The sequence below is a fragment of the Accipiter gentilis genome, chromosome 9 (genome assembly GCF_929443795.1).
Source record: "Accipiter gentilis chromosome 9, bAccGen1.1, whole genome shotgun sequence".
Taxonomy (NCBI): domain Eukaryota; kingdom Metazoa; phylum Chordata; class Aves; order Accipitriformes; family Accipitridae; genus Astur; species Astur gentilis.
The window spans coordinates 35,042,574-36,196,006 of record NC_064888.1 but is presented as its reverse complement, the minus strand read 5'-3'; the positions used below and the strand labels follow the sequence as shown (position 1 = coordinate 36,196,006).

Genomic DNA, 1,153,433 nt, shown 5'->3' with positions numbered 1-1,153,433 from the left:
TTGGAGTCAAAGAGCATGAAGCGGAGTGCTTGCTGTTTCTGTATTACTAATTTCCTGTAGTCTAAAAGAATTTCAGCATTCTTTTAGTAATGACTGGTTTTGGAAAGTTGGTGACAATGCCAGTACACAGACTTTTTGCCAGATAGGCCCAATGTGAGTGTTATGATTTTGCAAATGTGCACGGGTAATACCAAAAATACCAATTACCAATTTGGTAATATCAAATCATAATTTTCTGTATTCTGTCTTCATATGTAGTTTGACTTGGTGTCTACTGTCATAAAATATGCAGATCCTCAGAAATGCATGTATGTCTGAAAGAGAAGGTAATTGGTTTCTGTTGCACACTGAAAAATTTTATTTGCTGTTCATGTGATAACATACAAATCAGTTATTGAAAAAACATGCACATCAAACATACATTTTTAACATCTTAAAGTGCAGTTCCTGGAAATGTGAAGCTGTGATGAGAAGTTATTCAAATGATGAAAACAGTAATAAAATGCAGAACACTGTGAAGGTGATGCTGCTTTTTTAAAAGACAGTTACTGAAATCTGTTTTTGTCTCACTATTTTATTGTATCCACATATTGCAGCACATCAAATAGCCTAACATGTATAATTCATGAATCCTAGGATAGGTGTGTGTGGAGGACAAGGCTGCTCTACAAGCACATTTCTTCTACTCTGTACTGTTCTGGGAACAGGCCCAGAAACTCATGCTACTGTAGCCTACTCCAGACTACGTAGGGTTATATTAACCTGCAGCATACATCAATCCAAGCATCCTGCCTTGCAGTTTATCTTCATAAAGTAGACAAAGTGAATTGAACCAAGGACAGAGAATCAGGTTCGCTCTGAATTTCCTCTCCATTTATAAGATTCAGAATTATTTCTTCACCAGTTTACTCCTCAAGCATAAAATGCATGCCCAAGCTGAATACTCCCATTGCAAAATCGTAGTTGCTTCCTTTCTTTGTGACTAGCTAGTGTGTATTGTTCTGAGAAGTTCTTTCATTATTATTGATTGTTGCAATTTTTCTAGGTTTTTGTTTTGTTTTTTTTTTTGATGGAGGAAGAAGAAACCCCTTTATTGAAGTGTTTTGTATATGAAGCTGCAAGAAAGTTATGGCTGATTTACTCAATCTGACCAACAACAGGAAGAAAAGATATGCACAGATAGGAAGAATTCTGCTCTTCTGCAAAAATCTGCCCTGCTCAGAGTCAGACCTATTGCTCTTGCTCCCACAAGGTAGATCTGAGTGTTGTTCAGAACTGGTGCTTATTTTAGACTGTAGCTGTCTGTTAGGAGTAGTCATGACCTTGGAGATACAGTGTGTGTTAGGAGTCCTTCCTGCTCTCACCGACGTGCATTAGAGGAAGGTAGTGCCAGTCACCTTCTTAATAGTCTTTTTAATTCTTTTGCAGTTTAGGGCAGGAACAAACTGTGAGGCCTGATCAATGACCCATGAATCCAGTGAAGATTCACCCACTGACCTGCAGTTAGCAATGATTCAAAGCTTTAATAATTCTGTATTTTCCCACTCTTTTCATGTTTTCAATCTTTTATTTCTATCTTCATATCAGATCAGTAGAATCCATCTGTTAAAGCTAAGTACAGTGACATGAGGTCTGAAAAGGTCAGGAGCAGAACAGATTTCTTTCCTCCAGATGGAAGCTTTAAAACAACAGGGAATAATTATATATAAATGCGAGAATGCTCAGGTAACTGATCGGATTTTATCTGCCTGATCCTTGCATGATGCGAATAGAAGATCGACCTGTCCCTGAACTCTCTTGGCAGCCTCACGGAATGACTTAAACAAGATCAGCTAAAACGATTATACTAGATGGGTTTTAATGATTAGTCAAACCAATTTATCAGCTTGTTTCTCATTGGTACTTTCATTCCACCACAATACACAGGCTGACTTTACAGACTGGCTGCATCTTGTTGACAAAACAGTTTAAAATTTTGGAGGTACAACTTTTGAGCTTAATTGATAAGTTGCTTCATAAAATACCTATGCATGTGACATGCATGTTGTGATACATCGGCAGTAGGCAGTCATTGAGTTAAACTGCTGGAATTCTTCTTGACTTCTTAAGAATGATTTTTTTGGCAATGTTAGGTTAAAATGTTAGAACACTAACACTGAAACAGGCTGAAGCTGTCCAAGCTCACAAAAACATCCATTGTACTAAAGACAGTTAAATAGGGAAAATCTGTAATAAAATCAGTCTAAATATTCCCACCCTGATCTTGAGTATCTGGAAAGATGAGACTGAGAAACGTGGAGTGCTTTACTGTCTTCATCTAAAGTTTAGGGGGTCTGTTGAGGAAAGAGGATATTCCAGCTGAACATAATAGAGCAAATTCCAGAATGATTAGACACTGTGATGTCTAATTAATTAGCTTTTGTGGTAGTTAATTAAGTGGTTAAGAGTAGTATATGAGGCAATAAAGTCTACTTCTAGCATTTAGCAGAGCCAAAGGTTATTTATAGAGTTCTGATAGTGATGTAATTCTATTATACTGCAAAACTTGCATAGAAACACGTTCATTAATATGGTTTAAGATTTGTAACATTTTTAAACATAACAGTTAAGCCCATGGAAAAATCTTGTAGTGAATACTTGGGCAAAATTATTATCTATAGACCCATGTTCTGAATTACTCTCACAGATATCTGTCCTTGGGATCTAAAATTCTGCTTCCCATCAGTAAAATAAGCAGGACTTAGCCCAGAGGCAGGAAAACTTTTGCCTCATAAGGAACAAAGATGGGAATTCTCTGCTATTTTTAGTAGCTTTCACCTTATGTATAAGAATAATCATAAAAAGTGAACAGGCTCATCTCTAGGATTGCTTCTTACATTTCTGAATCTAAAATTCTGTGGTTTTTTAGTGAGTCCCTGGTGTTTAAAGTTGCAAAGGCAATAAGCCTTGAGAATATAAACCAACATAGTATCTCCAGGACTTCTGTAAGATTGCTTGGGATATCACTGTAAAATCCTTGACATAAGTTTTAAATTTCTTGCATGTATTCAGTAAGCTGAAAACTGAATAATACTGATAGCAATTTAGATGTCACTGTTGACTATTCACTGTTGATTAGCTGTCTTTCAGTTTTTATTTTTGTGGGATGGTAGCATGAAGACTGTGTAATTTCCTGCGAGTGCCATCTTATTTGACAGCAGGATTGGGTACAGGTAAATAGTCCTGGCATCTTTCAGTTTCCTTATGAATAAATGGAAAGAGGGAGATTCTGACTTGGGTGTTCTTCATCCTTAATCTTCCTGAGGACAGCCAGGTCAGATAACTAATGCCCCCTCCTCTCTCCAGAAGGGTCTCTTGCATGTAGAACAAGAGATTGCACCAGTGTTCAGTGTCTTCATGTTTGAACCTATATGAAGTGTGCAGCCATCATGTTGCTAGGACCCAATCGTGAGTGGGCTGAGTACACACACTTTGCCAGCCCACATATGATGCTATAATACTAGCTTGCTTAATAGGGTTGCACATCAGATGGCACACTTGGGTCCTGCAGGGACAGAAGGCAGAGGTCTACAGGGAGAAAAAACAGGAAGAAATGAAGTGGGTGGAAGGAGCAAATAAGGTGTCCATCACCCTACAATGACTTGTATGGAATGGGTAAGTGCTAATAGGTGATACCAATCCTGTACCTTTTCCACACAAACACTTTTCCAAATATGTGTGGGTTTTCCATTTCTCTATCCAATACAGAAACTGCACAATGTTCCCTTTTCACTTATCTTTTTATTGAGATCTTCTGCAGTTTGTGGTAATACATTTCTTTTCTTTCTTCTTTTCCTTTTATTCACAGTTAAAGACTTGTACTGTATCTCCAAACCTTTCTGATAGATTCCATAGAGAAGAAAATGATTCAGGGGAAAAATCTTTGAATGCATTTTTTTGAAAAATATTAGGACTAAAGCTACCTTAAAACTCCCTGCAGGTTTAATGAGAGTGCCTGTTAAATTTTCTGGGTATAGAAGAATAATTTGCTAAACAAAATCCCTGCAATCTTACCTTGGTTGCCTATCTTTTTTTTCTTTTAAACTTCAGAATAAATGAAAAATTGATCTGTATGGTCACTGAAACATTAAATTGTCTTATCTGTCACTTGTTCAACATTGGCTTCTTAAAAGGGAAAACAACAATCACAATCAGCAGTTTCTCAGTGCCTAGAAGAAAATAGAAGCTATAAATGGACAGATGAATTATGTGCTTCCAGTGGTTTTCAAGGGAAGCATTTACTGAGGGAGAAAATTGTTTTAATCTTATAACAACTAAGGAGTGTAGAGTTTGTAAAAACATGGAACACCTACACATAAACTTAATTTTTGTTGCATAGGAACATATACAAAGTAGCTTTCAACAAAACTGGTTGGGGAAACAAGCTCTTTCATTGTTTGGCATGCTATTTTATATCTTTAACAAATCTCTGTGAAGCACTCAGGGAAACCTAAACACAGTGGGTTAGTTGAGTGTTCAGCCTTTACAGTATTAAAAAAAAATATAGGAGTGAATCTACTTTTAAGATGGAAATAAGTATAAATTTTGGTCATGTGGTGTGTATCTTTTCTTTCCTTATTTTGGAAAAGTGGAGGAAAAGAATAGGAGGAAGCTAGAATCAAACCCAAACAAAGAGCAGCCTCTGGATTCTTGTTTTTCATTTCCCTGTCCTGTGTCTATTTCTAGATTTTGCTAAGGATCCACTAAAGCAAAATACAGAGTTGCGAACCTGCCAGTAGGAGGCATGGATATCCTCTTTCTTTAATTAATCCTGGCCATTAAAGCACCCTCTCCCTCCTTTTTCTTCTTTTGTCCAGCTGTTTTACATTCAATAGCAGAATGAAACCAAATAGATTTTGGGGAGGAAAAAAATCAGAAAGCTTTCAAGAATGAAACTTTTCATTCTTTCTTGGAGAAACTAAGTAAATAAAGTACTGGACATCCCAAATAACATAGATTATAAAGACAGAAATTTAATATCTGAATCCTTTGTTATGATGGGAAGGTAATAAGAATCATAATCTGATCCTTTAAAATTAAGCTGTTTTTTCATTGCAAATCTAGAAGTCAGATAAGGCTAAATAGAGTTACTCCTTTTATCACCATTGTAATGTACTGCCCAGTGTAATAATGAGGCTGCTCTCTGTGCTGGTGTGGGCAAACTGCTTAATCTACTAGAAATACTGGGGGGACAAGGGAGGAAGTGGACAGAAGATTGTTGAGGACTGGAAAGTGAGGGTGTTCCTTTTTTTTAGCTCCGGTGTGTGCAAAGCAGGGGACACAAAGGCAACCTGATATGTAGAACATTGATTTTTGCACAAGAAGGCTTATCTGCCAAACATTTCCAGAAACATTTTCCCTTCTAAGTGGAAGCATATGGATGCGTTACTCAAAGGTGAACTGGAAATGTAGATTCCATTCCTTCTTCCACTGATGTTAAAGTAGATGCGTTAAGATCAACTATTGGTAGAGCTGTGAGCAAAACCTAGGAAAGGAGAATGTTTTTAGAAGGGGAGTTTTGTTCTGGAGAACTCGTTAAGGTTTCCTAAGCCTTTCTTGAATGCAGGGTACAACTTTCTGTACAGCCAAAACACCAAGCTAGTTCCCATCTGTTTTGTTTTGGTGAAGCCACGTTGTGGGAGGTAGGTACAGCCTAAGGCTCCACTAGTACAATCACTTTGAAGATGGAGTTCATTTCCTTTAGGGTTAGTGAAATAACTGTAGCAAAAGCTGCTTATAACTGGTGGTAGCACATGTGAAAGTATTTGCATTGTTCCAAAGACAGTGAGTGGAAAATAATGGGTGAAATGTGGCAAATAAAATCAAGGAGTTATGGGAACAGGAAAGCTCAAGTTCTTGGGTGGAAACTGATAACTATGGATTCAGACATCATGTGGAATTTTGACAGCTGTTTTTATTCATGAATGCCTGGGTTCATTTGACCATAGGAAAAGAGGAAGGGTGAACAATATCTGCAGGGGATAATTTTTATTTCACTTCGATCAGAAATAGCAGTCAACAGCAGTGGCTGCAAATGCTGTAACTAGAGGGGAAAATACTTAGAGAAAGCAGGTACATGTTATGTTTTGCAGAACGGTATTACTGATAGACTGCTATAGAAGGTTAAGCATGGGGTTAATTCATGACTTCTCTGAATACTCATACAGTTTTCTCACACACATTGCGGGGGGGGCGGGGGAGGGTATTGATACACCTACCTTCTTTGAAACATACTTTGAATTCTTGAAGTATTTGCCTCTTCATTTTCATATCTTTTCTACAAGACATTGCCACTGTTTAGTACTTTGTATGATGGATAGCAAAACTTACACATTCCATTTAAAAGGTTTTAGCATGAATTAGTACTTTAAGTTTTAAACAGAATGTCTGCTTGGGATTTATCCACTGTCACATACTAAATAACATTATTATTTTAATTGTAGTTGATTATTTGGGATAGGGTATATTGTTTATCGTTTTTGTGTTTGCACCTCTAGATGTAATGAAACAAAAAAAAAATGCACAAAGAAGATTTTCCAGCCTAGCAGATGTTTAGGGTTCAGTACATAAAGAATAAATGCAATTGCACATTACAAATAGAGAGCCAAGCAATGTAAAAGGAATGACTGATCTTTAAGATCAGAAGTCCTCCTTACATGTAAGGACTATGGTTTTCATGTGTAGTGAAAGATTTAATGCCTTAAAGAACAGATGTCTGTGTTCCAAACATATGATACTGCAAACAAATTGTGGTTGTCAATGGAGATTCTGCCAAAGGGAGTTCTTCTGTCAAATAAACCGTAAGATACTAATTATTGTAAAGGCACAGCCTATCTAATTTTTCCCCTCAGTCTTATTTTACTGGATTTTTTTTGGCTATATTTGTGAGGAAAAATTGTTAAAATGTGCTAATTTATTATGCCTCTGTTTATGCAGTGCTATTCCTGGTTTTATGGGAATCCCACAGAGGATCATGTGCATCGGTGGAAGCCTGCTGCGTCCGTCAGCTTGGAATAAATGGTACACAAGACCATATGGAAGCTTTCTGCATAGAGGTATTTCTCAGTTCTTGGTCTTCCTTGGCATAGTTCTAAAGGTGATGAAAAGTCAGGACAGAGAAAGAAATGTTAGGAATAACCAAAATTTTTGTTAACATGCCTGGCAATGAAATGTTGTCAGAAGGCTGACGATGAGGAAGGGAATTAAATATGTGGAAGAATCTAGAAAATCAAAGTTTGTAAATAACTGCAGCCATGAGGCTTTTGATATGTCAGTCACTGGCCTTCTCTACAGAGAGCAGCTAAAATGTTTACAGTGCTTTTTTGGGGATGGATGACATTTAAAACCTCAGCAATGAAATACTCGCCTTTTTCATTTTGAGTAACTGCATACAAACATGTATTTATGAAATGTAATTTTTGATTGCCACAAAGAGAGACTCATAAGTAGGCATAAATCAATTCACAAGTGTTACCTTCACTGTAAGTACTTCCTTATTGCCTTTATATTCTGTAAATCAACGAGGAAAAAAAAATCAGAATTCATGTTGTTTTTTCTATGTCTTCAAGAGCTGACCAATAGTAGCATAAGGGAAAAGGTAGGGTCAACAAAAGGCTTCTTGAGGAAATATCAGCCAGATCTCCGAGTTCTTATCATATCTCTTTCTCTTGCAGAAATTTCATGAAAAACCTAAGCCTATAAATACAGACCTCTTCAGTCTCTGGTCTTCAGACGTGAGATTCCATGTGCTGGGGCACACATTTCTGTGCAAGGTTAGGTGATAAGCATATGTCCAGTCATTAAAGAGCTGAATCCTACAGCACATAGCCTTAAGAGGGGAGCATGACTTCTAGCAGGGCTCCTGTCAGCACTGGGTCCTGCTAAACAGCACATTCCCCAGCTGCAATGCCAGTACCATGACCTTTCTTTTGCTCCTTGACCCACACATCAGATGCAGCTGGTCAGATAATCACAGAGCAGACTGACCACCTGCATCTGATGTGTGGGATCCAAAAGTGGAAGAGAAGCCATGGTACTGCAATATAAAAATGTGTAATGCTGGCAGTGACAGAGTGTGATACAAAAGAATGAGTCAGTGCATGAGACTTGACAGGTCTGCTTTATAGCACAGCTGGGGATTCACCAGATCCCACAGCACAGAGAGTGGGAAGGGAAGTGCTCTGTGTGCTGCCAATTCCCCCTCTTTGCAGAACAATCCTTAGAAGTCTGTTTCTGCGTGCATAACTTACCAGCCTATCTAATGAGATTTGCACCACAAACACCACAGCTAAATTTGTCTTACAGATAGTGTGGAAAGCACTTTAGCCTAAGAAAACATGATTTTTAGCCTCTTCCCCATTTATTTCATAGAGAGCTCTTGTTAAGCGTTCAGATTTTGAGTCAATGTTATCAAAGCTACATGTTTTGACAGGTTCTCTCCTGTGTGTGTATATGGAAAGGTTCTTCATGTACCTCCTAAGTTGAGAGATATAATTTGAACAGAGAAAATTATGGTTCATAAAGTGCTCTTGTTAGGTGACATGACTATGCTTAGTCCACTGCAGGACAGCCTACACAGAGAAACGCATATTTCCATACAAATTACAGTATACTGCAGCCAAGAGATCAATTAGAATGTCTGCGACCAAGAACTCTCAAGTGTCTCCATTCAGTCTGCCATTCAAACCAGATGAGAAATGCGTTCAATTGGTGTAAAGAATTTGAACTCTTTCAGGGAATGTGTAGAGACTGCTGGAAAGTGGCATTCCCTGCGGGGTGGGACTTGCAGATTCTGTGAGATCCAGCAGGGATTTTTAAGGGTTCTGTAACCTAACATTTTGTCTCCTGTTGAGAGAAAAATTGCAGAACCTGCTGAATATTGTGGAAAAAATGAGGATTTTTCATTGGTCAAATATAACTGACTATGCCGGCTCTATCATGTGTTACATCGGTCAACTTGATCATCTTAAATCTATGCTATATTTCATTTGAAAGGAACTCAAAACACTTTCAAGCTATGCTGCAGATACAGCACCAGCATCCCTGGTGTTGAAATGGAGGTCTTCTGGAATGAAACATTACAGGAATGAAATGACATAACTGCTTAACTATGTATAGAAACAGTTCATAGATCAAAGACAGGAAATTCAGGTTTAAAAAACTTTGAAAATGTAGAAGTGTGTATTTTCAGGGCAGCAGAGTATGATATCGCCTACTCTTTTGATAACTGCCTCAAGATATTCATTTGACCAGAAGTTGTCAAAAACTGTGTTTAGCAATTCAAAATGCCTACCTTTCATCAAGATGATCTAAGATGCCTCCCTTTGACTAGAGCTGTAAAGTTCAATTCTTACTCAAGTCAATGAAAAAGCTCCCTTTGACTTCAGTAATACAGCAACAGAATGCAACAGAAGACATGAAAGCTATCCCAGCTTTCACTCAATAAAAATCCTCACCAAATGAAGTAATTGAAATGTAATAGAATTTTGATGTTAAAAATACCTCTAATAGTTATTTCTGTATAATATAGTTATATGGCAGTTAATAACATTATAAATAGTTTATACTTAAAATAGGATGACATTCGTATACATTATAATTTTCTTTAAATATACCATTCCTACAGTATTTTTTTATTTTCAACACTGAGTGACTTGAAATATTGTTGCTCCATTTTAAGCAAACATGCTCCTCCCAGCAGTTAGTGAAGCATTTTTTTCATGGCTAGCTTTTCCCCTTTAAAAATATTCTTTGACTGTAGGAAAGATGTTAAACTTTAATAGAACAATTTCTTGTTATAAAGGTACTGATTAAAAGAAAACTTCTGTTCAGAGGCAGGATTTCTTTCATTCATGATTTATGAAGGATTTCCCCAGGCACAGGATCGGTAAAGTAAGTCTCATAAATTGTTGAGAAGGGCAGAGTTTGTAGGTGTTTCCTTTGGAACTGGGAGATCCAAATTCCCTGATAAGCTTTTAATGTTGGTTGCTGTCCCAAAAGTTTTGTAATATTTTAGGATGCCTCTTCTTGCTCATTTTGGTATCTGCTTACAAAAGAGCTATTTTTAACGATGGCATGACCTGCTGGGTGTCCAATTTTGAACAGTTTTTTCATAAGGGATATGGGAGCTCTTTTCTGGTAGGAACTGGCGCAGGTTCAATATTAAATATGGTTTTGCAGCAAGTTCGGCCTAAAATTCTCAGAAGCAATTGGTGTTTAGCAGCTTAGACAATTAACTAGGGTCAAAATCTTCACCTTTCACTCCAGACCTTTCATGCTGCAAAAGCCTCCTGATATCTTAGAAGAGCTGTGGGATGATTTTCTTGGAGAAGTCGGGGAAGAGCGAGTGAAAGACTGCTGAGTGCAGTCTGTGGTGAGCTGGGAGACAGGGTATAGGAGCAGGCTGCGGTGTGCTGGAGAGCTTAGCAGCAGGCTGCAGGCAGAGTTAGAGAGCACCCAGATTCCAGGGAGCCTGAGGTCCAGGCGGACAGCCGTCTCCCAGAGTTAAGGTATGTAGTGAGCACTCAGATTTCCCCAGGAGGTGGTGGATGCAGGATGTCTTAGCTTAGTGTACTCACCCATCTCCTGTTACATGTATGTGGTACATCCACTGCTGATTTTACGCTGTTGTACAGTGCCCTGGTTCTTTGCCACCCCCTCCCCGCAGCTATCTGGACTCGGGTCCGGGAGGCCGGGCCATTATACAAAGCAATAGGACGCCCTCCTCTGGATTTCTGTGTCCAGCTGCATGTACTTCATACAAAAAGTGATACAGAAACATCAAAATAAGGGAGATGGGAAGGATGAAGGTCTTTGGAAGACTGCTTTATAAATTGTATTTTGTGGAAGGTAATAGAAAGTGAGGTAATACGGTATATGGCACAATGTATTGAACAACTTGTGCGATATTCCAGTGTAGCTATCCTCCCAGTATGACAGTTATAAAAAGGAAACTGAATATATAAAGGTAATATAAATGTATGTGTTCGTATATATAAATTTATGCATATAAATTATATAAATTTATCAATATAAATGAGTTTTACAAGTTTATATGTAGGTGTATATATAAGTGAAGGAAAGCAGATTTGTTTTTTTATTAACTTTAGACCAGAAAAATATTTATTACTACATGCCAGGACATAATGTAATTGCATTAATGATTGAGTCAGGAAGACCTTTTTCCATGGGCATGCGATAATGAATACCTGGTATGAGCTTTGAATGCTGTCTTCTCAAGCAAGTTGCTTATTTGAACATAACAATGGAGTGTCCCTTAGAGATGCTGCTGCAATCCTTGTGAATAAAAATGAAGACAGCCTTTTAAAGCAAGCTGTTGCTTGCTCACTGTGCAGTAACAGCTATGACTCTGTACCTGCGACAGACTGCTATGTCAGAGTCGAATTCTTAAAAAGTACAACACCAGCATGAAACAGCATACCAGCAGTGTTCCTCGGGGAGAGACTGTTCAATTCTAGGGCCTGTTCTGTTCAATATATTTATCAACGATCTGGATGCAGGTGTGGAATGCACCATTAGCAAGTTTGCTGATGATACCAAACTGGGAGGTGCTGTTGACTCTCTTGAGGGACAAGATGCCTTGCAGAGGGATCTAGATAGATTGGAGCATTGGGCAATCATTTATGGGATGAAATTTAACAAGTCCAAATGCTGGATTCTGCATCTAGGATGGAGTAACATGGGGCACAGGTATAAACTGGGAAAAGAGTGGCTGGAGACCAGCTCTATCTGGGGGTGCTGGCCAGCAGCAGGCTCAATAGGAGTCAGCAGTGTGCCCTGGCAGCCAAGAGAGCAAACCGCATCCTGGGGTGCATCAACCACAGTATAACCAGCCGGTCAAAAGAGGCGATTATCCTGCTGTATGCAGAGTTGGTGTGGCCTCACCTTGAATACTATGTGCAGTTCTGGGCTTCACAATTTAAGAAGGATGTTCAGGTCCTTGAATGCATCCAGAGGAGGGCAACAAAGCTCGTGAAAGGGCTGCAAGGCATATTCTATGAGGAGTGGCTAAGGACTTTGGGCTTGTCTAGTTTGGAGAAAGGGAGCTGAGGGGTGACCTGATTGCTCTCTACAGCTTCCTGAGTGGAGAGGGAGGTGCTGACCTCTTTTCCCTGGTATCCAGTGACAGAACCCATGGGAATGGTTCAAAGCTGCACTAGGGCAGTTTTAGACTGGCCATTAGGAAGCATTTCTTTACCGAGGTTGGTCAGACACTGGAACAGGCTTCCTAGAGAGGTGGTCGATGTCCCAAGCCTGTCAGAGTTTGAGAGGCATTTGGACAATGCCCTAGTAACATGCTTTAACTTTTGGTCAGCCTTGAAGTGGTCAGGCAGTTGGACTAGATGATTGTTGTAGGTCCTTTCCAACAGAAATTATTCTATCCTATCCTATCCTATCCTATCCTATTCTACCATGCTAGATAAAGTGCTACCTACAACTCTTGACTTTCCTGGACAGCATTGACTTCCTAGCACTATGAAGCCAGATGGATTGTTTTAAAAGCAGGATTAGCTATTCAAAACAAGATTCCAGGCAAGAAAAAGAAATAGTGAGTTTCTTCTGCCAACTGCTTATCATTGGGTTAGCCAGGACCTTGCGTGACTGTTTCAAAGAGAGGAAATGACAGGCCCGACCCATAGCTGAATACTTAGGGTTAAGACAGCAAGTTATTATTATAAGATAAAGGCTTGAGGGAAAGACTAGAGAGCCATTTCCTCTTTCTCAGAGGAGCAACTGAACATGAGATCAATAAAGTTATGTGCATAAACACACATATATATATATAACAAATAATACAGTTTTTCCAAGAACTTATCCCCTTTGGATTAATTAAAGAAAATGGAAGGATGGCAGTTGTCTGCATTAGAAACAATCCACTATTAAAGTAAAGCAAAAAAAATACTGTTCATTTCAAATAACGGTAGTGAACATTTTTTAACTCTTCTAATTAGAAGAGGGACTCGCATTATTTGTTTCCCTTTTAAAAAAAAATTTCAATAAATACCCTGAAAGCATAAAGTAGGTATATCATTAGTATAACAGAAATTAAAGCTATGAAAGGTCTGTGAAAGCATCATAGGAGTATTGCGTCAGTATATCATAATAAATACTGTCGTTGATACACTGTACCACACGATGGCAGTGTATTGTTGGATAAAGACAAGGAGCCTGTTAAACTAGTCTGAAAAACAACTTTGCAGATTATACTTTTACCTAGTGTTAGAGAAACTTTTGTCTTTTAGGGTCATCGAATCCTAATTTTAGCACAAGAAGGATTTTCCCAAGGATCTGGTTAAATATATCTACAAAGAAGCCCTTTGAAAAACAACACAAGCTTCTTTCCAATAAAGCCTAGAGCATGAGAGTAACTTGAAGAAGTTGCAGCTTCTTCTTGATTCCAGACTCCATGACCTTGTGGACAGTAGATCATCTTTGAATGCCAAATATAACTCCATGTTTCCACTCCTGCTGACGCCAATATTAAAGCTGCTGTATTTAGTGAGAATTTGCTTAGCCTTACAGTTAGGGACAGCAAACAAAGATCACAATTCTAATGTGTTTTGTAAGAAGCACCACCGAATGGCCTCTGAAAGGTCACTTGGAAAAGTCTGGGTCAATGCATGTGTCTCTTTCAAAGGTTGGGTACTCTGGTTTCATCAGTGGTGGATGCCTTTCTTGAGGTAGAGAAAGAGGCAGCAATTAACTCACTGACAGATAAGGAGAAATGGAGTGTCTGAGTGCCTGGATTCTGATCTTTCCTCAGTGTCAATTAGTGATAACTGCTAAACGGAGTGTTTCCTGGAAGTTAAGTTTTTGTACATGACCTTTTGCCTTGGTCATTAACTGCCAAGTCAAGCACCCTCTGCATTGGTCCTGCAGAGTGAAAGTGGGGGGAGAATGATACTGCAGAATTGCTCAGTCCCATTTATTTATTTGTTCTAAAATATTTCTATCCATAATCCACAGCACTGTTTTAAAACAATTGCAAAACAAAGTAAGCAAAAAGTGTGACAGGATTTTAAATGGGAGACAGGTCACCCCTCCCAGCTCACATTTATTAAAATTTAACTTTCTTCCAATGTGTAAGGAAGGAGGGTCACAGTGTGGTTTGAGTCACTAGAGTTCTGGTAGATTAGGGGCAAAACAAATTCCAGAATTAGGACTCCTTCCCTTCCCCCTTCTGAATGGAGAGCTAGCTGTTAGCTTAAGGCCTGCTCAGTCTTAGCTGTTACACAGCTAGGTGAGAGGGGCTGTTTCTGAAGAAACCAAACTGGTCATTTTGGCTGAGATTTTCAAAGGTGGGTAAAATGTTTGAGCTTTATACCCTGCTGGGTTTTGGAGCCTAGCTTTCTTTAGGAGCCATGGAAAAATCCCAGCTTTGTGGTTTTACAGTTATGTTAACACAGACATTAATCAAAGAACTTGCACAGGTGCAGTCAATATTAGCTGTATCTGCAATATCTTACAGTGAACACCGGCTGCTGATTCCCAGCCAGTGGGAAGCAGAGCAGTTCATAAAGTTGATGAGCTGCTTGGGCCATGCCTTTTCCTGAAAGTGTGTTAGGGACAGGCTGCAGGCTGGGTGAAGAGTTGACAGCAGCAGCCCACTTCTATCTGCTGTTATTTCCTAGGTGACACCCCACTATTTCATAAGATACGTGACAGGCAAGCTCAGGGTCTTCCAGAAAAAGTGTTTTCAGGAGTGAGCTGCCACACTGAAACAATTTTTGTGTGCCACAATTCTGTGCTGGAGCCTGAGAAACCTAACAGCCAGGAACAGGCTGCATGAAGTGCACAGGGAGTGTCACCAGTGCCCTGCCACCATCCATCCCAAACTCTGTAAATACAGACATAGAGCAGCTTCAGGCAGGCTCAGTTCCCATGGATAATTACAGATTTATGCAGGTGCGGTGAAATCATAACTTCCTAGATGCGTGGACATGCTGTATGTTTAGCTACAATGCGCCAGGAGAAAGGTCGCAGCACATGGCATTCTCCTGCCATGTGATATAGGCAGAAGGTATGGGATCTGTTCAGGTGGAAAGACTGGACCCTTTAAGCTATCAGAAGAGGTTGTCATGGAGCTCTTCTCTAAGCCCAGAAAGTTATTTCCTGCCTATCTGTTATCTCCCTTGATGCGTGCCCATTATTTTAGGACCTTTTACAAACATACTGAGCAGAGGTTTATCCTTAAAATTTAACAGTAAATATCCTTAAATTTTTCCAAACATTGTCATTTGGCCTCAACTTTTAGGAGTTATCTGCAAAGAAGTGGTTTTGGTTGGTGGAGTTAAACATCAGAAAACTGTAATGTGGTTGCATTTGGTAGTAATGAGGCTGGGGCCCCTTTTTGTATCTAGTAATAATACTAAATTTGTGCCTTCCCTCATATCACTCCCAAAGGACTTTTTCTCATGTTTCTAGTGTGTCCGATGTCCATAAGGTCATCTTCTCCAAAAGACTCAGTTCTCTGAGTCTTAACTCAGTTCCTGCACACCACAACAGCTGACCAAATTTTGTAAAAAGATTATCATTCCAGCTGTAGAACCCTCTGGACACTGTTGCCTATTTTCTCAGCAAAAACTAGCTTAGGACATGGGACATGATTAGGAAACTTCCACAAAAATCAAAGTATGGTCCTTTTGTGTTCTGAAAAACACAATTTCATTTAGAACCTTGTAAATAAATAGATTTAGGACTGTATTTAAACAGCTCATGAATTCTTGATTGCTTTCTCCTTTTCATAAGAATGACTCTCAGATTCATGAGAATTGGCTTACGCTGACACAAAAAATGACAATAGTCTGATAAAATTCTAGAACAACACACAAAAGCAATAGTTCATGAGGTAATTTCCTTCCCTCTGCCAATATCATATAATCCTTTACAGAATATTTTTGCTCTTTTGCCCTAAATTTTCCCATCTGATGTGTTCAGAATTTCAAATTTACAATTATACTTTCTGGTATTTAATACAACATTCCTTTTCACCCTTTCATCCTGTTACAGTTTTTTAACAGTAAAAAATTTTCTCCTACTAATGTGAGTCTGACCCCATATTCCTCAGATTCTTGTCAAAGGTTAGGTAACACTGGTTACACCCATGTTAGTTAGCCACTGCCTTCTGAAAGTAATTAAATATATACTACTCCAGCACCTTAGTCATTTTCACTCTTCTCTGAATTCCCTCCAATTTCCCATTAGGCTTTGTTACAGTCATAAAGATTAATAACAAGGATTTAATCCTGTTTCTCAATTTCCAAGTCATCTTAATGTAGCTCAAGACATAACATAGTAACACAAAGAGAATAGCAGGTCCAGCAAGGGATTAAAACAGCAGCATGTTTCTGAATAAGCTGTAAACTTAAAAAAAAAAAACCACAAAAAACAGAAGGGCAGCTAAGAAACCATTAAAGGAGCCTTCCAGAGAAAACATCAGTGCCAGTGTGTTTCATAGCAGAAAAATGACATTAAGAGTTTTCAACAGACTAAATCTATGGGATAGTTAATAAGAAATGCAAAACATATGTGATAAAAGTAAGGACAAGGTATATTTAACTGTGGATTGCAGTGATAATATTTCAACAGAGATTTTGCAAAAGAAGGCGAGAATTTGGAGCTCATCTGTCCCTATGCTTCTAAAAAATTTTTTATACAAAGAGGCAACACAGAGCTGTTGATGTAGGTTTTAACTGATGTTTGTTTATACACATATTTATATATTAGACACAGGGAATCTTTTGGGTTGGTTTAGGAAAGGTCAGATTTTTCCCACTGATGTGCAGCTGGACACTATTCATTCACTACTGTTATTTGAGAGCTCTTTGCTCATTGTCTCTGACTGGCAAGAGTTTGCAAGTGGCAAAAATGGTGGACACTCTTCTGGTGCATTTCTGAACTGACACTAGTGTTTCAAGTGGGAAGGTGAATAGTTTCAGTAACATGACACAGCTATGTCCCTTTTATTACTCCCCAAGGTCCTAGAAACTACTGGGGTGTGTAATTAGGACATTAGATTTGGATTATTATCAGAAGCAAAGGAAACAATCAAGATTTAGCACAAGAAAGACTATACAAGATTAAATATAAACTGTAATAGAAGTATGTCACAAGGTAGCAAATCTATATTTTGTGGTAGCACTTCAACTTAAGTTTCAACCATATTATGCCTTCTATGATGTCTTCTATGTCTGTCTTCTTTGATGTGTTTGTACTGCTCATCCTAATTCCAGTCTCTTGACAAAGTTGCAACACATAGCTGTTGTGCATCCTAATGTTGAAAATAAAAAAAGAAGAAAAATTATAGTAAAAGCTGTACAATTTAAGATGAAAACTTTAAGCTAGTCAATAAAATCCAGAAATGAAGATGTCAGGGCAGATGCCTGTCTGTGAGACTGCTACCCCTGAATCCCAGACATTTTTGGTTTGCATGCCTGGCTCCTTTTTGTCTGCAAAGCTTTCTGCAAGAGTTGTTCAGCTGCTGCAATGGACCTGTTAGTTGGAGTGTGGGAACTCACTGTTATTTGCTTGTGCCTAAATAAAGGTGTCTACTGCCTGCAAAAAAGTATTTCCAGAAATACTAGGACATCCTCAAGGATCATCCTTGATTTTGTTTACACACCTGAGCCTCTTCTTGTGCTTACTTGTTTGTGGCTGTGAAGTGTGATTCTGGTGTGTATGCTAGCATTGTAGGGCAGATGATTATTTTAGCAGTTTACTAGTCATCTTCTCTTTGGGAATGTTCTGTCTCACCATTTGATACTCTTGCACCATGTCTTTTCTTCTAGTTTCTTGGCTTACATGGCATGTTCATAACTATTCAGGATTCACTGCGATTAAAGACATTTGGTAGATGTTAGAATTAAGGTTCTCCTGCCTTTGAACACTACCTGGTGAGTCTAATTAGGCAGAGTTGTGTGTCAGGAGAGCTTTGTCCTACAGTTGTCTGTCCTCTGTGTCCAATCCCAATCTTAACAATTTCTTGATGTATGGAAAAATGTCTCTAATTCACTCTTATAATGCACTTTGAACCCTACTTGGTTCTTATTCACCTCACATGACAGTATGAACTGAATACAGTATTCCAGGTAAGAGCCTCGTGTTTAGCATAGCTTTGTATTTCAGATATAATTTTTTAATACTGTTCCTCTGTACTTCTTAAACTTTTGCTCATTTCTTGATAGCTGCTGAATGGTGTATTCACCAATGACAGTAAGCTCTTTTGTTGGGACATTGTTGCTAATCTAAAATGTAATCTTTCTGCATTACTAGTGTCTGATTTTAGATATGCATCACATTTAACTGCGCTGTTGGTCTAAAATACTGTCTTTCTGTTTCTGTAACATTGGGAATAGAACAATGAGCTTGCCTCAGATTTACACTATTGGAATTGTAAGCAGAACTTGATTGATTTCCTCAGCAAAGTTAAGTTTGCATATTAACTTGGCTGAAGAAAAAGGTCACATCAAAGGGCACAAATTAATCAGCTGGGACAGTGTCATTAGCTATGCAGTAAGCACTGACTGTGTTTCTGGAGCTCCTGTCATAACATTTTTTTTGTACATTGTATGCCATGCATGGGGATGCTAAAAAAAGCAGGTACAGTGAGAATAACACTGAAAAGGTATGAATATTTTGTCAGTGATTGAGTGCTTATAGGTTTTGTAGAGAGCACTGAATGAAGCCTCCAGGCTACTTCTTTTATGCTTAAGAAGAAAAGGTAAGCTAAGGATACAAATTTATTGTAAAATTCAGGTCTTGGGACAAACAGGGTTCAGTCTGAGCAGCACGGCATCTTTTGTTGCTTTTGTGAAATGCAGGGGGCTGATCACAGACTTATGTTCTCCCAGATCGGTTTAGCTTTTATTTTAGATTTTTGTTGATTGCTCTTGCACTTGGGTTTTGTGTGTGGTTTTGTTTCTGTTTTTACGATGTGTTCAGTTCCTCGCCAATATGTCAGCAATTGTGTTTTTGGTTCCTGACTGGATCTATGTTACGTGTTTGGGCCTGAAGGGGCAAATCAAAGTGATATTTATTCAAACATGTGACTGGGTTCAGGCTTTTCTGTCAGCTCAAAACCTATGTATGGTTGTTTTGTAAGGAGTTGATTTCCATTTTGTTCTTGCCTGACTGTGTTTAACTTCCACCAGCTTTAAAGAGGGTCAAGCAATGCTGTTGAGGGACAAAACAAGCACTGCACAAACAAAATAGATAATGAGAGTGGAGTTTCTGAAGATGATATTCTGCCATTCTGAAGATGTCCTTGGCTGTTCCAGAATGCTTAGATAGCAACAACCGCCAGGAATGCTTTTATCATCTGCGTTTGCCCAAGAGTCTGCAACCTTTCCTTTCAGATGCTGGCCTTACACAGTTTTCTGTGCCTCCGTCACCTCTTGAGTAGATTACTGTAGTACATGGGCTGTTGAGTAATATGCTGCAATCATTGGAAACTTTGTCTGTTGTGGACAGTGGTTGTTGCCTTATTTAGAAAATGATTCAAATGTTCAAAGTCCTGAACAGTTTGGATCCAGTTTGATTTTGAAATCATCTGTCTGGATGACTTCTAACTGCAGAAGTTGATGTAACAGCAAGAGTACTGACTTACAGCCTCACATTCCTTCCTTCCCTACTTTAAACCTTGAGGGAGTTGGATACAAGGAGTTAGGGAACCTTGAGTCAATGGACATGTCTTTAACTTGCATGTTTTGCACCTTTTGAGCTTTTGATTAGAATGCAATATTTTTCTGTTCTCTTAGATTTTCCAGCAGAAATGATTTATTTCAGTAGGAAGGAGTGAGGAACATTTACTGGGGAAATTCTGCAAAGAATTTAATTTGAGCCTTTTTAGCAGGATTTTGTAAGTTTGTAGGTTTGTGGAGGTGGCATGCCTGCTGGTTTGTGGGGATGGCTGTGAAACAAACAAGTATGAAGTTGTGGTCAACCTTTTTGTCTTGTACTGCAAAAGTACATGTCTTGGGTTCCCCTTGGTTACTTTCAAACATAAATCTACATTTGGCTTTAGCTTTGCATCATAAGTCTATTTAATTTAAGCATATAAATTAAATCTGGCATCTGTGCAGTACTGTGGTGTATATTTCAGATTATGTTACACTGCAAAACCAAGCAGTGGAGACAGCCTGGCTAGCAGTTTACCTGAAAACAAAGGTAGTAGGCAGATATGCATCCCTCAATAGATTCATACTATTACATCCCTCTCTTTCCAGATTCAAGGTGGGTGTCTCACATGGCCACTAACAAACTCTTCTAAATTCTCAATAGATTTTGTATTTTAGAGAGAGTTTAGGAGATCTTTCCCTTAAAGATTTAAAATTTTAAATGCTTTCCAGGCTTACTGTTTTGCTCTTTTGTGACAAATGACATTACTCACATTAAAGTATTTAAAAGACCTCTTGCTGTGATAAAAAGAAATCCAGCTGGCTCAGGCCTAGACCTTTAAAGGTATTTGAACACTTCAGTGCCTGGCACTGCCTGTCTCCAATGAGCCTTGTAGCTAAATGGAGTCCTCAGCTCCAGGATTCCCTCAAGCAATTTATAGGGAAGAGCTGGGTAACCCAGAACAGCCCCACAGATGTCAGCTGTGTGGAGAAAAAAATCTTACTAGCCAAGACAGGAACTTCAAGAACTGTGATGGGACTAAAATGGTCTTTGAGCAAGCATGCACTTCCTTTAGGATTCCTAAACATGAAATTTCTTGTGGTGTTAAAGGCACGTCTAAATCGTCACCATCGGTTTGTGAACAAGAGACATGAAGAAAGTGGTAGATATGCCTGCAGAATGCAGATACCTCCTTAGTATGATTTGGAAAGATCCTGAACCTCCATATCTTGATTGCAAGAGAAAGTTCAAGTCTGCTTGTTACAACACCAAAACAGCCCTTTGCTTTAAAGCAGGGAAAGACAGGCACTCTCTCTTCCACTATATATATCTGGACAGCTAGTGACCTTTTGGCTTAGGTACACTCAAAACATCTGAAAGGATCAGAACGGAGTAGCAGTGAAAACATGGAAAGTCATACTTCAAAAATCCTGCTTCAGATCCCAAGGCATCAGCTGGAGCTAAAGCTGCAGGCGTCTTATTAGCTATGAAAGAATATCTGCCTCTGCCAGTTGGCAGTAATTCAAGTACCTACAGGCTTAGAAATATGCTACAGTAGGACTTTGAGAAAGCAGTGGTCCCTCACTGGTGAACAACTGTCTAGAAAGAGGCCAGTCCATAACTCTTCTCTAGTGCCCCTGCTCAGGTGTACCAGTTGAGAAGGGCCAGCCAAATATAGAAGCATTACAAACAGAACAGCCTATAATGAGGAGATTTAGCAGTGAATTGAAAGGAGTTATGATTGTAATTACTCATCTAAAATTGTGTTTTTGTCTATAAACTGTACCACATCAAGAGGAAATTATGGTATGTATCCACATAAACCTTGTCCATACATAATACACAGGAAGGTTTCACATACAAGTACAACATCTTCCCTTCTTTGTGATTATGTATCCAGTCATTCAAAGTCCTTGAAATTTCATATACCTGTAGGAAGTCACAGTTTTAAGAGAACTACCTCAAGGCAAACTTAATTTTCTTTCCAGCAAAAATCCTCCTTGCAAACAGAATATAAAATCTTGCAAACACATGGATATGCAGATACATCTTTACAGGGGAAAATACTTGTGCCAGTGAGGTTGTCAAAGGACCTGGAAATGGAGATAGCTTTCCAGCTAGTTTTGAAAAGCAATTTTACAATTATTTCCTGTGATTTTCACTGAGGATTAGGTTCCTCTGTGAGTTTGAAGATCAAGATAGGCATCTAGCTATCTCTGAGTGCTCTAAATGCTGGACATTTGCTCTTTCTGATGTTGAGCGACTGCATCTTGGAGAAAGCAGCAATAAGTTAGACTCTGAAAATCTAAAATTAACCATTCAAAATTAGCGAGTGCTTCTGAACTATTGTTTTCCCGGCCTTAAGTCTTGAGAGATCCTGAGCCCTCACAATACCCGTGCAGTGCTATGGAAAATAAATTATGGGTGCCTGTGAAAAACTGACTTTAAAACCTCTTGTTTGAGTTACCTCAAGTGCAAAATCGAGATTATTAGAGTTAAGTGTGCTGCTTTTGTATTGATTAAATATCCAGCATTGAAAAGTTTGAAGAAGGAAAAGGCTGACTATAAATAGTTATTCATGGTAACATTTGGATTGCTTACATGTCCATTGTCTGCATGGTCTGTTTATGACTGGGAATACAATTTTAAATTAATGTCATTCCAAACCCACTTATCTGTAGAAAGTGCCCCTCAGATCTTGCATCGGTGAACAGGAAGATGTATTTGATACAAGCACCCTATTTTCCCTGTAGCTATATACAGTATTTCATGTCTTATTAACATAATCTATCTACAGTGAAGTTTATAGGCCTTGACAGATAGCACCTCGGGTGAGAAAAAGGATGACAGAGAAAATTTGCTTTTACAAAGTCAATCTTTCTGCATCTCTTCTTGGACAGCTTGACACCAAAGGCTATAAACATAGACGGGAATCTGAAACCTTTTCTGCAATGACCTTGTTTTAGAAAATACTATTCTTATCTCCTCGTGCTTATTCTTCTCTTGGCAGTCACTCCTCACTGTACATTCCTCACCATGTGCTCCTTCTGTTTCTTGAGCAGTACCTTCATATTTATTTTTTGTTTACTACCTGTTTTTATTTAAGTCATGCAATCTGAAGACCTACTGTATGCTAGCACCAAAATTATGTTAGTGAACCATTTGATTTAAGCTTGCCGTCTCTGACTGTTTCTTTTCCATTTCTTTGGAAGAAGGCTTTTCCAGGAGGAGGACTGCTCCTGCATTGAGCACTGGATGAAATTATACTTTAATGGAAGTAGTTTTGTACATTCAAATTTAAAATTGCCCATTCTTTATATTAGTAAAAGAAGGTGGCTGCTTTCTAAATAACAGAGCAGTCATATGCAAGCTTAAGGCAAAGGATTGAAAATATGGGCTCAGCCAAAAATACAGTCCTTTGGAAGAGAGGTGTCAAATGGATTTGATCAGTATTTTTACACATATTTCACTATTTATAAACAGTGTCAAGCACTTATTTCATATAAAATGTTATGCTGCCATTCTAAAGAAACCAAATGCAGTTTCCTGTGGTGATGGCTTTTTTTATTGTGCTTGCACCCTGCCCATATGACACAGATTTTTTTGCAGAACTGATTTTAAAGAAGCACCTACATTTACTTTCACTGCCCTATGTTTCAAAGGCAGAAGACCTTGAATGAACAAAGATCATCTGAGGTGTGGACACATTAATCTCTGTGCATTTGCTCTATTTGGGTTTCCAAACATCCTTGCTGAGTTCTGCTGGTGATGCAAGATCCTGTAAGCAATCTCGTCTCCTTTTCAGTATGTTCTGGCCTCCTTGGAAAAAACCCCAAACAAACCAGCCCCAAACTTCTGTTGTGTAGCAGACTTCTTAAAACATCTGAATCCAAATTCTGTGATAGTCATTCTGGTGATGTAGAGAATCACAATTTCTGTGTAACAGCACAGGTTAATGAAGCGCTAGGTAAAGAATATCTGTATTAGAAACACTGGCGTACGTTACATCCTCTATTATACAGTTCCCAGATACCAAGGCAGCTATCACCTAAACTCAGCGTTTCAGGGCCTGATTTAAAAGTGTTGAAAGCAATCGGAGTTTTTCCAGTGGTTTGAATAGACTTTGAATCCAGCTGAAAGAATCTGTAACCAGAGTTTGCCATTACGTCTTAAGTACAAAAAGGCATGGAATATTTTTGTGGTCAGTGAAAATCCTGGTTTTATAAGACACACATGCATACATAGGATACTAAAATAATCAGCTGTGTCTTTTTCTAAATGGTAATCTTCACCAAGAAATAAAAATTGGATCTTTTATTGCAACTAATGGGATCAATGTTATGTGATTCTTCTTTTGTCAATGAAAAAGCAAATTAATATGAATTCATTACGTTTCTTCAAGGGATTAAAGCATCATCTTTATGGTAGTTAAGTTTAAGAAAGTGGAAACATTTAAAGGAGTATTAGTTTTTTTCCTGAACAAATTCTTGTTTTATTGAATTACCAGACTTCAGCAGTTTAGTAATAATTTAGGCTAAACACTTAAAGGAATGTCAACAACATTCTCTTCTGCTGGCAAAGACGACTAAAATAATAAATCATTATTGAAAATACCACAAGCAAATCCAACAGATTTAATAAGAGGAAGGATGTTTCTTGCATTGTATGTGCCAGTTTAAAGATTGTGGTGCAGTTTGTTGCATTTAAATGACAATAACAGACTTTTCCAAGATTTGAATTATGGTTTCTGTTTTCAATTACATTTTAAGTCAGTAGAGCTCTGCCATCTTCTTTTTATTTTTTTTTCTTTATCTATTATTGAATTCTGAAGTCAGGGACAAACTGTATTCTCATTTACATTTGTATAAATACAGGAAATAGCTTATTTTTGCTTCTATTTTTTATGTAGCTGTCGTAATTAATTCAGTAGTCATTTATAGAAGCTAAATATATTATGTATTTCAGTGATAAGAATCTTGTATAAGCTGAACTACTTTTCTTAAAAATAGACATGTCTTTGTTAGATGACTGTTGGATTGTTATTCATTATATAATTTGACTTTTTAATTACTTGCTACTGCTTGTGGTAATTCCTCACCTTTGCAGGCATAATATGACTTACTGATTCATAGTCTTTATTTTAGCACACTGGACTCCATGTTTAGAAATCTTCGTAAACTGGTATTAATGTTTTTCTTCAGAAAGATTTTACAGCAAGTGATAGAGTGGTATAATCTTACGGAATTAACATCCCTCTAGTGATTAGGGAGAAAAAAAATGATCAGAAATCTCATGTAACCTGTGGTGAGATAAATTAGCTATTGAGCAGAAAACCTCACTCTGTTAATTTGGGATATTATGTACTTCCATTTATATGTGTGTGTCCTCATTAAAGATTCCAAAAATAGAAGTACGTGGTAGTTAACAAAGAATGTACAGAGAGGAGTGGCACATCAGGATTTTGAGAAAATGTTAGTGATGCTCAAAACACCACTCATTTCAGACATTTTAACCAAAAGTAAATAAATGACTCATAATGATTGACTGATGATTTAGCCTTTTAATTTTTACAAATTATTTTATTAAATTATAAAATTATATAAAATTTTACAAATTTTTACAAATATTGTAATTTTCTTAAATGTTTTGTAAGAACATATTTCAACCAGTGGATTCATGCTAAAATATCCACTTCCGCTATGTCTAGGAGTATTTCTATTTTTTTCTTCATCTGTGTGATTTACTATACTTTATCTACCCATGATTGAATAAATGGTACCATTTGATGTTCTAAACATAATTTTCTATCAAATATTCTTTTTAAAAAAAGGTGCTCTGAAAAAAAATCCAACATCACTTATATTTGCAGATTATGTTTCATGAGCATTTCTAAGGCATATCTTTGTAAAACATCTTTTACAACAGTTTAGCCTTTTCTTTTTGGGTAATATTCTTAGAAGGAAAAATCAAATCATATAATGTTCATATAAATTAAATGTTAAAGGTTGTAAAACCTATCAAAATATGTTTATAATGGTAAAAAAATTTTCAATATTCACCAGGCACTTCTTAAGAGTGTCGGAGGGTTATTTTTCATTTCCCTTCAAAATCTAAAATGTCCCAGTCCTACTGCAGTGTTAAATGTCAGGTGAAAGTTGGAGGTCCGTGAATTCATTAAGATTGACTCCAGTAAGTAACCAGTTTGTTCAACCTTATGTGGAGCTATAGATTCCTCTGTATACTGCAAGTAGTTTCTTGTAAAACTGATCACGTTATTTCTCTTTACTCTGTGACTTTCCTAGCCTGCATTTCTTCAGTTGGCCTGTAAGCTTCTTTTATTCCTCTGTACAGATGTGTGTCTCAGTGTGACCTCTTCTACCTCCTACATACAGAATGAGGTGGATGAAATCTAATGTGCATTACAGTGCCCACTCTTCCCATTCATTCCATACCAATCTGGAGGATCTGGGTTGACACTTTTATTATATTTGTATATTCTCCACACAGTTTCTCAAATGTCTTAGGAAAAAAACCCAAACCCTTAAGCTGACATGTACCTACATGAAACCTAAACGTCTGTTTCCTATGAGTAATCAATCTGTGGAAACTGCATGTAATTCTAGTTTCAGATTTTCCCCTTGCATGCAATTTGTTTTGAGTATCATGTCAATCATGTGTTGCTTATCTTTCAGCATGCTGCCTTTCCTTTCTAGTTTTTAATTGGACCACAGGAAGCTTCATAAAGCAGTTAGGTAGGAGCCTGGCAACTGTCAGATGTTCTGAGTGTTTCTGTGATGACATTTTTATGTAGCACAGGTGCACAGTGAGAGAATGTACTCCTGTGTCACTTGTTGAGTCCGATAATTTTGAGTCCTTTCCCCTTTACATTGTCAAATTCAGTATACTCAGGCTAGTACGGGATATTTTTAAGGGACAGAGTTATTACTTCCACTGCAAATTAACATTGCAATTTTGGTAATGCTATTTAATTCAGCGAAACAGTCTGCAAAGCAAGGGTATGAACAATAATACCTAAACATGCCACCTGGGGGGTACAATGTATTCTCTGAAACAGAGGCCCTAAGAAATAAGGTAGGCAGATGTTTGTCGCACCCAACTGTACTTCCTTGGTTTTAGAGGTAGCTGAACCATCTGCCACTTGTGTTTGACTTCAGTGGGAGCCAAGATGCTCATCAATTACTTAAGCAGTGTACGTGTTCACAGGAACCATGCAACAAAACTAAGTTTACTTACAAAAGCCACTATGGATACACAATCTGGTTGATATTTTAAAAATGCCTTGAGAGAGTATAATTTTTTATTCTATATAGAGGGGTGCCTATTTGAAGAGTGATACTCAGATGACAGTATGATCACAGTAAGTTATATAATAAATCTGTTTCTTCTGGGGTTTTTTGTTTGGTTGGTTTGGGTTTTGGGGCTTTTTTTTTTTGTTTCTAATAAATTCAGGGCAGAGGGAGGACAGTGAATTTAAGGAAAAAAGGAGTTCAGGACATACAGTATGCGTGTATGCTTTTGGTTTTGTGCTCACAACACCTAGCACAGTCCACTGAGATCCACAAGAAGACTTTTGAACATTACTATGATGGGACTGTTGGACACACTGTTCAGTGTTCAACATATCTATATGGTACAGTCTGTAAAAGAAGTGAAAACAACCAAATGGTGTAAGCAGTGGTGAGCACTGGGCTGCCATTTCTGCATTTGAAAGTACTCTCCAAATGAGTGAGTGTGTTGCCAGAGATTTGTGAGCACCAGAACCACACTTTCAGTGTCCACAGCCTAGCAGTTTTGCTGAAAAAATATCCTGCTGTGAAATGCTGGAGAATTCTATGCAGGCTCTGTTTCCAGTGTGATGCACTTCCAACAAATGCCAGGATACTGGCAATGAGAAATGTATAAAAGACAGGTGAAAACCGTATAATCTGTTCCTTTTGAAGAAACCCTTTATATTCTTATGTGCTCAGTAACCTGCTTCATTGAAAGGCTGTGACAGCAATGCATAGTTTTTCATTCTTCGTGTCTTTACAGAGATTGCTTGAGTATTACTATAAAAGGCTGGTTTTAGGAAAGGGGAAGATAGCAACTGCATCTAGGGAAACAGATCACCAGTTGACTCTGTAATAAAAATAATTTCTAAGGTTTTGGTACATGAACCAATAAGCAGAACTGGAGAGTTTAAAGTGCTGTAAGCTGGAAAGCTATACAGCTGGAATAAAGGAGGAGACTGCGCAATAACAATTATGCAGGTGACAAACAAAAATCAGGTACTGTATGTTTAATGGTGCTCCAGAAAGTACATAAAAGGAAACTTTGAAACATGAAACCATTACCCTAGGATTTTTAATTGAGCAGATGGACATAGTGCTTCATGAGGGATTCCTGAGATGCCAAGATACAAGGCCATGTTTACCTGCTTTCTATTATTTTGTTTTAAATGTGGTGTGGTTTTTAAAGATAAACTCTCCCTGGTACCAGTACTGGGCTGGGTGTTGGGCTTCACCGGCACATTGATCTCTGTGTCTGTAACGATGTCTGTACATCTTGCTGTCAGGTGCATTGAAAGCAATATTCAAAAGCCTATATTCCTTCCAGATCTCTGTGCCTAGTGTTTGCACTGATTCTCGGTGCCACCCCATCAGCGTCTCACTTAGACCCTCATAATCATGTGTGAGAAGCACATAGCTCTTTTCACTGACTAGCCACAGTTTTGTGTGGTGCTCACCACATGTAAATATGGCCCTGAAAGGGCACTGTGGTGATCTTCAGTTTCCTCGTGAAATTTTGATTGGTGCTAAAATCAAAGCTAGGTTAGGCAAGCCTATTATTCTTGTACTGCCAGTTTATGCCAGTGTATCTGAACCCCTTGTGTGATGAATTGAATGATTTGAGGCTGCAGCTTTCTGGGGATCACCTGGGATAAGAAGTGCTCTGCAGATGCAAAATACAGGCTATTAAATCACTGTTCTTGATTGTGCTTGAGAGGTGTTCAGTTCCAAGTAGGTGTTTGAGAGGGAACTTAAAGTAGATGCCTGCCCCAAGCTACTGCAGAAATCATGCTGCTCCCCAGAGTCAGAGTAACACCACATCAAGCACTGGGTTTGGTGCTTGAATTTAACACTGATGGGTGCCTTGGTTGTCTGATAGAGTAACACTTTGATGTTTCAGAGTCACAAAAAGGTTCTTCCTTTCTACTACTACTCCCCTGCAATGTACTAAGCCAGCTGATGTTAGTTTAGTGAGAAGGAAAAGAAAAATTCTTTCCAGACCTACACTAAAAATTGAATCTCGTGTAAGGACCCAGCTAATTAGCTCACCTAGGTGTTGGTAAGAACAGGCGTTCAGAGAATGTAGATGATCTTACTTGTGCCATCCTTTGCAAAATCTATCCATCCATGGTATTTTTACATTTTGATCATTATATTTAGACTAATTTCCTGTTATGCTTATAAAATAATAAACCATTAAAACCACAGATTCCAACCAACCTGTCAAAATGACCATAAAAATGACAAACTTCCTATGGAATAAGTAACAAGAATGAAGTCTCTTCAGTCCCAGAGCAGGCTCATTTCACACAGTGACATTTTCAAAAAGTTTTTTTCCTTTCATATGAAATGTACTTTTTTATTTGTTTCCGAGGGAAAGAGATGGCAAGGGAAAAATAATGCATTATTTTATTTTTCTGTAATTTATTTTTATCCATATAATTAATTTTGATCTATATAAAACAAAACAAAGGGGGCCTTAGTTGTTAATTTTATGTTTCAGATTGAGAATCTCATTTTACTTCAAATGCTTTTTTTTTTTTTTACTTGGTTCCTTTCATTAGATTTTAAAAGGAGACACTAACCTCTCTGGGAAAGGGTCTTATTTCTTAAACTAGCGGTCACATGCCTTCAAATATTCTCCTTCTGCATTATTCAAAACACCTACAGCTGAGTGTGTAACTTAGGCAACCTGGCTTGATATTGAATAATGTAGTCACTGCCTTGACATTCAGAAAGATATCTGTACCCAGCAAATGCTATTTTTATGTGTGTTGTCTTGTTGCTTGAGGGATCATGGAAAATTAGCCTGCATACAATGTTTTTTCCTGAAAGTATACAATTTGGGTATGTGTTTATGTGTTACTTGTTTGTTTCTTTTCTTTTCCCTCTGCCTTTGTTAATTATCTCAATACATTTTAAAGCTTACGATTAATTGCTATTGAAGTGCATTTAATTTGAAGCAAAAGTTTCTGCTATTTAAATCTCTTGTCAGGAAACCAAGTATTAGAGTTGTTTGGTTTCTGATTTCTGAGGCTGTTTAGTGACAGCATAAATATTCAGCCTGACTCTAAATATGTAATTAAAGCCGACTATTGGCCAGATGTTCCCCTTTGTTGCCTGGCGTGGAGTGGAGGGAAGAATGGGAAACGGCAATCCCAACGCACGCTGTCCTCGGGTTTTGGCAGATCGTGCGAGTGATCCCCGTGTTACTGAGTCTCCTCAAGAATAAGCTTACAGCTGATGTGAACGGTGGAGTGAGCTGCTGTTCCACCTTCCCTGCGTGCTCCTTCCCTCTCTTCTCCTCTGCAGTTTAGATAATCCCTTTGTGCAGCTGATTTTGGGAGGTGAAGAGCTGAGTTCAGCTTTTTCCCCAGACAAGACAGTGGATTTCAGGAAGAGGTCATTTTTTAGAGCGTACAGGATTGGTGAAGGCCTTTGAGATGAGTCAGGTGTGTAGATGTGAAGCAGTTTACTGCTTTAATTTTAACTTTTGTGCCACACCTTCTGTCCTCAGAGGCAATAAAACTTACAGGGAACAGAGGAGGAAATCAGGGAACAAATAGAGGGAGGTGCTGAGTAAGCACCTGCAGTCTGGAGGGTTTTGCTTCAAAACTCCCTAGTCCTCAGGGGTTTTGCAGGAATCCTGCCTTGTGCGAGTGGCAGCTTTGGCGAGAGGACTCGGGAGAGATTCTGGTGGATTTCACATTGTGATGAATGTCAGTGACATCCAGGGCCTAGGAGCTGGCAAGGAACTGAGGCTGTGCTTGGAGTTAATGCCCTTATTTATTCCATGTGAACTGTGGGCAGTGCTTTCAAAATGTAAATGGCTGCTGAGGCTGGAAAGCAAAGGAGAATTAGACCATGAAGCATGGGAGGGAAACAGGAAAACATTTTCTCTGGCTCCAGGATTGTTCATGGGAGGATACCAGCCTTATTTTTCTTCTTGCGTTTGTAATGGCTTCTCACTTAGTTTGGAAAACTCTTAAAACTTAATCATGGATCAAGTGACAATAGGGTGTCTCTCTCCCAGGTCCTGGAGGCAAGTTAATTCGCTAAAAATCCCTGGGGAAAAAAGAGATTATGGCCCTGATGGCACTGCAGAACGACACGGGAGAGTTCACTGCAAAGGCAGATAAAAAGAATCCCGTGCTGTAAAAGTTACCCCGTAATTCACGATTTCGGGGGACCCGTTGATGACTTCCGACCGTTCAGGATAGCTGTCCCTACACGCCCCTGACAACCTGAAGGCCAACAGCCAACGTAACCTTGGCACAGAACATCATGGCTCGGTCTCCAGCAGGACCCCAGAACCCTTCTCCTAGCGCACGCCGATGAGGCAGGGTGTCGCTTTGGGCCGCCGAGGGGCCGCTTTTTTTTTTTTTTTTTTTTTTTTTTTTTTTTTTTTTTTTTTTTTTTTTTTTTTTTTTTTTTTTTTTTTTTTTTTTCCCATAGCTATCCCCGTGAGGGTTCTTTTGCTTCAGTCGCCGTGAAATCCGCATCTGGGGCTGGGCTGGGCTGCCCCTCGGAGCTCGCCCCCCCGCCCCGCGGAGAGCCCCGCCGCCTCCGAGCGTGCAGCCGCAGCCCTGCGTCCCTTGTGCGGCTGCGGGGAGCGGGCGGGGAGGGGCTGCGCAGCCCCGCAGCCTGCGCGGGAAGCCTGTCAGCGCCCGGTCCAGCGGGGAGGCTTCCCTTTGGCTCTCCGCACCGTCTGCAGGAAGGCGCAGCGGGGTGGGGACGAGAGGAAGGAGCGGAGCCTCCCCCGGGGTGGGCAGCGCAGCTCCGCCGCCGGCCCATGCCTCGGCGTGTGCAGTGAGCGCGGCGCGGCGCGGCGGGCAGAGAGCCGCGGGGCGGCGGCGGGCGGGCCGGGCCATGTCGGAGACGGAGAGCGGTGCTGCAGGTAAGGGGGGAGCGGCGGGGCTCCCCGGCCGAGCGCGGCCGCGCTCCCGCCGGGCCCCCGCCGCAATGCGGGAGCGCTGCCGGCGGCGGGCAAGGCGACGGCCCGGCCGCTCCTCCGGCCCGGCCCGGCTTATCGGGGGAAACGATCTGGAGCCGGAGCCCCGTCCGGAGGAGGGGAAGGCGGCAGACAATGTCCCGGTGGCCCCGCCGCCCCGGCTGCGGCCGCTGCAGGCAGGGCGGCCGCGGCGCGGCGTGGGGCAGGGCCGCCAGCCCCCTCCCCTCGCTTTCCCCGGCGGGGTGCGGGCGGCGGCGTGGGGGGTGTCCCCGCGGGCAGGGACGGCTGCGGTGGCCGGGGGGGGGGGGGGGGGAATGGGGCTCGCTGCGGAGCTCAGCCCCGCGGAGCCCCCCACCCGCTGCGGAGCTGCCGCGGCTCATGACGTGCCGTCCCCGGGGGGAGCCGATGCAGCAGAGCGGGAGGGGATCCAGGTGAAAAAACAATGCGGAGGCATCGCCGGGCCGGGGCGGGGGCGGGCGCCCTGCCCGGGAGCCGGTGCTCTGCGGCGGGCGCGGCCCGGCGGGGCGGCGCAGCATCCCTCCCTCCTGGGGGGAGCCGGGGGGGGCCTTTGTGGCTCCGGCTTCCCCGCGGGTCGGGGTCTCGCTTTCCCGGCAACGGCCCGGGGGAGAAGGGGGAGAGCTTGGGCTGGAAATCAGGGGCTGCTGCTGAAGTAGAGGAAGGCACCCTTTTTAGCAAGAAGCTCGATGCGCTGAAAAAGAAAGACCTGGTAGCTCGGTGGGAGAGGCAGCGTGGTCTGGGGTGAGAGCCTGAGCATCCTGGCGCAGCCTCGGGGACCAGGCAGCTCCCAACGAGGCGTAGGGTTGGAATAAAACCCGAGTGGTGGTTCCGTTTTACCACGTTAATGGGTCCGCGGGTCTCTGACTTCGCGAACTTGACATAGGAGCTGGGACGATCTGAATCTTGTTTTGCCTGAAACAAGGATTCGGTAGGTTTTGTCCGTTTGCGATTACACTGTGCCCAAGAAAAATAATACCGCCGTTTCAGGACAGGGGTGGTCTCTCCTTGTGTGGGAAGGGAACTGGGGGAGGGAAGAGGGTTCCTAGGATACAAATGATATGGGTGAATAACCCTAAGGGAAATGCAGGCTCAGCCTGATTTCGTTCAATCGCTCTGTCCCTTCTTCCTCACTGTATGCTGTAAAGATTTAAGGAAACTGTAATGTTGAGCCGAAGGTGCTGGCAGTAGTGTATGGGGAAACTTAAAAGATTGAGTTTGTACAGATCATAATGGGATTTGGGGAATATTTTGAATAAAATAGCTTAATTGCAGTGCAAGTGGAATAAAACAGTCATAAAGTATCCATTAAAAAAAACCCCCAAAAACAACCAGAAAACAATACTTAGAAACTAGTTGAATCTTCAAGACGACCTGCTCTACTGGATTCTCTCCCTGTCCCCTCCCCCCATCTAAATGTTCTCTCAGTGCTTCCTAAATAAAGTCTCTAATGTCTGTTTGAAGTAACCTGTAACAATTTTCTAGCATGCAGCTGACAAAGGGAAGAACAGACTGACAGATTCACTTGTCTTTTAGATGACAGGGTATCATGTGTGTTGTTTTCTGCAAAGCTGCAAGTTAGTTCGATGCAATACTGAAATTGAGTAACTTGTGACATAGGGAGAATCTGTGCAGGAGGGATTTTGTTAGAAGACAGAAGACCATGTAGTAAAGCAATGATTTGTTATGCTAGAAATTTTTATGTTCTTTCCACACGCTGGAATGCTGAAGCTGTTTGAGTGAGGAAAAAAAGGCTTCAGGGATAAAATGTGATTTAGTGAGTGTTGTTGTATTGACAGTATTGAAGCTGCAGTTGCTTATTGCAGTATGGTACAATGCGTAAAAGAAATGTCTATATGTAAAATAGCCAAGTGTTCTATGCAGTGCCTGCCAATCATTTTTATAGCTTCAGTTAGCACAGCATTGCGGTATCTGCAGCTCGGTTAGTATGAGCCTGGATAAAATTGTTCATACTCAGGAGCTGTTGCATGTAAAGCTTCTAATTATACTGACTTTTGGCTTTTTTAAAGCCATTAGCTCATAATTGGGTGACGCTGATTCAGCCGACAAGTTTTCCTTTGTGGTACTGTCACCCTATAAGCTTTTGGTCTGAGTATTTAGTTCATTCCCACTGGGACAGCAGTTGGTGTTCAACAGAGCTGCCCTGCCCTGTACCTGCAAAGTTTCCTCAAAGCTGCAGTCAGCTGTAGTGAGGCCCCAAGAAGTATGTTCTGTCCAGAGATTTAGCTGATGCATAAATGGTGTAAGGGGGCTTTATCCTAGTCTAAAGGGAGTGACCAGGATGTCTCTCAAACACAACTGTCACCAGGAGCTGGAAAAGGCTGCTGCAGCCTCAGATGTCAGCTCAAGTTAGAGCAGCCTTCGGGAGGCCAGTTCTGTGCAGGAAGACCAGAATGCTGCCTCAGCTACAAAAGACCCGATCCCTGCATGTAAATGTCAAGATTTAGGATGTGTTTCGCTTTCTGACTGTGTCACTGTTGGTTTGGGGTTGGTTGGGGTTTGCTACGGCTGGCAACTTAGCACCATGCAGCCGCTCACTCACTCACTCCCCCCATCCAGTGGGATGGGGGAGAGAATCAAAAAAAAGTAAAACTCGTAGATTGAGATAAAGACAGTTTAATAGAACAGAAAGGAAGAAGATAAGAATAATGATAATAATAATAAAATGACAATAATAATAATAATAAAAGAATTGGAATATACAAAACAAGTGATGCACAATGCAATTCCTCACCACTCACCAACTGATGCCTAGTTAGTTCCTGAGCAGCGATCCGCCACCCGTGGCCAACTCCCCCCGGTTTATATACTGGGCATGATGTCATACGGTATGGAATATCCCTTTGGCCAGTTTGGGTCAGCTGTCCTGGCTGTGTCCCCTCCCAACTTCTTGTGCCCCTCCAGCCTTCTTGCTGGCTGGGTGTGAGAAGTTGAAAAATCCTTGACTTAGTGTAAACACTACTTAGCAACAAGTGAAAACATCAGGGTGTTATCAACATTATTGTCATACTAAATGCAAAACATAACACTATACCAGCTACTAAGAAGAAAATTAACTCTATTCCAGCTGAAACCAGGACAGGGTTATATGCGGGTTGACTGGTGTCTCATCTTCTGCTCTTTTCTGCAAAATGCTTTTTTTTTTTTCATTGAGTTGATGTGACCTGCCATGGCCAACTTCTCCCACTTTCATGGGAAAGCTGTTGCAATTTTTGAGGCCCCTTCTGGACGTTATATCTGCTGCTGCAATTGACTCTGGATTTTCTTTTTTTTCTTTTTTTTTCTTTTAAAGCTACACAGGTCTGGTCAAGTATTTTAAAATTTCCAGTTCCTTATTATTCTAAGCTGTTCTGGGTGATTAGTTCCCTTTTTGCTGTCCTCAATTATGATTTCACTTATTCTATCTATAATTGCACCAAACAACTATCCCTTTCTTAAAAAAAAATAAATCTTAGAAATATATTTTTTATTTTAAAACAATAACATCCAAAGGATCCCATCACCTCCATTTTCTGTGCCTGAATTGGTTCTGCGTTTTGACAATGTGTCAGATGGGATTGCACAAGTGTTTGACTTCAAAGAGCACACCATTTATGGTTTTAGAAATGTCTCTCTATGGCTGTTTTAGTCTGTAGGTATCGTGAAGGAGCAAATTGGCTTTCTTGGGTATTCAGAAAAGCTGCACTGCACTGGCTCTCAGTAAACAATGAGGGAAAATGTGAAAGGAGTAAAAAACAATGCACGCAAACGATGTTACTTCCGAGTAGGAGAACAAGAACAGTCATGACCTTAATTATGCATGAAGCAACATGACCTTTTGGGGGAGTTTGGATCTATTCCTTTTTTATTTTTTTAAGTAAAGTAGATGTTGCTGTTTTCCATATGCAGCTTAGTGAAATCTTTATAGAGTATTTTGTCTATCCATAAGTGACTTCAGTTGCTTACTTATTCAGCTTCTGTACAGCACTTGTCACTTTTCCATTAAACAGCCTTGCTAGTTGAAAACAGAAATGGGTGAAACTCCAGACCACATCACTTTCTGCAATGGTTAAAGAGAGAGGTACCAGGAGGACTTGGAATCTTTTTCAGTAATGAGCTCTGAAGTCCATTGGTCGTGACTGTAAACGGTATGCTCGCTTCACAGATGTTTTACTGAAGAGTGTGCAGCTGTTTGGTGATGTAAGCTCACAGATGTTGGTGTTGCGCTGAGGGAATGCTGCTGCCAGGTATGAACTTCGGTGATCTGAGATGCCTGTGACATACCTACAGACTTCAACTTCTTTACTGTGACAAATGTCCTGGCTCCCGGGTCATTAAATTGAAACTGCTTCTTCTCAGTGACCAGGCACATTTTTGATCTTAAAAAGAACATTCCATAGCTCTCGTTACTCAAAATATGTCAACTGTGGCCCATGTGCTGCGCTGTTAAGAAACATTGTGATATGTGTTTAAAATAAACAAATGCAATTTTTAATTTTGTAATAACTATGATTAAAGCAGTGACTTTGCAATGCTTTAAAATTAGGATGGCAGTGGTGAACTGTGTAAGTGATCAGTATTAAAACAGGAAATTCCTTCAAAGTCTGTCTCAGAGGGATTTGAGAAAGGTTTTCATGTAAATGAAAATACAGTCAGTTCTAATAAAGTAAGCAAATAAATAAAGTACTCAGAATATGGACGCCAGCATTCAGGCTAGAAAGCCTTTGTTCTTTACTAAATGTCCTTACTTAGGACTGCATGAGGGTGTGTCAAGGACATCAGAGAGCGGCTTTATGAACTGCATTGGTGTGCCCCGTCATCAGCACGCTGCTGTGATCTGGTTGTGTGTGAGAGTCATTTGCTGCTTGCTGGCCCAAATCAGTAGCTCTATTGTGATTGATTTGCAGGGCTCTGGGCACATGGATCGGTTCTAAAGGTGTCTTAATTTACAGCAACAGGAGACCTGGAGAGGGTTTTTCTTGTAGCTGCTGCTTCTGTAAGTAGTTCCTCAGTGCCTGAGTCAACACTCTCAGACTGTGCTCTGCAGATGCAGTTTCTGAGGAATATTGAGAGAGATTTCTAGTAATTGTTATCAGTTGGGGTCCGGAAAGAAGTATGTATGTGAATGGAGTTTCATAATAGCAATTTCATGTCATCTAAGGGAGTTTATTCACTTACTCTCTCTGAAGAAAAACTCTACCGCAGTAGCCTACCCACCTTGCACTAGCTTCCTTGGGAAAGGAGGCAGAGATAAATTATTCTCCTTATGCTACTTCCTTCTTCCATAGGGAATAATCTGGGAACACTGCTTTGATTTGTCCATTTCTGGATACATCTTACATTCTTAGTGCTGTTCAGGACCACTCTCTAGGGCTGAAGCAGTTTTTCTCGAAGGGTTTTACAGACCCAAGCACTCCATGTCCACCTGTCCCACACAGCCTTTCCTCGTGGGGCTCTGTGCATTTGTATTCACTTTTTTTTTTTCTTGTTCCCTGTGAGGTCTGAAGAGTGAGTGAGTATTTGGGTGTCTCTCTCCTTGCTACAGCAAGTGAGCTATTTTTCTCTGTTAAGAGATATTAACAACATTAAAATCACAGTTTCTTTAGCACGTCCTTGCCACCTCCTTGTCGTTGTTTGGGAAATGCATTCCTGTGACAATTTGGTCTTGTGGATTTCATCGCCATTTGAGGACTCTTGATGCTTTCTCCATGCTTAAAGATCAAAATACCTGTGGTTATACTAGGTTGACTGGCATCTAGCCCCATTCCCTGGTGCCAAACAGATCCAACAAATTTAACATCTCTTTCTCAAGTTTCCATGGATACCTTAGTAGAGCACACGCTGTAATCAGAGCGGCAGGGCATGCCGTTTACAAAAGCTTTCAGTATTGTCATTATGGAACTGCTGCATTCAAAAATCAACCTTTTGTAGTAGCTCTCCTGCTTACTCAGCTGTGCTCCTGTTATCATTTTAGCCATAGGAACTCCTTTGCAGGCTGTATCATCAGCTTGTCACTGTAACTTTCTAGTTGGTTATCTGACCGGTCAGTGTTGGTCTCTGTGTGATGTGTATGCACAGTCATGGCACTTGGATGTAAGCCTGATGGGTGCTAGTATAAAAACCTCTGGAAATGAATTTTGGTCAGTGACTGCATGATTTTGTGATCTGCTCTACAAATCCTAAACATGTACTTTCTTCTGTCCATGGCTTCTCTTTTCATAAGATATTTTCCTTTAAGACTGATAGCTGATCTGTTTTCAAGATTGTAAAATAAAAAGAATAAAGAAATACATACTTACTTTTGATTTAGCTATAAAGTGTCACTCAGAAGCTAAATCAATAGCCATAGACTACAGATTCATAGATGACTTTGCTAATGACTTGTCAAATGTGATACTAATTTTTGCAGTTTTGCAACAACTAATATTCTCTTATTTTCCCATCTTTAAACAAAATTGGGTTTAATAGCCTTGAAGAACATCAAGAGATTTATATACAGCACCACTTATGCTGACTACTGTGAGAAGTAATGGTTATTCTAGTTTGGCTATTCCTTTTACCCTGTCTCCCTCTTTCTTTGTTTGGTTTTTTTTTTTTTTTTTTTTGGTGGGGCGAAGGAGAGAGGTTTGTTTTCTCTTGTCAAGAGTCTACAAATGTCTGAATCATGTTTGGCATTCCTGAAGATTTTCAAAATGAAGAAAACAAATATTTTCAAGCACTTTTTCCAATTCATGCTTTAAGAAAATGGAGTCAATGCTTTCATCCAGCTTTGATGCATTGCAAGATACTTCATGAATCTAGGAATGCTTGATAACTAAATAACCTTTTTGCTTTCTAAGTAAACAAATACCCCCCAAAGTGTTCTTATTCCATGTGTGCTGGACACACAGCCCAGAAAAGCTGAACAGTAATTCTTGTTCAGTCTTTGAATATCTTGATCTAGAAAGGTGAATCTACGATTGCATTGTTTTCAGGACACAATTGCATCTTGAGATGTTCTTAAATAGGAACTTGCAGTAAAACAGGGATTTTATAACTCTGTAATATTTTGATCTTTCTTTTTAAAAAGAAAAAACAACCAATTAGCCCACCCTCAGCTGGTAAATGGTGTTTTTCCCAAAGAAAGTGATTAGCATCCCAGATGTTCTGTTTTATGAGTGTGGTCCTGGGAATTAGAGCACAGTCTTATTAGTGCCATTGCTGACAACCTTGCAGTGAACCAGGTAGATGAGGTAGATGATGACAGACATGATGAAGGAGAAGGAGCAGGAAACCTTTCTAGGAAGGTATATTTTCACTAGGTTCTGTACATCTGTGTTTTGTTTTCTGTTTGCTGTGTCTTTCTCTTTGGAAGCAAGGAGGGAGGAGATGAGACATGCAGGAGAACAGTGCTTGCACAGAGGCAAACAGTGCAAGGAAGCAAGTTCATAGAAGAGCTTGTTGAAGGAAGAGAAGGTTAGTTAGTGCATGTTAAAGGTGTCTACCACAGAACTATATCTGTGGAATATTTAGAAAGATCCTGGAGAGTTGTCTTCTACCACTTCGAGCGGCAAAATCTTTTGTTAACCCACCTTTATCACAACATGCAACCTGCCCTCTCCAACATGTAAACCAGGATCAGTTTTGTCTCTCCTGGCAGTAGTACATGGGTGTGGAAGAGCTGGAACCTAGGAAGAGAGCAATCACTGTAAGGCACTGCTGGTGAGTTCCCCAAACCTCGGGCTCTGGGGGGGTGAGCAGGTTCTGTGGAAGTTGGAACCGTGTGACGACTGGGAGGGAAGAGGGAGCTGACTGAGAGGGAGCTGGCTGACTGCAAAAGTGGGAAAGCTCTCAGGTCATCCAAAGTAGAACTGGATTTAAGACCCTAGATTGTAGATGGTGAACGGGTTTGAGTTTAAAGCAGCTTTAAGGGCGGACTTAGCTATTGGTAAGGACCTGGCTGAGGCTGTACAGATCCAGTTGTGAAGCGTGCAGGGGTCTGTGATAGTTCTGTTTTAGTCCAGCTTACCAAGCATTAGCGAGGTCAGATCAAATCCAGGTAAAATAGTTTAGCCTACATCCTGTCAAAAAGAAACGTGCACGTAACCCATGTGGCATTTTCAGAAGGTTATTGCGTGTTCTTGTGTGTTTCTTTCAACTTAAATTAAGTTCACAGAAAATACATAGTGTCTTTTGGTTTTCCTTTGCTGGTGAGGTGCAGGAAAATTAGTATTATCCACAAAGTGAGTGATGGGATGAACCTGGGATTGTTTTTTAATACTCCTTAACAATAATGTTAAAAACTTAAATTATCTTGTAAAGCTTGATAGCGTAGTGGAAAAGTAATTCCTACAGTCAAACTGTAATTGTGATGGGAGACAATGTAAAAGCATAAATGAAAAAGGTCAAAGTTGTAATGAGGAACATGTCTTATTTTTAGAATTTTATCCAAAGAGTTGGGAGATTTGTTTTACTTAGGAAATCACTGTACTCTGATTGGTATCAATGTGATGAATACCAGCTCTTTGGATGACCAGTTATTGTGAAAGGGTATCAGGAAACTTGGATTTATACCAGAGATTAGCTATGGCCGTATTCATAGAAGGGAAGGGTATTGCAGTCTTCAACAACCTAGCAGGATGCCTACTGGCATTTTAAAACAAAGAACTCTGATTCCATTGATGGCAATAGCAGTGGTGTCACTGGTTTCAGTAGAAACAGAAGGTTCTTGCTTCTGATATGAAATAGGGGATCTTTTTATTATGCATAAGAATATTTTAAGTGGTTTTCTGTATTTGCTTCACTCTATCTTTTTTTTTTGTTGTTCTATAATTATTTTCAAAGGCCACCTTTGTATTTACAGTAAAATGCTCTAGGTTGTCATGTTACATTTGGAAGCTGTGACATTTTGTGCTTAATGCAAAGCAAAATCTCAGCAATAGGAAAAGCTGAATAAGGTTTTCTTCTTCAGTGTAGCAGTTGCCAGCTAATAGCAATATGGTAAACCCTTCTTTTCCTGTTGTGCAAACATCATTAGCAAGCTTGCTTGTGGCAGAATTACTGATGCGCAAAATGATATACAATGTTTTAAATGAAAAACAATGTTTTAATACCATTCTTTTATTGCCTAATGGATACATTATATCCATATTTTATTCGGTTTATCCTCTTTTTAATTATTTTTTTAATAATTTTTTTTTTTAAAATCCAGAGATATTGCCTGGATGAAAAATGAAGAATTTGGCTGAGATTTTGGTATGACCAGCAGCCTGACTGAGATCATAGCTACATATAGCAGTCACTTTTACTAGCTGCTGGATGGCTGGAAATTCCAGAAAAATGGCCATCAGATATGTGCAAGTGTTTGATCTGTGAAAATGATCAGCGTGTACGCAGTAAATTCAGTTAACCTGGATTTATTAGAGCCATAAAGATCGGCTGCAGTAGTGGCATTTTTAGTAGGACTAATGCATCCTGACTTACCCTGTGCATCAGGTTCATCAGCCTACAAATGACTGAGAGGCTGAATGGATTTTGGCATATGGAACAGTGGCTATGTATTATACAAATCAAGAAGAGTTATTGCAGCTTTCCTTTTGAGGCAGGGTGGTGTACTGCAGGCATTCTCATTTGGGAATTTGGGAGAGCCTGGAAAAAGGTGTGGTATCTAGGCCTTCCCAGTGGGTCCCCAGGCTCAGCCAGAGCCTGAAGATCTGCACAATGAATGGAATTCATTGAATTGTATATTATGGATTGAAAAAAATGCCTTATTATTGTGAGAGCACTTCTTAAAATGCTACAAATATGATCTGGAATAGGGAATAGTATTGATCCTATTGTTGATTAAGAAAATCATGAGAAGAGTTTAATTAGCAAGTGTTGGGTTTGTGGCAACTCTGGCAGGATAGAAATAGAAAAGAACTTAAGGTACATTGATTGGGATATAACATACATATACATAGTGTTCAGGCATGTTCCTGTGAAGAGATGATATCCTAGTGATGCTGCCTATTTTCTGGTTTGCAGAACAGCTGTAGGAGATCCAAACCATGATGAGTCTCTTTCACCATTACTTGGAAGTGAAGTCTGCGAAGGTTTGGAAAGTACACTTATTTCCTGGCCAAACCTTCTCTTTTGTAGGCATGACTGTAAAGTACTGCAGAATGTGTCTGAAAAGGTCCATGTTGGGGTTTCGGATGGCAGACTTGGGGCTTGATACCTTATTTCTTTTTTTCTTGGTTTTTTTTGTTTTTTTTTTAATTGTTTCTTTTCCATATGATGAACTGGTGACATGAGATATAGTCAGAAATTTCCCCCCTTCCATGACCTGACTGCATTTCTGTGCTTTATGCTGTTGAGCAGCATATCCTGCTTCCTGAATTCTTGCTTTTACTTGTCTTGTTAAATTCTTACTTAGAGACAATGCACACTTGCAAAAACTTTAGCTTATCTGTTGTCTATGTTACTTGGGTTGCAGGGAACCTTCTGTTAGCAGAGAATCCACTGCTGTGGCATGTTGCTTTGCTGTTGAAATGAACAATTTCCCCAATACGTGAAGCAGAAAATTTTGCTGATGCCTGGTGTAGCTGAATTATATAAAGTTAAATATTTAATAAAAGCTGAAATTAATAGAAAAGATTTTGTGTAGCTGCTGAAAAATTTTTGGTTTAGTAGCACCTTAGTGACTTGTGACTGCAAGGTTTAGTAGTCATCTTTCCTAAAGCAGGTTTAAGCTTGCTGTCTTAAAACTGATTATCTAAGACTGTAGTGGTCCATGTCTGATACTTTTAGTGGTTCACTAAAACTCATTTATCCAGTCTAGGAATCTGGGGGGGCGCTCCCAAATATTCAGAACAGACTGATAGTCTTCCAGAGGATATCAGCTGCCATTAACTGATCTAATTAAATAAAGAGCTTGGTGCTGCTTTCTAGATCTATTAGAAAATGAGATTCATCTGAACATGCTATCAGTGAAATGTTCACACTTCATCAGCTAAGATTTTATAAATGTGCTGGACTTTGCTTTTACGCTGTATTCTATAACACTTAAAGGTTAATCCTTCGTTGCGTTTGTCATCAGCTTTGTTGCATTTTGTTGGAATCTAGAACATGGCTGATCATTTACTGAAATACAGAAAAAGCTAAACTGATTACCTGTTACAGGAAACCACAGAGAATAAACTCTTGCATGTGTTTAGATGAAAAGAAGGAATAATTTAAATTAAATCTGTTAAACCAGTAATTGCAGCTAATATGATAATGGCCATGATTCATTATTAATACAGTATCTGCTGATCTCATAATTTCACCAATTCTGTAATTGGGGATTTGCAAATCAGATAGAACCCTCTGAATGTTAAAAAAAAAATGCTGAAAATGAGAGTCTTCTCTATTTTCTCTTCCTCTTCTGGTCACCTTGAAAATATACAAGGTGTTTTTTGGCAATTGCTTAGGTTAGGACTAAAGTCAGAAATTGTAATGATGTGGTCAAATTCTTTCTATACAGATTTAGTTAAATTATCCAAACCCCTGATATAGACAGTCTTATTTCAGGTTAATGTTCATATTATTGTTTCATAAGTAAATTAAAGAGTTTCTATTTAAGAAGTTTTGTTCGTATTTAGAAAAAAGATTATTTTAAATATTGGTGTGTTTGAAGACTTACTTTAATTTGTATTCTAAATCAGATTCCTCCATTTATTTTGCTGTGCAAATTGTCAAGAATTAAATGTTTATTTAATGCATGCTGATTAGCTGTATGCTTTTTTCCACAGCGTGTAGTTTGACACAGATAGAGATCCTTAGTAAACATGAAAGATAAAGCTGGAACTTAAGCTATGTGGGACACTGTTTGGTTGTGGTTTTTTGTTAAAGAAGCCTTAATAAGTCATCCTGCTTTAAGAGATGTTCCAAATACCATGATACTATCCAGGACATCTTTTTAAATTGTTAAGAAGAGGAATTTAGTCATAAAGGCTAGGGATCCTTTTTTTGTTGCATAATTGCAAATCAGGTTCCTTGTAACACTTTTCCCATTCCCTGGCTGGAAAAGATGCCCTTTTTTTTTTTTTTTTTTTTTTTTTTCTTTCAGATCAACTAATCATAGTCCTTTAGAAATAAGAGTTTTTTAAATATCCTGGAATATCCGTGCATTTACTGCTCTTCATAACACAGTTGTGAAGATTGTGAGACATGCACATTTTTTCCCCAAGCAAACATTAACTCAACAAAATATTAAAGCTCCCACATGGACAAGTATATTTTAACACCTTTCAGTTTAGATAGGGCAGATAGTATAATGTTACAAATTTCCTAATTTGATTTGCTTTTAACAACTGTTTCACTACTTGTTAAAAGAACTCTTGGCATTACATTCAGGGTGACTGCCTTGTAAGCCATTTTCTGTAAATGCCAACTGCTCTGTTAAATGACTTTTTAACTTCCCAGTATTCTGAACTGCACTTACTCACTTATTAGCTCTGCAAACTCTCTGATAGTGTCAGGGCCTCTTTTAACAGCTGAGTTACAATATAACAATTATGGCTGCCCCAATTATTGCCCGTGATTAGTTAGTAGTCTTATGAAATGAGTTGTAATGTAATGCACCTGCTGCTTGTGCCAACATGATAGCAACTCTACAGAATTGCTGTAACGGTACATTTTGGTTAAAATTTTAGTTTGCTGCTTTAGAGTTTGTAGCACTGCCTTCCATGATTTTCCTTTCTTGATCCAACAAAACTCTAAGCTGGTGGCGTGTAGGATTCATTGTAGAATTATTTTGTTTACCTGGATATTTGCAGGAGCAGCAGTGAATACAGTGCAGAATGGTCATGGGTTTGGAAGGATTTTTTTTCCTCTGGTCAAAAACCAGTGATAAATCACCAAGAGCTTAACCTTCCAGCAGAGTTGGGCAGTTGATGAGAATTAGAAAAAGTTAGCCGCTCCACGAATCCAGCCTTTATGGACAAGTTTTCAAAAGGATTCTGAAACTGAAATGGACAATTTATTTGAAAGATTTTTGATGAAAATATCTAAGTCTCTTTTAAGTGGTATTTTCTACAGTTAGCTAAGACAGACCTCAGATCTCTGCTTAACATTTTTTATTTGTTAGCAAATATTGCTATACTTGTGGATACTGTAAGTGTCCTTAAATACATTTTACACCTCTGGATTACCACAAGTTAATTGGGTTGAATGAATTCTTGATAGACAACCACCCAAGTTAGCACAGTTTCATTGGATAAATACGAATATTGCAGTGGTTATTTAATCACTGCTGTCTGAGAGACAAAAAAATGTGTACACTGTCACAGAGGATTTTCTGAGTTGCATGTAGAGCTATAAATAACTTCTCATGGTACACCCAGGCTGATAACTGAAGACAGGCTGGAAAATAGATGACTGAAACATGAGTGCTGAAACCGGTAACGAAAAGAATTAGTAACAAAGAGAAACACTGGAAACACATAGATAGTGATATAATGTCTACATTTTTTGCTTCAAAGCCAGCATCCTAAGTGGGGGAAATGTACCAGTTACCAAAGATGTTGAGTCAGTATTGCAATGTCCTGATCTGCTCAGGAAGTACTGGTTCAGGTTCACTCAGGAATGACAGCAGGATGCAAGGAACATGTTTTGTTACTAATTCCCTTTTTTTTGTCTGTGCTGAAATATCATTCTTAATTCTACGGAAAATGCCATGTTGATGGTATAAAAAGTAATCTGTTTTGAAAAGAGGAAGAAATTGCACAAAGGAGGCTGATAACAGCATCTGATTCAAATATATCTTAACGAACTGAGCAGATTCTGTGCTTGTCACATTTGGCCTGTGGCTTTTTGTACTTCACCATGAGAGGAGTAACATAATATATTCCTGAAGAACTTGTATAGGAAATGTGAATATTTTGCTTCTGCAAATGCTTCTGAAGATCAGGCTGAAAATGCATATTATAACCTGAACAAAAATAAATGTTGTTACAAGAGCAGTATTAAGATTTGGAGGAAGATTTTTTCCTGTGGGCAGATTATCCCTTAGTTGCCTACTGCAGAGTTTTTGCATTTTCCCTGGGAACAACACATATTTGATTACCAGGAACAACAGGATTCTTCACTAAGTAGTTCTAAGGTCTTTTCTTAGACAGTAGCTCCTGTGTCATCTTAGAATAATGCTCTGACTTGTCAATCATGTCTAGGAATTACACACTACACATAAAGTCTTTAGAGACTTATTAAATAACTCTGCTTTACATCTAATTAGCTTGTATTTTACAGAAGAGAATTCAGTAAACTCAAGGCTTAAATTTGGGGGCAGAGGGTTACAAGCATGGACAGGGTGTGTGGTACCTTTTCTACATTCCATTTTGATAAACTATTGCAGTCTTCAGAGGAGAATATATTATATATAAATCCATCTGAGTCATCAGTGCTTAATTATTTTAATAAGCCATTTCCTTTTCTATCATCAATGGGGTAAATACAAGAAGGAAAAATACAAATAGTGCGTTACAGTATTTGTCACTCATTTGGTATGTTCCTTTAAATGAAATTTCAGTATTGTATGCACAATAGAAATATTTCTTTGATGATTTGTTAATAATACTTTCCTTTTTCCCCAGCTGGATTCTGTCCTGCAGTCATATTAACAGCTGCAAGATGTTTCAGTGCAGAGTATTGAAGAATAAAAACAGACACAGTATTGGGAAAGTTTCAGAATAAAGGTTCATGATGGAATAGTTGCAACTTATTCTTACTGTGTTGTCAAATTGATACCAACTCCTCTTTTTTTCTTAAAATGAGTCTGTCTTTCCTGATCTCAAAACTTGTGTTTAGTTTCTGCATTCACACATTTAAATCTTAGGCCATTAATGTGAGTGTATAGTGTTCAAGCTGCTTGTATAACTATGACTTCTAAGTATATTTAGGAAGACTTTTAAAATTATACATGGTGATGTAATAGGCAGAAGAATGGAAGTTAGTCATGAAGGTCAGACAAACATTTTAAAAGCAAAACTGCAGTTCTTGTGTCTTAGCATGTTGTAAGGGCAAAAAATATATTTTACGTGGTGACTGTGGAATTTGCTTTCTTTTTAGCACATTTGTTACAACAGGAAAATAGTGTAGCAGTATGCAAAGGAACTGTCCTATCCCACTAATTCTGCTTATGGACACTGAAGGATTTTTGTTTCCTTTCAGATGCAGTTTCTACATCTGCTTACTCATCACCAGCCAAAAGTTTGGGAGACCCTGGAATAACTCCATTGTCTCCATCACATATTGTGGTAAGAAATGCACTCTTAACATATACTGTATGTTGACATTACTTTCTCCTGCCTGTTTAATGGGACGTAATTTCTTTGGAAAGTTGTTATTTCTTCACATAGTGATCCCCTTTATGCTATCCATAGTCTTAAGTGAAATTTTAGTCATGCTAGGGTTTGTAACAGAGATCTCATTAATTTTGTTGGGGTCCTGGTTTTCCTTTTTTTTTTTTTTTTTTTTTGTCTACTTGCTGAGCTGATAGATTTGTTCCTGCATATTTTTATATCAAATGCAGGGGCTTCTTAATCCTCAGGGTTCCCAAGTTCTGTCCCTGTCTTTATCATTGATTTGTTTAGGCAGCCCTTGAAAAGTCTCATTCTGTTCAGAAAAAAAGAAGGGTATATATGATACTCAACAGTAAAATCCAAATTCCCAGAGGAAAGAATCTCCTCCAATGTAGAGAGAGAAGCTCAAAATAGAACTAGTTTAGTTTCTTAAGGAAAATAGCCACTTCTGTAAACTTTTAGAAGCAAGCAAACGTCCCATAAAGGTAGTGTGTTTTAATCTCTTGTACATCATGCTCATTTTGTTGATAAACTCCCATTAAAACTAAGTCCCATCTGTTTTTAAGAGCATCAGCATCATCTGTAACACAGTATATGCACAGTACATTTCTTGATATTGCAAGGGATAATGTTCAGAACAGTTTGCTACCCTTGTTGTATTTCTTCCTTATCTTTCTGAATCAAGTTCAGAGTTGTACAAGATCCCTCTTCAGGATTTTCAGAGTTGTCTCTCATAAATTTTTGCTTTTATTCCCTTCTTTCTCCATATACTCTAGAACTTCCCCCTTTTACTTCTGTCGTACTGATGACTTTATTTCCTCTTTCAGTTAGATTTGTTCCTTAAACACTTTGAGGAAAACGTATAAATAACATACTGTCCTAGTAGAAAAGCTTTATTAGGAGAATCCAAACTCAGTGAAGTCTTTCATTATTTGAGACCAAACATTATTACTCTCATTTCTCCATTTTAAGTAGCAGGCCTATGGGATGATCTTGGAAAATAGAAAGGTGCTGGACGTAGCAGGCATGGAGATAACGCAGATCTGTGAGAAAGATGGGGGAACATTGCTCATAGAGTGAGGACATTTGGCAGTTCCTCTGTAAAAGATAATAACAATTGCTTCAAAATATTAGTGACAGTACAGGCTGAGCAGCAGTGGTGGAATTTCAGACATGACCTGTATAGTGTAGGTTGACAGGTCTGTTCCATGGTGATTTTGCCAAGATGATGTGTGTGCAGATGCGTGTATTACCCTCCTTCACTACCTGCGTGTAGCACATAGCCCTTTCACCAGTGTTTCCAGCTTGTTGTCTTCCTGTCTTGCTAAGCTGTTAGTCCTTTAACCACCATCAGCATGTGAAGAGTAGTTCCTTGCAGTTCATTACTTATTCCTCCTTTATACAGGATTTCTGTTAGGCAACAGCATATGGGGAGTGGTACAATTCCTTGTTTATTCATGCCGTGATTTATATCACACCATTAAGATTTGGGCCATAACCGTTTCACCTCTTCTAGTTAATGTTCCCATGTTGCTCTTGTCTGTGCTTTTCATGGATTGCAGGATTACAGGTAAAAGGCAGGGAGAAGGATTCAAATTCACTATAAGCAGCTGAACAGCTTTCCACATACCAGCACAGGCAGGAGGAAAGAATGCATATAGTGCTTACAGGATAAGTGTTATGTAAATTCTTCATAAATAAATAATTATCATGGGATATAAAGCTTGTTTCTGTATTTTGGGTTGTTCTGTCTCCACTAGTCTTGAATGATAGTAGTACCTCATGTTCAAGGTAGTTAGTTATGACATAGTTAGCTCCTAAAACCACCAAATAAGTCCCAAATGTACCACACTGATGGATATAAACATATTCTTCAGTTGATCAAGTTAAGGGGAAAAACCCCCACAAAAAACCAGCCCCAAACCCAATAAACTAGTGTTTAGCCATAAATTTTAATGGTACAGGATAATAGCTATTCAAAAAAATGAGTATGAAGGTAACTCTTGATTCAGAAGGTTGTGTATAAAAGGCTCCAGCAAATATGTTGAGTTGTATATTGAATTTCCACTTCCATTGGAATGTGTAGCTTTCTGGTATCAACTTTGGTCACAAATGCAACTTTAGGGAAGTCCTTATTTCCACTGAAGAGATATACATGTCTCAGAGAGCAGGAATACTGGAGGGTGAGACACGTTACAGTTACTTTAATCAGTGACTCGGTGTCTATTTTGCTTCTGCTATTTAACAGAAGGACTCTGATGCAGATGATGCTGTAGAACAGTTATTTCTTGTTGTTGTGGCTATTGATTTTGGCACAACATCCAGTGGCTACGCCTACAGCTTCACCAAGGAACCAGAATGTATTCATGTAATGAGGTAAGGGCTGCAATGCAGCATTTAGTTTTCAATCGTGATAACATGGATTGTCTGCAGTAGCTATAGGTATTTTCCACAGGAGCCTGAAGTGTCTAGATTTGTCTAGTGTTTTCACAGTGTATGCCTTTCTCATGGTTATAGTATTTTGTTGCATCTTACTATATTCTAATTTGCTTTAATAATAAATTTGAACATGTCCTCTCTCTGTTATTTTGCTGATGACATTGTTATTTTACAAGATGACATGAGTAAAAGGAGGGATCAGTGAGTATTTAGAATTGTTCAGGGAGCAGCAATAATTATTAAGTCAGGATGCCCTTATCTCAGAGATTGAGAGAAGCTACACATTTATTAAGGGTCAGGGCATTTTCCAGAAGCTACCTGTCCCCTGGAATCATGCTTCTATACAGTTGTATGTACAACACTTAGCTACTTGCACCCAGAAACTGTTTTTCATTTGGCTGATTTAAGCTTTTTAGCATTAAATTTGAATCAAATCTCTGATAATGAACCAGTGATACTGGGAAATAAGCAATCAAAAGGCATGAATGTGAAAATTAAGGTTTTATGTGAAATCTGTTTTGTATTATATGTATGTAAGGGACAGACTTCAGATGCTGTTATGTAGGGGGTTTTATTTTTTTATTTCTTGGTTAAACCAACAAAATATAAATCCATCCATATAAATCTAATGCAATCACAGATGCAAAACCTATTATGGCAGGTACCTGAAAGGATTGCCCTACAAACCATTTGTATAGTGTTTTAGAGTGGTTTTTTTTAAGTTTTTTTTTATAACTAAAAACATATACAATTCTTATTAAAGTATCTTTCAAATTACTATATTGTAACAAGACCAAAATATAGATAATTTCAGACATAAACAAGGTATGTAAGAAAAGCTTAGCCACAGAAGTTCTTCTGAACAACACTGCTGTTAAAGCAGTAGGTAATGTACTGTTTGCAGCACTGTAATACTGAGGGAAAAAAGGGCAAAAAAGACTAACTTGTTGTAGTCCAGTGTGATACACTGTAATTTTTTTAAGCAAAGATGCTAGCTGAATGCAGCACTCTCAATCTCAGCAGACTGTATTGAATGAGCAGTCAGCCTGCATAGTTGGTTTGTATGTGGTTGCAAAGTATTTCAAACTTCTAATGCAACCGAGTGATTGAAATACTATCTACAGGGAGGTAAATTTTGGAATGGTATTACGCCATCCAGTTGCAAAGATACCTACCATTTTCAGTATGGACAGGTAATCCTTCAAGGCCTTTTATGCATCTCATGCATCTGTTGTTCTCTGAATAGTGCAGGAAGCTGTATGAGGCTAGAAGTCAAAGGACAGGCTATGCGTTGCTGTCTTGGACAGGTTACAGGGTTGTCAAGTCAGAACCCATGTTTATCAATTCGTACTCCCTTTTGACATCAAATAATTAATGAAATTTCTTAAAGAAGTTCAATGAAATGAGGGAAGACATCTCTGAAGCTGTACCTGAGCAAGCCTAAATCCTATATACTGTGTTGTTGCTATAGTCTCTGTGGTGATTTTACTATGTGAAATCACTACTGTTTCTAGGTATGTCCTTTAAGCGCTTTGGACTCAAAATTTTACCTTAGGACCTGATTTTGCTATTGGGTTCACACTATACTACAGCAAATTACAGGCTAGATTCTCCTTCCAGGGTACCAGGCTTCCTGCTGTAGATCACTGGGACATTGAAATGTAGGTGCTGTGTGGCCAGTTGAGAGTATATTCCAAATCTTAATTGACATTTTGCTACTTGTGGTTCAAAATACCATATTTTCTTCCTTATGCAATAATAGTAGCATGATTGTGATTTCAGACCTGGGTAGATACTGTATGAGATGCTGATGTAAAAAGAAATGAAATAAATTAATTCATATATTTCCAACCAGAAGGGAGTGACATATTGGCAGGGGGTAAATGTATTCAGATTTCCAACAGGTATTTCAAACAATTGAAAATATTTTAATATCAAGAAGGATTATTTTTTTTTTTTAATAAATATTGCTGTCAGGGAAGGATTTGGGGGAAGATACAGTTGAAACTGACTTATGAATTAATGTGTATAATATTTTTATATATATTTATATATAAATACTCATGAAATAATGATATTCAATTAAAAGAATGGTCTATGTTTCAAAATAAGGCTTCAGTAGTTCAGCAGGTATTAAGAGGTTCAAACTTTGTATATAATGAGGCTTACATGTAGGATAATTTACAAATATTTCAGCAGAGTAAATGTAACTTCCTGCCCGCACTCAAGAAGGTTTACATTAAAATAAAGCATACCAATGATGCATGGTCCTCTTTGCTTCCTAACATTTTTTCCACCTTCCTTCCTTAGTGTTGATCCTTTCCAGACATTTAGATTTCTGACTGCCTTTTAACAAAGCTGCTTTTCTGTAAATGTCTCAATGAAGAGTAAGATGGGTTTATTTAGAAGGTCCTACTTCAGAAAAGAGTGAATACACAGGGCTTTAGTACTGAGTTTGACTGTAGTGTCTGCAAAGTTGTGATTCTAGTAGTGTAGTTAGTAGACAAACAAAGTCATGTTTTGACTGTGTGTGTTTATTTGCTGTGATGCCTGTTACTAAAAATGAGTATATAAGCATTGACATAACAAAGTTCTTTAAGCATATACTTAGCTTTAAAAGTATGAGTAGCCTCAGTCATGTTAGTAGACTAAAGCATGTGTTTGGAGTTGGGTGTGTGTTTCTAGGTGACCAATGAATGATTTCACTTTGATTGCATAACATTAGTTACTGTTTTATCAATTTTAGGTAATACTTCACATCTGTCAACTCTTGATAGTTGCCCACGGCTTCTGTAAAGATAGTTGTGGTTACTTTCAGGCTCTTCTTGCAGGGTAGAAGTATATGTAACAATGAGTGCTGTTTTCTGCATACCTTGAGACTGTGAGTAAATCCATATGAACAGCCTGGGCATGAGTTCAGGCATTTCAGTGGACAGGGCAGTGCCAGAGCCATAATGAAAGACAGTTTGGTGCTGTAGAATGAGTTAATAACATCTCCTTCGAAGGGAACACATGAGGTCTTACACAGTTCTGAAAAACTCCTATTGATTTACATGCACTTATGTGAAGTTATAAATGTTTTGGCTACTGGTTAAAACTGAATGTATTTCACAAATGGAGAAAAACAAATGGAAAAATGCTTGTGATTATGAAACAAATTGCAACCTGTTTTTGGAAGAAGGGAGAATGTGGTCTTTTTTCAGTGTAACTTTACTTAAACCTTCAAGTTTTTCCTTTTCCTTCTCTTCCCTGTTTGATTGTAATTCTTGGCAGACACATGCTTGCCTTTCTTCTGCATACACACTCCTAGTGGCATTCAGCTACGTTTTGATGACCCCATTGCTTTGTCTCCTTGACTGTTATGCTGCAGCTCTGGATCAAATTCTCATCACTCTGCACAGATCACTCTCTTTGCTCTGTCTGTTAGCCAGTCATGTGTAAGGAAGGGCATTTCTCTAACCTTAGTATAACCCTGTTATCCTTTCCACACTAACTTTCCTCCTGTGTCTATTTTCACTTTTAATATACAGTTAGATCCTCTGTGGCTATAAATGGGTCTATGCTGCTCTGTTGCATTAATCCACTTGATATTGGCCTAAGAACTGGTCTCATATGTCTGAATTTAGGCAGAAATCTACCTTGGGTTCTGATTTAATAGATTTTTAGCTCAGACCCTGCTTTGAGAAAATATACCCCACATGCATTACTGCTGGCTTGTATTGTTCATGCTCTTAATAGGCATTTCCATATATCTTTTTTTCCTAAGAGCAATATTACCATTATTTTGCCTGTATTGCGACCATGAAAGAAAACTGCAAATGAAGGTGCTGAAATCCTAGCCCTGCTGACTAGAAGCCTCCGCTAACTGGAGTGAGGCTAGGGCTCCACCTGAGAAGAGTGTCACCATCAGAAGTTACCACGCACATGCCTTTTCAGCTGCTTCTCTCTAGAAAAGATGTCACACAGGAATATTTTTAAATCTCTGATTGCGAGTGGTAAAGTTGGACTTCCCCTCCTGTTTCCTTATTGCTCCTTCTGTGACTGAACAGTAATACAGGCTGAGAACTTTAGAACGTGCTGAGTAATTACTGTGTCTAGTTTCCACCAGAAACTCATCAGGGAGTGAACATCCAGTTCTCTAGGTGGCTTTGAAAGCTTCAGCCCATACCCACTGAGCACCAGTTTGTCTTAATTTGAACTGCACCTTAAGTCTACTTATTCCAGAAAGAGAAAGTGTGCCTAGCCGTAATGAAAAATGAAGAAGTATTGTTATTAGCCATTTATGGAATTTCCCACTAGTGACTCAGAATGAATCATTAATGATTCCAAGCAAAAACGATACCAGTCTGTCTCCTCTCTGCTTGCAGTGGGTGTGTGGGATTTAACAATCTGGTGAAATAGGCAGTGTTTTCTGTTCATGGGCTGTGGGATCCCAACTTTTTCACTTTGGAACAGTATGTTTGCTGTAACACCTACTCAAAGATTTTGGAGCTGACCAAGTACATTTCTATAAGCAGGTTAGAAGAAATGACCTGGAGCAGAGCCTTTGCCAGCTGATAATAGGTCAGGGGCTGAGCAGTGGGACGAAGGAGGTTTAGGAAATTTTTTCCAAATGGTGGAAGGTGGAAATCATTCTACTTCTCATCATGCTGTTTCTGCTCTCAGAGCAGTGGAATTGCTCTCTACACTGAAGTAAATTCATAGTCATGTGATTCCTTGCCATCACTGCTGCTGGTGGAAAAAAGGGCAAATTTTGCTGTTTGATCTAGTTGAATGGTCTGAAGGTTCTCAGCACTGTTCTTTGTTACTTTGCCAAGTGTTAACCCCTTAGATTGCAGTTTTCCATGTCAGTTGTCTGCCTTGGTCTAGACGCCAATTCATTTTGAATTGGTTCAACTGTTTCTGAGAATGAAATGGAAAAGATTTTTCTTCTACATCATCTTCCTATGTCACGTAAGCAATTACCACAGAACAAGGCAACCTTTTGGAGCTTCAGAACAAGGAGTTTGGCAGTAGTATATTATGAAAGTGTGTTTTGCTATCTTTAGAAAAAAGCAATCAACATGTGGTTTAATAATGAATGCAGTTGCCTGTCTGATCTTAACTTGGCTTGTGTTTGAGCTGTGTTATGATTATATATCTGATAGCATAAAGCAGATTTTCCACTGATGCCTTTTTAAGAAAATGTTTTCTGTTAAGTGTTTGTTTCCCATGCTTGTATATGAGGCGAGGAGGAGCAGTAGTGCGATTTTCTTTTTCTTCCATTCTGCTTTTTTTGTGATGGAGAAGTGAGGAGAAGAGAAGAATGCTCACAGCTGTCTCTGTGGTACAACTTTCTACTGTCTGACCTTGTCGTCCCACCATGCACCCCCCCAATTTCTGCTGCTAGGTGTTCCCATATTCAATGTTATTTATTTCCTTATCCATTCAGTGAAACAAGCTTTGGGCTGCTTTTGCCTTAAAACTTATGTGTTTCTTGGGTCTTCCTGAAGATAACTTCACAATCTTGATCAGATAGGATAGTTTTATTCACCATTTTAATAGATGGTAGTGAGGTAAATGTTTTGGTTCCTATAAGATACTTGAGGATTGGGGGAGTCTGCTTTATTTTTGACAGATTAAAAATTTTACAGCATTTTTGGCATTTAAAACACTAAATCCATCAACTTCATGTGAGTAGAGAGGTCAATGCAGAGAGCCCAACATCTGCAAACATGTCTTCAGAGTTTCAGGTGTCCAGGAAATTAGGCATATGATCAGACGTTGGTTGAACTGGCTTGTCTTGCTTCAGAGAGCTTTCTGTGACAAAAACAGGGATTTAATCGACTTCTCCACAGTGGTGTTCAGATGACTTAAACAGGTCCCTAATTCAAAATGGGGAAAATATCCTGTACAAGTAAGCATTCATGGAGTCTGATTGACAGTTGGATAGGTCACTCGGTTTGAAGATGTGGATTTTCATTAGTAGTGTTCTTGGAGAATTACTTGATATTTTTTCTGTAGAATATTTATTACATGTATATGCTTAGTTTGAAAATTTAGGTGCAAAACTGTTTCCTTGTTAATTGTGTATGGCTTACTTCAGGGAACCTGTATTCTTATCAGAGACAGAGTATGAGTATGTCCTTAAAAATTATACAAATAAATGCAAAATTTATTGAATTATCTGAAATGAAAATTACTGTCATCTTTTCTTGGATGTGAATAAAACCGCTTGATTTTGGTATTATAAGGATTGAAAATAGTATCTCTGGAGGGGAAAGAAGTCTGTGCAATCTGCCACCACATTGTTTTTCTCACAATATACTATTTTTTCTGCTGCTCTAAACATTAGTATCACTTACTGAAGCTCTTTCACTTGTTGGATAGACGGTGGGAAGGTGGAGATCCAGGAGTATCCAATCAGAAGACACCAACCACTATCCTCCTAACACCAGAGAGAAAGTTTCATAGCTTTGGGTATGCAGCAAGAGATTTCTACCATGACTTGGATCCCACTGAATCAAAGCACTGGTTGTATTTTGAAAAGTTTAAGATGAAGCTACATACCACCGGTGTAAGTAATAACCAATTCTCTTGGGTAATTGTGCATCTGCTACTCATATCTTCCTGTGGACAGTACTAGGTTTTTGCCTAAAGATGGTCAACTAGATGTGAAGGAGCTCTATTTCTAAGTTTAGAGAGTAAATAAAGTAAATTAAACTCTTCAGTTAACATTATGATTCATTTTGCTTTTCACTGCATTTGCCAAGTGTATTTTGCCAGCCTTCTTTCTAGGTCTTAGAAGTCCAATATCTGCTTTGCTTAGATCTTCATGTCCTAATTTTCCTGGGTGAAATTCATAGCTGTCTATGGAGTCTGTGTGAGGTTGGTTTGTTCTATAAATTTACTCAGAAAGCAGAAATGGAATAGAAAAGCCATTCTGAACTCTAGCACAGTGGAACAAATTTAGCCAGATTTCACTGTCAAAAGTACAAGTGCAAATCATGTTGTTAATTTGACATTATTCCTACTGATTATATTTTTTACTTTAATCTGTTGCAGAGTTTTGGAATTCGGCCAGTACTTTCTGCATTGAGGTGTTTCCTGGTTTCATGTGTTAGCGGGAAGCCAAAAATCTACACTTTTAACTCTTAACTTGGGTTAAATATCATGCATATGCAGCTTTGTTGAAATTAATTACAGATAGATTTATTGTAATTATTTAATATTTAGTCCATATTTGTCTCCCTGCCTGCAGTTGTCTAGACATGGTAAGTGTTTAAAAACAAAGTCTAAAATAAGCAGCAAATGTCATGCTCCAGGAAATTCAAGTGATGAGTTAGATCCTCTTCAGAACAGTTTTGTCACTTTTTCCTAACCAGGTGGATAATGAAGAGTTCCCTTTCCTCAAGCAGTGGGAATTAATTTCATGTTTACCTTTTCCTTTTAATAACTTCCATTTATTTTCTTTCATGTAGAATCTTACCATGGAGACAGACCTGACAGCTGCAAATGGCAAAAAAGTCAAAGCACTTGAGATATTTGCTTACGCTCTGCAGTTCTTTAAGGAACAGGCATTAAAGGTAGGGTAATGTTTCCTTATCTGGATTTTCTGTATTTATAACTGGTATAAATGTGAGCTTAACACTTCTAACCTTGCCAAGCTTTGACCTCAGTAGTACTTGATGTAAACAAAGCAAGGCAGCTGTAGAAACTCTAGGCAAGCTGTGGACTCTGGAGAGCTCACAATAGCCTGAAGTGATTTCCCCTCACACGAGAAGCTTGATTCATTAATAGTAAGTGTATCACTGTGGTGCTGAGTTCTGATTATCTTCTTACTGGCTTGAATATTTTCTACTGCTTTTTTCATGGAAAAACATTGATTTGAAAAGAAAATTTAAAAGTGTAGGAGCTGAAGCTCAGGAATTAAATTTGAGACTGGGTCCTGTCCTCGTCCCCTACACTTCTGCTGCTGGGTCGATGGGTTATTCTGTGTTCACACAAGGTTCTCTCTTATGCTAAAGAGTTGGCACTGTGAAATGCAATAGGATGGGCACCTAGAGATGTCTCCTGCCCCAACCTGACTTTGTCTTCACTGATTAAGCAAAGGGAAGTTGGATGAGCTGGATTTATTTTGTAATAGAAAGATTATTAAAAGCTCATTTATAATTTGGTGACTTGAATCTCACTGTAAGTCTGTACAAAGATGACATGCTGAGGTGTACAAGCTGGCTAACCTGTTGGAAATAGTGTAATTATGCCAGTACAATGATTTCTACAGGCCACTTGATTGCACTGAGATGTTCAGTATAGTAGCCTATGTGGAATTCTGCACCGGCGCAGATAAATAGCCTCCATTACCCAAACCAACACAGGTACCTTTGCACAACACTCCTTTATTCTGTTTTACACAGTTAAACTTAGTATGTGTGCCAAAGAACCGCTGACCCTTTGCAGGGGTGAATTTCATGTCGCTGTGCTGTGAGATAGAACTATAGAATTGTTTAGGTTGGAAAAGACCTTTAAGATCATTTTGTGCAACTGTTAACCTAACACTGCCAAGTCTACCACTAAACCATGTCCCTAAGTGCCACATCTACACATCTTCTAAATACCTCCAGGGGTGGTGACTCCACCACTTCCCTGGGCAGCCTGTTCCAAGGCTTGATAACACTTTTGGTGAAGAAGTTTTTCCTAATATCCAATCTAAACCTCCCCTGCTGCAACTTGAGGCCATTTCCTCTTGTCCTATTGCTTGTTACTTAGGAGAAGACACTGACATCGTCCTCGCTACACCCTCCTTTCAGGTAGTTGTAGAGAGTGATAAGGTCTCCCCTCAGCCTCCTTTTCTCCCGGCTAAACAACCCCAGTTCCCTCAGCCGCTCCTCACAAAACTTGTGCTCTAGGTCCTTCACCAGCTTCGGTGCCCTTCTTTGGACACGCTCCAGCACCTCCATGTCTGTCTTGTAGTGAGGGGCCCAAAACTGAACACAGTATTCGTTGTGCAGCCTCACCAGTGCCGAGTACAGGGGGACGATCACTTCCCTGCTCCTGCTGGCCACAGTGTTTCCAATGCCGTTGGCCTTCTTGGCCACCTGGGCACACGGCCGGCTCATATTCAGCCAGCTGCCAACCAACACCCCCAGGTCCTTTTCCGCCAGGCAGCTTTCCAGCCACTCTTCCCCAAGCCTGTAGGGCTGCATGGGGTTGTTGTGACCCAGGTGCAGGACCTGGCACTTGGTTTTATTCAACCTCATACAACTTTCCTCAGCCCATTGATCCAGCCTGTCCAGATCTCTTTGTAGATCTCTTCGTACCCTCGAGCAGATCAACACTCCCGCCCAACATGGTGTCATCTGTGTTATTTGGTTGCCCTGATCCTGAATGCATGTTTATGCAGAAAATCTAACAAGCATTGGGGAGAACAAAAAGTAAGACAGACATCTGTCAGGGGTTTAATTTGTAAATTCATACTGTGTTCTGATGGAATGCTTCCATTTATGTTGCCTTTTTTTTTTCTTTCTTTCCTTTTTTTTCTTTTCTTTCAACTGTGGCTGGTGTTGGTAAGGAAAATGCATTTTATTTTCCATTTCCCATTTGAAATGTTGCAATACTAATTTCTTGTAATATTATTCTTGGGTCACAAGATTTTTTTTCATATTCCTCTGTGAAATACATGTCCCCAGTAAACAGTTTTTGAGATTTAAAATCTCATGTAAACAGTCAAATGTAAATTAAGTACACATTGGCTTCAAATGTGCCACTATAAAGTCGATGTAAGCATAGCAGTTGCTGGGTCAGATGAGAATATTCATCCAAGTAAGCATTGTTTAAAATAGCCTTGTTGTTAAAAACTAATGTACTTTTTTGAATGGGTTTAATTTATTCTCTGTGAGATCTCACTGTATTCTTTATGGCTATAGAGAAACAATCCTCATCTTGTCAAAGACTTACTTAACTAGATTTTGGGGTTGATTGTGGAATCACAGACTTGAACCCGTGCATAGCCTGGCGAAATTCTTAGTGAATATGAATGCTGTTGGGTACAATCCCATATACTTGCTGTGCTGCCTCTTCAGGGCTGCATCCTTTCTTGATGTTAATAAATAAATCCTTGTGATTTGTGAGTGCATGCTGAAACTAATTAGACAAGCGATGTAAATGAACTGTTACTTTCCACTATAATCTGTCCGTTTCTAGTGCCCTGTGCAGCATAAAGGTACTACTTTTCTAGCATGGATTTTTAAACTGCAGCATAGCTAAACAAACAAAACACCTTGGCACAGCACATGCAGAAACTTTTTTTTTACATTCTAAAGGCCCGTTGTTCACCTTTCTGAACCTTTCCCTGTTTGGATGGAGATTTAGATAGGACATATGGTAATGACATTTTACTTGGAACCTTTCCCAAAACATGTCAGTATATCACCTAATTTGCAAATGCAATACAGACTTTCCTCTTTTTAAGGGAAAAAAAAGGACAATAAAAATACTAAACTAGTCTTGAATGTTAGCTTAAAGCAAAATTTTCAAGGAGCAATCAGTCAGTTTTTTTAAAGGGTTTAACTGTAACTTTGTTGACAGAGTTGTAAAAATTTGATTTAAAGGTGAGTTGTGTATAAAGAAGTTATTGAAAAAATCCAGATTGTAAAACATAACATTCATCAGTGATACCTCAAATATTTTTCTGTGTATTAATCAAGATGCAAGTGTGAATTCTTCAAGCTAACAGCAAATCCCACACTGTGACTAAGAATGTACATAAACATTCTGTAATATTCAGCAGTGAATGAGCCGCTTTTGGAAAAACTAACTTTTCTACTTCATGTTAAGCAGTAAACTTTTCTATAGGCCTCCTTGAGAAGGCATCAACCCTAATCCCAGCTTTTGGCACAATAAAGCATTCTTGACAGGTTGGCAATAATTCTGATTTGTAGCATAGAGGTAACAGGAAAAAAATTGAAAAGAGAAAGTTACTGTTACTAGAGCTAGCAGAAAATAATGTTTTCTTATAAAGTTGACACCCATCATTTTGCATTCACCTCTATTTTCCTTTTATTTAGGAGCTCAGTGACCAAGGAGGCTCAGACTTTGAAAACACTGAAGTAAGATGGGTCATTACAGTGCCTGCTATTTGGAAGCAGCCTGCAAAGCAGTTTATGAGACAAGCTGCCTACAAGGTAAGATTACAGGCTGAACATAGAATTGCCCCTTTAAAGCCCTAGTTGATAGACTAAATGATAAACTGTATTTGGGGCAATTAGCTCTGGTATAAACTGTATAAAAATGGTCTAGAAAAGAGTGAGACTAGAAACATTTAAAGAGGTGTTAACTCTACAAAGCAGTAGCTTTAAGTCATTCTTAAATGCCTTTTTCTTTCTATTTACTTTTATATATTGGTCTCCTTCACTGCAGACTCTGATGTTTTAGTCATCTTGTACACTGTATTCCTGCTGAATTCAGTGCACATGGAACAGATGCAGTTTTGAGACCCAAGGGAAAGCTGATTTTAACATACTGGGCACAGTTTTGTTTTGTTACTTTCTTTAGGTCATCACAGACTTTTAAAGCGCAAAAAAAAAAAAAAAAAAAAAAAAAAAAAAAAAAAAAAAAGGAAGAGGAGGGAAAGCAAAGATCCTCCTCGGTGGGACTTATTTTCCAGTTCCCATTTTCCCACAGTAGGAATGAAAGGACTGTGAACCGGATAGTCTGGATATAAAATTAAATTCAAATGTTATTTTCACCAGTAAGAGGCTTATCTGCATTTAACTCTTTCCCCCCAAATGCCCCCCAAATATTCCATATGCACTTTCCATATGCATGTCCTTTATTTCAAATTCAGTTTGTGTCTTTAATACATGAGATGTACACATTCTTCTTTTCATCAGGATATTCATTTTCTGTTTTTTTTTTTTTAATATTATTTTTGGTCAGAGACTTGCGTAACCCATTGGCAGCAGCTCTGTGATGCACAGTTTATAGAATATCTAGTAGTTCATGAGTAATTTGCAGAGTGCTCCTGGGAAGCACCCAGATTTTTCTAACTCTGTTTCTAACTATCTCTAATGTTGAGCAACATTTTTCTTAACAGTCTTTATTGTGGGATTGCTAATGCTAGTGCCAGAAGCAAAACACTCTTAAAGTTCTGATGGAAGGACACGGTTGTAGGTAAATCTGAAACACTAGAGACCCATTCATTATCTTTGTATATTGTTGTCTGCCTGCTGTCTGTGTGCATGTGTGCTCGTGTACTGGGAGCTGTGTAAGGAGCAGGGCAGGGTAAGGTAGATCTCTTGGCATTTCTCATTTGTGGCACAATGGAATGTTGTTAATTAGTGTCTGTGTCTGTGGTTGTGTCTGTGATTGTGTATTTTTATCGGCAAGCTTGATAAACAGCAAGGACTGACAAGGCTTTTAACTCGGGGTGTATGATCAATTGCTGGAAAACATGAGTTCAGGGGAATAATTGATGTTTACTTGACACACGGTTGATTTTTTGTAAAGTAATGGGGATGAAGAAGGAAGTGCAGAAAACTGAGAATTCTGCATTGGCATTCAGTCTTTCATATTCCCGTTGCTGGATCCAACACATTTGTCAAACCAATATGTACAGATGGATCAGAAGTTGCAGCTCTTGTTTCTAGCTATTGGAACATGCAAGCATCTTGAAAATGAGAGCTTGTCATAAGAGTAATTGGGGCATCGAGTAGATAAAAGTGTGAAAAGGGAGCAGTAGAAACTTTGTTACTGGTAACACACTGAAGTACTACCACTAGTCTAAGCTGAGAGTTAACTAGTGGGAAATGTTAATGAGCTGTAGAAATCTGTGGCAAGTGACATAGCTCCAAGAGAACAAAAATACTAATGGCTTCGCTCATTGGTTCACAATGTAAAGACTTGCCTTTCTGGAATGGTTAAGTAGTTGTCTAGGCAAAGCTAAATATTGCATGGAATTAATAAAGTCAAGTAAGTAGTGTTGTAGGTCTGCTTCTGCACTCAACATCCATCAGCTTTTGTACAGCCTACAATCTCAGTGCATCTCTGACATGCCCTCATTTCTGTTTTGCCTTAAACAAAACATTGCTAACCTGGAACTCTTAATCTGCCCCAGGGCTCCTGTGACACCCCCTTCCAGCTGCTGTGCTGCTTTCTCATTTGAATGAGTAATCTGAGTGTTCCCTTCAGCTCACAGTTCTTCTCTCTTCCATCCAGCCTATCAAAATCCTGCTAATGCTGTCTGCATGACAGCTTTTCCTGTCTGTACATACTGCTGAGCTTTCATCAAAGCTGTAACTGATTTTGCATCTTGGTTACTGCAACATCATTTCCTTGGCTTTGGCAACTGTAATCTGGCCTGTTCTCTATCTCTTCAGAATATTGCCACTAAAGGGTTTTGTGGCCTCACATTTGACAGGGAATCAACCTACATTTGACTCCTTCATTTGTGTCATCTCAGACATAAGCTGCATGTCCTGGACATGAACATCTGTAATTCAAACTCATTTTCCTCCTCTGAAACCCCCTCTAAAATGCTGTTTTATTCACGCATACAAAAACTTGACTGATTAACCTACTGATATGTGAAAACTGCTCCTCATTGCTTCTTGCTGTTACTCTGCCTGCCCCATCTGTATTCATCTATTGTGCTTTTTGTATCCTTAACTCTTTTTATACTTGAGTCATTACCTCTTTGAAGCAGGTGTTTGTTTATTCTCATTTGTCTTGCTCTCTGGGCCCTCCTGAGGGACTAAATCTGGTAGGCTGTAGAGCTGCATGTCTTTACAGCTTCACTTTGCTGAATCAAAATTGCTCTGTTCCTGAATAACAGTTCACAGATGCTTCTTCCTGTCCCTCATGCTTAATTTCTATGCGTCCAGAGATATTTCTAAAGCTGTGTGACACTTGTTGGGGTCTGGTCACACTTGGAGTGAGCTCTGTGGCAAGAGCAGAGTATCATCTCTGTAAGACCCACTTTGGCTTAAGTTTCCTTTCTCAAAGCATGTCTGCTGGGATAAGTGTGCATTGCATCTGTGTTCGTTACATCCTGAATAATGACTCTCAGGATGCGTTAGTCAGGTTTGCTATTGTCCCCACCAGTAAAATATAAGGCACCATAAATAGTGTTAACTTTTCTTGTTTCCGTGTCCTAGTTGTTCTGTTTAAAATTTTTTGCTTTGGTGTAGTTGTCAGAAGTGCTGCATTTACCAGTATTAGAAGGAATACCATTCTCATGAAGAACTCGCATCGTGAGTAATACATTCAAATTGTTGATGTATTTTCTTATTTTGGAGACCTTGGCAGCATGGTCTGGTGGGACAACATGTAGTAGGACTCCATCCTGCTCATTTGGGTGGGACCTGCCCTTATTCTTGTCCTTGCAGAAGCAGCCAAATGCAACTACCTGCACTGGCCCTGAGGTTTAGACCCTAACGTGAAAAGATGGCTTAGGTGTGGAGGCAAGCCACTTCTTGCTCGTGAACATGGCCTGGCACTCACTGCCTCATCAGAATGGTGTGTGAACATGGACACAAAACCAGGATCCCACCTCTGTGTCGTCTGAGGTCCTACTGACACAAGAAAATTCAGTGTTTTCTTAGTTTTGTATTACTGATGACAAAAAAAAAAAAAGGTGTGTCTTCTAATGGAAAGGTGAAACTCTTAACAGTATTCAAGGTGATTTGTGTAGAAATCCATTGAATCTAGGTAGGCATGAATAGTTGGTTCAGTCTTAACAGCACTTTGCTGTCTTAATATATTACTATGAGCAGCACTTTTAATCCTTTACCCAAATGAAATTCAGGCACTGTAGATTGTTTATTAGAGGAACACAGCATCCAATATTCTTGGCAGAGTGTTTCTTTTTAGTAAAGGCATTTTTCCAGCTCATCTTTTAATACACATTCTTTGGGCACAGTAAGTGCAGAGCAGAATCTGCAGGCTGGAATTCCATGAACATGCCAATAGGAATAAGGTTTTAAGGAAGAGTTTGGAGTGTGACAGGAGTATGTGAATGCAGAAGCTATAAAATAAGAAAGTAAAACATGGCACACCAAATGCACTCAAGGCAGAGCAAAGGAAAGGGAAGGATAGTGCATTTTTGTAAGCTTGCCCCAAATGTTCTGTAGGCTTACAAACATCAGTCAGCTGGTCTACTTAGAGATATTGAGAGTTCTTTTTCTTTTTAATATGAACTGTTGATATTGAAATGGAATTCTAGAGCTCTGGAGTAGATTTATCTTTCAATTACAAATAGCAAATAAAATCATTTGCATGTTAAGCTCGTATAAATAGAGAGGCAGTCTAGGTCCAGTGAGCCTGAAATTCCAGAGGCTTTCTTTAACCAGCTCTTATGCTGAATATTTATTAAAGTTTTCACATCAGTTTCATCATTGAATGCGCATGATGAGAATTATTTAACACGTTGTGTTCCACGGTTACATTACATTGAGCAGTACTAGCCTGCTCTGTAGAAACCTTCGGAGAAAAGGAAACACATTTGGTGAGAGAGTAATGTGGTGACACGTAAAATTCCTTGCTAATAAAAACGTGATGCGAAATGTGTTTGGTTTTTAAAAAGATGACTAGAGAGACTTAACCAGATCGATATCTGTGAAGCTGAGGTACGCTTAACTCCTTTCTAAGTATTATCTTTGGTACATAAAACACACACAACTGAAATTTATTTGTCTAGGCACAGTGTAACAGACTTCTGCTATAAACTACATAAAAAGGCAATGGATGTTCAGGCATAAGCAGCACTGGGAAGCTGGTGATTTCTTTGAAACTGTACTTGTTAGTGGAGGCAGATGAAGCAGAAGTGCGTTAATGCATCAACCATCCTGATTATTTGTAGCTTCTGGGGTTCTCTTGAGTCCATGCTTTCACTTTTGTGATATTAATATCTTTTTAATCGTAAGGATTAAAATGTTTATTAAGTGATATGATAGGGAGGGTTCTGCATCTTGTAGCTATGTTTAATTAGGAAAGGATAACAAATTGAGGAGTGAAGATTACAGAGTGGGAACTCAGCACAGTGGGAAACGTGTACTAATTGATCTTGGTTTATGCATTTTAATTACCCAGCCAGGTTCAAGCGAAAGCAGAAGCAGTTGACAAAGCCATCTGCTAATCCAGTTCTGTACATTTCTGTTTGTCCAATTCTGTGGCACAAGTTGGAATATTTGGAGGTTTTCTTTTTATTTTGCTAAGCAAGTAAAATAGGAGGTTTTTGTAGCATTCCAGGTAAGATTAGGTAGATAGAGCTGTGCCTGTCTTAGAAAGCTGTGGAACATGTTTCTCAGGATCTTGGAAATTGCCTGAAAGGGCCCTGGAACCAACAGAAATAGCAAAAAATTAGAATCTTCCCTCTGCCTGGCGGAAGGACTGTGCTAGATGGGGTTTTCCAGCCAAAAGAAGAAAACAACAGTCTTAAAGGCTTTAAATTACAATCAGGAGGAGTGGGGGGAGTGATAGAAGTCCAGAAACAAATATAAATCAGTGTGGACAAGGTCTAAAACTAGCGGGTAGGATTGTCTGTAACAAGTTCATAGAAAGGACAATGAAGGAGGATAATAGATAGGTCTAAAAGGCATCTTAGATGCCAGTATTCAATTAAAAAGACAAGGAAAAGAAATACAAGCTGAAAATATTAAGGTAAAATCAGAAAGCCCAAGGTACAAAATAAGATGCAACTAACAGAAAATAGCAAGCATATAGTTTTCTCGGTGAAACTGCTCTCAGTCAGGGCCATTCGTGTCTCTTTAATAAAATCAGCCTGAGCCATAAGGACCTACAGTGACGATATTTTGAAACAAATGGAAGGGGGGAGCCTAAGACACTAGGAGAATACTTAAATAGGAAGAGAGTCAGGCTTTGCTGTTGTGGTAACTGGAGCATGCCCATGGTACAGAAACCATTTCTAGAATAATGCAACATGAAAAATTGAAAAGCTTATGTGAATTTAATGGCTTCATTTTTCTAATGCATGCTACTCATAAAATTTGCAACTAATGTCCTCCTGCACCTTGGGGGATATAATGTAATGCAGCAAAAAATTCTTGGTAATGCCACTTTGAGCTAAGCTTTCATTTACTGCACAAATGTGATCTGTGGCAACAGTCACTTGGGAGTGAGCTGCAGCAACGTCACCCTAGTGGAAGTATGGACTCAATGCCACTGTGGTCCCATTTACCATCAACCTGTCAACAAACATAACCTCTCTTGTAGCACGTTATTGTTTGGCAGTATGTGAGTGAGCTTCAGTAATGCTAATTTGGATTTGTGGTCCCAATACCTGTGAAAATTTTGGAGGAATGAAAGGGCAGGGGCACAACAAAACAAGCAATCTGGAGATTTTGTGTAGCCTGTTGTGCAAAGAGAAAAGTTGGTGATTTCAGAGTCTTGTGTTTTTTCCTTACCTTGTGAGGCATCCAAGATTCTTCCCCTTAGAAAATTGTGTCTACGTATCTTGATGACTTCTGAGACCAAAGTGTGATAGACCAGAGTTGATGTCCTAAGTAAGGTCTGCTGCAGTTATTGGTGTTCTTTTCTGTCTCACAAATACAGGAAATCCTTCTCTCTCTCATGATTACCCAGAAAGCTTGTGCCTTGCCTGTATGTGGCAAATCATCTTTCTTTCTTATCAGTGGTTCACAAAAGCTTTTTGAGGAATAGCCACAGGTAAACTGCAGAACCTTCTCCATGCATTGTAAACAGAAGTGGTTTTAATGCTGCTTCATGATCGTTAGCCAGTGTTCGTAATTCAGATATTTCCTTCCTTATGTTCGACTTTCCATCCTCAAGGCCTGCTCATCAGCACATGCTACAGTACTAATTTCCAAACCACTCTGCTCAGATGTATTCTTGGATTCATCCATCTCACTGTTATAACCTGTGAGTGTTGTTTCTCTGCAAACTACAGAGCTCTTCCCTAGAAAAGTGAAGTATAATTGGAAGAGGACATTTTTGAATTTACGATAGCAACAGGAATAATCTTCTCATTATGCCATGAAGTAGGACTTCTGTATCTCTGTTTCTGTCTGGAAAGCAGCCACTTCTAGAAATTCAGCTCCAGTGGGCATCTTCTAAAGGCAGTGGAGAACAGACACCCCTTCTGGGGGTAGGTGAGCCCTCATTTTCTGTCTTAATAAGGACAGCAGAATCTTTTTTTCATTCGGAGACATTCGGGGCAGACCGCCATACAGTGCAAAATGGCAACTGAATTTTCACACCACTCCTCTCAGTAGGTAGCAAAAGGCAGCTGAAATACTTTGTTTCTACTGAAAGTGTTCTATGGATGCACCTCCTGGTGATGCAGGTTCCAGTACAGGGGAGAAGAGAGAAAGCAGGAGGCTTATGACAGGGATATAGGCTCTGTGACTGCATCAGAAAGCATTCGGACAGCAGCGTGTTTGGAGTTTTGGGTGCTGTCTTGTGCTGCTGGGAGATGTGGCAGCCCTTCCCATCTCTGCACAATCTGTTCAAAACAGATGTGAACGCTCAGTGAGCCAACACTGCTCCTGTGGCTGTGGCTGGTGCAGATCTGAGCCCAAACTCATGAGCTTGCTGAAGTATGTGCATGAAGAGGGGAGTTAAAGACTGATGGGGTAGAACAGGCAGTGGTATGTGGCAGTTCCTCCTGACCCTCTTCCCAGATCCTCCCACAGGTGCAGTACACACATTTTCCTACATTTTTATCTCCAATTTCCATCTCTCACCTTTGCCAAGACAGAACAGAAGATTCTTTCCTTCCACATTGGCCCTCAGGTCTGCAGGGCTCTGTAAAACCGTGAAATCACCTCCATGGGGAGTTGAGCATGAATGGTCTTTTCCTTTGAGAAGTAAACAAATGACCAACAGTCCTTCAAAAATTAAAGATGTATTTTTTCAATGAAAGAATAACTTTAGGATAAACAGCGTATACACATTTTACGGTGATTTCTGACAGGTATAAAATAGTTCAAGATTGTCCCAAGGACCTTTTTCTTTGGGTCGTAGGACATGTCTGCTAGTTTTGGGGTCGGGTGACGTTCCCCTGTCAGAGCTGCCACAGTACAGTTTTAAATTATAAATTTCCTCAGGTTTTTGAACTAAGACAGACTGGTTAAAGGACTTCATCTGACTGTGAGAGGAGGGTGACATTTTGGAAGGCTTGACAGAGAGGAGCCCTTTTTGTCATCATGGTTGTTTTCTGCAAGAAGTCGCATTTACCTTAGCATTTGGACTAGAAGTATAATCTTAATCCTCGTAACAGTTATATAGTGAATACTGTATTCTTTCAATATTCTGCAATTCTGCTAGTGTCACATATAGGGATCTGACAATATTTCCCATTCTCTGTCCTCTCATTGCTTCTATTGCTCAGGAGAACTTCATGTTTGCATGAGTAATACTTCACAGAGCTCAGAAGCCTTTGAGACTATCTGCTTCTCTTCCTTTGCTGGCTTCCATTATGCATTTTAGGAGTTTCAAAAGTTTGTACTATATCCTACATTTAGTAAATTTTATTGTTTTATAAATTTAAAAAGGGAAATTATAATACAAAATCCAGAAGACCTCATGAGTATGGGTTTTAATAATAGAATCAAACAGTGCTTACAGTCCCAAAGAATTCCAAGGTCAGGTTGAAAATACAAAGAATAGATTATAAAAATAATGTATAAAATATAAAGTATAGAAATGCACTGTTAAAGCAATCTGTGCTCTTAGCTGGGTAACAGCAACGCCAGGAAAAATAAATTGAGGCAGTCTGACCATGCTTAGCAAAGGCGTTTATCTCAATAAGACAGCCTAGCCATCTATAACAAATCAGTTCATCTAATCAGTGACCACACAAATACAGCCGTTTTCACTGTAGCCAATGCAACTCCACAAAATTCATTATTCAGAGTGTGCTGAAAGTAAAAGTCACAATTCATTACAGTTCTAGGTGCCTCATTTATCTTCTTGATTTTCAGAATGGGATAATGCCAGAGTTTCTAAACAGCCATTAGGAGGGAGCAATGTTATAGGCTGTACTTTATTTCTTATCATAGGAGTAGCTTTATTGATAGGTTACTAAACAGTAATGAAATGAATTCTGCTTTGGTCCAAACCAGCTTGCTAAGTAGCATGATCAGGTATATGTATGACGGATAGCTTGATTATTCAGAGTCCAAGCATCCCCCATTCCAACGAACTTTGGCAATAGCTCCATTGTAAACCTTGGTATTGAGTTGGATACTCAGAAATTGCTGAATTTGCTTTAGTGGATTGTTTCACAAAGTTTGGTCTAAGTGACTTGCAAAATGTTATGTGGGGAGCTTGTAGCAGAGCTGAACACAAAAGAATTGAGCTTCAAGTCCAGGTCTGCTGTTTGTATTCTCATCTTTTAAGCACAAGACCATTTTTTGTCTACAGCCAAATACAGGAAAATGAATTAATTAGGAATTTAATTTCCCTGTCTGACAAGACACTGGACTGGGTGCATCTGGAGGCAGATTGGGTTTTTTTGGTGCAGATTGTATTAGTGTTGTAAACTCAACTTGTGCATCCTTGATGCATTAAACTAACTGCTTTTGCTATATTGAATCAGTTTAAAAAGTGACTGATGGCTGATGTTTAAGGCTAAAGGACTGCTTAGGACTGTTGTGCTCTTTGTATTTTCAGATTTTAAAAGAGTAGCTTTCAGATTAAAAAAAAAAGTGCACTGTGACAAATGTTTCCTTTTGATCCCAAGACACTTAAATAAAAGTTCTAATTGACTGAACTCCACACGGAAATCTGTGACGCCCTGAATAACTGCAGGCTTGTTACAGTGAGTCTGGTACTGCTGTCATACTGTCAGACACGATGGGCTCCCTCTCGCTGATACAGGCAATGATTTGACATGGCATTCACAAAGACAAGGAAGGAGAAAGTGTGTGGGTCTTTGGCGTTTGGGAGATTCCTACCAGCAGTTCTGGTCTTTCTCAGCGTGTAATACCTGCACCATTTTAGAATCATGGAAGCATTCATTGGAAGTGTTTGTTGGAGATCATCTAGTCTGACCTTCCATTTGAAGCAGTGTTATTGCCAACACCAGGTCAGCAGTGGCTTTGTTGAGCCAAATTTTGAAAATCTCCAAGGACAGAGATGCCTCTCTGGGCAGCTGTTCCAGTGCTGCATCACATTCCTAATAATACCCAATTTGTAATACCCAATTTATAATACCCAATTTGAACTCTGCAAGCTGCAATATGTGGCTGTTGCCCCTTGCTATATCTCCTGGCAAGACTGAGAAAAGTCGTGTTCTGCTATCTTTGTAACTGCCCTTCAGATAGCTGCAGGCAGCTATTGGATTCCTCCTTGGCTGCCTTTTTACCAGACTAAACACACCAAGCTCCCTCAGTCTGCCCTTACAGAACATGTTCTCTAGCAGTCCTCCTTGAACCCTCTCTACTTTCTCCATGTCTGTCGTGAACTGAGGGGTGTAAAAGTGTTCAGTTGATAGCCTTTACAGAGCTCATTCTGTAGCTGTTACTCATGGAAATTGGCAGTCATGAATACTTGTACTGAGAAATAACAAGGAAGTAAGTGCCGTAGTAGAGGGCTGTAAGTGATTCTAGTGGTTTCTTCGGAATTAACAATAATAATAATAATAGTTTACACAGTGATTACATATTTTCATCCCAGCTTTTTGAAGTTGGTATCCAAGAATTTGTTCCACCATAAAATTAAGTCTAATTATAAATAAAATAGTAATCTAAGCCTCTTGCCCCTTCAACATATACATTCATGCACAAACTCTTAAATGGGGAGTAGTGTTGCTATTAACTGGAATAAATTTATATCTCATCTGGTGAAGTCCACCACACCAGGTATATGGGTGCAAGTGAGAGGTACCTTATTATCATCTATCCTGATTTCCTGCAGATTAGAGGATTTAGTCTAAAAACTCCCTTCACAGGAGTTCATAGCTTATGGGTTCTACCTTTGAAGTGTGAGCAGCATTAAGTTCAGCCTACGTGAAGGCTGTAGGAAGACTGTGAATTTTCTGTGGGTTAGTTACTTTGTATGAGCTTCTGGTATGGGCAAGCCCATGGAATTCAAAAAGCACTGCAAAGCCTACGCTCTGGTATTTTAAAAGCAAGGAAAAACTCTATAAATATATAGTAACAGTAACTGCTTCATCATGGTAGAAGGGAAGATATCTGGGCTCTCAGAGAGGTCGCAGGATAATCCCAAAATCCTAAGGACAATTTAAAGGCCAATTTTTACATTGGGTTTCATCCTTCCTATGTCTTTCACGTTATTTAATCACTTACGCTAGTGCAAAGTGAATAAATGAAAACTATTACAGGGGTCTCTCAACTTACAGTTTTGTGCCCCCTCCATTAAACCTATGGCTTTTCCACTTTTTACCTTTCCTAATTCATATTTCCCTTGTCTGCAAAATGAAGTTACTACTATTTTACCATAGCCTGAGATTTCATTTATGTTCTTTCAAGCAGTTTTCTCACAGAGAGATGAGCATCTTTGTCCTGTCACTTAACAGGGAAATGTTACAAATGGGGAAGCTGACACTGAAGGAATTCTGCAGCTGTGATAATTATCCACTATGTTCTCGCTTGTGAAATGCAAAATACCAGTGGCACCTGATCAGAATAGGACGAAGGACAGCCTGTGCCACAAACCTAATTTTAGCTCAACAGGCAGCAATAGTGCGAAAATGTATGCATTTATGTACATCTATTATATATATATGCATGTATAGCAGGTGTTGTTTAAGAGAAAGCAAAAAGCTCTTGGTTCTGTAGAGCAAAAAGTGCCTCTGTGACACTGTAGATGTTAGATCTTTGCAGGATCAACCACCACCCAAACATTGTGTTGACTGGATTTCAAAAAAAAAAGAAAAAAAGAAAGATGTTAATTCTCAGTTTTCATCTAGGCTTTTAAATCCTGAGGATGAGTTTTTGAAAGGAGGGGAGCACCCAGCAGCTCTTCCTCCTGTCTTTGGCAAACGCAGCCTCTTTGCTGTGGTCACTAAGAGGAATCTGGGTCCCTTTGAAAATCCGGTTTCTTTTATGGCTGTTGAGCAATTTTAAGAATCTGTCTTTGAACTGATAAGTGGACTGAGCTAAATGGGCTGTCTGGCCTCACTCTGTTGTATTTATTCATGATACTTATTGTGCTGCAGTACTCTTCATCACTCTGAAGACTAACAGCAAAGCATCAGTGTATGTGATGGCGTAATGATTTTCAAACATTTTTTGTGAAGGCTTCTTAAGTCTCAAGGCTGAAGATCTAGCAAAAACTGCATGTGCTGTGCTTTTCATGCAGCTTTGCGATGTCCACTAGCCCCATTCTCTGCCAACCCAGCTCCCCCTTACGTGCCTCTTTGTGATTGGTAATGCTGGGAGTCTTTTTCCATGTTGCTCATCTTCTTTCCTGGCATGCTCTGTCTCTGTAATTAGATCTCAGTCGTTTATTTGTGACATTCCAGTTTGATGCCATAGAACTGGAGAAAGTGCTAGCTAGTGAAAAATGAGGAGGATTAGAGAAGAGCTCACTTACCAGGGCACTAAGTGGATGGTGTTATCATGAATCTCTTAACACAATGAACTGATTAGTTTAAACGGTATAAATTTCACAAGGCACTTAATTTCCAACTGTTGTTTTGTGTTGCCTTGATTCAGTCACACAATACTTTCTTAATGCGGGCTATGCGGTGCTTAAATTGCAATCATGGCTTTCCTATTGTTACTAATTATAATAAATATCTTGGAAAATAGAAAAATGTTGATGTTAATTCACAGCTTCTGTTTTTTTTGGCTGAATGATGTTGTCCTGCAGAGCTTCATTTACTCATGAAGCACATTATCTTTATGGAGCTATTTCATGGACTCCAACTTTTGAATTGTCTCTCTGGTGCCTACAAATGTGGCTTTAGTGGTAAAACAGGTTTAAAAAGTTCTTCCTACTACCCAGAAGAAGGTATCATTACACTCATCTGGTCTGCAGTGTTGCTTCAGAAGTGATTAAAGTAATGCAGTTGGTGGAGGTGGCAAACTGTGAAAACAGAATGGGGACGCAAAACTGTGATGGAGCTGTCCCTGCAGCTTCTGCACGTGCTATGTGTCACATGCAGAAATTGAAGCTTGCTGTTTGGCAAAGAGTAGCATTTGGCCGGGACACTGAACTGTAGTTCTGGGGTTGTGGAGTGAATTCCCACCTTATCTTGGGTTCCTGTGCAACATTAGCCAAGGCTTTTAGTCTCTGTGCCTTGTTTTTCTGTCTGTCTAACGAGGGTGGTTCTTCTCTTGCACATGCTTATCTGTTTAGTTTATTTATGCTACATTTTTGTGTCTGGAAATTATTAATTGTGAATGCAGTGCCTACAGCACTGATGTAGTACTGAATCAGATCTTAAATGACTACAAAATTTATCAGAGCAGTAAATTAGAATTTATCCAATCAGACCTCATTCTCAGTTTGTTTCTCAAAGATCACATTTAACCACCATGAAAGTAATATTGCATATTACTCTATACTTAGTTTACAAAATGTTTTCCTTTAGTGGTTTTCAATGCATAAAGCACAAAGGCACTAGTATATGTGTTCTACAGAAAGGTAATCTGAGCTAGGAAAGAGTATAGAGTCTGCCAGGATCGTCTCGCTGGTTAGTAGTGCAACCAGGATCATCTCACTGGTTAGTAGTGCAACAGAAAGTGAAATTCACTTCTGAGTATAAGCACAGTTCTTATCCAGAGAAAATACATTTTTTAAAATTTGTGAGTATATGTTGGAATAATTTACTTATTCCCTTTGACCCTGAAAGTGCTGTAGGAAATGTTATTAAATGGGTAAAAAATGGATCTCGATCAGATTATTTTCTCTAGTTCGGAGAACTGCCCTGAACTACTCCCTGGACCAAAGGGGAATCAAGGGGTCACAGTGGCCTCTGTGTTCCCCTTGCAGTGGTGAAAGCAGCACTCTGCAAGTTATTGTAAGCATTAGCACTGAAGTAGACCCAGCTGCAGTTTGCTCTGGCCCTGCACAGATCTGATTAATCCTAAATCTGTTAGTGCTCCTTTGTACCTCCATTATTTCCAGTATATACTAAATCTTAACCATTTCTCTTTTACTTTTCGGACCTTTTTCAGAGGCTGTGTTAAGATATATTTTCACCATATTTTTGCCATAAGGAAGATGCTGAGTTTATAATAATATGTACAGCTGCATCTTAACCGGTTGAGGCTTTTTTGCCTGTGTTAACATAACACTGAGGTGCAAGAACCATTTGAATCTAATCCTATGTGTGGGGTAAAATTTACCTCATCCTTTATTTAATTTATTTATTTATTTAATGCTTTTATCTCCCCCCGCCCCCCTGTGCTGAAGAACATAATCAAGGCAGATCCCTCCACTAACAGTCTTTCTCAGAATTTGCCTGTGTGGGGCTGATTTGGTCGTGTGAGCTGCTGCTTTCCCACCTGGCTTGGCAGGGTAGCACTGCTAGCCTGCAGAGGAGCCTAGGGGCTGGCCCACAGCTTCAGTCAGGTTTGACAGCCCTGCTATAGACTATTCTTCCTCCACACAACCTCCACACAACCTGAGGGATGTAACAATCTAATTATTTTATGTACAAACTTAACACAAATACTTCCCTTTTGGATGGAGAAGAGTTCTTGGAAAGAACTGCACAACACAGGGTGGTGTTTTGATCATTGCTGTTGTGCCCCTCGTGTAGTTTCATTCTGCAGGTTTGGCCTTTTTTAATGATCTGGTTCCAAAAGTAAGCTAGACCTATGCAGCTATCTTGTGAAAGTGTGTGTGCCTGCTTGTGTTATCACCCAGTGTTGATGGAATGGCAGAAGCTTCAGAAATGATTGAAAATAGGCTGCTGTGTGTAGGAAAGCATGGTTATGTGCTGTTCCCTGGCAATGGGAAAAGCTGCAGTGTGAGCTGAGAGGCTGCCAGCCCTCATAGCAGTCAGCCATGAGATTTCAGAAATTTTAGTATTCAGAAAACAAGTTTGACTTTAAAGTTTTTTGAGTGAAGAGGAAATGTATGTACATGAAAGAGAAAGAGGGGATTTCCAGGCAGATAAAGCTCAAGGAAATAAAGATGAATACAAAATACATGGGGCTGACTCCAGTTTAACATACAATTCTAATAATAAATCGGTGTCTTAAATTCAACAGATGGAGTACTTTTTTTCTGTATGTGGGGGTTTTTTTTGCACTATTTAGGACCTTAGTAGCAATTATTTTAATCAGTTTTATAGCTCAAGGAAATGGGTGCAGTCCATGTAAGGCATGTTCCTTGTGTTACGAGTCGGTGGTCAGGCTTTTTTATTGTTTGCCTGTAAAAAGATGCCTGATGCATCCTTCTGAAAAAGCAAAAAAGGACATCTAACTTTTGCTTTCAATAGTTTGAAATGACAGTAATAGGAAATGTGTACCTTGTCAATGATAGCATGTTTCCTAATATGCTATTCCTTCTGAGATCACCATGGTGTAATAAATAAAGCCTGATAGAGCAACAGCATTCTGCCTGGCTGTGTTATGAAATACAGGAATACTCCAGCTAAATGCTGATGCTTCTAATTATGGCTGCTTTCAGAGATGGGAGCTTTTCATCTAGGCCTACCTCGTGGCTTCATTGCCTTTTAAAAAGGCTCAAACTACATGGAACATTCTACTATAATGCTGTCTTTAAGGCCATATACGTTACAATATGTTATAAAAAAAAAAGTGCATTGCTTTTTTCATTGTGCGTCATGGCATGTGAGGCTGGGTTTTAAAAGTACTGTCTTTTAATCTGTAGTAATGATGATTCTGTGTATGGAATGAGTGAATATCGTTTAGTTCTCTGGAAATGCTCAGACTGCTATACTGAGCTTTAGTCCAGATCTCACTACTTGCTAATGATGAATTAGTCTAACACTTGGCAGCTGATGCTGTTCAGGGAATCAGTAATGTATTTGTGGTCAGCTGTGGCTCTCGTCTGGTGACACATCTCTAGCTATAAAAGCAGACCAAGTGCGCCAGGTTGAGAATTCAGCTGCATCTGTATGGTAAAATTATTTGTGCTCCAGTATGTGAGGCTTTGAAGCAATTTGAGGTCTGCTGTCGATGATGCATTTTGAACAGCAATGCACTGGCACCAGCTCATAGACCTGTTTTACTGGAGTGAGTGAAAATCTGGGAGTTCAGTTGTCAAAGCATGAAATCCTAGTCCTCAGGCATATAAGCAAAGTCAGTCTGGGGCATTCTTTTAAAGTAGTTCTTTTCATAGTGTTCTTGGCTTCTTCCATGTATATAAGTGCAGCAATGTCCTGCAAATAAATTCATTTTTAAGAACTTTATGGTGTTCAAAGGATTGTTGAAATTCCATGATGGGTTTTCCATGTTTGCGGTTTTGGGAAAACCTCTGTCTGCTGCTTTCATGTTTCCTAAGTGGTGACTGGGTTTATACTGCTAGTGAGTATAATGGGAGAAAGAAAATCTCCTTAGCAGACTGGAGTCAAGACATGGCTCTGTTATAAAGTCTGCTATAAGCTGCCCTAGGCAAAAGCAACATGATGCATCTGTCCCACTGCCAGAATGATCTATAATAATGTTGAATACCAAGACATTGTTTAGATCTGTCCTGTTCAAGTCTGTTAACTTGCGAATCTCTGTTCTTAGTTACAGTAGTGCTGGGGCAGCAGTGGGTGAGGGCATGGAGTGAGGCAGATAGAAAGGAACAGATGTAAAAATATAACAAATTCCCAAACTTCTACTTAATATTTTTGATTAATGCATCACTGTTTCTTTGTGTTGATGGCCTGCTGTTTTCACTCCTCTTTCTCTGCACACTAGATACTTTTCTCCCATCTGTCCCTTTCTCCTTGGCTGTAATGATGGGCCAGAGGTACTGTCTCCTAAGTCTTCATCTTCTCAGAGCTTGTATTAAAGCAACCTCATTGCTCCATTCCTCCCTAGCAGTATGTATGTGCTCATGTTTCTTTCTCATCGCCCCTTCCCCCATTCTCTCTGTGCTGTCTACAGATATATATGTACAGTAATGTGCTATTTCTGATGATCTAAGTAGAAATACTACATACACAAAGTATGAAAGTCTATTGATCCATACATATATATGTATATGTACATATAAAATTACATACATGTTGGATGCCTTTTACCTTTCACTGTACAAGATTCTTTGTATGGTCTTCTTATGATGTGAAATAACACATTTTTCATTGTAACTGGCCTTTCAAACTCTGTAAGAAAAGCTTTTTAACAAACCCCCCCAACATTTTCTTCATGAAATTCTGTTAGGATCAGCTGTGCTTTGAACTGTTAAAAACTGTCATTTCTGTTGAATGTTTTCCTCAGGAGATATTTTGAGTATGTTAAAATAATATCTAGAGAGAAAAAGTAGCAAGAATAGCATCTGCTATACTTGGAGGGTCTGAGAACATGGATCTGAGTCCATCCGCTGCAGGTCACTGCCTTCCTCGCCTGACGTGCAGGCTGCAATGTGAAAAGTTCATGGTACAGACTACTGCTGGAGGAGGGGAGGAAGCAAGTGTTATTGTTAATGGTTTACTGTTTTCTTTTAGCAGAACCAGCCTTGGAAATTTGTACCAAAACCCCCCCTAGAACAGATGACTGCAATTAATATGATCTTTTTTTTTCCTTCCCTCAAGTTAGGAAATACCAGTACATTCCCTGCGTATGCAACTCAGTTCTTGTCACCTCTGCAAATTCTTTATGATGTAGCCTTTGGATTTTAATATCCTTTGCAGCAAACTGTTTTCTCCCTAAAATACAATTTTCTCTTCTATTGCGTAGGTTAGACAGGAGACTAAGAATTGCTTTGTTTGTGCTACTAACATTTATCCAGTACATGGAGCAGACTGAGCACACTAAGTTTATCCACATTGCTGGATATTAAAAAAACACTTGCTGCTTAGATTCAGAGCTCTCACAAGACATGATAATGGATTTAATATATGTGAAAACTGCAGCAGGGTAGTAGGGAGCTCTTTGTTCTCCATGCCCTTACTGGATAGGGCAAGAAGTGCTGGCCTTAAAATTGCAGCAAGAAAGATTCAAATTAGGCTTTTAGCAAAACTTCCCAAAGGCAAAGACAGCAAAGGGCTGAGAGTTTGTGTGCAGAGACCATACATTTTTGGAATTTTTTAGCAGATTAGATAAATATCTGTCAGGGACCAAATATTGATTCATATCTTGAATGTTGCCCTTTCCAGTGCAACAAATTAAAGCTCTGTGTGTAGAAGAGCTCAGCTGGAAATAAGTGATGTTGAAGTGAGCTGTCATGAAACCAGCCCTGCTTGTGCCTAGTACATCCAGACCAGTTGGAGGAAAGATTGGGTTTATACTGAGGCATGATGCAAGAACTTCATCTTCATCCCGAGTACAGCTACAGAGCTTTATCTAAGCCTGTGCCTGCCAACATGCTTGCATGCAAGTGGTAGGATGGCAGGAGAGTCTGGCTTGGACCTGTACTTGATAGTCTTTTTATATGGTTTAGGGTTACTCTGGTTGCTGTAAATCAGTGTTTTCCAAATTTTGAAAGTTTGGTTGCAAACATTCTTTTCAAGGTAATATTTTTCAATATGCATTGCCACAAGGCTGCAAGGCTTGATATTCTGTGGTATTTGCACAGTATTGTCCTTCCCAGACAGTTCCACTAATTTCCAATCATGCTGTTGAGTCCAGTGGATGTAACCGAAGCAGAAGGTTTTACCCAACAGCAATAAAGCATGTAAAGTGGCCATAATCCCAGTCACGAGGTGTACTTTTAAAATAATGAACAACCATGATTAGTTTGATCCTTTCTTATTTTGGAATTTATTTGTACTTTTTTTTCCCCTTTTTTATTATCGACAATGAGGAAGATGCTTTCTATAAAAATCTATTTATCTCATCTATTAAGATGGAGAGGGTAAAATGAGTCAGTAAACATGAAGGACAATTTTATGTCTCCAAGTCTTACCCCAGTATTGCTCTTTGAACAAGCTTTACTTTGAGTTTCTAGCTGCAGGTGTAAATTAGCCAGCAATTCCCACAGCCCACAGTGTAGCTGTATGAAGGAAGCTAAATTCCAGTCCAGGTTCGCAGTCTTTCCATGTGAGTCTGCCTTGTTTTGGGGGTGCTCTGGAGCCACCACAGTGGTTGTGAATGAATTGAAGTGAAGGTTTGCTGGAAGACTGACAGCGGAAGCAGAAAAATGTTTATACGTGTATTTGTTTGTTAGCATGCTTTAGTACGCAGGCACTTAACTGAAAAACAATAGCAGGTAAACCAAAAGTTGGGCAAAAATTGTTGAAAGATACTGTTATCTATTTTAACAGAAAATCATACAGTAGGGAAAAGTACAGGAGAAAAGAAATGAAAACACAATTTTGTCAACTGCCCTTTGATATTTTTCTCTAAGCCCAGCTCTGAGAGTGATGTGGTTACATGAGAACTTGTGGATTCTTGAAAATCTGTGTGTCTGGAGGCTGAAAATGCAGAAAGAAAATAGAAAGAACGGCAAATGTTGATTTTATAATGTGGGATTATTTTTAGGCTTGTTCTCCTTACGTTTTAGGGAACCTGCCCTATTGTATTTTGAGACCTTGAGTATACTGAGCATTTTGAAGATGCTATAAAAGTGAATGTGCTTAAAAGTAATGGATTTTGAAATAGAAAATGTTGGTTTTAAGTCAGAAGATGTGTTACTGGCAAAGTGTATCGTATATTCCTAGTAAACTACATAGTGTGGGGAGTCCATTTCAGCAAGGACTGTGTATATCCAGGATATAAAGAAAGGCATACTTAAAATATTGTTGTGGGGAGGAGAGGCCAAAGGTATTCCTTTATTCCTTAAAGGAGGCTGGGGCCCCTCTTAGCAGGCAGATTCACAGGTTAATTAGGGGTTCAGGTTTTAGTCCATTCGTTACAGGTTTCAAAATGACTTCCTTTCTCCACCTGTCATGTACACAGCTGCTCGGTTAGACACTTAGCATGGTAAGTGCATGCATACTTCCCTGTTACAGCCTGTGAAGTTGTGCTATACATTGTGGGCAGGACCATTCCAGATCAAGACCTTTAGCAAACAGCAGCAGCTCCTTTGCGCGTTGAACTTGGAGGGCTGACCTAACTGAAACCGAGAGCTGGGGAAAGGCTTGTTCACTTGCTGAAAAGGGTCTGCTAGGTTGTGGTATTTCCCACTCCACTTCTCTGATCAATTCTCTCTCGCAGGCAGGAATGGCATCTCCTGAAAATCCCGAGCAGTTGATCATTGCCCTGGAACCTGAGGCTGCCTCTATCTACTGCCGAAAGCTCCGCCTGCACCAGATGATAGACCTGAGTAGTAGGGCACCTGTCAATGGTTATAGCCCAAGTGACACTATTGGAACTGGATTTACACAGGGTACTTCTATTAACTCACTTCTTCAGATTCTTATGCCTGAGTTTGCTTTGTCCATGAGGGCTGTTTTCTTACCATTTCTTGTCTTTGCTCTCAAGATGTTTCAGGCTAGCATCAATTTGCTTTTATAAACTGTTTTTGCTGTTTACTGTAATTAGACCGGTTTAGGGATCGATCAGCAGACATGTTTGCACGCACTTGAATTTTAGCATGCAGGTAGCTTCATTGCCTTGACTTTATTGGAATGTTGTGGGAGTCTTTTAGTATTTTCACAACAGTATTTTTCTGCCTTAATTAAAATCAATACTTTGTGTTGGGTCATTTTTTTAATTTAATTTTTTGGAAACAATTATGGGTTTAATTAGCTGCATTATTGAAACAGTGTTAAATAACTGGATCTGCAATGAGATTTTTAGTCTGAGGCATTGCAGAGTTTTGGCGGATGCTTTCTGATGTCATCTTTATGAACTATCATTAATTACTTTCAACACTCAGGTGAACACACAGTATTGGAATAAAGCAATGAATTTATCTGCTCGTAGAGCAGCTAGATAAGGCACTTCCGATTTATCAACCTGGAGTCTGTTGTTACTATCAATGTTTGAAGACTGACTGACAGTGAGGGACAGAGATTGGACCACAGTGTAAGTCACTCGCCAAAAGATCCTTTGTCACTAAAGATTTTTGAGCTTGGTATCCTACCTGAGATTGGAGGAAAATGAGAGGAACAAAACAGGAAAACGAAGCAACAGTAAGACGTGATTGCTGCATAATGCAGTTTTCCTATCTCTGTGAATTGTAACAGTTGCACTGATATTGGTGGTAGTGTGCCAATCTGTGCCAGAAGGAATTTTTCAGAAGAATTTGTATTTTATCGTATATACTAGGTCAAAACAATACAGGCAAACGGAAGATTAAGCTAGTAAAGCTATTCCTGTAGTTACCGGAGGGTATTTTTTTTAGTTAGGCGGAGTCACTACATCATTCTCTCAAATCCATGCCTCTCCTAGCCAGCACTTGTCAGATGTGTTCAGCGTTATGGAGGCCCATACAGAGCACAGGACAAAATCAGTTTTCAGGACACAGTCCCTTCAGGAGCCCCTCACCTTCTGACCCCCTTGTTCGTGTCCTGAACCATTCTAGTTCCATGTGATTTTACATGAACTCGCTTTCAGGCTACACAAGGATTTGCCTCTGGGAAAATAATAAAATAAAAGAGTTTCTCTGGTTAAGGTTTTGAAGCTGGGCAGAATTTGACAGATCATGGATTTCTGCTATCGGGCTTTTTCTTGGATGGGGGGTACCATTCTTCTTCTTGACTTTGTATGGTAAAAGCTATTGGGGATGAGAAAGGTTTCATGTCAAAATTAATGAAAACAAAGTTTGCAGTGAATTAATTTGGGGTTAGAATTAAAATTTCATAAAGGCATGGCAGAGACCCAAGACAAGCTGAGAACAGATTAAGGACAAAAACCCTTTAAATATAAACAGAGAGAAGTACTCCAAGGACCATATTATTGCTGTGAAGTCAAAAGAAAAATTTTACTGTTCATAGTAGCCAGGATAAGCTTACTTCAGTCGTAGTTAAAGGCTGGCTCTTGTGTTCACTTCTAGCCCACAGGAGTGAATGAAAGAACTCCCATTGACTTCTGTGGGCTCTGTGTCAGGCCCGTGCTTGGACCTAGAGCTTGTTCTGTCCTTGAATGCTTCATCATCTAAGCTCTCACTGTGTGCTGCTAAGTCAGTGCAGCAAAGCTAATGCGGCTTGTCTGCATCATAGGGTCTTTATGGGGAGGGTAGAGTGCATGTGCAAGTGGAGCTGCTGGTCTTTTTCTGATGATAGGCACTATAGAAATGAGAAGCAAAATGCATTCAGTGATTTGCATGCTGATATTTTCAGAAAGAATGATATTTGCATGCATGACAGGATGCCTCTTCTTCTGTAGTGTTTTATAGAAGTGCCTTTGAGGGTGTGAGTGAAGGTTACACAGGGAATGATTTTTTTTGATCATTCAGTTGTAGAGGTTGATTTAGAAGCATAATAGCAAAGGCTCTTACTACTCTGCTTTGTCTTTACAGGCTGTTCTGCATTTTCTTAATGTCTAAGTAGCAATTAAGTCTTGTAAGTTGACTGATTGTTATAATAGTATTGCTAGATTATGCTTAGTTTTCAACTGGTGTATATTTAAAATATTATGAGGGTCAGCCTTGGTGATCACTGTGGCCTTAAGAAGTTATAAATGTGAGCAGCAGAGCTTTCAGCTGCTCATTTTGAGACAGACTGATGTCCTGAGAGGCTCAGGAGGCATCTTTGCCTGTGCACCCAAAATTGGCAGTGGCTTTTGGAAACGTGGGGATGGTCTCGCTGGCACAGGTGGGTCTGGTAGCGGGCTGGGGCTGCCGCCTGGCGGCACAGGCTGGCTGCAAGCCCCCCCTGGTTCCAGGCGGTGCTTTAAAAAACAGAATATATTAAAAAAATAAATCAGACCTGTTTATGCCTTTCATATGAGGTTATTGGTTTTAATCCAGTTAGTATCAAGGAAGATCAGTGCGGCTGAAAAACATTTTTCCTTCTTTCTAGGAACGATGTTACAATGTCCTCGATTCTAATGCAGTAATTTTTGCTCATTTGTTTTGTTAAAAAGTGGTACATACAGATCTATCAGCCTGCTTGCACTTGTTTCCTGCAGCTTATGATATCAACTTCTTCATGCTTTCTCATACCTAGTTATTTTTTCTCTGTCAATGACTAGCTAAGGAACACGTCCGTCGTAATCGACAGAGTCGTACCTTTTTGGTGGAAAATGTCATAGGAGAGATCTGGTCCGAACTGGAGGAAGGTAGTATGCTTTCTTGAATAAACTTGGCTCTCACCGGTTTTATATTGCAGGCAAACATTGCGTTTCCAACAAATGTGCTGTGCGCTGTGTTGTTCTCACAGTGATTATAAATAGGAAAAGAAAAAAATACAAGTTCATGTGCTGCTCTTAGTTACTAAGGCTGAACTGCAATTCTGTATGCTCTAGCAAAATATGATTTATTAAGGAGATTGTAGAAGGCAATCCAGGTTTTAAAATGCAACCAGAATATTTTCCTCAGAATAGGCCTCGTAAATATGCCATAATATTAAGTTGGTAGCCCACTAGAATGTACACCAGCAATGTGAGCAATTCCACTAACCTACTTTTCATCTGTGTAAATCAATAACTTTTGACATCTGAATTTCATATTTGTTATCAATCATTGCATTATAATTACTAAAAAACACCAAGTCTTCAGCATAGACATTCATGACTTTCTAAAGTCATTATCTCTCATGGTGATAATGCCCCTGAGAAGCTTTCATTGCAGTATGCTGTTGTGATAACACTAATGTAAATACTGTTTGGCAAACTAGGTGACCGTTACATCGTTGTTGACAGTGGAGGAGGCACAGTGGATATGACTGTCCATCAGATCAGGCTCCCTGAAGGACATCTTAAGGAGCTGTACAAGGCAACAGGTAATGTCACTTCCACTGCTTGCTTTATTTATGCAATATTTTGACTTGTCAGTGAAGGAAATGTATGCCTTTATTATTCACTACATTTCACTAACAGTTCTTCCTGAAATAAGAGCAGCATTCAGAATTAGTATAACCTAGCTATTCGTCAGCAGACATTGGTAAAGCACTTAATGCTTCTGAAGCTTTTGGATGGTAAACCTCACATTGGGAGAGTAAGAATCTGCCATCTCCTGTGTTATTCACTCCTATTCAGGCCATGACCTCCTGCCATGGTCCTGGTCTGACTTCTGCTAGAAGAATTGTCACCTTCCTGTCCTTCAAGAGGTCACCTGTGTATTGCTGCTCTGTCCAGGTATTCAGAGATGTATCGTGGAGATACAAATAGATGTGTCACAAGATCCTTGTAAAGTGGCTGTTGGCAGAACAGAAGTTTCCCTAGATTTAAGGGGAATCTTATATAGTCCAGTAATTTCACAGGCAGTGCAACAAGGATGGTCTACCATCCCCTGGAAAAAATGTACAATAATTGGTCCCCAACAAAGATATAAAGTGCAATCCTTGAATGGTATTCCATCCCTGAACTCCAGATCCCCTTTGACTTTGTCCTGTCGCTAAGTTGTTAAGCACACGAGTCAGCCTATTATTTGTTGCTGTGTCTCTATACCAAGTTAATCTTCATCTGTATGGTTCATCACTGAGCCTTTTCAGTCTTGGTGGCTGTAAGACTACCTGAGGAAACAACCTAGTAAGAGCAAATGGGACAGTGTACATCAAGTCCGTCTACCCCTAAATATGAGTCTAACCCACACTTACTTATGTGTGGATAAGGAGTCAGTTTCCTCTGCTTCTAATAAAAATGTTTCTGTTGTATAGTGATAGTGTTACAGTGGCTATAATGGTATGGGAGTAAAAGTGAGGCAAAGGTAAGATTATGTTCTGTATTAGAACAACTGTTACATTTAGGAAAGATACCTCTTTCTGTAGACCTTCTCCCATGATAGTCCTAGTAGTGTCGATCTGATGTGTATTTGGTCAGCTTGAAATCTAATGAGCAGATCAGACTATTAAAGATGTGTTTTGTTTGTAATACAGGTGGGCCATATGGTTCTCTAGGTGTGGACTATGAATTTGAAAAGCTTCTGTGTAAAATATTTGGAGAAGACTTTATTGAGCAATTTAAAATCAAGCGTCCCGCTGCCTGGGTTGATCTGATGATAGCATTTGAGTCCCGTAAACGGGCAGCAGCTCCAGACAGGACCAATCCACTAAACATCACTCTGCCTTTCTCCTTCATTGACTATTACAAGAAGTTTCGAGGTCACAGTGTAGAACATGCCTTGAGGAAAAGCAAGTGAGTAGACAATTGAACACAAATGGATGCAGAATTAACTACCGGTAGCAAAGACAAATAAGTAAAATATCCTAATTACATGTAGACTGCGAGATAATAATGTAAAAATGTAGCATAAGGATGAGAAAATGGGATTGCCTGAAGTGCAGTTTCCAAAATGGAAAGTTCTGATCAATTTCTTGCAAAAGCTTTTCTGTGTAAGACTTGCACTCTTCTGGTATTGCTTTCTATGACTTTTGTTAGGCCACCACTGCATCACTTTCCTGAGTTTGACCATATATTTTGAGTCCCTTATGTGTTGATTAGGAACATCAGATCAAATACAGAATTTGATGTCTAAAAGTTAGTTACCAAGAACCTTAAATTTTAGTGGCCTGGGCCCTGGAACAAAACCAAGATCTTGAGTGCAATGATGTGTAAATATGTTTGTGGCTTGAGGAAATTTATTAACAATACCAGATCACTGGTGAAGACATATACTACTGCATAGAGCTCTGCAAAGGGAAAGCATTCTTCTTTTGAAGTGGTGGCAGGCTTTCTTTTCTTCTAGTATTTTACCAGTTCAATAATTTGCTCGGTAGGTGGGGAGACATAATCCCATCCAGAGATTTTAATTCATGATTTTCAGTATCAAGAAGGTACCCTAAATGATAAGATCATGGGCTGCTATAGAAAAGGAAATAGGCTGCTATAGAAAAGGAAGTGAGGAGAAAGTAGAAGTGGGCATTTTCATCTTTTGAAATTATATACTACAGGAGACTTGGAGATTAGTGACATAAAAGAGAATGAACAAGAGAGCCTGCAAATCTAGGGCAGAATGCTTGGGACCTGAGAGCAGAAAACATGATTATTTAGCACCTGTACCTTGGCTTCTTTCTGCAATTTTTAATCCAGTGAATGTTGAATGTAGCATTGTCGTGGTTTAACCGCAGCTAGCAGCTAAGCACCATGCAGCTGCTTGCTCACTCCCCCCACCCAGTGGGATGGAGGACAGAATTGAAAAGAAGTAAAACTCATAGGTTGAGATAAAGACAATTTAATAGGACATTATTTTTTAATAAAAAAAAAATGACAGTAATAAAAGAATTGGAATATACAAAACAAGTGATGCACAATGCAGTTCCTCACCACTCACCAACTGATGCCCAGTTAGTTCCCAAGAAGTGATCTGCCACCCCCAGCCAACTCCCCCCAGTTTGTATACTGGGCATGACATCACATGGTATGGAATATCCCTTTGGCCAGTTTGGGTCAGCTGCCCTGGCTGTGTCCCCTCCCAACTTCTTGTGGCCCTCCAGCCTTCTTGCTGGCTGGGTGTGAGAAGCTGAAAAATTCAGGGCAAGCATGCAGGCTGAAACTTCTGCATCTCTTCCTAAAATTATTGGTAAATGTACTTTAAGCCTAAATGACTTGGAATTCAGTTCAGAGTCACCTCCTAAGAGACTGAGATTCTGAAATCATTAAAAATTTCTGGAAATACTCCCCCTCACAAGACCATCTCGTTCTTATTAATAGTCTTAATGGTGAATCTTAGAGGGAATGCTAAATGTTTCCTTCAAATAAAATTAAATTAATTGGGTAACAGGATACAAAGAGCATAGAGGTGTGATATATAATGTGCATGAATGGAGAGATTACTGAGCTATATGTATGTGTATCAGTGATGGAATAACATAATGCTTGTATTCATTTAACAAATGTTATGCCTCATTAAAAATGCTGTGCTCCCTTCTGCCTCCTGAGGCTTCCCATACTTGCTTGTTTTCCTTGTGTGTTTCCAGTGGCTTTGGCCTGCTACTGCTATAATCTAAATGTTGCCCTTCTGGGGATAAATCAGTGCTGTTTCAGATCAGCGAGCACTGAATTGACTGCCAGCTGTCTCAGGAAGCAGCTGAGCATTGGTAATGCTGCAGAAGGCAGTCAGGCAAAGAAAACAACAATTAGACAAGCAAAAATAACAATTCTCCCTTGAAATTTTACATTGCTGCAGTTGATATGGGACGAGGCTGAGGTGGTGAGGCACTTTCTTCCGAGCAGAATGCATGCGGATTCTGTAAACTCATTTATTTATTTATTTATTTAGTGTGTCTTGTGAGTGCTGCGCTGTTTCTTACGGCTCAGCTGTAATATTTTAATGTCCTTTCTAACTGTTCTTTTCCAGTGTGGACTTTGTGAAGTGGTCATCCCAGGGAATGTTGAGGATGAGCCCGGATGCAATGAATGCTCTTTTCAAACCTACAATTGACCAGATCATTCAGCACCTTAGTACGTATCTGTGTGTAATTCCACTTTGCGGCTGAGCTGAAACTGAAGCTTTGCTTACCTGTTTCACACCAGTAACTGGCATTAAAGTCAAACAATTCCCCTAGTACGCACCAAATGTGGGCAAGGAATTTAGTTCTGAAACTTGCAGTTCTCTACAAAGTAGTTAAGAAAATAACAGAAGTAAGGGACATCACCTTAACACATATTGCTACCTAGTTCTAGTACTAATTACTGAGTGTGATTCAGTCCTGTTACTGCCTAAGCTTCAATTATTCTGTACTTCCAAGGCTACAAGCATTCAGAAGGCTGAAATGTACTTACTAACCCAGATCCTGCTTTTCTTTTTCCTGTTTCAGGCAACAACTAAATAATGCCAAAGATGTAACTAGTTTCTGATTATTCCTGCTATTAAGACCTCTAGTTCATTTCTCCTCAGTGGAAGGTCACATTTGTTCATGACCATCCAAATCACTGACCTCTTTAAAACACAAATAATAAATGATGCATCATGGTAAAAGTACTTCCAGGCATGGCTTAAGCAGCACCAAATATATTTATCCAGTAATGGAAAGTGACATAGGCTTACTGGTAAATTTGTTATTTAAAGTCTTCCTGGTGGAAGATAGAGTATAATATATATACTGAGCAAAGTATTGTTGTTCTACACATTGTAAAGCACTAATTGAATCGCATTTGGACTGGAATATCCAGCTTTGCTCACTATATGTGAGGAATTACTAGGTAAATTTCAGAGGTCACAACTTAGTAAGACAACTAGTACAGAACAGCTTGTACTTGAGCAGGGAGGGAGAGACCTAGACTTAGAATAGTTGTGACAGATAACTCAGTCATGCTGCATCAATTATTTGAGTTAAGGGTGAGCCTACAATTGAACTGTATGGTTTTCTTGAAAGTAGGGGATGTGGGCTTCAGCTAAGAAGGAACATCTGTAAAATTTAAGGAAGTATTATTTTGCAGATGGTCCTTATTGTGATTAAAATGTTAGGATCAGAAATAATAAGTGAATTTAAAATGGGGTGACTTATCTGGAATGCAGTAAAGGGTATGTGAATTGGTTAAGTTTGGGAATATCTCACTGATACTTGAAGTGGCAAGATGATGTCAGTTTCCCTACTACCCATAATGTGACTGGCAAGATTTCTTTGCAGGAAAACTGTGTCTTCCTTTACAAGTAGAAGGTAAATAAAAATTCTAAGTGTCACGTCAGGAATATTGTATGCTTTGAGGTAAGTTTCCATTCACAGTGAAACAGAGTATAGAAGAGACTACAGAAGAGGAACAAGTGCATGCTGAGAGTGGCAGTGTGGGCATAGATGTGGCAGTTTCAGATCTTGTGCATGTGCATGGGACATTCAGTGCACTTAGTCATTAGGAGTTTCACCTGCATTGCCTTGTCACAGTGAATTTTTCCATATTGAATGGGCTCTGTTTCTGTTTAGGTGATGTGTTTGATAAGCCAGAAGTGACCAATGTCAAATTCCTGTTCCTGGTTGGTGGCTTTGCTGAATCCCCCTTGCTCCAACAAGCTGTCCAGAGCGCTTTTGGTTCGAGATGTCGGGTCATCATTCCTCAGGATGTGGGGCTCACTATCCTCAAAGGAGCTGTTCTCTTTGGTCTAGACCCTGCTGTCATCAAAGTGCGGCGTTCACCTCTCACCTATGGTGTGGGTGTGCTGAATCGGTTTGTGGAAGGGAAGCATCCACCAGAGAAGCTTCTAATCAAAGATGGCACACGCTGGTGCACTGATGTCTTTGACAAATTTATCTCAGCTGACCAATCTGTAGCCCTTGGAGAAACTGTGACACGCAGTTACACACCTGCCAAACCTTCTCAGTTAGTAATAGTGATCAATATCTATAGCTCAGAACAAGATAATGTTAGCTTCATCACCGAATCTGGAGTGAAAAAGTGTGGCACCCTTCGTTTGGATCTCACGGGAACTGATGCTTCAGTGCCAAGCCGGCGGGAGATCAAAACACTCATGCAGTTTGGGGACACTGAAATCAAAGCCATGGCCATTGATGTTGCCACCTCTAAAAGTGTCAAAGTTGGTATTGATTTCTTAAACTACTAACAGCCTGTTTTCCCCACCACAGCCTGTTTGTGAGACTGATCTTCCACTATTCCATTTTTTGACTTTCATATATCACATAATCAACTTGAATTTCAGCAGGCTATATGAGAACAGCTAGTAAGGTGGGGTATGTCATAATGTGTGCCCTTTGATGACCAAAGGCTGGATTGTGAAAGACCCTTAAAAAGTTTTGGGAGCAAAAGTTCCAGAGGTAGTAAGAGTTCCCGAGTTATTCAAGCATGCTTAAAGATCTACCTTTATTAAGTAAATACTGATTATTGGTGCGTCCTGAAGATTAGTTAAAAAGATATAAAATTGTAATCTCTTTGCCTTATTCTTCTTCCTCTTCCTTTCTCGCCCAAGAAAAACTCACTAACCAACATGGTTGTTGTAGGGGGTGTATCTGTGGGTTATCTCTTTAAACAGCACCGTCCTGTGGCAATGGGAACAAATTAGTAGTCTATAGTATTCTTTTGTTTGTTTGATTTTTGCCCTGTGCTTTCAAAATTTTAGGTGCTGAAAATCAATGACTTAAATGGGAACTGAATTTCTTAAATTCTGAGATCCTACTGAAAAGAAAATCCTCAGAAATCCTTAAAATGAAATTTAGGAAATATATACATATAAGGAGCCTAATATTGATTGCTGCAGTTTGAAAACAAGGCCTTTATTGTCAAAGCCCTCAGAATAAGCTGTTGGATTAAACAGCTAGCATTACCCTCATTATACTTTGGAAAATTATTAAGAACAAAGCTATTTCCCTTTTGGGTCTTCGAAACTCATTTTTATTAGTCTCCATCTGAAATCATAGAATCACAGAATAGTTGAGGTTGGAGGGGACATCCATTGAGTATCTGGTCCAATCTCTCAGCCTTAAGCAGTGTCAACTAGCAGGATGCTTTGTCCAGTTTTAAATATCCCCAAATGCCTAAACTCTGGACAACCTGTTCCAGTGTTTGACAACCCTCACTGAAAAAAAGTTTTTCTTATGTTTAAAAGGAATTTCTTGAGTTTCAGTTTGTGCTCATTGCCTCTTGTTCCTTCACTGGATACCTCTGAAACATCTGTCTCCATTACTGTCTTCTATCAGTCATTTAAACACATTTCTAGCATCTCCTGAGCCTTCTCGTGTCTAAACAGTCTCAGCTCTCAAAGCCTCTCCTCACATGACAGATACCACAATCCCTTAATCATCTTCATGACCCTTTGCTGGTCTCAGTCCAGTATGTCCATGTCTCTCTTGTAGAAGCACAGAACTGGACCTGGCACTCCAGATGTGGTCTCACCAGGGCTGAATAAAGGGGAATAATCACTTTTCCTCGACCTGCTGGCAATGTTCTTCCTAATGCAGCCCAGGAGGCTATTGGCATTCTTTGTTGCAAGGGCACATTGCTGGCTCACACAACTTTGTGTCTACCAAGACCCTGAGGTCTTTTTCTGCCAAGCTGCTTCCCAGCCAGTTGGCCCACAGCATATACTGGTGCATGGGGTTATTTCTCCCCAGGTTCAGGACTTTGCACTTTGTTGAACTTTATGAGGTTTCTGTCTGCACATTTCTCCAGCCTCTTGAGGTCTCTCTGACCCATCTGGTTTATCAAGCACTTCTCCAAGTGTTTATATTTATTTTCTTGTTAATCCCTGTGTTAAGATTTGGAAGTACAGTTAGATGATGGCTGTCCAGGAAGATTTAAACAACTTAAAAGAGAGAAACACCCAGATCAAAAGTGACGTAATATATTTTGAGTAGCAAGCATTTTAATTGAGTAAAATATATTTCTGGGTTGAGTTGAATGGCCAGTTAAGTGGAAGGCAGAAGCCAAGAGAATGAAACTACAAATAGCATTAAATAAAACATTCCTTACATGGCTATAAGCACACAACTCTTAACGCAGGTGAAATACAATGATGGTCATGGTAGAAACTTGTTTTCCAAATAATAACTTTCTGGAAATGTTTTCGTAAGCACATTCACCTGGAAAATTTCTCCTGCAACTGGAACAGTTTCTATTTCGCAAAATGCTTCAGGTAGATAACTTCTGAAACCTATGGCAGTCTGTATCTGCCATGAGCTGACAACTTCAGATTCAAATCTAAATCCCACTCCAAATTGGCAGACTGGTACTAACCTATAGAATCACCCTAAAATGCTGACACTTTCAGAGCTTTTATACAGAGCTGCCTGATTACCTGCTGGAATTCATTACATTTTTGAAACTTTGAAATGTTAATTGTTAAACTAAACCTTCCTTTCTAATAAGTTGAGCATGAGTTAAAGCCATTACTGACACTTTTGGGAAATGAAAGCTTTATCAATTATTTCACTAATTTACGTTCCAATCCTGCACTGAAGCTTTCTGTGTTTAGCCTGGAGTGTTGCCACAGTAAAGAGCTGCAGAACTGATCTACTGCATTTTGCCATTGAGTTTTCCGTGTCTCCTGCAGAATTCCCTAGTTGAATGTGAAATCTGTTCTGCATTCAGCTTTAAAAAAAAAAAAAAAAAAAAGAAAGAAAAAAAAAAAAAAGGACTATGGAGAATGCTAGTCACAGTATCTGGCTGGATACTTTCTATAATTACAAAGTGTGCTTGCTAGCATTCAGTTTCCTGCTGCCTGCTAAATGCTTTAAAAGCTAAATACTGGGATTTTTTTGTGTGTTGCTTTCCATGGTTTACAAACAAGAGAAACTTTAAGATGAGTTATGAACAATATAATTTTATGTATATACAATATTTAAATATTGTACAGACTCTTTCTTTCTACAGTGCTATTTTCTTGTATAAAAATGCTCTTTGCCTCTGTTGATTTCATTCAGCTGTTAATTTTAAATAACATAGTTTCTCAATCAGCTTCTGTAATTATAGGCTTTTGAAGATGGTAAGATATGAAATGTAAAAGGCTGATCTTATAATAATAGGAAAGAAATGTTGGTGTGTCAGAGAATACAACATTCTTCCTGCAATGCAAGTCATACCAGTTAAGCATATTACACAGATGCACTAGTACATGGCTGGGATTTTCATTTCTTTGTTTCAGATGGTGACCATTCCATCTCCAGCAGTTCATCATAATAATGGATGAATTCTCCTGTAAAACCAAGCTAAAAATTAGATTGTATGATCTAGATGTACAGGTTCCTCACTAGCTTTTGCGGTTTTGTTAAGGATCTTCTCTAGTTTAAAAAAAAAAAAACAACAACAAACAAGCACGAAACTACCGTCCAAAGCCAGGCAACACTGTTTTATTGTAGCTGCAGGCGAGAGCCAGTCTCTGACTACCACTACCACAAGACAAAATCCTTAAAGAATAGGCTTCAGTGTCTTTACATCCTATGTTAAATTGAGTTGGTCCAGTTCTGCACGGATTTATTTCTGGTGGCCTTAAGTTAACACAGAATTTGGTCTAATAAATGGTTGCAACCTCCCCTTCTCCTCTCTGAAGAGAAGGTGGACTTCAAGATCAGGTGGCCCATGATTTTTGTGGTGTTTTCAGCCTGTCTGCAGGGAGTACTAAGGGTAGTTTCTGCAGCTCTTCTGAAGCATGGTTCCCTGCACAGTAGTGATTCTCTGCCCTTTCTTATTCACCTTTTTTAAGATCCCATCTGGATCCAAGCAGGGGTTTCTTGCTGAAATTACTCTACTGTAACTGTAAAATGTGGTTGGCATATTTTTGCACTTCCTCATTCATTCTGATGAGAGCACTATCAAGCTTATCTTTGCAGAGCACTGAAGTACTGAACAAACTCCCAGCTGTCCTTGTTGCCCTCTTTAAATCTAAGAATGGAAAATTAGCTTGTCTCTCTAAGGAATTAGAATTGTAGGTAGAATATTATGCTGTGGTCTGTAGTCTATAACCCAGTTAAACAACTTTACATTGTAAGTGGCATGTGGATGCCCATTTTGATAAAGGATGTTAGGCTGTAAAACTAATATGAAATTTATTAGGAAATAAGTAATTTTTAGAATAGTAGTTCTGATACTTTTGCAGGAGATTCCCTGCAGAGCACTTTTTTGGTAGGGGTTTCAGATGACATTGTGCAACTTGATGTTGAAAAGGCAAGGCCTGCTATCCTTAGGGAAAGCAGAAAGTCTTGGCAGAAGTTTCGCTCTAGGCAGCAGCTTGCAAGTTTGGGTCCAGGTTACTTAACTTTAGGCTGAAAGTTAGCAGCTAATTGTGATGGAATGATTAATTGTGCTAGAATATGATAAATGTGCAGTGATGGTTAGGAGTTTACATTGGTATGAATATACCAATATTTATATACAGGAGTTTTAATGCATTATTATGAGAAGGCTAATTATATATTGCAGAGATTTAATCGCCAAGATAAGCTGCATATTTATGATATGAAGTGGCTTAAGCGGATGAATAGTATAAAAGTTGTTGGGCATAACGTCACAGTACTCACCTGCTTGAAATAGTCTTAAACTATATTATAAAACCAACCATTGTGGTCTTGTTCACCTCTGTGCAAGATAAATTCAGATTTCACTGATGTTTGGAGCTGTTCACAACTTGTCTGGATTGTATCTTGAGTGTTCTTGTGTCTTCAATCATGTCAAATAAAATACTGTAAAACTAATTTTTCTTTTGGGGTGTTACTATTTTTATGAAAATGGCTATAAAAAGAAACTTAATCTATTATGAAAGTGAGAAAGGCCAAGTGGTTATACTTGCATTAGGATGTTCCTTCATATGTGTAACTGAGCAAAAGTGACACCAACCGTATGCACTGCTTATGCGGTTTCTTCAACCGTTTAGATGTGCGGACGCCTAGAGTCTTTGCCAGAGGCTTGCAGGCCCCTGTGCAGCACACACAACTCTTCGACAAGAGGCTGCTGCATTTTTAGTTCACTTGTGTACTTTCTAGGGGAGTCCGTATGTGCCTAAGGTAGAAGTCCACTGCTGGTGATTACTCGACTTCCACCAAAACTGGTGTAGCTCTGAGTAGGGTGTCTGTTGGAGTTGAGACAGAAAGACTTTGGACAATACCAAAAGCAGATTAGGTATTTTCTGTAACGATGCTCTGAGAGTGCCAGGAAATCAAATATAAAAATTGATATATCAAAGAGGACTGTGGTCTCTTAGGCCTTTTCAAAGGCTGGTTCATTGTTAAAACTGTATTATCAGGCCAATAAGCTGGCCAATAACCAGGTATATTTGCATGAGAGTGTACATCTTTATTGTGTGTTTCTAGATGTAGGAATGGTTAGTAAGGTCCAGCTGCACTGAAAACAACTTGCATAACAGTTTGTGCAATATCGTATTTTTCTGCTCACCATTGTAGGCCATGTCCCTCTCGAATTTGGCAGCATTGGCGCTAGCTATGGAGACGATGCAGTGGTGTGTGTGACCTTAGTCTACAATACTGCTCAGATTCAAAGATGAAGAGAATGAACTGAGATGCATAGCAGCCACTACACCCTAACTTCCACCTATTTGCTGCAATGAAGATGTTTTACAAGTGCTTTATGACTATAATTATAAACACCATCCTAATAGGCTAGGTACTGTATTTAACTTGTAATGAACTTGATTTCAGCTAAACATTCAATTAATGTTACTAGTACAATGGGAAATATAATTACAGTCTTCAGGGACACATTAAGAACCAAATTTTGCTTTCAGTGTTCTAGCACATTGCTCTTGTTTCCAGGGGAGTTTCATGTATGTGCATTCAGAATTTGGTCCTTTCACTGGACTTTTCTAAATCTTAAGGTTTTCTCATATGAGTGCATTTATATTTGAAGTTACAGCCCCATCTTGATAGGAAGGAGTTTGTATAAATTATTGGCTCTACCAAGAGCACATAAATACTTACTGAAATTTGCGGATGGTGTTTTCATGTTAGTAGCTGTGGAATAAAACTATTTATAAAACAACCTCTATGACAGCAGTGTCCAATTTCCCCAAAGAGGTTCTCTCCTTTTGGTTTCCTAAGCAGCTACATTAAACACCACCCAGACATCTGTCTTAAAAACAATGGTTTCAGAGTCCCCTTACCTAGTGCAAGAGCTGCCTGAGATGCTTGGAAAAATTGGAGAGAACTGCAGATGCTTTATGTAACTGGGATTCAGGCCTGTTATTTGCCAGTCTCATTAGGCACTTTTTTGTGCTTTTTTTCCTTCAAATGAGAGATCTGAAAGTGAGTATTCAAACAAAGGAAGAAGTTTGCACTACAGCCTGTGCAGTTCCACAGATGCAAAGATAATTTCTTGAAGCAAAAACAGTCTTAACTTAACATGTGGACAGGCTCATGGATAAAAAAAAAATAAGATGATCTCGGTATCACTAAGGGGTATATCAAAAGCAGCTGAGCATATACCTCACTGATATAAAGGGACTAAGTGCAATAAATTAAGTTAGTTAACGGCAAACATTTTTCTGCAAACCAAGAAATTCTGTATCATCTTCTTTGTTTCACATAGAGTTGTGTAGGTGCTGGCTATAATTTTGAAATAGTATCTTCTCATTTTTCAGGGACTGTAATAATAGGGAAAAGTTTACTAGACGCTATATCCCAGGAGCACTGGCTTTGTGCCCAGAGCAGAAGTCATCAAACTAGGACATAGTGTTCGCTACCATGTGATGGCAAAAAATTAAGAACTTGGTAGATTGCAACTGCTGTGATCCTTCTATCAGTGTCCACAGGTGAGCTTACATAAACATGCAGAAATGAAAAATACAATATAAGCTTACTCCAGGAATATTGTGTGCTGCAGCAGAGCCAACAAGTAAAAGGAGGACAATACTTTGAGTGTAAGGAAACCGAAGGTATCGTCTGAAGAGGTGTGTAACTAGGATTTAGATGTGAGAGGATGGAGGCACTAGTGTGCTCCAGCAGTAACTGAAGATCAGGCAAGGTTTCAAAGTAGAAAGGAGTGGTGAGATTGACAGCTGTGAATGCCAGAGTTTGCTAAACCATAATAATGAAGGAGTTAGAAAAGAAAGGTGTCTCTCTCTTTCCTGAGGACAAGGAGTATTTCCTTCCCTCTGAGGAATAAGCTCTGCACCTCCAGTAGGAACTTCCGTCTGCCATCAGCTGATAAGAGCGGACACCAGACAGAACATATCCTCTTCCTCTGTAGTACAAAGAGCAACCTCAATGCTGACCTGATGCTTCCCCCACACAAGTACACTGCATACTTTACATGTGCCATCACTGCGTATTTGCTAACACGTACCAAGGTTGCAGTTAAAGCACTGCCGTATAATGTATTGTTCACAGAACTTTTACTTTTTATCTAGTGAAAATCTTAATCTGTTTTCTCAGCCCGTTCCCCCCAGGGACACGCACACACACACACTCTTCATCTAAATTACTATCGACTCCTCAAACTGAGTGGAGTTGAAGGAAGTTAACTGTGAGCAGAAGTGAATCCAGCAGAAAAGATGCTGGTCCTGCATGACATCGGCAAGGGTTCCTGTATTTAAGTGTGTTTTTTCCATGAACAACATTACAGCATCCTCCTTCAGATGATTTTCTCCCTACGTTCCTTGTGTAAGCAGAGGTCCCAGATGGCGGTAGTATCTGGAGGGTGTTGGGAACACACAGCTAGCTGCCTTGTCCATGAAAAAGTCCTTATCAAGTAGTACATAGGTGGGCAGGAGAAGAGATGTTTTGTCAGCTCAGGGCAACAAGGTCACCATTTAAGTCTGGTAATTGTGTAAGGCATTTGAAGAATCAGGTAACATGAATAAGGGTGTTCCAAAACACATTTAAATTAATTTTGTAGTTATTTTGTTTTGTCTTAGCGGTGAGACACATGAGATCACAGATCAGAAAGTACCACATGCTTGCCAAAGGTGCTACAGGACTGAGGGCATGTTGCTAAAATAAATACACTGATCACATCCTACAGAAACATCTATCATTTCTCTCCTTCAGAGTCAGGTAGTATATAGTATTAATTGTGGCTTTAGATTTTTCTCCCTTTTTTCTTCTCTACCTCTGTGCAGACATATCCAGTATTTTTGCTGGCTGCAATTGCAGCTCTGTCAGAGCATCACAGGAGATGCATGTAGCTGGAAAGGACCTCGAACATCTCACATAAAAGAAGGACATCAGACATATTTGACTGTCCTGCTGCAAAACAGTTCTGCCTAAGCTACTCCCAACTTTGGTTTAATCTAGTTTTAAACCTCCTGATACTGCAGTGGTGCTATCTGCCAGGGCAGTTTATTTGTGTTTTGCTCTCCTCACCTTTCTAAAGTTTTACATAATGTCAACTCTGACTCTCTGTGGCTGTCCTACCCCTTGAGAACATGAAAACATTTCATCCTATTCCTGCTCTGACAGCTTTTGACATATCTGAAGACTAGTTTCGTGCTTGGCCTGAATCTAATTCCCTAATTAAACCCCAGGTCTTTCAATCACATTTTATAGACCTGTGATCTTTTTTATGGCTCTGTTGGCAGCTTTGAAGATTAGACAGCTGTGCTGGTTTTGGCTGGGATAGAGTTAATTTTCTTCATACTAGCTAGTATGGGGCTACCTTTTGGATTTGTGCTGAAAACAATGTTGATAATTCAGGGATGTTTTCGTTACTGCTGAGCAGTGCTTACCCAGAGTCAAGCAGAGTTTCTGCTTCTCACCCCACCCCACCAGTGAGGAGGCTGGGGGGGGGGGCACAAGAAGTTGGGAGGGGACACAGCTGGGACAGCTGACCCAAACTGACCAAAGGGATTTTCCATATGGAACATCCAACAGTGGATGCTGGTTTCTTGCAGATTAACATCTCATTGTTGGAAGGACATTTGGAAACTGATGCTGAAATAATTCTGCGTGCACATACATGGAGGCCTTGTGTTGTGCACATCCCATTACGAAACAGAAAGCCGTGGAGAAGCATCAACAAACAATGAAATGTGATGTGAGTAGTTGAGGCACTTTATGGTTTTGACTTTTGCAAACATTGATTAAAGGCCTTCTTGTGTGCAATCTGAAGAGTGCGTGTTTAAACTTTAGGAGCTTGTTAAGGTAGTTAATATTATATTAGCTGGGTGTATTTTTTATAAATTGCACTTGTGAGATAACCACAAATCATGATTATGAAACATACTGTGAGTTTTGCACTCATTTTGCTTTTAGAATTTGCATCATCAAAGCATTTTCCTTGAACTCCTATACTGTGGAAGTTCTGATAAACTACTTGTGCTTTACTGACCAGAAGTGTGTTGAGCTTTTCAGCTACATGAAACATGCTGCAATGAAAAACTTCAAAGAGGGTGAGAAATCTCTTAACTTCCTGAATGACTTGCTGGGGAAGTTTAGGCAGGATACATTGAGCTTTTAACCATGAATTTAAAATGCAATAAAATACTCCAACTGCAGAAAACCGGGCTCCACTCTGAGGTTAAAAACTAATTTCATCTGGTCATCACCACTACTTTTGACTAGGTGTCAGCACCTCTGGTCTTTAAATCTCCCTTACACACCCCTGGTCATAAAAATCACCAGCTCTTCTTATGTGGCTGTTACAGGACAAACTGTGCTTTGGTAAACAAGAAACTAAATGAAGAGTGTTGGAAGACAGTGCTTTAGACTTGGTCACTTAATTGCTGTTTTACTCAGAATTGATGGGTGTGGAAGAATCACATGATCTCTTGGTAGATTCCCAATGCTCCATCACCTAAATTTATATGACTGGTATGATGCCAGCAATGTATGGTATGTAGCACTATTTCCTCTCTGCTTAACTGACTGAGAAAGCAGAATTGCTGTAAACAATAAACAGCTCGCTGTAGTGCAAACTCTCTAATACAAAATTTATTTCATCTGCCCTATCCTACTCCTCCACAAAAGTGAAATGAAGCATTTTTCACACTGTCTCCATACCCAAAAGCCTTCACATGAACAAAGAAGATTATGGAATTGATATGAGCATCTTGGTGTGCCCAGAGAACCCCAAAAGATCTGACCTATAGATACGCATGGTCTGCAAATGCAGTCCTGGTTGGGGGTGACAGAACAGCTGGACCTGTTTTGGATACCAAAGCAAAGCAAAAACAACTGGTGAAACTCCTCAAATTTTTTGAACGCTTCTAGGGGGCCTTTTGTGTGTTAAGTTATATTCATCTTCCCAGAGTACTATTAGCATATTCACCTATATTTAAATAATTAATTTTCTCGTTACACGCCAACTCTTAATTTTTTGTTCTTTCAAAATTATTGAAATCTGTGACAAGAGGTAGTGATATGAGGAAACGTTTGGTTTCTGGTTTGTTAATCAATTCCATAATATCTCATTCTTCACAATTGCTTTATTTAATAGCACCAATTTCTGCTTTCAGGTCTTGACTTCCCTGTTAAGCATTTAAGTTTCAGAATTTTTTTTAATCTTTTAACCTTTATCCCTTTGAATTTTTTTTTTTCTCAGCCTATAATTTATTATACAGTCTCCTGTCAGAGGAGGAGGTAGACTAGGTGATTTTTACTGTATTGCAAATTATAATTATTATCGTTATTTGCATTAGTAATGGATTCATTCTTATCACTGAAAACAATTCCATTATCTGATCAGACAGTTACCTTCACACTGTCCGTGATCATATATTTTCATTAGGCACCTCTTTCTCTGTGGGTCAAAAGGAGAATTATTCTTTGGTGCAGTCACTTTTCACTTTTAATGTTTTCCTTGGTTTAAAAGAAGTTTTTCATCCCCTACAAGTGCCCTTTGCAACAAAAATATGCTCCTTTCTGCTGCCGTGTCGTCGTCCCTTCAGACCCGGCAAGAAATGTCACATCGCCGCTATGAACTGCCCTTCAACGTCCTTTCTGTCACAGCCGCCGGGAGAGGGTTTGTAATTCGGGTTCAGTGGGAGGAACCGAGAAGCTGATTTTCATGACCCGGCAAAGACATTTTTGAGTCCTTTTTTGGATTAAAGCAAAGGCTTGAGGATCTACAGTCTCTCTTTAATGAAGTGGAGAAACCTCCTTTCCCAAGCCCTCCCTCCCCACGTTCTGTGGGAGATGCGGGTTGGAGAAGGATGATTGCAGACTGAGGGTGCAGAGGGAGTAAACGCATCCTCCTCTTTGACTCCCTCCTGAACTTAGTGTGCCTCTGCAGGGGTATAAAACGGTCAGATGGCACCAGTTTCCAAACTGCCAGCAAAGGGGAGATGAGAAAGGTTGGAGAGGTCTGGCCACAGACCCTCCTTGAGGAACTGACAGCAGCCTTGGTGAGAGCTGAACGTGGTGGAGAACTTCTTTTCACGCTTGTCTCCTATTGATTTTTATTCCCTCATCAAATGAGAGATGACTGGTGTTTGAGTAAGGAACTAAGGACAGTAAGGAAAAGGTTGTCAGTCTAAAACAAGAGATTGGGTTTATTTTTAAGCAGCTCCTTTAGAAGTTTCTGTAGCCCGACTCGGGCTGTGGTCAGCAGACACAGCGCTTCATGTTCAGAGGACGGCATGACTTCTACTCTTCCATCATCACAGGCAAGACATACATATGCTCATTGTGTATTTTGTATACTGCGTAATTAAGGTGATGACTATATTCCTCCTCCATGAAGAACCTCCTCTGAGTAAGAAATGGTACCCCTCTCACGGGAGACCTCACTTTCCAAAGAGGATAATCAACACTCCCAGGGGAATCCAGACTCTGAAACTGCACACCCCAAACTGAGGCACCCAAGCCACCAGTATTGTTCATTGCTGTTGTTTTTAATGAGAGCAAGTGAGACTTACGTTTATCTAAACTTATATCCAAAATTATAATAAGGCAAATTATTATGAAAAAAAGTGCATTGGTTTGGAGGTTTAGATCCTCTTTTTTTCCCCTTCACCTCACTAATTGGTTTACTGTGAAGCAATTATCCACTTAATGCAATTAATGGTAAGATTTTTCATAGGATATGTACTGCAACAATAATTACAAGGGCCATAGCACAAAGAGGGACTTGAATGCAACTTTTGTCTTTGGGTCTCACATAATATACGTCTTCAGTGCGCTAGCAAGTGTAGTAGCCACTCAGTTGTTACTGTGTAATTGAATACAACATTTAGACTAATTTAAAGAGTACTTTGCTTCTCGTTCTGTTTGTATACGGGCACATTTTAGAAGTAAGTGGCATGTAGGCCACGATTAGAATTTTTTCATTTAGGGCTGTGGGAGCATCACATCGACCTTCTCCTTTCTTCCTCTGCCCCCTACTGAAGCCTTCCGTTTTGACTGATTAAGAATGCTGATACATTTTACCCTTTCATTGTCTTCAAATTTGAGAGGGTTTGCAGAGGGAAAAAAAATGGGTATCTGAACTTATTATATAATTTCTTTGGCAAAAGATGGCATTTTCTTCAAGTAAATATCTCTTTTGTCAAAAAAACTGTTTCCAATTCTTATAAGTAACAAGATGTTAACAAGTTTAGCCTTGTTTTTTCACAGTTAAATAGAACCATACAGAGTATATATTTCTGAAGTATGAGGGTGTGGCAAAATAGCTTGTGGTTTACACTCAGATTAGGAACAAAATAGCCTTCAGGCATAACATCATAAAATTCCTATTTGCAACCTCTGAGGACACATCCCAGAAAGGTATGGAAATAAATATGCGTACATAACACTGTCAGCTGTGGCTAGGTGATGAAAGCTCTAATATGACAAACTAGATTAAAAAAAATCTCAAGAGGTTCAGGAAGGAGAATTCATCAATGCCAAATTAAGATACACTCAAACATTCCTTGAAAGATAGAACCTCATTATCCTACTGATTTATGGAGCAAAGTAATGACTATAGACGGCATTGTCTAAAGACAACAATGAGCACTGCTATATCTCAGTAATAATTAGAGTCACTTGAAATCTTCTTTTTTTTTTTTTAATTGTTCTCAGATGATTTGTAATACAGGAGAGAAATACATTGCACATGGCAATCTAAAATGTAATGAAAATACGTGGCCCAAGTTGCTCCCATATTTAAAATTCTGATTGCAATGCTGCCCACCAACAAAATAATAGTAATTTCTGGCAGGAATTATAAAACCTAAACTACAGCACAAAGTGTTGTTCACCAAATTACTCATTCCATATCCACAATTATAGCCCATTTTTTTTCTTATGCTGATAACAAAAGATACATTCTAAGATCTGCGCTGTGTTACTCTTCCTTTAATAAAGAAAGTGAGCTTTTCAAAAGCTACAAAATCGTGCAGATAAAAATCAAAACATTTCTACATTTAAAGATTCAATCAAAGACTTGCCATGAATGGTGTGATATTAAAGTTTAAAAAAATAATCAATTTAGTGTGTATTTTTGAACATGATTTGTCACAAATAGCATTCCCAATAGATAAGAATGATTATATGGTAAAGAGCGTAATTTATATATCTCGAGCACTATGCTTTTGTCACCGACATCGTTAAGGAATTTGACACGTTTGCAGGAGAACAATATATGTCAACTGAAATATATACCAATTAGCCATAAATGGGACACTGAAATGAATGATGCGTGTGCATGCTATACTTACAAGTAATAACATGTGGTTTAAAGTCGCTTGCGTTTTCAAACAAGAATTCTTTTTATGTTGTCATTTAAAAAATCTAATATTTCAAAAGGTCACGAATAAATAGCACCATTAGCATTAAAAGCTAGCTAAAGGGAAAGTAATTTGTTGTTCATTTAACATTGCGGTTTATGTAATAGCTTTGTAAAGTGTTCAGGGTGGGGGGGAGAGATTTTACTCTGCTAAAACAAGATGACGGCAGCTCCAGTTCATTATTAAAAGGAGATTTTTTATTATGCTATTGTCAACTTTAACATCTTGATTCTGTTATGTGTTTGTTAAAATTACATGGGCTGCTGAAGTGGCTATGGCAAAGGATAATGCAGAGAATATCATGACTGTCAAAACAATTGTGTAGGCAAGAATCTGCTTATACTAAGGTAAAGGAACAAAAGACAAAAGAGAAACCCTTCTGCAATGTTAGGAAGTTAATAACCCTGTTGAGGTTTCCTCAGCAGGAGGTACTGAGATCAGGAAGCCAAATTCTAGAAGAGACAAACAGTCAAGGCCGAAGGAAGCGGGCGATGTCAAAGGGACGCGGGGTACATGGAAACCCAACATCAAATGCCAGCTCCCGTGTCTATGGCTATGCGTCCTCTGAGTAAACCCATAACTATTTATCGCCCTGGAGGGGGGATGTGTGTTTCTCCATGGACTGGATGACATGAATGAAGTGTGAAAGCGCGTAGAGTCCTGCGGCTGGATTCTCTGCCTCCTGCACAGCCGTGGCCGTGCAGCTGCGGAGAGCTGAGAAAGGCTTTGCAGGAGCAACCCCAAACTGGATTTATCACAGCCTGATGCAGGACAAACAATTAACATCCTTGAAATTATTAAACCTTACCCTCTTATTCTGCTATAAGGCCGAACACAGATGGGAAAAACTGAAGCCAAAATAAGTGTTAGCTTATACCCCTCATGGACAGTGTAAGCTGGGGAGAAAACACAGAAAGCAAACTTTGCTGTGCACTTCCTGCTGCCATGAGGAGCTGCACAGGGAGAGAAGCAATGTAATGAGGGGAAGACACAAGTAATATTGTCTGGGTGAAAAACATCCATTTTTTCCCTCTTGAGAGAAGTTGGACAAGAAATTGGCTTAGCAGTTTACTACCCCACACATCTATGACAGCATAGCAAGTGGTGTCTCCTTTACCAATTCATGTATTTATTCCCTGTTATCCTCCTAAAGCCAAGGTTTCAGGGACTCAGAAAACAGTGATTCTCCACATCAAAATTTGGTTCATACTGTGCTCCTGGGGCAGCACAATTGGGTAGTGACTTTTAATCTGGGCAAGAAGCACAAGCGCAGTTTAGTTTTTAAACATAAAAGCAAGCCTGCACATCTCTGACTAAAACTGAAATTGCTGGGGCATATTCTTTTCAGTTAGGTTAAACCAAGGAACAGTTTGGTTTTCCCATAAGGAACTTGTTCCAGCTCTGAGCGTGCCCACAGGTTGCCAATCTTCAGTGGTGATGGTTCTTTTTGTACTCTTTACAGCCCTCTCTCCCTCCCATCACCCTGCGAGAGCTGGCAGAATGCACTGAATTAATCAAACTGCTTTTTGTTCTGTATTAGAAAAGTAAAGTAGTGCTCCAACACGGAATAAATTGGTTTCCACCTCCACCACTGCAAGGGGAATCCAAAGCCTTGCTAGGGGGTTGATGTCCTTCAGAACAAGACATTCTGGGGGAGGAAAGGCCAGACAGAGAGGCAGAAAGAGCAGAGTGCCCCAGTCTGAGGAACCTCAAGAGAAACTGGTGAAGACTAAAGGTCCCAAGGAGTGGTAGATCTCCAGGCCCCAGCAGTTCTGTGGTTTTTTTCAGTGAGGATGGGGTTGCCCTGGCAGCAGAGGAGAAGCAGCAGCAGGCTGAGGGAGCCGAGACAGGATTACATAGGGACAGAAATTAATTTGTGAACTATCCACACTTCAGCTGAATGTGTTTATCAAAAAGCAGGGAAAAAGTGAGTCCCTTCTTGCATTACCTGTTTTGACCTCATCATCTGGCAGTTTTGTTCAAGGCTGAGGGCCAGGATGTGGGATTTCAGGACACTTTGGTGATTGTTCTGATTATAAGCATCTTAGTGAGACTTCATTAACATTTGAAATTTGCTCTGCAGCTTTCTTAGATTCTCATTCTGTCCAGATTATATGGTACAAGCTTAGTTCAGCATTAACACACCAGAACACAATACCAGTTCTCCATCACGTTCACTGTTACCTCTCTCACAAGTAATTAAATTTAAACTTCTGTCCTCATTTTGAAACCACTCACCCTCCTATCTCTGTTTCATCTTTATCTCACACTACTTCTGGGTTTAGCTTTCAGTTCAAGAACATCAGCTTCCTTAATCCTCTCATAGAATCATAGAATGGTTTGTATTGAAGGGACCTTAAAGGCCATCTAGTTCCAACCCCCTGCCATGGGCAGGGACACCTTCCACTAGACCAGGTTGCTCCAAGCCCCATCCAGCCTGGGCTGGAACGCTTCCAGGGATGGGGCATCCACAGCTTCTCTGGGCAACCTGCTCCAGTGCCTCACCACCCTCACAGTGATGAATTTCTTCCTAATATCTAATCGAAATCTGCCCGCTTTCAGTTTAAAACCATTACACCTCGTCCTATCACTACCTGCCCTCGTAAAAAGTCCCTCCCCAGCTTTCTTGTAGGCTGCCTTTAGGTACTAGAAGGCCGCTATACGATCTACCTGGAGCTTTCTACTCACAAGCAGGTCTGCTTTCTCTTGGTACTGCCCAGGAGCCACACTCCAGATTCTGTTACCTGCCCCCTTTCCTCCTCTTGTCTGAAATTATTTTTAAACAGGCTGAAATCAGGGGAATTTTTCAACAGGCTTTTGCTCATTCACTCCTAAAGCTACTCTAAAAATTCTGTCTGTAGAGAGGTATCCACAGACTTAACCCTCACCTCTCAAACCAGCAAAAAAACCCCAACACACATCATCAGTATTAGAACTCCAGTGACCACAGACTCCAGTGTTTTATGCATGACTAGCTTTTACTGGTAGCAAGGTTTTGGGCATCCGTATGTGCTGTTAGCAAGCAGTAAGAGTTTGCAGAACATCCTCCCTCACTGTCTCAGAACCACAGAAACGGAATCTGAAGAAAAAAAAAATACAAGTGCCTTGAGTTGTCAACATTTGTTGAGATTATATAAGTGGATTTGTTTTAATATAAGTAACCTGGTTTGTCGTTTGACACAACTGAACACAACATACTTTGAGCTCCTAAGTTTGAAATATTACTGCTAGGGAAAGCAGTGAAGGACTGTATTCATTCTGGTTCACTGCCTGCCTTCCTTTAGTTTTAGTTTCTTTTTTTTTCCAGATTTTGTGCTACCATCACTATGCAGATTGTCACAACTAGTTGTGCAAAGGCCGTGAGTCAATAGAAGAGTGAGGGCCTCTCTACAGGTGTACGCTTCATCAGCAATGTGCTTTGGTGAATAGAAACTACAACTGGACTTAGGACCTCTGCTTAAAGGTAACGCTGCTGGTCTGGAATCATTTTGCTTTGCTTGAAACTGTTTCCGTCTCCCATGTTGTCTTTTAAGTGATGGCATTTTAACTGTGAATTTGTATATGGGTCTAAAACATATACTCTACCTCCTCTTCCAGCTACCCAGTTGTGGCGTGGATAAAATAAAATAACTGATCAAGCAAATGAGGGAGTTTGTTTTAAAATGTCCAGGAAAATGACTAAAGCTGGATCAGTAAATCATAATTCTATAACCTGAACATCCAAGCTATATTCCACAAAGTCTGGAGAAATCAGTTTTAGCCTCTCTCCCTCAACTTTATATGTAGCCTTTTAAGAGCAGCTTCCAAGTATTAGCCTTGCTGATTGGAGCAGTAGGCTTATTATCACTGTCCTCTTTTATCAGTTATGATCTCAGGGACCATCAATATCAATGGAAAATGTCTGCTGGTTCCAGCTGACAGTCAGTCAGACGTCCTAATGCAAGCTCAGGCACAGATAACCTATTCTTGTGGACAGTAGGATGTGGCAAGAATGATGCTGGTAATCCAAGCCATGGCTAATTTTTCTCACCCAAAGGTTTATACAGGAAGTTTGCTCTTCTGAAGCCTGGAAATATTTTAAGTTTTTCTTTGAAGTTATTTAAGGCAAAGAGTTGAAGTAGTAGTGAATTGAACTATGGAGGAACAGTGTGTTGAAAGGAAGGAAATAAAAGGTTTTCTTGAGAGTCTTTTTCTTTTAATGCTTTAAATAGCTTTTCTTGTGAAAATGCTTTCACCCCACATAGAATTTCGTCACATGTATTACTGAGTAACTTTCAAGATTTTCACAATGCATATACTTACTCTTTTCCATTTTGTCCAGATTGTACTGTGATAGTTGCAGCTCCTAATTTAGGAAAAGTTGGATTTAACTGGTTGTTGTTCCAAAGAAATTTAACTTTTGTAACTGTTCCAACATTAACTTCTGCATCAATGAAGCTTGTGTAAGTGTTGTCTGGTTTGAGGGTTCCCCTGTGAAAAAATAACATTTTATGGATGTGAGGCATGCTAGCATTTAATGTGAATTACCAGTCCTGTTAACTGATTGGCTGTGGTAGCAAGTGAGTAGAAAGTTAACAGAGAGACAGTATTTAGTTTATAATATAGTAACATCATTATTGTCCATTTTCCAATATAATTCATCCCAAGTCGGTGTTTGTCAGAAGCAGCAAAGGCAGGTAGGCCTGATATGCCGCAGTCACACCTCACAATGAAGACCCAGTTACAGGACAATCCCTATGGAGAAGGTAGAGCTTGCTCCCTATTGCTTATGTAGGCAGGGTTTTTTGCACAGAGATGAAATTTTCACTTAATATTAATTAATTTATATGATACAGATGTTGCATTTTTGGGGGTTGGCCAAAAGGATTATCTAACAGCTGCTCAGCCCTGCTCTCTAGCAGAGATTCCCACACTTGCAGCACCGTGGCCGAGTCAAATGTGCATCTGCTCTTGGGTAACTGTAGTTTTAATCTGGCTACTCATTTCACGCGCATCAAAGCTCTAAATGGCAGCAGCTTGAGGCTGGTAATAGCTTCAGCTACTACATCTCACTGAATATAAGCCAAAGCTTCTCTGTTCCTCTCCTTTGCCCACTCCCACTCCCATGCTCTGAAGGTGAAGGGCTACTTTCTTAAATTTACTCCTGCTGTATGAAATCAAGAGACATTTTGAATGCGAGATGCCTTTATCACTGCAGAACTGTTATTGTAGACACGACCTGAGAGATACAGGAGGGGGGCGGGGGGAGAAGCAAAGGACCCGGCAGAACCACCCAGCAGAAACCTCTACTGTTGTAACAAGCTTCATGAGAAAGACAGGATTTTTATTCCTTCCCCTAGTTTTGCACTTTCTCATTCATCTGCCTTCAGAAGATGATATTTACTCTCCTCCATATTAAAAGGCTTATGGTAGGGGAAGTAATGAGAGACAGGACAAAATCCCTTTGCCTTTTTGTTTCTTTACTGGATCAACAGTGGTGCCTGGTAGGTGAGAGCAAGATTTGCTGAGGAAAATAAAGTTCACTTCCAGCAATGGAATTGACACAGGCCCTGCAAATGGCAGCTAGAGAGTGCTGGAGTGCATTCAGTACTGGCGTGCATTCAGTACTGGCAGACTCGTCTCAGGTGAATGCATGGATGCCAGCAAACCGGGATCAGCTCATAGCAAACACCTGCTGCCAAGTGTGAAGATGCAAAGTCCTTCTTGGAAAAGTGGAAGTGACATAGTTGTCAATAAACAAAAAACAAAACCAAAAAATAAACCCCAAAACCCACATCAAAATGCCTTCTCCCTATTTTTCATCATTTCAGATATTTTAGTTGAAACAAACAAGAAAAATGCAAATAACAAAACCACATAAGGCAAGCAAGCAGCTTCCGTGTAAGCAGGCAAAGTTATGAGCAATAAAAAAATAGATTTTTATATGGTAAATCATGAGGTAACTTTAGCTGTAAGCAGCTGTGGCAGGAACATTTTACAAGCCTGTGAAAGACAAAAAGATAAGAACTCCACTAGTGTAGGTCCAGCAAGACCTTAGTGGCACAGTAGACAAGTAACATCAAATTCTAACATTTTAAAATCCTGCATTCTAACCTTCTCCCTTCAAATGTAAAGCCAGAGTGAGCAAACTGTTGCTGCATTTACATCGGGGGTACAATTTTACCTCTAAAATAAGACCAACGTAAACAGAACTATTAATTAAAATATGAATTAAATATTCTAGAAGAGAAGTTTCTTTTCTATTGAATTTTTAACTTACTTGATGATCTGATGCTGTCTTGTGTTCCCACCACTTCCATACAGGGCAATATTTACATATCCTTTTATTTTACTCCTTCCAGAGAGGGTCACGGTTACTTTGTACCTCCACACTACACAGAAGAAATACAGTAAGTTAGATTGTACCCAGGGAGAAACAGTCTCCAAAATATCAAGTGTTGTCTTTTTTTTTTTTCAGTCTGTACACTGTAGCTGAAAGAAAAGAAAATTAATGCTGTCCTTCACTTTCAGCTCAAGGCTACATCACAGGCTGTCTGGACTCAAAGGGGTTAACACAACGCGCTCACACGTTAATCTTGGTGCTTGTTGTTCTTCCTTGGGTTATAACTATGCAAAACAAATACAAAACACCAGGAAGTCAGATCTGTCATTATGCCCTAATGAGATCAACATGAGAAATGGGTAGACATTTGTGTTACTTTCTGGGAAGAAAAAAAAGCGCTAGTCCATAATAGGGTAAGCACAATGTAGACCTCAGCATTTTGACCATGAAGGTTTTCATATACAGTGAAGTTGGAAAGAAGGAGGTGTTAGAAATAAATACTGATACATACCAGAATATAAGCAGTGTAGAAGGAGTGTAAAAAAATTCTGAAACTCAAGGAAAATAATTTTTGTGGGTGAGAACTTTCTTTGAGTGTGCAATTAGCAAAAGTGGCTGTTCCCCCTCTGATTCTTGTTTACAAAGGTGAAGGAAGAACAGTCTTGTGAGAGCTGACATTTAGGGTAACTGAGGTTGTAAAGGAGGTCATCTCGTCCGTCCACTTCTCAAACAAGGCCAGTTATGATCAGCTTGCTCTTGACCTTTGTCAAATGGAGTTTTGAACATCTCCAAAGATGGCGATTTTCTGGCTTCTCTGGGCCCCTCTTCCTGCAATTAACTACTGTCATTGTGACAGTAATTTTCATACTATTTAATTAAGAAATTCCCTTGCTGCAACTTCTGTGCCTTGCCTAGCCTTTCTCCTTGAACGTTGTAGTGCAGCCCACTAAACATCTCAGTGACCTCCACTAGACTCTATAGTATGTCAGTATCTTACTTGTACTGGAGGGCCCAAAATTGTGCACTAGTGTTGGACCAAAAGAGAAAAAGGCATGAAGGACTGAATAGCCACTGCACTGCTATGAGTTCTGTTCATCTGTTAAAATTAATTGTAAACCAGGAAAATTAAAAGGGTTGTTTACAAGGAGTAGGTAGCAATGGAAGCAATTGAAACTCACGAGGAAAATCTCTGGCTTCTCCAGTATTCAGGTAAAGTTTCAGGAAATCGTTTTTAATTTTCCCTTTAAATTTATCTGCAAAGTGACCCATATTTGGACATCCGTCTTGCGGGCAAGGGAAACAGGTTTCCTATTGAAAACAAATATATCTATTAATAAAATTATCCAGCCAGCCAAGAAAAAAAAAAAAAAGTAGTCATAGGACTTATTTTTAACATAACCACCTAACTGGCCCTGTATCACAGCAGCAACAAATTTGAAGTAACACTTTCTGTGACTTAGGAAAGATCATATAAGCTAGACAAGTTTCTCAAAGGCTCTGATTTTTCAGGTCTCTATGTTTTTTCTCATGCCATTTAGCTCAATCCAGCCACAGCAGTGACATCCTTGAATAGTCTTGAACTGGAGCGGGGAGGAGGAGGTGTCCTTCCCAGCAACTGATGAGAAAGAATTATGTCTCCTTATACCTTCAGGTTGGGTCAAGAAAGGCTTTGTCTTGAAAACAAAGCTCATTTTTGTCATGAAAGCAGTTTTCTACTATGGTGACAGAAGCAGGTAGTCACCTTCTCCCACAGTGACCTGAGAAGTGTGATCTCTTCTATTACCTGCTCAGAACGTGTGAAAGTCAATCTAAGCACTATATAAGTTTATACCTCTGTCTGTAGGATATGACAAGCCCGTTGCCTCCCTGCTACTCTTGGGCTGTAGCTCCCCATCTCCCAGTCTGGGACAGGGAAGGGCTTCCTGACCTTGGTCCATAAACCATTGTGCTTTGTCCCTGAGACCATCTTAAGTCACCAAAGTACTTTGATCATGGACTGACCCCATCAGGTCATCACATATTATTTTCCTTCTTGTTTTGAAAAGAAAACATTTAAGCTGTGTTTGAAAGTTCATCAGCTACAGTATGGGATTCCACTCGTTGCAGTTTGATAAATACATTTGGTGATTACAGGGACAGGCTCTTCTTCTTACCTCTTCCCCAGTTTGATGCAGCAGAGCAGACCTGCAGAAGCCACACTAGCTCCAGTAGTACCTCAGGGCTGTCACACCAGCACAGAACGAGGGACGTCCCTGTTTGTTGTTGCCTTTTTCTACTTTGACCCATGTCAGCTGAACGAGGTATAATACTTTAGGATGTCTGACCCTTACTTCTCTTACAGATGCACTCATTGGGTGCAAGCTAGTATAAATAAATTGAATTTCAGTTGTATACATAAGAGACACTATTTTTGATATGGTCCATACTGAGGCTCTGAGAAATACTTACTGTTTCAAAAACATCATATGAAGCACAAGAATAGCCTAGAAATCCATCAGGGTAGATAATACTGTCAGAGTAATACTTGTAACTCCGCAAATGATTGCAAGCCACAAAGTCCCGAGTTCCTGTGAAAAGATGCTCCCAGGTTAGTTCTCCCTTTCTGTTACCATTTGAGGAAAGACACTGGCACAGCCCTTGCCATGTCATTGGGATACATCCTTCCTCCTCAAAAGCCTCATCACAATTCTTGGAGTATCAAACCTAAGGTTTGAAGCTTGCTCTCCCAATGAATTGATGCTCTAAGGAACGTCACTGACTCAACAGGTATAAAATGCAAACTTGAAATGTTTTGTGGAGCCCAACTGTGCAGCTCAGCTCAGCTCAGCCCCTCCCCTTCCCTCACAAACACTTATTCAAGCAATCTGACCGAGTTTCACAATAGAATTGAGAACTGCATGAAGCAGGTCTTTTGTAGGCAACAGCTGCATTACCATAACAAAAGAAAACCAAATGAAAAGTATTTAACAGTGAACTTCCTAGGGCAATGCTGATTTGCTCCAGCTGAGGACTTCAAAACAAAATTATTATTATTGGGGGGGTGCTTAAGGAAGGGAGACTCTTAAAATTAAAATAATGAATATATTATTCTCCTTTGTGTTGCCTTTATTTTCCTGACTTTAGGTTAAAAAGAAGATCATATACAACACAGTTATTTCTTTGTGCCTTAATTCCCCATTATTGATAACAAGTTTATTAAAAAAAAAAAAGAAGAAGAAAAGAAAAAGTAATGCCTCTAGCTGCATTGAATAAAACCTGGAGAAAAAGGCTAGTCATCACAAATAAGTTCATGGATTCTCAGAGTTCAAGGTGTTTGCAGTAATGTAGGAAAGAGCTCAGGTAATATACTGAAAAATCTCTACAGCAGAAATCTTGGGGGTTTATTAATGTTATGTACAATTAAACTTTATAAGGAAATTTTCTAATATTTTGAGCTTTTATTAGAACCATGTAAAACAACAGAGAACAGTGTATTTGAGCAGCTATGTGCCAATCTTTTTTTTAGCTGACTAAAAATAGACACAATGATGTTGCTTTAATGCAACCCAGATTATAATAGGTAATTAAAAAAATTGCTCTATCTCAGAAGAACTGCAGCTGAAGATACCCTAACAGAAATAGCTGTGAGCATCATTGCCCTGCTCCACCCAGTATTGCTGCTGGGCAACTAAATAGAAACAAAGTGAAATGTGTTGTTACAGACCCTTCAAAATTTTTGGCACAGTTTCAGTAGCTTTTGTTTCTGCTGTAAAATACTTTAGAGGAGGCATATTTTCCAGAGGCAACACCTTTGTCTTGTTTATTTTTGAATAAGCTTTGGGAAATAGTGTGTTTTGAGCATATCAACAGTTCCACTGCACTCTGCAGCTGCCATTGCTGATGGACACACCAAAAGCTAATACAAAACACCTGAATTAAGAAAAGCTAAGTCCTTGCATTGTGAGGGATGACCTTCCACTGAATTTGTAATGTAATCAACACACTTACCTTCCCAGATGCCATCGAGATCTACAATCTGTGAAACAGGGTTCTTCCCACACCCTGGCATTTGCTTTCCTCCGTTTGGGTAAAAGTCAAGATGTCCTATAGCTGTGGGCATGCCAAAACCTAAAGCATTTAAAGTGGAGGTAAGCGGGTTTGAAATTATATTGTCTAGTATTTTCTCATACCTATAGCTACTGGCTTGAAGTTTGTCTGTGCTTGGTATTTTAGGATATGAGCTGTTACTGACCAGAATGGTGTATTTGTTCTGTGTCTATGCACCACCCAGCACAACTGAGTCTTGATGAATGATTAGGATACTTAAGTGCCACAAAGCATAAAGAATGTAGTATTAATACAATAGAGCTGAATATTCACCTAAGTAGGGGATTGTGGGAGCTGAATCTGTGTGGATAATGTCAACAAACTCTGCATCAGATTTATCCAGTCTGACTTCAAGTGGAGTGTCTTGGAAATAAGGTTGAGCAGGGTCCAGTCCTGAAAGAAAAAGACTAGTGTTACGTATAGGTAAGGAGATATAGATGTATCATTTTACATAACACTATGATTGTATATAATGAATATTACATATATAGTTGCCTATGGTTCCCTATATCTAAGTAGTATAGGCATTAATAAAATGATAACATGTGCTCTCTCTTACCAAGTGGCTTTTCAGGAAGGAGAAAGGGTTACCTGCGTGAAGCCTATTAAATTTTACTGATTTACATGAATATTGACTCCCAGCACTTGGATGTAATTTTTTTAAAAAAATTGAACTTCCCTTTAATAATGTTGCTCAAATTGAGGTGGTTGCATCTGCATCCCATGTAACTCAATGTACTCAAACAGTAATTGATGCTGATAGCACCCTGTGTGCTTGGAGGTGTTGGAACCAGCTTGCCTACTTGTGGCTCCAGTCAGGTTTTGGAAAAACATCTAGTTTTGAAGTGATGATCTTTGCTTTTGATCCTAGCAGAAAACAGAATTAATTTGCTTCCCAAATTGCTGCAGCAATTTCAGGAGCTTGTAAAGTCTTGCAAATTACATAATTTTTGCTACCTTATACTTGCATCTCTTGTTGTCCCTGGGCAGCAGATTTGGTTTTGCTCTTAGTAAACTATTTTGTAGACTAATAGTCCAAGATTCATCAAGCCTGAAATCCCAGAGGAAAAGTAACAATTGAAAAGGGCTGCGTTAATAATATCCAAAAGTGTCTTTTGTGTATGAAAGGTCACTCTGCTTAATGCACACCGCCCTTGGCGCTGCCTCCATGATGAATAAGGAGATCAAGCCCATAGCTTTAAACTCTGCAAATAAACTCTGGAAATGCTGAACCTGTTAAAAAATTGCTAAAGAATGCAGACTGCAGGGTGAGTTTCCCGTATTTTGAGAAAGGCGTGGTTTGATCACAAGTTTAGCTGATAATACCTCTCTTCAGTTTCGTTCTCTGGGACATTATTGGAGGTTTTAAAATGCTCAAAATGATGTCTCTGCTTTGTGAGGTCTCTGGAATATCTGAATATCTTTTTTAGAAATGAATTCATGTTGCAATAAATATGCCTGTTTGATTGCCATTTTCTTTCTTAAAGAGTCAGTTAAACATTTTAAGAAAGATGAGGGCTATCCCTTGAAGAACAGCGCAGGGATAGGGTGAACGGTTATGCGGTGGCTATGTTGCACTGATGCTCCTGCTGTGGGCAGAGATCCGAGACAGCCTGTGCTTCCATGGAACTTCGCTTTGCCTCTTGGCCGTACGCATTTTCATCATTTAAGTCTTGCAGTGTTGCAAAATGGTTCCTTCAAGAGTCGTTTGCTCTCAGCTAGTGTGGGTAGAGAGCAGATTACAAGCCAAAGGATGCTGAAAAAGGAAAACTTGCTGTTGGATCAAAGGGAAGACGAAAACTCTTCTGGCCAATAGTCACAGAGGCTTGATCTGTTAGATCTTGCAAGACACAGACACTATTTATAGGACCAGTGGAGGATGTCCAGATTCTGTGTATTCGGAGCGATATGTGGACAGCTATAAAACAAATCAGAACCAAAAATGCCCTCCCTGATAGAACTGAACAGGAAAACCTGGCTTAGCGAGAGGCTTTCTCAGAGCATAGAGTGTGTAACTTGCAACAGGGAAAGACACCAGAGCAATTCAGTGCTGGGCAGGTGAAAAGTGAATCAGTACAGCTGACCAAAAATTAAGAGAACAACATCATATTCCTTACAAATGTCTAAACTCCGAAATGTTGGAGCACTTAAAAGGGACACCTATTACTTAGGAATATAGTGAAAATGGGGGTCTGCTTTCTGATCAGCCAGCTCTGATATTATCTGGAAAGTAAGAGGGAGCTCATGTAGCTCAAACTAATACAGGTTGTCTAAACATAATGCCTGTGATTTCCCTCAGGAAAAAAAGGGATTCAGTTGAAATCTGACTGTTTCTTTAAGTATGAGTGCAGTTTCTTAGTAAGTCTACTTGAATATGGACAGATGATATAATCCTGTGCGACTCAATTTTTGCTGCCAAGGAAATACAGAGGTTAGTGTATCAACAGTTAAGTGAAGAAATGAAACTTTAGAAAGTTTGCAGGAAATAAAAACAACAAAAAAGGTAATTTAATACTGTTAATGTACTCAACTAGGTGAAAAGTTTACGCAGACGTAGCAAAGCAAGGTGATAATGAGTATATCAGGAAGGTTAGCCTACTGCTTCTGAAATGTCTGGTTTAATCCATCCTTTTCTGGAAAATGATATTTGTTAGAAAAACTACAGTACAAAATAACTGCTCGCTGTTGTGCTACTTCTAGCATGCTTTGGAGGGACCTGCAAGCAGTGGGTGATATTGTGCATCAGATGTGCTGCTGTATAACAGGCCAGATTAATGAAAGATGAAAATGGCAGGAGAAAAGCTGCTAGGACAAGGAAGGTAGGGATTACTCTCCTGGTCTGTTTTATTACATTAGTGTTGGACAAATCATTATGAAAAACAATCATGACAACTAAAGCTGGTTCTGGTTGTACAGTAGTTATTGCAAGTTCATTTTTAGCAGCGACAATGGAGTATTGTTATGTTATAGCATCGCTCCCTTCCTGCTCCAAACTAGCACTGGTCTGGGCAGCGACACCGCTAGGTTGAAGCGCCAGAAAGCAAGCTCTGCAGAGATTGCCACAACCATTAATGTTTATCAGCAAGTCAATTACTGTATTGCAGGGGGCCTTCTGTCTCTCTTAGCTGTACGGAGCCTTTCCTTTGCTGTGTAAACATATGCAAGCAAAATAATCATCACACTGACTGTTTTCCCACACTTACCAGGGTACCACTCCCCGGTGTGCTATGAAAAGAAGCTAAGTTCTGTAATGTCCAAATTGCCCTTGACTAAACTACAGCCCACAGTCAGATACAATCATAACAGAAATTGAACAGCAACATTTTGTTAAGCTGTGATGTCTTTAGTCACTGACTTACCAGTTATTCTTCCAATCCCTGGCACCCTCCTGCCAGCCTCACCTGCCGCATGTGCTCCAAGGCTGTGGGCAATTATGTGAACATCAGCTGGAGAGTATCTATATTTTTCCTGAGAAAATAGCAATATAAAAAATTACTACATCTGTTTTCGTCTGCAACAGGGAAGAGTAAAAAGGGGCTGAAAAACTACTTTCCATTTGACTACAGACTCAGGAACTCCTATAGTATTTCAGCATCTGTTTCCCAGTTTAGGTAATTATGCCCAATACATAGATTTTTCAGTACTCCTTATTCATGTGCTGCCTTCATTTGAAGGCTGCAAAACCTCTAGACAGCTCTGTCTAGAGTCCTGAGAGGCTCTGTATCTATTTTACATCCTAGACCCAGTAAGATTCACAGGATGCTTATGTGGCTTGCAAGTTTCAGCCAGGCAGGAACTCTTAATTACACCTGGCAGGTCAGGAACCACATGCAGCTGGAGGGGACATGAGAAGAGAGATGCCTTCACCCTTTTTGGACAGTGATTCAGTGGCTGCAATGCAGATGTAAAGAGTGAGACATGGGTCAGAGCACTCCTAGACCCAGCCTACTATCTAAGTAGTTTACAGTTCTTTTATGGGAATTGTGTGTTGAAAGCACGTAGATTAAAAGAAGGCTTCAAACCAAGCATCGCTTCCCATGTGAAGTTGGCTAAGAAAGGGGGCATGTGGCACCTTCTGTAGATTCGGGCAGTGTACACGATGACCTTCCCCTGAGGCAGCTGGCTGGGTCCTATTTGTCCCCAGGTGTTGCTCACTGGAAAGCAGTTGTCCTCCAGCTGCTGCTGGCTGCCAGCTGATTTTCTGGCATTCTTAAGAGCAGTTTGGTAGGTTTTGTCTTCCTGAGAAGGCAGTCTGCTGTGTCTGTTTGCGTATTTGAAACTACACGCTTTATGTCTGTTAACATCTATGGGATAACTGTTTGGCTATACTATGGGGACGTCTTGTAGAACTTCATATCCCTAAGTTGGCTAACCCTGCTGTTATGACATAGTTCTCTAACTTAAAAAAAAAGAGTCTGTCTTTAGCACAACTTCTAAAATGATCACTGAGTAGAAGAAAATGTTTTCTGCTGGTTACATTCACATTCATGAAAGTTCTTGAATAGTATTTCTTTCAAATCAGCTTTATAACTATAGCTTTATAACTGCATGATTCTTACCTTAAGAACATTTATAAAATAAGCTATTTCAGCGCCCACAACACGGACATTGTTTGAAGCCTGGGTGTACTGACATCTTGCGCCTTTTTTCCAGTTTATGCAGATGCAGTTCACATCTTCCACAGAAAGCATCCTCTGTTTTGTAAAACAAAAGTAAAACCTAAAGATCCCCACAGTAAATGCAATCTGGAATTGGTTCATGTTGCTCATTAGAGCTCAATTCATAATGTTGCATGAATTTGTATAGGAACATTTTAAGAACCAAAACCTTAGCATGTATATGTGGCCCTGCCTGCTCACAGGTGTATGTGTGCTCACACAATGCTGAAATAGGGTGGTATGCTGTAGTAATGGCCACACCATCATTTCAAATAGCCGTAGCAGTATTTTTTGCAGAAGGGAAAACACTACAAATACTGATAATTTTTAATTTCAATCAAACTTTGTATGTAACACTAAATAAGAGCTCTACTCTTGTACTGATTCGAGTGATTTAAAAGTACTTCTGTAATTCAAATTCAATTAGAACTTACATTTTTCGATGATAAAAATTGTTTTTATGATACAGATTTGTAAGAAAGAGACTGTGTTTTTATAAGAGGGTGCATAAATTGCTGGTTTCACTGAATATTCTTTTCAGATTTATGGCTTTAATTGGGACAATGTATATGCAGGCAGATACTTTATTGTCTGCTGCAGAATCTGAAGCTTTGCTTTTTTCCTCTGAGCTGGGTTGTTTGGCTAAATGTATTTTGCTTTAGCAGCTTTAGTATATTTATTCTTCTTTGCATTAAGTTCAGACATCATAAAACATCCAAAACAAGTTATGACTGGCAAAGGACGAAAAAGGCAATAGAATTGTCTGTGGCTGTGTTAGAAGTGGTAAAAATTAATGTGCAGATAGGGTTATTACTTAATGGGAAGGAAAGTAAATAACAGATACACATAGGAGGGGCTGATCTAGTCACAATCCTATTTGCTCTGCTCTTTACTGAAAAGATTCACTGAGACCAATTTTTTTTTTTAGATAAATTGGAGTATTGTGATAAAACATAGGTCACCGTAATAGAGAAAGAATTTAAAGATTTATCTCATGCGTCTACATCCTTGTGAAAATTGAAAAAAAAGGATTTAAGCTGAAGCAAAATGTGAGCTATCTTGTAGATTGTGAGGTTCTAGGAAAAAAAATCTCCATTTTAAAAGTGGGAAAATGGGAGACAGAATTATAAAAACATCAATCTGCTTCTGATACTTTGAACAAATTATTAACTAACAAATCCAACAGTCATTCCTCAATGTTCATAAATTGATAATCAACATAGCTTTTTTCAACAAGAAACTGTCAAATAAATTTAATTTATATTCTTTTGACCTGGTATTAAAGAGAACCAGGTAACAGGGATGCAATAAATGTGAAATACCTTGATTTTAGTGGACTTTCACTTGTTTCTCATAGTGTTCTCATAAGTGAAATAGGAATACAGAATTTGAACAAAAATGTAGTTGTGTCAATAGTTAGTTGAAAAATCTTATCCTAAAAGTGTCATGTGCCATCAACTGGTATTTTGGTCTGTGCTGTATGACTAGTAGCTTTCGTTAGCCGCAGCTGCAACAGAAAGCATGTTTATAGGATTTGAGAAGACCACAAGCTGGAATTGCAACTTTATATGGGGACAGGATTAAGAAATAACTTGGAGAATTAGCACAGAAATTAATAAAGCAGAGTGTTTTATTTCATTCACTGTTCCTAGCAAGTCCTAGATTGAAAGCTTTGTTCTAAATTATGTCCTTCAGTTCCCTTCCAGATGTACATTTCTACAGCTTTATTGCTTCTGTTAATGGTCAGCCCGTGTCCTCAGCCTCCAACACCCACGTGGCAGCCCATACCTTTGTGATGGACTTTCCACATCTAGAAACCTGTCTCTTGTTTGGAGAAATATGATGCAATAGTTATAAGTCTGCAATTATTTCTGGAATCACCCTAGTTCCTAAGCAGTATCTTGCTCCAGGGTTTGTATTGTTTTCACGAAGAAAAAGGACCCTTAAGAGCCAAATCTTGTCACTCACTTCACTAAAGAAAAGAATTGAATGCATTTTACCTCCTGCTTTTCCTCAAGGTGCAGAGCTACATATGTAAGTTGCTAACAATTTGAAAATGTGGCCTTTTTACCTTTCTTATCACTACAAGTACCATGAGAGAAACTGGTTAGAAATAGAGAAAACAGGCAATTTATAGGAATGTTTTTATAAATGCGAACTAAGAAACTTCACAGGGACACAATTTCCCCATGGTACCTACCTTGCACATGTCTGACAGCCAGTTTTCTTCTCCATCATCTATAAATCCATGTACGATAAATCTGGTTTTCCTACTTGCATTAAAATTTGAGTAGTCAATTGTTACGGCATCAACAGCAGAGATCTCCTGTTGTAGATGTTAAATTAATAAACATTTAAATCTGCTTTCTGTAAATAGTTTGTCAAAATTGCAAAGTCCCGAACTATGCTCATCTGTACAGGCATTTAAAAGTTATGCAATGTTAAACTCATCTGCAAGTGTTTATGTGACTGTGGCTTGAGATGTGTATCTCCATTCAAAGCAAGCTTTGACACATATCTTGGAGCAGCCAGGACTTTATTTTAATGTGTTTTTATCTTACCTGTGGGAAAAAAAAAATTACTCAACAATTTTAAAAATGCACAGTTTTCCAGTACTTCTCAGTGGCCACACAGAAAAAATGGGGGAGTGCTGCTTTGTGAGGGTTGGAGGAGGGTATTCTGTCCCAGAGACCCTGCCAAGGAGATGGAAGAGTTTGTCTCCTGCATAAAGTGGAGGTTTGGCCATTTCTAATACTTCTCAGGAACACAGCTGGAGTCTGTGTTTGTTTATTCTTCTTTGCATATGACTTACTAATGTTTAAACCGCAATACTTACTTGAAAGACAGTAGGATTTTCTCTTGTGTACAGGAGGAAGTGAATGTCTATCCTTTTTGGATCCCAGGGTAACTTATGGATTGGTCTTTCTGCAGTCCCAGACCATGGTATATCATCTGAGAAGCATCCAAGCCTTTCATAGCAAACTTCATTGCCTGTAGCCCACAGATGAGATCAATAATATGTGAATGAGCAAAGAAGCGGAGCAGGCTAGTCATAACTCATCGCACCTCTTCTCTGGAGGTCTCTTGGTTTCCTGAAACTCCTACCGTTTACAGAAAGCAAAGACCAGTAGTTGCCCTCTCTCAGATCTTCAAAGGCTACAGTTTGCCCCAAGGAAAGAAACCATCCTATTGCTCATCAACAAATTATTCAGTGGAGTTTCTCCATGGGTATCCTGTACCGTACCTTGGGTCTTTTCCCAGCCGTGTTTTGCCTAAGGCAAAGACAGCTGATGAGTTTCTCCTAATACCAAGCCAAGATATAGCAAATAATCAGCAATAACTTGAGACTGTGCTGAAGAGCTGACTACACTGTACATGAGAACTCTTATACTATACAAGCCAGTGGCTTCTGCTGAATGTGAAGTTATACCCACATTAGACTGCCTCTGCCCCCCGCCCCTGGCTTTTTCTCCATTTCCATCACTAAAGAAGAGTACAACAAATAATTTCCTAGGTTTGGTAGAGCAATAGCTTTGCTATGAGATGGAAAACACCAGCATTTCTTGCACACTCCTAGGGTGGGATTTCCAGAGTGGAGAAGAGGAAGGACAACATGCACACACACTTGTCTCGCTGTTCTTGTATAGGAAAGTGAACTATGTAACCTCAATCAGTAAGTTTTAAGGCATCATAGTGTAGAATAATATCTCACAAAATATAGCAGCATAGAAAGGCTATATAAATACTAACCCCATATGCTTACCTTCTGCTGCGCTGAGCAGAAATAGTGCAAGTATCCAAATTCCAATCATCTAGAACAGTAGAAAAAGAAGCAGCTAGGTTTTGCTAACCTGCTTGATTAGCAAATGCACTTAGCTTTCTGGTGCTGAATTTTCTCAAGGTGAAAAGGGTGCTGTGTCTGTCTTCTCTGCAACATGTATCTATGTGAGATATGTATGAGTCAGCTTTATGTTTGCTTGCTCCACTAGAGACTGTGGGTCTCCTAAATCTACTAAAGCATAGCTTAAATCCAGAGTGTTTTTTGTCCTGCTGAGGCTACACCTCTAATTGGAGGTATAGTAGCTAATTCGGAACTAGCGTAAGGATGCCTATGTGAGCTGCCATTCCCCTTCATACTGCTGGGTCTTGGGAAGCCATACACCTGATGAGGTAAAAGAAAAACCCCCAAACCTGAGCTACTTACGCTGCAGCCTTGAAGCCCCATGTGCTAATGTGCAAACTTTGCATGTACTTTTTATAGTCTGCTTTATCCTTGGAAATGTTCCCGGAAAGATAGGAACATTTATTTCAGATTACAGTTTATAACTAAGCTGGAAAACAGCTTTAATGGTTGGTTTCTCTCAAAACTCCAAAATCCATGGACATAGACTTCTTGAATTGGTGTGCTGGAGCCCGGAATAGGATCGGAGCTCCAGAGGTAGGGTAATCCCCAGGCAGCATCACATCAGGAGTGGGACATTAAAGAATCTTGTGGATCTGTGTGGCAGTGCGTTTAGGGGCTTGTCTTGGCTGGGAAGGATTTTGTTTTTAGTGTTGTGTAGTTGAGATGTAGGGGGACTGCTGGGGAAGTTAGCAGGGAGCCACATCGTCTTTAAGTCCCCTCCCCTGCCTTTCATCAAGTGACTTTGGATGTGGAATGCGCCTGTGCTTCTGGGTCTTCTCTGCCCATTTCCTGACATCAGCTCAGTTTGGCTAAGCCTCATCCCTTTAGGTAAACTTCTTAGTGGGCCTAGTATGTCTTTTCATAGTGAAAGAGCCTGACCTTCTTCTGGTGTCCCTTTCATTTCCTTGTTGAAATAGATATAGAAGGACAATTGTCTACCCCTTTGGATTCTTTCTATACTACCCATGTAACCCAAGTTTTGAGAAAGCTCTTCTCTGAGTGATGAGACACATCAAATGAAAGGTGAAAAACAGCCTGTGCAAATGAACAGGACTAGCTCTGGGAACCCCTTGGTCCTGTTCATCTCCAGGAGAAGGCTGTAAGTGAACTCAAGAAGCAGCGAGACCTCCACTGACTCTTTACCAAGAAAGCTTTGTCAGCGTGGCTATGCTTTTTCTGTGTGGCCACCTATTTTTGCAGAGCTGACGTTCCCTAATCTCCACCTCTGGGAACGACCAAATGGATACCAGCTGTGTGTATAGGTATTACACTGCTATCGTCCATACTAGTGGGGTTTATTTCTTTAAACAGTAGTGAAGTTTTTAATTTTTCTAAAATATCACCTTTGATACTAATTTAGAGCTCAGTGCTCCCGTCCTTAATTGAAGTAGCATTTTAGTCTGTAAACATGTTCATATTAGTGATACAGGAGAGCTGGTACATGCCCTAGTACACTGACAAGTTTTAACACTTGTTCAAAAGCAGGGGGGAACAGTGTTTCCCATTTAATTTAAGAGCTAGTGGAAAAGATTTGAGTTAGGATTTTATCATAGTTAGTCTGCTGCTCTTATTCAACACAGTGTTAACACATGGCAAACTGACTAACTAGACATTCTTTAGGCCATGGTCAGATGGGTTTTAGCTGCTTGCCTCTCCTTTGGGAAGATGGGATGTGTGTCCCCCAGTGCAACGCAGGATGCTCTCTGTGCCTGGAGGAGCCGTTCTGGTCCTTGCGGCCTTACAGCCAGGAGCTGTTGGTAGAAAGACAGCTTTTGAGAAAGAAAGTGATAAATAAAGGCCCAGCTATGTTTCTGCAGTCCTGAAGAAGCTGTAGTCTGGAATAGGAAGCAGGCAGAGGAGAGGACTGGATTTCTGGCGCTGCAGGATGCCACGGAGCTCTCCTGGGATGCGGCGCGGTGCTTCCCACCATTGTTCACGTTTCCCTTGCCACCTGTCAAGTCCCTGGGGCACTTGCGGTACTTGGGACTGCAGGTCTCCCTTGGCTGAACCTCAGGCTTGTGTTTAATTATGCTTCTAATTTCATACAGGCTTGGTTAGTGTTTAGTCAAGGATACAACAATGACTGTTGTTCTTTTTTTTAAAAAAAAATTCATTCAGATGTTTAAACTCATTATAAATATGTTCTTAATATTGTATTTCTACTCCTATTTCTTAGAAGCTTATCTGCCCAAGTGCTTGTACATTGTTTATCAAACACGGGGAAATGAGACTGAATAAATTATTAACTCTTGCTTCCTATTCATTAGCTCAATTTGGTTTTTATACTTAGAAAAATATCCACTGCCTTGGTCTCCTAAAGCTCCAGGTGGCTTACTCGTGCCATGCTTTACAGAGCAGTAGTGTTCATTTTAATGTGAAATAGTCACTCCCTAGGTTTTGCAAAGCCTGGAGTTATTCAGAGTTTCTCTCCAGGATTGTCAGAGGCTGCAGCAAAGGTATGTGTTTGAAATTAAGCAGTAGCCAGGTGCTGTGATTGAGCTGTTTCGTTTCTTCCAAAGCGGGGAACACTTGAGGTTTGCCTTCATCTGTTGCTTCCATGAAGGTGCAGTGTACAAAGTCCTGTTCTGACCCGCGGAAGAAATAACCTGGTCTTGTTCTGCTCCTGCCTCATCCCACAGCATCTTCTGAGGGCAGTGCTCTTGTGTGGGGCTGGAAAATTTTGAGCAGTAGCATAGGTTGCAGAAAGGAGGTGTTTGGGACTATTCCCAGATCCAGGGGTGTGCTGAGGTAATGTGCTGCCTTGAGAGTGTTTGATAGACAGAAAACCTGGCAAATTATCAACGTGGTGGGAAACAGTTCTTATCTTGAGGCACTGATAGAGTAAGACTGTGCGGTGTTATAAATGGATTTTAGCATATATGATTTCCAGTTGCCTCCGTAATTACAAGCACAATAAACTTGGTCCAAACATGAAAAACATTGACAAGTGTGTTTGCAAAGAACTGAAAAAATAAAGGAAGCAATAGGCAGTTTGATTTTTTGCTTTAATAGCCTTGTGTACGAACATTTGCATGCACAGGACTGATGGTTTGCTCAGCTGCCGTTTACAGAACAGTTGTACCCGGTGACCTTCTCGCAAGGTGTAAGCAACTGGGGAACTCCATATGTCACAGTTCCATGGCCACAAAATGTTGACCTGAGAAGAAAAAAATACTTGAATCAAGATTTATTTATCTATTTTCCCCCAAAGAAAAACGAAAGGTTGTCAGCTGTCACCTTGAGGGTTGTTAGTTCGATCCATAATCCCACTTAAGCCTTCTTAAAAGCCTGCTGTACAGAATATTAGCATCTGCATATTAACAGTAACAAGCTGAATTTCCTTCTTTTGGGGAGCAGCTGTAAAATCTGAGTTTTAATACATGACTAAAAATAATCTCTAAATTCATAAATACAGAGCTCTAGATAAAGTCAGAAAGGCGTTTTGTTAAGCTAGGTGCTTAACTAGATTTCCCCAATCAAAGCTTTGCAGCTTTTCTTTTAGGAGCTCACACTGAAAGGGAGTTCATCAGCTTCTCTAAATAGTCCATGTCAATGCCAAACTGTGAAGAAGTTTTTTTCCTAATATCTAACCAATATTTCTTCTGTTGTAAAATACATCAATTAAACCTTGACCTAAACCCAGTAGATATGTGGAATAGTTGACTGTTGCCATTCATGGACACTTAATGCATATGTTTTTAGGCTTCTCTCCAGGCTTTTCTTTATTGAGAAACACATTTCCTTCAGCTGCTCTACACAGATCAAGTTTTCTAAATCTCTTTTTTTATTTTTTCAGAGTTCAGTCTGTGTGCATTGTTCCTGAAGTATAGTCTCCAACCTTGAAAATGACCCTGCTTCTGGTTACAGTCTTACCCCAATTATTCAAATTAGAATAATTACTCTCTGGATCTTCTATACAATACTCCTGGTAATGCACCTGGGAATGAGACTTGCTTTATCTTGGGTTGTAATTGTTTTGCAGTGGCAAAACAGTATACATTCCAAATTATTCACTGCTGTATTCCTTTCCAGACAGTTATTCCCTGGCTTGTACTCGAACATTTGATTTTTCTGTCCACAGTGTAATATCTTGTTCTTGTTGTTACTGAAATTCACATTGTTGATTACAAACCATGTGTCTGATTTATTAAGATCAGTTTTCAATCCTGTGTCCCAGAGTTTTTGCACTCCTTTCCCATTCCTTCTGACCTGTAAAAGGGATATACTTACCTATGTCCATCTTCTCCATGAGTTATATTGACTGTTTCTGCTCCCAGTCTTGCCCAGAGCAGAGTGAATATGGTTTTATTCCAGAGAAATTCAATTTTTTTAGTATTTTGGGGGTTAATTTCAACATCAAGGTATTTTGTATAAACCTGGTCTTGAGAGAGGACTCCACTGCAAATAAAATGAAGACAGCAATGCTAAGTTTGACAGTTCAGAGATTACTGAACTAAATCACATTCTCCACAAGAGTTGGGTTTTCCCCTTTGCTACAACAGAAATTTGTACTTTTTCTGTTCTTTGCAACAGCACAGAGCACTGGACGAGGACTCTGGGGTGTTATGCTCTGAAGAGGGAGAGGATGAAAAACAATACTGGAAACTTTAAATATGCATGTGGCCGGAGACCACCGGGAGATGATAAGGGTGAGGCTGCCTCCAGCCTCCAAGGATGCTGAATTTTGCAGGTATCGCTGCAGGAAGAGCTCCAGGCAAGGTTTTGGGGGAGGATTTTATAGAGGATCTGGGAACTTCTGTGGGGCTTTGGTCTGCACGTGCACAGAGCATGGCAGGAGAACGCGTGGAAGTGCTTGGTTTGGAGCAGGTACAGAAGACAGTGGGAGCTGCTATTTTGGTAGTCAGTGGGAGATGATGTGAGCTGTGAATGAAGCTCCCTGGCCAGATTATATAAATGTACCATTTATGTAGTAGTGATGGCCTTTAATATATCCTAGGGAGGAAGGAGGTATCCGCTTTGCAAATTTGATAGGTTCAGGCACAGGATTACCTTGCCTGAGATCATACAGCAAGTCACTGGCAGAGCAGAGTCTTGTCAGCACGTGGAGCGAGTACGCTGACATGTGTGATGCTAATGTGGGAGCAGCAGTGCTAAAGCATGTATGCAACGAGTGAGCACTCTATGAATTACGTGCATTCCAGAGGTGTAGATTTATTTTTTTTTTAAGAGCAACTCGGGGAAAAACAGCACTTCTCCTGTCAAACTGTATTCCTAATTTATTGTAAAGTCACATAATTCATGGAAAGGAAGTGACTTTCATTTCGTTTTTGCAACCATCAACCTGCTCACATAGGTCTTATCTATGGGATAACTTTTTTTCATATCTGATGTTAAGTAGAATGTCTGCAACACAATAAGTGTTTGCACTGCTTAAATATGTGGAAAATGTGTAGATTAAGGTTAGCAGCATTAAATGCTATAGGGAAATATTAGTTTATCTTACCTGGCAATTTCATATTCTTTTGTGTTCCCCTCTGTGTCATGGAAAACTAGGTTTATGTCCCCCCTCATTTTCTTTACACCAGACAGTTTGATAAATACTTTTTGTCTCCAAGCTGCATTAAAGACAAGCAAAATAAAACTAGATTGTCATTGATATGAGAGATCTAAAAATGCTAGTATACTGGAAAGTTCTTTCTTTCCTAACTGGAATTTATTCATGTTGGCAAATGAAAGACTTGGTGAGCTTGAATTTTGGTAACTAATGTAGCATTTTTTGTCAGACATGTTAGCACTTGTTTATAGAAGCAACAGAAGTGCATGGCTGTAAATCACATCAAGGCAATCACTTTTCAAACAGATGATCAACTGTAACAAACCTCCTCCACTTACTAGCAAAAGGTGGGTCTGCTGCTGTATTTAAAAAATACTTTTGGTTTACCCTCTTCAATTTAGCTGGGAATCTGTCAGCATAGTGGCCCATCATTGGACATCCCTCCTGGGAACATGGGAAGCAGTCTCCCTAGGGAGAAGACAAGCATCAGTTAATGAGGAGTGGGGTTTTTTCATCCTAGCTCTGGCAAAATTAAAGCTCAAGATGCTGTTCTGATCTTGCAAGGCTGTGGCAGTGCTGTGCGTTGTCATATCTTACCACCAAAACCTGATAAACTTGTTTCAGATAACGGCGTCTGCACTTAGGCATACCAGGGGTGTGTGGAATAAGCAGGTTTAATACCTGTGTGGATGATGGTTTGAAAATCCCTAGTTCAAATATTTTTCGGCTAGAGTCTAGGACAAAATATAAGCCAATTTTACCCTCCCAGTGAAAGGGAACTTGCCTGCATCCACTTTGCAACACAATATGGAGGGGAAAAGAAGAACATCATTCGTAAGTGCATTTGTTTAGGTGCTCTAATCAGTTCCCAGTGTAAATTAGAGAAGAGAGTCAATGATTTTGGAGGCTCCAAATGTCTCTTCTTTCACCCAGGATTTAGTAGGGTAGATACATCTAACCTATGTGCTCTTTGCATAAAAGTTTAGAGTGAGAATTGTATGGGGTTTAATTTTTTTTCCTATTGGGTGATATCATCTGTGCTTCAGGATTCATTTTTCAGAGCGGAATAGTTGATGGAGCCACTGTGCCTGTGCTTCGCTGCGTGCTTCTTCCTACCAAACCACACCATGAGAGCACAACCATCAGCATCCAAGCGCTCTGTGCACATAGTAAGACCTATCGTGAGTGCAGAGACCTGGATTATTTTCTTTACAGCTCACCCGTTCCTGGGTTGATATACTTACTGACTCAAAAGATTTGTACGTTTCACAGGGATATCCAAGGAATCCAGTGGGATGGAGGATACTTTCAAAATAAAACTCATGGCTGCGTGAGTGATGGCACCCCCCAATGATTGTAGCATCTGTTGGAACAAAGTTTATGAGCATCTGTGAAATAACCTCCTGTTCTCCGGTACAAGAGTTGAACTTGCCTCACCACAGAAACAGCCAAGGCATGGAACAGAAGAGCAGCATGGTCTTGTAATAATTTTTCATCCAGTTTTACACATTTCTAGTTGCAGTTAAAGTTACTGTTTTGTCTGTGTTTTATCCAGAGAACTGTGAGCCAGTTATGCCAAAATTTCAAGTGAGATGCATTAGTCTGCTATGGTGTAATAGTCCCTTTTAAGAAGACAGCCATATATATATGAGATGTCACAGCAAGATGACTTTAATTATAGTTTTAAAAGGCTTAATAGAGCAAGAGGAATCCACCAGCCTTCTGCCAACCTCTCCAAAGCCTGTGAAGAGAGAGAAGTCTCAGGTGGAGAGGTGAAGCACGTACAGTCCCTGGAAACATGGAGTGCTTTTGCCTAATTCATGCCTTTGTAAGTGTCGGATGCTCTTTGCAGCATCTGCAAGGAACCAAAGGTGGTGGTGACATGCTGCCGGTTTAGTCAAGACGCTGGCCTATCTCAGCCTGGAAAACCTCCTGCTGGGCTGGTTGGGCTGTTGGACTTGCACACTCCCTGCTCTCTGCCTTTTTGTGTTCTGCAGGTCCAATTTCAAATTACAGAAGTAAAGCTTAGACCTGTATTATACCTCCTTTCCCTACAGTGTTCCCTGGGTAACACTTTTCTGATCCAGCCTTTATTGTTTCTTATTGCCTTTTCTAATTTATGAGTAAATAAGCAAAAATCAATTTTGTTTTCTCCCAAACAGACAGTTACTTTCATAGTTCATGTTTCAGGATTGAACGAAAATAAAGTACTATGCATGTTGGGAATGTATGTTTACCTGCAATGATAACTTCAAAATCACTTTGCTTCATCTCTGGAATGAAATCAGTGCATCCAGGCATCACACTTCCTCCATTTGGGTAAAAGTCCAGGTGACCGGTGGTGTTATACATTCCAAGCCCTGAGATACACATGTGTCACCAGTGTCTTAGTGGCATGCCCATCCCTGCAGATATTTACTTGCACATGAACACTTACCTATGGCGGGAAAGTGAGCAGCGTTACTGTGAATAATATCAACAAAGTCTGCATCTGAAGGATCCAGTCTCACCTCAGGAGGAGTACCTTCAAAATAGGGCCCAGCAGGATCTAAGCCTAAAAAACCCCCACATTTATTGGTTGAGGGAGGGAGAGAAGTGTTGCACGTGTTAGTATGTCTTTTGCCAACTTACAACATCACATACTGAGTATTGCAGAAAGCATCTTGAATAATAATGATGTGGATTCTGAGCTAAATTGAAAAAAACATGCAATCATATGGTTTTATGAACCTTTTGGCAAACTTATTCCAACAGAAGTAAAATATTTTCCAATAGACTGTATAATGGCATTGTATTACTATGAAGGAGGTATTTTATAACCTGTGAGCTTATTACTAGCCTGTAAAGCTTTACGAATAGGAAAAACTAAGGATTCTTGGTATGTTGCTTTGTCTTTGTGTAGGGCTTGATGTAACCCAGTGAATGACAATAATGTTACAAACTTATTAACTATGTTTGTCCTTCCACTAAAGTCTTCCAGTAAAGAGTATTTAACCTAACTAGAGAAAGATGATGGAATAATTACCCTTGTTTCTGAGAAGCATAAAGTTTGCCTGCTCTTATGCAAGGTGTCTCCAGCACTGCCAATGATTTAATTCCAGTCTACAGACCAGTGTGTTGCAAGTTTCTTTCCTTTAGAACCGTGCTATGTTAGCTCTGCACCTCGGTGAACAGCCTACCTGTTATCCGTCTGATGCCTTGGATCCTTCTTCCCGCCTCTCCTGCAGTATGTGCTCCCAGACTGTGGCCAATTAAATGGATTTCCCGAGGGGAATATCTGAAGATTTTCTGATTGTTAAGGTGGTGGTGGGAGACAAGAACACAGGCTTTAAATAGCAAGCAAAGAGGGTGCCTTACATGATGGGCCTTTGGGACCATCTAGTCTGACTTTCTGCATAGCAAACAGGGTGAGAGTACCTTGAGTTAATTATTGTTTGAATTACACTAAGACTTGAAAGAAAAATGATCCAATCTAGAATTTTAAATGTATAGTGATGACAGATTCACTGTTGTAGTGTTGGCATATGGTTACCGTATTCAGCTACCCTTGGTGACAAAATATGAACCTTCTTTCTCATGTGGATCAACCCCTAATTTCATCTTCTATCAAAATGATCTTATTTTTTCTTTATTTACTTTGTTATGGAGCCCTTTTTTATCAAGTCTGTTCTCCATGTGTCTGCTTAGAACATGTGATCATATCGCTCAATAATATTTCCACTGACAAGTTTAGTGGGGTGACATTCGTTCTCCTCTTTGCCAGATGTCACCTGTACAAGACCTGCACTGCTGAGATATTATGCGTGTGTTGAAGGTGGAAATGGAGATTAATCAGCATGTAGGCTGCATGCAGGGTCATATTTCACCCAGGGGTTTGCTCGGTTTTGTAGTGACCAAAGATGACAAGGATTGGTTGCTAATTGCTTGAGGTTTTTACACTGTTTGGTTTTGTTTTGTCATGCATCTACCAAAATACAAAAATATCTGTAGTACTGGCCTCTCTACCTTTATTGTTAGACAGCAGATTCCTCTGAATACATTTTATTGCAGTACTTCTATTTACCATGCAGCTTATTTTTTCCTAAAGTCAAACTTCAGAAGCTTTTAAATGGGGGAAAAGAAAAGAAAGTCTAAGGATCATTTATGCACTTTTGTAATGGAAGAAAGAGAGGCCTAGACTGCAAATGGGGCAGTAATAGAGATACTAAGTGAGAAACTGAACCCGTCTTTGAGTGCCCTGGGATTTGTACACAAAGAAGAAAGGTACAGAAGCAAACGTGTGAGGCTAGGTAAGAGTTTCCTAGGTAGAAACAGTAGATTGGACCCCAGCAGATTCTGGGGAGGTGTTCTTTGATACTGAGGGGCTCAAAAAGTTGGTGCTTTGCCTTGTGGGCTCTGAACTCTCTCTTGCAGCACTTTTAAGATGAACACCTCCTGACCAGGATCAAGTCCATAGCTAGGCAGGGTTCTGATTTTCAGCAGTTCTAAGTACTCACAAGTCTTTCTGAAGTCAGTGGGGAATACTGGTACTCTTAAACTTTGCAACCAAGCAGTTCTGAGCTATATGTGTAAATGAACATTTGCCTTCAGGAAATTCACAGCTAGAAGGCGGCAACTGGACAGGTTATGGTGCCTGTAGACAGGCAAATATGGCATTAGCAAGTGAGCCAGCTCCTGCTCGTTTCAGTGGTGCTGAGATACTAATTTACTTCTAGCACACGTATATAATGCTGGAAAAAATCCTGTAAGCACTGAACTTGTAGGCCTTGCCTCATTTCCATTGAATGCCTTCTTGCCTGTATCATCATATGGAAATGTTGCCACCTACTGGTCTTTAATTAATTGGCACCTCTTTTCTACCACTAACTTAATTTGCGTCTTTTGTGGCTGTGAGAAGTCCTTCCAGAGTTGATAATTAGTATAATTAGATGGATCTCAACTGCATGCGTTGTACAGCTCTTCCTGAAGCACTGGCTGACCGTACTGGACAAGGTTCAAAATCAAAGCAGCAAATCATAACCCCACTACAAACACTTAAGAATTGTAGCTGTGTCTTTTACCTGTAAAGTTTTTATGAAATAAGCAACCTCAGCCCCAATCACGCGGATGTTGTTCACTGCACTGACGTAGGTGCCTTTTGCACCTTCGTGCCAATCGACAGCAATGCAGTTGATATTTTCCACTTCCAGTAAGAGCTGATGTGGGAACACATAAAGCAAAATATTTAAGGAAACAAAATAACAAACAGATATTCAACTTAAATCAGAACAAATGTTAAAATGTAATATAATCATGGAATTTCTCATTCTTTACTAACCCGTACTCTTCACTGTAGCCCGTATGACACTGAAACATGCATCTTCTTACAAAGTGGAATATAACAAGGCATTCATCCAAAAAGTATCAATTATGAAAGACCTTAATGGAAATATTTTACATTATAAGCCGTTTGTATACATATTTGAAATAATATGAAAAAGCCACACAACTGCACAGTAGTTTCTATATATGGTATATGACTTTCTTTGAGGGATGTTGGTGGTTTAACTGACTAGCACAGGAAGTAGACTTATTTACCAAGTGCCTTTAAAACTGAGAAAGTCGTGTCAGACTGGAAAGTTTTGGAGCAGAGTAGAAAGTTGCTATTTCAGCAAAGCAAGCTAATGCATTGGTCACTCTGGTACTGGTCAGTCTTGCAGACATCAGTGATTTTTCCACTGGAAGAATCATGTATTAAAGTCTGCAGTTGTAGCTCTCTGTCACTAAGGCTCACTTAAGGTTTGAGAAAGAACAAGGGGTGGAAACAAAAATTAATCCATGATAAATAGCTGAAGGTGAATGACAAGGAAAACAGAAGCTTGAAGTGATAGTGTATTGAATCCTGGGCTCTCCTCTCCTGTAGGCACCATAAGTTTGTAGTGTGGAGAGGCAGATAGAATTGCTGTTTCTTTTCAACTGAAAAAATTAGAAAATTAATATTCTAGATTAAAAGTTTTCATAGATTTATGAACAAAAATAATGCTGCAGATCTGTGACTTAGTATTCAGTGGTGGTCTTTTTCTAGCTTGTCCTTTTCCCTGCCATTGTGGAAGAAGCAGAAACTAGAGTAAGTTTTGCTTATCCATCAGAGCCAAGGCTGTCATTGTCACAGTACGCTCTGCTGGTTTTGTGGTAGCTTCCACATTTCAAATCTTTTTACATTGCACTCTATGATCAAACAAAAAGTTTGGTGTTTTGGGTTTTTTTTAAGAACTCAATAGTGGTGAACAACAATACTATTTGCAGAATGAAACCTGAGCTTTACAACTCAGGAAGGCCTTTTGACTGAAGGACGGTTCAATTGCTCCTAATGGGAGAGGTAGTGAATTGGTGTGTCTAATCTGATATTCTGACATTGGTGTAGAGGCTGGGGACATCTGTGTTCAGTTTATGGCTTTGATCTGATCTGTAGGGTTTGAGGATGGAAACTCTCTGGAGAAGCAAAATATCAGAGATGACGAAGAAGCCTTGACTATGCTGCATCTTCCAGAGTGGGAACATTTGGGCTTTTGTGAAATTTACTTCTTGATTGGTATCTGCTATTACATAATGAATTGCAAAATGGAAGGTGAGCATTAGCACCTAAAGGATACTGACAGATTGTAGTTACAACTGCTGATGGAAATCAGAGGATACTCTCTCATACCAAGCACATTTCTACCACCCAGCCTTTTTTTCCAGTGCTGCCAAATCCATGAATGATGAAAGAGGTTTTCCTACGTAAGGAAAAATGTGAGTTTTGGATGGTTGATGAATTTATTGCTGAGATCACCTGTGTGTAAAAAAAGAAAAAAAAAAAGAAAAAATTTATCTATTCATACTTTCAAACATTTGAAAAAAGTCAGCTAGGTCATCCCCTCTGTAGGACTCAAGGGACTACTTTGAATGGACAAAGTCTGTGATTTTGGGTCTAGGGACCCTTGTATCTCCCCTTTCTCAGTTCCACTATGGTTTCCAAAGAAGTTGTGCCCATGTGGTTTCTGCTGCTCCTATCTATTTTGCTTAATGCAGGGAGAACCCCCTTATGTGGAATATGAAGCAACCTAAAAGGGCCACAATGTCGCATGATGCCTGTTGGCCCGAGTTGGACGAGTTCCACCAGAAAGCAGCCCACCAGCTCTGCACCTCCTGGTTCAGCTTGCCCTTTTACTGACCTGACCTTTGGTTTCAATGTGCTGCTCTGCATCTAAGCAACAGCTGCTTTTTTTTTTTTTTTTTTGGTGGATAGGTGATGTTTCTATGCCTATTTTGCTGCTCCAGAAAGGCTGAAAGGGTTTCATGCAAGAGCTGCGTGCAATAGGGGTGAAGCTGATCTTCGCACATTGCTGCAAGCTGCTTAATTGTATACTTTCCTTTTTCTCTGAGAATGATAGTTGACTGTATTGTTTTCAGACTACAGGCAGGGTCTGTGATGTGAGCTCAGAGAGTTTGGGTGTGGAAGGGCTGTGCCCTAGATCACAGATACATTTAAGTTTAGTGGCTAGGAAGTAGTGCAAGGTGTATTTTGACTTATTTTATCAACAACAGATGTGCTGAGTAACCTGCTGCTGAATGCATCTTGTGTGCTCACCTGTCCCTGCTCTGCAGATTGTAAAAGTTTATTATGGGTATAATCTTTCATCTTTAGAGAGCCTGAGTTGGATTCTCAGCGTGGCAACCAGGTTTGCTGCAAGCAATGATGTCTGCAACAGCAGTGATGGTATCACAGTTCATGCCAGAGGAATCCTAAACATCCCTGTACAGCTCACGGGACGCTAGGTTTGGGAGCCTGAAAGGAATTTAGTAGCTCCATAAGTATTTACTGAAGTGATGAGGTCCCAGCTCCTGATCTTACAGGTTCCTCTGCATTGCTCTGCTCAGTATTTCAGGGCATAAGAAACTCGAGTAGTTCTGTCTTATTTTCAGAGAGCAGAGAGACAGGTAAGAATGTAAAATCACTCAGATTTCAGGGTGGAATGTGGGTTTGGAAATTGCATAAAATCAGTCTTCTTCAGACTTTTATTTTTAAAAGTCACAATACCTTCCTAGCTCAGCTTTCCTGTAAGTCAGCAGTATTTGCTTTCCTATCTGAATATTCAGAAAGCTGTTTACTTGAACAAGTCTTAACGTTCCTCAGAGAGCTAAATGCGTGCAAAAGGTAGTCTGCCATAACCCATATCCTCAAGCAGAAAAATGCCAGGAAAGCCGTTGCGTCCTACAGTTCATTCACAACAGTTTTTTTCATGCTTTACCCCAAAGTACCTTCCTTACTGTACCTTCAAACTATCTTCTTATTCTCACTTGTTTGCCTATGATGACTGACATAGACTTTTTAACAAGTCAACAAACGTTTGTAGGTTTAGTTAGTTCTTGATGTTAAAAATAAATGTCACCTGTGAGTTATTTCCTGTTTCTCTGGTGTAGAGATTGAAGCTGATGTTCATATGTTCTGGGGAGTCAGGCAAACCTGTCAGAAGTCTCCCTGGTACCCCAGACCAGGGTGGGTCATCTGTAAAACAGCCAAGCCTCTGGTAGCAAACTTCTTTACCTAGAGTAGAAGAAACAACTTCTTCATATGTTGGACTCTCTTACACTTGATGATGTATAGTCTGAAGAGCAGAAAACTAAGGATTTCATTTTATGATTAATTTGGAAACTGAGATTCATTCTTGTTTCCTTCATGGATATTGCCTGAAGCAGGTAACATGAGGGGAGCTAAATAATTTGAGGATAAACCAAGTAAAGACCCAGACACTGTTTTGACACCATTTTCTAGGCTTGTAAAGGATTAATTCAATTTCTTTTAAAAAAAGTCCTTTAAGAAGTGCTTGTTAGAGTTCCTCCTGCATGCTTCCTCCTCCAAAGCATTGTGTCTCTGCTCATAGGATTGAAGGAGATCTAAGCAGTAACCTTGTACTGTGAGTGAAATGATCATTTCTTTCAATATAGTAGCTTTTTGTAGATCAAGCAAGTCTCTTGCTCACTTATGCTCAACTTTTATATTTTAGCACTGTCTGTTGTGCTAAGCACCCTGTTCCTGAGCGGTTCTTTGTATACAGCAGTCATGTAAAGACAGCTCGTGCGCTGTCTTGATAGAAGGAGGACATGTGGCTCTGAATTTCTCTGTGAATTTTCAGGACAGAGTTATGTCTCTTGTATTCTTAATAATAAAATTTAAACAGAGTAGAGCCTTTTAGCATTAATTCTATGCACAGTAATAGACATTGTCATACAATGACCCACAAACCATACAACAGCTTCAATGTAAGGGAAAATACCAGTCATCATCTCCTATATATTATTTCATCTGAATACACCTTCTAGTGATAGTTTTTATAGATATAGTGTCTCACCTGCTACTGTGGCAAGGAGATAAAATGCAATAATCCACATTCCAACCACCTAAAGCAAATGGAATATATACATTAAGCATTTTATTTAGAGTGATTTGTCCTTTTAAAAAGAGTGTAATACAAAGAGAAATGCAAAGACCTGCACCTGAACACTGGTTGGTACATACTGGGGACCCATCAGCCAGAAAGAAGCTTTACAGAAAGAGACCTGAGGCTCCTGGTGGACACCAATTGACCATAAGCCAGCAACATGCCCTTGCAGCAAAGGCAGCCAGTAACATCCTGAGCTGCATCAGGAGGAGCGTTGCCAGCAGCACAAGGGAGGTGATCCTTCCCCTCCACTCAGTTTTGCTGTACATTGCATTTCTTGCACAGCCAATGCTGCATGCAGGTTGCTGAGGGAGTGAATCAGATCACAAGGTCCTGATTTTTGCCAGCTGTGAGGAGACAGGTGGGACGTGTGGTAGAACAAAGACAGTGATACCTGTAACTTGGTAAAGTCTACACGCTTGACAGCTTGGGTCACTCACTACAAGAAGGACACGGAGGTGCTGGAGCGTGTCCAGAGAAGGGCAATGAAGCTGGTGAAAGGTCTAGAGCACAAGTCCTATGAGGAGCGGCTGAGGGAACTGGGGTTGTTCAGCCTGGAGAAAAGGAGGCTGAAGGGAGACCTGATCGCTCTCTGCGACTGCCTGAAAGGAGGCTGTAGTGAGGTGGGGGTCCGTCTTTTCTCCCAAGTAACAAGTGATAAGACAAGAGGAAATGGCCTCAAGTTGTGCCAGGGGATAGATTGGATTGGATTTAGATTGGATACGAGGAGAAATTTCTTCACCAGAAGGGTTGTCAGGCATTGGAACAGGCTGCCCAGGGAAGTGCTTGAGTCACCATCCCTGGAGGTATTTAAAAGACGTGTGGTTGTGGTGCTTAGGGACGTGGTTTAGTGGTAGATTTGGCAGTGTTAGGTTAACGGTTGGACTCGATGATCTTAAAGGTCTTTTCAAACCTAAATGATTCTATGATTGTATCTGCAGGCTGTTTGTGCTGTTTTTACCCAGGGTTCTTTGCATCTATGCACCTTCGTATCCCTGACTTTATTCAGATTCCTCTCCTCACTTGGCTTTCCTGTGGCAGGGGTTCCATATATTTCACCGTTCTCCCCTCCTGTTTGCCTCATTCACTGGTCTCAACTTCCTCTTCTTCTAGGTGTTTCCTATGGTACCTGCCTCCCATTTTCAACATACTGCTTTTCTTGTAAAGCAAAAATTTTGAGCTTTCACCTCTGGCCACTGAGATAGCTTATTAGAAGTAATTAAGAAAAAATGGTAAATTTAGTAGGTACAGTCTTCCTATGCAGGAAACTGTCTCCAAGGGATATTTTTAGAGATTTGGCAATGTGGGAAAGCTAGAAAATCAAAGCTCCAAAGGTCATTGATACTAATAAATGCTCTCAGAAACAAACATGAAACAGTTGGGAATTTCACAGAATTTGTCCTTGAAGCTCGTGTGTCAAGTGACAGACAGGAGGCATATGTGGTCCACCTATGTGCTTTTTTTGGTGGAAGTTGGATTATTTGGCTGTAATGACATGCTTTTCTAACCAAGCCAAATGGGGTGAGGTCAGAGGGCAGGGAGTGTGTCTCTGAGCACTCTCCGATCAGCTCTGAAGTCCCTGTGTGGTAATAGCTCCTCGTTTCTGTGGTAGGGCAGAGGAGCAAGGCTGAATAGCTAAACAGTGAGCTGGAGTTGCAAAGTGCAGAGCTGAGAGGAATCATGACATTTCCTTGGAAATACGATTCTGTTCCCAAGCCTAACACATCCATTGATGTAGTTAACAGAGAAGAAAACTAGCTGCTGGAGGAGAGTGGAAAGTGGAGAGGAAGTCTGGCAGTGAGTAAGAGCAGGAGGGATAAAGGATCAGGAGTTACTCTAAGCAGCTGGTGACAGACAAGAACAGAGAGGTCCTAGCTGTTAGCCAAAAGGAGGACCTCCGTTCAGCTGGAATATCTGTCAAGAAGTACCCATCATCATGACGAGAACCTGATGACAGTGCAGGAAAATCACAGAAGATGTGGCTCTTCAAATGAATTGGAGAGCTCAGTGGGATTTGCTTATATTTAATGGAGAGCTCTCATACTCAGGAGATGTATAGTCCATGTTGGGAACACTGCAGCAGGAGGGGTAGTATAATTTCTTTTCAGACCCAAAATCTGAAAGGCAGCTAATGAGTAATGATTTTAGAAAATGTGGGAGGTTTTTGCCAAATAAGAGTGATCAGTAGTTTCCTTTCAGAGGTTCTTCTTTTGAAGGCAGAAAATAGAAATTAACATGTAGCTAGGTAAGTAATAGAAGATGCAGGATTTTTTTTTTTTTTTTTTTTTTTTTTTTTTTTGTGGAATATTGATTCATTCTGTTAAAAAGAGAGGTGTAGTTTGGGTAGGAGACAATTTTTTAGTGGGTAGGCTTTCTTATTGGTCTATGTTAATGACAAAAAGATTGCAAAGAGGTTAAGAAATTACGTCTTTGCAAAGAGTTGAGGCAACATGCAGTTTGATGGGGGAAAATTCTTCCACCAGGCATTTAAGAAGCTTACTGCTGAACAAGAGGAACTGGAATGACTTGTTTGTGAATGTGATCTCAGCCTAGCCAGTATTGCTGGCAAGAAGGCTGCTGAATGCTGAGCTCAATTGTTATACTCAGTGGACAGAGGATATGCACTTCTGAAGGAAAACAGCACTGAATATTTCCAAATTGCTGTTCAGCTCAGAAAAAAATAGTAATAAATTACAAATATTCCTGGACTGACATCCTAAAATATAAAACCTACGCTGGAGCAGTAGTTGTCCTTCACAGTAGGCCATCAAGTCAACTTTGGGACACTGTTGCTCAACCTGTGATTCATGGGCCACTATTGGATGGTTTGAGATATGAGAAAGTCTGCATAATGACTGTCAACAGTGTATTTTTAAGTCCCACACATATACCCACACACCTTCCTCAGGACACGCACAAACAGGTACACAGTTTATTCATGAGAAGGAAGCCCAAATCTCAGGGGTTTTGATTATCAGCATTTTTAACCTAATAATCTCACTACAATAAATAGATATTTTTTTAAAAAAATTTAAACAACATATGTTATTTATCTAATTGCTAAGAATTTTACTCACCATTCTCTTATTACTCTTCTTATCTTTTTTCCTGGTGAACAGTAACAGGATACAAAACAGCCACTGTTTTCTTTAATGAAGATTAGGTACCTTTATACTGGAAAAAAAAAAAAAAAAAGTGATAGAAAAGAGATTAAAAACCTACAGGCAACTTGGTAAAGTGAAAGAAACTGGAAGAATACAAGAGTACAAAAAAGGGGAATATTGGTAACTGGGAATTAATAGCTAGAAGTCACACAGGTTTCGTAAGGAAAACAGCATTGCCAACGTGTAAATTTATGGCCAGTAGAATTAAGACATGAATTAAGGAGTCCTTCATGCATGGAAGAATTAAAAAGATGCAATGTTTTTGGTTCATTACTAGATAAAATGGAAAAAAAGGCAGTGATGCAACTGAAGTGAAATGTTTACACTTTTCTTTTTCTCTTTACCAAAACCAGCTGATGTTCACACCACAAAAAAAGTTCATGGAGATACCCTGTTCAGACAATAATGCTAGATCTGCTTTAGAATAGCTGCTGGAACTACATATTTTAAAATCATTGGACTTTGGTAACTCATAGCTGGGATTCTTAAAAAACTAAGAAGCTATAGAAAGACCTTAATGACAACTTTTTGTTAAGTTATTGATTAGTAATAAAATTCCAGGTTTGAAGAAAACTGATATACTAACAGGTAAAAAAAAATAGGATGAATGACCTGAGGAATTTCAGACCCATGGAGTTTCAGTCTGATATCAGCCTGAGGCAGAATAATGAAACTCTCCACAGGTTACTCACTCATGAAAGAAAAATTGTGAAAAACTGTTAAAAGATTAAGTTGTATAATTGAATTCAGTTACATGACATGACAAACTAACGTGACACTTTTATAAGATCAACATTGTAAGTCTCATGATACTCGGATTTTAATAAGATCTGCTCTGCTACTTGGTATTTTGGTTAAGAAATTAAAATTATATACATGCACTACTACAACAGTTAAGTAGATTAAAAATTAAATGCATGGATTAAGTAGATTAAAAATTAAGTAATTATTGCATCTCAGACTCTAAAGGCAAAGAACTAGAAGGCAACTCCTGGATTTACAAATAGAGCTCTTCCTACTGCGCACCCTCGCATCGCATCATGATCAAGCTGTGATCGTGTTTTTTTAGCCGTGTTTTTTGACCCTATAATTACTCACTGCTCATGATGGATCATCACTGATTAGGGTTTTAGAGGAATCAGTTCCTGGCATTACGCTGCATGCCAACTTTCAACACTGGTATTGCTGGACGTGAGCTCATACTGAAAAAATACTGACATCCAGACTAAGGGATTACTAAATAAAAAATACAGGTCATGAATGTGGGATTATTTTTTATTGTTTGGGAAAGTAAATGCTGTCACACTGCATATCATACAGAATGGAGGTGAACATCTGAGGAAGCAATAACTGGAAAGGCCTTTGAAGTCCTGCTAATGTATTATTAGTGACTTTTGAAGTGCCAGGCAACTTGTTAGTCTTTGTTTCCACATAGACAGTTGGGACAATAGTATTTTCAGCATATACATTGTATTCAATATATAGATGGGGGTATTAATTAAAAAGTACAGAGGTTTCATTGGTGCTGCATGCACAGTTCAAGAGGGATATTGAGAAAATGGAGAAGATTGAGAGAAAGTCTTCTTGGATCATCATGAGAATGGAAAAGAGGGAATGCAGAGCAAGAAGTGAAGGGAGGACTTTTAGACCAGGGGTACAAAGGCTCAGAGTGTAAACGGTTGTTTCCCAAAGATATAACCTGACACCAGAAGAGGAGCAGTGATACTTAAAGCAGTAGTGGTGGAACAAGAACTAGCCATGAAAAAATGAAGTCCAGTGTGTTATTCTGAAACAGCCATCTGGCTGGAGTCACAGGGCAAAAAACATAGCTGGTTTTAAGATGGAGTTTTATCGCATTTTAATGTGACAGTGAGAAGTGGCATGGATGAGGGTCAGTGACCTAGATGGTGCCTTCCACTTCTTCATCCTGTGTTTCAAAGAGGCCAAATGGTAAGTTAAAGGGTCACCTCAGCAGCCTATGCTGAGGTGGGGAACAGCCTTTGTTAATATCATTATGTCCAGAGCAAGCAGCGGTAGAGCAGGAGCAGCTCCTTCTGCAGTAACGATCTGCAGTGCTAACTCGTTTTCTTCTGTCAACAAAGCTAAGCATGGTATCTTCTGTCCCTTTAGTCTTATTTTGTCTTTCCAATTTTCAGGTCTGCTTTTTCCCCTTCAGTACTGAAGTTTAAGTTCTGTACCTTCTTTCAAGTCTTTTTAATTTTCACCATTTATATTTTTTTCCCATCTTTTCTTGCCTTACCACTCCAACAATACTTATAATTTCTGAACTGGCATTGTCCTTAAAGAGAGAATATTTTTGCCAGTACTGTCTTTTCAGTGTTTTATTTTAGCTTTTCGTATTTTTCAGTAGTTTGGCACAGCACTCAGTTAACAGTGTAAGGGCAACACAAAGGAGAAGCAGCCATCTAGAGTTTAGCATATAAGCCTTGGGTATAGAAGTTACAGGTTAAGTTTCCCATTCTCTCAGCAAATTCTTGCATGGCTTTGAGCCCGAGGCGCTTAGAGGACACTTGCTAATTGCACACCCAAGCATTGTAACATTACCCAAAATGGTAAGAGAGACTAAGGAAAAAAATATTACAGTAGTATCTTTAGGCCTCATAAAGGGGATCAGGTATGTATTTACCCATATGCAAATACTTGAAAGTATGCTATAATTTTTTCTGTTTTATTTGAATGTAATGTTGTTCAGCCCATTCTTTACAAGTATACAAAGAATATCATCTTTTCTAGGCACAGTCCCCATTTGGTAGCTCAGACACAGACTATCAAATACTGAAAACTTGTGTGCATGGTACTGGATAAAGTGCTGGTGATATGGTGTACTAATGCAGGTAGCAGAGTAATTGGCATAATTGATAAAAGACTTAATTTCACCTTTAGCTCCTTCCCCCTAAATAGCCCATAGTAGGGTTCTGATTCTGGATGAAGGCCCTTTGGCACTGCTTCAATACAAACGAGTAATACTAAGTAAAAGTCCACCTTGGCATTAGGCAGTCTCCATTCTTGCTGGCTCACCAGCTTTTGCGTACAGTTAAGTTCTCCAGGAGGAAACTGATCCTAACTGAATAGCTCTGAAACCCACAAATTTAACATTAGATAAATCAATTTTGTAGTGGAGCAAAGATGTCCAGAACCTTTTGTAGATTTCCTTCTCCAAACCACCCAATAAGAAGTAGTAACCAAGGCAAGGCAGGGCTCACATATGTTGTCTGGTCTAGGTAATAGAGTTTTCTGTGTATCTACTGACCTCTTAAACTGATTCTGAGACAGTGGACTAGGGCATTAACCTGAAATAATGACTCAGAATAGTGATGCAAATTCTTTTTTGAGGCGTTTAACATGGGCAGTGTTCCAATAAAAGATTAATATGTAGGCAAAGTTCTACATAGAGTTGTTCATCATTGGAGGATTCAGTAAGATTTGGGCTTTCAAGGTGTTTAGGTCAGTTGCTTAGAAATAGCGAACAATGTAAAGAAATTGCGAGATAATAGTAAAGAAAACCTATTAAATATCAAGTCCTTGGCTTCCCACTTCAGGACTTTGTGCAGTACCTGCTCTGATTTCCCAAATTATAGGGTTCTCACCTTGACCTTACGCTGATATTCATACATTTAAATTTACAGAGACAATTAGGATCATTTAACCTGACTACAGGCATCATAAAAAACCCAACAAACATGATTCAGTTTTGGGAGGTGGTTGTGCCAGTTCTGTGCTAACTAGGGAGCCTTCATCCAACTTGCAGCCAGCATCTGGCCACTTGTCTGTCTTTCCAGCAGGACCTTCACTGTTCCTCTTTGTGATCAGGCTATTGTTAAATTTAGTGAGCTCTAAGACCAACACTATTTTCCTTTTGCCATTTCTGAAGTGCAGAATGACCATTGCTGATGACTAGTTCAAGTTTCTCTGTATATGGTATTCTACCAAAATACATCATTTGCCACGTTCTTTCATGTAACAGTTCTGTAATTCTTTCCCACTTCCATTCTCACTTTAAATTTGCGGTGCTCCTAATAATGCTTGACTTGTAGACTAATTTGTCCTCCTTTTTCATTTCAGCTGTTATTTGTGTTCTCATGCATTTTCCCTTTTTTTTTAAAAAAAGTCCAGATTCCATGTGCAATACTGTCATTTTGTTCTTCCTTTGAAAACATAGTGATATATTCAGCCTTAAATTACCCTAGCCCCACTGAATCCACCCTGTTTTCCTAGCTGCATTACATTGTCATCGCCCAGAAATTCTCATCTCCTACTGGGATTTCCTGGAATTGAAAAGTTTTAAGCCTTGTAACTGCTGCCAGGGTCTTCTCAGGATCACTCTGAGTGCTGCTGTTTGCTTTTTGCCTGTTGACTCAGACCATACCGTTTAGCCGGTCTTTTTTTAAGCAGGAGTCCTTACAGTCCTCCAGCCCCAACCAGGAGTTAGTAAGGACACTTGCCCAGAAACCCTCCCAAGTTTTCAGCCACTTACCACTCTGAATGCAGAAAGGGTTGCTGCTTTGCAAGCTCCGTTCAGCCAGCTCCCTGTCAAATCCTGGTTGCTACCAGCTCTTTTCACTTGGAATCAGTCCCATGACGGTGGGTGCGGACCTGCCCACACGGCGTCTAATTATAGGCTTCATGTGGGTGACTGAGAACCTTGGTAAGAATGATACCCTTATTGCTGGATATAACAGATGTTGCCTTTTCTTGTCTCTCATCATATCTAATTCATCCAAATGTGCACCTCTTGAAGTTTTGTTATGGGTTTGAAGAAAAGCAGGACGAGGCCATTTTAGCCCTCAGAGGGGTTCCTGTATGTAACATTCATAACAGTCAACATGAAATGCTTACCTGGTTAGCCGGTTATCGTAAGCTCCTGTTACAGGCGATGGGCCGAACCTCCTCTGTGGGGAAGTTCAGAGCAGTAGCTTAATTTTGCTGCCCTGTCTCACCCACTAGAAGTCACCAGCTATCTGTTTGTTATCTGTCTGACGTACATGCCCTGTGGAGTAAACCCTTGTATGTTTTCATATAATCAAAGCTGTTTATATTTTTTACGTAGAGCAGGCTAGCTTCTTTTAAAATGGGGGGGAGTAAGAAAAAATTGTGTTACAACTTAGGGAAAATATAGGTGCCGGAGCATTTATTAGGTTTTTCTAATGAAGTTACTCGAGCTCTGTCTACCCGCTACCATTTTGACTAATCTATGTCCTCTTAGGCCACGGGGGATTCACAGTTTCTGTGTCTCTGTACCAAGCTCTCTCATCGGTTGGCAGGCTCTGAATATAACTGGCATCTACTGACAATATTGTGATCCACTTAGGGCAGAGAAACCACAGCCACTTTCATTCAAAACTGTGTCAGGAGGAGAAGGATAGGATGACGATAATCATGTCATTCATCTTTTTCTCTGTAATGGCTTCGTGACTTGTCCATCGTGTAAGTCTCAGGTTCTCTTCTGTGCTCTGGAGGCTGTGGGTCACAGCTATGTCACAAGCCAGGTCTCAGTTCCTGGGCAAGACCTGAAGTCACTACACTGCTATCTGCAGGATGGGTGCTGCCATAATCACCTGCTCGGGCAACTGTATAAGAGCGACCGTCATCCTTATACAAGGAGTGATTCAAGTGCCTAAGGGCAGGAAGTCACTTGGTTTGAATCTGCAGGTCATATAAGAAGCCAATTTGTGGTCTTGAGATAGTACATTGCCTGAGAGAAGATATAATTTCAGAAATATCACCAAAAGTATGTTTTTCCACTTGCTGAGCTATACATAATGCACTCGGCCTGCTAGCCATTGTAAAAACCGAGTCAAGAATGTCTGTCACTCCTTGTAGGACATGGCACCTGTATGAACGTTTGGATCTGAGTCTGGTTCTTGCTGGTGAAGTGGTGCAAGCCAGTGCCATGTACAATGATAATCATTAGAAAGAAGTCTTAGAGGAATCTGGAGGCAGCAGTGGCTAGTCAGTGACTGGATCTTGTATTTAATTACTGCTTACACTGAAGACACATATGTAATTTCAGATAAGACAGAACAGACCTAGCTAATAAGAAATTATCTATAGTCTAGTTTATGCTCGTTGACTGGAAGACGGAAATTTGGCAGCAGTTATGGGACCTGTATCTCCTCAGAATGATGTAGCTCCTTAGATAAGTCTGGGGAGGAATGAAGCTGGGGTGCCATGGAAAAGAGACAAGGAATGTCATGTGCCCCATTTGTCAAAACACTTACATGTAAGTTAAATGGAAAGCAGCCAGTGAAAATGGTGCCTCTATTAATGATGAAAAAGCTTCAGAAATTGCTGAACATCTTTGTGTGAAAATCAGGCCCCTTTGAAATGTTTTTTTTTTAGGGGACCAGGATTGCTGGGTAAGCTCAAATATTTTGCTGTACTTTCCCCAGAGTTAGTTCTTTGCGTGCGTGTTGAAACAGTGCCACTGAGACCCCCCCAGCAGTACAGTTACAAATTGAAAGAGAAGTACAGGCTTGCAAGAATACCTCCAGGGAGAAATGTACACAAATAGCTGAAAACTGCATTTGGCAAGAATATGGGTTTACTAACTTCTTTAGTTTGCTTTTTGATCTACTCTCTACATTGGTAAGTGTCAACCTGGTCGATACAGGGGGACCATATACATTTTCAACATGGAGTTTCACTGCCGGCATATTTCAAAGGGAATACACAGTGGTGCAGATTAAATTAATGTAGGCCAGTGTGACAAGTTGGAATTAATAGTAGAAAGAATTTCTAGCCCATGTTGTAGGGTTTTGAGGTCTAGCTTCTTTTAGGAATGGTCAGTTTTTCTGGGTCTGTTTTTATGTCTTAAGAGCTTCAGTAGGTTTTTATGGACACTCAGAAAAGGCTGACTTTTGCAGTTGCCTCTGACAAGACACAAGTGAACACATTCAGGTGGTTTTATAAATGTCAGCTTGAGAATTATCAAGGACATAAATGCATTCTGATGGTAGTGGCCTTCACCTAGGTAGGAAAAAGAGGATCAAAACACTCACTGAGAGTCATGTTCTCCAATCTCAGCAACTGTGTTTCAAGTGCAGCAATATATAAATTACCAAGGCTTTCATAGAAAGATAAGTGAATGAAATTATAAAAGGAGCACTTTTCTCTCCCATTTCAATTTTAGATTGAAGATGGTAAATGAATTTCTTAGCTTGGATGGAGGTCATCTGGAAGTAGCTTTCTGTATTCCATCCCCTAGAGAACAGCTAACACATATAGACAAAGGCCACTCACCTTCTTAGAGAATCTTACGTTTAGTCTCTGAGTGGCAAAGCCATGATTAAAAGACTTTCTTGATATTTCTATTGTCTAACTCCAATGTGTTCATTCTGGTCAAGTGAACAAATCTTATAATAAATAGAGGCAAAACCAATTTGCCTTAGTGTATCCGTTCCAGTATTGCACAACAGCAATAAAAGGAATATTTTGGAAACTATAAATATTTATGACCTTCCATAATACACGTTGCCTGCTAATTAAATCAGTCAAAGCAATCAAAGATAATGTCAAATTCTGGTTTTGTGACCTGGAGACTGATGGAGCATAGTACCTTTTAAAGGAAATAACACTAGGAGAGAATTTTAGAGCAGATGGTGAAAGTAACTGAAGACAGAGAGGGACAGGTAGGCTGGCTTTACAAGTAATGGGCAGAAGTAAAGGGAAGAGGGTGAAGTCCATTATTCCGAATGCTTGATCTCCTATTAATGCTAGAATATTAAACTTATTTGAAAGAAGCAGGTGAAAGAAAAGGGAATTACTGTAGGTTTGCCTTGGAGATTGAAAGGCAAATGCAAATCTTTGTGACTGTTCAGATCATTGAAAGAACAGCTCTGACCAGCTTGGATACAGACCGGTGGCTCTGAACAAAGCTAGCCATCTAGGGCTCTGGGCATCTCCTGCGTTTGGTCCCAAGCTTTCCTAGTGTCAAAAAAAGGAAAAAAATACGGGATGAACAGGGGACTGACGCCAATGCCAAGCCTGTGTTTTCAGGCACTGCTTACGCTTCCGGTGTTGCAAGACACTTGCCCCATCCAACCTTGCCGTAGCTGGGAGGAGAGGTACGTGTTTCTGCAGCACAGCAACGTAGGCGTGCTCTGTTTGTGCAAGGGTTGGTGATGATGCACGTTCTTTCCGGAAGTTTTGAGATCCTTGATAGTTAAAGATAAAGAACAGACTCTTGGCTCTGTTTTGTCTTGGAAATAGGCCATAAAAATAGATTTGCACATGCTATCAACTTTTGCTTCCTAATTATTGGAAACAGCATAACTTGAAGCAGCTTGGAGGCTATTTGAAATTACAAAGTCCCTGATACCGTGTTACTACAAAAGAAGAATAGGAGAGCCACAAGTTTTGCAGAAAGCCTGTGCAGATAGGTTTGCTGATAGGTCAGTGAGCAATTGTTTACCCTCCCAGTGGCAATTCCAACCCCAGTCAGCTTTGGTTTTGAAAGAATAACTCAAATGCTGGGAATGCACAAAGATTTTCATTTTTGCTTCTGTCGCAGAAGCCTGCCAAATGTAACTGTTAGAGCTGGGGGTTACCCAGAAATACCCTGACTGCATTAAAGTCTCAGCAAAATCACTTTCCGAAGATTTTATTTTGCCTTCTATATAACAGACACACATTTGAGAATTGAAGCCTGCTTTAGGAAAAATCAGTAATTTGCACTGATGGAAGACAGTGGGGGAACTGTAGGTAAAGAATTTTGCTATAAGAATATCCAGGAGGAAATGCAAGAGAAGGGAGTGAGGTGATGCCCCTGCAAGAATACTACCTGGGAAAATAGACTTGCTCCCAGGCCATATGATCTTACAGGTGGGTTGGACACAGCTGTTGGATGGAAAAAGTTAAACCCAGTTCTCAGATCTACCAAAAGTACCTTCAGGTTGTGTGTTCCCAGGCATTGAACCACTGTAATCATTCACTCACTTCTGGTATGCCAGAGGTAAAGACTCTAACCTAAATTAGATGTAAAGGGAGAAGTCAGAAAAACTTATCAAAATGCAGCTTTGTAGAAAAGAATTAGCTTTTCTTGGGGAAACAGAAGCCTGAAGAGAGAAACAAAAACTGATGAAAAATCATGTGGGAACACATGAAATACAGATTATCTAGAGAAGAAAAAAAAGCCTGATGTATTTTTACCTGGAGAAAATTATGGTTTCCCATGGAGTTTCTCTAAGGAAAGATGCTGACAAGTGACCGGGCTATAAAACGATATAATCAGAAAGGAGATAGTCTTAAAGGCAGAATGAAGGCCCCGAGGAGGCTTTCTGTACAAGAGCCTTGTCAAACTTCGTCTCTAACAAAGATGAAAGACCAAAAGGACTTGGTAGGCTTATTTCTGCAAATTCGTAGTTCATTGCAAATAAGTAGTTCATTTAAAAGGATTTTAGGATATTAGAGTAGCATGAAAAAATCTGAAAAGTCACAGGAATAAAATAGATAGGCTCAAAAGTGGGAAGAGAGATGACTGCATAAACTGAACGTTGAGGTCTCTGCCTATTAGTTCTATTTAATTTTTATTATTCTTATGCTTTTGGTTCTGAGCTCACAAATATTTACGAGGGATATTTTGATAGGCTGTGCTTTTGGGAAAGAAGAGAGTTTGCTGTGCTATGCAATAGAGTATTTTATTCCTGTTAATGGAGAAGCCTGACAAAAATGGTCCTTGTTTTCTCATTAGCATACCTGCTTATATCGCTTTATGACAAACATACATTTTCTCCTAAAATTATTTTTCTGACATTACATATAAAGTAAATACAGATGATGTAAGTGGAGCAGAGAGCTAGTATTTTGGATTACTTACTATTGCTGTTCCCTTCTTCTATAAAATATTTAACAGGTTTATTTGTACGTGTGTGTGTTTTACCTTACCCCATTGCCAAAGAGTGTCATGAGAAAGAAAAGGGACTGAGGCTGAATGCTTTAACATGGCTTTGTTAGTAATTTAACTTTGGCATAGATTTTGTAGTGAACAAATGCTTAAGGAGTATTAAATGAAATTTGTATTGTAATTCTGAAGCACTCATAGTGTTGCAGAATATTTAAGTAATGTAAAATACTGAATGCAAATCGTAGGTCTTTAAAAGCCCTAGACAAATGAAGCACATCTGATAAAAAAAAAAAAAAAAAGCTACCTTTCAACATGACAGCCAAATCTATCAAATGGTACATCTCACTTGACATCTTAAAGATGCAATTTAAACTGTTCTAAATAGCTGGCTTACCTTGTTGTGAAGGTATGAAAGAATTACCTGTTCCAGTCTTTGTCAAAGGCAGATTTTCTTGCGAAATATCAAACCCTTGCATTTTTTGGACTGTCTCCATTAATACAAAGTGGTAGTATCCAAAGGTTTCATACAAGTAACAATTTTAATTTTTAAACACAGAAAGAAACAGGAGAAAGACTATTTGCTACCAGCAACACGCAGCTACTGTCAATGTTTTTTTTTCACCTTTAGCTCATAAAAAGAAATCTTTCTTGCTATGTTTATAGATGTATTAGCAAAGAAGTGCAGTGTTGATGTTTACTATACCAAAGAATGAAAATTACCTGAATAAACAGTCTATGACAAAAATGCAAAACAGGACAGCAGAAGGGGAAGAAATTAATGCAATATTTTATTTTTAAGTGAACTGATTGTGTGAGGAAATGTATATTTTTTAGTGGTCTAATCAGCTGGACCACATTTACAGCAGAAGTCATCAGTCCATACAAGCTGTCATGTTTTGTCAGAATGCTGTTGAAATCAATAGCTTAAAATTAAACAAAATAAAAGCTTGTATTTTTGAAAGTAAGAAGATTATTTGTTATTCATAAAAACTTCAAATTAATTTTTAGAATTTCAAAGTAGCACAGCCAAGTATGGAGAGAGGAGGGGATGGGCTTTATAGAAGTTTTGAGTTCAACAGGACAGTGCTTCCTTCTGTGGGAAGCGATGGCCTGCATGGCACTGCTCACTCTGCTGTCTCATGTCGTTACATCCAGTGCCTGGCCCTGCTGCACACTTTTTTGTGACCCCAAGGAAAATATTTACATTTCCTTTGCTTCAGTTCCTGGCTGTAAGAAAGGGAAAATAAGTCTTCCTTCTTCTCTCCCTGAGTCTCCTTTATTTGTGCTACTCTGGGGCAGAGCGCCATGCCTGATTTATGAAGGATGCCAGAGATGGTGTAATTACTAGCTACAGGTATTTCCCAACTGAATAGAAGTACCTGGGGGGGGGACACGGGGGACGGGGACGGTGTTTTGTACTTGTCCAGGGAAGTGCAGAAGAGGGGAGTCCCTACTTAATGCAAGAAGAGGGTCTTGCCTAAGGAGTTTCCCCAAGGGGTAGAGGAGGCTGAGTTCCCTGCTCGGGATGGTTTCTGGATCCTGCTCCGCTCGGGTGGAGATGGTAGGGGTACTGAAGCAGTGAGGCTGAGAAGACAGGCAGCCGATTTGTCAACTTTGCTGCAAACCTCCTAAGCAAGCTCCTCTGGCAAACTTCGTAAGAGGTGACTGGATTCTGACATCTCAGAATTATTGCTGCATAATTTGAAACACCTGTTCATCACTCACATTTAGCCTGGTGTAATGCATATCATTAACACCTTCTGGTAAACCTCACTGGAAGTATTCTGGAATAGCTAGTTGTTAGGGTGGGACAGAACAGAGTTGCCCAATGTGATTCACACACAGGATTTCTGCACCCAAATGATGAACCTCACATTAGATTTAAAAATTAGCCCACCACAGCGGGCAATTAAAAACCGAAAGGATTTTTGTAGCTTGTGTTGAAACAGAAACAATCTTAGCTTATTTTGGCTGATGCTGATTACTCTTAGTGGTCTGGTTTTGTTAACCAGTATAATCAAAATGCTGCCAGATTTGGGGTGGGCAATGCCACATACTAATGCAAATAACGCAACTCAGGCCCGACTTCAGCAGCTTCAGAAAGGCAAGATAGAGGTGGAAAACTCAGCTTCAACAGGAAACAGAAAACAATTACTTTGAAGGCTGCCAGAAGACTGAAGATCCTCAATAACACAGCATAGTTCTGGTAAAGAAGATGCCTGTTTCAGGTATAGAGAAAGGGTCCCAGCTCACCCACTGCTCAGCAGAGCTGAAGAGAGCATATCAGTGAGTTCTTCCCCAGGAAAAAGGCAACAAACAAATATTTTGCTGTACGATCAGCTGTCCTTCTTGACACATGGTGAACATTGATGGTAGAGTTTCTCAAGGTCTACTGAATTACTCCGTATGCAGTCCTACCTCCTAAGTAGTCTTTTGGATGTGCTGCTAAACTGTTGTTTAAATGTTCTTCAGGAAGGAAAGATGGGTCAGGCAACGCCATTCAGACTCTGATTATTTTTATATTTAAAATTATTCCTTGGACTCCTGACATAGAAACAATCAGATGCTTCTGAAAGCATGTAGGTGTCCTTTTCCTGAACAAGTAAGTAGGCACTATTAAGGAATTTGGCTGTCTATACTTCTTTTTTCTTCTCTCCCCACCCTCCCTTGTTTTCTTTTTTTCTTTTTTTTTTTTCTTCTTTCTTCTTCCTTTTTTCTCATCATTCTTCCTTTTTTTTTTCTTTTCTTGTTGCTTCTTTTTGGATGCTCCTCCTAAGATAATTAAATATATTTCAAAGGGGAATTGGCTAGAACTTTTTTTTTCCTATTTTATTATTTCCCCCCTTGACTGTGAAATATAACCACAGTGCATGTGTGTGTCACTAGTAAAATACGTTAGCTGTCATTGTAACAGGAATTCACAGAAGTGTAACTCCCCATATGACAACACTAATTTGGAAATAGAGCTTTTGCGGTGGGCTGGGCAAATTTTTCGTAATCTGTTGAAGGAGCCTTGTTGATAGTTTGGCGCTGACTGGAGAAGTGTCCTATTCCAGATGACGAGGGTTGCCACAGTGGACAACCACAGCATTCCTCGCCGAGCCTCAGCAAAGCGTCAGGGCTTGCCACGTGCTCGGCCGCACGGTTCCACAGCCACAGAACACAGACCTGGTGAAGGAGGAAGAGTTTAAGGAAATAGTTTTCAGCACAGTGGGACACTTTCTTAGCAGCAGCCCAAGATAATCAACATAAATCCTATTTTTATTTCATGTTAGGTGAAGGCATGAGTTCTAGTAGACTGAGAACACAAAGTGTGTGTTATCAAATGATTTTTTAAAGAATTACCTGTTAGTGACTAGTTATTAAATTTTAAGATGTGTTTGCCTTTATGCTTAGACTCCATTAGCATTTTAATCTGGACCAGGAGTGTGCTTTTGAAGGGAACCTCTCACTCCATTTTCCCCACTTATCACGCTTCAGTTTACATGACAGAGTGGTGTTGGGACACATCAACTGGATCCATTTTGGTTAAAACTAAACCGAGAGGTGTGCTCCAGAAGTGGACCTAAGGTACTGCAGATGCCAGCGGGTGCCCGGTCCATGGGATCGGGTTGGAGTGAGCCTAAAGTACTCTGCCAAGGCAAGTGTACCGTTGCACTGTGCAGAGCTCTTTCTGATGCGCTGTGCTACGTGCTAATGGAGATGTAGGCACATGAAACTGTAATTTAGGAGAAAAACTTGTACCTTTCTTACAAGTGCAGGGCTACACACCCCCAGAATTTCAGATTTGATCTCTCTGTTCTTTGGGGAAGTCTGGCTGCAGTGCTGAGCTGGTGGGAGTTACTGCAGTCAGCCAAACACCCTGGTACTGCCATGAAATTTGGATTAGGCACTTGTTTTCAGTACTTAAACCCACTTGCTTTAAGGGGCATGATACCATGCAAAGGCGTTTTGGGTATTTTTTCCTTTTTTCTGCTTTTGTTTGTTTGTTGTTTTTGCCTCACCTGAGACCCATAGAAAGGAACAACATTAGATTGTGTACTCACACGTTTCTTTTTTCCCCAGAGACTATTGTGACTTCTTCAGCTCCCATGCAGCCTCTGTGTACATGACCTGGATGCTTTTTCCAGAGAAATTCAACTTTTGAAATGTTCCCAGAAATTTCTGTATCAATATAGTTCAAGTATGTGTTGCCCGGTTTGAAAGTTCCCCTGCCAAAAGAAAAGAGCAGAAGTGATGCTCTGTGTTCTTTACAAACAAGGAAAAAACCTGCTACGGTTTAGGCAGAAAGGGAAAAGAGTCGTGGGATGCTATGAGAGTTGAAGCTTTGAATACTATCATTATAATTTTATTACTTTTTTTCCAAGAATTACCAATCAGGGACGTTACGCAAAATTTTAGCTTAGAACGTGTTGGAGAATATGTTCCTTGGGGAACGCACAGGGCTCTTGATTCAGAGCCTCATGCAGATCCGAGGCTTTCAGCTCAGACAGTAGGGGACCATGTCTCAGGACCAGAAACACCAAGTTCCGTCCTCTCTGCTAACTAGTCATTCAAGCCATGTAACAAAGTCTTTTATAAAGTCCTTGTACCTTAGATTTTTCATACATAAAATATATCAAATACTTTTTTGGACAAGCATTGTAATAGGGCTGAATTTAAGGGAAGATTAAAGATTAACATGCCACCCGCTTTTTGTAAGGATTAAGGAGTGTCTTGTTGACATTTTGGTTGATTTCTTCTTCCAAATCAGTACTGCAATTTTTTGCCTTCCCTGAAGCTATTGGGGCGGTGCTGAGGCTACCTCTTCTCTCCCAGCATGATTTATCCTGAATACCTGGAGGAAGTTCTGAGGACTAAATGTCACTTTTTTTCCACCTTTGGCTGAAGTCTGTGGTGCAGATACCAGCTAGGCAAATTGGTGAAGGCCACAAAGTCTCTGTATTGACCTTACTTGAGAGAGCAGAGGAAACACCTTTCCTACTTATATAGAGTTATTGTGGATCCCACTACAGGCTTTCAGCCTATCAACCCAATGTATAGGCTTGTTGGTACCTAAGGAGGAGGTAGCTACTCAGAGGGATCTAAAGAAGTATGCAAATGACTTAGTTGCTTAAATCTCTGTGCCTTTCAGGATGAAAACACTACATTAATTAGCCTAGCCTTTGTCGGTATTGCCACGGGGTTTCTTCTAGACATTATTTTTGGAAAACGAGAGCTATCTTCAAAAAAATCCAAGTCAAAAAGTTCTCTCAGTGTTTCTGTTTGCTCTCAACCAAGAAGAAAATTGAAAATTATAGTTTACATTCATGCCTTCTGCGGTATCAGTGTTCATTATAATGGAATGCACGTTACGGCGTGATATTAACATAGAAATTACCTGTAGGTGTATCGTTGCAATAGTGTATTTGCAACCAAAGGTACTCCTGGTACAGACCAATAACAGGGCTACGTTCAAACACAGAGGAGTTTGGCTTTACAATATTTAAACTGTGCTCTGGACAAGGATCAGTTTATGAGATTTAAATTCACATTTACTCGAAAAAGCCAGGCTGAGTGGACAGGAATCCCAGACTCTAGCACAGTTCATAAGCAAGCTGCAACTTTCTTACTCAGGTATACCCTAGAGGAGTGAATGATTAAATAGATGACTGTACATCATGCAGCTCTTTGTCTTCTCAGAGAAGATCACCAAATGATGTTTGAGTTCAGCAGTAGCCACAGAGCTGTTTGCTCTTGCCCACTTTGCCATGCTAATCATCATCCTCAGCAAAGAAAATACAGAGCAAGAGAGACCAGCAAGCAGATTTTGACCAGTCTGTAGCATGAAGAACTTCAACCTCTTATCAGCTACTTTTATTACCAGTGTAAATCACAGATCATGTAGAACAAGATGAGACATGTAAAAATAGCTGTGTGCAAATTCAATATGATAACTATGATAGAGCCATTTTTTCAACAGTCATGTTACACTTACTTGTCAATTGTGTATTTTTTCCTGATCCCATTAGTTCCAGTCAAGGCTACATCTATATTTCCCTTCATGGTTTCTGTTGCAGATACTCTGACACTTATCTTTTTTCGCCAGCCTTTGAAAGCAAAATGAAATAGATTATGGTTGTAAGGAGATTTCTTTCCTAATGGTAAAACTTCTCATATGTTTCAATATCTTTCAGGGAGAGGAAAGGATTGCAAAATGTGCTTGTAAGCAAACAAAATGTCACTTTTTGTTAAGGCAAATGTTAGTTCTGTGTGGTTCTGGTGGTATTAATAACCTTGACAGCGGTCTAAATCACAGATCCAGTCTTCGCTGACCTACTGACTGTGCTGAGTATTTAGTCTGCCACGGCCAATACTGTACCCTGCTCTTCTACTGGCCTCACTTTTAATTTTGTAATTTCTTACACTTATGAGCAATTTGGGGGGGCTCACGGGTAGCATGTTAGCTCTTAACTATGAAGTGAGGTCCACAGGACTGCTGTGTTGTTAAAAGATATATTAAACAAAACTGGCTGCTTTCCCAGGATGATCCCGATATACAGAGTGTTTAGGGGTTTTCTTATACTTGTGCACAGCCCGACAGCTGTCAGGAGATGCTGTCATCCCATGTGTCTTTCTAAGGCAGAAGCAGGGTCTCAGATGCAATAGCACATATTGATTTCAAGCAGCCCGGTTTGGGAAGTTTTTGTACTGGCCTTAATTTGGGCTATTGAAAGGAGAATCTCTTCACTCACTTCATAAGATTATATTTCATTTCAGGCTATAATTTCTATAAACTCAACAGTTTGTAAATGTTGAAATTAATGTATTCATTCACATTTGAGAAATGACTAGTTTTCCTATACTCAAATTCATTCTTTTACTTTTTACTCTTACAGAGTCGTGATATAAGATTTTTTTTGTTCTTAATTTTGCTTTCATATTTTAGTACCTAGTGATTAAGGACCTCAAAGGCCCTCTATCATTCATTGCCCTTGCAGTTCATCACCTGTGATGGATTACAATTTATTTATGAATTTTCTTATTTCCCAGTTCTGTGGCTGCTTCTACACTAATCACAATTAAAACTATATTTCTTATTACTCCCTGCCATTTTGACTTGATAAGCTTTCCAAAAATATCCTGAAATGGTCCAGTTTTATAAATTTTTATTGATAAAAACAACGTAACTGTTTCTGATTTGAAATGTTGCACTTTCCGCATAACATTCCTTCCACCTTCAGCTTTGTAGAATCTTTGAAGCCATCATCTAATTAACAAAATTTTAGCAGGGTTTCTAACTCGGATGTCAGCATTAGTTGATCTGTTTCTACAATTATCTCAGCCTTGCCCAGATAATGCTGGTACTGCATGATCCTAACACACCTGAAACTCTAGGTTTTCGACGAAGTGCCACTCATCAACTGCAGCAGCTCTCTGTAGAAATGTAAGATATTTGTTCATACATAATTCTTTGCCACTTTGGAGTTCACCACCCAAAATGAGCACTTACGAGCATATGGAGGGGAGGGCCCTGTGTTTAAATAAACCTTTTGCTGCTCTTTTTCAGTTTTATGTAAAAACTTATCAGCATAATGACCCATCAGTGGGCATCCTTCCTTCGGACATGGGAAGCAGTCTCCCTGGGGGGAAATAACAATGTGTGTTACAAGACGTTATCTGTTTTAATCCCACTTCTTAAAGTTTAAGAAATTAGGATATTTCAGCTTTTTCCCAGCTTTTCTGAAAAGGTGCTTGCTTCTGACTTCAGATCATATCTTCGGTATTTATCGGTGTGGAAAAAAAAAAGGAGCTGAGATGGTCAGTCAGCTTATTTCATCTGGTTGAAAATAAGAGAGAAACAGGTTGAAAATCTGGCCTAATTCCTTATTCTCTTGCAGAAACCATGCATGTTGTGCCTTATTACCTGATCTGTAAAATACAGGTAATACATTCATCTTTCATAGGGTCTACTGAAAGGTTGTCTGCTAATTATTATAGTGTGGGTAACCATATTTGCAAGGAGATCTGGCTGGATATCTCACTCATGTGGTAAAGATATTTAAGCTCAGGAATACTGAAGCTTGGGGTCTCACTTTGGGATGTGTTCTGTCTGCTTTTCAGGCTTTATTCCCATGCAGAACCTTAATGAAATTAATCTATCTACACAGTTCAAGCATTCAGATCAAGACCTTGATGTCCATTTAAAAAAAAAAAAAAAAAGGTAATGGTGAATATTTTCAGTGAAACTGATTTAATTGCCATTCGAAAAAATAGCATTGTTATATTTAGATAGTTCAATTTTGGTATTTGCGAGGTTCTGTAGGAACTGGTGTTTGTGGGTCTTTGGCTATTTGGGCATTAGAGGAGTAAAAGGCTAAATGATCATGTTTATTACAAAATTGAAAAAAACATTTCCCTCGCATCACTAAATTGCACAGGGTTGAGGTTTTCAAGTCCTGAATTACATCAGACTTTCAAGTTACGTGGTAACATTGCTAAAACATTAACAACTTTTCTGTGGTATTGTAATAATTCTATTTGGGAGTAGATGGAAATAAATTCAGACTCATCTTCCTCCGTGACTAGTTCTCAGTTGCATTGCCAGAATTGGTCCACTAAAACCCCAGTTATATCAGGCATGAAACACCAGGACATTATGTTGCCTTCATTCTTGTGCCACCTGAGGGTTGTGTGTGCAATGCTCTGCTGCATAAATATCTCCCCTGCCCCATATGCTGTGGATGTTTATTGTTTATACAGATGTTTAAACATTTCTGAAGTGCAGGGGCTGTCCTCTTGATGATGGTTTCCACCAGGTTTAGATGGACTTCCTTCAACCAGAGTGTCCCTCACTGCTGACCTACACAAAAGGTGAACCCAGCCACTGCCTCTCATTGCCCTCTTACTCAGCTCATCTCTCCCTTCGTAACTGGTTTTGGTATTTATATTTACTGCCTTATTTTCTTCTAGATCTTTTTTTTTGTTTTTTTGTTTTTTTTGTTTGTTTTTTTTTTTTTAGGTTTTGCTGCTTTTACATTTTGCCTGGTTTTTGGATACGGTCTTGGCCGAAGCTAGTCAGTGGGTCTGCATAGCCCCCTTTTATCCTATGATCCAGAGTGTAGAGGTTGTCCCAGAAATTATTAAGAGAAGAAGGGCAGGGCTATAACCCTTCAGATAAATATGTACCTGATACTTACCAACACAAAAGCTCTGTATGTTTCACACCGATACCCAACAAATCCATTCGGAGTGATAATACTCTCGGCATAATACCGGAGACTTCTTTTATGTCCACATCCAAAAGATCTATATTCTGGGAAAATGCCCAGGTAAAAAAGATTAAAGCTATCATTAACCTGAAGTCCATGCCAGAGCAACACTTGTGGGTCTCTTCCTCAAAAGCATTTGCACATATAGTGACATCTCAGTTTAAAAAATAGTAATAATGAAAAGATGTTTAAAGTATGAATTATTTGGTTTTACAGTAAAAAGTGTACTTATGGCTACATGTTTCTTTTCGATGGAGAAGAGCTAGGTTCTAATCTGCGTGTCCCTCTGCTCATGCTGAAGTTAACAGACTTGGAGATGCACCAAGGCGGACCTCGTGCAGCCTCCCATCCTGCTAGGTGTACTTAACTGCTTTTATTTTAGCATGAAAACTGAGGAGGATTTAGGAGAGTTTCTCTTCGATATTTCGAAGACTGGAATAATTCATAGTGGCAGCATTTGTAAAGCATATAGTAGTTACTATGAAGTAGTTTTCATTTGCTTACCATTATCACAACACGGTATTTTGTTAAACCACATTTTCCACTCATTTCTAGATTTAAAAGTAATTTTAGTAATTATTTTAACTTCAGTGGCTTTCAATGTTTTTAAGCTCTAGAAAATCTGGAGTCCTTTGACAGTGGTGATTCTGTGAAATGCTCTGAGGAGCAAGATGTTTGGCAGTGTGTCCTTGATTTTGTCAGAATTATTTGAAACAAGTACATTTTCCCTTTAGAGTGAAATTTATAAGCAGTCAGTGCAGGAGAGAAGAAAGTACTATTTCGGTTGTATTTACAGGTCCCTTGTAACAAGTGTTTTCTTCGTTGGCTCTGAAGTCTCTCCTTTATCAAAGCACAATATAGTAAAGTTAGGTTGTATCAAAATAAGCTCTACTCTGCTTCAGCATGTGTGGGGGCTCACCTAATCACAGGGTGAAGTCTTGGAGGCACTGAAGTAATTGTGAGCTGGCACAGTTTACACTGAAATCAGAATTTCACCTACTCTCAATATTTATACACCTTAAAAACAGACTGATTGGTATTGATCAGTTGACACACGTTGTTCTTTACATAAGGAAAGAAAAAAAACACACCAAAACCCCTCTGAAAAGTATCTTTGTCTGTTTTTCTTGAAAGTAATCTGCATCATCAGGGCTTCCTGAGTATGTTTTCTTTATAGTTTCTTCTTTAAATCTAATTCAGAAGGGTCTGTGCTTTTAACTTTAAAAACCTCAGCTCTTTCGGTTCGCTTACTTTGTGCTAGTGCCAAATTCACTTAACATCTATACAATGGGAACATAATACTTCTCTCCCTACTGCGTCAAAAGCTGTAGAAAGAAGTTACTAAATAGCATTTCTAAAACTCTTCCTACATAAAAGCACTACATAAATGTAAATATTATCAAACAGAAGAGATATGCACAAAGTAAGGTTTGACCAGGAGGCAGGAGTTAAGTCTGTCTCTATTTTTAGGAGCTATATGAACAACCAACTCCATCTGCTCATGTTCAATAGAGCTGAGTTTCTCCTTTGCCACAAAACATTGCAAACAGCCTTGTGAAATGTATCTGGAAAATATTTAATTTTTCTGCTGAAAACACAGACATTCTTATGCAGTCCGATTGGAAAGTGTTTTGGTTCCAAGTAACTTTGTGCAGAGCCAGCTTTCAGTCTTCTTTGTGACTAAGTTCTCCAACAAGTTCTAAGACAGAGCATTTTTGACAGCCAATTACTTAACTAGTGGTAGGGATTTCAAAATATTTCTCATTTCTGTAGGTTAGGATCAGAAGACAGGATTTGGGGGATCTATTGTACTGGATCCCAGGGTAATTCTGAGTAACTGCCCAGCTTTCTTTGAAGAACATGAACTATCAATGGAGCAGTCATTTTATCATCTTCTATATTTTTAACCTTGTGCTGTTCCCTTTGAAGACACTAAAGCTTTTAATGGCATGGATGAATATGTCTAACCCCAGTAATATTGGGATTGATGTCTTTCTAGGGAGAAAGGAAGCTCAGATTTTAAAATACTCATTTTTGTATTATCCTTGAATGAAATTTTACCAGTCCTTCATGTGTGGAATTCCCACTGAGGTCAGTCTGTTAGCACAGTGGCTCTTAGAAAGGTTGTGAAGAATAAGTCTGCATGCTTTAACTGAAGTTTCCATCTGGAATTTGCATTGGTTAGTACAAAAGAAAATTGGAGGGTATTTCACAAGCAGCTTTAAATCTTCCATTTTTGAGCATTCTCTCCCTACTCCAAATCTGAGCTATATAAATAATATATACATTCAAAAGTCTTTACCTTAGCCTAGCCTTTATTTCTAACTATAGCTTATACTGAGGTAAAGAGGTATAAAGAGGTATTACTTCTTTAAAATATATTTACCTCTCATAAGGTCATTGATATTCCAAGTTGCAGGAGGTACACGAAGCTGCTTGCATCCTGGCATCTTCTTCCCACCATTTGGGTAAAAATCCAGGTGGCCACAAGTCTGGAGAATCCCTGGAGCTGAAATGCACAACGAATTGAGGCTGATCACTCAGGTACCCTGTGGGCAACCTCTGAGTTAGTTTCAGCCTTTGCATGAAAACTTACCAAAGTCAAAGAAAAGATGACCAGCATGAGTATGAATTATATCAACAAATTTTGCATCTGAAGGATCCAGCCTAACTGTTGTGGGAGTATACTGGAAGAGGGGCCCAGCTGGATCCAAACCTAAAGGAATGGAGATACATCTGCTTGAGTAAATAATACTATACGTATGTCATCACACAGAGTGTGTGTACACTGTATGTCATTACATTTCTGCCTTTACATATAAAAATCCATTTTGTGGTCCAGAGCCAGCAAAACAAGCAGAGTTTTAATAGAAAGGTGGCTGGAGGCATTGCAGCACAGTAAAATGCTGATGGGTGCTTGGCTTACTTTTGGGGAACAATGTTATAAGAAGAGGTTTGGGCGTTTTTTTTGCATGTTAGTGAAAAGTATGAAATCTTGATATGTTACCCTGAGCATGCAGATTTGTTTGAGCATTTCGATTTGGTCAAAAATCTATTTTTGTTTCCAAAAGAGCTTTGTTGAAAATGTTGCCCCTTCACTTCAGTGTCAGTGAGCTCTCCTCAGGGCTAAAGCAACACAATTCTGGTCCCGGTTTCCCTGAATTGCTTATGTGCAGTATCTACGCAGATGTCCTGGTTTCAGCTGGGACAGAGTTAATCGTCTTCCTAGTAGCTGGTACGGTGCTACGTTTTGAGTTTGGTATGAGAAGAATGATGATAACACACTGGTGTTTTCAGTTGTTGCTAAGTAATGTTTAGTCTAACGTCAAGGATTTTTCAGCTTCTGATGCCCAACCAGCAAGAAGGCTGGAGGGGCACAAGGAGTTGGGAGGGGACACAGCCAGGGCAGCTGACCCAAACTGGCCAAAGGGATATTCCACACCATGGGACGTCATGCCCAGTATATAAACTGGGGGAAGTTGGCCTGGTGGGGGATCGCTGCTCAGGAACTAACTAACTGGGCATTGGTCGGCGAGTAGTGAGTAACTGCATTGTGCATCACTTGTATATTCCAATCCTTTTATTATTACTATTGTCATTTTATTAGTGTTATCATTATTAGTTTCTTCTTTTCTGTGCTATTAAACTGTTCTTATCTCAACCCAAGAGTTTTACTTTTTTTTCTGATTCTCTTCCCCATCCCACTGGGTGGGGGGGAAGTGAGTGAGCAGCTGTGTGGTGCTTAGTTGCTGGCTGGGGTTAAACCATGACAGTAGAGAAAATAAATGACTGGAGGAGAAAGGAAAGCAGAAAATAGCCTTTAAAGTGATGTGTAAGTGTGTCATGATGCTGTGTCTCTCTGTGTAGCTATGCGACTAACAGCTTTCTTCCTTTTCAGGGCATCCACGGCTGTTTGCTCTCTCATCCTGACATACTAGATCTAGAGTTTTTAATTTTTCATTTCAGCTCTTCAATCTTTTGAACTGCTGAAAAGTCATGTTAGAGTGAGCTTTTAAAACCAAATATGACAATGAGTTGCTAGTGTTTTACAAGTCTGTTATTCCTCATGTAATACTGTATTTTGTTCCTGTTCTTTTATATAATTAAAAATCATAACCAAGCGTTCCCTGGGCCATGTTGTAACCTGTGAAAAGTGACCTCTGTTTAGCCACAGTCGGGACAGTTAAGCCTTTCTGGTCTGTTGCGCTTGAGACTTTCTCAGAGCTGTGAAATTTGACGTGTGAAATGCATGGCACGTGATAGGACATGGCTTCGTTTGTGTGCCGTCATGCTAGCCGTGTACCGTTAATTGAGACAAACTAGCGTATTGCGGTCTGTATTGTGTGTTTATAAGGCAGCACCGATTCCTCATTTCTCTTAAGTTGCATGAAAATATACAGCTTCATCAGCTGAAATAGCTTCAGTACCTGTTATTCTTCCAATGCCAGGTTTCCTTCTCCCTGCCTCCCCTGCAGCATGTGCTCCAAGACTATGGCCGATGAAATGAATGTTGGCAGGAGAGTAGCCATAGTCTTTCTGTGAAGGTGTATGGAAAGGAAAAAGCAAGCGTGTTAAGCAGGGGACGCAAGGCTATGGCACTGCATCATGGCCCCATGCTGTGCCAGGACATGGCCAGACCAGCGGGTGACGGAGGGGAGTGTCTTGGGTGGGAAGTTACTGTTGCGGGTGGTGGGATCTGTACCTAAAGTGAAGCCGTTCCCAACTCATCCCATCCCCTCTTAGATCACGCCTCCGGAAGGGAGTAATCTCTATCAGGAATTGGCCTTTATGATAGAAAAGAAGAAAAAGGGAATTTCTCTACATAGCTCCCCTACATTTGCACCGATCGCTTATCCAAAAGGCAATGACCCCACTGCCTCACCCCTGAACCTGTCTGTCCAGTCAGGATAGTGGCCTGCGGTGGGGGAGTCTGGAGTGCCTTTGTCTGTGGCGTACCCTCCGTGTGAATCAAGCGGCCGTCCTGCTGTGGAGATGCTCCACCACGCAGGTCCTGCAGGACGGGGAGGACCACGCCAGGAGCGCTGCTGGTGTGCCAGGCTCAGCTGAGCTTCTGCACGGGAAGCCTGACAGTGGTGGCTGCAGGAGAGTCACTTCTCTGGGCTGTGGTTCGGTTCTTTCAGGAGGCAGCGTGTGTGACACACAGCGGGATGCTTTAATCCTATTCATTCTCTATTACTACTCTTCCCCCTGCTGGTTTTGCTAGACAGTCTCCAATCTGATGTGTTATCCAGTAAAAATCATGAGCAAAACTTTCAGAAACTGTGGGACCTGCTTATCTGTGGTCTGACACTAAAGTAAGTATTTCCATCGGTGCAGGATTAGAGACTTTTTATGACATTTTCAGCTGCGTTATTGAGTACCTCTGTACTTCCCAACACTATTGCATCAAACCTAAAAGTGCCACCCTGAACACGGCCTTTACCATACAGACTATGCGCCGGCTTTCATGTTCCATGATACTTTTACCTCGAGAAGGTTCACCAGATAGACCAGCTCAGCCCCTACAATGCGGACGTTGTTAACTGCTTCAGTGTACAAGCCGCTAGAGCCACCTCTCCAGTCGGTCAAAATGCAGTTCACGTCTTCAGTGTGAAACATGAACTGGGGGAAAACGTGAAAACAGGAGAACAGAAGCAAACAGGCATGAATTACCATAGTAGCAGGGTATATGCAAACAATATTTTGTTTCACTATAGCCAGGGACTCTGTTTATGTGACTGGTAAAGACACATCTTTAGTATATAAATTCCTGCTAATAGTGAAGGATGAACACAAGGAGGCAGAGTGGAGGCAGTGATTTGAACACCGTATAAAGACACACAGAAGCTTGCTTCAGTTTCTGTTTTCCATTCCAGATGCCTTGCTTGGCTTTAGGGTATCAACTTTTCTTAATGACAGTACCCCAGTTAGAAAAAGAGGATAGTATCACTTCTTTTTTATTGTCCAAGCTTTATTCTTCAATATTTATATGCTTGGATCATCTACAAGGATTCACAAATTTGTGTTCATGTGTTTGAATTGCTCAGCCCCAAAGTTCAAATATTTTAACCAAAATACTCTATTTATACACTTCTGGCAATGGAACATTCTGATTTTTCATTCTGAAACAATTTCATTTTTGAAATGTGCCTAAATAAAATGAAAGCAATCTGCTGAACGAAGCATTTTGTTTTTATTAGATCAAATGCCTCATTCAAAGTGAAATGTTTATTTTGACCTTTTGCTGAGGTGAGAAAAGTGACTGTTTTCCCACCTTTATTATTAACAAGACATTGAAAAATCAACTATAGCTTTCCCTGTGGAGGTGAATGCAGCAAAAGGGCATTTAGCAAAAGGCTGAAGTGCACTATACTCATAGCTGGGAACAAGAGGGTGGTCATGCGCAACTGAGCTTCATTCTGAATTTTTCCCCCCTCATATATTCCCTGAATTAAACAAGAGAACAGAGGTGTATATTTTATGTGGGAATTTTTAGCCAGTTGATAGGGTGATGTGGATATTTGCACTTTCCAATACAAGTAAAATGACTGTCAGACGATAGTCATACCATACCCTGCATATATTTGTTATCCAGGGGAAGTCCGCTCCAACAAGATGGCCATGTATAATGAAGCGAGTTTTCCTGTGTGTTCGGAAATTTGAAGCTTTGATAGTTGAAGGATTTGTAGCAGAAATTTTCTGTGTCAAAAAAACCAACCAACAAACAACACAACAAGGATGTGACTGCTCCATCCCAGTGTACATTTTGGTACAGGGTGGAGTAGCCCAATGGTTAAGGCATAGTTCTGGACTCTGAAGAGATGGGTCTTGTTCCTCACTCGGAAACTGCCTTGCTGGGGGATATCAATTAACCGCTTCAACAAATGATTCACTCCTGCTTGTTAATTGAACTAATGATACTGGCATCTTTTGCACAATGCTTTGAGATGTAGTGGTACAACATGCCATGTAAATACAAGATTTTATCAAACTTGGCCATAGAAATACAAAGATAGCATCTTCTGCAAGTTATTAGGCAGTTGACTTTAAATCTATACCTATTTTTCTTTTTTTCTTTGAAGATAAGATCTTCATCACTAGGCTTATTTTATGAGAAAGCCCACCGGGCTTACAACATCAGAGGCTGTAGGTATTTTGGGGTTTATTGAGAAGGAAGGCATTATTTTCTTTTAAAGAAATTCTGCTTACTGGGTTGTTTTAACACTTGGCTCATTTTTTGTTGAGGTTTCGTAAGCTTAAAAGGGGATGTCATGCACTAATTAGCACATATCTCACCTTCAGTGAAAGACTAATTAAAGTTCAAACCTCATAGGCCCTCTCAGCTAGAGATGATGGACTTGTTCTGAGGTGACTCAAACAGGTGAAATCATTAAACACCTCCACTGTCTGTGACTGCCATTTATATAAAAAAACCAACTAGGAAGCCTTTTTCATGTAGTGTAAGCCAACAACAACAAATTGTTGCCCCTCCCCTTTTCATATTAATTTGCTTAATTTTTCTTGCTCTTTGTCCAAGTAAAATTCACATTCCCTGAAGGTCATTTCTCTTCTTTCTCCAGACTAGTCTATAGCTCCAAAAACTGCTCCATGCTATGGACGAGCCACCTCCAACACCTCGAGAGCATTGTGCTGTGAGCTTTTCCCAGTACTTGCTGATCTTCAGAGGAAAGGGCTGACACACTGCTGGCCTGTATCAGTACATTCCCATTTGAACCATCCTAAACCGTCCTGCAGGCTCCTTTTAGCTACTTCCATTTATCACACTGTCACAGTCCAGAGCTTCCTCTTGCTGCCACTAGTTTGCAGATGTTGTAGATAGCCTCGCCTTTTAACTTTTTATCTTCCATACAGCTCCAGAGTCTGCTGTCTCTATGCTCCTCTACCTGATGTGTCTTCATGAGGGATAACCTGGTTCAGCTCTCCGTAAAAGAAACCTCCAAGCTCTCTCCATGGTATATCTTACCAAGTCTTTGTCTTTAGGTTTTTAGTCTCCATTTTCCCTCAGTCCCAGTCTTCCAAAAAATGTTTAGTATTTGTTTGTTTTCTTTATTCATCCCTGTTTCATTCTCTTTTTGGTTATTTCCTTCTTTTTCCACACACGATTTCATTCTCTCTTTTGTTTTTTCTATAGTCTCCGGTTTTACTTTCTAAGCTTTCCTTTTATTTTTCACCCTATTTTCATTCCTGTCTCTGGTGAACGTGGATACCTTCTCTTCTGATCTTCACTCTTAACTGTCTACCTGCTCTTAGGGCTCAGCGTTGGCCACTGCATAAGCAGAGCCTTTGAGACCAATCGTACTAGTTCAGAGGACCTAGTAATCGTGTATATGAACCACATCCCTACGTCGTATGTATGGGCCTGAAACATGTTTCTAATCTGGAGACACATGGGAGCCAAAATTGATATTTCCTTTTGTACTGCCCTCCCTACCTCTGGCTTTATAATGCTAAACCTGAAACTGAATTTGGGCCATTAGCTTACTGTACAGTATATAGAATATATCCAAAATATCTCAGATGACTTGTGTTAGAAGGCTGCGATTAATATGTTGTAAATACACCTGGCTCATTAGAGAGCTGAAATGAGGAAAAAGAAAAAAGATGGAAGAAAATTATGACAGACTGTTTGCCTGTAATATAGAATTGGGGCTTCTCCTGGGAGACTTATGAGCAAAAATACGGGAGAAAAGAAACTGTCCATATAATTTGTGGAATGTGTTGTTTACCATCAGTATTTAAAAACAAAGCAGTTTCTTACTTGATATTTCATGATGTTGTCTCTAGTGTAAAGAAGGAATTTGGTGTTCACATCTTCTGGAGAGCTGGGCAAGCCTGCCAGTTGTCTCCCGGGGATCCCAGACCAAGGGGGGCTATCTGTAAAGCATCCAAGCCTTTTGTAGCAAACTTCCCTTCCTGGGGTATGCAAAGAAAAATGTTAGTGTTCTGGGAACGTAGCAGGTTATGCTGCCACCACTTTACAAGAACCTGGCAGGAAAGTGGTTATACCAGGGGAGCAGAAAATGGCTGATTCAGATTAGGATGGCACTTGTGCTCATTTGTCATTAAGGGGCTCAGTTGTGCTCTTGTGCCTTGTGCATGTAGCAGGGACTTGAACTTCAAGACTAATTCCTGCTGCGAACGTAGTGTAGAGCTCAGCTCAGGGAACTCGGGAGAATGCGGGATATGTTTGGTCAAAGATATGGTTAACACAGCCGTCGGAAAAAGACAATAAAATCTTGATCCTTTATGGATCCCGAGAATAAACCAGGTTTTGCTGCCAGCACAGAACAGTCCTTCAAATTAGTCCTAATGCTCCAGGGATTATCTAAATTGTTATTTCTTGTGCAACAATTCATGAAGGAGTAAAAAGAAACCAAAATGTTAAAATAGATACCTCTGGTTGCTCCACAACATTCATTAAACATCTCCCTTATGTTTTTATTACCATAAGATTTTAGCGGAAGCAATAAAGTGGAATTTGAGTGGAATCCTAGAGAAAAGCACAGCCCCAGGAAGTGTGGTCTCTGCCTGAAGGACTAGAGTTTCCTAATTTCTATTGTGGTTTTAATACAGTAATGATACAAATATGACGTACGGGTGTTGCCATTAAATGTCATCCTTACCCACTATTATACCACAATAGTTGTGAAATCCCAAATAATTTTAATTGCTATTAAAACGATACTGAAAACAATGAGAAACTATTGTTAAGATTGGTGACAGATTCACACTACCTTAGACCGTGACTTACTCTATTCATTGCTCTGTTATGAAACGCAGGGGTAGAGTGATATGTACTGGAAATACATCTACAGAAAGAAAAGATTTAATTGTGGAGCTGCAGCAAGAGACTCCTCAAGTGACCCAGTCATTTTCACAGGGGTCTTTCCTCTGATGCCAGCAAACTTTTGGACTGTGTCTTTTTGATTCTCTCTGCTCTTTCTGTGTGTCCGTCCCTCTTGAAGTATTCTTTCCTGTTGGTAAAGAGGTGTTTTGGAACAAGACTATCTTCTTGTTCTCTGCATAGCACTGTGAAGAGTAAGTGCCCGGGCTGGCATTACAAGTATTGTAGCTACCATAAATGCTGGTAATGGGTTGAGGGTGGGTAGGGGAACCTGTTTTGGGACAATTTTAGTATCAATTCATATATAAAAATACCTTTCTAATTCCCATTCTGTTTGCTAGCTGTAAAAACCTTTACGGAATTAAAAAGTAATAGGTTAAATGTGGGAAAGACATGACGTAACTCAGTGCTCCTAATGAAGAAGTATGTTAAATCCGTTCCAAAGCACATCCTTTTTCTAAAATATAGATATTCTGGTGTAAGCTGCACACAATTTTTACTGTTTATAGACTTCATCAACTATGTGTCTTACCTCTGGCTGCATTGAGAAGAAAAAGAGTAGTGATCCATACTGCAAACATCTAAAGCAAATAAGAACACAATTCAAACATAATTAAAAAAAGAATCTGGAATTCACCTAAGGGTTTCCTTGGCCATTAAAAAAAAAGTCATAGTGGCCATAGGAGTACTTCAGGCATTTATTCAGTTGGATCCAAAAGCATCAACACTTCCATGAGGATAGCAAGGTTTCAAGAAAATACCTTTGGGATTCTTTCTGTTTGCCATGGAGATTTTGCATATGCAGGATATCCTCTAAGCATCTTTTAAAGATTGTCTTCCTGACCTTGACGAACAGAAGCTGTTTTTCCTCTAGAGCTGCAATTTATGGGCAAGCAAATGAAATTCTTACAGGATTTGCAACAACATATTTTTACAGAGTGAAGTTTCTTTTAACGTTTAATAGAAAAGTTACTCATAGAACTGCTGTTCAGTGACTGTAGTTAAAAGAACTGAGGAACAAACTTAATTTGTGTTTCTAAATCATATAGATAGTCTTGAAAACTCATTTTGATCATTGCTATCAGCCTTGTACGCTTATCAGCCCTGATCTGCTTGATCACTTAATCGCCAGCTGATAGATAAGCATCAGAGTAAATGGAACCAGTCATGTACTTTGAGGTGAAGTAGGGAAAGCCTTTTAAGTGTAGTCTCACTACTACTACTAGTAACTTATCTTCAAAGGAAAGAAGATCATTCTTAGAAACCTCTAATATCAGGCCCTGATCCTCCAATGAGTCCGGCACAGGCAGAGCCCTGCATCGCCTTCCTGACCTCCCCATCCCCAGTCCCCCCAGTCAAGTCCATAGTCCGCTGTTAGGAGCAAAGAGTTCATCCCTGTGAAACCCCCTGCAGGTTCAAGCATGTCCTGCTTCCATCTCCTCTCCTCCAGCCACTCACCAAACACCCCGCACCTTACCACGATGCACCTTATTTCAGTTCCTTAGATGTTCTTGGCTCCGACGTATGCCATTTTACCTTGGCAAAGCTCAGAGCCGGTTCTTTGGGTTCGCCTCTCAGCTGATCACGACAAGCTTGCAGAATCCCTGCGAGGAGCCTGGAACGAAGCAGGAGAGCCCTGCGCCTGCCTTCCGAGGGCACGCGGCGGAGGGACGCTCACCCACCGCTGCTCCACAACGCTTGGGTTCCCGGCTGCATCTGAGACTTTGTCGGCTAGTGCCAAAGAGATCTCCTTGTGACAGGCATGCTTCATCTGAGATAACACGAACCAGGTCAGACCAGTTGCTGCATGACTCCACCTGTTTAATGCAAAGTTTCAAATAGGGTGTTATTGTCGTACATCGGTAATTGTTTTTAGAGCTAAAAAGTGTGATGTAAAGACTGAACAAACACACAGCCGTTCAGAATCAGGAACAAGGCTCCTGCCTTCGGCCGCGCTGCTTGTCTCTGTGTGATGCTGAGTTGGGATTCAAGTGCCTTAGCTACAGAAGTCTGTAGCAGAGCCCCGGTCTTTTGGCTCCTACTCCGGAGTTTTAACAGAAAAACCACCCTTCCTGGAGTTGATCCCCACCTTAAATAATCTACAGTCTTAAGGAAAATTTTCAAATTCGTATTTGATAGTTACATCTACCGTTACTACATCAAGACATAAACAAGGTGTTTTGGGATGAGCTAGCATGTACGTTAACAAAGTTTAAGCTGTTACCTGAGAGAAGGCAGAAAGAAGAGAGAAGAATGAAAAATGATAAAAAAATTAAATTGCTCAGTCTGTCATCTTTTATTTGTTCGTCTTGTAGTTCTCATCTATAATTTTGCTAGTGGATGAATTACCTGACTTTTCTTTGAAAAGCTGACAGAAATGCTTTTAAACAGGGGAGAATAGTTCCTTGGGCAGATTGTCACCACATCCAATCACCATGAATCTTCATAATTAAATTGTATTAATTGCAGTAATTTTAGTTTGTAGTGTTTTGATAATAACGTCTTTTCGCATAGTGCTATATTGTTGTCATACTGTTATGTTAACATTCCTGATCAGGCTTTCCTACAAATCTTTGTTCCTGTATGTGGGTCTTTTCCAACCTAAATGATTCTATGATTCTATGTAGACATAAATGAGAAACCCGTGTCTCAACATTTTAATGTTAAACCCTTTAAGTATATTGGGTGACTATTGCCACCTCCTAAGCCCAGGGTGTACAGGAAGGGGAGGCTCCCTTTTGGAATAATCCTTTCTACTGACTGATGACTTATCTCACATCTAGCATGTATAAATATGAACTGGGTTAAAGTGATTCTTAGGAGTGCTAGGTACAAAACCATTTCCAGGCTATTTTTCTGCTTAGCTAGCCTTGAAAGGCTGATTTCTTCAAATGCAGATTGTAGAAGAAGATAGATCCTCCATCTCTGTGCTCCGTAACCCTAGCAGAAAATTAAGAAGGAAGGTTACTATGTAGCTCAAGGAGTTTGGTTTTTTTCATTTCTTCAGGACTAAGTTAGTCCAGTACAGTGTTGAATTATTCACATTAAAATTCATTAGTTAACTTCTGCTCACATAATTAACTGTTGTTAGGGTGCAAATTGGTCAGTCAAGCAGTCACCAATAGAATTCAGTAAACAAAAATCCTGACCAGGTGTTTGGAAGAAATGGTTAAAAGAAGCACACAGAAAAAAATCTGCTTCCAAGTTATCCTAGGTCATCCTGGTCAAAACTGGATTCAGTGATAGTCAATAGGTTCTCAGAACTGTGATGCTACAGCATATGGTATACTCAGATCTGGTGATCAGGTGCTCAGATCTGTGATACAGTATCACATTCAAAGGGAGTAGATGCTTAGGTTTTTTGTGTCTCTAAGAATTTATAGACAAACTCAGAAAGGCTGATTCATTAGAATTTAAGGGCCCCACAGAATAATCCACATTACCTGCCTCTGATGTAATTCTATTATATATAATATTGGGCCAAAACCTTACTTCATTCTATCCTCACAATTTCTCCCACTTCAGAAGGAGTGCAGAAAAAGGTCACCCAAACTTTTAAATTAATGTTGTTGATTCAATGAATTATTCCTGTTAATTTGAATTCATAGATCTTACCTGTTCAGAGTATTTTAGTGCATATGCTCTCTGGGGAGCTCAAGAAATCAGAATTACCCATTACATTAAGAAGCCTTTCTGGAATCTAGTATTGCATGCCCAAACCATACCTCAACCCTCTGCTGCAAATGGACTTCAATAGCAGTCTGGTAGTGAAGATTTCAGATCACTTACAAGATTCAGTGATGTTGCCAAGTTAAAATTAGAACAACATGTTTAAGGGCTTTTGATTTTACTTATGATGAAAGCATCATTGTCTCACGTCCTAGATGGAAATGTGTACTATGCAATTCTTATAAATCATCATTCCAGCTAGTATAGAGCACCAATTGGAGCTTAACTTCTCTAGGCTTTTCTCAGAACACATGAAGTGATTATTTAGTGATGTTCATGCTGCCTTTCAGCAGTCAGCTCTCCTCCGGTGTTTAAGACAAGGAGACCAAGGCATCTTCATACCTGTAACGAATTAGTCAGAGGATTTATTCCAGCAGACAAGCATGAAATGGGTTTTCTATGCTAGTTTACTAATACCAGGAAAGCTCGTAGCTCAGCAGCATTGTTAGATGTCAGCACTTCTGCATCGACTTCTAGAAAACTTCTCACTTTAATGGGGTTAACTACTTCAGTATTATTTGGGACCTGTGTAGGAGATAGCAAGCCATAAAGTACTAACTCTCCATCCCTTAGAAGTTCTTGAGAAGTTCTCTTCCTGAACTTGTCCAAGCTGTCCCTGAACTCATGCACACTTCTAGCACACCCAGCATCCTGTATCAAACATGTTGTAATTACGCAACTGTGAGAAGGATCACCTCCTTTTCTTCGTCTTGAGGTGTGCCAGCTTCATTTCATGGCCCATGTTACTAGTGTGGAAGCAAATGAATGAGTCATTTTGTATTTGCCCTCTCCATGATCCTCTTCATTTTATAGACCACACTCACACCGCCGTCTCTTTTCCAGGCTGACTTCTGGTTTTCTCTTATGTGCCAGAGGAGGTTGGAAAATGACTGCTTATTCCATTCGGCTGGAGTAGATGAATGTTAGTCTTTTGCCCTCCATTACCAAAACCAGCAAGGAAAATTCCCTCTGTCCTGAAGTTCTGTCAATGAATGTGTGTTTTCTTGAGGGATGAAATGGCCAAAGGTGGAAGAAAGTTCTTTCTGCAGCTCAAACACACTTTTGTGCAGTCTCTCCTAAAAGCTCCCTTCTATACCAACACCTGTAATAGAGGAACTTACATTATGAGCTACAGTGCTTATAATACATTATGATAAAAAAATAGGACTAATGGAGAAAATTCATTTAAGTTATTGTGGAGGGCTGTTTATCCCCCTTTTTTTTCTTCTTCTTCTTTTTTTTTTTCTTTTTGTCCTTTAATTGTAATTGCACCCACTTGTCATGTCTTAATCTGGAGACTAAACTTCCTGGGCAGGGACCTACATATCTACCTACATCTGCACATTGTGGGGCATGTAATTCAGTTTTGGGTAGTGTATGAATAATTTTTATTAGAAATGGTAACAGTAATGCAAAGGTCACCTTTTCTAGCACATCAGTTGTAAGGCCCTCCCTAAGGAAGTAACAATTTGAATAAAAAAACCCTTAAATAACAGCAAGAATTTTTCTATTCTTTCCAGTCTGCTTGGCTGCTGAAATAGATATGAAGGGATTATTATTCTTTTTATCTGCTGTTCCTTCATTATGATCCAGCTTCTAATACTTTTATTGATGCCAATCCCAATGGGATCACTCATAGAATAAAATACTTCTTAGCTAAAGAGGGAGCACCAAATGTTAAGTTCCACTTGCTTTGTATTTTAATACCATTCAAACTAACAGCTGTTGTGTGACTTATTCGTACCTCCCATGGAAACCCACTTTTTTTCTTGTACTTCTTGAGGTGAGACTGGAGATGCCATGAGATTTGATCTGTCACGCTCCTGACTATGTTTTGTCCCAGAAATTAAAAGAGTGAAGAGGATGTTTAAGAGCACTGGCTTGTACCTGCTCTCCTCATAGCAAAATGTATTTCCAAGGATGTGAGTGTGCAATTAGCCATCCTTTATTCACTGCTTACCTATCTGTGGTTAACACTTACTGGCACTCCTGAGAAGATGGGTGAGGAATGATTAAACTTCACAAGGAATAATGCAGGAAACATTTCCCTGAGCTTCATCTGGCCTTCCAATATCTAAATCAAGAAGTGCTGTCTAGCCTGGTCTGTCCTGGACATATCTCGCATATCTGGGTAGGTCTGAAACATCCCACTACCACGCTACAAAGTTATTTAATTCTGTGTCACTTTAGAACCCCTAGAAAACTGGAGATCCATATGCTGTTGATGTAAGAGAGAAGAGATAAGCATCCTCTCTCAGCCCTAGCACTGTTTAACTTTCATTTGGCAAAATTCAGTAACATCAACTTCAGATTGAAAAAAAATGGGAAAAAAAATCATATTTGCATAGTGCTTCAGTTGGATAAAATATCCCTCTCCCTGGAACAGTTTAGGGAAGAAAAGAATTCAAGCAGTGTTAGTGACTTCAAGCTTTCAAGCTTGAAGACATGTATTTTATTACTTTCACACAATAATGGCGCAATTCCTAATAACCATCTGGCTAGTAATAGATTATGTTTGTCTCTACAGCAGCTACTTGCAGATTGTAAGAGTCTAGGTTACGTATTTGAAAAAGATACAGTAGGCCAGAGTCACTGACTGAATTCAACAGACATTTACAGCAGGCAAGATTGGAAATTTGTGTCTTAATAAACAAAATAAATTTGTTCCTGCAGTTATGTCTTAGTTTGTGTCAAATGGAATTCCAAGAGAGTTAGTTTTTCATAATTTCTGTGATAAAACACTCTTGTGCTTGATGCATATTCTGAGGACAGCATTGAAGTCAGAAGTACAAAATAGAGAACTGAAGAAGGTGATATGAACAGAAAATTTTAAATCTCCTCCAGCAAGGCATTTTAAAGCATACAGACACTACGAGTGTTGAGCTAAATTTCATGATGTAAATTAGTTAACTACAGTGCAAAAAAAAAAAGAAAGAAAGAAGTAAACCTTTGGACTTTTTCCTAACCAATTGCCATTTCTTTCTTTCTCTCATCAGCCATCTAGCATGAAATTACTGGTTTTGTACTTTTGAAAAGTTAGAAATTATTTTAAGAAAAGACAATTAAATACCATGTAAAATGGATTTCACAGATTAATGGGAAAGCATGGAATAAAGATTCTAATCATAGCTATTTTCCATAGCCCTGTAGAAGGCTGTGGTAAATGAATTGTAATTGATCATGATTAATTTTGTTATACAGTTTAAAGATTACATGAAGTGGTGGGATAGAAGCTTTATATGAAGGCCTTTGATTTTATATTTCTGAATTAAAGCTGGTGGTTATTAGTAAAATAGGAAGCCATCCTCTATGAGATAATTGGGAAAAATCCCTATCTGGTAGCATAATTACTGAAGCACTATGCCTTTAGAAGCACTCTATTTTTTTTTTTAGTTGCTGCTTCTGTCTGAAATTAAAGATGACATTTTATATTAAACAAGTAATATCAGCTTGCGGGATGGCTGAATTATTTTCTGTATGTTGATAAAATCATTTTATGTATTTATTTCTGAAAGATAAGACTAAAGATAGAGACATAGACATTCTACATATTCTAGTCCCTCACGAGATTTCCTTTGCATTTCAATCTTTATCAGGTTTTTAATATCCTTATATCTCACTTTTCTCAAACCATTAAATGATTGTAATTGTTGGAGCAGAACACTCCATGTTTAAAAATGAATGAGAAAGTCAATAGAATTATATTAATTTATACAAGCTGTTAGCTGCTTTTAAATAGAAACACCTAATAAAATAATTAAGCGGTTTCACGTCTGGCCTTTGATGTGATATGTGGCCTGGTTTATTTGGTTGTTATTTTGCAAGCACTGGTTGTGTTCCATCGCATTGCCTTTAACTTCAGTTGAGTACAGGAGGTTTACGTCCAGGTGCTGTTATGTTTGTGTCACTATCTTTAGGTTCTTAACGACTTGTGGTGTAATAGTTTAATAAAACTGCGTATTGTTTTTGTAGTATCCCCTACGCTTGCAGCCTGACTGCAGGTTTGCGTTTGTCCCTGATTCGTGTCTGGTCTGGAGAGGAGGTTTGAATTTGGACCTGTGCACCTCAGGCACATGACGGTCTGTAGATTTCTTCCTCAGAAGGACCCTGGAAGGGGCTGACAGAAGGAGGAGCGGTACACGGATGGTTCCTGAGGTCTGCTTGGTGCCTCTCACTGGCGTTGCCACTACCTGTACAAAGGGATGACTTACACAGGGAATAACCTTTATCGTATTTGCTTGTGATACAAGACTGCCTGCAAACAGGAAGGCTTCTTTATTTTGCTTTTGAATACTGCTGTTTCTTCAGTCAGTTTGGTTTTTTAGTATACTTTGAGAATGCTGTCAGAATTTTAATAATTTCTGGGCCACTGTTGGAATTAAATCAGTTTTTAATGAAGAATTACCTCTGCCCTTTACTGGTTTTGGAAGGTCTCTCAACACTCATTTGAGAGGGGCCAGTCAATACAGGGTGGACTATAAAGAAAAGTAACTAATTTAGAGCATCTTTCTGTAAATGAAGTAATGAAGAAGCTACAAGATGGCATCTGTTTATTTTGCAGGCCAGCTAAATCAGTGTCAGGTTCAATATGACTTCAGAGAAATTGTGCATAGCCATTTCAATTTTAAGCCTTTTGGCTTTGAAGTTACAAAACCACAGATTTTTTGGAAAAATTATGAAGAAAACAGACATGAGGAACAGAGAAAACTGTTGAAAAGGCTACCCCAAATGAGAATTATGAGGCAGAGTTGCAAAGCACAAAGTCATTTTAAGCCCAAGGAATGTGGGAGTGGGATGTTGCAATCGGCACAGCATGCAACATATAAGGGCATTACCACACCGATTAGACCTAATAAGTTTAACTGGAGTATTTCATAATGTGTGTCCAACCCGGCCTCTTTTTAAGTCATCTGAAGTTATTGCTATTGTCTTCAATAAGCAAGGGTAGAAGACAGCATTGCAGTATTGTTTTCGGGGTGTATATAGTTGTGGTTTGTATTTGAGGTGCATACAAATGTCTGGAAAAGATGTCAGATTTCAGTAATATTTCAGTGATCCGTTACTGGACGGGCACTAAACACTGACTGTGAAGAACTGGCGAGTGAAAAGCTTTAGAACTGATTTGTGTGGGGGCTTCATGCTTCTGAAATGCAGTTGGGCCGTTTGTGAACACATCACTTGCAGACAACTGCAGCGTGCAGGCCGTGGGTTTTCATGGAGCTGTGCTTGTTTTGGGATTATTTACCAGTTAAATCTTATGAAAATAAATGGCTATTTAGGCATCCCTCCAAACTGCATTTTAACAGCTATGTAACAGAATGATAAAATCTTCCAGTGGCAAATTAAGGGCTTCTAGGCTATTAGTTCTCCTCAGTCCCATGACTGGACACATTACAGATGCAGCGTACAGTCAGTCTGTGTGTGCAGAGCAGGTACTCGCTTCCCTGACGCGTTGGAGCACTTTAGATGTGCTCTGCACTGTGCATATGTACGTTCTTGTCTCCTCTCCGGGAGAGAGAATGCTGAGACTCCGCTATGGACATGCTAACCATGGACTGATTTGAGCAACGCTGGTATATGCAAAGGAGGCAGCACTGATCATTCTTGTCATCTGCAACATTAGTGATACACAACGTATGTAAACGTTTAAAACAACCATTATCTGCTTTCTGTTACTACCAGCCAGACTACAGTTTAAGACGGTTGAGATTAATGCAAAACATCTAATGATCAAAGCTAGAATTATCAACAGTTACAAGAGGCGAGAGCCAAATGACGCCTGGGCTGCATGCAGGATCAGCCCTGGTAAATTGGGAGTTTTCCACAGCCTTTGCCAGACTCATCAGGACCACTGCCACCACTGGGACAAACTAGATCTTGCTCAGCTGCAGTGTTTCACTGCTGGGGTTAGCGTGCCAGCCCATAGTCTCGGCACGCTCTATTATTTATAGGCAACGTAGACATGCTAGACCCTGTGTCCAGGCAAAGGGGAGTCTCGAGCACTCATCCGGGATGAGCACGCGTCATCAGCCGGGCAAGTCACATTTGGGAGCCAGCGGTTTTCCAAGTCCTTGGGGCTACCGGCGATATGAAGAGTAGTCAGAGCCTGCATCAGGTGTGATAAAAAGTAAGGGATCTCCAGACTGCTCAATTAGCTCCGGCTGCCGGAGACCTGAGCCCCGTGATCTCACTGACATCAGAGCCTGGCCCGAGAAGGTGGAGCGTGGGGCCAAGAAATCAAAGGGCATCCTCATCGCTGGTGGTTTCATGGGTTCTGACATAATCAGCTCTTTTGTTTCTCTGAAAGACTTCCTGCTAGCCTCGAAAACAGACTTCAAAGGGATTGTTTTTAATGGCCTTCATCTAGCTGCTGTCATTTCTTAAAGTAATAATTCTCTCTTTGCTAGAAAATGTAAAATTTACCAGGTGGGGTAAGCTAATATTTTTTCTTTTTTTTTTTAATTTGCAATTTACAACACAAAATGAAGGCAATAAGGAAGTTAAGGGCCTTTTTAGCCGTTTTAGTGTAACACTTTTGTTATAATAACTAGAAGTGCATTTACTGGCATGAAATCTTAAATATAGTGGAAATAACACTTCAGGAGTTCTCTCTTTTGCCTTTATAGATTTTCTCTGCTCCACCCTTTATCCCAGTAGGATTTCATCATTGAAACTTTTCTCATATCCTGCATTAATACTTTGCAAACTCCTGAAATTTACTAATCTAAATTATTATTTCTTACGCACTACGTACATGTGTGCCTTTCAACACATTTACTGAACTCTGTACGTGACTCTGTATGATACATGAATGAGGTATTACTGGGCATAATTTTTAATGCCATTGAAATTAAGTCATTCAGGTGATAAGAGAGAATTGTCTTCAGACAACTACAGAATCTGGAGACAGAGAGTGAGTTAGGTACATGTTTTCAAGATTTACACAACCCTTCTCTCCATGGTGTAAATGCTGATTACAGGGAGCTCTGGGACCCGACAAGAAGCAACCACAGCCCTCCCAGTCTGTGAGGAGCACACGCAAGTCTGTCATTCACAATGCCCCCAGAAGTCTGACATGTTTGGTATTCCATTATAAGATAAACTAATGTCTTTCATTAATGAATCATTCCCCATGCCTTGCTCACAAAGAAAAAGTACTAACCATGAACAACTTCAGAACAGTGACCTGCAGAAGAGTAACGGTCTAGGTTACTGAAACAGCAGAGGGAACAAGCCCCGAGTTCAGCCTGTCTGTGCTATAAACGTTCATATGCCTCAATCTGTTGCAATATATACATTTAGAGAATTGATAAAGAAGGATAATACGTCTCAGGAAATTATTATTTGGTGAACAGAATCAGGACCTCATTTTATTAGAGGGCTGAGGTGTCCTTCCCAAATGAGCTAGGTTGATGTGTGAATACCAGCATCTCTACCCATAGTTTCAGTTGATTGGTGAAGACACTGATCCCTAATTATATGTGATGATTAATCTAGATTATCAGCCCCAGGAAGGAATGCTTTCTGGTTCTCAGGCTGGGGTCTGTGTCTGGCAACAACCTCATTATACATGGGGGCGAGACCCAACATGCACCAGCCCTCTTCACATTGCAGTCAGCTGGGAAGAGAGCTGTATGGTGCCCCCCAGACTGCCCCAGTCTTTAAACCTAAAGAAAAACAAACAGGTTCATTGCATTGCTGAGCAGCACCACTAGTTCGTTATTGCCTTAAAATAGTACAGCCTCTAAACAATGTATTAATTATTAGCTTGCCTCATTAGTTAATCCCATTAGACTGATGTATGCAGGCATTTTATCAGTGAAATGGAAAGTAAATTACTAGGAACATCACTTTTCCGGTTGCATTTTAGATTGCATGATAGATCAATAGATGATTTGAAAATGCTCTTGCTTTAGTGTAGTGCAAACTTGGCCTCCTAATTTCTTGTGTTCAGGTGAGGGCATTTGATGGTTGAAAATGATGCTTTTGCCAAATGACGTTTTGGGGAAGGATAAATTAGGCGTATGAGATGGTAGCACTGGGAGTACACTCTACTTTTATTACTAATTTGCATTACTGATGTTCCTAGGAAGCTTTGCTTGAAGCAGGAGCACAAAATGCCAGGCCCTGCACGAGTGCCGTGTCAAGATACTTGCAGCTAATCTTCCTAAATTAGAGCAAGAGCGACCAAGTCAGTAATTCTCACCTCTGGAGTCTGCATTAACTCAAAGCTCCACACCTGAGACACAATGGCACTCTATGGGGTTCAGAGTCTGTGAGATGCTGGGACTGCCATGGAGGTATCGTTTTATTAATACTGGCATTTTCAGATCACTTCACTAGCTGCCTAAAGGGAAAACGCTTTAAAATGTCTACTTAAAAATAATTTGCAAGTAGTTTTTATTATCAAATATTAATTTCAGAACAGTATCTAAGGGCCTGAAGTACTGAAACACTTAATGAGGGTTTAGAAATGATAATAAAATATAACAGGCATGTATTACTCAGAGCAAGACACTCTTGTGAATTGAACTTGATGGTTTGGGTCTTGAAATGTGCTTGGAGTTTCCTATGAAGCTAATAAGTAGTTGTAGTTATTGTAATCTCCACAGAGCAAGCATTTTACTACTCAGGACAGGATCAACAACCACCTGTACATATTTTATGAGGAAGAAAAAAGCTCAGAAGTTAATACAGAGGGTCATGAAATTGAGGGCAATTTTGCATGCACCTTTTATCTCTATTTTATAGTGTCATTTCCATCATCCTTATTGCCAGTTACTTGCATCACAGCAGCACCAGAGCTAGTGCTACACAGGCACAAAAGGGCAGGATCTTGATCCTGATGCAGCTAACAACTGAAACAAACAGGAGGGATGGAAGAGACCGACAGTGATGAACCAAGCAAAGTATGAGATGGGTGACAGCAGTCACTGCTGCCTACCCCATTAGTGGTTAGGAGTTAATGAGATTCTCTAGGTAAAACTATGCTGCAGCGTCTCTTAGAAGCATTTAAAGGAAGCAGAGATGACAACTGGTCTGGTATTTTTGTCCCTTCGTATCTACTGTCATTACATATTTACATTTCTTCTGTGAATTTTTTTCTAGTTTATACCTGTGTTCTCACATAGGAAAAGTTAGAGCTTGTTGAATTTTCTGAGGATTGGAATTAAGCCGTAAATTAGACGAGCTACACCTTCCTGCTCCCCGTGATTGAATAATAAAATTGTGATGCTGTATTTCCTTGCAGAAATTACAGTGAGGAACTGTATGTTAATTTGCTCACCCCTCTCCCCCCCCAAAAAAAGAATGGTGCTATTCAATAGAGTTCACATTCTACCGAAGCACCATATTTGAAATAAAATAAAATAAAATAAAATAAAAGCTAGGAGTCTAGGCAAGTGGATAGCAATATTTGCATGCAACCACATATCCACAAATGGCTGTTGCAAGCTGTTATTAGAGTTTAGGATATAAGTATGTATCCGACCATTTGAGATCTTCAAAGTAGCATATACAAGAGTATCCATACTGGTGGTATATACTAGTATCTTCTATCAGGTAGAGAATTACAATTTATGTTATTTGAATCCTCAAAGGGTGTGAAAAACTCTATTTTTGTGCATTCTGTTCAACAGGAATAAATCAGACCCAGATTAATATGATCTTCAAATACGTCTGATTTCTTATATCATATTTGCTTGACTATTTTCTGAGAAGCAGCAGCATGAACCATTTGGTTTAATAATTGCATTGAAGATATAGTTGGGGACAACTGTGTTAAAAGGATTTTCAGTAATCTGTTGGTTGAGGTAGTTTCCCTGGAAACTTGAGAAGGGTCCTTCTCACTGCAGTCTTTTTAATTATTAGTATCATTTATCTGTGCTGGTTTGTTTGATAAAATTAATAAGAATATATTCTGATTGAATGAGTGTTTATTTTCACTGGCCCTGGCATAGTTACAGCCAGGAGCCAGAGTTACAGTCTACATTTCTGAGTGTGACAGAGCGGTGGATAACAGCTGATACTTATAAATATCCTCCAGTGAGAATCTGCAGGTGGGTTTTTTTTTTTTCATTGATGATTTTTTCTTTACAGCTGGTTACCTAAGGGAAGTGAATTAACATAACTCTTAATCTACTTAGTTTCACAACTTTGTTACGCTCTTTGAGCTGCCGCAGTCACTGCTGAGCTAATAATGTCAGCCTTGATTTGTTTGTTCACCGCTCCTGTGCTACATGTCCTCTTACTAAGCCACTCCTAGTCCTAGAACTCAGTATCTGCTCTTATCATCTCTCCCCTTCCTACACATCACCTACAATACATTCTTCTACTTCGGTTCACGGGTAAGTATCATAAGGATGCACTCAACTCTTCTCAGGGTAACTCTGTAGCCCCGCTACCGGAGCATCGTTTGTCCTCCCTTCGTCATACAGTTGTGCTTCCTGCTGGTGACTGAAATGAGTTTTTAACTCTTCTCTGCTGCCGTGTCATCTGTCTGTGCCATGAGGCACTAGTTCACTTCCAGGTGCCATAAATAAACACGAATGCTCTAGATTTATAGGTGATAATTTTTGTGTGAAGCTTCTGTCTGTGCTTCCCTGTATAAAACTTGTATTGAGTTATAGTGGAGCGTTCTAGTTGGCCCTATGTATGTGAGGCGGTATCCGAGGACCTGCTCGAAAATCTCTGAACCTCAATGGGAAATGCTGCTGTGGGGTTTGGAACTGAGGTGCTGTCAGAGAGGTAAATTTGAGTCATTTTGGTGATCATAGAGATTTTCAAAAGCTAGTGTGTTGTTCTGAACTTAATGGTGATGCTCTCTAGTGGACAAGTTTGAAAAATCTGTTAGCATGAGTATCTAAAAGATGCCTAGAAACAGTCTGGTGCTGAGAATACAAGTAGGTAAGGCAAAGAAAAGATCCCTAAAAGAAGTGAGCAAATTAAGAAAACTCAGAATGAAAAAATCTTTTTTGAAGGAGCCGAAAAAGGATTAAGGGACTGGATAAACGGATGAGAACCCATGTGTCTTTTTGTCTCCTTGTGTGTTTAGCTTGTAAGCGTTAAGGAAGCATTAAGATACATCATCTGTGTTTGGTTATAGATGTACGAGCATGCATATGAGACAAGGTTGAGTTGTATTTCTTTTTTGGAAGTTAATATCTGAAAAATCTCTCCACTTTTTGGTATTTACTACTACACCCAGCTTAGTAGCTTCTCCTAGGTAAAGTATTTCTGGTTAAGGAAAAAGCACTGGAGATTTTTTAATGAGTAGTACAACTATTACTGTTAACCCTAGACCATTTTCTCACGAGGCGCAAGTTCATACTACCACCTAGTGCAATTCATGTTTCAATGCAACAGCATTATACAGTATGATGTCTTTATAATTAATGAATTCCTCTGAATAATTAATCTAGTCGATGCACTTGTTGACTGTAGTAATAACTCTATTTTAATGGAGGAAACAGAAACAGAACATGATTGTTCTTCTACCTCTAAGCCTTCTGTAAATAGTACACTGGCTTCCATCCTTTATATGCCTATTTTCTCACATGTATATAGTAATTTCAAGATAGTAATCGTTCCCCTAGCACAATAATACACACCTACACTCCTGCTGAATTATTCAGCTGTGGGTTCATATGAATGAACAATGGTTGGTTTGTACGAGCACCCTGTTAATATTTGAAGTGTGATTTGGAAAAGGAGAGTAGATTATCTTGATCTCATGTGCTGTGGTATGTAAAACCACAGTAAATCTCTAAGTTCATAGGTATTAGCATTCTGATCTTAACAAAGAATGGTATGGATTAAACAGCTAATGTTGCTAATTCCTAGTGTGTAGCTATAACTTTGGTGTCATTCTACTTCTCTCATGAAACAGTCCATTTTTTTTAAAAAGGTATGCCCAATAAACATACTCAAATGATACAGGGATTATTTAAATGAAATTCCTAAAGGCCAAATGTAACTTTGGTCTTTTATATAGTTACATCACAATAAATATACATAAAAACATTGTCCATTTACAAATGGCTTGCATGTTGGTTTTTTTTTTAATATTGGAATCTTCATTCTGTCTCTATTAATGAATTATTTCACAGTCAAAAGTAGATATTATAATTTATTTTTTTTAAAAAGAAGTTAGCCAAATTGATGCTTTCTGTTATTATGTTTAATTCCCCCACCCTATTTTAATGCTGTATCAATAAGGAAAATAGACATATAGTTAACTTGGTATGCAGCAGAACTTCCTCTAATACTACCTATACTTGCCCTTGCTTTAAAAAAAGAATGTATACTCATTTCATATAAAGAAATAATACAAATATATTAGTATCATTTCTGTTCATGGGCTAGCTAAAGTCTGAAATAACTAAATACATTTCAGTTTCAATGAGCAAGTATTTTTTACAGGCCTCTTCTTTTTCTATATTTCCTTCATTTGAAAGAGTCAGATCTAAAGAGACAGGAAGGATCAAACTTCCTATAAACACATAAATAACTGAGAAGTTTCACTAATTTGGAATTCCAGTGTGATTTTGGCAAAGGGATCTTACCTCCATGAAAAGCCAAGTGTTTAAAGCTTAGGGTACAGACTTCGAGGGCCAAATTTGTGGTTGATGGATAGTTCCTTGGACTTTAGTGAGACTGGAAAGTATTCAAATATGAACAGAACGCAAATCAGTTTAATAATTATAAGCTGTAGTGTTGTAAGTATATGGCTATAAGCTATACATACTTTTCTGATAAACTATTGTAAGAGAAACATCAAATATGGTGTTACAGTTTGTCCATCATACCAGCAATGGCTCTTTCTGTAACGTGGTATCACTGGTTTTACTCTCGCTATCATGCTTACGTGGCAGGCAGGTGTGGCTATAGATTTACCTTAGGAGCTTTAGAGGAGTAAAAGATTATGACTGATGGCCTTACAGCTCCAGGTGAATTTTCTTTAAGATTTTGGGCAGTGCTCCCAAATACACATTTGAAATGGACCCCTTAAGTAGATTAATATTAGAGCTATTTAGAATGATGCAGAAAGGGTGAAGAGCTTCACTACACCCTGTTTTCTGTTTGGAAAGAAGTGTATTAATGCACTTATTCCACCAAATTCATTAATAAGTAAGGAAGAAGTTAGGTGTCTGCTACAGATAAGTTTTTTTTTAAAAATGATCAGGTCTGGATTATTCGCACCTGAAAGTCCATAAAGAAAACACCCTTGGCTGAGGCACTTCACATACACTAACCAGCTTTTGAAAAGAATTTTCGAGTGTTGGGGAAATTGCAGAAGCACGAAAGCTGTGAATAGCTTATGAGTATTTAAAAAGGACTCGTAGCTAAATGGCCTGTTAACCTGACTTGATCTCCAGGTGGGATAGTGGGAAAGGGCAAAGGATTTTGGTGATAAAGAATTAAATGATAGGAACACAACTAATGCTAGTCAGTGTGATTTTTATAGGAAATAGGCATGATTTAGCTGTTCAAGAGATTACAGATGTAGTCACACTGTGTAGATCGCATATGCTTTAACTGCTGAAAGACATTCAGCTAGCACAATATACTACTGTTCATTTAAAAAAGCTGGCACTGTAGCACATACAGTCTATAAGCAATGAATTAAAATCTGAAACCGATGGTTTTGAGAGCTAATGCCAGTGAGAAATAGTCATCCAGTGAGGCTTTTTACAATTGTGTCTTCCAAAGAAGAGCGTTCAAACCAAAGTGGTTTTATGCATAACATGGACTTAAATATAAAATCACTGTCAATAAAATACGCAGGTGATACAGAGGTTGACAGCATGATAGATAATGATGCTGAAGTCACACAGAGTAACATGGATAGTTTGGTAAGCAGAATGAACACATGTAATTAGCTACTGTTTTAATATATTCACATGCAGAGTTGTATATCTGAAAAAATGAAGTTTATAAGTATGAAGGGGAGGACAGTATCCTTGAAAACACCAACTTTGAGAAGTTCTTATAAATCATGTTGAACAACAGACTTCTAATGTGATGTGTGAAGTAAAAAACATTAACAAGAATTTGTAAATATATTCAGGAAGGCAGTGTGTAGGAGTAGGAAGGCAATTTTGTTTTTATATAAGCACTGATGAAGCCAGTACTAGAATATTGCTTACAAGTCAGCTGTCAGTGTTTCTAACAGTGCGAGAAATGGAGAAGGTGTAAGAAGAAAGCCACAAAGATTATCCGAGCGCTGGAAAAATGCCTTACTGTGAAGGACAGAAAGAATGCAGTTTGTTAAACTTATCAAAGAAGAGTCTGAAAGGTAACTTGATTGTAGCACAGAAGTATTAATACAAAGAGAATATACCATGTATTAAAAAGCTTTTTAATCTCAGAGAAAAAAGCATAACAAAAACCAAGGGCTAGAAGCTACAGCCAACACATTTAAACTATCAATTAGACAAAGATTAGCATGCCAATTAGTCAGCAGAACAGGCCTGATGCATCTTCCCCCTTGAAATCTTGAAGCTGTGTTCCTTTCCAAAAGATGGGATTTCACCTGGCTGGGTTATTGGTCTCAGCCTCACAGTACGATGCCTCCTCCTTGTACGTTTAGTGTATTCCCACACTGCATGATATTTATTCTGTTTTTGCACAGAAATAGTATGTCCTTAGACAGAGCCAATAGAATTATTTTAAACATAATGTGTCCAACATCATTATGTATAAAATTGAGGAAAAAATAAGCATATAGATGTAGCAAAAAGTGTTTCCTGATTACAATTATAAAATGAAAATTCCCATACGAGGGAACATTTTTTATTAATATGAAAACCCACTAGATGGCACTGAAACATCCCTTTACAAATCCTCTCGCTTTGACTGATAGCCTGATAATCCATATCTTTTAATGAAGACTAAAAAGAATTTATGAACCATAGTATGAAGAATCCAAGTGACATAAAAGTCTGATATTAGACAGGATGAATTTTCTTTCTTTTTGTTTATTGTACACAATGTACCATTCACTGTTTAGTTTATGATTATCTGAATTATCTTTATGCACTTAAATGTTTGGAAACATTGTTTAAGGGAACTTAATCAGTACCAAATTATATCAGATGCTCCTTTAGAATACGGAATTGAACACCATTCCAATCCATAGTTTGCTTGCTGCCTAGGCCTTGTTCCCTTCCTGCTAGAGTAAGTTTAGTTAAATAAATTATAGCAATTCTCTATTCTGAAGTAAAACAGAGGCTATGGGCTCCTCTCTCACTAGGACATGGCATCAAGACTGCTTGGAAATTTATTAGTACACAATAACAGGAATTATTGTTTCAGTAAAACCCAAGAAATATGCTGTGTGCTTATAGACTCTTTTGTGGCATTTCATCTATTTAATAAATTATTTACATGTAAAATGATCACTGTAAAACCGTTCCTGCCAAACAAGTACATGTTGTCTTTAAATACTCAAGATATTAAGTGGGAAGAAAGGAATTAGCTCCCACTTCACATTTCCAAAGAAATTTTTAAGCTCCTCAGCTTGTGCTGATGGGAGTAATCATGGAGTGGTGAAACAGATACCTGGGAATTACTGTATAGGTCTGGTTGAAGGAATGGAGAAGCTATATAATGTAACACATCTAGTGTTTTAACATTGAAAGTGATGTAGTATTATACTTTCTGATACAATTTTAGTCAAATCATAAATGAAATGCAAGCTTTCTGCTGATGACAGTCTCATGCTGAAAATTCAAACCCTACATGTATCAGCAGGGTGACTGCAGAGGTGACGGAATGTATGGATGCGCCTTGAGTTTCGCCCTTCAGAGAATCAGGGCTAGCATGTCCCCTACTTGGAACTCAAGGTCTGTAAGTGTTTTTGACAGTTTAGTCTTTAGGAGGTTTACCATTGAGCCAGGTAAGAATTGTCCTTCTACAGATAAAGGTATTACTAAATATAATTGTTTTTTCAGCCCAGAATATAGATGCTTTGCTACACAAAAGGGCTATTAACAGCAGCCTGGTATCTAGAATATAAAACAAAGCATCTAGAAACTTGATAAACTCAGCCCCCAAAATTCACCAAATGAACAACCAAATAATTACAAGAGTTATTTGGATAAGGGGCTGACAAATGCTAGCAGACACAATGAGAATGATGGGAATTTGGAAGGTTGGGCTGTCACTAGAATATATAAGCACTGCATGTCAGCTGCAATCAGTAAAAGAAGGAGAGCTACTACTTAAATACTCTATTGACAAGCAAGACTTAGATTGTTAGACATGGAATCTGATCTTTTACCCAGTTAACATACTGTAGTATCACATTTAATTTCAGAGCAGAGGACTGGAACTATTTTGCTAGTCCTCTTTACCCAGTATCAGTTTATTGCATTGTCATCCTTGGAAATGGGTGCGCAGCATATCTACTAAACCTGTTATCTTTCTCATGGAAATCACCTGGAGGTGTTTTCTCTTATTAAAAGCTTCAGGACAGGTCCCTGTTTACTACTTCATCTTAGTGGTAAAATCCGTTCTCGTGTTAAATACTCCTATCAAATTGAAGATGATTGTGGTAAGCCAGTTGGCTGACTCTACACCTGAGCTAGCGTACTGACTTAGTATGAGTTTAGGCTTGGACCAGCATGACAACATAGAGAGAATACCCATTGTTTCATTCAAGTTTACTCTGGCTTGATACTATGGTATCAATCAGAGCAGAAAGTGCCCAAGCAGGTACACAGTCCGAGAGATAAAGACAGAGCTCTTCAAAATTCTAATGTATTTAACCCCCATTATGTATTGATTGAATCTGCAGCAGAAATAGAGTAAGTGGCAAATCCAAAAGCAGTGCTCTTTGTCCTATCGAAGGACAAGGAGGATCTGCTACAGACAGGTAGTGGTGCTTGCCAGGCATGGCATCCCTACCAGTGCTGGAACACGTCTTCTCTTTCTGGTCTTCCCCGTTATCTTTCTTGTAGGATCTGTGCTTTCGGGTTCTCCACTACACCTTTGTGGCAGGGGTTGGCCTTGCAGGTCCTTTTCCCATCCAGTTTTGATCTCTACATGTAATTCAGTCACAAGTTTTACAAATACTCCTTTCCCTTGGGGTCTAATTTTTCTAGACTAGTCAACTGCCAAACTGTCAAGCTCTACACAGGCAACCGGCCCTGTAGCTGGAGACTGTCAGTTGCCCCTGTGACTGAGGACCCCACAAGCTAGATCAGCTGAACAGGGATGTGTGACCTCAATTGGTATTTTGCCCCCTGTGTCACACACATGAATTTTTTTCTCACTGACTCGGTGTGTCATTCAGTTAGAGGCACCTTTTTTTGGTGACTTATTCTTTGTTTCTTGCCGTTCTTCATTTTATAACATTAGTTTGGCACTATCACCAATTCAATCATATTTATGTCAAATAATTAGAGGTAATTTCTGTGTGTACTGTTGTATTGGCAAACTGTAATTTTATTCTGTGGTCAGATACTGTAGTGATTTTCTTGGTAGTCTTTGAATTGGCTGTTAGTAATAACATGAAAATGTGGTAATTTAAATCCTTTTAATAAGAAACAAAATAATCGCATTTTGATTCCTTTTGTTTGTGTTTTTTTGTTTGTTTATTTGTTTTTCCTCCCAGTTGTAGCTATTTCTTGCTTCAAGAATTGGTACATATCTGGGTAAGTAACATTTGGTCATGGGGGTGCTTTTTACACAGCTAAGCTGTACCTTCACTGTGGTTTGTGTTCTGTCTGCTGGCTTGTTGGCTATTCAGGTTCTTGGGTCTGCTGCTCCTTAGCATGATCTCTGACCATGACTTTGGCTTAGTATATGTCCCAGTTTCTTTGGCTTCTGACCTTGGGTTGTCCTTGCTCTACCTCTAAACTCATTAAGGCTGATTTGTAAACCCATAATCTTGTAGATTCAGGATTTAACAGGCTTTCTCTTTTGGGCCTCTATGGTCAGACTTTACTCAGCCTGGCTGGTTAACTTTTTGAAAGTTCAGTGATTTTTCCCAAGCTTTATCAAGTCCATGGCCTGGCTTAATCATTCTCCTGTTAGATTTTTTCAGATGGATCTTGGATTCTCCTTTGCCATAACCTGTTTGCATCAGGTTGCTACTGGGAAGTACCTTGTACAAAGCATGGCTGGGAGCTATGGTTTGACGATAAAAAAATCAGGCTGCTCAACTGTGTCTTAGGTATGTGCTCATAGTAGAGGAGAGGAGCTGTGGTGTCAGTGTGTAAGCCTGAGATAAAACTGCAATTCATCAAGTCTTTAGTGAAGGATGTAGGACTTGATGCTTGTCAAATCTGAATCCTTACCAGGTAAATTTAGTAATCTAAAGTGTTTCTCTTAAAAAATGAGGGAGTTTTTATCTGTTGATCCTAAAAGCAACTGTTCCCAGGTCCAATACAGAAGCATGGCTAGTTTTCCCTATGCTTTTTTTTCTGTAGAATAATACCTTTTTTCTTGGGCTATATTTCTCTTTCTCACTAACTGCTTCGCGTACTTCTACAGCTCTAAGTAATCTTTTTTTTGTCATTAAAAGGGACAACTACTTCCTCTGGCCACAGAGGTTCTGTTACACTTTCATATGCAATGTAAATAATGTATAATCTATCCATTAAAAAATAAATCTTACTATGTAATCTGTGAACTAATTTATTCAAAATAACTCTGTGTGTATTTTCATGGCAATTTGGCAATGTTCTGTTCCTTAACATATTTATGGCAAATTGGCATATTTATGCCAAAAGATTTGGGTTTTTTGCACTCATTATTTAAAAGATTACTCATCCCTGGTTTGAGAATTTTAAAGAAAATGCACAAAACACAAACTTTTGGTTAATTTTTAGTTTGAGTCTTCCGAACAGAAATATTATATTGCTCCCAAATTACATTACTCATAAGACAGGGGTGACAAATGTATTTTTATACTTGGAGAAATTAGTATGTTTTACATTCACCCTGCAACAGCTGGTTTAGTCTGGCATTGTATTTTTTCAGAGCTGTTAAGGGATTTGTTTAGCCCAATAGGATTTGTATTGATTTCTGTTTCACTTTTTTTGGTGAGCTTTATTCTTGTTTTGTTGTTATATCGATTCTGAGAGCTTTAGCCATTTGACTTATTAAAAATTTTGCTATATTTATGCTGTAATTCTACTACAATAATCAAGAACTTAGACTTTCACAGCTATTAAAACCAAAACACCCCCCCAACAAACAAACAACTCCCCCCAAAAAATGAAGTTGCAACTGGTTTCCTGGAATCTGAATCACATCTGGAAAGGGTTTACCATATTTCTTTTTCCCAGATGTTTTTTTCAGATGACTTAGGGACATTAATTTATGTTATTAATTGATAGCTATTGGATGCTATTGCTTATGCCACTTACCTGAAATGTGTATGTAGAAAGCTGGTATAAGCCAATGAGTTCAGTTCATGTTGTATGTGAGTATTTAATCTGTATGGAACAAACTACTATATAAATATGAGATCATTGCAAAAGAGATGCAAGGATTCTTGTAAATGGAAGCAACTATAAGTGGATAAACCTGAAGTTTAAAAATAAGTTTTTCCTGCTTGATTAACCAATACACTTAATGTAAGCAAGCTCCCTTAAATGAATAAAATGATCAGGATAAACTCAGCCATGCTAGCAAATCCCAAATTTATATCTGTTTTCAGCAATTAAACCCAGAAATAGCCCTGCTTTAGCTGTCTGTAGACGCTGATATGCAACTGTATCATTTTGCAATACGCCCTGGATTTGATCAAAACAGACAAGGAATAGTTGCCTAACTTTGAAAGAGTCAGATGGTCCCACAGAAGTCAGAAGGACTAAGTTGTCTAAAATTAAGCACATCCTAAGAGGATCTCTCTTAGGGAAGAGACAAAAAAAAAAACCTTATAAGGATGTCAGCTCCAACAGCACTGGTTATTAAGAATGATAATTCCAACCTCTTGGAATTATCCTAGTTAACCCAGTGGATCAGAATACTCTTTGATACCAGTGCTGCAGATAAATCCTTGCCAGACTTCAAACTGTAGCTGTGTCCCAAGAGGAAAAAACCTTTCTTCATCACAGGCAGAATTTGGTCAGCTTCCAAAAGTGATTTATTCCTCCCTTCTTGGTAAAACATCCTTTGCAGTTTTATGTGTGACGGACACCCTCTGTAGCTTTGGAGAGCTTTGGGTGTAGAAAAACTAGTGAAGAACAATTATCCATCCCAACCCCCAGGTGGGAAGCAAATTGAACATTATTTGCACACACAGTTGGATGTGATGAGATGATGATCACGGAGTGGACTGAGACTGAACAGAGTGAACATTTTTACATGGTCCTGTTGTAAGCATCTGAATCATAAAATGAGTTCCTACTGTGGGTTTGGGAACTGCTGTAGCAGTTATACGTTCTACATGATTGAATGAATAGGGTTCCTTATTCAATGGAAATTCTTCACCAATTTTCTAGAAATGTGGAGTTTTCATTTAGAATACGGTTTTATCTTTGCTGTCAAGTGCTGAATCTAGCATTCAGTATTTTTTGGGTTGTAGGAGAGGAAGAAAAAAGGACTTCTCATGTAATCAGAAAACAAGTGCTGAGTAATGAACTTACTTGCCATCAATGCAGAGGCATCTACTGATCAGTAGATCTGGAAACTATTCTGGACCATCATGCAGTATTGCTGGATTTGAGCTGTTTCAGAGAGATTGTTACAGAATAGCATTGTAGAGGTATAAACTAAATAGCCACAGCTCCTCTTAAATATTTCTTGATGGTAATAGCAGTCTTCCTCTCAAATAAGACCACATCACTACCTTAAAAATAGCAGAGCGCTCATTCTAAAAAGTATTACATAGAGAATAGAGCTAGTAATATAGGAACTCAGCTTTATGTGTAGTGCACTATGTATTGTCCATTCATGGGCAACAAAGAGGGAACTAAAGATGGATAGCTGTTGAACTTGAGGATAAAACACAAAAACCCCACCACTTTTAAATGATTTTTTTTTTTTTTTTTAATGAAAAGTAAAGGCAGATACAAACTGTGGTTTAATTGAACAAACAAACCCAGAAGCAAACCTGATGTAGCCCGAGTAAAATGGTTTCAGAATACTCAAAGACTAGCTTCTATGACACTACGTATCATATGTCACATATTTTTCACTTTTCTGAAGACTTTTTTTGTGATAGATTCTGGAAACGAGAAATAATTGAATTATAGAAAATCTAATTAGTTCAATGTGTTCTTTACAGAGAAGTTTTTAAGCATTGAGCTGGGTTTTTTTGTTTCTGAAATTTGACAAGCATGATAAAATTAACAGATAAAGTGCAAGTAAGTTTGATTCCTCCAACAGAAACTTGAAACTGATCATAAAAGTGAGTAATACAAATTTCCCATGATTGTTATTCTGCTATTGATCCTAGTGGCAGCTCGATCAGGGGCTCTGAAATGAACCTTTAAAACCCCTTTATTTCCAAGAATGGGACTCCAAAATATTTTGTCTCTTTGTATTGTTACACAGACTGACAATCAAGAAATTTGAAGTTAGGATTGACATTTAGAGAAAAACCACACTTAAATTTTTGTAAGGAATTTGTGAGTGGACAAAATAAAATATTACATAAAAGGATGCTATTATCATCCTATTTCTCCATATTCCCATCTTCCATTTAAATGACAGCTGAATGTAAAGATTAATTTAGCTCCTAAATGCGTAATCTTTTGCAGCTTTCAGGAAAATAATGATTAGTACTAGTCCCCTAAATAGGTCTGTCTTGTGCTAAAAATGTATCTTTAAATGTTTTTCTGTACTTCCCTTTTCTGTGAGAAATGATATTCCTGGACATTTAGAAATAATAGGCTAAAACAAACGAGAATTGGAGTGCACCTGCAAGGCAAGGATATTTGGCTGTGTACATAGTATAAAAACCTGTTTATCTAAAACCACTGCTAATCATCTTAAATTACACATTTAAAACTAAATTTATCAAACACTTAAAACACATAATGAAAATGGCATACCATTTGCAGAACTTCAATTTCTGTTCGAAGAGTCTCACAGATGCTTTCCCAATCATCATTTCTGCAATTTTCCAATTCTTTCTTAAGCCTGTCTCCAAAACCAAACAAATTTTCAGATCAGGGAACTGTACTTGGGTAACTATTTTTTTTCAGCTTTGGTCCCAGTTGTCAATTTGACTTATGTGAGAAAAGCCTCATTGATCTATTTGCATGATCAGGGTTTAAGTTTGCTGGTTTTGTAATTGGCAGTCCAATATGTTGCTCTCCAGTAATATCGTTGGATTTCATTCAGCACGGGCAGTTGTGATGGCAATGTAAGGAACTTCAGAAAATGACATTTTGGGTTTTTACAAAGTATATCTTGACTAAGTACTTTGTTAGACAAATCTCTGGACCGTGGTGTTTTCATAAACCATGAAAGACTTAGGGCCTCACTAGTCGTCATTTTCCTTATTTAAACATGCAAATTTGAACGTTGATACTTAGGAAGTACCATACAATACTGTTCTTGCTTTCCCTGGATATCTGCTTGTAGCCACTGGTGGAGGCAGAATGTTGAATTAGCTGGGTCCTCTGCCTGACCCTGTGCAGCCGTTCTGTGCAATGATTGCTCCATACCCCTCCGCAGACTCCTTTGCTGTTGCTGCTGTTCTCTCCCCACCGCTCTTATTATTCTTCAGTGCTTACTCTTTCCCAATAGTCTCGGCCAGGAATTCCCCAACTTTTCTACAGGAAGGACTGATTTTAATGTAATGATTTTTGCATTCAAAAGAGCATTTAGTCCTGCTAAAAGGAGACACCTAAACTTTGCACATCAGTGACTGTAGTGGTTTAAATTAATACTCAGTAGGCCAAGAGAAATCTATGACAGAGCTTTTAGTAGTCTGATGAATACAAGGTGATGAGATTATACTGAGTCTTTCCATGGCTGTCATAAGAAAAGCATAATGAGAAAGATAAAGTTGCTTACCCTTAATACAGTTTCAGCAAACAATGTGAATATTTTGGGACATATAGACAGACTGAAAAAAAGGAGGAAAAGTATATATTCTGTTTATCATTAAATAGCTAAACTGATGCATCAAAGCAGGACCTCATTTCTTCTGAAGTTGAAAGAGGAGGTAGCAACTATTTTTTCTTTTATATGCTATAACAGGGAATAAATTATTTAACCCTATTAAATAGATGATGCACCTCTTTAGCTGTCCTACTGCAGGTAGAGATTGTTTTCTACACAAGAACATGTCTTTATTAAAAATAAAAGGATTAGCTTCATATGAGAGGAATAGCTTAGTCACCATGTGGCATTAGAATAGTAGCATAAGACTGGACCATAAGTTAATTTTGCTATTCCTGAGGAAAATGTAAATATCTTACCACCAATACGGAAAGAATATGAGCTCTGTGGTTTGTATTATGAAGGAGTAAATGCCTCTTCTTTCAGGAATATTTCTCCTGCATTTATAATACATACAAGTGTTCGAACAAAAGGACATTTTGAACTACACTTTAAGAAATGAAATATTTACTGTAGGACAGTGCTAGTTTACAGACCATTTTCCTTGAGGGAAGTTCATTCCAAGGTCTAAGATCAGCTTCTGATCTTGATTAAATCAGCTTAATTTCATTGCCTTGCCTCCTCATTTTTTTTTTTCTCTCTGTGTTCTCTGTTAGTGTGATATTGGAACCCTAATTTAAGACAAACAAAAGCCCTACTTTGCCTCATTTACTTTAGGAAAAGACATAGTCTGTTAATCTCAGAGAAAATGCTCTCATTGTTGTCCACATTGTAAAATTGATGCATAGTCTGTTTGCTAGTTGTCAGCTAAGACTGATACCACTCTGTGTTAGGTGTACGCTAAGGATAGAACAACCAGAAGATAAGCAGTAAGAGTTGCTTATCTGTCTGTGTCTTGGGATAGTGAATTAATTACTATTGATGATGTGCTTTGAAACTGTAACATTTTGCATATGGATTTTAAAATCTTATTTAAAATATTTTATAAAACTTTTAAATGTGGTGACAGCACAACTCCTTACCTAGCATGGGTTAGTGGCGATAAAAGACATTCGTTCAAATGTGGTGATTAATTTTTACATTAATCAATTGATTCTGCTTTCAGGACTTCCTTCTTTCTTATTTAGAAGCTAGATAATTACAGTATGTGCCAGGAATATTATACTCACAAAACAAGGGCTGTCTGTTAAGTTACAGTCTACACAATTAATGCATTGGGGACGCCTGAGTTACTGAATAAATGATGAAGTTTTACCAGAAGGAATGTGAGACAATGGAACTATTAAAAAAAAAAAGCTTAACCTGGAAGCAGATTTAGCTTTTTCATTTTACACTTAAGATAAGCAGGATATTCATATTCATCTTTCTACTATCAGATTGAATGTGCAAACCAATTATTCATGAAACTATACTCTCTAGATGGAGGGCAGGTTTTCTGTCACCTTCGGAAATGGAAAGAGATGTACCTTTTGCCAGAATAAGGATTAATATGACAATTATACCCTTCTTATGACTATGATAAAAAGCAAATACCTTAAAAAAACCACACAACCCCCCTCCTCCCAAAACCCCCACCAACCAAAAACCAACCAAAAAAAACCAACAGAAAAAAACCCAAAACCCAAACTGAAAAATCACATTAGCATTTGGCCCTCCATGTCCTTTGTTTTTTGATTTTGATTTTTTTTTTTTAATTTTTTTTTTTTTTTTAGCATTTTGGTCTCCTTGGTGACAATAAAATATATCTTTCAAAAAAGTTATTGCACTGAATTAACGGTGTATTGGTAAGTTACAGCATCATAGGTAATGGGCTCTAGTGAACAGCTTGAGTTGAAATGCTGTATTTGTGAAAGGAGGCTTGACTACTCCTTTGAAAAACATTCAAGATAAATAGCGATAGCAAGACCTAGCCTTAAATCAAGTAGGTGGGACAAAAGCATCAGTATTTTTTTGGATGCTAGCTTGCCCCAGACTGAGCTTTGCTATCAGTTGTCCGTTCTCCATTACTCTTGAATGCCAGAAGTGACAAAGAGATGAAGAAGGAGGGAATCACTGAAGACAATCGATTTTGCAGCTTTGAAATGAGCACAGCTATTAAATGCATTGGCATTTGTGGTTGATACACACTCTTCTTGAATTTCAGCTGTATATGCAGAAGGCAAATAGGAAAAATAATTGTGATACAATACATGCTCATATTATGAATTGCACTATGATGAAAATAATGTTATTGTCAAACAGGTTTCTCTGAAAATCATCCACAGATTCAAATTATCGGATTAAGACTCCAGTAGCCAAAACTTGCATTCCAAGAATAATTTTATGTAAAGAGGTCTCAGAGAAGAAATAGTTTGTGTAGAAGGCAGGGTGAATATGTATTTTTAGAGCCTTTTTTTAGAAAGTGGGGATGAAAGACCCTACCTAGTTATTGTTGGAGTTGCAGAAGGAGCAGACTGTCTCTTGGTTATGTTTTGCTGAGACAAGTAAAATATTTTTTTCATATTTTCCTTCTCGTCTGTGCCTTGTTTATGACCACCATTTTATTTTTTAACCATAAATACAAGGGAAAACATTAAAGTGTATTATAAAAGAGAATTGCTTGACACTGATATCCAGATAGAATCCTGATAGAATTTATGGTACAAAACAAAGTTCCCTAAGAAGTTATATATAAACTTGAGAGTACGTATGTTGATTTTCCTGAATTTTATCATAAAGGTCAGGAGAAACATTTATCAAGGTTTTAAGACTTTATTGACATTGAAGAAAATTTTAGAAGACTTTGGTTTATTGTCTGAAGCCAAAGTAAAGCTAAAGCATTGAGGTCATTCAGTCTCAGTTCAGTACCAGGACTAAATTAATGTGTATGTTTCTATAGTGAGAGCAGGATTTTGCTGGGTATTTACAATTTGCTGACACTACTAAACAGAAAATGCTATTGATACAGCTGAAGAAGTCAATAAATTTCAGACTATTATCAATTGATTGAGGAAGGAAGAAAATGAGTCCTAAATGGAATTCAGTATCTCAAAACATAAATTCAAGCACTTGAGTTGAACAAATAAATTATAAAAGTATGTGCTTGAAGGAACATAAATAGAATAAAAATTAAGAAAGTGATCTAGTAGTAATAATAAATGCTAGCAAGAAGATGAAACATGAAAGTGAACAGGGTACTAGGCTACATAACAATGGGAACTAAATGTAAATTAAAATAAATAGAAATACCTTAGGTAAAATAAGAAAATTTCAGCTTTTACTGTTCTGGATCAAATGCTGATTGTAAAATACATAATTATCATTGACTAAAACTTCTGTCTTGTGAATGCTATCAGGCAACTATTTATAAAAGTAGTTATAGGTCTTGAAAAGTATGGGGTTTTTTTTGTTTGTTTGTTTTAACTTTATATTCCCCAAATACATAAAATATCACAAGAAGTCTTTAAAGAATATATTATTATAGATGAATAAATATGAAAAGGTTAAGGCACACAATTAAACTGCACATTTAGAATAGATTTGCTTTTGTGCAGACAGCAAACCAAAGTTATACATATGACTTTCCATTGGAACTGTAAGAACAAGTTACACAGGAAAAAAAAAAATACAAGCATCAGAGACATCAAAACTGAAATATGTTTCTAGGGGACAATAAAATTCCTATTGAAAGGCAGGGAAAATAAATATGGCTCAATGATCCTTCTAGTTCAAATATCTTGATTTTTCTATTGTACAGGGAAAATTAGATCTCAATCTGGATGTATTAATACGGCTACCTTATTGCTGAAATTAGTATCTCAATACTATTCTGCTTTGTTTCATGTGAACTGTATCATTTTCTCAGAGCTAGAAAGGATTTAGAATTGTCCTTGTTTCCTTCTGCGTTATGGGCTTTCCATTCTCTGCTCATCTTCCAGGTTGAATGCATATTTCTTGAAAAGTAGGTGAGAAATTTATACACAGTATTCTTACACCCTCCTGTTTATTGTTGGAAATGCCTCTTGCTTTTATCTTTTCCACAGCTATAATTACTTTTGATGTTTATAGTTGTCTTTTGATTACATAGTATGTTCAGGCATCTCTTCTTTGCTTCCAGGTACCTATTATTGAAGTCCTTAGTTGTGTACAAGTACATAAACTTGCACTGCATATAATTATATTCCTCCTCTTTTTTAGCAACTCCAGTCTACAAGGTCTAGAGTTTTCAATTGTTTTACACTGTTGTCTTAAAACATTTTCTATTCCAAAATCACTATTTAAAACATTAGCAAGACCAGCTGTGGCTGCAGTTACCTTCTTCCAGCCCCAAATTTCCTTTTTCAGACCTATTACTGCTGTTACTATTAGTGATTTCCTTACTCACTTAAATTTTTTAATATGTCTTCCCCAGGTTAACTAGTAGTTTCCCATGTGGGATAACACCGAATACTTTACTAATATCTAGGTGGATGGCATTTGCATTTTCTTTGTCTAACCAATCGGTTGTCTTATCAAAGAAAGATTTTGTTAGTCAGATTTGATCTACTTTTTGTAAATCCATACTCCAATTTATAATGGAAACCTATTTTAACATAATTCAAACTATAATAGTTCCACTAGGCACTGCTATTAAAAAGAAAAGCTTAAAAAATCGATGAGGAGATTGTCATTAAAAAACTCATTTTGAACTACATATATTACTCTAGAGATTGATATTTCCTGATTATAAAATTTAACATAAAATTAAATGGCAAACTTTTTTTTTTTTTTTTTTAAACCACCAGAACCATGCATGGCTTTGGGCAGTCCACTGTTAGTGTGAAACATTTGTTCAGCTCTAACAAACATATTTCCTGTATGATTTGTATGAAAGAAAGCATTGCTTTATCCTTCCTAATTTTGGTAATGGAGTTTCTTTTTCTGTATTATGAAGTATAAGAAGCAATACTAGATTTTTAGGAACTAGGCAAGTATACAGAGCCTTGAACTATTCACAAAGTAGGCTGACTTCATGCATTTCCCTTCTGCTACTGTTTTTCTGAAGTAGAACAGAAATTTAGGTTTCAAAGAAACATTCTATCCTTAGTGTACCTTTAGAATAGTAGGAAAAAATATCAATTTTAGGTAGAAACTCTCTCAGTCTAAATAAACATTAATTAAAATTATTTTTAGGTTGCTTTACATAAGGCAACACATAAATTTAAAATTAAAATGTAGAAGAAGATAAATAATTAATATAATAAGTAATTACAATGAATATAATAGTGAAATGACATAGGTAGGAATTTAGTGGTATCAGTTAGACTCTGCTTGACCTCTGTATTGTTCCACTTAAGTGATGCTACTTGCTATCTGCCAGGGAAATGCAACTCAAGAGAGCTGATGCCAAAGTTCTTTCCTGCTGTTATGTTTTTGGGGCTGGCGCTGGCAGAATAGGTGATTAAAATAAGGCTTTTGATTTTAATTGCAGATTATTTTGGGGGGGTGGGGGGGGGGGTGGGGGGAAGGTGGGGGGAAGCCCTCTTTGTTAAATATTTCTCTGATATGCACCTGTATCATGAGGCTTACAATTTCCAGGGTGCCTACTTTGAGGAAGAGGGTATAGTGTCTTATCCATAACTACATCTGTGCTTAACATTCAAATTTTGGTTAGCTTTTTCCTGCATCTGATGTGTATTAGAACAAGCCTATAACTGCAGCACCAACAGCTGTTGGAATTATCGGTATGTGCTTCTCATGACCTTTTGTAATTTTTTGATGGATTTGGGAGAAATTTTATGAAACTGCAGACATGGTACAGGGCATTTTTCTCAGCTCAAAGATGAATTGCTGTAATTTGAATTTGCTGGCTACACTCTTCAGCTGAAATGCAATTTACTTTAAGATATATATTTAATTATAATGAAGATTCTTGCCTTGCCAGCTACTTTTGATATTGATTTTTAAGCTGGGACTAGGTATGTGATACAATAACAGACTTACAGGGTGATCTGGGAGCTACATATATCTGGTTATTGATGCTGAGTGTCTCTCACATTTGTTCTAAGCAAGGATTGAAAACATTGGTATTTTTACCATTAAAGAGTGGTGTGGTTTCCTGCTCTATAAAAAAAATCAAACTTTGATTTTTTTTTATTAAAAAAAAAAAAGGAATCGAACTTTGTGCTGATTTCTTAGAAAAAAAAGTAATGTGGATCAAAAATACATGTTTGTGTCAAAATAGTCTTCTCTTTATATATACTAAAAGCGATTTTCAGTAAAAACTAAAATTTATTCTTGCATTAGACTCTGTATGGGGAAAAAAGCTGATCTTGTTAGGGTTGTTTCTCAAACACAGTAGGTTCAATTTCTGACTCTTATTAAGATAGACACTAGTATATGTGAGATTGCATTAATTGGTACTTTGGCTGCAAAAGGTCCTTTGCAAGCGCGAAAGGTGTATCTAGACTGTCAGGAGGGCTTCCTGGTTCACCCCAGGTGCCTGGTACTTTAGTTTTTCCCACTGAAACTGCATGAATTCTTTATTCTCAGATTCCCTTCAGGGGGCACCCAAAGGAGTGGACAGGATAGTTTGTTCAAGGATCTGCTCCAGAGAGACTATTGCCATGGATTGCATCAGCACGTGCTCTGCTGCAGCAGCTGTGGTCCCTCAAATACTTCTGTGGCACATCATAAAGCATGCAATGCATGTGCTATGTATTGGCATTTTGAACCAGCACTCTGCTGTGCTGGACATAACTTCTTTAAGTATTTAATGCATTTTGAATGGAAAATATGTGTATATAGATGACATTATATCTTAAAGTCACAGAGATGCTACACAGGAACCAGAGCAGATATGATCTCGCCAAATGCTAGGCAGTGTGGAGATGACTGGTTTGTTGCAGATAATGCTGCCTCTGAGCAGTGTAGGCACAAACCAGTGCACATGTATTGATCTGCGTAATCCACAATGATTATTGGTTCATTGGATAATTCAGACTGGAAGAGATGTCAGGAGGTCATCTAGCCCAATGTCCTTCTCAAAGCAGGATCAGTTACAAGGTTAGACCAGGTTACTGAGGGCTTTATCCAGTCAAGTCTGAAAACCTTCAAGGATGAAAACTATGCAACCTCTCTGGGCAACCTTTTCCTTTGCTATACTATCCTCATGCTAAACAAGTTTTTCCTTACATTCATTTGATACACCTCTTGTTTCAACTTCTGGTTTCTGCCTTTTGTTCTCCCTTTGCGTGGCATTGTGCAGATCCTGGCTCCATCTTCTTGATGACCTTGTTGTAGGTACTGGAGGGCAATCCGGTACCTCCAGGGGGACTAGTAATATACTGCACTATTTATAGCATATAATACTTTAAATTCCCTTTCATTCTCTTAATTCAGTAGTCCAAACCAAGAAGTGATGAGCAGGTTTTGTTAAAAAACAACAACAAAAAGAATTGATAGAGTTGTACGACTGATAAAGTTTGGGATAATTCTTAACAGCACAGCACTATGACATACAGAAATAGACAAATGAGGATTGCCTGTTTGGCTCTACTGAAAAGCAGAATCTATTCGTGCTGATGTGGAAGTACAGTAACATAGCTATGTTGCTTCTAGCATCTGAGTTAACTTATTCAGAGCTATATCTCTCTGTAAAGCATTGAGCTTTTCTGATCAAAAGCCAGTGCAAGATAGAAGTATGGTTTAGGCAAATCTGTCCTAAATTTTGTCCAGTATCTGAAATGAAAAAACTATTTTAATGTAACTAAAATTTATTCAGTACATTATTACACCTCAAGGAGACCTAGCTTTTTGTGATGGTAGTAAGAGCAGTAGGAACACTTTATATTTTGCACTACATGCAATTATCAAATAGTGTAAGCTTATCTTGACCATAAAATGAAGCATTTTATGAAATAAAAAAATGTCATCATCCTTCTTGATTTGGTTGTAACTGACACTTTGTGGTTTTGTAGTTAATAGAATTTAATATGTGTTATCCACTGTTGTGTTTTCCACCCAGATAAAACCAAAGTATTGTTCCACAGAGCTGTGAGTTAATTTTACTATGTAGAAAGACAGACATACATGATTTTGAATGATTTGCCTAGGATCTCATAGCAATCAGCGGCAGAGCTGTTTGCTACTCTGTTCCTTATACACAGGAAAGCTGTTATAGAAAACTAATTACACCAATTGGGATATTAAGTGGCATCATGGCAGTAAACTACTCCAAGGGAAGTATGTTATTTAGAAGGAAGTTGACAACCTCATGTATCACAAAACCTAATATATCATGATGCAATGAAAAATGTAGAAGTGAATTATAACATGCTGTCTTACAGAATTGCTTCTGTTGTTATTATTTACACTGTGTCTTCTATATATATGTTGAATGCAAAGTTTTTGCTACTGTATGCAGAATTGTGAGCTAATTAATTTTTATGCTGAGGGAATTTTGGCCATGTCTCAACACCATGTAAGAGATTGAAGAGAGTTAGTAATAGGGCTGATATATCATTTTCTTTCAAAACCCAATATTCAGCAAAAAATGGGCCATTAACAAATCGTCTTTCAGAAAAATGCTCAGGGTTCTCTGCAAAATTTCATTTTTCCATTGAAAGTTTTCAGGAAAAAACCCAACTATATTTATTTTTTGTCAAAAACCTCAAAAATGTATAGGAAAAAAATGTGATAGTAACAAAAGTTGTGTTTTCCCCAACAATTTCTGTTAGAGAATATTTTTGACCAGCTATTCTAGGAGGATTTCCTCTGCATTGTCTATTAAATATTTTTATATATCCACAGGCACATTCATCTGGAACACCATAAAATAGGAAAAAGACGGTTGATTCTGTGATATGGGGCTTTCTGCATTGGAAGATATTTTTGTTGAAAACATTACATTATTTTCTCTATAGTGAAAATGTAAATGTTGCACTTAAGCAAACTGGAAAGAAATGAGTTATTGCCACTCAGTTCCTGGGAAGCAATATTCACTATTAAGGGAGGCTGTGCAAGGTGTTCTGTATTGGTTGAATCTTCAAAATTTTGTTCTAAACCAGCTTAATTAGAAGGCAAACTAGAACTGACGGTAGAGATCACAGAGAAAACAAATCTACATTTAGTAGCTTCAATTCAAGGCCCACCTGACCCAAGGAGGTTACTGTGGCCAATCCATTCCATTGCAGTCAGGCTCTGGGGAAGGTTGTACAGCCAGTCAGCAGATGTATGTATAGCATTGGGTAGTTCATCAGTACTCTGGGTACCACCACTATTTTTACAAAAACTTAAGAACTGGCCTTCCACCCAAGGAGCAGTCTTTTGCTCTGCCTCCAAGTTTGACTGACTTCCTTGCAAACGCTTCCAGTTTTTAGTTCACTGGAGTATGCATGTAAGGGTGAAAGGCTGTAGCAAACAACAGGAATTCGTGTTCTGTAATAAAAATGAATGATTCTTCTGATTTCAAAGGAATATTGTACAGCAATGTAAAATAGTCATAGCCACAAGGACTGGTCTGCAGTTACAGACCTAAAATTAAATTTAGGAACTTACTAACATAAGACTCTTACCTTAAACATTCAGGATCAGTATGAGGTTTTTCAATGACTTGGACTTTTTCTGCTTCTAAATCTTTTGTCATTCTTTCAGCCTCTCTGATTACTTTCTCAAGGTCTAAACATAAAATAACAATTACCTTGTAAATATATATTAATCATCCATATTCAAAGACTTCCTACATTTTCTAAATTTATCTTTTCTAATATTTCTTCATGAAACTGTTTGTAGGGTAAAGGCATCAGAGTAAAGAACATGAATTATTTTATTATTGTAATTGATACGCATATTGCAATCTTCTAGAAAATTTCCTTCCTTTTCCCTTATTTATGGCCTGTCTTTCTTAGCTTTCTCACTGTGAGATGTTATTTACACATTTGTAAAAAAGTTACTAAACCACTTCTAGATTACATTTTCTTTTAATCCAAATTTCAAAATCATCATATTTCTTGTGATCACCTTTGACACAGAACCTTTTTTGGTTCTCTCTGTATCTTTTTAGTTTTTTTCTTTTATAGGGTTTCCTGTGTATTCAACACATTCCTCCCAGCTTTGTGCATGGACTTTTTTTAATGCACAGACTTTCATACATAGACACACAAATGTCAGTAAAGAGATGACAGTTGAATTTAAAGCTCAGATGTTTAGCACTGAGGCCAAATCTGTCTTTATCAGTCCAAGCCATGTTGCTTGTTAAACATTTGAATCTTTAATTATAGGTTAATGGGTTTTAAACAATATTTATGTTGATTTTAAGTTCACTTTGAAACACTAAATTCTCCAATTAAGTATATCACTTACCAGCAAAAGTAAAAATTTCTTCTTCATATTTATAGCTTATGATTCAGCAAATCTATAGACCTCAGTATCACTGACATTTAAAATAAATCTTATTGAAATCCATAATACTTGTTATAACCATATTTTAAAATGATGTATTACATAATGTAGAAATATATTAAAATCTTGTTTGTATGATTTCTTTTTCTTGAGAAAAACAACTTGAGAGAAAAGATTTTTCAAAAGCATTTGTCAAGCCACAAATAATTATTGTAACGTGATTGTCAGGCACACCTTTGAGTTCACTTTGGAGAGTAAATAAATCCTGCTTTAATTCATTCTTCTGCAGCTGGAGTGCATTTAACTGAACATTTTTATGTTCCATTGACTCCATTTCTAAGAAAAAATATGTTTTAAATTAAAACACATTGCAGTTTTAGTCTTCATGATATAATCTTAAATATTCTTAACTACTACCAATCTTCAGCTAGTCAAAAAGAACCTTAAACATAAAACTAAAATCAACTAAAATCAGTCATATAAACCCCAGTTCACAGGAAATTATGTTATATAATGTATTCATAACTATGAAAGAAATTTTTTTTTATGTTATTAAGATACTTGACATATTTTGTTGAGTGGGCATAAAAAGAATTTTTGCTTTAGAGTTACTTCAGCTGTAAAGGAAGATGACTTACTGAATAGGTGGTGAACAGACACTTCTCAGCAGGACTAAAAAAACCCCTTATTTTGTTTAGTGTTATGGACATTTGAACCTGACCATTGACAGCATCTGTAATTAATTGTGATTGTTTCCCTGACAACTGGAGGTCCTCACATAATTTCCTTGTTATGAGTTTAAGTAAACTTTTCTCTTTAGTATTGTCAGTGTGCTCAGGACTGTAGCAGACAGAAAGACAGACAAGTTGTACCTCAAAAACTAGTGTAATTTAAAAGGATGGAATCAAGACAGCAACTGAACCTAGAGAGGAATGTTAGTTGCCTTTCATGTCCTACTGATCATTTGACTGATCAGATCTGCCTGAATATGTAAAAATTAATCATTAAAAGTAACAGGTGCCACCAAATACAGACTTTTTTTTAGTTGTAGAGCAGAATCAGAGCCACAGAAAATGCAGAAGGAAGGTACCATCAAGTACAAACTCAAATGGATAGTCAAATTTCAGTAACTTTACATCAGATATCGGGAATTCAAAGTGCTGGCACTTATGAATCATAGAATCATGAGAGTGGAAAGGAATTTGAAGGGTCATCAGCTGTACCTCTGTCATTTCTGCCAGATGCTTGTCTAACCCATTTTTAAAACCCTTTGGTAATGAAGACTCCTAATTCCTTTGGTAATGGAATCTCCTAAAGCAGAGTGTTTAAGTTGTTCACTGTTCTTAGAAAGATTTCTAAACAGCCAGCCAGACTCTCCCTTATTGTGGTTTACACTTGGTACTTTCTATTCAGTTCACTATAGGTATGGAGAATATATTAATTTCCTTTTTACAGAATCCTTGAATGATTTGAAGATTGATATCCATCTTCCATCAGTCTTTTCCTTCACAGGTTAAATAGTCCCAATTCTTTAATTTTTTTCCTTCTCATGTTCTCCAGATCTCTGATCACTCTCACTGGTCCCATGTGGATTCTCTTCAGCTGGTCCACATTTTTTCTTGAAGTTTAACATCCAAAACTGGATACATAGTACTCCAGCTAAGAGCTTAACTGCCCTAAATAGAGTGAAGGATTATTTCGCATGTCTTAGAGGTCAGAATTATGTTTATGTCTCAGTATGGTGTTGGCATTCTGATGTTATTAACTCATGTTCAGCTTGTGATCCATGATGACTCCTATTTCCTTGCCGAAGGATTGCTTTTCAGTCTGACTCTCTGTTCTGAGAAATCTCATATTCAGTATCTTAACTCAAAGATGAAGTTATACTGTGGCAGTAAAAGTCCAGTCCTACAAGACAACTGTGCATATGATTCTTTTGAAGCTAAGGAAATTTAAATAGCTCAACCATGGGTGATTATAATCAGCGCAAACCTAATACAGTATGCTATGTGTGACGGTGCACCTCTGTACTGGTTGACATTAGACATTGGAAGCCACTTCTGCAGGTCTGCTTCTTCTCCTATGCTTGTGTAATGTGGTATGTCAGACCATACTCTAAGAGGATGTTCCAGACAGCAAGGGAATGGAATTAAAATTATTGTTTTGCATAGCTATATTTACTGATTTATATTCATTCTCTGGTAATCCAAGATAAAATAGTTTAATATAAGACTTACCATTTTTCAACAGAGCTGCCTCATTCTCTAAATCATTTAATTCAGTCTTGACTTTTTTTTTAATCAGAAGGTCTCTATTACTTGTTAGTCCATACTCATTGTTAAACTCTGTTACTTCTCTAGAAAAATTATCTTCCTCTTCAGTCATTTTTGTCTTTGCATCTGTCTGAAAAAAAGAAAGGGAAAATGGAATGTTCAGATGAAAAAAAAGAGTCTTCGTTAAGCTAGGCAGACTGAAACACACTGTTGTTTATCCTTAAATTTGTAGTATAAATGTAGTATATTTACTTTTCCTGAGTTATGAGAACATGAAAATGATCTACAGCTCTATCATTTTGTCTGTTGCTTTAACTTTTTTTTTTTCCTGAAAAATTGAAGGATATATTCTTAATAATAAAAAAACATTTAAAAAAAATCACTACATTACGTTACAGACTTGTACCAGCAGTTTTTCAGTTCAACTCTTTATTGAAATTAGTAGAAAGTTCTGTTTAAAGTCAGTAGCATAGTATGGCCACTCTTTTTTTTAGACTGTTATTTAATGAAATAAAAGTGGTGTTTATTCCTCTGCAGAATGCAGACTTACTTTAACTCCCTCAAGAAAGCCATAGTTGATAGGAAGTCACTGTTTCATTTTCTGGAAAAAATATTCTAAAGAGAAAGGCTATATTAAATTCCTTCAAAAAAATCCTAACTGATTGCTAAATTAAATAAAATGAAATGACCCCTATATACAGGAAGAAAGAAACGATAACCTATATATCAGACTTGAGTGGTAACAATTAAAAGAAACTTCACAATTCTTCAAAGGATATTTAGCTTTTATAGCTAATAATTTTTTCTATGATACTTGTAATATTTATTTTTCTTTCTTTGTATATTTAGGAATGGGAATACTTTGGATGCTGAAGAAATATTACTTAATTAAAAGGATATCTGCCTAAAGATTTAGGGTTAATACTGGTGATTCATATTGAATGTTTAAAATTTAGCTCTGCTGATTTAAAATACAAATACATATGCAGAGAAGACTACTCATCTGTGGCATTTCTTAATAGCTACAGATCCAAGGACCCACAATGAAGTAAGAGGAAGGCAATATATTCAGGTTAGAACAAGAGAGAACTGAAAAGCTTGTTTTTTGTATATGTTGCAAATAGCTACCTTTTAAGGGGTGGCTAGGTGTGCCTAGTATCAAAAAGATTGTGTGGTATGTCAGGATTCCTAAAATGTGGGGTTGGCCTCCCTATTTTTCCTTTCATCCTTCTCAATATATTTTATTGTGGATGAACCTGTCCAATTTAAGGTGATACTTTCCTAGTTTTCTTTTACAAAGGAAATAATATGTCAGAACTGGAGTTCAGTCATACAACAGCAGACATTAGAAAATGAAGTCAAGGATGTTAAATAAGCTTTGTAGATAAACTGCAGCATACATTACCTTAGATCATGGTTTAAATTAAAAGTGAGAATTTATCTACATTTACATTGTTAGGTATGCTAAATTACAAAAAGAATATATTTTCCAGATTTAAAACATTACTTCTTCCATATTTTCAAATTTTAAAGCTGACTACTTTCATACAGTAGAAAAGAGTTGTCTGAATATCATAGCTGGAAACATACAAAGATTTTAAGAAGACTGCTTTTTTGATTAATAAGTTCAGCTTTCTGTTTCTCTAAGCTGTCTTCACGCTTCTTCAGGATTTCTAAGTAGAACTGTTTTTCAGACAGATGCTGAACCTTCCAAGAGAAAAAAAAAAAGGTTATAAAGTAAGGTTATTTTTTTATTGTTTCATATACTTTGATATTGTACATAAGGATCTTGGTCCAGTTAAAACACAGCTGGCATAGCTGCTGGACTAGCAAAAGCATAACAGCTCTTTTTTCCCCCAATAATCTTCCAATATACCACTAAGCTTTTGAAAAGTATCCTTTCTTTAAAAGACACATTTAGTGCTGGTCCATCTATCTGAAGTGTCGTTTTAAAGTCTACTCAGTTTCAGGTTAAAACCAGGAAAAATATTGATCACATGGGATCTTTTACCCAACATAATACAGTGTCCTCCATCTAATTGTGTAAAGGTCATCACGTACCAATTCAGACAATAATATCAGAGGGACAGGAGTCCAACATCATTGTTTTTACTGAATGGCTGTACACATCATCAGCTCTGCAATGCTACTATTGCGTATGTGGAGGAGGGAGGGATATGCTTATATTGTTCTGAGCACAGTTTCTGGAATTCTTAGCCAAGGAAGTGCAATAGAAATTAGATCATTGGTTAAAGAGAGTTTGACCATGACCCTCCCCAAGTCTCAAACTTCGATTTTGCATATAGTTTTATTTTTAGTTTTATTAATTTTAAACAGTAGTTTATCTGATAGAAGGGTATGCTGTTCGACCACTGCATTTTCAAAGTTTGCTGAAAAGTTCTTCTCAATTTTCCAGTGCATCTACTGTATCATTGTCTAATCTAAGTTAAGATATATGGTGGGATAAACTATAACAGCAGATAAATAGGGAACAGCTAAGTGTTGAACAGTCTTAAAGGATGAGAATCATTCATCTGGTGAAGTGGAGAAAACAAGGTCAAGAGAATGACTCATTCTGTAATACCCAGAACCATGAGTAGGGAAAGTCAAGTTAGCAGAATTGCCCAGACTTTAAAGGCACAGGGTGAGTATCAGGAAGTAAACTGAATAGCCAGGCTGATACATGACTGTTTGTGTGTGCAGAAGCAGAAAAGACCAAATAATAATGGTATTACAGAGGTAAAAATGAAAAGATTGTAAAATGAAATAATGTAGGTGATTTTGGAGAGGATGCAGATGAAGTGCATCTGATCAAAAAAGGAGGAAGAGGATAGTGGAATCAAATGCCCTAAGAGTACAATGTCAGAGTTGGAAAGAAAAGGACCAGATTTTTTCCTTATCCCTGGTATGTCCGGCATGCTAAATGTCCAGGAAGTGCTTGCCTTAGGAATATTTATTTTACAGATTAATTCAAAGACAGTAGATGGTCTTATACCAAGGTATTTATATTACTGAATATAACTAGATGCAGTGTAATTTCTCCATCTGTAAGATGCCAACTTAAGCTATGCATTTGCAACAGATATTTTTAAAGAAATCATTAAGCCATGAAAAGCAAAATGCTATAATTTGGGTTCTAATTACATGCTACCTGATTTCACAGAACAGAGGAAAAAAAATAGCATTTCCTAGGAATCTTTGATTGACCACAGGCAGTCTCTGTGAAATAGAGGTCAAAACACCTTTGAACTCAGTCTCGTCTGCTTGGTCAGGTATAAGCTGCTGTGCATGCACGTGCTTGGATATGCATGCTTATAAAGAAGTGCAGTTATCTGGTGCAGGACAAATGGAACAGCATTAGCTCAATACCATTATTAAATATTATTTGAATTACATTAACTATTGTAGACATATGTAAACTGAATTCCTGTACTGAAAAATAAATTACTTTAAATAATTTCAGTAACTATATAATCTTTAAACCTAAACACAGTCTGATTGAAATGCATTTTCCCATTCCACTTGTTTTTTATACCATTTCCTATCTATAAATGAATCAGTGATGTCAGACTAAGCAAGCAAGAACAATATATTTTTGTGGATGTCAGTAAGAATATTATTAATCCTGGTGGGTAAAGCACATAAGGTTTAATTAGGAATAGTTCTTCAGCTCTTCCCATTAGTCGTTTACAATAATGGCTCTACTCTTGGGACGTTCTGTACCTACCACATAAACCTTGATTATAAATCACAATGCATCAATAACAAATTAGTAGTATAAACATAAAATGTGATATTCATAAATAAATTTATCAGCAACACTACAAAGGACTTTTCCTAACAGGCAACACCCAGATATAATCTGTGTTGGTTAAATAAGTTACTATTTTAAAGCACTTTTGGGCTCTGTGATTGTGGCATGCATAAATGCAAGTACGTGAATAACTGCTTGCATGATTATAGTCTCAATTTGCAACCAGTAAATATTTGTAAATGAGTTCTCTTTTATTCGGACCCCCTCACAGTAATGTTGATATTTATTATATATATTACACAGTCTTTTACAAAAGGCAAAAGAGCCTGGTTTTGGAAGGATGAAAATCATCCCCCAAACATATATTTTCACAATTAGGTGAGGCAGTCCCCAAAGTTTCTTGAAGATGTTTATTTAAGTGATAGGATACAACAGTTCTGACTTCAAAGGGGCTCCATATGCTTTCCTGTTGTGCATACACATTCTGCCAGCGCAGATACTTAAGAGCACAGGGGATGACATTTAGACTTCATTTTCACGCACAAGCAAATGGACTTTTAAATCATTTGTAACCACAGGCATTAATGGTGAAAAGCTCTGCAAAACTGGAAGCTTAATCTGAAATATGTCTGCAGTTTGGTTAAGTGGAAAGCATACTAAAATCTTAAAAATACTAAACAGATTCAGAAACTTTCCTCTGTCTTTGGCATCCCTGAAAAACACTTAGGCCTTTTAAGTCCTTACTGTGAGCTCAGGCTCACAGGAAGACCTTTAGTATATGAATCAAGATCCTGTGAAGTAAACACGGGGAATGTTTCCATGTATTTTTTGTGACAGGCCTTTAATGAATGGCAGTGGACAACAAAGGAATGGTTTCCGGGCCTCTGAAGGATAGTGCTATAATGAGCTCCAGGACTGTTACGGCAAGGCCGCTCACACCGTACCTGAACAGCTCGTCTGCCTCCAGCTGACGTCTGGTGGCTGCATCTTGTGAACGGACTGACGTGACATGGCGGCCCGCTCCCTGCCAAGCTCCATCTGCGGAGCAGGACTGACTTTCACGTGCACACGTGCTGTCTCCAGTGCTTCCAGTTTTAGAAGTGTTACCTGGAAACGTTCCTACCCCTGAGGTGAGCGAGTCCATGAACATAGCCAGGACCCAGCCTGAAGGGTGAGATTTGTGAGAGGGGAAAGACCTTGACAGACCTTTTTCCACTACAGAAATGCACAGTGTAAGTTTTCTCAATGCTGTGTTATTTGGTAGGTGAAGCACACTCCTTGAAAGTGTTTATGTATCTGTTCCTGAAAGAATAGGTCATATATTTGTAAATATCATGTATTTCATTATTTTGTATACTATAAACATGCCCGCTTACCATAGTTTCTAATTTCTTTTTAGCAGTGCTTAGCTCTTCCTTTATTTGCTTAATTTTTTCATAACTTCTATTTATGTCGCTTTTAGCTGCAACACAACAAAAACCTGTAAGAATGTGTGCTCTGTTTGTAAACGTTACGTTCTTATAAAAACATGCCATTGGCAAGAAGCAGCCAGCCCAGCTCCCTGCCAAGTTTCACTGATAAAGGTCCCCTCGTGGCAGCACAGTGGGGCCACCCTGCTCTTCCCCCAGGAAACGGAGAGGCCATTAAGTGTGGTCAGTGCTGCTGCCGGACCCACAAAATGGCAGCCCCAGGGCAGACCTTGTTGGATGAGCTGCCTCTTCTCCCTCGCCTGCTTCTCCGTGAGCTGTATTTGCTGGAACAAAGCATCCAGGTTCATTTCTCTCTTCTCGTGGAATCTGTGAGTTCTCCAGGTCTTGTCGTCTTTGTGGAGGGCTGGTTGATTAAAGCTGGGATGCCCTGGAGGAAGGTGAGGCTGGGCCCGGCCACAGCCCTTCCCTCAGGGCCCTGTGCCCTGCCAGACCTTGGTTCTGCCCTTTGGCCTCTGCCTGCCAGGGGTCGGGAAAGAAACCCCAGACCACAGAGGGAAGCAGCAGTGGTAGATGGGACACAGCTGAGGAGGAAGAGGTGACGGAGTGGGACGCGTGGGCTGCGCGAAGTGGGGAGTGAGAGCGAACCTCGGGCAGAGGGAAACGTGGATGACTGGTTGGGGGACCCCAGGTGGGAAACACAGGAGATGGAAATGAGCAGGCAGAGCAGCAGCATGGTAGGAGCAGGAGAAAGAAGGTAATTTGGCTAGGCAAAAGGCAGCTGGCACTGAATGCTGTCAAACTTGGGCACGTTTGTGAAACGTGGGTTCTGACTCAGAGTCTGGGGAGTTTTGATCAAACAGCTCTGACTTTATTTCTCTGGGACCACGCGCTTTATACTGGTTTTGTGTTGTTCAGAAGCTGGGGTTTTTACCCCTTCCTTTTTCTATGGAGTGATCACCATCCTTTTCAAATATTATATCTGCTCATATTTATTTGTCTTTTGAGGATTGATGTCTTAGGAAATAGGCTAAAATCTGCTATCATACAGAAGAGGACGGTAAAGCTGACTACATATAACTTACGTAACGGTGATCAGAGTCAATTCAGCTGCATTTCACCAGTAATGTAAAATGGCAATGTTTCTGTTCCAGTTGGTCTCAGTAAGCAAAGATCATAATGCAGCCCATTGTATGCTCTTCTGGAGCATACTTGTGTATGAGTTTACTATGCTATGAGCTTCGGCAGCTTTCTGGTTTGTACATTACTGGATGGTATACCTGGAAATGTAAATACCCCATTGAAAAAATAATTCATATTACAGGGTTTGTTCCTACATCTTGAAAAGGATTAACTACGTTCCCCACAGGGCATACCTATGAGAAGTTGGCCTCTTTGCTTTGAGGCAGAAAACGCCTGGAGGAATGGAACTTTATAGCCTACCAGCCTTTTTAACATTGAAAAAGATTAGGATTATTGACAGTTTTGTCTTGTTAAGGACTTTTCCTCAGAGGAGATACTGTCTTAGAATAGACTGCAGCAGCAAAGTTCAGAAATCAGAAAATCTTTGACCGTAAGGAGCAAAACAATATACATGAGAGTACAAATGTCTTATTGGTGGAAAAGCTGTTCTCAGTTAGCAAAACAAAACTGAGAATTCTGGAAAAAGGGTTTGTTATAGCATTTACTGCTTAAAAAGCGCCATATTATAGCTGATAGTGCGCTATAAAATGGTGATTTTTAAAGAAAAGACATTGTTCTATCTAAGAAAGAAAATGTGGGTTCTGATGAAATTTAAAAACCTGAAACTAGCACATTATGTTGCAGGAAATGCAATTATTTTTTAAAATGGAACAAAGTGCAACTGAGGGAGAAGAGTGCACAAAAGTGAATTTAGAAAATGTTTCAGAAGTGAAGCTTCCTACCCAAAGGCCAAAGGAAAAGCGGATGAGTCAAACGGGAACATTTGGTGATTGAGACAGTGATTTCTTACACAGGTCTGATGAGTAAAAAAAAGTCATTTCACAAAATTCAAGAAAATGAACTTCTCTATCAGTAGATCAAGGAGAAAATACAATGAAAAGCTTTCTCTGAAGTTTTTGAGACTTGACTGCATTTGTGTTTCAAACTGAGAAAGCTGCTGTAGGGTGGGATGGTGTTCAGTGTCACTTATTAAAGAAACGACTGTGTTTTGTGGAGGGTGCTTCAGTGCCTCCAATTATGGCAAAGGAACTGCTCTCCCTAGAAAGAAGGGTCTGGCTCCAACTATACTTCTCACTGTCTGAGAATGACCATTCAGCACGATTAACAGTTCTGTAAAAGACTCCTTCAGAGACTGAAAAAATTCAGTGGGACAAGTATTTGACATTAAGCTTTTGACTCCTGCAGCTATTTGCCATGTGCTTGATTTTTACATGGTAAGTAACTCACAATAATAATTCAGGATTGTATAAAGTGAACCACACATGTGAAACATCTACAAGTGCTTTCAGAATCAGGATCAAGGCCATTACTTCTAAGGTGTGTGGTTGCCTGCCTCCCATGGAAATGGTTGAGATGGCATGAATCTAAATGTTTCAGAATAGAAGTAAAATGTGAATTACCTTTGCTCGACTCCAACTTTGCAAAGTATAAGATCTTTTGTAAATCACTAGCTGCTAGAAAGGTGACTTCAATTTTATTCTGTCGGCCGTATCAGTACATCGTAATCTTAATCTATATCTGTATCCTAATCACTGTGCTGTAATCAGGTCATGTCTTTCTAGTGTACTTCAAAATTAGTAATTGCCCTTTGTAATCAGGCTGCTGTGCTAATAGTAAAGTTTCTTCTACAAGTTTATTCTCTAGTTTGTGTAGGAAGAAGAAAAGAAAGATTTTGTTTGTAATTTCAAGTCACTATAAAAATATTTATTAGTGTAATTTATTTCTAAATATATATGCTCAGATTGTTTCAAAAACTGTTTTTCTGAAAGCCAAGAATGAAAGAGGCAAAGGTAAAGAAGTGGCAGGTGCCCTAGTTTCAGCTGGGATAGAGTTAACTGTCTGAGTGAGCGGCTGCGTGGTGCTTAGTTGCTGGCTGGGGTTGAACCACGACAGCAGGGTAAAGATTAGATGATTCATTATGGTCTTCACCATAAGAAAATGTATAGTAGAAGCTAGAAATTGTAGGATTTTAGTTACAAATAGATTTTGTCTTTGTTCTTAAACTGTTAGTACTGTTTTTTCCATATACAAACTATACTGCTTACTTTTTGAAATGTTCTATTTATAGCAAACCTTCTTCCCAAACTACATCTCTGGTCTCCCTTTGCTCTTGGTGGTCTTTGTATTTGCCATTTATTTTTGCACTAACTTTTTTCTATCCTGCATGAAGGAATAAGCCCAGATTATTCTGTGTAATAAATTCACAGCTATCATATGGTGTTCAGTGCTGAAGTCTGAGCTATCCTTTACTGGAAAATAGCATATATATATGTGTGTGTGTGTATGTGTGTGTGTATATATGTATGTAAAATAAAGAGAGAGCACTAACCACTTGGAATGCAGTGTTGAGCAGCAAAGCTGATGGAGAGAGACCACAAATAGTGAGAAAACCAATAATTATTTGGCATAAGTAAGCATAAGCAGACTTATTCAAAATTAATTTTATAATGTGGCCTTTAAAATCAAAGCTTTAGCTCTACTATTTTAAAACTTCATTGTTCTAACACAGCAAGCAGTGAAAAGTGGTAACATGTAATAAAGTGGTTTTCATGCTGGCCACCCATTGCACTGCAGGGGACGATGGAGCTGTTCTGCCTCTTCAATTGCCTGTTTCCTGTGCGGTCTGTGTGGGAATGGGGGAAACACAGGAACAGCAGAACGAGCACTTGGTGATCTCTGCTTGAGTTTTCCTAGTAATAAAAACAGAAAAAGAAAAGAAAAGAAGAAAAAAAAAAAAAAGAAAAGAAAAAAAAAAGAAAGAACAAAAAAGGAGAAAAAAGAAAACAGAAAAAGAGAATGAACTCGACTACTTCTGAAAACCTAGAGCAGGACAGCAGAGAAAAGGAATATTAAAATGCAGTAATAACCTATAATTTATGACCTATCTAATTTCCTGAGGAACTCAGGTTAAACACGGTCTAGTTATTATCTCTGGAAGAGTGAGAGCAAACCACTAACCTACAGGCTGGAAGTTCTCCATTTCTAGTAGACTGCTCAGCAAGGGACTCATGAATGGACACTCTGTTTCCTCCCTGTAACAGAGAGGAAATAAACTACAAAAATTCATATAATAAAATATAAAATAGTGGAAAATGTAGAAATAAATCGCGGGCAAATTATATGCAAACGAATACAGAATGTTTCTCTGTGCCCCAAATCCCTTTTTTGTCATACTTTTCAGGTGACAAAATTGTGAGTTAGTGAAAAGCCTTGTGTGTTTATAATGTATTAAAAACCACTAAGAAGTAACTTCATACTCCCCCTAACATGTCTGGCTGCAATGGAGAATTAGTTATACTCTTTTTCATTTTGGCAGGAATGTAAACAACTTCACAACAGATGTTCTTTATAAGGACAGAGCCTGCTATTTGCATTATGATATCTCCATTTGAGACTTATATTCAAGATTTTGTTTAATTCTATCTGGAAAGGCTTTATTAGATCCCTTTGGGTTACAAAAGCAAAGATTACTCTTTTATGTTTTTAAATGTAAGTTTTCTATTGTCTTTTGTTATAATCATGCAGCACCTGCTTTCTTTGCCAATTGGTAACTCTGCTGATATATAGGTATCCACGTCGTTCCTCTGCAGTCTTTTGGAGTCTTAAATGTATTTCAGTTGTCTGTTTTGCTGGATCTAAGAGTCTATCCTAAAACTCTTTTTTACTCTGCTATTCTGCAGTATTTGGATAAGCAACAAATGAGGCTCTCATTTTGAAACATTTATCAGAGCCCTTATTTATCTTGGCATAATGGTAGTAACTTTTCTAATGGAGAAGGAATTTTTCAGATCTGGAGTGCATATCACAGTACAAAATACTGCCTTGGCTTTGCATTGCCATAGTAAATTTTCTTAATTATTTGGCTGGAAAACTGCAGTTTGCTTTACATCAATACTGGCTATCAGTAAGTTGGCACCCAGTGGAAGCAACAACAGAAACAGTGAAAAAATACTTTTTGTATTTTAATTGTTTTTATCTTCCATTTATTAGAGATTGGATTTTTTATTTTGTATTAGCAGAAATGAAAATGAATTATCTGTTATGTTGTAATATCATATACGAAGATGGGTGCCATTAAATCTTCTGAATAAAGGGCTGTTAAAGAAACATTTTGAGGACTGGGACTTTCATGCAAGATTGAAATGCATTAAACAATCTGTTGAAAATTCTTCATTTTAATCAATTAAGTATGGTATGTTTCCTATAACCATATAATGCCAATATGCTAGCTTATCTCTTTGTCACATAAAGTTTATCTTAATCATAGAAAAACCTTAATGAATACTGAAAGATAGAAAGTAATAATTCTACAGTTAGTTCATCAAAGTAAAAAAAAAAAAAATATCTTTTTTTTCATTTCACTTGATTCTTAGAAGTTCATTTACAATGCTGCTACATTATTATATGAGCAACTGTCATTTTTTCTTCTAAAACATTTCAGGAGATTTTAAAATGTTTGTTTGCTCTCTAAGCTTTTTTTCTAGTTGATGCTGCAATTATAGGAAAAAGAATATGTGTAGATGACTTAAATGAAACTGCTTTATTGTCTGTATTCATAACAGGAGCATTATTTAGTGCTAGGTTAGATAACTGCTATACTTTTGCTGTATGCATTAAAGCCAAATGAGTTTCTCTGCATGCTGAAAATAACTCTCATCTGAAACCAAGAGTCGTCCATTACACTTTTAGGCTTTGCTCATAGTTTTTATCAGATTAATTTTATGGTTACATTCACGTTCTTGCTTAAAAATATGACAGTTTCCTTAGACATTTGGAGGACTTGGATACATGCCCATGGTTTGAATTAGGCAGCAGTAGGGATTATTCCACATTCCACTCAAGTGCCCAAACCAAGGAAGCACTGCCTATTTGGGGAAGAGCTATTTCATTTTGACTAAAACACCTATCCTAAATCTGAAAACCTGCTATTAACATACTATTGAAACTGCATGATCTCATAAAACCTTTCACCAAAATTGGGCCAGATGGTATTTTTTTAGTGACAAACTGTTTTGTAACAAAGTTCCCAATTCTAAATATTTATTCAGAAAAAAAGCTGTTGTCCCTACTCCTTCAAAATAATCTGAACAGTTTTCAGAATACTTCTTTCCTCCAGAATATTGTGGAAAAGGTATGTTCTACCTGCTGATTTTAAAAGCTGCTTTGTAAAATCCAATCTAATAAAGAGATCTCTATAAACTGTGCCCTCTATTTTCTGTACAGCCCATTGTGGGCAGAGGAACATATTTAATGAAGACTTAACAATGATAAATAACATTATATAAACTTAACTGCCTATTGATACAGATGTTATGCTGTCGTTTCATCTTTTTTAAAGATGACATAATAAAAGAGAGCCTATAGTTGTACTTCTATCCCTTCTATATTCCTTCCCACTGATGCTTCTGGGAGATTAGCTATCTTTAATTCTCTCTAAGTTTTCAAAGGCTTCATGGCACACATCTGCATACATATGCCAGGACTCAGCACACAGGCAGAATAATAAAAGCATTAAATTCAAGTAGAGTAGAAAATCACAGCTGCGGTAAGCATGTATTATCAATTGTGCCACATTCATAAATTAATAATTTGCATTGTATCACAGTGACTTCTTTTCAGAAGCATTAAACATTTCTACTCACAGATTGTGTGAAAAGTACATAAATAATTCTTGTGGGTTTGTCTTTTTACAGCTTTTCTTTTTAGAAAGAAGATAACAGAAGGGAAGTGAATTAGAACAAATAGCAAAATTTTTTTTTCCTTTAAAATAATAACATTTTTCCTATTTTGAGAATTAAATCAGCATATTTAAAATATCCTTAGTAAGTCAGTTCTTTGAATACAAAATTAATATCCATTGTTGAGGCTGCAGAGTTTATAAAAGTGAATAACACAGTGTTTTCATATGTGTTTTCACATATGTTTTGGCCTGTTCCTCTTGCTTTTTCTAAAAAATCATATCATAACTATGCTTTTTTAACCTTCCTCTTGCATTGCTAAAAAAAATAAATGTAGTTTAAATACCAGTTCAGAAGCAATTGTTGTTGATTGTGAATGCTGTTAGATCTTCCAGTGTTGGAAAGAGAAAAAAAGAGAAAAGTTCTTTAATCAAAGGACTTAATGATGAAGAGCCTGATGCACACACATATTTATATTTGTAATCTTTATTTATAGCAATAATCCAGTAGGACACACTGAGTGGATGACATAAGAATCATAGGCATGGAGGGCTGAAAAGCACAGCAGGGGAGTGTCTGTTTTAACTCTACAGTCAGGACAGAAAAAGCGCGCCGGGGATTGCCTGACTCACGGGGACAGGGAACTGCTGCATGGGCAGAACTTTGCGGGAAGTCCTGGCAGATTGCTGTCCTGCCTGGCTCTCCCTGTCCTGTGTTTACTATCTAGAGTAAACACACCCAATTCCTCTACCCTTTCTGCATCAGTCATATTTTCTTAGCCTCTTGTCTTTGTTTCTTCCCCACATTCTCCATCTTTAGTGGTCTTAGGTCCTTTTCTGCTGGGCAGCTTCTTGGCCAGACATTCCTTATCCTGCATGTGTACATTAGATTTATTGTCATTAAATGTACTGCATTGCTCTTGCCCTTAGTGAATATTCCACACGATCTTTCCCATTTGTCACGGTATTCTGAATTCTGATTCTTTCCTCCAAACCACTTTCTCTTCCCCTTCTCCAGCCTCTGTCCCCTCCTCAATACTGTACATTGACTTGCACACGTTTTGTACGCACATTCTCTACTCCATCTTCCAAGATGTTAAAAACACTGAATAGAATTGCACCTGGCTCAGACTTCCGTGGGATCCCTTTTGTGAAGGCCTGAAGAGTAAATAACTGAAAACTATTCACTGAGAGCAAGTTTTCAGTCAGCTCTGCATTCTGATAATAGTGATTACTGTAGACTATATGGAAGTTCAGGATCTGGTTATGCTGGCTCAAGCCAAAGGAATACCTAGCCTCTCTGTGACAATGGCCAGCAGTAGAAGCCCAAGGAATGTAAGAAGAAAATAGGTATGACATGACTCTTCCCCCACTATGACCTTCTATTTTAGATTTAGAAACTCGTTTACTTATGAGAATATGATAAAAGTGTGAAAATCCAGTGTCGGTGTCAAAATCCTTTATCAATGTCAAGGTACAACACGTTTACTGCATCACTTTCATCCTTCTGGCCAGCTGCTGTATCAGGGAAGGAAGTTAAATGGAGTGACATGATTTGTGGTGACAAACCAAGGTTGACTGGTGTTTTATACTTGTTTATTTTTTCTTCCAAGTATCTGCAGTTTAACTGTTTAATAATTTGTCCTAGTACCTTTCTTAAAACTTAATCTGGTGTAAAATTCTGCCAAAGAATAAAGACAAACACTAAGTTTAGCCTGTCATATTTCTCTGGGAACTTACCAGTCCTCCATGAATTCTTTAAGACAGGCTCTAGCAATTCAGAAATATCTTTGAATGGTTCCTGCAAATTTTTAGGCTGAAAAGGATGAGGTCCTATCAGCACGAACACACCTAAATATTTAGTAAATGATTTCTGTGTTGCAGCCAATATACTCTGTACTCCTTGTTGAAGTTAGTGTAATTATGCATCAAGGCACAATTCACTGTTCCGGGGAGTGCTGAAGGAAATAAAGGACAGAAATGTGTCAGTCTTCTCAGTATCATACTTCACACCCTTTCCTAGTTCATAATGGATGTTCTCAAAAGTGATATAAAAATAACAGCATGGCCAAGAATTTATAGGTGAGTTGGCTTGCACAATTAAACCAAATAGGAAATGGTTCTTCAGACACGTTAGTAAAAGGCAGCACAGAAGTAAGAAGTAAGGAAACACAAAATACCAGGAATAAAATGGAGATTAACTACAATCTAGTTATGATTGAAATAGCACATGAATACTTTGTCTCATTTTTCAGTGGGGATAATATAGTGACTAAGAATAGTAAAAAGGTGCTTAAGGAAATGAAGACAGAGCAATGGAAGTTTCCATAAGTGACCTATCAGCTGAACATAGCCTGCTTACTGTGATAAAATGGAGAGGGTTAAACAATACCCATTTCAGGGCACTTAAAGAATCCGCAAATGCTGATTTGCACGGAATGCATTTGCAGGGTTTTTATGTGCATCTGTTCAATTCAGGGCTAGCTCAATACAACTAAAGAATAATAAAGTTATTCCCTGTATTCATAAAAGGGAAAAGAGGTGGTCAAATAAAATGCAGGCATGGTAGTTTGACCTCAGCACTAAGCAAGGTCTTAGAGTAGATTTTGAAGGAAAAAAATTATCAAGGACCTGGAGGTAAATGGAAAGTGGGAAAAACTACAACATGGTTTTATCAAGGGCAGATCATATCAGACTAACTTAACTTTGATAAGATAATTGTCCCGGAGAAGAGTAATGCAGTAGACCTAATCTACCTTGATCGAAATAAGGCATTATATTGTCCCTTGGAGGAAGTTACTTAAGGTGGAGAAGATGGGCTTTAATACAAGAATTGTAAGGTGGAAAAGGAACTGAGTAAAGGGTTATATTAAAAGAGGGTTCTGTTAAAAATGGAAAAAACAAAATGAAAGGAGTTTGCTAGTAGAATTCCTCTGGGACTGGTCTTGGCACTGATTTAAGAAGTATTTTTGAACTTGGTAAAAGTAGGAGAATGGATATGCCAACAAGAGATGGCACAAAATTGGAATATGACTAGCATATCAGAAAAAAAAATGACCTTATGGACTGAACAAAATGGAAACCTAATAGTACGGAATGTAGAGCTGGGTGCTTGGGGGTTAATATCTTGTTCTTTTAGTATAAGCTGGTGTCTTGATAATTGCTGGTGATAGCAAAGGGAAGATGTTTAATGCATTAGTCGGCTGTACGGTGACTATGAACCATCATTATGTCATGGCTTTAAATCAGGGTATATTAGATGAAGGATTTTCGGTGAAGACAATGAAGTGTTAATATTGCTTTGCAAGGCATTGGTAAGACAACTCTCAGAATACTGTTTACAGTTCTCATGACCCACATTGATTCACAGCAGGTGCAGAGTGGGATGGTTAGGGGAAAAGAGTACCTATTTTCTCAGCTGAGATGAAAATAGCTTATCTGGCAAAACAAAGCTTGAAAGGGCATATGGTTATATCTTTATAAGTATGTGTGGGGGTAGACGTGAGGGAAGAAGCCTTTTATGTTAAAGGATAACACTATTTCAAGATCAGATACTTACAAACAATTATGAATAAATGAGAAATTTAAAAGAAGGTTCTTGGCAATCTGTGCAAAGCTCTGGAACTGCTTTCCAGACAAGGTCATGGAGGCAGGGACCTGAACTACTTCCAGATGGAAATTTATAAATTAATGAAAGGATATGTGTGACATGGTGAAGTGATCATGAGTCAGAATACAAAGTTTGTGATATAAAGCTTTGGATACTTACTGACATTGTCAGAGAAGTTTAATGGGAAACTTGTTTGTGTACTTTTCTTACTCAGTCCCTAAACAGAAATGATTTTAACTGGTCCATGTGCCAGTTCTTCTATTCTTCTGCATATACAAGGACTTTTATGTTCCTTCTTGGTGCATAGAATAGAAGGGGACTGCCCTTTCTTAAACAATAGGATTGGCAGCAGGTAAAAATGGGGCCGTTTGTTAGGATGTCAGGTGTTAACTGGTTATAACTTGCTTACATGCTCAGGGTTAAATTGATCACCTGATTGGGATCAGGAAGTAATTTTTCTCTTAAGTTATACTGGCTGGGGTAATAGAGGGTATTGTTTTCCTCTCTAACATAAACTGTCTGGAATGGGAGGTGAGTTTTTACCTTGTGAAATACCTGCTCTTGCAGACTGCTAAGATGTGGCTTGTCAGGAAATTTCATGACTTTTATATCTTCTACTGTCTTCTGACACGTTGGTGTTTTTCAGTCTTTTATGCTCCTGAGGTACAAGGGGGTGTGCCTGTAACGTAGGACATTATTTCAGTATACTACAAGACTTGATTCAGTGTTTGCTTTTTCAGACCTTTTAAGAGTTTTCTCTGAATAAGGAAATCTTGCTTTTTTGAGGTAGCATGGAGTTGATTAGGAGGCAGTTAAGGATGCTTCATATGTATTGATAAGTTTTCAAACAGAAGAGGTTGAGCACTTTTGTGGACCAGATATCCCTGAGACCTTATAGCAGAAAAAGTCCTTTAATTGATGATTCTAGCTCAAAGGATTTTAAAACTATTTAGAGGGTATCATTGTGTTAAATGAGGTTCTCGGGGCTTTCTAGATTAGGTAGTCCAGTAACACACTTACGGATTTCTGATCTTATTACTAAACGATTGAGGTTCTTCAGACTTTATAAAATCCATTTTATGGTAACTACAGACACATTGTTTTTCCTTCTGATTTGGTTTCTTTACTACTACTACCTGAAAAGCAATACTTGAAAAGTGATAGCGCTTTACCTCATTAAATGTATAAGGAGCCTATGACAATTGGGCTCCTAACTCACCTGTCATAGTTAAGTGGATAGAATTTGATGGGCTGTAAATGTACTGGTTTTATAATGTTTAGTTCTAATGATGGCTTTTTACACAAATATGGATCCTCAGACTAGAGGCCACGAAGGACATAATGGTGTTAAAAATCTACTAGGTAATTCAGTGTGAATTATTGATATACTTATGCTTGTAGTGGCTATGCTGACTTCTTTCTTGCCACCAATAAAAACAAGATACTCAGTTTATCTCTGTATTTTTTCGTGAATTCTGAATAAGTGTACTCTGTGCAGTTTATTTCTCATAACCTGTACAGTGGTATCAATGTATCAGTTCTGTGATGTGGTTTATCTCTTGCAATCCAGGAAGCTGGAGTTTGAAAGTTTTTCTTAAAGCACAGATTACTAAATGGCAGTATAATCTACTGCTGCTCAGTCTGTCCCTCTCCTTACATTTCTTGCCAGAGAAACAAAATAGCAGATTCATAAGTCAGGTCAAATCTAGTCTGTATCTGTTTTCTTGAGTCCTAAATCAGATAAATTATCTTTCAGTGAAGAGATGGCCTGAAACATATATAGAAAATTAATGTCTAAACCTGCCAGTCCTCCAAAATTCTCATGTGGCATTTGCTTTGAATTAAGCAAATGCTTAGTTATCTGCTAGTGATACAAATAGCAAAATCACCAAATTAGTTTTTCTTTGTTCTTCATATCATTGTCTCTGTGGAGTCCAGTGTTACAAGCCATGGAACCTTTTAAGAAATAGAAGTTGCATGTCACATGTAACTTTCTAAATCCAAACCCCTCAAAGATGGAGAATGGTCACTCCCACGCTTCTCAGTCCCTTTTGGCTATCATCTGCAACAGCAATAAACCAAAGTTAACTCTTTTTATTATCATCCTAGGCACATAAATCCAGCTGAAAATGCTTTTTGCCTAATAAATTGTGTGATTAAGCTGAAAAGTTTCTGCTGAGTCATTTTAAGTTTACTTATTTTAAGTTTTGGTTAGACATACAGGAATTTTGAAGCTGATTCTGTCAGATCGTTTTCATTTCAGCATTTTAGATAGCATAATACTTCTCCCCCCCCCCCCCCCCCCCGTTATTATTGTTGTCTAAATTATTGTTATCAGACATTTATTTTCTTTTTATGCCACAAGAAAACTTCGATACATAAACTGGGACTTGGGAAGCCTTTAGGTTCCTGAAATCAAAAGAAGTCCTTCTGCTAAACAGACACCAGTATCTGTTGGCAGAAAGTTGGTTACCTTCTTGTCCTTTTACTTGTGTGCTGTACGTGTGTCCCAGATCACCTCAGCAGCAAAGCGTCTAGCCATCTCCTTTCAAGGTCCCTGTTGGAAACCAGAGCAGGGCTGAATTTATATTTGCAAGTCCACCCACAAGATGGAAAGTGAACTCTACTATGTATAAATGAAGAGGAGTCAGTACAGCATTTCAGTGTTCATTTTAATTGCCATGATATTGTGCTTCCCTGCAAAAGTGTTGGCTTGAGATCTTGAAATGTGGTAGGAATACCACATAAGTGATTTGGATTGAGGAAGAGGGACAAGAGAAAGGTTGATCTTTCGGAAAGGCCTGTATTGTTAGCAGCTCTCAGAACATGTTGTGGCAGAAGTATTGTAGAGTTTAGAGTATTTGCCCAGGACAGGGAAGTTTTGATTCTGTTCTCTCACAGCACTAGGGAATTAAAAAAATCTTACTTTCCTAGCATAATATCAGGCACCTCTTTCAGACGGGGACATTGAACAGCAAATTGTGCAAGAGTTATGGGCTAAGAACAACAAGAAGCAAGGTGTGGTGCAACGTGGTATGTTAATGATTATGATACTGTGCTTCCAGGACTGTTTTTATCTGACAACTGTGCAAAACGTTTCTAGAGTCTTCAGAATACTACTTCCACTTTTACATATTAAGTCTGAAGTATAGTCTTAGTTCATTATAGACAGGCTTGCCTTTTGTGTAGTATCACAATTGGTATGAGATAGGCCTTATCCATATGACAAATGGTTTTAAGAAATGGGTTATCTTGGGGAAAGATTTAAGAACATGGGTTTGGTATTCAGTGGATGAGATTATTTTCCAAAATCTGGCATAAATTTTTATTCTTTGCTTTAGATATTGATTCAGTAACAGTATTAGCCTAAATACATATTCCTAATTAAAATGGTAATTGTCACTTTTAACTCTAGAGAAATTTACAAACCTAGGCTTCTAATAGATTCCAGTTATACTGGGGGAAGGAATATATTTTTTTAATTTTCTTTCCTAAGGAGGCTTTATGTTCTGATTGTCATTTTATAGTACTGGATTCCATCTGGGCTAAATGTACATCTGGTACTGTGAAACAGGAGTCAGCAGTAACTGCTGCACGCTCCTTCCTCTGAATCACGGGCAGCTGATGGGTATAGAGAAATGGCTAGTATTTGGAAGGGAGAGAAGGGAGAGGATCTTTGAGGGTGGTTTCCAAGAAGCACTAAGATTATGAGTGTTAACAGGGAAGTATTGGAATAGGACTTCAATTGGGAGAGTGCATTTGAGATAAACTATAGTCTTTGATCCAGGATCAGGGTGCGCAATTCAAACAAAGCAGAATAACACATCACAATATTAAAACCAAAATGTATTTTAGTACTTCAGGCAGATGTTGTGGCCGTCTTATGTGTTCACCCTAGTAATGCTTGTAGGCTTTGCCTAGACACAGGTCTATTTAGATGCCTATATTTTCTTAGACTAACCTCTGGAGTCTATACAAACAGATTTTTAGGATATTAGGCATTTCTCTGGTTTTTCGAGATATCTGGTAGTCTTGTCAGTGCCTCATATAAGCTGATAGGTATCTGGACAGCTAGGATAAATGGTGCCTGCACAGGAATAAATTGCATGGCAAGCCCAACATCTAATTTATTTCATAAAAGCTGCATTTGCACAGTACAGGCATAGATACTCTTGTCTTCTGAATCTTACACAGAAATGTGGTGACCCTGCCTTGGTAAAGTGGTTTGCAATACAACACGTAGTTCTTTCTTGTCTTTAAAATTTTAGACTTCCCTGGGAAACCTGACTTTTCTATAAGCATTACAGAAATAAAAAATTCTCGAGTGGCTTTAAAGTGCAGTAAACTCAATTCAGCAACCAAGTGCTTTATTTTAGAAATCGTTTGATTTCAGAGGGGAAGCTGTCTTCCAAGTTGTTTTTTTTTTAAAAAAACCCAAAACTTAAAAAAAAATACCATTTAAGTGTTTAAAAAAAAACTTTTGTGCAGATAGCTTTGTCAGTCCAGTCACATAATTATTCAAACCATGAACACCGCTCTATTAGTTCTTTATCAGAAAGCTCAGCATAGGACCTTGTTGGCCCCCAACCACTGGGAGATTTCTGTTTGGCTATATCCCAAATTTACTGTCCAAGTCTGGGCTAGCATTGCAAATCATGTTCAGGAAGGGAGTCTGCAATCAGTTTGCCCTCTCTATCTGACTACTACTTGTCAGCTTGGCCGTGAAGTAGACAGCTGAATATATGTACGCCCCCCTGTCATATATTCATGTGCTGATAAGCATCTTCCTATCTCAGTATGTCACAAGATGTTGGACACCAACATCTTAGCAGGATTCAGAACAGTAACTAAGTCCAAGTCTTTTTACCAAAGCCTTCAGTTTTCTCAGGACTCCTGCTAGTTAAAAGTATCACTTAAAGATGTTCAAGGGAGTTAAACAGACTGAGGGAAACTTCTGTGTGCTTGACACTTCTTTTAAACATTTTTAGTCAATATTAATCAACTGGGATATTCCACATAAAGTGGAAATCTTACAGAAAGAGGACTTGTGGTTATTCATGGAAACCTTGCAGGAAGAACACTTCTGGTTATTCCTCTGGGGGGTGGGGAAATTACTTCTCTTCCTGCAGGGATTTCCACCCCCCATGGGATAAAAGATGATTGAAAAATTAAGTTAATTTTTTTTTTTTCACTTTTAAAAAAGTTCTAAACCTGAATTTTAAATTAATATTGAGTGGGCAGTCAACACATTTTCAGCTTTCCTTCAGTGCAGTGTCTCTATGCTGAAGTGAGCTGTTTCAGATGTCTGAAAAAGTATTGCTTAATGCCTGTAAGCACTGTCGGAAATCAATTGAAATTTGTGCTATTGGTACCTTAAGCTTGGCATATCACTTTAATTCAGTCTGTTTACAGTAGAATACAAATGGGTGTGGGCAATTGTCACAAAGCACATAAATGTGTTGAATAATATTCCTTTAAATTGTAGAAGGAACTTAATTTTGATATTTGCAATATTAACTGTATCTTTATTGAAGCCTTGCAAAAAAGTGCAAATTCAAAATATCATAGGAAATAGCATTGTTTTGGTGGTTTCATATAACCTGCAGATAGTGATCACAATCACACTAAATTTTTTCATATTGAAAATATTTTAAGAATTTATAAAGCATATCATTAATGAAGAAAAAACACATTTTCAAGATACTTTAGGTGGGCAAATGATTAGCAAAGCAGTGCTGTCAATAACATGAGCTTTTAATATTAACAGCAGCAATGCAAAAGAATTCCAAATTGTGTTTTGAGAAGAAAAAAAGGATGCTGAATTTGAATGTTGTATTTTCCAGCAGACAAAGGCAGCTCTGTTGAAGTTCAGTTTTCACATTGCACAGGTGTCTGCATGCTGAAGATGAAATTTATTCACTTTTGTTATATAAATGTATGGTCAACTCTAGGACTTTGATCATCTATCTGTGGAATCTATTTAGTGATAATGGGATGATTCTAAGCATTTTCAACAAGTAAAATTTGAAGCAGTTTAAGCATCCGAATGTGAGAATTAAATTAAAATACAACAATATTCTATCTGAATGTGAATGAAAAGACTTGACCAATTAGGCTGAACATTTAGACGTTTTAACGCATGCCACCAAAAAGTGCAAAGTATGCATTTTCAACTAACACTGTGGTAATGCAGTGAAATAGATATCCTTGGATGAACAGCCTTCTCCTTTCTGCTTCTCCCTGTGTTCTCCAGGTCTCCAAAAACTACTGTGGCCCAGCTAACTATTCCAAACCCAAATAATTTAATGTGCCATCACCTACCAGTTTTGTTTGATATTTAGAATTAAGATTCTCTCTCTCAAAATGTCTTCACCAAAACTGTTTGATTCTAATGTTACGGTAATTCCTGCAGTTCTAGCCAATACTGTAGCTTCCTTTCTAACTCTCTGAACAGTGTCAAAGTAGTGCCTGCTCCAAAGCATTTACACCATACATAGTCAAGACCGAAATGGAAGGCAATTGTGATTACCCAGTTTACAAAGACGAAATCTGAATCTCAAAGATCTAAGTACAAGGATATATTCTAGGGAAATGCACAAGTTTCTGTTCATAAAGGTGTCATGGTTTAGGTCAGGATGGACTAAATATATGCATGAATTACTACATGATAAATGAAACTACGTGAGGTATTATTTTGTGCATTAATAGTCAGTCCATCACAGAGGCCACAAATATCCAAAGTTATAGGAATGTACTGGTTATTAGTAATCTAGAGGACCAGGGTGTTATGTGTGGTGGTTGTGAGCTTGGTCCCATGCATCCCTGGAGGTCCTCCACAGTCAGGTATCTCTGAAAGTTCGGTTGTGTTGTCCCCTAAATTGAAACTCCTTTTTTTTTTTTTTTTTTTTTTTTTTTTTTTTTTCCCCCTTGCTTCCTTTCTTTGATGTATAAAAAAAGAAAAAAGAAGTCAGATGTGCTGTCCTGGTGTTTCACAGAATCCTGATTGTGCATCTGTCAGGATGTTCTGACTCGCTCCAGTCATACAGATTAGAATGTAATCAAGTTCAGAAATCATGATATTAATCACAGTTGCTTTGGATTTTTGTAAGTCTGGGAACATCACGCTTACATTTCATTCTGGCAAAATGCCATCATTGTACATGTTTAAACAAGATTGTGTTATTTTGTTATAAATAGTGATCTACTGGATAATTAACCAAGTCAGAAACTTGGAGGGCTCACGCTGTGGGCGTGTTAGTAATTTGTTACAGCTTTAAATATACTATAAAGTATTTACATTTTATCTTAACATTTTGTCTGCAAACATAGTTTTTGCTTCTTTCATAAATTAATAACTCAGAAATTCCTATGAAAAGGAATCCATCAGAAGCTTCTTTCTTTTCCTTACTTGGGGCTGCAGATTCCTAGCCTTTTTGCCATATATAAAATAAATTATACAGCTCAGTTGCTTGTATCTACAGCCATTGCTGTGTTCAGAAGTATGGCCTTTAGAATGTTTTTCAGGTATGGTTTGTAAGAAGCAATCAAAAAGACATTGGACAATCTTGTATGCTGGATGCTCTTCCAGTTTATGTTACAGGATTGGCCGTTAACCTTTTTTAGGGTCAGGACATTGTCCTTGCAAGTGCTTTACAGACACAGTACAGATGAACCTCCATAATCTGGAACACATATTCCCTTTAGTGGACCTATAGTTATTCACTAGTGCCCAGGAAAACATGAAGTAAAATTGAAGCAAGGTGTAAATTGAAATAGGTCCTTATTTAACCTGCTTTTTTGTCAAAGAAACCACTAATTGCTGGTTTCAGATGTTATGCCAGGTGTTAGAAAGGTGTCCCAGGACAACAGAAAAGATGCCCGTGTGTCCTCCTTGGCCTGGTTCCTGCATCCAGGTCATCTAGAGGGAGGAGGAGCGAGAAGCTTCTGCAGCAGATGGCAAGGCAGGCATGACAAAGTCGGCAAGGGCTGGAGAGTTGGGTGCTGAGGGTTTCTAGGAAGTGCTGAGGCTCTTCTGAGTGCCTGAATAGACCCAAAGGCCAGCCTCGGAGGTGATGGCAAAAACCAAGAGACTTCAGTAACTCCAGGAGAATCTGAGTAAACTTTATTCAAGTCACTTGAAAAAGACTCATGTTCCATCCATACAGTAGTGGAGGAAAGATTTGCCTTCAAACCTTGTATTTAGTCAGGCCCACCCAGCTGAAATGAGTTTTCTCTACTAAAAAAGGAAGCTCAGTCTAATCCATTATTTTCTGTTCTAATAAAATACAGTGTTGAGATTAGAATGCTTTGGTGTGTCTGCCTAAAGAAAATGGCAAATCCACCTTCATATCCCTTACAGATAGACAAAAGTGTGGAGTCATTTACATTTGGTTAATTTACTGCCAAGTTAGGATATAGTTTATTTAGGAATATTGAGGATGCAGTTAGATGTAAATGACTTGCATCGGGATCAATTTTAGACAGCATCCAGGAAGTTTGAACAGTTACCTTCATAATTTAAAAGTATGTGTTGTTTTCCACTGAATTATGTCTGCTAGTAAAACTGCAGGATTGATGCATGCATTCTTTCATAAAAGCTTTTTTTACTGGTGTTACCAGCAGGTAACTATATCCATCTAAATAAAGTGCTGTAGATTTAACTGTGCATCACATGATTAAACCAGGAAAATTTCTTTAACAGGTAGAGCTGTAGTTGATGTCATGAACGCTTTCAGAAAAGTGTGGAGGAAAGAAACTGCAAGTAACATCAGTTGTGAGTCTAGCTTTCAGACTTGCCTTTCAGAGTAGCTTGTCATGTTTACTACTTTGGTGTGTACAGTGCCCGGTGAGTATTCTGCTGTCATCAGAATTTTACAAAAGTAGTAGCAGAGAAGCCACGTAATGGGATTATCCGGTATTTTAGTAGAACAAACAGGTCTTGATTTTCAACACCGTTTCTAGCTGATAATCAATTGGATTCCAGGAGAATTATCTCATCATAAGGTTCTTCATAAAGTATTAAAAAAAAAAAAAGGCATGTGTTAATTAAGGAGCCATTGTTGCTGACTCAGGAAATACTTAGTCTTTTCATCCCATATTTGTTGAATACCTTTTATGACTAAACATCTAATTTCAAATTGTGTTCTGTATTATTTTTCCTGAGGTGTTTGCAGCTATTCAGGAAATGGCGTAAACAAACCAACAAACACCCCAAATAATAATAATAAAAAAATCCAACACCACAAACCAAACAAAAAAAAATCCACAAACCCACACAATCCTCACCCTCTCAAGCTTTGACAACCCATAAACACCATCACACCCCCCCCCAAAAACAACAAAGCAAACAATAAAACCCCAAATATCACTGTACCTTTAGTAGAGATACTGCTACGTGCAGCTGATGGCAGATATTTGAGAATAGTCTCGCTTTCTCTGTAGGACAAATTCTCAAGGCATTTACAACACTAGTTTCTGTCACTTACATTTTTTTCTTGATCTCCTTTCACCTCCAATATAAATATCTTGAGACATTTTGTACCCTAAACTTCTCACCTCAGAGGAAGACCGATGAAACAGAGATTGTAGAAATTAACACTGACAGAGCTGCTAACCTTTTGAGAAACTTGCCACAAAATTACAATTTTGGTGATACCATCAGAAGAAAAAATTATTTTACTCATCAAGGCTAGTCTAGCAAATGTACAGAAAACACAATTTTGAAAATCCAAGATGATAGTTTTGCCTTTGGTCACTGAATTCTAAAATGACTTCAACCTCCATGCATCTTTTTTGACTTCCCTACACAAGGCAGGAGTCAGGGCAGATTTGGTCCTACAATTTAGAATAAGACATGTACAGTAAGTGAAAGCAAAATGTTCCTCTATGATTTAATATTCTTTGCTCTGTAAATGTGTGTGTATCCGGTGTAGTATGAACAGTGAAAGCTGAACACCCATGACTAGCTAGAGCTGTGCATGTTTGAAAAGAACATCTCACCGCTTTTTACATACCATTCTATACAGAGACATTTTATTACTTTCACATGGGGGGGGGGGAATGAACCTCCATGTAAGTGAAGCAGTATGCAAATACAAGATACCAACATTCTCATTTTTTACATGGATTTTCTCATATGCTGTTCAAGAATCTGATTTCAATGTTCTGAGAAGTTAATGCTTTCTATAATTATGTTTTTTAAAGCTGCCTGGATGTTATATTCTTATAGCAATAGACAATTAGAATAAGTAATTTTCTAGACCTTTAGTTTTTCTGGAAAGACTATGAGGTTCATTGATGTAAATATATTTTACCTAGTATAAGGTAGGGTTTCCTGTCCTGTGGTTCAGGATTGCATGGTTTCCGCAAGACCAATTTGCTGGTAATCACAGAAATTTTAAAAGACAAAAGGAAGGCTTCAAATTAACAAACCAAATTGTGACCTTGGCTGAATCACATTAGTTGCTAATGCCCATGGGATGCTGAAGGCTGATGCTGCTGGCATACTCTTTAGAATCTGAAGTTCCAAGCTGTTCTAGCATCTGAATAGTACTGCTCTAGATTTTGTAGGCACGTGATTACTACTACTTAATAGATGATATTTCATATTTTTCCATCTTTTATACTTTTACCTAACTGCATCACATCAAGTTTCTTTGCTGACTGTATCCTCTTGTGCTGTGGAATTTAGCATGTTGTTTTGCTGTAGAGGCACGAATCCCTTTTCCCACGTTAGCATGAATTGCCTCTAAGAACAGCTAGGGGGCTGTATTATTCCATTTTTAAACCAACAAGATGTAAATCGAGGTATACAACTATTGTCAGTCTGTTTTAACAACTTTTTCCTTACCAGTTTGGGCAAACATCAATGTCTATGCCTGTATATCAGTATTTAAAGTTTGATGGAATCATTTGTATAAGATACAGAGCTTACAAGTGGCTGCAGTTTTGTCCATATTGTCAAATCTTTAAGGGTAACTACTATGTTGTGTTTCTTAACTACAGTCTCTCTGAACTGCATTGTACTGTTTTAGTATTTATGTATCTATTCTACTGAAATCATAATCAGATCACATATTAGATATGAATTGACAGAGGAATTTTGCAGCTTTTTTTTCTTTTTTTTTTTCTTCCTTCTTCTAGGTGGTCTGATACTACATAAACACAACCTCTGGGGAGGACAGGGAAACAAGAGTTTCAGAAAAACTCCTGGCCAAGAACACCTGTGGGAATTCACTACCAGGTCTGATTAAAGTTGGGGGGGGTAGGGGGGTGAGGCTTTCTTTTCTTATAGTTTTGCATCAATTAAGTCACTCAGTGATCTGGATTTCACTTCCACATGGTTTTTATTTGATTACTGTGTGAATGTTTTTGTTTTATGTTTTTCCTGATACTTACTGAAAGCTCTAAACCCAAATAAATGACAGGTTCAGTAAAAACTCAATCTTGCTTTTGTGCTGCAAAAGCCCGCTCAAGGCTTCATAAACCCCTCAAAATTGATTTTTGGAGCACTGTTATTTAATCTGTCCTTTACAAAACTTTAATGCCTTGAGCAAATCCTTCTTGCCTTATTCCCACCACTAGGCACTTTGACTTCATGGTAAGCAGATAAATGTAAGACAAAAAATGCAGTTCGGATTGTTCGCCCAGTCCCTAGTAATTCTCTAACTTGTCTATTCTCCCTTAGTCATTATTGAATAAAGCCTCCTGTGTAAACACTACTTTTTGTGCTCCCACCACACACAGACGTTTTCCCATCAGTCGCTTGCTCTCCCCCACCTGCTATATCTGACTCATTAGTTCAGCTTCAGCTTTGCTTCACCTATTCCTTCCCCAAAGAATTCTATTTAAAGTTCATGACACTGTTCTTATTCTCAGCATACTTTCTCTTCACATAGCTACCGGGCCTACAGATAATACTGTGTAATGTTCCTCGGGCTCAGTGGCTCCAACTTCAATATTTTCTTGCAGGGTTCAGTCTTTAAAAGGAGGTCTATGGCAGAGATGAGTAAGGGAATCTGCAGGCTAACTGCGGTCCAGTCAATGTATTAATTGAACCTTCTTGTCAGTTTACTGTTACATTGTCACCTGAACTGCTGCCAGCCATAACAACCTAATGCAGTGCTCCAACACCGCAGCTTTTGCATGCGGGACTGGCTGCAAAACAATATCGACTGCATTCGAGTCAGTTCTTTTTGCACGTAACACCCTTCTGAGAGTTTGCTGTCAGCCGTTAATTTACATGCAAAGGAGGAGGCAGAAGGAAAACCAGTGAAACTGAATGCAGAAAAAATAGTATTCTAGCTTTGCATATCTTGTATGGCTGGCCTCAAGTACCATATGGCCCTGACTACAGGTGTAGTTTGATGCTGTTGCTGTATTCAGGGCATTTGGATTCGGGCTGCAAGGTGACAGGAAGCTTAAAACTGCCCATAGTTAAGGGTTCACTTATCTTAACCTACTTTGAAAGAACAGTGTTTGAAGCACTGTTTTTTTACAGAAGTTTTAGTATCAAATAACCCCTCTATCATCATTACTTTGTCTTTATTAAAAGTGTTCAGTGAAAGAGTACCAGCTAATGTAGGTAACTAGAAAGAACCAAGTAACTAAAAATATGTAAAGACTGAAGTACTAGCAGTTAATGCTGGCAGAAAGTGGCTTGAAGTAGGTAGTACTGTCTTCCACGTTATTTGTATTGTAATGGCCTTTAAACAATAACTCAGAGGTGATTATGTTGTCATCTGTCTTCTAATGAAATGTTTGTCCCTACCAGCTGTACCTTATATATGTTATATTATATTAATTGTTCTGGAACTTTTTTATAAAACTCAGTCAACAGAATGGAAAACCAGCTTAAATATCTTTTAAAATGCTCACACGAAGGATTTCTGTATGGCTTATTTTTTTTTTATTATTAATTTGGATGAAGGGCCTTATGGTTTGAGCGATTGTCAGATGCAAATTGTAAGGTGGACCTTGGTTTGACTGAAATCAACAGCAAAGCATCCATTGACTTAATTTTACCTCAGAGGAGGTAAAAGGCAATTGGAATAGAATGTACAAAGAGCAGAAGGATTATGACTCCAGCCAGAGTGGCTTATGGGTTTTTGTCCGGTATCTTTTTAAATTCTTGAAAAAACTGACAATTATTTGTAGCTATGATGTGCGGCAGAGCAAACACTAATACAACATGGCACTTGAGGAAAGCTGCATACCTTGTGTGTAAAAATGACACCAGTCCAACATACACGTGACTTCAGATACCCAAAACCACAGCGATTCCTCTACAAAGAGAGTAAAGTACTTGTGTTGTCTCAGTGCTAGCTAGCAGGACATGGAAATTAATTTAGTAATAAATGGAAAGGATAGCATCCTCAGATTAATTAAAAAATACTGGAAATAAGTTGACAACATTTTTAAATAATTCCATCTCTGAATGAAAAAAAAAAAAAAGATAAATTGGCAATTTCTGCTGTGGAACAAATGTCCTTGTAATCTACAAGAAGCTTTCTTACACCTGCAGTCCTGTTAAAGAGTGTGCAGGGATTGGATATTCTGAGCAACTCTATGTAGCATGGACTTTCTTCTTGGATATTTTTTTTTTTTTTTTTTTTTTTTTTTTTTTTTTTTTTTTTTTTTTAGAACATGGTTTCATTTGAAAACATTTTTGGATTAAGACATTTTAACCTTTTTTCACTTTGGGTGATAGTTTTCTAGAGATGAGTCAAAATACTGGCAAGAGGAGTGTTCAGTTACAATATTCAGAATTTTAGATGCATGCTTTCTAGCTGTCTTGTTTCTGAACTATCAGTAGCATTTTATTCAATTTTTAACACTTAAAACATTATTTTAGTTTCACTGTAATAGTAAATGCCCCACAAAAGCTGTGTTTTATAACAGCGAAAGTAGCTATTAATGCAGAGATTTGCAATGTGTTGCTTTTATATGCCAAATAATACTCTTTGTGTGTGTATATATGTGTGTGTATATATATGTATTCAGAACATTAGTGCATGAATGGTTTTGTAAATAGTAGCCTGGATTTCAGTCTTACTTCCACTTGCCTTGCTTTGCTGTGAATATCGTAGCAATTCCTGACATAGACTTGTAAATAACGGGAGAATAATGCTACCTGTGTATTAGACGTACAGATAACTTCAGTACAAAGCTTATCATGTGCCATAATGGCGTCAAAATTACCAGTGAAGAAGTAATGAAGCCACCAAGATGATGAAGGGGCTGGACCACCACCCCTATGGGGACAGGCTGAGAGAATTGGGGTTGTTCAGCCTGGAGAAGAGAAGGCTCTGGGGAGACCTTATAGCGGCCTTCCAGTACCTAAAGGCAGCCTGCAAGAAAGCTGGGGAGGGACTTTTTACAAGGGCATGTAGCGATAGGACGAGGCGTAATGGCTTTAAACTGAAAGCGGGCAGATTTCGATTAGATATTAGGAAGAAATTCATCACTGTGAGGGTGGTGAGGCACTGGAGCAGGTTGCCCAGAGAAGCTGTGGATGCCCCATCCCTGGAAGCGTTCCAGCCCAGGCTGGATGGGGCTTGGAGCAACCTGGTCTAGTGGAAGGTGTCCCTGCCCATGGCAGGGGGTTGGAACTAGATGGCCTTTAAGGTCCCTTCAACACAAACCATTCTATTCTGTTCTACGATTAATCATCTCTCTATATCACCCAGTTTGATTTGTACTGAAGTGTTTGGAAGGCCAACTCGTTTCATTAAATACCAGCTACTTCAAAAGCTGAACCTGTCCTGAATTATCAGTGCCGTCACCAACCTAGCACCTTCTAATTATCTTGAAATACTCTACAAATATGGTTGTTGCCTTTGTTTCTCCAATTATGTCCTTGTACATGCAGCAGGTAATAGATTTTGTGACCATATAATATTATATGCCCCTTCATATGAAACAACCAAAACACAAACAGTTGTGACTTAATTAGTTGCAACTTAACATCACTATTACTACTTCATGGAGAGAACCAGTACTCTGGACAGGGTTTTTTTTTGTTTGGGGGTTTTGGGGTGGGTTTTTTTTTTTTTTGATAGATATACAAATCTGTCTTTTAAGAAAAAGTGGCAGGAGGGGAAAACAAAACAAAGAAATAAAGCTTCCACTCGGGTTCTGTGAGTGTTGTATTCTCTGTATATCCTGGCATATGCTAAGCTTTTAAATAAGTGTTTCTGAAGTACCTTACAACAGTTTAGCTCCATCTGCCATCCGGTTTTCGCTATAAAAGTGGCCAGCCTGATCATCTTCCATCTCATGAGGTGAGGCAAACTCCTTTAGGCAAAATTTATTGTGAGGCGAAGCTAATTCCTTAAGTCAAATGGGCCAAATAGCTTGTTGACAAAATTCCCAAGTAAAGCACACGTTGACTTTTTTTTTATTTATTTAAAAAACCTCCACCGTTTGGTTGCAGCTAAAACATAAAACCACCTGAATCAAATTTTCTGCGTGTGAAAACAAGGAAATCTGGAACCTGACGTTATTTTAGGCTAATTGCATTTTGTTGGGTTTCGGGGGAGCGCTACATAGTAGCAACTGTGGGAAAACCACTAAATAGTTCTCTGTTCGAACCATCTGTCACGAATACGGGACATATGTTCGCTTTGTTTATTCAGGAGCCAAGTGGAAGCCGATACACTCAGCTCGGCCCCGGCCGAGCACCGTGGGGATGCGGCTCCCTCCTCTCCCCCAACCCCGGCCGGCCGGGGGCAGCCTGCGCCGCCCGGCGCTTCCTCCGCAGCCGCGGGGCCTGCCCCCGCCAGGGGATGGGGCGGGCGGCAGGGGGAGGCCGTGGCCGGCCGGGAAGCCGGCTCATCCCCAGCGGGAGCGGGCAGCGGCGCCCGCCCCGCCGCAGCCGCGTTCAGCCGGCGGCGGCTTCCGCCCGGAATCGCTCCGGGGCGCCGTGCCCGGGGGCCTCCCGCAACCGCGGCCGCTCCGCTACCGGTCGGCGGAACCGGAGCAACCGCCCCCGCCGGGAGCTTCCCCCCCCCCCCCGCCCCCCGTATTCAGTCCCAATTTCCCCTGCCAAACTTTCCCGGCGGCTGCCGGCAGCGCGGCACCTGCCCCCGACCCGGCGGCGGAGGCGAGCGCACCCGCGCAAGCTCCGCGCCCCGTCTCCCCGCCCCGGCGCAAACGAATAAATAAAGTTGCGGACCGGGGCGGGGGGCTGTGTGTGTGTGGAAGAGGCGAATAGCCCCGGGGAGCCGCAGGCAGAGGGGCTGCAAGTGGCTGCGGCGCTGCCAGCGGCTCGCCCCGGCTGCGGGGCCGGGGGCGGGCGGGCGGGCGCCGCGGATCTCGTGTCGTTCCGTCCGTCCCCCCCCCGCCCACTCCCCCCCGTGTGTGTGCTCTCGGTCCCTCCCTGGGAACAGGCGCTGCCCACCCAAGGAGGCGACCGGCGCTCCTGCCCCGCTCCCGCTCGCTCACTCGCACACGCATCTACCCGTGCGTGCGCCTCTCTCGCTCCCTCCCTGAAGTCAGCGCTTGTGTTTTCAGGTTGCTCAGACCTGAAATCTAAGGGAAAAAGCTGAGCGTTTGCGTCGCTGCTCCTGCCGCTGGTGGTGGTAGCGGTGAAGAGGAGAGAGGTTTCTTTTCTTTTTTTTTTTTTTTTTTTTTTTCTTTTTTTTTCCCCCCCCTTGAATTCAATGGATCTGAACTTGGAGTCTTTGGACCTCGGCGGTTTTGGAATATCTACATGCTGATCCTCTTTGTTGTGGCACATCAGCTCGTTTGGGGAAACCATCCGAAGACAGCAAGATGTTTCTCGTTATCTTGTATTTCGCTTTGCCCTTAGTGGGTAAGTTGCCGGCATCTGATTTCTGTCTGTACATCGCTTCATAAAGCAAAGCGTAGGGTTTATGGGATCGGGTGCCTGACAGTTGTCAGTCTATTGTTTAGGCAGAACAGTGAAGTTCCCAGTAGTTTTTATGGCTCTGCCTCACATCAGTTAGCCCAGTCTACATTTAAAGCTCTGGGAGATTACAGACTTAGATACTTGCCTGTGTAGCCTCTTGTTAAATTGGGTTCTCGCAAGTTACAGGGAAACTTTTCATTTTACTAAAATAAGGCTGCTTGGGGAGAGTGGGGGGGTGACAAGAGCCAGCTGAAGGATTACATCTTCACCTGAACCTGGCAGCCTGCCCGACTGCGAGTGGTTTGCAGCCCAAACTGGTTTCCTTTCCACAAGAGATGTTTGCGTTTCCATCTGCGTGTGTCTGAGGGAGCATGACAGGGGGCACGATGGAGAGGAGAGAGTTAATGTAATTTGCTTTGTTCTCCTGCAAAAGCATCATACGTGGAGAGAAATGGAGGGGGGGGACGACTCATAAATTCTACCTTTATACATGTAGAATAAGCAAAAATGTGTACAGCCTTTAAAAAGTGACTGACGCAAAAAGAGGCCAATATCAATCAGTGAGGATACTTATCGCTCTGAGCGGGTTGTTCGTGGATGTAATTGAAATTACAGCAAAGCTTTTCTGGAAAGTGAGGCCGAATATTTAACCCCTCAGTTAAACACTCAAATGGAAAGGTTATTTGTTTCCCCAAAGTGGATCTAAGGAATAATGAGTGCTTGTTTTGTCAGGCACATTAACCCCTGTGGGTTTTCTTTCCTTTTTGTGTTTTCTCATAAATCAGCCAGCAGGCTTAAAACGTACTGTTTCCTTGGACTCCCACAAAAGTGGATCTAAGACCATGAAAACCCCGCGTGCTTTTTCCTAAGGTGTAGCGTGAAGCCCGGAGGTTTGCAAGGTGCTGCCCGTGGGGGCTGGCTGCATGTGCTGCGTGAGGAGGTGCCTTGTGCTTCCCAGATGCCTGCTTTGGAGCCCTGGTTAAATCAGCCTCCTCCCTCAACGAGAGTTTGTTGGTTTGTGTCTCCTCTCTCTAGATGTACTTTTGTCCGCAGAAGTAAGCGGGCTGCCTGGAGGGGACCGCCTCGACTGCGTGAAAGCCAGCGATCAGTGTCTCAAGGAGCAGAGCTGTAGTACTAAATACAGGACACTGAGGCAGTGTGTAGCCGGCAAAGAGAGCAACTTCAGCCGGGCGACAGGCCTGGAGGCAAAGGACGAATGCAAAAGCGCCATGGAAGCTCTCAAGCAGAAATCTCTGTACAACTGCCGCTGTAAGAGGGGCATGAAGAAGGAGAAAAACTGCCTGCGCATTTACTGGAGCATGTACCAGAGCTTACAGGGTACGTTGCAAAACGCAGAAACGTTACGCTCCCCTAGTGCAGTGTGTGATTTTGCAGCCCCTTGCATCCGCAGCTAGCTACCGCCACTGAGGCTAAACCGAGGGTCTGACCCTGTAATTCACATTGTGCTCTTCAGCTGCAAACTGAGGACCTTTCATCCGACTCAAGAACAGCTGCTGCTCCATCTCCTGTTGTTGGGAAATCCACAATGAGGGTTTCCTCCAGGGGACCCAGCTGACCTTTCTAAACCAGAGTCAAAAGATAAGGGCACTAGCAAGTGCAAGAGCTACAAAAACAATCATTTGGAGACATTTTCCTAATAATATTTAAACTCCTTAATTAGGACTCACCTAACAAGATCACAGGACACTGGAACTAGTTTCTTAGCTCTTTGCTGAAAGTTAATGTATTATGAAGAGGAGCATTATTTTAAGGAAAAGTTTTTTTCTTTCCTGTATTTACTAGCAATATTCCCTGGGGATGCTGAGGCAGAGGAAAAAAAAACAAAAAAGTTTGTGCTCTCCTAGAGTGTGTAGACGTGTCAGTTAGAAGTGATGTGACAGTGATTGACTCAGGACTTCTGTTCTTGATGTCACTGGCAAATTTCCCGTAGTCTATTGAGAACAGTCAGGTTCTTAGATGAGATATATAATTTTTAGTCCTGTTTTGCTCTGGCCCTGGAGTTGAAGATGCAATCTTTCACTTCAGTATGGTCCCCATTTAACTCTTTTCTGTAGCTGCTTCTGCAAAAAGGGAAGTCATCCCTTTCTGTTCATTTATCCAGGCATCAACTGGAATGTTTTAATGAGAATATATATTTTTGTTCTAACTTTCGTAATAAATTACACTACTCTTGGACATTTTCGGCATCATAAAAAGTTTCCCTTCCAACAGCATCTTGTTAGGAGTGTTTTATTCCAAAGATGCTAGTTTTTAGCTGTTACCTGTGCTGCTCCTCTAAAACAGAGCTCTGTTGTTAGGGTGAATGAAGAGGAACATCCTTGCTACAGCTGGTCTCCTGCTGCATGAGATGGGACAGTTCCTGTGATGTCACAGGCTGTCTTTGCAAATTATGACCTCATCCATGGAGGAAGGAGAGAAAAGAACTAGTGACAGGGATAAACAGCTAGTTTCTTTCAAGTGTTTTTACAGGTAGTGCTTTGAGGAGAAATAGCCAAATAAACAGATTAAAGGGGAGTACCTTTTGCTGTTATAGAATAACTTCATTTCAGAGTAAAAGTAAACAACAAAATCTTATCCTGAATTCTTGTATAAGAAAAAAATCCAAATATTTTTTGTCTTTAGGAAATGACTTGCTTGAAGATTCCCCTTATGAGCCAGTTAACAGCAGACTATCAGACATATTCAGGCTAGCACCAATTGTATCAGGTAAGCAGACTTAAAATTCTTTAACTGAAACATGATTACAATCTGCTGCTTTGTAGTTGAATTATGGAACTTTAAAGCAATACTCTCTTAAATAAAAAGAAATGTTAATGGCTTTCTGGATTTAGGAAGTTGATGATATAGTTGCACCAAAGAAAATACTAACTGGTTTTGAAATAATAACTAAAACTGAAAGAGTGCTTGGCAGGATGGCAATTTGTATTCTTTTTGAGTCATTCTTGACAATAAATGCTAAATTTTCCTGTAGGTGGCAATCTGATTCCCTACGTTCCTAATTTACAAATCAGTTCCTTTTTGGGAATGTGGTCAGTGCAAGTTACCTCCCATTGACATTAAAGAAGATCAGAAGAGAAATCTTTCAAATGTTTGCATAAGGGAATGCTTTATAGTTTCATACATTTTTTGTTTAAAAAAGAAATTTCAGAGTTAAGGCTTGTCTTCTTTTCTGGAACTGCTGCCTGTTTAAAGAGCCTATTCACAACTTCTTTCTTTTTCTGGGTTTTCTCTAAACATTTTTTGTTGCTGTGTGGCTGTCTTTCAGAACTTGTTTGTAGTACTTTGAATATGTTGCTAGGTAATTAAACTATGCTGTTTGGTTTTTATCAGCCTAATTGATACTCATTTTGGATCATATTTATTGAAACAATGATTTTTGGGGCACTCACAGGGGTTACAGGTTGGAATTAATTTTCTTTTTCAGAGTTTCAGAAAGTCTTATGAGGATGCAGTCTCTATTCCGGACCTTTATTTGTTGAGTTACATAAAAAATTTAATATGCACAGTATAATGTGTAAGTCTGGCAGTGTTGAAGATGTAGTTAACTGACATGCTATGGATAAGCATTAGTAGATGGCTCTTTAAAAGAAAGAAGAAAAGACCAGAGAGAGTGGCTTGACCAATTTTCAGAAGTACTTACACTTTTTAGGACCCTAAGTCTCATTAAAAGCCAGGGGGACTTAGGTTGTTAAGTATTTAATGGTACAGATTTTCAAAGGCATATAGACATATAAAATGTAGGTAACTGCCCATTGGGATTTTCAGAAAGGACTAAGTGATTTAAATAGGCGTTAGATGCCCATGCAGTTTTAAAAATTCTAAGTGCTTAATGCATCTTTAGGTATCTTAATGCCTTTGAAAATCAGCCGTTTAGTCACTTTTCAAATTGAGACTTCAGATCCAGATCACATACGTCTTTTGAAAGCATTATCCTAGTTTGGCAAGCAAGTCTGTTGGAGAAATAGTAGAGAACAAAGATTAATTTCTGAAGAATCTTTATTTATTTTATTTTTTATTCATTAAAAACCTCAACTTAATACAAAACCAAGACAAAATCAATGCAGAAGGGTTCCAGGATGTTTTCTTAAAGTTTATGGTCAGCCTGCTGAGGACCAAATTCCAACCTACCTCAGCAGTTTTATGATCTCCATAGAAATACCCTATGTACACTCTGCCTTTCTGTTATTTTTTAGATTCCCCATTTACTTGCAAAGTAATTATCTTAACAAATGTAATAATTTTTTTTTCTACTTGTTCTGTGCAACAATTAAATAAGACATGGTTGCCAGGAAGTGACGTCCATCCTACCACAGTCACTGAAGATGCTGGTGGACTGGTTAGGACTCATTCTGTGTTACTAGTGCACCCCGAATTGCTGTTCACTTTGTCAGAAGTTTCAGGTTTACAAGGATTGGAGGCCTAGATTCATAGGGAGCAACAAACAGAAGTTGTAATACAGTGGAAAAACACCAGTATTTGAAAGAATTGCTATCTGAACGAAAAGATTAGCAAAGGCATTTTTCTTATTGTCATGGTTACTACTGCATGTTACATTCCTTAAAGCTGCCTAGTCTTACAGATTTTTTGCAGGGCTTTGCAAATACCCCAAACAGCAGAACTTGGTAAGATTTTTATACCTTGATTAAAACAAAACAAACCCCCCCCTGTACAAGCAGTGTTGGCAGGGGCTTCAGAACTGGTGTTCTGCTAATGTGGTCACTGTGTTTATAGATGTTGCTGCAGTATTCACTCTCATTAAAGTTACCTGAGTATAATTAAAAGCAGTGATTAACCCTTTCATCTCACAAAGGCCATCCTGTTGTACTGTGTGACTTGGTATATATCAAGTGTTATGCTTTTGCCATCCTTTTTATTTATTTTTGAGACAGTATAGAAAATCACAACAGTCGTCTTTCATGGTATGTAAAAGGGGAAAACATTGGCTGAGATGACTGTTTTGTGTGTTACATAAGTCTTTTGTAGCATACGTAAGTCTAAGAAATGGAGGACAGTTTTTAAAAGCAGTTAAAGTTGATCTATTTCTATACTGAAAGATGTTTAAAACTGCGTCCCCTATGGAAACAGGATGCCACTTTCTCATTAATTCTTCAAGCATCAATATGTTGATTGAAAACAAAAATCAGGAATATATTGCTAAATCTGTTACTAAGTTTGTAGTTTCTTTTCAGTTCCTGTTATGTTAGTGGAACAAGTGATGCAGTCGTGTTACTAAAGTGAAGCTTTTTAAAATATTTTTAAGTGGTTTATATTATACTGGGACTAGTGGTATAGTTAGCCTAGAACTAGAAGGACAAGCTAAGTGTTCTATATAAAACTTAAAACAATGTCCAACAACACAGAAAAGAGAAATCTAAACACACAAAATTATTTCTTGTAGTACTAGCTGTTAAGCCCAGCATATCATATATTTAGATACTAACAAGCATGAATTTTGCATTTGAATCACTACTGTATTTGCCAGGAAAGTGTAATTTATATACATAAATATATTTATGTATAAAAAAATTGATAGCTAAAACAGGAATGTGAGTTCATAGTTTGATTCACTTGTGGTGACGTATCCTGAGTATTCAAGGGTCTGATCTTCTTTCCTTTCCATGTATTCAAGGGTCTGATCTTCTTTCCTTTCCATCTACACTTTAAGTTCATAATTCAGCTCCTTCTATAAAGTCAGTCCTCTGACACCTCACGTGGCCACATCCAGGACTGTGAGTCTTCCCAGTTGAAGGACAGGGCTGTCTTGTTTTTTGTTTTGGGCATGTCTAGGTCTGAATTTTCTTTAGAACTACTATGTCTGATGTGGTGCTTCTGCCTCAAGGGTGTGAATTTCTTGCTGGTAGGCAGCTCTTCAAATTACTGAAGACTTGTGTGTGTGTGTTTCGGAGAGTAACAGATTTGGGTTAGTTATTATGATGTAAAGATTTTGCTTAAACAGACATTTTTCCTTAAACCTTAACAACTTCTGAGAGGTGAAAACATTTTAAGGCCATTGAGTTCTGTCACAACTACAGTAAATGCAAAATCTGTTGACTGGATTTCAGAGATGAGTTTCATACCAAATTAAGGATAGGTGCTTGAATGAGTCACTTTTTTAAAGCTATCTACAGCTTTTTACTACCTGGGGAACAGTTTGCCTCTTGAATTTGTATTGTATTTGGCATTGAGCCTTGCGACTGGAAGATATCTTATTATTGTGGTATCAACTGATACAATATAGTGGTCATCTCTGTGGCATATTATAAGAAAATATCCTGCATAAAAACTGTAGCTGCACGTACCTGTAGAAATACTTACAAAATAAATGTTTCTGAAATGTCTCATTCATTTCAACACAAAATGGAGAGCCACTAAAGCTGAATAAAATGTGTTAAGCCATATCTGTGAAGTGGTGTAAATAGAATACTTGATGTTAAAAAGAATTGACTATTTAGATCAACGTGTTTTGGACAACATAACGCGCTCCTCCCATGGATTCACTTTTAAGTTGCCTAGTTAATCACAAGCTTATTATCCCATTGTTCAGCGTTGTGTAGCTTTCCTTCTTTCTTTTACATCTATCATGTTCAGCAATAAAGAACAGGGTACATAAATCAGAATATTTCTTAAAACATATAGATTTTGCTGGTAATCTGTGGAGAATTGGTCAGTTATATGCGGCTAGTCATGTCTTTTTTCTAGTTGCTAAAATGTAAGACAGGTAGAAGTTAATTATTTTGCCAGTATTTCTTTTTAGTGTAGTAAACTGTTTTTGCAAAGTGCCTTTTGTATCATTAACAAATGAGAAAAAGAAACTGGCTCGTATGATTATATGTCAAAAGGAGCGTTTCCCGATTATGCCATTCTCATGAGAGGCTGTTTACTCTTTAAAAACTCTGGGAATCTTCTGTTGCAGAAGGTATCTGGAAGCTTATATTTAGAAAAGGGTCTATTTTGTATTTATTGTGGTAAATTTGTTAATTAAAACCAAGGGTTCAGTAGACAGAACAGCACATAGGGCTTCTTAATGGAGTGGATCATTCCACATTAGAACATGAGTAGCACAGCACATGAAGTTAGCATGTTTGATTGCATATTGAATAAGCTGGAAGTACAAATACAAACAACTATGGTCAGTAAGATGGCCTTTTATTGTATTTTAAAAGTTGAGACTAGAAGAAGTTGGCAGTGCAGGAATTCTCAGAAGGGTGTGTGTGCTGGTGGTCTTTAAATTAGGCAGTCCCATGTATGCTCTTTCTGTAGGATTTCATGAAGATGCGTCTGGGTCTCCCTCTAGGATCTCTACATTGTTCAGAAGGACAGTGGATTAATTAGTAGTTTTCCCTTTTTCCTCTGAGTTTTTCAAAGTCTTTTAGGCATCCTGTGTCATTGTCGTTCACAGAGTAGAAAGTCAATGCTGGGAAAGAATGAAAGCCAGTATGCAAAACATTTCCTTCAAGATTTGACAGACTTTGATCAGGGAATACTTCCCTCTCCCCAGCATAAAACCTTCTCTGAGTATTGATGACAGCTCCCCATTATTTTATCCTTCCCAGGGATGGGGTAAGAGACATCACAGAGAACGGACTGCAAGTGTCTCCTTTGGAACGGTTGCTATCAGCAAAGGTGGGGGAAGAAGGTTGGGGTTTTTCAGTACGAATTCTCAGGATCCAGAGGAACAGAGCTTCCTTGTCTGTGTGCTTGAGGTCTTGTAGGATTCCTCATACCTTCCGTGTATGGGGGAACTGTAGAACTAGTAAACGACATGTCGTAGTGAATTAATTTTGCCCAAACTTTCATAACCCCAAAATTCTGTTAATCAAGAATTGAATGTTTTCCTATTCATTTTAAAATTCTTGAACTAATGTAAGAGCTGTGTTCTGAGTAGCAGGTCCCTGACGCTTTAATTATCATTTGCTTCTTTTTTTCCTACCTGGTAAATTACTTTTGTGGAATCCATATATAGCATTTTTTTAAATTGTTTATCAAAAAGATAAGTTAGAGTCTCTGTCCTAGCCAACAGATTCACTGCTTTTTCCTTTTGGGGTTTGTAGCATGTGAATTAGTGGCTTCTCCCATGAATTAATACTGTATGACACCCCCAATTCCTAGTGCCTGAGGCCTCTAATCCTGGTTGTATTCCTAAATCTGTGTATATTTCAAATTCCACGTATTTTTCTAATTTAACACTATGCCTTTTTCTGACCTTTCTCTAAGAATATCTGAGATGCCACATTTCTACAAAGGCAATTTAATTTACAAAATATTAAAAACATTGATTTCTCTTGACTATTTACAATGCTTTTAGCTCTTACCTCCCATATCATTGCAGTTTATTTAAAAAAAATGAGATACTTCATGTTAGTTACCTTGCACATTCACCCGATTTCATAAACAATAAACCAGATTTTATTAAGTTAACAGGAGTCTTGCAATTTGATTCTGTTCCCACTGAAGTAAGCATAACACATCAAAATCTTTTTATTTGATTATGATGTATTCTGTTTCCTGTTGTAATTTTTTTGGCTTAGTTCTGGTTTTCTGATGTGAGGTTGAGCCTTTTGATAGCAGAAAAGTAAAAAAGTTGTTAATTTAGCCTACACTAGGTTGTCACATGCACAACTATATTTTCCTTTGTAAGGTAATACATTAAAATAATAGCCCTTGGACCAATATATAATATTGGCTTTACAGTTACAAATCCAGATTAACTCTTCTTTCCCCAGTGAGAATTTGTGGCCCTTTGCCTGTTGCAAGAAAAAAAACAAACAACACGGTCATCTATTTTAGCTGCCTTTAACAAAATGAAAATAGTTTGACAAAAATAAATCTAATATAAGCATGTACAATGTTTGTGTTCTTTGACATTTCTGTCTGCAGATTTTCGTTGCAGAGACAACTAGGCTGGCTTCCAGTCAGATAACAAGTTATCAAGGGGGCATAGATACCAGTTGCTGATTTCCACTTCTGCATTTTCATAATCAGATTGGACTTCACACAAAAGAAAATCACTTTGGTGACTGTTGGCTTGCAGGAGCTCTTTGAATTTCCTGTTTTCTGCATTTCTTGAAGCTAGATCTGATTATGAGAGGGGAATTAAGTACCTTGCTGAAGTAACTGATTGACTAGCTTATAAAGGCAGTGCCCACGCACTTTAACTTGAGCAGGAACATGAACAAGCCTTGAAACCCCCCCAAATAGAAATATGTAAATATCCTCAGTTTAGTCCACATTTCTTTCCTTGGTGAGATTATTAGGACTTTTTTGCTAATTTCTTTGAAGATCTGTAAAACAGAAGAAAAGGGCTGTGTTCCTCAAGTATTTAAAATGCACGGCTTTGGGCAAATGTAGAGTTTCTGTTTGTCCCAGTAGTCTAGGCAGACTTCGTCCACCTGTTTCAACATGGGAAACAAGATGAAATCCATTCCATAGAAGGAGGACGCATCTGATGATACAACACAGAGCTTTTATGCACGAATATTCAGCGTCTCCGTGAATGCTGGGAGTAGTAAGAGAGAATATTTCAGTCTTGGAGGAAACTCAAAAGGAGAGCAGTATTCTCCTGAAGCCTCAAAGGAGAGTGTTGAGAGATGGCTAGTTGAATAAGCGTGGCCAAGCATTTTGCTTACAATGTATAATGTATACAGTGAACCATGTCTTTTCTTTGTCTAGAGTAGAATCTTTGGAGAGTGGAATTGCCATCCCTTTAGTCTGTATCTTTGCAGGAAAGCCTCAATTATGGTATGGTGGGCCAGATACCAGATGAGCAAATGCGTATCCACGATTGAGCACCAAATTGTGTATTCTTGTTCCCCATTACAGGCCAGCATTATGGTTTGTGTAAGTGCTACGCTAGCTCCTCTGAAGTAGGAGCAAAAGCACTCAGGTACTGCTAGCAGTGTTGGTGGGATTACGAGGAGAAAACGGGCACTTACTAGTCACTGAGGAGGGAAGCAGAATCTGGTTATCTATGGGGAGAGCTACCACCATTTCGAGGATGTGGTGAGCAGGAACAGGCATGGGCTGCCGGGGACCTTAGAAACATAGAATTTGCTTGGAAGTTCCCAGTTTTGTCAGGTATCTACAGACTGCTGCGTTGCAGGGGTAAGCAGTTGGACACAACCAGCCTGCTAATGGGGCTGCTGAAGACGTGACGTGGTGAGAGCGAGAAAGAGCCCGTGGTTCATGTGGCATAGCTTTGGTGCAGTGCTGGGCGTACGGTTGGGAATACTGCGGTGATAAAGGTGGAGTAAGGACTGGCGCAGAAGAGAAGCCTGTGCTGAGTAGGCATATTTCCATGGCAGTCTTCCTCAGAGGGCTCCTGGAAAGCCTTGTCTGTAAGCTGCGTCCCCTGGTGAAATACAGAGAACAGTGCCCAGAAGAGCAGCATCCTGCAGCTTTCTGTCTCTTGATGGCACAGCAAGGTGCAGTTTATGGCAGGCAATTTGTACTCTGGCTTTTTACATTTAAACTATTTTAAAACTTTGTTTTTATAACCCTGTTTGTATTTGACTCTCAGGGATAACTTTGACAGTCTTGGAAGAGCCAGTGGTTTCTGTCAGGAGCTGACAGTATGTTAAAAATGCTAAGAGTAAAATGCCTGTGTGTGATGAAAAGAAATAAGAATTTCTGGATTGCAAGGCAGAACTTATTCGTGATAAGTATCCAACGTTTCTGATTTTAAGATCTACATTATATTGTTTTAATCTTAGAAGGGAATGTGTTTACAGGTTTGATTTTTAGAAACGTGTCCATTTTTGTTTATGAAAACTTAATTCTGTAATTTATCTTATATTAGTCTTTTGGTATTATTTTTATATTCTTGCATTTTCTGTGGATGAAACTAACGCAGCGACAATACTGTCTGTATAGTTAGGGCATTAACACAATTAAGTTATTTTTGGAGTAGTTCTTTAGTTACTATGATGCTTTGACAATTTTTATAAGCATCAGGCCATTGTCCTGTACAATCTGCACTCAACCTGAGATTTAACATGAGAGATGCGTGACACACAGTGTAATGGCATAGAGATAGCTCTTCCTGCATAGAAATTTGCAGAAATGATGGGTTGTAAAGAGACTTGAAGATATCAAACAATTTGAGTAGGAATCCATAAATAAAGATGAATTTCTGCATTCACTGGTTATACGATTTTATCACTGTCTGGTGTCCATAAAATGCATCTTCCCATTAAAGTTTTGTCATGCAGCTGATGAGGTTCAGAAGTGTTAAAAGCTTCCACTCTCTTCCTTTTAAATTCTGCACCCTAAATTCAGTACTAAAGCTCAGTTAAGCAAAACCAGAAATCGCCATTTCCCTGTTCCTCCTCTGCCGGAGGCAGTACCGTGATTCTCCCTGCTCCCCAGTCCCACAGCCTCCAGCCCGCTGCTGACGTTTCTTACGTTTAACCCTGGCGGTCAGGCTAGTGCTAACCACTGTCACTTCCTTGAGCTAATAACCACAACTCATTCCTGCCATGACATACCTTTTCCATATACTGCTGTCCCTTTGATTGTCAACTTTGCTCTCTCCGAACTGTAACTTCTCCTCCAAGTCCCCTCCAGCTGTAGGACTTTGGTGGTTTCTTTCTCTGTCGCTGCAACATGAAGCGGCTCTGCTTTCCACCTCAGCTACTCACTTCTCAGAAATCTGACTACAGTTTTTCCCTCTCCTTTTTACAACAGGCTTGTCTTTGCTGTCTTGTCTGACGTCTTTGCGGTCTGCCTCTGTCCCCACCCTGCTCTCCCTGTCTCCATTCCCCCCACTGCTTCCCTGTCCTCTTGTTTTCTGGAACTTCTGGTGAGGCAGCGCCTTCTCTGTTCCTTGAAAGATTTCCTTAAATTCTACTTTTCCCAGCATTCTCCAAATTGTTCTCTCACCCTCCCTGTAAAGAGTTTGAGATGTGGTCTAATAAAAGGAATTGTTCCTGAGTAATGGAACTAATAAAGCCTGGTTTCCTACCAGAGTCCTTCATCTCCTGGATGCCCCCGCTCTCTGCACAGAGTTCCTGTCTTGTTTCCCTGTGCTGTGCCCTCTCCGCATGCTCTCCCTTGTCTCTTCACTCGTCCTTAATTCTGTCCTGCGTCTCTCATCTCTGGGGCAGCACGTCCTGCGGCTGGCTTGGTGTTCCACGCGTGCTGAAGGACTCTAGGGGCAGGTAGGCAGGCACCTGATCCCTCTGGGAATGGCTCAGAGCCAGAGACATGCCTGCCTTGACCTCAGCAGGCAGGTCTACTTGGGTCTAAAACCTGCAGTTTTTCTGAAAATTTGTAAGAACTTCATATTCATTCCTCTCTCAAAGTTGTCCAAGTATGTCCTATGGGTTAAAAAAATCGCTGGGAGTTGCAGGGGTGTGGAGAAGATAGAGGAGACTAATATTCAATTTACCTACATTGCCTTGAAAAATTAGGATTAAAAAAAAGCAAATATGGCTTCTGTCATATCACTAAGCATTAGACCATGACATAACTCATTTTATTCTAGTCTCACAAAACATCTAGTGTGTCATGCAAGTGATATAAATAAACATGCAGTGGACTTGAAACATACAGACAGTTAAGTACAGTAGGTGGCTGACAGTTAGTTGTATTAGATAATTGAGCATCTCAGGATTCTCAAAATGGGAAATAATTCATGCATTTAGGTTAGTTGGCATGAAGATTATTTATTCAGATTTAGAAATGAAACAAGAAAGAAAGGACCCATCCTAAAGCTGTTATATATGAACACGTCTATTGCTTTTGACTATTTGGATGATACCACATTGTATTTACAAATGACACTGCACTTTTTAGAGTAATTTTCTTTTTCAGATGGAATATTTTTAGGATTAAGGATAAGTTTTGCTGATGTTTGTTGTGGTAAGGTCATAAACGAAATTAAGAAAGGTGATACTAGCGTTTGGTAGTAGTTTCAAAGAATTCAGGTCCAAATACCCAGACTTCTCCAAGCTTGCCGCTTGCAAATAGAGTGGAATGTATTCTGCACAGCAGTGGCTTTGCATTAATGAACGCTTAAGCAGCAGATTAAAATGTCTGCTTAAAAAATAGGTTAGGATTATATAATAACACAAGTCTGGGATACTAATAACAGTGAAGATAATTTTATTGAGCAGATTAAGTGCAATTAGATCTCAACTACAGAATATTTAAATACAATACCAGATCAAAACCCAGTCCATGCAGCTTTACTTGCTTTCCTTCACACCTACAGGATCAGCACCTGACAGCAAAGTACATTATCATTTTTATTGTTGTTCATTTTATATTGCCATGGGAATGTACATCATGTTATCCATTAGGATCCAGACAAACAAGTCTTTTCTCCACATACACAGTCATGAAACAAGACATGATTGAAGACAGCGTGGTGTCTGCACTATTTGAAATTCTATTAGAAATTGATAAATTTGCTTGTCAGATTTCTTTAAAGGATTGCATAGATAAGAACTGCCTATAGTATTCCCATATGAAAAGTCATCAAAATCATAGCTTTATAATAAACCCATATGGACTGAGAAATTGTTGTCAGTTCTTCCTCTTATAATCTATTTACTTAATTTTAGTCTCCTAAATAGTGAAATGGAGACACAAACTTGCAGTGGTTGGTAACACTTATGACCTGATGCAGTAAGCTGCTTTGATCCTTTGAGAGGTCAAACTGTGTGTGTTTCTAAGCAAACATTCCCCAAGGCTGCTGATGTGTGAGATGTCTCTTCCCCTTGCCAAATGTCCCACCTTCGCAATAGAAAATTAGAGGAGACTTGCAAAGAAATGTGGTGTGTTAGTGTATTTAATCTTGTCTATAAATTGCTGTGAGAATTGTTGAACACAGGGTTTGGTGTGGTGCTTATTTTTTTTAATTTTTGCACAGTTTAAAAATATCCTGACAGCTCTCTTCTGGGTTGGGTAGAAAGTGAATGTATTAACTCTAACTGCGTTAATGTTCAGACAGAAAGGCATACAGTGTTTTTTTAATTTAGTAAATAGAGAATTACTTGAATCTGACTTGGAGCTTCATTTAGCTTTTTAATACATTTCTGCTGTATAGCTAAAAATATCTTATCTTCATGCCCTTGACCTTTCTCTAAGAGCTGTGGGAAGATTAAAAAGCATAAATGAGAAAAAATTTAGAATTAGCCTATTTGAAGAAAATGGTACGAAATGACTTAGCTATCCACAAAATGGTATTAAGTTGTCAGTCCTACAACACGTCCAGCCTGGCAGAGCTGAGCAAAGCAACCTGCTACTACAGCAGGGCTCTAGTAGTCCTAGAAGTGGGAGGGTAGTTCATTTTTCATTCGCCACTCAGCCCTTTCCCTCCTTGCAGAAGCTGCTAGCAAGGTGCCAATTATGATGATGATTTCTGTAGCTCAGATATCTAACCCTTAACGTCCCCCTTTCCACCTGGCTTGTTCTGTGTAGTTCACCATACAGCTGTATAAATACTTTCGATCATTACCCTCTTGGACTGTATTTGAACTAGAGACTAAAAGGGGAGGTTGTCAATATATTAAAGACATCGTTAATGGCATAACCACAGCCATAAACGGTGAATAATTGTGATGGTTGAGCTTTATTTATTTATTTATTTATTTGTTAAAAAATGTGTCGGTATCTGGGCATCTTTGACGTTACAGGGATACTTCTGAAAACAGATGACTTTTAGTGATACCCGCTGCAAGCAGCCACTCTGCAGTGTTCTTAATTATCTTCTTTAAATTATTTACTTAACAGGACAGAGAATGGTTGCACTTGTGAAGCTGTCATCTTTAGGGCTTAGGTACTGCATTGCTGTGCAATAATTGTACAGTCTGATACTAGCTTTCATTTATGCTAATTGCAGGTAAGCTTATAAATTCCTCAGATTATTAAAAAGAGAGTTATCTCCTTCCTGTTGTGTTAGGTCAAGGATTTAAATGTTGCAAACTTTCAGTCCTGCTTCAAAGAGAAAATGTCACCATAAAAATCTTTCAGATATCAATACTTTGTCAAGCTAAGAAAACAAGAAACATTATTCTATTTTGCCTATCAAAATTGTATTTGTAGCACTGCAACTGTATATACTGATTTTTATCATTATTTTAAATTAATTCAGTGATTTAAATATGTATTTAATCCTACACAGACAGACATAATAAAACTAAAATCATACCTAAAAGTTAATCAATAAGCGACTATACCTGGGACACTAAGAGGAGGCAAAAGAAACTGATTTCATAAATGGCAATGTTTTCTCTAAAGCTGTTCTCAGTAGGATCTTCAGAGAAAAATCACAGATTTCTGTAATGCAGGCAGTATGCAGTATCTGGTTTAGACTGTGAAGAGAAATGTAATTTACAAGTTACAGAATGAATTATTTTGTCACAGAAAGAATAAAATAGAGCCAATGGTTAGCTCCCCTTGAGCAGTAATATGTGCTAATTGAAGGACTCGGGACTGGATTGTAAGAGTCAATATTCAAGCTTGTAGAATACTTAAAGTGCCTACTTTCTGTCTTTAGCCATACTGAGAAATATAAGAAATTATTCTGGACCTGGATTGTGGTGAGGAGAACTACTTCCCACTGCAGCTATCAGGATGGGAGACGTGTAAAGTGCTTGTAACAGATAGCTCCTCTATCTACAGAACAGGTTGTACTTCTTCTATGGCAAAGAGTGTCGCTGATAGATTAGGGTGACAATTCATAATGTTCCTGAGTGTGAATGCTACATGTTGAACAAGATCAGAGTCTCAAGGAGCATGTTGTAGAGAATTAAGGTTTATTACTTGTCCTTCCTTGTGGTTTCCAGAATTTTAAAAGGATTTATAATATTTGAAATATGTTTAAACTCAGAAAACCGTGGTATTTCAGAGTAATACTTTACAAATCATCTTTTCCCCAGATTGTAGCTGAATGCAGTGGTCTAATTGCTGGTAATGTCTTTTTGTTGTGTGACATGATACAATAACAGAAGAGTATTTTAACAAAATTCTAGAAATTACTGTGCATATTAGGAATGATTTATTAGACTATAACAGGAAAGCTAGAAAGGTTTTTAAAAGGTGTTAACTTTTCAGATGTGTATTATTAGCGTGCAGTAATTGTATTATTTTGAACTATTTTATTTTCAAAGAATGGCAAAAGTATTAAAATACATCTCTAAGTCACTCTGCAGCTATTTAGAGACAAGGTTTGGGCTAGCTGCCCAAAATACTGTATAGTAGGTATTTGGGAAGAAGAGAAGGTTTCTTTGAGGTATTTTTACCACTGGGGGACTCCTGCTGTTCACATTTCTTCTGTACAGTTTGGAGTACCCCAGATTTGCTTTAAATGATTGAGTTCACCTGAAAGGTGTGGGGTGTACTTGTGTTGGAAGAGGTGCAGCCAGCATATTTGTCATAGAAGATCATGTTAATTTTAATTGGCAAGTGAAGTGTTTCCCTATTTCACATTATAACACCCGAATGTTAACCCAGGTTGTTTCTCTTTGCATCTAATGCTAGCATGAGAAGCTGCATGGTTTGCAGAAGATGTGGCTGAGTTCATTCTTTTGACTGTTTTATCCTTAGCTGTTTTAAGACTTGAGTGAATAGGTGCTGGCAGGACTCTAGCTTTTTTCATATTAAATGTAAAAGCTGAGCTAATGTATATTTGGCAGACACAAGCACTTGGCGGTCAGGAAACTTACGACTTTAGCTTTTTCTCTTTTGTACAATTCCTTTCTGACACAGGCTTGAAATTACATTCAGACGCTCCTTTTCCAGTATGTGATATGAATCAATGCTGTACCAGTGCCTAAGATCACCTTTAGGTGATGTACTTAAATCTGACTAAGATGTATATTAAAGGGAGAGTTAAGGTACAAACACATCTCTAATTCTGGGTCTGTCTGACTGGAAAGTTTCTTTTCATAAATCATTCAACAGCAAGTTTACTGAAAGGAAGGTTAGGAGACTCATTTGTGTAAACTTCCAGACCTTTCCCCCAAAATAGCTCTTTTCCATTGGAAAAAATGCAGTTATCCTAATTTCCTGACTGTAATCTAGGTTGGTCATTCTGTGAGACTGCATTTTCTTCCTGTTAGGAGTTTTCAAAACCCTTACAGGTGGCATCAGAAGGGCCACCAGTTTGTGCCATAGTGCTTTTTAGGAAGGACTGTACAGAGGAGAGATGTGTCTGTACATATCTGTTCGTGCAGCTGAACAACAGTTCTCGATTTGTAAAAAGCCAGACTTTCCTGTTTGTAATACAATGTGGTGTCCTTAAACCATAGGACACTAGGTCAGCATGTTTTTAAAAACACTAGCAGTGTAAGGCCAAATAGTCTCAAAGCAGTATTTGTTGCTGTTGGATTGCAAGCTCTATCTCAGTTTATTTCCTTGTACTAATTCTTCTGTCTGTACTGTTGCATCACAGTGAAATAAGTTCCAGGGTGTTAGTTGGTAGGCAACAAGTATGCAGAAGTCCCATCTCACATCTGGCTTTCAGAGCCCATTTATTTTATTAAAGTTAATAAAGTGGATTGTACTTCATACAGACAATCACACCACTTTTATTTAATAAAACAAACAAGGAAGAACCAAGTTGCATTTGCTTCATAAGGAAAATCTGTCTTTTGTTGTTTAGTGAATGTAACCTGTGATGGCTGTCATACAGCATTAATTTTTATGCTGTACTTAGGATTTAAATAGTCAAATTTCTGGCAGATTCTTTTCTGTGTTGGTGACAAGTAAATGTTGAATAATCAATTGAAATGTAATTTTTAAAAAGTAACATCTGAAATGAGGTAGACTAGTAGAAGAGAAGGCGGCAAGATTTTGTGTGTGAATAAAACTAAAGACTTTGTCAAACTCTCAATTGGAGAGCTTCAGGTAGTGTAAAAGACATATTTGAATAGAAAATCCTCTGATTGTTTTCAGTCTACTTTCATGTGTATCAAAAAGCTACTCCACTGAGTACCAAAACTTGAGAGTTGGCAACGTTTTCCTGGAGGAGAATGTGTAGTGCCTCTATTTGCTGTTGAAGAGAAAGAAACAACCAGTTTGCTTTCTAACATGGTAGAATTCCATGAACTCTGGTGTTATGTTATATTCTAATACAATCAATCCTAATGTGTTATGAAGCATAAATGTTATTCAATTTGTTGCTATTTTCACTGGTTGTCAGTTGGTCGCTAATGGGAAACTTAGAGATATGTTACAGAGAAATTTGGTTATATGGAGACCAGTCAAATTGCAGCAGCCATTTTGCAAGCAAAACAGTAGTTGTTAAGGTCACTTGGCAGAGGAAGAGAAGTGATATTTGCATGTTTAAACCTGTATATTTCATGAGGTCGCATTGTTCTTTGAAGAATATATGTTGCAGTAATTATAGTATTATGCCAATTACTTCTTTTAATTACAGATTTTTTTTTTTAATATGGAGGTTAGATCAGCTCTTGTGAAATTGGCTTCTCATTTTTTTTCCATTCGTGTATATTGGAAACACTGGGGCAAAATACGTTTTATATTATTTTGTCTCTTCATCTGGAAAGAATTTTTTTAACCTGGAGAAGCCGTACTCATAGCATTAAATTATGACAAATAGTTATTGTAGAATATGTTTTATAGTTAACTGCAGAAGAGTGTTTTCTCTTGCTTTTAGTCACAGGATACCCATTTACATTCTATTATCAGGGTCTCGTTACGAGTACTGTAGGCCCTCAGCTACCATTGAGTCTCCAGTTGTTTTACATCAGAGTTGGATGAAAATCAGCTTCGCTAGATCAGATTTTAGTTCCTCCTTGGGCAAAATTTTTGTTAAGATCAAATGAAGCTTTCCCAAGCAAGCTGCAGAATATAACCACAGTCAACAGTGATGTTTCTTTGTGTATTCTAGATTGCAAATATACCTTGTCTGTGAGACCTCGAGATGTTTTGATGAATTGCATCTTTTGGAACGCCATATGTGTGTTGTGCCTGCTTTATTCACACATAAAAGGGACACAGCTATTACCTTCCCTCTAAGTTATGTGAGGAAAGAGGATTATGTTTACCCTCTATGGTATATTTCTAAGCTCCATAACATAAAAAAAAAAAAAATAAAAAAATTCATGCTTTTGGTCTAATTCTAAATGTTGTTTTTCATTAGTCATAAAAAATATGGGTTAAAAGCTCGCAGAGGTTTTATGTAGGCTTTCATGCAGTAGTCTGATGCCTCTGACAGATAATCCTAGAGAGATCTCTTGCACAAAACAGGACTTGTTCTTGATAATTATTCTCATATTATGACTACCGCTTCTTTGCTTTGAGCAATCTGATAAGGAGAGTATATCACGCAGAGTCAGGAAAATTCCTTCCAAGTAGAGGAGATTTTCCTGTGGGCAACTCTTGAAATTAAAGACCGGTAATTATTTACAATGCATAGGTGGTTCCATACCCTCTCCTACATGGACAAAAGGTCATCTGATAGTAACATGTGTGTGTTACTGTTCAATACTTTACTTCTGTCTCATACTGGTGAAAGTTCTTAAAGACCCTTTTAGTGACAAAATAGTTTTTTGTGGAACACTTTAATGTCCTGTTTGTGATGCTTGTCATGCATCTTGTGTGTATTTTAAGCACTGCCGTGATCATCGTCTGACTCTTAAAATTGGTATTCACTTCAGGAGGGCAAGCAAGCTTTAGACAGTTAGGGTATAAAAGCTATATGCCTTGCTCTATCAGGAACAAATAGTGCTGAGACCTTGTATGAAGTTCATTCATAAAGATGATGCCTGCATTTTGCAGAACAGAATTGGTGGCCTTATGTTTTTCCCCTAAACTTCGTGCTACAGATGGAGAGGATTATTTATGTGGAAAACTCAGTTTATAGCTCAGCAATCAGATAGCAGCTGTATTTTCCTTCATTGCCATATCCTCAGCAACATCTTGTCCTGTTTGCAAAGCCATCTAGTTTATGAAAGTTAGAAGGCTCCCCAACAGAACAAGCTGCTCGTATTTATAAAGTATACAGCCGCTAGATCCAGAGCTGATGCACTGGGAAAGCAGTATTCCCATCTTTGTTTAATTGATAATGTTGGCACTTTTCATGCCACCACTCTGAAAAGACTGCAGCTTAGCCATCACTCTTGCCTGGCTTTATGCTGGCATGCACCCAAAGAAAAATAAGATCGCTTTCTGTATTGGGTTTATGTGGTGGGGTTTTGGTAGGGGAGGAGGGCCTGCACAGGTGGCTCCTGTGAGAAGCTGCTAGAAGCTTTCCTGGCTTCATGGAGGGGAGCGGGGGAGCAGATGCCCACCTGCAGCCCGGGGAGAGAGGAGCCCACGCCGGAGCAGGGGGATGGATGCCCCCCAAGATGGCCGGGACTCCGTGGGGAAGCCCACGCTGGAGCAGGCTGTGCCTGAAGGACTGCAGCCCACGGAAGGGACCCACGCTGGAGCAGTTCGTGAAGAACTGCCGCCCGTGGGAAGGACCCACGTTGGAGAAGTTCACGGAGGACTGTCTCCCATGCGAGGGACCCCACGGTGGAGCAGGAGAAGAGTGAGGAGTCCTTGCCCTGAGGAAGAAGGAGCGGCAGAGACAACGTGTGAGGAACTGACCCCAACCCCCATTCCCCGTCCCCCTGCGCCGCTGGGGGGGAGAAGGTAGAGAAAATCAGGAGTGGAGTTGTGCCCAGGAAGAAGGGAGGGGTGGGGGAAACGTGTTTTAAGATTTGGTTTTATTTCTCCTTACCCTATTCTAATTTGATTGATAACAGATTAAATTGATTTTTTTCCCCAAGTTGAGCCTGGTTTTCGCCCATGACCATAACTGGTGAGTGATCCCTCCCTGTCCTTGTGTTGAGCCACGAGCCTTTCGTTTTATTTTCTCCTCCCCATCCCACCGTGGGGAGGAGTGAGCGAGCGGCCTCATCGTGCTTTGTTGCCGGCTGGCCTTAAATCATGACACTCTCCTGTGGTCGCTTCAGCTCTTCAAGACAGTTTAGTCAGTTAAGTACACTGCTGACAAGATTTGCATTACAAGGAAAAGAGGAGAGAGTAACTACTTCTCCACCTTCTGTCTGGCTGTGTAGAAGCAGTGAAAGTTAGGGGTCATACATGCAGCACTACACAGTGCTGGGCATAGACCTCAGAACGTCCCAGGATCAGGCAGCTGAGGTACTTGCTGCTGGCAATGTATTGTAGTGCAGCCTCATTGACCACAATATTGCAAAAAATCACAGATCTTTATCAGACAATTATTATTTTTGATATGGTAAAGCAAATTTGGGTATATTTTTCACAAATACACTTTTTAAGAACCTCAAATTTCCAGTATATAAATGCTATTTATAATATGTTTCTCTTTGATACTGGTCATTTTTGTCATTATAAAACTTGCCTTCATCATTTAAAAATAGGTTGTATAAAACTTTGATAATTTTTCAATGTTTGATTTAAATTACAAAGTTCAATAAGCTTTCTTTGCCCAGCTTATCTGTAGAAAATATATGCTTTATAAATACCCAGTGCACCAATATTTAAAAGGCCATGTGTTATCTGAGAAAACTCATGCAGAGAATCAACAGCTCTACCATAGGAATCAATCAGCATAGTACTGCAAACAAGGGACCTTTTGTACCTCTACAAGTGCAGAACAGCATGAATTTTACAACTGCTGAGTGTACTCCTAAGTTAATTACCATTTAGAGTCTAAATAAAATAATTCTCTATAAAAAATTGTGTTGAAAAAAAAATTCAGTGGCATATAGCATCCTATTTATTATTTAGTCAACTATAACTTTAAATAGTAATCAGAAGTCAAATTTGAATCACAGGCTGTGGGGAAAAGTGCATCTTTTCAGTGGGGTTAATTAGCTTGAGTAGAACAAACTGCTAATGCAGCTATCTGGAACTTGAGTTTTTATTCAATGTATATTTGTGCTATATAGACACACCCTATGATGCCAAGGTTTTATTTTTAATAAAGGGGTTGAGAGCATCACAACTGGGTCACTTAAGGGATTTAATCGCAAAGAAGCAGCGTTGTTGCTTAAGAGTTGTTTAAACCAGTGCAGTATATAGTGTGCACAGCACTGTTTCAGCGTGTGTATTTAGTGTGTACACTATCATGTGTATTATAGTGTATATACACTGCAGGAATTATCCTATTATCTTCTACTAGTGGACACGTGATTCCAGATTTAACTCGTTGAGGAAGAAAAGATGCCACAGGTGGAAGAAGGATGCTTCATGAAACCCTGAACTGAGCGGATTAATTGCGAGGAGGAGTTGCTGTGAGTGGTTTTCCCTGTGGTTCACAGACTGTCCAGTGAACCTGCACCGTCTGCTGCCTCTCACTGTGCAATCCTCAGCACCTCCAGCGTCTTTGGTTATGTTCAGGCTTGACTGAGATCAAACTTTCCAAGTATAGGGACAGCGGTGTACTTTCTGTGAGGTATCTGGCAATTGCATTTCCTTCCTGCATTGACTTTTAATTATTATTATATTTTTGCCAATATTATTGAGCTTTCAAATATTTTGCATTGTTTAAAGGAGGTTTGCTTCCATATTAAGCTAAATAAAACTTGTCAATAGCGTGCTCGATTTTTATTACTCTGTGTAATCACTACTATAGACTATATCAGATTTCTAGTACTCTCAAATTCTTCTCTTTCAAAGTACCAGATCTTTTCAGTCAATGTCTGTTTCACTTCCAGAGTTCTCTTTGTTTTTAACCAAAAAACTTTGGAAATACTTTTGTTCCTTTTTACTTTCTCAAATCTACTTTTGGAGAAGTCCCATTTCTCTCAAGCATTTGACTTGCTTGTTGTGTAGCTGAGCACATTGTATTATGTCTTGCCATATAAAGCCATGAAATGTAACTGATGTGGAGAAATTGAGCACATTATAGGTTCTAGGGTAATGACATTGGAATACATATTGCTTTCAGGAATAAAGAATTGCTTTTAAGTATCTATAAAATGGGTGTGTTTAGTATTTACTTCTGACGGGATTTAACAAAAAATGCTGTGTTTTCAAGGTAGAGAAATTAATGTCTGCATTATTTTCGGAAGCACTTGACCGCAAAATGTCTTGCTTTGACATAGGCTGGAAAACAGATGGAACAAAGAAAGGGCACATGGATAGTTTCGATTCCTTTTCTTTCCTTCTGTTTTGTTTCTAGTGCCAACACATTTTGGTGTTTCTTTGTGTTTGGAGGCTTCTGAGTGTTCTATTGCAATGCTTAAGGGACTTCACAGGGCATATTATGAATTTAGTATCATTATTACTGTTACTAACAAATCCTTGAGTTTCCAGTTTCAGAAAGAAAATATGTTCTAGGTTGTAAACATCTAAGAATGGGAAAGAAAGAGGCAAGGAAAAGTAACTGAATCCTAACTATTGGCACCTCAGGCGGATGAAGGGGTTTCTCAGTCTTAAGGTTTATCTGCTGCTGTATTTGGTATTTCCTTGCTCAGGAAAAGACTATGATAGCATATAGGAGAAAACAAAACTGGTCTAATTAAACATTTTTTTGGGATCTTCTTCCAACAGACTTACTGAAACCAGCTGCATCTTGTGGTATCACTGGGCAGAGAATTCATTTTTTCAACTGAATTAAAAATGAAATTCCTCATAGGTTCTGCTAAACTTCCTAAAATTCCCATGAATATCTATTTCCTGAGTCTTTGTGGAATCTTTGCTGTGGTGTCACACCCAAATTAAGATTATTTTTTTTTCTTTTCTTTCTTTTGAAATCTTCCACTCCTGTTTTGTACAGCAGTCTTCATTGTTAGGCCTGTTGCTGCATAGCAGGACTATATCACCTGCATCCTCTTAAAAAATCCGTGGATATCAGGGAATGTATAAACTGATTCTCCCATTAAATGTGTGTGTGTTTGGTAAACTACTGAGGACTTTTCTGAAGGAAAGGTGAGGTATAAGTGTAAAATCATTATCAATGTAGTTTACACCAGTAAAATTTTCTGGATATTGATTAGGGCCAGAGCATGACAACAAGAATTCGATACTAGGAGCTGAATCAGTATCTAAGCTTTTATTGCATTTTGCATCCACAGATTCGGATTACACAATATTTTGGTGCCAATTTAGCATAGTAATGATTACTGTCATTCTTCTAGATTTATTTTTAAAGTAGTGTGCTGAAATAAATGCTAAGTAAGAGCAAGACAGTATGTGCGGTGAGTGTCAGTCACCATCCTATTCGTATTCAGACCTTACTCGCTGTAAACAATAAATAGGACCTCTGAAATACCTCTTGTGTTCTCCATAAGGAATATATAGATGTGATTTAATTGTCAGTTGACTTGTAAATACAGCTGAAAAAGCATTTCTCAGAAAGTTAGAAAAAAAATCTGTGAAGTTTAGCAACTTGAATCCATTGTTCACTTGGGACATATAAATTGTATTGGAGAAGTATTTCTCTCTGGTCTATGATTTTGGACAAAGAAATGGAATATCTGTTTCAAAGAACAGGGTGCTTAAATAAGATGGTCTTATTAAAAATGCACGTTTATATCTGTTTGGCTTTTTGCATGTGTTTCTTTTTCAGCAGCATAACTTAGATAGAGTAGTGCATGTTTTGGGAAAGATCTTATTCACGATACATGCCTTTTTGGGGACAAATTGTATGACAGTCCGTGCTGGTGTGCTGCATCTGTTACACTAGTAAAATTTGTACTGGTTCTCAAATAGTGTTTGACTATTCTGGATAGCTGCGTTTACAGAAGCTCTTTTCATGATGGAAACTAAAAACTGTTGCCTTTCTGTCTGATGTGCAGCTGCTTCACATCTTTGCTGGGTTTTTCTTTGATGCAATTTCAACAACGATCAAATTTGTTGGTGACACAAAACCAGATGGGCCAAGAATGTTCTTGTTGGCCAGGCCAAAATGCAATGACCTCAAGAGATTAGAGTGGCAGAGGCCATGGGGAGCAAAGGGAGATTAACTGCTTAATAAATACAAAGTTCTGTAAGGCAAGGGTGAAGAAGGATTGGCAACGGGAGGACCTAGCCACGTTTGTCACATTAAGGGAAACTAATTTTCCAGATCGTTGTCTCAGTTCTGTCCTAACATGTCTTTTTATGAAAACAAACATTTCAGACTTCACAATCCTAAAATAGCACAGATGAAGTGAGAGGGAGCTAATCCACAAAATGAAAACTTTTGAGGATACTGCTGTAGTATAAGTAATTTACGTTTCAACTCTCAAACAAGTGACCTTGCCAAGGTATTTGGGAAAAAAAAGTAATCTATATTGCTTTGCTAGACTCAGATAAGTCATCAGTAGCTGCTAGAGGGATGGAGGTTAATGTATTTTTATATCCCAGGGAGTTTAATAATACAGCCTAAATATTTGTACTTGAATTCCTTATGCCTGAATTACATGTATTGTAATTAAAAAGTAATTCAATTTAAGAAATTCTGAACTGATATAAATTGTGATATTTGCATACATCTACTAATAAAATGCCCTGTTCTGAATTTGGCTTTTAGTTTGTGAACAGAAAAGAGCATTGCAATTCAATGTATGCATTTAAAAACATTACTATTAAATAGAGTTGCCTTGTGAATTCAGTATGATCCATAACAATGAAAGCCTTCCATAAAACCTGTAAATTTATTACAGGTTCAATGCTATTGTTATTATTTTATTTTTACATATATAATCTGTTAAAAAAAATCAAAGCTATAAAGCATTGTAGCAAAAAGCAGTCCATTCAACATAAGCAAGTGTGTGTGGGGTTTCTTTTTGGTCATATGTTTTCTCCATGGTCCTTTGGAGCACAGCTAGCATTTATAGCTTTTGTAACAGAGAATCATACTTTAAAGATCTGAGGCAGGAAAAGATAAAACTATGGCAGAATGGCCTTGTATTTTGCATCATATTGAAAATGGGAAGTGATCTGGGTCTGATATTCTGAAACATGTGAATTGCAAGGGATGCTAGCAAAATGTTTAGAAAATGAGTCCTGACAGCACTGCACTGAGATAGTGGAAAACGTCTTCAATTGTACATACTACTTGGAGACAGAGTAGACACCAAAGCAAAGAAAATGGCAAGTAGAGGCTTGTTCCTAATCATAAAAAATGAAGGGAGTCCAACAGCAGAAAAAATGGCAAATCTTTTTAAAACATGTATCAAAACCCATGGTAATTCAGTGGAGCAAAAATAGAACAATACTGCCATAATTGGTTTCCATGAGGCAGAACAAAAGGAGACCCGAAGACCTAGAGAAAGGGATTGTACTTTTCTGTCCAGAACCTTTAGTGTTATCAAGAAACACAGGCCTCTTCCTCAGAAGAAAAATACTTAGGAAATATTGAAAATCACAGATATTTGCAACCTAGCAGCCCAGTAAATACAAATTAGTCTTATTAGTCTAATTTTTGACTAGATGTATTTAAAAAAACCACTCTTTTTTCAAACTTTTTTTGCAGTAGAAATCCTGCAGTAGAAAGAATTATGTCCTAAACTTTAAAGTAAGGCTTTAAACTTGTCCTAACATTGCTACTGACTTACTGTGTCCTTGTGAAGAATCATACAGCTCCAATGGTTGAATATTCTCAGTAATAACATGTGGGTATAGGGGAGCAATCTTTAAAATTTTTATAAGGACTTCAAATGATAGGCAAAGTATTTTGTCACTCCTTTTCTGCAGCAGTAGTTATGCTGTAGGGTGAGATTGAGCACTGATTTTTTTTTCTTTTAAATAGATCCACGTTGAGACATCCTACTTCATCCTGTCTTTATTCAGATATATTTTGTATAAAGAGAAAAACATATTAGAATTTCTGTGATTCCTACCAAATAAAATAAAAAAAGAAATATAGTTACTTAATGTTTTGCTTTTGTACAAAAGACAGGTCCTGAGTGGTATTATAAAAGGTGTTTAGTCCTTCTTTGAAGGGTAGCGGAGCTTTGGCTCTCCACTCTAGCATACAATGGGGAGAAGAGATTCTTCTCCCGAGATGCAAGTTGCAGTGAAGCTGGGATGTGGTTTGTAATGCTCTTTGTGTGTAGGAAGAGTGCTTTCTCACTTTGTGCAGTGCTGTATTTAATAGATAGAGCTTCTCAGTCCCTCCCCCCCTCTCTCTCTCTCTCTGTACCTACAGAGATATCTATGTCTATCATATATACCTATCGGTATATCTATAAACAACTGCCATAGCAACTCTGGGTTGCAAACTGAACAGGGTGCGGGCAGTGCTGTGTAGCAGTGCAAGGCCCTTTGCTTCTTCAGAGCATACCTGTCTGCACTGATCATCTTTGCAGTTAAACTGCTGGGTTTGCTGCTTTTCAGACTAGGCAGTAGTAGGGAGCATGGCAGGCAGGAGTTGGATGTCTGGATTGGAGATAAAACATGCTAATCTTCACTTTTTTGAGTTAGTGTTAAGCATCTATGATCCTTAACACCCATGCCCCTACATGAAAGAAATTACTTCTCCTCCTTGTTCACAGCCCCTACCTCTTGTCCCTAAATCACGTTACTACCAATGAATTCCATTTAATGCAACTAATTTCTGGCAGGAACCCCATAAAGTCTCAGTGTAGTGATCTGCAACAGGGTGAGCTTTCCTCTGTTGTGTCTTGTTGTGTTATTTCCTTCTGAATCTTATTTTCTAAAATGAACTGAAAAAGTGGTTGTCTTTTGGGGTTCATATTTTTATTTTATTTTGTTTATAAATGCATTCTGTTCTATAATCTTTCTTCAGAATGTTCTTGTGGGTGGAAAGATAGTTGAACATACTTATTAAGAAAAGATGAAGAAGGTTCATCAGTTGCCTAAAATGTTTATAATGTCTAGATATTCTATTCTGTCTTCTTAATTAGTTTTATGAACTATGCCAATGTCTGGATATTAGAAAGTATTCAAGTGTAAAATAAGCATTAGGCTGATGCTCTTATGCTATTATTTTAGAAATACCTTTTGGTTTATTCTGAGTGAAGTGGTTTGTTTGGGCTTTTTTATCTTAAGTTACAGCTTTTCTATCCCTGTACTCTATGATATGATTTACCATGAGGTTAAGTGGACTGACTAAATTAATATCCTAATGAGTGTAGTTTATTTTGGAAGATGGGTTATTGTCCTGTTTTGTTACCTTTCTAGATGATTTCTCATATTGCAATCAAATCATTACCCAGTTTGGGGGCACTTCTGAAATAGATTTAATGTGTATTATGTTTATATATTTGAGCAATGCGTTTGTCTTTTTCCCAGATCATGTACAGAAGCAATATCAGCATTCATTCTGATACAGCCTTTAAATATAAGAAATGGTCCCATTCATGCTAAATCAGGTTTTGGCCTTTCTGTGGAGACAATCAATAAAGTGATGGGATTCTCCTTTTGTTGCATGCTGTTAACATTAGAAACTCACCCAGGGATACAGCTTAATGCTTGCTTACTTGGCAAATGTGATTAAACTGTGACTTAGATAGAAGGAGAATGAGAATAATTGTATGGTAGAGGCAACAAGGCATGGTAAAAACTACACAGGTCCTGTAAAAGAGCATGTGGAACCGTGAAATTCGTGAAAGCTCAAAATAGGGCAGTTCTAGAAATGATCAAGTGCAAGGGGAGAGCTTAGTCTGGGATTCACGTCATTTTGGAGGAAGAGAAAGGTTTTCTTCCTTTGTCTGATTTACTTGCCCTTGTTTATGGGGTAGAAGGTTGTTGATCTTTGGCTGAGGAAGGAGGTAATGTTTCAGTATGGAGGGAGGAGATACTCCTTAAGCTAGGAAGTTTCCTTCTAGTTCATCCAGTCAGGTTCATCTGACACAGAAATGAACTGGTTTTGTGTTATGTTCCCATCCAGCATGACTCATTCCCTGTGCTACTCCAGGTTCTTCTATCTTGTGGCTTAAGACAGAGAACTTTGTATCCAAATGTTCATCTACCCAATTTACTGGAATCTTTTTAAAACTGGAGAGAAATCTTTTCTCTTTGACCAGACTGGTTGAGATCATGTGGGTCTTCTCTTTGGAGCTGCACTGTGAGCATACATGTCTAGGACAGAGAAAATCAGATCTAGGTGTTGGGGTTTTTTTTAATATTACAGTTGGACAGAGGAGGTGTAGTTCACTGAGAGCTGCAGCTCTGTTCCCAAACGTGGATGACCTCTGAGATTTTTTCACGGTAAATCTCAATTTTCTTGGATAAAGCAGTTTGAAATGTTTGGGTGTTCTCTTGGGTACTCTTGATCCTGATGCTTATGGGAATGAATAGAGCTTGGGTGGGAGTGGGAATTAATTGCTAGAGACAGAATGTGAAGGTGAGAAGGTGAAAGTTCTTCCAGAAAAGGGAAATTATTATACTCCCTGAAAATAGGAGACAGCTGATACAAATATCCTATATGAATTTCTGCAGACAAAATATATCTGAAACAGGAAAAGGGAATTAAAAAAAAAAACCCAAACCCAATAGAACACCCACATAACTCTTACTTTTAAAAATCTCATGACTATGTTGTATACAGCTGTCTGTGGTTCACTGGACGTGTAAAGAAAGAATTCTTGAAACAACTTCTGTACAACAGCTTTGGGAGAGTCCAGGAATGGATACTTTGTCTTCAGAAGACCCATGTCCCTAGGCTTAGGATTCATCTTTCATATAGAGTTACCTACAGTAACTTGCTGCTAAGATCATCAAATTTCACATTGCCGGCATTTGTTTTAAAGACAAACATTTTCAAAAGCTTTATTCAATATGCAAAAACCTGGTGCTTATGCTTTCATACTGTGCTCTTTGTTTTAAGACCAGTAGCTTTTTTTGATACAATAATTGATCTTTGGACAAATTAATCCTAACTTATTTATTGGTTCTATTGATATTATTGTTGTAGGATTAAAAAGGAGAAAATTTTATGGATTGGAGTTAATTCATTGCCCACTTAAAGGGAGATCTAGATAGAATGTGTTCTGGATTGTTCTTGTGTAAAGCTCCTTTTCTTATTTGGTCACGATTAACATTTTAGGATAGTCTTGTAAATAGGAGGATATTTTTGTAAAAGCAGAAATGTACTTTTGTACCATGAGTGGTGATTGTACTCAAATCTCTGATTTTTTAAAGACAAATTTTTGGGTTTTGAGGAGTGGTCAGTGGCAATGTACAGCGAGTGCCGTCTTGATTTACACAGAAGATCAAGACAACCTTTAGTGCTCAAAGAGCAGGCAAGGCAGAATCTCCCAGAGATGGAAGATGTACTTGGCTATTAAGAAGGAAGTGGGCCTTATGGACAAACAATTAAGTTTGGCTCCCCAGCTATGTTGCCCAGTGTATCTCCTGACTGCTCTCTGACAGAGTGTTTGTTAAGCCAGTTGCACAGGTTATCTATTTGCTTATGTCCCTGCAAGCTGATTATAAAATGTACAGTGTGAAGTCCACTCTCCGTCCTTGGAGGTTTCAAAACCTGTTTGGATAAGCCTTGAGCAACTTGGTCTCATACTGCAGCTGACCCTGCTTTTAGAAGTACTTTGTACGTCTTGAGAGCCCTTCCAACCCGAATTATTCTAGGATTTTATGAATGAGCAATCAACAACATTTGAGAATATGTGTATATTGCATTTGTTAAATAAGGCAAAACTGAGTTTTTCCTAAATGGTATCTGGATGTAATATGCAGATCTCATTATGCTGTAATATGGCATTACTCTATGTATGAATAACAGATTGTAATAGAAGGCCAGCTCTTCGTGGGTAAAAGTCATTGAAAGTTTTGCCATCCACAGAGAGGAGGTTCAGAATTCTCATTCACAATTCATGAGTCATATTCTCTATTGCCTTCTGCTTTATGGAACCACTGTCCCTGCACACAACGGGCAGAAAACATTTTATCAAATCAGATTGGGCCTGAATGTTTTTCACTGTGCTTTCCAAGGACATTGCGGGTAAGAGGCTCAGGGAAGGATGACTCATGTTTCTCCTCTTCTCACTGATCTGCTTTGTTTCAGAGACCCTTCAAAGAAGGGTATGTGCTGTGGTGGGAAAACCGATCCACCAAATGAGTGGTGTAGACTTCAGTGTCTCCTCACTCCTATTGCAGATCCATGACATCCATTTCTGACACCATTTTAAGACTAATGAATGAAATACCTAACTTTGGGAGTGGATAGCTATACGCTTGTTGATGTTTTCCCAAAGATTTGGGAAGCTTGTACGTTTATTAAATTAATTGAATAGTGAATACACTTTTCATTCATTGAGCTATCAAAATGCAGTCCATAGTAGTCTATTTATTTACACAGTTGTCTGTCTGCCTCTTGAACATTAGGATGTATTAATGAATACTGGGGGCATATGGTATGGGAAAGAAGATGCTTACTGTTTGTAGGCTATCCATTATTTATTTCCAGAGGCTATAATACTTTTTTTTTTCCTACAGAGACTTTCTGTGTAATGCATATAACCCAACATGTTGTAAGTTGCATTAGAGGTTATATTTAGTTGAGGTTGAACAAACAAAACTGAAAAGGGGATTAGGCTGTTTTTTTAATAAAATATCTGTTGTGGGAATGTGTATCTATTGGGAATCTTTCTAATTGGCTTGAGCCATCTAGACAGCTTTGGTTATAATATATTTTATAAATTAGAAATAACCATAACCAAGAGTATAGACTGTATTTCTCATGTTATCACAGTATCTATTTATACTGTGAAACAGTCTTTCTGTTTGCAAAACACAAGACAGATTTATCATTTATGATGATAAAATCTAAGTGCTTTATTTGTGAGCACCATTGAAGTGCAAAGAATAAATTAAGGTTTATTACTAAATAGCTTGCCATACTTTGTAAAATTTGCCATTCTGTTTGTAGGGCTTGCCAGTCAGTAACATGATATGCTGTTAAACATAATCTTACAAAAATTTCTCGTAATTGGAAACTCGGTAGCATTTTTTAAAGACTGGAGCAGTTGTTGTTATACTGTTATTTCTTCACATTATTATATGAGAACAGTTTCCTTGTTGGGAGGAGTTACTAACATTACGAACACTGAAGTACTAAAAACATTTAAAAAATTTTTACTCTGTGCAAGGCAGTGCTTTAAGAGTCACTGTGTAAAGGCATAGAAATTCTGTGTTTATAGTTTTCTTCTGTTTATAGATGTAAGGCTGTTAGAGTTGTTGGGCTTGATATATGGTTTATTGCTCTCACTATTTTAATTCAATCTTTGCTTAGAATGTTGAAAAAAACCCAAAGTTGTTGTTAGGTTCAGCAAGTGTAATTGAAAAGTTATAAATACAATTGCTTTCTGAATGACACATTGCATAGTAGCATGCTGGATGTTTGGCAGTATCATATAAAATCCAAACCTTTTGTATAATGACCGCTTAATTCTGAACTTCTCAGAGTAGAAATATTTTAAAAGCAAGGAAGAGTGGTGGTGTAGCTTGTGTCTGAATGAAAGGGCCATAGCCAGGCCCCTGAACATTGCCACATTTGCACATACACCCGCACATCTATCAAACTATGACAGACACAACAGCCGGTATTTTTAAGAAGTTTTCAATGTGGAGACCCAGGGAAATTTTTAGATGATTTGTGGATATTTGAAACTGGCTTATTTTCAACAAATATGAGGACACACTTTTTGAGAAACTTAAAAATTTTGAAAATTTTCTGTATTTGTCAATATCTGCATAATTGCTGCAATTATGTAGCCCTCATTTCCAAAATACTAATTGTCTCTTAACTCTGTAGTAAATATTTTTTATTACTTTCATCCCTTTTATCCTTTTTATTTCCTTCTCTGATAAGTTTCTGGAAGGAATGGGTTGATATTTGAAATGTCTAGAATTCTGAAATTTCTCAATGAAGTAGTAAAATTCTCATAAAGTGTCAGAAGTACTCTTAGGTGGGATGAAACCTCCAAAGGAGTGACAGGCCTTGGAACACCTGTGGGAGCACATTGCACACATGAACTGCAAGGTCTGCCGACGGGATTCTGGTGCTGAACGTTGACCGAGGTTGTAAGCACAGCCCCAGCCTGCTTCAGCAGCGATAGTGAGGGTGCCCTTCTTCATGCCAGCAGTATTTGGTGTCTCCCCTTCCTCATGGCATTTGGTACAAGTTGATTAGGGGGAAGTCCTGCTCAACACTTTACTTGGGCCTGTAGGATGTTCTTTGCTGCATCACCTGCAGCGTCGCTTTTCAGGACTGGAAGGCTGGCAGCGTGAAGGTCACGTCAAGAGTTTTCTTTGGCTCTAAATGGAAGTAACAAAAATTTAACAATATAAAAGATGATTGTGGCCTGCAGAATAGCAATACCAATGTTCCAGTCGCCTAAAAGTGCAGAGCATGTACCACTTTCAACGGTAGTATCTACTTCATTCTTAGTTCAGAGACAAGGCAGTAACTGAGCTTTCATAAATCCGGCCACTGAAGTTGGAGCTTTCTGGGCTGGTGACTTGATTTCTGCTTTAATGTTAGTGTGAGACAGGATCAAATTACAGAGGGGAGTAGCTAATGCCAGGAAAAAATCTTCAATTTGAGAAGATTGTCAGAAGGCTACGGAAGACCACATAAACGTATGTGCAAACCCATTTTTTTGTTAATGACCTTTTGTACAATAGACGTCAAGTGGATGAAGGAGTCCAGATGGGCTTGTGCTTTCCCTGAATCTGAAAGCTACATGAAACTTCTCTTGTCCCTGACTCTCTGGATGTCTCCTCCTCATAGCCCTAGACCTGTACAAAAGAGCCAACCCACTCGGGTGCCTATTTTTACCTTCAAACCTGTCTTCGGAGTATCAGGACACCACATGCTTACTCTATTTCAAGAGACTGCTTGAAAAAAGTTGTACTCTCAAGTGCCAACAGGAAACGTTACTTTTGCTGGATTTTTTGTACAGCTCTCTAGCCCAAACAGTGCCTGTTACAAAAATATAGTAAAAAGTATGTTGATAGGAATGAACATTTTTGTTATGAGCCTATGCCAAAGACCTAACAGATACGGAACCTGAGATTCCAGGGAGTCTCCTAATGTATCGCTGCTTCAGTAACCTCCATTTATAGGTGAAGGAAGGGTTGAGAAAGTTGTTAGTGACTCTTGCAGTCAGCATATGTGCACCTGAAGCAAAAGAGTGTCAGTTTGGGTTGGTTGCCTGCCTGTGGAGAGTGAGAGTCCGTTTGTAGTCTTGTATTTAAAGAACGGACAGATAAATGCTGAAACTATTGTGGTTTGGCAATATAATGGTTTAGAGTAGAAAGGATTGGGAGCAGGTAACCTTTGATAAAACATTGTAAAAAGTTTCCCCTGAGTAATCGATATGTATTTACTGCCTTAAATTTGTCTCAAGCTATTTTTGGCACATCTCCAAAGGTTCAACTCCTCTCACTTTTCAGATCTCCTTTATTTCCCAAATGCCTGTCTGATTTATATTGAAGAGTTTTTTGGGGAAAAAAAAAAATTAAAATAATCCCAAGTCCACATGCCACAAATGAAAGATTTAAGACCAAAGATTTTAGTGAAGGAGGGAGGAAAGAAAGCAGAGTTTTAGTAATATGGCAAGGGGAAAAAAATGGAATTTATAAACCATTTCAAACTTAGCAGTGTAGGAATACATTTATTAATTTAATGTCAAATCGTTACTTGAAGTGTTGTATCATTGTAGCATTGGGACCAAGGAGGAAAAGACAGGCTCGTGGCATCACCATCATGCTGCAGAGAGCAACCTCGAGGCGGTACATGGGAGCCCGCGGCGGGGAGGAAGGAAGCTGCCCTGGATGGGAGCTCATGCATCTCGCTTCCCCACTGGAGAAGGGACTGAAGCGTGACTCTCCTGAGGCAGCGTATCTTGCGTTGCTGCCAAATCTCCTGCTTTTGGCAGTAGTCTAACACTTTTATGAGTCATCTATCATCCTACCATTTTTTTCAGTTTTTCTATCACCAGTGTGAAACAACAGATTTTCCCCTCCTCCTTTTCTAATCCTGCCCTTGCTGTCTGTTTCCAGGCTGCTGTATGAGCAACATGCGTGTGCTCATCCGTTGCTGCCCAGTGACGGGAACTTGTCCCTTTGTCACCCTCCCTAAGTGCTGGGTGGTGTCCATTCAGCTCAGCTTCTTCCCCATCCTTTTTCTGAGGAAAATAGCTGGTAGGTTCAGGCGCCGGAGCATGTGTTAGGATATAGGTTAACTTGTACTGCTGTGAAACGTATCCCAGTCTGTATGTGTGTATCATCCATTTAGTAGGGAAGGGGGCCATGCCGAGGGCAGGCTGGCACCTAGCCGTCACATTGGCTACCGTATGAATTTCAAATATGACTAAGCGGGGGCACGGCAACTCGATGTCCTTTACTCAGGTCTCAGGCTAAAGCCATGATCTAGCCCTTAAGAATTACGGGAAGCTGCCAGGGCTCCTGCTATCGTCTGTGAAACCCTTGTTTTGACACACATACCGTATTCTTGTAAAACATCAAGATACAAGTTCAGTATTCATTTCGGCAAACAGGAGAATTGAATTCTCTCTTCATTAGCAGTGCGTGAAACAGTGTCTGCTGGTTGGTTCAGGGCTTTGATTTTTATTCTAAACCCAGATGGAAATATTTGCATAAGTCCTACAGTAGTCCTTTGTGGGGGCTTTTTAGTTCTTCTCACCCCAGTTAATATTGCAAACTTAAGAAATCCTCTAAAATTAATCTTTTCCATTATGCCTGTTTCTGAGTATTATGAATATGACAGAAAGATCTAGAAATTGCAGCTAGTGCTGCTTTCCAAGAGGCTGTGAAGCTGCAGCGATTATTTGTGTGTCGTGTGTGTGTGTTTATCTCTTTTGGCGAGTGAGACCTTCCATGTTTCCCCATTTTTATTTCCCCTCTCCACACACTCCTTCCCAGCTGCCGTAACCAGTGCAGCACTCGCCCTCTGGCCAGTGTGCGGAATAAGCTGTTTGTGAGGCTGCCGGTAATGCCTCTCAGTCCGCCACTAGACAGGACACATGCAGAGACGCTTGGCATCTGCGCTCCGACTCGCTGTCTAGCAGCCTGGTACCACCTGGTACCCTCTGGTCCAGAGTTTGCTGCTGTACTTGGTCCCGAGGACTCTGCAAAGAAACCCTCCCTGGGCCAAACGCATCCCCAGAGCAGCTTCTGCTGCATCGTTGTCAAAAGGATGCATTTGGTGGGTTTATGCTTTGTATTGCTGGAGAAGCAGGATGTTGAACCGTATTTGTTGTTGTGTCATTGAAATTCTACTTACAGCTGTAGCTACACTGCTTAGCCTGCGTGGAAAATATCAGTGATTTCTTGGGTTTTCTCTTTTCAGCACAGCAGATCCCTGATTTCCTCCCTGGGAGCTGCCATGCCTGGGGTTTTCTTGTCACCTACTACTGGCAGTATGATAGGGGAGGGTATGTATGCTTAGTGCCCCATACAAGGGGTAGAAGCACTTACTGAGACGGGGCCTGAAGGGTCGGGAGGTTGAAGAGGGAGGTTTTTTACTCGACATACTTTATTTTATTGGAATTGGTATTTATTTTACTTGTAAAACAAATTTCCCCTTTCTCTGTTGCCTGTTTTTACCCTAGCAATGATTTACTTTCTATTTTTATGTTAAGTAGCATGGTGTCTGCACAGTATTTATTTTTAATTGTGTGTTTGTGTGTGTTTGTATGTGTTGAATATAAGTAACAGCCCAGTGTCTCTCCAGTTTAGAAATTCTGCTATCCAGGCTGTCACAGAGATTCTTTCATGAGCCATATCCTCAAAGTCCCTGCAAGTGGTTTTTAAATGCTGGGGCCAGTGGACCGTAAGTTTTAGAGTTACATTTGTTAGAGATGCCATTCTGAATTCACTGACAAAGTGCTCTTGCATCTTGACACCATTTCCTGTTGCCCTGTCTCCTGTTTTAGACCAGTGTGGAATGCATTAAGAGATGTGTTTTCTGAAGTGTAATAATAGGTATATAATAGCCTAAATTACCAGGCTGCTTGGCTCTGTACATGTGTGTACATGTGTTTCATAAGCAAAGTCTGTATTCATCCTGGGGTGCTCTCTGCATTACGACAGCATGGCAATCAGCATAAAATCAAGAAAGGACTAGATGAGCACTGTATATGCAGTAGTCAGTGGATTTTGAGTTCATTTCCAGTTGCCACCCATGTAGCTGTTTTTAATATCTTTTGGTGACAGCTCTTATAACATTAGAGGTCAGAGTGAAATTGTTATCTATTTCATCCTTCTGAAAGCATATAGATGTAACTAACATCCTTTGGACCAAATCCAATCTCTCTTTCCCTTGGGGTGCAAGTGTTGAAAGTATGAAAAACATCACAGCTGCAGTGTTCAGATGTATGGGATAGGTGCAAGCAGTACAGAGCTGGTAACTTCCACGGTAGCTGTTTTCAGAATGGTGTGTTGAAGATGTTGAGAAGGTTGGCAGTAGCAGTTGGTGAGCCTGCAAGCATACAAATTACTGGCCAGTGCCCCAGCACAACATCTACATAGCAGGCATAGATATGTCATAGCTCCACAGCTGTTCCACCCCTCCTGTGACATTACATATGGTGAGTGAAGCCTACCCATTGAGCTTTCCTTCCTCAGGGGAGTATCATTGGGCTGTCTCACCTAGCAGCCTCTGTATATAAGATTTTTTGTAAATATTAACAATGTCCTGATGTCACATTTGATAATTCCGCAACTGTGGACTAGAGGCTGAGTGATATCGGTTGTTGTCCTCCTTTCTTTTTGCACCTCCCTGACACCACAGTCCTCCTTTTGCCCATTACTTACCTTTCTCCTTCCTTCACATTTTTCTTTCTCAGTATGCCTTTTAAAATAAAAAAATACCTACCCAAACTAACTCAAAAATTATACATAAATCATAAGTTTCTTTGGGTTTTTTGTATTACTAGTATTATCCAAATCAGGTTACCCAGCTGGAAGATACATTCTGGGAAAGCACATCTCTGAGTGGAAGGAGGTGACAATACCCATGAAAAATAGTTAACAGCCACACAGAGCAATAGAAACGATTCTTTTCAAAGGCCCAGGAGGTTGTTCTCTCTTGTATTTGTTTGATGCTCAACTGGAAAAAGGAAATTTCTCCACGTCTCTTTAAATAAACTTTTTATCTGGAATGTCATGGTTGCACATCACCCACTATAGCTAGATTTGTCTAACTTCTTGTCAAGTCAGGGTTTATTTGTACAAAACTAATTTTAGGGTTTTCTTTTCTATGTAAAATGTTAGGGTTGTTTTTTTCCCTTTGATTTAATTTGTCAGTATCATGTAGCATTTCTGCCTCCATCTCTGTATCCATCTCTACTCAGTTTGTGGATGATGGCACAGATTTGACATTTGGGCTTCTTTAATGGCTTTTAGGGAACTAAAAAAGGCTGACAGTCACTGGCTGATTGGTATGATAGGAGAGATCAAATTTAGGATTGACACCATGTAGTGTCCCAAAGTTGGAGTGACTCAGGTTCGTGGATTTCCTTGTCAGAAATAAGGTGAAATGACACCAGGGGAGTTCAAAGAACAATCAACATTTATTCAGCCTAGCTAACCTTGCCCAAGTACAAGTGAACTTATCAATATGAACCTTGCAACATGTCATTAAGCTGCTGCTTGAAAAGAGAAGGGAGGTGTAGAAAAAGAAATGGAAAAAGGAACATGGAACTGTATCAGAAGGAGAGCCCTGCCGTTGAGTCACGAGGTTCAGAGCAGACCCCCTTGCTTTCTGGACTCCCTCTCAAAGAGGAGCCCAGGGGCGGCTAGGTCCACTCCTAGTCTCAGGCTTGGTCAACGGTTTATGTTTAAAAGGCTGAGGTGTAGGGACTGTGGAAAAGAGAGAAGGAAAAGAGCGAGAGAGAGAAAGAAAGAAAGAAAGAAGAAAGAAAGAAAGAGAAGAAAGGGGTTTCACCAGTCCTGGGGCCAGCGTTGGTCCAGCCAGTGTGGAGATCCAGTTCCGGAGGGCGCGCACTGGGAGCTCGTTCTCCCTTCTTTTATAGTGTGTTAGCTGATGGTCTCGATATGCATAGTTCCCGTTCCCGGGGTTCTTTGGAATTGGTCGGTGAGCTCTGGAGGGGGGGTTCACTGCGGAGTTGCCTCTCCTTCCCTGCTGGCATGGCCGCTTAAGATAGAAGCACAGTCCCATCTTCCGTGGGGCCTCCTCCTCCAGGCGCATACGCTGTGCTCCTTCTCCTGGTCACTTAAGATAAGGAATTGCGGCTTTGGAGAAGTGCGGTCCCACCCTCCGGCAGAGGGGCCCTCTCCTCCAGCCACATTGCCCTGTTGACAAAACTCCAGCGTTTTTACAGAGGCTGTTTTCTCCACCAAAGTTCTTTAACAAATGTTTGAGACATTGACTGTAATTTGTCAGACTGTCACACACCAATTGTGTAAAAGTAAATAAAACACCACTGAATTTTTAGCTATTTGTGGTATGCTGAATTTGGACTTTGGTATACAAAATAATTAGGGATAGAAACACTTGATAAAGAATATGAATTGAACTCAACTATTAGCCATATCAACATTTCTGCAATTGCAGAAGAAATTTTTTTTTTTTTTTTCATAATTATGGATGCAAAAAGTATGGATGCATAACAATGTGAGGTGCCAGTAGGAGCCTAATTACTAAAAGTCTTGTGAAAAAGAATTATTTTCAAATTGCAATAATTCTATCAAACTGTTTTACCATTTGTTTTCTGTAAGTATGAAATAAGAAAACTCATTGTTTTAATCTCCAAGTATAGTTTGTACCAGTGGTAAAAATTATATCAGAGGTTCCTGTTTCTTACATAGAAATTTATACTATGTGCTACCACAGAGCCAGAAACTGTCTTATACCATGTCAGCAGATAGTAACTCGAGACCAGCATCAGACAATCACTTTTGTCTTTCACTTTATTTAAAATATGACATACACAAGTATAATTTGGCTTAAGGATCAGAGACCAATTTATGTTCGAAGTACTAGAGTAAATAGTTTTTCTGTTGTCTTTATGTTAAAGTTACACTGAACCCTTATCCGGTTGTCACAAGGATGTCAAGTCTTGGAGAGAAACTTCCTAAATAATTCTTTAAAAGAGGGGAGCTAGTTACAGAGCTATGAATTCTCTGTGGATTTAGGAATTCATCATTAGATTGTCTATTTTCATTTTTATAGGAAAAGTAGTAATTTCTTGAGAAAGAGGTAAGAAGTGAATTTAAATAAACAAACCAAAACACAAAAAAACCACCAACACACGCTTTGAGTCCCCGGTGATGACACTCAACTGCGGAGGCTTTCCACACGTTGTGGATAAGTAAACAAATGGATTGTTGAAATTGTTGCAAAAACACATGCTTTTGCCTTAGCATTGGTCCAGAAAGATAAGAAAATCTGTAAAATGAACCATTATTTGGAAGTAGCATATGCATAAACTCTTGCCCATTGATTACAGCGTAGAATCACTTTAAATCCGGTTTCCCTTGCAGATGCTAGCTAATTCTTAAATAAGGAAACCACAAATGATATTTTCTTGAATCACTTAGTGATACTGAAACACAGATCAGAATTCTAATTTCTCTTTGTCAGTAACAGATAATATAAAGATAAAAGCTGTTGTAGAATATGAATATTAATTTGTTAACCATACTGAAAAAACCCTTCTGACCACTTAGCCCTGTGTTTTTGAAGCAGTATTCTGGGAAGTAGCTGATTGAATCCCATTAATTTAAATGAGAGTCAAATGACAGTCTGTATGGACCTCTTTGAAAATTTGAGGTTTAGTTCTTTATTCTTATTTCTTTCAAACTATTGTAAAAGACTTTCATGTATTTAGTGGACTTTCAAAGGCAGACATATATAGTGCAGTTAAAATACTACAATTTAGTACTTGCACTGCCGAAGTTGTCATTTCCCGCAGAGTAAAAGAGTATAGTTAAAACATGTTGTTTTATTTGATGTTGCAAGATTTAAGGCTTCTACTTGTTCACAGTGTAACTGGTGAAAACTTTATTGCCTGTTGTCAAAAAAATAATTTTAATTTAATTTTTGAAACTTGAATCTAAATCTTAGATCATACATCCTTTATAATTACACACACTTACTGGAACAGCATATGGTGAAAATATATAGAACTTTGCAATATAAAAGAAAAGAAGAGAAATGCTAGGCTTTTATGTTGATTGCACCTGTATGGGGGCTTTATAAGCTTACAATTTGAATCATTTATAGATACAGACTCAACATAGCTCTAACATAACTAGTACTGCAAAGCTTTTTTTTTTTTTCCTTTTTTTTTTCTTCTTTCTGCTGACTGAATGATAGGCAAAGCAATTTTCAACAAATGTCTCCCAGTAGGCTGTCATCATGGAAGCCTTGTAATGTTGCATTTTAACCTCAGCACTGGCGGCTATCCAGAAATTATTTCGTTTATGCCAAACTGTTCTGCACAAAGCACTTGCTCTTTTACTATATGGGAAGAGAATAAACTTTAAACCTTAACATTCCCTCCATCTTCCCATCATTTTATCAGATCTTTTTCATCGGTGTTCTTCTATGCTTATAAGGATGTAGCAAAACTGAAATAGCAACATGCCCCTTTTTGTATTGGGGTCATCTCAATTTCATTATGGAAGGAGAAATTTGAAAACTTCCAGGTGACTTAGGTGCCTAATTGCCATTTGTACCTTTCAGAATATTTAGTGTCAGAATTTGATGATTACAAGAATAAATTCTACTTCATTATATCCAAGAAGTTTTCTCTTCAGTAGTTTGATTTGTTTTAAAACTCTTCTACACACCCTAGTGCAGAGACTCAGGTGGTAATCTTACTGCCTTCTGTAAAATCTTTTTTAGTTGTTATTTTATATATAACCATTAATCCTTTCGTGTGGGCTAAGAGCTTTTCTAAAAAATCCTAGAAGATAAATGATCCCTTAAATTAAGCCTGAATCTAGGTTTTATTCAGGAAGAAGTCATGAATACTCTGGTGTTCAGGTCTGGTAGCTGTAAAGCCTTGTAGTTTTTCTATGCCCTGTTTCCTAAAACTTGCACTCCTAAAATTCCAGCAAACAAAGTAATTTGGAACTGAAGGTGTACATTTTAGCTAATTTCTACTGTGAAGTATAGTTGTCCTGTGTAACTAGATAGAAGATAGTGTGTAACTTGGTGAAAGATATGTTTTGGGTTAAATTCCTAAAATCTGCTTGAATTAATCTTCCCATGTGATCTGCATTTCTTTATCAATAAATACTGTAATAGCTTATAGGTAGAGATGAGCGGGTATTTGCACAACATTATGCTACCCCATACATATAAAATCTAGGCTGATAGACTTGTTGGCACTACTTCACATTAATTTTCATGTAATGAAAATACAGCTCTGAGTTATCCACAGCTCAAAAAATCATCATTTCCGCCGTCCTGTGCAAGTTAGTCTGAACTGCAGCACGGTACAAATAATGGCTTCAGAGGACTGTGCTGGTTAGTACTTTTATTGCTCCCATCGAGGCAAGAGGTTTGTGTGCTTGCAGATCTTCTTGGAGACAGTATTCAGAGGAAAGATCTTACTTACAAATAACGCTTTGTGTTAGACATTGATCCACTCCTTGAAATTGTTGTCATATCACATTGGCTCAGGCAGCTGATATTTTCAGCTCCTTCTACTGAATTCTTTTTTTTTCCTTTTTTTTTTTTTTTTTTTTTAACCTCTCTCTTTCTGTGAGAGGAACTTTCAGTCATGCATTAAATGATTCTTGGTTAGACAGTGCTTTTACACAGGTAGGACATCGGCCTCGGAGCCACCAGACTAGCTTCTGTTCTGAATTTGGCTATTAACCAACAGAACAACCTACAACTTATATTCATTTTAAGTATAGGTCAAAGCTGTTGCAGAAGACCCAACTACCATTTGCTTAAGTATTTAAATATGGACAAAGAAGCCTAATTTGAAGCTTTCTGCTCTAGAAGTCTTGACCTCTGTGGTTTCTTTGGTTTCGTTTCACCTTCAGTTTCCAGTGTTTAGAAACTCCAACTACACATAATTTACCACTCTGTAAAGTCAAATAATTTCAATCAGGCAGTTCGCTTACTAAGGTTACTGATGCCATTTTGTGCAGTGTTTTTTGTGGTTGCAGTAGTGGAAACAAAATTGTCTCAAGAACAAGGGCATTTGATAAGGGTCAAAGCACTGGCCTCTGTTGCTAGAATCTTTAGAGCAATACAGGTAAAAAAAAACCCAAACAAAACCACAACCCATGAACAACCATGGTATTCCAGTGGCTGAGACCTTATACTACCTAATAGTTCACAGAAAGATTCTCTCCCATATCTGAAGTGTGGGAATACAGAAATTAAGAACAGAATTCACAGGCACCCAAATTCTCCAGAGATGACCTTCTGGGATTTGGTAAGTGGAAAAGTAAAACCATTTTTAGTAAAAACAGAAAGGAAAAGAGAATTCTAGATTTAGACCTTATTTATTTATTTATTTAAGAGACTTCAAACATTTTGTAGTTAGAGAATTTCCCTTTCAGTCTGTTCCTTTTACGTCAGTGTGTTTGGTTCCTGTACATGATTTCTACTGCCTGAAGCATATAATTCACCAAATATGGTTGGGGAAAAAGGCAAAGTTTCGCTAATAAGAATCTCACATAGACTATTAACTTGAAACTTCCAGGAGACATTATTAGTTGCAGGGATAAGGGTCAGGTCTCTTTGTGTATCTATCTTCTGTTGGCTTTCAGCCTAACAGCTTTAGGGGACATTAGCTTGGAACTGAGCAATATAAGCAGAAACAAGTCTGGTGGGAGCTCACAGATGCTTGTAATAAAAATTGTTAAAAATTGTTTCATTAGTTTGCAAAAAGCAGATTTCTTGGAATACTGTACCTTCTTCTGCCAGGAATATTTAATTTCTGTTATGTTCTGTATGTGAAGAGCACAAGCAGAAGCTAGCTCACAATTAATTATGAAGATATATGGGACTTAAAATGAGCACTCAGCATTTTTCCATTTGCATGCTCAAAACAAAAGATAATTGGGTAGAAAACAATACGGCATTTAATACAACTGTTCCTTTAAGTGGCACATTTTTCCAAAAGATGAAGAGATATCAACCTTCTAGAATTACATAATATCACAGACATATAAGTAAAACTAATCTGATATGCCACGTGCCCTCATTTTGTAAGTGCAATAGCTCATTTAGCTGTTAGCAAAACCTTGCTTAGTGATGCATCAATAATTAGAAACTGTCACTGTCTGTATATGAATAACACTTTTTCTCCCTCTTGCTATTTTGCTATTTGGAAAAAAAACCCCAACATATATCACATTTCATCTGTCCTGGAGTACAAACATAGTTGGACACTTCAAGATGTCTATATAGAAATTTTAAAATATCACAAAGTTCAGTGTAGAATTTTTATACTAAAATTGCAAACACGTTTTTTTATCCAGTAGGCATATAGGAAGGGTTGCTCTTGAGGTAACACACCTGCAAAGCAGCCTAGTCTATGTAGTGTTTAATTAATATACTTAGTTTTCCTACAATTGAGAGCATGTCTTTTAGAAATGAAAAAGATGTTGTTTTCTTATTTGAAAGGAATATTTGTACTTAAACCTGCTTAGAAGGTCAATGGCAAGCCATTTATTGGTGATTTTTTAGCAGACAGGCTTCTCTGAGCTGATTGCCTTTCATCCATTAGGGGGAATGGGCACAACGAAGGGCACAGTGAAGTTATGTCTGTCAGTAACTAAACTGCCAGAAATCATTAAACCACTGTAAGCCTGGGCTGCAAACAAGACAGACAAGCTTGCTAGATGATAGTGTTTCAGTATCCTTTTCTCTGCAGATCAAAAGACAGTCTTTGCAAACCTACCCTGTTACAGATCACCTTTTGTGAGGACACAATTCCTCTGTTCTCCAAGGCATGTGTTTTATGTGCAACACCACTTTGTGCGTAGCCTTTTTCACTAGTTCTGTTGCTGCCTTTCATCTTGAGTGGCGAAGGAGGGACAATGTATCTGCATGTACAGATTTGGGGTCAGACACATTGCATGAAACTACTTTTAATTCATGTTTGCAAGCCTATCCTTTTCCTTTTAAAAGTTGTTACATACAGAAAAGAATCTTGACTGAACTATTATTAAAGTGGGCAGATTTAAACCAAAGCTACTGTAAACATTCCAGCAGCTCTGCAACAGTGATATACAGGTTTTAGTGACCTACCTGTGAACTCCAGTGGGAGTAGGTGGGAGAATTTCCCTTTTCATTCAAAGACATGTGTAAGTGGTTAGTGCTGAACAGTTTTTCATCCATTTTTAATGCTCATCTGGGCCATGATCATTCACTGGTGGGATCCTTACTCATCTGTGTAAAAACAGCGGGGGAAGAGTATGATTTTAGGCTGAATGACATTATGTGGGTGACTCTGAGCCGTGCTCTTCCACTAAAAATGATGGTGGTGCAAAGACCTGCTTGCCTGAAGTCTAGGCTAGATCAAAACCCAAGTGACAATTAGATAACTCAGGTAAATGGAGATAAAACCATTTCTCTGGGAGGCACATAAAGCTCAGAGAACCCTCCGTGCTGGGGAGGGGACAATGCAGAGCTGATTTACGATATTTACATCTATTCAGATTTGTAAACGATAACCCGTAAAAAGAATTTGTTGACACTATTTTTCAGTCTACTCACTGTAGCCGTTTCTCTGTGAACCAGTTTATTTATACCCATATGAACCCCACATTTCAATATTGCAGTGCACCACAATGTACTGGGATAACTGCAAAGGTTACTTGGAAGCTCACAGCTAGTCCTCAGTGCCACCGTTCACATTACTTAATGCCAGCACATTCAGAGAGTATATTGCACTTCTTCTCCAAAGGAAGAACTGACTCCCTCTTCACTGGTGTGTCCCTCAGGTTGCTCATACAAATTTAGAAAGCCCTCCTTGAGAGACAGCTAGACTCGGATAGTGCTACAGAGGTGCGGATCACCTAAGGTATATTCCAGCCACTGTTTAGCTGTAAATATCTGGGACCGGACAAATTTTAGCTGGCACTAAAACAACACTAAAAGAGTTGGGTTTAATATGTAAACTAACTTTTTCCAATTATTTTTTAAAGGACATTTAAAATAATGTAATAATAGTGTGGGACTTGAGAAATTCCCAGGACAACTTACTCACCTGCTCCAAATTCCTACTGTCTCCAGGCTGGTGGGATTTCAAAACTTGATTCAAAGACCAGCTGCCTGAATTATAGGAAATGTATTAAAGGTGCATGATGTCATGGACTCACATGCGTACATATATATATATATATATGAATAATTGGATGACTGTAAGAATATGGACATAGCCCCTTTGTCTCAGATGGTTCCTGGACACACAGTGCCAAGACATTCACTCCCACACATGGGCTCTGGAGGGGAAATTTCCTTTTCCTCCTGCTGTATGTAGAAATATGAGAGAGGATTTGTTTTCAAACAGTGGTCTTTGTTATTCACAATCCGTAAATATTTATGGGCTGTAAGAAAATACACCTGCTACTTACTGCTCCATGTGAAACAAAAGCACAAAAAAGAAAATGCTGTAAAACAAAGGAGGCGCTGAAACATATTTTATCAATTACTGATAAGTACTAGAAGTTAAAATGAAATTTTTCAGAGTCAAGTTAAGAACAGATAGCAGTGAGGTTACACCATGCCACTGAAGAACCTGGCTCTAAAGGCTCTACTTAGTAGAAGTCATAAAGAATGACTACAGCATTCTCAAAAATGGATGACAGTTGAGTGGATTGCAAGAGTAAACTCTTCTCAGTACGTTTTCAGAGATGATTATAACAGGATAGCAGGATAATTGTATAATTATAACAGGATAACCTGCCTGAGGAGTCCCTTTTATTACAGGGCTGAGGGGATTTTTATGATCATGCTCTTGTGAATTGACATATGACTGTGCACTGTTTTATAGATTAATCTGAGAGACCTCTTGGTTTAGGTGGGCTGTGTCTACATTGGATTCAGTGTGCAAACATTTGAATTAAATTTGGATTTTGGTGCCATGTAGCCTCAGTAGTATGCAGAATACTCCAGACTGCAAAAATACATCCAGAAACCTGGAAAAAACCCTTTTTTGAATGCTAAACTTGTACTGTCTTAGCTACATGATTCTCAATACCAAAACTAGGTATTTGAAGCATTCAGGAGAAAATGTGCTTATTTTTATTGATGAAATACCCACACTAAGAATTCATAACGTTTACTAGAATGAAAATGGTTAGATAAAAAAAAGCTGTAATGTTATAGTAAGATATCGTCTTGGTTAGGAGTCTCATAAAAGAAACCTTTTTTCTCCCTAGATGTTAACATGACCCATAGGTCAGAGACAGCAGTTTGCTGTCTCTAAGGTAGACACAGTCATTTCCTACCCAGGGTTTCTGTAGATGGAGCTGCTGGAGTGCCATTTTGTTGCAGTTCTTGCCATTTCTAGTAAATGTGGATAGTCCTGCTTATATTTTGTGAATAACAGGAGACAGTACTGTGTCTTGTATCCTTTCCAATGGGAACATGAATGATTGCAGTGTTTCAAAATCTATTGTGCAGTAAAGGAACAACACTATGCTGTGATTATCACTTTCCATTGCCAGGAGCACCGTATAAACTGATTTGAAAACTTGCTTGAGTTGTTCTTGTCTCGGCTTCTAAACATTTGCCGTGGCATCTAATAGCTTTACAGTAGTGCGGTGCTTCTGAAATGGCGAACCCCAGTCCAGGTCCAGACAGGCAAATTTTGATTGGAATTGCCTCGGTTACAAGCGTGTGATGTCTGTAACTTTCCCAAGGGGAATTCTAGATGTCTTACCTGTGACATGGGGAGAAGCTTCCACACGGTGACAGAGTGCTGAGCTTTGATGTCAACTGGAAGTTTTTATTAGCAGGCCTGGTAAAGTTGGAGCTGGCTCATTGCTTCCCGCTGAGCAGTCTGTGGTAAGGCCTGATCAGACCTTGGTAAAAAATAGTGGATGCTGGTAAAATTAGCTTCTGGGCCTTGAAGAATATTAATTGAGTAGTCTTCTAATAGTACATTGTAATTCAGCTTAAACAGCTTAAGCAGTATCTATTACATGCTGGTAAAGTGGCTCAGTAATGGAGGGCTGATTCATAACCATCATAATCACTTCATTGCGCTTTTAGTTTAGATTTGTTTTTCTTGCTTTTGTGCTCAGTAGAGTCTTGATAGCTAGAAAATCCTTTGAGTTAAATGTTTGTATTACTAAATTCTGGGGTTGTACCTATGAAATAATGAAATAGTAAACCACTTAATTAAAGGGCAGTATACTTAAATGTTATTGCTTTACTTGCATTTGTGGTGTAAAAAGACTTTCTGACTGACATACTAACATTTATATTTAAATCTTTTCTATCATCTTGGAAAATCCTGGAGTTGGATATTTTTGGGGAAGTGTCTTTCATTTTGGAGAATGTTTTGCTTGCTGTACTGCTCTAAAAACAGTGGCTTCCAGTATTGTCTGAGCTGATCAGGAGTCTGAAAACACTGCTGAATTTGTAAAATAGATTATAATAATACTCATTTTGCTCCTTTCCAAAAATTCCTTTGCTCCAAATATGATGTGACAATGATCAGAAGTGTCGCTAGAGATCCCTTTGGTGTCCCCGGGGGAGCTGCTGGTGAAGCTTAAGAAACTGGGGGGCTCAATTATTCTTACTGCTCCTTTCTTTGGATGTTACCTTTCCCCATAGTTGAGCTTCTGTAATAGGTCATGGGATGATACTAAGTCTTATTCTGTAGAGCTAACTTTGAATTACTACTGCAGTGTGATTTCATGTGAAAGACATATGATCCGTTATAATGTCACCTCTGTAGGGGTCATGCAAAGTGCCTTGTGGGTGATAGACCGTTAAGTCACTACAGCTGTTTCTGGAATTACTGTATATCTGTGCTCAAATAATTTATCTGGAAAATGGTGATTAGATGATATTGAAGTTGGCCTGTTGCTGTAGTCTTTGTTCAGGTTTCATGTCTTCAATTGTTGGCTCAGTAGCAATGTCCAAATGTGCAGACAAAAGACACAATCTTCAGGGGACTCAACTGATGACCCTTGTTCTCTAGGGAAGGCAGAGCTGTCTGATCAGCAGACCTTAGGTCAAGGCTTTAGATATGCCACTGATTTACTGACTGATATCTCTGTCTCAGCTTATCCATCTGTTCGATGGGAATGAAATCACTTCAGCTTTCCTCCAGATCCAATTGTGTGTGCAACATTTATAAAGGACTTTGAACATATGCATTGCTGTGTAAGTAATGTAATGTACTGTGGTATTACATTGGGCCGGAGTGGATTAATTTAATTAATTAATCTTGTTTTAAATCATGGCTTAAAAGTAGCCTCTATTTCTATAATTGATTTAAATTTTGCTTTGCGTGTTACTGTCTCATGATTTTTCTAAAGAAAGATTGATTTTTAGTTGTTAGTAAGCATTGATTTTTCAGTGAAATACATAGTGGATTAAACTGATTATTTCTGTTTAGGAGGAGAAGGTTGTAGGGTTTTTTTGTGTTTGTTTGCTTTGGGTTTTTTTTAAATCTTTGAAGATGTCACTCTTGTGGAATGATTTGCTTGTACTAGTTTAAAAGAAAAAGCTCCAGGCAGGAGCAGCAAAACTGCTCTGGACAGAATAAGAAGTGGCTGAATTATGAAGCTTACTTCCTTTTTCAAAATAAAGGCAAGGATTAAGTTCCACTGGTTAACTGCAGGTGAACAGAAGCAGAGAATTTTAAGAAGAGGTACCTGAGTAAGCATGACAGAGGGTTGTGTTTTGGAAGGGAAGAAACAAAGATATTTTGTATATTCAGCATTGTTGTGACATGCATGAGGTTTTGAAAGAAGCAGAAAAACAATAAAGAAGTAGTAAGTGAGTTTGTAGGAAACAGAAAGGAGCAGAAAAGCAGAATGTGTAAAAAAAAGTAAGAGTGGAGAGTAATAGGTAACTTCATGTAACATTTTTTTAATGGGTGACCATAGTGATATGGAGAGGAGAGTAATTATTTTAGCAGCTATATTTTACATGCATTAGAGCATAGGGAAGATGACCTTAAACAGGAATTTGCTGTAACTGATGCAAGTAATGTGAGGTCTTGGACAAAGATTTTAGTGGAAGGATTGGAAAGGACAGGGTCGATATTGGAGATATCATAGAAAAGTAGTGATAGGATTTGATGACATCTTGAGCTGTGATCAAGTGATGGAGAAAAGAGTTGAATGGGCCATGAAATTTGAAATCTAGAGAATTGAGAAAGATAGTGGTATTGTCAACAGTAATGGCAAGGAGGTGAGAATTGGAAGAAAAGATAAGAAGTTCAATTTTCAAGAGGCTGACTTTGACATCAAAATTGTGTGTTTGAGAAGCAGGCAAAGAAGTGACATAGCCTGCAAAGTAGGGGAAATGAAAGATGCAAGTGAAGATCGGTGATTCATCAGTGTCAAAATGGTGCTGGAAGGTACAGCAGGTGAACTCTCTGAGAAAGGAGTAGGGAGGAGGACTGGCTGAGATTTTGCACTGGAGATCAATGAAAGCAAAAGGAAGAAAAATGAAGCGCTGGCCTGTCAAATCCTACAGTGGACAACCCTGGTAGGAAAAAGGAGCGAATTAAAATGCTGGTTTCTGATTTTTAGGAGAAGGAATCTATATTAATTAGTGGAAGCCTAAATGGGATGTCCTAACATTCCATTCTTGCTGCTTAGAAGTGTCCTTCAATTTTGGTATAGTTTTTCTATCCAATGCGTAGGATTCATTCCTCAGGTCAGGTCTAACTTGATTCAGATTATTACTGTTGGGCGAGTAGAAAAAGATGTCAGATGTTGCTATCAACAAGTAGATGAAGAACTTCTAAATTTTCCTTCCATGATTCAACCACTTTATTTTGAAATATAATTGTAAGTTATTATAAAATCTTGTATTATACACTAGAATAAATAAAACCTCTCATTTATCAATGTTAAGATGATACAAGAATTGCAGACTAAGGTTTTCAACTGTGAGTAGAGACTTTCTATATTTCAATTTCAGAATATCTTTTAAAATATATTTTAAAAGGGCCTTTGCTTCAGTAAATGGATGCTGAGAAAATAAGGCTTCTTCAGCAGTGTCTATTAGGCACTTTTTGCCATGTGTAACATACCCCAAATCACTATGCTTGAAAAAGTCTTGCGATGCTTTAAAAATCTTAAAAACCTTTCTTTTTCTGATAGCTTATTGTATTGGAGGGAGCAGTGCAGATACACTGCAACAGTGGACTGAGTTCAGGTGCTGCACTGGGTCTTGCTAATGAAACTTGAGCTTCTTTTGCCTTGCTATGCAAAACACAATGTCAGTGCATATGCTTGCCTGTCCTGGGTGCTAAGTTCTCCTGGAGATCCTTTTCTCCAGCAGCATAGGCAAGAATTCCTGAGTTTTATCATAAATTGTAAACAGTCACCAGCTCTTTACATGCATGAGAATAATTTGATTAGGGGCCTTTGAGAGAATTGTACATGTATTATCTTTTATTTATAGTACATCTTAAAGAGCATTTAGATGATCAGTTCCCCCTAAGTCTCAGATACCTTATGGCAGGACTTCTGAACACATCCAATAAATCCATAATTCCTTCTGAGACATTAAATATTATTTTTAGTTTAAACATTGGGAAAGAAGTCATTTTTTAAAGCTTATTAAAATGTTATATGAATATTTTTCAAATATAATTTATATTATCACTGGTGCGTAACCCTTCAAATGAATAATTCACGGCAGTCAGTAGTCACTTTTGATAATCTATAGTGGTATATTATGTTGGTTCTGCTGAGAGTTTAACACTTATGGCCTAAGAAATAAAACTGGAGGATCTAATCCATTTGTTTGCCTATTCACAGTGAGAAATATTTTCTTAAATTAAAACCTATTAGTCTGAATTCTGAATCTTAAAATGGAATCTGTTTTAGCTCATTTTAGACTCGTATAAAACAAGATTATGATATATAACATATTGCAGGCAAAGAAGTATGCAGACTATTGATTTTCAGCACAATTTTCCTATCACAGACACTGAAGAATGTTTCTAACAAAAATTTATAGGACATTAAGCAGAGAAATTGTTTCAAAAGGAAGATGCAGGAAATAGGATAGACTCTGTCTGTTAATAATTGGGTGTTACAATTTTTCTGAAAAGCAGCTGAATTTGAAATGGTTTTTCACCACACATATATATAATATAATATAATATAAAAGTAAGCAACAATGTAAATGCTATCTTAGTAATATTAGTTGGACCCAATCCACATCATGTTATAAAAGTATGCATTTAACTATAAATAGTGATGTAGTAGAAGTTAAGGTTTACCAGAGAAAACACCGCGATATATGCAAATGATACAGTTTATATCTGTTTAGCTTCTTCCATTTCTGGGCAATTAAATTTTAACTTCTGTAACTGAGAAATATTAGTGATGTACATTATTGACTTTGTTGGTTGTTTTTTGGCTGGAAGCAAGGGGAGACCCACTGGTACTGTCTCCTGGCAGATACTGTGCAATACTGCACAAATTGTGCTGAATTTAAGGAATATGCAGATGCTTTTGTGTGATGGGACAGGGAGATGCTAGAGCACTGGACCAAAAGATAATTTTAGGAAGCACACTTCAGCAGTAAGGGGGTGGCTTAGGGAGAGCTTTTCTTCTGTTTAGATGTTAAAGAAGCTGCCTCATGTGAATTAAATCCCTTGTTCATAAAGCCCTTCCTCTTTACCTCATGTCGTGGGCAATGAAATCAACCCAAACATGCAAATATTGATTTGCTTGAAACAGTATCAAGGTAGATGGAGACTGAGTCTCGCAGCAGGGCCATGTTCAGAAGACATGGGTGCTGAGTAAGGTACATAACCTAATAATTAAACCAACTGCTTGTTGATCTTACAGGAAAACCAAACCAAACCAAAAAACCTACAACCCAAACACTTGTTGTCTTGTATCATGCACTTCTGAAGAGACAAGGCTCTATGGTTTTCACTTTGAGGTAGCATGTCTAAACAGTAAATGGCCCTCAAAGCAATTGCGTTAAACATTTCTAGTTCCAACAGTTAAGACAAGTGGCAAATCAGAGAAAAATACAAGATTATATAGTTAGTGGAGCTGCACCTGCCAAAACTGGGTGTGAATTTGGTTATAAATGAACCTTTTACGACATGCTCGCAGCATACAAGTGACTTTTAAGCATAATGTGAAAAAATACATTTCCTTTTAGGCAATAGTGGCTACTAAAACCACTTTTTAAAAAAGACATATTATATGAAATGTGGTTTGGGGTTAACTCTTCGGAAAAAAAGTTGCCGCTTTTTGGCACCTTATTACGGAAACTATGGTACCTGATAGAAGATATAATAGCTACCTAAACCTTTAATTTGAAAAAGGTATGCTGCTTATATTCCACAGCATAGAAATTGCATGTCTGTGTAGTTTTAAACAGAGTTGGTGGCCAAGTCGTACAAGAACCAGTTAGCTACATCAGAATTGGCATTGCTACACTGTGTAGCTCAGGGAAAGGTCTTTCTACTAATTTATCTCTTCCTTTGTCAGAGATGCTTTGAACAACCTTAAAAACAGCCTGTTACAACAGGCTCCCACTTTTACTGGATGAACAGGGAATAATCTGTGAAAGTTGGTTTGTATAGTATGTAGTGCAGCTATTACTTGACCCTGGGTAAAATGCCAGGATTGTACTTAAGGATTAGAGTCTGCTAATATTAATAAATCATTCAAAATGTAGGGCTTTGTTACTGTTTTTTCATGTCAAGTAAATGCTGTGATTTAATTACAGTAAAGTATTTCATAAAGGAACAAGTTTTATTCCATAAGTTATTACTTTAATAAGCAATGAAAAGGTAATTAAATAACTTGAATCTGTTTTCTGAACCAGAACTGGCATTCAGTGTATACTTGAAAACTACTAGCAGAAGAGATGAAACAGATAGTGTTGCAAGTTTTGCATAAAGAACAAAAGCTAAAGTTTTTTTAAACTGGATCAGAAGGATAATTAGAATTACCATTGGGTCTTGTCATTGTCCTGCCTCTGCAACACTACCCCCCAACCCGATATGGCTTTGGAGTGTAGTCCCTGATTGTATGCTAAAAGAGAAATCCTCATGTTTAAAAAAAAAAAAAAAACACAAAAAAATCCCCGGTATTATTTGTGAGTCTGGTCTAATGTGCCTAAATCAGAAGTAAATGTATAATTAACCTTTTTTCATGATAAATTAACATTAATTTTCTTAGGATTAGTGGGAAATAGCATAATATAGGGCAGGTTTAGCATTCACAGTAACTGTCACATGGGACCTTTAACACTCTTACAGGATTAGTGCAGCCAGTGATTCATCCTGTTACCATGCACACAGAAATAGTGTGCAGCTTCTGACCATCAAAGAGGCTTTCCTAATTATCAGCTTTTACAAGTGAGCATAGAAAGATTAGAATATAAATATGAGGAAGATGGCTTCAGAGTTCTTGAGGGAACAAGATAAAATGCACTCTTTCCCCAGCGAGTACTTCGATTTTGAATGAAATTTCGCAGTATTGTTCAAGAACCCATCATTAGGAAGATAATGAATGAAAAGGCCTGTTGTTAGGCCTAAGTGAGTGTGGTGTCTGTATGTCTGTCCCTCTCTTTTTCTTTTACAAGGGCATTTCTTCCTTGTCTTATTAATCTGAGCATTCTTTATGCAAGGAAAAAGACGAATAATTTTTGAAGAGTGGGAAAGAACTTGAAAAGCACTGGTTGAAAGTGTATGGCTTTGATGGTACTGAGAAACAGGCCAGCTCTGTTTAGATACTGAAATACAGATTCAGTGCTTAGTTTTTGGAATCCAAGAGCCCAGAAGCAGAATTCTTTTGCTTAAACACTTGAAACAAAATAGGAAATGAAAATACAGATGCTTTAGAAGCATCGTTCTCGTAAGTCATATTAGTCGCCAGAAACTCCTCCCTCAGCTGTGCTGCGATTCAAGTTTCTCTGAAGCCTGGCACAGAAAACTGGTTCAAAAGTTGACAACGGACACGGTTTGCCTGACCTGCTGCTGCTCCCCCAGAGCACGCACACAGACAGCGACTGCTGCTCACCAGAGGTAACGTGCTGGAACGTTGTGTAATGTGCAACTCGGTTGTAGATCTGAGTTCATAGAGGAGAGAGACATTTTTCAAGCAACTCAGGCCGCTTTCTTTTTTTATCTTTATCCTTTACTGTAGATGCAACAGTGCATTGTCCATAATACACCAACCCTGACCTTGCAGCGGGGGCTTCTTTGTGCGTCCTTTGCTAATTATCAGCCCATGGAGGAGGAAATGCAGAACTGCACCACCTGAGCAATACCTCAGGAAGACAAAACATGCTTACAGCCAATCCACTCGTAATATACTGAATATGCCCCGGTGAGCTCTGCTTTGTAACTCAGAAAGAAAAATTAGTGGGGATCATGGCTCCTCTCTGAATATAAGAGACTAGGTTGGTTGGGCCATTAATCCATGTCAGCCACCAGTCATTTGCATTCTCCTGGACACATTCGCTTTTGCATGCAGGGTTCTTGTCCATGTAGATTTCAAGAGTTTAACAGATTTGTCTGGGTTTTGTGCGTGTCCTAGAAGTTTAGATGCTACCATGTAGGCTGCCATATGTCCATAAATCTCAGACATCTGGCAGTCCAGCTGGAACTGGTGTGCACATAAGATCTCATATAGCCATGCACAGCAAACACTGGGAGGAGCTGGATTCCCTCCCTCCACGCGGGCTATAGAGCTGACTTGTGCACGGAAATGTCCTGAGCTGTTGGACTGGTTCATTGCACATGGGCAGGGGTACCTGCAGTCTGTTTTTCTTTATGTTTTTTTTTCTTTCTCTAAACTGTGCTATTTTGTGCAGGACAGCCTGGGTGAATTGAAATGAATAAGGTAAAAATGTTTGTTCATTTGAACATATATGTGGTCTCAGGCCCTTGGAGCCCATGCATTTGAATATGTAGGGCTAGATTCTGATTTTACAAACAGACCGTAAATTCAGAGCAGCTTTTGGATCTCAGTCTTCATCTTAGCAGCAGAGATCAGCATGGGAACTGCTCAGTGAGACTTTTTTTGTTTTTTTTTCATTTCTTTTGCTATCCTGACTATTCATATTTACCGGGAAAACCAAGAAGGCTGAGCTTGTATGGTGTGTGTTGAAAACAAGCCTTTTTGTGCTTAATGTATATTGGAGAAATTGTTCCAAGAACAATTTATCCATAGATTGTCACTGCAGTGCTTTCAAGGGCAGTTTCATCTTGGGCTATCGGCTGTTTTAAGTGCCAGTTGCACAAAGGCATATTTAACTTGTGCACTCAGTTTGCTGTATAGTCAGATTTAGCATTCATGAACAGATACAATTTGCTTATTGTTTGGAAGAGTTCTTTTTCTTTTATGTAAATTCTTCATCTTCTCTTAGACTCCAATACCTCTGTTACAAGTCAAAAAAGAATCTGATCATAGGGCAAGATGTCTATATGTGAAACAGAAATTGAGTGTAGGTTGGGGCAGCCGGGTTCCTTTGTCTTTTAAATTACAAATTACATGGAAACCAAGAAGTGATCAGCATGTATGTTCTGCTAGAGGAAGGCTATAGAACTGCACCTTTCTAGACAGATCCTCTCTGAATTCTGCACAAGGTAAAACCTACATATAAATATGAATCCTGATAATATGAAGCTGTTTTATATGAAACCTAAACGGTTGCATGAGGTTATATATGTCATTATCTGCAAACCTACAGGCACACCTACTCATAAAGTTCAGCACTTTGTATATGGATGTGTAGGGTAAGGGTCTTCATTTTCATCTTGTAGTGCCAGGGACGTCATGGCTTTGTATTGTAATTAAATCTTTGTAATATCAAGAAGAAATTACTGTGCTCCAATCTGAAAATTCATTGTGCAGCTAAATGCTTCTCTTTGCATAGAAACTGTTCATAATTAATAATCTGTTTGATGGATTATTCGTGCCAGACTGGATTGGCATCTGCACTTTGGACACGATGTACCTGATTGTACTAACAAGTTATAACAACATGTATCAACTACTGTAATTATCATATTGCCACTGTTTTCTACAGATGTAAAGATACATAATTCAAGCTGACAAGCCCAAAGATTTTATTGGAATGACCTATGATACCCTAACTTCTCATTAATATACAGCCAAATGCACAATATCAATTAAGTATAAGATACAACCTCAGGGCTTCTTAACATTAGTAGCAGTAAAAATTAATAATGCAACAGAAGTTCTTACTATTTTATTTTCCTACCATGTTGAAGTGAAGAACTTTGCAGTATAAAAGCCTTCTTAAAAATGTGTGTTTTTAAATAGTCAGTTCTTTTTTGTGTTTTCGATTTTTACATTAGTATGGAGTAGGAGTAAATAGCATTTAAAATGAAGCCATTGTTTATTCACAAATCAAATAAGCTACCGACAGCTGCCCTAGTGGCTTCCTCATTCACTTAAATTAATGCCTAAGGCCTTGGGGTGAATAGTCTTCTGGGGAGAATGTGGGCATTTATTTTCGATTTCCATTCAATGTTGGGTCTTTTAATGCCAAATCCTATTTAATGTGCACATGTTATGTTGAACTGTGTGCAAATTTATTCTATGGACCACTTGACAGAATTCATACTATTAAAGTCACATACAATTTGTACTCGAAAAATAAGGTCTTTACTTCTTTTTTGAACCAGCGGCATACAATTCTGTCTTTATTTTAGTTTAAGATCTACATAGTGCTGAGAATAAGTCCTGCACAATAGTAGGTACTTTTTAACTAAGCTTGAGGTTTGATGTTTTGGATTTGTTCCAAGCCCTGTCCATTTAATCAGGATTTTCCTGTGCCCTCAAGTGTTGAGACAGTGCTGTGATGCATGCAGTTCAAAAACTTGAGGGGGAGGGTAGTTTTGCTACCTTCTGGTATCCTTCTTTCCCCCACCCCCAGTTGGAAACCGCTTAAATGTATTTGGACACTTACATTATGTCAGATTTGCAAAATTAATTAGGCCCTATGTCCACGCAAGGACTTACATGCTGTGACAAAAAGGAGATGAGAGAATGTAAGAGTGCTAACGATTCTGTAACCTAGTGGTCAGCCTTCTCCTGGGGAAGTGGAGTACAGTTCCAGTTCTGCTCCAAGGATTGCTTATGCATTTAACAGAAATAATTGAATCGGATGACTGTCACTATCTCATTTTCTGTCCTGGCCATGTGTTAAAATGACTGCATTTTTTGCAGCACCCAGCTTGTTAAGCAAGTTCAAATAAATTCCAGTAGGCTGTAAGCTTCTTAGGTCTGGGAGAGAGAAGAACATTCCCTATGTGGACCTTGAGGGACTTTGTTATCAGCTAAATGGAAAGGTGCTCTGCCCATTAACAGTGAATTTATGCACAAGTCCAGAGGCTGAACTCAGAATATGGTTTAGTGACATGAGTGGCATTATGGCCTTGACCAAAAGTCCAAGGTCTAACCTCAAACACGTGGAAGCTTCAGGGCTATAAATAAAGTGGACTTCATGTGTGTCTCTTTTCTAGCATCTGAGCAGGGGCCTGGAACCTCATAATTTTGGATTAAGTGCTTAGCTTCCAGCTAAGAGCAGGCACAGATATGTTTGAAACATTGCTGGAAAGCTGGTTCTAGATGGCTACTAGCAGAGAACTGCATTCAAAGTTGAGAAAGAAACCAAGGGCCAAAAGTTTGAACTTCTGACAACCCTTCAGAGGGAATGTAATTTTCCTTCTTTGCACTTGCAAGTTTCACTAGCTTTTGTTTCAGAGTGCGGTCTAAAGCCTAGATTAGACACAAACCTTTAACTGCTAAATCTTGCATAGATTACACCATTTTTGTTGCTTTTTTGCTTCTTTCTGCTTTCTTCTGTCTGTGCAAATTCTCAGAATGGCATAAGCATACCTGAAGTGGAAGGTGAAGTGTCCTTCTAACCTTATTTCTCTACCTTCCCATTTCTACCTTTTCTCCTGTCCTTCTGGCATAGGTAAAGGTTCTATCCCCGCTACTGTTTAAGGTTCACTCTTGCTTTATTTTCTGGATTTAGAAAGGAGTGTCTTAGCCACTGTAGTACCCCTCTGACTCCAAATCTGCTGTGTCTTCTTCCTTAAAAAAGTGAAGTTGGTGCTAACGCGTGCTTCAGTTCCCAGATTTCCCAGTTTACAGAAGCATGGAAATGACATGACTTTTGAAAGCTTTGCAGAAACCCTGCAAAGTTCTTAATGGCATCCATGTTATGACAGGAATGTTGTCAATTTTAGGGATTTTTGCCACGTTAGAAAAGTTGTAATCAGCAGCTGAGAGGTGGAGGTTGTGTTGTTTCCTCAGTTATTTTTGTTTGGGGTTTTGATTTGTGTCAAACACCTCCACCCCAGCAGCTTCAACAGGACAATTCTGCATTTACTTCACATTAACTTCACTTTTGGAAGGTTCTTTGAAACCATAAGGGCTGGGAACAGTGGCCAAATTTGTCAAGCCTGCATACGTGAAGGTATGCATTTCAGTTCCTCTCGAGGTACTCAGATCGAAGTGATTTTCAGAGCTGCCACATTTCCCCAGCTGCCAGTAACTCAGGATGAGCTCAGTTTGTTGAGTATCTATAGAAAAAAACCCCCTTGCTTTTTCTGAGAAGTATGACATGAGGTAACTCGGTATACCCTTTTGCTCTTAATGTACTTTTTATTTTCGTAAAAGCTTATATTCTGCAAGAATTAATGGTTGCAATTCCTCTCTTGCCAAAGAGAGCTTCCAGCTCAGCCTGTAGTAGCAGATTTGTCTGTACTTGCTGGAATATCAGTTATCCTTGTTTGCTTTTTTAATATTGTAACTGTGTTCAGAGAAATGGTAAAAAGTGGGCAATATAGAGTAAAATTCTGTACTTGTAAGAAAGGGGAGGAAAAAACGGTATGCTTGAAAAACTTTTAAAATCTATGTTTCATAAATCATATTTGCATACTCAGCATGTTACATGTAAAAAATCAGCTTGTAATCTTTTTAGATTTTTTTTTAAGCAGTGCTTTGGCATATTATATGAATACTTTTCTAAATGACTTGTATTGAGTGATCTGTTACCTGTTGATTGTCTTCTGTGTTAGTTTGGCGTATGTTTACACATGCCATTTACTGTTTTCATCACCCCTCCTCTGTTACTCCATCCCCCAAAACTTCGTTCTTCAAAGTTCTCTTCTCTGTAGCATTTACCCATTTAAGGCCACCCTTTTCTATTTTTGAACGTTACTCTGTCAGGAATACAGAATTCTGGAGCATAGGGGGCAGAAAGACCCCGTTAGTCTAACAGAATCAATTATATAGTAATGTTGTGCCCCTTGCTTAGGGTGGTGTCTACCACTGGAGGTATGTCTTTGGTGTTTCGTAGTTGAGCTGTGACCTGTTGTCTGCATTTGCCTGTGCAGTGGCCCTTGTGTCAAATTGTTCTGAAGGGAACCACAGTCTTCTGGTAGTTAAAGCTGATCTTTCTCCTCTGGAGGACAGGGCTGTTTCCTTCCAGTGTGCCAGCTAGAAATATTTCCCATCATAGATTAAACAGTATAAGTATTAAATTTTATGAAACAGCGAGAAAATAGAAAATACAAGTCAATGATACATCATTGTTTTTACCCATAAAAACTATGGAATTATTCTTCTTGACTTTGATGAGAATTGGCTTAAACTCCAGGGCCTCAGTCAAACAAAGTACCTGCATGCCAGGTTACTGTTTCAGCCCTTAGTTTTCATCCTCTTGGGAGCCTAAATCCTTTGGATCTGGACATAAGGAAAGAAAACTAGTTATAATGATCAAATAAGAAGACTCTTTCTTTACATTGAAAAGATGTTTTCAGGATATGAAGTGACGAGCTTCTGTTGGAGCTGGTTTCACTATCAGATCTGTAGTATGTCTGGACAGTACAGACCTTTTGTGGCACCCACTCCAGTCCTGAGTATGCCTAATTAAGGTTGGAACAGATGATCTTTTGAGGTCACTTCCAACTTGGGCTGTTCTATCTGGAGATGAAATCTCCAGATAAATTGCAAAAAGAATTTACCCAAACTTACCTGTTCCTTGGAAGTGCATTACTTGTTCTCCGGGCTAGAGAGGGGGAGAATCAAGCTCTATTTGGCCCTTGGCCACCTTCTCCCTAACAAGGTGGCCTCTGTGCACCATGTGGGGGATGCACTACATCTCACATGCTTCTTTGCTTGGGGGCTTCTCATGATACAGCTCTTTATCAGTTTATTATAGTATGCTGAAATTTGAAGTCTCAGAATGGAGTGGACTACAAAAGGAATAAGAAATTTACATTAGCTCTTTTCCCAACCACCCTCTCATTTGCATGCACAAATGATAAATTCCATCTTTTCTATTGCCTGGGATATTGATTTTCTTTTTAAATTCCTCTTTCAGGGTACATACCTATTTTCCCTTCATTGCTCTTTTATGCACCTGTTTAAACACAACACCAAGAACCCCTAGGCTTGATACACAGAAAACAAATCCTTTGTGAATTTTTAATTAACCTGTCTATATGATTTGAACCGAATAAACAAAATTTCTTGCATATATTTCCATTAACTGGCCTTTTGTGTTCTCACAGATCTAAGCAAAACCTTTCTGGGAGAAGACTCAATTAGCATTTCGATCTCTGTTTCACTTGAACAGTTCAGGCATGTTTTTAAGAATGTAGCCTTTTGTCTGCAGATAAACACAGAATTAAAATCCAACCTAATATATCAACTAAATTAAAATTGGACAGATTACCCATCAGACGTTACCTGTGGAGCATGTTTTGTCTTTGCAGCCTGGTGACTGAAACTCAAAAGTGTCTGTGTGTGGCACTTCATTCTAGAAGTACCAGAAGGAAATGGGTTTGTGCATCCTTGGGTGCATGGGAGAAAATCCAGACTAGGACACCACACCAAAGGAAGATGGCGGTGTATGTTAAACTTCCCTTATATAGGAATAGTCCATTCCAATCTGTATACCTTTTTCTGTTCCCCCCCCCCCCCCTTTTCTGAGGACATTGACAGAAAAGAAAGAAGTCTATAAGAAGATGAAAGCCCATAGGCATTCTTCTTGGAAACACCCTTTTGTCAGGTAAAAATTGGCTTGTACAGATCCGTGCAGTAATAGATGAAAATGAAAGTATGAATTTCTATAAACACAAACCCTGTGTGCTGCTGTTTTAAACAGTGCTCTCCAAGATACAGTTACATTCCTCCAATAGAGTAAAACACCTCATTTACTCAAGAGTAAATGTTGTTTTATAATGGCAGTGTCATTCATTCCAGTGTTCCTGTGTACAGATGTAAACAGATCAATTCATTTTCATTTTTAATTTGTCTTATGTTTTCTCTGCCGTCACATATTTTAAATGCAATAATTAAGCAAAGATGTTGCACTGTATTATTGTAACAGGCTGAGGAAAATAGCTTAATTCCCAAGTTCCATATTCAAACAAAATAGTGATAAATATGGTGGCAATAGAATGAACACCAGTTGTTTTTCCTACAAAAATGAATCCAGCAGCATTCCTTGACTGCAGTTAGCCTTTGGGTCTACAAATAAACATCACACATCTACTTCAGATGTAGGCAAAATGCAGTTGACTAATTCTGCAGGCAGTTTATAAACATATTTTGATAGGTGTGTCCTTATAAATCTTATATCAAATCAAATGCGTGTCACACAGCATGACCTAACATAGCTCAAAGCAAACTAGCACATGCAGAATTCACATATGCATTTGCAGGAGAAATACAGTGTCTTTGTACCTTGTCTGCCGCTCTCTATCTTTTCATCTTTACCATAATGCTAAAGATGTTTACACTAGCAGTCCAAAACACTTCACCGATGTTGTTAGTAATCAAAGAGCTTTTGACCTTTCCAAAAAACTACTGAGGTTCACTTGTTTGTTTGTTTTAGGGGCTTTTAAATTCAACATGAAGCGCATGTATGCACAGATGAATAGAGGTTGAATCTTGAGGCCCTTTACTAATTCAGAGTTCCCGCTAACCTTGAATGCCTTTAGAAGATGTTATTTGGAGTAAAGATTTTCTTGAGGAAACTGAGAACTGCATTTTGCTAGGCCTCTCAAAACAAAGACTTTCTTTTATATGTGAAGTGTTTTTCAAATGCCACATCACTAAAATTCCTGCTGTTGTCCTTTGCTGCTCTTTCAGCCACTCACTTGGCTGGAGTGTAGTTACCACGATGAGAATCTATAAAAGCAGTACTTTGACGTGGCTTTTTTTGGCCCAGGAGAGGCTATTGTACTAATAGCTCTAGAACTGTATCTGAGACTTTCAAACTCTCTGGCTGATGTTAAGCTGCTTTGCTTTTGTGAGTGTCCCTTTTTGGCAGGGACAACATACATGCGAGCATCCCTGTGGGGTTACTGGTTCTTGTGGCTATCAGTATCCAACATGCAGCTGTAAAACCTGCAGCCACTCTGCTATGTAAAGAGCGTTGCATAGTGATTTCAGAACACTTGAGTTTATAACCTTTCTTTGGAAAGCAACTCCCTTAATGATATTTAAACATGGATTCCAGATGTGACAGTTAAATATACCCACCCCTTGGGAAATTAGCCGTGGGTTTTTTTCTTTATTCATTACTGAGTGTCCTCTGCCATTTTTCACACTCTCCCTCCCATTGTCTCTCAGTCTCTCTGTGTACTCCACATTACAGCGGAGACTGCTGTGTTTTGGTACGTACATTCTCATGAGGTAATGGAAGAACAGCATTATCAGCTTACTGTAGCCGTTGAAAAATGTAAAGTCTCACTGCACTTAATCATAGTTACAAAATGTTACTATATAGCAGCAAGTTGAGTTTCACGTTCCACTGTATAGCTAGTGTGCGTATGTGTGAGAGTCTCTGTATGTTGATGCATTTATGCACAATAAGAACACAACCTGAAAAATGTCCTTTTGGTAAAAATGTGTAATTTTTGACCAGCAAAGTTTCTTCTTTTTCTTTTAATTCCAAGTCAAGGGTGGCTTAACTGAACAGTCTTAAAAATAAGTGGCAGCTGTGTAACCACGAGTTTTGATCATGGATGGAAATACCTTATGTCATGTCTCAGCTACAAAGTGGTTTGCCTTAGTTTTCGGAGTAGGTTTATTTGAAAGACTATGCTAGAAAGTAACATATCATGCCAAGCTGGAATACTGAATAGCATGCTAAGGGAGTTTTTAAAATATCTAATAATTACAATAGTTGAATATTAGTAACAAATAGGAATCTAATTAACTTCTTATGAATTGTTGTAGGATCCAAAGGCACTGAAATAGTTTTCCCGGATGCTAATGAACTTTGAGTTTCTTTGTACTATTGAGAGCATATTTCGTTTATCAGGCACTCAGTTCTCTACGTCTCTAGTTGATTTGGGCACTGGCTGTTCCCTAGGTGCTGGAGCTGATATATAAAGACCTACAGAGCAGACCTGTTGTCATCAGACCTTTTGGCAAGGCATTGCCATCTACAGATGCTGCATTTTGGCTTCACAAACATCTGCCCACAGATATCCTTTTCCCAACTCCCTCCCTCCTTGAGTTCTTTCACTACACACTTGGAAGGAGGTCATCTTTTTGGAGGTCTAATCTATTCAAACAGATTTCATTTGTTTTTGCAGAAGCTGTCTTGGATTGCATGCCATTGAGATTACTTCTATGCAATGCAGCGCAAAGCTGAATCTCATCGATCTCTGTTTAGTGTCCTTTCATCTTTTTTAATCTATACTTCAGGGAACCACATTTTAATAATGAAAAACATCACTTTGTTTATCAAATTAATGTAGACAGTGACCTGGCCCTCTATTAACATTTGTAATATACTTAGGGCTCAATTTAGACAAATTTATGTTACCTGCTTAGTAAATTAAGATCCTGTAACAGAAGAATTAATCATTCATAGTTGTTATTGACATATGCCTTTCTGCTTTCAGAGAGAACATGTTAAAATAATACCTAATTAAAAACAGTATGTGTAAGAATATCATAAATGTATTTATGGCTAAATGCCTAGTGGTCCATACTGCTTTCAAATTTCTAAATGTATGGTGGCTTAAAGACAGTATATATGTATTTTCTAAACTGTACATTGGTCATTGATTTTTAACCCATTTAGAATTATAACTCATGCAGCAAAGTAGACTTAAAGTAGTCTTTGTCATGCTATATAATGTTGTGTATTTGTTTACGGTTTATGGATCATTGTTTTACCACTGGCAAGTGAAGTGTTCAGCCTTTTCAAGTTCGTTTCCTGAAAAACTGTTATGGCCATTTTAAGAAGAAAAAACTTTATTGGGGTAAGAGCTCATTTCAGCTGTCCACATTTGAACAAAATTAACCTTGGCTTCTTCTGTAAATGTTACTGGGAAGTCTGTCAGACCGGGAATGTGGCTTTGACTGATGAATCAATAACTGGATGAAAATATAAGTTTCGAATTTACTTGGGATATCATTCAAGACACGTTGGGATTTTTTTCTCTAAAATACATGAAAAAGATTTCTTAACAATGTGTAAAGTTACCTTAAAAGCTTTATTAGAATTTGGATTTGGGGACCCACAAATAGTCAGCCTTTCAGTAGTGCTTGGGACAATGCCTAGGTCCATTTATTTGCAATATCAACTAAGACCTTAGGATATATCAAAATTTTGTATGGAAAGATGGCGTTATGATGAAGAAATTCCTGCAGGATGTAAGATTTCTGCTCAAGGTCTCTCTTAAATCCCTTGTGAATACAGATTTCACGTGTAGTCTGACCAAGACATAAATACTTTTTCTATGCCTAGATTCCATAGCTATAAATTAGAACTATAGAGTTGCCCCTCTGAGATACTAGGAGGATAAATGACAAATTCATTAATATTTTGTGGTAGTAGGAAGAAATATGTAATGATCAAAAAACCAGAATTACTCAAACATTAGATATAAAAATCTATGCTTAGATCTGTTGATTTGAATGATGATTTGCCTGCTTCAAATCAAATACTAAACAAATTTTGCAAAAATCCATAATGAAATCTCATCTTCAACTTGCGGGATTTCATCAGTCTTTTTTTTTTTTTTTTCAGTAGCTTGAGTCAAGAGGTGATTTAATTTTACCTTAAAACAACTGTGGGTAGTAAGGCAAAATAATCCCACAGGAAGATTCCAAAACTCCATGCCCTCATGCTGCAACCTGACTGCATTTGGGAGATGCTCTGTGGGTGGGCAGAAAGGTTGTATAGTGAGCAAAGCAGCCACTCTCTGCAGCAGCCTTCCAAGATCAGGATGGCACTCGAGCATTTAGTGTTCCAGCGTGATGTGATCTGAATTGGTTTTAACTGACACATTTCTTTTGCACTGTGACTTCAGGTCACTGGAACTGGCCGTGGATTTATAGAAGTCTTGCTTCATGCCTCCCTGGTTTTGCTAAAGACAAAGTAGTAGGCCTCCTCTCTGCCCCTAAAAGAAAACATTTGCATAGGTGTATATGAATAGATGTCCTCTTTCTCCATCCATCACGCTCTTCTGGGGCATCTTCTGCGCCCGTGGTGGCTTCCCGCTTCCCCTCTGTTAATGCTCTCTGCCATCCTCAGCAGTGGGGAAAATCTCATTCCTAGCATCCAGTTAATTCTTTAAAAGTCTGGGAGGAGAAACATGAAATTATTCATTTTTGGCAGGCTAGTGGTTTCTTTGTTTTTGTAAGCTTTGTGCATCCTTTAGATCTCATCTTTTACCGGATGACATTCAAGCTCTTTGTCTCTACCTTTAAACCTCAATCGCTCTCACTCTCCCCTACATACGTATTCTGCCTAAACTGCCTCTCCCCATGTTATCACATCCTTCCATTTTGCTTTTCATCTTGTTCTTTTATATTGTACTTTCCCTAAGCTGTCTCCTCTGCCTCCAAAGTCTTCACTTTCATCCTCTAAACTCTTGTGCTTTGTCTTGCTTGTCATTTTTTGTTTGTATCTCTAAGGCACAAACTTACCCAACTGCATGTTTACTAAAAAATCTATATAAAAGAAGGGACTTGTGTGTATAATTATATTAATAAAAAGGAGGGGTTTTTCATAGTAGATTCATGAGTTTTGTTTTTCTTTTCTAATCGATCCAGATGTTGTATAATCAGACAAAGTATTACAACTCACGCTTGTCAGTTTCTGAGTTAAAACTGGTTGGAGGCAAGAAAAATGGTGTGAGATTTTAAAGAAAAATGTAAGATATCAAAAGAAAAATATTTGATAAATTTTTAGCAAAATGGAGAAAATAATTCAAATCTATAACATAATTTTAACTTACCCTAATGACCTGTAATTTCCTTCTTCTGAAATGTGGCCCCATTACATTGATCAAATTGACATTGTCATGATATATTACACTCATTAAAATGGTGATTCTTTTATTTTAGGTAGTTTACAATTCAGTATCCATGCTATATATCTAGTGACAGTGCTGTACAGAAAATTAGAATTTTGTGGGATTTTTGTTTTCCCCTTTGGCTGAGCCAAAACAGTTTTTTTTTTAAGATTCGGCATTTAAATCATACTGTATTGTTTCAACCGCTAAATGGAGCAATTTTTGAATAAGACATATATAACGGTGCATACTACCAAATATTTAAAATATATCAAATAGTACTAGATCAAGCACCAATTTGTTTTATTGTCTGTTGCTTGCTTTCAGCTATTGTGCTGGAAACTGATTTGAATAAATGTTTCTTACTTTCTTTCTATGGGCCAGATTCATAAACCAAAGTTGATCTTTATAGCCATTTGTTTTTACCAACTCAATAAAGCTTGATAGATCTGTCCCAGTGAGTAATTCAAGTATCTATCCAGGATGATTACTGTGCCATGTAATACCCATGCCATCTTACATTCAGGCAGCCAAGCTTTAAAATTTTCACAGGGCACTAGCTGAATTGTTGTTGAATTGAGAAATTTAGCTCATTTATCGCTTTCAAAGAGGTAGATTTGTCCATTTGTTATTGTAGTTCTTTGACTGAAAACGTGACTTAATAAATATATTATTGAAAATTAGCAATGATTAGGGCAAGTTTTTAGAAGTTTGTCTGGTGATGTTTTTGTCCAAGTTTATTTTCCCCTAAAAAGAAAAAAACCCATAATGTTCAGATATAAAGTAATTGCACTGTTCAGCCTCTTACGATTTATGCATGTGTTAGAAATTTAAGAATAGAAAGACTTCTGCAGTGAATTGGAACAGACGTCCATCTATCCCTATCTGACAGCAGCCAATAACAGCTGCTTTCCAGGACACTTTTGTACCTTTTTCCATTAAACTCTGCTGTAGCGCAGTAGGTGTGTATGTGGCATGGTATCAATTAATTGGCTGTTAGTACAGGTGGAGGTAAGACAGAAAATGGTAATTAAAAACTAAATCTGGAATTCTGCTTATAAATTCCTCCTTCATGGAGGTGCTAGAACAGACTTCTTCCCTAATTTAATATACAGATTTCTATTATGCAGATTTCTATTATGATTTATGCAGAGAAAGAATAAATGTCATTCTCATTTTTTTCTGTGTGATGCTTAAAGAGCTGTAGATTAGATTTCTTGTTCTGTGTTGGTCTCTTCTGAAGATGGGAGAAGGCTATGAAATGAGAAAGAATCTGACATCTTTCAGTGAAGCAACAAAGTTACTCTGGATTTTTGAGTCTAATTGCAAGCAGAGAATATAGTTCATTGTATACTCCCAATTGCACTGAACATTTTACCCTCAAAATTCACGGGAAACTCCTAGACTGAAAGTTTACAATAAGCGTACGCCATTGCTGCACACCGACACCGAAGTGTTGCAAGTGATTCCTTCAAAAGGCATTATCTTCTGTCACTCTTTGTAAGAATGATGGAGGTGATCCACATATGAATCATGTTTATTACATAACGTTCAAGAGCCATTTGGGAATGAGGTACCATTCTGCCAGGCTGTAGGCAAACATGGACTACAAGATAAACCCTATCCTGATGAACTTACAAAGTAAATCACTAGGATAGACAGAGGGACAAAGCATGCAAGCAGTGAAGAGTGTGATAACTGCAGACACTATTTTAGTTCTATGATTGATTGATTTAATTTTATTAAACCTGCATGTTAGTGAAGACTTGTTTTTCTCTCTTAAATGTCCACTATAAATATGTTTAATCAAGGAAGGGGAAGTAGAAGGAAAAGTCAAGTGTGCCTGACATTGATAGAAATTCTGTTTGGAGAAGTTGTTCAGGAACAGTTCATCCATGTAAAAATATGATCCTCGTAAGACTGCCAAGGTCATTGAGGCCTGTGGTGATCCGATGAGTAAATGCTGGTCACGCCTGGAGGCAGCTTTAGCTTCTGAACTCAATTCTTCAAAAAATGTAAAACAGTTTTACAGAAAAGAATGTTTGTCATTAGCCTGTCAAGGCCATTTCCTCCTTGTTTTCTTGGTGCCCTTTTCAACAACTGTATAGCCCTTTACGTACCTGTCAGCTGTCCTAGATATATACAGACGGCAGAAGTGCTGGTACTGGTTTGCATTCTGCCGTTTCGGGAGGTAGCTCAGCCACCTCATGGGACGTGGAGCTGTGCATACATAGCCCTTTTTAATGGCAGGTCATCAGCAATCTTTTGTACCAGTCCATTGTAGTTGGTATGCCCATACTAATGGCTACTCCCAGTAGATTACAGCAGTGTGGCCACCTTAATGAGATATGCCATCCTGATGTCTGAATGAAAATATACGGTAGTTCAAGATATTCATATATTCATGTAGAAACAGGCTCAAGTCTTTAATGAGAACAGTGCTAGGTTATTAGAAAGATTAATCCTTTCATTGCTGGTCGTCCATCATCCCTTCTGATTTGCCATCAACCATTCACATGTGCAAATCCTCAAAATATTTGGTGCAACTTGAATGCATCTGCTTCTCTGCTAGACATACTAGGCGCAGGCAAACAGTTCATAAAGAACATTTTGTTCACCACAACTTCTGGAAAACCTTACTACACTTAACTTTAGTGCAGACATGTCTTCATTCTGTAGTATACCTTGATGTTTGAATTTGCACATGATTTAACATCCCTTCAGCATTCATATTTTCTTTGATCCCCTTGCTTATTAAAAAATGCAAATCTAAATTGTATCTTATTAATGTGCTTCTTTGTGCTAAAGCTGTGGGGGGTTAAAATCCCAGCTTTGGTAACGTATTTGGATTCTTAATGTGCAAAGTGCAGAGAGAGTTAGACTTTCTGCAGGCCATATTTTCTAATCAACCGTTATGAAAAAGATTTTTATTGTGCTTCTATTTCTTGCTCTCATGGAATTTACAGAAATAGAGTAATGACTTCATTGTTATACAAAAAATATTTTCAATCATGGATGGAGATCCTTATTAATTTGCTGCAATTTCTCAAAAATGACAATGAGGAATCTTCAGTGAAAATTCAGAAAAATATGTATTTTAAATATACGAAAGCCTTTTAGCTGGTTGATTGAAGTAAATAGTAATTTTTTGTCATGGACCTAGGGCCTGGATTCTGTAGTAGTAAACAGTGGTCACTCATTTTTCCAGTTAAATATAGTAGCTTTTAGGTACTGAGTACATCCTTTCACTATAAAAAAAAAAGCAAATGCTGTAAAATTACTGATGCATTTAAGGCCATTAAACTGCTCCTTATATTTCCTTTTTGCACAACTTGACCTATCCCTTTGCCCTGGTAAAAGCTTTCTCTGCATGTTTAATGGCTTTTTTCTTACTGTAACTGCTTGTTTTCTGAGTTGCTTCTTATGCATCTGCTTAACTAGTCGGGAACTTGGGTGGGTCATTGTGACTTAGGATTCTGCATTGCATAAAAATATTGTAGCAAAATGTAAAGCACCTGTGAGATTGGTTAAAAGAAAGTAGGAAAATGTTAAACGTCATTTGATGTACTGCCATGTTACTTCTTCACGACTTACTTTGCAGCAAGCTTTACATACAAATTGAGCTGTTCCAGAAGCAGTCCAATCATTAATGAGTTTACAAACATATTTGGATGAAGACAAATGAGAAAAGTTGACTATTTAATTTTTTACAGAAAGGCAAAAATGACCTTAGAATTATTCTTAGGAAACAAATAAAATAGGGAAATTTTATGCAAGTTGTACATTTGTTGAAGCAGCTAATCTTTGTGTTGTTTCTGTAGTAGCTGCAATTTTAGGACGTGCAGATCCACAGTAAATTGTTGACTGAATAAACTGTGCTTCCTTTACTTTCCCCTTCCTGCTTTTGCTGCTTCAGAAGCCTGAAGAAGCCCGCTGTGGAACTGAGATGGCATGGTCTACCATAATATGGAGTGGATACCCTCTAACTGAGTTTATTCTAAGCATTTGCAAACTCAAAGGAGAAGGCACTCTTCTAAGAGCCATTCTAACATAGTAGTACCTCTATGCCAACACTAATTTGCCTTGAAAAGAATTACTGATTAGGGAAGGACAAAGTGCTTCATCCGGGAACTAGATCTCCTTTGCTTATAGCATGGCTTTCCATAGTTTTGCACTTGGGGGATCATTTAATGGCCCTCATCTAAAGGCCATAGATTACATTTGATTTGACGCGGTATTCCCTGATCCCATCTCTTTTCAGCTCCCTACCACGCAGGGACTGAGTGCTGAGCAGACTGACACTTCTTCCAGGAGCCCTTCAGAAGTGGAAGCTAATGCTCCTGGCACTGTCCTTTCGCTAGCTTCGTGAGATGTTGTAGATGAAGAGGAAATGCTGAGAGAGGGTTTGGAGGTCCCCAGGCTCTGACCGGCAGCTCCGCGGGGATAGGGCTTTGGGGCACTGATTAGCTTCTCTAGTCCAGTTGTTTTCACTACTTTCCTGAAGAGATAGAAGAGGCCCTATTATCCCTTAGGCTCAACAAATCATTTAGTTTTGTTGAGGACAGATGCTGCGAAAAAGTCTGACTGTAAAGTACACGTTGTGGAAGTCCTTGACTTGCTGGATCCACAGCCATGTAGCACTGGGGCTCATGACTTGGGTACCATCTTTGCTGGGGGCAGTGAGTGACCTTGTCTGTGCTGGTTTGCTTCCCGTTGTTGAGACTCCATCTGGATCTGGGTGTTTCTTCAGCTGTATCACATTCTTTATAGCAGTAGCCTTTAGCCGCTGTTGTCCTAGCTCAAATAGTTTGCCCATATGTTGACCAGAAGAGAGATTAAGAAAGATTGCAGCTTCTGGCTCAGGAAAATGGGAAGGCAGGTAAGCAGTTTCATGCATCTGAGATTCAAGAGGTCCTTATTGTATTCACCCTGGTGGTCGGATACAAGTTTAAGAGGGTGATGGGGCAACTGGTGGTGGATAGGTTGTCCTAATCTGGTGGCCTTGTGGTCTCTTTTGAATAAGGACACTTTGCTCGTAGCTTGGTGCTTTGAAGCTCTAGAGATGTGAGTGCACATTGGAGGATCCTGGTTTTGCTGTAGGTGGCTTTAGTTAATTTGGATAGAAAGGCTATCCATTTATGTGTTCAATCATAAATGAAACAACAGTAATAAAGTTTTGGCCAACTTTGCTCTGTTTCAGAGGCTGATTTGTCAGAATACTTCTACTTCTCTGGGCCCCTGTGGTGAGACAAAGTCACCAGAAATCTGGTTTAACTTCTCAGTTGGCGTGAAAGTTTGTTTTCCTTCTCCAGAGTAGCAAAAAAACAACCAAAGACTGTCAATACCTTAGGCCTCACTTCCTGTGTCAGTTTGTTCCTTGATGATCTGTATGTATTGGAGGTGAAAACACAGATTTTTTGACTTTGAGAACTACTATTGTCTACTGGTAAAAGATCATCTACAAAGTATTCAAAGTTCAAGCAGTTTAAGAAGCCAGTTTAAAGATGTTTAGCCCGTAACATACGGTATGCTATCACAGGACATGGCAACAGAAAAAAAAAAGTTAAAGATTTCTATTTCCTTTTTATTTTCAAGTTAAATTGTGTCTTGAATAGAAACGAAGAAAAACACACACAAAATGTTAGGGTTTTTTTTCCTTCTGATGGCATGAAAATACTCCAAAAGCCTGATGAAATTCTTTTTTGAGTACTTAAAACAAGCTGAAGCTGTCACTGTACTGTTAGCAATTATCTTTGAGAACTCATGGAAGAAAGAGGGCATCCCAGGGGGCTGAGGAAAGACTAATATAGTACCTACCTTATTAAAAAAAAAATATATATATATACACCATCAATAAAATAAACCTAGGAAAAAGGCCCAGGGAATTATGATCCAGTTCCCAAACTCGGTGCTTGGAAGGATGATAGAATAGGGTATTAAAAAAATTGATTTAAAAGCATCCAGGGGATGTAAGGTGATAAGAAGGGTCAGTGTGGAGTCATTAAGAACAAATGTCAAAGCAGTCTAATATCCTTTGTGACAGGGTAATTGTTAATTGGTCTGAATTGTAGTATGTGATGTTTAGGTGAGATATTAGGCAAAAGAAATGTAACTTTTAGAATAACTAGGCACTGTATGTAATACCCTGGAGGCTGTAGCATCCCCTCCACTGGGAGATACAGACAGATATTTTGCAAAGGATGGGCTCAGTTTGGCTTGCCACAGGAGAGGATGAACTAGATAGCCATTACAGTTCCTTCCAGCGTTGAATTTCTATGATCTTGTTAAGATTTCACAGCACAATCCAGGTTTTGAACTGCTTGATAAAATACTTGGAATGGGGCTTTCCTGAATTTAATCATTAGTGTTTGCAGTAGGAAGGCAAAACACACCTTTTTCTGCCATTTCCTATGGAAATTAACTGAGTTTTTTTCTCACACATTTACATACACTGTGTGAACGTACACTGTAGTCTCAGGTAGGTAACTTTCATCTGCAGGCAGTTTTTCATGTTCAGTTATATATTTGTGTGATGGCTTACCACATGCAGGTCAGAGTATTATTTTCAAATATATCTTTAAATCAGCAAACCTCTGTGTCCTTATGGAGCCTGTTGGGTGACAGTGAGATGAGTGTGACTGTAAGAGCTCTGGCTATATGGGTCAGATTACAAGATCATTTACTGGTTTAATCCATTTTTAACTGGATTAAAAAAAAAAAATAAAAAAAGAAGAAATAAAACCCACCTCTGTTTGTACTATACATTTCGTTTTGTCCAGGATTTAAGCAGAAGGCCCCAAAGTACAAAACTACTGTGTCACGGATTCCCGCAGGCAGGAGTTTTCCTTTGGCGTCCTTTCCTTATGCATTCTGCAAGAGCATAAAAGCATGAACTTTATCCATTGTATGTAGCTAAAATATAAAACCAAGTTTTGCTTTAATCTTGACTGTTACAGTTATCTCATTCCTCTAGTAAAATAATGAGTGAACGCACCCCATTTGGCTTAAAGCAACAGATCTATATCCAGTTAATTTGTGGATAAATATGGGTTTCTGCTATTGATGTTTCTTGATCCACACAAAGTGGTTATATTAATACTGAAACATTATTAATCAATAGGTAGCTCTTTAAAAATACATCACTAAGACTAGCCAATTACCTTTAAGTATATATCAAAGGCGACAGAGCAATTTGACTTACACTCATGGTCCATTAGAGAGTTCCAAACATTTTAATTATAAATATATTTTCATCTGCAGTGAAACTTAAAAACAAAATTTAAATTTCTCATTCTAGCCTCAAAAAAATTAAAAAACTCCAAACTTATTCTTCAGTTTTTCAGGGTTTTTTTTCATTCAGAAAAGTACAAAAATATGCTTAAATTCATTTTAGTCTCCTGAATTAAAACTAAATAAACTGTGTGTTATTGCATACTATTTTTGAGATAGTCTGCTCTGTAAGATCACAAAAGTAAGTTAAAAAGACAGATCATGTCATTGAAGTGTATAGTTCTGTTTGGTTTTGTAACACTAATTAACTCTATTGACTTTCAGCGGAATTCCATTATTCTCCCCTCTACCAAATGAAAATCTGGCCAAACATACAATCTATCTGTAAATTCTCAGAAATATGTTCTTTATTCAGAGAATATCAGCTGTAATTTTGGGAAGCATACAGTGTATTTTTTATACCTTGGTGAAAGTTTGAATACCTGTTTGAAATGTAAAACCTACTCTGACCTATTTATGGAGTCGGTACTGATGCTTCTGCTTTTGCTTTAGGAGAGGAATGTGTTGGCTGAAGTATTGTGTTGTGTTTTACAATCAGATGAGAAACTCTGTGTTTTCCTTTGAGATTATCATACCATTCTTCATATAAATTTCCTTATTTAAGTAGACTATTTCCCCTCTGGCTCATGTCCCTCAACAATTACCCAGCATAAGCAATCTACAGAGAACAGCACGAGGTGTAGCTGATTGTCATTCAATGCAAGTGAAATCTTTAGGTGGAACATTAGTCACTCTTTTAGACATGTTAGCTTGAAGTGGAAGCAGTCAATTATAGAGTAGAGGCTTTATGGCTACATTATTACCATCATACTATTAGGTTTTCGGCAGTAGCATTCTGTGTGATCGATCCGTGCCAAGACATTGATGGATAGTTTTGTTCTTCAAATGTCAAATATGTGGGACTTTCGTACTTTATTTATTTACTGGTGCACTACTGTACTGTGAATATCTCCCCTTTCTACATAATTCTAGCTTTAACAGCTAATCATGATTTCATTTTATTTTAAGTTTTGGTGTTGATTTCAATAGTGTTCTTAATCTTTCTTTCTCATGCTCTTGAATTACAGAGGAAACTATACTATTGTAATGGATGTACACTTAATGGGACGTGTGAAATTTTCACAGCTGTATGAGGGCCTTGGCGAGCAAGAGTTGTTGCTGATTGAGACATGCATGTGCATGCTGGTATACAATGTGTAATGAATTTTGAGATTCTGTTCTCTGCTTAATGCTTCCGTGTGTTGTGCTTGTTTGGGGGGGTTGGGCTCTTTATTATTATATGTCTCATACATCACAATAATTTTAGAGCATCACTAGCTTCAAGACAGGTTTATTTTAGGTCACAGGCTTCAATCGGAGTACTAATTTTTTTAACTAAATACAAGCATTTGTAAGTATATTCAAACGTAAAAGTACTGCCGTTGACACTGATCATCGGGTATATAAGCAAACTATTTTTTGTTTTGATGGGGATGAAGAAGAATGTAAATACAAAGAAAGAGCAAGTAGACATAGGGTGCTGTTAATCTCTTATCTCCAACAGGACTAAGAAACTCTTCATCAGCCCGTTTGTGAGGGGCACTGGTTCTAAGTATTTTAACCTGCTGCGAGGATTTTCCTAACAGTGTTACTGAATCCATTCTTCAAGAAAAAGAGGGTAGAGAAGAATAGGAAACTGAAACTCGCCAAAGTTTTCAGCTCAGTTTGGTTAAGCATCAAGGTTTGCAGACAGAAATTAGCAATACAATGGCTCCGCACCCATCCTGCATCCATGGCTTAGTGACACAGAAAGTCAGAGCAACTGTCATCAACTAGATCTATGTTTATGGAAGGAGGTTCAGGGAGCTGTAGTCTCCGTGTTACCACTTCAGATAGTGATCAGTAGGCTGTGTTATGTGCCAGAGGAGTGACTCCACTGCTGTACAGCTGTTGTGCACTGTACAATTGCTGTCTCTGCAACACTGTACTGGCTGCACCCGCAATGAAGGGAATGCAATTAATACTGTTAATACTGGTGAATTAGTATTTCAACCCCATCCATTTAGGTCAATACTGCACAAGTGTCGCAGCAGTATGTGGGTTGGGATGTCAGTCTCATGGTTTGAATTCCTGACAGCAGTAACACTTTTTACCTGATCGGGAGTGTTAACGTTAAAAAAAATAAAAAAAAATAAAAAAAATAGTGATTTGGGTAAATGTTCTAGTTTTGATCACAGGAGTATTATACACTCTTAGTTCATCTCTTATCCATGTGCCTCTTGGACAGTGTTGCTGGATAGGTATAATTCTCCCCTCCAGAATTGGCTGCAATTCCGTAGCATGCGTGTGTGTGAAGTGACTCTGAATAGAATAAACTATTTAAATGTAAATCGTGTTGTCATTTTCCTTAGTGAGGATCACTCCTCCCTAATTAGGAGGACATTCATTTTATGTTAGTGTTTGAACATCGAAATAATTAATTTTAGTGTAATACTGGTTTTCTCTTTCAGTTGTTTTTACTCCTACGTACATGTGTATTCACATATTTGTAAACATGTACACTAAATAAAATCCAATGCATTCTGTATGTATTTTAGAGTTAAAAATGGAGCCAAGGGGAGTGTAAGCTGATGCCCAGTTCATGGTAGCACTTAATCAAATGCTTAGTTGATTCAAATGGGTTTAAAGGACAGGCTGAATTAGGGCATAAAACTTGGATCCAGAGCTTATTGAAGCAAATGGAAGTCAAAATACTGTGTTCAGTGGGCTTCAGACTGGACATTAAATAACAGACAGCTGAGGCATGAGGGCAGCACCTCAAAAAAGAGGCACAAGTGCCACGTAGTTAACAATGAAGTCAAAATAATTTGATTTCTTGCTTGCCTTTTTCAGGAAAAACTACATTTTTACATTTGGAAAAAAAGAGAAGTTGGACATTTATTTGTAAGAGATAAATAAAGGCAAACCAGACTAGCTCAGGGAGAGGAATCAGTGGAGAACAGGGAAAGACTAGAACACTGAAGACAAAACAGAAAGAAGCTCCCTGTCGATTGCCACGTGTCGTACACAGCATAAGCGGGAGTGAAACGTAACTTAGAGTAGGCAGTAGTCTAATTATTAGTGTGGTCTAATTTGTTAAATAACATAACAATCTCAAATTAATAAACCCCCAATTGCATGTAGGTAAGTGACATACATCATACACCGATGCCTTACCTTCGTTTTGTGCTGCTTTATCTTCTGGACACACAGTAGGATAGTGACCGTCATAATCATTATTACATCTCTAAGTCAGTATCATTTAAGTTACTTATTTCCAAAGTATCTTATTTCCCTTGTTCCATTAAGTGCACCTGCCTCAATGCACGAATCTCCTTGATCATTGTCTTTTGAAGTCTCTGCAATGAGACTTAAGATGAAGTCAGCAGCAACACAGTGACTGCAGCTCCTATAAGCTTCCTGAAGCCGATGCACAGCAAATCCGTGGATAGACAAGAGTTACCAGTATTACCCTCTTCACATTACGGTGAATTTATTTGTATTCAACAGGATTGCATTGGGACCAACTGATAGCGAAAAAAAGAGCAGCTGGTGGTGGATTAATGGAATGAGGCTCATATTGTTTGGTAGATAGGCCAGATAACTGCCCCAAATGGTTTTCACTAGCAGCAGGGAAAGGGGGGGTGATTCCGTGCCTCCACAGCTGCTGTGACTTTTGTTGTTCTCTGACTCTATTGCTCTCTTTGCTGCCATGATGGCAACCTTCGCCCCACCCCTACTGCTGCTGTCACTAATTGAGCATCTGCCTGTTTCTGTTACTGCTGCTTTCGCTATGATTTTAGTCTCTTCTTTTACTTGTGCTAATGTACTTTTGTCATGACCACAGAGACATCGTGTCTACCTGATAGGAGATGCAGGAGAGCTTTAGAGCTTCTCTTGTTATGCTGGAGAGAGTATCCCTCCCCACTCTCTGCCTTCAAATGTTTCCTGATTTATCCCATCAGCTGCTGTTGTCAGACTCAATTCACAATCCTTCTCCAGCCCTCTATCCTCTCTTGATTTTCCTTCCGAAAGAGTAATACCGCAGAATAAGCAGGATAATTTTTCTACTAAGGTTTTATATACTTTGACTCTTTTTTCAGGTTATAGCCATCAGGAGCAAGCTGCTGTCATAGATAAGCTAATATATACTCCTGCAGTAGACAGTCAATGCGTGTAAACCATCCCTACCTACACTGGTATTGCTTGAGGCTGGAGTAAGCTATGCTTCAGCAACTCTTGAATTAACAGGTTTTGTCTGTCTGTAGCAATCTCCTGAGTACAACTCATACAGTAACTCTTGGTCAATGGATTTTTTGGTAATCTGCTTTTTTTTTTTCCAAATCTGAGAATAAAATAGCATAAGTTTAGACACCTAGAAACCATGACTTATGTTATGAAGAAGGAATTCGTAGATTGGGGAGGACTAGTTTAAAAGAAGAGTGGAGAGATGGGAGAATGACAGTCTTCAAGAAGTTAAAAAGCCATTGCTAAGAGGAAAGGAGTAAAGTTAGGCAGGAAACAGGGGAATTATGTTGCAGGAAGCGATAGTTAGATTAGATACCAGGAAAGAAATTTAATGGGATGCATAGGGAATACTGAATAGCTATTTGGAGAGGCTGTGGAGTTACTGAAGAACAGGTTAGAGCATAGATTAGGCAGATAATTAAGGTGGGAAGAGACCTCTGGATGTCATTGAGATCCCGCCCAAAGCAGGGCCAGTTTCCACCCTGTAGTCCTCCTATCCAAACTCTGTTTTTCCAGTTTGTCTGCAAGGATTAATGTGGGAGTCTGTATCAAAAGGCTTGCTAAAGTCAAATTTAAATTGATACCGTACTCTCCCTCTGTCCACTGAACCAGTCATCTCAATGTAGAAGGCAGTCAGGCCTGATCTGACCTTGGTAAATCCATGCTGACTGTTCTTCATCACCTTCTTGTCCTTTATGTGCACGGATATGGCTTCAAGGAGGACTTGCTCAATAATACCCCTGCAGCTGATGGTAGGCTGACCTACCTGTTATTCCCTGTATCCTTCTGTTTGCCCTTCTTGAAGTTACTTGTGACATTTGCTTTACTCCAGCTGTCAGGAAGTTCTCCTGATTGCCGAGACCTATGAAAAGGAGATCAGCCTCACAGTGACATTGGCAGATCCCTCAGCACTTTTGCACACATACCCACTGGTCCTACGGACTTGGGTATGTCTAAGACAGCATCAGTCAGGATTTGTTCTGGCTATAGCTGGTCTTGCTGTGGGGCAGGAGGTGCATTATTTTATGGAATCCCTTCCAACCTTGTGATTCTAAGATCAAATATGAATGCCAGCTTTATCGTATATGAGGTCTTGTCTTTCTAGGATTTCCCTCCTGCTCTGACAAGCTCTCCTTCCTTGACATCTCCTTTCTCTGCTTGAATCTAAATGCTACAAGCTTTTTAAGGCTTTGAGCAGCCCAAAGTCTGCCCAGCTGAGGAGCACAGAGAAGTTCCTTGGTTCCTCCGCTGTGCATTTATCCATCCAATGAGCTAAGCGAAGTTCCCAGTTAGACTTTTGAGGAAGAGTTTTTATCTCATGAAAAGAGTTGCTGTGTGTCATATATGCCTGTTATTTAAAAAAAAAAATAAATTGAAAATCCTACCAGTTAATTTTTACTTACACACCATTTGGTGAGCTTCTACTAGTGCTTTGTCCGTGGACAAATTTCATGTGATGCCCAAATTTGGACATATGGATTCATATTTTTGTTCCTGGTGTTGGAGTTGTGCCCATTTGTATGAACATTTATAGTCTTAAGTTGAGGGCTTTCTCAGCCCTTTTCCTGTTGTGCCAGACACTATTCACGTTCCCACCTTTGACGTCTTTCCCTTTGGTTCACCTATTACTCTTCCTTTAGACGTTGAGAAAAAGTGTGGTTCTCTATGTGCAAAAGCACCACTTTATTTTTTTTAATATACCCTAACACTTTTTACATGTTCACTTCCCACATTTTAACAAGTTTATTGTTTAATTAAATGAAAAAAGTAAAAGCGAAAAATGCAGCTTTATTGACAAAGCAATTCTGGGCCTGTGGTTGAAACACTAAAATATGTGTTGGAAAATTTCAAAATATTAAACCCCAAAACAGACCCTATGTTTACATTTTATAGCATATATTATGGCTGAGACTGAAATAGGACAAGGTACAAAAAAGTAATAATCATAAGCTTAATATTTTGCATAGTCAAAAATATATAGTTTATCAAAATGCTCTAAAAATCCTTGTTACTAATTCAAAATCCAGTTATAGTTCTAAAGTTTTTCTGAAAAATGTTTGGATGTTTTGCTTAAGCCTTTGTGAAAGTTCATTCCTTTTAAGTGTCTTTCCTCTTTCCATCATTCTTAATTTTCATATCACACCGAGCTCAGATATCTTAGAATCAGCTTTAAGTTAGACAAAAACATTTGGATTATTTCTCACGCTTATTAGTAAATATATAAGTAGCTATATTGTGAAATGAGACATGAAGCCAAATAGTATGGAAACAGTCTATGTACATATACACGTGTGTACCAATGTGTATGTATGTATACATATGAGAAAGGTCTAGGCCATTTTAAAGTAAGACTATACTGTGCTGTTAGTGTATATAATTGTAGAACTCCTCTGATTTTGGTGCACCAACATAATGAAAGCAAACTCCGAATTTAGTTTCAACAGCAGGAAGCTAGTGTGGTTAGAAAAAAATAATATATTCAGAGATAAAAACCTTTCCTTGTTCGAAATCTGTGGTTATTTAGGTTTCGATGTCATAGCTAAGAGCATATCTGGCCCCTTCTTTTCTGTAACTGGCATGACTTCAGGAATAAAGCAGTTGTTAGCGAGCAGAGAAAGGACTTTGGAATTTCCTGCACTCCTGCTGTGTAGATTCAAATGCTAAGTTTAAATAATGGATGAAGCTAAGATTATTATAATTGATCATTGTATGATTTATATGGAGTAATTATAACTAGGTTGAGAAAGAATTTTCAAAAGCTAGTTTCCTGGTAGCCAGAGCCATTAAATAACAGTGTGCTGCCAAAACAAAAATTAGGTGGGAACCTAGCCACAGAGTTCAGAATGTCTGTCCTCCACCTGATTTATAACTACCCTTATGATGACAGTATCAGGGGTATTTTCTTATTAGGAACAGTAAGAGCTGTTTGAATTGTTTTTCTTATCTTTCTAACAGAACTCTCTATTGGTTTAAGCTTAGTCATGCATAATAACTGGAAAACTGCAAAAATCTAATGTATAACAAAACTAAAAGGTGCGAGAGGTTGAAAAGGTTAATTAAAAGTGTAATGATCGCATTTACTGAGACAGTCCAATTAATCACTTTATTCCACTGGTCATGTGATACAGAAACCATTGCTAGATAACTGATTTCTAGTGCTGGCATACATGGTCTGTGTTCATTAAAATATGTCTTTTTCTACAAATGGAAATTGAACTTTTTATTTTCAGCTGCTTTTATTTATTTGAAAATATTTTAAAATAGTAGCTAATGTTTAACCCTGTATCCTCACGTAATACTTTCTCCAGGTATACTCCCTCTGAACAGTATGGGAGCATTGCCCCCTTGATACTTGTAGTCTTACAGCCCCATGGGAGGTTTGCTTACAGCTTAATGGGGTTGTAGGTATAGAAGAAATAAAGCACTAGAAATACATCATTATGTAATGTGATCTCTCTGAAACAGTGTATATGACCAACAAAGTGAATTCTCAAGTGTCAACAAGCACATCTAAATGTAATTTTTATCACGTCAACTGGAAAAAGGCAAAAAGAACCTTGAAGGATCAATTACAAGGGTCAAAACCTTGTATTATCTGATTTGCTATGATATTCATACAAGCTTTATTGGAATGGAACATAAATTTGAAAAATCGTGAGATTAGAAAGGATTGCAATGCTAGAGCAAAGAGCTAGAAGCTTTCTCCTGGTTTATTTTGCTGGGGCAGCACTTTAGAGGGAGCCCATTATAAGCAGGAGAACAGTAGTTATGTTAACACGGTAATTAATCAAGTCTGGGGAAAAGAGGAAACAAGTTGTGAATTCAATTCTGCAGTAATAAAAAGAAATGCTGAAAGTTGCCCTGTAAATTGGCATGACTTTGGTAAACAGTCCCTCACTGTGTCTTGAGAACTTGCATGCAGTAAATCACTTCTCATGGCAACTGTGTAGGTTTGAATATTTTCACAGGTTTATTCTGTATTTCTGTGTGTGCTAGTTCTTTCTCAGTTCTGTTGACCTAGTATTTAGCTAATAATAAAATACTGAACTGTATAACATGAGAGCATATGCAGTAACACATTTTCACTTTGAATATTTTAAGGGGAAATTAATTAGAAGAACTCAGCTGAAACCGCGGCGATAGCCTTCCACATCACAAAACCAGCCTCTGACTCAGTACAGAGCATGAATTGTATATGGAATGACTGAGATAACTCCCTCAGAAAAAAATATATTCCGTGTATGGTCCCAGCCATGCATAATCCATTCCTGATGCTAGTGCAGTGTAGATACGTTAAAATGACCTTTACACCCTAAACCCCTTTAGGGCAGAAGTGAAATAATTGGTACAGTAATGTGAGAAACAGTGACTGGATCAGTTTGCCGCAATTGGAAGTTTCCTTGTTTAGCAGCTTCTGATTTTATTCATATATTTCTGCCTCCTGTGTGAGATACCTTGGACAGAAGAAGTAAAAGTAGCATTAAAGAAGCAAATTCTTGAATTTAGATTATTGAACATTCAGAATATCTCTAGTGAATAAATAGATTTAACTATGCTGTCCTCAGTGCCAGGTGGAAAACTAGGGTCCCTGGCATAAACTTTCACTATATTTGTAGCAGAAATGAAAGGTCAGGATATTTGTGTGAGTGAAGACAGAAAGAATTTCAGCAGCAGACCGCGATGTTGTTAACACCCTGCTCTCGTGGAACAAAAATTTAAACCAGTTCACTGTAGGGTTATAAGACTTCCCTCTTACATAGCCTGTAAGTTGAGCAGATGTCCCTCAGCCAGCCCACAGGGCTCAGCCACCTCTGAGTTTTCTGCTCAGCCTTCCCCATTCCTCCCCAGAAAAGACTGAAAGTATCAAAGGAAATCTTAAGACATAATTGCTCCCCTTTTTCATCAACACATATCCAGCATACAAGTCTTCTCCTGCAATCTTTATCTGCAATGTCTATGAAATGCACTAGGAAATGGTCAACTAAAGGTAGCAGGATCTAACTCTGAATTGAGACAAGCATCCTGCTAAGTACTAGAGCCCAGATCCAGTGGTGAGCTTGGGCAATGCAAAATGCAGCATGTAGGGCATGTGGCCCTCTTAGTAGAATTACACTTCCAGGAAGAGACCAAGAGATAGGTTTATCCACCTAAAAGTCAGGAGCCCTTGCTTCCAGGTGATAATCTAAAATCCTTAGCAAGATGCTCCAAATCCTTATAAAGTGCACAGGCAATAGTGTGTTAAAAAACACAACCAACCAAAACCCCCACCCAATGAAAAACCCTGCACAATAAATGTCTAGATGGACAATAAGAAATGCAGAAACTGAGATTTGTTGGAAGACTCCGGTCCCGAGGAGCCAAATTCACAGCTTCAGGCAGGTGCATCTGCCCCCACAGCAATCAGTGTATGCTCCTGGGAGTAGGGAGCTGCTCTTCTTTTAATGGGCTCCTAGCAGAAGATGTCATGGTGCTTTAGTCACTATTAGTGATCGGAATAGTCTTTGAGGAAGTGGGATGGCTTTGCTTTCTGCTCTTCTCTACAGGTTTTCACAAAGCCTGAGAGGATACCTTATGGATTAGGCAGTAGGTTGGTCTGGAAGGAAGGGGAGGAGCGGTGGTATAGAAAGGGTTATGGTTTTTTTTAGAAGGGGTTAGAAGAAGAGAGCACAAATGGGATCACACTTCTGCAGACTTACAATTAAGGGAGTCATCTTTAGGGAGGCAATCCTGGTTTCCAGTCATTGCTCTTGTAAGAGAAATAACTCTTTTTCCTGGGTGCAGGCCAGAACCCAGCAATCTGCCTCCCGGGGAGAGGTCTCGTCTTTGGGCTGAAGCATGATGCTCTCTCTTGTGTTTTGCAATATGCACTATTTCCTGGGCACCTTCCTGAGAATACTCAACAGCAAGATGGTTTGAGAACCCTTCTGGGAAATGAGAACAGTGGTTCTGAGTCTCCAGGTCAAGGAAGGCATTGAACCAAAGTTTCTAGATCCTGACTGATGATTGACCAGTGGAGTCTTATAAAAACGAAGGCCAGGGTGTTTTGAAAAAGACTTTGGGTGTAGCAGCTGTGCATAACATGGTAGCTGAGTGATGAACACTTCCAAATCATGTCTGTTGGTTCATACTAAGCAATGTAAATGTTCCTGATCTCTACGGGGCTTGGGCAGGAGACAGTCTTTACCTCCTCAAGTAGATTTATGGGTGTATTCAGAAAAGGATTCTAGGCACTTGTAGAATTTGTGTTATCGAAAACTTACATGACTTACCAGGAATGTAAAATGTTCCAGCTTTGGTCTTGGGAACCTAAAAGTCTCAGTTTAGGCAGTTTTGTTTGTTTATGTCCTTTTGTCGCTCTAGCCCTGGGTGTGCCCTTCTGCACACAGGAGTCAATCTCATACTTGTCACCTGGTGTACCTACTGTTGCCATCGATTGTGATGTCAACATGCACCTTGTCATATTTGGTAGTGCTTTGAAAGCCCTGGTTATAGCTGATAATGTATTAACTTTAATTTAAAAAGTAAAGGTTATTATGATTATGGAAAAGGATTGAAGTAGGCCTGACCTTTAAATGCTAGTAGAAGACAAGTAGAACCTCAGAATAACATGTACATGTATCAGTCTCATGATTTCTCGGGCGTGACTCGTTTTTTTCTCTGCCATTTGGGATTAGAAATAATTTGTCCAGGAAAATGGTAGTTTATTTGAATCCATTAACATGCAGATGACAATATTTCCCATGCTTTCCTTATTTTTTAATATGCTCTTCTTACAAAGCAGAAGTACTTTGGTGAACTCCATAGCAGCACTTTTGTTAAAGTGGGATCGTGGTTCTCCTCTTTATTCTGGTCAGGTTTTGTTTCCTATATGCCATATACTGCACCTGTGTTCGAGTAGGCCCATACCCATGTGGTCACCTCTATCACTTTGTAATTTTGCTTTCCATCACATTAACATTTACCGCTCTCTTTACAGCATTCCCTTCACTAAAACCCCTAGAAAACCTACTAATGCTAATTACTTGCAAATAGTAATGGTAATTTTAATGCCAACCTCAGTAAATTGCTTTTTATGTGCTGTAAGAAAATTGAAAACTAAGTGTCCATTTTGCTTTGTTTAATAAGAATCTTATAGAACAAGTAATAGTCCTTTCGCTCCTTCCATCTAGTGGGAGTATGAGTAAGAAGCTCCCAATATCCACGGAGAATCCCTTCTTGTGCACCCTGGGGTTAACAGGAGTCGAGGAGACAGCCAAAGGCTCAGTAGGTGCCGAAATGAAATAGAAATGGAAATGCAAGGAAGATGAAAGATTAAGGCGAAGAGACTGTGAAAGAGGGTGAAGCATAAGGAAGATCACACGGGGCAGAGGAAGCCCTATTAAAACTCTGGAAACATCTCTGGATGAAAGACAAGCGTTTGGCTGGCTTCTTTCTGCTGTCGTATGGGAGCTTGAGTCCAGAGATGTTGCAGCTGTAGCAATGTTGGGCCAGGGTGAGGGGGGTTCAGGAGATAACGAATACCGAAGTGGTTACACCTTATACTATAATACGAGGCCTGCTTTTTCATCAGTGAAATTTATCAGAAAAAACATCTCGCCTTGCATGTGTGTGTTACACGTGCAGTAGAAGAGCTGCGAGACGGCGATCCACGTAGAGCTCAGTTAGTAAGCCAACTGTTGCTCAAGCCTCAGAGTTTTTGCACATAGCGTACAGCCAACGGCCTGGTGGGAGGACATTTTTAGGCATCCTAACTCTACGGGTGCTTTCCCACCAAGGCAGCAGCTCCTGGCTCTGGCTGTGTTCTTCCTGACCCTGCCTGCACCGCATCAGGGTAGCACCCATACCAGCGAAGCAGCTCCCAGCTGCTGGTGACTTCTGGTGGGAGGCAGCATCCTGGTGTTTGCAGATCTGCTCTGCTGGGCCCCTTGCCATGGGTGGGAACCAGTGGCCCGCACACAGGCATGAGGCATCACTTGTCACCTGCCTGGAAGTAACTCACCTCGGAGTCTGCAGGGATCTGGCAGGAGCGGAGAGCTGCACGGTTTGGCAGAGATTTCCAGAATGGGCCCAAGGCAAAGTGGACTCGGGAGAGAGGAAGCTCTGCGTGGGGAATTGGTGGTGGGAAGGAATCATTACTTGTCCCAGGCTGCTGCTCTGACCACCCTCAATCCATATCCAAGTGCCCCAAGAGAGGGGGGAACCGAAAAAGGATCTCCTTACAGACCTTTCCCAAAGGATGCTGGCAGGAAAAGTAGCTCTGGATTAGATCCATTTGTTCTTAATGTAGTCAGTACCTAGTAAGAGCCAAACTCCTGCCTGTCTTAATAATTTAAGCTTTGCAGAACAGAAGCTGGGTGAAATTTTGACCTTATATATTACTGCTGCGTAAGTAATCCTCAGAAACACTCTCAGTATTGTTAACTGTTTGTAGTTACCACAGGACTTAGGAATAACTATGTTGTACTTTTGCAATAAAAATAAAGCATAAAGTGTGTTCTGAACCATACATTTTGCATTAAAACCCAATTTAAAAGCTTGGGAGAAGCTGGCATTAATGAGAAGAGTTGGTTTAGACAGTCTTGTTTAATTCAGATGCAGTTGATGCATATCTCTTACGTGCTGTATGTTAGTCTTGGTTTTAAAAGGTAGAAATAATTTGTATAATGGGATGATAAATATGCCAGAAACAATAGCTAGAGACATATGTATCAAAATAGAAAAGGCTAGTGGCAATTTACAGCCAGGGGTAGTTCTAGAAAAAAAACCCAAACACCAAAAGACTTGGTTGATGTTCAGATTTGACTTATAGAGGAATGTAAGTCTTGACTAGATATAAATTGTGTGAAAGATATGAATGAACGTAACTATTGTTTGTGAACTATTTGCACCTAATTCAACTTTCATCCAAGATAACTTTCACTGCTGTTTGTGTCATCAGTCAATTGTCTTGTGCTCAATTTTTAAAAAAGATTGATTAACCTGTCCCTTTTGATCTTTGAGGTGTTCATATTCACAGTGCCTTTTAATTCTGTATCAGCATTTACTACATTTCGGACCCTTAATTGAAAACATTTATACGATTAACAGCAAAGAGGTGCTTTATTACATCTTGGCTTTTCTTTTAAAGAATGCTTTCTAATAGATCATACAGTAAGCTGATGTCTGTTTGTATTGAAATGCCCCATTTGAAGCTCTTCCACGGAATCTTGTTTTAAAGAGTGGAATTCAGCAGTTGACTCCCAGGCACAAATAACCATGTAATTACTCTGCAATCACATAGTAATTAGCATGTACTATTCATATATTGCATAATTATATGCCCCGCAGATTACATAGTAATTATATTTGTACTAAATATATAATTCTATATACTGTATAAAAAAAACTTTGAGAGTTCATAGTTAAGATTATAGTTGTAAGCTCATGTAACACAACATTTTATATAAAAACATTACAATTTTATGAAAGGGTTGTATTTTGGATATCATCTCTTCTGCATCTGGTGTTGCTTAAACTGTGGTAGGCTGCTATTATGAGAAATGCTTGGCTCTGTTATTTATAGTCAAATGTTGCATGTTTATAATTTTGTAATTTGTGAAGATAAGAAGCAAAAAGTTGCAGATTATTGTGCAAGAAACTGGGATTGGGAAGGACTTGGAGTGTGCATGTTAAATGTACAAAGGTTAAATGGACGAACCCACTGAATGTAGTTACAGCATATCACTAGAGTGAAAAATCTAATGCTACTTAGGCATTGTGTTACTTCTGGGTAGGTAAGATATTTTGAATAATAGCAGGTGATGTATTTGTGTAATGTGAAGCGTGTGCTAGCACCAAGGCTCGTCTTGGGCACAGTCAGTTCAGGCAATTGCAGTACCTCGGTGCAGCATGTCAGCCAAGCTACATCATCTTTTCCTTCTATGGAAAAAGATAAAAGGTTGATGTCCTGATCTAGGAATGGGAGGCAAAGTGGCAGGAGAATGTAGAGGAGTGGCACTGAGTTGTAGAATGGCCTTGGACTGAGTTTTGGGGAAAAGGTGGAAGATTTAGAAAAAAAGGGGTTTTTAAGAGGAACTTAGAGCTTTAGATCATTTGAGATGTTTTATCTTTGGCCAGCCCCCCTAAGAGGTTGCTGCAGAGTTTTAGGTATTTGCAAAATGTTTTGTTCAGCTTGCACATTCTGTAGCAACGGGAAGTTAATGTATTTTCTTGGATCTGTGATGTTGGCGTTCCTAATATCCAAAGCAGCATTACGATTATTCTTAATTGAATTTTTCATTCTAATGCCAGTTGCCTTCATTTTCAAGCAAAGCATATATTGGGTTTTAATATCTGGATAATGTATTGCAAAATTAAATGTGTAATTATAGTCTAAACTTTTACCCGAGTTTAATTTTTCCTATAACTTGTAGCGTGTGCATGTTTGTGTGTGAGAGGCATACTCCTTGTTTTAAAGCATTTCATTCACAGTCACTTGTTAATTCTACGTCAGCTTCTTCAAAGCTCGTAAACTTCATAAGACTTCCAGGGTTCAGGTGGCATCTATAGATCTTAGAAAAGTGTCTTTAACTAAGCATGGAGCGTACAGGCCTTGTGGGTGGCCTTGGAGAGCTCACAGTCGTGGGGCTGCACCTGCTTTCCTTTCTGGCTGGGTGGGCTGTTTTCATACCTCAAAAACTGTAGTAACAGGCATGTGGCTTTTGCATTCTGCGGAGTACCCAACTTACATTTAAATGTTGTTACCTGGTGCAGAAACTGAATGTCTTTTATACTGTTCAAGGAAAAAAAAAAAGATGTCAGAGCTTTACAAAAGCAGAGTTGGGAGCCCATGTTCTCACTGTGTTCTTATGCGATAGGCCAAACGTATCCCTTCCAATTTACCAGCGATTTTAATAGTTTTTTAGTGAGACCAAGTCTTACCCAATATTCATCTTGCATGTCTGCTACAAAGAAGATGAAGTACAGCCTGCCCGGTGTAATCGTCATTTATTTGCCAGCATTCTGATCTTAACGCATGCCTATGCTCTTGTTCACTCGTTAAACCATTACCCTAAGAAACCTAAGGATTGGTCGCAGTTTCTGGCACTGAAAGTTTTGTATGTAACAAATATATAACCAGGATCTCGTTAACAGTGAAATAAACACAAACATCAAAACACAATATAAATGTGACGCATTTCTTACTGCTGTTGTGTTGTTTTTTCTAGTGGAGCCAGTACTTTCAAAGGGGAACAATTGCTTGGATGCAGCAAAAGCTTGTAACCTAAATGATACCTGCAAGAGGTTCAGATCTGCTTACATAACCCCCTGCACCAGCAGCACGTCTAATGAAATCTGTAACAAGCGGAAGTGTCATAAGGCCCTCCGGCTATTTTTTGACAAAGTTCCCCCAAAGCACAGCTACGGGATGCTCTTCTGCTCCTGTCGAGACGTAGCCTGTACAGAAAGGAGACGGCAGACTATTGTTCCTGTGTGTTCATATGAGGACAGGGAGAAACCAAACTGCCTGAATTTACAAGAATCCTGCAAGAAGAATTACATCTGCAGGTAAGATAGCACATGGCAGGGGAGTGATTAATGAGGTACCAGAGAGAACATTTTGGTACTGCTAGGTTTGCCAGGACTAAGGGTCAGAATATCCACTAGGGAAAAGGATGAGTCAGGAAAAAAAGCAAATGCCACTGACATCCTTAACAGAATAACAAAAGCCTGCATCTGGCTACAGTGTGTGCCTTCTCCAAAACTGTTCACAGCTACTCCCTCGCACTATGGAGGAATCATTAAACCCCCAGTTTAACTTTTACAGATTTTTGTTGGAAACGTTTTCATATGGTGTCTCTATGAAATGATGTCTCAGAATGACTTTTATGTCCCATTAGTGACCAGGTGAAAATAGTATTACTCATTATAATGGGATTTATTTTCATTGCAGTCTTACATGTGAGCACTAATAACTGTTTGTGAATACAAGCTACATGTTGGTCTTTGTAAGTGGTCACAATACACAGACTACTCATGGGCTTTTTCTTCATGGAAAGAAACGGAGTCCACATTTGCAGATTAGATCCCACTGTCTTCTTAGAGCTGTCTTAAGCTTGGAACTGTTTTATCTCTCCTCCTCTGACAAGGGTGCTGGGCTGATACAACTGGAGGGTCATTGATTCAGTGACCTAGTTCCCAGTCGCTTTCCTCTGCCTGTTCAGCCCGGAGAGGCAGCGCAGAGCGCTGCTTCACAGGACAAACTGGGTCCTTTCGCCTTCAGCGAGGTCCCTGCAGGTTGTCACACAACAGTGGCATACAGGACCTCCTCTGCCCTTAGGCAAGAGAGAACATTTTGGTACTGCTAGGTACTGCCCTTTCTTCCTACTTAGCATTGTGTATGTTTATATTAGAGCGTTGCTGTGCTAATGTTGTATTTATGAAGTTATGCCCAAGAATCTTGCTCATTTCTAATGTGTAAATTCCTTGTAGATTATCCAGTTCTGTGAATTAGCAAGTAAGGAAATAAACACTATTGTAAAATGTCAAGGACACTGAAGATATGATGTAAATCTTAATAAGTACTTACATATGCCTGTAAAATATTTGCTTTGAAGTTTGTTTATGAGATCTCCACTGCTGATCTTAAGCATTTAGCCCTAGCACCTCAGATGTGCCGGAGTGTTGTTCAGAGGTGAGGAGGCGAGCAGCATCCTACCCTCGCCGGCTCAGGGGAAGTCTGCAGCCAGTTTCCTGCTGACCCAAATTACAGCAAATTTAAATCAGTGCAGGTTCTTTTTTTGGCCCGGTGAGTTGCATTCAGCACCTTCACAGCTGATGCTATTGCAGTTTATAAAAGCTGGATACATGTAGTCCTGTAAAACCACCTGTTTTCCGTTTCCATGTTGTGCCATTAGTCTTTTTGCTTATATATATATTGTCTTCCCTGTACACAGGCCCTGTTAATTAGTAGAGTTACAGTATCTTTATTGTGTTTTCTGCCAGACTTGGAGTGTGTTACAGTGCCAATGAAATGGGAGAGAGGATTTTATAGGGAGACTTCTTCCTATTATTCAGGCTGTAGTGTTCAGGAATAACTTAGATAAATTAATGCCATTACTTCTCTCATGACTGTGTGTTCCTTTGGTCAGCTTTGATCTAATGTTGTCTCAGCAGCTAAGTTTTTAATGGCGTTTTGTTTAATTTGACTTCACGAGTCTGGTGTTATGCTTTCTCCATTGCAACGCTGCAGAGGAAAGCTTGGTAAAGTCTCTGCTCCTGTTGCCCTAAGTTACAGCTGGCACTGGGATGAAAATGGATTTCTTTACAGGTTCTTCCCAGGCTGCTTTTCTTTAAATACCAAAATCAAAAAGTTTGAACTCTTCCAAGGCTCGTGAGACCTGGCTGTGAGGGCGAGAGGCAGCGGGGGTAAAAGGGGATGGGTGAGCAAATGCCTGCGGGGTCTGGGGCAGAGGCAGTGAGTGCAGGACTCAGGTCCTATGCCTGGAGGTAAAGCAAGCTTGATATGTTGCTGAGAGTCATCTCATGTAGGTGTTAATACCTCCTGGGCTGTCTAAACTGCTAGTGTATTTAGTACCTTCCCTCTCTACTGTCATGGAGAGGAGAAGTCAGCAGCAGAGCTATCCCAGCCTGTCCATAATAACGGCAACAGACATTTTGTCTCTGTGACTTGTGCACTGAGAGGGAGTTGGTGTGATTTGTTCCCCTGTCCTGCAGGAAAGCAGGGACTTGGGCAGGGGAGGAGAGAAAGGGAAGAAGATCTCCTGTACTGGCACTGATAAATATCAGTCTACATAGTAATTCCAGATATGTTTAGAATAATTAAAAGCAGTAGTCAGTAGGCATATAATTCTATCTCTGATAACTTCTATTTCATTTTGAAATCAAAAAGAGTATCTAAATGGGAGAATAATTTGAGAATACATTATGCCTACTGTGAAACAAGTAGAAATATTAGCAACTATTCTTTGTGTGCCTATTATATCTATTAAAGCTTCTTCATAGTGCTAGTTAAGACAAGGGGGACAAGTTCTAAAGGGTTTCTGAAAGTACCTTGGTTTATGAATGCGGCGTACTCAGAAATGCAAGATTTGAATCTGCTCATAATGTGTATAAAATATCAGCTGGGCCTTTGTAAATAAGTATTTAAACATTCAGTTTTGGATCCTCATTAAAAGCTTTGTCCTGAATGCACAAATCACTGAATCTGTTTTTGAAACAGTGTTAAGAGCAGAGAAGCGATTTGGCCAAAATGCAGGTATCACTAACTGACATGGCAGGACGCTTTGGTTATTATTTTTTCTTTTTTATTCATTAATCTATCTGTTATATAACATAAACTCTCAACTGAGGGAGAAAAGGACCAGAAATGTCAGGAAATGCAAATAAGTTGTGACTTATGTAAATAGTCCTAATTTTTCACCTTCATCAGAATACTGAATGGTTCACTTTCATTACCAGTCTTCTGCTGCCTCTACTTGTATCCCAGTCCATATCCAGCTTTGAAACCAACTGGAGTCTCTTAGGCATGCCTGTCAATGCGCACCGAAAAGAAAAGCAAAAAACCCCAAGGAACAAAAAGAAGCCATTAGAGTTCCTTTTTATTATGAACATTAACAAAACTTCTAAGGAAAGTCAATATACGGTCAAAAACTTTCACCAACAATGTTGTCCTGGAATAATTCAAACCTCAGGAACCTCCTGTTCTGTTCACTTCAGCTACCCATTAAACTTCAGAAAGTTGACTGGCATGTTTTAAAAATACCATTCTGCTGTAAATGCAGGGCAGTGTGCTTCATTGTTGCCACTATCACATTTAGCAGTGTTTCAAATACTATTTTCTTTGAGTAATGAAAGTGTGAGTCATTAGTTTGGTGGTTTTAATAATGTGTTTTGAATTTGCATACTTCTCTGTCTCCTGGATGCATTCAGAAGGCACTGCCCAGAATGATAATGATACAGACAAATTGTTTCGTAAAGAACAGTATCAATCCAGTCTCGTGCTGCAACGATCTGAAAAGAAGGATAGTATAAAATGAGGCATTTTTTTGTCCACATAAGAATCTAGTGACAGCATGTTTCTTGTCCTCCACAATTACTATGTTCAAAATGGTTGGTCAAATCATTGAGTCTTGTTTTTAAGGTAAAATAGGCAGAAAGTAGTTCTTGACTAACTTCAGAAGACAGCTGTTTGGACCTTTTTTTTTTTGGCTAAAATAGATACTATTATTAATGTTTTGCCTTTAGTTTTATAAAAAGCACATGTTGCTGGCTACAGCTATTTGATACTGAAAAAAAAGAGAAAACGGCTGCATAATATATTTAAATAATTTTTCCTCATGGGATAGCTGAAGGATAATAGGGAAATGTCCCATTAGTTTTCAATAGATGGGTCATCTCCCTGAAAAGACAATAAAGATATTTTTGGCACTGTGTATTCAGAGAGCTAAATCTTTATAAATGTACTTTCATTGGTGTGTTCTTACCCCTTGACCAGTTTCTGGTCACCTGTCCTATCCAGTCTTAATTTTGTTGCAACCACCCAGTCATTCAATTCTGTATGAAAGATATCTGCATCTACAGGTATAAGAACGTTGTGTGAAAATATGCAAACATTTTCAGCAGTGCGTAAAAGAGTTCATCCACAGTAAAAGCTATAACAAAAGCTCAGCTGCTTGCTACGTTTCCTGAGAACATAAGAAACTTGCCAAGAAATTAATTTTCCTTCTTTATATTCTGTTGAACATTTTTAATGATAATTTACCATGGCAAGGGAGGGACTGAATCTGTGTTCCTTTCCCATAAGGCATGTGCAATGTGCAAGTGCTTTATACCAGTACCTGTTTGTAAAAGTGGCTTCTCTATGTAAGACTTCTGGGCTGTTCCTGCAACATGTACCATTACTGACTGCAAACCCTACACCATCATGGATAAGATCTGCCAGAGGAGGGGGTGGTTAAACACTGTAGGTAAGTCTATGATGAGATGTTATAAACGTGCAGTCAGCCTTTTTTGTCCTGCTATTGCAGAGGGAGAGCACAGCACCTTGTGTTAGGAGAGAGCCTTCTTCGCTTAAAGCATTAACGGGTAGCAGGGAGGAGTGCAGTAAAGGGTTGTGTGGGGAGAGAGGGAAGGCGGGAGGAAGAAATATGCCCTTTTCCTCAAATGTTCTATTCCTTAGACTTATCTTTCATTTTTCTCACTTTCTCCCTTGCTTATTTTCTCATGCCTCATCCCCTTGCTTAGTCTCCTTTCATCTTCTCTTTCCAGATCTCCCAGTCATTATCTGACTTTCACTGCCTCTCCACCACGTTTGAATTCTCTCTATTATGGCCACTTACAGTCCCTCCTCACCTGCTCCTCGGCGTGTTGTTCTTTTCCTCCCTCGATATTCTGCCACAGTCCAGTGATCTTCTGTAATTCAGAAAATGAGAGGGAAAACATAGGTGCTACCTCCCTTTCTGAACCTTGTAGCTTATATTGGTTACAATTCAGTTGGCCAGCTACTGAGCCTGACTGCTCAGTCTCAGACTGACTTGAGCTTGATGTGTTAAAAGGACATTATACAGTTCTGTAAAACAGAGCCGGATTTGCATCCCTCCGGGGTATTTATATCAGTTTGGCACTCAAAGCTGTCTGGCAGCTCCTTGAGATGATTGTTTTGCTGTGGGTATGCAAAACCAGGACAGCAACATAGTTTTTGTAATGCTTTTAAGGACATTAAAACAGGGACACTCTTGATTTCTAGAGACATGCAGGCTATGCCTATATTGTACATTTAGACACTGAGTCAGGGAGTGAGCAAAAAACCTCGTGTGCTGCCTGACTCACCCTGCACTAGATGTAGGATGTCTGCAGTGTAATAGGGTTAGCTTGAGCTCAGGCTACCTGCAAATCCTCCCTGCTCTCTGTGCGTGGTATCAGGAAGGCTCCTGTCTGCAAAATACCAAGTGGGACAGGAAAAAAGTAAAGCTACCTTTCGGCCCATATACTGCAGCATGCCCACAAGCTCACCTGACATCTATAAGCATAGCCTGAATTTGAAGAAGAATGATTTTTATATGTATACATAAGCATATGTAGATATGTATATATTGCTGGAGGTACCATATTTATTTAAGTGAAAAACACCCCAGGTATTAATTCATTTTAATGAATTAATAGTGAGGAATGATCACGGTTCAGAAAACTCAAGAAATGGAATCTGGGGCCAGGTGGGACAGAAGATGGTGTGCTCTGCAGAGTAAACATGATGGTGTAGTGGAGTATGTGTGGGGGGAATTGCTAGCCTGGAAAAAATTATTAATGCAGTCTCTGCAAAATAAGCAAAACCCCTTTCGAGTCAAGTCAAAGTAAAGATAGAAAATGCTGCAATATTGTATTATTTTCTTCCCGTCTAGTCCTTTACATGATTCATTACATTGATGTCTTTTATTAGCAGAGTAAAATAGGTGAAGTATTACTCTCCCCTCCACCCCATAAACAAAGGTCATTTTAAATTTCTTCCCTCTGAATAAAACTCCGAATGAATCAAGCAGTTCCTCCTTAAAATATATCCATAAATCCCGTTGGAATCCAAAAATCAGAGCACCCAGCAAAACAAGACTGCTTTGTCCCTGTTAAAGTGTAGACGGATCTCATTCTGCGGTGCCAGGATCTGCTTGGCCAGTCCTCATTTATACTCTCTCTGTTCTGCTTAAGAGGGTCTTGAAGATTAAAAGCTTGCTGGGTGATTGACATTTCTCTGAAAGAAGCAAAGACACAAGGATATAGTAATTAGAAAAATGACTCAGCTTTATTCCCGTACTCAACTTTCACATCGCTTTGTGCTTTAACAACGAAGAGAGCTCACGCACAGGGCGGTTATGCTCCAAGAAGCAGTAACTAGACAGTATCTTTACGCTGAGGTCCCTCGTCAGGCAAGCTTGAAACTCTCCAGGCAGCATCCTTCAGTCAGCTAGAACCTCTGCTGATTGCTGCAACCCAGTCTCCACGGAAAGGGAGCGTAATTCTTTTGTGCCCATTACCTGCCAAACCCAAGTTATACCTCAACATTGTCAGAACTGTTTGGTTCAGATGACTTCTGTTGTGCATGGTGTAGCTTTGGCAGTATCCCTGACGTGGCTGAGGGTTACTTTCTGGTTACTTTTAAGGTTGAAACAAACCATGGCACTGAATGTTCATTATTACCTGTCTACAGGGTTGAAGGAGTGAAAGAGGGAGTAAAGTATGTGTGTGAACACACAGCAATTGTAAAAGAAACTTGGATACAAATGATTAGAGTTTTATAGGTCATATTTAGATACCTTGCCTTCCACGTTAGTCCCTTTTTAGCCAAAAGGATTCGGTAGGCTGAAGTACTCACAGCCACCAGTAAACTTTAGCTCTAGAACTTGGGGGCATTTGTATCATCCAAATTTGGTCCTTCATCTCTGCGTATCATTTTGTTTGAAGAGGCTTGTTTTGTTATTCTAGGTGAGAAGGGAAAACTGCCTGTATAATAGAAGAAAGAAGATGACTACAGATTAGAAAGATGAGCCAGGAAGGGATCTACAGCAGGGCAAATGTGACCCATTTTGTTTTCTTCATTTATCGTGGGGGAAAGACTAAACTACAGATATTAATGAATCAGTTTCTCCTATGTTTAGTTAAAAATATTGAAATCCAGGAAAGTTAAATTTGGTCTTAAACTTTAATAGACATCTAAATTTGGAGCTACTCATGTTCTTATGGATAAGCAAGCACTTAATTGCTTTGCTGGATGGGGTTCCAGTAAGGGTACTGATACTGCTGATTTGCTGAATTGTTAGTTGAGAGATTTTTATAGAGAGCAGGAGTTTAGCACCCATCGGTTTGCATGAGTAATTTCCACCCACTAATCTGTTAAATCCACTGAAGAGAAGATTTTTGATCCTTTTTAATGTACACCTGGTCACATTCGGCTAACTTGCTGTTTCTGGGGCAAAGAAAGGGTGTGTATATCACACAACAGCATTTTCTTTAATAAATCAAAATGTTTTCTTATTTGCCTCAAACCATGTATATGCTACAGGCAAGAAGTTGCTGTATGTTTAATGTGAATAACAGAGCTATTATATCAAGTCCATTCCCAGTGTGCTTCCTCTGACATCAGTGACTTCAGTGGATTTATTCCAGGAGTGAATTTGGCTATTCCTGTTCTGTGTAGGTAAATCTTCAGGCAGTACTAATTAAAAGAATGTCAACTGATTTTACCATTCCATTATGCTGGACTTTGTAAAGGTTATTTATATCATTCTACATCAGGCCCCAGTGAGAGAATATTTCTGGTGGCAGTTCATCTATTAAAATAGCTGCAAGAAAATGTAAGCACTGGAACTAAAAATAAAACTTTGTTTCTCAACAGAGCAAGTGACAGCCACATGCATATTTTCAAATTTTAGCATTTTAATGTTTACTGAATAGAAATTGCATTGCTTTCATTATGTTTTAAGCACAACCATGTTACTGACAGAGTAACTACTGTTAAGTGGAAGCCAGATGTAAATGTACCAGTATCCACAAAGACTTCTCAGCAGAGGTGGTGGTTGTTTCCTATGCTTTGATTATCTTCTGGCTTTAAAACAAGTGACACAGGAAGAGTTTTCGGGTGTGTGTTTACTGTGGAATATAGATTTTCTGTGTGAGCTGACTGTGACCCTTGCCTAAGATTATTAATAGATGACCTTACAGTCACATGTTTGTGCTTACACTATATTTGTTCAAGCACATTCTATAAACCATTACAGCAAGCTTTTCTATTATAAAGCAGATATAACTAAGACCTCTGTTAAATTAAAATGACTTGTTCAGTTCACTTTCTTTTGTTCCAATTCAAGCATAAATTACAGGGGTTGTCCTCTCAGTTACGATGCCCCCTTTTCTAATTATGCACTGTGAAATGCTGGAGATACATCTCAGTAACTGGCCATCATGCAGCATTGCAAAATATTCTTCAGAATGGACAATGTCTTTCTGAGCAACTTCTGTAAACATCTGGATATATCACAGGCTGTCAGCTCTCAGCCTCAGTGGCCATGTTCAGGTTTTTTTGACAGCGGAGACAAAAAAGCCTCTTAAGACAGCCAGATCATCCTTAACTGGTAAAAACTGGTTATTTTCCAGTCTTATGCTACAAATCAGTGCTTTTTGTACTAGCATTATATATCCATATAGCTTTTAAAAGCAAGTAAAACGTGTTGAATAAGATCAATGCTATATTGGTTTGCTAGTGCCAGAACTTTTCGACTTGCAGTTTGATGAGGCTTGTTTTGTGCGTGGAAAAAAAAGGGTTAATATAAAAGAGACTCTTAATCTGCTTTTATCTGCTGTAGTTCTGATTTTATATTTGTTGTCTTACTCCTGAGGTCGGAATAGTCTTTAGAGTAGCTTCAAGATGAGTTTCAGCTATGCTGGCTGCCTACAGACCCTGCTCAACTTGAGTGCAAGGACACAGTGGGCACCCTTTCTCTCCTTCAGCCACATCTCTGGCAAGGGGACACGGAGCTGTACCCTTCAGGAATGCCGCCACACATGCCACAGTGCCACTGAGGGATTTTCCTATGCAAAAAGCATCCCTACATAACCTTAGGAAACCCGATGATCCAGCGCACCTGCCAACAGAAACTTTTCTGGTAAAGAGAAGAACTTGTATTGGACATTTTAGATTAGTGGGTTTTTTTTGTCTCCAAACTCCACAACAGTTTCATGCTTGAGTCAGAAATATTCTATTATAGTTTATTCAAGTGGTTACAGAGAATATTATTGTCATGGACATCTTTCTCAGATACTTGGAACCGCATCTTTTCAGTGTGCACTCACAATATAGTTGTTAGCAAACACGTAAGCATCCAGTGGCACACTCAAGGACTTGCAGTGGCACTAATTTCTTTTGCTTGCTTTTAGAGAGTGACAATGATTTTCTTAGGTTTCCAGCCTGTAATTCAAAGACACTCCTGTCTGCCCAGCTAATGAAGTGAGAACAACTCTATCTGTAATGCACTAGTTCTTTCCTGAGTAACAGGCTATCAAGAGACACTCTGAGGCTTGGGCATCTTTAAACATGACAGTCATGTATATTTAGAAGCTTCAAATTAAACAGCGTAAAGGAAGTGAAATGAAATGAAAATATACAAATTCACGGTACTCGGGAAGCAGCTAGTGGATTTGTTCATGTTATTGGAAAGCTTTGGTACAGAGACAGATAGACTAAATAGAAATCTTACCAGCATCCCCTGATAGAAATCACAGACTGACAGTTCATCCTATCATCTTGTAGAAGATTCTCAGAGAAGTGTTTTCTTTGCAGCTGAGAAGACAGAAACACATTATGCATGCTTAAAATCAATGGAAGGAAACAGAGCCCCGCAAAACATATTTAATATAGGTTTGATTTCCTGTGGAATGCTTTCCAGATGTTCTCTCCAACAGGCCTCTAAAAAATGATGTGAGGTAATTTTTTTGCAAACAGAAAGAGAAAATTCTGGTTTGTGTCACTGCATCTGAGAATCATTGTTCTAATTCTTTATTGCATTACCTTGTGCTCGGGATTTGCACCATATTTTTCAAAATTGGTTTTATTACACAAAAAGCCAGTAGTGTAAAAATACTTATATTACCCAATTGCAAATAAATCATACTTCTTTAGAATCACATTTGAGCTTAGTAGTTATCCTTAAACCCAAAGGACACCTAATATATTAAATTAAAATTACTCTCATGCACGATCGTGAGTCACTTAGAGGATTTAACCAACATTGATAAACTATGAGATTAGTGTTTTGTTAAGTTCTTTTGATTTTTCTGTAGCAGACATTGTGTAAAAAGATCTAACAAGTCTCTAGCAGATGACATGAGCAAGAGGAAAGGATAATTTTAACAGAAAATGGTATATAACTTACTTTATTTTGCTTTGCATAAAATACAATAATAGAACATGGATGTGGGGTATGTTTACTTTAGAGCACTTGTTACTCAGAAAAATGAGGTTTGTTAGTAGAAAAATAGAAGGAATGTTTGTACTGTTAATTTGTAAAATATAGATATGCATAGATGGAAATATTTTTCATTTTGCATAACTGAATTTCTAATAGCTCTCCATTATCTGGGGTACTAGATGTCTAGAAGGCCCCGGTAAACAAAAAGCCTGGATAACATAGGTAATGGCAGATATGGTGGGGAACACGGTAGAGACACTCAGCCAGGCAGTTTGGGTGGAGTGTGGGTGCTCAGCTGGAGGAACCAGCTTTGGTGGACTGTCGTGTCTGTGCCCGATGCTCTGAGCAAGCATTTGTGATGCAAGGGGCATCTGCGTGAATCTTGTGTGGTCTCTGGTTGTTTCCGTATCCAGTTATTCCACAATCCAAATAGGCTGCCTGTATGTAATTGGGGCTTGTCTGTATTTTACTTCCAGATGAACACCACAATTTTTAGAGATAAATTGAATCCAGAATCAAATATTTGCATGGGCTTAGGCTGCCAGTCATTTAAAATAACAAAACAGAATCAAAACCAGACAAAAAACAACTTCTTTTGGTTAGTAGCTGGAATTTGGTGTCCAAGATCCTGTAATGGTTCCTGCCAGTGATGCAAAAGATTTGGGTCTGCTTATGGGAGAGATGCTGCTTTCAGTGTTCAGGGCTGGCGGGCCAAATGATCCGCCAGCAGATCTTTACTTTTTTACCCTTCCTTCCCACAAGGTACAAACGCTGAGCTGTGTGTCAGGGTGCAGCACGGGCCGGGGGCTCCCTGGGGTCCATGGGGACCCCCCTGGGACAGGCAGAGCAGGACCTTGCAGGTCTCATCCCCCCACCCCAGCCAGCGAGCGGGGCAGCCGGGGGCAGCCCTGGGCATCAGGCACTTCCCTGGGGATGGGCTGGGATGTCGGCTCACAGGTGGACCTGGCTCAGTGGAGCCCATGGCTGGGCAGGGAAGGGCTGGGGGGGGGCTGGAACCGAGGTCCTACGGCATTGCTGGGGCAGGGACTGAGGCCTGGGGGGGGCTGGAATGGGGTCCTGGGCCATAGGCTGGGTAGGGGAAGCCCTGGGGGTGGGCAGGGACATTAGTGCCCTCGGGGCCTGGACGCTGTCATTGAGAAGGAGGGTGGCAACCAAAGAAAAACTCAGGTTTTTGCTGAAAAAAATGAATGGAGTTGCTGTTTAATAAATATATGTAAAAATGACCATTTAAAAAAACTGTCAAAATTTATAGTTGCTCACAAGTGCTCAATAGTGTGTGTACTTAACTAAGGAGGTATGAAATGTATTAGTATTACACGGCTCTAGTGTCTTTTAATGAAAAAAAAATGGGTCCAAGCTGTGTTACTAGGTGCTGGGAGGGTCATCTCTCTTGTGACGGAGCTGCTCTCAGGCTTTTTTCGGCTCACTGGTTGACAGAGTTTATGTAGTCTTTGCCTCATTTTCTCACTGCCCACTCACCGTGTGTTTATGAAACAAAGAGAAAATGTATAGCTCCTCAAACAATGAAGCCATTAGTTTGGCCACATACCAGCCCCTCTTGCCACTATTGCATCCCAACAGAAATAACACCACCCAAGCTCCACGGGAGCTATTTGTAGCTACAGAGGAGGATACTGCATTTGACCCCCACGAAAGAAGAACTAGTAGTTGGGCTTGGTTTTTTTCTATAATGGTGTCATTTATCACTATGACACATATTCATTGACTTAGTCTGAATTTTTTCAGTGTCAGATATATACTTCTTTTCTGTTTTGAATATTGATGCAGCACTTCCCTTACGTGACTATGCTGTGTCTGCCAAATGGTGTCTAGACGCTAGAGCAGCTTTGACTAATTAGCGTAGTCACCCCAGTCACTCAGCTTCGGCGTTTACGCGCTCTTTATGTTACTGCTGTGGAGCCATAAATAGGTACCTAAACACAGGCAGCAATGTAAAGAGAGATGGCGGCGAGCATGTCCAGACTTCACCTAACATCACCGAGGTGAGCGCAGAGGACAGCAGCCTTCGCTCCCTGCGCTCGCTAACAGGGCAACTCCTTGTAACCGCTCACTTGGACATCATACCGTACGTGCGTGCAGTCCGCGGGAGGTCCGGATTTGATGTCTTTCTTGGCCTGAAGATCACCAATGCAAAGGCAAGGCTAAGAGAGAAGATTTCTCCCTCTCAAGGCTCAGCCCCTCCGTACCAGCAATTGAAGATGTGTAGAGCCAGAGAGAAAAAAAGAAATCGGAGAAATCAAGACCTGCTAGCCCAGCGATAGGGGTACTTCTTGGGGATGACTCATATGCCTGCTTCGTAGAGTTGCTTTCCAATAGGCCATGAATTATACCAGATCCAAGCTAAAAATGCATTTTTAGAATTTTTATGCAACTTCATCACTTATATCATGCTTTTAAATACTGCACCGGTACTGAAGCTGAGTTGACCAACTTTAAAGAGGGAGAACTGATAAATATCAAAGATAACTTCAGAACATCAAAGAACTTTTACAAAACCTTGAGAATAAAAAATAGTGAAAACCTAATCAATGTTGCCTACGCAACAGGCTGTGCTAATATAAAATTAAATTGTCTCAAAAATTATATGCAGATTAAACACAATACTGCTATTAACAAAGCTTATTTGTAAGCAAAATTTGAAAGTTTTGATTTATCCTGCTGAGTATTTGAAGAACCACTATCATAAGGAAAGCAAATTAACTTTGTTTTCTTTGTATTTTTAACTGTTACAAATGATTTTACTGCTACGAATACAAAGCATTAGAGAATAGCAGGTTTGGGATTTTTTTCTCTTAGAAAGTCTGTTTGTTGTTTGAGCAGATTTTCTTTGAATTTGCCAATGGGATTATTCTTATTTTTTCAGTTAGTGGTATACAAAGTATTTAAAGTGAGCTTTCCAGAAGATCTGCAGTTTACTTTGAAGAGATTTTACAGGGCTAAGATAACCAGCATTTAATTTGTGGCCCTGCAAAAAGAAATTTTTTTTTTCTTTTTTTTTTCTTCCTAGGAAGAAGATTTCTGGATAGTTCTATTCAGTTACTTTTTTTGTTTTTATGCAAGGGAAAAGAAAAAATCATTAATGCTGCTGTGCACAAAGAGGATTTGTGATTCTTCAACAGAAAAAGAAAATAAGTTTCTTATACATGCGGTCCTGCTATATGTTATGCACAGTATAAGACTGCTGTCTCTATCCAGCCAACTAGCAAATAGATACACATATGTACATTGCACATGTAAAACTATGCACACTTGAAGGTACACATGTTGTGACCTCTCTTTGTTCTCTGGATTACCAACCTGCTGAGTCATGAGTTAGACACATACTCACAAGTTACTACCTTGTGCTGAAGGAACACTAAGATAACCCAGTATGCATACTTTTATAGGACTTCAATCACCTGGTTGCTCTTTTTCAGCATCCGTAAAAGGATTGTCTCTTTTACCCAAACAGTTCTTACTGTCATGTGCAATACTTTAGGATAAATGATTCTGTGGTTCCTAATTAGGCTATTTTGTCTCTCTCTAGATAAATAATAGCACCACTGTTCTGGTATTGCTGATGAGCACACTTTCATCAGTGCCAGTCTACTGGAAATGTTTGGGGCTAGTTCTTCAGTGAGCGTTAATCAGCAGAACTTTGCTAAAAATAATGGAGTTATTTTATGGCAGATGGAGGTCTGTCTCCATTTTTATTTGCTGGCCTTAACTTTATCTCCAGTGGAAATGAATCCACATAAATAGCAGGTATAGTTAACAGCTCAGGAGAGAGAACTTTGATAGTATGAAGTTTGGATGACTCACTAGGGAGGACGTGTATGATGATGTCCAATAATGCTTGGACCAGAGATATCTGAACTATATTTGGCTTATGAAAACTTAAATGTGCAACATTGTCAGGCCATTACCTTTTATGACCACAAAAATTCTTCAGAAATTAGCATAGAAATCATGCTGTATGCAAAAGGGATCAGCAGAGCACTTTTTAGCCTCCTTTAGGGTTTACAACAAATAAATTCTTTAAGCAGACTGGGTAGTAAATGACTGGTGTTATTCCATAGTTATCAGTCCTTAAAAACATTTAGAGAAGAGGAATGTATTAAATGACCTCTGGACCAATGCACCTAATAATCTGAGGGAGAACTGGATATTTAAGAATGATGAAATGGTTGCAAGAAAAGTTTTCAGAATTTTCAAGACGCTGGTCATATAATTGCATCTCCAAAAAGATTTATTTGTGGTCACATAAATAATGAAATTTAAATCTGAGGAGCTACTTTGTTTTAGAAACGCAAAAATACCGCACATACAGCAGGCTTACTCTTTCTACCATGGCAAAGGTTTTTCATACTAGATAGATGTAATAGGCTCTTCCGTCCTAAAACAGACTTCATCCAGGTATTAGCAGAATTTGTAAAAACCTTGGAAACTGTCTTTGTTCCCAATTGCTCACAAGGCTGGATCTGAGCCACTATCTTAATTATTGACTGAGAGAGGAATCACTGCAGTGACATAGGGTTTCCTTGTCCCGATTTTCTTCATGGTGCTGCTATTTATCTCTTCCCATACCTGGGAATCCATTTCTTCTCAGCCTGTCCCCTGGTACATACAGTATATATTCACCAGCAAAGAAAAGATTTTATGGAAATTTAGAAATTTTTGTACACATTTAAGGTATCTTGAAGGATCGGTAGAGAGCTTGACTTTTTAAAGCTATTAAAGGCAACAGGGTACAGATGTTCATCTCAAGGTTAAATGTTTAAATAAGGGAAGGGAGGGAGTGAAAAGCTTACAGTTGACTGTGGTTTGAAGGCAACCGTGGATTTGCTGGTGTCTGTACAGTTAGCAAGGAATGGAACTGAAAAGAGGTCATAAGAATAGCTCAGATGAATTCAGGTACAGTTTGCATAAGGTCTATTTATAGGATGTTTTCTCAAACTAAGCCTGTGAACCTTTTGAAGTTTGCCCATCACTACTTTCAGGCCAATTAATGATGTACATCCAATACCATTCTGAGGTAGGTAAAACAATAAAGCAAACAAAGATAATTAGTCTCTGGAGCATGTAAACAAATAAAGTAAATCACTTGCAAATCACTTGTTTCTGCTAACTTTTGTGTTTTCATTGCAAAACTAAAAAAGGGCATTTATATTGCAAATCTACATAATGCTAGAGCAGTGCTGAAAACGCATAGATCATACAATTCTGATTTTGAGAGGGCTTTGCAAAGATTAAGCACCTGATCCTGAAACATCACTGTGACTTGTTATATGCAAAAAACCATTTTCATCCCTTTTTCACAGAAGAGAAGATCGAAGTAGGGAGGTTAAATAATTTTGCCCACGGAGATAAAGGTCTAAACAACACTTTATAAATAAACAAAAGTCACTGCTCCGGGTTTACAAGTCTAAGTGGAAGCACCAGTGGAGCTGAGGAGAGCAAGCCACGATGGGCAGGAGGGCGGCTGTAGGAGGTGGGACCTTGACCCACCTCAGTGATGCCTCTCAAATTTTAGGCCTGAATGGGAGCATGGTGTGGCCTTTAAAGTGCAAATAACCAGAAGAGTTCCTGGCTGCTAGTCTTTTCTTTTGTTTTCCAACCTAGTAGTAATCTGTTAATTGCAATACAGCTTCACTCCTGTCTTAAAGCACTTCCTATAAGTAAGCAGTGCTCTCCCCGCTTGGACACGGGGTAACTGAGGTAAGTGAAGATAATACGGCCATTCAGCAGCAGAACTCGATGCAGAACACACATCCCCTTCTTCTCAGCCATGGCCTCAATCCTGTAGACTTTGGATAAATGCACATTTTACAAGAACGAATAGATTCTCAGTACCGTGGTTCCGGGGGGCTGTGGAGACCGCGCCATCTGGATCTGCCTGCTACCCCCAGTTGGGCCAGCTGGTTCTGCAGGCCAGTCCAGAGCAGCAGTCAGCCCATTCTCTGGAAACTCAGGGCAGTACCAAAGCAGGTCCTGCCTCAAGTCATGTAGGAAGAGAACTCTGTGAGCACAAACATACAGTTTTGTGCAATCAGTAAAACAGCAGAAACGGTGTTCTGAATCTGTAGAACAACAGATTCCAGTTAGAGTTCAGATCCAGGCAAAATGACTGCTCATATGATAAAATTGCTCTTTGTCTTTTTTTTTTTTTTTTTTTTTTTTTCCGCATGAAATTGCAGAGCATTTCTTTTAGTAAAGGGAAGACATTTCCCTGTTGTTCTGTCCCTTTTTACTGTTTTCTTACACTTTTTTCTTCTGACTTCAAAACTGGATTCAGGAAAGGCACGCATCTTAGAAAGAAACTCTCATCAGCTGAAATGTGTCCAATATACATTTAAGTTAAAGAATATTAAGCCTTGTCCAAAAATAAGAAGAGTGTAAAAGGTAAGAATGCCTGCAGGCTTGATTTTTAAAGATATGCATTTTTCTTCACGTTGCAGATCTCGCCTTGCAGATTTCTTCACAAACTGCCAGCCTGAGTCACGGTCTGTTAGTAGCTGTCTGAAGGAGAACTATGCTGACTGCCTCCTCGCTTACTCGGGGCTTATTGGTAAGAAGGCAGGGAAAGGTGGGGTCTTGCTCAGTCTAAGAAAAACACCCCAACTGTATTTTGAAGGCCCACATAAAATAAAAGCTGTGGAATTTAATACTGTACAATATGATACTAGGCAAAACTCTCCACCTAAGTGTATTGGCCTTCTGTTACCTTACAGAGATTCCTGGGGTAAATTTGTACTTTGCAAGGAAATTAAGGATAAAAGATAAGGAGAGAAAGGTGCTTGAATTTGAAATAAATTCAATCTTAAAAAGTAAAGTTTATTAAGGTGGTTGAATTTGGACAGGACCGTGATGTAGGAAGTTAAAAAGAACAAGTGAAACTGCAGCTTGGTTGATTTTGCAGCTGTCATCATGAGATTGGGTAAATACCTCTTGGTCTTCAGGGAAAGTTTGCAGGACATTTGAGGAATGAGGTGGTAGACCAACTCAGCCTTGTTTCACTTCCAGCTGCTATTCTTTCCGTGATGTCCTTCTGTCCACTCTAACTGTTGTCTGAGATGCCTGTCAATGGAGGTGAACTGAGACCAAATTTATCTTTTGAAATTCTCTTCCCTCCCCAACATAATTAATTTTGTTTGCTGTCACCTTCCTGACTGTCAACAGGCACAAGGGTGCCTTTATGCAAGCCAGTTTCCATATACCACACGCAGTATTTGATTCCTGGAAGAGAAAGATCATCTCAGGAAGGTGAACTTGTTGTAGAAATACCATGGTTGGGCAGTAAAGAATAAGTGAATGTCAAAAATCTGAAACAAACAAATTTTAAAGGCCACCGGATAGGATGTTTTTAAGCTTACAGCCTGCACCTGCTGCAATGCAGTAATATCCCCTTCTGCTGGGTGTGAAGGTCCCAGCTGAGGCCCTGAAGCAGATCCTGCTGTTAAGTAAATGTCTCTGGAGATAATATCCAAAATAAAATATTTCTAAAATAGGTTGGCTTTACTGAAAAATGACTGAAAGCTATATTCACTGGCTTATTATTCTAGCAGCTAACAAGTGAGGTAAGTCCATGTGGCAACTGGTAAAATAAGATGTGATGGTTTCAAAGGATACGCTTCTGTGACTTAAGAGATGAAGTATGCAAAGGGTATAACATATGAACAGTTATGACAGAATGTCATTTGACTCTAAAACAAGGAATTGAATAGCCTTGAAATCTGATCTAGTCAATGAGATTAAGAAGTCTAGCTGCTGGCAAAGAGTAACTGTTACTAATAGATACTTCTGGGTAAGAACTGCCAAGACGTTCTTGCTGGACTTAGTGAATTTTGCTGGCAGTTTTGTTGGATCCATTTTTCAATTTAACCCCAAGGATGACCCAGTTCCTGTAGTCAGGTGTTTTTGTGTTACTGTGGCTGAGCATGCTGCAAAGCACTGTCACTCGTCAGAAATGTAGAATGAATCCCGAAGGAGTTGAAATCAAAATCCTTCCTGCTAGCCCCTAGACACATGCAAAAAGACAGGAACTGACTAGTGTTACAAGGGTTTTTAGTTCTTGGTAGTAATTCTGATAAACCAAGAAAATTACCAAAACAAAATTTAATGTGCTGAAGCAGTAAATTCCTTCTTCCGATATCAAGCTGATATAAAACTGAAGTAAATTATGTGAAGACCATCAAATTTGTAAGATGCTGAGATAGAAATCAAAGGTACAATCTTTCAAGTGTCTGCTTAGTATATAAAAAACACAGGAAGAAGAGACAGCTAGACTGTAGGTAAGAAGCTGTTACAGATCCATTCATTCATCAGAGCTTCAGGATCTCCAGGTGTTTTAATTAAGATAAAATATTGCTCATTAAAATAAAATATTATTTAATTTAGCCATTTCATTAAATGTAGCAAAAATTGCACCTCCATAGAGTTTGTTCAGGAAATTGAGAATTCTTTATGGAAGGTACAGTGGATATGATTCTGCTGTCACATACAGTGATGTAAATCAGAGTTAACTTCACTGGAACTAGTGGAATCCCACCTGAAATGAATTACTTAAGTGGAAATAGAGTCAGGCACAGTTTTTGTATGAGGTGGTTTACAAGTTAAATGGAGAACAGTCTATATAGGGTGCTTTAAGTGCATCAGGGTGTTATATATATAATTTTAAAGGTATGTGTATTTTACAGGAATTTTGAAAATATTAATTCATCGCTTTAGGCTCTTCATTGTAGTAATAGGGATAAAATAATATTTTTTTAAAAAAAATTAAAGGAAAAATATAAAAAATTATTAAATGCGGAATAAGACTGGAGCTAGCCATGTTTGAGATTCAGTGCTTCGGTTACAGCCTAGTTAAACTATCCGGACCTGTCTGTACTCCCACATCAGTTAAGTATTGCTCTAAGTGCTGACTTCAAGATCTGCTTTAGTATTAATTTTCTGACACATTTCCCCTTGTCTTTGGTAAAATCCTTCTAATTTCCCTGGGATTCCCAAGAATTCCATGAGAGTTTGTGTGAACAAGCTGGAGTTGCTATGGGCCCAAGGAACTTCAGTCACACGCCCCTCGTCCTGGACTCGCCATCCATCTCCTCATTCTTAATGGACCTTAATTTGAGCAACTTCTTGGCTGTGTTCAGGTCAAATTTTGTTTTTTCTAAAAACCAGAGACCTGACTGCCTACTATTGTGACCATCACAGAACTATTTGATACATAGAACGCAGAAAACCAAGCATGTCCTACTTTACTGCCAACCATCATGGTTTCTCTGATCCGTTAGTGTCCTTCAGCAGAATTTCCAAGATGCCAGCTAGCGGGGAGGGGAAAGGGGAAGGCACACACATTGCAGGGAAATAAGAAAATCCACCCCAGGAAACCAAGCATATAATCCGCTTGGGTTCACATCTGCCCCCAGGTTTAAATGACAGACTGATTTTCTACTAGCTGCTCTTTCAGCCACTCTGTTTTTGCTGGATGTACAGTTTGTGTGCTGTGTATACACATTCCTAGTCCTGTCTTCCCTGTATTCATCAACCCTAATCGTACCTTGGTATCTGTTACACTTTTAGCCCCTGTCTTGACCCATTTTAATTACCTTATTACCTCTTTGTGATAACAAAGTCTTACATCAGTGACCTTTTAATTTCCTTAATACCTTTCTGTTTTTTTAACCCTTCACTAAGCGTTTGCTACTTAGCCTTTTTTTTTTTTTTTGAGGCCTACTGTTTTCTTTCCATTTGCAAAATCCTCTTGATTTTCATTTTCTCTCACTTCTTTCAGATCATGTTACATGGTTGAAATAGTGTACTGAACCATCAAACGGATAATGGACAGATATTTTCATTTGTTTTTAATTTAAAATGATTCCTCTTCTTATTTATCTATTGTCAAGTTTTCATTAATGGTGCAAATGATATTTGCCTATTTTACTAAATTCTGTACCTCCATTTAATAGATTTTGAATGGTGCTATTTACTCATGTGCTAATCTCATGTAGAATTTGAACAATTATTACTGCTACTATCTGTTAAAAGCTGGAAGTAGATAAAGGTATGGGATTGCATTCTAATTTAAGAACACCCCAAAACAAGACTAAAGATGCTTTTTGTGAGTTTGGCAGTGGGACTGCATTCATTTTCGAATACATTACTGCCTTTCTCAGGCCAGCCCTTAATGTCTGTTCTCCTTTGTCTCCCATGTCATGCATGAAGCAGTTTGCATGTTGATTTGTTCAGTTCCCAGCTCTGCCTGGTGACTGAAAGGCTATTTGACATCATTCTGTGATTTGTGTTATTTCTAATGTTCCTTCTTTTAACTTGATGTTTGATAGCCCTTTCCTCTGTGTTATTGCAGACTCTTGGACCCTGGGCCTATGGACCAAATTTTCTCTGCTAGTGTACACTTTGGGTCTCTAATATTTATTCTTCATCTATTCCATCTTCCTAGTGACTACTTTGATGTCAGTTTTGAGGAGATATGATCACATTTCCTCATGATATATATAGCCTGTCCTAGAACTGTAGATTACCAAGTGAGGAAGATGTTTCCTGAAACAGCTGTCACCAGTACAAGTCTGGAATACCTGCCCCTTTTTATTTAATCTTTCCTGTTGGTCAGACAAATAAAATAAAGGTTCAAACGTCTCAATCCGTAGGGAAGTTTGAAATCTCTGACCTGCTGGGGCAATGCCTTCTGTGAGACTACTTGTTTGAATAAGTGCTGATCATTTAACAGTTGCCTGATCCAGATGAGTGATGAACAGTTGCTGTATATCTTTTAAGACACAAAATGAATTCTTTGGTTTCATTTCATTCTTGGTAGCCTTGAGTTGACATAAAAATGTGAGAATATTTACCCAAGAATTTGTAATAAAGTTAGAGCGAACTTGTGGTTGCAAGTTGTTGACAATACTTAGGAAACAATCAGTGTAGTGAAAAAGTAGTGACACAGCAAGATTAATAGTAATTTATTTCCTGCAAAGAATGTAGTGTACCATTTTATGCATGCTGGTTAAGTTTTTGCTTTGTTCATCACCATAACCCACGCTGTTGGCAGGTCACTAATGAGCACTGTGGGGTTAACGCTCCTCCAAAAGATGTATGAGGGCTCCTTTCAGCATGACTAGCATTCTCCTTGCTCCTGCATTTCAGAAATGTTTTTTTCAGGCTGGCTGCAGACTCAAGGAGGAAGCTCAGGCCTGGATGTCTAGTTTCAGCCATCTATTTGCAGCTAGAACAAAAATGAGAAAAAACACAAGTGAGGAAGAAAAATTGGATTTTTAGAGTGCAACTCTAAGGACACAGGTCCACTTACGTTTGATTTGGCAACAAAGCCCTTTTAAGAGGTTCCCACCTTCTTCCAATCCATCCCTCCCCTGTGCCACAGTTTTCCCCTTGTCAATTCTGCTGTTACAGCTCTCTGTGGAAATGCAATGTAAACCTTTTTGGAAGAAGGGAATGGGTCTTTACTGCATGAGTCATTTTACAGTCCCTAAAGCGGTTGCATTCAAAGAACGGAGGGTGTGCAGTATGGCATAGGGCTGGGTGTCAAAGGGCGTAGGGACCCAGGAGCTGTTAAGTCTGGAAATTAGAGCCCTGCCATGGCTCTGCATTGTGATTCCAGCTCTGAATACGTGACTTACCAAGTGCTGTTTGCTATCTTTTTAGAATGGAAAGAATATTTCAGTGCAAAGGTTGCTCACAGTACTGTACTTCACTCTTTATTAATAGGCACAGTGATGACACCAAACTACATAGACTCAAACAGTCTCAGCGTTGCCCCATGGTGTGACTGCAGCAACAGCGGCAATGACATAGATGAATGCCTGAAATTTCTGAATTTCTTCCAGGACAATACATGCCTTAGTGAGTACAAAATCCGATGTCTTAAATGTGTTCTAGGATATTTTCTGGAATTTCTTTACTGTCTAAGTACGTTACGATACATCAAGGCCATCTTTTTGCACTTCATAAGCATGGTTCTGCTCTAGGTGTAAGAATTAAACAAGCAAGTATGCCTGATACTATGGTTTATGTCCAAGGTTGCAAACATGAGAAGCTCTTGGAAAAAATTCAAATTACAAAGTTGTATCGTGCAGAAATATGTTTACATCACAGATCATGTTAGGACCCTAACAGTCAGGCAGCATCCGTACCAAAAATTTGCAACACCTGAGGGGCTTCTGTATAATTTATGAACTTCATATAAAAAAAGACATGTAGTTTATGATATGAAGGATTTGCTGTAGGTAAGTATAAATTGGATTGTGCTTGCAATTTATAGCCAAGCTTCAGGTTTCTTAGGCTACTTGATCTCAGATGCCTGTTTTTAACACAGGTCTGGATGGTATCTATTTTCAAGATTTTTGTTAAATTATTGATTTTCTTTTTTATTTTTTTAGTCAAACTCACTTCCAGATTAGGGACTGTTATAAATTTCAGAATGGCTCAGTGGAGTCGATTTTGGCAGGTTCTCTTTTCAAATTTCCTGTCTGCCTGGAGCAGCGTAATTGGATGATGTGGAGTGTGCATCAGAGTTTTAATTTCAGATAAATGAGGAGACCAAAAGAGCTTGGCTTCCCTAGCCTAGCAGAACAGAAGTTGAAAGGATACGTGATTGTCTTCTGAAATTGCATTAGAGGGGCAAGCCCAGGGAAGGAAAAGGATTACTTAACCTAGAGGACAATGTTGGCACAAGATCAAAAAGTGAGATATTGGCCATACGTATTTAGGCTCGAAATTGGAAAATTTTTTACCACCAGACTAAAGTTAAGAAATAGGCTTCCAGCAGTTTTCAGGGTAAAAAACTCGTACCGGTTTTAAAAGTCATATTTCATCAGCTTATGAAAAGAAGCATACATCGTTGCTTTTTTCAAAAATAGTGAATGAACTCGATGATCCAGACTGTCCCATCCAGCCCTGTATACTTGAGCTAATGCTAATGCAGGGTTCGGTCTGTATTTTAGTATAGCGGTCTGAAAATCTCCACTAGTAGGTTCCCAACAGGCAGCACGTTGTGAAGACATGAGGAGCTTAGCATACAAAAAGTGAGTGACTTGAGTTGCTATTTGATACGCTCTCTATTAAGCTTTAGAAGAATGAATAAATTACTCAAGATCATTTAAGAAAAAAACCCAGAAAACAGTTCAGGCTATGATTGGATTAAAGTTAACAATATAGCATCAGACCTTCTTCAAACCTAATGGGGCTATCATTTATATATATACTGTAATACATCGGATTTTATTCATTTGTGAATATATTATTGCCAGAATGTTACAGGTTCCTTTTAGAACATAAAGACAGAGCGATCCCTTGTCCTTTCTTTTGCTATCAGTAAAATAGCATTAATGAAGACAAATCAAAGACATTAGAGGTTACTGTGAGACAAATTACAGTCATCCTAGCTGTAAGAGATGTCTTCTTCATAAAGAAATTAAAGATGTTTCTAGTTTAATAAAAAGTTTTTTCTCTTACAGAGAATGGAAAAAGTTCCAATTTTTTTTTTTAATTGTTGCTGTCATTAATGGGCTTTACAGTGCCTGAAGAAAATGTCATTTGTTTATTGTACGAGATTAAAATCCCTCCCAATTTTTAGACAAAACAAAAATCCTTTTTCCATGATGGAATGAAACTAGGAATTTCATGCTAGTCTGTTTTGCTAAGGTACACTTCCCCTTCAAACTGGAAAATAAACCAGTAATTCGGGCCATTTACAGAAGATGTGGAAAACCTGGCTTAAATGTTTATTCAGAGCCCATTTGGTTATTTATGCAAAGTGGAATAGCTGAGACTGTACCCTGAGGGTTAGGGGACTCAGAAAGCAGGAGACCTAGGGTCACATTCATACTGTGCATGATGTGGAGCTGGGATATGAAGCCGAGTTTACCATGTCCCACATACACACCTGAAGTCCTGGTCTTTATTGTGCCTCTGTATGCGCTTGCCCGGAAATTCCACTCTAGAGTTGAAAAGCCTTTTGCAACAGAGTGGAAACCCTTGAAACTAGGGTGGAAGTTTTGATTTCAAAAGGTGGGTGTGAAAATACAAGTGAAAGTTCCAGTCTGTTAATAATTAGTCCCAATGAAGACAAACATTGCATTGTTTTCTTTTTACATGTATTAGATAAAGTGTTTCTTTATCTCAGCATTGTCCTGCAGAACATGGCTTTATAGCAGAACTGTGAAATTGGCCCAATCTCAAGAAAGCTAAAAATCCAAATTAATAGGCCCCAAGTAAGATATATTCCACCCTAAAATTTGGGGCTGTGTATTACCTTGCTTGTACTTTTATCCTTTTTATTGGAAGATGCAAGTTTATTGGGAATGTTACAGGGGTCCTAATTGCTGCCTATCCAGTTTGGGTTTGGCCAGTCTTAAATTCTGGAAATCCATCTTAAGACTTTATTTTAGCTACTCTGAAAATGAATGTCCTGACATTCATTTACATACTCTAGAAATCCTACTGAACTGAATGGGATTCAGTGTATCTACCGATCTGTTCAAAGGATTTGTTCACACCTGGTTCATACTGCAGTAAAAGGAATTGGCAAGTGGGAGGAAAAGCATGAAGTAGTCAGTTAGTTAATAAAAATTATTGAAAGGACTTTTACGAGAGCAGTTATACACTTGAAGCACCTCCTCACAGTCATTATGGTTTTTAAAATCTATTTGAAATACATATGAAAATTATATATATAAAATACATATTTAAAATATAATTTATATGTTTAAAATATTATGAAAGTATGAGGAGGGATGGAACACCTCTCCTATGAAGACAGGCTGAGAGAATTGGGATTGTTCAGCCTGGAGAAGAGAAGGCTCCGAGGAGAGCTTGTTGCAGCTTTTCAATACCTAAGGGGGATTTTACGAAAGATGGGGACACACTTTTTAACATGGCCTGTAGCAACAGGACAAGGGGTAATGGTTTTAAACTAAAGGAGGGTCAATTCAGGGTAGATAAAAGGAAGACATTTTTTACGATGAGGGTGGTGAAATGCTGGCACGGTTTGCCCAGAGAGGTGGTCGATGCCCCATCCCTGGGAACATTCCAGGTCAGGCTGGACGGGGCTCTGAGCAGCCTGATCTAGTTGAAGATGTCCCTGCTCATTGCAGGGGGTTGGACTAGACGACCTTTAAAGGTCCCTTCCAACCCAAACTATTCAATGATTCTATGGTTCTATCATAGAGTCATAGAATAACTCAAACTGGAAGGGACCCATAAGGATCATTGAGTATGATTCTATGAAATAATTAAAGAAGATTAATCGTAGAGACCACTTTTCTTAGAAAACTGGAAGGATTGCATGTATTTCTGTGGTCCTTCTTGCAATAATGGAAACAAAGAGTTGCTGTTAATTTAGGAAATCATAGGAATATATTGGGTTTATATATTGCCTTATTCAGGTAAAACCTAGAAAAATATCATTCCACTCTTGCCACTTTGCCTCCATCAACCCAGCTGACTGTGGTGCCTTTTATGAATTCTTCTCTTTGTATGTTGGAGTTCTAAGAACTAGTATCAGAATAAAATACATCTTTTTCAGATGAGAATTAAATGTAAATTATTTTATAAGGCAAGGAACACCACTGAGAAGTAGTATTAATAACTTCCATATATTAGTCCCCAGTGAAATTGTCTGATTTCTTCTACAAAGAATTTGAAATAAGAAATCCCTAAATCCATGTTGAATCCCCAAAGACTTGATTAAAAACTGTTTTTCTATTTGTTTATAAAAAACCCCAACCAATTTACTCTTGCCATAAACACACTCTTTAATCCCATGAAACTATGATAAGCTTTTTAACTTTTATATTCTAAAGTTTTAGTTTAAGCATGCTTCCCTCACCTAATTATGCAGATTTTGATTGAAAACTGTAAGGAAAAGATTGTCTTAGTTAAACCATTTTGTAGTTATAGGCATATTAGTTTTACTACAACAAGCTGTAGAAATAAATTAATATTTTGCCTGCTCTCTGTTTTTAGTTTGCTATGTAACATCGCCTGCCTGAATTAGGACATAACATTAAAACTGTATTCTAAATCTTGAAAGTAAATTTTTGAGGCTTTTGGGTGGTAACAAATATGATTACAGTAAGTCCCAGAGCTTCTGTCAAGAATTACTGGGAACATTACAAAGAAGAGGCTGCACCAGATAATTATGTGACCCCAGACTCTCAGTTCAGGTTTCTGACATGTTCAAAATTAAGACGCATTTTGCAGCATAAAAATTGAGTTTCTATAAATACACATTTTCAATGGAATAATAATAATAATGGTTACAAAGTCAGTTCTGCTTTCTGCCATTTGTTTAGAAATAGAAATTTTCCTGTGATTTATTTTTACAGAAAATGCAATTCAGGCCTTCGGCAATGGTACTGATGTGAATGTGTGGCAGCCAATCTTACCAGTACAGACCACTACAGCCACAACTACAACGGCTTCCAGACTTAAAAACACAGGTTCAGAGACCACCAACAATGAAATACCCACCCACAACGATTCACCAGCATGTGCAAACCTGCAGGTAAGAGAGTCTTGTACTTGTTGCAGTGCATAAATGGAAGTTTTTCATAGATGTGTATACAGAGTAGTCTCCTGCTGCATAAATAGATGCTTGCTTAAATTGGAATATCTGTTTATTCCCATGTTGTAGTTAAAACCCGGATATATTGTAAAATATCAGACCACTCCTATTTTAAATCAGAAACATGCATATTTCAAAGTTGACTTTATTGCCTCTCTGACTCAGAAACAGGGCATAGGATTTAATTTGTTATCACAGGTTTGGATATGAATGCGGCACCCTCCAAACCCTGCCAGGATATGTCAGATTAAATTAATCCCCTGAGTAATCCAAATTCAGAGGCAACTCTTAATGTCAGCTAGCATGTCCTGCTGCCTTCTTTCTTACGTTATTGGCAGTAAACTTAAGAGGTTTTTTGGCTGAGTAGGGCTGGATATTAGAGAAAATGTGGTGCTACAAATTACATGATGAAGAAGCTGGACAAAGATGGAAGCTATTTTGAATCAGGCGCCTTCCTGAACTGGGGTCAAGGTTGTGATGTGATTTTGGCCAATGGCTGCAGCCATATTCTTTGACACTTCAGTTAGGCTATTCATGGTGCATCACTGATTCTGGATTTAAAGGGGCTCATCATTTGCTGAAGGCAATATACTAGCTCCTAGAAAGTTTGAAGAACTTGGGCAGGAGACAACAGCAAAATCAAGGCTGGAAAGAGGTAACAGGAAATGTAAGCTGGAAACATCTTTTCTTTAGGCCAGATTAGAATTTGGGGTTATAAACATTTATGGTGGTTTAAATGCAAGATCAGGTCAGGGATAGGTCAGCTTGGCCTGTTTACTTTTGTCTTTACAGAAGGAAAATTGCTATGAGACACAAACAAAAGTGTCCAACTTTTAAGGTCTCATCTGGTATTAAGATACATTTTTTCTGGATTCCCAAACTCTTCCACACTTGTAGCATTCGCATTTCACTTGCTTATAAAAAATCGATTTTATATTCTTCATATTAAACTGTATCAAAGTTTCCGTGTTCACTAAAATGGACAATTAGTATCCCTCGGAAAAGGATTTTGCTTCTTAATTTTTCCTGCACCACTCTCTCACCTTCATCCTTTTCTAGTTTCTCCTTTTATTTTGCATTGGCAAATTGCATATAAATTAACAATTTTCAGAGGCATTATGGAGTCACAAAGTATATGGGTTAATGGTAGATGGTGTTGAATTTAGGTCCTTCTATTTTAATACTATTTTTCATATCTATGCGTTCATTATTAGTGAAGCTTTGTAAGTCATTGATGCCAGGGAGATAGTTGTAGGCATATATTTCTATATGCAGTAGTCATTTGACCAAATAGAATATGTTAAAAAAAAATGTAACCTTTTAAACCTGAAACTTGGAATATCTTGCATTTAAAGCAAGACCTTGATGGGATATTATTATTCATGTTATAGTAAAAAGTTGTTTTATGGGAGAGGTCACATTTTCCTTCAGTGTTTGTAGTCCCCTATAGAGTAAGGCCTCCAGATGCTACCAAAGTACACATGATAAGGAATGAACTGAAGAAATGGCAAGTGATCACATTGAATTCAGTTTGATTTGCAAATGGTCCTCAAGCCTGAATAGATGTCCCAGTGCTTCAAAAATGAATGAAATTCTTCCCTGTCCTTACTCCTGTTACTCTGACACTTTGAAGTCACATCCCACATGAGTTTATCAGCACTGGTTTAAAGCTATATTATGACTTCAGGTGTACCCCTGATATACTTGACGCAAGAAGTGAAGATCTGTAGGGAAAACAGCTTCCTTTAAATAAATTCCCTCTGCTGTTTTTTAGAAACTATAGGTAAGTCTGCACTAAAAGGTCACTGAAGTTATGTGAATCAAGCAGTTCTCTTCTTGTGGAGTACAACATTCTGGTGCTCACTGCTTCCTTGTGTCAGAACTGAAACACAAAGAACAAAACTCTTATATTTTAATGTATTTTTCAAAAAATAACTTATGAATAGAGCCAAAACAAGCCCACACTTTTTAAGAAAGAAACCTGTGTTTGTTGGACAGTATGGTGCCACTTTGCATGTAAGACTGAAACCTCAATGCAAATTTTACAAAAGAACTGGAGGCATTCGTATCACACTTGGAGAAGTGTATTCATTCCATGGCTCTCCTCCCATGAAAAATATGCCTTTGTAGTATTTTCAAAACATGAACTAGTGCGACCAAAAGCAATCTGAAGGGCTTTGTTACATGCTTAGCAGTTGAGCTGAAAGGTTTCAAAAAGGCAATATAGCCTAAATACTATGAAAAGTAGAATTAAAAGCATTAGTCTCAGCACAAAAAGACAATGGCAGAGCGGGGATAAGGAAATGATCACTGAGATGCTATAAAGCTGCATATCCTAGTTAGCGGGTTTAAAAATACAGTGAAATAAGAAAGAGCAGGAAGTGATTGATTAGTATAAATTGCCGTAGAAATAAATACAGTAATGGAAGAAGGAGCAGGAAGTGATTGATTAGTATAAATTGCCATGAACAAATACTAACCTCCTGGCATTGTAAAATACAGGGCACTAACCCAATCTGCCAAGAGTGTCACTGACTGAGCAATTTTTGATACATTTTTTTCTAACTTGTTCAGTATGGTTGTATGAAAACCAAGAATATACTAATGGTTTTGTTGCTGTGCCATGTTCTCTTGCACACATGCAAACCTGGGAATCAGAAGGGTTGTGAATGCTTGAAGAAAATATGAGATACTCTTTGTTTACCTGTATGCAATATTTTTTCCGAATACCTGTTGAAGGTTTGGACTTCTAGATAATTTTTGTTTCAGTGATGCTGTTTACAAATTGTTCTTCATTACAACTTAACCATTGCTACAAGAATTTACAGTTCTCCTATTATGGTGGTATTTTCTTATTTCAAATTGACACAGAGAAATGTTGATTTCTGGTATGTGTTTATTTTATGTTTACATATGGATGGATTTGTGTAATATACTCTTTTTTTTTAATCCCTAAATTAAATCAGCACTCTGTCTTTGGCAGGAAGGTGCTTAACTTTGTCAAGCATCCTATAAACTCTTTTATAAACCTGGCTTCTAACAAAGTTTGCTAAATGCAGAGAGTAAATAGTGGTTAGTTTTATATAAAATGCTAAATTCAAGTATTTGTTGAGGTGCTTGACATCTTGTAAAGGATCCTCAGCACCACATAAAAATAATTCATAAAATATTGTGAACAAAAAGGAAGATGAATGCCAACAACATTCTCCTTATACAGGCACATTTTATTAAGTAATTGCCATCCCTATCTTTTTTCCTGATAGCTTCACTCTAACATTTTCTATTTAACTGACATATTTGTTTATCCTTCATTCTCAGTCATAACTTGTGTTCAGTACGCCAGTCAAAAAATGGTTATGGTCTTTCAGTCCCACGTTCTATCACCACTGCTTGAACCGTCATGTTGGATTATTTGAAAGGGACAAAAGAACAAGTTTGGATGTGTACTCACACCATGTATTCTTCAAGAAAAATGCTGCTTCTGCATTTAGGAGAGATGCATGGAACTGAAAGATGACAATGAAATAACTTCAAGTGATAGATTAGACTAGATTAGACCCATTGTAACTACATCAGCAGCAGAGGTAAATAAAAACCTAAGACTATCATACTGCGTTTGCTATAGTATTTTAGAGGACATTTTGCACAAGACAAAAATGATACAAGTCAAGACGGTTAAGGCTTTGTAAGTCTAAAATTATGCATCAAAATCTATCAACTCCCTAGCTAGTGCTATACTTTGTTTTCCCATGTTTATTATAAATGTCTTGCTCTAGTTAAGCTTAGTTCAGCATTCAGAGGGAATTTAAGGGTTTTGTGCTTTTGAAGAAATATAAGCAGTGGACACATATGATTGAGATACAGATGGAAGGTAAATACTTTTCAGTCAAGTCCAGTATGTGAATGTCTTTGTGCTTTCAGCAGCAAAACTAAAAAAGTTATGAGATAGCAATTAAAAGCTCAAACATTTTGTGGGCAACAAGGAGCAAAAGAGAAATCTTGATACTTAAATATGTCAATTCTTTCTATTTGCATGTAAGATTAGTGAGTGTTTAGAACAGACGTGGGTCATATTGCAAGCTGTTCTTCCACAAATTCACATAATTCTGCATATACTTGGGATTTTAAAAAACACCTATTATGGCGAGTCTTAGGACAAAACCCGTAGACAGGGCTTGTGATTCTCTGAGGAGACAGGACTTAAACGTGACTCACAGACTGAAAATGACTGTGCTTTTCAGCTGTAGGTCTATCTGTTGCGGATCTTCAGCACTGTGTGAGGAACTGCTAATCCGGTGTTTGAAGTACTGTCTATAATTATTTAATGTTGCTTCCCGTGCGCTAAATAGTATTATTGTAAAGTATTGTGTAGGTGTTTGGAGAGGGTTAAAAGCTTCAGTGTAGTGTTCTGAGGATCAGGGCACAGCAGGTGTGGAGCTTCATGGACTGGTAATTGGGTGGTGGGTGAAGATACGCAGGAAACACGGGCAGCATGTAGGTGTGTTGGTGATGAGGGGATAGTACAACGGCTGAGACGGTACGCTGGCAGAGAGACAACGGGAACTTGATTTATCCCCTGAGCATCAGCATTAACTCTCCCATATGCCTGGCACCCTCTTTCCCCCATCCCTTCACACAGCCTGTGATCTTTCTGTTTCTTTATCATTTTGTGAAAAACAAGCACTGTCCTTTCAAATGCCCCGCCTGCTCTGTCCTTTGGGAGAAGCCATACTTGGACCTCTTCCTCCAGGCATTGCAACCACACAGAAAGTTGTAGTCTGGGGCAAAAGATGGACAGGAATACAAAACTCTCAATGCTGTGCCAGAACAAAATAAATAAAAAAAAGAAAAAAGAATATTGACTGTTTCATTTGAAAAGATTTAAATTTACCTCCTGTGTTTCCAGGATTAGCTGATATAATGGGGTCAGCCTGGTGGTACAAGTGATTTAGAGAACACCTATTGGCAGCTTTTCTTCTGAAAAAGCAGCATCTTTAATTTGCTTCAGTAGCAATCCTGTTGTACCTGAAGAAGTCTTGTGTGCTTTGCATGTTCAGATTAAAATCTGACAGCCAGGGGTAATTTAGAGTTTCATCTTTAATCTTATACTTCTAATTTGGGGAGCACCTAAGAAAATTCTGTGTTTTACCAAAACGGAGACTGCTTTGTCCATTGATTTCATTGGCATTGATTTCAAGTGAAGTTAATCCTTGTTTGCTTCAGCACCATGCTGTCCTCAAAAAATGCAGATATAAAAAATTCCCTGAGACTGTATTCATTTACTACATGACTCTTGCACCTTTCAGACAGAGCCAGAGAAGGTGAGGTCACCACGAGCGAGGGACAGGTTTGAGTTTTGAGGCTGTATGGCAGTCTTGGTGTTCCCAGGCAGGGAAGTGGTCAGCAGTCCGCCTGCATTACTGTGCAAACAGTGGACCTCAGTGCCAAAAGGCTGCTTTGCGGTGAACGTGCATACATACATCTGCACTAGTGGTATGATCACGTAGACTGCTCCCACTCGGAGCAAGGTTGTGCTCGGGTTCTTCACTGTCTTTGCCAAAGAATTTCAGGACCACACAAGATAGATCATTTTCAAGCTTGTTGAAATCCTGCTGAAGTTGAAGATCAGATTAATAGAGCTGATTAATTTCTAAGTACAGAGACACTTTTGCCTCTCTTTTGAACATTAAAGGAACAGTTTGAGGATGTAGCCAAGTATCATACCCTTTAGGCTTAGAAATATCATATTAGTGTCAGTGTTGCTATGAGACATCAGCAATCAGTAGTCAGTAGAAAATTGTTCTCATTTACCAGCCTTGGTTGAACTTCTTAGTCGAACATTGGGCTCCATTGCAGGATCAGTCACGATTTGTGGAGTAAAATACAGGCTAAAATTCTCCGACAGTGTAAGTCAGCACGTCTCTATTGTTATCATCAGAGCTACACACATGTACAATGATTAACGCTCAGTCTCTTTGGCATGTAGAGCTCTCTGTAAGACTGGACCTTATATTCAATGATCAGTACTCTGATGAAACATTTTTAGTGTTGGAATTCGGCTGTAATAAACTTCTGTTTCCAAAAGGCAGCAAAATGGTTTATTTTGCATATTAGAATTACAGTTTAAATTATGGTTTTTTGATTAGTATGCTTTTCATTATACTGAAGTATTGTGCATGTATACTGCTGGAGAGCATAATACTTCAGAATTATTTCATCAATGATAAAATATTTTACAGTTCATTTAAAAAAAAAGTTTTAATAGTCTGAGCATCTTTAGTGTATTATAATAATACAGCGCTTTATAGCAGACTGTAAAACTCCAGGCTACAGCTTTAGGAATCATGCAATTTTGTTTTATAGTTTAATAATTGTTCAATTGAAAATGAGTATGAGGTTACTAAAAACCAATTTAATGACTTACAAAAATACAACTTTATTAAAATGTACTACACACCTTTACAGAAAATTGAAATTTCTTTGGACAGATTATAGTTCTTATCCTCAGAAGGAATTTTGCAAATTATTGCTACTAAAAGCAGATGTAGCATTTGCAGTGTTCCCCTAAGCCACTGTTGTTTCTACGTTTCACATCAGTATCCTCTTACAGGAGTACCCACAAAAATACAAAGTGCTGGAATAAACTGGAATCAGAAAATAGGATCACATCAGATAAGCCAAATCAAACTATTCATAGCCCATGTTATTACTTTATGTGGTTCTTCATCATATTAAAGGTATTCCTAATGCCAGCCAACTTTAGTTCTCAATCAAATATCTAGTCCATCATGTCTTTCCCTTTTAAAACAGATAACTCACTACAGCCTGCAAAAAGCAGCCATAAAATGGAGTACTGTATTATAATTTGATTTTAAGGCATAACTACTACTAATAAAAATTCTAGGTCATTGCATTGCGATGGTAGATGTTTAATCATATTGTCTTTGGAAGTATAGTTCATAATATATTGTGCATTTATGGGACTTGACAAAGTGCTTTGTTTAAGACATATTGTTTGCTGTTAGCAAATATTAGGTCTTAGCCATGACTCTGCTTCCATTTATACTTGTTCAAGTGAAAGGAACTCTGGTTATGGCAGCGGGCTGACCCTGTTGCAAAGCAAGTACAGGCAAAAGTGGTGGTGCCACCAGGTTTTTAATGGAAGGGAGAACAAGAATAGAATCATTGAAATCATTAGTATTTTTTTATTTTAACTGGAATAGCTTGTAGGAGTCCTACAGAATCCCATCATACTAGCTATTCCACAGGCTTATAATGAAAAGGTACTCCTGACCTTAAAAACCCAATGAATTGCAGTTAACTTCAGTGAAGCTAAGATATCACCTCATAGCCTTCATTTATTCTGAAAACCACATAGTGTATTTGAGTGCTCTAGAAACAATAAATATTTTACTATTATAAACTATGTTAATGCACTCTGTTATCCTCAAAAAGTATATCCACAGAGATACATGAGGAAAACCAAAGTAAAAGACCGGTACTATCTCAGATAATTGCTACAGTTGTCAATACAAAGACATATCTTTCTCAAGTATGAAAATAGCTCGGCAGTTGCCAGGATGGATCAACTTTCACAAATAAAATCTTTATCAATTCTGCCATTTTTGAAAAAATTGTTATTTGCTAGGCAAGCAAAAGGATTTCACAAGACTTTTATAATTGAAATGTATTTTTAAACACTGTTATTGAAGCAGGTATTGATGGTTTTGTTTTGTAGTGTGACAGTTTAGGACAAATGACAGTGTGGAGGCTAAATAATTTTGGATAGCGAAGCATTTTAATCACAGATGCATACACTTTTACAAATTACATCCCTTCTCCGTCTTGGGGGGGATGGTGCTGAAGGGTGAGAATTTGGGAGCAGAGTAGCAATTTGTTGCACAACCTCCTCGTTCCAGGGGGGAGAAGGCTCACTGCCAGAGAGGGACCCTGATGCATTGTGCACAGTCCTGCTGCAGGGTCATGGCGTTTGCCTCGTTTCTTGTCCTGCTCCCTGAAATCCCCAGAGGCTGGAGACATGTTCCCAGATCCTGGAGTAGGGTTGTGAGGCTGCCCGCCCCAGAGTCTTTTCCCCAAAATCTTTGTTCCCAGGTATTTTTATGAGTCCTTGGGTGTATGAGTGGGTAGAGAAGAGCTCATGGATGACTACTGCATTCAGATTCCACTATGATTCTCTGATTTGCTGTCACCCTGCTGTTGGCTCTTGCAGTCTGCTTGTTGCAGACACTTCAGGACATTTTTGCACCTCTTAATGATCAACAGGTTGTTTGGATAGATTAGCTATCTATTTCGTAGAGCACACCAAACCTGTGCTGTTTTTTGGGACAAGTAGTTGACCATTTTTTTTCTACTGCTACAGTAAAGTGTCCATTAAAGTTCACTTTCTTATGCTTACAGCTCGCTGTGATTTATTTTCAGTGCAAAATAATTTTAAAGAAGATAAGAAATGGGTAATATACAGAAGCCACTGCCCTGTTGTGGTAGGTCCTGAGCAGCTTTCAGGGAAATAGCATTCTCCACAAGCCTCAGGAGCCTTGTGCACATGCTTTCTTATCTATTTCTTAGTCGTTTCAAGTGTTCACATTGCTTTGTTTCTGGTTTTAGCTGCATCATTATGAAGAATATAGTAGAGTTAAAGCATGTGAGGAAGGTGTATGAATTTGAGTACTCCAATGCTCAGAAAAATAGGAAGGATAAGCTGATGTTACCCACTGGATGAAAATGGGATTGAAGGCATTTACCATATTCTCTCCTTTTACGCACCTTGCAGAACATGCCAATTGTGGAAGTGGATGTGGCAGCTTTGTTCGTCCTCTTACACTCGGTCTCATGGCAACATTACTTTACCTAGCACAGAACTGTAACCTTTCCTCTGGAGGTCTAAACATCTCTGCAGTACCAGCAAAGAAAATCACACTGCTTTTAGAGAGATCGATTCCCTTAAACTCATACATGGATACCAGCTCTAAACACAAAGATCCTTTTTAAATACCTTCCTGTACTCTTGGAAACCCTCCCTATTGGAAATAATAGAAATTCAAGAAATACACTATTTTATCATGGAGGAAAGTTCCCCTTCAGGAAACGATAACCAAGACTAGTTCTGCCTATTTATGTGATGTGAGTTGTTAGACTATTAGTCTCAATTTACTGGCATTTCTACACCATGTTGCAACCTCACTTCCAGTTAGCCATTAGTCTTTATTAGATCCTTTTCCTATCTGTCCCTTCCTCTTTTTTTTTTTTTTTTTTTTTGTCCTTTCTTCTTGCAGATCCATTCTGTAATCTGGGCCCTCAACTGCCTCACAGACTTATTCTGGTATGAAATTATCAGTATACATTTTTCCATATTCCCTGTAATGATGTCATGGCTAAGTGCAGATTCAGGGCAAAAAAGACTGCACAAGACTGAGCTGGAGGGATGCAGAGCCCATATGGCACAGGAGGAGTCACCATGCCATCACTGGCTTGGCTGCCTTGGAAGAAGGGGAAGGCGGAAAGGGAAGGCGCTGGGCATTATGGCCATACTAGGGCGTAGTTAAGAGATTGGAGCAGGTCTGTATTTTGACTTGGGAAAAATGTCTGAGGCAACCCTGCTTCCTTATCCTTGAGTAAAGAGGATACATTGCCTTCCTCTGTCAACAGCAAACCCGAGTACATTGTTTATGCATATAAAGTCCTTTGAGTATAAAGACGCAATCGCACGACCTAATCAAATTCTGCTTTTCTTTATATACTCGTAAAAATGGAATAACTCCACAGCTGTGTAAATTACAATTATCCTTAAGTGTACATTGTAATTATCAGTTACTCCTTACATATGTATACATCATTCTTTGATATTTCTATGTAAACCATAAACTAATGTTCTTAAAAAAACCACTACCCAGGCTCACAGCTATTGTGTGGCAGATATGATCAAAAGCATTTCAGTAATAATGAAGATTTTTTTAGGAATAGTTTCTTCCTTGTAACCAGCAGCAAATGAAATATAGAAAAGCCCAATGGAAATTAGAATACAATAATAAGTAATCATTCTAAATCATACATTGGTGACAAGGCAGCATAGCTGCAAAAATAGTATACTGTTGAAGAGCTAAAATTCAGAACCTTTTCCATAGCATGCCTAAATTTTTCAAGTAGTCAAACCAAGTTTATAGGACAGAAAATGAAACACAGTCTTGTAACCAAATTGGCTAACATATACTCTTAATAAAAAAACATTAATGAAAACAAAACATCTGAACATAACTATATTTTTGTTCTGCTTTTAACCTGTCTGCTCGTTTTACTTTTAGTCTTCACTGTACATTAGTAATCAAATACTGGAAATAAATCACACCCTTTATCTCCTACTTACTTTTTATCACTATGACTCCTAATCAGCTGTCTTACCTGAATAATAGATTTCTGCGTTATTCTCAAACCTTCTACTCTACAGCATTTTTCAACTTGCTATTGAGTTCCAGAACATGAGACACTGACACCCATTTCAGTTCCTTGCCTTCGAAATCAATAGGAGTTCAAAACATTTCTTTTAGTCTGTACTTTGGAGGAAAGCCTAACTATTTCACACCAAATTATAGTTCTAACCAGTGGACTCGGCCTAATATTCCCACCGCAGGTTAAGCTCTCCTGCATGCCTAGCTCTTTCTGTGAGACACAAGTAAACAGACTGACTGTTGTGCATAATGGAGGATATTTTTTCATAGGTTCACTCAGCATGTGTCCTAAAGAATTACAGGATTATCCTCCCTCATGTCTTTCTTAAAACAGAATTAAGTATTCAGGGCAGTAATTTACTAAATACTGCATTACATGGTGCGACTTTATTTTTCCAGATTGACATTTTCAGAAGCCTCAAGTTGCCTCTAATTCAAGGCTAGATATGCATTACCACATGCACATAAACATTTGGATGTACTGAATTCATGCTCAGATTTGAAATGTGTGCATTCAGATTTGTTATGTACATTGCAGTTAAGACCAGGTAGGATCTAAATGGCTACCTGGAGTCATAAGTACCTAATTTGTGCAGAGAGTTGGATAAGTGGTCATATAAATTAAGTGTGCATGGATGAAAGCAAAGCAGTTACAAGTATCCATGAAAACCTGTTCCTAAATTTGTGTCTGCACAAATGTAAAAAAGTGGCTTGATCAGAACTTTTCTGACCAACAGTGTTTAGTACGTTTTTCACAGTGGCTTTCCCTCCTCTAGAAAAAGTAGTGCATTAACAGTTGCATGGATCTGCGTTAAATTCTTGAAGACCATTATATAATGAATTCTATGTCAGTATGCTATTCTGCACGCTTCAATCACATACGCACTGTAATTATCTGGTTCTGAGGGCAAATTTAGGGATCTGTTCTTGCAGGGAACTAACTGCCTGTATACAATTTCAGAAGTCAAATGCAAATTCAGAAGGAAAAATTGTCCCTTTTTTCTTACTGATTTTGAACTTAATTAGTTTGACAAATTCGTGCAACTATTTGCAGAATCATGCTCTCATCAAGAGTTGGCCTAACCCTTATTACTTTTGATTAAGATTTCCTGATTATTCCTAAGGATTCAGTCACGGTTATTTGCAGATGAGAAATTCAGATTGTTATAGGCACAACTGAACAGGTTGAGATAAAAAACACACCCGGTCTATACCCAGAGAACAGCTTAATGAGGATACTTGGGAATCATTAATTAAGCGGAGGCTTTTCACCTTCAGGCTGATGGCTCAGATACAATATTGTATTTAGTAGCAGTACAACTCTTTGGTAAGTGCCCTTAGTGAGAGAGCTCTGCTCTTGGGGAGGTGAACTCGATGACCTGGGTCCATATCACAGGGACAGCCCCTAAAATACAAGTCTCGCTGGCTCATGTTAGTGTAATAGGGGACTGGACTCTGGTGTTTCATGAACATTTAAAGAGAGCAACTGGCAAAGCTGCAGCTCCAAATAATCTCCAAGCCAGTGAGACGCATCTGCTCATATATGCTCTGCAAGTCCTCATTCATCATCTGCTGCCCTTTGTTATGTACAAAGCCTGTTGTAGTGCAATTACATTCATCCATGCACAGCATATCAGAAATGCGACGTCCCATGCTGTTCATGTGGTCACTGAGTGTGACCAGCATAGTGATATCCCAGATCCCTTTTAAGGATGCTGTTCTCAAATACTAGAGAGGCTAATCCCATCTTGGCCACTGAACATGGCATCTCTTCAACCCATTAAATTCACATCTCACTGGGACAGCTCAATACACTAGTGCAGTATCAGTGCTGGTGTGCATATGCAGCCTGCATATACAATATACATATGTTAATATACAGGAGGTGCAGCTGCATTATATTCATCCCTCATCTCTAGTAATGCTGTCTTAGTTCTGACTTTCCACCCACTGGTCTGGAGGTAGGAGTAACACAAGAAGCCATACTGTTGTTGTAGTCAACACACACTCGGACGTATTTTTTTGCAATGCTTCCTCTCTTGGAAACTTGATGACAACTTATTGACGCTGAGACTTGCTAGTAAGACAAAGCTGATGCTTGTGAGTATTAGATGCATCTGAGTAGGTAGATCACAAAAAACACCCCTCACTTGGTCTGTTTTCTACTTGCCTCAGCTCAGTCCAGAACTATTAATAAAACTGTTCTGCACTCGGGGAAATATTTGCTGCCAACCATCATCAATCACGATTCTCTTCAGATAGCACTCTCAAGATGTTTTTCTAGGTGAAACCTTCTAATCCCTCTCTGGAGTCCCACTAAAGGATGTTAAAATTTGGTAGCATAGGGCACCTTCAAGATTTTTCCTGTAGGGTTTGCAATGGAATTAGAAAAATCTGAAGATACAGGAGGACTGTCCCTTTTTAACAGAGCAGCTCATCTCACAGAAAGGGAAATGAAGGGCATGGGGAAATATCCTGAGTGCTTTGTGATGTTATAAACCTATATCCCATTAATTCCTCAGTCCCTTTGATGAAGTGCACTGCCTGAGGTGCAAATTAGTGCCACTTTTGTGCATTGAACCTGTCCTCGTAAGAGAAGAAGTGCTCCAGAACCGCCTCCTCATTTCAAAAATACTACAGAATAGTTGTCAGTATTGACCTGAGCTAGATTAAACTAGTTACCTTGGAATATAAGTCTGTATATCCCATTAATAATCCCCTGAACTATCCAGTCTGCCACAGCATAATACTTCAAAAAGTAGGCAAACTAGTCACAATAAATCTTCAAAAGCTTCTTCCAGTTTAGTATGGAAACCTTACACAATGTACCCAAAGTGATCCTGTTCATCTCCATTACTTGCATTATTAGCATTCATCTATTTGTATTTTTTCTGGTTTATTAAATGTAAACATAAATGTAAGCCTTCTGTCCCTCTGTGAATGATTTATGTGATGAAACAAAGCAGGATCATATCCTGTGAATAAAGTCTTGCATAATCTGATAATTATTTGCTTAATCTGGTTATTATAGGCTCAGATTTGTTTTAATAGGGTTATAGTTACTAAATGTCTAACATTGCCAATAATTTTTGTGTCTAAGAAATTGTTTCAGTGATTGAAAAGATTTCTCAGTACTTTCTAACTGAGCGCAAATTTGAGGCCATATATACAGAAGATATTAGGAAGTTACTTTTCATTTTCACTTGCTGCTGCCTGGCCAGTGGAAGAATTCCCGTTGATGCGGTGGGATCAAGGCAGTAAAGAATAAGGCACCTTTCAAATAAGGTCATGATTCTGCAGACTCCTCTTACATGAGAGTTTCTCTGCTTATTTGAATAGCTTCATTAACTACAGTGTAACTGTTGTGTGTGAGAGCATCGTTCATGTGTAAGTAATGGATATGAAGAAGGCCACTATAATATCATCCATTAAAGTGTAGTCCACTATAGTATAGCCCATTAAAGAGAATTAGTGTTAGGATTTCACTCCTAGTATTTTTGAGAAGGGATGATTTTTCTCTCCTTCACTCACTTCAACAGGGGAAGATTGAATGTAGGATGCTACATCAAAGTCTCTCGCAAGTATTGAGTTTTAATATCTGTGCTGCAAGGGTCTTTTAATAACGTTTAGGAAGCTGACAGGACAAGCCAAAGTCTAGCTTAGCTAATGGAGATCTCTGGACAAGACCAACTGAATGTTTATTTTTTTTCAGTCATGACACAAATCCATTGAAACTTATGCTTGTTGTAGAAAATACAATGCCAACAATCAAAATTGTGTGATATTAATTCACTTTTAGAGATTAAAATGCCGTCAGAATTTATTAATCAGGAATACTAACAATGATCTTGAATGCCTTTCTACAAAAGTATAAAGGCATATATTCTAATGAAAATAAAAACAGATTATTATAGACACAGATAGAAGCTATGCTTGAAGTTGTCTTACATTTCGCAGTATAAAAATCATGTGTTCAGTGACTTTGAACTTTGCCAAAACATTAACTATTTGGGTGAAATTCTTCATGTTATGTGTGCGGCTCTGGCTGAATTATTGGGGAATAACTGCCTTTCAAAACCACAGTATGCCCTAATTTGTTTTGTTATCGACTCACCTTGGTAAATTTGAACAGCATTATTTTAAGAAAACCTCTCTGATATTTTTATTCTGAATGGTATTTTCAGTGCCAGAAAGGAACATGGATACTGAGGCAAGTACTGCAGCAAGTTCACTAAAATTTCAGCCCTGCCAGTTCTGAGGATACATCTGTGCACCTGCAGAATTCAGCCACAGGATTAGAGGAACAGGGAGAAAATGCTTTAAATTTTTATTTCAGTGGTACTTCTGGAGAGCAGATTGTGCCAAAAATGCAAAATTCACCCATTAGTCCAAATCACAGCTGTTCAAGATGGAATTACTTTAAAAGGAAAAAAACCAGTCTCTAAATCATGTCATGATTTAGTGATACTTGGGTACAGGCATAGCCACATACCTGTGGATGTAAGGAAACTAATAAATTGGGCTTAAAATGCGCAAACAAAACTGAGGCGGGGAGGCCATAGCTGTATGATGGGTGCTCAGCTAAGCGGCTAGTGTCTTCTACCTTTCCATGCAAGATCACTTTAGTATCTGCAGCCTTTGCTTTTGCCTCCCTGTAATTACAGCAAAGTCGCTTTTTATCTGAAGTGTTTTCAAAACCCTTTTAAGGCTTTCTGTGTTTTCCTTCTGGGCGTAACCTTGCCAGGACTCGCAACACACACGCATACGCGTATGGTCAACAGAGGGAAAAGTCTTGAACGTTTTTAGTCATTTAACCAAAAGCAGATGTTCGTGGTCATTCTCTTCCCTTCCCTTTTAAAATTTATGAGTGAATGCAGTGCTCAAGAAACCAGCAATAATATCAGTTGCTTAAGGTTGGCATAGCATGAACGGAAGCTTCCTGTAATGCTCAGCGCTCAAGGCCTCGTGCAGACTGGTGTTCAAGCAAGCTTGCCTGATCTTTCCTTCCAGCTGCAGAACCAGAGGACACCACCCCTGGTCCTGCTGCCCGAGCGCAGAGGCAACGCGTGACCTTGTTTTCTTAATCTCTTCCACCTACTGACAGCTGGGAGCTGGATGTCTCATGAGGCCGACCGATGCGGTGAGCATCCCTACTGAGCCCTCTCCCTGCAGCTCCGCTTTCAGCTTCGGAGGCTCCCAAGTTGTTCTTAGCAGAGAGTCACAGCCCCACACCGTCCCGTCGTCTCCTCGGCGTGAAGGAGAACTTGCCTGCCTAGCGCAGAGCAGCACGTCGCAGCCGCCCTCCAGCCAAGGCACACTGGGAGGTGGGAGATACGGTGTAGAGGCACTGGAGCTGCATTAGGATGGTGCCTCTTTTCAAGGCTCATTAGTGCAACGCGGGCCTGGGCTGTTCTGGCTGAGCTGCTTTTAGTCCCCTAGTAGCCGTGGCTGACAGCTGCTCAGGAGTGTTTACACCACACTCCAGCGCACCACGTAGCCCAGTCTAATAGGGGAGGTAGGTACTTCGCCGGCTGCCAAACAGAACAACTTTGTTTGCATATTTGGACACGCACGGGCACACACTCCAGCCTGGGGAAGTGTTGCGGGATCTGTAGTTCTTCAGTGGCTTGCCTTTGTTCAAAATTAAAAGCTGAGTATGTCTTTTAAGTGGGATTGTAATGGCTCTGTGTTCACGCTGCTTTTCTTTAAATGCTGTTCGGTGCGCAACAGCCAAATGCTACCTGTAACTGCTATGTATGGCACTGGGTTGATAGCTGCCATGAATCACTAGGGAAATGGTTTTTAATAACCAAATCCCAAACAACTGGACTTCGGATTACATGACTGTTCAGTTTTATAACTAGAGGAAAAAAAAAAAAAAAAAAAAGAAAACCTAGGCAGCCTAAGCCACTGAGATATTAACCTAACAAAACTTACTCCATCTATGCTTTTTAGTATTCTGTTTTCTCCTCTGCCCTTCTTAATGCAAAAATATTTGCTTAAGGCAAATCCATAAAAAGACCATATTAGGAGAATTGCATAATATCTCCTAAAAATAGGAAGGAAGAATCTAGGACTATGGAAATTCATTGTACTCAGATAAATGAATGACTGAACACGAAAACAAAATTGTAAGCAAGTTACTGTACTGCCATGAAAGGTAAGTCAGTCAGTTCAGTTGTCTTGGCTGGGTGTCATATTTTGTGCTGTGCTCACTGGGAAACTAATTGCTTGAAATAAATATTTGAAGATCTCTGTGTCTGGTCCTTGTAAGCTGTTTGATCAGTTTGGTGTTTCTGATAGGATCTGTTTTTTATAAAACTTTTAAGATTGCTGTTAGGCAGTTTTTGTGCCATATTGTCCCTGCCATATAAATGCAGTGAGAGTTGGGGCTTAATTGGGTCTCATCTTTACTAACATTAGGATCTGGGACTGGTCCAGCAGTAATTCATATGGCACGGGTCAACTTTCCTTCTTTCCACCCTTGTTTCTGCTTGTTTGGGAAGATTACTCACCCCCTCCCCCACCCCTCCCAGTCAAATTTTCTTACAATTTTAAGACTGAAGAGGTTGGAGGGAGGAGATTTTCCTCTACCTGTATTGAACTTTATCGACTAATAGGCCTGTTTCTCAGATTTCTAAAGTCTTGTCTGCTGCCAACTATGTTTCTAGCGACAGCTAATCAAGAGACCCAAGTGTCTGCACTGGACACCTCTTAGAGCAGAGCTAATTTGATCCATCGTTACCCAGTGGTCTGAGGAAGAGACACCATCTCCAACCCACCTGGCCCTGTCCAGAAGAGGCTGGGCAGTGCTCCCTACTTGGTGACTAAAGAGCTGGAAAGGTGGCTTTAGCAGAACAGGGACCTACATGTGGCCCAGCCCCTCTTCCCACAGGATGGATTCCTCGTGCCTGCCCTGGGGTGAAGATTTCTTTTCAACGCCCTTTCCTCCTGAAGGAATGCTTGGAAATGTTCTCAGGAGACCCATCATCCCTTTTTGCCTTTCCTGATCAGAAAATGAACCTCCCTGCTTTGAGGTAGTCCCTCTGTGCCTTGTTTCGGATGCTTAAGTACTCAAAACGAGCAACAAGCTACTGATGTTGAGGGATAAGGGGACTTTTTATATGCAATGTGTGTTCCCTTAAGAAAGCCAGAGTTTTGTGAAGGTAGGCCTGTCACTGCGTGGTGTAGGCCACTGAGCAGCTGTCTGCTGGTTTTGGATGGGGCCTGACCCATGATTTCTGAATGCTTGAACTGGGAAACCAGAGGGTGGCTGGGCCCGAAGGCACTCGGGGCGTCCTGCAGTGCTCAGGACTGCCTGGGGTCTGCCACCCTGCCCAGCTGGGGCAAAGCTGCAGGGGAAAGCAAGACAAGAGCCCCGTAGGAGAATGGGGACAAACTGTGTGATTTTAGGAGAGGTACAAAGCTATGGGGGTCAGGAGCTTGGTGCTGGGAGGTGACGGGATCTGAAGGGACTGGCTGATAAACCGTTCATTGCGCTGCACTGCAGCCTGTGAAACTCTGTGTGTGTTTCCCCGGTGCGTATTTGGGCACAAGGGGATAATTGGTTTGCTTTCTTTAATGTCTCCCAGCTGAAAAAAACTTGTGATTTGATTCTTACTGTGCTGGGTGTTATCTACATAGCTTTGGAGGCTAGTGCCAGCAGTGTCTTGGTAATGCTGGGTTTTAAAAGATACTTTCTTCACTCTACAAAGTGGGATGACAGAACTGTAGTGCTTTTATGCAGAATGATGACCGATAATTTCATGCCCCAAACTTGCATCTTGAGGGCTGATTTAGCAGAGGAAAAACAAAAAAAAAAGAAGCAGAAAAAAAGATCCGACTTCTTTTTTATAGGATTGCGCAAAGTTGATTGTTTTTATAGTTTCAATAGCTTTGCACTCTGGCTGTACGGTATGGGTTTCAAAACTGCTCTGTGCTGAATTGGATCCTTATTTTAGTGGCCTGTGTTTCTGACCCACACTTTGCTAATCTGCCCTGTTGCGAGTAATTTATACTCCAGCGTGGCATAGTACTACTGTGCTAATAAGAAAATACTATTGACAATTGTGATAGATGCACATACCGCTTAGTGAGCACAGAAGAGTTAAACTGATTGCATTTTTACAGTCTGTATATTTCTCTGCTTATTGTTTGTAGCCTGCTGTTCGAAAAACAGGTTAGTTGAATAGTAAATCTCTCTAATCAACACGAGAGAACAAAAAGAACAAGCACCCTCATTTTTTGTAGCTACTTCAGAAGCATGGTCATTTGAAGGATGTATTCTGGGAGATTTGTCCCTCTTCTTCAGAAAGGCTTGTTAATATGGGCAATAACTAACCAGGCATCTCAGGAGAGGACATAGGCACACTCATTAAAATTAGCTGAAGAAACAACCCACATAACAGATACCTATCGTAATGAAACTTCTGTTGTCTCTCACTGTAACATGTAAGCAATATGTTTCATAAAGCACATAAGGACCAAAACGTGTAGCTAACAGCAAGGGACTGGTTTCCGAGTTCGGACACCCACTCTGTGCCTGTTTGCATTCAGGTCCAATGCATTTATTTCCCTTTAAGTGCTTCTTCTCTCCCCTCCCTCCAAATTAAAGCTCACCTCTGGAGCTGTCCCCAGTCAGAGACCTTTTCCTTGCTGTAATGCAGATAAGCATGCTGTAGTGGATATATAAAAATATTGCTGGATGACAAGCCATAAATAACGTGTGTTCTGACTCCTGGTGAGATGCCACTGCAGTGTTTAATGCATTTACTAACCACGTAGTGCTATGATTTGTAGAAACTGGCTGCATAACTGCAAGATAGCACTTCTAGGAATAAATTCAGCACTGTAATGTCTGCAAAGGATGGCGGAAGGGGGATTTGGGGAGTGGGAAGCAGGGAATTACTAGGTTTGGGAGGATCTTATGATGGTTATTAGGTGCAGGGCAAGAGAAGACTAGGTTAGGGTGTGTCAGAGCAAGAACATATGATTGAAGTCATCTAGTAGGCACTGGGATTAGAAGGAAACATGAAGGTCCACAGAGTCCTCTGGAAGAGAAATACCTCTATGAGCAATATTCCTTTCTCCTTTCAGAAAACCACTAGCTCCCCTGCTGCTCCTGATTCGCCTTTCTTTTTAGGAAAGAAATAAGTAAAATTTTGCTTCTGATCATGAGAGATTTTTCTTTTCTGGACATGCACTTGGTTTCTTTACCAGCCCTTGACACAGTCCAACACTTTAGTTCAAGTATTAAAAGCTAAATGTTGCAAAGACCAAAACAAGGGGTCTGTGACTAACGGACAGGATACTGAAGCTCATCAGGAGGTGCATGAATATGATTATCTCCCCATATCATTTGTTGCTTGTGCTACCACAGTGATAAGATTCTCTGTAAAAGCAGATGTTCATTTTTTACAGAATATAAAAGCTTAAGTGAGTGCAAGGTTGTTGGCAGTATGGGGGCAGCTTCGTCAGAGTAGCACACATTACTGAATTATAGTTCCCTGCGAAGCCAGGGTGAGTGTCAACCCATCTTACATAACTTTGTTTTACAGTCATGTAAAACTCAGCATGTCACAGCTGAGTGTATAAGTCATTAGCAAATGCTATTTCACCTCAGCAGAAAAATCTCATACCTCTTTCCATATGTTTAACCAGTTATTTTAAGCTGCTTTTCTTTCAGTTTTTTTAATTATTACTTTTATCAGCCCAGCCCTGCTTGTTTTTTAATGACAGAATTCCCATAGATCTTTTTGTCACCAGATAAGAACTTTATATTAAAATTAAAAAAAAAAATACAAGTTTGAATACAGACTCATTAGCCATTTGTGTGTTCTGTTTTACTCCTGTGGAATTAGGCACTTTAGCACCTTTGAAGGTACCTTCTTGCCTGTATGTTAGGCATGTAGGATACCTGAGATGGGGGTTGGCAGTGAATCTTTGGCATCATGCATAATGACCAGCTCTCATTTCCCAAATTTGTTGATGGCGTAGATAATCCCTGTCAGAATTGTCTGCAGGTGTATGTGATGGACACACATTTCTATCGTTTAATTTTTTAGGATAGTGGAAGATGTTATAAAGTACATATCCGATGACTGAGGATATCCTTCATAATTCAAATGCATGTCTCCCAGTCTTGGTGTTTTTCCACGAAGGCTATCAGCATAACCTCCAAGCGCTGATTTTTACCTCTGATAAGGTGTTGAACCACTGTAGCACAAAATACAGCGGTTCTGCCACAGGTAGAGTCGTTTCTGCCCAAGAGTAGGGCAGGAAGTATTTTCCCCTTAGGTTGTAATTAAAGGGCACATACTGTCTATAGCACTCTCTTCAACAAATAGTTGTGTGGAGGTTTTTTTCTATTACTTGTGATTTAGTGATGCACTGTTGTATTACAGTAGTGCAGCCTATGCCAGCATTTCCATTATAACCTGTTTTTACAGGTTTATAACTCAACAGTAAGAATGTACTCTTCCAATTTGAAACTTGGCATATAATGTCTTATCTCATCCTCAAAATGATAGTTTTTTCTTTCCCTTCACCATCTCCCCACCAAAAGAGGCTGCATTTTTGCTTATTTTTAAATGGGAGATATTGTCATTCCTGTTTTGATAAGAGAAAAGCCTGCATGATTATTAAAATTACTTTTCAGTTCTAAGAAAGGAGGACTTTATAATAGAGGATGCAAGTGAATAAGTGTTGTTGATGTAAGAATGACTACAATAAGTATATGGATACAAAGAAGTATTACCTTCCAAATGAAAGCCAGGGAATATTGATCAAAATGATTGAAAAGCTTTTTGAAGTTGATTCTGTTTCTAGCTCTTGATTTTACCCTTAAAATAGTGTTCTCAAAGGTAAATATGTTTTAGCTGCTGCACTCTATTGTTTATCAGGCTGAATGAAGTAAAGGAAGACTTTACTGCATATAGACAAAATAATGATATTTTTATCTTTTCTCATTTGAGAAACACAGTACAGAAGGAACATAAATTCTAACTTTGGTGTTGAGACAAACTACCAAGGGTAGACTTGTAGTTAGCACAGTGTTATGAATCCAAAGCAGGCATAAGCAGCAAAGCACAATGTTTCCAATGGACCGATGCTTGTGTGGACTAGGAAATTTAGCACTGAATGACGAAGAAATATGAGGCTTGTGCGGTCCTTAGACTTTACACTGTTGAGATCTGAACATCAACCCATACCTCCTCTGAAGCCTCACATTCCAACGCAATGTAGTATAGGTGTTTAGGATATAAGAAAACCAGGACTGAAATCCAGTTTCTCCTCCTTTACCTGTCTCCTTGGAGCCAGCCATTTAGGAGTTGATATCTACCCAGTTGCCATTAAAAGATGTTTCCTAACCTGTGTGAATACCACCACCACTGCAAACACAGCAGGGAGGCGTCACTGTATGGCTTGTTGTAGCAAATTTACTTCTAGGCATTTCCTTTTCCATTTGGATAGTTAAATTTATGCTTACCATAACCACTTTAATGGTACTAATTAGAAGAAAGGGTATGTAAGAGAGAGATTTCACAGAGGGTGTTTATTAATGAATTGAGCTATTATTTTGTCATATATTTGAAAACTATCAACATATATATAGTATGCATTCTTACTATAGCTAAGCTGTCTTTCTCTTATATCCCAGCTGTTTTAGTTTTTCAGTTGTCTCTAATATATCTATTTATAAATGTAAAAGTATTATGAAAAGCAGGGAATGTGCTTCCTAATGAGAACTTCAGTTCCTTCATTTGGATTCTAAAATCAGTAATTAGGTCAAAGACTATTTTGTATCCATAGGCAGCACCAATGGCTCTCAGATATAAAATAAAATAGCCATACATGGAACTGAATTTCTGAGGGTATAAAATCAGAATGCTCAGCACTTCCTCACATCAGCTTTAGTCCAGTCCATCTCTGCCAAAACCAGTGGAATTCTGCAGTGCAAAATTAATGCAACACAGTGAGATTCACATCCTCATTTTTTGCAGGAAATAAATTCAAGGTCCAACAAAACTTCCAGGAAGTATCAGACGTGCTCAGTGCAGTCCGTAGTTTCGGTGTGTAAATCCAAGTCTTCTGTTATAAGACTTGATTGTACGTTTAACACGGGTAGCTCCTATAAAAGAGTGCTGTTTATGTTTCTGGAATATACGAAGAAAGAAATTATATTGAGAATCACTGAAGTACTTAAATCAGCCACAGCACCATCTATTGAAAATATCTTCAGCACCATGGAGATTGCTATTGCTCTTATAGAAAAGCAGAAAACTCCCAGCCCAGTCGTGTTCACTTGAGCAATGGAAATACTAAACACCGTGTGATGCTAGACAGAGTGCACACTGCTGCTTTCATTTTGTATGATGCTGCCACCAGAAATGTTTCTTACTTAAGTCAGTGTGGAGAGCACACCATAATAGCAACAGATGGATGCTTCTCATAAGACATGGCCGAAGATATATCAGATCATTTTTTAGGCTTTGATTATCTAAAATATTCCTATATTTAATAATATTCCATCTATAATAATCAGTGAATGCAGTGTAAACAAACAGCTGAATTTGAGTTACAGGTATGTATTTTAAAAGACATTAAATGTTCTTACAGCAGCCTTCCAGTACCTAAAGGCAGCCTACAAGAAAGCTGGGGAGGGACTTTTTACAAGGGCAGGTAGTGATAGGGCGAGGGGTAATGGTTTTAAACTGAAGGAGGGCAGATTTAGATTAGATATTAGGAAGAAATTCTTCACTGGGAGGGTGGTGGGACACTGGAACAGGTTGCCCAGAGAAGCTGTGGCTGCCCCATCCCTGGAAGTGCTCAAGGCCAGGCTGGATGGGGCTTGGAGCAACCTGGTCTAGTGGAAGGTGTCCCTGCCCATGGCAGGGGGGCTGGAACTAGGTGATCTTTAAGGTCCCTTCCAACCCAAACCATTCTATAATTCTATGATTCTTTTTGTAACTTTCTAGAAGAGACTTTGTGGCAGCCATGCAATGTATTAAAATTATATTTATATTTTCGTGATAATACACGGAGAAATTGCAAGAATCATTGAGGATAAAATACTCCTGTGTTGTATATTTTCCTAAAACTGACGCATATGATAGATGTTAATGTGCAGTGGTATTATGGTAATTATTAACTGTCGTATTTAATTTCTTCTCATGAACATCCAGCACCATTTTTAAGGGGCCACAGAACATAACATGTTTTTTGCAGCTCATGGCACTCATCATTGTAATTACTAAGTACCCTTAGCTGACTATTTGAAGTTTTGCTGTAAATTCAAATCAGAATGTGAATGTTATTGGAAAACATGCATTACATTTGGAGAGTTAATTTGCTAATCATGTGGAAATCACTGTCAAAATTATAGGAGTATGACAACCCATGCAAATTTATCTAATTGTTTTGTGCTGCTGTATGTATAAATTGTACAGGGAATAAATTTTGTATTTGTTCATAGGCACAGAAGAAGCGGAAATCCAATGAATCTGTAGATACAGAGCTCTGTCTTAATGAGGTAAGACTATGGATCCTATATATTTCACAGCACAGATGTCTCCCCATAATATAAAACATTCAAAGTCTGTCAAGATTATAATGGGTTTAGCTCACACTAAAGTCCTGTTAGTATTGTTATGTTTGCTTACCATAATGTCTTAAAGAATGATCTTACTCAGAAATCTGGAGCTGGGCTCAAAGTGGCCTCTGATGACTGCATTTTAATAGCTGTATAGCACATGTTTAGGCAGATCCCATGGTAATTACCATTGCACCTTGCAAGTATACTTAGTTAATAATCTGCAGGAACACAAGATGATATGGCTTTTAACAAATACACAGAAATATACTGGACATCATTCTGTGGCTAATAAAAATGACCGGTTTAGGGCATGAAACAATGTTCACATCAGGAGATGTGATGCTCATACATCAGGAGATAGACTGACAGCCCCAAGAGACATGAACCTCCCAGTGCTGTTTGAGTAGTCTGCTCAGCCTGACCTCCAAGGCCCCCTTTCAGATGTAAACATTACATCAGTTTCCATGTCTGTCAGTCCATATCCTTTGTACTGAGTCTCTCAGGAAGCTTAAGAATTAGTGATGTCCATAAATTAATTTTTACAGTGTGGAAGCACATAGCCTAGGCACTGGAGCAAGACCAGCTGTACAGGCATAAGCCACCAAAAGGATGTGACCGTATCTTTCAGGTTCTCCTTCACCATTCCAGATTTGCCCAGTTCTTCTAAGCAGTGACAGTTTTATAGCGCATTCCCTATTCTTTAGTTTCTATTAAGAATTTCCTGTAGATACTAGCATGTAATAACACGTGAGGGAACAATGCAGTAATGTTAACACATCTGTTGACATCTTGTGCTGGCTAAAAGACCTTACACAAGAAGGCCCTAGTAACTATAGTTTACCGTAAGAAGTGCTGGTCCATCTTACCGCATACTCTGTGACAGCTTCCAAAAAGCAGAGGCCCAGGGTTGAGTATAGGAAAGCATATCGTGATGATTCCTCTAATGCCTCTACTACTTCTAGCAGTTTGCTTCTCAAGGCCTTCCAGTTAGCCCGTCCTAGCAGGTGATACCAAATGAGGGAGTGGCACGGAGATTTATCCATGAATGCCTCCCTGGCTCTGTAGACAGTCGTTCCTGTGGATACTGATGCTCTGTGCTCGTTCTTTATATCTGATCTTCTGGGTACTTCTAGCTTGCGCCTTGGCCCATTGCCTCTCCAGGATGGGGGAGGCTTGTCCCCTCTGTAGAAGCTGCATCCTTGGGGATTTTCAGATCCTGCGTGGACAGGGTCTGAGCAACTTTGCATGGAGTAGGTTGGACTTAATGACCTTAGAGGTCCTTTCAGGTCTAAATTGTTCTACTACTGTGATTATACCTGTTAGGCTTTTCTTTTTACTGAGGATGATAACAATGAGACATATTCTTGCTACACCTCCTCCTTAAATAGTTCACTATAATCTGCCAATCTGTACTTACATATACAAACTGTTTAATTACTGGTAGCAAAGAGGACAAGGAATGTAAATAATGCAGCAATCAAGGGAAAAAAGGCGTTAGAAAGAAATTTTTCATAAGGTAGAAAGCTCTGTCTTTTCTGATCCCATGGATTAGATTTTATTTATTGTTATCCAGAAGTAACTTCTTAAACAAAGTTGTTCTGTTGACTGTGCAGAAGTTGCAGTTTCTCTGTGCAGCCTGCATTTGCTTTTTAAAATAAACTCGCATGATAAACACAGATTGCTAAAAAAATTGCCATACTTAACAAGGGTAGGTTTTACACATGGGACCGTTGCTAAAGTAGGGATTCTTTAACACTTTTTTCTTTTTTTTGAATTGTGCTGTACTGGAGTTTTTATCCTTTAAACTCACTTTAAAATCCTTGTGACATCTGTTTTTATGCCTTTTGTATCTTTCAATATGTGACAGTGATATACAGGTAACAGTGGAGGGTGGGACGTGAACAAAAGATGAACTTCATCATGTAGATTTAAATATTTTTTCAAAGAAAATGTGTAATGGTGACCAAGGAAAGTATTGTGTCTTGCAGAATGCTATTGGGAAAGACAACACAGCAGGAGTCTCTACCAGTCACATATCTTCGGAGAATTCGCTTGCTCTTCCTAGAAGCTTCTATCTAAGCACACCGCTCACTCTGATGACACTTGCACTCTCACTCTGTTTGTCCCTAAGCTCATCAGTCATCTTGTAGCTGCATTTCAAAAGGACTTGTAAAAAAAAAAAAAAAAAAAAAAAAAATCTGTTTCCTGTCCTCTGTTGTTTATCTGGAATTCCAGGTCTGGGAGCTAAGCTGAGGCACTCCTGCTAGAACAGTTTCAGTCAGCTGGAATATTTTTTTTTTCTCTCTAAAAAAGCTTCTTGTGATATTTAGAGGCTTTGTGAAATACTTGGTGCAGTGCTACATTCCAAACCCAAAAGGCTTTTGGGCATGCAGTGTTTTAAAGAGACAGTGTGTAAATTTGCCTGTAAAGCGACCTGGTTGGATTATTTTAATAATTATTATTTTAGTTCTGGCTTTTACCCAAGAAGGAGGATGGCAGTTTTCTTAAGATCCTATTTATCTCATTGAATGATTTTGGTTGTCAAATTGATTGAACTTCAGACTATCAAGGATGCCAGGCTTTTGTCTAATGGTGAATGTTCTCCCAGAGAGTGGACTTTATGAAACATCTTCATTTGATAAATTGCTACTGATGTTAAACTCTTTCAGTGTATTAGCATTTTCCTCTTTAAATGTTTATGTACTGTAAGTGATTCTGCGTTCCCTCCTGAGAAGCCATTATAATTCGCATACAGGTATGATGTATGTCTTTCAGTTAAATTCTCATAAAAATAGTGTGGCATATAACTTTCTAACAGTACGTTTATCTTTTAATTATAATCATCTAGCCTTAACAAGGGTGAAGATTCTTTAACAAGAAGCAGCCATTGTGAAAACTTGATAAAGATACATTTCTTTGAATTTGAGGATAAGCGGTAGAAACAAATTTTGCTTCAGGGTTTCAGCTGTACAGTCTATGGTCTTCTATGCTTCCATTGTGATAATATAGTCCAGTTATTATACTGTTTGTTTAATAAAAAATGACATACAATTTATTTGCTCTACTAAAACAGCATTATCTGTCTATACGTAGCTGATAACGTCAGCGCAAAAAGTTACCAGAACTTTATGCCTTACTTCTCTTATCACAATATTGTAGAGGGAAAAGGGGTAGTAGGATATCATTTCAACTGTGTTTTATTTCTTAGACTGCTAAAATCAACACAAAAGGATGGTTGTTCCAATTACAAGGCAGCATCATGCACACTCACCCATGTGACAGGCTTTTCTCACCCTGGTAGTTCATACTGCAGACCTTGGCATTGCTGACATGATGAACTGTTTGCAAGACCAGTTCCATAAATTGTTTTAATGGTTTGGATGGCAATATTGCCACTATACATGATTTGATCGCTTTGGTTTTCATTCAGTGACATTGACAGCCTGTGCTGGCTCATGATGATTTTCTGTGGTATCTAGAAGGAATTCTTTAAAGCTTTAAATGTCATCAAATAGGCAGCATTTCTCCTAAGGGCTGTCTTTATACCTTACTGTGATGGCTTGTTGACTGTTACAAGCAGTTATGTCTAAATGATCAACAGTAATCAGTTTTTGTTTCTATTGAAAGTAGAAGATAACTTTCCAAGCAGGGAGTTCATCATGTTGAATTTACAGATTTACATTGAGACTTACACAGTTATGCCCAGGCCTGCTCTGAAAAGTCCAGATCAGTTATTCGCAATACAACTATAAAGTACAATTACTGTTTTATAAACGGCAATGAAGTTTGGGAGTGTGCAGAATACACATCTTACTAAGAGATTATTAAACCTATTGACAAGTTCATCTTTTGATCTTTTTCTTCGCTAATAACAAACACTATCATAAATTCTGAAATTCACTTATGTACTCTTGATTATGGTCAAATAACATAGGTTTCAAAGCACTGTGTGTGTGAGATAGAATTCTAGGATACTCTCTGCCACTGAACATAACAAATTAGACAATATTACTCTTTAATTCTGTACTGATAAGAAACTGCAAATTACTTTCAAAGGCATCAAAGCTGCTTTCACAGAAGAAATATATAGCACATCATTACCAGCAAAGCCCATGTGGTTCCTGTTGCTCTTCTTGTAGAAGCTAATCAAATTATTGAAAACTAGTGACAACAGAAAAAAGATTACGAGATTCATGATTTAAAAAATAAATCAAATTATTTTATGTCAAAAGGAGTTGATAATATAACCTATTGAAATGCTAATGAACATAGCATTATAATTCAAAAGTCTGACATTATCCAATTAAAAATATTTTCAAAACAAATTCATAAACATTACAATTATTAAATCCATCTTTGATCCACAAAGCTTTCTTTAAAAGATCATTTGTATTCAGCACATTAAACATTTTAAGCAGTATCGGGAATTTTAATAACCTCCCAGTATAGTACGTACTTTTTGAAGATTTTTTTATATTTGGTTTGATTACAGTATCTCTGTTACATTTAATACCAATTATTAGAGCTTTGACACTGTGTGATCCAGAATAAAAGCTATTGATCACTTATACTGTAAACAACAACCTAATTAGGTTCTGATTACAAAAGAAATTGCTAGTTAGCTGACTCAATGAGAGTTACCTTTGGAAATACAATTACGTATGTAGTAGAGCAAGAAATGGCGTTTTATACAGCTAGCCATGTTACCACCAAAAAATCAGACCACTCAAGCTTTTTTTCCTGTATAAATTAAAAGCATACTGAATTCTTAATCAAAAAAACCCCAAACCTGCTTATTAAACAGGCAAGAAGGAAAAAAAAAATCTTAAGAGTCTGACACTTGATGAGGTTTTTACAGGCATCACCATGCAAATATCGGAGGGGTTTTAGAAGTTGGGTGTGGTGTGGATGATGTCAATTTAGCATGGTGACCTTGTCAATGCATTCATTTGCTACAGTACTGAAGTATGCAAATTGTTTAATTTTCCTCCCTTTCAGTCACTAAAATGCCATGTGTTGAGTCTTTAATGAGCAAGCTTAGGCTGGGCCTTATATATTCCTTTAATACATTAATTTTATCAACATAACAGTAATCTAGGAACCGTCCAACTACAAGATGTACATACAGATGACCTACTGTTTAAATTGTAAATTTAACCAGTTCAGTTGTGTGTAAATTAAATCATGGGCTACTGTAAACATACACAAATCATCTTTTTCATTTAATGTAATGGCACAGATGTTGTCATTAGTATTATTAGGAGTGTGTGTACTCTGCCATATTAAATAACCTGATTATTATGTTTGTTTCTTCTTAAAAGTAGCACGCACAAAGATAAAATTCAGACTGAACTGAAATACAGGGCTAAGGCTTTGCAGTGATAACGTAGATACTAGTTCCACAAGCTAGTCCAATGAAAAAGGCAGTGAAGACGAACTTTTCAGATATTAGTTAAAATAATAGCAGTTGAGGCTTTCCCCTGCCCTAGTGCAGGCGCTGACATCCCCCCACGGGCAGCAGTCCTCCAGGAGTGTCTGCGCAGTGATTTGGTCAGTAACGAGGAGCGCAGCCTTCGTTTCACTGGCTCGGCTCCCTGCGATCCCAGCTGCCTCAAGAGAAGGGGGAGGGAGGTGCTGAGCACTGAGCAGGAGCCATCCATCCGTCTTCACTGGGGCACTGCCCGCTTCCCACTGAGCAGCTTCATCCCACTGTGTCATTAGGAAGAATTAGGAGGAACAGGAATTCTTCATCGTTTCAAAGCATTGCATAGACAGACTGTGTCTGGAGACCTATTCCCAGCATTTTTTTTTAAATGAAGTTATGTCCCTCTAAGACACAACCTTTTGAATATGAGGCTGTTCATAATTTGAGGGATGGTGCAGTTTGACTGAGAACATGAAAGTATACACCTTTGCTAAGCCTGTGCAATTAGGCTGGAGATGAAGAAAACAGAGAAGGAATCGCCTTGAAATCTTAATCTGATTTTAATTTGTGATTGTTGGCTTAATCACGATTATATTTCCATGGAGGAGAGATGCTGAGAAACCAGTGAAGGAGAAGAGCAAAACTCAGAACAGCTCCCTGAAGGGACATACGTCTTGTGTATGTTAAGTGACAGGAGTATCTCTTACTTAGCTTGTAATAAAAAAGTTGGATTCTGCTAGAGCAGCAGCTCCTTCAGAGCAAGCAGTAAAAGATGGAAGAATAAGCAGTTATCTGTACAGCAATTATAACTTTCTTTCATAAAATGCAGTTATTTGTCTTCAACACCAAGGTGGATCTACCTCACTGAAAAACATGCGTTCACTGATGGGACTTCTGCATTAAATCTATTCTGGGCTAAAGAGGCCTCCAAGGTTGTTTTATGCCCATAGGGTTAGTCAGATTCTACCTGATGTCAGAGACATCAAATAGAAATATATTTGCTTCTGATGAACTTGGCAGAGAAATTAATCCAGTGACTTGTTAAATATTTCTCATCTTTAAATATTTGCTTTTTCTTAACAGCTCAGTTCCTCCTATGACATTTCAATTATTGGCTATTTCAGCTTCTCCTTTAACTTCAGAAGGTCATTTTCTCCATACTCTACAGTAATCCACTTTATAGATTTGCCTCAGTATTGTTTGTTGTTTTTTTTTTTAATTACAGCCTTTGCTTCTGAGAAAAAAAAAAATGTGATCAGGAATATATCTCTACTGAACGACCAACACCTTTACAGGGGGAGGAAATTGCAAGTTCCTATTCTATATGTTTAGCACAGGTTTGAGTAGAACAAGCTAAAACATGATACTGCTATTCCCCAGATGAAACTTAAAATTTAGTTTGGTACTGAATAAGGGTTAAAAAGTTTTAAACTCTCACAATCTTTTAGAAATATTAAAATATTTCTAATGTATTTTCCAGTTAGAATTTCAGCCAAATAGATAAAGTCTCACTAAGCAGTATTTTTTTTCAAGAGTAAGAAGTCTCATTGGGAAATTTTGATGGGTCCATTTTTAAGGTAAAATCAGGGAGGGTGGTGAATTCCCATTTTTAACTCAATATTATCTGGACTTTCATACACCTTTGTTCCGTATTCTTTTCATCCGAGTATGTTGGCCTTCAGGGGACAGTTATGCTTAACAGATACATATTAATGTATCAGGTCACATCAATAATCAGAAGCCAAATCCTGCAACTCCCACTTCGATGCTCCATCTCTTTTATCATTTATAAAAGCCAGAGCAACAAATTCAAGATGGGCCTAAAGATTACCTGAAGTTTAAAAGAGCACAGGGTCAACCACCTACTCAGTAGCATTTCTTACCAATACAGACTGTGATATTATAAATTGGTACCATCTGGACTGCTCACGAAAGTTCTCTGAGCACAGTTAACCAGGGCAGCTGCAGTTTCTGCTTGTTTACCTTTGCCAATAGCCAAACTTTGCCATGCACGCACTTAGACCTAATTGCTGCCTAGATTACAGCAGCCAAACCCGATCCCACTTCAGCAAGGGTTCCCCTTAGCCCGTTTCCCCCTGCTCTTAGTTATTCCAACACACTTTAATTCTTTTGCACTACTTTTTAATCTGTCAAAAGGAGAATTTCCTAGAATCCAGGCAAAAATGAGTCACAGATTTAAGGGCAATTTTCTTCAAATTCCTCCTGCCAAAATACCGCAATAATTGACCTCTTACGGACTTCTATCCTCCAAAGCACTGAATCCCCCCTGCCCAGCATCTTTAGTCCTTATGACACTAAGCAGGAGTTTTGGGGATTCAGCTTCCAGTAAATGAGGCCACGTTTGTTTTCAGGCTTCTTCAAGCCACTCATGCTATGAATTGATGTTATGGATAAACATAAGCAATTAGAGATGGTGTCATGGCATTACCCTGCTCCCCATGTTGGCCAGCTCGTGTCAAGCCGTTTTCCAGCATTGGTACCAATGATGCAAAGTTCCTCATGACTCCTTCAGTTGGACATTGCTTTGACGGTAGGAGATGACATTCAAAGTCCTGCTGTTGTAAGTGCAAAAATGTTACGTCTTTTACTATTTTACTCATGTCTGAAATACATCCCCTACTCTACCCTTTTCTGAGTTCGTTCACTCGACCTCCTTGGAAGCACCAAAGAGCTGAAGATGGTTGACTGATGCCACCCCGTTCTTGGTATCAGTCTGAGTAACCTAACTCCGTCTCAGGTCAGTAATCTCAGTCCATATTTACTGGCCACCTGCATAATGCAGGACCACAGTGGGCACTAACGTGAACTCTGTCAAGCACAGAAGCCAGCAAATATGCTGAAACTCTGGAGTAATTTTCAAAATAAAATTCAAACATCATGGTCCTCTCCTGATAATGTTTATGGAATAGGATATATATGACAGAAGGAAGCTTTTGTCAAAACCAGGAGAAAGCCTGAAGATGCAAAAATTACTGTTTAGGGAACCACCATTTATTTTAGCAGAAGATACTGGAGAGAGTACGCTGCTGAGAAATAGAAATGTATGTCCCGCTAGGTAGAAGACAGAGAAATCATACTTTTTTTTCTTTGACTTTATGAATTGGCCCGTGGAAACTGGTGAAGCAGTTCTCTTAGGAGTGTGCTAACCAAAATGCAGCTGATGGGAGCACAGGGTCTCCTTCCCACATCCCCAAACCTGATTATTAGTAATGACATCCTCTGCATGCTTTGGGGTGGCACAAAGACTTTAACCCTTAAGTGAAAGTTAATTCAGGAAGAGTGTTTGTAAGGCTTTTTAGGAATGGAACAAAGCCCCGCAGCGGATTGCATCTGGCCGTTGGGTGTGGGCAATCCGGGCTGAGCTGAGTCACACACTGCTCATACAAAAAAGTAAGTGGAGGTAAAAATTGAAAGCAAAAATATGGTCTTGAATTTTATATTGCCTCCTCTCTGTGAGGCATAAAATCAACCTCTTACCTCTCCCCAGTACCCTCCAGTCTTTCCGGATAAGAAAAAAACCAACAACCCAACCGAAAAGCAGGCAGCAGAAGAAATTGCTTCAAAGCAGTGCAACACATGGGAAAATTAACTGATGGCAATTATTAATCTCTATTCTCCCCTCCCCCCAAATTACTGCTACTGAGTTTGCTTAACAGGGTTTGTATGATGTTTTGTGTAGCATTACTTAGTGCTGAAATGATTAGCCATGATTAGTACCGCTCATGCTGGGAAGGTGTACGTGGCTTTCACCTGAGGGTATGTCTGCGTTTGCACTTTTTGTGTAAAGTACAAGTTGACAAGAGCTGCAGCAAAGAGGAAATAGCAGGGGAAGGCTCAAGTAAAAGTAATTTTTGTAACATTGCAGTGATAAAGAGATTAATTGAGGGTGGGCAGAAAGGATGCAGATAAAGGTAACAGGTAGCATTTGGACCCAGGAAGACTGGCATTCACTGTGAACTGAGGATATCCAATGTTAGTATCTTCCTGCCTTTTTTGTGGTTTTTTTTTTTTTTTTTCTCTTCTCTTTTTACAAAACTATCTGTCTAGAACATGCTTCCATTTTCTGGAGGAAATTCTTGCACAAACAGTAACCTTCTTGTGTAAATTCTATGTTGTCTAATGGATTTCTGTACATCTCACTGCAGGTTATTATGTGTCAGGTCTTCAGTCATAATGGCTGGTAATTTGTTGTAAAGAAAAAAACAAACAACTGTTCACTTGTTCCTGTTGACTTACGTAGACATTGCTCTGCGGACATTGCTCTTTGGACCGTCCACACTTGGAAGTCAATTCATGATGTTTGGCATTTTCTGTTAGCATAATCCTCCTGCATTAGTATTGTACATATCCAGAAAACAGTCCTTCTCAATAAACATTATTCTCTTTTTTTATTAAAAAGCATGTTTTTGTGAGAAAAATTTTCTGGTTGGTTGTTCTGTTTTGATTTATACAAAAAAAAGGAAGCTTGACTGGCAAAAAAAAAAAAAAAAAAAAAAAAAAGGAAAACAAGCTTACTAAAGGTTGATCTCATTGTTCCCTGTTGTTTTACAGTCCACTATGATCTAAGAAAATAAGAAATAAAGCTTTTCCCTTTAAATATCTGTGCACTTGCTTGCTCCCTAGTCTTTTTGTGTTAGTGAATGTGGCCTGCAAAATTACAATGAGCAGGGAATATCAGATGGAAATGATGGAAAGACGGGCGCAAGAGTGGCCAGCTGGCCCTATTCATACTTGTTGGCTCTCTGGCAGGCAAACACGCCTCCACACCCATCCCACCCCTTCATCCCGGCAGGCCAGAAAGGAAGGGCTCCCTCCTATTTATTTTTACGCAACGGGAGCAAAAGAGCTGCAAAGGCTCCGAAAACAAAAGGGTCTGTGGGGGCAAGGGGGGGGTGTTTTAGGAAATGCTGAGTGTGCTGGAAGGGGAAGGGGAAGGTGGACAAATGAGCCTTCATGATGCACTTGCTCGTGTCGATGACTAGAAACCAGGAAAATTATTGCAGCTTTTACTCCTATTCAGACTGAGACTTAACAAATGAATGTATTCTGGGCAAAGAGCAGTCACACCCGCCTGCGGAAAACTGCGCAGCAAAGGGCAGGCCAGAGCCTCCTACCATTTTAAACCAAAATAGTTTCAATTGCTGTTGCCTCAGAGAGGGGAAGCAAGGTTTGGGGGCAGGGTGCAAGAAGGAACGACGGGAGTGGTAGAAATGCAGGTTAATCCAAGATGAACAGGCTGCTCTTTTAGGGCCGGAAAAAAATTTCCCGACTAACACAGCAGCAGGTCACTGTCCTACATGGTCACTGTCATGTTTTGGCAGCTCCAGAAGGGGCTAGAGCTGCATGGGGATTGATGCGAGCAGGAGGAGATGTTTTGCTGTCCTGGCGTCGTTTGCTGCTCAGATGATCTGTGTTTCTGAGGTGGCAGGGGAAGGCAGCAGAATCTGTGTGGGAGCATCCAACAGCTCAGCTTGAGTTCCTGGGCCACCTATTGAGGTTGCTTGGATTTAGGAGTCACTCTGCTGCTGTTATGGTCCCATGCATAAAATGCTGCAGGTACTTCAGCTCCTGCAGTGCCAGCTCTAAGTCTTTAACCGTTTCAAAGACACAGAGATGGGGAATGTGATGCACAAAAGCAAGCAAAATATTTGACAGCACGAGTTAGCATTAAGCTTTCTTTCTATTTGCTTTCCTTCTTTCTCTATGCTGCCACAGCACCAGTGCTCTGAAAGACGAGAATGGGGAGGGAGGGAGAGCAGTGAAGCCTCTGTTCAAGAGGTACAGCTCCATGACAAACTGGCTGAGCAGCAGCCTCTCCAGGGACAGATGAAGCCAAGCTGTGTTCGACACCACTAAGCAGCCAGCTATGCATGACCAGATGGGTTCTTTTGTGTACATCGTCTGTGGGTTTGATTTTTAGGTTTTGTTTTGTTGATTTTTTTTTAATTTTTTTTTTTTTTATTTTAATTGTTACCATGCTCACGTAGGCTCCCTTTGACAGTTTCCCTCTGGGCTGAGAGATAATGGCAACAGGGCTACTTTTACTGGACAAAGGCCAACCGGGTAAGTTAGTACCAGGGGTCTGCCTAGAAGGTGCACAGTTATTAGCCATTGTACCACATTGCCCTTCTTCCACATGCATATATTATGCCATTAATAAAGAATGATGCCTCATAGCATCAATCTCTTGTTGTGACAGAGAGGACCGGTGTCCTTGTGAAGAAACCGCGTTCCCTCTCCAGTATGCTGGTTGCTGGGTGTTAAACCAACAATGCCCATCTCACCAGGCAATTTGTCTAACTTTCAGTAGGAATGTTAGGAAAGTCTAGTGATGCCCAGATAAGCTGGGTTATCCACCTTTAATGACATTTATAGATCCATGGGTTGAGTTATGGAGAGACGTTTTAAATGACACCCTGGCAGGCAGAAGAAGAAAGCAGTTTGGCATCTTCCAAGCAGGCGTGTGATGGACATGTCAGAGGGGCAAACTGGCCAGCTTCCCATGAGGAGTTTTCTTAGAGATGCAGTTCCAGTGTGCCATTAAACCAGTGGAGGGTCTCAGCTGTCTAGGACATGGATTTTGAAAGGTGGTCTCAACCATTTTCCAAGTATGCTCCTACAGCTCTCCAAACCACTCTGCCCGAGCAGTCGGCCAGCCCCAACACTTGCAGAGCTCCTGTGTGTTGGCAACAAAACCTGTCTGTGTTATTGTCTGTTTCATGCTGGATTCTGTTTTACATTCAGAGACAGGAATATGATTTCCTGAAACAATTGTTTGGTAACAATAAACTCAATTGTTTTGGTGATACGCATGTCTTTTTTGGCCCTGAATGCAAATTGCACACCCTAATTCTGCATTGCCAATTTTTGTTAGCTATATTAATTACAAAAAAATACTGCAGAGCAACAGCCAGGAACAAGCCCAAAATATGGACTGGGAAATGTTGTTCCACAGGAATTGTCCAGGAGGTTTTTTGGGGGGTTGTTTTTTGTTTGGTTGGTTGTTTTTTTCCAAAAAGGATGCTAGAAAATATGCTGCTTTGAGGTAGAAAGCATAATTCAGAGAGTCTTTAATAAAAAAACATATTTATGCTTCGTAGCATTATAAAATAAAGACTGGTAGTCAAGTGCTTTGGAAGGACCTGGCATTCAACCCTCTGAATTGCTATTGTATATATATTTTTTAAAAAAAGAACAACACTCCACCAACATTCTCAGTGAGGTTAGCTAAACAGATGGTCTTTATCTCTGGGTTTGCGTGTGTACCACATCCCTCTTGCTTTCAAAAGAGACGTTAATGCAAAAATCTTAAAGAGAGGCTGTTGCAAGAGTGTCTCACAAAGTACACACACAGACATATACAAGCATAAAAACAAAAATAAAAATAAACCTACATTCACGAATCCACTGCTGGCCTTATTCTGGATTGGAGAGGCCTCTAAGGTAGTATTAACCTGGCTGAGCAGTGATATTTGCCTGTTTGTCAGAGGTCAGAATCTGGTGGCTATAAATACAGTTTAGCTTTTATTTGTCTCCAAAACAATATTTGTCAATAATGCAGTGCTGTTTTGAGCAGATCAATGGCTGCACCTGACTCACTGCCTCAGGGCTTTATTATAAATACAAATGTAGGTAGGCCAAATATTGAGTGACGTTACTAGAAAGGGATTGTCCTTCCCTCTGTGACTTTGATGTCAAATGAACTTAAAGCTCACTAACACGTAGCCAGGATTCTGCTCGTACTTGCAAGAAACTGTCTCTCCTTCTCTGCCCGTCATGGGAGTTGTTGAATAATCTGAGGAAGATGATTCAAACTGAGTTTTGGAGTGCTAGCAACCTGAGTTAGCATATGGAAAGAAGTTTGCCTTTTGGCGTGAAAGGCTGAGTTATCTCCGCTCAACCTCTTCAGTGGGGCAGGATTAGACCGATTTGTGAGAGGCTCCTGAACCTTCATATTCCTTAAACGGAGCGCACAGGGCTGTGGCATAATTAAGAATGCGCATGTCCTGGTGACTCTGGTTTAAAGTAGTGTCTTATTTCAAAAAAAGAAAGAAGCACATGTAAAAAAAAAAAATTCATGGCTGAAGCAGGAGACTTTTCCACTTGCAACCCGGTACCTGTGTTACCTCAGAGATTGCGACCCTCACACGTTGGGGTCTACACAGATGTTACACTGCCACATAAATCTGACCTGCGGCGGGTCACCAGACCCCTTCGTGCAGTCCGGTGCCTGCTGCGCCTCAAATGCCACCACTTGCTACGGCCCCAGTGGGCATCAGGAGCAGCCAGATGCGAAGCTGAGGAAGGTGCTTCCCAGGCACACAGCTGGCTGTAGAAACAGTCGTCCTGTCAGGTCCGGTGGTGCCCAAGTACCTGATATGTGATTAGGCAACTGACTGGTGAGCTGTACCGTGTTATTCCCTTGAATAATGTTTAACCTGAGCTCATAAAAGAAGTCCTGTTGACCAAAGAAGAGATAAATAGCTGCATATAATGCCCCTTGGTAGCTAGCACATTAAGTATTGCTGTGAGAGTGCCTCTTGACGTGAGCATGTATATGCATGTTTAGATAACTTCTTTTTTTAACCGATTTTTGTAATAAATGAGGCGATCTTGTGCTTACTTGAAATGTAGCAGTGAGATTTTTAAAAATGCCACTCAGTACAGAAAAGGAATATTTTTCTGCTGGATGAGAACGCAACATTTGTGTAATTGGGGTGTTTCTTTTATGATTACGGACTATCTACACTTGACAATAACTTAACTTTCAACACCCACTGACATTAATTTCACTTGACTTCCTGTCTTAAGGTCAAAAACATTAATCAGCACTTCTATCATTAGCTCAGTTTCCTTTTCTATTAAGCGATTATGATCACTTACTATTAATGAGTCGTGAAGTTTTAATAAATTTTTGCTAGTGTGAAATTGCTAAACAGTAATTATGGCATATACTGTATGGATGGTTTGTTTCACAATGTACATTTTGCTTAACATTGGTTAGAAACATCTACAAAAAACAACAGCAAATAATTAACTAGTTACTGCTGAGGATGTGGAATGGCATTTTTCACCACATTTATAGTCAATAAAAAGACAAAGGAGGTCATTTTTTTTTGTCATTGCTGGAATTAGTGTATTTCTGGACCTTGTGACTTTTGCAGTTCTTTATATGAAATGGCACTACCAAGGCTGCTTACTAAACAGGAGATGAAAGAAAATATCACATCTTTTAAGAGCTATTGTTTTAACTTGTGTTATATGTCTACTGTTCTGGCATTGAAACAACAAGGTTAAAAAACAAAAGCCAGACCCTTTCCGTTAATACCGAAGAGAAATAACACAGCAAGTCCCATTGCCAAAAAGTAATGTCTGAATACTGGCTTGGCTTTCCTGTAGCTTGCCATTACTCACAGAAACATCTAAACAACCAATGCCAGATGCTCATTTGGAGCTTGGCTGAGGTTTTTATTGGTTAACTTATTTTAAACACTCGTCAACCAGGAGCTGGACTAACAGTGGCTGACAAACTGGAAGGTAACTCTGAACATAGAACATATCAAGAGGGTGTATTAGAGAAAACAAAGGAGGTTGCAGTGATAACAGTTTCTCTACTAACTGCCCCTTGTTCCCAATTTTCTGGTATACTGACATCAGGGAAATTTGCTGAGAAGACTGTATCTGCTAGAGCCACTGCAGATGTACTCCCTTTTGTACTGAAGCCCTATCTTCTGGACCACCCAAGTGGAGGAATAGAGTCAACTGAGGCACACTGGCTTCGCTGAGTCCTATTTCTGTGACATTGCACTGATCTCACAGCAGTCAGGTACTTAAAAATGTAAGGTTAAATCCTTTTCAGTATTTGTTGCTGTACTGATAGTAACATGCATGGAATGGAAGTTGTGTTGCCTGTTTTGAAAGCTCTGGGTGGGAAACCATCTGGGTCAGTACTGTCCCTTTTCACTAAATCTTATCAAACTGCTGCTGAGAAATTGAACATGGTTCCAAGAGGAGCCAAAAGGGTGATGCTAAGAGTCTGTGAAAAGCATGGCTAATAGTACATCTCTCACAGTGCAACCTCATCACAAAACTGCTATGTAATGTCTTGAGCACTGACTGTAGGTACCTAACAAGGAACAGAACTTAGAAAATAAATAGAAAGTTTTCCATCCCATAGACAAAGCTTTAACAAGGCTGGCTGGCTGTTAAATCTAGACCAGTTGAGGGTAGAAAAGTGTCACATTTTTAGCAGAGAAGGTAAGTAAACATAGGAACAAGTAAACATGATTTGTACTGTGTTCTCCACCATTGAACAAAATCTTTAAAACCAGACGAGGTGTTTTTCCCAGAGAAAAGCTGTGTTCAAAGAATAATTCAGGCAAGTTCTACACCTTGCATAGTGCCAGAGGACAGCCTCTTAGTCTATAATGGGTAAACCTGTTCTCTAGTTTATCGTTGTTGTGGTTTAACCCCAGCCAGCAACTAAGCACCACGCAGCCGCTCACTCACTCACTCCCCCCACCCAGTGGGATGGGGGAGAAAATCAGGAAAAGAAGTAAAACTCGTGGGTTGAGATAAGAACGGTTTAAGAGAACAGAAAAGAAGAAACTAATAATGATAACACTAATGAAATGACAGCAGTGGTAATGAAAGGACTGGAATATACAAATGATGCGCAGGGCAATTGCTCACCCAGTTAATCTCTGAGCGGTGATTCCCCACCCCCACTCCCACAGTTCCTATACTAGATGGGACGTCCCATGGTATGGAATACACCGTTGGCCAGTTTGGGTCAGGTGCCCTGGTTGTGTCCTGGGCCAACTTCTTGTGCCCCTCCAGCTTTCTCGCTGGCTGGGCATGAGAAGCTGAAAAACCCTTGACTATAGTCTAAACACTACTGAGCAACAACTGAAAACATCCGTGTTATCAACATTCTTCTCATACTGAACTCAAAACACAGCACTGTACCAGCTACTAGGAAGACAGTTAACTCTATCCCAGCTGAAACCAGGACAATCGTTCTGTACTGTTTGGGGTTCCCTATTGCCACTTTGAGATGTCAGAACAGAGTCTTTGCACTGACTTTGAATATTCTTTTTATTCCAAAATACAAGAACAAGACGCTATTCTGGTTATTTCAACCATAGAGCAATCAAGGCAGATCTTGAATGAGAGCATACATGTATGTGTGGGAAGGCTGGTATTGTGTAGGTCTACAAAATGTCTTATATTGGTTGATTCCTGTAGTGAAGAAGGATAACACCAGAAGGGTGCAGTGAGAGTTCCTGCTCCAACAAGTATTCAGCCATACCAGTGTAGGACTTTCAGTTCAAATCTGGTGTTAGTCTATCAGAAATTGAACAGGTCCTTGTGTTCTATTATAAAAGTGGTGAATACCCTGGATCAGTAGAAAATAATGTCTTGCATAGCCTAGGATTAAATAGAAGTAAAAATAACTAATCAATCATCTTCCTGTGTCTTCAGCAATGCTGAGGCACTGTAAATAGCAGTTCTGTCCAAAGCTCACATTGCACCATACTGCTGGGACAAGGTTATAACTTTGTTGGTAGCTGAGTGACCATCCGTCCTTGCAAACGTTAGAGCATCATCTCCTTGGAGAGTTATAAAGCAATATCAGTCCATACTGGAGGAACTGTATCGCTCACCAGCAGTTACTGGGATCCATGCCTGTATGACTTGTATTAATCTGAGGAAGATTATTAAAACATTAATTCATAGCTCTTGTCTTCATCTTCCTGGCCTGATTCTCACAATGTTCATTACTAGGTAATGCGCAGTTTTATCATCTAAGTTTTATAACTCTCTGAGGATACTTTGGGTCAGAAATGAGCTTGAGATTCCAGGGCACAAGAGAAATATAATTTTTATCTGAAGAAACAACAACGTGTAGGAAGAATTATGACCAGCAAAAGTCATCATAGTCAAGTATCTACTGAAAGCAATTTTACTTTAATTGCACCTGAAACTGACAATTTCTGAATATGTAAAAAGACCAGTAATTGCTTTGTGGGGATTTGCGAGGAGCCACTGAACAGTGCCTTGGATACATGCACTGTACAGGATTACTAGGAAAGCCCAGCCATGCATATGAGGACATCCAGTTAACTTAAAACACATGGTAATTCCTATAATCAAATTTGTTGCATAAAGATTAAGCAATCTCAAGAACGAGCAGGTGACTGGATCATTAGCACCTTTCCCTCATTCATTAAGGGTGCCGGGACTCCTTAATAAGTGTGACTGGCGCCGTTACAACACAGTAGGTTCCTTGCTCGATAGTTGAGGTGCGTGACACGACATTCGTATTTGTGTAGCCGTGCTCTGAGAAGCCCCTTGGATAAGTGGGCAGCCAAAGCAGGTGCAGCAACATGTGGGGCTTGAGTCAACTGCACAATGACATTTTCAGCACTGTCAAGAATTGAGCCTTAAGCTTTTCCAAAAACCATCCAAAGTACCTGGGGACTTCTGAAAATGCAGGCTCGATCCAGTTTTCAGGGTTGGCAGTGGCTGAACCGGGGTTCAAAATGCTAAAACTGGGCTTGGAAACTTAAAGCACTAAGGATGGGGGTGAGTCTAGGCACGCACATCTTTTAGAGAAGGAGGACAAACACCTCTCAGAAGCAATGGGCAGATCACAGGACTGCTTTTTATCCATACGTAAAAGGAGACGATAAACACGACAGGCCTTTAATGGAAAGCAGTCACCGGCCATATGGTGACGTCTGGCTAGGGGCTGAGATTGTTCGACCAAGCAAGTGCTGCTAAGGCAAAGTCAAAGCGTGTTTCAAAGCTCATTCCTCACATTTGACAAGGGTTTGTGTTGCCAACTTCATTGTTTCCCCTCTGTACACCAGTTTCTGTCTACTCTTTTCATGGCTTTGTTCTCAATTAGTGGATGGCAGAGTATCTCTAGGTTTAAAATAACTATGTATTGGGTTTGTGTGGCAAGGTTTTTGTAGCGGGCAGGGCTACAGGGGTGGCTTCTGTGAGAAGCTGCTAGAGCTTCCCCTGTGTCCGACAGAGCCAATGCCAGCCGGCTCCAAGATGGACCTGCTGCTGGCCAAGGCCGAGCCCATCAGCGATGGAGGTAGTGCCTCCGGGAGCACGTGTTTAGGAAGGGGGGAGTGGGTTAAAAACAGCAACTGCAGCCGGGAGAGAGGAGTGACAATATGTGAGAGAACCAGCCCTGCAGACCCCCAGGTCAGTGCAGAAGGAGGGGGAGGAGATGCTCCAGGCGCCGGAGCAGAGATTCCCCTGCAGCCCGTGGGGAAGACCCTGGTGAGGCAGGCTGTCCCCCTGCAGCCCAGGGAGGTCCACGGGGGAGCAGATCTCCATCTGCAGCCCAGGGAGGACCCCACGCAGGAGCAGAGGATGCCCAAAGGAGGCTGTGACCCTGTGGGAAGCCCACGCTGGAGCAGGCTCCTGGCAGGACCTGTGGCCCCGTGGAGAGAGGAGCCCAGGCTGGAGCAGGCTCCTGGCAGGACTTGTGACCCCACGGGGGACCCACGCTGGAGCAGGCTGTGCCTGAAGGACTGCAGCCCGGGGAGGGGACCCACGCTGGAGCAGTTCGTGAAGAACTGCCACCCGTGGGAAGGACCCACGTTGGAGAAGTTCACGGAGGACTGTCTCCCACGGGAAGGACCCCACACTGGAGCAGGGGAAGAGTGAGGAGTCCTCCCCATGAGGAGGAAGGAGCGGCAGAGACAACGTGTGATGAACTGACCCCAACCCCCATTCCCCGTCCCCCTGCGCCGCTGGGGGGGAGAAGGTAGAGAAAATCAGGAGTGGAGTTAAGCCCAGAAGAAAGGAGGGGTGGGGGGAAGGTGTTTTAAGGTTTGGTTTTCTTCTCTCGTTACCCTACTCTGATTTGATTGGTAATATATTAAACTAATTTCCCCAAGTCAAGTCTGTTTTGCCTGTGACAGTAATTGGTGAGTGATCTCTCCCTGTCCTTATCTGAACCCATGAGCCTTTTGTTGTATTTTCCCTTCTCTGTCCAACTGAGATGGGGGACTGATAGGGGAGCTTTGGTGGGCACCTGATGTCCAGCCAGGGTCAACCCTTCACACAGTATATATGCTGTAAATTCATATTTTAAAACACATTTCAAGTTGATAATATTCCCTACACTTACTTAGAGAAAAAGCTCTATATTTTAATCCCCTTCAGTTTTGAAACACTTTCAGTCCATTAAAGCCACATAAATACAAGGCACAAAACAATAACAGGCTACAAATCAATACATTTGCACAGTCAGACCTAAATAAATATGATCCAGTTGCTGCCTTGAAAAACTGAGTCATCCAAAGTTTCCACACTAAAATGCCAGTGATGAAATAACATTCAACTGTGTGCAAGAAACCCTGACACGCTTGTCAGGTGGCACACTCAGTACAAGGTATTAGAAAGGTATTTATCAACAAGGCAGGCCAATCTTCTGATAAGGTAATGGAACAGTTAAAATTTACCCCGGTGTGAAGTGGGCATGGTTCAGCGTTATTGTGGACAGTATGCTGATAAAGTGGGTTGTTAAGTGGAATGAGACATGTTCAGTTCAGATATTCAACAGTGATTTCTTGTGAAGCTAGCATTAGGCCTAGCAGGAACTTTATAAATAATACACAATAAAATCATAGTCTTCAGCTTGGGAATTGGTACTAAGCATACAGACATAAACATGCTCACTATAATCACACATGATTGGTATTGCTGCAAGGGAACCTCAGAAAGCCTATAGGAAGAGACAAACCAGAAAGAATGACAACCTCTATTCATTTTGCCTTGTACATCTCGCATGTTTCTGCTCTGCAGCTGGTTACGTGATAAACAGCAGAGGATGCTTCAAAAGATCATACTTCAAACACCTGGGAAAGAAAAACAAGAAAGGAAGAGTGTTTTGTTCAATTTCAAATTATAAGCAATAAAGTCCATTGGATTCAGGCCCCAAGTAGCAATTTAAAGTTCAAGTCATTTTATACCGTGATATTCCTCTCTTGCTTAGAGTTATCGCTTCCTGATCCTGTCACAAATTAACATTTTATTGCATCAACCATTAGTAATGGGCACAAGCAAAGGAAGGGAGACACACATGAGTAAAGGGCAAAAGGCAAAGCAGGCATGAGAAGGACGACTCCTCTGTACCTCTGGGCAAGCAGGTATAGCCTGCTTTTACATATGCAGTTCAAATTCATGGTTGTCCCTTCTGTACAATAAAATTATTCTGTTAAAGAGTAGATGTGGCCATGTTTCATGCTAGTAAAAGTCTATAAGCACGTGTCAAAATTGGTGAATTTGTATTAAATAATTTGTGTATGAAACATGGAATTTTTTTTTTCTTCTCTCATTTGACCCTCTGTTTCTATGAGAAAGGGAGAACTGAAAGGCCTGGGAGTTGTTCCATCACTTTGGGGGTTCAGAGCCCAAAGACAGTGATCTGAGGCATCAGCTCTTTCCCTAGTTCAGCTGCCTCTACTTGAGTCTTTTTGCTGTGGAAAAAGTAAAAAAATAAACTAAACCAAACCGAACCAAACCAAACCACAGCAAATGGGTTCCCCAGGGTGAAAATGTTGGACTGCTCTATGCATATTTATACATGTACCTTTACATTTGATGGGTTCTGGCCCCACTGTTTTCTCCACAAAATATAAAGGTTTCCTGTGGGATAACCCCTCAAAAGTGACCTTAGTGATTCAGTTACTTTCAGCAAAATAAAGAAAAGCCCCTGTAGCTTTTTAATCTAGACAGTACTCATTTACAGTATTCATAAGAGCTCATTAGTGCTAAGGCACACACCTTTGTGTGCTTACCCAGCTGTCTTGAGAGGCAGGAAAATGCTGTTAAATCCATTTTATGGATGAGGACGTTGTGGTTTAAGCCCAGCCAGCAACTAGGCACAACACAGCCACTCGCTCACTCCCCCCCTCCCGGTGGGATGGGAAGGAGAACTGAAAAAAAGTAAAACACGTGGGTTGAGATAAGAACGACTTAATAACTAAAGTAAAATAAAATGTAATACTACTACTAAAATAAAATATAATATAATATTATAATTAATAATAAGAATAGTGATGAAATGGAATATAACAATAATAGTAATTAAAAAACCCAACAAACCAAAACAAGAAAAGACAAGTGATGCACAATGCAATTGCTCTCCACCCGCTGACCGATGGCTGAGCAGCGATCTGCCCCTCCAGGCCACCTCCGCCCAGTTTATATACTGAACATGATGTCCTGTGGTATAGAATATCGCTTTGGCTAGTTCAGGTCAGCTGTCCTGGCTATGCTCCCTCCCAGCTAATTGTGCCCTCCTTGCTGGCATGGGAAACTGAAAAATCCTTAATTTAGGATAAGCGCTACTTAGCAACAACTGAAACATCAGTCTGTTATCAATCTTATTCTCACACTAAATCCAAAACACACTGTCCCAGCTACTAAGAAGAAAATTAACTCTATCCCAGCTGCAACCAGGACAGGACATAAAGGTTCAAACAGTCCAAATAGGGATTAAATTGAAGTTAGGAGCCAGCCTCTCAGAAGGTGATGTATAGTATTTGCTCTCCACACTGCTACTCCCAAAAATGATGAGTTAATTTCAGTCAGCCCCTTCGTGCTTGACTCCAGAGCTCATTAAGCACTTTTTCATGCTGGGAGGCTCCCTGGGTGGAGCAGAAAGGTGCCTGTCTCCCACCTGAAGTGCTATCACACCTCAAGGATACACGGAAAAACACCTCAACTCTGCCCAGGTTCTCAATGGAAAACACTGCCGGAGTGGGGTGCTGTGCTAGTACTGACTCCGCCTGCTAATTTCTGCTTCTCAAAGACCTCTGCAAAATGTGGGAAACCCAGAGACCAAGCCCTGCTTGGCCTGAAGAAGTTCAAATTCATACTGTGCCCTTCAGAGGAGTTCAAGCCACAGGGCTGTAGCCAAAGCCCAGCCTGGTCATGTTGCGTTCCTGTGCTGAAGCTGGTTTGGAAAGCAACGCCGGTTGAGCTGGTTGTTGTTTCCTTTTAGCTGGTAACCCTCAATGAATTCCTCATCTGAGAGTCTCAGAATTCACCAAAACCACATAGAATTTCCATTGAAATCAGGGAGAACATGCGTACAAGAGTTAATCAGTGTTGTAAGTGTTGCACAAGATACAGCAGGATTATGACCACTGTCTTTCTGCCTTCTCCTGGGAGAAGGAAGAGATACATTCAAAGATGTCTGACACCTTCATTCTTAATTTGTTTTATTTCCTTTTGCATGACTACACATAAAAGATGGATTGTCTGCAGTGAATTGTGTTTCTGAGAGATTCCCTGAGTGGCTACATCCTACAGAAGATGCGGTTAAAGCACATTCTACAATGATAGTCCAGACAAAGAGCATAACTATCATTGGTGCACACTGTAGGAAAATCCACTTTAGGAAAATCATCTGGTAGCATATAACTCATGTTACTTGACAGCATTTTGAAAAGGTTAACTCATGAAAATCCATTATTAGCAGCCCTTTTTTGACTTCTCGGAGAAGTTTGCAGGCATTCTGGAGTCTGACCCAGGGACTGTTAGTGAGGAGGTACTACCCTTTCTTCTGAGCTTTATACACCACAGACTCCCCTAGGCTAGTCTTACCCTCTAAATACAGTAGACTAAATCTGACCCTATCTGTCTTAATAGTAATTTGAAAATCTTCACAAGCCAAAATGTCTTTTTTCAAGAGCATGACTGATTCCATCACCGCTTTAGGAAGTCCCACTGTGTTTATCGATGCAATTCAGACCAGTGTATAGTGGCAATACTGCAGTTATGTTGGAAGGAACTGTACTGGATGCTCTACAACTAACACATACAGTACCCCAAAATAGTCATAGTGCATGCAAATACTGCATTTTCTTGTACAAATGTTCTCTTAATGGACCCAGAGGCTTGAGAGGCATTATGATTTTGGTTCTGCGTGTATAATCTTTCTTCACAGAGAGATTGTCCTAGTTCTAGTGAACCATTACGACCACGCTGGGACAATCCCCACTGTGAACAAGGAAGGGCACTGTCTTTAGTAGTGGAGTTCATCTTGATTTCAACAAAGCAGAGTGTAGCAGCGTGGCCAAACCATCCACATCATTCTGCAGAAAACAGCATATTACAGTTCTGGGAAGTTCTCAGTATTGTGGGAGGCTGCCCTTTTATTTATAAGATCTCGAATTCACTATCCCTTGTCTCTGCAACACAGAAGGTTATTAGAACAATTTCCCTTCTGTTCATTTAATGAAACCACTCATCAGGAATAGTTAATTAAAAATCCATCCTTTGAACTCTCTATTTGGAAAAAGAAAGGAATTCCAAGCAGTTTAGCTCTCTCAGGAAATGAGGCGAGATGAAAGGAGTACAGGCATGCTATGGAAATGCATTGGTACAGGACCTGTGGGACAAATGAAGTCATCAGCCCGAAGAGAGGGAGGAATCAGTGAGCAAACTCCAGGGCGAAGAAGATTTTGACTTCAGGTTTGAGACATCTTAAATGGCTCTAATCTTCAGAGATTAGGCATTCAAAGCTAGCTGAAAGCCAGATCTTCTAGGCACCTCTTATCATTAGTCACTTCTGAGAATCCAGCCTTGTTCTGCTCTCTTCAGCCTGTACTTTCTCCTGGGCTTTAATTCTGACATTTTAAGGCTGCATGGTCCACCTGTAAGAATGCAACTGGGTGTTATACACACTGTTTTTCAGAAAGCTGACCAATTTTTCTGCACAAGAAAAGCATGGATATAATAATTTTCAGATAGATTCTGGAAGTGACTCTATTCACAATAATCAAATCAAGCCTAGAAGCCCAGGATTAATGATATGATAACTGACAAAAAATTCTTTCTACCCTTGCTAATGGAAGTAAGTAGACAAAGAGGCATAAAGCTCTATATTTTTTGAAAGAGATGAAATGTTTTCTTAAACTTTGCAGCTAAGAAAGAGAAAAATAATGCAGAGAAGCAGAAACAGAAGGTTGTTAATGGGCTTATCTCCACAATTTCTGTTGGGAAGATTAAATTTAGCAATATTCTCCTTGTGAAATTACTTCCTTCCCCTGCCAGTAATTTTCAAAGCATGTGTCCCCAGGTATGGCTTTTTTTCTGATTAAAAAAGTGCTTGCTGACATTGGCCAACCTGTTGATCAATAGGTGTATCCTTAGTAGCTCTCAGTTGTTACCCTCTTGTCCTGCATGGAAGCTGAGGTTCCACCATTCAGCCATTCGTTCCGATTCAGAGCCGCCCCAAATCTCAACCCATTTGCCTATGGATACAGAACAAACAGAACTAAAAAGATGTGACCTTCATCTATCAAAAGAGGTACCATCTGGAGACCATAAATGTTGTGATCCTACCTAGCGTAAGCTTCTGCACAAGCATGCAAATTGAAGTCAATTTTGGTAACTCAAGCGTAATGAGGTTCAACAATGTTTTAGTAAGATCACTGTTAGAATTATAGGTTACAAGCCAGAAAGTGAGCCACCATCCCCATTCACCCTCTAAAAAAGAATGAAAGGAAAAATAAAAAATCATGAAAAGTCATCAAATTCCTGGTTTACTCCCCTGTTTATGATGTCTCAGGGTCTATGTTCCATGCCCCCCCTTCTTTGTCACACTGTGTTACGTGTCCAGATGTCTTATGTTTCCTAGCAGTGCCTCCAACTCCTAGATACACTAAGGAGTATCATTAGTGAGAAGAACATTTGCATTAGCACAGATATTCTCCCAAGGAACGCTGTGCCATGAATAGCCGTAGGAATGCGTTATGCACCCGACTTCTCAGGAAAGCACATCATACACTCGTTCACATGCAGCTAACGGGATGACATGAGGCTGCATGCGGTGAGCCCTGGGTCATCGACTGCATCCCGGTTCAGCAGCAAGCCCAGCCTCAGAAGTCGCTGCTCCCCAGCTGCTCGTTCTGCACGTCCCCTCCTGACCCCCGTGTCTGAGATGCCTCGCTTGTGCCATCGTACTGTTTGTGGAGCTGAGCCATAACCTGGATTCCTGAAATGAACAGCCTGAAAATAACTGTTAATAATAAACTGTTGTATCAACACAGCCGAGGGGTGATGAACTGCAAGAAGGTAGGTGGGAACTGGCCAGGGGGGGAAACGCATCTTCGGCCGGCTTCGCTGCTAAAACCTGTATCATCTCCCCGATTGCGCCTCTCGGTTACAGCAGGGGTATTAGTGAAGTAGCATTGATGGGATATTAAGATATTAAGAAGCTGGTTCATGGGGGCATTTAAACCTTTTATTGCTGTTACTGCTGCGAATTTAAATAGCGTACCACTTTCTGCTACACTTTCTTATGGTACCTTTGAGGACAGCAGGGAATTCAATGGCAGGTCAGCCTGCGATCTCTGTAGTCCAGCGCCTTGTTGTACACGCTGGCCAGCAAGACATTTCTAAAGAAAGCCCTTACAGCCCAAAGCTGCAGTTACAAATGAACCTGTTGCCTGGGAGGTTTCTTACTGGCTTCAGTGGTCTGAAGGTGGCTTAAGATTATCACGAACACCCTGCTCTTTACAGAAGGGCTCATACCTAGTTTACTGTTTCAAAAGCATGGATTGTAACTGCTACAAAGAATACAAATAATCAAAAAATCAGTAACACTGAAGTCAGATAAACTGTGCTGTTTCTTCTAATTTCGGATTTTGAAGCTCAGGTACAGTCCTACATATTTGCATTCCCATCATTACGCTTTGAGAGCCATGGCTATGGATGTGTTTGCATCTACACCTAACACCAAGGCTTAAAGAGCTGACAGTCCAAGAGACTAGAAAAAGGAGAAGAAATACGCTTATCCTTATTTTACAGATAGAGATCTAAGACAGAGAGAAATGAGGGACCTACCTGAGGTCATACAAAGAGTCAACAGCAGAAATTGAACAAAGATTGTCTGAATCATGCCCAGTGCGCTAATATCTTGACCTTTATACCAAGGCATTTACACTTCCATAGGAAAGAGTTATATAGATGGCTGAGGGAAAGCAGTGTACAGACAATTAATTATGTTTTACCTGCCCTTTCTTTCCTTGTCCCCAGTTACCTCCTGGCCCCGCAGCCTGAATCATGAATTCTTGAAGAATTTTCTTCATTCAGGGTATCTATACATAGAAGATAAATAGAAGCTGGAGGAAAAATGCCGAGATGATAGAGTAGGTGGAGAAGGTTTTCTGTGCTACTAATGTATTTCAGTATGCCTCTCATCTGAGCTCTGTGCAGCTACTCTGAAGAAAGAGAGAAAAAGCCTGAATACTTTGCTTTTTCCTCTAGGTAACAACCGCAGACGGTAGGTGCTAAAGAGAGAGTATCCCAGCTCTTTAAAGAATGACTGATAAAGAGTTTTGTTACAAATAACAGGAGAAAAAAATCCCCTCTGCTTTATTTCTTGCCCTGAGAACTTCCAGACATTCCCCAGTAGGTGCAAAAGACCGCAGGAGACATTGGCAGTGGTAACTGTAATGGCTGAGGGGGCCAGTGAGGATTCTTTAAAGGACTGATGGGATTCAGAAGCATAAGTCCCACTGACAGGTATTACATTCTTTAGGTTTGCCTGAAATGCCACACTGCAATTAACACCTGGAACAGCAGATTTTGTGCATTACCCTTCATAACTGCAGGTGATGTTGGATTAGATTTAATTTTTTATTACATTAAGAGATTTTTTACTTGTGCTGGGAACAAAGTTCTGCTCTCTCAGCTCTTCAGAGTCCTGGCCTCATGTTTGCAAGGGCTCTCAGGCATGGGGTGGCCATGACTTGAACCGTACACTCACCACAAACTCCCGCTTCCAGCCTTCCTCCGCATTCTCTCTCCCTGGTGATACCATCTCTCCAGTGTCTCCTCAAAAGACACTGAACTGAATAACAACATATTTAGCCCTCAGTGCCAGATACACTGAATTGTGTTGGATGCTGCTCTGATTTACAACTTTGTGTGAAGAAATTCGGCACTAGTTTTAGCCTGCGCAATCTCTTTCTGCTCTACTGTGCTCTCACTTGCGCGGCTGGAAACCAGGAGATGTACAAAGGCAATCACAAGCGCCACTGGTTTGAATTGCTTGTTAAAAAGTTTACATCTAGCACAAAGGCACACGTGCACATGCACTGTACTATCTGCTTCTTATGTAAAGCACATTTGGGAAAAGGGAAACTGATTGTAAGAGAAGGATGGCTGCTTAGTCAGTGTCTTGTCCTTCACATGGGGAGCCACAGTTCTTTCCTGCCAGCAGTCGTCTGTACACTGGAGAAAGCTTTGAACAGCTACAATTCAGACACTGATCCCACTAATCCCGCTAATCCCATGCCCCGATGTGCTCCATTACCCTGTGAAAGGCAGATTTGGACTTTCACAACTAATGGCACTCCACGCTTCAGAGAGGTGGCTTGTACATTTCCCCAGCCCCAGCCAAAAGGGGACCAGCAAGGTCACAGCCAAAGGATCACACAGCGATCGTGCCAAGCCATGAAATGGGCTCCCCGGAGGCCCACGGAGGCTGGGCTGGTTTGTGTCCGCACACCAAAAGACACCGTCGGTCTCTGTGGCAGCTCCAGGTTTACATGGGAGAAACTTCTTATTTCGTGACACACTGTTAAGAGCAGAGCGAGCCAGCGCTGTTGCTGGAGTAAGTATCTGCTGATGCACAGACCTGGCCTTTGCTTTAGTCCCACCAGTTTCAGCAACAGCTTGTAATTACATGGAGATACGTAGCCAACGTGGGCCAGGTACAGCGGCTATGGTAGTGGAAGGAGAAAAACATTTTTGTTTCCCTTTCGGCCCTCTATTGCCACTGCTAAGCACAAGTATGTATTACCTTGGCCCACAAATGCTGTGAGCTTTCAATTAAAGATGGCAACGGCTGTGCGGGAACAGTACGTGAAAGAAACGTTTAATCCCAAGGAAACTTGTAGGTAGCTAAAAGAAGTGGAAAGATGCTGTGTGTGGATGCATGCGTGTATGTCTGAGAAAAGGCACACTCTTCGTACTGATAAACTTTAAAATATGATTTACTCTGGGCAGGCAGCAGTCTCAGACATCAAAGCTTCAGACACGGTGCAGTGTCAAAAAACCATGAAGCTTTAAGACTCGACCAAGCATCAACACCAAGCTGAGGCAGAAGCTTTTACTCTTGAGACCGCTGACTGAACGGATTAGATTAAAAAAATCCCACAACTCTCTAAAACTGCTAGTAGAAAAATAAATGACTAAATGTGTGTTTACTCAAGTACACCTTTATTTATCCTGCTGCACTCTACACATCAGAATGGAAACTCACTGCCTTTTAAATGAAGGCTGCAAACAGCTGTATATGCACTAGTCAATGAACTAATGATAACAAATACATCCAGCGGAGGAGACAAAGGTTTGCTTTTAATCAGAGAAATGAAACAAAGACCAAGGTAACAGTGTATTAGGCATTTTCCTTCATACTGCAGAGTGAGTTGGCCTAGAGCCATGCAGCAAAACACACCTCTTTCCTTCGTGCATGCATTTTTACAGAGCCATTGATGATCCACCCAGGGTTATCGAACCAGATGTGTGATCAGGAATGGATCCAGCGGCTGGGCAGAGAGGCAAGGTGTTCTGCTGTGAGTGCTGGGGTAGATCCTGAAAACTCAAGGACTACAGACTGCTTAGGCCCTTCTGTCCGTACAGTAGAGCTGTGCCTAAAATTACTGTGGTGCCGAAAGATCGGACCTCCTTTTGCTGAGCTCTGTATGTGGTTGCAAAAAGCTCATTCAGTGAGGAATATCCAGATCTAAACAGGCAATATACATAAACAGGGTAAAAAAATCCAGAAGTGTTATAATTTCTATTTTATATATCAATAATAAAACATGGCAGAATTCATAGAAAGTTATTTAAGGCCTTTCCCTTAATTTCAGAGGGAGTTACATACCTCAGTAGCTCACAGAAACCGTGCCAGATACCCACCCAAGCTTTTCACACAGTCTGTGAAAGACATGGGAAATGACTACAAGGCTCTCTTGTAGGCATTACAGTCATGTATTCTCTTTCTTGGAGCCACATGGTTTCATCCTTAGATTTTGCCACCAAGTGAACACTTGAGGAAGAACCTCAGTTCAATGTTTTGAACTTGTGACACCTTCTACTCCTAATGTTCCTGTTGAAAAGGGACTGAAGTCAGTTTTATGTGGATTCCACACACTTGTATGAGAAGGTGACTGAACTGCTAATGGGGGACTGCCTCGCTTTCAACAGCGTACTCAGATTTACAAATAGCCTGCACCAGCTGGTGGACTGCAGCTGAAATGATAGTTGGCATTAATGCTGCTTGCACAGCTTATCTACAGGTCTACTTTGAGAGGGTTTCATTATTTGGACTAGAATTGGGCTCCTAGTATTCTGCACAGAAAAAGATTTCCTCCCTTCCGTCAAGATTTTACAGACTGATTTAATGGTAAGAGACACTGGTTACTTGTTCCCACAGTTTCTTTCCCCTCCCCATGTGCTCACAGATAGCAACCTCTCTCTGCGTACCTTGGTGGCAAATTTGCACACTTCAGAGCCTCTCACCTCCAGCCTGCCTAGGGTAAATTGCAAGAAAGAAAAAGGCAAAAAACCACCAACAACGACACAACCAAAAATTGATTTCCTACAATACAAAAGAAAACTGAATCTCTTCCTGTTGGTATGTAAGCCCTGCTACTGACAAAGAACGAGATGGAAGGGAAAACAAAGAGAAAGACAAACGATTGAATGAAGATCCCAGGTAGGAGGCTAGCAGCTTGCAAAGCTCCATCTCTTCTGCCACTTACTAACACTAAGACCATTTAAAAGGCACCGCATTGTTATTTCTGTAGCAGGGCAGCAAACCAAGCTTAGTGACATGGAACAAGTTGTCAATAGGCCTACAGATCTGCAGGAGGACTTTAATTGGGTAAGAACATATGTCAGGAGGGGGTGGAGGCTGAGTTCTTTTTATTAGCAAAAGATGTTACTAGGCATGGTAGCTTTTGAGAAGGAAAAACTTTTATTCCTTTGTCTCTTTTTTGCTAAACCACAAACCGTTCAGCTTTGCAATGAAAGAGTGCCTTTTGTGTCATTTATATTGCCCAACTGTGCTCTTATTATTAACAGTTTTATGCTTAAAAACAGCACTTGGAAAAACATGCTCTTAAGAGCTTGAAAACACTCCCTGCAAAGCTTTCTTCCTTTGCTCCCACCCCAGAATCCCAATCAACACGTGGATTTTGTAGACAGGTTCCCCCCTCCACCCGTCCACTCACTTTTGTTAAATATTAATTCCTCCTCAGATTCCAAAAAAAAAGCTATTGAAAACTAGCCTGAGACACTTTACTCCCTCTGGGAAACGCCAACCAAGACCCTTAGGGTGTCCGGAGAGCAGGAAGGTTAGGGGGTGGGAGGTAGGGAAAGCTATTGCCCTTTATGAAAGAAAGATGAATCTGAGAGACAGTCAAGAAAAACCTGTCAGGACATGGAAATTTCCCTCACTACACTGAAGTCTCTTGTCTTTGAGAAAGGTGGGGGAAATATGGCAATCCACACTCTCTCTCAGGAAAAGAGGAGCTTGCCAGAGCATGTGTGCTATTTGAGTTCACAGATCCCGTGCGGCTGAGGAATGAGAAGTTATCACAAGCTCTAGACTAGAGAGTAGAGCAGACACATTTTCATCTTCAGCCCGCTATCCTGCTACACGCTGCAATAAGCATCTCTTCTCTGCCTTTCTTCCTTTCTTCACCCTAAGTTAAATTAGTCTCGTCAGTGAAAAGTGCTGGCCTATTTGACCATCATGGGACAGACCAAATCTGGGAGATCTACAAAATCCCAAGAAACAGGGGGACAAGGGCCAGGACTGGCAAGTGATGATCTCTACCTATTTAAGATACAAGCAATAGCAGTGGAAAGTTTTCCACTGCCGTCCTACAGAGTACTCACAAACACAATTGTTTTGATCCGTAGAGCAATGCTGTTGTGTGCTAGTTCAGTTTGTGGAGCCGTTTCGGTGCATGCCAGCTAGGTAGCTTTTGGAGGCAGCTAGGTCTGAATCTCCAGTCCAGGCACACACCAAACATGTGCCAGCCGTTAATGGGGATGTGATGGTCCGCACTAACCGCACCTCTGCAGAGCTGTTAACATGCCCGGTGGAGAAGACTAATTTAGGGAGCAGGCAGGCTACATCTAAAGTAAAGCCTTCAAGCTGCGTACTGTGTAGGTGTAGAGGTCTCAGCCCACCTGACTTTGTCTGACTCTGCCAGATAGATCCTCTGACTGATCTGCTCTAAGGATGCTCAATTATTCTTGTACCCAAGGCCACAGCAAGTCTCCCGTGGCAGAAAGGAAGCCTAAAAAAGGACTAGAGGACTACGTAGTTTCCATGGGGTTTTTTCAGACTACAGGCAGGGAAGTCGGATGCTTCCAGTGCCGCTTGAAATGCTGAGGAGCAGTGGGTCTTGCTATGGTCTCCTCAGAGACTTGACTGAGTCTCTAGTTTGCCAGAAATTAATGCAAGAATCTGAAAGTAAGACGAGCTAAGACAACTGCAACAAAAACATGGAATGGGCAAAGGATTGATGTTTTGGGGATCTTTCTTTTGATACTGTCCATCTCTCACAGAGTTTCATAGCAAATGATTCTTAATTTCCCAGACGTACACTCATTTCCCCTGAGTGTGCCTTTTCAGAGACTCAGATAATACAAGCTCCCATGTATCTCTGGGTAACGTTTTGCCCTTTTTAGAAAGGACTTTGGACACACAGCTCTCAAGTTAAAATTGCATGCAACTGATCAATGTTCATGGTTAAATATAATCAAATAAGACATTTCTCCTCTGATTAATTTCAAGTGCATTGTCAAAGGTGGTACAGAAAATATCAAATTCACATTGCAAGGCAAAAGAGGCAGCACAACATCTCTGTACTTTTCAGCTGTCTGGTTTTATGAGAGGCTAAGGGTGGTTCCACTGTCGGCAGGGAGGAGCACATCTCACATGCGTACAAAAAAAAAAAGAAGGTGGTATTCTTCATGGTTCACCAATAGGGGACAGCCTTTCGCATATTTGTCAGATTAACATATTCTCGGATGGCATTTCCCAGAGGGAATAAAGTGTCTCAAGTTGTTTTTCAAGCTCCTGTGCACTGTCTGAACAGATAGTTATGAAATTGCCTTGCTAATGCTTACAGTGGAGAGGTTTTCTATTATATGCTACAGTGAAAACATTCAAGATATAGCTACACGTACTCACTGTCTCTAAAGGTACAGAACAGCTTGCTCTGTCCTAAGCAGAATGCCATGCAGTTAAATGATGGGGCAGCAACCAGAGAATATTTCATGTGATGGAGGAGCCAAATTTCATTGTGAAAGCACATGCCAGCTCACCTCAGCCGAACCGGTTATGGTGCACTCTACTTACAGTACATCAGCAATATATCTGCTTTGTCTCTTCCAGAAATTTTCAAATCACCATCTCTGTCCCTCTCTCAGCCCTTTTTCACTGTCTCCTTCCTGCTTCCCCCAAATGTCACTTCCCCGCCTTTTGCCAAGTATTGTAGTTCTGCACCCAGAGAAACAGAAACATTTTATTCTCTCCAAACCCATCCCCTCTCCCCCTGCTGTTTCCCTTTCCTCCCATCCTATTGGCATTTATGAAGGGGGAAAAAGACTAAGGTGGTGATGTTAAAACATGTGGACTTGGGTACATGGTTTTTAACAGCTTTAATCCGTCCCAAACTCAGAAGCTAACAGGGTTACAAAGGTAACTACTTGCCAGACCAAGTTACTCAAAGCACAATTTCTCCTTGCCCCTACCCCCAGCCATGCAAGTATGTCCAAAGTCACCGTTTGTCATTCCTGGGTAACACGGCTCTTTCATTACAGCCATCAGTTTCTATTTCTAAGGTCACAGTTCGTTCTGTCTGAGAGCCGCTGACAGGGTCCAGGTGAATTTAAAGGGACAAGGCTTCTTGCTTCAGTTTAGTATGTATTTTTATGAAACCTGTATGTCAGTAACAGTTATTGCTTTGACTGATTAGACAGTCTCTAAGTACAATGATTAAATATGAATATCATGGGATATTTATTCAGACTTAATCTCCCCCTCTCAATCCTCGAGACATTATCTGTAGAGAGTTGCTAATGCAGAAAATGTTGCTGCTATCATCCAAATAGCAATCTGAGCTATCCCATGTAAAATTTGATGGATGTACTTTCTAACAATGGGGTGGGAGGTGGGCAGAAGGCAGGGTTTCCAACGAGCAGGTTTGAAACTCCATGCATCAGAGTTGTCAGCTAACTGCGTATCAGATTTACTAACAAGCCTTACTGGGGCAGGGATTTCTAATTTATCACTGTCTTACACTGGAAGGAATGCTTAAAATACATGGACTGGGCTATTTTAGGTAAGACCTGCAAATTAATCTCCATCTTGTTGCATTCCCTGGATCTTTACAGTGAAAACACCTGCAATGACTGTAGTTGACAAAAGGCTGCCTGCTTCAGATCTGCAAATAGCAAATAGTGTAACACCTATTGCAAGGGAAAAAAGCGTGTAGAGGTAATATCCCGCTCCTGTAGTTCACACCTACCTTAATTTCGTAATGAAAAATACTCTGTACTTTGAATAATAAGTATCCACATCTGTGATAGGTGCTCCACTACATTTTTCGATGTAGTTCAGTTCATCACTTACCAGTCCATTTCTCGGACAGGCTAAAATCTTTTCAGGTCTCTTTGTTTGCCTAAAGACTTCCTACAGCAGGGCCAAAACCATTACCCAGAAGACTCCCTCTGGCCAGAAGTTTTGTCCCATCTGTGAAGAGCTGGTTTCATGGCTCCTCACTGACTCTCCTTCATCAGAACAACCGGGGCTGACTGATGTGCATTTGGGGTTTTGCAGACACTTGCTGCCTTCCAGCCCCCAAACCCATTCATCAGGAATATGTACCTGTTCTGCACTGATGGAAGAGCAGAAAAGATGGCTCCACACCCCCCAAATGCCTTAAAGTTATCCTCAACTTCTTCCCCCGAGTGTATTAGATGAGACTCAGGCTCTAAGTACACCACAAGTGCCAGGTCTCCTGTTCCTTCCCACTGCATTTCATCAGCAGAGCTCGGTGTTTGATCTGTTGTTGAGTGATTGAAGGCGGAAACAGTGTGGTCACCCTCGTGTTATTTAATGACGTTTTTCCTCAGTTTAGCAATTAGCACAGTCACTGAGCTGTTTTACAGCAGGCGTTGCTATGCTGAATTGTTCTACAGCTGGACAGGATCAAAGAGTCATGAAGGGAGCCCGGTGCGTAGATCTGCCACATGTTCCTTTAGCTCAGCTTTGGTTGATGTTAATAGTTCTGACTGTGGTCATTAACTCTCTTTCTCTCTAAGATTTTTTATTTCTTGCAACATGTCTGAAAGCTTTGTTCCAGACTAGCAAGCCTTGACAGTGAGCCAGGGAAGATGAGACTGATGGAATATAGCCAGGGCTGTGGCACTGTCCTGCAGAAGTATTTTACCCAAGAAAGGAAAGATCTCTCAGTGTTTCAGTTATCATTAGCACTAGTGTACTTAAGAGCCCTTAAGAATGTGTTACTTCTTTTTGGAAATCTAAATATGATTACATAGCTAGTGAGCCTTAAGAACTATAGTTTTATAGGTATATCCTAGGGAAGCATTAATGGAATTGACCCAATAAGGAGAAAACAAGTCAAAACTGAAAGAGTCAGCTGAGAAAAGCAACACAAACTTCCCACCTCCTCCCCAAAATATTATAGCCATACTTATTCCCATATTTTCTCAAGTTTAAAGCTTCCTCCTGTAATAAAGGTTTTGCATCAATAGCTCTGTCTCAAATTGCTGTAAACTTTCAAAGCCAACAATGAGAACATGTCATCCCAATAGCTTTGGCAAAGAGCTTTTCAGAGCTTTATGAATAGGTACTGCTGCTTGTCTCTCTACTGTCTTGTAACTAGGGCTCCGAAACATAGCACCCTGTACAGTCTATGGCAAAAGGCAGGGGGGAGTAGAATGCAGTGCTGAAGGTAGAGAAAGGGGAAGGAGATGAAAACAGTGTCTACAGTTACAAAAAGGACAAGGAAAGTGGGAGGGGGGGGTGGTTTGACCGCACTAGCACATAGGGAGGATAAAGAAGACACATTAAAGTTGGATAAGATAATATACAGCAGAGAGTATGTGAGTACAGCCATAAGCTACTGCTTTAATTGTTTTATTCTGTCAACATAACAATGAATATATATTTTACCCATTTAAATGGCACCATTTAGATTTTACAGAATTCTGGGCCTTCTTCAATTAACCCCATAAGCCAATATGCATTCCAACAGCAGCTTCAAAGGTATGGCTTTTCCACTCTATTAAGCTTGTACAGGTCATAAAACTGTAAACATGGCAACCTGATTATCATTCACTTTATCGTTCTCCTTCCCTTGTCTTCACCAAAGTCTATAGCCACTATTCCTTTACTCCTGTATTCTGCCACTTGACATGATAGGCTTTGTTCTCTTCCTTCAAGGTCTGATTTACTTTTTAAAGACACTCTATTGACCTAAACACCTTGATAAGATAGGGAAGCCCAAAGTCTATTGCTGGGACTCAAAGCTGGAAGGTATCTCCTTGCAGTCTATAGTCTCATGCAGCTCATGAGACCTCTCTCTTTGAGAAACTGTGCTCCATTTCTTTAAATCTGAACAGTAATGCAGACAAAAAAGGGTTGACGGTTTTCTGGGAGTGGTATAAAATTCTTCCAGCAGTGAGGCAGAGTGTAAATCAGAACTTTTAGGGGTAAATATTCTCTTTTTTAGGAAAGTGATTCTTGCTACTGCTGCATACAACTACTTCTTGAGCAGATCATGTTAACAGTGAGACTCATCCCTTGCTTGGGGATAACTTGTCACAGAGGATATGGATCCTATCATTTTTCCTCACTGTAAGGACAGATGTTTGCTCTGACTGGCAGATCTAAAAACTGAATTATTTTTCTCTCTGCTGAGATAGATATACTCCCTGGATAAATTTGAGCATGATCAACAGATATCTTCTTTAGAAGATTGACACAGAACTTGAAAAATGATGCACATGTCCCCTGGCAAGAATGTCCTCTCTGCAAAGCAGTGACATAGAACAGGAAACAAATGATCTATACTCCTTGCCCATTCCATCATTTTATCCTGTGCTCTACACCTTTATCAAGGCAATCATAAGATGAAGGCTTGAGACAAAGTACAAACATGGTATATTGCCAAATAGTTTCTAATAGTATTTTTGGCTTCTCCATTGTGCATTATTCCTTAGGAGGAACTTTGTTCCTTGGCAACTAGATGTAGAGTGTTATTTCCATGCTGTGCAGGGAATTAAGACTTCTGTTTGTAACCTCTTCTTACCTCCACAGTACTAGGGCAGCTCAGGGAAAGGTGCTTCTTCTTTAGCAGAAGCACCAGAGGAAGACAAAAAGTGGGCCAAATCCTGCTGTGCTACCTGTGAGCCAGGAGAGCTTGACAGAGCCCCACAGCCTGCCCAGGTTCTTCTGAAGAACCTCCTGTGGTAGGAACTAGCCCAGGGGCTGCTCCATGGTCACCATCCTCCACCAAAGTGGAGGTGGCCAAGGAGTTACATAGGAAATGTCACGGCAGCCATTCAAGCTCCAACACCTCCTTCTGGCCTGGAAAAGGACAGAACTTCCCCCTTCTACTTCTAAATGAAGGAAGGAGAGGTAATGAATGAAATCTGAAAAAACCAAGGCATGCCAGAGACTCCACAAAATCCCCTCAAGACTATGCCAGTGGACAATATTATGAACTCTGAAAACAAGGAGGGAGGAAGAGAGGAAAACCCAGTCAGATAATGGACCAATAATTCACCATGTCTAAAAACATGTATACCATCTTGTTATTCAGTGCCTGTTTTCCTTTTTCTCCAGCCTTCTAATGACTTGCCAGATGGACCATCCACTGTGCAAGCAACTATGTGTGCAGCTAGAATTCCTTTGAAATCTCATTTGAATCTTTTTTTATTATTGGCTTAATTTCTTCTCTGCATTATGCTAGCCCCACTTCAATCCTAAATGGCCATGGAAAAGGTTGCCTAGCGTTTAGACACAGAATCCTATTTAAATTGGGTTTAATACTGGATACTGAACACTGTTTAAACACTTCTTGTGTTCCTCTGCTCCATGAAGCAAGAGCTAATGCGAGTCTTTCTGGGGTTTTAAGCAGTTTTAAACTTAGCTCGTTAATGAGACACATGACACATGAGGCACGGGATGTGGTGCTTACTTACACTCTCCAGATATAGCTGTAATTAAGCACCGCTCTGCTTAGCACTGAGACTTCCCCCAAAATCTCATCTAGGTGGTGAAATCCTCCATCCCAAACGTGGAACGCCATGAACGATACACCGGGGGAGCCCTCAGTTCTGGGCAGGCAATGTCCTCCTCCTCTTCAGCCGGGCAGTAGCTCTGCGGCGGGGCACAGCCACTCCAGGAGCTGGAGCACTCTCAGGACCAGCTCTGGTGCCGCCTGCCAGGCATTCCCACCGGGAAGGCTTCAGATGGAGCACCCTAAAGAACCTGCTTATCGGCAGCCCTCTTTCTTACCTCGGTGGCCAACGAGAGGGAAATCAGGGACTCAAGAGACATAGGAAAGGATGAAGAGCGTGTGTTGGACTCAGAGCTGCCAGGAGAGGTTTTGATGTGAATCAACCTCACAAGAGGTTTTGAAGCTATTTGTTCTCTGGCAGGCTGCGTATACCCTGAAATGACCATGGCCTAAGTGACTAAATTAGATCAGCTAATTCAAAGGTTTGAGGGCATGATGTTGTTATGGTTTATGTGACTTTTCCTGAATTTCATACCTTTGAAATTTTGTGAGGAGAAACCTTGGGTACTACCTCTGGCTTTGTGGAGAAGGGATGAAGAGGGGTGATGCAGCAATACCACAGCAATCTACACATTTAAAATAGTCTCATCGAAGTGTTGGAGCACTACCAAAACTCTGACTTAACAACCTCTCTCTTGTATTTTGTTTGCTCATCATTTCCGCTCACTGTGCCCAATTTCAATTCAGATTGTAAATACTTCTGAACATAAACTATGTCTTTATTTGTTTCTAACACTCACTGGGTGCCCAGCACTAATGATCACCACAGCCATTAATGACTCGGAGGATTCTGAGTTCTGGCTGTACTTCAAAGAACCTCAACTATCTCAAAGTATGGAAATTCATAGTTGGGGTCTTTCAAAATATTAATTAATATGTACCCCACTGCTAACTCCCAACTCCCCATCTTTGTTCCATTCACACTTACTTTGTAAGGTGTGTTTATTTTTTCTAATCAGTTACTTTTCTTGGGTTGTGTAGGAAGGCTGCAGCAATACACTAAGGATATAATCCACATGGAAGAGCCACTGTAGTTGTACCAATTATTTGCACACCACAGAGCTTTCCTTTTATAATTGACTTCATACATTCATGTCTTCAACGTTAAGTGCACAGCTTCATCACCACACTAATCTTTGTTCTGTTCAGAAAGCAAGTGTAGTAATTTCCTGATCTGGGCTTGGGAGGTTTGTTTATGCAGACATACTGCGTCCTATATCTAATGACATTTGTATGATTGGTGGTCCATGCAGAGGAAGCATTACAGTCGTCGGAGCCCCGCATGGTGGTTTAGGCACGAGCTGCTCCTTGTCTCACTCTCTATTTGCAGGGCTCCCTAACTTAACCACTTGCCCCCAATTCTCCATCCTCCGTGGCTGGAAAGCCTCAGGAATTGCCCCAATACCTCCCTCTCATTCTGTTCTGTACGGACAAAGCCTGAACTGGGAAGGAAATCTTGCCGAGCCCATATTTTCCTGATTGTGAATGTGGAGTATATGTCATGCGCTTTTCTTTGGTCTGTGTCTGGCCATAAAGAAAATCAGGGCTGGCAGAACTCTACTACAAGATTTAAAGTAAGTCACCGATAAAACAAACCTGTTTGTAACAGAAATATGAGATTTAAAGTACATCACTGATAGATAAAATAAGCCTGTTTGTAATGGAGATAAAAGCTATTTATATTGCAGTGGTGCTGGGTAAACATATTTTTTTGAGTCAATAATAAAGTCACCAAAAAACGCATTTTCTGTTGTCCAGAAACTATTTCTGAATTCAGGTCAAGTTTCCTAATGGTTCCATCCGAGAAAAAAATCCTGAGCCAGGACTCAGAAGAGATGGTAGATGGTGTTTTTACCTTTTATCCAACAGTTTAATGCAGACCTACTCAATTAATTTTTACGGAGGTCCACTTCCTCTCAGCACAAAGCAGTATGCCATCTCCCGCCCTGCCAGGATTTGCGTGTTGTCTTTTCAGCCAAGATGGACCCTTACAGCTGTCCCCTCATTTCCCTGTCTGTCCACCTAGCAAGATGTTAGAGAATGGTGAGCAACAAGAAATTTGGAGTCTTTTGCTTGAATTGCATATCTGGAACTGTGGTGATGCCTAAGGGAAACGCGCACAGGATCTGATCCAGCTCATCCTGGTACGGCCTTGTTTTAAGGGTTCATACATCCCTCCTGGGGCATGAGGTAGTTTTTCCTCTGACACTCTTCGAGCAAACGTTAACTGGAGCAAGACCTGTGAGGCAGTTCCACATCCCAGCTGAAAATCCTAACCTTTACACTGAGGTTCACACGGTCTCCCTTCCTTCCTCGCTCTTCCTCGGAATGCCGAAGCGTTTCACACGAGCGGGACAGGCTCAGCGTGTGGTATCCAGCACCTGCTTCTCCTGGGAGGTGGGTTCTATGTCCATCAGGCAGGGAAAGAAGCTAAATCTGGATCTCTATCTTGTGGTGACTATTCCTAATCAATGACCTACTGAATGAGGGGAGGATGGTATCTAAATCCCTCCTACCTTTGTTAATCAGCCTTCACCTGCTTTCTGTAATCAGTGTTTAAAAAATGACAGATTTTGGTTTATATTCCATAGAACTAAATAAATTACTGCATGTTATAAATTTTGATGATTTCTTACACCATTTGGTTGAGTATTTCTATTTTGATTTCTCCCACCTGAAATAGCCCTACATTGCACTCATTTTGACTTTTCAGTGCCCTTCTATTTATACAGGGCTAGATGAATTACAGAGATGCCTTTAACAGCAATTTTTACACTTCTGGTGTCTAGATTTTGGAAGTATTCCTGATAAATTAGCTTATCTTTGAATTTTCTGGCTTTACTGATAGCTGGAAGCTTTAAAAAAACCCATATAAAATCTGAGAATGGTTTTTAAAACATCCTTGACAGAAGGAACAATATATCCAGAGGGAGCGCTAGGACAACTTGCAGGGATACTGAGGAGCTGAGATGATAGTTTATTTTGCTTTGGCTTCTCAGTCTTCACGAGTTACCTGGCATTCCCCTCACCTGCCCTCCAGTTCCATAGCCAGTGTGTCTGCTTGTAAATATTAGGAGCTGCTGCAAAGGTAATATCTCAAGAAGAGCTTGAAATTATAATAATAAAAAAGTATCTTAACCAAATCCACTCACCTACATTGACCAAAATCATAAGCAGTTTTGCTCTCCCCTTTTAGGTGCAGTTTTCCAAAGAGTCTGTGTACTTGAAACGTTTCTCCCAGCTTTGATTAAATGCCTAAAAATGGGAGGGGTGGAGAACTGAGACAGGCACTGAGATCTCAAGGATGCCTAAGTTTGGCTTTGCAGGTTTGAACATTCTTATTGTCAGAATATTAGTTAAGGACATTTCTGGAGAGCCCAAGTGGCCATCTGAGGTCTGAGGCTGGGCTGAACATCAGCCGCACAACTAAACCCTTTGTGTCCACTAGCCTGAAGCTGTGAATGAAGAATGCACTGGGCAAAACACTGACGTCAGTGAAGCGGGAGGGAAAAGTCCCTTTTTCCTCTGAAGGGGAAAGGGCGAGTTGCAGGAGTTCACCCAGGATATTGTATTGCCTATGGTCGTGAGACGGGAGGCCCCTTTTTTAAAGACAAATGTGCAATAGTTGAAATTGAGCTAGCAGAACCTGCCTGAGGAACAAACTCACCTTTTATTAAAACAAAAGAAAGCTTGCCAGAGCTGCTAGGCTCAACACAACTTGATTAAAGACATTGGGGAATTTACCAATCAAGGAAAGGGCAGAGCATGGTAAAAATAAGAAGTGCTAGATCAGTTAAAAGTAGCTAGAGAAAGCCCTGAGGCTCTGCAGCTGGTCATTACTGATGCAAGAGATAGACTGCCTCATGGAGAAGGGATATAATGGGAGAAGAGCAACACATTAATCTGCAGAGTTCAGCATTACAGCTGACTAATCACACGCGGCACTGGCAGCTGTAGACCACAGACCACCTTCTTAGAGTTGGGTCATTGATATCGATCCCTGTTTGTCATGAAAACTACATATATTACCATGCCTGCATGCCTTAAGCAATGCAGCTCACTCTTACCCTTCCACGCCAAAGAAGATTGGTGTGAAAAGTAACTCAAGACTGTGTCCACACTAAGTGCAAATTGAACATACTGCAGCGAGCCGTGCTAATCGAAGCATTGCTTGGTACTTTGGCGGCAGGTTATCACTAGCCCTGCTGGGCAGTCAGCCCTGCTGGAAATCATTATCGCTGGAGAGGCTTCAGCTAAAAAATCTCTTCTAAAGGCACTTTAGTGAAACAATGTTAATTGCTAATTCTGATTCCCTGCCTCCCACAAGGCAGCAGGACATGATGGTAAAAGGAGGATGCACAAGTGAGCTCCCCGAGGCAGGTAAGCGAGAGGTGTGTGCATTTACCTAGGCACAGATGAAAGGATAACCACACAGTCTCGAAGTCCTTTTCACACTCTCATCAGTAGCACTAGGATAAGAAATTCAAGGTTTCACCACGCAGAATCCATTTCTGCTTTATTGAAGAGCTACCCAGCGCACATTCAGGCTATAAACTAACACTGATTAATAACAGGACTTTAAGGCACATGGCCGTATACCTGGTCAAACCACAGACTTTTGCCAGGATCCCATACTTGCTATATGAGAGAAGCAACTCAGGCTACCAGGGCCTCACATAACTCAGTCACTTTGTCCATGCCTCTCATGAAGACAGAGTTATTCAGTCTCCGTAGATGGATTTTCAGGCCTGATCTCCTCTGCCAGAAAGGACATGCACTGAACTCAGCGTAACCTGCATCCTAGTCACAGCCAAGAGACTCTGTACCTGTGCTAGAAAGCAATTATTTTGTATTTGCCAGCATAACAATACAAAAGAATGGCAACAAATCTATTTTTGCCCTGCTGCATCTCAGAGCTTTGTACATTTTCTCCCCCCATCCACCTCTCCTCCTGTCTGCCATGAGAAGTGTCAGAAGACGTCAGATTTCAATGTCTAAATTAAATGTAGTAATCTGATCAGGATGAAATGCCAAATGAGTCACCTCCTTCTGCATCAGCCTCTGTGCCACCTGCCCTTTGCTGTACTTCTTGGCTTTCATAGTTTGCTGCTCAGTACAGTGTCCAAGATAATATAAAATGGGCATGAAGAAGAAGGGGCTAATGGATAAAAACTTCATGAGAGCTTTCAGGTAGAAGACTTTGCAGTACAAGCAGATATAAGTGATGACATTTGTGGGGAACCTGCCCTATACTCTTCCTTTTTAATGGGAAGAGTAAAGTGAAGTTGATAGAATAATTCTGAATTTTTAGCCTTCTCTCTTCTAAATGGCACATAGGTGAGACACTGACAATGTTCTCACCATTAAACCTGACAGAGAAATATATGTTTCCTGATTCCACAAGGCTTCAATAATGTAAAAAGCATTATGAATCTCAACCAGATTACCAGGTGGGGACCTGAACACAGAACAATGTGGGATCAGTAGCTTTTAATAAACTTGCTGAATTTGGCACCAGTTGTTGTTCCTGAACATTAAAAAAGAAATTAATTTAAAGAAGGGATCTGGATTTAAAAAAAAAAAAAAAAAAAAGATAACATGACCATTTTTTTCTGCATCTTCTTTGATTTTATGGAATTGTACGAAATACTGTCATGTGAATCAAGATATTTTAGCTATTCCTTGCTTTCCCCCCTCACCAAGGCCAGAGCTAAGTTTCCATTGGGCCAAGATAGCTTTTCATAACCACTCATCTGTGTTATAAGCTAAGTGAAGGGCAGATCATTTAAGAGTGCTGTGCCTTAGGTTGAAGATATTCAAAACACTAAGCTTTGATGTTAATTGGAAAACAGAAGGAAAACTTCCGAAAACTGTCTGCCACCTATAATTCCTTCTCATCAGCAAGCCAAAATAAATAATTCTGCACTAAAATTTAAGAAAACTCAAAGAAAGACCCCCCTCCCCCCCCCCCCTACTTTTTCTCTTTGGTTATGCACTGTATTAAGTGCAGTGTAACTCACTGCTTAGGCTTCCTGAAGTAGGACACCTTAGTAAGACACCACTGCACCTCCCAGGCTATCCTAAAAAGTAGATGAGGCCTTTTGTCTTTTTAAAGCTTCCTCTTCTAAACCAAGATGTCTCCAAAATAAAATGACCAAAAACCCCTCCAAAGTCCTCCCCCCTTAACCATTGGGCTTTCTTGCTTCATATACCTGTTCCCCATGCAGCCACAAGTTCTCAAGTCCCACAGCCAACACTTCCTATAGCAGCCAGATTTTATCAGTAGTAACTATTTGCTGCTATCAAGGCTAAGGTAAAAGGCAAAACAAGAGGAGGACTAGATGGTGGGAAAGCCTGCTGAAAGAAAAGACCGATCCAGTGGAAAAATGGGCCATGCTAGGGGAAGATGAGCCTTTCACACTGCATACAGGAGTCTGTCTTCCCTGTTTTCTTTGTCCTTTCCCTATATCTGGGTGGCTTCCTAAGGGTTAAGCCATCTTTGATAACAGGAAGGTAAAACTGTCCTAAATGTCTTCAGAAATCTGCTCGCCTATTAGTAGTTCCCTAGTGACAATGTAAAGAAAAATCAAACACTAGCCTTCACATCTTGAGCAAGCTTGGTTATGCATATTTAATAAAAGGAAACATACTATAAGATAAAAATGTGTGTCCATGGAAACTGCATATCTATCTTTAAGAAAAAAAAAAATAATCCTACATTAAATTTTATGTATTTCTTTCTTTCACATCCACTCTCCCTCTACCAGTTTTGGTGTTATGTATTGACTGTCAGAGATCTTCACTGCCTGACTGTTATTTTCACATCACCGGGATGATCTCAGCGTTGTACAGCTCTGAGATCTGTCGTGTACCGCACACAGCTTGGACTGCACATAGGCTTGTCTGCACCAGGCGAACATGGGCTGCAACCAAGCGCTGAGCAGGGTGGCTCGCCTCTAGGATTTAGAGCTCTTCAGTAATTTTTTGTAAGGGGTTAGACGAGGGGAAACAAAACAAAACAAAACAAAAGGGGCAAGACAGAAGCAGTCTGTGCTCTGCAAAAAGGGGAGGGGGAGCTGTGTTCCCAGCTCTCACTGCTCCCTGTCCTCACACTCTGCGGGTACAGGTGAGAGATGAGAAATATGGGTATATATCTCCCCATGGGGACATGGGGATCATCCATGGGTGATTTTCGGAGCCTACCTTGAGCCCATGCTGCTGTAACAGTCCAAAGCTACGACCAGCAGCTGTCCTAGTGCTTTATGTGGGGTAGCTGAACTGCAGCTCTGAGAGCTGGGGTTCAAGCTCTGGACAGCGTAGAGGACAGTGGCAGAGATCAACAAACACTGAATCATCTTGTGGTTCTCTCAGCTCCAGCCATCAGAGCAGTGCTCAGCTTCAAGAAGTGCTCAATAAGCCTCTTTGTTTGCAGCACCAGCTGCCAGGCACTATGAAGAAAGCTGCAGAAAGCAGTGCCTTGCAAGAGATGCATGTGCGGAGACAGACAGCAAAAGGGCTCTGTTACTGTTAGCATAGGATGCACAATCAAATTTTTTATCAAAATGAAGGCAATAGTTGGCTTCCTCAACATTTCACCTTTAGCAAACGGGCAAATATGCCAGCTCTGCCAGCAGCTCTGGGAAAACGGCGAGATGTACGCAGTGGGCCATACGGAGTGATACACAAAGGCACCACCCAATTGGTGGCGATAGCAGAGGTCACCATGGAAAACCTGACCTCCTCCAATCTGTTTCCACATGGAGTCCCATTGTACAAATTGCCTTAGCACTCAGCAACTTTGAGGATCAGGACCCTACCAAAGAAAAGCCTGTGGCAGGATTGTGAGCTATCACCTTATTACCATTGTTTCCAATAGAGTCACCGTTTTCTCCTCTTCAGTAACTAGGCAATTAAACTCAGTCCCCACTGCATTTTTTTTAATAGCAGAGAAGAATTTCCGCAGTGGGATCAGACATTTAAACAAAGAGCAGCAGTTTCCCACCTCACTCTGCAGAACACTGACAAACCCAACCTCCATCCTCCTCCTCTCCACATCTCTGCACACATTCCTTCTGTAACTGCTGCCTTTTCATTTAACTTGCTCTTAGGGAAAGACTTCCCAAAGGTTTTAGTTGCCCAATTACTAGACAAACATAACCACACACAGCTAAGCTAATGCAAATAGATTCTCTGCTCCTTCATCCAGTACGCTTGCTTCAGGCTTTACTATGCATTCATAAACAAATTCTGTTTCCTCCCTCCTTCCCTCCCGTGTTCATCTTGAACTAGAGAGAAGCTTTTATCCTGTTCCCTTGTTATCATACCGAGCATCCATAAATTCATTCCACTGCTTGAATGTCCTCACATTCCTGAAACTAGGCACCTGCAGAGTCTGCAGGTTGAATGAAGGTCCACTCCTGCTGGTAGAGTCGTTCAGGAACAGACCTACAAGCCCATCCAGCCACGCAGAGGCTCCCTGGCATCGTCCAGATCGTCCTGTTGTAGTGCCCCCATTTGTGCAGTTCACATCTCTGACTTCCCACACCCTTGCTCAACAGTACTCTAAGTTTTTGGAAAGATCTGAAAGATTGATTGCACAAGTGGAGGGGTGCCCAAGAATGGGAAGTAGCCACTGAATCAGTCTCAGGTGCAAGCTTGACATGGTCACAGTCACTATCCACAGCATTTTCAGTCTAAAGATAAGGTATGCACCTAGACCACGGTTTCACAAGTAGTACTTTTTGAACACGCGAGGGGATTAGAGTGCATGAGCAGCTCATGTACTGCCATACTCCTCCTGCCAAGCAGAGCATGCTGTTGGACTCACCAGAGAATGACAGCCTTGTTCCATGGCCTTGCCTCAAGAGTTTGCGCAGCTTGAGGGTTATCGACAGTCTCCTGACGTACGAGGAGGCCCACAGAGTACAGGAATGCGAGTGAAGTGAGCCAACACAGCCGATAGCCGGGTCCTGGAGGTCGTGGTGCAGGGCGAACAAGCAGCACCTCTCGAGGAACGCCGACACCGGCCCTCCACGAGGGCAGGGTTTCTGGTCATAGAAGTCAATACGAGTCAGCAGAGGAAAGAGCACAACAGCATTTCTGATGAGAGCTAGGAGTCTTCCTCTCCTGGCTCTTCCTTCCCTGTTGTAGGTGGTCCCATGCCTAACCCCCACAGGCCCTGGACACTGGCCTACCCCAGGACCTGATGAGTCCTGGCAACCTATGGGAAAGAGGTGATTAAATGCTTCTGTTAAGCTTACAATACCGGTTCTGCTCAAGTAAACACGAGAGGTAAGGAGGATGGATGGCAGGAGAAAGGGAAGAACTGCACTACGTGGTCAGCAGCAAGGCTACAACGACACACATGAAGCTTCTGGGAATCCAGAATTTTGAACTATGGGTTAGCAGACACGTCATTCCACTTACTATTCCATTTGCTCTTTTTTGCCGTCCCTTTTGTTCCCAGCACCAAGCTCTTTCTATGTGAATTGCCAGGGTTACATACTAAATATATTTCTTCCTGTCAGGGTAAGAAATGGGTTAAGTAAGCTTAGAAGTGGGTTTGTTCTCCAACTAGCATCTCTGTGCCCTAATAAAGTCAGATAACTGTATTGCTGGGGTAGCTTGAAAACAGACAAAATCTGCTTTCTCTTTTTGCTAAATCCACAGCTAAATGATTTTTGAGGGGGATGTTTTCATGGGAGATAAAAGACTAAAATCAATGATAGGACTGTCTGAAGACTGAAGTTTCATTTTATCTCCACAAAAAATCAGGAGTCAGCTATTCCAGTCGCTCTCTATTAAGTTTTCGTTCAAAAATGTCACTTGTACTCATAGCAGTGCTGAAAAGATTATTTATCTGAATCCAACTGTAGCATAAAGATTCTCTTGGAATCTTTTGTTTATTGAATTGGATAAGCATACGTAAGTAACGCTGTTTATTGCAAGAAAGGACTTGGAGGTGATATGAAACCCAAACTATGATATGTGACAGAAATTAATAACAGTAATCATAAATGGTTATGAGAACGGTGTGAGATCTAATGATAACACATACATACACTTAGATATCAATCTGTGGTTTAGGGAATTTAGGAGAAAAGTACCTGACAGTCCAAAAAGGAAAATTACCATCTCTTCCAAATGCTTTTCAAGAACCGCAACAGCAGTTTAATGCTCTAAATTATGAACTTTATGGTCTCACTGCGGTGATGGGTCTGCATCACATCTAAGGCTATATAAGAACTTTGAGAAGGGAGAGAGCAGTACAAGATGGGAGTTAAAGATTCCACAATCTAAAGGGATGCATATTACATTGTTTTACCTTCCTGATTGTATACTACTGTGACATCTTTTCCAGAAACACCAGCTCCTATGAAATGCCATCAAAGACTTGGGTTTGGCCCAGGTAACCATGCGGACAGCTGGCAATGGTTCCTCAGTTCCTGATCTATCTGGCCGCTAGACCCAAAGAAGACCTAACAAGTGTTAGGCAACATGGTTGTCCACAGTAATTGGGTGACTAGAATTGATGGTCCTTGGTGTGCTAGTCCTAAAATCCTAATTTTCCAATCAGTCTTCCTTTGCAACCGGCTCTGTCTAGAGACTCCTGCAAGAGGAATTAGGATTAACTATTTCTTTCTAGACACTATACTCTTTAAACACAGATCTAGCTGTAAAGCGCAACTAAGTAGAAATGAACCCCTGCTCATTTTCTCTTTGCAACTAACTTCTTTTATAAAGACCTTAATCTCCAGTTCAGCTAAGCCTTTAATTGTGTGCTTAACTTTAAGTATGTGCTTAATGTCAATGGGACATATGGGTAAGTATGAAACTGTGTATTTCGTTGAATAGAATAAGTTACCTCAAATGTTTAAATGTTTTGCTGAACTGAGGCCCTGCCAAATAGAAAAAGAAAAAGCATTTAAAGGGATATTGAAAAGAAATAGGTTCCTAGCATCAGTTGGTTGAACTAGTACTTTAAGTTTTTTCTCCTCATGGTATAATTATATCAATAACTCATTTCTGTTCATCCTAAAAGGAAGGATTTCTTTGAATGTTAATTGAAATGTGGGAGCTTAAACTAAATAACTGAACTCTTTGCTTTTGGGTGTCTTTGATCAGAATGTCAAAGATACTTGGATAATTATTTCTATTACATCAGTGCTCAAGACCTTGCCATTAAAATATATATACATATCCTCTCATCCTCGCTGCACTTCTAGGATTACTACATTCCTGTAGGTATTCAGCCAGAAAAATGATTAGGCGAGTATCACGCATAACAATGTTATAAACCCAACATATGCACTCACTAGGATTTCAGGGTTGTTGCGACGGTACCCTGCTGAGATCCTTGCCCCTAGTTTATATACATCCTTGTTACCTAGCAGTGTTAATAATGGTTCTAAAGCAAGAGGAGAGGTATGAAATGATAAACTCCCTCTTGCTGCTGCTCCCATTCTTGAGTCTAGGGAATTTATCTTCCACGAGTTTCTGTACTTAAGCACTTTCTTTCACAAGTAGTTCAGTCATTGCATTTACCATCATTTGCTCTGAAACGGACGCTGCCCTGAATCACCTGAGGTGAGCGGTTTTTGAAAAGCTATACCTGGTAGACAAAAGCAGTCTGCCTTTTGGCAGCTCTCTTTCCTTTTCTGTCCCTGAGCTCATCCTGTAGCAGAATGAGGTGTTACCCTGTAAAAAAGAATAAATGCTACATGCAGGAAGAGTGTTTCTCTTCTCTCTTGCCTTATCCAAATGTGTTCTACTCTTGTCTGTCCTATAGCTATTGCATCACATTCAGCCTCTACTTGTCCTCTAAATCTTGCCAGAATCTACATTTTTGCCTCTTCAGCTGAAATTAATGACCACACCTATTCATCCTTCTGACATGTCTGTTCTCATTACTCCTTCATCCTTTGACTCTTTCTGGTGTCATTATCATACTAATATCTTTTACCTTGTGTGTCTTCAGCAATGGGAGCAGTTCTTTCGCATGACTTGGTACAGAGCATTACTAAAGAGTCAAACATTTTCTAATGCCTCACTAATATTTTTCTTCATTTCTTTCACATGACAAGCCACAGAAATATAGAGCAGTGATACCAGTATTTCAAAAGGTGTCTTATCAAAACTCTTATCCAATGGCTATAGTTTTATGTCACAATCTTGGCTACATTTCAGTGATAAAAAGTCAGTGGCAAGTTAAAAAGGGCAATAAACAAGATGTATCATAAGCAGGATGCCAATAATTATGCTATAACTTCATTCAATTCTTAGTGCCTTACCTTCCCAGTTTGTTTTTTTTCCTTTGGACAGCTTAGACAGTTAACAGAATCTTATGTCACTGCTCTTCTGGTTTCCCTTTTAAATTCTGATGCATAATATTTGGGTTGCAGCTACCACTAGAGGTTTCTTATTTTTTTTTAAACACTTCTCTTGGAGATTTAAATGAATCAAGCACATATTCCTATAGGTCTTTCATTTTGTAAACATTTTCTTCTTCAAACAAAAATCTGCATTCTGGGTCATATTTGGAGATTTGTAATGTCTCTTTAATGGATTGTAAAACCAAAGGGATTGTTACGATAATCTATTTTAAATTAACTTCTGTTTAAACAATAGTACATTTTTCAAAAAGATAATCAGAGGGGGAAGATACATTCTGATCCTAGATAAATTGTTCTGGTAATCAATTACCCTCAGTTTTAAAACATTGTGTGGTTTATTTAAAGTCCATATTTGCTTAGCTCCAGCTTCCATCCACTAGATACTGATACCATTTTTAGTGATGTATTCACACTTCTTCACAATCATAAAATAGCTATTTTACATAGATATTGAAGACCGGTATCAATACACCTATTAATATACTCTTAGATAAATTAGGTAGATTACTTTTCTTAAATCACATGTTATTGGAATTTTTTACCACAGGCTCAGAATCATTCTTTTGTTCCTCTCTGAACCTTTTCTGATTTTCTGTTTTGTTTTGTTTTGTTTTGTTTTTTAATGGGTGAAAACAAGACCTGGACAGAGAACACTAGCAATTATCTCAGTCATACCATGAACTCATCTCCCTCCTGCTTGACATTCACTGCCTACCCATTCAAAGCTAATGTTTTTCTCTTAGCCATTATATTGAACAGGGAGCTCATATTCAGACACTACCTATCACAAACTCTAAATCTTCATCAGTATCACTGTATTTCAAGGGTACTTTTCGGCTATTCTGTACGTGTGATTGGAATTCTTTGTTCCCAGGCATATGACTTTGTATTTGAGTGTGTCAAAATGCATGTTGTTCAGATGAGCTCACCTTACGGAATGATGCAGATCCAGAATATAGAAATGATCTGTCCTGTCATTATTTACCACTCCACTAATTTTTATGTCGTCTGCAATATTTACCAGCAGAGATTTTATATTTTCTTCCAGATCATTGCTAAAGAATAACTAGCATAAGGCCAAGAACAGATTACTGCAAATGTCTCCATAGGATGCAGATTTTCAATCACAGTCCTTTTGAAGTCTATCTACTAAATACATCTTTCAGTCAAAGCATAAAGGGGTTTGGAATAAGCTCTATATACACTGTAAAATGGTAGAGAAATGTTAAGCTGTTTTAAACAATAAAAATCTAGCTGACCAGGCAATAGATTGGAAGCTATTGTTGCCGTCTAATAACATTTTAGACTATCCAGTCATAAAGTTTGAAAATCGTCATGGGAATAAATACAGAACCACATAGTGCAACTAGAAGAAATCCAGTCCCTTAGAAATAATGCAAGACAGCTTTCTCCTTCAAATACATTAATCTGAGTAGCTTTGCGATAAATATGATATGATAATATTCAGTAAAAGAACTTTTAATATCCTATGTATTGGATAGAGAGAGGCATCTGCCTACTTTGTCCCCAAAATACAAGCAAAACTTGGAAAGCACTTTGACTCTGGAAGGGATGCACAGAGGCAGCACTACATATGCATCTCTCATCTCAGGAATGGACAAATATATATGGTAGCATCACAATAACCTAATTCTGTCCTTTCTTTTTCTTAGTCAGCACAGTACACAGTAATCTCACATGAGCCTGCATCTTGCAAGTATGTAGGGTTTTGGCAGAACTGTCACTTCCCTTACAATACAATGCATTTTGGGCATGGATTCATTATTAAAGAAATAGTATTTGTCTAGTATTACTCAGTCCAAATGCAACACTTTAAGTTTAATTTTTAGTGATTTATCTAGGTCATATATCAGTATGTGATATACAACAAAACTGTATATTTATCTAATCTTGTAGTAGGAGGGATACAATTATTATTGCAATATGGGAATAACTCTAATAAACTAGAAATCGTGTTTCCTCTGGCTTGGACATGACTAGTTAGGAATAATATTCCACTGAAAAAAATAATTGTCAAAGCTTTTGTATGGATTTTAAAACTGCTTGCCAAGAAAGTCCTCTATTTCCACTCCTCCAGCCTTCCAGGACCAAGACTCCAGTCTCACCTTATTATTCAAGAAATTAAAATACTCTAGATTCTTATTGCTTTCTATTTTCAGCACTTCAAATGGACAAATAAATATTATTTCACTTTTTGGCTTTGCTGTAGTTTAGTCAAATAGCTGTAGTTTGTCTTGCTCGTTACTACGATCTGTTTGCCACCGTCCAGACAAATAAATATGCTATCATGTTATTGTTAACGGAGAGGTCAAAACTTGCTCTTTGTCTTGGTCGTCTGCATTCATGTAGGGCTCTGTCATAATGCATATTAAATGAGGATTGAAGGTCTAAGTCTTTGGACCTTACCACTGTAGTTTTGTTCAGAAACTCCTGATGTCTTAATAGGTTAGCTATACGCGATATTTCTTCCCTCTTCTATTTTTACTTGACGTTACAGGATTCGGTGGTCTATATGGTGAAAAGGAAAATACAGCATTCGCAACAGCTCTTTCCTTCCCGTATGCTGTACATCTGAAGAAAACTAATGTCATGAATAAAACCATTTGAAACGTGACTTCATAGTCTCCTGGTTTTAAATATTACAGACTTTCTTAATGCCAATAACACAAAGTAGGTATTTAAAGTATTCTTCAGCTTTACAAGCTCTTACTATGTTAAATATTTTTTACTTATGGCATAATATATGTTTTAACAACTCTAGCATGTGTAAACCATTTTATAGCCCTGAGCTTCATGGAATTAATAGAGGTTTAAAGGTAATAAGGCTCATATATTTTATGAAGGGGATGAGCTACCTTGACGTGCTCATATTTTGCGGGTACTAGAGTTTCCAAGTGCAAATAGAATTAGACAGATGGGGTGGAACTGGTACGAAAACTGACTGAGTTTAGTCACATGAATTGGATTTTCTAAAAGTGGAAACATGAAATCACCCTTTCATTATCCTTGCATCTGACAAAATACATTATCATATGTTTTTGCTTGAACAGTGTAAAGACCGTTCAAAACAGATACAATTGCAAATCAGGAAAGATCACACTTACGTGGAGCCCTGACAATGTGATCTCATCAAGCTAGAACTTGAAATTGCAAGTGTCACTTCAGATAAGATCAGAGAATGCTTCCTGTCCCAATGATGTGACATTATCAGGTTTGAGACTGTAGCAAAGGCACATGCACAATTTTGTGAACTAACAAGGCAGATTGAGAACACACTGGTTGGCAGGATATTTTAGATCCTGAGATTGCCTTGAGCTGGGCATAATTACAGCTCATTTTTTGCACATGGGAGAGCCATCTTGAAGACGAAAAGAGCAGGGTACTCACTGAAGAAAGAAAAATGTTGATCTTTCAATTAGCATAAGTTCAAGCATCTGAACTGTGTTTCACAGTGTACGGACAGCTTTTGAGTGAAAAAAAAGCCATCTTCTACAGGAAACTCTTAGACAGCTGTGCTTCCATTTGCACAGGAATCATTTAACATAGAGAATTCTACTTTTAGCTGTGGTGTGTTTAAGCTTGCTTAAAAAAAACCCAACTACAGAAAATAGAGAGTTTGCTGCTATTAAATTGCATAAAGTTCATTCACCCTTAAGATAGGTCATTAGGAATTTTTTAGCAGGATTTTTTGGTTGATATGGACTCCTGAACTACAAAATAAACACAGTGATTCACAGTCAGAAAGGAAGAAGGGCAAGATGGCAGGAAGCCATTAAGATTTCTTGGCTCTCTGCATATTTTGGGCGTTTAGAGCTTAGTACACAGCACTTCGCCAGGAACCGATTCAGAACTAGAAGTTAGGTGCCAGTCCAAAACAGAATTCATGCATTAAAAGCAGTAATTGGGAAGATGCTGGAGGTCTCATGGGAATCAGCAATCTGAGAGTGTTTCCTAACACTAAAAACCTCAAAGCCATTAAATGCCTCTCCTTCTGATCTGGAAATTCCTTAGCACCTACAATTTGCCTTTAATTGAACAGGTGCCAAATTACTGCCTATACAGGAAGACTAACTTTTTGGAGTTAGGTGTCCTTAATGGCTTTAACTCTGTCAGATGGCTGAAGACCCCTGCAAGCCAAGGCTTGGGAGCACCCCCATCTGTTGAAACCACAGGAGTAGAAGATGCACATTGGTACTATTTGCATGGTGGAAGACACGAAGTCTATCTTGGTAAAGCAGCTGGAGGAGGCAGAACCGTGAAGTGCTTTTGCTTCAGTGCTAAAAATAAATCTACTTAGGAATAAACCACTATTTTTATCAAGCATATACATGGTCTACTTGGAAACCATGTGATTTCATGTAGCATGGGCTGCATCATTTGAAATACTAATTCCACGAGCAGAAGATTACAGAAGGTCACTTTGGCCAAGGAATGCATGTAGTGTGATACCACAATAATTAAAAACGTAACATTTAAATGGAGAGCATCCTATCCCTCACAAAACCAGCATTTTTTTTCCAGTGACTACCCAACATATTAAGACCACAACGATTGACAGCTCCTACGTGATGTTTGACAAAACACAAAACTATAACATTAGTGCATAACTAAGAAACAGTGGTGAATGCTTTTTAATATCATAACTCTTATTCCAGCGCCTCATTTTTGCACAAATGTTCACATCAGCTGGTAGAAAAAATACCGCACGTTCTTCATCTTAACAAACTTTCTTGCATTGATTAACGCAGCATTTTATGAGACCTGAAAGAACAAAGTTAAATGAACAAGAAGCGAAAACTTATGATGGATGTGTCCCTCATAGCATTTAGATCTTTTCCACTTGATTAAAAATTCCTAGTTCCTCTTCACTGAATTGTTTAGTTTTTTAGCAGTCTCTGTCCTGATTAAAACAAATTAGCATCAAAGATCCCCAGCTGAATGAGGAATCATTAATTGAGAAACATGCAATGCTCCTTAATTACCTTAGAACAGTCAGAGAACAAATAATCTTAGGTTTCAAAGGGGTTTGCACGCACTGTGCACCGTGGGCTTATTCTCTGTGTCTGCTGGAATAAAAGTAGACTCGCTTATACCGTTGAGGGATATCAGTACAAGCCTCAGTAAACACATTGTAGATTGTTTATCTAAAGTGGGAAAAAAAAAAAAAAAGCAAGGTAATGGCTGAATGGAAGAGATAGATGTTTCAGTTTATTATGTTGATCATAGCTTTCAATTTGCTTTGCATATGCCAACATTGACAGAGAAAGAATGAAAGCTGTTCGTTATTGATACAAATTTAAATACTTCTGGAGCTGGAGTGTTTTACTCAGAAGCACCTAACAAAATGTCAGACACGTAGGTACAGAGAGTAACTGTGCAGCTTGAAATAGCAGACAAAAAGGCAACAAACTTTCATAAAACCTGGCTCAAAAGGAATCCAAGGAATATTTGCTATTCCTTGGTTGCTTGTTCTTTGGTACACAGTTCTTCTGACTGTTGGTTTTTTTAAGCTATGACTCAAATTCCACAGAGCAGTTAGTGCCAGCCTTCATAGGAGAAGGAGTAACTGACTTTTTTAAGGGCACAATATACTTACTAATACGAATATCTTAACATTTGTTTTGCTTCACCAGCTGATAGAAGAAATCCTGCAGAAAAATGTCACTCAATAGCACTGAGCGTACTCCTGGAGCAGGGCTGTTATTTACATTGCTTTGGCACTAAGGCTAATCCAGCAAGCGTTGCTAACTTTGAAACTAGACAGCGAAATTAAACGCTGTGCAGAACTACCTGAGTTAGCTGGGAACAAGCTGGCTTGTACCAGTGCCAGTATCCTGTGCTCTCTCACTGAGCTAATTAGCTCTGCAGAGCAGTAAGCTATTAGCAGGGGTGCAGTACAGTGCTGATGCAGCTGTGCCCTTCTGGTACCCAGAGTAACTCACCTCGAGTTAGCTGGAGAGATCTGCACCATACTTCATTACGCTATATAAACCTATCCTTACAATCTTTGGCATACAAAACCCTGATGCAATGTAATACAATGCATGCAGTTGACATAACAAGATGATCCCAATAAATATAAAGGATAAACACCATAGTAATAAATTTTAAAAAGAGTCCCAACACCACAGGAAAGCTTTGGGCTTGCTCCCAGTTCCTATAAACCTGTGCCATTACTGTATAAACAATGAATTTTTGCTGACATACCTCAGAAGGGTGATTCTAAGACCCATTAAAGAGCTTGATCTAAATATTACATTCTGGCCTTAGTACTCTGGCACCTGAAGGACAGGAGTGGCACATCCAGCCTCTTATGCTAAATCCAGTTTGCTTGATCGTTTTTCAGTCCACAGCCACGAATTTCTGTCTAACTGGAAGCCTGAAACTTTCAAAGATTTCAGTGGGGCTCATTCTTCTCCTAGGCAACTAAGGATGGTACCCACTCATAAAGCAACCCCCCCTTTTAGCGACAGTCTATGTAAAACTAGAAAGGAAAGTCAGAAAACTCCTCAAGCCCCTGGAGGACACTGCGCTCTTTATGCAGAAAGATATCACATATATTTGCAAGCAAAACCACAGACCTTGAGCCAAACTAACACTTCTATAGGTGAGACAGGTATATATGTATGTGTGTGAGCACAAATGTACCATTTTGGGTAATATATGAGTTAGATCAGCACTTTATTTTGTCTCTCCTCCTGTGAAACAGAACTTCACCTGTACATCACACTCCTAACAATTAAGTGAGAAACCAGAAAGCAAAATGTCATGTTGTTTACTGGTTTTAAATTTTACTTATTTAGAGTTTAGTGATGCCGGTTTTGTTGTTGTTGAAATCATAATCTGTACGGGTACAGCTTCTGATGCCCTTCCTGTTGGCCTTCATTTTTAGAGTCTATAAACCAAACTAGTTCATCTTCCCAGACAGCAAAACTACTGTTAGCACATTGTACTGTCACAGGAACACAAATAAAGAAACCTTTGCAATTCTGTGTTGTTTGCCATCGAAGCAAGGTTTTGCAAAGCAGGCAAAAGCCAACCAAGCTTCAAAGCACTCCTTCTGGGTTGGTAATTTTTATAACAAAGGCAGTTTGTCAGAACAGAAAGTTGAGCAAATACAGGGTAAATCACAAGTTCTGAATGCTTCGATTTTGAGCTACCATTGAGCCATACAATTTTAGAAATAAACTAAATAATAACATAACCTTTACCATTAGTAAGATCAGTGGCTCAGTGGTGAAGAGAACATATAGCTGTATGTTTTCCTTCTGATGGGACTGGGACAGGCACAGTGAGAGGCAAACCATACAAAACAGCAATCAGGTTAAGTAAGATGAGAACACCTATACGGCAATATGATGAATTCACTTAAAATATTTCAATTTCTCAAACGTTCTCCCCCCCGCCCTCCAAGTATTGCACAAAACAACCCCTAGATCTACAGTACTACCAGAATAAGGCAATGATTTGGCACATCTCCTCCGGCTTTTGACAGAACACAATACCTTGGGTACATGTGTGACTCCAGAAGTTCTGCTGGCTGTAAAAACCAGGGCAGGCTAAAGGAGTGGGGTCATATTAAAGTAATATCGCTTGGATTTGAAGGCCTTTTCTTCACAAAGGAGCATAAAATCTTAGAAAACACTTGAATAAGGTTTGGGAAAGCAGGTAAAACTGCAGAGGTCTACGGAAAGAGTGGACACCGCGGACACGGAATGTTTTGAGGGCAGATGGTGCAAGTGAAGCCAAAATGCAGTGCAGGGGAATGGGAACAACTGGCTGGATATCAAAACTTTAAAGGCCTGTGCAGGAGACAGCCTTGTCCCAGCAGAGTCAAAGTAAACATAGATGCTACAAATAAAATTTACAAATTCTGAGGGATCCAGGAATCACTGAGTAGCAGCTAAGGACAGGTTTGAAGTTTTGGAAGATTTCTATATGAAGTGTGCAGACGATGCTGATACTAAGTGTAAGATGATTGGAGATACAGTAGGAGAGCTGCTGAAGAAACCAACAGCATACTTCCAAGAGGAAAGATAAGAGCATTTGGAAAGGAGTCAGGATCAGCATGCGGCAAGGCCTGTATGCCTGCAGAACCTGGATCGGTTTCATGATGAGATTGAATCCAAAGGAAAAGCCAGGAAAGAAAGCCAATGCAAAAGACAATATTTGAAGGGCATGGTGGAGCGGATGAGGAACGTTAATGCCTGAGAAGGCGGCAGAGGCTATGCCTGGAGGAAAGGGTATCGTTTTCTCGCAAATCTGCTGAACAGTGAAAAACTTCTAATTTCAAAGAAGGAAGTTACAGAGGGATGGACCTGAGTTGTTTGTGGAGCTCAGTTCTGAAGAGATCCAAGAGGCAATTACAACCCTTTGGGAAGAGCTTGGCGCCATGTGTTGACAAGGTTGCCATTAAATTATTAAAAGCAGGAGGGGGTAAATGAAGCCAAAAGCTCTGCAGAATAATTCTGTTGTTTTCAGATATCTGAAAAAGTTTCAGAGCAATGGAAGGTGGTTTTCATAAATGCAATGTAAAAGCTAGTGTGGTACGTGTCTTTTTCTTAAAGTCCATAAAGCTTCCTCAGAAGGCTTTACTTTTTTTTTTTAATAAAGCAGGAACAGTTCAATAACACTGGTGGGCATTCTAGAAAAGAGTTCTACCAAATATTAAGTACTTTCAGGAGAGATTTGATCAGATATAACACTATAATCAGAATGAATACGCAGACTTACAGATTTTAAGAAACCTTATGATGCTATATCATGGCCTTTGAGCTACATTGGAGGAATTTATAACTCCATAAAACATTTTTTAAAAGGCATAGTCACTATTTCCAATGAAGAAGATGGAGCATGAAGAGGGTGTAAAATCTCTGGCCCATTTAATATAAATGAGGGATTAAGGCATGGAAATGCATTATCACCGATATTCTTCAACTTGGTTAAAATGGTACAATCAGTGACATTTTCAGACTACAATGAATATCAAAATAGTGGGGCACCTTTGGGATCCTATGGTCTGGGCAACTGTGAATGAAGCAGGATGTACTGTAAAAAGAATGGCTACCTGAAGAAGAAAAACAAAGAACAAATAACATAAAATCAGACATCTGAGAAGCCTGATTAATCAAAGATATCAGTAAGTTGAGTAGATTAGTAAAATGATTTACCAACAATGGGAAAATGACGTCAATAGGAGAAATTGAGAGCAAATTCTGTGACCGCTATTGTGCGAAAAGCCACAGAGTATGAATTATTTAATGTCTGCCATCAAATGTTTATTTTATTTTCTTTTTTTTTTTTTAATTATGCCTCAAGTTGTGGTATGGAAAACTGCAACATCTAGCACTATTAAATAAATCTGATACTAAATAACTTAATAACTAAAACATACTTAGCACTCACACAGTGACTGTTATTTTTAGATCCATAAAGAGCTCTGAGTACTCTCTAAATATTAATTAATTAATCTTCAATATTCCCATGTCATTAGTAGAGGTCAATTTTATCATTCCTAAGTATTCAGTTAGGAAAATTAAAGCAGAGAACATGATTTGCCATATTCCAACCACCTATTTAGAAGCAGAAACAAAATTACCTCCCGTATTAACACACACACACAGAAAGATTTTTATACCTGACCATTTGGTTCTTTGTGCTCTGGGAAGCGGGGGGGGGGGGTGGGTGGAGAAGAGACTTGCAGGAATATTAACCAATTTAATTTCTGAGAGAAAACTTTAGGACAGACAATTTGGGTAGAGTTTTGTCATAAGAACATCCATACTGGTTATCCTAAACATTATATTCCAAAATTATGTTTATTTTTTCTCAAGTACACTTTATAACTGGATATCATAAAAGAGCTTTAGGACTTCACATGAAAAAATAATTTCCTTTTCATGTTAACCACTAAAAATCATGTCATAACAATGACTTTTGAAAAATACTGACCTGGAAAGGAATGTTGAAATGACTCAGACATTCAGTAGAATAAGATGCTTAAGATATCTTCTAGGTCTAGAAGTGTATTTGAAAAGCCCCATTGTATTCGTTTCCTGCTTCTTGTCTAACAAAAGGTCTTTTAGAAAAAAACATAGCTAAGCATTGTTTTGAAGATAACATAGAAAGGTAAACAGTTACTGGTAAATGAGTAACAATTCTCTCAAACTCCAGATTCATATAAGCTTCCTGTATTCTTAACTACGGCCGTAGCACGTAAAAACTATTACAGAAAAATATACTAAAAAATAAAGTATATAAAAGGATGGAAGACATTTGCCTCACTTTATGTACTCAGTCTCAGACAAGCTGAAATTACTGATAGCCAATGGATAATAATTGATACTACTTCATAATTGATAACATTATTTATATAGTATTTCAAACAGACTTCTATATCCTCACTCAGAATTATAAAGAAATTACCATTAGTATACACATAAATAGTCACTGATCTAGTTAGTCTTCATACTGTTCAATACGACATGTGAGAATATGTAAAGAAATTGAGAAAATGTTCTGATTCAGATCAGCTGTGAAAACAATTACGTAATTCCATCCATACATATATATATATATGCTTCCTGTATGTTTTAAAGAGGGTTGTTTGGTTTGTGTTGGTTTTTTTTTTTTTTTTTTTCCTTGTTGTTCATCACTCCCACCTTTGCTTTCTTACTTCAGAAAAAGGAAGTTTTTAACATATCTGAAGAGGTGCAAAGAGATGTTTTTTTACCAAAACATGACTCACCTTCAACTTAGGTGACCAAAGAAGTTTCAACAAAAGAAAGCCTGGGGTAATAATAGTCCCCTTTCAGCTTTGCAATAAATTTCAGAGGGTCACTATAATTTCAACTACATGTACAAGGTGATGATTTTTTACATCAGAAATATCTGTAGCCATAGAAATGACCACCTATTGCTGTATATGCAGTCATATAGAAATATAAGCATTCATTCTGAAAGTGAAATAGCATTAAATAAGGAAAAGTTGAAACACCATATGGCCCCGAGTTGTACAAGCCCAGGTTCTGCAAGGCCTGTTTTTACCTTACTTCATTAGTATTTAACAAGCAAGTAGAGCTGAAGACAATAGAGGAAGTTCTGGCCACCTGTAGACAACAGTAGTTTTGCTATTATTTGCCATAAACATCTAAAATAGCCTTAGGTATTCTACACTTTACTTTAGAGATGATCCAAAATAAGTATCAGTAAACTACAGCTTTTCAGGTAATGCTGCACCTTAGAGATTGAAAAAATAGAGTTAATTTATTTAATTTTCCCCAGTAACATCAAGCATTCTGGATAGGACAACTTTGCTCAAAAAAAGAGAGGGATTGTTAATTGCCTTTAACAGAGACTTTTCCTTTATTGTCAAGAAACCTTTCAGATGCTTTTTAAAAAACTGGTAATGAAATTAGATACATAATGATTCTATAATTTAGATGAATACTGTGAAAGCTATTATGCATAAAGACTGAACATCTGTTAAAGTGATCCCAAACTAAAATTCTTACCATCAGGTTTCCAGCTCTCCACATTAGATTATTTGGAAAATAATTATTGCTGCAGATTTTACCCATAACAAATTCCATGTCCCAATCTGAACTTGTCTAAATGTTTTTGATTTGGGAAGATGAGAGGGGACTCTAACTACAAAGAGAGCAGTCAGCTATGAAAATTTTCAAACCAGATGAATCTGAATGCTCCTAATTAATGGTATCTTCATGCTTTAACATGTCTAGAATTTGGCCTTTTTTTTTTAGATATAATTTTAATAACGGCAATATATAGACAACCATTTTTTTGTATAGGTAAACTAGCATTTCATTACATTTCATAGGAATGTAATGAATGAAAGCAAGTATTCTAGAGTGTTATTTATATGTGCACAAATTTGATTTAAGTAGTTTCAGGACTTTATATAAATATACAAGTACAGAGAGGAATTGAAGTAATGGTGAACCCATGCTACCATGGACAGTCTATCTCAAGTTTTGAACAGTAATTCATAGCTGCTGAATTTCCCTCAGCAGAATCCACGGACTGAGGGAGTGGAGGTGGAATCCTGACAGTCAGAACTTCACTGGGGCTTACTTTCCAGAACAGCACTTAGTTGTTTATTTTTCATCCAACATAAATCACATTAGGGGTAAAACAAGCCATTCAACATTTTCTGACTCTAAGAGAGTTCAAAAGTTAAATTGGAGAACAGTGGTTAAGAAAATTGGCTTTTTCATGAAGCAATCATAATGTGACAGTTAATAAAACATCTCATCTGATGTACAGTGATCATTACTAAAAAGTTTGCACTTGCCAACAACTAACAAAATGTAGTTATCAGACATATTATGCTATTTTTGTACCTCTCAAATAGAAGGCTGTAAGAGTTATTTTGAAACTTTGGTTTCAGATGTGTTGGCAAACTTCTGGTATTTAAGTATGGCCATTATATAAGTATTTTTATTTATTTATTTAATTATTATATGACCTTACTAATTTGCATGCAATCAAGGATTCTGGGAGAAGAAAAACACTTTAGAAAAAAAACATTCTCAGAGTGAATGAAAATGCCGAATGATCCCATGGCAAACATGCTTTTCTTCTACAATAAAATATTGAACTGTTAACACAATAAAATGGCTGATAGCTATTTGCCCATCTTCAGTGTTGCAATACAATTTTTTAATCCCTTTAAAACTCATACCTGCTTTTCAAGTATTTATCAAACTCCAGTTGAGATACGGAGGAATGTAATCCTTTATGAGTGAGTACAGTCAAAACTGTTCTACAAGACTACATGGTCTTTCTGTGTATGGGGTTTCCAGTACATTCACAAAACACACACTGTATATTTCTTATGTGAAATGTTTAGGTTGAGGATAATACAGAGTTTGGAATATATTCCAGACAAGTGGTTCTTTCCTTTTCATAAGTGTATGCATCATATAAACCAGTTCCATCGGTTTATAGTCATTTGAACAGATCAGCTTTAAAACTGACAGAAAGGGTTGTTTTCAAAAGACCATTTTTTTCCACTATGCTAAGTAGCACTGGTTGAAAGTTCCCAACAGAAGCTTTAAAAAGGAATTTCTAAAGTTTTAAGATATAAGAGATTGAGGTCAGAATAGGCAATAAAATTCACAAGATTGTGATGGCATTATTTTAGTATAATAATCTTATGTTAAGATATGAAAATACTGAAACAATCATGCCAGCATAAGAAATAATTATACCATAATTCATAAGTGCATAATTTATCAAAACAATAGAGCAGTCATGGTTAGATGCAACCTAACACTCCTGTATAAGATATAACTACATACTGTACAATCGTTCCTTTTTATAGTTATTTTTACATTTAGTCTTCATCCAAATTAAGCTGAGTACTTCTATGTATGAATGGCATTACAAAATAAACACAACTCACAACAGGGCTTTATTACTGCTACTGCACCACCATGGCATGCAAGTAACTATGTAGTCAACTGTAAACAGTAAAATGTCATCATCTTCATGAAATAAAAAGAACATGAAAAATACAGATATAGTAGTAAACATCAATTATCTTTTTATATCTTTCGTATTTACCAAAACTCTATCATTACATGAGGCATTTATACCTCTGTATCACTCTCCTGTACTAGTACGGTGGCAAATTTGGAGTTGAGAAACTATACTTTCAACAAGCTTGTACAAAACTACTACTTTCATATTATACTGCTGTCAATGTGTAATGAGTAAATGAGAATATGACACATCTGCTACCTACCCCTTAGCATTCTCTTACTCTTTTGTATATTCATGAATTTTGAGTAAATAAAAAGACTGAGGGCCATTAAAGCTGTTTGCTAGGTTATCTGTCATGGTGACTGAGCCCCTAAAAGACTAATGTCCTATAGAAAGGAAACTCTTTCATCTGCTTTTTGTTGCTGAGTACTGATTCTGTGAGGTTCCATGCTGGATGTTGGATTTGAGAACCACTGTTGGAAGCAACTTGGATTTATAAAAATTTATTTATTTAGTGTTTGTTATGCAGGGTAATTCCTTAACTGGTGTGAAAGTGAGAATGAGATGAAATGCTGCAGCTGGGAGAAAAAAAAAACAAAACCAAAACACAACCATACCTTATTATAAAAACAAGGATCAAAGTGCTGACTGGGATTCATTTCTTCTGCTTGGAGGTCAGGACAATATATATATACTAGCAAATTTCAATATTGAAATGGGAGCAGGTAGAATAACAGCAAGTTAAACTCTCCTTAGATTTGCAATCTTGGAGACTCTCTTGGAAAAAAAAGCAAACTTTATTGCAGAAGAAGCTTTTCCATGCTCAATTAATTTTGGTAATCAGTTAGCTGGCATGGAGGACCCACATGTGCTCTTTGTAAAACATATCATTCAGAATTCAGAATAGACTCTTAGGTACAGAAACATGAAAGCCCACCCATCACTCTGCTGCAGCCCAGATTATGTTTCTGAGGCTTTTGAAAGGTAATGAAAAATAATCATGAAATGCTCAAATCACGTGGTTTTTTTTGTGGAATTATGTTTCAAATATTACATGTGGTGTTCTTGGGTTATATCTATGCTAAATTCAAAAGCTGCCTACCTATTTCAGGCAATGATAAAAGAACACCTAAATCCAAATTATCCTCTTTAGTTCCTGCTTGCTGGAAAGAAATCTTAATGCTGATTACAAGGAAAGAACTGTACAATTCTCTTTGTTACATTAAGCTATACAAAAATGTCCTTTAGTTTCCTGGAATTTGCTTAGTTTTCAATTATACATTTTTCTTCTACATTACAAAACAATGTACAGTTTTTCCTAGTTCTGTCCAAGGATTTTCCCTGCTCTGATATGTTCAGGTTTAAGAACGCTAGGTATTTTGTTTCATATTTTGTTGATATCAGGATCCACTCTTTATATTAAAGCTCATCAAACATACTCATACCTACCATAAGTTTGTTCTGCTTTGGGGTATAGTAGGCTGTGTGACTACAACAGAGCACAGTACCTCATATGTTCATTCATAGATTTGCCTCCATAAAAACTGAGGCTGTAGTATAGCTTTCAATGGAAGCCATTTAAAAAGAAAACATTACAGAATATACAATTGTAGTTTTCGAATCTCAGACACAAGTTCCTTGACGTGTTGAAAGATGATGTTTTCGATTTCTGACTCCTGAACTCTTATCTTTACAGTCCGCAGGCTTCTGTTGTGAAATGTCTATCAGTGCACTTGCAATTGCAAGACCTGTAAGATAAATAAAGGAAAAACAAAATTTAATGCCCAGCTTTCCTGAGAAGAGTTCCAGAGCAGTGTGATGGTTAGTTTCACGCCAAGTTTTTGTACTTTCCCAGAAGTGATCAGTTTTATTTCAGACTTAGATAACAAGTTCTCACTTTTTAAAATGCTACCTGGTAACAGTGAAGAAACAGAGGAAGAAAAAAAAGAGCAGTTAAGACACTAGACTGGAAATCAGGAGAACTGAGTTCCATTTAAGTCTCTCATTGATTTGTTTTGTGATCTTAGCATCACCTCTCTTTATCATCATTTTCTTGGTTATGCTTATGGTGGACCAGCAGCTCTCTGACATGGATTTTCTCTTATTAAATGTTTGTGCATTGCATTTAGAAATGGATTAAACTATCAAATCAGAAAATAAAGGAGAAATGGAGACCACAGTTAAGACAAAATTGTATTCTTGAATATTTCCCTTTGCAATGCCTCCCTAATTTGGGAATATGAAGAAGTTAGTATTTACCATGAACAAAAAAAGATAGAAAATATCTTTCCAGAATGCATGGATTTGTGAACAGACAGTGAACTGTGATGCTGTTGGCCTGGATAAATTCTAAATGTTGTCAACTTACCAAACCTCTTCTTTTTCAGATTCTGGTTAAGTTGTTGATATTTCATGACCTGTTATAATCTTAACAGGGTATTACAGAGGGCAGGGACAGCCATGCTTAGGAAATGAGTAGTTTAAGAATTTACTCTTTGATTTGCTTTTTACTGTATGCATGCTAGAAATTACTGATTTCTGCTGAAATGCTGTGGTTGACAATGCACTTAATACACTGTGGTTCTAAATTTTTAAATTCACACAGGGGATATTGCAATGAAACGGATTCAGAGTTTTTACATCATTCATATGTTCTACTGCACCACAACTGCAATAAAACCATTACACTTATATTTGCAAAAGCACATCTATATAGACCCATAATGTAGGTAAAGATGGTGCTGGTTCTCCGTACTGCCCAATACATCTCAATCTCTAACCAACAGCAGTACTACTCCACAAGGAAACCTTGAAAATACTTTTCATCGTGTTTAACAGGCAGTCTCTATTTTTTAACTCAGGCCAATATCAAACTCAGTATATCTATTACAGAATCCAATTTTGCAATATTTTTCAGGTGTTCCCTCATTACAGCACTTATCTACTAAGAAAATGTGTAAAAAATATTTCTCACAGGTGTTTCTACAGGCTTCTTTCTTAGTGTATGATGTACTATCAGATTCAGTTCTGGTTTCCAGTATCCTGAAAAAATCTGTGCTATTGCACACTGTAACACGACCTTTCTTACTTCACAAAAATGTTGCAAAAATTAATTAATGCGCATACAGCTTTTTGAAAATGTACAGCACTATCCTGTAAAATGCTAAGTACAATTATCATTGCTACATTTCAAGTCATTTTTCTCACACACACATTTATTTCCCGGCATGAGCTAGTGATGCCTTAAATTGGACTTTGATAAATTAAAATTTTGAAATCTTTGCGGCACCTTTAAAGTATCAGCAGTATGTGGTATTAGCAAATTCAAGGATAAAACCTAAATAACATTTTGATGGTTGCTTACATGTGATCCTGTCTTTAAGAGCCAGGCTTAGGGAGTATGCTAAATGGAGTGATTATTATTAGGAAAACAGATTTTCCATTTTTTAAAGATATTTTAAAATATACTTGCATGTATAATGCTAACCTCAGTTTACATAACAATTAACAGAAAGGAAGAACTATTTCCTTCAAATCTAATGCTGCATACTGGGATATACTGGCATGCTGTTAGAGTTCCATTAAAATCGGGTCACTACAGAAGATCATTTTTCAAAACGTCAAACAAATCATCTGATGAAATTCATTTATTATGTTCTCTACGCCCAGCATAGTTCCTTGTTATCAAAGCAATACAATTAACTGGGGGAACAATTCATTATTTCAGACTGGCAGTCTAAAGGAATTTCATTTACCAAGTCAAGCTGATGCACAGGCACTGCAAGCAAGCAGAATTTACATCAAAATACAACAGAAGATTTGATAAAAATGCTGTGGCTTAAATATTCATTAAAAGAAAAATAAACCAAAAAAATCTCTGTATTTTACAGGTTTTGTATGTAAACAACAACTGTGAATACATTTATAGTCATTGAAGTTGGAATTGTAAATCCTATAGTGCTCTATATCTGTTTCCTCAGTTCATAAGTTATTACTTTTACCCATCTTCCCTGAATGCTGCCATTTAAATGTCCTACTTACCATCCAAACCAGTATTTTCCAAACCAGTACATGGGCTTTGGTTGCTTCTGACTCTTGAGTAGGGAGGCAGAAAGGAACAGTGGAATCAGTAAGCACCCCACGTGGAGAATCAGTGGTTCACCTCTAGTACTCTAATTTCTGGAATTTCAAGCCTAGCTGCAGAACCGGACCTATTTGTAAGTTTAGTTTGTTTTTCTACTAAATGTTATAGAAATAACCTGACCTAGTTCTAGACAGCTAAATCAACCTCTAGCTTGTTTTAAGGATAAGTATGGGAAGATCATTAAGAAGTGAGCCCAGACAAATACATAAGTGGAAAGTATATTTTTGTAAGAGATAATTGCATCCACAATGAGAAAAATACCGGAGAAAGCAATATGAACTTGGTTATCTTTAGCAGAACTATTGTCTTTCCTAATGGAAGTTAAATGGTAATAGTTTATTCTCAGCAAGTAAGTGTCTAATCATAAAATTACTGGTGTGTGAATTTTTTGTTGGTTTTTTTTACAATTATGCAAAACAATTAATAAGTACAGGAATAAAATACAGCACATCAAAAGAGATTGCCCTGAAAAGCGCATTCCTGATTTATATACAAACAGCACTTTAATTCTGCATTTGAACAAAAGCATCTGAAAAAGTCATTCATTTTGAGATGCTCTCCTCCCAGTCTCTGTAAAAACAGGCAGTACTATATATTTTAATTTTGCAGCAAAACAGCTTCATTAGGCGTGAAAGGTTAATTGCAGGTTTAAGTGCAGTTCAGGGAACAATGCACGAGTCTGTAGTGAATAGCACAGTCTGCTACAGGAAGGCTGAGTGCTATAAACTGTTTGCCCTGCTGAAATGTTTTACTACCTCATTTACTAACTGTCTTCTTTTACTGCTTGTATTTGTAGTTCTTCTAAACCTTTAATAGCTACAGTTTTATTTCACTGTAATCAGATTTAAATGGAAATACCCATGCTGGGATGTTTAAACATTTTTCCTCTGATTGTATACAGCTACATTTGAACTGATGTAAGGCTACACTATCTCTCAAAGTAGAAGAAAACCTTACATTGAAAAAGTTAGTCTTACATGCTGACGTGCATATTTAAAATCTTTTTTCCTCCTCTATTGTTCATTTTAATGAGAAATGCATTGAGTTCTTACTATCCCCTTTGTTAAAAGTAAGGGAACAAAGAATGACCTCAGATTCATGGTTAGGCAGGTAACTGGAAATGTTTTTTGCAATTTAAATATGTCTTATTCACAGATAACATTTGGATAGATGTCTTCATTTGATTAAATTCTACACGTTTTCATTGTTATGCACAATCAGAACATTCAGAAAGCTGAAGACAATAAAATAACTACAACTCGGGTAGATCAATTAGATTTGTTTGACGTTTTAACCAAAATTATAGTCATTGCTTAAGGTGACCTTAAGCAATGAAAATAAAATGACAGCTGCCATACAGAGAGACTAAAACAGAAAAGACTGGGTAAATGCTGTACTGTTAAAGTAATAGCTTCACCCTTCAGGACCCAGCAGTCTTTGTGTTACTTCCATTTGTTGATTCTTTAAAGATGTGTTACCGTACATGGTCACCTAATAGTGGGCAGAGTCCTTTTATCCTAAAGGATCTGTTATTCGAAGTCTTTCCATTGTACAAGATGCAATGTCCATGAATATCTGTACAAATGGATCTAAGCAGTTTGAAGACATACTGAGTAAGTGATGAGAATTACAGACTCTAGTGCCTCATGAAGATGACCATAACACACAGTGAAGCCAGTGAAGACAATTTCATGCTCATCAATAAAACTACCAATTATTATTATTATAGGGAATTTTAATGAGTTCTGTCAGTTATCATTATTTCAGGTTGATAAAGAAAAGTTTTGTAAATACGCAACGTACAGTATGTGTGTATAAATGACATTTATATACAAACCCACCTTGTTAATAATGCAGTTTTGTATTATCCGTTTCTTAATTTGATGAAGCAGATCACATTCACCATAACCTTTATGGATGCATACCAGGACTGCATACATTTATTCTTCATAGGAAACATACATGTTAGCTATAGTGTCTATAATGGCAGAGGAACATAACTTTCAAGAAGGTTGTCACTAGGCGAGTGTTTCTGAGTACCCACTGAAAAAAATCTCTCATTTTCTGTGAGACATTGTGCTAGTTGTTTGATAGAATTTTCAAGATTGTCTGGTACTTCCTACACTTTTCCTGTTTTCTCACTCAAACTTTCTCCAAGTAGACTAACTCATGTTTAACTTTCACAACTGAAAAGGCCAGAAGGTTGTTTGTGCTGCACACTTGTGTGCTGTAGATCAAGTCATGTCAGGAGATATCCAAAAGGTACATAAAATGGAAGCAGAACAAAATCTGGGATTCAAAAGCATGATCCACGAAACCTTCTCCTAACCACATACAAACCAGATACTCCAGTGCCTACTTTCCAGGAGAAAAATTAAGAGTCATCTGAAGTTCAAGACTGTACATGCCTAGAGGAACGACTCTATCTCACAACAGAGCTAAGTTCATTTCAAAGTCAGAAAGTAGTCAAATCCTTCATAAGTATCTGAGGGTCCTGATCTGGCAGGTGTGCCTAGACGATATCCAGAGATCACGGACTTAGTCACAGAGAAGAAACAATCATAAGCAACTGCCAAGAAGAATAAGAATCTTCATAACCTGTCATATTGAATGTTTTTTTTATTTGAATTAGAATTTTTTTAAAAGGACAAGCTGACAGCCCCTCAGAATCACAAAGTCTTTTTATGGGCTTCTCTTCCTGTTTGGTGCATGGATGTGTATTTTAACCTGACACCACTCTTACTATGAGAAAGATATATTAAACAAACTAAACTAACTAGGAAATTACTTCGGGCAAGTAACCCCATCATTTTTTTTCAGTGATAATTTTTGCTAGATGGGAAGACAGCTGAGTCCAGGAGGTATGTTTTCCTTTTCTTATGCATGTAACTTAATTAAATAAGTAAAATATGAGACAGAGCTTAAACCATAACAATAATAAACTAAATAATGATAGTGTGGAATTAAATAGCCACACACAAGTAGAGAGGAGATGTCGTGATCCTGTGTACTATACCCTTGGTATTTAGTAATAACAGCTATCTATAAGGGGCTAGGAAACTCTTATTCCCAGAATAGACTTATAAATTACTTGCTGTCAGTTTGTGGGAAATGCAGACTATACAATAAAGGATCTTTTACGTAATGTTCAGCCTTTCCCAATTTTTCTCATTTTGAAAAGGAAATGGCCCTACACATTTCTGTGAAATATTTGTGCTCCAAGGGGTCAGTAGTGATTTTTTTTGTGTACAGTCAGGCAGTTTCCCCTTCCCTTTCCATGTGAGATATCTGTAGTTTAGTCTGTAATCCAGGTCTGTACAACATCTGGTGCCTTTAAACTATGCAGCCTTCCAGTGGCTAAGAGATAGCGTGGGCTGTTTGGTCTCTCTGGCAGTTTGGGATAGCTCTTGTCCGTTCAGCAGGGCAAACAAACACCGTACTGACGAAGGGGACCTAGTGAGGAGTGGGAGACACTGTGGTGGTGGGACTGGTGCAACCTAATGTTGATTAACTGAAGCTTTTGTCTCCCACACTCTTTTTTCAACTCAAGCCCTCCTGGAACACAAGAATCATAGAATCATTTAGGTTGGAAAAGATGCTTAAGATCGTCAAGTTCAACCATTAACCTAACACTGCCAAGTCCACCACTAAACCATGTCCCTAAGTGCCACATCTACACGTCTTTTAAATACCTCCAGGAATGGTGACTCCACCACTTCCCTGGGCAGCCTGTTCCAACGCCTGACAACCCTTTCAATGAAGAAATTTCTCCTAATATCCAACCTAAACCTCCCCTGCCGCAACTGGAGGCCATTTCCTCTTGTCCTATTGCTTGTTACTTAGGAGAAGAGAGCGACCCCCACCTCGCGACACCCTCCTTTCAGGTAGTTGTAGAGAGCGACAAGGTCTCCCCTCAGCCTCCTTTTCTCCAGATTAAACAAACCCAGTTCCCTCAGCTGGTCCTTCACCGATTACTTTTAAAAGGAGGTAATATGAGATCATTGCATTTAGCTGGACTGTATCATCAGACCTGTACACCAACCCAACCTGTGCACCTTGCCCAGGGAAAGCAGCACAGATGGAAACAGAAATGCACGCACTTAATAAGTGGGAGAGGAAGACTGAGATAATGGCTGACCTGAGCTGGGAGAGGACCTCTCATCTGAAACTGCGTAAGAGACGATAGGCGAAGAACAGTAAATCATGGCGGGTCTTGAAGATGAATAATGATATTTGAGGCATTAGAAAAAGAGAGTGCGTGGAGCTACTAAAAAATGACTTCTGCAATAAAAAGAAATAGTCAAGAAAAAGATCTGAAGTGAATGTGGTTAAGACAGTAGTTGTTCAAGGTGGCAGTAATTCAGAAGCAAGCTGCAGAGATCCTGGGCAAGGGCTATTGTTTTGGCGATGCAGAGGGAAGATGGAGTTTTGGAGAGGCTGCAGCAACAGAATTCAGCAGGACTAGGCACTACTGGTGGTGAGGAAGCAAAGGAATGACAGTCAAAGAATACTTGGGCAAGATTGGAGAGACAACAAGTGTAAGTAATAGTGGCATTAAGACATGCTCAAGGGAAAACAGTGGAATACAAACTAATAGGAAGAAATGTAAAATGTTGTGGGAATGAAAAATGAACTACATAAAACTGGTCTGTGACCCAACCTGTTGGTGAAGAGTAACCCAAATCTAGGTGTATGGAATACAGACCTCTGTTAAAGTCAAATACAGTTCTACAAATAGAGAAAGAAATGGAACTACAGATACTTTCCCAAGATTGCTGACACCTTGCTTTGCCAAAAAAAGTCTTTACATTTGAAGAGTAAAGCACACCTTAAGCTATGGTGGTTAAACAACATTACTAGGTATATTATCTATTTCTTGGACCCTACTCCTTGGGGCTCGCTGGCAAAGCTTGTCACGGATCTGTCCAGTGATATTAGCAATATGACTGACTCCAAAGACTATAAAAAAACAATAAAAAATAATTCTGCTTGACTGCTGAGTCTGAAGATAAAACTTTCTTCTCAAAACCTCTTATTCACTCACTTTAGATATTACAATAGACTTGGGAAATGGTTACATTTAGACTAGTTTAGTAATAGCTCCTAAAGCTGCAATACTTATCAGTAATAAATTTCAATTAATAAAGCAGGCATCACATTTAGTCAAGAAATATATTCTTCCCACAAAATAGCAGAGCTAAGAGAATTAAAGCATCTTGATGTTTTTATCTAACAAGTTTTACCTTGGCAGTAGTTACAGACAAGTGATCTATTGTTAGACTATTATTTCAGTCCATTATTATAATTTTTGGACCTTGGACCACAAATGGTGATTACAGAAATCTGACAGTGCGCCTAACTGTTTCATTGTCTTTCTCAGCATGGCTTATTTTATACAAAATGATGGCAGATTTTTGTGTGCAATTTTTTTCCCCCTTTACATTAAAAAAGAAGCAACGAGTAGTTACCGCATGAATAATTATGCATGTGATCAGACTTTCTCTACCCTGCATTTCTTGAATAAAAGTTATGGAGACTCAAACAGGTGTATCAGTAGCAAAATATGTTTACATTTTTAGGGGGTAAAAAGCAAATTTATAGGATACATAACATTTTCAGAAAGCTATCAATCAAGTACATGAATGGCAAATCACCTGTAATTGACAAAATAACTGTTACTTTAAGTTATTAGCAAAAGAAACATTTTAGTTTTTAAGCAATGGGTATTAAAAATACCTAAAAAGGAATAATCTGCTTTGAATATGTGCAAAACTCATGCAGATTAATTCCTTGATTCTCTCCCACTGCATATTACACATCATGTGTCAAAATGCAAGTAATTACACAGGTTTCTATAATGGACAGCAATATTTGAAACATTTGAATATTTTTTTTTTTTTGCACAAATGATTACATTTTCAGTTTGATTACATCTCCTTTCCATTGAATCATTTATCCATACGTTATGAAAAACGTCTCTATTCTTGTGATGTTGTGCAGCTGTTTAATTTGTTTTCAAGAAAATCACTATAAACTAATTTGCTACTCTGCAAGAATTTGGTGAGATGCATTAATCATGCCAGAATCTAATTTGGTCTTGTAAACCTATTTCTGTAGAAGAGAAAAAAAAATCTAGTTGGAGTACTGAAGAAGCACTATTTTCACTTACTTTTAGCAATACCTGTGTTAAAACCAACAAAATTATAATTGGTTTTGTTTAGAAGTCAGTATCACAGCTGTGACCCTGTTGTGGTTAGTTTATGAACTCCTCTATAGTAATTAGACACATTTGGATTGCGAAAGCCTCCTCCAGACCAGTACATTGAGGTTACTTGTACAGCATTATTTTACTCTTTGCCTCTGTCTTCAGCAATCTCCTTTTATTGGGATCATGCATGCCAACCAGAGGAAAATGAAGATACGAAAACTGTAAAAACCCGTGAGCTTGAGTTACAAGCTTTTTACCCAAATCCATTCACGCAGTTGGACTCTAACCACTGCAATGAAAGCCAAAGCCTTGCTAAACATCATGAGTAGGATGAACACCTGTGAGACAGAGATTTATCATCCATATAAGCAGTGTGATCGACCCTCCATTAATACAGTGCTAAACTATCATTTCATGTAATTAAGTAATCGGAGTATCTGCACGTGTGTGTGCGTGCATATATATGTGTACGAGTATCTGGGAAACAGAAGGTTCGAACGCAACTGAGCAATCAGGAGAACAGTTAGGAGGAGAAAAGGCAGAGGTATTCACCGGGGTCTGCCTCCCTCCGGAGGGGCCTTGCTTGCAGGGGGTGATTTAAAGCAGATCTCTCTCTCTCTGTAGAGGAAATCTGGGGTGATTAACCTCACCAGGTGAAATTCAGTTTTTTTGAATACCTCTCTAATGTTCCATCTGGGTCATAACATATATTGTCAGATTTGCAGCTTTACTAGTCTCCTCCTCAAGACAAAACACACAACTTTAAAGACAATAGGTTTAAGGGCCCAAGAGGGGACAATTCTGCCCCCACTGGAGATAAAACAACACTACTTACATTATCATTTACTTTCAAGGAAGAAGATCAGAGCAATAATCCTCAAAGATGCTGTTTCTCACTCTTGCACCTTTATTTTGCAGGTGCTGGGTATTTCTTCCACTATCAAAAATTTTATCTAAACCAGAAAGTGATGAATATGTTCATACAAACGAGTTATTATTGTTCACCAGAAATTCAATAGGATTGCAGCTTAATCAGAAGTAGGCATGATATCTGCAGTGCTTTCCCATAATGCATTCTCACTTGTAAGTTTTGCTTTCCAAGGTTGATGAAGTACTGGACTTGTTTTCCATTTCCAACATACTGCTGCAATATATCATCGCTCTAACCACTGTTTGGCTTGTAATTTGGTTCTGGCCAAATAACAATGCCAGTTTTTCAGTATTCTGCTGATTTCCACAATTAGACATTCAGTACATCCCCAGCTACATAGCCAGCAGTCACTCTGACAAAATAAACGATCTTGGGAATGTAACACAGAATGAAGTCAACAGGACAGAAAGCGTGCCCAGAATTTTGAACCATATTTTGAAATATTACTAAAGTGACAAATTCAGTGTCCTTAGGATCCCTAACATAAGGGTATTTGTAGTTTCAGTAGCTCCTAATGGCAAAGAATAAGGAAAAAATAATAAAAAAAGACGACACAAATGCCCTGCTGTCAGTATTAGGGTGGCTCCATCAGCAAAGCTAGTATCAGCTTATGCAGAATATTGATTTTTATTAATTCTAGCAGAAAAGCTTGGTAAAAGTCTGAAAAGCTCAAACTATAAAAAACATTTAAAAACCCAAACATTTTATACAAATGGCCCTACCAGAATCCTGGTCAGCACTGAAAGGGAATAATTCTGAATGGGATTCCAGTATATACAGGCAAGCTATACAGCTACTCATTTATCCTTTCCTGAATCTTCTATGTTACACTGAAAACACTATATTATGGCTTTAATAGGCAAAATGACACACTTAGACCTGGTTACTGTTGAAAGGTATGGAAATAGGGTTCCTTTTCAAACACTGTGTGTTCATAATTGATTACATACAGTTGGTCCTGCACAGTCAATATAGATAAATATCAGTAAAATTATAGTAGCAGAGAACCATTTCTGTTTGTGTGACATAGGCAGGTAGAGCAAATGCCTGAAACTGCGAGATAGTAATACTATGACTGCATATCACTGAAAATATATTATATGCCCTAGGCATGCTTCCTAGTTTGGAGAGGAAAAACTAGAAAACTGACAGTAGATAGTCACAGCTTGTTACCTAGCTCTATGTGTGCTCACACTCCAACAAGTAGCACTCGTTGTCTCATTTATCAATCCCATTAAAAATTCTAAAAGAACTATTCTGGTACGAAGATTACCAAACTATAACTTCTGCCATTTAAAACATTCCTGTAGATGCTACTTTGCATCTAGAGGATTTAACTGGAAAAACCTGAGAAAGTTCCTCCCGACACACCAAATTCGGGTTCAGCGTTTCTCCTTTTAAGAACTACATCCACAAGAGTTGCAGGAGCTGTGAAATATTCCTCTCTTGGCATGAGATTTGGCATAAATCTGAGCCTGATGTGTACAGCACCTTTTTATACAACAAAGTAAAATCTCTCACTCATTTCCTGTTGCACAGGACTTATGCTACTAAATGGATATGAAAGTAAAAGGTAGAAACCAAGTGAAAGATACAGTCCAGAAATTCTCATAAAGTCCATTTCCCAGCAATGTCAGCTCCCAGAAGATGGGCTCAATGACAATAAACCTTCAGATACTGAAGAGTTACTACAGCAGCCCTTCCTCATCACTAGTCATAGCAGGAAGGAACAGCAGAAATGCAGCCAGGGAGAAGAAGATGTGGCGAGTGATCCGCTCTGCTTGGAGTTTTCCAATGTCAGGATGGTTCTTTGAGACAACAGGCAGAATTCAGAGCAATTCTGTGCACTGTTCTTCACAATATTTCCATTAAAAGCTGACGTGCTGTATAAAGCACCATGCTGGCTTCATATTTCCAGGATGTGATTAGGAGCTAGTTTTCATTTATGTATTTTCAAAAAGTTTTTATAATGTAATGAAGGAGAAACAAACCTTCAGCAGGACATTAGAATTCCCTCACTGCAATTTTGCTAAATCTCCCATCTGTTTTTTAAAAGCAGAAATTATGTTGAGTCTTCTGTTTTCTATTTAACTGCTGACCTTTTCCCCCTCTATTTTTTCCCATATGCTTTTTGATCACATGTGAAAAACTTAGCTTCAGTTCTCTCATTTCCTGATTTTCTATATTTCAATTATACTTTAATGGCTATATATACAGTGATGATGATACAAGAGTGTGTTGTGAATGAAATCTGTTTTGTGCTATCCCAGCTTCTGAGAACTGCTACAATTTGAGTTTCTTTCTTCCGTAGCCTCTGAAGTGCCTTCTATAATATAATAATATAATAAACCCTGAATCTGCTCTTCCCTTTGCAATGCAATCCAGCATTTTGTTTCCCATAATGCTGCTACATTATGATTTGCAACTATAAATAATTATCCTAAGTTATAAAGATAAAATATAAAACTTTAAAGCAATACCATTAGACACCATACACTTGAGACTCTGAAGCAGCCATAAGCAAACATTGATTTTCATAAAGAATAGAAAAGGCGGCAATAATAAAAAGCGTGGTTCCTGCTTAGGATTAGTTCATCAAAAGCTTGCTGCAAGCTTGGGTGCAAAGAATGGAAAGGGTAGGTAATCGGTGGCAAACTGCACCTTGTTTCTAACAGGTGGGGCACCGGGTTTTATGACCCCTGCCTTAAAAGGTGAAGGGGGGAAAAAAGTCAGTTGTGGGAATGGGATTTAACAATGTGTGAGGTTCAGAAATAGAAGGTATTATCCCCCCAAAGGGGAAGCATCAGAGATGAGAGGGACTTATCTAAACCTCTGTAAGGCTTGTGTCTGGACGTGTGAACTTTTGAGTTGATTTTTGTTTGTTCTGTCTCGTCTGGACAAGCATTCAATATAATGACAGTGGAATATATAGGATTCCTGGCTTTTTCCTACACTATTTTGCATTGCCTTCCTTCCAAATAGTCCTCCATTTTCCATTCTTATTTTTGCTTCTTCTTGTTCCATTAAGCTTGAGTGTCCATACTAATGAACTGCCTTTACAAAGTACTTGTTTTTCTCTACTTAGACTTCCAATAATCAGGAATTCTCTTTGTGAATCTGATGTTAGTTACTAAGACTACTCTAATTCCCTTCCACATTCCTTCATCTCTTTCGATTGTACTAGTGTGAAGAGGTGGTAGTATAGCAGGTTTTAAAATCTGCAAACATCTTAACAATCATTTATACTATTTGTCCTTCTCCTGACTTCTCATTTTAGTGGGCAGTTCTTTTCCAAGAAAAATACACACGTCCACTATTTACAAAGAGAGATAAAAATAACTGTTCACATTTGAACGATGATCTAATTATTTCTTTAAGAGCGATGAAATAGATTGTGAATAATCTCAATACAGCCAGCCTTATTGCTTTATTTGAGTCCCACATGTGCTTTAAGAACAATATTTACATTCAAGATTTTAAAAGCGGTGTGCTAACTAGCGCACATTTTTTATGCAACTTTTCATCTTTGATGTGTTTAACTGTACTTTCACTACTCACGCTGCAGAAGGGTTGGAACTGTGTTTTTCTCATTGGGATGGCCTCAAGGATACAGCTTTCCTTTGTGCCAGTGTGAGATGTGCGTGAAGCTGCTGAAGGTCCGCAGAGGCTGAGGCAGTGGGGCTTGAGTCCTCTCCAGATCCACAGAGATGGATTTCAAGGGGAGGGAAGTAGGGCCAGGAGGCTCTCGCAGGAACAAACAGCCTTTAGGGTGAGGTACGTCATTGCTGTGCTCTGCTGAAGCTGCATATGCTCAGTAATTTAGACAACTGGGTGCCTCGTCTAGGACGCAGTCACGATACAGTCTTTACATTTTCATCTGGCTTCCTACTCTTTGCCTTTCTATGTACCCAGGTAAAATCAACCTATTGCCCTGAAACTTGCCTCTTCTGGTCCATACCAGCAGTTGCAATAGGTCCAGAAAATGAGAATTTTTTAGTGAAACAAATGCTTAACCATATATGAGCCTTTTAAGAGATCTAAGGCTTGGTAGGAGAAATCTGGCCCTCCAAATTGAAGGCCTGACTTAAACAGGTTGCATTTTCACACTTTTTTTTTTCTTTTCCTCTTCAAAAAACTAGCTCTTTCAAGTCATATTTTAGAGCTCTCTTTTATAAAATCAATATTTACTGACCTTTCCACAGTGCTTTAAATATGAAGAAAAGAGATGTGTCCAGGGAGGAAAAATAGTATTAAAATACTGAGCTTGTTATCTCCAAAGTGCTACACAAAAATTAACCAATGCATGCTAACACAGTGATTAGCTAGTTTGCCTAGATTTAGTGCAACGACTATGTTTTCTAATGCCATCGTTCAATGAGAGATGGTTTGGTATCACACTGAAGCCAGGACAGCTCTTCTTCAAACATAATGTGCTTAACGTTTGTGCATTCTCCACTGAAAAGAATGTAAGTCTATTTAGAGTACTGAGATTATTTGCAAAAGACCACTACTTTCGGAGAAACATTTTGAAATCAAGATATGCTCTGAGTTACTGAAAGATTGCAATACTAGGCAAAACCATAACAGATTGTTGTTGGCTAGGTGGGAAGAAGATGGAGCTACAGATATTTCACCTGGAATTTCACCTGTGTTCTGCATAAATTTCATAGGCATTGACCCTTCACAGCATCTTCTCAGGAGCACATCGCACAGAAAGTACTTCGAGAAAAGTGCTGTCCCCTCTGTCCCATCTCTCCTCCTTTGGGGAAAAAAGTAACAGACCAAACAAACAGACTTTGCCTGTGGGCTTCCCAGAGGACCACGCTCCATGGACACTCGCACGGCACATAAAATTCCAGCGTTCGTAGGCTAGATTAGGTACGTGTTTGTACACCTCTCGACGTAATGAGGTCCCAAGCCACAGTGAGGCCTCTGAAAGCCTCAAGAATATAAATAATAACAACAACAAAAAATAGTAATAAATAGAAATGAAACTGGTAACATCGCAGGTATTTGTGGAGCTTTGTAATGACCACAAGAAAGCTGGCACAATATCACTGGTATGATGTATACTGAAACAGCTTGGAAAAAGCAATCTGGAAAAAAACCCAATATGAATATAATGAATGTGCCTTTATTCCACATATGAAAGTGTTTCTGATACTGACAAAAGAAGGTACAATATTTATCATTCTAGGATCGCAGGGGACAAAACAACAATATTAAATCATGAGAGGTTTTATTTGTGAATTGGCATTGTTTTCCGTCCCTTGCGTTACCAGAATGATAAATGCTTTCCTTTGTGTAGGAAAGAAAAGGGTTGATACTGGCTGTGCATTCTATATATTCGTGCTTAAATTTTTTTGAGAAGTGTGGTTAAATCCTCATAAATACCAATGTTTATATTAAAGGTGCTAATAAGCATTTTGGGGTGATTGTTTGCTTTTTTCCTCCTCCACAGGTTTGGTTTTGTTTGTTGTTTTTTTTTTTTGTGAGTCTCCTTCATAATACTTTATTTTCTAGGGCAGATGAAACAAGATTCAGTTATCAGAGTTCTTAGGATAACTGGTGGGAATATTGCAGAAGCACAATGTGATCAAAGCGGATGGAAAAGCAATCCCCAAATGACTAAGGGCAAAACTGTGCCAGTCCCAGAATTACAGAAAGAGCTGATGTGTACGAGACATATTAAACACTTGCATTTGAATTTTTAATATCGAAAATAAATGTCAGCATTTTCATGAAGAATCTATTTGTCTTGAATGCAGCTCATCTGCTACCCCTTTCTATGGATTGTACCTTTTACTTTTTATCCATCTTTAACTCCTGCTGAACACTCACTCTGGCAGCTGCAACGTCTGATAGGAGGTCATGGGGGTTTTCATATTTTTCTTACATTTTATGTTTTCAAAAGCTAGCACAGAGCATTCCAGTGATCACACGAGAGTTAAAATACCCTGTTGCCAATATTTTCAAATGCAAGCAATATCTTCTGGTTTGCACAATTCAGGATGAACATGGTGCATCACTGTGCCATCTAATGTGACTCAGCTTTGAGAGCTTCAGGGCTTGGCTTTGCCTTCGGTGCCCTAAGTACACATGGCTGAATTATTTTGGACAGTAAATACCGAATGTGTAAATAAATATATAACTAGTAATCTGATTTCCAAAGATATATAAGCATCACCCCAAGAAAGGATTATTTTATAATAGTATAATTCTGTGCATGCTCTGAGTGCTGGGGAAAAATTCCTAGAACGCAGCCAGTTTTATCACACTGATTTCAATTCCTAGGTTAGAAGCACTTAAGAATAATATTTAAAATTGCACAGAAATGTATTCTATCTATGTTACATATTACAGCATGCATGGATAGAATGGCTCTTCAAATAGCGTGACGGGTTTTCATTTTCTTTTTCAGAGCAATTGCTATTACTGTTACTCAGACATCTTCCTGTAACCTCCCTCAGCCCGTCAGGGATACAGCTCCCGCTTCGCTGGGTGTAATGTGAGCACGGCACCAAAGAGCTTACAATCGAAACAACTTGTCACTGTGCTTAAATTTTCATGTTAAAAGAAACATATTCACAGACCTCTTTAACCCATAGACTTGTAAAGTCAGGCTGAACATGAAAATTTACCTGGACTTTTTTCTTTTATGCAATAACCTACTAAGCAATAAATGTTCTGCTAATCACTATCACTCTCAGTTACACTGTGCAGTTCAGGGGCTTCAAATTATATTTCTGACATCCTGTTACACAACTGCTACTGAGTAGACATTTGTCAATAGCTATATTAATGATGTAGAAGAAAGAACACAATCTACCTCACTCCTGCCTACCCGCAGTGGCCTTGCAGTTCTAACACAAGTAAAAAAATACTATTTTACATTAAAACCTGTCAATATAATTGCTGCATGGATCTGTGGAGCAATAAGACTGCATTAACATTTTTTTCAGAGAGAACTGGACTAAATTATTGTGAAAACCAATAAATAAATTAGCTGCATTATTTAAATTCTTGTATAGATAATTTTAATATTGGAAGGAGTGAATGAGTTTTATTTAAAAATAGCTTATGCTTAGAGTTAACACAGAATACGCAGGTAGAAAAAGATTTGGAGTTTTGCACAGACTGTAAAATTAGCACAAAATTTCTGGGAAACTTTTAGGACCTGTGCAAACAGTTTTGTGTAGAAAATCACACATACAGAAGTTACAATGAAAAGTCAAGAAGTTTCCAGATTTTGATAGATTTCAGGCTGGATGTGTCAAAAGATAAGCCCTGACACTGGCAGGCAGTCTCCCTTGAAAATTTATACTCCATATACAGAGATCTTCAGGTAAACCAATTTCTACTTTCACCTCTGCCTCCAAATGCTGGTCTCGAAGGACTTCATTTCAGCCAAGACCTGTCAAAACCCCCAAATGCTTTTCATTACTGAATTCCTTCTGTATGTTCTCTGTCAGCTGTGTTAAAATAATAAATTCACAACCAATTGATTTCTGAAAGGGAGAGAACGACTTGAACTCATCCCCTCATTTTGTTATTTCAAAATGTAAAATGTGGGGCATATTTAAAATTGTTGTTTGAAGTCTTTGCTTCCTGTGCCCGTTACGGGGTTTAAAGTAGCAACAGGTTTAGAAGAAGTTATAATAAAAATCATTCTCAGTAGGCTGACTATGAGACATTACGGGTGTGCTCCAGTCAGTGCATATCCTTTTAAATCATTAATATCAATGGTAACTCACTCACAAACATCCAGCACAGACTACGTGCCCTGGTGTTCTTAACTGGTGCTATGAAATAATAAAAGTATTTTTTTGTATTCTGATGTATCTGGGGGGAATTCAGGATATTTCTAAAATTCCTTTGAGAGGTGGTTCTGTACAGTTTTTTTCAGCATCAAGGGAGGAGAATACACAGAAAACATACTGCTGCATTAAGAAGGCAACAATGGTTATTTTACCTAAAAAGTAGAAAAAGAGCCTTTTCAAACTGTGTGCGTAGACAAGGAGCTTAGCTTGGATGAAGCAGTTGCAAGAACACCTTAATGGGGGACAAGAAAGCAATTAACAATGAAAAGTCACTGATGCAAAAGATAGTCCTAGAGATTAAAATCTTATTGAAACAAATGCTTCTCCATTTGCTCGTAATGAATTGAGCTGAAAGATCTGCAAAAGAAGTTCACTGAACACATGAGAAGAAAATAATAATTTGTTACTCAATTATAGTACAAAGCTTTCTGACCAACACACTGCTCCACAGCATCAGTTAAATAGAAATAGGGATGCTGGGTAAACTGAACAACTCAATAGGAGAATTATGCATAGTATTATTTGAAATTGCAATGTGATAATTATGAAAATATATACAGATATACCAATTTGTACAGTGCTTTAAAAACACAGGAAGAATATGCTTTATCCAAATGGATAAACAAGACGTTCAAGGGAGCAGAGATGAAATGGGCATAGCAGAAGGACAGGGCAGGGATAGACGAAGGTAATAGTGCAGGGAAGAAAGGCGTGGCGGTGGAGCTAGGCTGAGCGTGGGGCAACTGGGGAATACTCTGAAATGAGAGAAATTGCAGAGACGGAAGTGTGGAAGAGAGAAAGAACATTAAGAAGTGAAGATTGAGAGAGGTACAATACATGTGTGGGAACAGACTGCTTAAATTAGAGAAATCCATCAGATCAAGGTAGATTGAGTCTTTCTAATGGGGACAAAGGTCTCAAATTCATCCCATCTGCTGAGCCATCCAAATCATGAAGGTATCACATCAGATTGAAAAATCAGTGGAGAGGCATGTCCAAAGAGGAATCAAGATTGTAGGTGGGCTGAATTGCCCTTTGACAGAAGCTTTAAGAAAGAAACATAAGTGATCAAATTCATAACACATCTAAAATAGTGGGCACAGATTATGTGAAACCTTTGGATTAGACGAGACTGCTATAAAAGAAATTAAAGGAGGGAACAATAAATACAACTATTTACAAAAATAGCTGTCACAGGGAATTGCTATTGAATTTTTGGTTTTTTTACAATGCACCCCTAACAGGTCCCATGTTCTTCAGTCTTGCCATTTATGGTAAAATCTGGCAACAACAGAGACAGACACTACAGAACAGTCAGCAGTGGTGAAGATGGCATCCATAGGAAGAAAAAAATCTCTTTGTTTTTTAAATGGGTTATATTTAAATATTTTTTCTTTTCAGTTGCTTTGCCACTATAGCAAAATATGAAGTTACACAGGTGGAACAATAATGTGGGATATAGCAAAACCAAAGCGGTGGCTTCAGAAAGGCTCTCCAATTCATGAGTCAGGTAAAGGGGAAATGATCTGATTACATTTTGGAGGTTGTAAGGAAAGAAAGATCATGTCCAAAAAGGGCTCTTCTACCCTTTCAGCAAGAAATATTTAACATCCAGGTTGAACTCAGGAAACTTAAATGACATTAAACTAAAGGAACTTTGATAAACAAGTCATCAGAGTAGGTAAGTCAATGATTCACATCTTAAACTCTGTGAAAATAAGAAAAGTCTGAAAGGTCAACAGACTTGGAGGCAGACCATCAGAAGAAGAACCATGACAGAAAAGCACTGAAAGGAACATACATAGGGGGGGAGCAATTACAAAAATGCCAAAGTGCCTTGTTAAAAATCGGTTATATATATATGTAAGTATATATATACACACATATATATAGTTATTCCAGCTGAACATATTTCACTAATAATTTGCTGACAATTTATTCTGTCAACGTCACAAACTGAAGAACTCAAAAAAGATAGTTCAATAATTTCAGGGTGAAACAAATTATCTGAAAATATGGATTTCTACACTGTTTAGTAAATGAAATATTTTTTAGCAAATGAAAATAAACCCATTATATAAGCTTCTAGATGAGAAAAACAAAATTGAGATCATCAAACTATCAATACATTTTGTGTTTGTCAGCCTGTAAACAATCAACATAGATCCCATCTAAAATGAAGGTGTAAATATCATATATTTTCAGATCACCTTCTACTTGCATTTCAGTCACAAAAACTTTGAAGAAACTCAGTTGTGTGTTCACATTGCAACTATGTTTTCTTAAACGAGCTGTACATAATTAAGCCTGGCGAACCTTGTCCCTTTATAGGGACAAACCCAAGGGTTAAAACTTAGGTATGAACAAAAGAGAGGGCAAAAGGAAGCAGAATGTACTGCCTACAGAAAAGTCTTCCTAGATCTTCCTAGATTTGGGGAATTATGGACACAAGCTTATGTGCATCAAAAGATATCAAAAAGAAGTTATAAGTCTTGTTTAAAAGTGGGGAAAAAAAAAAAAAAAAAAAAAAGAAGTAGGACTGTAGCCCTTCAGAGATACCTTATCTTTACTGAGTGTTCTGCTGCAAAAAAAAGCCCCGTCCTCCATGCCAGGAGTGTACAAACCCCGTACAGAGGCCACCCAGTGAACGTACAGTTGTATGTTGTGGTTCTCACTGCGATAATGAAATTAAGTTTTAGACATTTTCTGCGTGACTAATCTCGCTTGATTACATCTTGAAGTTTTTCAGTGAATGGTTAATTAATGATGCACGAGGCCTCCTCTTTGTGATTCTGCTCTCTCCAGTACGACAGCATCGCCGGACTTTGGTGCCCAGCTTCCACTGTCTACACTCTTCCCTCCTAGACTGTTCCTTGCCTTCCCTTGGAGGTGTGTGATAGAGATACAGTGAACATCAACACTGGACTCAGCACCCACGGAACCACCACTGGATGAACTCAATTTCCTCCTCTTGAAAAAGGAACTTTGAGGGGAGCTGTTGCTCTCCCAGAATTGCAGCCTCCCCCCAACCTGCCAGATCAAAAAGGGGAAGAGAAGTGGGTGCTCATTGCTGAAGGAAAGGACAGGACCTGTGTGGATTTCCTCTCTCTCGGGCTTTGTTCCTCTTGATTTAAGAAATATTCCTCATAATGTTGATCTCTTCCTGGAGCTATGTACACAAATGCTTACTATCAAGTCAACGCATCCACTGCATGCTTAAACTTTTACCCAAGCATCTTGATCAGGACTTTACAGGGACCCATCAAGCATCTATCCCTTAATGGAAGCATCTATTAACACTTCTAGGAGATTCACATGATTTTTTTCCTTCCCTTCAGTTGTCTTCCACAAATTACTTATGGAAAGAGATGATCTGCCCACAGGTTTTGGGACATTTAACATCAGAACTGCAGAATGACCCCCAAGCATAGCAGACATTTGCTTCAAACCAATTTTCCAACAGCCTTGATGCAACTGTGCACGCAAAAACATTCTCTTTGCAAATCTCTTTCACAAACTGGGGCCAATACCTGGACTGTCTAGACCAGAGATGCACGACAAGGATGTGAAGCTCTTTATAAAATCTCACTGAAGGGAAATCAGTATTACAAACATACCCATAACAAGGGATCCACTACTACTACAATATATAAAATAGTACTGTGCTATTCAGCAAGAACTTATTTGTAAGGTATGTGTTGGGAGCGGGAAATTTTTCAACTTTCTAGGAATATACAGTGATACAATATCACCGAAACTGGAAAATATTATAAGCATACCCATATGTTCATAACCTTAAACAGAATTATCCACCATAGTATATTCTCCTGTGCTACAGTCCCCGTATGGTAAGGTTTACTTTAGGCTTTTAATCTGATCATGCATACCACTAATTGTTTAAACTATAATTATAGATGTTAAATTGTTTTGCCTTCTATGGAAAATGTGCTTTGGAGAGACCAAAACAGAAATTAAATGCATGTAAAATAATAGAACTATTTCAATGGCACTAATTGCAAAGCAATTTAAAAAAGCATCTTTTGATGAAATAATTGTTTTAATTATACAGTATACTTAGGTTTACCAACTATAAACACTTCAGCTTTTATCATTAAGATAATTTTATGTGTACTGTTTTCCCACACTTTATTCCAGAGTGCAAATAAACTAGAAATATAAATCACTGCAAAAGGACACCTGAACAAAACAGAAAGAAAAGTGGTGATTTCTACATATAACAGGGTTCTACTGTAGTATATTGTTAATGGATATAGCTAAATAAACCCAGGAAATCCATTAATTGCCTAGGAGAAACCTTAATATTGAGGCATTAGTAGGGAGACCAAACTTTAGGTCGTTCGGAAATGGCATGTGCCCACAAAAGGCTCTGGGCAGAGCTCAGCGAGGTCCCTCCCGTTGTAGAAGGACTGCACCGAGGCAGGTCTTCTGGCAGGGGATTTTCTAAGTGGAAGTCTTCGCAAAGGACGAGGTCCCCATGACTGCCTGCCTTAAACTCACAGATTCATAGACGGTTCATTTCAAAACCAAAATGAGACGCTTCTTGACTGCACACTGTGGCAAACCACGAATTCACCATGGTCCATTGTCCACTGTGTCAAGAAAAAATAAATGCAATAATTCTTATCCATGTGGCAGCAACTTTCCACTGGGTTGGTCTTAAAGTTTTCTTTGAGGGTGAAACACCTAGAAAAGGTGTTATAATTCAAATACTGTAGTAGGGAAAATTTATTCAATAAAATTACTATTAAAGGTAATTGATATTCCCAACCAAATACCTCAAATTTAGTATTGTCTTAATTGTCGTGTGGATACAGACATAGTAAATGTCTTGTGACATTTGGTAGAAAGTGGAGGGGAAAGGAGATATTCGTGATACAGAATGAATGTGGAAAGGAGATGTTAGCGAAACATTGCACATGTAGACACGCTTTGGCAGAACTGCAAACGTTTTTACAGCTATAAAACACTCAAATCTCTTCTCAGTTTAAAAATATGCCTGTAAACAACTACTTTGTATTATTCTGTGAATTAACTACAGTAACAACTGCTTGTATTCTCACTGCCTGCAAAAGCTCAACACACAGCAGCGAGGAGGTTCCTGCTTCAGTAAAAATCACCGTATTATTCTTATGAAATTTCAGAACTATCGGTCCTTCGCAAGACAAAGAAAAATCCTCTGTGCTCTGACTGCTGAATCAGTTCGTGTAAATAGAGCAAAACCAGAGGAACTGCTTGGCAGGATTTTAAGTAGCCTCTTATCTCTGCACTGCATTCTCGCTTGTACTGCACCTCAGTACCTACACAATACTGTCGTGTTGGTCTTGCTCTCACCTTGTAATCCACCATTCAAACTGGTTGAAGGATGCCAGAGACTTACATATCTGTTTAAACTTTCCCACCAAGTAATTACATTTCAATTTTTTTCTAGCTGAAAAATTTATCTCGTTGAGCTTTTTTGTGAGGAATGTTATTTTAAATAGCATTACTGATTAATTCATATTTTCGGCTCATTGAATTTCCACACTGCCCTTGAAATTTGTTCCATTATAAAGAAAAAAACCCCTTCTACAACATATTATATTATGAAAGATAATGTTGAAGTCTTCAGAAGAGCTATGTGTCATATCTTCGGCTGGTATTAATGGATGCTCTCTACTACAGGCAATGGGTTAATCCCAAATTTGGCTAGCTGGGGTTCTGGTTCTTTTTCTGTCCAGCTAGCAAACCACTGATGTCCTAACTGATGTTACTTGCAGTATCTAGGTATTGGAACCATATATACACTGATTGCTATATATATATATATATATGGGTTTATTTCTGCAATTTTCAGAACAAACTTTGGTAAGAAAAGATATCATTACTGTCTTGTACCTGTTTTCTTTATGGATTATCATCTCAGAGAATTTGTGCTCCTCAGCTGCAAAAGTCTTATTTTTTTAATTTTACTATTTAACGTTCTTTCTGTTGTTCATCAAATACTCCTTTTCTGGAATATGTTACATAACACTGGTCAAAATCGTGCAACAAAAATGTTTGAAAATAGAAAATGTCATAAGGTTGATACAATCTCTTTGCATAGGCAGAGGCATCTGATCATTATGGGGCACATTTTCATCACTACCAAAAGTTTATTGGCTGTATCTTTAAAACTGACAGTGTCTTTCAAGATCTATCAAATGTATCATAACATAAGCTATCAAAATGAATAAAATATAAAGTGCATACTTCTTAGAGACATCATTTCCAAGCATGTAAACTTTTATCTTACTTTTGAAAAAATGTCAAATCACTTGGAGCAGCACTTTTAAAATATGATTTATGAAAAAGGCTTATTTTACAGGCTTTGAGAACTACATAAAAGTCCTTCAAATAGCAGGGCTACTACAACTTTTAACAGAGCAAGTAGTAAAACAGGTGACAGATGGGAGCAGGTGAGACAGAATCATGGTCCCTGCACTCAATCAAATGCATCTGCATTTGGTAAATAGCTCTAAGAATTAAGTATGTTCCAGCTGACGAAACACTCTTGCAAGCTCTCAATTTGCATTCAACAGATCGGATGTTTGTGGCATAATAGATGCTGCCACACTAAGGTGCCAGCGGTAATCTAGTGGACAGAAGAGTGCTCTGAGCGTACAGACAGGTGAGAACCTGATGGCTGAACTAAAGAGGTTGATACGAGAACGGTCCAGTCATGCAAAACCATACTGCTCTTTTAAGTGAAGCCTCTTCTTAATGTAGGAACCATAGCATGCGTTACTACTAATTATTTACACAGCACTCAATACATGACATTGTTCTTACATGAATTACCTCAAACGTCAGAGCTTCTTGAGGTGAGAAGTTCCTGTTAAAACTAGTAGTCGTTACGAAGCCTGGCCACCCTTTTAGCTGTATAACACCGAGGTTAACAAATGCGACTATTCTACCCTGGCTCTATACAGGCTCTCCTTGCATTCCTCCTGTACTCGCTGCTCAAAGATACGTCTGCTAACTGCATCTCCGTACTACATTTGACAGGCTGAAATAACAAACAATTCAGCTCAGTTTCAAAGGCTGTTGTTAAGCTCATCCAACTTCAGCTGCCTAGAGTGATGTGACTAGGCTAAGCTAATCGTCCAGGCTCCCTCTGTAGACATCAGAGGAGTAGGGCCACCTCAAGAGTGAGATTTAAAAGACAATTTTATTTCGAGTTCATGCAATAGAATAGGACAAGATGTCCTCTCCAAGTGCTACATTCTTTCTGTTGACTGTCAAGGAATCTTCGATTAACTTAAATTAGAAACCTAACTTCCAGATGAATGTGAGACAGTTCCTGGTTATTTTGATATAGAATTGGTTAAGAACAGCTGTGGAAGCAGCCTTATACAGACAGCATTAAAGATAATTCTTGCTTCAGGCAATTCACAAATTAAGCTAAACTAAAATCCCATTTCAGCTATAAAACTATTTTAAAAGATGCTTTTTGGGTTCATCTTAATGGCAGAAGGGTGCCATATGGAGGGATTTCATTTTGTTAAGAGATACTCAGTGCTCTTCTCCTCCCTATGTACAGCATGGAAATTGAAAACAAGCATAAAGCTTATCATATATTTTTGCAAGCAATTGTCATTTTAAATACAGAGAACTTTATTAATATAGCCATGGGATACAGAAATACTAAAGTGAGAGATCTCAGCGTAAAGGCTCTTTTAACTCAGTTAATGCCATCTAGCTGTATGTAGCCATCTAGCTGTATGTAGCTGTCTTGCATTTATTGGTTTGCATATATGGATCATGGTTCTTTAAAATGTCATGTATTATTTTCCAAGGATCATTTTCAAAGAGAAATTGTAATTTGCCAAATACAACTGGCATATAAAATAATAGCTAATGTAACCGTATGATGAAATTGCCGTCAAGTTGTTTACCAACTGTCCAGTACCATCAAACATGGTCTTGTGATTATTTTCCTGTTCTGCTTGAGAAAAGAAATTAATTTGACTTCCAAATCCAGGCTTTTGTTCCAGTAGCCTTTGAATTCTGGGAGTACAGAAGTATTTTGTAACCTCCTTAGCCAAATAAAGGATTTAATGAACTCAAAAGTGAATGTCGTCAAACTTTCCATGGCCAAGAAGTGTCTGCTGATATGATGGGGGTGAAATCTTTCAGTGAATATGAGAAGAAGGAGCATTCTTCGGAGGGTGCTTCACACTTACGAAGTAGATCAAAGGCATGCAGCTTTAGCTCACTCCTACCTACACGGAATGCTGCTGCAAAAAACATGTACTTCTGCAAAAATTTTGGTGATGCTGCCACTATCTGTGTGCTTTCTACTGGCTTCCTACTTCCTATATGCCCTAAACCCCGAGACACTTGGCTTCACTTCCAAAGCCCTTCACCATCAAACTGCCTCATTCTTAGAAGGAGTTCCCTACAGTCATCTGCAAGGCTGTCTTAATTATCTCATTTCAGATCCTGCCTTTGATGTGTTGCTTATAGAAAACTCATAGCTGGCCTGCTGCTCTCCTTTGAACGCTGGCTTTTTGGCTGACCAGTACTGTCACATTGCTCCCTTATGCTCCCCCGTCTGTCTAGCCCCATCTGTTGTCTCTTGTTTTGTACTTAAGTTATAACCTCTACAGCAGCGGAACTGCCTTTTTGCTCCGAGTTCATTTAGTGCCTAAAACAATGCAGGCTTGACCCGTGATTAGGCCTTCCTAGCACTAGAATAATACAAACAAGCAAACATTCCCACAAATAACCCAGCTGGAGTGCCGGATACAGACGCTGCCTCACAGACATCACAACGTGCAGGAATCAAATTCCACCAAAACTAAATTACCCTGCAATACTGGTCCATTTGGTCACCACTGCAAAATAGTCTTCGTGTTCAATCTCTCTCGCAGTCATGGCTTTTAGCTAAATCGTCTTTCCTCTGAATAAAACTTGTCAAATTATTGCATTGTTCTCTTCAGGTACTGGAGCTCTGCTTCCCGTGTCTTGGCTCTTCTAAAGTAAGCAGGCTCAGAATCTCCCTTTCTCTGTTTTACCAGAAAAAGCTGGAGTTTGAAACCAGCTTTACTGAAGCCAGCTTGGATGTAAGGAGATGTTCACTCACAGCTTCACCGGTTTAGGGCATTGCTGCCTTCTGGTGTGCGTTACCGTGCCTTGACCCATACCTCGTTCAGAGAACGGATGAAGGAACAGCACGTGTGAGTGCTCCATGTCTGGGACCTTAAATTCGAGCTACCTCCTGTGGCAGTTTTAAACTACACCCTTTCTGTCCTCCTTCGGTCCGTCTTGGTCTTGCCCGGAGTACTGCGCTCTCAGCTGTTTAGCTGACCAGCTCATGGGTTGGTTTCTGTCCACCCCTGGCCTGGTTGGATTCCAAGCCCAGCTCCTCAGGCTCTTCTGCCTAGATCCCCACAACAGCGCAAGGAATACTCATGGTCACCCAGTCAAATCTCTACTATTTCGGACGGGGACATAAAGAAAAGAAGCCGCTGTGAGTGGATCCCAGAAGAGCAAAGAAACAAACCACCACATGTGTGTCTCTGGATGCAGCAAATGATGAATCCTATAACATCTCCAAAACTCCACGGATGCAGAATCCGCGTCCGTCGGGACCGACCAACACAACCAGGGAAGTTCACAATGCTTACAGCCATCCTCACAAGTCGCCTGCAGATTCTGGCAAGGGACGTGGCACGGTTATATCCTTATTGCCATTTCAAGGCTGCCTGTATACAGATGAGCAGAATTTGGGACAGGATTTCTCTTGTGATTCTTAAAGTGCTGATTAGTTTAATTAACTTTTTCATGAAAGTAAAATAGGGAATAAATTTTAGCTGTATTCCTATGAGATCAGATTATTAATGGGTCTCACTAACTTAGATTTCTTCAAGCACCGCTCTTTCATATTGTCAGTGTTTTGCCGATTTGATTACATAGAAGAGGTGGCAACATGGTGACTGCTAATTAGAACTGAACTCTCAACTTACTAGCAGTCCACCTTTTTCTAGGTTTCATATTAGCAGATCAATACAAATAGATAATGTGTACAGCTGTGCTTACCTCTCATACAAAAGCACTCTAGTACGTACATGTCTCCTTTAAAATCTTTTAGTCTGAAGAATTGATATTAAAAAAAAAAAATAGAGAGAGAAATCCAAAAGTTCAGCTCTAAAAGGAGGTTTTACTACAAATAAAGTTTTATGACTCTAGTGATCAGGAATGTCCTTGAGCTGAGAATTTTTGATGATATCATTAACAAGCAGTGGCATTACTTGTATGCAGGCATCAGCTATAAATTATGCTTTATATACAGTCACTATATATTTCTCAGGGATTCAGGACCTCATCTAGCACTGATGGACTTTAACAGGAGCTGAGGATGTTTAGCAGCCTGCACTACTATGGCCACAAAACACAACTGTGCAGTGCATGCTGAAATAATCATGAGGTAAGTACCTGGTAATTTCTCTTTTCTAGCCAAGGTGCACAATACACATTAATTACAGTTAAGCCACCTAAGCACACTTATCAAGTATTCTACAGAAACATGTAATTTCTATGCAGATTTTATTTGGCAAGAAAGCTTCATGATTCTACTGTGTTATTCTGTGTTGCCACATATATGTGGACAATGCAAACCAAGCTATTAACAAACTAAATAACCCTGAAGGAAAATTTAATATTTTAATATTTATTGCTGCCACAGACTCACCTTCTAAGAATACCAAAGTAGTTTAAAGCATGGAAAAGAGTAGATTATGAAGGACATATAGATACTTTTCTTTATCTGACATGCAGAATGCCTGAAGAAGGTAAGTCCAGTACTCTGGCTTCTCATCAGCTGCTTCTGAATTTTACAACAAGTGGTAATGATGTGTCCAGGTGGCAAAAATTTTGTTTTAACAGCTGTATCGACTGTTTAAAACTCAAAAGCAGCATCTTAACAGATTAACAGTTCTCCATAATATTATCTTTGTAGCATGCAATTTGTTCCCAAAGATAATTGGGTATTTAGAGACACACATAATTAGAGAGAAATGACTGGATGATTTTTCATTTGCTGAGAAATCTACTGTCAGGAAAGGAGATCCACTATGGGGACTAATATGATTGTGGTGCTAGAATTAGTGTCAGAAGGATATGAAAAAATGTGGTTTAAACTACCTAGATGGTAAAATAATGTACCAATACAGACCTACACACAGTTAATACGTGCATAATACTTTTTTTCTCCAATTGGAACGATTCCATTCTCCTAAGATGCATTTCATAAGTGTGGGTACCGAGCGGAATATATAAGATTTAGTAAAAGATGCACTAGAATATTTCTTTTTCTGTTAAATAGATCTTTCCTAGTCTAATTTGGGATAACAGATAAAACATTCAAGGGACCATTAGTTCTAGAAGGCATTTGTTTCTTCTTTCTTCTTATTTTTGCGTGCCTACTGCAGGGATCTATTTCTGTTTGCCTTTGCTGCTTCATTGCCTGTCACTAAAATACATCTTTAACTGTATATCATTTTTCCTCTGGATTTTATTTACCATGTCACTCACCAGCTAGCTTCATATAAGTACACCTCAAGCTACTGGAAAAAAGCATTCTCCGCATTCACTACTAATATCATTCCATAGATTGAGTGGAGTGCTTTATGAAAGATGCTGCTATCATGCAAAGACAAATCATGTCTATGACATATTCAGTCGGCTTTTACCCAGGGCTTAAAATCATACATCTACAGCACTAAAACGTTTAAGCTGGCCCTACAGCATCCTTCTTCTGAGAAATTGATAGTTCTTTTTGTGCAGCAACAAAAACCTCCTCATTTCCTCAATTACAGGTGCAGACGCACGTATACGCACACATATGTACCCCCACCCTTATAACTATATGTGCATCCAACAGCATCCACACTCACAATACGTTAAAACATACGTAAGTGGCAATACCAAACATTCAAACATCGCAGCTGTTTGCACAAACATAATTTTGTCCTTTCTTAAGTCCAAGCCTATGCAATCAATGCTGCAGGTGTTCTGCAGAAACATGCGATGATGTTACGTTATTGAAGGCTGTATCACAATGCACTCACCCAGGGGAACTGAAAAATGGCTGCACAGCCAAATCTGGCAAACCATTACCTCCAAGAACTTGGCTTTCCAGTTACACTGATTTCCTTTTAAAACAACCTTTGAAACATTTTTTTTTTTTTTTTCCTGTCTTTTGCTGTTTGTTTGTTTTAAAGGAAAAGCCTTTACATGTTTGCTAGCTTAACTGCAATGTTCTCCCCAAAGCCCCAGTACTTATACTGGACATATCAGCTGAATCGCATGACTTTTTCAACTTTATGTTCAAGACCAAATATATGAACTGTCAACAATAATCCCGTGGGTGAAAATTATCTTTTCTATGACCCTCCAGAAGGGGCAAAATGATAAGGGTCAGTGGCAGGTCTGGAGAGGTACGGTTGTAGAGCAGCGAGCCTTGACTCTGCCTGCTCCTTCCTCCCCACTGCTCCAGCAGCTCAAATACTTCACAGTGCAGCCTGTGCTGCTACAGCTGCTCTGGCAGCAATGTGAACCTGAATCTTTAAAAATGTTTGAGTTCAGTTATTATTTTGGCCTGCTGCCATTTTTTCCTATGAAATGCAGCTAAAAGAAAGAAAACCGCGATGTTCTACAGTTTATGATTCCACTAAACTGGACTGATTTCAGGGAACAAAGAAATGGCACTTCTTTAGTTCATGGGGTTTTTTTCCTTGACCAAATTTAAAAGTCTGCTGTAAACAACAGAAGTGTTAGAAATTGCCTTTGAAAGTAACCATATTTTTCTGCAAAAATCTTTCATTTCAATGTGCTGGGAAACTTAGCAGATAGCCCTAAGTTTGTCTAAATATATGTTTCCTATATAACTACACAAGCACTTCACAAACAAGTTTATAAACATGATAAAATAGGCACCCATGTGACAGCAGTTGCATTCAGACTTGTTAATTGCTTCGGATAGCTAGCTGCAGATACAGACAACCTTACATATAGTTACTAATGCCTTATACACAGCCCAACTGCATCAGGAATAGTATTAGAAAATAAACTTCTACTTAGTGTCTAAGGAATTCCGAATTTGAGCATAAATAAGTACAAGCAGTCAGTTAATCCTGCTATTTACAATATTTGAAGTAATTCCCACAGTTCAGAATGGCAAAGTTCAGAGTACTGAGGTACTTCTGTCCACTTATTCTGAGTAGCTCTCAAGTTCTGCAAACTGTACCATTATGTATCTCCAACTTCTTAATTTCTACATAAATTCAATTTAAAAGATCAGCATCACAAAGTGTTTCTGTCTTTTCTTCCCACTATGGAACTTACTGGCCAAGTTTCATGACTCTTTACGTACAGTGAACAAGACTAAGTATTGAAGCACCTACATAATCAAGGTTTGATATTTAACGATGCATAACAGTGATACATCATTAAATGACACTGAGGTAGGATTTGTATGGAGAGATGGTATTGACCAATTGATAAAGTTGGAAAAACACAGACTTTCTTTAACAGGACCCCTTCTTCATATTTGAGCTTTCTAAAGAGAGGGTTCCCAAAGATGTTACAATTCAGGTGGCTAAGAATCATGAAATTTTATCAACTTTTTACCTGTGCACTCACAGGCACACGCATTTAAAAATACACTCAAATGTCTCAACATTTCTAAAATAGTACAGGTTATCAGGGTTTTCTTGTTTTAGCCACATGCATAGAAGGAATGGCACTATGGTATGGAAATAATTTCAAAAGCATCTGCTTAAGAGCACTTAAAATTTCATAGCTCATGTTTTTTGATTAGCTGAATTCACCCTAAAAAGAAATCCTTTACCTTATAGAGCCATACTTTCTATCATGTTCTCCAAATATGCATATACAGGTATGTGTAAAAGAAAGTTGAATATGTAGAAAGAAGAGCTAAATTACTAATACCAAATAATACTGTAAGATTCTTGTCTTTCCATTAAAATCATAAAAATAACCGCTTCCACAAACAGAACATAGTAAATTACATTTTTCCATATGTGTAGGGATGTTTACTTGCAGCAACATCTACTTCCTCAGCGAAGCAGTCATTTTCTTGTCATTTCCAAGTAATATGTCATAACTTGTTCAATCTCTTGAATGTTACTTTCCATAATCATACCTTGAAGTGTCCTAAAAGTCTGGGAGAAGTCAGAATATTTTATGCTGTGATATCAACACACCACTCTATATGCAGACAATGAATAATTAAAGTTGCTAATGGAAGAGTGCTATGTGTTGTTAAGGTTGACTTCACTTTGCATTTCTGCTTCTGGTTTTGTTGTTCAAAAGAAGGAGAAGGCATTAGCTTGAAAGATATTTGTAAGTGCAGGACAGCGTCAGAAGTTTCTTCCCAATTAAATATTTTTCAATACGAAGATCACATTCAATTTGAAAAAAAACCCAAACTACTACTTTTTATCACATTACTACACCCATGTGCAACATCACAGTTAAAAAAGCTGTCTACTGTAACAATTCGATCCCATGTTGGCATTTCAGCTTACAAATGGGGTATTTAACTTTACAGCCTCGTCTAACAATGCCTTCTCATTTAGTCAGGGAGAGATCCAGGAAATCGAACTGTAGCATATCTGTCTTTCTTTGTGGAGTCAGTGTATATAAGACTGGATATTTTTTTCTTCTTCACTAATGGGAAATAAAATTGGTTTCAACTGCATCTAGAATGAAACAAACTACAAGTAGACCTGCAACTTCAATCAGGTTCTTTTCTTTCCATTTCAACCTTACCAGTCTGGGACAAGAAAACAGTATTACAACATACTCAGAGTTTACAAGAAAGGCACGGAACTATGGAGACAAAATCAGCCAGCTCTTTAATTCATGACTGGTCAGGTCATAAAATGAGCATAATTCATAGCCTTGCTTCCAAAACAAAGAACATGTTAAAGCAAGATTCCAGATGCAATAATAAGTAGTCTGCTCGTATTTCTTTAAACAGAGATCTATTTCTCTACATAAGTTGTTTGGCTTGAAATGCTGAAAATGTTTTGAACAGAAAAAAATGTTTCCTTTTCGAGCTCTGGCAGAACAGCATTCCAATTAGCGAGTGGTAGATTTGTGGTGTAAGTGGCATCCAAAAGCAAAGAAGATCAGAATGCACTTCATGAAGCATTGCCAATGAGGTACCTCACCCCACCTTTTTCAAGCTGTTTCATTTTCTAATATATGATTTCTTGAGAAATCAATATTCCATTCTCTTCCCTATACTGTGGAGAGTGCTTAGAACTACTGATTTGAAGGTGGGGCTTTTACTCATTACTGACTTTTCAATAGGCCCCTTGTATTGCAGTCCAAAAGATATAAATAATACACACACCCCCCAACAGTTAAGAGCTCATAACTTCAAGTTATGCTCAGTTCAATCTTTCAAATTCGAAGCAGGTTAAGTGCTCAGACGTGGACCTCCTCTTCAGCTACAGATTATTACTGCTACCATCTGATTATTATTTGGTGCTCTCTGTGACATGAATGCGGTATTTGTTTCATTTCATTCTACTAGAAAAATCATTACAAGAACCTCGATAACCCTCACTAACTTCCATATTTGCTGGCAATTTCTCTAGGAGCATTAAGGAATAAGTAGAAACAGCTTCCTTCAAAGTAAGGGACCAGACACATCGGTGAGCCCTGCTGGGAAAACTACCATTGCTGCCAGCGCTCAGCTGAATAAACAAAGGTTTCAGCTCCCAAAGCAAGAAATGCAGCATTAAAATTCAAGCATGCAATTTGATATCAAAAGAAAAATAATTTGGGGAAGCAAAGTCTCTCAACTTTTGCTTTTCAAAAGGGAAAAGCAAATACATACAGTAGCTATTGCAATTAGATAGGGAAATTCGAAGAGGAGAACTTAACAAGTACTTTCATCAAAAGCACACAAGCAATGCAACACAGGCTAAAGAAGGCAGACCAGGTACTGTGCAAAAATGGATGTAGTCAAAACATGGAACAAACAAGAGAAACATATAATCTGGTTAATTTGAGTGCTTAAAGAAAATATTTGATTTGTGAAGTTTCTTGGGACTTTTCTATGAGTTTTTTTATTCAAAAACCTAAACTGTTTTAATGGCACTGGTATCACTATAGTGATACAATTCCTCATGTGGAAAAGGTTCTGGAGATGTATCTATCGATATAAAGGTGGTGACAGCAGCATATCTTACTTCTGAAAGAGAAAGGTAATAATCTATCCCAGTACACGGTATATTTGCGCACTTTAACTCGGTCCACACAGGCTGCACTGTGCAAGCATAGATCTTTTGATTGGAATTCATCTTTCTAAACATAATTGCTTTATTAGCTTATTAACAGTGTGCATGCCAAGCTTTCATTTATGCTATTTGGGTACTATTAGTGAATATGTAAATGAACAAAAATTTTACTGCAATTATAATTATGTTCCATCCTTTAGTCAACTATAGGAGATATGGTTGAAGTGACATCAACTTTTACTAGAACACCTGAAATAGGCTAGAAAAAAAATTACAAGTATACCCATTAAATACGTTTAGAAGATGAACTTGGGAACTGATTTCATATTTTCGGGTGGCTAGATATCTTTCATTCAGTGGAAGCATTGATTTGATGAGGGACCTACCCTTTTCATTTGGATAGGCTCACATTAACTTAACTCAAGACTGAGAACTAAATTTTTTTAAAATATATTACTTTACTGGTAGCTGGGAATTTCTGTCCTCCATGGATTGCAAGTTCACTCTGCTGTGCTGCAGTTGTTTAGTTGCACCTATACGTATCTACAGAAATGCATTTGGTACATTAGAGGTTATAAAAGCACAGAATACATGGAATATGCTGATACAGAGCAGGACACTTGCTGACGTGAATTATTTTATGTTGATTGTACCTTCTAGAAATTCATGGTCTTTGTATCAGTTTCCATTTTGAAGGTTAAGTGGCAGCTACAGGCTTTGTGTAGCAATCAGTCAGGTACTCCAGATTAGGTCTGTTAGCATTTCCATGTTTGACCGTTTTGGATGGCATCTAATGAGGGATTAGAGAACAGGGAATGGCTGTTCAGCACTCTTTGGAGCTGCTGAGTAAGATTCGATAGTGTAATTGCTCCAATATGAAGAAGGGTTCTGGGTCTTCCCTGAGCTTTGTGTAGCACAATATCAGGATGTTGTCTGCTGTTGGCTGATGTAAACTCTCTTTGAATAGTTGGGCTATACTGTCTGAGTGAGACAGATTGTGACTGTGGTCACATTTGTTGATTATTACATTGTTCACATTCTAGTCCACGATAGGCATTTGTCTGGTTTGGGATATAAAATCCAATATGTCTTGAATTTTTCATAGGGACTGTCACAGCAGGGAAGAAGTGCAAAGTGGCCTCCCCTAAGTGTAGAAAAACTACTTGTGCTGAAGTTGGCAAAACCAAATTCTAAATCTAATGCAAAAACTGAGCCTTAAACGCTTGACAGTTTCTGATTGTTCATTTGACTATCTGGAATATTTTCATGTACCTACCATCGAAGAAGAAAACCAATAATTTATGATAAGAAGATGCAGGAGAATGGTGCTTTCTAAAAATCTCTTTTCATATCACTGCTTTTGATCAATGGAGAAACATCAGAGAAAGTATCACTGAAGCATAATGTCAAGGAAATGTCATTTGAATAAAGCCCTGGTCACCTAATAATAACTAGTAAAAGTTTATTACAGAACTATACTGATGGAATAGGTTGAGGGGAACCTCAATCCATCCCACTCCTACAAGTTTGATGTCGGTGCCAGCGACAGATGGCCAGAGCCTGGAGAGGGATCACAGGTCAGCAGGAGAGCACCCGAAGAGCAGCACAAAGGAATTCCAGCCACTCGAGCCAGTAAGTCAGCTTCATTGGGGACCTAGCTTAAGTTTGCCTCTATGCAAACACACGTAACATGGGGAATAAACAGGAGAGATTAGAGACATGCACACCTGCAGGGCCATAATCTTATGGGCATCACAAAGACATGGTGGGATGGCTCCTATGACTGGAGTGTTGGGATAGCATATGGGCTTTTTAAGGACAGGTAGAGCAGACAAGGAGAGGGTGTCACCCTCCACGTCAATGACCAGCTGGAGCGCACGGACCTCCATCTGGGGATGGATGAGGAGCCAACCGAGAGCTTATGGGTCAGGATTAAGGAGAGGGCAGGGCCAGGTGACACAGTGGGTATCTGCTACAGGCCGCCTGACCAGGAAGACTGAGTGGATGAGGCCTTCTATAGACAGAGAGGAGCAGCCTCACGTTCACAAGCCCTGGCCCTCATGGGGGACTTCAGTGACCCCGATCTCTGATGGAGGGACAACACAGCAGGGCATAAGCAATCCAGGAGGTTCCCGGAATGCATTGAAGACAACTTCCTTCTCCAAGTGACAGAGGAGCCAGCGAGGAGAGGTGCTATGCTGGACCTTGTTCTTAGCACCAAGGAGGGGCTGGTGGGGAATGTGAAGCTCAAGGCCAGCCTTGGCTGCAGTGACCATGAAACGGTGGAGTTCAAGATCCTTAGGGCAGCGAGGAAGGGTGCACAGCAAGCTCGCTAGCCTGGACTTCAGGAGAGCAGGCTTTGGCCTCTTCAGGGATCTGTTTGGTAGAGTACCATGGAATAAAATCCTGGGGGTAAGAGGGCCCAAGAAAGCTGGTTAATGTTCAAGGATCACCTCCTCCAGGCTCAGGAGCAATGCATCTCAACAAAGAGGAAGTCAGGCAAAATCGCCAGGAGGGCTGCATGGATGAACAAGGAGCTCCTGGACAAACTCAAACACAAAAACAAAGCCTACAGAGGGTGAAAGCAAGGACAGGTAGCCTGGGAGGAATACAGAGAAATTGTCTGAGCAGCCAGGGGTCAGGCTAGGAAAGCCAAAGCCCCAGTAGAAGTAAATCTGGTCAGGGGCATCGAGAGCAACAAGAAAAGCTTCTATAGGTACATCAGTGATAAAAGGAAGACTAGGGAAAATGTGGGCCCAAGAAACAGGAGACCTGATTGCCCAGGACATGGAGAAGGCTGAGGTACTTAACAAGATTTTGGCGTCTGTCTTAACCGCCAAGTGCTCCAGCCACACCGCCCATGTGGCAGAAGGCAAAGGCAGGGACTGGGAGAATGAAGAACTGCCCAGCATAGGAGAAGATCAGGTTCGAGACCATCAAGGAACTTGAAAGTACACAAGTCCATGGGACCTGATAAGATGCATAGTTGGGTCCTGAGGGAACTGGCAGATGAAGTGGCCAAGCCACTCTCCATCGTATTTGAGAAGTCGTGGCAGTCCGGTTAAGTTCCCACAGACTGGAAAAGGGGAAACATCACCCTCATTTTTAAAACGGTAAAGAAGGAACACTCAGGGAACTACAGGCCAGTCAGTCTCACCTCTGTGCCCAGCAAGATCATGGAGGAGATCCTCCTGGAAACTATGCTAAGGCACATGGAAAATAAGGAGGTGACTGGTGACACCTAACATGGCTTCAGTAAGGGCAAATCATGCGTGATAAATTTGGTGGCCTTCTATGGCGGGGTTACAGCATTGGTGGATAAGGGAAGAGCAACTGATGTCACCTGCCTGGACTTGTGCAAAGCATTTGACATTGTCCTGCACGACATGCTTGTCTTTAAATGGGAGAGACATGGATTTGACGGATGGACCACTTGGTGGATAAAGAATTGGCTGGATAGTCACACTCAGAGAGTTGTGGTCAACAGCTCGATCTCCAAGTGGAGACCAGTGACAAGTGGTGTTCCTCAGGGGTCGGTATTGGGACCGGCACTGTTTAACATCTTTGCCGGTGACATGGACAGTGGGATTGAGTGCAGCCTCAGCAAGTCTGCCAACAATACCAAGCTGCGTGGTGCGGTTGACACGCTGGAGGGAAGGGATACCATCCAGAGAGACCTTGACAGCCTTGAGAGTGGGCCCATGCGAACCTCATGAAGTTCAACAAGGCCAAGTGCAAGGTCCTGCACATAGGTCAGGGCAATCCCAAGCACAAATACAGGCTGGGCAATGAGTGGATTGAGAACAGCCCTGAGGAGAAGGACTTGGGGGTATTAGTGGATAAAAAACTGAATACAAGCCAGCAATATGTGCTCGCAGCCCAGAAAGCCAATCACGTTCTGGGCTGCATCAAAAGAAGCGTGGCTAGCAGGTCGAGGGAGGGGATTCTCCCCCTCTACTCTGCTCTCGTGAGACCCCACCCAGAGTACTGGGTTCAGGTCTGGGGCCCCCAACATAAGAAGAACATGAACCTGTTGGCGCAAGTCCAGGGGAGGGCCACAAAGATGATCAGAGGGCTGGAGGACCTCTCCTGTGAAGACAGGCTGAGAGAGTTGGGGTTGTTCAGCCTGGAGAAGAGAAGGCTCCGGGGAGACCTTGTAGCAGCCTTCCAGTACCAAAAGGGGGGCTACAGGAAAGATGGGGAGGGACTTTTTACAAGGGCAGGTAGTGATAGGACGATGTGTAGGGTTTGGCGTTCGGAAGATCTCGCGATGTCCCGGAAAGATGCAGGGTTAGTCGCAGCCCTATGATGCATCTGTAACCCCGCCTGCCTTTGTTAGTATAAAAGGAATTAACTGCACAATAAAAGGCAGAAGTTGGCGTTCACACCACGTGTGTTATCTGTCTCTTTCCCTGGTCCGGGCCGACCAGTGATCTGATTGTGGCACCTAGATATGTAGCGAACGCTACAACGAGGGGTAACAGTTTTAAACTGAAAGAGGGCAGATTTAGATTAGATGTGAGGAAGAACTTCACTGGGAGGGTGGTGGGACACTGGAGCAGGTTGCCCAGAGAAGCTGTGGCTGCCCCATCCCTGCCAGTGTTCAAGACCAGGTTGGATGGGGCTTGGATCAACCTGGTCTAGTGGAAGGTGTCCCTGCCCATGGCAGGGGGGTTGCAGCTAGGTGATCTTTATGGTCCCTTCCAACCCAAACCATTCAATGATTCTATGATCAGATTTTAAAGGTATATGCAAGTCAATATTTAGGAGACAATATTTATCTTACAGGTAAGGATTACCTGAATAATTTACAAATTCCCTTGTGAATGAATTACACATCCTTGTAAGCAAAAGGTTCATTACAGCTCCTAAATTGCCATGCACCACTTTTGCTGGGAACTAAGTCACATTTGCTTCCTAAGATAAATTCCTCTTCGTTAAATGCAATTTTCATTGCACCTCGCTACAAAGTGCCATAAACCTGCAGGAAGAAATAAGTGATCCCTGCTGGCTGGCTGTACCAGACATGAATCATTGACTCCACTGTGTATGGAAAGAGATGGGCATGTTTGTGGGAAGAAGGAATTAAAGCCCAGAGCCAAGATCTCTGCAGGAAAGCCTAAAAATAGCCAAACTTAGGAAGAAGTGTGGAGTAAGCTTTCTGGTTTCAGTATCAAGTCACTTAGTAAAATTAAGATTTGGGAAGTAGAAAAACTGAATCAACCACAGCTTTCATTTTCCTGCTACCCTATAGATCCTGCATATTGCCCAAGTTCAGAATTACAATGTCAACATATTGACAGTTGGACTCAATGATCTTAAATGTCTTTTCCAAGCTGAATGATTCTATGATTTTATATCATCTACCTCTCATTTTAGGCATGCCAGCCTTTCAGCAAATCATTTCAGCTATATCAAACATCAGTAATTAACAGCACAAGAAGGATGGAAGTTGTGCTTGTGAAAAGGACACACTGAAGAAGAGACTGAAAGATAAGCTGGTATACTTGCAAAAATGCTATTGAATGCTTGGTATCATTTTAGGATGATTTCCTTTTAAAATACTCAATTCCCCTCTCCAGTCCTCAGTATTCTACTCTCCTGCTGTACCTATCTTTGCATAGGCATAATATAGAGGACTAATACAAAACAATCAGGTCTAGAAAACATGACCTTGACCAGCTTGGAGGAACTGGAATTATTTTGATATAGAGAAAGGTGATAGAGGGGAAACATAAAAATATAAAAGGCTGCAGAGAAGAGGAAGGAAGGAAATAATCTTTTTTCCATGCTCATTTTGGGCATGATAAAAAGTAATGGGCTTAAACCATAGCAGAGGAAATTTAGGTTAACCGTTAGGAATAACTTTCTAACAGTTAGCACAGCAATGCATGGTAAAAAAAATTTCCTAGGTAAGAAGCAGAAACTCCATTTTTGTACGCTTTTATGAACAGGTTAGACAAACATCTGCCAGGAATTGTTTACATGCAGCTGATACTGCCTTGAACAGGGGAGATGGGACTAAATGATCTCTAAAAGTCCTTTCCAGCCTTATTTTTTTATGATTCTGTAATCAACTTTGAAAGGAGCTTGGCATCACTCCTATTGAAAATAATGGCAGTTTGCAGAGTGTTCTGTAATGGCATTCCAGATTTCCTCCGGTACAAACCAAGGTGGAACTGTGTGCATTTTAGCGGAGGGAAGTGGGACCTCGAGCTCCAGTAGCTGCAAGAAGGGTGGTAATTTATACCTAGCTGCATTTGTCACACTCAGTATCTTGCATTACCAAGCTCTTTACAAAGCAGAAGAAATTTGATGCCTCTTTCAGGCCATTCTTCAGATTCTGTTCTGAATTGAAGCTGATGGGTAGCTGATAATGCTTCTTAGGTGGATGAGTAACTGATTCTAATTCATTGTTTCACATAAATTAGAGCTTTCTCTATTCTAAATATTTTTCTGGGCAAATAGTCTTAAATCATCAGAAAACATTAAGTTAAAGGATATATTTTAATTTCAGGCTAACAGAAGATATAATTCTACACATAACTCTTCCCTATGTCAGTCTGAACAATCTGATTCAACTCAGGATATGGCTCACTGTGCTGCCAGCTATGGTTTGCTGTTTTCTAAAAAAAACCCCATTATTTTCATCCTCTCCATATACAAATGCAAATAGAATTTATTCAAAGAATATTTCTTCAATAGTTGGTATTTAGAATTTAATAATTACAATCTCCAGAAATTGTAAAGAGAATTCCATCTGAAGTTCACAGTTATACTTAGATCATTTTGCACTTTATGGCCAACATTCTTTTGCTGCTTCTCCAGCAAAAGATACAGTCTCTTCCTGGAAGTAATGTGTTATGCTCTAATAGTTTGTAGTGTAACTTGTTATGCTTTTTGCATATTGATACATTTTCAGGTAACCAAAATATCTCTACAAAAAACTTCATTGTGTACTCTCAGCTGCAATGTGCTACCTAAGATTCTTTATCTGTTTTTTCCCTCATGATGACTAATCAGTATTTCTCTATTGTGGACAAAGATTCCTGCATGAGTATATTTGACAGGAATCATTTATCTACAGGAAGAATAATGGATTAATCTGCACTTCCATGGAAAAAAAAACCAAAACAAAACAACGGAGTTTCTTATATATTGAGATACTGATCTGAAAATTCATCAACAAATACTGAAGAAGAGTTCTTAACTCTGTCCTTGACTCAAACTTTCCTGCTGAGGCAATGCAAGGATCTGGAAATTAATGAATGATGTTATGCACTAAACCATGCTATGAATGATGGTTTATATTTTTTCTATTACACTTACAACAATGAATCTGAGAACATCTCAAACATTAATTCATTTATTCCCACAACATCCTCACAAAGTAGAATTCCCATTTTAGAGAGAGTATAGAGAAACACTGTCCATCCACAAACACATGGGGATGTGGTAACAGAGCAGGGACTAAAGTCTAGTTTGGATACTAGTTCCAGTAGGTACAAGTCCCAGCAAGTCTTTTCTTCCTTTTTAATATGATTAACTACAATCAGCCATCTAAAACTTCCTTGCTTACCTCTAGTCAGTGAAACCATTTCGCTACAGGGCAAGTTCTGCTGAAGCCACCGTGGTGTGAATTTGTATTAAAGAAGTGAAAGGCAGATACAGCTACAAATATGTAGGAAGGGGAAGGGTTGATGGGGAAAAGAGAGCACAAGCCTGAAGGAGTTATATACCTGGAAAAGTGCCCTCAATGATGCTACCAGGGACAAGTCTGAAGCCTTGAATTTGCAGCTGTGGGTATCATGCTGGTATATCACTGTCAGAGGACAAGGATAAGGAAGGTTACCCTTTGATCACTGAAATCCAAGTAGAGTGCCTTAGTGGGTTTGCCCTATGGCAAGACACTAGATATTTTAACTCCCTCTGAACAGTCAGACGCGTTCAAAGCCAGCTGAGGACACAGAGTGCTTCACAGAAGATACTCAGGACTGTGTATCATTGAATCCTGAATTATAAGTAATAAATATATATGAAAAATAGTAGGAATTAAACACAGAATGGGTGAAAAGGGTAGATACATTGTCATTCTAAACTTTCCACAATTGTGTCACATTGAGTCACTCTCAACCCTAAATATAGTTTGCCATTGTAATTTTCTTTGTAATCTTTCCTTTACACCCTAACGTGTTTTGAGCACTTAAGACAACTTTATTGAAATGAAAGACTTAAAGTGACAAGAGGGGTCTTTTTTCTGCTACCAGTCAGTTCATGCTTCATGCTTAGCAATTTGGAAAATTCACTTAATATTAACATTTTTCAGATCTAAGAATTTTAGGAAGATTAGGTTTATAAAAAGGCATTCTTTTAAAAGTGATTCACATACAAGTACTAGTTTAAAATGTCCCTCTAATGGATGGATTATTTTGTCTACCGTTTTTCCATATTAACTAGCTCTCAGTCATTTTCAAGCTCATCTTCTCCAGTATGAAAAATATATACATTTTGGTGTGTGACTTACTTGCTAGGTCCAATAATATTTACAGAAGCCTAGCTTCATCTCATTTAATATTTTCCGTATCTTCATTTTTTACGGATTTAACTGATCCTTGGATCTTTGTTTGGATTTTTTTCAAAAACAGTATTTTAAACAGCCTGTTTTCATTTTAAGGACCTGCTAATTCCGTATGCCTGAACTTATCCCTTCTTGTTGTTTCCGCAGACCTTTACCTTTGCTATATTTTGTAAGGAAGAGCAGAAAAATCACCTTCTAACTTTTTTTCCCCCCACTTGGGTAATTGCAGGCAGGAATAGCCCTGATATCAGAGAAGCCCACCCATCTAGCGTATGTACTACAGATAGTGGTGCATCCTGCAGAAATTCTTGAGCAGCTCTGCAGTGAAGTATGATTCACCAGGGTGTATGAATTCTGACAGCCCTGCTAGGCTCAACCTCATTCCAAAAAGCAGCATTTGGTGGTTTCTACACTGTTCCCCATTTCATGTTCCACAAAGACTTAGTCATTTGGATGCACCATTCGGCTGGTTGTATGTGTAGGCACAGTGCCATACCGAGATGCTAAAAGGGTAGTGCAGGGAGATGCAGAACTCAGCCCTGGTCTTGTACAGACAGTGCTGACCTGGATCTACTACATTCCTACAGGACACGAGCTGACAAGTAGATGCCTCTGAACTATATTCCCTATACCTCTCAGTTCCAGAATTATGAAGCAGAACTATCCAAGGCACACGAATAAGAGAAGTTGAGAAGCTGTCACAGCAGAGGAAGATGTCATAACAAGCAACATCTCTTCTCTAACAACCGTGAGCTAATTAACACCAATCCTGAGGTCTCAGCTATCTGTGGGTGGTTTGAGTTAATATCTTTGCTGGATCCAGACTAGTTCCTTCAGAAGGACATTTCTAGTGATTTCATAGTTAAGGGACAGTAAATCCACAACCACAAAGGATGCGGGCAATAACTGAGTTCACTGTTACGAACTCACTCATTACAAGAATGAAAGTATCCCATTAAGATGAATTTCCTCAGTCTGCTATTCAATTTTATTAACAGAAAGTTTTGAACTTCAAACCTTGTGTCTTTTCCTTTGTACTTACAATAGTAATTGAATATATCAAGCACAGAGAGTAGTTCATCTCCCATCCTTCATCTTAAAAGTGTTTTGTACTTAATAATAGTGATATTAATTTATTTGTGTCCGCAAGCTTTAAACCTAGCCTTCTACAATAGTTACACAATATTGACTGGAAGGGGTTAGATCAAACAATTCTAGAAATTGAGCTGCTCCAAACTTTTAAGAGCTACTTTTAAGCAAGAACTGTCCGTATCAGGCTTTCAAACTGTTAACAACAGAAAGCCCTGACATCCTTCTGTCAACATTTTCCTGAACCACAAATTGCTCATGCATTAGAAATTCACTTGAAATGGCATAAAAAGGCTGTGAAGTAAATGTATGCCTGAAGCCTGGGTCTGCAAGCCAGCGTAATTTCAGAAAACACCATACAGGCTGAAAAGGCAGCAGTTGCAAGGACTGAATTTAACTATACATGATAACTCAATTTATTTTCTCTGTAGTCTCATAACTCAGTAAGTCTTTAATGGTTTCATAAATAAACAGATGGATGCCATCAAATGCCACAGAATGATAAATCTGATTGGCCTCTCTATAATTTTGGATAGCTTTATCCCAAAAATAGACAGTGGAAGCATCTTACTCCAAGAGTGTGATAAAATAAATGTGAGAAGGTAGATTATGGGCAATTGCATTGTCCTAGTGATGAATGAAAGTTTCCATGATGGTGTGACTAAGAATGAGGGCAGGTCTCAATGTAACCCATTCTAGTGGTAGATTTGAACAGATTTGACTTCTGTTGATAAAAAAAGGTGCTTCTCTTCAAGGAATTCAAAGTTAGAGGAAGGAGAAATAGGTGATGGGACCCCCTGCTGAAAGATTTAAATCATCTATAACTTTAGCTTTGAAAGGTTTATGGCTCTAATTTAACTGTAAGCCATCTGCTCCACCTAGTATGTGTTGACTGAATATAAAACCAGACCACCAATTTCAAATAGGAAGGACACTTATCATCCAGTGTGTCACTTGCACAGGGGTTTGTTCACTTTACCTAATTTTGCAACTCAAACTTGACAGCTGTTGAATCCTCAAAGTTTAACAGCACAAAATTAAAATAACCTGCTTGGTTTTCAGGAGGAACATGTCCAAATAAGATGCTCCGTTAGGTAAAGCTGTACGTTCATGTGGACCACAACGCAGAGAAGACAGCCCCCACTGCTGCCTATTTTCTATGCTAGGAACACTGGGTCTTTGTGTCAATATCAAGAGAGTAGAACAAAACACTGCTTGATAGCATTATCCGATCACCAATGTTTCCATTTGTGTAAAATAAATCATACAAGTGATTTTTTTTTCCCATGAGATTTCTATTAAAAATAACATAAGTATCATATAACCTATCTTAGCATAACTCTCAAGTGAGAACTTCACATGTTTGTTGGTTGCCTTTATTGCTTTTTTGGTGGGTTTTTTTTGGTGTTGTTTGTTTTTTTTTTTTCTTTTCTTTTTCTTTCCTTTGTCGACATCTGATTAGTTCATGTTAAAAGAAGAAAAGCAGACTACAATTTCTTTCAACTATGGAAAGCTTAGCCCTGCAGAGTGCCTAAGGGTCTGCCCGCGAGAAAATCAAATTTGAAGACCTAACTTTACAGAACATTTTCTTCTTCCTATTCATGAATTACTTTTCTTTGTACCACCTATCAACTTTACTCTGACTTTGCAAACCCTACTAATCCTGTGCCTTCCTCGTCACAGAATAGGCAAAAAGGAAAAAAAACCAACACATCCAGTAATACAAGTATAGGATTTCACAGCCTAAAAAAGAAAATAAGACCAAGGTCTGTAAACTACCACTTTGTTTAGAGGAATTGGTCATGGTGAGGAAATTAGAGCTGCGAGTAGAAAGGGGCCAAAATCAAAGGGACAGCAGTTCCCCACTCCTCCACATGGAGCCCATCGTGGGATCCTAAGGCTGTCCCTGCCATTTGACAAGGTAGGGAGCACAATGTCCTGGCTACCATAAATCTTGCCCAGAGCCTCCAAGGGACAAATCACTGCTAGAAATCTGTCCTTTTCTACATCAACAGAAAAGCACATTGTACGAGGTTACTGCTGACCTGCAATAGATTCATCAAGAAAAATTCTTGACTCTTCCCTGACTTCCAACGAAAACATTCTAACTAGGCTATATGGGACCCAATGAACTTCTAAGGAAGGAGGCTATGCACAGTTTTTAAATTCAGAAAGCCTATGCAAATGGATATAAAATATCAAGCAACAAAGGAGGTTGTGTTTTAGAGGTAAAGAAATGTAAGAGTGAAATAAGAATTCCCAAAAGTCAAGCTGAGATAGCCTTGCAAAAGTTTATTAAAACAAGCATCTGAAGATTTTCACTGTATAAATAAATAAGAGACAAAAAAAAAAAAAGAAAAAAAAAAAGAGAAGAGTCATTTTGTAGAAAGAATGAGGCGGAGATCAAGTATTTTCTAGGTATTGTCCCAGGAGTGAATTATTTGATGGTTTTCAAGGAGGAGATAATGTTTATCAAAGAAGGTACCATCAACATGGATAACGGAACAAGGATATGGAGATAGAAACAACAGAAGTTTTATGCATTGACATTGGGGTAATCAGAACACTAGTTCTGTAAGAATATAAGAAAACAAAGGCTGGTAACAGGGAAATTTAATAATCTGTCATGTCAAATGCAGTGGCATACAAATTGAGAACCGTAAATGCTGTTTATTTCATACTAAAAATTGTCTAGATTCAAGAAAAAATATTTATTTCTTTACTGATCTATTAATCAGACTCAGCTATATGATACTTGGCAAGAAAGAATAATTAAAGGCAGGTAAATAGAAAATGGGTCAAACTGCATCAACATTTCATCAAAGATTGTGCCAGACCAACCTGATAGTTTTCTACAATACTAACTGATTTTCTGGGTAAGAACATGCAGAAGATTTTCTAGATTTCTGAAATCTTATACTGGGGAAAATTATCAACGGACAAAAAAGATGAGAGATTAGTACAGGAGTTATGGAGAGTGGACAATTGCACGAAGGAGAGAAAACAGAGTAGTTCTGAAGAGGAAGAAGACTGCTGAAGGTATAGCATGGCAAGAAGAATCAATCTTTTGACCAGTCTTTTTTAACATTTTCATTAAAGAGCTTGGCATAAAAGTAGGAGTATGCTGTTGAAATTGAATCGTGACAAACATTGGTATGTATCATCAATACAGAAAAGGAGTGGAATATAATCCAGAAAGAGATGCATGACCTCAAGAAATCGAGGAATATAAATATACTCAGATTCAACAGTGCAAATTTCAAAGCCATGTATTTTGGGAACAAGCAGAAACTTATACACTGAAAGTTCAATGTTTGAGGAAGAGAAGAAGGGCAGGGATGTAAGAAGCTGGCCACAGAAAGACTGAGTCGGAAGGGGGGAAAATTGTTTAAAGTAAAGTAAAAGTTAATTGGGATACAGCGAGGAACTGTTAGTGCCATTGGGCAACACCAGATGGGACTTCACATGGCACTCTGAGTACAACCTGGCCATGCAAGGTAAAAAAAGCTGAACTGAAGCTGAAACTGGGACAGTGTTACAAAGGTGTTCAGAAGACTGAAGAATATGTTTAAAGCAGACCTCATTTGCCTTAGCCTGGCAAAATGAAGGTGAAAAAGAGATACGACTGCTGTGTTAAAACATTGTGTGTGATAGATGTCATGTTGAAAATAGGGTAACCCCTGAATACTTCAGCTGATGGTCAGCAGGCAGGTATGGTTGAAGGATGCTGTTTCTTTCCAGGTTAGAGCCTTCGATTTGAAGGTTTGGGTTCTCGTGCGTCTGTTCACAGCCAGAAGCTTAGGAACATGAGCATCCATCATTGCATCTCTATTCCCCATGATGACTGGGGAGAAGAAATCACCAAATTACCATCTGGATGCAACGTGAAAATGGCTCAGCCAACCTCCATGAACAGCGCAGGGGATGTACCTGACTGTACTTACATTTCACAGTGTTCAGAACTTTTACAGCCTTGTCAGATATCCTTTCAGTTCCCTTTATGCAATTAAAGCTGCAAAAGCCCCCAAAATAAAAAATAAATAAAAAAAATAAAAAAAAAAAAGAAGCCTATTTCTAATACTCTGGAGGAACAGTGACAGTTTTGGTTTGAACAATGAATAACTAGTTGTCAAAGAAATGATCATGGTATTTAACAGTTTTTATTAATAGTGAGTCCCTCTAGGGCAGGAATTCCAACAATAAAGTTGTAAAACTACCATATCTACATCCTCTGTTCTCCTCTTTTTTTTCCCCCTTTTTTTTTTTTTTTCCAGCTGATAGCTCTGCAGTATGCAGGTTTTACTGTCCAATCAATAAGTTACTTTTGCCAAGATTTGTGGAAGACACATTGCTAACATTATACTGCATGTTCTTCATATTAAAGCGTTTATGTCCTCTTCAAATAAATTCTTCAGAACATAAAGGAATCAAGATTCTATGGTGAGAATGATGTAAAAACTAATTCATAACAGAACCACCTAAAATTCTTTAAAACTCCAGACAAAATCAATAGCCACCTCATTCTTCATCACTTACAAAGCTTACTACGCTAAGAACCTCACTGCTTTTCAGGTAGACTTTACCTGCAGGTTGCAAAAATAATTGCTTTGGGTTTCGGCTGGAGGAGGGGTGGTGGCAGCTACTGGGTCTTATTATCTACTTTGTTTTTGCTATTGCCATAAATATTTTTTAAGTAATCATCAGCACCATCTGCCACTTAGCACTGTGTTCTTTTCACAGTGTCAATACTATAAACACAGTCTGCTCCCTCATTTGATGCAGTGCAGAAGAATGGAATTAAGCAGAAAATAGCCACTCCAAAAATAGGCCTTACTATTTAAAAGCAAGCAACTCTTTCTGTAAAATGATCTTCAGAATCAGTTTCCACCAAGTCTTAAAGAGCTGTTTTGCTAAGCATCTCCAGTTAACTAAAAACAACTCCAGATTATACTTCTTTTGAGACCACGTCACTTGACAAACCAGTCTCTCAGTGTCAATAAGTTGAAGTTACAGCTTAATATATTAATTAGGAGTTTAGTTTTATTTATAGTCATTAAACTCTTACAAAGACCATTTTGATTTTCTTACACAATTTTAACTTTTTCTATTTTTTTTAGCATTTAACTGGCAGCATATTGGTAACTAATATGGAGTATCCCTCAATGCAATTACCAAAACTGCATTTCTACACAAAATGGTCTATTCATGCCTTAAGTTAGAGAGACAGATTAAACTCAGTCTTCATACAGTCTAAACAGTACAGGTAAACTTCCAAAAAATTGTGTTCCTTACTGAGTCTTTTAAAATAATACACCTTATCTGCAGAGCTTCTGGTTAAATGAATACAGCCACGCACCTTTTCAAGCTGAGCTATGAGAATTGTCCCTGTCATTTCCTTCATGGAAGCATCATTTGTGTAATCCAGATAAATAATATTTTCTGGAAACACTTTTTTTTCTAGGCATGGTGAATTATATGGTGCTGTAAACTGTACTTTGGTTTTGGCCCAGATAAAATGCCTGACTCACCCCTGTATTTTAACACAAGTTCTAGACATCAACACTGTTTTGTTGTAATCCATAGTTTGGCTTATTTCCAGTTGCATGTTGGCACTTCAGAGAAGATGAATAGAATTGAGATTTTTTTTTTTCAATATTCCATAGGAGAAATCTTGTTATTTATGGGGGGGTGGGGGGTGGGGAATGTTCCTTCTAAGGGTATTGTGAAGTTGGTTTTGCTCAGTGTTTTTATAATGCTTTCCATGGTTACATATCATTTTAGTCTACCTAAATAGTATTGTCAGATTATAAATATAAACTCTACTTCAATAAAACAGCAAATAAGGAAAATAAGCCAATAGTCTGCCTCCAAAATTACAAAGGAGGAGAAATGACAGTCTAGAGAGGCAGATGGGTACAGAACAAAGAACAGGATGATGCAGAGACATATGTTTACTTAAATACACATGTAGGATACCCAGATACTACTTTGATGGGAGTAATAAACCAGCTGAGAAAAAACAAAATGCAGAACTACATTCTGTTTTATTTAGACTTACACCCTTTCACAGATTTCTTTTTTTCTTTTGCAATATCAATTTTAGATTTCTTGTTTATGTGTTTAGGAGTCTAAATAGCCTACCAGTTATGAATATCTTCCCATTTTTACCTCTAACCCTCTTTTCTTCTCCCATCGTTCAGTACTCATGGTCTTTCTTCACTAAGGCCTGCTATATATATGAATGATTAAAAGTCCCACTTCTAAATGAAGCAATAAGAGAAATAAAGCCTTTTTATATAACTTCAGCACCTCTTCTCTAGGTTAAGCTCTTCTCTTTCCCTGGTTCTCTTTCGCTCAGTTGAAGGTGCTTTTTTTGTTAGTAGGTATTAGTCCATATATGCCTTCAAAATGCTGCATATGCAAGACTCTATAGTTAATGCCACATTTTATATGGCAAGAAACGTATATTTAGTGTAAGCGTTATTCCAAAACAGATACCTTGCCAGCACTCCTCTGCACTATCTACCTGACATGATACCATACCTACAGCTCTTCAGCTCCTAAGTCATTGTTTTCCCGTTTGAACAGAGACCACACAAAGGACAAACAAGATTAATGATCTGGCCTAGCCCTCTGCTCTAAACAGAAGCAAGACTCAAGTCCTGCCCCCCCCCCCCGCCGCCTCCTTTCTGAGTATAAGAAAAGGTCTACAAAGTGGTGACATAGTGTACCAGAATATGTATGTCTGAGAAGACAGGGGGCTAAAGTGGTCCTTAGCAAACGAGCCACTGAAGTTCACCCTTGACTCTTCAGCCTCACTGTTACTGGGAGGCAGGAGCTTTTCAGTAGGCACACAGATATACTTGCTAATGCAGAATCATATTGGGGTGTTTCCCTCTACTGCCCTCGTCTTTTCCCTTTGAGTACACGAGAAATGCTAGAACCCTCAAAATGCACCCACAGGCCCTTAATAATATGTACTCCATACATCACACTGTACAATTCAATTCACATTCTGTTACTAACTTTTTCATTAATTTGTCCTGTATTTTCACTCCTTTACTACTCTGTAAATACCCTCCAACACGAAAAAAGGCAATAAGAGATTCAACCATTTTCTGTACATCTTAATTACAGTATATTTTCATCAACAACTTTAACATTTTTCTACCAAAAAAATCTTTGCTTATTCTTGTAGTCCTACTGACTTTATATTGGGTTATTTTGCAAGTGTGAAGGGACTGAGCAAGGAATGTGTTTGTAGCCAGTAGAAATTCATGGGACTTACTTGCCCCTGGACTATGTCTGCAACTGTTTCACTGCATACTGAGATAGGTACACATATGAACCCAATCTACATATGAAAACCCCCAATCTATGGTTTTGCTTCCACAGGTCGGAACAATTGACCAATATCATTAAATATAACACTTTATAAAAAATATTTGTTATTTCATATTTATGTTCATGTACCTCTTATGATATGTATTGCCTTTTCTTGTATTTTAATCAGAGAAAATTAGAAATAGAACCAAGAAAGCCTTGTTACTGAAACCCCCCATCCAGAGCTAATTGTCTTGTAGAACACTTAATGAGTCGTTATTCATTATGATGGTGAGTACAGGGAAGGCAGATGGCATAGTAATTTTATTGATTCTGTGATCCTACTGTAGTTTGCTGATTAAGTAGGATTGAACACCACAGTTAGTGTGCCCAAAATTACATGAAATTCTGTTTTGATTCAAGGATATTGGAGAGTAACTTTCAGAGAGCACTGTTGGAGAGGCCTGCTGAACACAAAATTTTGCTAACTTCATTTACATTTATAACAACAGAATATTGCACGCAGTTTTCCAGGATGTATGTTCCACAGCTTCCACTGCAAAATTATTTCCACTGAAGTCGCTCTATTAATTACTACATTTCATTTAGTTCTTGATTTTAATTTCCAATTGTTACTTTTAACTATTAAGTTTGATTCATCTCACATAGTCATAGCCATCTAGATGTTAGAGTTCCTCTATGGTTTAATAGAGAGACACATATACATACACCTTCAGAAACCATTCAGCTCACTGTCTTAAATAGGAAAGCACTGCTGCTGGGTGCTCTACCACTTTTACCTGCTTGGTAGGAAATTTTGCTGTGTGAAGGCCACAAACCTGTAAATAATTCAGAATTTACATTGTGCTTTAAAACATTTACTGGCCTTATCCAAGAACAACGCAAATGTTAGAGTTTTATAAACCTACTGTGCAATACCTCGATACCTCAACATGTGGGATTTAGTTGGCTTTAATAATAAGGATGATATGGTCACAGAATTTATCACACTACCAAGCTATTCTTTCTGTATTGCCCAATATATCACCAGAGCTGTATGAAGACCTTGAAGGAGTTGGTTTTGGTCTTTCCACTGCTGGTAATTCATTAACACCTTTTCTGCATTAAGTAATTTATATATTATTACTCCCCCTTTCCCTTCTTTTTTTTTGTGTCTAGCTTGTTTTGTTCAATACCATTTGAGATGTATAATTTAGTTCTTTCTAGAGATCTGGTTGCAGCTGCTCTCATTATTAGATCTCCTTTGATATTAAGAAGACTTTAAGCTATTTAAAGCATTGGGTCACACACTACAGCAATAATAGATGATCTCTAGCTTCCAAAGTGTCATAAAATCTGTAAGACATGTATGTGCATTGTATACTATAATCTGCCCACAACTGCTTGAAGGAGTGATTCTTCTGATATGCACATACACTGATGCATGCATATTGATACACTCATGAATTGTACAAAGAATTGCTATTTTTTTGAACCTTTGAATTTTGATCTGATTACTTAGGTACAATGCAGCCAATAAGACAACAGAAGAATGAGGAAACTATGTGTTCTACCAGTCAATCCAAAATTGAGAAATTTTAGTTTTTATCACTGCTAAACTTCCTTAATGTTTTTCATTGGTCATTTGAATTTATTTATAATTTGTTTCTAATTTTTGCCTTAATCCAAGCAAAATTTCATTTAAAAACGGTTGTTACTCTAGAGAAGTATGATTGAATTGTTAGGATCCTCTTCAAAGCTTACACCTAAAAGAAAATGTAAGGTCTACTGTGCTACACCTAACCTACTACAATGGTAAAATTAATTGACTTTCCAGATTTTCAGGACGTTTTCTACAAATCATTCCTTTATTGAAGAAGTCCCTTTTTAAAACATAACTCACAATGAATAGGCCTTCTTTTTTGCAATAAATAATTTTTTATTAATATTTCATCTGAACCTACATGACCAATCTGTGTTAGACCTATCTTAAACCACATATTCATTTTAAGCAGTTTAATCGTGTCAACATAGCTGTTATTTGTATACTGATAGGATTAGCACATAGAACTAAACAACGCTGTCAAAATCTGTAAAGTTTTGAGTATTTTCTGCAGGAGGTAGAGAGCACTCAGATCTCCACTGGGACATATGGTCTCTCCTGGAGAAGTTTTTGCCTTGCATAGCCTTTGGCCAAAGCCCACCATCTGTAGTTTCAACTTTTCTTCCAGCTGCTGATAAAGGTGAAGTATAGAACATTTGCTGCAGAAAGAGTAACCTTTACATTAGGGTTTGGTTTGGGCTTTTTTTGGTAATATTCAAAGTCATTTTTCAACAAAATATTTGTTAACGTAAACCTTGGAAACAAGTAAAACTCGCTTTTGATCAAATTCAGATCTTAAAAACACAGGGATACGGTAACAACTCCAGTGGAGCATAGACTAGTTATTTGTGGAAAGAATTAGCTTTCTTGATTTTGGAGAAACAATGTAATGCAGAACAAAACAGGCATTCCCTTCTTATTTTTCAGACATATGCATATAAGAAATGAAACCCACAGACTCTCATTGTGAACTGAGAATCAGTATCTTGACATAGCATTTAAACAAATATGTTTGACACACTGTCAGTTATATCCTAGAATGATCCCAATGAGATTGAAAATGGTTATATGCAAGTAATAGAGGATTCTAAAATTACTTGGCAAGACATAATTACTGAACACACTACTTCCATCCACCTAAATATCATTGTTTTAACCTCGCTTAGGTCATAAGGGAAACCAACTGCATAGGAAACGTCTGCCACACAAAGCTTCCACATCATTTCAAATAACTTGGCACAGTTCACAGCATCTGCTCCCAGGAAGCCCAGGAAAGCAGCAGCAGGTAGTGCTGTGGGACAGGAATGTGGTGAATTAGTAGAGCCACAGGTATGCCAACAAACTTGCATAATAGCTTCTGCCTAGACTATGCATGTTTACATACAGTGAAAGCAGTCCATGAGTACCAAAATTCATTACACACAAGAAAAAACAATTATAGCAATATAATCTAATGGTTGAATCAGCATGGTTGCACATCTCAAGCATTTCTATTTGCTTTTGACCCTGAACAAAGTGAAAGTTGTGGGACTAAAAATTTTAGATATTTTAAAATACCAAATGGCTGAGAAACACTATAATAACAAATGGAGGAATAGCATTTGAAATACATGCCTGCAAAGCTGATGGAAGGCAAAGTAATAAGAGGACAGAGCAGAACAGGAGGACATAACGTGTAAAAAAGAGGTGTATTCTGTCACAGATTGAGCAACACTCAAAATGACACATCTGCTGTATCGTTGAACCCAAGTCCTGTTTCAAAAAGCCTATTCCGTCCACATTTTACACACAGCAAGGAACAGCAATTACTTTTAAAAAAATTGTATACAGTAAATAGAAGCTGATTATGAAGTAACTAGATAAATACATTTTTACTGCCGAGAAGCACATCATAGGTAAATTTGAAAACAACAGAAAAAAAACATTTTAAGCTCCAATTTCAACAATTACTTTTAATTTCCTTTCATAATGTTTTTCCTTTTTGCAAGACTATAAACACCTTCATTTCTTTTTCATTTCATTAAAACATGAACACGTAATATGCTAAACATCCTTCCTCCCTCATTGCTCTCTTCAGAGCACTTGCATTTATATACTTCTTCCAGGAAATGTATTTGACAAAGCATCAGTAACACTTATTTTCATAGCACTTCCAGAAATGATATTCCAAGCCAGAAGCAGAATTTTAAGAACTAGGTCCTCATCTCAGGATTCAGGGGGGGAAAAAATTACACACCCCACCCAAGTGAAAAAAACCACCCTGAACTAAAAAAAAACCAAACAAATAAATAACAGATAGTCATCAGGCCAAAAGAAGAAGAACGAACACTCAGCTGAGCTTATTTCCAACATAAGTCAACTTAGTTTGCCCTTATCATCATTACTCAATACTTTTTAATCTCTTAAATGGATTTTTGAAGGTTAAAAGGATATCATTTTGGCTCTTAATAAGAAAAGTTAGCCTTAAAGCATATTTTCTGGTTTATAGGAGCATTTTGGGCACATTCCATGCAGCTTACTATTCTTTACAAAGGTGTTCATTTTGGCAACAGCTCCAAAGAATCCTGAAACGTTAAGCTGGTCGTCTGTGCAGTGCTACATTACTGTCTCAACTGTGTTCTCATGGCCATTTTGTATCATACCATTGTAGGCAGTAATTTAGAGGATTTTAGAAGTGTATTTAAGTACCTCCTGTTTAGGAAGTATTTTAGAAGAAAGGGTGTAATGGTTTTGTACAACAATCTGGCGTAGATCAGATAAGGTAGATTACCACAAGAAGTGCTTCCAGATAATGCAAATGGTGCTTTAAAAGGAGCTGGGATCATTTCCAAAGTGAACACCTTCCTAATGAAGCAGACACATTCACTCACGCAATCCCAGGTTTCATCCGACAGGCATTCTGGGAAATGCCAATATTTTAATTGAATCCTGGGCAGCGTGGCATTGGGATTCACGGTGCAAAGGAACTTAACTAGAAGTTAGTGGACTAAACATCAACTTGAACTGAGAATACTCACTGGTATTCCCTATATGGCCTCATTTATCACAGCTTGAACTGAAACTCTAGAAGTGTCTGCATCTGAAATTTTTTGGCCCTACAAGACAAGGTTGAAGAATATCGGTATGCACACATATTGTTTCAGGAAGTGCTAATGAGATATGGCACTGTACACCAGCCTAGTCTGATCACTGGGCTTTTTATTTGGGATACCGCAACAAATTCCAAACAAAAATTCCTCATTAAACATTGGCCCTAAACTTAACACCAATTGGACTGAGTAGCCCCTTGTATTCACCTGCTGTGCCATTTTTTGGGGTCTGTGTGGGTGCCTTTGTCCGAGTAGACTGCCTTGCACGAGAAAGGACATGACGCTCAGCAACACGAGCCTTACCTGACTGACCAGGGGGTGGGACTCCTGATGATCCTCTGGGCAGACATAAAAACACCGTGAGGACTGCGGCTCTGTTTCCTGAACAGGGCTCAATGGCAATCGGTTTAGGAGCACCCTGAAAAAGGAAGATACCCATGTCACGTCCGAGATTTCCATTACGGTGTACTTGTACATCTTTAACTTATTTTAAGGTTCACTGTAACAGTAGGAAGATAGTTTTCTCAATTAGTCCTTTGCGTTTAAACAGACTGTCCTACCCATTGTATTGACTTAAAAATGGGCTTTAAGAGCCCACACTGCAAATCTAACCAAACAGAAGAAATGATCATAAAGACGACAAAATTATACTTAATTTTATAGCTCACTAAATGAAGAGATATCAACTTCTTAAAGCTTAGAAAACAACAAAACCTTTTCGTATACACACTGGTATCTCAAAGTACCAGAATCTCCCCTATTCTAGTAAGAAGTACCCATGTCAAAAAACTGTGCTTCAGCGGCATCCATTACCTAGCCCTCCTAATGCCAAAAACATAAAATGAGAGCAAATCTCTATAATATAGATATATATAAAGATAACCAATCCTTCCTGAGTTTCCCAGACCAGTAATTCTGCCTTCTCTATGTCTGTCCTGGTAAGCAAATGATTTCTTTGAGACGGGAACTTCCTGATTTTTTTTGCATATGCAGAAAACAGGTGCAGTGTTACTATATTTAAATAAAGTTAGAAAAGCTCTGAAAATGTTGCCTGTGCAATTATCATCTTACTTTGTCTTATATGAAGCTATGACAATGCTGTTTCTGCTGGTGGGAGGTATGTGCTGTTACCAAGCATCTCTCTCTTATTAGCTGTAAAGATCCTTTCATTTGTAGTTAACTTGCAACAAAATGGTTGCTACCATATTGTTCTCAAGTTACCAAGACTGAGGATACTAGGAGCAGGAAAAAAAGCAAAGCAGCCTACAAAACCATAGAATAATAAGTTTGTAATATGACAATTTGCAGTGTTTCCATATTTACATGTTTCCATGTTATGTGCTCACTAAGAGATAGGCATTTCACTTTGGAGAGCTTAAACATTTAGTCAAGCAGCAAAGATATTTCTAAAAACATTAGGTCAAAATCAGCATAAGCATTTGTTTCTTTTTTTGTTTGTAAATTTTTAGAATGTCTGTCATGTTCCAAGGCAAAATACGAGTTTGATGTTTTGATTCAAAATTCAAAGCTATAAAACTTTCCATTGACATGCAAAATGCAATGTATATATAAATGTCAACTGATTCAAGTTTACTAAGAAAAATGATAGTTTAGCCAAGTTAAATACACTGCAAAGTACTAGATATAAGGAAAACAAAGGCGCTTCCATCATGTAAAGCAATTATCATTTTCTATTTTTCTGCCTCCAAGTAACCAACATTTACATTCCTTATCAGTAAAGATAAGGAAACACAGAATACAGCAATAAATCAAACAATAGATAAATATACTTATTTTTTACTTCATGGTCATATTTGAAAGGCATTGCTGTAGATGCATTTGAGGCGATAGCATTAAAATAACTTGGGCGAGGAATGTCATCGAATTTAAAATTGCTATGACATAATGAATGACAACTTGTATTCACTAAAGCCTTACCAAATGATGAAACAGAAAAGTAAAACCCCAAAAGCTTCAGCTAAACCCAGTAACTTTTTAAAAAACAACATAAGAAATATTTTCTAATCCACGTGTACTGGATTTGTAGCATTTACTAATAATATTTTGTAATGCGTTGGCTCAATATAGGCCAAAGGAACAGATGAAGAGAACAGATTCTGAATCTGTGTAAGCTGGTGTATATCTGTTGACTTCCATAGATCTATTATCAGCAAAACATTTAGAGAGGCATTGCTGGATGATATGATTCTATACTAAAAGCAATGCAGGGAAGGGGGAAAACAGAATAAGAAGCTTGCTAATATTAGCAGCATTGATTGTACGTGTACAAAAGTAGTACGAGTGGATTATTGGAAAAGAAATGGTGTGGGAAAGTTTTGCTTTCTTATTACAGTTTCCTTGACTTGCATGTGTTGAAGGGCAATGTAAAAAAAACCATGCAAAAATAATGGTATTTCTTCTGATCATAACATTTCATATAGAAAAGGGTCTTGATGGGATCATTCAGATTAGCAGCTAGTCTGTGCCCTGGGCTGTTTAAATCTAATGAGAGAAGCGTAGGCATAGCATAGCATAATCTAGCACAGCACTGACAACAGTCTGGTGCAGACCTCTCTGCTTACTTCTTTCTCCCACTATTACACGCTTTCATTCACTCCTACCTGTTGTGCTTCCAGCTGTCAAAATCTAGGGCTTCCCAACTGTCGCACACTCATATCAGAGTTCCCCTTAGACCTAAATACGTGTCCCTCATTCCAGCAGTTCTACCCATATCTCTCTTCCCCAACCATCCAGACAGGGATGCAGCTCCACGCCAGCTAAGCTCATCTCACTTCGACCCCGTGCTTCCGACGTTGCCCTGCGTTGGCCTTGCTCCTGCACCTTCAGTGCAAAATAGATTTTCCAGCTCTAGGCAAGCTCCTGCGGCAGGAGCTGTGAACGGAGCAGACCAGGTCCTCTTTCACATCCATGGACAGAGTGCCATAAATTGGGGAGGTGGCTAGTCAGCGACTCCCGTGCACTCACTAATATGATAAATAGATTTTACAGATAAATACCTTTGCATGGGGTGTCATGGACCGTCTTCCACTATATACAAGAACAACAGCACCTGAACCCTTATGCAGCATTTATAATTAAAATAGTTGCTATTACTAATGCAAACAATAGAGCATTTAAGTCATCTTTCCTGATTTGTCACAACGGCAAACCAAATAACATGATTCCTTTCAATTTCAAAAGGCAGAAAAAATGAAATCTTCATTTTAAAATGTAATTCAGGATACAGTTTATGCAGACACACAACTGAAAGGAACAAATTTACCATTGTGCCTTTTAATTTGGTGAATAATTACTTTATTCTAAATCAAAATGGTTATATTTTCTATTGCTCTGTAATATAAAACCTTTTATTAACAGGCCCCATCCTTTTCTGTTTGAAGTTTATACTAATGCTTTTCAAAACACAATTGGAGGGAACTATTTCTGATAAATATTTTTCAGAGGACTTCATCCAAAAATCAAATACAGTAAGAATTTCTATTTGTGTTTATTTGTTCTTTATAGAACATTACGAATGGAAAAGCAGATGTCTTATCTTACCTCACATCATTCAGATTCACTAGCAAAAAACCACAGAAGCATAGAGCAAATGATAATAATTTAGATACCCTAAGGTTTGTCAGTTGTTTAAAGATAAATACATAACCATGAATCAAAGTTATTTCACAGTGACATAACATGTTCTCTGAAATGTGCCATTTATCATGCATTTTCCACAGGTTTTTTGGAAGAGATAAGGCACATGTTTGTTTGCCCAAAGCACTTAGCTACCATGATTTACTTGCTAGAATTACCTTCCCCCCCCCCCCGTACAGAAAGTGACTTACCTTTTTTTTGCCAAAAAGCACAAATGACAATCACAGAGTTAATAAAACTTTATCAGTGGAAGACAGAATAAACAAATACTTCTTTATTTAACAACGTTTTAGTCTTATATTCCCTTTCTTACACTCACTGTGACAGAAAGAGGTATGTCAGTTGGGAAGGTGAAAAAGAAAGGGGAAGAAAACCACGAAGGAATAGAATGGTAAGAGAGCATATATTATTATTGATACCAGGAAAAGAAGAGTAAGTCAGTGGATATAGAAAGAAGAAATAAGTGCAGAGCATAGGGAATAAAACAGAGAATAATAATAATAATAAAAAAAAATGAGATAAGGTTTTATCCACAATTTAAATGTGCTGTCATATATTTATTCACAGAAAACAAGTATCAGAAGTTATCTTCCCAGGGTCCTAGGTTTTTGTCACAGAAAACGTTCTCCAGTCTCCAGATTTTTTTTTCTGAAAATCCTGCAAAACCCAGCCAAAGTCCAGCTGCCTGGGTGAGTTTGTGAGGAATTACCGAGCTTTGGGAAGATTCTTTGCTCACCCCTGAGTTGTTTCTATAAGAAATAAATTTTGGCTGGACTTTTTTTTTCCTATACAAAGGACAGATGATGATACTATCATTACTGGCATTAAAACATATGTCAGTATATAGTATATCCATACCTGTATTAAAAATATTTGTTTCTAAGTAACTTTGGACATCTGCTTTATGACAAGAAAGTAACAAAGTGCATTGTCTTATTTGGCTGTTTAGGAATAACACAAATGAGCAGCTTTAAGAGTTCAGACCAAGAAGAAACTGGGAAGTATACTTTGTCATTCTTGGAGGGCAGGACAGGCAACAGAAGGCAGCAGCATGAAGAGGTGAGAAGAGTAGGAGAACACAACGATGACTAAGGGGATGTTCATGGATCTGCTATAAGGGTTCAGAATCTCTTGGGGGGAAATGCACTGAAACTTCAGCATCGATTCATATCAACAAAAATATTAAATACTGTGAATACGGAAAGATGAAAAGTGTAAAGTGTTTTGGCTCTATCTGTATTCCAAGAAGTGGTGTCCCACAGAAGTGCTATAAAACTTTGGATTTTCAGCACTAAGTAATATCTATATATATTTTTTCTGTTCAGCATCCTAAGTTAGGTGCATCCAATTTTTAAAAGTGCATTATTATACCATAAGACAAATAGATCATGTAAGACTAAATGGCCCCAAACTCATGCCAAAAAAGCAATTAGAAAATTGAATCAAGGAATTAAGGATTAATGCGAGCATGTTACACCTGTCAGCAGTAATAAGTATTTTGACAAGAACAGAATAAAGTTTGACAGTGTGCACAAATACAGTTCTCATATATAAATCAAGAATTTAAATGCAAACAACTATGCATTAATCACTGTACAGTTTCCTAACTAAAATGGTCTTAGTACTACTTAGGAGAATTCATTATAAATAAAACTTCATCTCTTCTAAAAAACCAGCTTGACTTACAGTTTTTTTTGTTTTAGAAATAAATGACGCCCATTTAAACCTAGTTTTTAATCATATTATTAAAACAGAGTTAATCTGGTGAATTCCACATAAACTAAGCTTGATGGCTTGGCAAATAAACAATCAAATCTGTTGTTGTGACAGGATTAGTACCAGACTCAGAATGTAAATAGCCACTTTTCTGGAGATCAGTGTGCAGGACTTTAGAGGGGAGAGAAGAAAAGAAACAAGACTGCATCCTCTGAAGAGGTAAGGAATGTAGAAAAGGAGAAAATGTAAAATTTAGACCATTACATTACAAGTAATCACATCTTCATTTTCCCTCAGCTTCAGGTTCTTTTCCTGAATTCTTCGGTTATTTTCTGAGTTTCTTGATTTATTTGTGATAAGCAAGTCTCAATTCAGAAAAGCACTTGAGTACCTAAGCTGGATTTTGGTCAAATTTAGATACCCACATGCAAAATCAAAAGCCTCGAAACACCATTAATCTTAATTTCAATATTAAAAATTTCCCAGTAGCTGAAGCTCTCCACTACCTGCCCAGACACACCCTGGTCTCTCTCACACCCACTCAGGATTCACTGGCATCCCTGCAGCTGCCCTGGATGTAGAGCTTGATCTAGGTAGCTGTTTTCAAAACAAGCTTACTAAATTAGATTTTTACAATACGGTTGTGGCCACTTTCTTTTTAAAACACAGTTGAAAGCAGAGGTAGCTCTGTTCTTTGTGGAAAGAGAATTTATCCTGCTTTTCCTATTCTGCTTTTACTAAATGCTTGTTTGAGGTGAAATACTCTAAACTGTAATTAAAGATGTGGAGTAAAATGCGATGACTGCTCTGACCATTTTCAGTGCAGTAAAGGCAGCCTTTTCAGCAGTGCAAGGGAGAAAAAGAAAATCCATCCTTTCAAATTCACAGAATTCCATTGATGTCATTTGGTGGGGGCTTTCGGGGCCATTTTGCTGGAGAAACTCCAAATGTCTTTAGCACAGCTATCCTGCCAAGAGAAGGAGATGGGAGACTCCCAGCCGTAGCCAACCTTCATCCCATCCCCATCTGATTTTCTCCATGGTCATTTGCCGAGGGAATCAAACCCAAAAGTAATGGCAGAGGAATGGAAGGAACGCTGTCTGCTCCTCCCAGCAGCAGCTCACCGCTTCCACAGCACCCACTGCTGCCCCGAGGAGAACCTGGCACTTCTACCAGAGCGCTGAAACTGAGGCAATGCCTCGGACAGAACCAAAGACCATAATCAGTACTGCTGTTTTCTTAGACTGTCAGGGTTATACTGCATTGCTGTTCTAAATGTTGGGTACATATTAACTAACACTCATTAACCTACTTTTGAGCATGAGCTTCCCACCCACCCAAAAGTTTTGACAATTTTCTCTACAGATTGATACAATGAGTAATAAGCCTTAATGACAGGAAAAAGAAAAAAAAAAAAAAAAAAAGCTTTCACCAAACATCATCGGTGTGCCAGGAGAAATATACTTTAGGAAATACCACAACAGACTAAATAAGAGAGGCTGGAGTTCTGAACATTGCTTTGTGGCTGGCATAGGAAACTCCAGTTCTTCATATGACCCTAGGGTTTTACTGAAATTGTAAGCATCCACTAAAGATTTTCATTTAATCCATCCCGTAAAGTTCCTCTCTTGCGATTAGTGAGCAGAAAGTTTTACCTCATCTAAACCTACAAGAATGGCCCAGAGCCTGAGTGTCCTCAATGCTTTGGGCTTCTACACTGCACCTTCTTTTGCCTGAGGATTTCTCAGTGATTTCTAACTTTGATTAATGAGGTCACACTAACCCATGCAGAGTACATCACTGCGTTACTTACAGCAGTAAAAACTGGAGAACGTTTTGGAGTACCTTACAATTCTTCCACCTTTAGTGAAAGAAACTTGAGGTAACATCTTTGCTTCTCTGAGTCATCCAGCCACCGCTGATTTACTGGGAGGACTCTACCAATTCTACTCGACCTTCAGAATGAACCAGTTTTCCCTGAAAACTTCTACAGTGTCTAATGGAGCTGAGATCAACGGGCTTATTGATAATAAAATGCAACCTGACCAAAATTATACTAACATTTCTTCTTAGAGATTTTTTTAACATTGAATTATCTTTCCAGAGTAATTTTGCCCCATTGTCTTTGCAGAATATAAATCTCCATTAATTTCCTTGTTTCAAAATAGCAATGGAAATCTTAGAATATGTTGGTCCATTATTTTCCATATGAAAAACAGTGGGAATTAACAATAAAAAGAACACATTATGATTACCAAGCTGTGATTATGGCCCCAGTGAGCAAACCGCATTGTTATCCTTCAATTTATTGTCTTAACTCTCTCTCAACTATATCAATATGCAGTGATAGGCTGCATTCTTTTTTGCAGTCTTTTGAGTAGAATGGGGTTGTTAACAAAGGTTATGTACTGATGTTAAATTTATGTATTAATCTCAAAATTTTTATGCTCAGAAGAGCCATATTTTTATTATAAGAACGATATTCATTTGCAACAAAGTTACTCTCTGTTAATCTAGCAAAAGACTTTGTTTCAAAACCTAATACTATGTCATACAGCATTTCATTCGCAAGAGTTATGAATTGACATTCTGATTAAAACTGATTTATTAAGACAAAACTTCGAGAAAAACCTGCAGAGGCATTTATTTTCAATGGGGTTTCCAGAAAGAACTCCTAGTCAGGTTTCCTAGTCAGCTTTCATCCTTCTGCCTAGAGGTTGCTTTTTCTGAATTGTGACACTAGTGTGAACCATCCTGCAGTTTTCCTGACTTTCACAAGTGGCTGAACAGAACACAAGACATTGAAGTTAAGTCAAAATATCAGGTAGCTGCAGGGCACACTGCATTTCTTTTTCTGTGTATCCACGTATGCAGTTTCTTATCTCTTCATACTGTTAAATAAACTTGGTCTTACTTTACTGTTACATCTTGCTAGCTAATAAAAGTAATTTCAGGTTAATCTGGAAAATATTGAACATAACTTACAACGGATGGTGTGTGTAGTAGTTGTACTGGATTACTGCCAGAGGTATCCCCAAGAGCCTCCAGAACATTCCCCTATTAAGCTGTATGAGTCTGATTAAAGGCTGGCAACGTTAGCGTCCAGTTTGTGAAAAGAAATTTATCTTGGCAGCAGCTAGCTAGATCCTGTTGGGAAAAGCAGCTGAGACCCTATGTCTGTGGCATATACCAAGCATCACGTATCCCCAGACACTTTCCTGTAAATTCTTCCGACTGCCATTTCAAATTCTGTAAGTCAAAGTGGTGTTGTGCAGTGAAGTGATGCTAATGGGCATTTGTTTCCCAGATGGGTGTATGTGTTGGACCTCCAAGGATTAGAAACAAGAAGTGGAGAATTCTGTTATTCCTTCACAATTCAACCTTAGAGGCTTGTCTATGAAAACTCACATTTCAGTGGTGACAAATCACTGACAGTCCATCACTGTTTAAAATTTGGGCTGGTCACTTACGACCAGATTGTCACTCCCATATTTCACAGCGGGTTAACTTTATCCCAGACCGCCTGACAGAAGACAACATGGTCCCTCCAGAGCCACTACTAACTTTTCAGGGTGAGAAAGATGAAGTACTAGGCACACTTTAAATTCTGCCTAATTTGCAGGCTAACAAGGGTGGCTATGGTGGAAGGCAGGGGAATGCTGAGCTAAGGATGAGCACAGTACAGGTTACTTTCATTGGGACCAAGCAAACTGAGACAGCTACAGATTTCTGAAATGTCCACGAGGTGGATAAACATGGGCTGTCCTTTGCTCGTGGTGGATCAGAAAATTCCAATCTGTCATTGAGACAATGAATCTTGGGCAGATGTCAAAAGTTCTGACTAGCAGGTGCCTTTTGTGACCACAGAGATCTCATTCCTGTAGATGTGCAGCATCCTAGAGTCATTAAAGACAAGCTGTGATTATCATTTAGGAGATCTGTGCCAGACTTGAGGGTTAGGAAAGGCAAGTGTCCTGAAATTATTATGCAGTATTTTGCATTTCTTGCAAAAGTGGAAAGAAAATATAGTACACCGTCTGTCATCCAAAATACACTTTTAGTGAACTTTTCTTCAGCAATGTCTTTTAACGTTCTTGTGTAACCTCCTGGCCACATGCAGGATGCCTAGCAAATGATAAATTAAAATATTTATACCTGGAATGGTATTAATGAAAAAGAGAACTAAATCAAGACACATTGTGAAAACTAGCTGTCAGCAGAAGGGATTAAAGTGCAAACTTGGCAATATTCTTAATGCAGGAAAAAATGCTAATGGCACCAGAATAACAAATTACTTTCTATCATGACATCTTACACAGATCACAGCCTACTGAATGTAGGGAAGACACGAACCGAATGTCTGAAAGCATGACATAGCTTTTATTTTGATTGTCCTTGCCATGGTCCAAGGACAGCTGTAAAATGTGTACACCATAGCCAAAAACATTCTGAAACAAATTATCCCACTACTTAAGATTTGTAAGTCTATGGAGTTTTTCATCCTAGTGTGTGCGGACAGTGTGGATCAGAGCAGCAGGAAGAAACAACGATAAAAGACTTCTCTATCCCAACAAAAAGGTACGTGATGGCAGCAAAAGGGAACCTAGTTTTGCTCTATCATGTACTAGTAGCAACAGCATGTGTTAAATCGACTAGCGGTTTTGGCAGTAGTTGCTGCCAATGAGGTAGAAAGGGAGAGTTCAGTCTGGCAGGCTTGTGAAAGCACAAACCAGACCTTTTTAAAGGTGTTGCAAGATGCGACTCTCACTTTCCTCTCTTGAGGACCTCCATCACCTACTCTGGCCCATTCACTAATTTGAAAGCATAATTTGGTAGTTTTCCACTTGAAGCTTATGAATTAATTCACATCTCAAATATCTGTGAGATAATGCTCAGCTGCCTAAATCTGCACAACACTGAAGTAACAGCAGAACTATGTTGATTTATACCAGCTGCAAATCTGACACTATATTATTAATTTCTTAACGGTGTCCTTGAAAAATCCTGCAAATAAACTCAAGTATTATCACTTAATGTTGCTTCCCAAGATGCTCCCCATCAAGATTGTTAGTACTTACAGTGGTCACAAACATATTAGGAACTTCACTGAAAATGCACAAGAAATTAAGTCTACAGGATCTAATCTGACAAATGATTAGACACATGAGAATTAGTGCTTGGAGAAGCTGTTGCATTAAAGCAAACAGGATTACTCGCATGAATGGAATTATTTATGCATGTTACTCATGTTAGCTTAACATAACTGATGGAATTTTTTTTTTTAAGAAAAAGAGACAGGGTTTTTTTTAATATAACAAAATAGGAAAAAGTCTGCTCCTTTAAAATACTATAAAACCTGCATCATTTTTACTAAACCAGCAAAGATCTACTGTATAAAGTATTTGCTACAGTATTTGCTGAACTTAGATTTGCTGAATCCCACTTACTTATTCAACACTTACTTTTATGGAAAGTAAGTGTAATTTTTTTAGAAAGTACCATATTCCAAGCCTGCTTAGCCCCTTGAGCACTGCTAACTGAAACTGAGTGGTATGGAAACATAGTCCAGCTCAGCTTAAGCTTCTATTCCATGTGTGTTTCCTAGGGCACAGCAAGACCTTCTAATTATTTTATATTTTATTATTTCCTTCAGTAAGGTATTACACAGTCACCATCACCAAAAAATCGTTATTCACATTGAATTCTATAGTCCCCATCCTTATTGCATGAAAGTACAGAAAAGGTTGTTATTTTTCTTCAAAAATGTTATCACTTTAAATTTTACATTGTAAAATCTAGCAGCAGTGATGACACTTGAAACATCTTTTCTTCAAAAGACATACCATTTTCACAGCAGACTGACCATCTTTTTTAAAGAGATTCTCTGAAAAATCACAGATTTGTGAACTTTTCATTGGAGTTTGCTTCCAATCCTTGCATTCCATGAAGCTTTGCACTCCCCCTCATCCATTTTTCATATCTAACCAAATGATTTCTCTTCCCCTAATTTTTCGCAGAGAGTTTAATCCACCGCCAGTAGTAAAAGAGAGTAATGCTTGTCCTGTACTTCAGTCAAAAGAATAGCATAACACATCTACTTTTGTACTATGTGTAAACTAATTTACTTTAGCTGTGACTACTGTTAGGCTAATGAGGCAAATCTTGCATTTCACCATCGTTTTCTGATTCCTCTTCCCTTTTCCCACCCCTTCCCCACACCTTTCCTAGTCTTTGGGTGCTCTTTCCATGGAAATAAATGCCCCGTATCAAATGCCACTGACTAATACAATAAGCAGAAGGAGCAGGATCTTATTTACTTAAGCAAGGGTTGAGATTTGAGATCAGTCATCAAGCAGATGTTATTTCTGAAGCTGAAAGTGTTCATGATGATTGTTACTATAGAAACCAAGCTTTGCAAAATATTCCAAACAAACACTTCTTTATTAGCCTGCGCTGTAACTACAGCGCTCTGCATTACGCTGCATCCCACGGTAAGTTATCAACCGCGCATATTTTCTTTCTGGTTATTTGCTTTCAATATTAACTACAAGAGAGGATTTCTATAGGTCTTAAAAGATAGTGTATCACAATACCAGTCATCCATAAAATGACACACACTGTACTCATTCAGCACTAAACTCCCGTCTGTTTCATTTCCCCCCTCCTGTGGGCAGCCACTCAAATCAGCATTTCCCTGTTCAGCAATAGTGGAAAACAGGAACCCACTGCTAATTCCTGTGGTTAGATCAGCAGCACAAAACCAGCAGTGGTTACTAAATGCCAGCCCCAGCCTCTTTAGCAATTAAACCATTCTTCATTCTTAGTAGACTTTGCGAAGCATGTGCGTCACTCAGAAAGCATCTTTCAATGGCCTGTCATATCAGAACCGCAAGTTTCAGAGTTGTTGCTTTATTCCTTAACCATACAAGAGGAAGAGTCAAAATCTGAATCCCAGTTCCAGTGACGGCAGCGGGACTCCAGCGGTGCAGGGTCCCAGGGAAGAGGGCTGGGGCAGGTCACAGCCCTCACTGCCAGGGGACACCACAGCCTGCGCCCGCGGGAAGGGGCAGGTAAAGTCCCATCACCCCAACCTGTGCCTGGTATCTCACCCACCTCTCTCTCTTGCTACAATTAAACTACCCATAGACGGGTAACAGGGCAAACTTCTACTTGAAGTTAAGCAGGTGAAAGCTGGCTTGTTATTATAACACGTGGAAAGGAAAACTGTATTTAAGGCTATGCAAGGAAATCAGAAGGAATTCTCTCATAGAATGAACGCATCGTGTGGATATTGGAAATACTCCTTCTCTGAGGCCTTTCTGTCTCCTCTCATAGAGAAATCCTTAGAAACGATAAAATACCACTAATATTTCCAATTGTAGCAATGTTCAAGACAGCTATGGTAGCACCTTCTGATTATTATAATTCCAAAGCTGTTTTCATTCTCAGCTTACTGTCATGTGCTCAAAATCTCCTTTAACTTTCTATACCGTTTTTCTGTTCAAACAGGCAAATTTGCCCAAGTCTTTCAGAAACTTCTCAGCTATCTTTGAGATGTGGGACAATTAACATTTTTTCCTAATACCAGTTCTATCCAAGGCTTACAATTTAATTTAAAACTTGGCCTTGACTCAGGTAACATTGAGGATTCCTGCCTTTCATTATTGTAAAACAAATCTGTTTTAAAATACAGCGATACAATCAGAGCATGATTAGATTTCCATAAGACTATACAGAAGTATGGAACTACGTGGGACACTGGTATCTATTTTAATGGACAATACTGCCATAGTGAGGAGAGTATTAAGCAAAAGAGCACAACTAAGGAGCTGGTTAAAAAGTTTTAGTTGTGGTCATTTGTGCTATCTGTAACAGTATGCTGAAGGTAATAAAATAAAAACAATCTGTAAAACATTTTAAGTGTGAGAGATGTGTGGCAAAGGATATTCTGGAAACCGGTCACAGACAGAGCAAGAGATCACAGACAAGGCAGACATGTTTTATGAAGACAGAGTTACAATTCAGAAGTCATTGTGTGGGACTGAATACAAAGAATGCCCTTAAAGCATGGCACAAGTCCTGGTGGACCAACATCCAGAGATGAAAGCACTGTAGTTAAATACTGTATTTACAGGAAGGCTAAGGGTTCAGAGAACACACAAGCTGTCTTTTAAATGGCAGTTACCTGTGCACTGTGCTCAGAACATCTTGACGGATTTTGTACGTCTGTGCAATAGGTCATGCCTTCTCCATGGAGGAGAAGCTACAGACAGCTGGGCCTAACATGGCCAAAGCATGCCAGGTCCTCTGGATGGGGGCCCCCAAGGAATTACAACAGCTAGCAACAAATCTGACTGCCTCCTACTTCCCAGCTTAAATGAGCAAGTCGCCATTTACAGCTACGAGTTAGGGCAACCTTCAGTACCTGCCTACAGCAAGGCAAACCCATTCCCCTTTATGTGTAGCAACTTAGCTTTTCTAAGGGGTTTTGTTTGTTTAATTTTTCTTAGCTTTTTTTTTTTTTTTGCTGTATTCTATGTAGAGCATACACGTAATGTAAAAAAATAAAATACATATGCATTTCTACATACATGCAGCTAGACTACGCACACAAGTATATGTCATTATTTCTAATTATGCTATCAGAAACCTGTGGAATGTGATATCGAAGCAAAAATGTAAGCATAATAAAAACTATGTCAAAGACCTTGAAAGAGAAACCCTCTCAAAAACCTCCTCAGTCCCAGACAAAGCAGTATCTCATAATTCCCCAAGTGTCTATTGAAATGAGTTGCACTAAGAGGTTCTAGAGCCATCAATATATTTAAGAATTTCATAGATGTCTTTCAGTTCTCTTTGATCATAAATTGCCAGAATGGTTTCTACTCTCTCCAGTTCCCTTGTCCCTGATTTTTCTGCTGTGACATTTCTGGATGACTTCCAGTTCTGATTGTTGCAAAGCCCGTGTTTTTGCAGAATCACCTACTGTTGAAATTTGCAATTCCAAACACTATCTTTTTTGGTCTGTTTATCAGCTAACACTCTGCTCAAGCAATCTTTGCCCTTCACATTCCAATTGGTTTTGTCCTTATTCAAACTTCTATGAATTTACTGTAAGTAATATAACTTAAAATATAGATGAATATTTTTTTCATTTAAGAAAAATTTTATCTTTGCATAACCTTCAGTTATGGGAAGTATCTGAACACATACTTAATGAAAAACTTAATTTGGGGGCTTAACACTTCATTCAATTGTTCTTTATATTATTGAGTTTTATTTTTACATTTTTGTTATATATTTAAAACAATTTTTCATGTCCACATTAAAGGCCTCCTTGTATAGTTGTAATTTTCCTCCAGTTTGCCTGGTTTTGGTCATTAGAGTTTCCTAATTTTCAGTGAACTGCTGAGCAAGCTGAAGATGTTAATTGGATATATCACTTTATTTTTTTCTTGTAAGAGCTTCTTATTAATGGCTGCTCATGTAGATGATATAGGTGTTAATCAATTTGCATCTGTCCTTCTAAAAGATTTAGTTAGGTCCCTAATTAACCATCTGTAAACAAACCCTTGTTCAGTAACAGGGCCTCAGCTATTTATTGTGAGCTGGTAAGGGCCTTATGCTACCACTCTGCCCTGCTGTAAATACTTGACTTCTCTCAGTATACAGAAAGTAATTGGAAAAAGACAAGTGACTCACAATCTAGGTTGTGGATCACTGGATTCTCTCTAATTGAGTCATTGTTATTATGAGAAAGCATCAGAAGTTGCAGGTGTCTGGTGCTCCTGTGAAGCGTCTGGTGCTTTAGCGATACTAGGAGTTCTGTATTCCATAGCTATAAGAAGTGAGGATAATGAAGATCATACGTTCCTATGATGAAAGTACTAGAGAGACAGTTTTTTAAAATAAGATTACTCAGATAAAAATTATATTTTTTTTCCCCCAAAAGAAAGGCACATTATTCTGAGCATCTGCAAAGATCCTGGTCTTCCAGAACACCAATGGTCACCTGCTAGAAAGTTCTTTCAGATTTTTGAGGTTTTGATCAATAAGTTTATCAGTTATTTTCCTTTAATATTGTTTTCAAAGCTGTCATCTACCTAGTTCTGTACTGTAGCACTTTCTACACTCTGCAGTGACCACAGGAGTTTCTGAACAGCTCCAAGCAGAGTAACTAACCTCCCTAATAAATCTTGTCTCTCACCACCTCCTGGGGAGCATGCTTATTTGACCATGCTAATGCAATGAGGATAAATTTTTTTGTTACAACATGCATGGCATTATATACTTAAGGCACTATATATTTTTATATATATATATATCCCATTCCCAGTACGCTGTTATGGACCACGTATATTCACAAAGACTTAATGCACAGCCTCCAGCTCTTTTCTTACGGGCTGCTCACAGCCATGACAGAGACAGACACTAAGTTATTGTCCATACTTAAGAGCAATTTCTAGCACAAAAGGAAACTATCTCCTCTATTCTTACAAGCAGATAACTTACTGATATGTGTCAGTAGGCATTATTCATTTTTACCGCACAGAGGCAGATCAAGGGTGCCACTCAATCACACGGAAGGGATTACAGCTACTCTGAGGCCCTTCCAGTTCTGCCATCATATCTATTTCTCATCCTTCCCTATTCCGTTCAGTAACTTCCTATAACTATTGAAAATTACAGGTATTACTTACATTCCTGTTAATCCACACCAAAGATTTTGTGCGGTGACCACAAATACTGGACCATCTGCACAAAACACGTACGTGGAAGTGACTGCTTTTACATAGCACGTCATGTGAGCAGAAAACATGACAATCCACGTAACTTGGCATAGATGACGTTAGAGGCAGATATTCACATTTTTATTTAGTGCTAGTATCTCAGTGATAATGTTTTATGCTTTCCACCAATATTTCAGCAAGGGATCATTTTGACTCTTACGTTCCAAGCAATTTATTTTGTCTTTAATTCCCCAGTTGTTAGAACTGTTTTTTGGAAAGCACTTGTATGTAATTAGATCCCTACTATATAGTCTTTAGAAGTTGAGCAGGATCATTAGGAGTTGAAAAGAAAATAAAGAAATAAAATTAACTTGTTAATCACCAAAGGTTGAAAACAAAAAATCTATGAAGGAGGAAAGCAGAGCCACAAATCAAAGATCTAACCTGAGGACTTTTATCTTCCTTTTTCTGCAGTTCTACTTTTCTCTGACTCAGTGATCTCCCTCAAAATCCAGTTTTGTTATAGCACATCTATTTCACATTGATTGCAACAGATTGTGCAACATGAGACATCTTCTCTGTGCAATTTTCCAGATTCTTCTGAAAGTAAACTCATCAAATCATCCAAAAATTTGTTACCAGGGTTCTCAAATACGGCACCCACCACTGTCTTTCCTTTCCATTACCATGTACATGCAAATGATTAAATTAATGTTCTCCTGCATCCACACAGGCTATTATCATACCTATTGTGTCAGACATAATCCGTTGCACACCTCTGTTGACCTGTTATATGCTTAAAAGAAAAAAAAAAACACTCTTTCGGAGATCTAGGCTGACTTTGAAAATACCTAAATACATTTTGTAATAGTTTTTCCTAACTCAAAATGCCAAGGCACTTTTCTGTTTTTAAGATCTGGAATTCATCTAAAAGCTCATGATATATGTGCTTGATATTTCATTTAGCGCCAGTGAGCACTTTTGGGCCTGCTATCTCATGATTTTAGGAGCTGGAAATTAAAGGGTTGGATAACCTAAATGGGAAAATTCACAGCTTTCCACTGAGATGCACAGTACCTGCTTCAGGACTTCAGATTTAGACTGATACAAAAGAAGGAATTAGCTTTATAGTCTAAGAATACAAGAACTAAACCCATACCACAGTTTTTAATTTCTATTTTTTTCTGCTGTGAAACATGTGGCATATGCATAATGTATGACAATGCAATCTACAGAGCTTTTATTGATGGTTGTTTGGTGTGATCTATATAACTCATATATTGCTCATTTATGAGTAATGCAGTCCTCCCAAACTCTTGCTCACACACATATAAAAGATGAAAACATTCAATGAATATCACTTTAGGAAGGCCACATTATTCTTGAATGTCAGAGCTTATACAAGTCATGCTGAAGAAGGCATAACACTAACTGACATCACACAATTATGCACTCTAAATACATTATACATTTTCGAAAAAGAAGTAATTTAGCAAAGAAATGTGAAATTTTTCCTCTCGTACTAGTTTTTGTATACTTCGGATGTAAACCCAGTGCCTTAGCTTCCATCAATTCAACCATGTAATGCTGAAAACCAGAAAACTGGATTGTAAAATCTTCTGAGTTTATAATTTCATCTAGCAGGGACCATTTTTACTGTCTGATTTGCATTTGATAAATAAGAGGGGGGGTTTATAGCATATATTTCTGGTTCTTATTTTTTTGATGTTACCGAGGTTCTACAACTTCCAGTATACACAGGCATCTGACGTCTTCACCATCAATATCTCTCTGACATGTAATGATTAGGGGCTGATTTTACATGCTCCGTTTTTTGAATTTTGAAGAATTAAAGCTAAAAGATTAGAGGATTTTTTTCTATAGTTGGTCACTACAATTTCTACTACAAATATCCCAAATTTTAAGAAGCTGTCACACTATCTCCAAAGGCCTTATATGTTCTTATTTTAATGGAATTTATTTGATGTATAGGAATATAACTATATATTCAATAGTTAAGTATTTGCTGTGAAACATTCAGCAATAAATCAAAGGTGATTATTTTGTTAAAAAAGTGTTTACAGTATATTAAACACCAAGTACAAAATTCTAAATGTTGATTCATAAAGTCTCTAAACTATCTATAGACCTTTCGGTTTCTTCATAGGATATGGTTTTTAAATCTTTAGGATATACATTTTAAATTATTCATAATCAATACTGAAATCAAAGAGTTGGCAGCTAGCTCATTCTAAAAACTCCAGCCATGCAATTCATATTCTGCCATAGTGGTCAGGTCAGAGTAAGAAAACAGAATGAACTGATGCAGCTAATTACAACCTAATTCCAGCTTCCCAAATTGAAACAAATGATTGAACTCTATCTGCCACATTGAACTTAACATCACTCAACCACTTGATGTTGTACCAGCGTGATAACTTGTAAGAAAATGGACACTGATTATGAATAAGCCCATGCTGAAGTGCTTTACACATTTGAGACCTGCCTATTATATTGTTTTAGGCAGCTCTTAAGAAAGATTTGAAGGTATGAAAGCACATGATGGTATTCTTTTAGATACATCTGGTTTAATATTTCCAAATGCTGAAAGTAATTTCTCTCCTTGCATGTAGATTTCCTGTCTCTACATTCAATCTCATGATGATACCCATTGCAATACAAATCAGATGGGGTTTTTTTCCAATCAGTTAATTCACATGTGCAAGCAGTTAATCACAAGTATGTAGTGTGGCTAGTAAAATAAAAATTACAAAATTTTTCCTATAAAAATATTAGTTTTGTCTTGAGAATGGAGCAAGAAAGAAGATAGAGGCAAAGCCAAATAATTGCAGGAATGCTTCTACCAAGAATATGAGAAATAAGGACAAAAGTCCTGTTTGTTTAAAAGGAATTGCGCCTTTGCCTCCCACAGCCGAGGTGCATGCCATACTACCATATGATGGTCAAACATTATCTGTTGATAAATATTTATTTAATTCCTTCCAAGTGGGAAGGATCACCTGTAAGATACTAATTTATAACATATTAATTGAGGCACTTTCCTAGGGGATGCGAGACTACTGCTACAGGGATGAGATCTACCATGGTTCCCTGATACATTTCTAAATTCTGATGAAGTCTAAGGTAATATAAACAACAAAATTTCCTCGCCTATGCTTCTGTGTTGCTTTACCTTGGAGGGTCCATCAGCTCACTGAGCTTCTCCACCTGGGTCAGAAATCATTCCGATCACTTAAGCTGTCTCCATGCAGAGAAGAGGTCCTTGTTTGCAGCTAAGTGTTTGGTTACTACCTATATTCTGCTGAAACTGGAGTCTCTTAGGAGGGGCATCTCATCACCATCTGTCCTGGTTTCAGCTGGGATAGAGTTAACTGTCTTCCTAGTAGCTGGTACAGTGCTATGGTTTGAGTTCAGTATGCGAAGAATGTTGATAACTCTGATGTTTTCAGTTGTTGCTCAGTAGTGTTTAGACTATAGTCAAGGGTTTTTCAGCTTCTCATGCCCAGCCAGCGAGAAAGCTGGAGGGGCACAAGAAGTTGGGAGGGGACACGGTCAGGGCACCTGACCCAAACTGGCCAACGGTGTATTCCATACCATGGGACATCCCATCCAGTATGGGAACTGGGAAGTGGGGGGCAGGGAATCGCCGCGCGGGGACTGGCGGGGTGTCGGTCGGCGGGTGGTGAGCAATTGCCCTGCGCATCATTTGTACATTCCAATCCTTTCATTACTACTGTTGTCATCTTATTAGTGTTATCATTATCATGAGTTTCTTCTTTTCTGTTCTATTAAACCGTTCTTATCTCAACCCACAAGTTTTACTTCTTTTCCCGATTTTCTCCCCCATCCCACTGGATGGGGGGGGAGTGAGTGAGCGGCTGCGTGGTGCTTAGTTGCTGGCTGGGGTTAAACCACGACACATCTAAACTTCACACAGGGGCCTGATTTGTTAAAAGTGCATGTTACCTCATATTAAAAATGGATAAATTACATGCCTTTTACATAACAATCTTTAAGCTAAAGTACACACCCCATAAACTGGAGACACTCAAACACAACTTTACCAATTTTGGTGAGGGGCCTGGAGCACAAGTCTTATGAGAAGCAGCTGAGGGAACTGGGGCTGTTTAGTCTGGAGAAGAGGAGGCTGAGGGGAGACCTGATCGCTTTCTACAACTACCTGAAGGGGGGTTGCAGTGAGGTGGGTGCTGGTCTCTTCTACCAAGTAACTAGCGATAGGACGAGAGGAAATGGCCTCAAGTTGCAGCAAGGGAGATTTAGGTTGGATATTAGGAAAAATTTCTTTACTGAGAGGGTTGTCAGACATTGGAATAGGCTGCCCAGGGAAGTGGTGGAGTCACCATCCCTGGAGGTATTAAAAAAGCGTGTAGAAAAGGTACTCCAGAACATGGTTTAGTGGGCAGGGATGATGGTTGCACTTGATGATCTTGAAGGTCTTTTCCAACCTAAATGATTCTATGATTCTATGATTTTCTGGAGAGTTTTCCTACAAGGGTATGCCAAGGGTATGGCATAGTCCCCACTGGGGAAGCTTATTCTAGTGGCAGGACACATGGACAGACACTATAATCAAGACCACGATTAGAGACTAAATAGGAGCAGGAACGGGACTCCCTCTCTTATCCAAGTGCTTAAACGCAAGGGTACAATTTAGCCTCTTTTCCTGTTTTTTGTTTCAGATGCTTACATTATTCTAGTTATTTAATGGCCCACCTTCAACCTCTTTTTTTTTTTAATGAAATCATGACTTTTAATTACTTTAAGTCAGCTTTTCCTGCCAGCTGTCACTGATAGTTTTTGACTGCTCATTCATCTGTAGGCACGTACAGGAGCATATTGAACCTGCAAATGACTAGACAATAGTAAATTTGGCCCCAAAATTATTTGGGGGCAGGGGAGAAGGTGTGCTCTTACACTAGTCCTGATTAAATGCAGAACACAGAAATGAAAGAATAGCTGTAGAAAAATACAGCTAGCTCTTTAGTGCTAAGCAAAATTAAATCTAAACCAACACCTTCATTATACTTCATCCATGACAAAGACCAAAATGATGAAATGTCGCTTTTCATTCAATGCCTATGTTCAGCATGAATTCAAGATAGTACTTTAATATCATTTACAAATATATATTAGCTATTATAACATAATTTGTTTCAGTCACTCATTACTAATACTTAAATACAAAGTATTAGTTCAACAACTCCATTGACAGCGTGATAAATTACAAGAAACCAAACGAGTAAAAGGTACTATACTTGCCATCACACTACTAGGGAGATTGTAAAAGTAACAGAAATCTTTAATTAACTCAGGAAATTAAAAGGTGACTTTAATAAAGAAGCTTAATAACAAGACACACTCAGATGAACTCACTAGCACATGTTAATCAAGAACAAGAAATAATTTCAGGTACACAAATTACTAGATGCTTATACACAGCCTAAATTAAACAAAAGACAAACATTTTAAACTGGTATCCACATGAATGATGAATCTATGATATTAAAGACTATAAACACAGGCACCGACCATAGGTGTCTAATAAATAACAACTGGAAGCAGAGTTGATTCCTTAATGAGCACATGTTAAATGACAGTGAACCTACATTGAGACTCATTCTGCAGTTTATGCCATATACAAAATACTACAGGTTCAGAGCTAGTAGTTCTATGTTTGCATGTAAATAATAAAAACTCCTATATAGGTGGGGTTTTTTTTCCAGATGAGAAATGCACTAGTGTTCGATTATTTATTGCAGCAAATGTGAGATTGTTATGTTCTTATTTCCGATAGCTGCCTAACCATAATTCCTTTGGCTTCAACAATCATATTTACTGAAATAAGAAGTATCTGTGGAAAACTCACTGTACATCTTCAATTCTAGAAACAGAATTATGTTCTTTCCTATTCAAATATATGTTAAAATACCAATATTGGCAATAAACGTAGGTCCTCAAATATTTAATTTGAGAAAATGGAGAATTTTACAGCATTTGAGGTGTCCAAACGCACAACATTGCTACTGCAGTTGCATTCTTAATTGATAACAATTGAAAACAAGATATTTCAGGTAAAAGTCCCTACAATTAATTGAATGACTTAACTACAAGACCTCCCCCTAAGTAAGTGATAAACTCCTCAAATTAGAGCATTTAAAACACAGATTCAGAATATAAATATACTGAATTTAATGGGCAAAACTATGACTCAACTCTTCATTAATTAGCATCAAATATTAGTATTGTCCTTCTTCATCCATGTGGAAAATGTTTGGAAATGTTCAGTTTCTAGTTTTAATGCAATTTTCAGGAAATAGCCACAGGCTTCAGCAGCTTACACTTCCATGGTAGATCTTCAGTTCCAAACAAAAGTAACTTTTTAAAGCCTAGCCCAACCCTTACAAAACTCTTAACATCTAGAGTATTCCAGATGCTGCTTTCAGCAACAAAATGCAAATTCAATGAAAGAATCGAGATAATTCATTTTTTTTTCAATATAGTATTTGAAATATGTCTCAATACCTTGCTTAAATATGGCCTTGATAGTGATAAACTACTAAGTGAATTTTAACATTAGAATACTATTATAATGAACATTTAGAAACGATTCTTGGCTTTCCTAATCTCAGTCCATATTCAGCTTAAAAATCTTTCTGCTTTTGTTCTTCCTACAAAACATGTTGTGTGAGTTATGGAATTAAACGTACTCAATTTATAAACCATGTTTGTTAACTAATTCAAATGAATTTGGCAATGTACAGTGGTACCACATTTATTCTCAGCAGCCATGCCTTGCCCCCCTCCCCCCCAGTTTATTCATTTCCTAAAGGAAATTGCAAGTTAATAGAAAAAGCAGCACTGGAACTGCCTCACATCCTATAGTTATTAATTAAGTAAAGTCTGGTTCAGTAACTCTGGATACTAAAAATACAGAGTTAAACAAAGCCCAGTGCTTTTTGCAATGAAGTTTCAACTTCATCAGTCATTCCACAAAATTTATGCATTAAGATCCATATCTCTCCTTTAAGGAGTTTTTCCCAAAAACTCCAGGTAAAAAAATAACCACTCTTGACCATTTCTTCTGAAGGACTCATGTATGAAACACGATACAGAAGCATGAAAAAAGTTATGTTACTGTTGCGTAGAAGCCGCTAGCTATATAATTCTCCTTTATTCCTATATGCAGATCATTACCCTGCAATTAATAAAACAAGAAGGTGCACTACCTGATTCATTGATAATATATAGTAGTTAGTAAAGCTTAAAATGCACTAATGGAAGAAACTTTTTTAAATGTTCCTGATATCTGTAGATCTCGCATGATAATTTATAGCTGCATTTGGTATTGAATGTTAAGTGAGTAGGTAGCACGCTGGGAAAAATGCACATAAACTCAGGTTATAACAAGTCCATTCATTTATAGTGAACCTTTTCTTAAAAGTGAAGAGGTTATTATTAAAGTGATTTTTTCGAATCGAGGACAATAACAGGTTCAACAACTATGTTAAATATCTTTTAAATTCTGAATGGAATCAAATATATAAACTTATTGCAAGTTTAAAAATTGGAACCAACTGATGCTATAAATGAGAAACAAAGTAGGAAATACTGATGAAATTTATCTGTGAACACGTATGTTACAGAGAATACCTGAAGACAAATCAGTTTGTATCCTGTGGAGGGATTGAGTCCCCTCTTCCCTCAGGGAACTTCACGGATAGGAGCCCCTAACTGAAAAGCGATGACAAAGAAAGAAATATGCCCCAACAGCCTGGATATTACGACAGATTAAATGAAATTGCTCATTATAGATGGAGTGGCGTTCACCTTTGATTAAGCAGTAAATACTTTGTTTTGCTCTCATCTCGGCTTTTATACTCTAAACAAAACATTTGTGTCAGAGGAGTTTGCCATGTTTGTTCCAAGTTAAACACCAAGTGATTGCTATGACCGACCTTCAGAGGCTGAACTGTGCCCTCAGCATCACAGCTTACACCCTGAGAAGGGAGAAGGAGAGGCGCTTATAGCGAAAGGAGACCATTCCTCGTGGGAACAGAGAGGAACCAAATTCCTGGCAAGCGAGCGCAAGGCAGATGCCAGGCAAACCTCTGCGTTTACCCCTGAAGTCACAGAAGCTGCCTGGGCACTTCTCCTGTTCAAAAAGAGCTGCCAGCTTGTGCTCCTCATCTTCAGCTAGAGGGTTTGGGGGCTTTTTTTTTTTTTTTTTTTTTTTTTTTATGAAGCAAGCAGACCCCTGTCCCTAGCTATTAGCACCTCCACCTGCCAATTTCTGTAATAACAAAGTATCTGTGCTTTGGCAGGCCAACTCCTGCAGAAACACGGTCCTCGCTGCTGCCAACCTTATAGGCAGTAACGCACATGGGACTGAATGAACGACACCAGATCAGGGCTTAGAGCAAGAAAGAGAAAAAGGGGAATAAAAGATCACTCATAACAATAAAGCAGAAGTTACACTTCAGCATCAAGATCTCCTTAACTATTACCTTAAATGGAAAAAAAACCCAAACAAGACCCCTACAACCTCTAAGCCGTTAAATATAAAACTGAAGCAAACAAAATATTGTATTATTAGCAAGTTTTCTTGTAGAGGTTTAAAACCAATTCCATCAACTTGGCTACACCTAATTTGTGTGTGTTTATGAAAAGAGACGAGTAATGAACGACGGCTTTTCAGATTTGCTGTTGCTTTTCTTGTATTGAGAGTTTTAGCTCCCCTTTTTCCTTCCCCTCAAACAAACAGATGCAAACAAAAATGTTGTGTATTAGCAAATCTTCCCGTAATTTATATGGTCACCTATGGTAACAGTGCACAGCAGTCATGAGGCCTTTTAGCTTGCTTTCTTTTACGGAGAAGCTCTTATAGTGAGCAGTGGATATACTGAATACCTGAAACAGTATGGAAGTAAGGCCATTAACCCAAATGAATTTCAATTTTTTTTCTTTCCTTACAGACACTCTTGCTCTACTGCACCTGAGCCCCAGTTGCCTTCTCCCCTGCCAAATATATTCAGGCCCTAAGGTCCTTAAGATACTTTTTTAAAATCTTTTAATGACAGTGCTGAAATTCTAGTTCAAAGGCTAAAGGATCTATCCCTGACCGCAACACGTGCTGTGCCATCCCACGTGTGCTGGTGGTACTTGACTGTAAAAATGACTGTAAATTATTTTATACAAAACTCCCACGGACTTAAGATATCGGTTTTAGAGCACAGTATCTCCTTTAAAATTCCATGTGCGCTAACTGCTCGGCTCTTGGGCTGGGAATTGGTGTTGCCTTCTCACCTCGCGCGCTGCCCTGCGAGGTTTCCCAGCACAACGATTCATACAGTCACAGCCTGAGAGCTGGACAGCTGAAATCATCTACCTTAAAAATAACCCAAGAAAATAAAAGCAGGTTGAGGATTTTTAGAGTAGGATAACTTCCCCGGTTCTTTTAACAGAGCGGTTGATCAAGCAGTTTTGGGGGACACATACAAAAGCATCCAGGTAAAAGGTACAAGTGATAGGGGCCTGATGCAGAGGACTGAAAATATTGCAAGCCAGTACTGCCACTAACCAGCTGAGGACATCAACCTACATATTCCTTTGCTAGCATGCCTCTCTGCTCACAGGAGCTAATTTCCCTCAAACTAACCATTTATGTTATACTACTCAATCTTAGACTAATTGCTTAGAACCTGTATTTAACTTGAAGTGTGCCATATTTTTTTTTTCCAGACTGAAAGAGGTCTTGTTTGCCTTAAAGCTGGCCTGTTTTTTTATTTCAGAAATATATTAGTTAGTTTAATAAAATACATGGCTTTTCTGGGAAATCTTTATTCTCCTACAGAGAATGCGATTAACAGGCTGGTGAGTTAAATTTTATGTAAGCAGGATATATTTCTCCAGCCTCTTAACCATCTTGTCTCAGTTTTCTCTGGAAGACTAGGTCTGTTACAGGAAAAATGACCACTATTTCCCTCCCCTGGAGAGCGGGGTTTTTTATATCAGCTCTTTATCTTCCTTGATCTAAAAATCCCCTCAGCTTTACCAATGAAGAAAACCAGAAGTCAAAAGTAAGTCCTCTCACTACTTGCTCGCAGAAAGGTATAAAGCACTACGCTTCCAGAGCTCTGGGGCATTGCCTCACTTTTCTGCAATTAGAAACAGGTTCCTAGGTACTGCTGTTTTGGCAGAGATTGCTTAATGCAGACACATTTAAGTAGGGAAATAAATTAGGCACAGCCTGCCATAATAACCTTCAGTTATGAGTGAAATAATAACTGTAAGTTTTTATTGGCCTGGGACATGCTAGAAGAGAAAACGCAGAAATGGAAAGATATCACTATCCATGAGATTTCTGAAATCATAAAATCTTCCACAATGTCATCTCACTGAAGTTTGGTTATTTTTTGAGATATTTTAAGAAATCAAGTTTCCCCATAAGCTAGTGAAGTGTTTAATATTTTTTTTAAATTTAAATTCTTCACAAAAATGAAAGGTTAATTTCTGTTCTTCCCCTTAATAGTTCAGGAATCTATGTATGTGACTTAGAAAAGAAGAAATCCTTAATTCTTCCTTCTTTGATAAGATAAAACAATATTTTAAGTAATTTTACCCCCAAATCTTATTTTTCGTATCATTTTGAAAGAGGTGAAAATGAAAAGAAATCAAACAGCTAGACCAGATTAATAAATTAATCACAATAATGGGAAGTTCTTTCTCAGACCCTTCTATTTATACTATCTGTATACTATATTTATGTATATAATGATATGGGGTGTATTTCTACCACCTGCACTTTCTAGATCATGAAAGAGAAAGGATAAAACTGGTATTCAGCATCACGATTTTGTGTTGGTAAAATTTTTGTGACACTTACACCATTTCTCCAGTTCCCAGAGACTTTGACAACCAATATCTGCTGCATAATACAACTATTTTTGCCAAGAGAACAGTGTTGCAGTTTGGCAGTGGACAAATTGTAAGCAAGAGTCAATAGAAACAAATATATTTTCAATAAATCAGTGTATAGATCAGTGGGTTGCTCTGTTTTGCTAGAGCCAGACCTAGGAAAACAAGTGTATGTACAAGGGAAAACCATATCTACTGGCAGGTAAACCTGTCAGTGAAGGGACAGATATTCATCAAGGATATTCAGATACTACAGGGACTGCAACAAAGTTCTAGCGAATGAAGATGTGTGGCAGAAATGAGGCAGTGCTCAGAAGGAATGAAGGAAAAAGGATTATCAGTCACATAGGAAGTAAGAGGTAGATGGGAGCTGGGGGAAATTACTTTGGGAGAGCTATGTGGTATGGCAGGAAAAAGTCTTGATAGGAGCTACTCTCACTGATGAAGACAAGTTTTATCACAGTGATGGTTAACAAGAAGCAGCTTGGACACTAGGCTACCAGATTTCCCGAAAGAAGCAATGCAGTAAGTAGAATAAGGCTAAAAATGGCTGCCGAGGAGATAAACCAAGGTGAGCAGTCTTTTTCTACCAGCAGAAAAAACAGTAAAATCAAAAACATTCAGGCCTTTAACTTGCTTATTACAACATCTACAATATGTCCCGATGGGTTAATACACTTCCTCTCAGTAAGCATATTAAAGAAAAGGAAAACGGAACAATAAATTTATTCATATAGATATGATACAAAATTGCTTAAAATAGCTGGTGATGTACTTCCGTCACTGACTGTTGCCATGCTAAAAGATTAACTAAAAGGAGAAAGAGAGAAGATACTACCAAAATTTTGCATTTCCTGCAAGGTCACTTCTAAAAATTATTACTATAATCCAGGTAAGATTGCACTCCTTAGTGCTTTTTTGGCCAGTTTGTTCACATTTTCTTATTTAATGACAATACTCAGCCCAGTATTATTTAACTCTATCCTTCAGACAAAATGATGCACCATCTAAAAATTTTAACATAAATTTCACTGTAAGAGGATTAAAACCAAAGTAGTTCTATCCAAATTAATTTAGGTAAGTACACTAGATAAATAAATCAGCACCCTTCAACTCTCAGAAAGCACTTCAAGCAATTTCAAGTCATTAAAAATACTTTTAGTTCCAACATTTTGGCTCTTAGAACAGTCTTAATGGTTATATGACAGTATGTTCTACTACTGGCTGTATGGCTTTTATTACATGCCCTGATCTATTTGATGATCATGGCAGCTTTTTAGAGAACTACAAAGAATAGCTGAAATAATGAATTATTTTTCAGACAAGTCTAATAAAAGTGTTAATCAAAAATACCATAAATGTCAGAAGCTCTCATAAATCCTACAATTTATATATTCCTCTTTCTAAACATTCAACCAATGGAATAACAATCCTAAAAGGGCAAAAAAACCCAAGAGTGAAAGCCAAGGAAGAGAACAAAAGCACTCCACATGCATTTACAAAATCTCACCGATTTATTTATCTGATCTCATTTACTGATTTATGAGCTAGTATTATTCTCCTATGACTTAATTTCTGACAACTTATAAACATCTCATATAGATTAACATGATTATGGTTGATTTCTAGTTAGATTATAAGGTATTCCCATATGACAAGATAAAGTCAATTATTTCCCCCTTATGCTACTATTATGAAATATTAGTGGGTTTTAATATACTTCTATCAAAATAAGAATCACTCCTCAACCCATTTTCCAGTGACTTGCACATCACTGATCCTGAGACAACAAACAGAGTTTCAAAGTACAACTTGAAATGTATCTATCCAATTTATAATGATAATTTTCCTTTTTTTGGGTGACATTTATCAAGACTAAATGTGATTTGACCCTCTTTCCATCCACTTTTAAATCCTCCTTGAAAAGAAATCCTCATTGGTAAGTGAGGAGAATATAACTACATATAACACTGAAGATTTGTTAGCAAGAATTCATTTTGCATTTTTATGAGGTTCCAAGAATATTATGTTGGAAGGTGAAATTATAGAGCTGTCAGTTATGTCTGTTGGATCCTGTACTGATGTTAGTACAATGCTATGAAGTTTCAGGAATTCTTTGTGGGGTTTCCATAGAGCTGTGCAGATGCTTTGTTCTACCTTTGGTGCAAATACCTGTTAATTTTCTTCACTTTCTAACTGAAAGCACTGAACTAAATTTGAAATAAAAAAAAATAAAATAAAATAAAAAAAAGTAGTAAAATTTGTTAGACACATAATGCACAGGCAAAAAGATGGAGCTTTGTAACAGGAATCAGAGAGGCTTCCAGATCCCTTCAGTCACAATATATATTTTGCTCTACCATCAACATACATGCATAAATACTTCTAGCAACATCTAGAAGAAAATCAGTTGCCAATTGACTTGAGCATGCATTAGCTATTGTTCCTCTTACAGTATATTCCTCATGCAAACACAGACTGTGTATATATAGACAGATAAATATTTTACACCTTACAGAGATTCCACAGAATTCTTCAAGAGCCTCCATACCCAGAGGAGAGTCCAGTTATTTAAAATGGATGATTCCTGGTGTGACAAGTGAAATCTATACCAAAAGCTCCATGGAGTACTTTTAGGAGTACCAATGTGACACTTCTGAGGGTGCCGTTCTAATACAAGAGCAACAAAAGATATACACAGTCCCCCCATTTGAAAACTGTGATAATGAATGTTTCTCTACAGTTCCCTGTCCTGCAGAACAAGCAGTGGCAGAAATTGTCACCATAGGCTTGAGGTTTCATCAAACATCCAACCCAGCTCGGTTTATGTACTTGTACGCTTTTCAAAATGTGTACATTTCTTAATTTTATTCCTTTCCCTATATATTTTGGACTATTAATAAAATAAACCAAATAAAGTTTACTGGTGAACTTTGCAAGAACCAAGAAAAATAAAATTGAATTTTCTTTTTCCCCCAGCCTTTTTCATCAGTATAGGTTTAATCTTTTCACAAGGGACTCTGATAAGGACAATTTTTAGCTAGGCATTAAAAAGAAACATAACATCTATTGAACTTCACTTTTTCCACATTTTGTTGGAGCATGATTATGCAAGAATAGGGTCTGAGAATTCAGGGAATACTGTCATTTGAATATTGCATCACTTTCTTAAGTGGCAAAAGTCTGTACTCATTACCTGAACAGTTGCATCCATGCTTTATTAAGATGTGATGGATTTATGTGACAGGATCTATATGTTAGGAGAAAGTCAGACATGAAAGGGCAATTTCAAACAAAACTTTGTGTCTGGATTCACTGCAATCTTGAGCATGGTGTTTTCCCCACTGCACATTTTTCTGAAGAACTGTAACTAACCAGAAAAGCAGCTTGGTTTCATAGATCACAGTCGGGGCTCCTGTCAGCTGAGAGATGAAATGCTGTGCTTTTGCTTGGCATATCCAACATTACCAGGGACTTTTCAACTCAAGCTACACCTCCTGTATCTGCTATAACAGCAGTTCCAATGGGATACAATCTTTTCAGGTTGAGATTTATTTCACTTCATTCTAATTAACCTGATCACTATCTAGCCATACACATCTGTTAACATGAGACACCAAAAAAGAGTTTCTATCGTCATCTGCAGAAATTGTCATGACACTGTCTAAACATAGTGTGCTGTCAAAGATTTAAAATGTCAGAGGAAGATGGTGAATCAGACTATCAGATTAAAAGAGAGTGACATGAGTTAGGAAAAGGAGATTAATGAACATTTCAGAGTTACTGAATTCTGTTTAGGTTATCAGATAGAACCCAGTATTTGAATTTGAATAACATGATACAAATAGATGATGGACAAGTTCACACATATTGATTGCAGCATTAGTCCAAAGAGCAAAACATACGCTTAAACCCATAAATCATTAGCAAGATGCAATACTGACCAGATTACTAGCTATCAAAATTCAGTTTCCACTTCCAATGAAAGAAACATATTAAGTGGGTTTTTTTGTTAGTGTCAAATTTGGAGGAGGAGCACACAATGAAGTGCGTTATAATATTACTTGTAATTCTGTATTAACTTTTCCAAATGCATTGCAGGAAAGAACAGGATAAGTTTTTATACCAATTTCATTCACTGTAGAAGAAAAATAAAAATGCAGTAGTATCATAGGGTTATTACTAATTATTTTAAATCTCAGGAGGTGCAGGACAAGAATTAAAAGCAGCCTGTCATAATCACTTTGTAACTTTAAATATGAATGGAGCAATTTTATATATAGAAGCAATATATGAATCTTATAAAGAAAAAGAAAACTTGAGGAACAGAGGAGCCAAAGGAGGGAATTTGCTTTTTACTTAAAATGAGTCAGTATTTCGCTCCGATGCCAGCTTATTTTGTTTTAGCAGATCTCTACCTAAAGCAGAGGGAGATATGTCACACTGCTGAGTTCAGTATCACCTGATTGGATCAATCTCTGGAAATTTTGCTGAAAAAAATCACTGCTCTGCCATTTAATTGTTCTGTGACCCTCATCAAGTAACTTCACCTCTGTGTGTTTCTATTTTCTTGCCCACTTCTATTCAACTATAAAGCAAACATTTTAGGGCAAAGACTTTTACCACAATCTTGCACTGTGTGTAGCCCAGTGGGAATACCAATTTCACTTGGGACTGCAATGTGTAAAACAACCCAAATAAAGCATAACAGGAGTTCATATAATTAAGCAGCCACAAAGATATGAAAGAGCAGCAAGAGAAAAAAAAGTAATAAATGAATCTGATTTTTAAAATCAAATGACAAAATTTGGATAGTGCTGTGAGTAGTGCTGAATAAATACACTTTGCTGAAAACCTTATTTATTATTTGATTATTCCTATAAGCAGACATGCCACTTCTTAATGAACATGTCCTTCCAAGATGACACAGGAAAATTTGACTTTTTTTAATTCTAAGGACATTAGCCTCACCAATATCTGTCCCAGATGGAGGTCTGGTGGCAGATGTCTGCTTATATGCAGAGATTATTGATCTCTGAAATCTGAGCTTCATATTAAGGACTTTGAGGATGAATCTTTCTTTCTGGGTGAGAAAATAAGCTCTCTTTCGGAAACAGAAAAAGAAAACCCCAAACTTTAATTTATTATGGCCCTAATGCTCCTTAGAATTTACTCCCACTGACTTCCCTTTGATAATAAAAAGCTTCAGTATCATTCTACAGAGTGTCCAGGCTAATGAGCGCAATTTTGTACCTGAAAATTTAGGGAACTTTTACTTGAAATTTGTATTTTCATAAACCCAGATTCCCAGCAAGAGCAGAATTACAGTATTCTGTCTTGGACCTCCTGCGATTTTAGAAAATCTAAAAGGTCTACTGTTCCAACCAGCAACATTTCTAACTCACCATTCCTTATTTTACTCATCCTGTCTTTAGATCTGGCAGAGATCAGGCTGCTGTGAAGGGGCTGCCATGAGATCATGCAAAATGCACCAGTGAAGCTTAATGTGTGCAAGGACAGAGGTACAGGAAATAACTAATTTCTCATTTTCTGCCTCTTCCTCTCTGTCCTGTCAAAATTCTAATTATATGAAAAAATTGCATTTTACTGACATTGTGTCAAGTAGTCATAACTGTTACCCAATGTAAGTGTTTGACTCTGGCTCCCAAATAATAATGTTAATGAGATAACGCAGAGCAGAGGGAGTGTGGGCTGCCAAGCCTGTGCAGCAAGCTACAGCAAAATTTCTAATGCAAATTATTTCCTCCTGGACACAACTGCATTTGATTTGAAGATTTCTTTGCAGCTTCATTTTCAGGCTATATCATCCAACACGCTGCCTATGTCATCAGCATTTTGCACAAATTCGCTTTCTGCCAATGAAATCCTCTCTTTTAAATGGTCTTACAAGAACTAATCCTGTTTGCACCTATGACTGTAAAAATCTGCCTCGTGACAGAAATACACAGAGAGACCTAAACAGACAAAATACTGAGGACTAGGGAGGCCAGCACTGAACTGGATGGGATCTCTGAAAGTAATTTCACACTGTGGAAGAAAAAGAAGTCTTAAAAATAACATAAAGTCATGGTAGAAATTAGACCCATATCGACAGGCCACTTCACATGTTCATTCAACGCTGACTTGCTCCAGACTCCGTATTTTCATCCATAATTTTCAACCTACATCATTCACCTCTCTACAACAGCAGTACTAATATTATTTGTCTTGGGAAGTTATTCTACTACATTGCACCATCATATCCGACACGCATCTTTCCTCCTCCTCCTCCTCAAAAAAAAAAAAAAAAAAAAAAAAAAAAAAAAAGTGCAATTTGCCCTTTTAATGTCTTTGAATTTAACTGTAGCATCATCCTCTGTTTTTTCCCCTGAGGAAAAGAACTGAAGTACATCTTATTGGACAAAACTAAGCTCTCATCAGACCTCAATTTCTAAAACAAAACAAACAAAAAAAGAATTGTATTGCCTCCCCATTCTACTTTAATCATATCCACACCAAATGTCTTCAAGTTAACTAGTTTAAGCAAAAAGGCTTTGTAGTAATTGCACACTCAGCTGGGGTCTTTGTACTTCTGTCTCTAATGGCACACGGAGATCCCTTGACTCCTAGAATTTTGTACAGGCATCAGGGATGGGATTAAGGGACACAGTCCTGTTGGTGAAAATGCAAAACTGAACACAACCAGCTGCTTGCCATCCTTTTCAGTTGCTGTATACGTGCAGGGTCAAAAGAGCAAACTACGAGTTGCATACTATTTGCATTCCGTAATGAACTGCTGGAGGCAATTGGGACATTGTAATGATGAAGACAATCTAAATGGGACATAATTAAAAAACTTTTTTGTTTGTATTTTTTAATACTGCAGTTAACCCCAGAGACACAGAAGACAGACCTGTTAGGAAACCGCTTTAACAATGACCTTTTCATCCTCAAAGATGCACACTGTATGTCAGGCAATCTAGGTAAGTACCTGTGCTCTCTCTTCTGATTTACAATTAATTTTTCTTTCCAGGTAGGTTAATATATCAGTAACAGGCCTTATGATGTTCGATACCCTCTTATTCCTCTTGCTATCTGTTCCATTTCAACATTTAGTAACCACAGGGATATTGCAACCACCCTCCCCAGGGATTCTTCTATCAAACTTTTCATTAGTCAGGAGCTGCATGTCTGCAGTTAGGGTAAAATTCAGTATCAAAAGCAGAAATTACATTTCTTTCTTACATGTGAATAATAAACCAAATAATTGCATGATTAATATCACAGTGTTTTCCCTTCTACAATGGCTGAATTTTCCCAGAGTTTAGATAGAAAGCTAATCATTATTTTGGAGTTAAAATGAATTACAGTTGGGCCCTTTAACTAAAAAAAGTAAACAAAAAAATCCCCCCACACCAAACAATCACCACACCCCGCCCCTCCAAAAAGACCCCAAAGCACCAAAACTAGGATTTGGTTTTCAATGAGAAACAGAACAAATTCCCCCTGTATAATTTAAACGCTTCAAGTTCTGTGCTTATTTCTCTTTTGAATAGCATTCTCTGAAAGTAACAGTGATTTCCCCATACAAGACCTCAGGACTAATGGGGGTTTTTTTTGGTTTGGGTTTTTGGTTTTTGGTGGGAGTTTTTTTGGTTTTGGTTTTGGGGGGTTTTTTTGTGGTTTTTTTTGAGGGTTTTGGTTTTTTCTTCAGTATTGCCAAATAATAATGTTCTGTTCTAGAATTTCCATGAGGAACCACTCCGGACAAAATACTTACCTCTCGCTGCTCTCCCTGGAAATGAAACAAGATGCTGCCTACAAGTGGCCACTAAGAGAAAGACTCGCATCTCCCACAGCTCTCAGTGAAGCTGTTCTCCCTCGACCACTAGCTGAGGGCAATGCAAGAAAAATCGAAGGTGATGGCCTCTCTAAAGGAGGACGGTTCCTCATAAACTTTTCAGACAGGCAAGATTTTTTTATTTTAGCTTTTTCTGACATATTTCTGACTCCTCTGTTTAGGACTGACAGGACTGCTGAGCACAGGAAGCATTCCTGATTTCCTTATCAGGAACTTGACAACAGAAGGAATTAAAATACAGGATTGTGTAGGACATAACTGGTGAAAAGGGGGACATCACATTGGAAATATTCTCTAAGGCACTAAGAAAATAAATCAATATTTGACATGTAGATATGATTTTTGTTTTGCAGGAAGAATGTAATACGCAAAATATGAAACTAATTTCCTTTGATTGAAGCTATTAACAATAATTCTGTATCACCTTTTATTTTTAGCAAAGATGACCTCAGAGAACCTTAATCTTTTTTCTGCAGCTTTGTAGTGTAAGCCAAGACAATTGAACCCTTTTAGTAGTAACGCTGGGCGCTCAGAGAGGAACTCTCAAGTGCTATTATCCCCGATACCCTCAAACACACTATAATTTGTGCTGTGTATAGCAGTTTTGAAATGTGTCATGGAGATGGAGTGATTCATACTTTTTATTTTTCTTAACAATAGATGTTAATATTTTCTGGTATTTAGAGTGTCAGCTTTTTGACAACTTATATTGCATTTTAGGGTTTGGGTTTGGGTTTTTTTTGTGTTAGCTGAAAACTAAATTGTATGACTTGGTACAAAATAAAGCCTATCACTTGACTACCACTTCTAACCCCTCTTCTTGTGGATACTTTCACAAATACCTTGTAAGGAGGCAATGAAATCTTGGGGGTGGAAAGAAGGGGGAGGTAGCAATGGAGAAAAATGGGGGAAAAACGGGATCATGAAAACATTTAGATTTCAATGTGAACAATTAATTTTGAAGATGTTTTCTTGGGGGAAAAAAAATCTACTCATTTGTGATTATTAAAAACACTTCACATCTTGTTTTCAGAGACATTCACATCTATGAAAATCCTGCTAGCACATACTAGATACAAGCTAAGTCATAAAATAACAAAAGGTCTTCCTCTGGCATCCCACTTCAGAATATTCCAATGCAATGCTGAATTGCCAGAGCAATACCTGAAAATTTGGTAGAAGCTTCCATGGAAAAGATGGAATAGAATTTCCGTGGGCATATGATTTCCCTAATGAACTTCAGAGTGCCCTTGAAAGCCCCAGGCAAAGCTTCCAGATAACACTGACTGTATTTAAAATAAGTAAATAAAAATAATAATAATAAAAATCTCAATAGTCAAGTCTTAGTTCTGCTCTTTTAAAAATTACATTTTACCCTTCTTGCTTGGAAGCAGCAGTATGGAATAACTCAGGTGTTAGGCTCTGAAGCACATAGCTTTTTTGAAGCACTGTTGAAGAGCAACAGAATACAAAAGTTCATACAAAGGAGGAAGTATAAAAACGTGACATTTCTAATAACGAGGCGGTAGCGTGGCTTGTTACGAAGCTCAACACAAAGAAGAAGAATTACAGATTTATTTCAGAACTGCGGCACGGTCTCATACACCCTATAGGAATTCGACTTTAAAGCTGCCTATGACATGCTGTGTGCACGTTGGACAACCGAAGAAAGGGACAACGAGATCGGCAGAACTGCCGTGCTTGGTACTGGTGTCACGAGCGTTTCACGGTTCATGCTTTCCCTGCAGAAAGTATCTAGGAGCGAATCACCTCTTTCAGGCTCTCAAGAAACTGTTACTGTGATGAAGGAAAATCATTCCTCAGCTCCTAAAGGAAAATTATCCTCTGCAGATACTTTTTACTCTCTCCCTCTCTCTCCCTTCTCCCACATCACACAGCAACAGCAGTTAATGAAAGCATAATGGTTCCACCTATCAGAAGCAGGAATACTGGACATTTATCAGTAAAAGTTAATAATGTGACCACGTTTACAGTAACAGACCTTCACAATAAGATTATACACAAGGTAGAAAAAGGTTCCAACTTTCTGGGGAAGGAAGGGGGATGTAGTAGGAGAAACGAGCAATTATTACAAACAAAATTATCGCCTGGTAATTTCTCTGATATCACCTATCTAAGAACTGAGGCTGTAAAAGTGAAGCTAAAGAGAGGAGATGTAAGTAATAGCACTGCTTGGAAGACCAACCCACAGATATTCATTAGACAAGGTCAAAATCGTTGCATAAGGCTAAAGGAAAGGCCTATAATATGCAAAATTGATACTTATAGTGTAAGGGACTTTGAAGCCTAAATTTCCCAGAAAGACAGAAGTGGGTTAAGCATTGCAGAACTTTTCCGGTTCCAGTTGTCTATGCACAAGTCAGATACAGAAAAAGAGCAAGATTAATGAGATCAGTGATGAATACATAGCTCTAGGAATGAAAAGGAATGAATACCCAGAACAGGAAAAGCCTCTAGAACATCCTGAAAGTGTGGAAAGCAACTGGAAATTTATGTACTTAAAGTGTGTCCTTGTGTCTGGAAGATATGAGGATGCCTGTAAGAAACACAACAGTTTGAAAATAGCCTCATTTCTCACAATAGTGGGCTCTGTAGCACTTGAAGATTTTATTAACCATGTACACTAACAAGAACTCTGAAGAATAAGATGCTGCAGTGGAAAGACTATGATGGCACATAAACATTCGTAAGACATTTAAACCTGCAAAATAAGTTCTGTAATTTGGGTAATTTACAACAAAATTCCCAGAATTGCCAAAGGGATTTGTTCTGTCCAGCATTAAGCTTATGCAGGGTCCGATGTCGTTATGCGTTTGTAATCCAGCAGTGGCAAAGATGATGCTGTGACTAAATCCTGTAACAGGCTTCATATGATAGTGGAGTTCTACCTAGTGGAAATCCTGTGAACATACCTAGTTGAAATCCAGGCAATTTAACCTTTTTTTGAGCAGGGGTGCCACTGCTGTAGGCATCAGCTGTCACCTCACGAGAAGCACATCCCAGGCAGCAGCCCAGCCAGGGACCCCCCTGCCCCACTGCCAGGCTGTGGGACAGAGCAAGTGGCAATGGGCAGGCAAGGCGCAGTCTGACGCAGCCGAGAGGAAGGTAGGGGTTTGCGCCATGCTCTGTCCACCATTTGTGTATATCGCACTGTCTTACTCAATAACAAACAAATGAGACTGTAAAGAAAAAAACAAACAACAAAACACACAAAAAAAACCACCAAAAAAACAACCCCCCAAACAAAAAAAAAACCCACCAAAAAGACCCCCCAAAAAACCCACAAACCACCAAAAAAAACCCCAAAACCCCACCAAAAAAAACCCACCAAAGACCACCAAAAAAACCAAAAAAACCCCACCAAAAAAAAACCAAAAAACCCCACCAAAAAAAACCCCAAAAACCCACCAAAGAAAAACAAAAAACCCCACCAAAAAAAACCCCCAAAACCCCACCAAAAAAACCCAAAAAAACCCACCAAAAAAACCCCAAAAAACTCCACCAAAAAAACCCCCCCAAAAACCCCCATAAAACCAAACAAACAAAACTCCCCAAACCACCAAACCAACGCAGAATAGTCCCAGAAGCAAAACTCTAACTCTTTGCTTGCCAGCAGATGTTAGTGCCCTAACTTCCAGTCCACCAGGAGGTTCTCTGCTGCTGCTGTGTTCCTGACCACTGGAACTATAGCAGCCCAGCATCAAATAAGGGAATATATCATACTCATACAACATATATATTGACATGATAGCTGCGGCCCTCTCCTCACACTTGAGGTGAAACCCTTCAGACTGAAAAGGGCCTAGAACCCAAGTCTTTCTGTGTAACTGTTTTAACCATTAAAGAAGAAAATCTACAGTAACATCATCCCTGTGAACTTATAGCTCTGACCCGTGAAACTAAAAGCTGCTGCAATTTTTTTTCTAAGTCTCCTGCCTACGCAAAGGCACCTGTGTGCTTCAACAGGCACTTCTGAGATCACACAGACACAAGGTTACCTATAACAAAGTTAACTATATAATTCATCATACATGTTCTCTGATGCCAGCAGCATGAGATGTAGTTGCTTTAGGCTCCATTTTAATAATTTTCCTCCAAGTGCCACTTCTGTAGCAAAAGTCTAATCTCACTTTTCTACAATAACTGCTACCACTTGTGGTATTATGGTACCTATATCTGACTCATCCTGCATTAAAAAAAAAAAAAAAAAAAAAAGGGGCAAAACTTCCTCGTTCAATAATTCTTGCATCAGGCTCAGCTGCTTGCTCTTGAGGCAGCTTTTCTTTTAGAAAGATATGCAATTTTGATCAAAGACTTCCACTAATGGAAAATCTATCATATTCCCTGAATGATGCATTCCAATAATAAAATACTTTGGCTTCTTAAAATGGACATCATCTTTCCTGATCAAATTCTCTGACTTTCAGACTCAGCCTTAGGATCTTGTTATGTTTTTTCTTCGTGATAAATGAATCCCCAATACCAAGCATCTACTCTGTGTGGAGTAGGTATGTCACCCCTTACACTTTTCTTTGACAAAGAAAAGCCAACAGAAGAAAACAGAAGTGAAAAGGAAGCGCCTGTATGAATTTGTTTAAGGTTGGCTCAATGCTTTTAACAAAAGATGAGGTTAGGTTTCATCTTAAATACAAAATAGATTTTTTCCACCTCCAAAACAACAGTCAAGCACAGAGGTTCAGATTTAAAGGAAGACAAAAGGGAGATCCATCCCCCCCACTCCCTCCCCCCCAAAAAAGAAAAAAAGAAGAGGACCTAACAGGAGTTGTTTCCCATGTTCTTTCTATGTTAAGATAGACCTGTCAGAGGTGACTGAAGTAAAGAACTTCTAAGCACATGCACAAAGGGGAAATAAAAGAGGAAATCCTCATACACAGCTTTAAAACTAGGATTTATCCCTCTGAAGTTCCTTTACAGTTATATCATAGATTTATAGTGCTTTTAATTACAGTATTAGTAAATAAGCATGGTGAATTTCTATCAAAGTTAGAGGAAGCCGCACTACTGACCAAAGAGATGATTACACACAACATTTTCCCTGTTGAGGAGCAATCTGCATTTGCCAACACAGCAGTACTAATGATGCTTAACACAAGGTGAAAACATTGAGTAAGAGGAATTCCTGGAAAACACACAAAAAAGCAAATATTTTGTGGTCTAATCCAGCCTGACTCTGTTATTCACCTCTTGGGAGCCGCAACAGATCTTTAACAGAGCATGGCTCTAGCACCAGAAGAACAAAGTACTAAACTGGATTGAAAGCCACAAACCTATCCAGAAAAGTTTGCCGGCTTATATATTCAGCAAAATTTCTAGAACAAACACATGAAAAAAAATGGCTGTGTAATAACAGCAAATACTCCCCTGCTGACCCAGAAATAGATGTAGCCCCAATCTTAGGGAGAGCTGCAAAACAACAACATAAAGCATTACCTGACATGGAAGAAACACGCAAAATCAGAAATACTGGTCAATTTTAATGGTGGCCAAAGAAAGAGGAAAAATTAAGTTGCATAGCCATTAGAAGTTAACCCGTGACTGACTTGAGTTGTTTTGGGGCATGATCACCAATAGAAACACGTTGCTTTGGTCAAGCCCGACATGTCTTTTGGCTTTTTTGTCTCCTGTTAGAGAGACACCATGGACCTCTTTGCCATACACACTACTCAATAGCAAAGCATTGGTAAAGGTTTCTTTTATTAGGGCAGTAACAAAACAGCATCAGTACATTAATAATCGATAGTAAACAATGGAGTTTAACTGTCCAGCATCTAGATATCTGAAGTGCTAGCCATAGCTTTCTTTACATATACACACATTACCAATAGCCTTAATGCATATTTACTACTTGGTAGCAGGTTATATTAACATCTTGCACAAACACATACATGTGTATCTCAATATGAATTATTTTATATTAATCAGCCCAGCACAGAGACCCTGCAGTAACTGACACTTCCAATAGTCATGCACAATTTCTATGATCAGTTAAGGCCAGATAAGAGCGGGGAGAGAGGAAGAGACACAGGGTGTTGTGAAGAGAAAAGACAAGCAAGCAAATTCACTGATTGAAGATAGGCTATTGTCTCCCAGTTCTTCAGGTCAAAAGCTACGGGCTGCTAAGAGATAGTGTCCGTATTATCATATAGAAAAGTCTACTTCTGGGCTAAAAACAGTTTCTAGAACTGTGTTTGTAAAGCTAGATGGGGTGGGAGGTCACGAAGAAATAGCTGTTGGAAGAAAACTTTCTTAACAACTTGCAGAGGACATTTAGGAGAATAAGACTAATATGTCCTCATCTGGTAAGACTAGGCTCACCTAAGCTACCCTGGTGGAGGATGCATCTTTCGATTAAATAGTTTCTGTTCAGGTCTGTCCTTTGAGAAGTCTGACTGGGGACTACATATACTAGGGGCCACCTTTTTAGAACACAGATACTGTAAATGACTGAAATCTGGCAGACCTAAGGAAGCCCAGTTGGCACAAAAGCTACTATGGTGTGGGAGTTGGTATGAAAAAAGAATAATTACAGAATTCTACCCAGGACAGTGAAAAATCACTAAACCTCTCTCTACGTGGACTGATTCCAGGAGAGACAAAGGCAAAGTAAGCCCTTTAACTTTGGTACATCATTGCTCAGTATGTAGTCATTTTTTGACACGTTAGCAGAATTACTTACATGTTACGCAAGGTGTCTGTGTACAGACACACTTTGAAGGTCAACTTCAACAAACACTGTTACATGAGATCTATGGTTCAAATCCTATTCTAAGACGCTAACCAGAATCAGTCTAGCAGAGCTGCATTTTATTAGAAAGTGAAAATAAGGACACTTCAAGAAGTGAAATAGTTAAATGTATAACCAAGTTTCAAGTATATTAAATATTTAGTAAGGAAACTTAGAGTCACTAGTTGTCTTCCTATTGACTTAACATAGTTCAATATGTTAGAGTAAAAAATCCATTCGAATGCCCAGGTAGCCACGGCTGACCATGTTGTGAATGTCAGTTCATTGACTCAGTTAGTGAACTCTTGCCATTTTAAACTTCGGCAAGTCATTAACCATGAACAAGAACAAAGATTATTACTTAACTACCTGTTCAGCTGCAGGTACAAGCATGGTATTATAATCCGATGAACAGCATAATAAGCATTTTCTGCATTTACCTTTTTAGCTACACATGATATACATAAATCCCGGAGGTGCTAATTTCACTACAGAAACTATGCAACTAAAATTTGCTAATATAATTTGCAAATAGAAAGCGGGGGGGGGGGGGGGGGGGGAGGTGTGAGAGGCTTTTGGGGAGCTGTAGGAGACTGGTAAGGGGTACAAGCATGTGACATTCCATAGTAGTGAGGCAGGCTGGCTGCGTGCCAGCCTCAGCCACTGTAACTGCACCCTGCAAGAATTCAGCTTTGCAAATCTTTGTTTCTTTTATGTCTTTCATATCTTTGCAATTCTCAAGGCAAAAGGCAAAGACAAAGTCTTTCAGCTGGAGTTCTTTCATCCAAGAACATTCTTCATCCAAGGCCAAAGGTTCACCATATCCTAAAAGGCCTTTGGATCTGCATGTTCAGTCATCTTCATCCAAATGTATTTCTTTGGGAGCATTATTCAGTCCTTGTGGTCGATCCTAAAAGAACACCAATAAAAACTATCTTCATTCCTTCAAATACAATCTTGAATGGTTTTATCTCTAGGACGACTGTATAAGAGTATTGTGTCAAAGGCACAAAATGGTAAATGATTCAGAAATATTTCAATTAAAACCACAGCACATTGAAACGTTTCTCCTTCTACAGTTTTGGGGGTTTGGTTTTTGGTCAATTCTTTAGATAAAAGTTTCCAAGATGAAACAGAATTTCTGGAAAACCACACGTATGAACACAATATTTTTCCCTTGTGCTGACAGCAGTTTAAAAAGACTGCCTATTAGCTTTTCCTGGACGATATTTCTAAAGTGATAAAAATTGTGATAGAAGACCCTGCTTTATACTACAGTACTACAAAGTGTTTTGAGTATAAAACTCTAGCATATGAGGAGGTTCTTGTATCCACTTAAATTTCTTGAGTGGAGTAGGAAGAAGCAGAGTTTCCTCACAGAGGAAACAAGAGAGTTATTTAACAGTGCATGATAATGCTATAGAAAATAAATAAAAAAACAAACCCTGCAATTGCAACTTGTGATTGCAAAAAAAAAAGCGTCAGCTAATCTTGGTTTCAAAACCAGTCCCACTTTCTAACCTGCCCATCAGTATTCTATATCATCTAGCTTGCTTAACTGTCCTCCATCTCTCTCTCTTTTTTTAAATATGAAGTTCTCCAATTCTTTCTTTGCCTTTTTTTTTTTTTTTTTTATTTTCCCTGAGCTGCCTATTCACTTCTTCATTTCTTTCTTATGTTCAAAGATCCTCGTTCCTTTTTCTCTTCTGGTAGCTTTTCCCTGCTACTCTTCTCTTCAGGTCCATAAGCCCCCCTTTATGATTTTAGTCTTTGCCTTTCTTCCTCTGCATCATTCACAACTCTGTTCTCCACAGTCTCTCTACCAGTTCTGTGCCTCCTGCCCCTTTTCAACCTATTGCCCCACAGTCACCTCCAGTTCTTCTTTGCCTTTATTATTTTTCAGTCTTCACTTCTCTTCACATCTCTCTTTCACCTAAAACCCAGTCATTTCCCGTCTTCTCAATTATTTCTTCCCATGTTACCAAATTTCTGCTATTGCATCATCCTGCCAAACAACTGGGTCACAGAAACTGTTTCTAAGATAAGGGACTAACCCTGCCTTGCCCTGATGGCATAACAAGACTAAGTTGGAGGAAAGCTGATCTTCAGCACGGTTTTAAAACACACAAAACCCCTCTGCAAGCAGTGCTGTCAGTTCTCATTATTTTATTGCAATACTTCAAATAATTTTGCTACTATTAAATCTGTAGCTTCTGAAAGAAATTTGTAAGAAACCTCTCTCAAAAGAAAGTTTCAAGTTCTGATGGTTAGAAGAATAGCACAAAACATGTTCCTGTCTTAACTTAGTGAATCACAGGTGAGAAAGGCTATAATTCAGCCCTAATATTTTAAAGTCTTACGATTTTTAAGCTGTGTAACCATTAGCATTCTGACTCATAGGGATAGACTTAAACCTGGTCTGAATAGAAAACCAGACCGCATAGCAACAGTTTAAGTCCATACCTGATTTTGAACTGTTCTGATTTAGCACTACATACTGTACGATCAGAATATTAGAGGAAGGGAAGAAAAAAAAAAAAAAAAAGAAAGCTAATCTTAAGCAGTCACCACATGAATGCCATTAAAATGTCACTCATTACACTGAAGTTGTAGAAACAGGCAGCAATGTTGTCAGTAACTTCTCTTCAGTTTTGGATGGAAATGACCAGAAGTGACAAGGGTTTGGTGCTTTGCAGATTTCAAATCAGTAGCAAATGGAGGAAAAGCTCAATTTTCCTCATCAGTTCAAGAGATTTGTTCCTATCAAAAGTCATTTCTGGATCTTAAATTAGAAGCTGTTTCCATTGTAATGGGAAATGGACAGGTCAGATAAAGGATACTAATGAGGATTACTTTTTCCTTGGATGAAATGTAATCAATATTCCTCCTTAATTATCTCAGAGCAATATGATGGGAAAGGAAAAGGGGTTGTGGTTTTTGTTTTTTGGGGGTTTTGGGGTATTTTTTTTTGTTTGGTTTTTTTTTTTTTTTACTCCACTCAGCCCCCACAAAACCTTTAATTGCTGGTTTATATTTTCTAGAATTAATATAGTTAAATTGTCCTTGGTGATTCTTCTTTTACAGTCCTATCTAGTTTTCCAATGTAAGAGTAGAAAGGATTAAAATTTTGACTAGAAACACTTTTACATCCATCTTCTAACATAAATGATACCCCCTTATGATGAGGCTATGTTTGCATAACTGGGTTAATTACTTAAAGGAAATATTTCTCTATCAATTCTGCACTGAGGTGAATTTGAAGACACTGAAGGATTCAGAAATCAAATCCTTTATAACATTAACTTTTTGAACAATGTTAACAAGACACACTAGCTCAAACAGAAGCTTCCTATTGACTCTCTATTCTGCCTTCAAGGCCTGACCAAAGCAGATCTCAGACTTTAAATATGATAAAACTCAAATGGGATTTGGTTTTTAAAAATCAACAACTCTAGGCTTCAAAGTTTATTAATTCTTTAGTGTCCTCTGTTCTTTAGCTTTTTATATATAAACTAGAATTTTGTGCACCAGAGTCAATAAACAACTTTTAGCTGAAAGGGAACAGTGATATAAGGTATCATGTATCACCTTGTGAAAGCAAACATCATAAACTTGTTTTAACATCAAGACAAATGTAAAAAGAGAAATTAAGGCAGATCGTGTCAGCTGCAGCCTGGAGGAAGACTGAAGGCAAAATGAGGGAGTGTGCTCTTAGGTCAATTTTTCCTAACAAATTTCAGGCCTATCAGGTCTTGGACCTACTATATTATCCAATTCAGGATCATTTTCTGGATGCTCAGGCCTTCCCAAATTTATTCATAAACAGGTCTAAGTTATTGCTTTCTGTCCCAGCACCTGACAGCAAGAACTCCTTAGCCTTCCTCTGCTGACTCCCTCTGAAAAATCCAGTACAAAAAAAAAATAAAATAATGTACCAACGGCAAGCTTGGTGGTGGTTCAATGTTTTCCCTGCAGTGGTGAAATACCATGAAGTGCTTGGAAGCACTCACAAACAATTTTCTCAGCATTCAGTTCTCAGCACTGAAGCTATCTGTGGGTCAAGTCAATGCTAAGACAAATCTAAGCTTTACAGCTGTGGAAATACTTAAGCCATACCAGATTTTAAAGTGATGTCATAGCAATCCGCTTTTTACTCGCCTGCCACAGGATCTGCTGATGGCAGTTGAAGTTCTTATTCATCAAGGGGGCCAAATAATTGAAACAATCCATCTGCTCTATGTACTCTCTTTCTGCCTATACTGTGACTACTTACTGCCTTGTTATATTTGCCAATGATGTCATACTTAATCAAGCGATTGGTGGCCTGTTAGATTTCCCAAGAACTGCGCTGCACTCCTGTGACGGAACATAGGTAACTAAAATAATCCAACTGTTCCAAGCTTTCCCTTTGCAAAACCTGACGGGACGTGATATTTGGCAGTGACTGTCATAACTGATCAAACAATTGCCAGACTTGTGCATATTTCCTGAAAGCTGCTGCTGTTTTTCATCATGAATTCCAGATAATTGAAATAATTGACCTGCTCTAGGGCCCTGCTCTGACTCTTGCATTTTCTGCAATGGGACATTTGCCTATTGTCATATTTGTTTAAGGGCTGCAGTAGCAAGGGCCTTTGATTACTTTTTCACAAGATGTCACAGCACCACAAAGGCAAGTGAAATTATTTGCACAATTTGTAGTACTGAACTGCCAGACGCTGCTCTGCTCTCTGTACTCATACCATGACTCAGAAGTGCACGTGCCATGCTATATCCATCCAAGTGCGAGAGAGCTATAGGAAGAGGAAACGAGGGAAAGCATGCAACCTGAAGTTTTGCAATCAGGCTGATAGTGCGAATACTATTACTGCTCCCATATGATGAGCGCCAAGTAATTGAAACACCCTAGTGCTCTGTTGGTTAAATGGACTTCTATTAAGCTCTTTTTCAACAGTTAAGAAGCCTACAAATATTTTAGAGGACCAGGTACCCTGACTTAGGCTTTTCACCACTTATTACATAGTTAAAGGACAGACTTGCCTGTTGATTGATATAAAGATTTTTAGAATCGTCCAATTAAGTGTACTACTATAAAAAGATTGTATGTGTTCATCTGCTAAGGGGTATAGATCTTACCTGTAGTCAGACTATGTTGTTCAGTTTTATTTGAGATGAATAAAAATACCACATTCACTCACTAGATCACATCCCACTCCTGAATTTACTTTATTCATCTCAAGGATGGATGTTCAGTTGTGTTCATTACTCTGCTTAGCATCTGAGCAGGTCACAGACTGACTGAGAGTGACTGTAGGTGTCTAGCGTATCTGCAATAATCTTACAAGTGTCAGACAGAGATTTCCACCACTTTCATTAAGATCTAACATTTCTGCAGCTGTACTTTTTTAAAGGGTTCAGTATTTTGCCCTGCACAAAGTACAGCGCATAGAATTATTTTTAAAAGACCTCTTATAACATAGCATCCACCTCTAATAATGCCCAACTTTCCTAAAGTCCAAGCTTTCCTTTATCTGTAGCTTTTTCTTTTCAGCTCTTTATCTTCGAACAGATAACACTGAAATGACTAAAGAGAAATGCTGTGTTTAAAGGAAGAAATCTGCCAAATCTTATACAGATTTACAGCTAGAAATACCAACAACATTAGAGTTACAATTATCTACCCACTTAAATAATTTTTTTCTTTTTGGATGAAAATGAAACCAACTTAGAATAACAGAGCTTACAAGTAAACTATGCAATAAAAGGAATATATTTTCCTCATCTTACATCAAGCTTTTTAGAAAAGAAGGTGTCTCTCGATATGGAAAGTTTGATGTGTATTAGTGTAAAGATAAATTCAAATCTTGACATCCAGAGAGATTTACGTTTCCATCAAAAATGAGAGTCAGTACTTGCATACAGGGACAGGTAGTCACCAGAGGTCTGTTGCCCAGAGAGCAGCTAGGGATTGCTCTGCTTCCCCCATGCTCTTGACCGTCAGTGCTGCCTTCTAACCTTCAGGTCCTAGTAGCATCACAGCATGTGCAGCCCGAGGACTACGTGTATGCTTTTCCCCCATTGAGAAATATCTTCATTATGAGAAGGAACTAACCTAGTGGCAAAGTTTGAATTTTGACTTTAGAGAGGAAAGTTTATCTAGGAAGACTTGATATACTACTCCAGTGAGCGTCTGTCAATCAACACTTACTTGAGGAAAAAAGATGACAGCAAGGACACTGTTATATGGGTCCACACAACTGTGGGGTGAGGGAAAATAAAACTTTTTATGAATTAGCTTTTTTTTTTTTTTTTTTTTTTACATACCTAGGTGATGATTGAATGCAGAGAATTCAAAAGGGTGACTTCACAGATAATTGGCCCTGACTAACAAAAGAAAACACTGCAGCTTTTTGTAAGCAGTGGGAGGTAATTATGCATCATTAATTATACTGGCACGTCAATGAGAGGTCAGACAATACAATATAAAGGAAGAAGAAAGTAGTCCTATACTCTAACAATGTTACTGTTCAAAAATGTTAATGCTTATATAGCACTTGGGGTGGGAGGAAAACATACTTCACTTAAATCAAGTGAAAGTCTGGGCTAGGATTCTGATCTGACTTAAAACCAAGAACGTGAAATAAAACGAGGTAATGGGAATAAAGGAGGTGTTGCAGCCTTTAATGTAACCACCTACCCTTTTATCCTGCCCAGACAGGTCTGCTTATGAATGGGTATATAACACCAGGCAGCAACACTTTCACTTAGTAGGGGGTCAGTAACAGCTTGCCAGCAGTAGTACAATTCAAAGCAGAAGACCTAACTTCCCTTATCATGGTGCATGCTTTTATTAAGATAATCTACTGCTCTCAACATTATTTTTATTCGATACCTTCTCCCAGTCACCAGTCTGATCGTTCCCAGTGCCAACTCTTCTAGGAGGTAGATTTGCCATTTGTGATGATGTGCCTCACTGCTGTGCTTTGTTTGCAGGTTCTTATTTGACCCACCATTAAGAAGAAAAAAGTAGATTTCAGCTTTGTTAGCAGTGAATAGGTGGGATTTTTTTTGAAGAGAAGTCACTTTTAGCTAGATTCTTCCCTGTCCACCAGATTGCTTCCCCCCCATTGCTTTATTTGCAGACTAATTTGCCAGTGAATGATAAATGGGAGCAAGTTTTGTGGCTTTATAAGTGTATTTCAGATACCCTAGTAAATAAAAGACATAATAACTTACGTGATGTCTTCTCTGCATGCAATATACACTGCTTTCCCCAATTCTTTCAATTTTCTTTAACTGATTAGAAATACATATGCAATCTTGAAGACCAAAAGTTTTGAAGTGAAAAGCACACAGTGTTCTAATGTTTATTACTAATGGAGTCGACCATGCCTCTTTGCCAGGATGAGAGAGGCTTGCAAAGATATTCTGATACTTCTGCTTCCTTTCCCAAAGCAGGAGTGAGACTTGGCAATGGATAGAGTTGGGGGGAAGTTGTGCCAAACTACATCTCAGGGATGCACCTTCTCCTTGGCAGGCCGGAACTGAGTTAGGTGATCTACTGGAAGGGGATTATGATGGTCTACAGTTGACAACATTTGCTTCCTCAAGTTTGGGCTAGAAAGTTTGGGGTCTTGGGGGGGGGGGGGGGGGGGGAGTCTTAAGAAAAAAAAAAAAAAAAAAAACCACCAACCAATTTACCCCTCTCTCCTCATACTCAGATATATTCCCCTGCCATGCCAAAATGAACATGAGATTCAGTTAAATATTGAAGTGATTAGAGTGTTGAGAAAACAGAAATGGACTGGGGAAGAAATATTTTCATTTTTCTTTCGAGCTCAGTAGAGAACTCTTGTTTTTAGCAGTTCCATTTCACACACAAACCTCCCTCGAGATACTAAATTCAAAGCCTGAAACTGTCTCCTTTCTGCATGTTATTTTATCTTTTCACATAATTACAGAGGAACTGCTAATGGTCACACTGAACACTTAGATTAATCAATAGGGCAAATCAAACTTTCACAGCAAGATAAGTTATGCAGGATACATATTTCAATACAGCACTATACCACCACAGTTGGTAACTTGAAGGCAAGCATTTAATTGCATGAAAATTTTGGAGAGAGGTTGAGGGAAGTGGTGTAATGAGAGTGTCTTTGAACAAACTTAGTGGGATAAGCACTGATAAAAATATCAAAGAAATAATGTTGAAAGTGAAATTAAGCCAGAATAAGAAAACTCCCAATTCCTGGATTTTAACTTGGTGCAAAATGTAAGCAGAAGTGAACTTTAGAACTAGGTTAACCTCTCTTTCACTTTTCATTTCTTTTTACAATGCAGCTGTGGGTTTTTTTAAACCTGTGGTTTTGTCTAACTGCACAGCTCTTCTAATGGCTAATGCATCTTTCTTTTCAGGTCTCTCCAAGCTGCTAGAGAACAACTTAGATACTATTCACTGTATCCAGCCTTTTGCTTAGGCAGCAAATGTTACTCCTAGGCAATGGTTATCTTGAGTAGCTATAGCATCATTAACTTGTCTCAAATGCCCCATTTTTAAAGATTGTTCTTGTTAGGAACAATTTTGGAAGAGTACAGAAGAGCTGAAAAGGGCTGAGTGTTTTAGATTAGGCTATTATAGTAAAATTGAGCATCCCAATCAAGTTCTCTGGTATCTAAACTGATTTATTGCATCCTAGCTCTTCTGTGTTAAGAGACCTGACAAAAAGTATGCAACAGAAATTTTGTAGTAGTGTTTCACGTTAGGCTTCCTCCATTCCCACAGGTTCGATTCCAATTTAGATTGCACTATGTACCAGAAAAATGAAAAATCTTCTACCTCAATATTATATTAATATATCAATGAGATGTATCCAATATCTCTCACACTCTATCTAGTAGACAGTAATTAGTAGACAGTGGAAGCGATTTTGAGAGAATCCTTGATTGTTTCTGAAGTAAGCTAGCAACAAAGAAAAAGGTGCTTGGGGGATTCCTGCTAAGACAGGACAAGTACCATACCACCCCTTGCTCAGATACTTAGCCAGAGCCCCAGTCTTCCCACCAGCTCCTACTCCTGCCAGTTCTACAAGAAGAAAGCAGGCATTTGGATGACGTCAGCGTACCTTACACTTCCCTGAAACAATGACCATAAGATGAAAATGTTATTTAACTGTTAAAATTCTTGCACTGTATTCAGTTATTTAGTGACCAAATAAAGGAGGTACCTCCCATACCTCATATATCATTATAATCTTTGAAAAAGTTTTCAAAAACATTCACTTAATACAAACTGCTGAAGAGAACCACAGGTAACCAGAATAGTACCCAAATGTTACTCACGGACCCAGATAAAAGATATAACCCTCCCGATGGCCACCTAGACAAGGCCAGTATTAGTTTTTAACCCTAGAGTTCTCTCAGAAGCTGAAAATTCTATTTCTTTTCATGAACAAAAGGCATCTGTGGTCTGACAGGGAAAGCCCTATATGTCTACCCATGTTAATATAGGTATAGGTTAAGGTGAAAAATTACAGTTCCACAGCCTTCATTCCACCCAAGAATTAATTTAAGTAGATGGTTTCAATGCCAATCAATGTTATGTTTTCAGGATCAGGTTCTTTCTGACAGACATACCAGCTTTTTCCTTCCAAGAAATATGTGAAATGGAGATGGGATCAGAGCTCCTTTATATACAGCCTTATTGCCACAAGATTCACAGAAGTTGGACATGCAGATTCAGCTGCCTCTGACAAAGAGTTAATAACATTTATCTCCCCCAAAGTTATCAATATCAACCAGATCATGGCCTACTCTGAGAGGACATACTTGCCATCATTTTTTTTTTTTTTTTTTTTCTTTTTCCCCTCACAATGACAAGAAGAATTTAAATTGAATGCATTGACTTCAGGCAAGTAATTGCTTACTGCACTGTAAAACCTAGAGTAATCTGCACGACAGCCAGCTTTGTCCGTGAATAACTCTGCCAGCCATGGACCCATTGAGTAGTCTCCAAATACCACCAGCTACAAAATCCAGCAGTGCAGCACACTCCTCTATGCTCCCAGATGCTCTACTCCATCAATTCATTAGAACAGGGAGTAACAAGCAGGAATTGAACACCACCACCCTCGTCAGTCCTAATCCCTTCCTCCCCTATTAATTGGTGCATGTGTTTCCCAACTGAAATATTGACTTGTTCTCACTATAGAAGTACTTAGTGACCTTTTTAAAAAGGAAGTGTCCATTATTTCACATTTTCTCTTTGGACTATTTATTATTGTGTTCATACACTTAATTACCGTCTCTTATTAATTTTCTGACCACGTTAACGTGTTATTTTTAATACAACTGTTCAGAATACCAAGAGGCAAAGATAAAGTGCTTATGTACACCCTGTGTCTTGGAAGTTTTTAATAAGTAAAATGGGGGTTTGATAGCAGTGGTCAGGCACATAGCCTTGATCTTACTGACAAAAAGAAAGGGCTATCTGAAATCTAGTCAGTGCACAAAAGACGACAAAAGGCATTTGATCAGATTAATTTGCTTCTGATGCTTTTTGCCATTATTGGTTTTAGGTGTCTGAGACCCTGGACAAACCCAGTTCTAAATCCCTGTAACTTTGATCCATAGAAGACTCAGACATTCATTTCTTATTTCATATTTTCAGCTTCAGGTCAATCCTTCAGGAAAAAAAAACAAACCAAAAGTTATTCAGTGACAATGAGAACCCTGAAGAACAAGACCGACATGGAGGAAAAGAGAATTCATTCTTTTAGAAGATGGCTATGGCTGCTGGTTCAGTCCGTGCCAAAGGTCTTTGGGAATATACACAAGAAGGGATTGGATTTGCTCATAAAATTCAATATTCTGCCTTAACTATTTGAGGGAAAAAAACCCCAAAAACGTCAATCAAAAAACTTTAAATATCTTTACAAAGCAAAAATTACATGTCCTTGATAAACTAATATATTAATGGAAGTGTAATTTATCCTTATTCTAAGAAAACTGTCACTTGGCAAACAAGATCCAAGACACAGAATTATGCTAGAAAAGGGAAGACAGAAGTTTTTCAAAGGACAAACAAAATACAACCTAAATTTACATTTCAAAGCATTTCCCTGAGTATATGAGTTGGCAAACAAGTTTGTCAATATTACCAGATTGCTTTGCATTTTGTATATTCTACATCCAGTGTTACCATTATTTATTCAAAAAAAGGTGATCAGGGCCATTCTCCTAATTTGTAAGAGGAATTCTGTGCTTACATGGGTTCTGGGCCAGGACTCATGTTTACCGAAACAAGAGGTCATTTAATGGAATTTAAGGTTTTAATATTACATAATTAAGTTTATGTCATCACAAACCAAAATATGTAATGTAGGTTCTATTACTGCAGTCAGGGACAGGTGAGAAGACCCCTGCTCCCCAGGGAAGCCTTTTTGACCTAAAGGACACTCCAGACTGGTGAATCTTGGCTTCTCTACACAGTCACCCTAGTCAGTGGAGTTCCCATACTTAGAGCATCTGCCCAGAATAACCTGGCAGTAGGATGGAGTGACCTCTGACTTTTAAGAAAGCCTTATTTAAATGCAAAGGAAGATGCAAATATTTATTAGATAGCCTTAGGAGAACATGATTTGATGGTGCTTTTCATGATAATATTGTTGATGATTACTATCTCAAATCTTTTCAGAAGTGGCTAGGTCTTTCCATGTGTGCCCAAGCAGCTTTCAAGAGGGAATGCAAGACTAAACATTCTGGTTTTAAATACTGCATAATGGTAAATATAGTAGAATTAGGATTTGTTGTGTGTTTTGCAAATTAGCATACATAATATTCAGTTTTGGTAGCAATTCAGAGAGCTTTAACACTTTAATTAGTCTAAGCTTGGTAACTCACCCAATGAAAACTAAAATGTTTAAGATATATTAATCGAAAACAATGTTAACAGTTAATTTTCTGAATGAAGGAGCAACATGAAAACAAACTTGAGTAACACTATGATTAATTAATTGATTAGCTAGTTCCTGTTGAGAAATTATATTCAATAAGAGTCCGTCAATACAAATTCTATCAATTGCCACTTTATGAAGTGCCAGGAATAATGGGTTCAGGTGCATATTAGGACTAGTTGTCATGAATGCTAATTTACACCAGAAAAATGGATTGTTTATCACCTAATTTAATTTCCGACAGCTAACTTACTTGTAATAACTCATTTTAGCATTGAATTTTCAAGAACTTGAGTGTTGTTAAATGCAACAGCTTGTTGTAATAAGTTTGCAAATTTAAATTCTTCTGTAAATAATTTAAAGCAGCCTATAACTCAATTTTGCCATTGATTACTTAGAAAGTATTTAGCAACTGTATTCAACATCCAGACACCCCCATTCTTCCCACTGGCAGCATGTTTCATTACAAATGCTTCCCTACTGCTGCAGCATTAGACTGGACTCTGTGTTTTTAATAACATTGAGAAGATGCAGCATCCAACGTTGCTTCTGGCCAACTCAGCCAAAATACTTTGTGGCGTATCTTAGGTCATGCATGCTAGCAAATATACCACACGTGGAGGCATTAACTACGCTTTATTTCAGCACATCTGGACAATCTGATGTCCAGATGCTGAAGAAGAAAATGCAGAGAATAGAATTCTGCTCACAGGTTAAATAAGCAGAGTGAAAGGGTGCAAAGTTGCTCTGGTTTGGGACAAGGGAGGGGTATAGTTAATCTTAAACTTTCTCCATCCTATTTCTGAAGTCTTTTAGGTTATTTGATGGCAGTTACGAACAAGGAAAGTTTCAAGAAAAAAATCATTCTACTTGGAGCCTTTGAAAAATGATGCAAAGCATCAGTTTCTTAATGCCTCCTAGGAAGCTGTCAGCTAGAAACAATTTAACGCTCTTCTGAAAAGACCTCCCCCTTCCAGATTTCAATTATTCACTGAACTTCAGTTAGCACTGCCCAAGTACAAATATGCAGTTACATTTAGCAATAAACTAAGATGGCATAATTATTTAAGAGTTTATTAATCTGCATAAAGCTTTACATCTAGGAATCATGCCAATCTATGTCTACAATTGTATGTAATACATGCTCTCACAACAGTTTGCAGTTTCTGGAAATCAATATACTATCAGCCTTTTTCTTTACTTTTCAGACAAGGCATTGAAACCAATCATGTTCCAGCATGCTTGCAATAGGTACCTGACAAAGCCCACCAACTTGTACTCATATCTGTAAAACTAGTGAGCATAAAGGTTACTGCCAGTTTCATTGACTTGCTGCAACTACCTCACACTAGTGTGCTGTATGTCCATTAGTTGATGCAGATCGCTTTATATTTCAAAATAACTATTGTATTAATACTCTCCTGTAATCTGTGGCTTCAGGAAAGATCATAGTTGCAAACAAGCAGCAATAAACTAAAAGGTTTCAAAAGCCTTTTCAACTTTCCTTTAATAACATGAATTGATTTAATAAAAAAAAACCAAACCGTACAACAGCAAAGTCTTTGAAATGCCACCTCAAAAATAGGTGAGATTCTTACTTCCTAGCTTCTCTTTTACAGCATGAAAGACTGTGTTTTGCCTTATGACTTTTCTCCTTATGGGAGCTCCCATGGATCATTTCTGTTAGCAAAAAAGAATCCATTGGCTAAGCCTATCCTAGAGCTAAGAGACTGAGCTTCCATTGGAAAAATGCTGCAGGCTGAACACAGATATTGACCAACCTAGTTAAAAATATAACAGCACATAACCAGCACTACTCTAGCATTGCTGTTTATTAGATTTCACACAAAGCTTTTTCATAAGTGAGGAAGTATTTTAGCTTAACTTCTAGTCAGACTAATAGCAGAACATTTTACTTCAACTGAAAAAATTCTTCATTTCTACAAGTCTGATATTTCCCTCCCTGAGAACATTTAACTGAATTTTCTGAGATCCATTTGCTCTTACTGTTCCAGGAACAGTTTAGGATGACCAGCCTCAGGAAGTTACTCTGTTCTTCCCACGACCGTTTTGGAACTCCCTAAACTGCTGTCAGTGTACAGCAGAGCAAGGACAGACTACAGAAGCCCATTTCAGAAGCAGGCCATTGCAGAATAGGTATGGGTTAGTACGTCTGCAATGTTAAAGTGCAACTGAAACTTCTAAAAATTCAATTTAAAAATCCTGTCAAATAGAGAGCTATTTAGACCGTGTTCAAAGAGCCTTTGGTAATAACAGAAATAACCTTTTGCCTGGAGGATTACTTTTGAACCACATTGTTTCAGTCTTATACTGTATTGATCCACAGCTATACTGACACAAACGAAGAGGCAATCAGAGATGGGAACTTCTTAATCTAGTTTCACTACCAAAGCTAACACCTCACATACCTATGCTGCCAGGAATCAAATGGTTATTCCCAACCCTGTCAGCAAGTGTTTGATACTTGAAAGGCAGAGGAGGAATATGGCATTTGAGTTTTTCCTTTTAAGGGAAGGGAAGGAATGTATTCTCAATTAAGAGTGTATGTATTTATCATAAACACACTTAGAAGGTTCAGAAAACCCTATCTATATTCACTGAATTAAGATAATAGTGTAGTAGACTTAAAAAGCATTCCCCCCCCGCTGCTTCCCCAGTATGTCACAAACTTAGTAAAAACCACTTAATGCTTCAGTTTTGAAAAAAAAAAAAAAAAAATTATTTGGAAGAACTTCTCTGTAGAGGAGTGTGGCCATACTTCATAAGTTTAAGTCTGTATCACATCTTAAACTGTTACAAAATTAGAATTACAAGAATCTGCAATTACATCGGAACAAAAAACCATAGAATTCCAAAGGTTGCAAGGCATTACCACACGACTGAAAAACCAAGAGTGGATCTTACTTTCAGTTCAACATCAGAATTGACTGGTCCAAGTAATAGTATACATTAAAATACAGGCTGGTTATAATAAATTGTATTTGTGATGAAGTATCAACTAGTATTTCTATTGGCATCCTATGACAACTGATATTTGACTCCATACAATCCATTACTTTAATCATTACATGGTAATAAAGCCTTTCTAATAAAGCTTTCAGATTATAAATAACATTGATCTCTAAGAAATTGCTATTTACCATTGCCAGACACTATGTAGCAAGACAACTTTAAGGAAGATGTATGCATCACAATACAGCTGAATGCAAGGTCCTACCTAGACACAGGATTTTATTCATCCTTAAGGGCGAACTGGGAAGCAGTAACAGATGAGTGCAGTGATGCTTTTACACAGCATTTGTAAGATTATGTTCATTTTTGAGAAGAGCCTTACCAAGCACGAAGCAATAACAAAACCATACCAGCTTACAACCAACTCTCAGATTTCATCCTTTGGCTCCAGTCCTAGTCCAAACAAGGAAGACAAAAGATGGAGAATTGCATTGCATTCAGAGAAGAGTTCCAGAACCATTTGCGGTCTGGGAAACATGCTTTGCAATGTGAAGAACTTGATTTGCTTTACTGAACAACTTTTAAAAGACTATTAAATCAAAATCTACAAGTACCAATAAAAGTACAAGACTTTGAGACCACTTAAATAAAGGCAAAACAAAATTAAGTGGCTCTTAAATTTATCATAGCTCAAGTTGACGTATTATTTTAAACAGGCCCATAAAACCAGGTGAAAAGTATTAACCATTGGAAGGCTGTAGATCCAGATCCAAAAGGGCCAACTGTGACTGAAGACATGTGGAATTTAGATACCTATTCCCTTCATGATTGTCCTCCCCTTCCCCCCCCAAATTTCTGCATTATTTTACTGGCACCCAAGTCCAAAACGAAATAAATTCATGTTGGTACACAGAGAAACTTTCACGTGTTCAGAATTTACTGCAGTCTAAACAGTTAATGGCTTCAACGTTTATGTCTTGCATAAGCACATGTAGCAATACCAAAGTAAACATTCCTTTGCTGAAGCTCCCTACAGAACAATGAAAAATTCAGGATTAATTAGGCCAGAACAAAGTACAATTTTGTAACCTATTGTTAATACGTTACTAGGGAGAGAGACAAAGTTTTTGATTCTGCCTCAAAGGGCAATTCATGAACTACACATTACATCAGTACAATTGGATTAAAGGCTTGGACATCACTTGGCGCAGAGATTAGAAAACCCATACTCAATATCTTCTGTCTCCCAGGACAGCAGTTGAGGTCACAGGTCATTTTTCCACCAGACTTGTTGAGATCAAGAACCTTTTCTCTACAACAGCAGTCACAGCAATGACAATAAATGACAAGAGCAGCCTATAGCCTTACATTCAGGTCTGTGGTGGGTTGACCCTGGCTGGATGCCAGGTGCTCACCAAAGCCGCTCTGTCACTCCCCCCCTCAGCTGGACAGGAGAGAGGAAATATAACAAGGGGCTCGTGGGTCGAGATAAGGACAGGGATGGATCACTCACCAGTTACCATCATGGGCAAAACAGACTCGACTTGGGGAAAATTAATTTAGTACCAATCAAACCAGAGTAGCGTAATGAGAAATAAAACCAATTCTTAAAACACCTTTCCCCCATCCCTCCCTTCTTCCTGGGCTCAACTCCACTCCAGAATTCTCTACCTCCTCCCCACCAGCAGCGCAGGGGGACGGGGAAAGGGGGTTGGGGTCAGTTCATCACACGTTGTCTCTGCCGCTCCTTCCTCCTCAGGGGGAGGACTCCTCACTCTTCCCCTGCTCCACCGTGGGGTCCCTCTCACGGGAGACAGTCCTCCACCAAATCCTCCAACGTGAGCCCTTCCCCGGGCTGCAGTCCTTCAGGCACAGCCTGCTCCAGCGTGGGTCCCCCGTGGGGTCACAAGTCCTGCCAGAAAACCTGCTCCAGCCTGGGCTCCTCTCTCCACGGGGCCACGGGTCCTGCCAGGAGCCTGCTCCAGCGCAGGCCTCCCACAGGGTCCCAGCCTCCTTCAGGTATCCCCCTGCCAGCAGCGGCCCATCTTGGAGCCGGCTGGCATTGGCTCTGTTGGACACAGGGGAAGCTTCCAGCAGCTTCTCACAGAAGCCACCCCTGTAGCCTCCCTGCTACACAAACCCAGTACAAGGTCATAGAAATGATTCTTTGACTGTTGGCTGATGTTGGCCTGTAACAGACACCTCTTGTATTTTCAGTGACTGTGTGAGGCACTGAACTGCTGTACAAAGTATAAACACAACCGCACTCCGTTTTTGAAAGCATGAGTACCTAAATCCAGGATACCATTTTTAGATGTGAATCCTGACTTGACAGAAGATGCTTTCTGCAGCTTGTTTTAGGTACCTTTGAAGATGTGTCCCTTTTCAGTAGTCCCTGTTGGCTCTGCTCCACACATGGCTCTGAATTCAGTTCTGAGTCAGGCATCTAAAAATGGATTACTACAGCATTGGGCATTACAATAGCAAACGCTTTGGGAGAAATTTATCCCAACACTTCATTTGGTGTTTTTAAATTGACAACATATTTCTGAATGGGTTCTAGTTAAGCCTTGATTTTGAGGGAAAGCTGTAGTAATTACTAGGTTATATTTTATGGCTTCTATTACGCTGAAAGCCATATCTAGATCGAAGATAGAAAGGGCCAATATAAATACTGTCATTTATGAGTAGGTCACTGGATAGGGAGAAAAAAAACCTGGGCTTTCTTCCAATTTTTCTTTGTCAGTTTTCCTGTGTGTAAAGTGGTATTGATATCTACTAATATATAAGAAGCATTTTTATACCTAAAGATGAAAATAAACTTCATTTACTAATAGACTGTTTCAAATAGCTACAAGGCTACTGAAATATTGAATGACTATAATATTTGTTTTCCCTCAAAGGTTCTCATCTGCATTGTACAGAATTTACTACTTAAATAATGCAAAACTGTAAATCAGCAAAAGGACATTCCCACTTCAGGAAGCCTGACTCCTGAAGCCACAAATACCACTTGGATTACAACAATGACTCTTAGATAATACTGGACTAACCTAACTTAGTTAACTGTGACGCTTAAGAACAGGACAAACTGGAGCCTTGCCAGCATTTCAAAAAACATTTTGGGCCATACCACTAGTAGAGTTATAACTCAGCTTCATATTATAAGGGAGGAAGTATGAAGTATAACAGTGTTGATTTTCTCTGAACATGCAAACACATCAACAGGACACTTCAGGTAGCATTCATATAAAAAGAATATTTGTTCCACTACAAGGAATACCTTTTATTACTTTGCAATGACTCCTTTTAATTTTAATCTGTGCCCACATCTTGTAACATACATATTTGTACTATTATCCGAATCCATCACATGTATAAATACCTAAGACTCCATTGCAACTACTGCAAAAGAAGAAAAGCTATGGGTCTTTTCAAACACAATGTCCGTTTAAATGGTATTGTAATTTATGAAGAAAATACTAAATTTCATGCATTCATTTCTATAAGAAAACTTTAATCTTAGAAAAGGCTCTGTAGATTATCTTTATGCAAATGGATTTAAAAAGATTTTTTATTTATTATTTCGTTTAAAAAGAATTTACGTTGGTTTTCTCCTTGCAAACAGTAACAAAGTCTTATCAGGAATGCAGATTAAGGGATTTCAGAATGCTGAAAGAAAGTATTGATATTCTCCTTCCTTTATTCTATGCAAGGGTGAAACTCCCAGCAAACAATTGTTAAAGAATCACATGTAAAAATCATAGGCATGACTGACTATTTTTAGTAAAATGCTATTGAAAATAGCCAGGTATGCATTAATCCTGCCTTTTAATCTTGAGTTTCTAGTTGAACACAAAGCATATACTGAGAGTTACATTTTCACATGAGAAACCAAACAGGTTACTACTACAGTTTTCCTATGAACAAGCCTGCATTGTGTGTCTTAACATCAGAGAGGATGCCTCAGTCCTGCACAAAGCAGCATAAACCGGTCTGTGTCCATCTTTCTCAAGCTGATGGCCCTTTGTAGCAGCAGACTAGATCCATTCTATTCCTCACTTGTGTGCGTCTTCCCAGCACTGTAACAATAGCTGCTCCACAGCCTTCTTACCACCCTCTCCCTCCAAAATGCACCACTTTTCTCACTCACCTGTGTAACACACATTTTGTGATCACACAAGAATGCTTTGCGTGAAGGGTAGGTACATTTATGTTCCCCTCTTCTGCTGCTTTGCAAGAGTTCTATAGACACGTTACTTATTGCAGCTACTGCAATGGGCAGGATTTGGCTTAGGTCTCAGCTTTTACTCACTCCATTGCTCACCATTTCACAACTTTCCACCCGTTTATTTACGGCGGGTAAATGGAATCAATTTTATTTACCAGCTGCTCAACCTATTCACTGGTTTTAGAGACTGGGACAAAACAGCTTATGGTATTAATCAGCTATTTGCTATTGAAACTCAGACCACTGTAATCTTGAAAGGGAAAGATTTGGATCTCCACTTGATGTGGGAAGCCTTGTTCCCATAGCATAGATCATTTCCAAGGCCCCCATATCATAGACTCAGTGATGCATACTAGGCTTTATAAGCAGCAGAGAACTTTTAGATACTTGAGAACAATTGTTTTATTCGTAGCCTTTTTAAAAAGACAAAGCTGGTACTGTTTAAGTCACAGTGGAAGCGACCAGCGGTAAACCAAATTACCATTCCCTTATTAGCAGCAGTGAAGACAACACAACAAGGATGCCTAGGCTTTCTTTAATTCCCATGAGTATTCCCTTAGTCCTTAGCAAAGTAAATACTAACGCTGACTGCTCACTGAAGCCATCAATTTTCAAAAGTTTCCTCTGTCTTGAAACTTACTTTACAAGCATCATTTTAACATAATATTCTCTGACAGAAGAGCTTATAAAGGAGTGTAACATGAGAGTTCATTTGGCCCTACATTTCTGGTAATGGGCACTGTATGAAATATGAACTCCCTTATCTGTGATATATTATCTTTTGCTTGAAATATGGCTAATTACTGTCATTTGTTAGAGATGAGACAGTGGAGTATCATTTCTTGTGTCACATTGACTTTAAGTTGCTTATGATTGCATGAAATTAGTGACAGTGAATTTCTGAATACAAATTTTAGAAGATTCACTATGTACCTCAATTATTAATACACTGACTTCACTGAAGTTTCCAACTGAGGGAATGGGTACAGTGCTGGTTTTGGCTGGGGTAGAGATAATTTTCTTCATAGTAGCTAGAATGGGGCTATATTTTGGATTTGTGCTGAAAACAGTGTTGATAATACAGAGATGGTTTTGTTATTGCTGAGCAGTGCTTACAGAGCCAAGGCCTTTTCTGCTTCTCACCCCACCAGCGAGAAGGCTGGGGGGGCACAAGGACTTGGGAGGGGACACAGCTGGGACAGCTGACCCCAACTGACCCAAGGGATATTCCATACATACGATGTCATGCTCAGCATATACAGCTGGGGGAAGAAGAAGGAAGGGGACACACATTCGGACTGATGGCGTTTGTCCTCCCAAGTCGCCGTTAGGCGTGCTGGAGCCCTGCTTTCCTGGAGATGGCTGAACACCTGCCTGCCCATGAGAAATAGTGAACGAACTCCTTGGTTTGCTTTGCTTGCGTGCATGGCTTTTGCTTTCCCTATTAAACTGTCTTTACCTCAACCCACAAGTTTTCTCACTTTTACCCTTCCGATTCTCTCCCCCATCCCACTGGGGGAAAGCGAGCGAGCGGCTGTGTGGGGCTTGGTTGCCAGCTGGGATTAAACCACAACAGGTACCAACACTAACACTTAATAAATTCATTACCACATTCATCGTAGATTAAAATATCTATAGAAGTAGATCAGTGGTCTGCATTAGTAACACCAGATCATATACAGAGGACAGTTTCTCAGTTTGTAGCTTAAATAACTCATTACTTTTGCTTTGTTAAGTATTTGCATGCAACGCTAAAGATTCACTTTCCAAGATAACCAATTCTCCATTTTCCAAGGCTGTTTTATATCACATACTCAAGAGTTTGCTCCCAAGATACAGATACAATAATCACACAAGTAATTCGGTTTGTAAATTCTATTATAGTGCAACTGACTATAAAATTGATCCTGCTAAATTGTACGACTACGCTTAACTGCAGCAGCCTACTTCCTTTTAAGTCAGATGGACTACTTTTGGAAGGACAGTACCACATGCAAATTTGACAGATTAGGACATGCATTACATTATTCACAGCTACAAATTAATATATAGCAATGATTATCATTAAATATGACTTATCTGTTGGAAGAGCTGAAAAAGAAGAGGTGCTAGTTACATGAGAACAAAGTGCAAAGTGATTGCTAAAACTAATCAGATGAGAGATAGTAAGGATACCACTAAGCAAGGGCTCAGACTCCATGACCACCACTGTTGTGAAAGCAGTTAGAGCATCCTTTTAACACACTCTTTTGTTCATATAGCTCACATGCTTAGGAGAAAGGTATTTGGCATGACTCACTCTACAGTACCTGGGTACACCATTCCATCATCTTGGTTGACAACCAGAGCCACTAATAAGATACAAACACCTGAATAACAAACTGGATGTATCAATTATATTTGTTAACATACCTGTTGACCTAAAATATACAGTCTAGAGACCTAAGGACTGAAATCTGTCAATAAATCATTGAAAGAAGATGATGTGGGGAATTTTTAATTAGATGAACACACCCATTCCAAAAAGGAGGTACTGTCTGTTTAAGCAAAACTTTATTATGATTGAGAAGAGTGCCTAACCTGACTGATGGAAAAAGAAGATGGAAAAAAAGGAAATACATACTAAGGAGAAAAGTTGCATTTGCCTGGACTACCTGGTAAGCTTCAGAGGGAACACTAGCAAAAAAGTACTAACATGCACTAAAAAGAGATGATTTTTAATGTAGGCTCTCTTAAAGTGCAGCTGGCACAGACAAATAAGAAAACTATGACTGACATATTACCAAGAAAAAGAAGAAAAAAGAAGAAACAAGCAAACAAAAATCAGACCTAGAGAGAAAAACATCTTTCTCATTTACTCTTAGTAATAGGTACGTGAAACATATTTTTTCTTTTGTTTCTTTGAAAAACTAAAATAGCATTGCCAATTTGTACAACATAGAAGCAGCTTTAGTACAGTTCACCTTTCCTGAACTCCAGCCAAAGCATCCTGCATTAAACAGGAAAGAAAAGAGACTTTTCTTTCCACAGCTCACCAAGTTTCCAGGCTGCTTTCTGTGGTCAGCTATTACTCATCACACAAAACTCTTTCTGCAGCACCTCTCAGGCCAACTCTACATCCTTTTCAGGAGAGCCTGCAAATTTGTTATTTACTTGGATCTAGGCATTTACAGCTGCTCTTTCTAATTGGCTAATTGATCAAAGCTGAGGATAGGTAAAAGCTTGTGAGTGGGATCTTCATTAACCTTTCTGGTTTGTTACCCTGTGAATTGTGCCTAGTTTACCACAAAGCCTCTAAAAAACCCGCCCAAAACCTGAACTCATCTCACCATACATGAGACACAAATTCATAGCTGTGTTTTGTAACTGCACATGCACTGCCAATATTTAAACACATTCTTTGAAAAACACTGTGCATAGTATATAAAGGTACACATTGCAAATACTAAAATGTAAAGGTCAGGAAAAAGTTCTGGAATTTATGTGGTGGCATAAAAACTCAAATATGTCTCATCAAGAAATATCAGCAGAAAAGCAGACATTGACCACTCTTACATGCTGCTACCGCCTTTACAGCAGCTCTTTGATTACATTAACGTCAAAGCTTCTCTAGTTTATACAAGAACTTTATATCCAACTTTCTTCCACATACAAGAAACCCCACCTGAAATCCTGAGCAACATAGATTTTGGTTTTTGCTAATGTTTTTCATCTGGTTGAGTTAGTAGAGAGTACAGATAATATCCATAGTAGAGATATAATAAGCTAGGGACCACTTAAGCAAATTGGATGTATACAGGTCCACAGGACCAGATGGGATACTGGGAAGTGGCCAATGTCACTGAGAAAATGCTATCATCTTTGACCGGTCATGGTGATCAGGGGAAGTTCCTGATCTCTCTAAAAATGCAAATGTTACACACATCTTTAAGGGCAAGAAGGAAGATCTGGGGAAATTCAGACTGGTCAACTTAATCTGCTTCCCACCATACCTGGGAAGACTGTGAAGGAAATCCCCCTAAAAGCCCTGTCCGGGGACGCGAAGGACAAGAATTTGATTAGGAATAGCCAGCATGGATTTATGAAAGACAAAGCTTGCCTCACTAACCTGGTTACTTTCAGTGATGGTATGACTAGTTCAGTGGAAGACAGCAGTGGATGGTGTTAACCTTGACTTTAGCAAGACTCTCAGAACAGTCTTCCATGGTATCTTTGTAAACAAAACAGCGAGATATAGGTCGCCTAGGAGTTAGAAGGAAAGCCTGACAGTACAGGATTTGTTCAGTCTTAAAAGGAGAAGGCTAAGTTGCAATCCTATTGCTGACTCTGACTATATCATGCTTTTCTCACAGGGATAACACAATGGGCAGCAGAAAGAAGTTGCAAGAAGGCAGATTCTGATGAGATATTAGGAAAAGGCTTTTCACAATGAGGCCAGTCAATCATTTGAACAGAGGCCAGTGAGTCTGCGGAATCACCATCCTTAGAAATATTCAAAACACCATTGGACAGGGCCCTAAGCAATTTGATCAAAGGTGGCTTGACTTTGATCAGAGGTTTGGCTCATCCCCAGTGTCTTTGACTGACAGATGACTACGAGACATTCCTTCCAACCTAAATTATTCTATGATTCTATTGTGCATGATGAATACTGTTTTCTACAGATTAGGTTTACTGCCTAATTTAAGTTCAGTAAGCAAAAATATTGAATTTCAGCTTAACATGAACTCTCCTAACAAGGATCAGTTTCTTGGTCCTGTTAATGTAACGTCTCCAAAAGAGCTGATGAGAAGATGAGGTCTCTAGTGCTGTAAATACTCAGCTAACAAATAGCTGCATTTGTCTGTGAGAAGCGCTTGCCATGTTACTATCTTAGCAATCATAATGCTGAAACAGAATGGTGCTTGGAGAAGATCTGCATACTGATGAAGACAATCTGCCTAGAGTTAAAAATGGGCAAGGCAGAGGTGAGCAGGGGAGAGCATTCAGAAGACCCTACAATTACACAGAAGATGTACCAAACAATGATCAATACAACCCATTGTATAGGAGAGCTTTTGAATTTCTCATTCAGTCCCAGCTCTCATTAAGCAGCATTTCTGAATAATGCCTTCTGCCTTTCCCAGTTGATTTAAAGGTGTTGCCCACCTTCTGGAAGATAATGAGTTGATTGTACTATTTTCACCTCTCAGGGCAACTACAGTTCCATGGTATACTTGAACATTTTAAGCCCTTTGAAAAACTATCTGAAACAGAGCAATAGAGTATACCTCAGTAGCAAAGGCTATTGCAGTGATTGCTGTAAAAACATTAGACCTACCCTTTGCTTTCTGTGCTGGCTTTCTAAAGAATATAAAGTCAAGGTTTCAGACCTTATCCTCAAGATAGTGGCTAAGACGGCACATCTAAAACACTGCCTAAAGATCTGTAATCAAAACTTTTTTTTTTTTTCTCATCTTGCACAATGGAACTTTTTGGAACGAAACCACTTCTAAGTATTACAGGAGATGTAAGTTCCTTAGGATTAGGTCAATAATGTTATTGAAATATTACTTGGTCTGCAGACTTTCACAAACTTCCCTATCATTTACCCCAAATCCTAGACAAGTTTCTCTGACTTTGCCCTCTCTCACATAAATGCAAGGCAAAACGTATACATCAAACAAAACTAAGCATGACATCACACACTCCTGCACTAAATGCACTGGGTTTATGCCATTTCCTGCTGTAAATATCAATAGCTATATGCAGTGCATATGCAAATTGTAGCACTATGTCTAGGCTTTGGGAAATATGGTTTGGGTTGCATGCAGATTTTATCAACATATTATTCAGTGAAGAGGTCACATTAGGGGAGATACAGAAGGAGTTTTGTGCCATTTTATGGGTGGCTATTTTGTGCATTTTTCTGGATATATAATTGTTGCTCCCAAAGCATCAAAGCATCTTTCTGTATGGCCCCACATTAATTATTGCTTTCCTTCAGGGACCTAGACTGTTTGGGTGCCCCTTCCAGTTGTCCTCTTACTTCCTTTTCACCTTGAGCTGTTACATCTTCATATAATTAAAAGAAAGTCACTAATAAGACAGACATCTGGATTAGGGAAGCTTATTTAAAATCTTCTTTAGCTATTTATTTTGCAAAATAGTGGCAAACTGCTTATCAACTGTTGGTAGATCACGACCACACTGCACTTTGCACTCACTTCAAAGGATATTGTCCACGAATGTTTCCTACTAGAAAAGAAACAGATGCTGTAACTCTTTTGGAGAAAAAGCAAATTAAATATTCAGATTGTAGTACTACTTCTACCACTTAATTATACTGGGAAATGAGAAAAATAAAAGTTTTTTTCAATTTTTTTAAAATACATTTCTGCAGTTACTCAGTATTTAACCATACATACAAATCCACTATTCCTCAACAAATCCATCAAAGTATACTATTTCCATAGTCTAGTTTTAATGGTGCTCTACAGACACATGTTGTGCTGGATTTGGACTGGGTGCAACTCTACCTTTCTTGACTTCAGCAAGTGAGTGACAGGAGAATGTAACTCAAGTAACATTCATGATTAAGCCCTGATGGTACATAGGAGTACACAACAGTAGGTTCTGGAGATTTTTTTATGCATATTCAATTTATGATGTTTGTCTGGCTCTATTTATAACAAGAAGGTACTATATTTTCTTTCTTTTAGTATGATTTTAAAATATTCTTCATGCAAAAAAAATGAAAGATGCACTTTATGGCATCCATAGGTCCAAAGGAAAATGATCTCACCGGATCTCATTGCCAAAGTCACGTCAGTGGCTCTTGGTATCTTTAGTGGTGATCTTAAAGAGCATCCTACGCTTGTGTGTCTTGTGTTGCAAAACACAAATTATGTTTGTGAGTCACCGGATAATGCTTTCTTTTCTGCATGTAAACTGGTATTTAAGTGTGTTCAGAAGGGTACATTTGATTCCTTCCAATTCCTACAATTTGAAAAATTTCTCAATATAGGATAAATTGCTTGTCTACTTTTCCAAAAGCCCAGTGGCTTTTCCTTTAATAAACATTAAGTTGTCTGTAGAACAGAATAACTTTACTTATTAAATCCAGCTGGTTCAATATTTATACATCTTTTTTAAAGGCCTAAACAGTTAAGACAAGAAGCTGACAGCAAGTGTCTCTTTAAACTTCCCAGTTTCTTACTGAAAGCTGGATAATAAAGATAAGAAAAAGGTCATCTTGCCAAGGACATGGTATAAGGAATAGCACTTCGAAAGGCAAAATTCTACTTTAAATAAAATTCCAATAACATGAATATATACCACAGATGAAAAAAAGGAAAATTTTATTTCATACATATCTGTTAAAAACTTTACTGCTTCACACTAATGAACAATAATGTTTTACAGTCTTTGTTATACAGAAACCTCTAATAGATGTGTAAAGTACACTATATTTGTAACTGGAAGCGATCACATATCACAAATACTGCTTAATTTTTAAAGAAGTTCCTCTTGTAGGGATGGCCCTGATACAAACTTACTGATCTTCCCAATTTCACTGCAGTCTAACTGCCCTTGTAACTTTTACTTTACTGCAGCTTCTACTTTACTGCACTATACCATTCATAATCTTTTGATTTCCAAAAGATATCGTACAAGGACAAGACTCCTTCAGGACCTTTAAAGAATCATACCATTGGGCCCTAAGTCCTGAGTGAGGCCACTCATTTTTCAAATTCTAATATTATGGTATTTTCCATAATAAAAAAATTGTTGAGATTGTTTCTGAAACTAACTTCTTATACTTCTGCTCTGCTACAGCCAGTGAATGGAATTCATGCCCTATAAATTACATACCCAGCCTCCTTATAGCCTCTTTGAAATTTTGGGTTCCTCACATCAAAGAAGTGATCTAGTCTACCTGTAATTACTACCGTACCTTTTTAAACAATCAGCATAAAAATGGAAACTGCCTCTCACAATATGCAGGGGGAAAAATAGGACTCTTCCTCTTCCTCAGTACAAGAAGGACATGGACCTGTTGGAGCAGGTCCAGAAAAGGACCACAAAAATGATCAGAGGGATGTAAAACCTCTCCTTTGAAGACAGGCTGAGAGAGTTGGGTTTGTTCAGCCCAGAGAAGAGAAGGCTCCAGGGAGACCTTATTGCAGCCTTTCAATACTTAAAGAGGGCTTGCAAGAAAGATGGGGATGCTCTTTTCAATCGGCTTTGTAGAAACAGGAAAAGGGGTAACAGTTTTAAACTAAAAGAAGGTAGATTCAAACTAGATATAAGGAAGACATTTTTTACGATGAGGGTGGTGAAACACTGGCACAGGCTGCCCAGAGAGGTGGTCGATGCCCCATCCCTGGGAACATTCCAGGTCAGGTTGGACGGGGCTCTAAGCAGCCTGATCTAGTCGAAGATGTCCCTGCTCATTGCAGGAGGGTTGGACTAGATGACCTTTACAGGTTCCTTCCAACCCAAACCATTCCATGATTTCACGGAGAACAGAAGGAACAAGAAGAAATGCTACACAGCACGCATATACTAAATTCCCCCCAGCTCTGATGATGGGCACATAATGAGAGTGGGATCTGCATTTGCTGAGCAGACATCTGAACAGTGATCCCGGTAAGAAGAAAGCTGAACTTCAGGCTCTACTCAGTCCAGTGGGCTCATGATCTATCTAAGCAGGAACATGCTCCACCCTTTTTCTTGAAATTGAGGCACGATGCAACCAGAAATTCAAAAGCCACGATGCCCAAAGTACAGCAGGCAGAACCAAAGTTAGACACCGAGATGGAAAGCGCATTACTCTGTAGCTCTGGATCCTGCCCACGGGGAACATTTTACATCTACTGCTTTCCAGAGAAGTGTCCAGGTCATCCAGGCAGTCAGATTCCCTCTAATCCGTTCTCCTTTTGCCACCCGATTAATCCACTCTCGTAGCTGTAAAAAGAAGAGTGTCCTCCCACAGGATGCCTGGGGCTATGTAGGTATAGTCCCCCTCAGGTTCAGCGCTTTCTTACCTCACGGACAAATCCTATTCTCACTATATTATTGTGCAAAAGGTTGCCATCCTCAAAATTAGTTTAGCTGTAGTCCTGACCGGACATAATATTTCAGTCTTTTCTGTGGACTCAGGCAAAGCTTAGCTAATAACTCTCTGACAGCTGAGTCTGTAGACCGAGTAGGAAAGTGCCGGCAGGGTTGAATAGTCTTGGCAGGTAAGCAAATTGGATGGCTCTCTGAAGCTTAGGTGAGGTTTAGGCATCTGCTGTCCAGGGCAGGTGCATTGCCTTCTACGCAATGAATTCACGTTCACTTCAGACTCAAATTTAGTTTGATAGAAGTTACAGAACGACAAAACCTCACTGAAAACTGGCATAACCTATCAGATTACCTAACAATACATGCAGGTTGTCAAGTTCTGTGAAGAAAAGCAAAGGCACTGCACTTTTGTCTCCTGTCTGCTGCAGTTTCAATATGTATTGTTGTTGGCAGGAAGAACTGAAACTCAAGTACAGAGCTAGGAAATGGCATGCGGGTAAAGTCTCTGAAGCAAAGCTAAGGACTACAAGTTGCCAAATATCAAAGAACACTCTACAGTAGCCGGTTCCACCCAGACACATGGGAAATAGCTGATGACAGACTGTAGTTTCTGTATCTATTTCTTCTCCTTTCCTTTTAAAGAGAGAAATGTCCTACTTTAAAGATGAGAAATAACTTTTGATCTAAAACCAAAAGAAATAGTAAGAAAATATATAAAACTAGAAAGAGCAGCCTGTCAGAGCATGGCATGTACAGATCAGGTGTACAGAAAGGGCCAGCGAATCAAACACAGAAAAATTTCAATCTATGTGCTTTTTAGCTATCCTGATAGAATAACTATTTCCATGCTTTGGTATGTTCAATTTAAACAATCCTAGAAAAATCTCATTGTCATGGATTTGCTATGCAAAGGCAAGATTCCCATAAGCAAGCCTTGTTCAAAGACAGTCCTAGAGGTACATATCTGTTTTGTTTTGCATTCACTGAATTTTGTACCTATCTACTTTATGAAATAAGATGTGGGAAAAATTGTTTTTATTAATTTTAATGAACATAGGACATGTACGGTGTCATTATTCATAACGTTTTCAGACACATCTAAACACTTCTTGAAAACAATCAGAATATTTATTTTGATACTTTTAATTTGTAACTATGAGTAATACAATAATTTAACAATTTCTATTCACAGCATGCCGATGTCGCTGAAACACCTACATTTAGCTAGTCAGCCAAAATTCCTGCTAATTGTTCCAATTGAGCATGAAATTTGTTGGCAATTTTGTTCAACACAAATCATATATTTCTATCCAAACAATTTCTGTAGTCATCTGATTATGCAGTACATGTGCCAAATAAATTTTGTGAAGTGGAAAGATACACTTCTATCAAAAACCCTGAACAAAATCAGGTTTTCAGAACTAATTGTGAATTCACAGATCCTACAGCTCATAAGCAAATAAGCGGAGGCTTTACTCTCTTGTTAGTATGAAATATTAGGACATCAGCCTGCATGTAGGCAAATCTCCTATACATCATGTTTAAGGCATTCTTGCCATGTCTGTTTGCCCATGAGGGTAAATTGGCTCAAGAGAAATAAGCAAGCAAATAAGAGAATGTAGGGATTAAAAATATGTTTTCTGTAAATTTAGAGACTGGATACATTCTAGAACAAATCCATCATTTTTAAAAACTTTCTTTACGTTAAGGATTCTGTCAAAACATCAACAAGTTTTGAGATGTTAGTATATATTTTAGCAAAAAGCACACACAAAAAAATTTGGTCTCTATGAAAAAACAATGTGGTTTGTTGCAGGCAGCATTTCTCAGACTATTTTTAGATTTTCCATATGCTGAAGGAGAAAACTATTACTTAGAAATCTTAAAGTATTGTTAACTTGATTCTGTACAAGGAATTGAACATCTATACACTTTAGATTGAATAGAGTTAGTATTCACAACACACATAAAAAAATCATTGCTGTGACCAGTATGCATGAGCAACTAGATTAGGTATTTGTTCTGAATCACAGGCTCAGAACATTCACACATTGCTAGACATAAATTTAAAAAGAAGCAACAAAACTCTTATGCAAATGTAAAGATATTTAATGGGGCAGAGCTACACTGTTGTATATGACCACTGAATGAGGAATTAAATAGTGTGAAATCTAAAATTCTTATTTCATGAAAAACAGTTCATTATATGAGGAAGGAGTTATTGCAAACCAAACAACACTACTTTCAGGTAAAAGCTTTTCTCTAATGGAGGAACTGCTGAATATGAATTTTGCATACAATATAACAACACTCACACATGGTATCACAAAAGGATACCCAAGGTGAATCAATCATTTGCAAAGAAGAAAAAAAAGATTTGAAGGTAGGATTTAAAATAAAGTGACTCAATAGTTTAGGAGAAAGTTTTCCAGATGAACAGGACTGGGGGAGTGGGCAGAGAAGAATGCAATAAGCCAGCAAGGTCAAAGTGTAGCACAAGATAATGGAGTTCTTGAGGCAGTGGACGGCAAATTTAGCATGATCTTTGAGTAATACAGAAAAACAGAAAATGTGGTCCAATATAGATTCTTCTCTTCAGTATCAGGTATACCGTCTGACTACATTTCTCTGAGATCTAGTAGTGCAAGATGCATGGATTTTGAAAGGCTATAAAAACGGTAATGCAGTGATTAAGCCAAAAAATAATTACACCATGAATATGGACTTCAGGGAGAACATTAAAGCTATTCCAGAGTGGATTGGAGATCATGTTAGGCAGACCTACAGCCACGGAGAGACGGGGGGTCAGAGATAACTTAAGAGTTTCTGATCTTGCAAGAAAACCGAGGACATAAATCAATGAAGATAACAGCAAAATTGAAGAGAAGCGTCAGAAATGTTCAGTAACAGAAAACTAATAGTGCAATGAAGGTAATTAAAGTGTTCAAACAACAGAAATGGAAAAATTTCAGAGAGTATGCAGAAGGAAGAGCTAGGCGACAATCAGAATAATAATAAAGACAGAGCTGAAAGGAGAGAAACTAATGCAGCTATGGGTACATGGTACCTCAGAAATATTTGTCCAACCTGTTCTAAAAAACTTCCAATAAAAGAAATTCCACCACCTCCCCAACCAATTGCTTCCAGTGATTCAGCTTTATTATGAGAAGTTTTTCCTGATATCCAGCCTAAACCTCCTCTGCTACAATTTAAGTCCATTACACCTCTGCTGCCTTACAGTGCATGCAAAGAAAAGATTGTTGCCCTCCTGATTGCTACTAACCTTTTGCATATTTGAAGGTTATTATTCTGGCTCTTTTCTACAGTCTACTCCAATTTCCTTGACTTTTCCTTGCAGTTATATTTTCTAAGTCTCTGATTGCTCACATTGTTCTCATCTAGATTGTCTCTCCTCTGGTCCTCCTTGAGCTGCAGTGCCACAGAACAGACACAGTACTTACTTAGCGAAGCCCTTTCCAATGCCAAGCAGAGTTTGGCTTACAGACATAACATATGGACAATATGAATAATCCAAACTTGGAATTAGCACAAGGTTAAAAAAAACAAAAACAAGCAAACAAAACCAACAAACAAAACAAAACAAAAAAAACCAAAACCAAAACAAAACCCAAACAACAAACAAAACTTTTCTAGGAAAGAAAAGTATTAGTTAGGAAACTAATTAAGAGTAAAACTCGGGGATGAGAGTTCTAAAACCACCAACTCCTCACAGGCACATCTAAAGCCACCTAAGGGGCAGGTTATGAAAACCCAATGTAACCTTTGTTTCTGAATAACATTGAAAAGAATGAACAGGTTAAGTGTTTCTAAACTATATTGCGGCTCCTTTGAGTCCAGCTACAGCTTTTGCAGTCCCTGCAATCATTCAGAACAACCTGCAACTTGTTCTATGTGATTGTGGCTGAACTGGCTCACAGGCTGTATCCTACACTCGGCATTACACCTTCCTCAGCCCTAAGCATGACAAGGGTAGAAACATGGATTAGCCCGTGAAACTATCCTTCCCCATCCAGGAGAATGTCTAGTTTAACCACAAGATAGTCTGGGATAATGTCTAGTTATCCCACCATAACAATAAAGAATAATCATATTTGATCATATATTGAACAAAATTTAAAATAAATAATATAATATACTAATATCTTCTTTGAAGTTCCCAGAGTTGAGCTCCCTAATAAGCTTGCATGAGCAACATTTGCAACTTTGTAAATTATATAGCATGACTTTTAAGTAAGAAAGTCCTGCAAGTATAATGGTCTTTGATAGCTCTTGTTGTTAAATATGCAATGCCTTTACGGTCACTGGAAACAAGACGACCACCCTAGGGACAATTTCATCATTATCTTAAATAAATTGTTACTTTCTTACAAGGGGATTGAAGTTATCCTCTGATACTGAGACTAAAATTAGAAGCTGAGAATAGCAAGGGGCAATCTGATGACCTGTAACAGAGAGTTGGGAAGAGTCTGTTCCTTGATATTAGACATTATGTCATCAAAATAATGCAGGTGTAATGCTGATGAAGCGTACAACTAGTTTCATTTTGTACAAAATAATGAAGCATGCTTAGGTTGCAGTTTCAAAAATTACTCACTGAATTATTCAAATTAAACAAGAAAATGAACCCAACTTAACTGGATTTATTTGTAAAGCAAGCTAAAAAGTCCTGACACCTTATTGGCAGGAGAAACCAACAACACAGCTTATTAGTATAAACGTCAATTACCTAAACCCCACCAACTTCTGGTACAGGATTTTTATGTGTTTTAATAAGCCACTCTGATTTCCAATAGCCAGTCTTGGTATAACAATAGTTACCGGCATCAGTGCATACCTTCCAATTCTTTCACTCAAATAAATGAGAAATAATGGCCGATCTTTGCCTCATACTTATCAGAAGTGCCTGAAATTCAAAACCTATTTAATGTACCATACATATTACTTACTGCTTGCTAGAGAAACAAAGCTAGATTTTATCGGCAATTCAAAATTCTTGAGATTATTTTACCTTGTCAGAAATAGAGAACAATCTAACACCTGTGGCAATTCTACAGGAAATGCAGTAACTTGATGGATAAATAATTGAAAGATTTCCTGAATGTTTTTCTGCAGAAATAATTAATAAGTAACATAGATTTGCAAAAAAAAAAAAAAAAAAAAAAAAGATATCCAAGTAATACTGTAAAGATATCAAACAGGTGATCATCATAAGAGCAAATCTGCACTTGGTTCTTATGCAGGCAATAATACACCTGGCTTTACTCCAGCAGATGTAGCACAGTAGATACTGCTGTCTAGAGACTTAGCATGACCATACATTAGGGTTTACAGTAGTGCCCACCTTATCTCACAGGCCTAAAGAATCTGTCCCTGTTTCAAAAAAAAAAATCACGGGCTCTGAATTAACTGAAAAATACCCAGAAGTTAAGCAAAGCAGGACAGAAAAAACATTTTTATTACTTTTCACTTAACATACAGATTAACTAAAATAACTCTCAGCAGCACAGTGGAAGTGACTCTTCAAAAGTGATTTATATTTTGGGGAAAAAAATGTTGCCTAAAGGAGACTTAGAATATGAAGGTAGCCTAAATGATTTAGCTTTTAAGATATACTGAGCAGCAAAAAGCAACCAGGTCTGGAAATGGCTTAGATGTCTAGAAAAAAGAAATGAAAGGAATAAAAAACATTTTAACACTGAGGGCACTGAGTGTCAAGAAGCGTTGTATCTATTGATCTATGATGCTACTTTAATTTTTTATGATTCTGGTATGGAAAAAATTATGGTAGTATCGCAAAATATCACAATTTCCTCAAACTCTCTGGACAGGGTGCTTCTGGTGTTTTCTTATTCTGCTTTTTAACAACCTGTGCTATGTGAAACTGCTAACAAGGGGACCTTAGGAAATCTTTCTCTTCTTTTACCTGCCCCTGGGGCACTGGCCACTTCACTGTAGCCCCCTTGACTGTTCCCCTCTTGGGGTCCAGAGGTTCACTGTCTTCCAGACTTCCCTTCCCCTCCTCCACCAGAGTAACTTTAGGCCGCCCTTGTTCTTCCCAAAAGGGAGATGGAAGAGTGCAAGTCTTCCCTTGTAAGAGGTCATGCAGATTCCATCACTTCTAAGTGGGGAAACGGCAATCGTAATGGAACCAGATGAAGATGCAGATTAGGGCTGGCATGGGTTAAATAGGATAATTGTGCACAAGATCAGTATCATGAATATCATGCCACAGCAGGAGTAGGTATTGCTTCACAGATTTAGAATTAGGATACTACCGTGCTACCAATATCATTAGCAAGATAGTAGTTGACGTGATACCAAGAAGGAAGGAGGACAAGGGAAAAACTAAGTTTGATTTCTTCTGTGTTAAGTTTAAGCTGACAATAAGATAGTTGATATAAGGCCAACATGACAGAACGGATGACAAGATAAGACTTGTTAATGTCATGTTGTGAATCAGTTACACAGAAAGGCAGCCTGAAGAGGTAAAGATTGATGAATAATATGGTTTAAATTGGGAAGAGCAAAGGCTATTGCCAGTGCTTGAAAACCCACTCAGACAGCAGGACACAGAAGGAATATGATGCAGATTAAAGTTTTCTGAAGGACTTAGTATCAAGATACTGTCACTTTGTTGGCAAAACATTAAGATAGATAGACTGGCAGGTAAAGACTCCAAAGCACAGAGAGAGCCCAAAATAACAGAGATTCAACTCTTTCCTGTAACGTATTCAGGATTTTACTTTAATCTGTTGTAAATTGCTGCTAACTGAAAATAGACCCAAATATTACCAGTTGTATTGTAAGTATGCAAACTAGGCAATCATTTTGAGTACAGTTTCCATACTCATCTTTTTAGATATGTTTCCCAAACACTGGGCAAAAAAAGCCATACTACTGCAAACTAAAACTCTACGGTGAAACAGTTGTTCTGGATATCTACAAATAAATGCAAATAATAAAATAAAAGCTAACCAAATGGCATACTGGAATTACCATGTAGATAGTTGTAGGAATATTGACGTGTATCAGACCATCAGTATTAATATAGAACACCAGCTGTACAAAACAACCATCAAGTAGGCCAGATGACATTAATGAACAGCAGTCTTACTATGCAGTTGAATGGGAGACTTGCAGTAATGTTTGGAACAGTTCAATGACATTACACTCAAAGGACCCATGGATCAATACATTGTCATTGGAACTGCCAGAGCTATTACAATGTCAATAAAAGTGAGGTGAGGGAATGCACTACACCACCATTAAAACTGGAACCCCTGGCATATCAGGGCAAGATCTTCACAACACTGGTGGAACATTTTGAAGAGTGTTATTCTATATTCCTCATTTTTACCAAAAGATCGCTAACTTTAAAAGATCCCAATAGGGATAAGATATCACAGAATTATTAAGATAGTTTAACGGTTCTAACTTAATACAAGAAAATGAAGCTACTTCATACTATCCTATTGTTTAAGCATCGCATCCTGGAAATACATGTGTGATCCAAATTCCCTTCAGTCCGAAAGAGAGCTGAGAATGAAGAACAGAATGGCAACTACAACTTTTAGTGTCCTTTTGCAAATTGAGGGTAGACTGGGAATAGAAGCTTAATATAGCTCTTTCTTACAGAATATACATCAAAGGACAATCAATACCCTGAATCACATTCATTTAATCCTCAGCACTATGCTTTGTTTTGATATAGATCAGTATATTGTAATTCCAAGGAAACTTTGAATGGACTTCATTCTGTGTATAACTCTGTATTAATTAGGAAAAACCACTATGTATACTGAATACTAAACAATTACTAGAAAATGCTAGGCTAGAAAGAAAAAGCTAATAAAAACTGTAAAATATAATTAAAATATTTTAGCATCTACCTCTTTTAGTGCTAAATAAAAGATATGAGAAAAGAAAATGTGGCAATTAGCTTGGGATGTTTACTTCTAAAGTTTAATTAAATAATCAGTATGTAGAGAATTAGAGTTGGGATGCCTCAGCTCCCACTCATTGCTTCCCTCTGAAAAGACAACAGAGAAAATGTTCCCAGATGCCAGTGCAGAAACAATGAAAACATATTCTAAAAAAGTTAACTTTTAACTAAAGTGTAATGTGTCCTCAGCCTGGGGAACCGGAGAGGTCTTCTGTTCCAAGATAAAAGGAGACAGAAGTATGGTGATATTGGTGAAGAACGTGGGGGTTCTGGTATTTGGTCAGAAAATAACACAGCTTCTTCAAAGAGATATGGCATTTTTATTCACTATCTATTCCAAGTATTTAAATTATGCCAGCAAGAACAATTGTGATAGCTTCCTATACAGTAGTAGGACAGAGCGCCTCAATTTGATAAGTACTCAAGAGCTGATTCTTTTTCTTTCTGCTATGAATCTGTTTTTCACATTGCTCACTTCACCATGAACCTTAGAGATTTGATAGAGTGTATTTAATCTTCCATTGAAAGAGGCTATTGAGAAAAGTAAGAGAAGCTTTGAATTTAAGAGGAATTGGCAGCAATGAAAAGAAAAGTACAATCTTGAAAGATTTCAGAGCTATCACACCTCATTCCCGGGTCCCACCATAAATAAGATAAAGTAATAACTGTAAACACAATATTGTAAATAAAAGTAAAGGAATAGAGGATTACGATCTACCAAAAGCCCAACTTAGATTAGATATTCATTATTATCCACATATTGTAAATCTCCCTCTATTTTCAGGTGAAACTTCCAGAATCCATTTCATGCATTATTACACCGTTCCAATAGCACATTGCCTTGCATATTATTATTTCTTTTCCAATGTGCTGCAATTACAATAAAAGAATGCAGTAATGTAGCCATTATCTACAAACAATATGCAGTATCCTCTGTATTCTTTAAACCTGTACATATAGAACACAACACTGAAATTCGACTCACAGCTGCTTAATTTATTTGTTTGTTTGTTTGCTGTAATCTCTGTTAATTAAGATAGATGTTAACTAGGGGGCACTGTATACCCTAAGGACTGAGCATGAGGTTTGCTCCCTCCTTAATGCCTGGGTCTTGCATTCCTTCAGCACACATCCATCACGACAGGACTGCCAGGTGAGCTGGCTGTCACTCCAGCCCAGGCTAATAGATTCTCCAGTGGCTTTTGTTACAGCTCATGTCAAGCTATTAAAACTCTGCGCCTTGAAAATGGCATAACATACATAGCTGAGACTTGTCAGCTCCAGGTAATCAGACGCTGCTTGGTTTCAGAAGCAGATGCAGATGAGACTAGCAATATAAATATGCAAATCACAATGGTCCCTTGTCAGCACCACTGTTCCTACCTCTAATGGCCCTCGTAGAAAGTCTGTTTGCTCAGCTCCTACTTCCAGTGCTACATCGACAGAAGCAAAGGGGCGGCTGGCCATCTGCTGTCGCTCCCGCATAAGTTGCTGATGAGGAAAAAATGATGTTTTAACAAAACATTAAAAAAGGCACCAGATATTAGTCTGCCCTACTATACCTCCCATTAAAACATAAGAATGCAAATAGCATGCAAATAGTTATATTTGTAATATTAAAGGGAGAAAGTTATACCAAATTATGATCATCTATATTTACTCAAGAACTGAGCCCAGAGGGCTTATGTTGTCTACAAATGGTCTTTCAGCTTGAACTCTAATGAAATCTCCAAATGAAAGCTTCCCTAACTGACTGTTCGCTCTAAATAACTTTGCTATTTGTGCAAGTTGCAAGCAAATATGGGAAATGGTTGGTAAAAATAGTTGAAGTCTAATTCCACCGATAATGCATGCTTTAGAACACCTGCCAAGAACAAGTCCACTTGGCCTTCGAATTTTCATATTTCACTACGAAGCCAGACGGAGTTCATACTGTCAGGGCTCATAATTTTATGCAGTATCTTTCCTGCAGTTACTTATATATGAAGAATAACGTGTCAGGATTGGGAAGCCTGCATCAGTGTATTTGAATACAATCAGTTGTGCTCACAAGGCTTGTAGAATCCCTTCCAATCATACCACTATGCACAGAAGTCCCAAACAAAACCACAAAGCTAACTCATATTTCTTCCTCAATCTGTAATTATAATGCTTATTAAACCACAATGAATAAAAATGATGACCAGCACTAGATATTACAGATCTTACTTTACTGGTTCAGTGCAACTAATAAAAGCATTATTAAATATTTAAAGTGAATGAGTCGTGCAATTAAAGTCGTGTGCTCCTTCAACTGAACAGGACGTCACAGCATCTTGAAGAGACAAAATGCTTGCAAAAATGTTTTATTGGAAAAGAGCTAAGTTTCATTTTCTAAGTGTTTTTCTCCCTGTTATATCTCTGGAAATCTTAAAACATTAGAAACACGTATTTGAATGTAAATGACACTAGCACTGTGACGTACTGTTCATAAAAGCCTTTGAAATAATAAAAGGTATGCAAACAAATATTTGCTGTCAGCTTACTAATAAACACTCTTGATTTAAGGTCTGTTACAAAGAAACAAGCTCATTTTGTAATACTTCTCATGCATTTTTTCTTGACTTGCATTTTAAGATTGTCTATAGAAATCCAAAGAAGCACTTGTAGCATTAAAATCAAAACAGTTTAGTAGTCTCCTAATGCATACCCTGTACATTCCTAAGTCCTTGTTTTTATAAACATGCAGTGTACTTGTCAGTGAGCACCTGTGCAAATGGGCTCTCAGTATATCATACAAAGAGGACAATTGATATGTCTGTGGGTGAAACTGCATATTTTATATTCAGATTAAATAAAAGACTAGTGTAAGTATCTAGATGGTTAAAAACTACATTTTTAACCCTTCCTTCAGAAATGAAACTGGTAGTCTCTGTATATTGATTTACATCAGCACTGATTTGGCATCAATACAATATATTAATAGATTTTACAACCAGAAAGAACTACTATGACCCTCCAGTCTTACCAACAACTTGACAAAGACCACAAAAATGTAAGCCATAAAATACTGAGTCACTACATGCTAAAATGACTATATGTAGCTCATTCTCTTCCTAAAATAACAAAAATTAAAGAAAACAATGTTATTAGAGCAGTCCTGCCATATGGAACTCATTACAGTATTGTAAGTCTACAGAGCTATTGGCAAATGCTTACTTTTTAATGGGAAACCAAACATTGTTTCAAACAAATAGAATTGCTTGGGGAAAGTACTTAAATGAGCAGAATAACCCACGCTCCAAATGCACAAACAATTATTTAAAAGGTTTACTTAATACAGACTATAAAGGAATGTATCTTTGGTATGCTCTCTGTGTTTTAAGGCTAGCAGTTTTCTTCACCTCTGCTTCTGGTCATGTGTTCAGTAAAACCTTTTTATTCACAAGGTAGTCACTGTAATTTTGATACTCTGTCATTCGAGAAGAGTACTGTGAAGAGACTTAATTAGCTCTGTAAACAAGAACGAAAACTTGAAAATGTTCAGCTGCCCATGAAGCACTACTAGGTTTAGCAGCTGAGCACTTGCACATCAAAGAAAAGTGCTCTATTCAAAATACTGCTTCTTTCTGTTCAGCATTTTAAAGCTCCCTGTAGGGTGCAGAACAGGAAAAATAAGTAGCAATGACGAGAAATACAAGAAGATATTATGATGTTGAAAATCAGTTTTGTGACTGGAAAAGGTCTCCAACTCCCACCATCTGACACTGCCTGGGTACCAAGACTGGGACAAAGGCAAAGTTCCAGTAATAGAAAAACTTGAGTTGGGTTATTGCATGGCAGGTGGCATTCAGGTGTGACACTGTGCTCCAGTCACACGCTCTTTTCACGTGGCCCATACAGAGATGGGGAAATTCCTGTAATTCAGCCATGGGCCAAGAAACGGGGAAACTCTCTGAATATGAGTATTACCGGAAGAGTGAAAAAAATCTTCTTTTCCTTTTTCTCAGAAGCCAAAGAAATAATAATAATAATAATAAAACACACACAGATTTCATCATAGCTGAGGTAGAAAAAACATGGGATAGTGGAAAGTGGAACTATGCTGGTGTTACTTACATACTCATATCCCAAAAAAAATTATTGCATTTAAAAATCAGACAAACAAAAAGTAAATGCATATTTCTTCCATAATTAGGGATATTTACTTGGAGACAAAGAATAGATGGACACTATTAACATGTAATATTTGAATATTTTATCACACATTTAATTTATAATATTCAGAATTAAGCACATGCCTAATTATTCACTTAAAACTATGGGAAATTCAAAACATTACTTTCTCAGAATAGGACTAAGAAATTCAATGAGCATTTATCTGACTGAGCAGACAACCGATTTCAAGGTCTACCGTAATTTTAAATCTCATTAAGTACAAGAATATTGACAAGATTAATGTTTTAAGCATCTCTATTATTTTGCAGCAATTTCAAAGTATTAATTTATATCCTGTGAAAGAGTTTTTCTTGTAAAATATAAAATTCTATTTGGCATCAGTGAAGAACAGTAGGATGTTAGGATACTATAAATTAGTTCAATTCCTCACTCAAAACCCATATAATTTGAGAACATTTCTTAAAAAACCAACCATTTTGGCATAATTAGTCCTTTGTCATGGAAATATACATTTCACCTGATTCTCCATGGACACGTAGACATCTTTGCCCATAGATTATGTTAATTGTGAGTTTTGGTGTGCTAGTCGAATAAGTACCTTTGAAATAGGACCTGCTTCCCCATCTAGAAGTAAATCACAGGAAAGTATTTGCCTGGGTATACAATTCAATTTTACCATTGATCAAAAAAGTTCTCATGGGGGATACTTCTCCTCTGATCAATGCAGTTTGGAGTGAATTAAAATGTTCCACAGCATCTTGTATAATCTTCTATAAGAAAATTTATTTGTTGTAAAGTTCTTATTTAAGTAGAAATGTCTTTAATTTTTTTTCTTTTGGTTGATAACATTTAGACTTACTTTCAAAATATTTTAACGCCCCTATTGTATTCATGTACAATAAAACACTCAGTGCAAAATATATATTACCATATTACAATGATTTAACATTAACAGAATAAAACATTTCAGCAATCCCAGGCTGACATGTTTTTGAATTTTTTGTATTTTAGGAAGTGTTACCATTTTGCTTCTTTTTCCTACTTAAAAGACTTTTTTTTCTTTTCTTCTTTCCACCCCCCACCCCCCCCACCCCAATTTTTCAGACTTGGTCTGTTATGTGGAATGGGATACTATTCTTCTGACTAGCACTGCTTTTTCTATGCTCTTCTCTTCACCTTCCAGCATAACTGTCCTAGAAAAGCCCTAACTGAAAAAAACCTAATAAAGTATATGAGATGTTAGGAACTAGGACAGGTGTACTTTCTCTTTGTTATACAGTTAACAAGACATTCTTGAGGGACTGATAGGTTAGGATGGTTGAAAAGGATGAGACCAGTTTAGTGCCATAATAGGATGAACAGAAAAAATCCTTTCAAAGGTCTTTCTGTTGCTGTTTGGCACCTTTATGGGCTAGTTTAGCCCTTGGCAAGCAAGGGACACGTCAGTGTGCCATAAAATATGCACAGACAAGTGTGCATGCCCAAGTTCATGGAGCAGCTTGACAGTTAGGGCAGGTATAAGAGGTGGCAAACACTTGTAAAAATATTAGCAAGACTTCTGACTGCCAGACCAAAAAAGTTTTCCTTTTGGCTGCTTAGAGCCAGGCAGTCTCAGTACACTATTTCAGAAATAAGGAAGGATATGGCAGTTGAAAGGGTGCCTCTTATTTTAACAACAGCAACAACTGCCTAGGTTTTCTAGGTTTTCTTCCTTCACATCTTAGATTTTCTTTTGTTTGGTTGGTTTTTTCCTAGATCAGGTCACTACCAACATTGTACCAGGACATCTATGACTTAGTCAAGGTGAGTATTCAAAACCACCAAGAATGGTAATTCTACAATCTCTCTGGCAACTGCTGCCCAGTCCAGTGCTGCACTACCCTCCTAGTGACAAAAATTTTTCCAAATGTCTAATCTGAAATTCCTATTCTGCTTATTCATCATCCAGCTTTTACCTGTCTGTAGTTACAACTTGGTCTCCTCCTCTCCTGTTTCTGTGCTGTCAACTGCTAATGTGAATAACACCAAAGGCTACAAAAAAAGTGTTAACCACACCAGGCATTAAATCTGAGTTTTATAGGAAAAGTGTTTGCAATGAGGAAAAATGTCAAAACCTCATGGAGAGTTGCATTGACTAATTTCTGATCACATTGCATTTGACAGACTCCAAGGATTAAAAAAAATTAAAAATATATGTAAATGGACAGCCCTGCAAAAACAGTCTCTATAAGCAGTGCAATTCAGTCATTGATCACATATTCCTGAGGTTTCTTATTGCTTTATCTAATCAACAGAAGTAACTTAAATAGGTTTAAATGACTACACGGATCTGAGTGGACCACAGGCATTTTAGTTAGAAACACAATTTAATTCTTTTCAAAAGTCTTAAATTTTCATCCTCAAACTGAATCATACCTAGTGGTATTTCAGTGAAGCTCTGATTATTTAATTTAATAATTTGCACAAAACAAAGATTGCCTTCTTTAACTTTTCTTATTGTAACTCTTGGCGTTGCAAATCTGTTCAAATTAAATTAGCTAGTTACATAGCTGGAAAGGAGAGAAATTTCTCACTTACATGTTGAATAACCTATTTGACTTGGTTAATTTCCAGGTCAGCTGATTTCACTGGAAAGGTATATCATAGTCATTAACATATTTTTTTAGGTGAAATAAGCTCACCACTCCATGACTGCAGGAGATACAGTGATTTTAAGAGATGGACAAAAGCCGCCTTAGGAAACCAAGCAGGAGGAATAATCATACTTATGCCAGTAGTTTGACAATCTGGCTTCATTCATCCTCTCCGTCATGAACTTCCTAAATAATCCTGGTCACTTGCTTTCCTTGTGCCTCATTTCCCATGCTGTTAAGTGGAAAGTGCCCTGACACAAGACTGCATCCAGGCAGGCAATGAGATATTACAATGATGGACATAGTATAACATGCTATTTGCAGTGCAAAACAGACTCTACGGAAACTTCCTAAGATATCAGGGCCTATTCCATGCCACTTTCTTTTTAAATTGCCTAAAGAAAAAGTGCTCTCAGGTGTGTTCAAAGGTCTGCCATGGGAAAAAAAAATGAGAGGAGTTATACTTCTTGTCCTAGCTTTATACTGAATAAAATGAAGGGTTATTTAAACTAGACATAGTCCAGCAAACAACAGCTAAGACATACTTAAAATACAGTGTACACATCCCAAAAAATAACAGTTCCAAAAGGTCAAGTTTTTATGTATCCCTTTTGGAAACCAAATACCAGTCGTCTGTAATTTCCCTTGAACAAATCAAAAATGAGAAAAAAAGATGAGCCCTGAAAAGGTCATTTTGTTGCTAGATCCAAGGAACAGACATTTAATGTATTGCACATTAGCAAGCAAAGAGCAAAATGTGAATCTACTGTGACTTCAGGTTTTGGACCTTTTTGATTCTGGAATGGAATCCCCATCTCTAAAATACTCAGAGTATGAAAAGCTGCTTATTACAACGGAAATGGCACCCTGGTTTATGCTTATTTGCCAGTAATTTATGGAGCCTCATGTTACAATAAAGTTGTGATCAATCCTTCAGAATTTTTCTCTAGAGATTAGTTTAGCATAGGAAGATAGTTTGGATGCTAAGAATCAATAACAAGCTCAAAATTCAATTCACTGCTTTCAAATTTAAGAAGTGGTAAACAAGACCTAATCCTGTTATCTCTTTCACTTAGGTCACTAGGAATCCATGTTGCATATTTACACAGGTCTGTAACCATAAACATTTTAGAGGTTCCTCTAGAGGTACTTAAGTCTTTCTGTAGGCCTTGTTAACCCCAGAATTGCACTCTCCTTCCTAATCAAGTGGGTTTAAAAAACCTTTCAGCAAACTCTTGATGCTTTTGCTGTTAGCTAGCAGAGCTATTTTCAATTCACAGAAAATGTCTAAAACTGTTTATTCTGCAAACTAATTCTGTGTACAGAGAAAAAGAGAGCCAGACCCACTAGTTATATATGTTAAAATGTTTTCACATTAGACATTCTACTGTATTTGCCCAAGGACAGTTATTTATAAATGAATATATTAAAATATGTGTTAAAATTAATTATTTCAGAATATGAAAGAGAGATTCAAGTCTCATATTATGCAAACTACTCCTTGGGACTCTTTCATTTACAATGGTGTCACATAAATAATGCTTTTCAAAATGTCTTCTAAAGAATTACTAACACTGATAGTGTAGTACTTTAAACATAAGTGCCATCTTTATAAGTGGAATAGACACAGTATGAAACTACCTTACATTAACAAAATCTCAGTGCATCCTATCAACATTATTAAGCTACTGCTTTGAAATGAGGCATCATGAATATTATTCATTATTATCATGACTGTTAAAACCAGCTTTACTTACTTACCTTAGACAACAGATGTCAAGCTAATAATTCCCAGCTCTGAAATAAAGTTTTAGGCTGTTCCTATATCAATTCAGATTGCTTTAAAGATAGTAAATATGGTCTAATAAAAGAAACTGAGTATAAGTGGTACCTCATGAGATCACTTTGTCCACCTCTGTGCCTTGGCCCTACACAAAGGCAGGTTACAGTGCGATTATGATCCTTCTAGCAGATGTATAAATTTCTTAAAAAGGCCCCCATGATGGAGGTTCCACAGTCACTCCAGAAGTCCAGAGTGTCTGATGATCCCCATGCTAGAAAGGTCTTTTCTAAAATCTAAATTAAATCTCCATGCTGACATTTAAGCCAATTGCTTCTTGGCCTGTCTACTGTGGAGAGCATTCCCTGTCTACAAGTGAGGAAAAAAAAACCCAAACACTAAAACTCTCTCCTCCTTTACAGGAGTTCTTTATAAATTTGAAGTTTCCCTTCAACCTTCTGAACTGTAAACAAAGATGGGTATGTAAGTACTATCTCACCAGCCCTGCTCCCATTTTCAGTGCTCCCTTCTGGACTCTCCAAGTGCAGGCCGCTTGTCAAAAAGTGGGGCCCCAAACCTTACACAGGAGAACAGAAGGGTCACTTTGCAGGCCTTACAGATCTTTTTGTTGATAATATTATGCCAGCATCTTTGCTACAATGAAAGTATGGTGACATATATTCACTTCTCATTCATGATTATTCCACCTCATTTTTTGAATATTCTTACCAAGCTCATTGTCCATTTCCCCCTCCTTTTTTGGGTTGGTTTTTTTTGTTTTTTTTTTTTTTTGCACATGGTTAGTTCTTTCTCAGTGCAGAATTGTGTATTTGCCAATTACAGAATTGTAGAATTGCAGCTTTTCAATCAATTATTTCAGACTTTGCCATCTTCTTTTGTACAGATTATAATTCTGTCCTATAGTATGTTTGCAGTCTCTCTTACTTCAATGACAGTTACACATGCAATAACCATGGTCTATCTCTTAAACCAACACCAGAATCAGATCCCAGCAGAAGCCCACTTGATATACCTTTCCCTTTTCATAATGAATGACTTATAACTATCTGCTCCAAGAATAGTTTTACAGTCACTTCCTTTTTATCTAAAAGGTTTGTTAGTCTGTTGTATCAAGAAATGAGTTTGGCTTGACATGATTTGTACTTGGAAAAACAACATTGAATGCCACTCACTTCTTTGCTTTTTTTCTAAATTCTTATAGATTATCCAAAAAAAATTGTTTATTCTAGTACTTTCCTAAGGATTAATAATAAATTGGCTGATGTCTAATTGCCCAGCCCTTCGTTTTTCCCCTTCTTTTCTAAAATAGGAAATACTGCCGTCCCTTTCTTGAATCTCACTTGTCCTAGCTGAAGTCTCAGAACCCTTACAGGCTTCAGGATCACATATGACCAGTTCTCTAAATAGTCTAGAATAAATTTTTTCAGGTTATCTAATCTGAAAATATTTAGGAAGCATTCTCTAACTCAACTTTCTACATTACTGCTTGATATTGTATCCCTTTTTCACTCTAGGTACTAACAGACTTTTACAGAGGTCTTAAAGTGCTTTTTAAAACAGACTCTTTTCTTAGCGCAGACAAATTCAGAAAGATGGGGTGTACATACTATTACTTTAAAGAGAGGTTCCAGTGGAGGACGTATATTTTAATTTGCAAATAATTTCAATGCATTTTTTAACCTGCAAGTCAACAAAAAGGGTAGGCACTGGATTTGTTTCCTATGTGAACTGATATTAAAACATATGGCCCAGATTAGAATGACTGAATTGAAGCTATGCCAATTTAGAAAAAGCTGAAGTTTCTGAAACATACCTGGACCCTGGACCACACAGTGACTTCAGATGATAAAAATCTTAAGAATTTTTTTCAAATTACATTGAATCCAAGGTTTATATTAATTTTTCTTCACTATTCTCTTTCTACTTTTTTTTTTTAATTAAATTGTAACATATAAAGTAAAAAATGATGAAAGAAAAGAAATAAAAAATGCTGAGCAGGAAAACTGGGCTGTACTCCAACGAAGGTGAAGTTTGCCTTTATTATTACCTCCAATTATTTAAAGCCAACTATTATTTGAGATTACTGGTACACTGATAAAGTGACAATGTAAATGAAACATTTTAAGTGCAGCATCATTGCCAATTATACAACTATTCTAAAGCGGTACTTCAGAAGCTACTTAAAGCACAAATGACAATACCATTAAGGAAGGTAAACTGGTCATGTACCATGACTGATGCCTTTAAATGCTTTCAAGCTTTAATTCTTAAAATATTAAGTAAAATAACCACCATTTTCACCGCCTTGCAAAGGGGACCAAAAAGAGGTACACTTACCAGTAGTCCTGCCTGTCTCAGGATGGAAATACCCCGATCTACACGAATCCTGTGCAAGGAGCTGAATAGCCTTGCTATTACAAGCCGGACGGACATGCCGCAGTACCTTGTGCTACTGTGTTGGGTGAGTAAAGCTCTTCCAGACAATCTTTACAAAATTTGAGCCCATGTTACTTGGTTACCTACCTCCTTTTTCATTAAAAAACGGGGATCATCCTGCCACTGATAGCCTTTTTAGTTCAATTGCCCCATCCAGGAGAAGCTCTAAACCCCAATATTTTTCACATCAACAAGCCAATTGCGAATATTACTAAAGCCATACTTTTAAGTTATACCCAGGATCAGGAAGTGTGAAAAAAAAGTCTGTCACTCAGAATGTACAGAAAATCCTTATAACAAATCCTGTCCGCCTGGCATTTTCAGCGAGAAGGGATTTAGCTAATCAACATAAAGCTAGGATACCAATCTGAAATCTGGGTGCTTGTCCAAAGAAATATTCCAAACTTCACAAATTTGCTCACCATACCTAGTACATTCAAGGCAGCAAGAATTTTGCACACACTGCTAGTCGGAACGGCATGTGGCCACAGCCAACTCGTTTTGTGCAGGGGAGGGAACAGCTTTCAAACAGATGCAGTTCTGCTATCTGATCAGCGTAATAACGTGAATTAAAGAGCTCACCTTTGTTCATGTTGGTTTTAAGTTTGAAACAACTGATTTAGCAGATGTGAGATGTTAGAACTTTTAATGGTGGTTGCTCAATAAGTTGATCACAAAGCTTTCCACTCCTGCTACAGAACTAAGAAAGCAAGGCCAGTGACCATCCCTTACCTTTGAAAGAAACCAAGAAACCAAGGCAGTTTGCTCTGAGCTCAAGTATCTTGAACAGGGAAGTATGAATAACAAGAAACTGCTGAGATAAGGAAGTCTGAAACTAGTAATAATTTAATGGAGAATTATTTTAAGAGTTGAACTGCTACTTAGTAAGCAACAGCTACTGAAGGGAATAGAAGCCATCTAATCTCCTAGAATATTTAAGCTACATCAGAATTTCAGAAATAGAGGGCTTTCAAGCATTAAATACCCTAATCCTACAGTCTAAAATTCAGTTCTGAAATAAGCACATCACTAATTCCAACAATCTTGGCAATATCTGTAGCAGCAGAAATCAGGTTGTTATTCTCTTTATCTTGATAATAATTTTGTGCACAATCCAACTGCAAACAAGGAAATCCAACTTTCCCACTAGTGTTCCTACAAGGGGTTGCACCAGTCTGTGTGTGTACATACTCTACAGATTAGAAAAAAATACTGTGAAGAAGTTAATCCCTCACTGCTGCAACAATGAGACTTTCAATATAAAAGTGACAGAGAGTGTAAATCAAAGTACTCTGGCATTTTGAGCTCCAGTCAGACTGTTTCAAGAGAGAGAAGTGGGACGATTTAGAGTTCATCAATTATATCACATCAAATTAGCCTCTATCACTGGCTTGGCTCGACAGCTTTCATCTATTCTAATTTACAACAGAGAGGACAGCCAAGTACAGGATTGTGGCAATGACACAGTCAAAGGGAAGCACAGCACTTTTGCTTCGCAAGAACGGTAGGCTTTTCTGGACAGCTGCTTCAGCTGGGTCAAAAGCTCCAGCCACGTTTAGTTTCTTTCATTTGCTTTGATCTGACAACCCTTATCCTCATTTAAGATAGCAATGTGCTAAACATCTTTTTAGCAGTCATTCCTGCAAGTCACTGCCTTTCTACAGACACTGTTCTGTATAAATCTACCTTATACAGTGATTTACCTTTCCGGTTAAATCCTTAAAATAGATGAGTACACTACTGGAATGCTATTGTAACTGTATATGGTTAGGACATAGGTTAGCTATTTTAAAGGAAAATCACCATCAGTAAATTGTTAGAATTTGCCTTCCAACTGACAGACTTTAAATTTGAATTTGCCATGGTTATTTGAAGACACTGACAGTGCAATAACTTAAATCACAGAGAAACACAGAAAAGTATTGAAGAACCTTACACTTTACAAAATATTTTATATTAAGAATTCTTCCCTTTGCTATGGATGTGATCCGGAGCACTGTGCATCATTTAAATTGCAGTTTAGAGGCTTAGATGGATTCAAATGGAAAACGGGCCTTGTGTTAGCCCGCTGCATAGTGGTGAATTTGCACAACAGGGATGAAAAGCCAGCTTTAGAGTTTCTACCACAATAAATAGTAAGAAAGAAACCAAAAGAACAAAAAGACTGTTTTCCACACAGCATCCAGTTTCCCTCATCTCCTAAAGAACACTTTTTTAAATACAGGCAAATGAACGTAGGCATTTAAAAATGCACATATTGCAATGATTACTTCACCAGACTGAGCATGCTTCCAAAAGTATGTTTCCATACTTCCATCATAGTTTCTGTGCATATTGGCACTGCATGCATCTCTTTGAGCTGCTTTTGTCTAATATGGCCTGTTTCCAAAATAAATATTGCAAGCTTTAGGCAAGTCAAGGTCATCTTTCCCATTCCTTTACTTCCTCCCCAAGCTTGGCTTTGCTGGTAGGATTTTAAGTAGTGAACTACTAATAGGCTTTATAGCAGTCTTAAAGTTGTTTTAATAATTGTATCAGATTAAAATTAGAGACAAGTAAATTATCAGAATTTCTGACTGCTAATTTTTAGAGACCCTCACGTGGTACTAGGAGTGATAAATACTAAGTAAAAACTTAGAGACAGTATTGTCTTTTACCTGGAATCTTATTTTGCTCCTTCTTTTCATAGGTAGTCTTGTACAGTTTGTATAAAGAGCAAATGAATGCAACAAAATGTGTTCATGACTTTCCTCTTACGAAACTGAAAATATAAGACATTTTTATATTCTTCCACAATATGCCCCTTTCTGCATAGGAACCTTGTACCTGCATTAGAAAGAGACATAAATTTTTCAAGAATGTGGACTTGTTTTCTGTTATTTGTTCCAGGGGGAGATATATTGGTTTAAAATGTCAGGGAACCTGCTACGTGTTAATGGATTTTTATATGGGCATCTGCTAAATGCTTTTAAATTTACACCACCGTAATGTATGAGACAGCTGGAATTTCTTTAATTGAAATTTATTTACCAAGAAAAAAACAACAACATCCTTAATTGGGAAACAAAAGAAAACAAAGATATGATCTATGAGTCAAAGGTGCCACCCATCTCAATGATTTTCCTCAACAGACCTATTTATCACAGTGCATGCAAAGCAAGGACTTGCCCTCGGGGGCTTCTTAAAAAGAGCATGACAGCTATGATTTGGCTAATTAATTTTCCCTACTTATTTGGATTTGGAAGTAGTCTAGTATGTAATGCTCAAACCCTCCAATGTAAGTTTTTATTTTCTTACTTGGGGCTGCGGTTGTTGCTTGATTATTAACATGGTTAGAGTTACTTCTTGATTACATGAACTATCATTATTTAAATAGATATGTTTTAAAAACACACATGAATTAAGGACGATATTCACCTCTGCAGAGACACATTTACATTCTCTCTCCCACCTAACTGGGGACTAACAAATGTTCTATCTTTGCATCGGGGTAAGGATCACTCTCAACGTTAGATCTAGCACAGGTGCAATATGCCAGTTGAGAGCACTGTGGAGGAGGCAGCTCCTCTCTTGAAGCAAAGACCAGACTCCTCTCAGGAAAGGTGAGCTGAATGACAAATAGGTGAAGCTCAAGAGCAGTGGTGGGGTGTGATGACCTGAAGGGATTCTCTGATCCTTCCCTGCCACACATCAATAGAGGTGGAGTACAGAAGTCATTAAAGGCACCACAGGAGAAACTTCTGGATAATGCCTCCACTGCAGCTTCCCTGCATTGGTGAACTCTTTCTCCATCGGTGTTCAATGCTTTTGACAGTGCTTAAGACAAACTATTCAGATTTGGCACTGGGAATTGAGTATATTGCTAATAGGTCCCGATGGCCTCAGCTAATGCCATCAGGAGATGAGAAAGATGCTTTTCCTCACCTGGTTAGATTGAATCACGTAATACAGGGAGGTTTGGCAGCTTCTCATCCACTAGGAAATCTTGATTTGATTGCTAAGTACAACTATTCCTTATGCCCCCAATTGCAGGACTGCAATGTGGAGTACTAACTAATTTGGAAAGGCCAGTTTGGAATCGGAGACCAGAAATCAACACAGGCAGCTTGGCGTTGTTGGGATATGGGTCCGAAAGACTAGCATCTCTTGTGATGTTTTTTGTGAGCAACCTTAACTTTTGTATTAGGGGAAGGTAACATGAAAATCTAGCAGCAGAGAGAGACACCTTGATGATAGGCAAAGGTAGACCGAACAGTCACACTCAATAGATTATTAAGCTCAACATTACTAATTTAAGAATGCACATAGCCACAGATTAATCTCACCATATTATGTCCTTTATGTCCTATATAGCCATTTTGGGGGGTCAGTACGCAGGAGCTACTTTACACCTGGGTAAGTAGCTCCAAAGAGTTCCTAATAAACAATTTGGTTATATTTGGCAATTGATTACATTATTTTTTCAAAATTATACATGGATCAAAATGCAAAGAATTATATTGTCCCCACAGGTTGTTTCTTTATGAATACTCAGATGAAGTAGGAAAAGTTTTAATATTTTTGTTCTCTGACAATATATGTATTTAGTATGAAGTTACAATTGCCAATATCCGTGAATCAAATATAAAAATCTACCCAAAATGGCTGTTTAACATTTATGGCTTTGTCTATGCTCCAACACAAAAGGGGGCAAACATAACACTAGCAAATTTAGTTTCATACAGGGATACCCTTGTACCTACATTCCATTGATTGTAAGACTACAGCCTTATCGGAAAAGAAAAATGAATAGTTTTGAAAAAGGATTTGAATATTTGCCTTGCTTTATAATTTATCAGCATTTTGATTCTCTTCCATTTCAATTCTGATGAATGAATCTTATGATTTCAACAGTAAAGATTTGCTTGCAGTTATATTTCACTGTCCTTTAAACTAACGTGCATCCATTCCTGTCCTACAGGCAAAAGTCATTTCTGAGTTTCTCAGTCTTTTATAGGGGGAAATTTTGACCTAATTCTCTGCAACTTTAAAGGCAAAAGATGTCAAGGATTTTTAAACATGTTTTTTTTTTAAATGCAAGTGCAATAAAAGGTTCTCCAATAAAAATAAATAATTTGAAATTTGTTGTAGATTAAATTATTTTCTTTGAAAGTGGAACCAGTCACATCCCACAAATGCAATCTTCCATTTGACTGTACTGACATTTTAGATACATAGTGACTATATAAATTAAAACAATTTGAGAGTGTATCTGTTTTTCTGTATTATAAAAGTTGGTATCAGAGTCCTCATGTTTTTTTCTGCGTCATGCAAAAATTTCTAAAAAATGTACCTTAAAAGGTATTCTCAGCTGTAGTATCTCTTCCTATGCTGAAAATAAAATAGGTCCCATTGACCTCTTTAGCACCCAATGTTTCTGACAATCAGTTTGTTTATGCTCCATCATGGCTTTAAAAGTATGGGGTTTTTTTAGAAACTCTGGCTTCTTTGATTGCAAAAGTACAGGTTGTAAAATTTAGTGCTCAAGTCAGAAATGAATGGTGTCTGTATCTGAGTTAGACCAGAGGAAAAAAAAAATCATTGGAAACCACAGGTGCAGGAGCACAGACTCATGTACACTAAACACTTCAGCTTAGTCTTCTTTTCTTCATTTATATTCAATGAGTCAAGGCTTACTGCAGCTGAGTATCTCAATTAATAGTTTTTTTTAACTCCCTGCTTTCTAACCATGTAACATACATAGCAGAGATCAGGTCCTTCCCTAATCATGTCCTGCCCAATTTTCAGAAAACAAAACGTGAATCTTACAGTGTGAACTACACTGATAGTAAGAGTTGGTGTTACCCAGACTGACAAGGTCCAAGATATGCTAAACCAGAATCACGTACAAGAGAAATAAAGCTAATGATGAAAAGCAGAATCAGGCAAAATGCTCAGCACAAGCTGCGAAAATGTCATATTTCTTTTTCTCAGACGTTTACTGCCTGTCACCAATTTGATAAAAAAAATAAAAGATGGCATTCCACATCTTATCAATGAAAGATACCAATTTTTAAGTTCTTAGCTAATGATAAATTCTGATTTGTTTTTCTGATAAATTTTAAGTTCTGCTTCTGCAAATATTCTTGCACACGCATAGACAACATGGAGACCTGTAGATATTATTTTACGGTTTGATTCACCTACTCTTGAGTATTACCATAACAAAATATTTAACTAGTTAGAGGGATTTGCATAAAGGAACACTCTCCAATATTTAGAAGTAAATAAAACACAGTTAAATCTCATGGAATGAAAATGTTCCCTTTACGTTTCCATCCACTACCTATATTACGCATCTAAATAATTTTTATTTGGTATAAATTGAAAATTAAAAAATTCTTCATATTAATCTGTAATGTAATACATACATTGAAAATTTGCAATATATAGGAACTTACTATTATATACAGTCATGTAAGTGGCTACACCAGCACATGTAATAATTATATCAGCATTTACTGCAACTACGAATAGGAAAGAATGGCAGGATATTGGCAGTATTTTTTTCCCACAGTGTAAAATGGGTTGTTTCAAACACTAAGGGAGGTCTAACATATTTAACATGACATTTTTTAGTAAGTCAAAGTAAGGCTTTGTATTGGTTTTGTTTGGCAAGGTTTTGGTAGCGGGGGTGGGTGGGTTACAGGGGTGGCTTCTGCAAGAAGTTGCTGGAAGCTTCCCCTGTGTTCGAGAGAGAGCGAGCCCACGCCAGCCAGCTCTAAGACGGACCCGCCGCCGGCCAAGGCCGAGCCAATCAGTGATAGTGGTAATGCCTCTGTGATAACATTTTTAAGAAGGAAAAAAAAAGTTGGGACGGGGAGAAACTGCCGCCGGAGTGAGGAGTGAGAACATGTAAGAGAAACAAGCCTGCGGACACCAAGGTCAGTGAAGAAGGAGGGGGAGGAGATGCTCCAGGCGCCGGAGCGAAGATTCCCCTGCAGCCCGTGGTGAAGACCCTGGTGAGGCAGGCTGTCCCCCTGCAGTCCAGGGAGGTCCACGGTGGAGCAGATCTCCACCTGTAGCCCGTGGAGGACCCCACGCCGGAGCAGGTGGGTTCCCGAAGGAGGCTGTGACCCTGTGGGAACCCCGCGCTGGAGCAGGCTCCTGGCAGGACCTGCGGATCTGTGGAGAGAGGAGCCCACGGAGCAGGTTTTCTGGCAGGACTTGTGACCCCGTGGGGGACTCACGCTGGAGCAGTGTGCTCCTGAAGGACTGCACACCGTGGAATGGACCCACGCTGGAGCAGTTCGTGAAGAACTGCAGCCCGTGGGAATGGCCCACGTTGGAGGAGTTCGTGGAGGACTGTCTCCCGTGGGTGGGACCCCACGCTGGAGCAGGGGAAGAGTGTGATGAGCCCTTGCCCTGAGGAGGTGAAGCGGCAGAAAATAACGTGTGATGACCATAAACCCCATCCCTGTCCCCCTGTGCCGCTGGGGGGGCTTGGTGGTGAAATCCGGGAGGGTAGTTGTGCCCGGGAAGAAGGGAGGGGTGGTGGGAAGGTGTTCTGAGATTTCATTTTATTTCTCATTACCTTGCTCTGGCTGATTTGTAATAAATTGAGTTAATTTTGCAAACTGAGTCTGTTTTGCCCGTGACGGTAATAGTGAATGATTTCTCCTGTCCTTATCTCGACCCGCGAGCCTTTTGTTATATTTTCTCTCCCCTATCCAGCTGAGGATGGGGGAGTGATAGAACGGCTTTGGTGGGCACCTGGTGGTCAGCCAGGGTCAACCCGTCACAGGCTTACACAGAATGAATGCAAACAATTTACATACACATAGATGTCCCAGATTTCATGTATTCTATTTAAATCCAATGCATATTAGGCTTTCACTGCTGAGTGAACAGTACTTTGTAATATAGATGGAAGGTCAACTGAAGAATCATGTTGGCTACAGTCTGCTAAATAAGCCAAGATACCTGTAAACCAGTTTCCTCTTCTGCAAAAAGAAGTGTCAAGTCATTCTCCGCACACAACGGAGAGCAAAGATGGGGGAAAGCTAGAGCTAACCCATATAACGCGTTCTCGTGTGGTGCGTGATGGTAGGTAGTAATGTCAAAGCTCTCCAGCCAGCTAGCGTCTGATAGAGAGAAATGCACTCTTTCGGGTGGAGGGAATCGATCACGTTTGCTCTACACAGTACAGAACTGTGGCATCTGAACCATTGGAAGAAATTGTACCTGGATGTAACCCAGCTTTGGAGCTGGACACAGATGATGGAGAACAGCACTTCATGCTACCCAGAATTCCAGGTTTTGGAAGGCAGAGCAGCCTTCTGAACATTTCAGAGATCTATGTTCACCTGACCCGAAACAAAATAATTCAGTTTTTCATCCACTCATTAGAAATTTTCCCCGAAATATCTCTCTACTTATACAAAGCTGACATTTAGACAAAGTAATATTTTTGAAAAGAAAAACATGCTATTTAGCCCTAGTAACAAATAATGAGAAACATTTAGCATCGGGAGTACTGCCGTAATTTCCAAGATTTTACCCATTCTATACATATTTTGAAGTCATTCGGAAACCTTTCTGATCCTAAAGTACACCACAGAATAACATGAACTGTTATGCACAAAATAAACAAAACTGAACTGCGTGGAGTAAGACATAGCCAAGATGAGAGGTGACACCCAGTCTACTGAATTTACTCTGGGATTTTTTTGCTAATCTTGTGTTTCCAGACAATGTTTTGGCCCTTTTTCATACAAACTGCAGATTGGCAGCTGTGACTCAGCTGTACAAAACCAGCTCTCATATTTTCCTCTCCTGGGGCACTTCTTCTCCAGAAGCAAACTCATTTAATGTCACCTCAGCTGCCACTGGCAAACTCACCAGCAGTGAAGAAGAATCAAGCTGAGATGTGATGAGATCTAGTACTCCCTGAGCACGTCATTTACTTTTGTGATAAAGCACAAAGAGAGGCTGGACCTACACTCTACTATATATGAAAAGGACATCTAACACCACTTTACCTGGACATAAATTACATTTACTTTTCAAAGAGTAAACCTCCATGCAAAACCTTACTGTGTGCCATGCATTCTGTGGTGTTAGCTGCATTTCTCAAAGTAAATTTACTTGTTTAAAAGAAATGCCATCAGCAATAATGCTGTATATATACAGGTGGCTCAATACAGACTTTTTTTTTTTTAAAACATTTTCATACAATTTCTAATAAAAGGTCCAATTCTTAGCTGTATGAACAAACCAACCTGCATACCAAGTTGACGCAAACACCTCAAACAACTGGGCATTACTTGTGGGCATGTCGCTGTTTCTGCTAAAAATATACAAGGCTTTGATGCAAAGGTTTGCAGACATCGGCCAGACTTAGGATATGTGAAAGTCTCCTTAAATAACTGCCTGCTTTCCACAGAGATGGTTTTGGAGGGTTGTTTTAACCTGATACTGCAGACAATTGTGTGCTGTTAGCCTAAAACTACCAGTGCATAATATGGAGCTTGCCCACTGTGTTTCTTAATGCAAAATGACATGGAACATTATTTGCCACATCAGGAAAAGCTGAAACTATGCCCTAAGGCAAAACATCCTGAGTTATAATTATTCAATTATGATGTTTAAGATCATCCACTGTTGTGTGAGCGCTGTGAAAACGAGGCATAATGAAGTGGGTTACACCAGGTCTGACATTTCACCTTTCTTTCTGATCATGCTGACTTTGGGGATTTAACTCAGTTCTCTTGTGCAGTTCTGTGTGGCTTATTATTATTTCCATTCTAATATTAAACTAGAAAATGTCTGAATCTGTTATGGAAGTGTTTCATGCTATATTAAAAAAAATAATATAATCACAATCTATCCAAAGGAAACACACATATACTTAAAATACTTAAAAAAAATTAAAATCTAGGGAGCTAGAGAAATAGAAGAATTATTCATTCATTATTATTGTCAATAAAACCAGCACATACTGACCTGTACAAGACTGTCCATTTTCTTATTACAATCACTACTGTGAATAAGATCACTGGGGAATGCTACCAAGAAAGAGATTATAACCACAAGAATGTTTGTGCAAAACAAAAGCAATAACAAAGAAAAACCAAAACGGAAAATGTTTACAAGACTCTTTCTCAGCTGCCCAGCTCTCTTTTCGCCGCTTTAAAATGCATTTAATATTGTATGTAACAGAATTCATAAGTAGCAACACGGCTTTCAGCTAATCACCCTTACAAGGCAGATTTTAGGAGGGAGCCGTCTGCACCCTGCTGGGGCGAGCCCCCAGCTTTGCAGCCCTTGCTCTGACGCTTGGGTGCAGCCACGGGGAGCTCGGGGGGACAGGAGCCAGCCCTCCTCTCCCCTCACGAGCCCGTGCCGTCCCTCCTGTCCTACCTTTCCCGCAGATAATAGAGTAAGTCGGTTTTCTGCCACGATGCCCCTTCCCTTTCTCTTCAACCTCAGACAGGGCAGATTTGGGATGGTTTTGCTCTTCCCTTCAGAGATAGCAGAGGCTGCCCAGGGCAGCCCTTCTTTGCCTTGCTTCCTCAGAGAGCAGTTGTTCTGAGGTTTTGAAAGCCGAGGATGGGTGCGAGGAACCTCTTTCTGCACTCCTTCAGACCTCCTCCTCCTCCTCCCTGACGGCCTCCCACGACCACGACGCAGGCGGGGGCAGCAGCGGTACAAGGAGGCCAAGCTGGTGGTGGTACGTACGCTACTTGGGTTGGTTCACCAACTACTCCCTCAATTTAGGAACAGAGACAACAAGAAGAGCATCCTTTGTTTGACCCCCACCTGGGAGCTGCCTGTTGGACCATGTGGGCACTCTACTCGGGGAGAAAAAAAAATAAATCAACAAAACAAAACAAGAAGTGGGAGATTTTGTCACCAACGTAAGAATGGCTTGACTAGCAGAAAGAGAAAAGCTAGAATTTACCATTCTTCTCCCGCAATTATTGTGAGAAAAAAAATATAAAAAAGAATAAATTCATAATAATATTTTTCTCCTCATTTGATAATGCTCAAAGAGGAAATAAATACACTGCAAATATACAGAAGATTTCTGGAATGACAAGCTTTTCCCAGGACCCATGCACAGGCCATACACACCACAGCAGTAAATATTGCTCAATGCATACAGATACACACACAGAGCAGTAACTCTCCAAAGAAAATAATATTTTAGAGAATTTAATCTGGTTTCTTCTTAGCTGTGGGGCAGAAATTATGTGGATTTTAATAGAATGCTGAGATAAATTAAGACTACAATAAATATATGTACAGGTAGATGTCTCTTATTGAAGTGGCACATAAAGTATGAAGCCAAAAAAAGAGGCTAAAAAGCAATTTAGCTGAAGAAAAAAGATTTCAGGTATCAATTTACTGCCACAGATATAAGCCTACAACTAGCAAAAGCACAGAACATTTCCTATGCAAATAGGCAAGACAAGCTAGTCCTATTTTCCCTGGACATGTTCAATAAAAGGCAAACATAATATCATGGGATGAGTAAAAATCTAAAAATCTACTCACCGAGTTTTATACTGTAATGTTTTAAAAAACTACAAGCATTTAAAATCTAGCACTTATGGTACAGAGAAACCAGCTGGGACATGTTCTTAAATGTGACACGATACTTGCCTCTGACATTATCCTGTGAAACATTTATTCAGGGTCCGCAGCTTTTGATAATAGTTCAGCATAGTGCTGCTGTTCTCCAATTTATTCTTCAAGTTTTTGATCTACCTGCTGATTATCTCTGAGCCAGTGGTTCAGAATCGTAGCTTTTCCATCCTGCATCGTACCATCAGCAAATTCCTTAAAGGAGAGAGGTCTCAGTGGATGATCCCACCTTCTAACAGCATCCTACATGTTTTTAGCAAGACCAAGACTGCTACAGTAACACAACAAATGAAGGCTGTTAGGTCAGAATTCACTGCTTGCAGAGATGGAAAAATGACTTTGGTTTTACATGCAAGCAAGAAATAAGAATCTTCTAATTTCCACCAGTGCTTTTAGCCACAGAATTAAACACAGTGCATGTGTACTTAACGAGGGACTGTGCTACATGGAATATTACTAGAGAAAAGTGATGCCATCAAATTGAATGTCTCCTTATTTTGGCATGTGTTATGCAAAAGCAGGGGACTGGTTTAAACCCTGACTTTGAAAAAAAGATTTATATTTGCATTTGCCTTCACTTTGGGAATGTGCATGAGCTCTGCCATGAAGAAGATGTGGATGACCCCCATGTTAAGGAGGAATAAGTTGAAAAGAAGGGAGAAATACTGGAATTACATTCACATCCTGGTGTTGTGTAAAGAACTTAAATGGCAGTGACATGGATGGTGTGTCCTTGTACCATCCATTTTGTGGGACAATCAGTATTTATTTGGAAAGGCTTGCAGACCCTAGAGTAATTTGTGTCAAATGTAGTAATTCTAAAGAAATCAGACCAATAAAGTACAAATAACAATGCATAGAGGCATTCCTCACTCTCATGACTGTAAATAAAAAAATCCCACGTGAATATGTGTAAAACTAGCATAAAAATCAGCATCTGGGCCTGCTTATTTTGAAAAGCTAGAGTACTAATACAATGGCAGGCATCAGATAAAAGGAGTAGACTAAGACTCCAGTAATATGTCAGTATCTTTTATTTTGGCAAAGCCAAATGATTGAAATTTCTGTTGATCACTACTGTATATTATCATTTGTTCTTTTTCATTAGCTTTGCCTCAACAGCAGTAGCAGAATGGGAAGCAATGTGTGAAGGCAAATTTCAAGAAAGAGAAATGCAATACTTCTAATAAAATGAGAGTAACTACCATTTCACTTAACATGTCTGTTAATAGAGGCAAAGCCCCTCGTCACGGATGTTGCCTCCATATAATCTATTCACTTTAAAGTTGAATTTAATTGTATTATTATTTTTATATACAGTATATTGCCTAAAAGCCATGAGCCAGGACTTCTCTGCATTAGCTGCTGTGCAAACAAAGGAAAGAGGGGGTTTATGGTCCAGAGAGTTTATATTATAATTTGTTAATTTTTGATGAAGAGTAAAAGATAATCTGAATGAGGCATTCAGGCATTCAGAAACAGAAAGCATTTAGCTATATAATGCAGCTCCTATTACAATTCTCAGTCTGCGTTCAGAAAACACCATTACCAGATACGCTGAACATTGCTATAAACTGACAGTAAAGACGATAAAATTCTCTTTAGGTATAAATGCCTGAACTACTACTAACATCAATGGAATCATGCCTATTTACAAGAGAATTTCAATCCACTATCAAAAAAAGGTGGCAGCCGAAAAAAATTACAACCAACCAACCAAAAACCACACACACAAACAACAGACTGTAAATTACTAATATCCATTAAAAGAATGTTTTTTCCTATAACTGTAAAACTAGTTTTACTTCAAAATAAGTAAGTAAATATACTTATTTTACTTCAAAATAAGTACTAATTACAACTCCTGCTCAATTGCTATTTTCTGAACCCAAAGTCTCGCTGAAAGTTCTGGGTTGGTAAAAAAGAGATCTGGTGCTTACTGTACTTTTTGATCTGTAGTGAACATTGGGGCACTCTAAGAAAAACCTGCTCAGATCTAAGGATGTATGGTTTTATGTCCTCTGAAACTAAAGAAACACAAATAAATCGATTTGATTATTATAAACTAATAAAATATTTTTTCCCCATTACAACATATGCCCATGTATGCTTACTAAAGATTTAGAACAACTGGAAATGTTTTAAGCTGCAAATCAGAACATTTTTTAAGAGTAGAAGTACTTTTGTGTCCCTTTGCCATCCCAAGTTCTGTATCTGTTGCCTTTAAAGGACATCTTTAAATGCCAAACATGATAATCGATCCATATATCAGTAATTTCCTATGTTACTAAGCACATAATCAGGTAAAATACCTTGTCACAAGTTCCATACCCTGACACACTACTTTTTAATAATTTCTTGAAAACACTGAAAACATAAGGTAGATGTTATTTTACATTAAAACTTAGTAATTGATAGTAGCCATTACCCAACTGTATTTATTATAATGATATAGCTAAACAAGTAATCATCACTATTGAATTTCAAATATAAAACTAGACTTGAACTCTCTTATAAGTAAATAATCAGATTCCCAGATGAATAACTATCACAGGAATGGAATCGCAACCACTACAGAAACCTTGTGACTAGTGAGACTGTCAAAATTTGAAAATCTGATGAAGTATTTTTGAAACTGAATCTGAGTTTTAAAAGTAACTCCACTATTAAATGAAAACGTTGCTGGTCGGGTTCTGCTCCTTCATGGTGAATAGCAATACTTCCTTAAACTGACTAAAATATATTCTCAAGATGAATTGTAAGAGGTACTAAATTGCTTACATGGTCATTATTCCCATTAAGTAATTTCCTTTGAGCAAAAGAGGAAAACATTGTATTTCCAAGAATTAGAAAAGTAATAGAAATTTTTAAAACTATGGAAGATTGAATTTGATCTACTACAAAAAATATTATTTTAATAATAAAGCAACCATTCTTTCAGCATGTGCATGCAATAGTTTTGAAATTAATCTTTAAAATTACTTTAAGATTTAATAATTATATGTAAGTGAAAATGAACGTGCAGTGTGCTGTGATAATGCCACCACTGGGTGATATCATCTGAGTCTATTATTCAGCAGAGCAGAGAAATATCAAGAAATAATTGGCCTGAAAACTCTCATTTTAATTGCCTGCACAGCCCTGGAAAGCAAGTTTGATGCCTCTAATATTAAGGAACATATCTAATTCTGAAAATGAAGCAAAATGGATCAGGCTGGTCATAAAGAAATTGTAAGCACTGAGCCAGGGTATGCTAAACCACCTTCAAAACAAATGGGAACAATTTTACTATACCAAGTGACAACAAAAGAAACAGCTCACATAGGCTTGTTTAACATTAAAAGAATATTTAGGCTCAGGAGCTGGATATGGGGAAGTTGCTCAAGGTTGGAATTCAAGGCTGGAGTAAATCAGGACAGCCATGAGATCTAGGGGAAGCAACTGGTCGTGAGGAATACCAGAAGAAACTGGAGACTTTTAGTCTACCCAGAAAATGACGAATATTCTGCCTCCTTCTAAACAACAGGAGTGACTGCGGATCACTGAATCTGTTGCTATACATAGATGAATCTTTCCTAGTATCCTGTTCTTTGCCCCAATTCCTCCCATCTCCAATCAACTTTTCACCTTAGAAAACCAGCTACGGTCAAAAGATGCAAAGTCAATTTACATATACACAGGCTTTATTTTATGTTCTTAAAAACATCCTGTGAACTTTCCAGGATACATTTTTAAGCGTCTCCTTAGTCCAAGCCATGGAAAGATTTCTTTTTTTTTTTCAGCTGTAATTTTGTAGGTGTCATTACTCCCCACCTCCCCCAGGATCAGACTGATTTAAAAATATACCGCAACCTCACTTCAGAGTGCTCAAGTTTTAGAATTCTTTGCATTAGTTCTACCAAACTTCTTATAAAATGTCTAGTCTGTGGAAAAAAAGTACTTGGCCAATTTTCAGAAGCTTAGAATCTCCGGGGTAATAAAGAGATGTTTAAGTCAATCAGTTCTATAATGGAGAACTAGCAGCAATGAGAACTTCAAGAGTGACTCTTGTCTCTTCATTATAAATACCAGATCTGTCTAGAGACATAATTTTGTTTCATTATATGTTGTTTGCCATGTCAGAATAAAAGTGTTAGCTGCAAAACAGTAAATGTGGGACTGAGTGATTAATAAATGTGCTTTAGGTTTCACTGTGTGAAAAGTATTGTTGCAATTGTTTTTTCATCTCAGAGTGCCTGTTGTGTGAAAGCTTGTTTTGTGTGTCTAGAACCACTTATACAAAATGCATTTTTAACTACCATAGTTGATCATAAAGGGAAAGAGGGAGAAATAAAAAGATACATTATGCAAACAACCTTGAGACTTCTTTTTCTTAATACAAAAGACACCAATGTTTCTTTGCTCATTCACTGGGTTCTACAGCATGGCATAAAGATGATTTAAGAAACTTAATTTTAGACTGGTAACCATCTTACCTTCTAAATGAAGGGACAGGTATTTTTTAAGCCTACTGGATAAAATATATTGGGTTTTGTGCCCTGGAAAAATAAAGGGAAAAGTGGATCCTGCCAGGATGAATAAATTACACTGGCATGAAAAAAGGACAGAACAATGCAGTTGACACCAGATTAACATCTGGGGTTAACTGCCAGAAACAATGCAATGCTTATTAGTATCCGACTGAAAAGCTCATCTTCTGTCCTGGGCCACATTATTCATTTGCTTAAGCCAAACAGGCTCTTCATCAGCTTCTGTCTTGCCTTATGTTCTAATTTCCCTGGAAATGCGTGGTAATGAAGGTCCTTCTAACAGATGTTCCTTTAGACTCATTATCTTCTGAATCTTGTTGTTCATTTTATCCACCAAAAGTTAGTTTATTAGAATAAACAATTATGGGAAAATAGAAAATCACAAAGAGCTTTCATCATGATACTGAACTCCAGATACTGATACTGAGTGGATGTATGCAGATGCTAATAAAGTATGATACTTAGAGATTGTCTTAAGCGATGAGGGAGTTCCCCACGCCTCAAGAGACAAAGATATCCTGTGTGACTTCAAGCAAAACATCATAAATCATTGCTTAGCAAAGATTCAAACAGCAACTGTCCTGGTTACTGACAATAACTAAAGGCACAAAGCACTTTGATCTTACTTGCCTGAGGGAAAGTTATTTAGTGAGCTAAAATAACAGTATAGGACTGTATAAATAGTACTATAGCAACCAGCTTTGAGGAAAACATTAAAGTCTTGATGATTTCATGAAAAATGTATGGAATAAAGCTTTAACAAGAATGAAACATAACTACTCACAGGATTTACTTCATGATACATAGAACATGATAAATGGCAGACCTTATTTAATATAGATAAAATTATTGTAATGTCTCACTTCTGTGGCAGAACAATTAATTTAGATTTAGCTTTTGAATTAATATATGAAATTGTGATACTGAGGGATGGCACACTTTAAAAAAAAATAATAACATCCCTGTAAATGTATGTCACTACTCTTCATAACCACGTACACTCTAACAGTTCAGTGTTGATAAAAATCCTGACAGTTTTCTAATATTTTAATATAATAAATGAGATTTAAGGAAGTGTAAAACATTTTTCCTAGCATCAAGACTTTGAAAATCGCATTTGTACTCCTATTAAATCTAAGACTAAAAAAAATTGTAGATGATCTTATTTGAAGACTGACAGCAATGTGAAGCTAAAACCTACGTAAAAAAAGGAAAAGCTATCTTTTCCAACTATGTAGTAGATTTTAAAAAGTTATTACTTAAAAAAAAAAAAAAAGTTTTAAAATGTAACATGCCAACAGGTGAAATGCAGCAACAAAAGTAATATTTGTATATTACTTGAATAATATAATAATATTACATATTATATAATAATATAAAGATAAGCTCTTTTAATTAAAATCAACACTAGTTACAGTTTAAAGGTTCTAGTTCTAAAAGCATGTACTGTCAACTGGTAATTCTTGGGATTCTGCTTAGTAAGAGACATTGATGAGGTGGGAAGAACAGTGTCAGGATATATCAACAGAAATAAGCTATAACCTCTGGTGAAACTATTCCATGGACTTTTGAATTGCTTGTCTGAAGTTCCTGGAAATACAAAATGAAAGAAAAAAGTCTTTTCAACACAAAATTTTACTAGCTTCCTTTTCTACCATGTGCTTTGGGTTTATTTACCAACTGGAATATCCTCCAACTGTATGTACCTGGCAGTTTTCTAGCGTTTTAATATAATAAATGAGTTTTAAGGAAAGCCATCCTTAGGTTCAGGAGAAGCTACCGTACGCACTTCCATGCACCAGTGGGACAACAGATTTCCTTCAGAAGCAAATGGAAGTCTGTTGAAAGCAAGACAATATTTTATAGATATTTGATAATCATGACTAAAGGTGAAAAATATGATGTAGGCAAATATCTGTGATGCATTTTGGAGTCATATAACCAATTCTGTATGCTTACGTCTTACTAAACAATCAGCTTATGGTTTGATTTACGCATTTACATGAGGTAAGCGTTCTTACCCTGAACAAGGCAGCACTGTATTATCCTCAATTACTAAGAATCACATGCAGTAGCATTTCTCACTTGAATGAGATAGAAGGATATTGTGGCCCCGTTGCTTTCCTTTGAAATATACGCACTGTTTGTACAAAAAGCCCAAATATTTTCCCGTCTCAGTTGATCATCAGATAGCCAGTAAGATCATTTGGTAGAGTTAAGACAAGCAAAACAAATGAGTACTGTGTCCTAGGGCTAACTCCTACTCTCTCAAGAGATCAAGTTCATGGAATTACAAAAATGTTATGCCTGCCAATGACACTGTTGTATGTGAATAGTGCTACGAAGAAAGACTGAAATAACCCATTCTTTCACAACTCCTGCAAAATATCTGACAACCGCATTCACTACCCAAATGCGTATTTGGTTATATACAGCTGTCAAACATTTTTGCAGGAACAGTATCAGGATGACTTATTTTTAAGTATTTTGCCCCACCTTCTTTTCGATTGAAATATAACAAGGCATTCAAATTTCATAGTCAAGAACAAAATCTTCAATGGTAAAAAAATCAAACCGACCTCACTTTAAGGACATTCTCATACTGTTTAGTCAGTTTCCCTTAAATTAACATACAGTAATTACGTATAGTTATTTTGTCGTAGAATCATTCCAAACAATGCTTTGCCTTTCTTTAGGAATTGAAGGGTGTGTGAACAAAGACCTAGGAAATCAAATTCTCTATAGTATGTGGAAATGAGAGAATCAATTAAGCTTTTACTTAACAACAGTATTCACCAAATCTACATATACTCTTGCTATAACCAATCCCTGATTTTCAAAGAGCTACCGCTGCTCCCATTCTAAAACCCTCATTCACTTCCATGTGCATTATGGACATTCTGCATTTTGCAGTGCTGAACCTTCAGGTCCAGCATCCCACTCATGTCTCACGCCATGGTTGTAAATTTTTGAATTTGATTTTTTTTTCCCTCCGGGAACGTAACTGTCTACCTTTACAAATGAATACTCATACCCACACCATATCCATACTCATACACAATACTTTAGAATACATGAGGAAAATGCAGAAATGAAGTTGTATCCAGAAATGAAGAAAAGGTGTTCAAATACAATCACACAAAATTACTACCAAATGAATCAAAATAATTGGTTTTTGTGATCCAATGAATATACAGAAGATGTTTTTCTTGGCAGTGCTTCTGGACAATTGTTACAAAATGATGACTGTCTGATTAGCAACAGCATTCCTGTCTGATTTCGGGAATTTTTTTTGTGAGCGAAAACAATGGAAACATACTAGCTGGACTGCAACTCTGAATATAAAATGTCCACAAACCAAAATATTCCTAGCAAGGCACTGTGTTGTAAATGACAGCACTCAGCTAAGGGTAGCACCTTCAAGTACCATTTACAAGCCTCAACTTTGTTTCCTCAACACTAGGTGTCTTACAGACACAGAAGAAAAAACAAGTCCTGTCTCAAAAAGCTTGCAATATAGGCATAAACCAAAGAAAATAAGTGAATATTGCAGGATCAAAAGTAGGTCAGTTATGGTTGGTAAATGGACAGTAGGTTGGCGGTGTTACCAGAATTGAGTCATGAAGACATCAAAGTAAAGTGGAGCTGAGAAAGTATCTTTAACGTAGAACAACAGTGTGATGAGGTGTTGCTGAAGAAATTCCAGCTGCTTTTTCTTACGGTAGGATAATTGTAGAGAGTATGAAAACATAATAAAAGTACATATATAGGGAATTCTTATTCTAATCAAAATTTCCTGCTTTTTGCTTGAATGTAAGTGCCGCTTATCAGTCCCCATTCTTACACATACACAGAATAACAATTTAAACCAGCGAGACTAACTACCATTTAGCATGTGTATTGGTATACAAAATGGAGATGAAAAACAGCTGTCTACATTTTTTCACTTTAGAATCACATTTTATTCTGTGTTATGTATAGGGCAAATGTGTGTGTTAAATTTAATTTTCATGGATAAATGTGTAATATCAGCCATCAGGCTGTTAGCTTCACTGTCTTAAAAAACCAAAAGATACCTCCCTGATGTGTCAAAAAAATGTAGGACTCTGTTAAAAATCAGGCTGTGATAAATGACAGAAACTTCCTTCTGAGCACACTGTCTTTTGTAGCAGTAGGTACCATGTTTGGAAAAATTCCAGAAACTTAGCCCATCTGCATAATTTCTTTTCCTAGTTACAGAATGCTTAAATAAAAATATACATTCTAGCTTCCAAAACAAAAAGGCAGAGATTTTCTCAACTAGTTCATTAAGCTAGAAATCTTGTAAAGGAATTTCTCCAATGCATTATTTAAATGGAAGTCATTTTAATGACAAAAGCAACCTTACAGATCAGATCAGATATTTTAAGGACTAATTTTGAACTATTTCTGCTATTTGTATAAAACCACGAAGATTTCTGTAATTAATGATTTCTATGCCAAGGGAGAAATGATTTCAGATTGAAGTAATTCTATTTATTAAACAAAGTATTTGTACTGTATTAAGAAAAAAAAAAAAAAAAAAAAAAAAGCTTTTACTGCAGCTCATATTTTCTTACTGTTTTAAAATTGGCTGGTAAACAGGTGTGGTAGTAATAGGATTAAACTCTGTCTAGTACTTCCTTTTGGCTATCTCTAATCACAGCTAAACTTTACTCCCTACTCATCTACTCATCATGGGGGCACGCATATTAATCTCTCAGATTAGCTGCATGAGGAATCTAGGTGTCTAACTTCAGAAAATTAGGATCACACTGGTAGAGGTTGGTATATGATCTGTGAAGTCAAGTTGCCTGATTTAGGCAGAACCCAAGGTAATACAGTGCTGGCCCTGAGATAATTGCAATCAACACGAAAGATTCTAAGAATAAACCAGAAAAAATAATAGTAATTAACATGAATATAAGTTAAAACATATTTCAAGACGTATATTATCTCACAGTATGCCATACCAGAAAGTAGAAGCACATTATGTGATGTGTTATAGTGATATTAGGTGCTACTAAGTCCTTTTATCAAATAGTATTGTTAAATGTTTACAAGATAATTTACAAAATTAACCATTAAAATAAACAAACACTAAAAAGCATACATATCTGAAAACAAAGTTTAATAATTTTACAAATTAAATCTTTTGTAAATATTTACTTGGATAAAACTAATTGTTGATAATTCAAAAGAAAATGTTAATGACATCTTTCAAACCAGGTGGCTGAACAGCAAGACCAGTACAGAAATGTAGGTTACTTAAATGAAAGATTTTAATACAAAAGTGTAAATGAAGAACAATCCATTAGCTCCAAAGAAATAATTTCTGACGTACTTTGCTGCCTGGCCTGATAAATCTGTGCTTTGTCAGTTTTCATTCAACAGTTAATATTTGACTACACTAAATTAAATTGCAGGATGATAATGCACTTACAGATCTTCTTACCATTACATTTGTCTATCTTTAAGCTGTATCTTTCATCACAGTGAAAGCAAACAACTATATGTCTACGGTTCAATCTCTATTTTGTATACAGTCTTTATGGTGCCTATTCCTTCCAAAATAGTGTGGGGATCGGAGCAAAACAGATCTTCCCCCTTTCTGACAAATTCCATGAGTTGAAGACCCTATCACCCTATAATAAAACACCACCACTCCTGAACATACGGCTACTTCCAATATTTCTTCAAATATCTGTGCATTATACAAAGCAGGTAGGGATTAGGTGGTAGCTGTTAAAATAAATAGCTCAGCTGCTATCTTGTTGCTTTGCTATTTGCCACGTACATGCATGATGCATTGATGTAAACACAGGTTTGCAGGAACTGGGATTGAAAGTGATTATCCTCACAGTAACAGGTTTACATGCCACAGAGCACACCCTCAATGCAGTAAAGAACTTGTATTTCTTTAAGTCCATGCAAGTTTAAGTCATATGCATTTTAAGCCTGAAACTTAATGTTTTGTGTTTGATAATATTGTCTTCATCCCATCTTGAAGTGGGATCTGTATTTTAAAAGTAAAATAAAAAAATGAAATGAAAGTCTGTTTTTCATAGTGGCAACCAGCCACCTGCAGCACAGGTGGATTATGGAAAAGAAGCACACAAGACACTACCTGCAAGAAAAAAATAACAACATAATATGACCCAATAATTTGCTCTCATTCCTGACTTTGTAAAATGAGATGAGCAATTTGGCCATAGCTATGTGAACAGGTTTGAGCCTGGTGTTACTGTAACTGAAGTGTGTATTTAGAGATATTCTGCTCATTCAAACAGAATATGCTCTAGAGGAAAAAGGTTGTGATTTCCAGCTGGGAAATGTTTACTCCATGTAACTTCAGAAAATTACTAAAAACAATAGAACATTACCTGTATAGTTTTGGATGCTCTTTACTTTCTATGAGGTGTCGGCTAGAACCATAGAATGTAAATCTGGATGCCTCCCACCTATTCTACTGCCAGGGCAAAATGAAAAAAAAAAAAAAAAAAAAAACAACAAAAAACCACAAACCAAAAAAACCCACCTTAAAATCTTTATAAAAAAAAATTCTTGTAGTAAAATATAGGACAACAAAGACCCTTCAGAAAAAACAAACCAAACCAAACCAAACCACAAAAACCCTACACAACCAGGTCTGCTACAAACTTTTTCCTGAGGGTGTACACACAAAATATTTAAGAAAGAACAGCTTTTTATTTTTTTATTTAAGAAGTAAAGGAAAAGAACTAGCTTTATCTTCATGAGTAGAGAGACAGATTATGATTTATGACTTAGAAGATCATCATTCTTCCACTGAGAATGCTCACTCGCCACAACAGAGGTTTAAAGTACAGCCAGTTGGATCAGCAGTCTACAAAGACCTGTGTAGGTAACAGGACCTTAATCAGATAAAACTATTAAGGATCCACTTCGGCCCCAGCACTTCTACATCTAGTGTAAAAAGTTTTAGATAACTACCCAAATACACGTCAAAAAAACATTCTTGTCCACCAAGCCTAATAGATCTCAGTGAACAAACTGGACCTTTGGTGAAGCTCCCTACAGATAAGAATGAATCTCAAGTTCACAAATGAGCAGCGTCTGTTTTTCCTAGTCGGAGCATTAGCCAGCTCATTGTCATCCAAATCCAGTTTCACAGACATTCTGTGAAGGTGGAGACAAAGGAGACCTTTCACTGATAAAGTTTAATGAAAATAAAACACAGAGCCCCAGGTCATCAGCATACTGATGACAGTGAAGTCTACTCTGTGTGCTCCCTTTCCTGGTGACATCATATTTCGTGTATGATAGGTTCCACTGGACCCTTGTGAAAAATCAATCTTTGGAGTGGAAAAAAATCTTTCAAAAATTACCTTTAAAATCTCAAAGAGGAACTAAGGATACCTATTTAAAGAAAACAACGTAACCTAGTCTGGACCACCGCCAGGTAACAGGAAGAATAAATATTACGGGTATGTCTAGTGAATGGGTCACTGCTTCAGAACAGCAAGATTTGGAGTCATGACCCTGTTCTTCTAAGGACATCTGATATACAGTCATAGATTATAAAAAAACCACAGTGGAAGAGACTTCACATAATACTGTTCGCTGGATTCTCTCAAACCAGATTGCACCTTGAATTGCAGGGCTCAGAAGTTAACATAGGACTCTAATGAAACATTGCCCAAACCAAGCAGAGTGGAAAAAGCACTTCATGCCTTTTACAGATCTTATCTGTCAATACAGAACTTGCTTTCTGCTCCCCCGCCCCAGATTAACTTTTGAATAATGATCAGTCTGATATTCACTATACCTTGGCATCAATATATATTTCTCCAGTTTTCCAAGACTATAATCCTGTTTTGCAACGTTGCTGATGCCTTTTCCACCTTTCTTTGACAGTTTCCTGAAGACAATATACTCCATATCTATTAATTCTCCCATATCCACAATATCTCTTAACTCATTACAGGAGGTGAAGAGTTTAATGTGAACATGGGTCCAGTAGGAGTTATGTCTAGAAGGAAGTCAGTACCTAAACACTTTTGAGGACTTTAGTCTTTCCAAATCTCAGTTTTCCATCTATAAACTACACATAGCAGTACTTTGCAAAAGTTTTTGAGATTACAACCATTTAATATTATTAAGTGTTCACATTATATAGTAATGGAAATACATTTTAAAATACGTGGGCTTTATAGCCAAGCAATATAGGCAAGAAAAAAAATTGCTGACATGAAAATTCCTAAAAACAACGCTTATACTCAACCAAATATAAACAATGCTATACTCAGACCTGAATCAAAGAATCAAGTAAATGTCAGAACATTAGGCTATGTTTTGCCATTATTATTTTACAAAATTCTATAATCCTTGGTAATTTTTTAAAAATCAGACATTCATATAAAATGGGAAATTGGTTCCCGAAATAGAGCACAGGAACCCTAACTACTTCCTCCTCATGCTCTTGAGAAGTACACAGCCCTTGAAGAGGACAGTAGTTTCCTACTACTCCCTAAACCCACTGAATGCGTACTAGAACAGACAGTAGCAGCATGAATAAAGAGGAAAGCAAACTCAACAGCCTGCATAATAAGTTACAGAACTATCATATATATATATATATATACACACAAAGGACCATGTGAAATTGAATTACGGATGGCAAAGCTAGCTGACAACCAAATGGCATATACTTCATTGCCAGTGATGGGAGATGGAAAGTTTTTGCAGAAGCCCCCATATTAGCGATAAAATTCTGCTTTATGAAGAGAACGTTTGGTGTCTGTAGTAGCTATGGCTACAGCTTTTAAAGCATAATGTAAAAGTTTCAGATAAGGATCACACGGTCCAATTATCAACTTCCTTATTCACAAATTGATCTATGTATGTGATATGTTAAAGATGAGTGAAAAGTATGTATCTATAGATGCTTAATTACAATACTTGAAGAAATTTTATGTATACTTATATAAAGTGATTATTCATTATTATAGTTATCATAAATTTCCTCATAAGTCTTAAAACAAATATAAGTAGCATTAAAAATCCATATAATTCATTTTCAAATTGAGAAGCAAAACTCTTTTTTTATTCATAGCAAATATAATTGTATCATTCCTCATTCTTGTTTAAATGGAAAACTTATGCTATCCTTTTTTAAAGGAAATTATTTTTAGAAGTGTCAGTATTTAATGCATGCTGCCAAACCTCTGAAATAATAGTGCAAAAGTATTTCATATATGGTATGATATGATTTTAATCAAGTAACAGCACTTCCATCAGTATTTAAGACTAATCAGAAATCCCTGATACTGAAGACTAGGAAAGGTTTGGAAATTGAATTTACATTTGTTTTAATATTTCTTTATTTTGTCAGTCAGATCTCAGGTTAAATGTAACAGTTTGCCTAAACATCAGAGCAGGGTAATCTTCAAAGTTCAGTTCAGTATTACAGATATTGACATAAACCAGTTTGGTTTTCATTAGACACTATCAAAAAAACCCCAAACCCACAGGTGAACTAGATTCAGGGAATGTTGCAATTACAAGCAATTACATAGTTTTCCCAAAGAAAACCTGAAGTCCTTATTCAACTTGATTAATCCCTACTCTTGTAAATCTCCCAGTGCAGCTCACTGCAATCTCAGGGTTTCAATTTCTATTTGAAAACAAGTAGCTACTATAAAAGAAGTTATGCTTTTTGTAAACCACATGACCTGTCACCAAGGAGGGAGAAAAGCTAGAATGACTACCAGGAAATGTGTGGACTAAGTAACCGAAAACTGAAGGTTTGGTTTTGTTTTTTTTTAATATCATGCTTCACTCTTTGAATTGAATATGACTTCATTTTTCCTAAGTCATCACCATTCAGTCCTGATAGCATTTACATCACCATATTTCCTACAGACATTTGGAAATACGTTGTTCCAGTGTCGCTGTGACAGAAAAACGTGTGGAGAGTCTGCAGTAAGAGGACAGGGGAAAGGCTGTGCTGTTCTGTACATAGTTTACTTAAACTAAAGTCAAAGCACTACACTCACATGACAGAAGTGATACAGGCCAGACGGAACAAGTGCTGTCAGCAAATAATCATCTTTATTTGACAACTGGAAACTAGATATTGAGCCAAAATGTCACATGACATAGTAATGTTCAAAAGTAACTCAAGTTCTTCAATTTTCCTCATGTATGGCAGCTAACTACATCAGGCTTATTCATGTTTATGAATTTGCCACAGAACCTTCTTTTTAAAAACATCTATATTTCAAATATTCCAAATAATACCTTTTATTGTAATAACATTAACATATATCCTGAAACACTGGTTTTAGTTTTTAGGTGTCCAGTGACCATTCTGGTTAAAAGAATACCTGTAGTCATAGAAAATATCAATGCTATATTACTGTCTGAGAAAGAAAGAAGAACCATTTGCGTTAACACAGGATTTTCTGTAGGAAATTCTGGGCTCATTTCTCCCACGTGCCCTCTGCATAGAAGGAGGGAGGTTGAGACATCTTCTATTGATTATGTGCTAGAGGTAGCCAGGAACAAAACAGGCCATAAAGAATTGAGGAGTCATTTACAGCTGATTCAGTGTAAGAATGGGAAACAATGGAGGCACTCCATATAGCTTTGGACATCTAAGGCTGAGTTTCTTTTGTATTCTACAGAAAAAGGCAAGCTTCTCTACAGGGCGAGTCAAAACACCTGAATCCAGCTCCTGTTCTACATGAACTTCTAGAGGAGCCTCTCAGTCATCACCAACTATAAAGTTACGAGAAAAAAAACCAACCCAAAACCCCCTGCAAATACAATTACCTCCTACTTTCCCAGTTACTTTTTGAAATTTTTTTGGTTTATATTTGGGCTAGTCTGAGATTTCCCTAAGATTCTCCTCTTTAAGTCATTCCAATTCATATCTATAATTAAATTATTCTTTGGAGCAAAAAAATGGAACCTAGGATCTCCCCCAGCTGCTGAGGGCACTAGTCCTCACTTCCTGCTATTTGGGCCAATTAATTCTTCCCCGCAGTGAGAAACATCAGCAAGACAGGCTCAGAGGGTGTGATGCTCCAGAATGTTCTAACTTAGCATTTGGGGCACTCCTTTAAGAAATTGAAAGTTTTACTTCCAGCTCTCTGCTCCAGATAAGACAAAGGAATAATTCTAACTGTGATTTCCTATCTTACACATACATGAGTGCCTTCAAGAATTAAACAAGGCACATCATTTCCATGAAAGCTCCTCCTCCTCTGGACTGTGCATGGCATCAAAGTCTACGATTCTGATTTTTCATTTCCAAGTTTTCTTCGCTTTTATTAAAAGTAGATGCCATGTTAAACTTGGCATTTAATTTCCCCTGATATTTTATAAAAGTGAGAATCCTAAGGAAAAAAATAAATAAATCACTTGGGTTGACCCAAATAAATTTCTTCTCCATTTCTAGGACTGCCAATGAACAACAACAACAAAATTGACAATTTCAGTATTTCACAAAACTGTAGTTAAAAAGGACGGGAAGAATTAATTCATCTGAGTTCTGGTTTTGCAAATACCAACAACATAGATTAAAATGCAACCACAGAACAGTGTGAGCATATTTAATAACACTCACAATTCTGTTTCTCACTCCTGTGGTCATCAGCTTTTATCTCGACCACTGCAGCCCTCTCACTAGCCTTGAGAAATGCAATCCTGGCCCACTTACGTCTATTCACAGCATTTTTAGAGAGATCATTATCTTGTCACCACTTTGATCATATCATGCCTTGCTTAACATCCTTTCACTGGCTCCTTGCTTTCCTTATCATATCAAATACCTTTTACTTGTCTTTAATTTCAAAATCCTTTGCAATTTATTCTCTCCTATCTAGCACTTCTCATATGTTATCATTACGGCTCCTGAATAATTAATGTTGCCTTCTGAAATCAGAAGACCATTTGTACCTTCCCCTACACTCTCCCTTAGGCTACCCAAAAACTTAGGCCATTGTCAGCCTTCCCATCAGTCCTTAAAATTCAGCTCTGACACTACACGTCCAGAAAGCTGAGCTAAACTAGGCCACCGGTGTACTGAGCTGAACGAGTAGTATGGGCTTCCACACCATCACAATCTTATCTGACAGACCACGTTCCACTGTGTTTCCACCTGTTCTTTTTTTTCACTTCTTAGCTTTCCAGAAACTATTCAGTTTAAAAGCTCTGTTGGACACAAACCAAGTTAATGCTGCAGATTCATATTTAAAAGAACCAAAGGCTGTGAGTATTGACCCCTTGAGAATCCCAGGTACGGGGACTTCATTGACACAGGAACCCCCCAGTCTTTAAATTCCTTTAGTAGCTTATATTCATTGGCATGGTTCAAGAATTGGCACAAAATGTATGAAGGTTGGTACGCTGCAGTAAGTTAAAATAAAAAATTCAAAACTAGAACGGGTTGTTTACGCAGAGACTGTTTTGAATTTTGTTTTTATTTTACTGTGATATCTGTACCTTAGTTCTGATGAATTTACCATGTGGCACCATGAAGAATAAAAGACTTTATGCAACAGTAGTAGAGGACATACAAGCAAGCTGAAACACTTAAAAAATGAAAGCACTTATTTTCTAGTACCTGTAGTCGTACTAGAGGGCAGGACTTCCAGTCCACTCAGAAACGTTCATTTAAACGCCTTGCAGCTGCAAGTTCCCGTGACAGATCCTGCCCTTTAATAAAATCAAGTTATTCCTTTTAAATGTTATTGGCATTTTATAGGCTGTTAAAAGGAGCAGAGCTCAGAATGTTTATATTGCTCTGAGTCTCCCTGATTGCGTCCCATTCTGATAACCACCTGCCTGACGAAGCTTTGATTGGGTATGCATCTTCTGCAAATAATTCAATAGGAAACAAACATGTTACTGTTGTATTAAAAACAGAATGTGTACTGGGACCTAAGATTATTGGTCAGTGCAGGAATTTTCCAGGCATCTGGTCTGTAGCTCACATTGCATGCAGTGAATTATATCCCAGTAATTGAGAATGATGAATGATTTGACCCTCTTAAATATATAATGAGGGAAAAAACAGCACAGCAAGAGCCAAGATTTAGGTAATTTTAGCCTCCAGGAAAAAACAGTGGTAACCTAACACCACCTACAAATCTCAGCGGGTGCTTTGGTTGGGTAGTATGTCATGTACCCTGGGTAATACATCTTGCATTGTGGGCAAGAAGAAACACTGATATTGATCTTCTACACCATGAAAAACCATACGTAATGTCAAAGAATTTAGCGGTTTACACAACAAGGTTAAAAAAACCACTTAATCTTTTGCTTGGGGATTTTTTTTTTCTGCACAGGAATTTTATAAATCCCTATAAAAGGCAGGAGTATTAAAAATAAGTGTTACAAAAGACTGCTCAATTACCCCGATACAATTTAATGTCACAATGGCAAGATCACACCTCTTTCTGCACATACCTCTGTAATACTATGGTGACTTTATAAAAACATAAAGGTAGCAGCATAGCCTGAAGTTAAAAAGCATGATAATTAGTAATTTCATGCTGGTGTTTCACACTGGGATATCCTGCTGCAGTAAAAGACTGTCCGGGACCAACCTCCCGTTCACACAGATACTGAAGTCAGGGGTCAGCTCACTTCTGTTACGATTTGTCTCTCTTCCCAGCTGGCCACCCCTCCTTCCTGCTGCACCAAGTGGGAACAGCAAAACGCAGAACTTCTTGTAAGACTTTGGAAAAGATGCTGTCTACAGAGCAGCAGAATGAAGTACGCTGATGACAAGGCACCTATGGAACTTGGGGGCATTGGCCTTGATGTATTATTTTGCAACGCTAGACAGAAAGAGGGAAGAGGAGCGAAGGAAGTTCACATACTGTCTTAAAATTTGTATTTAAAAATACCAGGCAATATTGTTGGGGAAATTTGGTTTGTATGGTGAGGGAGAGAAGTGGAAGGCAGACAAATGATAAATTGATAAAAAGAAGAAAGCTAAAAGCGAAAAGAGTATAAAAATTACTAAGGTGAAATCACCCTGGTAGTTTTGCTGCTTCTTTGTCCTATTTTGCTTATTTGGGCAACCCGTTGCTAAAAGCAGTTCCTGGTCAGTTTAACCGGTCATTAAAGAAATTGAGGGCTCTCCTTTGTCTGTGGTTCAGAGACACGCGTGCTTAACACTGGAGAAGATGAGCACGTGAACAGTCTGCATTTCTGTTTTGGCACAAGGACGAGATTTCAATATGAATGGGGAGATCTCCTGCAGCTGACAGAAGTGCTCACTCATTCCACCACTGCTGCAGAGATGTTACCACCAGCTCCAGGGTCCCATTTTTCAGAGCAGCAATTCAGATAATGCATATTTATAACGTTTTTACAGCCTAACGAGTTAACAAATCACAAAGCGCTTGAATTACACAGGAAGTAGCAAAAACCAATCGGGTAGAGCCTTAATTTGGTACATCTGTATTGTGTGATGGGCTCCATTGTATGGACTCCGTCCTGCTCCATGGCAGACAGAGTGTGCATTGAAAACCCTACGTTTGTGCTCTGAAAGACAGCAGCTGCTTCCCATCTTCCATAACATCTGAAGAGAGTTTTACATTCACAGTACTCAAAGCCAAGAACACACTTCTCTGATGCGGGCTGAGGGAGAGAGTATTTCTCTGAGTACCCAGACTATCTGCTGCTCAGGAAAACTACATCTGGCAAACAAAGGAGGATTTGCCAAGGAAGTATGTTGAGCTGGTAAACACATAGTCCAATAGAAAAAGACAACACAAAATTTTACCAATATTTCTAAACGCTGTAATAGATTTGTGAAACTTCATATAGCCCATCCATATTTTCAACACTGGGACCTAATTTCCACAACTAGAAAGATAGTTTTCTTCCAGAGCATTTTCTATTGTGCTAATAAAATCAAAACACGAGAAAACCAGAGAAAGGTCATCTTCTCTAAGACTATTTTTATTCAACAAGCTCTTATTATCCATTGTTATGCTAAGCTTTTTCTTATAATTTCTAATTTGTAGCTGATTTACCTTTTCTTACAGTACATTTTACCTATGTCTCTTGCAGTACACAGCTACTAGTGAGACAAAAATACAAGTCTCACTTTTCATTTTCTAGATGAGACAATTATTTTCTTTTTCTGATTTTGAACCTTTGTGTCAATACCTTTCTTGTTCGTCCATTAACCAATTTACTACACAAACACCTCAATTCTTTCTTCCCAGCTACCCCTGACACATGTATGTGTAAAACATATTCAACATCTTCTTCTGTGTTGGTTTTAGGGCTGTAAACTCATCTCCATTTCCCAAAACTCCTTCTTGCAATGATCATAGAAAAATGGTGGAAACAATGTTTTGAAAAGAGAGAGAAGAGATAACAAATATTTGATTTACACTGCTGGAACAAAATTATACATTTGTCTACTATCAGATACGATTTTTCCCCTTATTTCCTCTTATTTTTTAGAACATGCATGTTTATGTGTTGCTATATAGAACCCGATACCATGGAACTTTCATAGAACAAGTGGGATACTTATTTATTAGCATAATGCAAAAAATGTTGATGATTGATTGAAACAGAACAGTTAGTTTTCTGTAAATGCTGTCTCTACATTCCTGTTCCCAAATCCAGTATCTCCCAGTGTCGAACTTAACCCTTTTAGAAACTAGCACTCCTGAGATATTATTTGTCAAAGCTAGCCACATAATATCCAGATAATATGAGTATTACTATGCTTTCATCACCTTATTTTGTCTAGCGCAAAGATACCCTATTATAACCAGAAAAGCAATATTGTCTAGATATGAGAAAAGTAAGTCAGATGCTAACAAACAAGACCAAACTAAAGCCAAAACAAAATCTACCACCTGGTAATTTACCCATTTGTGCATTTTACCCAAAAGACTTTGTAATTCATAAATGAATGAGAAGCTACAAGAGTTCTCTTTTCTAAAGGCTTTTATGTTAATTGAGTTTGCTCTAAACATTTTCATATATCACATCAAGTGTTCGACGAGGTGCCAAAGCACTTTGTTAACAAACTTATTTCCCAGATGTGGCTAAAGCAGGGACAGAAGGCTTGAATGTTCTAACATACCTAACAATTCAATTACAGTTATCTTATGGTGCCATCACATATTTTTCTTCAACAATCAAACAACCTCAGCTGGAAACTCCAAGCAATAACATAAATAAAGGACCATCTGGCAAGAATAATTAAGGAAGGCTGGAAATAAAACATTAATTAGTGCAGTAGTTCAAACGACCTTCAAAGGCCTTATTATGAAATTATATCCAAAACAGATAATCATTTATTTCATGTTACAGTTATATTTAACTAAGCATGAATAAATAATAATATCATTTTAGGATGCTATTACGCTGTTATTGACTCAAACTGATTTTGAAATTGTCTTATTTTTCTATAACAATAAAATTAGAATGGAAAACAACCTACATTGGTTTAGAATGGCAGCCTTGGTTTTCCCCTGTTTCACATCAATGAGTCAGATGAATCAAGCTTGCCTCAAAATTTACATTCTAGAAAGGAGTAGAATGGTTTGCCAGGACAATATGCATGCAACTAATTGCTTTTAAATCATTTACATTTGTTTTCTCAATTTTGGAAGGAAAAGAATGGAAGTGTAGAATTACTTGCTTTCTGATCTATGAAATGAAATGAAATGCCAAATACTAAGATTTCTTAAAGTCTCTCATGTACAGAAGTATGCATTGTTATCACAAACTCAGGGAAGATATCTTCTCATACCTTTCAAAATCTTTGCTACTTTTACTGATGAACTTAAGTTAGTTGCAATTAAACGAAATCAACATATTTGAACTTAACCTGCAGATAGGTAATGGTGGTCTCAGATGCCTTCATTATCCTCAAAGCAATAGAATGGGAAAAAGTTTCCTTGAAAATGTAATATAACCAGTTTTTTTCAAAAGGAAACAACGGCAACAAAAAAAGCTCAGTAATTCCTGTGTTTCTGTACCTCTTTCAAACTGCACTTTAAATGTATGTATGAATGAATTATTAAAAGAGTTACATCTGTATATTTTCTGGGCTTGTTCATTCAGTTAGGCATTATTGGAAAAATATGCTATGGCAAAGGATTTTAAAGAGGACTATAACTAAAATACACTAATTATTTTATTTTATTATTGTACAGAATTGCCATCCAGCCAATAAGACTATAGTCTTCATTATTTGGTGGAGTCACCTTCTCCTTATCCCCAGGCTATAGGACATCAAGCAACTGAATGAATTATCTTGGACCACAGCCAACCGCACGTCCTTTACTTACGAGCCAGACAATGACAAAGCTCCTGAAACTCTCAGACATCATCTGGATAAGCAGGCACAAGGGACAAAATCTTCCTTAGGGAATCTGAGGAACAGATCCGCTTATGAAGAACCATTACTAACAAAAGAACTACAGGAGTCCCCAATGCCACCCAAGGCCGAGGGAAGCTGGATGAAGTTTTGCCGATAAGTAATTGTTTCCCCTATTGACTTGTGGCTAACACAGCATGCTGTTCCACAAGACCAAACGGTGCAAACAGTGAAAGTGCAATTCTAATGGTGGTGCTGAAGTAATGAATTTCAGGTTTGCTCTTTTATCTTTCTTAAAGTCCGTAGCTTACCCCCACAAACCTTATTAGGATCACAGATACGTTGCTGATATGAGAAGATGTTGCTTTTTAGACTGGGAAATTATGATGGGTTAAACTAGCATGTGAGTTCACCACCACACTGACTGTTTAGGAGGTAAATGACTACTAGAACCTGCTGTTATTCTGTCTAAAAAATAATTAGCTTATTCCAAAACTTGGGCCCACAGACAGAAATAGCTGGCCCTATGTTACTGGCCAGACTACGTCAGTGGGACATTAGAGGGACAAATTAACAACAGCTGATGAGTAACTTTGCTGAGAGAAAGTGGCACCTGGACAATTTCCATTCATAGGGAAAGGTGCTGAAAGGAAGGAAGAAAGCTCAGCTACGGGGAAAAAAAATAAAAAAATTACGAAGGTCATGGGCAGGCAGTACTTACAATTACCTAAGGGACGGAGGGCAGAAATTAGTAGGGAACAAAAGAAAGGTGAAAGGCCATAGGGCAGACTCTAATAACTCAAAGATAAAAAAGGAGGAGGTCTGGACTCAATACCAGCATAAGCTATAAACCAGTTGCAGGCTAGAGAGCTGGGAACAAACTTGTAATGAGACGGGGAGAACAGATCCGGAAAGTGGAGGTATTTCTCTGTAAGCGAGCCCACCTAGTTAACACAGAGATCTCCCCAGAGTTCTCTGATCACCTTCCTGTGCTAGTTGTAGAAGTGCGTCTCTAGTTAGGATGCTTTAGACACTATGATTCTGCACGAGTAGGGGAAGGCAGATGGTCTGACAGTCTGTGCAACGATCTGAATGAGTCCAAGTATCAAGATCAAGCAAAGGATAGTGAACAGGAGAGAGACCGGTGCTTTCTTGTTCCTAGTTCCTGGCCTTGCATTTTTAGGTAGATGGCTGCATTGTTGTTTTTTTCCATGGGAGAGTAGGAGAAGAGTTAGGTGTATGATATTCAGGCTCATGACAGAAAAATACTTATTTTCCAACAAAAAGCTGAAGGTACATTAAAAAAACCCAAACCCAAAACAAACCAACCATGCAGGATGGGCCAACATAACCAGAAATATTTTGTCATTATTCTCATTGTCTTTAGTCCTTGCATAACCAGATTAGCCTTCCGCAGTACTTAATTTCTTAGGAACTGAGCGGGAGTTGAGGCAGTTATATCATCCAATGCCACTAGCTGAGACTGCAATAACAGTCAAGGCTTATGTCCCCCCAGCAGACCCCAAGACTACTGCAAACAAATGCTTAACTCAAGTGCACTGCATATGCATATGCCTCACATGGAACGGGTGTAGCTGCATTGCATCCCAAATACCCATCGCATCCCCAAAATATCCCAGATTGCTTCAGAGACATGTAACCATTCCTTCTCTTCCGCATATTCCAAATACATTACTGAAGCCATCTTTGGGGGAGGAGGAGGGGGGGAAATTCAGACTGCAGAACACAAAACAAAAGGACTCACCTGACAAAGTCTGCTCTGCATCAGGAAGTCTGATGCACTGAATGATGTTACAGAAAGTAATAACAAATCATGCTGCAGCCTCGTGGAGGCAGGGGACTCTCAAAGAATTTGCAAAAGAAGCCCATATTCAAACAGTCTTCTCATTTCAGAGGATAGCCTCAGACAACACGAATGCAAAAAGCACCTCCATAATCTGACTCTTACCTACCTGAGGGGAGAGTATGGCATCTGGTTGAGACTGGAAATCCATCAGATATTCTGCATGGCCCTAGCTGTCATATACCACTTCTCAAGAAAGAAGAAAACGTCAAAAATAAACTGTAAAGTGGTACTGAGGTACTACTATAGATGCACAAGGCGTGCTTCTGACGAACTGGTGATGGTATTACTTCCTTTGTAAATCTTACTAGCTTTTATGAAACGTACAGTAGCATTTGTATGAAATATATTTGTGAGAAGATGAAAAGAGCCTTTTCTGGAAGGTGTTTTGGTACTTTTGTGGCCCTTCTAGTGGAAGAGGTAGAGAGATCCCTTTCTTGGAAGAAATCTTTAAAGGGCAATGCACAGATCCTCTTGAAGCTTCTGACTTTTTCAAAGAGATTTGCCAAGGGCAGAAAAAGAGCATATCTTATTTTTTAGAAGTGATAGCTTAACAAAACTGTATTTTTTTTCATGTGAAGTAAGAAGTTGTACAGTGAAAGGTTGCTTTTCAAATCTCTCTGGCCTAAACAAAATAAACTGCTTGGGTATCCATCATTAGCAGGTATAATAGCTCTGCAGGAGATACAGCTTGAAACTTGGAGAGCTATGCTCTCCAATTAAAGCTAAGAAAATGGAGGAAAATAAAACAGAAAAAAATATTCCCTTAGGGAACTTCTGTACGAATAACTATTAAAAAAACTTTCATTAATAGTAATCTATATTGTCTGACTCATGGAAGAAAGGGTATTGTCAGAAAAACACCTTTGGCCACACGTACCAAGACAATACAGAAAGAGAACCTTAAAATTTCACTGAAGGAGAACTCTTAAGATTTCTTTTTCTATCTTTTAGTCTCCAGAGCCACCATTTTACATGTTCAGTTTATACTTCTCTTTCTCTTTCTTTCTACTCAAGGTCAAAAACTTCTGGTTTTCATGATTATTACTGTGATTTACAGGGAAAATGATGCCGTCAAACTGCTTTTTTCCTCTGTCACACAATAGAAACTATAGACAATTCTAAGTTCTCTGTGGCACATTTACCTTCATATCTTTAAAACACACATTTATGAAGAGAGAAAATTAAAAAAGAATCTTACCGATATTTTTTTTTTTTTTAAAAAAAAGCCTATTAACCCTAGAATTGTATCCAGGGTTTTTTTATGTTTATAACACAATCCAAAGTTATTAAATTCTAAGCCACATGAAATATTTGGAACACACATTTTTTAGAAACACAACATTTGGGTATGTCTGAAAAAGACAAGCAAAACACATACAAATGAAGACACAGTTCTCTGCAAGCAAAATCAAACAAAACTATTATGAGATATGATAATCACTGTAGGTAGAATTATGACCTAACTTCGCAACAAGCAGGAAGTACGTCAGCACAACTAAGGTTCTAGAGGAAAACTTTCAATCACTGATCCTTTGTGAGTCTACCCCATTCCTAGAAGGAGCACACTCCCCACTGGAAAGATTGTATGTCTAGCTTCTCAATGGATGACAAAATAAATCCTCTGTACAGAAGACAGAAAATTTTGCACCTATTGAAATTAAATTAACCCAACAGGAAACATGGGTTTCTAAAACAGCCACACAGAAGGAAATGCTACACATAACTAGAAAATTTACAACATATTGTCAATATAATTGTAGTGAATAAGTAATATAAATCAAAAGCATACAACGCCCCCCCACAGTTCTTACTTTATTCCCTGGAAAATAAACCTCAGGCATCAAAACAAAGCCAATTTTCATCTTCAGTTTGATCACAAAAATGAACTATAACATGTTTAAGTATCCTAGAAATATGTCGATTTACTCTAAAATTTCTCTGCAGTCATCTCTGTATAAGGAAGGCAAAGAGAACGGAGTGCTCTAACGTGATACCAATAAAATTAAAACATACATTAATTCATTTTTCTCGTGCAAAAGATGATGGTTTGTGAAAATGCTAACATAAGCATTTCACAACACTCACTCAGTTCTGTTAGAAGTATATGAACTAGTAAACCAAAGCTTGATGATTGGACCTAAAATATGATATGGCTAAGGATTCCTTAGTATGGGGACAGTAACTCCATTCGGTTTAAGAGTACTCATTTATATAGATTTTCTACATACTATTTGCTTACTAACCAGCAGTCAATTAAAGCCATTGCTCCAAGATGATTTCTAGGAGCTACAAAAGACTGAGTTTAACTTCTAGGACAGTGGAAGTCAATCTAAATCCAAACATGTATGTCTAAGCCTTTGAACCATCCTGTTAATAGGTCACTGCTTAATATGGTTGATTGAATGCAAGCACTGTTACAGGAACTAATGAACTGCTTTTTGTGTTGCATGAAATGGAAAAATCTGTCTAGGTGCAGTCATTCAGAGAACAGCAATGATCATTTGCCAAAGATAATAAAAGTTGATGGTAATTATGGCATACCACGCATCAAAAAATTGGATTTGTTAAATACGCTTTAATAGCTGAATTGTTTCCAAAGAAAGTACAAAGTGGTTTTATGTATAACTTTTCCCTGACAAAACAACTATTAAGCATTTTTCACACTTTCATTTAACATCTATATTTCAAATGTCATTAGCAATGACCTAGTGACAGGAATACACCAAAGCTGGCATTTGTCAGAGCCGACAGTAAATTGGAAAGAAGAAAAGCAGTGTTCTCCCATTGCTGCCCAGATTTAACCTGTGAACTGCAGTGAGTTATTTAACAACCTAGACCTTATTTCCTCCAGTTGTTAAACTGGAATGATAGTCCTTATTTTTCTGTAATACTTTGAGATATTTGAATGAAAAGTGAGGCATACAGAATTCTTCTCTTTCTTAATCTCTATACTATCTTATAACTTACTTGGGAAAAGAGAAGAGTCACTTTGGTATGAAAACTACATACACAGATGCAGATATAGGCACACATTATACTGTCATTACAGATTATATATGGTACAAGAGGAAGTGGTTTATGTCAATTTTTGACCCAATTTTTGCCTCTTCTGCTTCTGTCAGATTTCCTCAACATATATCAACAATGTTCTACTTTTTAAACATTTTTCTCCTTTCCTTCTTACCCCTGCAGAAATAAAGGACATCCAAAATAAAACCAAAAGGTACTGGGAGTTTTCCCTCTATTTACTAATTAATATTAAAAATGTTGACTTTTTAACTTCTGGAATTAAAAAAAAAAAAAAAAAAAAAGAATCTGTAAATATTTTCATGTTACTTTGATTTTGAGAGACTGATATCCTGACAAATCTCTCAAATTACAAATATTTCAATGTTATTAAATATTTTAATATTCTAAAACTAGATTGCTGCCTCTTTTCTTCAGTAATAAGTGAAATGGAGGTAACAGTAAAGTAACTCACAGGATAACATCATGCAAATATATCAACCTATTCCCAAAACATACTTTTAAAATACTGTAACTGAACTGAAATGATTGTACTCTAAAATAACAAAAGTCATATAATTATCTACTACCCTTGTATAATATTTATTGCTTATGGTGTCACATAATTTCCAGTCTTTCTATGCATTTTTTTTACTCTGGAAAGACAATGGGGTGAAAATTTTTTTTCTTTCACTCATATCCCAAAGGTCTTAAAATTAATAAAAAAAAAAAAATAATAGTAAATTTGGTGGAACAAAATAAATAAGAAGGAATTGCTCATAATGGAAAATAATATGGTTCTATATTCTATGCACACACAAAATATCAAGATCTTTTTAGTTTGAAAGAGTCATGCATCCACAAATGGTAGAAAAATATTCAAGAGGAAGTACATATGCAGACCACAGCTAGAACATACTGAGAAATTAAAAAAAAATTAACTCAAGGGCAGATGCTTAAACAGAGTATAGTCCAAAAACAAATAGCTTGGGCCAGGTCCCTGTTAACTATAAGTATTCTAATTACTGAGACAGATGATGTTTCAAATGAATGTAAGCCACTTTGGCTGGGGTACAATTCCTAAATGTTGTATAATTTTATTATGCCTTTTTACATTTACAACAAACAGTGAGCACTGAGGAAAATTCTACCAGAAGTAATGTAAAGTATTAAGTAATGTAAAGTATTCCTATTGCAAAACCCATAGCATATGCCTTGTGATACTGTACCTGGAGCACTGTCTCCAGTTTTGGACCAAAAGGCAAGGTTATTCTCTGTATCCCACCACTTTCTCCCCCCCCCCCCCCTTTTCTTTAATAGGTCTGCATTTTCTGGCCAAATAATTTACCAAAATGAGAAACTGCAACAGCTACATTGCTTTCAACAGGTAGATAGTATAGCCTAATCCAGAGGGTCAGCTGAGATGCCAGGTTGTCCCTCATGCAGACATAGAGTCCAGCACAACTGGTTTTGATCACGGAGGGTAGAGTCTGCTCCTACTTAATGCCTTGCATTTTTACAAAAGGTGCAGGTTTCTTCCTCCTGGTCAGAAACATTATTGTTCTCCATCTCAGTATTGGTCAGTAAAATGTTCCTCACCCGCAGACACCGTATTAACTTAGCTGCTTAGACAATCAAGAAGAACATACCCTCTGTACACCAGGGAAATGCACTCTTCTGCCACAGGCAGGCAGTCCCTACAGACTTCACTTGTAAATGAATATGTAATACGTTGAATATTGGTCACAACGGTAGAGCTGGCATAACAATGACACGTACGTCCATCTTATAGATGGTCACTAACTTTGCCTTTTCCCTGTGAGACCAGAGTGAAGATAACCACAGATTTCAACAGCAGCAAGAGGGACAGAGAAAGAAACCACTTTCAGGGCTAGCATGTGAAGATGTTATGATCTCATTCTGGAATGTCATCTGTCAGTCCATTAACTTGAATGGAATCCATTCTTGAAGACGTTACAATTTCCTGAGATCTCGGAATATCTTGGGTTTAGCCCTTTTTTACCTCTGAGTCCTAACGGCATGCTTGTGTCCAAACTAAACTTCTTAAAAATGCTTTACAAGCCTTTAAAAAGTATTTTTAATAACGGTAAAGTATTCTATATGGAGCTGAAAAAAGGAAAGAAAACAATGATTCAGCAAGAAAAATGAATAGTGGGCAAATTACCAGAAAGTCCACTGCAGGATTTGTAAATGTGTAATTTGGCAAGGTTATTCCTTCTGGCTGGAAGAGCTGACGGGCTCTCTCACATTAATGAATACACACGGATGGCGTGGTACCTTTCAAAGAATTTTGTACCGACAGAAGCGTGCAAGTCAATAAACCACCCTAAAATTTCAAATTCAGTCTTCAGCCTTCATATTACCCCCTTTGTGAAACTTTTCAGAGTGAAGTAGCAGCCAAATTCTTGTCTACCTCATCTCATTTCCTATTGAGATTAAATCACTTTCATTCTTTATGTTGATTTTCAAGTATTGGCCCAAAGTGGGTTCAGCCTTCTTAAAAGTGTATGAGTCTGTATGTATTAAAACAGAGTAATTTGATTCAGGTTTCTTACATTATTTGTCTGCGTCAGAATTTCACATCATCTCTTCTCATAACACATAATCAGCAATTGCTTCACAAACTGGAAATACAAAATATTTCATTAATTTTCTAGAAAAATTACCAAGGACGCTAATATGTGTAGTTCATTAAAATGATGGGGATAATCACTGCATGCAAAAGGTAAGTAACTCTGTAAATAAAAAATGTAGTTAATTCTAGTAATTTTAGTACGTTATTTTCACAAATGTAAAGTTAAACCAAAATATATTAAAAAGTAAAATCTCAACCATTTTCATGTGAAATATATAAAGCCATGATCTTATATGGTCTAAGCTTTCATTAACAGTCTCTAGCTGCTTTTTATGAACTTTGTATCTCTCGTATATGATCACTCAATTCTTCTTATTGCAACGAAATACTTTATATTCCTCATAATGTCACAAAATTTTAACTGTTAAAGTAAAAATTTTCCACAATTAGCACTTTGGTCAAAGTGATTTTTTTTCAAGAGTGCATACATTTCAGATAACATGTATCCTTTTTTTTCCTAAGAATTAAAAATACATATTTTCTCCCCACATTAGGAACAGTCTGACCATTTTTTAAGGTCAAAGAGGATCTTGTACTTTAAACCTTTGGAGATAAACTTGAAATTTGGTCAGCAGGATATTAATATTATGACTTTTTCTTTTTTCCTTAGGAAAAAATCAAAATCTGTGATCAGATAATAAAAGACTATTTTAACACAAATATAAAAGACATGAGTTATGCAGGAACTTGACCAACCTACATTCAGGACTTCTTAACTTTGGAATAATGTTCTTTGAAACTTTTGAGGTCTTCCAACATGTGGGTCTATATTAAACTCTTGCTTTTTAGCAACTGTGCTTAGCAGTAAAACAATGGTAGAGTGTCATGAGTCCTTCAGGTCATGACTATTCCTCTCTAATTAGATATAATTCCGCAAAACAGAAGAGTAACTACTTCATTTGTTTATTACAAATAGCACTTTCTTTCCTCTTTCACCCAACTTTCTTTCCAGACTGGCCTGACAAAGATTCTCAAATTTGTATACTGGGGTTAATACATAATCTTACAGACATCTTAAGACATATCCCATTGACTTTGTTACTATATTGCAGTAAAACTCTATTACTAAGCCATTTTGATTTTCTCCGACTTGTACTAACACTACACGTCACTACGCAGAGTGAAATTTGCGCTTTTGGAATGCACGATACTTGGAGAAAATCAAGACCACGGTAGCAGACATTTCCCTCAGATAAGATCGATAGCAAGGATCCTCCAGAGCCCTGGCTGTTTTTTAAAGTGTGTCTATTAGTAGTTGCCAAGAAAAATACAAAAAGAGCATTCTCTTGCAGAGCAAATTCAGTGCAGCTTACAACTTGTTTTCCTGGTGTATGCATAATATTTTGCCCTCCCTCAGCCAGAGCCAGAATCAACACAAATAAACAGGTAGGGTAACACAGAGAACGTGTGATAGCATCTAAAGTTGGAGAGTGGGGGGGAAAAAATGTCCCTTAACATGCTTTCCTGAATACCACATTTTATTATGAATGTAATTATTTATACTCTACAATACCTTTCTGTCACAGACATTCGTATGAATGTTTTTGAAGTCACAAATTTATCTGATTTATGCAAAATACATATGCTTGGTTTTGATAAGTTAATGAACTCATTCTAACAGCTGAAGAGCTGCTGTCATTTCATTTGACTCTACTGAATCCTAGTGACATTGCTTGAATCCTGTTATGATGAGGAATTAGTTCTGATTTTTTGCTTATTTGTGTTTGCCTGCTATAAAGGCATATAAAAATGAACACTAAAAACTGTTCTCTGCAATTCACTTCTTTTTTGGAAGTGTATTTTAAATAATTATTTTTAATGCAATGAATTTGATTTTATAGCTTCACACTGTAATTCAATTGAAAGATATCCCGAGGTTTCGGAGTGAGTTACAGTACAAGCCGTCATGTCCAACAGTCCCAAAGAGGGTAGACAGAACTAACTCCTCATTGCAGGATGCTTCCCCAGTATCTCATATTGTGCCAAAGTAAACTCACATGATTAGTCTGTCTAGTGCGCTATAAATAGTTAAATCCATTCAATTCTGAGTCTTAAACTTCATTCTGACAAACATCAATGCCAACACATTAAATCGTTTTGTGTCCACTGTTAGCACTAAGAAGCAGCAATTTCTTTTTTACAGTGCATTGGTAAAATACTAATGATAATGAGTCAGATCCTCTTCGGTGTAAACAATAGATGCCTTTCTGCTAACCTAGAATCCTGCAGAGTTTTTACTTGGAGAGCATTTTCATTACTGGATGCTTGTTAATGCTGGCAGATTTAGAAATAGGATGATGTGATGAAACAGCTGGTTTCATGATTAACAGAAATCAAATTACATATAGTAATTACATATGTTGGTCTACAAAGGGACACTTGTGAAGAAATTTGTGAGTGTTAATTCACACAGAATAAGTCACTCTTATGGCAGACATCCCATGTCAATTATGGTAAATCCAGAATGCTGTGTAGCTTCTCAAAGCATCTTACCCAGGTCACCATGAAACAGTGCAGTAGAGAACATTTCATCAAATCAGCTATTTAGAAATCTGTGTTTCTAAAATTTAGTCAACATTGGTTCCAGGGGAATACTTTTTTAATGCTCAAGACATACTCTAGCTGAAGTTCATTATCTTTTATGCTTGCTTCCCACACTATTCCACGAAGGACTAACCACTACATAAATACTTCATGGTGAACTACTTTTCAGCCATTTTTTATCAAAACCATCTAATAGTTTGATCCTAATGCAGCCTAAATTACAAAAAAAAAAGAAAAAAAAAAAGAAAAAAAAGAAATTCACAATACACACATTTCCTGTGTGAAAAAGTCTTTATGAATATACTGTTTCATTACCACTTACATGGGCTAGAGATATTAAGTTGCTTTACTGTTTGGAAAAAAAAAAAAAAAAAAATCACAAAAACAACCAAGACAAAAACCAACCTTTTGAGAAACAATTTTTTTTTTTTTTCCTATAATGCTTTCAAGCTTTCTTTATTTGGGTTAACTTAAATGGAATGGTCAGGTCCAAATATAATACTTATAAATCGTATCAGCTGAAGACCTATAGGACTAGTGCTATTATATAGCACTTCAGTACCCTAAGTGTATCAGGAAAAAGCTTTACTCTGGTATAAAATTATTTCCAGAAAGGGCAAAATGATCATGTGAGGCCAAGTGGTGTCACTTACACATCCTCCTAACTTCTGAAAACATAACAAAGAGGCACTGAAGTCCACTTAGCCTTTTAGGAAGGAAACCTTAATTTAACTATTGTCAAAGACACTGGTTTACAGCTTTAGAGAAAGAGAAACGTACCTTCTAATAGAAAAACATTGTATGAGACACACGGAAGATGTGTATCTGGCCCTTGCTCTTCAGGATGTGTACACAATAAAGAGAAATCACCTTGGGCTGAAATCACTTTCACTCTCTGTGTACTCCATACGTGCCTGATCACGGACGATGAAGAATAAAATCTTACACTGACTAAGTTTGTTATAAGCATGTCAGTGATCCCAACTGCCTTCTTCATCTGCCACGTCCACTTTCAATGGTGCTTTAGGGAGATTATTTCTTGTGATGGCACAGTGCAACGCGAGAGACGTATCTCAAGTTAAAACTTAGACTACCACAACCCATGTAATATATGTGGTACCAAATTTCCTTAACTACACTGCAGTGGCTTTGACCAATTAATGTGTACACCATATAGGGTTCATACAGATTCCCCTCACACAAGTCATGAACTATCAGACTACCAGAACTATCATGAACTCTTAAAGTGTAAAATGATCTAGTCTTTTTACGTTTAACCTGCTTATTACCTCAAATTCTGTGGTGACTGCAGAAAGCACAGAAGCTAGCTTGAAAGCAAGATAAATGAAATATCTTCATTTCTACGTGCCCAGCTCATCTCATTTCCTTGTAAGCAAATGAAGGCAAAGCAAGAAGCATAGATTTTTGTTCAGTTACTGTGCAATCTTTTCAGATGAACAACAACCACCACCATGCCCAACATCTTCACAGACGACATGTATACCATCGCACAAATACCTCATGGATGTAACTGTCCCACTGCCAAACTTCCCATTGGTATATGTGAGGCTGGTCAGTGCCAACACAGTTAAAGAAAAGTCTCCCCTTGGCACAACGACCAACTGCTGCCCAGGATCATCTTGAGGATTTACTAAGTTGGATGGAGTAACCAAATAATGAGAAATCAAAGGCTGCAGACATATAGCTTTTTCCAGACGTGGTGACAAACGCCCAGTCAATTGTCACCCTCTTCGGCAAAGATAATTAGTCCCAGATTAGCTTAAATGATTTAAACGGTGCATCTTTGCTAGCCCAGATAATTTTGACTGAAACGGCCTAGGTGAGCCCTGGCAATTCATTCGGCACAGCTGACAGCATGGTAACCTTCAGCAGAAGGCAGTGGTGAGCAGCTGGGGTTAGAAACAGGATTATAACCTTTTCCACTGGCACAGCTGTGTGAGGAAGAACAGATACATTTACACCTGAAAGACAGACCATCATACTTGAACGAAAAATCAATACTGTGTGCACTCCTGGTGTGGACATCTAATGGTCAGTCAGCCACTCATTCTGTGCATTTGTGAAATAAGATCACAAATGCATCCTAAACTTTTCTCTGTTACACCTTCCAGGCGTATCTACAGCGTCAACCAGCATTCCAGTTAATCCATGAATTCTTGCATGTCTTAAAAGTCAAGCACATAATGTATGTACCTGAGAGAAATTCTGGTATTGGTAAATAACATTTATTTTGCTTCCTTCAACAAAGACATGAAATGTAAGTTTTCAAGCATGCAGCATTGAGTGTAGATCACTATAATTAAGAACTATATATTAGAAACAAAATTATTTTTGTGATCTCTTATTAGTTCTCTTTCTTGTGTTACTCAGTTTATATTAGTCTGCTTATTTAACAACTCAATCTCATGGACAATTAAACAATACTCACAGAGGTATACGAATGTCCAACCCAATCAGTTCCACCTTATTAAGCTCTTCTTTCACCCGTTTTTTTCATCCTGAATCACACAGTCAATACAGTCTCCTCAATAGGGCAATACCTCTGAATACATTTTAGAAATAAAATCTCAAACTTGGTAGATTTGATTATCAGATTAACTGCATTTGGTCTTTTAAATGTAAAACAAAATTTGTAGATTTTTTTCTGAGAACTTCCACAGTCTTTCCTTATTTCATTTCTGCAGTGATTTAAAAATTGCAGCACTAGAGATCTTGAAATTGTTGCCGTCAGTTCAGATGCTATCAGAGTTTATGGTAAGATACAAACTCACAGTCTTCCTAGCATCAGCTACAATGACAAAGTTATTTACTGCACTTTATGGAGGCACTAATCTTGTCTTCCCTATTCCTACTGAAAACTGGTGGCATTCACTATCTTCCCAACCACCATGGCATGACATGCAAGTCAGTTTGAAAACTGTGTCATAATAGCTCGACAGTAACATAAACATTGATTCTTTCCAAAGGTAACAGCAGACAGACACTAGAGAAAACAACTTTTGCTTTCCATCAGAAAAGCAATAATTTCTTTTAGGTTTTGTCAGTTCTATGGCAGACACAGACACTTTCTTATTATATATTTATTTTGGCATACTACAGTTCTTTTCTGAATTAAGAATTTCAGGATAAACTACATATACATCTGAGAACGTTATTTCAAATGAAATACCTTTGGCCATCACGAAAAAAAATAATAATTATTAACCCAAGAAGCTTTAAAGCTACTTTCTCTCTTCATTGCGAGTAAAGGGTTGCTTGTTTAAATTAAAATAATAACTATACCTAATCTTCTGATGTTCCTTATTTTGGGGAGAATCACCTGAATTTCTAGAATAAGAACCACCCAGCAAAGTGGTGAATTAAGTTCTTTATAACTTATCCTACACTCCTCTTGTTTTGTACACTAGATGAGTGATCTGAAATTTGTCAAAAGAAAGGGATAACTCTCATATTTTGTTACAGCAGCATACATCAGTGACAGGTCATGCCTCTTTGTAGTAGAGACCTTTAAGTGATACTAAATGAAACTATTATATACATACCATATTTCAAGTGACTGCCAACATTAATGCATTGTTTCAGTAATAACCATGAATCTACTGTGACATATTTGGGCTATTTCTCCGTGCGGTTATAATAAACTTTTTTCCAAGAGCATTTAAGTCTGTAGCACTCATTATCCTTGTTGTGTGACCTAGAAGGGTCCTTGGCAATCAAAATTCTGACATAGAAGTTCACAGTTCAAATCTGCCTTTCAAGTTGTCCCTTGAGACTACTTGTACTGATCCCAAGTCTTTTTTGACAGCTGTGTTGAGGTTTCCTGATTATAAATTCCCATCTTCTAATCTTTTCACTGGAAAGGGCAGCTGCAAGTAATGGCAAGTTAATTGAAGCATATGACACAGATTCTAATAAATGCTTTAAAAGATTTGCAATCTATGCTTTAAAAAAAAACAATTTGGTGGCAATAATTTCAGTGTAAATCTCCAAGTGCTCAAGAGGTCTAAGTTGCTCCTAAACACTGCAGAGGGAGAAAAAATTAAAGTACATTTTATGGGATATAGGTCTCAGTAATTGTCATTGCATGGCAGGGTTTTATGCTACACCAGTGAAAATGAAATTTTTCCACACATAACCTGGCAGCCAACGCATACTTCACTCACGAAAGGAGATGGAGTCAAACTAATGACAATCTACTGTTAATATATTCCAATATTTTCCTTAGCTATACAACTGCAGAAGTTTGTGATGTTTAAAGCAGAATAAGTTATAATGTGGTACACAATAAGGCAGAGTAACAGAAACAAACTTACCTCTATTGACTATAAACATAATGGAAGACATACAAACTAAATGTAGTTATTTGGCACTTACAATTATTTTCAAGAAAGCTATGACAACTGTACTACAGACGTGTCAGCCATTGTCCTACCTCACGATGAGACACATCAGATCTCATAAACTCAGAAAAAGCAAGAATAGATCAGTATATGCATAAAAGAAGAATAATGTGTACTTTCAAAGAAGGTGACATTCTAATGCCTACATAAGGACCAAACCAATGACCCACCAAGGAGCTATTATGATGATCCAGTCTGACTTGATCCGTAACATACTTTAAAGAATTGCCCCCAGTAGTTTATGCATCAGCTGTACAACATTTATTTAGTGGTAGAGAATCCCTGAAACCATTGAGAAGTTCTATTTCTCTTTATAGGATCTTGCTATATTAAAGAACTCACCTTAAAGCTGGTAATTTTCTCCCTAAAGAGGAGGTAAACCCTAATCAGATCACCTCTTAACCTTCATTCTGCTAACTGCATTGAGATCTTCAGTCTCTGTCCATATAAGCATTTTTTCAAACCTCAAACAAATTCTCATCTCTCTTCTGTTGATCCCTTTATAATTACCCAGCCAGAGATATTTCAGATAAATATTTAAGGAAAGGAGCAAACACGGTAAATAGATTAATGGGTTATTATAAAAGTGATTTTTAAACTCATATATGCTATTGATTATTGTCTAAGCGATTGTAAGCTTTACTGCAGGACTTCAGGTTTGAGGCCTAATATTACACACCTTCAGTTCATACCCGTAGAGCTCTTCAGGGTTTTCCGTTTTAATGTCAAATAGCAAAATACATAATGGACATCGCGTTGCTTTTCAATAAGCAAGACAAATGCTGAGGATAAGGGTAAAGTTTTCAGGGCTTAAAGCTGTTTAGTTCTTCAGCAAAATTTATACCTTAAACTAATCTTTGTAATCTCTGTAGCATACTTTTAAGTTATTCAGAAACTTCTGATGTCAACACCAATTGATGTGTAGGTGAACTAACCTACATTACAGCCAAAAGCAAAAATACACCAAAATCAGTCAATCTTACTACCTTTTCAGGTCTCAGTAGGCATCATGCTTCCTTCTGTGACATAAGCAAGAAATATATACTATTTTTTTCCTTCAAATCTGTGAAGGGAGCCTTTGTTGGAAGCTGAAGTCCTGATCTCCTATACATCATTGCCCTGGAGGTTAAAGTGATATAAGAGGAGCCAAAACCTGCAGCAAGTAAGGGCACATTTTGTTGTTCTTGTCCCATGCGAGTGCCCAGAAAACAAACTGACCAAGCAAGTTGCTGACTTTATGAGTCTCAAGTAGACTCTTTTTAAACTAGCATATGTACTACACTATACATCATGTTTCAGTCTGGCCCCACTTCTCCTCCTTTTTTATACTCAGTACAGTTTAAAAAAACCCCAACAACATACAAGAAACCCCCCCCACCCCAAAACAGAGCAAGAAAATATGATGTCTTCCTCTCAAATCTTGCAATACAAGACAAAAGACAGATGATGAATAAAGTCATCAGGAGAGTCACAACCCCTCAATGCCCCAAGAAATGCTCTGGAGTCTAACACTTGGAAGCGAGAAGGATGCACAGTAGACGACCGTCCACTCAGAGGACGTCATCCACCTCAGCCCCACTGGCACCAGAGTGTCTGTGCTCTACTGATTCATTTGCAGGTTTGGAAAAATGCTACCCAGGAGTTTGGTGAATGCTGCTTTATTAGGAGTCACAATCCAGTGAGATGATTTCAGCAAATCTTGTCAAAGACGTATACTCTTCAGAAAATACACAAAGCTTTGTCGTCCTTATTGTGATTTAAAGATGGTTTTCATAACAATTTTCTCTCAGATTTTCAAAACTACTTTCTACCTGAAACTGGTTTGTGTAAAGGATTTTTTCTATTGTATGTTTTAAACAGCATTTTTTAAAAAAATAAAATGTTGCTCAAGTTTGCGGAGCTGTAGGTCTTTATTAGAAAATTGTACTATTTGTATGTATTTATTTAGATTAAAAAATAACTAAAAAGAAGCCTTTCTAAGGATCTAAACACCTCAATATGCCATTAATAATGCAATAAATCATATCTCCTTTACAGCCCTATGATTTCAAGGGAACAGTGTAGAAGAAAAAAAAAGGTTTCAGGACAACAGTGCAGTAAGAGAACATCTGTAAATTAGCAAGTATTTTTATTAGATAATTAGCAACTGGAAAAGTAGCACATGCAAATATTCTAATGGAATAACTCACACTAGCATGTGTTTAAATGGCATTCACAAAATAAGCCAAGAGCACCTGAGGTGTTAAAGCCCTAAAATTGCATATTTTAGCAAAACAGAAGAATAAGTCTAATGAGTTAGGTGTATATTATTCTTAGATGCTTATAATAATCCCTTAGCTAGCAAGTTTTAATTTTTTTCAAGGTGTTATAAAAATTACCAGAATAAGTATTAGTCAGAGGTACCCCTTCAGTTATATCTTCAAATACCAGCAGGACTAATCCTCAGGTAAAATAGCAAAAGCTTAATGCTATCGTATTTAATTTCAAAGGATTTGAACAAAGAAATAATTTCAGATGATTAAATCAGTTCATTTTGAAAGAGAAAATGTAGGGGGAAATTGCCCTATTTATAAAAGTTTGTTGTATTTCTCATAAATACCCAGGAATATTTCCATAAAATTATAGACATATTAAAGAAATTGGCCCTGCATTCTAGACCTCAACAATTAATAAGTGAGTTGTTGAACACTACAGATGAGTTCCTTTGTACTGACCTTGAACAAGGAGTCATTGGGAAGTATCATCACTGCATTTATACCGTTAGTAGTGTAGGAAGACTATGTCCCTCACACTTCATCATGCATCACTGAACTGTAACAAACTCTGACAGGTATAGAGCGTATCTCTAAATATTATGACACTCTGCTAGTGACAGCTGGAAAAGAAAAGCTGGACACAATCACAGTTCTTACATTTACTGGAAAAGATGAGCTGCCATCCATAGCAACCATATTTCGGGAAACACTAACTAACAAATTTTAAATATTTTTAAATGTCTCATTTCCTGACATTTTAAAACACAGAAAAGCATCAGTTACATAGCAGAGGCTTTTCCTGCCAGCAATTAGTCTTTGTGTTTTATGTATAGCATTGTCACAGAAACCACTGCTAAAAAACCAACCCAAACCCTAAAAATATACAGCATTCAATAACCTTGCTCAATTATAAAACAATTCGTGGCAAAGGTCATTTGCCAAAGCAATAATATTTGCATAATAATTGCATATGAGGAATCAAGCTTGGAATGTCACGAAAGTATTCCAAGAGTACGCTTTCTGCAAATTGAGTTTTCTCATTAACCATAAGTATTTCTAAAGTAATTTAATTAAATATTCATTTTAAAATCAGAAAATTACATTCAAGTGCTGCACCTTATATAGATGAGAAGTACACAAAGGAGAACTGCATCTTCCCACCAGCTAAAGCTTAAATTCCTTTTTAATTATTTTGATGAGTGTGCATTTAATTCAAAGCATATAGTGCTGCAAATTCAAGCACCCAGTTCAAATATATATGCTTTGAGGTATACAGCTACCTACTCCTCTGTAGCTTAACAGGACAGTTCAGCCTTGGTACCCAAAGAAATACTTTAATCTGTGGCCAAAACAGCACGAAAATCTTAGACGTTACAACTTTCCTTACAGCCAACCAGCTACGTGTTATATATATGCGTTGAACGCAACATTCTCTTAAAAGCTGCTTGTTTTCTTGCATGGCAAAATGTAGAGCATTTCCTTCATATATAAGAATGTTTTCTTCTTAAAAGGATTATAAAACCACAATTTTATCCAGGAAACAAAAGTTTTAATGCAGCTATGCAATATGATATGAAATACTCCCAGGAATAAAAGAGCACTCTGGAACAAAACCAAATTTTTAATCATTACAAAGTGAGAAATGAGCTCTCAAAAGGTTTCTATTTATGCTTATTTTAAAAAAAAATAAATACCTTTGTGCATATATGTAGATACACTTAGAAACACGTTATTCAGAAGTGATAGTAATTATGGGTATGTTGCTGCTTTCATTTTTGCAGCATCAGAAACAGCTTGGTTGTTTAATATTAACAATTATTAAATTAAAAATTATTAAACCTATTACTAGATTTATTGCTTTTAACTATTTTGATTAAAAAAGCTTAATCTCAGGGAGCATGTCTGTGACTACAAATATTTCTGTTCCATCTTACCTAAAATGTTTTCCTGTAATTTACAACTATATTATACTAAGCATTTTGCCAAAATGTTACATTTGGTGCTTACTTCAAGTTTATTTTACACAGAACTTTCTCTAAAAAATTCTTTTGGGATACCTTTCCTTATATTTTGTGAAATGTTTTGGAAAAAAAACAACCAAACAAACAAAACTGCTTCAGTTGTTCCTTTGATTGTTATGTACATAAAAGGAGATACATTTCCTGAATGTTCTAATTCAACTTTTTGGCTCTCTCTTTACTTAGAAAAGTTGAAGCTAAAGACTTCAAACTCAAATCATACTTACTGACCTTGCCAAGAACGGCAGAACATCTCACCTTTGAAGAAAATCAGTTCAATTTCCACCAGAATATGTTGACAGTACATTTCATACTACTTGGAGTATGTGGCGCTTTTACTTATATCTATTTAAAATGCTGATCTGGTTGCAGGAAAAGAAAAAATGGGACGATTCATTTGATGTCTTTGGCAAAAAGGATGTCTTAAGGGATATTTATTAGGGATGCTTCATCTCAAGTTTCCTGAACATCCATTTAAATCCATCTGATTTTTCCCTCCTTTTCCCTTTTTTCCACTAAGCCTTCCCTACTCCTTGGCAAATTAAGTGGGGAGGGAAGTAATAATAAAGTAACAGAGAGACAAATAAATCAAATATACAGTAGAGGCAGCTGACAAAGTCAATACTGAATCTTTTCCAAGACCTTTCCTTCTCTTTAAGATGGTAATGCTAAACTTAAAATTCCTAACACAGGGTTTTCAAAAGTGTTCATGATCCATCAACTTGAACAAATCGAGGTAGCTTAAAGTGAAAAAGAAGTGAAGAGTAGAACACTAGAAGAGCAGAGGAGGATAGGAGGAGGTAAAAATGTATAGCACAGAGACCACACAAGGAAACAGCAAAGTTCGCTAAATAGCACTCAGATCTTTACTTAAAATTGCTCACCGTATATGGCATTTCGCCTACAACATTACCGTCACACCTCTGCCTTCATCTGTAAAACAGTATGATACCTACCTACTGCTGTAAGGTGCTTTGAATCTTATGGCTTAAAAGTTCCTAAAGAAACGTTAATTACTGAGTCAACAAGAGATGATGAACTATATACCAGACGGTTAAACCCCCTGATTTTCAATTGCTTCTTTATCTCCTTTATATGGATTAAAGACTAAATGAGGAAGATACAAACTTGTTGAGTGAATTCATAATAATTCAACAAACAGCAGTAGAACATCAATGAAGTAGAATTTTTTTCAGACTCCATATGCTAAATCTGTGTGCTCGGCTGCTTGGTCTATAACAATGTTTTTAGCAATTAGATGGCCACATTCTCTTTAAGCAGATGGAACAGAGCTTAATGATACTTGAAACTGCCATATTAAAGGCATTTTTACGGTGACCACTTTTTTTCTTCACTTAGTGCAGTGGAAAATGGAGTTTGACAGAGATGACAGGTGATCTGAGGTTCATTTGAAAGCTGCAGTTAGTATTGTGTGGTTTTGATTTTTACTTCTGAGTGCTTCTTCCAGACAAGAGGTCTTCAGAGAGGAAGATTCTGGGTCCTAAATGAATTTAGAATTCTTTTATGGCAAGGACAAATATAAGATAGCTTTATTTTCTTCTGAGATTCCTCAAAAATCCAACATCTTAATTTAAATTGTTTATATCTAGAAATACTTACTAGTAGCTTTCTGATAATTTCCTTATTTCAGTTTTCAGCTTTTACATCCAATAAAGATGTAATGCTAACTTTCAAAGTATATTTCTTGCATTTTGGGGTCATATTTCACTCAAAGTAGGGGGAAAAAAAGAACAAGATTTTCTTTTGTTTAAGTCTGACCATATATGTATTAGAATATTTGACCACCACACTTAAAATTCACATCACTGTGTACTGAATCTTTCTAAAAGGCAAGATCTGTATGACATTAAAGCTACGCTTGATACTACCCCTATAGTTAATGGTCTGTTAGATACTCTTTTATGTCCCTATTTCAGAGGGTTTATAACTTCAGGACAAAATTCTTCGCAATCTGAAACTAAGCATATAGGATAGCAGTTCAGAAAGAATTTTATTAGGCACATACTGAAACCTTCTATAAAACAGATTTTAAATAAAGACTTTTTTGTGCTCTTAGCTAAAAGCAAAGATTAAAAAGAATTTTGTTGGCATCCATCTATAACAACTTTTTCACAGTGAAATTATTTTTATATAAAAAATGACTGCAGAATAAAAAAGAAGCATAATATTTTCACTACAAAGAACTATTTAATTAAATGTTACAGCAGTGGTGAAAACTACAAAACAGAACTACAGTTTATGTCTCAATTTCTAACTCCAAAGAGGCACAGATATCAAGTTGAAGATTTTTTACTGTAGGTCCAATTGTGAATAAATATCTTGGATGGAAGTGTTGCAGAACTTTCTACAGGAGCTGAGCAGAAAGGAGTTGGCCAAGCAAAAAGAGAGAGGGGAACATATAAATTAAGCACCATTAGCGTTTTGGTCAAATACAGTAGTTTGGTTTTGAAGCTAATCTCCCCTCACCCCCTCTTTTTGTCTGTGGCTAGGTTCACAGAGAAGTTTTGGTGCACTGAACTTATTTTGGAGGAAACCAAACAAGAAACTCTGTTTCATGCGTGCATGTTGTGTTTTAACCCCAGCCAGCAACTAAGCACCACGCAGCCGCTCACTCACTCCCCCCCATCCAGTGGGATGGGGGAGGAAATCGGAAAAAAAGTAAAACTCCTGGGTTGAGATAAGAACGGTTTAATAGAACAGAAGAGAAGAAACTAATAATGATAATGATAACACTAATAAAATGACAACAGTAGTAATGAAAGGATTGGAATGTACAAATGATGCGCAGGGCAATTGCTCACCACCCGCCGACCGACACCCCGCCAGACCCCGAGCGGCGATTCCGCGCAGCCCCCTCCCCCCCCCCCCCCCCCCACTTCCCAGTTCCTAAACTAGATGGGACATCCCATGGTATGGAATACACCGTTGGCCAGTTTGGGTCAGCTGCTTTGGTCGTGTCCTGTGCCCACTCCTTGTGCCTTGGCTGGGCATGAGAAGCTGAAAAAATCCTTGACTTTAGTCTAAACGCTACTGAGCAATAACTGAAAACATCCGTGTTATCAACATTCTTCGCATCCTGAACTCAAACCATAGCACTATACCAGCTTCTAGGAAGACAGTTAACTCTATCCCAGCTGAAACCAGGACAGTGCACCATAAATGCCACAATCCCAACGGGTCTGCGGGCATCCTGAGCTGTGTATGAGACGTCCTTTGGAAAACTCAACCGTACACAGGGTAGGAATGCGCAGGACAGGAAAGCAGACTAAATCTGGTTGGAAATCTCCTGAAGTCCATACAGAGGATATGTAGGAAATTCAGCTGCTTCTACTGGGGTACCCCAGGGTGCTGAATTACTTTCTAACGTAGACATAGCCTGTAACAGCCTTGCTAAAAAAGGTTCTGTAACAGACAATACATTTGCATGCTACAACCTAGATATGCAATTTGTATGCTTTGAGAGCTCCCGGCTGTTACACTCAGTCGGTTGCTGCGCCAACCGTAGCGTTGAGCCTTGTGTCTTCTGCCCTCCTCCGAGCAGTTCAGCTGCCTGGGCTCAAGGTCAGCTCGGATGCGGGGCAGCTGTGTGACCTGGGACCAGGCCTGGAAGAGAGCTGCGCCAGCCTGGGGCATCTGCCCCTCTCTTGGGAGCTACACGTAAGCCCGGGATCTGGTCCTTCCTGAGCTAGGCTGCGGGTAGACCTGTGCCTCGTAGAGCCTGACCTTGCCCTGCTGGCTTGGCTTCAGGGCTTGACCCTCATCACCGCAGGCTTGTCTGGCACTCCCTGGGTGGTGGCTGAGCCCAACGGTGGTCGCCAGCCCTACTCTGCTCCTCTTGTGCCAGTACAGGTACCACGGACGTCATCCTCAGCTCCCAGCTCATCTTCCCCTGTGGGGCAGCCCACTCCTGGTGCTGCTCTCTGATACCTCAACAGATTTACTCTTTCAAAATGAAAAGACACCTTAGCTTGAGAATAATACTACTAATTTAATCTGTATTACTCAGACTTCAGTAAACTTTCCTCATTAAGACGGCAATCCTAAAACATGAAAGCAAACACCTAACCAGAGCGACTGAAAACAACAGAATTGCCCACGTCAGTAACATTACATATGTTTACATGTGTCTGCATTACCAAGAAATAAATTCTTAGGACAAATTGCAAAACTTTTCTACAATATAAACTGAATTTCTATTTACACCAGTAGAATGCATATTGTTACATTAATACAGTATTGCTAGTTCTTGCTAAAAGAAAAAATATGTTAAACCTCCCAAAGAAATATTAAAAAAAACCCTTAATTTGATCACCACCATTGAACCAATATATGAAGCATTTCTCGGTATGCTGATTTTACCACATGGATGCAAATGTCTCAAAAGCACTCTAACTTCCTGCAAGATGAAACAATGCATTGTTACATAATAGGTAATTTGACTCAAATGATTGTAAACCTCCATGTCATGCTGGAAAATGTAATTTTTTTTAATGCGTCTGAAATAGGAAATATTTATGAAACATCCTGATCTTTTGAGTCACGTAATATAAGTGTGCACATTAATGATCTTTATAGAGTTCAACCTACATAATCAGCTAGTTGAGGTATCCATTGTTATCATCATTATTTCAAAGAGTGTTTATTTTAGCTGGACAGAATTTAGCACTCCCTAAGGTGATAAAGTGGGCACAGGCTGCTCTTCTGAACCTAAGTTTCAGTGGGACACAAGGATTTTTTTTTCTGCTTTGTTGCAGAACGATGAGTCTAAAATACATTTGTCAATATTTTCTTGAATTGAAGCCTGAGAATGCTCCAAGCCTCTACTAAACATTTTTTCACCAGAGACACAAAACAACATCTCTGGAAACAATAACAGCAGCTATTAGTGTCATCCCTGTGGCTTGGAAGACGGGAGTCCTCCAGTGGGAGGACGGGAGTTCTCCTCTTAGCACTGCCACCGACTGGTATTGATTACTCTGTCCACCAAGAGCCCTTCATATTGAAGAGATCTCATTTCTCTTACCTTACAAAACAGAAAGTTTTGGTTGTACAGTGTTCACTTCTGGCAATGCTAGCATTAAAACCTCAATTTCCAGTACAGCAGGTCCAAGTTTCATTCACTTAGCCACTCAGAAGAAACATTCCTCATTTATGAAATTGTACTTAAGGCACTTGGAGCACAGTACAGATACTTCCCTTTTGTACTAGTCAGAGTCTTCCTACATGATGCAAGGAAGAACATATTAATGTATAGGCAAAAAAACCCACAACAAAAAACCAAAACAGGTTGTTCAGTTAAATGTGAGTTTAGGAAGTCCCAGAGATGCTGATTTAACAATTATTTTTTGTGCATGTTGTTAATTTTCAGCTGACAAACAGCATTGACACTTGGAGTGGCAAACATTTGAAAAGCAGTATTTCTTTGTGTAGGTTTAATGGGTATCTAAAGCTTTGCTTTGACTCCTGAGCCCCACTTCAGGAAAATGAAATTAATCGTGTATCCATTCAGACCTCAGCATAATCTGTTAATGGTTTAATTACGCTACTGTACAAAGCTTCCCTTCTTTCCTTTTCACTTCATTCCATTCCTCTAGCTTGTCCTTCTTCACGCAAAAAAACTTAACTAACCTATAGTTCTTTTCTTACCCTCACAAAGATTTTTAAATACTTCCTTGTCAATAAACATATTGTTATGCTCAACTGAACATTGCTTTCAAGTATTTTCAAAGAAGTAGAAAGCACATTTGGAAACTATGAAATTATCCATCTCAATAGATACAATACAAATCTGAAGGGGTTTGGGTACAACACAAAGTTTTGGATTCAAGTGTCTTTATTCCTGTATCATAAAGTCCCACCATTCTTAGGCACAGATACAAAACCTCTTGCTCACAGTTCCCAGAGAAACAGAAGGGGAAGTAGGAGAGAGGAAAGATACACTAATACATTTTTTTTTCAATTCTTCCATAGCCCCTATAGCTTCATCACCCTTAAGCCTTCCTCAAATCCACAGGCCTTCTAAAATCTCTACACCTCCACCCTATAGGGCCCCTCACATAACCCTTGGCTCCACTCTGTACTCCTAATACCTCCCCGGATAACTCCTTCTCCTCCCTCCCGTGTTCCCTACCTCTTTAGCTGGGCAAACGGCACGTACTGGAGCCAGCGTGCGGTTATGTTCTGTGGTGGTGTTGGGGTTACGCTGATGGTTTGGGTAATACATGTCCCCTAACTGGGGGGCTGGTTAGGTTAGAGAACAGCTAAATGGTCAGCTCTCTTGGCTTTGCTCTCACAAATCTGGGCTTCCTTCTTCTAAACAGTTGTCAGTTTTCACAAGACTTGGTAGAAATTGAGGACTTTGGGACATTGTATCTAAGCAATCCAGTTGCGATTGGTCACTGGGTTCAGAAATTATTACTGATAGTCAGCAGACAGAGTATTTGCACAAGTGTATTTTTCAGGCCACTAAGCCTAAATGTGATATTGGAAGCTGTGGAACTGTTTTAAAGGAAGGAAAATGAGCATGGTTATGAATTGTGGTGGTTTTCAATATTGTGACAATGAAACTAAGTGCCAGCTTTCTCTCTTTGTACTGCATTCAAAACTGCTCAGCTGAGAAGTGAACTTAGCAGTGGATGGCAAGCTGCTGTAATAGAAGCCTCACACTGTGCAAAAACTGTTGTTACTTTTTTGATGTTTCAGTTGTCTATCCAAATAAAATCATCCGGTGCAAATGTGCATGAGGAAGCATATGGTATGTAAATAAATAGCAGGAGGCTTATGCTAAACAAACTTCTACCTTCTCTCTTCCAACCTTTCTTTCTTCCTTTCCAAGTTGACCTTAAACATAGTTGGAAGGAAAAACTGTTTCTCAACTACGTGCTTATACGTGATAAGAAACAGTAAGGCCTAGTCCAGTGAGGTCAAGATCTCCATTGTTTTCACAAGTGATAGTTAACATAAATAATACTTCCCAGCCTCCTCAGCTCTATATATCTTTCCCTAGGATGCAGATGACAGTAATGTGTTTAATTAAATGAGGAGAGACGAAAAAGGCATATGGCACTGCAGGATTACGAGATCTCTCAGAGGGTCCTTTCTTTGCTGTGTCCTCCTGATTGCTAGCAATCAGGGAAAAATTTAGTCTTAGTGGATTCTTCCTCAGCTACCCACCTGAGTGACAGCCAGGAAACTGTATAGGGCTGTCAGGCTCTCTTAACACTTTTCGGTCAGCTGAAGGAGAACAAAGAGCTAAAACAGAGTTTCACCTCCTCTTCTGTGATCATTCTTCACTGCACAAAGACCGTAAGTGATCCCAGTTCAGCAAAGCACATCCATATCTTTATTTGCATGCTTAAGTTCTATTAAAGCCCATGTGTGGACTAGAGTTACTGAGAGAGATAATTCCTGTCCTTCATATGCCATGAAGTATTAGTGCTGAAGCAAGCTCAGCAGTGATATGGCTGGGAGTTCAATGATTCAGAGAGAGCCGAGATCTGTATCTGACTGCCTACTATACGGTACCTTTGAGGGAATTTGTTCTATTACCATTTACGTTAGGCAGTATGGTGGTTGTAATACATGTCAGCCGGAGGTACCTTAAAAAAGCGATGCCTCACATTTCATATACAATATTGCTGCATGTTCAAAAGCTTTACACGTTTAAGTAAAACATCATCTTCTGCATTATCTCAATGCCAAATCTGAGCAGGGTGAGAACTACATTGTGTCACTCTAAGGATGTGGAGGGCAACGTCAAATTAGCCTCTTGCTGCCCTGTCCTTTAAAAAGAGGAGGAGAAAGACTCTGTGCTGGGATGGACAGCTGGAGGCGTCCACAGAGAGTCAAAGCTTACTGTCACTGAGGCAGAGTCTGGTACCAAATCTACTGATGGTTGCCTCACAAACCCTCACCCCCTCATTTAGCAGCGGGTACTCTCAGGCGTCCCAAGGCTCTGAACAGGTACAGTAAGCAGCAGGAATTCTGCCATGCAGCTGATTGTTAGCTCAGATGTAGATGTCCATGTTAGAGATTTTTAAAGTCAATTTCTAAAAATTCTTTAGCTTACTGAATCTTAAATATTTAACTTTGGAGACCACAGTTTAAAATGAGCCTTTCTTATCAAGAACATACCATACTTGTGCCAAATAGTCCTATTAATACATGTTCACTAGCCCATTAGATTAATTTTTAATCTAATTTTTTTGCTTTTCTCAGTGTTCATCCTTTTCTATAAGCCTAAAGGGACATATATAGACAAAAAAAACCCAAACAAACAAAAAAACCCTCAGAAATAAAAACCAGTAACACATCTGATCACATGTGATTTCATTAGACTTAGTTTAGAAATGAAGATGGGTAAATCTCCTAGGCAACCATTACAGAATAGTTGGAAAGAACAATTGAGGGTATAGCTCATCCAAGTAATACAGACATACCTCAGTTAGCTTTGAAGCTAATAACCAAGTTTTTCACAATGCTATAGGTCAGCAGTATGGAAATTAAGTGAGCCGAAATAGCTAGCTGGTATTGAGGTCAATATTTTGGTAGCTATCCATAATGAACATCACAAGGCAGAAGCTCTGTGGTTTGAAGACTTGGATTAGCTCATCTAACTTAGCATACCAAAACCACCTTGCACAGGATTTGATAATGAAAGAGACACAGATAAGGCTATAACAACATTCTGCACAAAGAAAGATTCCACTCCCATTTTCTAACTTACTAATAACTTGGAGTGTCAGAACTAGAGAAATGGTAGGTTATATCTAAGGATATAACCCCAGGACAGGAATAATAATAATAATTAAAAAAAAAAGTTCAACAGTTTAATGAACTACTAACTCATGCTGGAGGATTCCTTTTTACATGAAACAATAAGAAAATGTGGTCTTCACTGGCCACAGAGCACAGTGCTTAATCACATCATTGTGCTTCCTCCTCTGAGCCACCTGAGGATGCACACATGCATTCAAGCTTCCAAAACCGAGACAGGTCTTCATCCACTCAAGCATCTCAAGACAAGCAATACACTTCAAGATAACTGTGTTCTACATTAATTATGTGAATTAGAAATCTATCACTAAATTGTTGAAATCATTTAATGTATGAGAAACAAGATGAATCAGCTCCCAGAAAATGTGAATCATAAATGTCACCTCTAGAAAAACACTGACTAATCTAATGTTTCTACTCAAGCCAGAAAAGATCCTGCTTAGGTTTACATCTTGGTGATTCATTTTGTGGAAGGAAAAATAATTGATTCTGCTCTTTCACAGAAATGCAGTATGTGCAGTGTCATCAGTACGTCAACAATTTACATTTGTTTTACTGCACAAAGGAGTTTCAAACCAATTTCAAAGGCTGTCCATTTGAAAAGCAGCCAGCTGGCTTTTCAGAACTTTGAATGTGGTTGCCTTTATGTTACCAAGCAATTAGATAGACAACCGAACGTAAAGGGAATTTACAGTAGTTAATTAGCAAATGTCATTGTTCCACTAAGCAAAAACTATTTCCACATAGTTGGATACCACTCCACTTAACAGACCCTCTTCATGATGCTTCTTTCATAAAAAGTCTGCATATTTCTGTACCCTTTTGACATATTTGTTGAAAATCTGGCTTTCAGGTGGTTATGTAAATGTGTCACGACAGGCAACATAAGCAACAAAATGCTTATTTTCTTTCAAATGCTGTAATAAGGCATTTGCTAAAGCCTGGCAAAAGATTCAGAAACATGTTTTATTCTGCAAGACATGCTTATGGTACAGTGCAACTTCATCGAAAGAAAACAATTCAGTCTCAAATCGGTAGAGCCATGTCAGCATGGGGCCACACCAAAACTAACAAGATGTTTCGCTTACTGCAGCTGTCTGATCTCCAGCTTTCATGATAACTTGTTTACTGCCAGCTCTGAATAGTGCAGAACAGGTTTTTTTCTCCCCCCCTCCCTCCCCCACCCCCCTTCTTGGAAAATCCCAAGCGGGTAAGGATGCTGCCAGGGAGCAAGCAGGCACACAATATGAAGGAAAGAAAGACAGTCCTAAGGTCTGCTAGAATAGCTCTGTTCTTGCTGCTCTTCATTCATTGTAACTGACCCAGGCTTTGACCACCAGGTGCTTCAAACAGCAGCGATATGTCTGACGGCTATTCCAGGCTGGCTTTGAATCCCTTGGAGGTTCTATCTTCAGTCGCTTATGTGCCCATACATTTTTCAACAAGACAAACAGCATGTAGGATCTCAATCAGAATTATATAGAGAAACGTGAAGAAAGTATAGGTTTTTAAACCTGCCCTTGCACTTATTTTTCATCTTGTGCATAGCATTTGGCTTGCACTGTCTCCTATTCTTCTCTGAGTTCCGATCTCCCTCCCATAGCCCAAGGACAAATAGCACCTTCATTCTAGTCAAGACAGGAACAGATTTTTGCAATCGCTTTGTCCCTGACACCATATTTGAAAACCCATTCACCTGCACAGAAGACTTCATTTTCTAAAGGCAAGAGTACTTCAAGGGACCAGGTTTCTGGCCTAATCTGAAATTTGAATACCTGAGTTCAAGCCTTGCATCAGTAGGCCTGGCATGTGGCTTTGTGATACTGAGACTGAAGTGCTGCCATGGCTAACAGGGATGTGGAACTGCTTACAAGTCTATTTTACCAGCTGTCTCTACATAGGAGACAAGTTTATTGCTTGGATATGCTGATACTTGTATATAAAAACCTCAGTGACAAAGTCAATAAAAGCTGCGCTTTGCTGATCATGGCTAAAAAAAAAAAAAAAAAATCATGAAGAGAGCCACAAAGGTGTAAACTTGATCTCACTTGCTGTCTGTTATGGAGACAGCACCTCATCTCAAAATCTGGCTTATCTGGATTTTCAGTTTGGTTGCTTCTGAAGACCCTTTGGAAGACTCATATAAATGCAGAACGGAGCAAGTTTTTCCTAATACAAAAAGCTCACTTGAGAAGAGCGAGGACAATACTGCACCATACTCTAGGATGCTGGTGTTGGTTGTAGTATGTATAGTCATATTATGTACAGTCAATATGTATAGGCATTCGGCCTCTTCTTAGACCTGCCAGAGTAGCTCTGATGAGATGGGATACTGCATTCACCAGTTTCTAAAGCTGTTCTCAGATGGACTACCAGGCAGCTGCTATCTCAAAAAATCTGTACTCACAATTTGCTGCTTTTCATGGTTCACGAGCAGTGGAACACGGCAGCTATCACAGAAGACCTCACCATACAACTAATAAAGCAGTTTACTTCTTGACTGTCGAAGACCAAATTGATAGGGAGGGTTACGCTGCAGAGTTACTAGCTGAGAACCAACTTCTCAAGAAAGCTGATGAACATAGAATGTTTTCTGTCCAGGTCCTGAAAAGGATGTCCAATGTCATGTTAAACCACATTCACATAAACCAGGAATGTATGTCAGACTCTTCACTCATCTGTCCTTCCTAGACTTCAAAAACTATCTGAGAGTCAAACCTGAAGCAATTTTTCTGGGGCAGTTCTCACTTTGACTGTTAGGTGTTATTGTGCTCCTTTTTTTGTTACTATTTTTAATGCTGTTTCCAACACTCATGTATAATTTTTTACCTTACTTATTTCCCTCTATATTTTCTCTTGTATTATCTAACTAGCTTGCTTCTTCCTTTATGTTTCTTTAAAGGCACAAGATCTAAGATTTGAACTTTCACAGTCTGGCCAAATGACAAAAGAGGAACCGAGTCAACAGTAATAATAAAAACAGGGCAAAACCCCAGGAGGTTTCCAAGGTATTCAAGATTTCAAATTGTATTCAAAGGAATACAATGAAATGTAATCAGATGAAACTAATGCAAAATTAATTTTATATTATGCAGTATAAATATTATTAATAACTGTTATCAAGTTTTTGCTTTAATATGAATATGCAATATAGAAACCTTCTCGCATATCAACTTTTTGTAAAAATTGGGGTTAGTAAGCTTTATTATTCTTCCCTTTGTATCTGAAGGCCATGAAATTTTAAATAATGCAAGCAAATTATTTGTCATTTTTCTAGAAAAAAGTGGAAAGAAAATGAGAAATCAGCATAGTTGAGCACCCAGACAATTTTATATACAGTAGAAAAATGCACATGTGGACACACACACATCCATACACACATGTTTATACAAGTGGCTTGGAAAATGGCATGCCCTATGTAAAGCAACTATCTCAGTGAAGCCTTGCTTAGGTTCTAGATACTAAAGTTCACATTCATGACTGCTATATTTACTACTAAAAGTAAGTATATGCAAGCTGGTAAGAACACAAAGTGACAAAAAAGGAATGTTAAAAATACTGGTTACCAATATACTTACTGATCTAGGAGTATTTAAAAAATCAAGTTATTAAATGAGTGGGTGTTTTCAAGATATATTAAAAATATGAAATTTCCAACTCCTGTGAGGTGATACGTGACATGTACTAGGCCTGAATTTAAAGGTGAGGTATAAACTGCAAAAGTTAAAATTAAGGAAAAAAGAAAATCAAATTTGTCCAAAACAAAATTCTGTTTGGCTCCCTTAAAAATATTTTGATGCATAATATATTACAGATTTTTAATCCACTGAAAATGACAAAGGCATTAACGCTTTTAACAGTTTTTCAGCAAGACTGCTTCATAAAACATAAAGGAGCACACTGTGTTTGATCGTAGAAGCTGAAGAAATTTCAGAAGAATTGATTTTTTTATATTTGCAGTAATCTAGTCATTTTTAATGTTTCACCATCAATAAATTAGCCAACGTATAAAATCAATCTTTAATTCCATGAAAGGAAAGGAATTCTTTGCTGCTTGCATAATTGCTGTAGAAACAGTGGCTACCCTAATAGCACTACTGAGATTGTAGGAATATAGCATGTACTGCAACAAAGAAAATGTTGTCAAAATTGGATCATTTCCATTCTTTCATTAGCACAGTGTTACTAAGTTATGACATCATTTTGCATTATACACAGAGTTGTTAGGAGAATAATATGTTAAAAATAAAAAAACATAAGCATAGAGAATGAAGGACTCAAACTGAGGAGAAATAGCAAATTTCGGCATGAAAATAGGCAAAGCCTCAGAGATCTAGCATTAGAATAGTGAGACAGAGGGAAAACACAGAGTAAAAGTACAGGCCTGATTGAGATCATGATAAGCACCGAGTGACTCTGATGATACAAGCTTGTTTAACACAAAGAACAGAAGTGCAATTCATATGCCTGAATAAGCCAGCTAATCTTGTTAGGATATGCATTCATGTAAAATTAGTCTCTGCATCTCCGTCTGAAAGAAGCACTTAGACCTTTTTAATTTTTATAGCCTATGGCAGTAAATGATTGTAATCATTCAACAATCAGACTCTTTGCAATTCAGATCTCTTCTTAAGGCTGCTGCAGTCCACACTTCCAACCCAACAATGGTCAAACTGAACTCATTTGTTTTGACTCCCTATGTGCTATGTTTCGCATTATTGGAATACATTTCTCTGTTAAATCTTCCTGACAGACATCTAACACACACGCTGTGTCAGCTACAATTCTGTCCATCGCATAAAAAAGCCTGATAAACTGTGGCAACACAGAAAGCCTGCTGCCTGAAGTCGCAACATGATCACATAATTATTGACCATGTTCTCTTGACCTTTCTATTGCTAGTTCAGGGCCTCGTCTTATGATTATTCCATGATTCAGTTATAAAAGACTTCAGTACAAATTACACATTTTAAATAAAAACATTTATTCAAGAGCAGAGTGTGTCACAGTAACTTAAAATAAAATCTGACTGGGGAATCTAAGTGTTTATTATCACAGTAGCTATGCTGCCGGGCTTTTGTAGATTATCTGGCCCATGAGATTTCAGCAGTGGGATGGGGAAAAAGTAAGTAGCTGAGTAAGCAAAATCTACCTTCAGCTTTCAGAGAAACTTAAAACTAACTGTAGTGAAACAAAGTAAAACCTTGCAAATTTTTATTAAACTAGGTTACTTTGCATGCTTGCAAGATGTGAAGTAAATTATACTCGCCATTAGAACAGAGAATATTTCCTAACAGGAATAAAACAAATTATAAATAGAAATCTGTATTACTCCAAGTAATTACTCCAAAATTACACTTTTATATACTCACTGTGGATACTAAGATACAGATAATTAGGATATGGAGGTTACTGTTGCTATTAATTTAAAGGAGCAGGTTAATACAACATAAATTCTCACTAATGTTTCAAAGGGAAAAAATTTTCTAAACTGATATAAAAACTCTTTATTAAAAAAACAGAGCGCCAGACAGGTGTGTCTCATCACATTGACCCCAGTGGAAACCCAGGACAATCTACATCCACAGAAGTCGATGAAAGGATTCCTCAGTGAATCAGTGAAAGAGGTCGATATTCCAACACAACAGAAAGATACGAATTGTTCATCGAATATCTACACTCCCTTTGTCTTCACCCACTGTACTGAACCATGCTCCTTTATCCTCTACCCCACTTGCACAGGCAGACATTAAACATCTTTGTCAACCTGTGTGATACCACTCAACTACTATCTTAAAGATCTGGTCAGAGAGAAGTAACACAAACTTAATCTCCCTCAAATCCAAATGAACCACCACAGCGACATTTTCCACGTGCAACAGTTCCATTTGGTGGTTGTCTTCGGTCTGCTCTTGAACTTTTGTCTCTTTTCCACTGTTTGTTGAGGAAAATTTTAACAAATGTAAAATTGCTGCAGTGAGAGAGGAAGAGAGAATAAAACTGAAGCTCCAAACATTTAGGAAAACCTGACTGCATAGCAAATGGATGTATGATCAATAACAGAGAGGGAGAAACACATTATACAAACACATTGAGAAATATCCCAGATGTCAGCAACAGTAAGCCTCAGACGTCAGATAACAAATGCAAGAGTACACTCCTGCTTTGATGTTCCGCTCTACTTTGGGCTGAAGGTTGTCACTATTCTCTTTTTAGTAAATAATATTTGCTAATACAAATTTGAATAGTGTGTTTTTTCCTACGGTATTTTGCTACTGACACAGAAAGTTAGCTAAGTTAAAATTGGATGTTTCCTCACAAGTATTTATTCCTGAAGGTAAAATTGAGTTGGATGTGGCATAATTTTATATTTACATACTTCATATTACAAAAATATATATTATTTACAAGGCTTGTATTTAATTTTAGATATCTCTTTCAAAATTTTGCTTGTGTAGGTTATAATGTCTTTTAGCTAGAAAAGAAAATGCATCTATAGAATCATCATTATAATGTTTAATGGAAGCAAAATTCAATAGACCATATAGTCAAAAAAGTTTCATAGAAAAGGCAAAGCTGTTAAATCAGATAACTATTAAAAAAGAACAGGTGAAATTAATGACAAGCACTGTACAATATTTTGATAACAGAGCCCGATGAATTTACATAGCAACTTAAATGTTTCCAAAATATATTATGCCAGTTTAGTCAGCAGTTTGATTTAATTCCAGATTCCTTCTGATCTTTCAGAGAAAAAAGGGATGTCCCAGATGAATAAGCAAGAGGATGTCCTAGAACCTTGATGTATGCAAGGAAATCACAGCAGCAGCAAGTTAAACTATCTGTGATGGTTTTGATGCTGACAACGCCTTTCAGCAAAGGACTATCAAGACCACCAAGGAAATGCAGGCTAAAACCAATCCACAGCATTTAGAGCCCCAAATTAAACCAGATTATAATGTCTCTATTATGATGAGATGAAATTTTTATCATGCATTTCCACTAAAAGCAGATTAAGAATTTTTGTTTATACTAATGGAAAGTACCTCAGTTAAAAGACAACAGATTCTATCCCATTCCAAGTCCTCTCTACTTATTGTAAATAAAAAAATCTATAAACACTTAAGTCATTGCCATGCATGTTGTAAGACGGACTTTAAAAATCTCTAAGCAAGGTCTGGTTTTCCACTTTCAGGAATATTTCTTCTGCCAAAAGCCACAATACCCTGTATGATTAAGGTCCTGCTACTTGGACAGAAGAAAAGATGTAACACGTAAATGACATTAAAGCAGAACTAATGAAGCTTTGATTCCTTTTGATTTGTGGGTTTTGTCCCCTGACTCTTCACCTTCCTTCACTTATAAGGATATCAGATTCCCTAGGGTGCTCCTTGTCAGTCCTGCTGTGCTTAGGGACCGGTTATTGCATCGCAAGAGTGGTTTGTTGGTTACTGACAAACACAACACGTGTAGGTGTGCTGGTCCCTCCTTCAATAGGAGAAATAGGACAGGTCTCTGTCCCCTACCCATCCATTTCTTTTCCTGATATTTGTTGAAGTTCATTATCTCTGGGATTTCTCCTTTTTTGTCCAGTAAGTGTGACATTGACCAATGGATTACAAATTTTGGGAGGAGACAGAGAAAGATCCCATAATCTCTGTTTCCTTAAGCAAAAATTTGTGAGAAGGTTGTCTGAAGTCATACATTAGACAGCATTCCTTGAAGTACTCCTAGTTCCTCCCTCAGCTGAGCAGTGATATTCCAGAGCTGGTCGTTCAGAGTGACAGGGAACATCATGAAGTTTGAGAGTGGCACTGACAGCCTGCGTAATGATACCAGTTCACGTCTGCTGACCAGCAAAGGTCTGAACTGACAGACCCTGACCCCTACCACCCCAGTGCTGCTGGAAGCTACAAGACAGCTGGAACAGTCTACCGGCATATAAAAGCCTCTCAGTACAAATCAGATGTTTTGTGCAAAAAGATCATTTTTTGGCTCTAATTATGAATGGAAATCTCTCTGCTTGTATCTCTGCTACATGCATGTACTGCAGAAGATCTATGGAAATCACAGAATGGAAACCTTTAATTTATTGCCAAATACATTTGCTATTAACATTTGATATTTAACACTTGAAATACATTCATCCAACAATTTGTGTTCTAATCCCACTGGCATTTGTTGTTCAAAAGGGCTAGAATTTCCAGATTTTGTTTTAAACATAAGAAACACCAGTATCCTAGACTTTCTGCCACCAGCATTCTCCTGCCCGTCTGGATTTGTCAAAGAATGCAAGCTGGTAGCAATATTCCACATATGTTCACTTTGTATAATCCTCAAAAAACAAAGCAGCTCGGATCTGCAAACAAAGTGAATGTAATTCTTGCATAGACCATTTGCAGTATTTCCTCTCTTTGGGTAGTAGGAGGAAACATTGTCTTTCCTTGCAGAATTTTGATAATCTTCAGTAAAATCTTAATCATAATCTTATACTTTTTGTATATTTAAAGCATGGTTTTGATCATCACAACTACAGAAAATAGCAAAAGCAATACTCCTAGCACAAGATATACAGATTTACAGTGATATATTAATCTTCAGTTTTTTCTCAACCTGAAACAGCAGAATTATATTCAAGGATAAGCTGACACACTGTGTATCTAAATCTCTACCCTGTGTACCTGTCTCTGAAAACAAGAGGTACTACAAGTTGTTCTGTCTCAAAACACATGAAATGTGCTATACATAAATGAAAGTAACTATTTATGTTTATGACATTGCTAATTAAAAATAAATAAATTGCAGAATCATTCTGGTGCAATTAAGGTTGCCTGAATATATGCTATGGCCGCTAAAAGAACAGCGGCAGCACAGAGAACCCACGTTAGCATATGCCAGTTGGGGAGGGACACAAGAAAAGTGAGAGTGCACCTGTCTGAGCATGAAAGAATTGGCAAGCCATCTTGGCTGTGAGCAAACATAATCTGATTCCTGGAAAATATAACTGCATAGGTTTGCTTTACCTAACATTGAGCAAAAAAATGGTAGTTGCCTCTATAAGAATTCAAACAATGTATAAAACATAACTGTCACCCCCCGTGAGCTAATAGTGAAAGTGGGTATTTAGCTGTGAGCACACAAAATTTGCCAACAAGTTTTCAACTAAAATCATTGGAAAAAATGCATGTGAATCACGAGTTTGGGGGAAAAAAAATAAAAAAATCAAAGTAACATCATTGAATATAACAACAATTTTATCCTAACAGATGGCCAGGTGGCAATATAATGCTTTGTTAACTTTGCAGCAAAGGCACAAAACGTTTTTGCCTTTCTAATCACCTGAAAAAAACACACACCCCCAAACCCAAAATCTATGTATATCAGCATATCAGGGCTCATTTGTTGGATAGAATTGTTGTTATTCACAAACCTCTTATTAAGGTACATTTTATGAAACTTAGATGATGACATTTCATTCAGCTGTAATAAAGGTATGAAGAGTACTGTAACAGTTATTGTCCTGCCTAACAATGAATAATGCGATCATTTTCAGTGATGTCAGTGTTCTGTTTTTATAGTGTTGTTATCTAAAGTATGTCTGGTATGGATGTAAAAGGTGATGAGGACATCAGTCCAGATAATGGGGCAGAATCCAGCTCTCACTGAAGTCATCAGGACCTCATAAATTGATTTTAATTAATTTTGGACCAAAAGTATTATACACAATTCTCTGCACTACAAAAAACTCAAACAAACTTGGCACAGTTGGGGGCAATTGATAAAAGAAACTGAATAAAGGGACATGAACACTGATTGCAAAGCTCATTCATTGGGAGCTGTGGCTAAGTATCTCTGCTGCCTTTGATACATCCCATTTTAAGGGCAAACAAGTCTTTAGTTTTCAGTGATGTCAAGCTGTGAAGGTTTAAAGATTGTGTATCCAAAATTTTTAAGAGACACAACCCAAAATAATATCTGACACTGATTAAGTCTATTTCTCTGTACTAAAAGTCGATTAGTGCTAAACGTAAAATATTAGGTACCTCAAAATATCGGAAAGTTGTGAAATGTGTGACACATGCATAATTTCATTCTAAAGGTTTAAAATCAGAACAAACACATGCCAAAAGCAATACAGAACAGCAAAAAATATTGCTTCAGGTATTAAAATGCCTACTGCATAGTAACTTTCATTTGCACTCTTTCAAAAGTGCCATGCTATAAAAAACCAAAAACAGATCTCCAAGGTGGTTTGTAGAAACTTTCTGAACCTTTGTGTCTCCAGATAAAAGTTCTCAAAGATACCAAACAAATCCCAACAACTTAAAGCAAGACTAGTGATCATTGCTGCCCATTTTCTTTGTGTAACCTACCATAAAATTCAACATATAAAGACTGGGAATCATGCAAATTACATAAAATATATAGGGTATGTATGATTATAGTTGTAAAATGAAACAATTTAACTATGAAGACTTTTCAGATTTTTTTTAGTTATACTGCTGAATAAAAGTGTTCTACAGTGGCAGAATTTGCTACAGAACTTACTCCCCTGACATAAAGTTTTTTTCAGACCTGTACTCCCAAAATTCATTAAGAAAAGGATAAGAAAACTCACAAAAGATAAAAAAAAATATTAATAGAGGTAAAGTATCAAATGGCAACTTTAAAATCTAATATGGAGGGGGAGCTACTGAACATTTATTGGATACAATATGCAGTGAAATGGAATCAACCTTGATGCTAAATTCAGAGTACAACCTGGTTTTGGATAGTAATACTCTCTTCCAAGAAAAAGAAATGAGCATATGGAACAGAGAAAGTTCTAAGGGTAGGGTATAAAAGAGTGACCCTTGCAGTTCTCCATTTACCATGTCATCTAATATAGCCAAGGAATATCCCCAAGAAAGAAACTCTTTCAGTAGCTCCTACCACAGAAGCACAAGCTGAAAGCTCTATGAGTATTTATTGGTATTTTTGCACCCCTTCAGTCCACTCATTTTGTGGCATCTTTTTTGGGGGGGTGAAGGACTTATTTTGTGTTTGGGGTTTTTTTTGACCATATGGAATACCCTTACATGCATATACAGACAAAGATATAAGGGTAAGCAATTATGATAAGAAACCTGCATCACATGTTACTCTTAGTTTATGCTACTTGCTATAATACAGAGGAATTCCTGTGCTATAATTTTAGGAACCTAAGTCAAGTTTCAGGTCTCAGTAGAAAGGCATGCTACTCCAGAGGGCAATGCAAGCCTCCTGGCAGCCCCAGCTGGCCCTTTACTTTTGCAAATGCACTCTTTCTGTGTGTAGGACAGTCACTGAGACGCAGTGATAGCAGATACTTTTATACATTCAAGCGGCTTAAGCTGCAGAAGCAAATAACTGTGGGAAAAATATGTAGGTAACGACCTATAAATTCATCCCTAACATCAAACAAAATGATAGGATGAGAGCTTTCTGCATTTTCTCCTTCACCTGTACTCCTCCAGAAAATGCATTGACTTGAAAGAAACAATCTTAACTTGCTAGCTGTGTCTGAAATTCATGTTAATAGACTGCAATTTGTTTTTTCTTATTTAAGCCATGTATTACAGTTTGCTTTTTCAATTTCTGCATTGCTTCACTTTCTGCTGTATATGTACCACTAATGAGGAAACAACTTTTTAAATTAAAAGCATTAATAAAATGCTGCTTGTAGATATTTTTAAATTTAAAAAATGTCAAATGTAAATAACCATCTGGGGATCCAAATAGTTATTCCTTTTATTTCAGAAAGCTTCCAGCAAATGAACTATTTCTGGAGAATTAAAGGTATAATCCCCTACCAATGCACTGACAGATACTTTCTGATGTTTGTGCTATATTGCCATCTGACACTTTTGATCGTATATTCTTTTAAGGTATTCATACCCCTGTTATAACATAACCACACTCACCTGATATAAAACTCTTCCTATTGGAACGTGTTTGTATTTCCTTTTATGCCCTCCCTTTAAGTGGATACTAAACCATGGCTTGCCCAACTGCTTAGCGTAAATGGAACTTGGAAATACCATTCCTTGTGGTCATACTCAACCCTTAGGCTGATCCCTGAGGATAAGGAGAGCCCTAAATGCTCATGTCCAATGTAGAGAGGTTGAGTCCTCGGTTTCCCATTTCCCTTCCTGCACTGGCCCTGAGTAGTGAGGCAAGTGCTCTCCTGGCACAAGACAATAATATTACGCTGCTGCATCCTCTCTTCTTCTTTATACCAAGTTGCACTGTCCCTTCTGTCCTCAAACCTTTTATATGGTGATTTTGACAGTCAAGAGGTAGTTTCATCTTTAATGATTATTATGTACCAGCGATGCACTCAGGCAAAAGCAGTGCTTTCTCTAAAGTCATCAATCTAGAGAAATCATTTTGACAATTGAGTTCAAGTATAACAGCCAAAAGGCAGAGGCCTAACCTTTTAGAAGTGCCAATTTTAACAAAAACACAACACAGCTGAGGTGTGTTTCATAAGAGCATACTCAAGTACTAGCAAAACAGAAAAGACAACTAACGAATAATAACAGAAGGGAGAAACTGATGTATGTGATGTGAGAGGGAATGAGAACAGGGGGAAAACCAAAGACAACAGCTACACAACCAAAATCAGGAGGACGAGGGAAGAAAGATATAAGGTGAATTAATATGCTTATTACAACCTCTTCCTGTATTTTCTGGCAGAGACTAACATTATAAGAAAATGAATATAACTGAACAGGTTTGTCACTTACTTGGAGAGGCTTCTCATGAAAAAGCTTTGCCATAGCTAATTTTTTCTTCTGGAAGCTCTCTGAATAAGCGGCAGATAGAGTGTGCATTTGTATATTTGTGTAACAAAATACTAGGTATAACTAAATTACAGCTAAACGTGAAAGAAGTGTTGTTACAGTCTGATGATACAAAAAAAAAAGTGATATTTCTAGAGAAAGTTAACATTATTTTTTGGGGAAAAAAAACCAACAAAAAACAACTATATAGTTGAAAACTTACACTGTTCCTCTTGTCTAAAATCACAGCAACAACCTTCAGGGTAAGTGTCAGGACTCAGAGGGCAGTAAGAGGTCTTAACTGCCATCACCCTACCAACTGGATGGATCTGGACCTATTTTTTAGCCTCTTCTCCAGCCTTGTGTCTGCCCCCGCGCCATTTTTCACCTCTCTGGACACCCTGGATGGCGCCTGGATTTGGCTTATCGCCGGGGCCACCGATGGACCCCATTTCCCCCGCCAGGCTCAGCCCCCGCAGGCTGGTGCCAGGCGGGGGAGGGCAGTGCCCATGCTGGGGCCAGCCCAGCTCCCCTTCCATCGGGCGGTCGCAGCCCCCTGACGGTAAGTCACTGGCCGACTGTTCTTAGTTTGACCGTGCCAGTTTGTTTTTTCAGGAACACTCTTCGTCCCAGCCTTCAGACAAGCCCCAGCCGTGCCTAACTAGCTGTCAAAGGCATCTCCCATGAAGCAATAAACACTGAACAGATAGTGCCAGAATAATCTACAGGTGTAAATATTACTGACGCAATCACCATAACAAATGTCCCCAGCTACCTCTAACCTTTTCCCTTGAATGTCTAACTGATTATCCACGCAAAACTCCGAACAACCATCCTCAGCCTGTTTTTACCTTCAAGGTTGCCACTTCTGTTTCAAGCGAACTTGTATGTGCCAAAGCTTGCCCATGTTTTCCAGCAGCTATGCAGTAAAGCGCATCCCTTTATCTACAATTAATAGTGTATATTTAAGCATGAATGTTAAGGCAGTCACACAGCTTTTTCTTTCTGGGAGAGTGACATTTGATACCAATACCATGGAAAGCAAATAAATATGGAATTTTTTTAAAACTGCTTTTTAGTATTATTTTCTGTTTATTAAAAGATTCAATCCAAGCAGAACATCACTCCATCAATGATGAGTTTCCATTTTCAATAAAAGTATGACTATAAACTCCCTAAGACACCAGGAAGATGTGGGGTTTTTTCTTATCTAACCAGTGGGTCTCTTCAGAGACTTCTACTATATATGCTGGCTTCACACACATATACGAATAACCTGCTGCAAGACACGACTGTACTTGAATTTGCCCAAGTTTCTACTTCGTTGTTATCACAAGCGTCAGCCATTCAACATAAAAAGTACCTTCACTTAGGATTCAACAAACATTTATTTTGAAGAAAAAAACTCTAGAAGTACATTAATGAGACATATAAAATTTGCTCAATAGCTAAAATGGGAATGAAACTCTCCAGAACTTCAGAACTTTGTTCATTATTATCAAAAGCACATAAGCACCACTTGACCAACTTTTATGTGAGTATGGGGGGGCGGTGTCACAGTGTAATTTTTCTGAACCAGAACATTATTCTAATTTAATCAGAAAAAAAAACCCTACTTATCATTTGATTCACTATCTTTCATAAACAATTTTACTTTCCTACCTTTTGCCTTTGTTCATTTAATTACCAGATTGTTTTAAGAATGTATGAAGATCAAAAGCTGATTTTATGGTACTTTGAGGTGTGAAAATCAAAGACAATTGTAAATAAAAGATGATATAAAATATAGCTTTTTGCCCTCAAAAAATAAAAATGTTATATTTAGAATATGTTTTTTCCCTGTTTAAAGTAAAATTAGTGTTTGGGAATGGTGTGGACTACAAACAGTATTGGATTCTTCAGAGCAATCACACCCACCTGATGTAAAGCAGAGCAGAGGCAGGTATAGAATAGTTACAATATGAAGTCATCGTGCACATTTTACCATATTGCGGCACTTGTGTATCTCAATTTTTCTCAAAGGCTAGAATGCTTGTATACAATATCCCAATGGGGCATTACACTATCTAGATTAGAGCAACTCAAATAATTTTCAAGGGCAAAGTTTTAACCCCTCTAAATCAATAGGAAATCTGATAATAGCTTCTATAGGATTTCCCTTCTAGTAATTTTATCTATTCAAAATTTTAGTCTGCCTCCTAGAACATCTAGAAAAAGCATTAAATGTAGGTGGAGTTATGCCTGCATATTCTTTATTTGCTTGTTACCCATTTGTGCCACGTTATTATGGTAAACTAGAGAAAGACATATACTTTCTCTTCATGATGTTACACACTACCTCATCCCACCAGGCAGAACTAACTAGCAATAATTAGTACTTTATTTGGAAGACTGTTTACCTATAGTTTGAAAATCTTTATTGTATCTGATTTGTTTATGACAGTAATATGAGGGCACTGTTGAGTAGATAAAGCTTGCTCTTAACATGAACTCTGGGGAAAATACTGCCCTGAGTAAAATAGGGAAGAGTTTTCATACAGGAACAAATGTGTGAACCAAGTCAATGTTTTTCATATGGTATGTAAAAAATGCAATTGATTTCCTACAAATACCTCTAACATATTTTTGACAGACTGCAGCTTCAAGTGGGTTCTTCAACTGGTGGGTAGCAGTCCAGTAAACACTGCTTTTGAAATCCCAAATTGCTAACAGAGGGCCAAGCCCCATTGAGGGACTAAGCCTACAAGAAGTGGAATCTCTCATCAGAGAAACATTTTGTAAACATGCTACATTCCCACCTGGAGGACACCAAGCAAAATAGTATGAAAGTGCTGCATGAGAACTAGTTGCCTGAAGCCTCCCTCCGTTATGGAGAGAAAAGAAAAAATAGTATTTTCAGACAGATATATCCTGCAGCTCATGTTGGAATGACTCAAACAAAAGAAGAAAGGACTTTAAAAAAAAACACAAACAGACAATATTTCCCTGCTCTTGGAGTGAGAAGTCCCATAAACTATGAATATCTGTACTGGACGTAGGAACGCTGCAGGATTGAGCAGTAAATGGGCACTTACAGAGCTTAAGAATTGGGATGCAATGAAAAAGTGAAGCCAATGCTCAAGCTGGTAGCAGAAATAGCATCCTGTAAAATATCTGGATTAGAGAAAGATCCTTCAAAGATAGCGGAAAATTTTCAAAATTATGATCGCGGACTGACCTGAGTGAGATGCTAGCAAAATAGAGGGATATAAACTCTTCTTTGTAAGTCTTCACTATGAGTAAGAATTTTATACGGGTTGACAGTGAATTTTTGACTGTATCAACTACTAGAAAAACCTATTTACTGCTGGGATGCTAGACTATATTTCTTTGCATCCCATTTTGCTAGCAATCCAGCTAAATCACCTTATTTCTTTATGTTAGAAATATATACTTACTTGCCTCTTCCATCAAAAAAGTCTAATCTAAACGAAGCTGCTTACTTTCCACTAAAAGTGAGATTTTCAGCCTGTAGTTAAATATCTTTGCAGAAAAGGTGTTTGGTAATAGTTTCTATGCCATAGTATTATTTCCAATTAATAACAGCCTTGTAAGTAGACGTACCAAAAACAAAAAGAAAGCAAATTGTATGTGTTTTTTCCATTTGCTATTTTCATGCATTTCAACTGGTAAAACAATTTAAAGCAATTTAATAAACCTATATTTTAGGTTTTGTGTCACACTGTGCTTCATCCAAATTTTCTACCAAAAACCACTTTTAGGCACAAACAACATGGAAAAACTAATAGCATATTCAAATACTGATGATGTCCCAAACACTATATTTCAACAGCACAAATATCATAAATTAACACCATATTCATTTCAATTAGATTTTGCATTTCAAAGCATTTTTGCTCAAATTATATGATTTTATATAATTTGTATCAATGATTCAAGATAAAATGAAAGCCAAAGGTTATATGTAAATTCTTAATTATATAAAGGGAGAAAGTATGCTTAAATTACATTAGCTTCATGTTAGCAAACAACAGGCCATTCTGAAAATAGTGGAAATATAATATATTGTCCATCTGCAGGATAGATAAATCATCTGTCATAGGATACAGCAATGTAAGAAGAATGACTCGCAAAATGCAGTATTCTACATTTGACAAGAGTTCTGCATGTGCTAAACAGTGCTGTTGTAAAAAATATGTATGTGTATTTTAAAAGACCAGTGAAACTGGTTCAGCTAAAGGAGAACCAGAATAATTACAAAAATATGTATTACAGAAAAAAAAAAAAAAAAAAAGAACCCAACAAAAAACCTGCTCAATTTCGGATCTATGTACAGTTTTTTATTTTAATCTCAAATAAGTTACCTTGTCTTGCTTGCCACTCTTACATAGAAGCCAGTAGAATTGCACAATGAAAGGGATGCTAGGCCCAGTACAACTAATCCAGCTCAAATCATGAAACCAAAAAATACAAATAGTAAAGTGAAGGAAAAAAAAATAAAAATCACAGGGTGGCTTAATCAGTCAGTTGAATGGACATCATGGATATGAATGAACTTAAATGGTATAAAATGTAAGGGGCTAGTTTTGACCCTGATTTTCTAGTATCTGAGATTTTGCAAGTTTTAACCATGGTGCACAACATCAATAACATCAAAGGCTGCATTTATGCATACAAGATTTATAAAGAAGAAAGCTGCCACTTAAAAGCCTTTTCAATGGAAAAACAACTGAACTGGATAATTACTTGACTTATTGTCATTTGGGACACAGTTTTGCAATGAAAGTATAAATATCAAATTCATGTAGAATTTCAAATAGTCTTTAACGCCGAAGTGCAGGTACTATTACAGCACTATTACAGACACATGCTGCTGTAATTTTGTTTCACCCAGCAGTAGGCAGTCTAAGAGAAGCTGTGGATGCCCCATCCCTGGAAGTGCTCAAGGTCAGGTTGGACGGGGCTTTGAGCGACCTGGTCTAGAGAAAGATGATCTTTAAATGACCCTTCCAACCCAAACCATTCTGTGACTCTATGATAAATAAAAATGCTACTGTTACGTACAAAACACCTCTCCCTGACTACAATATGAAGTAGGGTTTTTTAATCATAAAATCATATGGTTAAAAGAGACCTCAGGAGACTAAGACACCATCCATCCCCCTGCAAAGACATATCTACGTCTTATAATTTCTGTCCTGTATTTGCCTACCCCACTCTTAAAGGCTTTCAATGACAGAGAGTCTCTGGAATCCCTAAGACAATCTATTCCAGAACTACACTACCCTAATCATTATAATTTATTATTTTTCATTGTGTCACCTGAATGTTCTTTGCTGCAAAACAGGCACCTGACTTCTTGTCCTTTCTACGACAGATACAGCAAATGCATTATTCCATTCCCTACCTTCAAGTCTGTTACCACATCTCTCCACGTTCTCTTTTTACACTATACAACTATAGACAGCCATACTTTCCAGTTACTCTCCTCTGGGCTTTTCCAATTGTTCCATGTACTTTTTGAATCGGAGTGTCAAAACTGGACATGATGCTCCAGTTAAGGCTGTACTCAGTAAAGCACAAGAATTAGATGCTTTAGAGTTACTACTTCTACCAACACAAGGCAGTAATATATTCCTTTTTTTGTAACTAGGTTGCTGTTGACTTACATTTAGCTTGTGAGATTTTCTAAGCCATTGATCAGTTCTGAAGAATTGTAGCACAATCAGCTTTTTCCTCATGCCATTTCTGTGAAGATGATTATTTCTACCAGGTAAAAAGCTTGCATTCGCCAGTATAAATATTCTCTCCAATTTCTAAAGATTATTTTGAAGTCTAATCCTGCCTGCAACACACTTGCAACCCAGCTTCTAGTATCTGCAAATTTAATAGATGTATTCTCTAATTGCATAACTTAGGTCATTAGTAAAAATACTGATGAATTCTAGAGCTAGGCCAGCTCTTTGAAGTTAACCTGTAGTTAATGCAGTTAACTACAGTCAGCATGTAGTTAATACCTCATTTACTGATAAGGAACATCCAAGTATGTTTTTCTGACAGGTTTTCACCTACTCCACAGCTATGTAAACATGACAATGCTTCCCTGCCCTACCATTAAAGTACCACGTGATAGACTTTTTAAAGGCTTTATTATGCCAAACTGTACAAGCATCAGATGCTTTCCCCTCTATTCAAAGGGACTTTTATCCTGCCTTGGAAGAAAGCATATTCTTTTCATGTGATTTGGTTCATGAAAAAACATCTAGGCTTTTAATCTTTTTTTTCACAGGTGCTTACAAACAGCTTAGTTTTTGTTGAAGGATGTTTCTGGGAATTTACTGACCATAATTGTCTGGTTCCTCTTTTCCTCCCTTTCTACTGAAACGATTTATGTTCATTGTTTCCTATGAGCTTACAGCATACTGGATGCTCTAACCAGAGATGAAACATGGACATTTCATGCATGGTTGATCTAGTCATTAAAAACATTAACAAAGTGGACTTGCTTTCCATGTGAATGGGGAAGAGGACAAGTTCAGGAATATTAGCAATGGACACTGTTAAGGTATTAAGTCAAAATGTGGTGCGTCTGACACTCGCATGTGGGTCACATATGCTTGGGTATGGTATTTTTGTAACATGCTCCCACTGTTCTGGAAATACTATTCTGTAACTTTGTGAGGGCACAAATTATTATGGTAGGTTAAAAGTGTGCAGAATCAGTACTGTACATCATTAACATACTCAGAAAGCATTAAACCCTAAGAAATGGGTGATTGGTTTTAATTAAGCCAAAAATGAAACACAGATATTTTGAACTTTCATAACATATTTTATCAAATATTGAAATATATATTAAATATAACACGTTAAAATAACGGACTGTATTTCACAACGTGTTTGTATCTCTGATTAGTAGCAATGCACCCAGACAACAATTAAGAGAGCAATCCAGTGTCCATTTCACTCGCTTTTCCTGCCTGAATGGACAGATGCCTAAATAAATTGCTTAGGAACAAACAGGATTATTGGGGAATAAAGAAAACAGTCATAAGAATAGGCTCTCCCAATTAATAGCAACTGCATCGTTAATGAAAAGCATATAAAGAAGACCTGTACGACTGATTCCATTCTACAGATGGGGAAACTGATGGCCCAGGCAGTGAAGCAATTTGCACAAGGGCACCTATAACATCATTAAGAAAATGACTGTCTTCTAAACCCAAACTTCTCCTGACTGGAACGTGCTATTCCCTGCCTGCCTCCTCCAGTAGTATTTCTGACTCTGGCTGCACAAATACAAAATACTAAGAAACTACACCTATTTAGATAGGATAAGTCTAATTAACTGGGATTTTCAAAAGGTATGTGGAGCACAGACAACCAAAAAAGCTCAGGCTACAGGGTTCATTGTGGTTTCATTTTTGTTAATTACATGTGGGTCAATTGATTGTTAAAGCAGTCGAGAGTAATTTACTGATGTTACAATTTAACTGCCATGGTGCACTCAATCCAATAAATTCCAACAAAAATATCAAATGGTATTCTGTTTTTCAGAAATTACTTGTGTGTAAATTGAACAGCATGGATAAAAATAATGGTCTGTTCAAATATTCATATTCCCTATAGTACTTTTGCTACTATACAACTGTCCTAAAATAACATTACATTAATTTTAATTAAATTTTGCATTTCAAAGCATTTTTTCCACACATAGTATGTTTTTATGCGACTTCTGTCAATACTTGAAGATAAAAGGAAAGCCAAAGGTTATATGTTAATTATTAATTATCTGTTGAAAATGAATGTAATGAGCTTAGTTTATATCAGGTCACATTAACTCTCAACTATTTTTTGTGAACTGTTGGAGCAATAAAAACTATAGCTCCAGGAAGGATAAACATTGCATCATTATATCCTTGAGAAAGAATAACTACCTTTCCGTAGGCTGTGTCGTTCACCCATACTTTCTTCTAAAGGTTTTTTGTTTTGGTTTGGTTTGGTTTTTTCCAGCCTAAGGTTCCACTGTTACTTTGTAGTTGCAGATTCCTCAAGAAATGAGCATACATATGCAAATTTTGTCACCATGAACCTACTATTATCGCCTTCTACCCAGAGAAGGGGGAGAAGCCTAGAAGGTTCCCAGATGAACTGCACAGCCACCGTTTGCTCAGAGGGGTGACACCAAGGAATGTTTGTATAAAGAAAGTGGAGAAGTTCCCCATAGAATTTGTTGATAGCAACAATACTGACTTTCATGGCACTGAACACATTGTGCTGAGAGAGTAAATCAATTAATAGCGCAGGCACTGAAAAAATAAGTTGGCGAAGTTAACTAATTTCCACTTGTATTGATCATTGCATTCGCTTTGCATTGAAAATTATTAAAGATCTGACCTTAGCAGGGAGTTGTCTACATATAAGAAACTTCCGTGCCTTCAAATTTTTTTTTTTTTAAGAAAGAAAGGAAGAATATTTGTGTATAATATCGACACTAAGAAAGAAAAAGGTCGATGTGGTTATTTTAGAAGGCATGGACTATCCACGCTGGGCAAAGTGAAATGCAAACTCTTTTGAATAGATTCAGGCATGATATTAATCCCTCTTTACTGCTACTCAATTGCACACATACAGAAACATACCCAAAGATCGGCTCTGAAAAAAAAAAAAAAAATATATTTGATATACTTGCAAGAACTTGGATGTTTGTAGAAGCAGATATATTTGTGAAAGAACATCAATAATATTGACATTAGCTGTCTACAAACCAGTAGAAAATGTTCCATACATTCCAAGCAATCAAAAATATTGTTACCACAATTTAATATAATTTTTGGAAGACATGATTAACATTCAAACGGTAAATAAACAGAACTTTAGGTAGAAAGGAGGAGCAGAATAAGAGAGAGGAACTATATATGTCTTCTAGGCTTGGACTTTGAGTTGCTTCCCTGCTCTTTGGAAGGACAATTCTGACTTAGTTTCCTTTATGCTTCCCCTATTGCAGGTGACTTACCTGGGCCAAAGCTGTCTAGCCCATGCCACTAAAATTGCTCCCAACTCTGAGAAAACCTAAGGAGGAACTAAAGGTGAGTATTTGCATTTCCCTCAAAGAGCTCTTACTTTAAACCCTCAAAACTTTTCACTCTCTCTTCATAGCAGAGTTCTTCCTAGTTTCTAAGCAGTTTTTTTGTTTGCACCTAAATCCACTCACTTCTTTCTTACAGGGCTTTGGGAAATGAGAAGTTTGTGTTTTAACAGGGGACAAAAAATTGACACTATACTGCAAACACAGAGGGAATACAAATGTAAGGAGTCTTACCACTTTCGGCCAATATTCAACACCTGCTCTTTTGTTTTTGTTAAGAGACAAAAATGAATCATCTGTTTTGGTGCAATCCTCTTTATTTACAAAGAACATATTCACCATCCTCATTCCTTTAACACTGTGGAAACAAATCCAAGTGACTTTCTTCTCAGAAATTCAAAAGAAGTTATCTGGCTTCTTCCCAGGGCCTCACTAAGGCTTGCTTTTCTCACTGTCTGCTGCTTTTTGCTGACAGGTAGTTTGCTAAAAATTCTCCTGATGCTCTTACATTTACAACCAGTCCCATGGAAACCTCTCAGACCATACACCTCAAAGGCTCCTTAGGCTCTGCCAAATGGCCAGTTGCCTCAGGCAGTCTTTTTCATTTTGGCCAGTTCCTTCTTTTCTCTTAAATAACCTTAATTTTATCTTCCTGTTAGCTTGAAAGCTTAACCTAGTACACTTGCAAGATTCAACCAGGCCTGTGACAGAAAGCAGGAATTAATACAGTCCATTATAACATTAATATTCTCTCCAGCATTATTTTATAATAAGATTTAGAAATCTCAACTTGGATAATAAAATCTACAGAACAGAGTTCCACAACTATTAATTTTAAAGTACTGTTATCATCACTAATAACTACATCGAAGCTTCCTTCTATGCATACACCCAGGAATCATATATAATGGAAAGAATTTGTTTTGATTATTGCTTTTTGGGATTCTTCTGGCTAACTACACTATGCAAATGTGAGGAGGAACTTTGGTTTTGTTGTTAAGAACAGTGAACAATTTTTTTTCTCCTGGTCATATGCAGATATAATTAAAACACCAACTTAGTTTATGTTTTCCCTCATTTATTTATTTTTTCAGTAAAGAGAAGTAGCCCATAATATTCCTTGCAAAATCTAGTTACCTTCTTTACCTTGAATTTTGGTGGAATGAAGAAACAGACAGATCTCTTAGCAAGCTTTCATAAAGCCTTGTGTTAGCTAAAAGTGGGTGGTTTTTCTGCATGCATACACTGATTTCCAATGTCTTTTACATGTACTTGTTTAAAAAGACATATTTACATGTACTTTAAAGAAAAAAAAAACTAGAGGTACTAGAGGTAGGAATGAATTTTCATAGCTCAGGTGTACAACCTTGAATAGCTGATATGGCTTTGTTTCTGTTCTATACTTGGTCACCAGAAAAGGTAGAACCAAAAGCCGGCTCCCTATGTCCAAGTTACAGATTTTTTTCATCATTAATTAAATAAAAAAAAAAGAAAGTAGGAAAGAAAAAAAAAAAAATTATCCTGCCAATTGTCCTGCCAAAGAATATGGTAGTACAATATATAAGAAAATGGTATACCTCTATGAGTTCTAAAGAAGGACAACTTCGAGAGACAAGCTATAGTATAATATAATGTTCTTCAATTCTCCTTTGGACAGGATGACTTTAAGATGAAACTGATAAACCTGTGGAATGGAAGGTCTGCAAAGGAAACTGGATCACTACTTTTTGCCTTACAACATATACATCCCATGCTTCAAGGTTTCCACTGTCTACCTGTAGTGTTTTCGAAGGAATGTTTTCACTTGGCGCATCAATTGGCTTCTGTTTTTACCTCTACCTCCCCGGCGATTTTCTTAGTAAATTTCCTCCAGTCTACATACTAGTTTAACACTATTCCGACAGACCTCTGCCTCCACAGGCCATGCCATCCCACTCAAGGGCACAAAGCTTTAGAACTGTGCAGGGCCCAAGCAAAACTTGGGTCAACTCTATGCAGTAAGGTCATGGTGAATTCCTACTGAAGATGGCAATTCATAAGCAGAGTTGTCACAAGACAGCTAGGATTACTCCCTGGGATAAATGCCTCTGGCAGGAGATACACAGCCATGAATAACTAAGATGGGCTCTTCGATCTCATGCCCCTACTCTTATGAAAATTGTTCATGGAATCCTCTTAACACTGTATGATATTCTGAGATATCTGCATTAGATCAACCTTGTTTAACTCACCCCCCAAAATAAATCTTCCCAATATAATATTGACTCTGTCACTGGTACCATTCAATACTTCTCTTTAAAGAGAATAAGCATGATGTGAGCAGTACTAATACAGGAATCAATCAGATGCTTATTTTTATGAAGTGACAGTATTATAAATACAACCTCAATTTTACAAAATTAAAGCACAGATTAACTCTCAGTATGGAAGATTTGACTCATTGGGTTATTTATATTGTTAACAGCAAGTCAGCCCCCCACAAGTATCAGAGTATAAAAGCAAACCCTGCGAAAATTGGGTGGGATAAGGTGTCATTTGGAGGTGTCTCTTACACTGACTGCACAGGGAGTCCTGAGACAAGATCTAGTGTCAACTAACTAGGCATATCACTTGAAAGGTTCATTCAGAGAGGAACCTAAATTTTAGGTTAGAGAGAATGCAGAAAACGTCAGCCTAAAATAAATGCCCCAGTTATCCTCAATAAAACCAGATCCACAGTTGAAATAAGCAGTCATAGCTCTATCAATTTCAGAAGAGCTTGAGCAATATAACAAGTTGAGATTCTGGTCCTATGAATAGCTCCTTTGACTTCAGTAGGATTACTCACACAGTCTATGAGTAAGTACATATAGATGTGTAAGATATTTGCTAAGCAACAGACAAGCAGCTACCAAAAAAGAAAAGAGATCTGTGAGATTAAGAACTTTTAAACGTAAAGCATATAATCCTGTATACACCTACACACATGGACAATATTATGCATTGGGGTACTTTAATTGTTTGTATTAATATTTCTTGGTTTCCTTACATCTACTATTGCCCACATTAAAACATCTAGATGAACCAAAGTATTCTTTTTTCTCCTTCAGTTGTTGTTTAAGAATATACCATATTCTATTCGTATTAATATTCCTAAACTAAACATGTTCCATTCCATAAACAATGTTACATACACAAAAAGCCATTATTGCCTTTTTGAAAAGGAATACTTTAAAAATGCCAGTGTTGTTACAATATAAAGTAAAAAAGCTCTAGCTGAAATTCACATATTGTCTACATTCATTAGTACTATCGATATAACTGAACTTTCTTGTTCTTATTAGGGTTACCATAGAAATGAGCCTAAAGCTATTACATGAATTGTTACTGTTATTAAGAAGTAGTCTATTTCAGTTTCATTTGTGTGTTTTTAAGAATCTTTGACTATTCACAAGAATAAAACTACCTTGATATTAAAATTAAGGCTAGAAAGAAGGGGGGGTGTTTAAACAAACATAAGGTTATTTAATAAAATTAAGCAGTAAGTTGTGTGGCACCCACACACTGTGTAAAGTAAGCATTCTCTATAATTCCATGTTTTTATGCTTGTATACGCTATTCTTTCAGACATGCAAATGGTGCACAGCTGACTGTATAATGAAATGCTATATATAAATATGAAAAATCCAATAAAGGAATGATATTAACCTTTAAAGTTAGGCAAGCACTTTACACATATAATACCATGCTTTCAAACATTTTTACGTAAATGTGCAATCGTGCATTACTTCCTCATTGCTCAAGAGACTTATAGTGTATTACATGAGGAAATAAGATTCTAAGTCATCTTTGTAAGATATGTACGGTCTTTCCAGTGTGTAATTATAATAATATGTAAAAAAGAGATTTTCATAAGAAAAGATGTAAAACTGCATTTTAACTGCTTGACTGATCCAATATACAAAAACGTATATTTCAGGCTAAATAAAAGGAAGACCTTTTTTATGACGAGAGTGGTGAAACACTGGCACAGGTTGCCCAGAGAGGTGGTCGATGCCCCATCCCTGGGAACATTCCAGGTCAGGCTGGACGGGGCTCTGAGCAGCCTGATCTAGTCGAAGATGTCCCTGCTCATTGCAGGGGGGTTGATGACCATTGCAGGTCCCTTCCATCCCAAACTATTCTATGATTCTGTATAACGACACATTGGCACACAAACGTATTTTGTGTGTGTTTGTGTGGGGGGAGGAAGAGTATGTCTGTATGTACAGCAGTGATTGCATGCTTTTGGATTAAAGGTAATAATTCTTTAAAAGATCTGGCTGAATGAATAGTACGAAGGGTATCTGAGCAGCAACTGCTATACCTGATGAAGGACAAATACTTTGCTAAAATAACTCAACTAGAAGCTGTGTAGTTTATAATCCCATCTGTATGAGTTTGTTAGTGACCTCAGTCAGCAAAAAGAAAAATTTGACACACTATTGATAAGAAATCATTTGGATGCAAATTTTATCTGCAGTGTAGTGCCTTTCAATCAGAAGAAGTTCATGAGACAAAACCTTTGAGCCACTACAAAACCGGCAGGCAACCTATCAAGCTTTTCAGTAAAATGATCTATGAACAGATTCTCTTGTACCCATTCTCAACAGAAGATTGAATGAATACTTTAGACATGAAACATGCAGAAAAAACAAATAATATTCTCTTCAATTTTCTTATTTAGTAAATCTGGGTGATATATTTTTTTTGTATAAAGAAGGAAAACAGAGTCAGATTGAAACTTCATGGATGGGCTCTTGGGTGAATTCTGGGTATAAAATGCAAGAGGCCTAACAAATCTTTTGGGAGAAAATGACAGCTCTCAGTTTTTCATCCAGTGAACTAAGAAGTGAAATTTCACCGAGAAAAGTACTGGTAGAAAGATTTGTGAGCCTTTGGAGGAAAAAGAAGGATGAGAGATTAAAACCTAGAGTACATATCTGATCTTTTTATGTAGTGTAAGACTCTTCTAAGAAATGCTTTGCTGCTCCTAAACTTTGCAATATTTAGGAACTCCTTTAACTTATTTGACAAACAAATATATCTTGCCCTTTGTCTACTCCTACATGAATTTCCATGCTTACCTGCGAATGTTGTCCTGCTCTGTAAGTAGGAATTTGAGGTTTGGTATTCATGAGAGTGTTCCCAATTCCTTCTGGTTTGTTTCTCAAGAAAGATAATGCCATAAGAATAACGCTTTGGAAATCATCTCATCATATTCTGTATTATTCCTTTCAAGGATCAAGCTCTCTCAGATGAGCAATATTTCACTATCTTATTTTACATCAGCCTTTCTTAAAAACCTTTTTTTAAAAGTCATGGATCCATGGGAGGGATGAGTGGAAGAAAGTGTGAAGGGAGGCCAGGCAGGAGGTTGTTCATGTTCTCCTGTTCAAAGTTTCATTGATCTTTTTGGAACTATGAAATAAAAGATTGGCACTTCCCATTTTCTTTCAATGCAGAAGGTGAATAACTTTGATTGTATAAGGTGAGAGAGAGTCTATCTGCTGTTTCTTGCCCTTTCAGAAGGCAGGAAGGAAGAAGAGAAGCTCAGCCAGAAGTTAAAGTATAAATATAGATGTACAAAAAGCGTTAGATAAAGTATATCTTAAGGGGCAGCAAACAAATATTTGCTCAATGAGCAATGAATTAGAAAAGAAACTGGAGAGAAAAATTCTAAATTCGTGGGAAAATTGAGACATGCCCACTACACAATGCAAACAACTTGTTCTTGCTTTGTATTGGATTGACGCCATTCAATTTGGAATCAATAATGACCCAATTTAGCCAAGCATTAAAGTTACAGGGCAAAAAAGGACAAAGTTCTGAATTTTCAGCTGCTCATAGAAGTCTACGAAAACTTTGCTTACCTCAACAGCCTGATAAAATTCATTACTAAAACATCAGAAGAACTGGATAGTAAAGTTTCTCCTTCTCTAGGGGAAAACAGACTGGGACGAACAATAAATGGATGCATAGCTATTAACAGCATGCTTTTTCATATTTGTTTGTGTTCTTGTTATATTTCACTTCTTACTGTAGTTTGTGTCCATATCGAAGGTAACATCTAAAGAGTCAAAAATTCCTGTCTTTCAAGAATGATGAAAGAGATGGAAAGCTTATCTGCTAAATGGGTGGGCTTTAAAAGTAGGTACTTCAGAATTCTTTGCAACAATAAAACAACCTTGTTAATGTGAAAAATTAAATCAAAGAATTGCTACATTCCATCACTACACAATTTTGCACAGAACTATTAATGAGTTAAGTATTGAGACAAATTCAAATGAAATATTAATAAGTTGAATAGAACACTGTAGTTTAAAGTAACTTTCATCTGTATTTTGCAAGTCATAACAAATATATGAGCACTTGCCCTTAGAGGGAGAATATGCTTAACAATATTCATCGGAATAAAAAAATACCTAAATGAAATAACTACAATAATATACGTTTTTCTTTTTAGCACCAGTTCAAAGCTAACTGGTCGTTAGAATGCCATAATTTCAGTGAAGGAAAACTGTAAGTGCTAGTTACCTGGCACTTTTAAAGCATATATAAATTCACTGTAGATCTACAGTTAAAAAAAAAAAAAAAAAAAAAGCTATTTAAACATTCACAGTGCCAGTATACTAAGAAAAATTAATTAATTAGAGAAACACTTGGCTTTTAAAAAAAAAAAAAAATCTAGATTACAGTACTATTAAGCAAGTGCTTTTTCCAAAAATTATCAAGATCAGAAGCTTCAAGGGGAAAAAAATCACTGTCTATAAATTATACATCTTATTTATGAGAACAAAATGAAATAGGACAACTATCAGTATACATCATTTCAATCACGCTATATACATGTAGCTGTATACATAACCTAAGTTTAATCTCATCTAAGTTCAGTTATTTGTTAAACAAGTAAGAACAAATATTTGGGCCAAATTTTCCAACAGAGCTATAACAATTTAGACAAAAGAATAAGGTGACTTTATGTATGTGTATTTATTGAAGAGCTTCAATTGTGCCATGGTTTTAATAACAGAACTACTGATACTAATAGAGATAGAATTTTGCTTAGAATATAAAAAAAAAAACATTTACAAACAAAAAAGAGATAATAAAAAAAGAAGTATAAGCTTTTTTGCAGAGAGGGTTGTCTCCTACTTTATGTTCCAATGACTGTCAATAACAAAACAGCCTAAGTCACAGCATCAAATGAATTCCTAGAAAGTCAGAGATGCTACACTATGATCCTCTGTGTTCACTCAATTTACCAGCGTTTTTGCACTACTATTTTGAGGCTCTTGAGAGTATTGGGATGCATTAAACAGCATAATCAGCCAGTCAAAACAGATCATCATCCCTCTGTATTTAGCACTGCTGCAGCCTCACCTTGAGTTTTTTGTGCAGTTCTGGGCTTCACAATTTAAGAAGGATGTTCAGGTCCTTGAATGCATCCAGAGGAGGGCAACAAAGCTCGTGAAAGGGCTGCAAGGCATATTCTATGAGGAGTGGCTAAGGACTTTGGGCTTGTCTAGTTTGGAGAAAGGGAGCTGAGGGGTGACCTGATTGCTCTCTACAGCTTCCTGAGTGGAGAGGGAGGTGCTGACCTCTTTTCCCTGGTATCCAGTGACAGAACCCATGGGAATGGTTCAAAGCTGCACTAGGGCAGTTTTAGACTGGCCATTAGGAAGCATTTCTTTACCGAGGTTGGTCAGACACTGGAACAGGCTTCCTAGAGAGGTGGTCGATGTCCCAAGCCTGTCAGAGTTTGAGAGGCATTGGACAATGCCCTAGTAACATGCTTTAACTTTTGGTCAGCCCTGAAGTGGTCAGGCTAGAGGATCCTTGTAGGTCCTTTCCAGCTGAAATATTCTATTCTATTCTAAATATTCTAAATATTCCACCATAAAGAAAATATAGCTTTCTGCAACCTAGTGCTGTAATTTCTTTAACTTTTGACAGGAGGAAGAAACAAAGTTTTCTTCTTTAGCATAAAAAGTCCAGGGTAAAAAAAAAAAAAATAATGTTTAGAGGGATATTTAAATTGTGTATACAGGAGAAAGTAGAGGTGTGATTGTTCATCAAAGCTCTCAATATATTCTGAAAAATAAAGCTACTACAATAATCTTAAAGTTATTGATACCTCTCTCCGTCGAGAAGCCCAACAGGTTTGTTTGATTTTCCAAACGACAGCCGCTACCAGCAGTAAGGATAAGAAACAACTGCAATCACAAAACAAAACAAAAAAATAATTGTAACATAATGGTCTAAAAAAGCTTATGTTTTTAGGGTATCAATGGTAACAAAAATACATTTAAGTGTGGAAAAAAATCCACAAAAATAGAGGAAACCTACACTCTACTAGGATAACATACAACAGTCAACCATCAAAGTTCAAAGTCAAAAGAGAATGCACACCTCTGATGCTGTGGTTGTCTCCATAAAATGCTATTACTGTCTCCATTAGCATGGGATAAGCTTCATTACAACCATCCACATACCCACAACAGTCTCAACAAATATGCACTGCATGTTCCACATTTAGCAGATGGAAAAAGAGGGTGAAATATAGCAAGAAATTATACTAATTTATATTTCTCTCAGTTTGTGTATTCTGAATAATTTCCTGGAATGCAGGAATGATAACTATGCAGGGAGTATAATTAGTTTGAGGAACCAGGTTTGCACATGACAATAGGTCTGGTTTATCAAATGGAGTATTTCTATGGTGAATTGCCAGGGAAAACATCCCAACGTACATCACCACATTCTAGTCCCAAAGACACAACAGAAGAAGAAAAAGAAAAAAAAAAAATCAAAATTATTAAACTTTTGCAGTTCACAACTGGAGCACATGCGTTCTCTTTTTCTCTAATATTTTTGTATTTGTAACATTTAGTCCATAAAGGATTTTGGTAGAAAGATCATTGAAGTCAACCTCTTTTAGTGAATTTCTGGATACTGACAAAAGTCTTATAAAGCTGACACCTAATGTAAGCACTCAGAAGATTTTTTAAATTTTTTAAACAGTTTTTTATAAAAATATCTGGATTTTCTAGGTGTGTGAAGAACTTTCAGTCATGTTACAACATCTGCTGTGTACACTGTTTTCAATTAATACAACCTTGTAACTATTGAATTGTACTAGTCATCTGGGGTTTTTTTGTTTGTTTGTTTTTTGACAAAAAGCTTCAAAATGTATTCTTTAACTAATATGGGACATACTAAGAATTCCCTAAAGTTCAGAGAAGTACTGTGGAATATAATCCTTATCCATGCAGTAACACCAATGTTTCCCTGTATCATGCTGTAAAAAGGACTGAAATTACAACCTAGAAGATACATCTCCAGAAGTAACAGCTCATGGCATTCAATATTTATCCATAATATGGAGACTATTAGAAACCTGTTTATGGCAACTGTAGTTTAATGTCACTATTATGGTAATGGAATGAAAGCACCCAATCATTCCTTTGTGTGCAAGCAACAGAATCAGCTCTACCACTGAATATTTGACAGCAAAAAGTACCATTGCTCCGAGTATGTTCAAAAGTCAGTCTCCATAACACAAGCTTTCCTTGATAGTTAAAGCAATACAAAATCAATATGGCTTTCTATTAGCAACTTATTTGCTTAAAACTCTTTTCACTATAAGCTTTCAAAATTCTTTTTTACCAATTTCTTCTTTGAACACCCTTGAGAAAGCCTGCCAGAGTGAGGCCAAGTTTGAAAGAGAAAAGTACCAAATATATAAAGTGCTTTGGACATAGAATGATCAATTAAAATTAACAGCTTGCGTTTTTACTTAAGAGACTTCTGTCTGTTTAGCTCCAAGAAGGCTGATGGTTCTGAGCCTGAAAGGAAAAAATGGTTAAAGGATCTGTTTCTAGATGCACAGTTTGACTTTCCTCTTAACAGCCAATGTCAACCACCAGCATTTTTTAGCAGTTTTTTAATGCTCTTTGGGACTTGGGGATTTTTATGGAAACGAAGATATATACTCTCTCTCTCCTTGTAGGGCCATTTTAAATACTGCATTGAGCTTTTATTGGTTCTTGGCACAGATCCTTTAAAAAAAAAAGGCACTTTTAATTTTGATTGGTTCTGATCAATGGATCAGAACAGTTCAGCATATTTAAGAACCGTTCTGCCAATAGAAAATTGTTGGAAGAGTCAACGATCTGTAATAAAAGGATGTGAGAGGGCAAGTGCTGGTTCAAGAACCTTAGGGAATTCAGAAGAGAAATCTCAACCTTACTCTTTAATGAATCTCAGCGTAAATCACCTTCCTACATGGGTCTTTGCTGAAAGGAACTAACACAGTAAGAACATTTTAATTGATACACCATTTTATTAGCACAGTATTTCTTACTAGAAGAGTTTCTCTTAAGAGTTTTTCAAAACAAAATATCTAAGGAGCACAAAGAATGTTATGACAGAAACTAATCATCAGAGAACATTCACCATTTTGTTTAATGCATCACTCCAGTTGATGCACTGATTTCACTTTTTAAAATTTGTCTTTAGTTGTCTCCCTTTCTCCAGTCTCCTTTGAAAGTCAGTACAAGATGACAGTGAATTTATATTTGGTGTCTAGGGAAAACCAGGACAAAAAAACCCCACTGACCATCAGAATAAATCCAGTTTTGCAGCAACATCTTTTAAACTTTTTAAACCAATAGCTGCTTACAAATACTGTTTCCCAGAAATGTCTTCCCTACCACATAAGGTACTGCCTAGCTAGTAACTGCAACAGATGCTTAGGGGCAACATCGGAGTACTGACATGTTGCTATAAATTAGCATGCTGTGCATGAAATAAGGGTAAGCCATTTCACTTACTTTTCTCCTCCTTCCAAAAAAAAATAAATTAGGGAAATATCAGCAACTCTGTTTAAAATGATGAACTCAAAGCTCCTAGAATTTGAAAAAGATTAATACATTCAAGAGAGCTGGACACAATAAACTAAGACAGTCTTGCACTGTGCAACTGCTTCATTATGAGCAGGAACAGAATCACTTTCCTCAGAAAATTCTCTCCTTCACATTTACTAATTTCTTGAACAATTCTCTTAAGCTAGTAGAAGAGAAAAACTTGAGAGTTCTGGCTGAAAAACTTCAGACAAATTGCTTCTGTGGTCTGCACACCAATGGAGCTGGGTCACACACTGAACTTTCCTGTCATCAGTCAGAACATCATTTAGTTTATGTACAAAGTCAAAATCAGAAATAAGTGTTTCAAAGACACACCCATAAAATAATATACATCATTGGAAATTACAGCATTGACAATGTGAAATGTTTACTTAATGCTTTTGTATCATCTTTCCTTGGCAACTAAACATGAACTATTTGACTTTCTTCTCTGGGGTTTGGGGTTTTTTTCAGTATAAATAATCAGAAGGAAAAGAAATTTTAAAATTCATGTTAACGATGAGAAGAAAGACACTGAAAATAGATTTTATCAAACTAACCTGGTTCCAGGCTGTGGTGAGATAATAGCCTTGGTTTATTTAGGGCAATAAAAATTAAAGCTGACTCCAAAGGATCTCACAATATTGAGTGACTCAGCAATAAAATAAGAATGAAATTCAGCGCCAATGAATTGAAGGCAATGTGCACAAGAAAAAGAAAAAAAAACCAACAACCAAACAACTCTCTAGCTACAAATACACAATGATAGGTTCTAAATTAGCAATTACCACTCAAGAAAATGGCCTTGAAGTCATTGCAGATAGTTCTTTGAACATATCAACCGAATGCTTAGTGGCTGTCAAAACAGCAAATAGGATGTTAGGAGAGATTAGAAAAGCAATAAAGAACAAAACAGAAAGCATTGGGATGCCAGTGCATAAATCTATAGGATGTCTGTATCTTGAAGCAACCATCACCTCATCTCAAAAACACTAAGTTGAACTTAAAAGGTATAAAGGAGTACAGTCAACTTGGCTAGGGGAATAGAATGGCAGTAGAAATAAGCTCTCTTCAGTTTTGAAACAAAGTTGAAGTGAGACATGATAAAGACATTAACACCATAGGGAAACAGTATAACAGCAGGACAAGTATAGATGGATGCTCTCCAATCCCCCAGCATACTTCTTAGCTCCTTCTTGTGACAGAGATATAAGAAAAGAAAGCACAATCACAAATAGTGTGGCAAAACAGAGATCAGTGCAGTGCAAAATAAATGAATTAAAAATTGGCCAGCTGACAGCTAAAAAATAAATTGTCAGAAGGGGGCCAACATCAGAAAGGGAAATTTCTAGTCAGGTTTCCAAGGCTCCCAGAGTATCAGAACCAGTCAGTTTTGATGAGGATAATATATATTATATATCTGACAGGTCTATGCATGACACAAAGACCGAAGAAAAAAAGGTTAATGGTAAGGAGGACAAAGAAATCATACAGTATGCCAATTGGTCAATTGTACCTATTTCAGCAATTTTTTATTTATTTTTTTTTAAACATAATCACTGCTAAGTTGTATTTACAAGGACAAGGAATCCAGGCCTCGTTTACAGAGCAAAGGATATATATTCCCATTGGAATGAAGCAATTCCCAAAATAATTTAAAGATCAGCGCGAATGACCAACTCAGTATGAATCACTGCTGGGATGATGAAACAAAAAGGGTTAAAAAACCCCCTTAAATACTCAGGTGCACAGTAGTAAGCAGCACATGAGATGAATTTATCACTCTACAAGATATTGCCAAACCAGATCCTATCAGACGTGCTCTTGAAATTCTGGTATTTGCATTTTTTAAAGAATATTGGAAACATGGAGAGAATAGAGAGATCGCAAAAAATATTCAAAGGTTGGAGAAAACCCTTTACTGACAGTGATTTAACAAGCTCAGTTATTTCGCTTTTCAAAAAGACCAAGTGGTGACTTGCCTACAGTGTTGTTATGGGTTTGTGTGGTGGGGTTTTGGTAGCGGGGCAGGGGCCGCAGGGGTGGCACCTGTGAGAAGCTGCTAGAAGCTTCCCCATCTCCAAGTCGGACACACACCACTGGCCCAGGCCAAGCCCATCAGCAATGGCGGTAGCGCCTCTGGGAGAACAGATTTAAGAGGAGGAACCTGCAGTGAGTGAGGGGAGATTGGAATGTGAAGATCCCCTCTGCAGATACCGAGGTCAGTGAGGAAGGCAGGGAGGAGGAGCGGGGGAGGAGGTTGATGCCCCCGCAGCCCGCGGTGAGGCGGCAGGCTGTCCCCCCCCAGCCCATGGAGGGGAGCGGGGCAGCAGATGCCCACCTGCAGCCCGGGGAGAGAGGAGCCCACGCCGGAGCAGGGGGATGGATGCCCCCCAAGATGGCCGGGACTCCGTGGGGAAGCCCACGCTGGAGCAGGCTGTGCCTGAAGGACTGCAGCCCACGGAAGGGACCCACGCTGGAGCAGTTCCTGAAGAACTGCCGCCCGTGGGAAGGACCCACGTTGGAGAAGTTCACGGAGGACTGTCTCCCATGGGAGGGACCCCACGGTGGAGCAGGGGAAGAGTGAGGAGTCCTTGCCCTGAGGAAGAAGGAGCAGCAGAGACAACGTGTGAGGAACTGACCCCAGCCCCCATTCCCCGTCCCCCTGCGCCGCTGCAGGGGAGAAGGTAGAGAAAATCAGGAGTGGAGTTGTGCCCGGGAAGGAGGGAGGAGTGGGGGGAAGGTGTTCTAAGGTTTGGGTTTACTTCCCAACATCCATGTTTTGATTTGATTAGTAGTAAAATAAATTGGTTTTGTTTCTTCCCCAAGTTGAGCCTGTCTTTTGCCCATGACTAAAAGTGGTGAGTGATCCCTCCCTAGTCCTTGTCTCAACCCACGAGCCTTTCTTTATATTTTCTCATCCCACCGTGGCCGTGGGCAAGGACTGCGCGAGCGGCTGCATGGTGCTTTGTTACCAGCTGGGTTTAAACCATGACAAGTGTGTACAAGTTTCCATGGGGAGAAAATACCAAAGCTCTCATTCATCTAGTACAAAAAAGCATGGTAAGAAACAATGGCTGGAAGCAGACACTTTTGAATTAAATTCAGACGTTATTATGATTTACTTTCTGTATCATAAAATAATGTTACATATACTGAAAAAAGATTTGACTATGCTTCAATGACCAGATAATCTAAGATACAGCAAATGGATGGATGGTAAACAGAGAGTACGAAAAATAATTGTGCTTACACAGACTCATCCAGGAGGTCATAGATTATTGGTCCACCATTTCTGACTCTTTAGTTGAGACTCTGAATGACATCCGAATAAACAGATAGATGCCTTTGCAATGCAGATGGCTTACGAAATGCTGACACAGAGTCCAGAGGGAATGACTTTCTGCACTTATGAATGTAAATCTTCCCAATAAGACAATTATCATGCTAAGACACACTTAAAGCCACAGCAGCCCAAGGGTTATCAGGATTTTGTATTCTCTAGAACAAAGAAATGATCTGCCCGAAAATAATGACATAGCTTTGCACAGTTGCCCCTTCAAACCTTGTGGAAGAGAATAGGAGAAAACACTAAAAAAGCATGCTTGGAAAAGAGCGATTCATCACCCGTAGCGCGCATCACGGGCTGATTGGAAGTTATCGCCTTAGTATTAAGTAGGAGACAATAAACAATAAGAGAATGGATGAACTGAAGAGGAGGAAGCCTTGAACATAACTAGTTTATGTCCAATGCAGCAGAGGAAAGTGGGCAAGGAAGGTCTGCAGAACAACAGGGTCTAGCAGTAAGGTGTAGGGAGACAGATGATCTTTCCAGAAGAGCTCTGGGTAGCATGAAAATACAATTACTGATTTAATAGAACACAGAAAAGGAAAACCGCAAGGAACAATTACTGCCTGCATAACTATTTTTGCAATATACAGAGTAAATTTTTAACTTACAGAGGTCATATTTAGACTTATTTAGTGCAGTTCACAGACCTGGCTGAGGAGCAAGAGGGCAATGTTTTCCATAACTAAGAAATTATTTTCTGTGTGTGCATTTAGGAGGCAGATGGAAAACCGTAAAGGGAATTAGTGGATGTGTTGCTGCTTGGTATGTGCAAATTAAAACAAAACCTGTAGATCTTTAAAGAAACTCAAATTACAGGGATAAATACAGGGGAAAATCTGTGAAACGTAATGCTCAGTGTGGTTGGACTGGATGAATTAGACACATTGGTGCCTTAAGCTCTATAAATGCATTATAAACACCCTATAGAATTCAATTTTTTTTTCATTACATATTAACACCTATAATTAAGCTACATACCGTATCAAAAGAGTACTTGCTTTAAAATGAAATAATTTACTTATTTTTGCAGTGATGTAAAAGGAACTATTTCATGAATTAAATATAAATATTTTAAGGACCAATATTGTAAATGGAAGGTAAACAGAACAAAACAAAGTGTTCCATCCTTTGCTATTTCTTTTCTCATTCTCTGATTATTTAACATGCAAAGAGAAATTAAAATGTCTGAAAAGGTATGTAAACATTCATGCATGAATAATTGTTGTTTCTATGATTTTACTTAAGCCACTAATTTGCATAATAATTCAGTATAAATTTCCATATTGGATGAAAGCAAACACTTTTTCAAACTTTACCTTAAATCTAGTATATTTTTAATTCTATTAAAATTAAAAATTGTGCGGGATTCTACTTCGAGCACCCATCACATTTACTCATCTTATGACAGGGGACAAAGTACAGCAGCAGCACACGGCAGAATCCCTAAGCTATCAGCAGTTAAGCCCACCTCGGGAGCAGCGTATCTGTGCCAGCACAGTTTGTCAAGACTATTCTAACATCTCACAAGAAAACCGATGGTCTGTTAGCTTGACTGCAGCATCACACTAACATGGTTATACTGTCACCATGCTCAAATATGTGGCAGACATGTCCTTAAATTCCTAGGGGAATGCCTGCATTGCTTGTTTAGTGTGGATCTGGAGTAGGCTTTTGGACAACTTCCCCAATTGTCACCACTGTTGTGCTCATACTGTGGAGCAATCTTGGAGCTCATGATGGAGAAGCGGACCTGGACGATGTGCAATGTACACTCACTCCAGACACAAATGGGCTTTCGGTCCATGGAACTAAATTAGAGCTAGTCCAAAGTGAAACAATGACAAGATGCATATAGTGTGGACGCCACATCCTCAGCACTGTTTTACTCAACAGATGATCTCCTACGTGTCCACGCTGCTTACTAATAGAGACATAAGCACCCAAAGATTGCTTTCATGAAGCCATTTGGGTGCACAGCAGTCTCACTGACTGCCCACATGTATACTTACACATATTTTAAAAGCTCCTGCCAAGTCTTTTTTTGAAAATAGGAGTTGGGCCATCAAGGTGACTATCGCTTAATTACTTGAACCTTGCTGTGCTGCGTGAGGCAACAGTTAAATATCCCTCTAGATCCACAAACCTCTTGCCCATTGGTCTCACCTTCTTTGCCAAGAGCACAAAAACGTACGCTGCACTAAACAGCAATCTTAACAGTGGCCCCACACTGTATTAATGTTTCTCCTTCGTACTAACTATGGTATTTTTAAACATGAACAAAAAATAAGAGTATTCAGTAAAAAAAAAAAAAAAAAAAAAAAAGAGAAAAATCTTTTTAATGTAGATACATGTAAAGAAAACAAGTCTTATATCCAAGTTAATTTTTTTAAATTAATATTGCAAAAGTTTCCTAAGAGAGAATGTATACTGTTTTTCTAAGAACTGTTTTTCTGACATATTATTTACCATGTTTTTATTGGCAAATAGAGCACATTTTAATTGATATGTTATAAAGCAAGCACAATTCTAACATGAAAATAGTTGAACAATTATTTTTCTAAAACCATGACTTCAAATAGCAATTATTGTCACAGCAATTGATTTCTCTCATTGTACTTGACAGGAACATTGTGTTTATGATTATGATGTGCTAGCTTCAGCCATCCTTCCTTGTGTTAACTAATATACGCATGACAAGCAGCTCCAAAGATTTCAACTGGATTATCTGAAGTACAAAGCACTGTAAACATAACATTAGGAGTAGTCTGATACATATAAGAACAGTATAAATTTTTTTATGTTTTTAATGATTAATTAAATTGCTCTGAATCACACAGTTTTACAAACACTGCTATAAGTAGGAGTATTTCAATGATTAGCAATTCAGAATGATTCCGGGAATGAAGTGTTACGGTTCCAAATTAAAATGTGTGAAGACTTAGAGGAATGTAGTCTTGGCTAACAATGGAGTAGGGCATGCAGCTTCCAGACCATGGTAACGCAGTGTGTGGGATCAGGGTAATAAATCCTGGCTGACCCTGCGGAGCCAAGGCATATCAGCCAGTAGTGCTTGTTTCCAGGTCTAAGAGAGCTCTGGCTACCACAGCCAGTGAAACACACTGCCTACGAACCTACCACTACCAGCCAGGTGATTCAGGAATGTCCCTCTCTATTTCTTACCCGTCATGAGAAATACCGGCAGTATCAGCAGCTCCATGAACCAGCAGGGCTGTTTTCCTCTTACATCAGCCTAGATCTATGCCCCACTCCATGACAGATTTTTCCTGCCCCTGTTTTAACAATGCAATAGCTCCTGAGCTCCAACTTTTCCCCCACGGTTTCTCCATGAATTAAAGGAACGCAAGAGAAATTTAACTCAGCTGTGAACCTTCTAATCTTAAAACCATACAAAGGGTTCAAGCTGTCAGTTCTTGCTTTCCGAACTGGAAAGAGAAAGAAATGTCTGAATATGAAGTAAATGGTATTTAAAACTTCAAGTATTACCAAAAATAATTTAAATGCAAATTTGTGTTTATTTATTTGTGTCTCAAATGGAATTCACACAAGTTAAGCAACACCTTTCAAGTTCATTTGAAACTAATTACATGGATAATGCTACTTATCCAGATGACAGAGATTAAAATGCTATTTTTGGATGCGGTCCTGAAAAATCTATATATTCCCAAAAATAAATCTTGCATGAAGTGTCTCATAAAAGTCACATAATTGCCCCTAAAATTCACTTCTCGCATGTCCACAGCTTCCAACCTTATAAAAACCAGAGTAACAGTTAAAAATAAATATATATGGCCTTCTATTGGTCCTCCCAGTCAGAACCCTATGTTTGGTAAGAATGCAAGATAAAGGATATCCACATTAGATTTGTTTTCCTGTGTCATGGTTGATTAACAAGAATAGCATCTGCACAGAGATGCCATCCATAAAGTTACTGACCAAGGTTTTAAATGAAGATTTAAAACCATTACAAGAGCATAATGGAAATATCTTAGCTCATGGATTAAAAAAACCATTCATATATGGAGAGTCAACTGAAAGCACTTTTCTTTAATATATTCAAAATTTCTTAAAGATGGCAATAGAAAGTCTGTATGCATCTTTCTGCAGTTCACACAGCAAAGTAATTGCCATGAACAGCTCTGCAGGTATAGAAAACACTAATACATATTCTAAGGTGAGAAAAGGCTGACAGTGTATACAATAGGGATCAGATCTTAGAATAAACTCAACTGTTAAATGGTATAAACTTTTCTATTTATTTGAGTTTTTAACATGTATTTTTTAAAAAAAAGAAAAGAAAAAGGAAACCCAAAAGAATAGGTTTCAATGATTTTAGATTCCTGCATTTCAACATAGTGTTCTTCAACGCCAGCCTAATGTCTATCAAGTATCATCAGTGCAGACTCGAGCTATACTCCAAGGAAACATCAAACCTTTGTGAAGACTTCCACCCAGTATCAGAGCAGTCCTTCCAACTGAGGAGAGCTGGAGACCACATCTAAAGAATTTCCTACTTCTGGTGTAGGAAAATACTACAATTCTTATTTTCATAACATCTGTCTCTTGGAATCACACACAAACTGAATATTTCTGCTTGGATACAGATGTAAGTGGCACTTATCTCACTTAGAATAAAATAAAAGGAAGAAGGAAGGCTGAGATGGAGCCGTGGACAGAGTACTTGGGCTGTTGAGTAAAAATTCAGTTCAGAAAGTATATGTCAACACATTTCAGAGGAGACATTGATCATTGATGATCCTGAGCTCTATAAATGAAATATTTTCAGAGAAAATGGGCTGGGGGGAACTCTACTCCCACATAATAAATTCCTGGTTTTCTCTATGTTAGAATAAGAGATTAGATGTTTTTATGAAGCAAAGAGAAGTTTGGCAGATCAGAGTAGCAGATCTTTCTACAGAATTTCATCTCCCACAGAGTAGATGGCTATGAAGATGAACATTTATTTCTATCTTGGAGGACTATTATTGACTATGGCAGGAAGATTGTAAAAGAATTCCTCAGAAAGGATCTTATTCCCTTGTCTAATTGAGAAAAATACCTGGAAAACATAGGGATATTGTAACTTATTTTAAAGAAAAGAGCCCTACTAAAATCTGAGGCGCAGCCTAGCTTTAAAGACATCACATAACTACGTCACCACACTGGCCACTGCAGGAGGCACACTCAGACGTGAGCAAAAATTCTTAAGCGCATTTTTTTCCTAAATGGCAAATAGTGTTTAAATCTCTGAACTGACATAGTATTTTTGAATCAGTAGTACTCAGGCGGGCATGGAATTTCATATCCTCAGCGGTATCTGATCCAAGCATCATTTCTTTTAGCGTATGACCTGTGTTACAGCTATATCTTAAAAAGTATTCAAAGTAAAGCCCCTTTGAGAAATCACCTCCTGTACAGCTATATGCTTAATCTTCTGAAATCCCAAATCAAACAATTTACACCAACTCCACAAAGGTAGCACTACCTTTTAGGTGCTTCCTGAACAACTCTAACCTGACTGTGATCATGAGATGATACCATTGATGCGCTGCAGCTGGATTCTGTTGCATAGTTTGTACCTTTTTTTCCTTTTTTGAGGAATTCTCACTGACCACCAGGCCATCTCTAGCTGCCCAGCCAAACAACAATCAAAAAGTGAGTAAGGACATGTGTGATCCAAGCTCATTATTACTTCCACAAGGTGAGTCTCAATTATCCCAATGACACTACTTTCCAAAATATCTGAGAAGTTTGCACCACAGCCACCTGGACCACTTATGTATCTATGCTGTGACTCCACTCAAAAAAAAAATTAAGTATACCTGTGTGAAATAAATGTGCATATATATTTTAAATATATAAAAATTTAAAAAGTACGTATTATGGGAGAAGAATTGAGTTACAGGATGTGATTGTTTTACGGCTTAGATAAATAGCAATATAAATACCAACAACAAAAATCAAAGAAAAGTCTATGAGCTGCCTCTACTCAAGTACTTCTACCCAGAACACCTCTACTGAGTGGGGCAGCACAGTATTCAGGGTAGGTGTTCGTGGACTGATTCACCCAAACACCGACATTTAGTAGCACAACGCATGCCTGTGTATACAACAGATTATAAACAAAGGATTAGATGCACAGGCTGAAGTGCTCCAGCTCTTTTGCATAGAGGGTGCAACTTGTTTTGGAAGTAATGAACATTTATTGTAGTAAAAGATGCTTGTTGCCTTTAGGTGGCCCATTGGCCTCAGTAAATGTTTTTGACAGTAGCAGCCTTTCTGTTTAGAGACTGGTTTTGGCAGTGGAGATCTGCAGCATTGCAGAGGAGCCAAAATAGAGGTCATGGGCAAATTAAAGTAGTAACCGTCTGCCGCGGACCTCTCTGACTGGTTTCCATAGGACCACTGGATGTTATTGTGGCACAGAACATTTGGACTGCTCTACAGAAGTTAAGAGAAATATATGAAAGGGAAATGAGCCTTAAAAAACAGTATACTGCCAAAAGCATGCTATAAGTCTCTAGGGGAGCATATTTAAAATTATTAGTAATGTAACCAAAATAATTTTGTTGAGGAAGAAGAGCAAAATTAAGTAAAACAGTAAACTAAATCTTCAATAATGGTATTAATAAAGCTTTGCAGTTTAAGGTCTGAATGCATAACCGAAAATATGGAGATTGAAGTATCAACTGCATTTTACATAAATTGCATTTTAAAGTAAGCAGCATCAATGAAATATCAATATAATACATATTAGTTTATTAGTAAGAAGAGCTACCACATCCATGTAAAATCATTTATTAGTATATATTGAATGTAGAAAACCAACTTAATCCTTCCTCTCCTGAGGCATAAACTCCTATAATAGTTTAAAATCACCTCTGACAACTGCCTCTACAAAGCCTGGGTTTATTGGTCTTTGCTGTGCAATGAAACATCAAAATACTTCTTGAAGGTAAGGAAGAAAGAAATGTGTTTGAATGAGGAATTTGTTATTTGCAGAAAAATTATTATGAAAAAAAAAGTATTGATTTTTTCCATTATGTGCATGCGCTGAAATATTATAGAGAACGGGGGGTGGGGGGGTGTTAAATAACTTTAGTAAATAAAGTAATTATTAAAAAGTAACTATACAATGTATAAATGCACACATACATATTTTATATTTCTATTTTCCTACATATATAATTCATGTATATATACATAAAGCTGTCTTTTCCTATTAAATATACCACAAGCCATACCAGAAGCTACTATAGTAAAGTATGAATGAATGATCAATTACGCTAACAGCCTTTATATACAACTACAAAGGAAAAATGGATATAGTGTTCATCAGGACGCTATCCAGAAGACCAACATTCACATTTCATTCTGCCAATACAGTATCAAACTAAAGTGAACCATTTTAAAGGGCTCTGAAATATATTACGCAATAAAGCTATAGATATGAACTTTAACTCTCATCCGTTCTTCCTTTCACCTCTTTGAAGAAGCAAATAAAGAAGATTTACAATCAAAGGAGCTTAATCTAACATAAACTGATATTAATCTCCATAGAATAAATAGAACATCACACCCATAAAGTGTGATTATGTTTCTTTTACTCATGGAAGAGACTTTCATATTTCATATAATTTTATGGTTTTGCCCTTCATGGGTGAAATACTCTATATTTCTCTCAACAAGTGATGTGGTATATAAAAAAAAAATATCTAAAAAAAGGCAAAAATAATCTATGTCCATTAAATTTTCAGACAAATTATGAAATACAGAATTTAATATTTTCTGCAGTAACTTTCAAGAATAATTAGAAATTTAATATATTGTTTTATTTTGCTGATTCACGCTAATTTAAGATTTAAAATTAAGGGGGGGCGGGAGAATCATTTAGATGGTCAATCAGTGAATTTGGTGAAAAAGGACTCCCAGCCAATGCCACATTTCAGCGGCCTTCCAAACCAAAAGATTCACATTATTTCAAGACTTTTTTTTTGTGCTTTCCCCTCATTCTTTTCTTTCACTGCACTGTTTCTCTAGTGCAGTTGTTATCCTTTGTTAATAAATCACAGAAATATAAAATACATTTAGAGTCACCAAGCCACGTCAGCATTGTGTAGCGTATTAGTCTCAAATATCATCAAGAAATTTAATAAATTGCTAAAGGACTTTTCCCTTCATTATGTAACACTTCCAATGCCTTTTCCAAAGAGGCAAATATATTTGAAGTGGTAGGTGTAGAAAAGTCATAACTGTCCTTATTAAAAGCCCTATTAACATGAAATTTTCCTGAAGACAGGGTAAGGAGTTTTAGATTTCCAGGCCAAAGAAGCAACATAATTGTTCTGTAATTGTACTGTACAAAGAATACAAAGCCCCTGAGTCCCCTCAACCTGGTATTTAGAATTTTGACTGAAGAGATTCAAGACACATAAGGAAAGAAATATAATTTTGAAACTGTAGAGTGTTTCCCTAAAAATCACAAAAAATTATTGAAAGCATAGAAAGCCAATTATGATTTAGAACACTGTCGTGGTTTAACCCCAGCCAGCAACTAAGCACCACGCAGCCGCTCACTCACTCCCCCCCATCCAGTGGGATGGGGGAGAGAATCGGGAAAAAAAAAAGTAAAACTCGTGGGTTGAGATAAGAACGGTTTAATAGAGCAGAAAAGAAGAAACTCATAATGATAATGATAACACTAATAAAATGACAACAGCAATAATGAAAGGATTGGAATGTACAAATGATGCGCGGGGCAATTGCTCACCACCCGCCGACCGACACCCCGCCAGTCCCCGAGCGGCGATTCCCCGCCCCCCACTTCCCGGTTCCTATACTGGATGGGACGTCCCATGGTATGGAATACACCATTGGCCAGTTTGGGTCAGCTGCCCTGGCTCTGTCCTGTGCCAACTTCTTGTGCCCTGGCTGGGCATGAGAAACTGAAAAATCCTTGACTTTAGTCTAAACACTACTGAGCACCAACTGAAAACATCCGTGTTGTGTTATCAACATTCTTCGCATACTGAACTCAAAACACAGCACTGTACCAGCTACTAGGAAGGCAGTTAACTCTATCCCAGCTGAAACCAGGACAAACACATCTGGGCCACATATGCAGATGAAATTCAGATTTAAAAATTGACATAGATGATGTAACTACTTTTTAGTGTATAATTTTTAGTGCGGCTTTTGGAGTCCACAGCAGAGTTCCCATAATTTTGTTTCTTATTGACAAAATGTAGCCCCCCCACACCTTGAATCCCAATAAATAAATTTAAAAACTCAAAATCTTCCACACCAAATGCTTCATTAAGTACCAGGAAAATTTACTGGAATATTTTTATTAATATTCAATTTAGAAAGCTCATTAGATTAATTCCCTTGAATCCAGATGTCTCTTCTCAAAAGTAATAATTAGGTTTAATATTTTAGCATCTATGAAATCCACAGCATAACATACCGTCTAGCACTCTCTTCTCTCTCTTTCTGTGATTTATTACAACTGAACACAAGGACCCTGAATATTTCTCTACTGCCATAAACAGATTGCTCATTTCTGCGATGTCACTCACTCCACAGCATGCCATATCGACTGCGTCTGCAGAGACAGACTGGCAGAGTGCTTGAGAAAGCTGCTTGTCACTTGCTATAACGGACAATGACATTATTGCCTAAAGGAAAACCCTAATATTTTTTACTTCTTTTATTTTTTTGTTATTATTTTTCTTCATCAGCTTTGGTCCCGCTTCACTATACACTTACATCTGGAAATAAACTTCTGAAGTTAACTTTGCAACTGGTACATATACCTTGTCATAAGATGACAGAATTGCTTCTCTTTTGAATTAAAATGACAAAAGCAAAATTTCAAGTCCATTTATCACAGATGAAAACCTGTTCTAGTTCTTTTGTTTAAAGTACAGTGAACTGGAGTTTCATAAAAAAGTTACCAGGATTAAGCACTCAAGAAGACAAATAGCTGTGAGGACCGATGTCGTTTTAGTCTAAGAAAACAACTGACTAATCACATTTAAGAAAATACAATATAAAATGTAGGGAATCAAAACACAAACACAATATGAATTATGTGTGATGCTTCTTAGGAAACAAATGCAGCTGTAAAAAGACGTATGCCTGAAAGGAGAACATTACAGAACTGTCTCAGAGTAAGGAGGCCTCCAAAGAACTGAGTCTCCAAAAAAAGACATCGTTTCTTCAGGAGTGTTGGGAAGTATATTCCAGGTGCCACCTTCTGAAACTTCTGCAGTGAACACTACTACATAAGTGCCAGCTCTGATTCCAGTAAGATTTTCTAAAAGCAGAAGTAGTAACAAAATATTTTTTGGAGTGCTAGTCTACAGCACCATACATAATGAAGAGTGCAATTGAAGATTTTCTTTCTTTTTTTTTTTTCCTCTAAAAAAGACTAGGAGAAAAAAGAAAAGAAATCTTTCAGAACCTGTTACTGTCACCCAAACTTTCATCCTACAACTTCCCTCTGCACTTAAGCGACTCCAGAACTTATTTCTAGTTATTATGAACTGAGAAGAAATTGGAATTAAGCACTTCACCAGGTACAGTGAAAAAGCTCTCACCTTCTGGATTGGATACATACAGAAAGTGAGAAGTTCAAAATTTTAAATGCACCTACTTGAAGGAAGGAAAAGCCTGTATCTGCTGTATATCAAGCAAGTACATAGGCCACCTTCAGATATCAAGCTGAGCATCTATTTTTACTTTGAGGAACAGTGTATGTTGAAATCAAAGTACGGCAAGCACAATTGCACTTTCCTGCACTTTCAAATGACTCAAAGGACGAACACAGAAAGAAGAAAAACAAGAATGAAATAATGGAAAACAGTTCTGTTCACCAAGGGATTAAATGACTCATCTGTTGTTTTGAAGAGCAACCACTCCAGTGGTGCTGGGGAATCTCCTTTGCCTGCAGGCCAATAACAAGTGGCTGCCTCCTCAGGAAAAATGAATATACCAAATAACTCTACAGCGATGACAAAGTTTCGGGGTGATTCAGAGAGTGGAAGACACAAAACTACATTCCACAATTCAAAACAAACATTTTAAACACCAAAAAAGCCCAAATCGGATTGCCCACTGCAGTATAGACCTGCTTGTCCCAGTGGAAGTCAGACAACTATTTGCTTCCAGGTGAGGCGAACACTGTTTAATGCATCACTAAGTAAAAATCAATTTTATTCTAGCCCCAAATATAAAATCCATTTCGCTAAGATAACTTGATTTTCATGTTACCAGAAAATATTCTAATTTAGATTTATAAGGCTTCTGCCTTTTCTGAGAACCCAGCCATGGTGGACGTGATCTGATCCTGACACACTGTGTTTTGTCTTTCTTACAGAGATTAATATTTGATCTCATAAAGCTAAGCATGCCAAAATCCGGCATTAGTTTATCATTCTTATTTTAACAAAAACAAAACACGAAGCCAGGCAAACACACCAAAGGATGCCAGTATAGAGAAGGAAATCACCCATTGCAAATTTATACCCAGAACGGCAGATTCAGGTACTGAGGCTCTCGGGAGCTCTGATACAACCCACTGAAATGCAGCCAACCACTCCCTCTGCGTGAAACACAACTGGAGTGACTGTTCTGGCACACAGTTATACATACGGGGGTGATAAATCTGGTTCTTCAGTATCTGCTGCAATTCCTACTATAGCTCATGCTGCTAGTCCTCATCCTAACCTAAATGCCCATCCCTTCCTCCTGCAATAAACACTGGATATGTTTTGAATATTGTTTTCTCTCACTTGAAATGCTCACAGAAGGATTTGCCAGAAAGAATGTACCTCTGATCCTAAATGACCATAATTTTTCATAGAATTTCTTAAAGCACACACAAAAGAAGGATTTTTAAACTTCTAAAGCATCCATACTTCTTAATATCACCCTACTTATTACAAATTGGAGATTCTGCAATTCATAATAGTAAGCAGATATGTTATAAAAGGGACGAAAGTGCACCATTCCAGCCAGTCATAAAATCCACCAGTTGGTAGCTCCTCCCTAAGAGCTGAACAAGAGGCAACTGAAGGAATTGTTCTGAGAGCATAAAGAAGATGTACGGTCAGAGAAAGCACTGATTAGTTAGTGGTTGGTATTATGTATTTGAAACAGGCTTTAAAAAAATAGTTATGACAGCAGCAGTTGCATATCATTACCTACGACAAAAATACTAATAGCTAGCCTTTCTCACCTGTATCGATTTCACGTTTGCCTGGGTTTTGATTATGAGACAAAACTGCATTTCTTACCAGAACTCCTGCTGTAGATTCTTGATACAAATAGTTTTTCCGAGAAATGCATGAGTACTGTTATAAATTCTTAACTATAATTTCATTTAAAAGCAGGTTTAGAAATGAGGAGTTTCTTGGCTCTCAATTCTGGATTTGCTCAAATCATATATACTAAAAACTAAGAAATATTGAACACTGTCAAATTTTATGCATGATAGAATATGGTCCAAAGAAAAAGTGAATAATGCTTTCATAAACTAAAGATACTTCATATCCCATCATGAAATGCCTAAAATGTCCTGGCTACCTACTCAGCTAAAAGAATATATTCACATAAGATTTGAAAACACTGAAAGCTCCTTTATCACTTACAGTTTGGAAAAAGAGCCAGGCTTTAGCTTATTGAGTGTTTTACTGGTCAGGGTAATACAGGAAAAGACTTTCTTTAACTGTGGAGACTGCATTTCTTCCGTATAAGAAGAAAGATCATCCACATTTGCTGCCTGTGAAATTTTCTAATGAGATCTGTACTGCTTCAAAGCAGGTGGAAAAAAAAAAAAAAGTCACACACTTCTCAATTTATGCGATGGCTAAAAGTCTTCAAGGCATGAGCTAAAAAGCATTGACTAAAGCTACACAGATGCCAAAGTTTCTAGAAGACTGTTCGGAATCTGTCACTACTCTTATATTCCATATCTGATTACATTTCTACTCTTAAAGAAAAGGTCACTGAACCAGTAGATACAACGAAACCTTCCCGAATAAAAAGAATGAAATGAAATAGGGGTTCTTTTTTTCACTATTAGTAACGTGGTCTGGAGCACTACAGTTGCTGTAATATTCTGCTTATTTTTTCAAAAGAATTTGTGTTTCTATAACTTTTCTGTTCTAGGATGTACAACAGTATCTTGGTAGATCAAGCATTAATTACAGATCTAATCATAGCTTTTGTGCTTTATTATGCATAGTTTTAAATAAGTTCCTTACAGAACAACACTTTTAAAATAGTTGATCTTGATATATTGGGAAAATTCTAAGAAAGCTTGTTATTTTCATGTTTCTGATTCAAGCAGTAAAATGTGCATTTCATCTTTTACTCTGAAACACACCCCTGTGAAGGAACGGCTTTAAACTAAACTTTTGAATGGTTGTTAAAAAACATGTTCTTGTCAAATAAACCTATTTGCTGGTTTGGCTAGGCAGCCAGGATGAACAGGGCTGTACCATGTGTTCAGAAATATGAAAAATGCAATACTAGATAGGAGAAATGTAAATACACGTTTATCAAAGCAGGTTGAAACAAGTTTTGTTATCAAGCACATTCAAATTTGTCTTTAAACACAATTATTGTCTCTGTCAGTAATCCTAGCAAACATGGCCTGGGTTATTACTGTTACCAATGTAATTTGCCACTGTTTTAATATACCGCATTCCTATCCAGTAAAAAAAACCCAAACACCACAAAACAACAAACAAACAAACCAACCAACCCTTATTTTAAAAAGTTTTGTTAGGCTACAAACTGTTGAAACCAAATTTTCAGATAAAGGCTTGACGACTATCAACCACTTTGGAGAGGACATATTGATGCTGTCTTCAGGTATGACTAACTCTGTCCACTATTGTGGGGAAAAAAAAATAATAAAAAATTATTGCTACATTTTCCTATCAGAAATATTCTGCAGCTTGTTTAGACTAGTGATCCTGTAGAAACAACATCCAATTGAATAACTACTGAAAGTTTTAATGGTGTCTAGAGTGGAAACTTTTCATTCTAAATTTCTCAGTCTTGTTTTTTTGTAAAGGACACACTAAGTATTTTTCCTACTTTTATTTACAACACATTCCAACTACTAGTTCAGTGACAAACAACCCAACAGTCTCTGCTTTGGATCATTTACACGGACTGACCATTTGCTAGCTCTGATGTCAGTGAGGATGCTATGCTTGCAGCAGTTACAAATTGGGAGTGTCGCTGTGGCATTATGCATGATTGGTTTGGTTTTGTGGTAAGAAAATAAATGAACTTCTAACACCTATGAAAACCAGTCGTTTAATTCAGAACCAACTCAAGCTTCTCCTCTTGTCTCCTCTCCCTTCCCTTTTCCTCTCAGGTTCTGCTTTGCAAGGTGTGAATCTACTGTGCGCTATTCTTTCTGCTTCTATTTTTTTCTTAGAACCACAATATGAGAGCTCCAGCTCCTAGACATCCTACCTACGTCCACAGACACCTTAACACCAATTCAGTTGTAGAAGGGTACCATAGAACCTTACATCAAGATTCTAAAATATATTTTGATAAACACTCTATTTCTCATCATAACCGTCAAACCTTAGCCTGATTTTATGTGCCTTTGGAGGGTGCCCTATCCTTAAGTTTTGTACCTTGGTTGGATTACTGCAATGCGCTACTCACAGCAGTTCCTGATTCCTTTTGATATTTCTGCAACTAGGCTCCTCAGGTTGATTATTAATGTTATGCTGCAGATAGCTGTAAGCCCCTAATGATCTGAGTGCCAGCTGAAAGCCTTGCTTATATGATTAGACTGGGGGTCAGTCAAAGGCAGCGGTAGAAGAGCTGCCAACTATCCTACCACTTTTCTCTCTATATGGGGGATTACGTTGGCCTTGGCTTCCGATTAGTTTACTGTTCAGGCAGAGAGATCTCTTCTTACATCAGGATCACGGTGAGTTTGCATTTACACGGAATAAACCATATCAGATAGACCATCACACCAGGAGAGCTAATGCAATATATCTCTAGAGATGGCTTCACCACCAAAGAGCCTACAGTTCACCTTTTCTAAGCCTGCATTAGGGCACAAAGCAGAAATAAATTGCTTTTAGTCTACCTCTGCTATTTGTCACAGGGCCCCTCTGTTCTATTGTACTTGGACAGACTTTGCTTCCTTCTGTAGGAGTTTGTCATCTAAAAGTTTGCATGAGCGTCATCATTTTTTAGATCTTGCTGGCTTCTCAGAGAAAAACCCAACAAAACCAACAACCAAACACCAAAACCCCCAAACACTACTAGACCGATCTTTAGGCAACCAGCATTTTATCACTCTGTTTGTGGTGAATTGAGGAGAAATGGGATGCTTTGCATCAGCTACTAAACGGCTCTCCATTAGCCAGTGCATTGGGTACAGAAGACTTCAGGATCTGCTCATTTCTGTCCCCATTTTGGTGACAGCAATTAACAAAAGTTGGTCTGTTCACAGCATTTAAGAGTCTGATTCTTCAGGTACAGTTCCTCAGAGCACAGTGATTAAAGTGAACAGAAAAGCTATGAACTTGTAAAATAAATGCATGGCAGTTCTAGAAATCCAGAAAGTCTGATGAACATACTTGTCTGTCACTGTTCACATTTTGCATACACTTCGTGGTTATTGGGGAATATCTTTCACGGCAAGATTTCAAAGCACCGTAACTAATTCATGTATATTCAAGTGTGTGACATTTTATAAGACAGCTGAACTTTTAAGAAGTCTTTCAGTGGAGTTTTGTTCAGATCCTAGAACAGTTGCCCATTTGCAGTTGAAGCCAAGGCCTGCGTTGCTGCCACAACCACGTCTCATCCATCACCTACTGCCTTTCATAACTAATCTCTCAATCATAAAAGCATTAGTGGTGATTTGGGGTGCTTTATTAAAAAGAAAAAGCTATTGAACAGAACCATCCTTTTTAATAATTCTTTAAAAGAATTTACAAAAAAATTCACACACATAAATTACTAGTTTAAGTCAGTATAGCTGGTTTCTCTTAATCACTGTAATACACAGTACATCTCTAGCTAACCGTTATGAAGGAAGTGTGAAGGCTGTACCACTGAATACGTGAGAGATGCCAGCAGCTGCCTGTAGTTACAGGGCAATGGCCTGGATCCTGCACCGGTGCAAATGAGAGGACATAGTTTAAAGGCTTCCTTGCAGGCATTTCTTAAGATTAAGAAGCTGGTTAAGATGTTGGTTTGATGGAAAAGAATCAGCATGATTTCAGGCAGAAAGAAAAAGCAATTTACCTGAAGAAGGTGACAAAGAACTGCACCAGATCCATGATAGTGTTGTGCTGTGAGAAGGCAATCTGCAAATAAAATAGAAGTAAATTACAACATTTTCAGAGTCAACAGGTCTTTTTAGGCTGGGGCTTTATGGCTCCACGGGTGATTAGTTTCAAGTGTAATTTCAGTCTAGTGCACACACACCTGCATTTACCATAAAGTGAGTGAGATGAGCAACCAACTCCCATGCGTTTGCCTGTGTCAAAATACACATAATGGAATATAGGCTTTCTATTGAAGTAAAGTTAATAGAAATAGCCACATAAAACTGGCTTGATACAAACAATGAAAACAACATGCAAAATATTAAGAAATCACATCGACATAAATTGTCTTCTTTATAGTCAACTGTTTTAACTATTACCATTTTCCATTTTAATTACAACAATGAAACAAGGTTTCATTCATGACAAAAAAACCCCTTGTGCTTAATATTAATACATTTTAAATATTTTAATTATATCATATTAAAATTAATGCATATGTTAATTTTTAAAAAACAGATAAATCTGCTGCATAATAAAACAAGCTGTTTCAAAGCAAATTACTTTAAAGACAAAGTAACAAACATTCTTTTGGGCTACATTTTTACAGCCTCACTAGAACATGCATCAGCTCAACTATTTAGCGTAATTTTTCACAAAGATTTAATAATTATCTCTAAGACAGCATAGACACATAGGTACACACTCACACTTGCATGCAATAGAGCCTATAATTATTAATATAATTACTTTTTGCTAATGTTTAGAACTGTACTTACTATTTAAGTTATATCTACAAATATCCTTAAGTGCCTGTCTTGTTCAGTGTTTTATTGTTCACAGTTATCAAACTGAAGATATACAGAAGATTTTGAATTGCACGAAGTGCTTATCTAACTATATTCCAAGCCTGTTCAAATAATTATTGGTTTTAGAGATCTTTGTGCAGTGAGGATCTGATCTTCACTACTAATTATACCAAATTACTCTGATTCCCATTCATAGCTGACTTGTGAACTTTTGAAATGATAACTCATGACACTCATTTTTTTTTTATTTTATTTTAAGGCAAAGCTATAATGTAAACTTTAGTATTATAATGGTGTTACTGTGCATTGTGCCAGCTAAATGCAGCTAACCATAGGTTGGATTACTTAAAATCTAAGGAAGGAACAGCATATAAACTGCATCATTCCAAGAATAAGCATAGAGGGCACCACCGTGCACACACACCTCTAAAATGTAATTTCTCCTTTCTCTTCACTAATAATGCACAATTGTAAGCAATGCAAACAACTCTAGGAGCTCTGGAATTCGGTACAGAAAGCAGATATTTCAAATTTCTCAGCCCAAATTACCAGGAAAGATATCTGACAAATGAATCAGAATATAATTTAGTGTACTAAGCTCCTTGAGTGCTATCATCTATCTGCTCTCTAGAGAGGAAATCTAAATGTGCCTAGCTTAAGTAGACTGCTGTGCTTGGATCAGGGCAAAACCTACATTTTGGCCTGGGAGCCTGTGGAAAGACACGAAGCTGACGACCATGTGGGAACGAAGCAGGAGACAGAAAGAACTCTGACTCACTACTCAAGTGTAATATACAAATCTTTTCACATTTGTCTCATATAATCAGAAATTTAAAATTCTCAGAAACTTTACCTTAGGTTACTGTCATGATGAGTAGTGTATCAAAATGAAGAGATTGTATCAAGACTCCCTAATCAGGGAGTAAAAATAGGAAAAAGTTGAAGAGTTGAAGAAATTACAGAGTGGACATACTGTCAAAGTATCTGTTAATGCCAACGTAGCCTTTATTTTACATAGAAAAGATAAAAGCTGAGAAAAGATCTGAAGATTACTTTGGCCCAATATAAAAGTTCATCCCAAGCATAAACAACTCTTAAAGAATATCTTGTATGAAAAGCAAAAGCTCTCTATATTCAATCTTTATTTTAAATGCAGGCTGGATTCCCTTCAAAAAATATTTAGTATTCAAATTAACTGCTGGCTTTTCCAGAATGTTTTTTACAAATGCCATACTTCAGGAGATGAACTAACACAAAGAGAAAAAAACATGCCAGTTTGAACAGAGTTCACCTTTTGTGACCTGTTAAAAAGCTATTTGTCGAAGGAGCATTTATATTCTGCATTACTTCAATTATTTTCATTCAAGGTGTCAGCATTCATTAACAGCAACTGTTAGTCTAGAAACAACTACAGTCAAGGGAAAGTCCTGCAGTCAAAAACCGCAATCTGATCACAGTCATATCAGGAAAGTTTTACCTCAAATTTTTCTAAGAAATTGTAGTGCCTTTATTTCTCTTTTTCTACACACAGCAAATATGAAGTAAGCAGATTTACAACAACTTAATGATTTTATATGGCTGTTAACGATTAAATTATTTGCATATCCCTAAGATCAAGATGGGATAGATTGTTTTTGCACAAAAACAGACACAAAAGGAATGATTTTACGTTTTCCACCTTCTATTAATCAAATCATCTACTTAAGACAATTGTGATGTTCTTTCGCTGGAGTTCATGTTTGCAAATCTATGGAAGAACTTCTGTCTGTAAAACTTATTTGTTTGGTTGTATGGGATATTCTTGAAAGTACTCATACTTTAGAGCAAAACCACACTAAAATATAAATCTCCATCCTAGAAGTAATTTCAAATTGTAATCAAACATTATCTTCTAATGATTACATTAGACTTCATGTTTAAAAGATGAACTACAGTATTTTCTGAAGAAACAGTACCATGCATCTTAGACTAATTTCAATACAGAATATTAGCAAAAAGAATACATACTTTAATTAAATGTAGATCATGAAGGAGCAACTAAATGTTGTGAATCTAAGCCTGACACAAAGAACCATAATACAATCTAAAAGATTTATTTCCATGGGATTTTCATCTAGATATGAATGTTATTGGCTTTTTTCTTCTGCCTACATAGACAAGGGACATGACAAGGAAAATTTCCTCAACCCCAGGTTTTCACTTTGGACTTAAAGATACTAGAGATTAATAGCTCTTTTGTTAATTTGTATCATGCCTAAGTAGCCCTCAGTTTCACCAAAATGTCTAATAAGCCAATGGAACCACAAATATCATCTTTCTCTTCTCCTATAAATGAAGATCAAGATAAATATCATCTCCATCACTTCCTATAGAATAGAATCAACAAGTGCCATGTGGAAAATAATTTTCTATGTAAAGGATAGCCTCTATGAGTGAACACAAAATTTCCAGCATAAAACTACTTCTCTTGAAGAAAGAGGAACAATAACACCTCTGCTTTACACAGCTTAACACTGAAAAATTAAAGTAGGATTACTTATAGTACTATAAAACATTACTTGAAATACAATTTCAGGTGCAAATGCCAATTCTTTCATTCACCAGCGTTAGATTTCTAAAAGAGAAGTTAGGACTGACTGACATCAATATGGCAGCTAGAGATATGGCTATAGAAGCAGCTGTATTTCAGTAACTGTCCATGGTCTATGCTTCTCTGCAAAGGCAAGCTTATAGACAGCTATCTGTCATAAATGTTATTGGACAGTTTTCCCACCTTTACAGAAACCACCAGAAAACTTCTCATCAACTGCAACAGTTCTTTTCCCTGTTTGGCTAGGGTTACAAGCTTTCAGTGACTTTATGATCCAATACTGTTACAGATAAATTGTTGTTTTGCAACATAAATAATGACAGGTTTTGCCAAAATCTACAAAATGGATACTTATTTTTAAATACTCTGCTATTGACAGCAAAGAAAAATAAATCAATTAGAAAATTTAAGGTGAATCAGAAGTTATAATTTTCATAAGGACATCCCAAACTGTACCCCAAACAAAAAAGAACCATATTCTGAGGGCTTCAAGATATGCAACAAAACCTTTAGGATTGTTTCATAACACTACTCAGTTTTATTTTCCTTATAAATTGGTTACAGTAGTGGAATATCCCTTGAATGCAGCCAAAGCCATTTGATTTGTAGCTGACCTAAAGTTTTGTCATTTGCTGCTAAAAAACTACTAGCAGATGATTATTAGATTATGAAGCTATAATGAATTTGCTGAAACAAAAACATTACAGGACTTAGAAATTCCTAGCTTTGTACTCCAGTAGGGCAAAGTCTAATCTCAACATCTCATTCAAAGAAAAACCTATAAGTTGTTTGAGCTTTCCCTTAGCTTTGTGAATTTAAAAATAAATAAAAATAAAATTGTGAGACACCTCCATCAAGAATAAAAGCTGTCCTATGATTAGATGATCTCTACCTTGAGCAATGTGACAAAAGATAAATTTTTGTGGGGTAGTTTGGGATGTTCTAATGGTGGTAAAACTCCAGCCATGAGGATCTATATCAAGAAAGAGTTGTATGCATCAATATTTTTTTCCACAAGATAAAAATGAGTCAAGTTCTTGAGCACGCAAGTTCTTTCTGATCCTCAGAACAGAGGACTTCAAAATAAAAGTTGGGAAGATTGCTCATTTTAGTATATTAGATCATATAATGTGTCTTTCTTGTGTGGTTTTATTTGCAGAGTAGAGGGGATAGGTGAAGGAGGAAGAAGAGTTGGTAAGATAAGCAAGTTGTAATGAAAAAGAGATATGGATAGTTCATAACCTGTGAAACATGAAGAGATAAGCATGTGCAAGGAAACTATAACGTGACATAAATGCTTCTGCTAAAGCCAAGGTTTTTTGTATCCTAGACTCAAGGTTCATCTTGTGAAGGAGTTGTGAGGAGCACAACCCAGAGGTAAGAACTGCAGTGACTCTTTTATGAAGAATGCTCTATAATTAAACTCTGAGCAATTGCTTTCAACTTGGATTTAGCTTTGAAGTCTGATGCTTCTGTATCAGACATGAAGAAGCACTTGTGTGTCTGAAAGTTTGACTAACTTTTCCAGGTGTCCAGCTGGCTTAATAAAAGATACAAACTTCTACATACAAAACCCATCTTGCCATCTTAACTTTAGGAACAGTGTTATCAGAGGTGCTTTTTCTATCAATTTTTCTGCTTGGATTTTTATCTGGATAAACTAAAATATTCAAAAATTTAATTTTCATATCCAATCTTGTAGTCCACTATCCTATAGTCCATTAGATCAAAGTAATACCAATATACAGAGTAAATATAAATTCTAAAATCCACAGTCATAAAAACTCAAAGACAGAATGAAAAGATTCCAAAGCAAAATGTGTTATGTATATGTTCCAGCTCACAGTCTTGAGATAGAAAGGTATATGAAGAAAAAGCTGATGGGTGATAAATGAGCTGTGGTGATTGCTCCAACAAGCATTACTGGTAAGTCTATCTTTTTTCTCTGCCACGTTCAAGTCTTTGAAAAATAAGTTTTTTTAAAAAACAAACATAAACCCCTAAGAAAGTACTTAAGATCTTTATATCACATGACCTCTTTGGAAGACAAGGCATTGTGACTGCTGACAAATCTTTTGTAGCAATTGGGGATTCAAAAGTCAGATATCCGGCAGAATATGCTGGAGAGCACTGCATACAAGGATGCATTGCAACCAACATTTCAATGTATGCTATTTCTTAATTTCTGATGGTTTTGTTACATGCATGAAGTAGGAAATACACTTTACACTGAATAACGTTGGATGGAAAGCTCTGTTGAAATAGGAACAACATTTGAACAGAGGGGTTTTTCCAACCTTCAGAAGTTAATGTCTGCAGGAGCAGAGGTTTTTTTCCACTGCTCTAGATGCTCCATTTCATGTTCACCTTGAATGTCACATGCGGCAATAATACAGTCCTACAGAATAATAGGTCAAGATCTGTTCCACCACAAAAATGAGACAATCTTTAAAGTCTAACCTAGGGGCATCTTTCATATGGAAATAGTAAGTCTGGCCTCAGAATTTTGTGGTTTAGTTTGAAAAATATAGGTGCTGAGAAGCTGTCTCTGCAGTTCTAATGAAACCAATCTAGCAAAAGGAAAAAAGGGAAAATTAGGCACAACAGGAGTGCACTAAATCAAAATTCCACATTTGCAGGAAACATGAACCTAAGCCATGAAATGGTTCATATATTCAAATAACGTACGTAAAAAGCAATTTTAATCTATGCTCCATTTCATGACATTATCCACTAATGTAAACTTCTATCTGCTCAGGCTCTCAGACAATGAACAAATACTTCCGTTAATATAATTCTTTCATCTTCCATTGTTAATAAATTAAGAATGAACAAAAAAGAGAAACTAAAATAAATACGTGGTAAAACTTTGGTAGATGGTCTAATTATTAAGCCTGGAAACATAATACAATAAGGTCAGACATAACCCAAACTAAACTGCATGGACTGTGCTGATTATGCATACTTAAACCCTGCAGAATTATTACTTCCTTCAGTATCATCAAAACTGTAATTTAATTTCTTCTTGGATAAAACTATTATACACTCCCACACTGGTACTATGTATGTTCTGAAGCAGAAGAAATGGATATTGAGTGAACATAAAGACTAACACATTTTGTTGTCCATCCTCTTTTACACTTTCTTGAGGCACACTTTTTGACTGAGGCAACTTTAGACAACATAGATAAAAGACGGCTGAGGAAAATACTCGTGTAGATGGTCACATTTTTGTGTATAACATTTTTATCAGGAAAACGGGAAAGACCAAATATTGTGATAATTTGAAACAGGATGTTAGAAAATTTAGATACATAATAAATTTTCACATTTACTATTTGTTGTATGAGGTAAAGTTTAGATATATGCTGTGCAGAAACATGACTGCAGAGATCCAAGTATAAACTATTTAAAAGACATTATTATGTACTATATAATAATTGGGTGGAGAAAAATCTATGGATATCTTTAAGCTCAGTAAATATGTAACTAGTAATTATTCAGTAATCATGTAACAGAAGATCAGTTACTCCTTTTTTTTTTTTTTTTTTTTTTTTTTTTTTGGCTTAAATGTAACTACAGTTATGTGGGGGTTTTTTAGGGAGAGTAAAAAATGGTAATGACTGTTCTTTCACATTGGACTTTGAATACGAACAGTGACCTGTACCAGTGAAAGGTAGATGGTAGGAAATTCTGTCATTTTCCCAATAGAAATATTTAACAGGCAAAGCACAAAATGTTTTTTCTTTTCCTTTGGAAAACAAAAATTCCAAGAGAACATGGTAAGAAAAGGACAAAGTTACCAACAATTAATGCAAATTATTCCTGTCTAAATTAGAGAAACATTAAACACTTTCACATGGAGGCTAAAAATGCCACACAGTCATTCTATATATTGGCTTTCCTAGAACTTGAAAAAGAAATTTTAAAGAAAATTTATCAGAATTTTGATATGTGGAATATGTCAAATCTAGTCAAATATGCGAATCTAGTCAAAATTAGTCAACTAGTTTATAATAATCAGCAGAGATAGGAAGGCACTTCATAGGTGAGTGACTCTAAAATAGATCTGGGACTCTCATAATGTGGAATGAATTACCCTATGGAGCTGCCATTTCTCTCTGCTAACAACACAGGGAGTCTACGATTAGTTTAGACTATAGATCTAATGTCAAACGTAGAATATAAATGTTACGTGAAATAAATTTCTCCCATAGTTCCTAAGAACTGATCGGGTATTTCTGCAAAATAATGTAATGCTAAAACAGGAAAAAGAAGTATTTCTTCTTGCTGGGAAGAAATGATCAGAGAAGCAATGTGGAGCTAAGTGCCTGCTGGCAGAATCCTACTGCTTTCTACTGTGTTGATGCCAGTAAAGAATTTATTTTTATGTTGACAAACAGTCCTCCCAGATGATGAGAATTAGTGATAGTGAAACTTTCATACTGATAACATAAATAGAAAATGAAAGATAACTTAAAGAAAATCAGACTCGGAATCACAATATTCACATCAAGATTTGATAAACAGATTCCATAGTTTATCCCTACATGCTGAAGTCCTGTGTCTCATAATGGCATATACTAGATTATCCAAATACCCACCCCTTTCTTTCTCAAACAATGGAATAATTACAGGATATTATTTCCACTATTCAGAGTCATGAAAGGCTGAAAGACTATCTAGGTTTGTATTCAAGTGAGATGAATGACATTCTTAAAAAAGATTTTTACAGCTGAATTTTTTCCTCCCTTGCACTTTGCCTATTAAATTCAATATGCATACACTGCTATTTCACTGCTTTATTTAATTTTTTGTTTGTGTACACATACAAATAAATGCATACCACACAGAGAAACACTCAGTTAATAACCTCCAAGAAGTGAAGGAGAAAATCTGGTGGAGGGGAACTGTTATCTAACTTACAGTTTAATTCAGTATGCAAACTATCTTCATAATGATTAATACAGACATTATTAAGAAATAGAAATATTGAGTGTTAAAGTCAATGAGAGAATGAAAGAAAATTAAACGGCATAGATAAGGGAGAAACGGCATGTTTCAAAAATAAATTTAAAAAATGAGTAAAAGTAGTTGGCGCAAAGATCTATAGTATTGGAAAGTTATTTTAGACATAAATCTTTGCAGGATTGAGTTCTACAAACTGAGTGTGAAACAGCAGATTTCTAGACAACATCTTCCAAAACTCTGGTTTTTAAAAGCCTGGCTAGGTTAAATGAACAGGCAGGAAAATTAAATATAGAAGTGAAAGGAATGGAGTCAGGGAATTTGTCAGGTAGAGTTGAATGACTAAATTCTACTACAAAGAGAAGCATTGCATAGTGATATGGTTCTGTTCGTCAAACTACATTAAGAAAAAGCCATTTCTGTCACTTGCTAGAATAGGATTTCTCTCTCTTTTCAGCTTTCTTGTTATGACTTCTTACGACATCTTATTACGACTTGATAAATTAGTCTTCCACTAGGAAAGCTGCACCTGTTACGGACTGTGCTTTACATGTTAGCATCACAGACTAATAGAAATGTGGACTGGAAGAAACATCACAAGCTCATGTTGTTCAACTTCCCACTTAAAGCCAGGCTACTGTCAAGACCAGATCAGGTCAACAGCGTCTTTTTCCAGATAAGTTTTGAAAACCTCCAAGCATGGCTATTCCAAAGCCACTCGGAAACTTGTTTCAATACAGCATTGCTAACATAATTATTTTTTTCTAATGTTCTATCAGAATTTTCCAAGGTGTACTTGTGGCCACATCCCCTTGGTTTACCACCTGCTACTACAGAGAAGAATTTAACTTCGTCATCTCTTCCACATCTCCTAGTATCTCCTCCACAAGTAATTGTAGCCTACTATTGGAGGCTCTTTGCCAGACTAAACAAGCCCAAGCTCCACAGCTTCAAGCTAGTTTGTGTGCTTCCGGCCCCTAAAAATCTTTGTGGCACTTCTCCTGGACTCCTTCGGCTTCTCAATATCCTTTCTGCACTGGGACACCAAAAATTGGAGTCTCATTTCATATGCAGCCTTACCAGAGCTGGGTAAAAGGGGATAATTTTCTCTTAATGAGGTCCCACACTTGGGTATTGCCTGAACTGAAATGAGAGCATACTGTTGGCTAATATACAAGTTGACATTAGGTAATTCCACCCTGGTTAGGGCTTTGCACTTCTTGTCAGACTTCATGAGGTTTCTGTTGGCCCAGTCCTCAAATTTCCGAAGGTCGTCCCGAATCAAAGCTCTACTGTTTGACATATCAAACCCTCTCCCTCTCAACACCAAGCCATCTTGGTCTTCTGATAAACAAAACACTTTTAATGTTGACATTTTTCAAAGTAAAATAGATTCTTGATCCTTTTCACATCCTTGATGCATCTCTCGTTTTGGTTTTGTTGGGTTTTTTTATCTGTAGAAGCTGATACCAATAGCAGTCACACTAAGGATAAAACAATGACAACTGCATGCTCGTCTTCAACCCTCTTAAAAAATTCCATGGTCCTTTGACCTACAGTGCTACCCTTACAATTCATGTTCAAACGAGCGTGTGTTCAAGTTCCTTTCTGATTCATTCCTATACAAAAAACAATCTCCATTCTGACAACGTAATTTAGATTTTTTTTCCTGTCAAAGCTAAATTAGGTAAAGCACAGGCTGGTGATATTGCATCTAAAGAGTGTGAGAAACTACCTGGGTGCTGAGCAGTAATACCTTCATTCTCATCTAGTGTAGCACGATCGATGGGCTTGCAAAACATCAGGAATCCTTGCCGATAATAGAGAATCCTATCCAAACAACTGGCAGACTACTATGGCTCTAGGATACCATAATAAGTCAAAACTGTAAATTATATTTATTCAAAAAATAAACATAGGAAAACTCCAACTTCATACATTGTTTATGATTCTACACAAACCAGTTGCCCACACAGGTTAATTTCACTCCTCAAAGTGCTGTATATTTCTGAGGAAAAATGGTTCAATAAAAAATATTGCATTAAAAAAATAGTAACATGACTGTCATTTAACACAGAAAAACTAAAGTGCTATCTCCTCTCTTCTCAAAAGAGAGTCTAAAAGATAACTCCTCAAATGCAAAAGACCCATCTGATGTTTTTATCAATGTCAAAATGGAATTAGTGGTTCATGTTTAAATCTGCTGGTGCTGGCACACTACTATCATATTGCTCTGTCAACATGTGGCTAAGTTGATGAAGCAATTTGGCTTTCTTCCAGGGTTCTTAATGCCAGGAAAATGCCTCGCCACAACCACTAAGCAGCTAATTTTTAAGTCACGTTTCTGTAATTATTGACATTATAGGATGGCTACTTGAAATATATATTTTATAGAATCCACATAGATTGTTAAAAGAAAATTCCTGGAGGATGAAGTCAGAATCACAGAATCAATGCCACTGTGTCAGGGTATATTTAACTTTATAAAGCTGTCTGATGAATCTGAAAACATCTCACTGAGGTGAAAGGGTCACTTCACAGCACTTACCGTAAAGTGCAGAGGGTGGCTCAGAACTTTTTCCCACATGAAGAGTTTAAAAAAAAAAATAAATTAAAAAGAAATCTGAAATTCAAGAAATACAAAGTTCCAGTACACACCAGTGAGCACTGCAAGATCTCATTTCTCGCTAGTGAACCTCGAGCAGATCACTACAGGAACAGCTAGAAAAGCCACCAAGCTGTATCTTCTTGAGCTGGGCAAATGTTTCTGCTAGGGCAGCTAAAGCAAACATCTGTAATGCCTGGCTTGCGCTAAGCCACTTCACCTACACTTGACGTGCCAACCCAAAACCACCTATTCACTGACCCTTGACTCAGGGAATCCTTCTGCAGCACATGTGCACCTACCACTGTCCTGCCATACAGCACATGTGGACCCAAAATTCTACAACAAGAATAGGCTGTTGTGTTCCTTAGTTTGCACAGTCCCCCAAAGCCAGCATTGAAGCAAATTGTCTACGTTTCTTGAATGGAAATGCTCACAGACTGGGCAGAAGCAACCTGGGGAAAGTGCATGCCAATGAAAGGGGAAACATAATCCTGTGGAACACAAAATGTCTCCTAAAATGGCACGCTTCGGTAGTCATTCCCATGTCTGTTACAATGAGCCTCCACTGGAAATATGATTACATTAACCCTGACTTGCTCCTTACAGCTTACAGGAGAAAAGTAATGGTTTGGGGATAAGGCTGCAGACATCTTAACCCTGCTAAGTCTGTATTTCCTGCTCTTCTAATAGAAGCAACTGGATGTTGTGGAAGGATACACAAGTGTCAAAACGTTAAACTTGTAGGCAGTTAATAACCTTGTACTTGGCTCTACTGAGATGCATACTGTTCAAACGAGTTTAATTTACAAAGGTATCCAGACCACTTAGCATAATTGACCTTTTATTATTTACCAATATGTAATTTGTTTACTGTTGTGGACTATTAAACCAAATAAAATTCAAAAGTAATCATATCAAATTAGAAAACAAGGATAGCTTTTCAGGGGCAGGGAGCTGCCTTAAGAGTAGTCATAGAGCAACTGATTCTGGCTTCTCATCTCCAGTGACTGGATTTCAGTTTTACTGTGAAGTATACTGGAGTTCAGAAGCAACGTTACTCTGTATAGAAATCTAAACAGTGGTACCGTACCACACCAAATGTATTTAAAGAGTATCTGAGGCTCAAGTTAAAATGTCTGAAGGAATTCAAAGTGAATATGTATTGAACTATTTTCTGTTTTTAAAGAGTCTAATAGCATTTGTTTCTACAAAATGTCACATTTAAACCTAAAACCAAAACAGAATCCTATTTTGTGAAGAGTGAATTAGTTGTTTCTGCGAGTGTCTGCTCATCAAAAAATGGACGCTGATTTTATATTAATAAAAAAAAATAATCAGACATATATGCAAGGAGATACATCTACATTATACAGTTAATCTGGCAAGCACAAACCTAACACCATGGAAAACACTATATTGCTCAAATTACCAATGTTTACATTTCAATTCTTCAGGCATGTAAAAAAAGAAGTCATAATTACTGATTACAGAAACTAGAAAATAATAATTTTTGACAGGTATTTCATATGAACTAAGGAATAAATGATTTCAGAAGTGACTGATTATTTTTTCTCCATTTTTAAACTAAATCAATTTCCTTTAGACATGGATTAGAAAAGGGATTACTCAAAACAAACCAATTAAATATTAGTATTGCAGTATCTGGGAACTGAAATATCAACTGAAGAAAACTGTTGTTTATTTCTTGAAAAGACTGATTTTTAAACACAACTGGTTTTATATACAGCATTCAGTGAGGATTTCTTAGTACACAGAAATTGCACTCCCAAAGAAAAGCAGAATTCTCATATTCTGAAGCTTATAAATATGAAAAATGTCTTATTTTCATTCCTGCATGGAAGATATTTTTCACCTTTCCTAAAAAAAAAAAAAAAAAATCTACACTGAACTATTTGAATGACTGTAGATCGTAATATAATGGCTATGGCATTTAAAGTTCATGCCTATGTGTGTGTGTATAAATACTTAGACATAGAAAATGTGCTGCTAAAAAGGATAAGATTTTTTTTCAAAATCTACTAAGTCTTTATCTTCTTAAATACACAGAAAAGCTGGTTTTGCTAGAAAATCTACTAGTTAACCCACTGGTTGGTCTCCAGCCTAATAAAAATGATAATAAAATTTTTATGGGGCTACAAAAGCCAAATTTTTTAAATTTATGCAATGTTTTGTTCATTTTAGAAATCAAATACTTGGTTAGAAAAGGCAAAACATGCACTGAATTTTGCATAAAGATCATGCCATTCAAAATAATGTATGTAAAACTCATTGCTGAGATGCCAGGAAAAGGGCAAAGCATTTTCTTAAACATGAAGAGAGTAATTTCCCAAAGTTTATTGTTATAAATGTAGAGCATGCTATAAAGCTGTTGGAACTGCGGAATAAAAATTTTGTATTTGCAATAGCACTTTCCTTGATTACTGTGGATTAGCATATTTATGAGGTTACTCAGCCTCAGGTTTAAACCCGCAAATCAAAGGTTTATATCAGCAGGGGTAATGGATTACACAGAAGTCTATGGCCTACGATATCCCAAAGGTATCTGTCTTTCAGAAGATTTATGTATATAATACCACTTTGTAGAAATTACATTTTCTGATCTTTTGCGTGGCGCTTGGTGATTCCCCTCTCTAACATGTAAAACAACCAAAAAGCAGCATTCCCATTCAGCAGAGAAATTCATTGATGTAGCTTCTCATTCCCCTCCTCACCTATTGATAAGACCATGAAAGACGGAGGCTTTAATTCCTTGATGTAAATAGCACTACTACAATGAGAGCAGAAGTCATTGTGAGCATATTTGATGCAATTAAACTTCTGAAAAGACAAAGGAATCTGTATTCCAGCAGCTGCTCAGAGAACAAATACTTGAATTTTGTTCATTCTATGAACACAACTATCATAGAATAAACCTAGAATTAAAAAAAAATTGTCTCACTTTTTTTCTCCAGAGGTGAATGCTGACTACAGTACTATTAATGGTAAATACCTACTGACTTCCTTTTGGCTTCAGAAAGACCAGGATTTCAGAGCAGAATGCTAAGACAAGAAATTGAAATGCTTAGTCCTGCCTCTCATGAAAAACTATAACTAGTCAAAAGATAAGTCAGGAAGGCGTCTCCTGCAGAATGGCTTTCTCAAGACTATGGGTATCCAACTGAAACTTTTTTACCATCATTGTGAAATGATGACAAATGAAGACACAGAAACCTCATTATACTGTACAGAGAAAATGTCCATCAGCTTTATCATTATTTCAGTTTTTTACTAAAGATCCACATCTAATGGTAAGAGAAACCGAGATATGCAAAGAAGGGTATGGGAGCCAGTTACTTGTGTGTGAATGAGACTGAAGGTAAGAGGATACGTAATAAGCTATATCATTTAGAATATCCAAGCTAAAAAGATATGAGGAAAAAATAAAAAAGGTTAAGCTTTATTGTGTTGTATTGTATGTGTATTCCACTGAAGGAGAACTGTGGGGTTTTGCATGTAAGGGATGATGTCCACTTATCTATACAAGGGACAAGACTATTCTAACAGCTCTGCTGCTGAAAGAACAACAGATCACGCTAATGTGAAAATATTAATTGTTTCAAATAAAGTGGAAGTGGTTAACCAACCTAAAAAACCTTCGGCATACTAAGAAGGAAAATATATAACATGGAAGAAAATGAGTTTAATGTTCTTCCTTGAAGAGGTGATCAAAATCCAGAAAGTGACAACTGAGACTTTTACAAGATAAAATGAAAATTAAATGATAAGGATTAACAGAACACATTGTGATCCAATTTTGTTATGTTAATTTTACTCTCTTTCATTTAACTTCTATCCCTCATTTGAAACTCCTATTACATTGCAAGCTGTAATAAATTTGAAAAAAAGCAGAGACAACTGACAGCTCTAGATTTTACTCAATCTCATAATAAATTTGTAGAGTCAGGGTGATATATCATTGATATACTACATATCATATCATTGACTGATACGCAGTCAGATCCAGGAAAGCATTTGTAAAAGATGCAGAGAAATGTGTAACGCTAGTAAGCAGGAACCTCCGACACTGTATTTTTTTAATAACTTGCAGTAATTAGGTGGGGAAAGGTGGATGAGTAACAGGGTCTCAGGCAGATTCAGAGTGATGTAAACCGAAGAGAAGAGCAGGACCTGCTCAGCTGAAACCAATTTCCAAGAAACTAGGCTAGCCATGCTACCATTTTGGCAATGACACAATGAACTACACTGACAGGTTCTGGCAACAGTCACTTCCCTGAAACAGCAATGTTTGTAACAAAAGCTCTATAACTGAAATATAGAAATGACAGTGTAATATGAGAGAGGTATCACCTAGAACTGTGATCTTGAAGAAAGCCACCTGGCAAGTTCAGAATGGGCTGCTCCCATCTCATGGACAAAGGGCACGACACTTCATTCACGTTCGCTTTAATACATAAAGGCCTCAGTTGTTCAGAAGATAAAAAATATTCAAAGTTGTCAGCACTGAGAGTACTTTTTATTCTCACTTTTTAAAAACTGTATTTCTATTTTCCAGAAGCTCTAATTGTTTAATTAGGCTTGTGCAAATGAACAGAAACCATTTGAGTGTTGAACAGCTTTAACAAAATCCAAATCCAAAGAAAATAAACACACTTTTGCTGCTAGAGCACTTCATGCTTTCAAAGAGCAAAGGAAAATACTTTTCAAGAGCCCTGCATAATTATAATGCTGGCCTGAACTCAGTTTAGACATAGGTAATGCTTTTTCCTTTCTCATGTTCAATACTTCATACTAACTTAAGGCAGAAATATTAAGATCTACTTTTGGGGGTACTCGTTCAGCTATCTAGATTCTTTTCATCTGAGTAGGAGCAGAAAGGGTGTCTGGAGAGCAGAATTTGATCCCAGAATAATGAATAACACCCTCGACAAAACAAGCATATGAGTCAGGGCAAAGATCCTGCATGAAAAAAACATTCAGAAAGATAATGAATTCAGTTTCTGTTACACAGACATGTACTTTGGAATTCTGAAACACCTCATTTGCTTTACCAAATCTATATGGCAGGGGAGTTAGGCAATGAGTAAGAAACCTATTTGGAAAAGTCAAGTAAAGATTGGGCATCTTCCAGGCTTCCTCTATGCCTCAGTAAAATAATTTCTACTTTTAACTATGAAATGTTTCTGACGTTTAATACAGTAATTTCTGGGAAATCCTTTAAAAGAAAACTTTGTTTCCTAAAAATAAAAGCTACAGAATGTTCCTCTACCTGTCCTGCATGAACAGCTTTGGACTCAAAGACTGATTTTAAACACACTGCATAGAAGATTAAGGGTCTTAAAAATTCAGTGCCTACAAGACTTGTAACAAAAGTACAAGAGAGATGGCCTTAAATATACCAACTGCAGAAAAGACACCTACACGAGTGCACACATTATCAGACATCACAGAAGCAAATGGAGGAAAACACTTATAAAAACATCAATTATTCACATTAATTTTAGACAGAATGTCAGGATGAAGTATCAGGTTCTCTGCAGAAACCTAGGAAATTTGAGGTTGCTGCTTGCTCCCATAGCTACTAGTTTTGACAAGGTTGTTATTGGCTGAGGTGGCCAAAAAAACTATAAAACACTTCTGAACAGCTTTTATAGGGAAGAATTACTTTTTCTAAAATGTGAAAATGGAAAAAAAGGTTTTGCTTAAAAAAAAAAACCTGAAGTGAAAACTTGGTTTAACCCTGAAATTTTTTCTTGGAAAGTTTTAGAAATAAAAAAGGCAATTTCCCCCCCAATTTTTCCTACAAAATCATCATATTTGACAAACTCCAATTATTGCAGTCTATAAGCCTGAGCAGGCTTTTTTAAGAGTGGTACTGAGCAGGGCGCAGAGGAACAAATATTAACAATGCCATCCCCAAAGAGATGCATACCTTCAAAGACAATCCAGACTATCTGGCTTCAAGCACAGGAAAGTGTTGAAAAATAAAGCCGAGAAATTAAAATCATACTGTTTACTCCCTGCAGGGTGAACTTTCTCACGTACAGATTTTAAAGGTATCTTTCTTGCCAACAGCCATATGTAACAGATATCCTCAGAGTATTCCAGGAAAGATTTTCAGTATGCTTTCTGGGACAAGAATACTGCAGAAAGATATCTCCAACTAAATGCATTGACTACACTCAAAAAGAAGAGTTGTTTTTTCCACCCAATGGCTACAGAAATTCCCAAGATCATTCTATTGCACCCTACACCCTTTTCTCCAAATGAGAACTTACTCCTGGTTTTCACTGAGACAAGAACATACCTATATAAAAATAGAGAAGATTTTGTATATTTATTATTTCTGAGAACTAATGCTTAATTGTTTCTAGCTGCAAGTGAGTTTGTTTTATAATCATTTTTTGCATCTGTAAAGGGCTTAATGCTGATTTATGTTGTTTACTGAAATCTTGACTTAGCCAGTTTGGAAACAGTTCAATGAAAATAAACCATGTGACCATATTCAAAGGTTACAGGGGATTTTCACAAATGAGATGTTCTATACATACAGCGACATTCTTTTCGTACAAATACATTATCAATAATAATTTTTAAAATATTGTAAGTTAAAGTGTTTTATATACCAATTGCCTTTTTAAACCTGAACCTCAATCAGATCAAATTGAAATACAGGAAATTCCATTTAAACATACAAATTTTTTTTTACTACAAGAATGATCGAAGACTGGAACAGGCTGCTCAGATAGGTTGTTTATTGATTCTCCATCCTTGGAGATAGTCAAAACCTGACTGGACAAAGCCCTGGACAACTCGGTTTAGCTGACCCTGCTTTGAGGGGTCAGACAATCTCCAGATGGTCCTTTCCAACCACAATCATTCCCGTGGTTCTATGATTAGGCATGATTATTTCCCTTCTCACAGGTTGTTAGTATGGGTTATTGGGCCCCTGTGTCAGTAACAGGAGACAAGACAGAAAAAAGATTTGAGAGATTTAATTTTCTCTCCATTCTTCCAAAGCTGACAAGTGCAGAGACATCCACATTAAAAGTGTTAATTTAAAACAACAAATACTCTCTAATCCAAACCAAACTTAACCTTTTCCATGTATTTTACCAGACACCTATGTTTTTTATTAATGTCAAAGCAGTTTCATAAAATAAGGGATGTCTTGCCAATGTCTATTGATATCACACACGAAAAAAAGTACCAACTGGTATTTTGATAGAAACAGAGTGATCATTCAAAGTTTGTTATATCAAAAGTTCCTGAAAAAAATGCCCCCATTCTGGTAATGACAAGAAAAGATTATCACTATGATGTAATCTAATATATATTTACTGCAACATGCTATTGCAGAAGGACCAATATAATGCTTGTATTTTGTAAAGAGCACTTCTATGCTTTTTCATTATTGGTCTGAAGAATTGCATTGTGAAGTGATATCTACTCAATGACTCAATCTTTGTACAGTACCATTCATTTAATTTTAATCTACCTAAAGAGTTAAAAATGTTTTTCCTAATAGACAAGCTGGAAAGCTGATCACATTTTATGACAATTAATTGAGCCCACAAACCTGATGGCACCCTTTTGGCCCCTTTTGCTGTTCCTTGATTAGGGATTTATTAAACTGCTTATTATTAAACTGTTGTAATTAGAACATTTATAACAACTGTGTGTAGTAATTGAATGTTAAACACGTCCTTTACATGAATTAGGTGAATGCAATGACAGGTTGATTTTACATAGCGAAAAGTTAGAACATTTGAATTTATGTGACATAGCAAAATAGGAATGCAGAGAACAGAACAGGGTGATCAGATCTAGTCTCCCACAATGAAAAGCATCTCATTATAGAATCATTTAGGTTGGAAAAGACCTTCAGGATCATGGAATGATGGTTAGTTTACCAAGGTCTACAGAACACTCAAGACTCATGCTGTTCCTCAGACACAACCTGCATTTGCTGGTATTCAAAATAAAAACTTAGATGGGAATAAAAACCCCCAGCAATTAAGAAGGGAAGGAGGAAAGGAAGGGAGGGAAGGAAAACACCTGATAGATATCCTTGGAAATACTAAAAATCCATCTGGACATCGTCTTGGACAACCTGTACTAGCTGACCCTGCTTGAGCAGGGGGTTGGACAAGATGACCCTCAGAGGTCCCTTCCAACCTCAGCCACTGTGTGATTCTGACATACCAATAAAATTAAGAGACAAGAGCTGGAATTGCTGCAGTAAGCCTATCTTTCCCTATCTTGATTCTTGGTATGCATAAAATCTCAACTACAGTATTAAAATTCTTTGCACTTAATTTAGAAACTCAATAGCTGCAAAATTCAATACAGAATGGTAAAGAAAAATAATATAGATTGATATATGCTATGCACATATAGACATGGGTTGCTTGAAATGTCCCAGATATCAATATCGCTACAACTGGATCTACCAGAAAAGCTATTAATAAGGCTGTGGCCAGCATAAACTTTAATAAAGCTACTACATTAGAACCCCCAAAAAGGAGTTGAAGATAAAATGCAATGGCAGTCACCAGCATGTTCTTCATGTGAGTCAAACCCACGAAACTTTAAACAATCTGATTTGCACATCTAATCTCTGGTAATTTACAGTTCTTACATGCAATCAGATTTAGAAGTTTAATGAAGCACAGGAAGAAAAAAAAAATCCCTTCACATGTCTACATTTGTACTGTGCCAGACTTACGTAAAACTTCTCTTTACTAAAAACAGGAGTCTTTATTTCATCATCATCAGTATTTGAAAATGTCTTATTCTAGTTCAAGGATTGGGTAAAAAAAAGGGTAGAGAACGTACTGATTAAAATAAAGAATGACTACAGAAAAAAGCAGAAGAGGTAACACAGTATTTCTGCTTTCTATTGAGAATCTTCATACATACACACACACACATATTCTCCTTTTAAAGAAAGAATATTTATGGATTATATTCAAATTAAAATTGAAGGGAAATCTGTATACAGTGTATGAGCATACCAGAAACGTAATTATTTTCAGACCAGACCTGGAATTCCATCTTTATGGCAATAAAAGCTCACACAGCTTAAATACTGAAATGTTTAGAAGGCAAAGCATCTAGGACTGTGTTTTATTTCTCAGAACGAACATTAGAAATGAGAAATTCTAAAAAATGTCATATGCTTGTATTTTTTTTCTTTTTTCTTTTTTTTTTTAATTTACATTGTAAATTATCTGAGCTAGGATTGCCTTATCCTTCCATGGCAGTCCGAGATCTTCCCTTGGTATTCTGGTGTTTCAAATATGTATTGACATTCAATTTCCAACAATGCTAGCATACAATAATAAGCCACAGGCATTAAAGCTTTAAAATTCTTCAGAATTATTTTAAAAAAAACAAAACCAAAAAACCAAACCAACCAACCAACCAAACCCCAAACACCTTATTCATTCTTATTGATACATTTCCAATCTTAGCCTTAAAAAAAAAAAAAAAATAGGATTAATCAGTTCTGATTGATATCGTTCCAAAATTAACCAACTTAAATGAGAGATTTTAAGTGACCTGAAGTTAAAGATTAATGGATGTATTACCAATAAATCTTTGCATAAATTTTCATTCAAAACTATATAAAATACAAACTGGTGCTGTGTTGCAATTATTATGTTCTTTGCTTGTTTATTTTTGAATAATTTATTAACTTTTTATTTATCATGAAAACAAAAATCTTAATGCCAAGGATGAACACATCTCAATATTGAATCACATCTCTACCATAAAAATTTCTGATGATGACTTCTTATTAAAGGAAGAATTTATCCTTATTTTCCTTTGCATCTTACCTACCAAAATTCTATCTATTTTAGTGACTCTTCAAGGTCTCCAAATATTCATCATGTAATAATTTAAAAGCCTGACAGGAATCAAAGGTATCAGAACTCAAGTGCAATTTCAGGCCAACTCCTTCTTTATTAAGCGTTGATGGGTTTTGATCTGTTTCCTAGGCTAAGTCATTATACCAATATTCCACCTGACACATCTGTTAAAGATGTTGGGTTTGGAATGTAAAAATTCTCACTAAAGTGAAAGGCAAGGTACAGCTCTCAAATCAAACCAAAGTCTTAATCATTTTCCATAATTCTTTCAGCACAGTTTATCCCAACTGTGTTTTTTATTTTAAACTCCAAACTGCCCAATAAATTTCAAGATCAAATATTTAAGCACCAATTCATCTATTCTTTGGGATAGGTAACTTCAAACAGATAAGAAGATGATCTGAAATTTTATTCAAATAAGTTGTAATAGAATTGCACAATACACTCCTCAGAAAACCAAAACCTAATGTGTTATCTTATGAAATAAGTGGTATTCCCAATTTCATATTTTTACGCTACTAACATGAGCTTATCTGCTGCACTTCATGTTATATCTTGAATGAGTAACACCTGATACTCAACTGTGCATTACGACCAATTACTGTTAATCTGTGTGTGTCTTTATATGAACCTCCAAATTCCAGTTCGTTTTCTGAGTACCGTCGAGAGAGTAAACTCGTACACTCACACTGCACTTTCAAAAGGAGAAAGAATAAGCTCTGAATCACAAGACAGGAGACCCAGAATAAACTTAGGGAGTCGTGGTGACTTGAAGTTGATAAGAGTGAAGCACTAGGGAATGGACGTTTGCGAGCAGCTTCAGAAGATGAGAACCAGAAGACATGATTCTATACTAAGAAAGGACAAGCTATGATGGTAAAAAGACTTACCAAAATTTTGTAGAGTATTGAGGAAGCCAGGTTTTTAAGGTCGATGGTATGAGTGGTTGTTTGTCCACAGACCTCAGAGTACTTGTAGTTCATCCATAGTCAAGACTGATCTACTACATAACAGAAAATCTCTCGGAAACCTTTCCTACTGTGGATTGGACTGTCATAAAAAAGCTGATTGTCTGAGGGAGCAGATCTTCCACATTTTAATTGTAACTGGAGATGTGCTATCAGAAGCAACGCCTAAGTTCAAAGATGAGGCTGCAGTCTGTAAGCAGATCAACAATTAGAAACTGAGGCTAGAGTTAAAAACTTGAGTTCCAGAACAGTCAGAAGTTGATTTTTTTGAACTTGTGGTTTGTATAATCTCCAAAGCACCAGCAACTCTACCAGACTGGGAGAATCAGAAACCACATCAGACTGGCCAAGAGCAAACCTTTTATCCATCTGTTTGGGAGTAAAAATCACACTTGACGGGTCAAGAAACACCTTATACCTCAGTACCTATTTCAGATGCAAAATTGCTGGAATTATATATATTTTTCAATTAAACGTCTAAAGGAGAAGATCACTGTTTTATAAAGAGTAAAGATAATAGCTACATAAATGTTACAATATTTAACTTGTTGAAAGAGAAATTATACTTATATTTTTTGAAGTCTGTTCCAATGCTGCACTTATATGTCATATAACAGAGCTTGGTTTAAAATATAAGTATCCATAAAAAGGTGATATGATAATATCTTGTGCTAATGGTGCCATTATCAAGCTATAAAATGATGCCATTATTTTGCCCAACTGTGTGGCTTCGTGCCCAAGGCCGTTGTTCCAGCTGGGAAGAACAACTCACAGTAATATGGCATATTATGAAAATTCCCTAAATACGTAAGAGGTTTCATAAATGGAATGCATTTATGCAAGCCACGCTATTATGTAATAAAACGGTGTCTTGATTTATGTCTGAGAGTAGGAAATCATGTCAAACCATCCCTTCCTAAGATTCCAAAAAAATGAAATATATATTTTGAAGGCTAAAATTGAAAAAAAGTTGATATGGACCTCATCTTCAAATACCTGTTATAAAAATAATTTCCCACATATCCTGCAAGTAAGACAGCTGTTAGAATTTAGGGTGATAAACCATAAACAGGTCAGTGGTTAAAAGCTAAAATTCCTTAAAGCTCACAGGACAGAGTTTAATGCATATAAAAACAGCGATTATAAATTCAGCTAAATTTGTCATCTGCAACATTTCTCCTACATCTTGAATCTTGTCTGTTTTACATACACAAACCATAACACACCTCCTACTTAGAGCGTTCTTGAGAGTCAGTGAGTCCCAACTTTGTCTCTCAAGTTCAAGAAAAGATGAGCTGAAAGACCTGTAATGGCATCTTAACACATTCATTATTAACATCTGGTCAGTTACTAGTTTTATACTTCAAGCATGATCATTAGCAAAAGTACATTCCTCTTCACGCTCACAAATTGAAACCGCAAAGGGAAGAATAATTCTTGGCATCATTCTCACATAAGAAGCAAATCTAAATTATGACATCAGTTGCAGATTGACTCAATAGTAAATTACCAAATCCAATTTACTCAGGACCTTGTAATTTAGTTTCAATCTAATTTAATTCAATTTTAGCTGTGATATATAAATGTTGATTAGTAGACTATTGCATAAGAATATAAAGTACGTAAGTTTCTTAAGTTACTACTGTTTAAACTACAGTATTTGTTGTTGTTGTTCTTTCAAAGACAGAACTGAATGGTATTAGGAACCATAAAAACAAATGTTAATAAAATTAAATCTGGAATCCATGCCAATTAACTCTACAGCACAAGATTCTAGCATGCAGAAAAAAATATCTTCCTTTGCAAACAAAGTGAACTACAAATGCAGTCCATATTCTATGCAACAGCCCACACTAACACAGGCTTATCCTTGTGAGAGATACAGCTACTATCACTGCTCTTCAAAAATGCAGTATACTGAAGTTTGAAATTTACATTTTTTTTATCACATGGCCATAAAACATACTTTCAAACTTAATTCAAACAAAATATTTAATGTATTTTACTTTTTTATCAAAAGAAAATTTTAAAATAATAAAAGAATCTTTCTAGTTATTGGAAAATAGAGGAGATTTTTGAAATAAAATAGACCAGTGCTCCAAAGTCACAACCTGGTTTTTATAGCCTACCTCCTGGGAAGATTAACTTGCAAAAGCTTTTTCAAAAACCTTTCTCATACAATGAAGAATAAATAAAAATTACTCTCGGCTCTACATTTTTCTTTTAGAACAATCAGCAAATATTCAGATTGGTCTTACTTGGAGAAGTTTTCAGATGCCTACCTTTGGCTGAAAAATGGTTAAAGAATTAAGTTAATTCAAACACTTAATAATGATCCGCATAGTTAGAAAAGGAGGAGATGAATAGGGAAAAGCTATTCATCTGTAGCCGAGCATCTTAGCTAAATGAAATCAACAGCAAAAATCTCCTTGTTTCCATTATGGTAATATCCTTTAGTACTCTATAAATATCTGGCTATTGCAATGATGTTTTCTGCCTTTATAATCTGAAGGGCTTCTCATAGAAAGCCTGAACAACTTACGTTCTTCTCTGCTGCTTGGAATTAAAAAAAAAAAAAAAAGAAGAAAAGCATGGATGTCACAACTATGTATTAACTTGAGAAGCAAAGACAATGGAAACCAAAGACTTCAAAGACGTTATCACATATAGGAAATCCATAGGACCTTCGGGATCACAATTCTTTGCCAAATCACATAACAAACTTTGAATATGCAGGTGTATTGGTTTTGTGTGGCAAGGTTTTGGTAGCGGGGGGTGGGGGGGGTTTACAGGGGTGGCTTCTGTAAGAAGCTGCTGGAAGCTTCCCCTGTGTTCGAGAGAGAGCGAGCCCATACCAGCCGGCTCTGAGACGGACCCGCCGCTGGCCAAGGCCGAGACACTCAGTGATAGTGGTAACGCCTCATTTTAAGAAGGGAAAAAATGTTGGGACAGGGAGAAACAGCCACCGGAGTGAGGAGTGAGAACATGTAAGAGAAACAAGCCTGCGGACACCAAGGTCAGTGCAGAAGGAGGGGAGGAGATACTCCTGGTGCCGGAGCGAAGATTCCCCTGCAGCCCGTGGGGAAGACCCTGGTGAGGCAGGCTGTCCCCCTGCAGCCCAGGGAGGTCCACGGTGGAGCAGATCTCCACCTGCAGCCCGGGGAGGACCCCACGCCGGAGCAGGTGGGTTCCTGAAGGAGGCTGTGACCCCGTAGGAACCCCGCGCTGGGGCAGGCTCCTGGCAGGACCTGCGGATCTGTGGAGAGAGGAGCCCACGGAGCAGGTTTTCTGGCAGGACTTGTGACCCCGTGGGGGACTCACGCTGGAGCAGTGTGCTCCTGAAGGACTGCACGCCATGGAATGGACCCACGCTGGAGCAGTTCGTGAAGAACTGCAGCCCGTGGGAATGGCCCACGTTGGAGGAGTTCGTGGAGGACTGTCTCCCGTGGGTGGGACCCCACGCTGGAGCAGGGGAAGAGTGTGATGAGCCCTTGCCCTGAGGAGGTGAAGCAGCAGAAAATAACGTGTGATGACCATAAACCCCATCCCTGTCCCCCTGTGCCGCTGGGGGGGCTTGGTGGTGAAATCCGGGAGTTGAAGTTGTGCCCGGGAAGAAGGGAGGGGTGGTGGGAAGGTGTTCTGAGATTTCGTTTTATTTCTCGTTACCTTGCTCTGGTTGATTTGTAATAAATTGAGTTAATTTTCCCAAATTGAGTCTGTTTTGCCCGTGACGGTAATTAGTGAATGATCTCTCCTGTCCTTATCTCGACCCGCAAGCTTTTTGTTATATTTTTCTCTCCCCTGTCCAGCTGAGGATGGGGGAGTGATAGAACGGCTTTGGTGGGCACCTGGTGTTCAGCCAGGGTTAACCCATCTCAGCAGGGTTGCAATATAAGTACGTACCCTCACTCTTGAGTTTACTCCACACAAAAAAATTGAACGCGAACAAATAAAATACCATTTCAGCCCCGAGCAGTTCTATTCAAGTCTGAAAAAAACATGTTGCACTCCTTATTCTGCAATAGTACCATGAAGTACCGAGGTATAACGGTACATTATACTTCTGTGTAGACTTCAGAAGTGACCCACTGACCTCTCACTGCCACAATTTTTTATAAATCTACAAGTATTGAAATGCACAGCCCAACTTGTACCCTGAGTTTTCATACCTAATCTGCCTGAAAACACCACCAGAACACAACGTGCATCTTGGATGCCAGCCACAGCAACCGAAATGTCACTGAATAATAAGAGCATATACATAGGTTTAACATCACGCTATATAACCATTTTGCTAATTTGTACTGATGACAACTATTTATTGGTATATGCACAGGATGCAACTTCTAGTTTATTCAGAATAGATGTTTTTATTTGTGACTGACTTTTGTTGCTAACCAGTTATTTTCTCAAAATGGCTTGAAGGAAATGGACTGGAAAACTTAGCTGTGCCTATTCAGAAACGGATAACAAGGATTTTTTAAGAGAGATCTTCTAGAGGCTTGCCATTGAAACCACCCCCTTGGGAACTCTCCGCAATCAAGCGGGCTCTCCCAGGCTTGCTGCTTGCCAGAGGGCCTTCTGGTTATCCAGAGAAAATGAAAGAGCCTCCTGTTCCTCCGAGATGCATGACACCAGCCCTCCCTCTGGACAATAAGAATATGCTTGAACTCTGAGATCTTCAGGGAGTTACTCACAGTGACCTTCCAGAGTTCTGTGATCTTTCGCTTTTGAGATCTTCTAATACTACCAAGTGAAAGTACAATGAAAGGACACTTCAAAGAACAATACGGACATACGCCAAATCGTCAGCTTTTTTTCCACACAATATTGCACTTCCTGGTCTTTACTTCAAGACAGGTGAACAGCAGTGCAAACTAAGCTATGACAAGCTGTATCTAACACATTTTCACAAGAAAATCAGGATAAACCCATCAGTAACTGTCATTTGCTATTTACATAGCTGTATTTATGCTAAAGCTATAAAGGGCAATTAAAATATTTAGTATGGCAATTTAGTGAGAATTTTATTTTGCAATATTCACTAAAAATTAAAAACTGCCATGATAACACTCAAGATACATAAGAAGCTCTGCCTCTGGGATACAAAATAATCACAAAATGTATCTACACAAATGCATATTGTACAATTTAATTTTTTATTTTTTTTTCAGTTTCTATGCTAAGTGTATTAAACATTTGATGCTTATGGATATAATTCCTTTCATTGTTTTGCCCACTGTTTGACAAAATATTTTGCCCTCAAGCAATGATATATTTGTCTGCAATATATCTGTAGCACTTTGCAAACAGCTGCTTTACTTGTTGAAATATATTTTTTTAAAAAAGTGAAGGATTTTATTAGAAAAGCAGCAGAGGTGTAAGGGACAGTTGAAGAGGCTGTAATTCGGTTATTCTTTTTTCCCCTCTTATCACTTCATTGTTACTGGGTAATACAATTAGATAGCTGGATGGATTAGTGCCAATATGGCAGGACAGAATCTGTGCATCTCCTGTTAAAATATTTTTACTGTATTCAAATTTTAACCTGCTCAAATCTTTTTATACATGTATATATCAGGGTTTCACAGAGCGGTTGTGGTTGGAAGGGGCCTCTGGAAATGTCCAACCCCCTGCCGCTCAAGCAGGGCCACCTGGAGCGTGTTGCCAAGGCCCATGCCTGGACAAGTTTTGCATATCTCCAATGTGGGAGACTCTATAACCTCCCTGGGCAACCTGTGCCAGTGCTTGGCTCTCACAGTAAAAAAAAGCATTTTCTGATGTTCAGACGGAACCTCCTGTGCGTCAGTTTGCGGCCATTGCCTCTGGTCCTGTCACTGGTCACCACTGAAAAGAATCTGGCTCTGTCTTTGCAGCCTCCCTTCAGGTATTTATATAAATTGATGAGATCCCCCTAAGCCTTCTCTTCTCTTCTCCAGGCTGAACAGCCCCAGCTCTCTCAGCCTCCCCCCACAGGAGAGGTGCTCCAGTCCCTTCACCATCTTGGCGACCCTTTGCTGGACTCTTTCCTGTAGCTCTTGTACTGGGGAACCCAGCGCTGGACACGGTACTCCAGGTGTGGCCTCCCCAGTACTGAGCGGAGAGGAAGGATCACCTCCCCTGACCTGCTGGCAACATTCCATCTAATTCAGCGCCGGACACCATTTGTCGTCTTTGTCATGAGAGCGTGTTGCTGGCTCACGGTCACCTTGGTGTCCAACAGAACCCCCAGGGTCTTTTCTGCAAAGCTGCTTTCCACAGCATGCACCGGTGCATGGGGTTGTTCTTCCCCAGGTGCAGGACTTTGCACTTCCCATCGTTGAACTTCAGGAGGTTCCTGTCAGCCCATTTCTCCGGCCCCATCCAGGTCCTACTGGAAGGCAGCACAACCCCTTGGCGTATCAGCCACTCTGCCCAGTTTTGTGTCAACGGCAAACTTGCTGAGGGTACACTCTGCCCCATCATCCAGATGAATACGTTAAACCCCAAAACATTATTCCACAAATGATGATTTCACTAACAAAGTGTACCATAAGGAACAGCCTAAATGGACAGCTTTTAGTTTAACCTCAGCACAAATAGGATTATAACAATATATAGTTCTGACACTGAAATCATTCTGACATGTATATGGAAATTAATATGGCAATGTATGGAAAAGAATTATGTCGAGAAACACATATATATTCTTTATATAAATGTGTTGGGTTTTTTTAATATACATATAAATGAAAAGTAAATGGCATCAGGAACATGTAGCCAGCAGGCCACATTCAGCTTTAGATATCTCTATCTCCCACGCAGTTTCTCTCTTCTCAGTTTAGTATCTTCTTATGCCTATCACCAATTCCCTGACATACTTTATTTCTAGTACAACAGAATAGGTGAGGGGAAGGTATTAAATAAAATTGAGTTCATATTGTCGAACAAGTTTGCTTGAATATTGATGCAGTACTTGTGAAAAATTAGTTTCAGGCTTATTGTTAAAATCTGTTTTGTAACTAAATTAAATCTGTTTCTGGCGAAAGAAGGATTAGTCAACTCCTACAGCAGAAAACTGATGCTGCTTTGGAGCAAATTGTTATGATTGTGTGATGAGGAAAAATAGCTTTAAACCTGAAACTAAATTTTAATATCATATGAACTTAATTTTTCTGGCAGTCATGTCTCATACAAAGTCATAAAAAAGCATCTTCTGAAAATGCCTCAGAATGTCCTATAAGCTTTATAATCCATACAGTTTAGCTTTTCCTAACTGAACAAACACTTCCTATCTTTTTTTCCCTGAGAGACTAAAAGGACCAGTAATTCTTTATACCATTTTTCCTATTAACTACACTCATTCCCTTATAAAAGATAACATATCTTGTTTAGCCCATCACAAAGCAAAAATAGGGAGTTCATATATAAAGCAATTTGTGAGCAATCAACATGCAATATTCAGGCTATTTATCACAGCCCCCAACCACAGGAAGAATTTGTTTTCATTGAGACATGAATACTGAGTTAATGATAGGGGTTTGAAAGGAAAGTACTGAAAAGACATGAAAAAATTACCCTAAACTAACAAAAGAAGACCTCTGACTAATTCTAAAGCTAAATTCCTACAAAAAACTGAGCTTAATACACACAGTAATGTTTTTTAAAGCTGATTTTGAAGGTTTGCATTACACATTTCTTAAATGAAAAAGTTTCTACACAAATTTAAAGAGCATAATTAAAATAGCTCTTCAAAAGTTAAAACAAATGGAAAACCCAGGAATCCAATGACATCTCAACAGAAGCCAAAATAGAAGATGGTGTCGCACAGCTACTGTCAATGACGTACCTGCTAGCACCATGAAGAGTGACACTGCTGACGTGACAGCCACCACCCAGGACAGAAGCTGGTGAAATGCATTTTGGATTCCTGACATAGAAGATAGCTGAGAATGAGGAAATAATTTCCTGTTGTCGTCTGTTCACACAGCCCACCACAATGAGGTTTTGATTCAGACTGGCACTACATCACAATCATTCTTATTAATAGAATAATACTAATAAATGCCCATGTTTAACCCCCATTGCTTGCATGAAAGGGGAACTTTTAAAAGAAAATGGATAGAAGAAGGTGAGACTATAAAATAGGAACAGCAACGGGCTTATTTGACAGAAGGAAAACAATAAAGACAGATGTTATGTGATAAAATAGGTTCAGACCATAGACATCAAGAAACAGGAAAAAACCTACTCTCCTAGCATGCACACAAACACTACTAGATTTCTTCAGAAGTTTAGCATATGATAACTATCAGATTAGAAAAAGTAGATATGTAACTACAAGCAGTATAATGATGCTTAAACCAGAGCAATTACCAATGTTGTGTTTGTAGAGACAAGGGAACGATTCAAAGGAAAACAAAACAATCAGAAAGGATATTTTTATTACACTAAATTTTTACCAACTTCTACCCAGAAGATTAAAGAGACCTTCATATTGGAAGACGATATGACTGATGAAGACAGAAAATTCTTTTGTTCTTTCTGCTTCTGAATAATGGAACGCTTCACTGAGAAAAATAATGTGTACAGAAATATGGGACCATATTATTACAGAAATCTGGAATTAGAACATAGAACTTAAATTGGTTAAACTTCATTTTGAAAATTTCCTTGATGACTATGAGGTTCCAATAGATCATTCTGACTACTTTGCAAGATGGAACTGAATGGTACAAATGTCTTTACATTTGGAATATCTAAAATAAAAATAAAAGTACAGCCCTAACTAGACTTAAAATCCTACATTACATTTTTTAACGTACCAACCTCAATTATATAAAAAAATGTTATGTTCTTGAATTTTGGTCCAGTTGAAGGCTCTTAACAAGGTATTTTATATACATTTCATATCAGCTCTCCTAGGAGAAAGAAGGATGAAACAGAGTAACAGTTTACACCGTCAGGCAGCAAAACTGTCACCGTATATGAAAGCCAAAGTAGGCAAGGACATAAGAAGAATGTTTTGTTTAAAAGTCATATTTGGTAGAAATACCATGCTGCTTAGCTTATCAAGCACTTTCTTCATAGCTGCAGTTTTAATAACCTCAGAAAGTTAATTCCACCATTACATGATTTAATAGTTAAAATTAAATTGATTTCTAACATATTTCAATGAAAAAATTGCAATCAATCTAATCATAATACTTCATATCAATCCTTATAATACTTCTTTTTGATATCCCCATGTCTTTCCTTCACTACAAAAGTAATCTTAGCGTACGACCTGAAGGAGTCTCCAGTTCTCCTCTTGAAACCTCTTCGCTCTAACCTCAGTACAAGTTTTTGTTTCTCTTTTCAGTTCTAGCATGCAGTTCTGAATCTCCTTCAATAAGGTTCTTATCTTCTCAGAGCACAGGAATCGCCCAGTGCAGCAACACCTTTCAAGTCATGATGTCACCCTGGGCTTGCAGAATACCAGGTTCCGAAAACAGAGAGCTGCTACAGAACTTAAAAGACTTTTCTACCTGGAAATGTCCAAGCCATATTTTAAAGGAGAGCAATCTTTCTTGCATGCTACTTATTACTATTTGGGGTACAAGCACAAAAAATCCCAAGGACTGTCTCAACAGCATCAAACATTAAGCAACATCCACACTATTTGTTTCAGACATATACTTCAATGTAGTAATAGGACAAAATCAAAAAGCTTTGCGATTAAACCCTGTAAAACCAGGGAGATAATTAAAAATATGGCACACACTGTTTGACTGAATAACATTGAATTGATTTAATCTTCTCCTTTACTCACATGATGAATGAAATGAAGGCCGATCTCCTTTAATAAGAGATGGATGGTCACCTTCATGAGAAAGACATAGGAAATACTTCTAGTACATCACCTGGAACAGGGTAATTCAGTATACGCACCAGCATGGTGAAATATCTAAGAAATGTTTTGGCTCATGGAAAATAACCCATGAACTAGCAGCTCCTCAATCGCAGCTAGGGATGCTGTGTATTATTATTTCCTATAATCTGGCAAACTGCAAAACCTTTTATACTCAGTTTAGACCAAAGTGTGTCCTTAACTAATAAAATACACAGAACTGAAGTAAAACCATTAAGGAACACTTACTTGATTTTGCCATGATGACCAAAATCTGAGCTTCAGTATTACTTGAAGGAAAAGGAGAAAAACCTCCAAGGAACTATTATAGCTTATAAAAATAAATGCCAAACTCACATCTTGAATGAGTAACACAAACTATATTAAGTTAATGGAGTCATGCCTTAAAATCCTAGTAGCAATTTTGATTCACTTTTGGGCTATGATTTATTTTATGTCAGTGATAGAAGGGTAAAGAAGGAAGATATGCTTATCTGATTAATAAGCATTTGCTGAGCATCTTCTCAGACTCCTGGAACCTTTACTGAAAAGAAGTAGTTTAACTAAGCTTCTGTATATCCTGATGGACACAGTTATCTTTGGTCAGGGGTTAATCAAATATTATCTCTTGCAGCAGTGGGATATTTGGGAGTTAGCTCTCCAAAACGTCTGGGGCCTTATAAAAGCACAAGGGCAGTACAACTGATTAAAAAGAATAAAATGGACACCCTTCCAAGAAATACATAGTACACTGCATCTGCTAAAGGTCACGAGTGTTTTACACAGTTTCAAATGGAAGGTATAAAAATGCCGTTTTAGTGCATTTCCTCAATGAATTATAATCATGAATAATGTCAAACACAAATCAAATGAAAAACCATGTCAAACATGCCCACAAACTTCCCAACTACGGCATAATGATGCACTTTTCATTCTATACTAGTGAGAACTGTAGTCTGTCTTGAGTAAAAAAAAGGTAAGTTTAAGCTCTTCCTCCGATCAAATAGCCATTTAAACATTTGCTGAAAGCATGTTTATTTCATACAAAGACAGAGTAAAGCATACTTCATAATCAGAGGAAAAAACCCACATCACCAAAACAAAAAATACCAGGAGAAATTGAGAAAAGGAATGAAAGTTATTTCTTAATTTTCAGCAGCATAACATATCTTCTTCTTCTTTGAGAGAAGACTTCTTTCCATCACTTACTAAATCATGTTTTCATGTTAACATGGACATGTTTTGGACTAACTGATAAATTATTGATTTATTGGGATTAAAGTAGATTAAAAAAAATATTGAAGATAGGTTTGTATGTAAATTTTGTAGTCTGACATTAAATCCCCCAATATACCCAGCCATGGATTCAGCTGCAGAGGACACACAAACCCACAGACCTCTCTAAAACTCATATGGTGATTCTGTGAAGCAAGTGATGGTGGTCCCATTGTACGAGTGCATAAATGGGTAACCTCTCCACAAAACAGAACTGAATGACTTAATAAATTGTCATTCAAATTGTGTCTGCAGGTCAAATGCCTTTTAGAAAACCAATATTAATGTTCACTTTATGAGGTCAAGAAAAACATTGTCCTTAACAATGTTTTCGGGTCAAAGAAATAATTTTGCTATTGAAAGTTCAAAATACTCAGTTATATTCTACCAGTAGTGTCATATTGATTATGAAAGTTTATTTTACCTACATGATTAACCAGAAACAGAAATGTCAGTAAAGACCGATTAATTCGTAAAATATTTCACAGAACTAAGACTGCAAAGATATCATTAGTCAAAACAAATTCAGTGATGTATTTAACCAATTCTGAATATTTTTTTTTTTACTTTATTTCTAAAACAAGAGACAAAATCCCCCACCAACTTTCAGAACAGAAGGTTGGAGCAATTTATCAATTCCCGGAGCAGCAGGGCAGAGTAGTCAATTCAATTAAAGAGTATGTACTAGACCAATTGTATTATCATTCCTTGTGGAGCGGAGGGCTCTAAGTGTCAACAAATTGGCAATAAAAGAAGAGTCAATTGGTAAAAGACCAGTTTTATTTGTTTTTAAAATATTCACACAAAACTTACAAAGTTGAAAAATGGATCAGTTTAATCCTCCTTTTCTGAAGCCCATTAACTGCTTTCTAGTTACCACTGCTTAGTTCTATGATGATTTTTTTTAATTGTGAGTTATTGGTCCTTCTTAACAACTTGAGAAATAATTGTAAATGCTTTTCATCCCCATTACTGTCTTCCTCTACAGTTCCCAAAAATTACTAGTAGGGCATCTACCTGTCATATCATGAGAAGGATTATTTCAGCCCTTTATTAAGATGAGACTAATGGAGTCATTTCTCTTTTGTTGTTACAAATTATTCCCATCAAAAAGGAAAAAACACGGAAGGTTGAAAAAAGATCATTATATCACAGAAAACATAATAAAAGCACAGCAAGTACAGTAGATGGGGCATACCTGCTTCCCCAAAGGAGACTCAAACCTGTGCGGATAGATGGTTACATAATTTCTTTTTAAAACTTCTAACTTTAGAGATTTCAGAAACTGCCTGTACCACCTTTCCTTTTAGCATGTCTAAACTAAATATCTCTTACTGATATTTAGGCCCATTTCTTCTTCTAGCCCTCTTTCTCCATCTCCTTCCCCCATCATCACTCCGACATCTTTAGCTGCTTGACTGCAGTATCACCCTTTAAATCTTCCCTTCATGAGATTAACAAGTGAAATCATTTCAATATTTCCTCAAGTCATTTTTTCTAGACCTCTTTGCAATTTTTACTACCCTCTGAACTCTCAAGTTGAAACAAAAAAAAAGCTGAGTAGAGCAAAAGGACTGCTTTACAAGTTTCACTTAAAGCACTGATCTTCAAGGTAACTAATCCTGTTTTATATCTTTGGATTCATTTTCATTTTGTTCTCTTTGTATCCTGAGTTACTGTTTGAACAATATTAACACAAGAAGTGTCAGCTTAGCAATAGAAATTTAAAAGTATAATATTACTTAGTATGATCATTTAAATAAAAACTTGCTTTCACTACATTGTAAGTTTAAAAAGCCTTTAAAAACCTTATTAATACTATATATCATTAATAAAAATTGAATCTATTTCCCTCTACAAAATCTAGAAATGCTTTTGCAATGATGTACCATTTACCATTAAGTTCCCTCTGACAGAAAACACCTCAGCACACCTACTCTCATACTGTTAGTAAATTGTCACTACTGTATCTTGTATATTTATCAATTTAAATTGAAAATACCAAAATAAAAAATTACTTCCTCCATAACTTGCTTGATTTCACCATACTGACTGAGCTCAAACAAAGGTAATGTTTAAATATCATGAAAATCAGTTTAAAAACTATGAGCAAGAATTTGAGCAGTAGGGTATTTCATAAAATAAAAATTCACACACAAAGTAATTAATCCACAGTGAGTGCAACACCAGTAACTCAGTATTCATGCTAATGGAGAGAGCATGTAAGTGGACCTGAACAGAAACTAATGGTTTAATATCATAGTATCATGCAGTTTATCACTGTGAATGATAAACTATATTAAAGCATCCCACAGACGAAACTCCATTTAATGATCTGATTGAGTATTTGTAAATTCAGGAGTGTAAATTCACATTGGTATTAGTATGAAAAGGACTTTATGCATTGCAATTACACATGTGGCTTTTCAGTGGTTGCTTTAAAAAATTAAATTCTATCATACTAGAATATCATTTGAACTTGTCACCTCAGATGAGATCAGTTTATTATTTAATTATGCTTTTTTTTTTTTAATTCCTACCTCTTTTACATCTGGCTACTGCATCATGTGCAGAATAAGCACCACTAAAGAAACTTCCTCAAACTACACCAGCCAAGCATAAAGAAAAACACAAACGGAATGTGAGGCATCTTAATGGAGTAACCGAAATTGTAACGATAACAATGGTACTGTGCAATTTAATCTTCTAACTGCAAAGCGATGTCTTGACAGACTAATAACTGTACACTGCACTGTCACTCTATTCAAAGATGGATTCAAACCGAAGGTGAAGAACTATTAGGATGGCCAGAAGGGGAACAGAAAATGAATCTTATCAAAAGCAAAGAATAGAGCTTGCTCAGCTGAGTAAATCAAAGGCTGATAGGGAATATGATTGCTGTGTATAAATACACAAAAAGGGGTAAACACCAGGAAGAATGAATAGCTATTGATGTCATAGAAAATGGCTGCACAATAACAAATATGTATAAGCTGTATGATTACATTTGTGGAAATAAAGGAGCTTTGTGAAAATATTTTAAGTTCAAATAATGATGAAATCTGCTTTTTAAAACAGATGGATGAGTTCATGCAAAAGTTTGCTTGCAACATCAGGTAACATGATCTCAATGATGGAAAAGGTTCCTGACAGCCCTAAGCCTGTAAGATGTCGAAGACCACTTTAATGTTCCATGTGTATTTGCAAGACTTGGAGCCCAGCACGTAAGACTTGTAGCCCTTCACTTTTTGTAAGCAACCATATACATCAGCAGTTAATTAAAAAAAAACAAAAGTAAAATGTATTTTAATGAAAATATTAATAATGGAATCAAATCTTGGATAGAATAATGCTTAGTATGTATGAAAATCAAGGACTGAAAAGTTACTATATGCTTCCCTTCCAAACTTACTGTAAACACATAATTTGAGACACTGTTCAGGTCAAAATAATTAACACAGAAGATGAATACACCATTTAAATATGCCCAGTTCATAAGAAAAGCCAAAATAAGACTAAATAAGACAAAGGATTTTCAAAAGAACAGGGTGATTATATTCATGTTCAAGATATTTTCAAGTAGCCCTTATTTATATGAACTCTAAATAAAGTTCAAAGGAAGTGGATGTAAAGAGATGAGTATCAGTCTTTACAATGAAACAAAGAAAAGATCCAAGCATTTCAGATTAGTGTAATTTTTCCAGCTCCTCAGGATTGCCTCTTCTAGTTAGAATGGAGAAGTGAATTGATTACTTTGCAAATAATACAGCTGCAATTGATTTTTTTTTACCACCACTAGCCTTACCACAGATGAATATAGCTTTAAAAAGGGTTTTCAAAACAAATGAAGTTCTGTGCTTAATGCCCATAGAATATAAAGGAGGTGTTATGGGTGGGGGGGGAGTGTAATCATTTTACAAAAAAGCATTATCAGCTTACAGTAGTTAATACAGTTCTGATGTCAATTAAATAGCTTTACACCTTTTCTAATACCTAAAGAGAAGGCAACAGCTAAGGAAAATCTATTCTTACTGATGCACATGGGACTTAACCACAAGAGCGCTAATATACCTGTCACTTAGGGTAGAACACACATCTTTTGTTATATCCTTACTGAAGAGCTGACATAAGCGCTTCAAAGAATGCCACTGAATGCCTTCGCTTTGGCGGTGATACAGTTACACCATGCTCATGTTAATGAGCGTTGCAAGAATACATCCCCAATGAGGAAGCAGAGCCAAAAAGTTCGTTTTAAACCTTTTGAATATACATGTTATGAATGCTTTCTGCACTGACATCTCACCACTGACTCTGCAGAGCGTAACAGTAACAATAAAGACTGTAAAGCTTTCACCCTTATATTTCAGTTTAAATGCTGCTTTACACTATTTCTGCCTTTTTATCCTTGGTGCTACTGAAGAGATGCACTTCATCCTTGTTCTTTCCAATCTCTAGTGGCGATACAAAAGCACTGTCAAATTTTCAATACGGTAATGTATATTTAAATAATCATATGGCAGAAAGGGGGGGGCAGGGAACAAACAGATTTTAATAAGGATAATGATTATGTTATACAGGAAAGATATCAGTTGAAAAGAAAGATTAAATTGAAAAAGGCACTTCATATGTTATGCTCTGTACAATGGATGTGGCTTGCACCTATAAGTAATACAAAGTCCCCTCCATGGTAGGAGTTACAAGTTTTCCAGGTGGTTTTTTGAGACAAACATCTGACCATATCACTTTCTAGCATTACATGTTAATTCACCTATGCAGACATAATAAGCAACTTATTGAAAGAAGCCACTCTCTAGGACAGCAACTCCAAAAGGGAATAATCAAGGTCTGACAGGATAAAATTTAAAACTACATTTGTCTCAGAAAATACTGTTCACACATTTTGTTTTTATGATAATTAGAATTAGTGTCTACAAAAGCCACATCTCCTTCTGTCTTAGGAGACTATCCAGATGCCATTTAAGTAACATTTTTTTCTTCGAGAAGGCAGATGTAAATATTGAGCTCAAAAGGCCTAACAGCTGGATAAATATCAAAATAAACTATCTTGTATTTATATTATAGAACTTGTTCTTTTAAATAATGACTGCAAGAATTATTTTAACAATTTTAATTATTTTTAAATCCTTGGGGTTGGAGGGACTTTCAAGGAGAATGCACTGAATTGCACTGAATTCCTGGGATTGATCTTAATGTCTTCCATAAATTCATTGAGCTCATGTTTTATCACATAGTAATAAGTCATTAACTTTGAATGTCTTAAGAAGAGGGCAAAGAAGCGATCTTATTGCTGTCTCCAACCACCTAATGGGTGGGTTGCAGAGTAAATAGAGTCAGAGTCTTCTCAGAGGTGCAGAGAAAGAGGATTAGATACAGTGGACGTAAACTGCAACATGAGACACAGAAAAAAATTGACTGGACGCGGATCTGAGCAATCACATCTAACTTTGAAGCTGGCCCTGCTCTGAGCAGGGGGTTGGACTGTAGACCTTCAGAGGTTCTTCCAACATAAACTATTCTGTTTTCCCAGAACTTCTGTATCCACAGCAAGTGAATTTTGTGCTACGTCTATATTAATTTGATGAAGAAACCCAATATGAAACACTTCTGTTAGAAATAATTAATACAAAAACTTTGTTATCTGTGAAAAGTAGTCATTTCTGTAAAACTCTCATATGTACACAGCAGAGCATTTCTCAGACACTACCACTGGGAATAAAACAAAAATAAAATTACCTTAAATGAAAACAATTCAAAGCCTGCACAAAGATGGTATTACAAGACGAAGGACAAATGATGATTCTATATACATACAAACAGCTTTTATTTCACTCATTTGAGAATATCTGACAGCTTGAATGGGTTTTCACTACCTGGACTGCTAGTTAATATGGCAATTTTAACAAGACTGCAATCTGTAACAATGTCAGTCTTGCGTATTTTTCTTGTCACAGTAAAGAATAATAATAAAAGGAAAAGACAAGAAAGTAAAATGAGGACATCATGAAACAAGAAGAAAAAAGGAAGGAAAGGCAGAAGATTCAGTTCCCCCAGTTTTGTATAAGGTATGTTTCTCAAGGGGTAACAGAATGAAAGATTAGAACTATGAATAAAGTTCAAGTAAGATAAATAATAATGTAGGAATAAGTTCAAGTAAGATAAATAATAATGTAGGAATAGAATAGCAAAATCTGTAGAGCTTATTGGTCTAAAAATTTGTTTTATCAACTTTAATATATGTGTTCAGAACAAGTATTCTATAACCAGCAGTTCTTACACGTTTTCACAGGAGATCACTACTCTCCAATTCGTGCCTACATAGACCATCTCCTAACCCATTCCCAACAACATACATAGCAATACAAAACAAGTAACAGAACTTCTATTCCTTCTGGATATTTTCCTATTTATACATACAAAGAGATCGCATTAATCTTTCTGGCAAAAGCACCATTTTGAGAAACTAGGATAATACAAATTCAACATGGCAGATATTTAACAAATGTGAAAAGTAATTGCAAATAGAGATTCACATTTGTACAAATGTGTTTCTAGTGCAAGGCACAGCGAGATTCTTGGATCTTTGTTTTCTAGTGTTATTTAAAGATTTTATCAATAACTGGCAAAAACCCAATATCATTATTAACATATTTTTATTTGGTATGCTGAGGGAAGAAAGTGAAAATAATAGGTCACTTTTACCAAGCCATTTGTTCAGGAGTATAAGGGGAAGGTAAAAGTAATAAAAACTGCCTTTGATAGTATAAATGTGGAATCAAAGAATGAAGATCATTCTCAAGGATGCTATTCCGGACTCAGTGACGCTGAAAAACATTTGGGGTTATGGTAGATAATGATTAAATTCGCAATGCTGTGATGAAAGGGCTATGGTAACCCTGCATGTATAGAGGAAAATACTGAATATTAATTAATTAATACTGAAAATACTGTAAAGGGTGGACTGGAGACACACTAATGAGCAGGAAAGCTAGTGCTAAGGTTGCTCTGCTTCCTTCAGCAGCGCAGCGTGGCCCATGGGGCAGCTGCTGAAAAGCACCCATTTTTCTGCCCCCTCAAGCACATCATTAACTCTGTATCTGAAACAGATGTAATCAGGCTTGGAAAAGCATATCCAGTTCTGGCATCCATCATTCCCAAGGGATACTGAAATACTGGAGGGTTCAGAGAAAATCCACAAGAATGACAGTAAGACTGAAGAAAAGGTAATGGAGTACATGGTATTTACAACAACAGCACAACCTTTATAGGATGAAGCTCTTCTTTCTAGCATAAAATTATATTTCAAGACTACCTGTGGAAAGCTACACTTACCATGAATCACATGTTTTTAAACAGTGGCAATAATTAACAGTCAGAACTATTTAGTAGGAGTCTAGTGCGTATCCCATTTCTAGAAATACTTAAGCCAATACTTGATATTTTTTAGAAATATATGGTCTAGCTCAAGCAGCAATTAATTTGTAAAGGCCTATGCTTTAGTTTATGTCTCATTTCAGATTATATGATCACGGCAGCCCCTTCTGGATTTATCGTCTATGAGATATAACACCAAGGTAGCAATGAAATCAAGTGCTTACATGAAAAAGTAATGACAAGTAACTAATGTATTTAAATACAGATTTTTACAGAAGCAGATGACCTGCAAGCTCTCCACCCTCTTGTTTAATACACTTATCTGGCTATCTATGTCTGATAGTTGTTTGTACTGCCTCCCTGAAGGCACAGAATATGTTTGTCTAATACAGACCAAGCAGTTTGGGGTTTTGTTTTCCGTTTCTTCAAAATATATACAATTAGCTTCCTGATAATAAAGAATTAAAGAGATTTTTAAAATTACATCATTACTGTAATTTAAAAGTCCTTAAAGCATTCCAAAATAAAAACTAACCATCAACATTTCATAATGAAAACAAACAAGACCACAGCCCTAACGTCCTTTTGCACAGTGTAAAGAAGTGAGCGTTCACACTATAATCTAAACAAAGAGCACAGCTCCCCAATATTTGCCCAATTAACCACCAAGTTTGCAGTCTGAGCTGGTCTTCATGCTAAAGAAAGAGCTTGTGATTCTGCCCAACTTTGTGTTTCTCAGGAATGACATTTGTGGACTTTGACTTCCTCATACCTTCGCATTAGTTAGCTCAGCTCAAACCATATAAGCATTAGTTAATCCATGAGGAACAACGGAATGGCTCTGGATTTGAAAATCCTGGAGTTTCACTGACTAATATTTTCATTTTGTTATTTCATCACAGAAATTAATACATTGACCAGATGGTTAAAAGATTAATATGTAGCTTTGTGAAAAATAGAAGCCTACATGAAATATTTCATCACAATAAAAATACTTTAGAAGAGGCCCCAAAGATCAACAGAAGGCAACTACTTTCCATTCTCAAGGATTGTCTTCCAGTAGCATATATAAAGTTTAACACCTGAAATTCCTGTCAGTGTCTGGACCATGATCATGTTGGTGATGCTGACAAGATTGTCATCACTACTCAGCGGATGCAGGGCTCCTGAGAAGCCTACTTCACAAACACCTTACGTTGGAATTTTTAAGTTGATATTTGGCCACTGACATTTTGTTTATTAAGAAATGTTGAAAAACATGGATTTGTTCAAGTTTGGCACAAATTCAAATTTAAACAAAAATATGAGAAACAGAAATCCTGCACATACACATTTATCTACAAAATCCTGGTTAGAGAGGGTAACTAAGGTTTCTAGAATGAACAGTCATGATAAATAGGATGAAAATATCTATTATGTACCACTATCTTCCTATTTCCATTCTGATTCCCTATGAGCCAAACATTTACTTTCAAATTATTCTGACTGTGTGGGAGCCACTGTGTATGACCTTTATAGGCTTCTGTGGTTCAGCAAGGCATGGATGTTTTCTTCAGGGAGAATCTTAATCTTTGAAGGGTTTCTTCTTATTATTAAAAAACCCCCAGGTTTCTATACTCTGTCATATGTTCCCTCCTAAAGTCCCAAGATGAATAATTGATTTATTTTCCTATAGCTAATCAAAAGTCCTTAACAAAAAAAAAAAAAAAAAGCTATCTTTGAGCAACATTTTCTATTTCATTCTAAATGTTCTAACTACAACTTACTTAATTAAGTAGATAAGGGAAATGGAAATTACAGGAAAAAAAAATCTCAATATCTACTTGCTAAACATCACAGGGAGATAATTTTTATTAGCAAATACTATATCTATACATCTCTATTGTGTTATACAGCTGCCAGTAGATGGTGCCTTGGTCTGTCTGGAAAAGAAAACCCTATACAATTGGCACATCAGTTAGGGGAGTTCTTATCTCAGACATTCAAATTATACACCAATTAAAACTATGCATCATTGAGGACTAATTATCTCTTAATTAGGTGTTTTGGTTCCCTTAAATCAATAGCTGAACTATTAACAGTGCTTCTGCTGTGTCAGAAATATATCAACTATGTTAACTACTTACAAATATTCTTGTGGCTCATATTAAACCTTTTCTAAGGTGATTGCAAAAAGAAATGTACCAGGAAGAGTAATGAAATTAGCATTTACATTTATTGGAGTGGTGTAGAAGTTGGCACAATATGGTTGGCAATCTTGTTCCAGTATATTTTAAGACAAACATTAACAGGTCTATCATTATTTGTTAAAGAAAAAAGGTATAATCTAATCATCGGAAAACACCTCCTCATTTTAGCAATACTTCAGGATTTATGGGAAGCATTTTGGAAAATGCTATATTGGATTTGGGCACATTAAGCTTTTTGGGACTATTATACAGTCTTGTGATTTATTCTCCACACAATTGGCCTTGCAACTACAAGGAAATAAATTATAGATATAGATAGTTAATTTTCCAAGGCAAGAACCAGTAGGTTTCTGGTATTATATTTGATTACCTCAGAATGAAAAAAGGTAACAGTAACGGTCCACATTTCGATAGTAATTTTCAACTACTTCATATAATGCAATAATTATACATGTAACAGATATACCTGTAATAATGTAACTATGACACAGATTTTTTAATAATGGTATTTAATGTGTTGAACAACAGAATGGAGTTTAGGTTTAGAATCTAGTACTGAAAGAAATGAATCTTTACCACCATGCTGCTGTCCCACTGATTTCAGTTTTAAAATAATTTTGAATTCCTTCACTTAGTGGAGTTGTTTATTTCTAAAAATAACTCCAGAGAAAAAACTTCATTTACATTGAATTGAAAAAACAATGAAAACATCTTTTCATATATTTTAATCAGATATAAGAAACAATCCTATGTAAAATATAAATCTGAATCTCCAGACTTTTTTCTGTCAAACAAACTAAATGTTTCCACTCTGACATGCCCAGAAAGGTAATTAGATGAGTCACTTTGGCAGAATGTCAAAGTGCAAACGTATCATAAGCAGCCACGTGATCTGTTACAGAAATCTCTCTTTAGATGTACATTCTTCTACTTTCCAATCATCAGCCAATTCCCTTACTGTCTAACTTAATGTCTACAGTCAATGCATAAAACCTGACAAAAAACTAAATACTATAATATAACTTTCCTTCAAAATCTCTTTCAAAGCACTGTATACTACTAAACTTGTTGTTACCTGAATCACTTCCTTCCTACGTTCAGACACAAACTTGCATTTGCTTTTCTCCAGCCTCGTGGTCCTACCCTCCTGCTTTTGGCCCTGCAATTTCACGTCACTTCCTTCACGTTCTAGGACGGATATTACCTGGTGCCTAATCTCAGCACCTTAAGCTTGAGGTTTGCGTCCAACTCTGTTGAGGATCATTTTCATAAATATGTGTTAATTATTATTATTATCAATCCTGACTTTACACTATGATCAATATCATAATCCCTACTGAAAACTGAAGCCAAGTATATATTTACATTTTTGGCTGTACTTCAGTCATCTATGAACTAACCCACCCTGTACTGCTAGATGCCATCTATTCCTGTTTATTTTTCTGTTCCAAAAGAATTTCATGCTCCTTGCAGAATTGGAACTAAACGGTAGCTCGGTTGATTTCCCAGGTTTTTGTTCTTGGTGTACTTTCAAACCTCTTTTAAAGAGGGATTTTATATTTACTGTAAGAAATCATCAAAGTTGTTTTGAACGCTAATGTATCCACTTCATCATCAATACCTGTTAACTGTTTCAAGAATTATAGTGTCTTCACACATAGCTATATGCAGTTACTCAGCAGCCTCTATGAAAACCATTAAGGCACTTAGAAATTGAATCATTCACCATAAATCATAGAGATTAGATTTACGTATGCAATCACTGATGGGAGGAGGTTCTGTACAAACACAGCTACTTGTGGATAAATACACATTTTCCAAGCAAGGAGTCCAGAATCATGACCTTTGCAAATTTCATAGGTCTTAAAAACTAAAAAGTTCTGATCTTTATTTGTTAATTTAGTAATTAGGTTTGTGCTACTGTTGTAACTTCTAATGGCAGTGACTGACAAGTTTTACTTCTTGGAGCTTTTACAACATATAAGTCATTCATGAATGTTAAAAATTCAAAATGAAATCCAAACCAAAAAAAACTGAAATAAATTATGCGACACAGTAAATTTTATTACAAGGGTAGATATGCTTCTTGATTTACATTATAGTCCTTCTGCAGTTGCTACAGGCAGGCTATTATAAGAGGAAAGAAAATCAATTCTGAAACAGGAGCCAGTAAACTGAAAGAACACTAGTTTCCCCTTTTAAAAAAAAAACACAAAAAAAACCTTGAAAATTTATATATGAAGTAGTTTTATTTGTTGTGCTACAGACAAATAAAATGTAAATCTTCACCATAATTCATTATTCTGTTCTGGCATACAAACTAATACAGGGTGCCAAAGCTAGTTTTCCTCAGAAATAACAGTGCAGAAAAAAAAGAACCCAACAATATTCTAAATCTTGCAGTAGGCTTGTTTAAGAATAATTACATTCCTTCTTTCCAACACATTTGGGCATTCTACATGTACACTAACATCATGTCTAACTTCACTGTAACAATAATTGTTCTATGCTGGGGAAACCTGGTAGATTAACTATTCTATGATCAAAAATGAATAAAAAGATTTTTTTTCATTAAATACAAACCTGATTTTGCCAGCCAGTGCTTTGCTGCTTACGTTGAACCTTATAATTTAAACTGACCCTCCCAATTAAAACTCAGACACTTGTGAATCTTTCATTTACACTTTAGGGAGGAAAGGTAATAACTAGTAGAAGAGTTATTATTACCTCCAGATGCGGCTTTAAAACTGGTAGAAGATTTTGCTGCTAAGGCACAAGTTGAGATCAGACTTATAGGTTTGACAGTTATAAGGAGATATAGGTGCATGAAAGCAGCTGATCCAGAAGCAAGAATGCTATTGCTGTCCTTAGGGAGAGAGCACATCAACTGGAGAGCCAGGACAGCATTTTAAGGGTATTTGCTTGTTTCATATGCACTTGCTACTTTTCAGAACATGGGAGCAACTGATGGGGAGGGGGGGAGAGGGGGAAGGAAAGACATCTGTTACCAGCTTCAATGGCAAAAATCCCTTGCCATAAAATTAGCTTCCTGAAAGTGAAGAACATGTTACTGCTGTTACTGATATTTGCATAGCTGTCAGAAGCCCAAGCTTTATGATTGCTTACTGCTTCAGGGACCGCTGACCATTATTTGAGGTGCTGGCTACAGTCTGAGTTACTGCTTTTCAATAAATGTTACAGCCTTCAAATTCCATTACCAGCGGAGTCTGAGTTACATCTACTCTCAAAATAAAATAAAAATGAGCTGAAACAAGTTATGGGGCTTTGCCATGTATTCTGTTCAGAAATCTAGCCTATTTAAGACAACAGCTTTTTCTCAGGGAGTCCTGTTTAACAGAAATACAAGACATGCTACACCTAAAGGGTTGGGACTGTCAACGACACCCAGTCAAACATAGGGATGGTAAGTCTGGATGATATATCACGTCCTATTACTTGGACGCTTGAACCCTCTAATAACAAAGATAGTTTGTAAAGACTTCCTCTGAAAAGATGGATAAACTACTGTAGCCTATTAAAGTCTGGAAGAGCTAAGCTTAAGGGTCTATATTCATCCTTACTTTCCAGTCAGCTCTGCATTACAGGAAATGGAGAAAAAGTGTGGTATAAACTCTTCCAATAATTCAACAGGAAAATATCCAACATTTGTGTGCCAGCATATAACTCCTATACACTTCTGAGAAAAACTGGTAGCTGTCCATGTTACACCCAATAACAGGTCTATTTGTGGAAACAGCTCTAAGCTGAAGATGTCCTATATCACCATCTTTCTAATGACCCCTTATGCAACTATGTCACATTTCTGTTTCTCCTTTGATGTCAAGGAACAAGAGATCTTATAGCTAAATAAAATGCTTTTCGCACCAGGAAATTTCAATGCAGCATTTTCCCCTGAGGGTTGCAGAGCTCTCTTCCTGACTGAGCACCCAGCTATGGCCCGTAGCCATTATGGACAAAAGAAGGGTGCTGACTAATGGGAACCTAGAGTACAATTTTATAAAGAGAGGAGGACTTCATCTGAAACTGGAAACTTCCTACATAGTTTCTATAATTGGCAAGTAATTCACTGCTGTCCAGTGCTGAAGAACTTGTATTCTGAGGTCATTAGACTTACCAGTGACAAAAATAAAATGGGTCACTGGGTAGTTGCTGGTGAATAATTAGCACAGACCAGCACATCTTCAGGAAATTGTTGTATGGAAACAACCATCACATACTCTTTTTTCAAAGTCAGGAAGTCATATTTCAGACGGGGATATTTTGTGTTAGAATCACCAGGAATTTATCAAGATTTAGGGAAAAAACTCCAAGCTTGCTGAATAGGTAACCTGTATAGTAAAAGTACTTGAGGAAGGAACTGTGAGCCATTGATCCAAATAAACAGTCACCTGCTGGGATGTACAGTTTTTCCTTGTAGTCATGAAAATCTTGAAGAGAACTGAATGAAAAAATAGAGATAGTATAGGTGACTTTGACAGAAAATGAAGCTAAATGTCTTCTATAATGAGGAGTGCTGCTCCTTCTCCAATAGGAAATGAAAAGGTAAACAGCATTAACTCCAACACCAACACCCAAACCTTCCCAACGAAAGACACAAGCAATCTTAGCTCCAGTGCCAGCATAGCAGGACACATAAAAGGAGAGTGGTGAAATGCATATCAACAACGAAACCTGAAATATCAGTTACAAGGGAAGTAAGGTCACTATTCTGCTTCCTTAGGAACTCATTCGTTACTTAATCTATTCTTGACAAGTCACAATGAATAACGTAAATACAGGATACTGGTACTTAGACTGTATTTAAAAAAACACTAGATGTGAAGTATTTAGTCCTCTACAAAAGTATTGTGTAAAAGGCACGTGACGAATTTCATGTTGCTATCTTACTTATTCCTATGAACAGAATACATCTCAAGGAAGTCACAGTAATTTCCTTAGTTCTAACAGAATTAAATGAAACCTTCAGTACTCACTTGATATAAAATATTAGTATGTTTTTAATCAACACAATCTGACCAATGCAGCGTGACTGCATTAGTGAAAGGACTACAGTGCAAATAGTTCAGTGTCCAAGACTATTTATGCCTAGGCCAGCTTCCACGACATCCAAAGCCCTGCACTAGAACATGGAGCTAACTATCTAATCACCACAGAAAGGCAAAGGTGGCTAATTCAGGGAACTTCTTTCTAGACCATTTGAAAAATAATTCAGAGACCATCTAGAGTTCCTCATTCCAAACCAGAACTTGAATACATCAACAGTATCTTGACTCCCTCAAAGAGTCCTTTCATCAGTGTAACAGTAACATCATTTTTGTAAGACTTATCATCCTTTAAATGGATGCTCTTTAATATAACAATAGATTGATACCAACAACTTCTGCATATTGTGAAAGTGAAATCTGGTATGCTAAAGGGTGTAGATGTAGAAGAGCATAAATATTAGAACTGTGATGCCATTTAATACTGGCCTTGGAAATTTCAGCCACTGGATAGGTATGAACCATGACTTCCCTGTCTGAACCCTAAGTCATAAGAAGGCTCATGTATTTTTTAAATTTCTATTATATAGAGAATTTTAAAGTAAACATATAAAATCAAACTTGTTTTCTCTGAAAAGCTTCCTACTGCATTTATCATTTGAAGATCTTATCTACTGCTAGAGCACCAAACATTAGAAATCTATATGGGTGATGTGAACTTCAGATATTTCCTTCGAAAAGAACAAACCACAGCATAAAAAAGTAGAGAGCTAAATAATAATCTTGTTGATTTAGGAAGGCAAATACAGAGGACAATATTAACATCCTAAAAGAGTTTCCATAATTGGGCCTTAGCATTCCTTTACTGCTGCATAAAATTGGATGACTTAATTTCTAGATGGAAGAAGGTTTTTTATGAAAAAATTAGCATGACAGGAAAGGAATGCAATACTCAGACACCATCATCTGTCAGACAGAACTGTCTAGACTGAAGAATTTCAATGGGCCTCAAAAATAAATACAAAAAAATCTGTGCAACTGTGGCAGATAAGGAAAAGTCTGTGGGTTTTGTTTTTGTTTTTTTTTTTAAATAAAGAAGGGATGTGGGATGTAACCAATGTTCAGAGATTCCCTTTAGCATGCATTAAAAAATGTTGCCATTAAGATGTTATGCTGCAGTGGGAATAGCACAAGCTAGAACTGCAGTCTGCTGACATCTGACAAAGAGTTGCATATCTTAGGAATACATCACCTTAAAAATGTTTGTCTTACATGATGATATAGGCGCCTTCCAATCTTAAAGGTGAACAGAGTGTGTAATGCATTTACCACTTAAATTGTTTCATGGGTTTGTTTAGGAAGGCTATTTGGGAATTGAAGTTGTTCTATCCTTAGGAAGTGGGATTGGTGAGTGTAAAAAATACCCACAATATGAAGAGTAAAAGCAAGCAGTTAAACTTCAGGGTTTTTTATATAACATAGTACATGCATAACTGTTAATAAGTTGCACCAATTCATCCTTCGACACTTTGTAACACATATTTACAGTTAACATCCATGTATGATTAAGAAAAGTCTAGCTTTACTGAACACAACACAGGAATAATATTTCTCTGCCAGTTTAATTAGAAGATGACTGCTTTAATCCAGGAGGCTCCACAGCAGATTACTTTATCGTATATATATCCCTCTCTCTATATATGAAACAGGGGTCTGTATTTTATAAAAACGAGGGGGGGTGGGGGTTGTCCACCAAAATGGACATCTGTAGAATATTTGTAATTGTGGTGGTTAACTGACAAGTATTTTGAGCTTGTTCTGGTTTCTTGAGCTAGGAATTATGAAATTTTACTATCATTTTAACAATATAATTTTTAAGAATTAATTCCATAAGGGAGCTATAGCCAAAAGCTGGTCATGCACATAAAGAGCTCCTTGATTGGTGCAGGGGATGCAGTATTTACAAATGCAGCTGTAGTAATGGTAACTATAAATATTGCTGAAATTTCTTGGGGGGGTGGAAAAATAATAATCATCATTGCATTGATTTTTTGAGTCTGCCACTGCACAGTAACTCACTACTCCAGAAAATAATCAGTGAAATTGATTCCAATGAAGTCAAAGAAGAATATAAATTCTAACCAAATATACTTAGCATTAACTGAAGTTTGTAATATTGCAATATGATATAGACCTTCAACCTTTAAGAAAATCAGAGGCTAAGCTAATGATTAACAAAAGATTATGCTCAAATATCTAGGTACTTGCATACATATTTTTATGCCCTTTTTATGTATACATCTAAACACATAAGATCTATTACAAGTAAACATTTATGTTCAATAATTTTAACTTCAGATTTTAAAATTGACAGTCTGAAGTCTGATTCACTACTGAAAGCACAAGCATCATGATGTAATTCTTATACACAGAAAATACAGCATGCAAATAATACTGTTTGTACAGTTTCTGTACGAGTGAAAACATGAAATTCAATGTAAAGCTAAGATGTCAATATCTCTATAAGCACAAAACAATCATACTAACCTGTATTTTGATTGGCCAGGAGAAATTGCTGACATAGACATAGAAAGTGATGTTTGGGTTGCTCCGAAAGTTAAATTTTTCACAGGAAAAGCTATCTCTGTATTCCTTAATATTAGCCTTAGAAACAACAGGAATCTCTTCTCCAGATATTGTTCCAGCTAAAAAAACCCATAGGTAGAGATATATTTTTATGACAAATATCAATCGTCATTAAAGGTGCCAAAGTAAATTTGCACAAGAAACTTAAATACTGCAATTACTTTTGGTGTCTTCATTCTACAACTTTAAAAATCTTTTACTATGGTTTACATGGCACATTAGGTATATTTCGTGCACATCCAGAGAATTCACAGAAACTCTTACTCTGGTTTCAAAAGATTATGAATAAATCATAAAATTGATAGAAGTTACATGAATTTCAGAAGTTGTTATGGTCAGGCTAAACAGAAAATATGCTTTCCTCTAGTAATTTACATTCCATTTCAATAAAAACTCATAGATCAATAAAGCTTGAAACTGAATTTGTCTACATCTTACATTATTGCTGTACAGTTTTAATTGTTCATGACAGCTTTTATAACATACCTACTAATAAACATGTATCATTTTTTGCAAATATATGGGTGACTGTGCTAAGTGAAAATAAAGCAATAAATAAAATTTACTAACTATGGTATGTTAAAATACTTCAGAATTACATTGATGAAAAAAATCGTGAGTTTATGTAAGACAAACTCAGAACCTTCTTTAAAAAGATGATTTTTTTTTTTTTTTAATTTTAGAATTATTTTATTTTAAGCATAATACTTCTCCTTGGATGTGTTTTCAGAAAGTCAATAGAACCAATTCAGAAAAACTGTCTAAATAAAGCTTTTCTTCCTCCTTAAAACAAAGAAGAGTAATGGGGTTCAAAGTTGGAGAAAAATAGATAAGCAGCTCCTTTTATCAGCATACACAGAAGAACTTTATTGTTTGATATCAATGTTAAGGTTAATAATTAAATTTTTAGCTTGAACACTGAAACAAAGAAATAAAATCTCAGTCTCTGCAGTAGTTAAGGAAGCAATTTATCTTAATTAAAATCATAGCATTTCATAACACTGTCATTTTAAAAATTTAAATAGACTACAAGCTTTCCTTACCAAAGTAATTTTAATTGAATAGGAGAGAAAGTTAACATATTAATGAAGCTTTGTTCAGATTGCAAATTATCATCTAAGGTTTAAATAATATAATTAATAATGGCATAATCATAATGGCAAAAGAACACATTTGGTAAAGGTTTATTATCAAAATTAGCAACAAAGAGACAATCAGGTTAAAATAGCTTAAAGGATCATGAAATCACATGGGAAAAATTCATCACACCAAAATTCACCCTCACCTGTAGAACCAATGGACCATGTAATATTGAGGTTGAAGTTGTTTGATGCATTAATTGATATATCCAAATTTTTATTTGACTAGATAAAAAAAGAAAATATACTGAAGTTAAGAAAATAGATCAGAACCTATTGAATATAACTCTATTGCACATAACTGAATATATCCTTTTAACCATCTTCCATTTTTCATTTTAAACATAAATAGAAATGGTAATAACTCAGAGCCAAAGGCAATCCTCTCTTTTGCTTCAGTAAGAACAGGGTACAAGTAAGCATATAACTACACCAGTTATCTTTTCAGATTGTGATAAAAATAATGAAATAAATTTCTTTACAAAACTAAAGAAAAAATACATGGCAAATGGCTACATTTTAATTACAGCCAAAAAATTACTTTTCAAATCTGCTTAGAAAGATTTTTTAACTGAAGGGTATACTCCTTTAATTCATCTCAGGAAGATACTAAAACTTGTTATTCATGAGAACAACAATAAAATAAACCAGTTGGTAATCTTTTGGAGTGTTAGTTGATCTGAAGTGCGTGCACCATTTAGAAAGTTTTCTCAGTGAATGCACTGGAATACTTTTCAGTTCTCAGAAAGATTTGAAATATCTCTAATACCTTATAGGCACTTGGGAAACCTTTAATCACAGTCAAATACAATGGAAATCTTAATCATGACTCTCCAAAACTTGTCTAATGTTAATAATATTTTCTCACCTGTTCTGGATTTGCTATAAAGTTTATGGCAGTGTGATGGCGATCATCTTCTTGTAATAAGCTGAAGGTAAACTGGTAATCAATCAAAAGGCTGTCTGTGGGCAAAACAGAAATTAGAAATAATAAAATAGATTCAAGTGTATACACATTAATAATATATTATGCAAGCATCTAAAAATTTACCACTTTTATTTTAAAGACATGAAATAATCTTGAAGTCAGAATTATTCACATGCATTTAACTGTTTAAGTATTTGCACTACAATGTCTTGAAGCATTAAAAAACAAAATTAGGTGAAGCAGTAATAAAAAAATAAAATTAAGAAAAAAAACTAAATTAAGAAGCAGATTCTATCATGGAGTCAGAGCAGCTATTACACATATCTTGAAATAGTCATTCTTTGTAAAGTAATTAATCCAAAATACAGTATCAAGTATCGTTAGAGTGCTAGCCATTCCCTAATTTTACTCTGAAATAATTATTCAAATGTTCTGTTCAAAATGCATTTAAATATTTTAGGTTTTCATTCATACGCTTTACTGTGTTATATAAATGGTTTACATAGCGACATTACCATAACACATTTTAGAATTACTAGGTTTAAACATTTTAGAAAAAAAGTTGCATCTACAATAAAATTATATCATACAAGCTCATGATACTATAGTAAATAAAACTGCTAATAATAAAAGGGTGCAGTGGAATTTTGAATAGAAATTATGTGACCACCAAGTACCTCCTTTCCAAATTTCCAGAATTCCAAGAGATTTTTGTAAGTGGCAAGTGATATGAACTTTTCATACAAGAGAAACAAGTCACGGTCTAGTCTTGACTCAAAAAGATTCTATTTCACTTCCAAATGGCATTTGTTCTACACATTTTCCTTTCAACCTATGAAAGGAATGGAGTCCACCAGGCAGTTCCTGAGTATTCACGACATTCCTGTCACTGCACGCTAACAGCACTGCCCTGATGGCCAGCTAAAGTTGGCATAGGTGCAGAAGGGAGAAAGGGCCATCCTCAGACGACCCAAACCATGCTCAACCCTTCCTGGAAGGAGCATAAAATGCTTGGGACAAGTCAGAAGATGTAAGTTTTGAGCTATCCCATTGTGTTCATGAAGCTGGAGGAATGAGATTAACCCTTAGTTGGGTCATAGCACTAGGAATGACTGAAAAGGAACTTTTCTGCTGGACGAAGAGGTAGAGGTGGGCTCGTCAGGGTGAAGCGGGTTTCCAGCACCTCCATAATGTAAGAAAAGGACCCCGTCACCAGGGGTGACTGCTGCTGTAATTCACAGAGGGTGCCACACAGAATCCCAGCAGGCAATGTTCACTGCAGTCAGATAGTCAAGAATCAGCAGAGCCCTCAGAGGTGTAAATTGTGTTAGCAGATTAATAGTCCTTGTGCAACAGACAGTGGGCGCAACCAAAAGTGGGCGCAGTGGATGGATCTTGAATGCTCTGTTACAGGGGCAGATATCTTCAGAACTAACAGACTGAATCTTCTAACTCTTTGACCATTACAGTTCTACAGGCATCAAAAAGTTCTGGGTTTTGCTCTGTCATGGGAAATAAGGAGGTGACCTGTAAACGTACACGACTCAGATTATTATTTTGTGCATGTTAAAATATGGTTAGATTCAAGTTGTCTTTGATGCTACATCCTAGTGAATAATTTTGAAGCCCTATTTGATCCCTGTCTTGATGACATTCTACTAGTCAACACCACACAAGCAGTGTGTTACAAGTAAAAAATATGTGATCATAAAAACAAAATCAGTAAGTACAAAGAGAGTGAAAGATTAAGCCAAAGCAGGAAAAAGCTGTGTCAGCCTTTTGTTGGACACTTTAGTTTGCTTACTGCTGACAATCACCTTTTCTGCAGCAACACATCATCTGAAAAAATACACTCTATTGTATCCCATGGGATGCCTGATATAGGAGGAGGAAAAAAAGCTTACTGGTCAATGAAGCATGAATATAGCCCACTGTATTGTCTTAACAGTTAAAGAGAATGGGTTTGGTTCTTTTGTTGGTCTGGTTTGGGTTTGTTTTTTTTTTTACACTGAGTGTGGAAAGAAAATTAGAAAATAAAAGAGTTACATGAAAGGATTTACCATGACCTTTGAAGCAGAAAAGTCCACTTTCTCTATTATCAGCCACTACAGTTCCATTATTAAAATAAGTTGATCTAGATGTCTTAGATAATGAGTTTTGATCAGGTTTTTGCAAGCTTATGAAGGCAAAAGATGAATAAATATTAAAGGCCCCATTTATTTATTAATACTACTCTACACTTCTATAACTATGCAAATCTAATTGATAAAGTCTCATTGACTCTACTAGTAAGAGTGTGCCACATCTACATATTTAACAGTAAGATTACCATTGCACCACAATGCATTTAAAGGTAGCAGGACAGCAAAAGATGGCAATTAGAGATTGACCCCTATTAAAGGGATTAATAAACCCTTTAATAATCATGAGTTGCAAGGCCAAAAGGCTAGTATACTAACGTATAGATATGCTAAATCTCCTGATCTGGTCAACTTGGGGTCCCACAAAATACAAATGACTGCTTTAGCATGAATTTTTGCAAACAGAGTTATTGCAAATGTATGGTAGACAAGCACCTCGGCATGCACTCCTGCGGAAATTCTGGCTACTGAAAAGGCTACAAGATGCAGAAGCAGTGTAGATGGGCCTTCTGGAGAAGATCCTGTTGATTTTTCTCACAATATGTGGAAAATGACCATTTAAAAATGTCATAGTATTCTTCTATGCCCACATTGCACCCTCTCAGAGACGCAGAGTATCAGCCAAAGACCAGCAGTGATATAGTGTGAAGATCTCACCATAAGGCAAAACTGGGAATAAAGTCCCATGTGGAACTCTTGCCTCTCAGTCATATGAATGAGCAGGTTTTCTGCACACAAGTTTAAAAAAAAAAAAAATCAAAGTCATTTACTCTTAAAACAATATGACTACTTTTTTCCTGGGGTTTGTTGTTGTTGCTGGTGTTCCATTGTTGTTTGTTTTCTTTTTTTTTTTTTTTATTTTTTATTTGTTTTGCTTGCTAAAAGCCAAGAAAAATAGGAACTAGTTTTTCAAGGATTGCAGGAAAAGTCCTTACACTGGTAAAAGATATTAAACTATACAGCTCCTCATAACTTTACCATCTGTAACAAATCAGAAAAATACTTCCACTTTTTTTACTGCATTTTCAACCTGCAATACAGTTGAAACAGCAAATAATGAAATACAGTAAGAGTTGGTTATGTATAGTGTCTTTTATACTCAAAATATCCCAACGTATTTTATGGTGTTATTAATCAGTTAATTATTCCATTAATTAATTAACAATGGATTAGTCACTCCATTAATAGTTTCAAAGTTATACCTATATACCACACACTGTAGTCATTATCTCCCCTGTAGTACTCAAAGAGCCTTGAACAACATGGCTTGTGTTATTCCAGAAGACTTCTGAGCGCCAACACACAGAACTCGCCTCAGGATTCTTCAAAGGTGCCAAAGGACCTTTAACTTATGCCAAGCCAGCCCCCCAAAATGGGAAGAGAAGATCTTCACTAAGCTATTCGGAGAGAGCACATGTCTTAGCACTAACACACACAAATTATGAAGTTTTTATTCCCCAGAGACCTGCAGTAGAGAGGGACAAACCATTAAATCTCTATCTTGGCCACAGACTGGATGCTGCAAAGCAGAAATACATATCTTTTCTTAGACGATTCTAATTCAGGGAAGATATCTAAAAAGCGTATGACTTGAATGGAGAGCGCTGCCTAATGCAGTTATATGATTCAACAGTGCAAATGCAGTTGGGTGCAAATGAAAGAGCTGACACTGCAGAAACACTCCGTCCCATCTTTCTGAGGACTGCGAAAGCATGGTGAAGAAGTTTCACAGCTTGGAGAAAGGTCCACTTTCATACTCGGGATACTTTCTGCTTGGCCAAAACATTGAGAACGATTCGCCTCGCCCTATTCTTAAGTTGCACACCCCAAATCTTCAGAAGGCTCTAAAGCTAGATTTTATTAGAATATGAATTAGTAGAACTAATATAAGTTTAAACTCAAAGTGAGAGTAGAAATTAAAAGGGACTGTAAAGAAGTCTCTCCTCCATCTATTGCATCCCGCTGCTGTCTGTCTCACTCTCCTTTCTCCCTCTCTCCATCTGTTTCAGCCTACACCACAGGGGAGACTTCCCCACATATATTCAGCAGCTCTCAGGGAAAATATCACCTCCCTCTCCTCCAGAAGGCTTCACCTTCTACAGACTGCAGCAGGCAGAACAGCTTTCCTTCCCACTGCCAAGCCCCATCCTGAACATAACCCTAAAACATAATCTATGCCAATACATCGTAAATTCACATAAACAAAACTAAGCAGTTACACAGTATATCACACTGTATTTCCCAATTCATAGTGCCATTCAGCCTAGACAGCTTAGCCTGGAAATAAATACAAAATTTAAAGTAAAATTTAGTTGTAAGAGTATGACCTGTTCTGAATAGTTAAATGTATAAATAGACAAATGTATAATAGCTAAATGTAGAAATAGCTATTTAAAGTACATTCAGTATATCCTGTTGATATATAGTGTTGTGTATATTTACAATCAGGAATTTAGAGAAGCCTGAGATTTTACTCCACGTATTTTTGTTTCTACTTTAAACCTTTAAAAAGCCACCATAAGTATTTTTACCCTTTACATAAACACATGAGACTTTTCATAAGTGTTTCGGTTTATAAAGACACACACAGAACAGATTGCTTCAATTAGGAAAGAAATTTGGATCACATATAAACAGAAACTAAAAAAAAAAATCTCACTGCATTTATATTATAGCATAGGATGACAATGAAAGCACAAAGATAACAAATAGTAAACATAATCGTCAAACTGCCATTTGAGCAACACCTGATAAAAAGCAATCTTGTAATTTTCATCTGGCTGACCTATGGAAGCAAGATTTTAACACTCTTTTCAAAATCTGGTGAACTCTGAAAATAAACAAATTCAAACAACACCACTTCCATAAGAGGTAGCAATCAAAATACTATCGATGTCCATTAACATCCCAAAATTAAAAATACAAACTTATAGAATTATTTCAGTGAATTATTGAAGAAAATGCTTGATTCTCTAGAATTACCATTGATGCACTCTGTGGTTCATTTTGGTGACTTTCATTTTTCTGTAAGAATTAAAACCATCTAGAATATGAATCTCAGCTTTTTTCAAAACACGTTTCCTCAGTCTAAACTTAATTCTCAACACATTTTAAATTCACAAAGTGTCAATTAGCTATAATGATTTTCGAAAGAGATTAGGTAGTTAACTATCTTGAGCACTGCATAGATGCTTCCCTTAAATATGGAAAGAATGTTCATGGCATCACAGAATGAGTGTTGCATTCTCTTATTTTTAAAAAAAGTTAACTGAAAAAGAGTTTATCTGAAGCACCACTTTTTTAACAATTACTTGCTTTTCTACATACTCCCTATCTTTTGGAAATATGCAGAAGAGAGTTTCATCTTAGTTTTGGATTGTTTCAGTAAAATCTTAATAGCCAGCATTTAAATTTTTTTATGCCATTCATATCCTCCACACTTACATTTTCCCACTTAATATGTTTGAAATAAATATTTTAAAAAACCCAAAACCCGATATTCAGAGTTTCGCTACGCCCATGGGCAATGGAAAGAGACAGAACAACTATCACATTACAACAGCAATATTCCCTTCCCACTTTGTGCTGGTACAAATGACTGTAAAATGTCTAGTGTGTTGTTGGCACAGATGTGCAGCCCAGACCTTCATCTCAAATCTGATACAAGATACGTGTGACTCAAGTGGCAGCCAGACAGAATTTAGACAGACGCACACTAGAATATAATCTATAAACTCCCTGAACTTTTCTATCTAGTTTCACAGGAAAAGTTCTTGAGGACATAGAAATCTCCTACACAAATTCAGAGCCCACAGCTCAGATCTTAATAGCCCACCACAGAGAGTATTTGGAATCCCCGAGCTGGGTATTTTTGAGCCAAAGTTTCTGCAGGAGTCAGCCCAGTGCTCCTTAAGCACAGCTACTATAGAGCTCAGGACAAACATCAGCTGGCACGTCACCACGACGTCGCCTCCTCTTCAGAGCTCTCACCAGTACAACGTGTTGTAGGTTGCCTTCTTTTTGACAGTATTAAACCCAGCTCCTCCTATTTTTGCCTAGCGGGGTGTGCCCCATCACCTGAGTGTAGGCAAGGGAGAAGCAGCAGAAGGATTCACACCAGCAGGGAAAAAAAGATTCCATTTGCACACAGAAAGAGACCAGAGGAAGTCAAATGAGACAGGCACTCAGCAGGGAGAGGGGAGACCTACAGTCGAATTTCGGTTTCCAGGCAAGTTGCTTCATTTTGTATTAAAAATCATGAATAAAGTAGAAAAAGAACGCTGGGAGATAAGACTACAATGCCATCCTGACATCATCAACGGTCAAATATGCCAAGGCCTTACGGTTATTGAGTCTTTTCACATCTCTATTTTGATTTTTTCAAAACCCTTGACTGCTTTCACAGTCAAAAGGAGTCATTAAAATCAATTCAAAATGTCAGTAATGAGCGCATGTGAGAACACAACAATAATTAGGCAAAGACAGACATTTAATTAAATGAGGAAAATAAATTTCAAAGCAGTCGTTTAATCCTAATATTGCTGTTAATTTTCAAGAAACTGTTTTCCTTCTTTAATGAAGGCCCATGACTTTTAATATGGTTAATATGGCTTAATATGGGAGTTTTATACCATATCCAACAAAGAACAGACCTATTCCCATACTCAAGCTTTTGTATTAAAAGAAAACTTTGTGTTTTCTAAAATGCCAGAATGTTCCCAAAAGAACAAAGGCCAGACAGAAGTCTTGATTCGAAATTCTACTTCAGTATTTCTGAGTGCCACTACAACTCTCTAAGCATATATAATTACATTGGTAATTATCTTTAAAAAATAGTTTTTAAAAATTGGATATGTTTATTACAAATTAGTGATAAAGTTATACACAAAAAGGTATGTTAAAGAGGAATATTAACACTGTAAAAGGAGCCACTGCAATCAAGGGTGCCTGTGAATTATTTTTGGGTGAGTGCTCACTTAATGGGCAGCTATTCAACATTTTGTTCTACGTTCAGTACTCAGTGTTGGGCCCATGCCTCATTTACTACATACTACACAAACTCTTTTCTAAAGACGGAATTAATTTATAATGTGGCTTTCTATAGTATTCATCACTATCATTTTCTAAGTTCTTCAGAAAAGTTAATGAATTTGTTACAACATTACTGAGATGAGCAGGCATTATTAGTCCCATTTATAGGACAGGAAATGAAACAAAGAGACCAAGGACAAAAACATCCATTAATCATGAATAGCCAATCTGAAATACCTCAAGTTTGATTTTTCATAATATTTTGAATTATATAACACCACATATGATCATTCTTATTTTGCAGTTCCTTCCATCATTCATTGTAATTCTTTCCACTTTTACAAGAAAACAGGAAAGGAACATACATTCATCTTTCCATTACATTATCACTGATTCATCCCCTGCAAATTCATTCAGTGCATTGTAGAGGGAAAGTTCCTTAGGAAATAGTATGTAGCCACGTTATTAAAAGTTGTAACAATGATGCCCTAATAAAGAAGCAAATAAAAAATTATTGTGCAAGCAACTTTAATTCTTTCACTTTCCTGGCACCCGCTGCCTAAATAGCATATTTCAATAAAGGGGTTTTGTTAAGTAATTTAATTTACGAATCAGGCTGGAGTAAATTCTAGAGAACCACTTTAACTTTTGAGCTGGCTTCTCCCTTTCCCCAAATCTTTCCAGTAGAGTATCCCAGTTCATTATGTCTCTCAGCAGAGAGGGAAGAATGAACCTGAGTTCCCAGAAAGGGAGCAAGAACATACAGAACTTCACACATTCATGGGACTTCTAACTTTGGCCACTGACCACTCTCCCTTGGCTCCTGTTACATAGTTTCTTAATACACATTTCTAAAACTGAACAACACGGCAAAAGATTTTCATACGTATACAGAATTTCTGAGAAATATGTCTAGCATTTTGGCTCTAAAAGTTAGTTTAGCAAAAGTTCTAAACCAAAAGTACTGCAGTGTATGTCAGAGCCATACAAACAGAGCATGCACCCAGACCCATTCACAACATAGCCTTGTTCCCAACTACAACTTAAGTACCACATTTTATAAATGTAAGGTGAGGATCGCACGATCTTTACCTGATCAATGACTAAAGTGTTTTTTCTTTTTTTTTTCTTCTGATAACTAATAATAATATTTAAATTATGCTGAAAACTAGTGTAATGGACATCAAAAGATGTCAAAATATGCTTACTTGAAGGGAATTCTAATGGCCAACTTGAAATGGTAATCACTAAAACTGAAGGAAGAGATGGTACACTATTATGAGTTCTAGCCATGAAACAGAAAATAGCAAAGGATAGGTAAGAAAAAGATGGAAAGCTGCTTCATTCACTGAATAAATGGCTGGCCTTATATACACCATGTACGTATTAATAAAAACTTTTAAGACTACAGTTAAGAAATGATATTTCAGCCATTCACTTCCACCAGTAACATTATTTCAATATCTTTATTACACTAAAAGGCAGACAATTACGTGCCTGAGTTGTTACATTTTCATCATAATTTTGTATTACTGAACTACAATAACTGACTTTGTTAATAGAAACCTCATCAAATAGTGCTGTTCTATTTTTATTTCTTGAAATCACTTAAAGTTGTAAGAACCTCCCTCACAATTGCAATATCGGACCCATCACAGTCAGTCTTCCCACATTTTTCTATTTAGGGAACTCTCTATTCATGCTGATTCTAAAATTCATACTCTCACCTCTTCATTGCACAGGCAGTTTGCCTCTATCCCGCTCCTTCTAGCGACTGTTCTCTATTTCTAGTAAGAGTTTTTTGAGAACAATCCTATTCATATTCCTCTCTAGCAGCTAAAAAGTTGCTTTTGAAACCCAGTTCCATTATCAAATGCTATAAATCATATTCATTTGTGACGAAAATAAATTCTGCTTGTATTACATCTAAGTTAGGGGGTTACCACCAGACCTATTTTCAGTCAGGATAATTATTTTGAACTTTCAGAGCAGCTGCCTGATTCATTCCTCTGTCATCCATACCTAACAGTCATCCAGTGCCGCATTTTCATTGTTACATTGAAATAAGTTGGTGTCTGACATTACTTGTCCATTGTGACAAAACAAAAAGTCATTTACTGTGAAGTCTTTACTATAAACTAGCAAAACTTGCATTTTGGCTAAATGTAATGAGAGGACTGAGCTTCAAAATAAGCCAGCACTTACTATTTATATGCCTTTTTCCATGTAAAGAAAGAGCATGTGAGAATGAATTTCACAGAAGTTCAAAGTTTTTAAAAAGCATACAGCAATAATAATTCATTGTTTCTTTTACTGCACTTTAAAAAGCTATACTAGGCTAAAAAGCCCACAAACATACGGATTAGTGTCATAATCAGCAAAACGGGTAACTAAATTTTATTTTAAACAGAAATCTTTTATGAAATTTCCAGCTGCTAGTTGGAAAATTCTAATAGTTGTCAATTTTGATCCTGAGGGAGGGCCAGATACAGAAAAATCTGACCTGTGTTAAAATTTTATTCACCTAAATGTTACTAATAGTCTAGACTTACTCTACATTGACTAAAACTTTCTGAAGATGACTGATCTCTTTCTGTGCCAGATATGCACCGAGGTCAGATGAGTAACCCTTCGTTCTCTCTGCTGACTACAGAAAGATCTAGAAGGTTAACTAAGGCTAGGCACATAAGTTTTAAAAAGCTAGTTAGGTGAAATGCCTCTCACTGTAACTGTCATAGAAGTAAATGTGCAGGTATGTCAATGCTATGGTAAGCAAGGGAAGACTTGATGCTGAGATCTAAAACCTGAGGAACGTATATAATTACCTGGGTTCTTTTAAGCACAGTCTGAAGATTGCGTTCCTAAAGTTTTTAAACCAATAGACCACAGCCAGACTTCATGTTTTTTCATAGATATTTCACCAAACTCTTAACTGAAAACACTGCAACAACTGACAGGGTTTCTGTGAACAGCTGCAGACCCTTTTCAAGTTGTGCCCAGGACCGTGGTCTATAAACAGTTTGGACACCAATGAACTAGAGAATTATGAACAAAATATTAGTAAAAGAAGCAAAAACAAAGAAAAGTGACAATATCAGTTGCAGTTATTTGAACATCAGTTTTAGAAAAAAAGGTCTAGATGTCTCTGATGATGAAGCATTTCAAAGTTCATGCCACAGGCATTACAATTAGTCAAAAAAAAAAGTGTTAATTGCTTGATAGTAAGGACTGCCCAGTAAATGAACTTTTGTTTTGTCACCATGGAAAGTCTTTTTAATATCTTAATTTTTGTAATGTTCTTGAAGTGTTAGAAAAGTGGGAGATAAGTACAAACAAAACCAAGAAAAAAACCTCATTAAAATATTATGGTAGAAATTCAAATTTATCTCTCCATGAAATTTGCTTCATAATGATCTAAATGCATCACCAGCTTTACAATGCTCATTAATATTACAACTCTAACATGCAACATCATTTTGCAATATACTAGCATCAGTACTCACTAACATGATTCTAATTTTTTTCTTGAGTTATATAGTCTATACACACTGAAGAGATCTCTGATCTGCTTGTTCTGACAACTAAAATGGCATATCTAAGAAACAACAACATTAAATTACTGTTTGAGTTCATATGTTATTGCCAGAGGGATGTTTCTTGTCAGGTAGTTAATGAAAGCAGTCAAATTTTAATGTTATTTTAAATCTGGCTCTTATAATATTCAGTTTATTGTATAATCCCTACAAATAAGGTACTTGGTTTCCTTTTAGAAATAAATTGATTTTTATTTCTAAAATGGTTCAATGCCCATCATATGGACATGGCAAAAGTATAAATACTATTTTTAAAATTGTTTATACTTGTATACATTTATACCGTCAAGTTTTCATATAAATTCAGAATATTCAGAAGGTATTCACACAATAACTTCTATGTGGATTATTAGCAGAGTTTTTATCCTGGTTCTCAAATAATTCAACACAGATCTCAGCAATTAAAGAAGCAACCTCTGGTTGATTACGCCTTACAAGGAGACAGAACATGCACTTCGTAAATTAGCTATAAATATACAGAGATAAGTAGGTGCTCCTGTTATATCTCAACATTTTCAAAGTTCTCTTCCTTCCTTTTTCTCATTATTTAGTTGAACTTTGCTTAAGATACCTTAAATCTACAGTCCAAATGTCAGAACTTAGCCTATGTTGCTTGACTCCACATGATTTGTACAAAATACACAGTGTAAATTGAAGTTGAGATGTTTCAACTTTGCTGATATTCTTTGCTGTTTCTCAAACAATTTTAACATGTTAGTTCTGAGAACTAAAATCTCTTATAGCAAATAAATCCAGAACACTTTTAGCAAAATCGCACTTCAAACTGGACAGAAGTGATACATGTCGTATACCTCACTGTGGAGTCTCCCCTATTTTAAAGTCATGAATTGCAACAGGAACTTGTATTATAAAAAATATAATATGCTAAATCACCATACTTGCACAATGGACAGTAGAAACTCTTTTGCATTACAATTTTGAAAAGAAGATGTAACATAAGCACGTCTTCATTTAAAACACCATCAGGTATATTTAAAGTAAAATCTGTTCATTTAAATAATAACATTCTCACTGCTTTTTGCTCATGCTACGAATTGAGTGCCAATTCAGCAAAGCATTGATGGAATATTAAAATTCCAAACATTCACAAATAAGATTACATATCTGTAATATTGCCCAATCCAGCCTACACAGCCTTTAAAACAGATAGGAAGAAATACCTCAGCCCTTAGTGTAAAGTACAGAGTGGCAAACCTGAGAAAAAATAAACCCAGATTTTTTTCCCCACTTCCTACAAATTTAGCTTCTAGGGTTGGCAGTCAAGCACATAAAATAATAAACTGCTTGGTTAAACTAGCAAATGGAATTAATAGAGGAAGGAAATATGGAGCCCAAAAGGTTGTTTTTCTCAACCCCAACACAATCACCCACTCTTCAGAAGAGATTTATTCTTTGACTGAGAGAGGGAACATTGGCCACCGTCGCAGGACTCACTGACTCCTTTTTGAAAGTGACTTGGAAAACTCAATTTCCACCTCAAACAGCTGCCAGCCATTAAAAGAAATATTCTGTTTTCCTAGCACTACATTTTCTATAAACCAGGAACTAGATACAGCTGTGCTTTCATTAATTCATGACTTTTTTTTGGCCATGGAAAGAAAGAACTGCTAACTAAAATGCACAAACAGAATAAACCTCTTACTCTTTTGTTGTTTTTTTCCCCAATGATTAGCTTGATAGAGAACAATTGATAGATACCACTACTTTTTCATAGAATCATAGAATCATTTAGGTTGGAAAAGACCTTTAAAATCATCGAGTCCAACCGTCAACCATGCCCACTATGTCCTGAAGTGCCTTTTCTACGTGCTTTTTGAATACCTCCAGGGATGGTGCCTCCACCACTTCCCTGGGCAGCCTGTTCCAATGCCTGACAACCCTTTCAGTAAAGAAATTTTTCCTAATATTCAATCTAAACCTCACCTGCCGCAACTTGAGGCCATTTCCTCTCGTCCTATCGCTAGTTACTTGATAGAAGAGACCAGCACCCACCTCACTACACCCTCCTTTCAGGCAGTTGTAGAGAGCGACAAGGTCTCTCCTCAGCCTCCTTTTCTCCAGACTAAACAACCCCAGTTCCCTCAGCCGCTCCTCATAAGACTTGTGCTCCAGGCCCCTCACCAGCTTGGTTGCCCTTCTTTGGACACGCTCCAACACCTCAACATCTTTCCTGTAGTGAGAGGCCCAAAAGATATTTTTGAAAGATATCAGGCACAAACTTTTTGACACGGCTTTTCTATGAACTGAATTATCATGTAAAAAGGAACAGCAAACTGTAGCAAATACTGACAGTCTGTTCTTGGTATTTGAAAAACACTGTTCATATCATCTATACCTGACCCTCACAGGCCACATATTGTGCTAGGCCATCCTTGCCAATGAACATGAAGTGACATATTTGCATGACATAGTTGGACATTGTCTTCCCTAGATTAATTTCATTTTTCTCTTTCCAACATTTAGTCTACTGTTCATTCTAATAATGATCCCTCTTCATCATCTCTTTCATCAGCCATTCCTAGGGCCATGAAAGGCTCTCTAGGCACTAAAGGCACTTTATAATCTGTCGAGCCATATTTTCATGAACCTGTGCAAAGTCGTACTTATTTCTACTCAACAAGAGTAGAATTCTAAAATTCTCATTTCATTGACAAGAAAAAATGTGAGATTTTTGCCCTTTTAAAATTTTTCTGCCCACATTTTGCACCGCTTGTCATTTTTCCAAACTTGTTCTGATGGCCGTGGCATTTCCTTAAGGGGGTAACCCAGTAAAGCATATTTATTTACCCATAACATAAAAAGACAAATCAAATACATATATATTTCTTCTCTACCAGTGTATCTTCATACTCCTTGACAGATACATTTTTCAACTTTCCTTTAACGTCTTGTTTGCTATTGTATCTATTTTGCTAATGTACACTGCTGCTTTTTGACCTCACGCAGTTTGCTCCTCCATTTCATGTCAGCACTACCCTTTATATCAAGTGACTAGCAAATTACACTTTGCTGTGAATGGGTTATATTTCTGGAACATATTTTAAAACAATATTCACAATTCAAGCTAAGAAAAAGTGACAATAAATTAATACCAGGGACTCATAGGCTACTTTACAATATGCTGAAATTGAGCTGAGTTAGCCAAAGTTGAACTTGCCAATGTCCACATTTAACCCAATACAAGATTTCTTAAAGTTTATATAAGCCAAGGTTTTGTCATCATCTTGAGATAGAAATGACCCTCAATTTATTTAAATGATCCTACAGAGCCCCTCACTCAAATACTCTGCAAGGGCTTCACAGCACCAGTTCTAAAGCTGAAAACATTACTGACTGCTCTCTCGACTTTTACAAATAGGCGTGCACTAAGATGAGGTGGTTCAGGACCCAAGGCACCTGAAGAGCGTACCTTACAATAACTAAACAGTTGCATTAGGTGTTCAGCCTATATTAATGGAAGAGGCTAAACTGTCCTCAAGTGCTTCATATTTGCCAGTGGAGAAAAGTACCGCAGCTGACACGGAATAATGCGCTACTTCGGCCAAGAACTCCCAGTCAAAGGAACCAACACAAATTTTCCCACCAACCATAAGCCACTTACTGAAGTCGGGGGTAGGGGGGTCCTGTTTCAATTGGTTCAAGATTTCACTACAGATCTTTCCTTGTAGTCCCACTGATCAAGAATTTTCTCTTTTCCCTGGGAAGTCAGCACAGGAAGCAATGCAACTGTAAAACCACCATAAAGGTTTTCCCTTTGCCGTCAGAAGGTAAAGTAGAGGGACAACTGATGGATCCTTTCCTGTTCCGTTTGCTTCTTACAAGTCCAGTTGTGGGGAGCTCTAAGGCCTCCCAAGTGTTGGAGGAGCGACAGCTCCTTTCTTTGTGGACATGTCAGGGAAACAAACGCATACACAGCACATTGTGTATACAGCACAACGATTCAAAAAGTATTCATCCCTATGAACCCCAGCTCAATATATGGACAAAATCAAATATTGTATATATGTAGATATTTGCACCGGATTCCTTCTCATTTAAAAAACCACTCCACACATGGGCTACGGTCCCTTACAAAGCAAAGTATTTCTTCTGAATGAGTTCTCCAAGCCACTGAGTCTCTCTCACTCTTGCTTCATCAAGCTTTGCAAAATTTATAGTTCTATAAATAAACATTATTTATACTGTTTTAAATTTTATACTAATAGGTATTTTACTGTAATACTACTTATTACGTTTGCAAGATAAATAATAATATAAAAAATAATTATGGGTCCTGTGGAACAGTCTATCAGGTGATGAAGGACTCTAATTCAGACTTTTATTTGCATACATTATAATGTATATTTATCTATTACTTCCTTCTCCTTAGCAGTTAGAAAGCTAGTTTTTCCAGTCAGCAAATTCACTGATACATCAGCAAAAGCTATCAGAGAAGGCAAACAATCTTCATTTAAAAAATGAAGTATGGGGGTTTTAAAATAAGAAAATCCCCAATATTAAAAAAAAAAAGAAAAAGTAAATACATACAGGGAAAGATTCTCCAATTCACAGTAAAGTCTGAAAACGATTGGCAGCAAAATTGTTTCTTTAGCCTGCCCAAAAAAGCTGCAAGCCAACCTAGCATTTGGCAAATGAGTACGCAGAGCCTGGGGTGAGATCATAATACTTTATTAGGAGCTTCAGATTCTTGGTGTGGTTATTGTTTTAATTCTCTGGAAGGCGACAGTTGGTTTGTGCAGTTATTTTAGCTCAGGGCAAAGACTCCGTTTGTGTGTTGCTCTTTATATGTTCTGAGTTGGTAGGTTTGTTGAAGCTAATCTTTTCTCAAACCATTCCTACAATTGTCTGATTTAAACTATAATCTGTTCCACTAGACTCTTTAAACACTAAGAAGATTTCTTTTTAAATAGAATTTATTTGTATAAAACCATATATTCAAAAGAATGTGAGTCATTATTGTTACTGTATTTATAAATAATAAAAATTGTTTCAGTCTGTATCAAAGTCAATCAGTGTTAGATATAATTGGTGGAACTCATTATTCTAAGTCAAGCATGACAGTTTTACAATTACAATGTGTATTTAGTTTAAATTAATGCTGTCCCAAAAGGAAACATGAATTCTACAAATCAGTAGCGAGGCATCTAACTGCTGGTATACATCTCACAACTCAACTAAAACAAACACCTTTTCAATAACTAAAAGTTATTGTTTATGTCCTTTAAGTTTCAACATAATTTTTAAATATCTGGAAAATCTCTGCTAACAGTTTTATTAAAAGTGCTACTTGCTATTTATCTTCTAAAATACTCTCCTTGGAATGTTCTTGAGTTTAATCTTTCTCTAAGTATAGCAAGTCTGCCACCTAGTGCTTTATGGCTACCTCTAATACACATTTTATTTGATAATTATTTTTTTATAATTTTTTAATAAAAGATGTCATACTCTAAATCCCTGACTGCATATACACGTATGTTTGCCTACACACACTCAGAGTGCTTAAAAAATCACATTGCATCTTCTTCCTGACAGGTTGCATTACATGTTTCAACAGCTATTAGACCATATTTGCATTTCTTGACTAACATGCAACCATCTTATAACTGTGCTCTTCTGCTGCGAGATCTGAAAATCTCGCAGTGATTGTAAAAGGAAAAACCCGTAATTTATTTTATGAAAAAAATAAGATATCAGTATAGTATGAGAAATATTAGGGAAGCCAATATGTCTTTGGGCCAGTGCAGCTCTATACACAGTCTCTTACTTGGTGGGGAGTGCCGTCACACTGTGGTACCCCCAGCACTGAGGACAGACACACCTTGGAATGGGCTCTGCCCTAAATGCTGCTGAGATTACCTGCTTGGGATACAGGCGCAACGAGTCTTCAGTAGTGGCACCCTACATGGAAGACAAAAGCTGGGGAACGACGAGGAAAAGGAAGCACAAACAGATTCCCTTCACAAAAAATATTTTCAAGCAGCAGGGCTGGAGCAGCCCAAGAAGTAGTTGATGGTAGATCCCAGTGTGCCACTCACAAACTGAGAGCAACCAGAGCCAAGTTTCATTCCAGATCGAGCACCCATCTGCCCCCAGAACAATGCCTTTCACAGAGGTTGCTTCTGTCTGCTTATGTCCACTCTTCTGGGAAGATGACGATCTTGGTTTCTGCCCCTTCATTTTGCCAGATTATTACAAGGCAGCTAGACCATAAAAGAAAATTTGGCATAGTATTTAGAGAAATTTATTTTGACAGTTTTAATTGCCCTTTTTACAAAATTATAACATTTGTAATATAATAACTGTTACTGAAAATTGGCTTGTTTCAGAACTTTGATATATGAACTATGGGACTACGAATAATCCCAGGGAAAAAAAAAAAAAAAAAAAAAAAAAAAAACCAAAAAGAAAGAAAAAACAAGGTATGTTCAAATAACAAGGAAACACCGGGTGGGATGAACTATCAGACCACATCAATAGGTCAGATTAGGCCTAAACTATATTTTGACAACATAAATAAGGATGTATTATCTGACCCTTTTGCTCCAAGACAGTATTGAGCCAATGTTTCTGAAACATCATTAGGGGTACTATGTCGTCATAAATTATCTACTTTTAATAATCTGTCCTCTATCAAACCATTCTTCTACTTACTACTATTGCAAATAAAAAAAAAGTCAGAAAGGAAAAACATAAAGTAACACCTCTAAAGGAGTAACAGGGCCTTTAGTCCAAAGCCTGGATATCCAAAAGTTATTAAGACTTCTTTTCTTAATTTTTATCAAGTGAGATGAATTTTAAATAAACAAGAAATGAGTGTTTGTTTTTGTTTCAGGCACCACATACATTAAATAACAATATAATTTAAAAGTTTTAAATTAAAATAAACATTTACTGTAAGAAATAGTAAGGACTAACACCTTGCCCTTTTTTGAAGCCCTGGTTGTGTCAGCAGTAACAGAGCTAATGCAGCTCCAGGACTGGACTAGAATCCTTACGAGGTTCTACAGCCAGAAGCAAAATTTCCTTCTTTCTCCCCAGCTCCCTGCACAGATACCAGATATTATCTTGAGGGTTTTCACTGAATGTATATTTCATGCTTCCTCACCAATTTTGGACATTAAAGTATCATTCTTCATCTTCGTGAGCTGCTGACATACTTGGAGAATTGCTTATTGTTATCTTTTCTGTATGCATACCAAGGAAACAATCAATAGTGTTATGAGCTATAATGATTTTATGGCTCAGAGTTTAGAATGGGATGGTAAAGCCATAAACCATTTATTCAGGTCACTCCCCAAAAAGTTGTTGCAAGGTATTTAGTAGCTCACATAGGATCACATATTTTTTCTGTGGTTTACTTTAAGTAGAAAAAAAAAACCAACAGTTAACAAAATTTATCCAATGACAATTTTTAAAAAATCTACAAATATTATTTTCCTAGTAGTCACTCTGTTAGATTTTTTTAGTGATAAACATCTGAGAACTTAGCAATGTTTTTTCTGGCTTTCCATTTCCTCCCTCAACGTCCATGAGGTTGACTAGAAAAGCTCAGTGGTGCCAGTGCTCTGTAGTAGACCTGACCCTTAAAGCTTCTGCAGATGGGCCTACCATCTTCCCTTTTTTGCATGCTTCATTCCAGAAGAACATTTGAAAGAGTGGCTGATGAGTCACTGTGTGAAGCATCCACAAATGACATTTCATAAAACACTGAGGTGAGAGAAAGATTAGAAAGAGCTGTGGAAAGAAACACAATGAACCGAAGAAAACAGTTAAAATAAAATTTGTACATTCTTTCAGCCTCTTTTACGTACAGTTATTCGTGCTTCCTCTTTTTTAAGGCTGTAAATCCAACAAACACCTCCATCAGAGGCATATATTCTTGTGAAGACGTGGAATAAATCATCAAAAAATAGGTTTTAATTCCACAAAAACTATGAATCATTCAGCCCCTCCCTGTTTTAATTATCTTAGTAAATGACCCATCCCTCCTGACCTCTATTCATTCCTGGATTCTCTAATCCTTCTCAACGCTCATGTTCTAATCTCTACCAAATTTAAAAGTGGGTCTGCTCTGCAGCCCAGTAAACTCTATAGTGTTACCCTGGATACATAATGCACTTCTGAACGCAGAAGGCAAGCTTCCACTTCTTTTTGAGTTCACACATAGTCACGGACCCATGAAACTGTCCAGTCCAAAGATAAGCACCAGGTTAATCACAATTGTTAATTTATTGCAATTTTATTATATTGTAACTACATTCTTGTTGTGCATAGCTCAGAAAATCTTCTCGAACGTATGCAAGTTTCATATTCTAAAGCGTGCTGCCCTGTAACCCACTATTGCTGCCTATTTTAAAAGGGCAACCAATCTGCAGAACCAAATGGAGAAGCTACTTGTTCTCTTCTCTCCATTGTTGATGGTAGTATCCAGAAATAATAAAAAATGCTTCTTAACATCCTTTTAAAGGGTAAAAGGGTATAAGAAACTAAGGTATGTAAATCCACATATATTTTTTCAGCTACTTTATCTTAGCTGGCTACTAGACTGGTCTTATCTAGGAATTCTCTTGATGGAATAGGCAACTCTTGAGTGCCAAACTCATCTGGAAATTCTAACAACTATGCAGACAAACAATGCCACTTACATTCACACTACTGATTTATTGTAAACTTTTATGCTTCTGCTCATAGCAGTATTAGAATCTATCAGTTGTATCTCTTGTTTGAAATGTAGCATTGGACACTCAAAGTAATGTACATAAAACAGACATTTTGGAAAGTTTTAACCTTAGAAATATGGATATCTAAAAGAGGTTTCTGAAGGAAAATATCACATCCTTTCAAAAAAAGTGGTTTTTAGCAAGCCTATAATTCACCCCTGTATAGTAACAAATCATGAATTGTAAATTTAAACTCTCATTTTCTCTAGAACACTGGTTTAACTATTTATCCATTTATGATTTAAAGCTTTGCGTCTGTATATAACCCAGGTCAGAATCACAGAAGTGGCATTTGTCCCAGTGATTCCTCCCAATCAGTCTAAAACCATCTGGTTTTGCTGCATGTTTCTTTGCACCCAGGAGCACTGATTCCGACAGCAATGTATTTCTAATGCTGACGTGCGAAGAACTAATGCAGCAATTTGGATGCATACTTTGCTATCTAGGTGTCACTGTTATACATCATGCTGGCTGAGATACCAAAGAACTATAACAACAACAAATACGAATGCATCATGACAAAATGTTATATTTATGGTCTGTGTACATGCATAAGTCAGCTGCACAACCATCTCTGGCCTCCACTCAGAATTCATTTATATGGATTGAATCAGCTTCCGATCATTCACAGAAAGATTGGCTTCTAACAGAAAGGCCTAGGGATACAGAGCCTCCCTACCAGAAATACAGAGACACAAGCCAGAAGCAGACTTGTACTCAACCTACAAGAATATTTACATGGACAAGCAAAACTGTGGCTTTTAAATTCATGAAGCTTTTGTTTTCATATTCTTTTTATAATGTACAAGAAATCTTTGATAAGATTTCCTCTGATATTCCTAAACAATGGCACATCAAACACTTTTGGCTCAAGAAATCCTCCCTCTCACAGAGTTCCTGAGCTGCAAATCGCTAGATGTAAAGACAAAAATATCACTGTATACTTGTTCATTTGCTATACTCTTCCCCTGGCATTCATATTCAGCCACTACTGACAACTACTGACAACAGGGTACTAGAACAGATAGACCATCATGTAGCTGCTCATGCATTCTTATACATTCAATATTTTTCTAATTTTTATATCTGTGAGGTTTGTTCTCATTCTCTTATTCTGAGAAGTTTGTTCTCTCTGTTGTGCTTTTCCAATCATACGGTGAAGTCATGAAGAATGAAATGAAAATAATTTTAATAGAAGCAATGGGTGACGATTTTCACACAATCTGGATAATACACTATTGCATGCCCTGTCTATTATGCATTTCCTACTCTACTTAAATTTTGATAATTTAAAGTAGAAAAACTACCCATGTCCAGTGCTGCCACGTTTTGAAATGCCATATTAGAATGAAATCCGATGTTTAATGAACTGCTCCTGTTATCTCTAGGATTTAATGGCTTTGCTGCTATCTGTGTTTACCCTTTTGGCATAGTATCTGTATTTAGATTAAGTCCCTGCAATGTTTCAGCATGTTACTTCCTATATAATTCTCATTCTTTTTGATCATGCTACACCTATCTGTAATTTTTCCTGTGTCTTCATTTGTGCTCAGATCACTTCTCCAATCTTAACGCGATCCATGTACAGTCTTAATATCCTGCTTACTCTCCTACATCACTACTAAGGGAAACAAATAAGGAAGAAACTAAAACAATCTGTGCTATCCCACTGGCTAACTTAATAAAGTTTAGCGTTTACTTACTGTCTTAAACAGCCTATTGATGTTCATACCAGTGCATAGATCAACACAGTCTGTTCCCCCTCCCTAGTCTTGAGGATAGCAATGACAGGCAAGAGGGAGGAGAGGACTAAGCAAGAAATGGGTAAGCTAGGCAGAGAGCAAGAGATGGAAACAGCTGAACTTTTATAGGGCAGTGGGTATTCACAGTATCACACATTGCAGAAAGTTCCTCTAAGGCAACAAGTATTCTCAATCCACAGCCTGCTGTTACAGAGAAATTGAGGTCATCCAATATCATACAAAAGTTGGCCATACGCTCAGGATTGAATTCTAAGGTTTTGGCTTAGAAAAGCATTCCAATTTAGTGCAGTATTTACACAACTGAAAAAAAAAAGATAAAATTTGAGCACCTAAAACTGGTCATTTTGAAGATGGCTAAACTCAAGCATGTGACTAAAAGCTTTCCTGAAGGAGATCCCAACCATACAGCAAATTACTAGTTGTATTCCTATTTTCGTACCATTCACTGATTTTGATTCTGAGTGGTAGAAACAAGTGTGCCTAGAATTTTTATTTCTCATAAACTTATACTGCACATAAGTATACACAATTTGGTTTTCCTCAGTACTTTCCTCCCTCCTGAGCAATAAGTATTCCCGTGCTGTATAAAATAAGAATATTCTTCACTTCAGGAGAAGTAAAGCAACAATATAAGTGTCTAAAGAGAAAGTTTCTTACAGAGTAGTGAAATAAGCACAGAAAAATACCATCCAAATGCCTGTCTTGTGCAAAAGCAAAACATTTTCTTGTACACATTATAGTCCATGGTAAGGTCATATTTTAAAATACTTATATAGATAAGAAAGTGGAGCATCTCTTTATGACATATATATTCTAATACATGATTTAGCAAGTAATGGATGGTGCTGATAAGCAATTGTCCTTGAAATCTTAGGTCAGTCAGTTATCCACAAATTAACAAATTATTTCCCATTATGATGCATCAGCCACTAAATGTAAGAAATGCAGATATTCATTATTTTAAATTAGCACAGGATCCTTATTACCTCCAGATAAAATAACTCTGAAAATTGTTTATATACAATATTTTAAATGACTGAAAGTATTAAAAGAAGATTTATCATTCCAGAACAAGATCTTTAAAATATTTTGAAATCTGACAGGAGACAAATAATAGTAGTGAGTTAAAGGTGAAAGGGTATCTTGAATGTAGTACAATTTGTCTCCAACATGATTTATAGACACAACCTGCAACATGATAGCAAAAAAATAAGGTTTTTCATGGAGGTGCCTGAGGTCTACAAATCTCATTACTGTCATTTCTTCTCCATCTCTTAAATTTAATAATGTTTATTTTTAAAGGACAAAACAAATATTGATACACATATCCAAATAGCCTATATGGCACACTTTTCATAGTATGAACTTAAATCTACAAAATTTATAAAATTCATAGATGTAAAAATTCGTTCTTCTAAATACTGAAATTTCTGGTTTGAAATAAGAAAAAATTCATATGCAGCAAACAGCAAATGCAATTGAATTTATTTGATCAACAGTATCTTTAGAACACAGTTTAAGGAGTATTTTTAACCTGGTGTATTTTACGTAAACTGTCAATGTTAACAGTATCTTCAAAATACAATATTTTAAAATTTTCTTCCAGTTTAAAGTATTACATATGAACTTAACTTGTCTGTGAGAAAAACAAAACAATCCACACCAAGTTTCTTTAATACTCAAGAGGAATAAATGTTTTCGGCCTAGGGATATGTCAGCATCTGTAATATAGTATGTGTCTATTTTGTTCTCTAAAACATACCTTGCAGATGCAAACCATTTAAGGTAGAAAAGAAAGAAACATTCATTTATTAGGTAAATGATGCCTTAAAGAGATTCTAAACAAAGCTTTTGTGTACATTCTGAAATGAGATGCTAAAAAAGAGGGCCAAAGATCAGAGTGGATGCTATAAAGATATTCAAAGATATGTCTTTATGTAAATTTAAGTCTGAGGTAGGGATGATGTTAGGAAACAATAGACAAATGGATCCAATTGTCTGACATTGAGCAGGTATGTGCGGAAGTCACAAAAGGTAAAACAATGTTCTCCAACATCCCATATGTTTTTTATGATGATTAAAATTACTATTTAACATTGATATTGGCACAGCTCACTAAGGGATTTCTGCACATGGGTAATAAGCATTCTCATCCCTTCAGGTCTTTCACTATGACTATCAGAAATGTAATGCTTTAAAGTAAATTTGCCAGAGACACCTTTTCTACAATAAGAACATGGAGACTACACACAGTATCATTTTATGATACTTGGAGAGCAGCTGTGTATCGTGTTCCTGGGAGGCAGAGTGACTAAACCATTCGGAATGTCCCCGGGAAATACTACTGCTTAGCCTATTTCCATTTCCCCACCACAAATTCTGTCTTTTAAACAATGACACAATTACTTATTCCTTTCATTCACATATGTTGAGATACAGAGAATAACCCAATGGCTTGGTCAGTCCCCCTAACCTAGGTATAAGGCAGCAACTTTTAGTAGATTTTAATTTGCATTCTTGGGGTCAAAGTAACAGAGAAGCCCAGTGGGGTATTCTGTTTTTCAGACAAAATATCAATGTTCCCAACTTCAGAAAATCTTAAGAAAAATATTTCATTTTTCCAAGGAAATGAAATTATCACATAATATGTAAACAGCATTTAAGTACTGAACATTAAAAATGTAAGTACTCACAGTAACATGTTCCCCTAAGCGGATTTCCGAGATACCTATTTTCAGAGTCACAGCTGCAGGGGGAAAAAAAGACAAAACCAAACATTCCCATTAAACACAGTATAGTTTTAAGAAAAATGCAGCTAGAATTCTTATTCCAAATAGCATAAGTTTCATTACTCATGAAAATATAAAGTATTTGATATAGTTCCTAATTAGGGTGTGCTACTTTCCAGAGGCACCTCTCTCTCCTCTCCCCTTTTAAAAGAAAGCCAGAATGGCCAGGCTCTTGAAGAGGGCACTTCAGTCATGTGCTTAAAGTCAGTGCCTATTGTAGGACTTACCGCACACAGGTGGTACGTCCCCACTAACGAACAAGAGAGAGCCGGGCAGGGAGGCTGAGCCCTGGATCTCTCATTATCCATGACGCTTCAGTGACAGCTTACTCCCTTGGCTGGTTTTGATCCCCCCACTGGCCCTCCCCAAGAAAACAGCTGAGCATCGATCAGGGAGATCATTCACTGCAGAAAACGTTCCTAAATATGTCTTCCTCTAACATACACAGTCCTGAAACACTTCCAGCCCAGGCTTTGCAGCCTCAGATACCTTCCACACCTCTTCACACCATCCCTTCAGGGATGGAACATACACTCTCCATTTCCAACCACACAAACACCACTCTGGTGGGCTGCAATGCAACCTTCATATATTTCCAACTCTTTAAGTGAAAACAACACCCAACAATAACAAAAAAAACCCCAACCCCCAAAATACCCCTAAGCATAAAATAATTACATTTTCACAGCATAACAGAGGACCTAGAGGTGACCCAAAGCTATGCCGTCTGCTCTAGAAAGGCTAGTCCTAAGCTATGGAGCTGCAACTAGGCCATGGCATCTGGCTCTGGGGCTAGAAATTGTACCCATATATATAGCACTGTAAGCGCAGCAGTGTCTAAGCTACTTGGCTTCTCTGAACTTGAGGCAATTGCTTCTCTTCATTGACCACCTAGGGCACTAGGTGGAATTTAGACTGAATATAATGTACTGATGCTGCTGACAAGACATGTACATGGTAAGAGCTGGAGAAATATCTTTCTTATTGATAAGATATATAGTTCTTTTCAGAGACATGAAATATCCTACAGAATTTCACAGTTATCAAATTGAATTATATAACTTTTCTCTAAAAATGCTAAGTACCTTAATAGAAACTGATTATCTTGCTTTTGATTTTCCTGGCTATTCCACAGAAGTCTCCAGCAAGATTATAGTTTTCTGTTTAAATACACAGAATGATTCATAAAACAAAGAGGAAGCTTATTGCTGCCTATTAAGTTCCATATAAATATTTTCCCAGAAGAAATCTGGATCATTTAATAGCTTGGACTACCTCTTCCTTGCTTTGTTCTAGGAAACTTAAATTGCAAGGAGATTTTTTTTGTGTTATTTTATTTGTGAGTAGTATTACAAAACTTTCTAACTTAGACGTCATATCATTTAACAAGTTGCAGACTGTAGAATAACGTTTATATTTCTGTTGGTCTCTTCAGTAGTTTCCAACTGGTGATTCTTAACATGCTCATTTTAATTTAATAAAAGGCAGAGAATCTCCTTGACCCTTTGTTACAGTATCACAAAGAAAATAATCAACAGCAGCAATAAAATGGAAAAGTGGGGGAAAAAAATGTTCTCGACTCTGCCCTTGCCCACTCCTGATCTCATGTCATTGTGAGAACTCTTTGCAGGATCAACTGTACAGAAATTTTACATTTCTTTTATATAGAAAAACTTTTGCTTAAACTCCAAGAAACCAAAAAACCATATGCTTCAACTCTAACTGCAGCACACAATTTGTGGTCTTGTACACACAGACACTCTGGCCCTTCAGTCCTTTCCACAGAATTTAGAAGAGGGATTGATGCTGAAGTATCTCTCTTGCATGTACTTATAAAGGAAAGGAGAAAATAATCTCAAGTAATAATATTGGTCTGCCTTACACGCTTTTTCCCTAAGCATCACAAAACACTAACGAAATTCTTCAAAGAACAGCTCACTAAAACAGATTAGGCTTGTAAAAACAGATTCTTGTGGCTGAAAGTGTCTTTAGGTTGGCAATTTTGAAAGAAAGAGCTAAGAGAAAAGGGTCATTTTTGAATGAAGAGTTTAAAAAAATGTCCTTTTCTTGTATGTAAGATTGTCACACAAACAAGATAGACTATGATGCAACAAATTATAGTAACGTGATAGAGATTATTGTAAGAGGAATTTTTTTTTCTTCTGAATTGTTTCAAAGGCAAAGTAGAATATTCAATACAGGCAGTATTCAGAATATGCTGGGGTTTTATACCAGAACGCAAAAATATATTTTATATAAATAACTGTGTATTCAGAGTCTTTTCTCAGACAAGACAAGAAACTTTCTCAGAAGGCAAGAAACTTACCCTGCTGCTCACTGATAACAGCACTGATTTATGTACAACATGGAAGAGCAATGTCTGATCAGCAGTTACAATAAGCTGTACAACTTTCCATCAGGACAAACTAAACAAATTCTGCTGTGAACTCTTGCTGGTCACAGTACTCACCTGTGGTGATTTAACCCAGGGTCTAAAAGAAGCTTAGTTTGCTCCTGACACAAAACAGGACTACCTTTTTTTTTTTTTTTTTTTTTTTTTTATCTTGAAAATAGTTATGCAAAAGAAAAGCTGTTTCCATACAGCTTCCCTTCTCCATTCAGCTATCCTTCTGATCAGATGAAACCATCTCCTGTGGATCAATAATTACCAGAACCCAGGAATTTCCAGCATCACACAAACCTTTCTGGTATTTATATTTCTATTTATATTACAGAAAACCCACAAGAATACATAAAATAAAAAGTATCTATAAAATCCGTCTAATGCACCACAGGCTTCACTACTTAAAAGAACACACAAAAGAATGCTTAATATGAAAATTACTGGGTACAGAGTATTTTGCAATATACAAGTATTTGTAAGTATTCATTCAAATCCAAATAATTACTAATTCCCTGACAATTATAGAAGTGACCTTCAAGAATCTTGAAGAGAAAATGGCAATGCAATTTTACAGCCAGTCATTTCAGTTGTTTCAGCATAATGCATGATGAAATGATAAAACAGGCATAATAAAAAAAAAGAACAGTGAATTACACCACAGCAATTTTGATATATTATCATATATATTGTACTTTCTATATTGGGAGCCTCACAGCAGATGTAGTACTCAAGGAGCTAGCGATTTGGGGCAAGGAAGGCATGTCTGATCTACTAGTCCTTGTTCGTCAGGCTCGACAAGCCCGTCTGTGAGCACGAGTAGCTGCTGTAAGGGAAGGTGCTGGAAGGCTGTGCGCTGGTGGTTGTTATCAAAGAGAACCTTCCAGCTTGTCAGGAGGAGATATATGGTTTTGTTTTTACACAAGATAAAAGGCACCATAGTATGGGAGGGAAGAGGCACCTCTCCACGGACAGGAGCTATGCAGTACTCCGGAGGAAAATCCATGCTGGGCCCATCCAGTGCTGCATGCACACAGGGATCCCAGCAACTGAAGGGGCATAAGATTTACCTGCTCTCCGTATGCCTCTTTTTAGTCTATCTTATTAAAAAAGCTAGTTTAGTATGCCATTTGTTGCCAGGCCTTTTTGAGATACAGAAAGAACCGTGCACCGCCTCTCTTATGCTTCTTCTGCTGTCCCCTGGTGCAGAACACTTTCATAATGTATGTTAGGAATAGCATGAGGTGGAGATCTTACTAGTTAGGGAAGCCTGCTTTAATTCAAATCAAAGATGCTATTTAAACACTTAGTTTTCAGTGGAGTGAAAAGATGAAACTAATAGGATTAGAATACATCTAAAATTATTCACATGAGTATGTATGCTAGGTTCTGAATAAAATTTAGGTTTGTCTTCTAATCTTATCCTATTTCATTAAGCATATGTATTGCTCTGCGTTAGTCACTAATTATGGATCCAATTACAAAATTTCCTATTCGCTGAATTATTTCCTTATGAGCTGTACTCATTGTAGTAATTTTTGTACCTTTTCCAAAAGCCAGCGCACATTTGACCATATGTGAAGCATAATATATGCTTTGTATCTGTGAAATGGGAGCTACACTCGTTATTTTATGTGCCATAGGGCTATGATCATTTGCTTTAAGTGGTAATAATGAATGAGCAGTTCCACTCTGGCATGACTCCAAAGACACAGCTCCCATTTACAAGGACAAATGGAGAAAGGCTGCTACCGGGTTACGTACAAGTTCTATGGTTTGTTCCAACACAAAAGTATTCAATTCATCAAGCTCACTGACCTTCTGATGGCCTGCTATTACCAGTTATTCCCCAACCTCTCCCTCAATTATCCTTTCAAAACTGAACCATTTTCTTTCACTTTCTCTTTTACTCCTTGGATTTTCTGGGAGTTCAAAATAAAAGTTATGGACAAATGCATTAAAAAAGACCCCACAACTTTTCTCATGTTTATGACCATGTGAATGATAATTTTTGGCTTTCTTATTAAATACCATAAATGTCTCCAAGAGTACATGTTTACATTAAGATTCACAGATTTGAGGGGGGGGGGGGGGGTGTAATTAATGAAAGGCTTTTTTGTAACACAGAGTTTACAAGTGTCCCTCTGTTGAAGTTTAGCAATGTGTATGAACTTGTGCACTATATCTGCATCTACCAACCTTAAGAAATCTAAGGCACTGGCAATAGAAGTATATATATATATAAACACACACACATATATATATGTATATATATATATGTGTGTGTGTGTGTGTCTAATTTTATCGTGCTTACTGGTATCTCCCTTAAGGAACAGTATATGTTCAAGCTTCTCACCTAAAGAATCAGAATATAACACCAAACTAGATCTACAGTTTTCTAGACTAGTGATTTTATTGTGTGGAAACTGTCTTATAAGAGCTCATCTAACCTTTGATCATGAAGGCAAGATTTTCTGCAGTTCTGCTGCCACCACTAATTGGTAAATCTTTCCTTTCAATTAAAAGTGAAGAGTAAAAAGAGGAACAGGGGAAGACTAACCCAAGCGTGGCTGGTCTTTCCTCTACCTGAGTTTGGTTTTAATGCCAAACTCTCAGGGAAGACAAAAATGTATGTCAGACCACTCTAAAAGACAATAATCTTTTATTCAACTGATTCCCTGGTGAGGCAGTTGTATCTTTTTCTGGCCTAGGCGCAGGCTTGTCAACTATACTGACTGGATATTTATGACCCTTACCTCATATTTTGTCCTTGCAGATTAACACAGACCACTTCCACAAAGTCTGGGAAAGAGCTGTCATCTTTCTGATCTACAGCTGGTCATAAACAGGTCTGGGATTTTGCCTAGGTTCTCAGCATTGCATCTGCAAGAGGTTCCTGATTGATAAAGACTAATTGACTTGGCAGACTACTCCTGGACCCTGACTGGTGGCTTGCCCCAGCTTTTAGATGAGTAAGAATATCTTCTAGGACTACTGGTCAACTTCTGCTCAACTCTCTTCTAGCCTTTATTTCTCATTCTGTCCCCTCTCTAGCCAATGGTCTTGCTCCTGCTGTCCTCCCTCACTGATTTCTGCTCCTAATCTCCCTGCCCCAGTTCCTGATCTTGCACAACAGGCTTCTGTTTTCATTCTACTTTCCTGGTACCACAGTGGTGTGATGCTATGGTGGTTTTGAATAGTGGGCTACTATTTAACATAACATAATTTGCTTACTTGGGAGACCTCATAACCAAAGTTCAAAGAGTGTTTGTAAAGCTAAACTTAAAGATTTCTCTAGTCACATGGTTAGGCCTGTGGCATCATAACTGGACTATGAAGCATTACTACATACTACTATATATTACTACATCCTCAGCATTAAAAATATGCCCATGGTGCTGTGGCTGCAGCTTTTGCAGATACTTACGAGATAGCTGATGAACCATTAGTAATAACAATGTAGTAACACTGAGCTCAGCACAGATTCATACACAGGTATTTACTGTGCTTGCTGGTTAGCTCTTCTTGAAAGTCATGCAAGACTTCCTATTCCTATTCTAAAAGTACTTTTCCAGCAATGAGAAAATAAGCTGAGGTGTATGCTTAACTATAGTCAGTAACTGTAATTGGCGTAATTCATAACGTTTTGGAAGTGATGCCATAGAAACAGCTGATTTTCAGCTCAAGAGTGGTGACTCGTGGATGAAAGCACCAACCTCAGCTGTTCTTGGGTCATTAACTGGCCCAGAACAGTGAGTGACTGATACCTGGAATCCTATTCACACTTGTACCTGGATGCAGGAGAACAAAAATCCCCAGGTCTTGACTCAGACCTACTTGGTTTCAGTACCATTTACACAGAACTGTCAAAGAACAGCCGCACCTTCTAACCATCAACAACAGTTAAACAGACATGGTCGATACCAATGAAAACGAGCGATCTCACAACCAGCAGTTATGCTACACCAGTCTGTCTCATGTATTGGGAGGTCAAGCATGTCTAAAAGATTCAGAAGCAGCATCATTCTTCTGCAGAAGTGCTAAGATTCAGGTGCGATAATTGAGCTCAGATGATATATTTAATGAAAAATGGGTATCGTCAGCAAAGTTAATGAATGCATTGTGATTTTCAGAGTAGGTTTGTCAACTATTAATGTATTTCTACTGTAATCTTTATTTTGCTGCAGTGAAATATACAAACTAATAATCTATAAATGCAAATATATCCCTCTTATAGTTAAGGGTCTGTTTCCTGACTGTATTGACATTGCACTATGTGTCCCAATGTTCTCCATTAATATTCAAGTACGTGAATAGTTGTCTTAATTTTTTTGAGCTACAATAAAGCATCTTTGGTTCTAATGTAAAAATTGGACACTTTCACTTCACTCAGTGTCAAGATCCTTCCAGTCATGAGCAACCTTTCTGCTTTAGATATAAAGAATTATCAGCCTACCTCTTAAGATGATGATAACCTAGAAGGGTAAAAGGTACTAGGATTTATGTTTCCAGTTAGGAGTTTTTAATAATGTGGGGAAATGATTTATTTGTTTCTTCTTGTAAGTGCCTGTAATGATGTCTTGAAACAATGTTTTTTCTGCAGATTAATTTGACCCTCTTCATATAATTCATGAAAAAAGGGCTAAGCCAGCAATACTTTTTTTTTTTCTTTTCTTTTTTAAATCTAGGCCCACCTCCCCAAAAGAAAAACTAAAACATTCTAGCTTCATAAGAAAATTTTTCATTTACAGATTTCCATCATGCTATTCAAATCCTTCTTCCCTGCAAGATCAAGAATAATTAATATTATAGGGGTTTTATATACTCTTTGAATTAAGGATATTTCAAGTCACTAAATACATTGCACTACAGGAGAAAATAAATTTTCAAACAGGTGACAAATAACACATAATTATATAGTTAAGAGAAATCAGTTAACAGATAAAATAAGATTTTCTAACAAACTCTAGATAATATTTTCATCTCTTCTTCTACATAAGAATTAAGTAACCTATAGCCATCATTAGGAACTATCTGGACACAAAAATATCTTTGTTAACCTTCATGAATTGGAGACCAAATGGATTTCACATGCCAATGATTTGATGCTGCTCACTTTGAACCAGAAAATCTCGTGTCCGCAGCCTTACCCTTTACCTCTGGCACCCTTCTTTCTCTATGAATGGCCATGTTTTGGCAGTGATGCACAAAACCTTTTATATATGTAAAAGGGTGAACTTGGAAAAGCCAACTTTCCTCCTATCAGAAACTGTTCTTTCAAAGTGGGGGAGGAAAAATACGTACATTTCTTCTCTTGCATTCTGACCTATTTCAGACATTTCTCCAGCCTTTAGAAATAAAATGTTAGAAATATCACAGACAGCTCAAAATAAGATGCCATGTTTACAATGAACCAAACCACATCTCCAAGAAATATTAGCATAGTTTTCTCAACTATTTCTTCCCTTTTAGCTAGAAGAATTAGATAGAAGCAATGGTAAAATATCATCCACGGTTTATGAAAAGTTATTACTGCTTAAACCAAAATGCAGCTCCTCCTAAAATATACTTTGCAAAAATCAGTGAACAGTTCACAAAATTTACATATATTTCATTCTTTTAAAAGATAAATATTGATGAAAAGTGTTAAATGTTAACTTAATATCAACAAGAGAGTATTCATGAATCTGCATCCCTAAGCATAAGCAGTTTGTAAAGAGTTTCTTTTGCAATCATTTTTAATATAAAGTACTCCTCCATGGAACACTGATTTTTATTTTCACTATGATTTCATGGAAAGAATATTCATATAATCATGACAACAAGAAGTATAGCTCTTTGGTTAAAACAACTAAATTTCTTTATCTTAAAAAACCTCACTGTTCAAATAGCACTGTTAATGGCATTGAAAAATTCATGTTCATAAGTATGAACTCTTCCGTCCGAAATTTCAAAATTAAAGAGGTGCACTAAAAACAAATACAAAGGAGATACAAAAAAATTTCTTTCATATGATCATGTCTCATGCTATTCACTGCTGGTGATATTCTGGGAGTTTCCAAGGGTGTTTATGTATTTTCGTTATTTAGAAACCAGTCCTCAAAATAAGCAGGAGTGGTAGCACATCAGCAACATTAAATATTCTGACAGACCCTGACAGTCGAGTAAAAGTATTGTAAATGTCTACAGCAATTAGACCAGATGAAAAAAAAAATAAAATTCATTAAATCTGAAGTGGTTTACTGCATTTTTATTAGTCATCACTGAATTGTAAAAATGTACTCTTAATAAGTGTATTTGTAGAGAGTATATTTAACTATGAACAGCTTACATCATGTTTTTAAAAATGTGCGTTAATATGACTATTTTATTATTGTTTAACTTAATTTGTGGTCAGTCACTGAGGGAAACGATTGCAAAGAAATACTCTGTTACAATCTTAATGCAGAAAGTTCAATGTCATAGAAGTATAGAGTGCTATATAGAGTTCTCATCTGTTTTCATTTGATCTTCCTTGCATTCATTTTACTTTGCTTTCAAGATGTTGGGGTGGGTTTTGTTTCTTTGTTTTTCTTAAACAAAACCGCTATTTATGTAAGACTACCAAGTTTTATTTAATTTTGAGGCAATTTAAGGAAACAGCAATTTAAGAAATATGTATTTCAGGATGCCATACATACACTGTAATTTCCAGAAGAGGGTATGAAGACAGGCAAGTTAGTTTTTCTACATCAAATTATGTAAGGTGACTTTGATCATTTTCTTGTCATTTAAGTACAATTTATCACAATATGGCAATTAATACTTTCAAAAAAGTGATAAAAATTCTGACTAAGCCAACACAAAAATGACGATCCAGAAGCAAAGTGCATCACGCATTTGGTAGTGGGGATTGCAGTTTAGCGATGCCCAAATGCTGCTTCTACATTGAATGTTCAAGAATATTAAATGCCAAATGAAGACAAAGGTATAAATAAATCAGAATTTCATGTTTTTCTGTAGGCTGTCAGCTATACAGTATTAGCAAATTTTAGAAAATAGTGAAGTTCTCTAAATTATTCCTCTACCCGCAGCAACTTCTACAATGTTAATGATGTTATATGAACATGAAGCATAAAAGTTAGAGGTTTAAGTATTATATATAGTGCAACTGGCAAGATATCATTCTTACTTTTAGAAAGCCAAACCTCTAGCTATTTCATGGTATTTTCAAATAACTTTCAATATTCCTAGATGATTGGGGAGATTCTGACTAGATATTCAGAAAGTATGTCCAGACTATTTACTCATCATACTTGTTTCTTGTGGCACTGACAGAAATTGTCAGAGAATCATAGCTCCTCCTCCTACAATGAATAATGGGCCTTCAGAAAAAATACCACAAGGGACCTATGGGAAAGCGATCATTAGAAACCAAATACGGAGGCATGGCAGTTTCCAGACTCTTCCTTCTTGTCCTGATGGTCTTTAAAACTACATTTTTGTCCATCAGACCATTTCAATATCTATAAAATCTGTTCAATATGTTGTTCTGACAAGTTCTTTTCCTGCCTAAAAGAACTTTCTTCACCCCACCCCTGCAGGGCAGTCTATCGAATTCATGCCTTATTGCCTACCCCATTGTTCCATCATAACCATGTCTGGCCTCTTCTAAAGTCCTTTTTAATATCTAGGATATCAACTCCCATCTAACCTGCACCATCTTTTATTTGACTTTATTAAAAAAAAGATACCAATCCAAGAGATACAGAAATATCTATTAAGAATAGAACACACAAAAGAGCATGGGTGGTTGGAGAAAGCATGAAGATAAATACACACATTCGCTTTTCTCTGGTCCCTTTCCTATGAAGAGCCACAATCTCCATTAGTCCATTATAGCAGATAATCTCGCAAATTTCCTGGAGCAGAGATGACACTGATACTTCTTTATGAAGTGCCAAATAAGTGGAAATAAATGTTACTGTCTATGTTGCAACAACAACGCTATATCTGCCAACACTTCCAGTCTTGGCTGACTCTCCTAGAAAAGTTACCTGCCCTTTAAGAAGAAAAGTTGAAAGGAATGGCTGTAAAAAAGGAAAGAGAAGTTGACTAAAATGACACTATAGCCTCACAGCAGGGTCCTGTGAAGTATTTTGTAAGAGGAGTCCTGGTTTGTCAGTCTTGATCTGTTCAAACTATGTTTATGTTGGTTTTGATAGGCAGGCTGCAGAGTACTACCATGAAAAGCGACGCTTGCTCCTGTGTGAGCACAGCGCAGAACAGAGCCGTTAACTCTGTACGTAATCCCCATGACTTCCCAAAGGGCAATTCACAGAGCAAAGCATTTTTCAAATGCACAAAATCTCACCCTAAACAATGACTGGGGGGGGGGAGGAGAAAAAAGATTTTGCTACTACAAGAGTTCTGGTGATAGAACTTGCAATGGATGAGAAAATTCTTGCATCCCAGCCGGGAATGACTGGGAAAGCTAAAGCCTACACTCCTCAAAAAGCTATTTTATCATCCCAGCCCACGTACCTCAAAGACTCAATCCCTCTGCAAAGAAGCTATAAGACAGCAGCTTTACTTGGACTTCTGGTTCGTATTTGATCTCCTGTATTTTGGAAGCGTCACAGTAGACGTTTGAAGTAATTACTGCTAGAATTACATGAGATGTATGTATTACACTAGGTGTGATCAGTTATTTTACGGGAAAGAAGGCTCTTTCCTTGCTTTCTGGGCTATGCCAAGGGAGACAAATCTGTCCAAATATTTTTTATAATTAACATGTTTCAAAGTATTCCAAAATTTAGCACCTTTCCATAGGTATTCTGAGGAGACAGACACATCTTTTTCATTTGTAAAAGCTTTCAGTGCAAAATGTGGTATATATTCAAAAAATACAAATACTGGCTACTGAAAAATGAAATGGAATAATAAAAAAATAGGTAAACTGTCAGAATGCGGTCCTAAAAAACACACCTGATTACCTGAAATATGCTATTTCCAAAGGGCCATGCTAAACAAAGCACCCACTCTTACAGTTGAAAAACCCAAGAGCTGATTATTATTTACTATTTTTTAACTAATTTCTCTAGTAAAAATAATAATTTATTGCTAGCAATGAGCCCCACAGACATGCTTAGGATCAAAGAGTTTAACTATTTATGTGACCAAGCACTTGCCTCTGTGCGGTAGCAAATTTAAAAAAAAAAAAAAAAAAAAAAGGAACAGAAAAGAAAAGAAAGAAGTTCTGTAACAGAATGCTTTACTGCTTCCCAAGGACTGATGAAAGTGGTAGATTAAGGGCAAAAAAATCGGGATTACAGAGTACTGAAATTTACTAAACACGGACATTTTTTGACGTCAGAGATAAATAAAGAGAACCCAGGAGGCATACAAAAATCCTGTTTAGTAATCCAAACATACGGTAGAGGTGGGATATTACTGATGCAGAGATTGTGTGGGAACAGTTACGGCATAATCCCTTCACAAGTCTCTATTTCACCAGCCTTGAGCGTTTCTATTTTCTATCCATCATTTTGTGACTGTCTGTTGGTTTGCTTCTTAACTCAAGCCTGCATAGGATAATAGGCTACAATTACATTAACCGCCTTTCATCTCAGTTTGAATTAAATTTGTTCTGCGTGCCAGCATGAAAATCTGTCCCAAGTCATTTTGCTTAAGTCAAAGAATAATAAACTTGCTCAGTCCAATAATTTAGCCAATGGTTTTAATATAGTGAAATATTCAGGGGTTTTTTACCCAAGAGATAATCTCAAAATTAGTACTAAAGAGGAAAAATTCAGTTACAATATTTGTCAGTAAAATATATATATTTTTCCTGCATTATGAGCGTGATTTTAAAACGATTTAAAATACAATCCAATCCTCAATTGTTCTCATGTCCTAAGGTCTGTTTTCTCACTTGTTTTCAGATTGGGTTTCTAATTTATGCAGAAGAAATGCTATAATTTGTAACATTACCCACAAATTAGAAATGCAAAATATTTTAATGTCACTTGAAACACAATTCTGGTGACTCAAATGGTCCATCATGTCAGAAAAACAAAGTACTTGTCACATTTTCCATAAATAAGAGAGAGAAATCAACCGAGAGCACAGTGGAGAAATGGACTCTGAGGTGAATGCTCTTTTGGGAAGATCAGAGTGGAAAAAATCCAAAGAATTCACTCTATGATTATTTTATGTTTGCAGAGCATCCTAATGCATTATAGCAGACATTTCACTCTTGGATAAAATCTAAGGGTTTAATTTTAATATTTTCCACCATGAGACAGGCTTAAAAAAAAAAATGGCATCTTCTGTACTACAATTTTAAGCTTTCCATCTTCTTTCTCTCACTTTTTTTTTGTTCCCTTTTGGATTTTTATTTTTAAAGAAAATGAAACTGAAATGACTGTGTCATTTCAAAGTTCTAATTCAAAAGTGGCTTTGGAGAAGTGTCTTAAGCACCACATCATTTTTGAAATGGCAGAATATTTTATAAGCAATCTCAGATTCATTTACTATCAAGAAGAATGAGCACACATGCAAAAGACAAAATGTCAAATTCAAATAAACTACTCATAAGAAATATACAAGAACTTTTGGGAAACATTCTGTTTTAAAAACAAAGTGCAGGTGTTCCTGATTTTTTTTCCCCAGGAAAGATATGGTTTCTATGTCATTTAAAAAAAAAAAAAAAATAAAAAAATCAAGATTTCCAAAACCTGGAAAAAATATCTTAGTTTTTGTCAACCCCAGTTGACAAGACCTATGCACCATGAGAGTTATTAAAACAAAAAAAACCCAAACAAACAAACAAACAAACAAAAAAAGAGTGCACCATATGACCTACTGCCATAATTCGTAATTTTGGTAATCTGGTTTGGATTGTTAAAGAAGTATAGTTTTCTGAAGGAATATTACAGAATATTCATGACTTCTACCTATGACTGGAATTTGCAGAAGAAAATACTCACACAACATGTTACCTGGTAGTTTTTAATACAGTGTGTTAATAGAATGTATAACAATCTACTATATTATGACAAGGCAGAAAATTGGATATACTATACTACTTGGAAACATATAAAGCTGACTGTATCTGGTGTATAGCTCGATATATCCACTATGGAGGAAGAAGATTTATCAGACTAATATTTGGGTTGTATTATTCAATGATTCTTTTCTGTTTCTAGGCCTGCATTTAACTGGAATAATTTAATTTGAACTTCTATCACATTTATAACAAAGCCACGTCAGTCACCATTTCTTTCATTCTTTTTTCCCCAATGAAAGAACTATTGTTTGCTGAACATTCACTGTAATTTATTTTAAGGTCAGTACTTAAATGGCATCTGTGTTACAGAAAATTTCATATGATACAAACACAATAAAGACAAGAGATTTCTAGGTTGCAGAAACTAATTATCAAAGGTAAAAGCTGAGGACAGGTATAGAGCATGCATGGGCTCAAATATTTCAATTAAAAGAATCAACATCCTGTGGCATAACAACTAAGTCTCAAAACAACCTGCAATGTTATCATAACTTTAACTGCATAGAAGTACTTGAGAACATTGAGTAGATGATGAAAAACAGGTAGATAAAATTCTACAAAACTGAGCACAGAGAAAGCTGTAATCAAAGTTTCCAAAGTGTAAATGTCAAACCATTTATTAAATCGTGTACTGAACTATTTTTCAAAAAAGCAACTATTTTCCAAATAAACAAGGACAAATGCAATAAACTAATGGTATAGGAAAGGTTTCATGAAAGTCAATAACAAGAAGACAAGAGCATTAAGAAAAAAAAAAATAAAGAATTTTTATCCTTTTTCTACCCTAAAAGCAGGGTTGCAAAGTGCATTTAATTTTATACATGTCAGGGTGGCTTAAATACAAGAGAAAAAGGTGAAAAAATCCTTAAGTACAATTCAACAACAAATGCATTTTCTTTAAAAAAAATAATAAAAATAATAATGCATATCTTCCCCAAAGAATGGATTTACAGAATTCCCACTTCTGAATCTTAGAGGTATTTTACTTTTATGTGGATGACACTGAACAGCAGTAAAGTTGTTCATCTGTTTAGATGTGCTGTTACCTCTTCTTTTATTTATAAATATAGAGGAGGCAATCTTTCTTTTCAACAAGAAGGACTGATTTATATATTTTTTCATTTTTTACAATCATCATTTGTCACCTTCAACATTACCTTACCTCAAAAAAACCTTACCTTTACCAAGTCCAGAAAACAACAAATAATAATAAAGAGAAGGAAAATGAATGAATGACGAGAAGCAAAGTATCAAGAGTGGATGGGAAGAACTTTGTGAACTAGTTTGGTGAAACTCTTCCTGCTACTCTGTACATGACAATTTACAATTAGCCTCCCAAGAGCAGGAGAAAGTAAAAGTAAACCATATGTTCCCCAATTCGCACCAAATCAGAGAAATATCCCCTCTTAAACTTAAGTAACAAGGTGTTATCATTTATCTAAATATTCATCTGAATCAGGGCCCAAATCTGTGATTAAATCAAGACTATACGTAAGAAAGGATAAAATGACCTAAACAAGAACAGGATTAGAAAGTTATTTTGAAGCATCTGTTAAAAAGTAATCGCTGCCCTCATCTGCTTCTGGATCTTGTAAGAACTCATTTCCAGGCCAAATTATTTTTTTTTTAAAGTTAAACCTTCTTTATGAAATCTGATTTATTAAATCTCTTTTAGCATATCTGACTGTTCCTTTACCCTTTAATTCTTATCACTTCTCTGTGAGCAGCCCAACAACATTTCTTCCAGGACGTTTGAACACGTTTCTTATGTCAGCGTGGCAATCTCACTGCTCTCCCTTTGGCTTCCTGCTGTAATTTAGTATTCCTAAATTTATCATTGCTCTGTGTAACAGTGAGTGAAAGAAAAGTGTTCTGCCAGGTCAAATTTTCAGACCTGATTATAAGTTTGCTTTGATTCTAAATCAGACTCGTGTCACTATTTAAAACAGCTTTTCTAGCTATGTATTTACTCTGACTTCTAGTACTTTGCTCCTTTTTTAAATTGCTGAAAAATTCCTTTTCTCGTAACATAAAAATAATAGATGGAGATGGAGAACTAAAGCTGTAAATCAATCCTTCTGAAGTGATAATCTAATAAACCACTCAGGCTTCACTGTTGAAGTTTAGGATATCATCAGGGCTCTTGGATTGATTTATGCCTTTGTAATCAAGCTTCCCAGCCCCATTATCTAATAAGCCAGATAAAGAATACCACTTACTTTTCAACACACCCATAAAAAAAAAAAAAAATAAAGCTCAAAGCATGCAAAGGTTATGCAGCTTAATTTATATCTTATACTTTCCAAAGGTGATTCTTCAGTACAAAAGAAGAAAAGAATAAGGGAGCATTTCTAATATTAAGACATTATTATCTTTCAGCTGGTGAGTACAGATAGGACTGGGCCTATGTTATTTGTTGTTGCCCTATCAGTTATCATTCCCTGAAAAGACCTTGCATATGACGGACAACTTCCTTTTGGTATCAAATTTTGCTAGTTTACATTATAAAAGGTATATATTACAGATAATTTTCAGTAATACTTGTATTTTTAACTTACTGCCTTTTCATATTTTGTTTATGTCATTCGCATGATAATCCAGGATAAGAATGAAAAGGCAAAAAAAATTATGTTTATGTAAGCATACGTGCTTACATATGGTTAACCTGCAGAATTCATTATCTCAGGTAGTCAGTCTCCAGATTTTTAAACAGAAGTGAAACAATTATTCCTCTTAAATAAACAAATCCGCAGCAAGGAAGAATAATAATATAATCACATCAGATTTCACCAATCGACTATACAATAGGACTTTAACCTCATTTCTGAAACAACATAGTTTTTATGGCCCCCTATTTTTCTTTATGTTAATTGTTAAACTACAATTCAAATATTTACTGTTTTCTAAGCAGCTCTTTAAAATGTTGCATGCAGTATTCTCATCTTCGTAACAGAACAAAAAGAATATATCATTTTGGTTAGCCCATTATTAATACAGAAGCTAGCGTTACAGAAAGTTTTTCTACCACTGGTTGTGCTTGGGACATGGGGAAGCATGAGAACATGGGCTCTTCTGCAACAATTGCAGATACAGAGTTGAGATGGAAAGAGGATACAATATATAAGAAAACCTGCATGACTTCTGGATACCTGCACATAAAACTGCAGAAGAATCAAGTTTGTTGTGACTGGAAGGCTCTCCAAATTGAAGACTCTTTAAGCATGATTTAGCACTGTGTAATTGATGTGCTTAGTCTATGTAATTATCAGCATTTTCATGAAAAAATAAATGAGAAGTAATGCATTTCTCACTCCCATGTCTTAATACCAAAATATATTTCTTAGTTCTATCTATGCATAATTTTAATCCTTTATGTGCAAACTTCTTTCAACACTCTCAGCAACTACTGAAGCAATTTAAAACTAATAACTGGCAACAAAGTGAAACAAAATGTTTTAACTTTAAAACCAGAAATACAACTATTGCAGCTAAATTTTCATCTATATGTAAAGGTATACAATTGACTGAAAGAGAAAACAGAAAATGAAAACAGCAGTAGGAAGGTGCATATTACTTCTATTAGGGACCCTAAGAGGAGAAGAAAAGCAATCTTTTTCCATCACCAGGAGATTTCTAACAAATAGTGTCACCAGTACCCATCTGACCTAGCATTTCCTTATTGCTGTATAAAAACTGTTTTTTCTTCCCCTTTATTAGTGAATAAAATGAATAAATATCACAAGCCAAAGCTGATAGATATATCTGTTAACAGGGCTTTCATCAAAACATAGCTTCATTGCTTTTACTTATTTGTAAGATTTTGAAAATAGATACAAAATTAAAAATAGAACACTGTATTTTGTGCAAGTTGAGTACTGAGCAATCCATATCAAGCAACATAAAGAGGCACTATTTTAATTTCAGACTTAGCTATGTGTTGATAGCTTATAGAGAGCTATGAGCTATCACACTGGTGTTTTCTTTTCCCACCACTGCCTATATACTTGTACTAGCTAAATGACAAATTGATTAAACCAGATGTTTATTTCAGCTCTAACAACTCTTGTACCAATTACTAATTACCATACTAATGGCCTATCAGATGTAAAATACAAGCCCAGATCTACACTGTGCAATGGATAATATTTTAGCTGAGGCTTAAGATCTGAGAATACTGAAGCAATTTTCAAGAGCTTTGAAAAGTCACAAGCACTGTAGATCTATTAAGAAGAAATCAAGATTCACAGAATCTATTTCATTGAACCACAATTCATTTCATTAAAAAGAATCAAATGTTTGGATTACTATATACATTAAACTTGCACACTGGAAATAAGAAAAATGTGGACATTCAGGACAGGTCTACCTTAGAAAACTGCTTTCCCTTGAAATAAAAACTTTCATGCAGAACCATTCTCATTTCATAAGACAAAACAGTAGGCCTGAGCAAATATTTATCATCAATATATTCTTCCTGCTTTAAACAGTTCTACATGCAATACAAATTAATTCATGCAAATCATGATTGAACTAGGTGTAGAAGTAAATCCACTGCAATGTATTGACTTGGATAGCCCAAGCCCTGACACCAGACACACAAAGGCAGTCCCTTGAGCCTTGCTCAGTCCTGGTCAAAATTATGTTATCAGTTTGCTGGATTAAACAGCATCAGCAACACAACCACTTTAAAGCTAGCAAATGCTTACCCTAGTATTACAAAACTGTTTTCAACAAACAACTCTACAATAGCCAATATTTTCAGTTACCTGTCAATTAATAAAATCAGTGTCACCTTCAAATCATTCAACCTGATGGTTTTTTTAAATGGCAAACTTAATACAGATTCTATTGAAAAATACTATTTTCATTGTAAATGCCCCTTGAACACATTCTCTGCACAGCTTAACAAGGAAAACCTAGAGCATAAGAGGTGTGTGCAACATCAGTTACACTTATGAAAGAAATATATGTTGTGATGGTTAAATTCCAGCTCACCTCCCATTAGGTACATATTTTGAATTTTCCACATGTTAAAATAGTAAGAGAAATAGTTATTTTGACAGGCAATATCCTATATGTTTTTATTTTATTTGTGAAGTGGCCTGATAGTTCAAGAGAGAACTTTACTGAAGTAATTTCTATATATACTTCCTACTGAATTTAATTACAAAGCTATTTTATAGTTAAAACTAAATCCATTTTAATAAAGTTCAGACTACATTTAATCAAGTATCTCAGAAAATGATGGATATTAACAATATACAGACATACTAACTATAGAACAGGGCAAATAATTGCTTACTCATTTCTATTTAAAAGGATTTTTCTTTAAATTAAAAAATAAAAAAAATATTTTCAGTCATTTAGAAAGCATTAATGCTATTCATCATTTACTGGGAATCAATGCTTTGTGCCTCAGTGAATGTTGCCATTTCAGGAAGAAACAGCCTTATTTTTAAAAAAAAAAAAAAAAAAGGCAAAACACAAAAGGTGTTTTGGGGAATATCCAATACTATTTAATAAGCTCAGCATAGAGTCTTCCCTGTCACAAACCTCAAAAAAAAGTCAGAATTTACATGAACATGCAAAATTAACAGCTGGGGTTCCTTTGAAATCATCTCATTTTTACAGATCAGTTTCAAATGAGAAGAAACCTGTCGTGGTTTAACCCCAGCCAGCAACTAAGCACCACGCAGCCGCTCACTCACTCCCCCCCATCCAGTGGGATGGGGGAGAAAATCGGGAAAAGAAGTAAAACTCGTGGGTTGAGATAAGAACCGTTTAATAGAACAGAAAAGAAGAAACTAATAATGATAATGATAACACTAATAAAATGACAACAGTAGTAATGAAAGGATTGGAATGTACAAATGATGCGCAGGGCAATTGCTCACCACCCGCCGACCGACACCCCGCCAGTCCCCGCGCGGTGATTCCCTGCCCCACTTCCCAGTTCCTAAACTAGATGGGACATCCCATGGTATGGAATACACCGTTGGCCAGTTTGGGTCAGGTGCCCTGGCTGTGTCCTGTGCCAATTTCTTGTGCCCTGGCTGGGCATGAGAAACTGAAAAATCCTTGACTTTAGACTAAACACTACTGAGCACCAACTGAAAACATCAGTGTTATCAACGTTCTTCTCATACTGAACTCAAAACACAGCACTGTACCAGCTACTAGGAAGACAGTTAACTCTATCCCAGCCGAAACCAGGACAAAACCACATCATTTGTATCAAAACTCAATACACCTGTTGCCCACAACAATTTTTACTTGTTTTCCTCACAACTGGAGTTTCTGTTACAGAGTATTTAAAGCCTAACAGTACTTAATGAAATACCAGTTCTGCACATTCAAATCAATGTCTGTATTTAAATCATACTGCTTTTTATAATATAACTCTATTCTCTTTAAACTTCAGCCATCCGAACCTCATTTCTGTTGATAATCGTTTAACGAAAATGGATCAATTCTCCTTTCTCTCTAATAACATACTGTAAAAAATCTTGCTGGCTCCCCAATACAGTGCTACCACGAATGATTCAGGGGAAAGGATTTCGTAAAGGTTTTTTACTAGACTATTTTGAAGTGCTTCTACCAGAAAATGTTAAGTACCTATTTTATGCTTGGTAGAAACCACAGGAGAAAAGTGAAGCTGTACAAAGAAGATCATAAACAATTAATGTACCTCCAGACATAGTAATCAAAATAGTCTATCAGCATCTGCTACTTAACATCTCATGTTGGTGCCCATTTGTAAGTAATGAGCAGTTGCATTGCACTGGGGCAAGAAGCAGCTGGTTAATCCAAAGCGCGTGTGGGGCGCAGCATGCCAACAAGGTCGACAACAGCACGACGTCCTGCGATCGAGCTGCACGCCCGGCACATCATCTCACCTCGCAACAGAGAAGTGGGATTCCTGGGAAGTCAAGGCAGGGGGAAGGTTTCTTGGAAATATTCACAAACCTTTCACTCCTCCTCAGGTGAGCAGTATGTGCTTACGACTCTTTGCCACATGAATATTTGGGTGTGTGGCTCCTAGAATCCAACAGATATGCTGCCTTGTCTCCCGACTGGCTTCTTCTTCTTGCTGTTATCATTGTCACCATCCAGCATCATTCTAAGTATGTTTTTCAGTCACAATTTTAAAAATTTTGATTTATTTTTCTTACCCTAAACTGAAAACTAATAAAAAGAACCTGCTTGGTTTTGAAACACCTGAAAACTGGTGGCTTTAGACATCCAAAACGGTTGGGTTTTTTTTTTAAATACAGTTTTGATTAAGGTGACAACAATATTCCTGTAAGTCCTTCTTTTGCCTTCTATTCCTTCTTGTCTCCTCTCCCTACAACTGACAAACTGCCTTCGTCTAAAATGTTGATATGCACTATGAGCAACAGCAAAGATGAGGGCACGTCAGGAAACTCTTTGGCTTTCCTCCTCAGCTCTTTTCCAGCACAAAGAACCAATAATGATACATAAATTTTTTATAAACCATTTTTAAGGCTGATCTGTATCTTACATAGTAGCCAAAGGAAGGCTTTGGTTACTAAAGGTTGGTTACCACCAAAGGTCGGTCTTAGGAAGACCAAAATATTAAAATCATTCTGATAGCATCTGATTTCTCAAATGCATACATATACTAAAGCTGACCAGTGTTTGTGTTTCATGAAAGCAAAAATAATCCTATGTGTCAAATTCTTTCTTCTAGAGAAAGAGTCCCTGAAAAACTCTACTAGCAACATTAGTTTTCTGGAAGATGCTCCCCTTGAAAATGTTTTGTTCTCCATAACATTTGTAGGAGTGTTTACTCTTAAACTTTGAAAAAAAATTCTCATTAAATATTCCCCTTCCACAAAGGAAATATCCCTTTCCTCCCTTCTGCTCCACAGTTAATTGTCCGAAGCTGCCTCTGGTAGCAGCAGGCAGCAATAATAATGGTGATGCAGTGCGTTGTTACTATAACATAGCATACATTGAATATAATCTGTTACGATATGGCAGTATATATTAGCATTTTTAAAAAGAGCTCCCTCATATATCTGGTTTTGTCAGTCACAACTCAGCTGAAGGGTTGGTTTTTTTCTGATGACAGCAGGGTGAGCAGCCAGAAAAGCCAGCAATTACTTTATTTTCCTTCTATACAGAGAAACCCTTATTTTTAACCAAAGCAGTAGGAAGACCCAAACAACTTCATGCTCCACTGGAAATCTGTGTTATTTTTTCTCCCCTGCCTGCAGCAAATATTCTAACTCTTAAAAATTGAAGTGGGGGTTTAGGTTAGGAAGAGATGGAGGATTAAGTATTGCCGTCTGAGATTTAGAAAAAAATAGACTATCTTTTTAACTCTTAAAAAACAGTCTGCAGGAGTTAAATTTATGGCATAAAGTCTGTAAAGAAAGATTTAACAGACTTCAAAGAGGGACAACTACCTAGGGAGAAGACTCCAACTTCACTGTGTCCTTAAGAGGGATGCAATGGAACAAAGAAAGCATCAAAACCAAATGATCGGAGCCCAAATCCACGAAGAGATATATGTGCTGTAATGCTTCTTATTGCACTACCAAATTGTTAGATGCCCAGTTGCTCAAGCAGAATTCCCAAATGCAGAACTACCACAACTGCACAGCAAACAGGCTGCAGTTAGGTGCCTACAGACAACACAGTTTGAGAGTTTCTTAGTTACCCATACACTCACCTAGATGTCTTTTGTACAGCTGGGAGTTACAGATCAAAACCATTTACTGGACTTAGGTGTGTATACAGTTTCTCTGGACAGAAATAGCTGGATCAGAATATTCACTGGGCAGGTGTGAGACGTACAGGACATGAGGGGACAAGCTGTTACTATCTGAAAAAGAGCTGGAATGTGACAGCAGGTACAGTGAATAGTGAATATTTCAGATGTAAAATGGCTAGGTCAGGCACACAGTGCCAGGCTATACTAAGGCACAGAAGTTCATTAATGAAGGAGTAGTAAAGAGTACTGTACTAGAGGAATTCACAGATGTTATCCTATACATGACAATTTATGATCTGTGAGATTTATTATGCCTCCTGTGAACAGTTTATAAAATAACAGTTTATCATCCAAGCACAGCAGCATGAAAAGAACAGAATAATTATATTAATGGTTAACAGAGTTAGTGACCATGATACTCAAACTGGAGGCATTTATGATTTGTGGGGACCCCAGCATCTTATCTGAACAGAAAGAACAGCCTGAGGGGGTACTTAGGTCACGCAGATTAGGAAATACAATTGGCTGGTAGAATTGCATGTTGAAAAGAAGCTGGTCTCCACTGTCAGCAACCTCCTACAAGTTTTTTCTGAAATCCGAACAACACTTTAAGTTGGCTGTCTTACAAGAAATGTTCCAGTCTCCTTTTACATCTTCTCAAAGAAGCAGTGCCAAGAAGTGGTGTAACTGCACGCTCCTCTCCCACTGGGCTGGTTGCTTTACAAGAAGTGTTGTTTATAGTGATTTTTGGCTTATGTTACTTTTCATAAGCCTTAGCGTCACTAGCTCTTAACTGCAGTTCTTGTCCTGGCCACAGGGAAACATTCCCAGGTGCCTTCATTGCACACCCTAAAGGGTGCAACGCTGCACAGCCCCCACAGCATTTTCAACAGCTTGAACTGGGGAAAAAAAAAAAACCCTCAAATTGTAAGTCTTTGCAACCTATTGTGACCCTGTCTGAGACTAAGGGGAAGCACTGTGCTACACAGATACATGCAATTCTACTTTAAAGTTAGCCCTAGGCAAAATGTAGAGCCAACCCAAGCCACAAGGCCCTTCGCTCCCTCCTTAGCTGTACAAGAACAGCCTCAAAACCTCCCAAATGCTATCTAACAAGTACAGAAGCCAAGGCCACAACTTTGCTGGATAACAAAAAATCAGCCTCAATAATAAAGCTGTTTTATGGCAGTCATAACCTCCCTTCCTCTCCTCTACCCAGTAACTCTTCCATGTGGCACAGGCCATCCACGTTTCTCTTATTCCTGTATGAGTACCCATTAGCACCACTCCCCATTCCTAAATTCATCCCCGTCCAGACTCAATACATACCTGTCAAAGGCAGAATAATTGTCTTCAGCTTATATTTAGCTTTAAATCTTTATGGGTCTACTTCAGACCTGTCTATTCTTCTCAGCTTTGCCACTCCATTATAATAAAAATAAAACGTAGAAGCATTACCTTACCCATACATCCTTAGCCAATAGGGACTATAGCAACACTTGGCACTAAAAATTACTAGCATTTCTTATAAGAAGGGATTTGTTTTCTGAGCACTGGAATTAAAACCAGGTCTCACTGGCATGTCATCTGTGAAAGACTAGGCAGCCTGCCCTGTTCCACTGTTTCACTGAGGTATCCTGCACTAAGCAAACCAGATTTTTCAGGTGCCAATCACTGAATGGCACAGCCATGGCACAGGAGGAACAATTTTTAAAAACAAGATATTTTGATTCACTTATTTTGAAAGAAAAATCCAGCACCGTATCTTTTTCAAATAGGAGACAAAAAGGATATTACTTAATTAAATCTATATCCAGCATGAATGCTAACATAAACCAGTTGGGCACAAGAGACAGGTACACTGCTTGCATTCCTATTTTACTGCTAGGAGTATCTGGAAAGTTGTAAAGAAAGTCTGTTTTGCTCTGCAGTTTCTACTTTTGGAGGTAGCCTGGAGAGGAAATAATGAATATAAAAAAACCTTAGAGAACAACTGAAGCCCAGTGGTGAGTAGGTTCTGCTCTGTTGAGCTTGCCAAACCAAAAGACATACTTATATATGTGCATACAGTCATTTATGGAAGGGCCTAACTTAGAAGCCAAAAGCAAAATTACTTTATTCTCATGAAAGAGAAACCCTCATGCTCAAACTGTTCCCCATTTTCCAGACAATTAGTACTGAACTCAGAAAGATAAAAGGCATATTTCATCAGAACAGAACACCTAAGAAAATTACATGTAGCATTTTTAATTCAGCTCTTGGCAAGAGACATCTTGCTAACGCAACTAGTTTTACATTGCAATATCAATATTGCAGTGTTCTCCAGATTTAACACATTCACAGCTGACCCACAATAAAGTACCAATATACAAAGCTCTTGGCTAAGTGCTTGCAGCTGCTCCCTTAGCCACTAGCTCATTCTTAATTCCTCACTAAGAATACTGCCTTCCAGGAACAATACAGGACATTCAAACTCCAGTTCTTCTCCGTTTTTACAAAGCTGAGCAATTTCCTGAATAAAATGTAAGTTTGCAATGTAACAATGCTTACAAAAAGCATTGTTTCACATTTACAGAAAGCCGACGACTCTGAAAGATCCCAGAGAGCCTCATGAACTTTAATTATCATAAACTGAATATACTGAAGAGAAGGTGATCCTACTGCAGCACAATTAAAAAAAAAAAGGGGGGACGGACGGATGGACTGATAGGGACATACAATACTGCCAAAACCCCCTTAAAATACTGCACAAAGCCTGTTCCGAATTACAAACTTTCTTTTACTTCTAATTTTAGATTAAAAACTATCTCAAATGTTTCAAATTCCTGGTATTTGCCTTCTGAGTGTTTAAGCCATTAGAGTGCATTTGGGTCATGTTCTGAAGCGTTGATATTAGACGTATTGTTTAAATGAAAGCTGCAATTTAAGCAAAAATGATTGATGCCAGAAACATGAATTAAAGAAAAAAAGAAGTATCTCAAGTCCTTGATAGATCTAGCAATAATTACTACATGTAGAGCAGAAAATTAGTACATTTAAAACATGTATTTAGTGTTGAAGTGGGAGTTTTATTTTATTGTTCTCCTCAGCAACCTAAGGATCTAGCTCTTGGAGAACTAGCTCAGGGCTTGAACCTATCCTTACAGAAGCAAGCTAAGTTTTTCAGGCCGTTAAATAAGAACAGAGTCAGTCACTAAATCCACCTACATCTACATGCCAGATTTTGCTGGAATTCTTGAAACATCATAGCTAATGGAGTAACATGCATAAGCACATCAAATTTTTCTGTTAAAAGGAAAACTCGAGGACTAGACTCAGCCTACACAGGGAGAAAACACCTCATGTTAAACACAACCAAATATGTAAAACTAACAGTGGAATATGACCACATGGCAGAAAAAGGAAAAAAAAATCTTGAAAAAAAATAAAAAAAATTAAAATACAGTTTCCTCTAGTATTTTAAAACATTAAATATTATACTTTTAGCTTCACTTTAGAAAAGCATAGATCATCATAGCGACTAGTATTAAATGGAATCTATCCTCTATCAGGAAAAGTAACTTTTTCAATAGAAGAAACTTTTTTTATTAAACTTTCAGGAACTAGAATCTTGCCGGCTGGTTTTTGTTTGTTTGTTTGGGGGGGGGGGGGGGGGGGGGGTTATCTTTCATAAAGAAAGTTCTAATGAAGTGGATTTGTTATATGATTGCTGTCAATTTTTCCCCTAGTGGAAAGCAGAAAGTAAAGCTCTGAGAGGAAACAACAGGGAACAGATTTACTCTGCTATCAGCAAATAAAGGTGCAGTAATATCAATAGAAAGGTGAATTCGACTCGTAACCCAGTATATTTTTACCTGCCTTTCCATCTGGTAAGAGAAAATGTACCATTCTGTGGAAGGGAATTATACAGAAGACAACAGCTGGATATTTTTAAATCTTATTCATATGTAAATCAGACTATCAATAAGTGCTTATTATTTATGCACAGATTCTTACATTATAAAACAGCTTTTTAAAGCTTGCATACAGTGAAGGTTTTACCAAATAAACAGGGTATATTTTTGTAAATAAAACAGTATTTCTTTCACCTCTTCAGAAGAAATAATGGTATGTCTAAGAAATGAATAGTCTGAATATTTATTAGAATTAAAATGAGCGAAATATTACTTTTTCATTCCAGAATACCCTGGATCCACACATTTTATACACTTACATTTATCCTTCTTACAACTACATAAAATATACTATGAAATATTATATTAAAAATAAGGATTCCCCCCCACCCCCCAATATTTTATTTCCACCTAGCAGTTCTTCATTACAGAATTCTTGAAGCCCAGTTTTTGCCCAGTTCTTACATGGTTTTGTGGTAGTTCGGGGTCTTTTTATGCACCACAGTCGATGTTCTCAACATTTTAATGTTTCCCAGTTAGGTAAAATAATTATTATTCTGATTTATACATGGGAACTTAGATACACTAAAATTATATCTAACCTGCCCATCATTCAAAGATACAGTTTCAATACCAACCAGGCAGGTCCAACAGCCTCAAATCTGCCACAGTGGAAAGTACTTAACAAGGGAGATTGATTTCCTTCCCCCAAAACTACAGCAATGGTTGTAACTGGGAAGTACAGCACAATAAAAGTTACAATACATCCAGTAAAACCTGACAATTTGAAAAATTCACCATGAAACCCTATTTCCACCCAGCATTTGTAACCCTCTAACCCTTCCAGATGCTCATAATATGTCCAGATTTAGACAGATGTACAGGGGATGACAAAAGCTACAGACACATCTCCAGGTGAAGGCTGTCTATTGGAAGAGCCCAGACATACTGAAACGTCTCGAAGAATGACTTAACTACCCAGTCAATTCTATACTTTTCATAATTTTCTTCCTTGCATCCAGTAGAAGTTCTCTCATTTAATATCAAAATTTGAACTTTGAAGCACCCCCTTAGTATATTCCTTACACTTCCATAGGCCTATTCCTGAAAAGTTATCTGTGTATATAATCCTGCATATTGATACACTGAAATCTACAGAAAGTTTAAAACCTCTGAAGACAAAATTCTATGAGGGATTAAAATGAGCAGCTAGAAAATCAAATATTATAGAAAATTAAATAAAATTATCTTCAAGTAACACTTTTCACCAAAAAATATGTTTTAAGTCAATATGATTTTTCTACTACTATCAATGGCTAATTTCTTTATTAAAATTAAGGGCGGGGGGGGGGAACCTACGTATTTTTCTTTGTATCTAGTTTTATTGTTTTACAGTCTATTTACTTTAAATATTCAAAGCATTCTAATCAGTTCCTCCTGATTAGGAGAGTATTACAGGTTTTTACCAACTGAAACTACCTATTTAAAGGAAACAAAAATATTTCTTTTGGAAAAAAAAGTCATCATGTGTCATTAAAGAAACATTGTAAAATAGAATGTAAACATATGCTCAAGGCTGCCTTAGAATACTAATTTTGATTTTAAATGTCACTGTGCTTCATGCTATCCAACAGTACAATTCAGAAAATAATATAACTAAGAAACGGGTATACTAAAAAAATTATAGATAAATAAGAAAAAAAATAAAGAAGATCCTCCATAAAAATACAGATAACTAGCTGTTGTTAACCTAGGGAGGGAAAAAGAAAAGAAAAAAAAAAAGGAAAAAAAAAAGCGCAGCTTTGTAAAGTTTCCTTGATTTCCTAAAAACTCTGCCCCCAAGGCATGGTGTTTACTTCACATGAGGAACAGATATTAAAGCATCAGAGGGAAGGAGGAAGAGACGGAGGGAGGGAAAGAGAGATAACATACAACCCAGCAGCTATGAATTTCTAGTCAATAGGATTCTTGACAGGAATATAAATCTAACTTTCACACCAAACAACTAGAGTTTGGAATTTTCACAGAAATCCTTATTTTAGAAATCACAGGGTTATAGGTTTGCTGCTGAGATTGCACAACAGCCTATCTAACAAGTGAAAAAAAAAAAAAAATATCCAGAGCTATGGAGAACACTATTCACACTTGGAATCAAGTTCCAGATTATTTATACAAAATATAATAAAGTAATAAATACAAGCAAAGCATTTAGCTGATTTAAAATAATCCTTATCATCTAGATAATGACTGTATATATATTTTGACAATATAATATGATACTTTCAAAACAGGTTTTGAGTGTAAGGATGATTTTTACAGAGGAAATAGGGTTTTTTTTAAACATAATACAGATCTGATCAAGTTTGCATTCTTCGTATGAAGTTTACAAATCAGATGGCAGTATGGGACTGGATTCAGTAATTCATAAGTGACCTATTTTTTAATGTTCTTCATCTCCTGACGTTCTCGGGGAAAAAATTTAAAAACAACATTTGGCAGAAACTTCCATACATCAATGGATCACTCTCCCAAACCAAGCATCACAGTAAAAAGACAAATTCTAAGCGTATCATCTGATACTCTAAATCTGTGGCTATCAGCTTTCCTCAGGATATCTAGTGATCTTAACAATGAGTCTCTAGTACTGAAATTTTACCCTAGATAGTCTCCTAATACGTTCAAAGTGTCTATAACTGAAACTGGTCTCTTTCTACATGTGTTGTCATAAACTAGATAGTCTACATGGCCTGTTTTTAATTTTTTGTTTTAAAGACCAGAGTTAGAAAAGCATTTAAGAGCAGAAATTCAATTTTTATGCTAATATTTGTGCCTATGAACCCAACAGATGTGAAGCTCACAATCCGAAATGTGATCACAGCCAAGAACAATTTGAAAATTGCTCTGCAGAGTTTATTTCATTCAAAAGAAACCATTTGGAATACCAAATGCTTTAACACCATAGCTTGCCCTGTGTAAGCCTTTGGTCTATGTAAGAATCTAGGAAGGGGAATGTATTACATGTGACAAAACCTGGGATTTTCAGTCTGAAATTGCAATTTTAAGTTTACTTTTGAAAAGTCAAAATTCAGATCTCCATTTTCTCCATTTAGTGGAATTGCTGTAATTCTTCACCGGCACAGGAAAATCCACCACCAGGACACCTTTTCTCTTCTAGTTCAGTAAATGGGATAAAAGAACCTTTTATGACAGACAAACTCAGGACAGCACACTGATATGGCTGAGCAGCACAACTGACCATAGGAGACAAAAGTTCCAAATCAGAGTGGAGAAAACAATGATGAAACAGACACAAGACAGATGGAAAGCAATAGCAAAATAGGTATGTGAAATACAGACCGGGGAAAAGCTCTATAAAGAGTGCCTTAGGCTGAATGGTAGTTGCTGGAGGACAGGAATTATGAACAAACTGTTTCCTGTGGTTCCGGTGTTATGATGTACAGAGGAGTGGATTTCTGCCCCCCCTCACCCCATTCTTTGTAAATAAGTAGAATGGCATCAATATATGTCCGTAGCACACTGGTAATCAAACCACTCGTTAACATCTAGAACTGATTAAGCGTTTGGACATAAAAAAGAGGAAAAAATAACTTCTCAGTTAAGACTTACTTCAGAGTTTGAAGATATCGTCACTTTTCAGCTTTTGTCATAATAAAAATTCATCATTTAGTCCTAATCGTGGTTTCCCAACTCAGCCTGAGAGCCTCCAATGAGCTAGACAACAGGTCCTAGCGGTACTACGGAGACTGTACCTGCCAGCACAGCTCTTTCTCACGAATATACACATAGCCTCTGCAGCAGATATTTTTGTTTCTTGACTATTTATCAAGCAAAGCGTTAAGGGTAGGATTCAAGCCAGTTTATTAGGTGTATCAAAGGTGAATTCACAAATCCTGTGAAAGAATATGCCTTGTGGCAGGCAGAACATAACCTTCTGGCACTTCTCCCTGCTGGAGAGGAGTAAGCTGTATTTATGCCTTTTCCCCAGTTCCAACCAACACTGCTAAGACAATTTTGGGGCCAAATACTATTGAAAATAAATATAACTGTGAAAAGAATAAAGTTCCTATTGGATAATGCAGTGTGCAGGAGAGAATGAACTGAAACATGTTTAAATATACAGCTATTCATAGTTAACTTAACTTTAATGTGTTATTTCTCCTACTTGAAAAGTTACTCCACTTCAGTAGTTCTTCATTCTTAGTCCACCCATTTGTTATGCTTTATCTTAAGCTGCAAGCTCCTCCTCTAAACAAACCCAATAAGCTATTCCAGTACAAAACAAGATACACTAATTGTACTTTCCATGGCAGGTCTACACATTCCTCTGTTCTGTATTTAATGATATGGGAAAATGTCTAAAACATTGTGCACCTTAATGTGTTTCTAAAACTCTAAAAATCTAATCACTGTAGATTCTGATCAAGATATGTGACAAACGTACTGAATATAATTACCAATTTCACAGATATTTCTTATTAACTGTAATTTAAAAAAATCCTAAGAAAAGGGAAGACAACTACAGGTAATTCTCCAGTGACTTCTTTTTATGAGATACTTTTTAAAATCTGTGGTGTCTGCAAAGCATTATTAATATTTTTGATGTAATTCTTTAACAAAAGACTAAGTAATATCGAAATTTCCTAAGACACATAGGGAACACTAGATTCAGCACTAAAACATTGTCAGGTCAATCACAAAATCCAAGAACAAAAGCAAAACAAAACCAGGAAAAAGTGATTAGGCATGAATTGCAATAACTTTGGGCTACATTTAATTGTACTCACAGTTGACACTGGTCTCCTTTGATTCCCTTAGTTGTGCAGAAACATTTTCCTGTTTGCATGTGACAAATATTTGCATGTCCACTGCACGTGCAAGCTATAAAATCAAGAAGGAAAAGTGAAATTTCATCATCCATATTTTACTTTATAACTAAAAGAATTTTCATGGATTTTAATACTTCATCCTGAACACATTTCCTACAAGCTGTATTAAATATATATATATATATATTACTACTCAAATTATAAGCTTCTTTGAGGAACATTTCACTAGCACATAATTTAGTTAATTTTCTGTAGAGTTAAGAACTATGCATGTGTCATTTGGGGCTCTGCTCCACACCTTAACAGAAGTTTGAGAATAGCTATTAAAGTCTACCATTTCAATGTGCAATACAGGAAATTGCTAACAGTACATCTTTTCTATACAAGGTGAAATTCTGACCAATGGCAAAAGCAATGGCAAAACTCCATTAGTTTCAAATATCTAATTAAAGAAAGTATTATTGCAGATGTTTGGTAAAATGTCTAATATAATTGGAACTCTTGCTTTTGACAAAAGCGAACAAAAAGAAAACTTTGAAACCATTTGAACAAAGGCAGAGTTAATAGTACAATTATGGTCCACAGCAAGAATATTCCAGAAGCAAAAAACAGGCTCCTTGAAAAGCTCCTGGAATTTGAACTGGAGGAGAATCACAGAAACATCATCATCACTCCTATTTAAACTCAGTGCCTAAAGTAAATCTCTCCACAGTGGTCTGCTCACTGCCACTCTTGCTGCCTGATTGAGTCTCACCTCAAAACAAACCTTCTTGTTCCCAATTCCTGAGCTTTCTTTTTGCTTCTCCCTCTCATGTTTATATGAATGGCTACCTTGTTTAGACAGGCCTCCCTCTCTTCTAACCAAAGCTTAATAACTTCCCTCTGGTAAATGTGTCAACAAGTTCCCACCTCATACTGCAATAACTACCTGCTAATATTCACACTACATTTAAAGTCTTTCTTTAATACAAAATAACTCTGAACCTACCTTGATGTTCATACTATGCTTTCGCTGAAATTTTATCTTAGTCGTAATTAAAAGACTTAATATGTGGGCCCCTGCTTGGGAACAGATATGATACTAAGTGGTGACCTGTATATAATAAAAGTTATTTTCCCCTTTATAATCCTAATATTGAATTTCTATCAGAGGGATTGAGTTTTAATGTTCCTATTCTACTGATCAGGAATAACACACGATGAATACTTCTGTGACGGTGTCCCATACCATACACACTCTAACCTCTTTGCCCCAGCCTAAGACAAATAGGGAAAAAGGTAATATAACAGCCAGACTAGAACCACAATTAAACCTAAGATATTATTGACAGACTATTTCAAAGTCAGGTATTCTATGGTTTGTTCAGCCTTCAGAACTTGTTAAATAGACAGCTGAAGCGGAAGGAGCGATTCTTACTAAAGAGGTACGTACTAGAGATTCAAACCGTCTGCAAGAAACACATACCAGCAATTCCTACGCAGCATATAGTTATGCTTGACATTCTTCTCTTTCATAATACGGCTTGTAACAACATTTCTGAAAAACACCTACAGTTACCACAGAGTGCTAAATTTTGTAATTTTGCTATGATCTTGAGACTCTACAATAAATGTTCATTGAAGTGCTGCTACTATATAACCACTTATGTTTTCCTAAATCCATTCACATTTTCCCCTCTACATTCATGGAATGATTATTTAGACGCTTTAAGCTGGAAAAGCCTCTTCTCAAAAGTTAATTTTAAATGTGTAAATCTTTGCTATACTTTCAGTGAAAAAACAAAAGAATATATTCTTAACAGCTTATTCAGCTTATGGTTAAATGCACTTAACAGTGATGCACCATTACAAGACAGCACAAAAGTTATTAAAGGAGCTAAAAGGCTGAATTCCAAATCATATTCCAAAAGCTGTCAATATATTGACAAATACAGAAGCTATTGCCAACCAACCTTAACTGATTACTCCTATAGTTATTGCTCGCTTTAATAGGAAGATTACAAATGTGAAAGTGGACTTCCTTTACTTGAGTAGCCTTTATTTAGTAAAAGTATTTAAACACTAAGTTATGAAAGCCTTTGGACACTATGCATCTTTATCATCTTCTTGAAGAAAAAAAAAAGGGGGGGGGGGGGGTAAAATGGATTACAGAGTAAAAGTAACAGATGTAGCCATATGTAGCCATTCCACTTTGTGGAAGGGCAAAACCGTTTCCTTTGGCAGCTCAGACATGACTTGTATAGCCAGTCCATGGAATTACTGGTAAATCAAACTTCTCAGCACCATTTATCCCCAGGGACATCTAAATCAAATCAACACCTATATAGTGCACTTTAGTGTACTATATGCTTACTCACACAGCAATCCACAGATGAACTCCTCTCCAATCAGCCAGATATCTCCTTCCATTTAAACTGCACCAAATTTTAGTCACTGCACTCTGTCTTTGGAGTTTCCTGGATTTATACTGGAAAATCATTAAATAACGTAAACATTTGATGGTATTTTCCCATGGACTCATGTCTAATTTTGACCTGTGTGTATTCATAGCACACACAAATACAGGATACATTCATAGTTTGGTCTCTCTCAACAAAAAGACCACCATGGCTGCTCTACCCCACCTGCATTTTCACAACAGATATGAAGCTTCAATAGTGCTAAGATCAGTATGGTTGGAAAAGGAGAAGAAAGGAGTTCAGAAGACTCAGAACCTTATCTTTTGGATTCCTCATCAATGAAAAAGCTGATTCTGACAAGTCTAGCAGCTCGTTTTCTTCTATTACAAGATGAAGAGAAATTACTCTCATTGATCAAGTTGCTAGTAATTTAACTGTTCCCTGGATGATACCTTGAAAAAGGACATCAGGAGCTAATCACTTCTGCATTATTTTAAAAATCTCATCTGGAAAAATTTTATTTAACAGCAGTGAATATGCATATTTTAATTAATCTCAGGCTTGCAAGTCTGTGATGAAAAATGGATTCCTAACCAATCTGTGGACCTCTATCTGGGGAGAAACTCAAAAAACAAAATACATATCAGCCATCCCTGCTGTTACTGAAGCAAATGTGAATATATGTTATCAAAGAATGCAACAGCAGAAGCAGGACGGTATTAAGAGTACATTCAGTGGAAAAAATTTTAGATGCCATTATCTTTGTGCCTCACTGCAGGTTTTTTCCATTGGCCTATTTCCGAATAACACAAAAGAAATTACAAGCTTTGAATATGAAGTATATTTACTAATGAATAAACTGCAACTTAAAGCTACCTTTGACTGCAAAAAAACCAGAAGATTTACATTCTTCAGTTACCTCAATATTTCCATAATTTCTTTAATATTTTCTACTTGTTTTTCTCTGCTTAACCATTCTCAGCGAATGGTTTCTCTTCTTATAGTACTGTAAGTAGTTAAAACTGTAGCTAGAGTAATATCCTTTGCAGTCTAATGCTAGTAGAAATACGTTAAATCTTGGAATCAGTTTTAAAAGCATATTTTGTACCAATCAGTTGGTAGAAGTCAGCACAAGAGAAGCAATTTATATTTCCCCACCCCCCACCCCCCCTTTTTTTTTGAGGTCCCACCCCTCTCCACCCCCATGCATTTGTTTTCAAGGAATCAGGCTTAAGTTCCAGAAGCAGCCACTGCAGCTAAAGCCTGTATTAAGTAACTTTGTTTTTCTTCCAAAAAAAGAACAGTTATTATCTTTAATGTTGATCTAAAGAAATGCTTAACATTATTTTTCTTTGTAAGAACACCCTAAAGCTGAAGAAAAAGGATATAAGAGTTAAAACTAAAGCTATGCTTAATACTTCACATTTTAAATGCTTCTCTCTTTTTCTGCTTCCCCCCTCCCCGCCCGCCCTGTATTTAATAAAAGGTTTAAGAGTTTGAGTAGAACTGCATGGTGGTAAGCAGAGATTTTGGACTGAAAATCCCAGGCTCAGAATACTTAATGTTAGGTGGTGGGAGGTTCACATTATCGCTTTTGATTTTCTGGGCCTGTCTCCCCCATCTTCATTAACATATCCGAGACACCGTCAAGGAAAATTTCTGAGATCTCATTTTTGTACTTCAGTGTTCTCCTACCACATTGTCTTTTCTGTGCCTGTGTATGAAGTTTGGTAAGCCATCCCACTGAGATTCTCAGCCAGTAAAGACAGTTTCAGCTTCTGCACCACTCAAGCACATTTTACCAAGTTTCAGCATCTTTTAACTGATTTCTTTTCTCCCGTTTAGTTTCCATATCCTTCAGTGTGGATTTTTGATAGACACTATTCTTTCACATATCCAGTCAGGCACAGTGTGAATCTTTTGCATTGTCGCATCCCTCAAGTAATGTTAGGTTGACAACAACGCATTCTTTATCATGATTATGCTTTAAATAATGTCCAATTCTGAAGATGAATTATTTTATTTGGGACACTGACAGTGGATTTAAAATTAGAGGATGAAGCATTTGAAAATTAGAGAGTTAAGACAAATTAAATATAAGCAGAAACAATTTTTATGTTTTTGGCTAGGGATATTGCATCCCTAAGAGAAAGACAGAAACAAATAGAAAGATAAAAACACTTACAAGCCCAGTAGGGAAAGATTCTCTAAAACTGATCTTTTTTTTATTTAAAATATACTCTTTTTTTTTTTTTTTTTTAAAGAAATCTAGAGTCAATTTTTGGCCCTATCCTCAAAAAAACCACACCACCAACATAGAAAACTAGCCTCACTAATGCCATTATACCTTTTGCTGAGTACTGCCATATGAACAGTAGTACAAGGCTGTTAGAGACATGATTATCTACAGGGTACATCAGATTCAGATTCTACTGCTGTGTGACATATTCCAGCACTCATAGCAGCATAATACTCAAACACTTTCAAGAGGTTACAATGACACTAATCCTCTCTCAAATCTTCCCTGACAGTCATCAATGCAGAAAATAGCTTGAAATCCTGCTTTAACTTTATAGCAAGTTTAATATACAATAACATCCTAACAGTCTTTTTAAATTCTGTTCACATTCTCTGTTTCCTCCTAATTTAAGTACTCATATTCAGTATTCAAAATTCAGAAATGAATGTCTGCAAATCAACTGGTTAAAATGAATTATACAGAATATACAATTCTGCATCCCAAAACACTACCAACTTTAAATAATAACAGTAAGTTAATTCCAGGAGATGTATTTTCAATGAGATAATCACACCTCTAGGATACAACAGGGATTGATAGTATGTCATGGCTCCTTTTCCCTCATGGGAAAGTAGTACATCTGTCATTCTCTATTTCATAATTCACACAGTGCTAACAGTTTTTATTAGAAGGACAAGCTTAAGTCTCAAAATAAATGCCAGCTTCTGCTGGATTTCACAACCTTCTATTAGGCAAGAATTATCATTAGCCTTACACCTTCCAAAATAAATTGCAGTACATAAAACACAGAAAAACTTGTTACCAATGCTCGTAGTTCACTCAAAGATACAAGAAGAGATGGAAATTAGAATTGTCACAATTTTGTGTGTGAAAAGCTCAGACACAGAATATAGACAGAGAGATATATTTTAATTCAAAATACATTGTACAACTCTGATGGAGACTTTATTTCATGTTGCAAATTCCTGCCCAAACACGTGTACACTCTTTAAATCAACTTTCAAAATCTATATAAATTATATGACATGTATATTTTTAAAAAATCGTATCAGCTACAAAAATTCTTCTTGCAAGTAAGACAGGAAGCTTTAGATGCAGTATTTTGGAACCATTCACCCCCATCATGACTGAGAAACATGAGTTAAGGTCACAAAACTATATAAACTACCTCCAGGTTGAGCTTTAGTAATGAATTCTGATCACTTTTATGTTCTAGGTATAGATACATCTTAAAAATTGAATCCTCTGTAGATGCTAGAAACAATCCCCCAGATTGACTGGCAACATTTAAAGTTAATGTCTCATTAACATCAAGTATTTTAGTACAGATAATGAGTGAACTTTTGTAACAAATCTCCCAGTTATCCCCCTCCTACCATGTTCTGGTTTGTATCATACTCCATGTCCATGAACTCAATTTCACAGAATATGGCCACAGGACCACAAAGGTGATTAAGGGACTGGAGCATCTTTCATATTGAGCTGGCATTCAGCCTAGAGAAGAGAAGTCTCAGGGAGATCTTATTGACATGTATAAATACCTGATGGGAGGGAATAAGACTCTTTGCTGTGACCACTGACCGAAGAAGAGGCAATGGCCACAAATGAAAACACAGGAAATTCCATCAAAATACAACACTTTTTTACTGTGAGGGTGACCTATTGCACTGCTGTAGGTGCACATGTACTCTGTGCTGCACATTTGGATAGAAACAGTGAGTTCAGCCGAACTCCAAGAGTCTTCCCATACCACTGTATGCACTCATCTCCAACCTAGGTTTATATTATGCACACACGCTTTTGTTTAAAGAGTTATTTTAAATACTTAACTACCACATAAACATTTTACCAATCATTAAACATTTTAAATAATCTATGGCTTACAATAAAAAAACCTGCCTAAAATATAGAATTTTTAGCCTATTTTTGTCACATTATTTTTACATATTAAAGAGAAATGATGACATCAGAGCTTTAAAAACAACAACAAAAAACCCCCTACCCTGCAATATTAACTCTATTTTTAGGGAAATAGCAGTTCAGAGTACTCTTTTGTACAACATGCAGATTTTAAGTGGAACAGAAAGATTATATGAAAACAATACAATCCAGTACAGTAAATCTATGCTGCAAAATCACAACCCTATAGAATTTATTAAATGATAAATCCACAGCATGATTGATTCTGAGTTGCTAGCTCAGCATATAAATGTTCTTGCTGATGCTGACAACAAAAGAATACCCATCACTATTTCCATGAAGTATGCATTTTAGACAATTGAATTTAAAAACACTTATTGCTCAGCCCCCATCTCCAACATATAGTTGGCAAGAGCAATTTTTCTCTCAAACAGAGCACACTACAAATGGTACTTTAGCTTAATGTGTTTGCTTACTTCAAAAATTACTAAACCAGTAGCTGCACATGGGCAATTCCTTTAAGACACCTTACTAGATTTTTTTAAAAGGAAAGCTATGACTATGCTTTAAATATTGAGGTGTACTACTTTGTTAATTTTGGTAACATGCAAAGCATTATTTCTATCAAAAAGCATATACGTTACATCAGAAAAAAGGAGGTACAGTTTTTCTCACACAGCTAGACTAAGTAAGAAACAGCAAGTATAAACATATATTAGATATAACATTGTAATGCTCAATTTCACTATAAGTGTTCACTTCTGTAATCCCTTAGTCTCCTTTTATGAGAACTGCCCTTCTGAGACAATTATCTACATTAATAATTTTACAAAACTGTCTAGTCACTTATCTTTCTAGAAATGTATATTCAGCTGGAAGCCCCTGATACCCTTTTAGCATTCAACAATTACTTTTGTAGGAAATAGATGCATTCAACCTTTGAGACAGGCAATGTAAAGGCAAACAGATGTGCCCAACAACACTTATGCAATATCACTAATTGAGTAGCATTAAAATTAAGCTAAATAAATTCTGTGAAGCAACGAGCAATGAAAATAAGTGTAAAAATAAATTTAAAAAAAAGGATGTACATGCAGGTCAAATGCAACTGTCATTTTATAGTAACATGGTTAACCTTCCTAATATATCAGTCTTATTAGACTAATTAGCACATATATAACTAATTTTATTTTCATCCTTCTTGGTTTATCTTGTGATTTATCTTTCTTTGGTTTCAAGCCAATTTATTTTTTTATAATACAATAACAGCACAGAAAAGACAAAAAACATATCTAGAAGTATTGAGACAGTACTAAGGACTGTGAAACCGAGAGAGAAAAGGTAGACAGAATAGACATATTTTTAGGATTTATATAAGAAAAATATAGAATCTGCATATCCAGAACAAGCAGGAATTCTCCAGCCACCCAAATCATATATATATCATGTATATATCATTTAAATCAAGGTCAGCTATTTCCAATATTCATAAAAGTTAGATAATCATTTTACCAGATCAATAACGGATACAAATTTGTTTTGAAAAACGCAAGTATGCCCAATCACCCTGGCAGTCATTTTTGTAAAATTGGACACTCCTCACATTGCAATTTTTTCAACAGTTGTCTCAGACTGCAGCACAGCTTGCCCTCTGTTCTTCCTTGGAATTTTAGAGGCTAACCTGGTAGTTACTGAAATGTTCTTGTCCTTAGTCACTTCCCATTCCAAAAGAACAATTCACCTAAGCCTGAATGTGACTTTAACTTTTTTCTGGAATTTATACCCACAGCAAAACACAGACAAATTTTACTTAACTGTGACCTAAGCCTGCTGAGATCATTTGACCACTAGTAAGGCAATTACTTTTTTTCCTGAAAAGCAATACCGTGTCACACAGTCAAACAATCTGGAAATCACAAGTGATGTATCTGTAGCTTTTTGGACTGAAACGTACATTCCAGAAGTAGGATAAATATTCTAAAACAAATCTGGAAAACGGCAAACAGGCTGATTTTCTGTTGCAGAAAACAAAATTTACTTTGGTTACACCAACACAATCCTATGGCAACCTTCTCCATTTAAAGGCTTATATTTATTCTTAAGCCATTTCTACACTGGTAAAATAGCTCTGCAGTGTTTGTATTTCATTATTTCTTTTGTTTAAAGCATTCATCCTGAAAAATGAACTGATTCTTTTTGTTTGTTAGTAATAAATACCTCTCAAGCAATCATACTAAACCTGTCTTTAATCATCAGCGACTAACATTACAAAGTCAGCTTGGAAAACCATAATTTTGTTTTATACAAGTAGATAATGAAAATGCAACACAGAAGATTAACACTGAAAGACAGGATATTTTTTCTTGTTATGAACTCAACAGAATCTTAAACAATTAACAGGAGTCTTGCTGTGCCTAAATCTTTCATGCCAATACTGAACTACAGTTCAGAATTTTTATAGCTTGCTCTTGGGATCATTCAGGAATAATATCCATAGAGGACAGCATTTTCTACAGAAAAACCATACCAAAACAAAACATTTCCATGAAAACTCATGAACTAGCACCAGTATAATTTTCTCCATGTTAATCTGCGTGAAAAACTGAAAATTTACACTTACTTTGAACATGTAAAACTGAAAAATTCCAGATGAGAACATTATTAAGAGCACTTTATTTGGAGATAGGTTTCACATGTCCTATCAGTTTCCTTTTCATTCCATCCACTTATTCTTTCCAATTTTAATTATAATATCATAGAATGGTTTGGGTTGGAAGGGACCATAAATATCATCTAGTTTGAATGCCCCCCCTGCCATGGGCAGGGACACCTTCCACTAGACCAGGTTGCTCAAAGCCCCATCCAGTCTGGCCTGGAACGCTTCCAGGGATGGGGCAGCCACAGCTTCTCTGGGCAACCTGTTCCAGTGTCCCACCACCCTCACAGTGAAGAACTTCTTCCTCACATCTAATCTAAATATGCCCTCTTTCAGTTTAAAACCGTTACCCCTCGTCCTGTCACTTCCTGCCCTTGTAAAAAGTCCCTCCCCATCTTTCCTGTAGCCCCCCTTTTGGTACTGGAAGGCTGCTACAAGGTCTCCCCGGAGCCTTCTCTTCTCCAGGCTGAACAACCCCAACTCTCTCAGCCTGTCTTCACAGGAGAGGTCCTCCAGCCCTCTGATCATCTTTGTGGCCCTCCCCTGGACTTGCGCCAACAGGTTCATGTTCTTCTTATGTTGGGGGCCCCAGACCTGAACCCAGTACTCCGGGTGGGGTCTCACGAGAGCAGAGTAGAGGGGGAGAATCCCCTCCCTCGACCTGCTAGCCACGCTTCTTTTGATGCAGCCCAGAACGTGATTGGCTTTCTGGGCTGCGAGCACATATTGCTGGCTTGTATTCAGTTTTTTATCCACTAATACCCCCAAGTCCTTCTCCTCAGGGCTGTTCTCAATCCACTCATTGCCCAGCCTGTATTTGTGCTTGGGATTGCCCTGACCTATGTGCAGGACCTTGCACTTGGCCTTGTTGAACTTCATGAGGTTCGCATGGGCCCACTCTCAAGGCTGTCAAGGTCCCTCTGGATGGTATCCCTTCCCTCCAGCGTGTCAACCGCACCACGCAGCTTGGTATTGTTGGCAGACTTGCTGAGGCTGCACTCAATCCCACTGTCCATGTCACCGGCAAAGATGTTAAACAGTGCCGGTCCCAATACCGACCCCTGAGGAACACCACTTGTCACTGGTCTCCACTTGGAGATCGAGCTGTTGACCACAACTCTCTGAGTGTGACTATCCAGCCAATTCTTTATCCACCAAGTGGTCCATCCGTCAAATCCATGTCTCTCCCATTTAAAGACAAGCATGTCGTGCAGGACAATGTCAAATGCTTTGCACAAGTCCAGGCAGGTGACATCAGTTGCTCTTCCCTTATCCACCAATGCTGTAACCCCGCCATAGAAGGCCACCAAATTTATCACGCATGATTTGCCCTTACTGAAGCCATGTTAGGTGTCACCAGTCACCTCCTTATTTTCCATGTGCCTTAGCATAGTTTCCAGGAGGATCTCCTCCATGATCTTGCTGGGCACAGAGGTGAGACTGACTGGCCTGTAGTTCCCTGGGTGTTCCTTTTTTCTCTTTTTAAAAATGAGGGTGATGTTTCCCCTTTTCCAGTCTATGGGAACTTAACCGGACTGCCACGACTTCTCAAATACGATGGAGAGTGGCTTGGCCACTTCATCTGCCAATTCCCTCAGGACCCAACTATGCATCTCATCAGGTCCCATGGACTTGTGTACTTTCAAGTTCCTTGATGGTCTCGAACCTGATCTTCTCCTATGCTGGGCAGTTCTTCATTCTCCCAGTCCCTGCCTTTGCCTTCTGCCACATGGGCGGTGTGGCTGGAGCACTTGGCGGTTAAGACAGACGCCAAAATCTTGTTAAGTACCTCAGCCTTCTCCATGTCCTGGGCAATCAGGTCTCCTGTTTCTTGGGCCCACATTTTCCCTAGTCTTCCTTTTATCACTGATGTACCTATAGAAGCTTTTCTTGTTGCTCTTGATACCCCTGACCAGATTTACTTCTACTGGGGCTTTGGCTTTCCTAACCTGACCCCTGGCTGCTCAGACAATTTCTCTGTATTCCTCCCAGGCTACCTGTCCTTGCTTTCACCCTCTGTAGGCTTTGTTTTTGTGTTTGAGTTTGTCCAGGAGCTCCTTGTTCATCCATGCAGCCCTCCTGGCGATTTTGCCTGACTTCCTCTTTGTTGAGATGCATTGCTCCTGAGCCTGGAGGAGGTGATCCTTGAACATTAACCAGCTTTCTTGGGCCCTCTTACCCCCAGGATTTTATTCCATGGTACTCTACCAAACAGATCCCTGAAGAGGCCAAAGCCTGCTCTCCTGAAGTCCAGGCTAGCGAGCTTGCTGTGCACCCTTCCTCGCTGCCCTAAGGATCTTGAACTCCACCGTTTCATGGTCACTGCAGCCAAGGCTGGCCTTGAGCTTCACATTCCCCACCAGCCCCTCCTTGGTGCTAAGAACAAGGTCCAGCATAGCACCTCTCCTCGCTGGCTCCTCTGTCACTTGGAGAAGGAAGTTGTCATCAATGCATTCCGGGAACCTCCTGGATTGCTTATGCCCTGCTGTGTTGTCCCTCCATCAGAGATCGGGGTCACTGAAGTCCCCCACGAGGGCCAGGGCTTGTGAACGTGAGGCTGCTCCTCTCTGTCTATAGAAGGCCTCATCCACTCAGTCTTCCTGGTCAGGCAGCCTGTAGCAGATACCCACTGTGTCACCTGGCCCTGCCCTCTCCTTAATCCTGACCCATAAGCTCTCGGTTGGCTCCTCATCCATCCCCAGATGGAGGTCCGCGCGCTCCAGCTGGTCATTGACGTGGAGGGTGACACCCTCTCCTTGTCTGCTCTACCTGTCCTTAAAAAGCCCATATGCTATCCCAACACTCCAGTCATAGGAGCCATCCCACCATGTCTTTGTGATGCCCATAAGATTATGGCCCTGCAGGTGTGCATGTCTCTAATCTCTCCTGTTTATTCCCCATGTTACGTGCGTTTGCATAGAGGCAAACTTAAGCTAGGTCCCCAATGAAGCTGACTTACTGGCTCGAGTGGCTGGAATTCCTTTGTGCTGCTCTTCGGGTGCTCTCCTGCTGACCTGTGATCCCTCTCCAGGCTCTGGCCATCTGTTGCTGCCACTGACCTCAAAGTGGTAGGAGTGAGATGGATTGAGGTTCCCCTCCCTCAGCAACTTTAGTTTAAAGCCCTCTTCACCAGCTTGGCCTATGACTGAAGATGTTCTTTCCCTTCTCTGACAGATGCACGCCATCAGCCCCCAGGAGACCAGGTTTCTCAAAGTGTGTCCCATGGTCTGAGTAGGGACTACCGAACCGCTGGCTGTAGCACCAGTCCTGTAACCATCTGCTGATTTGCCAGTTTTAACTGGCCCTTTCAAACCCCTTCCCTTTGACCAGGAAGATTGTTGAAAAACTATTTGCGCTCCAGAGTCCCTTACTGCCACTCCCAGGGCTCTGTAATCCTTCCTGATACTCCTCAGACTGCTCCTGGCTGTATCACTTGTGCCCACGTGAAACAACAGCAGTGAATAATAGTCGGTGGACTGCACGAGGTTTGTAGTCTCCTGGTGACATCCCTGATACGAGCCCTCGGTAAGCAGCACACCTCTTAAAGAGTGTGTCAGGTCAGCAGTTGGGTGCCTCCATACTTCTCAGAAGAGAGTCACCTGCAACTATCACCCATCACCTTTTCTTAGTTGTGCTCGTTGTTATACAGGGAGCAGATCAGACTGCCTCACTCAGCTCCAGCATCTCTCCTGATGTGACAGGTCTTTCCTCTTCAGTCTGCAGAGTGGTCAAGTGGTTCTGCAAGGGCATGTCAGGCTTTGGGAGAAGTCTTTTCCTCCTGCATGTCCTTGCCCTTGCAAGCTTCCATTCTTCTGCATTATTGGCCTTCTCTTCTGTGTGCACCAGTGGGAGAGTTTTTGGCCATTTGGCCGTGGACTGTGGGTCCACTGCAGACTGTGCCTGGAACCAGCTATCTGACTCGTCCTCAGCCTCCCTGATGTTGCGCAGCCTTCTCATGGCCTCCTGCAGCTCAGCCACCTGCGGCGGGAGGTCCTCCGCCTGGGCCCACCTTCTGCTGGCAGCTCTGCTGCCCGTCCCTGCCCCAGGAGAAAGGTCCAAAGAGGTGCCCTCCCGCACAAACCACCGTGCCCGTGCCCTGTTCGCCACGCTCCTGCTTGCTGGTGTTCCCCAGGCCTGCCTTTTGTGGGAGTGGCCGCCATTACTCCCGGCCCACCCACGCCTCCTCACCCGCTCTCCCTCATGAGAGCTGCCGGCTCCTGGTGGGTCCTCGCGCTCCCCGGGGGGTTTCCCCATCTCGGGAAAAGCCCCTGGATGCCACGATCCTCCGCTCCGCTGCGAAACGTGCCGGCACTGGAGCTGATCACCTCAGCCGGTGATGTGTTATTAAGAAATAAATAGCCTACAAATTTTACAGTGGGTTAAGCTGCAGGTTTTGCGAGGTCACGTCACAACCTAAACTCTAGATCTGAGGTATGGTACAGTTCTTTAAGCACGCAAGCATTTAATGACACGTTTCTTTCACACGCCTACGAGTTAAAAAAATTATTCCTTAAATTGCTGTTAGTTTTCTTGTTTGTGAAGAGGCTTCTCACATGAAAACATAAGGTAAAATTAGAATTACTTAAAAAAAGAAGTAATTTCAGATCTGGCAGACTAAAGCTTTTACTAGGTTTAGTTAAAACTAAAACAGTGGGGTTTGTTTTTTTGTTTATTTGGTTGGTTTTCTTAAAGCAAAAATACAAACTGATGATTTTGGATGCATATATCTTTGCATGTCTAATCTGAGATGTGTTTAAGACTACTTTTTCGGACACCAAAGGCTTAGCACATTTTTTTTAAATTGTGTCTTTTTAAATTTTCTTGAAAAAGACAGCAGCTTCTCTACTGGCTATTTTGAAAATTTTGGCCAAAACCCTCTTTTCATCAAAAAGCTGCCATGTTTCCCCCCCTCTCTCTAAAGAGAACATATAACTTCTTAAATTATAACTGAAAAAAATAAATCAAAGATTATTATATAAGGCAGTATGAAAAGCAAAACAATTTAAAACCACTCAGTAGCTATTCATAGCGGCTTTAAATGTCAAAAAAAAAAAATACAGTCTAAGGTGAAAAACAACTGAAATCAACAACTGGTGATTGCAACTATTTGTGTGTATTTGGTCATTCAGAGTAAAAGCCGGAAGAAGAGAAATGCCTTACACAATTTATCAGACAAAAATGCCACAAAATGTAAAGAAGTCAGCAAATCATTTCCCTGTGTTAGCCATTAGGAGGTAAAAAATACAACTGATTTTTAATGCATTCAACTGTGAGTGAAACTTTTTTTTCCCTTAAATAACTAATGTGGTCTGCCATTGTAATGTATTGCATTTACCACTCAGAAAATGAAGGCAAAATCAACTGCAATCAAACAGAAATGCCATTACAAGAGGTTTTTTGAGAATCTTCATTCTACCAGTTGGAAAGTGGGTTGCATGATGCCTCAAAAGCTATTTTCTCAACAGCCTGTAGGGGGTTTCCAACACCCCTTAGGAAGAGGGATGACCATATCAGTGCAAAATGACTACTTCTTGACTCTTCTGTCCTGGTTGCATATTCATATGTAGGGATTCAAACAGGTAACTCCACACTGGGAGTTCTGGAAGGTTCTGCCACACCCCTCTGATCTAAGTGCAGTCTCTGATCTAATTTAAACTGATGGGTACATAACCAGATTTTAAAAAAAGAGATGTTACATGTCAGACTGACCAGCTGTCAGGAAACATATTTGTGGGATTTTCCTGGGGAAAGATTATGGACAGAGATGCTGAATTTCTGACTCACTGCAGATGTCTCTGCATTCAAAACTATGAGAATTATAGGGAAGTTGTGAGTAGTTGCAGTAACAAGAGAGAATGAGAGCTTCTCAGCACCTAGAAACATCTAGAAGGGTAGATTTGGAAATCAAAAACACATGAAATGGCTACGTTTTTGTTTTTGTTTTTGTTTTATTTCTACCCTGTTTGGGACAAGACGACTCTGGCTGTAGTCAAACGCTTATTTGAGGATCAAGTAACAGTGATTTAAGGAAATGTCATCTTCAACTTAAAAGTACCAACCCTCAGTCAGAGGCTGGCATCTTCTCAGCCCAGACAGAGTAGCTATGTGAGCTCTTGACATCTCTTTCAACACAACGTAAAATATGTTTGCTTATAAGAGGCAGACAAAATCACTATATTTCCTGGACAGCTGGAAGTTTCTAAATCATGCCCTATCTCCTCTGGGAACATCTTTTGGAAACCACTGACTTGACAAATTTCATTAGGAAGGTGAACATATCGATACACAGCTCAGCACATCAAATACATTTTATAAATATTCCTTATTCCATAAAATAGATTTATAGTATGTAAACCTGAAAAACACAAAAATAAGAATGCACAGCAACTCATTCATCATTGCCAAAAACTACGTTATACAATAACATGCAGGAGAACTTGATCACCAACATCAGTGAAAGCAACAGAATTGTCATTAATCCTTGCAAAAAGGCAAAATAAGCAGAGAGATAAAGGAATATAATATAAATCAAAACGCTGTATCTCTTCAATATCTATAGAAGTAATAAGTGATGATCAATTTAAGGATGCCTGAATTCTTAGTTCTCAGGCTAAGGTGCTGAATAAGCACAAAATGCCTGCTATCTAAACAGATTAAGAGAGTACAAGTTGTTGCTATTCTTTTTACTATTTCAGATATTTTTGTTGCATAATAGACCTAAAAAAAAGTTCAGATTAAGTTTATTCAATATGCAGTATTGACTGTACATTTGTAAAATTTCAGAAATAGGTTTGCCTTCTTTAATTTTTCTTTTTTAAAAAGCTACCTTGTTCTCACTCCACTTGCTTAAATTAGAATAAACTTTGCTGGATGGTGAAGTTACATTTATGCAAAGCAACATACTGTAGCAATTTGGCTTAAGGAACAAAGCTATAATTGATAAAGTTGGTTACCAGGCATATAGCTACACAATTACATTGTGGTTGTTCAAGGTGGAAAGAAAACTTTGTTATGTAAGGAAAAATCTCCTTCAAAGGAGTAAAAAAGACACTTCAACTAACTTACTTTAATCATCTTTGAGAATAAAAAAAAAAGAGTTTTAATGGTCAGGAACTGCAAGACTGAGTTGAACTTATTAACTTCTGATTATGTTGATAATCAAAAAAGTATTATGTAGTTTGGATCGGACGTTATGCCTCCTTGGACAACTGACTCGAATTGACCAAAAGGATATATCATGCCTTTTAATGTCATGCTCAGCAATAAAAATTTAGGGGTGGGAGTGGTGCACGAATATAGCGGTCTGGGAGATAGCCATCACTCTGAGACTAGCTGGGCATTGGTCCACTTCAGGGAAGATGATGAGCGACTGCCTTCGCTTGGTTTGGTTCCTCCCCACCCCCCCAACATTTTTCCTTCCCTTGTTACACTGTCTTTATCTCAACCCATGAGTTTTCTTGGTTTTGGTCTTCCTGTTCTCTCTCCATCCCACTGTGGGGGAGCAGGGAGGGAGCAAGTGGCTGAGCAGTGTTTAGCTGCTGGCCGGGGTCAACCCACCACACTGTCAGCACAAACACCAGCTTTTTCAATAGCAATCCTAAACTGATGCTTGAACCAGTACTCTCTCATGCTTGCTGTTCTTAAAATCAGACCACTCCGCAATGAACGCACATGTCCTGATTTAGTAAGTAAAATCAAATTTAGAGATTCAAGCAATAGCTTAAAAAGGTTGTGCTTGACAGGAGGCTTATAAAAGTCTTCTGTATGTGATCAAGGAAAATCATCAAAAAGATTAAATACAGCAAACAGACATATTGTCAAAACCTTCTGAAATCCCACAGCCACCCAAATAATCTCTCTCTGGAGGTTAATCATGAGGAATGTTACATTCAACAGTTGTTTCTTCTTTTTTTCTCCCATAAAATTATAGATATCTAAACACAGCTTGACAATGACACTTTCCTTGAAGTGTAACTCCAGGTCCTTCATCTAGGATTATTCTGAATATAAGTAGGTTATGGAATACAAATGTATCTATAAAAAGATTCCTAGTTTTAGTTGAGTTTTTGCTTTTAATTTACAATTAATTATGCTAGAAATCATACTTTATAATACAGGTCTAATCTACAACAAAGCAAAAAGAAAATTATATGTATACACAACAATTAATAGCATACTGAAAAGTTTGCTTAGCACATTCTGCTTGGCAGCCAAAAAATAACTGGAACAGTAATTTGTTAAAGATGTCTTTTTCCAAGTTCCTCAACTAACTTTTTCTTATGGCAACCCACTTTTCTTCTGCTTTAGTAGCACAGGACTTATCTGAAATACATCCTGATTGGAGTGAATTTAAGTTCATAACTAAGCCCAAGTACAAGCATTTTATTCACTCAGTACTCAAATTATCTTGAACACTGTTCAATAAACAGCATTCACTAAAGGAAGGAAAATAAATTTTCAAATCACTTTGGGGGAAAAAGGTCTTCTTAAAGAAAAGAGTGCTTATTCTAACTATTCTAACAATCTCTCTGAAAAAAAGTAATATGAAGCTTCTCTTGAATACCTTATTGTGCTATGATCTCTTTTCTTTATATTTCCTATGTGATAAGCCTTCTACCTAGTACTAAAAACAAATTCCAGCATTTTAGTTAATATTGTTTCTATTCTATAATAAGGTATTGTATAAAAATGAGCAATTTGTGTCTTTATCTCTATTCAACACTTCAAAGAAAACAAAACAAACAAACAAAAAAAACCAACCAAACACCACCACTACTGCAAAATGGGATTTCTTGACAGACCCCTCATTTGTCGAAACTTGTTATTACTTTGTATAGGATAAACAAAGCCATGGGGTTTGTTGGAATTTAGCTTTTCTTCTTCTGAATAATCTTAAATTACAGCTTGTTATCACAGTTTTACTATGAACTTGTGACCTACTGTTTCTCAGAAACCAAGGTACAAGACAAACAGTGAGTTGATTTTATTTTTTTTTTTTAAATTTAGTTCCATATTCTAGTGCTTGAAGACAGTATGAAGCATACTGTACTCTTTTTCCACTGATCTCCAACATTTATCCATTTTTATGTAAAACGTCTTTATTCATGTAGACTCCTGGGGTCTGTATCGTAAGCCTCCAGTCCACTGAATATCTGTTATTTATGTGAATAACCACAAAGTTTCTGGACTAAAAGATGTTTTTGATTTTTAACTACACAGAATTGGTCACTGAAAAGAAAGCTTCTAGAACATAATATTTAACCCAATATAAAATTTCCTCTAAAATTTTAGACATCTAATGGTGGAATCCCTGAACCCACGATCTTTAATGCATCAGTGAGTTCCATAAATGCAGTTCTCTACATGCTAGACATTAAAACTGCTAAACTGAAAAACTGTATAAAAACCTTGTATCCCAAATTACCATGTCATTCTCTAAGAGAGTCAAAACTCCCATCAATTCATGTTCGTTCCTAATTCTACTTTAGGAAGATGCAGCAGAAAATGCTTTTGCTACTGTTTATACTGCTAATTGAGGATACTGTATTCCTTTATGCTTTCTACATTCCTGTTAGTTTTTTCCTGCAGATGACAGTTAAAAGCTCTTTGTCCTCTTTCTTAGTTCTACCTTAATAGGACTTGAGGCCTCCAAATGTAAGATTTTGGACCAGAAACCTTTTCAAAACAGAATTGAATTCCCCTGTAGAAGACCACATTTACAGCTGTCTACAACAGTAGTAGAATTCACCCACTTATCTTTTTTTCTGATATCAAGTTAAACAGCTAATATCACTCTAACATTTCTATTAAAAACTAATAAACCAAACTCTACATAGTGATAGAGCTTATTTTTTGCCCTTCTCATTAGTTTCACAACAGTGTGGGTGCTGATCTCTATGGACAATGCTGGACAAAAGCATTCAAACTCCAGGCATTGTGGCACAGGCAGAGTCAGGATGAAATGTACAGGAACAAACATTTTGAAGAGTAAAGTATCATTGCAAACAGGGGTGGAAATTGCCTTCCAGGTAGTGGCATTGATCCCCACAAGAACTTTCTGGCTCTCAGCATCATGCTTGTGCTAAATGTAGCACCAATCCCCTATCCACATGACACCAGAGGAGAAGGTTAGCTTCAGCGAAGTGCTAAAAACAAACAAACAAACAAAAAAACCCCCAACCAAACAAAAAAAAAAAAAACCAAAGAAACAAACAAACAAACAAAAACAAACAAAACCAAAAACCCAGGTGTAAGAAAGCTACAGGGTCCTGTTTTCCGACTTCTATTAGTACTAACCGGACTCATGCAACTGAACACATCACATTCCCCATTTCGAAAATTTAGATACAAGAGAGAAATCATTTAAAAAAATGCAGAGAATTGTGGGGGTTTTAAAGTATCTTAGAAATAATCTATACACCATTTATTACAAAACTAAATGTTGTACTCCAGCTTGGTTCTAATTTACCTGACTTCAATAAGCAATTTTATATGACTGCCAGACTCAATGGGAGGAATGATTGATGATTGCTTGAGACCCAAAATTTAGATGTTCCATTTCAAATTTCTATTTTCTTCGTATAATTATTTTATATAGAAATGCATTAAGTTATATTAATTTGGACTGTGAACATCCGTCTTTTGTTTCTAAATAATACACGATATGAGCAAAACATCAGGTCATTGCTCACTGAAGATTAATAGCTAAGAACAGCAGCTTTTGTGCTATTAAAACCAACCATTACTACAGGCTCATAAAAACATGCTTCTGGACACGTCACAACTTCATGGTCATAGCAGCAGAAAAAAATTAATTCAAATAAAATAAAGAAATAAATACACTAGTTAAACTAGCTCCATTTTTAAAATTTTGTTCCAACTGCAAGCATATAATTTTCTAGAGATTACAAAAAACGATCAATTAATTCTCTAACATGTAGCTTTATGGAGCTCAAGTATTTTTTGTTTCCTTGGTTATCATGGCCTATAATAATTCCTATATATTTTCATCAAAATGACAGTCTGTATGACTGTTCCCCACAGAGAACTGCTATTAACAGATGTTGGAAGTGATGCCAGAGATGGGTATCAGAGGCTGGGAAAGCTTCAAGGGCAGGTTACCAAATGAGATTTCAGTACGAAGGCATTAGGCTTCCAGCTCCAGAAGTTTGACACTTTGGAAGTTTGGGAGTTTGACACTGAAATTCCCCAAAGGGTAAATTTCATCTGCTGTGATGCTTTAGTCTATGCTGACTAAGGAAATGCAGTTTTGAATCAACTGATTGTCAGGATGGAAACAACCCTGGGTGCACTAATCATGAAATTCTTATGCAAAAGGGGGATGTTCCTTCCAGCACCTTGATTTTAAACAAAATTAACTGCAGTTCACGTGCTCTTAGTTGATCTTAGTGCTGCCCTTATATATGGATATAGTCTAAGCATGCTATGCACAGAATTCAGGCAATGTACACAGAATGCCCCATTTCAGAGTACAAAATCAGTTTAGGCAACAGGTGCTTTGATGGTTAGTTCATCCAGAACAGTAGCTAGGTGCATGCAGGTAAAAACTATTAGATGCCTCACTCTTCTGGGAAAAGCTTATTTACTCATAGATTCAAAAGCATCTGGTTCACTTAGGTCAGGTCTAAAAGCACGTGCAAAAAACAGCGATACAACTATAAAGCCTTATAATAAAGGCACAAAAGAAAGATTACAGGGCTATAAAAATTAACACAAGCATTTATGCTAAGAATTGTAATGAACAATCAGGGAAGGAGGTTTTGTTGTGGGTTAGGGTTTTGGGGGCTTTTTTTTGTTTGGGGGTTTGGAGCTTGGGAGTTTTTGGCTCTTGTTCTCTTTGATTTGAGCACATAACGTTTGACAAAGCTGCATATCAGTCATCAAATGCTCTTTTGGATCTCACAGTATGAGGTCAATACTGTGATCCTCTAACAGCTATTAGCTGATAGTCCACCTAGCATTCACAACTTTTCAGCCTACTGAATGTGTTTTGGGGAGAAAAGCTTTGCCACACGTCCAGCTGTTTAACAAGTCCAGAACCTAGCAAATGAGAAAAAAAAAAAAAAAAAAAACAACAAGAAAAGGCAACTTGAACGCTACACAGAAACACACTGGTTGCCAGACCTCAAAATAACTGTGTAAATAACTTCCTTAGAAGCTTATGTAAATGAGAGAGCACGCTTGCATTAGATGTGGATTTTGAAACGCCTTAGTGCTAAAATGCTTCATGCTACACCCCAGGGAAAGCATGGATAACTGTAGTGTAACAAGGTATGAGGAATCCAAGCACTGGATCAACCCTTCCACAGTATGAGTCAGGGAAAAACTGATGGAATTGCAGAGCCACTCACAGATAGCAGCATGTCTCCTCCCTATCTAGCTGTGTTAATTCCACTTTGCAAGGACACAGAATTAGACAGAATTGGATGAAACAAAGTAAAGAGCATTTTACTGAAGCAGAAAAGTAATTATTGTACCAAGTTTCACAGGCTATTTGTATGACGTGCAGTTTTTGCATGCATTTCTAAGGAAATACAGAATAATAAAACATTACAGTGAATAGAGTAAAAAAAAAAAGTTACAGCTAGGAAAAAAATAGCATGAATACTCATAGCAGTTGAGGTCAACTTGTAATGAACCCTCTAAACCAAAAAAAAAATTACTTGGATCAAGGTGTTATGAGATACTATTCCAACTTTGCACACTGAAGATCTTCAACCAGCCAATGAATATGAAGGCAATGGAGAGATCCCTTGTAAATCACTGTTTAAACACTTGACAAGACAGGAACTCAGTGGTAACTTAAATATAAATTTGAAGAATTCTTGCAAGCTTTACACAGATAGGCGTTACCCTCCCTTAGGACTAGTGTGTGGAACCAAAATATGATGAGCCTAAATCTACTACACAAATCTATTACAGGTGCTGTATTCCTGTAAAATAACAGGACATGAAGCATAGAAGTTTTGGAATATCTGGTCTTTAATGCCTTAGTATATGGCACTGTTTTCAAATCACAGAGTGGCTGAGGTTGGAAGGGAGCCCTGGAGATCATCCCGTCCAACCCCTCTGCTCAGGTGGGGCTGCCTAGAGCTGGTAACCCAGGACCATATCCAGAATCCTTGTGAGTATCTCCAAGGAGGGAGGCTTCATATCTCTGGGCATCTGCTCTGGTGCTCAGTCACGCTCACAGTATTAAAAAAAAAAAAAAAAAAAAAAGCACACACTACAACAGCATTTTCAAAAGCAGACTATAAATTTCATCTAAAACAAAACAATTATCACTTACTTTCCTACTGCTCAGACTGCTGGTATGAACTACCTCCAACAACTAGAAATGACTAGAATACTTAAGCATGTTGTTAAAGAGAACAAATCCCTCAATTGTACCAGCTGTTTTGTGACAGCCCTGAAAAGTAACCAATGGACACCGGTCAGTGGTGGGACTTTCCTGACAGACAGAATCTTCAATTCCCATTTTAGGTGAAAACATTCACAAAGGCCAGGATTGCTGCAGAATCTGTTTGCAAAGTTCTAAATCACAACAGAATAAAACGATTTCAGGTTACTGACAAAAACTCCCTTGATGAAGTTTTAAATGTAAGATTTTATTTCTCCTTCCAAAAACAACTACTTGGGCCAAGAGCATCTGCCTAGTTTTGCCATTTAAAGAAGCATCATACAGTTCCTAATACTATGATATATTAGTCTTAGGGAAATATTTTTTTCTACTTTTAATTTTACTGCTGTAAATACAGTCATAAAGTATTTATATTCATAATATTTAGGTTGACACTTCCCTACACCTGACCTATGCAATCCCAAATTACAGGTAATTTAAAAGTTACGTAGTGATAGTGCTGAAGTGAAAAATTAAGACTGCTGCTTTCTGTTACCTCATTGTTTGTATAACTTTTTGAAACCTAGAAAAATAAGACTAAAGGGAAATTACCAGGTACGTTTCTATCAACTAAGTAGACAACAGCATATTTTAGTTCAAAAAAGAAACTGAGCATTAAATTGCTTTCCTTGTCACGCTATCAACTTTTTCCTTTAGAAAAGACAGGTTGCTTTCTGTAATGTGTGAAATTATGTAATTTGCTGTATTACAATTTAATATACAAATGCTGTGCACTGTGTATGCATACACACACATACACATATATATGTGTGTGTATATACATTCTAAGAGTATGGCTGGGGAGCAAACAGAAAGACTGCCTGTTTACATTGTTCTGGGCACTATGGGTTATGCTGGACTCTCTAGAGGGGAGAGGAAACTGCTTCTTCCCGAATGCAAATGAAAGTTACAAGCTTTACAAAAACTATTGGGAGCAGCAGGCAGGGTTGAGAGAGAAGATGACAAAAAGCAGAAAACCTGAAGCGGGAGTAGAAAGTAGGAGATGTTTCAGAAAAGAAGAGGCCTATCTATATCAAAGAGCAGAATCGAATCAAACTGGAGGAGAGGTAGAAAAGACACTTTCCTAAGATCTAGTGTGGATCATATGGAGTCTGATTCAGCTTGGACACAGCAAGAAGTGTTGAATTGGAAAGAAAACTGAGAATTCAGGACACCCACCCTGAAATTATTTGGTAGCACAAGGTAGATCTGTTTCCAAGTGGTTTTCTTTAATACACCTCCCTAGTTTTCCACAGATTATCTTGTTCAAGTTGATGTTTGTGTTCTAATAAATCAGACTACAGATTACTTCAAACTAATTGTGGGGTTTCTTAGATGTGCTGCCTACAAAAAAAACCCCACTGTAATGCACATGTACTCCTTGTAAATGAAACTGATTATTTTTTTTTTCCCCTCCAAATATCTTCCACACTGGTTGCCCTTTGTACTCTGTAAGAACAGGGCTCTGATCTCAATGGTGCCCATGGTAGCTTTTAACAGTATTTCTTTTTGAGAGACAGGGAAGGAAATCAGTATCAGTTCCTCCATAGACTGTCGTGACAAAAACGTGTTACAAAGGTTGCTACTGCTGAATAGGTAAAAACATTAGAAACAGTGCCAGAGAAAAACGATCTATAAGTCTACCCAGCAGATCTACTGTTAGTAGATCTAACATCTTTCAAAGTTAGACAGAATCTAAAAACCAAGGACACCATTTTCAATTAGCTGCCATGATGACTTTAACATCCTTCTCATATATCTTTTTCATAGACACTAGAAGCAATGACCGCTGCCGTCCTCAGCCCCTTCTGTCAAAACCCCCACATCTCAGATGTCAGCTACTCAGCAGAATAATCACGTTCTCTGAGCAGCAAGATTTGAACAGCATGGATTTTCCTCCTCCTGTTACTGAAGATGTATCTTAGATATCAACTAATAAGTTTTATTTTTATTTCTTTTAGCCAACAGAAATAATCACAACTATATCTAGGCAACTATTTTATTGCTGGGGTCAATTTCACCTAAGTCAAGGTACCTTAAAGCTAGTCTAACAACAGTCTTTTATTGATGCCTATCTTTTTTTTTAATCTCTTGAGGCACTTACTGTAGATATATGTAAGTGGGATGGCTAACGCATAGATGCCAAAGTTCACATGGAACAAATTCAGGGAGTAGTACATGTAGATGTACACACATACACACACATATATATAGGTGAAAAGTACTAAGTTACACAATGTGCAAAAGAAGCAGACACTGCAAAAGGCGTGCTCTTACAGAGACAGATGCTTTAGAAGAATAGCAGAAAAGTTCAGCTTTATTCTGTGCTTCACACTCTACGTACTGGAGGAACAAAAAAGGCACCCAGACCTCTCACCTGGCTGCAGTACATCCTACTGACTTGATGCACATATGGTGTACACTCACTAGAAACATGTTCGCTTTTGCTAATAGTTTGAAAATCTGGTAAAAAAAATCAAATGTTTCCAGTAAACAATTAACTTCACATTTTCAAACAGAATTATTACAAATCAAATGTGGGGGGGGAAGCTGTGTGATAGCAGAGAAGGGGACAGATCTATAAAGGCAATAGAAATGCTACAGGCTTGCTTAAAAAACCTTCATGTGCACAGCTTATCTGGTAGGAAGCTTTTACAGAATGGTCATCAATGTCTTAAACACCATACTTTTTAAGGCTGCTTAGAGACCGAGCAGTGCAAGTTAAAACACAATACCCTGCTGTGCTGGTACTCACAGTTTTACTCCTACTATAAAAGCAACAGCAATGGTAGTACAATGATGGGAAAACTGAACGCTGTTTGGGATGTTACTACTTTATGAAAAAAATGGCAATATAGCAAAGTGCTTACGTTACCTTATTATTAAATGTATTATACATTCACAGCGTGTGTCATAAGTTACCATAAAGAATTCTCTCATCTATATTATTCATCTCATACATATTAACAATAATTTTTAAAAATACCATGCACAAAGTGACAGAATGATAAGCAGCTCGAGTAAATCTTTTTTAACATTGACAACTAAGTGGATGATTAATAAGTTTGAAAATAATGCTAAAAAACGTTGCCAAGATGACACAAAATTGTTCCAAGCAATATCCCATACTGTTTTCTTCTGTTACTTTATGCTGCAGTATGTAGTACACATCTAACTATTTTTTCTAGAATTTCTATAAAAACATTGCAGAACTTGAAGAAAATGTAACCCTAAGAGAAACCACCGAGACAGCAAGCCAGTATCTGTTCCCATCTACAAATCAGAGGGGGTTTATTTCCAAAATCCATCAATATTTAGCGATGAATTTTCTATTACTAATTTTTTTTTATTCATGCCTTCAAAATTGTACCTCAAATGGGACTTGAGCAGAATTTTTTTAAAAAAATGAATCAAAGTGATTTGAAGTACCTGTCCTCCAACTCGACAACATCCCAGACTACAAGGCTTCCTACGTTTCCTACCTCTGGATAGCTTTACGTGCTCAGAAGCAAACAAGGCTGAGCTGTGCATCTCTCATCTAAGCTTCACCACAATACAGAGTGTGAGTGTGTCTTATTCTGTTAAATCACTAGAGGGTTTGACTCCTTAAATATTTCTGGCACTGACTGACAGCACTGCATTTAGCTCTCCAAGGGCTGCTCATGCATTTGCACTCAAGATCAGTCAGATAAAAGGTGTAAACAGCTGGAGCTTGGTCTGGAACCCAAAACCTGTCTTTTGCTAAAGTGCTCTGTTCCCTCATGTTCCAAATTCACCTCGGGCTTCCCTCTTACCTTCTCGCACATTGAGCCAACTCTTAAAAAGAATGCTGTAACTTTACATATAACTTTGATGGTACAATCACTTTACCCTTTTCTTTGCCGTATAGGGGCTTTAGCTTACAAATCTTAAGCATGCACACAGGGTCTGAACTTACTAATTTGTGTACTGTGTATCATTTTTTTACAACAACAACTGCAAATCTTTTTTGTGTAAGTAAAAATGTATCATAATGTAAGGTAACAAATTAATTTCATTTTATATTTTGGCTACCTGTTTCACATCACAGACATAATAACTACCTGAAACCATTTTTAATTAGTTTAAGAACAGACAACTGCAATAAATTACACTCACAAAACTTTCTTTAACATAAAATAAAAGGCTTTTGCAATTTATTACTGATTTTTTTATAGAATGCAGCAATTAATCAAATATAAAAATAATTCAAACTAGATAATTGTACAATGAAATATTGTAAAGAATTGCAGTAAAGATGTATGAACTCCTTCAAGCCACATGTTAGGACTACTGAATATAAAGATCATGTATACACCAAGAATACAAACTCTAATTCTTAGTCCCTCTATAGAAAAGACTTAAGGTGACAGAATTTAAATGAATAATTGGTATTAGGAATGTTTTTTTAAGAAAAAGTAGAACAATTGATTATTAAAAATATGATCACTGTCAAACTATTGCCCATCAGCAACCGACATACCACACTTCTGACTCAAAAATAAACTAAAGCAAGGGTCAATCACAGAGCAAACCTGCATTAGATGGAAAGCTTTTTAACGTCACAATAACTAAGATGCTACAGATTCCAAAATAAGTAATATGTAAGACTTAGGAACATCTTTGTTAAGCACTGATAGTATAGCAAATATCCATAATAATTTTGCTATACATAAATCATTTTCTTATATGATCGGAATACTTTAGCTTTACTCAATACCTTCCTGCATTCTAGATCTCAGACTTCATGAATCCTTTCAAAATTAGGACTGGAGAAGAACATGTGGAATTGGCTAGTCCACTGCCCTTTTCCATAACTAGAGAAGTTAAAAATATTTTAAAATGTAGTGTAGGTGATAACAAAGATTTGATAACATCTTTAGGCAACCTATTTTACAGTTTAACCAGTAGAAAGTTTTCCTTGTATTCCACCTTAATCTTTCTTGTTGCAACCAAATCCCATTACTTCTTCCTCAACCAAAACGGGGGCGTGGGAGAAGGCACTCTATCATCACTCTCTCTTTTTAGCTTCCTTCCATGTATCTGAAGCCTGTTATTATGCCTCCATCTTTTCTTTGTCCTTCTTTTTAGGTTTGTCACATCTACTAAGCCTGCATCATATCAGGATGCAAAGCAAGTCCTTAGATTTGTTTTAAAGCTATTGAAATGTCAACAATTATAGTGAGCGAAAATTCAGAAAAGTCAAATTTTTATCCATTCTTTAATCACAACTATTCAAAACCTTCTGAAACATGAATTATATCTTTTCTCCTATAACAACTGTTATTCATCCCATAGTAATTTGATAGCATAATGCTATGCAATACCACTATGAATGTATTGGTTATCTGATGACAGTTGTAAAGGCATCATTATTCCCAGAGTAGAATAAGGAAAATAGTTATATTTCTACAGAGTTTTCCATCCCCAGACAAAGGTCAGATCAGAATTCATCACTCAGGAGTGGACAGTCAGCTGCTTTCAGAGCTTTTTGAATGACCTCCTACAAGTATCAACAGAAAGGATATAGGAAAGGATTGGCATAGTTAAGGGGAAAAAAAAAAAGTTTTCCAAGGACTGAAAAAATTGCTATGCATCACCTTCTCCTTCCTTTCAAGATCATCAGAGATCTAAGAAACAAAAAAGGCTAATCCAGCCTATAAAAGAAAAGGAAGATTTTCTTGCAAATCTTTTTAATCTATATCACCGATAGTCAAACTAAGTCGGGAGGTCAGATTTTACCTATAAGTACATATATCACAACAGCAGAATATACAATACATGTACTGAATACATAAGTACTTTTGTCAGGACACTGGGAAAAAAAAAATTATGTCATTTGTCATGAGTATGTTAAGAGAATAATTAGTTTTTCTCTCAGTTTTGCCTCTCAACTGTAGAGCTCGAGTACAACCTCTTTTCCCAGCTTCAACTGCTCTCCACAACCAAGTTACACCCTTGTAATTATAGCAACTTGTTATATGAAGAATATTATAGTATTACAGTTGTATTTTAAGAGTTATAACCATTATCTTGTCATTTGTTCAAAAAATTTTCTATCTAGATCCTCAAAAAAATAACTCAGGAGCTCTGAGGAAAAAATGCACCACATGCTCAGGCAGTCTCAACTGTCATACAGAAGGATGAGTCTTAGAAAAGAAATGTTGGTAGGGTCCAGCCAGAAACAGCCAGCAGCAGCAGAAAAAAGTAACGTAAGACAGGACTATGAGGATGACTCATTTGGACTAGGTTTTTTGAGTTCTCCATAATTTTTTTCTTTGATTGGCTATTCCATATTATTTCCTGTCTTTTTTTCTAATTATTTCAGTCACACTTAAGTTCAGCTTCTGACCAGGTTGCCCTTTCTTTCACTCATATTTTACCCTTATGCTTTTACTTATAATTATGGTTTTAACCTGCAGCTATTTTCAAAATTTTTCTGTGTTACTAAAAGCATTACCAGAATGAAGGAAAATAAAATAAAGTAAAATAAAATAAAATAAAATAAAATAAAAAACACAAATAGAACCATCTGTTTCTTTCTTTATATTTGCACACTGCCTGATCTCAACTAGCATTCCAAAATCCTCTTAAATCCAACCAAAATTGATCTGCCTCATCTATGGATCACTGGTATTTTTTCTGCAGAAATCCCTGGCCCACTATTTGGGCACCTCTTTCACAGGAACAAAAATCACGATACCGAAGAAAAATCTAACAGTTCATAATGAGTACATTCATCAAAATGTCTTAAAGACTTAAACAGATTTATGGGCTCTATACTACAAAATATAATATACCAATGCAGATAAAGTCTCAAACTAATTATCATCTTTATTTTTTTTAAAGCATTCTTTATTCTAAATACCTCCTGTTAAAATCATGTCTACCAATAAAAATATGTACTCTTACAGACTAGGGTTGAAAAAACAAGTCATAAAATTTATAATTTTACTGGTCTTATAAATTGATTTTAGCCATTATTGCACTGCACATAATTCACTAAAAGTGATGGAATGCTTATTTGGTTGATAGCTAATGTATCCCTGAAGAATAAAAGCTATATTAATACATCATTTTGCCATAAAGGTGATATAGACAGCAAAAGAACATTTTGTCAACTTCAGGAAATAAGAGAACTATTAAGAATTATTTAAAGCATCATAAAGCAGCAGCAAAATGTGCAATTGTCAATAGGGGTAGACATTAATCTTTCCATCCCCTTGAACACACTTTCTACATATTGTGCTTGAGTTTACCAGATATGCAGCTTTATACACTGACTACTGCATGTTAAAGTGCTGAGGAACAAGTGAACCCTTTAAATGAATAATATTCCTTGAGTAGCAAAGGTCCAGTTAAAGAAACATCAATAATAGAGAAGAAAAAATCATGGGATGAAACTTTCTAGCACCCTCCTAGATTCAATCTCAACTACCTTTATGACTTCATATTGAATATATCCCCCCTTCCCTCATTTAATTATAAGGGAAGCAGTTCCTGTCAGCTTTAAAATCACCCATGCAGGTGAAAAAGCAGCCCTATGGCAATATACAAAAGCCACCCAGAGTATTGGGCTTCTTTCTCTCGTTCACTTCAAGGAGAATCCTCCAATGCCACAATTACAAAACTAAACGGACTGAATAGGTTAGGGTACCCCTACAATCTTCAGTGTACCAGGCTTTTCTGCTTGAACCGTGCAGGAATAAGACTTGTTGGTCTGTCAAACGCATAATTCTTCCACTAGCATCACACTTTTATACCAATCAGTGCTATCAGACATTATGGTAGATACTGAACTTTATTTATAAGTACTTTCTCACTACTTTTAAGAGGATTGTTTACATGGAATGAAATTATGCCTCTCTGAAATATCAGGATTTAAGGTGTTGCTCCCACAAGATAGTTTCTTTCTCCTCCTTTCCTTAACTGGGAGAGCATCAGTAAATTACCATCTTGTTCTCAGAGCATCCAGACCAAACAACAACCGCAAAATGATGATTCTGAATGCAAAGTTTCTCTTAAAAATATTAATCTGATTTTGAATCATTAATTTAGCTGATCAACTCATCTGCATTATCGAATAAACATTTAACCTTTAAAGAAAAGTTAATTTGATGTTATATTAAAAGTTAAATTCACATTACATAAAATGTAATTTCTGGGTTTTTTTTCCTCCCAGCAGAATGACTTACCTGTACATTGTCCTCCATTTGTGGGATCCCCATAATATCCTGGCATACATGTTTCACATTGTTTTCCCGTTGTTAAGTTTTTACATTGATCACAGACATTACTGTTGATGCAGGTGCTGTGGCCATTACACTGGCAAGCTAGAACATAACATTTTAAAAGCCATTACTAAATTGCTCTTGGGAACAAAATCATTCCTATGTGATTACAAAATTGCAGCAGAATCTGAGGGGTTTAATCTGACTAATGCCCAGCATATATATTTGTACTTTGACACAGAACCTTTTTAAAATAGCATTGTGACAAGACATGAATTCACACACAAAAAAACCACAGAAGTTGACTACATGGTGACAGGTGAGTTTAGGGTGCGTGAGAAAGCCTTTTTTGCCATTGTGAGTGACTGAATCCAATCCTCATTTTTAAAATGCTGCCCAGTCACTTAAGTAACCTGTTAAGAGGCAGTAAGTCACCAACTGAGACCAAATTAAACCCCCATACCTACATGCAACCTGCTGTGAAGCATTTGAAAGGCTACCGGGATGGAGAACATCAACAGCTCACACTAACTTATATCTGCTGGGGAGAGAGAACTTAAAAAAAATTAACCGAAGATCATCTTATTTTTAACAGTTCTGATCCTTGCATTAGCTTTGGCATACTAAGGGGTTTTAAGGACATGGGGGCCATATCAAACAGCCCCAGTCCCCGCTCACTACAGTCAACTCTGGTGAATGTAAAAACACTGGAGTCCTATTGACATAAATTTTTTATGCCTGACCTTAAAAGCATACAATTGCTTTTTGTCAAATAACAACACTATAAACCACTGATCTTGCACCACACCTCTACTCCAGTGCTCCATGTTTTGGAGAAACTCAGCAAGTACTGATCACTATTGCTGGAAAATCACAAAGTGAATTCTGCCAGAATCATTGATCCTGCTGCCAGGATTCGGCTGAACACCCAAGAGGTTTTGAAGGATGACCTCTCTGTAGAGTGGGAACTCAGAGCTGATAGTGCTCAGCAGATTAGCAATCTGTCAATTACAGCAGCTTGTCAAATGTCAGACTATGTCAAACCTGTCGATTCCTTACTGGCAAAGGCTGTGTAAGACTCAGCAGAAGACAGCTATCTCAGTAAGATTTTTTAAATTATTTTTATTTTTTTAAATTTGGATTTTTAATCTAAATGTCACAGTGACTGGTGTATTGGCTAGGGGGAAAAAAAAAAAAAAAAAAGAGGGAGAGAGAATCTCACTGCATGATTTAAAAGGTTTTAGAGCTGTTTTAGAATTTAGTAACTTAATACATTTACAGCCATTGCCAGGCTTGGCTCATAAACCGTTAAATCTCCCAAGTTGACAATCTCTTCCTTCTTCTGTAGCTATGCCTATAGAATCTTGCAAACAAGTATCAAATGTTTCTGTACTACTGGAAAAGAAGTTTTCTCACTGTCTTGACTAAATCTCTTTAGAAATTACAAGTTTTACTCTTCCTAAAAACACTTGAATTTTAGACAACTTTGTGGTCTCTTCCTCCAGGCAGTTCGCCATTCTGCCGTTTGTTGCCTTTCTCAGAAAAAGCCACGCAAAGATACCATGAATTGCAGCTCCATTTGGGGTTTATGTGTCTTACACGTTAAGTTACTTAAAGCAAATGTTAAAAAGAAAAATGCAGCTCAATAAATCAAAAGTAAAAACAGATAGTGCATTAAATAGATGTTCTATTAAAGTAAGTTTGCCTAACTAAAGATTGTATCATAATGCAGGGAAAATGTTTCATTCTGATATTCTCTAACTAGTGAGTCATTGATTTATAAATTTTCTATTCTTCCTAATGCTTAATTTTTGTGTTATCTAAAGGATAACGAAAGCAACCTTAATTAAGGAAATTTTTTATTGTGAATTTTAGTTTGCTGCAAGTCATAATATTATCTGGTCATATATGATAGCTCTTAATTCTTACAATTTGTTAAGACAAAGAAAATGGAAGAGATTTAAATCAAAGTCAAAAAAATATGTATACAATAAGAAGCAATACAATCTACAATTGACATGACAAACCATTTAAAATTATATTATGTATTTGCTGATTTTCCTAAAAATATGTATCTCATTGATAAAAGCAAAGAGCCAGAAGAATTGTACAATTCAACAACTTTCAGTGATACAGATGAGTGCGATCAAACTGGAGACATCAGTATTAAATAATTAAAATAATAATTAAAATAATGAGATACTGTAATAATAATTTAAATAAGACCAAGGAGTTATATTTTTAAAAGTCATTTTTTTCTTTCAGTGATTTTAATGTACATCACTGGCAGCAACAGAATAATTTTGTTCACACATATAAATGTGATTTAGCTGAATCTTCAGTGAGGCTGCCCTGGAGGTAAGCAACTTTGGGGTGGTTTTTTGGTTGGGTTTTTTTTTTTTGCAATTTGTTTTTGACCTCTGTGGTGAAATGGTTGATGGTGCTGACAATTGTTAATAATAATAGTTTTAAGAAAATACTTAATACTAGGAAAATATATTAAAAGGATGTCTGCATTACAATCTGGATCTAGCATAAAGATACTTCATTTAGTTTTAAACAAACTAGTTAGAATCAATTCAAGTTTCTCTTCAGAGGAGGAATTTAGACTTTAAAGACAAACGGGCTTGCGTTCTACTTAAACTGCTCTTCTCATGAGAAGAAATGCCAACACTATTTAATTTTTCTTCTTTTTATATATATGTATATATGATATTTGCCATTTTATTTATAATAAAAGTTCAGTTAAAATACAAATCTGATGAAAAAATTAAAATGTATTCATAGCAAAAAACATACTATGACAGCTGCTTTGAGGACTATTGATTTCAAAATGACTAGTCACAACAAGAAACATTTTTTTTATGCTACCTGCTGAATACTAGTTTTAAAGATTTAAATGGACAGAAAACGAGAATGAATTTAAAATACTTACCACCAACACAATTGCGCAGAGGCATTATAAAGAGCATGGTTATGAACTACAAAGAAAACTAAGTGCATACATGAATGAACATGAATAGTTTAGCCAACTATTCATCAATGTGGCAGAATCATCTTCAAACTACATGTCATAACCGATTTATTTTTATTTTCATCCAAACTATAAACTGCTCAGTAGGCTTAGAGAGAGAGAGACTTAATATCAATTCTATCTTACTTCAAGTACATCAAATGATTGCTGTACTAAAAATAATAAACTATGTTAGTACAACCCGTTACAGATAATATTTTAAGAAAATGAAAACAAAAGCTTAGGAACAAAACTGACAGCCTATACTAATCAAAATCATATTTGACTATCAACTGAAATTTTAGTTCTATGACTTCTGTAGGATTTGCCTCAAACTCATAAAACTAGTGGGTTTTTAAGCTAAAGTGGAGCTTCAGTGAATTCTTGATCAGAACATACAATGGCTACAGAATTTTATCTATGAAGAATAAGTATTAAGCAAATAAGGTGATGAAATCTTCTAACTCAAACATTTTAGACAAGCAATATATATCTCCATTACAGTTTCACTAGTGGTGGCTACTAGTACTGCAGTGAAAGCCTAACTGCTATTATCTACATACCTGTATTTTAACATACAAAGTACTGAAGTTTCCATGCAATGTAATGTCATTCTATTGTTTCCAGAAATTTACTGGAGGCTTTGTCCTGGTTTTGGCTGGAATAGAGTTAATTTTCTTTCTAGTAGCTGGTATGGTGTTATGTTTCGGATTTAGTATGAGAAGAATGACGATAACGCACTGATGTTTTCAGTTGTTGCTAAGTAGTGTTTATACTAAGGCAAGGATTTTTCAGCTTCTCATGCCCAACCAGCGAGAAAGCTGGAGGGGCACAAGAAGTTGGGATGGGACACGGCCAGGGCCGCTGACCCAAACTGGCCAAAGGGGTATTCCAGACCATGGGACATCATGCCCAGTATATCAACTGGGGGCAGTTGGCCTGGGGGCGATCACTGCTCCAAAACTAACTGGACATCGGTCGGCGAGTGGTGAGCAATTGCGTTGTGCATCACTTGGTTTGTATACTCCAATTCTTTTTATTATTATTGTTGTTGTTATTATTATTGTTGTCATTTTATTATTCTTGCTATCATTATAATTTTCTTCCTTTATGTTCTATTAAACTGTTCTTATCTCAACCCCCAAGTTTTCCTTTTTTTTTTCCCAATTCTCTCCCTCACCCCACTGGGTGGGGGGAAGTGAGCGAGTGGCTACATGGTGCTTAGTTGCTGGCTGGGGCTAAACTGTGACAGGCTTCTTTGTTCAGGAAATGGCTTGGATCTTTTTTTTTAACTTAGAACATTTGACCTAGGTAGGACCTAGGTGTTCACTCGGTTTTACATTTCACTTTAGTATTCTAAAACTTAAAAAAAAGAAATCCAATCTCTACCCATGTATTTAAAAAAAAGTCACCAAAATAAAACTTTCTTCAGAGATTCTGCTTTCTAAATAATATAGTGATACATACACTGAAATATAAATATATATATGTAAACACACAGATATATACACACACAGAGAATACACTGATAAAAAAGTACCCAGGAGAGCAAACAAACATAGCTGCATATACCCATAAAAGTTTTGATCCTAGAGAGGCTCCAGCTTCCAAATTTATCATCAGTAGGAACACTTGCTGGAAAAATAACTTTAGCACAATTACACCATTTATTCTAAAAAAAAGTTTTCAAGCTGTCTTTTAAACTGTATTATTTATTGTAAATTACCACTGGAGGTCTGGCAAACTCCCCAGTGTGCTTTTCATTTGCCTGTAACTACTACACCGCTGCTTTCACACACTGCTTTCAGGATTTGAGTATTTCCATACAGGAGATGGTACCAGCTCAGCTTCCACAGTCTTAAAGTACCTGATGCCTTGCTTACTTTTCCAATGAACTTTAAAATTAAAATACTATAATCAGATTGATAGGGCTTAAAATTAGACTTCAGAGATTCTCTTTAAGATTACAAAAGCATACATTCTATTTACTCAAAGTGTTAAAAAGGTAGACTGGAGGCACAGCTCAGATATTTGGCAGCCCCCCATTCTCACAGCCAGCTGGGCTTTTGTGTGAGCAGCAGCAATGCAAGAAGTTCCTGCTCCTGGCCACCACCAGTTGCCTATAGATAATTTCTCCCCAGCTGCACTCTTCTTTGGTGGATACAGAAGCCAGAAGAAAGCAAGAGCTGAAGCAAATTCATATAGTTGGATTTGAAAAAGTAGAAGGATAGGATGGGTGAAAACTTATTTATAAATAAATAGCAATTTTGGTTAAAATGCATCAAATTTCACATGCGAACCTGCATGACAGAACATTTGTGTTCAGCAGACAAAGATTAACAAACTATATATTTAAGACATATTCTGGAAAAACAAATCTCTCATGCAAATGTTACTAGTATTGCTAAAAATAATTATGCTGATTTGTCATACTTGAACAGAGAAACACCTCCTATTTCATATATAAGAAAGAACGGAAGCAGACCTTACCTGGACACTGGATAAAAGACCACTCATAATTTTTCTCTTTTGGACAAAGAGTGGCATCAAGCACCATTTCATTAGAGTGCATGCCAACAGGCTTCATGGGGCCTCTTGATGATCCTTCCAAACATTGCCCTTTTCCAGTGTTACTGGGATCGTTACACCATCCGCACCCAGGCTGTTCCAAACACTGTCCGCAGGTCCTCAGTCCGGAGCAGTTTTGAGCTTTATTAACATGGAATAAAGTATTAATGTTAAGGGGGTTTTTTGGTTTGGGTTTTAGTTTGGGGGTGTTTGGTTTTTTTTAAATTAAGATGCTAGGATTTTACAACAGCTGATGAAGAAACAATTTTGCATTTCTATTTCCTTGCGTAAATTTAAAAATTTCAGTAACATCAATAAGAATATCTCAGTTTTCTTTAAAAGTTGTACTTCTTCAAAGATCACAAAATACACATTTGTTACACCACAATGCAACTACAAAGATTTCAAATGAACAAAGATAATGAAGCAGTACAATAATATTACACATCTTCATTAAATCCCATGATAAAATCTACACTCTGTGCTTATTATTAATATATATTATGGGATGCATATATTACTAATTCTACTGATGTAAAGAGCCCTTCCAACAGGAAGACTCTAGAACCCAAGACAAGGTCAATAATCCAAATAAGAGTGATAATAATAATAATAATAATAATAATAATCCAAAAATTGTGATAATTCAAATTCAAACCAAAAATTTATTTGGGTATGCAGTATCCTGGGATCACACCTGAGTATTCACCTACAAATATGACTCAGTCTTGTTATATAGAAATTTCAAAACAAGCTAGGATACTACATATATTTCCAAAAAAAGGATTCTTAATCTACAAGTCATAATTCAATCCCATTTAACTGAACTATATCTTAAGAGTCTCATCTGTTAGAGTGAATCTGGTTTCATTTTTTAATTTGCACACAAAAAAATCAAATCTCCCTCCAGATCTTTTATATTCTACTCTTTTTAAATAATTTATCATGAAATGGTCTTCCTGATATTTTAAATCTGTTTAGAACCAAATAAAATTAATATTCTGAAGTTACTGCCATTTCTTATTAATAAGAAATTAACAATTTAGTATCTTCTGAAACACCATTAGAGTTCACAAGTTTATTTGAGCTTTTTCTGTGACATATTAAATGTTTTAACTTAATGATGTGACACTGAATCAAATTAACATCAGAATCATTTGAACATTGATCACTATGGGTCCCCGTCTCTTCTCACATTAACTCTGTGGACACTTATAAAATAAATTTTAAAAGCATACATGAACTTCCGGAAGATCCTACCAGGAAGACAGAAACAGTCTAAGTTACTTTTTAAAAAGAAGGTATTTTAAAGGTTCATGGGTGTATTTTTGGAGGACACTCAAATGGCTTCTACATGAGTTTAACCTCTCAATTTGGGTCAGCTGCAGCCAGGACACTATATCCACCTAATACTCAGGTTCACAACTACCTGGACCACTCTGCTCCATAAAAGCAATACTTGAATCCATGTTATAAAGGGTATACTAAGCAGAACAATTTCATTTGTAATTAAATAAACTGACAGCAGAATAAAACTAGCTACTCTGACTTCAGCAACTATTAAGTTTGTTTAAAAGTAATGAAAGTTGTCATGTCAGAGAAAAAAATACTCTAGTAGTCTAAAGATACATGCAGATATCAAGAAAACAGGCAGTTAAGAATCTGAATGAAATCTCAAAAGGACTTTAACAGTGCAGAAAGCTGGAGCATGAGTTGTTGTATCATTAGACTTGGAAGGATCCAAAATAGGAGCAAATGTTTCAAGTTTCCCAAATATGGGAAGGGACGGGGGGAAGGAGCTCATCTGTTCTTGGAAATCAGTGTCAATCATGTGACAAATCCGTTTTAAACCAGACCTCATCAGATCTGAAGCTGAATGATGCAAATTTAGTTTTTTGAATATGTTAGAAGATCAGCAGAAAAATAAAGACCATCATTCTGTACCGGCTGGCTTGCCCTTTCAGAGATGCACTGTAGATGATCCAAACAATTCTCATGCTGCTATTTATAAAGCTAGGAGAAAACAGCTCTGAAGTATCAGCTGCACTATCTTCATGGAATGTAAAACAGAACCGAAAGTGGAAATCCTCAGATACTCTCTGTAGTGGCATTCAGCTAAAAAACTGAAGAGAGCTAACTGAGAAGTTATTGTTTGTAGAAAAAAGGGAATATTCAAGCAGACTTTTTTTTTTTTTTTTTTAATTCTAGAGGTGGTCCAAGATTTTCAACTGTCAGCTATTCAATCAAAAGTCATAATGGATGGAAGACGTGGGGAAGAATGGAATGTAACTTTTTGGCAAGCAGGTATTAATATGACAAAATGTCACCAATAAAGCAGTATTCTTCATTTTAATTCCAAGTTGTGAAAATAAATGTGAAGTTTTCAGTTGTTATATTTTTTCCTTTCAAATCATACGTGCTTGTGTCATTTTTTTCATTCAGAGCAAAACATCCAAAAACTCAGAAATCAGTCATTCAAAATAAAAATAAAATTTAAAAAAGAGGATTTTTTTTTTTTTTTTTTTACAGGTATAGTTACATTCCATACTTCAAGTAAGTAGAAACATTACCCCTTGATGAAGGAATCCACTTAATACTTCATTACCTCAGCAGCAATAATGATGTATCTAACTAATAAAATTTTCAAGTCATTTAGACTGAAGATGCGTGAACTAGGTTTCATTTCAACATTCATTTTCTTGTTTAAATGCAAACTATCTAATGCTTTAAATCTCTGAGGGAAAAAAAAACCTGCTTATGGACATGGAAACTTGTTCCATACAAAACTTTACATAATGATGAACTGGTATATTGCAAATCCCATTCACCTTATTTAATATAAACTTTTACAGACCTGACAAAAATGACAATTAAATTAAAAACAATTTCTTGTGTTCCCCAAACAAATTGAATCTGCATGATGTGCAAATAATACACAAACACAAAAACAGAATTAAAAGCTCAGGCTGACATAATATATGCTATTTTAAAAAGCTAAGCATCATTCATGTGACATTCTGTAAATTTTATCTCCAAATTTTCAATCTACTTATCTTCTGCCATAACTCACTATCAATATTTTATAAGTTGCAAAATTGATTCCTTATAGGAGTGAAAAAAGTTTGGTGAACTGTTGTGAGAGAGAAGCCTTTACATAATTACAGCATTATTACTCCAAAAACACGGGACAAGAGATTACACGTTCCTAATATTTTATTTTTAGACCATACATGGGCTGCTGGCTGGGTTTAGAGGACATAAGGACCCAAGGAACGTGTAAACTTCTAGTCCACACTGAACCTGGACACTAGGACCTGGATTAACATCTGAAATTTACTAACTAAGCATACAAGTTTACCAGAACATTGTACTGGTTCATTATATCCTATGATTCCTAAGGATGAAAAAGGAATCTTAATTAAGAGGAATACAGCCTCTTGGTCAGTTTTACCTGAAAGAAAAAATTTCCTATGCCTTGTTTTCCTTTAACCCAGATATATGTAGTGACGTGGTACATACAGTCATTCTTCTCTCCTAAGATTACCATGTATCAATGGTTCCTATTACATATGTGGCATGACCTTACTTTACTTAATATTTTCCCCATGCTTAGGTGAAAGCAAGTAACAACCTTTTGTATTTTTTTGTATTTGTATCCAAAATCTATTAAACGGAAATATGATCTAATTATGACCCTGAAGCAAGTTGCTTCTAGTCAACATCATCAATCCTGCCAGAACATATCAAGAAATAAAGTGTTCCAGAGGCACTGATATCAAAAGACCCTTAAGGAGAGGGAAAGAAAGTTGGAAGTAACTGAAAATAAAAAACTCAGAGAAAAGCAATAGTAAGATTTCAATGGTACACTTCAGAAGTCCTATATATTAAGGTTGGGCCCCACTGGATTGGAGTCTTTTACAGGTAGAAAATATTTTAATCAAATCTTGAAGGACAGTAGAAATAATAAGAAACAGTCTTCTGTAGGATGGTGACTGAGGAATTGTTCCAAATAAAACACAACTGAGACAAGAATCTAAGGCACCAGGCAGCTTGCTCCAGCATCTGCGTGAATTATGGCACCGACATACGCTGGAACTGCGCGGTGCTGAACTTAACAAGGTCCAGTCACTACGGACTTGGGAAGAAGTAGCTTCAGCTGAACGGTATACTGAAAAGTACATTGAGTAGGTTTCTTATTCTCATAGGGAGGTATCAATTTCTGATGAAATGTGCTTACAAAAGGGACATCTGGGGGGTATCCTTGCTGCTTGACAAAGAAATCGCTTGCCTTTTATCTCAAAAGGATGAAATGAGCAACTTTGAACATTAATACAGCCTGACCCAGTCTGATCACACAGGACAAAAGTTTCCTGCACCTCCTTTACCTGCCTGATGGCCTAGCAGGATTCCTTCTATTTCCATGGAGAGGATAAACAGTCTGCAAGTGTTAATAATCAGCATTTGCAAGTGAGAAGAATCTAAGGAAGACCATGAGCATTTGTTTTGCATCTGTGTTACAATATTCTCAAGACTATTACTACCATTATTATAACATTGTTTTTATCTTTGCACGCTAGGAAAATGGGCTGCTTTGAGTCTGACAAAATAAATCAGAATCTTAAAAACTCTGAATTCAGCTCATCTCCTTTTTTTAACAACTTGATGTTGTATAAGTCTAAGTTCTACATATTATTTATCTAATTTTAACAGTATTGTGTTCCAGCTCATGGCCATTGTTTGACACACTAACACTGGTCATAAAAACGATCATGGTATTTTTTCTTTATCTGAAAACAATAAACACTTTTTACTGTTTCAAAAGACTAAATATGTTTCATCGTAAAAGAATTGCCAGTTATTTATCTGTATCTAGAAAATACACAGTATCGACTGCTCACATTAGTAGCTATGTAAGGTCATTCATCTGAAATTATTTTTATCTTTAGTGAATGTGCTGAATCCTACTCATATAGATGCTCTTTTGAGTGGAAAAAAAAAATACGACAGCGTATTTAATAGGATGAACGTGTAGTAAGATACTCACGGGAGCACGTGGCAGTTTGCCATTCTAGACACTGTCCATATGGGAAGGAGATTATATAGGCATTTGAGTCAACGCATCGTTTTGTACTGCTACACCACATACATTCCATACCATTACTCGTGCAGTTCGAACAGGTTGTTCGCAGGGAGCAGGGCTTTTTGCAGGGTCTGGCATTCTGGTTAGGACTGACTGGAAAAGAACCGCAAACATTTTTAATTTTGAACAGAAGTTCAATCTCATTTTTCTTTAATCATATGTTCCATTAGAAAAATCCTTGTTGCGGTGAAAGTGGTTGCTTCTTTAATTAGCTATAAATAACTTCATCCAAACTTATGTTGCAGCATATAAATGAAATAATATTTTATAAAAACTATTAATTAATACTCAGCATGAGTTACACTATAGAGTTCATTTTAAAAATTTCACAGCAATTTTATCTATATACTGAAATAACACATTCAATATTAATTGTGTGATAATGTCAGTTTATTTACATGCACATACATGACATAAAATACATCTCAAACTTCTATAACAAGTACAGTAGAGTTCTGGGTCTGTCATTCTCGTTACTTTAACAGTATGTAAGCAACAAATATTCTACCTATGACTTATCCCCTAAAAGTTTGCCTTACAGTGTACATATGAAAGTCACTAGAATCCAAAGGGAAAGTAATAAAACGAACATTGTTCAATGCAAAACAGATTTGGGTTGGGGTTTTTCTGTTGTTGTTTGGTTGGGTTTTTTTATTTATTTTGGGGGTGGGGGGTGTTTTTCTCTACTAGTGACCATATTCTGACTAGGTTAATATTGTTATGTTATCTCAAAAACTCATAACCCACAAAAAGAACTTGTATATGGTAACTCCTGATTGTTGCTTTGATTTCAAATAAAACTGTAAAATGTACAAGAACAAGAGTATAGTAATTCTTAGGTAGGAACACAGAAGTACTATATTTTCCACACAGAAGCGCCATGTGAAACATGAGGATTAAGCCCTCCTAGGTATTGCCATGTTTTTCTGTATTATTGATTCACATTCAATACTACCTGAGTTCTCAAGCCATTCTGCATTGCTAATATAGTAAGCCAAATCACTTAAGCAAGGGTGTTCCTGGATTTGACCTACTATGCATGTATACAAGCTGTGGTTTGCAATTAATAAAAAATACAAAGAAAAATCTAACAAAAATCAGGTGAACTGTAAAAGTACTCTCATACGGCTGAAGTACTTTGACTTCTACAGTCTTAGAAGCACCTCAAGATCACAAAAAAAAAAGCTAAAGCAGGACACCAGGAACAGACACATATAATGTTGATCTAATTGCAAAATATTGCTTCTTAATAATGTCATTTGTGTTCCACCTAGTGTATCATTTACATTTTGAGATGTCTCTTCCATTGTGACTCTATCTTCTACTATGTTGAGAAACATCTGGTAAATATTTAACTATTAACTCAAAATTAAGAACACTATGAAAGATGAAATTTTTAGGAAATACAGATAGCAGTAGCAACAAGTGTACAATATATACTTTAAAATTAACATTACTGTTTGGAATTGCTTATAAGAGAATAAAGAATTGGTAAGATCACATTTTGGTTATGCAGATTAACAACTCTGACAATTTCACAGCAAAACCATCAGACTGATAGGCAGCGTACCCAACACACCAACAATGCAGCTATTTTCCAGTTTTGCACAGACAATGCACAAAATAAATCTGAAGGGCAGATTTAAACTTCATGTGCTCAACTTCACAGCTATGAAGAGAAACATAGGACAATTGAAGCATGAAAATCATGCTATCAAGTAACTTTCCCACAGTAATCTTTACACACAAACCAACCTACAAGATGGAAACAAGAACTTTGGTTTCATCAGTCTTTTAGACCGTTAAAATGTTCACTGATGTTCAGTGAGATTCAGAAAGAAAACATCAGCCTTACTGTACACCTCCACATACACTTTTGTGCTACAATCACTGTTGTCACTGACTACTACTGCTGTAGAGGCAATTTATAAGACTTCTGGTGTAATGCAAACTAAGCCATGTAAACTAATTCACAAATAAATATTTGCTGCTTTAGGAATATTATTTGTTTTCTAGATTAAAGCTCCATATTTTCAAAAAAAAAAAAACAGTAATTTTTTTTAATTGTTTAATCCAAATTGTCCAAAAACTCCTCTTAGCCAAATGAAAGCCCAAACAGATTGCTAATCATGACAGTGACAGTAACTGAGTATAAGAGATTGCTTACCAACAGGTTTTTCACACACAAGACCATCTGCCATTGCAGTGCATGGATTCGCTTTCAGACCTGCCACCTCTGCTCTTTCTAGATATGCACAGAAGCCAGAGTCGTTTGGCTCTCCAGGAAGCCACTGCAGAGTAGTATTTGTAAAAGGAGACATGTCATCCCATCCCCAGTAGGAGATGTTGATCTTGCGTAAACCTACCCAAGGTGAAATTTTCTATGAATCAGAATGAAAGAAATGTGACATAATTAGTTAAATGCTTTTTATCGTTGAAAATGAAAAACATTTCAAAGAATAACTCAACAGCAACAACTTCACATTTTGAGAGAATTCACAATGTTCCTCTCTTGCTTTATCACCTCATCGGTCATTGTCCATATAGGTTTCATCTTAATTGTTCTATCTTACTGACCCCCCCCCCCCCCCCCAAACCAAACAAAAACACCACACCCACTATATGCTTCTGTTCTACTCAACATCTGCGTTTTCTCTATTCAAAGTCAATCCTGATTACTATTATTTGATAAAGAGTCAGACACCAGGCCAAATGGCCATAATGAAATTGTTTTCTTGGGCGGAGGTGGGAGTTGCACTGGCTGCTATACCAATTACTAATTGCTAGGCCAACATGGATAATAAAATACACATAAATCAACAGCAATTCACAGAAATCAAACTTCAGGGGAAAAAAGGATAAATATTCCATCCTCTCAAATCTGTATTGCTGATACTGATCAACATCTTTAGCCAAATCAGAGAGACAGATGAAAGTGGCACATGCACAACTCCAATTCCATTAAATAGACATTGAATACACTTCTATTACTGATTCATAAAGCTATAAAACAAAAAAACAAACTAGTCTAGAAAACACAAAAGCATTAGTGCTCAAAAAATATTTAGGACGTATCAGTAAAATTACATCACACAAATTCGACCCATTTTTATCATTTTATCTTCTGTATACAATTACCAAGAGAAAAAGCCGATTTTGAGGAGGAAAGGCTTTTGCCTGTTCCAGGATAAATCTACATACATTTCTTGCTCCTGTCACTGTAAAAAAATCTCAAGATACTGAAAACAAACACTTTTCCTCATGTAATCTCTGTGCAGGCAGTTTTTCATTAACCTCAGTTTAAACATAAGGAACCGAGATATAGAGAGACTAGAGGCTGTGACAGGTATGTGGTGGTAGGTGAATACCAGAGAGCCCAGCACAGTTATCTGCACCAGGCAAAGGACAGATGTTGTCAGCTCCAAAGCAGAGATGTTGATCTGATTGTGAATTAGGTTCTCAACTGATTAAATTTACAGGCCAAGGTAGGTAAAACACTATAACATACCTAAAGGGAACCTGCCACAATTCAACATCTACGTGGTATTTCACAAGTGAACCAAGTCACTGCCATCATCTCTCAGAGAGATCTTTCATCTTTGATCTCACGTCTTTCTTTGGCCACTCAGGTTTAATCCATGGCTGAAAATCTTTCGGACCTCTTAAAACTACACCTGACCAGAGCATTCCTCTTTTTCCCCTGCCTCATTAGATCAAACTGAAATATGAAGGATTAATAACTTTTCTTCAGAAATACCACTAGTAATTACTTTTTTTAAAAATCAGTAGGTAGATATTAGGTCAGTATTCCTGACCTCCCTAAAATGTACTCCCTATGCTCTCTCCTTCTTCTGTCCTATCAGTTAGGAGCATGATCAAACAAGAATTGCTACAGCATCTGACAGACTTACAGATGCAAGAACAAACTTAAATAAACCAGAAAACAACTAAGAAATGTTCCATTCCTTAAGCAGTGATGTAGTCTGGGAGATTATCAAACACCAACAAGAGCATCCAGCAAAAATGCCACCACCCATTCTTCTGTCTTCTGTATTTACTTCATAACTTCATTGCTACCCCAGGTGACCACATTTCCAGGTGTCTGTGAGAGCTCCCAGGTTCCGAATACTAGAAAGAACATGATGGAAGCTGTAAAAGTGGAACTTGGGCATCTGGAAAATGGTAGATAGTACATCCGTTGTCTTATTTGTTATTTAGTCTCCTAGATTGCTGCATATGTGAGTGGTCCACACGCATCAGAAAACCGTAGATATTTATGCATGACTCTAGACATCTTGTTGTAGAACACTAAGCGTGCACACCAGGCATGTTTAAAAAATGTCAGGGACTTAGGCAGGATAAACTGCCGACAAACACAGGCCTAAAACAACCCTAAATGCCTACTTTGGGGCTGAGGAATTCCAGCCAAGAGAACCTTCAACATATTACTGACTATTTCAATTGCACTGCCAAATAATTTGGCCTCAGCATCAGTATATAGAAAACAGAGAACCTATCCCAGCTATAGTGAAAAGTATGTCAGGCCAATAATGAAAACTGATGGTGAAGCAGTGACATTTGGAGAGAAATTCTTCTATTTGAGTGGGAGAGCGTCTCAGAACCCCTTTAATGATAGCGAAGCCTCAAGGATGATCACAAAAGCCAGAGCACACTTAGGAGATAAAAGCGGCACTCCTGAACTGAAAGACTTCTAGCAAAAGCAACACATATGGTAGTCACCATCATTCTTAATAGCTGTAGTATCTGGACAACTTATAATCATCATGTCAGATATCTCAAATTCCCTATGTACCATCTTTGGCTCTTTGCTAGTGTAACACAACAAAGTACAGACCTGAGCGCTGATTAGCATGCTATCAAATACGCACCGTCAAAGCTACTGCCTTGCAGGCTCACTTATGCTGCTCTGGGCATGTTGTTAGGATGCCAAAAACAGATTATCCAAAACATTTTTTTAATGTCTGATTAAAATATGGTAAATAGCTGAGAAGTAGGCCACCAAAATGCTCCAAGGACATGCCTAAAGCACATATTCAATTATGTGGCATTAACTCCATGATGTGGTGGACTACAGCTGAAGACTGCCGGTGATAGCAGAGATTGTGTGTTGATATTACCAAAGCTTATCAGAAAAAAATGACTGCTGCTGCACTGCATGGAAGCCAACAGAAGAAAACAAGTAGTGAATAGAGAATTCAGGAAGTTCCACTCATGACACCTGCAGCCACCAGTGTGCTGTGACTGTCAAACTAATTTCTTCACAAAAAAAGCATAAATTTAGTCCTTATCTCTCAAACTGATGAAAGGTTCAGTCATAATAGCTGGGAATCTCAAAGTACTTGAAGCAACTGAGGGACTTCAAAGGTGCCGAATGAGGATGCCAGTCCAGTTTCTTCTTCAGGCTTAAGAAATAATGAGAGTTGAACACCCTTCACTTGAACTCTATGGTTGTTACATTTAATGTAAAATGAATGTAGGAAACCGATTCCTTTACTTTGAGGAACTTGCTAAAGATGCTTCTGAAGAGGCTCAGACAGGAAGGAAACCAGACTGCCTGTTCTCTGTACCCAGAACTCACTGATGTAAGATTCGAGTTTCCAGGCCTCTTGAAAAATATTGTTATCAAACCAGGTGGGTGAAAAACACAATACAAATCAAATCTTCACTTCAGAAAAACACTTGCTGACATGAAAACAGTCCCAAACAGGTTTAATTTTTTCTTCTCAAGAGTACCAGCTTCTTTATTAGAAGGTCAGATGATCTTTGCTCAATGTGTGAGTGGGAAGAAAGTTACTCCTCAGAGAGTTCTGAAGACTTATTCCTTCTTTCTCAAGGTCTTGATGAATGTGTACTTTCAAGATGTCCAAAAACCACAACCAAGAAATCTCTCCAGTCCTCACTGTATTTAGCACTTACTAAGTTGTTCAGATTCAGAGTTGAAGAGGAACCTGCAACTCAGTCAGGATCAGTTCCTTTTCTATTTGAGGAAGGAGGAAAAACTCCAACACACGTACACATGGGAACACATACACATGCAAGAGCTTGTCAGTAAACAATGACGTGACCTAGTTCAGGAAATCATTCTTATTCAAGACACCTTTGCCTCAGCACAGCAGGGCCATCCTGCTGCTTCGCTTGTTACTAAGGAGCCAGAAAAGAGGTGAGTGGAAACGTACTGAAACTTTTCCTAAGTGATTTGACTGTGCCTACCTCAGTTCTTCAAGCTGACTATTATTAGTATCTAATGTTTGTCACAGTTTTCCTGGGTGCTTTAAAGTAGTCCACACTTGCTGGAGTTGCCAGTCCACTGGGGACAGAAGTGAATAGGAACTCCAAAACCACGTGGTTCCTACCATTACTAGAATTTTCCTTTAATGCCTAATGCATGAGCATCATGGGTTGCACCGGTAAGGAAGCAACAAGGTTATCTGGAGACCTTCCCTGTCTAAGTCAGCAGGACCCACACCAGCTCTTGCTTCCTAGCAGAAACTGTCTGATTTCAGCAAGGCTAGTATCTTTTGCTAGAATCTAAAGCTTTTATCAGAACTACCTTCTCCTTCATTGCTCTGAAATAGAAAAGGAAGGGAGCATTTGCTCTCTCTAGAGAAGGTGTAAGAATTCCTTAATGGAAAGTACGCTCTGCCACGCTCTAGGTTTCAAGAAAAGACTGGACAATCTAGTCCAGCTTGGGACTATAGCTACCTTCTCTCATTTAGAAGCCAAACAAATGGGACAGCTCCATTTTACAGCTGCTAGTACCTAGAAACTTGGTAAAAATTGTGGTCATTCTGCCCCCTCGTCTCTTGATTAACAAAGCAGTAGCGGGCATGCAGGGTGGAAGCAGACGTTGCTATTCATAAAGATTTCAGTCTCACAGAGAGGTATTGTAAAAGGGATGTCCCTTCAGATGTTACATACACATATGCACAAACATACAGAGACAGACCAGTGAATTTCCAGTGACACAGTGCATACAAAAAGGCCACAAGGAAAATGTATTACTCATGTTCTATTAATATTCTGCTCTACCACTCTTCCATGAATATGGAAAAATAAGACAGGCAATATTTCCTACTTCTTTGTTGACATTATAAGTCCTAAAATTATTTAAATTGAAATCATTTTCTAGCTAGCAGAAATTAATTGTCATGTTTGTTTTAATAAGGTATTTTTTTTTAATCAAGCAAAAGAAAATATCTTAACAGTTGGAAAAATTCAGTAATTAAAATCACAGCACTTCACTTCATATTTTTATACATTAGCTATCAAAATACTTCTTTAGTTGATGTCTTCACTTCCCTTATACTGAAGCCTTATTACCTGCTATTATTACTACTGCTATTAATAAGTAATGGAAAAGCTTCTGTTTTGCATAGACATGAGACTAACCATTGCTTTGAATCATAATCTTAAATTTTAATCTCTTAACCAAGATTCTCAACTGTATCTAGGGAATGATCTTCTATTTATGCCTCTAAATTTAACTTTTAAATGTCATCATCTTTCTAAATAATGATTTATCATTACTTTGGACATCAGTGTTGAACATTTTTGTTCCCATTTAAAATCATTAAGAGCTAAAAGCTACGTTTCATCTACATCATGATACATCCACAAAAAGTCACCAAAACAAATGATAGCTTTTTGACTAAATAATACAGAGAATTATTCTTGATAGGATTTAGGAAGTATTTGATTTACACTATAGATTTCTACTTGAAATGGCAAAGTTCATAAAACTTTGCCTTAATAATTTTTCCTTCATGTGGGAAGAGGAAACGATGGGGAGGAAACAGTGGCTCATAGGAGCAAATATGAATTCCAATCTACTATTTTTCTATTTTTATTCAACATGTATAGGACAGAATTTGCTTAAACATGCTTATAGAATACCACTGCTCATATTCTGGCTGTTCAAATTGAAACAATTTTTTCTGGAATACTATCACTCACCATATTCTGAAAAATTATGTATACATTCAAATATTTCAGTGGAGAGGTTTTTTTAAAAAAAATCAGGCTCCAAGGTATATATATAAAAACTGCCGTTACACACTGTATACAATCCATGTCGAAACAACATCAACAATAACCAAGCTTACTCAATAGCATTCTAGGTAAGTTATCGGCGGGGGGGGGAAATACCCAGAAATGATCAAAGTAAAATTTTACAGTAAAACAAAGCAATGCAATACACAGCAGGTGGCCAAATCCATCTTTGGAAAGCTTGCAATGAGCCTTTACTAACATTGCACTGGAGAATGCAACCAAATATATCTTAGAAACTATTCTGTAGCTTTGTCCCACTACACTATTTAAAATTTAGAACCATTCTCTAGAATATGTTTCTCTTCTCATATATTTCTTTCTAGGCCAGTTTTTAAAGCTCACAGCCCATCCTAGAAGCCATATACTCGTGCTTGAAATGCAGCTAGTCACGGTTTATCTGTTTTTATAGAACAATCTTTTATAACAGTGACAACAAGTTGCCAAAAAGCCTTTTAAGTGAGAAATCAACCTTTATGTTAAGCTAGAAAAAATTTAGGAATTATTAAATTCTGAGACAAATTGCTGGACGGGGCTTTATTTTCATCTGACAGAAGAGCAAAATTGCAAGGGTATGATGCATACCAATAGAACATCATTCTGTACTGACATCTACAGGCCTATTTAACTGAACATAAGGCAAGTTTTTAGCCATCATAGGAATTTATTAACTTCAAAAATGTACTTTTCTCTTATTCTAAATGACCTAATTTTAATTTTCTTTTAATTAGTAATTATGGAACTACGTTAGAAAGGAAAATTGTGTAACCTTAACTAGAGAGCTGATGCTTCATGTTAAATCCACTGTTTACTCAGAAAATTTAAGTCACTCTAAGTTGCTTTGAAATCTACAGTGAATGGGAGCATTTATAGTCATGACACATTTTTCAGGCACTACTGCTGACTCAGCACTAATTTAATGAGGGCTGAATACTTTGCAGATGAGTGAAGTGAGCAAGTCTACCTTTACTGAATAGCCAATTACTTCTGAGGTTCAAAATTCTCCTACATATTTTAATTATGCAAATTGCTAAGGAATTATGTATCTCTTTCAAAAATTTATCCCCACCTGTGTTTAAATTCACTTCATTTTGGATCTTAAATTGTCCTGGAAGTGTACGATATGCGTCTGACTCATTTTCTAATGTGTGAATGACAATATGTTATCACCAAACTTCAACAAACTTTTCAGGAATTGTTTGAACTCCTTGATTTCTAGGAAAATAGTTGCCCTAGGAAGAAACATAGGATTAAACTTTGAAAATACAGTGGCCCCTTAGTGCTCACATTTCCACAACATTCACAGTTTTGAGAAGGGCTTGCAGTTACTTTGCTGCTTCTGCATCATTATGAACAAAAAAACCTGCTTACTGAAAATAAGAGCTATATGAAGAGAAGCCATCCATTCTATTTACTACCTCATTGCTTGGTTTCTATTCTTTAACTATGCATCTATTCTAACTATGCTAGATACCCATACATTTCATATTTTGTAAATATTTACACAGCGAATGACACATTATATGCAGTGGAAGAAAGCTTCATGATTTTTAAGTGTCTCAGTATCTATTAGACACAAATGATGAAATCTAGATATAATTAGTAGTAGGAGTCCTGCATTAGGTCATAAGAACACTTATTTCTCCCACCCTCTTCAAATTTTGCTGTTGTGGCATTGGTTAAAACAACACATAAAATCTGGCAAACTGAAAAGACTACAGCTTCCCCAATTTTCATCTAGAGAGATTATGACTAGTATTGCAGTGGGACTTTGGTTTAGATTGAGCCTCTTGAATCTTCCTCTTTCTAGGGGACAATATTTTTGGAAATTCAGGTTGTCTTCTCAGGCATTCAAAGTGAGTTGAGTTCCCCACTTCCTGAAAGTAGGAAGACAGTTAAACTGGAGGTGAACTAATGGACAGTCAACATAACAACTCTAATATGGAGGCAAAGTGCTGAAATAATTTATTAGAATTCCAAAACCACAATAGTAAAGTGGGACTGCTAGAAACTGTAGTAAAAAGACTAATTCAGAAAAAAAAAGTAGATGTCAGCTTCACTACAACCAAATATATGATAAAACCAGAAAAACATTCAGCCCTCTGAGAATAAATTTCAGCCAACAAGGAATAACATTGCAATGCAAAGCTCACTAATTAACTGCAACCTACACTCAAGTGTAATCTATAAAGGATGCTTAGCCTTGAGAACAGTGGGTTAAAGGAAAAGTTGCAAACAGTTTATATAATGAAAGGCATTGTTTAAAACTGTTCTCATCTTTGTTTATGCTTACTACACCAAAACTAAATCTTCTCAGAATTTACTGCATGCTAACAAGAAAATTATTATTTTTAGTTAAATCCCACAGTTGTGAGCAAACTCCCAAGAGAACTAACTGCATTTTTAAATGAATATACAACATTTGAATATTAGCAGGAACAATTAATTAACCTCATATTGCTGTTTAATCTACTTCGCAGAAAAACTCATATCTTCCCTTTTGTAATACTTTGCTTACTAGGTCAATAAAACAGCATATAAGAAAAAATATCGAGTGTCATTTAGCTTTAGCACAGGAATCTGCAGTCTATCCATTGTGTTTACTTTGGTATTCTCTTAAAGAATTTCATTTATTTTCAAAGAAAAATACAAATTAGACTTTAAATTATTGGTGATAGTTTTAGAATACATCTGCAAATTCAACAGTGTTTTATACTACAAAGGTCTTTGTTTTGTCCCTACCTTTAGTACCAAATGAACCTTATCCTTTAAAAGGAGACAATCTATTGATTTCCAATTTAGTATTGGAATCAAGAGAACTTATTGATACACAACGGGGTCTGGACAGGGTGTGGAGACAATGGCAGCCTCCTCCCTCTGAACCTTTCCAAAGCATCAATGTTTCGTATTATTCTAAACATGATGAAGAAATTGTCCTAAATTTGTTCCAGAACAAGCACTTTGTGTATTAGAAAAACAATCTACAAAGCCCCACATTGTTTCTACGAACAATAAAAAATTCTTAAGTCTTTCCAGGCCGTAGTATTTACTGACACTATTTTTACAGTCTGTAAAATACACAACAGTTACCAAAGTTCTTTTTCTTTTCTCAGTATATCAGGTAGAGAGAAAACCAGATCCATATTCTTATTTCCAAATGTTGCTCTGATACATTTACTAATCCTGAAAGCTTTTGTTTCACATAGGCTAAAGATTTTAAAGCCTTTGATATTAAACACACAAGTCAATCTCCACCATTGATAATACAGATTAAAGGCATAGTATTCACCTTACAGTTGCTCCGACACTACATTTGTGAACTCCACACAACCACCTGTTACAAAACCAAGCCATCTAAAATGAAATCTCACTCCTTAAATCATTATGATTGCTGTTTGAGAGGAAAAGACAGACAAAAGAAAATCAAGAAGTTTCAGAGAGCCTCTGTCACACCTGATAAGACATTTAGGCTGTCTCACAAAGAATAAATGTAACTGGACAGATAAAAAGGAAAAACTTTTTTTTTTCTTCTAAATACCACTGAAAACACCAGGATAAGTCATAGTAGCATTTTTATTAGAGATTCTGATATCTAAATGATTGTTTAAACCAAGATATACTTTTAAAGAGCGTACATTTGTCTACAATTACATAAACTGCATGTGAGGTATCTCAAATTTACATCACCACATTGGCTCAGGACATACTTCATTTAAATAAAGATATGCTCAGCAGGATGTCACCTTGTAGAAGTTCTAAACACTGAAATGTAAGAAAAATCTAGCTTCCTAGCACTAAAAAAAAGCTATTTCTCATCTACACCTCAAGCCAGTCAGGTAATATCAGTCATATCAATACTCTATCACACACTATTAGATTTGAAGGCCTCCTGTGCAGTATTTTAATAGGAACCAGGGCAGGGGGCGGGGAAGAGGCATCAAAATAAATAACTAGAGAAATCACTGCCATTTGTGACTTTTTTATTTTGGTTTCAATTACATTTTCAACATTATCTCATATCAAATAGTAGACAGACAGAATGTGTTTCAAGGCTGCAGTGAGTACAATATCAGGGGAGATGTTCTGACATAGAAGAATTACTTTTCTCTGTCCTCTATTAGCAAATAATAGAAAATACATGTCTTTCTAGTAAAAAAATTTTCCGCTGTCCAGATCCTACATTTATTGGGGAAAAAAACACCAAAAAACTTAAGTACGTAACCTATGTTTGCATCTCCTTCTTGAAATGGAACACTGAAAAGGATAATAAAGAATATTTTGATTCACAGTATACGTCCCTAAACTCTTGCATTCAGATTTAGTATCACACAAAGGCAATCCTTAACTGCCCTTTCCTTTGTATGCATCTCAATTCATCTGCAACCTAACAGCTTTGCAAATCACATACTATCTTGATATAAGCTTTAATTACTGTTCATAATTATCTTTCATTTTCCTGTAACTGTAAAATCCTAAGCTACTTAAAAATTAGGATTTTTATACAAAGAAGTGTTCTACCAACCAAAATACATACTTTAAAATGTCCTTTGCTAAGATGAACTGATTTGCTTGTCATGGAATCTTATTCTGACAAGACATCCCATCTGAGTGTACACTGTTGGGTTTGATGTCTTTTGAGCATACATATATTTCATATACAAGTACCAACAATGTGAGTAGGCTTTCCAACAGTTTAAACACCGCTATCAGCATTTGGACATTTAACTGCTAAAAAAACTGAACCTGACCACCCATGGACAGGTAATTAATCTTCAACTTCCCTTTTCTTGTCCCACAGTTAACAAATTAATATGGATCACTTTAAGGAATATTCTGATGGCAGCTTCCTATATTTGCCAGAGGCATGTAAGAGTTTTCAGCCCTCTCCCTCCCCTACCATTATCATAGAAAGCTAATTAGCTCCCGGTTCATTCCAGTGCTGCTGTGCAGGGAATTTCCACATGCTTCGCATACTAGTACAGCTTCTCTGTGACCCTTTGAGCCCACGTACCAGTTACATAGGGAGCTAGGGTTTTCTGGAGGAGAGAAGTGTACACCTTCAGTACCTCTCTGTTCTCAACTGCTCGCAGCCTAGCTACTCACCACCCAAAACACACTCCTATGAGCAGTTTTATGGATACTGATGTGAAAGTCAGGATTTTTTTCTCTGTTACAGTGAAAAATATTTTGTCTTGTTTTGATTCCTGCTGTCACAGTGTATTGGAAAGGGCTGGGATTTCCCAGATCAGTGTTCCAGCCATTCTCTTGAGTCGCATCTTGAAAGTAAACAGTAACCTGTAAAGTTAAATCTGGTAAGGAAAAACACTTGGGAACTGCTGTGTCGTTAGCTTTAAACATGACATTTCCTTAATGTCCTACACACCACTTACACCAGTCTTTAGCACCACACTACATTTCTTTGAAGGCATAAACTTTCCTCTCTTTGGATGAATCCCTAAAATAGATTTCTCAATGCAAATTTAATTCACATAAGCATCAATTACAGTTACTCGAGTTACCTGAAGTGTATATTTCTGTATTTCATCCAGAACAAACTCCACTTCTTTTGAGGTTGTTAATGAGGCAAGATTCCCACTTAAATTGTAGCAATACAGTTTGGCATTGTCATAGCTTTCACGACTAGAATTTATGCGGAGGCAGGCATCTCCAATATGACTCCATCCTTCCCCACACAGATGTGCTAGTGTAAAAAGCACACAATTAAAGCTGAGTTTAAAAAACTTTTAAAAAAAAACTAAAGAAGTCTGAATTTTATCTTTCTGAGATCATAATTCAAAATACATCCCACACTCAATTTCCCTTTTCTCATCATTTAAATTCTAAATTTTATCATATTGAATAATGTGTTTTTATGAAAAGAAACTTTTAACAACTTATAAAATATTTTATAAGGTATATGCTACATTTCAGCATAATGTTATTGTTATGACACTATTTCTTCCCTGTATTCAGATCTGAGAACAACTGAATAATAAAGATTAGATTATGTACATAATTAATAGTGCTTTAACCAATCACTTCACCTGAAAGTTATATAAATTCCAAAATCTGAAAACAACTGTCCTAAAATTAAGAGATCACAACTTGACTCTATCTTTGCTTTATCATCCTATCTTTGCATTTATATTTGCCTAAATACAAATGCAATCAGAATGATAGGAAATTCAGGTAACATCTGAGAAAATATTTCCTCTGCAACATATTTCAGCATTACTCAGATTCAGATAACTATTAAAAGATAAGTAAGTAATCCAGAGCAACTGTTATAGTTAATCTTTATAAAATTACGCAAATGCAGTTTTAAACTGCACATAATAAATTGATTTATTTAATGAATAAACTCTGAAAAAAACCTGTGTTCATTAACTTCATCTAGACATGAGGATCAAATGGAAAAGGTTCTGATCTCTAACTGCATATATGTAGTTATGAATACTAATTACAGAATAAATATAATTTCAGAATGTTAACAGTCACCTTCTGAGAATATTTTATATTAGCATTTTACTACGCGCTGTTAGGGCACTTTCACAGTATTACCAACTATTGGACAATCAAGAAACTAGATCTTGGGCCCTATCTACACGGGAAAACTGAAATATATTTGAAATATAATTTATAAGCTAAAACCCCAGCTAGCAAAGGTAACAGTGTCAGTGGATATGTAACAGTAAAGGACTCTGTATGGCAATTCAGCTCTGCACTCAGAGATCACCACAGGCTAGAACTCGTCCCTGGCTTGTGCAGAGGTACATGCCACTATGCCTTTGCTAATGTTATTATCTCCCCTAACAGGATTAAAGGTAGGATTGACATACCAATCAGTGGTGCAATTACATCTGTGTTCACCTGCACAGGCGCAGTCAGGCAGGGAGAGTCAGCATGAGTGAAACAAATCCAGGTCTACTCATTGAACAAAGATTCTCCGGCAACAATGGAAGAGATTGACTCGGTCTTGAAATCAACTATAAAAAGCAGCATTGCTGCCCCACAACCCTTACCAGGTAGTGCCTGGCACTCCTGCTGCCGCTGGTCCCACTGGCAGTTCAGATGCAGCGAGCAGCTTTTGCAGCTGGTCAGTTTATTGCAGATCTGTTCATTCCTCACGTGACATTTGGTGTAGTTTTTAACCGACTATAAAAATAGAACAGACAAAACAGGATCTCAAACATATGTCAAACTGTCAAGAAACCAGAAGTCAGAACTGAAATACCCAGCAGGTGGATCCCTCCCAGAAGACCACAGCCACCTAAAAGCTAGGATGAATTTAAGCTCTTTGTCTAGATTCCCTTATCAATTGCGGAGAGTAAAATATGCATCTCTAAAGCACAAATCACCCCACCCGTCCTACACAACTAACTTTGAGTGGGTCAAACCGTACTTTGAATATGTCACTTCCCTGTACCGAGCCCAGGAAGAGCTTAAAGAACTAAACTAAATCTCTGTTTCTTAGATAGTTAAGGGATATGCTCTCACTAAATTATTTCATCCTATGCAGGTTAAAGCAAGCAAAATAATCAAACAGAATATAAAAAACAGCACACGATACAGGTCTAAAATAATTACACATCATTGACTGGAGGTGCAAGAATATGCTCTACTTTGTTTTATCTGGATTAAAAGAAACAAAAACAGGAGCTATAGGACCAGTAGCCACAAAACACAAGAAGGATTTGTCAAAAATTTCAATCATGTTTGGTTTTTTTTTTTTTACAGATTTAACTGCAAAACCGTATGCAACATAGCTAGTATAAAATTTACAGAATCTACAGGAAACCATTTTGTCAAACAGTGACATAAAACCAGGAATAACCTTATTCCCTTGGCACCTTAGTATACAATATAAGGAGAAAACACTGAAGGAATTTTTAGGAATTTTAACTTGGGTTTTTTGCTGGATTTGGTGGGGTGGGTTTTTTTCCTGAAACCTGAGATCTTTCCAACTTAGGCATTTTGAATACAAATCTTTTTTCCCTCTGCATAATACTTTTAATTAAGACATAATATTGATATTTTATTTAATAAACTGCCCCAAATCCTCAGCCAATTCATCAGCTTATCCATAAGGCTGTCCCTACTAACTTAATTTCTAGGTACGAGTTCAAAGTAAGTCCTAATTCAAGACACCTGTATACTCAACAAAATGACAGAATAGTTGAGGTTGGAAGGGACGTCTGGAGGTCATCTTGTCCAACCCTAACTACTCTTGTCTCTCTCTAACAAGAAAAGATTAATTTATGCATAATAGCAAAAATGGATTGCACTTAGCAAATATATGGTTTACATGACAATTTTGATTGCTTTCTTTTCCAATAGTCTCCTGGAGTAGGATAAAGAACATCTAAAGGGGCAATATGACAATAAACTACACAGTTGTTGGTATTGGAATGATGATGATGATAGGGCATCAGCCTACTGCAGTCAGGAGGAAAGACAACCAGCCTCCTTTTATTATTATTTTTTTAAAGTCCTGAAATAATGCAATTGTTAAAATGAATTTTCAATCTCACACAGGACCAGCTTCATTCCTGCTGAAGAACACTGCTGTTTAGGGATTTGTTTGTTGCCTTTATTGGATCAGATGCCCATCAGGGAGCTTATTATAAAAGGTACTCACTATTTTTTCTGGTCTATAAGAAAGGCTACTGTGAAGCAAAAAGAAGCAGAGAAGCAGTTCTAGGAGAAGGCATCAACACCACAGTATGCAACAGAGCCAAAGGCAATGCCATAAAGTAATAGAAGGTCTATCTAGGCCAATAAATGCGTAGAACAGTAAAGCACAAAAAACCTCTGGTATAAACCCACATTTAGTTTCACTCAGTCATGAAGCATAATCACAAAACCGCCTGAGAGATGCTTTAAAGTGAATTTTAGAGCACAAGTAACCACCATCTGCTCATTTACAACACCTCGACTAATACTCACTTCATGATGACATAGTCAAAGCCCTTAAGCATTCAGCTTGTTTTTGAAAATTATATACGTTAGTGACATTACATACAGATTACAATTTTCCAACTAAACCAAGGTATTTGTTCTATTACTTTCTACTCATGAAGCTTGTTGTGTGCTGGTTATTTAATGTTTAAAATAAAATTCAAAGTACTAGTGACTATTCTGTAATAATGTTCTCTGTTGTATTCCCTTATTCCCAGCACTTATTTCCCTTAAATCCAATTTAAACATTGCTTGCCTGAAAATTTCATTAGTTCAATGTAGATGTGAATCCAATAGGTAATTCATATTAACACAATATTAAGGTTATAACTTAACCTACCAAACCCAATGAAATTCAGAAATATGACAGCTCATCTGTTACTGAAGTTCTATATTGCTGTAGGATATTTATAATGTTTACACACCAAAGTGTGAGTAAATCATGTTATGTATAAAGCTTCCCACTTATGTCTGATTTACTTAGATTTTTTCAGTACTCATCTTGATATGGTGGTATATAGACAGACTTATGAACGGCAGTGATTTTCTGAATATCCACTCTAGAATGAAAATATCACAGTAGTTTATCTTAGAATTTCAGAAGTTGCTATTATATAATGTACCTCTCCTCCTCTTCCTGGATTTTGCAGGTTAACAGTATAATCTTGTCTAGTTTGCCTAGTCTAACTGTAAATATTAATCTAATAGATTTGCTATTATTTCTCTGAAGCTACTCCCAAATCTTACTATTGGGTACTCCTTAGTCCTAAATTTTCTTTATTTCCTCCAAGATAAATTTGATTCTATTCATAATTCCTTCTACTACTTTATATATTTCCCCTTGACTATTCTTTGAATTTCTCAGATGTAGGCAGATTGCTATTATTTTTTATTATTATTATCATTATTGGTATTAGTGCAGCATCCAAGGACTCCCATCATGAAAGAGCATGTTAACTTTCTGGAAGCAGTGCAAGCATTACTGAAAGACAATGATTCTTGTGTTTAAGGCACTGTGGAAAAATATTTAACAATGTAGGACAATGGTTCTCTTTGAAGCGTCCTCTAGTATCCTATATCCCTCAACAAGATGCTCTTTATCATACCCTTCACGTGTTCTACAACATTTAGTTTATGTTGCCACACAGATATAAAATACTTTTAAATCACATACCAATTTGGGCTGTATTTATGTTACTTGCATCAACTGGGGCTTTATTGTATTGCATGCATGGAGACTGACACACAAGAAATTCAGAGCCAGCTACTGGCGATAGAGGTGTGGTTGGTCACAGTTACAGAAGGAACACGTCCGCTTTGTTGCTTTTGAAAGCAATGAGGCTTTCAAAAATGCAATACAGACTGGATGCAGGAATACTTCAGCTGTGCCATCACAGTCTCTCCAGACAAGAAAATCCCATGCATTCCACTTGAAAAGATACATCAGAGACCATACCCTGACCAAAAAAGTACTACATGCATGTGCTATTGTGTGGTGTTCTTGATCCCCGCCGATTAAGCGTTCTCAATTTTCAAGTAAAGTTTAGTATTATATTACTGCTGCAGTTCAAGCCTTCAAAATACTTTCCTTAAATAATATGGGAGTAAGTTACTATATTTGCAAACTTCTAGTGTGGGCAGTTAACATTTCTATAAACTGAAGGATAATAGGCCAACATTGTAGACAACCAGTGGAGCATATTATTGCAGCTACCCTATCTGCAGTGATTACTTCAGCTTTTACTGTAGAGGAGTAAGATAACAGAAGGGGAGAAGGAAGCCATTTCTTGTTAATTCCTGAAGCGTACCTTTCAGGACTGCTCTTTGGATCTGAAGCAGAGTTTGGTGTGGAGCCAGGAAATGGGAAGAGTTACTCTAATGGTATAAAGAATCAAAGCCAATTTGTTTTGATAACTAGAGCTAGCATTTTTCCATTGTTTCCCAAAGAACAGGTGAGGGAGGAGACAAAGTGGATTGGAGGGGGAAAAAAAGGAAGAAAAAAAAAAAGTAAGAAAAGACAGAGAAGGGAAAGCCTTCAAAATTCTTTCACATATAAATATCAAAAAGAAGCCAACATATCGTCTAGTAACAACCTACATGTGCACATAAATATTTTTACATTTTTCAGCCTATAAGTCTATCAGCACTTGAGTCAGTCACAAATATAAGTGGCATAGCACATGTCCAAACTCAGCTCACCCTCCTCTTTCTCAAGCACATTTCTTAAAGAAGGCTGGCAAGCCAGAGGCATTCCAGTACTTTCAGAGCTTCAATGCAATCACACTTTTTGAATGTGCCTACATGTGCCTGCAAGAATAAAACAGCTTTATGGCCATAATTTGAACTTGATACATTGCTGTCCTTAAAAATGTTTACTCTCTTAATATATTAAGGCACTCTGCCACTTTATCAACCAATATTTTGCTCCATTTCTAAAGAGAAAAAAAAAAATTGATAAAGTGAATTTTTTTACTCAAAAATTCAGGTGCTATCCGGTCTTCCTCAATAAAGGAAACCTGCCTTTTGTTGCAACTGGTCAGCCCTCTTCAGTCATTTACCACTTTATCTATCAGAAGGTAGAAAAAGATTTTGCTTTCATGGGATGGCTCCAACTGAGAGGCAGACCAATTCTTTGCTTACTCTTCCATGCTACTACCTCAAGAACAGTGACACCTTGTAAAGGTGCAGTAATTTAAAATTAAATTCATATCTCCCCCCAATTTTTTTTTTTTAACTGGAAGGTAAAATTGTAAAATTAAGAGCTTTTCCTGAGAACATTTCCATTAAAAATATAAATGTAGTCAATTTTCTGAACAACACAATCAGCAAGGGAGTATCATTCTCACAGGATGCAAGAAAAAGCTTTTTATATGCAGATGTACAAAGTGAATACAGTTTCATAAACATATTAAAGAGATCCAGATCTGGTGGGTTTCCTCAATTAAGAAATAGGAAAAATCCATCAGAATCAGCGAGGACCAAGAAGATGCGTAGGATATTATATAGTACAAATGACAGTGTCAAAGTGCAAGATCAATGTAATAGACTTAAGGGCAGTGAACTGTTAGTAAAAGTCAACACAATCTACTCCACAAAAATCAGATATATACCACAAGAAAGACACAGAATTTTTTTTTTAAAAGCAAAGAAGGAGGAAGATGTAAGACAGAGAAGCTAAGGAAAAAAGGCAGATATGAGCATGACAAAGTGGTTTCTCCCAATTTTAGAAGAGTGATATGTAGCGCTTATAGGGAGATGTATGCAACACTATTAGGATTTGCAAGTGAATCAAAATATTCCTGTTTAAGTTTCCATCTTTGATGCAGGCATCCAATGAATGGGAGAAAAAGAATAGGTCCATCAATGACATCGTGTCTTCTTTGTGACAAAATCTTATACAATATTCTATGAAATAGCTTGAAAGAGGAAGTTATGCAGATATTAGTATGTCATGTTGCATGAAGTCTGTACTTGGCATAAGACAGTATTAATGACAGTATTATAGTTCCTTTTGCCCCTGTGGCAAACCAGTATCTGTATTTGCATATTTTGGAAAAAAAGGTAGAATAGGTGATCTTCCCATTTTTAGCATCCATGAATCTGAAACATAAAAATTAACTAATTTTTTTTTTTTTTTTATATGAGCACTATATTTTATTATGGAATAAATTCAGTGTATCATGTAAAACCACTGTAAGCAATCCGGGGAATTTCAATGGTGTAATTTCTCAAGGCAACCTTCAAAATCCTTATTATAACAGACAAAATCGCTAATAGATACAGTTAATGGTAGAAAACAGACAAAAAGGCACTACTGCTAGCATGCTGTTCAATCCACTCACTAGCCAAATATCAGTGCTGTCTTGAACAACTCCACATATTTTAAGTAAACTGTTTCCCAGTTGGGCAAGACAGGATAAGCACTCACCCCTCAACATTTGCATCAGATATGATGGGGTCAGCTAAAACCATAGTCTGCAGAAGTATCCCGCTTATGTGAGTTTTTATGGGAGAAAAACCAGCTTGGTAGTGCTGAGCCAGAGCTCCAGAACGACCTGGCATTGCAAGCCCCTGTTGCAATTACATCAGATATGAGCATGATATATACCTTGATGATCCACGAGTCTGCACAGGAGTAGAATATAGTGTCCTGTTAATGTGCTGACCCACATCAGATGGCGAGCATAGGCAGGTATATGTGTATCATCAGTGCATTAGTACTACTTATGAAGTCCATCTGTCCAAACAGAGTTATTTCAGGGAAATTTCCATATTTTACAGCCCTTCCAATCAGCAGAACAGTCACTGCTTTGCAAATATCCATGACCATGAGGCCAATGCCAAACTAATTGCCAACATATCTTTAGTATGCTGGCCAGTCTCCATGAAGCGAAAGCAACAGATTCTAAAACATTACTGTCTCATCTGTATGTTCTATGAACTAAGTCATAAATCAAGGCCTTTGTACAGCTGCAAAAATGGGGCTTTCTCCTTGTGATGTTTCCGAGTCTGCACCTTGCTATCCCATATTACCATCACAGTACTGTCACAACATTTTCATTTTGTGGGCCTAGTCCAGAAGTAGCAGTCTATGAAAATGGAAAATCAGCCCGATCCATCTCGTTTCTCCACATGGTGCCATTCTGTTGATGCTATTTTGGTGGGTTTATGTTGATAGCTGCAAAATTCTGCTTCCATCATCTCCCAGCCAATACACTAATTTTGCAATAGCCACCTTCAACTTATGATAGTAACTCTTCTCAGAAATTATTTCGATGAATTTTCACTAGCCCATTCTTTAGTAACTTCACTAATAGCCTTTGCTATCCGCTTCAATCCCTCAGTAAAAGACAGGAAATGATATAGAGAAGACTGGTGCATCGGTTGCTAATTAAGCTGACAATCTTGATTATGAAAGGTTCTCAAAGAAGGATACTGAACTGAGAAGTTTGTGCTAAAATACCCAGTGCTCCACATTTATTAGGGATGAAGATGGTCTGCTCCTTAGCAACTGCTCCTTGCTTAGGAGTTGAAAACCACAGTTAGAAAATTGGCACCTAATATAGTACAATGTGCTAGGAAAATAAGAGCCCTTGAAGATCACAAAGGAAACTAACCATTAGTGCCTGGAATGTGAAATCCCTCTGACAGACTTAGCACATGACTGCTGATGAATTTGTGTCTGTGTTGCTTTTATTAGTAGTGACTAGCTACGAATGCCAGTGATTAGACCTGGCTGTGCTCACTCTGAATGGGCAAGATTTGAGTCGGAGACAATCCAACTCACACCTTAATTTGTCTGTCTAGAGAATAAGATTGATTTGCATCAGGTTCAAACCAGAGAGCAGGCTAGTTTTACTAATGGAAGTGTATAAAGAAAGGATTTTGAACTCAAGTACAGCCAGGTGTCTGGAGCTAGCTGAAAAAAATATAAGGAGGTAAATTTTATAAAGCTAAAATACTATTATAAGCTTGTCAAAAATCAAATGAACAAGCAAGAGATGCAGCAGCTGGTGGACAACAACAAAGTATAAAACATGGCACTAAGCAATATAAAAAGATAGAAAAATATAAACTTGTATGAATCTGTATGTTCTTATTGCTTGTATTTACAAAGATCAGAACAATCTTACTGAATCATAAACCAGTTAATCTCATGGTGACAGAGGCTCATATTCCTTTAATTAAATGACAAGTAACTGCATGACTTAAAGAAAAACATTTCTATGATGAGCAATTATCAGAATACCAAGACTAATGAGATTGACCTGGTCCTGTTTGAAGGGGGGGGGGGGGGGGGGGGGGGAATCAAGCAGCCACCCTTCATGGGTTTCCACAGTTTCTGCCTGCATACTGTACACTGCATATGCACAAAATCCAAATCGATAATGACTCTGGGACATTCCAAATGTCATTAATTAGGAGACAACAGTATTTGTCCTGAGAGATATATACAGTGGGCTAACACAATCCTAAAGAATACATTATTTTTTTTTCCCCTGGAATATATATCTTTGCTGCAGTCCAACTCTGCCCTTTGCAATATTTTTACTGCAAAAGCTAGGCAAACATATTTATGTCTGTGTTCAAAACAAGCCACTATTAGTCTACTCTACCCTTTCATTTGCTGCAATAAGCCTCAGCTTTAGCCAGAAAAGAAACAGTGTTAATAACATGGTCATAGATTTGCAAAGACTCACCATGCTACAGTTACTATTTGCTGAAATGCACTTCTTGTCATCACACCACTGGCACCCGTTTGTATTGGCAGTACAGCTCGCACAGTCCGCGTATCGGTAACATCTGTCATCTGCAGCAGCTGTAATACAAATGAAAGTCAAAAAGAAACATCGAACAGGAGAATAACACCACATTTCAAACACTTGCTTAGAGCATTTTCTGTTACATCCTTCATTTCAACTGCAGCCATTCATAAAGGTTTAAATTACGGTAGAAAATTAATTCTATTCATTTAATAAGATTTGCTCCTTTAAAAATTCCTTTAGTAACAACTGTATTTGAAGCTTCATAAGTCTCATATCAACTAAAGGAATATTCACTGATTTGCAGCATACAAGCTCTCTTAGCACAGTACATAAAATAACAGTATCAGAAAGTTTCTTAAACTACTCATTCTTCACTCTAACACAGAAGAAAGATTTTCTTCAGATGCAGGTTTCTTGCTATGCAAGAAGGCAATGATAAAAGTAGTAAATAAAAACAAAAATCTAAGATTGATATTAGCAACACACAAACATTCTAAGTCTTTATAAATTAATTTATAAACCCAATAATGATTGTTAAGTGATAGTTCTGCCCTTTCTCTACAAAAAATATTTGAGGCAGAGTTCATGTTAAATCTTTAATACAAGCCTTTGGGACTTGGACTAAAATTTATGTTATTTAAAACAGTTTGGGACACAAATTATTACTTCTGTTTAAAGGAGGCAAAAATTTGAAAAATCACCATGACCCAAAATAGGAGAATTCCTAACATCTCCTACACTGATTACCGTGTTTAACTCCTATGGGGTTTGGCTTCTTTCATCTCAGCATCATGCAAGTTTAAAAGTTTCTCTTGCCAGGGAAGCCTTGCTATTCAAGAATTGAAAATCCACTAAAATTTCTGCTTATCCTTTAATATTGACTGTCAGTGGTTCCTCAGATGATACTCTCAACCGGGTAACAATTGAGACAAGTGGTGTAAAAGAATATATGAAAAAATGACTTTTGGCAGAATATTGCCACCCCAAACCGGAAGGATTTGACAGCAGTGAAGCAGTGCTGTCCACACAACTTCTTCAGGACTGGAATTCTACACACCTCATCTCTTGCAAGTTTAGTTGTAGTTCATTCCCACTGCAGCAGCTGTACTTTAGAAACTGCTCTAACTTTTATCCTTCAGCCTGTCTGTGGTTTGTTTTGTTTGGTTTTTTTAAACACCTGATGATATGATCAACTTTTTATAAGATCAACTTTCATCTGTATTACTTTTGAGTTTAGTGTCTAGAGATTTTTCTTTATATAAAGAGCTGAAACTTTCTAGATTCTAGATCTCTAAGTGTTATGAAACCCTGCAAAAGCAGTTCTGCAGAAAGCTTTACCTAGGTAACCTTTTTGTTACATAATGCAGCTTTTTTCCAAGTTTGGAACTCTATATCCAGTTTGATAACAAATAAAAGCTAACAGAAAAATAAACTGTCTTGAAGCATTGAGTAATAACAGAGCTAATAATTTTTAATAAACATAAAAACGGAATGGCAGTTTAATCATGTGGTAGTTTGTACATGTAGCACACAGCCAAAGTTTGGTTAGCAATTTTATACTGTGCTACAAGAAAAGATGCACAGAAAAAATAGCAGATGTATGTAGCAGGGAAGCATATTCTGTTCATGTGAAGTATAAGAACAATACTTTCACAAGCAATTTATCTGTGACAAGCCAAAATACTTCAGAATAGGGTGAAACAGTTATTCACAATACTAAATTGCTGTTTCAAACAATATAGCTATCACAATGCCGCACAGAAATTCACATGACAAACTTGAACCCATTTTGACATACTGCAGCAAAGGGCTTGTTTGCCTCAAGTTTGTTTCTGGCTGTGACTGTACTATATTCTTCTATACAAATGCTCCTGTTTGATAAGTAATCTACTTGAAGCAGCGACGCTTTCCCTCTCTCTTACTGGTTTGTATGGACATGAGAGTGCCACATGCCTGTAATGTCAGATATCACTTGCAGTGCCCACCTGTGCTCTGACTGCTGTTATGCTTTCTTTGAATCAGAAAAATATGAAGGCTTATGTGAGTGTGAGTGAGTGTGTGTGTGCATCCCAAAACAGGAGAAGGTGTAGAAACAGGAAAGAGGAAAATTAATTCAGTTACAAAAGCTCACCCTTTTATAAATGCTTCAAACACACTGAGCCAAATCCAATCTAAAGTCATTTTATGCTTTAGCTCCCCAATGAATTAAATTCTTATCTTTGAATCTTCCTATGTTTTGTATCCCTTAGCACCTTAAACTTGTATTCTTTTGCACCTACTTCCCTGTATTTAAAAATTTTTTAAAAATCAAATTGAATTATTTTAAAAATTAATCCACAAATCTATTGCATTGGGTATTCTGAGAGGATCAGTCTTAACTACCCAATCATTAGTTCCACTTGCTTGGGTTTTGGCGGGTCCCTCCCTAGCTCCTACATCTCATTGCAAATCTGACACTGTAAGACTAGAATTCACTTACCTGTTTTCTTAGGACATTTTGCTCTAAGGATATTATTAGCATGTCCAGATTCCCAGGATTCACAATGTTTCTTGTTCCACAGACACCTTATCCCTGGACGAGCGTTTTTACACAGCTCTTCATCTCTGAATGCTTCACAGTTTGGAGGCTTGTACACAAGGATGTCATTCAAAAGAACACTCGAAAAACCCCCAAATATATACATGGACCTATTAGGAAAAAGCAAGTAAGTATAACTGTTATTGTAGCTATAGATATGTTTTCTTGATTTCTTATCTGTCTTGATATACAATAAAAAAACCCCACATAATATTATAAAAAACATTCTTCCCCTCTCTCTAATAAAGACTCTGTCAGTGGTTCCATTATAAAGATTGATAAGTTTTTCAATGTATTTCTCCATGGAAGTTTAGACTAATAAAAAAATTGTTCAAAGTGCACTGTGCTATATGCATTAGTGAGTGACATATACCATATGTCTGGAAAGAAGAAAGAGCAGCTATGGAGGCAACCACTCATTTTTGGAGTTAGATAATGAGAACAGAGTATGAAATAATGGGCTACAGGAAATGAGAACATTTTTCTTCAAGAAGATTTCAAAGACAGCCAGTAATAATTGGCAGATGGATATTTCCTTTTGGTAATATTTCCGGTGCAGTAGCTGCTGACATCAGAACCAGAAGGCTAGACTTGAGATCTTACCCTTCTCATTTAAAACTAAAACCAGCCTCAGGTAAAAGATAATAATGAAGAACCTGTACGATCTGTTGTATCATATACTCTTACAACAGAATTAATCATACAGTTACCAATAGCAGAACTCTTTGGAGAGTATCTCGTATTACACTTTTCTGTACATAAAATGCTTAAAAATACCATTAAGTTCAGGGGGTTAAAAAAAAGGGAGGGGGGGGGGGCATTTTCACTTTGAATCTAATTCATTGAAAGGGACAGTTCTCGAAGTATCAGACATAGCTTGTATGTCTTAAAACAACACAAATCAGAATGAAAAACTACCAGTTGTTGAATTCATTAATTCCAAACAATTTTCTCTTAATGAAGTAACCTGTTAATTGATTGATTTTGAGTGCTCTCTGTACAAAGTTAAAATTTACTGCTATTTTTGTTAAAATCAAACTCTTATTTGTAGTATTACTTACCACCTCCACTATTTCTGACCTATACAATATCCATATGTATAGGATCCGTAAGTTTCCCGCATATACTTAGATACTGAGTTTATTAGCATGATGAATAATGTAGAAGAGAAATGATCAGTAGTAAAATGATCTATAGTACTACAACTGTCAAATATTGGGCCATTTGGGAATGAGCAATAGTAAAAGAAGCAAAGAGTAGAAATTTCTTTAAACCAGACTACAGTTTCCTATAACTTTTCCATGAAAAAAGGAGACATTTGTCCCACACTTTTATCTTTGAGGGCTGCAGTGGAGGAAGGAGAGTTCAGCAACCAAATCCAGAAAACTCCAGATCCACCTCATCTCCTGTTTCTAGATGATGAAGCTTTACTGAGCTCCTCTACTCATCAAATGACATGAAAGTATGCTACGTTTTCTAGAGGATAAGCAACAGACTCAATATAGTCTAGATGCCGGCAGGCTTTTTTTCCTGCAAGTGGTTAATGATGATAACTGTATCAGTATCATCAAAACCCTGCTTTTTCCAAGCAAATTTTAGTTACATGGTTTTGATTTTATCATTCTAGAACAGGAAGGAATTATAGCATGCTGCAAAGAGAAAAGGATTTCTCCCATCACATCTAAGTGAGGATTATAGTTGGTACTGAATTTCAAATCCAGTGTAGTTCACAATACTGAGGAAACACCTCAGTACACTAGAAGGTTCTTATAAAATTCCATTGAACAGATTCCACAGCATGACAGTTTGATGATTAGCTGTACTGATTACTTAAGACAAGTAAAGCCCCTGATGAGCACTACTTTTCATGTTAATGAATTACATCAGTTGTATGCTGTTGAACCATACTTTACATAGGTGTAATTTGTGCCACGTTTTTCATTCAGAAAAAACGGCCAGGAAAATTTAAAAGACACTTCATTTACCCATTACTGACAACAGCAGTGTGACCAAATCTGTTGACATCTCGATGTAGATTAGGTTTTGGTAAAATCTTCCATTCATCACAAGCTGAAAGACAAAACAAAAGCATATGAAAACATATAAAATAATTCAAAAAGCTTTCAGCAAAATAGTGCAAAATGGATTTTATCAGACTCCCTGTGTATTTTAAGCATCAACTAATTATTGCCTATTTACCCTCCTTTCCCAGAGGGATCAGTGCAGGTAATCCCTGCTGTCCCCACTGTAAAAACAGACCATCTATACCTCATGACCTTGAAATGTTCTTAACATGTTTTCATCACCTATTGGTCTCATGAACTATGAAACAAAATTTCACTGATGTATTTAAGACCATTCTTAATATTAGCTTCTAGGGTTTTTTAAAATTGTTCTGCAAAATCAGCAGGATTTGACAGACTTTATTTTTTCTGTTGTCACTAGGTAAAAGCTAAGCTGTTTTTTCCTACTCCTAATAATCTGCTTTATTCTGCTGTTTAAATATGTTATTTATTCAGACTCCATAGGGTCCTTCTAGAGTCTTTATTTGCAGTGATATGCATTTATCAACATATGTCACAGATCAGTGATATACACACTATCAGTCTTTAAACACACTCCATTAATGCCATTTTGGTCCCTCTTTTCATTTCTTTTTAAGTAGGATTTAGATTTTTAGGTAGATCCCCCTTTTAAATGCATCACTGATGGATTTTCTGGAGAAAGGATTAATATGCATAAAAAAAGACTCTTCTACAGTTTAGAAATGGCAGGATTTGAGTACACTGCAGTCACCAGTTCTGAGAAGCTATATTTGCATTGCTCAAGAATAAACCAACAGGTACTCCTTTTAGATGCCTTTGTTGAGTAGGTGCTCCAAGAACCTGTCAGCAACACTTACCTTTCATGGCATTTATCAAGGCCAGAGGACACTCACAGAAGCGTCTCTTTATTATACAGTTCCCCACCTTCACAGCCCGTTTCAATACCCACAACGACAACCACTGCCATCATTGTCATCAAGTGATCAGTAATATTGCCCTAATGTTACACACTCCCAAATTAGCCAAAGGATTTCAGTTCATATGTATTTCATGACTTTCCTTTCACATAGTATTTGAGATAAAGGTTCTATCAGTATCTTAACATCAAATTAACTATCCAAACAAACATATTTCTTTTAGTACTGCTATAGGAGCATTTACAAATGTGGTTTTGGTGTGGTTTCATTTTTCTGTCCTGACTGGGATTTTAGTTCTTTAGAACAACTAGTCCTTTCTTCATTACTTCCTACTTGAACTTTACTGACTTCAAATATTCAAATCCCACAGTAATAGAAATAGGGAGCACTGGGAGATTGAAACTTCAAAGAAATCCCTTTAAAATGGAGCAAAGAAAGTACTTTTCTATAAAGCAGGCAAAGCATTTCTATAATTTGTCATCATAACAGATTTTATAGACAGGTAGGGTAAACTTTCAGGAAACCTTTCATATCAGACAGAGGGTTACAGTTTTCTCATTTAAAAATCTGCTATACACAAAAAGATAAGGATTAAATCCAAAGTTGAAAAGGACTTAAAGGAAGAGAGACCTCTCCAATCCAAATAAAAGTGTGGCTTTACTTATTTTTATATATATATATATATATATATATATACACACACAAACAAACACACATATATATATATTTACGTCTTTGATAATTATATTGGCCTTTCAGATATTCTCAGTGAAAACTTACTTGCATTTTACCTTAATGTGGTTTGAAACCAGAATAACAAGATGACAATTCTTCTTTTAAACCAGTGGCAAAGCTATCAATTTGGGCACTAAGACACACACAAAAAAAAGACCTATTTGCTCAGCACACTCTCCATAATACACAGAAGTGGATGGAGTACATGCCTGTAGAAGCAGAAGTGTCCTATAGAGACCAACAGTCAGAAAAGGTCACTGGCATACAGCAAGACTGTGGGGAGCACATCTGAAACCTAATTGTTTCCAGGGTCTTAATGCAATTATTACACACGTTGATTTTTACCTAAAATTGCCGAGTTCATTTACCTGTAAGATTCCAGTGACAGCCACATCTAAGTAAGGTATAGTAAGTTAATTTTAAAATTTGGAATAATTTATGCAAGTTATAGATATGATTAAAAAAAATAAAGAAATATCACCATCAGACCACATATTTCAAGGAAGACTGCTTAAGGTTAAAAAATAAAAAATGAAAAAGAAACCAAAACACCCCTCCTCTCTCCCTCCCTCCCCCCCAAGCTTAAAACAACAAAAATGGATATTAGGAAATCCAAGAGGGACAAATTGTCCTCGAGGCTGGTGTCATACAGAGCCTAAGTCACTCTAACTGCTGGCTGCACTGGTCCTGGTCTCGTTCCCACTGTCAGAACAGTTCATCTCTGCTGGTGCTGCTGTTCTGGCACTTTTAATGCAGAAAATTATTCACAACAACACTTTGTCCAGTTAGCGTCCTGTTAGCATGCTGAAACATCTCGGTGCAAGGTCACGCAAGGGTGGACTCGGCACATGAGAGGAGGCAGGATGGCATGGCTACGGGCAAAACTGCAGTAATACGCCGCTAGATTGACTCAGGCTTCCACAGAGTCACAGCCTGAGCCCATAAAGAGAGTCAGAGACTCTGGCTGTGGTAGATAAATCAATTACATCTTTTTATAAATTGGAAACAGAAACTAAAAGCACATTATTACCAGAGTAACACAGATGGTCCAAACAGCAATAATTTCAACATCAGATGGTGGACTCGGAATGAATTTAGTAGTTTGAAGAAAAAGGAAGTATAGTAAGTTTAACTCACTCACTGTCTTATAGACCATACGCATCTCCAACATTTTGCCTCTTTCTCAACTTCTACCTTCTGTCACTATCATTGTTAACATTATATTATTATAAAATTATTATATTATTAATACGCTTTCTCTTTCACAATTGTTCCTTATTTATTTTCTCCACTTAAATAGAATGGTGAAAGTACATACATGCCAGAGAGATGCTGTTCTTGAAAGTTTCAACAGAAGAGATCACAGTACTAGGGCACCAATTAATTACTTATGATCACAAGCTTCAGATGAAGGTAGGAGTAGTATTAAATATAAAAGTTGTATATTCCCCACATCACAGCATAACACCGGCATTTGATACGTATAATTCAAATACTATGAAGGTAAGAGATTCAGACTAAGAGCAATATTCTTCATTGGAAGTAAGTGATCAACAATAATTAATTCTATTTCTATTTCAATAAAATATTTCCATTTTAAAAGCTATAAATATCAAACATTTTAATGCTACAATCGACCAGCAAAATCTTGCCGCTATACTGTAAAATCAAGTTCTTGCTGCTGTAAACCATTGCACATAAACAGAAAGAGCATGTTTGAGCTCATATGCCCTTGATGGTAAAGGAAACAATTTAAAACAAAAAAAACCACACTAAATTTTCATCTGATCTTGGAAAATGTTGCACATTATTTTTTTTATTTTTACAAACATATATACAAATTTATAGTGTTTCCTGTACTGAGAAATTTATTTAAGAAAAAGTGGGATTTAATGCCAAAGGAAAACCATAAAACCATAATAAAGGCTGGTTTTGAGATAAGAAACCCTTGAGGGCTGGAGATATAATAATTCCTTTCTTGCTGATGGTATTTGTCAAACTGGCAGGTCTTTTCAATAGAGAACAAGAAAAAAAGGGGGAGGGAAGCACGTTACAAATAGCCTTCCCTCTTATCTCCTCCTAGCCTTCCCAATGACTACTGAACACTGAACAGAGCATTGTGCAAGAATAATACTTTTGCTCAGCTTTAAACTCCTGATCTGAGCTTCTCTGTACAGATTGGTTAATACAAAATACAGATAGTTAACCAACTGATTTTCGGTGGGTTTTGGTAAAGAATCAAATAGAATTCATCCCAGCCCATCATCTTCAAACTTCTTTTGAACGTTTCAAGGTACCCAAATTTACAGTTCCAAGAAGAAAGTGACAAACAGCAAATGCAGTATGAGTTTCAACACTGTTTATCGGTATTACAGCCTTCTGTGCATTGTATTTGTTGTATTAAGTCTAATAAGAATGCTAAGCTCTATGGAGTAAAGAATAAAATACTTTCCTCTATAAAATACCATGCACCCTTAAGGTATTATACAGATTGTAAGCAGCAGATATGGTACTGGTTGTACTTACCATTGTCTCTGTATGTATCTCGGTTTAACATATAGCACATGGAAGCATATACTGCTTTTAATAGGAACAGTTACCAAGCACATGAAGAAGTGATACTATTCATTGCAAACCGATTACCAGAATTTTTAGTCACTGAAAAGTACAAGGAGGAATACAGGAGCTTTTCTTCCTATTAGTAAGGCTTTAACTTCAAGAACTAGTCCTACCACTTTATCGCATTATAAGAGGATTCATACTCCTCCCTAGCGTAGATTAAATAGTTACCAGAAGTGGCTCAGAGTGAATTCGCCAACCATACAAATTACTTGCATGACAAAACACACCACAGAAGTGCACCGGATTTGAGGTGATCCAGCTGCTGCTGGCAGAGAAAAACCCCAGCTGAACTTTGCGTGGGGTTGTGCGCTCCAGAGTCAACGCTCCAACAGGACAGACCTCGACACCTTATACTTTGTCCAGTCTCCTGCACCCTTCTCATCTACATCCTATTAGCAGTATTGCATTACTGATCACAGAGAGGATGACCGAGGCATTTCATAGAAAAGTTCTCAACAGTAAGGAAAATTTCACAGAGCTTGAACTCAGGTGGGAATCTATGCTGTCTACAAGGGATATAGAGACACAGAGAAAGAGTCCTTGAGAATTCACTGGGGACCATTAAGGTTCCATTGCTGAGATCACTAAAAATACAACCAGTTACATCAATACAAAGGTACTATAATAGCATATAAAGTAGGGCAAGAGGAATATGCTGTAGCATATAGTATACTAGTGTATATATACACTAGTATAATGTATTCATACATTACCAGAATGTTTCCCAGTATGATTTGATACAAAAGTAACAACCACATTTCTAATCAACATTGTCACATCAGTAAAATACTTGAACATAGATTTGCTTTAAAATATTTAGCTAAGACCAGATTTAGCAAAACGTGACTGAAGGAAAAATAGGGAAAATATAGCATTCTATCTCATCCTGTTAGTCTTGCAAGTCTTTTTATGAGTAACTTTTGCTCTTCAGACATATAATTGAAGATACCATTAAAAACCTTTTTAAGAGTGGGGGGGCAGTAGAAAGTTTGCACTTATAATTCACATCTGATTTTGAACAATGTATTACTTAAACATTAGGGCAGATCTGGAGCAGAAGAAAGTTAACATATCTCCATTAAATTCATGTCTGAATTAAGTTAATAAAGCAGTTTTGAAAATTATGCAAGTTGAGCACCCAACTATTTCCAGTTCAAATTTTGAAAAATCTAAGAGAACCGCACATCTACAAGTTGGTTTAGAGGTGATTACTCTCCCCTTTTCTTCATCTGATTTATTACATTTATTATGCACATCTCGATTATTTTCAACAACTAAAAGACTATGAGGATGACCCTGAAAATCTTGACATCTCGCTCCCAAATCTACAAAATTTTGTAAAGAATATAAGAGAATATCAAGGAACTGAAATATTCCCTTTGCAGAAAACACTATAGAAACTCAGAAGAAAAACTGTAAGTGTTGAACAGAATCTTATTTACACCTCATCTTCATTTTCCTCCCCCACCCTGCAATGCCCAATACTGCACTCAAGACTGAACAGAAGCACCATGCCTAGTCAGAACTTGCAGGTGGAACTCTTAAGTGATACTCTTACTGTTCCCTTTAAAGAATGGAAAAGGTTCATACTTCCAAAATACAATAAAAGGAAAAAGACTTACTTTATATAGTTTAACAGTAGTTAGAGTAATGATCCAGGATATAGGAGAAATGGGTTCATTTCCTACCCAATGGGATTTAAACCTACGGCTTTCATCTCTGAGGAAAGTGCCCTACCTGTTCAAGCTAGGTAACTCTTCACTACTCCAAGTTAATGCTGTTCCACTGAACGGAAAAAGAAAAAATTTAATAGGTTTAGAAATAGGGAGCAAAAGTTGTTAGGACAGTCTCTAAAAAAGGGACGACCAGTGTTCCATTCTCTACTTCCAGGATCACATTTGTATTTCTGCACTGGCAGGCCCATTTAGTGACAACCTCTTACTACATTTGGAGCTATGCTTTAAGAAAAGGTATACAAAACTACCTACTTTATGTTTACATTATCAAATCATTTCTCACTTTTAAAGCATTTAAATAGATTTGAAATGCTCCTGCTCAATCACACTCTCTGTGCAGCCTTTCATACAAGTAGAAACCAATGTCAGATTATGCTTGTATGTTCCCCTTACATATTTCCAATAACTACTCAGTTAGTTTTACTCAGGCAAAAGATGAAATGTTGGTTCACAGAGTATGGACACACATTACACTTCTGTCTGGTTCTCTTTTTTTTGCGACTGGACAACTAAACCACCATGAAGTTAGGTATGAACAAAAACAAAAAACTTTTTTTCCAATTCATTCCAAACTGCATAAATATTTTTCTTTATTCAGATAATAAAAATCTCCTTACTCTCAGGAAAACATAAAGACGAATATGTTTGAAACAGAATTAATTGAATTTACACTATAGCTCTAACATCTATAGCAAAGTCCATACACATAACAGTGACTCCCTAAACAGTATTAAAAAAAAAAAAAAAAAACACAACAACCTTGAGCTTTACTATTAAATGGAGCAGTTATGTTATTATAGTTTTGCTCTTCTAATAGTACAGTCATACGGAGGTAATCACTACTACAGACTGCACCAGAACTACATTTATGACTGAAGTGCTCAGGAACACATAAAACTTAAACTATCACAGCCACTGCTTTACATTTTCTTTGTAATAGCACATTGATAATCCATTTGTAACTCCAGAAGGAGGGGAGAATTGTAAAAATAGATGGGTTTGCATTGGGAGAAAAAAAAAAAAAAAAAATCACAAAACTTTACAGACACTTAAACTTACTCATTTTGTTGATGACAAAGACTAAAGTTGAAACAACTTATTTTACAAACAATTTATGAATAAAAAATTCATTTTATTCCAAAATACAAACAATATGTTTGCTTACAAGTGAGACTAAAGTTAATCTCATGAGATAATCGTGAAAGTTTTTTCCAAACAGGAAAAAGATTTTAAGCTTTGTATGAATACTCTAGAAGAAACTTAATATTTCACATTCATATTATCTTTCATGATTGAATTTGCATACTATTTAATCCATAATAAAAAAATTGAAATCCAGACAGTAACTAGACTTACAAAAGAAACATTGCATAGTATATTATTGTCTTAAATGTCTGGGTTATTGCCCTTCTCCCATAGATACAGACAAGGCGAAATACAACTACCACTAGGAGAGACCATGGAAGCAGCTGCCATGTTCCAGTGTTTTCAGTTTTCAGCTTTTATAGAGGTTCCCTGTCAGTCATTTTCTGTACATTTCTAGGCTATCCAGATACCTTAGCAATTGGCACACATGAAACAAAAGGACAGAGACTGAATATTTCATACACTGAAACTGCAGGAACTGCCTTAGGCATACAGAAATATATTTACTAACATGACCATTTGGCCAGGAACTAAAATAAATATCCTTACTCTTCGAAAAATTTTTTTTTGTTTTGGTTTGGTTTTGTTTTTTGGTTTTTTTTTTTTTTTGGGGGGGGGGGGTGGTGGTGTTTGTTTTTGTTATATACTGGTCTCAGTAATTAGAATCTCTGTTTTAATTCTGATTCTGTGTGTCTAAATAATCTATTTTTATCTGCAAATTTTGCATTTGAATACACATAAAATATAATCTAAATTACTTTCCTAAGCTCTGATTGGAATAGAAATGCAAGAGTTTTAAGCATAGGGAGCTCTTGTATCATGATTTTACAATTAAAAAAAAAAAAAAGAAAAGAAAAAAAAAAAGAAAAAGAAAAGGGGGTCTTATTAACCCAAAGTAATACTTCAAAAATCTATCCTTAAGCCTTAGAGTACAGCTTTGAAATTTTTTATCTCCAAGTGGGCTGAAAACATGTTCTTCAACATGCACATTTGTATCTAATACATATACATATATAAATACATAATGTAGTGGTTGGGTTATTTTAGTTTTAAGTAGTACTTCAACAGGCTCCCCAGCATGAAAATTGAGCTCTCCTTCAGAAAACTGAAACCCACATGGACATGAACTTCCAACTACCCATCTACACATTTAGAGAAAGAAAAGATTTCCAGTAATGCTAATGTCATACAAATTGTAAATCAAATTTATAAAATACATTTATCAGCACTGTAACATTAATTGTAGGGCAGCATAAGGAAAACACACACATGATGTGTTTTTTAAACCTTCACACCAGGTACAAAGATTGAGAATAAAAGTGAAGAAACGAAACTGTAATGCTGCACCCCTCTTTTCTTCCCAAGCCTACAGCAGAGAACAGAGCAAGGTAGGATTCTTGCTCCAAATCTGGTCACCAGACATAATCTTGTTACAAAAAGCTGGTTGTTGATATAGCCTAGAAGGCAGAGTATGACTGAATATTCACAGTGTAACTTCTGGCATTTTTCAGGACAATACTACAGAGTTCTGTTTTCTCTGGGAGGGCTTTCCATGACTGTTGCAAAACCAGAAGGCCAATAGCAGCAAGAATAATCCATAATAGTTTTTAGCTCATTTTGATTACACTGGAGCCCATTTGATAGCTGATTCAAGTATGCTATATTTGCTTAAATTCACGTAAATACATGTATAAAGAATGTTCTCAAATTTTCCCAATTTGCACCATATAATCCTTAGTCATGGCTAAAGAATTAGATGCCTTCATGATGTGGATTCATTTTGTTTATAAATGTTTAAAAAATTAAGAACTACTTTGCATGAAATTTTATTTTTTTTTCACTGCTCTCATCCTTCCACAGAATTCAGCCCAGTTATTGAGATGTGTACTCATTAGACTAACTTCTGCAAAACAATAATACTTTGTTTGGAGCAGGAGTGGGACTAGAACTTTGTACGGTAGACACATCATCATGGTTTCTCTCTGAAGTGTATTCTATTCCTAATATGATGTACATAATTAAATTAATCAAATATTCAGAAAAAACTCCCCAGCACACTAGCCTAGTTGAACTGCTCTTCACTGTGTAGGCAGAAAACACAGTGATAAACTTGAGGCCAGCAGTAACAAACTTGTGTGATTTTGCTTCTGAAGAAAAAAAGCAGACTGAACTAACATCAAACTTTGTACCAAGAAGAAAACATAAGCAAAACATCAATACTAACACGTGTCATGCTTCCTCTCTAGTTCTATAACACATTTATTTAAACTAATCTCTGTGGCATCTAAGCAATTTGTAGAATCCAAAGTCAGTGGTGATTATCTACTTACTTTCTACCATGTCTCAAGTCTCCCAAAGGCATGCAATTTTTATATATTACAAAGTAGTGCTAAGGAATTGGGAGAACTCGGAGTACAGATCCTAATACATAGTTTCCCAATTACACAGCAAAGACTGAAGAACAAGATAATATCTCCTTTTGAAAGATAAATCCCTATTAGTTAATTAAAAGTATGCAGCCAGTTTTTCAGACATGCACATCCCAGTTTGTATTAACTGTCATTATTACATATGATGACTATACACAAACTGTCCTTTGCATATGTAACTCGCTGATTTCCAAAGAGCTGTCACAGAGCATAGATTTTCATAAGCAGTGAACATGGGGGTTTTGCTATATACATCTATTAGAATTCCTTTTCTAAATGAGAAAACTGCTGCAAGATACTGCTGCAAGTATCTTTCAAAATGCTATATGGAAGAATTGAATAAAGGTCCTAGATTGAACACTGACATTACATCCATAATAGGCAGGATCTCACCAGTTGAAGTCCTTCAGCTTCTTTTTTTACATACTGAACAGGTAACTATGGCACTCCAGTGACCAGTAGATAAAAAAAAGCCATAACCAACATCACTCAGAAAACTGCAGGTCAACCACAGCATCCAAGACTTAGCTCTGTCCCTATTGCCAAGGCTCCTTTTTCAGCATAATGTAAGCAATAACAGCATGGTTGGAAAATAGCTCACCTCTATGAGGATAACCATTTGTGGATCTTTAAGGAGCTGCCAGAGCAACTTGGCAGCAAGTCTAGTGGTAAAATATCAGAGGAGGACAAAAGCTTACCAAAGGCCAGGTTTCTAAAGGTCATTTTATGCAGCAGACTTATCTAAATACGTTTACTGCTATTTAAATAAATACACCAAACAATATTAAACTATGAAAATTAGAGCATCATAATAGTATTTCTAACATCTCCAGATCTCTGAGTCTTCAGCTTTACCAAATATATTCAGATGCAGTAAGCATTTAAAATGACTGAATTGAGCTCTTGGCTCATGACACTTACATTTAAACTGTCTGAAACTTATGCATGTAGACCAAGTTCAGTACCTAGAGAGTAATGACTGATTCCACAAAAGAAGAAAAAAAGAGCAACTCTGTCCTACGCTTGGTAAAATTAATTGCTCTCTGGAGATACTTATCTCCCTCCATTGACTGGAGGAGGACTCTCTATTACCAGATCGTATTAGAAACCAACATTTTAGACAGCTAAACTTAACTGAGATTAATCCCCCCAAATAGTTATTTCACATTAATATGAAAAACAGTAAGCATTTTCATAGATAAAAAAAAGCTGAGGCAATCTATCCATAAGACTATGTCACATATAATAAGAGATATAATCAGAAGTACTCTATAGCCCAACTTGAACATAAATAGTATAGGCTCTATCTCCAGGATTCAGCTGGTTTCTGGACAGGACCCATTTTTTACAAGATGGAGCATAATACTCCATCACTTGCAAGGTATCGAGGAAACATGATACTGATAGCATCATACATTTTTTTCTTCCAAGTATTGTTCAAAAACTCATGATACAAAGTAAATAAAATTCTGAAATATACCCATTCAATAATTATTTAATTCTTAGTAAAATAAGTATTTACTGTTTTCTGAAAAAGTATGTCTTAACCTAATGTCTTAACTGCTGTGAGATTGCGGTTTTTATTTGGTGAAATGAATAACACAGAAGATTAAGTCTGAATCAAATCAATCTTCACAGATTTAAAATTTTTTTAAGGGTAATTACTACATCCATTTCTTTTGTACTTCATCATTTTGATAACACATGGAGGATGTGACTTGCAAGAAAAGTCAGATATTGTATTAAATATTGTAATCAGCTAGAAAAACCAAAATATTGTTCCACCTTAAAAAAAAACAACAAAACACCACAACGACACATAGCACACAACATTTTCATGAAGTAGGATAAAAAACTCCTGGCGCATGAAAGTCAGAAAGTTACACTTATTCAGATCCTGGGACACATACTACTGATTCTCAAGTGCATAGTCTACAAATAAATGTAGACCAATAAGTAATATTATCCTCTAAAATGATGAGGGAGTTTTTATTCATTAAAAATTAAAAACAGATGTAAACTGAAGTGAGAGCAAAATCAATAGCTTACACCATCAGATACCTACAAGAAGCTACAGAATATGTAATACAGGGATACAATAAAAAAAATTCAACTGTTCTGAAAAAGCATTATTCACACACTTGGTGAAAGTGGCAGGAAATAACACATATATGTTCCATGTACTGAATTTACTGATTATTTTCGCATGAAAGCAAACACATTGCATTGATACCTATACAGAAAGCCATAAAGAGCCATCAAATAGCCCTATAAAACAGATCATGTCTCACCCTCCCTACCACTGAGTCAGCTGATAAACGCTTGCCAAAAATAGATCCAGGCACTATCCACGGGCTGTTCTCTACAGGATCATGCACAAGTCCATTTCCCAGACTGCTCTGACACATTTCCCCATTTTTAGCACACAGGAGAAGTGGCTGTGGTTTTGGCCCAAATATGACCTGTGTGTTTATATTTGCAGCCTATGCATAAAATATGGACATGAACATTAGGGAAGGGAAAAACTATTTATGGTAAGAATAGCAGCGGCAATAAACAAGACAGGAAACAGATTATGGACTCATTAAATTGCCCTAGATTTACAGCCTCCACAATCCCATGGGGAGGTTTTTCCATACCTGTACAGCTCTAATGGTTGGAACCATTCTACAGACTGAAAGCTTAGACCCACCTAGTCTTATCTCCAGACTGTCCTTCACCTTAAACAGTTTTCCTCCAAAGTGTATTCTTATCATATAAACAACAATCTTTTCTGGTCTCAGCTACTCTGTTGTGAAATTAAATATATCACACATCTTTCTATTATTTCCTACAGGTTCCTCATGCTTCAGTCAACCTGAAGGCCATGCAGGGCTCTGTTTGAGTTTGTCTGTCTTAAATGTGTGTTGCCAAAATTCTACAAAAATATCTAGGGCCTTGAGAACGACATCGATGCTTTCTTCTTTTCATTAGGACCGCACAGGCCACTTCCACAGTCACATGCCACTCTGGACTTGGACACACAAGCCACTGTCATTTCCTTCTGTTTGTAGGAGAAAATTCTTATCATTTCCTAAGTGTATGACTTGCACCTTGTTCCATTAAACGTTATCTCAGGTGGACTGTCATTTCCAATCATCTCTTCTCCCTGAATGACAGTACAGCCTCCTCCCAACAGGTTGTCAGCAAAGTCTTGTGAGGTTCTTTTGTTACTATTCACTTCTACTTTTGAACTTGGGTAACTGGGAATGAATTCTGTATTTTGAAACTTGTACTGCATGCTAGCAGGCTTTGGTGCTTCAGAAGTAAACGGGGTTTTTAGCACCATCCTCCTAAGACTACCTTCTGTCCCATCTAAGCACAAATAGCTTAGCCTTTTTCATTGTGCTGTTGTCCATGGAAACACAGTTTATCCTTAATGTAATGTTGCAAAAGTATTCCATAGCCTGTTATTGCCCTGACTCATTTAATGTAGTTATCCCATTAATCTATATGAGGGAGTAACCCCCAGAATTTTCCTCCCACTCAACAAGACTGCTCACGCTAGACTGTGGGTGAGGTATTGCTCCATGTGAAACAGACATATACCGAGGTAGTTATCCTGATCATGTACTTCAGTCTCAAAGGCAGGAATCTTCTAATTAGTACTCTGACCTGAAAAGCATATTAAAAGGTAGGAACAGGGAGGGCAATTTGTCAGAGGAAGCTATCCATCGAAATCCATGCATCTCAGCTATCAGCCCCAACCTGTATCCATTCAGCTACAGCCAGCTATACCACAGTCCGTCTCCCAAGAAGCTGCTTCTCTACACTCTGCTTCTGGTGGCGTGGACTTCCCGTGTTTCCACATTGCTCTTCGGCTTGCAGCAGCTTAACTTTTCTTAGTTTCCTGAGCATCACCACCTGACTAGCCCTGCCTCACCTTTCAGACTGCTGCCTACCTTGGCTTCTCCACTCCCTGATTTTCAATTCAGACTCACTGTGATGCCTTGATATAAGCACCGAGCAATGCATTTTCCAAACTGCCAACTCCAAACCTTTTTAGGAACCTCCCAAGTGTTACTTTTGGGGAAATGTTTTGGTTTCATGTTGGGGGGGGGCAGGGTTGTGGGTTGGAGTTTTGGGGGGTTCTGCTTTTTAAATTCCATCATCATATTTTATTAGTACTATGTAGATATTCAGTATCAAAAATAAATCAACACTTGGAGGTAATAGCCACTAGGGTCTCTGTTCAACACACTTAGCACCAAAATGCACCAAACTCTTGCAATTCATCTGGTAACATGTCCGTCATTCATATAAGACAGTATGAGGCACATTTTTTGAAATTTATCATTTTAGCTACTATGCTTTGTCCCACAAAGCAAAAACTTTAGAATATTATGGAAGAGAAGCCTGGTTTTAATTTTTACAATATAATTCATAAATAACTTGAAGGTGTTTGGGATCAAGACTTTAAAGAATCACATTAGCTAGACTTAAGAAAGAAACACTGTGGTATTTAAAACCCAAATGAGAAAAATACAATACAATACATACCTATATCATATGCAAGAAAGTCAGCAGAAAAACACTTTGCACCATTACTCAGGGAAGTATCATTATGAGTGTTTCCACCAAAAATGAGCATAGCTCCATTGATTAAGACAGCTGAATGAAGATATCTTGCAAAACCACTCTCTTTCAAAATAGTCCTACAATATATAAGAACAAATTAATACATACTAACATGTGATAAACTGTATACGTGCATCAAGAAAATTTATAGATTAAAACAATATAAAATACAAGGAAAACACTAAAGTTATTAGTAAAAATGATGAAATGTATTCAGATTCTTTCTAAGATTATGAATTTTCTCATGTGACAACAAATATATTTAGCATTCATTTAAAATGTCATGCTTTTTTTAATTAAAAAAACAGTTTGTCAAATAATGTATCTGAAATAAATTGTATCATGTTTACATTCTTCAGAAGTGATTAATGATATGGTAAATTTTACTCAAAACTGAATGAAAACCCATTCATATTATTAATTCCTATTCTTACATATCCTTAGCCATGTCAGGTTTTTATTCAAGAAATGCAATAAAGAATTCTTTTGAAGGCTAAAAGAATCTTTAAACCATCCTAAGTATTGGAAAAGTAGAAGGTTTGGTTTTGGTATTTTTTATTAATTGAACACTCAGACCTGTAAAAGAAATAGTAGAAGTCGAAAAACACTTGCACTGCTTCAAAAATATATTCAGGCTGGCAAATCAAACATACAGAATTTCAATACCGAAAAAAAAAAATAGTACACGCACATTGAGTCTTTGATCTCTCTTCATTCATTTTAGCTTGTGTCTGTGTGGTCTGCTTTGTGCCAGAGCAGTAACATGGGCCCAACAGTAGCCAAGAGCTATCAATACTACAATTTTAAAGTGGCAGGTGTGGGGCTAGTAGAAAGAACAGAATACAAACTTGATTCAATCACAGTAAATAAATCTTACCAAGGGAGAGAGTAACCATTTGTGGGTTTTGCCAGCTTGAATTAGTTAAGTAGACCAGCTGTAAACATGTTTGTGAAGAGCTGATTAGATCACCAGTACAGAATATTATTTACATTCCCCTAACAACCTTTTACTTGTCTCAGTAATCTAACAGTTTGAGTTTAGACTCTCACTTTCACTTGTCTTACTGCACACTGCTCATACTTACAATTAAACTGTTTTGTCATTCGTTTCCTGTACCAAACATACTGACTCGACAATCTTTCCTTCTGATTGAATAATACTGTCTCTTTTGGATCACACTGATAATATGTTCAATATTTTTATATCATCATAGGGTTTGGGGGAGAGGGTTTCAAGTATGTCTTATTGTTTTGACATCATGATGTAAATCAATCAAATTTTTTTATTATTTATGTAAATCAATCAATAGATTTTACGTGATAAGAGATCATATGTTTAAACAAGCTGAGAGGAAGGCATTAAACCTAAAGTTCCCATATTGCCATTTAAATAAATTGCCCTCTACTCCTAGAAAGTAATATCAAAGGAAATACCAAAGACTAAATGAAAGTAAATGAGATTTTTTTTTAATTGCTTACAAATACGATAATTCCTTCAAGCCACCAGCATACCCACCGATGTCCTTCTGGTTTTAACCCTTTTTTCTAAGTAACTTGCATTTTTGTTCTGTATTTCTGATTTGAAAACAGAGCACCACGTACACATGGTTTTGTAACCAGGAATGAGCTTGATACAGAATACTTATGGCACCTACTGAGAAAAAACATGATATTTGGTTTCAACTCATCAGCTAGCAACATACAAAATGAGGAATGACAGGGAAATTGAACAAGACATTATTTTCAATAGTTATTTTCAACTACTAATGGAGGAATACTGCTGCTATGAGTTGAAAGAATGATAATATAAGAACACATTGTCCTTATTCCATTAGGACTATAGATTTCTTTCTGTCTTTTGCTTCACCAGTTTTCTACAGCCCCTATCTCCTAATTTACATTAATTGCTATACACTAGGCTCTGTGTTGATTATACTGCCTTGCAGCTGTCTACAAATAGTTGTCTTGATCACTAAAGGCCTAAAGAACAGTACAGTGTTCTGGAGAAAACTAAGGACTCTCCACAGTGTATATAACAGCAATCCCTGCAGTCTTTCTTTGGGCTACTCACTTTTCCACTTGTCACCCAACTGCATTGCCCCAGCCCTGGTCCCCACATTGTACGTGGGTTTTGCTCCCCCTAATTTCTGCATATTGTGTGCTGAGTTTCATCCCTCGTGGTAACAGTAAATTTTCCCCAAGATCCAGCAGAAGTGGAAGTGTAATACAGACCAAGTTTGTTAATTTGGCCATAATTTTCACTATTCATTAGCCTCACTGATGAGAGCAATCTTCAGAACTCTCCAGCACATATAAACCCCATGTAAATTATGCGAGAGTCTCAGCACACTTCACGCTGAACTCATTATTTATGCACATACACGTGTATCTGCAAACATTAGTCCACGTTAACTATAATTATGCCAAGCATTGCATGCAGCAGCATGGTATTTTAATGGTAATAGAAATACCCAGGAGCCAGCAGGTGCTTCCACTGTTTCAGGCCATTATCTAAGACCAGCACCACATTGTCCCCCAATTACCCACTGAGTAGCATGCAAGTAATGCAAAGCAATGCAGGTATTACAAACACTGTAATTCTCCATCATATGTTAGAAAGAATGTTCACATGAGGAATTAAAATGTCACCCCCTCACATTCCAAGAAACAAAGCTTATGCCTAATTGATATGAAGAAATAAAAACCCACAGGCCACGGAATAAAACAAGTAATCAGCTTTGTATACCAAGACTTAGTGAAGCATATGAACCTCAGCCAGATCACACAGAGAAACAGAGAGTGAGTGCAACAGAAAAGCAGAGACAGCGATGACAAGCAAATGCAAGTGTGAAAAAAGCCGTGTATATGGGCATGAGAAAGCCGTTGTGGTTCCACCTCTTCCTCGTACCCCACCTAGCCAGTGGCACATTCAGGCTCAGTTGCCTCACTGAGTGCTTTGACTACTGATTATAAGATGTCACAGAGACAGCAAACAAAGATTTTATTACTACGTAAGTGTCACTACCCCATCCTCAGCCAGTTTTCAGTCCCATAGTACAATTGACTTCCAGTGTAATACTCATGAATAAAAAAGTTCTCCACAAGCTGCAGAGAATGCCACATTAGTATAGAGGAGATACAAGCATTCACTACTAGTTTTTGTATGAATAATGAATAAAAAAAAGCCTTCCAATAATTATTATTATATTGTTGAACAGGACCATCAAAGGATACAATAATGTTTTGTTCCAAGAATAGAGTATAATAAGGAAGCATTAAAAATACATTAAAAGGGACAAAAAAATCATGTAATAATGTTTCCATGTGCCATGAGTTAGTGGCATTCAAAATCAAGAGTCTCAGTGAAATCAAACCCACAAGTTTCCAACATCTGAGAGCAAGTCTTGTGTGCTTAAAGTTAAGCCATTAGTGCTCAACACAAATATTGAATTTCAAGAATAAAATGTTCCAAGAAATAGTTCTTGATCTCAAATCATCTCTAAGGTAAGAACAACCATTTACGGTCGCTTTCTATACGTAACATACAAGTAGCATTCATAAGTTACAATAAACTTGAGGGACAAGGAACTGACAAAAAATAAATACCAAGAACGTTAATAACTAAGGATCCCTATACAATACCAGGAATTTTGTGAAAAATAGCCTTCCACAGTTCTTAGATTTCTCTACTTACATAAATAACAGGTACTTGAATGTGCATCAGCACTATATCCATACCATGTGGAAACAATACACGTGTACTATTTCTGCATAGTGGTTATGCCTGGGTAGGAGAAACTTTTCTTAACTTGTAGAACATGTGCAAAGCTTCCTCCCTGCCATTCCTTCAATGCGTAGCTCCATTAATCCACTGGCTAAAGTCTAATCCCTCACCACAATTCTTCCATTTTGTTGCAGAGAACGTACTGTTCTGCAACATGCAAAGGATATAGAAGTGCCTATCTAACTACTAGAACCTTACTCCACCTTACTCTGTGCTTATGTTGTCTTTTTCAGTAACAAATAACTTCTTTTCCTACCTTATAAATCCCACTTACCATGTCCGAGTATTAAATTCGTATCTGTAAAGATCATCCACCAATCCATATTTATTGCCAGGTAATGCTTTGTACCCACCATGGACATAAACAGATTTTGTCAGTTCATCATAGACACTAGTATGGCCATATCCACCTTGCACAATTGCTCCTTTTGTTTCTGGTACGAGCCATGAATTAGACCCTGGAACAGATGTACAAAAGACACAGGTTTAAGGCTTACTCTTGCTAACACACAATACTAGGAGTTCTAAGTATACAAAATAATTTTCACTATAATTCTAAATACAGCAATAACTAGGATTTGTTTTAAGAAGTATTTTTATACCAATGTATCAAAATATCTTCAAATGGATAATGTTATTAAACTTTTATCTGCTATTCTTGATTAAATCCCAAATACATCACTGTTACAGGTGCCAGGCAGTATCTCATACTCTCCCATGTGTGAGTTCAGCACACACACAAAACAAACAAACAAAAAAAAGCCCAAACCTTTTGGAAAATATGAAATTAAGAGTTACGATTAATTCTCTGTCAACCTTAATTTTGCCCCACCAGAGATGGCTGATGAGAATTCAGTGCTCCAGCTACTTCAGCTGCGTTAGGAACACCTGTACTCAATCACGGGGAAACTGTCTGGAGAAACTTGGCAGAAACCGAACTGCTGTGAGCTGTGAGAAGCATGTAACGTAAGGTAGCTCGAAGTACACATGGATACAGACAGACACTTTGCTACTAAACTGTAAAATTATTGAGCTAAAATCAGTTTCCAACTACTGTTTCTTAGTTATTTAACTGCAAATATACCTACTTAGTTGCTGAAAACTCACAGAAGGATAATTTGGTAGCAGCTCATTAAACTGGCACTTAAATCCACATTTTACATCACATCATTAATAACTGCAAAGAGACACCAAATAAAACCATTCACAATAGCTGTTATGACTGAAGAATAAAACACAATTGGAAAATATTTTACCATGGCAGTAAAAAAAACCAGAGAAGTTAAGTGACTCCTTGTTGCCTGTGGCCCTGAAATTTCCAATTTTTTTCCCCTCCATCTTCCCAGCTGATGACGTAAATCACAAAAAGAGCAAGCCACGAGGTAATATTTCCTGTAGAAACCAGCCTATTCAAAAGAGCCTATGAGGATTACACAGCCAGTTCTATGGATGTGAAATGGAAGAAATAATTCACTTGGAGCCTCTTGAAGATTATGTCAGAAGAACAGAAAGCGTGGACAAGGACTTCCGAAATGGAGCAGTCTCCTAATTCTTAACCTAAATTGGCTGCCATTATAAAGTTATTTATCCAAGGCTAGCACACAACACCATACACTTTGCTTCATCTGAAAGTTAGTTTAAATTCCATTTCAATTTTTATCTGATATTATGTAGGTAGTTTAAGATTACCTCTTTTTCCTCTGCATTCTTCTGTTCAGTGAATAGACTCATGACTTTCAGTTACTACTGTTGTTATTCTACTTCCATTAAATGTTTTCCAGGCACTGCCTCTATAAGCTAGTTACATTTTTTTCAGTAACAAGTGCTTATAAGCAAGCTATAAAGCATAGATTAAACTGGAAGACTCATGCTGATTTTTTGTGTGTATAAATAGTGTATTACACAAATACCAGCATTCATATCTGACACAGTACATTTTTATTATTTACATGTGGTGTAATGTAACCAGTATTTTATTCCAATCTCTATGTTAGATATTATCAAGCTATTAAGAACTGCAACTGTGAACACAAACATCAAATTTGTACCAGTAATACTGTATTTTACATACATATTACCTTGCTAACAAATAGATTTACTTGATACAATTTATGTAAGAGGGTTCGTGAGGAGTCAACCTGCAGATACACCTTTCTATCACCAATACCATCCTTATTTTTTCATTTAAACAGTGATCAGTCCTAAAGATTGGCATATATGCTTTTCAGGGAAAAATGACTATTTCTCCACATAAATTTACACAATGGTATTGATTATATGCGTAATAGAATATTTTGCATTTATATCTGACTGGTTTATGTAGCATTTGGAACACTGTCACAGTAAAATTGGATATTGCATAGCTTTACATGACTTGCACAGAAATATGAATAGCCGTTCCTTCTTGCATAATAAAAACCACGTGCTATGGATAAATACCTAAATTTGAGAAAAGAGGTCCAGCAACATCTTTCTGAAATAAAAGTCAAAAGCAGTATTACAGTTTCTCCTTCTAATTCCCATTCTAAAATTTAGTTGAGCTGCCTGAATTTTGAATACTGAAATGTATATATGCAGTTTCAATCTCTTTCACACTTCTTCAGCATCTTGAATATTGCATCATTCAGACAAAAATACACTTCTGTCTGAATTTAAATACATTACTATGCATATGATCTGCTTTTTTTATAAAAAAAAAAACTCATTGATATGGATCTTCACCTATCTTTTTTCTTAAACAGAAATCCAATTTTTATTGAATGTTATTTACATAACTCTTCTCATACTCAAAGAGATCCCAATCTTTCTGTCATTAGATCAGATGAAGTATTCAATTGACCAAATCAGTCATGCAAAACTCTGCATCCTCAACAGCTTAAAAAGCCAAATACAGAAAGAGGTCTATAAATAAATAAACCAGAAATAAGGAAATAGGATTTTTTTTTTATTATTATTATTTCCAGATTTCAATTTGTAAGTGTAATAGATATTGTAAAAATAAAGTCAAATGAATTTTGAAAAAAACACAAGAAGAAAATCGTTCCAGTAATAGGGGCTTCTACTTTTCATTTGTAATTTGACATTTTTCATCAACATCTGGGCAATCTTCCAGAGAATTCTACCACATAAAGTCCCTCTTGAAATGCTTAGGCAAGTCACTATGATAACTTCAGATAATTAAATCTGTCAGATCCTAAACAGCTGGACACAGTTACAGGCTGCAATATTCTGGTCATTTTTGTCAAACAGAATCACACGTTTCATGTCCAGCTTTACCACGACCATTTCCAGAAGACTGATCAAAGTGAAAGAAAAAAAAAAAAAGGCATCTACATAAACACGTAAACAGAAAAAGAAATTACAGCTGAGATAGAAGCTAAACTCACTAATTTAATGTACTGAAGCTGGGGGTATGACTCCATTCCAAAATTCTGACAGGCACAGCAAGTGAAATTGCAGGCCCAGCAGCAAGCATTTTAAACAAAGCTGGTTAGATATTACCGAAGAACAGCAACCACAGTGCTGACGTTGAAGACCAGAGGGAAGAGAGACAAGATCTGGACAATTACAGACATTAATCTCACCTCAGTGATATGCAAAGGTTTAGGACAAAGGTGTTGTTTTTTTTAAAAAGGATAAATAAAAAAATGTTGAAATAATGGGAAACATTCACTGGACAATATAAATGTACGAAACCATTTACATCACATTTACCTAAAAACCGATTATCTACAGAAGGAAGAGTAGGTGGTTCTCAGTATCTGGGCTTCAGTAATGTCCTTACTATAGTGTCACAATAGGAAATTATTAAATAAACCATTATAACACAATGGGATTTGGGCACTGAACAAGAAGCAGCAATGAACAATGTTGAGAGGTGCTGGGATTACTAGGGAGACTTCTTAAGGATCAGAATGGGCGCATTTTATGCCACTGTCACAAATTTAAGGTGTAATAATTGCATAAATTCAGACACTATCAATTCACAGAAGCAGCAGAGAAACATGCAGATTGAACTGGACAATCTTAGCTACCAGAAAAATGGATCATAATTCAACAGTAACTTAAAGATATTGTGCACTGGGATTAGCAATATGAACTTCTATAAAATGGAAGCTCATCAGCTGATAACGACTGAGAAGAATGAGTAGAAGCACTGCTTCATCAGAGAAAGTCTATGAGCCATTAATGACCTTCTCATGGATGCAGTACAAATGTCATTCTACTACATAACAAGTGAGCTGTTCCCAATAAAGTAGGATTTAGGTTATTTAGCCAGGCACTGGTGAAATCTCACCTAGAATATCCCAAAGGCTTTTCTAATCATCCATGTTCAGGAGAGGTGAACTCCTTGTGGAAAAGGTACAGCGATTAACTATTAGAATGAGAGCAGAATAGATGAGGTTGCCTTAATTAGTCTTGCAAAAGGGAGGATTGGTATTTATAAATGTAATTCAAAATAGAATTCAAAGACAATTCTAGCAAAGGAGATGAGCTGCTTACATTAAATAACGTATCACCTAGAAAACAAGTGAATATAAACTGACCATTGATAAAGGTAGGCTATGATTCAGAAGATGCCTAGTCACTAAATTATAACTGATTTTCCAATGACACTGTGAAGAAAACCCAAACTGTTTAAGATTAATCCTCATATATTTTTGAAAGAAAATATAAGATATGGTGTTTACATTTAAAAAGCACTGATTTTGATGGCCAAGGTGATAAATTCCGGCCTTTTGCTCACAGGAAGTTAAACACTTCCAAAGATGTAACATCATTCCATCATCAAGGAATGCAAAGCAAGTGAAATAAGAGACAATACCTTATTCTTTACTTTTTTTTCAGTTCATTTCTTTGTATGAAACTGATTAGGATGGCCAAATCAAGAAAAATGTAAATTTGAGCAATAATAATTTCATCGTTCAAAATAGAATAATTAAAAGAGCACTTTGAGATAAAGTTGTTTCTAAAAAGATGTTTGGGGAAAGAAAAAAAAAAAGGTTAATATGCAGTAATAAATTCACTAAAAAAATCCAAGGAATGATAGATATATTGGCCTGATCTGTCCTTAACACAATACAACCTTTGATAAAAAGAACAGAAAGTCCAAGTAACATGTCAGTGTGCCATCTTCAATTCATTGCAATAACAAACTTAAATTTTTTGAAGCAACCATGAAGCTTATGCTAACTTACAGAAAAGAGGGAATACATGTTACATCATAGGGCCATTTCATTTAATACTATTTCAAAGAAACATTTTTAATCAAAAGCAACCTATAAACTACTTATAAAGTCATAAAAAAATTCAGCCTAAAAATCAAAGTGATATGCTGCTAATCCAAACAAATCTCTGTCTTCTAAAAAAAATAAAATAAAAATCACAGAAGACTTATTCAGAAGTTTCTTAATATATAAGGAGCTTTTATAAACCTCAGCTGAAACAAAACAACATTATTATATTCACCTTGAGACTCACATTGAGATTCTTAGAAGGTTTATGAGGTATTGCTAACCTAAAGGGAAATAAATTTCCCTGGGGAGTAACCCAGAAAAGCTTTATGGTTCAAGTTAGTCAAATCATTCACACAATTCCCATACCAGGATTTATTGGTTCCTCAAAAGTCGTAAGTCTAGGTATAGCAAGGAAGGACAACAGGAAGCTGTTTCGTTCCTGCAACAACCACCATACCTTTGGAGTAGAAATGAATTCCCGGGCTTTTGCATGGTAAAAAGCTGCCTGCAAACCATGTCCAATTTTTTCCAGAATTTATTTGACTGTGATAGAAATCACTTTCTTCACTAATCCGACAGCGTCAGAGAAATTTCAGACCATGCACACATTTGATTCGTATGTTTTGTTAATAAGTACCTATGTAAAAAGCTAGGGAATCCACAAATAATTAAAACTTTTTTCAGATGTTTCTTGACCCAGACCCCATGGAAGTCAGGGTCACGTAACAAACGAAGGCTTTAGCACCAGAATTCTATGTATCAAGTTCAAAGTTCATTAACAGGACTGGATCACTAGAGGTTTCAATTCATATGAACCAAAGGGTAAATTGCCTCTTTCTATGCCTCTTTCTTTCAGTAGGCATCTGGTAAATGCTTGAAAAATAGCCTTCATTAGGACTAAAAGCCATGGCTGATAACATTTAGAAAGAATAAAGCAGTACAATTTGAAATGTTAAGGCAATGTATGTTTTAAAAGCAAGCAGAGAGAGGAAAAATTGGACTCTAATTTTTCTTTCCATAGCGTCAGAAGCCCTTTCGTATAACAAATTTCCTTTCCTATTCAGGTGGGCTCACAGCAATACTTCTATCACTTCCTATGTCTTTTAAGTTTAGATTCTGAGCTGCTAAAGTCCCCCCAAAACATAGCCATTCTTAGTTCAAACCACCATCTGGAATTTTATGGTCAAAAATGATCCTACAGCTGCAAAACTGTAGATAAATGCTATAGCTGACACAGAATTCAGGAAAATTTGCCACAAAATTCATTTAACTTAGAGGGAAGGGAAGGAAGGAGATGCAATGAGGTAAAATGAAACATGAGAATTGTCCACAACAGAAATGGTTCAATTACAGCATATAGACCATGTTCTACAAAGCACTGCATACGCCAATAATCCTTCATCACGAGTAGACTCACTAAAATCACTGGGTATCCACAGTAATACCCTATATTGTTACAAGTTTACTTTATATTGGATGCAAGTGAAGCATATTTGCTCTAACAAACTAAATTTCCCACTAGTATGTGAAAAAATGATCATCTGAAAAAGGAGAAATAAAAACTTGAGAATAATTCAGACCCATAATAACTGCCAGAGAAATAAGTGCTTTCTCCTACTCAAAGCTTATCGTCACGGTGTGAAAGGTTTGGGATTTTTTTCTTTCTTTGTTTTATATAAGCTTAGTTATAGTCTGTTTTATTAATCCTCCACAAACATAGCTTTAACATTAAAAAAAATTTTAAATAGGAACAAGTAGTACATTTTAACCATAAGGCCAGCAATAAAATCTGCCAGACAGAAAATTTCACACTGAAGTGAATCGTGTACCCCTCTTCATAATTAAACTAACCACAATAGTAGGTGAGAATAACATTGGTACTTCTACTCCAGACTAAATAAGCAGCATGTGAAGAAGCAAATTAATCAAAGTTCCAATAGACATTACAGTGAATGAGCATGCAAAAAACTAGAACAACATATTTCTCTCTTCAAAAAAAAAAAAATTATCTCCTGTAGGTTAAAAAAAAATTTACAGAAATTAAGTTTTTCAAAAAACTGGCCTTTAATACTTAACAAATCTTACAATATTGTTGTGAAACATCATTCTAAGACCAGAGTTTTATAGCAGTTTTATACATTTCAATCGAATTTTTTGGTGTGGATAAAGCACACCATGGTGTTCTTCCTCTTATTCCCATTCTCTTTTATCCTTTTTCAACATTGTTATAAAATTTCAACACTACCATCAGAGATAATACCAGGAAGCATAAGAACCTTCTGAGTTTTGAAGGGATTTCCCCAGCCCATTAATCTGCTTAAACAGTGTTTATATACACATGCATACATGCAAAAAAAGTGGAACAATTTTTTTAAAATTTATTATGACTTAACATATAAATATTACTTTGAAATTTTATATTATGCATTCTCCGATTGCTTAAATAACTGAAGGACTGAGATAAATTCTACAGAAAACAAGGAATCAAAAAAAGAGAAGATTATAATTTGAATTAGTGGATATATAAATATTCCTAAAAATGGTGTAGATTTTCATGTTTATTCTATTCAAATAATATCTTAGATGTACCATGTATAAGATAAAAAAAAATCTTTTGGTTTATTTAATTCTAGCATTTAAAATCACCCCTAAGAAAAACTTGCAGTTCGCAAGGGGAATCCTAGACAGACATGGCAGGTTATTTACAAAAAATAGCGTTATTTTTCTCTTCTTTCCCATAGTAGGAACATCTATACACTTTAGAAAGAACACTCTATACAATGATGATTTAAGTTATTACATTTCAAAAATCAGAATGAAAGTATTACAGCAACATTAAAGAACCTTCAAAATAACTAAATTCTTGTAATAAGCACTGTTCATTGCATTCTGTTTCTCCCTTTCTTTTTTTGCTCTACTTATTCTTTTTTATTCTATCTACTCCATAGTAAAAACAGTAAGCCTGTGATAAAAAAGTAAGTTTCATCACAACAATAACCACTGCATGGAATTTTTGGTTTCAACCTTTACCCCCTTTAGAGTACCATGGCCATGTACAGAATAACACATAGCCAAAGCCATTATACTCCAAATATGTATGAAATGCTACTGCTTAACAAGAAATCTGACCTACATAATTTGAATGAAGAAAGATGAGGGTTTATTTGTTTTGCAAAATTCATATTTTTTGTTCTGAAAACAGGGGTGTTCTTCACTTAAAAAAAAAAATCAGGATTTTTTTTATCAGTACATGACAAAAATGATTTGAAAGCGACTTACTGATATAGTATTCTTGCACAATACTTGTGTAACCATATATGGCAGAATATCCAAATATTATGATCATAACCACATCTCTGCTGTCCAGCTCTACTATGTGTGCTGAATGACCTTCCACAGCATATTGTTGGCCATGTACAAGTACTGCAGGAGTTCTGGTACTCCATGTTTGACTGTGTATGTTGAAAATCCACAGCTCATCGGTAACATTGCCATTATTTGTTTCAATTTTGCCTCCATACATGTAGATGTCTTCCTGTAAAAATTGGAAAGGAGAGAAGAGAAAGCAAATAATGGATTACAGAAAGACAACATCTGAACTGCATATTTCTGTGCTACGTAATATTTCATAACTGAACAATCTGATTTAAATCTTCCCATTTAATCTTACATGAACCATCTCAATATCAGACACTAATCCCAGACAATGATATTTAAACTAAACCAACAATGATGATAAGGAGACTATTTCTCTTAAAAATAAGCCCAGCCATGAAAATGACACCAAAATGAATCTCAACCAGATTACTTCAAGCAGAAAAACTTTAATTACATGGATCTTCTAATTCATACTGCAACATTCAGTTAAATAAATAAATAAATAAATAAACCCACAACACAGAAAGGATATTATATTGTTTTCTCAAGGAACAGTTCACAGAACTAAAATCTGATTTTCCACACACTTAGTCTATGGGGATTTCATTCAGCACACGCACAAGAGAGCACATTCTCTCTTAATAGCAAAGTAACTTAAGTCCTGAGAAAATTCACAGTCATCAGAGCCCAAAGAAAAGGGACAATGTGTGTACAGCATCCTCTTGGGCACATTTGCTAAAATCAAATCCTATAGTGGAATACTTTGAGTTCTTTTAAAGGGATGCAAAAGGGATTTTCCAGTCTTCATGAGTCACATACCTCAAACAGCAATGCCATCTGTTTTGATAAGTAATGAATTATTTACTTAAATATTGACTGAAAGCAAATCCTACTAAATCTCAGACTTCATCTAGAGTTGCAAACCAATACGAAGTCACAGAACAAATTCTATCTTGCTGGCTTCGCAGACTGGCTCAAGAGCAGTTTATCCTGGGTAGAAAAACTGCCTCTGGTTCTGAGAATTTTATTTAGTCTTTGCTAGGACATACCAGAGCCACATACACTCTGCATTCCATCTGCATGGTGTTTGTACAGTTGGCAGTTGTCTTCTGCATACTGCAATGTAATATTCTAGGGTTTACCCTAAATTCAATCTTACTTGGTTAAAAAAAAAAGGAAGCTGCAGGCTTAGCACATTTGGAAAATTTTTGCTTGGCATGACCCTCAGAAAAAGAGACTAGAAGATAAAGAAACTACCTAATATAAGAAGTCTGAATCAACCATGCGGAAATGGTTTCAGCCTTATTGTACAAGGAGCTGATGGGATCTAAATAGAAATGTAAACTGCATGCTATTATCATCATACACATCAAGAAAGAGGAACTCAAACTGGCAGGCATGTAAAATATGGATGTTCAGTAGAATGACAGTCTATTGAGTCCAGCAAAAAAAAAAAAAAAAAGGCTTGAGAGGGTTATAATACTGTCTATAAACCTACGTTGATGGTAAACAACAGAGTGCAGGACCACTTGAAAAACTTCCTCATTACTCAGACAGATTAGTCAGGAAATGACTGACCAAACTGTCTGACCTGTCTTCAAGAGTGCACTTGAAATTTCTGCAAGATTTTCAACTATTTTTTTTCATTTGAGGCAGGTAAACATTTCTTGATTTAAAAATTTAAATCACTCCTACGCAGTGATACTCTGTGTTACCAAGTAGTTTGGACTGGTGTTGTTTGAACAAAAGTTGTTCACGTCCTTCAGCAAAAATTCATAGTAGGATTAGATATGTATATCTGAACCCATTCTTTTCCTACGAGATAAAACAATATTTCAAAGAGCTTGGTGAAGACCCACAAAAGCTGTAAGGAGACTGTGTACTGATCCAAAGGAATGGTTTGAGCAAATATTCTTCTTAAAAGCGTCCTAATATGGCTCATTCGTTACACTGCCACATAGATCTCAAAAGGCAAATCAGCATTGCTAACATAGTGGGCTATTTATTTATTTATTTTTAAATGCAGATAATAGACTACAGCAGAAAGAGAGCGCTAATTAGGGAGTTGCAGGTGCCGCATAACAGTATTTGAAAAATATTTCTGACACTGAGGAAAGACACTACACAAAAAAAAGGTGACCTAAAGAGCTGCACGAACTTTGAAGCGATTACTCAGACAGCTGACAGTAACAAAGTCCTCCTCACAGTTCTGCCTAAATGATTCAAAGTTCAGATAAAAGAACGATTCTGTGAGAAGCAATCTTTATAAATGACACAGCAGATCCTGTACATAAGACTATTCACAGAGAAAAAGACAAGAAGGTCATGACAACTGCTTTATCAACCACAAAAACAGATTTAACTAAGCTTCACTCAGGGCTATTTCTGAGATTAAGAAGCTCCTAGTGCTGCTGAAAAACGCTTTGAAAGTTAGTGATGATCAGCTGAACATGGAGAAAGAAAGGCTCACAGACCAAAGTCAGGAGAAGAAATACAGAATAAAAAAAAAGTTACATGCATAGTTATTGTGCTGGTTTTGGCTGGGGTACAGATAATTTTCTTCATAGTAGCTAGAATGGGGCTATATTAGGGATCTGTGTTGAAAACAGTGTTGATAATACAGAGATGGTTTTGTTATTGCCGAGCAGTGCTTTCCCAGAGCCAAGGCCTTTTCTGCTTCTCACCCCACCCCACCAGTGAAGGAGGCTGGGGGGGCACAAGGATTTGGGAGGGGACACAGCCAGGACAGCTGACCCCAGCTGACCAAAGGGATATTCCATACATACGATGTCATGCTCAGCATATACAGCTGGGGGAAGAAGGAGGAAGTGATGGCGTTTGTCCTCCCAAGTCACCGTTAGGCGTGCTGGAGCCCTGCTTTCCTGGAGATGGCCGAACACCTGCCTGCCCATGGGAAGTGCTGAATGGATTCCTCGGTTTGCTTTGCTTGCGTGCATGGCTTTTGCTTTACCTATTAAACTGTCTTTATCTCAGCCCAGGAGTTTTCTCTTTTACCATTCTGATTCTCTCCCCCATCCCACTGGGGGGAAGGGGGGGCTGTGTGGGGCTTGGTTGCTGGCTGGGGTTAAACCACGACAGTTACACAGGACAAAACCCAACATCCTAGGCACATAAAGGTGGACATTTATCTAGAAAGCCTCATCAGAAAGAGATTGTAGGAAGGTTACAAGTGCACATGGTCCTAAGCTGCCTAAAGATTGTGAAAGAAAAGAATGAATCTGCTCATAAACTTATACTACTTTATAACTTACAAACTAAGTATAAATCAAGGTATATGCTAAAGGTGAGGCTTTCTAACAGACACAATACACAAGATATAGAGTTTCAAGAGTGCTAGTACAGAAAAACTGCTGACTTTTAAATGAATAAAGCCTTCTAGATATTTGTTTATAATAAGATAGCATACCACAGCAGGAATTAGATGAAAAACAAGAACAAGAGTATAAAACAGAGTTCTTGTGAAATCAGTGAGCCAAGAATCTGGCCCAGATGGAAGATGTTAAAAATTGTACTCCTCAGCTGGAGAAGGGATGAGACCAAGAGGCAGACTATCCAAGGAACAGATAACAAAACGACAGGCAGATAAGCACCAAGAAGATACAAGGTCTCCAACACACTCATATTTTAAAGTTTTGATACCACATGTCAAAAGCAACACTTTTAATCAGAGTGACAGATAGTGAAGGTGAGCATTTACTCAATAAATTAACCTTGTCATTTTACATATATTACTTCACATTAATAAAATCATCTAAGAAGTTACAGAAACCTTTAAAGATCCTGTGGTTTTTTAATGAAAATTTCATATAAATATTACCATATGCAAATCAAAGTATATAAAACTACACTGTATATTGAACGTGTAATTCAGAGTTCCTGTTCAGCAGGGAATTACAGCAAAAATGAGAAATTTCTTGCTGTAAAGCAAGCAGGTAGCTCATTCATGACATTCCCACCTACGGATCACATCAGTTGGTTTCTTGGCAACAGTTCAGGTGCAAGCCAACAAAACAGCCAGTGTAGCTCCTGTTAGTTTCAATGGAACCAAAACTTTCCAATAGATGTTTCCATTTTCTCAAATCAGCTTTTTTCTCCAAGAAAATTATTTCAGTAAAAAATTTTGATGAACCATAATGATAAAGAAAGATGACAAAAGTTATATGATCTGTAAATAGTTGACCATGCATATTGGGCAGAGAGGATGACAGCAGAAGGCAGGAATCATAAGACCAAAGCCAGAATTTGAACAAAACAGTTAAATCACATTTCTCAAGAGAAGAAGAAAATATTCATTTGATCTAGTATATCTCTTACAGAGTAATGACTGACACACACATTTCAACTAACCAAAATGGAAACAAGAACATAACTCAAATACAGGATAAAAAGTAAATTGTCACAATTTGGAAAGCCTGCTGGAGGAATTAAGACAACTTAAGGCAGTAAAATTCCTCTTAATTTCTTTACCTTATTGATAGCATCATGATTTTTGGAGAATGTGTTTTTTAAATAACTAAATAATTCAAATAAAATTAAATGTCTGGTGGGAGAGGGTAAAAAACCAGGGAGACAGACTCTTCTCAGTGTTATCCAGTGAACAGACCAGAGGTGATGGGCACAAATTGGATTACAAAATCCAATCCAAATGTAAGAAAAAGCATTTGTTTTTACAGTGAGGGTGGTCAAAGACTGGAACAGTTTGCTAGGAGATGTTGTGCAGTTGAATATCCTTGGAGATATTCAAAACCCAACTGGACAATGTCTGGAGCAACCTGCTGTTGTCAACCCTGCTTTGAGCAGAGAGGCTGGTCAAAATGATCTCCAGAGGTCCTTTCCAACCTCAACTATTCTTTGTGAGTCCATGAAAACAAATTTTTAATACACGCACACCTCTGGCAAGCCTCTTCCTTATTTAATTTTCTATTACAAACAATAACAAAAATAATTCATTGGCTGACCATGAACAATAACCAAATTGTAAAACTAAAAAATTATTTAAAAAAAAAAAACTCACAAAAAAAAAAAACAAAAACAAAAAAAAGGCACAGAAATTTTGAAGTCACTAAATTTGTGTGACTAAAGAGATGACACAGGAAAAACTTACAGAGTTCTGGTAAACAAATGGCAATTGGCTTAACAGTCTGAACTTTAAAATTGAGAGCAAAATTCTTTTAGAAGCCTGAAAGAAAATAAAATCTTTCAATGTGCATTTATCCTTAGAGTTAAACTAACAAAGCAAATCAGGATCTGCATGAAAGCACTAATTTCTGTAAATTAATAAAGGCTCCAAATCCAAAAATAAATCTACCTTCAAGTGAGTAATCATGAATTAAAATGGTTATTTGTGCATTTGAAGTTTCATAAAAACTGACAAAGTAACCCACAGAATTTCAACAAAATAGGTAAATGAATACTTATTTTTAATAGAGGTAAAAAGATAGAAAATAGCAAAAATGACTGGTGATTCCGTATGCTTTACTTCAGCTGTCTCATGTTCCTGACTTCCAAGGCTGTGTACTTGTCCTGAAAAACCATACCCCAGCAGTATCACCTAGCTTTTGCATAGCAGTTTTAACAAGACTTCAAATCCCTTCACAGGGGAGCATTTTACAGTGAGAAAAAACTGAAACAGAGCAAGTAAGTTACTCAATAAGATCACCAGAAGAGCAAGTAAGAGCACCCTCTTGTCCACTAAGTCCTGGTCAACAGACTATCCAGACCAGAGTAACTCTTCTACTTAATTCGCATTGAATCCTGAACAGACAGCCAAAATCATTAGTTTCTTTGACCTTGGACAGGCTCTCTGCCCTACATCATATCTCAGTATTTATATCGATTTTATATTTTATACAAATGCAGTAATTCAAGACTTTTCTAAAACTTATAATATTTTTATTCTTCAGACTTTGGGATTTTTCTCCATTCCTAAACAATACTTATCAGCTGCTCTGACTGTACCTGGGAACAGCTACACTGTTATGCAAATCCTGCCTGCATTCCAAAAGAATCTTATCTGGTAGTTACCATGAAAAAAAGTGTAAAAGAAATGCAATAAGGGGGGAATTTATAATCCATTTCTAATGAATTGGAAGTAAATTAATCATGTTAAAATAACCACATAGTTTTCATTTTGTATTTCTTAACTGTATCATGGCTACGCAGAAAACTTTCTCTCTCAGAATCAAGTTTTCTGCCGTAATTCTTCTATAAATCCAATCCATTCCTGAAAATTTGGCCAAAGAATGCTACTCACAAACCACTTGAAGAAGAGTCATTCTCCATTTTCCTGAAACAAGACTGTCAATCTGTTTTCCTCCCATAGACTGTACCCGTGCATTATTATATAAATTAACTTTATGTAAACTAACAGGACTCAAAAATTCATCAGAACTTTTGATCTCTATACTTACCCGAAATTTCTAAAAGTTTATTTGAATCTGTACATCATTAAAAAGTTTGGGGATTTTTTTTTTTTTTTTTTTCAAACAAAATATAAGTAAGACTCAAAAAAAAAATGGTAATAATTCATCCATCACAAGCCTGTGTTTTGCATTCAGTACATGCCAACTGATTTAGGACAGTCTAATACCTCCTCTTGCTTTCCCCAGACCATTACCTCCTTTAATATGGTAACAACATCAAGAACATTCTTTTATGTGTTGTATCAAAAGAAAAAAACAAATAATCAACATCTCTACTTGATCCCATAATCCTCCCATTAGATCAGGACTGACAGACTGGAAAGCAGTCTTCACTTAACTCTTCCTCCTGCAGCCTGCTTTATTATTCTTAGCTTATTGTGTTAACTATATCCTCACCGAATAAGAACCTGCTAAGTTACACAAGGACCATATTATAACCTAAATTTCCCAACAGGACCAAATTCAAGTTCAAGACAGTACATACAGCAGCAATTTTCATGTCAGGAGGTTAGCCTAATCAAGAGCGCTAACGCTTTATTTCTTCATTATTTTCACAGTTTTTCCACACTGTTGCTGGCTACAGTTAAAGGTATTAATTCATTTAAAGATTCAGTTAAGTCCGTTCCTATATACCTTAAAAGCCAGTAACTTTTTTCCTGGACTACAGTGGCATTCAAAATACAGGTCAGGAAAAGAAGGTAGTGTGCTTTTCAAAAAAAAAAAAAAAAAACCAACAAAATTTTAAATTTACTTGTTTGCATTAACATTCCTACATTTAACAGAAAACTAGCCTGAAGAAAAATATGCAAATAAAACTATGTGAACAGAGCTTTAAAACTGTTGAAGGTAAAAGCTGGGATTTTAGTAGAGGTGTCAGTCTGATCTTTTGTACATTTAATATTTGGACTAAACATATTGGAAGGAAGGAAAAAGTTATGGAGACTGCATAGAAAAGTATTAACCAGGCATCTGCCTTGAGATCTGCTAGACATAAAAGCCAATCATGCTTAGACTTCAACTTTCAAACCAATTGGTATACAATGTTGAAACAATGAATGAAAAATATTGCATTTCTATATAAAGGAACAAATCTCTTGATGATTAAGGTCCATTCAATTGAAGAGGAACTCTGAATAGGCTTTTACCTAGACTACATGAAAAAAGTGTATCACAGGTCATCTTCACTTCTCATATACTTCTGAGGTCTGCAAATCAGAATTAGAAAGCAAGTTGTGCATAAGATATAATTGAAAGTCATAAAATAATAAAATTATGCAACTTGGTGGTACAATCTGCTAATAATTATTAATAGAATAGTTAGAAAATACTTTCACATTCCTAGTGCTGTTCCAAATCACACTGCAATAGCCAACAAAAATAGGCATTAAAAGAATAACAATAAAACAATTGGCAAAAGATTTTGTCTCACTCATATTAAAGCAGAAAAAGATTTTACTCTTTGTTAACACTAGCTTTTGATTAGACTAATAAAAAAAAATACCAGAAGAGATATACGGACTCAACATCAATACCAATTAATTTGGAAAAGGCATCAAAACAATTGCCCCCTTTTAATAAAGCTTTAAAATTGGAAGTAACATTTGTAAAACTCAAATGAGTCAAATTAAATTTGACTACGTGTAAAATGATCCATATACTGGAAAACAGCTTTACCATTACTTACTTTACGATTATCAGCCTGCCTGTTTGCTTCACTCCTATTGCCAATCTTAAAGGAAACAAATCTTAATGCCCGGTCATCCTTCCCGCTGTCTTGGGACAACTAGCAACAGTTTAATTACAAGGATGAATTCTGCAATACAACCACAAGCTCACTACCGAGTAAACTCCCAGCAGTGACCATACACGCACCTTGTATGCAACTGCCCTTCTACTTTATTCCAGGGATCTAGTATTTTTCAATTTACTGTCTACCTCCCTATCTAGTCACTGTTTAGCAAAGGTATATGTACCTACTTTAAAAATATCACAAGCCATTTCCACCAATATCTTTATAATCATATTTCGTATATGAATTATTTCAAAGTATGTTGATATTTTCAGTATCAGGATGCCAGGAACTATATACAATCTCCCAGATACAGAAGAAACAATTGCTCACAGAGATAGGTAGCACCTTTCCAACAACCAGTCTGAAGAGGCACTGGAAGGTAATACTATCTAACAGTTTAGTTGGTCTAAAAGCAAGAACACTCATACTCTCTCCTCTTTAAATGCATAAAAAGTCTTAGTCACTTGTTATAACTATACATCAGTGGGAGTCTTCTGATCTTTTTCCTTCAGAATAAAGTACAGTACTTCAATTTTAACTAAAGCTTTCTGAGGGAAATAGGCACAGTAACTTATTTCTTTCTCCACAGTGTCAATTATATAGCTTCAATTTACCTTGCACCGCGATCAAGCAATACTAGCTCTGTGCTCTCACTCCAGTCTAGCACTAGGCTTTGAAATCTCAGGAGCTCAAGTCAAAAACTTAATCTAATTTCTTCTCTGTGGATATTTTTTTTCTCTCAAATAGAAAGGAAACTTTACACAATGACTAGTACACAGCTCAAAACACAGCTCAAAGCTGCCATCTCTAGGTATTATGTTCCTTTACTCTTCACACTAAATTATTTTTCTGGTTTTTTTTCAAGAGACTGACCATCTGAAAGGAAAAATGTCAAAAGTTTATCCTAACAAGTTAATTTAAAAACTTATTGCAAAAGGATGTACTTTTTCTCTTGAAATTTCTTCAACTTACATAATCAGCTCCTTTTGGCCCATGTAATTTTTTATATTTGACATAATCAGTAGTACAAGCAACATATTAGTTAATTATTTGACATTAGTGGTGCTGTGCTCATTATTAGTGAATTCTATTTACTAATTAACATGCACCTTTGACAACAGCAAGAGCTTCTTCACTACACACTTGCTTGGAGCTTTCATTAATATTAATAAGAGTTGCACTTCCTCACTGACATCCAGAAAGATCTCTGAATTAACAAAGGTCTATTATATTTAATATTTGCTGTTAAAAGTGTCTCTAAAATGGTTACTTTTTAGTCTGCAATATCTCAAGAAAATATTAGCACTGTCAAATAAAAAGGTTAAATGATATTGTAAGCCTTTATTCTGAACTGCTAAATGATACATTACTTGAATGCTTCCCAACTAAAAGGTCCACATTCTACAAGAACTGTAATAACCAAAGATACTGGTCAGAAAGATCTGACCTTTCAAAGAACAGATAATGCATTAGTAATTAATCAGGGAACTGATGAGAAGAAAAGCATTTTTTGAGTTGATGTTGGGGCACACACAGAGTCTAGTTCATGTTACTACTGAAAAACACCTCAACAATATTAACCATGCCATGTACAGATTCAACATCTCTGGAAGAGCAACAGATGCCACGGGGCGGGGGGATCCATCCACACCTACAATTCTGCTTAACTTCAAAAGGAGCACTATACAGAAGGAAGACAGATCATAAAAAAGAAATTAAAAGCTACAACTGAAAGGATAAAATCTTTAATGAAAATATGAAGACATTTTAAGGACATCTGCTCAGCTCACATGAATGCTTCCAATTAAAAAAGAAAATTCCCATTACAAATAACAAAATAAAGTTTAACTTAACAAGAGGATAATGGAAACAGTTTGAATAAAATGTATACTTCAAAATAAAGGTTCAAAACCTCCAGCAGACTAAAACACAGGCACATATAAAGGCAAGCCATGAAACAGTTTATTGAGCAAAATTATATATAAAGTACTAATATATCATTTTTCAAATACATTAGCAATACTGCCAACTAGATAATTTGTGGTGTCAACAGGCAGTCTTAAGGAGTATTCTGAGAAGATAAAGCCACAGCAATAAAATGAAGTTAATTTTCCCACGCGGGTTCTTCATGGTAGACTTTATATGTATTTTCATAGCAGAAATTAATAACAGAATGTTATAGTAAAAAAAACAAAACTGACAAAACAATCATCAACTAGTCATCAGGATGAGTTCTGAAGGAATTTAAGAACAGAACAGCTGACCCCTGTCTGTAGCGTGTGAATACCTCCTTAAAAATGTGCCAGTACCAAAAGACTGAAAAGCAACAGGCAGAAAAGACAGAATTCAGTGGACACACACATAAGACAGGCTGAGGAAAAGACTTAACAATTTTTGAAAAGGGAAGTTGTATCTTGCAAATCATTGGATTTTCCTGAACGAATCAAAAATCTGGTTGACACAGTTACCTGGAATTTCCAAAAGATGCTTGATAACGTTCCTCATGCCTTAGAGCAACTAAGATGCTCTGGGACAAGCAAGGCAGATAACAGAAGGCTAAATAATTTGATAAAGGAAAGTTTGGGGAAAAAGAAAATGGTCACTTATTAAATGAAGAGTGGTAATTAGTGGTGTCCCACAGAGATCTACAGTTGGGATTTCTTTGTTTTTCAGTATGTTGAACAATCTGGCACAGGGATGAATGGAAAAATGACAATGTTTTTTGACAATACTATGTTACTCAGAATAGTTGAGACAATGGTCAAAAGCAAAGAATTGCAGAAGAATCTCATAATACTGAACGTGCAATACGAGGACGAATAAAAAGGTAAATAAAAGTTCATGCAGATAAGCATGAAGCGATGCATACACATAAAAAACAATTTTAAGTCTGGTAAGTACAGTGGTGGGTTTTGAATTGACTAGAATGAGATCTTGAGGTTATAACTGATAGTTCTGTGAAAATACCAGTTCAAAGCCAACAGCAGATTTTCGAAAAGCTAAAATACCATTAAGAATCAGACCATTAGTTCTATGACATTAATCTCTGAGGTACCAATACACTAAAGGTTGTGATTCCCCCTATCTCCAAAGGGATTTAACAGAACTAGAGGATGTAGAGGCAATGGCACTATGTTGTCTAAGATATGAAATAGCTTCCTTCCAGAGGATTATTAAAAATGCAAGGAATTTTCAGCATGAAAAAGATTGTGGGGTGATTGCTGGAGGTGACTTGTCGATATGACACACACCCCTCAAGGGAAGGTGAACCTCCAGGGTGGAATGCAGAGGACACATAAAGAATCAGTTCCATGGTAGTTCCCTGAGCAACATAACCTGCAACTTTTAGACGTTGGCAACACGAGGGGAACTTGGTATGCTAACTCTGAAAAGTAACATGGAGGCTGGAGCAGAGGGGACACGCTGTGGCTGGGCTCTGCGATCACAGGGATAGGGAACTGAAACGATAGGAACAAGAATGGTTGGTCCCTGCACTGAATCTACTGAAGCAAGGAGGTAAAATAATGGGTATTCTGTCAACCTAATGACCTACTTTTGATGTATATCATATGTTCCCAGTTCTGGGGTACTGACATGTAACATGTCCTTCAGGTGAACTTTGTTCATTATAATATCATTATAATACCAAAACACACCTCCATCCCAAAAGTTACCCACCTCCAAGGTGCAACCGCCCCCTCACAGAGAATGCGCTCTGCCTTTTTTCTAGCATATACCTTTAAAAGCAAAGCGAGACAACTTTATACCAATCAAAGTAAAGGTATGTATGACTGGAGTCACTCAAGCTCTACCTAAAAGGAAAAATAGTAGAAAAAGACCCAAAAAGAAGATGACTGTTAGGGAAGATACCATCATAGACAAGTCGGGAGGACATGGCTGACTTCCAGGATCAGTCGGCAGGATGAACCCCTCTTCCCCCCGCCCACAGGGACGCCTATCGGGTGAGATTTGAACACTTCGCTGTACTGAGTGCTTCCCCAGGAAACTTCAAAATCTATATAGAGTTGCTTTCTTTTTTGATTTTGCGCGCTGTATTCGATATTTGCATTTGCTTTGCAGACATTGTATTTATCACCGACAATCCGAAAGAACCTGTACTGTTGCTTTAATAAACTGCGCTGCTCATTAATCTAGTTGTGATAGTTCGTTAACGCAACCAAACTCCCTAAGTGTGGTAATTCTCGTGCATTGAACGCAGCTAAGCCAAGAGTGCAGTGTGCTATAAGTACATCCATCATCATGACAGTTGTGTGACCAGACTTACAGCACTGAATTGGACATTACTCAGAAACCAAACCTAGCTGCCCCCAGCCCCTCTGACATCTGAGGATAAGCTGGAACGCAAGGGGGTTTATTTTCTGCCAAATTCCTTTACCCTTTAACGCAACAGAAGGTATGATGGGTTTACCAAAAATCATGAGTAGTACAGAGAAAATAAGTGGAAAATAATATTAGTAGTAGAGATTATCTAAATTAATCCAGCTAGTACCAGTGTCCTACGCTGGAATTCTTAGGCACAGGATGGCATCAATGCTAAAATAAATATATGGTCCAAAAATTTGGAAAAAATAAAGCATGGGTTCATAATCTTTCTGCAAATTACTACCGTATCTTAGAAAATCCCAGCTGCAGACTGGGATGGTATTCTGAGGAAGCTTCTATACGTTCTTGTTATTTTTTCTGATATTATTCCCTAGGCATTTGCTGTTATCCACTATTCAAGACATGTTACCAGGCTAGATGAACACTCTGGTCTGACTTGATACAGTCTTTTTTGTTCTTCCCTGCTGGAGATGGCTTATAGCAACAACTCCGAATTTGTGATACAAATTCTGTATTTCTCTGTCATAGTTAAAAAGTTTGCCATCATCTGTACAAGGCTAACTTATGCACTGCATTCACTTTTGGTCCTTTATATTTTGGAGATGTGACTAACAGTAGTGAAAAATTAACGAAATAATAAAAGGCAATTTTATTTTTTTTAACAAAGGTTTTTTCTGCCTTTATAGTCTATCAGTGCAAAGAATACTTTCTCCTTTTTTTTTTTTTTTAGTTAAATAAGTCTTTAAATGTTCTTTCAATAAAGCAGCATGCAGACTACATGAAACCAGTAGAAGCAAAACTGCCAGTAGTTCGTATTTATTTGAACTTACAGTAAAAAGATACTATAGAACAACCGTTTGTATTTTAATAGAGCTCTGGTTCTGTAGTAAGAGTAATAGCACAAAAATAAAAATGTATGTCTTACTATCATGGCCCTTAGGGCATTAACAAGCCTTAATGGCCCTGACCAGCCTCACCCAGAGCTCAGCCATGGACCCTCAGTACCTGACTGCCTGTGACCCTGCCTCCTCGATGGACCTGAGCCTGCACTGTAGCTAGCTTATCTCCTGGATGGACCCCTCAAGCATATGCTGTAGCCTTCTCTCCATTCCTGCCTCTGGCCCTGCCTCTTTGTGCTCCTGATTGGACTCCCTGGATAGTCTCTGGACCTGGGTCATCGCTTCCCACGTCTGGGGCTGTCAAAGGACCCTGTTAGCAGCACCTGGGGATGGTCCCTGGTCAGCAAGGGCACTGCCCACTCTGGAGTCACCCTTGGCTCCCAGCTCGCCTTCCCTTACTGCAATTCTAATTATATTAGCCACCGTTTATTGGCAGGTTTAGCTCTGAGGGTTTATGGTCAGCTGATAACTGACTTAGATCTACTGCGCAATCTTTTTTCCAAAAATTGTGCACTACATCTAAGTACCGAAGAAGACACTAATACAAAATGTTTAGGGACTAGAAATTAAGTTATCCTCAAAAATCTATGTTCATGATGAATCATTTTAAGATCACTAATGGCACACACAAAGAAATTCATTAAATAGAATGCCAAAGAGTTCAAACCTGATATAAAGCAAGAGTGTGTCCATATCTCTGGAGTGGCCCTTTGGATACCGGTACTACGTTCCATATGCTGCTTTCCAAATTGTAGCTAGAAGAGAAATAGAACAGTAAACATTTTCTACCAGCAGAGAAATAGAGGGGTTTGTATGTTCAGACTAACTTCTGTTTGGCAGACTTGATCAGTCACTGTTTATCTGACGTAGTAATTTGTTAGCAGCAGTAACTTGATCACTTGTAACCGTTACAACAGTATATTAACTTGTGATAGTGTAATAAGTGTTCATCAAAGCAGAACAGGAGCAGGTCTTTCAGGGACCCATCAACAATCTCAGAAAATGGGACTGTAATAAAAGTCACCAGACTTATAAGAAAGTTATGAAACTCGGTCGCTAAACTCACTGTTATTAGCTACATAAAAAACCCACACCCCGCTAAACTGCTCATGTCGCAACCTTTTGCGCTACTTTGAAGACTTATTGTTGAGCACCCTCTCAGCTGCATGGCTGATTTTAATTTCCATTAAATTTTAATTAACAATTAATCCATTAATGCATTAACATACAAGCTGGAAGAGAGCTTAAAAATAAAGGACAGAAGTAGAAAAGAAAACCACCAAAGGTGATGGGATTTGTTTAGGATGATTGCAAACGTAGAAGAAAACAAGAGGTAGACAAAAATAGGAGAAATAAGCATGCTAAAAAACATATCCTAACACTTACATTTGCCACATTTAGGGCCTCTACGTATTTACAAGTTACCATCCAAATCACCTAGGTAATACTTACACCTGCTACAACTTTGTTTTCAATAGGTGGTCAAATACACATATGTACAAATTGTCATAAATATAAAAACTGAAATACAGATGACCTGCCTAACCCTACTGGCATGGCACCAACAGGCTAAGTGCATGCATTAAATACAAGACTCCTACAATTATAAGTTAACTTCAATAATGCAGATAGCATTCTAGATGTACTGTCTGAAAACATCGGCACATGGGTTTCTTTCACCGTTTTATCACCACAAACATTTTTATGTTTTGCAGCAAAGTATAGCAACAGTTTTCACACAACTGAAGAAATTACATATTAGTATCAAATATAGTTTGATGTTACCTATATTTTCACTTTTTTTAATCATAAGAAAATTACAAGCAGAAGATAAGACCATTATTAAAGAATCTAAAAATATATAAACCTTTCCATTAAATTGCAGGATAGAGGGTACCTCCCTGGTAAGACCTGTTTTCCCTAGGCCACATCAGAAAGGATATGACAACAGAGAAATCACTTACTTCAACACCATTTGGAATGAACTGTAGTTAAAAGCGTATCCACCAATCACCCACATAAATTTCCCGTGTAGGACTGCCTTATGGGAAGCCCGGCCCACAGAAGGGCTGAACGGCTTTACGTTTGGTAAAATCCAGTAAGACTCCGTGGAAGGGACATTCAAAGAACAATCTGGACCTGTTTTGTAAACAAATGTGCAGTTTATACAATCTGTTAGACAGGAATGTTAAAGCCAATAAAGCAGAAACAGGGGAGGCTTAATTACAGATGTCAGGATTGCTCATTCTGATAAAATACAGTATACACTTTTATGTTTAACAGATGCTCAATGAAAAAAAAAAAATTGACAACAAGAGATGTCAGTCAAATTGAAAGCATTAGATTAGCTCAAACAATAATGATCCATTTCTGCATTCTTCTCAGAAAACATACTGTATGAGTCACAAATTGAAAGAAAGGTATAATGCATCATATTTTTAGACACTGTATAGGTCTAGAATGTGTAGCACAATACACACTGCATGTTACCTCTGGAGAGAAACTACACTATATTTGAACTAGCAAATAACATTACAGTAAATTAAGTTACAATATAGGCTATACTATATTAAATCTCAGGAATAAAAATTTGCCCTTTTCCAATGTCATTCCACATCATCTTTCAAGAAGAAAATACACTGTAAAGAGCTTTATAAAAAGAAAGATTTTAATATTTAAGTTTTTTAAAATTTTATAGATCATTCGACAAAGCTACCAAACCCCACAATTAGATATTATTTTAGAGTGTATTTTAACCAATAATTTTTGCTAAATAAGGAAATGTCAGCAAAATGCATCATTTTTAAGTTACAGGACTACTAAAATCAGAACAGCATAAATAATTATTTATTTTTCATTTGTTCTGTAGTAACCAAAATGTGATCTCTGCATCATTAGTTTCTGCTTTAGACATTGGAAGAACTTTAAAATCTTGTTTCTTAAAATCTGAATATATTCAGAACTTTGCTTAAAAAAAATAAAAAAGACAGCATATGCATGCACTATTTGCCTCTTGTCAGTGACTGTACATCATTATTGACTGGCTTTATTTCTAGATAGGGAACACTGAATTTTTAGGACACCAGTGTGTTCCACTTTAAGCATTATCAATCATGGAATTGAAAGTTTTGTCATCAGTGATGGCATACAGACAGCTAAATTATTTCTGTAATTTGATGCTGATACTAAAAGCAATGTTATGTCCCTCTCAGCCTGCCTAACTGGGATAAATCCTTCCCTCGAGCTGTTGGACATTACTACAAAGCAAAGCTGCTGAAGTCAGAATGGGCATAACCTTCTTTGGAAATTCAATTATAACAAGCTAAAAAAAAAAAAAAAAAAAAAAAAAAAAAAAAAAAAAAAGAACAAAACCACCACCAAAAAGCAAACACACCAAATAAAAAAACAACCCCTAGTCTGCATCCTAAATGTCACACAGGACATCAACTTTTTAAAAAGGTTCCAAGGAAGATCTGGAAAACTACTGGCCTACTATTCTTCTGTTTCTACCAGAGGAATCAGCAGAAACTATAAGAATGGACAGAATTAGTCAACAGATAGATAATTGCCATCTACTTTTAAAAATCAGTATAGCTTTCATAAAGAAAAGGCCTGTTTTCCAAACCTATTAATGTTCTGTGAAGAAATCAAGATGGGGTGATCCAATTGATACACTGACATGGATTTTCACAAGGCTTTTAACAAATTCCTCACCAAAGACTTTTGAGGAAACTTGACTTTTGTAGCAGGAGAATGAAGGCCTTTGCATGGCTAAATAATTGACTGTACGATATAGTAAGAAATAGTAGACAGGAGCAAATGGCCAGTTCTTAAAGAATGCAAGGTCACCTGTGGACTCCCACAAGGATTTCTGCCTATATCCAAGGTATTCCACGTACACATTAATGATCCTGAAAGAAGATGAGCAGTGAAGAAAGTTTATTGATAAAGGCAACTACTAGAGGGCAGAAAGAATAAGATCAGCCTTTGAAGAACCACAGAACAAGTTCTTGTCTGACCACGTGACTGAGCAATAAAATTACACATGAAATTCAACATAGATAAATTTTAAACTAAGTAAGCTATGGTTTAGATTGACTGAAAAGGAGATGGTCTCTTAACTAACCATCACTAGTCAGTAGCAAACTCTCATCTTAGGATAACTTATGAAAATATCACGTCAACACTCTGCAATGGTCAAAAAAAACAAGACATGTTAGGAATAGAGAACGCTGTTACCATACTGTATAAATCCATGGTTTGCTTACACTTAGAAAACTGTGTGCCCTATCAAGAAAGAAAATATAGTAGAGCTGGAGACTGTTTACAGGTGAGTAGTAAGGATGTTAAAATGAATTTAATGGCTTCTGTAATTGGAACTACTGAGCTCGCTAAGACTTTTTCACTTGGAAAAAAAGAAAATTTGGAAGTAATGATAAATGTCTATAAAATAAGTGACACAGAGGGGGTGGATATGAAAAGTCCACAGCCTCTCTGAATATAAGACAAGATTTATCAAATGCAGCTTGAAGAAGCCACATTCAAAACAAACAAGAGGAGGTAGTTCTTCATGCAAAAAGTATTAAGATCTCCTTGGCAAGGACGCTCTCCTGACAAAAGATGGTCTGGATGCAAAGGTTTACACTGAGTCATGGAGAGACTGGACAGGCATTTAGAAGAGAGCTGCTGAAGTTTACTAAATCAAATAAGTTATCTACATCAAGTTCATCATTTTGAAATATATTTTCCTGGGGCGGGGAGCCGTATTACATTTTTCCAATGTGCATTATCAATTTTTGGGCAGCTTGTTACAGTTATTTCTTATACACCAACAACCAGGCATCTAATCTGTACCGAACCAGTTGTCAACTTTTCCTAGCACTCTACAGAAGAATGATGTCCGGTAGTATTCAAATTACCTCCATTCATTAAATTATGGAGATACTAAATTCCCATTGTTCATTATACCTTCTCCCAGAAAAGATTAATGGTATTTGAATGAGATCTAATGAGAGCATGAACAATTCAGTATATTATTTCTTAAGCATTAATAATAGATACTGTAATAGAATTGTAACCTCAGCAAGATTCTGGTTTGGTAAATCACTGGAGGAAACACTTAATTTGAATCTAAAAGTGCTTAAAAATAAACAATTGATTAAGTATTCTTTGATCAGGGAAGAGCTTAGAATTATGAAAACGGTGCCTCCAGTCAGAAAATAAAAACATTTGTCTTTTATTATAGCTACCATTCTTGCACAGAAATGTAGTGGTCAATAGTGTCCCCTAGTGGCAAATACTGAATAAAACACACAAACTGCTCATGCCGATTGATTTGAGATTTTCGTTTCTGGAGACAGGGAACCGCAAGAATTCATACGGCAAATCCAAAATACGTTTAAATGACATTGACTATATTAAAATGAGGACAAGCAAAACCTTTGTTAAAAAAGTTAACAATGCAAAAATCTTAACAGTACTGTGAAGCAGCTCAGTGATTGAAAGAAGGTCACAGATAGCTTTCTTACAGTCTCAGTGCTTCACTGCAGCTCTACACTAAACGACAGGAAAAGTGAGACAGAGGAGACACACCATGTCCCCAGGTCTTCTTCTAGCATGGAGGAAGGACACATTCTAAGGAGACACACTTGAACTTAGGAGCTTGAAAGCAGCAGTTTTTCTTCAAAGAACACATCAATACCCCGTGCATGACGCACACATGCATTAAAGTGACATCAGTTGACATTGCCACCAGAAGAGGCACTCCTGGCCCCCCATTCACTGCTTACTCTTCAGCTATCATTTCTACTGGCACAAGTTTTCATATGGCTGCACTGTGACCCAGACAAGGGATTGCATAAATTTGCTTTTATTTTCAGCCAGGCTGGCTTTTAATCTGGTGGTGTTCCCTTATATGTCTCACCTTGCCCACATATGCATAGTTGTGCCAACAAAAGCAAGACTCCATGGCCAGGACTGCCTCTTCAGTGAAAGTGTAAAACATTCATGGAGTTATCACACCATGGATCAATCAGTACAAAAGTGGAATATATAGTTGAAAAAAACCCAAAGCAATAGAATAATATTGACTTCTACTGAAACATCACTTAAAGAGCAAATGCTTTTGTGTAGCTTATAAAGGCAAAGTAGCTGTAGGACTTATAAATATCATTTACAGGTTTTCCTACTTAAATACATATACCATGAAATATCACCATTATTTCAGCATAAATACATTTTTCTCTTCAGAAACATCACATTCACTAAATACATGCCTTTTGTGCAACAGAGAGCACTACAGCTGCAGAACAAAGATAATGAAAAATATTTTTTATTATTTTCTATGCAAATATGATTTTTCTCCATTTATTTAAAATTGGATTTCTTTCTTATCTTCCTAATGTGCTACTCAATCCACTGGGGGGGGGGGGGGGGAAGGGGCACCTTTAAAAACAGCAAACAACTTTATAAACCTGAATTGGAAGTCAATTATGTTATCCTCAAAGGTAGGAAAAAATTCTATAGGTTTAAAAAAGTGATTTACCCACACAACACAAAAGAAAGAATCTAATTTCTATTTATTGAGGAGTTTCATGAACTGCCAAAGTAACTATCTGTTCCAGTAGCTCAAGTCATAAGATCAATTTCCACCTAATGAGAAAACATCATCTACTGTCTTCAACCCTAATCTTTTCTGTTGGGATCACAGGAAAAAAAGCAGAAGTATTGATGTATTGAATACAAATGTCACAGTCCTGTATTTCATACAATCTAATCAAAGCATTTAAAGCATTTAAATATTAGTATTCTACATTTGTTTGATATCTGATCATTTGAGTTGAGAATTATTGATTTAACATAATTTTTCAACCACCACAAATATAAACACAGTATTACTATTCTGAAGTACACAATAAAATCTTCATATGTTAATGACTTTGAGATTATGAAAAATATTTTTTAGAAAAGAGAATATATCTGAATATACTTTCAATAAAAATTCTATTCAAAGTTACACCAAGCAGTAAATCACCTTTCTTACAGGAAAGTGATGAGATAGTAATGACGTAAAAATACAGAGTTGCTATGTAAATGAAAAGATACATGTTCAAGAACAGGGGACCAGCCTTCTAATAGTAGGTGTATTCATGTATCCCTACACTGCCACAGCACAGCTCCGCAACAGCCACACAGGATGTAATTATTTCCCCCCCTCCTGCAAATAGTCGAGCTCCAAATGAGACTTAATGGTAGGCAGAGAGATCCTGGATAGGTCTCCAGCTAAAGCAGCATGGTAGCAAGCTGTGCCAGGACTCAGCCTCCTCCGTGAATGAAACAGTCAGAAATCCTAATGCACACAAGCTGAAGCAGTTCTTGAAACACCGTCTGGTCGCTATGATTCAGTCGCATTTCCTTCCTCAGCCAGGAAGAGCGGACCATCCAAGGGCGATCTGGCTTTGGGGAATCTGCAGGGTCAGTCTGAGCAGGCAAGCCAAAAGGGCTGCACTGCCCGGCACTGGCCTTTGGTGTGTTCTACTCAACAGTGCCCTTTAACTCTTTGACTTCAGGTCTCAAACTCAGGGTCAGCTAGGCTGGCACGGAAGAATAAGGCCTGATGCCATGGCAGTCTTTACTGGAAGCACATTGCACGGAAAGCTTTCCTAATCTTTTGTGACTGTGCGCAAGTATACTCTTTGGTAGAAGCTGCGTGGGGTTTGTCATCTCAATATTATAACAGAAAAAATGTTTTGCTTCTTAGTCTCTAAAAGAAACAGGGACTTTTCAGATTAGCAGTAGCTGGCAGTACCCAATGGATTACAGATTTTGAGACTCCATGCTAATGCCAGCAGGATAATGAGCTCTACTATCTCGGCTAGCAACTTTTAGAAAACTTCACAGCTCTAATACTCAAAAGCCTCCTTTCAGTATTCAAACTAGAGGTATTGATGGCCAGTTTACCCCAATTTTTCTTCTACCAGTGTTGATATCACTGGACTTAAAGGGCTGGTCTGACTATACACCCCACAATTTTTTTATAAACAGCAACGCTGTTCCCTCCCAGCCTTCATTTTACTAGCTGGAAAAAAAACATGCTCTGTTAGTATCCTCCATAGGCCTGACCATCCTAATGCTTCTCCCTCTAAGACTGTTTCAATTTGTATTCATAAAAGTGTAGCAACAAAAATGGAGTACTAACATTTTCAAACATTTAACTGTAGATTCTGTGACTAATCATCCTACTAGTGCAGCTGACACTTTACAGCCTATAGTTCGTAGAGTATATAAAACTAAGAATATTCATATTCTAAGATAGACAAGCAAGTTTTCTTCCATGTCATCTTCCACACTTCAAGCCAAGATTATAAAACAAATTCTTAATAAACTTAGTCCCTAAATGTATAAATTTACAATTTATACTGAAGTAATTGCATCCCACACATTACTCTAACCCTTTTTTGCAGGATATTCTGGTCCTCCTTCATATTTAAAGTAACTCCCACCTTTGTATTACCAGATTTCATCAGCAGTCTTATGAGTAGATTATAAAAATTATGTAATGAGATCAGTCCCAAGATCAGTAGTACTTTAAGTAGTACTGATATCTTTCCATCCTAAGTTACCTGTTCAGCACACCCACTCACATTTCACAACTAAGAAACTCTGTTCCCTTATGTATTCCCTGACTTATTCAGTTTCAATTAGTTCCTATCATCAAATGCTGAGGTTCAGATAAAATATATTGCATTTTCTTGTCACTTTTCTTACAAGTTATTTTAGCGTGAACTACGTTGATAAATCCACATTTCAATTGTTTCACTATTCAATCACACCACATCTTCAATTATTTCCTTCCTCAAGTTATGGTCTAGAACTTTACACACTGCTGAAATCAAGATAAGTTTTGAGCTGCGTGAATCACTTTCCTCCTATTCTTCAATAAAGGTGCCACAGATAATGAACTATATTTAGTATATTTCCTTATCAGGGAGATCAGTATTATCTATCCCCTCCTCATGTTCAGGGCATGGTATTGCATTTGTTCATTAGTTTAATCAAGTGTTTGCATGTTCTACCTTACTACATTCATGTGCATGCATTTTAAATAAATATTTAGAAGGTCATAGATTTCTTTTAAGTGGATTACATTTTTCATTGAACCTCACAAATAATAGGGGACTCTCTTCCTAAATCTCATCTTAATTGCACATACAGAGCATTATCAGCCACTTTAATGCAACCAACTATTTATTGAAATGAATCCAATATATTCTACTAAACTTGCTTTCATTAATCATCAGATGACACCACAAAGGTATTTAAAACTGAAGTTGGCTCTTCATTTAACTGTGATGTTCTTTTTTTGCAATAAGGATACTTAATTTTCACACACAGAATTTTCAGACACTGAATTTCTAATTATGATAGCTATATTTTGTTTACAAATCGCACAAAGTCCTCCAAGGATGCTTGCTTGAATTACTAAATTCAATCTGAACATAAAACTGAGAACATGTTTCCAGTATATATGAAATAACCATTCACGTTAAGCCAATTCCTTCCTATGAATTCTCTATGTGCAAAATTTCCATAGACAACTCTCATTTCTATGATACACATAATGAAATTTACAAATATGGAATGCAAAAATTGGATTTTATCTTAAAATTGGAGGAGGAAAGAATTCCTTGGGTTTGTGGTTTTATGTGCATATGTAGTATTAATGCACATATATTTAACAGGACATCTCCCAGACGGTAAAACTGCCTTTTCTTCTGACTGAATTGATACTTGGACAGGAGAAAACCTGAAAATGAAAATCTAGACAAGGAGGGCATTATCACAGGGTAGAATAGTTAAGACACTTGCTTCTAATATTTTTGGGTTTTTTCTTTCCAAAAACAGGTTTGTCCAAAGCAAATGTTACATCATAGGTCCTCTTCTCTGAAAATACATACTTGTATGCTTTCTGTTCAAGAACATCCAGGCACAACAGGCCAAAATCTCAGATTTCAGACCTCTCAGCATTTGGCACAAGCTCTTTCCAGTGTTGCACTTCCACGGCCACTGCCTGACCTCACATCTCAGGCCTTCTCCATCAGTTTCAATAAACAAGCACCACACAAGCACAGCTTTGCTACATCTCAGCACTGAGGGATACGGCAGGCCAAATGAGACTATGACCTTAAAGCCTTCCACTGAAGCAGAGGGAATGAACTCAACTGTAGTTGTTGCAAATACTCTGACAAAGTAATCAAAATTTGATCACATAGAGTTAGCCTTGATTAAGAAGTAGAAAATTATGAATCATAATATATAGCACTGTTAAGTTTGAAATAGCTAACCATAGAAACCTTACCAAGAAGTTACTGGGTTTTTCTATGTTTTGTTTTTAGAAACTAAGGAGACCATCGTGGACACCAGGTATGCTGCTTAGAAATCCCCTTACCCTTCCCATCTTGATTTGAATATCAAGAATTCCAATCAGTAGAGCTAGGTAGAACTGACCAATGATTGTTTGGGGGTAAGAATATTGATAAGGTTATATAACTAACAGACCCAATCGTTATAAAGTTTAAATTTAATAGCGAGCATATTATGCATCTTTATGTAAAAGAACTTATGTAACAATGACTCAACAGCAAAAGTATATAAAAACTGATGGATTTTGATATTAAGTTGGACACGTTGGACGGAGCTATCCCCCGTGTCCCCAGCACTGCAATAAAGAAGTGCCTGCTTATCTACTTTGTGTAGATGAGTTTTTCTTCCGATCGCTAACATAGTCAGTCCTTTCAGGATAATCTAAGTTAGACACACATCGACATAGTAGTTCTGGCCATACTCAAGATGCTTTTAGAATAAACACCGTAGTAATGAGCAAGGCAAAATACTGAATTTTACACTGCAGTAGTCATAGCACTACTTTTATACTTTCATTGTTTACTTTTCTCCTTACATAAAGGCTCTTTTTTCCCCTAGAGAGATGTTATAAAATTCAAGCTGCCTGAATTGCTAATAGACATATTTCAAAGTTAATTAGTTAATTTCAGAATCTGGTCTTCTGCTACATCTCTATCTGCTAGGAGCAGCTCTGTAGGGGGAAACAACTAACTATACACATTCCAGAATTTTTATTGGTCTTTTAACTTTGGACTAGATCTGATCCCTAGGACTGAATGCCTGTTTGTGGCTGGTGTGCGTTAAGTGTAACCCTGGAGCTCATCTTCTGATGTAGTTCCATCTAAAAGAAATGCAGTTCCTGTGTTTTCAAACCACCTCATAATGTAATCCAAAACACAGTACACTTGGAGGATCAGATTTGCTTTGAAGGTACGCTGCTGACCCTTTTAAAGACCAGTATAAATGCACCCTGTAATTCTTCCCTAGTAGATCCCCTTTTTGCTTGCAGTACTGATGTTCAATCATGAAAGTACCAATAAAGTGTCTCTTAAATGCAATAGTGTCTTCAGCTCTCCCCTCCCTCCACCCCCGCCCTGTCTGCACCCAGTACAAAAGGTATCAGCACCAAGAGCATCCCCACATCACCCTGGACAATGGAGAGGAAGCACACTGTGCCTGTGCTGGGGCTCTCAGCGACAACTCCCACTAAGCATTAGTCACCACTAACTCCTTAATCTCCCCATCACAAGATTGTTTCCTAGTGAGCATATCAATTTTGTGGCATGACTTGAGGTCTTGCTGGTATTTACACCCCTCCCTAAAGTGCTGATCCCCAAGATGGGCACTATAATCCAATGTTCTCTCTCAAATGCCTGTCACATAGAAAGGGTCACTTCCTCTCTACTCAAAATTCCTCATGTGTAAACTATTACCTACAGTGATTTGCAAGTTTTCTAACGATCGCTGCTATCCAAGACAGCCTTTCTTTTGCTGACACAGCCTGCAGCCATTGTTCCCAGATCACTTTACATTAAGTGATATTAAGACAATTTGCTACACTGTGACTTTAAACTGGATGATTTATAGCTCTTTAAAATGAAACTATCTTCCTTTATTTACCACACAGTGAATCTGATTGTCTTACCTGAAAATTTTACCAGGAAAAATTATATGTAATAATAGAAACCTATTATAAAAATGTTGTTTAACACCAGACAAAAACTGGTCACTGGAAAATTCTCCAATTAAGCACTTAGCTACTGCATATTTTACAGGTAGCTATATTTTTATTTCCTTCTGTAAAAGAGTTTTCAACCTCTTTAATATGTGGCAGGCTAGTTATTTCCTTTACATGCCATTAAATCAAGCACCTTGTAGAAATCAAAGAACATCTCTATCAACAAGACCTGTAATATTACTTTTGAAAAGCATACAACACATTCATAGTAGTTAGCAATATTTTCAGCATGTCCAAATATAGTCCATTTAACCCTTTTAAAAATGTGGAACTCTTTACAATCCTTCCAGTTATCCTGAATTTTTAAACCTGTTACAGCACGTAGCTGTTTTGAAATCTCTTCTGCTCATTTACAGCCTGAGACAATCCAAGACAAGGTGTTCCTGGTATCAAAGAGAATTTGCTGGCTGCAAATGTATATTTGGCAAAAGGTTTCTACAACAACCTTTTTCTACTTCCTCAACAGGTCAAACTGTGGAAGAGCCACCACTTTTGTTTCAGCCAAGTCCCCATTTCTTTTTTACCTGTGCCTAGCAAAGAAAAAGAGAGCAAGTTGGTAGTTTTAAGGCATCTTTTTTTCCTCCCTCAGTTAAATCCCCAGCCTTTATCAGCAGACATCAACACATTCTGCTTTAGAATATCAAGACAGGTTAGCCAGTAATGGGACAGCATAATATGATGTAGTACTCAAAACTAATCGTTCTTCAAGAAAAACTTCAGCCTGCTTTATGTTGCCTGAATATTTTAAATTAACGAGATTTAAAGTAAATACTAAATTTTCTTCCTATATGTACTTCTGAAACAAGCAATCTCAGAAACATTTAACAATTAAACATTATTAGCATTATTAAAAATAATAATTTTATTTTGAAGAAAAAGTACATTTAACAAGTACATTTTTTAAATGTACTTTTTGTTAAAAAATAAAATTATTATTATTATTATCATTATTAAATTATTTGCTTTCCAGGTCTAGAAGATTTTATTGTCATGGCTTTATTCTATGTTCATAAGACTAGCAGCTAACTGCTAATATCTACAAGATCCTTCTTCCACAAAATGTGTCCAATAACGAGAGGACCCTGGGTTTTTTACTCAAAACAATTACTCTATCCCAAAGAATACTGTATTCTCTTTCCTCAGAATACTTGTTTTAAACGAGAAATTTTCTGCAGAGCTGCTCCTTCCACAGCATCCACAAGATGTCACCATTGTAAAAGAAAGAAAACCCATGCGTTGTAAAATATGAGGCCTTTTTTGAGTTCTGAACCATGGATTTTATTTATTGCACATCTCAATCAATGCAGTCCAATAATTTGTATTTAATATAGGGACTAAACACACTCAAAAAAAGTCAAATGTGAAAAACATAGAAATCAAGACCCTACTTTAGCCACTTGCTTTGAATTACCAAACAAAACAAAATTTGGCAGACAGCAAGAGTAGTAAGATAAGTAGAAACATTTATTATTCTAGCATTGTAAATAACCCACATAGAAGACAATCTCAGTTTAGAAACTATAGAATATATAGATGCAAATAAATAAATAGGACAGAAGCAAGTAGTCCCCCAGAGAGCTTAAGGAAAGTTTGGTATTGTTTTCCATTTAATAAAGAAAAACAATTATGTATCCAAGCCAGCTCATCTGTCACAGAATAAAAAAATTCAATTAATTGAAATCTATGCAGGTTTGGTGAAAATCCAAGCAAAGCAAATTATCTCCATATAATCCTACTCACTGTAGGAAAGAATAGGAAGCTAGTATGCACAGAAATGCTAAATGAAAAGTAGGTACTAACTCTGAAAGTTAGACTTCTAATTTTATTTTGTGCTCAAAACTTCTAATGAAGATTATACCACTGTAGAGGAAGGTATAGTCTAAAAAGTGCTTCCAAAGTTTTGTGACTTTTCCCCATTTTGTGAATAGTGAGCTGAAGATGCAAGTAATCAACATGCAAATAAAAGGGGGATATTCTTGCTGCAAGTTCTATTCACAACTTCCTTACAGAGATTAAGCTTTCAGGATTTTTTTTGTGCACTACAATCACAGAAGGTTGTAAAGGACTCAGTAACAAGTCTGCACTGCTTCCATCCAATGACCATATTGCTAACCCACTTCCTTTCTGTGGGTGCACTGACTGCCTTTTAATGAACAACTTCATTAATTATTAAGAAAAGAAATGTATTAAATCTCATGGTGTCTTTGGTCTAATAGGTGTGACAGCTAATAGGAGTAAGTCATTTCCTTTGACATGCAAAAAGAAACAGCAATAAAACAGAAGTAGAGGCAGGAAGTAAAGGGAACAGGGCATATGAGCTAAGTAATCTGGAGGTATTTTAATGTTTCTTTTAAGTGAAGAATGGCAGTTTCAATGCATAGCAAGCTAACCCAACTGAGACTTCTAATAGGAGTGGTAAAGGATAAAAAGAAAAAAAATCACAAACATCTAGCGTAATTATAGTAAGTGAATTAAACATTTAGGATCTTAAATAATTGATCTTTAATAAGAAACAATTATTTACTGTACTGGGAGTAAAACTACAGCACATGCTTACAGTACATCCATTACTCCGCAGTACATGTCCACACAGACATTCTTGTACCACCATAACAGCTTACCTTCATTTTTCATTGAAAGGCTATACAAATAATACACAACGCAAAACCAGACAGTGAATACTTACCTCAGGAAGCCCTAAAAATATGATGTGATGATATGACAATAAGAAAGGGGGGAAGAAAATCAAGTCTATCTAGACATTAAAGAAATCAATAGAACAGGAAATAAGGCTATGGGGGAACTTAGTCTTCAGAAGTGCTCAAAACTCTTGAATAATTGCAGCCATTTTTTTTCTTTTTTTTTTTTTCAAATTAATGATCCAAAAAGAAGAGTGCCCACCACAAGAAAGTTCAGATAGAAAGTCAGATACTTCTGCAGGATCTTCAGGCAGAAAATATCAAAGCTGTGAGCCTTTTATGGCACTAAAGCACACACATCTAGGTCCACATGAAAATTTAATCCAGAAATTATTTTTTCATTTATGTTTACTCTTTAAAGATGCTAATATGTGTACTAGATAGGATGCATTAAAAGCAGTTCTTTTTTAAGGATTAACTTGATTCCAAATAATAAAACCTTACCTTGCCAGCTATCATTGCAAACACACAGCTTCTCGCCTGTCAAATCACAATACCCATGATCTGGACTGCCACAGTTGGCTTTACAATATGGAATATCACAAGCTTCTCCTTTCCAGTACTTGTCACACTCACAGTACACCCGGCTTGGTATGGAGACACTGGTTGTACACTTTCCATGTTCTGAGCAGTTATTAGGACAAGAATTAATTCTGAAAAAAATATGTAAAATAAGGAAAACGACAAGCCAAGAGTTGATGACAGTGGTTTTATCTGACAGTATTCCAAGACTATTTGTTAAAGTACTTCTTTTCCTAAATAATTTCTATGTACTGATAAAACACAAGTTTAATGATGGTTTTACAGGCAAGTGAGCTGGAAAGGTGTTCATCCAGGCTTACATACAAAGTCCATGATGCAGTCAGGATCACAAACACTTCGTATTTACAAGAAGTATTGACATTAGGCAGAAGGACAGGCCCTGCCTGGACAGATCACCATCTTTTTTTTTTTTTCCTGTGTTCTAGTATCAGCACTCTAGTCAGTCCCTTCAAATGCTTATTATCTCTAGGAACATCCACACTGGAAGTGACTGCGAGCAGTAATCCTTAAACTCTCCACCACAGGCATACAGTTAAAGGGTTTTCCCGAGTGGGTTTGGTCCATGCTATAAAACAGTATGTCTAACATCCGAGGGGAATAAAATTGGAAAAAACAAGTAAGGAAAAATAGAAGATGGCTAAATATCCTGAAACTACTTACAGGTAGCACTTCATCCTTTGAACCCTTAATAATAGAGCCCCCTTAAATTTGCCTCCTTAACGCCACAGTCAGAGATAAAAAAAGAGGAAAGATTAGTCCGAAAGAAGTCTGTGACTGTTATGGGAGTTAGCATTTCTGCTACATGCCCTACCAAACACTGAGATCACAGGCAAACAGATTGCAAAATTATGCAAACTGGTTCCAGAAATGCAGGCAATTCCTTGGAGATGAGGAGGAATGGAGCACATCGAAGTATGTGAGTCTAAGAGTTTCCATGAACAGAATCTCAGGTAGTATGTGCCTGATGAAGTCCAAAAAGGATTTGAAACCTTTTTTGATTTCACAGCAAAAGGGTTGGGTTGAAACTCAGAATAAACTGTTACTGCAAACCTGTAGATGTGAGAGCTGAACACCATTCATAACCTTCCTTGCTCTCACCGAAGGAAGTACGAACAGAAAAAGTTAGCAAGGAATTGTTCAAGGCTGGCCTTTGGCCAAATGTAGTTGTGGCAGGAAAGTCAGGAGACATGTTTTCATTTTCTAAAGACTCACACCTCAAAGGACTGATTCTGTTACACTACCAAAAAAAGAAAATTCCATGTCTGAACTACAAATGTCCTAGGGGTATTGCCTAGTAACACACATGGCATTAAACCCATTGGTGGCATTAACTGCTGAATACCACGGCTGTGAGGAACCTCTCCCCCTGACTTCACAGGAAGAGTGTTCTGCGGAAAGGTGAACAGTTAAGACTCTCCAGCAATAGAGATACCAGTTTAAAAGTAGACATATTCCCATTCCAACAGGTTCTTTAAGGATTCAAACAGAATGAGAAAAACTGGATCAGCAGAGGTGGAAGCAGGTTGCCAGACTCCAAGGAACAGAAAATTTACTCAGAGAGTTCTGGAATAACTACTATAACTACTGTTGTTTGCAACTGGCATGGCATTTTAGTCACAGATGCTGTGCTTCCGTCTTCCCCAAAATAAAGGAATGTGACTGGTCAATCAAGATGATGTCAAAAACTGCTTTGGGGTTACCGAACCAAGGAAGAAAGAAGGTAACAGAAGCAAAGTGCAACAGATCAGTGACAGAAAAGTTAATGCAGCCATAAAAAGCAATCATAGCTACTTATTTTGTCATAAGAAGTTACTCATTCAAAAAATATTTTAAAAGTATCCATTGCAATTGAAGAAACAGAAGAACAGAGTACATAAGATTTCTTCAGTTATATATGTAATGGAATTAAAAACTGGCAGGTTTTTTAATTTATCTTAAATCTTAAAAAAAATTAGGAAATTATATGTAGCATGTACCACATTACCAAGTCACAGAAGAATGCAAAGCACATACACTCATTTCTTAAGAATGCCATGTCATATCACCATTTGCTCCCAAGACAAACAAAACAAAGTGCAATAAAAGCTTCAAGGATAACTGAAAAATGTATCTAATTACAGTAGATAAATCTGCCAGGTGATTGCATTTTACTGATGTCAACTGACAAAAATTAAAAATACCCAGTCTTCTAGACTGCCATTTCCAATATAACATATTTAGTGAGGTTTCTCAAACTCTGAATAGCTATTTATTATCTGGTAAAAGGTAGGCAAACTGCTGCAAATTACAGAAACAATCTTTCCATAGACAATTTAACAAAGACCTCTGCCAAGAGTAAAGCTATGGTCAGAAGCTTAAATAGGATTTTTAAATTAATAAAGAGTATGAGAAAAATATTACGTGTACTTCCACATTTGAAGTGCAGTGTTGGCCACCACATCCCACAAATTAGTATTTCAGAATCTGAAGTAACTGAAAGAAAGGAACAATATCTGCAATCATGGGAAAACTATCACATGAAGAAACAGGTCCAACAGGACCAAGCACCCCCCTCTTGAACTAAAGCATCTAGTATAAAGAGACATCACATTATGAGTCACAAGCATGTCCCAACAGAAACAGAAGTTGCAATCAACAGCTGCTGCATATAAAAAGGAAAAGGCTCAGGTCCATTGGATGCATCTTTAGAGCTGCCGACACAAAAAACCACACTGCAGGAAAGCAAGCATGGTTATAGCAGATTACGCTGCCATCAGAGAAACTAAAATTTGGACAGTGCAGATAAGAAATATGAAGGCAGAATGTAAACTGAGATGGACAATAGGAGGGGAAAGTACCTGAGAAGTAGAGAAGAAATGGAATAAAAGCCTTGCAGCTGGCACAAAAATAAAAGTAGGACTTCAGTGAAGGTTTCAAAAGCCATAGAAGTACATTCAGCAAGAAAAATCAAGCAACAGATGATCCTAGTTCAAGAGAAGGGAATTGACATGACAGCAGATATAATCTCCCTTCTATTCCATATGACAACTACATGTGTTGGATAAACACTGGAAGGGATACATTCTAGTTCCATATGGCATAGGAAAAACACTTTTGGAATAGCCATGTGGCTTCACTCAGAACAATATACATTATCTCTTTTTCTTTTTTTTTTTTTCCCTTTATTTTTCCTTTTTTTTTTTTTTTTTTTTAAACTAGTACCTTGATGACAAATCATTACAAACCCAGCTCCCTGACTTTAGAAACACACCACAGTATAACTCTTACACTATTAATAAAATCAATAGATAAACACTTGCCCTGGGTTTGCCATTCTCCTAAAAGAACTGATAGCCTAATTAAAAAAGTAATTACTTATTAAAAAATACTTACGAGTAAAAAATGTTAAATCCAGTTAGGTTATAAGCAGCATCACTAAAAAAGTGTAGTAATGCATAGCCAGATGTAGTAACTACTTCAGGAACAGTTTCATTTCCACGGACTTCAGGGACTATTAGACCACTGGAAAAGAAAATGAGAATACTGTTTTTAATCAGTCGGGGTGGGGGGGGGAGGAAGAGGGAGTTAGCTATTCTGTTTGTTATTTATATACAGAAGATAACTCATAAATCTCATTTTAAAAACTTCTTTAAAGAATAAAAATAAGCAGCAGCAGTATACAAAACTTGCCCATGCCTCTGCAAGGTAAGGTAGGGTTTTCCAGGAAATCAAAACAAAACCTCCTCCCTCACAGAGTAATGCAAAATTTCACATCAGATTATTTTGAGGGTGCATGCACCGTCAGTATAATTTTTAAAACTTATTTTAACTTTGAAAATATATATATATCTCCTTCAGACAGGTGCTTAATACTCACTGTCTATCAGCAAGAATTCTACTTCCACATAATATTTGCACTTTTAGAAGTTATCTTAAAGAATTTCAAACCTGGAAAGTAATTAAGTAATTTCCATGAAAAGGCAATTTTCAATAGAAAATAAAATACTTTTTAAAACTTCAGAGAGATGTCAGCCTTAAATAAAGATGGAAGTAGAAAAAACAATATATTAATATACTGAGGAAAAAGGATCACACGCAAAAAACAGTGCCACATCGCAGATATAAATTAAAAGTTATAGGAATCCTAAGGTAAACACTAAAAATCAATACACTGAAAGACATCTGAAGTAAAGAACACAGGAAGAGGAACCTCTTCTTTCCTCCCTTTCATGCTACAAGTCAGGCTCCTGAATGATAGCTAGACACATTTAACAAATACAACTTTGGGGAAGAAAAAAAACAAAAAACACCAAGCAATTATGTAACAATTGAGGAGAATTAGGAGAGATGATGTAGATTGCTATAGTTTGGCAGGACAGAGGGATGACCTGAGCTTTGTTGCCTTAGGAGAAAGCACTATCATTTATGCAATCAGTATTTCCTAAACTTCAGCAGCGTGATCAGTATTTCATAGCACAAAATGAAGTACAATTTCTGTCCCACAGAGCGTCTGTGTATATAGGCACAAACAGTTTCTGGTTTGTTGGGGTTTTTTTGTTCTGTTCTGTTTTGGTTTTAATATAGCTTTGCACTCAGTGGATATCCCAAGATAAAACTTGTACTGACTTCAAAGGATTAGGATCCTGTGCCTTTTCTCTAATAAACTATAGCTCACTTGCATAGAATATTCTTCCCGGAATGTTTCCCAAAATTTTAACAAAAGGGTAGGAATAAAGCAACAGAAACATTTTGGTAAAGTTCAGGAATGGAGGAAACAAGTGTTAAAAATCATATGCCCTGCATTTTTTCTCTTGGACATATAGGAAATGCAGTGCATGGACCTAAATCTTTACCTCAACAGTTTATTGTCATTTGAAACGCAAATAATTAGTCTTTATTCAGCATTAGTTGCTGTGCTCGTTTATTGTTGTTGATTTTGTGTTTATTTCTAAATCTTGCTACAAAGTAATACTATGAGTCTAGAAAACAAATATTAACCTGAAAAAAATATTTAGCTATGTAGCAATTCTCATAAGCTAATGATAATATAACAAAAAGGAAAGAAATTCTACCATTTCAGTTCATAGCAAATCTGAGCTCTCCTCCAGGACTTTGTCCAGTTTAGTAATCTAAGGAAACATGTTACAAAATTAGTGCTTAAGACGGCCTTTGCATCAAATGCTCTGAACAAGTCTCTTCAGTCTTCATACAGAAATATAGAAAGCATTTAGCAGACATTTTTTATAACTTACACATAGTGCAACAGTGCCCAAGTCCTCCCTTAAGTAGGATCAGATACTGACACTATTGGACAGTGCCACATTTAATGCATGTTAAAACTCAGGAGTCGCTATTGGAAACCTACTGGAAAATACATTTCTGATTGCCTGTCTATAAGCATTAACACTCCGTGCAATGTCAGCAGTAAGTACAAGCCACATAATGGATTTATGCTATGATCACCTAACCAAAAAAGTAGTGTTTTGCAATTTATTCTAATATAACTTTACATACATGCTCCCACAATATTAACAAAAGAAAGCAAGTTATTTAACAAATTAAGGCCTCTAATGTTTTCAGGTTTTCCGCCCGCAAACTAAAAATGTCCATCTATGACTACTTGGACTAAAAGGCTAATAAATACACTCACCTAAATACAGCTATTAAAGGTGCATATATTGAATCTCCATCATATACATACATATGGTCCCAACTACATTCCGTGGCAAAGTGATTAAATCTTAATCTTAGTATTGCATTTGGGCTGGAAAAAAAAAAAACCAAACCAACATTGATGTAAAATATTATTTACAGAAGTATTGAGCTCATAAGATAAAGAACTTACAGCAAAATTGATCAAGACAGCATAACTCTATTACAACATTTTGAGTACTAACTAAACATTTCAAAGAGTTAAATAACAAACTTCAGGGCAAGCAAATATTTTACTTTATCTTAGAAAACTTTAAAAATAACATCTTCAGTCCAAGTATAATAACCCCTAAAGTTAACAAGAGACTTAAGTTCACCAGGTTTCATCAGTATTCAGAAACACAAATTTAGAGCAATTAAAATATCACATTTAAATACACTAGCTTCACCTTTACAATGTCAGGACTATAAGCTTTAAAGAGTCTTTCAAGACAAAATCACCTACATATCCTCATTCCAGTATTATACTAGTTATTGAAAAATAAAAATCCTAACACACAAGTTCAAAACAACAAGCAATATTACTGCAAGATTATTTATTTTTTCTTCCTCCTCCCCTCCCCCATATGACACCTGAGAGTCATATTTCACCAGTTTTCAGTAGAGATTCAGATTGAGAATGTAAGATTTCTGAAAGGGGTATTTTCTCATATGACAAAATTAGCAGACTCCTAAATATATTCCATGCAACATACTGATTATTTTCTTTTATTTCTTTTTTTTTTTTTTCCCCCTCCTACTGACAGGCTCGGAGGCAGTTTCTCAGTTTGGAAAACATAGGCTTTTTTGAGAGAGCGAGAAAGATCATTTGGAGAGAGCTCTTTGTTCATTTTTTAAAAGAGAGTATTTTATACATATGTAACTTTCTTGTCTGTTGACATTTTGCACTATGTTTCTTGGTTCCATCACTCTTCCACATACTGTGCAGCATATTGTTTCCTCCAGCTACCCACTCTACCATCTCCTGCAAAGAGGAGGAAGAGAGCGAAGACCAACTTCAAAGCAGAGTTTGCATACAGTCCTCAGGCATGTTTCCACTTTAGTATAGTGTAGTGCAGTGCAAATATTCCTGAGCTAGCTTGGGTAAAAAGAGAAAGTCTAGTTATGTCAGAAAGATATTCAGCTATAGCCTAGTCACCTAGATATTGAAGCTTCTACTTAAACGATTTTGCAAACTACCCGTAACTTTATTGCTGTTGTGTTTAAGTTACTATCTGCATATAAGCAGACCAAAATTAGATTAGATAGGTTATTACTGAACTGCAGCAACAGAGGAGACATCTAAGGTAATTGAGATGATGACAATATGGAAATACAGATGGAGGCAATTTTCTTTTAGAATATTAGTAGAACTTGGACCTAGCTAAACTCTTCAGCAAAATCCTGATCCATAGCCTGGGCGAAAAAGGTCCCACTGAAATTTAACAAATTTGTGCCTTTAAAAATTAGCCATATTAGTGCATGTCTCATCATTTCTTTGTGAAATCTGTGTGTTTCTGTGCTGCATAAACTGAAAATTAGCAACAGACATGAGACATCCAAACTATATAAACTGTGGGCACAATATGATTTTAAAATTAAGTACATGAGGAAAACTAGAATGCAAGAGAAAATACTTTATAGAAGCACTAACTTTTGAGCAACATGTAACTGAATAATTATAATTAAACTGGAAGCATTCTGTACTTGAAGCCATTCCTGATTTATCACTGGAGAGTAAGATAATGAGTTAAATAACAGGATTCTCTAACTGCATTTGGAACTTATGTAAAGGTACTCAAACAGGCGACAAATTTATCATAGGGTTTTGAGAGCTTGCAGCACTGGCCAAATTCCAATGTCAGCCTAAATTTTGCCAGCAATTTGAATGGGAATGGAATTTGGCCAACTCTGAGCAATCCTGAAAAATCCTACTGCAACTTTTTTTTTTTCCTTTTTGAATCTTTATTTCAACAAAAAACAATACTAACAAACAAAAAAACAAAACTGTTTATATTGTATCCAAATGCAGTTTTGGCTTGAGTTTTGACTTGAGTTCTTTAGATGTCTAGAATACACAGTACCAAACTGTCAGAAAATTTAAGCTATGAAAATAAATACTTACTATCCTTCAATTAACCATGTACATTTAGTTTTATATTTATAATTTATTGGTCCATCTGTTAAATATCCAGAAGGTTCTGTTAACCTACAAGAGAAAAAACAGTGCTGTAATAAACCAGAGACAACAGAATGCACATCATCAACATGCCAGTAGATTCTTTCTGGACAGAGAGAAAATTGGGTGTGGGGGAAAGAGTTAAGTCTCTCTCCATATTTCTTGTCACACTATTTTTGCTCATAAAAACTAGAATTCAGATTATTCTGTATCATTGATTTGCCTTCTTCCCCCAGGCAATCACAAGACTTCTAATTTTTCTAGTTCAGTAACAAACAAATACTACATACAATTTAAATTATCCTTCACATGAAATGGATGCAAGCCAGTGTAAAGGGCTTTTCATTTAAGAGGATTTTGATTTGGTTTGCTTGTTTCTTTTGCCATTACATTACATTTTACTTCTGAAATTAGACCAGAGCAGCAGTGGGAAACCTGTTCCAGATCAAGAGAAATTAAGGCATAAATTATAAATTTAAATAAGCATATCTGCCAGCCTGTCCCTCTCTTATTCCTGGTCAGTGATGAGACATGAGAAAGCTGAACAACACTGAACTACACAGAAACTAAATAAAATGCATACTAAAAGCCATAAAAGGTCAGACCAAAACACCAACATAGCCTGGTACCCCGTCTCTGACAATGACCTACAGCAGATATCCAGGAAGGGATTTAAATCCCTACAAATGCTTCCCACAGCATTACATCACCTTCAGCAACTTGCAGGTCAGGGACATATTCAAGATGCAAGTTAACCATGAATCTCTACAGTAGCATAATAATGATTTCCACTTTGTTCTCTATTCCCATCCTAACATTTTATTTGCTCTTTCAACAACTACTATGCTGACATTTTAAACACACCTAGCTGCTGTAACTTTTTTTCTGAGTGATAATAGTTCAAGATTCATTACATATAGAAATTCATTTAATGTAGAAATAGAACCTTTTTCCTCCATTCACATATATTACTTCACATTAATCTATACAGAGTGATAAAATAGCAGATTAAATTCAATAATCCATTACCATAAAAGCTTTCTGAAAGAGCTTAGTATCTTCAGCACACTAACTTCACTGTTTACCCCATTTTCTACATCCTTTATGATTATGTTGTGTAGTTGAGGCCTTAACACAAATCTCTGGTGGCCTTACTCCACTGGGAGAACCAACCATCCTACTCTTTAAAATGTTACAACAATGATAACAAAAGAAATGCTCATTCCTTTCACTATAGTGTGGAAAGATAATCATTAAGAATAAGTATCACTGAATAAGAAAAAAGAAGCAGTTGGGGGTTTCTGTTTTGTTTCAGTTTTTTTAATAAATCAATAGAGTAGATCTAAGTCCAGAGGCAAAGCTGAGCAACCTGAACAAGTCACAGCTAAATTTTCCCACCAGGAGTCCAGCTGAACAGGAATTCAGTATCTGCTATCCTACTATCTTTGAAGCTGTACATACCAATTTTAAAAATATTCGCTACTGCAAGTTATTTACATTTGAACTCGTATCAAACAGTAATTGCATACTTATTAACAGAGGTCTGTAATTCGAAACATAAAACTATAAACATGTGGAAAGGAAATAAAAACAAGAGAGCAAGAAAGAAGAATTTATAAGACAATATAAGACAAGGTCCATGCAAACTCTTAGGTTTTTAAACAAGTTCCTTCACCTGTAAGAACTAGCTTCAGTTTGTTAGACACACTGTAAACCACTCTTCAAATCACTAATGGTTTGAATGAAGATTTTTTTTTACCCGCATTTTCTTTTTGATGAAATGGGACCAAGCTCTCTAATATGGGGAGCTGTCCAAATAATTGTACTTCAAAACATTTTCAAGGCGTAAAAGCAGTATCAAGAACATATTTTTTGCTTCTGAATAAAAAGAAGAAAAGCAGATAAACAGCTGGTAACATGAGCAACAGACTGGGAGGAAAAAAGAAAATAAAACCCAACAACAACCATATACTTCAGTCAGCTGAGAGAAAATTTCCCTAATAAAACCTAATACATTGAGCTGGTCTGAATGCTGCAGTGTACCCCTCCCCAAGAGCAATGGTTCCTGGTAAGCCCTATACAAATGCTGGTGTAGCTCATAAGCAAAGCAATGAATGACGAGGCATGGCTGGTAACTCCCACTCCTCCCTTGCTGCACGCTGGAGAAGCTGCAGCAATGGCCACGGGGAAAGGCTAACCATGCCCCTGCCAGGTGCTCTCTTGTGAATCGATGCCTGGCCACAGAATACTTTTGCTCGAAGCAAGCAAAAGACACGTGCAGTTTAAGTTTGTAATGTTTCTTTTAGTTGAGAAATATCAACTTCACCTAAAGGTATACTTTCATGTTTATATGTATGATTTGAAATCAAGCTAATATTGATGCTTGGCCCCTAGCAGAACCTGAGGAAAGCTGACTACAGGACCAGATCCCACATTTGAATGTGTGCTAGATTGAAATCTTTTTTTTTTTTTAAAGGCAGTAATGCATAAAATTCCAATCAAAACAAATTGTTGTCATATTGTTTATATACGGATGTAAAGTCTTACATATCAAGCCACTGAACATTTACTTTTCTGCAAGAAGTGTGAAATATCACAAGTATTCATGTGCTGTCATGACCATTGCCTTCTTAGTAGCTGTATAATGCAATGGAGATTACTTACAAGAGTTGTTTTTATTAAATCAGCCCTTTGGCACTAGTAAAGCGCAAACAATTTCCCTTGTCACCTAGGCTGATAATTTTTTGATAAATAGTTTCTTGCGGAAGAGCAGATAGCCTTTGAAGCAGCTATTGCACTTTGCTGAAAAAAGTAAACAATAACTCAGAGCATGACATTGCTTTGTAATAATGGTTGTGAAAAATGGTAAGATAAAGGGGCTGTTCTATTTAAAATAAATACATAGCAAGACAGAGGGGTATTACTTTAAGTTTCTTGAGTCATACCGAGAACTTCTCTGTACCATTTTTCTTTCCAAACGTTATCCAATACCAAATCCCATGAGCAACACATATACATATATCACTACTACTTTCACATAACCTCTTACCAAGTCAAGGGCAATATTCTCTATCGTATAAAGCCAGGTATTCATGGGCATAGTTTTAGTCTGTGACTAACAGTGATCCTGTCAAATAACCAAAATCCAGATGAGCCAACATGACCACACACTCTTTAGTCAAAGTGGAACAGCCAGAACGAAGCCTACATGCCGCAACCAACTCCCTGCTCGTTGCTTTCTCATCGCTGAGAAAGCTTCAAGGATGAGGGGACAGCCAGAACAATTTGTGTGACCTGCTTAAGCACCACAGGTTTATCACACCTAGACTCCAGCTTTCTAAACAGAATGCACAGGGGAGCAGCTGATGTTGTATATTGTCATTTTAAATTGCATGCCTGCTTTCACAAACACAACAGTATTTTTTTAGTTGGCATGGTTATAATCGAAACCTATAAAGAATTAGAGGTGCATGCCAAGAGAACATTTCCCTTCTCTGTATACTGTAAAACAGATCTACCAAATTATAGAAAGAAGCCAGGATGCTGCACAGCAGAGTTAAAGACATTCAGAAGCATCAGTGATGGATTAGTCACTCACCAAGCTAATCAGTCAGTAATAGTTTACATGAAAGATACATAGGTTGTTTCATCTAGCAGACATATACCAGAAATGTGAGGGCTAAAGGCTGAAGCCAACACAGGGCAACTGAAACATGCAACAAGGGGATATCTATATTCCCCTGGAATTTTACCACTGTTATAAAATAATGGCAAATGTAACCGACTTAGTATTTACAGTGGTAATATTTATATTTACCACTGCAGAGGCTTTAAATCAAGACTGATGCATTTCAAGAAAAGAGAAAAGTATGTTCTAGTTCAGTCAGAAATTATCGGTCCAAAACGAAGGAGTAGTCAGATGAAATCTATGGCCTGCAATACATAAGACAGAGCAGGTTATTAAAATGGCCCTTCTTGGCTGTAATATTTATGGATCTGTGAAAAATGCAGTCATGTCATCTCCTGTATCTTCTTGCAGAATAAAAGTATCATCAAATCTTTCAGAAAGGGGCACTAATTTAAACCAGGGAAGTCATTGGGTATTTTCTGTCATCAGCAGAACATGAAAATCCACAAAACTGCTGGCAGACGGACAGACAGAGGTCTGATTTATAATACAGGAACATTAGGAGAAACAAAGCATAAGGCACATTCATAATATTACCAATATTCACTGTTACATAAAAGAAGGGGTTATGAAGAGGTTCATTTATCTCTATATTAGTGTCACATTTCTATTCAGAATTTTATGAAATGTTGGATTATTTTGCAATTCCTACTTCAGATACACCTGAATATAAGCTACAGAGCATATTTTGCTGTATGGATTCATCTCAATATCAGTATTTGCGTGTCAGTCAAGGACTATTCTCTCCATTGTTGCAAAACTTTGCTCCATCTCCTTTTCATCTTTTATGAAAATTTGTTATAGTAAAAAAATAAAAATCAATAACTGTGCTTCAAAGTTATAAGATCAAATCCTTCATAAATACAAGTAGAGGCAATCATTCTAGCTCAAGATCTTGTACCTAATCCTTATAGCAAGGAAAGAGGCTCTTCACGTATCCCAGATGAGATCAGCTGAATACATTAAGAAAGAATTAAAAAAAATTTGGGACACCTTACAGAACAAGCCAGAACTAGTGAGCACTATGATATCAGAAAGAAATACAGAAGAGATCAAGAGGCCATTTCTCATACCAAAATTTTAAATTATAGTCTAAAAAGATTTTTTTAATATTTTTTTCAAAGGAAGAAAAACAACATGTTCTGAAAAAATCCAAAGCCGGATTTTCATTTTCTGGGCATAAATCGATTGGCACCTGACAAAAATCCTGAAAATTTGCATTTGCTTTTCCTGCATTTTTACATTTATTGTAGAACCTTGCTGTTGGTTAATTTTTTTCGACAATGTATATTAAACAGAATATACTGAACATCCTGTAGTTCTATTTTTTCTTAAATGACTAATCAAGAGGAACAAACATTTAATACATTAAGGAAATATTTGCATATGCCAATCAAACTCCTATACATGTTACATACTGCTTTGCATTAATAGAAGAATGTATATTTAGAAACAGTAAGGATATTCAGGACAACTTTTCACATGCCAACTAATCAAATGCACACTCTTAAATAGGCCCCACTTTATCCACTGACAAAGTAACAGTTTCTTTTGTAAAATGTCCCTGCTGCTTAATTAAAGTATTCAGTTCCTCCCTTTATTTTAAACAAAGCCAGGCTCCAAAACAATCCAAAAATCCCAGAAAATTAAAATGAAGACTACAATACAACATTTTCCCTCCCATAAGAATATATTCTCTATTTCAAAAAGCTTAACACTTGTGTGGCACAAATGTACTTTTTTCTTGAGTGTTGAGGTTTTGGTGTTTGGGGAACTTTTTGGTTTGGGGTTTTTTTGTTGGTTGGTTGGTTGGTTGTTTTTAGTAAGGCTAGCAGGGATATAATCTTTGATTGGTGCAAAACATTAATTTAAGGTTTAATTCCAACAGGTGTTGTGTTTCTCATTTACTGTTTCTGAAAAAGGCTATTAGTCTATGGCACATTTTTATAACAGTCCCAAAAACTACTGAAAGAATACTGCAGAAAATAAAAGTAATATAGTAACATTAAAGGCAATCCCAATATTTATTCTATTGTAAATTAAAATTACTGTGGAAATACTGTATGAGACTACCTAAGGATTTTCTTCTACCTCCACACAATGTTAGGTGGTACTTGATGGGGTTTTTTCCCCAAAAACCCTTAAATTGCCATTCAATTACAACACACCCTAACCCCTATCCCAAGGCAGGATCAACTCTACTGAAATCTTTTTTCACAGTTATTTGTCTTATTTATTCTTAGTAATTCCAGTGACAGAAGTCTACAATCTTCCTAGGCAATCTATTTTAGTACTGACTTGTCCTTATTATTAGAAAGTTTTTTAAATGTCTAAAAATTTTTTTTTTACTTCAACTTAAACATATTACTTCCTGTCCTACTCAGAGCAGACCTGGAAAACAGGTAATTTTCTTCCTCTTTCTGCTTACCTTTTACAAACATCTACCTCCAGGCTTTTCTGCTCTGAATTAAGCAATTTAATGTAGTATTCCTCATGCATCGTTTTCTAGACTTCCTTCCTCTAGAACTTGTCCAATTCATCTGCATCTCAAAATGGTACCTGCTACTCCAGTTGTAGTCTGACCAGCATAGCAACCAAAGAAGAAGAATTATTTAATGTTTTTAATATAGGCAGTTCTCCTGAATGTAAGTAGCAGAATAACTGCCTTTATGCATGCCGATTTGCATACAACCTGTAATTCCCTGTGACTGCTAACTTGCTCCACAGAAGGAAGTAAGCAGTATTACTCTACTTCATCTTACTGGGGCTAATTATGCCTACTGATGTGTAGAAATTTGAATCCAATTCCATGAGTACGACTTTTTTCAGGCAGCGTTATATGGGATCAATGCAGCTTGCATGATCTGGAACTTGCTGCATGAGAACTTTCATTTATAATCGCTTTCTTGGCAGGAAAATCTATTTTTATTTCTGTGATATAAGCATTCACTTAAAAGTTGGTTACTATTCACTTAAAAGATGGCAGCTCCTGGCCACACTGCATAGTGAGAAATTCTACTTAAAAATCAATTGACTCCACAAGAAAAGATGAAATTCCGTTTGTGTATATTTATCATAAAGTTCTTTGAAAAAATACATTTTCCTAACAGCCTTTTTTCTATTACTCAACTATATCAACAGTTTTTGAATTATTATTCATTCACCTTACAAGCACTAACATAAAGTCAGTACTAACAAAAATTAGAACTCAAGTGCACATATGGTGAAGGTCCCCATCATGACAGTTGCATTAATTTTGTATACTATAATGTAAGCCATTGAACCAACTACAACATGGTACCATTTTTTGCATTAGTTAAAACCAGGCAGTTGCCAGACATCAGCATTGTGAATTCGAGACACAAATACACAAGGTTTTCCTCTTCCTCACAGTTCTAATATTAAATCTGAGGAAAAATATTGACGTGCATATAGAAAAGAACTTTCTACTTTTCTGCACGTAGAGAAAGAGAAATTTTCCCGTTAGCTTCCAGGAACAGCATATGTCAAAATGCTCTATTTTAAGGCTTTTTGACAAAATGAATAACAGAATTTTGGATGAACAGAGGCCAAAAGACAAGGTGAAGAACAGGCACAGTATTCTCTCTCACTGCACAAATGATTGGACTATTTTCATTTAACAGCTTGATCCATAAATGTAGCAAATAACACTACTTCAAGCACAGCTTCACAGCATTGGTCTTGAAAAAGTCAGGATGGCTTCTGTCTTCAGATTGTTCTTCAGAATACATACCTATATTCTTTAAAATATGCAAGTATAGGCCATAACTATCTAAAAAAAACAATCCAAATGCTGATTGCCTTGAATCTAAGCAAATTAACACACCATTTTCTCTACTGGTATTGAGTATTTGTTTATTTTCATAATTATGTAAATGAACCCAGATTTTGGAATAACATAACTTATCCAAAAAGAGAAGTAATTTTTTGAGAGGACTCAAATCTAAAAAAAAAAAAAAAAAAAAAAAAAAAAAAAAAAAAAAAAACCAGACAGACAGCAAAACCTAACAAAATCTGGTCTGCCAAGACACTAATATAGTATGAGAGAGAATAGTAGAGTGCAGCCAGCATGGTAAACACTTTAGGAAGCTGACTGAAGAGAGAGGCAGCAAGGAAAAATAGATCAGTGCTCAGAAGTCTGTCATTAAATTCATTATTACCCTTCATTGGATTCTTAGCCTTTTTTGAAGTGATATTCACCTAATGTAACAAGAAAACCACACACAAAGATATTTAATGAATTACTTGGATTATCTTCAGAAAAACTGCTCCTTACCTATAACTCTCGTTGTGCCACTATTCCTCCTCTAATAAATACAGTAGATATCCATCAGGAACAATTTATTTTTTTTTTTAATTACAACTTCAAAAGCACCTGATTCTGTATCTGAGATGAACGAAACCAGATTCTTAGAGATTACCACTTAATTGTTTAACGCAGGTACCCAAGTACACATATTTTACTGAAAAATGGTTGACCTGTTTTCCTGAGGTTTAACCTGAAGTCAGAAAATACTTTCTAAATGCAAACCTTTCCCTTTGGGGGAGAGGGAGGAGCGCTGTTATGCTACACTTTAAGAAACCCAAACTACTAAATGCTGCATCACACCCAATCATTTAGAAGTTATCGACAACTTAAAAAGTTTTTATGCTATCTAGTTTTACACAAATGGATTTACATGTAATATTTACGGAAAGTTTCTATAAAATTGAGTGGAGTTGAGTCAATCCACGGAGTTCAACAGTGAACTGCATACTTTCTACAGAATTGCTACACCAATTAGCATTTCAAATCTTGCCAATATTTTCCAGGTGGCAGTGGTCCTCTTCATCTCAACTTGGAAATCAGTGCCTTTTCAAAAGATACTGCAAATAGCACAATATCCTCCACTGACCTGGAAAAAACTTTGAGAAACATAGCTTCACGTCTCTTATCGTGAATAATACACACATTTGGTATTTCCTATTTTAATATCGTGGTTGGACAAAATCATATGAGACACATATCTATTCTATTAGAAATGCCCAGGCTAGTTCATAGATGTCATCCAAAATTCTTCCTATAAATAGGCCTGCCACTATGCTTAAAATTAAGAATTTGGCATCTTGATACAAACACAAGACATCATATATTTCCCTGTATCACTATCTCATTTAATTATGACTGCAAACACTACTTTAGATATAAAATCCAAAAGGTTAAAAAGCTGTATAAAGATAATTCCTGTTTTGAGTAAGAGGCAGACAATCTCCCCGATTTGTTGGCTGAACTTCTTGCACTCACAGTTTCGTGTCGTGGTTACTCATTTTCTCAGGAAAAAAAGAGTAAGCTTTGAACTATTCAAAATTCTGACTATTCAGTCTTGATTCAGAAGAATATTAACAGCAGTCCCAAAGTTTTGTCATGTATCAATGCATATAGCTACTATTAGAAGCAAACAAGAATTACAAAAGAATCTGCCAGGAAGCAAGGAGACACCTCATTGGTCTAACATTTTAAAATGTTCGTTTTGGCCAAGAGTTATTTTTACGGCCAAATGTTGCCAAGATAATGAAGAAATAAATAACAGAGGCAAAAAAAACCCACAAATAACAGAGGCAAAAAAACCCCACACTCTGCCAGACTGAAGTGGTCCCATTAATTACTTTTTTCCTACCACATTAATATTGTTATTATGTCATTTAGAAAAGTTCTGTACCTGGATAAGATTGTTACTTTAAAATTACCCAGAAGTAACACATTATCTTTGTTACCATTCCTAATGTTTAAAAAAAAAAAAAAGCTATAGTTTAGGTTTCTTTAATTGCTAGAGCTCTTTTCTCTAGGCTTTATTTTCTACAAGGCAGCCCTCTATTTCCAAAAGTAACATGGTTAAGTGTATTTTCTAACATATTCTTTATATTATTTTGTTAACATCTTTCACTTCATCTCTGCTGCCTAAAACAGATTTCAATCCAAGCAGGTTCTATGTTAAAGTAGGATTGTCTACAGGTTTTGATTTAATCACAAGATTAACATGAATGAAGGATAAAGTAATAGTGAATTTGTATGTATTTGTACATACTTTGAACATATAGATGTATATAGTTATAAAATACATATACATGGCTCAATATATAAGACTTCTATAATTAATCAAACATACTACAGCATCTTAAAACATGGGGCACAAAGCATATAGACAATGCAGACTGAGGTACTTGGCAAAAAGATAATGCACTGTGCCAATTTTTCACTGTACATGACTATAAATCTCATTTTCATTTGTGACCTAGTTCAGGGTTTTAACTTAAGCTTCCTGAGGTAACAGCCAAATGCTCTAAATCCAGTGTGTCACCTACTCCTAAATTTCTCATTGTCTCAGACAAGTTTCTATAATAAACACCTGTGCCCAACAAGAGGCAGCTATTTCTACCTTTCAGTCATTTAGATTGATTAATACCTAACCATCAAATTTTATGTTTGTTAAGGACAGAGTTCTCCTGGTAGGAAACTACCTCCTACCATAACGCTGCAAGCACCAGCTCCTGCGAGCTATATTAATTCTGAAATTATCCAAATGTAGTAAACTTTGACACACACACTCCAAAGAAAACCAAAAACAAAGCATCAAGTATCTCTTAGCATCCCTAAGACTACACTAACAGAAGTTTGTTTCATTTTATACTATTTATGATTTGTTTGGTTTTCAACACTTTTTTTTAAATTCAGCATCCTCATTCTATTTTTATTTATATATACATATAAAAACAGCAACTCCTTCCTCTCTTCCACCTCCCATCAGCACACATGCTGCTTCACAAGAGGTCCCCAGTCCCTGAACACAACCTCAGACAGTACAAATGTTGAGATAAGAAGAGTTAACAGTTCTTTTAAAAACATAATTGATTAATAAATTCAAAGGACTGGCTGCTGACTAGGTTTCAAGTACTGTCTTTTAGATAATTATACAGATCATCACTTACTTTCTGACTTCCGTGGCTATAGCAATTATCAGGGCATTACACATTTGCCTTAAATACAGAGCCCATCCCTCTTTTTGCTGTAAAGAACTGGAATAATGGCATTCATGTGTCTCAGGTATTACAAGACATTCCTGTTTGGGGATATGAAAGATTCTTACTAGTAATAAAAAAGCATCATTTTAGAACACATCATTTGTGGCAGGTGTCATTTCATTCATATTTTCTGCTTGACTTTTTAATTCATGGGTAAGTTAGAACACTGTTAGCAACTTCCAATATTCCCTCTAGAAGTGGATGAAGAGATATCAGCAAGGAAAGAATATGACATTTTGAGTCCTAACTATTCCAGCTGCCAGTTTCACAGAATCAAATATTTCACATTTTTAGAGGAGCTGGGGTGAGGGGGGGCGTTTCTTTGGGTGGGTTTGGGGGTTTGGGGTTTTCGGGGGGGGGGGGGGGGGGGGGGGGGTATCTTTTGCCCATAATTTGTTCTGTATTTCAATGCAAAGCCTCCAGAATTAATCAAATACTGAAGTCAGGTTTAAAATTACAAACAAAACTTCTTGGCAATTTTAGCTTTCAGCTCATAGGCTCTCAACTGAAATGAAACCAAGAAAAATTTCCAGATAGTGATGAGAAACGTTAGGAGACAGGGGCACTCACAGAACTGTATGCTATATCCATCAGTTACTGAGCTTAATAAAACTTCCCATCTACTGAAGTGTTAACAGAAGACCTGCTAATGCAATGATTTTGCATCTCCAAAGCTGGTGGTGTGAAATATCCTGACAATTTCAAAACCATACAAGTCTTAGGCCATTCTGAAATAAGTCTTAGTTTGGATTACATACATTCAGAGTGATTTTGTTTGGGGTTTGGGAAAAGGTATTGCTGTTATTTTGACTGTCCACAGAAACACAAAAGAATACAAGACAAAAAAATTAGCCATGCTATTTAAATGATAAAAGCTTCATTTTTCCAATATTTTCTCTCTTACATCACTTTTTTTTGCAATTAAGCATGAAATAATGAAAAACTACCGGCATACAACACAAAATCAATGGGAATCTCTGAAAGGTGGCACATACATTTTTAAAGCTCTACACCAGAAAAGACGCACCCAGGAAAATGAAAAGGTTGCATCCTGCAAACTGCCTCGTGTATGTGCATTCCTGTAGTTCTAATGAGAAAACTCAACTGAGACTGCACGTGCTATTCCATTTGCCGAGTCTTATATGGGCTTAGGATTTAAATGAGGCACCATATTAGTATAATTACAAAAAGATACAACTGAAGTTTTTCAATGTAACACTCCATGGGTTTATTCACCACACAGGCACTGAACCAAAAAACCCTTTGTTTTAGAATTTCTTTCTATTAAGCAGAAAAATTACAACAGAAAACTTAGTCTCTTCAAATCCTGTCTTGATAAGGTCACTGCTAATTCAATGAACAATAACATAAAAAGTTTATGCCGAGATCGCCAAACCCCTTCTGCTCTAGCTTGTCAAGGCACTGATCAGTATCAGCCAGTTCCTCAAAAGACATAGCTGGAGCTAGGAATGGGGCAAAAGGACATACAGGAATTTGTCAGAGGGGCTGTTGCCCCCAGCCTTCCACAAAAGGAGAATACAGGTCAGGGGAACATTGCTTGGAATGCCTCGCTTTCCCTTTAGTAGAGCACAACAGCAAAATACGTGCCTGCAAGACCAGAGCTCTTATGAGCCTATTCATGCTATCCTTACGAGGATATAGCACAGCATGTGGGACATGCAGCCAGCCTGTCATTTCTTATCAGTAAGAGGATATAGAAAGTGTAGGACCATCTTTCATGAGCAGAAATTCTAGGGATTGCTCCTAGGATAACAGTGTGTGCCTACTTCCCTCTCAGAGACTGATGATCTGACTTCTGCTACAAAAAGCTCTCAGAGCTGCTGCTGATCTTCTCTCACTCAGTTCAAACACAAAGCAGAATAGATTTAGAAACAAGGACCCACTCTTCATCAAGGCAGTATAAACAGAAACTATACCTGTCCACAGAGAGGAGCTTCTGATACACAGCATAGTGCCCAAAAGCCAGCAAGAATCAATGAAGCCATACGCTGAAGTCTAAAGCCAGTAAATTAGACTGTTGGAAACAAGTAGAGGAAAAGAAACAAGGAGGCAAGCAATCATTCTGAAATAGGGTCAGAAAAAAAAGCAGTGACCCTAAGGCTTGGAGAAGAAGTGATGATTCAGGTAGCAAAATGCACTAGAGCAGAGAATTGCTTCAACGCAGCTGAACGGTTAGGGAGAATGAGAAGGATGGGTTGGCACTGCCCCTTCTCAGACTTCATGAATGGTATGCCAAAGAAGTACTAGCAGCACACACTCCACAGGTTGTGCTGTGGGAGAAGCTTCCCCAGCTCTCAACAACTGTAGACCGAAACAGAATCACTCAAAAGATATACTTTTGTTATTTAATATACCAACTTACAAACAAGCCATCGAGTATGCTTGTCGGCATTTAAATGTTTCAACTATCATTTAGTTGTTTCTTGCAATGTGTCAAACCAGAAATCTAAATTGCCCTGGTCACCTCACTCAACAAGTCATCTAACAGTCAAGTGCAGAGTAAATTTCCTGGCATTGATGGAATGTCTACAAAAAGGCCTTTGAAAGATACATCAAAAAGAGAGTAACTATTGCTTTATTTGATTGGCTTAAACAGAACTGGAATACATAGCAAATTTAGAAGGAAGTGCACTGGTTTGCATAAAGACAAGACAGACAACTGAAAGGAAAGTATTTAGCTGGAGGAAGATTATTACTGCAGCAAGGATGACAACTGAAACCAATCCCGTTTAAATAAAATCAACTTTCCTTGCCTATATGACCTTACCTGCTCTACTAGATACTTTCTTGAGTACCTTTACAGCCCACTATTCCAAAGAGGCATGCATTGCCATAAGCAGTACCTTCTATATCATGAATAATTCAATTATAACAAACATATTTTGTTTGTTTGTTTTTAATTAGGAGTAAAGAAAATTTATTTTTAAATGTTTTGGATGCTTGCTTTTGCCTTTCAGAAGGGTTCACAACAGGTAAAAGTAAGCGAGTAGATATGACAAACTAACAAAACCAATTCTTCTTCTAAATCCTAGAAAACTACGTAAACAGCAATAAGCATTCTCAATTTTTATTGAACAGAAGAAAACTCATCAAATATTCTTGAAAGGTTGTGTATTACCAATATGGTCTGAAAGCAGCATTCATCCAGAATTTCAAAACTGCTTTCGTATCCATATCAAAAGAAACCCCTCACAACAACAAAAGCAAGTCTTAATATTGCTTTTATTCAGTTGTCAGTTTGTGGACTAGAATTTGCATTTGTGCTACTATCTCAGATAACACACTGAAGTTCCTATTGATCAGCTAAAATTGATGCAAAATAGATTCAACACTTATCAATAAAAAAATAATTTCTCTTTTAAAGAAAATCATTCCAAGGATGAATTCACACAAGCTTAATAGCATAATACCAGCAACAAGGCACAGGAAAAGGAACTCAACTTTCCTTAAACTTTCAGTTGACCTTAAACCTTTCCAATACTTCTGCAATGTATAACATAACACAGTCTTTTCAACATATGACTGCTTCCAAACCAAGCTCTTGCCAGAACCAAAATGTTACAAATCAAAACAGGTGCAATTGGAGTTATGGACAAAAGAACATTCAGTGCTGTTTCAAGAAAAAAAAAAACTGCATCACCTAAGACTACACCTAAGACAATTTCTGACAGTGTTTCTGGTTATTGCTACTCTTTTGTTACATCTTATATAGCATAAGCTACAAAGAAAACTATATCACAGTATATTAACCTGTATAAACCATACCAAATCTGTTTTTAGGATATACTTCTGTATACATTTCTAAACATGCACACCACAGTCAAAACAAGCATTTCTTGGCCTTTGATTAGTCACCAGAAGGAGCTCTTAAAACTTTAATCTGAGCTTCAATCACTCCTGACCTCAACTCTTTGAGGACAGCATTGTGCACAGGACTGTTAGTAGGTCATTAAACTGGAACATATAGTTAAAGCAAAACTCAAACTAATCCTAGCATGGCTTGTTTTTCAGTAAGGAAGCTGAAGGGTTATCATCAGCCTAAAAAGAGCCAGAGGGCTTGTTGAGTCATCCCCAAAATAAGCTTTTTATTCAAAACTGCAAAAAACTAAAACACATTTCTATGGATGCATACTCTTTATCAAAAGAAAAAATAGCCACAGAAAATTCCAAAGAGAGATAAATTACTCCAAGACTAGACATATTTTACAGCATTTCAAAATATACAATTAGGAAGCTGATGCTTCACTTATTGCTTTAAGAGACAAAAGTTTAAGACATGGGATTTAAAAAATATAGCTATTTTGATAAACAACTTATTTAGGGGAAGAAATGAAAGGGGGAAAAAAAGTGTTCATCAAAACATGTGGTGGCTTAGTTCCGGTGACTATATAAATTAAGGCCAATAACGTATATCGAGTAAATAAATTCTATATTTGTGGAAGCAGCTTTTTTTGATCCGTAAATTTGCTCACTTTTGTCCACTGTTCATAAAACCCACGCCTGCATTTATACTTCAACATGTGTATTCCCCAACAATAAGTGCCAGATATGGACCAGGCCATATAAAACACTACCAGCCAGCAGAGACAGAACAAGGCACAATATTCTACAAAGGTTATTTTGCTCCATCTCTGCATCCCATCTAACCGAGAACGAAGCAGAGCCCCTTTTCCCTTAATTTCTCTGTCCAGGATGGAAGCCAGACATGAGCTGTAATGTGAACGCACTGACCCGGTCAAGCTGCATGTAGCCAGCGTGGCACAGGCTGCACACACACCCCCCCATCAAACAGCATTCAACCACCCTGGGGAGTTTGGAGTCAGACCCAGAGTGACAGTATACCAGGTTCATCTCCTGACCAAGGGAGACACTCTAGTTCAGTTTGGGTTTGTCTCATTTTCTCCCCCTCAAATTACTAACTTAAAAGAGTTACTTTTAAAACACCAAGTCTAAGAGTTATCCGTATATACAAGATTGAGATGGCAACTTCAGCCTGGAATTTGGGGATTGCCAGCCTAATGTCAGCTTTTGCATTTAGTTCGAAAATAAGCTAAGTCTTTGCTTACAGTCACTGGGAATACAAGTTTTTAAATCTCTTTACATTTTCAAATGCTTTTTCTTGAATCAGCCTAAGGATCCAAGAGTTCTGATTCATAGAAGTTCTTAGGCTGTAAATCCATTTACTAATGATAGGATTATACAGCACATGTATATCATCTTACATATGATACTTTTAGGGAATTTTAACTGACAGGGCTGCTTTAAAAAGCTTTCAGTTGGTAAGTGAGCTTTATGGAGATATTTACTCAAGTTTCTTGAATTTCAATTACATACCCTGAACTACCTCAAAAACTTGAAGAGATCTAAAAATTAAGCTTAAACTAAGCTTAAAAATGGACATAGTCCTTGTTGCAGTTACTTTGGTATAAATCTGCAAGTGTTAGCTGTTGTTACAAAGAAGATGCAAATACTGTATTGTTGTTTCAGTCATACTAATGATCAAAAATAATTATTCACAGCAGAACGTATCCACTCTTCACATAATAAAATCTCACTTTAGAATCGTATTTAGGCTAAGATCACGGTGTGGAAGAGGATCAAATCTGGCAGGTACTTGCAAAAGTGAACTTTTCCTGTCTAGACAATCTACAGAAAACCAGCGTCAAAGTATATTCTCTGTAAATTTACCATGCACACAGAGGCACCCTTCCTTCTCTTCATCCCTAGCAATGCCCTGAGCATGTTACCTCTGGTGTGGGTTTGCAGGCATACAGGATTGGGTCTTATGTGCAAGACAGTGCAAAGTCCAGCTTCAGAAACCTGATGGAAGGCTCTCAATGTTTGTGAGCTGTAGTTCTGAACATTCATCTCATTAGTGGTTCTACCACTCATTCGAGAAGAGTGATATAAACATGTAAGAAACTTTGCACACGCCAAAAGAAGAGGGACCCTTTACGTAGCAACTGAGAAAACTGGAGAAAGTTAGGTGGAATGACTTGTCTCTTAAGTGGGTGGCTAAATTGCAAATAAATATAGATAAGAGAAGAAGCATCAGTCTTCAGAAGTAGATTTAAGCTACTAAACAGACAATATATAATTGGGAGGAGGGGGTGTGATGTTTTTAGTAAGCTTTCAGAGTAATTATGCATTTGTATAGATCAGTAGTTTCCCATATTCTTCCTTTTTTTTTTTTTTTGCATGCTACACAGCCATTCAGATCTGTGCTACTTACCTGTGTCTGAATTTTCTCAGCACCACACTTCAGCTTAGTCTGCATAAAAGATTGATACATTTGCTGTATATACTAGATAAGTTAACAGCTCAAATGAGGTCAGTAACATTTGCCTGCTTTAAAATAGGAAAGAACCCTCTTTAGTAATGCATTTAACATGTTGACACAAGTGAATACTGGGACATATGAATAAGTAATAAGGAAGCTCTGAGTAGCCACCTGCTACTCAGAAAACAGGGTAGCTACGTATTGTTAAGTCACAGGTTACCTTACACAAATATCTGCATAAAAAGGATTTAACAGTTTTAAACAGCCCCTGATGATGGACAAGATCAGAATGCAGAGCCATGTCTCTTAGGAATAAGGCTGAATAGAGTCCTCTTCCACTCACTGATCTTAAAATAAAAGTTGTACATGAATTCCAAGTCTGGCACATTCATATGTTAGAGTTTTGAAAAGGTCTTCAAATGCTCAGCACTGATGTGAGCATTCTAAAACATTGCAAAACTCAGCTGTCCAACATGCTTAATTAGAGAAAGAAAAGAAAGAAAAATAAATCAGTGTTGAATTCAGAAATAATTTTGCTTGAACATTCAGGAGTACATGATAATATAAAGAGAAAAAAAAAAACTATGGCAAGAATTGTGGACTAAAATGCTCAAAATCCTGAAAACTGATGTAGCTTACAGACAAATCCTCTGTACAAAGTATAGCCCATATATAATAAAGTTCAAATAATCCTGAATGCCATGACATATTCTGAAAGTACTTTTTCATTGATATATTGATCAATGGTTGTGTTAAATATTGAACATGATCCAACTGTGATATGAAAGTTAAGCTATGACAAAAAAAAAATTATTTTAGAATCAATTACCAAAAAAAAGGAAATTCTCTGACATATCCCAGATGTTAAAACATCACGTTCTGCAAAAAATTATGCTGTGCTACAATGGTAGGTACTCAATGGAATCTATATAGGTCACATTCTTGTTCTCAGTAGACGTGCCCTTGAGAATATGTTTATTAATCAATAGGATGTATAGTACCACAGGTTTTTAGGCATATGAGCTTTCAGAAATTCATTAAAATTTAAACATTAAAAAATTCAGTAACATCTAGTCCACAGAAGCACTGCAAAACTGTATCAACATATTCTACTCTCTGAGGCAACCAAAATACAGAACTCATTCGCCATAGCCACTTTTAAATTTAATAATAATGTTAACACAAACTGCTTACAATAATTTTGGTTACACAGCTTACATTTTCTGTGGAAAAATATCATAACAATTGTTTAACACAGCTCTTGAAGGATATCTTTTAAAAATTATCATCTGAAAGACTAATTTTTCCTATGTCTACTTGCAGATTTTTGACTGTTGAACTGTGGATTCGCTTATAAGACCTTAATAAGACAATAAAAAAACTATTATTTTTTTTTACTTTAAGAGGTGTGAGAGTTGAATTAATTTACAGGTAAAACAATAGACTAAGACTCTATCTTAACGCCATCTGAGAGATTTGCAAGAAATGCTAAGTACACTAGTGAATCATTGGACATTAAGAGTTCCAGACACTTTTAAAACTGTTTGATTACCTCACTAGATGAATGGACATGATTATTTAAAGAAATAAAACAGGCTGAGTTGGAAGAACTTATTTTAAAATCAGCAGCAAGAGACAGAGTTTGCAGACAAGCAATCAAGTGGAGAATGACAGCTAAAAAAGCATGAAGAGTAGTTGTTTCAATGATTTTTGTAAACCTTGGTAAGGAAAATAATTCAATGAGACACTGAAGGAGCAGTAACAGTAGTTGAAAGTTTCAAGTCAAGAGAGACCTCTATCACGAAAGTCAAGAGAAAAACAAATTTCAAGGAAACCACACAACCAAGAGTAAAGGTACAAGACCAAAAAAAAAAAAAAAAAAAAAAAAAAAAAAAAAAAAAAAAACCACCACCCTGAAGGAGACTTCTTTTCAAAAAGCAACAATGTCAAAGACAAATTAAATAAAAAGTCAGATTAATAGAGGATGGATGGCAGAATTTAGGTCAACATTGAAAAGTCCCAGCTACACCCCTGTCCCATAGACTAAAAGGCCAAAAAATTCCCATCTCCAAGATCTGCAGGGGTCAACATGGGAAGAAGTGCCAAATACAACATCTAATACATGTTGACTCATCTAACCTTATGTCTGCATAGTCTTTACTTTTCTCATTTCAAAACCAGAGCCTTGCTAAAAAATTGTAAGGTTAAAATAATTATAAAATTAAATTAACTATAAAATAAGATTACAGAGATCTTCAAGTATTACCTGTTTGGGACTGTTTTTACATGTGGATTATGTCACAGATCACTTAGAGGCTGCAAGCTTTGCAAGAGCTGTTGATTCCAGCTTAATATGGCAATATTTAACGTTCTCTATACAGCACTGGTATTGCAAACAGGGTTATCTGCATGCAAAGCATGTTGCAAAGGGGAAAAAAAAAAAAAATCATATAATCAGGCAAACAAGCCCCCTAAGGATCCAGAAAGGTAAGTCACCCTGCTTAATTAAAGCAAAAAGGTGCAGTCAGTCAGCCTAGAACTCTCAGGACAAAGATGGACATTCCTGCTAATATTTCATTAAATTGATCCCAAAGTGTTACTTGATCAAATCAGAGATTTGATGAGAATAAATCCAGGTGTTTTCAGATAGCCCTCTATGCAAAAAGATGCCAAGGCTCAAGATTTTAAGTTCCCAGTGGATGCTCAGCTGCTGTACTTATTTCACAGTTATCAGGAACAGCTATTCCCTGGCTCATGCATCCAGTAGAAGTAATCAACTTTCACAAAAAGGTGAACAGCAGAATATCCTAGTCTTCCCTGTATTGCTTGGGTTTTCCCCCCTCTAAAGATGAGGTAAAAATATCAGGATGACAGACATCTTAGGATTCATCATGACATTGCTAGTGAACCAAACATACAAAAGTCATCATCATCCAGAAAGTTGCCTTCTTATGCACTGCTCTAAATGACAAAATTTACTCAATCTCACAAATGGGGGGGGGGAAACACAGACACAATGAACCCCCAAAGAACCTAACCACCGACCACAAAACACAGAAGATTTACAGTGTTTATACTGGGTTTATGTTATGTCTGCCAACTTTTTCTAGTTAAATGTTTCCATTCCCTTAAAAATTCCTTTAATCCACTGATCTTAGAGTCACAGTTAAGAAGTATGTAAAATACATCAACAGAAAATTTTCAAAACTCTCCAAAGCTGATTTATTTTCTTCTTACAAGCGTGAGTAGAGGGTTCCTTCTGTAGGAATAAGATGTATCTCTTTGCTTTTGACAAGAAATAAAGATTGAAATATAAACCAACAGAAATGCACAAAAGAAGTGATAAGTTAGTTTATATTTCACATGTATACTGACATAAAAACTTCCATTTTCTTTGGATTACAGAGCAGATTGCTTTGTTGGGAATTTTTAATGATCTGTGAGGAAACACAAAAGAACTTGTCTTGAAAAACTGTACAGTGTACCATGTAAAACTGAGGTGTGGATAGATTATGCAAGTATTTTTTTTTCATTCATACATTTTCAGGAGAGTGGTGTTCATGAAAACCAGGTATTTGTGAACAGTACTGTTGGATACATATACACTTTAATACCTTCTCCTGTATAAACATTGTTGCTACTCAGGGAGGGATTTGGTAAAAATCATATAATTCATTATAAATCTCTCCTTCACCATACAATTCCAATACAAATACTTATTTTGACAACATATCAACCAGAGATACTAAATCAGATGTAACAGGTGCATAAGTACTTAACAATAGGGCCATTACTGGAGCATATAACAGCACCAAAGCTTTTCATATTGGACAAATTGTGTAATTACTTTTTAAGTACCAAGTGCAACTAATTAGCACTTTTTAAACCACTATGTATGATCCTTAAGTCTGAGATATTTCCATTTAAATTTTCCATCAGCAACTAATTTCCTAGTACAGGGGAAAAAGAACAGAGAAGACAGAAAACTGTTACATACATGCATGATGTACCAGTATCAATTTGAGTATCCATATGGACATAACAGAAAAGCCAAAGCAGCTGTACATAGTCATTAGCACTCCAGCTGTAATCCAAGATGAAGATTAGTCAAATACACTGCTTAAATTGTTATCTTTAATAACTAGACAAGCACAGAAATAATTGATCTTTACCAACTACTTTGTAAAATACATGCCGTGGGATGACAAACCTGTTATGAATAGATATTATTTCTTTGTTATTGACAGTTACGACTTGCTCTCCAAGTCACAGCTAGTGTTTGTTCACTTAATAGCATCTGATGAAAGTATTTCATAGTTTCATTTACACAATTAATAATTAAGATAATTGATAGAAAGCAAATAGGGAAGCAACATGGAATGTGTGTATTTCTAATAGTATTCAGCATAATTAACTTTCCATTCTAAATAATTAAAATTTATGGAGCAATGGAGACGACCGTTGTGCTATTTACCTTATAGCCAACATGAAAACTGCTTTATGAGGTGGAAATTCAAGTCAGAATTAAAATACTGCCCAAATTCCAAGTGAGGCTAAAATCATCATATCTAATGAAGAACTCTAAACAAGCCTGGAATTACTTAATATCTAATTACATCTTAAAAGATAAACTGGGATGCTGCGATTATAATCTGTAACTTTATCAGCATTATATTCTGTTCTAATTCCACTTTTTTTTTAATTAATGAATGTATACATCATGATAAGGCAATCAACCATAAAACCAAAACTTCTAAGCTTTAATGTGTAACACTAATAATCCTAGAACCAGCAATTCTTGTCCAAATTTTAAAAAACTAATGTTCTCAACTAAGGAAACTTTGTTAGATCATGTGTTTGTATGAGAGCGTGTGTGTGTGTATGTTGTGTACATATATACACGTATGTATGATTGCAAACTTGTCAAACAATTGGCAAAAAACATCAGGAAGCATGAGGCAAGAAAAATTAAAGATAACACAAAATAAATGTTTGACAATTTTCACTCAGGAGAATGATGTAAAGTATTATCTTACAAAAGCAAGACACCTCATGGAAATAAGTGTAGAGAATTGGACAATACAATTTTAGTACTAACAAAATACAAATAACTTACTGCCCTACCAGAACAGAGACAAGACTCTCTACACAAGAACACTTGGAAACAAAAGATTCAAGACATTAACTTGCAAGTTAGAGCAGTAGGCACTTTATTAAATAGATTAAATTATACCATTTGTCATATTCTAGCAAATATTGTACCTAACTGTAATGCAAAAAGGAATTCCTCAGAATTAATAGAACCTATTAGTCTAGCTTCTCATTATTCTATATTCATAGTTTAATCTAAAAATATGGATGTGAGGGGAAAGAATAAAATGCATCATAAATTTATTAACATTACACACTTTATCTTTAATAAAGCAACTATAAAGAATATTACCATTACATGAAGACTCAATAATAAGCTGTGCAATTAGTTAAACCTGGAGACCAATTTAATGTGAGAACCATAATGCAGGTAACAAGCTGGATAGACATGGGACCAACAGGTTGCCCATAAGAAGAAAAATCTCAGCCTATATGGGTATTAACATTGGATAGTGCAGGTAGTCAAAAGCTGACCTTAAAAAGATACTTAACAGTGATGGCACAAGTGTGCTAGTGCAATTTATTAATGGCACGAAGTTGTTCATACTGTTAAAGATTAATATACACCATGCAAAGAGCTAGATGTTGATGCTTGACTAACAGAAATGAGGTTAAATTTAGTAATTTAGTCTGTAAATCATGCACTTAGAAGTAAAGGGACTAATTTTAATTAGTCCACTGGAGAAGAAAGAAGATAATTAAAACAGCAGCAGAATGACTATATGCCACCAATGGGATACAGCCAGAAAAAAAGAGAAATGGTCCTACAGTGTGGGATTTCCAGAGATCAGGCAGTGATCCAGATGTGGGATTTCCAGAAGCAGTCAAGCAGAAATAGCATCACAGCACAGGAGATGGGCAAAGCCATATCCAAGAAACAGAACAGGAAAGATTAAACTGGAACATGAACAGAGAATGCTATTTGAGTGACTAGAAGAAGTAAGAGCCTAGGAAGAAGACACTTGCTTATCCTAGCATAATCAAGTCCAAGGTAAAAATATTACACACTCTGTATGTACAAAGAGGACAAAAGGAAAAGTACATGGAGAGAGAACAGCTCTTTGTCTAAGTGACTATATGCACACAAAAATAGGCATGCATCAAGGAGACTGCATGAACAAATTTAGAGTTAACAGTCTAAATTCAGGCAGTCAGAAATGTGATATTCAAGAACCTTTGAAGAGGTTTATGGCATACTTAGTTACAATATACTGCCATTTCACTCCACAAAGTTTGGGACTATGGCACAACACAGAGTTTACCAAAGATTCTTTTATCTATGTCATATATACAAAGTCATTAAGGCATGCTTTTAAAACATGTCTGCTCAAGTTTCAAATTTTTCTGCTAGAGTTGTTTGCAGGGTTTTGGAATGTTTTTTTGTTCTTTTATTTAAACACATAACATCCTCTCCATATAAAATATCCCTGAGTATAATAATGGGGAACTATGTGTTTGCCATATATAGGTAGCCAAGGCTTTATTTTACTGCAATAATTAAAAAAAACAGAAGCTTTATATTATTTTTCACACAGCTTTTAGGTCACAGCAAACAGATGCCTTTGCCCCTAAAACAGTGTACACAGGCTAGTGTAGTAGTCCTGCAAGAGCGGGAAAACAGAGGGGGAAAAAAGAGATGAACCCTTTGCGGAGATGTCAACAACCAGCAATTTCAATCACTCTGGCTGGTAACACCAGACAGAAATCTGGAGGAAAAGGAAGAAGAGAGTGGCTTGTAGAGTGAAGTAGGATAAAAGCAGTATTCGAGCCTAAATTGCAACCCAAAATGCTTAGCCTGTCCAGTCCTGAAGACAGCTATTCGTAACAGCCACCTTATTTTTTTTCCACATCGCAGCTTGTGAACTCTTCAACAGCTATGCTTCTAGGCATTCATAAAAGGATGTAATAGGTTGGCTGAAGTTGGGTGTCATGTCTACCCTGACATATGAATTTACACTCCTCAGAGATCTTGATAGGCAATCTGGGAGCATAGCTCACAGAATTGCAGTGGCAGTGATTTTATTTTAAAATATGAGCACGTAAGGAGATGAAACTCTTCCTCCTTTTCCTTCCCACTCTTATTCAGCAGGGCAATGATCAGAGGCACTAACCCTAGATAAGGGAAGGTTTGCAGTACTCACGTAGCTGCTTCAAGTCAAAGAACAAACAGCATGGAATCTGGACTTTCATGTAGACTCTAGAAAATTATCTTTTTCAAGTATATTTGTATATACATACATAGCTATACAAGTAGATACATACACTCACACATATATACAGATCTATCTGTTTTAGAAATATTTTGCCTTTATACACAAGACTTCACCTTTAAACTCATACAAATCCCTGCTGCTTTACAGAGAAGCCTTTCTAATTAATCCCAACTTGCCCGCCTTCTTAATTAATCCCAACTTGCCAGAATGTTAAGAAGGCAGGCAAATCATTAGAAAAATCAAAGCACTTGGAAAAACAAAACAAAAAAACCCAACAAATAAAAAAACCCACTACAATACTTCAGAACTAGGCATCATCAGAAGCTTCATGGTAAAACAAAAACTCACAAGTTGAGGCAAAAGCACCTAGCAACTTTAAAAGCTTACATTTAAATAACAGAAAATTACAATACTCTACAAATGACAACTATAAATTAACATACCACAAGGACCAAATAATTTTCATTTATCCCACAACAAATACAACAATAATCACTATTTGCAATTTCTAATGCAAGGTCCAATAATGTCCTAAGAAGGCTGAACCATAATAGAATAATAAACTTCAACATTTGTGTATATTCAAACTTGACACCTCTAATATTTAATTTTCATTCTCAATGTTGGTCACATTTTTATTTTTTGGTAAATTAAAACTCCCTGCTGCCCTGTTCCCTCCTTCATAAGGCTCAGTTACCTGTTTATCCCATTGTTTTGGGTTACAACTTTTTAGCAGTTTCAGACAACTGCGACGTTCATCCAGAGAAGAAAAGAAGGAAAAAAAAGAAAGTAGCAGAGCTTTGATGATAACTGGAGAATTATAAATTAAAAACATACTTTACAAATCCTGCTTATTTTCTCCTATTAATAAGTCATTAATTTTATCTTAAACTTACAATAGTAGTTCAGTCATTACTCAAACATATCATTTTGGTGAAATAACTGTGCACTGGTGGTGAAAGACCATCATCAGTGAGGTGATGGTTCATACTTGTAAACTTGTATCCAGACTGAGCATGCTCCAGTATCATTGAACTCCCTTCATAAAGAAACCACACAAGACTTGCAGCTCCAGACATAATGATTATTGTCAGTCTCCTAAATCGTGAGGAACTAAACTTAAAAGAGAGCTCTAGCGGGGCTGAAGAGTTTCTTTTCCTCCCATTTAGTAGAGACCTGACGTGAGTCCTTATAAGAGCTTCACAAATGGCTGATAGAAATCTAAGTCATAAACGAAGCAAAGTATTTTATTTCAGCACTTATGCACACCGAAGAGGAGCCGGCTCAAACCAAAACAAAACTGCAGTAGTTGAGACAAGAAATTACAAAGCATAGGTAAAGTTTTAGCTATACTATGAAGGGTGTTATGAAGTCTTCCATCATTTAGAGATTTTTTATTATTATTTATATGTAAATTGCCATTTACAATTATTAAGTTAAAGGAAAACCAAAATAACTATTTGGTTCTGCATTTCATAAGCACTGCATTGCTTGTATAGTTCAGTAACAAAACTTTCTCTTCTTTTATCCGTTAATTTCTAATGCTATTTAGGTTTCCTCCCCTTCTTCAGTCTACGTTCCCTTCCCCATTAGATTATGCAATTAAATCTATTTATGACATAAGCAGTTTCATCACAACAGCAATATGAAACAAATTCATAACTTCTCTGCATGTTTATACAGCAGAAAAAGTTATAGCAAAAGAAAGCATATAATTCATTGTAAAGGCAATAAGAAAAACTCAAATGTATTTTTCATAGAAATGACATTCTCAAACTCACCATCACATGGCAGTTTTTAAATAGGGACAATCCCTAAGTACTCATTTCAGAGCTTTCAAAAAAAATCAATTTGATTACCACTTTGTAGGGGAGTTTTTTTGATTGTTTTGCATTTTTTCCCCTCAAAATTCCATGATGATCTTACATTTATTGATTGTTGGGCATTTATTTGCTTTCAAATCGCTTTTCCCTAAGATCTGATATTTCAAGAAGAAAAAAAAACAGACTCTAGCATCAAATACTAGCTTTAATTCATCCAGATCACCCCACTCTCTCAGGCTCCACTTTGAAAAAATTGATTATAATACAATCTGACTATTAACAGTTCATAGTAGTTTGATACACTTCTTTGTGTATCCAGCCAAACAAACAGGAAAAGCTATATGGAAAAACTACTTGAAAATAAGCAAGCTTCTCAGTTTTTCCTGAGAAAGTTAGCATTTATCCACAGGAGTGTTAGATAAACAAATAAAGCTCTACATGTAAATTACTTGAACATTACATAGACTAAAAGTTATTCTTCTAAGAATAATAACTGAGACCAGGCAATTAATGCAGAGTCACAGCTGAGTGTTAGCCATTGCAACCTGGTTTATATGATGCTTTAAGGATAATACAGTTGTATATGGGAACAATATACAACTAGCATATGAAAGGCCCTGCCTGAGGCTTTTTGTCCAGAATAAAATAAGAAACTGTAGCTTCTTCTGATGCACAGATGGGAAAAGTCCATGACTTTGAAAGGCTGACTGAAGTGGCATTATAGTACTGACAGAACTCTTGCAAAGACCTTCCTGTCTTTGAGCTGGACATCTTTGGAAGATGTTCTGTTACCACACGTTGCAATCAGAAACAGTCCTCTACATATAATTAAAAACATTCTGGTTTAATGTTTTAACTGCTGATACTTGTTGGTCAGATGCATTTTTTAAGTTATCTAATACAAAAAGTCCTTTCTATTCATACAATCCTGCAAATTCAGTCCATCAGACACATAAACAGCAGAATTCTGCTTCAGATATGGTCCTGGCATCGCTAAATCAGACAACTAAATGCACTTCAATAATATTTTTGGACACCTACAAGAGCCTGTTGCTTGATTGCTAGAACATCGAGTTAAGTCTAGTACCAACAAAAGAAAAGATTAGCTGAGAAATAAGTGTCTACCGTGACACTGATAACTTCAGGCATTCCTGACAAATACATATACCACTACTGAGTAATGCAGACACTGCTATTTTACTGCAAACAGGAAGAGAATTAATAAAATAAGATGTTGCATTAGTACAATGAAGCAACAGAAACAGGTTTAAACAGATACAGAATCAAATATTCATATTTCATACTAGTTGTACAAAAAAAACCACACTTATTCAAAGATTTTTTTTCTCCTACCCTACAGCATATAACCCTACATCAAAAACCAACATTCACCCTGAACGTTTTTCCTTCTGTGCTCTTTAGCATAAATTCAAAAACCAACTACTCCAAAATGATGGTCACATGCCATAGTCCAGTTATTGTTTCGTTTTTCAAGTCCTCATTCCGTTCCATGGCAAGATTCTAATTTCTCTTCTGCATTCAAACACAGTAAAACTCACAGAGATTTCATAATAGCAACTGTTCTTATTTTTCTAAGGAAGCTTCTGACAAGGATAAGTTAAAAATATTTTAAGAGACGATAGGGAATTTTACTTGAACAGAAGCTACTATTTCCCTTTCTTCACATGCATAAAACATGCTTAAGGATAACGTTCCCTTGGATATCTCTAACTCAAGGAAAATATTTGGAACCACAATCCTAGATAATAGCAGACAGTTAATAATTATTTTTCATGATGAATACAACACTAATGTAATTAAATCACACCTATGAGAACTCTGTATAATACAGGCATTCTTAGCATGGGACAACACCTTAACAGCTTGATTTTAAAAGCACCAGGAAGATAAACACAGGCCCCAAAAGTTCATTAGGTGAAAAGATTATTTCACCAACTTAATTCTTATTTGTATCATTTAAAAATCCCTCTAAAATAGACTGATTGTATCCAGCCACATGAACTTCAAAAACATTGGTACAAAGTATCACAAACACTGGTCATCAGTGTCATTCTTTCCTATCATTATCACATTCATTTATTGGTAAATTTCCTTTTTCTTCATTTTGCTGTAATTTAAAAAATGAAGACAAGCACTATAGGTAAGGTAACTCAATATTCTACAACATAACAAGGTGAGGCATATGTATATACACACACATTATATATATAAAAAAATTGCAGGATAACAAACATTTCAGCACCTATACATGAAAAATACATTACTGTCATATATATATATTATTTTAAGAATCTGATTCTCCATTCCATTATACAAGTTTCATGAAGTTTACCTTCAAATTAAAGAACAAGCCCTAAAGAGATTAACTACAACATCTTAAGACTATAGCAATTGAGAGTCAGGCCTGTAGTCCAATTGCAAGTGCAAAATTATGAACAATCTTATTATTCCTTGTTATATCATAAATATTAATTTAATAGAAATTCAATATAATTTTATTTCTTAATAATCTTATTATTGCATATTAATTATATTAAATTATGAATTTAAATATTTATATTAAATTGTTATCCTACAACTATCGCTAACTCCATGCATGATTTCTGATGGTGTATACCTTCATAAAAGTTAGCCTGTCTCCAAAACCAAGAAATGCTTCCCATCCTGAATCAATTAAAAGCCAAAATCCTATTTTGTGGACGTGCTCAAATTATACCTGTTTCTACAACACTCCTTACTTTGCATAGAGTGACCTCCTTAGAGAGAGTTTCTTTCAAATCCTGCCTCAAGCAAATATTTCTGCAAGTACATGGAACCCCTGAACTGAGTCCATTATCCACACAACTTCTGAAAATTACTTTCTGAAGAAGTCTATTTCCTACTCCTGAAACTTCAACATGATTAATTAGATGAGCAAATATATAGTATTTCTGAGCAAATATATAGTATTTCTGATATGCAGATATCGCACGTATCCACACAGCTATGCAATTTTCTCTTTGCTGTCTGAGCAAATAACTTAGGAGTCATAAAGCATACATGCACACAAAATCATAAAGAACTGCACAAGTGAATCTAGACTAAGTAAAATTCAACATTATGGGGAAAAAAAACCCTAAAGATCCTTCTGATACTCTTAAGCACAGACAATATCCTGCAAAACACTCATACATTTATGAAAAAATCCGTAAGATTCACAACAGCAAGCAGAACAGATTTACGCAGCCTGTAACCCCAGTTACCATTGAAATCCAGTATAGAGATGCCTTGAACAGTATTACTAGCTTACCCTGTTGAGCACATGCACAAATAGAAACATGTAATGTTAGTATGTATTGATCAACTTATGCAACTTTTTCTGCACAGCAACATCCTTACACACAAACCTGCTAACCTTGGTTCCTTAATTCCCTTCAGAGCCATGGTTTACAGGCTCCCAGACATTTCCATCCAGATTTTTAACAGCATTTTCCAGTTTCCACTTTTCTACAGAAGCAAGAACAAGATCTTTTAGACTAGAATGTCTTCTTAACTATAAGGCAAGTATATCCTACCATAAGAAATGTGCTGAGCAAAGAACAGAGATTTCAACAAGGATGATTAGCTGGCCTTAATAACAAAAACCACCACACAAAAAAAAAGGCATCCTCTCATTTAAACTACATCATCAGAACACGTATACTTCATAAATACATGACATACTGAAGATAAGCTTGCATAACGTGATCTTATAGGCAGACATCATCTCAGAAAGCCTCCTAAATAATTCTGGTCTGTTAAAAACAAAACAAAACAAACAAACAAAACACACCAAAAAAAAAATTGAAAAAACATAACAAGAAAGTTCTCAAAAGGGAGGAAAACCCCCAAAGTTGCTGCTCCTTAAAAATCTGTAGGTTTTTAAACCATAGGACATCTGAGAATTTGTTTCATCATATAGTGTTGTTTTATTCAGAAAAAAGTATGCTTCAAGTAGCGCCAGAATAAGTGATATGATACACTGAAGTCTAAGCCTGCAATGCCATATCTATGAGAACAAAGAATATTTCTTCTACTAAAGATCTTGTGCAGCTATGCTCATACTCACCAAATTAGCATGTTAGTTTTGTCATTCTCCCAGCCTTGAAGCACAATAATTTACCTCCATACCCACTGAATAACATAAAGACAATAAGGAAACTTGTAGCTTAGAAAGTTACAACACAGACTAGAATATCACACATGGCACAGTGCTTTCCTTGATAACAGAAAAATGGACTAAATCTTAATTGCTGTGTTTAAAAATAAGGAGTAAGATTAAGCATGTCCTTCATCTGCTTTGGTTTTCACCAGCAGTCAAAATTTACAAGGATGATAAAAAAATAGTGAATAGTGAGTGAAAAAAATAGTAAAAGAGCAATGGCTGATGTGTCAAAGAACCACATCAGACTCTTCAAAAGGAATGTCCTCAGTAGGCAAGTACTTTAACCACAGGGTTTTTTAATAATAGTAGGTAAGGCTTTTTAAGATCTTCACTGAGCATGACCTCAAAACTATCAAGACAATGCAAAGGAAAACTTCACAGGAAGATGTTCTCAAATTCCATTTCAGTGCAACGCTGCAAGCCTCTACCATTCCAAGAGAATCTAACATACACTGGCTCTGCTTTCCAGTCCAATTGCTACTTATAAATGCAGTCAATCTAAATTAGAAAACCTAAGTCTAACTTTAAAGGAATATTCTGCTTACATTCAGCTGCCTGTCACCTCAGAGTTTTATGTTAGAGAACAGATTTCTGAATGCATACAAACCCCAAAAGCAGTAGGTGCACTTCAAGGATGTATATAAAACCGAAAATAAAATAATCCAGCAATGTTCCTGTTAATGAACAGCTTTTGTGAACTCAATATATTAAGCTGTGGTTTGCTTGTTCCCTGTCTACCCTGCCCCCTTTAAAAACAAGAAGATAGACCAACTACAAACTCAGTCCAGCTTTGCTGTCCTGGCTCATTTGAATGGAGGACACTTTCCAAGATCAATTCTCTAAGTATTCATCAACCTCTAACCTCTATTGGCATTTATACCTGCATTAACAGAGGTCCCCCCCCATATATTCATTGAAAGACGTACAGTATATGGTTGGAACAGTTAGTCTAAAATATCATCACAAAACTCCTCAGCTATGTATCCATACCTGAATAATAAACTTCATATCCTCTCCTATATCTGATTATGTTACACAGTGAAGGTCTCTAAGAAAACAGAGTACTTCAATCTATATTGTATACTTGCAGAAAATGAATGTACAATTTGAAAACAATTCAGTATTCCTAAAATGAGGACTGGGACAGAATTACAGAAAATTGTATAAACTCCCAAGCTTCCATTTCAATTCAGTCACTTATTTGTTATGTTACCTTAGACAAACACACAACTTCAGGTTTCCTATGTGTAAAACAGCTCAAAAAATAAGTGTCTGTTTCTCAAGGCCGCTGCGATGACTAACTAGCTACCTAGTTCTTAAGTAAGATATTCAGATACAAAGTATGATACAGATGTGTAGACGTAAGTACTTCCTTGGGGGGGGGGGGCATGAAAACTAAAAACTAAAGTAGTATAAGCAATTTGGAAATTAAAAACTCTACAAAAAATGTGTCATTTTGATTTTATGCTCACAGATTATTCCTACAAAGTGCTACACTATTAAAAATACCCAGGAAAAAAAAACCCCAAAGTTTTAAATACAAATGTTCTGGATTTAATACTTATATCAGTACCAAGTTTTAGAAAACATCTGCAAAAATATTTTCTAACACAGTTATCTTAACATATTACAGCTGTGCACACAAGTGCAAATTTGTATGTTTTCAAAAGCAGCCATTTGTCCAGTATTTATCATTTTTCAAGAACACCTTCCAGCTCCTGTTCAATGTTTTAAGTTATCCTTTAGAAAAGCCTCAGTTGACTTAGGAAGCAAACAAAACAGATCTGCTGATATAAGAGCAGCACATAGCTTAATTAGGACAGCTCTATGATAATTCCTATGAAACACACAGTTCATTTTCCTCTTCCCCATAACCGCTTTGGTACATCTTGCATATACCACATATACATTTGATTATCAAGTATCCTCCAAAGTAGATTCATCAGCTGGGCTTGCACAAACAAACACGAATGTGAGATATTTTATGTTTGTTTTGGTTTATTGTTTTGGATTTTCTTTGCAAGAAGTACATACTTTTACATACACACACTCTTACTCTAGATTCAAAAAAAGCACAAGTAAAGGTGCAAATTATCCTACAGTTGGGTTAATCAGCATTTCAGTTTTACTAATAAAGCTGAAACTATCAAGTATTCCTTTATATAATTCAGAGTGTATCAAAGTTCTCTTGAGTTTTGAAAGCTGAGATGCATTATCAAGAAAATTAAGCTTACCATATTTTATTCACCACTACTATCCATTACAAAAAGGAAAGTATTTTAAACTGCAGCATGACTAGCAAGATATTTTTCTGGTTAATTTATCTCTGTCCTTGGATTGGGGGCGGCAATCAATGAAGCTCATTCATCTTCTTGTTCCACAGTGCCTCATGGTCTACTTACACCTTGCATAGAAAGTTTCTGCAAAGCTCACCAGAGTATTTAAAAACATCTCCCCCCCCCAGAATTTTGATCAAAATCATTGCTGCTCACGCTTTACCGCCACAACTGGTAATGTACACAGTTAAAGTCTGGTCCTTTTGTGATACTTCTGATCGTTCTTCAGTCCCAGCTCCAGCATCCCAATAACCACATGACATACTCAACATGACCCACTTTTGCACTGAAGGCAAGTTATTAGCCTTCAAGGTAAACAGGGAACAAGCTGAAAACTCAAAAACATGGGAAAAAACATACATCTACACATAAAAGTGCATGTCTATAATAAAAATCTACATTTAAAGACCCCGAATCCAGACTCACAATTCTGTAATAACATAATGCAATCATCCTACAAATTAGAAATGCATGGTTCTTTGATACTGATAAAGGAATGTAATAACTAATACAAAATATTGTATTCATACAAGTAGAGCAGTAACTCTTCAAAGTATCTGTTAAGTACTACAGCATATTACAATATTTTGTTTGTTGGGGATTAGGTCTTTGGAGGTCTTACCTTCTGAAATAAAATCTTATCGTTGACAGTCAATGTACGTTTTTTTCCAACGATTTTCTTGAATAAAAGAACAATGTATTCTTCAAATATTCTGCAATAATACAGACTCCTTGCAAGTTTTAGGTAAATCTGTCTGAATAAGGAAGCAATTTTACTCATTTCTTTGAGATCTATAGCACAGTTTGGACAACAGCACTTCATGCCCTAGTATTTATCACATTCTAGGAAGAAAGGCATTCTCTAAAACTGTACCTAGCTTAATAGCTGTCCCTCATCATTACAATCATGGGTCACCTCAAGTCTTTAACCTTACTGGAAGTGTTATTTCCTTTTTACAGATGAGACAATGAAGCGCATAAAGTATGGAAGAAATCCATATGAAAATGTAGACCCTGAGTATCATTTTATGTGCCTGCATCCAATCTTTAAGTACTTCAGTACTTGTTCCATTGCCAGGTAATCCTAGAACATCTTGGCTTCAAAATTCCCTACCCAAATCATGGCTCATAGTCACGTGCTGCTTAAAACTTGGAAATATTCTATGGCTAGCTCGTTTCTAAACATCATTAGCATGAACAAGCTAGATATTTTGCCATCATACGATGGTAGTAGCACATTTCCATCCTTAGCTAAGACATATAAAATACTGATTCAAACAGATCCTGGAATCCATTTCTTCCAGATGAGTGATGCAAGCTCTAAATTTTGGGAGGGATTTTACAGTGAATTTGTTTTTTACAAAATGCTGTTGCATTAACAGAGAGTTTAAGATGTTTGCCCTATAATATTCTATATAGCTGGTAGCTAAATTACTTTTCAGAGGTCTAAAAGCTATAGACTTTTCTGTCTCCAGGAGACTTCAAAGCTGAATGCAGTTCTTCCACTTTGTGAATGTACACTAAGTAACAGACAGTGTTGAGCTCAGTTCTGTCATTTCTCAACAGCGTCTTACTCTACAAGGAGCTCTGAAATCAACACAACTCTTACCTCCGCTCATTAGGCTTTTAAGAATATATAGGGCAATCTATAACACTAGCCTGAAAATTCCCACTGCTCACCCACCTCACATGAAAACATACACTTTTCTTACAGTTTATTATTGTTCCTTTATTACTGTTAACAACTGCAGTCCACTGGAGTGCCCATGTTTTCAGGTATCATCATCATTTATTCCTCCTTACATCAACTTTGTAGCATGTTTGCCAAGACTAGACTATACAGCTAATAATAAATTCCCTGGACACTGACAGGTAATTATTCTTCAATATTGCACGAGTTTTCCAATGCATTTTTTTATTGTCTATGTAGTAGTGTTTTAAAAGCAAGGGTTTTTTCACTAGTACTTCAGTTAGTTGTGTAAGAATTTCCCAAGGATATTCCTGTAGCACCTCATATTACCTCCTACCTTTTCTGCCTACATTTTAATACAATTAAATCAATTTCTAGTGCAGTGTGACAGACTGATCTCTCAAAAACTACTCATGCTCATTTTAAAAAGATGACATGAACTATGGTAATGCCTTCCAAAATATGATCATCATGCCTTCTTTTTGGTTAAAGGAAGTAAGAGATACACAGCGTGAGACTATTTATTTGCCAAATTAAATTTAAATCATAATAAATATTAAATGCTTTAACCATTACAGGCATTTATGTATCACTTATGGATAGACTTAAGCATACATTTGATGCAACTGAGCTTTTTACACACCCATAGCAATGGCAACCAGCCTTTGGTGCTGTCTGAAGGCCTGGCAGCATCCTCAGCCATCTGCTCCCACACTTGCTTAAGTAACAAACTGCTTAGTCTGCAGACAAACCAGACTTCAGAATCCACAAGCCCTTTGCCCAACTTGCATTTGGATTCAATCCTATAGATGGTCTTAGACTCACACACAGAGGAAGGATCTCTGCACATTGTTAATTATCTACTGCTTGGGGGAAAAGAGGGGTGTTTTTAAAAGATCACAGCTCCATCCCAAACATGCACATGTTTGTAGCCCCACAATTAAATATCACTCCAAATAGGGGAGGCTGTGTTCAGTTCACAGACTAGTTAGAGAAAAGCATGGCCACATATCAATCACTTGGTACTGAGGATGCAGCAACTCTGAGAAGACTTGTGAGGCATAAAATAATGGACTGAGCTGCCAGCACAGTGCTATGCTTAGAAGCATTTTCTGCAGCTGCACACGGCAGGACACCAAGCAGCAGGGGAGACATTGCTCTGCTGCTGCATTTCACCAATACACCCATTACCAAAAGACAAGCATCTAGTTCTGGCATTCATAGCTCAAGAATGCTCATAAAATAGGCTAAAACCCAAGAGAGCAGTCAAGGATGGAAAAACTTGGTTTGTGTTGAGACAACTCAAGGGACACTCCTCCATTCTCAGTGAGGAAAAGGTGACCATATTTTCACCTACACAGGGAACGTAGACCTGACATGCTGAAGGCTCTGCAACAAAGGCCTGACCCAAAACATGAGAAAACAGGGCAACTCAGAGACAAAAAATGAGATAGGGTAGATTTTCTGGATTAGGCAGATTATGCATTTGTTTTTACTGGTTATAGAAAACAGTGAGGATAACTAACCAATGGAAGAATTTTGAAAGTCTGTAATGGGGTCTCAGTCAGCGGAAGTGCTTTCAAACATATGCGGATGGTTTTCTAAAGCATGCGTTCAACTCAAACAGGAATTGATTCAGAGTTACCCTACAGCCTGCATAAGGCAAACTGTAATAACAGGTAATCAGAGAGTTCATTTCTGGTCTTGTCTATAAAAAAACATTAAAAAAAATATTCAAAAGGTTTAGTGGTAGACTTGGTAGTCTTAGGTTAATGGTTACCTGTGATCTTAAAGGTCTTTGCCAACTGAAATGATTCCATACAGGAAGTATTAAACAACACCACCACTCTAATAACAATCAGGTTTTAAAGTTTTCAAAAAGATTGCTTTTCTTTCAAAAAACACTTTTTAATGCAGGTTGTTTAGCTTGTAGGAGGAGTTTAGTATGGTCATATGGCTTATGCTTCCAGATCTCAAAACACGATTTGAATAAAAAAAAGTATTCCCTACAAATTCAATATCTCTTTATTGTACCAACTATCATTGTATTTTAAAATTTTAATACAGAGAGAATAACTCACATGGGAAGAAATATTTTTCAGAGCATCACCACTAAAATCAATTTAAATAAAGATCACATTTTATAAGGGTAAAGTCATAATCACTGACATTTCCACTAGTTTAATTATATTAACATCACATGTTGACTTATAAAAAGGCAATTTGCAGGTGTAAAAATCTCACAATTCCACTGATGTCAGTAAGAATAACTATGCATATGTCTTGAATCAGATACAGGCCATGCTGATGACAAAGGCACTTTTGCAACTGATAGCCTGACTCAGGATTTGTAATAGAAGTTGCACCAGTTTAGTGGTGACGTTGTTTCACATTAAAGTTAAGGCAAACTAAGTCTGTACCATTTCTTAAAGGGATAATTTTCTTTTCCCATCTACACCTGCTCATTCCTGCTACCTCCTTTGGGTCAGCAAGAGACTTATGCAAGTGAAGTAACATGAGGAAACTGAGCTGGCTTAAAAACAGTTGGCTGGTAGGTGGGGAGATATGTTCCTGTTGATACTTTTCAACTCTCAGCAGGAATATTAATGCTTACATAAGAAGCGGAAAGATGTAATCAAAGATAAGCGTGAAGGGTAAAGTCACCCCTTTTCACAGCAGCATGAACTTCAACTGGCTGCAGCTAAAACTAACTTTTTGCCTAAAGATCATTTCTTATACAGCATTATTGTTCATTTACATTCTGCAATTTAAGGACACTTTCCTCGCATGAGTCATTCTGCAGACAGCAAAATTCAGAGTTTTAGATAGAAATAAGGATTTTGCCTGGAATAATGAAATTTGATACACTTCTAACATTTCACTTGTGAAGGTTCTTGTACTTGGAAACTGTTTTGTCCTTGAAAAATGCAGAATCTTTTATAGGAGCTCTAGAAATTAAGGAGAACAGGAAGGAGGTAATTTAGAAGTACAATAAGAACATCTGGAGACAAGGTTTAATAATTAAACTGTTCAGTTTGCTCTTACTCTATCCATAACAACTAGATATCTAGGACTAGGCAAAGCAGATTAACTTGTGTAGGTACTCAAAGGTGCTCACCTATCATGTACAGTCTGCTTTGTTACATATGCCAGTTGAGACTCATAATTTATCAAATAAACAATCATAATCATCCAAAGACTCAATCTACCTTTTTAAAGACAGCATTTTAGGAGACTGGATATTTCCAGTCATTCAGATACTCAAAAACTTAAGAGGAAGAGCAGTTTCATGCACAATTTTTTCTCTAATGCGCTTCCATACACCAGTGCATAAACCAGAGCTAGAGAAAGGGGTAACTTTTTGCTCCAACCTGAAGGAAACTTTTTTTTCTTCTAAGAAGTCATTCTGTGAGTAGCAAAACTAATGAAACCTGTTTTCCTGCAGCAGTGCATCTCAAGATTGATTGACTTTGACATCTAAATACGTAGAAGCTGTGACTGCAGCTTTTCCTGCAGTTGGGCCATTCGTAATGTTTGCCTCCCTGAATTCCCTGGAGTCTCATAACACAACTGCTTTGGGCAGCCTTTCCCTCTCCGTTCTGCCCAAGCTCATATCATCATGAAAACTGTAACTGACCAACAAATTCAAGGCTATAGGATAGGGGAAGAAAGAGTCACAGTTATAGCATTAAAACTTAATTTCCTTAATAAATCTATCAGAATAAAACTGAACACTGTGCTTTTATGCTTGTGGTTTTGTTTACGTCTTGGGAACTGTGCCGTTTGAAGCTCCCTGCTACAAAAACAGAACCTGTTCACCCTTTGGCTTTCTTATCTTTCACCTGTCTCCCACAGGCAGGCAGGCAGACAGAATTTCTTTCCCCTCTCTTTTTAGAACTAAATTTCCCTTTTTTATTTTGGTACCAAAAAAAGAAAAAAAAAATATTTTTTTTCATTCTATCAGAGCAGAAGGGAAGGAAAAAAAAAGTTTGAGAGAAGGAAAAAAGTCAGAATTGCATTCAGATATCCATCCTGAACAGAGTAAAATAATTTACTGGCAGGCAGAGATGAGGCCTAGATCATTCTGAAATGTCACTGACATGGATATGAATGCAATGCAGTAAGAATAACAACACTTCCGTGTATATAATGAGTTACCACATGCTTCACAATACAAGGAGTAAATACAAAAGTTGATAAGAGTAATAAAATAGTGCTAGAGAATCTTTTTGCCCATTTTTTTCCCCCCATCCACACTTGTTTCATCCAGTCCAGAGCAAAATTTGCAAAGTAGTCTACTTAACTCAGTAATTCTCCTACAGGGAAAAGGCCAGGTTACCATAGTACTGTCAATTAATTTTGACACCTGCTTACTAAGATTGATCAATTATTTTTGATGTCTCTCTGCTATGTTGTTTACTTCTCAGTCTAGAAAAGAAGTAAAACAAAGACAAAAATACTACACATCTCTCACCAAAGAATTAATGGTCCCAAGTTACCCCTAGGTAGAGCATTTCTCTTACGGTAATGTTCCTGAGGCTTGCTAATGCAAGTCACTCATTCCCAGAAGAGCAAATAAAAAAGAAAAATAAAGACCCTTTTATTTTCAAGTCTTTTAGGCCTACCCTTAAAAAAAAAAAAAATCTGTTTCCTCAATTAACCTCGTGACAGAAAACAGTTTTTACAGGTGTCCAATTTAGGTCATTAAAAGTTCAATTTTAATCTTGCATAACAGAGACTCACCCAGACACTTCAAACTGCTGAAACTTTGAAACAATGTAAATGTTTAGAATAATACACAAGGTTCTATTAACATTTTTATAGATTGTATCTACAACCCATAAATTAATTGTTAATGCAGTTACAATAGCCAAACACACTTTTCAAGCTTCATGTCATTTTGAAACAGTCTTCATAATAATTCTTACTGACTGAAGCAACTGCTGCAAAAGTGGTATACATCCAACGTAAATTGTCAAATAAAAGTACCACTGCTACAGAAGTCCAGCCATGGCAGCTTGTGTATAAAGCAGATATTCACACTTCACAGACAAACAGAAACAACACGCAAATGTTCCACGGTAAGTCAAACCATCAATTGCCACAGAAGTCACAGAGGTCTTCAATCACCCGGCCATGAGGCAGATTAACATTCTTTTTCCAACTCTTCAGCTGGAAATACATAGACTTGACTCATCACCCATTCAACACCAATCTGAATTTTCAGGATTCAAAATACAACCACTCAGAGTTGCTGCTTGCGTTGGTTGTAAGACACGTTAACATATTTCATGCCATCCCCAACTGACAAGACCTGAAAAGCTTTAAATCTTAGAATGCTTATTTTCATTGCAGGGTATATTTTGCTTCTAAGACTAAAGATTAATGATGAGCTATCAAAGATACCACTATGAAAGTGTCCTCAGTAAAAAATAGGTCTCCAGCATAATAGAAACACCTTACTTCTGTGATAAAAATCACAATGCAAGCATCACTGTCATTTCTAAAGCTAAGCATGAAAGAATATAGAGTTAATGAGAAATCTGTTCTGCTTTCACCAAAACTCCTAACAGCACAGCAATTAACCACTGTGTTAGTTTAGCTCAGAAGAGGTGCCCTTTCAACACTCAGGCAGAACTTCCTCTAGGTGGGGATGGATTATTAACTTTCTACCAGAAGTGAAAACGTAACCCCACTGTGCCTTCTCACTTGACAAATACAACAAATGTAAAGAAACATAAATGTTTTACCAGATAATCAAGGAAATACCCATTAAGGACTGGATAAAGGCTCCAGTAATCATTCAGAGAACATACTAATTCACAACAAGCTTTAAAATTTAAGAAATGAAAATTTGCTTCAGCCCTTGCACTATTAGGGTCTGTTGTGAGTGGCATCAAGACAAAGGATACAAGTAATCTCTTTAAAGCAAGGAAATAATAGCTTTGCAAGCTTGTCTCCTGCAGATCCTCACACACAAAGAAGATTCACCTGGGCCTCCTCTCCTCACTCTCAATCCCTACGCAATTAGCCCATTGTTCCACAGCACAAACCCCAAATCCTCAATACACACAGGCAACAAATGACCAACTTTAAAATCTTATTACCAAGTTCATATGCAGATCAGATGTATTATATCTGCTTTATATTACCTTTACAACTCAGTTATAACCTCACTGATGAAATAATCCACCAGATATTATCAGTGAACTGTTTCTTCCTCTGCAGCACGTACATTACTTCAGCCAACATGTCTGACCCCCAGCTACTCAACTTCCCAAGCTAACAAGTCAGTGGATTTACTTTTTGTTTATTTAGTGATGAGTGACCTCGGATTGAATGTTTAAAAGATGTAAATTATATAGCTTAATTTTAGTACTCCAAAGAGAAAACTGAATTTAAACACAATTTTAAGTCGACAATTATTGATACTTTTACCAATGAAAGTACTTTCCAAAAACAGAATTTGAATTCTGTAAGACACAGCTTTACCAATATATTGTTATTAGCTAGATATTAGAACACTTTCCAGCTGTATGTGTCAATATACTAATAAATAGAGTTCCATCTTTTAAGGAGTGTTTTACAAGGGAATGAAATGAGATGTCCTGTCCAAGGTTATATAGCGAAATAACAGCAAACAGTATTCTTCACAGCCAGTCTTTATACTGATACCAAAGGGGGCGGGGAGGGGGGAAGTGACAGCCCTATAAATTAAGTCTTCTTTTCCACAACAGATAGAAAAGCAAGTGTCAGGATGCACTTCCTTCTCACTGATCAATGACTCAGTATCACATCCACTTTTAAGAATGAGAAGGTAGTTCTAGCTTCACTGACCACTCCTTTGCAAAAATATGTTACTGGTTTACATTTACCACTCTCTCCTCTCCTGCAAACCTTGTCATGAGGTACGTACATTTCACTAAGTTACGCTTATGTTATCCTGAACGTGCCTAACGCCCACTTAGCTAAAATACTGGAAAGAAAGGGAGGAAGACTGGAACGAGCAAAACACTTTCACTCTCCAGAAGGAAAAAGTCATTCAAAACCCTTAGCAATTTTTGCTCCCTGGGCAGCCCCATGAAGTGCACATGTCATTTCCATGACACTTCCAGGAGGGACAGCAGCGACACAGCTTTAGGCCGATTTCTCCTTGTCTCTCAGTTCCCATCAAGTGGAGCAGCCTATTTTCAGCAGTAAGTTATCAGGTACAATTTTCCATTGGGGAGGACTGGGTCCTGCATTCTTAGAGGCAGGGTCCCCGAGGTGGAGGAGCCTACTTCATCCTTAACTTCTGTCACATACTTCCACCGCACACGAACGCAATCATAGCAGACACAAGCAAAAAAAAAAAAAAAAAAAAAAAAAAAAAAAAAAAAAAAAAAAAAAAAAACAGGCAAGTGAAAATGACAGGAAAAGGGGTTAGGGAAGAGGAAAAGGGAACGGTAATTGGCAGAGACTTACTTGAACCTGCCCTGGCAATGTTGGCACTGGTCTCCCACCCAGCCCTGGTCGCAGACACAGGTGGAGTTGACACAATGACCCGAGAAGCAGGAGATTTTGTCGCAGGACTTGGACTGGGACACCTGGGCATAGAGGGCCAGGTACAAGAAGCCGTAGAAGAGCAGCCAGCTGTTCACATCCAGGAGCGAGGAGAAGAAGCAGCAGCAGCAGGAGGAGGAGGAGGGGGGGGAAGGTCTCCAGGCGCCCAGGGGCGCGGGGGCAGCTCCCGCTCTCCGCACGGCGCTGCCCGGGTCCATCTTCGCCGCGGGGGCCGCGGGCCGAGGCGCGGCCGGCGGCGGGCAGCGATGGCAGCGCCGCCCGCGCACCCCGGGCAGGGGCAGCTTCCCCTGAGGGGAAATAATCCGGCCGGGGGAGATTCAAACCCCCCGCTTCCTCCTCGCCTTCCTCTCCTCCCTCCCGACCCCAGCGCTGCCTCCTCCGGCCGGCCTCAGCCCTCGGCGCCCCGTCACTCCCGCGGGGAAGCCCGGCAGCCCTCGGCCATCCGCCCCTTCTCTTCGTCGTCCTCCTCAGGGCTCATCGCTCCCGTCTTCTTCCATGGAGGAGGAGGAGGAGGAGGAGGAGAACTGCCTCTTGACCTTGTGTTTTCTCCTCGCCAGAGATGCCCCCCACCGGCGTGCACACACACACACACCCACACCACCCTCGACCATGTAGCCCCCCGACTCCCCCTTCTCCTTTGTAGTCCCTCTGCCCGCGGCACACACGCAGGCGGCAGCGAGGAGGAGCGCGGGGAGGCGGGGGCCGCCGCTGCCGCCGTCCTCTCGCCAGTCAGTCAGTCAGTCAGTCAGATGGGAAGTGAGGGCGGCCGGGCCGCGGAGACGCTACGGCACCCCGCACCGGCGGCGGCGGCGGGGGGGGGGGGGGGGGGATTCGGCGGTGAGAAAAGGGCTGAGGGGCTCCGTTATCAGCCCTGCAGGGAAGAGGGGCGGGAGGAGGGTTAACAGCCCCACCGTGTCCCGGCTGACAGCTTCCGAGCAGCCATTTTTAAAGGCTAATTGTCATCTCCTCTCAGAGCCGCCTGCTCGCTCTAACGCCCCCCGCCCCTCGGTCCGTTTGGATCCGTCCCTCCGCCTGTTCCTCAGCGGCCGAGGGAGGGGAGGGGAGGGAACGGGGCCCGGCCGGCGGCGCGGGGAGGGCGGGAGACCACCGTCCCCGCCGACCGGAGCGGCGAAGGGGCAGCCGGGGTAACCGCACACCGGCAGCTCTCACGCCCCTGAGCCCAGCGACGGCGACCTGCGCTCTGTGCTACGACAGACACCTCTCCCGCCCACGCTTCTTAAGAAAAAAAAAAAAAAAAAAAAAAAACAAGAAAGGGCGGAGGGAGATGAAACGGCACCGGGCCCGACCGGCCGCCCCCCCGGCGCTGCGGGCACACCGGCCACCCGCCGCACAAAGCCGGCGGAGCGCCGCCGCCCAGACCTCGGAGGCCCCACGGCCCCGCGGGAGGGGAGGGGAGGCGGGGCGGGGCGGGGGGGGAGCAGTGGGCGGGGGCGGACCCGCCCCGCCCCGCCCCGCCTCGGCGCGCGGGCGTCCGTTAGGAGTGAGGGGGCGGGCGGGAGCCCCCCCCCCCCCCCCCCCTCCCCCCCCCTCCCGCCCCGGCTCGGCCCCCGGTCAGCGGGGAGAGCAGGCGGCGGGCCGAGGCGGCGGTCTCTGCCGGATCCCTGCTCCACGGGAGCCGGGCCGGTGTTTGCCTCGGGTCCTGCAAAGTTGGGAGGCGGTTTTCTTTGAACTCGCCACACGGTTAGTGCTGGAAGAGAGGTTACGGCTTGTCGTGAGATCCCGACCGTCCGAGGATTTACGCCGTCTTTCCGTTTGATGGTTGAAATCGAGACGTTGCCTTCCGCTGACAGCCTGATGAGCCGTTACAAAAGTTCCTAGCTTCGTAAACAGCGCTGTACAGAAATAATCGTTGCTTAAATTGTCCTTTTTTTTTTTTTTTTTTTTTTCCTCCTGCAAAGTGTGCCGTACACAGCCCGTCCTTTTCAGCTTTGCTATAACCTGTTTTCGTCTTACAGGTTTTTTTACAAGAAAAACGTAATGAGCCTTGCTTTCAAGCAGTGAAGAAAATAACGGCAATCAAACCCTCTGAAACTTTATCCTAACGCTGAAATTGAGAATTTATGACATGATGTCTCTATTCGAAGAAGATAAAGAAACGGTATTTAATTTAATCTCCTGGTACCATCCAAAGTGACCCGTATTAGAGTCTGAAATCAGATCCAAATCTACCCTTCTTCAGATTCTGCAGTTCTTACCCTTGGAGCGTGGAGGAATTGTCTGCGGGTTGGTTTAGCCTGTTTTCCCAGGCTTACCATTAAACCCTCACCTCAATTTCAAAAAAAATCAAAGTACATCAGTACTACAGCAAGGAGCGCAGCAACAGACAGCAGTACCTATTTGTACTTTGTGTGATGTAAGAGCCCAGCCAAGATCAGGACGTCAGAGCTAAGCACGATACAAACATCACAGAGGAACAGTCTGTGCCTTGAGGAGGACACAGTCTTGACGGAGGGAATACCTGAAATTGTGGGGGGAAAACAGAAATGAGAAGTCATATGTCCGGTTCCATTCCAGAGGATGTCAGGAGGCCCACAAGCCACTCTCAGTCCAGTAGTCTGTACATTGTCCTCCTAACAGAGCTGAGATAGATCATTTCATTGTTCTGGATCAGACACATTTCTTAGCTATTAGACATCTCTTTGTATGTGTTTTGTAATGAATTGGTGAGTTCATGCAAAGAGAGGAAATGGAAATTGTGTTGCTGCTTTATATTTTGTGAAAAAAAGCTGAGGCTGAAGCCTTTGTCGAACAGTCTGCTAATTGTACAATATTACATGTGATTAAGGCTGCTGAACAACTGTCCTCTGTTAAATACCATTATGAGACCAGAAATGCAGTTAATAGGAGATTATAGTCCAAGACACAAAGTCAGTTCAAGACTACTCTGTAATCCAGAAACACTTTTAAGCAATAGTTTTGCTTACCATGGCAGGGAGATACATTCCTCCTCCACTTTCACAATTCCTCTATACCAACCAAAAAAGTTCTAAAGCCAGCACCATCTTTTTCTCAGACTGAAGGAAGATTTTGCTTCAGATCTACAGAAGTCAGCCAAATTTTTGAAATTAACATTCACAGCAAAGCTAAGATCTCAACAATCCTTTACCAGGCAACAGATCTGTTCAAAAGCACAATGATCGGCGCGCATTTGTCCATTAAATGCCAACGTTCTTCTTCAGTAATTAATGCAAAAAAAAAAAAAAAAAGTAAAGAGAAATACAAATTTACCTTGCTCAAGCTTAAACAGCTTTTTAGGTAATTCTGTGAAGCGGGAGAAAAAAACACAAATAAGCCACCAGAAGAGGACTGGGGTGGTAATAAGAGGTGCAGAGAATAGTATGACAGTACTTTTACTGCACAAACAATCATAACTAAAAAACTAAACACAACTATAAAGGTTTCTAGATTTAGAACAGCAAGGAAGAAGCATTGGACAGCTACCTCCTAGCTAAAATGTAGCACACTATGAAAATGAAGGAATGCAAACCTTTTGGCTGCTGTACGTCACATCAATGCAGTAGATATTTCATAACCTTAGGAAATGAATGATGTGCAAATGCCAATATTGGTTCTCTTCTGTTCTGATTTGATGGGATTTTTTTAGTGTCAGATGAAGTTAACAGATCTGGCTGAGAGAAGTCAGATCTGTCAATCCTTTCATCGTTACGTGCATATCTGTAAGTTCCACTTTCCTTGGAAGTGTAACATTTTACACCTTTCATCCTTCGGGTTCTTGACACAGAAATCATTTACACTTTTAAAGGACTAATGTACTAAAGCATCTTGGGTAGAATTTACAACTTAAAAGCATTTGGATAACTTATCAAAAGTTTTAAGTTACTGAATTAAAACAGATAATGAGATTACAGGCTAGTGCAGAAGGTGATGGAGAAGGTTGTGTGAACAAAACCTTCCAAGAATATATCCAGCTTAGTAGAAAAGCAAAATAAAAAGAAAAAGTATAAAGGCTTCTTAGCTGTTACCATCAAAACCTAAGCACTAGTATACAAGGAGAAAAATACTGATACATTTGTGTTCATGCAGCAAAACAGCTTGAAGTATATTTAAAGATCTATACGGTTGCTGTTGTGAAGCAGGGTGGAGTGGATCAAGGGAAACAGCCCTCAAACACAGACTTGTTCTGTTGTTCGGAATTTCTGCAAGACCCTGAGGACAAGAATATAGCAGAATCCATCCTCTCCTCCATACCCCCCCCCCCCCCACATACCCACCCCTCCCTGCTCTGCTGACCCTCTCCTACAGGCTGATATCAATCAAGCCATGTTGCAGACAACATCTTTCCTTAAGGATGCTTAGTCCTATTTACAGTATCTAGTGCAGATATATTTTTGCAGTGTTGTTGAGAAGTACAATATAAGCGGCTGAACAGAAGAGGGAGAAAAAAAGATTACCTTTGTGGTTGACCTCTTTGCAAGGGTATTAAGAGAAATGAATGTTTTCTATGCCCTTTCCCTTCTCCTTGGGACAGACGTTGTCAGACTCATTAAGTAAAAGGGGCCAAGCTCTGCACTGCTTCTGGGCATGGATATATAGATCTCCGTTGGCCTTATGACATATTGGTAAAACTAGCATGTAGATTTCAGTAGCGGAGGCAATAGCTGCACAGTGATTTGATGCAGTTTCAAGAGCTGTTCTAGCTTAACACATCAGAGCAGTGTACAGGCTTCATGGTGTGCGGTGTACGGGCTTCTTACTGAACCTTACAAGTATAACGTGAGTGTAGGCTTTACCTTTTCTTTCCAAATATGCACACAATACTTTGGATGGAGGACAACATAGGGCTTTTTTTCCTAAATTCCATGCTAATTTTTCACTGACTGACACTGGCTCACCTGAGCCATTCCATATAACCCTTTCTAGTATTATGAAAACCATCAGTCTCTTCCATGAGGTAAAACAAATTTATCCCTACTCAGCAGATTCTAGTGCTAACAGAATAATGCATGTTACAATTTTCTGTTCATATTTGTCTTATCCGGCAAGCCAACTCTTGGGAGGCATCAGTTTTATAAGATTAAAAATATAAGCCCTTCATCACCTATTCTTTTTTTTAAAAATTTAGAAAGAAATAAAATTCACAGAAAATTCACTGTCACCCTTCTAAAATGAAACCTTGATAGCAAATCTGACCTTTCTTATCACCCATGCATGAATTTTGCTACAGCATTGAGCCATGTTTGTTACCATCATCTCCAACAGGTATTGGCGAGCAAACTGCCATACAATAAAGACTGTAAAAGCTGTAGGAAGCTTACCAAACTCAGCAAGAACTACAAAACAATGGAGGGGAAAATGAATGTTTATGTTATTTTATCAAAAGCCAATATCTGGAGAAAAAAAATTTAGGGTCTGTTCTATATTTTTTATGCATGTGCATAAGCTGAGGTTTAAAATCAATTCTACAAAGAAAGAGTCAGACTTTTACTGAAATGTTTGTTCCTTTGCAAAATTTTTTCATCAGGAAAAGAAGTAATTATGTTTTTACACACTAATTTTAAAATTGTGGACATTGGATCAAGAATAACAGGATAAATTACAAGTTGGCTTCAGGTCCACTTGAAGTGGAAAGACGTCAGAAAAACAGAGAGACTAGGCAAAGCCAAGTTCTATCAGCACTGACAATGGCATTGTTGTTATTTGAAACACCTGTCTGCTTTCAAATAAAAGTCTATTGAACCAGGAAATAAAATCATATTATGTTTTTTTATGTACTTTCTGTACAGACGCTAAAAATTAAATAGCCAAGCTATACCTGATAACGTTTCCATCTACGACTGAATGAATCTGGTGACATTGATCTTGACTCTTAGTATGATCTTTTGATTTCTTTAAAATAAAGTTTTTTGATGTCTTTCTACTGAATAGATGTGTAATTGTATGCCATGCTGAAAACTTGATGCATCCTGCAATATATTACAAATTATTTGGAAAACACTGACATTTTCCACTGCAAATATCCCTTCTGCTGAGTATTTTTCTGCATCTGTTCTGCTGCATTTCATTTTCACTGCTATTCCTTCTGGAGTTTTTCACAATCCTGCTTAATCTTGACTAAGCTAGGGCATTTTTTCCTTGTCAGCAAAGCTCCATCTCACAACTGAACCTTTCTCACACATCATTAGTAGGTATACTGAATTTATCCAATACCCTTAACGATCCCAAAGGGACGCGGCTATTAGACTTTTTCTAGCTGAGAAAGCATTTACTTTGAGTTATTTTCTCTCATTCTTTTCTAAATCAGGAAATGATCTGCTGCCTTTATTTCTGTATTTGTTCTTTTTATTAATAAGTTTTAGCAAAATGCTGAAGAATTTATTTGATGGTAATGAAATTCCATTGACCTTACTGGCATTTACACCCCTCCTTCAGAATTTAACAGAGGTTTCCACATTTTTCTGGATAAGACTAGTTTGCTGAATGATGGCAAAAAAGCCTTACTAAAAGATTTTGAAAATCAAAATAAACCATAAGCTTCAATTGTTTTTTATCCACCATTTTTTCTTTGCAAGACTTAGGAAGGCTGCACTTATTATTAGTGGCTTCCTGTTTTTTCCTCATCACATTATACTTTACCCAAGAGCTTCGTAAGTCCTATACCAATTTCTTTTAAGGCTACTAAAGCATGACTTCCTAGTCCATATTTTCAGGCTGACAAATTTAATCTCTTAAAAAAAAAAAAAAGTAAAATATTGAGTAACTGTTAAACCAACAGTACAATCAGTATTTTGATATTTACATCATCATTCATATCCTTTGGAGTGATATTGCCTAGTCTTAGTGATTCTATTTCAGTATAATCTCATGTTGATTTCTTACTCTTCTTTAAAAAACTTTTAACTGTGGCTAATGTAGTAACCTCTATACTTAATTTCTCAATATTTTGTTTGAACGCTGTAAGGAAATAATTTGCTTTTCCTAAAATCGCATTTTCCTTTCCAGTTACTACTTTTGGAGCCTACTGAATTTTCATGTTAGTTCCCTTTTATGTATTTTTAAAAAAAAATACTTCTTTCGTTTCTCATTTAATACTTGAGTAGTTGTGCTATTAAACTTTGGAAAGCGATACTTGCAAAAAATGGAAAAAACACATGCATCAAATAGGCTGCAACAAGGATAATGAAACAGTAATTGTACTAGGCATAATGGAATAATGGAATAAAATGATGCTCTTTTTTGCCCTTTGATTTGCATAAAATTGGCAAAAATGATAGGCTATGCGTGCATCGATCCCTGTCTTGTCTACTATACAGATGTCAAAAAAGAATTGAGTAGATTAAATTTTCCCTCAGTATTAATGTTGAAACAGGCATTATATGCCAGGAATCAAACTGGCATATTGTATTAATTCAATGAAAGTATTTACAGTAATTTGAAGAAATAATGCTCATGTATAAATATAATATTTTGTCAAGCACGCAAGCAGTTATTTAATTAGCTGAAGACATTAATTTCCATATCTGCAGATTGAAATAATGGTAGAAGTTATTATCATTAAGAATTACCTTATTTCCCTGAAGTAACAAGTTTTACACATATCTAGACATACGGATATTGCCACAAAAGAACAAAACATCTTCACATGTGGCATCTCCTGTTTGTGTACTTGGGCGCTGGTGTCACTGCAGGTATGTATGATACGAGTGAGGCTAAAGAAGCTACGGGTCGAGATGCTGGCCTTATCTGTGCCCTCGGCTAGGGATAAAGGCCCAGACCGTGCCAGGGGGGAGGTCTGGCTGCACAGGCGGTGGGAAGGTGGGCGTGCAGGATAGCTGTCTGTAAGGTAAACTGCTGAGGAAAACCTTCTTACCAGCCTGGCAAGTTGGTCTTCAGGAGCAAGGCTTTGAACTAATTTTAAGAGGTGCCAGTGAAAAAAATTCTGCAGGCTTTACCTCCCCCCCTTTTCAGGTTAGGGGTTCAGAATAAGCGTTGTCAAAGCCAAGGCGGGGAGAAGAGAGGGGAGAGAAAGGAAAAAATTGCAAGAAGGAAGGGAGAATGCGAAGTGAGCCAACAAACATCTGAAATACAGATCCACAAACGCTGCAGTCTGAGACACACGTGCTAGACCTTATGGTCTTAATACCTTAGTGTGACCTAACCGGCATTGCAGAGGTGTGACTGGGTTAACAGCAATACTGGAATGTAGTTATGGAAGGGCATAGCATATTCTAGAAGAACAGACATAGGAAAAGTCAGGTGGTGTGGCTTGTGAAGGGCATATTTACTTCTCCTGAAGTCTAGGGAAAAGTGACAGGAAGATTTGTTGAGTACCATTTGAAATATGGGCGAGAGAAAGAGTAATGTGCGTGCAATGACAGGTTTAAATCAAAGATTTTCTAATCAGGAGGCTTTTTCAATATAGCAACTATTGGAGGTTTCCAAGGGGCAGAAACTGGAAAGACCTGCATGGCAGGACCTGGTGGTTAGATGGGAATATAACTATCTGAGGATCTGTTTGAAAAAGCAGTAAGGCAGGACTTAGATTGTCTATTCAATTCTTCAAATGTGCTAGGGACTGCTTTTTTCTTTCATGAAGTGGAGGAAATTACACAGAAAGTAGCTATTTTAGATTTAATTCAAATTCTTTAGGAGGAAGTGGTTGAGAATCTTAAAGTGGAAGTTAATTCAAGTGAAAAAGATCATAAAAATGATAAGTCTTCCATTCTTCCTTTAAATTGCGAATAACAAAATAAGGGTAATGGACTTCAAATAGCTCAGGGAAATGCAAGTATCTGAGAAGTGATAAGGAAAAAAGGAATGCAAGAGATAAAGGCACAACAGCAAATTAGCCTGACATGGAGGAAAGATTAGAAGTACATCAAAAATTAACATGATTGCATCAAGAACTGTTTAACAATCTGAAAATCTAAAAGAAAATCATAAAATATAGAAAAAAAAGGACATGCATATAATGATAAGTATAAAGAAATAGCACAAGCAAGCCAGAATAAAATAAAAAATGCTGAAGCACAGAATGAGTCACAAGTGGCATGATAATATTCATATTCAGTGCAAATGGGACAGATCTGTGCTTGAAATAGTAGTAACTCCTATACTGCTTTGTATCAGAAGACTGCTGTTTTCCACAAGGATTATACCACATTACAATGCCTTGTCAATCGTTTTTGACCCATTTTCCTCTCCAAATCCTCCATCTCATACTGATGCTGTACTTCTTTAAGTCCTCTAAAAGCAATTTCACAAGCTTGAAGCAAAGACAGATGGTGGCGTTTCATTTTCTCAGGTGCCTTTCCCAGCCACGTTGACTTTTAACCGTCCACTGTCATTACAAGACGAGGCATACATCTGGCCTACTGAAATTAATTCCATGTATCACAGTTTACTTCTGTCAGAGTTGCACATGGTCATACTAAATATTAAAATGATGTTCAGAACGAGATTATGAAATATGATTTTCAACTACATCTCATGGAGCAGATCTGTGGCTTCATCATCACCAAGGAATGTTATTAGCTGTGCATCAGTATTAAGACCGAGAACCCATACTCAAAGGTAACACTCTGGATAGGTTATACCACTAACTACAAATAGTTTTGTTATGCTGTGAAGACAAATAGCTTCAGGCTATAAGACAGTCTGAGAATAAGAAGGTTTAATAAAACCTCACTGAAAAAAAATTTGGAAGCAGCGCATTCCTATTTTCACAACACTTTTTTACACAGCAATATAGTTAAGCTTACTGTATTTACTCCCATTCCCTCATTTTTCCAGACTATGGGAATATTGCTTTCTCGTTTATCAAAAAACAAAGTGAGAAAAATCATAATTTGGTCTGAGCCACTTTCCATCTCTTTAAATAATTCAAATATCTAAATTCACTGCCAAAAATAATTTGTAATAAACTTTGTTTAGATAAACTACTGACCGAAAAGCTTCCAGAATGTAAGACAAGTTATAAAGTTTTCACTTAATTTTTTATTCTGACCTTATCTGTTCACTTTCTTTGTTGTTTACATCAACCTGAATACTCTTTTTCCATGATTTCCAAATTTGGTATTTTATTTATCTTCCATGTTGACCCTAGAAAAATACAGAGGTTTTTTTATTAATGTGAGAGCAGTTGGAAGTAATTCTAGACTGAAGGAAATGATACAAAATACTCCTCACTTTTACATGAGGAGAATTTTAGAGCGCACCTCTTAAAGCAAAATGTAGCATGGTAAAACAGAGCTTATAGAACTCTCTTGACAATAATTAGAGACCAAGATACTATTTTTATGGTATTTGAAAGAGGATTTTCTCTTACTTTCATGAGATTTTGTTTAACAGACCAGTCTACCTTTATTTTTAAATTGGATTTTAAATAAATGTTCTTCAACATGTTTCACCTGTCCACCTATTGCTCTCTCATTTTGCATTATCTGAATTACTTAAAGAAAAAAGAAAAAAGAAAATAACCTGTCTTCATTTTTTAAGTTAATTTTTCTGTTGTTAGCATTCATGGTTCTACCAAAGCGGCATAGTACAGAGATCTCATGTGAAGAACAGGGCTAGTGTTTATGCCTTACAAAAGGACACTGTATTGTTACCTACATCACCCATCAGTCTGTGTTAGCCTGATACGGTCCTGTCAGTACACACATGTGCACACACACAAATATGCATGTGCACACACATGCACATAGCAGCACATTTTAAAAACTTTGTAATTGTTCCAGGCTTTTTTTTTTTTTTTTTCTTCCAGTTCACATACCCTCACCTACATATACACCTTATTCTAGAAGCTGCCTATATGAAGAAGAAAGAGCCTGGCATTACTTCCCCAGCTGAAAGGGACTATCTTCAGTAAGGAACCAAAACCACCTCAAATAAAAAGGCTGTTTGATGTCCAGGGTTGTGTATCAACACCTGCCAAATATAAAATGAATGCCAATTTTATAAATAGCAGACAGTATGGATGTTTCCTGTGAGTATTTGCGGCAAGAATGAATGCCCACATCTCTCTGAAGAACGTCAGAAAACTATACCAGCAGAACAACAGCATATCACGTGAAGGGTAGGTTTAGACCCTGAGCTTTCAGAGGTTTGCACTGTCTACAATTAAAGAGAATAAACTCAGTAATTACAGTCTGGGCCTCAAGGGAAAAGTATTTTATGTGCCTTTGATGCCTGTTTGCCTCTTAACTAGAAGAAAATGCTGGCAGTACCGTTAGCTGCCTATAGCAAAGAAGGCAGAAAGGTCTCAGTGGGATGATGGTAGCAGCAGTTCGCACCCCAGGACTTCTAAAAGCAGCAGAGCACCCTGCGTGCTCTTCAGCACGGGTTAACTCCCGAGCAGCTGTCACTGTCTTGACCTTCAGGGGTGGCATAAAAACAGAGGTGATGAAATGAATGTTGGAGAAAAAAATTATCTTCGTGTTTAGTGACCTCAAAAGGAAGATGAACGTTAAAAAGACAGGCCTTATCTGAGCATGGAAATGTCATGACATTCATTTTAGGATGCCTTCACCCAAATCTGTGACATGCTTGAGCTTGGTTGGGGTACCTCCTAGAGAAGAACTTTCACACATGAAATTAATTTGTAAAGTCTAACAGAAAAACTTTAATTTAAGAAAATACTACCTCAAATTTCTGTCTTTCCCGATCACCCATTTGGGATCAAGAATCAGAACAGACAATCCTCTTCTGTGTTCATGTATTTGGGTCTAAAGTTAAGATCTGCTTATATGCTGGATAGCAAGGGAATAGCTCTGGACAAAGAAAATTAAAGGAGTCTTTGTGGGAAACAATTATGAAGGGGAGAAAGTATGTAAACAGATCAGAACGCTATTTGAACTCTGGGCAAAAATAGAGCCCACACCCCCCAAACCTCTGAAATACCCTGTTTGTGCATATTTGATCCCTTTCTTGCCTGATGACTGCTCTCTAGCCTTACTTCCAAACCTTTTGGCATTGTGTCTGTGCAGAAGTACCACATTACATTTTCATACAAGAGCTGTCTTTCATGCACCCGTGTCAGAGGACATCTGCATTATGGAGCAAGACCAGAACGGGCCCTAAATTAAGAAAGAGGGAGGGAAGGCAAAAGTGTCTGTCACATTCTCTATTATGGTAGCTGATTTTCACATCTGCAGAGAAATATAAGCGTAATTCAGATGACTTGTCAAGGGAAATATGATTGAATTATCTGTATAGCCCAGCTGAAAGGTGAAATGATGAGCAACCTGGAATTAAATTAAAAACCTAAACCCATTAAAGTATTCAGATTTCCCAGTCTAAGATAAAAGTGAAAACCTTTGAAATTAAGCAGTCTTCCTACCCTTATCTCAAGCTGAAAACGCTGCTGCTTTGGATAACACAAAGGAAGCCAGACTGGATTATTGCTCATTTGAACATTGGTTTTCAAATGCACCATATTTTCCTCAAGAAATGAACACTATTCATTTCAGCTTATGCTGGATATCAAAGTAGCTGTAGAAAAGGACACAAAATAAATTACCAGCCATCCTTTGATCCCAACTCACTCCCACTGCTCTGCTTCCCCACTCCAGAGAACAATGTGAAGGGACCAAATCTCCTCCTTATTCTCAGCACAGTGCTGCACACCCTGAGCCTTTCAAAGCTCATTCCTTTTCTGAAGAATGTCTTTATTCTTAATAAACTTGAAACTCGGCATAAGATTTCCTCAAATGCCGGTTCTCTCACATGATCTCTCCCTTGCCTTCAAAGTGATTCCTCTTAGAATATAATTCATGAGTCCCACCTTGTCTGGCTTGAAGAGACAAACAAATAGTTCTTTTTGAGGAATCAAAGTCTATTCATCCATCCCATCACAAGGAACTACATTTCTGTACAGAAGTATTCCATCCTTATGTGCAATATAAACAAGAAAACAAACGTGGTTTTGTTTAAAGTGATTTTCATGTTGGGGCAGTTACACTTTTGGGGCATGTGAAATGAATCCTTGCCTGCTTTCATAAACACATTTAGATAATAATAACAATAAAACAACACCAACTCACCTTTATTCTTGAGACTTCAGTTAAAGGCTGAGCCACAGCCTGACAACTTAAATTACTGTAAAACCATATAATAAACTATACCGTCTCACAAAGCTATAGTTCAAATAGAGCCAGCAGGGATCAAAATCAAACTTACTTCATGTATAATACAGTGAGATCCATTCTTCTGTGTATTTATTTGGTCAGGTGGTGCAACCACATCCCTTTCCTTATGTCTATTTACAAAGACTTCAGGTCAGGCATCTTTTCTTTAAAACTTGCATGGCATCACAATAATGAAGCCCCAATCCCGATAAGGGTCAGTGGAAAGATCAGGAATAGAAATATTTACTAATAGTACTACTGTTATTGTTATTGAAAAAACAGCACTTTTCAGCTGCATTTTGAATACAAGGAAAATCAAAGGCAAGACTGTTTCACAGCTCCTGAGCCCTTCTACCTCCACAATGGAACCAAGTCCGTCCTTCAGCGACTGAGGAGCAATAGCAGACTTCCCCTGATATAAGCTATATCAAAGGGCACAAAATTATCAGGAGGAACCTAAGGGCAGAAATAATTATTATGATCAGACTTCTACAATCAGAATTTTCCAACAGCCCTTAGAAACTCTTCAGTGGAGGAAAGTTATTACTGTGCTTTAGTGTTATTCCTCAAGCATTTTCCTATATGCCAGGTAACAATGTAGATATCAATAGAGATTCCCTCAATAAACATTTTTTAAACTTAAACATTAAACATAAAACCTTTAAAATGGTATTACTTCTTCCATCATCAAAATATTACGCTGCTGTAGTTAAATTTCCCTTTAGCCTTGGGTTTGGAGTCTACAGAATTAAATATTCCATTTCAAACCCACATATGGTAGTTCAGTGATTTACACCTCATCTAATTTTGCGAGACGTCAGAAGCCCTTTTAATGAGTGCTTGAAGGGTTTCATTCCATTATAGTTCCAGAGAAGCTGATGCTGCATTTTCTTTCAAATTCAAAAATTTAGTTGGCTGACATCCAACTTGCAATCAAATAATAATGAATTTTTAAAACAGCTCCTTCCCAAGCAGAATCTCAAGAATAAAATTTAAAAAAACACAGCAACAAACGTGCCAGATTTATACAAGTCTCTGCAGCAATTGTCTGAAAGACAAAGTGCAGTGCTATAATTCCTCAGAAATAAAACCAGAAAACTTTGGAATATTTCTTCATCTAAATCAACTGAAAATATTAACAATTTCACATGTTCAGTGTTCCTGCTGTATTAAAAAAAATAAGCTAAATGTGAATACAATCTGAAAAAACATCTGTTTAAAACCTTCCATACTGCTAAACTCTCCATTGCATTGGACAAGTTGAAAGTGCAGAGGCAGAGTAGCAACCTACATATATAAGCACAGTCAAGGAAGATAAACAGGACTGGTTTTGGAAAACAATGGCAGACAGTAAACACTAAACAAGACATCAAGAGACTTGAGTCCTGGGCTTGATTCTACCACTGATTTTCAATATGGGCACATCACAGAATTCCGTTTAATTTCTAAACCTGGAACAGCCTTTGTAATTCACACTTTCTTCAATCCATCTTCTCCCTCCTCTGCCTATCTGTTTTTACAACATCATGTGTGTAATACCCCCCACCAACCCAAAAGAAAAGGCATCTCTCTGCACTCCTGTAAGCAAAGCAAAAAAATGACCAGTGAATGTTATCACAGACTATCTGGAGAACAGTGAACAGAAAATTTCCCAGTTAGTTTATACCAGTTTTGAATAGTTTCCCTTTCCTCTACCTTTTATCCAACTGTTTGAAAGAGTCATTTTCATTTTATAAAGATTATTTTCATAAACTAAAATACCATTTGTTACCTCAGTGAAATGTATATGGCCATATGGCATATACTTCATGTATATTATTGATTAGGAGTCTTGCTAGAAAGTTATGTTGTCAAGGCCTGCTGAGGTGGCCAGGTTCTCCTTGTGAAAATACTTGTAAACACATTTACCACCCACAGTTAAAAAACAGTTATTTATTTACTGGTTTATTCCCACATAGTTCCAAGCATCATGTGATCTATTGGCTAAATATTTATGTAATAAATATTAATAAAATAAGAAAAAAATGGACAAAGAACACTCTAGCAAGAGTAAGAATTTAATCAACATCCCACTCTTCTGCATATAAACAAAATTTTGCCATCCCATGCAAGATGCTTTCCTGCCTATTCTGGGAGTAAAAGGACACAGATGTCCCCTTATTTCTTTATATAAATCTGTAGGATAGTGACAGTTCAACTTTTATACAGAAGTAATTTTCATTTCCTGAAAGGTAGGATTATGTCTTTGGATGCAGTGATCCTCCTTCAGTTCCTTTTATTACCACAGAAATATAAAGCTGGAAGGGAGGTCACCTAGCCTAGCTTCCTCTTTTTTAATTTAAAAGAGCCCCAGTTCACACAGTCTTTCTTCAGAGATCATAATTTCTAGACCTCTGACTGGTCTCTACCATCCCTCACATCTCTGTTCCAAAAGCAATTCCACAGTTATTCCATTGTACTGAAAGGGAATTGATTCTAAGGCAAAATTAAATTTATTATTTAACTTTAATTTTCCCTTTACCTTTTTCTTTTTTTTTTTATTCCATTAGTGATAAATGCAGCCCTCAGTGTTAAGAATGCTCCATTTTTGTATGTCTACATAATCTGCTAGTGCATAGCTGAGTAACAGACTTAGAGTTTAACATTCATAAACACACTAATTATTTCTTTTGTGAATAGGCCCAAATCACATTTTTCATTATTTCAGTGTGCACTCCTTTACTGTGGCCTAGAATTCCCTTGACAAAAAGCACTTTGCAAAGTGATTTTTCTGTGCTACCACATGCACTAAAGATGAAGAAATTGAGCAATATAATTTTTACCATTGGATAACTGAGATAAATCTTTTCTTATGACTGGTTTAAGAGAATAATGCACTGAAACAGTACATTTCTATTATTTTCATGAAAGTAATATAGTAATCAGCCCTGGAATCTTCATAAATGTCCTAAAACATACGCACAGACTAGGACATCATGAATGACTGTAATCATTTCTATGTAAATGCTCTTCAGTTCTTTCTGATGTTACATTTTTTTAAAATGTCTTCTGGAAGTGTTCTTGAAAATACTCCTTTTATGAAGATACTCAGTGTGTACTGACTCTATAGGCTTCTTGCTTTAGCGAACATTGAAATCTACAGTCCTACCAAGTCAGAATTGGTCTTAGTTTCAACTATATGGCTAAGTAGATATGAAATCAATAAATGTTACTAAAGATCTCAACAGAGTCATTACTTCCTTACCATTCTCAACACCACTCCTTAGCTCAATTGCACTGTTCCTTTATTGTAGGTCTTACAGGCAAGTTCTGAAATACAAGCTATGCAACTACACGTTCTATTGCTCATTTGGAATTAAAACAGATGGCGAGATAATATCCCAAATTACTCCACAAAGCTTATTGCAAGTCTAGGTTGAGGTCAGTAACATTCTTGCCTTTTCTAGCTCTGTTGCATCACCAAAGACTCAGTTCTTCTCGGTATAAATGTTCTCTTCAAGAGAGAGGTGTATTAGAGTGTGCAACAAAGTACAAGCATAGACCGTGAGAATCCCTCACACTGCATCACAGCAGGAAAGGAAGTACTTTCCTTGCGTATTTTCAAAAGCCAGTGACATTCTGGAAGCACAAGTAATGAAAACTGGCATCCTGCCTTCTAAAAAGAAAGCACAATATCTCATTCTTCTGGTTTTTATCCTCAACTCATCAGCCTGGTAACTGCACATGGAGTTAACCTCTGTTACATGCTACTGTTTCAACCCAGATTTTACCAGTTAATAGGTAGCTGGCCACTGAATTTAGCATTCAGTTTAATTTGTGCTGGACCTCAGTTTGTAAGAAAAGAAAGCAAAAGATACCAGATAAGTTAAGCACCTGGGCTTAAGGAGTGTTTGCAGACAAATGCCTTCTAGAAATGGTTCTTCCAGAGCAGCACATTTTCGAGAACATGGAGAAGTTCACAGTGCTACCTGGTACTCTTTTCATTCTCTGGCTCACTGAAGAAATTTTGTCTCTATCAAACTAGTGTCAGATTTTTCACTTTTAGTTTTAATCAAAAGGCATCAATGCATTTTGCAAGTAGCAGAACAATTTTTTCCAACATCACTGCAGGAAATTCCTCTTTTCCCTCTTCTTCAATGTCATTTTTTAGCCTGAAAAAATGTATTTATTGAGATTTTTCACCCCCCAAAATTAATTACAATGAAAATGAGTAGCAACCCCAACGGTAGTGATTATTTTATTACACATTAGAAAAATACCAAAGGTTTCATCAGGTAGAAAACACTATTTTTTTAAATGAAAAAAGCATCTCAGAAGAACCCCTGTAATTAAATTACTCCTGGAAGTCTGAAGAGTTCAGCTGTTTGTATAATAGGTTTTCAACATGTGAGGTCTGTCAATTTTTCTTAGATTAGAAGGTATGAACTTGTTAAATACTTGTTTCTGATGGCAAAAGAAAAAGTACCACGGTAGGATATTAAAAAAGCAACCTACTGGTTTAACAAAGAAAACTGGGTCTACTGGAGACTTCTTTTTCCCTTCCAAACTGCTTTTCTTCTCTGTTTCCAAGAACACTGAAGCCAGTGACCTTCCGTCCTCTGGAATCAGGGCTCCAGTAGCTAACATGACAGCATATTAGGTATTGAAAATGGGTGCCTTCTTTCCTCGGATTTGAAACCAAAATTATGATGATCTGAGTTTTAAGTAATAGTATAAAATGTCCACTTTCAGTGCAGTTTACAATAAATTCTTTTTAACCAAGTACCGGTATAGTTGGGCTCTCCTTTCTAACTACCAGAGAATAAATGCTTAGCACAAGGAACTCTGCTATCAGAAGCATTGAGCAAATTTGTCCATTTATCCTTTTGTGACTCTCTGAACCTGTGTTCCTGCATCTGCTGCGTCGACAGTTTCAGAACCAGTAGTGTGGAACAAAACCTGTCCCAATCCCTTGGCTCAGAACTATCCCACCAGGAAAAAAAAACAAAAACAAAAATCAAACCAACCCCCCCTATCTAATTCAGAAGATGGTTGAACTATCTTCAGTAAGAGGATTGCTAGAACCATTCAGTTAATCAGAATCCTAAAGACTGCCACTCACGCGAGGTAGCCTCATTTTGTAAATACCCCATATCCTCGCTCTGGCACTGGACAAACTCGTTTCAGATACAAAAACAGTCACACATTTTCTAAATTGTTAGGAAATAACCCAAGTGAGATTATAAACAATGTAATCTGAGAAACTGGCTTGATGCCTTTGCAAAGGCTTTGATATGGACTGTTGGCTCACTCCAGCATTTTGAAAATAGTTAAACATATTTTACTGGTAGCAATGTTTTTCCCTTGTTTTGCTATCCCAGCATGGAATCATAACAGAAATTGTCTCTTTCTAGGCATAAAATAGAGACTGACCAACCAGAAAGTGGATATAAGAGTGACAGGAGCCTGTGATGTACATAGGAGGGGCAGAGGGCAAGTGTCAACAGATAAGCATGACCAGAGGTAGAGACCTGCACAGAGAAGGTTTAGTATCTTCTCCAGCACTGGATTTTTCTTGAACTGGTAGACTAAGAAGTCACTATTTTGAACAGTTGTAAATTTACCTGCTTATATTACTACACGCCTTTGGAGTGAGAAATACACTGTAAAGAGAGCCGAAGGCTGGAGCTTTGGAAAGGAAAAAAGATACACACTATGGGTATCTTTAAGAAGACGACTGCTTTCTGTCTGGAAGAAAAGTGGAGTTTCTGGATTATAGACCCAAAAAGTACCAAGGATTCAGGGGATTAAGGCTCCAATTCGGAGGAATGGAAACTTCAATGAAATCTGAACCTGGGCTATAAGCAGATACTTAAATTGCTCCTTATTAAGCAAAGGACTTGGCAATTTCTTTAATTTATAACCAGTTAAAATGAAAGAAAGTTCATCATATGCTTAAATGCTTTTCTAAATTGGAACTTCACGACCTTTTTCCAGAAACTGATAAGGAATATCAACAACAGTGTAGACTTGCTGTAGCATTTTCCATATTTCAGTATAGCCACAGTTATACAGCTACTGAATGCAGTCTTTGTCTACTTTTAAAAATTAATGCTCCCTCTGGGACCTTTGTTAATAGTCAGAACTTAATTGCTTTACAATGCCTTTTCATTCCAATCAAGACCATTTCTAGCAACTTACTGGATTGTAGTAGTAACAAATCATCCATCCCAGCAGTGAGAGTGATTATCCAAAACTGTTACATAGAACCAGGAAACGTTTCCCTCCAACAGAGTCTAAATTGTGGATTTTGTTCCTGTATTTGTTTCTACTGCCCATCACCTTTGTGTATGAGAAAAACTGAAGTAAATCAATATTTTTGCTGGTTTGGATTTCTGAATTTAACTGCTGCTTGACCTTTCTTGTCCTTGTTGGATCCATTCTGCTCAGTAAGAAGGGAATTCACTTACTTCTTGTCCATGTGAAGGTAAAATTTTTAACTAGCTGAATAAACAAAATACACCAGGCATTTTCTTTCCCTCTAGATAGCCAGTTCTTTTTAAAACAGTCTGTCCGGAGTTTTACATAGTGAAATACTTGAAACATCTGACCTACCGCTCACTGCAGTCACTAAGAATCTTTTATTGACTTCAGTGGCCTTTGGATCAGGATCTACATGAAACTGTGGCTTTGTGTTTTAAGACAAATAAGAAAACAGAATTTAAAGGGACACATTGTTTCAAACAGACTCATTCAATTCTTTAGCAACAATTTAAGAAGTCACAAGGGAAATGAGTTTTTACGGTCTCATCATTTCTTTGATGTAAAAGTGCACACTCCATCTTTTTGGCATTTCGTTCAACAGCGGAGCACATGAAAAAAGAGCCCCACTGTGCATAAAGAGAATAAAAAATGTTCAAGAAGAAACCGGAAAAGAGATTCAGGTTAATACGAAGGTCAACCTCTTTCTGTGTTTCAAATCTGCACTCTTCTGAGATCTTAAAGAGAAGTAAAAAAAGCTTTAATCTTCCATGCTGTCATCCCTTAGCTGGAGAAGAATTAAAATCCAAATAGAGATGTTTTGCCTGATGTTAAATTGGTAAATTGCCATTAGATTTTAAATTATCTGTCCCTGAAATAACAGACCTTATATGACACACACTGCACTTCATGTTAAATAAAGCTAATGCCTCATTAAGGGTATTAACAAGCTCTGAGACCGTTTTTACATTCCCCTCACCTCTTTCTGCACAGGACGGCAGTGCACTAGCCTCGTCCGGGGAGCCTCAAGCCGTGATGCAGCCACAGATCTGGACCAGTTTGGACAAACCAGCTCATCTCCCTGGCTGTTTCCACACCGTATCCGAACTGAACCCCAAGAACCAGCTGCAGTCTGATGTGGTCCCACAACTTAGAGCTTCCAGTGCCCTTCCCTCCCCAGCGTGCAGTGCCCAGAGGTGACTGTGCACCTTCAAGCAGGCAGCAGGTACGGACGTCGAGTCAGGACTCCAGACCTCTCCATGAGCACGGTGCACAGGCAGCCCAAGACTGGGGGGAAGGCAGCACACCTCTGCCTCGCCGACTTGTTGAAGAACGAGCAGGCTGTATTGCAAGGTGTTCAGGTACTACAAAACTGGGGATGGACACTGAAGAGCAAAGCACCTCAACGGGATCTGTGTGAATGGCAGGTCCGGCAAAGTCTCCATCTCAGGTAACCTGAAGAAGGCTGTCTGGGGACAAACTTTTAGTAGGGCCTGGAACGATAGGACAAGGGGTAACAGTTTTAAACTAGAAGAAGATAGATTCGGACTAGATATAAGGAAGACATTTTTTACGATGAGGGTGGTGAAACACTGGCATGGTTTGCCCAGAGAGGTGGTCGATGCCCCATCCCTGGGAACATTCCAGGTCAGGCTGGACGGGGCTCTGAGCAGCCTGATCTAGTCGAAGATGTCCCTGCTCATTGCAGGAGGTTGGACTGGATGACCTTTAAAGGTCCCTTCCAACCCAAACTATTCTATGATTCTATGATTCTAAGTGTGGGACACTCTCATGCTTTCCCAAACCTCAGGTATTTTGAGTTTGGGGTGGTTTTTTCACTTCTTTAAAAAAAAAAAAAGCCAACAACAAAAAACAAGCAAAAGAGATTACTACTTGGAGCGTGAGCTGACAGGACTGCTATAGAAATATTTCATCAGCTACTTTGAGATTTAACTTAAAATGTATTTTTAATGCCAATATTTTATTCATCTACTCAGTTACCTCTCCTTTGCAGGAGAACTGCTAGACAATGACAATGCCTTCTATTTATAACCTGTCAAAGCTGAAAGTAAATTCTTTCAATCATATAACATAAATATGTTTTACCAGTACCAGTGGAAACAGTGAAAATTGTCTCTTCTGCCTAGCTGTATTCTTTTCCTCCTTAAAAGTGAAAAATTAATAAAAAAAGGGAGTGACCAATTTAAAAAACCACACCTAAATCTGTCTTCCAGGTATTCTAGTCTCTGGGCTCTATTATATTAGACAAAAAAAAAAAGGAGGCAAGAATCTGTATTTGTGGTAAACGCAAGGATGAGGGACAAGGTTTTCACATAGACATATGAATTTCCCTATTATTTAAAACTACGAACACATAACTTGGACATGATAATTGGAAGTATGGGGGGAAAAAAAGAATAAATGTTACCTGCAAAACTGTTTAATGGCTAAATGTTAATAAATGTAATAAATCAGAAGACTCTGCTTGCTTGGCAATTTCTTAGAGAGATGACAATAAAAATAGTATACTTTGCTACAGTCTTTGGATAGTTACTTTAAGTAGTGTTCCCTAGGAATAGACTACTGAACTGGGAAGCTGGGTTTCCATGTTTTCCTTCTTCTCTGTGTCCACAGCTGTTATTTTTCTTTTCCCTTTTCATATAGTCAACTTGGAGAGAGTTCATATTCCAAAAACTAAGAGCTTCCAATTTTGGTCTTGTACCTTTCTTTCCTGCACTACAGTCTTCCATTATAGTTCACCAGAGGACAAAATGGTCTATTTTTCGATTTTTTTATGTGGGGTAGGGGGTCAATCATTTACAAAATTTTTGAAATGTAATTACTAGCGAAAGCACAGCTTAGGGCATCCCTAGGAAGAAAAGAAAAGACAGTGTTCATAGATGCTTCTATTTTCCAGCTCATAGAAATAGCTGCTTCAGCTCCTAGTCATGGAGTAGGACCACTTTAAATGGATCTGGAAAGCTGGCAAGAACAACTGTGTCTGCTTCTACCCCATAACTGACTACTGTTGTGCCCCAAATAACCCATCGCAACATAGTTAATTGAAAAAGGTGGTAGTGAATTTGGATTCTGAACGCTGAATACGAGTGAGAAAACACAACCATTCTGTTTTATGAAATCCATACTATAGCAATAGTGGTTGCTATATTCTTTGCCATTTGGTCAAGAAAAAAAAAAAATCCCAAGACATGATAGCAGTATTAACATTTTTCTAACTCTGATCCAGATGTAAAACACGTTTCATTTAGCATGCCTAGTCTCTGCACGAGTACAGATCTCAGCGCTGTGTTACGTTAGCCTTGAGTATCTTCGAAATTTAGTTCTGTTCCCTTTGATTTTTTTATTGTGCTAATCTTCCTTGTTCAAAATGGTGGTGTTTAACTGGGGGAATTCACAAGTTCAAGTGTTTGACGGGAAGATGCTGCCTATTAGGCATCATCTAGGAAAAAAGCTAATTAAATGCACCACTAGCTGCAATGATTTTTAGAAGAGAAGAGGGAATAAGCAAAGTCACAGGTTGAGATAAACAGCAGCATAAGATTACAGCATCAGAAAGAAATTTATTTGGAATAGAAAACAAGGAATAAATATTTTTCTCTCCACTGTGAACAAACTTTACATTTCAATCCTCTGGCTTAGTGCCTTTAGCTCTCATTTTAGGCTTCTTGTTCTACTGAATATTTTTGCATCAGAATTCTGCAGTCTAATGTCTTTTCAGCATCAATTTAAAGTTTTTCTTCACCCTTTCATCCTTTAGTAACAAGCGTAGACACAAACATACCTGTTCTACTTTTTGTTCCTCAGTAGCTCAAGTGCAATTTACACTTTTGCTTGTTCAGTCCTCAGTCCCTCAAGCATATTTAAATGGTGTAGCTGACTGGATTCTTTATGAAGAATTTTGAAACTATTTCTGAGCAGAATATTTACTCAATGACTAGAGAAAACCTTTCCAATGTTTGTATACAAAATATTTGCATGTGAAGGGGGCACATTTAAACTATGAAGAGATCATATCCCTCTAGTTAAGAAACACATGCATGCTCTACAAAAATATCAACTAGTATCTCTGCAGACGTATCACTTCTTTAATTAAATGCATCTTGTGAGGGTGTGTAGGGGATACGAAGAATCTGCCCTTCGTACTGCAGGCAGTACCCTGCAAACCGTGGCTATCAGAACTGATGTGAATAATGGACTTATAAGCGGCTGCAGAATCTGCTGCCTCATCCTGGGAATTGCACCATTATTGATTTCCTGCCCATGAACCTTTCTCCCTTGCCCTTCAACCAGCCTCCACAGTGGCTGCACTCATGAAGTATATCCAATTGAGAGAGCCTAAAGATTGGACTGAAACTGCAGAGCAACACTAATATGCAAATATCTGCTCTTTTTTTTTTTTCCCTAAAGAAAAATGCTTTTTAGGATAGCTGTTTTCCATACTCTCACTTTCCTCTGCCTTTGGGCATTGCAGGGATGCATTAAGCATCCTGACAGGTTGTTATTCTGCTGCAGAAGGAATGTCTCATGGACCTTTTTGGCATTGATTCCTGGCCAAGTTTTGGAGAAGGTCACTGCAAACTACGCCTTTGATATTCCATCACCACAAACTATGCTGGTTTTGGCTTTGAAACCCACTAGTGGAAGGCAGTAGTGTGCCAGGTGTCAGAGAAAGTGTATTTATTCAGAGATGACACTTAACAACAACATAGTGAGTGCCAGAATTCCTTCTCTATAAAAATAAGGAAGATATCGTGCAAGTGGCTCGCTACAGTCAACAATGCACAGGCAGCAACCACTGAAAAGAATTCCCCAAACATCCCAATTATAGTACATGGGCATTGCTTTTGCAAAGCAGATATCTTTTTTGATACTTTTTAAGAAAAATTGTCAAGAACCTACGTAACAGTTCCTAATATATAAACTGTAGTTCTACAGCGCTTTAATAATGTTGATGATAAATAGAGGCACAATTGGCAGAGGAGAAAGAAAGAAACCCATCATCTTAAAAGTGAAATTGGTACAAAGCCAAAGAATAATATTATTTTAATAATAATGCTGAGATATATAACCCTTTTAGAATTCTGTTCAAATTTCTACCAGACTATTTAGGAATAGATGTCTTGTCTTAGACAGAAATATGCATTCAGGGAAAAACAAACTAACCAGCTGCCAATCCCCTGACTTATTGTCAATCAAACTGCACTATAAATGAGAAAGAGATGATTGTCAGGCCAGTTACAATGAGGAGTTCAAATTGCAGTCCCCTGACTTATTGTCAGTCAGATTGTATTATAAAAAAGACAGATATGACTGTCAAACCAGATACAATAGGATGGCCTTTAATACATGGTACAAGACAAAGGAAAAAATTATACCTAACCTATTATAAGAGAAGTAGAAGATCATGTGAATTGAAGAAAATATTGACTATCATAAACAGCTTGATTTCTCCTGTCTTTTCGCTTTTTGTGTGTCCCCGTTATCTGCCATTTAATAGGTGAAGAAAAAGGGGAACTATCATTCTTACCACTCACGTCTGTAGCAGGTTATCTTGTCCACATTACGCTCTGTGGCAGAGTTAGTTGCCTCTATTGCAACAGCAAATAGAATCACTAATTTGCACCCTGGCAATCCCTGACCGGTAGTTCTTGGCCACCTGCATTACTTTTCTCCCTTTTGAACTCTTCCCCTTTTGGTAGCAGGCTGGCCCAATTCTTCCTCGCATGTGTGCATAGGCTGTCTGGAGAGGAGCAGAGCAACGATGGGGAGGTCAAGGGAGGGAAACAGATGAGAATCTCTTGCTTCGGCAATTAGTTCTGATCCTTGCAATGCTAAGCAGAAATTTGGCGAGCAGGGAAGGGGAAGGAGTGTGGACCCAGACTGATGAAGTCTAATTTGGGACCAAAGGAGAAAGAAGCAGCAAAAGCAGGATCACAACCAATACATCCATGCACAATCCAGTCCACTCAATCTTTCCGCTGTTGTCTGTTTTTCCTGCACTTGTATAGGGTCTAGAGTCCTCTGTGTCACTATTTCCCCCTCCCTCAATCCTTGTTATTTTCTAAGATGTTATTTGGCTTGAATTATATGGCAGTAATGCTGTCTTTAAAATGTTAGTGTAATTGAACAAAAATGCTACATCCTTTCATTCGTACTTAACCTTTAAAGGACACATTTATTTAAAATTACTCAGCAGGGCCCTCCTTTTGACTCTCTGGCTGAATGCACCTGTAGGATTCTCCAAATTTATCATGAGCATAATAATGCAGAAATGAAAAATATGATAATGCTTGCATTTTTTTTTTTTATTTTTAGCTGAAAATGCTATGTTCATTTGTGGAAAATGTCAGGATACTTTTTAGGGTTTCTATGTTCGATGTCACAGTTTTCCCAGTCTCCTATATGCTTTTTGTACAAAAGAAGACGGAGTTTAACCTGGTTTTCACCCACAAAAACAATGTTAAGGACCCAACACTGGCCTGTGAAACAAGAGGATTCTTAGACTTGTTGGGCAAGGAGACTGAGACCAATTTCTGCACAGGGAAAGTAGAAGCCAAGCGGCTCTTGGAAGGGACATTTTTGATAAAAAAAAATGAGTCATAGAAAGAAATTAATTTTGAGGCTGACCTGGCAAAAGGACTGGAATTTTAAACTTACGTTTATGGTGATGCCATGGCTGCAGAGGCTTCAGTGTCATATTATTAGCAGTAAAGTAATTTATGAGTTTCTGAAGCAAAAGGAGATTGCCGGAACTAAGGGAAAACCTCTCTTGCTGTAGTTGTCCCAGTCCTGAATATCCTCTCTCCCAATCAGTGTCAAACACTATCCTGAACGTAGGTCTGAATGACCACTCAGTCAGAGGCATTGGGTGCTTTTTTTTCTTGTTAAAGGCAGACTGACTAATGTTTGTAAATTCTACAATCTGCTGGTGCCATTGCTACATATCAGCAGTTTAAATATTCAATATTTTAAGTAAATAGAGGACTGCAATGCTGCCAGCCTGATAAATAGCAGAGGATTAAATTTGCTTAGAAAACTGAAGTAGTTGCAAATTAATTTAGTATATTTAATCTGTGTTTAGGAGAAGGAAAACCCCTTCATTTTAATATTGAAGCTCAGTGTAATTTTTATGTGCATACCATTCCTCTCTGTTCCTAAGTACATAAGAGGCAAATAATGCTGTTTCTTTGGGCAGATGGATACATTACTAAAAATGACAAGCCCATTAGATCAACAAAGACTATATAATTATCATGGGGAAATAAAGCCAATAAATCTATCTGGTATAAATTATAGGCTTATGAAGTCATACATAATGAAATAAATATTTAATTTTTCTAAAATCCAAAATCTCGCTTTAGAAACAGGAATATTAAAAATTAATTTCCATTTCTTGTGACGGGTACAGTGTGGTTGAGTGGTTTTAGTATGGGCATGTACTCCCAAGCACTTCTTGATCCTATTCCTGGTTCTGACATTGATTCACACCGTGGTCCGAGACAAATCATTCAACCTCTCTGTACTCCTTTGCCCATCTGTAAAGCTGAGATAATGCTCACCCGCTTCACAGAACCATTAGGAGAATTAAGAAACATCTGTTCTGCATCTTGAAGACATGAAATGCTCTAAAAATGCAAAATAGTATTATTCAAGAGATGGATAAAACCTTCCAGGGTTGGGAGATTTTCTCCTTGTCACCAAATTCCTTAGTACCTGGCAGGAGTGATTTCTCCTTCAATAATTTGGTCAGCTCCCTCTTTCTATAAGATTTATTATTTCACTCCCCTAGCTAAGTCTGTCACCATTAAAAGAGAGATGTTTACTGTAAGCCAGCTCTTCCCTCAAAATAATTGGCAGCATGTTCCTTGCAGAGGCGCAGCAGAGAGCTTTCCTCTGCAAAAGCCTCAACCCCTGACAACGCAGGTCCTGCTCTACGAACAAAGATTCAAACAGTACCTGCTTCCTAATTATGGAGAAAAGGTGAAAGAAAAGGGCTACCGAGGGATATAAAATTATGCAATGGGAGCACAAACTAAGAGAGGAAGGGTTTAATAATTAGAACTTTTGCTATATATCTGAATAGAAACAGCTTTTCTACAATGAATGAAGAAAATATTTCTTTTCATCAGGAATTTTGCAAACCGCATGGAATAGCGGGTAGCAACTCTATGAATAAGATTGCAGTATTTGTATTTCAAAGCAGAAGTACAATGGGTTTCCTTTTTTAAACAATCGTATTTTATGCTATACTACATATTATATCTACCCATTTTATGCAGCATACTTCCAAAATTATTTGATTTCTTTGTCTGCCTACCTGCCTACTCAGGCAGTATTTATTTATCTCACTTCAGTATTTATTTACTTGTCTGAAGTAAAAGATAAATGAACCTAGTGATACCTTATTTTTTTTTCATTGATACAGTTTCAAGTAAATTCTATTTGTACACCTGAAATTCCAGTAAAATAAGTAAAATATTTTAGATATGTAGGAATGGGCCTTGTATTCTAAAGCAGTCAATCTTTTAAAAAATCTGTACAGCTTACAAAAAACCCCCCCAACCCCAACCCACTTTTTAATTGACTAGGGAGAAAGATAAGATTTGCAACCTGTTTTTGTCAGAGGTGGTTTAGAGGTGGTTTTACATGTTCTGCTGTGCTTGAGTGGCATTAATAATGACCTTTGCATGATTAACTCAAAAGCCTAACCTGGAAAGATAGCCAGCTATGCTTTAATTGCCATTATTATGGAATTCACTTTGGCCTTGAAGTCTTTAGTAGGCTGTAAAATAGTGTCTATTCCAAATAAGCTCTGTTCTCTACTACCTATCTATCTCCTTTATATACAGTCACAGATTACAAGGGCAGAAAGAATTGTCATCATCTTACATCCTCCTTCAGACTGCTCTTTTGGATATCCTTGGTGCTTGTCCTGGTTTCAGCTGGGATAGAGTTAACTGTCTTCCTAGTAGCTGGTACAGGGCTATGGTTTGAGTTCAGTATGCAAAGAATGTTGATAACGCTGATGTTTTCAGTTGTTGCTCAGTAGTGTTTAGACTAAAGTCAAGGGTTTTTTCAGCTTCTCATGCCCAGCCAGTGAGAAAGCTGGAGGGGCACAAGAAGTTGGCACGGGACACAGCCAGGGCAGCTGACCCAAACTGGCCAACGCTGTATTCCATACCATGGGACGTCACATCTAGTATAGGAACTGGGGGGAGTGGGGGAGGGGGATCGCCGCTCGGGGACCAGCTGGGTATCGGTCGGCGGGTGGTGAGCAATTGCCCTGCGCATCATTTGTATATTCCAATCCTTTTATTACTACTGATGTCATTTTATTAGTGTTATCATTATCATTATTAGTTTCTTCTTTTCTGTTCTATTAAACTGTTCTTATCTCAACCCACGAGTTTTACTTCTTGTTTCCCAATTTTCTCCCCCATCCCACTGGAAGGGGAGCAGTGAGTGAGCGGCTGCGTGGTGCTTAGTTGCTGGCTGGGGTTAAACCACGACAGTGGTGAATGTCCTTTAGCCCTGATCAAGCCGTGGTTGAGCTGAATTGCTCCTTCTAGGAAGTCAATGGTCTTGATTCAAAGATTTCAAGTATCCATTCTGCTTTTGGCCAGTTATCTATCTATCTAATCAGAAATATTGTTTCTTATTTTTAGGCACTGAGTAGTTTGGCTGGATCTTGTTATGCTTTTGTGCAAGAAAGGAGCTGTCACTAGTAATGACAAAATAATAATAAGTATTTGTAGGCTGATGGTATCACTTCTTAATTTTCCTTTAAAGAAGAGCGAGCTAATTAAGCCTCTAAATATGTGGCAGGTTTTCCAAACCCTGAATCATTTTTGTAGCCCTATAGTGAACCCTCTTCATTTTGTCAGCTTACTTTCTAAAAAAAACTATTTTAAAATGAATTTAATCATTTCACTCCAGTCTCAGCTAGGAGGTGAACATTTCCAGAAATCGTAATTCTTCACTGCTCTTTCTGTAGATATGTAAATCCGTGCTCACTGGAGAGAGATAAAATGACAATACCTGAAATAATCAGTTTACCATACAGCCACCAAACTAATTCCGTTCCACGTACGTCATATGCAGCACAATTTCCAGGAACCGAGACAAATCTTTGAAAATACACGAGCTAAGCTTTGACCACCCCTAGCCACAACAACTATCCTGAAGCTACATAGGCAAGAAAAAGACCTCAAAAGTAGTTGTATCTGTTGCAGTAATATCCTTTCTTTCTGAGGCAGTTCACAGCATTTCACAAACACCACCTTAGGATTCACATACCCGGGGCACTTTAAATGGGCGTTCAGACACTCCGCTTCGGATTTGGGTGAAGGATTGTGCTGCCGTGGCCTGGGGAGCTCAGCATTGAGCACTATGCTCGGCAGTGTTTGCAGAACAAGGTCACAGGGCAGCTGGAATCCAGAAGCATCTGCAAAGGATGGGAGCAACCCACTGGAGCACAAGTGGGAGCTGATAAACTTAAAGACAAGGATACACGGTACTACAATAGTGTTTTGCTTCTCTACATTGAACATTTTGCATGCTAGTGTACATATCCATTCCCCTATAGCTATTTATCTATATGTTTTGCTCATCCACAATGCCACTATAGTGCCCTAAATATGTCATCATTTCTAAAATGTATAAGTGCTCCAGCTGACCTTATGAAGAGCTATAAAATTGTAACGTGTTTGAAATCATACATGAAATAATGATTTCTGAGAAGTCCTCCTTTTGTTATTTGTTTCCATTTAAATTTAAACAAAACAAAAAAAGGTAAAATCTATTTTCTGTCCAGAAAAGGAAAAACAAACGAACAAAAAGACAAAAATACCTTCATTCCCCAGAACAAATTTCAAAGCCCAGAGAAACTGGAGTTCATATGGTAGCCATTCCCAAATGTCCCATGAATGCTACCTACAAAATATGCTTTAGATAAATTTTGCAATTTCCTTTTGCTACGTTCTCTGGGAGTATTTTACATTCTGCCTTGGGCATAGATCTCGACACAAAGGACTGGATAATGCAGCCCCAATTCTTGTCGGAGTGTACCTATGCCATGAAAAATCTCACTGCCTTCAATGAGATATTGGTATATCTAAGGCATACTAATATGAGCAAGAGTTGATGACTAACATGAGCATCTGCTTCAAAAATACCACAGCTAGAACTGAGATATTATTATAGACAGTCTATTGTACTTGCAAAAGACAAGTAAAGAGTTCTTGGTTGAGAATACATGTCAGAAAAATGACATGTTTTCATCACTTCCAGCCATAGTTAAAAGATTCTGAATACATTAACCAGCTGAAGGAAAAATACTTTCAGCTTTTGTATCACAGTGGGAATCTGTAAATGCAAGTTACAATGTAACAGACAATTAGTGTGAATTCAACCGTTCATCATTTCTAAAAAGTTAATAATTTCTTTTTTCTAACATACACAGAGAAATGTAGTATTTTCCACCAAGGGTACAAGGCTCCAGCTTTGGGGATTCAAGCTAGCGAAAGGAGTTTAGGGTGGGCAGGACTGACTCAGTAACTGTAGCTGAGTAGCTATTTAATACAAATCTTTCGATCATTAGTTATTTTAACCCAAGTATACATTCCTGCATCCCACTTCAAAATGATCCAAATCCTTTTGATGAAAATCTGGTCGATAATTCAGCATGCCAACAGGCATGGGATCCTGGGCTTTGCTTTCAAGAATTTCTTATCCATAGTAGCTATTTCTTCTGGTTTCTTTTCTAAATCAGACTTGTTATTTCCTTTATGCAGAAGACTTCAGCCATACTCCAGGGACTGAATTCCAAGAATGTGTACGGATGGCCGTGTTACCTCTAGGAATGCATGGCATTGTTTCTGAAAGGGATTGCTTGGGCTGGCACTGGCAAGCATCTAAGGATAGCTGTTTTGAATAAAGTTTTGCTCTTGTCATCACGTACTGACTCAGAATCACCCTTTTGTGAAATGATTGTGTCCAGGTGGATGGACAGCATTGGTCCCTCTCACTTCCCTGTGTTTCTTGAGCTGACTTCGACATCTTCTCTGAATACAGAATGACAGCATGAGCCTGTTATACTCTTTGATAGGAGTACGCTACTGTTTCACTGGATGACGAAATGGAAATATAGGTTCCAACCCTTAGTCAAATTAGGCTTTCAGAGAAAATCATGATAGATTTCAGAACTGAGTGCAAAAATAATGGGCTAGCTGTGAATAACACAGTTTAAAAAAAAAAAAAAAAAAAAAAAAAGGAAAATTACTTTCTGACTATTTGTAGAAAGCAAAGCAAGAAAAAAGATAAAATTTGCTCGGAAAGATGTGGCCACATAAGCAAAAGGTCTGTGCACGACTCAGGCTTCTGTCAAAGACATATCTACAGCCGTGAGTGTTACTGAAACGGCTAAAAGGAAGCACAAGGCGATTTGTACTACAAAAAGTGGGGAAACATGGGTCTGTATATCATCTTTACCCAGAAAGAAAACCAGCAATTTTCAAATGTATATATAAAGAGAGAGAACGTAAATTTAAACCTTTACTCAGTCATGTTTGTCAGCTCCATTTAAAATATGATACTAAAAATGGGGAACCAGATCCCTGAAAATGTTCCCATACCTCTGCAGATTCTTATCCAGCCCATCCATGTTGGTACAATCCGCTGCTGAACTTTACCTTCCTGTCACAAATCTCATTTTTTTCTCATGCATTTAGAGCAGCACCAATTTCACTATGACATACAAGAAGAAGAAGAGAGTTAATGTAAATAAGGGACTATGAAGCAAGAGACCTGGTTATTATTCTCTGCTCCTCTGGTGCTCCTTTCTGCCCCACAGGCTCCAGAAAGGTTGTACTCCTTGGTATCTGAGAAATCTTCAGACAATGTCATACTGAAAGAAACTAAAAGCTAAGCAAAGAATCAGTATTAATTGCCACCAATCATCTTCAGCATATTTTATCACTGTATTTCATTAGATTTTTTTCCTTGCTTGAATTATTATAAGCAGACCCTTATAATTTCCTCCATCAGCCAGTCTTTCCCCCTCTTTTACTTTATCCCTGCAACTCCCCTAAAAAGCAGATAAAATTCAGTATAAAATTTATAATGGCCAAATTAACTGGCACTTCCAGGCTGCCTCAGCAGTTAATGTTTGTTAAGGCAGGAGCTGTTTTGCCAGCACCACTTGCATGAAAAGATATATATACATATGTATATAGCCAAGAACAGTGTGGGAGCTGTTTCCCAAAAAAATGTTGAAAGCCACTAGTGACATGAGAGTTATTAGTATATACAATTTCTACAGTGTCAAGTAAAAGAAATAATAACAAATAAAAGAAAAGGTGCTTTCCCAGAAAGTAAACGTTATAAAGCTGTTTAATTAATATGATGGCTTAGTTGGTGCCATTAAGCACCTCTTTAGGTTAATTTTAGTCTCAGCAGGGGTGTGGATAAATAGGAAGTAAATTTACACCCTCTTCCAGACAAAGCATCATTTTATTAGATCAAAAAGGACTAGGCTCTTCCAATCCTTGCATTTATGTGACTGCACTATGAGGTGACAGATTCTCTGTTTCAAGCCTTACAACAGCATTAAGCCCACTATTTAAAAACAAAACAAAACAAAACAACCCCAACCAATAAATAATAGTTTAAGCCTACAATGGCCTCTTACTCACACACTAAGAAATGTGAGAATTTGAGGCCAAACTTGGAGCTGAAGAGCACTGTCCATTTCTGGAGTAGAATTATATTTTTGACCACTCTTCCACTCTTAGCCAAAGCCAGATCAGCTCAATTTTATTTAAGTCCATAGCATACAAGAAAGGATGCAAGAAAATACGATTCATCCAGATATTGTGTTTCCATTGAGGGGCTCTATCACAGCTATCTGTCTCCAAAGACAACTGTCTGTATATGAAACACAAACCCACATCTATGGTAATACTTCTACAAGTACGCTCTCAGCATTTCCTAGGTAAGCAAGCTTGACATATTCCTGCTATTTCACAGTTAAAAACATATCTTTTAATAAATCCTACAGACTTCTCTTTTTCAAGCGTTTCTTAAATGTGCAGAAACTAAAAGCACACTTGCTTTTCTTACAGATTGCCTTTCTAGCAAGAAGACCTATTTTATATGAATTTGCATGAGTAACTCAGACAATTAAACACATTAAAAAGGCTCAGCAATTGATTTTGACAGAAGTAAAATACCGCGCTGAAAGTGCAGAGGAAATGCTATGGTATAACTGCGTTACCTTACCTTACACACAGGCTGACAAACAGATTTCCAGGGCTTCAAATTTATGCATTAGTGTTCAGATACTTAAAAGTTTAAATATTTAAATCTGGATTTACTTGTTATCCTAAGCAGCCTCCTGCAGGTTTACAGGCCTAAGTTCTTCGGATTTGTCTAATTCTAGGCTGCCTTTCTTTTCATGACACATTGGAGCAGGCTTTAGCAAACACACTTGTTCCTGAGTTGTTGCAGCAACCTCAGCCTGTTCTGAAACCAAGCGTGTAGCTTGGACACTGCTCAGCCTGGGCAACACTAAGTAACCTGTAGCATCCAAACCTCGGTTGCCCTAAGGCTCTTTGATATGCAAGATAAAACATGAATTGAGAAGTATGTCCTGTAGCACCTGTGGCTTGGCATCTGCCTGCTCTCATCCCCAGCACCGCAAGGAAGTGAAAGAGAAAAGCAGAAAAACAAACGAGCGAACAAAAAAAATACACCACCAAAAAAACCCACCTCCTTTTAAAGACAAATTCATTTTTTTTATACCTCCAGCATCTCAAAATTGGAATATAACAGGACATCAGGCCATCTTCAGGCATCAGAGACAATGAAGGGTGTATGACACCAGTCTAATAAGACATTCGCTGTAAGACACAGTGAAGTGATAGGAATTTGCTTACAACAATCAAAATAAAAAGAGGACAGAGATGAGAGCACAACCTAATACACATTTTTAGCATTATCTACAGTCCATGACAGGCTTAGTTCCACTGAATGGTTTCTCTGCCCACCTATTAACAGACATTTTTGTGGTATTTAAGTGTTGAACCTACAGAGAACTTGTATTCCTTTCCCCACTGCAGTGGGAGAGTTTAATATATAGAAGATAATATCCGTGTTCAAAGCCCTGACAGACTCTCTCTGAAGGTGTACCTGCTGTGGCAGGATGCTGGTTTCCGATTCTGAGAGAGGACTCGTCGTCAGACCCATTACCAAAACTTCTTTACTCATTCTCTCACTCATCACTCATAAATAGTGCACATTGATAAAGTAGCCCCTCCTTACATTCATATACCTTCTGACTGAACCCGAGCAAGAAAATCCTGCTTTGTTCCAACTGCATCTTTGGACTATTCACTGGTTTTCATTTTGATGGTGTACTTCTTTATATTCCCAAACTTCACTGTGTCTCATGACATGACAACGTTCGGGGAAAAAGGGGAGACGCTAATTCCACACCCCATCCTGAAGAGCCTTATAAGTCTCTCTTTCTAAACACAATAAATTCTTATTTTTTATCCTGAAACCATGGTTGCCTGCAAGCCCATGCAATCAATAGAGCAGTCAAAGATGATATTGTCAAGCCACCCCTTCAGTGCAGCTTCATTCTTCAAACTCTTGAGCACCATTAAAAGAAACACTGAATTTACACCTGAACCTGTATCATTCAGGTGTCTCTCTTAGACTTAAATCTATTTTCATCCCACATCAACATAGTGCTGGTTACCAGCAGGGTTACTGTAGCTTATTTTTTATTGGAGGGAAATGGCAGCTGAGGAAATTAAGATAGGATGCAAAAAGTTATAAATTATTTTAGCATAATTTTAAATGTCTATGTTGGCACTCCTGAAAAAATAAGCCTTCTTTTCCTTCTTTCCTCCTTTATTCTGTAAGACAGCAGACAGTTTGTGACAGAACCTGAACTCCGTAAATACCACATTACTAAAATTCAGGATCTGCCTCCTTCAACAGAAAGCTTTGCTTTTGTCATTTGCATGAGATCCAAAGGCTGAAAGCTTCTGGAGACCTAGGGCTGAACGGGACTTTTGTGTCCCTGAGCCTAAGCTGCCTGCAATTGCAAGAGAAATGCCATAAGATTCCCCATGTGAATTCATCGTTAGCCAGTTTAACGTCTGTTGGGTAGTTTGCTCTTGCTACTGCCATTATAAAACCATTTGCAAAGCCAAAGTCTTTTAAGCATTAAAAAAAATGTCTAATTTCCAACTTAAATGTACTTGGGGCAAGTGGCTATTTATCTGCACTCAAGCCAGTGTTACTCTCCGTTCCACCTCAAATACTTTCTGTCACTCTCTGGCATCTACTCCTCTCCCCCACAATTTCATTGTGGCTATCAATATAAACATTTCTCCGACTTGACTTCACTAAGATGGACAATCCAAGCTCTCGGGTTTTTATTTTCTGGGTCCAGGTTTTATAAGCCAAAGACAGATATCTATGTCATGAATTTCTGAGGTGGAATCAATTCCAGCTTTTCGACTGAAAATCTTGCAGGCCAATTTACTGCAGTGTAACACTATCTGGATGCCTCCTTGAGGCACACAAGTTCAATAGAATTGGAGAAAAGCAATAATGTCCCCCTGCCAAAAAAAAATTAATGTTAAGCAAATACTGCTAACAATTTATTGAAACAAGTCCTTGAAAACTAGCTTTAACCCCAAGGGGAACCCAAAACCCTAGGGAGTTCCTTTAAAAATATTAATGGAGGAAAATAAGGAATTTCAATTAATATATGCTAAATATCTTATCACTTGAAGCACTAAAGGTGCAACCGATCTCACCACAGTGGGGACAAGTTAGGGAGCAGTGAGCACAGAGACTTATCATCAGATAAAAAGCTCAAAACAGAATTACATGCTTTGCTTGTCACCAAAGCACTAATACTGAGAGGGTGTGGGAAGTCAATTTACATACAGAATTGGAGCCACATAGCTAATGTACTCTGATTTTTCACTCAAACTGCATTTCACTGACAGAAGGGTCTGTAGCCACATGCTTAGGAAAAATGGGTGATTGCGTCCCTCATCCACTATTCCTTTTTATAGCACTGGAGAATTATTTTGTGTTCTGCTGAAAATTGTAAGGTAGTCTAATGAAAACTGGCCAGCCCCTGTCTTCTCATCATTTTGAAACCCCTAAAAATACTATTTACAAAGTATGCAACTGGAAAGCTACACTGAATAATGTATAAAGAACACATTTCTTTGAATTTCATAGCCTTTTGATGGCAGAAAATTGACAGACTGAAGGATGTTATTCTGCCATGTAGCAAGCTAGATGAAGAGCTCTGTAAAGTTTTCTTTCTTTCAAGCGCATCCATCTCCTGGAAGTGGGTACCTGGGAGTGCAATTCTGCCATTTTTTTTTTTTTATACATTGGTGGCAATTTTTTTTTTTTTTTTTTTTTTTTCAGAAATCTTCTCCCAAGTGTTAAACTGACTGCCTAGAATCAGCCCTTTCTTCTCTATGATGTACAAGCATTTCCTTGATGACTCAGCCATTCGTACCTGAGAGGACAACTGGGTGATCTTCTAAATTCAAGGGAACTCTGCTGACTTCCCCTTGGTGACTCCAACAACTCACCTGCACCTCCTGGGTCCCGGTCCCCGTAGCAGAGGCATTTCTCACTGCCAAGGGCAAGGCCATGCCCAGGAACATGGATGGGGTTGGTGTCCTGGATTTATCTCCTGCCTCTGAGAAGAACGTCCAACCAACAGGCGTGCAAAGGGACAAGGAGCGTTCGTCCCCGTGCAACACCCGCACTGGTCAAACAACTTCGCTTTCTCACCGATTCGGTTGTCTTCCTCCCGTTCCGTCCCCTCCCAGCCATGAGGCAGGAAAATCAGTTCAGAATGAGCACGTATTGCCGCACATTTCATTCCACAATTTCAGGAAATTCCTCAACAGTCCTCTCTGTTAATAGGCATATTATTACCTGTGGTTTTTTCCCCACTGTAAAAATTAGTCATAATATACCATCTGTTTTCCCCCTTAGTCAGCAGCGAGTATGCAGCACTATGTGCAAAAGCGTCAGTGGATTCTTTCAGGGTGCAGATACATTTTTAGTGATCATTTTGACTTTTTCATTTGTAGAAAAGTAGATTTCGCCCTTTTCAAGGATGATTGTTATATTGTGCTTTTTCTGAGAAAGCGGAATTATTAATTTAACCCCTGCAGCAGTCTCGGTTACAAAATGCACATTGCATATGAGATATTTAATGTGCACAGCTGGTGTGACCATTTAAAAAAATTAGGAAGAAAATAGCTTCTTGGTTTTCAATTTCCTCCCCAAAAGAAAAAAAAAGGCACATTTTGTTCTGCTCTAATTAGTATGTGTGCCAGTGCATGACTTCCTAAGCAGGCAGATGCTTTGAATGAAGTGTAATGTAGATTTTCATTAATCTTCTTTGGCACAGGACTTTTCTTCTGCTATGTGTATGCAGGAAGTAATGACTAGAGAAGATGAGCAATCACAGGCAGTTCTAACCAACTTAAGCTGGCTTTTGTAAAGGGCAAGACAGGGTCATAAAAGAGTATGGTTACCTCCGTGTCTGACATCTCCTGATTTCTGGTTTTTCATTATAATGAAGGGTTTGGGGTAATTCCTTTTTAATACAAAATATCAAATTCAGATATGGGAACTCTAAAGAAATTAAATATCAGTGTGCTGAAAAATGCGTGCATTTCAATCAGTTATGTGAACGATCCAAGAGAAAACCACAGATACGTTTTCCTTACAGCAGGCAGAGAATTAAAAATTGTACTTCCTGAAACCACCTTCCTGTTTCAAAGGGAATAAGAAGAGTTTTCCCATCTTGCTGGAAATGAAAGCCTATCAATGAAGAGTTTTAGAGTAAAGTTGGAGTTACTTTCATCTTTTCCCACCTCAGTTTAGGGATATTCTAGATTGCTTTAGCTATGGCTAAGGAAGAAAAAAGCTTGGGGCAGAGACTGTGCATGTTTCCTCCTATTAAACTGCCTAGCCGGCTTGTTCCACCAAAGATGCAGATTCCACGTTCGGTCAAAGTCCACATGCCACGGTAGGAACTGAAGATGCTGCAGGCTCATTTGCCAGCAGCAGAAAGCGCTCTCTTGTCAAGAAAAGATTGTCACAAAGAGTGAAAGTCAAATATAAACTACCCTTCAGATATACTCTCTTAATTATGAGCACATACTGAGGACGTGAGTTTTCCACTGTTGTGTTCTCACATTAGCATAATTCAATTTTTTTAAAAAACTGCTCCTTTTTGGGATCACTGCTATTATTACCTTTTGCTTTTCTGTAGTCTCTTCCATGTCTCTTCTTTTTCTTCCACAAGACAGCTGCTGATTCCCTCTGTACTCCTTCCCTTCATTTGTGAGCTTTGCATCTTATGTTTTCCTACACTTGTAAGAAGAGTGTTAACAGATTGTTGGTCTGTACATTAGATTTGGGGATTAACTCCTAAATGGGAGTAATGGAACGGGGAAGTTCATGCTCCCGCAGAGACATTGACTGGGCAAACACTGTTGCTCAGCTGTTTGATTTCCACTTTCAGAAGAATCTTTTTGCAAGTATGAGGCCAAAAACGTACCTTCTTATGTGAAAGTCTCAACTTTGTCTTCAATAAGAAACAGATCCCTGAACACATTATGTGGGATAGTTCTAGGCTAAAGATGGCATGTTTGACATCTATGCATAAAAGAAATTAAATTAAAGAAAAAAAACTTCCAGTAATAACAAAATCATTAATTATACAAATGGATTTCTATTTACAGTGCAAGTGAAATGATGACTTAAGAAGATTACAGAGCAACGTGCAGTACAGAACATTGCTTTCAGGAAGAGCAGAAGCCAAAAACAGAATGAAAAGTGTATGCCATCATTGAGATAATACACGGGGGATATAAAAATAAGTTCTAAAAATTGAGCAGAAGGAAATATATTTCTTTCTGACCTCTTTAGAAACAGACAAAACCATTAAGTGATGGTACAGCAGCATTAATGTTTCCTGATGAAGCATTAAAATAAAAAAAAAGAAGGGAAAAAGTGGATTTAATCTACTGTAAATATTACCTTTTCTGAAAGCCATGCAGAATAAAACAACACTTTTTCCCAAAACCAACACGCAACTTAAATGGTGAATACTTCCAGGAAAAAGAAAAGAAAGCTATTCTATTTGGGAAACATACCTGCTTTAGGATACAGGTTAGGATGATGGAACTAGGCAAAATGTTAGGTTTCCTAGAAGCAGCAGAATTCAGAGGTTTGATAATATAACCTTCATTTTCTCTTTGCAGAGGAGAATCATTACAGCTTAGTTTTCAGGTATTAGTTAAAGTACAACTCCCTTACTGAAGACATAGGGTCCCATTCTGCTCTCAGGTTTCCAGCATTCTGCATAGGAACCACCTACTTACGGCTGACAAACCTGTCAGAGCTTCCTGTGAACACTCGTCTGAATGCACATTTCTCAACCAGAAAACATAGCGGAGCTCTTCAGTTTTTCCTTTTTCTTCAACATGAAGTTTCAGAGACTAGGGATAGGCAAGCTGATACAGGGAAGAAAACTGGCAAGCTGTCAGGCCTCAGATCTCAACTAGTTCTGTAACTATTGGTCTAAAATCTTAAATAGATGCCACCTCTCTCCACTGGCTTTTTTTTTTTTTTTTTTTTGGTACCCTTAAAAGAACGAGCTACCACAGCAATGCTGCTGCAGGAGCTGAAACATCACTTACCGCCCAGATTTTGTAAACACACTACGACCTGCATTTTGTGTTAACTCCACTGTTTTGTCAAACGGTTTCTGTAACGTATGCTGAAGCTGGGCATGATACCCGTGTGCTTTATCAAATAAAGGATTTAAATTCTAAAAAAAATGGATTCACAAGTTAAAACAAAGTCCATGGAAGCTAGCGTTCCTCTTCTTCATTCAAACAGGAAAAATGATCGCGTTGCACCTTGTACTGATTTGCAGCGGTGTTGTTGTATTAGTTACTGTAAATCTGGCCTTGCTGGCATCAGCACACTGCAGAAGAGCAGACAGTAGTTTTGATCTCTGCCCTTAAAGTCTTGTTAAGGAGCTCCCAAGGTTTTCGTGATAATTTTTCAGTATGTGACATTATTTAAGTCTATTAGTGGTTCATTTTCATGTGTGTATCTGTATCCATTCACCTATGTGTGTAAAGTAAGGGTAAATGTGTCAGTTCCATGGGCACAAAGTTAACATTACATTTAGATACATAGATGAGCATAAACTCATCTGATTCTATCAAATAAATTGACTACTCAAGCTCAGACAATTTATTTAATATTTGAAGACCAAAAAAACCACTTTCCTGCACCTTCACTGCGATCAGTCACTCTACCCAAAAAAGTGCTGTAAGTGAGGCCCATTTCATAATTTAGGCATTGAAAACCACTGGCTAATGACAGTAGATCCATGAATGTGTACCTCAGCTTTAAAACTATTTATAGAAAGTATTGATTCAGTACATTATGCTGAAACAGAACACACGGAGGCTGGATTTTCTCTATATGTATCTTACCACAATAAAAGTGTTCTAACAAACTAATCGAAGCAACAACAAATGGTATGGTTTAGTTAGATGTTTGAGCCTCCTATGCTGTTATATTTCATAAATAAATACAATACATATGCTACTGTATATCTAAGATGATGTAGTCATAAAGGAAAAATCTTAATTTTAAGGCTAACACTATAAAAATGGATGGCTTCATTGGCTCAGATAAATAATAAATCTTTAGCTGCAGAAAAAACCCACCGTACAAATAACCTTTGTTTCATTAAAAAAAAAAAAAATTTATATGAAACCTTACAGGCAAGAGAGAGATTCATATGACTTAAAAGCTTCAAGGCAGATAAATCAAGAAAGAAGCAGGGGGATGGGCAGGTTAAGGAGAAAGCAATACTCGGAAGGAGACAGCTTACTTCTTGTAGGAATATTTTGAGTTATTTCAGTTGTCATTACCTTAAGGAAGTTTTCACTTTGATAGCATAAATATTAAATATTTTTAAAGAAAGTGTCAAAGGATCTATCTTGAATTCTTTTTTTCTTCCATACAAAGGCAGCAGTCATTAAATAGACTGCTCATGGGCTACAAAGAGATAAGTAAACCTGCCACGATGTGACCTTAGAAATTACTAGCTATGGATGTCATTAATGTAACTCTAAACTGAGCTTTTAGAATGGCAGCTTCGACCCTTTGTGACTTCAAATATTTTAGTTATGAAGCCTCCTTAGGGTGCTCCATATATAAATATCATTAACGTGCCAAGGAAAAGAATCAGTCATAACTAAGCAAACAATTAAGATTAACCAAACCTCAAAAAAAAAAAAAAAAAAAAAAAAAAAAAAGACTTAGTATGTCATATGTTCATTTATCTATATTTAAAATTCCATTAGGGAAAATTCTTTTAAAGACTCAACATTAGCTTCAATGTTGAAGTGGTATTTAGACTATGCAATAACATTCAGAGCGGGAAATGGTGCACACTTGAGGATGACATTATGAGAATAATGCAGAGTATAAAAATTCCTCTCTGAAGAGTTCAGTATTTCAGCATCTCAGGGCCTTTTGCAAACAAGTGGGAGATTTAGCACCTGTATGCTAGTTGAACATTATTTTCTACCTGAAAGCTTAAGAATAGAAAGAGTTAAGGTGTTTCCTAGGCTCCTAAAGTGAAGCTGGGGCAGAACGTAAAATGAACAGAGCTGGGGCAGAACGTAAAACAAACGGTAGGTAAGACAGCTCTCCTGAGAAGGAGAAATGTGTGATTCATTCACTGAGTCCAGATCCCTCTGGACAGGAGGATCCTTCTCTGCCCACCTTATGCAAGCTCAGCTCCTTTCTGCTGGGCTAGACTGATGTTGCAGCTCAGCTGCGACAAAGAAGAGAGTTCTTGAGGAGGGCTATCCCCGTGAAAAAATGAAGAAGAGAGTATGGAAAGCAGAGGACAGCAAAACAAAGGAAGCTGCCAGCATCACGACTTGGGGTAGGGCAGGCGTAAGGAAGCGCCTTGGAAGGGAATCCTTGTGCTGTGGGGGAAAAAGAAGCCCAGGCAGGACACGGGATGACATTGAACGCAACTTTAGGAGGATCAGCGGCTACAGCCTCCATCTGCCTTCCCTAAGAAACGCTGAGCACCACCTTAAAAGCTGATCCTGATGTCCTCAGCGGTGGAGGGGACTGCGTCTGGGGCAGAATTCAACCCAGCACGGACGAGGTGCTCCCCAGGAATGCCCCAGGGACGGACGAGATGGGACATGGAGATTGGTGCTGGCGGCCGACCACTCGATAGCAGGAGGTAGAAAGGATTCATCCCCGTGGCTGCCAGTCACCACCTGAGGTTTGTTCCCCTGAAGAAAAGCCAGGGCTACTTTGAGCCTGCCAGAAGAATGGTCCCAGTTTGAGTACAGCAACAAATGGCTGAGAAAACACTTCCACCAGGAATCTGAGCACAAAATTAAAGAAACGGACGAGCAGTAAGACATCACAGACATCCCACAGATTTATAGTCTTGTTTCTGCAGACAGATCAACTAGTAGAAACCCACTGATTTCCACGAAATCTTGATTTTGCAAACACTGAAAACGAACAGAAATTTGTGCTGTAAAAATGTAAAAAAAAAAATAAATGCAATCTGACTATTTTTATTACTCAGAGGTAATAAAGTTACGTTTCAAGCATACAAAATGACAATTTATCAAAACCCTATCCCCAGCTGGAGAATTCATGACTTCTGGAATACAAACAGTAAAATCCTTAATGAGACAAGTACCACAGATAAAACTGCTGCTTCAGAAATACCCTAAGCATCCGCAGTTACCCAATTAGTTATCTGGCAGGAATGTGAGCACATTTCCCCATTCAGCTCTACAGAAGAAAAATAAATATTTAATGTATGTAAACTCAGCTACTGACTGATCATTAAACATTACCCTAAAGAAACAGGAATATCTTATAATATACTCACCCACATTTTCTCAGCCTTTCTCCACATCTTTGTGAAGATTAAGGAACAAAAGTAGGATTTAAATTAAGAGCTCCAAGTTTTCATAAAATAGCTTCGTGTGTTTATTGTCTACACCAGAGTACTGTAAATAACTATGCCTAAAATACAGTTTATGACTGAGAAAAAAAATGCACGTGATGCAGAACACCCCTACATCTCCTGCAGGGTTTTCTGGGGAGCTAGGGGAAAAGATTCCTCGCCTCTCTCTCTAAAGTGCAATTTTGCTTCTCAGAGCAAAAGGACCATTTCACTTTCGTTGCCTTTGCCCCACATCTAAGCAAGAAGACACCGTGAGCTACGGTGGGTCAAGAAATTGCGGAGTCCGGTCACGCAGTGCCGGGCAGCTCTGCCTACCCCCACCCAGCAAAGCCCTGCAAACCACTGGCCAGCCAAAACGGGCTCGATGACCTGCCCTTTCCCCAGGAGCCGTCAGCACGGCAGGCTGCGGTTGGTTCAACCGGAGGACTAGCTGCCATACATCTCATTAAATGTTCCCGCAGCTTCTCAGAATTGCTGATCTGTGTGTCAGCTCTGCTCCTCAGGAAGGGAGCTGCTGCATCGTTAGTAGCTTTCTGCTATGGGGCTAAAAAAAAAAAAAGAGGCTGTAACACCCCTTCAGCACGTACATGACTCAAAATGCTGAAGTTTTCAGAACGCTGGCTTCTCACATCAAGAGTAAAAAATCTGTTCCTGGCGAAACAATAGGAAGCACAGAGGAATGGTATCAGGAGGTCGCCACATACTCCTGAAGCTGCTCCGACAACCACGAGCTAATTTCAGCGTACCTCACCATTCACCTTCGGAGCCTTCCTCCCGCCAGCTTCGCAGGACTAGACTTGCACGAACACTCTCTGCCAGCAGATCCTACCATACTAAAACCTAAAGAAACAAAATCTTGTGCAGGTGAAATTAAAATAGAGCTCGATCCTTTATTGATAATTTTGAATGGAAGTTATCTTCAAAGATCACTAACTTTTAAAAGAAAAGTCACTCTCCTATATCAGGGCATCCACGTTAAGCAAAACAACCACCTACTCCCACAGCAGTATGGTAAGCCGGGGCAGCCATCCTCCTCTTCTCAGCAGCAGCAGCACTGCTCTTCGTGTTGCAGCAGCTAGAATAATTTCCTTACAACCCCAAAGGAGTTTGCTACTTAAGGCACTTTTTGTTTCATGCATAACATCCAGAGCACGATGAGCTTTTGATTAATCATACGGTGATTAATTACTTGCACTCTTTATGGTTTGAACTCAGCATAGCAATCAGCTTCTCACAGCAGCATATTCCCAAGTTCTGAAGTTGGCCAATTATCTGTCACTAGATGTATTTGTACCATACTCCTGTGCACATTCCTCATATGTTTAGATTATGTTCTTAGAGCACTTGCACGAAAGCGGCAAAAGTTAGCCCGTTAATACATCAATACGCTGCAGTCAGCACCGTGCAAGAAAAGATATTTTTAACGTGTATTAAAATGTATCTGTACTTTCCACAAATGTTATTGAATCAAGAGGCTGATACAACAACATTTGTCATCAGATAATAAATATATATGGCTTGCCTGGCCAGACAATATATTTTGAAAGCAAAGTTGCCTTATATACACAAACATCTATTTTAGTTAATAATGTGAAATACACACTTTTCTCCTCAGTATAGCTCATATTTTAAAGCAGAGACTTGTGTGACTGAAGACAATAATAAAATATGTGCAACTTAGACGTGTAATATGTGGGAAATACAATTTGTACCTCAAGTCCAGCCATGGACAAATTCCCGCTAGGCTGGTAGATACAGAAGCCCAGGATAACAGGCTAGTCCTTCCAAGGAGCAGTGGACTGACAGCTCCAGGAAGGACAGACGTTTGTCCCTATATAAGCCCGGCTGTGTCAGGTCAGACGCGAGACCATCGAGCCCGATGAATGACCTTTGACCATGCTCTGACAACAATCAACAGCCAAAAAAGAGAACCAGGATAGGGAAACCAGGTAGTGATTAAAATATTATCCCAATCTGCAGTAGCCTGTGGCTCAGACGTATTCAGCCAGAGAAGGTGTTACAGTAAAGAGCCTGTTCAAGTGCAATTGGAACTCTCCCTTCTGCAGGTTTGCTTCAATCCCAAATGTTCTTTCTGATTAGTATACATTTAAATATGGATGAACACTTGTCTATACTTTCACCTTGTCTGGGGGGCTCAGGGGTGGCAGTGTGCAGGAGCGTATCTTCTCCCACTAGTTACTAGTAATAAGTCACAATTTTTGTGAATTGCCTGTTAGAAACAACTCTTCTTTTCTTAGTATTGACAACCAAAACCCAACATGGAGGCTAACAAATATAATCCTGTTAAAACTATCATCTGTATCATTCTAACGGAACCAACGCTTTTTACCTCATCCATGTTATTTTCCTGGTTTAGGATTGCAGAGCTAAAGACCCTCTATCATCGTGAAGCTTTAGGGAATTTTATTTTACTTGTATGTAAAGCATCCCTGAGTCTTACACAGTGCCACTTCCCCAACCTATGCCTATTCACTTAGTGCCATTTCCCAGAGATCTGATATAGTATTTGAGCAGAGACATTGCCAGTGCAATTTTAGAAGTTTCCCTGGTAACTGCCGCTGACATCTCTAACTCAAAATTTAAGACTACAGCTCTCTGTAACACCCTTACATGGCAAACTGCCTTGCGTGATTCGAGCTAAGGAACCTCACAAATGACAAATCAACGTCGCCTGCTTTTCAGAGACTGAAGGTACATGCTCACAGACATTTCTTTTGCTTAAGGAAAGCTGCCCCCACCTTCCCCAGTCTGAAAGTAGGGAAAAGGCACAGATAAAACTCTCGGAAAGTGATTCAAAGAAGGAAAAGTGAGACTGGAATGAGGTAGATGCTGGAGAGAGAGCAGGTAAGAGACACAAGGAAAGGGAAGAGCTAGAAGTGACAGCATTTAGAAGGCAACAGGAACACCTGGAAGATGTAGTGAGTTGGCAAGGAAGAACCTAAAAAGAAATTTATTTAAAGCAATGAAGAAAACAAGGAGAAAGGGGAAAATCGTATTTCCTTTAATTGCTCCTTCAGTACCTTTTTGGGAGGATGCTCGTCTCCCTCTCCACGTCTGGAAGGGAGGTAAAGTGGAGAGAGGTCACTGCAAGATGTATTATTGGCCCTGTGTCCCTCAGCGCTTTATCTCTGGGCAATCTTTTGTCTGCAAACCCCACAAATTCTTCAGCCGTTTCTGTTGATGACTCAGGTCTAAACGACAGAGGCGAATCTATCTCCCTTATTCAAGCAAAGTCACAGCCCAGCAGTGCATCACAGATATCTAGCAATCCTTTCTAACTAAAACAGAGCTCAGCATTCCCCACTCACAACCCCTTCCCACGAGTTCCTCTCCTCTTCCCAGTGCCCACCACCGCCTCCCTGGTAGACATTCCTGATCATGAGTTGGTTTCTCTCCTTTTGTTTGTTCTTATAGACATCTACATCTTGCAAATTATTTCATAAGTAATACCTTTAAGAAAGAGTTCTCCCATGCCCATCTAAACCCTGCGGTCCATTTCTGTGACCTTCCTGCTGTGAGCTTTTCCCACTCCTGTTCACCCCAAAGGCTCACCCTGTTCTTCTGCCCCTGACTGTTGCCCAGCGGTGGCACGGCCCTGGGACAGGGACTGCATTTTTGGTCCAAGGTTAGCCAGCACCTAGTACTTTGGCATCCTGGTCCACAGTGGGCACTTACTGGTATATGATCACAGGTAACGGGTGAGAGAAAGTGAAGAGTGGATAGTGAGAGGCATTAATAAAGAACCAGAAAAAAAATAATCACTTTGAATAGTGACTATCGCTTTGTCTCCATTCTCCCATTTTCCTAGGTACGTAAGTGCATATTAGAAGACACCTCTAAGAATATATTTTCTTCCTTAACACATATTATTACTTTTATTTTAACTCCTAAGGGACCAGAGTGTTACGTATCAGCATAAAGTGTTAAAAGGCACCAGATCAGGTGTCAGGAAATTTCCTAGGCACCACCCACCACTCTGGGCTCCATCTTTTCTCCCAGACTCATCAGTCAAATTCCAGCTTCTTTGACGTAGAATCTCTCTCTATTTGTGCAATTCTTATCACAACTGAAGCCCTGTTTTTCATTTTGGAGCCAACAATGAGGAGAAAGAAAAAGCAGTAAATAATAACAATAATAAAGCTAAGGGCAGTATAATTTAAGAAAAGGCTAGAGAATCCCTGTCAATTACCCTACATTGCACAGGAAAACCAATGGAGCGTGATGCTTATTAAGGTGGAAGGAAAAATAGGCAATGCAAAAACACAGAGGAAAGGGGAAATCCAGCTGTTTGGGCTCTTAGTACAGCAACAACAAAAAAACAGAGGCAAGCCATAGTGTCAGGCAAAGACAGAAAAAAAAAAGAGAAAAAAAAAGACTGTGTATAGAAACAGTAGAGCAGGGTGAAGTAGAGAACCAGAGGGCTATAAACCATTATAAACAGAAAGTGCTGAGGTAGGGAAATAACACTGCCACAACAGAGGTCACAAGGAAATGTGCTCGGGGGGGAACCTTGGTGCAGAAGTCACCCCAGACTGGGTCAAAGACTGTTACTGCCAAAAAAAGGTTAGCTATAATTAGTGCATGGGAACAGTTAGTAAAAGGATTGTGACGGTTAATGCTTGGGATTTTCAAAAGTATTCAGAAAGGTTTTTGCCCTCGACAGCTTGAAGCTGTTCATTGTCTTTGCATCCCAGGTTATTGATGGTTTCAACTACAATTCCAAATACAGAAGGAGCACAGAACTGATTATGTTTTGCTGCTGTAGCTGAGCTCACCAGCTCTTCTGACTGAGAAACAGGCAATATCTTCACGGACGAACAGTCCCCCTCTAAAATTTCCAAGCCATGTACTACAGCAGCAAGCTTTCAGCACTCTTTCAGAATCTTTTAACACATTTTTTCTCAGACAACTACAAGGGAAAATGTGCTTTCCACTATTATTATTACATTACTGCGCCTTCTTTCCGTCCTCTTCTTTATTTTCTAACTGCTTTAACGTGTTTGAGAACAAGCGGTGCATAAGAGTGCAACTCGCACTTTAACAGACATTCATAAATTTAGATTTGAATTACACTGCTGGTGCCATGCTGTGCAGCTGCTGGGAGGAAACTAGGCCAGTATATAGTGGTTACTGACAGAAGAGAAGAGATTTTTCTGTAATGGTACTGTCAGGTACAATTGACGGGTCAGCATCTCCACTTTCTGAGTATCTATGAAGAGACACAAAACCCCTCAGCCTAGCTGCATTTGAATATTACATAAAATGAAACCCAAACAATTTCTCTCTTTCAGAAAATCTAGTCTCATCACCTGAGCTTCATGTGATATAACTCCCATGGCTGCAGAATCATGCTCAAGAGCATAAGGAAAACCCACGTTTTACATTCTGCAATTCATACCCTATTGGACTTCCCTCTCTTTCCTCCTGCACTCGCCTAAACCCAAGTGTAACCTTGCAACAGCCTCCAGCCCCAGGCATCCGAGAGCAAGCTAAGGAACCTGCGGGTTAGGACCTGAACTAAAAGAGATCTAAGCTAGACTGACCTTTGAAGTCTTTTTGCAGAGGTCACCTATAGAGTCTGAATCTAATCTTCCTAACAGAAGACACAATCCTGCAACCTGGCAGTGAACCGAGGAGGAATTTTGGCTTTTCCCCCAGGATAACGCATCAACTTGTTACAGGTCTTAAATCTCTGTCTGTGGTAGGGAGAAGACGGGAGAAGGACGCCCAGATCACACCCCATCAGAAACCATCCATGAGGATGTTAAGGACCAAAGAACAAGATTCCAGCCATGAAGTTTCTGCTCCACAGTGTGCTGGGTGAAAGCTGTAGCGGCTGGTGGAACAGCTCTGAAGCGTACCCTTCATCACCTGCATGTTTCCAGAGTTCTTCAACCTTTTCTTACCGAGCCTGACGGTCCAGGGCGTCACAGCTCCTATGGGTCTTCAGTGGCTTCTTCCACATTTTGTACAATGCAGGTGACCGCAGGGATGTGGGCAAGCAGCCGGCCTGACAGGGTCGCGAGGGGTGCACAAGTGAGGGCTGGCTCACGGACATCTTCCCTCTTGCCTCTTCGGAGCCGGGCACTGCTTGGTGTCTTCCCATCCATCCTAGGAGCCCGACACCCCAGGAACTCGCAGCTTTGAGTTTCTCCTGCCTTTGGCCTCTGCTCACGTAGCCATGCTGCAGTGCTGTTGTGTGCAGGTACAAGAGACCTTTCTTTTAAATAACACTGTCCCTCACTATTCTTCCTCGCTGCTCAGCAAAAATCACTACCTGCTAATCACAAGCTAATGATAAGCTTTTCCTTAGACTACCGGTAAACACAGCAGCATAAATGGGCCATTTCTCAGTGCTTATTGGGCACGATAACAACTGAGCACTGCACCAGAACACGAGCCGGAGTCAGGACTGCAGGCGCTCCGTTTGCAGCCAGCTGAAGACTCTTCCCCGGTTTCTGCAGCCGCAGAGTTGAGGGCAGCTCACCCCAGCTGCTCACAGCAGCACGCGTGTGATGCAGAGGTATTCTCACCCCTGCCTGACACACGGCTCACCTTCAGAAGTAGAGAAGCAGGCTCTGTAGGCAGCTAAGAACCGAGCACGGCAAATCTCACCTCCGCAGAGAGGGAGTAAAGGCGCAGCACCATCGTGCCCCGCAGCCTGGGCTGCCTTCCAGTTTGCACGGTAAATGTGAGATAAAGCTCAGCCTAAGCTTTGCTGGCCCAAGCGTTGCTCCTTCTCATAGATCCACCAGCAGCTATGCCATGGCGAATACCACAAGTAAAAAAAAAATCCATTTATGTTATGGCGTACCTAAAACGCAAAATGAAACGGCGGCTTTATTGTCCACATTGGGGAGCTGGTTTTGCCATAAATCACTTCAGACTAAAGAGGCAGGTAAAGGGAGGGCGAAGACCCAGAACGGTAAGATGAGGTTAAGTAGGTCAGTAAGACAGCACCCAGCCTCATCACTAGGACCCTGTACTGCTCATCTGCCAGCCACCTCCTAACTCATTTTTTTTCCAAGGGAAAATCTGTCGATGCCTTACCACTTGACTGGGGTGGAATCCTTAATTAACATTTGCAAATTATTTTTCTGTCCCCAAGTAAGAAGTGCAATACTAACATGTGACATTATAAGAGAATAGCCCTTATGTCTGAACTCCTTTACTAGTGCAGAGAAAAAGGAACTGCTTAAGGAATAATTTGCTCCTTAGCAAGTCCCTTCTTTACAGAAAATAATAAAAGACAGACTTTTAAATTTCATCTGCATTTTTGACCACAGAAACATAAAAGGATATTTAGCTGGAACACTTTAAAGAATGACAGAGCCTTTCCATTTTAGCTTTACCTTTACTGAGAACAGGACAGAGGTCAGTGTTCACTGCATCAGAAGACGACTTCTTAAAGTGCAAAATCCTTCTCAGAAATGGAGCTTCAGAAAGCACTGTGCTTTGAAATAATATCCTCAATTACATTTTAAAGTTGCAAGTTAAACAGGAGTGCAGATAACAGGTACTTCCAGCCAGCAAAGCCTAAGGATAGGCTGATTTTAAATAACTCCAAACAGTAGCCTGCAGAGATCAGACTACTGCTAGCAAAGATATTCCTGGAGGCACTGGGCTTTCTTTTTGAACTACTTTTGAACTAACAACTAATGGGATAGCTTTCTTGCATTCCTCCTTTATAACTAGATACAAGCAAATGGGAGACAATGACAAATGACATTCAACTTCAACATCTTTTTTTTATTATTAAAAAAAGGGGTTTAGTGAACGCCTTTGGGCTTTCACGTTCTACAGGGCAGATTTCTGCTCTACATCACACCAATATAAATCTGGAATAAAGTCAGTGAAGTCACTGGAAATATTTGGGCATTACAGAGATAATTTTGAGCAGAACTAGTTGAAACTGATCTAACAACAAGAGACAAACGGATATTTTACAATTAGTTACTGGGCAAGGGAAGCACAGCAGTATGCGTGCTCTGAAAAGGGTGGTGTTCTGATCAAGTTTGACTTTATCGCCTGCAAGCTGGAGGCTTTTTTTTTAAGGCACATAACATTGAACTATAAACTACTCCCCAAAATATTTTAAAACTAGTTTTACACAAAAAAGTGCATTTCCTGCCCTAACACACCAGCTTATATTTGCAATAATCATATGTGTATGAATCCTAAATTACACTGCAAGTAGCATTTCAGTTTGGTGACAAGAGCCAGGATCCAGGTAACTTGCTGCTAATCTCAGCTCAACTAAGCAATCTGTTGATCTTAGTTGCTGTTAAGAGTTCACATCCGTAAACGTGGATGTTTATTTCCTCTCCTCATGATACACCTGGCTTTTTTTATAAACTGGGAAACATATGGAGAGGTAAAACTTACCTTTTGCTGTGACATGCACATTATCTGGGAAGGAACGCTAATGTTTCACATTAATGCTGTCTCACATTCACGTGCCAGATCCTATTCTAAGTGAACTTAATGCCTCAATAATTGCTTTAAAGCCCTGCTTGACAGCCTTGTGACCATGAGTCAACAGTCCTAACTCTACCGTTTGCTTCTAAAATTAAAGCATAATAATAATATCTTAATTCCCATGGCTTGTCCTTTGTGATAAGTACCTGGGCAGATGAAGAACTTTCAGATGTGAAAGAAGATGAACAGGTAAGTATCAAGTAATACTCAGAAGTGCCTTTACATGACGCACACTTACAACAGTGACAGTTCTTCAATTAAGCATCATAGTTTTGACCCGGAGAACTTCTGTGGATTTGCAGTTTCTTTTCATTCTACCTTCAGCCTGCACAGACTAGTGCAAGTTTGATCCACCAAAGCCAGATAAGTTATAATAAAATAGATTTTTAAAGCAAAAAAAATTTCCTTCTCCTCACACATTTTCTTTTTTCTGAGTACCCTTATGCCTCGTACATTTTGTGCTCTTTGATAAGATGCATCTTTCCCACAGAGTTAATTCTGATCAGCTACATTCATCCAGCTGCATAGCAGCTTCCAAGCTTTCATACACCAGGCTGTAACCCTGACAGACTGGCCAACATACTGACCGACTCCGCACGACAGAAACACGAAACTCAAATGAAGTATTAGTGACTTAACAGGACCCCAGTTAGGAACAACCCCTTAGCTGGCAGTCAGGCCCACAGAGCAGTAGTTCATTGAACCAAATGACCAGAATATTCAATGGCATGTCTAATAACCCTCCTCTCTAAACAGACATCAACCCATGCTTTGGAAAAGTTCCCTGCTAACTCTAGGAGATTACTGACAGAATTATTTCCCAAAGTGAAGGTTTCAAAATACAAATCATTCTTCTTTCAAATCATTCTTTGATACTTTCTAAGGTTTTTCATACTTACCAAAATAAAAAAAGCAGCTGTGCTTGGTTGAAGCTTACCATTCAGCTCACCAGGCCAGATGCTTATGCTGGAGTCAGTACAGATCATACATTTTAGAGGTAAGAACTGCGTCTCTCTCTACAGTCATACACTGTGATGCACATAGCAATGGGGTTAAATTACAATTATTACAGCAAAGCAACCCCCGCCAATGAGAAAACATTCTGGGAAAGGAAATAAGCTGACACATCAGAAAGTTTCTTATTCCTTTATGTCAATGAATTCAGGTAAATGCGAACCTGAATGTAGCCTAAAATTTCTTTCATCACGGGCACACACCTGGTATTTTATCAGTTTTGTGGAACACAAAGTGCTTTCTTCCCTTGACAACAGCTCCTCACTGGTCTCTCTGGGTCAAATAAATTTCCAGTTAAGTTATTAATTAATTAAAAAGTTGCTGGGTTGACCTTACCTCAAAATGAACACTGGAGAAACATCTTCCTCACTGAAGGATTAAACATACTAACACGAAGTCTGAAGATTTCTTTTTCCTCACAGCCATCCCCTTCCTTAAAATGCCCATGCCATCCTGAGCAATTACTCTGCACCCCATAAAAAGGAGCTGCACAGGATCCACAGGGTACTCACTCCTCCTCGAGCAGAGGTCCTTGGAAAGTGCACCTGAAAAGGTGCACGTGTGAGTTTGAATTTCAACTTTGCTGACTACCTATTGCATTTTATTTAAGGGATTTATAAATACATAAAAGTTTGCCAGAAAATAAACAAATGCTTTATCAACTGAGCTTCCCAAAACCTGTGACTGGATTTGACTTGATACCAATAAAACCACTTTTCTGAGAGCACTGTAACATTGTTAAGAAAGAACAAAGCTAAGTGCTATAAAAACATGTCAGAAAGCTGAAGCACACTCTTTTTTCCAGCCTTGTACCACACCGGTGTTTTAAGACACCAGCCATTTTTCTTGATTTACCAAGAATTCCCAGATGTTTCTGCCACTCTTGTCCAATTTTTTTTTCTCTCTTCTGGACCACAGTCAGCAACATCCCTCGACTGTAACTTTGCTTCATAGCCTTGGGCCAGTTACGAAACCATTGGATGGTTTCAGTGAGAGATAAATGATTCTTGGGTACCGAGAAGCAGAAGGACCTGGGGAAGGCTGTCCAACTCTGAAAAAAACAAGCATGCACGTGTTCCAGAAGTAATGGGAGAAAGGTTGTGCTTTTCTTCCACAGGGAGATTAGAAAGGTAGTCCAGGAGAGATTCAGCTGTGGAATGCCCTCTCCCATTGCCAGGTTTATCTCGCACAAGAACAGGCACAAAGCACAAAGTCTGTGCCTATATCAAAAGAGATGCTGCCAGGCATTCCCTCTTGTTTTTTTCCAAACTAAATGAGCTAAGAAAATCAAAAGGGAGTGTCAGAGGAGCTCTCCCAACCACATCTGGTGTGTATACCAGTCACCAGAAACTGCAGAAATTTCAAGAGCTGACTGAAGGGCTTGAAAAACAGCCTTGCAATGCAAGAGTGAAACAAAATCAGTGAGCTTCTTTAGCAAAGGAGAGGTGGAAAGTTTACTCAATTATTTTGACACCCAGAAAAACAGTGGGAGATTTACTCCTGTGATCCAATGGCTGGACACTCTTCTAAAAGATGCACTTCCTTGGAAAAGCTGTCTGGTTTGGTGTGTTCAGAACCAGATTGCACATGCATGGGAAAGGCTATCCTGCTGGACTTCTCTTGTTTGTCTTTGCAGCTGTAAAACATGCTCTGCCTCCAGATAAAATTCATCTCCTCAAATCCTAATTATATACTGCCTTCTCTGTGGCATGATAGCTTATTTCTGGGTCATTTCTATACAATTCTGAAGGACCAGCTTGGATTCGTTAACACAGGGGGGCAGAGTGGGGATAAGCACTTCGTATTTCCATTGATAGAAAAGAATGGCTGAATACCATCTCAGATTGTAGCACTACGCTCTTTCCAGTAATAAACAACTACAACACAGCGGAGGAGAACAGATAAAATTTGTGCAGGGAAATGGTATACAATTCAATAAAAGTTACACGTTCCTAACTCTAGAAACAGATCACCAACGCACTCAAATAGGTTTATGCATTCTGCACAGCCTTTAATGGCGCTCTCTAGAGAAATGCATTTCCTAGATAAACACATTTTAAAAAGTAACACTAATTCTATACTGACAATTTTTGTGTGTTTGTTTTTAAGTAGAAAATAGAGAACTGTTACATATTCATTAGACATGGAACAACTCTAAGTGTTGTGCCACATCATTAATATTTATTTTACTCTGTCTTTTTTTTTTCTCCTGTAAAAACAAATACAATTTTTCAATCCATCAGTTTGCATTACTAAAATAAAAAGAAACAAAAAAAGGACAAAAAAACATGATAGGTGAAAATGAAATACATAAGGCCTTAATTCAGTGAGTAATAATTGACATAACTGAGTAAAACAGGGCAGGATTCCTCTCACTGAAGTCAAGAGAAATAATCATGCTGTAAGTTAGCTACGTACCCATACAGCTCGCTGACATTTTCCACCGACTCTTGCTTGGAGGGAGGATTACTAGAACATTACTATCCCCTGTTGCCCACTCTATCTTTTGCTGGAGGTTAACAGAGCAACACAATGAGACATATGGTCTTCTCCTAACACAGTCTAGTTTATTTGCACAAAATTTGCACCATCGACACTTTACATGCTGGTCTATGAATGGGACAGATGAGGTGGACACGCACTTCTTTCTGCTAGCGCTGCTGGCGGTAGCCTCTAGCAGAGATGCAGAGCACTGTACTAGGAAATGGTAACTAGTAAATACAGAAGTTAAAGCCAGTAATCTCTCTGTACGAGCAGCAGCTGGGTGAAATTAATCACCTGGACAAGAAATCAACAGAGTCTGCCAGTGCGCTTTGTCACATTAGAGCATAAAAGTAAGAAGAAACTGTATACAAAGCGATGCAGCAAAGCAGCAGTTAAGTTTAATGCAGCCTGGATAACATTTTACTGAAAGAGCAATCTGCATAGCAAAGATTACAGAGAATTAAACTTGTTTTCTAAATATATTTAGTGTTTGTACACAATGTTCCATTTTGCAATGTCCCATTTGCACTGGGAATGTGTACTATGTACCTGCAGAACTTGAAACAGTTGACCCCTAGGAAAGCCAGCTGCAGGAAATGATTTAATATGAACATACCACTCACAAAAGAATAAGTTATGCTAAGGATTCATGGCAATTCAATATAAGCAAAACAAAACACTGCCTTTTGAAGGGCATCATAGGAGACTATCTTTTCAACTGCTGAAATGAAAATAAATGCCTTTTTTCACATCAGCATCCGGTAACAACCTCTCATGCATTTCCAGATAAAAGCTTCTTAAGCTTTGAAATGGTGTATTTAAGCTAATTGTTTCATGTGCTGAAAGAAACAGAAAAGGTAATAAAAATTGTGTCCTTTCTCTTTACCTTTTCTCCATTAGAATACTTAATGTATTTTCTTACATGATTACCTAAAATGAGTTCACCTATTTCAAAAATTTAACAACTGAATTATGCATTTACCTCTTGCCATTCCTTTTCTATGCCCCTCCTTTTAAGCTGTAAAATCATGTTCTGAAGCCACTAAAAGTAGTCTGACATCTGTGAAATGATGCATTTTGTTTTTAATGCATGCACTCAGCTGCAGATCTGTCTTTGAAGTACTTAATTCCAAAATATCTAAAATAATCCTATGTCCCATAGAAATGGCACTAAAGCATTCAGGACTATGTCTTTTTTATGAAAAGGTAAGAAATGGACCAGACACACCTCATCCTCTCCAGTTCTACTTTGTTACCAACTTTCCTGTCCCCCCCAGAAACTACACAGCATTTTAGCTCCACACTTTCCCAAGGCCTACATGTACCGGGAAAGGAATTCAAAAGCGAGGATGAGAGTTTTAGGATGAACTGCCTCAAACATTAGGTAAGTTAATGGGATGCAAAGTAGAAAGGCCAGGCACAGAGCTGTAACCTAAGATGAATACGCTCATTTCTCATCCTACTCATTCCCAGTTATTGTTAACTTCTGGGACAAGCTACGTAAGCCCTTCTACAGCCCAGAGTTTGAGCTTCGGATTGTTTCAGCATCCACAACACACACAGCAATGTGACATGGGAAAGTTGGGGAGAGGCTGCTGCTTTGATTTAATGCCACTTCTTTGAGCTAGAGGTGAGGAGGGAAGAGGATTAAAGTCCAAGACATTCACATCCATAACAAAAACAATAGGCTTGTCTTGGGCAGCCATGCTAATGCTTTCTCTGAGCCGTGGCAGTGTCTCCAACACTTCCCCAGAAACAGAACTGGAAAAAAATATGGTTTTGTTCTTGCAATATAGTCCATTTTTTGACCAGAGCAATGATACCATCTGCTCCCAGTTACCAGCTTCTTGCTTTGCCTGTTCAACACCTATATGATCTTAGCTGCTGATCTCAGAGTCAGTAAGAAAAGATGTGCCATCTCCTCACCCAGGGTGGAGACATAAGCATCCAGATGACAAAACTGCTTGTTTGACATGCTCTTAAGTATTGGTGATTTACTTAATCCTTACTTAATCAGGTATCACGAAGAAGCAAAATAAACCCATGGCTATTAGAAACAATGACTGCTTTTTTAACAGGGACAGTAATTTTGCCCAGGCTGGCTGAATCCACTCACTGTCTCTGTGACTTCCCTCTGGTTGTATATTGTAGTCACACTCTCATGTACACACACGTGGACTCTCGCTTTGTCTCTCTAAGGTCTTTTTAATGAAATTAATACTGTTGTCAACTGATTCCTTGACTCTGCCAAGCAAACAGAATGACCCTAGCCATTAAAGTCTAAGAGCCATTCATGCTCAGAATAGCAACTTCACCATCTATTACACTAAAAAAAAAAAAATCCTAAGGTATCCCAAAATTTGGGGAGTTATTCAAAGTTTGACTTCTTTTTCTTCTAATAAACATATAAATCAAAAACAGAACTGCAGGGTAAGATGCTAAATGCTTAGTTATTGATGAAGGTGCTCCTAGAATATTTTGCTAATGGCTCAGACTTGATTAATATAAAAAAAGGATCCTATTGATTTTGCTTACAAAACATTAAAAAAGTGCTCAACACGCTGGCAGCAGAAATATATTATGATGTGCATAGAAAAACTACCATTTAAATAAGGAAGAAAGAGAGCCAGCCAGGCAGAGACACTAGAAGGAGATAAATTATGAAGCCCTTGTCAATCTCGTTGAAGCAGCACTAACACTAGGGGCAGAGTCAGGGCCAGACTATGGTAGCGTACTACTATGGACTAAAGATCACAAGTCCAAATTCAAGATAGGCAATATTCAGCTCAAAAAGCAGGACACGCTTTTCTATCAGGAATTCTGTGAACAACACTCATTAAAATGAGACAAATCTTTCAGTCTGTGTCACGGATATATTTTAAACGGTAAATCACAGACATATGCATATTTTCCAGGCAGAGTAGCACAAAATTCCTATTCAGTACCATTTGTCTCAGCTGGGCACTCAGTACTAACTCTTCTACTCGTCTCGGGAATATTGTGTACACACTTTTCCTCTCACTCTAAATAGCCCTTAATGTTGAGACATCATGACTGTCAGTAATCAAGAGTCAAGATCATGGGATATTTTGTTCTGGAAAAACTATTTTTTTGTGGATATAGCACAATTCTGAAGTCTGGTATCTCAGGGACATGCATGCTAACAAGAACAAAGACGTTAAAATGACTATTTCCTTAGGTTCCCATGGGAACACAACACTTACTTGCAGATCTGGATAGTTTCAAGATACTGAGTTAAACACTTACTAAAACATATCTAAAAAAGCTATTCCTAGATTTTTCAGTGGCTTCCCAGTTACTATTCATGGGGACTAAGGGCTCGAGTGGCAGAGACCCATTAAAGGACACGGCTACCAAGGAAAGAGCATGCAAGTGAGGCCGAGCACCTAGGAAAGATGCTGGTCAGTAGCCAGAGGAGTCTGAATGTCTGAAAAGATAGCTCAACTGTTTCAGGCTGGAATGAGGCTGACAATCATCAGTGGTCATAAAACAAGCTGGTATTGCATAATTTGTTCATGACTTCGTGCACTCTTTACATGCGTCTTCTAAGAACACCTACCTGCTGTCTGCCATAGTTTTGCATGCTATCCAGCCATTTACAGCTACAACCAAACATAATGGCTACCAACTTGTAAGTGAAATAGCTTCTGTTCAATGCAAGTTATGTGGGGAGATGTTTGTCACTAATTTGAGATAAAGAAGTTCTGCCTTTATTTCTGAAGATAACAGAACCTAGCGTTGGCAAAGATGAGAGGAATCCCAGGAAAAAAAAGTTCAGCTAGCGCTGGTGAAGGTCTCTCTACTTGCTACAGAGGAATAAAGGCATTGAGGGAAGTTGCATTTGTAAATTGAAAGATACCTCAAAAGTCTTTAGAAACACTATCTACCCACCTTATGCAGATTCCTGAATGCATACGACTGTATTCCTTCTTTCCCTATGCTTTCCATATGCATTAGGGCTTGCAGCCTGAACCAAAATTTGCTGATGTCAACAGGATGCTTTCTTTGGATTGCCATTTCATTTCTCTCGAGTGACTAGACTATAGAACAGATACTGTCTTCTCAGGATCACAGATCTGTTAGCAATAATTACAACAGACCAGTTGCAAGCTAACCTAAAAGCTGATGAAAATATAATTCTCCTTTTTAAATTAAAAATATCAGGGGGTCTTACATGGAATAGCAAGAAAGCCACAGTGAGCATTAAACAAACAGATGAGAGAAAAAATGTGCTAGACACTTACAACACTGTATACAAATGTACCCTATTAATAGAAATATTTCTCAATTGCACTAATTTTTAAAGAAACAAATCCCTGTAGATGAAACAAGTAGACTAATAGAATTATATCTACTAGTCTATTTTTAAAAAAGCAGAAAGATAAATAAAATAAGAACTTAATCTAGGAGACCACTGGGATAACATAAATTAGGTTCTTGGAAAAACACAGATTTAGGCAATACGAGAAGCTGTGTTTCAATCAAAGTCTTTGATCATACAAGATAAGTATACTGGAAAAATGAAATTTTCTGCTGTATTTGATTTCTTTAGGAAATAATCTTTCTTCTCTGTTTCTAACCTAAGTACCAAAAAACCTACCCTGAAAAGAAACAACTAAAATCTCCCACTGTTCTCTTACTGAACACAACTTTCTCCTCCCATCTCTGAAATTAAAATTTATTACAATGGTTACTTCACTGATATTGTACATTAAATATGCTGCTGGTACAGTGCTCTAACATTTCAATTTGCTTGTGACATTTTCGACACTTCCTTAAGCTCTTTCTAAGAATATACAAAGAAGAAAACTGTTTACTGAACAATAAAACATAAACTCTATCCTCCCTCTAAACAAAAGCTCCATTAATCTTGCATAGACTTCAGTTTCTTATTGTATAGAAAACAAAAAAAACCCTATAAATATCTGAAAAGGTATCCTGCAATGAGAAACTTCAGGATATTTATTTCATTTCTTTGATTGAAAGTAAGGTTGGAACGTGATCATTTCACATAATACCAGCAAACAGAGAAATTGCTTTTTGTAAGGTGTAGACAAAGACATAAAATGCAGCATATGGGACACAGCTCAAGCAATACACACAGATGGCAAAAGTAAATTCCATAAGCCCTATGAAGGGCATAACAGTTAACTATACTTTAAATTATGGATGGTCACCAACTGGGACATTGTACCAGGAAAGAGATGTACACCTGCACTCTTCAGAACACTTTTTATCAAAGTTACCTTTAGGAATTGTTTATACTTGAAACTATTCACTTACACTGGTATTTCAGACTAGATCTAGATTTAATGCATTTTGAGTAACATTTGACTGAAAGAACAATCTGCATAGGAAAAACTACAGTAAAATGGACTTTTTTGCCTCTGTCTTAACTGGCAAGCGCTCCACCCACACCAAGTCACAGAAGGCAAAGGCAGGGACTGGGAGAATGAAGAACCACCCACCATAGGAGAAGATCAGGGTCAAAACTATCTAAGGAACCTGAAGGTGCACAAGTCCATGGGACCTGACGGTATATCCACAGGTCCTGAGGGAACTGGCGGATGAAGCGTCCAAGACACTATCCATCATATTTGAGAAGTCATGGCAGCCCGGCGAAGTTCCCACTGACTGGAAAAGGGAAAACATCACCCCATTTTTAAAAAGGGAAAAAAGGAACACCCAGGGCACTACAGGCCAGTCAGTCTCACCTCTGTGCCCAGCAAGATCATGGAGCAGATCCTCCTGGAAACTATGCTAAGGCACATGGAAAATAAGGAGGTTATTGGTAATGGCCAGCATGACTTCACCGAGGGCAAATCATGCCTGACAAATTTGGTGACCTTCTATGATGGGGTTACAGCATTGGTGGATAAGGGAAGATCTACCTGGACTTGTGCAAAGCATTTGACACTGTCCTGCATGACATCCTTGTCCCTAAATGGGAGAGACATGGATTTGACAGAAGGACCACTTGGTGGATAATGAATTGGCTGGACAGTCACACTCAAGAGTTGTGGTCAACAGCTCGATGTCCACATGGAGACCAGTGACAACTGTGTTCCTCAGGGGTTGGTATTGGGACCGGCACTGTTTAACATCTTTGCCGGTGACATGGACAGTGGGATTAAGTGCACCCTTAGCAAGTTTGCTGATGACACCAAGCTGTGTGGTGTGGTCCACACGCTGGAGGGAAGGGATACCATCCAGAGGGACCTTGACAGCCTTGAGAGTGGGCCCATGAAATACCTCATGAAGTTCAACAAGGCCAAGTGCAAGGTCCTGCACACAGGTTAGGGCAATCCCAAGCACAAATACAGGCTGGGCAATGAGTGGATTGAAAGCAACCCTGAGGAGAAGGATTTGGGGTTGTTGGTTGACAGGCAGCTCAACATGACCCAACAATGTGCACGTGCAGTCCAGAAAGCCAACCATATCACGGGCTGCATCAAGAGAAGCATGACCAGCAGGTCGAGGGAGGTGATTCTCCCCCTCTACTCCACCTTCGTGAGACCTCAACTGGAGTACTGCATCCAGGTCTGGGGCCCCCAACATAAGAAGGACATGGACCTGTTGGAGTGAGTCCAGAGGAAGGCCACAAAGATGATCAGAGGGCTGGAGCACCCTCCTATGAAGACAGGCTGAGAGACTTGAGGTTGTTCAGCCTGGAGAAGAGAAGGCTTTGGGGAGACCTTATAGCAGCCTTCCAGTACCAAAAGGGGGGCTACAGGAAAGATGGGGAGCGACTTTTTACAAGGGCAGGTAGTGACAGGACAACGGGTAATGGCTTTAAACTGAAAGAGGGCAGATTTAGATTACAGGTAAGGAAGAAATTCTTTACTGTGAGGGTAGTGAGGCACTGGAACAGGTTGCCCAGAGAAGTTGTGGATGCCCCATCCCTGGAAGTGTTCAAGGCCAGTCTGGATGGGGCTTGGAGCAACCTGGTCTAGTGGAAGGTGTCCCTTGCCATGACAGGGGCATTCAAACTAGATGATCTTTAAGGTCCCTTCCAACCCAAACCATTCTATGATTCCTGGAATGGATTTTAAGAAAACCTTCAAGCTCTGACAGTCTCGTCACTGTGGTATTTCAGGGTTCAATTAGCAGCTATAAATAAATAAAAGAATTTTTTTTGGAGCACATTTAGCAAACCTTAGGGTTTATTTTTTTTTTTATTGAGGAATTAGTAACAAAAGCTATATTGCACCCTGCAAGTTCTTTAAAAGTTTATGAAGATTTGACATCAGTAGCAGACCCATTTACAGTGTGCAACAAGGGAAATAAACAGATCAGGAAACAGCAAGCGCTGGACATTTTCAGTACATGTTCTAAACCCAGAAACAAAAGAACCATTTTTCTTGCGCTGCAGTTTGTCACCCACCCGGTACAGACTTTTAAATTTACACAGGAGGCAACACAATCCCAATCCAATCTTAAAATGTCTCAATCATTCAGTCTTTTTCCTTGACCCCACTTATCACTTATCTTCACAGCTCACAGCAGTTTCACCAGGATGCTCTGTCTTCAATTTTTTATGAGATGGCTCTCCCGGGAGAAGAGACGTGCAATGCTCTAAGGATCGTGCAATTTCATCAATTGTCCATTTGTCTTCATAAAGGGCATGCTCCTCTAGCGTAAATGGCCCATGTTTGGTTCGGGTCAGCTCTTGCATAGTGGCACAGGTAGAGAGTTCTACAGTAAAGGAGAAAAGAGGATTTAGAAACAGTGCATGGTCAAGTTTACCTATTTGCAACTCACTTAAAATGTATTTTTACATGTAGCCTTCTACACTATTCTGCTTTGTTTGAGAAAGAAGCTCATGAAGATTTATCACTCATTTATATCTTCTTATATTTGAGCCAAGGAAGTCCTTTGATTTCAGTAGACCTCCAGTGTAGTAAAGAGTTCAAAATCTGACAGAAAGTTGTCAAAAGGTTTTCCAGACATAAATCAGAATGAAAAGAGAGGAAATAATGACATAAGACATAAGCAGAAAATTCTGTATTCACAAGCCACATAGAAGACCACGTACTATTTTTCCACAGACTTTGAGGCCTTCGCACTTCTTGCTTTCAAGAAGGATTTTTAGCATTTTTATCCTGTGCTGCCTATCAGGACAACATAAACTAAGATAATGAAAAATAAAAAAAAATAAGCAAAGGCCCTGATATGATAAACAAACACCAATAGGACAGCATTACATAATGATGGACTACAAAACATAACAGCAACCAGAGCTGACTTGTAAGTGCACAGATATACTAAAATATTCTGTCCCATCCTTTCTGATACAGGAAGAGTTTTACTGCATTTTAAATTTTGGAAACCAGCTGAGGATAGACTTTATCTTCGTTTGTCATTAAAGGACTAAACATAAGCCAGTTCGCTCAGAATGCAGTAACAGAATCTTTGACTTGCCTAAGCACAAATAACAACATTGAAATTCATATGGTTATCCCACATCACTTGCTTTCTTGATCTGCAAACGTATCATTTAAAAAAAATTTGAAATGGATTATCTGTTCTCCATCATGTGGTTTGATAGATAGAGAGCACAAATAACCCTGTGGGAAAGCAAAACCATTCACAGTTCAGGTAAAAGAGAAAGAAAACACCAGAAAAACCATCACAAATGTAGAAGTCTTTCCAGCAGGTTTATTATGTGCATGGTAATGTTCTGTGCAATCTGTTTTCAAAATGTGATGAGTAACGTTTAAAAAGACAGTATCTTTCTTCTTCTTCTCACCCTTAATCTGAGTTAGTTTTAACATATGGAGGAGGGGGGTGAAATAATCCCCACCTTGCCTTGTATTATCTTGCTCAGTGCTATTACTTGCTCCATTTTTATCCCCCAGATCCCAAGGTCCTCTGGCAATTATTCAACCTTAATTCCCTCATGCTCCCAAGGAAAATACCTTAGTATATAAAAACAAGTGATAGCACTACAATTCTGCAAAATAGCACATAAGTCTGGTCACTGGAGATACAGAAAGTGACAAAATTCTTCCATAAACAGACACATTTGTCCCTTAAACTGTCATGAGTTTTTTCATGCCTACCTTTGCCAATGTCACTGACCAGGCTCCTGACATAAAAGCCACCACCACATTCAACATCTGGAATGTTAATAGTGACATGGTAAATTGCCAGTGCAATGTGAAATCTACTTTACGTAGAAACCATGCCCCCACATAAATGTAAAAATGCACTAAGCAAACAACCCAGTGATAAAATATTTATAGGATGCAACATCAATTATTCATCCTGTAACATATGTGCGGATGAGATTGCTAAGCTAGACAGGAGGGAAAGCAAATACAATGGCAACTGAACTAACTCACTAGAAATTAAATACTTGCTGTGGTATGTTAACAAATGCTTCAGTCCTATTCATTTTAAAGGTTTCAGAAGGTTGTTTCATATTTCTAATGACGATAACAAGTTATTTCAACTATAGTCTAAACTATCAATCCTTGTAAGATACTGCACACAGGCAGCTCCAATAAAATTTTAAAACTCACCTTTCATTTTCCCTGTTCTCTCAGCCTTTCCCTTCCCCCTCTGGCAGTAATGAGCTGCTAGTCACCCAACCATAAAGTAAGGACTGAAGTAACACACCATTGAGTTCTGTCACTCATACCTGCTCATCATATAACATCTGGTCCATAACAGGACTATGGGTCAACTAAGTAGCTGATCAATGTAAGACATTATCTTGACCTCACAGTAGCACCAAACATTTAGAACAGTCTTTCCGGTTTATTTATTAATGTGCTTCTTAATGTAGTACCCAAGTTTCTTCATGTATGACAGAAGGAAGGATAAGATCCTGCCTCCTCAACCAAGAAAGAGGCCTGACAGTAACTGATACTGCTCCTTGCTGCACCCTGGGACAGATGCCAGCAGGCCTGGGCATCTGGACAAAAGAACGGGCAAAGTGAAGCAAGCAGACCTGAGAAAGGAAGAGTGACTTGGAGGTTGCAAAATCATGGACAGATGCAAATAATCCCCTGACCAGCCTCTCAGAATTTTCCCTCACAGCAAGATTACATATAATCAGCTTAACTTAAAACCAAAATACGGTGCTTTTACTGCAAAGAGAAAGTCTCTGCACATGGGCTCACACCAAAATAACTAGCTGAGGGAAATGAAACCCACTTCACTATCTTATTCCCATTCTGAGTATAAATAAGCGCTAACAAGCTGGGAGCATCACTCTATGTAATAATCTGTGGCCTTTACCCAGTGTAAACAGTGGTGGCTGGAACTGTTGGAGAGAGAGGCTGTACACTCTTACTGGCCGAGCAGGCTTTGCCTCAACTGCTTCTCCTCTCTTCATCAGAGTTGATAGCCTTTCTCCATCCTTCTTCAAAGCAGAATAGCTGATCAGATAGAGCATGAAAATGTGTGTCATACGGTTGTAACAGAACAAGCTTCCCATCCTCCAGATCCTGTTAATACTATACTACAGTAGCATACATTTTACCCTTCTAACAAGTGCTCACAAAAAAAACCCCAAAACAAACCCCACTATCAAGTGCTTCTGAAATCTTTCAGACACAGAATCATCTCACTCGCCAGCAGCAATATAAACTGAAAAACAAGAGATGGTCCTTTATTTATCTCTTGCTGTACAGATTTTAAAGTGTTTAATCACTCAATTTGTAGTTTATGAAAACAAAAGGTTTCTATAAGGGGTACAACATTTGCAGCTGCCTCTAACATACTGTCTCTCAGAAGTCTGCAGGGCGTACTGTTTCAGTGTTATGTTGAGCTGAGCGCTGGGAGCTGCTCAGGCAACTCCTTTAATTCTGCCTTGCATGTTTACTCATCTCTCACCAGGGTCTTCCCTGAACAGCAACTGCCAAGTTATGCAGCCTTGTTCTAGAGTGTTTAGCGGACCACTATAAAACAAAAAAAAATAATTTCACTGATAACATGAAACTTTACCCAAAGCTCCAACTTTGGTCTTGACAGAAAGATAACCATAGAAAAATCAAAAAAGATCTTGCTCAAATTAGCAGAGGGCAATTTGAAACAGGTCACATGAAGCAGAACACCTAATGAATTACTGACCTTACAGTGCTCACACTGGAACCACAGTAACCGACCCATTGCAAATGCAAAGGAAAGCACGTTAGCTTAAATCACCATAAAAGCCATCTGTCACAAGCTAAGTGCTTGCACATTGCCAGCTACTATGGCTCACCTGACCAGAAAAAATTTGTTAAGCTACGGAAGCTCAGTCACTAATCACTCATTCATACTTTAAGTTTTCTGAAAACTAATTCAAAGTCATTTAAGGCACTTCCACACAGATGTCAGTAAGCCTCCTCTTACCCCACAACTGAAATTAAAGACTTAGAGCTTTGCTTTCTAATTGGATGACTGCATAGAAGCCACCAAGCCCTGAAAAGCTCTTTGCTACTTTATATATTTATCATAAAAAAAACAGGTTACCATTTGTGCCTTATGTTCAACTGGGCATGACATGCAGTTGCAAATGTTAAACACCTAAGGCTGCCTTGCCTCTACTCTCTTGCCAAAATGCATCTCTCTATTTCTGAGAGAACTGACTTCTGTTGGCAAGTCCCAACAGCTGAACACAACTGCCAAGAGTGTCTGAATATTATGGAACTTACAGTGGAGGAACCTGCATTATGTCCCCTGTGAACTTTTGCAGCACATTTTCAAGATCTCCTTTTGTTATCTGGTCTGTAGAAAGAAAACAGTTAAGTATGTTAGCATTCACATGGCACTAATGGCATCAATCACATTCTGCAAACAGATACAAGGAAGAGTTCCCTCTCATCTGAATTTAGACTGGGTGAAAAACACCAAAGAAAAGAGAATAAAACCCAGAATGTAGGTAGGAGTGTGAATTATCACAAAGAGTGGAACAAACTGTCCGAGGTGATTAAGACAGCCTGGTTGCTTTCAGAAGGGCAGAAATCCCAAGATACACAGTTTTCTTTTGCCATTTCTCTCTCTTGGGACTGCACATCCATTTCTCTGGGAACTATGCAAAAACTACAAAATTTGCCCTATTCTAATTTTTGTTAAAGGACCAAAAAGAATAAAATGCTCATCTAACCTTGGCAACTTCTCTTTACAAGTACCTAACTGTGGGGAAAAGTACAACAGATTATTAGAGAACAAAAGCTTTGTGGGGTTTTTTTTCTAGTAAAGAAAAAGACTGCATCTGGAACAACACATCAAATTTCTGTATCAAACAACTAACCTGCAAATGCACACCAGGGTATTGTTATATATTAAATAAGGCAATTTTACTGAGGAAATCCTGTAAAATAAAGATAGGTGCTTTAGGCAATCTACTCTCTTTTAAGAGTACACATACAAATCTGTCCCACTTTTATTAGAAGGCTATAACCTAAGTAGCTGATTGCATTGGTCCTTTGAAATACTACTCAATAGAGATGACATTCATCCCTAATTTGTTTATAGAGAGTACAGACATAAGATCTGTAATCACAATGCACTTCAGTGCATTTCTGCTGTCTAGGACTTGACTAGTCCTGTTTTTCCTAAGTTATATTCAATTAGTGTCACCCTGCTAAGTCAACACCATCCTGGAACATAAACCAACCAAATTTATTTATTGAGCCTTCATTATGTTTTGGAACAGACCTTTACTTGCAAACCTTACAAAACAGACGTACTACATGCTGTAAGTAAAAAAGAAGAGATTTCTTTCCACTGCAGCTTTGGAAGGTGGCAATGTGGTACCTCACCTTTGCAAAGCACACTTTGGAGCCTCAAGAACAGATGCTGTCCCTATGCCCCAGCAGCTGTCTCAAGAAGTGTCATTAATAGCAAAGTTGCAAGGCACAAAAGTCAGTCAGGGATGCTGAGAGAGAACAATGTACATCAGAATATAGGGTAGGAACAACAAAATCACTTGTATAGTAAGTCTGGATCTTCTTCTGAAGAGCTTGTTATATGGTTATTTCAATCTTCTGTTTGTATTACTCTAGTTTAGCAACATATCACAACAAAACTATGTGGTAGAAAGTTAGCATGACCCAGCTTTATGCTGGTGATCCTATCAGCCTTCTTGCGAACCCCAGGTTGCTTCAGGCTAGAATTTTGTATTTAAGATCTAAGCATAAGTGTCACTTGGGATTCTCTTTCAATTTTTACCCCTTGAACTGAATTTGTGGCTAGGGCATTTAATGAGACACCTGAGTTCAGTTCCTGCTCTGATCTCATATTCCCCTGATTGAGAGGTTACATCTAGCCTCTGACGAAATCAATTATCTCTATCTCTGAAAAACAAAAAAAAATTCCCCATGTGAGGAATGATGCATTAAGCCATTAACAAACAAAGTTGTGTGGTGTGTTATCAAAGTAAATATTTACAGATGAGTTTGCTAAGATCTAGAATAAAATGTGTTTGTCTTCTGCAATACATAGTGGCACAAGCTGGTCAGTATTATGTTCTGAAAACCTAAAAACATGTGCTTTTCTTTTTTTTTTTTTTTTTCCTCCAGCATGCACTGCCTTTGTGTTAATGGACTATACTGGATTCTTGCCCTTTCCTAGAACCACACACAGGCTGGTGAAGCTCTCAGTCATAAAGAAATGCCCTATTAATCTGGTCCCACACAAACAGTTTCACTCTGCGTAAACTGCGTATTTGTCCCAGGCATCAGACTGGACTCATGCCTCTGCAGGGCACACAGCCCACATTGGCAACCAGCTCCTTCAACACCTTTCAGCTCCCACAGTCATTACATCCACAGCATAGGTGAGGGGGATGCAGTCCTGTTGCCCAGGAGAACCATCTCCTTTTAGGCCCCAGGCCCACAAGTCTCCCTCACCTGACTGTGGGCTTGGGTTTAGTAGTTTACCAGCTTGCCTGGTCAGCAAGTTTAGGGAAGCATTTGGACTCAACCCTCCATCAAGCATGAAATATGAACACACACATGAAAGTTAATTCACATCAACAGTCCCAAAACTTTCTCTCCCCACCTGACTTCCCTTCTCCACTCCCTCAGAGTAACGGGTTGACAATGTTTCTGCAGGAAACAGATCACAGATCTGTTATTAGGTCACAGATCCTAATTGCCCTTACTACCCGGAGTTAGCCTACTCCTCCTAATATCCTCATCTCAAATACCAAATATCCTCATCTGTTATATCACAGAGCACAAGCTTTTCCTAGAAATTGGACTTAAACTGCAGGTCTTTGCTCTTTCAGAGAGGGGTATGGCAGCTGCCACCCTGTTTCGCAACAATTTCAGTGAGGATTGTCAAGGTTTGGCCCATGGGGTAACTGCATCCAGTCCCCAGAAGTGACGACGGCCTTAGCTTAGAACAAAATGACTGTACCTGCTCTGTGAGTACACTATTTAGATTACATTAAATTCAACACTGTTTTCTAAATTTCTTCCTAAGCCCTTAGACTGACAGTGGGGTTATGTAATCTCTGCACAGGCTATGTGTCTTCCAGTGGACTATTCCTTACAATTCTATCAGCATCCCAAAGCACCCAAAACTTCAGTTCTCCAATGCTTCTAAAGACATTGAAAATGAGCCTATTAGCTTCCAACATGAACATTTTTAAGAACAGCTGTGCTTCTGAAGACTGGTGACTGTTGACTGATTTTCCTGCTATAATCATAAAGGAAGTTAAAGTTACCAAATCAAAAGGTGCCAATTGTGCCTCAACCTCAAGAAGCCTCCACTGAAGGGTGATGCTGGGCTGTGCTTGTTAGCAAACTACGTCAAAACAGAACACAAGAATTATCCACGACAGTCCAACAGAACTACAGCAGATGACCTCAACTCAATCTGGCCCAGCACAAATTATTTGCAAACAGACAATCAGAATGCTGAAAGGACTACTTTTTTCAAATTATTCAGGTAGCTCTATTAAACATGTATTTCAGCATAATCAGCAGAGACCTACAGAAAATCCTTGTGAATTTCGTTCTCTGTGTCTGGATATAGTCTGTAGGCAGCTGGGAAGAAGTGGGTTTCAGAATGCACATTCCTGTGCATAGTTACAAACATTAAAAAAAGGCCTACAAACATTAATGTGCTCAAGAAAACATCAGAGGAACGCTAAATGCTACTTGCTTCCAGAGTCAGCATCTGATAGGCTGGGAGCAGTATGAAACCATAACTTAATTTCATGTGGAAATGCAAACTTGTTGTCCGATAAGAAACAAACAAAACACTGTGAGAAGTTCAGGAGGGGTTAAATTCAAGGAGATCTCTTCAGTACATCCTTTCATTGTGCCTAACTGTAATACACAACAGTTTGCTTTCTAAACTGCTGTCTAGGGACACTTTGAGGACTGAAATATAACACTTTCTTATAGTTAATATAGCAGGCAACTTTCTGCAGGCACTTTCCTCTTGTGGTCCAGTGGAATCATTCAAGAAGAGTTTTATATATCTTGCAAGATGTTTCAGTGGCCTTCCTCTGCACTAAGGCCCAATCCTGGATGCTGCTGGCACTGCAGGATTTATATTCCCTAGCAGATGCTCTACTTCTCACAGGATCCTTGTAGGCGTCAAAGGAAAGCTGAAACTCAGCTGAAATATCTGGTTTGTCTGTTCTTCAAGTACCAATTAGGGTTAGGGATTAGGGATGGTGGGCCACTGAGAGAATCCTGCAGAAAACCAAGCTGCTTTGGAGAAGACACTGGAAAAGATGAGAAATATCTGCTTTATTAGAAGAGGAGGAAGGAAGGAAATACAACATATGTAGGTAGCATGGAGAAAAAGGAGGAGTATGCATGTTCTCTCTCTCTTCTTTCTATAGAATTCAAATCTGACTAATTTGCACCAACGTGGAAAGCAACTGAGACCAATTTCACAAGCATTTCTTTCAGCCATCAGCTTCAGCAAAAGGAAACTTTGTCCAGCACCCAAAACTGCACTGCGCAGCAATGCCAGTACTGCTCTTCATGAGACCGCATGATGAACTGGATCGTGCAACCGATCTCAGTTTAAAAAGATAAGCAACTCAAAAAAGGGGGTATTTTTAACCCAACCCAAATCGGTTCCCCAAGCACACAGCCTAACAGAAAGCAAAACCACCTAACAGAGGAGCTGGTGCAGAGGTGGGAACTACTATAACGAGAGCCGCCAGTAAAGGAAACGTGCAGGAAAACAACACTCTAAATTCTGTCTGCAGTAAACAATACAAATTAAAAAAGCAAAACTAGAGTTTCAAGAAACAGATTTTTTATTTATTTATTTATTAATTGACCATGGGAGTTGCATCTACTTAAAATGATATTTCACAGTTAATAAGTGAGCGAGTATCTACAATGAATACTACTCAGTGCAGCAGAAACACAACATTTCACTTTCTGAGAGATACATAAAAACCAGTAAAGTGTTCTCTCCAATTATCATGAAGCATTGCCAGCTCTAACACCATGGGGATGCTGAGTCCTTCAGAAGTTTAGAGAGAGACTTAGAACTTGATCCTGAAGCAGAAGCAAATGATCCAACATCTCAGAATAACATTACCTAGTAAATAATAGTATTCAGAATGATCCACCAAGTTAATGTGGACAAGAAACTCACACTTGCCTGCCTAGTGCAAAAAGAAAAACTGCAAAAGAAAGGACACTGGGCGTGAGAGGTGGAATCCTGGCTACCTTTTTCATCATGCTATTAAAAAAAGATAATTTACTTCATGTACCTATTACCAGGTACCACAAACAGTGTGGGACCTGTAGAGTTGCTAAGCAACCAGTTACCTTTTTTTTTTTTTTTTTTCTTTTTTTCCCAGGCTGTGAAAGAACTAATGGCAAATACATTTGGTGTGTCCCTGGTTAGTTCTACATCGTTTCTAAGACACCCTGGGTATTGTGGAACGTCCACTCCAACAAAGACACAGTCAGGATTAGCTCTGAAGCCTTAAACCCTTGCACTGTGCTCTGTGGGTCAGAGAAGTTCATTTGTTAAAATTGCTATGACACAGACTGCAAGCAAGAGCAAGATTTGGTAGCTGAACATATGTAGAAAGGAGTTTATGCCATCCTCATTTTATGTTGAACAGTTTGTAGTTAAAGGGGCGTCCTAGAGGGAAGATCTAAGTACTTTATTCCTCCACTGGCCTTGAAGGGTGTTACTAAAAGAGCACTCATAGGACTATATACTGAAGGAGGAAAACTTTACTGGACACAGCACATCATTTGTCAGCCTGTCAAAGATTTAAAATTACACAGTCCTGCCCAATTCTATTTTCTCCCTCCCATTCTAATGCCCAATATATTTTTTCCAACAGAAATGAGCACTTGCAGTGGATATAATTGCATGAAACTGGTCTGAATTATATGAGCACTGAATTTGAAGATGAAAAAAATCTTAGTTTGATTTCACATTTAAAATTAATTCACAGAGTCCCAAACATGTCTTCTGCTTTTCTATGATAGAGACCATTTATGCCTTCAAATTATATCAAGTATATAGATACATTTATGCTTACCATAAGGTTTTTCTTCAGTTACTTTTCCTGTAGCATCTAATGTATCAGTAGCTTTGCCCAGTAGTCCAATAGCAGTGTACTTCTGGGAAGGAAAAAGAGAGATAGTGAGTCAGGTCTTCAAGGTTGTTTCTTTTTCCTTTTTTTTTTTTTTTTTTTTTAAATAAAGACTGCAACTACCAAGTATTTCAAACCAGGACAGGAAGAATACTATCTGAATAGTCAATCCAGCACCTCTGGGTAAACAAAAGTAAAGATGAAAAGACATGGAACTAAACAAAAAAATAAATCCTGCATTACATGCGTCTATGATTTCAGTTTTAGAAACCCCAGGAAGAAGCAACATGGAATCTAATTTTTACTATAAATACATCAATATCATAGAGAAAATAACAGGGTGGTAAAATCAAAGTCTCAGTGGGGTGTCATATGTCACTGTTGAAGCAAGGCACATAGAATACCTTTCACACACCATTTTACTGTTCCTTCACAATTTAAAACAAACAAACAAAACCCAAACAAAAAACCGCACAGACCTTTATTTGTGAAAGCAAAACACCCACTTCCAAGGCAAAGCACTACAACAGTTCTGCCATGAAATGCAGTGATATGCAATAGCCTAAAGCCAGAGTTTTGAACATATGGAATTTGGTAAGGAGCTTGTGACCAGTACAAGGAGTGCAAGGTTATTGAGTGACATCTCTGCTCATCATGGGTTCTCCGGATATTTCTGTTTCAGAGTTTTTCAGGGTTCTCTAAAGAATTCTTCAGTGTATGTGTTTGTAGCTTGCAAGATGGAATTAACCTGATCCCAGGCCAGTAGCTCTTGTCCTTATTGCATTTCACCTGATGTCCTTGTTTTCCATGTTTTCACCCTAAGCACTGCCAGGCTGTGGGCATATGGCAGAATATGCTGAAGTTGACAGAACGCTTCCCATGAACCAGCTGCCCCATGTCTTTTCACAAGGCTGCCAACACATGAAGACTCACTCTGTAACATGAGTTTGGGTCAAGTTTGGAAATACCTTCAGGTGTTAAAATCTGTGGTTTGATCCACTGCCTGTCCCATTCCATTACCTTTCCCTCAGCCCTATGTTAAGTCCAGGGGCCTTCAAAGTAAAGCATTTACATAGCCTGGGAGAGAAAAATCAAGGTGTTCCACAGACCTAACTCCCAGTAAGGTTTCAATGAACTTACTCCCAACTGAGCTAATACAAATTTGAACTAAGTTGTAAAAGGACTTATCTTCTAGAATTTGGTCGATCAAATTCTACTGGAACACATCCAAACAGGCATAAGCACTAACATTTTACTCTTTGATGCAATGCATCCTTTTTCATGTACTTGCGAAGTACAAACAAGCTCAAGTAATAATAGTGTAGGCATATAAATCACACCTACAAAATGGGACTACTAAGACATGCCTTGATTTTGTTCCATGTGACAACCTGCCACTTCAATGTATTTCTTCAAACAACTGCCACAAAATGGAAGCAGGAGGAATAGTCAGACAAAAGGCAGTGGAGTGCAGAATTTAATACAAAAATAACTGTATTATTTGCTTACCATATTAAGGCTACTTTTTTCCTAAATACTGCAGATGTCCAAATCCCCTGGTAAGTCTGCAAAATTAGGCATTTTCAAATCAAAATCTTGAAGCTTACATACTTTTGGAATGCACAGAAAAGAAATGAAAGGAAGAATGAATGAAGGCTGCTCCACAACAAGTATTTAAATAAACTTTAAAGTATATCATCTGCTTTTAGGACCATAAAATTGCCTGCTTTCCAAGACATTTAATGATCTAGTTCTTAACATTTAATAGCATAGCTAGAAAGAGACAATATTCAGCAACCATTCTAAAGGTTAATAAAAACATGTGAGCAGATCTTCATAATTCTAGCATGATGAATGATCTTAGCAGTTCAGTAAAACTCTAAATCTGAAAGTTTGAACCCTCACCCGACTTCATGTTTCCAAATCAAAGTACTTCTATTACTTCAGTTTGAATTACTTTCTTCCTCTTAATTCTGGTTTTGGCTATCTTTCTTCAGGCTGTTACAATAGCATATTATATTGACCTACCAGCAGCAGAGATAATATCATCTGTTTATATGTAAACACAAACTGTATGAACAATACAATCCAAATCTCAACACTTGACTTCCCCTTTAATTTCTGCAAAAAAGGGCAAAAAGCCATCCAATTTGTAAAAAGAGCGTCCTTAAAAATGAGTCACAAATCCCAATTCCTTACAGGAGCCTTTAAAGAGTCACAGAAGACTCAGGCCAGCAATGCAATAATCCACAAAGAAGGCTATAACAGGTCAGGAAATTAAGAATTACAGTTGCTTTATGATCAGTCTCTGGAGTGCCCTTGGGTATCTACAATTATATATCATAATTCTTACTAGCCACTTAATAGGGTTTACGTCCCCTTTGTTAGAGTGCAGGACCTGGAACTTGTAGGTGATAACATGAGAGTCCAGGCTTAATCTATTGTTCCTCTTATTTTTTGTCAAAATTCAGCATTAACTCTCTTTAGACTCTGACTCGCAGTGCCCTCAGAAGCACCCAATGGATTCTGAGTCATTTAATAAGTCTTTGGTGACCTCTTCTCACCTGTGTTGGCAATCATTTATTTCTTCCAGTTTTATAAAATACATCTAGGGGCATTTCTTCCTGTACTCTCAAATTACAAATCACTGCAGGAACACAGACAGCAACTGCTCACAACCACGCTGCCTTCAACCCACTCAACCTGAAATAAAAAAAGCAAGGTAGTAGGTGTTGCAGGCAGTGGAAAAGCCTAGCAAGTGCAGAGTGTGACAGGAAATGTCCCTATATCGGCAGCTCATCAGAGAACACTCTGCCAATCGATAGCCCCTACCTCCTTGCCCCCTACTCATCTCAAGAGACCTAGACCCAAACCATTTAAAGATTAAAAGCAGCACCTCAGCTTCCTTACGGGATTCCACAACATCCAAGTGTAGCGCATTAAAAGTTAAGATCAAGCATTCCCAGTCACAACTTGCAAGCACTACAGTATCGTGCATTAATTCCAACTTCTAATGGTGGTCCGCATTGTCCCAAAGCAGAACCTCGCAATTGTACAACAGTATAACAACCCTGAGGGCATACAGACCTTCCTAAAACTATCCTGCATCAGGGAGTGGCTACATCTCTCAGCCGTCTAGAAAACCATTTTCTTGACATTATGGCAACTGAAACAAAAGGCAGCAAAGCAATCGGAAGCCCTCAAGTATAAGCAACTCTCATTCACACCTGTGAGGAGACAGCCTTAAAAAGATACTTTACAGTGACAAACCACTGCACTCTGTCAATGATAATGCGAAAAGTCTGTCACACATGCTGGGGGGTGTGGTGGATGCAACCTCAACAAGACCAGAAAAACAATGAAGTGCTTTGGTAGTCATACATTTGCTACCATACCTGTGACTAGAAAGATATATGCCATAAAAGCCAGGACTGGAGAAAGAAAAGGATTACAGCAACCCCTAAGAACCAAATTAAAAACCCTCTAATAAATCTGACAGATCTTGGAAAGAGGAATTTTGCTTTAGAGTCACAACCACAGGGCACAGTCAGAATTCTCACAAATAATAAACCATATGATGTTTACAATAATATTTTAGTAAGAGAATAGCTATCACTTGGCTTTTTTCTTTCACATCCAGTTTCAGAGAAATCCTTATACAAACACGGAACGGGAAAGTATATCCATAAAAAGACAGAAAAGGGCATGACTTTATCAGTATACATATTTAACTGTGAAAGGAGGAAGAGGAGGAGAAGGAAGAATCCCCTCCCATTAGAGGGGCTGTACAGCCAGCATAGCTATTAGCTGCACAACCCACCCGGGGGGGCTCCTGGAGGCTGAAGCCCCTGGGCTGACTGCCAGGCATGTCTGCCCCACTTATCAGTGCAAATGCCAGACAGACCATGGAACAGAGCTTCTCAGTTTTAACTGTTAATATATCAAAGTTTTATTTGGAAAGAAGCCAGAGACTTGAAATCTCAAATTATAACATGTCTTAAAAGCTTTTTCAAACATGGAGAAGCAACACTTTGGAAGAGCTAGACAGAAACACAAGTAATTATGAAATAAGGTCAGTAGTTGCTGTCAGGAAAATTTTAAGATGGATCCCACTGCAAGAATTTCCCAGGCAAGCAAGCTCTCTGGAAGAGGCAGTTCATAAGAGTTCATCCAAGGATGACCCATTTTCTAATCACAGCAGCAACTGAACACAGAAGTGTAAAAGGAAAATAAATAAATAAAGGCTACAGTCCCCTGTGCAAGAGACTGAAAGCTGGGAAAGAGAAGCCATATTTGATAGAAACAGAAAGTCAATTTATGTAAACTGATGTCTGTGTGTGGCTGACAAGTTTGAGGGAACATAAAACAAAACAAACAAACAAACAAACCAAAAACCAAGTGCTCTAGAGAACCTGAAGGAAATCAGAGCAAGCACACAGCAGGCAAGCACTGATCAAAATTAGTGCTCCTGTGCCAAACCCATTCAGTCTGCACGCTTGGTGCGAGCACTTATATTTTTGTAGACTTAGGCCACTGAGACAGTGAAGAGGCCTTAAACTCTCAGTTTTACAGTGACATTCAGTTGGTCTGTAATGATTTCTCAAGCACAACTAAGGTGCTCTGGATTTAATATTTACATAACTGATATTTGTTGTTTGTATGACATTAGCAGCTACCAGTGGTTTCCAGTATGCTAACCATCCACCAAACCAGAGGAGTACAGGAGATAGACAAGTAAGCTGGAGAAAAAAGAGGGTTGCCATAGTTTCAATTATTTTCCAAAACAAAGCACTCTCACTAAGCAGATTCCAATATATTAAAAGCACAGAGCCCTAATCTCTTAAAAGCAGGTTGGACAGAGGCAAAATAAAGACTGCAGGGTGAGGGACGAGTTCCATATTTTACAATAGAAGAAATTCAAAATTATCCAACACCAAACATGTCCTCTTAATATACACAAACATTACAACTTCTCTTGTCTACAATTCATTTTTTTTCTCCTGAAAGAAAAAGCTGGCTTTGTGCTAAGCCTGCACTAAATTTTACTTACTGCTAGCCACTGTAATTGTAGTGTCATTGCTGAAGAACTATCTGATCTTTACTCTTGGACTTACGGGATTTTCTGACCTCTTACGTCAGCTTATTTTAAAAGTTCAAACATACAGGGTGACCAGATTTTCAAGTTGAAGGACTACAACCACCTGTAATAGGGAAACCCACAGAAGATACTTTACCTGGAGTTCAGGGAAGCTTTAAGGTGGTAGCTAAAACTGTAGCAAGTTTAAATTTGGGTGTTAGAGGAAGGGCGGGAAAGGGGGTGGGAGGGGGAACACTGACAGGAACACTAGGTCACCTGAGATAGCACCATGGCCACATGTCACTTATAAACACAATACAGGCTCACAACATCCAAGAGGGGATTCTGGCTAACAGGCAAAAGTAAAAGTGACTGCTTATAACACAGTCTCTTTATGCAAACCTTTCTGACACGTGCTCTCTGTGGAAACCTATCACACTCTCGAAAATGTCTCAGGCTGGCTCTTAATTTCATCTTCAGCTTCAATACCCAATCTTTACCTGTTTCCTCGTTCTGTCTTCTAGCACCTACACCACAGATTATACAAAATAAGCAAATATGACCTTCAGCTTCTATCTGAGAAACAGAGTTTTAAGGAAATTCATAATTTTCCGTCCAGAAATTTAAGATGGTCCTTCCAGGGGGGTAACACTTCATAGGTACATACAAATTCACAGATAAAATTGAAGGCATGAAAGCCTTTAGGTGAATTCAGACACTGCTAAGGCTAAGAACAGTAAATTCTAAAAGGCAGTGCTAAGAGCATCTTCAAATTACTAGAAAGGAACACTACAGGAACATGCAGAATGGCTAGTTTAAATCTGTTAACATCTTTTTTTTTTTCTGTGACTTCTATTAAGGAGAAAAAAGCCTTGCCATGTTGCAGTCTTGATATTATTTTTTTTAATTAATACAAGCAAGAACTACATGTAGCACAGACATATACACAATTATAGAAAACTCAAGAGGAAAGAAGGTGACACTGACCTCGTGAATGGAAGAACAGAAAAATCACACTAGAGCACACTCTTAAAATATTCTGCATTTTTGGAGGAAAGAGTTCCTGCAGCACAATAGGTGCAGCCTCCTCAAGATTTTCAACAGTTTAAAAAAAAGTGCGAATATTAATAGAGCATGAAGCTGAGCTATTAATAGATTAGGCCTCTGGGGTGAGCATAAAAGAGACTGGAGCAATATACAGCACGTTAAGCCAGCTTACTAACAGTATCACTGCGGGAAAGTATGTATCTATACTATTTAACAGCTGCTTCTTCTACAACTTTGTTTTGGGGATACTGGGCAGGGCAGGAAGGCATAGATATTCAAATCAGCCACTTCTTATGATTTGTTAACAAAAAAAGCAGGTTAAAAAAAAAATGTATCACATGTTTTTCAGTAACAGGTAATTAAAGATTGTGACAGTATGTAACATATAAGGGTCACATTTAAGACCATTTTATCCAGCTAACACTTTAGCCCTTCCTGATTCCTGCATCCTCTACCATGCAGGCTTAATATTCTCTCAGTGCATCTTGTTTTGTACAGACACCACTCCAAGTTTTGGTAACACCTTCTACACATTCTCAAAACACATCAAAACCAACATTATTCATGCATTTTCCCAGCCTTTCTTTTATATGAGTATTTTCCTTGTGACAAAATAAGGAAGATGACCATACTTTCATAAACTGATATTGATCTCTAGTTAGTATCTTGGGGCATTCAGGGAACAAGAAATTCATTGTCAGTAACGTAAAATAATACACACAGGATAGAAACCAATGCTAAGTTTGCATAAACAATGATGGGTCTCTGAACCAACCTTCTCTGCTCTGGAAAGAGGTTGTGGAATTACAATAGAAAGTTCTGGTTTTGCAAAACTTTCTCAGGTATGAGTAGTGTCTAAAAAAAAACCCCAACAAACTACTATAGCAGTACTTGGATATAGCTGTTACAGATGTAAGTAGGACAAGTTTTATTAATAGACATGACATCTTTGCACTGTACTGTGCAAACACACAAAGAGGTATTCCTTGAATGTTTGCACAATACTGTAACAAATACCATGTAACAGAAATGTCAAAACTTCTCTGTCCTACACCTACATTTCAGGAATACAATATACTTCATCTAACACACAAAATGGTAACTAAATGGGTGAAATTAAGCAACCACTACATGTCAGGAAGAATTCACCTAGCTAGTCTACAAGGGCTGAAACACATCCATCTGCCTGTGGGTTAACATCTCTCATAAAACAATAGCTCCATCTCTGATGTGCCAGTCCTGTTCCTCAAGGGAAACCTATAAAACACCTTCCAAAACAAGCCAGGGAACTAAAATTCATAACTCCACTGGGTTCAGAAAAAAAACATGGGCTCAAAAGAGACATTGGATTTATGGCACACTGTAACGTTACCTCACACTAACCCCTTCACATGCCACAATGTATAATCTACCAGACTCTCTCCTTCCCCTAGGAGATAACCTTATCATCTCTTTCTTTCCTCTCCTACCTCCCTTGTAAGGAAACAATAATTTCTTTGGGCTTGAACAGAGGCAAAGTAATGACATTTTGTGTAGCTACAATCCATTTTGCTTAAATGAGCAGGTCACATACTGCATTTTTTTTTTGTTACCTCTCCCATCTCAATAAAGAAAGAAACTCAGTCAGACCCTTGGTTATTGTGGAAAGGATACCATAAACAAAGAGGTGTGAGAATGTAAAAGGGCATGAACCACAGAGTGAAAAATGAGAAGGTGTTGAAGATGAAAAATTTCCTAGGGAAAGAGCTAAAGAGCAAACAAACCACTTTTACTTCGATTCCTCCAAGACAAATACAGACAGTTGGATATGATAATACTGCAATTCAGAAGCAAAAGCCCAACTGAAACCACAGATGAACACAAGCAAGATGGGATCTGAAGAATCATCAAGCAAGCAGTAACAGTGCCCCTCTCCTTGTGACCTGAAGCTTGACTGATCGGTTGTGAACAAAACCTTGCTACCCCACAATAGGAAAGAAATTGTTTTCTTACTCTATTTTATTGAAGCAGGTAATAAAACGTAGCCCATCTGTGCAGAACAGTCTTGGGGTCTTACAATTGCTTGCCCACACAGAATTGTTGGTATACCACACTCACAAGCATTAACTACTTTTTCTTTCAGAAATGGTCTAAAAGGTACTTAGTTCACTAAATTCCAAACAAATCTGAAATACACTCAGTTTTGAAGTCCATGGTTTCTGTTTTAGATCTGAGAAAGGGCTTGCATATCTAAATGCCTAGTTTTCCGTACTATACCAATTAGTCTAATAAAAAGTATTACTACTACCCACAAATCTTGCCCTTCCAAGAGAATGTTAAAAATATCAGAATATGAAAAAGAAAACAGAACACATCACTATGCACTGAATAAATAAGTAGTTTTGGTTTTATCAGCTCCAAAAGAAAGCAAGATGAAGCAAAGAGCTTAGCTGGTGATACTGTAGAGAATTTTTTAAGATTAAAAGTAAGAACACACACCATCAAGAGGATCCTTCAGAAAGAAAGTCAACTCAATTTTCTTGCACTCATAACTCAAATATACTAACTGGAGTACAAACTGCTTTTGAAATATATTTTAAAAAAAACCAAAAAAACAAACCTGCAGTGAGGCTCTTTAAAAAGAAGATTAGGATTTCCAAAGAAATAACACTTACACCATCATGGTGTGCATGTTAATGTGCAAACACACAAATGCTGGCAGAAGAATAGAGGTCTCGGAGATGCCGAGTTCTTATAAGCCTCCTGAAAATAGGCAGAGAGGAAATAAATCTATTGCAGCTTCCACTAAGAAAAACACTCCAGAGGGAGCCCCACTGTACTACTGGATACCAAAGAGTCCACATGGGGCTTTGGTGTGTAACGAGCTGTAAACAAACAAAGTCACAAGAAAAGGCTTCATTAGTTCTGCTTCTTATAGAACTACTAGATGTGCTTTTTAATGCATTATTAATTCATTGAACTCATTGCCAAAAGATGGAAGCTAACGACTTAATTAAAAAAAAACAACAAAAAACAGAACTCATGGAGAAAGCTAGCAAACTTTATGTTTGAGAAGTTAAGGGATACAAATTAAAGCCTAATTTTTAGGACAGTAAGATAATCACAGGAAGTAAAGAAACAACCTTCTTCATGGACACTTTGTTCTGCAGCATCTGGTGCCAACCCTCTAGAGAAAAAATTTTGCAATATACAAACTCTAATCTCGGAATCATGCTGCAAGAAATAACTTACATGTGTCTCAGAAATTCTCTTTGAACCAATTCCTGCTCAGACAAGCCCTCTCTCATAGGATACAAGTGTGACTGGCAAGTTTTGAGACCTGATCACTGAACTAGCACTCATTTTCCACCCAGGATTCATAAGAACTCAAATTTTAACAATTATAATGAATTGAAGCTGTCAAATACCAGGACACAGATGTATCTTCATTCTGCCCATAATCTTTCTCTCTTTCTAGTCCTTGTGATCAATTGGAGTTCGGGTTTTACTCTATCCAGTGATTATATTTTTTTTTTAATAGTATTTCATTCTGGAGAAGCCACAACTTTTGAGATTAAATTTTCTATTTTAACTAGTCCTTGCCCAAGCTTGTGCAACCAGTGCAAAGTATTCAGGCAATTCCCCCCACGTCACTGAGCACTTGGGGTTTCAGATTGTATGTGGGCCATGACAAGAAGTTGCATTGTCAGATAAAACCAATACACCCATGCAGTAATTTCAAGCACAGTTTGATGGATGGCCAAGTTCTGGCTTCATTCACACTAGCATGACTCAAATTCTCTTCGGGTGAACCCAGATGTTATCTCACTGAAAAATATGCAAGTTAAGCATAGAACCGAAGTCTGAAAATTTCAGTTATCCTGTTTTATCCCACCTAAAAATAAGGCTGTATGTGTTGGAAGACATCTCCTCCCTATGGAAAGTATTAGAATAATAAAGAATTTCATTGCTTATTGCTCTTCCTTTTTTTCTTCTCTGAAGGGTCCCTGATCATTTCCCTCATTGCTTCTATGTAACAGCACATTCTGGTAGATGAGAGGTTTTAAAACAGGATTACTGCTTTGGAAACTGTGTTGCTAGCTAGCATTTTCTAACCCATCTACCCCCCCAAAAAATCACTTCTACATTGTGTTTGAGACAGACTAGTCACCCATAAGACCGAGTTGTTCAGAAACAATTTACCATAATAAAAATTGGTTCACCCCCATCATGTTCATTTTACTGGTGAAGTAGGAAATATTTTCTCATTCTACTATCTTTATTTTGCAAACGTGATAAAACAATTTCTCTCAACATGATGCAGTGCAAAAAGTCCAGGCAAGACCAAGTGCAAGTCCCAGAATGCAAGAAGGAAAAGTGCTTCTCCTATGGAACATGTATTAAATGCTCAGTATTTAAATTCAGATCCAAGAGGATTTAGCTTCTCCCCCTCACTTGGAACATTTGAAACAAAATAAAGCAAACAAACAAAACCTAAGTCAGCTTGCGCATATTTTTATTTCTGGATAAATATTAAGAATTCAATGAGAAATCTGGAACACTAAGTAGGTATTGCCCTTGGCTGCATGTTTCTATTTGTGTCAATTCATAAGGAGGTCAAACCAAGGGAGGACTAGATTTACACTGAAAGAGTAACACTCCTTGTATAATATGTACGAGTTGCAAACCAAGTGATAATGTTCAGAGCTGCCACACAGAGTCAGGAAAGTTTCACACAACGTTTGGGAAAAAAATCAGAAATAGTCCAATCTCTGGCAGAGTCACCATATGGAGTTTACTGCAGTAACATAAGTTTTGGCCACTCAGCATAGCTCTGCTGCCAACAACGATAGACTAAACTATTTCTTTACAAGATACGTTCCTATAACCTGTCCTGGGTTTGGCTGGGATAGAGTTAATTTTCACAAGAAGCTGGGAGGGGGCACAGCCAGGACAGCTGACCTGAACTAGCCAAGGGGATTTTCAATACCATATGATGTCATGCTCAGTATATAACTAGGGGAGCTAGCTGGTGGTAGGAGGGATAACAGCTCGGGAACAGGCTGAGCATCAGGTTCCCAGTGGTGAGCAATTGCATTGCACATCACTCACTTTATACATCCTTTCATTAATATCATTATTTCTTCTTCTCTCCTTGTGTTGTCCTATTAAATTGTCCTTATCTCAACCCACGAGGTTTCACCTTTTTCTTCTGATTTTTCTCCCCACCCCACCAGGTGGGGGAGGAGTGAGCGAGCAGCTGCATGGTGCTTAGTTGCCAGCTGGGCTTAAACCAGGACATAACCAAACAGTAAATTATAACCAGAGAGGCTCAGACAGTTCATCTGAATCTTTATAGTAATAAAAGGAACAAAAGAAAAACATTAAGAAATGTCAACAAACACTTCAGCATCCACAGTGGTAAAAAAAAAGATGAAATAAGAGTATAACCTCCTAGCATGCAAAAAGATACTCAAACCTATTTAGACAGCCATGGATTTATCTGTATCAGATCTCTTGCTACATTATGAGCCACTGTTGTCAGTGTTGTCAAAAAAACAAATAGGCAGGTATCTTTGGGAGACCCTTCAACTTCCTTAAGCCTCTCAAATTACTGCGTGTCTAATTTATTGAAATACAAACAGAAAATAGGAAAGCAGAGACAAGACAAGCTCCAAATGAAGGCTCACAACTGTCATGCCACCTGGCACAGATGTTACCTACTTCACACACTCTGCCATATGAGAACACACAAACACTTGTAGTGGAAGAGCTGATCTACTGTTAAGGATGCAACTTTGCTTGCCTCATTGAATCAAGCGCTCACAGCCTACACCTATCTAAGGACAGGTGAGAGCTGATGGATCTAGCTGGGATAGCTTACTGGACTGCCCCCACTGCCCATTTCTCCTCTGTGTTACCCTCTCTTGCCCCTCAGCAGCAGCTACAAGGCTTCTTGGGCTATCTGGGGACAACAGTTGGCTAGATAATACTACTGCCTACAGGATTTCACAGTGAAGTCTTCACTCTCTTCTGGCAAAAAGGTTGAAAGTACTTCATCCATCACAGCTGTTTTCACTGTAAACATCAGCTTAAGAGAGACTTCAGTTGCTTCACGTGTTTTTAAATCAACAATTTTCACACATTTAGCTATGATGACTTAATTTAGCTGGAGTATTTCAATGCCTTTTTCTAACTTAAAAGTTCTTTGGAAGGAGATGTCAGGTGGCAACTGCTTACACTTCCACTGTAAATCCAGCTCCAGCTGCTTACTGCAGGTTTCAAAACACAGATGCCTCTGAAATCTGGTGCTATAAACCAAATGCAAACCCATTACCGCCAGTGCAGAGACTGACACTGACTACATTAAGTTTTGGATCAGACTCTACAGCTACGTCCTTTTACCCTATGTGTATTGTATTCTGCCAAATTATTTGCCTTTGAGTTGAACTGAAGATTGTTAATCAAGTTCTACCTCAAGCTATCAGTTCAGCACCTGTAAAGAGCTTAAGTGTTCAGACCAGAAGAGAATGGGAAAAACACAGAATAAAAAGCATTAGAAAGGCTATCAATTTGCTGAGCCCACTATTGACTCTCCCAGAGTATAAGATGAAATTTGGATGGTTTAATTGATTTCTCCATCTGTCATTCTTACCTAAACTTCTCATTTAAAAATAATGGCTAAACCCACAGGGTTTTACTTGCAAAGAAGGAATCAACACTGGTAGATTATTCTTGGGAGTACATGCACTTGTTTGTGTATGTAACACCTACAATCTGGAGTGCACTCATCAAAGACACAGTACAACTAATCAAAAGCAGCAATGAACAAGATTGCTATCTGTCAAGGCTCCGGTCTGGGTTCTCTCATGCAGCCACAGGGCTTTTGTTACCTTTGGCTTCTTACAGATGCCTATCCATGCATTTGTAGACCACCCATCTACAGAAGCTGCAATCTGGAACGATAGCTACCATCACAAATGACAAATACGCTTAAATCCAAAAGGTGCCTCTTAAGGCCTCATGGTATTTAAGAAGAGAGAAAAGAAACAGAGACCATCTGTTACTGCAAGCTAAATAACAATTATGTTATCTACACATAAGGAAAACGACCAAAAACTGAACCATCATACACAATTACAGCCCAAAAACATCATTTACAGTGCCATCTTCATTACAGTTTTTCTCTGGTTTTTTGCTGGGTTATTTTTGTTGAAAACATTAAATAGTATAGAAATCTTCCTGTGAAATAGGAATTCGGTCTTTATTAACATTTTGTAGAAAAACCAAGACAAACAAAGTTTTTAAAATAACCATTCTGGATGTAAAAGTCTCAATATCAAATTTCTGACTAAATACAAAAAGGAACTGAAGTACACATTTAAACTAAATATGCAGGATGGTTGATGCAGCTCTTCATTGGAAGAAAACAAACAAACAAACAAAAAACCTCACTAATACAAGTTATTTAGCATTCCTTACCTTGGAACCTGCCAACATAGTTCTCAGCATTTTTGTTCCTTTTCCAATACCAACCACTGCAAAGACAGAAGAAGAAATGCCACTTCAAAACCAGCTCTGCAATTCCCTTCTTCAACACCATTCACTACCAAATATTAAGCTAGTCAGAAATACAGCTTTTCATGCTCTGTTAGCATATAGTCAACACTTATGAGAAAGTATCTCTGAAGTTCAAACAACATGGGACTAGTGAAAGGAAAAAAGCCTAAGGCAGAAGATAAATAAGCTTCACCTATTGTTAAAATGCTTTAATTCAACCCCTAGATTTATTTGTCTTTTAATCACCACAGAAATGGATAGTGCAATTAACACCATCTCTGGTTTGATGAAGGCTATGGCTCACTAATAATGAATCTAGCCTTCACTGTAACTAAATAGCCCTGTTAAAGGTTGATAGTGACCAAGAGTAATACAGCCAAGATAGCACAATGAAATTGTTTATCAGGCTTACAGCAAGAAAATAAAATAATCAAAAAGTCCAATTGCCTCTATCAAAAATCTTTTATAATCAAACCTTCCTATTATTGTGCATGTACAGACTACCATCTTTTCAATCTTAAACCAGTATTCTGCAAAACAGCAATCAGTTTTTCATAAAAGACAGACACAGAAAAAGAGCTCTATTTTATATTTTACTTTAAAGCTTTTTACAGTAGGGTGCTTTCCTTGAATATGTTTTCCTATTGATTTTCTCCACATACAGCAATTCAAAGAAACAACAAAAATTTTATAAGGAAATTAGTTTTGTGTACAACTCATGGAATACCCAACAGCTTATGTCCTTGATTTTAATAAAACTACAGGAGTTAAGGGAGCTTGCAGGAAATCAGCTTTGTGTTAGCCAGAGGCCAGTACCAAAAGCATCAAACTGACAGTGAACTTTTTTTTTTTTAAACAAATACTTGTGCTATAATGCTTCTCAATCTTTACACTCTGAGACTCATTAGATTACTTCTTACTCTCGATTACTTCTCCTCTTGTTCCTGAGGGTTTTTAGTCACAGATGCCCTTGTGCTTGTGCTTTTGTGTACCTTCAGTTCAGCCTGTTCCTGTCATATTTGCCAGATAGGGGAGAGCTGCAACAAGGCTGAGAAAAGGAGATAAGCACACAGATAAAACTTTATAACCAAGCACTTTTCTTGCAATGTGATGACATCACTGACACTTCAACATAACTGCTAAGCTGAAGTTTGCTGAAGAGCATCAAGAGAGTCAATAGAATAATTTTAAAGAGACATTGAATGCTTTTGTGAACAAGACACTAACAATTTTCCCCATTAATCATCAGCTTGTTTAGCATGTGTATTATTGAAAGGTGACATAAACTAAACTTGCCAGACTACACTGAGCGTAACAAGGGTTAACTGAATTTTTTATTTTGATACTTTTTCATCTTTTCTTCTACTATGGAAGCATAATTCACAACTGCCATATAGAAACTAGCCAATTGTTTACAATTCCCATTGTACAGCAAGAAACACTAAACTGGAACCACAGCCCTAGACTGGTATTAAAAGAAGATTTTCACTAAGACTTGACCTACAGTTCCTTGCTTCTTGTGTCTGAAATATGAGACGTAACGTTAAGAAGTTGAGTCCTAGTCCCACCAGCTTCCAAATGCACTGGAAGCCACAGATGGGGACAGACAAAAGATTTTTCCTTCTCAGACAGCCGTTGCTCCAGGCTCCTAGTGGTGCAGGACCATCACATGCCACCTGGACTGTAAGCTGCCTTTCACTTACATGCCATAGATCACTGACCTCTGTCTTCAAGGTCCTTCCTCATCTACATTTGCTGTCAGTAGGAAAAGAAATATAAAAGTATATTTTCTGATGACAAGCACTGCCCACTTATTTCCAGTACACTTGGCACACTAAGCAAGACTCTGTATCAACTAATTCCCATGAACAAAGTTATAGATATGCAGTACATAAAATTTGGGCAACAGCAGTATAGATCAAGAAAGGTTAGAAGTTCCAGAAACTAAATACTTCTATTATGCTACTGTCCATGAGGAAAGAAAGCCTTCTCCCCCACCGCTCTATCACAAACAGCAGGACACATTTTTTGAATAACTTGTTTCTGTTGTGTCCTCCCCTCTCTCCTCATTATCTTACCCAAACCCACAAGAAATCCGGTTACATTCCCTTTCCCACTCCTCTCCAGTTTTGTCCTTCCCAATCTAGCTAACATTGATTTTTTTTCTGTGTGTTTTGTATGGCAGTGGAATGAAAGATCCTGTGCCTTTTCTTAATCGATCCATAGCACATTAAGGTGATGCACTTCTCTGTCTTTACCAAGCACATCAAGCCCAAATACTTTTTGTCATGCCACAGGAGCAGGCTTTGGAGACTGCTGGATATCAGAGAACAGTAGGAGAAGCAATTAAGAAGCACGAGTGATTTTTCTTTTCCTATGGATCAATGCTGTTGACTTCCCACAATGAGCAGTAGCATGCTCAAAGGGAACATCTGTGTAAAAGCAAAATGTCCGCTTCGGCAATACACACAGTATTCTCCAGTGAGCAGCCACACAGTACAGGAAATTGGAACAAAATGAGCTTACTTCTAGCCCAAAAATGTTACATTTTGCAATGTTCACAGGTGACAGACAATTACCAGCCTACAGGCCTCTACCAGCAACACTCTCAGCAAACAACACCCCCTTGAAGCACAGCTCTTCCTGAGAAATCATTACATCAAAACTCAGTGGATTTACTTTCAGTGTATACTCATAGTTGTACCTGTTAATTTTCAATACCAAAAAAGTGTTGCCGTTATTTCTTCTAGCCAAATACAGGTACAAGGCTATGATTCAAGCAAGCTGTAGTTTGCATGTTACTTATCAACAAAACTGTTGGTGACAATGTATGATATGAGAATAATCCAGCCCAATGGCCACAGCCACAGCTGAGTTTTCAACACCAGCAACTGACACATCCTGCTCCTTAATAAAATAAAGGAATTCAATAAATGGATTGCTATCAAAATTAAAAGACAAAATCTCTTTGGTGACTCCTCTTTACGATGCAAGACAGGACAGGAAACAAAAACTGTTTCTGTGCTGAGCCTCAAAAAAAGCAGCAGCTGAATTGCTCTTATACATCTTTCATTTGGCAAGTATTACAACCCAAAAGGCTCCCTCAAAATCCCAGAAAAGCATTAGTTTAAGAACAAATACTTTAGAAAATTACGATGACTATAAATCCCCCAGCTTAAGTAAAAAAAGCCATCAATTTCTCAGGTAATTTAGAATTCATTACACAAGAGTCTGTATTTTCATGTAATAACCCACAAGTTATTTCAGGACTGGGGTGGGGTGTGGAATATAGCCTTCTGTTAACAAACAGATTACATGCATGTAAAAGTATATGCAGAGGAAATTTAACCCCGACCACTCTTCCATAGTAACCTGTCCTTCCCCCAAAACCATAAAGCCTGCCATGCATATCCCAAATTGTTCCTCTACCTCTGATTGCACATAGGCATAAAAATGTTTCCTCAAATCATCCTTTGATGACCATATTTATATTTTTCATTACCCAGAACTCCTGCTGCTGCACTGTCCAAAGTTCCACCATGTCCAATTTTCAAAACCTGATTTCTTTTGTTCCCATTTGTTTGCACACCAGCTTCTGCAAATAAGAAATTGAAAGGAAGCATTATAGGATAACCTTAGAACATAGGAAAAAATAGCACGTATTTCAAGACTGCTAAAGGAGATTAAAAAAATAATATTTAAACTACGAATTAGTAGTCCAGAAATTGCTGTACTGAATAAGACCAATGCTTCATCTAGATCTACTCCCAACCCCAAACAATTTGCAAGCTATTTTCACTTAGACTCTAATGAAGTCTTACGTACCAGTATAACTAGATGTTCAGAAAATTATACTAGAAAACCTTGGTGGACAGTTCACCTGAGAAGTTTCATTAACAAAGCATGCAAGAACTAGCAGAGTTCCTGAAATCATCTATTATAAACAAATTTTATGCTACATAATCTGAGCAATTCCTATTGTATTTACTTCCATGTAATGGGTCATGTTTATTTGCCTGTATGTAGCCCTATGAAACTCTACAATGAACTGAACTTGCTCACTGCTGCTTTCAAGCTGTTAGAGCATCTCAAACCACTGTACTACCTGTGCAGCTGATGACTCCAGGAATTCTGCAGAGTCGAGTGCCCCTTATTTATTAGTATTAAATATGACAAATGCTCTAAGCTCCCTTACCTATTTATAATCTCTCTATTATGCCTTTCACATCAGGGAATCAGACGTGATTCTGGCTAAATCTCTTCCATACAAAGCTGAATTGAAGTCTGTGCCTACACTACAGTTCACTACAGAGTAAATGAGCCTGAATAATCACTCACCACTCTGAAAGTATGTTCTCACTTCATCAGCCAGTGCCAAAAAACCCAGATTAGATGATCAAGTCCCCATATCCATTATAAAAAGAATCTAGGCTGCAGTCCTTCACACCTTTACAACGATCACACTTTTTCCCCTAATATCTGACACCCAGGTTTCCCTGCATTCAGAAAAAGCAGACTGTGCCCAGGACTTTCAAACTCCTCGAAACACTGTATTTTTCACTCATTTGGTGGCTGGGGTTTTTTAATGGCAAACAGCAGTGGGAGTGAAGCAGAACATCCTGCCAGTGCTGTGCTGCAGAGATGCTGCTGACGCCCATTGTGGCAGATGGGTGCACACTGTCCCTGGGACCATGCTCAACAGCTCTCCAAGCAAGCTGGGATCCCCTGCATTGTGCACTGCAGGGCTGGAGCTTTCTGCTGGGGCAAATCTTATCCCCATTCAAAGCAAAGGCTCACATCACGCTGTACCTTAGGCAATAACAGATGCCTGCCTCAAAGTGGTGAAGCAAGTGGTGAATATGGCCTTACAGCTACCAACACACCGAGTCTCGCAGGGGCCCAGCAGCTTCACACAGCAAGCCAGAACGTATCCAGCAACGACTCCATTCCCCCATTCTGGGCTACACCACAGCTGTGAACTACCACAAAAAAAAAAAAAAAAAAAAAAAAAAAAGAAACCCTAGTCCTCCTTTATTCTGTGAATGCTGAGAAAGAGGGTGCAGTGGCTTGACAGGGGTTGTGGTGCCAGCAGCCTAATGAACGCACGCTACCGCCTGACACCCGTCCCACCGCCATGCCGGGCAGGGCGTCCCTGGCCAAAACACTCGAGGACTGGGCGCATGTTCCCTTCAGGCCGGCCTGCTCCTGCCCTGGGACAGCAGGCAGGGCCCACGCCCGCCTCCCTGTCACGATCTCCTGGCTTGACCACCAAAACCCCACCACGGGCCTCCGGGCCCACCTCGGGGTGCCTGCACCTCACCTCAGTCCGCCTCGCCTCGCCTCGCCTCCCCCGGCCCGCAGCCCGCCTACCTGCCAGCAGCCTCTCCTTCAGGAGGTTGAGCACGCCGGCCGAGGTGGGCCCCTTGGGCTTGTACACGGCGAACAGGCCGCTCAGAGAGAAGAGCTTATCGGCGGCCTTGCCCAGCACGACGCCTCTCGCCTCCCGGGCAGCCATGCTCCCGGCAGGCCCCGCCGACCCGGGGCAGCCGTCCCGCCGCGACCGCCCGCCTTCCGCCCCGCCCGGGGGCCGCTGGGAAATGTAGTCCGCCGACGAGCCGGCCGCGGCGGGAAGGCCGTGAGGGGAGGCGGCCGAGGGGAGGCGGCCGGGTACCCCGGCAGTCAGCGGCACGGCCGCCTCGGAGGGACCGGCGGGGCGGTGGGGTGTCTCGGGTGGGACGCCTGCCGCCGGGGGCCCTTCAGTCCAAACGGGGTGGCTGTAGGTATCGCCACCGGACACGGGGGGCTCCCTGCGGTCACCGCTGGGGAAGGTCGCTAGCCGGTGCGTGGCCCCTCAGCCGGCACGACGTTAGTCGTCGTACCTTCGTTGCCCAACTTGACAGAGTTATGTTCTGCTGACTAGCGGCTGAGTTCGTTAATCTTCCCGCCTTCCTGCGTGTCATCTAAGAGAGTACTGGGAAGGCAGGTTTCTCTCTCTCAAATCTCTCGCCTCCGTACGGAGGCGCAGCGTGTGGGTTTTCCTCTTCAGGCTCGATTTGTACAGACTCATCTCTCTGACAACGCTCGCAAGGCATTTAAGCAAGCTGTGCTTGAGCAAGGCACCGAGAGCTTGCGTGTTTCATTCATGCATTGCATTTAGTCGTTTGTAAGAGCCTGCAGATGAAACCGTGAGGAGATGCTGTTACGGGGAAATAAATACGTGGTTAGCTAAGGACTATGCATGTTCCCAGTCCTTCCCGGAGCTTGAGAGAAGCAAATCTTCCCGCTGAAGTCAATGGCTGCCTCTGTACAGAGCAGTGTCAAGGTCCCTGTGTGGTTTTTCAGCCTGGACCAGAGTCAGCGGCTCACCCCGTGCCTCCTCACGCCTTCCACAGCAGCTGCGCGGGGCCCAGAGCTTCCAGCTGCAGGCTGCCACCACCGCGTCCGTGAGATGGTAATGGCTTCCTGCCACCAGCAACGCCGACCATCCTCCCCCGCGTGCCCCTTGCACGTATTATTCATCAGGCGCCTTATCTACGTAGCCGTAATCTGGCTGTGGAATTACTTGCTGTTACCAGAAGTCGCGAGGGTGGATTCCCTGGTGAGTGGTACAGGTGGCCGTCTTTGCAGGGCATGGAAGCGAGGTGTCAGAGTCCTTCTCCAGTAGATAAAATGGCAAAGGCACGCTTGGGTAAAAGGTCAGCAGGAAAATTGCTACTGATTCACATGGAGTTAAAATTTAAGCAGAGTTGTGGAAGGCACGTTGTACACTGTGATGGAGTTTTTGTTGCAGACATGGTTTAGTCAGGCTAACTATTCGAAAACTATTCTCACCAATTCCCTGCTACAAAGAGCTTAAGCACGGATTGCTCTGTAAGTGGGCTCAAGCAAAACTATTTAAACATGACCGTTAAGAAATGGTGTTAGTAAGTTTCTGAGCAAGGAGGTTGCAGCCCAAGGACTGAAATGCAAGCCTGTCACACCGTAATGGCCAGCAGTATCGTTGGGTCAGCAGACTGTTCTGAAAACATTGCAAAGGATCAGGGGGAGATTATGCAGAAATGAGAACTCCACTCTTGGCATAAAGACATCCTTAATGCAAAGAGCACCTCAGCTTTCCAATAATGCAGCAGCAGACAGGGCCTGTTAAAAAACTCCCTGTACTGCCTTCTCAAGACTGACCTACGCACAGAATTGTCTAAAATGATGTAATTAACCTGACACAGGCATAGGGCATGAGCTGAAGGTCAGTGTCTGACCCCCAGTACTGTTTCCACAAATTGCCAAAAGCTTTTTTTCTGGGGCTTTATTGGGGTTTTTTTGAGGACAAGGTTTCAGGTGTCTATAGAAACTACCCCCTACTCTCATTTTTAGTGTTGAGCAGGAAGTTCTTGTAGGTCTGCTAAACTTCTGCATCAGCAATTAAAACACAACACTTTATTATTGCACCAGATGGAGTCTTTGAAGGCTTAGAAAGTGGAGGTTTGCTTTGACTTCAGTGGGCATTGGATAAGGGCCCAAAATAAGAATTGTGAAAAACTATTAACGACTGTCAGTATTTTAGTTAGCTGGAAGTATATGCGTACATAAATCACACATGGCTCTCTTCATGGGGCAAGGTTATTCAGCATTCAAAATGGTGGGAATGATGTACCAAAGTGTTCATCTCAGGGGCTTTATTTCAGGTTTGCCTTGTGTTGCTTGCGATTAAAAGTCATTACCATCTGCTCAGTAGCCTATCTGAAATGAGATGTTTATCTCCAACAATTCCTAGCCAAGCCAGGATCCAAAACAACCAAAAGCATGATTAGAGTTACTGACTTTATTTGCAACCTTAATAAAGGGGCTCAGTAAATGGCTGAAAGGATGATGTTGCTTTATGCATGCAACATGACAGGTCTAGTAGAGGCAGGCCAAATCCTCCACTCAGGTCACTGGAACCGCACAAAGTAATGCCTCAAGGATCTGGTACAATTATGCTTTAGAGAGAGGAGATAATGGGTAGTAGCTGTTGTACGTGCAAACAGCAGATGAGTACCATTGCAGAAGAGGAGAAATCCGTTACTTGCTTGTGCAGAACAGAGACGCAACATTTCCTTCTACCTTCTCCAGAAAGATGCTCACTCCTTTGTGTGCTTTCAGACTGGCTTTTTCTGAGGTAATGCTCACAGACCACAGTGCAGAAGAAAATGATGCTGCATTACAGCATTTAGATTCAGTAGCAACAGGCCATTTCTGTATTTGTGTTCACCTTATGATTCCAGCTTTATCGTCTGTATCCAAATCAGAGCAAATAATTGCGAGGAGGTCAGTCATGGCTCATGTTCTTCCTGTAAAAAACAAAGAGTTGCAGCTGTTTGAAAGTTTAGGTCCTAGACATGTAAACTGCTCCCTTGTCAGCTAGTGGAATTTTGTCTGTTATTGGAACTATCAAAGCCTGGAATACATAGAATTTTTTTTCCTCTAACTGTTCCATCTATTTGGATAATAAGGAGTAGATAAATAACTGTTCAACTTGTTAGTTCAGTCGGTCCCATTCAGATGGGCACAAAGCCATAATTCATTGTGTTTGAGTGGTTCTTCTGAACAAAAGTAGGTTCTTCAGTATCTCGTTGAACTGCAGCAATTTGAAAAAAGAATGTCAATTATTGCATGCAAAGGAAAGATATTACTACCCATGACATACACTAAACCTAGGTTTGGCAATTTTTGTTAGTCATTCTCCCCATGAGAAAAGGTTCCTAAACTGCAAGTATTTCATGAACAGATTTTTGTATTTTGTTCAGAACAAGATCAGTAGTTAAGATTTACACCAATTTGGATTTTATGTCTAGGCTTCTGTTTATTTTTAGGAATATTTTCCTTCCACCTTCATTCTGGCTTCTCTGGTATTAGAGGGATTATTTTTAATTGAGAATAGTTTAGACAAGGAGAGATTTTGGTTAGCTGATTTAATGCAGATTTATAGTGTCAATTTGAGTTGAACTGGACAGAATAAAGTAGGATCGAAATGTTTTTAGCTGTTCCTTCTTTATGTAAAATGCAGTTCTGGCAGTTAGCTAAACAAGAGAACAACAATTTTTCCTGATAACTGGTAGGTCACAAATGGTGTAGAGCTAGCTATGGAGAAATATGATGCAGATATGATTTCAATTGCTCCTTATGGACCCTTTCTAAACATATTGCATTAGTAAGTGAGGACAGGTCTATTATGGACTGGGAAGTTACTTTTAATCTCTGATACATGCCCAGGTGTGTCTGTAACAACAGAGGACTAAGCATGGTCTGGAATCAGAAGACTCAGTGATGCTGAGGGGAAGAAAAACAAAATACATTCTGCAGATCTTTGATATTGTTAATAAGAGTCTCGGTGGGATTCTCAGTTCTTGTTTAAATTTGCAGTTTCTTACTACAGTTGCTGTCAAAGAAATAATTTTCCAAGAAGCTGCATCCTAATTAGTAACAACAAAGAACTCACCAGATGTGCATATGAAAGAAGGCATCACGAGGGATTTTTTATATGGACAATTCAAGTCCAACCTGCCCCTCTGTAAATTCAGAACATAACGTTAAAAGGACCTGGACACCATTAAATCTGAGAAACTGCTAAATGCCATGGCTAGAAAATAAATTCAGCAGTATGAGTTGAGCTGAATTCCGTTTTTTTGAAAAACATTCAATCTTGATTGGAAGATACTGGGAGACAGGAAAAAAAAAAAGATCTGTAGCTTCACTAGTAGTTCAAATTTATACCTGTTTTCTCCGCTGGCTTTGTACAAATTCAGCATTCAGATAAATGTGTTCATAATCAGCCCTTTGGCGACTTATTCACAGCTTGTGAGCCCATGTATAGGCTCTGATTAATGGTTTGTGAGAGGGATGCCCAGTGAAGAGAATACCTGAGCTCCAACACCTCAAATGACGGCCTTTCCTCACCTACTCATTTGAATGAAGGAACAGATTGTACCTACAGAAAAAAGCCACCTTCAACATCTAACATTAAGGTCACATCAAAGTTAAATAAATACTGTGTAATTTTCTTGACAGGAAAGCTAAAGCCTATGAAGCCCCCGTCTGTAGAGAGTTAAGAGCTTCTCTTCTAAAACATTCCTGCACTTCCAGATTCAATGTGCTCTGGCTTCAGCAGTGTCAGAGCCATCTCCTCTGCACAAACAACTGGGTTGATTCAGGCCCCTAGCCCACTACTGAAGCCTGTAGCAAATGCTTAAGCAAAGCATAAGAATGAAGACTGCAAGGAGTTTCCTTCTTCTCTTACATACCCAGCTTCTCGTCGTCAGCAATCGGAGGTATTTTTAGCCAAAGCTTCAATGTGGGCTGTTATATTTAACCATTATCAATGAATCTTCCATCCGTTGTCTAATCTGCCTAACTGCTTTGAAGCCATATGTACATTCAGCTTTTACTCTCTGGCAATGACTTTCTCAAGTTAGTTGGAAGTTGTATGAAGGAGCCCTGTTTAGTTTGTCCTTTATTTTGAGCTACCTTGACTAGCACTAGGTATCTCCTGATTCTAGTACAATGAAAAATTAGCTCATTTATTTCCTCCATCTCTCTTATGATTTCAAAGGCCTTAGATCATATCTCACTCTCCCCTTGTCTGTCTCTTCTCAATTTGAAGAATCCTATTAAGTCTTTCTGAAGCTTTCTATTTAGTCACTCCTCGGACAGAGCCTATTTGTTGGCTATAATCTTCATTATGATTATAACTATCTTCTTGTTGTGGTTTAATCCCAGCCAGCAACTAAGCACCACGCAGCTGCTCGCTCACTCCCCCCCACCCAGTGGGATGGGGCAGAAAATCGGGGAAAAAAAAGTAAAACTCGTGGGTTGAGATAAGAATGGTTTAATAGAACAGAAAAGAAGAAACTAATAATGATAACACTAATAAAATGACAACAGTAGTAATAAAAGGATTGGAATATACAAATGATGCGCAGGGCAATTTCTCACCACCCACCGACCGATACCCAGCTGGTCCCCGAGCGGCGATCCCCCTCCCCCACTCCCCCCAGTTCCTATACTAGATGTGACGTCCCGTGGTATGGAATACACCGTTGGCCAGTTTGGGTCAGCTGCCCTGGTTGTGTCCTGTGCCAACTTCTTGTGCCCCTCCAGCTTTCTCACTGGCTGGGCATAAGAAGCTGAAAAATCCTTGACTATAGTCTAAACACTACTGAGCAACAACTGAAAACATCAGTGTTATCAACATTCTTCGCATACTGAACTCAAACCATAGCCCTGTACCAGCTACTAGGAAGACAGTTAACTCTATCCCAGCTGAAACCAGGACAATTCTCCATCTCTTTTTAGATTTTACAACATCCTTCTTGATATGGGGTGACCAGTATTTTACTCAGCAGTTAAAATATGGCCATGTTGTTGTTTTATAGTATGGGGTAACAAGACCTTCTGTTGTGCTTTCGGTTCCTTCCCAAAATTTGTAGCACCTGATTTACGTTTTTGATCTCTTTACAAGGTGCAAAGCTTGGTGTCCTGGGCACAGTTGGAGACCCTCTTTCTGCACCGGTAAGATCATGCAGCATCATTAACAGAGCTGGGGAGAGATAGTAGCAGGTGTCTCAGGCCCTCACCTGACTGCCTGACACTTCACGTATTGCAAGTGAAGCTGCCTGCTGCCTGATAGTTGTTCTCTTTCTCCCTGCGTGCTCCATCTTCCATTCCATGGATGCTTTTAGGGGGTCTATTGGACAAGCACACAAGTTATGTTATTGGGGGAAAGAATAATACTCTGCAGAAGTAGGAAAGCACACGTCATTATTTGCTTATTAGTCTTTCCTCCTGGTCTGACAAGTCTTCATACCCTTCCCAAGAATGGCCTGCGCTGGGTGACTCACAGCAAGAAAGTAGACAGCCAGCTATAAAGCATTTCTGCAAAAGGCAGTTAGAAGAAGCACAGAGATGAAGGTTCACTCCACATTAGGGTCTTGGAGTTACAGCCCAAAATGTAACAATTTCTTAAATGCTCTGGTCTACCATAAGAAGAAAGAAATACCTCTCCTCACACTGAAGAAGAGCAGCTGTCCAGAAACCCTACAAAGGGCAATGGCTAAGCATCTCAGGCTCTTCATGCCAAGAAGAGTGTGAACATAAATAGATGATCTCCACCCAGACATGACCTCAATCAACGAATCTCTCCTCTAACTGGAGAAATCCCCACAACAGTCATCCCCCACACAGGCAGAAACTCGCCTTTCTCAACCTAACGCTAACCTGACAGTTTTCTCCAAGCCACCTTTCCTTTGCGCCCTAGGAAGATTCAGTCCTTTTGGCTCTAACTCTTTCAAGGGAAGACACACTCCCCGTATTCATCTTCTACCTGATCATTCACCCCTTGCAACTGCTCCTTAGTATCTGCCTAGCTTAACACCTTCTTTGCTGTGAGAGGCTTGTAAACATCACCAGCCCAAGCAAACAGCCATGATAAGAAGGTCAAAGCTGTAGATTTGCTATCCATTGTCCCAAGAATTAAATTGGAGCTGAGAAGGTGTTTGCTGTGTTCTCTGGCCAGGACGTCAGTGGCCATTCTGGCAGGTTTTGCCTGGAAGATAACCTGCTGGCATGAGCACAACCATAGCACACCTCCTCCGTCCTCTTCTAGTGACAGAATCTCTCCCTGAATAAGCGCAAGTAACAATGGATTAGTTCCAATTAATTTAGAAGTGCAGAAAAACAAAAGTAGCCATTGCCTATGGGCGGGGGCTGCCAATTGCATCACTAATGAGAACTCCAGAATCAATAATCAAGCAGCTTCAGGCAGTGAAGTATATTTCTAATGCATGTTATAATACTGTTGACAGAAATTGTTCCATTTGCCATAAATTATTCAACTTTTAATTGTTTAGGCTTTGGAGTCTGTAAAGATGCTAATTGCCAACTGTGAGATTAAATTGATAATGTCTGCTTTTTGTTTTCGTAAAGTTGGATTTAAAATCACAGAGGGAAGAAAGACTTTGATTTTACAGATACCTTGTTAAAAATAAGGACATCAAAAAGATGATGAGTGTTCTGCTTTTTTATTCTGGGTTGTGATCATTAAAATGACATTCCATATTTACCATGTGTGTGTGAACAAAGTAATAAATATTTTGACCAGCATACATACCTAGATCAATATTTCACTCCATCTGGGTTATCTCATCCCATATCTTGATCATGGACAATGAGCAACCCTAAAATGAAACTGTATTTTTGCCTGTCACATCTCAAGTCCTATACTTTTCTTCAAAATAAGAAAGTAAAATGGAGTTGAGTATTTGTCAGTTTTCTGACATTTCTTCCAGGTTGTCATGTATTTGTATCATTGTTTCATTGGCTGTTTTATCTTGCAGGATTTGTAAGGATATTGTCTAGTCAGATGGACAAAGAGAAAGTTTGCTTTTTGTAGTAACCACTATGGGGAAATGATAATGAGAAGTTCATTCAGAAATATTTTTGCTTAGAAAAAAGACCGTATTTGCTAGAATTATAAATCTGATATCACCTAGAAAGGCAGTCTGGATTTTTCCACTTTAAACTGATTTCCCTTAATCTGAATCTCTGTTTAAACTGTTTGAAGAGGGAAGAAATTGCTGTTCATGGTACCCTGATTCATGTTCTACTTCTGAAAGGAACATCAGTGCATCCAATCTCAAATGTAATAAAATAAAATAAAATAAAGTAAATAATGTTTTCCTCTGTTAGATGTTGAAAACTCCATCCTGGAAAGCTGCAAAAAGGCCAAAGTATTTTTTTCTTTTAGCTCAGAAGTTCATTTTGAAGCAGTGTTCACTTACACAGCTGAAGAGCTTGATCCCAGGAGTGCTATCTGTTGAAGTCAGTGAGAGGTAAAGGATGCTCAAAATCATGCCCTAATTGCTAACTTGGCTTGAAGGTACGTTCTGTGTCCTACTAAGAAGCCAGTTTACGGCAATCATCCTGTGTTGTAATAAAATCACCGTAAGCTGTGGTGGCTGAGACTAACAGTGTATAAATGTAGCATTGAAAAGAGGTACTAAATGGATGTACCGTGTCAATGATATTTTGGCAAATGATAAACAAGAGGTGACCAGAGATGTGCAAAAGATGATCTACTTGAGTTACTGCTTCAATAAGGATACTCTGCTTGGGTATCCTTTTGGTTTAAGTCCTTTTGTTCATAGGAAGGTCATTAAGTTACTTTGGTTCTGGAGTATATTTTTTACTTCTAAATCCAGTGCAGTCTATTTAGTCTTTCTTGATGCTTCTTTGTGAAACATTAATGAGAAGCTCACGCACACAGTCATAGAATTTGTCTGATTACTCCATTTATATTTAATAAGCTTGCTGCTTACACTTCAGAGTAACAACAGAAATTAGATAATGCAATACTTTAGTCCTGGACTGCCCCTAAATTTGGCTCTAAATTATTCATTATACTGGCTGAGGGCAGGAGAGCTGTCGTAACCCTAAATTTATCTAAATCCTACATTGTCTAATTTGTGCCTCTTTGTTGTTATTCCCACTTTAAAAAATAACTAATTTTTATTGAAACTGAAAACATCCAGTTTTTATCTGTTGCAAATTTATCATCATTCTCTGCAGAAATACTGCAGTCAGCTAAAAAACAAAGGTAATTTAGTTAGACTTGAGCTGAATATACAAAATGTGAGCCCTGCAATCAAGTAAGACTGGGAAGATCTCTTTTGTTAAAGTCGTGATTATATTTTCTAGCTAAGACAGTATTTTTTTTAAACTGTCAATTAGACAAGAACAAAGATATTAACTAGCTGCACTCCCACATTTTTAGATTTTTATGGTTTCATTCTATAAACTAAATGTCTCTTTCATATGGGTTATATCCAGAAACACACTATCAGTGTAATATTTTTAGGGTCTTTAAAGTAAATAAACTTGGTAAGGTAAAAGGTCTAATCTAAGCCTAGGTGGCCCTCAAGCAGAGTCTAAAATCATATCTTAAATGTTGGTGGGCTTGTAATCTATTTATCAAAACAAACAGAATCTGTCATACCTTCGGACTCATCGCTGGGAATGTTCCATTCTTAAAAGTCATATCTGAAAACAGGACCACAAATATAGCTCAGTTCAGATGTATCCCAAGTTTCTCAAAAGCAGAAATTTTATAAGAACAGCTTGCTTAAGGAGACTTGCATCCTCTGATCTGATCTTCTAGTAGAGATTTCCTGTTCTCACGGGAATGGTTCACATACCACTTCTGAGTTTAAACCTCTAATGGAGTACATACATATGCCCAGCATCAAATTGGACCAGGTGCCCAGGGCACTGGCTCTGAGGTTCGTCTCTAAGTGTTATTGTAGACTACCTGGCTGTCTAACAACATGGGGCAAAACCAGGCTCATGGGGAGAGGTACCAGAGCATCAGTGAAATACCACCTCCTCCCAAAACATCTAAGGGGAAAATAAATATGAAAAATGAAGTGGGGTGTAACTATGTTACACACAAGCAAGAGGAACCCAGAAGCAGTGCATCTACCCCCACTTTCTCCTCATTGCCTGCACCGCTGAGTGAAATGGCCCCACTGTGGAAAGCCCCAGTCTGGATGCGTGGCAGCACGAAAACTAGTCACTCATTCCCACACCTCAGCTTGACCAAACAACCTGGTCTAAAAGGCCAAAATGAGGAAATAGCATAGAAAATGTTGTTACGGTGTTCCTAAAACACAGTAAGTCCCCATAGGAAGTTTGGGACCTCTTTGTACTCATTGCCTTTCAGGAGACGTGCGTGCTAATGCATCATTATCATCACCTGTTATTAAGAAATAGTAACACATGTAAGAATCGGAGGCATTTTATCACATCTCAAGTGCTGTCTCACTGGAACACTCACAGAGACAGATTGCATATCCTGACAGCAGTCCAAGGGGGAAAAAAACAACTTTGGGAAGGCAACACAATCTAAATTTCTCAGAGTTGAGCCAACAGACAGATGGCAGGAACTAAACGTCCTTAAAAAAATCCCATGGCCGTGGCTGTCCTGGCGTCGGTCTGATACTCTGCCAAACTGAGAGCCCCAGTGAATGAATTGCAAGGAGCTTATAGTTGTTTCAGTCCAAAAAAGCTTAAGGGGGAAAGAGTTGGAATAGATGAACTGCTGGAAACAACGGCAACTCAGAAAGCTAATATGGGAACCTGCCCATTCAATACTGGCAATGGGAGAGAGGGACTTTAAAGGAAATCTGTGATTAATTAAATTAATACGTAATTTTTCAGCAATAGTGGAACAGTTATTGTAACTGCTCCATGGCCAGCAGATCCAGCTGCTGGAAACTTACCTCAGAAAACAAGTGTCTGTGCAGAAAACAAGGGCCAGGCTTTTCCCCACTTAAATCCTCAAAAATAAAGCTTAAATTAGATTTGTCTTGGATGTGGCAGTGGCAGATCTATGGAATAGCAGCCTCTCTGCTCTTCACTCACCAGGGCTGTCTGCACAGCACGCACTCCTGGGCAGGTACCAGCTGTGTGGCTGCCCCAGCCACCCACGCTCCTTGTGCCATAGCAGAGTTAAGGTTCCCTCTTTTATCTCAGATAAATCCCATTAAATAATGCCTTAGCTTTCCCCTGCATTTTGGAGAGCAGGAAATACCGGCTGGAGGAAGAATGAAACCTAGACCAGCAGATTGTTTCAAACAAGACTTGTGAGACTTTTTCCTCATTCTTTTAAGTACAGCTTAATGGTTCAGACAACTAAAAGAGGATTTGCTTTCCTCTTCAGAAGGATTCATCCAGATTTAGCTTCAAAGTCCAACTGTTATAACACTGAAAACTGTGGGCTTTGTGAGATTCAGCAACACAGTACACTTGCTTTTCCCCAGAAATCTTCGCGTTATCTGACCAGCATAAAACAATAGTGGAGCCAGACCAGATGCTCACAGGAAGATGCTTGTGTATCAGAGAATCACCATCACATCTCCAAAATCAGCTGTGCTTTGTGCCTGGGGTTGGCAGCCAAAGCAACAGCCTTGTATGACGCTGGTGGGCCGAGCTTCAGTTCATAGGCGCACACTCCTAACTGTTTCTGAAAATCTTCTGAGCTTGTTTCAGAGGTTTCATGGGGCAGGGAACAGATAGAAAGGATGACCTTCCCTCAGAAGCCCTTCCCTCAACGGGTAGAGTTGGCAACGTCTCCCACTCCTAATTCATATTTCCATCTGTCCTCCCATTGAAGGATGAGCGTGAAAACATGCCTGGGGGAAGGCTGGCCACAGAGCTATTATTGGTTTTCCCTGCTTCATTGCTGTCCAAAGTGAAGGAGACATCCTGGCCGGTTACAGGCAGGCAGAAGGGGCTGCAAACACTTATAAACCACTGAGCTTATTAAACTTGCTTTGATCATCACAGTAATTCTGCATCAAAGATGCTGTGTGGCAAATCACTGCATCACACAAATCACTGCACTGGAGCCATTCCTGGGTGAATATTTTTCTCCCCGAAGCCTGCAACAGAGTTCTTTATTCCACAGTAAAAAGTGAGAGATTGAAGCAAACTATCGGAGGAGTGAGCAAGCTGCAGGGTCTTCTCATTTCCACTGGGGCCAGCCTTATACAGCCAGTCCAGGCTCAGGGACCAAAGAGGACACTTAAAGCCACTTTTCTACTTTCTGGTTTTGATTGCTGTGTGCTTCTTGCCTGCGGATTCAGGCCTTTGCTATTCTATTTATCCTTCCCAGAAGTGCACTTAGCGATAAATGGAAGATTCGAATTCAGGCATTCACTCTGGGGAAAAAGTAGGTTACAATAAATAATGGTCACAGGTTAAGTCATCCAGGTATTATGCATGCTCTTAATGGATATCAGAGAAAAAATATGCCATAATGCTTGCAAATAACTTCCCCCTCCCCCCAACAACGTCCATTTTAAATTATATCTCATGAGAGATTTCAGCTATTTTCTTTGCTTTCAAACACAGCTTCCCTCTGTGTCTCTGACTCTTGAAGTAGAGAGCTGAATTCAAACTGCAGAGAAATCTGTTAGAAGGTGCCTGGAGGTATATGTGGCACAAAGACACAGGAACTTTATCTTCTTTTCTGGCTGCTCTGAACTGATTGTGGGAATTAATGATTTATCTCTTTTTAAAGAACTCCTTGGAGCTACGTAGTCTCAAATCAGATAAAGTATACACCATTCCCTGACCAGGCACCTGCCAATTTAGGTTTAGCCTTTAATCTGGGCCCTTCTTGTTTTACAAAGATTTGACTTAAAGAAAAGTTTCTTGAGAGGTATCGTCAGTGTTCATCAGTTTTCCGAAACCTGTATGATATTTCTTCTGAGAGCCCTGCTAGCCTGGAATTTTTTTGAGAAGAAAGGAGGAATAGCAGAAATTTACCTTTCTGCTGAGAACAATCCAATACCACACCTCTGTCCTGGGTAGATCCCTTGAACAGTGTGTAGACCTTGAGCTGGCTTCTGACACAAGGACAAAGTTTGCCCTGGAGAGTATCACAGGAATATTTCATCCTGCCCTCAGGACCAATGTAGGTTACCAGCAGGTACAGAGAAACCAGGCAGTTCCCTCATTGAACTAACATCTGTTCGGGTCTGCTGCAAACTTGTGTATCCGTGCAAAAAGGGAGTAAGGGATTGCTCAGAAGCAGAAATACATAACATTGGTCCATAGACAAGTCTTTACGAAGTCAATACGCATGTTTCTGGAAATGCACCAGAGACGATGTGGCTCAGTGATATTAAATCTGATTATTGACTCCCTTGTAACAAAGTCAGTGGGAGTCATCTTGTTGAAAGCATGTTGGGACTAGATACTTGGCTGATTCATGTCCTTATTTATATGAATCCTAAGTGGGATTTGTTATTTGAGGTAAAAAAGAAACCAAGTGGTTCATTCACATATACAATAAAAAGGAATTCACACACAGTCAGAAGTCTGCCAAATGCAAGGCAGCTCCAGAGAAAAATGGCATTGTAAACCACTTCATAGCTTAAAAGAAAATAAGCTGGGCGTACAACAAGGTAGGAACCATCTGCTTGGCTTCAGTGGGAATTTCCCCAGAGTAATCATTGCAGGGGTGGATAGATCATGAAATAGAGGAATTTTTTTCTTCCTCTCATAATTAAATTTACTGGGTTTCTGCAGAACAGTTGCTGGCACAGAGTAAGACATGTATATATAATACCTTATCATTGTAAGGCTACATAATTACAGTGATAAACAAGCCCATTTAGTTTAGCAGAGTCTGACATTTCATCTGATTGACAGACCTTCATTTGCTTCAGATCGTAAGCCCATTTTTTGTAGTCATGTCAGATTTCCCATTCAGCCGCTGCTCCACGCACCAAAATGCCTTTCCCTTCCCTCAGCATCCAAGATAAATACCTGTTTGATGTACTACCAGCTTTCTCTAGGAAGCTAAAATTTGAACGGGTGACCATATTTGCTTCATTCTTCTTCATGACATTCAGACTAAGCAGTTGGCCTTTACACAGGTCTTCTGGAAAGCTGGGAGCAGAGAACATGAATCAAGGAGGCAGAGATCTGTATGACCTTGGAATAAATTAATATTGTCCTTTGACTCAATGCTTTTGGGCCTGAACCGTAAATTCTTGATCAGGATGTAAATTCAGACCTACTCCTACTTTGCTTCAGCTGTGGTATCTGGAATTAATATTGCAGGTAGTGATTCAGTTCTAATCCAAATGGAGTTAAATATTGCTCTCAATCCCAGTACACTTAATTAAGCAATATTTACAGAGCAATTGGATCTTCTGAGAACTACAATACAGTGACCTGGAATTCTTTAAGTCTTTTCTTTCTTTCTTTCTTTCTTTTCTTTCTTTTCTTTCTTTTCTTTCTTTCTGTTTCAGCTTCTTTTGCACTGGTAATTTAACACTGTGTCACATCCTCACAGCTGACCTTTAGAGCACAAGAAGCTGGGACCACTGTGTTGGTGCTGTGCTTTTTCCCTTACAGCTTCAAATAATACATACTAGATTTACTTTTATTTTCTATCTGAAATGAAACCAACTTTGAGAGTTACACAATGTCAGAAGGAACATTTTGTTGAATCTTTTTGAATATGCTAAGCTTTATTTTTCAAGTTCCCATGCTAACTGGAAAAGTCCAAAAGAAGAAACAATGATTGTCCAGGATTGTCCGTACTATTAATTAAAAATTAATAAATTACATGTAAAACCAAAGACGAATAATTTATCTCCAAGCAGGGGGCCTGACAAGAAAAATCCATGTTCTGGCTATATTTTCTCAAGATACATCAAGTAAAGAAACTTACTAACTCCCACAAATGAGTTTACAATTATGTTGATTATATATCTTGAATGTAAATATAGTCAAGTGAGTTTACAGAGAGACAGATAGCGAAAAAAATAGAAATAAGGGAAGAAGGGTTTTTAGAATAGGCTTTTATTGTATCTTTTGCAATGTTTGATTGACTTTCTAATGTCCTCTTTAGCAGTATCATTCTGCATAATCAGAACCAGAAGGAAAAATTATCAATGAGCAAGGCAATCTAATCAGCGTTTCCTCCATAGAGTGGTTAAAGAAGCCATATAACCTGAGACAGGGGTTAGTAGTGTTCGATATCAGACCCAGCTTGGAGACACTGGTCAATCAATGACACCAAGCTCTTTAAGGGAAGGGCAGTAGCTTGTTTAATTGATTGTGTACGGACTCAAATTTTGGTCATAGTGTTTGCTGGACAGCTGGCTGTTCCCTGATCTCTAAAGTCTTACATTAAATATACTAGCAAGCTTTTCTAAAATGCCCCATACTCCACCAGCAAAGTCTCTGAACATCAAGACTCTGACAGCATTTTGCCTTCCAGGAACACAATGAGGATTTTTTGCCTCATGGCTGCAGGGCTGCGATGCACCAAGGCTGGCTGAGCTCTCAAGGGCACAGGAGGAACCTGCGAGCCCACAGACGAACCCAGAACTTGAGATTTTGCTCCATTTCCTTTTCTCCAGGCAACCCGATGGTTGCACATTTAGAAAACATAAATGTTAGATGGAGTTCAGGTGGACTATGAACAACCTTCTTATTTACAGGGCAGTCCCACTGCTTGAATCCATCCGTAGAAAGAGTTCCCAAGCTGGCACATACCCTAACTCACACAGCTTGAGTGGTTTAAAGATACTTATGTGTACATAATATCTGGTCCCAATGTGACTTTCAGGGAGTGCATCGCTACACGGTACAGCCCACAGTCTTCAGTAATTTCACAAGTCCTTTATCAATCTTTACAAACATCATATTTTGCACTAACAGGCTGCTTAAGAGGACTCGGATTCCAGCTCCTGTTAAAATTAAGCAGCGCATAGATGTTCCCATCTTCTCAGCAAAGCTGAAAGCTCAGGCTCTGTCCTGCAGCGTAACACAGTTGTGCTGCAGACCTGCAGGATGCGCCAGATGTATTTAGGGCAGTAGCTGGACTGGGAACCGGGGTAGGTGAGGAGCAGATGCATCGTCCCCTTCTGCTGCCTCTGCTCTGGGGACAGATAAGCTGGGGGCGGTGGGGGGAGAGCAACCTCTTGAACCAGCGCAGCAGAAATCCCCAGGGTACACTGCATCTGTGTTTTGGATCATTAGGGTAGAGCGTTACAGATTTTTTTTCTATAATGCGCGTTTTGAGATAAATACCCGTTGCAGTGAAGCGTCTTCTATGAAATAGTCTGTTAGAAAAGGGTCAAACTGCTGATGTGCCAATTACCGTTACAAACCACCGCTGGTGAGTGTCCGTGCAGCCATGCGGAACGTGGCTCACACAAACCGGTTCAATTACGATAAAACAGTCAGATATACGTCGGGCTGGATTTAACGGCGGCAAAACTGCCTTGCAGTGAACAGGGTCTGCAGCCTTTGACTGATGATGAACTGGCTGTGTAAGCTTTAATTAGCCAGCGACGAGGCAGCATTGTAAGAGCTGTTTTACTAGTGCAAAGTAAATACTCGCTCTCCTGCTTCCTCCATCCCTGAAATTTATTACGCACTTGGATGTGGCCACACCTGAAAGGCTGGGGGAGTGAGGAAGAGGCTTTTGCAACTTGACCTCCCAGGAGGAATAACTGCAGCTAAGCCTTTTACGCTGACACATTTTTCTGAAATATTTATGCGCTATCATCCGTTGCCGTTTACCTCATGCTCTCCTCTCCTTGCTCACCCCGAGCCGCCTTATCAGACAGCCTCCACTATTTAGGAAGCACAGAGAAAAAGTTAGGAGTCTGAAATTAGAGAAAAACCTTTTTGGTATGCACTAAAGCTTCCCCTAAGAGAGCTGCGGAGAATTAATTGGGCAGGCAGAAAGGGCTGGGAGCGGAGACCAGCGGGTGCCCCAGCAGTGTCACGCAAGCCTGTGAAGGGCAGAGTTCCCCTCGCCTCGGCAGGCCTGACGGTTTTAGGTGGGAACCGCCGAGTGGTCTGGTCGGTTGTTTCACCCAGCCCATGCTGGATGCTTTCCCCTTGCCTGCTTGCAGAAAGGGCAGCCGCAGCCTCGGTAGCAGCTACAGCAGCCGCCCACAGCAGGGACCGAGGGAAAAGCCTCAGAGCAGGCAGCAGAAAGTAGGTTAGCCTGAAAGACGTGAGTGGAAACAGTGCTCTTGTAGACAGCTTTCTTATAGACTTCTGTGTATTCACTTTGTAGTGGCTCAGAAGCAGATGACATTCCTTTGCATCATTTTCAGCGAGGAGGGAGCTGAACTCCCTCCCTTCTTGCTCTCCCCCTGACCTGTCTAATTACCGTAGGAGAAGGGGAGTCCAAAGAAAGTCAATATGGAAAAAAACCTGTTGGATCCTGGTATTGGTCAAACTGCTGGTGGAAGGGTACAACCTGCCTGAGGTCACAGATTTAGCTGAGAACAGCAGATTTGGCCTTTTCAACAATTTTGCAAGACGAGGTGCTTTTGCTGTGGGATTTTTGGTTTGCTTTGGCCAGTTGTTGTGGGTTTTTTACTGTGTCTGTATCCAGGCCGCCTGAAGATAACCATGGTTTTGCCAGTGATTTTAGTGTAATAGGAATTTGATCTTAAAATACGCTGAGTTCACAGGCCATATAAACTATAATATTTTGTACATCTGCTCTAAATCCAGACAGCCAGAGAGCTGACGGTACATTTCCCACCGCAAACAGACCTACTAAAAAGCATGAAATAGATCTTGATTTATAGGACAGCCACCATCGCTGATTGTGTGTCTTACCTTAGATGGGGAATGGAAGGAGAATCGTGATCAAATATACTTTATTGACTTTATTCCTTCCTTAAAAACCAGGCAAACTACTGAAAATGTGCACAGTAGCCATTTTACGAAATACGAAAGCAAGCACTAAATTACAATCCTCAAATCACCAATTCAGAGCCCTCAGAATTTTTTTTTTTTTCCATTTCTTCAACTATAATTTCCGGACTGGAGCTCTAGCCATTAATAGCAGCTACATCATTACACTGCCGTGACACTTCAGCAGCACCCTCATCCATTTCAGTCATTGATCCACTAATGTGCGCCGGATGAAAAAGGAAAAGGTCCAGCTCGTTCATCCTCCCCCTCCTTTCTCCTCCTCTCACCAGGTGGCAACCACTCGCCCTTTGCTTTAAATCCCTATCAGATTTCACGTGCTCAGTGTTAATTGTCTCAGTACAAGGACTGACCCCAAACAGCGAAACTAAAATTAAAGTAACAGGGCTATAGAAGTGGGTGAAATGCTACAGAAGCGAATGGATCTGCAGCTGCTTGCCTTGGCCCTCAGTCTGCTGACAGCACTGGAAACGACAAGTTAGAGCTGGAGCCTTAAGGCACACTTGTCAGCATTGGATTCTTCCTGGAACGTGAAGCCAAACCAGGAAAAGAGTAGGAGAAAGGCTAAAGAAATTAGGCAATAAGATCAAAGGTACAGCAACGTACTGCTGGAGAAATGGTACTTTACGTAGCATCAACTGCACAAGTAATTCTGTAATTCCAGTTGCATATGGAGGAAAAAAATCTCTTTCCTGTAGACATCCATAGGTAATCCATATTGCAACTCTGTGTTTAGGTGATATTCTGAGTTACAAAGGTACTGAGCTGAAAGATACATTGCTTATGGTTGTAGCTTGTTGGGGGTTTCTAATCCAGTAGCCTGATTTTTTAAAATTTATTTATTTTTAAATCTATCCAACTAACCTATAGGCACGTTCTTGCTTTCGCTTTTCACTCTTCGCCTGGTACATCTGTTCTTTTGTTATGCTTTTCCTCATCTTTATATTGCTCATTTTGGGGATCAAAGGATAAAGGAAATAAAAATCCTGTTAGTTTTCAAAGGTCCACACAGCAGTAGATAATTGGTTTCCAATCAAGCCCAGACTGTCTTTGATCTCCAAAGCCCTTGCAAAGAACATTTTGCTAAGACACAAGCATATGTGTTCGGTAGCACTACCAGGAGATCTAATTTTGAAAGTCTGCAATTACCTGGGCAGTGGCACTTAGAAAGATGAGAGGGACTGATAACAAAGCTGTGTTTTTATACCATCTTCCATTAAACTTGCATTAATGAGACATAACTACACTCTTCTGAAGAGATACTTTCGGTTATATTTCTCTCGTGCTATAGGAACAGAGGTGATGGGTCGTACAGCAGGGGCAGGGACAGAAACCAGCTCCTTCCAGCTCCCTAGTCCAGCCACACGACCATCCTTCCTTGCCGGAGATTGCTGCCCTTTCCCATTCTTCATGAAGCCAAACAGAAATTTGCTGCCCATTCCCACCCTGGTTCATGTTTCCACCTCCAGACAGCAGTTTATAACCTTTGGCTGTGCTGGTTGAACCTTTTGGGCTGTGTTGCAATGATCAGGGAAGTGTTCTTGTTTATGTATGTCTTTCAACAAGAACAAAACATGGTGCCTGGCAGCTAAGGATACAAACTTTTTAAAACCAGCTTTGCCACCAGAAGAACCGTAATGTGAAACTATACCCTTGTTCATCTTTGCAAGCAGTTAATCTAGCCTGTCACTTTGAACCTTAACGCCCTTCATTTTACCTTCTCTTATTCACTAAATGTCCTCTTCTCTCTCCACCCACGCTTAAACCCACCGAAACACATGGGTGGGTGTCAGTCTCTTCTCCCAATTAAGAAGCGATGGGACAAGAGGAAACGGCCTCCAGTTGCACCAGGGGAGGTTTAGATTGGATATTAGGAAAAATTTCTTCACTGGAAGGGTTGTCAGGCATTGGAACAGGCTGCCCAGGGAAGTGGTGGAGTCACCATCCCTGGAGGTATTCAAAAGATGTGTAGATGTGGTGCTCAGGGACATGGTTTAGTGGTGGGCTTGGCAGTATTAGGCTTATGGTTGGACTCGATGATCTTAAAGGTGTCTTCCAACCTAAATGATTTTATGATTCTATACAAAAAAAGCAAAGTGTGTTCTTGCTAGAAAAACATGAGATACTCTGGGTGAAATGACTGATGTTGGGTTTGTAGGAATCTCTCTTTTCCTTTCTTTTTCTTTTTCTTTTCCTTTTCCTTTTTGTGTTCCTTTTCCTCCTTCTTTTCCTTCTTTTTCTTTTTCTTCTTTTTTTGTCTTTCTTTTTTTCCTTTTCCTTTCTTACTCTTCATGCCAGGGCTGGCCAGAAACAACAGATTTTTTTTTTTTTTTCATGTATCAAGGCAGAATTATTTTGTGCAATCCAGAGAGTCAGAGTGCATGAGACACACAGGTATATACTTATGTATGCATACCAAAATCTGTAACTGACTCTGCTTCTTTAATAAACAGTATACATTCATTTAGTGTAAAATAGGACTCCTGTCAAGCTCCTACCCTACAGCAACTACCAATTGCACTGTCAAAATCACTCTCTGTGGTTCTGAATAGGTTTCTTAATGAAAGAGCAACATTAGCTCTTTAGAACATTTTGTCCCTGAAGGATGCAGCAGCAACAGCCGCTGAATGATTTCTGGCTCAGACATGCTTATAAATGGTAGGAAACATAATGGTTTAAAACATGAGTATCAGCTCCCTGGAAATGCTTTGTAACAGTGATTCAGGGAACCAAGAGACAAATGGATACTAAGAGTGGTACCCACTGATGAGCGCTTTGTTTCCCACATGCACACTGACCCCCTTAAGAATAATTATGGTGTGGGTATGTTGCCACTGAAACAATGTAATAACCGGGGAATCAAATTATTTGGGACCCAATCCAAAGAAAAATATGTTCTGGTAAAATGAAATTTTAATGTCCTCTGGTTGCTGGATTAAATAATGATGAGCATGCAAATGAAATTCTGTGTTTCTATTTTTGCAGTCTGGTCATACTGACTGTCATAGTAGTCATTTTTTATTCTGGTTAAACCTGGAGGCAGTAGCAGAGTAGAATTTGACTTGATTGAGATGTCTAGATTCAAAGCAAAGAAAAAGAGCTTTTGTTATAAAATGCTTGGACTCAGGTGTTCTTGTTTCCTTAATAGGGATGATGTGGCTGCACTTGGCTAAAGTCTCCAAACTGGGGCTTCGGCACCATTTAAATATTGAAGAATGGTATTTACCAACAGCCTCATGCATATCCCCAGCCTCGGTTCCAGACAGATTTCAGATCAAATGTCACTGTTCTTATGCAGGAAAAACCCGCAAGCAGCTTTGCCACAGCATGGAGGGTATCAGGATGAAAACCAACAACGAAATAGATGAAATATTTCATCAGAAGATAGAAGTATCTGTCCCTGCTTTGTCAGAATCTTCTCCCTGGCAGCAGGAGACTGAAGTTTTCCTAGTGTGTTTGATCCTCTTACTTGCCTTTTTTTTTTTTTTTTGTAGTTCTAAAATGTATTTGTTACTGTTATGCCCCCAAATTTGTTTATAGGCAAAGAGGAAACACACCCTATATATGAAGCCAAGAATTTATTATAAGTAGAGTTGAAATCCTTGCAGTCTGTTCCAAGAGTCACTATCAGCCCAGATTTAGTTATTACAGAAAGCAGCAGCTTTTTCTAGGCACAAAAAATTTTAGTGCTAATAATAAACCAGTTAAAATTGCTCTTCCTATGTTCCATCCCATTTCGTGACACTACGGCCCCCTTCCCCTGCTCCTCGGGGCACCATGGTCGGTGCTGTCATTGCGGGGGGAGGCTGCTGCAGCAGGGCATCAGCATCTGGAGTCCTTCGCCAGGAGGACTATCATGTTCATGGTGGTAGTTTTGTCTCCGAGATCCACTTGGGTTCATTTTAACATGTTTGCTAACCTGTTTTACACCTTTCCTCTTCCTCCATTGTTCTGCAGGTCCACATCACATCTGAATTTGCTATGTACAGCAGACTTTAAGTATGCTAGATGATATTTCTCAGCTGCCTTTGTTAAACCTAAAACCAGTTTTGTCCAGCTACAGGTCTGCGTTTCTTTAACTGACCGCAGGCGAGTTCTTCACTGCGAGGTCTCCAGTGCGAAACCCGTGCCCCATCTCTTTTCGCCCCATGCCAGTATTCCTCTGCTCTGACGCTCTCAAGGCCTCGGCCATCGTACCAGCCCCATGTTTCTCTACACTGCGTTACGTTGTTAGAGTGTAGAACTGCAGCGGTACCACTGCAACGATAAGCGAAGTAAAAGAATTTAGCTGTAGCCACCTGGTCAGAAGAAAAACTGCTGTTACAGCTAAATCAAATTAAAACAAAGCTGCAGGCAGGCCAATAAAAGTTCAGACAAAGCAAGCGTGGTGCGCCTCAGCCCGGAGGCCTTGCAAACTCAGCACAAAACCTGTGGCCTTTAACTAGCAATGGCACTACGATGTAACAGGTTTACACGGCTGCATTATTATGCTATTCTTAAGTTCCTCATTTGCTCCCCATCCAACTCAGACACTGCTAATACCCAGCTTCATCACCCAAGGGAGGGAGCTGCAGACAGGGGGATCAGCCCAACATCAGGAGTTTGCTGTTCACCTGCCTTAATGAAAAACAACTCATTAAATACGGCATGCTGGATTGGTGCCTCCTTGGCTGTGTTTATAAAATTTCATGGAGCCTCTGGAATAAATGGTACTGAATTAGTATAAAGCTATAAATAGGTTAATCAGGTTGAATATTCAGCTGCTAAAATAGTTGGGTAACACAATTATACTGACCTTGCCTCGTGATGGTGCAAGTTTTCTATACTGAATTCCAGTTTCAACCCGGAGAAGATCTTTATCTGGCATCTGGGTCAGCTTGCTCTTGAAGTCCATCTTTTTCCCCTGAAGTAACAAACAATGGGGCCAATGCTGGAGCAATTTCTTAGGGGATTCTGGTAATTGTTCATACAGCTGCTGAGCAAAAAAAGTTTCTGTAGAAAACTGAGCCAAGACTAAGAAGTCAAGCCCCTTCCACTAAACAGTTTAATACCCGAAGAGCTGAAAAGATGAATTGCACCTATATAGCTTGTACTTTAAAAAGTTAAATGAAGTCTGTGTATGTAATTCCTCTGTGACAGCTTCCTCTATTAATAGGCTAAATCATCCAGCTCTCACATGGAGAAAAAACCATATTTGTCACTCAAACCCACAAACCCAATAAAATTGCTCAAATTACTCAGCATCACCTCAGTGTGTGGGCAGTAAGCAAACTGCTTAAAAATAACTAAACAATTAGCAGAACAATACACAGGGATCGGGGTAAAAGTAGTATGTTCCTTGAAATGACACCAACCGCTGCATATGCTGGCTAGAATGATTAGCATCACTTTTTTTACAGTTCCCACACCCTTGCTTCTTTCTGAAATAAAATGAAATAAACAAGTAATGGTTTACAGGGTAAGTATATATACCATAAGCCCAAACTATCCATCATAATGTACTTCCACTTTCTACCCCAGAAGGAAAAAACTTTGCATGTTGTTCATGTTTCTCTTGGACAAAACCAGCCAGAACGCTCCTTGTCAGCATCTCGCTTGAGAGACATAAACTGCAGAGAGTGGTTTTGAAGCTGTGGTACTGTCCCAGTGGTGGAACAGATCACATTTAATCACATCAAGGCATTTATCTTTTCATTATTGTGTTTGGTTGATATTTAGAAACAGAAAGGCAACACTATTTTAGAAATTTGGCAATTAGAATCATACTAGTAGACCAAATTGACATTTGGAATTAATTACAAAAGGGGGAAAAAGGGTTTATGCTCACTCTTGATCTTTTAGAAGATAAAAATAAGGTTTGATAAATCTAGTTTCCTGCATATTTGCCATCTTGAAAACATTAAGGGTTATTGTGATTTGTTGGTTGGTATTAAACCAACTCCTTATTTAATGATCCAAGCTGAGATCATGGCTCCAGAGAAGCAGACATTTAATATATATAGCATGAAACTGCTCGCACAATTCTGATGCATGTTTTACTCAGTATTACTATTACTTTTTCTAAGTTTCAGCAAAAAGTCAGGGAACAGCAGAACTCTAAGCTGTTAATGTAAGGTCTTATTTACCAACAGCAAAGCTGTCTCTGGCATATGGCTATGAGAAGGTAATACTTCAGTTATCACTGGCTTAAATGTGTATCTTACATGAGCCTGACAAGTTTTTGCCTATGTAAGCAAGGCCAAGCAATTTGGGTGACTGAATTTTGATCCCAAATTCTTCGGGATTCAGTTCCTTAGGAATTTGTGTTTGATTATTTCAACAAAGAAGCACCATCGAAACAACAAAATTTTGAGCAACCAGATATATGAAATATATGAAGTATACATTTCATACATATAGGAAAAACGATTCTCCTGTCCTTGGCTTATGCTTTACTTCTGTGGTAATGCTGTAAGATCCCCTCTGAGGGTTACAAACTATTGCACTTCCCTTGGTCCGAGACACCAGTTGTCCCAAACCTGCCTGAGCAGATGCTGGTCCACAGTCCCTGCGCTGAGCTGGTATCAAACACGGCTGTTGGCGAGCTCAGAACTGTTGCCAGGTCACTACTTGTGCAGATGTGTTCTTTAAATCACTCCTTTAGTGTCTGTCTTTTAAACATGACCAAGGTATGCAGTTTTCTTCAGGCATCATAGGAAATTCGTGAACCCAATTTTTTCTTCTCTGATAATGTTCATTCCCGTTTTCCTTCTGAAAAACTTAAAACATTATCAGAAATGCCAAAAAGAGTTTGCAAAGCAGGGGGTGAAGACTTTGCATCATTTCTACTGATGGCAAAATTCCCACTGATTTCAGCGTGCTGAGGTTTTCCTCCTTGATCCCCCCAGCCACGTTTGCTATGTAGACAGGATTTCCCTCGCAGATCCTGCAGCTGGACCTGTGTGGACAGAAGCAGCTCTGCTTTTGTCTGAATTGTCCTTAACACTCCCTGCCTGCTGAACTGCACAAACTGCTGACTGCAGAATCTCCAAGGTGAAGGACAAGACGAAAAACATTTTCAGGGATTTGAAAGGGAGGAATTAACAAGGCAGGAGAACGTGAGTCTCAAAGGGCAGGATAAACAATACAAAGATTTCTTTCCTTTATAGGAAGCTGAAAGGAAAATTGTCTGGAAATATGCAGAGCGTTGATGGACATTCTGCTAACAGTAAAAACAGGAGTCTCTGAAAACCTTAGGAAATAAAAATTCATGACCCAAATTAAGAAATACGAACTTGACAGGTGCTTCCTGTGGATGCGGAGATGAGGGAAGTAGAAGTGGGTTTCTCAAGTAAAGGATAATGATGATTCAGAGAACAGGTAATTTGTTTCTTCTCTCCAAGGCAGCTCAGCATGGGGGGATCCCGGCCCCGCTAATCAAGCTGTACCGCCTGCTGCGTGTAATGGGTGCCGCTTCTGCAAAGAGGTTATTATGTAAGCGAGTCGCATTTTGGAAGGCTGAAAATTGCTTTTCTCAGATTGCAGCAACTTTCCTCATTTACGGGAGATGCTCAAGTGGATCAGTCCACCTCACTGCTTTCTAGCAGAACAAATTCAAGTTATTCAGGAACCGTTAATCAGCTGGGAGTCCAAGAATGTAAATGCATGTTTACTTCATCTCCTCACCAACACAGGCAGGCTGCCTCTTGAAACATTCAATGTTTTGTCCAGTCTGGTGTTAAAAGTGTGAGGTTACAGGCTCCTTCCACTTCTGGTCCAGCAGCATTCACCACCAGGAAGTTTTCATTGACAATGAATATCAATTTTCCTCAATGACATTACTTCATTCTTAATTGCATTCTGATAAATTAAGCTCCACAGTTCCTTCAATCTTGGTGCTTAAGGCTTTCAAATCTTTTTACTGGGAAGTAATGTTCCTCTAACCCTAAGCCATAATTTAACTATGCTAAACGTAGTTACCTCTGTTGCCCTCCTCTCCTAAATCAGTTTAGTATCTTTTGCTGTTTTGTGCAGAACTTCCTGTAGTCTTGTTATATGTTACTACTCAGCATGACTCACATTTGCAGCCGCTTCACCTCTCCAAACTGGAAATGGGATACTATTACACCTTGAAACGCAATGCAAATGTCTCATTTCTGCTGTCCTCAGTCCAAATTACTGAAGCAGGTTTATACTTACCATCTAGGGTGCCCTGTGGAGGATACCCTCCCTCTCTTCAACAGTTGTTATTTCAGAGAACTGATCACCTTGGAATATAACAAGGTTCACCTTTTTTGAAAATGAAGGTGCTTAAGAAGAATATGCTTTTCCTCATGTTCCTACAGCCTACCACTGTAACTGGGTCCTTTCTTTCACGTGTTTCCGTATTTTTCAGTATGTAAAATGTTTTACCAGAGGGAGGGGACACCACCCAAACCACTACTGAATTATGATGCTGTAGAGCAGAAAGGCAAAGCCAGCAAGATGCATCTACTTCATTAAAGTTACAAGACACTGACAAAGTTGTCAGTTCCACAGCGCTATTCTAGCAGATTTTATACCACCAGCAGCATTTATTGTAATAACCAGAAGGAATTTAATGAAACATAGTTCAGAATATATATACCATCCTAGCAAGGGCAATTTAAATAGCCTGGTGAGATACCACGTTCCAGGATGCAGCTTTTTATCCTCACAGATCTGACTCCAAAGGCAATGCCAGCAACCGGTCTGAACCTGTAAAATTTAACTTTTCACACTTTCTTTTTTGGCATTCCCAAGAAGCTTATGACACCTGAAAACTTTAATCCACCATATGCTTCACTTGATTCCTAAATTGCTCTTCAGTTCTCTTTCTCATCCTTCAAAGGGAACCTCGGCTGATAAAGGGTGCACCAGGAACATACGGGTTTAGGCCAAAAGGGCTCACACAAGTTGTGACAGATTCACTTCTCTGAGCATTAATCCACTTTAATCCAATTGGATCACATACCAAACTAGCAAAATCCCTGAGACTTTGACAGCACCAGTTCTGTTAATATTTAAAGGTTAACAAATTCAGTAGATCCTGCGCTACTTGTATCTACATTGAGATCTTTGACTGAGAATCTGTAAAATGAGTTAATGAATATGAATTAGAGACCACACACTAATAATACTCTGGTTTTTTTCCAATAGGATGTAGAGCCCCAAAATCTTGCATCAGAATGCAAGTGCCATAAGATTATCATGCTTCAATAATCCAGTCATTTCAAGGATATCAAAGTAAGAGAAAGATACAAGAAGATATAAAATGTGCAATTTCGATACAACTTCCTCACTGCTTGAAGAAGCAAAGTGTCCCTAAATCTCTAAATGCCTCATGCAGGCACAGCAAATAAATGATCTGGGGTGGGAGATGACAATCTCTGAGACCCAAGAGGATGGGGGAAAGATGCTGAGAGCTGTAAAAAAAGCTGTCAAGTGTATCATCTTGCTGTAGCGCTCTTCTTGTTAAAGATGCAAGAGCACTTGCAGCTGTTAAATACTGAGAAGGAGAAACAGCTTAACATCCAAGTGTAGTCCTCAGAGGGGATCTTACAGAGCAAAGAGATTTTTAAAAAGCGGATGAAAACTTTAAGGACACCAAAACTAGATAAGATACTAAGAAAAAATACCCAACAAACACAATTCTAAAATATATTAAAAAAATATATCTAAACCTATGTATAAAAGCCTTCCTCAAAGGCCGTGAAGGAAGAAATGATGCTTACTCACGTACATGACATTTGTATCCAATTCAATAAACTAATGTTGTGACTGACGCTCTCTGCACTAAAATGCAATAGAAAACCAAGGTCTTGACCACCTGCAGTCCTGAAAGGTATTAGAGCTCTCAGGAAGAGCAGACGTTAATCTGTGTTCAGGATGACTCCATCCCGGCCATTTCCCTTAGCTTCCAATTTTCATGGGCAAGAGTATGCTGATTCACTCCATGCCCTCCACAGTACAGTATGGTAGAGTACATACAGGAAACAGGTTTATCCCAGAAGATGCTGCAGTGACAGACTCAAAATAAATGAAAGGACTTCAGGATGTAATAAAAATAAATGAAAGGACTTCAAGATCAAAGGCATGATGTAAAACGTTAAAACATTTTCTGTCTCAAGGCCATCCATACAAAACCCGTAACGGATTCTGTAATAATAGAAGCAGTCGCTTCGATGAAATTAATTTATTTTGAGAATATCCCTTTTAATCCTCCATGCACTTTTTTAGCACAAAAAGTTGGAATTTATCACAACCTCCTTCATAGAACTTAATATTGTACGTCTGGTAACGTGGCTGTTTCAACAATTCCTCACTGGAAATCCCACATTTGTGAAACCTTGGCAAGACTGTCAGTAAGTGACCTACACAAAGTTTAATAGAAAAATTTTACTGAATATCCTCTGTTTAATGTAAACAAGGCAGGAGGCAAAACAAGGAGTATATATTTCATATAGTTACACTATTTTACAGGGCACAGAAAGCACTGAGGATCATGGTTTGAAAACCCTATATGATACGCAATATCAGACATGGATTTTCCATGTAGCCCCAAGTCTACTACATAATCCTTCGATTTTACCTAGCACTTCAGTTTAGTATTTCTTTTAGCAAGACAAATAGCAACAATAAAATGTCATCTGAGAAGTTACACAGCAGGTTATGGTAGAAATTACCGTGCATTTACAAAGCCATTCCATGATTACTTGTGCCCTGTAAAATCAAGTGCGACAATCTTTACACTAATAGTAGTGTAAGCAAGCTCGGGATTCTGGTCCTTATATATATATATGTATATATATATACATAGGCGATGTACAACCAGACTCAAGCTGTGTATCAAGTCACAGCTTTTATATTGCACAGACAAATACATAGTAAGAACATTACACAGACAGGATCTGAATACCAGGAATATTACAGTCATATGAGAAACTAAGGACAAACTTGTTCTACCAGAGCTAGCACATGGCTTATTACAAAATTTTCTATATCGGAGTCTAAATCAAATACATACTATAAATGGAAACAAAGTAAAAAATGTGTCTATTTACACACATGTGCATCAGGATTAATATGTGGTTTGGATCTGCTTTTTGAAATAAAAAATTACTCTAGTATTACCTCTCAAGTATTTCACTCTAATACTAGTGGCCATATTTTCTAAGGTGATAAGCACTTGCATTTCCCACTGACATCTGGAGGAACTGCATATGCTGTGAACTTCAGGCCATATATTTTCTCAGGTGTCCATCACTGGGTAATAAATAACCACATACAAACACAAGCACACAGAAACAAAAGGGCACCTCAATGACATGCATAGATCGGAAAGGTGAAAACATGGACCTGAACTAACTTTTAACCTTTTTTTTTTTAAAAAAAAAGTGCATGAAAAATATCACCAAAAATAAGTAAATGAGTTCCATCTCTTAAGGAAGATTAAATCATTTTTACAAAAATAAAGGTCATTGTCATCATGTATGGTAATTAAGGGTTTGTAGGCAGCACTCACAAAAGCAGTTTAGGCTAAAGCAACTTCAAGGATTGCTTCACTTCTATCAGGATGGATCCATGCCTTACAAATTTAACAACTAAATAACATTTGGTTTGCAAGAACATCACCTATGTTGCTGGAGACTGAACAATTAGATCCTGAATTTAAGAGTGCTTAAGTAGTTATATCTACTTATTTTCCTCATGGACAAGCTTGGAAGAATTGTGTTTGCAGCTCAGTAGACTGTTTTGCATTAAAATCCAACAGAGGTTGCAGCAGTCCTTCCAGAAGCTGACTGATACAAGTCCTTACAGTGTAATGAGCTCAGGTATCAGTGAGAACAACAACAACAACAACAAGAACAACAACAAAAGAGGTGATGTTAATGCTTTCATTTGAGATCAATCATCTCTTGAATGGCTTTATAAATTGTATTTCTTGGAATGCTCTTGCAAGTTTTGTTTAACATTTCTCTCACTTTCATTTATAGTAGTATTATCACTTCCAGTTTCCACTGAAATTGGGACATTAGAAGTATTCTGGAACATACACTTTAAAAATAAATAAATAATGAAAATAGAAGATTTGAGGAGAAAGTAATTAAGCTCAAGCGAAACCAACAAAGACCCAAATTCAGTAAAGCATCGGCATTTGCGCTCAACAGCTCAACTTTGTTCATGTAAAAGACTGTTGTTTAGGAATAAAATTCTTGAAATTAAGCTTATGTTTAACTGCTTTGCTGAATTGGGACCTTATTTATAACAAATGTATGTATTAAACATTGCTCTGCATAGACATTTACATGTTCTAAACTATGTGTCAGGTATGTCACATTAACGAAGCTTCTAATATGGACTGACTGCAATACATATCACTAAAAATTATTTGCTACTTTCAGGGTATGTTTCTAAAGTACAAAAGTGAAAAGTGTCATTTTTGCAAACTTTATCCTGCTATGCCACTTTGACCTGAAAACACTTTGGGCCTAAATTCAGAAAAAAAAGAAGGTGAGGAAGTAAAATACGCCTCTGTTTGCCAGATAAATGCAGCACTTTGCACAAAAGCCTCCCAGTATATGGAGCCAATGAATACAGGTTTTTACCTGCCAAAATGTTTCCCCAGTTCCAGAACTGCTCTCTCCAGCTGAACCTGTACTGGAAGCTTTTACAGCAGGACCTTCCTCACTGTTGTGACAAGAATAAATTTAGTCCATTAACTGTGACACTGTTCTAATTAACCTGCTAACTTAAAAGGCCTCTCAACATCCAGGTTGCATAAATATTAAAAAACAAGACCTCAAAGGCATGGATTCAGAGCAGAATCTGATTCTAAGTACAATTACGTAAATCCAGAAAAATTCTAGTGACCGAGTAAATTAGTCCATATTTGTGTACGAGCAATCTCATCTGAAATGGGCATTAGCTGTGCAAATAGGATAGTAGGAAAGACAAACAAAGAAATACAATGTAAACACAAGGACCTAAAACTCTACCTTGCCTGCCTATGCTATTACGTTCATAGGAGGGGAAAGAGGTACTACACACCTGTGTGGAGAGCAGGACAGGTCTCTCATCCAAGTCACTCAACTCAGTGTGACCTGAACATTAAAGCACAGCCACCTGAACCTGCCAGTGCATATGTGGCAGTGAGCAGCAGGAACTGTCTCAAGTGCAGGCTGCCATCACGCTAGAGAAATAGAAGCAAAGCATGCTGAAGTCCAAATGGCCCTCCGCTTGCAATGCAAATGCCTGCCCTGGCTGATAGTATTCATATTGAAAAAAGATGCACTGAGACATTTCTGCATCCCAGTACTATGAAAAGCAGGCGTACATTTTGGTCCTGTATATGGTATCAACACTTTAACTGAATTGGCATCAGTCAATCTTTTGCTGGCCACTACTGCTATGGTTAGATAAGCAATAAAAAAAACATTTCTAAAAATGACAGAATGTTTATGCTGCCAATTTTCAAGGCACAAAAGATTCTTAAACCAATTCAGGCTAAATACCAATTTAAAAGAAATTAAAAATACTGTTTCAGCAACAACTACTAATGACCTATAATTAACTTCCCTGTAAAGATGACATGAGTCAAGCAACTAGAGTTCACATGCAAAAACCTAAAGCAAATCTAGTTATGCAGATGACCTGAAGAGCAATCACTTGGAATGACAGGGACAAACATGCTAAAAACATGTACACTTTAGATATATTTGTTATGGATGTGATGCTGAATCAGGATTGATTCCATTAGTATTGATCTTATACTGATGTATCTCTTGGAGTAATCCATTGGGGAATCAAGCTTAGAGTTGTCTTTAAGATTCGCCAAAACAAAAATGATCCCTCATTAATATATCCCACTGTATATGGATTAGTGTATTTTTTTAAGCTCTTCATTCTTAGTAATATACATTGCAACTATAGCTGTGATTTCCTTTCATATATCCAACTGAAAAGAAAAAGAATTATGACATGAAAATGTTATAAAATGAATTTGCTTTTTAAAAGTAGTATGGTCAAAAAAAGCGAATTGGCGTATGTGAGCCCCAGAACATACAAAAGACACAACTCTCTAACCATTGTCATTATAACAGAATAACCAAGGTCTGATGTCTGTGGCTCTTCATGCAGCTTTTGCAGCTCTTCACACAGTGGCTAGAAATGCTATGTATTGGTTTCTCCCCAAATGCCTTCAATCATATTCTAGGTCCATTTGAATCCCTCTTGCTTGCAATGTCAACATCTGGAGAAAGTAACTTGTCTTCCAATTCTGCCAAATGTCAACTGACGCTTTGCCAGGAGGCACCACCTCTGCTTATCTCAGTGTTGTCAATAGCCTTTTCGACTGAAACAAGCTAGGTGGTTTTACAGCCTGGCTACTCATCAAGGCTGCTTATGGTGTAGATGAGGCATGATACTTCACAAATGCAATTGCTGCCAGCTCTTTGCAGAATTCTTCCAGCACAATCACGCCCTCTAGTAACGTCATGTGGTCAATGCTGAGAAAGAAAAAAAAGCAGCAGGGAATCAGGACTGGCAGGCACAAAAAGCAGCCATGGGTCTTGGAGAATACGCAATATATTTACTCACATGGGCCCTTCTGGCTCCAAGCCCAGCAGGCGTTTTCTGACCAGCAGAAGTTTGGGAGTGAAATCTGGGATGCGCTGGATTCTAACCATGAGGTCCCCAACGACCTGTAAAGCACAATGCCATCAACACAAAAAAACAAATACCTTTGCAGAGTGCCTGGCAGCAAGCTTAAATGACAGCTTCATCCAGGCATTCAGTGCCCTGGATGCAGACCCACTTCAGCAACCTCACAGGCTCACAAAACAACATGCAGAGTAGCTGCTCTGCCCCAAAAAAGGGTGAGTGGGCGCAGAAAGTAGAGATACAAAAGGACAGGAACTCTTGAGCCTTAGTAGCTGTTGCCATAAATAGTATTACTTATTTTAATTATGCCCACGATTAATTTGTCTTAGTAAATGTTGATGCAGGCAATTGACCAGTAAATTCCTGGGTTTAGGGAAAGCACAGGGGGAGAGAGTGAAGATTATATTTTGAAATGGGAAGGGCTTCTGGGAAAAAGGGAGCTAAGCCCTCCGTTAGTACTGGGCAAGCATCATTAATAGGCTCCTGACCAGCTTAATAACAGCTGGTGCGTGGGGTAGGCTAGGGATCTCTGACTGAGAAGACTGCAGTGTGACGGGCACCCAGCCAGCACTTCTAGGATGCAGGTCTGGCAGGAAGAGATGGAACCAGAGAGGGAAAGAAAGGGGACTTTCGATAAATCCAGGACTTCATTGTCAAGAATAGCCTTCATCAGAAAAAAAAGAGGATGAGCAGAGATATTATTGCAGGCACAGGATATTCTGGAGTGTCCTTTGCTTGTGTGTGAATCAAAGCCATCTCTTTCCCATTCAGGTGCAAACCTGTACTCTGCCTGTTCTTACAGCACTACCCGATGTTGCCTGCAAGTGACAATGTGACCTAGTTCACTTTAAAGCAACATCATTGCCAGAGGGGATATTTTGCATCTACACAATGAAACTAAGCAAACGAACAATTTTCAAGACATGCAGAATGAAAATAAATGCTGGGAAATACATTTTCCAATGGTTTTGGTAGAAAATCCGAAATTCGAGAGTGTAAGTATCTATTTTCAATGAGAAGCCATTTGCCAACTTAAACTATCCAGTAACTACTACCACTAACTACAAAGTTACTAAATATATCACTGCTGTACACCTATATGTAAATATTAACTGTGTGTTTACTCACCCTGACAATAACAGAGAAGAGAGACCTGCATCCAGAAGCTAGGTTTACATAAGGATCCAAAAGGTATTCATGTATATGAGGATGGGGAAACAAGGACAGTTTGGACAACACTGACGTAACTTGTAAATTTACATCATAGGGCTGCAAAAAAAGGAGAACACAGTGCTTAGTTATTTTCATGCTGGCTTCTATTCATCCAGCCAGTGTTTATTTAACTACTAGCACCTTACACGCAGAGTTATGAATAAATAAAGGTTAAAAGTTAGATTAGAAGACAGGCCCAAAACCTCTGCTTTCCACAACAGAAGAGATGTGAATATGACAGCTAGGTATTAGATGTTATTATCTGTATAATCGCTACAGCCACTTGAAGCTTTTGCACACTTGTTTATTGTAGGAAAGTCCTTCCTGTGAAACATTTCTTCAGCTCAGTAGATAAACAAATAGCATAGAATCAGCCTAGGTTATACATCTGTCTGCTTCTCCTGGATAACTGTAAAGTGTATGAGCTCAGGAAACTCAGAGAGAGAAATCCATGTTTATGGCTAATATTGTGTTGCTCTTCTACTTTCTTTTTTCTTGGAAAGAACCATTGCAGAAGGCCCGGTCATCTTGTGGCAGCATGTTACGGGAGACAAGACAGTCCTAGGCTGGGAAAGCAGCATGAAATTCTGAGCTGCTTCTCTACCTCCTTTCTCCAAATCAACCAAATGGGAGAGGCAACACTGTCGGATGCTCTGAGTTGCTTATCAGTCATAAGGAAAAAATAGTACCTAACTTTCTAGGAAACAAATAGTGCCTAGCTTAAAGGATTTTACCATTCCAGTGAGAAACTCATTTCCATAAAACCAAGTATTTTCACCATAGCTTATTTATGTTTGAAGTACTTTTTTTTCCATCTTTGATTTTCTCATCACAGTGAAAACAAGCTGACATTTTAATTCAGCCCAACATTTGCAAACCAGTGGAATTTCCTTCCATCTATTCAGTGGTGGAACAGACTACATTGACAAGAGATGGACAGACATTCCCTTGGTACATCCCTATGCCAGTCTGAAGATGTTACCAACACCCAAATGGTTTAACTTAACCCTGTTGATTTTACCTGAAGTGGATTACAGGGCCCTCATTCATTTCTTTGACTTATTGGCAGTAACATCTTCAGCGGCATAATCACATCTAGAAGAGGATGATTTCATGGCCTCAAATTATCATCTTTATGCTCTCAAGTTAGCACCCCACTGAAGAATCAGAGAACAGATTCTTCTCTTTTCCAGACTGTAAGATTTGGAAGAATTCAGCTTCAGATTAAGACAGATATATTTAGATATGTCTACATGTCTAAGCTCGCATTAGCTTACTCAACAGAGATCTGACACTTGATACACTTGCCTACACACAAACATCTCGTGCCATCTCAGATGCTCAAGAGTATCTGCTGGTCTCTTGACAGTTCCACAGAGGGTGGATCCTGCAAGATCTGTGTTGTAACTGCAAGCTTGTGGAAATATCTTGGGCATCACAAAAATGGCAACAGGTACCTCAGTTCAGGCAACTGAGTAGAGCTTTTAGTCAATACAGTCAAGGAAGCTGAGATGGTGATTCACTTTGCACTAAAAGACACACCTACTTGCTTTTCAGTCTAACAGCTCCAGAGACTACGGGGGCTGTTCTGACAAAATTTCCACCGACTACATGTGGACACCTAACTAATATTTAGGTACCTTATTCCTGAATTCATTACTACACACTGTTGCATTGCAAAAGGAGTTCCCTTACAGATCTTTTGAAGTGAAAGCACGTATTTCTCCCAGTCAGTGGCAGTTATTTCTGTACTTGATATTCCAGCAACAGATTCATCCCAATCTTCTAACAGATGAAGCTTTCAGACCCTGGACCAGAGATGTTATAGGTAAAAGAGATCACTACATTTTGAGTTATTGTGGAAAAGTTACTCTGCAGACAGAGACACAAATTCCTTCCATAAATCCATTTCACTGCCTACCTAGCTAACTGTAGAAGGTCTTTAGAGCTGTCTGAGTCAGTCAATTCATTAGGAAGCTTTGAAGCCATGAGCATTATCTGGTGTTCACAAGAAGAGAAAGAGACAAAGTAGTAACACGTGCTGCATTGTTCAGACAGATTGCTGTTGTGATTTGAACTAATTGAGAGCATTAAGGAAAGCTGCTTCTTCACACAGAGCTTTTATTTCTGTCCATGTCAGCAGACTTAGTGAGACAGCCTTATATCAGACAACATCCTAAAAAATTTCTCTGTAACTAAAAAGGTTAAAACCAGCAAAATTTGCAGTTCAGGAAATTCTTACAAAATTCTTAGGAAATGGTCAGTTCCACAGAAATGTATAATATTAACAGGAGGAAGAAGGTACTGTCTAGCAGATGAGGTACTGGATTTGAAAAGCCTTGAAACAAGTTACTTTACGTGTGTGCCTCAGCTGTCTTCTGTCAGAAACTAGGTTAATGATACCTACCACCTCTGCAAAGTTTTCTGGTATGTACTGATAAAAACTGGTAAAAACACAAGAACTACCTATAGTATTGTGACAAAGCAAAAAAAGACATTGAACACAATCTGTAAGTAGTACTGTGTCCCCACTAAAGGCTTTTCAACATTTCTCACTTTGTCTGGACATTAGCACCAATTATGTCAAATTTGTCATTGACAGAACCCAGGTTTTGTTGTTTTGGGGTTTGGGTTGTTTTCTATGTGATTTATGTGTTTCACTATGAATAACCCCCAGGAATTTCAGTTTGGTTTTAGGGCAGGGTTTTGGTACAATATAATAAGAATTTACCCCTTCTGTCTGACTACGGCAGTTAATTTTAATTCTTCTGGAGTCAAGAACCATTTTTGACACCATAGATCGTAACACCTTGCTTGACTAACCCAAATGTGTGTCATGCTGACAGGTAGTATATCAACATGGACACTGTGCTTCCATGCCAGATGTTAGTTTTGTTGTAATTGTACGTATCTGACACTCAGGTGTTTCTCAGGGAATATAACTTGGGTTCTTTACTTTCTTAAATATATTTGCCATTGGTCAGACAAGGCTTTCATATGCATGAGGCTTGTTTTTCCTAAGAGTTGATGATGCCCAGTTTTCTTCATGACTCTAATCTATAACTGTTTCAGCTAGTGAAGTCTGCAGATTGTGTTTACTGGAGGCAAGACCCTGCGAATATACAATACAGCAATAAAAGTATTTGGCTTTCTTTGCTGACTTCTGAATTACAAAAGTTGATACTCTTAAACTTCTTTCTCACCTGAACACTCACAAAACTGACCTGGAGGCTACTACTGGCTTCCTGACACGTTTTCTATGCATTTATGGGTTCAAATGGCTCTTGTCCTGCTTATGACCAGGAAATCTGGCACTACCACAGCTGTTTATTCTGTAGATAGGTCCATGTGCAAAACAGAAAAGAATTGTACACAATTCTGAAACTGGTACTACTGCATCTGTAGCAACTCCAGCTGGTTATTACAGGGAGGGTAATATTGACTTTCAGGGCTCGTTTTCACTGACAAGAAAAGTTACCTTCTTGATCTAAAGCAGCAACATTGACTTAACTAACTTAAGTCCAGAGTTTAGAGAAGGCAAAGAAAAATTAAGTTTTCACACAGGGCAACCTCCTTTTCACCTCCCTGAGCCTTCACTTCACTTCTCCCCAGAAAGGCTAGGTCATGCAGGCTGGCTAAATACAGAAACAAACAGACATCAGGAAAATTCACTTCCTTTAAATTTTTTGTACTAATCTGTGTCTGACATGTCACATCTCCTTTTCAGAACAAGAAGCCAGTCAGATTATATCTCACTTGTTTGCCCTTGGCAGCTATACTTTTATTAGTTGAAAATAATCAAACAGGGGAAAAAACCTACTTTACATTGCAGATGGAAAAAGATACCTTCTAGAAACTTTCCATGCACTGATAACATTTTTTTCTAACTGTGAAAAAATGGGGGAAATGTTAGCAGTGATACACTAAGTTCTTTTCATCTTACACAGTGACACTAACTGCTTCAAGAACACAACTTCAGATTGAAGTTCACACTGAAATGTGGCAGAAGGGCTGTACAGTATTTTATTTACTGAAAGATGTACATGCTTTTAAAGTGTAAATACTAAAAAATGAAAACAGAATCAGTGATGCTGGTACTGAAGGATTCCTAAGATACTATCTTACCCTCTTCCTTTACTTAAAGGATATTCTTGTCTTACTCATTAATTTAAATCACATTTCTGGTCAAGAAAACATTTGGTACACAAAAAAAGTGGGTAACAAAGATAAGAGAGTTTTTATTCTCTACTTTTTTTAATTTGAGAATGCTTATCACTATAACATCCCACAATCTACAGAGACCTGCACCAAGGACATGGGACATAATACAATAATATGATGCTATAACAGACATCTGAGTGATGGGAATCCATGGGATCTTAGAGATGGGCCCTTTAGTAGTGATGAAAGTATCAGAAATGGAATTCATAACCTGCTTTTCCTTACCTGATCAAGAATCCTGCCCATTCTTTCAAACAGGACTTTCAAAAAGTGTCCTTCAAAAAATGATGCTTCTAAATTGCACTTTTCCAAAGATCTGGGAGATCCAGGCCACTCCCACCGTAAGCAGATGACACAATAATCCCGGAACTAGAAAAAAGTAGTGAGGAAAACAGATTCAAACCTCTATGGAAGCCATTTCTTTGCTTTTAATAGTCCATATGCCTTAAAAACATAATCTGTAGCTACATGAAAAATCTAAGCCTTGAACAGTCATTCTAAAATAAACATGATCAGTTTCTATGTAGGCACCTCATTTTCTTCTTGACAGTCATGCTATTAGGGTAGTTTCAAAGACACAAGCGGAGAACAGAGCTTCCAAAAAGCAGCCAGGGCCAAAACACAAAGCAAAGCCAACACTACACATCCTGATCAGGGTTCTTCAAAGCAGGAATTGCATTCATATACATTCTTGTTGTCAGTACATTACCACACATTCACTATATTATGTGTAGCTTATCTTCCTATCCAATCTATATTGCTCCCTAATTCCCAGTACAGGAAAGACACATGTATATGCAGGAGATACAACTGAAAAAAGTACTTCAGGGCTTCCTCTTCCCTCTCTTTGTTTCCTGTCACCAGTAACAGTCTTTCTCAACCTCTGCCTCTGCCTCTGACTTGCTGTGGGCTGCCTGATGTCTCACTTTCAAGGAACTATACCTTGAAAGGACTGAAGGTTATAGCAGTGAAAAAAGGAACACTGCAATAAACAGAACCAAAAGAGAGACAAAACAGACTCAGAAATTCTTCACTGCATGTAGCTTACCTACTTGTGTAGGCTTCCAGGAATAGAAATATGAAAGCAGAACAGCTATTCGGATGTAATAACAGCAATAGGCAGGGCTATTCTTAGGGGGGAAATATTTTAAGAGTAGCCGTATCATTGTCAGGAAGTGACAGAAACCAATTCTGTTCTCTAATAACTCTCACAATACTCTTTTTCCCAAGGCATGAAAGAAATACAAAGATGATATGTGTTTTCGGGCATCCAAGAATAGAACATAGGGGAATTTTACATCAACCTTTGTTTCCTTAGTATCTATTTTCTGTTCCCTTTCTTTTCAGGATAGACTACAATAAATACAGAAATCCAAGCTTCCCATCTTAAACTGCTGATATCATAATTCAGAGGTTATGGAATTTTTGAAGTACCTACTAAATATAGCTCTCTCAGCTACTCTACTCCTCTGCATAAATTTCTCTATTCTAGAAGATGCACAGGGCTTCAATAAGAAAGCTGCAAATGATCAGTGATTGTCCTCTGACCAAGAAAACTTTAGATTATGTTTGTACAAACAAGTCTCACATTTATTTCAAAACAGTAAATCATAAAGCTTACCCTACCTACCAAAACTCCCAACTTCAAACCTGAATGCCTCAGGCCGCGCATTCCCTGTGATGAGCCTTTATTTTTAAAGTCCCAGATTGCATAACTCCTATGCAGCATTTTAATTTCCCTTTAGTCCTTTCAAACAGCTTGGCAGGCAATTCTCCAAGAGAATGCAGATAAATGCAAAAGCAAATTAAGAATCTATCTGCAGTTCGGATCTTCTCTCAGTGTGTTTGTTGTATGAATATTAATGCATTTAATGTCATCCATTATTCCCACTAGAGTAATACAAGGTGGATTCACCATCAAAAGATCTCCAAAGGTAAGTTTTCATTAGAAAATATAAATTTGATTTTCCCATTTTCCATTACCAAAAGATGCATTTAGTAGAACTATTTATAGAAGCATTTGTATATTCTCATAAGCAATTCAAATTCTCAAGGACTAAGGAAGACTTCACTGACTTACTTGTCTGTGGGCATCTCTGAGGTAAGTATCATAACCTGTACCCTCTACATGGTATGATGACTTAGCTTCATCAGGTACAAGACAGAGAAAACTAAAGAGAAAAAAAGTACATTAATGAATATCTATAATCCACAGAGCACCAGATCAATACTTTCTCATTGTCTGTAACAGTGTACACAATACTGAATTGTCTGGCCAATTAATTCACAGATTCTACCATAACTTTATGTGAAGAACTAAGAATACAAAATCTATTTAAGCACACCTATTCTAACTACTGTTCATAACAGCAAGATATATACTTCAGAACTTTTGTATCTAGCACTAGAGGTAAAAAACTCAGTGGAAGCATTTTCTGAGAATTAGCAGACAGACTGGAGATGAAAAGGTATAGTCATAACCAGGTCAAGTATTTGCTAAAGGTCAGACTCCATCCTACTCGAGTGTATGGAAAATTTACTGAGGAATAAATGAGCCAAAAGAGAAGAAGAATTACAGTTAAAAACCTTCTTAATCTACTGCATAGGCAGTTTTATTTACCATAGTTTGTTGTGGTAAAAAAATGAACATCTAAGAACATACAGGAATATCTGCATATAAATGTCGCAGTTACAAATATCATTGCCTTTGCCCAGGTATATAGTGCAAATACTATATGTCCTTATTACTTCACCAATATCTGACCTAAAAAGCATAAGGAAATTCTGAATCTTATTAGAGAGAACTGTCTTTAAAAATAAATATGAAACCCTAAAACTTCTGGGCAGCAAAATAAAACTCAGTCTTCAGACCCTGTTTCCAAATTTCAGCTTTCTCCACACCCCAAGAACTGCTGGAGGATCCTGTAAGATTTATATGCAGAAATATGTAGTAGCTGACTTTTTGTATAGAGTTATCTTATCTGAAAAAAATACAAATTTGCAAAACACTGCAAACCCTGAAAACATTTCTATTCACTGATGAAGATTACATGAGGTGAATTTAGGAGAGTGTTCTTTGCGTCTTTGCTCCAAACCATGTCCACCATAAACTATATATAGCAGTACTGGGGGAAAGAGGGCAAGAAGTGACTATGGCATTCTACGCTGACTGTCCTTGGGCTGTTTGCTTCCTTTGGCTAACACCTTTGATTATTTCTGGGTAAGTAGATAGGTCAGCACTGAAATACCAGCGCTGCTTTGCTACTGTGTATTAACAGAGCAAACAGCATTTGTCCTAATACTAGTTGCTAAGAGAATTACCATCACTAAGTTGCTTAGAGCAGAGCCTGTCCTCTTTGTGATATCCAATTTGCAGTATGTCTAACATGCACAAAGGTATGTTACAGGTGACAGAGGTGCCCCTTGATTTTCAGGGAACAGAAGGTTATCTCTAGCATGGCAATTATTTACTTTCATGTATTTGTTTAAGGAACTTGGAAGTTTGAGGGTTTTTTTCCCCCTAAAATGTTTATGGCAAGACTCCCCACACTTCTCCAGGAAGGTCAAGTCCTGTAACAGCAGTTTAAGTATAGCAAGTATTTTTGAATAAAGAAAGTTTTATAATCAATGAAGCTTTCATCATTAATTCTGAGTATTCAACTGGACTACCAAAGTTCTTCTGTTTTTCTCATTTATGTTGAATTATTTTTACTTATTGTAGGCTCTAATCTTTCAGGAATAACTTTCTGATAAAATGCCACATAATTTCCTTCTGTGAAGTCATTTTACCAGCTGGCACAGAATAACATTCATTACGGGGTACATTTAATTTGCACAGTATGTGCAGACACCCACACATTCAGAGATTTCTTTAAGTGTTTGTTTCAACTTACCTATTTACAATTTTATGAACTTCAGTCTTCCCATCATTTTTTGGATGTTCTGGACTGACAGGTGGAGAAGCACTGAGCCACTCTTGAGTTGACAATGTGTTATCTGGAGACAGATCAGTAAATAATGGATCTTCCTCTAGGTCTCTGTGAGATTATATTAGACAAAAACATAATCATTCACAGAATGTCATGGAAGGCAGGAAACTCTCTGGGTAAAGAAGCATGCTTTATATTTTTCTTCTCTGAACAACTAGGATGTTTTCCAGAACATTATCATATGCATATCTTTTTACCTAATTAACATGCAGAAATACCAACCTTTACAAATGCCCAACAAACTTTGTTTTGAAGAAAAATAACTTATTGATCTGAACAACAGAGTACACATCTTTGACTCGTACAAAATCACTACATTAAAATCATTTAAACTCTACCCACATTTTTTACATGAGAGAAGAGTTATACTCCAGCAAATTATAAGACTATTTTAGATGACTCAGAAATATCTAAATTAAGATACCTAAAATAGCTGGTGTGACTAGTCCTTACCACTCCATCAGTAAAAAAAGGAGTTACAAGACTTATATAGGGTATTTAAAAGGATTTTACATAAAGTGGCCCAGAAAAGTTCTTCCATCAAAAACTGATTCAAGAACATAAATGTAAGCAAGACACCTAAGTGCCTGACTTCAAGAATAATCTCACTGAAAACAATACAAATATACATAGACTTAAGCTAGGTAGATGCATAAGTAAACTGATATATGAAGACCTTTGAGTGCCTATTGTTCTGGAAAGAGGCTATTGGTAATTCTAGCTTTTCTGTTACTGTTCTAAAAATTTCCATAAGTTGCTGATATAATAATTTCTGCATCACTTTATGGATATGGATTAATACATACAGCACTCAAAGTGTTATCTTTGCTCACTTTTTTTTCAATTGCTGAAAAAAACCCCTGTTTTGCTCTAAAAATAAGGATCCAAGTTAGCTGTTGTGAAAACTTCCCTTTAAAAAGAAACTTACACTGCTCCTGCAATCTGTCCATTCTCTACCACATCTTTATCTTCTTGACAGAGAGGCTTATATTCCATATAGTTTCTTTCTTCTAAATTTCTCAGAACCAAATTATAAAGAATGTGCTCATTGGGTTTTTGCAAAAGGTGCTCAAACATTCGTAAAGTCATTATGCTGATCTGCAACATAAAAAGTAAGAATTCAATAAACTGATGCACCACTGCCTTATGTTTTTTGTCTTATATCTGGTCTGTACATGCTAGAACATTGCGATCACTTATTTACATTATGGAAGGAAGCAAAAATCCTAAGAAAAATTAGGAAATTGTTATGCTGAATGTGGTATAAACATGGGTGAAGAGTTCACACACATTGGAAAATCAGCAGGTGGATGTATTTTGTGGCTGTAAAACAAAAACTGTTGTAAAATCTGCCAAAATAACAATACAAAGAACATCCAGGGAACTTACAACTTAGCTTTCCATATTACAAGCAGATCCATGCTGGAAGACGGTTATCACTGTGCAAGTGACACATAGAATAGGACTTAAAAGTTAATAATAAATACGCAGAATAAAGCAAAGTAATCCTGGGATATTGTGACTAGAATATAGGCTAAGATTTTTACATGGAAATATTATGTAGGCTTTTAAAAGGAGACTGACTTTAAGCAATGCAGAGACAGTTTTTAAAGACAGCTTTAGAGAGCTTAGCTTTGCAAAGATCAACTAATTTATACAGATAACTCATTCTGACAGTGTGTGCAGGCAAGCATCCTGAAAAAAATGGGTACGTGAAGGCACAGATCTGTAGTTCAGGCAAGCTTCGTTTTTATTTGAAAAAGTAGAGGGTGGAGGTTGTTTCACAGGAAAAAATGAAACAAGCAGCTCCTGAGGAGGGATTTTACTGAAGTAAGTTATTTTAACAATGTTTACTGTGTGATAAGTGCTTGAAGTTATTGTACCAACTTTTAATTGGCATTGTGTATATTCTCTGACCACACTTACGTTATATAAAAAAATCATAAGTTTTTAACTATACCTTATGTGATAACATGACAGAATTGACACAACATGGAGAATAACAGCGATGCAACATATAATAAAGCATGAATTAAAATGCAATTACAGAAACTGATTTTGCCCTATCTTACAGATGAGCAAGCCTAACTAGATATGCATAGGCTGCAAGCAAATTTAGCAAAGAATCTTTATTAATGGGAACAATGTGCTAGCTGGAGAAAAGAGCTTGACTGTCATTTTCTAAAGGGAATTTGTAGGGCTGGCAGTCAGAACTCTTTTCCTTGGCAAAAAAAGTTAGCTGACACAAATACGAAAAAACCTCACAATGGCATTTTTACAGACTCTGTGCAAGACAGAACTGGCCAGAAGACATTATTATATCATTATCACTTCTCACCTCGTCAGAAATATGATCACAGTGTTCAATTAACCTGTGTCGCAATGGATGTCTGTTGATATCTGTCAAAGTTTCTGGCTCTCTGTGTTCTCCAAGTATAAAATAAACTACTTCCTGTAGCAGGACATCTGAAGTCACTTGACGAACAATGCGATGCAATAGTGCAGTTGATGTGAGGATTCCGATCTCTGAACTGAACAAAAAATTTCATGTCAGATATATAGTGCATTTCACCTGAAAAAAAAATATCAGTTTGATTCAGATTCTGTTCTGCTGTGTCTTGTAGGATGCTACTCACGTTTGCATCAGCTGGGGTTCCATAACATCAATGAAAAATCGTTCCCGCACAGCTTTTGCCATAGCAACAGCAGCAGTCTGAAACAAATGTACAAAATGGTATGTCTCAAACTCAAAAGCTACGAAACAACTGGAACTACTTATTTGCTGAATATACTTGTATCATCTGTAAACATTCCAAACCTTTTGTGCTTCTTTGATGAGTTGATCACAGTAGTCAAACCACGAAAGAAACGAAATCAATGCTCTTTTCCCTGGAAAAGCAGATGCATCTTCTTTGTGGCTATAGGAATCCAAACTAGGGAACACAGGGAAAAATACTTATTTAGTCTACAAGTAATTGAAGAGTCTTGGACTTCATTCTTATTGAACTTAACAGAGTAATTAATGATCTACTTGCAATGAAGTGAACATTAAAATAGCTTTTCTGCCAGTCTCTACTAATCTGGCAGTGCTATCATTACACGTTTTCAGTGGCATGCTAAAGGATATAAAGTACGTACAGCAGAACTCTGTTTGGTTAAGTATTTCTTGAGTCAGAAGGGAAAACTGATCACCTAGTCTGTTCTCTCAGGAAACACAGACCACAGAAACTGAATCAGTAACTCCTGTAGTCAGAGAACCATAAAATGAAGGCAATTGTTCTTCTCTACTCTGTAAGCAACCTCGATCAAGTCCACCAAAACCACACAGTGTATACCTGAACTAGATTGTATCTTCCAGAAAAAAACACGTCTCTCAATTTAAAGGCTCTAAGGAATAACAAATTCACCATTTTTTTTTGGTAAAGCAGTCCAATAGTTATTTATCTCACTAGTCAAAGTTGTGTGTTTTTCCCTTCTAACTTCAAACTCCAACCACCAGAAATTTTGGTAGGTATTTTGCAAATACCTACTTTTTGTCTCAGTACTAATAGATCACAAGCAATTCATAATAATGAAAGCAGTGTGAGGAAGAGAAATGTTTTGAGAATCTAACATGCAAGCAGTTAGGATAACAGGCATGTGTCTTTTGCTTCATGCTGATGAGTTATGCAGTAACTCTTTCCTTCTTCTTTTTTTTACTGCAAAAGTTTTGCAACAACAGCCTGTTATCAAAAACACCCTTCCTGCCCCCTGCAGCAGCTTACAGCGCTCACTGTATACAGTGAAAAGTTTCTTTCCTAAATCCTGGACGTTTGAACAAGAAAATAATCTGTACCTGGTACTACAGCTACATCACCACAAACTGCTAATGTAATTTAGTGGAAAAACTTGCCCCCCAAGGAATCTCTGCAAGGGACTGGCAGACAAACCTGGCCCCATGTCAGAAATCATGTGTACACTAGACGCCTGAAGTTGTACCACTATGCTCCAGCTGGTATCTCAGCCCTGCTCTTGATACTTTAGCATGGCGGTGTGAATATTTTACACATCTTATCTACCTACAGAAAATTAGTTTCAGGGAGGGGTATAAAATCACCATGGGTATTAAATACAAAAATAAAATTCTTACCCCCAGTTAATTGCCTCCACTGTTTCAATGTCTAAGGGATCCAGTGACTGAGGCAGGGCTTTGTAGAGGGTGGCCAGTCTGTCTGTCAACAATTCACATAAACAAGTGCTTTGAGTCAGGCACTTGGCAGCTGCTGGTTCTGGCAAACTCACCAAAAGCATGAGGCCTTCACAGGCCTTCACTGCTATCCGGCCGTCCTGGCAGAAGGGCATGGAAGAATTAATCAGAAGGTGAATGAAGCTCACTCAAAATCAAGAAGCAAACGTCTCCCAAATAAAACCTCTCCATTCCCCCACAGTGAGTGAATGAGTTTATTGTTGTTGGCTCTTCAGTCATTAAAACTTAATTCTAGTGAATTGGGATGATACAAAATAAAGAATCTCACCTGAAACCATATCAAATACTTAGAATGCAACTGCAACCTTCAGGTTGACAGAACTAGAGCTGTAGGTCAGTTTAAGATCAAGATATTAGACAATGTAAGCTATCATTTAACAATAATAAAGTACATCAGTAGATTCGGTTTTCTGTTCTCAACACTGCTGTAGCAATTACAAGCTTACCCAACCCTCCTCTAAGTTTTCTGAAAGAATCTGAATATGAATTTGAGGATGGAGCTGGGTAAGACATACAGCAGTTGTTTTTAAAAGAAATCAAACCTCTAGAGATAGCCTAGTGCCTTTACAAAAAAAAGTGGGTTTGGTTAAGTCAGTACAATTGAAAGTAGTTTTTAAAATATTCTCTTACAGTGTATTTAATCTAATGATTATCCTACGTAGCTTGTCTGTGAAACATGCAACATCCTATACAAATCGCTCAAAACCCACTTACATTACCATCAACAAACTTAATATTAATTTTCTAAAATAATATTTTTACTTTAATCTGAATTGGCAAAGAAAATTGCCAATTTACAAAAACTGCCTGCAAAACAAACCTTGTTTTACTTTTTATTTTTAAAATACTGTGTGTACATACATGTGTATTCACTCTCTCTGCCCACTTCACACAGCATCCAGACTATTTCATTTGATCACATTAAACAGAACAAAAAAAAACAACTCACGGGACTTTTAGTGAGGTTTAGTAGAGAATTCACTAAATTATAGTCTTGATTTGGACAAACAGTGGAGGACTCGGGTGATGATGTGACATTTAGTTCATCCAGACTGAAAGACAGATCATCCGCCTGTTGTGGGAGGTCATCTTCCTTCTCCATTTGCTCCGCTCCAGCAGCACTATGTATTTCTTCAGGCTGTCCCGTGTCTGTTGTCAAAGAGTCTTGGCCTTTTAGCATGTCTTCTGTTATTACGCTTGCTGATCCTTTGGAAGCCATTGCTTTTAACTTACTCTGCAAAGCATTTTTTGGAATTACACAGTTGAAATTACTGTTCATCCTGAAGCAGAAATTCACTAAACGCAATTTTTTTACATCAGCATTTTAAGTAGTCCTCTACAAGGCTGGACACAGTAACCATGTAAAATGTAAAGGGTTGCAGGAGCTTGGCAGCTTTTAAACCTGTAACATTTTTTAATTTGCTTAAATTCCTCTTAAGCCCTGTACCATTTTGCTTCAAGGATGAATATGCCATTTAAAAAGAGATGTCAACTTTTTCTCTCCATGACTGAAAGCACATATTCACTTCGTTTGCCCACTATTTGATAGAAGTTTTTCATTTACCTTATTACTGCACCTTTAGACCTTAGCACATACTATAAAACATCCTTTTCTAGATCAAGGCCTCAAATTCATCTAATGTCTGAAACACTATTTCCTGTTGGAGTCATACAATTAAACTCAATCTAAACTTCGTGAGACTTTATCTTCAACAGGAAATGGAAAAACACGTCTTTTGTGACAGCAGAGTACTCTCAAGTTGTGTTTCTCATGAAGAAAAAGTTGAGTAGATTGAATGGAGAGAAGATATTGGAAGTTAGCATTGGGCACTGGATACTGTAACAGATCACAGAGAAACTTCTGGGAAGCTACAAAGCATCTCTACTTAGCCTGAAAGAAAGCAACCCATCTGTCTTCCCATAAATCTGTTTCCAGCACATAAGAAGACATTTAAATTTGTGCTCTGTGATACCAAGAAGAAACTCACAGCAAGGCAAGAATTAGTGTTCTTCTGGCACAAGCACAGGTGAATAATACTTTAGTAGAACCATAAATTAGACTTCAGCACAAGACATTTTTTCAAGTGAGTACGGTAGTGAGATTATAAATCCAAATGGTTCCCCTTCTCTATGATAACACCAAAATTATTACAAGTATATCTCAAGCATTAATAATTTAAAAGAGTAACCATTTGGGGTTAATGGCGTTTAGTACATACAAACCAGCAGGGACTAACTACAAGACAGTCTCAGGCAGCAAACTCGAGAACTGCTGTGAATGCTTGCTTGATTGATGTGCATTCAGTGTGGAGAATTTGTACTGAATGTTGTGATACACTCATATAACCAATTCCCTGGAGAGGCAACCCAGTGGTAAAAGCAGCACACTGCATGCTATAAAATAAATAGGATTTTTGACTACAGTAGAAAAATTACTCCTTCAACATATGTTTGGGTTTTTTTTACAGTGTGAAATGTGTAAGGCTGCAAAGCAACCCAAATGTATCTGTCTGAACCATGCCTGTCTATCCCTAAATCTTCTGAAGTCTTCCAGTATCCTTCCATATATTTTATCAATACACAGGAATACCTGAATCACAACGATGAGCCTTGCACATAAAGCAGAACTAAAGGCTGGAACTGCATTTCAGTCCTGGATTATACACTGTTGCTGGCACTAGTCAAGTAGCAGGCAGGGCTGCCAAAGAGAAAAGCTACTTTTTTCAAAAATCAGATAATATTTTGTAAAATACTTATTTTATCTTACACCGGCCTATTACCTCATGTCTGGACTCTTCTGTCATTTGAAAGGACATAGTTTGTTTAGCTAAGGCATCAATGAGAAGACCTAAAATATATAAATGTATAAATGCCCCTAGAAATTTGTCCATAGCTCATTACTGTCACATTGGCAGGTGACACAAAGCAGCCTGTACATCGAACAACACACAGGCAGAATTTTTGCATGTATTTAAGCTTCCTATTGTCTAATCATGCAATTCTGCAGCTTAGCTGCTCACCTGCCTCCTGTAAAGGTGCAAAACAGGATCCTGAATGACCTAATAGAAAAGGTTTCATAAAACACATATTCAATGCTTTCTAGGCAAAGTACTCCTCTAAGTGAATTCAGCATCAGCAGAGAGCAGACAATATAAAAATACATTTTTATGGTTTTGTGATATGTAATTATCAGAGTTTCAAAATCTGTGGTGGATGATGCCATATCTAAGGTCAGACAGATTTAAAAAGAGTTCTGTGAAAAAATCAAGTGATATCACAGCTAATGACAATCTCTACTTAATTCATGGTGAGATATATAAAGCTGGTAATTTGTAGTAATGAAAGTAGAAATGAATAGTGAAACTATTGTTCATTTTATAAAATGAAGGTACAGCTTTTTAATGGACACTATACTAGAACTTGTTTAAGGTCTCAAGAGCAGAAACTGAAACACAGAGAATCAAGTGTCCCTTTGCATGGAACAATCAGTTGCAAATGAGTATCTTGCATAAGATGGGATGAGATGAGATGGGGTAACTAAGGAATAAACAAATAAGGAAAAACATGAGGTAACAAGTTTAGCATAAAATAATGACTGAGAGAGACCTGGTAAGTCAAACATTCCTATGTATGTTCTTTCTCTCTACACAAGAACACGAAAAACTCAGTTTAAAGAAAAGAATAAATTAAAGCCAAAATAAAATCAGTATATGAATTTTAAAAATTTTAAAAATAGAATGCAGTTCTTCCAGTTCCTTACTTCTGCAACAAAAGTAACTTGCCCAAGAGATACAGGTATGCCACATAGCCTTATTGGTTAAGCAATATAGGTGAAAGATTTTAGTAAAATATAAACAGCATTCTATCAACAAACTATTTGATATAGAATCATACAGAGGAAACCCTAGGTTTGTACATAATCAGATTTTTATGTTCATAAAATACTGTAGAATCTGAGCAGTAAAAATCAAAGAAGGAAGCAAAACTAACAGTTACAGACAGACTGCTTTGGAGAGATGTATCTGTATTTCAGTTTATAAGCGCTGGAGATTTGAGAGAGAAATGCCACACAGAATTCCGTAAATCTACCCTTTCATGCATTTGAAGGTCAGAAACAACTATCAAGTCACAACAATAGCACCTCTAAGAGGCATAGATGTGAACAACCAGAATATTTTATTCTAATAAAGGACAATTCTGCACCCCAAGTACCTTATCTGCAAACAATTATCAGAAGTTGTAAAGACATATGCCTTAGGCTACGATGTTGAGAATAATGTTGTGAAGGAAACAGAAGCTACAAGAAATGTCCTTCAGCTTGGCTGAATTCTATATCCAGCATTTTGTGAAACTAGAGACCTCTTTGAAATTTGGAGTCATCTGGTTTTCCATGTCTTATTTTTAATACCATAATCTTGCTATTTTGGGGAAGAACACTAATGTCTGATGAAACGCTTGTGGTTCTTATGACTGGGGTTCTCGGGTTTGATTTCAAGGGCATTATCTGAGTATAAGAATCATTCAGAGGGTTCTTTTCAAACCATACCACTTACACAAATGACATTAAAGGTAATCCTGGTTTGGACTTCTACCATATTATGCATGTAACCTATCTAGTAGTTTGCTTCTGAGTGCTTTTAATGTTTAAACACTAAGTTTTCAAGCCTTAACGCCATTTCTACTGCTTGTACAGCTACAGTGGATACAGTGGCAATCAGGGTGGTATTTAATTAAGGTAAAAATAAACTCAAGATGGATTCCTTACTACTGACTTAAAAGTGATATTAATATATTCAATGGAAAGAAAATAAGGTATCTTTGCAGTTTAGCAGCCTCTGCTGTTACAGATCTTGCTTGCAGAAAGCCTGTAAAATATTCCTAGAGGATGCTATAGCTACACCTTTTCACCTATATATCACATGCTTAATAGATACGGTGTCACCATACGAAACATTAAAGTGGGAGCAGGAGGCATTTCTAAATGGACTTTCATAAATTAAACTTTTATATGCTCCTTCTAAATAGGAACAGAAAGTCAGTCTAGAAATTCTTTCTCCTCCTACTCTGATTTCACCAATGCCACATGTTAAGTTCGAAGAGGGAGTAAAGATATTTGGCTGTCTTACAGATAGAAAATAATGCCATATTGTAGATTGTGAGCTGGCACTGCAGCTAGACCATATGTGCCACTACCAAATAAGGGCCCAATCCTGCAGAACACTTAGCAACTTGCACAGTTTCAATGCCCCATGCAATCTGTCCCTTAGTCTTTATTGGGCTGAAGACAAAACAACACCAGAAATCCAAGGTCTCCCTCACACAGTGTTCTACATTACAATTCATATCCCTACTCTAAAGGCACTTTCACTACAAAGGATAAAGTCCTCAGGCAGGTATATTTGTGAGCCCTGAATGAAATTCTAGTGAAAATAATCAGATGTATCAAGTCACTGGCAGAAAAAAAAATAAATACTTCTAGTATCACAGGAAAAAAATCACAGAGTGAGTGAAAACTAAGCTATGAAGCATGATGTGATACCTCCAGTTCTCTATTAGATGTTGTCTGTGAGTAAATACAACTGGAAAATTTTTATTTGATTTACGCACCTCAAGGAAGAAGTTGACCAGGTATGGATCCTGTTTCAGCTTTGCACATACTATACAGAGAAACTGAATTTCCTCATTTTCTGTTGGCGTTGCCAGAACTTCACCACACAGCCTGATTAATTTCTGTCACATAAAGAAAAGGGAACAATTAAGACAGAGAATAAGTTATAGCTTTTTCTAGGAATGATGGACTGCGTTCTTTTTTTATACACATACTACAATGATGTATGATTATTGACTTGAACATTTGCTCTAGATTTAGATTGCTGTGAACAAGATTTCTTTATTACTTATGACTTGCATTGCAGTGGCAGTTCAAGGCTCTAATCATCAATACATTAAAACTGATATTGCATTTGAGCAGTTTCTTTAACTCGCTTGACAATGGAAGAATTAAAGATACCATTAGCTACAGCAGAATAAGTGAAACTTGCCATGCCAAAACATAGTTTACTGAAAATTTGAACAGTACCTGCACTGGCCTGTGCACATTTATGTGGGGAAGAAGAGGTTGCCGTATTCTTCCAAGAAGTTTTGTGTAAAAAGCCAAAACTTGCTGTTTCATTCCTGGAGGACACTGAAACAAAAACAGATGAACAATAACAAAAACATAACAAATGCGGAGAGAAACATAGATGCAAATTTGTCACTCAAAATGGCTAATTAAACAGTGATAATTTATCCAAAAGTATTTTTTTTTAAAAAATCATCATCTGTTAACATACTACTTTTATCGATATTAACAGAGATCAACAAAAAATGTTGCATCTCATTACTATTTTCTTTTTCAAATTATTCATACTTTCAGTTAATTGCTCTAGTGCAGACTTCCACTAATCTTTCCAGCAAATACTCCCTATCAATACAGTGATAAAGGGAAATTAACTCTGAATTAATTGGCTGCAGGTCATCTGCCTTTTACAGTACTGTGCCATGAAGTCCAGCAATTCAGTGAGTCAGTACTTGTAAATATACGATGATAAACCATAAACATCTTAATGTCTACAAAAGGTTTTTTAAATTCATGAGCAATTAACCTTAGACAGATAAAGCCCTTATAAATGCACAGATGTTCCAGGACAAGAGAAAGCTGTTGTTTTCCCTGAGATTCAGCAGAATGTAAATCACAAACATCTGTGGAACAGCCAAACCCTTGTCCTACCATCCCCTCATGCATCATGCCACATGAAAGTGCTTTCCTATCTCTGTGAGATCCGATGGCTTGTGGTCCTTGTTTCTAGCTAAATCCCCCCTGACTCTAATGTGTTCTACCATGTTAATAAATGCTGTTATTTCATAGGTTAATTTTAACCCACATCATTTCCCTCATCTGGCTCACTGCACAGGTGAATGGAGCATGGGTGGCAACAGCCAGGAATGACAACTGCCTAAGCTGGTTCTCCTTCCAAGGTAATTATGCCTAGATTATTAATCCCCAATTATCACTGAGTTGTCAAGCAATCCATTGAAAAGAATGGCAAAATGTGTACCGTCAGGGTGCATCTACAATAATAAGTCTAAGTGACTGCTGTGAAAGGATATTGTTCTTTTTGCAACAGATCTTTGCAACATCTTGCAAGCATGAACTGTGTGTTTACTTCAGATGTATCAACTCGCAGGTGACGAAGTATAAAGACAGGCTGTATAGGAATTGCTTGTACAGGCGTATTTGCATAAGTGCAAAATGACTTCTCTCAATTCTTAGAAACATACTACTAATTACCTGCTTCACATATGTCACCATTTCATCTTGGTTTCTTGACAAAGTTTACAGATTACTGAATGAGCTGTATTTCTGAGCAAGTATTTTCAATACATCAAGTATCTTAGCCTGATCATAGGACAGCTGTTACAGTAACAGAAATTGTAGAGCTCTGGTCCTTCCAGAGCAAGGAACATCCCAGGCTCAGACAGCTGGTACCCTACATTGTCTATATATGTAAAATCAAGTAGATTAAAAACTCATTACAACATGTCAAAGACTGACTGAGAATGAAACCAGGGAGAGTTCCATTTATCTTTGAACACAATACACCATACTTTCCGAACTGCATCTGCATCATGATACAAAAAGTTCTAGCACAAGGGCTGCCAAGTTAATTCCCCCCATGATCTATCCAACCCCATACATTTCAGCTCGTATGTCTGCCAAGAGAGATAGCAACAAGAATGCACCAAGACTATGAAGCTGATTTCACAGGTGCCACAAAGCAGACATGAGAAGAACCAACATTACCAAGGGCTGCATTCTTACCAAAGACTCGGACGTGAAAGCTGTCTGGGGATCAGCTTAAATTAATGCTTTCTGACATGGTAGTCTTTCTGAGCAATAACTCATCACATTCAGAAAAATTACACAAAATTTGTATTTAATACAGCACTTTTCACCCAAGAAACTCCCAACACTTAACAAAGGACAGAGAGGGATAATTTGATCTTGTAGAAGCCAGAAAAATTCCAGACTGAACAAAAGTGTTTCTACTTCCAGCTTCACAGTCAATATTATTAGAGTGGTAAGTAACAAATCTCAGGATTCTGCCTTAGCATCTCACTGGTTGTCTGACTTTGATCACACTTGTAAAAGACTGTTATTTGTAATATGTTGGTAACATAAGCAAACAGCTATTTGCTAGAGTTCAGTGTCCCACACTACCACCTACTGTAGAACTTCAGTCCTGATTACAATTAGGAGCTCACACAAAAGATAATCTGCTCTGCTGAGAAGTACATACATCAGCTTTTCCTAGTGTGTAGAGTGTCTCCAAAATCTTGTGATGTAGCAAATACTCCATACACGGTCCTGTTTCGCCTGATTCCCTCTCATTTTCTTCTTGAACTAGAATATCCAACATCTGTTCCAGGTGAGAAGGAATGTTGGTATCAGTCACAGGAGCTTTGTCATCTAAATAGAAGAGATGTGCAATTAAGATTGATTAAAATATTGTCCTCTTTTTTCTTAAGTTCAGTTCCAAATTTAAGATTTACAAACATGACCACTCAGTTAAAGAATCTTATATATAGTATGTAAGTTTTTTAACATGTCTTAAATCACATCTTCAGAACCGTATATGGAAATGTAAACTGGAATATGCATTAGGCAGATATCTAACCTTGCAATGGGGAAAAGGTGAAATGCCAAATTTCAAAACATGCATTAATTACAGTCAAAAAGGAAAACTTTTACACCCAGAAACCAAGCTTAGGGAAAGAAAGGTTCAACTCTCAATCTTCCAGTTAGTATCCAGTGTGTCTTGATAACTTCCTCTTTGACATAGTATTCCAAAATCTACAAACAGCCTCTAACATCAGCTTAATTTGCAGCTGATCAGTTCCTTTACAAACTAGACAACTAAATAAATGGTTTTTCTAATGATAACAACAAAGAAAACACAAACTCTGTGCTGTTTATTCTTCAAAAGTTTTTAGATTTGTCTTTTATACTTTCTGCATTAAGACAGCATTCTGTCAAACTTTATGAAAGAAAGGGTAAGACTCTGATTTCATTATACTAAAGTCATGAAAATGCTGTTGATTATGCCACTGGCAGCGGGAGCTGGCATTAATGTGTTGTAAAGCACATCCACACGTGCAGATCTTCCTTTTTATTTTTTTCAGCTAAATTCTCCTTGAACAACTATCCCACGAGGGAAATGGTTACTACTTCTTATGCAATAACCTAAAAATAACTGTCACTTGCATGCAAATGGCAACAAGATCACAAAGGAAAGCTGCCATGTCAGAGTGGTTTTGGTCTCTACCACAACCTCCAGTTAGCCTAGAGTGTTTTACTTGAATTTCCTAGGCATAATTCTGCTCCCACTGCAGAGGACAGAAATATATCCACTGAGTGGAAACTTGTTTTTCACAAGACTTTAGAAAGTCTGGGAGAGAGGTCAGCTTTAATTCTGCACCACATAATCACAGGTATCAGTTTTCCCCTACCACCCTATCATTTCTACCTTAGGAAACATCACATAGCGTTCCAAAAGATGGGTATTTAGAACCAAGGGTCAAGTTTCAGCTTGTAAGAGTAAATATTTATATAAACAAGATCACCAGTCCCAGACACAAACACAGATTCAATAGCTACTCTAGCAGAAATGCAGAACTACTAAGCTTGAGGAAAGCATGGTAACATTTGCTTTTAAAACTTAATAGTTTAATAACTAGGACCAAAAAAAAAAAAAAAATTAAATGTCGCATAACTGTTGTAGGAAATCAGGGAAAAGTTTAAGAAAAAGCAGCTACAGCCATATTTCATCAGAATACCCATTTTTTAGAAGAGCAGAATAAGGTCTGGATAAGTTTTAATAAAATGTGTTCTAAATCTGCTCACAAATTCACTTTTCAGAGCTATGTTATCAACATACCTTTCAGGGAGACAAGATACTAAAGAAAAAATACCTAATGCTGAGCATACAGAATTCATATATGTCTGGTAAAATCTATGAACGCAAGATTTCTTCTGTTAAAATCTTGGAAAGAAAAAGAAAATCCCTGATGCAAAACAATAAAAAGGTTAACAGCAGGGACTACATTTCTGTAGCTGTCTGTTTAGATTAAACAGAATATGTGAAGAGAGAAATTGGGTTGGACGTGAAAAGGTAAAATTCTCTACATGGTACTCAGGAAAGGAGACCTTCCCTCAATCGTTTTTCATGCCTAGTTTTTTAAGGGATGAATGGAGGTATACAATATTTTTAATTACTAGTTATTATTGTTTGTATTTTGATGAAAGACATGACTCATTTTAGTATTTCTTAATCTTTACTTATTGACGACACTGAAATTGGGAATTCTAGTTTTTACAATAAAGAAAAAAAACCCAGAATGTTTTCTTTTACCTGATGTCTCTATGTAGTAATGGGTGATTGCTTTCCAGTGGTAAACAAAATCTTCTTGTAATGGAAGGGAAGGTGCGAGCTAAGCAGAAAAAAACCCAACAAACAAAAACCAGTTAGGAATGAAATAAACATATTTCCTCAGAGATTAAATTGAATTTTATCTTATACTTGGAAGTAAACTGCTGCAGACTAGTGGTGCAATTCTTACTCTCCGTGCTCTTTTACCTTTAACAAGGACTACATACATGATTCACAGCATGAGCCCCACGTCAAACTGCCTAGCTTGTGAACATCAGTGATAATCTCTGTGATGTCTCTGTGACCAGACAATCTATTTGACGCAACAAAAGCAACTGTTCATGCAGCAAAGCAACATCAGAAATGTAGGTTTGAATTGTTTAGATCTCAGAGTTTTGTCCTGTAGGAAAAAATCGTGTTCTTTTACATCTGCTTTGACCCCATCTTCCCTTTCTGTACACTCTGTTCTCCTTTCTCCCTCTGCTCCCTTAAAAATACCAATTAGCTGCTTCATACAGTTTTTGCCATGCCTTTTTTCCCTGTTAACCACAACTATTAAAAGATCTTTGTTTCTTTTTTTTTTTTTTTTTGCATATCAGGCCCATCCCCAGAGCTTGACAGGTTGCCTTTTTTTTTTTTTTTTTTTTACAAATACATTTCTTATTTCATTTCTGAAAGAAAAGGAAGTTTCTTTTCTGGAGGAATTTGGGATGGCCAGTTGGGCATGTCTGGCATCTAGGAATAACATGCTGCAAGAACAAAACACAGCCTTCCACCCATTGAACCTCAGTATTGCTCCTTCCTCACTGAGCTTGAACCTGTGCCAGGGCTCAGTCACCCTCACAGTGAAAATGTTTTCCCCCCAGAAGCTACAAATACCACATTTGAGATTAGTAACTCTGAATTTCTCTAGTGTCTCCTTGTAGGGCCTGAAAAGTGCTGAGTTGCCTCAGTTCTTGGACAAACAGAAGCACAGGGCTCAGATAACTATACTCTTCACTGGGTAGTGTTGGTCTCTTTGAAAAAGCCTTGGAAGTTTTCTACATCAGTCTCGTCTCTTTGTGGAGAGAATGACACTTAAATTTATCTTGGTAAAGACGTAAAGCCCAGTATATGAACAGCATGCCCTGCCATGATAAGGAAGTGGAATGCTAATCGTTAATGACCCTTTGCACACAGGACTTTGAAATGCAAGACTTTAAAAAAGTAGTAGTGCTTGGTAACTATCTATGCCTGCATCCTGCATGTGTGGAAATGTGCCCTCACAAATGGCTACTAGGAAATCAAACTGACATCACTTATCCATTCCCTGAGAGTCTGTGGACTCATTAAGTCTTCTATATTTCCATGCTCAACACTGAGAGTAGCACTTTAGCACACCAGCTACCACAGAACAAATATCAGGACACTGCACGCTGGACAAAACTAGTTTATTTTACTATCAAATTTACGAGGTTATTGAAATTCAGAAGAGTAACTGAACAAACTGAAGACTGAGCATATATTTTGTATCATGCTTCGTATGTCACACTTGCTGCTGTAGATGTGTATTTCAAACAACGTAAAGGTAATTCTGAATCTTCCCGTAATAAAACTACACCGAAAACTCAACTCTGTCTGATGAATAGCACAGAGACCACTTTTGAGGAATGCCAGGCCTTTCAGACCACTCTATTTCCAAAGTAACACATGATAGATAACATTAAAGATTTATCCTTGACTGATGTGATTTTCCTCTCCACTTCTTCTAGCCTATCTGCCTCGAGATGAATTTAGTGCCTCTGAGCAGTGCCAGGAAAAGGATTTCACTTCTCAGCACTGTCAATAATTTATCCACCACGGGAGAGAACTGTAGATACAGACATTCTCCCTCCCAACACACGCCTCCAGGGACTCCTCTCAGAGGTGAAAAGGTAATTCAGGGACAGGTCTTACACTTTTTAATTAAACTGCTCAGTGATTTCACAGAGTCTTCTCTGATTGAGGACTCCAATACAGAGGTACCAAACAGAGATACCATTAGCATGTGTGTGCACCTGCGCATGTGTACATGCGTGCTTATTGGGAATATACGATCAACCTTGCCACCAACTGGACCTGATGACACGGAGCTGTGGGAGCTTCGCCTGCATTGAGCTACCAGACTCAGCCACTCCCAACCATATAGAAAAAATTGTACGTCTTTACTTGTTCAGCTAAAGTAAGCCCACCCCCAAATTCCTCTTCCCACCACAGACAGACCTAGTATAAATCTGCTTTTTACAGCACAGCTATTCCAGGGAATATTTAACAGAGAAGTAGCTCCAGCAATGCTATGTACTATTCTGAGAGAAGTGTTTTGCTGACAAAAAATGAAAAAAAAACCCCAACTCTCTTAACTTAGTTATTGAGACACAAAATCAAGGTAAAGCCCAAGACCAAGACACCAGCTTATACACAAAGAAAGCCCAGCACTGGAAAGCATTAGAAAAATGTAAGCTCCCAAACACTTGGTTGGCATGCTTTAACCCTACTAGGACAGGTAATTCTAGGATGAAATTGTAGTTTCTATTTTAGGATGAATTATTAGCTACCAGCTGAGATGAAATATATGTTACAGTTGCCAATCTGAATAATCACTCTTTTGTAAAAGTACACATACTTGTACAAAGATTCTGAAGCAAAACAAAAGTCATTGTGAAGGCTATTAATTCCTCCCATTTGTCTAATTTGAAGGAATTACCTTAAAGTACAGTTATTTCTCACAGTTATATTAATTCATTTTGATGTAATTACATTTGTTCTTACTAATTTTGAGCTATCGATTCCTAATCTCAAAGTGAAGTTCTCCTCCTTTGGGGGAAAAAAACCAGTGTCTTAAAGACTGCAGTGTAGGTGTTGGTATATCAAATAGCCAAAACTCACTGAACACTACTAAAAACCAGCAGCCATTTGAGCAGACATTGATCAGCTCTTCCATCTGGTCCCCAACTCCAGCAGTCGAGCTTCCTGGGAGTGAGCGAGTCAGTGTTCTCATTTACAAGCTAAACTTAACACATGCTGCCTTATCATTCTGGTGATGATTCGTTACTAATGATTGAACCCCACTCCTTCCAGGAAAAGTGCTGTTCTCAGGAGAACTACAGGTCTTTGACCAGAACTATAGTCTGCTCGTCATAAAATCTGTCCAAAATACAATTCCATATAGTTTTCAAAAGTATATAGAATTTGTGTTTAGGAAAAAAACCCCAAAACATCAAGAGCAAGGAAACCTATAAATATTCAGAATTAAACAGCAATTCCTTCATGCATGTAAAAATCATTGTCATACTTTTTCCTGTATGCTTTTCAGAAGTGCAATTCAATACTGAAAAGAATGGAAACAACGGAAGCTGGTGATATCCCTCAATATCTTTCGGACAAGTTCACAAAGTAAAGAAAACACTGTATAAAGGAATAACAGGTACTGTCTGGTCAGATGCCAGAGTAAAAAAGCAAGCAGAAACTGGGTCAAAGAGAAACAAAGGGGAAGTACATGCACACTTCCCTGACTGAAACAAGGAAAACCACTGCAGTCACTCAATGTTTTTCTTCCTTCTTACTACTTCACTAATATGAATGCTTGCCCTGAGGGAAAATCTGAAAAAGGACTAATGCTTGAGGTTTATTTTATTTCTTCAGTTGATGAATGCACAGAGTTTATAACAGTCACCGCTTTCATATATAAAAATTAAGACTGCATATGCTTAGAAGCCATGCATTAAATTTTGTCATCATGATTTGTTAATAGCAGCACAACATTAAAACAATCAGTAATATGAGGTCATTACATCAAATCAAGTGGGTTCAAGAAGAATAAATCTTGTTCTGAGTAGTTATGCAGTTAATGATTTTGGAGCAGTACCTGTAGCAAGTGACTCAGTTTCTTTCAAAGCTCAGTTTCACCTCAAAACATGAACGGAAAAGAAGCTACTTAAAAGCATGTTAAGGTACCAGTGTAAGAGATACAGTGGAATAACAGGTTGGCAGAGAGGGGTCCCAAAATTGTGCAGCAGACACCAAAATCTAAATTCACTCCCAGATATTGAGAGAGATACAAATAATCTTGTTGGACAGCAAATTGCAAAATTCAAAACAACCAAAATCGTATTTTTCCTGCTCACAGTACACAGCTCAAAAACATCTTTTTGAGTTGATTATTAAGATGAAACATCTCCTGAAAGCCCAAATCAACCACAAACAAAAGTCCTTTGAACACTGAGCGACCACTTCACAGACAAGCTATTTTGTCTAGGGAAATGTGAGTGAAGAGCACAAGATAAGAGAAAAAAAAAAGTCTAACTTGCTGCTTTGTTATTGTACACTACATTTTGTATGTTGTTGAGAATGCAGCACTCCTGGTATACATTTGGGATAAACGTATGCATAGCAAAGAGAAAACACCTTGGGGACAAGCCATATATAAACTGTCACAGATTCATTAATATTAACCCCATAAAGCAACAACACTTCTATTCTGCCCTGAGGTAAGGTAACAGAACAAAGACTGCAGTCCCCTCCACCATTCTCACCAACCCACCCAACCCAATTTAAGGATGCTCCGTCGGGATGATACCACAGTGGTGCTTGCTCATCTGGATGCTGCAGAGAAATCCAGAAAGAGCAAAAATATCTAAAATACTGGCAGGATTGACATATGATAAGAGGTGGCAAAAATTAGGATTCAGTTGTAATGAAAATGAGGAATATGATTTCACACACCTGGACAATTCAGGCAGAAGAGATTGAAAGTTTTGAGTTATTCAAGGTAAGAAAAGGTCTTAATGAAAAGCAGCTGGTCCCTTATGTTTGCCTCATCATGGTTGTGTCATGAAGGCAGGCAATTAAAGAGAGGTACACTCAAACAAGTGAAAGGCAAACACTCCTATGTGGATTAGACTGTCAACCTTTGGAACTCCTCATCGTAGTTCAGAGAGATGGCATACTGAGGGTAAAATAACAACGATTACCTAATAACATGGGAACTCTTACTACTTAAATGCATATATCTAAAGTCGGCAGGCCTGCAGGCCCTGAGGCAGGACAGGAGCATTATATAACTGATGTGCAGGAGAAACGACAGGGGAGAAGGGCTACCCGAACATTTCTGATTTAAAGTAGTCCTACCAATGAAAGCTAAGCCTAGGCACTTCAAGTGTATTTGAGTGCCCAGCTCAGCTGAAAACTGTTCAGCTGCAACTGAATTCCTTCGGGAGGCAGGCACCCAAATGAGAATTTATATCTTAGTTACTAGTTCTGTTGCTGATATTCAGGGCTGAAACAGTCCACTTGAGGCTGCACAAGCTATACTTGCTCTGCAGCAATAACAGCAAGTAAAAATGATGCTCTGAATTCTCTAGGTTCTGAAAACAGCAAGCAGCATCAGGGTGGACTTATATTTAGGATTTACACCAGTTTTCATTTTCAGGGTAGCAAGGCTAAGTAGCCCACATACTTTAATAAAAGAGAGAATGAAACAATGACTTAAAGTCACATATAGCCCCAAAACTGGTTAAAAGTTTCTATTTCTCAGTTCTGCCTTTGAATTAAGGGGTCAAACTTCTTAGATAGAGTAAGAAACATTTTTAATATCCCCTTGCTTTTGTGATTCTGTGTTTCATTCCTAGCATGTGGTGCTCGGTATTTGTCACAACCCTGTAAATGCAATTTAGTGCAGTATTTATTATCAGGAGAACCATCACAGTGGTGTTAGCAGGATGAGGCAATTCTAAAAGGGACACCAGAGCTGAGCAAGGGCATATAGCATGTTGTTTGATAGCCGTCACTTGCAAAATGATGTTATCAATGTGTTTCCGGTTTGTTTGGTTGGTTTTTTTTAAATTAAAAAAGATCGCCTAGTCCCTACTACCTCTACCTTTCCCCTTTTACGTTCAACTCTGTCATTTTTCCTAGTTCTTTATGGATCTCAAATAAATGCAGTTCTTCTTATTTATTTTTTGTACACAGCAGTAATGTAAACGTTCTTCTAGGAATAACTTTTATTAGCTATCTTGAATCAGTAGACCAGAAAGGATAACTTCTCCTCCACTCCTGTATCTCTCAGTCATCCGCCCTTATTCAAAATGTGGCACAGCTTACCACAACAAGATTTCTTTAGTCAGGCAGCCACTAATTTCTGTTTATCCTCCAATGAAAGCACTGTCTATTGAAGGCATTCATATGTGGTCATAGAGAGTTTTCAATTAAGCCGTTTCATCATTATTTAAAACATTCCTTTTCAATTGCCACTCTACGAGTAAAAGAGCAAAATAGGTACCTGCAATTATTTAATACATGTTTAACTTTAAAACCCCAATAGTCCTGCTAAAGATTGCAGAACTAAAGGCACACATAAAGGCAAGCATATGCTTAATGTTTAAGTATTTGCAGCATCAAGGTACACACATTAATGCACAAAGGGTGCCCCTCACAGGAGGTAGGATTTAGCGTGCAGGCTCTTTTTTCAACCATTTGAACCGTTTCCTTCAACACTTTCTGCCTTCACTTCCAGCAGTATTTCACTGCCAGTTTTTAGCACCTCTCTTCCAACTCGGCCTCGTCGGTATCTTGGCTGACTGAGAAAGGTGCTGAAAGCCAGAGACATTACTACCAGGACCCCACCTCACCGAAAAGCAAACAAAAAGAAACCGGGTAGACAGTGGAGTCCTGGTAAGCAGGCAGCTGGACGCGGCCTACAGAAATGGCAGCTTGGGCAACAGGCCCTGCTGCTTTCCTCTCCCCACCGCGGCGATGGGCACCGATGTGCGACTCTCCACGGCGAAACCCAACCGAACACACACAGCCCCGGGTCCCCCCGGCCTCCCCCTCCACCCCACCCAGTTAACACAGAAACCGGGGACCGAAACGGCGGTTTGGAGGTGACAGCATTCACACAAAAGCACCGGAGACAGCGACTGTTGTCCGCTGGCCACGACCAGAAGAAATATCCTGAAGACTTTTTCCTGAATTCACCATCGTTCTCATCTGTTTCGCGGAGAGCAGCCGAGCCGGGCCGGGCCGGGCCGGGCAAGGGCCGCCCTCACGCCCGGCGCCGGGGCCTACCGGGAAAGCACGTTACCGGCGGTGTCAGCCCGCGGGCTGCTCCCGCTGGCCGAGGGGGCTGTGCTGCGCCCTCCGCGGAGCCCCGGGCACCAGCCGCTCCCTCCTCTCCCGCCATCTCCGGCTCTCGACAGCCCTCGCCCTCCGCCTCCCTTCCCCGCGGCAGGGGCGAGCCGGGATCGGCAGGGCGGCGGCGGCGGCGGCTGCCGGCGGATACGCCGGCTCGGCCGGGGCCCCTCGCCGCCAGCCCTGCCGCGGCAGCAGGCCCCGGGGGTCGGCGGCGGGGAAGGGTCGCCGCGCTCAGGCAGCGGGCCGAGCCTCTCCCCCCCCCCCGCCCCGCGCCGCGCCGCGCCGCTCCTCCCCGCGGGGCCCGCTCGGCGCCTAGGCCCGGCTCGCATCCCCGGCGCGGCGTAGCCGGGCCCGCCGGCGGCCTTACCGCCTCCACGGCGTGCTGCAGGATGGAGGTGAACTTGGAGAACATCCTGTCCCGCGACTGGAGCAGCCGCTGCCGGGAGGACCGCGAGAGCTCCTCGATCCGCCGCCGCCGCTCCAGGGTGAGGGCTGCATGCGGGGGCTTGGCCGCGGGGATCGGGCGGGCGGGCGGGCGGCCGCCGGCTTTTGCCTCTCGCTGCCGGGCGGACACCGTGGCACTGACACCGCCGGGCTGCGGCGCCGGCTGCCGAGGCGCCGGGTGTCCGCCCCGGCGCGGCCTGCAGGGGCCGCCACCCCCCGCACGCAGCCAGCCGCGCCGCGGGGAGGCCCGGCCCGGCCCGGCCCGGCCCGGTCCGGTCCGCTTGGCCCGGGGCGGCGTGGCCCGGGTCCCCCGGGCCTGGGCGGCCGAGAGTGCCGACCTGCTGCCGGGGCGGGGGCGCCGCTGGCCGTGCCCCTGGCATTGTCGATCGAACCGGGCCGCTTGTACCGGGCCTGCCCAGGGCAGCGACCCTCTACCGGCCCCCAGGGTGCGGGCGGTGTGGGACACCGCCGGGGGTGGGAGCGGGCAGCGGGCTCGGCGTGCCCCGGGCCGGCCCTCCGCCTCTGCGGCCAACTGCCGGGCAGGGAGGTGAGGGGGAAAGGGGAGCCCACCACCGCTGTCACCGTGCCCAGAGGCCTGCCGTCAGCCTCCGACAAAGGTCTCCGGGTCTACCCGTCCCGCTCGGCTTCCTGAGGGCCGGGAGACAGCCGCCTTCACCCGCCCCTGCCAGCATGGAGCATAAGGAGAGGGCCTGGCCAGGGTGGCCGAAGGCCCGGCTTGCTGTCTGCTGGGACGGTTGGGATCTGTCACTGTCTGCAGGGACTGTGAGGTCCTCGGGGAAACAGTGAAGTAAATGCCTGGTTCTCCACAAAGCAGCGTAAGGGTGGTAAGCTCAGAAAAGTCAGTGACATCTTGTTGCTGCTGGGTGAGAGGCTGGTGGGGCTGGTGGCGTGGGCCTGGCCGATGGCGGTCCTTCCAGGGCTTGTGGAGTACCACAGCACGAGAGGGCTTGTCGCAGTGCACGTCTTACCTGTTTCACTGCTGTTTTTTCCCCCCAGAGCTTTGGAGGAGACAAAGAGGGCTTTATTTCACCTCCAAACCAAAACCTTCAGAGGGAAAGGTCATCCCTGGCGTTTTCCCCTGCCACAGGAAAAGCAGAGGTAAGGTGGGGTGATCAGAGGTTATACGTGTAGGCAGTGGGCGGTGTGAGACGTTTTGGGCACAGCTACAGTTCATGGGATAGTGTGGGGGCTCTGGGCAAATGGAAGCTGGGGGACAGGGTTGATTTGGCACTGGGGGAGCGGAGGGAAATGTTGGGAAGGTGACAGACCAGTATGGGACAGGGAACAGAAACTGTAGTACCAAATGGAGAAAAAACTTTCTCAGTAATATTTGGAGAGGAACACCAATTTCCTCGTATGCTAGGAGCAGGCAGAGAGAGGCGAATCAAAAGACAGGACAAAACTACTATTTAACTGCTGTGTTTTAAATTGCGTCATCTGGGAAGTCTGACGATGAGTGTTGATCTTGTGGTGAAGTCTTACTAATGATTCTGCTGGACTGATTGTTGTTACTACCTCCATGCTTTGCAGGCATGGAGAGCCATAGTCCAAGTACTGTATGGAAGTAAATACTAGTTGTATGTGGACACCTTTGCTGAAGTGGCTAAGGAGCAGAGCTAGCTATTTCCTTCTCAAAATCCAGACGTATCAAATAACCGACATTTAAGAGGTAATTATGTTTTTACAAAAATCTGCTTATTGTGGGTTTGTTAAGTTATATTCTATAGATGTTCTTAAGAAATGTAAGTTTTCTGTGTGGGTAGTCATGTGATGAAACACACGTACCATCTCTGCATTCAGGTAATTATTAACTGGATGGATGCTGCATTTGGAAGGTGCCCATCTTCTATGATTTAACATCAAAGGTTCTATTAGACTTTTAAAATGTGCTCTAGGAGGCAAACTCTTCTTCAGATGAATCTAAGTGGTGTCTACTATAGTTTTGCAATACATTCAGATTATTATTATTTCTTATGTATATTTTTATATGTAAATACTTATATCTATTTTTATTTATATTAGTATTTTTATTTTATAAGTACAGTTCAGGAGCTACATCCAGCCTGCTTATATGGTTTGTATTGCAGGTTTGTATTGCTTTCATTAAAAAAAAGAAAAAACAAATGACAAGTTGTAGGTTTGAATACAAACATGTTGTCAGCAAGTGGGCTGAGTAGTGGTACAGCTTTTCTCCCATTAACGTGAGGGTGTTCACCATGTTAATGGGGACCTTCCCATTCTCTCACCATAGATACCGTTTTGGAGCCTGCATCGTTTCTGAAGAAAATGTGGATTTAAGGCACACGTGCTTGATTAAGGTGTCTAAGAGAACATGGTAATTTAAAATGCTCTTTGCAATCCATTTGTTTTTGCAAAAATGTCTTTTGGGTGAGCCTGGGCTTTCCCATCTCTTGAGTAGCAGAATGAATAAAGAAACAGTAAGGTATCATGAAGATATAAAAGGAGACAGTTTTATAACAGTGAGAGTATTCCTAAGCGTACTTCACCATTTATGAAATCATAAGTCACCTCTTCACAGATGGTTAGGTAGAGCTTTTCTAATGCTTGAGGGCCTCATTATTCTAAGAATGCCTGATGTATATAAAAACCATTTTTTTAAACAGAACATTTCATTGTGGTTGGAATTCAGATTTTGGTTGCAAAAGTGACTTCTTATTAGGACTCCTCAATGAAATGCCTTGCAGCAAAGGAAACAAAGAAAAATATCACAATTATGTGATTATCCCTAAGCCTGTTAAACAAATTGAGTCTCTGCAAATAAACCTGCTTTCACTTACCAATATATTGAGCTTGAATTTGTAGCCATACTGCAGAATCCAGTCTGTGGTGCATATACGTGTTGCACACTGTAGATTGGGGGGGGTTATTTTCTTTTAAAGTAGTCTCAGACTTCTCAAGTATATGGAGTTATTTCTCACTGCTGGGAATATTAGATAAAGTACTGGCAGACCAGTAGTAATGCAAGTCACTGGAAGCTTACGGAAAAATTATTTCACCAGTGTCAGTGCAAAAGAACTCAGCTGAGGTTACATTCTGTTTGGATACTTCTTGTTCTCATTGGAGATGATTCAACCAGAGATGACTCAGTTACGTACAGGCTACCAATGTCATGTCATATGCAACAATACATCTTCACCTGCTCATGCCTGAGGTTTCCCCTGAAAAACCACGAGTATTACTACTTAATACTCTTGAGAGCAGAGCTCTGCTGGTTTTGGGGTTTGTAGTTCTTTGGCAAGGTAGTTCTTTTTTTGGGTGGCACATGCAGTGAGTTAGTGTTTTGCTTGAATGTGAGTTAAGACACAGCTTGAAAGTGAGGCTCTTTTAATTGATAGGGCTTTTGGGAACTAATCTTTCTCCTTCTGCCAAATTAAATTGTCTAGATTAAATCAATTTAAATGGAGTGAGACAGTGAGATAATGTGCTAGCCTTTCTCTCTGAAAATCTCTCTGTCTCTGCTATTTAGATTGATGGCACCAGGCCAGTCTCTAATGGATGTATTTGTCTACATTACAGAAGAACTTCCTGCAGTCTGGACTTTTCCTTCAGAGAGGTTGAGGATTTGGAAGGTACATTTTTGTACCCCAGGATGAAAACATGCTAGTAGATATGCATAATATCTGTTTATGTTCTGCGCAGGAATTTATTGTGATTATAATAACCAGATTGACATCTATGTTTTCAGTGACTACTTGGATGAAATAAAGAATGAAGTGTTAGCAGCTCAACATGATCTCTGCTTTTGAGGAGGGCTAAAGAGATGTTTAAAATCATCTTCTCATTCCAGGCTTTATTACAGAAAGCAAGCATTCTGTGCATTGGATACCAAACAGCATAGTGTGACTGAAGTCCAAACTATGCTTCTCCCAAGTTTAATCAGTGTCTTGTATTTAGTGTCATACGTGCTTCTGTTTGCTGTCATTTTCCATCATGAATTTTCTGGTTGTCTGTGCTCTCAGCTGCATGCAATACCTCCCTCTTGCTGATTCGCTAGTAGCACCATGTAATCAGCTCATGCAGTATTTCTTTAAATCCCATTTTCAGGCATTTCCTGGTCTGTGCATCCTGCTCCATGACTACACGTCTACTCCTGCTCTAGAGACATTCATTTGTCTTCTGATGGGTTACAAACTTCCTAGTCATTAACCTATTGTCTAATTACTGACCTGTCACATCTGCAAGTGTCTTTTTACTCCATCACTCATTGCTACTGTGGAAGACACAATACTGGCCTGGATGAACAAATATGCATGCCCAGTAGGCTATTATTCCTTATGTACCTACCTCAGTTGCACTGTCTGTACTACCCTGCTTTAGCTTACATAATGGGTTGTAAAGGAGACCACACGGAGGTCAGAAGTATATGTTGTCAGTGAAATGAGACATTTATTTTCCAAACACATCATTCTTTCCTCAAATATTTCTACTCCACTGGAAGTGTTATAATCCCGGCTTTCCTCTATGAGTAAATATATGAATGTTCAGCCATACGGTATCTGCAATTGTTAGCATGTAATAAATTATTGAAACCAGATAAAATACTCTCAAATATGATCTGTTAGAGCGTGGCCAATTTCACTGAAGTCTGCAGGTTATCAGGACCACAGGTTTACTTGTTCTTGTGGTAGTGGAAGCTGGAGCAAAGAGATTAAGGATGAACTTCTGGGTTTATGCTATATTGCAACTGTAATGACTGCAAGAGTCTTGAGTGTGGTATGAATAGACATAAAACTGGATTTTTGCCCCAAAATACTGGAAAAAAATAATTGAGTGGTCCATCTGCTATAAATTGGTTCCCTCAATCATTTGTCTGTATACTTGCAGAGAGGGAAGTCTAGCAACCAGAATCTGCATGTATTTCTGGGGAGAATTTAGTTGCTTAGCCTGGACCCTACTAAGAGATTTCCAAGTAATTTTCAGATCGGCTGTGTTGTTTGTTTGCTAATGCATAATAAGATTTCATTGTTACTTACATCGTTGGATTTAGGGCTATAATCTGTTAATCCCTAAAATGTCATCAGATAATCTGTTTAATCATAAGCAAAAGCTGATCTTGATAGTCAATATGAGTTATGCAGAATAGTTCAGGCAATACTACTATGCAAGTATAGAAACTTTCAGCAGATCTGTTTTGCATTAGTCTACAATTAAAAGTAGGTTTTTGTTGGGGTTTCAACTCAGATATCTTTGTCCTGAGGCATAATTGAAATCTTTCATGGAGTCTGATACTACATTTTGGCATTGTAAAATGTCTTAATTTTGAAGCAAGTGTCTCCAAATATTTATGATGCGAGGTACTCAGTAGTGGCTTCACGATTAATTTTAAATTATTGATAGCACGATTATCTAGAAAGGCCCAAATACTAGTGTCACAACGCTCTCCAGTGTTCACTATCCATAGAGTTACATGACAAAAGTCCAGTGGTGGTGTTCAATATTTTGTTAGACTTAGAAGGCAGCCAGTAACTCCTGTGAGTTCCGTTCATGGCTTCTTGGTAGGAACCTGCTCTTACCAGCAGAGGGCACAGGTGACCTGGTTTAATCTGTGGGACACACATAAGCAAGATTCAGAGAGAATCCCCCATAGCTAATTTGGGGGGGAGGGGAAATAACCCTATGTATCCTGTGTAGAAAGAATTAGTATACCAACTAGTAACGTTACCTCTGGGCTTAACTGCTGCGTGATACTTGGCTTGTAAAAGCTTTGGTTGCTACACATGACAGCCCATCATCTTAGCAGTTCACTTGTCCCACTTGGTTCTCAAATGATGTTATTTGAAGCTACAGGACTGGTTTGAGTTTATGAAGACATTGGCTTAGCCCTGTGGCTATCACATTCCACATGATATTTGCATCTTTGCAACAACTAAACCCCAATGAATTTAGGAAGGGTCTTGTATTCAAAGACTGGCCCTTCCTGACAACTAACTGAATTCTTGTGTGGTTCCCAAAGAGGTGAGAGTGACCATGTACATCACCATTGCATTATCTTACCTGTAGGTGAGGGCAGAGGGAGTCATCTGAACACTTCCCATGCTCAGAAGCTGTCCTCTGAGCCAAACTGCATTTCCAGAAAAAGAATGTACAACTTGATCCTTCGTAATTCTTTCTGAGTCATCAGCCCTGTAGGAACGAGTGTCTGCACTTGGATGAAGCCTTTAAGGAACTGACCCGGAGGCACTACTGACAGCAAGCAAAGAAAATTAAGTCTGTAGTAGACCCAGGGTCATCTAGAAATGTTTCTATTGCTCGTCCCTGTTCTTTTGCCGCAGGCTGTTTTGGACTAGTTTGACATTCAGTTATAAAATGCTGAAGTAAGCAGACCTGTGTTTGTAATATGCCTAATATAATGGAACCTGTTCCTGACTAGGTCTTGGAATGGTGCTGTAATGCACTTTCTTTGATTTCTGCCTGGCAGCTCATGTGCCAAGCGAAGTATTTCCACCCATTTAGTTTCTCTGGTTTTATGTTCAGAAGCTGTTATCCCCCGCCTCTGGGTCTCCCAGGAATTCCCAGGTGGTGTCACATTGAGCTGTTATTCATACCTGGGGTGCTTGATTGCTGCATCAGACGTGCAGTCTGCATTTCCTTCTTCCTCTCTAGCAGTAACAACCAGGCAGCAGAAAGCCAATAGTTATATTTGGCATTACATGTACAGCATACGTTGAAATTCTGTGTTCAGACATAGAAATCTTGTACTAACATTAATCGGTTTCCATGAGCTGTTGCAAAACAGTTCATCCCAGTGCTAGATCATAGCCCGCAGAGGGCAGCCTGACCTCGTGTTTTACTCCAGCAATGTGCTTAACTGGAGAATTCAGTCATCTGCTGGCATCTATCAGTGTGACTTGCTGTGGAATAAACAACTGAATGTTGTGGAGAATTAGCATCAGCCCTAAACTCAAACAGATTCAAAAGTGGACTGAAAAAAATAATCGTGTGACTAAATTAAACCTTCTATGTTGTTTTTTTTTAACTTACTGAAAGAAAAAATTGCAGGAGAAAACTCAGCTAGACCTGAGCTTTAAATATCTCGCATGTGCAACAGATAAGTTTATTGGTAGATGTCAACAAGCAAGAGAAAGAAAATATCCAGAATATGTGTACCTGAATGTACTGGGCAAGACTGACAGGAGAAGAAAAGTGTCATGGTTTAACCCCAGCCAGCAACCAAGTCCCACGCAGCCGCTCGCTCACTCCCTTACAGTGGGATGTGGGAGAGAATCAGAAGGGTAAAACTGAGAAAACTCCTGGGCTGAGATAAAGACAGTTTAATAGGTAAAGCAAAAGCCATGCACGCAAGCAAAGCAAACCAAGGAATCCATTCAGCACTTCCCATGGGCAGGCAGGTGTTTGGCCATCTCCAGGAAAGCAGGGCTCCAGCACGCCTAACGGTGACTTGGGAGGACAAACGCCATCACTTCCTCCTTCTTCCCCCAGCTGTATATGCTGAGCATGACATCGTATGTATGGAATATCCCTTGGGTCAGCTGGGGTCAGCTGTCCCGGCTGTGTCCCCTCCCAACTTCTTGTGCCCCCCCAGCCTCCTCGCTGGTGGGGTGAGAAGCAGAAAAGGCCTTGGCTCTGGGTCAGCACTGCTCAGCAGTAATGAAAACATCCCTGTCTTGCCAATGCTGTTTTCAGCAGAAATCCAAAACATAGCCCCATATCAACTACTATGAAGAAATTAACTCTATCCCAGCCAAAACCAGCACAAAAATGTTTTTCTTTTTTTCCAAATCTCTTCAGCAATCTTTCAAGATTCGCATTACTGTTACTGTGACTGTAAGACTGTGCCTTTGGCTGGTTGGCCCATGTTCTTTCCCAACTGTGTCTACACGCAGGCATGTGCCTTAGCTCTAAAACTGATCACTGCCAGGTTTGGGATGAGGGGTTGCTATCTTGACTTAGTACGATTAAGGATCAAGGCATTCAGTTCCTGAAAAAGAGCCAGTACTTTGTGTCTCTCAAATCAAACTGTGTCCACCAGCTAATTAAGGAATGATCTTGATATGCTGTGAAGGGAGGCCTGTCCACTTGTATACTTCTCAGCCAGAGGGCCCTGCAATACAGTGTTTGGAAGAGAAAATACATGTAAAGCAAATAGCATTTGAGCAATTAAGACAGCC

The 1,153,433-nt window shown here is 38.1% G+C and overlaps 9 protein-coding genes and 1 long non-coding RNA gene across 19 annotated transcripts; 3 read left to right on the top strand and 7 right to left on the bottom strand.

The window, feature by feature from the left end:
* Positions 1-31,578: 31,578 nt before the first annotated feature.
* On the top strand, positions 31,579-94,830 carry HSPA12A (heat shock protein family A (Hsp70) member 12A). Of its 2 annotated transcripts, none has more exons than XM_049809573.1 (12): positions 31,579-31,860; positions 47,101-47,186; positions 49,480-49,607; positions 56,040-56,226; positions 57,131-57,235; positions 60,716-60,832; positions 80,876-81,047; positions 83,798-83,884; positions 84,442-84,546; positions 85,642-85,900; positions 88,062-88,165; positions 89,626-94,830. In XM_049809573.1, the coding sequence occupies exons 1-12, from the start codon at positions 31,833-31,835 to the stop codon at positions 90,258-90,260; spliced, it is 2,013 nt and encodes a 670-aa protein (XP_049665530.1). In that variant the 5' UTR covers positions 31,579-31,832; the 3' UTR covers positions 90,261-94,830. The 2 variants fall into 2 exon arrangements, with proteins under 2 accessions (XP_049665530.1, XP_049665532.1); XM_049809575.1 differs by lacking the exon at positions 31,579-31,860 and adding an exon at positions 36,107-36,176.
* An 11,987-nt stretch (positions 94,831-106,817) lies between these two features.
* Positions 106,818-122,680, bottom strand: LOC126042465 (inactive pancreatic lipase-related protein 1-like). Its single transcript, XM_049809578.1, has 12 exons — positions 122,632-122,680; positions 121,705-121,859; positions 121,069-121,194; positions 118,770-118,904; positions 117,570-117,678; positions 114,484-114,603; positions 114,112-114,231; positions 112,573-112,691; positions 111,303-111,432; positions 110,062-110,173; positions 108,105-108,272; positions 106,818-106,881 (listed from the first exon to the last, which is right to left on the bottom strand). The coding sequence occupies exons 1-12, from the start codon at positions 122,678-122,680 to the stop codon at positions 106,818-106,820; spliced, it is 1,407 nt and encodes a 468-aa protein (XP_049665535.1).
* Positions 122,681-125,826: 3,146 nt separating this feature from the next.
* Positions 125,827-153,274, bottom strand: LOC126042968 (pancreatic lipase-related protein 2-like). Its single transcript, XM_049810780.1, has 14 exons — positions 153,193-153,274; positions 148,884-149,086; positions 137,659-137,707; positions 136,699-136,853; positions 134,973-135,098; positions 133,348-133,482; positions 131,467-131,575; positions 130,725-130,841; positions 130,525-130,647; positions 129,532-129,650; positions 128,626-128,755; positions 128,237-128,348; positions 127,003-127,170; positions 125,827-125,929 (listed from the first exon to the last, which is right to left on the bottom strand). The coding sequence occupies exons 1-14, from the start codon at positions 153,272-153,274 to the stop codon at positions 125,827-125,829; spliced, it is 1,731 nt and encodes a 576-aa protein (XP_049666737.1).
* A 604-nt stretch (positions 153,275-153,878) lies between these two features.
* LOC126042464 (pancreatic lipase-related protein 2-like) lies at positions 153,879-170,711 on the bottom strand. Its single transcript, XM_049809577.1, has 13 exons — positions 170,652-170,711; positions 170,423-170,471; positions 168,805-168,959; positions 166,599-166,724; positions 165,513-165,647; positions 164,453-164,561; positions 162,622-162,741; positions 162,412-162,534; positions 159,954-160,069; positions 158,267-158,396; positions 156,752-156,863; positions 154,821-154,985; positions 153,879-153,942 (listed from the first exon to the last, which is right to left on the bottom strand). The coding sequence occupies exons 1-13, from the start codon at positions 170,709-170,711 to the stop codon at positions 153,879-153,881; spliced, it is 1,464 nt and encodes a 487-aa protein (XP_049665534.1).
* Positions 170,712-194,767: 24,056 nt separating this feature from the next.
* Positions 194,768-214,810, bottom strand: CCDC172 (coiled-coil domain containing 172). Its single transcript, XM_049809581.1, has 8 exons — positions 214,732-214,810; positions 214,410-214,495; positions 210,870-210,986; positions 209,244-209,409; positions 207,241-207,342; positions 206,181-206,283; positions 195,630-195,717; positions 194,768-194,800 (listed from the first exon to the last, which is right to left on the bottom strand). The coding sequence occupies exons 1-8, from the start codon at positions 214,808-214,810 to the stop codon at positions 194,768-194,770; spliced, it is 774 nt and encodes a 257-aa protein (XP_049665538.1).
* A 26,501-nt stretch (positions 214,811-241,311) lies between these two features.
* On the top strand, positions 241,312-387,685 carry GFRA1 (GDNF family receptor alpha 1). Its single transcript, XM_049809576.1, has 9 exons — positions 241,312-241,763; positions 242,856-243,158; positions 244,464-244,547; positions 331,969-332,308; positions 349,194-349,303; positions 354,475-354,609; positions 359,094-359,272; positions 383,270-383,326; positions 385,378-387,685. The coding sequence occupies exons 1-9, from the start codon at positions 241,724-241,726 to the stop codon at positions 385,537-385,539; spliced, it is 1,410 nt and encodes a 469-aa protein (XP_049665533.1). The 5' UTR covers positions 241,312-241,723; the 3' UTR covers positions 385,540-387,685.
* A 57,311-nt stretch (positions 387,686-444,996) lies between these two features.
* ATRNL1 (attractin like 1) lies at positions 444,997-989,475 on the bottom strand. Of its 4 annotated transcripts, XM_049809569.1 has the most exons (29): positions 988,803-989,475; positions 946,799-946,882; positions 944,633-944,746; positions 942,376-942,504; positions 938,905-939,113; positions 925,587-925,761; positions 924,290-924,377; positions 910,046-910,301; positions 901,804-901,987; positions 897,668-897,822; positions 883,484-883,568; positions 881,400-881,608; positions 878,855-878,973; positions 870,719-870,851; positions 869,216-869,397; positions 857,797-858,010; positions 855,534-855,722; positions 850,412-850,630; positions 844,873-845,010; positions 813,963-814,056; positions 782,978-783,030; positions 758,956-759,050; positions 758,234-758,312; positions 756,850-757,007; positions 706,717-706,778; positions 684,275-684,353; positions 583,496-583,603; positions 504,561-504,675; positions 444,997-448,904 (listed from the first exon to the last, which is right to left on the bottom strand). In XM_049809569.1, exons 1-29 carry the CDS (start codon positions 989,096-989,098, stop codon positions 448,780-448,782), a joined length of 4,146 nt encoding a protein of 1,381 aa, XP_049665526.1. In that variant the 5' UTR covers positions 989,099-989,475; the 3' UTR covers positions 444,997-448,779. The 4 variants fall into 4 exon arrangements, with proteins under 4 accessions (XP_049665526.1, XP_049665527.1, XP_049665528.1 ...); XM_049809570.1 differs by lacking the exon at positions 583,496-583,603; XM_049809571.1 differs by lacking the exons at positions 444,997-448,904; positions 504,561-504,675 and adding an exon at positions 544,923-546,853.
* A 62,087-nt stretch (positions 989,476-1,051,562) lies between these two features.
* Positions 1,051,563-1,081,128, bottom strand: TRUB1 (TruB pseudouridine synthase family member 1). 2 transcript variants are annotated; one of them, XM_049809579.1, is made up of 8 exons: positions 1,080,956-1,081,128; positions 1,079,088-1,079,180; positions 1,075,508-1,075,563; positions 1,061,869-1,061,950; positions 1,056,038-1,056,110; positions 1,054,638-1,054,777; positions 1,053,455-1,053,511; positions 1,051,568-1,052,087 (listed from the first exon to the last, which is right to left on the bottom strand). In XM_049809579.1, the coding sequence occupies exons 1-8, from the start codon at positions 1,081,098-1,081,100 to the stop codon at positions 1,051,873-1,051,875; spliced, it is 861 nt and encodes a 286-aa protein (XP_049665536.1). In that variant the 5' UTR covers positions 1,081,101-1,081,128; the 3' UTR covers positions 1,051,568-1,051,872. The 2 variants fall into 2 exon arrangements, with proteins under 2 accessions (XP_049665537.1, XP_049665536.1); XM_049809580.1 differs by lacking the exon at positions 1,053,455-1,053,511 and having other exon boundaries at positions 1,051,563-1,052,087.
* A 27,926-nt stretch (positions 1,081,129-1,109,054) lies between these two features.
* Positions 1,109,055-1,145,286, bottom strand: FHIP2A (FHF complex subunit HOOK interacting protein 2A). The gene is made up of 17 exons (XM_049811313.1): positions 1,145,186-1,145,286; positions 1,137,655-1,137,733; positions 1,135,543-1,135,712; positions 1,133,283-1,133,387; positions 1,132,811-1,132,933; positions 1,128,153-1,128,437; positions 1,127,087-1,127,283; positions 1,125,776-1,125,890; positions 1,125,594-1,125,670; positions 1,125,296-1,125,488; positions 1,123,886-1,124,055; positions 1,122,862-1,123,005; positions 1,121,049-1,121,139; positions 1,119,194-1,119,337; positions 1,114,664-1,114,804; positions 1,113,473-1,113,576; positions 1,109,055-1,113,381 (listed from the first exon to the last, which is right to left on the bottom strand). Exons 1-17 carry the CDS (start codon positions 1,145,228-1,145,230, stop codon positions 1,113,276-1,113,278), a joined length of 2,289 nt encoding a protein of 762 aa, XP_049667270.1. The 5' UTR covers positions 1,145,231-1,145,286; the 3' UTR covers positions 1,109,055-1,113,275.
* LOC126043244 (uncharacterized) lies at positions 1,145,221-1,149,843 on the top strand. Of its 5 annotated transcripts, none has more exons than XR_007507367.1 (5): positions 1,145,556-1,146,107; positions 1,146,280-1,146,381; positions 1,146,814-1,146,952; positions 1,147,535-1,147,618; positions 1,148,821-1,149,843. It is a non-coding gene; the product is annotated as an uncharacterized LOC126043244 (long non-coding RNA). The 5 variants fall into 5 exon arrangements; XR_007507365.1 differs by having other exon boundaries at positions 1,148,771-1,149,843; XR_007507368.1 differs by having other exon boundaries at positions 1,147,535-1,148,873; positions 1,148,990-1,149,843.
* The last annotated feature ends 3,590 nt before the right edge of the window (positions 1,149,844-1,153,433 follow it).

Excerpts from the sequence above, each read along its gene's own strand:
- HSPA12A (XM_049809573.1), top strand. The coding sequence starts at position 31,833 with ATGTCGGAGACGGAGAGCGGTGCTGCAG. Across the intron at positions 57,236-60,715 it reads TTAAGGAACAGGCATTAAAG|GAGCTCAGTGACCAAGGAGG; the intron begins GTAGGGTAATGT and ends CCTTTTATTTAG. Across the intron at positions 88,166-89,625 it reads CCAGATCATTCAGCACCTTA|GTGATGTGTTTGATAAGCCA; the intron begins GTACGTATCTGT and ends GTTTCTGTTTAG.
- LOC126042465 (XM_049809578.1), bottom strand. The coding sequence starts at position 122,680 with ATGATTGGAATTTGGATACTTGCACTATTTCTGCTCAGCGCAGCAGAA. Across the intron at positions 114,604-117,569 it reads AGGGATTGGAAGAATAACTG|GACTGGACCCTGCTCAACCT; the intron begins GTAAGTCAGTGA and ends TTTTTCTTTCAG. Across the intron at positions 108,273-110,061 it reads AGACAGCATCAGATCATCAA|GGGAACCCTCAAACCAGACA; the intron begins GTAAGTTAAAAA and ends ATTTTTTCACAG.
- LOC126042968 (XM_049810780.1), bottom strand. The coding sequence starts at position 153,274 with ATGGCGTTGCCTGACCCATCTTTCCTTCCTGAAGAACATTTAAACAAC. Across the intron at positions 135,099-136,698 it reads AAACAGGAAATAACTCACAG|GTGATCTCAGCAATAAATTC; the intron begins GTGACATTTATT and ends TTTTACACACAG. Across the intron at positions 129,651-130,524 it reads TTTTGAAGTTATCATTGCAG|ATGCTACAATCATTGGGGGG; the intron begins GTAAACATACAT and ends TTGTTCCAACAG.
- LOC126042464 (XM_049809577.1), bottom strand. The coding sequence starts at position 170,711 with ATGCTTAGAGGATATCCTGCATATGCAAAATCTCCATGGCAAACAGAA. Across the intron at positions 162,742-164,452 it reads TGGCATTGGAAGAATAACAG|GTTTGGATCCAGCTGGGCCC; the intron begins GTACTGAAGCTA and ends CCATTCCTTTAG. Across the intron at positions 162,535-162,621 it reads TCATCTTTTCTTTGACTTTG|CTCCAGGGATTCTCCAGACT; the intron begins GTAAGTTTTCAT and ends TGTGCATTTCAG.
- CCDC172 (XM_049809581.1), bottom strand. The coding sequence starts at position 214,810 with ATGAACCTGGATGCTTTGTTCCAGCAAATACAGCTCACGGAGAAGCAG. Across the intron at positions 214,496-214,731 it reads GAGGCAGCTCATCCAACAAG|CTAAAAGCGACATAAATAGA; the intron begins GTCTGCCCTGGG and ends GTTGTGTTGCAG. Across the intron at positions 209,410-210,869 it reads GCAGTCTTCTTAAAATCTTT|ACAGATGCAAAGACAAAAAT; the intron begins GTATGTTTCCAG and ends TCTTTTTTTCAG.
- GFRA1 (XM_049809576.1), top strand. The coding sequence starts at position 241,724 with ATGTTTCTCGTTATCTTGTATTTCGCTTTGCCCTTAGTGG. Across the intron at positions 349,304-354,474 it reads CGCTTACTCGGGGCTTATTG|GCACAGTGATGACACCAAAC; the intron begins GTAAGAAGGCAG and ends CTTTATTAATAG. Across the intron at positions 359,273-383,269 it reads CAGCATGTGCAAACCTGCAG|GCACAGAAGAAGCGGAAATC; the intron begins GTAAGAGAGTCT and ends ATTTGTTCATAG.
- ATRNL1 (XM_049809569.1), bottom strand. The coding sequence starts at position 989,098 with ATGGACCCGGGCAGCGCCGTGCGGAGAGCGGGAGCTGCCCCCGCGCCC. Across the intron at positions 878,974-881,399 it reads AAAATGTCCTAAGAAAACAG|CTGCTGCAGATGACAGATGT; the intron begins GTAAGTGAATTC and ends TTTGTATTACAG. Across the intron at positions 855,723-857,796 it reads TGTGTGTGAAAAACCTGTTG|TCAGTCCTAACCAGAATGCC; the intron begins GTAAGCAATCTC and ends GTTCTTTTCCAG.
- TRUB1 (XM_049809579.1), bottom strand. The coding sequence starts at position 1,081,100 with ATGGCTGCCCGGGAGGCGAGAGGCGTCGTGCTGGGCAAGGCCGCCGAT. Across the intron at positions 1,061,951-1,075,507 it reads CTATGTTGGCAGGTTCCAAG|AAGTACACTGCTATTGGACT; the intron begins GTAAGGAATGCT and ends TTTCCTTCCCAG. Across the intron at positions 1,054,778-1,056,037 it reads ATAATGCAGGTTCCTCCACT|CTATTCTGCTTTGAAGAAGG; the intron begins GTAAGTTCCATA and ends CTATCTGATCAG.
- FHIP2A (XM_049811313.1), bottom strand. The coding sequence starts at position 1,145,230 with ATGTTCTCCAAGTTCACCTCCATCCTGCAGCACGCCGTGGAGGCG. Across the intron at positions 1,113,577-1,114,663 it reads TCTTCTCTGTTATTGTCAGG|GTCGTTGGGGACCTCATGGT; the intron begins GTGAGTAAACAC and ends TGTGCTTTACAG. Across the intron at positions 1,113,382-1,113,472 it reads TTGGAGCCAGAAGGGCCCAT|CATTGACCACATGACGTTAC; the intron begins GTGAGTAAATAT and ends TTTCTTTCTCAG.